The 1,044,846-nt window shown below is 37.5% G+C and overlaps 31 protein-coding genes and 7 long non-coding RNA genes across 64 annotated transcripts in view; 19 read left to right on the forward strand and 19 right to left on the reverse strand.

Moving 5' to 3' along the window:
• The window catches only part of LOC106087551 (irregular chiasm C-roughest protein), a 133,122-nt gene extending 63,846 nt beyond the window's left edge, over nt 1-69,276 (forward strand). For both annotated transcript variants that reach the window (XM_059367876.1, XM_059367875.1), the window contains 6 exons: nt 64,297-64,985; nt 65,051-65,531; nt 65,598-66,152; nt 66,230-66,560; nt 67,967-68,265; nt 68,333-69,276. In XM_059367876.1, coding sequence (XP_059223859.1) covers nt 64,347-64,985; nt 65,051-65,531; nt 65,598-66,152; nt 66,230-66,560; nt 67,967-68,265; nt 68,333-68,805 — 2,778 coding nt within the window. In that variant the 5' untranslated portion in view covers nt 64,297-64,346 and the 3' untranslated portion in view covers nt 68,806-69,276. The remainder of the gene's footprint in view (nt 1-64,296; nt 64,986-65,050; nt 65,532-65,597; nt 66,153-66,229; nt 66,561-67,966; nt 68,266-68,332) is intronic.
• Nucleotides 69,277-82,614: 13,338 nt separating this feature from the next.
• Nucleotides 82,615-84,330, forward strand: LOC106087544 (cyclin-dependent kinase 7). The gene is made up of 2 exons (XM_013252605.2): nt 82,615-82,746; nt 83,163-84,330. The coding sequence occupies exons 1-2, from the start codon at nt 82,693-82,695 to the stop codon at nt 84,123-84,125; spliced, it is 1,017 nt and encodes a 338-aa protein (XP_013108059.1). The 5' UTR covers nt 82,615-82,692; the 3' UTR covers nt 84,126-84,330.
• Nucleotides 84,331-89,798: 5,468 nt separating this feature from the next.
• Nucleotides 89,799-293,383, reverse strand: LOC106087547 (phospholipid-transporting ATPase ID). 5 transcript variants are annotated; one of them, XM_013252624.2, is made up of 25 exons: nt 292,539-293,383; nt 264,625-264,771; nt 233,326-234,118; nt 201,932-201,946; nt 142,432-142,490; nt 139,039-139,251; nt 134,527-134,619; nt 133,965-134,408; nt 131,637-131,720; nt 131,438-131,572; nt 131,098-131,346; nt 119,812-120,315; nt 113,576-113,866; nt 113,334-113,507; nt 108,668-108,944; nt 108,448-108,600; nt 108,026-108,197; nt 101,831-101,989; nt 101,620-101,771; nt 100,928-101,151; nt 100,643-100,868; nt 100,403-100,506; nt 100,082-100,330; nt 96,385-96,504; nt 89,799-96,301 (listed from the first exon to the last, which is right to left on the reverse strand). In XM_013252624.2, the coding sequence occupies exons 3-25, from the start codon at nt 233,357-233,359 to the stop codon at nt 96,023-96,025; spliced, it is 4,410 nt and encodes a 1,469-aa protein (XP_013108078.2). In that variant the 5' UTR covers nt 233,360-234,118; nt 264,625-264,771; nt 292,539-293,383; the 3' UTR covers nt 89,799-96,022. The 5 variants fall into 5 exon arrangements, with proteins under 5 accessions (XP_013108078.2, XP_013108077.2, XP_013108074.2 ...); XM_013252623.2 differs by lacking the exon at nt 264,625-264,771; XM_013252620.2 differs by lacking the exons at nt 201,932-201,946; nt 233,326-234,118; nt 264,625-264,771; nt 292,539-293,383 and adding exons at nt 150,437-151,644; nt 196,756-197,116 and having other exon boundaries at nt 108,074-108,197.
• Nucleotides 293,384-301,137: 7,754 nt separating this feature from the next.
• Nucleotides 301,138-315,384, forward strand: LOC106087550 (regulator of nonsense transcripts 1 homolog). The gene is made up of 4 exons (XM_013252627.2): nt 301,138-301,314; nt 301,517-301,734; nt 310,225-313,629; nt 313,700-315,384. The coding sequence occupies exons 2-4, from the start codon at nt 301,549-301,551 to the stop codon at nt 313,766-313,768; spliced, it is 3,660 nt and encodes a 1,219-aa protein (XP_013108081.2). The 5' UTR covers nt 301,138-301,314; nt 301,517-301,548; the 3' UTR covers nt 313,769-315,384.
• Nucleotides 315,385-320,541: 5,157 nt separating this feature from the next.
• Nucleotides 320,542-366,395, reverse strand: LOC106087545 (poly(A) RNA polymerase gld-2 homolog B). Its single transcript, XM_059368198.1, has 13 exons — nt 366,269-366,395; nt 365,859-366,206; nt 363,927-365,784; nt 362,619-363,144; nt 356,771-359,108; nt 356,129-356,702; nt 354,438-354,609; nt 348,452-348,595; nt 348,176-348,366; nt 345,040-345,161; nt 344,852-344,967; nt 344,038-344,668; nt 320,542-321,674 (listed from the first exon to the last, which is right to left on the reverse strand). The coding sequence occupies exons 3-12, from the start codon at nt 365,214-365,216 to the stop codon at nt 344,142-344,144; spliced, it is 6,000 nt and encodes a 1,999-aa protein (XP_059224181.1). The 5' UTR covers nt 365,217-365,784; nt 365,859-366,206; nt 366,269-366,395; the 3' UTR covers nt 320,542-321,674; nt 344,038-344,141.
• On the reverse strand, nt 341,004-342,483 carry LOC131997340 (putative nuclease HARBI1). The gene is made up of 3 exons (XM_059368197.1): nt 342,132-342,483; nt 341,649-342,075; nt 341,004-341,596 (listed from the first exon to the last, which is right to left on the reverse strand). The coding sequence occupies exons 1-3, from the start codon at nt 342,248-342,250 to the stop codon at nt 341,069-341,071; spliced, it is 1,074 nt and encodes a 357-aa protein (XP_059224180.1). The 5' UTR covers nt 342,251-342,483; the 3' UTR covers nt 341,004-341,068.
• Nucleotides 366,396-374,855: 8,460 nt separating the features above from the next.
• LOC106087552 (large ribosomal subunit protein mL65) lies at nt 374,856-376,827 on the forward strand. The gene is made up of 3 exons (XM_013252629.2): nt 374,856-375,415; nt 375,478-375,917; nt 375,978-376,827. Exons 1-3 carry the CDS (start codon nt 374,949-374,951, stop codon nt 376,751-376,753), a joined length of 1,683 nt encoding a protein of 560 aa, XP_013108083.2. The 5' UTR covers nt 374,856-374,948; the 3' UTR covers nt 376,754-376,827.
• Nucleotides 376,766-377,662, reverse strand: LOC106087553 (uncharacterized). Its single transcript, XM_013252631.2, has 2 exons — nt 377,097-377,662; nt 376,766-377,023 (listed from the first exon to the last, which is right to left on the reverse strand). The coding sequence occupies exons 1-2, from the start codon at nt 377,460-377,462 to the stop codon at nt 376,844-376,846; spliced, it is 546 nt and encodes a 181-aa protein (XP_013108085.2). The 5' UTR covers nt 377,463-377,662; the 3' UTR covers nt 376,766-376,843.
• Nucleotides 377,663-380,386: 2,724 nt separating this feature from the next.
• LOC106087542 (synembryn) lies at nt 380,387-382,615 on the forward strand. The gene is made up of 3 exons (XM_013252600.1): nt 380,387-380,475; nt 380,561-380,731; nt 380,793-382,615. Exons 2-3 carry the CDS (start codon nt 380,651-380,653, stop codon nt 382,341-382,343), a joined length of 1,632 nt encoding a protein of 543 aa, XP_013108054.1. The 5' UTR covers nt 380,387-380,475; nt 380,561-380,650; the 3' UTR covers nt 382,344-382,615.
• Nucleotides 382,616-383,818: 1,203 nt separating this feature from the next.
• Nucleotides 383,819-392,442, reverse strand: LOC106087543 (mitogen-activated protein kinase 15). Its single transcript, XM_059368189.1, has 9 exons — nt 391,694-392,442; nt 391,366-391,556; nt 391,086-391,292; nt 390,851-391,021; nt 390,692-390,788; nt 390,514-390,620; nt 390,312-390,443; nt 385,191-385,370; nt 383,819-385,128 (listed from the first exon to the last, which is right to left on the reverse strand). The coding sequence occupies exons 1-9, from the start codon at nt 391,772-391,774 to the stop codon at nt 383,955-383,957; spliced, it is 2,340 nt and encodes a 779-aa protein (XP_059224172.1). The 5' UTR covers nt 391,775-392,442; the 3' UTR covers nt 383,819-383,954.
• Nucleotides 392,443-397,069: 4,627 nt separating this feature from the next.
• On the forward strand, nt 397,070-472,752 carry LOC106087549 (blood vessel epicardial substance). 6 transcript variants are annotated; one of them, XR_009397914.1, is made up of 9 exons: nt 397,071-397,848; nt 407,153-407,982; nt 458,991-459,148; nt 459,232-459,334; nt 459,408-459,557; nt 461,081-461,216; nt 461,591-462,100; nt 471,682-471,714; nt 472,046-472,077. XR_009397914.1 is itself a non-coding variant. In XM_059366255.1 (8 exons), the coding sequence occupies exons 2-8, from the start codon at nt 407,395-407,397 to the stop codon at nt 472,108-472,110; spliced, it is 1,233 nt and encodes a 410-aa protein (XP_059222238.1). In that variant the 5' UTR covers nt 397,070-397,848; nt 407,153-407,394; the 3' UTR covers nt 472,111-472,752. The 6 variants fall into 6 exon arrangements, 5 of the variants coding, with proteins under 5 accessions (XP_059222238.1, XP_059222240.1, XP_059222239.1 ...); XM_059366255.1 differs by lacking the exon at nt 461,591-462,100 and having other exon boundaries at nt 397,070-397,848; nt 472,046-472,752; XM_059366257.1 differs by lacking the exons at nt 461,591-462,100; nt 472,046-472,077 and adding an exon at nt 471,965-471,993 and having other exon boundaries at nt 397,070-397,848.
• LOC106087548 (uncharacterized) lies at nt 414,479-420,982 on the reverse strand. The gene is made up of 3 exons (XM_013252625.2): nt 419,703-420,982; nt 418,115-418,371; nt 414,479-415,713 (listed from the first exon to the last, which is right to left on the reverse strand). Exons 1-3 carry the CDS (start codon nt 420,251-420,253, stop codon nt 415,262-415,264), a joined length of 1,260 nt encoding a protein of 419 aa, XP_013108079.2. The 5' UTR covers nt 420,254-420,982; the 3' UTR covers nt 414,479-415,261.
• Nucleotides 463,588-464,388, reverse strand: LOC131996646 (uncharacterized). Its single transcript, XR_009397915.1, has 2 exons — nt 463,949-464,388; nt 463,588-463,865 (listed from the first exon to the last, which is right to left on the reverse strand). It is a non-coding gene; the product is annotated as an uncharacterized LOC131996646 (long non-coding RNA).
• A 5,944-nt stretch (nt 472,753-478,696) lies between the features above and the next one.
• On the reverse strand, nt 478,697-480,275 carry LOC106093783 (uncharacterized). 2 transcript variants are annotated; one of them, XR_009398061.1, is made up of 3 exons: nt 480,133-480,274; nt 479,715-480,079; nt 478,697-478,840 (listed from the first exon to the last, which is right to left on the reverse strand). XR_009398061.1 is itself a non-coding variant. In XM_013260928.2 (2 exons), the coding sequence occupies exons 1-2, from the start codon at nt 480,229-480,231 to the stop codon at nt 479,726-479,728; spliced, it is 453 nt and encodes a 150-aa protein (XP_013116382.2). In that variant the 5' UTR covers nt 480,232-480,275; the 3' UTR covers nt 478,847-479,725. The 2 variants fall into 2 exon arrangements, 1 of the variants encoding a protein (XP_013116382.2); XM_013260928.2 differs by lacking the exon at nt 478,697-478,840 and having other exon boundaries at nt 478,847-480,079; nt 480,133-480,275.
• Nucleotides 480,276-481,341: 1,066 nt separating this feature from the next.
• On the forward strand, nt 481,342-483,197 carry LOC106093782 (protein Notchless). Its single transcript, XM_013260927.2, has 5 exons — nt 481,342-482,131; nt 482,192-482,422; nt 482,477-482,827; nt 482,886-483,012; nt 483,077-483,197. The coding sequence occupies exons 1-5, from the start codon at nt 481,381-481,383 to the stop codon at nt 483,087-483,089; spliced, it is 1,473 nt and encodes a 490-aa protein (XP_013116381.1). The 5' UTR covers nt 481,342-481,380; the 3' UTR covers nt 483,090-483,197.
• LOC106093779 (uncharacterized) lies at nt 483,011-485,377 on the reverse strand. Its single transcript, XM_013260926.2, has one exon. It carries the CDS (start codon nt 485,303-485,305, stop codon nt 483,176-483,178), a length of 2,130 nt encoding a protein of 709 aa, XP_013116380.2. The 5' UTR covers nt 485,306-485,377; the 3' UTR covers nt 483,011-483,175.
• Nucleotides 485,378-486,134: 757 nt separating this feature from the next.
• Nucleotides 486,135-487,471, reverse strand: LOC106093776 (uncharacterized). The gene is made up of 3 exons (XR_001222405.2): nt 486,959-487,471; nt 486,725-486,896; nt 486,135-486,356 (listed from the first exon to the last, which is right to left on the reverse strand). It is a non-coding gene; the product is annotated as an uncharacterized LOC106093776 (long non-coding RNA).
• A 273-nt stretch (nt 487,472-487,744) lies between these two features.
• LOC106093775 (malignant T-cell-amplified sequence 1 homolog) lies at nt 487,745-488,761 on the forward strand. The gene is made up of 5 exons (XM_013260924.2): nt 487,745-487,862; nt 487,922-488,074; nt 488,130-488,266; nt 488,341-488,506; nt 488,580-488,761. Exons 1-5 carry the CDS (start codon nt 487,852-487,854, stop codon nt 488,659-488,661), a joined length of 549 nt encoding a protein of 182 aa, XP_013116378.1. The 5' UTR covers nt 487,745-487,851; the 3' UTR covers nt 488,662-488,761.
• On the reverse strand, nt 488,678-489,879 carry LOC131997127 (uncharacterized). 2 transcript variants are annotated; one of them, XR_009398073.1, is made up of 2 exons: nt 489,720-489,879; nt 488,678-489,643 (listed from the first exon to the last, which is right to left on the reverse strand). It is a non-coding gene; the product is annotated as an uncharacterized LOC131997127 (long non-coding RNA). The 2 variants fall into 2 exon arrangements; XR_009398074.1 differs by having other exon boundaries at nt 488,678-489,646.
• A 74-nt stretch (nt 489,880-489,953) lies between these two features.
• Nucleotides 489,954-495,926, forward strand: LOC106093784 (E3 ubiquitin-protein ligase SHPRH). Its single transcript, XM_013260929.2, has 12 exons — nt 489,954-490,141; nt 490,200-491,402; nt 491,474-491,865; nt 491,973-492,165; nt 492,236-492,338; nt 492,404-492,944; nt 493,009-493,195; nt 494,461-494,846; nt 494,902-495,020; nt 495,084-495,351; nt 495,405-495,565; nt 495,630-495,926. Exons 1-12 carry the CDS (start codon nt 489,973-489,975, stop codon nt 495,805-495,807), a joined length of 3,900 nt encoding a protein of 1,299 aa, XP_013116383.2. The 5' UTR covers nt 489,954-489,972; the 3' UTR covers nt 495,808-495,926.
• A 10,473-nt stretch (nt 495,927-506,399) lies between these two features.
• LOC106093777 (brefeldin A-inhibited guanine nucleotide-exchange protein 3) lies at nt 506,400-520,548 on the forward strand. The gene is made up of 7 exons (XM_013260925.2): nt 506,400-506,953; nt 507,044-507,177; nt 512,071-512,711; nt 512,780-513,100; nt 513,167-514,427; nt 514,492-514,868; nt 514,931-520,548. The coding sequence occupies exons 1-7, from the start codon at nt 506,869-506,871 to the stop codon at nt 518,187-518,189; spliced, it is 6,078 nt and encodes a 2,025-aa protein (XP_013116379.2). The 5' UTR covers nt 506,400-506,868; the 3' UTR covers nt 518,190-520,548.
• LOC106093778 (uncharacterized) lies at nt 507,919-508,318 on the reverse strand. Of its 2 annotated transcripts, none has more exons than XR_009398049.1 (2): nt 508,229-508,318; nt 507,919-508,065 (listed from the first exon to the last, which is right to left on the reverse strand). It is a non-coding gene; the product is annotated as an uncharacterized LOC106093778 (long non-coding RNA). The 2 variants fall into 2 exon arrangements; XR_001222406.2 differs by having other exon boundaries at nt 508,122-508,318.
• Nucleotides 520,549-531,591: 11,043 nt separating the features above from the next.
• Nucleotides 531,592-580,416, forward strand: LOC106083007 (diacylglycerol lipase-alpha). Of its 10 annotated transcripts, XM_013245810.2 has the most exons (17): nt 531,977-532,326; nt 532,385-532,625; nt 532,860-533,367; nt 558,133-558,227; nt 558,302-558,408; nt 562,590-562,694; nt 562,758-562,859; nt 562,930-563,107; nt 565,207-565,426; nt 565,493-565,692; nt 565,752-566,279; nt 566,340-566,481; nt 566,551-566,655; nt 566,724-566,851; nt 567,015-567,038; nt 572,153-572,285; nt 575,985-580,416. In XM_013245810.2, exons 4-17 carry the CDS (start codon nt 558,133-558,135, stop codon nt 577,836-577,838), a joined length of 3,921 nt encoding a protein of 1,306 aa, XP_013101264.2. In that variant the 5' UTR covers nt 531,977-532,326; nt 532,385-532,625; nt 532,860-533,367; the 3' UTR covers nt 577,839-580,416. The 10 variants fall into 10 exon arrangements, with proteins under 10 accessions (XP_013101262.2, XP_013101263.2, XP_013101260.2 ...); XM_013245808.2 differs by lacking the exons at nt 531,977-532,326; nt 532,385-532,625 and adding an exon at nt 531,592-531,970; XM_013245809.2 differs by lacking the exons at nt 531,977-532,326; nt 532,385-532,625 and adding an exon at nt 531,592-531,950.
• On the reverse strand, nt 534,648-568,362 carry LOC106083008 (uncharacterized). Its single transcript, XR_001220585.2, has 3 exons — nt 567,241-568,362; nt 534,781-534,887; nt 534,648-534,718 (listed from the first exon to the last, which is right to left on the reverse strand). It is a non-coding gene; the product is annotated as an uncharacterized LOC106083008 (long non-coding RNA).
• Nucleotides 580,417-590,037: 9,621 nt separating the features above from the next.
• LOC106082992 (diacylglycerol lipase-alpha) lies at nt 590,038-605,699 on the forward strand. Its single transcript, XM_013245781.2, has 13 exons — nt 590,038-590,106; nt 593,324-593,418; nt 593,493-593,599; nt 595,770-595,874; nt 598,541-598,642; nt 598,717-598,894; nt 602,482-602,701; nt 602,988-603,187; nt 603,257-603,784; nt 603,852-603,996; nt 604,108-604,188; nt 604,261-604,355; nt 605,300-605,699. The coding sequence occupies exons 2-13, from the start codon at nt 593,324-593,326 to the stop codon at nt 605,475-605,477; spliced, it is 2,034 nt and encodes a 677-aa protein (XP_013101235.2). The 5' UTR covers nt 590,038-590,106; the 3' UTR covers nt 605,478-605,699.
• Nucleotides 605,700-606,409: 710 nt separating this feature from the next.
• Nucleotides 606,410-610,767, forward strand: LOC106082988 (mitochondrial coenzyme A diphosphatase NUDT8). The gene is made up of 2 exons (XM_013245766.2): nt 606,410-606,746; nt 606,821-610,767. Exons 1-2 carry the CDS (start codon nt 606,463-606,465, stop codon nt 607,329-607,331), a joined length of 795 nt encoding a protein of 264 aa, XP_013101220.2. The 5' UTR covers nt 606,410-606,462; the 3' UTR covers nt 607,332-610,767.
• A 110-nt stretch (nt 610,768-610,877) lies between these two features.
• On the reverse strand, nt 610,878-625,344 carry LOC106083000 (chloride intracellular channel Clic). The gene is made up of 4 exons (XM_013245791.2): nt 625,049-625,344; nt 612,059-612,325; nt 611,746-611,988; nt 610,878-611,679 (listed from the first exon to the last, which is right to left on the reverse strand). Exons 1-4 carry the CDS (start codon nt 625,124-625,126, stop codon nt 611,491-611,493), a joined length of 777 nt encoding a protein of 258 aa, XP_013101245.1. The 5' UTR covers nt 625,127-625,344; the 3' UTR covers nt 610,878-611,490.
• Nucleotides 625,345-633,588: 8,244 nt separating this feature from the next.
• LOC106082999 (hypoxia-inducible factor 1-alpha) lies at nt 633,589-717,491 on the forward strand. Of its 2 annotated transcripts, XM_059368285.1 has the most exons (11): nt 633,589-633,740; nt 633,855-634,887; nt 691,811-692,608; nt 701,104-701,267; nt 701,351-701,496; nt 708,127-708,332; nt 708,406-708,598; nt 708,664-708,892; nt 708,964-709,770; nt 713,834-713,931; nt 714,006-717,491. In XM_059368285.1, exons 3-11 carry the CDS (start codon nt 691,899-691,901, stop codon nt 714,216-714,218), a joined length of 2,766 nt encoding a protein of 921 aa, XP_059224268.1. In that variant the 5' UTR covers nt 633,589-633,740; nt 633,855-634,887; nt 691,811-691,898; the 3' UTR covers nt 714,219-717,491. The 2 variants fall into 2 exon arrangements, with proteins under 2 accessions (XP_059224268.1, XP_013101243.2); XM_013245789.2 differs by having other exon boundaries at nt 633,589-634,230.
• Nucleotides 717,492-732,987: 15,496 nt separating this feature from the next.
• Nucleotides 732,988-734,891, forward strand: LOC106083024 (zinc finger protein 471). The gene is made up of 5 exons (XM_013245840.2): nt 732,988-733,192; nt 733,251-733,979; nt 734,045-734,388; nt 734,448-734,587; nt 734,650-734,891. The coding sequence occupies exons 1-5, from the start codon at nt 733,048-733,050 to the stop codon at nt 734,801-734,803; spliced, it is 1,512 nt and encodes a 503-aa protein (XP_013101294.2). The 5' UTR covers nt 732,988-733,047; the 3' UTR covers nt 734,804-734,891.
• Nucleotides 734,892-734,971: 80 nt separating this feature from the next.
• On the reverse strand, nt 734,972-736,753 carry LOC106083025 (zinc finger protein 236). Its single transcript, XM_013245841.2, has 5 exons — nt 736,550-736,753; nt 735,965-736,477; nt 735,553-735,899; nt 735,346-735,482; nt 734,972-735,289 (listed from the first exon to the last, which is right to left on the reverse strand). Exons 1-5 carry the CDS (start codon nt 736,683-736,685, stop codon nt 735,127-735,129), a joined length of 1,296 nt encoding a protein of 431 aa, XP_013101295.2. The 5' UTR covers nt 736,686-736,753; the 3' UTR covers nt 734,972-735,126.
• A 3,128-nt stretch (nt 736,754-739,881) lies between these two features.
• Nucleotides 739,882-742,650, forward strand: LOC106082998 (ubiquitin-conjugating enzyme E2 S). The gene is made up of 3 exons (XM_013245786.2): nt 739,882-740,226; nt 741,583-742,050; nt 742,120-742,650. The coding sequence occupies exons 1-3, from the start codon at nt 740,218-740,220 to the stop codon at nt 742,249-742,251; spliced, it is 609 nt and encodes a 202-aa protein (XP_013101240.1). The 5' UTR covers nt 739,882-740,217; the 3' UTR covers nt 742,252-742,650.
• Nucleotides 742,651-752,548: 9,898 nt separating this feature from the next.
• LOC106082995 (uncharacterized) lies at nt 752,549-833,149 on the forward strand. Of its 3 annotated transcripts, XM_013245784.2 has the most exons (8): nt 752,549-752,680; nt 766,319-766,422; nt 797,370-797,478; nt 811,871-812,040; nt 815,049-815,309; nt 828,907-829,191; nt 829,259-829,475; nt 829,536-833,149. In XM_013245784.2, exons 2-8 carry the CDS (start codon nt 766,333-766,335, stop codon nt 832,364-832,366), a joined length of 3,963 nt encoding a protein of 1,320 aa, XP_013101238.2. In that variant the 5' UTR covers nt 752,549-752,680; nt 766,319-766,332; the 3' UTR covers nt 832,367-833,149. The 3 variants fall into 3 exon arrangements, with proteins under 3 accessions (XP_013101238.2, XP_013101237.2, XP_013101236.2); XM_013245783.2 differs by lacking the exons at nt 752,549-752,680; nt 766,319-766,422 and adding an exon at nt 770,465-770,554 and having other exon boundaries at nt 796,180-797,478; XM_013245782.2 differs by lacking the exons at nt 752,549-752,680; nt 766,319-766,422 and adding an exon at nt 770,466-770,554 and having other exon boundaries at nt 796,162-797,478.
• A 4,895-nt stretch (nt 833,150-838,044) lies between these two features.
• LOC106082997 (histone acetyltransferase KAT8) lies at nt 838,045-839,799 on the reverse strand. Its single transcript, XM_013245785.2, has one exon. The coding sequence runs from the start codon at nt 839,700-839,702 to the stop codon at nt 838,209-838,211; it is 1,494 nt and encodes a 497-aa protein (XP_013101239.2). The 5' UTR covers nt 839,703-839,799; the 3' UTR covers nt 838,045-838,208.
• Nucleotides 839,800-841,674: 1,875 nt separating this feature from the next.
• Nucleotides 841,675-844,125, forward strand: LOC106083009 (glycosylphosphatidylinositol anchor attachment 1 protein). The gene is made up of 5 exons (XM_013245817.2): nt 841,675-841,940; nt 842,003-842,353; nt 842,416-842,619; nt 842,680-843,767; nt 843,832-844,125. Exons 1-5 carry the CDS (start codon nt 841,763-841,765, stop codon nt 843,964-843,966), a joined length of 1,956 nt encoding a protein of 651 aa, XP_013101271.2. The 5' UTR covers nt 841,675-841,762; the 3' UTR covers nt 843,967-844,125.
• A 322-nt stretch (nt 844,126-844,447) lies between these two features.
• LOC106083010 (myb protein) lies at nt 844,448-852,243 on the reverse strand. The gene is made up of 2 exons (XM_013245818.2): nt 851,070-852,243; nt 844,448-845,187 (listed from the first exon to the last, which is right to left on the reverse strand). The coding sequence occupies exons 1-2, from the start codon at nt 852,241-852,243 to the stop codon at nt 844,508-844,510; spliced, it is 1,854 nt and encodes a 617-aa protein (XP_013101272.2). The 3' UTR covers nt 844,448-844,507.
• Nucleotides 852,244-854,932: 2,689 nt separating this feature from the next.
• Nucleotides 854,933-890,886, reverse strand: LOC131997199 (uncharacterized). The gene is made up of 2 exons (XR_009398114.1): nt 890,696-890,886; nt 854,933-856,242 (listed from the first exon to the last, which is right to left on the reverse strand). It is a non-coding gene; the product is annotated as an uncharacterized LOC131997199 (long non-coding RNA).
• Nucleotides 890,887-908,986: 18,100 nt separating this feature from the next.
• Nucleotides 908,987-960,616, reverse strand: LOC106083016 (homeotic protein ocelliless). Of its 2 annotated transcripts, none has more exons than XM_013245830.2 (4): nt 959,782-960,616; nt 934,061-934,301; nt 929,126-929,280; nt 908,987-911,161 (listed from the first exon to the last, which is right to left on the reverse strand). In XM_013245830.2, exons 2-4 carry the CDS (start codon nt 934,230-934,232, stop codon nt 910,001-910,003), a joined length of 1,488 nt encoding a protein of 495 aa, XP_013101284.1. In that variant the 5' UTR covers nt 934,233-934,301; nt 959,782-960,616; the 3' UTR covers nt 908,987-910,000. The 2 variants fall into 2 exon arrangements, with proteins under 2 accessions (XP_013101284.1, XP_013101283.1); XM_013245829.2 differs by having other exon boundaries at nt 934,052-934,301.
• LOC106083017 (uncharacterized) lies at nt 912,938-914,263 on the forward strand. The gene is made up of 2 exons (XR_001220587.2): nt 912,938-913,884; nt 913,946-914,263. It is a non-coding gene; the product is annotated as an uncharacterized LOC106083017 (long non-coding RNA).
• Nucleotides 960,617-1,044,846: the final 84,230 nt, after the last annotated feature.

The raw sequence follows: 1,044,846 nt of genomic DNA on the forward strand, positions 1-1,044,846 counted from the left end.
GACATTTGAAATATGACCAATTATAACAACAAAGCAATTTGCTTAGAGATCGTCGTTGTCGTCGTCACCGCCGTCGTCGCCGTCGTCTTCGATGTTGTCGCAGTTTTATGAGTATACCTTACGTTTAGGTTGCTGTTTTCCCATGAAGTCACAATCTTTATAAATTACTTCAATTTTGGGCTTCCTCTTCCTTGGTCCTCCCCCTCTTATTTTTGCTAATACCCTCCCATGTCGTCACCATTAAATATGGCAAAAATCTTTATTGAAAAATATATGTATGGAGTATGTGCGTACCAGTCATACGGTACGCTGTGAAGGCGGGAGCCTTTTAAAATAATGTTCTAATCCCCTGTCTGCCATTATTTTGTTTTTGCTGCCAGTCTACCAGCCTCCACTGTGTATGTGTGTCGAAGACGGCAAAAGTAATTGTCGAGCATTTAATTTGGGATTTTAGTCATATTTTGTCATGAGTTATTATTTTCGGTGTAAAGCTGAAAATTTAAACAGAACATCATACTCCTCCCACGATCCTCCTTAACGACCTTGCTGCGGAAAATTCTTACGATATATGTATGACCATAAAGTGACAGATGAAAATCATTTCTCTGGTAGTATCGCCTAATGGCAGCACTGTATTAATTATATGGGAGAAGAAATCTTTCCGAAGCAGCAAGGAGCAGGTGTTTCTCTGGACATCATTTACTATTTGTCGTATAAAATATTAAAATTTTTGTAAATAATTTATCAAGCTTCTCGGTGTTCTATGTGAAAAAGTTTTCCTTTGTACGATGTTTCTATTGAAGTATTGCTGCATGATTTCCAAACATGACGCAACAAATGTCAAAAAGCAGGAAAAGAAACAACACAAAAGGAAATAAGTCTGGAAACACTTTTTGGAATGGACACAGCTTAGTTGATCACCAGATGATGTGCCCAATAGAATAGAATACTGGGGTCACCTTGACCCTACAAAATATTGGTTGGGCGACGTCACACAGTGGGATGGAAAGCAAGTAAGAGCGTGCTAAGTTCGGCCGGGCCGAATCTTATATACCCTCCATCATGGTCGCATCTGTCGAGTTCTTTGCGCATTATCTGTTTTGAGGCAAACAAAGTATAATGCATAAGGACGGAGCAGCAGCTATATCAAGTTATAGTCCGATTCGGGGCTCAAGAAGCGAAATCGGCAGATCGGTTTAAATGGGAGCTGTATCAAGCTATAGATCGATTCTGACCATATTGCACACGTAAGTTGAAGGCCATGAGAGGAGCCGTTGTACAAAATTTGTTCCAAATCGGATGAGAATTGCGTTCTCTAGAGGCTCAAGAAGTCAAAATCCAAGATCGGTTTATATGGGAGCTATATCAGGTTATGGACAGATTTGAACCATACTTAGCACAGTTGTTGGAAGTGATATCAAAACATTATGTGCGAAATTTTAGTCAAATCGGACGAGAATTGCGCCCTCTAGAGGCTCAAGAAGTCAAGACCCAAGATCGGTTCATATGGCAGCTACATCAGGTTATGGACCGATTAGGATCATACTTCGCATAGTAGTTGGAAGTGATATCAAAACATTTTGTGCAAAATTTCAGTCAAATCGGACGAGAATTGCGCCCTCTAGAGGCTCAAGAAGTCAAGACCCAAGATCGGTTTGTATGGCAGCTATATCAAAACATGGGCCGATTTGGACGGACGGAAGTGGCCAGATCTACTCAGAATGTCAAGACGATCTGGAATATATATACTTCTTAGGGCCACAGATCAATATTTCGAGCAATGTATTACAAAAGGAATGACTAGATATGTATAACTGTAAAAAATTCGTCTCATCCATCATCTCCCTAGATAATCAACTCTGAGGGTCTACTAGAATGCTTCAGGCCCTTTCAAAGAGGAATCTTTCTCCGTTTCGAAATGACAGACTTGTTTACATTTTTCTTGTTTCCGATTTTGAGACTTTGAACAAAAGATTATTACCAGTCCCAAATTGACCTAAGAAAGAACAAATCTGCGTATTCCAATCTATAATTAAACCAACGAGGACATTTTTACAATAATGCCAAATGTCATTGCAATAAAAGCTTTTGTGCATTTGTCTTCAATAAGCTCTCAACAAATGAAAGAATTTGGCATAATAGCTTTTTTTCATTTCCCTTAGTTTGAAACTTGAAATAGTGCCAAATGGTATTGGAATAAAACATTCTTGGCGATCTTTGCCATTCTCTACGACTCAAGTAAGGTCTTAACATATACATAATTTGGCCAAAAGATACATTATTATTTCTCTCTCTCTTTCTCTCTCTCTCTCTTTGCTACTACTGCAGACTATTATTTTGATTATAAGAACAAGTATAAATTTAAGGTGCTACTACTGATTACTTTCTTAAGCTACTGAAAGCCGGAGAGGTCCCTCCAATTCAATATGTGATGTGGGTTATGACAAACGGCCGCAAGACAAGAAGCCTTTGTTTGACTTTTGACATTTCGATGCCAGCAAAAAATGCAGTAAAACGGAAACTGATACACACACACACACCCTCATGCCCATACTAAAACACAGATATGAATATAGTTATGCATAGTTGTTGGAAAATACAAGTGAACATTATCATTGTGCATCCCTCACATCCATAGATCGTTCGATATATGGCAAGGTAAACTAAGACTAAGAGACTACCTTGAACCTTACCTGCTGCTGCTGCCCAAGCTGCCATCGCAGCAGTTGAATTGTTCAAGCATTTATTACAAACGAGCACAGCCCGGCAACATTTATAGTGGATATATATATAAGTTTTTCCATTAAGCAAATAATAAAAACGCTCTCCACTCAAAATCTAGATATATTCAATTCAAGTCATCCTTGTGCAATTGCCATCTCTACCATCATCATCATAATTTTCACAGCCATGGTGGTATACCACCGACCAAGCGAACCACCTTTCAACCAACCTATCTATGCCATGCAATGCCACATTTTCATTTCTATATCTGTCCCCCACCCCCGAGTGTCATCATCAGCGATGGCAAGCATCAGCAGCATATCTTTGTTACAGTTCATAAGGTTTTCCTTTGGTTTCCTTAGCTAGCGCACCATACAAACGACCTTTTCTCAATTTGCCTTGACTTGGTTATAGCCTTCGGAGCATGAATCGTTGCATTGCAATGCGAAAAAAAAAACTCAAGAAAAGGCACCCTTCACTTGCCAAAGCTACGTATCTGCAGATAGCAGATATGGCGATGACGTCGTAGACTATTCCTCATAGTTTTCTGTTTAATTTATAAAGGAATTGCTTTTTTCTTTTTTCTTTCTTCATTTCTGTTTGGCGAGTATGGCTTGCTTGCAGTTAGGAATGATCAAAATCGATGGATAAAAAAGGTAGACTATAATTTTCCCGGCATTTCATTTCTAAAGGAAAATAGGACCAAATTTCATAGGTTAGTCTAGGTTTTAGTTAGAATCCAAAAAAAAAATTATCAAAATTCCCATTAAAAAACGTTTCCCTCATTCTTCTCTTTAAGCAAATTGTACACCAAGCACGAAGTGTTTTGCTGTGACTTCCAACATCTGTGCTAAATTAGGTTCAAATCGGTCAATAACCTGATATAGCTGTGATATAAACCGATCTTGGGTCTTGATTTTTGAGCATCTAGAGGGCGCAATTCTTATCCGATTGAAACGAAATTTTGCACGACGTGTTTTGCTGTGACTTCCAACAACTGTGCTAAATTAGGTTCCAATCGGTCTATAACCTGATATAGCTGTGATATAAACCCATCTTGGGTCTTGACTTTTTGAGCATCTAGAGGGCGCAATTGTTATCCCATTGGAATGAAATTTTGCACAAAATACTTTGTTATGATATCCAACAACTGTGCCAAGTATGGTTCAAATGGCTACATAACCTGATATAGCTGTCATATAAACCGATCTTGGGTCTTGACTTCTTGAGCCTCTAGAGGGCGCAATTCTTATCCGATTGAAATGAAATTTTGCACGACATGTTTTGCTGTAACTTCCTCCAACTGTGCTAAATTAGGTTCAAATCGGTCTATAACCTGATATAGCTGCGATATAAACCGATCTTGGTTCTTGACTTCTTGAGCCTCTAGAGGGCGCAATTCTTATCCGGTTGAAATGAAATTTTGCACGACGTGTCTTGCTGCAACTTCCAACAACTGTGCTAAATTAGGTTCAAATCGGTCAATAACCTGATATAGCTGCGATATAAACCGATCTTGGGTCTTGACTTTTTGAGCATCTAGAGGGCGCAATTGTTATCACATTGGAATTAAATTTTGCACGACGTGTTTTGCTGTGACTTCCAACAACTGTGCTAAATTAGGTTCAAATCGGTCAATAACCTGATATAGCTGTGATATAAACCGATCTTGGGTCTTGACTTTTTGAGCATCTAGAGGGCGCAATTATTATCCGATTTGGCTGAAATTTTGTAGAACGGATGCTCTCATAACCATTAACATACTTGTTTATTATGGTCTAAATCGGTCAATCGTCTGATACAGCTCCCAAGTAAATCGATCTCTCAATTTTACTTCTTGAGCCCCCAAAGGGCGCAATTCTTATTCGAATTGGCTGACATTTTACACAGGTCTTCAACATATAATTTAATTGTGGTCCAAACCGGACCATATATTGATATCACTCTAATAGCAGATCAAATCTTTTCTTATATCCCTTTTTGCCTAAGAAGAGATGCCGGGAAAAGAACTCGACAAATGCGATCCATGGTGGAGGGTATATAAGATTCGTCCCGGCCGAACTTGTTTTTTGTTAATATTCACATTTTCACTGCCTGCGCTGGGTTTTCATAATCCAAACTCCATTAAGACATGACTTCTTTGCTAGGTTTTTGACCGTTTTTGCATCTCTTTAAAGTTATGCACACTGCCTGTCATATTTATCTGTTTAATTTTTCAAGTTTGATGTAAATTTTTTTTCTTGTGATTTTATTGTTGGCATAAAATTCATTTTTTCGGGAGCTATTTTTTCGCATGGAGCACCGAAAGAAGAGACTATGCAAAAACGAAATGAAATAACTTTTTTAATATGCACATTTGTCCACTTCAGTTGAGTGGTGGGATGGTGGTCGTGCTTGCTACAAATTCATTCATTGGGTCCTCGATGGCAGGGAATGATGGTTTTTGCTATGGCGATCATCGCCATGCTGCACTGGTGGTGGTGCCAAGGTTCATTTCGTTTTAGTTCAAAAACAGGATACTGATGATATGACCATTGGAGTGGTGTGGCATAAAGTGGAGCAGAGTGGATTGTAATGCATGTGTCTATGAAGCGCGTTTGACTTCATTTCGATTGCGGATAAATGCACCATTTCTCAAATACTTGGAATTTTTTTGTGTCGCATACCATTGCCATTGATTAATGGCTTGGGCAAAATAGCTGTCGCTATGCTGCTGCTCCTGTTGGGCATATGGGAGACATGCTTGCACACATACTGACATTGGAGTACCCTCCAAATGCAATTCAGGCAAAGAGTAAAGAAGAACAGAAAGTCCCAGACGTTCACAGCGACAAACACCAATTACAGAAACAAACAGGGGCACACCAACACACATACAACACACGTAACATACCGGCCAATGTAGAGAGGGGGAAGCTCTCCTTGAACATTTTGCAATGGGACAACTTTAAGCACAAAACAAAATGTTATTTCCGAAAATATTCACTCTTTGATCCGCTATCTCTCTCTTACTCTCCCCCTCGCCCTCGCCCTGCCTCCCCGAGTGAATGGGGTAATAAGGCTTTTTACCTTTTGGGCCCTCGTTTGTTGTGTTGCTGTTACTGTGGGCTATTTTGGGGGGAGGACTTGTGCTTGTGCTTATTTTGGCTACATATTCTTTTGGGGCTGACTTGACTGGCGGCGAGTATGGTAGCTGTCGTGCATGCGACACATTATTCCAGACATTCGTGACAGGAACCTCTGAAAATTGCACTCACTGCATTTACAAATTTTTTGCTGATGGCGTGTGTGTGAGTGTGAGTGTGAATGTAAGTGCGTGAGTCAAGAGTGTCTGTAGATAAGATTCCTTTTTGTGCAATTTACGTTAACAGTGTCACTTTGCTTTTGTTTTCTTTAATACACACTCGCATGTACTCGTGTGCTGCTGTTTGTTGCCCGGCTGCCAAGATTTTCAAATAGTTTGACACTCGCGTTAAATTTGCCTACAAACATTTGCCAAAAATAAAAAATGCTCCGTAGTTGTCCCCCCTTGCCTTGTTTTTTTGTTGCACTCTTTGGCTTTGCCAGTCGAGCTATTCTTGGAGTAGACCAAGACCAAGACCATTTATATTTGATATGCCCAGCGTTCCTTTGGCAGATCCCCATATAGATTTTTATGTTACATTCACAAGATTTCCCCCGAGTCGTTTGGCTTGTTTGCTTGCTTTTCTTCCATTGGTGGCTTTGGTCCCCCATCGTCATCTTGAATTTCGAGTAGTGCAAATGCATTTCACAATCGATAGTTACCAGGCGATTTGGCAAACATAATGCATTTATATTTGTCCATGTGTGTGTATGTGTGTGTGTAAGTCTATAGCAGATAAGGATTTATTTTCAGCTAATGTAGCATACTTTAATGCACCACTTCATAAGGGGCGAAAAATGGAAATGCTGACACAACGCCTTGCACCAAAAACAAACTGAAGTGCTTGGCATTTGTTTCATGAGCAAAAAGCCGGCTATTTTAGGAAAATTTAACAAAAATAAACTTTTTTAAATTCTAAGTAAGGGAAAGATGCTTTCCCCATGCTTGAATAATATGATAGGAGAAAAACTCTGTGTAGATATACCCCATATATATTCGCCAACTAGCATTGCAACATTTGTGTTATTTCTCAAACGATTCTCACGAAAAATGTTATATTAAACTCATTTTTGTCTCTTAACATAACCGTTAAAATTCATGTCGGCAAATTCTAAAAAAGGAAATCAAAGCAGTAAAAAATTTGGCAAAATTACACGCGCAGCCAATTAAAATAGAATTTTAAAACAATTACCTCTATTGCTAAAATGTATAATAAATTCGAACAAAAACTAAGCCGCCGTTGAAGCCAAATCCAATCCAAAAGCCATTTTCATATGTATCAACAAAAATAAGCAGACCCATGTGTCGGTGTCGGTGTCGGTGTGTGTGTGCGTGTGTGTGTGCACATGAAAAACTTACCAAGCCGTGCCAATTATAATTCTTATCTAGGTCAATTAATTCGATGTTTTGCCACTTTTTTTTGAGTTTTTGTTTTATTAATTGAAAAACAACCAACAAATAATGCCAAAATATTTGTCACCACTAAATGGATGAACAAACAACTGAGATTAAAACCAATTACTTGTAAAATGAACAAGAATTTTTTTTTAAATAATTGAATATTTAAAATGTATCTATACGAAATCCTTTAGGAAGCAATGGCAAAGATAACAAAACACAGTAAGAGAAAAATTTCTTATTTACAGTGCTGTCAGGTCCTTTAAGCGAAAAATCATCAAAATTGAGAAAAAAATCGTCAAAATTGATTAAAAACAAGTAAAAAGGCGTTAAGTTCGGCCGAGCCGAAATTTGGTTAGCCGAAATTTTGCGCACGCATTGGAACGTCATTTTAAACGTCTCATATAAAATAGGGCGAAAATTGTGGATTCTACAGCCTTAAAAGGCCATATCGGATGAAAGATATATATGGGAGCTATATCTAAATCTAAACCGATTTTTATGAAATTTTGCACACATATGAAGACGCCAAACAAAGCACCTCATGCAAAATTTTGTAAAGATCGGACCAAAATTTTGGCTTTTACAACCTTAAAAAGCCAAATCGGATGAAAGATATATATATGGGAGCTATATCTAAATCTGAACCGATTTTGATGAAATATTGCACATACATTGAGACTTCACAAAAACGACTTCACGCCAAATTTGGTAAAGATCGGACCAAAATTGTGGCTTCTACAGTTTTAATAGTTCAAATCGGATGAAAGATATATATGGGAGCTATATTCAAATCTGAGCCGATTTCTATGAAAATTTGCACACATATGGAGACGTAAAAAAAAACACCCCATGCCAAGTTTTGTAAAGATCAGTAAAAAATTATGGCTTCTACAGCCATTAAAGTCCACATCGGATGAGCTATATATAAATATGAACCGATTTTCATGAAATTTTCCACACATATTAGGACGTCAAATAAAACACCTCGTGCAAAATATTTTAAAAATCCGACTAAAACTGTGGCTTCTACAGCCATAAAAGTCCATGTCGGATGAAAGATATATTGGTTGCCCAAAAAGTAATTGCGGATTTCTTAAAAGAAAGTAAATTCTTTTTTAATAAAACTTAGAATGAACTTTTATCAAATATACTTTTTTCCACTTTTTTTCTAAAGCAAGCTAAAAGTAACAGCTGATAACTGACAGAAGAAAGAATGCAACTACGGAGTCACAAGCTGTGAAAAAATTTGTCAACGCCGACTATATGAAAAATCCGCAATTACTTTTTGGGCAACCCAATGTATGGGAGCTACATCTAAATCTGAACCGATTTTTATCAAATTTTGCACACATATGTAAACCTCAAATAAAATACCCAATGCCAAATTTTGTGAAGATCGGACGTAAATTGTGGCTTCCACAGCCTTGAAAATCCATATCGGATGAAAGATATATATGGGAGCTATTTCTAAATCTGAACCGATTTTTTCAAAATCAATAGCGTTTGTCCATGGGACAAAAAAGTGACATGTGCAAAATTTCGTCACAATCGGAAAACAAATACGACCTGCACTTTGATTACAAGAATACATGGACTCACAAACGGGCAGAGGGACATGGCTAAATCGAATCAGAAAGTGATTCTGAGTCGATCGGTATACTTATCAATGGGTCTGGCTCTTCTTCTTCTTAGCGTTGCAAACAAATGCACAAATCTATACCACAGTGGTGGTGCAGGGTATAATAAAGCATTTATGGGCATTAGACCCTCTATCGGCAGATCGGTATATATAGCAGCTATATCCAAATATGGACCGATTTGGCCCGTTCAAAAACGTAACCAGCGTGCATCAAAAAGACGTAGCGGTGCCAAATTTCAGCTCAATATCTCCATTTTTGAAGGCTGTAGAGTGATTGCAACAAACGAACGGACAGACGGATAGACGGACAGACACGTGGACATCGTTAAATCGCCTTAGAATTTTTCGACGATCCGAAATATGTCTACTTTGTAGGGTCGGAAATTGATATTTCGATGTGTTGCAAACGGAATGACTAAATGAATATACCCCCTATCCTACGGTGGTGGGTATAACAGGTAGAAACGCATTAAGTTTGCCCCTACCGATCTTTTGATACCCACCACCATGGATATTTTAATTACCAAAATGTATTATAGCACTACTATATTTATATTAATATCCAAATATAGGCCGATCATAAACATATTTGGTTCAGGTGCCAAGAAGCTCTATACCAGAAACATTTCGAAATTTCAGCGAAATCGGGTAATAAGTGCCCCGTTCATGTGATTCAGCCCTAAATCGGATGATCGATCTATAAGATCCGCAGCTTACTGTTTCAAATTTCAGCTAAATTGGAGAATAAATGCGCCTTTTAATATTGCCCGATCTGCACTATGATTCCGGACAGATGTCAGGAGTCTTGATTCAACTCACTATTCACCGAAGTCGGGTATTACCCGATGCGACTGTTACGGGTCTAAAACCCAAAATCGGCAGACGGTCTAAATGGCAGCTATTCCAAATGCAAATTTGCCAATTTTGTCCATGAACATTCCACTAAGGAACAGTCCGATTCAAGTTTAAGCGCAACGATAAGGGGCCTCCTTTTTATAGCCAAGTCCGAACGGCGTGCTGCAGTGCGACACCTCTTTGGAGAGAAGTTTTACATGGCATAGTACCTCACAAATGTTGCCAGCATTAGGAGGGGACAACCATCGCTGAAAAAATTGTTTTCTGATGGTCCCGCCAGGATTCGAACCCAGGCGTTCAGCGTCATAGGCGGGCATGCTAACCTCTGCGCTACGGTGGCCTCCTTAATAAAAGTCACTGTTCCAAATTTCAGCGAAATCCGGTAATAAATGCGCCTGTTATAGGCCTAAGACCCAAAATCGGCAGATCGCTCCATATGGCATCTTTATCCAAATATATTTCGATCTAGACCACTTATGGATATCGATACTACTAATAAAACTCACTGTTGTGAATTTCAGCAAAATCGGGTAACAAAAACGCCTGTTGTCGGCTGAAGACCCTAAATCGCCAGATCGGTCTATATGACGGCTATATCCAAGTATTGTCTGATGTGGCCCATTCAAGAACTTAACCTGCGTATGGAAGAAATACGAGTCTGTGCAAAATTTCAACTCATTATCTCAGTTTTTATACCCTCGACCACAGGATGGGGGTATACTAATTTCGTCTTGCGTGTTGACTTCTTGAGCCTCTAGAGGGCGCAATTCTCGTTCGATTTGACTGAAATTTTGCACGTAATGTTTTGATATCACTTCCAACAACTGCGCCAAATATGGTTCAAATCAGTGCATGTTTTGATATAGCTACCATATAAACCGATCTTGGGCCTTGACTTTTTAAGCCTCTAGAGGGCGTATTTCTCGTCCGATTTGGCTGAAATTTTGCATAAGGTGTTTTGTTATTACTTCCAATAACTGTGCTAAGTATGGTGTAAATCGGTACATAACCTTATATAGCTGTCATATAAACCGATCTGAGATCTTGATTTTTTGCCTCTAGACAGCGCAATTCTTATCCGATTTGGCAGAAATGTTGTACAACGGCTTCTCTCATGACCTTCAACATAAGTGTCTAATATGGTCTGAATCGATCATTAGCTTGATACAGCTCCCATATAAACCTATCTCCCGATTTTGCTTCTTGAGCCCCTACAAGGCGCAATTTTTATCCGAATGAACTGAAATATTACACAATGACTTCTACAGCATTCATTTATGATCCGAATCGGACTATAACTTGAAATAGCTCTAATAGCCTAACAGATCTCATTCAATACTCTTTGTTTGCCTGAAAAGAGATACCCCGCATAGAACTCGACAAATGTGATCCATGGTGGAGGGTATATAAGATTCGGCGCGGCCGAACTTAACACGCTCTTACTTGTTTTTAATTATTACTTACATTTCCCTTTCAGCATTTGAGCTTCATATTAATTCACTTTAATTTGCTCTGTCAAATAAAATGCATTCACTCAAATAATCCTCTTTATACATTTAAATTAAAAACTAAGATTCCTTGAATTTATAAATAAAATTAAAATAAAATTGAATGAACAACCATCCATCCACACATACACATACAGATACATACTCGCACAATCAACAGTAGTCTCATAAACCTTTTGCTAAATTTAGTTATCGAAACGATGTACGGTGTATGGAGCCTTCTTTTTATTGTTGCCAAGATTTCATTAACATTTTTAATGTTGCTGCCAAAAAAGAAAAATAGGAAGGAGATTCTCTTCAGCGGTGTGTGTTTGTGTGTGTGTGTTGTATTTGTTTGTTGGCATCACAGTGACAGTGATGTGACAGTGACATTTCCTTCACATGCATGCACCTTGTTTTGTTGGGGTTCCTTTCATAATTGACTTTTAAAATATTCCATTGAATTTCTCATTTCAATTGCAAATTAATACACAAAACCAATATTCTTTAACTGACTGACTGACTGACTTCGATTCACAATTCGTTTCGTTTCGATTTGGTTTGGTTTGATTTCGGTTTTGACCTGGCTTGTTGGCGCCTCTCTTAACCCCTTTTGTTTGGCATTGTCTTCGTTTGTATGCTACCGAACTGCTCTGTGGGTATGCCAGGCCAGGTGCTTGTTTTGTGAGTCAGTCACTCTGTCAGTCAGTCAGTTAGTCGGTCGGTTGGTTAGGTCCTTTTGCTTAGCTGTTGTAACCCAAATTCGAAATTTATTCTCGTTACCCAAAACCATGATGATGGTTAAATTCGTATTGAATTTATATTTCATAAATACCCCTTGCAACAATCGTAGAATAATTTCGATTTTGATTGTTTGTATGCAAAAGGAACCAACAACAATGGCAACACCAATAACAACAGCCAGCAACAATGGCAAATGAAGTTTTATGTAGTGACTGACTAACTGGCTGCCTAACTGTCTGTCTGTCTGTCTGACTGACATTTTTATTATTCCTTTTGGCTTTTGTTTTGCTGCTGCTGCTACTGCTGCTGCTGTTGTTGTTGTTTTGTTTTTCATTATAATTTTATGCCAAACACACTTTTACATACAGGATAAAAAAAAACCCAAGCAATAAACAAACCAACCCAAAAACACGACCAATAACAAGCCAAATCAATGAACTGTAATACAATTGGAAATTGTAACACACATACGAACACATACACTCAAAGAATTTTGTTAGTCATAACCATTAATTGTTTTTCACCAACTATTGAAATATTGGTCTAAGACCCTGTGAAATAAAATCATTCCACCATGTCCGTGTGTCTGTCTTTTATTATCAATAAAGAGTAATCGAAATGAAACTTCAAAAATGTTGTTTGTCAAAACGCAGTTTTTCCTATGTGGGAGTGTGGCTTGATATCCTTTCCATGTAGATAAACCTCCCGGTTTTACTATTTATCCCCAATTAAATCGAATTTTTCAGTTGATTTAAGTAAAATTTTGCAACGATGGAATGTTAGCACCCTTTCTACACCTATTTCAAGTATGATACTACACAAAGGTCGGATTTGATTTTCTATATGGCCCCCAAATAGACCCTTCATTTCCACGGAAACTAAAAGATAGAAAAAGTAAAAGCATGGTAAGATTGGACCTTATCTTATATATCTTCTACCATTGTGCAAGGGAATATGGATAGAAATTGCGGCCTGTTGGGGCTCAAGAAGCAAAATTGGGAGATCGGTTTATAATGTCGGTAATGGCTTCGTTCGATTTATTTCGAGCTTTCGCAGAGATCGCACTATTCGAGTCGTTATAGATGGGCTCTAATCCAATGAGCATAAATTGACCGCAGGTGTACCCCAGGGCTCTGTTTTTCTCCTTCTCTTTTTATGATTTTCATTAACGATCTGTTGGGTCAGACATCGAATCCGATCTACTCATTTGCAGATGACAGTAATCTCTGTCATTCGTACTCATTCGACCATAAGCCAAGTCTTCGAAAGATTGAAGACAAGAGGCGGGTTATGGACGATACACTCTGCCAGGATTTGCTGGCCATTTCTGAGTGGGGTCGAATGAATCGAGTAGATTTTAATGAACGGAAGACTCAGAGCTGCTTGTTGTCACACAAACGATTCGCTGACCCATTACGATCATCTTTGTCTATAAACGTTGTAGATGTTGAGCAATCCGAAGCTCTTGATGCTCTGGGCATGCAAATACAAAGTGATGTCCTCTGGGCTAAACATGTATTCGAAGTGTCCAAGCAACATTCGAAGCAGCATGTCAAAGAAGCATTCAACTCAACCAACTCTATCGCCTCCTTTCATAATCGTCGCAATGTGGGTTGTTTGGCGCTGTTCTATCGGTACTTTCATGGTGTGTGTTCGTCTGACATTCGTCTTCTTATTCCTGATGTATGTCAGGGATACTAGACATTCCAGGAACTCACACCCGTTAGTAATTGGTTGGCCAGCGGACCGCACAATGCATTATAGAGAGAATTCTTATTTCGCCCGAACCGTTCGTATGTGGAATCGACTTCCGGCTATTGTTTTTCCCACCCACTTTGACATCCAAAGATTTAAGACAAATGTCAATAAGCACTACATCCTTTTCCCCCATTCCAATACCTTATTTCCTCTCGCCAACGCCAAGCACTGCATTCATAGGGGACATCCCCTGCGTGTTGGCTGACAGAAAAAAAAAAGACTCAAGATCGGTTTATATGGCAGCTATATCAAAACATGGACCGATTTCCACCATACTTAGCGCTCAAGAAGTCAAGACCCAAGATCGGTTTATATCAAAACATCGACCGATTTGGCCCATTTACAACCCCAAAATTTCAAGCGCCTAGCTTAACTCCGACGAAAGTTAGCGTGCTTTCTACACACAGACGGACGGACGGACATGGCTAGATCAACATAAAATGACAAGACGATCAAGAATATATATAGTTTATGGGTTCTCAGACGCATATTTCGAGGTGTTACAAACAGAATGACGAAATTAGTATACCCATCATCATCAAAATCGTACAAAGTAATAGAGGGTCATGCGTTAATGGGTGAAGAAGAGTAACGTTTTACGATATAATCCCCACGTATATCGATTTCTCGATGAGAGGTTCCTGGGGTTCGGACAGACCCCGTTGCCCCCTAATTTTTTATCGCATTCCAACTCTTCTCCCAAATTCCTTTCACTTAAGTGCTATTGTACTAATATATATAAGGTTTAAAAATTAGCATGTCCGCCTATGACGCTGAACGCCTGGGTTTAAATCCTGACAGGAACATTAAAAATTTTTTTAGCGGAACATTAGAAAATTATCCTCTCCTAATGCCAGCGACATTTGTGGGGTATGTTGCCATGTAAAAATTTCTCTCCAAAGAGGTGTAGCTCTGCGGCACGCCGTTCGGACTCGGCTATAAAAGGGAGGTCCTTAACCATTGAATTGGACAGCACTCAATGATTTGTGAGAGGTTTGCCCCAGTTCCTTAATGGAATGTTCATGGGCAAATTTGCATTTGCAGATTTAATGATGTTTTTGGGGATGGTTTGGTTGTTCCCCAAGATATTTTAACCCCAAATTAATTTAAGATAGTAATTCCCTTAAATCCGTCCATACATTTCTGATATATCACAAAAAATGTTTACAATCTTCTTTTAAGGTTATAAATAAATATTTGTTTGTTTCTTTGGCTGAACCGATTTTTTTGTAATTTTTACAGAATGAGTGAGCGGACTCTTACACTTACTCTAATTTAAAAAAAAAACAGTTTGTGGCGCGATTCAGCAGAAATTTTATTTGCACTCTTGTAGTAACTTAAAATCAAAAATTTTATGTCCAAATTTGGGACGAACTGTATGGGAGGCCGTACCACCAACAAAACCCACGAAAGGGGTACACAAGCCAATCATGATATCCAATTTCGAGGAGAAGACTTTGGGGAGATGCCATCCCTCAAAACTATACATATTTACTGACCAAGGCAATATGGGGCGGACTCACAGGACCACTGTTAAAACACCCTCCAAAGCAATATCCAAATATCGAACCATATTTGGATATAGCTCCCATATAGTCCAATCCTATCTCCCATACCCCGATTAAAGGTCTTTAGCCCGAAATGGTGTATTTATAACCCGTTTTTTGCAGAAATTTGGTACCATGAGTTATATTTAAAACACAATGGTGCAGAATATATCATATTTGGATAAAGCCGCCGCGGCGGATCTTCCATTTTATGGTCTTGAAGTCATGAGAAACCAAAGCCCGGCCGGGATTCGAACCTGGGCACACGGAGCAAAAGCGAGAGCCTTTATCTAGCGTTTGAAGCCATCAATACAGCTTCTAACAGATGAACAAAATCATGTGTACCACGGAAGTCGTTTAATTGTCGTAGAAAAAAAGTCTGTCATTACCCAAAAACACATGCATTGGGAAAAGTACAGCTAATAGACAGGGTTGCCGAGCGTGGTTAATGTGGTAATTGTATCATAGAGTCGTTTTCGCAATTAATACGATTCAAATACAACATACCAACGCACGGTCCTTGAAGCTATCACACCAAATATGGTTGAAAATGGATCAAATTGGCGTATAACCTTATTTATCTCCCATATAAGTCGATATCCCGCTTTGACATCTTAAGCCTCTAGAAATTATTGTCCGATTTGGCTAAAATTTTACATCCAGTGTTCTGTTAGGATTTCTAGGAACTGGACCAAATTGGCCTATAACCTAACATAGTTCCTATATAAACTAGGCATAGCAGACATTTGGTATGTTTGACATTTTTAGTAGAATCAATGGGGATGCCTTCCAAGATTCGGCTCGGCCGTACTTAGCATATTTTCACTTATTTTTTTTTATTTTTCTAAAGCCACTTTAGTCTCTACTCAGCAATAGTTTTACTCTCCCATAACTTCAACACATCAAAGTGCCGCTTTGCTTACTTTAACCTTCTAATAAGGATGGTCATTAAATGAAAATATCCTTTGCTATTTTCCACAGTGTTAAAAGCTTTAAAAACATTTGAACTTTGTTAAAATTTACATAGTTACACAAACACGCACATATACACTCACTCCCACACACAAACACACACACACACACGCACACATGTTGTTGATATATTACACTTTAAACTCAGCCGCACCAGCACGCATAGACGTACAGCAAAGCAAAACTTACATATGATACGAGCGAAGGACATGCACGCCTTCGCATAGACAGCTGGGGCAAGAAGGAGGGCGAAAAAGACAGGGTAAATGTAGCATAAATGCATTTAATAAATCGGTGCATTAAAACTATTGAAAGCAGAGAACAAAAAACCAGAATAGAAAAAAAAGCTGCAAACTGAACACAGAAAACTGCCACACAAAGCCAACAACAAACAAACGAAAGCAAAACTACAAAAAGCCACACACACACACACACACACTTGCTCACACAAAAGAAACTTTAAAAAATGCTGTTAAAAAACTACGTTGGGGATTTTTGCCTTTGGGCCTTTGGCACCTGAGAGCGAGAGCACACCTGGCTGCCTGCCTGACTTTTTGTTTTTGCCCACACACCAACACAAAAATATGTTTGCTCAGTGAACGACATAATGCACGTCGAACTCATTTCCCTGAGTTTTCGTTTGAGCCAGCTACACAATTCCATGTGTGTCTGCTGCCCATCGTTCCTGCCCTAAACCTGTGAGCTTTGCAACAAACCCAAAAATAGAAAGGGAATCATCAACTACACAACAGCAGAACTAAAACAGAATTAGAGCCTAGCTGCGAGTGCTGAATCCTTTCGTTGTGCTTTCCATTTTGTTCAACATCCATGCCTTCAACATCCAGATCCTCTTGCCCCATTGTCCTGCCATGGATGGGTAACATTAAAAGTGCGCTGCGTCTATTTTTCGTGCAATTAAATTGATATTACGCGAGAACTTGCCTGCCTAATTGCGGATGACACGAAATTGTTTACAACACCACAACAACAGGCAATTTTGTCGAGTACAACAACAACAACAACAACAGGAACTTTCAAAATAGCAAAAGTGCAACAACAACATCAACGGGATGGGATGTACAAACAAACACTGCATGAACACATGCATTAACAAATGAAACCCCAAACAATGCTCGCAATATTGGAATACAATTTTCCCTAAATGCCCTGCCACAACACATGCCAACAATCACAAAGGACAGTGGGATGACAGTGTGTGTACTACAAAGCAGTGGAAAATGTTTTCAGCAAATATCCTTTAAAATGCTTTAGGGATTTTAGTATTTCGTAATTAAATTGAAGTTGACAACAAAGGAAAGTCAAAGAAATATTCCTGAAAGAACAAATCTTTGTTAGAGACGAGGAAAAGGGATCAAATAAAACGAAACAGGTAACAATAGGCAGACAGACCATTGAAACCAATCAGACCATTCAGACAGACCACTGAAACCATTCCCCTTCCTCCTTAAGACCATGTAGGGGCAAAACAGGTATCAACATGCAAATCGTACGAATGATGAACTTCTCCAAATTGGGAAACAATTCGAAACAACTTTGGCATGGATCTTGAAAATTATAACAAAACGCTAAAATTTAAAATCATAGACGTCTTTTGTGACATGGGACCTTTCAGCTGTTTAAGAAGTGGGAGTTATACCAGGTTAATGAAGGATTTGAATCACTCTTTGAAGAACTTGTGCAAAATCTGCAGGGAATACCGCTATTCGTTCGGAATGTAATGTAACATGTTTTCCAACAACCAATGCACAGACGGACGGACATCGCCAGATCGACGCAAAACATTATAGCGACCCCCACAAGTAAAAAAGACAATAAGTTGTTATATTTAAGTATTGACCACTAACTCTACAACCGTAGGCACATCTCCTCTCCTATCGAAATAAAACCCTAACCGTTGTATACTATAACCTGAAAACTCACCGTCTTTTATTTTCCCACTTCTTGTTTGTGTTACCTCTACCTTTGCTGAACTTATTATTGCTCTGGGCATGCGGAATAATAAGTGATAAACCCCACTCACCCCCGCTACGTCTACCTAGGAATCATATATTATTGTGCTACTTTAAACAGGAGACCGGTTCGTATGGGGTCAATACTCATAGAGTAAAATTTCAGTGAAATTGGGTAATAAATGCGGTCTTAATGGGCCTAAGACCTTAAATCCGGGGATCGGTCTACATTAGTGCTATATTAACTTATAATCCGATCTAGACCATAGTCGGCAAGAATGTTGAGGGTATATATGGCAGCTATATCCAATTATAGTCTGATCTACACCATCCTTGGCAATAAAATCGAGAGACCAAATTTCTGTGCTAAAATTTCAGTTAAATCTGGTTAAAATGCGGCTTTTGTGTGTCTAATACCCAAAATCTGGAGATCGGTCTACATGTGAGCTATATTTAGACATTGATCGATTTGGACCATATTCGGCACGGATGTCAAGTATCGTAACTGAACTCATTGTGCTAAATTTCAGCAAAATCGGCTCATAAATCGGTATATATGGGCCCAAGGCCTTAAATCGTGAAATCGGTGTATTGACAGTTTATGCAAATATTATTGGTTCCAGACCATACTTGACAATAAAATCGAGATGACTTATACAACCCGCAGTGCCAAATTTCAGTTAAATCGGGCTATAAATGCGGTTCTTGCGAACCTTAGAAACTAAACCGAGAGATCGGTCTGATAGAGGCCATCTTCGAAATTGGACCATTTCCAACTTAGTACATGGTAGCTTTTTATACCCACCACCAAAGAAAGGAGGTATGTTCATTTTGTCATTCCGTTTGCAACACATCGAAATATCTATTTCCGATCCTATAAAGTATATATATTCTTGATCAGCGTAAAAATCTAAGACGATCTAACCATGTCCGTCCGTCTGTCTGCTGAAATCACGCTACAGTCTTAAAAAATAGTAATATTGAGCTGAAATTTTGCACAGATTCTTCTCTTTGTCCATAAACAGATTAAGTTCGAAGATGGTCTGTATCGAACTATATCTTGATATAACCCCCATATAGACCGATCCGCCGACTTAGGGTCTTAGGCCCATAAAAGCCACATTTATTATCCGATTTTGCTGAAATTTGGGACAGGGAGTTATGTTTGGCCCTTCGACTATTCAATTTAGCCCAGATTGGTCCAGATTTGGATATAGCTGCCATATAGACCGATCATCCGATTTAGGGTCTTGAGCCCATAAAAGGCGCATTTACAGTCCGATTTTGCCAAAATTTTAAACAGTGAGTTGTGTTAAGCCCTTCGATGTCCTACTTAAATTTGACTCAGATCGGTTCAGATTTGGATATTGCTGCCATATAGACCGATCTCTCCATTTAAGGTTTTGGGCCCATAAAAGGCGCATTTATTGTCCGATGTCGCCGAAATTTAGAACAATGAGTTGTGTTAGGCCCTTCCTTCTTCAATTTGGCTCAGATCGGTCCTGATTTAGATATAGCTGCCATATAGACCGATCCGCCGATTTAGGGTCTTGAGCCCATAAAAGGCGCATTTATAGTCCGATTTTGCCAAAATTTGAAACAGTGACATCCTTCGACATCCTTCTTCAATTTGTCTCAGATCGCCAATTTGGGGTCTTGAGCCCATAAAAGGTGCATTTATTGTCCGATTTCGACGAAATTTGTGACAGTGAGTTATATTAAGCTCTTCGACGTCATCCTTCAACTGACTCCAATTGGTTCGGATTTGGATATAGCTGCCATATAGACCGATCTCTCGATTTTAGGTCTTGCGCACATAAAAGTCGCATTTTTGTCCGATTTAGACGAAATTTGGGACAGTGAGTGGTGTTAGGTCACTCGAGATCGTTTTTCAATTTGGCCCAGATCGGTCCAGATTTGGATATAGCTGCCATTTAGACCGATCTCTCGATATAAATGGTTGGCCCTATAAAAGGCGACTTTATAATCCGATTTCACTAAAATGTGACACAATGATTTGGTCTACAAAATTGAACAAAAACTTGTACTTATTAAACCATTCAATGTCGGTGCCGAATTTGGTCCAAATCGGATCATGGTTCGATATAGCTGCTATGGAGGCATAAATATTTACATAAACCCGAGATGGTGGGTATCCAAAGTTGGGCCAGGCCAAACTTAACGCCTTTTTACTTGTTTCTATTTGCCTCAAATATTGTCAGCATTCTATAATAATTCTTAAAAAATAAATAAATAAATCTCCAATATAATTCAATTAAATATTTGTCTTCTTTTCTCTTTTCAGGTATGTTAATAGAACTATTTCTTAAAGTTATCAAAAATATGAAATGGTGAGAAAATAATTGCTACAATAAAAATATTAGAGACAAATTTTTAAATTTAAAAAAAATTCCTGTGAGATAAAAAACAAGTAAAAGCGTGCTAAGTCCGACCGCGCGGAATCTTATATACCCTCCACCATGGATTGCATTTGTCGAGCTCTGCCCACGGTATCTCTTTTTAGGCAAACAAAGAATAAAAGAAAATAATTGCTATGTTATTGGAACAATATCAAGTTATGGTTTATTTCGGACCATAATTGAACTGAATATTGGAGACCATAGTAGAAGTCATTGTGTACAATTTCAGCCAAATCTAGTAAGAATTGCGCACTTTACGGGCTGAAGAAGTAAAATAGGAAGATCGGTTTATAGGGGAGCTGCATTAGGCTATAAACCGATTCATGCCATTTTCGACACGTATGTTAAAGGTCATATCCTGTCCCATAAGATATGTAAACGCTTGATCGTCATAACAGTTTAAGTCGCTCTAACTTTATTCGCCCATTCGTTAGATTAAAGCACACCAATTTTCGAACTAGTAATACTAATCGTTTGAATATTTGTAAAGGTCAGCTGGAATTGGAAATGGGCCAAATTGGTTCACGTTACTATAAAGCTCCCATATATACCTCGCATATAGTCATGATTTTTCGTAAGTAACTCGTGAGTCCTGATTGCTTTGTGAGTATCTCATGAGTAGTGATTATCGTCGTGAGTTGTGAATGTCTCGTGAGTCGTGAATGTCGCGTGTTTCGTGATTTTCTCGTTATTGATGATTTACGCTGTGAGCATGATTTCACTCACGCACGATTGACTTTGGATATCACTCAGAAATCATATGTCTCACTTGCGATTCACCCGTGACACGACTCACATGACTTTCAACATCCATGCTGATATTAAACAGATCGGTCCTTAACAATATACAGCTATTTGTTTGCAAAATATTTTAAATCCAACATCCATCTATATCCAATTGAGTTCATATGCAATAAAGCTTTCTCAAATTCAATCCATTGTGCTACTGTGATAGATATCCAATAATGAATCATACAAAAGGAATAAATAGTTCCGTGTATACTTTAGCAGTGATTTAACCAAAAGCCTTGAAGCTTTGAAGCAAATGGAATTAGAGTAGAAGCTGTTATGGGCTTAAAGATATTTCAGTATTTTAAATGCCAAAACAAAACCTCAGTCAATGTGTGTTGTAACACATGAACATTTGTATAGAGAGCGAGAGAGTAAACAGAAGTGAAAGTCATTGGATAGACGATAATGATAAGTGCAAATGTGTTTCACATGTTGGATTGCAATGTAAGTTAGTGTTTCGAGCTCCTCCAACCTCCCCACTAAGTGTGATACTAATAAACTGGTCGCTGCTTATATTTACCCCATTTTGTTTTTGCTCTTATCCCCATAACAATCTATCTAGGGCTTAGGCATGGAGTTGTTGCCCCTTTCCACTGTATCTCACTCCCTCTCTTGTTCAGGTGTATCCTTTGAAATCCTTTAGCCTATTGCTTTGGCAATTTTCTGATTGTGTGCTGATGACGATGCAAGTGTGTGTGGCCTAATGTTATTGTCTCTGCTGCTTGCCTTGTCTCTGTTGTTCTGTTTTTAATTCGTTATTGTTGCATGCATGCAACCTTTTGTTATTTTGTTCAGAACATTTTGTTCGGTTTTGTTTCAGTTTTTTGTTTTGCTCTTCTAGGCTTTTGTTTGGGTTGTTGGAGGATGTCGATGTCGATGTCGATGTTGTTGTTGTTGTTACGATGTAACAACAGCAAATGTTTAAATGTAATTGATTTATAAGTAAACCAACGACACAAACATGCAAACCAGTGTTGGCCTTTAGCGAGAGCGAGAGAGAGCGATGAGGTGGGTGGGTGTTAAAAGCAAACAAAACGGCCAATTTTCTATTGTAGCCCTTTTTTGGAAATTCTCTTTTGGAATATAAAAATAGTCTCACAAACAATGGCTTTATACCATTTAAAAGGACACGCTATCGATGGCAGGTGAATGAATGGAAATCAATCAAAAAGAATTTAAAAGCTTCTGTTGCTACTTGTCGATGTGGGAGAATAGGGAGAAATGGGGCTAAATGCCGGTCTTTAGTCATATTCAAATTGAGCCAATAAGGGCCCAAAAGTATGAGTTACAACAATGGACAATAGGGTAATGTAACTGACACAATTTTTATTGATATTAAGCAACAGCAACAGAAGCAGGGCAGAAAATTGCCTTCTCATAAAAGTCCCTGAGAGCAAAATGTTGTTAAATTATTTTAACAAAGAAATTAAAGTTCTTCCATTGACAATGTTTGAAGTTTATACCCAGGGGGATGTTTAGTATTAAAAAAAAAAACTGTTTTAGTTAATAATGCAATTAATCTTCACCAACAAGTTCGATGAAATATCGTTCCTACAGAAGCCAGAAAGGGGAAAAGTGTGATTATACACAAAAAATATTTCAACTGAGAATTGAGATGCAGCTGATTGGGGACTTTTCCTCAACACCCCATTTTGATGATCAATCTCCTCTAAAAAGATAAGCTCAAACCCCATCATAAGTTTAACGATTATACTGACACGAATTCTTACCAAGCTCATAGTGGTATATATGGTCAACCTGGAAATGACAGCTCTGTACATGATATTCGTTTTATTGACAACTTATTACTTTGCTTAAAGATCACCAAAACCATTTGCCTCTGAGTTTATACAAAAAGCAAGTTATTCGTGATGGAATTAAAGCGTAATGTGATTGTGTTATATTTGGCTGAATAAAAAACATAACCGGTTATAGTTGGCGAACTCAAACACCTCAAAGTGAACAAAATGTTTATGTAACGCATCCTAAATCGTTATAATGGCGCTAGTATCGTTGACAAACGCCATGGTAATGGAGGTAGCACAAAAAAGCTGCACTAACACCCGAAATATTTCAGCGAGTGAAGGCTCAATAGTTCGGTTTATATGGGAGCTATATCTGAAAATGGAACGACATGGCCATGAAGTATTTGTGCAAAATTTCAAGCGCCTAGCCTTACTCCTTCGCGCACTTTCTACAGACACGCATATGGGGGTCATGGCGATAAAGAATATTTATATTTTAGGGGTCTTAGACCAATGTTACAAACGAAATGACGATATTAGTGTAGTGTAAGGTGAAGGTTATAAAACTATGCCAGTATGAATGCACTGAAGAAAGCAATTGTATGATTTTCTTCAGCTTTCTATTGGTTTTTTGATTGACTCAGTGAAGGCAAAAGATGAACATATCGAGCAAAAGTAAATGGATTCTGAAATTCAGATTACTTACACAGAGTTCTGTCATTTAAATAAATAAAGCAAGTAAATAGGCGTCGGGCCGAACTTTGGATACTCTGGATACCACCACCTCGGTTGTATATGTAAACCACCTTTCATTAAAAACCGGTGAAAATTGCATACCTTATGCCCCATAGCAGCTATATCGATATATGTTCCGATTTGGACCAAATAATAAGTACAAGTACAAGTCATTGTTCAATTGTGCATAACAAGACATTAGTCTTTTCAGTAGCTATATCTAAAAATAAACAGATCTGAACCATATACGACACGGTTGTCGAAAAACCTAACATAAGTCACTGTGCAATCGGATTATAAATGCGCCTTTTATGGGGCCAAGACTTAAAATCGAGATATCGGTCTATATGGCAGCTATATACAAATCCGGACCGATTTGGGGCAAATTGAAGAAGAATGTCAAAGGGCCTAACACAACACACTGTCCCAAATTTCGGCGAAATCGGACAATAAACGCACCTTTTTTAGGCACAAAACCTTAAATCGAGAGATCGGTCTATATGGCAGCTATATTCAAATCTGGACCGATCTGGGCCAAATTGACGAAGGATGTCGAAGGGCCTAGCATAACTCACTGTCCCAAATTTCAGCAAAATCGGATAATAAATGTGGTTTTTATGGGACAAAAACCTTAAATCGAGAGATCGGTCTTTATGGCAGCTATATCCAAATCTGGACCGATCTGAACCAAATTAAAGAAGAATTTTAAAGGGCTTAGCATAACTTACTGTCCCAAATATCAGCAAAATCGGATAATAAATGTGGCTTTTATGGGCCTAAGACCTTAAATCGAGAGATCGGTCTCTATGGCAGGTATATCCAAATCTGGACCAATCTGTGCCATATTTCAGAAGCTTGTCGAAGGGCTTAACTTAACTCACAGTCCCAAATTTCGGCGGCTTCAGACAATAAATGCGCCTTTTATGGGCCCAAAACCTTAAATCGTGAGATCGGTCTATATGCCAGCTATATCCAAATCTGGACCGATCTAAGCCAAATTGATGAAGATTGTTGAAGGGCCTAACACAAATCACTGTCCCAAAATTTTGGCAAAATCAAGCAATAAATCCGCCTTTTATAGGCCCAAAACATTAAATCGAGAGATCGGTCTATATGGCAGCTATATTCAAATCATGACCGATCTGGGCCAAATTAAAGAAGAATGTCGAAGGGCCTAACGCAATCGGATAATAAATGTGGCTTTTATGGGCCTAAGACCCTAATTCGGCGGATCGGCCTATATAGGGGCTATATCAAGATATAGTCCAAAAGATCCCATCTTCGTACTTAACCTGCTTATGGAAAAAAAAGAATCTGTGCAAAATTTCAGCTAAATGTCTCTATTTTTAAAGACTGCAGCATGATTTCAACAGACAGACAGACGGACATGGCTAAATCGTCTTAGATTTTTATGCTGAATATATGCACTTTATAGGGTCGGAAATGGATATTTCGATATGTTGCAAACGGAATGACAAAATGAATATGCCCCCATCCTTCGGGTATAAAAACCAAAAATTTTCACACAAAACCATTTGGTCGTTTGGCTTGGAAACACTACCTGTCAGCTACCCTCTACACTTGAGAAAAGTTGAATTCGAAACTTTATGAGACATTGAATAACAAACTCCTACATATTTCTACAATTCGACTTGTTATTTGACAGAAATCAACCATTTTGAAACGGAAAATTTCACAAAAATCCTACCTGAAATAAAGCTTCTATCTAACTCAAATCCTGCTAGACATATGCATTTTATGAACAATTCTGCTGTAGATACAACTTTGCATAATAAAATGATATAAAAAATTATTTTGATGACCCAACATGCTTTTGAGAACAAATATTGTGATTGAAATCTTCAAGTTCTCCTTTACAGAAGACTTCTTCGACTTTTTCTTTGCAAAACAAATAGTTGAAGGTTTTTGCTTCGACCAAATTTCAAATTTAATAAAATACTCTTCTAATGAATGCATTCAATCAATTCTTATTGAATTGAATTTTCATTTCCATTGAATTGCTCTATTATACGAAATGCATTTCGGATGCGTAAAGATTATACCTTTGCAATGCAATCATTCGTAAAGAACAATGGCAAATAAATATCCAAAATAATAAAAAACAAATCAAACAAACCAAAACAAATTGAATTGGGAAACAAGTTTCCCAGCATATCTGGGTAATGCTAAGAGCAGTATCTTCGTTTGCCAAGTTAAAAGGGATAAAGAAATCATAATTCATAGTATAAATACAACAACAAGATATGAAGAGGGTAGCACACTTGAACATGGCACTACAGCATATACGAAGGCAAGCAATTCCAAGGGGAAAGTTAAACTACAGGTGAAAGATGAGCAGTGGCTTGAATTTATTGATTGACATGAGTATTGTAAATCTTTACATGTGTATACAGCATGTTGTACATATAATTCGTTATATGGCGGATTATTGAGTATTGAATAATGGTTAGGTTAGATAAACATTTTTGAAATTTTAGGTAATTAGCATGTTTAATTTATGCAGCTATATTCTCTTATAAACAAACTTGAGGCCAATTAGTCTATAATGGAGACTTCTAAAAGTTAGAAGTTAGATAAGGATTACAACTATTCGTAAACCTATCTTCGCCATATTCAATGAATGAATGAATGAAGTCGGACATAAGGACGAACATGGCTATATCTACGGCCTAGAATGATGTTAAACGGTCAACATTATACTTATGTGCACACTTCATAGGGATCCGATCGATATTTTTCGGATTTACAGACAACTTCACATCCTTTGATCTCTTTAATTTGCTCATTGCTTTGCATTTAATAAGCCCTCACTTAACAAAACTCAATTACAAATTACACTTGCAGACTTTTCGCGATATCCCATAAGAATTAAAGCAATCATCCTTGTCATAACCAACCAAACCGATCAAAATATTTTCATCTTCTTGTTATGAAAATGTTTTTCTTCTACCAATATTATCCCTACAAAGGAAAGGCAAGAAAGAAAACTTCTCCATTTCACTGGCACGCAGTAGAGTATGCCACACACGTGTGGAGAATTGTATTTTCTTTTTTATACTCCTTCATTGACCATCACTCACACATGTAGGGATAACTGCGTGTGTGTATGCATAAATGATTTACCTTTTCTTTGGTTTCCTTATTCTTTTATCCATGGCAAATATCAGCAGTCAGATATGTACAGGGTGGCTGATGAAAGCCGCTACCAAAAAAAAATGTAATAACTTTTTTTCTATTTAATAATAATAATTTAATAATTAATTTAATTAATTAATTAATTAATTTAATTAATAATAATTTAATAATTAATTTAATAATTTAATTTAACATGAATAAAAGAAAAATGTATTCCATACACCGAAAAAAAAATGTAGCAATATTCATCATTGTAGCAATATTCATCAGCCACCCTGTATGTAGCATTATATATGCATAAATACACACACATGTGTGTGTATTTACAATATATATGATTTTATATATTTCATAACTACATACGATATTATATGTATGCACCCTAGAGTAATCATATGAGTACATCTTCCTCCCACTTTAGTGGTGGCCAGTACTAAAACACACCTCTCCATAGCTACACATTCAGCAGCTAGGGATCGATAAGCAATGAAAAATGTTGAATTTTTTATGCACCTTTGGTTTTGCTTTTGCAACTCCAATTTTAGCCTCTTATGGTTTGGTGTTATACCAGTATATTGTTGCTCCTTACTCTGGCAAATGCGGGTAAGAGAGTCCTTTAAACAGTGGTTTATAACATGGAAGAACTCTCACCCTTGACTACCTAGATTACACTTGGCTACCATTTAAACGCTTGGCTACCATTTGGGAGGCCACCGTAGCGCAGAGTTTAGCATGTTCGCCTATAACGCTGAATGCCTGGGTTCAAATCCTGGCGAGACCATGAAAAAAATGTTCAGCGGTGGTTTTTCCCTCCTAATGCTAGCAACATTTGTGAGGTACTATGCCATGTAAAACTTCTCTCCAAAGAGGTGTCGCACTGCGGCACGCCGTTCGGACTCGGAGAAAAAAAAAGGGGAGACCCCTTATCATTGAGCTTAAAATTGAATCGGATATGTGAGAAGGAATAGGGGCACCTTAGTGGAATGTTCATGGGCAAAATTTGCAATTTTTCCTACTCATATTCGAGTGTTTCATCCGATATAGCCCTTTTAGGCTGTAGAAGCCACAATTTAGTTCCTATCGAAAGAAAATCTTACAAGGTTCTATTCAATATTTCAGTAGGTATACAAGATTAAAGTCTGACTAGATTTCATCATATGTTTCATGTATTAGGGTATTAAACAGTCGGCTCCGCCAGATTTTTTCCTTTCCTTACTGGTTTATTATGCATTAATGACTTGGGTGAATTTTATATACGATATCATACTGTAATAGAATGGTTGCATGAAAGTTATAATAAAACAAAATAAGTAGTGGAGTTTATACCACATTAAACAGAGATTCGACCAATGTTCACTCAAATTTATCAAGTGTTCATTAAGGCACAATAAATAACAGGTCACAGCTGAACATACCATACAATTATGGTTAAGTAAACGCGATCATTTTAGGAGCATAAAAATTCCACAATTGGGAAATTGTCGTCAATTGGGAGTCTCGTGCATGCACAGCAACTCCTTTGCTCCTTCGAGCCAATCTTTTTTTCTTTGGAGTAAGATCGTGTGCCTTCTCTAACATGTAATGCTTTACCATGGGGGATATTCAGCCATTAGATTGCCCCCTCAGTGAAAAATTTCAGGGATTTTTTCCACTGCCATAGCGTTGGCAACGCTATCATTATTAAGATTTATAGTGCTATACACAAACATTTTGTCTACTTTGAGGCGATAGAGTTCGCCTAGAATAGCCGGTTATGGTTTTCCAGCCAAATATAACACAATCGCGCGCACTCATACCAGTGTGAACTTATGAACACTTCGTATCAGCCATTTACTTTCTTTAATTAACTATGACAGAATATTTGTTCCACTAGCCGAACATAGAATAGCGTTCCAAGCGCATCGATCTTCTGCGCTCATTCTATAATCTCTGACACCAAGTTTCGAGGTGTCTCCCACAACTTTATCTTTCCATCGGGCTTTTGGTCTTCCCGGTTTGCGTGTAGCACCATGTTTGCCTTCAAAAGACTTCTTTGCTGGAGCTTCTTCATCCATTCTGACAACATGACCCAGCCAACGCAGCCGTTTAATGCATGTAACTATCCTTTCGTCATCATACAGCTCATACTGCTAGTCGTTCATACGTCGCCTATATTCTCTATTGACGCAAACTGGTCCATATATTTTACGAAGAATCTTTCTCTCAAATACTCCAAGCACTGCCTCATCTGCTTTCACAAGTACCCATGCTTCAGAACCATATAACAGCTCGGGTAGTATCAGTGTCTTGTAAAGTGTAGTCTTCGTCTGTCGAGAGGTGGTCTTGTTTCTAAACTGCCTACTTAGTCCAAAGTAGCATCTGTTTGCCAGTATTATTCTTCGCTTGATCTCAAAACTGGTGTCATTCGTTTCGGTTGCGGCGGTGCCGAGGTAGATGAAGTTACTGATTGTCTCAAAATTTTGGTTCCCAACTTTCTCCATTATCTTTATCTGCTCGGTTGTGCAAGGCATTTTGGAAGTTCAAACCATCCATTTCGTCTTATCTTCATTTACTGCCAGACGCAATTTCATTGACTGTTTTTTGATTCTTTCAAAGGCTGCAGTTACTACTTCCGGTGACCGACCTATGATATCGATGTCGTCGGCATAGGTGAGTAGCATGTGTACTCTTGTGTTTAGTGTGCCATATCTATTCACATCTGCATCTCGTATACTCTTCTCCAGCAGGATTTTAAAGAGATCACACGATAGGCTGTCTGCTTGTCTGAAACCCCGTTTGGTATTAAATTGTTCGGAGAGATTCTTTGCTATTCATACTGTCTGAAACCCCGTTTGGTATTAAATTGTTCGGAGAGATTCTTTCCTATTCATACTGAGGAACGCGTAACAGCAAGTGTCATCCTGCAGAGTCTTATTAATTTTGCAGGGATACCAAACTCAGACATGGCTTGAAATAACTTTGAACATAAAGGATTATCGAAGGCGGCTTTGTAGTCAACAATGAGATGGTAGGTGTTGATTTGTCCTTCTAGGGTCCTTTCCAGGATTTGGCGTAGTGTGAATATCTGGTCCAGGGTGGATTTACCAGGTCTAAAGCCGCATTGATAGCGCCCAATTATCTCATTGACTTTAGGTTTTAATCTTTCACACAGTACGCTCGAGAGTATCTTGTATGCGATGGGGAGGAGACTTACTCCTCTGTAGTTGGCACATTCGTCTTGTTTCCTTTCTATGCTGAGGTTCCAATCATCGGGTATGCGTTCTTCTAGCCAGATTGCGCAGATAAGCTGATGCATACGCCTTATCAGCGTGTCGGTCTCCGGTCTTAAATAGTTCAGCGGGTAACCCGTCGGCTCCTGCTGCCTTGTTGTTCTTTAGTCGGGTCACTGCTACTTGGACCTCATTCTGACTAGGAGGTAAACATTCAATACCATCATCAGGGATTGGTTCTGCGGTATCCTCTTCGCCGCCAACGTCGGACACTAGCAGTCGGGTCGGGTCACTGCTACTTGGACCTCATTCTGACTAGGAGGCAAACATTCAATACCATCATCAGGGATTGGTTCTGCGGTATCCTCTTCGCCGCCAACGTCACTAGGACACTAGCAGTTGGGTTAAATATTCTTTCCATATCCTCAGCATTTTATCTGTGTCAGTTGCCAGATTTCATTCTTCGTCTCTGCAGGAGGATGTGCCTGCACAGCTACCCTATTAAAATTCTCGCTACATATAATTGCATTGCCATATTTCAACAAATTGATCATACATCACAAAGATCAAGTTCATCTATCTGCATTGACTAACAAGCATTTTCCAAATTTCCTACAGTTTACCTCATTGCGACACAGTGTTTGACTCTTATTTCCCCAAATATTCCCCTGTGATTTTGATTTTCCATTTACTCTTGGTATATTCCTTACTCCTTTTTTTTGGTATATTCCTCAATGCTCCCTGCTTGTGCTGTGAGATGGTTGATTTTGGTTATGGCCACTTTTTTCTCATTCTCGGTAATGGAAATGTCCATGCAAGGCAGAGGCAGCTTGAAACAGGTGTTGTACGGGTGAGGGGAAGAGTTCAATAGCCATTACCTTTTGTTCGAGGTGATTTTGTTTTTGTTTTTTTTATTCGGCTTTGTTTTATTTTCCAACCAACAATTTTCCAATGCCTTAGTCTGTGGGAGGGGGAAGGGCTACGAGGATATTGGCCAGAGGCGACGCCAAGTTTGTTTTTGTAAAAACACATTTATTTTAGGTGGCCTCTCGCGTCTTTTGAGGGGGTTTCTGTGTTGTTTCAACATTGAAGTACCTTTTATAATTTTTTTTTTTTGTTTTGGTTTTTGCCCCACCGGCTGTGTGTACTCGGGGCGAGCTTTTTTCAAGAGAACATTGGTGCTTAATGAGTTTAATCGCAATAATTTTAATTCTTATGTCTACTGACCCTTTTTTGTGACCTCATCCCCCCAACTCCCTTGGCCGCCCACACTCCTCTAGCTGGCTGGCTGGCTAGCAGCTGCAGCAAGGGGTTAGCCCGTGAAGAAGCTCTCTAAAAAACAAAAACATCAACAACAAATACTTGTTATTGAAGTTATTTTTCACCTTGCTTTTTTGTTTGCTTGGCGTTGTCGTTGTTGCTGTTATTGTTGTTGTTTATTCGTTAGTTATGGCTCTTTGTTTGAATGCGGGCTTTGTTATTTACGGGCGTTATATGTAAATTTTAATAGCAGAGAAATTTTTCACTTTTTGATCCGCCAGGACTTGTGGCATTTCTTTCGGTGGGGGTGCGGCTGAAATGTTTGTGGCAGGCCCAGCAAGAGAAGCGAAAATTCGGTTTGCCATTGTTGAAATTGAAGATGAATCCTTTTTCGATTTGGTTATTAATACGTTTGATGTTGTGCTAATGAGCGTTAATTAAACGTGTAATTAATTTCTATATATTTTTTGGCTTTAGTGGGAGGCTAGCCCACCGGCTGCCTGACAAGGTTGCACTACGAAGAAGAATACATAAAAGAGGCGGATAAAGGATTTTTCAAGTGTGCAGGTGTATTTGGTGTGGGCTTGGTTGGAGGTTGGTGAATAAGTTTTCTGCTGATTTGCATAACAGCAGGTAAATTAATTATAAAAATTATAACTTTTGTAATGTCAACCTGCTGCTTTGTTGGCTTCCACTGCCACTGTCACTAGCGCTGGCGCTGGCACTGGCCTTAATATCAATTCAATGTTAAAATCAATTGATGAGGTGTTTTCGAACAGTTTGAGGAGGTCGGTGGAGTGGAGAAGAGCGGCATAGGGAGAGGAATAGTGATTTATTTGTGTCCTTATTAACGTCTTCTATGAGTGTGCTACTGTTAAGTAGTTTCTGTAATTATATATAATTTTGTGTTAATGGAATGCCTTGAAGACTTCTAAGGACACACTCTGATGGCTTTCAAGGACTGAATCATAGTGCCATACAAATTAAAATATGAATTTTTAATGAGAGACATTACCTAAGAACAATCAACAACAGCAACATCAAAAAATCAATAAAACTACTTTCACAAATTTGTCACAATATTTTTGTTTAATATTAAGAATAAATTGAAGACAGAAAACCACTTAGCCGATCATCTAGCATACAGGGTAACACATCGTGTTATGAAATTCATTCATTTATTCATCTGTCGAGCTATTAGAAACGACACAACATAATATGGTTTACAAGCCAACATTTGCTTCAGAGTTTGTTTAAAAAGAAAGTTATTCGATGAAATAGAAGAGTGATAGTGTGATTGCGTTATATTTGGCCGGGAAATAACAATTGGCTACTATTGGCGAACCCGAACACCTCAAAGTGAACAAAAAGTTTGTGTATCACTGCACAAATCGTTATAAAGATAATGGTAGCGTTGCCAAACGTCATGGTTGCCAAACTGCAAGAACACCTGAAATGGTTCGGCGAGTGAAATCCATGCCGTATTGCAATCAAGTGGTTAAAGATCTGAAAATATCCAGGGAAAGGAATTCACGTACATTAAAAAAGGGACTCAAGATAAAAACTTGCAAGTTTAAAAACCCACACAATCTTACACCAAAGCAAGAAAAGTTGGACTCGAAAGAGCAAAAAAGTTGTTGCTCATGCACGAGCATTATTACCACCATAATGATGACATATGTGACCACCTTATCGTATTCATGAAGCATGTCGCCAAAGATGCACAGAAACAGGTGTTTTCGTATGCCATGGAAGTGATTGTAGTTGTGTGGACAAAATATCCATAAGTACAACCCAAAACACATGCATTGGAATAGAACAGCTAATGTGACAAGGTTTCGACCTTGGTAAGTATCATACTTTCATTGTAAACGCGTTTCACAATAAAACCTCCTTTGAAGCCTCCATCCCCAAACGTATGTGACCACGACTCGAAAGAGAAATAAAAACGTAAATGTGACTTATCTTAAGGGAAACATTATGGAAGCTGCTTTGGAGCAGTGGACACCAACAAGAATCTCACAAAGTATGTGTAAACAGAGAATGGCTAAAAAATCATGATCCGCACTTCATTTCCTCCATATAGTTGCTGTTCAATTTGCCAGAACCAAGCGAACTTAGAGAATTTGAGCCTACGAACGGTTATCCGAAGAAATTTTCATCGATCCTGGCGTCATGCAAATGCGATTGATTATCGGGGAAACATTTTGGAAACTGATTTGGAGCCATGGGTAGGCAAGCATTTTAATCGTAGACCATGGACGAACCAACAAGACTCGGCACATCTAAACCAAGAATGACTAAAAAATCATTTTCCCACTTCATGGATCGAACTTGTCAAGTTCTTTGCAGGGTAAATCTTTATTGGGAGAAACTAATAAGGAATAATAGGATGTCATATCATGAAATCCACATGGATTCACACGCTTCGAAAGATGTAAATTCGAGAGATCGGTTTATATATGATCAACATTAGGTTAAAGACTGATTTCGGCCATTCCTGGAATATATTAAAGGTCATAGCAGAAGTCATCGTGCGAAATTTCAGTCAAATCGGATAAGAATTGAGCCCTCTAGCGGCTCGAAGAGAAAAATCGGTAGTTAAGCTATATCTGATTCAGACTATACTTAGAATTACTCTACTGGAGATCATATGAAAAATCATCATCTCCAAATCGGAGAAGAATTTTTGCGCTCGAGAGGCTCAACAAGTATATTCTGGAGATTGGTTTATATGGGAACTATATCAGGTTTTGAACCGATTGGGACCAAACTTTGCAAAACTGTTGGAGGTCATCAAACTTGACAAATCTGTTGGATGTCAAGAGGAAAATTTTTGCCAAATCTGATAGAATTACGCTCTCGAAAGGCTCAAGAAGTATAAACGGGAGATCGGTTCATATGGAAGCTAAATCAAAACATTGACCGATATGACCCATTTACAATCCCTAGGTCGAGAATTTATGCAAAATTTCAGGCGCCTAGCTTTTCGATAGACAGACGGACAAGGCTAGGTCGACCTAAAATGTCATATAGATCAAGAATATATACGTTATGGGATCTTTGGGGAATATTTCGAGATCCTACAAACGGAATGACAAAATTAGTATACCTCCATCCTAGGGTGGAGGGTATAAAAATATGAGAATATGGAAACGCCGAAGTAAATTATTGTAGGAAAATGGGTCAAAATACCGGCAGATTACATTCGGCAGATTAAACTCGTTTTTTGACTGACTCAGATCAATAGTTAATACAAAAGGTAATCATATCAAGCAAAACTAAATGGATTCTGAAATTTAGATTACATCCGCACATTTTTGTCATTTGAATCAATAAAAAACATTTTTCTGTTTGTTTCTTCCATTTGCAAGATTTTTCTTTGCAAATGGAAAAGGAAAGCCAGAGATCCCAACACACACCAACCAGTATGGAACGCGTTTCGTAATTTGGTTAAAATTACTTATCCGCGTTTATTTATTTATTTGGGAGCTATATCGAATTAAAGAACGATATACTCCATATCTGGTTCATAACAACTAATTACCCTGAAATTAGTCGTTATTTGGTTATAAAAACACCTTTTATCCACTCAAGACCCTTTATCGGGAAGTTGGTTTTGAAGGCAGCTAAATCCAAATATAGTCCAATCTAGAACTTATTCCACAGGATTATTAAGAGGTTCAAAAAATCCACCATGTAAACTTCTCTCCAAAGGGGTGTCGGCACGCCGTTCGGACTTGGTTATAAAAAAGGAGGCCCCTTATCATTGAGCTTAAACTTGAAACGGACTGCACTCATTGATATGTGAGAAGTTTGCCCCTGTTCCTTAGTGGAATGTTCATGGGCAAAATTTGCAATTTGCAAATTTCAATGATTTCCAATCGATGCTCGTTTGTGAATTGCTCCATGACAAAATGGCAGAGTATACTGAACACTTTTCACTTCCACAGATGACGTATATTGAATTTTACATTTTGTTTTAATTTCACCCATTCCTGGTTCATGTCTAGGCTAAAACAACTTTAATTTCCAAATGCAAATTTGCCCTTGAACATTCAATTAATGAACAAGGGCAAACTTTTCACAAATCAATAAGTGCCGATTAAACTTCTAGCTCAATGATAAAGGACCTCATTTTTATAGACTAGTCCGAACGGCGTGCCGCAGTGCGACACCTCTTGGCATGCCTTCCATGCATGGCATAGTACCACACAAGTGTAGCCAGCATTACCACCACCGCTGAAAATGTTTCTGATGTTCTCGCCTGTACTCGAACCCATATAGTCAGCGTCATAAGCGAACATGCTAACCTCAGCGTTGCGGTGGCATCCAGCAACCTTAACATCACACCCTTAAATGCTTAACTCATAAAAAATCACCTTTTAGCCCTTGGTTGTCACATCAAAAGTCATCGTGCGAAACTTCAGCCGTATCGAATAATAAGTGCGCTCTGTAGGCGGAGGTTTTAGACCGATTTGGACCATACTTGTCATTGATATTGGAAGTCGTAAAAGAGTCAAGTTTAGTCAAGTCGGATAACAATAGCGCCCTCATGACCCAATTTAGACCATTTATAGTCCCAATTGTAGTATTCCCAAAATATTTCGACAAAATTTCGAGCGGCAAGCTTTACTCGATCGAATTTTAACCTATGTTAGGTCAGGCAAAAGCGGAAGTCCTTTACAGACTTCCTTAGACTATTTTTAAGTCTATAAAGCAACAGACCAAGGCTTCTGATGCGAATCAAATCCAAGACCCCCGCTCCGACAATACGCTATCGGGGCGCCTGTTATCCTATGTTAGAGGGCAAAAATCTATAGCTTAGCATTCATAGATTCTTAACAATCTCCATTTTTTTCTTAAACCTCGTATTTCTTTTGCACCTCAGTTCTCCTTTATAATGTTATTGAATCGTAAATCCTACTTTTATCGCCATCTTACCACCATCAAGTAGTAGTTTCTACTCATTTTATTTTGCCAGAGCAATTCTTTGTTATTTATTTCTAAACAAAAATTACTTAAAATTAAGATTCCCCTCCGAGCCACCAAAAAAAAAAACCCGAAAACAGAAACATCTTCATGGCTAAACATTGAAGATGTTGAGGTGTCATTATCCCGCCTTCAATGGTACGCAGCCCTCCTTAATGTTGTCAAATGAAAAAACCATTACAAAAAAATTTACATTCGGATAAATGTGGAAGAAGAGGCAAACGGTGAAACGGGAAGCGATGGTAAACAAAAACCACAGCGACCTTAAACTCAAGCGCATTACTTTCGGTAATGAATGTAAGCGAGTATTGATTTTCTTTGCCACAGCCACAGCCCGCCGCATTACCGTCGCCAAGATGAAAACCAAAAACGGAAATTTAGACGACATCCCATGAAATATTTACAAAATGTGAGCGTTTTGTAGGGGAAAAAATCGACCCGAAGACAAGGACGTTGCGTGTATCCCACATCCATCCATTACTTCACCCAAGGGCACAATCGGCAGATTCCTGCCAGGGCTTTCTGGGTTGGCGCAGTGTTTTCAGTCTTCTCGAAGTGGTTTTGCACAAGCAAATCCCTTTCTAAACTTTGTTAACACCTCCAATTAAAATTTATTTTTGTGTATTTTAGTTCCGTTCCATTATTCTTTTATTGTTTCTCGTGGAGGGGCGATGAGGGACGGTAGAGGGGAACGACAACTAGCAGCAAGGACGAACATTCATATTATTCTCCATAAGTTAGTAGAAGGCTATGCCACAAGATGCTGATGACAGTTCTAAAACAAACATTTGTGGTTTGGCTCAAGCATTGAGGGAATACAAGGACATATGAATTTGTTTAATTTTCACCATAAGTGTGAGTGCGTATAGGTCTGGCTGTGTGCGCGTGTGTGTGTGTGTGTGCTGGAATATGTTCCTTTATTATTCTACCCATAATTGATGTCATCGACCTCGTTATGTTTTTTGTTTTCTCTACTTCTCCAATGTGAGTTTCCTTTTTTGTTGTTTTGGTTGGTTTGTTTGCCATGTTCCAAAACACACAGAGCTATGTACTCTCTAAGGGAATCTGAATATTCAAATATCAGTGTTTACAAAAGGCAACCAACGAAACATTTGCCCAGTCGGCCATCATCAGCCACTGAAGCAGCCAACCTGCCTAACAGACAGCCAACAAAACTACCATATGTTTGAAAAAACAGAGACAGAGAGAGAGAGAGCGAGATAGAGTGCTACACTTGAGCATCAATTTGCTGGGGCCAAGTGTATAAGGATGCAAAACTATCAACAAAAATATTTTAAATTGAAGATAGAAACTCATTTTTCATGCAAGTTATTTTGAGTCAAAATCCAAGAAGACCACATTTTTCAAAGATGGATCGCCCCGGATGCCGGATTGCCAATGTCTGATCTTTTGCTACACTGTTATCACAATGGACTAAAATTGTCGAAGTGACAATAGACAGCCGCTCTAACCTAAACTGTCTGAGATTCTTTTTCGTTTCACCCTAATGTCCACACTTATATGTACTTGCTACACATACATATATCTATAAGCAAGCATGGCAAAAATAAATTCCATTTTTTGTTGATTTTTTGTCATGTCATTTGAATGTCTTTTTGTTCAAATGCTTGCCCTCAATGCCCCAGACGTACTGTGGTTTATACGAAAGCGAATTTACGATCACCATTTGCATGTTTTCAGTATTCCATAGGCAATTTTTAACATGAGTTAAAATGGTAGACAGTCATGGTGAAGAAGTGCATCATAAGGACAACACTGCAAGTGAATAGTGTCTACGCTTAGATGGGACACCCCTACTAGGCCTCGGGCGTTAAGCTATAGCCTAACGAATTTAGTAGGATTCAGCCACAGCGACCATGAGAAGTAAACCAATGGGAGAGAGGAAAGGAGATAGAAGCATTGATACCATTTTAGGATAATTGAGGCGGCTCTTGGAAGCCTACCTGAATTGAAAGAAGTTTCGTATCGAGATCAAGGACAAACAAATGTTTACATCCATCTGGTTGGTCCAAATATACGGATGGATCAAAATTACAGAGAACAAGTAAGAGCATGCGAAGTTCGGCCGGGCCGTATCACTTCCAACAACTGTGCTAAGTGTGGTTCAAATCGGTTCAAGTTTTGGTATAGCCGCCATATAAACCGATCTTGGGTCTTGACTTCTTGAGCCTCTAAAGGACGCAATTTTTGACCAATTTGACTGAAATTTAGCACGTTGTGTTTTGGTATCACTTCCAACAACCAACAAGTATGATTCAAATCGGCCCATGTTTTTATCTAGCTGCCATATAAACCGATCTTGGGTCTTGACTTCTTGAGCCTCTAGAGAGCGCAATTTTTGTCCAACTTGACTGAAATTTAGCACGTAGTGTTTTGGTATCACTTCCAACACCAGCTGCCATATAACCTGATCTTGGGTCTTGATTTCTTGAGCCTCTAGAGGGCGCAATTTTTGTCCAATTTGACTAAAATTTAGCACGTAGTGTTTTGGTATCACTTCCAACAACTGCGCTAAGTAGGGTTCTAATCGGTCCATGTTTTTATCTAGCTGCCATATAAACCGATCTTGGGTCTTGACTTCTTGAGAGTCTAGAGGGCGCAATGTTTATCCGATTTGACTGAAATTTAGCACGTGGTGCTTTGGTATCACTTCCAACTACTGCGCTAGGTATGGTTCAAATCGGTCCATGTTTTTATCTAGCTGCCATATAACCCGATCTTGGGTCTTGACTTCTTGAGCCTCTAGAGGGCGCAATTTTTGTCCAATTTGACTAAAATTTCGCACGTGGTGCTTTGGTATCACTTCCAACAACTGCGCTAAGCATGGTTCTAATCGGTCCATGTTTTTATCTAGCTGCCATATAAACCGATCTTGGGTCTTGACTTCTTGAGCCTCTAGAGGGCGCAATTTTTGTCCAATTTGACTGAAATTTAGCACGTGGTGCTTTGGTATCACTTCGCACGACGTGTTTTGTTATGATATCCAACAACTGTGCCAAGAATGGTTCAAATCGGTCTATAGCCCGATACAGCTCCCATATTAATCGATCTCTCTATTTTACTTCTTTAGCCCCCAAAGGGCGCAATTCTTATTCGAATTTGCTGACATTTTACACAGGTATCCAACATATAATTTAATTGTGGTCCAAACCGGACCCTATCTTGATGTCGCTCCAATAGCAGAGCAAATTTTTTTTTATCCTTTTTTGCCTCAGAAGAGATGCCGGGAAAAGAACTCGACAAATGCGACCCATGGTGGAGGGTATATAAGATTCGGCCCGGCCGAACTTAGCATGCTTTTACTTGTTTTTTTTTTAAGTTCTTACAAAACCTAAGACTTAGTTGTGTGTGGCCATCGTAGCGCAGAGGTTAGCTTGTCTGCTTTTGACGCTGAACGCGTGGGTTCAAATCCTGGGGAGAACATCAGAAACAATTTTACAGCGGTGGTTATCTCCTCCTAATGCTGGCGTCATTTGTAAAGTACTTTGCCATGTAAAACTTCTCCCTAAAGAGGTGAGGCTCTAGGGCACGCCGTTAGGACTCTGCTATAAAAAGGAGGCCCCTAATCATTGTGCTTAAACTTGAATCGGACAGCACTCATCGATATGTGAGAAGTTGGCCCCTGGTCCTTTATGGAATATTCATGGGCAAAATTTTGCAAAACTTAGATGCTAATAAAACCAACGTGCTCTTTGTGTTCTGGTTGCTTTAAAAAAAAATTGCACAGACATATTTTATTTTTGTGATGCGTTCTGAGTTCAGTGCGAACACAAGGACTTCCTTGTTACAAACTATACCGTATATAAACTTTTTTTGTTATTGTTGGTAATGGTATTGTAGTGAAATTGTTATCTTTTCTTGTAAAAACTTATTTTCTTGTAAAAAGACATCAAAGAATAACAAATACAGCCACTCCCACGCAATGTTTTACAAATCCTCGCCATAGTGTTTTGTTATAAAAATAACACACAAGTGCTACTCTGCCGGAATGTGTGGATGCACATTGCCCATTTAAAATGCACTGCTGAATGATTCAAAGTGCGTAGACCCCCTGGCTTCCTGTTGGTGTTTCTTTTCATTTCATTTCGATTTGATGCCACGCGTCACTTTCAGTTACTCATTCATTTTATTGTTGTTGACAATGAAGATTTCCATTTAATTTTCTATTTTTATTAGAATTTTATGGTGTGATGTTTATTTCTGCTTTTCTTTTAGGAGGGATAGAAAATAGTATTCCCAACCATAACAACCTTAACTATCGTTAAACCCTTCAACTCGCTCACACGGGGGCTGAGATGCTGTCAATTTCCCAATTCGCTTGCTTTGAGAAACCTCACACGGTAAACATATGTTGCTGACAGTGTTGATGGTGTTGTTGTTGTTTCGGTTGTTCAATTTAATATCAACAATGAAAGGAACTGTTGATGTTTTTCTCTTGTTTTTTGTTGTTTTGGTATTCGCCTTTTACTCTTTGCTGGGGGTGTCAAGTACCCCCAACGCACAGGCATGGCACCATTTACAGATATTAAATGCTTGGATGCTGCAGCGATTGCCGCTTAGGTGGATGGATGGATGGATGGATGGCGGGCTATATGTTTGGTTTGTTTATTATCCTTCTACAGCGGAAGTTTATAACATCATCATCACCATCGCAATCGACATCGTTAGTAGTCTTTTTTGTTGTTGTCAGCAACGGTGGCTGTGGCATTGGTAGCGCCATACGGCAAGCCATAACATTTCGACACAATGCCTTAAACGACAGGAATACAACCTCAACACATCAATGATGCCACAAACATTTTTGTATTGGTTTTCGGCTGTCGATGTAATATGTTGTGAGTGTGTGTATGTGTGTGTGTATAGAGGTAGGTGTAGCTGTAATCACTAATCGCCATGTTTTGCTCTCATCAGAAACTGAACTACCACAACAACAATGGGCAACATTGAACCTAAACAATTCACATTCAAGTTAACACATTTACTCAAGTGTATGGCAGTTCAATCAACTCTCAAGGTTTCCCATTTAAATGAATTTCTTATTCAAAGGGCTCTTTACATTACCGCCTATCATCATTGCCAACAGCAGCAGCAGATAGCAAACTGTAAGGTAGGCTGGCATACAGACATGTATCAGCATTAACTATTGCGCACGGGATTCAATTGAGCCGACGTACATACCATAGGCTCAAATGTTTCAGCATTTGCAGCATCCTTACAACAGTGATGGTTGCTTCTGCGAGTCTTTTCCATTTTAATCATGAGCCAGGGATAATGTTAAGTTGTACAAAATGATTTGAGTGATGAAGAGTTTCTAAGGTCTTGGGATTTGGGATGCGCGGTAAGGACAACTATAATGGTAGTGAAAACAAATGATTCTACTGTTGCTGCATGGCTCAATTTTTAAACTCAACCCAATTCTCAAGAACAACAAGTATACAGGTGCTAAATTCGACCTGGCCGAATCTCATATCTTTACCCTCCACCATGGTTCGCATTTGACAAGTTGTTTGCCCGGTTTCTCTTTAAACTTAGAAACTAAACCAGGAAATAATTCCCATGGATTTTTTGAATACGAGTATTTATTTTGGATTTGGTTCCTACAGGTACTCAAGAATTCAAATCCAGAGATAGGTTTATATGAGTATTGAATCGATTCCAGCCATACTTGATTTAGATGTTGAAGGTCATAGCAGCAATTTATATGACAGCTATATCAGGTTATGCACCGTTTCAGACCATATTTGGTTCGAAGGTTCAACATCATAGGAGATGTTTCTGCGCAAAATTAAGGGGCTCTAGAGGCTCAAGAAGTACAATATAATCGGGAGATCGGCCTACATAGCAAATGCAGGTTGAGCCAGAAAATCTTACAAATTTGAAAGAAAATCCCGAGCGGTGATTTGAGCGGGCAAGGGGTCGCATCTTGAGCGGAAAGTCCCCAAGTTTCTTCTTCTCTACAGTCAGCTGCCATCATGCTCTGGTCTAGGGAGCAGCGGGCTTTCGCTGTCAAGAGCTTTTTTTCTAACGATCACTTACTTGTTGCTACGCGACGTGCCGAACGCGCAGTTACCCTGAATGCAGCTCGTTACAGGAACATGATCGAGGAATCTTTTCTTGCAAGCCCCGAAAAAATTAACTTTAGAAACCTGTGGTTTCAGCCAGATGGAGCGACAACATTTTCCAGACCGCCTCATCCCTCTTAGAGACGATATCCAATGGCCGGCACGCTCTCTGGATTTGAGTTCGTGCGATTTCTTTTTATGCGGTCATTTGAAATCCCTGATTTAAGTCGATCGACCTCGCACCATAACACACCTAAAAACAACATTCGCGCCGCCATTGCCAACATGTCGATTGATATGCTGCAAAGAGTGGTCACGGATTTCACAAATCGACTTCATCCATGGTATTCGTCATTTTCAAGACTGCTTGAAAAAAAATGAAATAAAACAAGTAAAAAGGCGTTAAGTTCGGTCGGGCCGAACTTTGGATACCCACCACCTGGGGCATATTTGAAAATCACCTTCATCAAAATCCGGTGAAAATTGCATACCTTATGTCCCATAGCAGTTATATCGAAATATATTCCTATTTCGACCAAATATTAATAAGCACAGTAGGTATGTCCAAAAATAAACCGATCTGAACCATATACGACATGGATGTCGAAAAGCCTAACATAAGTAACTGTGTCAAATTTCAGTAAAATCGGATTATAAATGCGCCTTTTATGGGGCCAAGACATTAAATCGAGATATCGATCTACATGGCACCTATATCGAAATATTAACCGATCTGGTCCAAATTAAAGAGGATTGACGAAGGACCTAACACAACTCACTGTCCCAAATTTTGGCGAAATCGGACAATATGCGCCTTTTAAGGGCCCAAAACCTTAAATCGAGAGATCGGTCTATATGACAGCTATATTCAAATCTGGACCGATTTGGGCCAAATTCAAAAAAGACGTCAAAGAACCTCACTTTACTCACTGTCTTAAATTTCGGCGAAATGGGACAATAAATGCGCCTTTTAAGGGCCCAAAACCTTAAATCGAGAGATCAGTCTATATGGCAGCTATATCCAAATCTGAACTGATCTGTGCCAAGTTACAGAAGTATGCCAAGGGGCTTAACTTAATTCAATGTCCCAAATTTCAGCGACATCAGACAATAAATGCACATTTTATGGGCCCAAAACCTAAAAACGAGAGATCGGTCTACATGGCAGCTATATCCACATCTGGACCGATCTGTGCCAAATTGCAGAAGTATGTCGAGGGGCTTAACTTAACTCAATGTCCCGAATTTCGGCGACATCGGACAATAAATGCGCCTTTTATTGGCCCAAAACCCTAAATCGGAGGATCGGTCTATATGGCAACTATAACCAAATCTGAACCGATCTGGGCCAAATTAACGGAGGACGTCAAAGGGCCTAACACAACTCACCGTCCCAAATTTTAATAAAATCGGATAATAGATAAGGCTTTTATGGGCCTAAGACCCTAAATCGGAGAATCGGTCTATATGGCAGCTATAACCAAATCTGAACCGATCGGAGCCAAATTAACGAAGGATGTCGAAGGGCCTAACGCAACTCACGGTCCCAAATTTCAGCAAAATCGGATAATAAATGTGGCTTTAATGAGCCTAAGACCCTAAGTCGACGGATCGGTCTATATGGGGGCTATATCAAGATATAGTCCAATATAGCCCATCTTCGATCTTAACCTGCTTATGGAGGAAAAAAGAATCTGTGCACAATTTCAGCTCAGTATCTCTATTTTTATAGAGTATAGCGTGATTTCAACAGCCAGACGGACGGACATTTCAAGATCGTCTTTATAGGGTCGGAAATGGATATTTCGAGGTGTTGCAAACGGAATGACAAAATGAATATACCCCCATCTTTCGGTGGTGGGTATAAAAATTGAAGGCCCCTTATCATTGAACTTAAGCTTTAATCGGTCTGCACTCATTGATATGAGAGAAATATCCCCTGCTTCTTAGTGGAATGTTTATGGAAAATTTAGTATTTAGTATATCAAGCTATGAACCGATTCGGGCCTTACTTGTCCCATATCTTAGAGGTTATAGAGAAGTCAGTCGATTTATATGCAGCTATATCAAGTTTTAAATTGATTCCGATCTTACGTGGAATCTTAAGATCGGAATCAAAAAGTCTGCCAATTCGGATACGAGTTGCTCCCTTTAGGGCTCAAAAGGTACAATCGGGAGAAGAAGCAACCAAATCATGCTGTGTACTGATTCAGACCATACTTAAGACGGATGTTGCCACTGTGCAAAATTTCAGCCAATCCGGATACGAATTGCGCCCTCTAGGTTTTTAAGGAGTCAAATAAGGAGATCAGTTTATATCGGAGGTGTATCAAAACATCGACCATTTTGGCCCATTTACAATCCCCAATGACCTAATTGATAAGAAATATCTATGCAAAATGTCAAGTGAATTGCCAATTTCGTATGGACACTATCGGAAGTTCCTCGGAGAGACGGACGGGCATGGCTAGATCAACAAAAAAATATCAAGACGATCAAGAATATCTACAATTAATAGGAAAGAATGGCAAAATTTTGAGATGTTACAACCAGAAGGGCTGGATTTTTTGCCTCCATCCTATGGTGAAAGGTATAAAGAGGTAAAGAAAGGTAAAATATGGGCATTAATGACTAAATAACAATGTGTGAAAATTTCAGAAAAATCAGTTCAGTTGATTTAAAAGTTAAATTTTGAAAGTCTACTTTAAGCTGTGATATAGGTCCCTCTCGAATCTATATAACGACCTCATAAAGTATAAATATTTTAGATCGTCGTTCTAGCCATGTCCCTCCATCAGTCGAAATCATGATAGCGGTCAAACGCGTGCTTGAATTTGTGCACAGATACTCCTTATTGATGTAGGGCGTTGGGAAATGCAAATGGATCATATCGGGTTCAAATTTGGATATAGCCCCCCTTATTGATGTAGGGCCTTGGAAATTGCATATGGATCATATCGGGTTCAGATTTAGATATAGCCCCCATAAAAACTGATCCCTCGATTTGATTTCTTGAGCCCCTAGGAGCCTCAATTATAATCCGATTTGGTTTGGTTGTGTTACGACTTCCAACATTCATGCCAACTATGATTCAAATCAGTCTATAAACAGATATAGCGCTCAAAGAAATCGATCCCCAGTTTCGACCTCTTGAGCCCCTAGAAGACTACACTTCCACCTGATATAAGAGCCATATCCGATATCCGGCCCCCTCAGACCTACCCCATCTTTTGGTATATGTTTCGTATTCTACTGCAAAATACCTTTCATTTATTTCCCTTTCATATTGTCCCGATTGGTCCACTTTTCAATTTGGGTTGTGCTTTTTTGGTGAAGAGAGGAGGAAGGTCCCCCTTTATTTCTTTCAGACCTTTGTACACAATCTGTTTAAAGTTTTAAAGAAAATCGGTTCATCCATTTTCGAGTATATACGGAGCAAACAAATAGCTAGACAAACATTAACACCTTGGATTTTTTATGAAAGCTCAACTACTTTAACTATCCTTTTTCTTTGAGTGTACGTAGAAAAAAACCAAATAAACAATTTGTTCTTGAACTCCATACTAGATTTAGTCTGTCGTTGCCGTTCGATACCACACAATGGCATTGGCAAGCTAGAACACAAAAATTGGTACCCCAGCTGTGTGGCAAATAGGACATGGCAAGCAATGGGACGCCAGACTCAACCAACCAACCAACGTTTGTTGTATTGCACTGCCATCTGTCAGAGTTTGAAGCGAGCAAAGCCATAAATTAGAGAATATTCATGTTGTATGCTTGTATGTAACACAAGTCTAGGTTCGTTGGGACGAATTGACAAACGTAAGCTTCTTTATATCCTCATAGCGTCATATATACAACAGTTATTTTCACTTATAAGCACTCACTCGCACTCACACATGCAAGCGCGTGTGACCATACTGCGTATGTGGCAGTTTTCTCAGCGAGGGTGCTGCAGCACACATACATTAAGTAACACAGATAAATTTGTACGCGGTTCTTACTCACTCAAAAAATCACACACACACATTCACCCACTCAAGTGACTGTGTGAAGGTTTTGCTGTTACTTGTGTAGAGCGAAAGTTAAGAGGGGCTAAAGCAAAGAGGATGGCACATCAACGATGACTATGACGACGACGACGACTTTTCTAAGAAGATTTAGCGCAGCAAGTGTGGATTTTCTCAAAATTCTATTTAAGCTCTGCAAACAAAGTGTAAACAATTGTAAATGTAACAAACACACATCATCACCCACACACACATACAAGCTTACCCCTGGCACATCACCCATATCACATCTCAACTTTACACAGCCAGCACCTACCTAGTCATAGGAGAAATGTGAGTCAGTTGCCGCCGACAGCCGAAAAGTGCAAACTTTGTGGCAGCCAAAGTAAAGTCGTTGTGCGGTGGTATTTGTTATAATAAATTATGGGCGTTATCTACACAAAAAAAACACAAAACACAGACCAAATGCCCACAAACATATTCACATGTTTGTCTGCCAAAACCCTCACTTATAATATATTTCCTACTATAACTGTTATGTTTGTCTGAAACTGCGTTTGTTTGTGGTGGTGATGGCTTCAAAAGTGGGATTTTTTTCTATTTCTCTTCGTTGTGTTACTGCATTCTGAGTCTCACACGTTTTTTTATGATACTGTTTGGTTGTAAGTTTTGTCGTTTTTTTTTGGAATTCGTGGCTGTTTGTTTTCTATTTTCGGGCCATAATTTTCGTTGTGTTGTAGATTTCCACATACACTCAAACAAGCATATCGTCCTTTGTAAGGCAACTAAGCACAGTGGGATGATTTAACGACAATATGAAGAGATAATTTTAGGGCAACCAATGGCACGATCATTTTCAACTTGAAATTCTTTATATTACATACCTCGTGTAAATACATTTATCACCTTTCGTCATAATACGATGAAGATTGTATCATTTATATACCCATAGCAGCTATATATAAATATAGTCCGATCTCCGCCTTATTCAGGCAGGCCCTAACACAATTCACTGTACCAAATTCATAGATTAAAAATGCACCATTAAGAGTTTTAGAACGTCATTCGGGAGATCAGAATATGTATGTGTCAGCTATACCCAAACATAGACCAGTGTGAACCATACAGGGCACGGATATTGACGATCTTAACTTGACCCACAGTGCCAAATTTCAGCGAAATCGGACAATAAATGCGCCTTTTATAGATCCAAGACTTTAAATGGGGAGATCGGTCTATGGCAGCTATATCTAGATATTGACCGATCTGGGTCATATCGAACACCTATAATGAGGAGCCTACCGCATCCCATTGTGTCAAATTTCAGCGAAATCGAATAATAAAAATGCTTTCCCAAGAACTTAAAATGGGAGATCGGTATATATGGCAGATATATCCAAATCTGAACCGATCTGGGCCGAATTGAAGAGGTATGTAGAGGAGCCCATCACAACTCATTGTGCTAAATTTAAGCCACATCGGCTAATAAATTCATCTTTTATGGATCAAAAACCTAAAATCGAGAGTTCTGTATATATGGCAACTATACCCAAATCTGGACTGATCTGGGCCGTATTGAACTGCGATGTCGAAAGGCGTATCACAACTCGCTGTCCCAATTGTCAGAGAAATCGGACGATAAATCCGCCTATTCTTGGCCCAAGACCATAAATTGAGAAATCGGTCTATATGTCAGTTATATCAAAATATAGACATATCTTAAACATACTCAGTACGAATGTCGAGGGACCTAACATAAAACTTAAGACGATTTAACGATGTCCGCGTGTCCGACCGTCTGTCCGTCTGTCTGTTGTAATCACTCTACATCCTTCAAAAATTGAGTTATTGAGCTGAAATTGGGCACAGATACGTATTTTTGATGCACGCTAGTTAAGTTCCTGAACAGGCCAAATCGGACCATATTTGGATATAGCTGCTATATAGACCGATTTTCCGATAAAGGGTCTAATGCCCATAAATGCTTTAATTTTTATCCGATTTCGCTGAAATTTGAAACAGTGAGTAGTTTTAGGCCTCCCGACATCTGACCCGAATATGGTTCAGATCGGACTATATTTATATATAGCTGCCATATATACCGATCTGCCGATAAGAGGTCTGATGCCCATAAAAGCTTTATTTATTATCCAATTTCGCTAAAACGGAGGGTTATGTTAAGCCTCCTGACATCTGACCTAAATATGGATCAAATCGGACTATATGTAGGTATAGCTGCCATATAGACCGATCTCCAGATAAAGGGTCTGAAGCCCATAAAAGCTTTATTTATTACCCGATTTCGCTGAAATTAGATACAGTGAGTAGTTTAAGGCTTCCCAACATCCGACCCAAATATGATACATATCAGACTATATTTAGATATAGCTGTCATATAGACCGATTCTCCGATAAAAGGTCTGAAGCCCATTAAAGCTTTATTTATAACCCGATTTTGCTGAAATTTAAAACAGTGGGCCTTTTTAAGCCTCCCAACATCTGACCAAAATATGGTTCAGATCGGACTATATTTAGATATAGCTGCCATATAGACCGATCTTCCGATAAAGGGTCTGAAGGCCATAAAAGCTTTATTTATAACCCAATTTTGCTGAAATTTAAAACAGTGGGTTTTTTTAAGCCTCCCGACATCTGACTTAAATATGGATTAGATCGGTCCATATTTAGATATAGCTGCTATATAGACCGATCTCCCGATAAAGGGTCTGAAGCCCATAAAAGCTTTATAACCCAATTTCGCTGAAATTTAAACAGTGGGCTTTTTTAAGCCTCCCAACATCTGACCCAAATATGGTTCAGATCGGACTATATTTAGATATAGCTGCCATATTGACCGATCTTCCGCTAAAGGGTCTGAAGGCGATAAAAGCTTTATTTTTATCCGATTTCGCAGAAATTTAAAGCAGTGTGTTTTTCTGAGCCTCACGATATCTGACCTTAATATGGTTCAGTTCGGTTTACAATTGGATATGTCTGCCAAAAAGACCAATATTTTGTTCTACAAAATTGAATTGTGACAATGTCCGTGCCGAATTTGGGTGCTTAAGTTATCCAATTTTCATCGGATTGTAACGTAATGGGGTTTACATATCTACCCGAGGTGGTAGGTATCCAAAGTTCGTCCAGGCCGAACTTAATGTCTTTTTACTTGTTTCAATTGGCTTTTTTTCAGAAAATAAATCACTTATAGAATCCGTTTTAAACCCCACTTGCCCAAAAAAAATTTCTTTCAAATTCATCCCACTGTGTCAAACGGCGCCACTTACACTGATAACCGTCTGGGCTGTAGAAGTTACTCCTTGACTGCTTTATGAGTTAAAGGTGCTGAAAGTAAATTGAATACTCCTGAAATACTCTTGTTAACGGACCTTGTTGCGAGTGCCATGTGCACGTGGATGTGGATGTGGACGTGGCCCAAACTTGCATTTCACTAAAATAAGTTAAAGTGTGTGTGTGCCACAGTGTGTTGCTGGGAATATTTTGTGGTTTTACAAACTTTCTCTCATTGCATTTTTATTCAATTCTCTTCGTTAGGTTGTTTCTAAACGCCCAGCAGACAATAAACTAAAAATTTAACTCAAATTCATTCATAATCCCACCAGAAACTATATTCATTTTATTCTTACGGTCATTCCGTTTCCATGAATAGCTCCCATGCAGAGTGAACATTTAACAAGGCTAGGACAGTGTCAAAGTGTGGGTGTTTGTGAAGTGACTGTGTTGGTGAAATGACTTCATACATACCATAATACAATACAATGTTGTGGCCCAGAGCAAAGAGAGAACTTGTAACAGAGAAAGAAAGAGAGACACCACGGTCAATTGCATTAATACGAAGGATAAACTATTGTTATAACATTGAATATTTATGGCACATTAGGGTGTGACGAAATTACATGGTGCCAGACAGATGATTAATGGCCCGCTCCCGAAAGGGTGACCCTGAAATAAAGAATAGACTAGTTATGTGTGAGAGAGAAAGAGAGCTCAGAAGACAAATTAACCTGTACTGCCTTTTGGGGGGAGCTTTCAGTGTGACTTGCATGAATTTAATTAGTACACTGGGAAAACATAGACAAAACTTTAATATTTCTTACAAAAATCAGTAAACAAGGAAGGTGGGAAACTGAAAGTAGTGTACTTCATTAATCAGCCAAAGGGGAGAGATACCATGAGAATGGAGATCACTAGAACGGGAGGTTTTTTGTTTGATTACAGAAAAAAAAATTGCCAGGCGGATCATACACAGAAATAAACACACCATTAGCAGACGTTTAGGCCATATGGTATTTTCTCCAGTCCTACCGTCTGCCGGCTAATAGTTTATAGCTTGCTTATCTGTTATCAATAAAAAATTTTCATTCTAGTGATATTCATTCCCATGGTCAATCGTCCCGTATCTCTGCCCTAACCGGCGAACATAATAAATAGGGAAACAATATTCGTTAATTTTTCCCTTTACAGATATGTAAAATATAAAATTTTTAATGAAAGTTATTTGAGGAGAAAATTTTTTTTGATATGCCAGGTCTGATAAAAAAATAACCGTTATTTTGAAATTTTCTAAAAGTATTTATGTATTCATTAATAACTGTCTTGTCCCTTTCAAAGTAATCCCCTCAGAGATTTTTTTTCAATTTTTTCCATTTTTTCCAATCTTCGAAACACTGAAAGGAAATTTGTAAATAACGGTTATTTTTTTATCAGACCTCGTAGTTCATTGGGGATTGGAAATGAGCAATATCAGTTTTTATTTTTTCATCTACTCGACTGCCACAAGATACAAATACCAATTTATGTCTGACAAAATATTCCCACGGCGCACAGTGGTCGCTGCCATTGGTCAAAATTCAAAAATTGAAAGTCTAATGTTTGGTACCAAATATGTATTGTAGTAACATATAAAAATTATAATATTTAAATACTATTGTATTGATATGTATGCATGCAACAAAATGTCATTTATTGATATCTGCTTAAATCGATAAGCTGGTGATTGTCATTTCAAAATGCTAGTCTGGGTAATTTTAATTTGAATTACATTTTGCGGTATAATCGGATTACTCATAGACCTTAATCATTGCACAATAATCCTTTAATTTATTGTAAGAAAACTACCAAAATATTAGAATTCGATAAAAACAAAATAGCTCATATTGAAAGTAGGAAACAGTTGAATAATTTATGATTCCCATGACAAAAGTGTAATGAAAAGTGCAGTCCATGGTAAAGATTTTGATATAGATCTCATATAAACCGATCTCCCGACTGCACTTCTTGAGCCCCAGAAAGCGTATTTCCCATCTGATTTGGCTGAAATTTTGCACAATTACTTTTCTATAGGCTTTCAATATACGTAACAAATATGGTCTGAATCGGTTCATAACCAGACAAAACTCCCATATGAACCGATTTCCCGATTTTACATCTTGAATCACTATAAAGCGCAATTCTTATCCGATCAGGCTGAAATTTTGCACAGTGACTTTTCCGATCAGCTTCAATATGCGTGCCAAATCGGTTCATACCCTGACATACCTCCCATATAAACCGATCTGACTGACATTTCGATATATTCTTGATCAGCGTAAAAATCTAAGACGATTTAACCATGTCCGTTCGTCTTTCTGTTGAAATCACGCTACAGTCTTTAAAAATGAAGATATTGAGCTGAAATTTTCCACAGGTCCTCTTTTTGTCCATAAGCAGGTTATGTTCGAAGATGGGCTATATCGGACTATATCTTGATATAGGATCTAAGCCACATTTATTATCCGATTTTCTGAAATTTGGGACAGTGAGTTGTGTTAGGCCCTTCGATATCCTTCGTCAAATTGGGCCTGATCGCATCAGATTCTCAATTTAAGGTCTTGCGCCCATAAAAGGCGCATTTATTGCCCTATTTCGCCGAAATTTGAGACAGTGAGTTGTGTTAGCCCCTTTGACATCCTTCGTCAATTTGGCCCAGATCGGTCCAGATTTGGATATAGCTGCCATATAGACTAATCTCTCGATTTAAGGCCTTGGGCCCATAAAAGGCACATTTATTGGCCGATGTTGCGGAAATTTGGGACAGTGAGTTGTGTTAAGCACTTCAACATTTTTCTTCAATTTGGCCCTGATCGGTCCAGATTTGGATATAGCTGCAATATAGACCGTTCTCTCGATTTAAGGTTTTGGTCCCATAATAGGGGCATTTATTGCCAGATTTCGCCGAAGTTTGGGACAGTGAGATGCATTAAGTTCTTCGACAACTTTCTGCAATTTGGCCCAGATCGGCCCAGATTTGAATAAAGCTGCCATATAGACCGATCTCTCGATTTAAGGTTTCGGGCCCAAAAAAGGCGCATTTATTGTCCGATGTCGCCGAAATTTGGGACAGTGAGTTATGTTAGACTTTTCGACATCCGTGTCGTATATGGTTCAGATGGGTCTATATTTGCATATGGATACCAAAAAGACCAATATTTTATTCTACAAAATGACTTGTACTTAAAAGAGCACTCAATATCTGTGTCGAATATGGTCCAAATCGTACCCTATTTTGATAAAGCTGGTATGGGGCCATTTTCACCGGATTATAAAGAAGGGTGGTTTACATATATACCTGAGGTGGTGGGCATTAAAAGTTCGGCCTGGCCGAACTTAAAATCTTTTATTTATATAATATTTTTTACGTCTTTATTTATTTTATCCTATTTTATTTCAATTAATTTTATTTTTTATATCATTTTATTATTATTTAATTTATTTTATTGTATACATAATATTTTTTTATTTAATTTTGTTTTACTTTGACTGTATGTTATTCATACGCCATAGTGTACAAACTGTAAATTCATCATACGCTACGATGACCACTAACCACTTTTGTCACTTAGTACAGTGATGGGCACTCTAAGGGTGCGAACAAAGTGTGCGAAAGCCGAGCTTGTCAATGCGATAACGATTATGTGTGCAAGAAAACTGGTTACATACAAGTCAATACAAGCATGCAAAATATGGAAATAAGCAATAAGCCGATTGAATGCGAGAAAACAGTTTCAAAGCGTTTTTTTCGCTTGTTTGCATTGTTGATGTTTAGTTTTTTGCATGTAGTTGTGTTTTTTACTTCTTTTTAATAAAAAAAAGCTGTGTCGATAGTATAGGTAGTGATTTTTTCATGAAAATAAGCGCCAATTATTTCGCCTAGGCTTCGCTCAGCATCAGCGCTCACTCTGTTCGCACCCTAACACTGCTCAAATACCGAACTGTGGTTGTGTGAGTATCATCAAACATCAACTGGAACATTTGTTCCAGTTGATGTTTGAGCTTTGAAATAGAGGCAGCCAAACGAAGTCACACCAAGTTGTGTAAACTGTTCGTGTGATTTTGTTCGTTTTTTCTATGCTGCCCATCTACCTATGCTGCCTTAGTACAAAAGAGCCTGTCTTAAGTTTTTTCCATATATTTTCATTACATCATTCCTCTTAGGCGCAACCTTATCCCAATCATTTTTCTTTTAAAAATGGTTTCAGTAAATGTTTGTATGTTTATTAATTTCAGATGTTCCCTTGTACTCTCCACTCACATAACATTCCGTCGAAGACATTGTAATCCCAAAGATTGATATACTTTTGAAATTGCAAATATTTACATACATTTTTAAGACTTTTAATTGATTGACTGTTTTTATTTTTCATTTCTTTGTTTGCACTTTTTGTTTTACTTTTCCAAATGAAATTAAGTCTGAGCAAGATTACATGTAACCAGATTACATCATAGAGGTATGGGTTATATCAACTCAAATTACTCATACCACACCCATACCACTGCAACAATTCACATCACTCATATAACCCATGCTCCTTATCTATGGAATTATTGAATTTATCCCTTTTTAAGATATCCTTTTATGTACTCTTGGGTAATCCTTAAAAAACTAAAACAAATAAAAACCCTTTGTCTAGGAAACAGAAATAGCAATTTATTTTCCAAACAAAATGGAATTGATTTTTAAATATATAATAGTAATTATTGTTTTAATATTTAAAAAAAAAATGCTATAGAGATGTGATTTTCCTTGAAAAAAAAGAATAATTGTTGAGTTCTCTATATTTCAGAAAAGTAAAAAAAACAAGTAAAAGCGTGCTAAGTTCGGCCGGGCCGAATCTTATATACCCTCCACCATGGATCGCATATGTCGAGTTCTTTTCCCGGCATCTCTTCTTAGGCAAAAAAAGGATATAAGAAAAGATTTGCTCTGCTATTAGAGCGATATCAAGATATGGTCCGGTTTGGACCACAATTAAATTATATGTTGGAGACCTGTGTAAAATGTCAGCCAATTCGAATAAGAATTGCGCCCTTTGTGGGCTCAAGAAGTTAAATAGAGAGATCGATTTATATGGGAGCTATATCAGGCTATAAACCGATTCAGACCATAATAAACACGTATGTTAATGGTCATGAGAGAATCCGTCGTACAAAATTTCAGGCAAATCGGATAATAATTGCGACCTCTAGAAGCTCAAGAAGTCAAGATCCCAGATCGGTTTATATGGCAGCTATATCAGGTTATGAACCGATTTGAACCATATTTGGCACAGTTGTTGAATATCATAACAAAACACGTCGTGCAAAATTTCATTCCAATCGGATAAGAATTGCGCACTCTAGAGGCTCAAGAAGTCAAGACCCAAGATCGGTTTATATGGCAGCTGTATCAGGTTATGGACCGATTTGAATCATACTTGGCACAATTGTTGGATGTCATAACAAAATACGTCGTGCAAAATTTCATTCCAATCGGATAAGAATTGCGCACTCTAGAGGCTCAAGAAGTCAAGACCCAAGATCGGTTTATATGGCAGCTATATCAGGTTATGGACCGATTTGAACCATACTTATCACAGTTGTTGGATATCATAACAAAACACGTCGTGCAAAATTTCATTCAAATCGGATAAGAATTGCGCACTCTAGAGGCTCAAGAAGTCAAGACCCAAGATCGGTTTATATGGCAGCTATATCAAAAGATGGACCGATATGGCCCATTTACAATACCAACCGACCTACACTAATAAGAAGTATTTGTGCAAAATTTCAAGCGGCTAGCTTTACTCCTTCGGAAGTTAGCGTGCTTTCGACAGACAGACGGACGGACGGACGGACGGACGGACGGACGGACGGACAGACGGACGGACGGACATGGCTAGATCGACATAAAATTTCACGACGATCAAGAATATATATACTTTATGGGGTCTCAGACGAATATTTCGAGTAGTTACAAACAGAATGACGAAATTAGTATACCCCCCATCTTATGGTGGAGGGTATAAAAAAAATTTTGGCCAAATCGGAACATAATTAAAGATTTTGGCCATTTAGATTGGCCAATGGCCCTTATCAACAAAATGTATCAATCCTAAGCTTACATTTTTAAACAATTGTATGCAAGTTTTCCGATTAGTGAATTAATGCTGGGTTCTAACAGAATTTCTGGTGTTGAATGCCCAAAATTCGAACAAAATGGTCCTTTAAATTTTTATACCCACCACCGGAGGATGGGGGTATATTCATTTTGTCATTCCGTTTGCAACACATCGAAATATCCATTTCCGACCCTATAGAGTACATATATTCTTGATCAGTGTAAAAATCTAAACTGTGTTAGTTCCTTCGACATCTTTCTTCCATTTGGCCCTGATCGGATCAGATTTGGTCGGTCATATAGACCGATCTCTCGATTTAAGGTCTTGCGGCCATAGAAGGCGCATTTATTGCCCGATTTCGCTGAAACTTTGGGACAGTAAGTAGCGATAGACTTCTCGCCATTTTTGTGCAACTTGGTCCAGATTGGGATATAGCTGTCATATAGACCAATCTCTCGATTTAATGTTTTGGGTCCATTAAAGGTGCATTTATTGTCCGATTTGGCCCAGATCGGTTTAGATCTGGATATAGCTGCCATATAGACCGATCTCTCGATTTAAGGTCTTGGGCCCATAAAAAGCGCAGTTATTATCCGATTTTGCTGAAATTTGACACAGTAAGTTGTGTTAGGCCAGTCGACATCCTTCTTCAATTTGGCCCAGATCGGTTCAGATTTGGATATAGCTGCCATATAGACCGATCTCTCGATTTAAGGTCTTGGGCCCATAAAAGGCACATTTATTATCCGATTTTGCAGAAATTTGGAACGGTGAGTTGTGTTAAGCCCTTCAATATTCTTCTTCAATTTGGCTCAGATCGGTCCAGATTTGGATATAGCTGCCATATAGACCGATCTCTCGATTTGAGGTTTTGGACCAACAAAAAGCATATTTATATTCCGATTTTGCTGAAAGTTGTCACAGTGACTTATGTTAGGCTTTGCAACATCCCAATCGTGTATGGTTCATATCGGCCTATATTTGGGTATGGCTACCAAAAAACAATATTTTGTTCTACAAAGTTGAACAATGACTGGTACACATCAGACTTCTCAATATCCGTGTCGAATTTGGTCTAAATCGGACCGATATTTCGATAAAGCTGCTATGGATTATGACGAAAGGTGGTTTACCTATATACCCGAGGTGGTGGGTATCCAAAGTTCGGCCCGGCCAAACTTAACGCCTTTTTACTTATTTAAATTTATTAATAGTTTTGTTTTTAAAAATTCACTTTTTGTCTTTTTTCACTTTGTTAGGAAGTTTTTGAAATGCTTTCTCTTACGTGTGTATACTTGTTTGAGATATTGGACAACAGCCAGACCCTCAAACCGGCTTCTTACTTGGCCTTATGCCATACCATGGCCAGTTGTTTGGTTGCAGCATGAGCATGAGCACTAGCACCAAGAGCCACCAAAGCGTTGAAAGGAAACCAATAAATGTACATGTGTGTGGTCAATTCAACTACATGGCTTACTGGCACAAACACACAGACATGAAACAAATGTCCTTGTATGTATGCAGCGCTTGTGCGTGTGTGTTTGCTTTTGTTTGTTTTTAAATTATACGTTGACGACACAGACACAACGGACTGGGGCTTACCATGAAAATGGCGAAAGGAAAAAAGTACACAAGCCAACAACTACGAAATATTGTATATATGTATAAGGAAAACAGCAAACCTCAATTTGGTACGCTCGCGATTTTGCGTGTAAGTGTGGCAAGGATGCAATGACAATCCTAGTTTTATAGTTGGGTTGCCTTTGGAGTTTTTTTTTTTTTGCACGCTTTTCAAAAAGGCTTTTAAAAACCGCGGCAACAATATTGACACCATGTCTGTAGCTTGGTTTGTCGTTAAAACCTTCATCGTTTGGGGCCAGACACAACAAGCAAGTGCGGCGGCGACCACGATGACTTTGGTGCTCTTTGGACCATTCAAGTACGGCTACTGCCGTCTGACTTATGTTTGATGCGGCCATTTACAGTGAGTGCCAGCGCCAAAGAATTTTTGTTTTAAGTAAGCCTGAGAGTCTGAATGTGAGTGAGTGTTGGTTTTTTAATTTTGTTAGTTTGTCGCGGTGACCACCATTGCCTCTATCACCACACTCACTCATTCACATACATATATGAGGACATACTCTACTCATATACTAGACAACGTCCTTACATGTCGTACAGAGTCAAGTATATGCGACAACAACTACAATTATGAGCACATATATGTTTGGGAGTCTCTGTGTGTATATGTGTGGGTAGTTAGTGGTTGACCCCTTCATATTTGATATGCTGCACGCCCTAGTACCCTTGTCCCACAAAACTAACGTACTTTAATACATGCCTTGCCGAGCCATGCCATGCCTTAACCATACCATGAACGTCGCCGTTCAAGCTCCGTTGTTTTGTATTTAAACGTTTGTTGTTTTTACTAATTTTTTTCCTTCGCATTTCGTTTGTTTTTTTCCCTGGTTCGTTCATTCGAGTTGTTGTTTGTATTTTTGTTTTTATTTCACTCTCAGCACACATCCTTTTTATCCTTGGTCATGTGGGTGCGTGTACGTGCGTGTGTGCAAAAAGGCAATTCGTTTTGGCGATTCATTAGAATTACTCGTCGTATGCGTACATTATGAGGCTTTTAACGTTTTCTCTGTGTGTTTTTTTCTTTCCGTTTTCGTTTTTGTTGGATATTTTTTTTTTCGCTTTTTTTGTTGTTTCGGACGGTAAGGGTCCTTATGAGTTGTTGGCAAATTATTTTATTTACTTTTTTACGTACTTAAATGTACTAATGTTTAATTCAATGAAAGTATAAAAGGCCTCATTTTTTCGCTAGCATGTAGTATAATCAGTCGGTTGAAATCTACATTTATTAAGCAAGTCAAAATGTGCCAATTTCGGCCTGGCCGACTCTTGGCAAACCACCACTGTGGGTTCTGCTAAAAATTCACACATAAAAGGGCAGAAAGTACACAAGTGCACTGTGCGTGGGTAAATTTTTTGCAAAACCCACAGTGGTGGTTTGCCAAGAGTCCGTTTCAAATATATACCAAATTTCTGCCAAATCATACAAAAATCAGAACTTCTAGGGGCCGTAGAAGACTATTCGGGAGAGCGGTTTATATGGGACCTATATCAGGTTATTGACCCAATGGACCAGAGGTCTAAGAATGAAGCAAATGGCACCTGCGGTTGTCAGGCCCAACGAAAGCCCATCAAGGATATTGGACATCATGATAAAACTCTACGCGCAAAATTTCATCCAAATTGGGCAACAATTGTGGCTTTCAGGGACAAGATCTCAAATTGGGAAGTCGATTTATATGGGAGTTAAATCAGATTATAGACCGATTTGGACTTTACTAGGCACGGTTTTGGGAAGCCATAATAAAACACCACGTGCAAAATTTCAGTCAAATTGGACAAAAAATGCGGCCCAAGATATCAAATTGGGAGGTCGGTATGTATGGGAGCTATATGGGAGGAGATGGTAGACCGTACTTGGTAGACTCAGAGAAATTTGTTAGTAAAAACAGCAAAAATGTTTGCTTTAACAGCAGAATGTGTGCTGAATATAGGACAGCCGTAATTGTATGCTGTATCAGCAAACATTTTCTGTTGTTTTTAAATGGTAAAAAATTGAAAAAAGTTGAGAAAGGTCTTAAATATTTAAAAAAAATGAGTTCGGCCGGGCCGAATCTTATATACCCTCCACCATGGATCCCATTTGTAGAGTTCTATGCGCAGTATCTCTTTTTAGGCAAACAAAGAATATTGAATACGTACTGTTGTGCTATTGGAGCTATATCAACTATAGTCCGATTCGGACCATATATGAATGCTAAACCTTGTAGAAGTCATTGTGTAATATTTCAGTTCATTCGGATAAGAATTGGGCCTTGTAGGGGCTCTAGAAGCAAAATCGGGAGATCGGTTTATATGGGAGTTGTATCAAGCTATTGATCGATTCAGATCATATTAGACACCTATGTTAAAGGTCATGAGAGAAGCCGTTGTACAAAATTTCTTCCAAATCATTTGAGAATTGCGCCCTCTAGAGGCTCATGAAGTCAAGATCCCAGATCGGTTTATATTACAGCTATATCAGGTTATGTACCGATTTGTGCCATACTTGACACAGTTATCGCAAGTCATAACAAAACACCTCATGCAAAATTTCACCCAAATCGGATGAGAATTGCGCGTTCTATGGGCTCAAAAAGTCAAGATCCAAGATCGGTTTATATGACAGCTCATAAAAGAATACTACATCCAAAACTTCAGGCAAATTGGATAAGCATTGCGGTTTGTTAGGGGTCAGAAGTCAAATATGCAGATTGGTTTATATGGGAGCTATATCAGGTTATAGATGGATTTGGAACGTAAAATTGCGGCATCCACGGGCTCAAGAAGTCAAATCGGGAGAACGGTTTATATGGGAGCTATATCCAAATCTAAACCAATATGACTCATTTGCAATCTCCTACAACCTACATTAATAAGAAGTATCTGTGCAAAATTTCAAGCGGCTAGTTTCACGAGTTCGACCGCTATCTTGATTTCGACAGACGGACATGGCTAGATCCACCCGGAATTTCGAGACGATGGGTTCTAAGATCAATATTTCGAGGTATTACAAACGGCATGACTAGATAAGTATAACCCTATTCACATCTATCCTACGGTGGTGCGAAAAAAATATTGAATCCTCAAAACCTAGAGCTTAATTTTTTTTTAAATTTTCACAAATTTTTTTGTGGAGAATTTGTTGATGGATTTACGAATTAAAGTCCGTTTTGCTGTAGCACGCTTAGTTTTGGAGATGCAGTCAATTTAAAGATTTCTTATTGAGTTTTCGATTTTTGATTTAAAACAGTAATAGGCACCCTAACGCTATTCAAAAACCAAACTGTGCTTGTGTGAGTAACGTCAAACATCCAGAAAAACTTTGAAATAAAGTCAGCCGAACGAAGCCACACGAAGTTGTTTACACTGTTCGTGTGAACTTACAATTGATTCTGTCGCCAACTACACAAACCCAAACTGGGCTCAGAAGCACGATCTCATGAAGTTCTCTTTAAGTTCCAGAGATGACAACAATATTGTAGGCATTAGCAGTTGTCAAGATACACGCACAGATTTATAACATTCGTAGCATAAACAGAACCGGTGGGTCGGATTTAATTAAATTTCGACTCGGACTCTGAATAAATTTTCCGAATCCAGGACTTCGGCATAAAGTTCTTTTTTGGGTACAAACTATCACTCACACATCTCAATAGTCGTAGGCAAATAATGGCAAAACACATTGCGTTTTTTTCTCTGACCATAATTGGAAGGGGATAGGGTACGGAGTAAGGAGTGATATACTGGTTGATAAAGCACGTTGCGAAACTATACACCAACGTTGTAATTATCATGACCAGCTCTGTTGAAAATATTGTCAACGTGGGGAAATGATTTCGTGAAAGCACCTTGCCAATTTTATGTGCCGACCTTTATGAACATCATCCCTTTATGTTTAGTCTGATTATACCTGTGTAATGATTTACTTTTATGAGCCAATTGGTTTAGTTCAGCAATTGTTTTTATGGGCGTACCACTGAAGGAAAGAAAGAGGATATAAATTGGTGTAAGGTCTTCGCAACTTGTGCACAAAGAAGTTTCAACTTCTGTATTAATTGTTGGTGATCGGGAACATGACCACTCCTTCCGCCCACATTTGTGAATTCGTTTCAGATGGTGTAAATCGTTTTTCGGCGTTATCTTTGACATTAAAGTCAGTTATATACTTCGGTCCGTGAAGCTAAAAATAGTTTCCAAAAGCTAGTGGCTAATGTTCTTTTTCATCAATGTATGGCATGCCATCCAAAAAAACTTTAAAAGCTTTCTCTCAAAAAAAAAAGTTTCGATTCTTGTTCCCAAATCTTTCCAAGTCAACATTTTGCGATCACCCAATCAATTGATGTTCATTGGTTACCATATCGCCCTCGTTGAAGTTCAATGGAACGCGTGTCATGAGTTGTTAAGTAATTGTCTGTGTGCGTGTTGAGCTTCTTTCTTCTCTTTTTTTTGTTTTTTGAAACGCTATTACGAGCAATGTAAAGTTTATATAGGGGCCATTAACACATTAGCGAGACAGTAGAATATGGCCCTACTGGCAACAGTCAACGATGCCAATTCGACAACGGCTCACCCAACTGTTGCCCCGGAAAACGCGCCCATTGTAAGTGGCAGCAATAGCAACAACAAGAACCTCTGGCCTTACCTCAACTAGAAAAATGTAAAGGCAGCCAGCCGCCAGCAGCAGCAGCAGCCCTTTTTGCCTGCCTCCCTCCCCTCCTACACGCACATCAAGAGACTTCAAAGTTTTCTTCGTTGTGTTGGCTTTTACAAAATTTATCGCATAAGCCTGTGTGGGGGTGGAAGGGGGAAATAAAAGTAGAAGTCCTTTTTCATGATGATGGTAGTACTACAAACACACACACACACAACCCTACCTAGGCCCCGTAACATTATACCCTCATAGACGGCATTTACATACCTAAATGTATGGCGGAAAAGTACATTCAAAGTACTTCTCTTTGGCCTGTGTTCGTTCCTTTTCGGCTTCTTCTTCTTCTTTAGCCATTTGTTTTATGTATTTTCTTCATACTAATTAGGATTTTCGCAAATATTAAGAACAGACCCAAAGCCGGTATAACTCTAGCCCAGTTTGGTTTGCTTGATCACTGTAAGTGTGTGTGTGCGTGAGTGGGTCCTGAGTGTGCGTACGGAAACAAAGTAAAGACGACCTTTTAAATAAAACGTAAATTTTAACAAGGGGTTCATTCTGTCCGTTCTTGTTTTTTTTTATAATTTATTCATTTGCCAAACGCACACACACATACACACGCTGACACTCTCCCACAGCTGCTGCTGTTGCACATCAAGCGAACATTAACTGGTTTGGCTTTTGGCCTTTCATCCCACCTAAGGATTCTTGGAAATTCATATAAAAATGTTCATGATTTGTTTTTGTTTTCCCTGAATGGGTACACATCTGCTGCAGGGTGTTTGGTGCCGAACCTTCAAAGGAAAGCTATGCTATACTTTTCAACTACTCTACACTCTTTACATGCAAATATCTTGCTGACTTTCATTCTGCTGTTGCTTCTACCTCGACCTACCTTCCTCGCTGACTACCATGCTGACTATGCCCTTACAAGCCTAACGCAATTTACTTAAACTCAGCCGCTTCATACACACATACGAGTACACCCATTTATTGGTATGTCTACCCGTTGGTGGGTGTGAATACAGTTGCCAGTTTCCTTTTTGCTCATCAACAACACAAATATGAATTCAAACAAACTTGACCCCAAATACTGATGAGGGAGAGGAGCAAAAGTTTACAATCAACACCATTGAAGAACATGTATGGCTGAATGGTTGTACTCAAACCCACACCTACAGACATACAATGTACTTGCCTGCTGACGACGACCTTGAAATTTCTAAATGTTTGTTATGCACTCTCACCTTATTCACACTTTACCGATAGCTCTTAACAATAATGCATCCACACCCGCACTCTCACTCACACACTCTTTCGCTGCCTCTCTCTCGCTCTCACTTAACCTTGGTCTTCCTGTCACTCGTGTATGGCCCATACAAGTGTTCTCTTTGTTATGCGACCCCTTTAGAAAAGTGTAAAAAAAAACTTCAAACTAATGCGACTCTTGAAGAAGAACCACAAACACTTTGAATGAATGAACCGTTAAGTTGTCGTTGTTATTGTTGTAAATTTGTTTTGATTGCCTTTAATGCCTGACGCTTATGGGAAAACGTTAACTATTTATTGGTTATCCTGTGTGGTCTTCGATATCGGAGAAAAGAATAAATGGTGATTGTTGTTTCTTTCTTTTGATGTTGTTCTTCTTGTGGGTGAAATATAAGCAGGGAAGCTTTGCACGCTGATGTTGCTGACAGCATATACTGATAGCCAATAATATAAAGCAAAAGTTGTAGAACAAGTACAAGTAGAGCAATTTTAAGTTTGTTTTTCAATGCCACTCTTTCTGGGTAATAGAAATTCAAACTAAAATCATTATAGAATATTAAATACCTGGTTTTATTCAATACCATTTTTTTTATCGAATACTAAACAGATTGGGACTAACATTTAATGTGCAATTTTCATAGCAGTCATCACATACACATTGTAGTTCTAACATACAACTACACCATTGTGTTTTCTTTGCAGGCGCTTTCATCCTGACATAGTTCGCACAGCTATAAGATAAATCACAGAATATGCAATCGAAAAGTCCCTTGCCATATGGCCGAAGCAGCCACCAATACAACCACCACCATCATCAACAGCAACAACAACGCCACATTCCAATCCATTATGGTCTACTCATTATGTTCCTTATTGTCAGCCTTCAAGTATCCACAGTTGCGGCTAAGGGAAAGACGAAAAAGAATTCCAACATACACTACAGCAGTGAGGATAATCTGAAGTCGCCCACGGAGGGTCAACACTTTGCCATGGAGCCTCAGGATCAGACAGCGGTGGTGGGCTCAAGAGTAACACTGCCCTGTCGTGTCATGGAAAAGGTGGGGGCTTTGCAGTGGACCAAAGACGATTTTGGTTTGGGCCAACATCGAAATCTTAGTGGATTTGAACGCTACTCCATGGTGGGTAGTGATGAGGAGGGAGATTTTTCCTTGGACATATTTCCCGTGATGTTGGATGATGATGCGCGTTATCAATGTCAGGTGGGGCCGGGACCCAATGGAGAAGCGGGCATAAGATCCAGATTTGCCAAGATCACCATTTTGGTGCCACCCGAAGCCCCGAAGATACTGCAAGGTGATCATTTGGTTACCACAGAGGATAGGGAAATTGAACTGGAATGTGTTTCGGTGGGAGGAAAACCAGCAGCAGAGGTAATTGAAAATTTGTTTGAGTATAACTTTAAAGATTTTCTCACTAATTTTTGTGTATTTAACAGATCACCTGGATTGATGGCCTGGGCAATGTACTGACCAAAGGCATTGAGGATGTTAAGGAACCTTTGGCTGATAGCCGCCGTGTTACTGCAAAATCCATTTTGAAATTGACTCCGAAAAAGGAACACCACAATACCACATTTACATGTCAAGCCCAAAATACCGCTGATCGCACTTACAGGTCAGCGAAAATTTTACTGGAGGTCAAATATGCTCCAAAAGTCACAGTGTCCGTGGTGGGTGGGGCCTTGGCGGGGGGTCGCATACCCGAAGGCGCTGAGGTCATACTCTCCTGCCAGGCAGATGCCAATCCCCCCGTTCAATCATATCGCTGGTTCGTCAATGACGAACTGGTAACCGGGGACTATACCACACGTATGATTATCCACAATGTATCGCGCCAATACCACGATGCCATTGTCAAGTGTGAGGTAGTGAATGCGGTGGGCAAAAGTGAGGAAAGTGAAACCTTGGATATAAGCTGTGAGTACATTTTCAAACTTAAGCTAAAGTATGGAGAACATAACAGAGATCATTTTTTCATTTCAGATGGTCCCGCCTTTCGTTCCCGACCAGCCTCGGTGGAAGCCGATTTAGGTGCCAGCGTTACTTTGAGGTGCGATGTTGATGGCAATCCCACTCCAGAGATTGAATGGATAAATGAGAATGCTGATCGCGTGGTGGGCACTTCTGCCAATCTTACCTTAAAAGTTTCCACCGAATCAGCGGGACGTTACTACTGCAAAGCCGTGGTGGAGGGTTTTCCAGAAATCGGTTCGGAAGCCACCATATATGTCAAGCGAGCCCCCATCATCACCTCACATAAAGTTCAATTTGGAGCAGTGGGAAATCGAGCCAAAATCGACTGTTTGGCCTTTAGCATACCTAAGGCAGATAAAATTTTATGGTCCTATGAGGGGAAAATCATAAACATGTCCACTGCCGATCCTGACCTGTACATTTTCGAGGAACATCATTTGCCTGAGGGTGTACGGGCCGCCTTGATCATCAAAGAGAGTCGTTCCAATCACTTTGGCAAATACAATTGCACAGTGGTTAACTCGTATGGCAGTGATTCTCTGTTAATCACTCTAATACCGGAACGTAAGTAGTGGACAGTGCCAATGAGTTGGTGGCCTTATACTAATTTTGAAAGATAAACACTTTTATCTCACTTTCAGCCGGTTCTGTACCCGTCCTTTTAGTGGTCATGGGCTCTATGTCCTCAGTGGCCATTATCATAATGGTTGTGATGCTCGTTATTGTTTACATGAAGCGCAGCAAGAAAAAGCCCATGCCAGCTGATGTTATACCCGAAGCTTCCAGGGGAGGCGATAAGTTGAGTGACCTAAAGCATGAAATGCGTGCCAAAGCCTATGAAGCCGCAGAGTATTCAGAATCAACCTCAGATGGTTTGGCCATTAATCTAACGCATTCCCCCATGCCCGATGTTCAAATGAAGGGTGCCACTTTGGGTGTACCGCTGGCGGGACCGGTTAAACTGGATGAAAGGTAAGTAAAATATAATTCGTCTCAAAGAGACACCAACAACAAAGACATTGCATCCAGGGTTTAGAGAAGAACAATGTCATAAAATAAGTAAAACCGTGCTAAGTTCAGCCGTGCCGAATCTTATATACCCTCCACCATGGATCGCATTTGTCAAGTTCTTCGGTCAATATCTCTTTATAGGCAAACAAAGGACAATGGTTAAGAATGGCTATGCTATTTGAGCTATACCAAGTTATGAACCGATTGGGGCCATACTTGGTTTGGCTGTTGGAGGCCAAAGTGGAATTCATTGTGCCAAATTTCAGCCAAATCGGATAAGTATTGCGCCCTATAGTGGTTCAAGAAATTAAATTGGAAGATCTGTTTATATGGGAGCTATATCAGGTTATGCACCGATTCGGACCATATTTAACACGAATGTTAAAGCTTATAGAAGAAGTCGTTTGAGCAAAATTTCAGCCAAATCGGATAGGAATTACTCCCTCTTGAGGCTCAAGAAGTATAATTGGGAGATCGGTTTATATGGGAGCTATATCAGGTTGTGTACCGATTTAGACAATACTTGCCACTGTTATTGGAAGTCGAAACAAATCACTTCATTTCTACCAAATCAGTTAATAATCTCGCCCTCTAACGGCTCAAGAAGTGAAGATCCGACATCGGTTAATATGGGACCTATATCAGATAATGAACCGATTTAGCTCGTACTAAGCACAGTTGTTGATGGTCAAACCAAAACACTTCAGCGAAAATTGCGCCCTCTAGGGGCTCAATATGTCAAGATCCGAAATCGGTTTATATGGGAGCTATATCAGATTATCAACGGACTCAGACCATACTTGGCGCAGTTTTTGAAAGTCAAAATGAAACACCTGATGCAAAGTTTCTGGCAAATCGAATAAAAATTGCGCTATCTAGTGCCTCAAGAAGTCAAGATCCTGGATCGGCTTATATGGATCTATATCAAAACATGGACCGATTAAGCCCATTAAAACTCCAACCGACACACACTAATAGGAAGTATTCGTGCAAAATTGCAAGCGCTTAGCTTTACTCCTACGACAGTTAGCGTGCTTTCCACAGACGGACGTACAGGGCTAAATCGACTTAGAATGCCAAGACGATGAAGAAAATATATACTATAAATTGGGTCTCAGATCAATATTTCGATTTGTTATGAACGGGGGTGTACTTATTACCCCCATCCTATGGTTGGAGGGTATAAAAATGATTGTAGAGTATCTAAAAGCTCTTCCGGGGATGTCGCACTTGCCCAAAAGCGACTCAACAACTACCCGGCATAATCTATCCTACATGTTGGGGTTAATTCCATTAGTAATGCCAGCATTGTTATTTTTATTCGTTTTATTTTTATTACCCTTCTTACGTTTTATCTTCCTTTCTAGATTTTCCGGCGATTTCGGTGATCGTTACAATCGCTCCTGCAACATTAAAAACATCAAAAATCAAGACTACAAAGAATCAGTGAATGGCTATGCCCCATATTTCGAGTACGCCTTGGATTATAGTCCACCCAATGAGAGCAAGGCGAATATGGGTTCAGTATCGAAGAGTAATTCCACAAGTATAAGTTCGGCCACCTTGCCGCATTATTCCAATCCTGCCACCACAACGGGCAATATGAGTTTGCCCAGAAATCGCAGCGATATGCAACAGCAGCAGCAACTGAATAATGGTTTCCTAGGTACGTTAAGGAAAGCATTCCACTCTCTCAAAAAGTTACTAACATTTATTTCCTATTCTTACCACAGGACAACCGTTATTACAGAATGGCATAGATAGTCGATTTAGTGCCATATACGGTAATCCATATCTGCGTACCAATTCCTCCATACTCCCACCTCTGCCGCCTCCAAGCACAGCCAATCCTGCGGCCACACCAGCACCACCGCCTTATCATGCACCCCGAAATCACATGAACGCCAACAGCCTGGCCAATGGTGGCGTTATGGGTAGCCTCAAGAATTTTGGCACACCCACAAGTATAATTGGCGGAGGTCACAATGGACCGGCCAGTGTAAGTGGCAGCAGTTCAAATCTGACTGCGAGCAGCAATACACTTGCGGCCACACCTTTGGCAGCCCAACAATCGGCGGTGGGTACACCATCTGTTGGGGCGGCGGCCACCACAGCGCAAACAACAGCCCAAAGTCCTTCGGGTCAATTTATATTGCCTTCTAATGGCAATGTTACCAAAAAGGGAGCATTGGCAACGCATGTCTAAAAACCCAAGGTGAAGTGAACGTGAATATAAAAACGCCATTGTAACGAAGCATCAGACTGAGGGCGTTTATAACGATCGAACTCTCGATTGAGAGAGAGAGAGAGAGCAAAAGAAAAACATATTGTGATTTTTAGTGTTAATTATTTACCTATGGCAACTCTAAGCGCAAACATAACAAACGAAAAGAAAACAAAAACAAACGAACCACAACCATGATGCTTTTGCATGGCGAAGGAACATGATTAAGCATGATTTTAGGTTATTTACAGATGTTGAACCATTATAAGGTAGAGTTAAAGTGTGAAAATATTGCCTATAATGTAACCATAATTGAATTCAAACCTATCTACCTTTTACTTTACTACATACCATATAGTTTTGGACAATATCCTTTATTAGGGTGGCAGCTTACTTCTGCTGACTGAACAAAAGAGAATAAAGATAAGGCCGGTTCAGATCGATGTACGGTAACACTTACATATGTGGCTCATGACAGCATATGTATGTATGGGGTGTGTTGAAGAAGATCGTACGTTGGAACATTTCTTATGTCAATGCCCGTCTTTCGAGGCTAATACAATACATCACTTGTATGCAAATACGATACTAGGCTTGAACCAACTTAGGGGCATAGAATAAAAAAAAATGAAATAACTGATAGATCTCTTCAGGGTTATTTCTCGCATCTAAAGAGCAGAATAAGCCGATTACAGACTTATGGTTGGTACTATACTCGCTTCTAGCGAAATTTTTTCGTGATTACTTTTTTAGATGAAAGATTTTGAAGCAAAAAAAATACGCAGATTTCATTCAATAGGACATTCCCTCATCATTTATGAAACAATTTTAGTAAAAGTATTAGATTATCATTGAGATTTTTGTAGTGTTGCGAACAAGTAATCACGAATCAACTGTGAAAAACGAACTTGTGCTGATTTGAATTTTTTACTAGAGCAACTATCAAAACGCATTGTAATAAAATGGTGACAAAGAAAATGCTGGGTTCGCAGAAGTGCTACTGAGTTCTTTCATCAAATTACCAGCGAAATGTCTCTGCGCCAATACGAATTTCGGTTCAATTAATTGCAAATATAATTATTTGCTCACGAACTGAGTCACATGCAACATACACTGTTGCATCGAAGTTGCCTTTGTTGTGAGTCTTCGTTGACTTTTGTTTGTGTCATGTCGTTCAATAGAATGCGGCATATTTCTCAACTAAGTAATAGACAATTTTCATGCGAATAAAGTAAGTACTTGGTTTGAAGTGTGTATCCATAATAGTATGGGGCGAATTGGTATCCGCGCCCTCTTTTGTTTAAAAAATGTAACTAACATGTAGTTGTCAAACCTGGCACATGTAGAGTTGTACATGTCGTATGATACAAACGAAACTAATAAATAGCACATGTAATTTTTTTCGATTTGAGCGTGTTCTATTCCTTCTATTTACACATTGAAAGACGCTATGCTCAAGAAGTGCATTGAAAGATCGAATAATATGGGAATTACATTTATTAAATTTTTGACCGATTCAGACTTTAGTTGGCATAGATGTCGGAAGTCATAATACAACTCAGGACGTCGAATCTGGTCCGAATCGGAATGGAATTGCCCCCTCTAGTCAATAAGTTAAATTGGAAGACCGGTTAATATATGAGCTTCACCTAAACATGAATCGATTCCGACCATTTACAATTCCAACTGCCCTGTCAATGGAAAGTTTTGCTGCAATATTTCGAGTGACTAGATTTACATTCATTAGATTTCATTCTAAAGTTAGTGTCCTTTCGGCAGTCAGACTGAGAACATCGCTTGATAGTCTTAACATTTTGCTTTTGATCTTAGATCAAAATTTCGAAGTGTTACAACTGTATGCAGAAATAAGTATACCCCTATACTATTGCGGAGGGTATAACAAATTTGCCAATAAACAAAGTGTAATCTCTGTACTGCATATATAGTCCATAAGCAACTATTGTATGCGAATCAAATCCAAAAAAAATTGACTGTATAAAAATTCGCTTTGAGTCAGATTCGCAATAAAAGCCACTAATTTCTTGCAACGCACATAAGGACTGTAAGCCAATTATACTGTGTTGTCGACAATTAAAAAAAAAAATTGTGTGTTGGCTGATCGCTTGCTAGATTAAATCTGTTCGCGTACTTCTCCAGTAAACATTTCCAGGGGATTAAGAATAGCCTACTCTCTTTTGCTATTTATTTTAATTAAACACCTGATTTTTATAATACAAGCTGCTCGATGCTGCAAATTTCTGCTGAGAAAAAAGCTCCGATAGAAATTTACAAGCTCTCAATTATCAAACTCTCAAAATTTAGCACGCTTTCATGCACTCTCCCGCTCTCTTCTACTGGCAAATAAAGTACGCGAACGACTTCCAGTAACGATTTGTGCAAATTTGAACAAAGTTTTGAGTGCATGAAAGCACTTATTATGTGAAAGTAATCAGCTGACATGGTTTTTCGAAGATGGCAATTTTCCCCTATTTATACCCTCCACCATAGGATAGGGGGTATACTAATTTCGTCAATAACATTTCGAAATATGAGTCTAAGACCCCATAAAGAATTTATATTCTTGATCATCATGGCATTTTAAGTCGATCTAGCCATGTCCGTCCGTCTGTCGAAAGCACGCTAACTTTGGAATGAGTAAAGCAAGGAGCTTGAAATTTTGAACAAATACTTCTAATTGGCGTAGGTCAGTTGGGATTGTAAATGAGCCAAATCGGTCAATGTGTTGATATAGCTGCCATATAAACCGATCTTGGGTCTTGACTTCTTTAGCCACTAGAGGGCGCAATGCTCGTCTGATTTGACTGAAATTTCGCACATGGTACTTTGGTATAAATTCCAACAACTGCGCTGAGTATGGTTCAAATCGGTCCATGTTTTGATATTGCTGCCATATAAACAGATTTTGGGTATTGACTTATTTAGCCTCTAGAGGGCGCAATTCTCTTCCGATGAAATTTTGTACGTGGTGTTTTGATATCACTTCCAACAAATGTGGTCGAAATCGGTTGATGATCTGATATAGCTGCCATATAAACTGAACTTGCTTCTTGACTTCTAAAGCTTCTAGAGTGCGCAATTCTTATCCGATTTGGCTGAAATTTTGCATGAAGTGTTCTGGTATGACTCCCTACAACTGTACTGAGTATAGTGTAAATCAGTCCATAACCGGATATAGCCGCCATATAATCCGATCTCCTGATTATTCTTCTTGAGCCTTTAGAGGGCGCAATTCCTACCTGATTTGACTGAAATTTTGCATGACTTGTTTCGTTATGACTTTTCACAACTGTGCTAAGTATGGTTTAAATCGTTCCATAACCTGATATAGCTGCCTTATAAACCGATCTTGTGTCTTGACTTTTTGAGAAGCTCAATTCAAGAGGGCGCAATTCTTATCCGATTTAGCCGAATTTTTGCGTGAAGTATTTTGTTTTGACTTTCAACAACTGTGCCAAGTATTGTCTAAATAAGTCCATATCCTGATATAGCCGCCATATAAACCGATCTTCCGATTAGACTTCTTGGGCTTCTAGAGGGCTCAGTATTTATCCAACATGGTTTTGCATATATCGTTTTGGTATGACTTCCAACAATTGTTGCAAGTATGGTCTAAATCGGTATATAACTTGATATAGCTGCCATAAACCGAACTCAAAGTTTCACTTTTTGAGCCTCTGGAGGGCGCAATTATTACTCCATTTGCCTGAAATTTTGTAGATAGTGTTTTTCTATGACTGATGTTTTTATACCCACCACCGAAGGATGGGGGTTTGTAACATATCGAAATATCCATTTCCAACACTATAAAGTATATATATTCTTGATCAGCGTAAAAATCTAAGACGATTTAGGCATGTCCGTCCGTCTGTCTTAAATCACGCTACAGTCTTTAAAAATAGAGATATTGAGCTGAAACTTTGCAGAGATTCTTTTTTTGTCCATAAGCTGGTTAAGTTCGAAGATGGGCTATATCAGACTATATATTGATATAGAGTCTTAGGCCCATAAAAGCCACATTTATTATCCGATTTTGCTGAAATTTGCCACAGTGAGTATAGCTGTCATATAGACCGATCTCTCGGTTTTAGGTTTGTGGGCCATAAAAAGCGCATTTATTGTCCGATGTCGCCGCAATTTGGGACAGTGAGTTGTGTTAGGCCCTTCGAAATCCATCTTCAATTTCACTCAGATCGGTCCAGATTTGGATATAGCTGCGATATATATTTATTGTTTTGAGAACATAAAAGGCGCATTTATTGTCCGATGTTGCGGAAATTTGGGACAGAGAGTTAAGTTAAGCCCCTCCACAAATTTCTGCAATTTGGTCTAGATCGATGAAGATTTTCATATAGCTGCCATATAGACCGATATCTCGATTTAAGGTCTTGACATTTATAATCCGATTTAACTGAAATTTGACACATTGATTTATGTTAAGCTTTTCGACATTCATGTTCATATATGGTTTAGATCGGCTTATTTTTAGATATAGCTACTAAAAAGACCAACATTTTGTTGTACACAATTGAACAATGACTTGTACTTATTAATATTTCAAATCGGATCATATTTCGATATAACTGCTATGGGACATAAGGTATGCACTTTCACCGGATACAATCGATTTAATTATCGGTTTAAATTAATCAAAATCCTAAACACTTTAAAGCTTCTCTGTAACTAGTCTTTAATTGAAATTATTACTTTACAATGACGGTGTAGTCAGTTTAAAAACTAGTTCATTTCAGAACTACCAAACGAACGACAAACTAAATACTTCATGTTCCATAAGCCTAAAATTCTAAACTCTTCGCTGCACTTCATGTTCCAAAGTAGTCTGGACAAAGCATCTGTGGTTGTTGGTACATATAGTATATTTGCATTTTTTATTAGAATCATTATTGTTAGTAAAGCTAAGTTAAGATGAAACGAGGAAGCACTACAGACACTTGCTCTAGTGCGTACGTGTGTATGTGTACATATTTGCATACGAAAAGATAGTCCATGTGAAATCCTAAACCCCACTACATTACCATTATTGTGTTTTCGTTATTTTTTGGATTTACTAGTTTAGAGAAAGAAAAATCAAGCAGAAGGAGAGCCAGCAGTCATTGTCGTATGATCCTTAACCCCAAAATGCATTGTTGTTTTTATAGTAACAAAGAGTTTTTTTTAGTCTCATAGCCATCTCACAGCCATCAGCAGCAGCAGCAGCATCATCATCATCATCATCACCATCCTCGTCTTCATTATGTATGCATGTTTAAGCATGTTCATGTAATTGTCGAGTATGCATATATGTATTTATAACATATATATATCTATACAATTATAACTACTAATACTATTACATAAAATAGTACCATCCACACAACCATAGAGACATCCTTAACAAACAAAAAAGAAAGAAAGAAAACAAAAATTCTCTAAGCCTAAGTCGCCCGTAGTTAGTCTTCTTTTTCATGTAAATTAAATTGTATACATAAAAAACACACACATACAAAAACATATCTAGTACATACATAAATCCCAACTACTTACATACCTACTTATACATATATAAATATACATATACATTGTACTACTTACCCAACTACGCAGTAAGTAAAAGCAAAACAAACAAAAAAAAAACAAACCTTAGCAAAAGAAAAACAAATCGGAAGACAAATTAAGTAAACAAAAACCCTAAAATTAAATTTAAACAACTTTGTAAGCCAAAATTTCCAATTGGATTAAAAACAAACAAAAAACTTTAAACGAAATGTGTAAGAGAGGGAAAACAAAAAAAAAACAAAAACCAAGCAACCCACAACTAACTTTAATTTATTACTTGATACTTAAGTAAGATTTTAAATAAGTAAATGAATGAACATTAAAACAAAATACAAAGAAAAAACGAAAATTTTAAAATTAATTTATTTGTAAACGCTTAAAACAACCATTCAAACCCACAACCATATAACATATATTGTAAAAAGTTTAGACTCTAATATACGCTTTTAAAGAAAAGAGACACAAAAACCAACAACAAATCCTAGCCTAGTTATAATACGAACGATATGTAACGACCTAAACGAATCGAAATGACAATTGGACGAAGCTAAAAGAGACACAGGAAAAAAAACGACAAGCAGCGAAAGCAGACGCGTCACAATGTGCAAATGATTATAATCAAATTCTACTTTAATTAGCTGACAGTTTGTTTTTTATTTTAGAATAAACCAAATTGAAGAGGCGCTTTCTGGGCCCCTCACCTCCCTGGGGTGGGGGGCTTAAGGATGAAGCCACGACTACGAGAGGATCGATTTAGCCAAGTTATTATAAAACCAAAAAACAAAAAAAACGAATAAAAGAAAATTGAACCGAAAGAAACACGATAGTAATACGTTAAATATTGCTGCCTTATTCCTTGTAAAAAAAACAACAACAACAAATGAAAAACAAAAGAAGACTCAAAGACACTATAACACTCCATCAACAGACAGACCGACGGACTTGGACACCACTGAACTGAGAGCTGTTCACTGACAAATTTGAAAGGATTTTATTATTTTTATACCCTCCACCATAGGATGGGGGTATACTAATTTCGTCATTCTGTTTGTAACTCCTCCATATATTCGTCTAAGACCCTATAATGTATACATATTCTTGATCGTCATGACATGTTTAGTCGATGTAGCCATGTCCGTCTATCTATCTAAAGCACGCAAACTTTCGAAAGAGTAAAGCTAGGCGCTTGAAATTGTGCACAAATACATTCTATTAGTGTAGATCGGTTGGGATTGTAAATGGGCCAAATGGGAACCGATCTTGGGTCTTGACTTCTCGAGCCTCTAGAGAGCGCTTTTCTCGTCCGATTTGAATGAAATTTTGCATGATGTGTTTTGTTATGACTTCCAATAACCGTGTTAAGTATGGTTTATCTCGGTTCATGTATTGATATAGCTGTCATACAAACCGATCTTGGGTTTTGACTTCTTGAGCCTCTAGAGGGCGCAATTCTCGTCCGATTTGACTGAAATTTTGCACGTGGTGTTTTTGTATCTCTTCCAATAACTGTTTTAAGTATGGTTGACATCGGTCCATGTATTGATATAGCTGCCACTTAAACCGATCTTGGGTGTTGACTTCTTGAGCCTCTAGAGGGCGCAATTCTCGTTCGATTTGACTGAAATTTTGCACGTAATGTTTTGATATCACTTTCAACAACTGCGCCAAATAAGGTTCAAATCGGTCTATGTTTTTATATAGCTTCTATATAAACAGATCTTGGGTCTTGACTTTTTAAGCCACTAGAGGGCGTATTTCTCGTCCGATTTGGCTGAAATTTTGCATAAGGTGTTTTGTTATTACTTTCAATAACTGTGCTAAGTCTGGTGTAAATCGGTACATAACCTTATATAGCTGTCATATAAACCGATCATGGATCTTGACTTCTTGAGCCATTAGAGCGCGCAATTCTCATCCGATTTGGCTGAAATTTTGCATGAAGTGTTTTGTTATGACTTCCAAAAACTGTGCTTAGTATGGCGCAAATCGGTTTATAACCTGATATAGCTGCCATATAATCCGATATTGCATCTTGACTTCTTGACTTCTTGAGCCTCTAGAGGGCGCAATTCTCATCCGATTTGGCAGAAATTTTGTACAACGTCTTCTCTCATGACCAACATACGTATCTAATATGGTCTGAATCGATCAATAGCTTGATACAGCTCGCATATAAACCGATCTCCCGATTTTGCTTCTGGAGCCCCTACAAGGCGCAATTCTTGTCCGAATGAACTGAAATATTACACAATGACTTCTGCAATGTTCAGCATTCATTTATGGTCCGAATTCGACTATAGCTTGATATAACTCCAATACATTAACAGTTTTTATTTAATATTCTTTGTTTGCCTAAAAAGAGATACCGCGCATAGGACTCAATAAAATCGAATCCATGGTGGAGGCCCGGCCGAACTTAGCACGCTTTTACTTCTTTAAATTTAAGATGTCCAATTTTCCAAAATTTTTAAGAAAAATTAACCTTAGTGAAAAATTTTTTACTAACAATAATGAAAGTTTTTAGTTCTTTTTATGAAAAATTTTTCTTTGGTGGAAGATATTTTACTTGAAATCATACTCGTACTTACTTTACAGATTAAATACAAACGACCTTATAAACAAAGCTTATTGTAGATTTAAAATGGAATAATTTGACATATTTCCTTAAAGAACTGTCTTCATAAAGTTTTGTGAATAAGGCCAAAAATCTTCATTCTTCAAAAATCTTTAAATGAAATTCATTCAAAGTTAGAAAATATATTTTGGAGCAAAGACAACATTGTACCTTAGTCAAAGTAACAGCAAATCATTTCAATTGAAGCTTCCTTAAATATTTTCATTTCATAAGTAAAACAGTTTTGTTAAACAAATGTGTGAAAATGTGCCAAGTTCTGCCGGACTCAAACTTGAGAACCCACCACCAGGGATTCTACTGGATTCTACTAAGAAATTTACACAACTTAACTTAGTTGAAGGGCGCATGTGTATTTTACGCACAAAGTTTCTACCAAATCAGCCAAAATTTAAGCTTCTTGGGCCACATGACATAATTTCCAGGTAGTGTACCGTAAACAGCTGAGTACAATTTTTTCTCGCGAAGTGCACTATCTGTCAACGAGTTTTGGTTGTGTGTGTATTATGGTTAAGAACTATAATACATATAAACAACGAAAAATAGCGCGAACTAGTTCCAAACACAAAATCAGATTTGCACTAATCACTAATTTTGACAGATAGTGGACTCAATATTTTGCTTTTGGGCAACTGCCACTACCTGTAAATGAATATATCTTGCTTGCAGCTACAAATGAAAATGTATGTTTTAAAAGCTTCAAGCAACATTAAATAAAGTTATTTGTCAATAGAAATGACATATATGTACTTTATTAGTGAGAAATTATTAGAAATGCGACCAAGATTATAAATCGATGTTTGTACAGGGTGGCTGATGAATATTGCTACATTTTTTTTTCGGTGTATGGAATACATTTTTCTTTTATTCATGTTAAATTAAATTATTAAATTAATTATTAAATTATTATTAATTAAATTAATTAATTAATTAATTAAATTAATTATTAAATTATTATTATTAAATAGAAAAAAAGTTATTACATTTTTTTTTGGTAGCGGCTTTCATCAGCCACCCTGTATGTTACTAGTTCGCGCCATTTTCGTTGTTTGTGTGTGTTATGGTTCTTAACTATTATACACACACAACCAAAAGTCGTTGACAGATAGAGCACTTTGCAAAAAAAAATTGTACTCAGCTGTTTACGGTACACTACCTGGTAATTATGTCATGGCTGCAAGAAAAAAATTCACCAATGCTTATTATGTCAACCTGTTATACAAAGAAAATTTCATTTTCAGTAACGGAACCGGTAACGAAAATTCGTTTTGCATATCAATGCATTTCTTAAGGCCACAACAGAATGAGCGGGTTGAGGAGCGTCGCAAATACTGCAAATAAATGTTAAAAAAGCAACAATATTAGCTTTCACGACCAAAAACACTACTTCACGTGAAGCAACACAGAATGACGCTCGCTTTCAAGCGTCAAAGTTGCAAATGTTTTAACTTTTCAGGGTTTTTTTTTTGTGTGGGATTTATGTACAGAGTTGCATTTTTGCAACGCGACGCTCAAAAACAAAACTCAACAAAACCAATATGGTAACGAACGTTGTTTTTTAGCGTCGCGTTGAAAACACAGCACAACGCGGAAAAGCTTCAAAAATTTCAACTTTAACGATCGAAATCGAGCGTCATTCTTTGTTGCTGTGCGTTAAGTAGTGTTTTATGACGTCAAAGTTAAAAATTGTTTTACTTTTGAGCGTTGCTTTTGCGGGATTTGTTTGCAGAGTTGCAATTTCCAACCCAACACTAAAACACAAAGCACAATGCTCTCTTTCTTTTTTGGCCTTTGGCAGATATCGTAAGGTTATATTTATTTATATATAAAGGTGCCGAGGTAGATAAAGTCCCCGAACATTTGTTTTAGTGATAAACATTCATTCTCTGTAAATTTTAAGCCTCAGTGACACACGCTTCTGGTGCCGAAATGAATGATAGTAAGGCATCTTCAACTAACTGAACAATGCTATGCCATTGTGTAGTAATATCGGGACAAGGAGTTCTTTCTACAGTTGACAAGTTTCACAAAATCTACCCCTTATCTCTTAATGTGAACAGCTCTTCATACGCACACAGAGACAAATTACAAAGAAAAACGCCCCAAGACATTTTATCTTAAATCCTTATATTAATGCATTATTTATTTATTTTATTTGTTTTGGTACAAAATATTAAAAGAAAAACGCAAACAAACAGAAAAACCAAAACAACAATTGAAATGTGAAATTATCTACACTTTTTTCTAGTTCATCTATCTATGTATGTATATTTATATAATTTATTTTCCATTATACTTTTATAATCAAATGCTATTTGACATTTTTATCTATAGATAATTATATATTTTTTTCTTTTTTTGTCTAAATTAAAAGTGTTATAAAAAAACAAATAAATGAAAAAAAAAAAACAACTTATTAAGATAAAACTTGAAATAAACGAAAAGATATTAAAAAAATTATAATTCTTGGATTTTTATTTTTCAGGTCAAAGTAATCTTAAGGAAAGCCAAATGGACATTATGTCAGCTCTTAAAAGATACCAAATAGAATAGTTTCACTGTCTCAAGGACATGCAATTGCTGCTTAATTTAGTACTAGATAGATAGGCCGTGAAGGCCAAGAATAAAACGCAAAAGTTTCCATTGCCAGTCTGTTTGTTTGTCAAGAGGTGGTAACGCCATTTCCCAACCTGTCAAAACAATACGAGCAAAAAAGTGCAATCTGTGCAATGTGTGGGCAATGTGTGAATGAACACATTTCGAACCGAAATTCAATGATTTGCAAGCGTTGCTCGTTAGTAAGTCTATTCATGATGAAATGTCAAAGCATACTGAGCATCTTTCTCTTTGACACCATGTCTGAAATCCCACGTGATCTGTCAAATACTAATGCATGAAAATCCTAACCTCAAAAAAATCACCCTTTACATGAGCCTGCACTGATAATTTATCCAATGCTTCGTTGTCCTGGTGGATAGATGTCATTTTCATACACATTGCATTGCACTGCACTGTATAGTACTAAAATAAAACACAGCTAATATATAGAGATACAGTAGTTCAATTGCGCCATTTGGTTGCCAAATGTTACTGAGGTGGGACACATATACTAATAATTTAAACCATTTAAGGGTTCACTGATGCTAAATTACACTTTTTATATATAAAAAATGTAATTTTGGAACTTTTGGATAACCGTTACGAAAGATTCTAAATTGACTAACGACACCTGTTGATCATTATATGTAACTACAATATAACTTAATATGGAAATATTCAGATCTGGCAATAATGTAAACAGCAAGTTCAACAACCACAATTGCATACGGTTACCAAAGTCAATCATCAAGTGGCTCACACCTATGAATATATTCAACTATAGGACCTACCGAGAAGGACAATTTATCGTTCAATAGTATGACTTTCAAAATTATGGTTATGCTCAGATAAATCAAAATAATTGAGAAATAAATGAGTATTATGCTACGTTTACATTGAAAAATATATCATCTCTATTTAAGTTTAGGGCCCTGTATGCACCTCAAGCGAAATTTTCGGTATCAAACACATGGTGACATGAAACAATGCCACTATTACACGGTAGTCTTATGACATGTCACTTTTTGTATTTACATGAAATTCAAAATGTTTGCCAAAATTGTCAATTCACATAGAATACCGAATTTTTGCCATGACACTTGTATGTGTTATTTTAGTATCACATGACCTTAAAAATGTGAGCAAATCAGTTTTTTTTACGCGTAAAAACTGTTTAAATTGTGTGAAAGAAGAATAACTCATAAATTTGTGAAAACCATTGAATTTGGGGTTGCTTTAAATCAACTAACAACAAAAACAGCAAATTTCTTTACGTTTTTGTCAGAAGGAATAGAGCACGCTCTAAGCCAAAAAATTATTGGGTTGCCCAAAAAGTAATTGCGGATTTTTTAAAAGAAAGTAAATGCATTTTTAATAAAACTTAGAATGAACTCTAATCAAATAAACTTTTTTTACACATTTTTTCTAAAGCAAGCTAAAAGTAACAGCTGATAACTGACAGAAGAAAGAATGCAATTACAGAGTCACAAGCTGTGAAAAATTTGTCAACGCCGACTATATGAAAAATCCGCAATTACTTTTTGGGCAACCCAATATATACTACTAAATTTTCATTCGAAGTTGCAAGAAAAAATTCACCAATGCCTATTGTGTCACCCTGTTACGCAAAGAAAATTTCATTTAAGCTTCGTACATGCAAGAGAAAATTTCGGAAACGGTACCGGTAACGAAAATTTTGTTTAGGATATGTCAGCTTTCCTTATGGTAACGAAAATTTCGCCTGACAAAGAAAAAGAGTACGTCGAATTTCGCAATAATTTAATAGGCATTTTCGCTGTGAATGAAGTCACTACTAGCCTTTATAAATTAAAGGGGGACGAAGAAAATGCGAACACATTCCGCAGAAGTAGTACTGAGTTCTTTAAACAAAATACCAGCGACAAATTTCGCTTCAATTAATTGCAAATTTAATCCAAGCAACTCGGTATCACCAATGTTGCTTCTGTTGTGTGGCTTTAGTTTGTGTTATCCAATTAAAAGTGGCATATTTCGCACAAAAATAATACGCAATTTTCGCATGATTGAAGTTAGTACTAGGCAAGATATATTAAGATAATAACAGGTAGTGGCAGCAACAAAATATTTAGTGTACTATATGTTAAAATCAGTGATAAGTGCAACTCTGATTTTGAGTATGTTACTAGTTCGTTGTTTTGGTGCTTAACTATAATACACAAACACAAATAAAACTCGTTAACAGATAGTGCACTTCGCGAGAAAAATTTGTACTCAGCAGTGGACGGTACACAACCCGGTTATTATATCATGGTACTTGGTTTATATACGTGTTTGTGTTAGTGTTGCTAACACATTTAAAACAACTGTAAACAAAAAACTGGGAGGCCACCGTAGCGCAGAGATTGACATGTCCGCCTATGACGCTGAACGCCTGGGTTCGAATCCTGGCGATACCATCAGGTTTTCCCCTCCTAATGCTGGCTACATTTGTGAAGTACTATACCATGTAAAACTTCTCTCCAAAGAGTTGTTGCACTGCGGCACGCCATTCGGACTCGGCTATAAAATGGAGGCCCCTTATCATTGAGCTTAAACTTGAATCGGACTACACTGATTGATATGTGAGAAGTTTGCCCTTATTCCTTAATGGGCAAAATTTGTATATGCAGACATAATACACAGATGTTTCACAATTACGGATAATCGTTGCAATCACGGTTATTCAATTGAAAAAAATTATTTTCTTCCTGATAATTAATGTTCCCGGTTAATCAAATTATGTTGTACATGTGTACGTAGCTTAAATCACCACAGACGCAGCATAATCGGTTTGGATTTTGTTAAGTCGAGATTATTTAATTTGCAATGTAAACGTGCTATTACTCTGCTGCAATTTCTTAATGGAAAAGTACGTGAACAGACCTTTTATCTGCTCACACAAAAAGCGACATCTGCGGCATGCACTCAACTCTTGTTGTGTCATTTGGCTGGGTTTGGAATTGTTTACATTTTACATTCGTTTACATTTGGCCCATGCGTTTAACTTTGAGTGGGTTTCTAGGTTTAAATCAAAATTTAACCGTATAATGGACAATAAACTGACTCGCTATGAAAAGATTGCCTTCCTTGGAGAAGGACAGGTAAGATTTACAAGATAATTCCAGAGAAATCACTAATCCTCAATCCATTGAAATTAGGTTGTGATTTAAAGGAATTTGTTTTGATCATTGAGGGTAATGTTTTGAAAGCCTTTAAAATCTAAGTAAAATTCATGAAAACCTAACATGCAAATGACTTGGATTAGATGATTTCTTCAAAATTAATCTTATAGACAGAAACTCTAAAATGTCCCTTATTTCGTATGGATAATACGAGTCCACGGCATTAAGTGTATTGACATAATTCAATAGACTGAATGCCAAAAGCTAAGACTTATGGAATTATTAATTTAAATTAAAATAAAGAGTTATAATTTCATTACCTACATGCTATATAAATATTTACTCCATTTTTCATTGCTTTACTTTAAATCGAATTATTTTCCTTCTTTCTCCAGTTTGCCACTGTTTACAAGGCTCGCGACACATTAACGGAACAAATTGTGGCTGTGAAAAAGATTAAAATCGGAAGTCGAGAAGAAGCTCAGGATGGCATCAATCGCACCGCCTTAAGAGAAATCAAATTGTTGCATGAGCTACAGCATGAAAATTGTATTGGCTTACTGGATGTTTTTGGTCACAAATCGAATGTTTCATTGGTGTTCGATTTTATGGACACCGATTTAGAGATCATCATTAAAGATCCCAAAATCATTCTAACACAATCCGATATCAAGGCCTACATAGTTATGACACTCAAGGGATTGGAATACCTGCACATGAATTGGATTTTACATCGTGATTTGAAACCCAACAATTTGCTGGTAAACTCTGAAGGCATTTTAAAGATTGGTGATTTTGGTTTGGCGAAATTCTTTGGATCTCCTTCGCGTATTTATACACATCAGGTGGTAACACGATGGTATCGTGCCCCAGAGTTGCTGTTTGGCGCTCGTCAATATGGCACCGGCATTGATATATGGGCTGTTGGTTGCATTTTAGCCGAACTTCTATTGAGGGTACCCTTTCTGGCTGGCGATTCAGATTTGAATCAACTGACCAAAATTTTCCAAGCCTTAGGCACCCCCAACGATGAAACTTGGCCAAATCTAAATAAACTGCCAGACTTTATGCAGTTTGTACAATTCCCAGGAGCTCCCCTATCTCATTACTTCACTGCCGCCCCCGATGATTTGATAGAATTAGCTGAGAAACTATTAGCCTTAGACCCCTCGAAACGGTGCACTTGTACCGAAGCTTTGGAAATGAAATATTTCACCAATAAGCCAGCACCTACCTTGGGCCATAAGTTGCCTCTGCCAAGTTCGAACAAACAAAATGTGGATGAGAAACCCAATCTGAAACGAAAGATTTTGGATGCCATGGAAGGCGTGGGTAATCCCAAGAAGTTAGTATTTTAGGTATTAGAGTTATAAGATTGGTTCAATTGAGAATAAACATATTTTCGCAGACCTAATGGAGATTTCGTTACAACTCTTTTAAATCATCATCATTCCTTTGTTAAGTAAAATATCCCACATTCGTCGTTTTCTACTGTAAAGTATGTTCTATTTGTTAGTTTACAAACAAAAAGTCTCAAATACAGACAAGTTATTAAATTGCCAATTGTTTTGATTTGATAATTTCGCGCCTTTCGGGCCACTTTTGACAGCATTAGAGATCAGTTACTTAAATAAATGCCAGTTGTTGTTGCGAAGCTCTTATAAGTGAACAAGCTCAAGTTCCGGCCCATAGGATTGATCGCCAACACGTCATTTGGTTATTTAAAGGCGCCAGTAACTCGCCTTGTCATGTCGAGTATCATATGCACTCAGTATTTGCCGCCGCCCGGCTTCTCACTGAGATTTTCCACGTTATGCCGCTGGTTTCCCACGAATGCTGTTGCAATCACTCCGTATACCTATGGAGCATTCCCATATTCGCAACCTTCGGACGCGCTCGATAGCTCTGCAATGAGCTTCTTATTCGGAGCTTAGAATTCCTATCCATGGTGGTGCTCATGTTGTTGTTGTAGTAGCAGTGTGGCAGGTACACTGAGGCGGCAACCCTTGCCGATGAAGGAATTCATCGAGTAAATCCAGTACACACAACCGGCTGCCATGGGATTGACGATTAGTGTCATGGGATCGTAAGTTGCATTAAGGACATATCTCGTCCAACCTCGAGCGTTACGAGTTTAGTTTGCTTCACCGTTCGGATCTCAATTGAATAGCGGGTTGACGATTTCGTAGGCGAGATTTTTTGATAGCGACTCCCAAAATATTCTGCCATGTTTTTTAGTATACCCAGCTCATCGATGTTATTCCTCTTCACCATAATAGAGCAGTCATCTGAGCATTATATATTCTCCACGCCTGAAGGAGTGAAGGAGAGGAAAAGGTTAAACAGGATCGAGGAGAGAGAACCCCTTAAAACCCCACGTAAGGCTGGCGACATCACATGTAGTTTACAAATCATCTCTTTGTTGAGTCTGGGAATTCAGGCTCGATGACATCATCAAAGAGTGGGGTGTGATTGATCGTATCAAATGACTAGAAAGTTCAAGGACCATGATAACTGCCCGTTCACAGGGCCTTTTCTCATTTAGGCGTGGCTGATATGTTTGGTGATGGTGGTTAATAATTTTCTTATGCTGTGTATCTTTCGGAATTCTTGCTGGTGATCTGCTGGAACTGGGGAAAAGTTCAAACTGGGTATTGGTAGCGCCGCAAATGTCTTGGCAGCCGGAGATAGGAGAGAGATCTGTCTATATGTTTCTTCTTAGACGACATGTTTCCCTGGCTTAAGAACAGCTATCACCGACTCATTTTTATACTCAGCACCATAGGATAGGGGGTATATTCATTTTGTCATTCCGTTTGTGATACATCGGAATATCCATTTCCGGCCCTACAAAGTATTTATATTTCTGATCGTCGTAAATTTCTAAGACGATGTAACGATGTCAGTGTGTCAGCTGTAATCACTCTATAGCCATTAAAATTTGAGATATTGAGTTGAAATTTTGCACAGACTCGTATTTCTTCTATACCCAGGTTAAGTTCTTGAATGACCGATCTGGCGATTTAGGGTCTTAAGCTCGTAAAAGCAGCATTTTTTCCGATTTCGCTGAAATTTGAAACTCGAAGTTGTACTAGGGGCCCCGATATTTAAAACGAATATGGTCCGTATCGGAACATATTAACATATAGCTGCCATTTAGACCGATATGTCGGTTTAGGGTCTTAAGCCCGTAGCAGGCGCATTTGTTATCCGATTTTGATGAAATTATGAACAGTGAGGTTTTTTATGCCTCCCGACACCCGACTAAAATATGGTTCAGATCGGTCTATAGAGCGATCTACCGATTGCGGGTCTTGAGTCTATAAAAGCTGCATAAAAGCCGCAATTATTATCCGATTTAGCCGAAATTTTAAATAGTGAGTTGATTAAAAACCCAAATATGGTCAGATCGGTCTTTATTCGGATATAGCTGCCATAAAAACCGATCTACCGTAAGCCCACAAAAGCTGCATTTATTACCCGATTTCGCAGGAACTTGACACAGTCACTTGTATTTAGCCTACTGACACTCGGCTCAAATATGGTCCAGATCAGACTCTATTTAGATATAGCTCCATATAGACGGATCTTCCAATTTAGGGTCTTAGTCGCATAAAAGGCGGATCTGTTGCCCGATTTCGCTGAAACTGTCATTTGTATAAGAGTTATCGGGACCTGAATCAAATATGGTCCAGACCAGCCCCCATTTGCATATTACTATGGATGTGGTAATGGAGTTGTTATTAAAGAGGATGGTGGTAGGTATCCAAAGTTCGGCGTTCGGCGCGTTTTTACATTTCAAGCATAACTGGGATGGAGATGTATAGATTGACTCCTAATTCACACAGATGTTGGTCATAATCATCCAATGGCAGCCAGTTGGACGTACCGGATTGACCTGATGGAGTTTTTCATCGGTAAGGGCTGCCGCCTCAGTGCCTAACACACTGCTACTGTACTACTATAGATTTATGAATAACGGCTATAGTTTCAATCACTAAATTAATTGATCCAATTAATTGTTTAATTGCTGCTTCGAAAATGATAATATGAATCACAGCTTTAGAAAAAAATGCATATTCAATTAAAAGTTGGAGATAATGATAAGGGGCCTCCTTTTTTATGCCGAGTCCGAACGGCGTGCCGCATAGCGACACCTTTTGGTAGGGAAGTTTTAACATGGCAAGATACCTTACATTAGTCAGGGGATAACCACCGCTGAACATTTTGTTGATGTTCAGAGCGGGATTTGAACCCAGGCGTCATAGGCGGATATGCTAACCTATGCGCCACGGTAGCCTCCGTCCTCCGAAATTTGTAAGAGTTTCCTTAATACCTTTACCTTTTATAGTCAATATCAGAACTTACGCCCTTTTTACTAAAAATTGAAGCAATAAAACCCCTTGTAATAGGATTTGGACCCTCGACATCCATAGGTTTATTTCGGAATCTTAACGAATACACAAAAACGACATGAAGTGAATTAATTTTGAGTTATCCCCGGCGATTTTTTCGGTAATTACATTGGTATTCAAATGTTGGAAAAACCTACCAAAAATTGAGGCTAGAGTGCGCTCTATTCGTATTTGAAGAACATAACGAAAGCCTTCTGAATACAGAAAGTGAAAGCACATATGTGACGCACATATCGTGTGTTAGCAACTTAAGATATATGCAGAGTTGGCTGTTCACTGGTGATTTATGCAGTGCCAGTGTGGAATTGCCTATGGGATCCCCATTGCAGTCGGTATCGTCATTTATACAGGATCAAAAAATACAACTTGCCAGTGCGGACTCACCAGCTGAGCGATATACAGTGGAATAAAATATAGACCTATCTGAATGCTACTCTAAAAACTGCCTCAAGCTATCGCTTCGGTTCTCTTGCGAATCATCTCCATTGGAAATCATAATTTGCTCATGACCATTCCATTAAGGAACAGGGGCAATATGCTCACATATCAATGAGTGCTGTCCGATTCAAATTGCTCAGTAATAATGATAAGTGACTTCCTTTTTATAGCCCAGTTCGAACGGAGTGCGGCTGAGCGAAATCTCTTCGTAGAGACGTTATTACATGGCATAGTACCCCACAAATGTTGTTGTAGCAGTGTGGCGGCAGCCCTTGTCGATTAGGCACTTCTTCGGACCAATCCGGTACGTAAAAGCGGGTGCCATGGAATTGATCTCACAAATGTTGTCAGCAATGTTGCCAAGAGCTGTATGACGACGATAGCTTAATTACACGCTTCAAAATACAACGGCTGCGTTGGCTAGGTCATGTTGTCAGAATGGATGAAGAAGCTCCAGCAAAGAAGTCTTTTGAAGGCAAACACCGAAACTTGGTGTCAGAGATTTTAGAATGAGCGCAGAAGATCGAGGCGCTTGAAATGCTATTCTACGTTCGGTTAGTGGAACAAATATTCTGTCGTAGCCAATTAAAGTAAAAGTTGTCAGCATTAGATCTTCTTATATGTTTACGACGACCAAGAATATATGTACAAATGGATATTTCCAAGACAAATTTAACAGGTAGGAGCAGTTGGCCAACAACAAAAAATCGAGTGCACTATCTGTCAAAATCAGTGATTAGTTCAACTCTGATTTTGAGTTTGTTGCCCAAAAAGTAATTGCGGATTTTTCATATAGTCGGCGTTGACAAATTTTTTCACAGCTTGTGACTCTGTAATTGCATTCTTTCTTCTGGCAGTTATCAGCTGCTACTTTTAGCTAGCTTTAGATAAAAAGTGTAAAAAAGCATATTTGATTAAAGTTCATTCTAATTTTTATTAAAATTGCATTTACTTTCTTTTAAAAAATCCGCAATTACTTTTTGGGTAACCCAATAGTTGGCGCCATTTTTCTTTGCTTGTGCATGCTGTGGTACTTAACTATAAAGCACACACACAACCGAACGTTATGAAATCTCGTTGACAGATAGTGTATTCCGCGAAATTGTAATCAGCTGTTTGCTGTACACTACCTGGGTAAATTTGTCTTGGATATTTCGATGTGTTGCAAAGGGAATGACATGATAAGGATACCCCATCTTTCGGTGGCGGCATTCAGATTCTGGACGGACATGCTTACCTCTGCGCTTTTAATTTTCTTGGACTATAACATATTCCCATGATAGCATGGTAGCGTCAATAGCACAACAATAAAAATCTACGCCCAATGAAACTACACATTGTTTTACAACTTATCTTCTTCAAATGTGTTTTATATTCGTATTTTCATCATTATAACACTGTTTTGTTGCCAATGTGTGGAATATCGGATCAAATAGAACATCTTTTTAAGATTTTAGAAAGAAATCACATCTTTGTTTTCAAGCCTTTGACATCAAGATATATTTATTTACTTGCTCAAAAACAAACTATTGAGTGCACTTTCCCTCAAAATTAGTGATTATTGCAACTCTGGTTTTGTGTATGTTATTAGTTCGCGCAATTTTTCGTTGTTTGTGTGTGGTATGGTTCTTAATTATAATATTGGGTTGCCCAAAAAGTAATTACGTAATTAATAATTAGTAAATGCATTTTTAATAAAACTTAGAATGAACTTTAATCAAATATACTTTTTTTACACTTTTTTTCTAAAGCAAGCTAAAAGTAATAGCTAATAACTGACAGAAGAAAGAATGTAATTACAGAGTCACAAGCTGTGAAAAAATTTGTCAACGCCGACTATATGAAAAATCTGCAATTACTTTTTGGGCAACCCAATACACACACACAACCAAAATTCGGTGACAGATAGTGCACTTCGCGAGAAAAAATTGTACTCAGCTGTTTACGGTACACTACCTGGTAATAATGTCATGTTTGACATTTAGATTTGCTGCAAAATCAAAAAAAAAAAAATAAATAACAAAGTTGTACTCAGCTGTGCGCATGACGTCACCTTATAAGTGCATGCTGCCATGGTGGTAAGTAATCCAATTCCAGCCCATCCGCCTGCGCAAAACGCTATTTCACTTATTTTACAATTTTCCTTTCTAATGTTCATATAATAATAACACACAAAAATACTTTAACGTATGTTATTTCATTTTTTTATTTATATAATTATATAATTCAACTTAAAACTTAAATCACATATTTTCACGTATAACGTATAGTTTAAAAAAAATAGCAATAAGTAATAATAAAAAGTACATAGGTATGAAATTAATAAATAAACACCAAATTCAAAAAAAAAAAAAAAGAAATAAACATAGAATCACTCGATAGATTAAAACGCCTAGCGTTGTGTTTTTTAAAACTATCCCCTAAAGTATAACTGAGATTGAATTCGTGAAATCCAAATACAAAATCCTATATTATTAGTTCTAAAAAATAACAATAGCAGTAATATTACATATCAATAATGAAAAAAAGACATACATAAATAAAATTAAAGATGAGAAAACGCAAAGAACTTAATGAGAAATAAAGGGACCCAGAGAGAAAATAACTAAACTTCATCAACTCATAACAAAATTATCAATATATATTTAAAAAAGACAACATATAAGTATAAAAAAACACAGCAAATACCTATGTGCGTTATACTACTTTATAAGGAAAATCATAATAATATAAGAATAATATGTATAATTAGTGTATGTATTAATAATGTATGTTTGTTTGTTGGGATTTGAGAAAATAATTTCCAGAATTGACCTCATTTCGGCTTTGTTGAAACTTTCACCCTTCTCCTTTAGATGCTCTTTAAGTTTCTTTCGACTATGTGAAGCTAATTCTGGAATTCAAAGGATATACATAAAGTATTCTAATATTAATTAATTGTTATGCTCATTATTGTATGTAAAATTGTGGATGGCACACTCCATTGTATTTGAATAAAGGCAAATGTTTTGCGCTACTAAATTAAATGGGAAAGAAAACTCTCTTAAAAACAAAACGGGAACCCCTAGTAACATAAAATAGCCGCCTTCGATGTTTGGTGTTTTTTTTTGTAAAATCGTCTTTCCGAAGTTATATATAATTTTTTCCGCTCTTTCTTTTTTATCTCAGCAATATTTTATCTACAATATAAGTGGTGTTATTATAAATTACACGTATCAACTGCTAATACTACAAACTCCATTTGCTCCATCTACTGGTCACTTTAAACGTTATTTGCTACACACCTTGTAAAATAACACCAAAAGCCGCCGCATAAAGCATATCACCCACCACCCACCATAACAGAGATCTCTTAGCACACTTTACTGCCTCTCACATATCTAACTGTCATTTCTTACATTGGCACTCATTTTGCCTCGATGAAAAAATTGAAGATTAAAAGTATTCAAAAGCTTTTACTAATCGATTAAAGCACAGTTTAATTAGGAAGATAAACAAATGTGATATTTGAAAACCACTTGCAATCATACCAAGGTTTTTTTTATCAAATAAGCGCTTCCAAAAACAGGTTAGGTTTGGTAAGAGTGGCAGTCCTTTACAAACTCACTGAGACAATTTTAAGTCCATTATGATACCACAGTATCGCCAGACCATGGCCTATGGTGGGAATCGAATCCACGACCCCCGCACTAGTTGTTGTTGTAGCAGTGTGTAGTACACTGAGGCGGCAGCCCTTGCCGATAAAGGATTTCATCGAGTCAATCCGGTATACAACCGGCTGCCATGGGATTGCCCCCGCTGGAATTCCAACCACGCTACCAATTCGGCTACCCGGGCGCCCAAAAGCAAGATCCTATTCCATTTTGATTTAACTGCCACAATTTAGAAAAGCAAAAAAGGCATTAAGTCGGCCCGGGCTGAACTTTGGATACCCACCACCTCGGATATATACATATATTAACCACCTTTCGTCATAATACGGTGAAAATGCATCATTTAGGAACCCATAAATGATATGGTCCAATCTTCACCATATTCAGGAAGGCTATGTAAGGGTCTAACACAACTTTTTGTACCATATTCATCGGTGAAAAAAATTCCCATTTTATGGGTCTAATAAATTAAATTGGGAGATAGGTGTATGTATATGACAGCTTTATTCAAATATAGACCTGTCTGAACCATATTAAACGCAACAGTCGAAGAGCCTAACACAGCCCACTGTGTCAAATTTTAAGCGAAATCTAGTTATAAACGTGCTTTTATTGTTTCAAGAAATTAAATCGGATATCGGTCTATATAGCAGCTATATCAAAATGTAGCCTGATCTTGACCATACTCGGTCGAAGAATCTACCAGAACTCATTGTGCTAAATTTCAGCGAAATCGGTTAATAGATTCACTTTTTATGGGTCTACAGCTTTAAATCGTGAGATCGGTATATATTCCAGGTTCATCCAAATGTGGACCAATCTCGGCCGTGTTGCACAGGGATGTTGACGAGCCTTACACATCTCGCTATACCAAATTTCAGCGAAATCGGTAAGTAAATACGCCTTTTCTTGGCCCAAGATCTTAAATTGAGAGATCGGTCGAGGGGCCTAACGCAATAATTTTAGCGAAGTCGGTTAACAAATTCACTTTTAATGAGCTTCTAACCTTAAATCGGGAGATCGGTATATATAGCAGCTATATCCAAATCTGGACCGATCTGGGCCGTATTGAACAGGGATATCGAGGAGCCTAACACAAATCGTAATACCAAATTTCTGTGAAATCGGACAATAACTGAGCCTATTAAAGGCCCAAAACCTTAAATCGAGAGATCGGACTATTTGACAGCTATATCCAAATCTAAACCGAAATCAGCCAATTTAAACAAGGATGTCGAGGGGCTTAACATAACCTACTGTCCCAAATTTCAGTGACATACGACAAAAATGCGCCTTTAATGGGCCCAAGACGTTAAATCGTGAGATCGGTCTATATGGCAGCTATATCTAAATCTGGATTGATGTCGAGAGTCCTAAAATAACTGACTGTCAAAAATCATGTTTTTGTAGATTGAAAAAAGTCCGACATGATCCACCTCAGTTATTTTTCATTTATAACTGCTATCTTCTGAATTAAAATACATATGTACATCAGCATCTCCCTCCTGCGACTTTTTTTTTTTTGTTTAAAATTTTTTATACCGAGTGCGAATGGCGTGCCGCATAGCGACGCTTCTTAGTAGAGAAGTTTTAACATGGCAGGTTATCTCACAAATGTAGCCAGCATTTGCAAGGGGATAACCACCGCCGAAAATTTTTCTTATATTTACGTCGGGAATGGAGCCCAGGCGTTCGGCGTCATAGGTAGACATGCTAACTTCTGTGCCACGGTGGCCTCCGGTGGTATTACACAATATGTATCGTCATATTTTTTTTTTCAAATGCGGTAACTCTTAAAAGTTGTACACATCGGGTAATACGTACGAAAAATGTAATATGGAAAATAGATTTTGGAATATATATGAAATTCTTTCGATTTAGACAGACAGACACATGTCTTTCAAAAATGTACAGTTTGACGTATATAAGGAAAGTGAGGGCACATATGTAAAGCACTGATCGTGTAATAACACCTTAAGGGAACGGGGTCCACCATGGATCGCAACATTTGTTAATTTCATAAGTAGATTAGGCAGTTTATCTTCGAGGTTAATCGGGCTAAAGACCGGTTTATAATAACTGCCTTATCTAAGTACAAAAGAAGTCAAATCGGGAGCTCGGTTTATGTGCGAGCAATATCTAAAGATGGAGAAATTTGGAGCATTTATAATCCCAAGCGACCTTCATCAAAAAGAGAGCATGGCAAAGTACCTCACAAATTTCGCCAGCATTAGGAGGGGATAAGCATCTTTGAAAATATTTTCTGGAGTTGTTAAATAAAAAAAAATTATTATTATTGAAAAATCATTGACATTTTTAAATGATCAGAAAATATTTTTGGAAATACATATGTAATTTATAAACTAAGCATTTAAGAACGCTTTTATTTGTTTATCAACGAAATATTTCTCTAAAACATGGGATAGTTATGTTGACAAAATTTCCTTCCTAGAACCAATATTTTAGGATGTTTATATTGTGAATATATAAATATAAAAATGTCTCAACTAACTAGTTTTTTAACTAAAAGGATAAATACCAATAAAATTTTTAATTAAAAAAAAATCGTGAAATTTTTTCTTTGTAGTACATCTTGATTAGACATATCTTGCAATACGATCCAAATGATACTTGTTAACCAATGTGTGTATATGTAATTTTTGACTACATGAAACCTTTGATTGATGTTTGTTATACGAGGAATATTTAAAATTTCATAGTGTTGTTCAACAACCACAAGTCATATGGTGTAATCCGCCATCTAGTTATCAAGATGTCATTTCAAAAAGTGGCATTGTTCTGAACACAACCAAAGAAACTAGCGCTCGTGTGTTTACGTGTGCAGGTAAAATGACGCTGTAGAAAGTTTGGGGTTAAGTGTCCCCAAGTCAACACTTTTGTCAACTATATATGTGACATTGTCACCAAATTGTCTACATTGGTTTTTATTGACAGGTGCCAAACTATAACTTATTTTATTTTTTCGTTTTCTCAATCGTTTTGTCGCAAATAGTTTTGCTGGTCCCTAAATCATTTCGAAAAAAATTGCAAATTTAATACTAATTAGGGACATAGGCTGACGCATATGTAAGTATATAACTTTTTGTAGTACAAATTCTAGAAACCAATTTAAACTTCTTGTTTGTACTTAATAGACTCGGCAGAAGAAGACAATTCTTGATTGTTGTTGTAGCAGTGTGTGTTGTGTTCTATCTTGCGTCTGTTTGATTATGTAGGGTACGTCCACAGGGACGTACTCCAATACTTGGTGATAATGCCGAGCGTAACTGACATCAGGTATTTGGACACAGCAATTGTTGACGAATCATTTGGCAACTATCCAAAGATTTCCGTTTTAGAAAAATTTTTTCTTTACTGAATATATATTTTAAACAAATAAATAAATATAAGTTTAAACTAATTTGAATGTCTTGAATGAAACTAGCTGATAATTTTGAAATTGAGTGAAAAGTTAAAAAATTACGGACTTAATTGTTACAAATATACATTTTTTATTTATAATGTACCTATTGACAATGCCCTATATATCCCACAACGTCTCTGTATATCCCCTAATGACTTACTATTGACAATATCACTGTTGACTTCTGAATGACCAGCTCATATTAAATGTCTATAGCAAAAAGCATTGGCTTGTCAGTAGTTCTGGTGACAATGTCAATTGTAAATCAGTATAGATTTACTATAGACAATTTCTACAGAATAAACACAGAACTGACATCTTTATACCGTCAAACTGGCCGTCTGTTTTCAGCTGTTGGTGTGAGACCACCTTCATTATCCACCTTGCTCATAGTGGTAAATTCTCTGTTAAGCACTTCATCTGTCATTATTCAAATACAGCGGAGTGTACTTCATTATGGTAACTTATACGCCTGTGGGGGGTTGGGGGGTTTAAACAACCAAAGTTTACTTGTTATGTTGTACGAGTGTTGTGTTGTATTTGTATGCTTGTATGTTTGTGAGTTTGTTTAACTTTGACTTAGATTTGATTTGAAAATTGAATAAATTTTTCTAATAGCCAACAATTGTTTCAGTTTGATTCCATAGGAGATAAATATCATGGGATTTTTTTCTAAATTTTTTATTTTGGTTTTCGTTTTAGTTTCTTTGTTTTTTGGTAATGTTTGTCACAATGTACACATGGAGGCATGTCGGTAAGTAGTATGTATGTATGTATGTTTGTGGTTTTGCACGAATGCTTTTGTAATAAATAAACGTTTCCTCTTCTTCTCTTCTTCTTCACATTTTCGTATTGAATACCCTAAAAAATGTTATTAATAATAATAATTATTTAGTAGATCATCTCTGGTATTTGTTAAAGCTAATGCGTTTTTTTGTTTCGATTTTTTTCTTTTTGTTTTTTTTTTTCAAAATATTCATGGATATTATCCTTGGGTGTGAATGTCTGTGTAGGTATGTGTATGAGGGTGAGTGTGTGTATGTCTGTATGTGTATATCAAAAAAGTTGATATACCATTACAAATTTCAGTTGTTTTTTTTTAGTTTTGTTTTGTTTGTTACAAACTTAAAAGTTTACATTTAAAAAAATTAAATTAAAAAAATTTGTTAAGTCTACATAGTTGTTGTTGTTGTTGTTTTAATTCCTATTCTCAATGAAAATAATTGAAGATTTGGTTTATAATGTTGCTGTTTCTTGTTGTTGTTTGATGTTAAATGTTGCAATTGTGAATTCGTTTCGTTTTGGTTTTTGTTGGTTTTGTTTTTTTAGAGATTTATCGTATCTAAATCTTGGCAAGGAGCACGTGGACTTATCCCATCACTACTGTTGTGTTCTTGATTGGTTAAGGCATCATTTAACGCTGACGTCGTTGTCTCATCCATATCTGCAGCATTTTTATTATCACGCACACTGTTATTGTTATTGGTCTTGTTGGCATCGCCGGAACTTTGCACCTTCTTGCTACCCAGACCCAGGGGGAAAGCAAACTCTTGCGGCAGTTTACGCATGATCTTACCCGAGGTAATAAGTCGACCAAAGCCCTCCTAATGGGTTTAAAAGAAAGGAAAAAAAAAACATTTTATTCATTCGTAAAGTAAAAGAAAAAAACTATTTTTTTGATACATACCTGGTGGGCAAAAGCATAACCCGATCTTAAAGATCTCCTGGATCTTCTCGAAGAAGGTGCTCTCATAACACTACTAGTGTGACGTGCCTTGTGGCTGGCGTGGCGTCTTCTCATGCGTATCTGAAAATTTTAAAAGAGATATGGATACAATTAAGAAAAAATACAAAAAAACCAGTTATAGTCCGATTCGGACCATAAATGAATGCTGAGCATTGTAGACGTCATAAGAATTGCGCTTTGTAGGGGCTCAAAAAGCAAAATCGGGGGATAGGTTTATATGGGAGCTGTATCAGGCTATTGATCGATTCAGACCATATTAGACACGTCTGTTGAAGGTCATGAGAGAAGCCGTTCTGCCAAATCGGATGAGAATTGCGCCCTCTAGAGGCTCAAGAAGTCAAGATCCCAGATCGGTTTATATGGCAGCTATATCAGGTTATGTACAGATTTGCGCCATACTTAGCACAGTTATTGGAAGTCATAACAAAACACCTCATGCAAAATTGCAGCCAATCGGATAGGAATTGCGCCCTCTAATGTGTCAAGAAGACAAGATCGAAGATCGGTTTATATGACAGCTATATCAGGTTATGTACAGATTTGCGCCATACTTAACACAATTATTGGAAGTAACACATAACAAAACACCGCATGCAAAATTTCAGTTAAATCGGACGAGAATTGCGCCCTCTAGAGGCTCAAGAAGTCAAGACTCAAGATCGGTTTATATGGCAGCTTTATCAAAAAATAGACCGATTTGTTTACAGAATGAAGAGCTGACATGTCTAGGTGGAAATTACTTTGTTTTATATCCAACAAGTAAAAGCGTGCTAAGTTTGGCCGAGCCGACTTTTTTATACGCTCCACTATTCTAGTGGAGTTATATAACGCAATGGACCGATTCGAACCATAGTTGGTTTGAATCTTAGAAATCATAGTAGAAGTCATTGTTTCAGCCAAATCGAATTAGAATTGAGCCCTTTAGGGGCTCCAGAAGTAAAATCGGGAGTTCGGTTCATAGGCAGAAACCTTAGGTTATGGACCCATTCCGACCACACTTGGCACGTATTTTGAAGGTCCGGAGAATTCCTTGTACAAATTTTCAGTCAAATCCGTAAAAATTGAGCCCTCTAGAGGCTTAAGATGTAGATTCGGGTAATCGGTTTATACGGGAGCTTTATGAGGTAATGGACCGATTTAGACCATACTTTCCATGGTTGCTGGAAGTTAAAATAAAACACCAATAAGAATTGTGTCCATAATCAGAGATCGGTTTATATGGGAGCTATATCAGGTTATGAGCCGATTTTGACTTTGTTTAATATCCAACAAGTAAAAGCGTGCTAAGTTCGGCCGAGCCGAATTTCCACTATTCTAGTGGAACTATATCACGCTATGGACCGATTCGAATCACAGTTGGTTTGAATGTTGGAAATCATAGTAGAAGTCATTGTTACAGCCAAATCGAATTAGAATTGAGCCCTTTAGGGGCTCCAGAAGTAAAATCGGGAGTTCAGTCGTAGGTAGAAACATTAGATTATGGATCGATTCCGACCACATTTGGCATGCATTTTGAAGGTCCGGAGAATTCCCTGTACAAATTTTCAGCCAAATCCGTAAAAATTGAGCCCTCTAGAGGCTTAAGATGTAGTTTCGGGTTAATGGGTTTATAAAGGAGCTTTATGAGGTTATGGATCGATTTAGACCATACTTTCCATGGTTGCTGGAAGTTAAAATAAAACACGGATAAAAACACTAGAGGCTCAAGAATCAGAGATTGGTTTATATGGGAGCTATATCAGGTTATGAGCCGATTTTGACCAAAGTTGTTGGAAGTCAAAGCAAATCGTTTAGCCAAGTCGGATAAGAGTTGCGCCCTCTAGAGGCAAACAAACAAAACATGGACCGATATAGCCCATTTACAATCGACGTAGGAAGTATTTGTGCAAATTTCAATCGACTAACTTTATTGCTTCGTAAGTAAGCGTGCAGACGGACGGACATGCTAAATCGACTTAGAATATCAGACGATCAAGAATATATATACATTGTTGAATCTCAGATCAATATTTCGATGAGTTACAGAAAGACGAAATTAATCTACACCATCCTATGGTGGAGGGTATAAAAAATAATTTTGCTTCCACCCTTTAGGTTAAGTAGGGTGAACGCTCTAATCTCTCAAAACTGACATGTAAGACTATCCGTACGATTTTTTTATATAAATTTGGGTACTAAGTTCCTGAGAGTCGTCCCACCTTAAAAGTAATTCCTAAAGTGGGAATATGGTGCGATTGGGACTGCATGGGATTTAATGAAAGGTTTTTGAAAGTGGAGAAAGAATCTGATATACAAATTGTTGCCCAAGTATCTGGGGGCCCAGTTCAGAAGAAGGTGCGCATTATAACACCCTATGCCAATATGAACATACACCTAAGCACGCAATCGGCTTGTTGAGTACTCTAAATACCAAAAAGGAACCGCGAAGAAGTCTACTCGTGTGCGAAGAATTCCGCGCTGCTTACAAAATCACTAATCGTTCACCCGGCGCGGGATGACTGGAAGCACCACATGGAAATCTGAGCCCCGATTTGTGTGGGGTTCTTCGTCATCACGAGAAGCTCAGCTAGGATCTACCGGGATCGTCCACAGGTTACGGATAGTGAAATGCTCCGTGTACGCCATTGGGTCATTTTGGAATACAATACAATATACAACGACAAGTCGCTTAGAAATCAATTCGTATACGGATTGATGGACCAAAAGTCCGTTGCTGTAAAAAAGTGACTTGAAATTAGAAGAAGGAGCAAACATTGTAAGTGCACATGAAATGGTGGAAAGAGGTTTAGCAGACATGAATAAAGAACAAGAAGGATTCATTGATAAGGTACAGGAGAGAAAGAAAAGTAAAGATCGAGAGTCCACACGAAAAGCAAACGGCAGTGACAGATGTGACAGCACCGATCATGTGCCGGCGAGTTCTCGACATATCTCAACTATTTGTAATTTTTAAGAATGTGTTTCAAAGCCAGAAAGATGGGGAAAGATTTCAGAGAAAGATGACAGCGCTAGTGAGGAATCAGGCAAAGATTTGCTGCAGGAGGAAGAAGGTTCAAGAAAGTCGATCATTAGAGATAAGATAATATGTAAGCTGCCAGTAAGTGGTAAGAAAATTATGTTTGAAGTAGACATCGGTGTCCCAGTTACTCCGATGAGTGTGGCAACACTTTGAAGAGTATTTCAATATTGTTCTCTAATACAGCAGGAAAAATACATAGTTTTCAGGCACATTTGCATAGACATCGGTGTCCCAGTTACTCCGATGAGTGTGGCAACACTTTGAAGAGTATTTCAACATTGTTCTCTAATACAGCAGGAAAAATACATAGTTTTCAGGCACATTTGCATATCATACCCAATACGACTCGTAAGGCATTAAAGGCCATAAGATTCCCATTTCCTCTTCTACAAGCTGTAGAAGATGAATTGGAAAAACAGGTGGAAAATGGAGTTTTTCTAGAATTTCGTGACATAATAAAATATTCGGGTATCTTATCGATAGAAGCAGATTTCGGAAGATGGAGTCTAAAATAAAGGCCATAGAGGCAGCTAATAAGACCTGCAATTGTCCAATAAAATTAAATAGCAGTTCGTTTATATTTCAGGAACACAAATTTTCTAAGAATTAAGCTCTTACCATATCAGCCAAACTAGGATGTACATCTATTAGATAGAATTTGTACGCTAATACTGGTATCATAATCAGCACCACCGTGATAAACATTGTTGTCCAGAAGGTGAGGTCCTTCATGGCCATGGTAAGTGAACCCACATAGGGTCCACCAATCACATAATTGTAAAAGTAATCGAGTACAAAGTACCAAATAAGACTGCCCCAAATGGTGATGTGGTTGGCAATAGTCCAGTACGATGTATATAAGGCTATCTGTAAAACAGCAGTAAAAGAAAGGGCAATTAAAGAAAGTGACAATTAAATCGAGAAGATATGATAACATACCTGTGCTGTATTATCAATGATTAAAATGGTGGCTACCACAGCTCCCAGAGTCATATGATCACTTAAAATATAACCATTGGGCGAAACGCCTTTGTGATAAGTACCTGAAAATCCAATCACAAGTTTTACAATAAAAATCAAGAAAATCTTAGATCAACTCCTTCCAAGAGAGAAGTATCCCCTGTCCCTTGAAGGAGTGTTCATGGGAAATTTTGTGTTTAGTAACTTCTTCCAACTCACCGTAAGGTATTAAAAATAAGATTAAAGAACTAAAGGCACCATGTAAAACACTATACACAAATTCTTTGGTATTAAACAATTGACTTTTCAAGCCGGGTGTGTACAATTTGGGATATTCCAAACTGTGCTTGTCCGACACATCCTGTTCGAATACTCCCAACGCCAGAACGGGCAATGATGTGTAAAAAAGATTGTAAACCGAAATGAACATGGGATCGAAAACAGTCTGCAAGTAGGTTAATGTAAGATTTAAAGTCCCTTTGTGACTCATTAAACAATACCAACCTGTGCGCTGAATCCACAAAAGAATGAATACCAACAATGGCAAAGGGTAAATGCAAAATTTTTATAGAAAAAATAACGCAGGAATTTGCACATGCGATAGTAGGACCAACGCCCGTGCACTAATAGAAGTCTTTCTAAGTAACGAAATTGGGCAATCGAATAATCGCTTGCCAATACAGCCTGTAAACCCTCCTGACCGGATATGCCAACACCTATGTGAGCAGCTGAAAAGAGAGAGAGAAGGCGAATAAAAAATTCATATGACAACAGCAAAAATTAATGGCAGTTTTTTGAGTAGAAAGGCTACAATGTATTCATACTCATTTTTATATACGCGAACGCACTTATTGTTCAACTAGTAAACCACTACAATTTTGTCATACATCGAAATCAGCTGATTTTATAGAGCGAAAAAAAGCTAATTTCGATTAATTGGCGAAATAAGCTGGGGCAAAATTAAAGTGGTTTTGGCAGTAGGTTGCATTGACGTGAGGATCTTTTTAAGAGATGTTAAGCTTAGAAATTAGGACATACAAAATTTCTGAGCGAGGAGATAAAAGCATTTTAAGTTATTTCGTGACAAATCCTTTGAATTGAGGAGTTAGTAGCATTTTAAGTTTTTTATGGCAAACCCTCCGAGTGAGGAGATATAAGCATTTTAAGTTTTTTAGGTGATTTTTTTCATAACAAACCTTTAATCATAGAGACATCGTTGGCACCATCACCTATTGCTAATGTAACAGCATTTTTGGCACGTTTGATTAGTTCCACAACCAAGGCCTTTTGCAAAGGTGTAACGCGACAGCATATGACCGCCTTGCATTGGGAGGCAATATCAAGAAATCTGAAAAGGAATGACATGCATGGTACCAATCAACAGCAATATTATCGAAATATATATACCTAGCCTCCAATTCTGGCGATAGGCAATGGACCAGCGAATGCCCATTTATGACTATGGCAAAGCCAGTGTTCTCCTCAATGATTTCATCCTCCCTCAGGGCATTTTTTGCCGCACTGCCACCTTTTTCTAAATTGTCATACAATTCATTGGTCTCAGCACTTTTCGGAGATATTGAATGAGATAACAAATACATAAAAATTAATACATTTGTTTAAACAATTTTACAAATTTAAACAAATACATTGGTATAACACAAACTCACACACACACACACATGTACAATATAGGAATATAAAATATATTGTTTAGTAATACTAATGAGATGTTTTTTGTTTAAAATGTGTTACAAAAGCTCTTCAAAAGGTGACAGACAGATAGAGATATGAAGGAAAAACTCGCATTTCTAACTACATCAACATACTTTACGAATTTACTGCACTATAGTACGGTATTAGTTAACATTTTTTTACTGAATTTTGAGAAATTAAAAAAGAAATCTTTTTTTTTATTTTTTAAAAAAGAAAATTTACATGAAAAGCTTACAATGCTTTATGGCAAAATTATATTAAAACGATGTAAAACATACATGGAAATCAACAACAATGGCAAAAACAACACAAACTTATCTATATATATATATACTTAATTATATTAAGTTTATATTTTTTTTATATATGTAAATATTACTTTACGGGCGAAACAAGGTACCAATAGAGGGGGGGAAATCATCCTTTGTACTCAACTGAATCGAAATCAATTTCTGATAATAATGAAGTAATCTTTTTTAAACTTTCATAAACTTGACGTAGGGATAGTTATACAGAAAGTAGAATAGATGGATACATAAGAAAATAGAACTAATCGAAAACGTAACTAAACAAAACAAAATGGAAAATCATATCGAAACAAATATGTAAAGAATATAAAAGTGGGCCAAAAATTCCGACTCTGGGGGGCGTTTATTTGTAAATCCTTTCTAAGAACTTCTCCTACAGGGATTTCAAAGAGATACGCGCAAAAAATAGAACATTTGGAACATCTTTGAGACAAACATATCTTTTTTATTGGGAAAGCAAATTTTCCCCATGAACATTCCACTAAGTGAGTGCAGTCCGATTCAAGTTTAAGCTCAATGATAAGGGGCCTCCTTTTTATAGCCGAGTCCGAACGACATGCCGCAGTGCGACTCCTCTTTGGAGAGAAGTTTTACATGGCATTGTACCTCACAAATGTTGCCAGCATTAGGAAGGGAAAACCACCGCTGAAAATTTGTTCTGATGGTCTCGCCAGGATTCGAACCCAGGCGTTCAGCGTCACGGGCGGACATGCTAACCTCTGTGCTACGATGGCCTCCAAAGTTATAGTTACTGTGCAATATTTCCCTCCACCGTTTAACATATGTAGTGAATTTCCCAAATTTTGATGATAATGTCACATCGGTTATGGTAAAACTTTTATGAAGTTTGTCTTTGTTAAAAGATGGCTCTTTTACGCAAAAACTCAAAACTTCTTTAAAGCCAAAATTCCTTTTTTTACAACAAAAGACGATATGCTACACGAAAAGATGATTCTTTTGATTTGTTTATATCTCATGTCTCTTCCAGTTGACAGAGAGTGTACCGAAGAAAGACTCATTTAGGGTTTTTTTCTCATTGGGTAAAACTCAGTCTGCCAGTAGTCCGTATTGAGAGGTTCGTGATCGTGTGTGGATGCAAAACTCCTAAAGTGATATTTTTTTCAAATTTTACCTTAGGTGAACAAAACGCATTTACGATAGCACAAACAAAACCTCGCACCAAACGGCGCCAGGCTGGAGGCAACAAAACATTAACAGCATATAAATAGTTTGACTAAATTCTGTCCAAATTCTTGTACTTTTATCGTAAACAAAGTCCAAACGTTATCCATAAAAGAAGTTTACTTGGCAAAAAGTTCGTTCGTAGCAAATGAATTATTTTTTTGCGTGTACCCTTCAACAAAATCTCCAAAACACAAAACTCAGTTAAACCACGTTTACACTTGAGTCCAAATCTACTCGATTTGAGCAAATCTCTCAAACCTTACACTACGTTTGAAGTGATTTGAAATTCAAATTTTCGAATTAAAATTGATAGCAACCGCATTTTTATTATGATTTTATTTTGAGGGCATTTTATTCAACTACAAAATTTTATAATTTTAGTTAGAAAATGTTAGATATTTCGAAAAATTGCTGTCGAAAATACCGATAACAACAGGTATTCACTGTAATACCAGTGAATACCATTTGAATTTTTCGTATTATAAAACCACTTTCCAAGAAGATTTGCTGCAATTCTCCTCAAATAAGTAAATTTGCTTACACTGAAAATATATGGGAAACCTCGTTGCAAAACACGAGATTTTCAAAATCTCGCCACAAATCTAGATTTGCGATAAGTGTAAACATGACACTTATTTACTTGAAGAAATACAATACAATGGAGGTTTTGCCAAAAAACATTTTTCAGTTCTTTAGTGTGTGTTAAGGTCGCCCCGATAGTCGACTTGGTTTCGTGCTCGGATTATCAATGCGAGGATCGATTCCCACAAGAGGCCTGATCTGTCACTACTGTGGTATCACAATGGACATGGCGAAACAATTAAAGGTGGTGTCATTTCTACAATAATCACAAATCATATGGCGCAATCCGCCATATTGTCATCAAGCTGATCGACGTTTTGCCAACACACACACACAAAAAAATTGTGTGCGTGTGTATATGCGTGTGCGTACATTAGCAGAGAATATGAGAGAAAGAAGATGACAACAAAGAGAATGCAAACAAAAATCTGACATCTTAATACCGTCTAATCTGGCCGGCTGCTAACAGCTGTTCGCGTGAGACCACCTTTTTACATCCGCCTTGCACAATGGACTAAAATAGTCTACATCAGCCCGTTTAGTAAATAGAATAATAATAGAATAACCTAACAAGTGTGTGCTAGTATTTATTCTTTTGCTTCATTGCAATATCAAATTATTCAATCGAGATGAAGACCAGTGTTGCCGTTTTTGGTATATTCCTACCAAAATTGGTAGGTTTTTATTTTCTTGGCAGGTTGGTAGACTGACCACAATTTTTGGTAGGTTATTCCAGCATGTAAATACCAAGAAAATTACTGAAAACCACGCAGGGAATAACTCAAAATTTATTCACTTCTTGTCGTTTCTGTGTATTCGTTAAGAATACAGAACAAAATCATAGATGTCGAGAGACCAATTACTGTTACAGTTTTTGTTCGCAGCTTAGCTTCTCGTGACAGCAATGAACACCACACAGATCTGGCCAAAATTTTTCAGCCTGTGTGGTACTTACAGCTTTCCCGTGCCGGGGTCTTACTCGGTCTACATGCTTAGTTTAGGGTTGTTTAGGCCTACCAGGTTATCCTACACAATTTGTGAAAATTCCTTGAAAATCATCGCCTTTTTGAACACCAAGGGGAATAATCATTATTCGATTGGCTTGACATTTAGCATGTCATATTCTGTTAAGACTTCAAATCATGGCTTCCTGCTAAAAAACGGAATAAAAACTGATACAAAAACAGAATTTGAATGCCAGCCATTTATTCGGTCGTTGTTTTAATTTACAAAATTAGCTGCAGAGAGTTTATTTACTTCCCATTTCGAACAAATGCGTTATAATCGGAGATCTGCAGCGGTTGTTGTTGTTCTAGCAGTGGGTTTTACACTGAGGCCCTTGCCAACGAAAACCTCCATTGGCGGTGTATCCCATTTGCGGTATATCGCAAATATACTTGTTTTTTTGAATCAACGGAACTAACGCAACCATTCAACTCTAATCAACGCTCGTACAAAAAAAAAAACAAATGATTTTGCGGTTGTGCTGATGTCCACGTGAATGTAGCGCTATGAAGCAAACGAGCGATATCTGAGCTAAAACTACCACCGCAAATACTTATTCCCATGAGGTGTCTCTTGTACATGCGGTGGTTTAATGAGTGTTAGCCAAAAGCAACGCAAACACCGCAATTTTATTTTTAACATAATAAAGTTGAAAAAAAATCCAAAAAGTTATGAAAATTATTATTGAGGAACGAATAAAAATATTCTATTTTTTAATACATTTTTCTTAAAATAAATCTTCATTCTCATCGCTGCAAAAGCAACACCGCAATTATTAATCGAATAAATGTTTTGTGTTGATTCGGTTCTATTTTCGTCTTATAGTTGTAACACCTATATTGACAAAAACTATGTTAAAAGCGGTGGAACAGGAAGCATACATATGAATGTTACGAGTTTCCATACAATCACCACTCATATCAGTGAGTTGTTGTTGTAACAGTGTGTTATACACTGAAATGGCAGCCCTTGCCAACGAAGGACTTCATCGGGTCAATCCGGTACGTACAATCGGCTGCCATGGGATTTATCAGTGATATCTGAGTTAAAACTACCACCGCAAATACTTATTCCCATGAGGTGTCTCTTGTATATGCGGTGTTTTGATGAGTGTTAGCCAAAAGCAACGCAAACATCGCAATTTTATTTTTAACATAAAGATGAAAAAAAAATCTAAAAAGTTATGAAAATTATTATTCAGGAACTAATTACAATATTAGATTTTTTTTTTATATTTTTGATAAATATTTGTTCTTTTTCATCGATGCAAAAACAACACCGCAAACATTATTCGAAGCAATGTCTTGTGTTGATTCGGTTCTATTTTCGTCTTATACTCGTAACACCTATATTCAGCGGTGGTACAGAAAGCATACAAATGATTGTTACGATTATTCATACAATCACCACTCATATCAGTTAGTTATCGTTGTTACAGTGTGTTTTACACTGAAATGGCAACCCTTGCCAACAAAGGACTTTATCGGGTCAATCCGGTGTGTACAACCGACAACCGGTACGGCTGCCATGGGATTGAACAGTGAGTTGTGATCGTATGATGCTACCTACCATAGCATTTTTTTGAGTATGCCGCAAATCAGAAAAATACCACCGCTTGCAGTTCTGTGGTTATAATAAGCTTTATGCCTTTAAATATCAAGATTAAATATAAGCGGCATGGATTCAGAGTTTAAGTTTTTTCAGGTGTCGCATGCAACCGCTCAAAAGAAAGTTTCAGCCTTAACCTGATGACCTAACATAAGGAGGCGTTTATCCCATTATCTTGAGCCAAGCCAAATGTTTTCCGATGACAATTTTTTTCTATGCTTCGATAGAATACTCGAATACGCTAAAACTGGGAATGGCGTTTGATTCCCCGACACCTTTCAGGAATACAAAATCTCAATGTAGTTTGGCTATTTAAAATGCAAATTTTGCCCATGAACATTCCACTAAGGAACAGGGGCAAACTTCTCACATATCAATGATTCAAGTTTAAAGCTCACAAATGTTGCCAGCATTAAGAGGTCTTGCTGGGATTCGAACCCAGGCGTTCAGCGTCAAAGGCGGACATGCTAACATCTGCACTACGGTAGCCTCCTGGCTTTGTATCAAAGAAAAACCTTTTTCCATCCAGTCAGGAATTGGAGTTTACCCTAACAAAATTGGTGGGTATTGGTAACAGTGTTGCCACATCTCAACAAAGGACATTAAAAGTTTGACTTATTGTGTCGCTTTGGTAACAAAAAAAGGAAATGCAAGCGGTCTCAGCAAATGCAAGGAATAAGGATTTGAACCTACGCAATTGATACAACATTTCTCCTTCTCAAGCGGTAATACATACATACACATCGATATTGTTCTCGGTGGCAGTACATAAAAATACAAATGAAAAAAAACCGAAAAATTATAACACCTTAAAACTTAAAAAGGCCATAATGTTTAAATAATCAAAAAACTAAACTCAACATAAAATTTTGTTAGATACCCAAAAAAAAACAAAAAAAAAATGTTTTTTAAACGCAATTTCTAAACTAAAACACAAGAGAAGGTGGTACCAAAAACTCAAAAAATGCAAAATCTAGAAAGTGTTTTCCAACAACAAACAAAAAAGAGCAACTACTGCCAAAGTAAGAAAAAAAAAACCAAAAATCATTAAAAAAAAGAAAAAAGTCTAGATTTATAAAAGTTATTAAAAAAAATATGGAAAAAGTGTAAACGAAGAAATTTTTGGAAATTATTTGATTGGCTTGGAATTGATTTGAGAAAAAAAGAGAGGAAGGAAGATGATATGGTTTCCCTCTACCTGTCCGGTTCGCCCTTATTACGCTTATTAATGTCTTCATCATCCCACCTAAAGGTGACAACCGATATAGCCGGAGGCGGTGGAGGTGAAATCTGGGACATTTTTACAGCTGTCATGTTAGCCTCCTGATTGTGAGCTCCATTTAAATTAAGACTTATAGATGAGTTGAGAGCTGCAAAGAGAAAATGCAATTATAAGAATTGGCTCTTTGAACATTTTATAACTACGTTCGAATTAGCGATATGTGGACGAATTACATCGGTAAAATTTTAGTTAAGCTGTTTGGATTCCAATAATTTTTTTTTTTCAATTTTTTCAAAATTTTCAAATTTTGATTTATATTAAATTTATTAAATTAAATTTTCATTCATTCAATATGAAGCTGTAATTCGTCGTCTGATTTCTCCATTTTGTCAACTTACGTGCTGGCCTAAAACGATTTACTATTCGTATTGACTCTTTGAACTGTCTTAGCTGCTTTTCCACCTCTTCCAGTGTGCTGCCATCAACGATGAAAACATCGGCCAAATCATCCGTGAGTAATTGACATGAATAACCAATATTTATGGCGGTTTCTGTTCCAATTGAAATGGGCCAATGTCAAAAATGATTATTTTCAATAATGATTTTTCTGTTACCTACCCTGCTTGTCACCGGTTAATACCCAAATTTTAATGCCTGCCATTTGTAAATTGGCTATGGTTTGAGGTACTCCATCCTGAAGTTTATCCTCAATGGCTGTAACGCCCACCAGCACCAGTTCGCTTTCCACCTCCTCATAGAGGACTCCCAACTTGTCCTCGCGATTATCCAAAGATATTGAAGCGTCCATGTGACGTTTACTCCAGTCTTCATAGAAATCCTTAGACAATTGTCTTTCAGCCAGTACAAGCGTACGTAAACCTTCGCCAGCGAATTTCTTGAAAGGGAAAAAAGCAGTCAGAATTAAAAAAAGAAATTAATTTAATTATAAAATTTAAATAATTGCCAAATATCTAGGTATATTGTAGGTAGGTAATGTTTTTTATGTGCCCAGGCACTGCTGTGGGCATTATCTGAGAACTTTAAATGGGGAAATACCGACAAACCAGTTGGAAAATATTGTCAAAAACTTAAAAATACCAGATCAAAGCCTTTGGTGAAAATTGAACCCACGACCCCCCATACTGGTACACCGAGTTCGCTACCAGTTTAGCTTGCAGAGTTCTTAGGTAGTATATATAAAGTATCCTAAATATTTTTATACCCACCACCGAAGGACGGGGGTACTTTCATTTAGTCATTCCGTTTGCAATTCATTGAAATTTCCACTTCGGACTCTATATATTTTTGATCGTTGTAAAAATCTAAATCGATCTAGCCATTGCCGTCCAACAGCTGAATTCACGCTACAGGATATTCAGCTGAAACTTTGGACAAATAATTGTTTTGTCCATACACGCAAAGAAATCAAACAGTTGGAACATTTTTACGACAAACAAAATACTTGTATCACGAAATTTTGCTTTTATAGTAATCGTGTAATTTTTGCTTTCAACATACCAAACGTTAGCCATAAACGTAGTAATATTGAACGTAAACAACTTTGTAAAAAGACCTTCCTTTTTTTGCAAAACCGAAAACTCTTTAATTGCAACAGTGCTTCGATAGCCGCAAACAATTATTCGTGTACTGGACCAATAATTATTCTCGTGTGTCTCTACTACTAGAGAGAAAGGGTGAGTATTTGATCGTATAGATCAGTGGTTCGCAATAATACTCACTCTATTGCACATTACTTTGTACGTACATAAGAAAATGATCCCAAGCAGACCCATAGGCTTGCAAATAATTGCAATTGTGTGCTCGTTACTATACTCGGCGACTTTTTATACCCAAAACCATAGGGGGTATATTAATAGTCATTCAGTTTGTTACACCTCGAAATATGGATCTGCGACCCTATAACGTATGGGGGTATACTAATATGCGTCTGAGACCCCATAAAGTATATATATTCTTGATCGTTGTGACATTTTGTGTCGATCTAGCCATGTCCGACCGTCCGTCTGTTTGTCGAAAGCACGCTAACTTCCGAAGGAGTAAAACTAGTCGTTTGAAATTTTGCACAAATACTTCTTATTAGTGTAGATCGGTTGGGATTGTAAATGGGCCATATCGGTCTATGATGTGATATAGCTGCTATATAACCCGATCTTGGATCTTGATTTCTTGAGCCACTAGAGAGCGCAATTCTTATCCGATTTAAATGAATTTTGCACGGCGTGTTTTGTTATGATATCCAACAACTGTGCGAAGTATGGTTCAAATCGGTCCATAACCTGATATAGGTATCATATAAACCGATCTGGGGACTTGACTTCTTGCGCTTCTAGAGGGCGCAATTTCTATCCGATTTGGCTGAAATTTTGCATGACGTATTTTATTACGATTTTCAATGCCAAATAAGGTGAAAATCGGTTCAAAACCTGATATAGCTGCCATATAAACCGATCTGGGATCTTGACTTCTTGAGCCTTTAGAGGTCGCAATTATTATCCGATTTTCCTGAGATTTTGTACGACAGATCCTCTTATGACCATCAACATACGTGTTTATTATGGTCTGAATCGGTCTATAGCCTAAATCGATCTCTCTATTTTACTTCTTGAGCCCCCAAAAGGGCGCAATTCTTATCTGAACCGGACCATATCTTGGTATTGCTCTAACAGCAGAGCAATTTTTTTCTTTTTTCCTTTTTTGCCTAAGATTCGACACGGCCGATCTTAGCACGCTTTTACTTGTTTTTTTTTTATAATTTCCAACAAACGTGGTATGTACGGTCCAAATCAGTCGATAACCTTTTTTAGTTCCTATATAAACCGATGTCCAGATTTGAATTCTTGAACTCCTGAAAGCCGCTCTTCCAAAACTCGTGTCAAGTATGGCCCGAATCATTTTATAACCTGATATAGCTCCCACACAAATCGATCTTCCGATCTGACTTCTTGAGCCCCTAGAAGCCTTAGTTGTTGTCTGATTGAGCTGAAAGATTTTGCACGAGCTGTATTGTAAAGACTTCCAACAACCCTGCCAAGTATGGTTCAAATCAGTATTTAACCTGGCATAGTTCCCACAGAAACCTATCTCCCGATTTGACTCCTCAAGCCCCTAGAGAATAAAAACCCACCAATTATGGTAGAAACCTATCAAAAACGGGAACTCTGATTGCAACCAAATTGTTTGCAACGCTAAGAAGGAGAAGAGCTACACCCATCGATAAGCATACGGATCGGCTTAGAATCATGTCCGTATGTCTGTCTGTCTGTCCATGTATTCTTGTAATCAAGGTACAGGTTGTATTTGTTGTCCGATTTTCACAAAATGTTGCACAAGTCTCTTTTTTGGTCCAACAACGAACGCTATTTTGAAAAAAAATCGGTCCAGATTTAGATATAGCTCCCATATATATCTTTCATCCGAGGTGCCCTTTTAAAGCTGTAGAAGCCACAATTATGGTCCGATCCTTACAAAATTTGGCACCGAGTGTTTTTTTAATGTCCCGATATGTGTGCAAAATTTTATTAAAATTCGTACAGATTTAGATATAACTCCCAAATATCTCTTTCATCCGATATGTCCTTTTAAAGCCAAATATTGGTCCGATCTTTACCAAATTTTGCATGATATGTTTCATGTGACGTCTTAATAAGTGTGCAAAATTTCATATAAATCATCCGATTTGACCTATTAAGGCTGTAGAAGGCACAATTTTGGTCCGCTCTTCATCTAAATCGGTTCAGATTTAGATATATCTCCCATATATAACTCTCATTTGATTTGACCTATTAAGGCTGTAGAAGGCACATTTTTGGTCCGATCTTTATCAAATTTGGTACGAACTGCTTTTGTTATGTCCCAATATGTGTGCAAAACTTCATAAAAGTCGGATCAGATGTATATATAGCTCCCATATATAACTTTCATCCGATATGGTCTTTTAAGGCTGTAGAAGGCACAATTTTGGTCCGATCTTAAGCAAATTTGGCACGAAGTGCGAAGTGATAGTATGTGTGCAAAATTTCATCAGAATCGGATCAGATTTATATATAGCTCTTTTATATATACTTCATCCGATATGCACTTTTTAAGCTGTAGTAGCCACAATTTTGGTCCCATCCTTACAAAATTTTGCAGGAGATGTTTTATTTGACGTCGCACTACATGCAAAAAATTTCATCAAAATCGAATCAGATTAAGATAAAACTCCCATATATATCTTTTATGCGTTTCGACTTTTAGGGCGTAGAATCCACAATTTTCGTACCATCGTAAGAAAATCGTAGAAAATTCGATATGCAAAATTAAAGTCTGACTAAATTTTGATATAAGTGCTGTATATTAAAAGTATTACGTAGACTCGATTTCTTTAGAGACAAAATAAATGTTCTGGATGGTGGGGGGCTCGGTCTCAGTTGCGCCACCTGTCTACGTGCCTGGCTGGCATATAGATCGATCTCCCATTTAAGGCCTTGAGTAGTACTAGACCCCTACATATCCTTCCCGATTATGGGGCAGATCGGACCATTTTTTTTATAACTGTCAAATATAAGGCTCGTTAATTAACCGATTTCCTGAAATTTGGAGAAGTTAGTTATTTTAGAGCCATCGGCGTCCTCGGCGAATTTATTCTTAATGGGACTATATTTTGACATAACCATAAATTTTCCATCGGATTTTAACGAAATATGGGCAGTATATATCCGATACTACCTGTGCTGTTATATGGTTCTGAAGCATGGGTACTTGTGAAAGCAGATGGGGCAGTACTTGGAGTATTTGAGAGAGAGAGATTCTTCGTAAAATATATGGACCAGTTTGCGTTATTGGAGAACCACGAACTGTATGAGCTTTATGACGACGATAGCGTAGTTACACGCATCAAACGGCTGCGTTGGCTACCAGAATGGATGAAGAAGCTCCAACAAAGAAGTCTTTTGAAGGCAAACACGGTGGTACACGCAAACCGGGAAGACCAAAAGCCCGATGGAAAGAGAGACACCTCGAAACTTGGTGTCAGAGATTTTAGAATGAGCGCAGAAGATCGAGGCGCTTGGAACGCTATTATACTTTCGGCTAGTGGAGCAAATATTTTGCCATAGCCAATTAAAGTAAGTAAATATATCCGATGTGGTAGGCATCCACAGTTCAACCCGGCCGTGCGTTTTTACTTGTGTTGCCTAAGAAAGTCAAACCATTTTGGGTCGGTAACTAGTAAACTTTAGTCTAATTTGACATTTCCCACACAGTATTGGGAATATTGACTTACATTTAAATGATCTTGAGTACGCGCTTTCATTTCATGTTGGCTGGAGCTCAGTCTATCATAAATGACGCTGTCAGCACCTTTGCAATAGAGAAAAATGTTATCTCCCTGCCGCAATATGACCGACATACGTTTGCGGACATTGTTAAAGTCCAGAATATGCAGTAATTCATATTCCTGTAAATAAAAAAAAGCACCAAAATTATAACACCAATGTCTTATTTAGATTTTCAAAAGTTTCCTACCTCTTTGCGGCCCATTACCTCAATGGTAATGCCCGTCGGTGTTCTAGAGCGAAAAACAAAACCAAAGTTTCGCGCCGCTGAAACCAAAGCGGATTCATCGGGACTCTGGGCCTGATATTCCAAGCGTCCTTCAACATATTCTGGCATTACAGTGTGACACAAGGCCAGCAGACGAAAGAAATTGTGGGCATGTTCTTCATCGGAACGAACCGCATCTAGCAGTGATCGATCGTACCAACGAAATTCTGGTTCATATTCTGGATTCGCTGAGAAATCTACAGGTGCAATATCCTGTTGTGGTTTTTAAGAAGGGAAAAAAAAAACAAAGTGAAGATCAAATGAAAGGTCTCTACCATATTAATAATGATACATACTAAATATGGAATATATAAGGCAATATTTAGAGTAGCAGTAGAATAGTAGTAGTAGAAGTATTAGTAGTATGGTCCATTTATAGCAGTGTCATTATGTATACAGCAGCGTTTATTTATTATCATATCTATGTCATGTATGAGGTTATACCAAAACTACTTATGATTTATTACAAAACGAAACTTCGTTATAGAAATAGACACGTTTTCATGGGCAACATGCATATGGTCTTTTACAATCATGCATTTTTATAAAAGCTTTAGGTATATCTTAAAATTAAGAGTTTTATATTTAAGATATTTGGAAATATTAATATTTTTATAGCCATTATAAATCCAATGTTTCTCTTCAACAATTTTGCCGAATAAAAAGCCTGCTTAAACCATATTAAAGCAACTGAAAAACGTTGTTTAAATATAAATAAAAACATCTATAACCAAAACCATATATACCACAACACATATTAGCTACGGAGTAATGATCAAAAAGTTAGTCTCAGTTTAAACCAAGTTTACATTTTTAGTTTAACTCTCATTTAGCTTTAACTCAAAACTAATGACTTAACGAAATGACAAAAATCACAAAAAACCCAAGATGAAAAATAAGACTTGTCAATAAAAACTTGTTAAAAAAAATGTATCAACCGAGCTCCACAATATTTTGCACTACGATTATTTCTATAACTCCCACAATATGTCTGGATTTTGGTCCAAGTTCTACATTTCCAATTTAATCAAATTTTTTGGATCAATTATGGATGGCAACCTTAGTTCAATTGCGTTGTATGTCAGTTGACAAATTTTTATTACGGATGGCAACTTTGAACTGAGGTTGCCATTGTCAATTGCTAAAAATGGGATTTTTCGTGTTCAAATTGTTCACTTGTTATACCCTCCACCATAGGATGGGGGTATACTAATTTCGTCATTCTGTTTGTAACACCTCGAAATATTCGTCTTAGACCCCATAAAATATATATATTCTAGATCGTCATGTCTGTCCGTCTGTCTGTCGAAAGCACGCTAACTTTCGAAGGAGTAAAGCTAGCCGCTTGAAATTTTGCACAAATAATTTTTATTGGTGTAGGTCAGATGAGTATGTAAATGGGCCAAATCAGTCCATGTTTTGATATAGCTGCCATAAAAACCGATTTTGGGTTTTGACTTCTTGAGCTCCTAGAGGGCGCAATTCTTATCCGATTTGGCTGAAATTTTGCACGTGGTTTAAGTACGGCTCAAATCGGTTCATGTTTTGATATAGCTGCCATATAAACCGATCTTGGGTCTTGACTTCTTGAGCCTCTAGAGAGCGCAATTCTCGTCCGATTTGACTGAAATTTTGCATGTAATGTTTTGGTATTACTTCAAATCGGTTCATAATCGTGTATAGCTGTCTTGGATAAACCGATCGTGGGTCTTGACTTCTTGAGCCTCTAGAAGGCGCAATTCTCATGCGATTTGACTGAAATTTTGCACGTTGTGTTTTGATATCACTTCCAACTGTTAAGTATGATTCACTTCCAAATGTTAAGTATGATTCCTATGTAAAGTATGATTCAAATCGGTTCATAATCTGATATAGCTGTCATATAAACCGATCTTGGGTCTTGACTTCTTGATATTTTAGAGGGCGCAATTGTTATCCGATTTGGCTGAAATTTCGCATGGCGTGTTTTGTTATGATTTCTTATATCTGTGCTAAAAATGGTTCAAATCAATCCATAACCTGTTATAGCTGCCATTTAAACTGATCTGGGATTATGACTTCTTGAGCCTGTAGAGGCCGTAGCGATTATCAGATTTGGCTGAAATTTTGTACAACGTCTCCCATGACCTTCAACATACGTGTCAAATATGGTCCGAATCGGTTTACACGATCCCTCTATTATACTTCTTGAGTCCCTAAAGGGGGTTATTCTTACTCGAATTGGCTGAAATTTTGCACAATGACTTCTATTACAGTCTCCAACATTCAAGTCAATTATGGTCCGATTCAATTATTTTCTTTTTCTTTTGTTTGTCTAAAAAGAGATATCGGGAAAAGAACTCGACAAATGGAGGGTATATAAGATTCGACCCGGCCGGACTTAGTACGCTCTTACTTGTTTATTATAATATCGAAACTATCGATACTATCGTTAAGTTCCCATTACCTTTAATTCAAACGGAAATGAAAAGTAAAAATCAAAACCAGAGCGATTTGTGTAGAAGCAATATCAATGCACGGAACGAATAAAACCAAATTAAATAAGTCAGTCGAAAGTCTTAGGGAAATCATTGTACAAAATTTCTGTCCAATCATATGAAAATAGCGCCCTCTATAGGCGCAATGCATCTTAAAAGATACAGTCAGTGTCGAATCGCTTATATTTATTCAATTTTGCAAAAAAAAAAAAATAAATTTGCCAATAGCTGTGATAAGAAATATATCAATCGATATTCAGAAAAAAAAATTATTATTGATAGTGCCATCGATATTTTGCCAACTCTATTCCAAAATCGACAGACGGACAAACGGTACAGAATAGATACGTGGAAGGACGGGCATGGCTAAGCCGCATCAGGAAGCATTTCTGAGTTTAACCGTATCACAGCCACGATTTTGGCTAGGGCACTTTTCATATTTTCACCATAAATGTCATTTAACAATAGAAAGACCAAGATTTGTATATATTGGGTTGCCCAAAAAGTAATTGCGGATTTTTTAAAAAAAAGTAAATGCATTTTTAATAAAACTTAGAATGAACTTTAATCAAATATACTTTTTTACACTTTTTTTCTTAAGCAAGATAAAAGTAACAGCTGATAACTGACAGAAGAAAGAATGCAATTACAGAGTCACAAGCTGTGAAAAAATTTGTCAACGCCGACTATATGAAAAATCCGTAATTACTTTTTGGGCAACCCAATACCTAGTTAGACCAAACCGGTCAATATGATCGGCATAATTATCAGCTGGAATATATTAAGAATTATACAATTTTTTTTATTAAATTACGCTCCTTTATCAAAACTAAATATTTTTCGGTTAAAAAAATATCAATGTATATATTCACAGAAAAATATATAGATTTTTTATATATAAAAATTAATTTGTGTGTGTTTGTGGGTTTCTAACTTTGTGCCGTATAGACTCAAAAACAGCTGAACAGATTTTCTTAAAATTTCCACAGATTGTGTAGGTTGGGCCGGAAGGAGAAATAAGCTATATACTTTTTTCATATTGGAAGGCCCCTTACCATCAAAACTCCAGCCATAATCAAAAGTGGACCGATTGGGACAATATGGGACTCAAATGAAAGGCATTTGGGAGTAGTGTTTAAGTTCGTCTCAGTGTGGGAGAACTAAAAAAAACTCTGGTTTTTAGAATTAAATTATTTTTTTACTTTATTTTAACTTTATTTTTACTTTATTTTAAGTTAAATGGACGTAGGTAATAGAGATGAATGATCCATCAAATGACGGGGTTGTTCTAGTCGTATCGTTGCCACCTACTGCTGTTAAGATGTAGTTCGTATCGCATCCTGCAGATGCCGTTGTGGAGGAAGTTTTGTTGTTGGAGAACAGATGTCGCTTCAACAAGTAGCGTACGAAAATGAAGTAAGGAAATAGGCACATTGTATGATCATGTCAATAGGGAACTCAAATGAAAGGTATTCGGGAGTAGATTACAAATATGACATTAAAAATGAAGTCCTAATAATGGGGGGCGTCGCAACCCCCCTCAATTGGGGCAATTAGCCAATCATGGCTATATGGGGTTCCAATGAAAGGCATTTTAGAGTACATTACGAATATGACATTCAAGTTTATGTCCAAATATCTGAGGGCGCAGCCGAGCGGGCCGAATTCAGCTAGTATTAATATAAAAGATGTATTCTTACTAAAGTTTTACATCTATTATAGAAAAGTTAATATATCCCAATAAAAGTTTAGAGTTTTTTATTCGAAGGAATTGTGCTTCCTTTTGATTAAAGGGTTCATATATTCATATATTGCGAATTGGGTATTAGTAGTATTTTGATAAAATTTGGCGAATAGTGGTACAATTTTATACAAGGGGTCAACATGACCGGTAAGTCAATCATAGTTATCTACGTAAAAAAAAATTAAATGAAAGTATGCGTTAAACGCAAAGATTACACCGATTTAATAAAATGTTGAATACATTTTCGAACAAAAAAAAAATTGTCTTTGAAGAAAATTTCGAATGAATTTCAAAATCGGTCAAAATTAATGTTTGGTCTTTCTAGTATAGCAATTCGGTGCTCGTTAACGGATAATCATAAAATTTCGTATCCAGCTTATCAAAAATCTCAAAAATAATGTTTGTCTTTTGGAACACTCAAATATACATATCGTTAATCCCAACCTCAAAATTGGTGTCTTATCGTCCGAGTTATTTGATTTCGATTTACGTCGCGATTTCGTGGAACCAAAAACGACGCAAATCGTGGTATTTCTGTACAAGACCCTGGAACCATATAGCAATAGCACATTGTTATATGGTTCCGAAGCATGGATATTTGCAAAAGTGGACGAGGCAATACTTGGAGTGTTCTAGGGAAGATTTATGGACCAATCTGACACAGCTATCATATTTTACAGAAAAACTTCAAATTTAAAGGATGGAAAGGAAGTCCCTGAGGGGGAGTATTCAAGTTTGATTTGTGCTTATAGAAAATTACAAACCCACGATTCAGGACAAGAAATTTATAGGATTCGAGTTTATGCCTATATACCTTTAATGTTTCATTCCAACAAACGCTAATTTTTCGTTAGATGACTTAACATAAGTTCCGTGAAAAATTACAGTTAAAGAGAGTTTTTTTTTACCAATAAAACTCATTTATAGTTTTAAATAAATTTAAAAATAAAAAGAATAGCTACAAAATGGTAAACAATAAAACACTCAATATAAAACTTTCAAACTACACTAAAAGAAAACCAAGGAGAATGATATAGATTTTGGCACAAGACGAAGCTATCAAGGAATATACGAAAATAAGGACACAAATGAAACAATAAACACATGCATACGTGCTGGTGATGTTGGTGGTTTTGGTGGCTGTGGTGGTGGTGGTGTTCGTGATCTTGGCAATTGGTCCAATTGTGAGCGGTGCTTGTGGCAAAAGTGTTAAAAGTGTGCTGAGCTTTATCGTGCGGTGGCGCGTGCGCATAGGCTTGGTGGTGCATTTCGGGTGGTCTCAAAAACCCATTGTCCCGCCTAGTGTCATTGTCGTCCTCATTGTCTTCGTCATCGTTTTCGCCTTCGTCGCTCTCATAGCCAAAGGAGCAACTGCGACAAAAGGGTGCACAAAATTGTGGACAACATTTTGGGGCGGTTTTGGTAGATGGCATTGTCTGTCGCGATAGTTTTGAGGGTCTTGGACGATCATAGCCGCCGTCGGCTATCAAGGGGGGTGTCCGTTGTTCCCCACACGAGGGAAAGCATAAACAGTTCGTTTTACGAGGCGTCCCCGTCGTCGCATTGGTCTTGTGTAAATGAGTGACTACGGACATAGTGCCCGATTTGTCCGACAACGATAACGGTGAGGTGGGTGAAAGTGTGGTTATGGCCAAGACCGTATTATGGGGTTTGGAGCCATTTTTTAGTATAGATCTACTTTGCATTAACATTGTATTCAAATGTAAGGTGGAGCAGGAGGCGGTGGTTTTGGTGATGGCGGTGGTGGCGTCGCCTGCATGGTCGACGTTATTGAATATGGTGAAGGTGTTACTGTGGTGCAGCTGTTGTCTTTTGTTATTGGGATGAGTAGTTGGAATGGTGGTAGTAGTAGTAGTAGTTGGCTTGGCCTTGAAAAGGACCATTTCATTGGTGGCTACATCACCCAGTATCATTACTTTTTCACTGTACGTGGACAGCGTTGAAGCTTGCCTCCCTATGCGCTGCAAGGGGCAGTCGATACGCACTCTCGCCGTACGCATGCGATTTGTTTGTGCTCTGTAGTCGATTGCTGTGGCCTCATCATCACTCCCAACCTCTGGTGCAATTGGTGAACTAGGAGTGCTTAGTGCAGCAGCTTTGAAATGCAAATTTTCCAACGAAGCGCTTGGCTGTACTATGGCAGCTGTCCTAATGGTAGACCCAGTACTGGTACTAATACTGGTGCCACTGTCGATGCTTACTTGCTTATCGCCACAGCTACTGCTGGTGGTGCTATGCTCCTCCTGCATTTTGGAAGACAGACTGGTGCGGGCGGCTGCATTCGTTGTTGTTGGTGAGCTAACAAAATGCACATCGACTTTGTGCAGGCGTTTTGACGAAGACATTCCATCCCCATTCATTTGGGAATCGTCTTTCTTTAATGTGCTCTTCTTGCTACTTTGGCTAGTATCGATATCACTCTATAATTATTTAAATAATTGCAAAAATAATTTTGAGGTTCTTTCTAAAACACGTTGGGGGAGGAAGGAAATGTTTTCTTTGTTTTTCGAATAAAAATAAAATTAACGTTTGAAACATTTTAAGCTCAAGTCTATGATATAAATCTTTTGATATTTACTAAAATGAAATATTTGTTGATCTTAAATCAAAGTATAAGTTTTCCTTAAATAAATGTAAAATGTCGGCATACAACCTACCACCATATAGGATGCAGGGTATATTAATTTGGTCATTCCATTTGCAACACATCCGAATATCTATTTTCGACACTATATAAAATACACAGGGTAGCTGATACAAAGCGTTACCAAGTTTACACTGGTATATCTGTCAAAGTAGAACGCATGGTATTTGACAGTTGCATAATTATAGTTTTATATTGTTTACAGAAGCCAAGGTATTTACTTTGGAGTTATTCGATGGTGAAGTTCAAGAGTAATAGGATGATTGCATCATAGTTGGCAGGAAAACCACAACTGGCCACTGTTGGTGAATTTAAACATCTTAAAGTGAACAAAATGTTTGTATATCGTACCACAACCCGTTATAATCATATTGATATTGTTTCCTAATGCCTTGGTGGTGGTCCTAAAAAACTGCAACAACACTTGAAATTATGCGGCAGGTGAATGCTCGGATTCAACGAAATCCACGCAGTAGTAACGCAAAAAAGTTAAGACTCAAAAGAGCAAAGGAGTTGCTGTGCTTGCACGAACGTGAATTTCCGAACTACTAATTTTCGAATTGAGCTATTTGTAATCTCCCAAAATGGTCGTGTTCATTTAACCGAAAGAACATACGAGAATTTGGCCTCTACTAAAGGACACGCGAAGTAATTTTCCAAATTTTCCATTTTCCGTCAAAGTAAATGCGACTTTTTACAGGGAAAACATTTTGGAAGCTGCTTTGGGTCCGTGGGCAAAATAATAAAAACATATTTTTACAAAAATGAGGTCTTTTGAATTGGTAACACTTTGTGTCAGCTACCCTGTATGTATACTCATAACGATGCCCATGTGTCTGTCCGTCCATCAGTTGTAATCACGACCATAAAAATTTAAATTTTTAAGTGAAATTTGAAACAGATGAATATTTTTTACGCAAACATTAAGTTCTTGAGTGGGCCGAATCGGTACATAATTGGAAAAACTACCGTACAGACAGATCTTTCAATTAAGAGTTTTGAGCACGTAAAATTAACATATACCATCAGATTTTTCTGAAATTTAAAACAGAGAGTTTAACTAGTCCATCGATATTCGAACCGAATATATCCATATTAGACCATATTTAGATATAACTGTCATACAGAACGTTATATCGATTAGGAGTCTTAAGCAAAAACAAGTAAAAGCGTGCTAAGTTCGGCCGGGCCAAATTTTGGGAACCCACTACCATGGATTCTGATAAAATTAGGGAGCTTTATCTGGTTATATACCTACATGGACCGTACTTAGCACAGTTTTTGAGAGTCACAACAGAACTCTATATGCAAAATTTCAGCCAAATCGGATAAAAATCACGGCTTGTAAGGGCTCAAGGAATCAAATCGATAGATCGGTTTATATGGGAGCTATATCATGTTCTTGAATGATGTGGGCTCAAAATGTCAAATCGGGAGATCGGTTTATGTGGGAGCTATATTAGGTTATAGACCGATTTGGACCGTAATTAACACAACCGTTGGAAGACATAACAGTACACCATGTGTAAAAATTCAGCCAAATCGGACAAAAATTGTGGTTCCCATGGGCTCAAAAAGTCAAATCGGGAGATCGGTTTGTATGGGAGCTATATCCAAATCTGAACCGATATGGCCCATTTGCAATCCCCAACGACCTACACCAGTGTAAAGTATATGCGCAAAATTTCAAGCGGCCAGCTCTACGCGTTCGGCCGCTATCTTGATTTCGACAAACGGATGGAGATGGCTAGTTCGAATCAAAATGTCGAGACAATCAAGAATATATATACTTTATGTGGTCCTAGATCAATATTTCGAGGTGTTACAAACGGAATGACGGAATGATTAGATACCCCCATCCTATGGTGGTGGATATAAAAAAAATCGAATTTATTGTGCGATTTCACTTTCACAGCATAGCGTGCAAAACAGCTTGACTTATAAGTACATTAAAGTGGGTCGCATGTTGTCATTCATCTAAAGACTGCATACACTAAAGGGGTCTACAATTGTAAAAAGGAGGCCTTGGCGCAGAGGTTAACATTTCCACTTATGACAACTAATTTTTGGGTCCAAAATGGATGAATGCTTTTTTATACCCACCACTGAAGGACGGAAGTATATTCTTCTTGCTATTCCGTTTGCAACATATCGAAATATTAATTTTAGACTCTATAAAGTTTGTATGTTCTTGGTCGCTGTAAAAATTTAAGAAGATCTAGCCATCTTCGTCCGTCTGCCTTATTACATAGGCAGAATATGTTCGAAGATGGGTTATATGGGACTACATTTTACATTTAGACCGCTCTTCAGTTTTAAGGTCTTAGAGGTCAAAGCGGCTTTCATGGTCCGATCTCGCTAAAATTTGGCAGAGCGACTTGTTTTAGGCGTCTTTACATCTGATATAAGTTCTTGGACTTATAAAAGACGCAATTATTACACACTATCACTGAAACGGCGACTTCCATTAGACCCTCCGTCATCCTTACCGAGTATGGTCTAAATCGGACAAGATTTGAATAAAGCTGTCATTTATACCGATCTCCTGACTTAAGGTTTTGAGCCCCATCTATTACACGATTCCGTTAGAATTAAGTCCAGTGGGCTGTGTGAGCTCCTTCGACGTCCGTGCCGAGATCCTGTGACCAGAATTTTTTTTGGGGGGGATGTTAGTTTTTTTGCGCCTCATTGTAGCTCCAAATCGATTTTTTTCTAAATGTTGAAAAAATATTCGGTGGTGATCGGGTCCCTTTGCCTCCTTTTTCTACGTCGGTGGACCCGAAGTATTTCCCGATCTCCCGTTTGAAGTTCTTTTACCCATAAATGGCGTATGTTTTAACCAATTTAGCTGATATTTGGTACGGTAAATTGTATTAGACCCTTATAGGCCTTTGCCGAATATGGTGTAGATCGGAACATTATTGGATACAGCTTCCATTTACACCAATTTCCTGATTTTTAGTCTAGATCCCATATAAGGCCAATCATTGGCCGATATCGATGAAATTTGAAACAATGAGTTGTGTGAGACCTCGACATACGAAGCGAGTTTTTCCCAGATGGAACCATATTTCGATATAGTTGTTTCATAAACGGCGATTTTTTATCGAATCTTGACTTTATGCGCTTAATTTATACAAAGATATATTCGAGGTGGTAGGTAATGGGTTTTAACATGTTTATTTTATATTCGAAATAAATTTCAAATCGATGATTTACTTGAATATTTTTTTCAATATAAAGTTAAAATTATAGTTCGAGATTTTTGACTGCAATACCTGACCCACTCTTATGTACAATTACAAAACGTGCCTTATCTTCCTTATGAGAATTTCTAAGTACAACTGACTCACTTCGCCTGTGGAGAATACTCAAAGTATGTGACATTTTTCTCAAAGCATTGATGACAATCTTGACCAATACAGGGTTATGCAAAAGATTTCATAAAATATTGCAAATACCAAACCAAGAACCAACTGGCTCTTACGAGGGTGATCTCAAAAGTAGCCGACCTCACATATAGATGGCGGTAGTGGTATGAAAATAAAGTGGTAAGTGAAAGTGGTAACCTTCTAACACATGTGTTTAGGTTTTAAACACTCCACCATAGGATGGGGTATACTAATTTCGTCATTCGATTTGTAACATCTCAAAATATTCTTCTAAAGCCTAGTACTGACTTCGACTTATAACGCATGGTAAAAAATTTATAAAAATGGTGACGTAGAAAATGCGAACACAAAAATGGTACTGAGTTGTATAAGCAAAATAGTAGCGACATGTCGCAGCGCCAATACATATGTATTTCTATTCAACTAATTTCCAATGTAATTTAATGCTCACGAAATGGGCAACAATCAAATCTGCTCCAATGATGTTGTGTGTTGTTGTTTGACTTTTGTTTGTGGGAATGCAGTGCATCGGATTTCGCAATAATTTAAAAGTCATTTTCGCTGCGAATGAATTCAATACTAGGCTGAAGACCCAATGTATATAAAGGGTGATTTTTTTGAGGTTAGGATTTTCATGCATTAGTATTTGACAGATCACGTGGGATTTCAGACATGGTGTCAAAGAGAAAGATGCTCAGTATGCTTTGACATTTCATCATGAATAGACTTACTAACGAGCAACGCTTGCAAATCATTGAATTTTATTACCAAAATCAGTGTTCGGTTCGAAATGTGTTCAAATTTTGACAAATTTTGTTCAGCGATGAGGCTCATTTCTGGTTGAATGGCTACGTAAATAAGCAAAATTGCCGCATTTGGAGTGAAGAGCAACCAGAAGCCGTTCAAGAACTGCCCATGCATCCCGAAAAATGCACTGTTTGGTGTGTATTTTTCAAAGATGCTGTTGGACGCAACGTTACGGTGAATGAACACATTTCGAACCGAACACAGATTTTGGTAATAAAATTCAATGATTTGCAAGCGTTGCTCGTTAGTAAGTCTATTCATGATGAAATGTCAAAGCATACTGAGCATCTTTCTCTTTGACACCATGTCTGAAATCCCACGTGATCTGTCAAATACTAATGCATGAAAATCCTAACCTCAAAAGAATCCCCCTTTATATACTCAATCGTCATGACATTGAAAGTCTATCTAGCCATGTCCGTTACTCAGGCCGTCTGTCGAAAGCACAATAACTTTCGTTGGAACAGTTCTCAAACACATAGGTCAGTTGGGATTGTGAATGGGCCAAATCGGTCCATGTTCAGATATAGCTCCCATATAAACCGATCTCAAGATTATACCTGTTGAGCCTCTAGAGAGCGCAATTCTTATCCAATATGCTTTTATCCGATTTGGCTGAAATTTTGCATGATGACTTTTCCTATGACCTCGAATTGATGTACAAGCATAGTTCGAATCGGTCCAAAAACCTGATATAGCTCCCATATAAACCGATTTTCCAAATATACTTCGTGACCCTCAAGAGCGCAATTCTTATCCGATTTGGCTGAAATTTGGAAATTGACTTTTTCTATGACCGCCAACAGATGTACTTAGTATATTTTGAATCGGTCTATAAGCTGATGTAGTACCCATATAAATCGATCTCCCGAATAGATTTCTTGATCCTTTAGAGAGCACATTTCTTATCCGATATAGCTGAAATTTTGCACGACCTTTTTCTATGACCAATTATGTTTAGAATTTGTCTATAATGCAAATTTGTCCATGAACATTCCATTAAGGAATAGGGGCAAACTCCTCACATATCAATGAGTGCTAATCAATTCAAGTTTACGCTCAATAAGGGGCCTCCTTTTTATAGCCGAGTCCGAACGGCGTGCCGCAGTGCGACAACTCTTTGTGCAGATGTTTTTACATGGCTGTCATACCATTTTTTTCAAATAGCATAGTTCCTCATAAATGTCGTCAGCATTAGAAGTTAATAACCACCGCTGAAAATTTGTTTCTGATGTTGTCGCCAGGATTCGAATGCAGGCGTTTAGCGTCATAGGCGGACATACTGACCTCTGCACTACTGTGGTCCATGTTAACCAATCTCCCTAATATACTTCTTGAGCCTTAAGCGGGAGCAATACTTTACTTGTTATGATCTCCCATTACCTTTGTTTCTACCTAAAACGAAAACCTGTGCAAATAACTTGACTAATGCGATCTATGGTGGAGTAATATAAGATTCGGCCCAGCTGAACTTAACACGCTTTCACTACTTTTTATTGGAGCACTCAGAACTATACTATCTCCGTGGGTTTGTGAATATGGAAACATGAAGATTGCGATGGCAAAGATTTATGAATTAAAGTTCAAATATCTTCAGCACGCACCCTGTTGATAGATTTAGTTCCTTCGGAATATGTTTTGTTCCCAAACGTAAAACATGGCTCGGCGAATAAAGATTTGCCAGTAATGAAGAGGTGGAAGTTGTGGTTGATGGCTATTTTGGGGAGCAAGATAGTTCTTGTTACAAAGAGGGTATCGCAACCATTGAAAATCACAGGAAAAGCTGTATTGAGCTCCTCTTAGCTCGAATATGTTGAGAAATAAAGAATTTTTTCCCAAATTTGTTGAGTTTTTTTTGTTAGGTGGGCTACTTTGGGGGCAGCCCTCGTATACGAAGGTTGCCTTTTATATTTCAGGATTGTGTTGCAATCTGTCAACTGACAGCTCTATCGGTAAAGCTTGACATTTTTGAGGTTATACTTACTCAGAACATTTTAACATACGAGGGCTATTTGTCTGGTTTACAGTAACTTAAAAGAATCATCTCGCCCAAAAAATGGAATTGAATCGTGAACATTTTTGTGCGATTATTTTTTACAACTCTCGACGTGGAATAACTCAACAACAGTGCATCGATTAACTTAATTCAGTTTTTGGCGTTAAAGCTCCATCAAGGACCAGTGTTTATTGAAGTTATGATGAATTCAACCGGGGTGGTAGTTCACTCCAAGACGAATTTCGTGAAGGTCGTCCAAAATCAGTTGTTGTTTCAAAAACCATTGATGCTGTGCGCCAACTGATATTGCAATATCGTCATGTGACATATCGTGAGATTGAGACAACCTTAGGCATTAGTGGGACCAGCATACAATGCGTGGACATTTGAACGACCAAAAAAATTTTTTCTCGTTCGCTCAAAAAAAGGCTCGTGTTGATTGGTCGCGGTGCTTCGAAACACGTCTATGACATTGTGACAGGTGATGAATCGTGGATTTACGCGTATGAGCCGGTAGTAAACAGCAGTCAACGGTATGAACCAAAAAGTTGCTCGCGCATGATCTCCTGTTTTTTCGGAAAAACTGGACATGGCGCAATCGTACCATTAGAAAAATGCAGAACAGTCAATTCTGAGTGGTACACAACCATTTGATTGCCAGTTGTCTTCCAAAGTCAACCCTCGTACAATTTTAATTATACCCTCCACCATAGGATGGGGTGTGTACTAATTTCATCATTCCGTTTGTAACACATCGAAATATGCGTCTAAGACCCCACAAGGTATATGTATTCTTGATCGTCATGACATTTTAAGTCGAACTAGCCATCTACGTCGGTCCGTTTGTCGAAAGCACACTATCTTTTGAAGGAGTTAAGCTAGGCGCTTGAAATTTTCCACAAATACTTCCTATTAGTGTAAGTCAGTTGGGATTGTAAATAATCCAAATCGGTCTAAGTTTTGATATAGAGGGCGCAATTCTTATCCAATATAGTCGAAATTTGCATATGTCGTTCTGGTATGATTTCCAACATCTATTCCAAGTATGGTCATAATCAGCTGATAACCTGACATAGCTGACAAATAAACCCGTCTTCCAATTTGATTTCTGAGCTGGAGGCGCAATTGTTACTCGATTTGCCTGAAATTTTGGAGGTGTTGTTTTTCTATGTTTTCTAACAGCCATCACAAGTAGGGTCCATATCGGTCAATAACTTGATATGGCTCATATATATATTTGAAGAAATCATTCAAAGAACTTGACAAATGCGAACCCTAGTGGAGGGTATAATAGATTCTATCCGGCCGAATTTAGCAAGCTTTTACTTGTTTTTTAATTATTATCGTTTTGTGTTTTCGTTCTTTTGATGCCACCCAGTGACACTTTACAAAATGCAGGTGTTAATAAAATATCAAGATTTATATCATAGATCTTCTAATTACCGGAATCATTTTTCACATTTCTTACTTTGAACTGGTGAGAAAAATCATTTTATTAATATATATAAAAAAACAAAACTAAATGTGTAAAATTTGACATAAAAGTGATTGTGTGTTCGTTCGCACATACACCTAGTCTATTTTGTCTATATACATATACATATGGATAAAATAAAAGAAAAAAGGAGATAATTTACATATCCAAGAGTCAAGAGTCAGCGTCAACTTGTTTACACACATTTCATAAGGGAAATAAAAAACCGTTGTCGCTAAAGGCAGAGACCAACGGCATGAGAGTTCAATATGAAATGCTTGTACAGTGTTTTTTTTTTCAGGGACACTACAAAAGTGGACCGATAGGGATAGCAAACGAAGCCATATTTTTTGCCGCTCTTTTGTCATTTCTTTTCAGTTAGTTTTGCCATTTCATGATGGAAAGATATACGAGCCAGCAACGAGTCGAAATTATTGAAATTTACTACCGAAATTCGGAGTCAGTGGGCTCATCGTTTACATCGAAAAATCATTTTCAGCTATGAGGCTCATTTCCGGCTGAATGGTTTCGTCAATAAGCAAATTATGCGTTATTGGTCAGACAGCAATCACCACATACTCGCATCCCTAACAAATTTCGGGTTGGTGCGGTTTATGGGCCGGCGGCGTCATTGGGCCGTACTTCTTCCGTGATAATCAATATCGGCACGTTACTATGAATGGTAATCACTAGCGTTCAACGATAACAGAATAGTTTTGGACTTAAGGTTTTGGATATGTGGTTCCAACAGGACGGCTTCACAAGCCACACAGCGAATGTCACAATCAATTTATTGCAAACCAAGTTTGGAGAACGTGTCATCTCATGAAATAGTCCATTGGATTGCCAGCCTCGGGCGTGCGATTTGACGCCGCACAGTGGGAGAAAATCGCAAAAAAAAAACTAGTATTAAATATGAGGTGTGAGAACGGGTGGAGATATCACTGGGAAAGTTGGAATGTACTGAGGTGTTATCGAGATCGTGAGCAAAATTTTAAGGCCCTAGGTGGTCTTGGCAGGCCCGTAAAATTGGTCACCTTGGTCATTTTTGGGGCTACCATATCTGCATTTGTAGTTCGATTTTCAATATTCTTTTTTTGCCGAAATTGGCTTCGTATTTTGCAATTTGCAAAGGCATTTGTGGTTCGAATTTCATTTTTCTGCATGACCTGGATTCGTGCTAAATTAAAATTTTGCATGTAAAAGTGTCTTTAAAATATTGTACGAAAAATAAATTCTGCCTGAATTTTTTTACAAAAATCCCCAAAATACCCCTTTCGGGCAAAGATGGTTTCGAAATCGGATTTTTTTTAGAAAATTTGCTATAGAGGCTATAAATATTGTTAGGATTATTAGGGGGATCTGGGCTTTGAAAGGGTTGAACTTGAGAGGTTTTTCCGATTTTTTAAATAGAAATTGTACATATAGCACCCGTTTAAGTTGACATATCTTGTTCAAATTTCACTAAAGAAGCCACAATCACGAATTCAAATCATGCATAAAAATTACAATCAAATTATTGTACAAATGCAAACTTGGTAAAACGCAAAATACGAAGCTTATTTCTATCAAAATTTCAACAAATAAAATTTAAACCCGTATATCCCTGATACTAGTGAAGATATTGTTTACCTCAAGCAGATTTTTGTGGGGATTTTCGAGCACTATCCAGCGCAAAAAAGAATTTTGAAAATCGGACCAAAAATGAAGATTTGGCAGCCCGCACAATTTTTGGCCTGCCAAGAGGCGCCCGTACCACCTAGGGCCTTGCAATTTTGCACACGATCTGCAAGAGAACCATTTCAAGAGATATCTCTATCCGTTCTCACAAGTCAATTTTTTTTTACTAGTTTCTTTTCGATTTTCTCTCACTTTGCGCCGTTAGACTATTTCCTGTGGTTTATGACATATCGTACGAATATCGAACGCGAAATTGCAGCATTATCGGCCGATTTATGCTTGAAACCCGTCCAAAATAAGGTTCAGCCTCCGAACTCCAAACGTGCCCGTAGTGGCCATGCCAAAGAAATCGAGTTCCATACATAATGGCATCGAACGTACTTTCAAAGAGATAAAGAAATTTCATTGATATCCACAACTGTTTTTGTTTTATTTAAAAAATAAACTTATGTAGCGCTCATAATGAAAAACCCGATAAAACAACTTGACGCTGACGCTTGACTATTTGATTGGGTTTAGACTCTTAAATGAACATAAAGAAGAGACATACGTACACATACATACAAAGGGGAAACTACAAGTCTCTCTAAGAGATGAAAAAAGGGAGTGGGGAAAAAATAAATATAAACACAAAAAGTAAGAAAACCAACATTTTATACATCATCCTTCAGAGTAACCATCTTAAGGCTAATGGGGAAGGAAACGTACGTTGGCTTGACCTAAACTCATCTAGGTTAAGGATCTTCTAACAATGCAGAATAAGAGAGGGGAGCAAGGAGGCTACAACTATTCAACATTGAGTTTTTTTTTTACTTGTACACCATACAATGTAAATCTTGCTCTCTCTCTCTCTCACTCCAAAAAGAAGGCAAAGGTTCGAAAGAAGAGAGTAAATAGATGAGCATTTCATAAAAAAAAAACACTATTAAAAGGCAAAATGCTTAATTTTGGTTGTTGTAAATTTTGGATTTTTTCATATTTTTTTAACGTTTGAGTGCAATGCTAATGGAGTTTTTTTTTTCTTTTGGTTAAAATTGATTAAAAATTTAAAAGACATGGTTATTATTATTTATTAATTCTTGTTTAAAATATTTTTAAATTATTTATATATGTAGTAGTATTTATAACCATTTCCAGAAACAAAAAAGTAGAGGAAATTGTAAGAAAACCTTAACTTGTCTCTCTATGTTTGGGGGGAGAAATACTTACATCAGTGATCTCGATAACTTCACCGGTACGCAAGTCGATGATGTCACCATAGGTGCGGCCATTAATACTGCATTTGTTGAAAGTCATGATGTTCTGGGTGAGGGTGCCCGTCTTGTCGGAGAATATATATTGGATTTGTCCCAATTCTTCATTGAGGGTGGTGGTGCGGGCTTTGGCATGTGTTTTGGTTGGTTCGTAATACATTTTTTCATCCCAATTGATTAAAAATGATTGAACAAAACGTATAACCTTAAATTTAAAAGACAATAAAAAAAACGATTGAAAAATTGTATGACCTTAAAATTAAACAGAGCTAGATTTTAATAGAGACAGAACTTACCTCTACTGAAACGTAGAGTGATATTGGCACTACGGTATTTAATACAATGGCATAAGAGAAAAATACTAATAGTCCTATAACTGCTGATCCTTGGATAATATTTTTTGGTATGATATTTTCCCATGGCAAGTAAGCCTGAAAGATGGTTGTAAGCTTTTTGTTAGTCAATGTTACTTCATTTAATGCAATTAGCAATTACCTGGAAATGCTGGCCGATAACACCTTCCCAGATGGCACAAGCCAGGGTAAAGAATGCACAAATGGATAAAAGAAATAAGACAATCTGAAAAAAAAAAAACAAAAAATTTCAATACCAACTTTAACAAGTAAAAAGGCGTTAAGTTCGGCCAGGCCGAACTTTAGGTACCCATAACAGCTTTATCGAGATATGGTACGATTTGGACAAATTGCGACACGGATATGGAGAGGTCTAATAAATACAAGTCATTGTTCAATTTTGTAGAGCAAAATATTGGTCTTTTTGGTGGCCATATCCAAAGAAGATTGATTTGATCCATATACGACACGGATGTCGAAAAAACTAACATAAATCACTGTGTCAAATTTCAGCGAAATCGGATTATAAATGTGCTTTTTATGGGGCCAATACTTTAAATCGAGAGATCGGTCTATATGGCAGCTATATCCAAATATGAACCGATCTGGGCCAAATTAAATAGGGCTTTCGAAGGGCCAAACACAACTCACTGCCCCAAATTTCGGTGAAATCGGATAATAAATGCGCCTTTTACGGGCCCAAGACCTTAAGTCGAGATATCGGTCTATATGAGAGCTATATCCAAATCTGGACCGATCCGTGCCAAATTGCAAAAATATGTCGAGGGGCTTCACTTAACTCACTGTTCCAAATTTTGGCGATATCGGACAATAAATGCGCCTTCTATGGGCCCAAAACCTTAAATCGAGTGATCAGTCTATATGGCAGCTATATCCAAATCTGGACCGATCTGAACCAAATTGAAGAAGGATGTCGAAGGGCCCAACACAACTCACTGTTCGGTGAAATCGGGTAATAAATGCGCCTTTTACGGGCCCAAGACCTTAAGTCGAGAGATTGGTCTACATAAGTGCTATATCCAAATCTGGACCGATCTGTGCCAAATTGCAAAAATATGTCGAGGGGCTTCACTTAACTCACTGTTCCAAATATTGGCAATATCGAAAAATAAATGCGCCTTTTATGGCCCCAAAACCTTAAATCGAGAGATCGGTCTACATAGCAGATATATCTAAATCTGAACCGATTTGAACCAAATTAAAGAAGGATGTTGACTGGCTTAACACAACTCATTGTCCCAAATTTCAGCAAAATCGGTTAAAAAATTTGGTTTTTATGGGCCTAAGACCCTAAATCGGCGGATCGGTCTATATGGGGCCTATATCAAGATATAGTCCGATATAGCCCATTTTCGAACTTAACCTGCTAATGGACAAAAAAAAGAAGCTGTGCAAAGTTTCAACTCAGTATCTCTATTTCTAAAGACTGTAGCGTGATTTCAACTGACAGACGGACGGACATGACTAGATCGTCTTAGATTTTTACGCTGATCAAGAATATATATACTTTATAGGGTCGGAAATGGATATTTCGATGTGTTGCAAACGGAATGAAGAAATTAATATACACTCATCCTTCTGTGGTAAGTATTGGGTTGCCCAAAAAGTAATTGCGGATTTTTCATATAGTCGGCGTTGACAAATTTTTTCACAGCTTGTGACTCTGTAATTGCATTCTTTCTTCTGTCAGTTATCAGCTGTTACTTTTAGCTTGCTTTAGAATAAAAGTGTAAAAAAAGTATATTTGATTAAAGTTCATTCTAAGTTTTATTAAAAATGCATTTACTTTCTTTTAAAAAATCCGCAATTACTTTTTGGACAACCCAATATAATAATACTTTAAAGGATATTAGTGATAATCTGCTGATATCAGCAAACACTGTCTGCTGACATAAAAAAAATTTAAATTTTTGAATAAATCCATTAAAATTGATTGAACTTCTAAACAACTATTGAGGCATTTGCTGGGCGTTAATTTTTTTGTTTAAAAGCATAAATATAATATTTATAGTTATTTTGTTTGCTGTCATTCAAATTCGTTAAAAAATTTTAGAAATTGCAAAAAAAAATAACGTTGCATGGATGCAAAATTGAAAGATAAGATGGAATTTAAAAATGTTTGATATATTTACGACATTTATGAGCTTTTTTTGACCTTATAAAATTTGGAAGCAGCAAAAAAGTTTGCTGTCCCATTTACAGCAGACTTTCTGCTGTTACAGCAAACATTTTTGCTGTTTTTACTAACAAATTTTTATGAGTGTATGGATAAGTTCAAGCGAAAGCGGTCTGTAAGCACTCCATCAAGTTTCAAACCTTGTACTCCGAATAATTAGGAGAGCCTAGCCAACGAATAATGAATAAAGACACAACACACTCAACATATATGCCACCTGATTGGTGCAACTGGATTGTTCCTAATTATAATTGTCATCATTCATCTACTTACACCGATTATAATAAAATTCAGCAAACGATCCACACCGGTGCTCTTAAATTGGGTTTTGCCTGAATTCTGCATCAGTTTGGTGTCTTTGCCGGCAAAGACCACAACGCCATAACACCATTGGGTGTTGCGCAAAACACAGCCACGCAAAAGGATCTTCTCATTGTCCAGCGGATAGCGCTGGTTGCGCCACATCAATGTGCCCTCGAATTTGTTAAGCAGATTGTTAGGCTTCTCACAGATGATTTCGGCATTGAAATTCCACAGTTGGTCGTGATTACTGCCCAGTTCAATAGTTTCCGTTAGGCATTGTTTACACTTGAGATTCGTTTCGCCGTCCAATTCGGCAGTTTCGATGAAACACAAGCCATTTGGCTCGGATGTGCTCAATAGTAGTATGTCGGCCGCAACAAATTGATTATTTTCCATGCGTATCACATCGCCGACCTGCAAATTAAAAATTAAAAGCAAATAAACAAAATTTGAAACAAACAATTATTTTGAAAAACAATGTGAAAATAATTAAGAGTTTTTGGTTAAGAGACAAGTCAAAAGTAACACCCACCTGCACGCCGGACCATTTTTCATCGACCAATTTGCCGTTTCTTAAAGCTTTTGATTTTCGATTATTCACCTGAGAATCTGAGACATGACGTTGCTGTAAAGAAAAACAAAAAATATTGTAAAAATATTTATTTGAAAATTTGTTGCACTCGAAATCAAAGAAGAGCATGTAAATCTATCTACGTCAATCCGTCTGCCTGTTGAAATGACGCTACAGTCTCTGGAAATTAATATGTTGTGCTGAAACTTTGCACAGATCATTTTTATATCGGACTATAAGGTTTTGAATCCAAAAAGAGACGGTAATTACTTCGTTCGATTTATATCGAGCTTTCTCAGAGATCGCACTATACGAATTGTTGTAGATGGGTTCTACTCCGATGAGTATACATTGACCGCAGGTTTGCAGGTTTGCAGGCTCTGTCCTGACCTGAAATATAGTCCGATCGGAACCATTTTTAGGTCGGATGTCGGGAGGCTTAAGGGGGCTCAAGGCAACTCACTGTTTCAAATTTCGGCGAAATCGGGTAAAAAATAAAGCTTTTATGGGCTTTAGACCCCTTATCGGCAGATCAGTCTATATGGCAGCTATATCAATTTTAGACAGATCTGGGCCAAATTGGAGAAGGATGACGAAGGACCTAACAGAACTCACTGTTCCAAATTTCGGCAAAATCGGACAATGAATGCAAATTTTGTCAAAAATTCATATAATGCATCAAAACAAAAATCGAACGACAAATGCTTTCGCAAATCGCAAAATGGCCAAAATTTCAAAAATTTAACATTACAAGTAACGAATCCCCGAACCCTGTAGAAATATTGACTCAAGCAGACATTTTTGTACGAATTTTTGAGCACTGTCCAGCAAAAGCCAGAAAATTTTTCGATATACCGAGTTTACCAACTTAAGCAACCTGCCAAGAACCGCCTGGAACATTGCACGTTTGCACATGATCTCGATAACACTTCAGCTCTTATCATTTCAAATTTCAAACAGTTATGTACATATATCTGTCCAATCTTAAATGTCATATTTTTTATTAGTTTTTTTTTCGATTCTATCCCACTGGCCAGATTCGCCGCACCTATTCTGCAGAAGTGAGCTTGTAGTCCTATGTGTCCCGCCGTTAAGATATCGAATCTCCTTTATATCCCCTTTCAGAAATAGACTTGTCTCACTATCCGGAGTTTTCCATAGGATTTTGTCTATAAATATTTTTTTTTTATTATTTATACCCCTCAAGCAAATACAATGTACTCTCTAAACAGCTGGCTTTGAACTTTAAAAATGTATTTTGATTGCCAGTTTGCTGTATTAGAAAGAATTTGTTCGCGCATCACAGCGGCGCTTTGTAATTGAAAACATTGAACCTTGAAAATAGAAACGTGTGTTTGCTGCTTGCATCCAAAAGTGCTGACACGCACATACACACACACATCAAGCAAGCACCAGGTCTAATGGCACACATTTCATAAACACATTCTTGGTTAAGTGGCATAAAATTGTACCACAAATGTCAATGTCAACAACCCGTGAATACGCAAACGGGCGTCAATATGTGCGAATAATGCAAACAACAAAATATTATAACCAACAAATTGTAGTATACACCAAAAAGAAAGAGTAAAAGCGTTCTAAGTTCGGCCGGGCCGAATCTTATACACCCTCCACCATGGATCGCATTTGTCGAGTTCTTTGGCCGGTATATCTTTTTAGATAAACAAAGGATAATGGATGAGAAAATACTATGCTATTGGAGCTTAATCAAGCTATGGTTCGGACCATAAATGAATTGAATGTTCAAGACCATAATAGAAGTCATTGTGTAAAATTTCAGGACATATTGGAAACGTATATTGCAGGTCCTGGGAGAAGCCGTTGTACAAAATTTCAGCCAAGTCGGATAAGAATTGCGCCCTCCAGAAGCTTAGGAAGTCAAGATACCAGATCGGTTTATATGGCAGCTATTTCAGTTTATGTACCGATTTGAACCATACTAAGCACAATTTTTGGAAGTCATAACAAAAAAACTTCATGCAAAATTCCAGCCTAATCGGATAAGAATTGCCCCCTCTAGTGACTAAAGAAGTCAAGAACCAAGATCGGTTTATATGGCAGCTATATTAGGTTATGGACCGATTTGATTAGCACAATTGTTGGAAGTCATATCAAAACACTTAATGCAAAATTTCAGCGAAATCGGATAAGATTACGCCTCCTAAAGGCTCAAGAGGTCCAGATCCAACATAGGTTTATATGGTAGCTATATCAAAACATGGACCGATATAACCTATTTACAACTGACCGACACTAATGCGAAGTATTTGTGCAAAATTTCAAGCGCCTAGCTTCACTCCTTCGACAGACGGACGGACGCAGGGACGGACAGACGCAGGGACGGACGGACATGGCCAAATCGACTTAAAATGTCATGACAATCAAGGTGTTACAAACGGAATGACGAAATTAATATACCCCACCCTATGGTGGAGGGTATAAAAATCCACAGAATCTATCAAAAATAAACAAAAATCTTTTGATGAAATACCAAGATCACAGTATCCTAAAAAACAAGTAAAAAGGCATTAAGTTCGGCCGGGCCGAACTTTGGATACCCACCACCTCGGGTATATATGTAAACCCCCTTTCGTCCGGTGAAAATTGGATAACTCATGCACCCGAATTCGGAACGGACATTGAATGCCCTAAAATATAAGTCACTGTTGAATTTTGTTTTTCAAATTTCAGCAAAATCGGGTAATAAAGCTTTTATGAGTTTTAGGCCCTTAACTGGCATACCCTTAACTGGCATATATGACAGCAATATCTAAATGCAGTCTGATCTGAACCATATTTGAGTCGGATGTTGGGAAGCGTAAAACGACTATGTTTCAAATTTCAGCGAAATCGTTTAAAAAATTAAGCTTTTATGGGCTTCAGATCCTTTATCGGGATATCGGTCTATATGACAGCTATATCTAAATATAGTCCGATCTGAACCATATTTGAGTCCTATATTAGGAGGCGTAAAACTACCTACTGTTTCAAATTTCAGCGAAATCGGTTAAAAAATAAAGCTTTTATGGGCTTCAGACCTTTTATCGGCAGATCGGTCCATATGGCAGCTATATCTAAATATAGTCTGATCTAAACCATATTTGGGTCCTATGATAGGAGGCGTAAAACTACCCATATTTGGGTCCTATGATAGGAGGCGTAAAACTACTCAATGTATAAAATTTCAGCAAAATCGGTTAAAAAATAAAGCTTTTATGAGCTTTAGACCCTTTATCTGGAGATCGGTCTACATGGAAGCTATACCTAAATATAGTCCGATTTGATCCATACTTAGGTCAAATATCAGGAGGACTAAGATAACCCTCTGTTTCAAATTTCAGCGAAATCGGGTAATAAATAAAGCTTTTATTCGCTTCAGACCCTTTTTCGGGATATCGGTCTATATGACAGATATATCTAAATATAGTCCGATCTGCACCATATTTGGGTCCTATATTAGGAGGCGTAAAACTACTTACTATTTCAAATTTCAGCGAAATCGGTTAAAAAATAAAGCTTTTATGGGCTTCAGACCCTTTATCGGCAGATCGGTCTATATGGCAGCTATATCTAAATATAGTCCGATCTGCACCATATTTTGGTCCTATGTTAGGAGGCGTAAAACTACTCAATGTCTCAAATTTCAGCAAAATCGGTTAAAAAATAAAGCTTAAATGGGCTTCAGATGAGCTTTATCGGCAGATCGGTATATAGTCCGATATGGACCATATTTATATCAGATGTCGGGAGGCCTAAAACTACTCAATGTTTCAATGTTTTGAAGCATTTATGGGCATTAGACCCTTTATCGGAAAATCAGTCTGTATAGCAGCTATATCGAAATATGGTCCGATTTGGCCCGTACATGAACTTAAACAGCGTGCATCAAAAAGACGTATCTGTGCCAAAGGTCAGCTCAATATCTCAATTTTTGAAGGCTGTAGAGTGATAACTACAGACGGACGGACAGATGGATAGACGGACAGACACACGGACATCGTTAAATCGTCTTACATTTTTACGAAGATCCAAAATATATATACTTTGTACATCGGACATCGTTAAATCGTCTTACAATTTTACGAAGATCCAAAATATATATACTTTGTAGGGTGGGAAATTGATATATCGATGTGTTGCAAACGGAATGACTAACTGAATATACGCCCATCCTACGGTGGTGGGTATAAAAATAATCAAACCTCACTCTAACATATCCATAATATGTTAATTAAGCTATTTTGGTTTTCAATGCTTTCAATGCATTTGAGTGTAATTTCTAAGTTTGTGAAGACATACATATGTATGTTTATGGGCTATATGTAGATGGTAGTACTCGATTTTTAGTTTCTTGACTGTCTTGTTTTAAGTTTTTGTCTAACTTAATAATTCGGGCAATGTGCTCTTTGGCATTTATAATACTCGATTACGAGTGAGTGCGTAGGTACTTACAATATCGTCATAGGCATCTTTGACTGCGGTCAATGTTAAGACGCCAATTAATGGAATGGCTGTAGTAACTGGTGTTAGTGATGATATTGCCGGAATTAGTTGTAGCACCAGCAGACATAGGAAATAAAAATTTGCTAAACGCTGAAATTGTTCCAAGAGGTTGAAGGGTAAAAAGGTCATCATCGAATACTTGGACGTTTTAATGTAGTTATCCTGAAAATGAAAAAAAAATTATATGAATAATAAAATTGAAACAATAACAAGGAAGCAGTAAGAGTTATTAAAACTTTGAAGATTCTAAAGGGCGTTCATTTTCTTATTCGGGCCTTATCATCTAATTCAACGCTTAATTAAGTCGGACTGTGCAGACTGTTAACGGCCCTACGAATGTTTAAATGACTACAAGTTAATGAATTTCGACGGATGATTTCTGAAAGCTAGCTAGAAAAACAATCCGTACCAAATTCCTTCAAAATGTTACCACGGCCTTAAATAGTGGCGATACATATTTATGGGTGCTATAACAAAATCCAAATCAATTTTTATTAAAATCCGTATTAATATTGGTAGTCATAGAACAAATGTTGTATAAAATTTCGAGAAGATTCGTTAATAAATATACTTTCTTTGGCCCTAGAGGGGGAAATCGGGTGATAAATATGTAAAGGGTGATTTTTTAGCTATTATCTTTTGGCAACACTGGTTTAAACAGCTCAGGCACGTTTCGTATATTGTTTCACTGTCAGTCAAACACCCTACGTTTGGTCTACAATTTAATCATGAATCGTCTTAGAAACGAACAAGGTTTGTAAATTATTGAATTTAATTATCAAAATGCCTGCTCTGTAAGGAAAGTTCATCGCGCGTTTCTTCTTCTTCAACGACGAAGCTAATTTTTGGCTCAATGGGTACTTAAATAAGCAGAATTGTCGATTTTGGAGTGAAGATCAGCCAGAAGAATAGCTAGAGCTACCAATGCATCCAGAAAAGTCACAGTTTGATGCGTCTTATGGGCTGGTGGCATAATTGGAACGTACTTCTTCAAATATGATGCGAATCGTAACGTAACTGTGAATGGTGAGCGCTACCGGGAGATGATGTATGTCATTTGGTTTCAACAAGACGGTGCCACCTGCCACACAGCACGCGTAACAATGGACTTATTGAAAGGCGAGTTCGGTGAACATTTTATTTCACGTTGGGGAACGGTCAATTGGCCGTTTAGATTGTGCGATTTAACATCTTAAGACTATTTTTGGTGGAGCTATGTTAAAGCTCATGTCTATACAGACAAGCCCGCTCAATTGACGCATTGGAAGATAACACTGAAGCATTTATACTTGCGATACCGGCCGAAATGTTGTAAAGATCATGCCAAAATTGGACTAAGCGGATAAACCATTTGAAGCGCAGTCACGGTCAGCATTTGCATGAAAGAATCTTCAAACAATAAATTATATGGAACGTACTATGGTTTCAAAAAAAGATTTCATGCATTTTTCTGAAATTTGTCTTTTTTTTTTTTGAAAAACTTTTCTATAGCTCATTAAAAATCACCCTTTGTATTAAAATCACCCTTACGATATGATCAATAGTAAACTGTTCAGTGTGAACATAAGCAACAACAAGCTCTCTCCATCTAGCTCTATCCTTGGCTAAAGCCTTATCCTGATTCCAAGATATATGGTTTGATACCAACTCTGTTTTCGTACAGCGGATCCATGTGTTATTCGGCCGTCCCCTCCTTAGCTGTCTTTGCGGGTTCCAGTCTATGACATTACTCGTCATATCATCGCATGGTCTGCGTAGGATATGACCCAACCAAGTCCATTTTCTCTTTCGGATTTCTACATCGACAGGGAAAACTCGAAGTATTTTTCGCAGGCAGCAATTTATAAAAACTTGGATTTTGCGGGTAGTCGCTTGTGTCAAGCTCCAAGTTGTACAGCCTTATAATAAAATAGATTTCACACTTCTGTTGAAGTTTCTGACTTTTGAATTATGTGAGATGTCACTGTAACTCGAACATTTGTTGAGTTTAAGAAAGGCCCTTCTAGCCTTGATGATACATGCGCATATGTCTGCTTCCAATAGGAGAAGTTGTCAACGTCTTCAATGACATGGTCGTTCATAGTGAGAGGTGTCAACTTTGTTGTTCCGCTCCTCATCAATTTCGCAGCATTTTCATTCAATCGTTCAAATTTTGCCTTTATGTGCTCAAAGCGATGCGCAAAGAGGCATCAGCATCAGCTGCTTCTAATACAGAGTCTAATAAAATTGAAAAAAATTGCATCGGCGATAGGATGCAACCCTGCTTCACTCTTTAATCGATTCCGAAGGGTTGGCTCTTTTACTCATTGACACGGACTGAAACTTCAGCATCCCTATATAGCTCCCTTATTAGTGTCACGATCTTTTCCGGTATGCCCTTATTCAACAACGTGTTCCACATTAAAGTTCTCGAAACTTGTGATAGTATTCAATATTTGTCTATAAAAAAATCTAATTTTATATTTATTACTAGTTTTTTCGATTTTCACCCACTGTGCGGCGTGTCTCTGAGCGGCAATTATCCGTATTGCCAAAGGATAAGTTGAAAATCTACTGAAATTTTATAACTATAATCCATTTGACAAATCTCTTTGATAAAAGTTTCGACGGACCAGAATATCGCTATCCGTGTAGCCAGCCAAATGCTTTAACAACATCACACATTTTCCCAATTTTTTTTTAAAATGCTTGTTATGTTATTCTTTGAATAGAAGCATTTAACTACATGGTATATGCTGGACGAATATCCTGTACGAAAACCTAAAATGAACTTTAAACTTCTGCAATGATTGCAGCTTACACGGTCAATTAAGGCTGAACCCACCCCGCCATCCACTATTCTTGGGGGTATCATTTGCAATGAATGAATGCATTTGTGGCCATGTTTGAATGAATCGCTTACTCACTCGTGCGCGATTTCATTGTTATTGGAGCAGTCAAATTTCACACGATTTCATTAAGTTAATTTGCTGTGTGACACGGTTGATTGGCTGACGCCAATCCCGGCTAGTTTTACAGGCGTCGGTGGCTGCGGGAATGCCTGCTAACCCATTGACCCAATTAACCCCTCAATTGCTTTCGAATGATGGCATCGAGGCGCAGCAAAATAAATTTTCTAATTTATCCCCATAGACATATCGATGGGATTGTGGTTGTGAGGCGGAAAATTCGAAATGCAATAAATGCTATGGTAGTGGTCCCCAGAAAACCCCAGAGAATTATGAATAAGGCTCTTAGATTATTGATTTTAGCACAGGCCAAAAAAAAAATATGACGTGCAAGTGTATTGAATGGAAGCAAATATGTAGGGGAATGTGCTTTTGTTGTTGTTTTCATACTTACAGCATATTTGAATTGGGCGTTAAAATCCCGATCATTAGCACGTATTCTGCGTTCATTGTCTGCAAAAGAAAATAGAAATAAACATTTTCTTGAGATTGTATTTTTATTTTTATTATTAAAATATTTCGTGTAAAGTAGGAGTGCAATAAAACAAGATTATATGGGCTGATTGTGTAAAGTAATAAGACTGCGGAATACGAAAAATAATAATTTTGATAATCTACCTAAGCCACCGTAGCGCAGAGGTTATCATGTCCGCCTATGACGCTGAACGCTTGGGTTAGAATCCTGGCGAGACCATCAGAAAAAATTTTCAGCTGTGGTTTTACCCTCCTAATGTTGGCAACATTTGTGAGGTACTATGACATGTAAAACTTCTCTCCAAAGAGGAGTCGCACTGTGGCATGGCGTTCGGACTCGGCTGTAAAAAGGAGGCCCCTTATCATTGAGTTTAAAACTTAAATAGGACTGCACTCATTGATATGTGAGAAGTTTGCCATTTCATTAAGGAACAGGGGCAAACTATTCACATATCAATGAGTGTTGTCCGATTTAAGTTTTAAGCTCAATGATAAGGAACCTCCCATAATCTAAACAAAATTTCGTATATGGTACACATTTTATTTTTTAAAATAATGTTCTTTTTCTAACTACAATATTATCACAGCTTTCATTATCATCATTGTTTCGCTCAACATCTATCAGAAAGGTTATAATTAAGTAAGTTTTTAATTGCATTGCAATTAGTCTGGCCCCTATTAAGTGAACAAATATTGAATTGATTTTGATGAAAGAGAAATTAGTCATACTCATACAGACAATTGAATGTGGATGACTAATGACAAGCTCCCAGGCGTATGATAAACATTGAATGGGAATTGTAGTCATTACGTATTCGCCAAATAGGCCAAGTGATATATATTAGGTTGCCCAAAAAGTAATTGCGGATTTTTCATATAGTCGGCGTTGAGAAATTTTTTCACAGCTTGTGACTCTGTAATTACATTCTTTCTTCTGTCAGTTATCAGCTGTTACTTTTAGCTTGCTTTAGAAAAAAAGTGTAAAAAATGTATATTTGATTAAAGTTCATTCTAATTTTTATTAAAAATGTATTTACTTTCTTTTAAAAAATTCGCAATTACTTTTTGGGCAACCCAATAAGTTTTTATACACACCACCGAAGGATAGTGGGGATATGTTCATTGTCATTCCGTTTGAAAAACATCGATATCGAAATCGTCGTAAAAATCTAAGACGATCTAGCCATGTCCGTCCGTCCGTTTGTGCGTCTGTCCGTTGAAATCACACTACAGTCTTTTAAAATAGAGATATTGAGATTTTTTTTATACTCACCACCATAGGATGGTGGTATACTAACCTAGTCATTCCGTTTGTAACTCCTCGAAATATTGATCTGCGACCCCATAAAGTACATATATTCTGGATCGTCTCGACATTCTGATTCGATCCAGCCATGACCGTCCGTCTGTCGAAATCACGATAGAGGTCAAAAGTGTAGTGCCAGCCGCTTGAAATTTTGCACAGATACTTAATATTGATGTAGGTTATTGGGGATTGCAAATGGCCCATATCGGTTCAGATGTAGCTATAGCTCCCATATAAACCGATCTCCCGATTACACTTCTTGAGGCACTGGAAGCCCCAAATTTCTTCCGATTTGGCTGAAATTTTGCACATAGTGTTCTGTTATGACTTACAACAACAATGCTGAGTACAGTCCAAATCGGTTTATAACCTGATATAGCTCCCATATAAACCGATCTCCCGAATTAACTGGAAGCCCCAAATTTCGTCCGATTTGACTGAAATTTTGACTTCTTAAGCCCTTAGAACCCGCAATTTTTGTCCAATTTAGCTACAATTTTGGACATTCAGTTTTGTTAAGACTTTCAACAACTGTGCCAAGTACTGTTCAAATCGGTTTATAACCTAATATAGCTCCTATATGAACCAATCTCCCGATTTGATTTCTTGAGCCCTTAGAAGCCGTAATTTTTGTCCGATTTGGCTGAAATTTTGCATGCAGTGTTCTGGTGTCCGAGTATGGTCCAAATCAGTTAATAATGTTATATAGCTCCCATATAAATCGGTCTCTCGCTTATACTTGTTCGGTTCCTAGAAGCTTTAAATTTACTGGTTTGACAGAAGTTTGGTATGTAGAATAAAATTGTGCCCTTCAACTGAATTTAGTTTGCATACATTTTTGGTGGCTTCCAAAGCTTCGGCCTCACCTAACTTAGCACGCATTTACTTGTTTTGTCCATAACCAGGTTAAGTTCGAAAAGGGATTATATCGGACTATATCTTGATATAGTCCCGCTATAGGCCGATCTGTCGATTTAAGGTATTAGCCCCATTAAATCTACATTTATTATCCTATTTCGATGAAATTTGGGACAGTGAGTTGTGATAGGCCTCTTGACATCTATGTTTAATACGGTCCTGATCGGTCCAAATTTGTATAGAACTGCCATATATACCGATCTCCCGGTTTAAGGTTTTAGACCTATAAAAGGTGAATTTATTAACCAATTTTGCTGAAATTAGGCACAATGAGTTGCGTACGGACCCCTGACATTCGTACCGAGAATGGTGAAGATCGCGTTATATTTGGATATAGCAGCGATATGTACCAATCTCCCGATTTAAATTCTTGGGGCAATAAATTTCCCTATTACTCAATTTCCCTAAAATTTGACATAGTAGGCTGTGTTAAGCTCCTCGACATTCGTGTTCTATATGGTTCAAATCGGTCTATATTTGGATATAGCTGTCATATACATACTGATCTCTCGATTTAAGTTCTTAGGCCCACAAAAGGTGCATTTTTTAACCGATAAAAGTGGCACAATGAGTTGTGTGAAACCCTTACATAGGATTTTTAGCTTAATCCGTAAATAAAGTACCATTTTGTACGTTTTAGTACATAAATGTACAAATTTCAAAACAATCTTCCAGTTATCCGTTACATACTGCCAAGATGTTCCTGTATCTCTAATGTCACAGATGTAACTCAGCCTGTAAATAAAGTACCAATTCGAACGTTTTAGTATCAAAATGAACGCATATCTAAAAACTCAAGGTACCAAAAAGTACAAATTTCGGTACTAAACGTACTATTTTTCTGGTACTATTTTAGGAAATTTTCGTCACCAAACCTTATTTTTTTGAGACGATCATTAATTTGAACCGATCTCCCTCTTTCACTTTCTTGAGCCACTAGAGGGCGCTATTCTTGTCTAATTTGGCTGAAATATTCTAAAACCACTTTTCTTGTAACCTTCAACCTACGTGCCAAATATGTTCCTAACCGCTCCATAACCTGATATAGCTCCCATATAAACCGATTTCACTTCTTGGGCCCTTAAAGTGTTAGGTCGAAGTGGCAGTCTGGAACAGGAGAAGGAATATGCCTTCTAGTTCCTACTGCCGAACCAACCAAATCGCTTTAAAAAAACCAACAACTTGCGAATGTTCACATCCGCTAAATCAGACTAGTTCTCAAAGAAATGAGAACCTAAAGTGGAACTAACTCTGACTGCCTTCTCTGAGGATGGCACGTTCCGCATCGTTTTGGTGCCGGGCCACAGCAGAGTAAGGGGGAATGAAAAAGTAGACGATTTGGCAGTGAAGGCCAGAGGACTGCCTTCAACAAACTTAGTTAGCCCGAATCCTTTCGGATCGACGCAGTCCGAGTTAAGAGCGTGGGCGACGAATGCGCATGTAACTCTGTGGAACAGCGAAACAGTCGGTAGAACGACGAAAATCCCATGGAGAGATACAGATCGTGAGAAGGCGAGGCTGGCTTTACTGAAAGGAAGTAAGAAGGAGTTCAGTATAGCTTTCGCTATCAGAACGGGACACATAGGACTACGAGCTCGGTTATGCAAAATCGGTGCGGCAAGTGATAGCATGTGTAGGGCATGCGGGGAAGATGATGAGACCTTAGAGCATTTCCTATATCATTGTCCGGCTTTCGTGGCTAGCAGATGCCGGTGGGGACACAATACCAGCCGTGAACCAACTTAGGGGCGTGGCATGACAAACAATTAAAGATTTTGTAAGTAGCATGGAATTCCTAACTTAGATTTTCTTTTTCGAGATTACTTTTTTTAGTATTCAGAGCGCACAAGCAGCCGATTACTGGCTTAGGTGTATGTCCATAGTGGCATAGGGCGGATTAATATCAACCTAATCTAACTCTGACTTCCAGTGCGGGACACACACACACAGCAGATGTTCTATAGTCTCTTCTTTTTCTACGTCCTCACAGCTACGGGAAAATTCATTACTGGCAACCTTCAGTCTGTCCGCATGTTTTCCGATCAGACCAGTGACATGTCATGACGGACACTATGACTGCGACGTGTGTTCTAGTCAGCAAACGTAAATCGGTTGATATGTTCAAGTCAAGATTAGGCCACATAATTTTAGAATGCTCACAATCACCCAAGGATTTAATGGCTGTCTGCAAATGCAAATTTTCCCCATGAACATTCCACTAAGGAACAGGGGCAAACTTCTCACATATCAATGAGTGCAGTCCGATTCAAGTTTAAGCTCAATGATAAGGGGCCTCCTTTTTATAGCCGAGTCCGAACGGCGTGCCGCAGTGCTACACCTTTTTGGAGAGAAGTTTTACATGGCAAAGTACCTCACAAATGTTGGCAGCATTAGAAGGGGAAAACCACCGCTGAAAATTTTTTTCCGATGGTCTCGCCAGGATTCGAACCCAGGCGTTCAGCGTCATAGGCGGACATGCTAACCTCTGCGCTACGGTGGCCTGGCTGTCTAAGAAGATATTTATGCCAGTCGTCGTTCTACTCCTAGTTCGTCAGACTACACCACAAAGTCCATCTGGTCATCTAGTTTGGAACCATCTGTTTAAAAGTCTATGTTATATGGGATATTGTAATTCCAATGAATTTTGTCAGGAATTGTGGTACAGTACTCTTTATTAGAAAGTGGCTTAGACAGTGTGTATTCAACACTGTCTGGAACAGCGGGCATTGTATCAAGGATAGCACATTGTCCGTAGACACCGCATGGCCAAAGGGATAGCTTCCTTAGCCTCACGGTAGTGGTCGCAGCAATTTGTCTAGCCACAATGTCCACAGGCATTAGGTGTAGCATTAAATTCTGTGCTTTATATGGCGTTGTCTTCAGAGAGGTTGTGATGCACAAACAAACAATCCTTTGGATCCGGTTGAGTATTGAAAAGTAGGTGGACTTTTGAAGCGCCGTCCACCAAACCACAACACCATATAGAATTATAGGTCTGACAACTGCAGTATACACTCAGTGCATGACATGCGGTTTAGACCCCTTTTGCCAATAGCACTCTTGCAGGTATATAAGGCAAGATTTGCCTTTCTTGCCCTTGCCATAATTTTGGATTTGAAGTTCAATTTTCTGTCCAGCACAACATCCAGGTATTTTGCGCTTTTAGTAAATAAAACTTTCTCTGCTCCCAAAGAGAAAAGAACTACTTCTGTCTTGCACGTTAAACCACGTGCGGTAGCCCACTTTGCTGTCGCACATTTAACATTGTTGAGGCACCTTCAATGTAGGGCCTGAATCGGTTCATAACCTGATATAACTCCAATGGCATAGCATTTCTTATCCATTATCGTTTGTATGGATTTCTATACATAGAAACCCGACAAAGAACTTGACAAATACTATCCATGGATGGCCCGGCCGAACTTAATACACTTTTATTAGATTTCTTTTGATTCCGAGTAGACGTCCAAAGGCATCCAGTTGAGTATGTTAGGTCCTAGAAGAAAATACGGTAACAAGGTATCCATTTATATGAGGTTTATGGTTAAAACATGAACTGTGCCCTGCGCCACTCAGAAGTTCTTGCCGATTCGGCTTGGCAGTCGGCTTTCTCCTTTTTAGTGAAAATCGAGCGATATATATTAGGGAGCTATATATAAATCTGAACCGATTTCTTTCAATTTTAAAAGGATTCATGTCTAGGCTAAAAAACCAAATGTGCTAACTTGAAAATTAATTTGATTAAAATTGCTGTCTGTACTTTCTACAAAAAATAACATGGACAGACAGAGGAACATATTGAAATGCCACTAATTTCGTGTATGGAACACACCATTTTATACCACCCTCTCATATTGTTGAAGCATGATAAGCATTGCGTGTAGGATTGTAAAATAACCCCTATTCGACTTAAAATAAATTACCCTTTACTATTAAAGTTAAGTTACAGGTTACCCTTATGAGGTGGATATACACGCATAAATGTAAATAAATACGGGTTTAATTGCCTTTTTATTGGTTTCCAAATGGCAATTTGTTTTAAGTTATTGCCAAGGCTATATCATATTACCATACGTACACTGCACAAGTGCTATTTAAAGACAATGGGGTGTATCTCATGAAACAAACTATTCTGACTAATAAAAAGCGGCGTACGAAAAATGTTTAAGGAAGTAAACAGTTTTCAATTGTAGTATAACACAAAGAGTAGAACAACAAGAGAAGTGCTCAAATACAAACAGCTTGTCTATGTCAAGGGAAAGTCTGTGGACAAGACCATTCATTGATGACTGTTTTTGCTGAACTTGTGAATGCTGTTGTTACACCCTACACCATAGGATGGGGGTATACTAAATTCGTCATTCTGATTGTAACACCTCGAAGTAAGCGTCTGAGACCCCATAAAGTATATATATTCTTGATCGTCATGTCATTTTAAGTCATGTCCGTCCGTCTGTCCATCCGTCCGTCTGTCTGTCGAAAGCACGCCAACTTTCGAAGGGGTTAAGCTAGCCGCTTGAAATTTTGCACCAATACTTTTTATTAGTGTAGGTCGGTTTGGATTGAAAATGGGCCAAATCGGTCCATGTTTTGATATAGCTGCCATATAAACCGATCTTGGGTCTTGACTTCTTGAGCCTCTAGAGGTCGCAATTTCTATCCGATTTGGCTGAAATTTGGCATGACCTGTTTCGTTATGACTTCCAACAAATGCACTAAGTATAGTTCAAATTGGTTCATAACCTGATATAGCTGCCATATAAACCGATCTTGGGTCTTAACTTCTTGAGCCTCTAGAGGGAGCAATTTCTATCCGATTTGGCTGAAATTTGGCAAGTGTTTCGTTTCAAATCGGTTTATAACCTGATATAGCTGTCATATAAACCGATCTGGGATCTTGACTTCTTGAGCCCCTAGAGGAGGCAATTATATCCAATTTGGCTGAAATTTTGTACAACGGCTTCTCCCATGACCTTTAACATAAGTGTCAAATATAGTCTGAATCGGTCTATAGCCTAAAACAGCACAACAGAGATATCGGAAAAAAACTCGACAAATTGTATCCATGGTGGAGGGTATATAAGATTCGGTCCGGACGAACTTAGCACGTTTGTACTTGTTGTATTTCAAGTCTACTATAGTGGCATGGGACGGATTATAATCCGCCTCCTTGTTTTAACCTTATCTAAGCTAACCTAGTATAACATTTTCAAATCTCTTTTGTATTGGGTTGCCCAAAAAGTAATTGCGGATTTTTCATATAGTCGGCGTTGACAAATTTTTTCAACGGCTTGCGACTCTGTAATTGCATTCTTTCTTCTGTCAGTTATCAGCTGTTACTTTTAGCCTGCTTTAGAAAAAAAGTGTAAAAAAAGTATATTTGATTAAAGTTCATTTTAAGTTTTATTAAAAATGCATTTACTTTCTTTTAAAAAATCCGCAATTACTTTTTGGGCAACCCAATATTTGCTAAATTCTTTGAACAACTGTTTCATGGACTTAACTAATACGAGCAATGGTGGAGGTTATTTCCGATTCAAGCCAACCGAACTTAAGGCGATCTTATTTGTTTAAATGATATTCACTCTCATGGACAAATATTGTAGCTTTACTTATGTGTTTTAATTAAAAATGTTTTGCGCTGAAACTTCTAAATATCACATAAAGTAGTAAAAAATTGTAAAGTTTGAATTGCAAGTACCTGAAAAGTAATAGGAACTTCTCCGCCTCTTTATTTGCGATAGTCGCCGTTTGCCAATTTCTTTGGCATTAGCCAATCGTCCTGATTTCTCCTCACTGTGGTCGGCAGCAAACTGTTCAAAATCACAACTCAAATTCACCGACTTGCGTGTTTTGATGCTGCTGCCCACCTCCGTTGCACTGTAACCACTCGGTGTGGTATGCTTCGACTGCAATGAAGATCTTTTTCTAGGAGGTCGACAGTTGGAATTCTTCCAGATGCCAAATCTACCCAAAAAGGACATTAGGCTGGCTCTTAGGCCCGATTTTGCCTCAGGCACCGGATTGTCGGTTATCTCGTCTACACTATCGCCAGGCACTACCACCCGGCAGCTGGTGAGTAGAGTTTTGTCTTTCATTTCGGGCCCATTTTCTCCATACATAAGGGCGGCAGCAGCAGCTACTGCCTCTGTATCGGCCTCTGCTTCGGCTTCTTTGTCCTTAAAACGAATGCAGGAATTACTACGCGAATGCAATTGAATTTCACCCGTTTGTGCCAAGGTGGCCAAGCTGTAGAGGCTTTCCGAGCGTGATTTGCGTGATCTTCTTTTGAAAGAGTCCTGGTGTTGACGCGGCAACACAGCAGCCACATCGGGTAAATTGTCATTGTCGACATTGTGTGGCGACAATGTGAGTATTGTGGCCGTTGAGTTGTCTATGGTGGACGGCTCCGGTTTGGCTAGAGTAGCAGTGGCTGCTTCTACATTGGCAGTGCTGGTGGTTGTGGTCGAGGCTTTGCGTGAGAACATGCCGCCAAAGTGGTACCAACGTCTGGGTCTACCCTCCGCGCTGCGATATGCAGGCGGGTGTGGCGGCTGTGCAGGACGGGTTAGGGGGGCTGATTTGGGAAAAGTGGAAGGCGGTGGTTCATTGTCCACGTGAGCATAGCGGCGCGGTTTATTCGATGCCGGTGGTCGGCCCTGCTCTGTGTCTGCTGGGTATTCTGATGCAGGTGCACGGAGTACCTCTAGTTCCAAGGTATCCGGTCGCCTTTTATTTCCGTTGGGCATTTCATCAATACTTCCATGTAAGTACTCACTCAAGTTCTTTGTTTACTTCTAAGTGCGTGTCTGTCTATTACACTTGGCCCAGTATTTTGGTTTCCAGAGGGGGAATTTTCGTAAATTGGTTTTTGGGGAATGTTCACTTATCTCGGTTGTTCAGCCATTGCTGGTCGTAAAATTTAAACAAATGAGAAATGATTCCAATACCCATTTCAATTCACACGAAATTTTATCCGCACGTTTTGTTAATGGTCGACTAGCACACAATGCCCCATCATTGACTGATTGGAGGAGGATCGAACACCAATGAGCCAAAAAAGAAAGCTAGGCAAACAGACGAAATGGCCAAACTATGGCACAAATACCACTAAATTTTTATTTTCTTCGATTATTAATATTTTTTATTGTTTGTTTGATTGTTGCTGTTTCTGTTGTAGTGACTATTATTGTTATTGTTGTTGCCGCTTTTATTCTTTTTGATCGAATTAATTGATTGATGAGTTGCAAACGATTTTGCATTTTCAAATTTCCCTACGTTGTCTAGCAACCAATTTTCGTTATTGGCTTTGTTCAGCACTGCAGTTCGCTCAGTTCAAATGGACTGAAGAATTTACCCCCAAGGTGGTGCTGGGACCCCCATTTGTTTATAGCAAAGCGTTGTTATCATAATAGGCTTTTATTGAATTCCATCAATTTCCTCCATAATATTGAACAGTGTGTTAAAAATTGCATAAATAAATCAACACATTTTTTTTTTATTAGTGAGCAAGAATTTGTGGATGTGGGCTTGTGTACGAAAGAGAGAGAGGGACAGAGAGGGAAATATTTGTTTTTGTCGATTTAATTCAATTTAAGTTAATATAAACAACAATTGGAACATTGGTCAATATTATTTTATACTAAATCAGTTTTTAGTGATTGCAGGAGGAGCAACATACAAATACATGTTCAAACAGTAGGGAAGGGTAAAAGTCGGACGGTGCCGACTGTGTAATACCTTACACATACCCTATACAATGTGGTAGCTAAATCCAATTCTGAACCAATTTTGATGGACCTCAGCGGATGTTTTCAAATGGGTTATAAAACAATAAAATTTCGAGTTAGTATGCTAATCTGTAATAACCACGGTTGACAAATTACAACATTATTGCATATGACCCGAAATCTGACAAACATATATATAGGAGCTATATCTAAATCTGAACCAATTTCGACCAAACTTCTAGATATTGTGGTAGTTGTTGAGAAAAGCGTTGCGTACAATTTTGGCCAGATTGGTCAATAAATGTGCTTGCATTGGCTCTAGAATAGAAAATCGGGCAATATACATATATGGGAGCTATATCTAAATCTGGACCGATATCTATGAAATTCACCAGTAATATTAAGAGTCATAAAAAACCCATCCTGCTAAATTTCGGGAGAATCGGTTAACAAATATCGGCAAATATTTCTCAAAATCTGACGAACATATATATGACAGCTATATCAAAATTTGAACCGATTTCGACCAAACTTCTAAGGTATTGAAGTAGTCGTCAAGGAAAGCGTTGTGCAAAATTTTGGCAAGATTGGTCAATAAATGTGCTTGTAGTGGCTCTAGGGGTAAAAATCGGGCTATATATATATATATGAGAGCTATATTTAAATCTGAACCAATTTCAATGAAGTTCATCAGTAATGTCGAGAGGCAAAAGAAACATGGACATATGGACAGACAGACGAACAGAGCTAAATCGAATCAGAAAGTCATTCTGAGTCGGTCGGTATACTCATTAATGGTTCTGTTTTTCTTCCTTCTGAGAGTTACAAACTAAGTGGTGCTGTAGGGTACAAAAAGCAAAGCTGGAAATCCCAATTTGTTACAACCGATTTTTTTTAACCCACGGGGTTTCTAAATACTTGCAAACAATTTTTTTGTGCAGAAATCAAGAATTTAGGTCTCTTAGTGAACATTTTACTGAAAATACCGATCTTGCCCACATCTTTCCTTTATGGAGATTTTGGGAATATTTGTCAAGTCAAGTGGGCAAAATTTATATATTTTTTTTTTTTTGAGGATATTGATCTACAAACCGCTGAAAAACCAGAACGAGATCTTAATTGATTTTGGTTTTATGATAATCTCAATTTAACTTTTGCATTTCAAAAAGTGAAAATTTTGGACTTGTTTTGGGTTTTACCCAAACTTCAACTTGGCCATACTGTTTTTTATCAACCACTTCCCGACCTTTTCAAAAATATATACATACGGTAATTAAAAAAAGCTTAAATAAAACCATGTTTACGCTTGGAGATATTTTAGATTTGCGACGAGATTTCGGAAATCTAGTGTTTTGCATCGATGAGAGGAGATTTGCAGCAAACCTCCTTTGAAATTCAAATGCAACATTGCGTTTGTACTGAATACCGGTAGTTTTTCTCAACATCTAACGATTTCTTATTGAAATTATAAAATTTTTTAGTTAAATTTAATAAAATCGCTTCACCAATTTATTTGCTGGCCACATATATGGAGAGAACAATAAAATTGCTGATCACCATTATAACGCTATCAAACACATCCCTGTTGACAGATATATACATGACTAAAATAAAAGGTCGCTCACAAATTGCTTTGAAATGAAATTTTTATGAAAGTTTTTAAATGGTTTTGTGGTTGAGATTTTTTCTATCACCATATATTTAAGATTTTTTCTAATCTTAAATAAAAACTCATCAAAATATGACACAGGATACAAGCTGTCAAGTCATCACCCTAATAAGTACTCAACCAGGATTCCTTGCCTACGCTACTTTACGAATCACCTTACATGTAAGATTTTATCAAATCTTAATAAAATCTCATCAAAATATGATGCAGGGATAAGAGGTTTAAAAAAATGCATCACCCTATCAACGTACAGATTGCAATTTCCATCGAGATATCTTGAAATATTGCACAGACTTCCTTTTTTAGCCTGGAGACGAAGCCTCTAAAATGTAAAAAAAAGTAAGTTTACTTTAATTGCAATCTTTAATAAAAATTATGCTAACCCATATAAACCTTGAATAGGATGCATACAAAGTTCACGCCATAACGCCCATTATGTTTAACATTTTTGTAAAAAAAAATCGAATTTACCAATATGAGTATATAAATATACTTTCCCAACGCTCACAACAGTATTAGACACTGTGTTGTTCACAGCGATTTGATTTTTCACATATTGCTTCTGGCCCATCACTTTCGAAACTGGGAGGCTTGTTCTAGTCCCGCAGTCTTAAGTGTTGCCATAATAAATCAAAACATTTATCTTTTTTAAATAAGAGCTTTCCCCTGCACCACTTTTGAATCGAATGTCCCACAATAGCACCCCCACCATAGCAAATAACCAGCCAACCACAAACACACCCACCCATGGACTTATTGTTGGCCAGCAGACTTTTTTATCTTTAATTTGAAAATAAATGGTCATCAATTGATAAGGTATCTCTGAAGGGACTGTCTTTTTGTTGCTACCTTTCGTGTTAATTGGTCTTAAATGTTTGGTAACAATTTGCTTGCCACAAACGTTTTAAGCCAACGCCGTCAAACGTCTGTCGCTGTCGTTCGTGTCCAGCCCTATTCGTTTGAGTGTTTGTGTGTGCTGCTTGGGCAAAGTTGTGGCCAAGTGGTGAACGTGTTTTTATAAAGAGGTTAACAACCTTTTGAACTTTTTTTTTTCGCCAAAACAAAAGAGCAAACACAGAAAAACTTGCATTTTAATGAAAATTGATATTTTGGCCAAATGCCAATGGCGGCCGTATCATGCGACTCTTGTAAATCCTTGTTGGCATTTCAAAAAAAAAAAAGAAAAATTTGCAGACGCCAAGAGCAACACATGACAAAAGGACAAGGCAGAAAGAAGAAGGCGGCAATGACGACTAGGAAGCCGGTCACAACGTCATCAGTGTTGTCCCCAATAAGCATGACTACTAAGATAGGCAGACATTGCGAGACAAAGTTGTTATCATAGACGTACCTGGCGTCGTATGAACAACATGCGTCTGCATTGCAGCAATCATACACCCCATATCGAACTCCTATTTTGCTTCAACAAATGCGAGTGCGAGTGTTTTATTATTTTTATTTAATTAATAGATGAGTTTACAAATTGCTTATGTTACTTCCTCGATAAATTATATATAAATGATTCGTATTCTACATCTATGTTTGGCTTAGCGATTTGCTGTTTGCCATTTTCTCATATTAAGTTATACAATAAAAAGAATTCATATGTGATTAGATATTGTATTCATTTAGAATTAATTTTCTATATTTACAACTTGCAATAATATATTTGTACAGTGAAAGAAAATTCGTGCCATTTAGTATCTGAATAACTTCACTCTCTTCAAGAACACGCTTGCCAAAAAATATTGTTCTGTATTCTGCTAAAATAGGGCAAGCTCCAATAAAATGTAATGTGTCTTCGGGCTGGTTTAAATTACAAATTGAACAAAATACATTTGAGTTATTTCTTCCAGTGAAATGTTTGGCATTCAAGTCAAGCAGGCCACCTCTAGCTTTTATAATCAAACCTGTTGCATATGCAGATAGATCTGCAGTACAAGAAGGGATTTGACTGTATTGTAAGCAAGAATAAAGATCATGGAATTGCGAGTTATTTGCACTGCTACAAAAATCATTACGTTCGTGAGTACTCAAATTGTCAATAATCTCCTTCCAATAATAACAAACGGGGACGTTATGATTGGGAGGAAAGTATTGTATCTTTTCGCATATATTTGACCATTCTTTCGCCCAATATATTTTCAACTCCAAAACTTTTTCTGCAAGTACTCGTGGCAATCTGTGTGATCCTAAACGCAGAACTCTGCTGACATAACAAAAATGATTCTTTAACGTAGACATATATAAAGTGGGTAGACCAGTTTCTAAGTGTATGATATAGTTTGGCGTATTATTTGGAAGGTACAACATTTTTTTAATGAAAAATCTTAGCAGTTTCTCCACACATTCATATTTCTGGAAACCCCATATTTGTGATGCATAAAACATTATTGATCTAGAGCATGCTGTGAAAATCTTCAATTTATTACTTTTCGATATTCTAGGTTGGGCTAAATATTTCGACCATGTAGAATTTATAGCCATCTTGGAAGACAAAAGTTTAGTCTGTAAGTGAGTATTGAATGATAAATTGTATGCAAGTTCAACTCCAAGATAGGTGTATCGGTTTACAATCTCAATCTCTTGATTATCATAATACCATTTCAGACCTGACTTTATTCGACTACCTCTACGAAAAACAAGTGCGAGTGCGAGTGTGTACGCATGTGTGTGGGTATGGGTGTGCGTGTTTACATTCAGGTCATTTAAAGCTGTGTCCCACATATACAACAACACTGAGCACATGCTTAGCATGCAATTAATTCAATATGTTCCCTGCTATATATATTTCAAATATTCCTCCTCTTTTAGAACAAAAAAAAAGAAATTGATCTGAAAAAAAAAAAAAACAAATTTAAATAAATATACACACAATACAATGTAAATAAATACACATCTCCGCTGTTGGAAAATGCGGCGTTCAGTGACCTAATCATTGGGGAATTTCATACTGATTTTACCATCGATCATGGCATTCGAGTTTCCATGAACTTGTAATTTTCACGTACTTGCAAACTAAAATGTAGGGATTTAGAGAACAAATAGCTGTGCCCCAGTAAATAGTAAAAAAAAAATTTACTTTACCAGGATTGCAGCAGACATCAACCATCTGCAGTCAATGAACTCTCTGCAGTCAATGACCTATAGTGAATCAACTCGTACGTAGACAAAGCATTCATAAATAAGACGAAGGTAATGGAGAACTTTCGAGGCGAGCCAGAGGTGAAAATATAGTCTTCGATTTGCTAATAATTCATGCCAAAATGAATAAAAAATAGGCCCATATTTTGATATCAAACCCCTTTTGTAAAGTATTCCTGGAATATTTTAATTTACTACATAGTGGTTGGAGGCCACCGTAGCGCAGAGGTTAGCATGTGCACCGATGATGCTGAGCGCATGGGTTCGCAACCTGGCGAGAACATCGGAAACAATTTTCAGCGGTGGATATCTCCTTCTAATGCTGGCGACATTTGTGAGGTACTTTGCCATGTATAAACTTCTCCCCAAAGAGGTGTCACTCTGCGGCACGCCGTTTGGAATCGGCTATAAAAAGGAGGTCCCTCATCATTGAGTTTAAAATGAATCGGACACCACTTATTGATTTGTGAGAAGTTTGTCTCTGTTCCTTAATGGAATGTCCATCGACAAATTTGCATTGCATCGGCCGATTCATACTTAACGCACTTAAATTTTTTTTAGATTTTTTTATCCAAATTATTTTACTCAAAATGACAAAAAATTTCCCCTGATTTGTTTTTTTTTTTTTTTTTTTTTTTTGGAAACCGCCCAATAAAAAAAAGTGTGTTCATCTGTACATACACTTGTCTTTTAATGTATTATTGATTTCCCATTAAGGAAAAAGCGTAACGCACACAAACACCCGGCTTGGCATATTAAAATTGCTTTATGGTCGATAAAAAGAAAGCCTTGCCAAATGTTGTAATTGCTAACGATTGATCTTTTGCAGAAATTGTGTTATTTTGCCTTAATAGCACAAAATAATGGGGAGATTTTTATTTTAAACATTTTTATGTCGTGCTTACACAGAACAAAATATCAAGAAATAAAATTTTTAATTAAAAAAAATGTTTTCAATTAGAAAATTAATTGAAACAATCACTTTTTAATTGAATCCGATTTTTTTTAAATTCCGATCCTGATTGATATTAAGGCAATTCTCAATTAAAAAATTAATTGATTCAATCATGTTTTTTAATGAATCTGAACTTTTTTTCAATTACAATCGTGATTGAAATATTTATCACTTTCAATTAAAAAATTAATTCAACCATTTCTTTAATTGAATCTGAACTGGTTTTCAATTACGAACATGATTGACATATTTGAAATTTTCAATTAAAATATTAATTGATTCAATAAATTTTTAATAGAATCTTACAAAATTTTATATATAAAATGGGATTGAAAACGTATCTTTTTTAACAATAACGGCCTTTTTTTGTGACTCGATTCGTTCGCAATTTATTAAAAACAGATGGTGTTATAAAGGGAAAGCAACTGTTTTCATTGAATTGGCGAATGAACCGAGTGACAAACAGAAAAAAATTCAGTGGTCTAGGCAGTGCGCTCTTACAATCATTTTTCACTTCAATCGGAAACTTTTTTAGACCTAATAGCACTGTTGTGACTGCCCGATTTGGAAAAAGTTTAGTCGCTCAAAATTTTAATAAATCCTTTCGATATATAGAAGATAAAACTTCCCCACAAATGGTGGGGAATTTTGTCTCAAATTGGCGGCTAATGACACTATGTTATCCTTGATACAATATCCGATGTTCCAAGCAGTGTGGATTACACCCTACCTGAGCCAGAGATACTGGAATATGTGGGTATGCCTCTAGCGACATGTTTTTAGAACCAGGCCCGAAGGACAACGAATGATAGATGATCACATAGAGGGGGCTGTGAGCATTAAAAAACTATGTGGCCAAATCTAGACTTGAAGAGGTCTACCGCTTTGCTGTCATTGGCTAGAAAATACGTCTAAGTCATTGTGTCTGTCATGACAGGTCACTATCTAATCGGAAAACATGCTAAAAGACTAAAGGTTGCCAGCAACGACTTTTGCAAAAGCTGTGAGTACATCGAAAAAAAAAAGAGACTATAGAATACTTTCTGTGGGTGTGTCCTACACTTACAGTAGTTCAAAAAAATAGCAACAGCACCTAAAATGGTTCGGTGAGTAAAGGCTCGAATTCAACAAAATCCAAGCCGTCGTGATAAACAAATGAATAAAGATCTTGCCAGATCTCGTAAAAGAGCATATTTAAAAAAAAAACATGTTCAAGGTAAAGTCTTACAAGTAGCAAAAAGAGCATGGCCTTAGATAAGGTTAGGTCAGACTCACTAAAACGTTTTCGTCCATTGTGGAACATAAGGAGGAAGATGAATTCCAGTGCCTACAGTTGAACATCCACATCGCTTTAAAAAGCTCAAAAACTTGTGGGACACACAAAGCAGATATTTTATAGCCTCCTCTTCCTCGACGACGACAACAAATTGCTAACACATCGCTTCAGCTACTCTGTACTCGAAAAAATCACCCTTTATATTGCCTACCAATTAGAGGCCGTTTTATATAGCCGAGAAAGGCTGATCTATTGGAATTGCCCTTGATGTTGACAAACTGTTGTTGAGATAAGCATTAGGAATCTTTTTCCTGAGTTATGCATTTTTTCCTCCCTCTTCCGGAACCACGTTGTCGTTTGGAACGTTTGCCGGGAAATTTGTATCCAGTGGAAATTCTAATGTTTCATCATTATACATTGTCCATTCATTATTTAGATCGTTTGGAGTCTAAAATCTATCGTAAGGCCTTGGATGTATCTTACATGGAGCTGCAGAAGTCCCTGTATGATTTCTTCTATGAATTTTTAAACTCATTAACTCAACCTTATAGATGTGCCAGTCCTGTGGTGCTCTTGTGGCTATCACCTTAATATGGAGACTCTTGCAACTCTTGCTTTGACCTGCCAGTTCTACAGACCACCTTATGTCTCTTGGTTTGACAAGTCGACTTTTTCGATTCTTTCAGGGTGTTTGAGCTTCAAAAAGTTCCAACAATTTTCTATTTCCAAGTTATTGACAAAATTCAACAATGTAATGCATAAAACATTCCAATATCTTCATTTGCCACACATTGTGTGTACAGCCTTACCTTCAAACCTGCGTCATTTCATCATTTGGCAGACAAGTTATACATGCCACAAAAGATACAGCCACAATGATATTATGAATAATAATATTTGCACTTAGTCTCTGTAAGCTACTCATATTAGATCATCATCAATATCTACTACAAGCATGGGTGGGAGTCCAACTCCCATGGTGCGATGCCATCAAAAGAGAGACATACACGCATACTCGTACATTGTTGCATAAATAGATGTTTCTATTGCCTAGGGAAGAATTTTGTTCGAAGTTGGTTGGGCAGGGAGGTGGAGGATATAAAGTGGGAGGCAGTCAATGTATTTACCAAACGCCTTCGTGAGTACGAGCCCCAATGTGGCACCCAAGTTAAACGAGATTAATGGCAACTTGTTAGTCAAGACGACTAACACGATGATGATGATGATGATGATGATATAAAAAGACAACAACAGCGATGCTCTTCTGTGTGTGTGCGCCAGTGTTGGCATGCGAGAGGTAACAAACGCAATTACTTTTGCTCTCTTTACCTCGACATCTCTTTTTTTCATCGCTAGCTGTCTTTCATCAAGCAAATTAATTAATACAAATTACGAGAACATCTAAATCTGAGTTAAGATGGCAATGTTGCTAAAACGTAGAACATACAAATCTGCCAAAAGCCTTCAATTAACTAAACACCCTGTGCTCAACAACTGTGACACATCAAATAGTGGTTCACGTTAGAAGACATACCACCACCCTTCAAACATTTGGGAGTTAATTTCTCACTCCCTTTCTGAATTGACACTTTTTAGGTACTCTTCAAATATAGTTTGTAGAGTTTTCATGATTTAAAACAACAAAATACAATACTCTAACATGCATGTTTCACTAAATAGTTTAATATCATCGACAGTTGATTGGTACAAATCTAAAAATAGATATTTTGTTGTTGCTTGTGACGATAACTCAAAAATCCCTATACATAAGTGAATGTATGTTTACTTGTTTACACGCGTCCCAATCGGGAGGTTGGCTGTTCAAATATACCGCCAAATGGCACGTTTGCTCCCGTATTGAGACTCTAATTACACTAAAAAATTATATCGCCTGAGATGAGTTTCCACTCCCTTGAGGGCAGATTTGGTGACTCATACGATAGAAAATGTTTGCAGGGTATTTAGAGTAAACGTTCATTGAAAAAGAAGGCAAAAATTCAAGTTTTATTTCCAATTTAACAAAATCCTGCACAGTACATGGTTAGGTAAGGATTAAGTGGCAGTCTCCCATCAGACTCATTTAGACGTTTTCGTCCATTGTGATACCACAGGAACAGAAGAAGGAAGATGCCTTCTAGTTCCTACCGTTGAACCATCCAGATCGCTTCAAAAAGCCCAATAACTTGCGAATGTCCACATCCGCTAACTCAGACAGCTTCTCAAAGAAATGGGAACCTAAAGTGAAACTCTTTCTAACTGCTAGTGCGGGACACACACACAGAAGGCGTTCAAAAGTCTCTTCTTCTTCGATGTACTCACAGCTTTTGCAAAAGACGTTGCTGGCAAACTTCAGTCTGCCAGCATGTTTTCCGATTAGACAGTGACCTGTCATGACGGACACAATGACTGAGACAGCAAAGCAGTAGACCTTTTCAAGTCTAGATTAGGCCACATAGTTTTGGAATGCTCACAGCCCCCTCTTTGTGACCATCTATCATTCGTGGTCCTTCGGGCCTGGTCCTGAAAATTTAGCTTACATGTCGCTAGAGGCATACCCACAGATTCCAGTATCCCTGGAATGTGTAGTCTCGTCTAGTCTCGCAAGCTCATCTGCTTAACAATTCCCTGAGATATCGCTGTGGCCCGCACCCAGAACAGGTGAATTTTGAACTGTTCCGCCATCTCGTTGAGAGATCTGCGACAGTCGAGGGAGGTTTTTGTGTTCAGAAATACGTTCTCCAGGGATTTAATGGCTGCCTGGTTGTCTGAGAAGATATTTATGCCAATCGCCTTAATGACATTATATTGGGTTGCCCAAAAAGTAATTGCGGATTTTTCATATAGTCGGCGTTGACAAATTTTTTCACAGCTTGTGACTCTGTAATTTCATTCTTTCTTCTGTCAGTTATCAGCTGTTACTTTTAGCTTGCTTTAGTAAAAAAGTGTAAAAAAAGAATATTTGATTAACATTCTAAGTTTTATTAAAAATGCATTTACTTTCTTTTAAAAAATCCGCAATTACTTTTTGGACAACCCAATATCTTAGCCATTCCACCACTTCCTTAATTGCTAGGATCTCTGCTTGATACACTGTGCAGTGGTTGGGTAACCTTTTCGATATGACCAGTTCTAGTTCTTTATACTTATATACTTTACTTTAATTGGCTATGACAGAATATTTGTTCCACTAGCCGAACGTAGAATAGCGTTCCAAGAGCCTCGATCTTCTACGCTCATTCAAAAATCTCTGACACCAAGTTTCGATGTGTCTCCCATCACTCGATCTTCTCAACTGGCTTTTGGTCTTCCCGGTTTGCATGTACCACCGTGTTTGTCTTCAAAAGACTTCTTTGCTGGAGCTTCTTCATCCATTCTGAAAACATGACCTAGCCAACGCAGCCGTTGTATTTTGATGCGTGTAACTATGCTATCGTCGTCATACAGCTCATACAGCTCGTGGTTCATACGTCGCCTATATTCTCTAGTTCTTTATAGTACACCCCAAAGCCCACCTGGTCGTTTAGTTTGGAACCATCCGTATAGAAGTCTATGTAACTTCTTTTACCAGGGATATCATAGTTCCAATCGGTTCTATCAGGAATAGTGGTACAGTAATTCTTATCAAAAAGTGGCTCAGGTTGTAATCCACTCTGTCTAGAACATCGGATATTGTTTCCTTAACCTCACGGCAGTGGTCGCTGCAATTTGGTTACCCACAATGTCCAGAGGCATAAGATGTAGCATTAATTTCAGTGCATCAGATGGTGTCGTCCTCAGTGCGGCTCTGATGCACAAAAAAAGGAATCCATTGGATCCGGTTAAGTATTGAGCAGTAGGTGAACTTTTGAAGCGCCGTCCACCAGACCACAACACCATATAGCATTATAAGTCTGACAACTGCAGTATATACGACACGTGGTCTAAATCCCCAACTTTTGCCAATGGCTTTCTTGCAGGTGTATAGGGCTCTCTAGCAGGTATAGGCAAATGGTCTTCCTTGCTATTTCCAAAATATTGGATTTGAAGTTCAGTTTCCTGTCCAGCAAAACACCCAGGTATTTTCAGCATTCTGTAAATGAAACATTCTCTCCACCCAAGGAGACAGGTTCCACTGTAGGCAACTTGTATGGCCTGCTGAAAAGAACTATTTCTGTCTTACACGAATTTATACCTAGATCACTTCCGGTAGCCCACTTTGCTGTTGCACGTAAAGCTTTCAGAAGTATATCTCTTAGAGTGCTGGGAAACTTTCTCCTAACCATAATTGCCACGTCATCAGCATAGGCAACCACTTTTACGCCTTTTTTTTTCAAAGACAAAAATATATTGTTAATGGCTATACTCAAAAGTAGAGGAGACAGTACACCTCCTTGAGGAGTTCCTCTGCCGACCCATCTTTTTGGATCCACAGATCACAAGTCTGTCGTAATGCATCTTTTAGTAAGTAAGTTACTAAGTAACTTTCTTACGGTAGAGTTAGGTGTATGTCCATAGTGGCATGGGGCGGGTTAATATCTGCACCCTCTTTTCAACCTAACCTAACCTACGGTAGAGTTGATGCCTGCACAGTAAATACATACATATATTAATGATCGCCATTGTCATTCGGTCCCTCATTCTCTCGAAATTTTGTGCAACTACAACAAATTGATATAGGCAGGTTGAGGGTGAATTTATAGTGGCCATGTTTACAAATAGAAACGACTTAGGCACCGAAAGCGGGTTATTGTTACCAAATTTTCCTGAGGTGTTGTATTTGGGGTTCTGATTTCACATCTCCTGTCCATACAATGATAGTCGAAATGGGTCCACAACATGGTATAACTCCCATAAAAAAATTTTTCACATTTCACTTCTCGAACTCTACAGGACTCCTGTATTAAAAAATCTTGCAAGTAGACGTCTGTAATGTCACCGATTGTCCCTTTTTTTATTGCCTTGTTTTAGAAAAATCATTCAGGTAAACTCTATTAATTGCAAATTTTACCTATGAACATTCCACTAAGGAACAATACAAACTTTTCACATATCAATGAGTGCAGTCCTTTCTATAGACGAGTCCGAACGGCGTGCCGCAGTGCGATTACTCTTTGGAGAGAAGTTTTACATGGCATAGTACCTCGCAACAGTTGCCAGCATTAGGAGGGGAAAACCACCGCTGAAAATTTTTGCTGATGGTCTCACCAGGATTCGAACCCAGGCGTTCAGCGTCATAGGCGGACATGCTAACCTCTGCGCTACGGTGGCCTCTATTAATGGTGGAGGTAATATATTATTCGGAACGGCTAAACTTTTCCTTTAGTACTTTTTACCTGTATTGTAACAACCACCGTCAATCTCACCTACGATATTAAATATTCATTGGCTTTTCTCTGCAACCCAGTGTATTTCTTACCCAGTCTACAGAAGAATGTTACGTATGCTACAACATCAAAGACAAACAGCAGCAAACCTTTTTAAGCCACGCTATTTCCCCCCCGATATTTTTAATGGCATAGGGTGTTGATGTTGTTTCCAACGGGAGGATTTTTTTTTGCTGCCAGACAAGAACTTCCGTTTTAAGTCTGCGATATGATAGTTCTTTTGCCAGCAATGGATAGTCCCGCATTGGATATATTTACGTGAATATAGGTTGTTATGGCAGGGCAAGAAATAGAAAAAAAAACCAACAATAAAACGGAGAAACGATGATGGTTTTTGGTTTATGTGTTCTTTTAGTTCTGGCGTGCAAACAGAACCGCTTGTGTTTGAAAGCACCGAAAGAGAGAGAGAGAGAGAGAGAGAAGAAACCTTGCATATAACATGCGGACCTTATGAACCCAAACTTATTCCCATACTCATAACATTGTGCGAGAAAACATGAAAACAGTAGCAGCGATTCTCTTCGTATTGTTGGCAGCCAAATAGGCTAAGCCCCAACACCATCTTTGAGATGTGACACAACAACGTGTACCAATAAAGCTGCTATTACACGACGTGTAGTTGTCTGATGACATGTCACTGTTTGTACTCACATGTAATTTAAAATGTTTGTCAAAATTGTACAATTTACATACGATTCATCATTTTTGCTATCACACCTGTATGTTATTTTCGTAGACATAGCCATAACCTTTTATGCGTAAAAATTGTTAAAGTTGTGAATGATATTAAACACTATCATAAATTTGTGAAAACGATTTAATTTGGGCTTGCTTTCATTCGTCTGACACCAAAAACAGCTGATTTCCTTGCGTTTATGTCAGAAGGAATAGAGCACGCTCGAATCGAAAAAAAGTACCTCTGATATTTTGGAAAGTGATTTTCATATGCTAGTTTCATTTATATCACACGACATGTACAACCCTACATGTGCTTAATTTGCCAGCCATAAGACACCTTCATACCGTGTAATAGAGCCCTAACTAACATGCCAACACAAACCACAACAAATGTAAACAAGAAATATTGTCATATCATTGTCTTGGCGTTTTTATTCTATTTTTGCTGCTGTTGCTGCTATGTTGACATCCCCCTTGGTTTGTGTGAATTTGCAACACAAAACGGAAACGAAATAAAAGCATTTTCTTGACAATTTTGGTGTATCGTGCCAATCGTGCGAGTTTCATTTCAACGCCGGCAAACGGCGTCGTCACTGACAACTGCTTGTGCATATGTTTAGTATTTTCGTGCTGATGTTGTTGTGGGATACTACCACTACTATGCACTAATGGCGTTGACGTCTTATAAATCTACCCTGACCAGGAGGCATAGTTAGGGTGTACTATTTGTACGAAAATGTCTTTTGACTTATCGAGAAGGGGTGTAATATGACAAAATTTTAAAATGCGAATACAAACATCGGAAAACTAAATAAATTTATTTTTTAAAAAACTTTAATTTTCATTCAATTCTTAGAATTAAGAAATTTAAGAAAACGAAATGAAATCGCTTTTATAGACAAGCAGGTGCTGTCGACTCAGAAGAGGAGCATCTTAGAATGCCTGCTCTACACACGCAAAAAAATAAAACGATTGACACATTTTCAAGAAAACAAAATACTTTTGTTATGAGGTTTTTCTTTTATTGTAACTATGTTATTGTTCCCCTCAACATATCAAACGGCAGCCATAAACGTAGCATTATTGAATGTTACTAACTTTTTTATTGTAAACGCTTAAGCAACTTCGCTTACGGTAAAAATAACTTTCTTTTGTTGCAAAATCAAAAACTCTTTAATGGCAAAAGTGTTTCGATAGCCCAAACGATTATTCGTTTGCCGGACCAATACTTAGTCTCTTGTGCCACCGTAGCGCAGAGGTTAGCATGTCCGCCTATGGCGCTGAACACCTGGGTTTGAAACCTGGCGAGAACATCAGAAAAATTTTCAGCGGCGGTTAATCCCTCCTACTACTGGCTACATGTATGTAAAAACATCTCCTCATAGCGGTGTCGAACTGATGAACGCCGTTCAGACTCGGCTATAAAAAGGAGGTCCCTTATCCTTGAGCTTAAACTTGAAGTGGACAGCACTCATTGATATGTGAGAAGTTTGCCTCTGTTCCTTAATGGAATGTTGAGGGGTAAATTTGCAATTTGTCAGGTCATTTTATTGTTAACCAGCCACCAACAGCATATGCTTCTGTGTTTATTAAAAAATAAATTTATTTGTGATGGAATTTTAGCGGTAATAGTGTGATTGCATTATATTCAACTGGAAAATCACAAACAGTTATTGTTGGCGAACTCACACACCTCAAAGTGAACAAAATGTTAGTGCGTCGCACCATAAATCCATATCATGATACTGGTAGAGTTACGAAATGATATGGTGGGGGTTCCAAAAAAAAATTTTATGATACCAAATAAAATGGTGGGGGCTCCAAAAAAAAAAAAAAACAAACATTGCAATAACGCTTGAAATCCAGGCTGTACATGCAATAAAATGGCTAAAGAATAAAAATATACCGTGGAAGAATGCAAGAAACGGGTATAAAGGCGTTAAGTTCGGTTGGGCCGAACTTTGGTTACCCACCACTCTGGGTATATATTTATAGCAGCTTTCGTCCAAACCGGTGAAATATGCATACCATATGCACTATTTAGTCCCGATTGGGACTAAATACTAATAAGTACAAGTCATTGTTCAATTGTGTATAACAAAATATTGGTCTTTTTAGTAGCTAATTCAAAAAATAAACCTATCTAAACCATATACTATAAATGCGCCTTTTATGGGCCCAAAACCTTAAATCTAGTGATCGGTCCATATGCCAGCTTTACCCAAATCTGTGCCTATTGTAGATGTATATCGAGGGGCCTAACTTAACTCACTGTTCAAAATTTTTTTAAAATCGGACAATAAATGCGCTTTTTATGGGCGCAAGACCTTAAATCGAGAGAGTGGTCTATATGGCAGCTATATCCAAATCTGGACCAATCTGAGCCAAATTGAAGAAAGATGTCGAAGGGTCTAACACAACTCACTGTACCAAATTTTAGCAAAATCGGATAATAAGTGTGGCTTTTATGGGCCTAAAACCGATCTGTGACACCGATCTGTGTCATATTGCAAAAGTATGTCGAGGGGCTTACCTTAACTCACTGTTCCAAATTTTTGCCAAAATCGGACAATAAATGTGGCTTTTATGGACCTAAGACCCTAAATCGGCGGATCGGTCTATATGGGGGCTATATCGAGATGTAGTCCAATATAGACCATCTTCGAACTTAATATGCTTACCGATAAAAAAAAAAATAATCTGTGGAAAGTTTCAGCTCAATATCTTTTATTTTTAAGATTGTAGCGCGATTTTAACAGACTTCGTTGGTGGGTATAAAAAGCTCAAGGGAAAGCCATACATGGTCTTACACCAAAGCAAAAAAAATTTTTACTCAAAAGAGCTGCGCTTTCACCAACGCACAGTGGGATAGAATCGAAAAAAAAACTAGTAATGTATATGCCATTTGAGAACGAACAGAGATAACTCTGTGACATTTAAAATGGTTAGAGCTGAGGTGTTGTCAAGATCATGTCACAAAGCCCTATGTGGTCCGGGCGTCTTTTGGCTGGACCCTAAAATTGGTCAACTCGGCATTTCGAAAAATTGTTCGTTCTGCCACATCTTCATTTGTAGTTCGATTTTCCAAATCCTTTTTTTGCTGTATAGAGCTCAAATAGCCCTACAACATAGTCCTCTTGAGGTATACAATATCTCCACTGGTTTCGGCGGTATTCGACATGGACAAATTTGCGTTTGCATTGATTGTGTTGGCAGCTGTGACCACTGAAGGCCGCTCTCCAACCCATTTTTGTCAAGTCTGACATCAACGGAAATGCGACTTATAGTGGCATAACATTTTGAAAGTTGCTTGGGAGCCGTGACCATGCAAACATTTGATCGTAGACCAGGGACGTATCAACAAGACTCGGCATTGTCACATGATGCACATGTTGTAAACCAAAATCATGTACAGCACTTCAATCATGTACAGCACGTCATTTCGTCCACACAGTGACTGTTCAAATTGTCAGATGGCAATCCTTTGCACTTTTCTATTTGAGTTATTTTAGAGCGCAGAGTAAGGGCTGCCCTGAAGAAAATCATGTAGTCGTTTGCTACCCTGCTAGACCTTTTGGCAGATTGGGCTGTGCTAACAGAGGAGGTAAATAGCTACCCAGTGAATGCCGTTCTTGAAGACCATCTGCCTGCCGTAATATCAGTCGAAGTGAATCCCCACGACAAAACAGAGTATTCTTGACTCACCAACTTGCCGCCAATAAATAGCAGCTGCTTTAATTCTTACTGGTATGGAATTGGCACCAGCATGCTGGAGGTGTGTCTCGGCTGTAACCAGAGACTAAACAGCACAAATCCTTTGTTCACCGGTCCAGAGGGATTTCTAACCAACTTAGAACCAAATCAAATCCCAGCCGAGTAACAGAGTTTTTAGATCTAAGCAAATAATGTAACCTAATCTAAAAAATAACGAATGAAGACACCACAAACTTTTACGATGTGTTAATCTCCTTGGTATACAGAAGAGTCTAAAATTCTTCACGTCATAGTAAACGGTTGAGAGCAACCTCACATAACCATTTACTCTCCACATGAAACGGGACTTTCTAAAAGTTTCAATTCAACATCCTAGCAAAATCGTCTTACAAATCGATCCCAAATGAACACGCACAAAGTTAAACTGAAAGTTTGAACGTTTCTCACTGATTTCCCACTACGAAGCAACTTTTCCTTGTAATGATTTACCGTTCCATTCGATATACCACAAGCTCTAAAGGTAGAATATTCAAAATAACAATAGGTCCTTAACCATTTTCAATGTCTTTAGCTTTCGAAAGTATTTCGGTATCCAAAATAGCTGTGGAGTCGTCTTGGTTTCCTAATATGGGCATATGGAGCATAAATTCCATCTATATATGTACATATGCCAATTAAATTAGGTATTAAGAGAAGAAACCAAAGTCCCTTATCTAAATTCACAAACATATTGGCTAATTAGCTCTTAATGGGAAGCTAATGCAAACATATGTGCGTGTACATGTACTCGCAAATATGTTCAACATATGCAAGCACAAACTCCCATTTCTCGCCCCAAATGTAGTGTGCGTTGTTTACCGGCCGCCCCAAACAACACAAAAAATGTTAAGTGTCATTAATTTATATTTGCCATATCTGACTAACTGTCTGACTGACTGACTGACTGACATTGTGGTGCGAACGAACAATCTTTGTACCCACTTTCCGCTCTTCTCCCCTCTGCCAAACAAACAGCCAACACATTTTCAGGGCTCACAATTTTTAATTATATTTATGCTTGGCATGCCCGCGATGACGTTTATTTCGTTGATTTCGCTTTTGTGGGATTCTTCGTAACAGATGATTTCCTTCAACATTGGACTTTGTTGAGGTGTTGTGGCCCTGACAGTGCCAAAAGCGGCAATTACCGAAGGTCTCTCAAAAGCATAGCCTCAACATTATCATCGGTCAGCGCTGTCAGTATGGGATTAATTTTCAAGCAAAAGCCAATGAATGTGCACACAAAACATAAGACCAACAACAAAGCAGAGAATTACACAAACACAGAAAACAACAACAACAACAACAAAATAGTGAAATAAATACAAGTTCATGATCATGGCTAAAAAGTGTAGACCTAGACTAAAATGATTGTCTAGTGGGTATAGGAAATTACATTGCCTGCAAAGCAGGAACCGCACAACACAATGACTGGAATCAATGGTGACTTCATTCACACAACATGGATGTTGCTGAAGTCATAGTTTGGTATTCAAATCTCCAAGAGGATTGAAGCTGTTGAAGCCAATTGTGGCCATTTGAATGTTGTCGCTTGCCTCTGTACAGATGTGCCATATTTTTTGATTCTGTTCTCAATTTTAGCATCGAACGTCATTGGCCGACTATGCCAAGAGAATGTGACATTTTTCTGGCGTCGCACAGTGGGCCAAATGGCAAAAAAATTGGAAATAAGTCTACAACTTTTTATCTGTTGATTTTAGCCATACAAAATGTTCTAGACATTTGTAGAGGAGGACATAGGCTTTCAGAAAAGTGCTGTTGTTGGTCCATATCTTTAATACAGGGTGAGCTACAGGGTGTCAAAGTTGACCACTTTTGACTTCTCCAAGCTTCTGGGGGCCATAACTTTTGATCTACTCAACCGATTTACATGATTTAGGACTCTAGAGAAAGAGCTTGACAAGATCTAAAAAACTTATGCATAAAGTACCATGCCATCGTGTACTGTTAAGGAGTTATGAATTGTTTAATTTTAAAATATGAAAATTTGGCCTTGGTTTTTTTCAGTGTTTTTTTAATAACTCCGTCAATTTTAAAGCTATAAACTTCATACTTCACACAAATTATGCCAGCATATGTGTGCATAAAATACAAAAGGAATCACGTGAATATCTTTAGCGGTTTAAAAATGGCATCGTTTTCAATATGAAAAATATTTTTTTTGTCAAAAAATTGCAAAATTTTTCAAAAAAGATACTCCCATTTCCTTTAAGTTTTCGCAAACTTTGGCCATCAAAGCATTATCATTTCTTTCCATTTTCACAAAGTCGAGGTATTAAGAAAAGTTTTAAGTGCTAATTTGGCTAATTTCGATATCAAACAACACCGTTATCTTAAGACCAAAATGGCCAATTTTTTTACTAAACTTCAAAAGTTTCTCACTGGAAAAAAAGTTCCACGGGGATTTTTTCGCTTTTTTTGAACTTAAATGAAAGCTTAAAATGTTCCCAACATTTTAAGGTATGTCTCGCCATATCCTAGCCATAAATGAGATCGTAGCGATCAAAATACTGAAAAAAGTCAATTTTCAAGTAGTGCTATATTCATTGCTAAAAAACAAGTATTACGTCACATTTTATTGCAAAGATGTTAAATAAACTTTTATTTGGTAACACTTCTTCTACAAAACACAAAAAGAATCATGGAAATATCTCTATTCTATTCCATTTTATGGAACCGGCAATAAAAAAGTCAATTTTTCAAAAAAGTCGAATTTCCCAAATTTTGTTTTTGTTGTCCTAATTGCACATGACACACTATAGCCATATTTACGCAACATACCTTATCGTAAAGGAAATTTTCATACCTTTCCAACGATGTATAAAACATTTCTCAACTCGGATTCTATCTACTCTAAAATTCATTTACACTTCATTAAACTCTATATAAAAATGTCTATTTGTGAAATGGAACCTTATATGGGGCCTACACTAAAACATTGATAGATTTGCCCAGGGTTTACAATACAAATGTGTTAGAATAAAAAAAGGTCTCCTGCCAAAGTTTAAAAAAATTGGAATAAAAATATGTGTTTTAGAGCGAAAACACTTCGCATCGGCGTGCGTTTATATGTATATTAGCTACTCCCAAAATAAAAAAGCATTTTAGTTTTGTATTATTTGATTTTATTCTCTACCAAATAATCTAAGGTATCAAAATTTAAAAGCTCTTTAATTTGAATGGCATCGGGATCGTCCTTATCTATATCGTCACATATTTTTGGTAGCCATTTAGTTCTGATGCTGTATAGTACCGGATCAGACGATAACAATAAATATTGAAGTAAATCATAATTTTGGTTAAATTTGGTGCTCTTTCGGGTATTGAAAAGCCGGAACTGTTTAACATCTCTATTACGGGATTCCTGAGCTTCTTCTGTAAGTTCTCCTAACGGAAGTATGTTGTATTCCACAATTTCCTTGCCATGATGTAAGACTTTATGTACTGTCGGTGTTAAAGCTTTCCACGAATATAAATCAGATAAAATGTTTTTTGTGTCATTACTATAAGCTTCAAATTTGGTTGAATTTATCATCTTTTTGCTATTGATTACAGCCAAAATCACTTTGAATCGTCTTAGCAAGTGTTCATCAAGACCGGTTATTTTAGATGTCGATACGGGGTCCTCAAAAAACCGCCTTGCCGAGTTGCCATCATTTGTGCTTCCGTATCCGTAAAGAGGTTTATCTATTATAAGTCCCTTTTGTTTAAACTCCAACTGGATTCGATTCTTCTCTTCCTGCCTCATTTTGTGAAGATCTTGGTTGTTTCTAGCAGAGACATCGCGGTTTCCAGGGCTAGTCCGATATTTAAGGTCATACGATAAATGCAAACAATACTCCATGAATCGAATTCTACAGTGCAGGGGCGAAATACCGAAATTGAGCGCATTTTCGTTTACTAAATTTTCATCAGACTTGTCCTCGAATTGCCCATTCTTCTTGCCACAAATATTGCATCTCCAATTGGACATAACGCCAGTTAATGCGTTTGCCACCTTTCCATCGATCATAGTGAGTTGTAGTTGAAACGAAACTTTTATATTTCTTCCCAATTGGTTTATAACAATCATGGGTAATGCAGCAATTTCTTCCTTTATTTCGTTCACCAAAGATCGTGTTGTGTTCCGGTCTTCCTTTGTATACTCAAACCGAATTGGGCGACATAAATATTTTGACCCAGGTGTTCTATTTATCCATATATCTTGAAATGCATTTTCTTTCGATGATGAAGATTGGTCCTTGTACAATCTCATTCTCAATGGTACTAATGATGCCATGAAAATTGATGCGAAGTTGGTATCTATTTCTGTTTGTTGCTTATATTCGGAAAATCCAGATGATCCATCACAACCCCATTTGCTGATCAAAACCACTTCGGAATTATTACATGTGTTCAACTGTTCTTCAGTAAAATTAGAAATAATTCTAACAGCTGTATTTTCAACAAGATCAGCAAGTTTCACTCTTGCTTTTAATTCGTCCACGTATATATTTGATGGCACCATTTTCGTCCTGGTGTTGTACAATTTATGTTTTGAGGGTAAACAACCCCATCCTTTTTCACGAAGAGCCTTCCTCATTGTTGAGTATTTGTTTCTTGAGAGGCCTAGGTTCAAAATCAGGGCCAGTGCATCTTCCTCCGTGAATTCTGTAGTCGATTTTGGAGTTGGAATACTTTCTACCATTCTCTTTACCCTTTTCGGAGATGCTAATGGTAAAACATCGACAATTCGTCCAACATTTTTTGGTTGTGTTTTTAACAATGCTGTTTTGAACGTATCTTTTATTAAATTTGGCGGATGTGCCGCCAATAGTTCCTCTTGTTTTTTCTTTTTGGTTTTCTCCGTAACTTCGTCGTATGCTTTGCTAGGCCGGCCGGGAATCAGCGGTTTAATTTCAATAAGTAGATCCGATTTCAGCCACTTCTCATACATTTTGAAAAACTTGATTTTTGCGAATGAACATTCTGGCAACCTTCTCTCAAATGATTTGTAGAATTTTTCAAGTTTGTCTAAAGCGTCTTTATTTAGCCTTATTCCATATATGTGGTCCAAAGTGTAAACAAGTTCCTTAAATGACTCCGTGTATGATTTGGAATCATTTTTGATGTCCCATACAATTTTCGAAAGAGTGGAATACTTCAGTATGACTTCCATAACTTATAAATGTCCTTTACGCCTCTACAAAATATAATGAAGAAAATTTGGATTTTGTTCAAATATTTATGCAATATATTCACAATTAATGACCCATTTCAGGTATCAGACGCAATCGTAAAAAGGGGTCCAAAGTGCCTCTTTTTACTTACTCTTCTATAATTATTTACCTGGACTCGAATTTGGTTAAAAAAAATGACAATGAATTTTTTATGGGTAGGTTTTTTCACATTCATTGATACGGTGGATTTCCTGGGAATTCGACATAGCGAAACAGGTAACATTTGTCTGCATCAAATCTTAACACAAATATATATATATATGCAGGTATATTTCTAGGTTACTTTTTATTCAAAAATCATCAGCTTACATTAAAAATAGATGTAGGTACTATACAAACGCACGCCGATGCGAAGTGTTTTCGCTCTAAAACACATATTTTTATTCCAATTTTTTTAAACTTTGGCAGGAGACCTTTTTTTATTCTAACACATTTGTATTGTAAACCCTGGGCAAATCTATCAATGTTTTAGTGTAGGCCCCATATAAGGTTCCATTTCACAAATAGACATTTTTATATAGAGTTTAATGAAGTGTAAATGAATTTTAGAGTAGATAGAATCCGAGTTGAGAAATGTTTTATACATCGTTGGAAAGGTATGAAAATTTCCTTTACGATAAGGTATGTTGCGTAAATATGGCTATAGTGTGTCATGTGCAATTAGGACAACAAAAACAAAATTTGGGAAATTCGACTTTTTTGAAAAATTGACTTTTTTATTGCCGGTTCCATAAAATGGAATAGAATAGAGATATTTCCATGATTCTTTTTGTGTTTTGTAGAAGAAGTGTTACCAAATAAAAGTTTATTTAACATCTTTGCAATAAAATGTGACGTAATACTTGTTTTTTAGCAATGAATATAGCACTACTTGAAAATTGACTTTTTTCAGTATTTTGATCGCTACGATCTCATTTATGGCTAGGATATGGCGAGACATACCTTAAAATGTTGGGAACATTTTAAGCTTTCATTTAAGTTCAAAAAAAGCGAAAAAATCCCCGTGGAACTTTTTTTCCAGTGAGAAACTTTTGAAGTTTAGTAAAAAAATTGGCCATTTTGGTCTTAAGATAACGGTGTTGTTTGATATCGAAATTAGCCAAATTAGCACTTAAAACTTTTCTTAATACCTCGACTTTGTGAAAATGGAAAGAAATGATAATGCTTTGATGGCCAAAGTTTGCGAAAACTTAAAGGAAATGGGAGTATCTTTTTTGAAAAATTTTGCAATTTTTTGACAAAAAAAATATTTTTCATATTGAAAACGATGCCATTTTTAAACCGCTAAAGATATTCACGTGATTCCTTTTGTATTTTATGCACACATATGCTGGCATAATTTGTGTGAAGTATGAAGTTTATAGCTTTAAAATTGACGGAGTTATTAAAAAAACACTGAAAAAAACCAAGGCCAAATTTTCATATTTTAAAATTAAACAATTCATAACTCCTTAACAGTACACGATGGCATGGTACTTTATGCATAAGTTTTTTAGATCTTGTCAAGCTCTTTCTCTAGAGTCCTAAATCATGTAAATCGGTTGAGTAGATCAAAAGTTATGGCCCCCAGAAGCTTGGAGAAGTCAAAAGTGGTCAACTTTGACACCCTGTAGCTCACCCTGTATTAAAGATATGGACCAACAACAGCACTTTTCTGAAAGCCTATGTCCTCCTCTACAAATGTCTAGAACATTTTGTATGGCTAAAATCAACAGATAAAAAGTTGTAGACTTATTTCCAATTTTTTTGCCATTTGGCCCACTGTGCGTCGCACATTCATCTTTTTCATACGTATTTTGAATATTTTTAGTAGTAGGACTGATGCTGACTCTGATGCTCATGATGCAGATGAAGAGCATGGGAGTGATGATGGTGGGGCCCATCAATGTTGGCTATGATGAGTAAGCTGCAGCCCTACATTCAATTTCTTGACACTCACTGTTGCGGTCGCTGTAGCATCATTGTTTCTTTTCTTCATTTTTTCAAATTCTGAGAATAGGCAATTTATCAAGCGTATTATTAATCAAAATTAATGGCAAGAATTGTGGCTAATCAATTGATTGGGTTACATAAAGCCCATACAATTATGTATGTATGTAGAGATTGTGGCTGCTCTTGTATACCGTAAATTACAATGTAGGCAAATGTGGCAACATTGTCTTGATTTAAGGGGAACTTGATAGAATAACAGGGAATTTAGTTTTTTTTAATAAATTTGAATACCATTGAGAAAGTCTTATTTGTTGTAAATATGCTTAAGGGTAATTTGGAGGCCCTCTTATTTTCAAGGGAAGTTATTATAAAAAATCCAAGTTTAAAATCTTAAACAAACTATTGGTGGATTTTTCTTTCTTTCGAATGAGTAAAGCTAGGCGCTCTAAATTTTGCACAAATACTTTCTATTAGCGCAGAGTGGCTGGGATTCTAAATGGGTAGAGATGGGCGATGGGTAAATACCTAAAAGGTATTTACCTGGTAAATTGGGAAAATAGGGTAAATACCCAGGTATTTACCCATTTATACCTAAAAGCTGGGTATTTATAATTTTGCAGATATCTTGGGTATAACAAAATTTTCCAAACAATTTTTGATGATTTTGTATTCTTTGTATATAAACCTGAACTTCTGATCTTATAAAGTCGGATTTTAGTTTTATATAGCCGCTATATAGAGTTAAAGTCCAGACTTAAAGTCTTAAGGCAATAAATTGGTAATTTTTGATCCGATGAAATTTGGCACAGTGAGTTCTGGTAGAACCCTTTTCATTTCTGTGAAGTGCGGTTCAGATCGGACTATATTTGTATATAGCTGCCCTTAAATCGACCACCTGATCTCCTTATATAGGGTATTGAGGCCATGAAAGATCTACTTATTATCCGAATTCGATGAAATTTTGCATAGTGTGTTCTGGTAGACCCCTACCCATTCCTGTCAAATGTGGTACAGATCGGACCATATTTGCATATAGCTGCCATATATACCGATCTCCAGATATTGTGTAATGTATAGGCATTTTTCATCCTATTAAAATAAAATTTGGCACAGCGGGTTTCGGTACCCCTATAAACCTTTTTGTTGAATATCGTCCAGATCGGACCATATATGGATATCGCTGTACTGAGCCCATAAAACGAACATTTTTCATCCGATTTTAATGAAATTTGAAACAGTTCATTTTGGCGCCCTTCTAAACCTTTTTGTTGAATATCGCCCAGATTGGGCCATATAGGGAATGTAGACCAGATACTCTACACAATACTCTATATTGGGAGATCGGTCTATATGGCAGCTATATCCAAATATGGTCCGATCTAGACGATATTCAACAAATAAGTGTAGAGGTCTATCAAATCGCACTGTTTCAAATGTCATCCAAATCGAATGAAAAATGCTCGTTTTATGAGCTCAATACTCTGTATCGGGAGATCGGTTTATATAGTTGCTATATCCAAATATCTTTCGATCTGGACGATATTCAACAAACAGGTGAAGAGGTCTATCAAAACTCACTGTTGCAAATTTCTTCAAAACCGGATGAAAAATGCTCCTTTTATGGGCTCAATACTCTATATCGGTCCGATATGTACCACATTTGACAGGAATGGGTAGGGGGGTCTACCAGAACACACTGTGCCAAACTTCATCGAATTCGAGTAATAAATGGACCTTTTATGGCCTCAATACCCTATCGGGAGATCGGGTAATCGGTCTAAGGGCAGCTATATCCAAATATAGTTCGACCTCAACTGCACTTCACAGAAATGAATGAAAAAAACATAAAATTCAGAAAAATGCATGAAATCTTTATTTGAAGTGATAGTACGGTCCATATAATTTAATGTTTGAAAATTATTTCATGCAAATCTTGACCGTAACTGTGCCTCAAATGTCATGCAAGTCGAGCTCTTGCATTTTGGGCAAAAAAAAGTTGGATATCATCCTACGGTAGCGCTCACCATTCACAGCTATGTTACGATTCGCATCATCTTTGAAGAAGTACGGTCCAATGATGCCACCAGCCCAACCGTACGAAACTGTGACTTTTTCTGGATGCATTGGTAGCTCTTGCAGTGCTCTTGGCTAATCTTCACTCCAAAATCGACAATTCTGCTTGGAACGTAAACAAATTGAGCCAAAAATAAGCTTCGTTCATAAAATGGAAGAAGCGCGCCATGAACTTTCTTAACAGAGCACTCATTTTAATAATAAAATTCAATAATTTGCAAGCGTTGTTTGTTTGTAAGACAATATAGGGTTAAATTATAGACCAAACTGAAGATGTTTGACAGTGAAACCAAACACGAATCATGGGTGAGCTGTTTAAACCAGTGTTTCCAAAAAGACAATAGCTAAAAAATTACCCTTTACTTCTTGAGCCTTTAGAGAGCGCAGTTCTTATTCGATTTGGCTGAAATTTTGCAAAGTATGTCGGTCCGAATCAGTCCAAAACCTGATATAGCTCCCACGTAAACCGATCTCTCCATTATACAACTTTAACCTCTGGAGGACGCAATTCTTATCGGATTTGGCTAAACTTTTGCAAAATTAATTCTTGTATAGACCCTGAAATTCGTGCCAAGTATGGCTTAAATAAACCGGTCTCCCGATTGCACTCCTTAAACCCCTAGAGGGCGAAGTACTTGTCTGATTTAGCTGAAATTAACAACGACTTCTCCTACGATCGTCAACATACGTGCCAAATATGGTCAGAATCTGTCCATAATCTGATATAACTCCCATATAAACCAATCTCCCGATTTTACTTTTGAGCGCCTATGGTTGGTTTAACTTGAAAAGAGGGTGCAGTTATTAATCCGTCCCATGTCACTAGAAAAATACACCTAAGCCTAAGCCAGGCTTGTTTTGCGCTCTAAAAACTAAAAAGTAATCTCGAAAAAGAAAATTTTAAGTTACGAATTCCGTGATACTAACAAAATCCTTAATTGTTTTCCATGCCACTCGCCTAAGTTGGTTCATATCTGGTATATATCTTCCCCCACATGCCCTACACATGCTATCACTTGCCGCAACGATTTTGCATAAGTGAGCTCATAGTCCTATGGGTCCCGTTATGACACCAAAAGTTTTACTCGCCTCGATCTCTCACGATTCGGATCGCCCCATAGGATTTTTGCCGTCCTACCGACGGTTTCGCTGTTTCACAGTGCGTTTGTCGCCCACGCCCTTACATCGGACTGCGTCAACCCGAAAGACTTCGGCCAAGTTAACCATATATAGCCTATTGGCAGCAATTCTTATGCGATTTTGCACCATGACTTCTAGCATGATCTCCAACCTCCAAACAAAGTATGACTCGAATCGGTCCGTAACCATTTTTAAAATCTTTGCATATTTTTACACGATTTTTTACTTTTTGCATACCCCCTAAAATGGCCCCAGGAATATGAATATGAAATCCGTTTTTGGAGCTCGGGCCTGGGGGTCCCCAAACGGGCCTTCCCCCTCATCAAGCGCAATGACGCCGAATATGGTACTCGAATTAAAGGATTTTTTTTTTTTGCAGAACACAAATATGAAATTTTTTTGAAAACGCGAATTTAGAATGATGTACAAAAAATTTGATGTGGTTTGGACAAAGGTTGCCAAAGTGAAGAATTTCGCTTTCTAGAAAGAAGAATCTCATCAGGAAACCGAACATAACGAGCCGCATTCTGGAGCGTATATAGAAGGTAGATATGGGTTACAAAGCAAAAGATCCATAGGCTCCAAATGGGAACTGAAACCCAGGATGGTCCTTTAGCTTGACGAGAGTATGATGGCGCCATGCCACTTCAAAACATTACAACATGTCCAAAGGATATGTTATCTTGCCATAAGTGTGGGCTTTGAGAACAACGCTAATATGTTTTCGTTATAAAGGAATTTAAACTTCAGGCTCATAGACATACAGTAAAGTATGAGGCAGCACTCGCAACCAAGAGGTTTGAGACTTCGGGGACGGGCCTTCCCCCTCATCAAGCGAAATGCCGCTGAATATGGTATTCAAATTAAAAGATTTTTTTTTGCAGAACACAAATATGAATTTTTTTTGAAAACTCGCCATCGCTCGATTCTCGATTGTTCACCTTGATTTAATTCCCGTGCAATGCTAACGATAGTGGTAGTAAATTTTTTGTTCACATATACCCATTTTTTCATTATTTTTCAAAAGGAATTAAAAATACTCAAGGCCCTGCAACTTCGGCAATGACTTTTATGACTTTTTTCGCCAAATTTGTATTCTACGCAAAATTTCCTTTAATTTGAGTACCATTTTGCTTATATTCGGCGTCATTTCACTTGATGAGGGGGAAAGCCCGTTTTTGGGCCCCATGTTCGACCCCATGCCCGAGGCCCAAAACCCGACTTCATATTCGTGTTTCAGGGGTCAATTTAGAGATGTACAAAAACTTTTATGGTTTTTTGGCATTTATCCCCTAAACTGCACTTTCGACGAGAAATTTTCCATACATGTGCTTATGGCGTTGAAAGATTAAGTAAACCCAAAGAAAATTTTACGTGTCAGCAACAAGCTCTTGATTAAATATTTCCACTGTGTACATATATTTAACAAATAATATTTATTATCTTCTTCTTATCGAAACTCTTTGCAGCAAACCTCACTTTCAAAGTTTTAGGAATTTCCCTTACTTAAGGACAAATTACCAGCCAGTGTTTGTTTGTGCATATGTGACGTAGTTTGACCCACTATAGAAACCTCACACACTCACACAACATTTACGTGGCTTTTTCTTGAAAACCCCCTGATGTTGTCATATCTAAAATGGCCAGACCACGTAGCTTGCTTGGTCTCTGTTACCTGTGTCAATGATAAATCATCAACAGGATAAGTGTCAGTTCATGGGAAAAAGGGACTCGCTCGTTTTTTTTTTTTTCAAATTACCCTGGAAAACGTTTGCCAAGTTATCATAAGCTGCGGACATGTTAAAAGTCAATAAAAAATTATTGCATGACCCTATTCCGGAAGGTATGGATGACCGATATCCTTTCGTGTCTTAGTTAGCCACGAAACAAATTTGTTCGATGGTGCCCATGAAGCGGGGGCGAAGGAGAATGGACGACAACATCTGCTGGCTATCACATCATCATATTGAAAAGGCTTTAGTAAAACCAACCTCACTGCCAGGCAACCCGGTGTGAACGGCAGGGAGTTTAAAAAAGTGAAAGGGCAATGAGAGTACGAGTATAACATAATTAAAAGTTCAACTGAGCAAACAAATGGCAATTAAAGTCACCACAGTGTGTGTGGTGTGTCTGAGAGTGAGAGTGCAAGAGAGTGTGAGAGAAAGAGAAAGTAAGGGGCAGTGATGACAACATATTGCCATCATTTTGTTTAAACATGTTACAGTGTCACATTAAAGGCAACTGGTAAAATTTTAAAACACACACTTTAAACATTCTTTTATTAGCACACTCTAGTACATGGGGAATATATCAACGATAGACATATAATGGGAATTTACAGTAAAAAGTAATATGTGCAACATAGTAATGTCAATTTGAGAGAATACAAATGATATGCAGTGATAAGAAGTGGTTAAAAAAATGATTCGCATTCTTTGAATCTGAAATGGAACTGGGCATTTGATGCATATGATTAACGCGGATTATTAAAGGTTCACCATTCATACATCCATAGGTAGAAGTGAAAAGGAAACCCTTTGTACTTTTGCATCCACCGCCGAAGTATGGGGGTATATTAATTTTTATACCCACCACCGTAGGATAGGGGTAGGGGGTATATTCATTTAGACATTCCGTTTGCAAAACATCGAAATATCAATTTCCGACCCTTAAAGTATACATATTTCGGATCGTCATAAAATTCTAAGACGATTTAACGATGTCCGTGTCCGTCTGTTGTAATCACTCTTTAACACAGATACGTCTTTTTGATGAAGTTCTTGAACGGGCCAAATCGGACCATATTTGAATAGAGCTGCTATATAGACCGATCTGCCGATAAAGGATATAATGCCCATAAATGGTTTATTTTTCATCCGATTTCGCTGAAATTTGAAACAGTGAATAGTTTTGGGCCTTCCGACATCTGACCTAGAAATGGTTGAGATCAGACTATATTTAGATATAGCTGCCATATAGATCGATCTTCAGATAAAGGGTCTAAAGCCTATAAAAGCTTTATTTTGTAACCGATTTCTCTGAAATTCGAAACAGTGAGTAGTTTAAGGCCTTCCGACATCTGACCCAAATATGGTTCAGATCGGACCATATTTGGTTATAGTTGATATATAGAGCGATCTGCCGATAAAGGGTATAATGCCCATAAATGCTTTATTTTTCATCCGATTTCGCTGAAATTTGAAACAGTGAGTAGTTTCAAGCCTTTCAACTTCGAGCCTAAATATGGTTTAAATCGGATCATATTTGGATATAGCTGCTATATAGACCAATCTCCCAAATAAGGGTCTGAAGCCATAAAAGCTTCATTTATTACCCAAGTTCGGTGAAATTTGAAACAGTGGGTTATTTTAAGCCTCTTGACATCTGACCTAAATATGGTTCAGATCGGACTATATTTAGATATATCTGCCATATAGACCGATCTGCCAATAAAGGGTCTGAAGCCCATAAAAGCTCTTTTTATTACCCGATTTCGCTGAATTTTGAAACAGTGGGTAGTTTTAGGTCCATCGATATCCATCCCGAATATGGTTCGGATCGAACTATATTTAGATATAGTTGCCATATAGACCAATCTCCCGATTAAGGGTCTGAAGCCCATAAAAGTTTTATTTTTAAAACGATTTCACTGAAATTTGAAACAGTGAGTAGTTTTACGCCTCCTAATATAGGACCCAAGTATTGTTCAGATTGGACTATAATTAGATATAGCTGCCATATAGACCGATCTGCCGATAAAGGGTCTGAAGCCCATAAAAGCTCTATTTATTACCCGATTTCGCTGACATTTGAAACAGTAAGTAGTTTTAGGTCCATCGACATCCTTCCCAAATATGGTTCGGATCGGACTATATTTAGATATAGCTGCCATATAGACCGATCTCCAAAATAAGGGTCTGAAGCCCATAAAAGCTCTATTTATTACCCGATTTCCCTGAATTTTGAAACAGTGAGTAGTTTTAGGTCTCCCGACATCCTTGCCAAATATGGTTCGGAGCGGACTGTATTTAGGTATAGCTGCCATACAGACGGATCTCCCGATAAAGAGTCTGAAGCGGAAAAAGCTTTTTTTATCCGATTTTGCTGAAATTTGAAACAGTAAGCTGTTTTAGGCATCCCGCCATCCGACCCAAATATTGTTCAGATCGGACTATATTAAGATATAGCTGTCATATAGACCGATCTCCCGATAAAGAGTCTGAAGCTCATTAAAGCTTTATTTATTACCCGATTTTGTTGAAATTTTAAATACAAAACTCAACAGTGACTTATTAGACCCGGCCCGGCCGAACTTAATGACTTTTTACTTATTTTTCATTACGATTTTAACACATTGAAATATCTATTTCTGACCCTACAAAGTAAAGGGTAATTTTTTAGCTATTATCTTTTTGGCAACACTGGTTTAAGCAGCCCACGCATCTTTCGTGTTTGGTTTCACTGTCAAACTTCATCACTTTGGTCTATAATTTAACAAACCAATCATACAAAGCAACAACGCTTGCAAATTATTGCATTTTATTATCAAAATGAATGCTCTGTTAAGTTAAGTTCATCCCGCGCAAAATTTTGACTGGATGAGTACTTAAATAAGCAGAATTGTCGTTTTTGGAGAGAAGATCAGCCAAAAATATTGCAAAAGCTACCAGTGCATCCAGAAAAAGTCACAGTTTGGTGCGGTCTATGGGCTGGTGGCATCATTGGACCGTACTTCTTCAAAGAATGTAACGTAACTGTGAATAGTGAACGCTAACGTGAGATGTTATCCAAGGTTTTTTTTTTGCCCAAAATGCAAAAGCCTGACTTGCATGACATGTGGTTTCAACAAGAAGGTGCCACATGCCATACAGCACGCGTAACAAAGGACTTATTGAGAGGCGAGTTCGGTGAATATTTTATTTCACGTGCGGGATCGGTAAATTGGCCACCTATATCATGCGATTTAACGCCTTTAGACTATTTTTTGTGGGGCTATGTTAAAGCTTAAGCCCGTTTCAATTGACGCATTGAAAGGCAACATTGAATCATTTATGCGTGAGGTACCGGCCGAAATGTTGGAAAGAGTATGTCAAAATTGGGTTATGCAGATGGGCCATTTGAGGAGCAGGCACGGTCAACATTTGCATGAAATAATCTTCAAACATTAAATTATATGGACCGTACTATCGATTCGAATAAAGATATCATGCGTTTTTCTGAATTTTTGAAAAACTTTCCTATAGCTCTTAAAAAATCAACCTTCAACCGTCTGTGTGTCCGTCCGCTGCAATCATAGCTGTCAAGCATGGCCCAAATCGGTCTATAACCTGATATAGCTCGCAATAGTTAATGGTTAATTACCATCTTGTGAGGTATTGAGAGTCTAACGGCCTTCTTAGAGAACAACAGTGTATGGGTTCCACAGAAATCGCTCTACGGGCGAACTCATGGCACTTGTCGGAATCGCTCAATCCACCAGTTTGTTGAGAGTAAAGTTGTGGCTCTGGATATCTCCAAGGCCTGAAGAACTGAAAGGGTCTGGCACGGTGCACTACTATCAAAGCTTGTCACATTTGGGGTCGGTAATGCCTCCGTTCGATTTATTTCGAACTTTCTCAGGGATCGCACTATACGAGTCGTTACAGATGGGTTCTCATACAATGAGCATAAATTGACCCCAGGTGTATCCCAGGGCTCTGTTCTTTTTCCTTCTCTTTCTCTTATTTTCATCAACGATGAGTTGAGTCAGACATCGAATCGGATCTACTCATTTGCAGATGACAGTAATTTCTGTCATTCGTACTCATTCGACCATAGGCCGAGTCTTCGAGAGATTGAGGACAAGAGGCGGGTTATGGATTATACACTCTACCAGGATTTGCTGGCCATATCTGAGTGGTGTCGAATGAATCCAGTAGATTTAGTAGATGCACAGAAGACTCAGTGCTGTTTGTTGTCACACAAACGATTCGCTAACCCATTACGATCTTCTTTGTCTGTTAACGAACAAGAGACGGATTATGGATGATACACTCTGCCAGGATTTGCTGGCCATTTCGGATTGGGGCGAATGAATCGAGTAGATTTTAATGCTGCTTGTTATACCACAAACGATTCGCTGGTCCATTACGACCATCTTTGTCTATTAACGGTATAGATGTTGAACAATCAGAAGCTCTTGATGCTCTGGGCATGAAAATACGAACTATTCAAGTGTTTAGACTTCTTTAAACGGTATAAGAATTACTTCACTCCGTTTGATCTACTTAACATCATCGCCACTTTTATAAGGCCGACAATGGAGTACAACTCACATGTATGGACTGGAGCTTGAAAATCATCCCTGGAGCTACTGGACCGTATACAGAGAAGAGCGATGTCGTTGATTGGGGACAGTAGGGTATCAAACTCAATTGTCCGCCTTGAACATTGTCGCAATGTGGGTTGTTTGGCGCCGTTCTATCGGTACTTTCATGGTGTGTGTTCGTCTGATATTCGTCTTCTTACTCCTGATGTAAGGATGTATGTCAGGGATACTAGACATTCCAGGAACTCACACCTGTTTGTAATTGATTGGCCAGCGGATCGCACAATGCATTATAGAGAGAATTCTTATTTCGCCCGAACCGTTGGTATATGGAATCGACTTCCGGCTAATGTTTTTCCCACCCACTATGTCATCCAGAGATTTAAGACAAATGTCAATGAACACCCCCTCCAATTCCTAACTTCCTTTCACCTACGCAATGCACTGCATTCATAGGGGAATCCCCTGCCTGTTTGTTAATAGAAAAAAAAACAGTTAACCGTTTTTTGCAAAATTTTGCACATGGTGTTTTGTTATGACTTCCGATATCCATGGTAAGTTTTGTCCAAATCGGTCTATAACCTCAAGCTTCCATAAAAACCGATCCTTCTAAGTCTTCAGGAAGCTTTAATTTTTGCCCGATATGGCAGAAATTTCGTATGAAGAAATTTTTAGCAGAATTCATGGTAGTTGGTTCCCAAGATTCGGCCCAGTCGAGCTTATCACATTTTTATTCTTTAGAAAGTCAATAGGGCATTATGAACTTTTTTTTTAACATTTCCTTGAGCAATTCTATGTCATGCCACACATTTCTCACAACTTTCCCGTATGGTGTTATACTACCCAGGCCGACATTGTGTCTCTATGACTATGGAAAAACTGAAGGTGGGTATTTAAGGAGACCTTAAATCGATGATGATAAATTTCCTCAATTTCGAATTAGCCATGGCACTCTCTTCGCCCCCACATATCTGTTATGAATTGCTTGCGTGACTTCTATTTCCATTTGGAAGTTCGTGTTGTTTGCCTTTCTCAATTTCAGTTTTGGCGTTTGCTTTCAATTGTTTTTGTAACGCCTGTGGGTAGTCGATCAATAGGGAGTTGTGGCGAGAGTCGAATTCCCTAAGAGGGGGTAAAGGTGTTATCTTTGTCCTTTTCCAACTTTCCCAGCTGACAATACTCATGCAATAGTTTGTTTCATGTAAATTCCATATGTCTGTCTGTCTGTCCACCTGTTCCCATTTGCTTTTGTTGCTTAACAATGAATCATCCTGTTTTATGCAAATCCTATGCCATTTATAGCTGCCTTTAATTAAAACATTTTAGCTGTTTTATTCCATGTGCATAACCAAAATAGCAGCCGTAGCGATAATCCATGATATTGGCTGGGAGTAAGGCGAGAGCTGTTTTTTTAACACCCACATCAAAGAACACCCACAGGTAATGTAACATGACATTTGCTGGTCTATGCTTCGTTCTTTTCGGTGACCATGGCAACAGCTTACAAGGGATTTTATGCAAATTAATCCAGTTAAAGTTCACACCGAATAGGGAAAATTGGAGCGAAACATTTTTGTTTTCGTTGGAAAAACTTTTAATGATTTTGAATTTTCCATCAGATGGTGATGGTCACCATGATGGAATACCCATATTTTTCCTAAAGTTAACTTTCTTGCATTAAGCGCATGACAAATTTTGGGAATTTACGATAACGTGTCTAACATGAAAACAAAATGGGACTAGAAATTACAAATCCTACGACATTTAAGCTAATTTTGGGAAAGAGAAGTGAAAAAGTGTTCCCAGATTTTGGCCAAATTAACTGATATGTAACAATAGTCAGAGATAAAACTTAAGGCAATCTATATTAACGCATGTGGTTTGAACAAAGGTTGGCAAAGCGAAGGATTTAGACTTTCTAGATAGAAGAATCTCATACATCACCGAAACCAAACTTAACTTGCCACATTCTGGAGCGTATATAGAAGGTTAATAGATATGGGTCACAAAGCAAAAGAGCCATTGGCTCCAAAAGGGAAGTGAAACCCAGGATGGTCCTTTAGCTTGACGAGATTATAATAGCGCTGTACCACTTCGAAACATTACAACAGGTCCAAAGGACATGTTATCTTGCCATAAGTGTGGGCTTTGAGAACAATGCATACTAATTCGCTAGAGGCGAAGTTGAACGTCAGGCCCATAGCCATACAGATAAACTATGAGCCAGCACTTGTAAGCAAGAGCTTTGAGAAATGGATTGAAGATAGGGGCAGATCACAAAATTGACAAATAATCGACGACAATTCATTGGGAACGGGATGGAAGTGCAGAGATTTCAGACCGAATATCTGAGCCGGCATTTGAGATCGAGTGTGAATGACACATACCAAGGGTTTTGGAATAGAGGGAAGAAATTATAGCACAAATGCCAACTGCTATTTGTTGCTAGACAGATGACTCGCAGTTGGTGGAGAAAACGGGTAGGGGTATATACATTGTAGAACAGGAGACTTTTTTATCTCCCGCCTGATCAGAATGCGGTCCTTCAGGAGAAGTCCCAAGCGATCAGGGAATGCGTGCACTGGTATAGTGCACAGCAAAAACTCCTCCGGAGAGATCCAGATCGACACAAGACATAGCAGATACTGAGGAAAAGTACCCAATACTGAACATTATGATAAGACCAATAGTTTTGGGAGCATACTGAATATACGGGGTAGCTGACACAAAGTGTTACCAATTCAAACGATCACATTCTTTTTGTGAAAATATTTTAAGTTGATTCAAATTACAAAAAAATGTGTGAAAGTAATTTAAAGTTCACTATGTAGACGAGCATAGGATCGAAATGGGGCCTGAATCCGAAGATAGTCCACTGGCTCTGCAGAAGCGTGATAAGACTAATACTTACTTAAACCTCAGTAGTTTGGTGAACTGGTATGGAAAAAAAGTGCAACGTTAGAACCGTACAAGTTCAGAGAACATGTTGTCTTGGCATAAGTGGGGCGATGAGGACCACACACACTAGGACACTGGAAACTATTCTAGATATCCGTTGACATACAGATTAAATGTGAGGCAGCCACTGCCGCTGAGACCTAAGGCGTTGGGAGAACGGATTGAGGATGGTAGCAACTCATACCATCACGGTATAATCGAAGCGACGATAGGAAACCTGGAAGGAAGGGAAGAGGTTTCCGATCGAATACCTGAGACGGCACTTGAGGTCGAGTGCGAGAAACTGCTGCCAGCGGCACAGTCTTGGACTGACGGAACCCTAGTATTGACGTTTGGAAGATCATGTTACACAGATGGATTAAAGCTAGGGGACAGAGTGGGCCTGGGTGGCTACATTGAGAACCCAGGGACTGAGATACCAATTTTACTTTTTGAGCCGCCTAAAAGGCCCAATTCTTATTCGATTTCGTTGAAATTTTACACATAGACTTCTACTGTAGTCTCCAACACTAAATTCAATTAGCATAGCAATTCTTTTCTTTTATCCTTTGTTTGTCTAAAAAGAGATACCGGGAAAGAACTCGACAAATGCGATCAATGGTGAAGGGTATACAAGATTTAATCCGGCCGAACTTAGCACGCTTTTACTTGTTTAATATATGTTGCTGCATCCTTTCACGGGATGTTTTTAGATCTTTAGGCATTCGATTGCCACTACGGCGTGGCTTTCGTTGAATTCTAAACTATATCAGCGAGTTTTTTTTTTTCGAACAACCACCATGGCGTTTGGCAAGGCTACCTTGCCAAACGATTGCGATACACAAACACTTTGTTCACTTAGAGGTGTTTGAGTTCGCCAACAATACATATAATTCGTCCAGGCTGAGCTTAAGGGAATGTGGTGTAGGGTATCAAAAAGTCCGCTTTTACTTGTCTCTAACTAGCACAGTTTTCGCTATAAACGTTAAGATTATCCCCCAATATTTGTTATTTGGGTTTTTCTTAGCAAATGCAAATCTCTTGCTATTGTTCTTAAATATATTTTTAACATCAAAAAAAAAACAACAAGTTTATTTTTAACCAGCAAAACAAATGAAAATAACATTTGCCAGAAAAGGCCATGCTAAGACTTTCATTTTTTAGCGTCATCATACTCGAGGCATATCTAAAAAATTTCAAAATTTGAAAATATATGCCATTTGCCATTTGGTTTTTTTGACAACATATTAAAGACAAGTGGAATTTGTGTTGTTAATTCCTAGAACTTAATTACTGCGTTCATCACTTCGAAGCGTATTGCGAATTTTACGCGAATTTAATTGTTATTTAACATACCGTAATCAATGAATGAATCACTTTCAGTACGCGACTATTTTGGCAAAAGACCAAATTATTTGATCTGCCTCAATTTGTATGCAGTGCCATAGATCTATGTCCAATGGTCATAAAAAACCTCATGTCATGGCAGACCATTGGAATGGTATCATCCAAAGGAATTACCCCAGTGTCATATGGGCAAATTTGCCATAAAACATTGTTGAACACAGAAATAAGAAACCAAACGATGACTTGAGGAATTTTTCAATTAATTAGCCATTGTTTTTGCTTTTTCTATGTCTGCTATAATTTCAATTAATAAAAAATCATTTTTAATAAATTAAGTAACTTAGAAGCGTTGCAAAATTGCCTTGCCTTCCCATAGCCATGGGCTCGGTGCAGCTCTTGACTGATGTTCAGAATGCTTGGACTTTTAATTAATTAATTGCCACTACTGATGGCTTCACAATAGCAAAATTTCCATAGAGTTTCTTTTGTTTCAGTGTGGCAAAAATTTGCCATTTTGTTGAAATTTTTCAGAAAAAACCAAATCCAAGCCAAGCAAAAACAATAAAAAAAAAAAAACAAAACACAATCATCCGAGAATTATTCATAAGATTTTCTAAATGTTTTCATGTTTTTTTTTGCTTTATTTTTCAATTGTTATTGTTTTGGGTGCCTTTTTTTTTGACTCAAGATTTTTGTTTTGGTTTTATCCTCCTCCCCTCCTTTCCACCCTTGGTGTATGTATGTATAGATTTGTTATTGTTGTTATGGTATTGGTTCTTTATTCTATGCTCGATTACAATACATGTTCGTGCTCTTGTCCGTCTTTAACCATTAAATGATTACAAAGAAGAGAAGAAGAATAAGAGGAAGATGAATGTATAGGTATATGAATGTAAACACTCATATACTCGTTTACCATTTGATGTGTATCTGTGTATGTATGGGTTTTGTATATGTTGCAACAAACGAGATTAGCCGAGTTGAATATTTGGCATTTTTTTTTCTTCGTTGGCATCATGCTCTCCCCTTTATTCCCCGATGCTCAATAGCAATACCCATATGGCCCATATGCATGACCATGACCAGGCTGGTCTCACACAAGAGGCCAAAAGTATTCGTCATTGTTCAACTTATCGAAGTAAACATCTGCTTGTGTTTTGTGTGCATTGCCTTCTGTTGAGTGTTACACCCAAAACAGGTGGGCTGACATGCTATTTTTGTCTCTTCTACTCTCTATTTTTATCAAGAGCACTGTTACTGTGTAACAGTGATGCCAAATTTAAATGGCAGTCATTGTGTAGCGGTACATTACAAGAATCGATAAAAGAAACAAGGGACAAAGTTGGCATGCCTTTTTACAGCGACAAATATCGGAGTTCAAATCCTTGCAAGAACGTCAAAACCATTGGGGACAGTATTGAACTTATTACTAATGTTGCAAGCATTTGTAAATATTTTAGCCAAGTCATTTTCCATAACAATGCACAGTGGCTAAAAAAACTTAAATCCATCGATTAAAAGTCTAAAAGTTTACTATATTGATATTTTGTGAAGAATTTTGGATCTCTTTGAGATAGAAAATCAGATCAAGAAAAACCCTAGATAAATGGGATTGGAAAAGAGATTGGCAGACTTTTAATGGGTCCAAGACTATAAATCGAGAGACCGGTCTATATGGCAGCTGTATCCAAATCTGGACTGACCTGAGCCATATTGAAAAAAGATGTCGGAGGGCCTAAAACAACTCACTGTCCCAAATGTGAGCGAAATTGGACAATAAATGCGCCTTTTATGGGCCCAACACCTTTAACCAAGAGATCTGTCTATGTGGCAGATATATGTAAATCTGGACCGATCTGGGCCAAACTGTCTCTAATTTCAGCAAAATGGGATAATAAATGTGGCTTTTATGGGCCTACGACCTTAAATCGGTAAATCGGTCTATATGGGGGTTATTTCAAGATGCAGTTTGATATAGCCCTGCCTTCTTATGGACAAAAAAAAGAACCTGTGCAAAGCTTCAGCTCAATACATCTATTTTTAAAGATTGTAGCGTGATTTCAACAGACAGACGGACGGACAGACATGGCTAGATCGTCTTAGACCTTTAAGACGATCAAGGGTCGTAAAGGTCGTACGGTTGTAGATGGATATTTCCAGGGGCTGCAAACGGAATGACAAAATGAATATTCCCCCATCCTTTGGTGGTGGATGCGCTCAAAAAAGCCATTGTACGGGAATGGGCCAAAATACCACCAGATAACATTTGTGCAGCTTATTTCTTTACGAACTCAGAACAATAGTTTAGGCAAAAGGTGTTCATATCCATCAAAAGTAAATGGATTCTAAAATTGTTTTTCATAACTAATATGTCTTTCAGATAACACGACTAAATCTGGGATCCTTGTGATTTGGATAAGAATCAATGGTGTTGTAGTTTTTTTTTACTTATTGTATGGATAAATAAATTTCCAAAACTGAAAATAAAATAAATCCTTAAAATTTAAATGTTTTTCATAATGAAATAACTCCTCAAAAATTCGAAGTAGTCAGAAGTAGTTCCCCAAGCAATGAAACAAGTCTGTAAATAGAAATTGAAATTACCCCCAATAACTTTTGGGAGCTTATTTCTTTTTTAACGATTGGTTTGATTTTGGTAACCGATTGGTCGACAAACAAAAATTTAACAACCCGCAAGGACAAACCTCGGTGATTTTCCCGTACATTCTTGATGTAACATACTCTGGATGAGATAAAATAAGGAAAACACTCATTCTAGTACGATTTTTTGTTTTAAGTATGAATGAATGTATTTTAAAATGGCTGAGGTGTTCAACTTTGAGATCCCATCTATAGACCCTAAACACTTTAAGAAAAACCGGTTGTCATATTAACGAACAGCGTTCGTTCACTTGCATTGATTAATACAACAAAATTAACTTTAATAATACAATGAAAATTTTCGTTAATATAATGAACAAAATCATCGAAGTTGCTTTTCTGAATTTCGTCAATCGTTGTATTAACGAATACCTGTTCATTATTATTACGAAATTTTAATTTTTCACAATTTTAATGAAAAAACTGGAAAATTCCTAATTCAAGTCATAAAACACTCGTACATGTTCCACTCAATAAACATTTAAAATTTTTGGGCAGATTTGACCACGGAAATCGAGGTTGGTTTGAAATACCATACCAAGTACGTTAATAGAATGATTTTTCTATTTAGAAGCAATGATCTTGTTTGTAACAATAACTCATTCCATTGACGACATTCAAATTAATATACCCGTTGGTTACCTTAGGGGTTGATGTTAGGTTTTAGTCGCTTGCTTCTGCATGGACAAAGAGGAGAAAAACAAGTAAAAAGGCATTAAGTTCGGCCGGGCTGAACTTTAGATACCCACCACCTCAGGTATATATGTAAACCCCCTTTTATAACAATCCGGTGAAAATTGGATAACTTAAGCACCTAAATTCGGCACGGACATTGAGTGGTTTAATAAATATAAGTCACTGTTCAATTTTGTATAACAAAATATTGGTCTTTTTGGCAGCTATATCCAAACATAAATCGAACTGAACGATATAGGACACAGATATAGAAAAGCCTAACATTAGTCAGTGCGCCAAATTTCAAAGACATCGGATAATAAATGCGCTTTTTATAGGGCCAAAACTTTAAATGGAGAGATCGTTCTATATGGCACCTTTAACCAAACCTGAACTGATCTGGACCAAATTAAACATGGAAATAATAATCATCCTATTTTATTATAACTCCACTACTATATCCGTAGTAAAATCTTCATAGTGGATGGTCTCGATCATATTTTATTCAGGTTCCGAAAACCCATATATTGGGTTGCCCAAAAAGTAATTGCGGATTTTTTAAAAGAAAGTAAATGCATTTTTAATAAAGCTTAGAATGAACTTTAATCAAATATACTTTTTTACACTTTTTTTCTAAAGCAAGCTAAAAGTAACAGCTGATAACTGACAGAAGAAAGAATGCAATAACAGAGTCACAAGCTGTGAAAAAATTTGTCAACGCCGACTATATAAAATATATAAAAGATCCGCAATTACTTTTTGGGCAACCCAATACAAGCAACATTTTCCGACAATAAATCTACTTTTATGGGATTTAGACCCAAAATTGGAAGATCGATCTATATGACAGCTATATCTATATAATCTGATCTGTCTCATATTTGGTTTGGATGTCGGGAGGCTTAGAATAACTCAATGTTTCAAATTTCAGCGAAATCGGGTTTCAAATCCATTATCGGCAGATCGCTCTATATGTCAGCTACATCTAAATATACTCCGATCTGAACCATATTTGGGTCAGATGTTGGGAAGCCCTTAACTACTTACTGTTTCAAATTTCAGCGAAATCGGATAAAAAATAAAGCATTTATGGGCATTAGACCCTTTATCCTCAGATTGGTCTATATAGCAGCTATATCCAAATATGGTCCGATTTGGCTCGTTTAAGAACTTAACCAGCGTGCACCAGATTTCAGCTCCATATCTCAATTTTTGAAGGCTGTAGAGTGATTACAAGAGACGGACGGACAGACACACGAAACATCGTTAAATCGTCTTAGAATTTTACGACGATCCGAAATTTATATACTTTGTAGGATCGAAAATTGATATTTCGATGTGTTGCAAATGGAATGACTAAATGAATATACCCCCTATCCTTCGGTGGTGCGTATAAAAAGATTATGCTTTTTTTCTGATGTGTTATTTCGCATTGTCTATTTACTCCCCTAACGGATGATTTTGGTTAGTAACAATGATCAGTTGTCATTAATACAACAACTTTGCTTCGTAAATACAACGATTGAATTCATCATATATACAATTAATCCTGGTTGTAAATACAACGATACAGGTTTCATTGTATTAATGAAATTTTAACGTCTGATTTCATTAATGCAACGATTAAAATCGTTCATAGTATGAACATTTTTCTTTTAGTGTAGTCTCGAAAATCTTGAAATATTCGAACCTACATCTCGGCCATATCCGTGATACAACCGTTCTTTTACCTCTATTCCTTAAAAAAAATTACAAACTTTTTCTTTTTCTATCCCCATGTGCGTTGAGTGGCAACCGTCACCAAGGCAAGTTATTGACCATTTACGACAGGTGTGATTAAATTAATTAAAGGTTATTTTATTTAATTATAGAATTGGTAGACATAGCCATGTCCAGCGTTGAAAGATAAAAACCAATACCGTAATTAAAGAACTTTTCTTATGCCAAGCAAAAAGTCTTAACCAGGTTTTGAACCCAGTGGGAAAACTAGTAAGGCCTGATAACAGCGCTTTAAAGCCTGCTAATAGAAAGGCCGTTAGCTTTCTAATATGAAGCTTCCAAGAGGATTAACTTGCAACTTCTAATAATTGAAAAGGGATGCCTCTACGACCTTCTCAAATACTCTATAAAATACATATGAGAAACATGTGAGTGTCTATTGAACTTCTGATGTTTTTAAGCATTAATTCTATCCTTCTTAAGGTCATGCGTTTACCGTGAAAGGCAAGTACCAACTTGGCAATTTCACACAATGTTAAAAAGATATAAACATGGAATTCGGAGACCAGGCCTCAAGGATGCAAAACAATGAATGATATCAGGCCTCGAAGTCTCCCCCTTTTCCCGCTGGGTAGATCGATAACTTTAAATATTTTTGTCTAATTTCAGCTTGATGTAAAGACAAAATTACCTTCCCCACACTGTACCAAATATCCACACAAACACCAATACAAATAACTAAAGTGCCACATATATTTACTTTCTCAACGTTATTGTTACTGTTTTTTTGTTTTTGTTTTGTTTTGTAGAGGAAAAAACTAAAACGAGGATATTGACGACAATGATGATGATGATGACGGACGTCATGTTGCCGAAATCTTTTTTTTCATACCCCCTAACGTTTGAGCATTTTTACACTTAACGCCTTTGAAAAAGTGTTGCGATTTAGTTTTTGTTTCGATGCCAATAAAACAAATGGGGATTGGATTTCTCAATGAGTGTGCGATTACAATGGTGGTTACAAACACCACAACAGCAACAACAACTACCACTTCTACTACAATAAAATTGCAAAAACTATAGCCAAGAAGAATTTGATGCCGTAGACTTCAATGATGATGACGAACTATAGAACAACAAAGGCGCAATGGCCGTTATCAGGATACTGGTCACACGCATTTGCTTGTGTATAAGGCCTTTGCATGTCAGCCATTGACCGATTATTAATTCGTCTGCCACTCATTCATCAAAAGACAATTGGTTGCTTGGTTAATTGGTTGTTAAGGAGGATATCTTTCTTTATTTCTCTCTTTTTTTGCTCATATGGTGTTTCCTTGCCTCCGATTTCGTTGTGGTGACACTTTAAAGTGTTTTTTGTTTTGTTTTCTTCAGGTGGGGAGGTTCCCTTAAAAAACACTTACACATGCACTATAGAACACACACACTTGCGTTTTCTTTCCTTTCTTTCTAAGCTTGGCAATATTTAATTAATCAAGAGACCAAGGAAAAAACTGAAGACCATTTAAATTCACCAAAACACTTGGAAGATTCCACTGCAATGTTGATTTTTTTTTAGATTTTCAATTTAATTTCTGAGCTTCAATTCCATTCGATTTGTTTTCACTTTAAATTCAATTATGCATTTTTATTTTCACTTTTCTACAAGTTTTGGTTTCTATTATTTTCTTTTTTTTTATATTTTGGTCAAGAAGAATGGTTGCCGTTTTTAACGCGTTCACAAAACGTTTTAACCCACTAACGACGTTCGCTCAACTGAGAAGAAATGCGCTAAGCAAAGAAACGGAAGAGACTTTCCTCGTATCGCAAATACAACAAAAGGCATACATTCTCCCAAATACACACACACGCACACACACACACACACCCAACAACCACACGGCCAATACATTTTGGTGGCGGGTACTATTGGCAACGACGCCAACAAACAAACGAAGAAACATACAAAAACAATTAATAAGCCATGTTGCCACACAAACTATAGTCGACTTGGTTTCTCCGCTATGATTCATGGCATAAAATTCTGAAGATGGCCAAATGAATTAAAGCATTTTAGGAAATTCCCAATCAATTAACATCAGTTCATACTCGTATTTAATGGGGGGAGAGCCACAAGAGAAAATCAGCTACCAGTATAGGGGAACATATTGACTGGGGCAATAAAAACATTAAACACAACCCTCTTATTATAGCCTCCATCATAGGATGGGGTGCAGAAACTTCGATTTTAACAGGTCAAGGGACCCTTACCCCAATTTTCAAAAACGCTACAACTTGGAGATGTGTGCACCGATTTAAGCAAAATTTTGTGTGTCTCCTTATGGTAACCCAGCAACATAAAATTGGTATAAAACTTTGGGGTCAAATAATCTGGGGGACGGCCTACCCAAAAACCCATCTAAACGGACCTATTGGCCGATTGGGATAATGCAAAAATGCAAATTTTGCCCATTAACATTCCACTAAGGAACAGGGGCAAACTTCTGACATATCAATGAGTGCGGTCCGATTCAAGTTTTAAGCTCAATGGTAAGGGGCCTCCTTTTTATAGCCAAGTCCGAACGGCGTGCCGCAGTGCGACACCTCTTCGGAGAGAAGTTTTACATGGCATATTACCTCACAAATGTTGCCAGCATTAGGAGAGGAAAACCACCGTTGAAATTTTTTTCTGATGGTCTCGCCACGATTCGAACCCAGGCGTTCAGCGTCATAGGCGGCCATGCTAACCTCTGCGCCACGGTGGCCTCCGCCGACTGGGATAATATGGATATTTTTGTATGAAGTTGTACTCTACTCTTAAATACCTTTCATTTGATACCTGATTGGGATAATATGGGTATCAAATGAAAGGCATTTAAGAGTAGAGTACAACTTGACGCAAAAATTTGACACCAAGTGCCGTGTGGTCTCCCCATCCCCAAAAATTAAATATTTACAAATTCGGGCAAAATGGGTATCAAATGGAAGGTAATTGGAAGTAGAGTACGAATCTGGTATAAAATTTTGGTCCAAGGAGTCTACAGAACCTCCCCAATCCCCTAGAACGGGCATTTATGACCAAAATCATAAAATGGGTATCAAATAAATAACCTGGGGGGACGCCCCACCCAAAACCCCATCCAAACGGACATATTTGCCGATTGGGACAATATGGGTATCAAATGAAAGGCATTTAAGAGTAGAGTACAACTTGACGCAAAAATTTGACACCAAGTGCCGTGGGGTCTCCCCATCCCCAAAAAATGCCAAAAATTACATATTTACTAAATCGGGCAAATGGGTATCAAATGGAAGTAAATTGGAAGTAGAGTACGAGTCTGGTATAAGAATTTGGTCCAATGTGTCTACGGGACCTCCCCAATCCCAAAACCCCCCAAAACGGGCATGTATGTCCAAAATCATAAAATGGGTATCAAATAAAAGGTCTTAGGGAGTAGATAATGAATCTGGTATACACTAAATACCCTTTGAATTTTGTATAAAAATTCACCCCCAAATATGGCAAAAAATGCAATTTTAGGATATAGCGAAGCGCACCGGGCCAGCTAGTATATATATATATAAAAAAATTGTGGTTGTTTGTTTGTGTGTTCCGTATAGACTCAAAAACGGCTGAAACGGGTTTGGCGAACCCTTACCCTAATTTTCAAAAAACCGCATCTCGGAAATGGGAAAATATTCTCAGAACTTGATCTATTGTCCTGCGTTTCCACTTTTTCTCCATCGCAGTCCACAAAACTACTGCGGCGTAATTTAGTATTGGATTAATCATTATTCTTTAAAGCCAGTTGACTATCCTCGGAATCAGGACCCATTTTGGAGCCAACATATTAAATGCCCTAGATCTCAGAGTTTTCTTAGTACGGTCCCGAATTCGACACATCTAGTGAAGTTTTCTGTCCAAGATTACTCTTTGTTCTGTTGAGGAAACGTGGGTCGTCATATTGGCTCAGCTTCGTCGTCCTCGTATTAACATTCAAACGCCTAAACTAGTCGTATGGCATCTCCAAAACACTTTCGGTATTTCTGCAAAGCTGATTCGGATCCCTAGCTCCTAGAAGTATTATAACTTCGCGTAGCAGTCAGGTTCAAATCCCTCCTCAGTCAGGATCCGTAATAGATTATTTATTTATTACAATTTCTCCCTTATCTTTGCGTCATGGGACCCACAGTTTATCCACCTGCCCCTTAGCATATGGTTTATTCAGTATCTTAGGACGCGGTCCAACCGGTATTAGGAAAAATTTTGATCAGTGTGTCGGCCCTCACATGGATAAAAGCCCCCTTGTTGTCAATGCCTACCGCTAATGTGCACATCTTGGCATTTTTCTATTTTGCGCACAACCTCACGCAAGGGGGTCTCCACAGGCACGCTGTGAATATAGCGCCTAGATAGGGCGCTAGGTATTCCGCCGTTCTAAGCAGTAATGCCGATAAAATGCCGTTAGCTCCTGGTGACTTAAATGGTTGAAACTCCTTAACTATAAATTCTGAATTCCGGTGTCCCCGTGTATGCCATCGTATCCAGTGGACAATGCATCTTCATCAAAATCCTCCACTTCTCCTCCGTTGTCTCTGCTCTTATTTCATTGTTGTCTTCTAACATCTCAGTGCTAGGTTACTTTGGTGTAGAGCCTTTCCTTAGAAATTGAATTGCCATGATGGCTTGGGAACAGAATAATCCATGATGGGTAACAGCAAGCTGTCAAATTGTACTTATCTAGACACTTCACAAGGTGGGATGGCTCCTTGTAATCAATCCGTCTTAAGTTATGTGGGGTTATAATATTGGGTTGCCCAAAAAGTAATTGCGGTTTTTTTAAAAGAAAGTAAATGCATTTTTAATAAAACTTAGAATGAACTTTAATCAAATAAACTTTTTTACACTTTTTATCTAAAGTAAGCTAAAAGTAACAGCTGATAACTGACAGAAGAAAGATTGCAATTACAGAGTCACAAGCTGTGAAAAAATTTGTCAACGCCGACTATATGAAAAATCCGCAATTACTTTTTGGGCAACCCAATATTTTACAAGAGAGGGTTTTTAATTACCAATTTTTTTGCGTTGAGTTGAATTAATTCAATTGAAGCATGCTAAGTTCGGCCGGGCCGAATTTTGAGGAAACCACCACCATAGATTCTGCTAAAAATAAATACAAAATAAATTTAGTTGAAGGGCCATCATTTTATTTTACAGAAATTAAAGCTTCTAGGAACCGAACAAGGATTCTAGATCATCCTTGGTATACATGGGAGCATTGACTGATTTGGACCGTATTTGGCACAATTATTGGAAGTCGTAATAGAACACCGCGTGCAAAATTTCAGCCAAATCGGACAAAAATTACGGCTTGTAAAGACTCAAGAAGTCAAATCGTGAGGTCGACCTATATGGGAGCTATATAAGGTTATAGACCGATGTGGACCGTACTTTTCCCAGTTGTTGGTAGTCATAACATGTTAGAAGTCATAAAAACACTAATTGCAAAATTTCAGCCGAATCGGACAAAAATTGCGACATGTAAGGGGCTCAAGAAGTCAAATCGGGAGGTCGGTTTATATGAGAGCTATATCAGGTTATGAACCGATGTGGACCGTATTAGGCACAGTTGTCGAAAGTCATAACAGAACACTATGTGCAAAATTTCAGCCAAATCGGATAAAAATTGCGGCTTCCTGGGGCTCAAGAATTAAAATGGGGAGGAACGTTCTATATGGCAGCTATATCAGGTTACCGACCGATATAGACCGTACTTGTCACTGTTGTTGGAAGTCATAACAGAACACTACATGCTCAATTTCAGCCGAATCGGACAAAAATTGCGACTTGAAAGTGGCTCAAGAAGTCAAATCAGGAGGTCGGTTTATATGGAAGCTATATCAGGTTATAGACCGATATTGACCGTACTTGGCACAGTTGTTGGAAGTCATTACAAAAAAATTAGTGCAAAATTTCAGCTTAATCCGACAAAAATAGCGGCTTCCAAGGGCTCAAGAAGTCAAATCGGGAGATCGGTTTATATAGGAGCAATATCAGGTTATTGACCGACTTGAACCGTACTTGGCACACTTGTTGAAAGTCATAGCAGAACACTATGTGTTGCGGCTTTCAGGGGCTCAAGAAGTCAAATCGGGAGATCGGTTATATGGGAGCTATATCTAAATCTGAATCGATATGGCCCATTTGCAATCCCCAACGACCTACATTAATATTAAGTATCTGTGCAAAATTTTAAGCGGCTAGCTCTACGCGTTCCAACGCTATCGTGACTTCGACTGACGGACGACTAGATCGACTCAGAACGTCGAGACGATCACGAATATATAAACATTATGGGGAAAAACTCCTCTTGCAAAATGTCAGCCAAATAAGAATTGCGCCCTCTAGAGTGAAATCCGTTTATATAGGAATTAGTACGCCACCAGCGGGAGAAAGTATGCGAAAAAGAGGGGTATAAAAATTATCTAATTAAAAAATGTACAGCTATACAAAACGTTTATAAAGGGTTAACGCTCTTTTTACCAAATATGTACATGCTAAATTATTTATATAAAAAAAAATTAAAATTAAAAACTTACATGTATATGTAAATGCTAAAAAAAAAACCAAAAAAAATCATAATTAATTAAAAAGAAAACAAAAATAATAATAAATAAAGAAAACAAGTTGAAAATGTAAATTAGGAAGATTCAAAAAACGCAATATTTGTTTTCACCCAAAAGAAAAATTTTTTTAAATTGCCATCCGATGTTTTGTGGTCCCTCAAACTGAAGATACCCGTCGATCTAAGGTAGGGACCATCGATAAAAATAAGAGAAAATAGAATGGCTAAGCGCATGAGTGTTTCGCTGTCGTGTTAAGTGCCACTGAAACACACAGTCTAATATGAAAAATATGTAAATTTTATTGTTTAGCAGGATGCCAAAAGCCATTGTCAGTTTAATGTTAATGCAAAAGGAAAAGGAAGAACAATAAAAACTACACTAAGAAAGAAAGGAAAAAGGAAGGCGAAAAAAAACGCATTGAGGAACCAACTTCACAACTTCTTGTGTTCTTATCGTATGGCTAAGGCAAATTGTATTGGCCCTGGGTAGCTGGTAAATGTCAAATAAGGAGTATTGAAAACTACGGATTCAAACACCACATAACACCACAATTGTTGATGTCATTTGGGGGAGCGAAAGAGAGAACGAGAGAGTGGCAGTCTCCCTTTAATCGTATGAGTGTGTGTTTGGCTCAAAGAACCGTCCCAACAAACGTAACAACCCTTCCACCTAATAGTGTAGTATGTATGAACTTGTGAATTTTTACTGAATGAAAATAAAATGTACAACAATAACAACAGCAGCAGTAGTAGCAATGCAACAAAATCACAAACAATACACAAGGCCACAACAAAACATTATGAAAGGTTTGCTCGTACTCACAGGCCCCAAATAAACATTCGCCAGCATGCACATGTATTAGGCGCCTTAGACCTCAACGTGAACTACTTACTCCCTGATGTCATATAACAAGAAAGAACGGTATAAAAATAAGATGAATGGCGAGCAGTCGAGGAACCATAACACAAAAATCTGCAATATAACTCCATGTATCACCCTCTTTAGCTTACAACAAACATTTGAACCACATTCTTGTACCATAGCAGATTTGACTGATTAAACCGAACACCCACCAGCATATGCAAGGCAAATCATGAACCACATCCTAATGTACTACTACTACATTCCAGCATGACACATGCATGTGAAACGACGGCAAACGATATCACACGATATGCTTGAATGCTGCATACTCGTATTAGCTGACATCCAACATCAGACTTCGCATATTTACCTCCCATCATTTGTTTTTATTTTCTTTTTGCCGAAAGTGTTTTAGTTTTGATTTTCCTTTCGTTTGCATTTTATTGTTTACTTCGCTTTTGTGTGAATGTTTTTTTTTTTTTTTTTTGTTGACACAATGACTACTATGTTGTGGGGGCCTTGCGCAAGCAGCATCAGTCATAGCGCTGCTAACTGCAACGACAACTCTGTCCGAAACAGCTGTTATTGCTTCTGGGCTTGTGGGGGTAAACAAAACCATAACAAAAGAGAACAAAACAGAGAGCCCACACATGGGGCTCTCTTGCTCCATGAGATAAATGAGTGTTTGCAATTAAGCAGGGTTACCATAAAACAAAAATCGACAATTATTCGGTCAATTTGTTGGGCTAGAGTGCTACCTATTTTTCCTTTTGTTACAGGTACAAAAAGTATTTGGATTTTTACAAAATTCGGGAAAGGTGTTATTAACAAGAAAAATGCAAACGAATCTTAACACGAATATGAAGCCTTTTATCGGGGTTCCGGCCAACTCTTACCCCCTCTGTTCCACCCCATTTAGATAATTTACTTTTGAGAACATCATCTCACAAAACTGTTTGTTTTTTATTTAAATTGATCTCGAGATAAATTACTCAACGAAAAGTTAAAATGGAAAAACGTATCTTTTTGACAAAAAAGTGCAGCAGGCGAAAATTTTTCAATTTCACTTTCTGCTCCAAATTTCTTTCATCAAGGAATAAATAGCGATCTATTTGGTAGCTATTTCCAAATTTGATCCGATTTAGACACTATATTCGCTACGCATTTCGGTGGATTTTTTTAAACTTTCTCATCTATATTTCATCGAAATCATATAAAATATGCAGCTTTCGTAAGCACAAAATGTAAGTTAGGGAGATGGGTCTATGTAGCAGCTCTACCCAGGTATATATGATTTCGGCAGTCTTTGATTCCAATATGTGTATCTTTCTTCCTTTTATTTCTCTTATTTTTGTTGTAAATTCGATTTTTTAATTTTTTTCGGAAGAGCTGCTTGTTTTGAAGAAAAAAACCTTCACACATATAATTTTAGCAATTCATTTAAATGTCGGGACTTTCTATAGGCCTATGGTGGGAATTGAACCCACAACAACTAGTTGAGATCGCTATAAACTTGGCTACCAGAGCGATGTTCTAAATACATAATTTGACAATGAAATTACGCCCAATGTCCAAATTAAGCCAAAAAAATATATAAAATATAGAATTCTCCACTCTATATTTTCGATTTATTTCAAAACAAACACAGATCCAAAACAAAAAAAATTAAAATCCAAAAGAGTTTAACCGCAAAAGTCGTCAAACATCAAAAGGCCAAATTTTGGGCCGAAAATCGTTAAAATTACGTTAAATCATCACATCTGGCAGCCTTGGCTGTATCAATAGTCCAATAATGCGTACACTCATAGAAATTTTTTAGTAAAAAAAGCAAAAACTTTTGCTGAAAATTGGACAGCAGTAATTTGTTGCTAAAAAGTTTAAAAAAAGCTCCAAAATGTGGCAAATATTTAAAAAAATTTTATATTTTATCCTGTTTTTCAATTCTACAAGCATATAACATAATTTTTTTTTAAAATTTTGTACATTTTGTTAATTTTTGGTCGAATTTAAGTAACAGCAGACAAAACTAACTGCTCCCATTATAATTATGCTTTTAAGCCAAAATTGTACGCCTAGGAATGCCAAATTTTTTTTAATATATACTAAATGCCTCAATTGTTGTTTAGAAGTTTAAAAATTTTAAATGGATTTACTTAAAAGTTTAAAATTTTTAAAATAATTCTGGGTGTCATATAGTTCATATATATTTTTACAGACTGTAGCGCAATAACAACAGGCATATGGACGAACATATGTCTTCGAATTTTGAAAAATCAGTAATGCATATATTTTTAATTTTTAAAATTCGGACACGATTTATCTTTGTAAGGTCGAATATGAATATTTTAAAGTGTTGCAAGCGGAAAAATAAAATGAATACACCCCATCCTTAAATGTTGGTTAAAAAAAATAATATACAAATGACAGTCAATGGGCAACCCTGTTTGAGAAAAACAAACAACTTTTTTTTAATTGCAATGAGAACAAATGAGAAACTATATCCATATAAGAGTATCATGAGAGACATTAAAAGCTTAATAGTTGAAGCTTTTCGCAATCGTTTGTTTTGTTTGGTATAAGAGTGGCAATCTCGTTTCGTATGCATTTGCTTGGCTGTAGCGTAACTGATTTGGTAAATCCAACGTAAATTTCCCAATACCGGTTGTTGTTAGGAAACGAATGCATACACACAGGCACACACACACACACACGGAAATAATGTTGGCAATTGTTGTTGTTGTTGTTTTTTCTCGCATGTCTGTTGGAAGCATTTGTTTCAAGCAACACGTGTTCTGCGGTGACATTTTGAAATATTCTGAGGGGAATAACGAATCTAATGCCTAGAATTGCAAATGTTTGAAATATCAAAAAAATTTTATACTTGCAGTCAAAACTTGATGCTCAATAACTATACTCTAAATGTCCCGATCGACCTTCAAGTGCTACAGTAATTTTTAACTCTACTCTCAAAGTCCTTTCATTAGGGGGCTTATCTAATATCTCGGTCGGAATGTCTGTTTAGGGAATTTTTGGCGGAGGAGGATTTTTTTTGGAGACTCGCGGCATCCGATTTCTTGGTAATGAATTTTCACATCATATTCTAAAGGGAAATTAAGAGCTATAGGAAAGGTTTAAAAAAAACATAAAATTCCGAAAAATGCATGAAATCTTTGAATCTGTCTTGAAGGATTAAAAAAAAAACATAAAATTCAGAAAAATGCATGAAATCTTTATTTGAATCGATAGTACGGTTCATAGATTTTATTCATTCATGCCTGAGTAGAAGTGTGCGTTTGACAGCTGATCATTCTTTTTAAAATTCTCTATTATACTGTTCTTCAGTTGAAGTATTTTTTCGCGCTTTACATTAAACAAACTGCAGGCTTTTGGAATTTTATCAAGTTTTCCTGTAAATTGGCCGAATCTACAGAGAATCATATTCTCCCAAGCTGGTGTTGAGTTGCATAACCATCGTTGCCGTTGTTATTGCATTGCTATTGCTGAATTCCTAACTGGATATTTTGATATTTTTGTATTCCTCTTTGCGTGCTGTTGTTGTTGCTGTTGTGTTTGCTGCTTTATTATTTTTGAGCTATGCCGGGAAACAAATCTCTAAAATGTGGTTGCTGCGAGGAGCCAATAAATAAATCTGGGAGTGTGATGTGCAGACTGTGCTCCCGCTGGTTCCATGCCAACTGCGTCAAACTATCGGAGAAAGATTTACTTGCGCTGAGGTCTGTGAAATCAAGCGCCTTTATATGTAACTCGTGTGAAAATAATATTGGCACAAATGGTTTTTTTACTGACATATGCAGTTTAGAAAGAAAGCTGGATGATTTCATCACAAAGAATAATAGTGACCAAATGGCGATTAAAGATGCTTTGGATGATATAAAAACAGAGATGTCTACATGTATGAGTGGCATTAGAGCAGACATTGTTGAATGTAATAAAAAAATAATATCTGTGGAAACTTCAACATCTCTTAGGATTTCCAAGTTGGAAATGGAAAATAACATGTTACATCGACGTCTTAATCGTGGGGACATAATCATTGGTGGCCTACCCGGTGGAATTACTGATTTAGTTGGCACTGTTGTCTCATTAGGTGCTTTCTTCAAGGTTGACATTACTAAGCAAGACATAAACCATGTTTGCTACATAAGTAACCGAAAGTTTATTCTGCTTAAATTAAATAATGTAATGATTCGAGATGCTATTATGAGCGAATACTGGAAAACACGGTCGTTGAGGGTGTGTGACTTTTTTAATGGTGCTGGCAATGATGTTGAACGCCGGGTATATTTAAACGATCACTATTCTCCTGCAGCAAGCCACTTCAACATGATTTGCAAGCAACTACTTCGAAAACAACTGGCTGTTAAATACAGAATCTTGCACGGTGACAATTTGAGGGTCAAGTTATCGTTACATGATGGAAGCGAAGTTATTCGTGGTGTTGATGAGTGCGTTGCGCTTCTTGAGTCGTCTGGTGGCGAAACATCATAATCCGTTCTACACGTACGTTTATTGTAATTCTTAGAGATTTGATTAACAATTTTTTTGGTAAATTTTTCTATTTTCGAAAATTTTTGAATAATTTGAATATTTTTGTATTTTTTTTTTCTCTATTTCTGAACAAATGTGTAAATACTTCGATTGATTATGTATGTATATAACAAATAATTTGTTAGTTTTTTTTATGGATCTCATAATTTATAATGATCAGCTGCTTAGCAGTAATTTGAATTTAATATATTATATGAATTTAAATTTAATATATTATATGGGTTTTAGGATTTTCTTCGTTATGATTACAAATAGACCTAGTTTACTAATATTTCTCAATTTTTGGCTCCCCGCAACAGAAGATTCTTATACCTTTGATGTCTTCTAACTTAAACCTTGGTCCTGTTGTTAGCAACAACAATTTTATAAACTCAATATTGAGAGAATGTAATGGCAAATTAAATGTAGCCCATTTAAATTGCCAGAGCATGAGACCTTCAGCTTACTCATCTAAATTTGATGAACTTAAATCGATTTTATATGAATCTAAGCTTGATGTTGTAGGAATTTCTGAGACCTGGCTTAAATCCCCTGTTTCTTCACGCTCTGTTAATGTTCCAGGATATACTTTACATAGAAATGACCGCAAGAATTCTAGGGGCGGTGGCGTAGGCATATATATTTCATCGAACCTTAAACATAAGTTGGTTTTTAAAAGTTCCATTTTGGGAATGTGTGAGTCTCTCTTTATTGAACTTTATTCTGGTTCGGCTAAGATATTATTTGGGGTTGTATACCTGCCTCCTCCAGGTGATTTTGCCACGTTTGAGGAAACTCATCGTGATCTTTTCATACAGTTTTCCAATATAATAGTTGTTGGTGACTTCAATTGCAACTTGTTCAATATTTCTTCTTCTTCTTTAGTTCGTTCGACCTGCTGTAGATTATGTTTATCCGTTTTGCACAATTCTAGGCCCACACACTTTGATGCAGTGCATGGCACCACAACCTTGTTAGACTTTATGCTCCTGAGTTCTAATTTAAGTGAACATTTATCGGACCAGGTTCAATGCCCTGCGATTTCTCGCCATGCATTGATATTTGCGGCTTTTGATTTTCGCATGAGTAGGACAGATCCCTTTGTGGAATTTTATGACTACAATAACATTGATATGTCTGGAGTTCTTAATTTTTTGGACAGTTTTAATTTCTCTGATATGTACATGTCTTCAGATGTAAATGAAAAGTGTACTATTCTGACAAACCTATTTGAAAGTCTTTTTTCTTTTGTTCCTGTTTTGAGGAAAAGAGTCGTTTTGTTTGGTGATGAGTGGATGAACTCCAACGATATTGTTTTCACTAAGTCTTTGAGGGATATGGCTTACTCTGAGTACCAATTGAACAGAACACCAGAAAACTGGCGAACTTTTTGCAGATATAGAAATAAAACTAAATCTCTAATTCGGAGAGAGAGACGGAAGTATTTTGTAAGACGTTTCGGTGGGCTTAATGCGGATGGTTTATGGAAAGTGCTTCGTGGTTCTGGTTGCATTGGTGATGATGCTTTCGTGTACAATGGCGACATAGATGACGTCAATGAATTCTTTGCGCATGGCGCGCAATCTAATTTGCATGATATTATTGATATCAATACTTTTTCTTTTAGTGAAGATGGATTTTCTTTTGATTGCATTGGTATTGATGATATTGCTGTTGCTATATCTAAGATTAAGTCGAAAGCAATTGGAGTTGATGGAGTTTCTGTGCAGTTCTTAAATATTCTTTTTCCTCATCTATCTGGTGTCATATTGGATTTGGTAAATGCAATTCTGACTTCCTCTGTTTTTCCTACTGCATGGAAAACAGCTCGTGTAGTTCCTATTCCGAAGAGAGCTTCGGTCAATAGCCTGGAAGATCTGAGACCTATTTCCATTCTGCCTGTTTTGTCGAAGGTTTGCGAACATATTATGAAAGATCAGATTCTTTTACAATTTACAAATAGAATTTTTCAAAACCAGCATGGATTTCGTAAAGGCCATAGTACAACCACTTTACTCCTTCAGCTTACGGACTCTATAAGAATGAATAACAATTTGGATAGATTTAGTGTTTTGGTTTCCCTTGATTTGACTAAGGCATTTAATTCCATATCTTACAAGATTTTAGTAGAGAAACTTTGTTCAAAATTCAATTTTTCTAATTCTGCATGCAGACTTATTTTATCCTACTTAGGTGGTAGGTCTCAATTTGTTAGCTTGAATGGCAATGTTTCCTCTATTCTTCCTCTGGCCTCTGGTGTTCCCCAAGGTTCGGTCTTGGGGCCCTTGCTATTTCTTCTATACATAAATGATTTACCTGAATGCTTAGATCTATCTATTTGCACAGTTTTCTTATATGCAGATGATGTTCTACTTCTTTTTAATGGCCAACGTGATTGTCCTGATGCTTTGGAGATTGGAATTAATCGTTGTTTGGGTCAAGTTTGTCGATGGACCAGTACTAATGCCTTCACAATTAACCCGTTAAAGACTAAAGCCTTGTTGTTTGGAAATAATGTGTTTGATTTTCATCTTTTGTTGGGATATGATGAGGTTAGCTTTGTGGATGAGCTTAAGTGTCTTGGGTTGGTACTTGATAAGAATCTAAATTTTGGGGCTCATATTGACCATGTACATAGTAGAGTGTACTATACCCTGCGTAGGATATATTCTACAAACATTTATTTGCCTCTATGGGTTAGAAAACGATTGGCCCATGCATTGTTAATGCCTTCTATTAGATATGGTCTTGAGGTTGTGTCTGGTACTACCATAGGCAACATTCAGAGGTTAAGGCGTATTATTAATATCATTGTTCGATTTGTATTTAGTGTCCGCAGGCGTGAACATGTAACAGAATTCGTCAGAGAGTTTCTTGGTGTTTCCTTCGAGAACTATATCAATTGTACTAACCTGCTGTTGTTTCATAAAATAATTAAAAATGGTGTACCTTTTCCTTTACGCGATTTATTTACCTTCTCCCGTTCGGTTAGAAATACTCAAATTGTTATTGCTAGGATATCATGTTCTTCATACGAAAAGTCTTTCGCTGTACGTATTGCTCGGTGCTGGAATTTTTTACCTATTGATTTGAGAATTTTTTCTCATTCAAACAATGCTTTTCGATTGAAAATTACAGGTTACTTTAACTTTGAGGAATCCTGATTTCTGCTTTTTGCCCCTTTTTTAATTGACTTATTTTTTTCTTTTTCCATATGCTTTTGCTGCCGCTTCTGAACATGTGCCATTTTCTACGCTTGTAGTATTCTTTTTTTTTCCTCTTTCATGAATGTTGTTGCTAACATCATAGGATTAGATGCTTTTCATTATTCCTGTTTTATTTTTAATTGGCTGGGGAGCCTATAATAACCATTTCTTTTTTTTTTGTAATCAAATAAGAATAGCTCATAATTTAGATTTTAGTGAGAGTTAAGTTTTATTTTTGTACTTGGGCATATTGTTACATATGCAATGCGAATTTTTGGCCAAATAGGCTTAGTGTTGCAAAGATGCGAATAAATAAATAAATAAATAAATAAAAAGATTATTTCATGCAAATTATGACCGTGACTGCGCCTCAAATGGTCCATCAGCTTAGTCCAATTTTGCCATACTCTTTCCAACATTTCGGCCGGTATCCCACGAATTAATGCTTCAATGTAGTCTTCCAATGCGTCAATTGCGGAATCGTCTGTATAGACATGAGCTTTAATGAGCGTTAAATCGCACGATCTAGGCGGCCAATTGACCGGTCCCGAACGTGAAATAAAATATTCACCGAACTCGCCTCTCAATGAGTCCATTATTACGCGTGCTGTGTGGCATGTGACACCGTCTTCTTTAAAGCACATGCCATGCAAGTCAACCTCTTGCATTTTGGGCAAAAAAAAAGTTGGATATCATCTCACGGTAGCGAATGGTGATTCGCAGTTACGTTACGATTCGCATCATCTTTGAAGAATTACGGTCCAATGATGCTACCAGCACCATCAAAACCGCATCAAACTGTGACTTTTTCTGGATGCATCAGAAGCTCTTGCAATGCTTCTGGCTGATCTTCACTCCAAAATCGACAATTCTGCTTATTTACGTACCCATCTAGTCAAAAATGAGCTTCGTCCACAAAATGGAAAAAGCGCGCGATCAACTTTCTTACCAGAGCACGCATTTTGATAATAAAATGCAATAATTTGCAAACGTTGTTCGTTTGTAAGACGATTCATGCTTAAATTACAAAACAAACTTGAGATGTTTTGACAGTGAAACAAAACACGAAACGTGCGTGAGCTGTTTAAACCAGTGTTGCCAAAAAGACAATAGCTAAAAATTCACCCTTTATTCGTATGATGCAAATCACGATTAATCGTTTATTCGCTATGAATTTTATGAAAAATCCGTTCAGATTTAGATGTAGCTTCCATATATATAATTCGCCCGATTTACACTTAAAATGGCGTACTTACAAGAATTTTCGACGGATTTGCACAACATTCGTTATGGGAACCTTTACTCCGGTTTTTCCCTTTGAAATAACAACCAAATGTACGTTTTGAAAAATCTATTTGAAAATTTACGTTAAATTGAAAACAAAAAAGAAAAGAATAAGTTTAAGCTTATGATATTAAAATTTCATAAGGTTGCGTTTTATTCAGTCATCGCCTGGTACTTGGATCATTGAGATTAATGGCTTTCGGATTTACATGAAGGCGTAATCTGGCATCATGTTTTGTTGCTGCAATTGATATTTTCTCGGAGACTGTGTTCATGCGGAGATCTCTATGGAAATCACTGTCGCGAACATACCATGGGGCGTTAAACTATGCTCCTTTGTATTTTGTTTTGAAAATTTTGAATCATGTCGATATATTTCTAATGGCTGTAACCCCAGATTTGGATGCCATATAGCCATATTGGTTTTAATTGGTGATTATATAAAAGAAGATTATTTTGCATGGAGAGTTCAAATTTTCTGCCCATAAGGCATTTGAGTTTTGACCTTTTTATATTTAGTTCTTCGATTTTGTTTTCAACATGTCTTTTCTATGACTCCATATACATACACGGGGATGTTTCTGGTAGCTTTATTTGTGAAGCAATTGAATGTGCTTATGCACACGTGCCTGCAATATATGTACATGTATGTGTGTACATTAGAGTGTCTGAAAAAACCTTTTTTTTTTTTTGAATGGGATATCCTCCTATGTTTTGTTTTTAGCTCAATAAGCAAAATACGAAATGTTATGACGATCGGTTAACGATAACCCATGCAGCCACGACGACCAAAGTTGGATGTATTGCTTTCTAAGAAATCCAGTTGAGTATTTTAACGGTAGAACCAAGTTTCATTAAAATTGCGTTTGCCCCTAGGCTAAAAAAGTGATATGTATAAAATTTCGCAACACATTGAAATATCCATTTCCCACCCTATAAAGTATATATATTCTTGATCGTCGTAAAAATCTAAGACGATCGCGACGATAGCCATGTCCGTCCGTCTGTCTGTTGAAATCACGTTACAGTCTTTAAAAATAGGGATATTGAGCTAAAACTTTACACAGATTATTTTTTCGTCCATAAGCAGGTAAAGTTCGAATATGTGCTATAACGGACTATATCTTGATATAGCCCCCATATAGACCTATCCGCCGATTTAGGGTCTTAGGCCCATAAAAGCCATATTTATTATCCGATTTCGCTGAAATTTGGGACAGTGAGTTGTGTTAGGCCCTTTGACATCCTTTTTCAATTTGGTCCAGATCGATCCAGATTTGGATATAGCTGCCATATAGACCGATCTCTCGATTTAAGGTTTTGGGTCCATAAAAGGCGCATATATTGTTCAATGTCGGCGAATTTTGGAATAGTGAGTTGTTTTAGGCTCATCGACATTATTTTTCAATTTGGCCTCTATCGGTCTAGGTTTGGATATGGCTGCTATATAGACCGATCTCTTGATTTAAGGTCTTGGGTCCATAAAAGGCGCATTTATTATCCGATTTTGCCAAAATATGGGACAGTGAGTTATGCTAGGACCATCAACATTTTTCTTTAATTTGGCCCAAATCGGTCCAGATTCGGATATAGACCGATCTCTCGATTTAAGGCTTTGGGCCCATTAAAGGCGCATTTATTGTCCGATGTCGCCGAAATTTGGAACAGTGAGTTGCGTAAGACCCCTCGATATCTTCCCGCAATTTGACCCATGTCGGTCAACATTTGTATAAAGCTGTCATATAGACCGATCTCTCAATTTAAGGCTTTGGGCCCATAAAAGGCGCATTTATTGTCCGATGTTGGCGAAATTTGGAACAGTGAGTTGTGTTAGGGCCTTCGATATCCTTTTTCAGTTTGGTCCAGATCGGTCCAGATTTGGATATAGCTGCCATATAGACCGATCTCTCGATTTAAGGTCTTCGGCCCAATGTCGGCGAAATTTGGAACAGTGAGTTGTGTAAGATCCCTCGATATCTTCCTGTAATTTGACCCATATCGGTCCAGATTTGAATATAGCTGCCATATAGACCGATCTCTCGATTTAAGGTTTTGAACGCCTTTATTGTCCGATTTCACTGAAATTTGGGACAGTGAATTTTGTTAGGCCCTTTGACATCCCTCTTCAATTTAGTCCAGATCCGTTCAGATTTGGATATAGCTGCCATATAGACCGATCTCTCGATTTGAAGTCTTAGCCTCATAAAAAGCGCACTTATAATCGAATTTCGCTGAAATTTGACACAGTGACTTATGTTGGGCTTTTCGACATCCGTGTCATATACGGCTCAGAAGACAAATTTGAACAATGACTTGCACTTGTTAGACCACTCAATGTCCGTGCCGAATTTGGTCCAAATCGAACCATAATTCGATATAATATCTAGGAGGCCCCCGTAGCGCAGAGGTTTCGCCGGACCATGACGAAAGGTGGTTTACATATATATCCAAAGTTCGGTCGGGCGGAACTTAACGCCTTTTTACTTGTTCCAATTTTGAATGACGTTGCAGCACGTGATATCATTAACCGATCGCCATGATATTTCATATTTCGTTTATTAGGACCAAAAGGGAAAAAAATGATGGTATGCCTTTCCCTATTTGCAAAAAAAAAATTTCTCCCTTATAGGATGGGACGGTCTAATGTACATATCTGTTATGCTTATTTATTTCCATATCTAGACGGCAAACACTGATTCTCCATTGTTAATTATCTCCATGACAATCAAACGACTCAGCTTCTACCTTCATATAAAACAAGCAAAATAGTCCAAAGTTCTGCCGAGCCGAATCTTGGGCACCTAACACCATGGATTCTGCAAAAACTTTCCACATAGTTGAAGACATATGTGTATTTTAAGTACAAAATTTCTGCCAAATCACAAATTGAAGCTTCAAGGATCGTAGAAGACCATACTGGAGATCGGTTTATAGGGGGAGCTATAGCAGTTTGTAGACCGATTTCAACCCTACTTGTCACGGTAGATGGAAATCGTAACAAAATACTCCGTACAATCGGACAACAAATGCGGCTTCCAGGGGATTATGATGTCAAATCGGGAGATTGGTTTATATGGGAGATATATCAGGTTATAGACCGATTTTGACTATAGTTGACACAGTTGTTGGAAGTCATAACAAAACACTCCCTGCAAAATTTCAAAATTTCATTGGGGCTTTTAGGGGTTAAGATGTCTACTAAGGCGATTGGTTTGTATGGGAGCTATATCACGTTATAGACCTATTTGGACCGTACTTGGCACGGCAGTTGGAAGTCATAACAAAAAAAACTCTGTACAAAATTTCTGCTTAGTCAGATAACAAATACGGCTTCCAGAGGTTTATGATGTCAAACCGGGACATCGATTTATATGGGAGCTATATCAAGTTATTGATCGATTTCGACCATACTTGGCACAGTTGTTGGGAGTTACAACAAAACACTCAGTGCAAAATTTTCGGCTGAAGAAGCCAAATCAGGAGATCGGTTTATATGGGATTTATATCCAATTCTGAACTGATCTGGCCCATTTGCAATCTTCAACGACCTACATCAACAAAAAGGATATATGTGCAAAATTTAAGCGGATATTTACACTCGTTCGAGCGCTATCGCGATTTCGACAGACGGACGGACATGGCTAGATCGACTCAGAATGTCGAGACGATCAGGAATACAATACTTATACTTTATGGGGTCCCAGATCAATATTTCGAGGTGTAACAAACGGAATGACAAGAATAGTATACCCCCCATCTTATAGTGGTGGGTATAAAAATCTCAGAGAAGCTGCTGCTCTTAACAGCCTGCAGTCAAGGCATTAGCAAGCACCCGAGAACATGAAATAATTGTTATTGTTTTTATTGCAAACAACCACCATTTAAGGCTTGCATATGAATTTAATGAAATCATATTCGTGAGATAGTGAATCGATTGCATCTGTCTCCACGGCAAAACCGATAACAGATGGGATTGAATTCATTAACATACACACATACACATACTAGCATAGCCATATTTGCATTGGCATTCACAAATGGATGATTTGAAGTGTGATTGACTTGCAATTACAAACATTAATTCTATAATTAAGATTTAATTTAATTTAATAAAAAAATAAAAGTGTGCTAAGTTCGGCCGGGCCGAATCTTATATACCCTCCACCATGGATCGCATTTGTCGAGTTCTTTGCGCGGTATCTCTTTTAAGGCAAACAAAGTATAATGATTAAGAACTGTTATGTTAGTGGAGCTATATCAAGTTATTGTCCGATTGGGACCATAAATGAATTGAATGATGAACCTTGCAGAAGTCACTGTGTAATATTCCAGTACATTCATATAAGAATTGCGCCTTGTAGGGGCTCAAGAATCAAAAGCGGGAGATCGGTTTATATGAGAGCTGTATCAAGCTATAGATCGATTCAGACCATATTTGACACGTATATTGAAGATCATTAGAGAAGCCGTTGTACAAAATGTGTGCCAAATCGGATGAGAATTGCGCCCTCTAGAGGCTCAAGAAATCAAGATCCCAGATCGGTTTATATGGCAGCTATACCAGGTTATTTACCGATTTGCACCATACTAAGCGCAGTTATTGGAAATCATAACAAAACACCTCATGCAAAATATCAGCCGAATCGGATGAGAATTGCGCCCTCCAGCGGCTCAAGAAGTCATGATCCAAGATCGGTTTATATGGCAGCTATACCAGATTATGTACCAATTTGAGCCATACTAAGCACAGTTGTTGGAAGTCATAACAAAACAACTCATGAAAAATTATAGCCAAATCGAATAAGAATTGCGCCCTCTAAAAGCTGAAAAAGTCAAGATCCCAGATCGGTTTATATGGCAGCTATATATGGTTATAACCCGATTTGAACCATATTTAGCACAGTTGTTGGAAGTGATACTAAAACTCCATGTGCAAAATTTCATTTAAATCGGCTGTGAATTACGTCCTCTAGAGGCTCAAGAAGTAAAGACCCAAGATCGGTTTATATGGCAGCTGTATCAAAACGTGGATCGATTTGGCCCATTTACAATCCCAACCGACCTACACTAATAAAAAGTATTTGTGCAAAATTTCACCTACCACCCAGCTTTACTCCTTCGGAAGTTAGCGTGCTTTCGACAGACAGACGGACGGACGTACCGACGGACGGACCTGGCTAGATGGACTAAGAATATCATGACGATCAAGAATATATATGCTTTATGGGGTCTTGGAGGCATATTTCGAGATGTTACAAACAGAATGACGTAATTAGTATACCCCCATCCTATGATGGAGGGTATAACAAAAATTACCGACGTGCAAAAAACAACCTTATAAAGGTGATCCGGCAAGCGACTTTTAGTTATATTTCAATTTTCTCCAATGAATTAAGACTACCTACTAAATATAAATGATGACATAAAGTTGAGAGCAAATTATTAGAACTAACTTCCTACTCAAAGTATTTTTTTACTGGTTGATTTGTATTAGATCCCAGGTCAGCCTCGCTCAATTTCAATTTTCTCGAGATCGCACCATATTTGAATACTTCCAAAATAGCCCTAGTTTGAAAAGTTTTATGCAAAAATATTTGAACAAACTAAAATAACTTCGATAGCAAGTGATAGACATTTTAACATTCAATCGATAGAGTGATATTAGACAGGCCATAAATATTGAATTATATTGTACAATAGCCTTATTTCTTTGAGCCACAAAAATAGACCATATTCAAATAAAAGGGTTTCTAAAAGGTTTCCACACAGGGAACAGTCGAAACCGGATAAGTGAAACGCTAAAAGTACATAAATTTAGTTTCACTTATGCGTAATTTTTAGTTAAGCGAAGTTCGGATAAGTGAAATACATTTTCAGTTAAGCGTCATAAGCATAAGTGAAAGCGAATGAAATAAATTGAGTTGAAAAAGAGCATCGCTAAGTAGAACTTAAAAACTCAGAGGCAGTCATTAGCAAAATATTAGTTAAGGTTAGGTGAAAAGAGGGTGCACATATTAATCTGCCCCATGTTACTATATACATACACCTAAGCTAGTAAACGGCTTGTTGTGCGTTCTAACGAAATATTAAAATGTGATTTTGGTGATTTTGTTGATGACGTGAATTTTTCCAATTCCAGATAATTTCCCATTTTTCACTTATGCGATTTTAGTTTCATATAAGAGCCGAGTTAGGGGTGTGAACACCATTTCAGTTAAGCGGTATCTTCAGTTAAGCGAGTTTTGACTTTAGGGAATTCAATTGCATTGAAAAACACCAAAAATAAATGGTTCTTCCCATGAAGTTTCACTTAAGCAGAATTTCTCACTAAAGCGTATTGCAGTTATGCGTTTTCGACTGTATATAACGAAGCGAAGGGGCTCTTCTGTATCCAAGCCTATGTCGAAGTAAATGTAAATGACAAAATATCCAAATGGATGGATTATGATAAACACGGCACAATGGGCATAGCAAATACACCATGCCCAGCAATCACAAATGGCATCACACGTATGTATGTATGACCTTGTATCAGCGCATGTGGAAGTTGAATGAATTATTGAGGGGAAGAATGAATGTGTGATACTTTCAATATAAGCTATTGGCTACGTTGAAAAAGTAGTATCGACCAAAGGCCATGGGAAACTTTGTCATGGCAGCCAACACAACTAAAAGAAAACTCCCTCCTTCCCTTTCTTCAACCGTGTGAAGTTGCAATGTGTTGGCCTACTCTGTTGGTTGGCCAACATCAACATTATTCATGTTGATATCAAATCACTACAACCATAATGATGGAGTGAGTGAATAGCCCACCCACTGAAGTTTGTCCATCATCAATGTCACGTGTGCTTGTCAAGTGTAGAAGGGATACTAAGGTTTGCATGTATTCAAGGCAGCTGGTCGTCACTAACAATGTTATTAAGAAAAATTGACATTAGGGGACACCCAAGGAAGTTACATTCACACGCCTGTATAGAGTCATCATAACAAGAAAGAAGAACATTCGAAGCAATCAGGGAATAAACCTTAAAAAAAAGAGTATGAAGAAAATTTTTATAAGGAAAAATAACCAAAATGTTGAATACAATCGGATATTGTCCGACTGTAATCTGTTATGACTACCAATAGCTTTGCCAAGTAGGCTTTAAATCGGACTATAACCTGATATATTTCCCATATAAACCGATCTACCGATTTGACTTCTTAAGCCCTTACAAGCCGCAATTTTTGTCCGATTTGGCTGATATTTTGCATGTAGTGTTCTGTTATGACTTTCAACTTCACTGCCTAGTACGGTCCAAATCGGTCTATAACCTGATATAGCTCCCACATAAACCGATCTCCCGATTTGACTTCTTGAGCCCTAACAAGCCGCAATTTTTGTCCGATTTGGCTGATATTTTGCATGTAGTGTTCTGTTATGACTTTCAACTTCACTGCCTAGTACGGTCCAAATCGGTCTATAACCTGATATAGCTCCCACATAAACCGATCTAACGATTTGACTTCTTGAGCCCTTACAAGCCTCAAACTTGGTCCGATTTGGCTGAACGTAGTGCTATGTTATGACTTCCAACAACTGTGCCAAGTACGGTCCAAAACAGTCTATATTCTGATATAGCTGCCATATAAAACGGTTTCTCGATTATACTTGTTCGGTTCGCTGAAGCCTTAAGGAATTTGGTATGTAGAATCAATTTATGCCCTTTAACTGAATTTATTTCGTATAAATTTTTAGCAGGATCCATGGTGGTGGGAACCCAACATGCTTAAGTTCGGCCGGGTCGAATCTTATATACCCTCCACCATGGATCACATTTGTCGGGTTCTATGCGCGGTATCTCTTTTTAGGCAAACAAAGAATAATGTATAAGAACTGTTATGCTATTGAAGCTATATCAAGTTATAGTCCGATTCGGATCATTGAATGCAGAACATTGTAAAATTCATTGTTTAATATATCAGTCCATTCGGATAAGAAATGCGCCTTGTAGGGGCTCAAGAAACAAAATCGGAAGATCGGGTTATATGGGAGCTGTATCAAGCTTTAGATCGATCCAGAGCATATTTCACATGTATGATGAAGGTCATGGGATAATAACTGCGCCCTCTAGAGGCTCAAGAGAACAAGATCCCATGTCGGTTTACATCGCAATTATATCAGGTCATGTACCGATTTGCGCCATACTTAGCACAGTTGTTGGAAGCCACAACAAATCACGTCATGCTCAATTTCTCCCAATTCGGATAAGAATAGCGCCCTCTAGCGGTTCAAGAAGTCAAGACCCAAAATCGCTTTATAAGGGAGCTAAGTCAGGTTATGAACCGATTGAACCATACTTAGCACAGTTGTTGGAAGTGATATCAAAACACTACGTGCAAATTTTCAGTCAAATCGGACGAGAATTGCGCCCTCTAGAGGCTCAAGAAGTCAAGACCCAGGATCGGTTTATATGGCAGCTACATCAAAACATGGACCGATTTCGCACATTTACAAACCCAACCGACCTAGACTAATAAAAAGTATTTGTGCAAAATTTCAAGCGGCTAGCTTTACTCCTTCAAAGGTAAGCGTGTTTTCGACAGACAGACGGACGGACGGACATGGCTAGATGGATTTAAAATGTCATCGCAATCAAGAATATATATACTTTATGGGGTCTTAGACGCATATTTCGAGGAGTTACAAACAGAATGACGAAATTAGTATACCCCCATTTTATGGTGGGAGTATAATAAAAACTAAAACAAAGTTTTTTTTTTTTTTTAAAACCTTTTCTAGGGCCCAATAGAGCCTACACTACACATTGCGAAAGCAACTGCAAGAAAGAAGTTAAAGGCGATCAATTACGCACTCCATAAATTACAACCAAACTAATAGTTGTGTGATAGTTGTGACTTTTTCCGGTCCCTAGTTTCCTGCAATTACAACAATTTTTTCCGTAAACTGTCAAAAAGCCAAACATAAGGTGCTGTGATGTTAGGATAGGAAATATTATTTTGGTATGAAATTTCATTAAAAATCGATTTGATATTTATTTTCTCGATATGGCAGAGTACAACCAACAGCCAAGACACAATGTCATGGACAAATAAAGGTAGACATTTTCAGCGATTTCCATTTGGACGTAGACTCGAGCAAAATAGAAATACAAGGGCAAATCTATAAACAAAAACGAGCCCAGAAAATAAATAAACAATTTCAATCAACATATATAAGTCAATATTTTAGATAATTTGTTTTTTCTAAGGTTCCCCTGTCACACAAAGTGGACGAAAGGAAGCAGTTAACTTGAGTTTTTCTTGCCATATAATCTCCTGTTTTAAGGAAAATTTGGCACGTCAAATGTGAGTAATTTTATATATAAAATGGTTTCTGGAATTTATAGGTAGTGAGATTGCTGGAAATCGCTTTAACGCCAAGTAGCGTTTGTTGCTTTATACACTCATACAAAGAAGTCTGCTGATAAAAGCAGACATTGTCTAATAACTGCAAGCAGTTATTTTGCTGCTGTTACAGCGGTTGTCCTGCTGTCATGTTTGCAAATTCAGACCAGCAAGCTGCCTGCTGAATGTCTGTTGCTAAAAATGTCTCCTGCTTCATTTACGAAGGGGTCGTTGAAATGAATTAAAAAATAAATAAATAAAATATAATACAAATTAAAATAAAATAAAATAAAATAAAATAACACAAAATAAAACAAATTGAAACAAACTAAAACCAAATAAAATCAAATTAAAGTAAAATAAAATTAAAAAAATATATATAAATAAATAATAATAAATAAAATAAAATAAACAAGTAAAAGCGTGCTAAGTTCGGCCGTATCTTATATACCTTCCACCATGGATCGCATTTGTCATGTTCTTTGAATAACTTTTTCAAATATATATGAGCTATATTAAGTTATTGACCGATATGGACCGTACTTGTCATGTAGTACAAGTCATATAAAAATATCACCTCCAAAATTTCAGGTAAATCGAGTAATAATTGCGCCTTCAAGATGCTCATAATATCTTCAGAACAAAGCTTTTGTGAGCAAACGACTCGTTTTCCCTTTAAAATGCTCTGAAAACCACTCGTTTTCTGTTACAATTTAAAAGGGCAAAACGACTCGTTTGCCACAAAAACCAGTCATTCAAAGTATGTGAGCCCAAATAATGTCAAAAAATAAAAATCAAAATTTTTCTCCGACGGAGCCAATCACGATGTAAATCGAGGTATTACTGTATTTCCATCTGCTTTCTTTTATGTACAGTCGGAACCAAAAACTTTAATACGCTTTAGTGAAAAATCCCGCTTAAGTGAAACTTGATGCAAATAAGCAATCACTTTTCATGTTATTCCATGCAATTAAATTCGCTTGAGTGAAAATTCGTTTAACTGAAAATATCGCTAAACCGACAATTATTTTACACCGCAAATTCTGTTGTTATGTGAACCTGAAATCGCATAAGAGAAAAATTTATTTCTATGAGAAATTATACAAAGTTGGAAAACTTCCCGTCATCAACAAAATTCGTAAAAAACATATTTGGATTTTTCGCAAACGGTTGACTCTGATTTTTTAAAGAGTTCTAATAAACATTGCTCTTTTTTAACTAAAGTTACTTCATAATAAGTATGTTGACGTAAAAATTCTGTTTTACCTTTGGTTATATCGCTTAACTGAAAGTTAATTTCTTTTATCCGAACTACGCTTAACTGAAAAATACGGATAAGTGAAAGCAAATATATCAATTTATAGCGTTTCACTTATCCGGTTTCGACTGTATTTTTTATACGCACCAGCATAGGATGGGTATTCTAATTTAGTCATTTCGTTTGTAACACCTCAAAGTATAGATCTGAGGTCTTGATCGTCTTGACATTCTAAGTCTATCTAGCCATATGGAAATCACGATAGTGGTCGAAAGTATGACAATATCTGCTCGAAATTTTCCGCAAAGATTTCTTTTCGGTATACTTCGTTGGGGATTGCAATTGGACCATATCAGCTCAGATTTGGAAACAGCTTTAAATATAAGGTGGTCCTTGAATTTGACTTCTTGAACCCCTTGAAAACTAATTGCTTCCGATTTGGCTGAAATTTTGCACATAGTATTTTATTATTACCCCCAACAGCCGTGCCAACTACGATCTAAATGACTCTATAACCTGATGTAGCTTCCGTATGAAACTATCTCCCAATTTGGCAGCACCTGGAAAGTCGCAATTGTAAAACGATTTGGCTTTGCATCTGTTACCACTTTCAACAGCTGTGCTATGTATTATCCAAATCAGTCTATAACCTGATATAGCTGTCATATAAACCAACCACCCAATTAGTCTTCTATAGCCTCCAGAAGCTTCAAGTTTTGCCTGAATGGGCAGAAATTTGTTGCGGAAAGTACACATATGCCCTTCAACTATTGTAGATTCATTTGTGTAAATTTTAAGCAGAATCCATGGGTTCCCAATATTCAGCCTGGCCCAGCCTAGCACGTGTTTACATGTTCTCCTCTACCTTCATGTAGGGCGAAAACAATGGACCAAAGGTCTTCGAGTGGAATGGATAGCTGAGTTTTCTACCCGTATACCCTCCTACCTGAAGAGGGTTGAATATCGTTTGTTTCGAAGAGAGGACACAAGTCACAAGCACCTCTTCTCGTGCCTAGATTTCCTCTCCACGTCATCCAGTCGTTCTGTAGAGGCCTGATTTGGCTAACTAGGATATGCTCTCAGCGATTTTTTGTGAGTGTAAAAAAAATGTTATTGAACCATAAGCACACAACATCAACCAGATATGTCCGCATGAGCTCATGTAAGGCCGTAGTGTTTGGACAACATAAAAAAAAGTAATGAAAATGTGCTAAGTTCGCCCGGGCCGAATCTTGGGTACCCACCACCATGAATTCCGCTAAAAATTTACCTTCATTAACTGAGTTTGTATTTGAATTATTTTGTAGCAATCAAATCGGGAATTGATTGAGGCTTTAATGGTCTCAAGATGTCATATCGGTACTTAGGGGGGCCTATGTCACCATATTGACCGATTCGGATAGAACTTGTCACTGATAAATTGGTTTTTTGGTCAAGTTTCAAACAAATCAGGTGAAAATGTAGGCTTTTAAAGGCCCAAGAAATCAAAACCGGGGATCGGTTTATATGGGGCCTATATCAGTGTATAGACCGTCTAGGATCGGACTTGGCGTAGATTTTGGAGGTCATAGCACAAGTCTTTGTACCAAATTTCACTCAAGTCGGATAAATATTGAGGCTTCTAGGGGATTAAGAAGTCAAATCCGGGGATCGGTTTATATGGGGGCTATATCAGTTTATAGATTGACTAGAATCGGACTTGGCATGGATGTTGAACGTCATAACACAAGTCTTTGTTCCAAATTTCAGCCAAATCAAATGAAAATTGGGGCCCCTTAGGGCTCAAGAAATCAATGCGGGGGATCGGTTTATATGGAGGCTATACCAGTTTATAGACCGACTAGCATCGTGAACCGATATGAACCATTTGCAATTCCCAGTGACGTACATCAATAAGAAGTATTTGTGCAAAATTTCAAGCGACTAGATTGACGCGTTCGACAGCTATCGTGATTTCGATAGACGAACGAACGAACATGGCTAGAATGTCGCGACGACCCAGAATATATATACCTTATGGGGTCGCAGATCGATATTTCGAGGTGTTACAAACGGAATGACTAGGTGAGTATTCCCCCATCCTATGGTGGTGGCTATAAAAATTATCGTGACCTAATAAACAACGAATCGCCAAAAACAAAAAAAACGACAGGAACCAAGCCAATTAATGAATAACTTCAATGGGTCATTTGGCTAATGTGGCCAACACCGCAAACGTCGCCGTCAAGTGAAATTTATGTTAGAATATCAGTCGCATGCCGGCATCTACTACAATAAATACGAAATTCTTCGCTCCAATGAATGAAGTGAAAATGAGTCCGTTTACTATTTACAATGACACTAGAATGCTTTCGAAGAATAGTCAGTCGATAGCCACTCAAACTGAGTTCAGACAACACACAATTTTGAGCGAAACTGGGTCAAGGCTGCTTTTCAAAAGCAAAAACATGGAGTTTCGTCTATAATGGAGTTTGTTTACGCCAGCAGAAGGGGGTCGGTCGAGTTTGAAATAATCTCTCAATTAACGTTTACAAAACAAGCCGGTGTTGCCTGGGTGCTTGTCAACACCACAAAGTCGCAGATAGAGTGGAAAGACAAACGTACAACTCCACACTGGCATATCAGTGTGCAAGGCGACGCAGCGATTTCCCAAGTAAACGTGTTTTTAGGCACACTGTCAGTCAGCCAGTTTGTCACTCAACCACAAAACACTGGCATGAGTCATTGCTCCCAAAGAATTTTAATTGTCTCCTAGTCTGCGACAACAACAGTCATCATACACTCTACCCCACGACCTTAGGGAGTATTCCCCAAAGTGCTCGTATGTGAAGCGACTTTAGCCAACAGGTGATTGCAGTCGCTGCTGGTGTTCATTCGTTCGTTCACATCATGCTGGGCTCCACCTCCTCCATGGTTTGACTAGGCCGGTCACCTGGCCATGGTGCCATGGTGAGGGCGCCAGCAAATTCCCTCAAGTGGTTCCCCATTAAATGCGCATTAATGGCCCACAATGTATGTAGGTAGGTGAGGTGTCAACTGTAGGGTACGGAATAACCAAATAAACCAACCAACCAACAAATGACCGTGTGCGAAATGTAAGTTATTGCAAACTTGTTCCATGCGTAATTGTCGACAAATTAACATACTTTTATTATTCGAAGCCAAAGCATACGGTGGCGAAGGAGAAGGTTAACACTGATCACATTGGGCCTTTCTTGAATGCTTCAAAGGCCGCTAAAACAATATCTAATGATGAATGAAGGAAGATATTTCAAGTTAATGTTGCCTAAATTTTGATTTTTCCACAAATTGTACCTACCATAGGAAATGTTGGTGAAATCAGATTTTCCTCGAAATTTACATTTTTATACCCTCCACCATAGGATGGGGGTATACTAATTTCGTCATTCTGTTTGTAACGACTCGAAATATTCGTCTGAGACCCCTTTTGCACGTAGTATTTTGTTATGATATCCAACAACTGTGCCAAGTATGGTTCAAATCGGTTCATAACCTGATATAGCTGTCATATAAACAGATCTGGGGACTTGACTTCTTGAGCTTCTAGAGGGCGCAATTCCTATCCGATTTGGCTGAAATTTTGCAAGACGTATTTAATTCTTGCTTTCAACAATGGTGTCAAATAAGGTTCAAATCGGTTTATAACCTGATATAGCTGCCATATAAACCGATCTGGGATCTTGACTTCTTGAGCCTCTAGAGGTCGCAATTATTATCCAATTTGCTTCAAATTTGGACGATGAATTTTCTGATGACCATCAACATGCGTGTTTATTATGGTCTGAATCGGTCTATAGCCCGATACAGCTCCCATATAAATCGATCTCTCTATTTTACTTCTTGAGCCCCCAAAGGGCGCCATTCTTATTCGATTTGGCTGACATTTTACACAGGTCTCCAACATATAATTTAATTGTGGTCCAAACCGGACCATATCGTGATATCGCTCTAATAGCAGAGCAAATCTTTTCTTATATCGTTTTTTTACCTAAGAAGAGATGCCGGGAAAAGAACTCGACAAATGCGATCCATGGTGGAGGGTATGTAAGATTCGGCCGCCGAACTTAGCACGCTTTTATTTGTTAATTATTAAGTTATTGTATTTCATCATAAAGAAGATGATGTCGGTAGGCTAGCGGATGCTTGCAAGACTACCAAACATGAGTTCAATACTCTGCGGCACCAAAATTATTAAAATTTATTTTTAAGGGTACTAGTAGAGAGAGTGGCAGAGAAAACCCCGAGAGCAGCAGTAAAACGAAGAAAACAAAACAGCGCGAGCCGAACAAAGAAAATAAAAACACCACCAGCCGAAGCAAATCACATGTGGCGGGCAGGTAAATGGTTTTTATATCCTACACCACTACTGTGGTACAGGAATTATAGCTTAGTGAATTTGTTTGTAACACCCAAAAGGAAGAGAGATAGATCCGTTGATAAGTATACCGATGGACTAAGAATCACTTTCTGATTCGATTTAGCTATGTCCGTCCGTCTGTCTGTCTGTCCATGTTAATTTGTGTACAAAGTACAGATCGCAGTTTTCATCCGATCGTCTTCAAATTTGGTATAGGCATGTTTTTCGGCCTAGAGACTAAGCCTATTGAAATTGGAATAAATCGGTTCAGATCTGGATATAGCTCCCACATATATGTTCGTCCGTTTTTGAGTATTAATGCAATAAAATGGTCATTTGTTTACCGATTCTCTCGAAATTTGGCAGAAGAGATTTTTCACGACTCTCGACATTACTGGTTAATTTCATGGAAATCGGTTCAGATTTAGATATACATCCCATATATATGTTCGTCCGATTTGCAGTAATATTGCAATAAAATAGTCTTTTGTTAACCGATTTTCTCGAAATTTGGCAGGAGGGATTTTCTCCTGACTCTCAATAAAATTTTGCAAAACGCTTTCCTCGATGACTGCCACAGTATCTGAGGAGTTTGAGCGAAATCGGTTCAGATTTAGGTATAGTATTTGAGAAACATTGCAAAAATGTGCTAATTTTTTAACCGATTTTTAACCGAAATTTTGCAGGGAAGATTTTCTTATGACTCTCAATATTACTGGTGAATTTCATAGAAATCGGCCCAGATTGAGATATAGCTGTCATATATGTATATCGCCCGATTTTCAACCCAAGAGCCACTGCAAGCGCATTGTTTGACCAATCTTGTCAAAATTTTGCACAACGCTTTCCTCGACGACCACCACATTATCTGAGAAATTTGCTCGAAATCGGTTCAGAATTAGATATAGCTCCCAAATATATGTTCGTCAGATTTTGGGTAATTTGCCATAATGTTGTCATTTGTCAACCGTAGTTTTTTTTCTCGCCGAGGTCCATCAAAATTGGTGCAGATTTAGATATATATCCCACATTGTACTTATAGGGTGGGTGTAGGGTATTATACAGTCGGCACCGCACGATTTCTACCCTTCCTTACTGGTTTATTTTGCTTATGGATATATTGTTGTTGTTATATGTTGGCTTGCAAAGAGTGCCCTTAAACAGCAAATTTGTACTTTGGGTCGTTAAGATTCTAAATAAATTGTTGCAGGACAATTAACAACTTCCATAATTGTTTTTTCAACCAAGGTTGTTGTTTTTCAAAATTATTTGTATCTGTGTGTCTAAATCGGCTCATAACCTGATATAGCTCCCATACAAATCGATCTCGGATCTTGATTTCTTGAGCCTCTAGAGGGCGTAATTCTTATCCGATTTGGCTGAAATTTTCCACAAAATTGCTATGGTCTGCAACATCCAAAATAAGTAGGGTCCGAATCGCTGTATAATTTGATATAGCTCCAAATAATAGCAATTCTTACCCATTATCCTTTGTTTGCCTGTAAAGAGATATCGGCCAAAGAACTTGAAAAATGCGATCCATGGTGGAGGGTGTATAAGTTTCAGCCCGACCGAACTTACCGGTCGATCGGACTAAAGATCCGCTTGGTGCTAATTTTGGCTTGGATGTTTGTTTTATATACTTGACCACAAATTTCAACGTCATATGCAGACTCTTTCATTTGAATCGCGCCTGATGGATTGTTAGAGAGCTTTATATTGGATTGCCCAAAAAAAATTTTTGACTTAATCCCTTTATCCATCTGAAATGTGACGCAAAAATTTGTTTCGAGATAGACAAATAGGCTATTAAACTAGGTCTTTCAAGCTCCTTGGTAGCTGAATTTAAATTCCAAGTTGAATGGTCGTTAGTTCGTCGCTACAAAGTGATTTCACAATAGACAAAGTGCTCAGAGAGTCCTATTTCATACTGCCATTATAACCCCAACAGGCCTTTTTGTAAAATGGCCTTAACTCTAGACCATTCAATGCCCAAGTGTGTAAAGTATACACCCGTATATCTCAAAGCTTACACAAATAATATGTTTACAATGAATTGGAAAAATCAACAACAACAACAACAACAAACGCGTTAAAATTTCAGCACTCTTCAATGTTGTTGCCGATTTTTGCTGTGATTGTTCTCTTTTTCCAAAGCATTTCCTGTTACTACAAAAACCGTTTTGGAGAAGAAAAAGAGAGAAAAAATCGTTCAAATATTGATTCAATTTGCCATATATACAACGAGTTTCAAGTGTTGACGCAGATTCAATTTCAAAACTCAAAATGACAGTTAATGACTTGGTATTGTTGTTTAATTATTGGCTTGGCGGTGGTTATGTCAGATTTTTTTTTGCGCTCTATTAACTCGCGCGGTTTTTCCATGATGGATGTGACCGTCGTCAGTTAGTATGGTTTACGGTGTTTAGATATAATATGAGATAATGGCATGGAATAATAATTCAAACTAAAATTGATAAGGAAATCAATTTCCTGAAAGCTAATGGGAAAATTCTCTGATCTGAAGTTCTGTGTTAGGCAATGTGTAAAAACCTAATGATTCGAAATACTTACAGCCATTTTATAAAAAATGTTATTATGGACTTAAAAACTCTTTAAATTATTTCGCACTTTTTGCTTAACAAACTGATTTTAAAATTTCGTATTCACAAACACATATTAATAGTCAAATAACTATTGAACGGTTTTAAATTTTTTTGATATTTTATCTGACGACCCTCCCCCGTTACCCCAAAATCAAAAGTGGACCGATACGGACAATATGGATATCAAATAAACGGTATTGAAGAGTAGAATACGAATATGGTATTAAAAATTGGGTCCAAGTACCCAGGAAGTCGCCCTAACTCCAAAACTTCTAAAAGCAGACAAAATTAACTCCTACATCAATATGGGACTCAATTGAAAGGTAGTAGATTACGAATCTGGCTTACAAAATCAGATCGTAGTGTTGAGTCACAGCCCAAAAACGCCCCGAATGGGCGCGACTATATGAGAATCGGTTTGTTTGTTTTTTCCGTAGAATCAAAAAAGACTGAACCGATTTCTTAAAATTTTTATAGATTGTGTAGGTTTTTGTGGAACGAAACATCGGGCCGCCCAACCTCAAAACTCTTCTAAACAGATATATTCGACGTTCCTTTCAATATGGGACTCAAAAGAAAAGTATTCCGCAGTAGATTACAAATATGGCTTAAAAAATTAGGGCTAGGTAAAGGTAGGTCGACCCAACCCCAAATCCGCCCAAACGGGCATATCAGCCGACTATGGCTAAATGGAATTCAAATGAAAGATATTTGGAAGTAGATTACGAATATGACATTAACGTTTTCGTTCAAGTCCAGTTGGCGCTTTTCCTCTTAAAAATACGTCAAGTGTTTGGGGGTCATATTTACCTACCATGGCAATATGGGGCTCAAATTAAGGGGGTTTGGGAGTGGAGCACGGATTTGATATCCAAATTTAATGAAAAATGTCTCCCCTAAAAAGAACTTCCCCTTACCCTTATTTTCAAATACCTGATCTCGGAGATTGGTAATGTGATTCGTTCGAAAATTGTTTGCACTCTCACAGTCACCAAAAACAAAACATGGTTTCTATTGTTGGGGTAGGGTGGATATATGGACCAATCACGAAAATATAGAGCCATGTATTTGGGGATCCGCAAACCCCCAAAATACCTCCCTATTATATAAAAGCTATTTGGGTTGGGAATTGAATGACTTTCCGGAAATTGATATTAATTTTCGGGATAAAGACCCTGTGGTCCACCTCACCATCCAATCTGGCATTAAAGGCGTACCACCTGAAGCATTCCTACAACGGTCAGCAACAGAGGAAATGGAACTCGATCTATGGGTTCACAATAAAGGCGCCTAGACGAGTTTTATTTTCTAGCTTTGAACCGTCCGTGTAGCATGAAATATTAGATTTCAGTCAATAGACGATTGTGACTCTAGTGTCATACATTCGACCTTAATTGTTGACGTTATTGTCGCTACATTTCTTTGTGGTCCCCGTCAAGCTCCATAGGTGAGCAAGCTTATTCCGGTCCATACGAACGCCACGGGTACGTTGGTTCCACATCGCCTCGCCTATGCTAAGACCACTCCTTCTCTGAACATGTGTAATCTTCCTGCTCGAGTGATGTCACATCATATTTTTATTTTTTGCATCACCAGCCAATGTAATGGTCCGGGCTCCAAAAAGAACTCACTCTTTGTATAATCGGAGTGTGAGTCAACAGCTTGAAAATTGGGTGAAATTTGGAAAGCAAAGTACACTAATGCTGTGAACCAGCCATATCAAGCATCGTACAGATGTGGCCCCAAAAACTGGCCCGGATATTAGTAGCCGATTTGGTTGCAATGGCTCCAAAAGTGGTATATAACCAAAGAAATAAATCCGCTGATATCAGCAAACATAGTCTGCTGATATTAAATCTATCCAAAACTTTTGAACTTTGCTATATATTAATAAAATAACAATATATATAATTTGCTGTATATTAATAAAATAAATTTGGCATTTTTGGGGGTTAATTTTTTGTTTAAAATCATAAATATAATTGTAGTAGTTATTTTGTCTGCTGTTTTTGCGATTCATTACCAAATTAGCAAATGACAGAATATTAGGAAACATTTTTTACGCATAAAAATTTTTACATTTTGTGCAGAAAAACAAGTTTTAGGTTAAATTTCATATACAGACCGATTGGCTTATAAAAGAGAACAACATTCAACAATTAATGTCATTTTATTTTTATAAGTGAAAATTAATAATCAATTAGTAATAATTAAAACAGTAAAAATATTATTTTTCTAAATTCTCACATTAGCTCTATTAAAAGACTAAAAATCACTAATTAACGCCTTGAAAAATTTGAAATAATTTTTCTCAGCCACTACCCATACCATAGTAGTTAGTACTAATTTAGCCATTCTGATTGCAGCACATCGAAACAGGCATTTGTGACCCTTAAATGTAGAATACCTTTTTGTTCGTCAAAGACGATAAGCGACGAAGGATGAGCCCAAAACAACATATCGATATTTTTAACTTTAACTTTAACTGAAATTGTCAACTACTTTAAATTCCTTGGAGCGGTCATAAATAATTAATAGGAGAATAAGATGCTCTTTTAGTCTTGGGTAAAAGTTCAAGATCACGCCGAAATCTTAAAATCAATTTGCTTGGTTGTTTAATATGTTCCGTATAGACTCAAAGACGGCTGAACTGAATGTAATGAAATTTTCTCAGATGATATAGAATTGTATAGGAGGCCACCGTAGCGCAGAGGTTAACATGTCCGCCTATGACGCTGAACGCCTGGGTTCGAATCCTGGCGAGACCATCAGAAAAAATTTTCAGCGGTGGTTTTCCCCTCCTAATGCTGGCAACATTTGTGAGGTACTATGCCATGTAAAACTTCTCTCCAAAGTGGTGTCGCACTGCGGCACGCCGTTCGGACTCGGCTATAAAACGGAGGCCCCTTATCATTGAGCTTTAACTTAAATCGGACTGTACTCATTGATATGTGAGAAGTTTGCCCCTGTTCCTTAGCGGAATGTTCATGGGCAAAATTTGCAATTTGCAATATTTGATATAGAATTGTGGTGAAAATGGGTCACTTTATTTTTTCAATACTTGAAGAGGTGGAGGACCTTCCCCCTTACCCTAATATGATATTTTTAAACAGCCAAGGGCTTTATGAAGGCTATTTCGTGGTACATTTTACAGCCAAACAGATGAATGGATTTTAATGATATTAGCATCAATCGGGTGTGATGTGTGTGGCTCTACTTGACATGTAGGTAAGACAATTCTTTAAGGATCAGCTTTGGCGTACAAGACATTTGCATTTTTGTTGTTGTTGTTTAGCGAGGCTGCATAACAATACAAACATTTTTTAACTACAGGTTCTGTGAAAAGTAATTTTGCGAATATTGAGAAAGTCGTTGATGATTCCATCGTCGCGTAGTGTGAGAAAATCGAAAAGAACTATTAAAAATATATCATGTGAGAACGGATAGAGATATCACTTTGAAATTTCGAATAGTAAGAGATGTGGTACTATCGAGATTGTGGTGTTATCGAGATCACCTCTTGGCAGGCACCTAAAGTTGGTCCGACAAAAAAAGAATTTTTAAAATTGGACTAAAAATTAAGATTCTTCGAAATACCGAGATGAACAACTTCAGTTACTGCCGCAATTATTGGTGATGTGCCTATTTTCATAAATTCTAGCAACTGCAAGGAAGTACGGATAGATACATAATGTCAGACAAATTTAATTCTACATCAAACAATAAGATTGAACTATTTCGCATTATGGAGAGAACACAACCCTCATTCGACATTCGTTCTAATTTTTTTCAATGTTAAACAAATAATTAAACAGTTGTTTGGCAATGTCACTCACCTTTGTGCATCTGAGGTTGTGTTTTTGTTCCCATTATGTTGTCTTGTCTTCTTCTTCAACGAAATGTAAATTTGCGCCAGCATAAACGAGTGTAAAAGTTAATCCAAAAATATGTTGGTACGTCCTGCTTCACTTAGCCAAGTTAGTTGCCAGTAAGGTGGATAGGTAGGTTGTTGGTAGATCGATATGAATGTTGTTAACACTTAATTTACTTAAAAAAAAATATTTCTTATAAAAAATATAACAGCCGAGTTGTAGATTCTACTTTCCACCGTAGTGGTAGTGGGTTAGAGGGGCTAGGTATTGAAAGCACCTCGCCTAAAGATGAATTTCACTTAAGGTCACTTTATTGCTTAAATCGGAATGGTTAATTCCAAACTATGTACACACGAAAAACAGAAGAAAAAAATATTTGCACCTATTTTCTTGTTTGGTTTGTTTTGCTTTTAGCGTTGTCTGTTTACTTTGTTTGTGATCTTTTTTAGGAATATAAATTTAGCACTTGTTTATTAATTGTCGATTTAATTAACAACTTTGTTAATGTGGTAAATTAAGTTGTTGGCGCTGCTGCTGCAGCTGCTATCGATATTAGATGTGTTGTAGATGGTGTTTGAATTTGTTGTGAGATGTTGTTACTGAATGCTTGCGTTCGTTGTCACGGTCGGTCTTCCAGGTGGTCTCGGTTTAAGTGGTGGCTCTCTACTGCCTTTCAGACTAATCGTTGGAGTCCCATCATGATGACTTAATTCCAAATGATACTCCATGTGGTGTCTGTTTGAAGTACTTCGATGGTCTGAAATTGAAAAAGCAAACGAATGCATTTGATTAGTTTTCATCCTACAAAATATTAATTTAAAAAAAGCTATGAATGGCTGAGTATGGCCACACCTCATGACATGCGGTGTAAAGGATGTGGGCTGGGTTTTTGGTTAAAATTAAATATGATAACTGTTAAATATTTAAAAAGTGAAACTATCTTCAACAGGGGGAGGTAAAATTCTATTGAAAAAACTCAATTCAAAGGCAATGCTATCGACGACTGTCCTCGGCGTACATATGCATGGCTCATTATCGTGTGGTCATTTTTGTCTTGAACTACCTTGTAAGGTGGATGGCTTTCTTATTTTGGCCTGCCTCCATTCCACAAATAATTCCCCAAGGACTAATTAAACAGCGTAATTATGTAAACTATTGGAACATTTACATGATTAATTCACCCAATACTCCGACTGATACGTAATAATGAACCTAATTAAAACAACACTGAACAAAATTAAAATAATCGAAAAAAATTCCCTAAAAAGGGAAAATATGTATGAGAAAGTTCTCTATTCCTTTCACAATTATTGAAGGTAGCAGATACGGTGTTCGACACAGGATATTGCAATGGCCGCGGAGTAAGGTCATACGACCAGTTCTGATGCATGAATGTCAGGTCTGATGGCCAAAATACAAATAACTTATGCGGGACCTGGCCAAGGTAAATAGGCTAGGGTTTATATGTTTCGAAGAAACCTCGAAGACAACCAAAAAATATCCCAAAACTATCCGTTTTGTTACATAGTTCCGATACGTGATAACTTGCGAAAGCAAGCGAGACAGTACTTGGATTGTTTAAGAAAATATCGACATCGTGTTGTTAAAAGAATAAAAGTACAACTATTGCGTTGGCTAGAATCAATGAAGAAGCAATAACTAAGAAAGAAAAGAGAAAATCATCTCAAAACTTTGGTGTCAAAAATTAGAAAAGCAATGGGACAAACGGTTTTTGAAAGACTGGAGCCTACTGCGATTGGGTGTCTGGGATCTTGTTGGGGCCCAGACGATTGTTCTATACACCAGAGAAACTGTCGGGAAAACGCTGTTTAGACTGCTGAATTTGACTAGCTTCGGAACTTATCGTCCAGATATGCTAGCATACTTCATACGCTATGGCGGATCTGTAGACTACTTGACTACTTTGGTGGCATGAACAGGTAACCTTGTCAGAAGGGATCGATAAAATCTAGGGTTATTTTAAGTTGAATCATAAATGGATAGACCGGATGAAGTTTACCCTTGCCAAAATTCAGCACCGACGTCTCTCTTCGTATTAGTGACGATTACAACACATCCATCTAGGTGGAGGAACATCTAAAAATCTTTCCGATCTATGGGACAGGCTCTCGGCTAAAAACGTAACTCCACAGAGCACAGCTCTACCCAATATTTGGGTCTAAATCACATCCACCACATTGCTTCCGTGGGGCCTAACCGTAGTCAAGTTGAACAGAAGTCCCAGGGGATCATGCCAATCGAGGTACCATATTAAAGTCTTCGGTCAAACGTCCCACAGTGTTGCCCTGATGGTCAAAAATCGAAAATGAAAATTTGTATAAAATTTTTTTCTAATCTTTAAAAAAAACCTTTCAAATAAGATTAAAAAAATATTTATATTTGAGGTTCGCCTTGAACTAATCGTTTTTTAACAAATGCATGCTACTAATTCTTCCCCAAAAAATCAATTTTTTGTTCATGTAAGCAAAATGATTTTTTTTAATTGGGTACTAAAATAGAATAAGTTCTTTAAGAGGACATAACTGAAAGCTCTTTTGTCAATGACCGGTGTTAAAGACATAAACATATGGTTATTGGGTTATAAACCGATTTGGACCATGCTTGGCGGAGTTTTTAAAATGCATAACAGAACTCATTGTGCAAAATTTCAGTCAAATCGGATAATAATTGCACTCTCTGGTGGCTCAAGATGTTAAATCGGGAGATCGGCTTATATAGAAGGTATATGTATAGCAGCTTACAAACCGATTTGGACCATACTTATGGTAGTTGTTGAGACGCTTAACAGATGTGACCATATAAAAATTTCAGACAAATTAGGTAATAGTTGCGACCCTGGAGGCTCAAGAAGTTAAATCTGGAGATCGTCATATAGGAGAGCTATATCAGGTTTTCAACCGATTTGGACCATGCTCCTCTATTTTTTACATTACACTCAAATATATATCTGTGCAAAATTTTAGAGCTCTATGTTATCTCTTGACTATTTTTGTCCGACAATACATTAAGGGGTAACACTGCGTTTCGTTGCCAAGAGACTACTACCAATTGAACTTCAAATCGTCCACGACTGGTCAACTGTGAAAACGTGGAATTGCTCCCAGGCGACATACCGCCAGCATACAGAGCGAAAATCGGATCACAAAATGCCTTCAAAATAAGGGACTTTATAAGGGTTGATTACAACTCTCTTTTTTTCACATAAGGGTTTTGAGCACTTTCCAGCAAATAAAACATTTTTTAAATGTGACAATAAATGCAATTTTGACATATGAATAAAATTTCATAGGGCCGAGGTGACCAAGTATGGAGAGGCCTTCAGAGACATGAAATGTCGCAAATAATCTGGTTAAAAACTCAACTATAACTAGTTCTGGAAGATATCTTTATCCGTTCAAAATTTGCAGACTTATTTCCAGTAATTTTTTTTCTATCCCAATGTGCGACATACAAAACACAAACAGATACGGCAGCTCCCACGAGCTATTCAACACAGATCAGTTCAGCAATAAACGCGGCCACCCTCAAGGATGATACACCCCAACCACAAGGCAACGGAAAAGCAACGCAACATCATGATGGCCAAGCCATATTGTGCGCTGCCCTAAATCACTCGGTCGTACCAACTAACTATAGCAACACCTCGTCATGGTGTCGTCTTCATCATCGTCATCTAAACTCTCACATGGCCACGCCATTCCCCATCGCGTCTAAATCTCCAATGTCATTATAATATGGACACTCAGTGAGTATATGCCTCCAGTCCTCTGTTCTCCCACAGATAAGTTCCTCTGATACAGAAAAGCATTAAAGGAGCGATGTTCCGTCATTATGACGTACTGAAACCAAAGTCAGGGTGATCAAGTACGTGCGTAGCGTCTTGAATAAATTCGTAAGTTACCTGACCATTGCCACTGTTCCTTCATCTAGTTTTTCACCTATTATCAAGACTCCCCAAAAGCAACGCCTTGAGCCGCCTAACATCCTCATTTTCCGGCTCAGGAGCAGTAAGACAATCCTCACACACTAATGGAATTCCCATTCTCACCTGTAATGCATCTGTAGAAACAGTCCTACTAGCTACCCTTTGATAATGGAGGATCTTTCTCCTTCCCAAGTACGTCGTGACTATTCACAGCCACACAGGTTACATTATGTGGAACGAACAGCACGAAGACTCTTAACCATTCAGGCTTCTCCAGTTATTCTCTCTTTCATTCTCTTTGAAACAGTCAGTCCCAGATATTTAACGAGCGCTACGTTTCTGATGCAGGTGCCCACCATGGTGCAGAGGATTGCATCACCCCAAAGAGGTGTCGCACTGCGGCATGCCATTCAAACTCGGCTATGAAAAGAAGATCCCATATGATTGAGCTTTAGTTTGAACCTGACAGCGTTCATTGATATGTAAGAAGTTTGTGCCTTAACGGAATTTTCCTCGATGTGTCAAATATCTCCTTGGCCTCCTCTTAGATGCTTTAATAATGTCCCTATGTCTATAAGTCAAAATTGAGATATTGAAACAGGGTTGTAGATGGTACAGCTTCGTATTTTTCTACATGCAACGTAATTTCTTAAACGGCACAGTTCTTATACATACTCATCCCCCGATTGAATTACTTGATTACACTATTTCGCTGAAGGTGTATTTTTAACCATATTTTTAGACGCTTCGACATCCATGCCGAATATGGTTCAGATCGTATCATATTTGTTTATAACGGCCACTTAGACCGGACTCACGTTTCACAGTTTTGAGCGTATAATATGCGCATATATTATCCGATAGCGTAGAAATTACGAATAATGAACATAACAAAACGCCCGTGCCAAATCAGAGCATATTTGAATTTAATTTATTTGTGAAGTTTTTCCCGTTTAAGGGACTTGAGGCGAAATTATTCATCTGTTTGCGACGCAATTCCGAATATTGACTTACATTGGACTCTTCGATATTCTCGCCCCAATTGCTTTAGATCGGACTTTATTTGGATGTTGACGCATATTAAAAATCCTTTTTTCAAACGACGACATTTGAATAAAATACATATTCCTGTTGGTGTGTATCCAAATTTCGGTCCGGCCAAAGTAAGTGTTTTTTTTTTGTTTTCCAGTTTTATTAAATGGTTAATCTAAAGTCTCAATACCAGGATTCATTAAATAAGGTTACGGAAAGCGATCAGCGGACATAACATTTTTTTAAATGTCAACTAGTTCCTTTTAATACCCTCCACCATAAGCTGGGGGTTTACTAAATTCGTCATTCCGTTTGTAACACATCGAAATATTGATCTGAAATCCAATAAAGTATATATATTCCTGATCGTCTTGACATTATAAGTCGTTTTGGCCATATCCGTCAGTCTGTCGAAACCAAACTAACTTTGGAAGGAATAAAGCTAGGCGCTTGAAATTTTGCACAAATACTTCCTATTAGTGTAGGTTGGTTGGGATCGTAAGTGGGTCATATTGGTCAATGTTTTCATATAGCTGCCATATAAAACCATCTTGGATCTTAACTTCATGAGCCTCTAAAACGGCGCAATTCTTATTCGATTAGGTTGAAATTATGTATGAGTTGTGATAATGTATCAATTGGTAAACATGTCGATTTCTCGAACATATCTTTTCCTGAGCCAAACGTTAATTTCTACGACAGTGAATTTAGTAACGTAAACCATAAGATGTTGTTACTAACATCTTACAAGACCTACGTTTTGATCTTAAGCGTTTTTAACAAAGCGATGTCGTTAGCGCTTTAGAATCGATTAAGTTTAATGCAATTGGTTCTGATGGTATTGACCCGAGATTTTTTTAGGATAAATTCTACCCTTTATTCTTCCGTATATGTGCCATCTTTTTCACAATATTATTTTAAGGAGTTGCAGTCTTGGAAACGGGCAAGGATAGTCCCAACCAGGAATTTAGGCCAATAGCAATACTTTCATACATCTTTTAGATATTTGAGACTCTAGTCAACCGGAAAATATCAGGATATATTGCGAATAATTCGCTGCTAACAGATTTGCAATCTGGTTTCCGACCAAAGCACAGTTGCATTACTGCACTTTTGAAAGTAGTTGAAGTTGTAAGGAGTGATATTGACAGCGATAAAGTTACCTTTCTTGTTCTTTTAGATTATTCGAAGGCATATGATTCCGTTCATCCCAATATACTTTGCCTTACACTGAAACAATTATTTAAATTTTCTGAAAGAACAACGGATCTTATATTTCCCTATCTTTCGAATAGAAACCAATCGGTATGTGTTGATAGCCGGTGTTCTAGTTATCTTCCAGTCTCAAGAGGTGTTCCACAGGGTTCTGTATTGGACCCAATCCTTTTTTCCTTATATAGCAATGACCTTCCTGGACTGTTGCGCAACTGTGGTCTTCATATGTATGCCGACGACATACTGCTATATATGAGCACCTCGCCGGAGAGGCTGATCGATGGCTTACTTCGCCTTAACAGTGACTTGGATAGGATAAACGCAGGGATAAACGCCAACGGACTACTTTTAAATCCAACAAACTCAAAGTGCTTTGTAATTGGTAGGAATCGGGTGACAATGCCGCCCAATCTTGATGTGGCAATTACTGGAGCCTCAATCGAGATTGCTTCATCTGTAAGAAACCTTGGGTTGATGTTTGATGATAGACTTTCATGGAAGAATCATGTCAGTACAACAGTGGGCTGGACCTACGGCGTTTTACGAAACTTATATAGGAGTTGACAGTATACCCCTTTGCCAATAAAAATGCTTTTGGCAAGGACATTTAATCTGCCGAAAATCGGTCCATAACATGATATAGCCGATCAAGAAGTAAGCCAATCACCCGATTTTACTTCTTAATTAACTATAGAACGCAATTGTTATCCGATTTGGCTGGAATTTTCCACATTGACTTCGACTTTTGCCTACAACATCCTAAATAAGTAAGGTCCGAATAAGTACATGACCTGATATAGCTCCAATAGCATAGCAATTGCTGTCCATTTTCCTTTGACTATAAAGAGATACCGGGCAAAGAACTTGCCAAATGCAATCCATAGTGAAGACTATATAAGATTTGGCCCCGATGAACTGAGCACGATTTTATTTGTTTACGTTTTCTTTTATTTGTACCATTTCCAAACGCTACATTTTGACATCCTCAATGTTCATGGGGCCTTTCCGCTTCCTGTTTTCCGAAAGTGATGTAACCTTCTTTTAGTGAACCCCGTCTCATTGCCTTTAATTCCTTTGTATTTGAAGTTCTGTTTTTATTCTTTCCTTTTTATTTTTGAACTATTCACCAGGTTATCACAATGTGTCCCATAATGCGCCGCTGAACTACGAAGTTAGTTAGCTCATTTAATATCTGTCAACCTTTTGTACCCAAAAAACACAGCCACATCCGCTAAAAGCAAACAATCCAGTATCTGAAGCTCACCTACAAAGTGACAGTATGCAAATCAGTTTTTCTTGTTTTTTTTTGCAATCACCATTTAGTTCATCTAGTTGCAGAGTGTTATACTCATATCTGAATGGATGTTTATTTATGAGGCTGATAACCGAAGAACAAAGGAAGTCGTCAGAAAAACATCGAGAGTGGCCAAGTTATTTTTATTGCTTTTCTTAGAAAGAAAACGCCCCTTTCCAATGTCTAATCATTTCAATGCTCCGCTGCGATGTAATCGTAATTTAGCTAAGACATTGGACCTCAACGCAATATATCTGGCCATGCTGGAGATTGTCTATTTCCCTATTGAATCTCATATTTAATGGATTATTTATTTACAATGATATGGAACACTGTTAGCATCGCAATACTCAGGAATTATGATAATTGCATTTCTAATTTCAATATTTAATCGCAAATGAATTTGTAATAATTTAGAATATCCATCAAGGTGAATAGAATGGAAATGTGCGTGCTTACGCTTGATAATATGCAAAGACTATGCCTTGGAATTTCTACCGTTATTTGTGTTACGGGGCATGGGGAACACCACCGCTACGTATGTACATTCAAATGAGCGTAATAGCAATGACGCTTGTAAATAATATCGAAAATACTGATATTTACAAAAAAAAAGTAGGACTCTAATAAGCTAATAAATGCATGTGATTACAACAAATTCAAAAATAACAACAAATTCAAACAGGTTATATGTGTAAAGATTAAACATACAAACCGGCGGGTATGCATTATCATGTGTATATATACATCTTGATTAATGTGTAGTAATGAAAGCTGGGTCATTTTGCACAGTAGCCATGGGGTTTTCCATGGCAGTTGACTTTGATTGAATCTACAGCTGGTAAATTTAACAACAACAAAAACATTTCAATTCATTACCAAGTGACATTAAAACTACAAAGAAATCGTCAGTTCTCCAAACTATTTTCGGTCTATTGTTCATTTGGGCTATCGAAGAAAGTTATCGATTGTCTTTTGTTGCCAAACATAGATGGAGCTCATTGATTTCGTTTGCGCATTCTCTCATGAAGATGAAACTTCTTTTTGAGATATGTATGTACAGTGAAAAGCGAAATCGAGTGGCTGGTCACTAACCAACTTATCTTTAACAAATTATGGTTCATTAAAAAAGTTTTAAAAAAGAAAAATTTTTTCTATAATTATTCTAAAAGTGTAAAACTGACTGCATGTGCCAAATTTGTTCACTATTTTTGGTGAAGACTTTCCTTTATTTATTTAAATATTCAGTAACTAAAATACCATTAAGAGACAGGAGCAAACTTCTCACATATCAATGAATGCTATCCAATTCAAATTCCAGCTCAATGATAAGGGGTTGGCTAAAAAATAGCCGAGTCCAAAAAGCGTGCCCCAATGCGAGAAGTTTTAATATGGCATAGTACCTCAGAAATGTCGCCAGCATTAGGATGGGGAAAACCACCACTGAATTTTTTTTTTAGATGTGTTCGCCAGCATTATTAGGGGAAAACCGCCACTGAAAAATTTTTTTGATGTGTTCCCCAGGATTCGAATTCAGGCGTTTGGCGTTAAAGGCGAACACTCTAACCTTTGCGCTACGGTGGCATAGTACCTCAGAAATGTCGCCAGCATTAGGATGGGGAAAACCACCACTGAAAAAATTTTTTTGCTGTGTTCGCCAGCATTAGGAGGGGATAACCACCGCTGAAAAATTTTTTTGTTTTCGCCAGGATCCGAATCCAGGCGTTCAGCGTTAAAGGCGGACACGCTTACCTCTGCGCTACGGTGGCATTCGACTAAAGATAGAAACTAATTTTGTTCTATTATTTGATTTTTATTATTAGAATTTAATGCCAAAAGTGAAACATCCACTAGGTTTTGTTTCCCACTGTATAACAGGTCAGTTCAGATCGCCTATGCCGCTAAACACCAAAATTCGAATCCGGACAAAGATATCAGAAAAATTTGTTAGCTGTGGTTATGCTCTTCAAATGCTGTTAGTTTTTGTGAGGTATTAGGCCACATAAAAACCGTTTTGACTCGGCTAAAAAAAGCAAAAGCAATTAGCTTAAACTTGAATCGGATGGCACGGGAAAACTTTGACTCCTGTTCCATAACTCCGAACAAAAAACCGATACCGACGTGTTGGTAGTGATTCAATACCAAAATAATATGTATAATGTGAAACAAACATTTTCTATCGTGCGAGTTACTAAAGCTGCACTCAAGGAAGTTGAAAACAATCTGAGGTGATATAATTTGTTTACCCTCGACCGTAGGATGGGGGTATACCAATTTCGTCATTCTGTTTATAACACCTAGAAATATGCGTCTGAGACCCCATAAACCATATACATATATTCTTTATCGTCATGTCATTTAAGTCGATCAAGTCATGTCCGTCCGTCAGTCCGTTCGTCCGTCTGTCGGAAGCACTCTAACTTTCGAAGGAATAAAGCTAGCCGCTTGAAATTTTGCACAAAAACTTTTTATTAGTGTAGATCGGTTAGGATTGTAAATGGGCCAAATCGGTCCATGTTTTGAAATAGCTGCGATATAAACCGATCGTAGGTCTTGACTTCTTGAGCCTCTAAAGGGCGCAATTCTCATACTATTTGAATGAAATTTTGCACGTGATGTTTTGGTATGACTTTCAACAACTGCGCTAGGTATGGTTCAAATCGGTTCATAATCTGGTATAGCTGTCATATAAACCGATCTTGGATCTTGACTTCTTGAGCCAATAGAGCGCGCAATTCTGATCCGATTTTGCTGAAATTTTGCATGAGGTATTTTGTTATGACTTCCAACAACTGTGCTCAATATGGCGCAAATTGGTTCATAACCTGATATAGCTGCCATATAAACCGATTTGGGATCTTGACTTCTTGAGCCTCTAGAGGGCTCAATTCTCATTTGATTTGGCAGACATTTTGTACAACGGGTTCTCTTATGACCTTTTACATACGAGTCTAATATGGTCTGACTCGATAAATACCTTGATGCAGTTCCCATATAAACCTATCTCCCAATTTTGCTTCTTGAGCCCTTACAAGGATACCGCGCATAGAACTCGACAAATGCGATCCGTGGTGGAGGGTATAGAAGATTCGGCCCGGTCGAACTTTGCACGCTCTTACTTGTTTACTCTAATTAGTATATCGGTACGGGAGAAAACGTGCCACTTGGCGATATATATGAGTGACTAAACATGCACTAAAAAAGTTTAAAATTCCATTACCAACGTCATTAATAAAAAAACATTATTTTTTTGCCTAATGTTTTTTTTCTACCTGTAAGAGTGAGGCTTATTTTTATTTCTCTTTCTAATTTATTTCTTTTTCAAATCGATATTAATAGTCGAAGATTTTATTTGCAACGATTTTCCCTGACTAGGATTTGAACAGCCGACATTACGATTGTGAGGCGTCTGCTATCCCTCTGTGCTGCGCGCCTTTCTTCATTACAGAAGGCTAAGTTAAGATATTGTACATTCTTTTGTGTGGGGGTTTTTTGAGTTAGCGTCCAAAACAACAACAAAAAATCTATTTTCAAATTTGTAACAATAACGGTTGATTATGAGAAACTAATAAGCGAAACATGAATGATAGAATTCCGATAGTAATGTATTTTGTTGTTTTAAATCTTGAAATCATCAATCTATCATACAAAAGGATCTCAAAAGTGACAATTCTGGGAGGGAGTGAGAAAGCCACTTCCAAATGTTTGGAGGTGTATGGTATGTATGATGGGAAGCGTTATAGATACCATACCGTATTGTTTTGGTATTAATTCACGTTGTTTCTACCATTGATACCATACGATATCAGATTTTCTTTCGGTGAATAGATCGGATCAATTCACTGAACTAATACATCCTCTTGTTTATCCGTTAAATTTTTCCACATTGATTATGAATATCTCATCCATTGTCTACATCCTTCGTAGATGAAAAATTTTAAGATAGTTAACATGGAGCTTGGAAAAAGTTCAAAATTAACATCGGTCTAAGTTTATGCGAGCCAAATCTTAGGGTTAGCTGTGGAGTTGTCTGTATGGGCTAAACTTTTTACGTGATTCTTGATAGAAAAGTGGGCTGGCATTAGAAAAGGCTCTCCAGGGTTAAGAAAACCTTTACGAATCTTTACACTTGTCAGAAGCTAATGTGCAGTAGGTGAGGTCTAAGACCTAGGTTGATGCCTTGGCTATAGTCGGCGGTGGTAAGGCCAGTTCTGACGTATGATTGTCACACTAGGTGGCCGGCGACGGATAGAGTGATACATGTTCGTGATTTAGACAGGGTTAATAGTGTAGCCTTGAGAATCCATACGAGTCGGTAAAGAGGACACAGTTTAGACCATTGTAGCTCCACCTGCTTAGGAGAACTCTTATTAGACATACCCGGATATTAGATAGCGCTCTGAACGACCCGAATACGGACTTACAAGTAGAACAGAAAAAGTGGACCGCGGACTATTTATACCGATCTGACGGGATGGCTGAAGTTCGGAAGAGGCTTACAGATATTAATATATTTACAGATAAATCTGAGATGGAGAATGGGTGAACTTGAAATGAAAGCCTCTTTGCGAATGGGTGATGACTGCAGCATTTTATACAAAGGAATAGATCAATCTAAGATCTGTATTTACGGCAATAGTCAAGCAAAATTTAAGGCTTTAAATGACATTAATGTACGTTGTAAAGTGTTGGGTCGTTGTCGAGAGGTGTTATGTTATATTCAGGGCTATCTTAATCCTGACTTATGCTGCGAACGCTCGAAATCGAACAAAGAAAGGTTGTTGTTAATGCAGAAGGGGCTGAATGTCAACCCTGAGAAAACAGACATCTGCCTATTCACTACGAAGATAGGTCAAAACGAGAACCCAAGCTTCCTAGATAGAATGATCTCAATATCGGATACAGAAAACTACCTGAAGATAATCTCTTGGACAAGAAGCTGCACTGAACTGAGCTAAAGTACCACATTCAGGAGCATGCGGAGAAGGCTGGGGGACTGAATCACAATAGAGAATATATCATGCTCATGAAGTGTCTCGGCAGTTGTAATGCCGAATAGGGCCCACCCACTGGAACCAAAGTTCTACCATAGCAATAGCATCAACAGGTCTATTGCCCTCTTCCATACGTCTTCACCATCTCGTCCTCAATCTAATGCCCTCTACAGGAATGACATCTTAATTATTTCTCATTTCACTAGCATTTCCTTTCCCTAGAGCTTACACTTCTTCTTATTCCTTATGGATTGGCAATGTTGATAAAACATATGTTATGCATTAACACTTGTCGACCTACTGCCTACTTTAAATATAGATGGCAGTATGACCCCTTTTACGGCACATGACAAATATAATGTAATTGCCGAGTCTTCCGAGCAAATACGTGAGTCTAAAAGTGAGGACGTGAATTGTATAGTTTCGCGTGAGTTACGTGATTGTGAGTGTGCATGATTCAAATTTTGTCTCGCAGGCGTGGGTTAGTGAAAAATCGCTCACGTGCACATCTCTACCAGAGACGACATTTGAAGTAGACAGAGAAACACGAATACCAAGGATAAAGAAATGGACTGCAATAACTCTGACATAACCAGGGTTGCCAGACGACGACATTTGAAGTAGACAGAGAAACACGTATACCAAGGATTAAGAAATGGACTGCAATAACTCTGACACAACCAGGGTTGCCAGACGTGACAATTTTACGTCATTTTGAAGATTTTTCGGCCCAAATTTGGCCTTTTGATGCTTGAAGAATTTTATTGGGTTGCCCAAAAAGTAATTGCGGATTTTTCATATAGTCGGCGTTGACAAATTATTTTACAGCTTGTGACTCTGTAATTGCATTCTTTCTTCTGTCAGTAATCAGGGACATTAAGTCCCTTTACGTTTTGGCGATTTTTTTTTAAGGTAACATAATTATTCAGGTTATCAGGTCGATATTGGAAAACGGAATTAGTTTTTTCCCTAATATGATTTTTGTGCCAAAGAAGACCCGTCTGTACAAAAAAGTCGAATTTAAGTGTGACGATTTCATGACGTTTTTCCAGAAAAAAAGTTGACGATTTTGACGATTTTTTTCTCAATTTTGACGATTCTTTACGAAAAAGACCTGGCAACAAAACACCTGGAGAGAAGAAGTTAGGTTACGTACATTGCAGATCAAGAATTCAAACTCAATCCAAAATACGTGAACTGGTATAAGGCTAATACGTGGCATACAATTGTGAACGTGCTTACCAACTGCTATTGCGGCAAAAAGGCAATAAACGCTTACGCGCCGTATCGCAAAGCCCGTATAATCTGGGTGCATTTCTATAGTGCGATATAGTGAAAAGGAAGAAAGATGACAACCTGGAAATAAGGGACAGAAACGCAAAACCCTAAGTGGCAACACTATGCTAGTAAGGAACATGAGCGAGGAACGCGCATCTAACACGTTGTAACAAAAAGGCTGTAGGAATGACAGAAAAATACATTGGCTAGGCTGTGTATGGGGCATGTGGAAAGGACGACAAGAGTTTTAAGTACCTCCTATGCCAATGCCCAGCTTTTGGAAGGGAAAGGTGCCACCGTTTGTGGATAAATGTTTCTATCGAACTGTAGAAAATAGAAGAGGATATGACAATAGCAAAAAATTCCTGGCAAAGGGTTTTCGGGGTTAATTTTCAGACCTGCTAGAGTGCACAACTAAAGGCCTCTTCTAATGCTTGAGAAATTTGTGAATTACAATCCCCAAAGAGGTGTCGCACTGCGGCACGCCGTTAGGAGGAAGAGGTCCCTTATCATTAAGATTACACTTTAATCGATTAAAGGCATAGTTTTTCCACCCAACCTATACTAACGTCCCTAGCCAATTCGGAAAGCGATCGATCCCAATGGAAATTTCCCATGCACAATCCATAAGACGTAGTTTTGCCAACAAAACGACTATGATGACGTGCTGTGCTTTACATATTTAAGTAAAACTTAAAACTTGTTTTAATAATTTTAAATGGAATTGGTTAAAAACTTATTGAAGTATTTATTCCCTTTGCTATATTTATCACATCATAAAATATTGAGCCCATGTTAACATTGAACACTTGATTACAGCTTAGTTTCCACTAAACAACAACCTTAATCTATTTTTAATGCCGAGAAATTCTTGAAAGTTCCTATACACAATTTTAACCCAAAAATCAGTAAGGAAAGGTAAAAGTCAGGCGGTGCCGACTTTATGATACCCTACACTTACACTATAGGTAAAAAGTGGGAACTATATTTAATTCTGAACCATTTTTTATAGACCTCGGCGGATGTCTTCAGATGGGTTATTAAACAATCCGTATCAAATTTCGAGCAAAAATGCATCGAGGAAAGTGTTGTGCACAATTTTGGCAATATTGGTCAATAAAAAAAAGAAAATCTATCGTACCAAATTTCAAGAAAATCGGTTAACAAATGACCATTTTATTGCATTATTTTTGCAAATCGAACGAACATATATATGGGAGCAATATCCAAGTCTGAACCGATTTTCTCCTATTTCAATAGGCTTCGTCTCTAGGCCGAAAAACTTGCCTGTACCAGATTTAAAGCCGATCGTATGAAAATTACGACCTAGAGTTTGTACACAAATTAACATGGACAGACACACATACGGACATAGCTAAATCGAATCAGAAAGTGATTCTAAGTCCATCATTATACTTATCAATTGATCTGTCTCTCTTCCTTCTGGGTGTTACAAACAAATTCACAAAGTTATAATACCCTGTACCACAGTAGTGGTGTAGGGTATAATTATACAACAGCCAGCGTTCTTAAGAAATTTTTATTTTTAGAAAGTTTCACCAAATAGCCTTGCTCTCTATTTTCCAATGTGTACAGGGATTGGCCAATGGTGGCGGTTGTTAATGGTCGAATTGTTAAAATGTCATACGTTTTATTATGATGTTAGTTCTCGATAAGCCAAAGTCAAAATCGAAATGAAGGAAATTCACGAACCATTCAATTTCATCAGCCCTGAATTTCACGACAGGCTAATTATTGTTCATTGTTTTCTCTGTCAATTGCTGTTGTGTTGCCTTTGTTCTTGGTTCGCCTCCTAATGGAATTCTAATTGGTTGTGGCCAATAACCAAGAAAAACTAATGGACATCTTCTATGAAGAAAAATCACCAACAGTAGAAAACCAAATAAAACAAAGGTAAGACATCGACCCGTACACTTACTGTCCAACACCCCACCGGCAATTGTTTTCCATGGAATCTAAATTTTCACAAAGTACTCTATGGAATGTGAAAACATTTGTTTGATGAGTTTGTTTATTTGCTTTTGATGAAAACAGAACAAAAAAACAACGAAACAGTCGTATGGGTAATGTGGCCATAACAATCAAACATCAAAACAATCAAACAACTAAACATGATCCAAATGATGTACACTGGGTAAAAGAAGTATGTGTACACCTATATCTTTATAACCAACCGTTTCACTGAATAAAGTTAAGCCAAGCGATCAGCAATTTTTTTTTTAATTTTTGGCAGCATTTGGCATTGAGAATGTCAACTTGTTCTCTTTTTACTTTCATCCTTTGTTTACGTTTTCTCCTATATGATGACATTTCTAATCGGCAGATTTGACATCCTTAATGATGTTCATGGGCCCTATCCACTGAATGTTTTCGCTTGTGACCTAACCTTATATTAGTGAATTCTGCATTAAGGCTGGAGTTACATACCATGCGAAGCACTTAGGCGTACTAGATCAATCAGATGCTCCCTCATGCGTTCTTTGGGTTGAGTTACATACAATGCGTCTTTTGCTGCGCATGAATTTCCAAAACTCGGTTTATTTATGTCATTTCTAAAGATAATTTCAATGGAAATTGGCAATAATATGTTTAATATAATTTTACTAAAAGAATTTCTCCAATTTACGGACTGCAAAACAATTTTGAAGCGCCCTGAAACGCGTTAAAAGTTGATAGTTGGTGCGTTTATTGTGTAACTCACACAATACAAACACAACTATTTTAATTTTTTCTGCCATGCACGCGTAACCATGAATAATTGCTGCGCGAGGTATGTAACTCCACCTTAAGAAATATTCATCTACGACCTAGGTTCATTAATAGAAGTTACAACACTTACAGAAAACAAAAAGTGGACAGGCCCCATAAAGTTTGAGAATGTCAATGAGAGTCGAATCAAAATACCACTAAAGGGCAAAACAGAATGAGCACGTTGAGCTTTGAGCGTTTTGAGCGTCGCGTAGCAAAAATGCAACTCTGCACATAAATTTCACAAAAGCACGTGGAAAAGTTAAAAAATTTCAACTTTAGCACTTGAAAGGGAGTGTAATTGTGTGCTGCCACACGTGAAGCATTGTTTTTGACGCCTAAGGGTTGGTACTATATTCGGTTCTTCACGTGAACAACTGCCAAACTCCATATAAAAAAATTATAATAGAAAAAATTGTTTTTTAGGCTCATGACTTAAAAATAGCAATTCGACACGACTAATCCTAGTGTAATACGATGGCAAGATTGTGCAAGTGCAGAAAAGTTGACGAAAATACGTTAAGGTAAATTAACATATTGTGTTGAAGTTTTTCACAATTAAAAACAGAGTACCCCACTTAAAAACACAACTTCGCGTATGGCAACAGATTATGACGCTCGATTTCAGTCGCCAATGCTGACTTTTGCGCATTGCTTTTGTGAGATTTGTTTAAAGAGCTGCAATTTGCCACTAAACGCACTCATTCTGTTAAATGCCTTAACCAAGCTAAGTACGCATAAGGAGATAATTAGGCCATACCCATGCGGTTTTAAGCCTGGCAAATCCACCATACATCAGTTATTCCCACTGCACCAAATCCTGGAAAAGACCCGGAAGGACAGTTTAACACTTACCTCTCTTGGTTGAATAAAATGCCGTTTTTAATAGACCTATAAGTTCAAACGTATTTCAAGCCATATCTGAGTTTGGTATCCTTGCAAAACTAATAAGACTCTGCAGGATGACACTTGCTGATACACGTGTCACACTAAGAATAGGAAAGAATCTCTCTGAACCGTTCAATACAAAACAAGGTTTCAGATAGGGAGACAGCTTATGGTGCGATATCTTTTATATCCTGCTGATGAATAGAAAACACATGCTACTCCCCTAGGGCGATGACATTGATATCACGGGTCGTTACCAAAACTAGTAGCTGCAGCCTTTGAAAATCTCGAAAGAGAATTAGTGTGAGTGGGTCTGGCAATAAATAGGGATAATATCATATGGATGGTATAAACTCCCACAAGCTCATGTACACCCGTGCAGGTAAAGAAAATTAAGAAAACTGGGAACCCCAACCTTTAGATACTCAGCAACTTTATCTACTCAGCAACTTTATCTAACTTGGCAAATATTGGCCAACTGATGCTACTTTATATGAAGCCAGCAGCTTAGAAAGAAAGCCACCCCTCGACAGACGAAAATTTGTTGCTATATGGTTCCAAAACATGGGGACAACGCATGAAATCAGACGAGGCAGTACTTGTAGTGTTTGGGAGAAAGTTGTATGTCTCTTTGCACTCTTTTATTTTGATCTTTAAAAACCTTTCGTGATTTTTCGTATGTACGCATTTTACGTATGAGTATGGTGTAGAGTACGCTTTTGTTCTGAAACAGGGCCCAATAAGTGCACTAGCTCTCCCAAGCGCAGTAAGAGTAAAAAAAAAATATTTTCCACTATACTGACACAAACTAACCATCAATGCTAAAAACAGCAAAACACTGTCAAAGTGTTTTTGTTGTTGTTTTCATTTTAAAATTTAGGGACCAGTTAGCGTTGATGGATGATATGAACTCCATTGCGACGTTAGCATAGTTGAACGTTAGCAAAGTTAAAATACAACGGTTGCGTTGGCTAGGTCATGTTGTCGGAAGGAATGAAGAACAAAACTTCAATAGAAAGATCAAGTGGTGAAAAACATTTCGAAACTAGGTATCAGAGATTGGAGCGCAAAAGACTGAGGCACTGAGAAATCTATTCTGAGTTCGGCTAATGGAACAAATGTTCAGTCATAGCCAATTAAAGTATATGTGTGTAAAGTAAGAAACGATCAAAACTCATTGATATGAGTAAAGTATCATCGTTGTTCTCTAATGGAGCAATCAGAGCAAATTTTTATATTTAAAGATGCGCATTTAGAATTCATTATTGTACTTTTGTGAAACGCACAGACCCACCTCATTTTTATGTTGTAGAATAAAAAAACTAAAAATGTCACACCATTCAACATTCTAAAACTTTTTATTTCCAATTTTTTGTTTTAAATTTAAGTCCCATCCAAGGCGAATTTATCAGGTGGCCGCATCAACCCAGCTGAGAGAATATGATATGTCAACACATTTTTAAATTCATCGTACAAGAATATAAACTTCAAAATAAATAATTTATAAATTGTGTTTGCTGATGGTTTTAAAACTTAGGGTACATAAGGGCACGCTTCTAGCAACCTCATTCAACAACTTTATTTGTATGTGAAAAGAGTTGATGATCAACAATTTTGGTAATTGAATTGATAATTTCAGTTGTTGAAATGCGTCTGTTGATACTTAACAGAGAAAATCATTGACATTTTAAAAATTTTCAACAAATTACTTTTTTGAGATAGTTTTTGGTAGTCAGGGAAGATTTGTTCAACAAAAACATACCAATTTGGTGTTGAAAAAAAAAATTGTGTTAAATGGTAAATCTACGACCCACCAACAAATATTTTGTAATTTTGTAATGAGCTCAACAAACTATATACAAACTTTGTTGATTAGAATACAAAATTATTTGTTGGCTTCCTAAGCAAATGATCGCTAACAATTTGTACTTTGGGTTGCTTATATTTTTTATAGATGATTTTTCAACAAAAGTTGTTGCTTTTCAAAATTATTTTTATCTGTGCATGATGACAACGTCAACCTCGTAGCCAACAAACTTTAACTGTCCTTTTCAAATAACCTGAAAATCCGACAGATATCCAAGAGTCAAAAAGGGGTACACAACCCCTCCTTGTGGCGATTGAGCTCTAATCACAATCTTCCTATTTGGTCCATTTGTTAGCATTCACTTGGTAGCTTTCAACGGCTACAATGACCTTATGAAAACTATTTAAACCTGCCATCTTGGTGATTTTGTGGCTTGTTGTTGTTGTAGCCACATTTTCATGCTCGTCAGGCTCCTGTGGGTGAGTAAGCTCGTTCCGGTCCAAAATACCGATCGTCGCGGGAACGGGGTGGATATTGGTTATTTCAGGGCGCCAATAACCCGACTTGTCATGCCGAGCATCATAGGCACTCAGTATTTGTGGAAGAGTCGGTGCCGCCCTGCCTCTCAAAGAGACTCCCCGCTCGATACCGCTGATTGTCCGCAGCTACTCCGTTTGAAGCATTCCACTATCCGCAACCTGTGGACGTGCCCGGTAGCTCCCAGTCTAAGCTTCTCGTGACAGCAATGAACACCTCACAGATCGGACCTCAATGTTCCTGCCACCTTTGTAGGTAAGCCTCTGGAGCTTATCGGTGCTTTGATCATTTTTATACCCTCCACCATAGGATGGGGGTATACTAATTTCGTTATTCTGTTTGTAACACCTCGAAATATGAGTCTGAGACTCTATTTTAAGTCGATCTAGCCATGTCCGTCTGTCCGTCCGTCTGTCTGTCGAAAGCACGCTAACATTCGAAGGAGTTAAGCTAGCCGCTTGAAATTTTGCACAAATACTTTTTATTAGTGTAGGTCGGTTGGGATTGTAAATTGGCCAAATCGGTCTATGTTTTGATATAGCCGCCATATAAACCGATCTTGGGTCGTGACTTTTTGAGCCTCTAGAGGGCGCAATTCTCACCCGATTTGACTGAATTTTTGCACGTAGTGTTTTGGCATAACTTTCAACAACTATGTTGAGTATGATTCAAATCGGTTAATAATCTGGTGTTGCTGTCATATAAACCGATCTTGGATCTTAACTTCTTGAGCCAAAAGAGCGCGCAATTCTCATCCGATTTTGCTGAAATTTTGCATGAGGTGTTTTGTTATGACTTCCAACAACTTTGCTAAGTAAGGCGGAAGTCGGTACATAACCTGATATATCTGCCATATAAACCGATTTGAGATCTTGACTTCTTGAGCCTCTAGAGGGCGCTATTCTCATTAGTTTTGGAGGAAAGCCTGTACAACAGCTTCTTTCATGATCTTCTACATACGTGTCTAATATGGTCTGAATCGATCAATAGATTGATGCAGCTCCCATACAAACCTATATCCCGATTTTGCTTCTTAAGCTCCTACAAGGCGCAATTCTTATCCGAATGAACTGAAATATTACACAATGACTTCCACAATGTTCAGCATTCATTTATGGTCCGAATCGGACTATAACTTGATATAGCTCCAATAGCATAACAGTTCTTATTCAATATTTTTTGGTTGCCTAAAAAGAGATACCACGCATAGAACTCGACAAATGCGATCCATGGTGGAGGGTATATAAGATTCGGTCCGGCCGAACTTAGCACGTTCTTACTTGTTAAATATGTGTTTTCTTGACACTCAAAAATTAATAAACTTATTTCGTCTTGCTCTGATTGGTCGAAACAAATTTGACGAAAATTTTAAATGTCAGGGTGAATCGAATTTTCTTCGCCCTGTTTACAAATTTTGACATATCAAATTCCCATTAAACATGCTTTGTTGTAGCAATTCGTCGATGCGGCCACCTTATTAAATACGCCTTGGTCTGAACATAGTATAACATTCCTAACGCGTGTTCTCATGTTCAATTAGTTGCAAACAATGTTGTTTTAATTTTTAAACGAACATGACGATTAGATCTAGGATTTTCTAACATTGTGATAATTTGATGTGGCTTCATTTTATTTGTTTGACTTTTGGTAAAATAACCCCTCATCGCCTTTATGCAAAGTCACACAACGAAAAAGAGTAGTGGAATATCGAATCATATATATTTCAAAACTATCCTACCAAATGACCAAGAAGCCAAGACCCATCACCCACCCGTTGACTTGCCAATGAGTCTAGTCGCCAGTCTATGAATTTGTTGTATTTCATTTTGTGAATAGAGCTAAAAGTAAAAGTGATTTCCTGCACGCTCAAATTATGCCAACAAAATTCCTGCCAATGGTTTTTACATTCACATTGAAGACATATTAAAACACAGACTCAGACATATAGATACACAACCATGGTCGTTGGGCACTTTAACAAATTGCACGGCTCATAGGAAATGTCAGGCGAGTAGAAGTGGAACAACATTTGTTCTGCATATCCTCCAATTGCTAATACAATGGCTTACAATGTTAATGGCTTTCTCTTTGGGTGTTTTAAATGTACTACAAGCCCCCCCGACGAGAGACATGTGACACAGACAGACAGACTAAACTATATATAGAGGGCTTAGATGAAGAGTGACCCAAGGATAGGAGTTATTTGATAGATAACTGAATTCCACGAATCACAAAAATGACTGCACAACGTGAAGTTGGCATTTTGGAAATTTCTAACGAAACTCAAGATTTTATGATTTTATGTTCCAAATTCAAAATGCAAATTTGTCCATGAACATTCCATTAGGAAACAGGGACAAACTTCCCATTCAAATTTAGGCTCAATGATAATGGCCCTCCTTTTTTTCAAGTGGCATACAAATGTAGCCACCATTAGGTGGAAAGTTTTTTCTGATGTGCTGGCCAGGATTCGAACCCAGGCATTCAACTTTATGGGCTGACCTGCTAACCTCTGTGCTTAGAGCCGTCTAAATTCATATCGAAGTATTAAGTCCCTCATCACAATATTTTCTTCTCTAACAGCTTTTTTTTGGACTGGGTCAATTTAAGTGGTCATCAAATATTTTCCTGAATGAATTGTTTCTTAAATTTTAGTATTTGTTGCACGGAACCCTAGTATTGCCATCTTGAAGATCATGTTTTACGGATGGATCAAAGCTAGAGGACAGAGAGGGCCTGGGGGTTTACATTGAGAACCCAGGGACTGAGATCTTTTTTAGACTGACTAACCATAATACGGTCCTGCAGGCGGAGATCCGGGCGATCACGGAATGCGTGAAGTGGTGTGGTGCTAACGCGAGGACGTCGAGTGTGATCATCTTTACCAACAGTAAAATTGCCATAAGTTCAATAACAACCAGGACGGTAAGGTAAGGTCACGAACAGTCTTGCAGTGTAGGGGGAAGGAGATTAACGCCTTCTTTGAGGATGGCAAAATACGCATCGTTTGAGTGCCGGGCCACATCGGAGTAAGGGGAATGAAAGGGCAGACGATTTCGCGGTGAAGGCCAGAAGACTGTCGTCAATAAACTTGGTTAACTCCAAGCCTTTCGGGTCGCCGAAGTCCGAGTTAAGGGAGTGGGCGACGAATGCGCATGCAACATTGTGAAACAGCGAAACGATCAGTAGGACGGCGAAAATCCTATAGGGGGATCCAGTTCGTGCGAAGACGAGGCTATTACTGAAAGGAATTAAGAAGGAGGTCAGTATAGCCACTGGTATCATAACAGGACACATAGGACTTCGAGCTCACTTATGTAAAATCGGCGCGTTAAGTGATAGCATGTGTAGGGCATGCGGGGAAGATGATGAGACGTTGGAGCATTTCCTTTGCCATTGCCCGGCTTTCGCGTCTAACAGATACTGGCACTTAGGTGGGGACACAATACCAGACATGAACCAACTTAGGGGAGGGGTATTGAAAACATTTAAGGATTTTGTAAGTAGCACGGAATTCCTAACTTAAAATTTTCTTTTTAGAGGTTACTTTATAGTTTTTCGAGTGCACAGCAAGCCGAGGAGTTTGTACGCTGCCGGTACATACTCCTCTTTCTCCTTCGTCGTGCACCGTATCGCTTTCTCGGCCTGCTTGTGAGCTTAGCAAAGCCATCGCTCACTTCTGTTGTCATCCCAATGCCCTCATCTCTCGATTCGGCTGCGATGACTGTTTCATTGGCACATTCGCTGTCTGAATCCGAGTCAGAAATTCCACCTTTACTTAAAGGCTGAGGACGAACTGTGCATCCATCTGGTTTATCCGTCTCTTCCTCATTTATTAGTCTGACGACTAGTTGTGCGCTTGAAGCATTACTCTCGACTACAGGTGCCAAGGCACCCACACCTATAGAAGGGGAGGTCCGCAGATGTTGAGTCTTTGGAGTCCATTTCTAACCTACTCCAAAAGGCTTTAACATTTTTTCGTAATAGGAGTACCTATTCCGAGATACGAATATATATTTATTTTTTCTTTCAGAAGCGAAATAAAAACACGTCCGCTTCACTCAACGGCTACAATACAAACGGCTACAATTACTGCCTTAGGTGTATGTCCATATTGGCATGGGGAGGATTAATATCTGCACCCTCTTTTCAACCTAACCTAGTATTTGTTGTGGTTTTCATTAAAAACTCAAACGAAAGTTTACCCCTGAACATTTCATTGAGAAATGACTTTAAAATTTTTTGAGGAGGTATCCCCTTTTCTGATATCAATCAGTTCCGCCCGATACTAAGCTCAATGCTAAGGGTCACCTTTTGAATACCAAGTCCGTGTGTGCTTAACTGTATCACTCTGTGGTACGCCGATCGAATTCGGCAAATACCTTACAAACGTCGCCAGCATTAGTAATGAGATAATCAATGTTGAAGTTTAAGCCAGTACTCAGACGTTCAATATCCTAGGCGGATATGATAACCTCTGCGCCACTGTGGCCTCCTTCTTATACTAAATGCTTTATTGAATTTTTTTTTATCACTCTTTCTGAAAATATATGCAAATGGAAATTTCGCCCATGAACATTCCACTAAGGAATAGGGGCAAACTTCTCACTTTTCACATATCAATGAGTGCAGTCCAATTCAAGTTTAAGCTCAATGATAAGGGACCTCCTTTTTAAAGCCGAGTCCGAACAGCGTGCCGCAGTACGACACTTCTTAGGAGAGAAGTTTTACATGGCATAGTACCTCACAAATGTTGCCAGCATTAGGAGGGGACAACCACAGCTGAAAATTTTTTCTGATAGTCTCGCCAGGATTCGAACGCAGGCGTTCAGCGTCGAATAAAAAACCCCAGTCATAGAAAATCACCGCCTCTAAAATTGCAGGCAAATCCAGTAACAATTGCGTCCTTCAGAGGCTCAAAACGTCAAACTGGGAGATTGGTTTATATGGCAGCTATATCAGGTTTTATTCCGATTTAGCCCATACTTAGAACAGTTATTGGAAATAATACCAGAACGACATATGCAAAATTTCAACCTTATTGCATAAGAATTCCGACCTCTAGCCGCCAAAGAAGTCTAATCGGAAGATCGGTTTATATGGCGGCTATATCAGGGTATGGACTGCTTTAGACTATAATTAACACATTTGTTGGAAGCCAAAATAAAACACTTCATAAATTTCGGCCAAATCGGATAAGAATTGCGCCCTCAAGAGGTTCAAGAAGTCTATTCGCGAGATCGGTTTATAAGGCGGCTTTATCAGGTTATGGACTTATATAGACTATACTTTGCATAGTTATTGGAAGTCATACCAGAACATGCATGCAAAATTTCAGCCAAATCGGATAAGAATTGAGCCCTCTATAAACTCTAGAGTCAAGACCCAAGATCGGTTTATATGGGAACTATATCAGATTATGAACCGATTTAGACCATACCTGGCATAGTTGTCGAATGTGATATCAAAACACCACAAAACAGCGCAAAATTTCAGCCAAATCGCCGTCTAGAAGCTCAAGAAGTCAGGACACAAGTTCGGTTTATATGGCAGCTATATCAAAAAATAGACCGCTTTGGCCCATTTACCAAGTGCCTAGCTTTACTGCTTGGAAAGTATCGTGCTTTCGACAGACGGACGGACAGACAGACAGACGGACGGACATGGCTAGATCGACTTAACATGTCATGACGATCAAGAATATATATACTTTATGGGTACTTAGAAGCATATTTCGAGGTGTTATAAACGGAATAACGAAATAAGTATACATACCTATGGTGGATGGTATAAAAACCAAAAATAATTTTGCTACAGTTGTCAAAAACACACATATGCCGAATTTTTTTGTGAGGAATAGAAGATAACTGAGTTCCTTACTCCCTTACTTAAGAGCCAATTTTATGGCAGTTAGGCAAATCGCATAACTGCCACTTTTGGCCCATTAAACATATATTAAACATAAGTGCGAATTTCGCTTTGCTGTTATAAAATGAGCGCAAACATGTTTGAGCTGCTAAGTCTAAACTACTGTATAATTTATTTGTTAAACCATTAGACTTACGATTGAACGATTCGACTATACGATTATATATACAGTCCATTTTGCCCTGGCATTCCCCATATTCTTCCATATGCATTTGTGCTTAAAGTGCAAAAACAAAAACCTTCATTTCTCACATTGAACAATGAGCAAGGACGAGTAATGACCAATAAAAACGCGTTGATTTAACAGAGTTACCAAAGTTTGGTTGTGAGAGGCAATATGTCTGCTATTCAACGCATGAGAGCCGTATGAATATATATTAGTGAGTTTCACAAGTATCCTTAATTTTAGGGTCAAAGGGTTCATTTTCTTTAGGTTCGGTTAGGTTGAAAAGAGGGTGCGGATATTAATCCGCCCCATGCCACTATGGACCCACACCTAAGCCAGTAATCGGCTTGTTGTGCGTTCTAAAAACTATAAAGTAACCTCTAAAAAGAAAATTTTATGTTAGGAATACCGTGCTACTTACAAAATCCTTAATTGTTTTTAATACCACTCCCCTAAGTTGGTTCATGTCTGGTATTGTGTGCCGGTATCTGTTAGATTTTCCTTAAGTCTATTAAAATATTATGCTCCACGTTGTGGGACTCCAATTTGGAAAGTACTTTTAAACTAAATTAAAATACTTGGTTTTGTGTTCTTCCAAATGTATTACGGTTTTTCTGTTATTGTTGTTGTCATCAGTCGCTCTGCAAGTCAAAAAAGCCTTAATGAGTGTGAAACTCACCACTCGATATTCACACTGCTCTCATGTTTTGAATAGTAGAGCAAGGGCAGAATGATATTACTTAAGGCGCTATTACACGGCATGTAGATGTCTTATGACATGTCACTTTTTGTATTCACATGTAATTGAAAATGTTTGTCAAAATTGTCAATTTACATACGACTCATCATTTTTGCTTTCACACCTGTATGTTATTTTCGTATGACATAACCTAAAAATTTGAGCAAAAGCTGATTTTTTATACATAATAATTGTTAAAGGTGTGAGAATGCTTGTTAAACCTTAAATTTGGAAAATAATTTAATTTGGGGTTACTTTCATTCAACTGACAACAAAAACAGCTGATTTCTTTATGTTTTTGTCAGAAGAAACAGAGCACGCTCTATCGAAAAAATTACATGTGCTATTTTGACAAGTGATATGATCATATGTAAGTTTCATTTGTATCACGCGACATGTACAACTCTACATGTGCTAAATTTGACATGTCATAAGACATCTACATGCCGTGTAATAGATCCTTTATTTGGGAGAGCAATTAATTTATACTCCCTGCTATCCATTCACCCAGAAATGAATTTCTACGATCTTTGGCAACACTGTTGACATTGCGACATCAATGATTTTTTGTTTTGTCGAATGACCGCGAACTTCAGACATGACAGCAAATAAAAGTGCAACGATTGGCATTTGATAGCTGATAACAAAAAAAAAATAAAGAGTAGAAAAGTAAAACCAAAGTGCATTAGAAATTTAATCACGGACATTTCAGTTACAAAAAAAAATTGCATTGACTTTGGACGCTTTAATGGATACCAACGTCAACGGATGTGGCAACGAATAGAAGAAGAATTGCCTGGTTGCTCGACTGACTGACATATCCTAGCATATCACACATTAGAACGTCATCATTCGCCCAACAATAGACCATCACACCTACACCACCTGCTTTAAATATTCAAACTTAACTGATGGTCAGTCGGGACATGTTGGGTGTTCAGATAATTTATGGAAATTTAAAGTCATGGCATTTTGTTTGCTACGGTAAAGTTCGTGTTTGCTTACATCAACAGCAATCTGCAACACAGCGGCAACGACATGTGACCGATACGAAACTAATGCCACAATTTATTTAATCGCCTAAATTATTTTTGAATTGTGTCTTATTAGGGATGGCATAACTTGGGTAAACTCATCTTCAACCAGTTTCAGTTATGTATCCCGTAGCTGGGGATCACACTCATAGAAAAAAGTTTGCTGAACATAGAAAACACTGTCTGCTGAATGTTAGTAGTTAATTCTGCTGCTACTGTAGCAGTAGTTCTGCTATTACGGCAGTAGTACTGCAATTTCAGAACAGCAGGCTTACTGCTGAAAATGACTGTTACTTCTTTATGATGGGGATGTTAGAAGAAAAAATATGGTTGCCCAAAAAGTAATTGCGGATTTTTCATATAGTCGGCGTTGACAAATTTTTTCACAGCTTGTGACTCTGTAATTGCATTCTTTCTTCTGTCAGTTATCAGCTGTTACTTTTAGCTTGTTTAGAAAAAAGTGTAAAAAAAGTATATTTGATTAAAGTTCATTCTAAGTTTTATTAAAAATGCATTTACTTTCTTTTAAAAAATCCGCATTTACTTTTTGGGCAACCCAATAGAACACATTTGTAAATGTGTGTTTCAGTAGATGTTCATTATCACTATTGAATGTAAACTTTTAATAACCTTTGTTCTTTAAATTTAGATTCAAAAGGCCATGCCAACAGCAGCAGACTTGAGTATTTAAAACAGCAGATTTTGTTAGTTGAAATAGCAGTATGAAATGTTTGCAAATACAGCAGCCCTATGTTTGCAGAAACAGCAGCAATGTTTGCTATCCCATTTTCAGCAGACAAAATCTGCTGTTTTAGCAAACATTTTTGCTGTTATTTTTGGTTGAGTGTGCAAATAGCTGAACTTTGTCGATAGAAAAAATCTCAACCGATATTAAGCCAATATATAAAATATCGATAGTACTATCGATATTTTGCCAGCTCTATTATCATTTATATCTATGACGCTGTAGGCTTGGGTTCAAATCCAGAGGAGGACCCCAAAAAACTGGCTTCGATGTCCATCACGTTTGTGTTTATGAACCAGTCTGGTTGAGGTTAGAAAATAACTGCTGAACTGAAAATAACTTGAAGGTCACTAGATTGGGGAAACATTGACACATGAAGGAATGTTGTACAGTGGCTGCAATTGTTGGCTCGTGGTGGCAACATTAACTTCCATAGAATTTTCTTTATGAATTATAACGAGTATGAGTACACAACAAAGGAGAAATCAACAAACTTTAGGCCGGTAGATGGTGATGAAAGTCTGTCTCAGCCAGAAACGATTTCTTTTCTGTAATCAATAAAACAAAAACCTTCAATTCTCATGTTCATACATCTCAACCCTATCCCCTTTGATAGACAAAGAATTGTTATATACCCATATGTTCGTACAGGTTATAAGGCCAGGACCAAGTCCTACAATGCTAACATGAATCCTTTGGCGGTATGCATTGACATCGAACTAGTACTTGGACTTATACCGGGCGGGTGGGGTCCTGAAGGACTGGATATTTAGAAGTATAAAAGACAAAGCATCACAGGGCGGCATTTTATCAACACTTCTATGGGTGATCACCATATGGGTGATTACTGAGGAGGATATTGAACCCATCTAAATCTTAGATGGTGTTATAATACTTTTAAAGGGTAACACTTCGAATCAGCTATGCAAAAGGGGCCGAAAGCGTCTGGTGATGGCGTACGGCTGAACGTTAACCCAAAGAAGATTGAAATCAACCGTTTTACGAGAAAGGCGAAGGTATTGAAAAGGTTCGCAGATGTTGAGCAATGTATAGACGATCCGTTTGGCTGGAAACAAACGAATTTTTTCTAGTAAGAAATTATATACCCATATGCTCGTACAGGTTACAATGCCCATCTAAAATCGGACCATTTCCTACAACGCCAAGATGTATACTTTGGCGGTATGCATTGACTTTGGCGGAATGCATTGAATGGGACTTTTAATAATGTGTGGACCGATAAACAGAACCAGTACTTAGACTTGTGCCGGGCCCGGGCGGTTTAGGTCCTGAAGGACTGGATATTTATTAGTATAAGAGACAAAGCATCACAGGGCGGCATTTTATCAACACTCCTATGAGTGATCACCATATGGGTGATCATTGAAGAGGGTATTGCACTCGTCTTAATCTCAGATAGTGTTATAATACGTTTAAGGAGTAAGACTCCGAATCAGCTATACAAAAGGGGCCGAAAGCGTCTGGTGGGCCAATTCAAGGCGCCACGAGACGTAACAAAACAATTCCGAAACCTGACAAGTTTAAATACCTGAGAGTGATCTTGGATAGGAAACTGAACTGAAAGTGTCAGATCCAAAAGCGTATTGAAAAGACTCGCAGATGTTGAGCAATGTATAGACGAGCCGTTTGGCTCGAAACAGGACCTGAATTCAGGGATAGTCCACTGGATCTAGAGAAGCGTTTAACCCAATACTAACTTACGCCACAGTATAAGTAGTGGACGGCGATGGAGAAGGTGTGCAACATAAGGACATTACAACAAATTCTGAGAACATGTTGTCTTGCCATATTTAGCACGATGGGAACGATGTTGATGACTGTTAATAGTTAATTACAGCTCTGCTGATTTAGCTAAATGTTCGCAATTTCAGAAGAGCAGGCTGACTGCTGAAATTTGTTGAAAAAGGCTGCTGCTCAATTTATGATGAGGTTGTTAGAAGCAAAGAAAAATAAAAGAGCCACAAAAACCTCCTCAAGTAATCCAATAACATGACCGGCCGTAACTGGCAAACGCAAACCACAGATCAAGCGTGATCTTCGCCACAACAACATCCATCTGCAGTGGATAGAAAGCAACGAACAAAACGTTGTTGTTGCAGTCAACGCATTGCACACTAGTGATGTGATGTTGCTGTTGTTGTACTTACTATCAGCTGTGGAGGGTAAACAATGCCAGTATCTCACGAATAAATGCTTCAATGGTGCGTCAATTGAAGCGGGTTTGTCTAAAGATGTTAATTGGCACGATCTAAGCGGCCAATTGACCGGTCTCGAACGTGAAATTAAATGTTCACCGAACTCGCCTCTCAATAAGCCCATTGTTACGAGTGCTGTGTGGCATGTGGCACCGTCTTGTTGAAACCACATGTCATGCAAGTCAAGCTCTTGCATTTTGGGCAAAAAAAAAATTTGATATCATCTCACGGTGGCGCTCATCATTCACAGCTACGTTACGATTCGCATCATCATTGAAGAAGTACTGTCCAATGATACCACCAGCCCTTAAACTGTACCGAACTGTGATTTCTTCTGGATGCATTGGCAGCACAAGCAATGCTTCTAGCTGATCTTCACTCCAAAGTCGTCTATTCTGCTTACGCACCCATTGAGCCAAAAATGAGCTTTGTCGCTGAACACAATGAAGCGCGCGCTGAACTTTCTTAACAGAACACGCATTTTGATAATAAAATTCAATAATTTGCAAGCGTTATTCGTTTGTAAGATGATTCATTGTTAAATTATAGACCAAACTGAAGATGTTTGACAATGAAACAAAAAACGAAACGTGCGTGAGCTGTTTAACCCAAATCACACCAAAATAAATTACTAATATTAAGAAAATAATTAATTTTGTAAACAAAAATCCTTACCAAACTCCTTAAACTTATGGAATATTCAGATATTTCAGCTATTTCATTACACATTCAGACAAAACCATTATTCATCTCTTATCAGCTTTATTTAAAGTAGCCCATGACAATTGCAATTCCATGGAAAACATACGAACATAAAAATACCTGCAAAATACAATAATAATAATAATAATAATAAACTAAAATTAATGCATTTTGTGTAATATGAATTGCAAATGCAAAAAGCAGAGAACAGAAATAATTAAAAATGTCCATAGAAAATAATGACAACTGGAATTGAGTTTCCCAAATGCCAACCACTACCATTGACAATGGTTATTGGGCTAAACCATGACAATTAAAAACCAGTAAGGAAAGGCAAAAGTCGGGCGGGGCCGACTATATAATACCCTTCACCACCGAGTCTACGTAATACTTTTAATACATAGAACCTATGTTGAAATCTGATCACACTTTAATTTTGCATACCTACACAGGAAAAAAATAAAAAACGGTTTCAATAACGAAATTAATTGATCCAATTAATTTTTTAATTGAAACTGCCTCAATCTCGAAAATGATAATATCAATCACCGTTCATGGAAAAGTAGTTTTCAAAAAAAAAAAAATTTATATTCAATTAAGAAAATTATTGAAATTTTTGAAATGCTCAATTAATTTTTTAATTGATGATATTTAACAAATAATTAAGTTTTTGAATCCCATCAAGTTCTCTTTAGGGTTAATCGAGCACGTAGAACCGGCCACCATGGTATTGCTATAGATTTGTCGGAATGTGGAACTTTTGGGTCTTTCGAATCTTCTTCTCTTTATATTGTAGGGGACGAAATAGTCTTTAATTGACCATATTTTACCTAAGGACCATATTTGAACAACTTTTAGGATTTTAATTACACTATTACAAAATTTTCAATCACGATTGTGATTGTGATTAATTGAATCAATAAATTTTTGGGTTGAAAATGGCAAAAATTTCAATCGCAACTATAATTGAAAAAAATAATATTCATTAAAAAAATTATTTTTTTAATTGAAAACGATTTTATTTTCAATTAAATTTTTAATATCTTGCGATTTTTATACCCTCTACCATAGGATGGGGGAGCACTATTTTCGTCATTACGTTTGTAACACCACGCTTACTTTCGATGAAGTAAATGGCCAATGTTTTGTTATAGCTTGGGTCTTGACCTTTTGAGCCACTAGAGGTCGCAAATCTTATTCGATTTGGGTGAAATTTTGCACTAGTGCTTAGTTATGACTTCCAACAACTGTGCTAAGTATGGTTCAAATCGGTCTATAACCTGATATAGCTGCCATATAAACCAATCTTGAATCTTGACTTCTTGAGTCACTAGAGGGCGCAATTCCTATCCGAATTGGCTGAAATTCTGCAGGAAGTGCTTTTTTATGACTTCCAAAACCTGTGCTAAATATGGTTTAAATTGGTCTATAACCTGACATAGCTGCCATATAAACCGATATTGGATCTTGATTTTTTGAACCTCTAGAGGGCGCAATTCTCATCCGATTTGGCTGAAATTTTGTACAGCGCCTTCTTTCATGACCTTCAACATACGTGCCAAATATGGTCAGAATCAATCTATAGCCTGATTCAGCTCCTATATAAACCGATCTCCCGATAATGTGGTCTTAAGCCCCTACAAGGCTCAATTCTTATCCAAATGGACTGAAATATTACCCAATGACTTCTACTATGGTCTTCAACATTCAATTCATTTATGGTCCGAATCGGACTATAACATGATATAGCTCCAATAGCATAGCAATTCTTAACCATTATTCTTTGTTTGCTTAAAACGAGATACCGCGCAAAGAACTCGACAAACACTGTCCATTCGGCCCGGCCGAACTTAGCACGCTCTTACTTGTTTTTTTTTTCTGTTTATTGAAATATTGAAGAGAACATTGGAAGATATTCTTAGGATAGGTCCCTTATTGTGGCTACTATAACCTTATAGGGCCATATCGGATGAAAGATATACATATATGGGAGCTATATCTAAATCTGATCTGACTTTCCAAACTCAATAGCGTTCGTCCTTGGAACAAAAAAGAGATTTGTGAAAAATTTCATGAAATTCGGCTGTACCTTGATAACAAGAATATATGGACGGACAGACAGACAGACGGACATAGCTAAATCGAATCAGGAAGTGATTCTAAGCCGAACGGTATACCTATCCATGGGTCTTTGATACTACTCGTGCTGTTATACAGGGTGGCTGATGAATATTGCTACAATGATGAATATTGCTACATTTTTTTTTTCGGTGTATGGAATACATTTTTCTTTTATTCATGTTAAATTAAATTATTAAATTAATTATTAAATTATTATTAATTAAATTAATTAATTAATTAATTAAATTAATTATTAAATTATTATTATTAAATAGAAAAAAAGTTATTACATTTTTTTTTGGTAGCGGCTTTCATCAGCCACCCTGTATGGATGGTTCTGAAGCATGGGTACTTGTGAAAGCAGATGAGGCAGTGTTTGGAGTATTTGAGAGAAATAATCTTCGTAAAATATATGGACCAGTTTGCGTTAATGGAATATATAGGCGACGTATGAACCACGAGCTGTATGACGACGATAGCCTAGTTACACGCATCAAAATACAACGGCTGCGTTGGCTAGGTCATGTTGTCAGAATGGATGAAGAAGCTCCAGCAAAGAAGTCTTTTGAAGGTAAACACGATGATACACGCATACCGGGAAGACCAAAAGACCAATGGCAAGATCAAGTTGTGGGAGACACCTCGAAACTTGGTGTCAGAGATTTTAGAATGAGCGCAGAAGATCGAGGTGCTTGGAACGCTATTCTACATTCGGGTAGTGGAACAAATATTCTGTCATAGTCAATTAAAGTAAAGTAAGGGTCTACCTCGTCTCCTTAGCGTTGCAAACAAATGCACAAAGTTATAATACGCTGTACCACAGTGGAGGTGTAGGGAATAAAAACCAAATTAGCATGGATGGTTTCATAGCTATATGAGACATCAATAGCAACTGTTTCTGGTGGTCATATGAATCACTTAAGCAAACCCTTAATCCAATTAATTCCTTGATGGACTAAAATCGGAAATTGTGGTCTTTTATGCGGAAACGCTTTCAAATGAAACGAAAATTAATTGTCTTATGACATCTAAAATTTTGCATTTGTTAAAGTTGCACACATTGTGCGATATGAATGAAACAAACATATAACAATCACATTTCAAAATAACTGGAGTAGTATTTAGCCTTGCAAATTTTCTCTGCAAAAATATGTCTCTCTGCGGCACACCTTTCGCATTCGCCTATAACTGGAGGGTCCCATTATCATTGAGGCAAAACTTGACTCTGTGTATCAAACCACAACGCCATACAACCCTCACAGTTTGCCACGTATATGATGTGGTGATCATTTTACTGACTAGCAAAACAAATTTTTATTTTTCGTTATCAAAAAACAGGATTACTCTCTCTCTCTCTCTTTGGTTCCTTAAGTTCCTCAATGCTCTTGAACTCCCTAAAAGGCAGGTCAAACAACTCTTCATTGATAACATTTCTCACCAGGAGGTATGGGTGCAATTATGAGCTCAGTGTGAATTTTGAAATCAATGTCAACTCAAATTGGAAAAGTTCAATGTGGTGGTCTTGAAAGGATATGACCCTGGTAATGCTGTCATCATGGCCAACGAGTCTCAGTTCATTTTTCCCCCATTTTAAAATATTCAAAAGATAACATGGAAAAATCAATGACACATTACACTTGTAGATAATTCCCAGTATCGAACCAAATAATGGCCTTGAGACTTTTAGCTATGATGAGTTACTTGTTTTTTGTTTCTTTCAAACTTATCAAACACTGCGTTGACACGGGCCAACTCAATGGGCTCGGTCCCATGTACAACGAATAAAGTGAGCAACATTCTAAACCTTCATTGAGCGACGACTCCCATATGAAAAATTGATTTAATGACTAATTAGACATATTGTCATAATTCCCAGGTGTTCGTTTCGTTTAGGCATAGCTAAGTTGTCCAAGTCCAAGAAAGCAAAGTTGAGGAGCAAAAACTGGGAGACTCATGCAACAAGGGGCGTCCATCAATCGTTGCCTGGGAATTGTCCTTCGAAGAACATTTGCTTCTAATGTGGTCTATTCAAAGGACAAAGGATGATAGCCATTTCCTTCTTGGCCATAGAGTTTGACATGAACGACAGATGGATTTAAAAGCAACAACAACTATGAAAAAAAAATGAAAAATTGAAATGCGTAATTCTTTTATGGCATGGGCCTCAGGTGATTATAAAAAATTTATACTTTTAAGAGTTCAAGGGTAATATGCATATGGTTTTCCATTTCTATTTCTTTCGGCACCTCCACCATCCTAACAGGGCATGGGCGAAGGAGCCTATGTCACAGCAGATTGACCATGAAACCTTAACAGGTTGTGCCATTGAAATGAATCCTGATTCTTGAATCCCATTGACGTAGGAACAATTTTAAATTTTTATTCCACAATGATAAAAAAAAAACAATACATAGTCTGAGGTGTACAGGATTCGGACTAGCAGAATTTAAAATATGTTTATTACTTCCGAATCATTTCGTAAACAAAGTACCAGATACCAGTTTTTCCCACTCATGGTACGATTTTTTAACTCCCTTCCCTATTTTATAAAGACTACTAATTATGAAGATACCTCGGAGCCACGTTAGCGCAGAGGTTAGCATGTCCGCCTATGACGCTGAACACCTGGGTTCGAATCCTGGCGAGAACATCATAAAAAAAATGATCAGCAGTGGTTTTCCGCTCCTTATTCTGGCGATATTTGTGAGGTACTGTACCATTTGATATGGCAGCCATGTAAAAACTTCTTCCAAAAGAGGTGTCGCACTGCGGCACACCGTTCGGACTCGGCTATAAAAAGGAGGTCCCTTACCATTGAGCTTAAAAAACTAGAAGCGGACAGTACTCACTGATATGTGAGAAGTTTGCCCCTGTTCCTTAGTGGAAATTTCATAGACAAATTTACATTTGCTCTATCGGTTTTGCTTAATTGCATAGCTTTAACTGTCTCGGCTCTATTCTGTATACGACGATGAACTATTGCGCACTTTTTTGTACCAAAATGTACTTACATATTTTGAAAAATATTCAGTCGCCTATTATTAAAATTTATCAGATTCCGCAGCCCTCGGTTCAGATTTGGATAGAGTCCCCATATAAACCGATCCCCCGATTTGACTTCTAGTAGACTCAATTTTCATACTATTTGGCTGAACTTTGGAACAAAGACTTGTGTTATTATTTCCAGCACCCATGCCAAGTATGATCCGAATCGGTCTATAAACAGATATAGCCTCATTATGAACCAATCCCCGGTTTTGGATTCGTGAGCTCCTAGAGGCGTCAATTTTCATCCGATTTGGCTGAAATTTCAAACAAAGGCTGGTTTTTATGACTTCCAAAAAAAAAAGAAAAAGGGCCTCTATTTTATCTCGAGTCTGAACGGCGTGCTGCATAGCGACACTACTGGGTAGAGACGTTTTAACATGGCAGGATACCTCACAAATGTAGCCAGCAATAGTAAGAAGATGGGTTAGGTTAGGTTAGGTTTAAGTGGCAGTCTGCCATCAGACTCACTTGGACGTTTTCGTTTATTGTGATACCACAGGAACAAAAGAAGGAAGATGCCTTTTTCCTCGATGTCCCTACAGCTTCTGCAAAAGTCGTTGCTGGCAACCTTCAATCTGTCAGCATGTTTTCCGATTAGACAGTGACCTATCATGACGGACACAATGATTGAGACGTCTGTTCTAGCCAATGACAGCAATGCAGTAGACCTCTTCAAGTCTAAATGAGGCCACATAGTTTTGGAATGCTCACAGTCCCCTCTTTGTGCCCATCTATCATTCGTTGTCCTTCGGGCCTGGTCCTAAAAACTTAGCTTACATGTCGCTAGAGGCATACCCACAGATTCCAGTATCCCTGGAGTGTGTAGGGTAGTTTCTAGTCTCGCAAGCTCATCTGTTTTACAATTCCCTGGGATATCTCTGTGGCCCGGCACCTAGAACAGGTGAATTTTGAACTGTTCAGCCATCTCGTTGACGGATTTGCGACAATCGAGGGCGGTTTTTGTGTTCAGAAATACGTTCTCCAGGGATTTAATGGCTGCCTGGCTGTCTGAGAATATATTTAAGTCAAACGTCGTAATGACATTATATCTTAGCCATTCCACCACTTCCCTAATTGCAAGGATCTCTGCTTGATACACACTGCAGTGGTCGGGTAACCTCTTCGATATGACCAGTTCTTAATCTTAAGAGTACATCCCAAAGCCTACCCGGTCGTTTAGTTTGCAACCATCCGTATAGAAGTATATGTAACTTCTGTTACCAGGGATAAAGTAGTTCCAATCGATTCTATCAGGAATAGTGGTACAGTAATTCTTATCAAAAAGCGGCTCAGGTAGGGTGCCTGGAACATCGGATATTGTTTCAAGTATAACACTTTATCCTTGGCCGCCACATGACCAATGAGAAAGCTCCCTTAACCTCACAGCAGTGGTCGCTGCAATTTGGGTAGCTACAATGTCCAGAGGCATAAGATGTAGCATTAAATTCAGTGCATCAGATGATGTCTTCCTCAGTGCGGCTGTGATGCACAAACAAGCCATCCTTTGGATCCGGTTAAGTATTGAGCAGTAGGTGGATTTTTGAAGCGCCGTCCTCCAGACCACTACACCATATAGCATAATAGGTCTGACAACTGCAGTATATACTCAATGCATGACACCCGGTCTAAATCCCCAAATTTTGCCAATGGCTCTCTTGCAGGTGTATAGAGCAAGAGTGGCCTTTCTTGCCCTTTCCAAAATGTTGGATTTGAAGTTCAGTTTCCTGCCCAGGTATTTTGCGCATTCTGTAAAGGGAACATTCTCTCCAGTATCTCCTACTGAAAAGAACTATTTCTGTCTTGCACGGATTTCTACCCAGACTACTTTCGGTAGCCCACTTTGCTGTAGCACGTACAGCTTCCTGAAGTATATCTTTAAGAATGCTGGAAAACTTTTCCCTAACCGCAATTGCCACGTCATCAGCATACGCGACCACTTTTACGCCTTTTTCTTCCAGAGGCAATAATATATTGTTAATGGCTATATTCCAAAGTAGAGGAGACAGTACACCTCCTTGAGGTGTTCCTCTGCCGGTCCATCTTTTTATATCCACAGATCCCAAGCCTGCCGTAATGAGTTGTAAGGGGATAACCACCGCCAATAATTTTCCCGATGTTCACGTCGAGATTTGAACACAGGCGTTCGGCGTCATAGGCGGACATAGTTACATCTGCACCACGATGGCCTGGGATTACTAGTATTTATTAGATATGGAATTAAAGCCATGTGTGGCCGATTAATAATTAAAATATTGAGCAATTATTTCCTCGATGTTTCAGGTTGCATTCGCATTCCTAAAATAATACATTACTTATTTAAAATATTATATTTAAAATAATTGTTGCTGTTATACAGACAAAAGTGCTGAAGATTAATTGTTTTCTAATGTCTTCAATATACAATGATGACTCCATTTCAATCCCACTCAAAAGTGTAATTCCAGCGCTATGCGGTTTTCTCTTTTTTTGCTACGCTGGCTAATTTCAAAGTGGACTTCTAAGAACAACTCGAGATTCTTGGTTCACATCTCGATTGCTAAGTAAACGTACGGACTACTACGGAATGGTTGTTATTGCTAAGTAAACGTAACGACTTCTATGGTGTGGATGTTTTATTTGTTTACAGTATGAGTTTTGCATTCATCATCGTTTTTTGGCATAAATAAAAACGATGTGAATAATTTTGTGAAGTCTTTTTGTTTCAACTTTTCATGTATTGTCATATGATGCGCATACAAAATATTTCTGTAAATGTTTTCTATATAGTTTCACAAAATGCCACAGCCATGTAGAGTGGGCCTTAAGTTTCGTAGCAGTTTCTTCAAATCTATTTACTACGCCACAGCCATTAACCATGGCAAATATTTTACAATCTCATCTTAGACTTAACAAAGTGTCAAAATCTCTCACGCAAAGTTATTTTCTTTAAAAAGTTTTATTGTATTGCCTTTTCTTATCGCCTAGAACAGCAAGCATCATTGTGCTGTTGAAGCTTCTCTACCCTACTGCTATAACCCCGCAGAGCAAGCAACAGCCATCATTGTCAACTGGAAGTATTTATGAAATTACAACAGTCTCGCCTTGAAAATTGGGATGCCATACCAATACACTGTACACCTACTCTAGACAATGATGGTGCTGCACAATCAAAAATACACCTGATGGTCCAATGGCAGAGAGTAACAACACCAGGCAATCTTATCTGAAAAATATTTACTTTCGGTTTTTTGTTCTGCGGTTTTGTTGGAACATCTCACCCAGATATCATTGCTCTGTTTTTGTCTGATATGAAACGAAAGAATTCATAAGGCAATGAATGATATCAACGCCACACTCACTCACTCCATTCAAAAGAAGTTGAAAGGGGAACATTTTTGTTGTTTGATATGGCAAAAAGTATTGTCATTGTTCAAATAGTTTATCAAAAAACAAATATGATGTCTTCACATCTTTTTTTGATTGGACCAATTGTTCAGTGTAGTCTATTTGACTACAAATTAGAATACGGTTGGCAAATTATGAGCAATCACAATTCGATACAAACGATAATTGTATATAGCTGACACGAAGTGTTACCAAATTCACACTGGTAAAGCTGTCAAGCACGGCTTCATGATATTTGTTTTATTAACAGCTCATTAAAATGTTTAAAAAGAAGAAGAAGAGGTGTGATTGCGTTATAATTGGCTGGCACATCTATTGCAGGCGAACTCAAACACCTCAAAGTGGACAAAATGTTTGTGCATCGCTCCATAATTCGTTATTATGATGCTGGTAGCGTTGTAACAACAACTGAAATGGTTCGGCAAATAAAGGCTCAAATTTAACGGACCCAAACCATAGTGGCAATCAAATGATCTGAAAATATTCCCGTGAAAGAATGCAACTTATATTGAGAAACGAGCTCAAAATGGTTTGATATACCGGCCACATAAACCGATCTCCCGATTTGATTATTGAGCTTCTAGAAGACGCAATTCTTATCAGATTTGGCAAATTTTGCACGTGGTTTTTTGGTATGACTTCCAACAGTTGTTCCAAGTATGGTTCAAATCAGTCCATAACCTGATATAGCTGCCATATAAACCAATCTCCCGATTTGACTTATTGAGTCTATAGAGGGCACAATTCTTATTCTTTTTGGCTGAAATTGTGGAGATGGTATTTTTATACCCACCACCGAAGGATGCAAATTGCAAATTTTTCCCATGGACATTCCACTAAGGAACAGGGGCAAACTTCTCACATATCAATGAGTGCAGTCCGATTCAAGTTTAAGCTCAATGATAAGGGGCCTCCTTTTTATAGCCGAGTGCAAACGTCGTACCACAGTGCGACACCTCTTTAGAGAGAAGTTTTACATGGCATGGTACCTCACAAATGTTGCCAGCATTAGGGGGGAAAAATCACCGCTGACAAATTTTATCTGATGGTCTCGCCAGGATTCGAACCCAGGCGTTCAGCGTCATAGGAGGAGATGCTAACCTCTGCGCTACGGTGGCCTCCGAAGGATGGGGGTATCTTAATTTTGTCATTCCGTTTGCAACACATCGAAATATCCATTTCCTACCCTATAAAGTATAAATATTCTTGATCGTCGTAAAAATCGAAGTCGGTCTAGCCATGTCCGACCGTCTGTCTGTTGAAATCACGCTACAGTCTCTAAAAATAGAGATATTGAGCTGAAACATGCACAGATTCTTTTTTTTATCCATAGGTTAGGTTTAAGTGGCAGTCTGCCATCAGACTCACTAAGACGTTTTTGTCCATTGTGATACCAAAGGAACAGAAGAAGGATCGATTTAAAAAGCCCAATAACTTGCGAACGTTCACATCCGCTATATATGACAGGTTCTTAAAGAAATGAGAACCTAAAGTGGAACTCTTTCTAACTGCTAGTGCGGGACACACACAGAAGGTGTTCTATAGTCTCTTCTTCTTCTTCGATTTCCTTACAGCTTCTGCAAAAGTCGTTGCTGGCAACCTTCAGTCTGTCAGCATGTTTTCGATTAGACGACCACCTGTCATGACGGACACAATGACGGAGACGTCTGTTCTAGCCAATGACAGCAAAGCAGTAGACCTCTTCAAGTCTAGATTAGGCCACATAGTTTTGGAATTCCCACAGCCGCCTCTTTGTGACCATCTTTCATTCGTTGTCCTTCGGGTCTGGTCCTGAAAACTTAACTTACATGTCGATAGAGGCATACCCACAGATTCCAGTATCCCTGGAATTTGAAGGGGAAGTTCCTAGTCTCGCAAGCTCATCCGCTTTACAATTCCCTGGAATATCTCTGTGGCCCGACATCCAGAACAGGTGAATTTTTAGCTGTTCAGCCATCTCGTTGAGAGATCTGCGACAGTCGAGGGCGGTTTTTGTGTTCAGAAATACGTCCTCCAGGTATGTTTATGGATATTTATGCCAATCGTCGTAATGACATTATATCTTAGCCACTTCCCTAATTGCAAGAATCTCTGCTTGATACACACTGCAGTGGTCAGGTAACCTCTTTGATATGACCTGTTCTAGATCGTAAGAGTACACCCCAAAGCCCACCTGGTCGTTTAGTTTGGAATCATCCGTATAGAGGTATATGTAACTTCTGTTATCAGGGATATCGTAGTTCCATTCAGTTCTATCAGGAATAGTGGTACAGTAATTTTTATCCATAAGCAGGTTAAGTTCGAAGATGGGCTATATCGTACTATATCTTTAAATAGGCCCCATATAGACCAATCCTCCGTTTCAACGTCTTAGGCCCATAAAAGCCACATTTATTATCCGATTTTGCTGAAATTTGGGAGAGAGTGAGTTGAGTTAGGCCCATCCACATTCGTCTTCAATTTGACCCCTATTGGTCCAGATTTGGATATAGCTGCCATTTAGACCGATCTCTCGATTTACAAACTTGGTCCCATAATAGGTGCATTTATAATCCGATTTCGCTGAAATTTTACACAGTGACTAATGTTAGGTTTTTTGACATCCGTGTCGTGTAGGGTTCAGATCGGTCTATGTTTGGATATAGCTACCAAAAAGACCAATATTTTATTCTACAAAATTGAACAATGACTTGTACTTACTAGTCCACGAATTTGGTCTAAATCGGACCATAGTACGATATAGCTGCTATGGTGGTTATATGGGCATAAATTATGCATTTTCACCGGATTATGAGGAATAGAGATTTACATATATAGCACGGCCGAACTTAACGCCGTTTTACTTGTTCTATGTCTTCTAACTGCCATGACAAGTATGGTCCATACCGGCCAATAACTTGATAAAGCTCACATATGAACCCATTTTGCATTTGGAAAAGTCATTCAAAGAACTTGGCAAATGCGATCCAAGTTGAAGGGCACATAAAATTAGGCCCGGACGAACTTACTTGTAATTTGAATAAAGAAGAAATATCTTCGAAAACAAATTTGTTCGCTTGAATTAGTAACGCTTCGTGTCAGCTACACTGTAGACATAAGACACTCTTCTGATTTAATAAACAAAGATAAATCCCCCAATAAAACTGCTAAAAATGTCTTTAAACATTTCATCTAAAATTCATAAACAAAGCCAAATATATCTCGACTATTGTTTAACTTGAAATGAACCACAAATATGACTAGCCCCCCATTTGAATATTTGGTCGTCTGTATCATTACAAATTCCGCATTGAGTCTTTAACATCATCAACATTCGCATGCACAAAAAATGCCAAAAACATTCGAGTCTTTTTTCAAAGCTCTCCATTTTCAATTTTCCTCCCACTTGACGGAGATGAATGCAAATAAAAAAAATAAATGTGGAGCTTAAGAGAAATATTCATAAAGACGGGCATTAAATTTGTTTTATTTTGCTTTTGGTTTTATATTTCGTGAAAGTATTTAAAAATATAGTTTTAAATAGTTATGCGAACCGATTGTGATGCGTAAGCATTTCTGGCTTTGCGTGCATTTTTAAGTAATGCAAAGTGTGTGTCACACATTGCACAGTGGTTGAAGGAGAAATGAATACACTCATAGAACAAAAGTTTGCTGAAAATAGCAAACACAGTCTGCTGAATATTAGCAGTTAATTTTCAGACCAGCAGGCTTACTGCTGAAAAGTCTGTTGTTTGTTGAAAATGACTGCTGCTTAATTATGAAGGAGATGTTAGAAGAAAAAATAAAATACAAATGTAAACAAGAAAAAAAGGTCTTTCCACTCATGTTCACATTTTGAAATGTGTACTAATGGATGGATAAGGTAGCTTCTTTACAGTAATATTCCACAAATTAAATTCATCTCTTCCAACAAATTTTCTAAAAACAAGTAAAAAGGCGTTAAGTTCGGCCGAATGAATACACTCATAGAACAAAAGTTTGCTGAAAATAGCAAACGCTGTCTGCTGAATATTAGTAGTTAATTTTGCTGCTATTATAGCAGTAAGGCTGCTATTACAGCAGTAGTTCTGCAATTTTAGAGCAGCAGGCTGACTGCTGAAAATATGTTGTTTGCTGAAAATGACTGCTGTTTAAGTATGAAGGGTATGTAGAAGAAAAAAAAAATACAAATGTAAACAAGAAAAAAAGGATCGGGTAGCTTCTTTACAGTAATATTCCACAAATTATTATCAAATTAGAATTTCTAAACACAAGTAAAAAGGCGTTATGTTCGGCCAGGCCGAACTTTGTATACCCACCACCTCGGTCTATATGACAGCTATATCCAAATCTGGGCCGATCTGTACCATGTTGCAGAATTATGTCGAAGGACTTCACTTAACTCATTCTCACTGATTTCGGCGACATCGGACTATAAATGCGCCTTTTATGGGCCCAAAACCTTAAATGGAGACATCGGTCCATATGGCAGCTATATCCAAACCGATCTAGACCAAATTGAAGAAAGACGTCGAAGGTCCTAATTCAACTCACTATCCCAAATTTCAACAAAATCGAATAATAAATGTGGCTGTTATGGGCCTGAGACCCTAAATCGGCGGATCGGTCTATATAGCAGCTATATTTAAATCTGGACCGATGGGGGCCAAATTGAAGAAGATTGTCGAAGGGCCTAACACAACCCACTGTCCCAAATTTCAGCAAAATCGCATAATAAATATGGCTTTTATGGGCCTAAGACCCTAAATCGGCGGATCGGTCTATATAGCAGCTATATCTAAATCTGGACCGATCGGGACCAAATTAAAGAAGATTGTCGAAGGGCCTAACACAACTCACTGTCCCAAATTTCAGCAAAATCGCATAATAAATATGGCTTTTATGGGCCTAAGACTCTAAATCGGCGGATCGGTCTATATGGGCGCTATATCAAGATATAGTCCGTATAGCCCATCTTCGAACTTAACCTGCTTATGGACAAAATAGAATCTGTGCAAAGTTTCAGCTCAATATCTCTACTTTTTAAGATTGTAGCGTGATTTCAACAGACAGACGGACGGACATGGCTAGATCGCTGATCAAGAATATTTATACTTTATAGGGTGGCAAATGGATATTTCGATGTGTTGCAAACGGAATGACAAAAAGGAATATGCCATCCTTCGGTGGTGGGTATAAAAATGCCTAAAGTAATCAAAACATGTAACAGGCAAACATAAAAAATAGCATACACATTTTTGTTCAACAGAATTTTGTACTTAAAACAGCAGATTTTGTTTGCTGATTTAGCTGACCGATATGTTTGCTAAACAACATCAGCCCTATGTTTGTTGAAACAGCAGTAATGTCTGCTTTCTCATATTCAGCAGATAAAAACTGCTGTTTTAGCAAACACTTTTGGTGTTTTGAATAACAAATTTGGGTTCGATATTGAATTGTACAAGGCACGCGAATTTCAAAATTTCTTTGCACTCCTCTACAAGCATGCATCTCATTCTTCATCGTACCACTGTGCTTCATTTGGTTTATTGAAAACAACAAATTCCGAAATTTGAGTGAGTCTGGCTGCTGATGTTAAATGGTGTTTGTTGGTTATGAACTCTGACTGCCATGGTTGTCTCCTCATAGTTCATAGAGAAGAAATTCGATTTTTGCATAGCAATTTTTTACAATTTGCCTTCTTTGTTTTGTTTGCTGTGTTCGCACGAAATGTATATGAATATCAAATGTACAAATAATGATTACACCGATGGACGACGGACAAACGGATGAAACTATGGACAGACATATTTTGAATTTCTTTTATTTTTTACTGCAAAACTTGCCGAAAACAAACGCCAACAACGTAATGGCATGATGTCATTTGGGGCCTTATGAGCGACCACACAACTACTAAGTATCGGCAGGCAATGTAAACTTCCCGTAAATCCCGCTTGGGCACTTGGATACCTTCGAACACTCGCCCTCCCCGTGTTTGAGGTGTCTCGATGACCAAAATACCAATACTAGTGCGCTATGCATGTGTAACTATTTTTACTTGCTTGCCATTCCTTTACAGGCCATTAGTTGTGGTCTCTTATCGCCATTCTTTGTTGGTTTTGCTTCCATTAAGCATTGTTAACCTATGCTCTGGAATTGTACCCCCAACACATGAAGGCGACCACGAAGACCTGGCCTAGTATCCAACCATATTGCTCCTCTCTCTTTCTCTCTGAGTTGGTGCGAAACAAATTGCTTTAAATCGTCATCAACATCATTAAACTGCCAACTTCAGAAGGCAGCAAACAATGAATGAATGCTGTGAGTGACTGTGTCTGAGGTGATGACGAATTAATGGTCCGATAGAGAATATCAATAAAACGTCTACGTATTATTAAAACCGGCGGGAATAGCTCGCCAAGCTTCAAGCCAACATGTTTATATATAGCTAACATTGAAGCCGTTCTTCTGAGCCTTCTTGAGCCCCCAAACAACCGATATTTCTATTATCCTACAACAACAAAACTGTGTCATAACCAGTAAGGAAAGGGTGATGCCGACTTTATAGTACCCTACAGCTACCCTATAGGTACAAAGTGGGAGCTATATCTAATTCTGAACCAATTTTGATTGACCTCGGCGAATGTCTTCAGATGGGTTATTAAACAATCCGTATCAAATTTAAATACAGTTGACAAATGACAACATTGTTGTAAATTTCCCAAAATCTAACGAACATGCATATGGGAGCTACATATACATCTGAACCGAATTTAATCAAACTACTTAGATATTGTGGTAGGCATCGAGGAAAGCGTTGTGAACAATTTTAGTAAGATTGGTCAATAAATGCGCTTGCAGTGGCTCCAGGAGGGAAAATCGGGCGATATTAATACAAAATGGCAGCTATATCTAAATCTGGACCGATTTCTTTCAAATTCACCAATAATGTCGAGAGTCCTAAGAAAATTCTTCCTGCCAAATATAGGGGGAATCAGTTAACAAATGAGCACTTTATTGCAATTTTTCTCAAAATCGGACGAACATATATTGGTTGCCCAAAAAGTAATTGCGGATTTTTCATATAGTCGGCGTTGACAAATTTTTTCACAGCTTGTGACTCTGTAATTGCATTCTTTCTTCTGTCAGTTATCAGCTGTTACTTTTAGCTTGCTTTAGAAAAAAAGTGTAAAAAAAGTATATTTGATTAAAGTTCATTCTAAGTTTTATTAAAAATGCATTTACTTTCTTTTAAAAAATCCGCAATTACTTTTTGGGCAACCCAATACATGGGAGCTATATCCAAATTCGAACCGATTTCAACTAAAATTTATAGATAATGTAGACGTCGTCGAGGAAAGCTTTGTACAAAATTTTGGGGAGATTGGTCAATAAATGCGCTTGCAGTGGCTCTAGGAGTAAAAATCGTGCTATATATCTATGGGAGGTATATATAAAACTGGGCCGATTTCTTTGAAATTCACCAGTAATGTCGAGAATCAAGAGAAAATTCTTCCTACCATTACCTACCTTCCTTCCTTTCCTACCGAAAAACATGCCTGTACCAAATATGAAGACAACCGGATGAAAATTGCGTCCTGTAGTTTGTACACAAATTAACAAAAACAGACAGACGGACATAGCTGATTCGAAGCAGAAGGTGATTCTGAGTCAATCGGTATACTTTTCAATGGGTCTATCTTTCTTCCTTTTGGGTTTTACAAACAAATGCACTAAGTTACACTGCCCTTTACCACTGTAGTGGTGTAGTGTATAAAAAACCGTAGGGTAACCATTACAATGACATACGTTGATGTCACACTCGCAAAACATCTGTTGCATTCATATGTCAATAGTTTTCATTTATTGTAGAAATCATATAAAGACAACATTTCAGTGAAATTTTCTCAAACACACGAAATTTCACTTAAATTTTAACCAAAGAAAAAATTTCATTTAAATTTTCTCCAGCGACAATACATCAATAACATTTTCTCCAGAACAAAATTTTTAACAAAATTTTAGTGAAATTTTCTCTAAAGACCAAATTTCAGTAAATTTTTCTCCAAAAACGGAATTTATTACAATAGAACTTCAGTGAAATCTTCTCTAATGACAGCATTTCAGTGACATTTTAACGAAATTTCAGTCAAATATTATCTAAAGACAACATTTCATTGAAATTTTCTCTAAAGACAAAATTTTATTGAAATTTTCTCTAAAGACAAGATTTCAGTGAAATTTTCTCTGCGACAAAATTTCAGTAAAGTTTTTGCACAATGGGCCTCTCTGTTAATTCTTACTTTAACTTTAAATGCCAATTATCCCAAATACTGTGGCTTTTCTCGATATTTTGCTTTTTGATTTAGAAACTAGGCATCAAGAGCTTCCTTCACTATAAGTGGGTACCCAGCACCACTCTAAGTTTTTCCACTTTTCGCTTTGGACTTTTTGGTGTTGTAGATTTGTCCCTTATGCATTTTTAACTTTGTAAGATAATTTTTTACAAGATTCTCAATATTTGTGCTCCTTTTAGTGCTCTTGTTTTCATTTTTTCTGAATGTTTTCATTATTATTCTTGATGTTATTTTTACATCTTCTGTTAAATTGTTAGCATAGCTCTGCTAATCTGGTAACAGGATGCTGCTAATTGAATGGGTTTGTGTCTCTGCTAGTAAAAGTTAACTTTATCTTCACGAACGTACAAAATTTTAGTGACGTTTTCTGTTAGGTCAAAATTTCAGCAAAATTTCTGTAAAATTTTCTCTAAAGACAAAATTTTAGTAATAGTATTTGGTGAAGTTTTCACTACAAGCAAGATTTCATTAAAATTTTCTCTAAAGACAAAATTTCAGTAAAATTTTCTGTACGACAAAATTTTAGTGAAGTTTTCACTACAAACAAAATTTCAGCGAAATGTTTCCTTGAGACAACATTTCATTGAAATTTTCTCTAAGACGAAATTTCTGCAAAATTTTCTCTAGAGACAAAATTTAAATAAAATTTTCTCTAGAGACAAATACTCAGTAAATTTTTCTCTAAAGACAAAATTTCAATGAAATTTTCTCTTAAGACTAAATTTCAGTGAAATTTTCTCTAATACAAGGTTTAAGTGAAATTTTCTCTAAGGATAAAATTTTATTGAAATTTTCTCAAAAGACAAAATTTTTCTCAAAAGACGAAATTTCAGTGAAAATTTTCTCTAAAGACAAAATTTAAGTGAAAATCTCTCTACGACAAAATTTCACTGAAATTTTATAGAATATATCTGTACGACAAAACTTCACTGGAATTTTGTCTTTACAGAAAATTTCAAGAGAAAATTTCATTAAAATTTGCTGTAAAGATAAAATTTCGGTGAAATTTTCTCAAACAACAAAGTTTTATGGAAATTTTCTCTAAAGACAAAATATGAGTATAATTTTCTCTACGACAAAAGTTCAATAAAGTTTTCACTTTAGACAAAATTTCTAACGACAATATTTTATTGAAATTTTCTCTAAAGGCAAAATTTCATTGAAATTTTCTTTCTTTCTCTAGGGTAAAATTTTCTCAAAAGACAAAATTTCATTGACATTTTCTCTAAAGACAAATTTTATAACCGAAAACCCGTATTTCGGAACTGAGGGGAAACACATGGTTTTCTTTGTCACCTTAAATGAGTGCTAGGACGTTTGTACTTCAACGAGCAGCAAGGTAGGGCGGTAGGAGATGTTAAGTTTGAACACAGAAAACGGGATTAAGCTTGATTTTTTAAAAAATTGTATACTGATCTGCTTACCAAGCACAACCTACTTTCAAAAAATATTATTTTCCTAAATAAAAATTACAAAATTTTATATGAAGCTTGCTGGACTTATACACCTGTGATGGTGTTTTCTTTATTTTTTTTTTAGCAGGGTGCAATAATTTTATTCCCATCTTTGTTTTTAATCCGCGAGTCAACGAATTCACCAAGCAAGGGCAAGACGATCGCACCCATTAGCCTAAGTAACGCCATGCCATTGGGTTTAATTGATACCCGCCACACTTTGTTCATTCGCATTTGAATTCAATGGAAATTTTTCTAAAATTAAATTCAAATTTGTATAAATCACATGGGAAAAGCGAACATTGCAAGATGTTGAACTTATTAAACAGTGATTTTTGCATAAATTAGCAGGGCGCAGCTACGATAGTGATTTAATGTGCTTGGCCTCTACTAGAGTTACTAGAGTTGTATCCCCAAAAAAAACAAGCCTTTTTGTCGACAATTCGAATAGCAACAGAAGGCAAGCTGAAATGAAACCGGAGCACATTTCCAAACAAAAAGCAATGGAAATGGAAGCGTATGAGAGTAGGCGAAGGTGCATCATCAGTTCAATTGAATAAAAATGCAGCTTTGCAATGAGCCATTCGAATAATTGTCATCGATAACAAAGAAAAAAACGCTGTTCGTCTGAAATAGCCAAGGAAATACTTTTCAAGTTCTTGTAATTCATTCATCATTGCCAATTTTAAGAAAATAGAGAAGCTATTTCAATGTTTTTGTGATGTTCAATGCTTCCATTGTTATGCAGTCAAACCTCATAGGTATACTTCTAACATATGTTTAGATCATCGCGTAAAGCTACACGCAAAAAAAAAATAATAATAATTCATTAGCCATTAACGAAATTTCGGCAATCAAAATTTAAATAAACGTTGCCACTTTGTTTTTTTTTGACAAAATTGCAAGATCATTAATGTTTAATTCACGCAAGAAATTGTGACGAAAAGAACCTATTTTTGGTCAAGACTACAAATATCGGAAAAAACAGTAATAACAGTAAGTCCCAAATTTCGTACGGATCGTTTAAAAAATTGCCTCATAGCTGCAATATTATTCAAATACGAACGAACATATATATAGAAGCTATATCCAAATCTGAACCGATTTCTTACAGTTTGTACACAAATTGTACACGACCCAGTCAAAATTTTGCGCAAATACTTTTTAATCCATACTTTTGATGTACGTCGGTTAAGATCGTAAATGGGCCAAATCAGAATCATAGCTCCCAGATAAATCTATCTTCATTAGCCTCTAGAGGGCGCAAATAAAATTTAGCATGATGATTTCTTCTGAGACCTTGACACAGATGTGGTCAAGTAGGGTTCGAATATGTCCATAACCTATTTAAGCTTTATTTTATCCACCACCATAGAAAGGGGGTATAATAGTTTAGTCATTCCGTTTGGAACACATCGGAATATTCATTTCCGACCCTACAAAGTATACATATTTGGGATCGTCGTAAAATTCTAGAACGATTTAAACATGTCCGTGTGTGTCTCCGTCCGTCCGTCCGTGTGTCCGCTAGTTGTAATCACGCTACAGTCTGTATGTTTTTGTTCTTGAATGGATCCAATAGGATCAGATTCGGATATATCTGCCACATACCGGTTTGGCGATTAAGAGTCTTAAGCCCATAAAAGTAGCATTTCTTTTCCGATTTCGAATTTGAAATATTGAGTTGTACTAAGGGCTACGAGATCCGATCCGAATATGGTGTACATCGGACCATATTAACATAAAGCTGCCATATAGACCGATATGCCGATTTAGGATCTTAAGACTGTAACAGGCACATTGATTACCCGATTTCGCTGGGATTCGGAACAGTAAGCTTTATTAAGCCCATCGACATCCGATCCGAACATGGTTTTTATCGAGCCATATTTACATATAGCTGCTACATAAACAGATCTACCGATTTAGTGTCTTAAGCAAATATGGTTCAGATCGGAATATATATTTATTTCCCGATTTCGCTGCAATATGCAACAGTGAATTGCATCAAGACTCCCGACACATGTGCCGAATATGATCCAGATCGGGCTACATTTAGATAAAGCTGCCATATAGACCGATCTTCAGCCTTAGGGCCTAAAACCATAAAAGGCGCATTTAAGGCCGATTTCGCTGAAACTGAAAACATGAACCTGCTTAAAGACGCCCGACATCCAAACCAAGTATGTTCCAAATCGGACCATATTTAGATATAGCTGCCACATAGATCGATCAATTGATTTAAAGCGTAAGCACATAGACGCCGCATTTTATATTCGTTTTGGGTGAAATTTGAAACAATAAGACTACCCACATCCGGCTCGTATATAGTCCATATCGGATCACATTTAGATACAGCTGCCATATAGACCGTTCTGCCAATTAAGGGTCTTAAACCCATAAACGCCTCATTTAGTACCCGATTTCTTTGAAATTTTTAACTGTTTCTTTCATAAAGTTTCTCGACACCTGAACGAAATATGATTAAGATCGGCCTTTGTTTGGATATTAATATGGGTATAGTAGAGTTGTAATAAAATAGGATAATAAATATGTCCATGGTGATGGGTATTAAAAGTTCGGCAAGGCCGAACTTTATGTGTCATTTAATTAAAAAAAAAAAGAATATTTAACTTCACTATCACCCCTTGTAGTCCATATATTGAAGATGTTCAATAGAAATAAAACGGAGAGAAAACACCAGAAAGATTTCATGTTCATGTCCAAATGCACTGCCCCCAAAAAACACATCACTTTGGTATGGAGAGGCACATATTTGAACGCATGTTTGTTGTATGTCGGACCGACCATCCGTGTATTGTGGAATGACATCATTTTGTACGAGATCTAAATTGTTATTGCTTATGTCCAGAAGAGACTTGCTGCCGGCTTTGTCATCACCAACATGAATGGAAAGGTATTGTTGTTGAGCATTTTTTTTTTCAGCATAGTTTCACTTAAATTTTGTAGAAAAAAAAACAAAGTGCTACTGATTCATGTTTTGGAACTTGTCAACACCATGGCACATAAGGTTTTTTCTTTGTATGGATAAAATCTAAGATTCTCCAATTTTTATAAAACAACAACCACAATTTCCTTTTCTTAATTGATAACATCTCGCTTTTTTGGATTCCTTAACATTTAACAGTCCTGGTTTACGGTAAACAATTAAAATCAGATGTATGCCACCAAAATCTCCCTCTGATATCAGAAACGCGTATAGTGCCATAGGTCCGTACCTGCGTTTGTTCTCGTACACCACAGGAATGCTGTCGCAATAGCATATTCTCATTAGCACAGTTAAACTAATATCGCACATCGGCCAAAATTGGAAATTGTTATACCCATCATGGAAGGATGGGGGTATATTCATTTTGTCATTCCGTTTGCAACACATCGAGATATCCATTTCCGACCCTATAAAGTTTATATATTCTTGATCGTCATAAAAATCAAAGACTATCTGGCCCTGTCCGTCCATCTGTCTGTTGAAATCAGGCTACAAACTTTAAAAATAGAGATATTGAGCTGAAACTTTGCACAGATTCTTTTTTCGTCCATAAGCAGGTAAAGTTCGAAGATAGGCTATATCGGACTATATCTTGATATAGCCCCCATTTAGAACGATCCGCCGATTTAGGGTCTTAGGCCCATAAAACCCACATTTATTATCCGATTTTGCTGAAATTTCGGACAGTGAGTTGTGTTAGACCCTTCGACATTCCTTTTTCATTTGGCCCAGATCGGTCCAGATTTGGATATAGCTGCCATACAGACCGATCTCTCGATTTAAGGTTTTGGGCCAATAAAAGGTGCATTTACTGTCCGATTTTATCAATATTTGGGACAGTGAGTTGTGTTAGACCCTTCGTCATTCGTCTTCAATTTGGCCTTAGTCGGTGCACATTTGGATATAGCTGCCATATAGACCGATCTCTGAATTTAAGGTTTTGGGCCCATAAAAGGCGCATTTATTGTCCGATGTCGCCAATATTTGGGATAGTGATTTGTGTTAGGCCCATCGACATTCGTCTCTAATTTGGTCCAAATCCGTCCGGATTTGGATATAGCTACCATACAGACCGATCTCTCGATTTAAGGTTTTAGGCCCATAAAAGGCTCTTTCATTGTCGGATGTCGCCGAAATTTGGGATAGTGATGTTGTTAGAGGTGCAAAATACTTTTATGTAGCAAATTTCGTAAAAATCGCTTCATAAACTTACGTGTTATGTATCCATAAGTGAAATTTGGGTAGTCCATATATATGACAGCTATATCCAAAACTGAACCAATTTCTACCAAATTCAGAACGCATGGTGGTAGATGCTAAAGAAAACAATCTTCAAAGTTTCGGGAATATTTGTTGATAAATCTGGTTGCTATGGCTTTTAAAGTCAAAATCGGGCGTGCATACAAATGTATTGCGGTTATATTTAAATCTGGACCGATTTCAATAAAATCCTTCGGCTATATTAAGAGTCTTAAGAAAATAATTTGTGTCAAATTCCTCGAAGATTGGTTGACAAATGTGCATAACAAAGCACTTTTAGTTCAAATCGGGTGATATATAAATGGAAGCTAATATTTTTCTATAATAATGCACAAAAAGGCATATTTTATTCCCACCACCATAGGATGGGGGTATACTAATCTAGTCATTCCGTTTGTAACACCTCGAAATATTGATCTAGGACCCTATAAAATATATATATTCTGGATCGTCTCGACATTCCGAGTCGAACTAGCCATGTCCGTCCGTCTGTCTGTCGCAATCACGATAGCGGTCGAACGTTTAAAACTAGCCGCATCAAATTTTGCACGATTACTACTAATGCGCCATATCGCTTCAGATTTGGATATAGCTCCCATATAAACCGATCGCTCAATTTGACTTCATGAGCCCCTGGAAGCCGTAATTTTTCTCCGATTTTGCACATAGTGTTCTATTATGACTTTCAACAAATTTGCCAAGTACCCCCATATAAACCGATCTCCCGATTTGACTTCTTGAGCCGCTGGAAGCCTCAATTTTCAACCGATTTGGTTGAAAGTGTTCTGATATGGCTCTGTTCTGATATCCAGTTATAGACCGAATCGGTCTATAACTGGATATAGCTTCCATATAAACCAATCTCCCGATTTGACTTCTTGAGCCCCTGAAAGCCTCAATTTTCAACCGATTTGGCTGAAATTTTGCACAAAGTGTTCTGATATGGCTTCCAACAATTGTGCGAAGTACAGACCGAATTGGTCTATAACTGGATATAGCTTCCATATAAATCGATCTCCCGATTTGACTTCTTGAGCTCCGCAATTTTTGTCCGATTTGGCTGAAATTTTGCTTGTGGTTTTCCGTTATGACTTCTAACAACTGTGATAAGTACGCTCCAAATCGGTTTATAACCTGATATTGCTCCCATATAAACCGATCGCCAGTTTTGACTTCTTGAGCCCTTAGAAGCCACAATTTTTGTCCGATTTGTCTGAAATTAGGCTTATAGTGTTTTGGTATGACTTCCAACATCTGTGCCAATTAAGGTCCTAATCAGTCTTTAACCCCATATAGCTCCCATAACAAACCGATCGCCCGGTTTGACTTCTTGAGCCCCTGAAAGCATATTTGGCACTTTTTCCAACATTTTGGCCGGTATCTCTTGCACGGTAGCATTTATCATTCACAGTTACGTTACGATTCGCATCGCATCGCATTCGAAGAAGTACGCCCCCATAATGCCACCAGCTCATAAACCGCAATGCTTGTGGCTGATCTTTAATCCAAAATCGACAATTCTGCCTATTTGCGTACGCATAGAGCCAAAAATGAGCTTCGACGCTGAACACAATTTTTCGATAAAAAAGTGAATCTTCGCACAACTTTTCAAGAGCCGAATCACCTAAAATTCTGCATTGCGAAAGGTCATTCGGCTTCAATTCTTGCACTCGCTGTATTTTAAAAGGCTCCACACCGTAATCCTTCCCCAAAATTTTCCACGTTGTTGAGTAACAGAGGCCCAATTGCTGCGAACGGCGACGAATCGATAATCATAAACACTGGCCGATACAGCTGCGATATTTTCTTCAGTTCGCACTCTACGTAAAGGTGTTGGTGGTTTAATGTCCAACAATGCAAAATTTCATGAGAAATTTAGTCACAATAGCCCGAATAACCGCTTCAGTGTGTCGATTAAACTAACCATAAAATGGAAGAAGCGCGCGATGAACTTTCTTCACAGGGGACGCATTTTGATAATAAAAATTCAATAATTTGCAAGCGTTGTTCGTTTGTAAGCCGATTAATGGTAAAATTACAGACCAAACTGAAGATGCCCTGCGGGAAATGGGACAGATTCCAAGCCTGTCACGGGATAGGTCCTCTGGTGATAAGGACCGGTCCCAGTTCTCGTCCCCTTACATGGAAGATACCTATCATTGTTTTTTTAAAAGGGTTTGTCGCTCGAGGTGACTAATTGCCGCCATTCTAACATCGTAGGATAGGTCCTGGGACAGTTCGAAAAAGATGAGTATACTTTGCAAGTACTTTTAAGGGAGATAACATTAATAAAGCGACTTTTTAACATAAAATTACGAATCATAGGTTATGACAATTGAAGCCCATTGCCTGTATGATATGCCCTGTGACTGGAAACTAATTCTACAGTTTAGGAGCTCTTTAAACCAGTGTTGGCAAAAAGATAATAGCTAAAAAATCGCCTTTTACACCCTATATTGCACCCTGTACCACTATAGGGTGTCATTATGTCAAAATACAATATGTCTTCTGCAATTGTTTCAAATTTCATCCAAATCGAAGCACTTTTGTAGGTTTTATCGAATTTTTGGCCACATTTTCCCTTTTCCACCCATAGTGCGACAGTCTAATGTCTAGTTTCTATGCCCAGAACTCAGCTACACCAGGTTGCGAACCAATTTTGATCACATTTGGCACGATCGGTTTGTGTTGAAGCCAGATTTGGTCCATTTGTAAATAGTTTCAACAGACCTTAATAAGAAGTATTTTTGCAAATTTGCTGATAGAGAGAGGTCTATTTTCTATACTAAAAGTGCCATTGGACTACATGTTCTTGTCTGTCTACATGTTTTTTATTATAGCAGTAAAAAGTTGCTTAAAAGAGAGGGCAACTTTCAAATAATTGGTTTATGGAGTTACAAATTGCAATGTTGTTAATTAATGGCACAAATTCCTTTATAGGACCGATTTCAGCAAATTTTTTAATTGAATATATAAATTTCTTAATTGAACCTAGTTTTTAGTTTTTTCTGTGTATGAAATGTTGACAGATGCTATACGCGCCTATAACAAGGCAACTCCACAAAAACAGCCCTTCCCTAATAAACGCTCCATAATGGTAGCGTTTTTTAACTTTGAAACTGGTGTCCATCAAGAAGGAGCTGGAATTTCTAGACATCGTATCGTAAAAAAGTTTATTAATAGCTAAGAAACGCAGACTTGAGATCTGTAGATCTACACAGATGGATCAGTGGAGAGATACCTGATGGAGGTTATTATTCTTTCTGAAAAAAATGGTATAAAACATACTTCAGACACCCAATGACTTCTTTTTATTCCCACACATTAAGATAAGTTAAAGCGTTCAATAACCATGTTTTGAAGGTGTCTCAATAGGATTGGAAAAAGTGCTAAGAGAATTGATTTGATGGCATAGCATTTTAGTATATAAATCATGCTGGAGGATACTTTGAAACACAATAAAACCATTTTGAATGATAAAAATTTGCATTTTCATTATTAGCTCAGAAATTTTTGTAGCCTCCCTCGTATGGCATAGTTCAAGAAGCTCTATATCCGACGGACGAAAGTGATGTAGGCGATCTTCCTTTCAAAAATTATACAATGTACCTACAGCTACCCTGTCTCCCCAGGAGACATGTTTACTCATGTTTTACTAGGCAGAAAATTGAACTTCAAATTCTACATTTTAGAAAGTATACTCCTGGAAGAGACCCATTGACAAATTTTGGGGGGCTTAAACCGTAGGTCAATTAATTGCGGCTACGGTTAGTGTGTTTTCCTAATATAGTAACCTTCATTGTCTGAGGAGCTTTTTGAGAAAAAGTATCGTACCACTATACTGAATGAAGCTACAATATCCCTGGTAAATGAAGGTAAAGTAGACTTCAATACTAATGGTTCTAGACTGGAGGACCACGTGTGTTTTAGGGTCTGGGTATATCGACAAGGTTCCCCGATCGGGACTGTTCCCAAGGTTATGTGGCTCAATCTAAACATAAAAAAGTCTACTGAAAGGTCACATTATACTGATAGACTAAAGGTTGTAAAAGGGACTGTTCCCAGGGTTATGTGACCCAATCTAAACATGAAAAAGTCTACTGAAAGGTCACAATCTACTTGGAAAATTTGCTGATAGACTAAAGGTTGTAACATTTTGATTTCCGCAGAAGTTGTGAGGATGTCGAGGAAGAGAACCTTGTATCATCTGTTCATGTGGTACCAAAACAATGGATCTGATTGAAGACTATCACTTATACCTAAGGGAATGCCTTATTGATATGGGGGAATTCAGTTGTTGTTGTTGTAGCAGCGCGATGAAGGACTCCTTCGGGTGAATCCGGTACGTACAACCGGCTACTATGGGATTGATGGGAAAATTCTCTCCGGTGTTCCTTAATAAAATATTCGTGGATAAATTTGCATTTGGTTTTTTACTTATACGTTTTACCTTTTTCCTAAATTTGTTAAGTTTACTATGTAATTTCAGAATCATTTTCTCTGGTGGTTTTCCCCTCCTAATGCTGGCAACTTTTGTGAGGTACTATGCCATGTAAAACATCTCTCCAAAGAGGTGTCGCACTGCGGCTGCCGTTCGGACTCGGCTATAAAAAGGAGGCCCCTTATCATTGAGCCTAAACTTGAATCGGACTGCACTCATTGATATGTGAGAATTTTGCCCCTGTTCCTCAGTGGAATGTTCATGGGCAAAATTTGCAATTTGCAATACTATTTAGTTTCATCCCATTGTGCATTGGGAAAATGTCGCTTAGTATAGAATGTGGCTAAAGTGCGGATTACTGGAATAATCGTAAAAAATTAAATTTTTCCCCCCAAACGGACCAAATAAATCATGAAAAAGCCTTTTTGCATACTAAAATAAGTTCCCCAGCGACGCATTTAAAAAACAAATTAGAAAAAAATGTTTTCAAATTTCAAACAATTTTTTTTTGAAAAAAATTGTCTTTTCTATAGTAGCGTAAAGGCTTTTCGCGATTTCAGATTCGCCCTATATTTTTGAATAAAAAAATCAAAATTTTTTTCTAACTACACTTTTGTATAGAATGTTCTCATTGCTGTGAACTACTGACTAATAACCTTAATTTTGTGCTTCACTGTATGAACGTGCAAATGTCATGTAATGAATGATCGGGTACATAATAATAATGGTTGTTGTTGTTGTTATTGGCTTGGATTGTTTCAGCTGTCAGTTCATAATAATGGTCGGTTGTTTGGCTGGTTTGTTGGTTGGTTGGTAAGTCGATTCATATTTACCTTGTAATAGATTCGTTGAATGTAAACATGAATGAGGCATAAGTAACGGGCGCCGACGCAGTAACCGAAGACATCAGCGGCGGCGGCGGCAACGTCAGCACACAAACAATATTGACGAAACGACAATTTTTTTTTGTGAAGCTTACAACATTAAATAAAAACTTGGTTTAGTAATTTAAACTCAACTCTTGCGATTCTTAAAAACGAACATAAAAACATAAACATTTATTGGCCAGCTCTAATGGAGGTTAGCCTTTTTTTTGGCAGCTACTTATATTTCAGTTAAAGCTCAATTTGTTTTGTCAAACCGCACACATTTTTTGGCATAAGCGTTAGACGATTATCGATCGGGTGATTTGTACGCCACATTCCCTTAACTGAAAACGTATTTTTAGAAAAATCACATCGCGATTTCGTTTCAATAGCTAATTACACATTTGCTAAAATTTTCAAATTTAACCGGTCAACCAGTTTAGATGTTTAATACTTTTTTTTTGTAAAAAACACACTTGCGGGACTATTTACTCCGGCACTCTGTTCACACACAGCCACCTTTTAACAACACTTGTTGTTGGTGTTTCTTGCCACCATATTGTGTCCAGTATTTGCTCTCACACTCAAAGCGGTGGCCCAAATGTGTAGAAAAATCACTTTCGTTTTTTTTACTTTATTTTAATTAAACTGCGTTTATCGGGTGATTATTGTTTGCCAATATTTAAGTTCCGTAAAGTGTAGGACGCGTTTTGTTTTTAATGTTTTGCTTTTGTCCGTCCCCGAACGAAACGAAATAAAAAAAAAATAGCGCGACCTCTCTAAAACGAAACAAACACTTTGAAACTCCGACGACAACTGAATCCGTAAATTCACTCAATTAAAAACGCGCGACTCTCCCATCAGTTCAGTTTCGTTAGTCAGTCGCAAATAACGTTAACTACGCAACACCAACGACCACTGCCCGCCTCAACGCAATGTGAAACCAACAACAACGAAGACGACAGCGACGGCGACGTCAACGAAATCGACGTACTTGCTTGCCTGCTTGCTAAATATTGAACATTAACTATGAATTCTAACCAAGGAGCCAAGACAGAAAGAGAGCGCCAAGTCATTTGTTTATTTCTTGTAATTTTCTCACAATTCCCCAAAACAAATACAATCGTTGATTATATGTAGTGGTTGATTTTGTCAGGCCACATATCTTATTATGGGCCTTTGAAAGCAAAAGCAAATCAAAACAACAATCCACAACTTCGGCTCTAGCGGTAATAGTACAATTCTGTAAAAACTTATTGTGGATCATGACCAGTGTTGCCACTAAAGAAAATTATTTCCTACCAAAATTTAAGATAATTCCTACCAAACCTATCAAAATGTACCCATCACCGAAGAGTTGGCCACTTTTATCATTATCAAATTATGTATTTTCGACCTACAATGTATATATACTAAGTCACATACGATTTAGACATGTCTGTCCGTCTGTTTGTTGAAATCAGTTTACAGCCTAAAGTTCAAAAATGGCCTATATCTTGATATAGCACCCTTTATACCGATATCCCCGTAAGAAAAATCGTATTTTCGCCCTGATTTCAAGGAACAACTGTGCCGATTTTGGATAAGGCGAACTGCCGATTTAAAAGTTTGAAAGACAAAAAAAGCGCGTTTTTTACGAATTTTCTCCGCGATCTGGCCATATTTGTTGGCAGCTGCAGATGCTCCGTTTTCTGATTGAAGGCATTACTAAATTTGGAAGAGATTCTTCAACACTCGTACCAGTTATAGTCAATATCAGAACTTACAGCCTTTTTGTGGCATTTTAAGCAGTAAGATCCCTTGTAACAGTATTTGGCTCCTTGACATCTTAACGAATACACAAAAAACGACAAGAAGTGAAATAATTTTTAGTTATCCCCAGCGATTTTTCAGCAGGTAGCTTGGTATTTATATGTTGAAAAACCAACCAAAAATTGAGGTCCACCTACCAAGCGAATGAAAACCTACCAATTTTGGTAGGAACCTACCAAAAACGGCAACACTGATCATGACCATAATAACGTAATCTACTTCTTCTACCCATATTGGCATCGTTATCACGGGAAGTTTAGCTGAAAGTTATCCAGCGAGTCCACAGGTTAGAGGCGGCTGGAGGAGAGCATCGAATATTGGAGCAAGCGGCTCGCGACAACAAGTGATACATGTACATAGCTGCCATACATACCACGAGGCATAGCTGTGATTTGTGGTTAGTCGGAGACTGAAACAACGAGTTTTGGTTATGTGTGTATATTATAGTTAAGAATCATTACACACACAAACAAGGAAAAATGGCAGTTGCCCAACAACAAAATATTGAGTCCACTATCTGTCAAAATCAGTGATTAGTGCAACTCTGATTTTGAGTATGTTACTAGTTCGCGTCATTTTTTGTTGTTTTTGTGTGTAATAGTTCTTAATTATAATACACACACAACTAAAACTCGTTGATAGTTAGTGCACTTCGCGAGAAAAAACTTGTAATCAGCTGTTTACGGTACACCACCTGATAGTTTTGTCATGGGTCCAAGGAACTCTGTTTCACCATGGTTGCTTTTGTTGTGCGGCTTAGGGATCCCAAAGTCGACTAATTGATTAGTCGACTTTTTATGTAAAAAAGTCGAAGTCGACTTTCAATGACTAAAAGGTCGAGTAATCGATTTTGCAGTGTAACACCTCGAAATATTCATCTAAGACCCCATAAAGCATGGTAGTACACCATGAACACGCAAACCGGGAAGACCAAAAGCCAGATGGAAAGATCAAGTGCTAGGAGACACCTTGAAACTTAGTGTCAGAGATTTTAGAATGAGCGCAGAAGATCGAGGCGCTTGGAACGCTATTCTACGTTCGGCTAGTGGAACAAATGTTCTGTCATAGCCAATTAAAGTAAGTAAGTAGTATATACCATGGTATATTCAATAGATTTTTGCACCGAATTTAGCGAAATCCAGATGGATTTTAGAAAATGTAGATTCCGATTTGGGGTGAGCGGTCTTTTTTCTTGTTTAATGGTGACGACAACAACAAAATTTGGAAAATATGGCATATTCGAAAAACGGCCTTTGATAATGCCGGATACATTATATTGGATAGAATAGTGTACTTATATACCCACCACCGAAGGATGGGAGTATATTCATTTTGTCATTCCGTTTGCAACACATCGAAATATCCATTTCCGACTCTATAAAGTATATATATTCTTGATCAGCGTACAAATCTAAGACGATCTAGCCATCTGTCCGTCTGTCTATTGAAATAACGCTTACAGCCTTTAAAAAAAGAGATATTGAGCTGAAACTTTGCACAGATTCTTCTTTGTCCATACGCAGGTTATGTTCGAAAATGGGCTATATCGGACTATATTTTGATATAGCCCCCATATAGACCGATCCGCCGATTTAGGGTCTTAGGCCCATAAAAACCACATTTTTTATCCGATTTTGCTGAAATTTGGGACAGTGAGTTGTGTTAGGCTCTTCGATATCCTTCTTTAAACTGGCCCAGATCGGCACAATTTAAAGCGCAATTATTGTCCGATTTCGTGAAATTTGAGACAATGAGTTGCATTTCTGCAATTTGACCCAGATCGGTTTAGATTTGGATATAGGTAACATATAGACCGATCTATCGATTTAGAGTCTTGGCCCCATAAAAAGCACGTTTATAATCCGATTGATTATTGACATATGTTAGGCTTTTCGACATCCGTGCCGTATATGGTTCAGATTGGTTTATATTTGGATATGGCTACAAAATTGAACAGTGAATTTTACTTATTAGACCTCTGAATATCCTTGTCGAATTTGGTCCAAATCGGACCATATTTCTATAAAGCTGCTGTGGGGGCATAAATTATTCATTTTTCACCGGATTATGACGAAAGGTGGTATACATATATACCCGAGGTGGTAGGTATCCAAAGTTCGGCCCGGCCTATTTGAAGTCGGACTATTCGAAGTCGAAAAGTCGACTTTTTGCAAAAAAATCGAAAAATCGACTTTTTGCAAAAAAACATCGAAAAATCGACTTTTTGCAATAAGAAGTCGAAGAGTCGACTTTTTGCAAAAATAAGTCGAAAAGTCTTAAAGTCAACTTTTGCCATTTTGATAAAAGTCTAAAAGTCGAATTTTCGACCCAACTTGGGATCCCTAGTGCGGTTTTGTTTGTGTTATGTTGTCCAATACAAAGCGGATATTTCGCCAATAATTAATAGACAACTTTCTCGAGAATGAAGTTAGTGCTAGTGTTAACAGGGTACTTTCATCTGAGACACCTGTTGTGCCAAACATTTCTTTCACAGACCTCATTAAGAGCTTTTGCAATATAAGGCCCCATAAAATTTTCAATATTATACGCCCTTATTCTTGTTTGCCCCTGTAGATCAAAGCATACCACACAATGTACTGCATATATTGTAATTACAACAGTGGCAATAACAACAACACAAATGTATTAACAATTATTTAATGTTAATAATTGTTTTAAATATTTGTACGCCTTTACAGTATTTTGTTGTTGGTTAACAGCACTAGTGAGAACAAAGCCGTCGCTTAAAAATGTTGCATTAGCACCTTCGGTGAACATCTACGCCACGGTGCCCTCTATCTATTCTGGAAACAATTTCTTTGAGTGTAATGAAGAAGAATCAAAAGTGGTATACAAAAGTTTTATCTCTTTCCTGAAATTCGGCCACTTAAGTATATGCGAGTCCTTTCAAAAATAATCGATTATATTCAATTTTGGATCATTCTTCGGTTCATGACTCTTAGTGCTACATATGTATGAATTTTTAACAAAAAGGCTCATTTATGAATGACGATTGTCAAACACCTGGTATTTCACATTCACACTTTTTAATTAATAACCGTCATTTCATAAACGTCCATTTCAACCTCATTAAAAACAAAAGCCTATCGATTTAACATGGAAATATTCACATGTGTTCGTGTTTATCCTTCCATGGGCAACCAACTTACAAAACACATTAAATATAAAATCAAAAATCAATAAGAAAAAAAGAAGCTAAACAAAAATTTTGATCTGCAGGCCTATAAACATCATATATGTATTCTGCATCAACGATAGAGACATGTCCGTCCGAATGGCAATTACACGATAGAGCTCGGTTTGGCATGTGGCACAAATACACTGCGGTTCACCAGGATATAAACACACAGAAAAACTGGGTTTAATTCCAAGACGGATTTATAAAGGTGGTCTCACGCGAACAGCTGTTAACCGCCGCCCAGGTTTGACGGTATTAAAATGACAGATTTTGGTTTGCATTCTCTTTGTTGCTATCTTTTTTCTCGCATATTCTCTGCTCATGTACGCACACGTATATACACACGCACACAAATTTCTTTGAGTGTGTTGGCAAAACGTCTATCAACTTGATGACAAGAAGGCAGATTGTACCATATGATATGTGGTTGTTGTACAAATGAGACCACCTTTAATTGTTTCGCCATGGTTTAAATCAGAAATTTGTACATTCAATTAAAAATTTTTGAAATCGGTCCTATAAAGGAATTTTATATCATTGAATAATAATGTTGCAATTTGGATTTATTATAAGCTCAAAAATCCTATTAAAATGATTACACTGATAGAAAAATTACGGTACTTTGCCAATACCGCCTGGTGTTATTTTGTACGCATCATAGGTAAAAATGTTTAATACCATTTGGTATCGATTAAATACCTGACAAAGGAGGCTATCAAGAATTAAGAGGATAATAGGTGAAATAGTAGTACACTGTTTATAGTGAGGAAAATGGCAAAAAAAAAAAATTTAGTGGCAACGCTTGACATTATTGTCGGTATCATTTTTGTTTTATTGGTTTCAATGGTTCGTTTTATCTTTTTGTTAGTTTATTTACTTGCGAAAGAAAAAAATAATAAACCATAAGTGCGGATTAAAGACCGTCTTTTGGTCCAAAAATCAAAACAACACATAACTGTCAAATTCCGCTCGCGGAACAATTAAAGATTTCCGCGACTATTCCGAAAGCAGAATAGAATACCAACTCATACAAACGGAACTAACATATGACTTTTCAAAATAGCACATGTAATTTTTTTCGATTAGAGCTTGCTCTATTCCTTCTGACAAGAACATAAAGAAATTAACTGATTTTGTTGTCAGTCGAATGAAAGCAACCCCAAATTAAATTGTTTTCACAAATTTATGATTTAACCAAAGCTTTCTCACAACTTTAACCATTATTACTTTACTTTAATTGGCTATTACAGAATATTTGTTCCACTAGCCGAACGTAGAATAGCGGTCCAATCGCCTCGATCTTCTGCGCTCATTCTAAAATCGCTGACACTAAGTTTCGAGGTGTCTCCAACCACTTGATCTTTCCATTATTATTACGCATAAAAAATCAGATTTTGCTTAATTTTTTGGGTTATGTCATACGAAAATAGCATACAGGTGGTAGCAAAAGTGATAAATCGTATATAAATTGACAATTTTGACAAACATTTTCAATTACATGTGAATACAAAAAGTGGCATATCATAAGACATTTAATAGCGCGTTTAGGCTGCAAACCGGGTAGACATTGGGTTTTTATGTCTAAATTTCGGTGTTTGAACGGACAATATAGCCTGGGAAAGGGAATGAGCTCATTCTAGGGCACTAGGACTTCGTTTTGAGTTAATTTATGTTGGCCCTGTAGGTTGCCTAGTAAAGGCTGTTACTACGTTTTTTTTGGGAAAAATTTCTCAAAATCGTCCTTTCAGTGGTTGAAAAGGTTACCACATTTGATTTTGTTGTTCAAAATGTTACCATTTACATATAAAAATTAATATGGCACCAATCAATTTATCAGCTGCTTTTTTATATGGGGTTTCAACGCGAAATGTGGAATAAAAAAAAGGAAAGAGAAAAAGAAAGAAGTTTTTAATAAAGGTTAAAAAACACTAAATATGCACTACATACATACACTCACCAAGAACATTAGGAAAACGGGGAATCCAGGGCACCTCCGTCGCTAAATTGTTGTGCTATCCAGGAAAGCCATAATCAAAACAACTGTGGTCCAGAAATCTGAAAGGCACACTGCGCCAAATCCTGGAAAAGACCCGAGAAGGACAAATCAAAACCTACCATCTCTTTGTTGACTACAAAGCCAACACTCACGTTCAAAGGTATGTCTGAGTTTGATATCACTGCAAAATAAATAAGACTCTGCAGGACGAAACTTGCTGATACGCGTTCCTCAGTAAGAATAGGAAAGAATCTCTGGGAACCATCGTGTGGTCTCTTTAATATCCTGTTGGAAAAGATTATATGGGATGCGGATGTAAATAGATGTACCACACTACTCGCCTATGCTGATGACATCGATATCATAGGTCGGTCACCGGGAGTAGTAACTGCAGACGGAAGTAGTAACTGCATCGAAAGGGATTCAGTGAAAATGGGTCTTGCAGTAAATGGAGATAAGACGAAATGGATGGTTTCAACTCCCAAAAAGCCTTGCACAACCGAGCAGATAAAGAAAATGGAGAACATTTTGAACCACAACTTTGAGACAGTCAGTAACTTCATCTACCTCGGCACCGCCGTAACTAAAACGAATGACATCAGTTTTGAGATTAAGCGAAGAATAGTACTGACAAACAGATGCTATTTTGGACTATGTAAGCACTTTAGAAACAAGGCCACCTCTCGAAAGACAAAGATTACACTATACAAGACACTGATACTACCCGTGTTGTTATATGGTTCTGAAGCATGGGTACTTGTGAAAGCAGATGGGGCTGTGCTTGGAGTATTTGAGAGAAAGATTCTACGAAAAATATATGGACCAGTTTGCGTTAATGGAGAATATAAGCGACGTATGAACCACTAGCTGTATGGCAATGATAGCATAGTTACACGCATCAAAATAAAACGGCTGCGTTGGCTAGGTCATGTTGTCAGAATGGGTAAAGAAGCTCCAGCAAAGAAGTCTTTTGAAGGCAAACACGGTTATACACTTAAGCCGGGAAGATGGAAAGATCAAGTGGTGGGACCACCTCGAAACTTGGTGTCAGAGATTTTAGAATGAGCGCAGAAGATCGAGGCGCTTGGAAAGCTATTCTACGTTCGGCTAGTGGAACAAATATTCTGTCATGGCCAATTAAAGTAAAGTAAAACGCAAACTGCTAAGATTAGTATTTATTACAGAATTTATATTATTATTTATGACAGAATTTTGTTGGTTAAAAAAATTTGGCGTAAATATGTTTAATTAAGTTAATTTGTTGAAGTTATTCACAACTAAAAACAGAGTACTCTGCTTAATTTAATGGGCATTTTCGCAGCGAACGAGGCCAGTACTCAGTACAAGGCTTAACCTATAACCAATTTATTGAACAACAAATCTTAGCGAGCAGTTATGGTCATCAATTCACTGGGATGATGATGTGAGATTTCGAGAATGGTATCTATTCGCAGTGAATGAATTAAGTGAATCGATTACTAATTGGTATAGGTTTTGACGTTTGATTTCTCTTCGCTGTACCGAATAATATCATCAACCGGTTGTCTACCAGCTATCAGTTATTTTTATAAAAACGCTCCGTCGTATGTCATTGAGTTGAACGAAATAATGCAAAAATAACGCAAATTTCCAAATTTCACAATTTGTAAATGTTTTACCTCTGGATTGTGCATTGTAAAACTATCGAAAGGAAAGAGAGAATTGTACACAAAAACTCAAGCAGACGCAAGAAAAAGGTGAGAAGATATTCTGTTGGAAGAAGAAAAGAATTTACTGAAAGGCCCGAACAAAAAGGAAGTCCAAAGCGTGTGTGTTGACGACACGAATCTACAACAAGAAAAACAACAATATCATTACCACATTTTATTGAACATAGCGCTTAAATACGCAGATATCAAGTCTATTGTATTATTTAAGTTAAAACTTTGCAAATTGCAGGAAGGATATTCAAGGCCTTCGACGAAGCCAAGATGTCGGTGGATGCGTATGGACCGAGTTCACAAAATCTAACATTTTTGGACACAGAGGAGAATGACTTGATTGGTGGCGGCACCCAGGCATCCGATTTTGATTATCGTGACCTTACATTGGCCTCCCAAACACAATCTCAACTTGAAGGTGGCTTATTATCGAGCAGTGGCGGTATTTCCTCACAGGTACGATAATTATTAAATGCGTCAATGCAACAATGAGGGCCATTAATTATAGCTAGAGTCCAAGCTAAAGTGGAGTATTTTTATTATTACATTCATGTAATTTGTTTGTAAATTGTCAACTTGACAACTTGGTAATTTGCAAATTTCAATTTGAAGCGGCAACCATTGCCTATATATCGGAAAGTCTCTGATTTCACCAACAACAGATAGGATGTAAAAACCGCCAAACAGCACATTAGTAAAAGTGATAAACTTTTTGTTTTTGCTACTATGAGCTAAGCATAAACCCCGCATGCAAATATTGATTTTTTCTGTCCAGGAAGTAAACCCTTTTTCTGTCCAGGAAGTAAACCTTTTTTCTGTCCAGGAAGTAAACCTTTCATTGGATTTTGCCCTTTACATAACATCTTGTTGTTTTATATTAATAACTCGCAGTGCTATTTTCCTGCGGTTTGAACATCTTTCATCTCTGTTTTCTCTGCAAATTGTATTGACTTCGACAAGATAATAATGGTAAAATTTCCTCAAACATTCCGTTTGGGAAAACTGCTGAAATAATCGTAAACCGTACCAGCATTTAGTGAGGGGATGGATGGCCACTGGCCGGGGACAAGTTCAGTCTCCCATTGGACACCACTACCAATTCATGTATTCTAACAATAAACTAAATTCAGATCGAAAGCGACTTTTTGTCTGATAACATTACAATGGGCGAAAATATAATGCCACCCAGCAGTCCTATATTGGAGTATTTTGGGCTTTTTTTTTGTCCCAAGGGGAATGATAATTATGTTACGAGGGAAGCTTTGAGTACTGTATACCAAAATTTACTGAAAAGAAATTGCCCGATCAACAGATCCTTGGACATAGACTACTTTTTTTTACTAATAGAGGGTGCGCCAGAGAAACTTATTTATTTGAAACTCACGAGCGGAGAGGGAACTCTTTAAGATTGTTTCTCTCAACAGTCGCATTGGGAATTTTTGACTCCACTGTTCGATGAATTCTCCATGAAAACCTTAAATTTCATCCCTTTAAAGCAGCTGTTGTGTAAGAATTTACTGAACGCGATATTGTTGGTGGTGTAAATCCGCGTGAACTTCACCAGAAGCCACTTAATTGCGAAGGAGCTTCTGTCTGAAGTGCGATGTCGTTAATGGGAATAATTTCAAAAACCGGCTTAATCAGTGTATGCGCAATGGGGGTTCGCCATTTACTCGATGTAATTTTTAAGACTGCAAGTGAAGTACTTTCGTTATTATTGACCTTTCAAATAAATAAGTTCCTCTTGTGCACCCTATACGTTTTTAAACAAAAAACATGGTGATTTCATTCAGTGGGACATTCCCTCATTCTTTATGACGCAATCTTATCTTTAAGCTTTTTATAGAACGTTGCTTCCGTTGAAATTTTATTCAGGCAACGGAAATTTGTTTCATAGACTGATATTCGATGTTAGGACACATCGATTAGTTTTTGTTCAATTGTTTTTAAGCAGAAATTTAGAAACCGTGCGTTTTTCTTTGTATCGATATTCGTACGTGTCATATTTTCACTGACTTAAAATAATGACATTGTACTGACGAGTGCACTCTTGTTTTGATTTTCGTTCGAAAATTTAGACCTTTCGACGCCAGTCTTGCATTTCGTACCCATTACTATCATATTTTTAGATTATGTTTCGTTTGTAGCGTCTGAGCTATGCGACGTTATTTTCCCCAAAAGTAGCTTGTAAGTGGATTATGCTATACGCACGATTTATTTCACTTCATTCTTGTAAGCACATCTCTTTATTGAGACTTGCTTTGCTCACTCCCCCCTCTATCTACTTTTTTTTACAACATACACGTTTTTCTTTCCCGGGTTTTCTATTTAACCACCGCCCTTTTTCGGTTGATATTATTGAAGCCATATTTCTATATGTGGAGGTAGCGAACCTCATCAAGCTTATTCCGGTCTAAAGGACCGATGGTTGCAGGGACGTTATGGCATTGGTTATTTTAAGACGCCAATAACTTGAGTGTCATAGTCACTCAGTATTTAAGCAAAAGCAAGAGAAAGTCCGGATCGTGCGAAGATGGATTGCGTTATCCTGAAGGGGAAATAAGAAGGAGGAAGAGGATAAATATTTAATGCACACAACAAACCGATTGCTGGTTTAGGTGCATGCTCATAGTGGCATAGTTGCCAACTTTTTTTTCCACCTTAACCTAACCAAAGTACATGACACCTGAATGGAGATGGGGATTGGCCTTTGTGATACACCATTCCGTGCAGTACAGACCTTAACATAGAGTGTATGGCGATAGCTGTCATGTCCGGTCCTTAGGAGATTGTGCTATATAACGTGTACATACCTCCGGTTGGTAGTTGTGACCCAGTTAATGGCCAAGCTTACAAGTCCGACATAAGTGATGTACAGCTTGGCCATAATCGTCTGGTTCTAAGAGACTTTAATGCGCATCAGGTTTTATGGCTTACTCACCTAGGTTACGAGCAGTGGGGAATAGCTTCGGCAGTATGAAGGCTTCACGTTTTGCACGGTAAATGAGGATGCCCCATCTAGGGATACGAGGAGGTGCAGCAGCTGGCTAGACATTTTTATTGCATCCCCTGATCTCCTGCGCGACGTATCCAGGCATGCCATCGTTTCTTTGGGATAAGACACCGCCCGACTTCATAACCTCTGAGCGCCGGACGTTTATCAATGAGAAGAAGACCGATTGGGTCGGCTTCAGAGAGTACACCAATCGCCGCTTCAGTGAACTGACACCCCCTCAAATATTCTAGTTGCCGAGAAGAAATTCTGAGACATCATCAACGCAGCAGCCGCTCGCTTTATACCAGCCGGTCAAATACCCCAAGTGCGGCCGATTTCCCGACGTAGACGAGCGAGATGAGAATCGTACGGATCCCAATAAATCCAGAATCAGCGAGCTGAATCTGAAATCAACAGGGTAGTCAACGAACATAAGCCGAATTTGTGGCTGGAACACTTGGAGCAAGTTAACTTAGGTTGTGGTCACTGTTAAGTCACTCCCGAACCCCGGTACGCGGGATGACAGACCTCAGTCACTTTAAGCGACGTTACCGTGGACGAAGTTACGAATGTCATCCGTGGCGCCAAGTCATCCAGGGCGTTGGACCTCGACGGAGTCTCCTCACTGATGCTGAAGAATCTGGATCTACCTGGAGACGAGAACTAAACAACTGTTCTGAACCTGTCTTTGAACACTCTTATAATACCCGATGTCTAGAAGATGGGCAGTGTGATCCTACTACTGAAGCCTGGAACCGAGAAAGGGGGTGTCGTCCAAGCCGATTTCTCTTCTCTTACCAGAAGCCAAGACGCTTGAGGGACTACTCCTCCCGAGCCTCGTTGGAGTATCAGCATAGAATTCGAAGTCTGCATAGCACAACAACTGCTTTGCATGAACACAATTGAACCAGAATCACTCTGGTTTGCCGGTGGAGGTCAATTCCTTCAGGTGCAATGGGAAGATATAGGTCAATATTATAACCAAAATGTTTATGTTATTTTCAACTATAAATTTTAAGTATTTCGGCTGGTATGGCATCGGGACCCACTGCTTTACCAACCTGAATGAATGAATTTATGCCATACGTCTTCGTCTTTACTAAGATCATTTCCTATCTTTACTTTGTACTTTCTACAAGTAAAGTAGTTTTGAAACCAGCTTGGACTGTGTCCTCTTATACCATTTCTTTCCATTTCCATTCCATTCTTTCTTTCCGTTGTCGAAGGATGGATAATAGAAAAATATTGTGGTAAATAAAAGATGTAATTTAGAATGCAATTAACTTATGCATCGATCGTTTTCGTCAAATTTGACAGTCGAATTAGACTTAGTTGATACAAAAAATATAAACGAATTTTCATCTTCGACAACCGTAAAAATTTCGATATTCGACTACGCTATCGCCAACCGGAATGGGGGGTACTACGTTTTTATTTTACGTTTTACCTCCGGGGATTCTTAGCCCCCTCATTTAGCCGGAGACTAAGGGCCATATGTTCCGTGCCTTTCTGTTTCTATTGTTCGATTTTCTAGGGATCTTACTTCAGTGGTTTCCCGTTGCCTTCCGAAGGGTTTACAGTTTTCCTTCTAGTTTCAGCCGTTCTGTAGGAGTACAGACGCTATTAGCAGCCGCCCTATTTAATTCTTCCGACACCAATTTCAATAGACCATTAGGGTGCTCATTTCATAAATTGCCCAATTGGAACCAGAGAACTGCATGAGACCCAAAACTTAGCACTCAATAGTCACTTTGGCCAAAGCAATTGTCTGTTATGCATGACACCTAAAAACAAATTTAGCTAGAAACACACACACACATATATATACTATAGAGTGATAGATGCCTGAACGTTTTAGTAATGTGTTGTTGTGGTAGTATCAGTGTGTTATTCGCTGAGGCAGCAGCCCTTGCCAATGAAGAACTCCATCGGGTCAATTGGTCGTTGAACATCGTATGTTGTTTGTCAGATGAGAGCCATATGAAGTCAAAGCTTCAGAGGAATCAAGTATTGTTAAGCGGCATAGATATACTCCGTTGTTTATTTGCACTTGCTTTTTTATTTTTGGATGAGAATTTCTTTTATGAGTGCGTACGTGCTGTCTGTCTCCGTCTATTCAAAAGTGATAGACCTACATAATTCCATATTTTTCTTTGCCCACTCCATTATAAAGCACGCAAATTCATTTCAGCTTTCAAAACTTTGAACGGTTGCTGTGTGTGTGTGTGTCTTCAATTCAGTTGTTGTCAATGTGAGCCCTCGAGAGTATTGCTCAAAATGTAAAATACGACCAGCAGTCATTTAATGCTGATCAGTAAAAACACTTACAATAGCTCAACGAGTTTAAACGGGTATTTTATGTTTCGATCGTTGAGAGTCGTAAGCGTCAACAACGATTGCTGGTATAAGGTGTGAGCTTGCCATTCCTTGCGTCTCTATGGTGTGCACTTATTTTGAAGGTGGCGGCTGCCGTTCTCTGATTGGAACACTCTTTCCCGTTGGCCCCGACATACAATTCCATAGGTGTTGATAACCGTATCTTCATTTAGGTTGCTCAGTTTTACAGAATGCACCACGAGGGATGTGAGAAAGGAATTGAATGGAGCCGACCTATTGCTATTTATATTCGGACTTTTATCTTCATGCACACACATATTGTTTCGAGGTTACTTTTTGGTATTAAGAACGCATAACATGTCGATTACGGGCTTAGGTTGTTATTGTAGCCACATTTGCATTTGGAGGTGGCAATCCTCGTCAAGCTGTTATGGGCGAGCAAACTCATCCCGCGGGAACATTATAGCCACTGGTTATTTAAAGGCGCCAATAACTCGGCTTGTCGTATAGAGCATCAAAAGCACTCAGTATTTAAGCAAGAGCCGGTGCGACCCGGCCTCTTTGCGGAGCGCCTTTTTTAATAGTTGACGCCTTGCATTTGTAGACATAATAGTGGAGTTGAAAAAAAAACGTCTAAAAAAGTAAGTGCGGTAGGTAAATAAAACCAAGAAAAACGATCTTAAAATTAATGCTTGGTTAAAATCAGGGATCCGAAGCGGGTACCTTTTTTCCGCAAACATTTTCCGCTCCGCTCCGACATTTTCTTTACTCCACTCCCTCTCCTTTGCTTTTAAAGTGACTATTTATTTTTAAAATTTCTTCCCATACACAGCGTGCTCTATGAAATGATATATCAATTTTATCATTACGTTTACAATATCAAGCAATATTCAATTCCGATTATATGTATTCTTGATCGCCGTCTATATCGGGCTATTTCTTGAGCCTCTAAAAGGAGCAATTCTTATCGTATTTGGCTGAATTTTTGCAAACTGATTTCTTTTGTGACCTCCAGCATTTTTGTAATTTAAAATCTCAATCGGTCCATAACCGTTTATAGCCCATATAAGGGGGCTATAAACTGATCTCCTGATTGTACTTCTTGAGCCCTCAACGGGCGCAATAAGTGAAATTTTGCATAATTTCTCCTAGCACCTCCAACTTCCGTATACTCCGAACTCCCAATTTTACTCCCTAAGCGATTAGGGAGAATCAATAACTATTTGATTTCACCCATATTTGGGACACTGATTACTGCTAAAACCTTCAAGATTCATGCCAAGTCTGAATCCGTCTCTATTGCTCCCATGTAAACATATCATCCGACTTAAAACTATACCGGTAGCAATTGCCAACCAAAATTTAAAAAACAAGTAAAAACGCATTTTGTACAGCTGTTCCGAACATTGCAACGTTTTAATAAGTGTCCCTTTATTTTTTCCAAGTGAATTTACTAAAAAACTCACCATAACGAGTATCCGTTAACTTTATGAGATTTAATATCGAATTTAAGTTCACTGTTCAAAACACAACATGTCTACGAATATTCAGGTTCAGCCTTATACAGAAGTATGTTTTCTAACTCTTTTTGTGCAATATATTAATTCTTAGTAACTGTTGTTCCTATTATTATTTCCACCACTGTATATTTAATTATGGCCAGATATGGATCATTTTCGGTTCGGATATCGGAGGCCCTAGTACAACTCGCGGTTTATAATTTCAATGAAATCGGCTAATAAATGTGGCTTTTATGGGCTTAAGACACTAAACCGGGAGATCGGTATATATGGCAACTATATCTAAATATGATCCGATTTCAAGCGTCATATCAAGCAGGTCTAGACAATATTCATGCCGACACGGTAGCAGATGCGGTAAATGGCTACCTGGTGAATGTAGTCCTTGGAGAACGACCATCTCCCATTGCACCTGAAGAAATTGACCCTCTGCAAACCAGATTAGTTCTGGCTGAATTACGTCCCGGTAGATGCGGCTCAACTCCTACAGAGCAAGGATTGATGCCGACGTGCAAGATGTATGTCCCGATTGTAACCAGGGACCGCACGATACACGTCACCTGTTTAACTACCCGGACCCAGATCCCTGTGGACGCACCCCATCTTAGTCGCAGAGTTCTTGGGTCTTGACACTCAACAGAATCAAGCAGACGGAAGATAGAACACAATAAACTGCTACAACAACAACATGATCCGATTTTGCTCGTTTAAAAACTTAATCTGCGTATGGAAAAAATGCGAATCTGTGCCAAACTTTAGCTCAATATCTCCATTTTTGAAGGCCTGATAAAAACAGACATCATTAAATCACCTAAGAATTTTATGACGATCCAGAATATAGAATATATATAGTTTGTAGGGTCGGAAATGGGTATTTCGATGTGTTGCAAACGGAATGACTCAATGAATATACCTCCTTTCCCATGGTGGTGGATATAATAATCCATGGTGTTTATTGCTTGATCAATGAAGGAGGGTATACAATAATGTATGTGAAAATCGCCCCGCTCCGGGTTCCAGAAATTTGCTCCCCGTCGCTACACTCCCCACTCCGCTCCGCTCCGAATCCCCGGTTTAAAATTAAAATTTGCCCATGAACATTCTATTAAGGATCTGGGGCAAACTTCTCACATATCAATGAGTGTTGTCAAGGTTGAACTCAATGATAAGGGGCCTCCTTTTTATAGCAGAGTCCGAACGGCGTGCCGGCGACACCTCTTTGGGGAGAAGTTTTTACATGTCATAGTACCTCAGAAATGACGCCAACATTTGGAGGGGATAACCATCAAACGTCATATGCTCACCTCTACGCTATGGGGGCCTCCGTTAACGAGACCAATATTTGTATTTTCTGGCACATGGAAACAAATCCTAACAATATTCTGGACAAATTATGATAAACATGAAGCAGATTGACGGTAAACTAGATGTACTACCTGTATATCGTCCTTCATAAAGGACTAACTCCAAAAATTAAGTTTCCGTTTTTATACAATCGAATATTGTCCGGGTACCGACCATAGGGTCATTTGTTTCTATTACAAATCGAAAACAAAAACCCTTGCTTTTTAAAGTTAGGCAGAAAATTCCTAGATCACGATTTCGTTGGGTTCCACCCAAACACGTGAGCAGGATTTGTCAAAAAGGTATGTCTCCTACGTGTAGCGCAACAAGAAAGAAAATTACTTCACTTCATATATATCTAAACTTTGTATTAACTTTGCATAAATGGGTTGGTATTTGCATTTTCCAACTTTAACTATGGGTTGCCCAAAAAGTAATTGCGGATTTTTCATATAGTCGGCGTTGACAAATTTTTTCACAGCTTGTGACTCTGTAATTGCATTCTTTCTTCTGTCAGTTATCAGCTGTTACTTTTAGCTTGCTTTAGAAAAAAAGTGTAAAAAAAAATATATTTGATTAAAGTTCATTCTAAGATTTATTAAAAATGAATTTACTTTCTTTTAAAAAAATCCGCAATTACTTTTTGGGCAACCCAATATATTTGCAAAATGACCCCCGATTTTTATTGAGAACAGAAAAGTTTATTACAATTTAACTTTGATTTTTGTATGTTTTTTTTGTTTTTAATAGACATTTGGTCGTAAATTGGATTTACAAACGAAATTGGGCACCGCTAATGGCTCTACAGATTTGCAATTTGAAGAGGAGGATGAAGACAATGCCCTTTGCACCGTTGATGTACTACCCAACCATGCATGTAAATATTGTGGCATTCATGACCCGGGAACCGTCGTAATGTGTAACAATTGCAAAAAATGGTTTTGCAATGGACGTGGAAGTACATCTGGCTCGCATATAGTCAACCATCTGGTAAGGGCCAAACATCGTGAGGTAACGCTGCATTCGGAAGGACCATTGGGTGAAACCGTCTTGGAATGTTACTCTTGCGGTGTGCGCAATGTATTCGTATTGGGATTTATTCCAGCTAAAGCTGACTCCGTAGTGGTGCTGTTGTGCCGTCAGCCATGTGCAGCCCAAAACTCATTGAAGGATATGAACTGGGACCAGGATCAGTGGAAACCACTTATATCGGATCGCTCGTTTTTGCCATGGTTAGTCAAGGTCCCCACCGAACAGGAACAACTGCGAGCAAGACAAATATCGGCGGCACAAATAAATAAATTAGAGGAGCTTTGGAAGGACAATATAGAGGCCACGTTTCAGGACTTGGAAAAACCGGGCATTGACACAGAACCATCTCAGGTGCTGTTGCGTTATGAAGATGGCTATCAGTATGAGAAAATTTTCGCCCCATTGGTAATGCTTGAGGCGGAGTATGATAAAAAGTTGAAGGAATCCCAGACGCAAGAGGGCATTGAGGTTCGCTGGGATGTGGGCCTTAACAAGAAGACAATTGCCTACTTTACGCTGGCCAAAACGGATTCCGATATGAAACTAATGCATGGTGATGAATTGCGCTTGCGCTATGTGGGCGAGTTGCACAAAGCATGGGACGCAATAGGGCATGTCATCAAAGTGCCTGACAATTTTGGCGAAGATGTCGGCCTTGAGTTGAAGTCGTCGGCCAAAGCTCCCATACAATGTACTTCAAATTTTGCCGTGGACTTTATATGGAAATGTACTTCATTCGATCGCATGCGCAGAGCCTTAAAGGTTTTTGCAATCGATCGCAACTCTGTTTCAAATTACATTTACTCGCGCTTGCTGGGTCATGGTCGCCACGATGGTTCGGATGAAGTCGTATTTCGTGGGCCTCCCCCTAAATTGTACAGCGCACCTAACTTACCCGATCTAAATCGATCCCAAGTGTATGCAGTCAAACATGCACTTCAAAGACCTTTGAGCCTCATCCAGGGCCCTCCTGGCACCGGCAAAACAGTCACTTCGGCCACCATTGTATATCAGCTGGTCAAGCAGCACGGCGGCACTGTTCTCGTTTGTGCTCCCAGCAACACTGCCGTGGACCAGCTGACCGAGAAGATACACCGGACAAATTTGAAAGTTGTTCGGGTTTGTGCCAAGTCACGCGAAGCCATCGATAGTCCAGTCAACTTTCTAGCTCTTCACAATCAAATCAGGAACATGGAGACAAACATCGAACTGAAAAAACTGCAACAATTGAAAGACGAGACAGGCGAGTTGTCTTCGGCAGACGAAAAGCGTTATCGCTCACTGAAGCGAACTTCAGAAAATCAATTGCTGGAAGCGGCCGATGTTATATGCTGCACTTGTGTGGGTGCGGGCGATGCCCGTTTACAGCGCATAAAATTTACATCTATACTCATAGACGAATCCATGCAGTCTACGGAGCCAGAGTGCATGGTACCCGTGGTATTGGGTGCCAAGCAGCTGATCTTAGTTGGAGATCATTGCCAGCTCGGTCCAGTGGTTATGTGCAAGAAAGCCGCACGTGCTGGCCTCTCGCAGAGCTTGTTCGAGCGTCTAGTGGTGCTTGGTATACGACCATTCCGCTTGGAGGTTCAGTACCGCATGCACCCAGAACTATCGCAATTTCCCTCCAACTTTTTCTACGAAGGTTCTTTACAGAACGGCGTTTGCGCCGAGGATCGAAAGTTAAAAATTGACTTTCCCTGGCCCCAACCGGACCGTCCAATGTTCTTTTTGGTAACCCAGGGGCAGGAGGAGATTGCCGGTTCAGGTACGTCATACCTTAACCGTACTGAAGCAGCTAATGTCGAGAAAATTACAACGCGTTTCCTGAAGGCCGGTGTCAAGCCGGAACAAATAGGAATTATAACCCCCTATGAGGGGCAAAGGGCCTACCTTGTACAGTACATGCAGTACCAAGGTAGCTTGCACTCGAAACTTTACCAAGAAATCGAAATTGCCAGTGTGGACGCGTTCCAGGGAAGAGAAAAGGATATAATCATAATGTCCTGCGTCAGGTCAAACGAAAAACAAGGCATCGGTTTTCTGAGCGATCCCAGGCGCTTGAATGTCGCCCTAACTCGCTCCAAATATGGCACCATTATTGTGGGCAATCCCAAGATCCTTTCGAAGCAGCCTTTGTGGAATCACTTGCTGAATTTCTACAAGGATCGCAAAGTGCTAGTTGAAGGTTCCCTCAACAACCTGAGAGAATCGCTGATTCAGTTCCAAAAACCCAAGAAACTGGTAAACACCCTTAACATGGGCGCCCACTTCATGAGCACCATGATGGCCGATGCAAGAGAAGCCATTATACCGGGCTCTTTCTACGATCGTTCAGGGCAATTCGGTTATACCGGTGGCACAACCTCCAACAACTATGGCTACAACTTTGGCAACAACTTAATTGGCGGCAACAATTCCGGTTTCAGCTTTGCCAACAACACCCACATGCAAGGCATGGGCGGCATGAACAACTCCTCCCATCTAAACAGCTTCATGAGTTCCCAGGCAGGTGGCGGAGCTAGCAGCGGAGGTGGCTTCGGGGCACCGGGAGCACAACGCCATAATGTAAATCAAATGGCAAACAATCAGTTGGGTGGTGGATCAAATAATCAGCAGTGGCATAACTTCCAGCATGACTCCATATCCTACATATCGACGGAAAGAGCTCAAGCCGCTATGAACAACATGCCTGTGCCGGTTGGTATGTTTATGAATATGAGTAACATACCTCCACGTTTCTACAATCAACATCAGCAAGCAATACAGGCGGCGGCCAAACAAGGCAGGCGTGCTGCAGCTCCGCCCTCCATCAACATGGCGCCCGGCCATAACGCCGCAAAGAATGCAGCCAATAAAGCTCCAGGAAAGGGACGTAATGCCGCAGGTACTACTCCGTCGACCACAAATGCCCTCACCTCCAATGCTGTGGCAGCAGCGGCAGCGGCGGCATCAGCTACATCCTCTCAGAATTCTTCTGCAATTCTGACACAGAAAAACATGTCTCAACAAATGAGTCAGAATGTGTTTCCAGGCCTGTCCCAACAGCCAGAACTTTCCCAAGATTTTGGTCAAATATCGCAAATGGATGGCATTCTATCCCAAGATGTTGGATTTGGAACAGTAAGTTCACTCATAACCTACCAGACACACAACTCTTATATTGTTTCGCATTTGTTTTCTTTGTTTTCAGGATGCTCTCAACAATGATCGCTTAAATTTAGGACTTAATTCTCAGAGCCAATTCTCACAGCCCTATTGATAGATAGCAAGACAGGTTGGTGATCTACAGCAACGTGCAACGTTCAGTAGAAGCAACGACAGCAGAAACAACTACCAAAAGCAACAGATGATGACGAAACCTACACTAAGCAAAACAACCAAGAAACTATCAAAACTGCAACTGCAACTGCAACCATATTCGAAACGAAAATAAAAGACTTTGGTGAAGATCAACGAATCAACAGCAGCAACAACAACAACAAAATCAGCAGCAGCAGCAGCATCAAATGACATCCAGGTTATACAAAATTATAACAAATGCAACTGCAACTGCAACAACAAAACATCCCAATAAAAGGCACACCGCAACTCTGCTGTTGCAGCACCTATAACCTTGAGAAGCGGCAACAGCAAATATGACGACGCTAGCGGAAACCGCACGAAGTTAATCATATTAGAAACCCAACAACAAACAAACGGTTCGATTCTTTGCGAAAGAAAAGGAAATTTCCATGATATGTGCATGGCATGTGCATGTGGTGTTGAGTTGAGTTGTATTGCGTTGAGTTAAGTTGAGTTGGTCTCGGTACATAGAAAACTCTCGCTCGAAAAAGAGGACTAAAGAAAAACTAGTGTGTCGGTGTTGTTTTTTAACTCAAGACTAAATGGATAGGAAGAAACCAAAGGAAACAAACAACAACAACAACAGCATAATTTAAGTTTAAGTTGAAGAAGCAGACGAGAGGAGAGGAAGGGAAGAAAATGTAATGAAATGAAGAAAACAAGGGTACACACAATGACATTAAGCGGTGAAGAATTCCAATTTGTACACATGCCGCCCTTCCCCTTCTCCACCACATGCCGTCGATGACGACTGGAAGGGGAGAAAGTGGAAAAAGTGTCGAGGATTTCTTTAAAATGGCGGCAACAAGAGCTCATTTGAAAGAGCACTGACCAATTGTTGCCTCAAAAAACTATAAATCGCCTATGAACAACAGCAATTGTCTACCTTTGGAAATGAAACATTGCCTCCTTCACAAAGCATCACAGCAGCGGCCAGAACGGTCGCACCTCTTATGTACAATTTGGGGACGTTAAGCTGAGACATGTTTATGATTGGCCCCTCATTGGAGGAGTTTTTCATTGTCATACATGTTGTTTGTACCATTCCACAAGAAACACGGTTTACAAGAACAAGCTGAACATTGGACACATACATACATACATACATATACTTTTGTTTTGTTTTATATTTACGTTGCAAAAACAATCAATCTGGCTTTGCGGGAGAAGGACGAGAAGGAGAAAAAGAAGAAGGGTCGAGATCTGTGTAAATTCCCTCTTTTGCGAGTACTTCTACAATTGATTGTCGAAGAAAACTCCAAAAATCCTAAGAGAGAAGCAGCAACAACACAGCACGGATACTACGACCATTGTTCCTTCGGCTCGTCAACGGTCACTCTTTCTTTTTTTTACATTTACGCTATGTTCTCACGTTGCCCTTTTTGATGTGGCCATGTTACGACAAGTGGGAATAAACAATTTGTTCAATTTCATCTGATAATAAAATTATAAAAATATATTTCGTTTGTAATCAAAAACATTTAATGTATTTCAAAAATGTTAACAATAAACCATCTTTAGAAAGAAAATGAACCATCCACGACTCAACTATCAAACATTCTCTGCCTGTTGTTGTATGTTTGTTGTTTTTTCATGGGAACGTATTCGCCGTTATTCCGGTTATCGAAAGCGAAAATCGACAGCGGTCGTAGGGGAAGGCGAATTTCACATTTCGTGGTATTCATTAATTTGCTATTAATCAAACCCGAGCTTTACATTGATAGATTTAACAAGTAAGAGCGTGCCAAGTTCGGCCGGGCCGAATCTGGATCGCATTTGTCGAGTTCTATGCGCGGTAACTCTTTTTAGGCAAACAAAGAATATTGTATAAGAACTGTTATGCTATTGGAGCCATATCAAGTTATAGTCCGATTCGGACCACAAATGAATGCTGAACATTGTAGAAGTCACTGTGTCATATTTCAGTTTATTCGGATAAGAATTGCACCTTGTAGGGGCTCAAGAAGCAAAATCGGAAGATAGGTTTATATAGGAGCTATATAAGCTATTGATCGATTCAGAACATATCAGACAGGTATATTGAAGGTCATGAGAGAAGCCGTTGTACAAAATTTCTGCCAAATCGGACGAGAATTGCGCCCTTTAGAGGCTCAAGAAGTCAAGATCCCAGATCGGTTTATAGGGCAGCTATATCAGTTTATATACCGATTTGCGCGATACTCAGCACAATTATTGAAAGTCATAACAAAACACCTCATGCAAAATCGGATGAGAATTGAGCGCTCTATTGGCTCATGAAGTAAGGATCCAAGATCGGTTTATATGACAGCTATACCAGATTATGAACCGATTTGAATAATACTAAAACACAATTGTTGGAAGTGATAACAAATCACTATGTGCAAAATTTCAGTCAAATTGGACGAGAATTGCGCCCTCTAGGGGCTCAAGAAGTCAAGACCCAAGATCGGTTTATATGGCAGCTATATCAAAACATGGATCGATTTGGCCAATTAACTATCCCAACCGACCTACACTAATAAAAAGTATTTGTGTAAAATTTCAAGCGGCTAGCTTTACTTCTTCGAAAGTAAGCGTGCTTTCGACAGACGGACGGACATGGCTAGATCGACTTAAAATGACATGACGATCAAGAATATATATATGGGGTTTCGGACGCATATTTCGAGATGTTACAAATAGAATGACGAAATTAGTATGCCCCCATTCTATGGTGGAGGGTATAAAAAAGGTAAACATAAAAGAAGGTTCCATACTCTTGCAACAAACAGGCGCGAGGTAGTTTAGAATGGAATTAACTTATATATCGATCGTTTTCGTCAAATTTGATAGTCGAATTCGACTATGAGATACCCAAAAATGTAAACGAATTTTCGTCTTCGTCAACCATAATACCATTTTATAAAAATGTCGAGCCAGATGCACCTTCCCTCAAAATGTTAGGTGGATTCAATTGCTTATAATGAAGTAGTTAGTTTTTTTTGTTTATTCTGGGGCCGAATTATGGCATATGGAGTACGCTTTTGTATCGAATGTGATTTCGTCACCCATCGAATGGATGTATTACCACACTCGAAAGATGTCTTATAGATGGAGTATTGATCTCTACCGATATGGAGTATTAATCTAATAAAAGGAGCATTTTTCATCCGATTTGGATGAAATTTGAAACAGTGAGCTTTGATATTCAACTAAAAGTTTTATAAAGGTACCAAAACGCACTGTTTAAAATTTCATCAAAATCGGAATAAAAATGTCCTTTTATGAGCTCAATACTCCATATCGGGAGATCGGTCTATATGGCAGCTATATCCAAATATGGTCCGATCTGGACGATATTCAACAAAAAGGTTTAGAGGGGTACCAAAACGCACTGTTTCAAATTTCATCCAATCGGATGAAAAATGTTCCTTTTATAGGCTCAATACTCTATATGGGGAGATCGGTCTATATGCCAGCTATATCCAAATATGGTCTGAACTTGACGATATTCAACAAAAAGGTTAAGAGGGCCATCGGAACTCGCTGTGCCAAATTTCATACAAATCGGATGAGAAATGCTCCTCTTATAGGCTCATTACACTATATCGCGAGATTGTTCTATTTATATGGCAGCTATATACAAATATGGTCTGATATTGACCACATTTAACAGGGATGGGTAGGGGTCTACCAGAACACACTGTCGAATTCGGGTAATAAATGGATCTTTTATGGCCTCATTACCATATATCGGACGGTCGGTCTAAGGGCAGTTATATTCAAATATAGTGCGATCTGAACCACACTTCACAGAAATGGTTCTACCAGAATTCACTACCAAATTCCATCGAAATCGGATGAAAAATGACAAATTTATTGCCTCAAGACTTTTAAGTCTAGAGATCGGTCTATATATAACTACAATCCGATTTTATGAAATCAGAAGATTAGGTTTATACACAGAGAATCATCAAAAATTATTTGGAAAATATTTTGATGTCCAAGATATCGACAAAACTATATATACCCAAAAAAGGTATTTATTGAGTATTTACGCAATAAATACCCAAGCGTTGGGTATTTACCCGGTAGAAACCCATCTCTACCGATGGAGTCTTTCATCGACAAGGGCTGCCGCCTCAGTGTACACCACACTGCTACAACATCAGTTGTGTTCAAGTCAATTCTCAAAATTTTATAAAAATAAATTATTTAATTAAAGCTACAATATTTTGAATTATTTCATTGGATAAATTTTTTCCAAAATTCACTGTTCAAAATAAAAGGAGTATTGATACATAGCTCCATACGTTTAAAGCAAATAGCCCAAAAGTTGAAAATTAGTTAATAAAAACTTAAATTATTCCTGACCCTAGAGAAAAAATCTGTTTTTTTGATGCCATGAAGCGGAAATAACATCTGTTTTTAGAAACTTATCAAAGATTTTAGAAATTTCTCAAGATATACAAACTGCTTGTCCTTCTTTTCTATTAAACCCACAATTTAGGTTCAAACACGTGCCAACAACTGACATTTTTTACTTGCGGTATGATGATAAGGAAAATTTTTATAAGTATATTTTACAAACTTTTTCAACACAATTGAGCGCAATTTCCAAATAGTTTTCTATTTATGAAGGAGCACAAAGTGGGTTTGATAAAAATGCTGCATTCGACATGCCAACTTGCATGAATCGAAACTGGGCGACTTTTACGATATTAGGAAGACCAAGCAGTTTGTATGTCTTGTAAAATTCCTAAAATCTTTGAATTGTATCGAAAGTGGACATCGCCTCGAATAACAGAACATAGGTAAAAAAAAGTAAGAGCGTGCTATGTTCGGCCGGGCCGAATCTTATATACCCTCCACCATGAATCGCATTTGTCGAGTTCTTTGCGCGGTATCCCTTTTTAGGGAAACACAAAGAATAATGAATAAGAACTGTTATGGTATTGGAAGTCATTGTGTAATATTTAAGTCCATTCGAAAAGGAATTGCGCCTTGCAGGGGCTCAAGAAGCAAAATCGGGAGATCGAATTATATGGCAGTTATATCAGGTTATGTAACGATTTGCACCATACTTAGCACAGTTGTTGGAAGTCATAACAAATTACCTCAATCTAAATTTCAGCCAAATTGTATGAGACTTGCGCTCTCTAGCGGCTCAAGAAGTCAAGACCCAAGCTATAACAAAACATTGCCCATTTACTTCATCGAAAGTTAGCGTTCTTTCGACAGACGGACGGACATAGCTAGATCGACTTAAAATGTCTTGAGGATCAAGAATATATATATATTATAGGGTCTTAAAGGCATATTTCGAGGTCTTACAAACAGAATGACGAAATTAGTATACCCCCATCCTATGGTGGAGGGTATACAAAAATGTGCAGATTTCAAAAACGATGTGGAAATGAAAATTATCAGAGGTAAGAACATGGGCGAATAGGATGAATTGTTTTTAATTTATCTTTTTAACTCCTTAATGTACACATTTTCAATAGAATTGAACAGTTGTTTATGTGAAAATACGAACAAAGCACCAAACCTTTGGCTCTCATTCATAATCGACACAATAATATTTATATTAGTGACAATGCCAGCTGAACCAAACCAAACGAGGTTTTAGACAAGGAGACAGCCTATCGTGTGATCTCTTTAATATCCTGCTGGAGAAGATTATACGAGATGCAGATGTGAATAGATATGGCACACTAATCACAAGAGAACATATGATACTCACCTATGACGACGACATCGATATCATAGGTCGGTCACCGGAAGTAGTAACTGCAGCCTTTGAAAGAATCGAGAGACAATGAAAATGGGTCTGGCAGTAAATGGAGATAAGACGAAATGGATGGTTTGAACTCCCAAAAAAACTTGCACAACCGAGCAGATAAAAAAAATGGAGAAAGTTGGGAACCACAACTTTGAGACAATCAGTAACTTTATTGACCTCGGCATCGCCGTAACTGAAACGAATGACACCAGTTTTGAGATTAAGCGAAGAATAATACTGGCAAACAGATGCTACTTTGGACTAAGTAAGCAGTTTAGAAACAAGGCCACCTCTCGACAGACGAAGATTACACTATACAATACACTTATACTACCCGTGCTGTTTTATGGTTCTGAAGCATGGGTACTTGTGAAAGCAGATGAGTCAGTGCTTGGAGTATTTGAGAGAAAGATTCTTCGTAAAATATATGGACCAGTTTGTGTTAACGGAAAATATAGGCGGCGTATAAACCACGAGCTGTATGACGACGATAGCATAGTTACACGCATCAAAATACAATACAACGGCTGCGTTGGCTTGGTCATGTTGTCAGAATGGATGAAGAAGCTCCAGCAAAGAAGTCTTTTGAAGTTAAACACGATGGTACACGCAAACCGGGAAGACCAAAAGCCCGATGGCAAGATCAAGTTGTGGGAGACACCTCGAAACTTGGTGTCAGAGATTTTAGAATGAGCGCAGAAGAGCGAGGCGTTTGGAACGCTATTCTACGTTCAGCTAGTGGAACAAATAATCTGTTATAGCCTTTGGAGGTAAAAGTAAGACATTGCCAGCTGGCAACTCAACTGTTGTTTCGTTGCATTACACTAGTCTCACCTTGTTCCTGCTTTCTAATTTTATACGGCTCTTTTTTTTAATGAAATACATACCTACCAGTAGTTATTTACATTGCTCCAACATTTTTGTGGAAATGAAATCAAAACTCATTTTCCCCTTGCAAGGCATCGTTTTATTATTTGGTGCTCACTTTAAGTGGCCTTATTGTGACAATAGTTGTTTGTGGTGTTGGGGGGAGTTGGCTCTCATAATAAACAAAAAAAAACTTAAATTTTTAACAAACTCCTTGTGAACCTTATGAGGTAGTAGTAAATATACAGTTATAGATGTTTGAATAGGGGAATGAAGAGCCAACCAAATGTTAGATGCTATCTATAAAAATTATGATGGGCAAAGATTTTATACGGATAACAATGATATTTGCGAAATAATCAATGCAAATAAAAATATGGATATATGGATTCTTAACAAACATCAGTGATTTGCAACTAGCTCTGGAACAATAATGAAAAGATGTGCAGCAACAAAAAAAAATATATGTATATAAACATTTTTTTTTACTTTACTATGAAATTACAAAACTCAATTACAAAATATAAAATTGCTAAGGGATATAAGTATTCATTGACATAATTCATTGAGAGGCGAAAAGATATTTGCTGCACGTCTTTTTTCCATAGTTTATTTAATTTAGAACCTTCACAGAAGGCACACATACAAAAAAAAAGAAGAAAAGATTATACTGTTGATTTGTGTAAGTACTGCTCTATGTTTACCAAACGGACATCGAATAACTTCTTCATATTCGATATGTGCGGACAACAAAGCAGTACTTACATTTTACAATGATATTTGTTTTTTTTTTTATCTCAATAATAAGTTTGACTTACAAAACAGATAGTTTTTTTTTCAATATAATTGGATATGTATACATTTTTTTTATTCATCTTCAATATGGTAACTTGAAATTGTTGGTATTTGGTAGAAATCATGCCCATTTCTTTTATTGAAGATGAATTTACAATAATCGCTTCAAGTCAATTCCTTAAAAATATATTTTAATTCTGTTTATATTCTATATAGAAATAGTTTTTTTTTACATTTTTGTACGCAGATATATTATATATTACTTTTTTTTAGTTTATGGCAGGATTTTATAATTTTTTTGTTCATTTTCGTTACTTATATACCAATAGGAAATTATAATAATAATGGCGTTTCGGTAATATGTAATTTTTGTTTTAATTATTCAGCTTAGTTTTTTTACTCATCTTATTTGATTCTGTAAAGAATATGTATATGTATATCATGAAATTGTAATTGAATAATTGAAATATAATTTCATAAATTACTTCAAAAGGTGTGCGCATGTATAAACAATAAGAAATATGTCTTGGAGCAAAGTCAAAGTTGGGTAAAGAAAAAGCAACTATTCTTACTAATTGTAGAAAGTGGGACATTGATCGGAAACTTAATCTGTCTAAAATTCATTCAAGAAAACTATAACCAGAGTGTGTGCCATGTTTATGGATACCATGAGAAATGGCAAGTTTCTAACTTCTTCTAGTTTAAACGCATTAATAATTAATACATGTTGGATTTTTATTTCTTCAGGTCATTAAGCCTCATTCTAAAGCGATAATTGTCCTAAATAAGTTTCTTAAGCATTAACGATAGTATAAAATAGTAATGGAAATGTTCACAAAGACATTTTAAAAATAATGCGAATGAATGTTCTAAAATTTTGTACATATCATTGCCAGTGTTGCCACTCAAGAAAATTATTTTCTACCAAAAGTTAAGAAAAATCCTACCAAATCTGTTAAAAACCTACCAAATGTTCTACAAGTCAAAAATGCTTTATATGATTTTATACCCATCACCGAAAAGTTTGCATTCTGCCTTTCTATTTGCAACCCATCAAAGTACACATTTTCAAAGCTACAAAGTACAAGATTGTCCTCATATAGACGATCTAGGCATGTCCGTCCGTTGTTGTTGTAGCAATTTGTTGTGTTCTTTCTTTCGCCTGCTTGGTTCTTTTGAGTGTCAAAATCCAGAAACTCTGCGACTAAGATGGGGTGCGTCCAGAGGATTTTGGTTCTGGCTGGGCAGTTAAACAGGTGACGTCACAATCGGGACATACATCTTGCACTTCGGCATAAATCCTTGCTTTGTAGGAATTGAGGCGGCTGCATCTAATTGCAGATTTTGCCCTTCAACATTCCACTAAGGAACAGGGGCAAACTGTTCACATATCAATGAGTGTAGTCCGATTTAAGTTTTAAGCTCAATGATAAGGGTCCTCCTTTTTATAGCCGAGTCGGAACGGCGCACAGTGTTGCCCCGGTGGACAAAAATGCAAAAATCGGAAATGAAAATTTTTATGAAATCTTTTACTAATCTTTTAGAAAACACTTCAAATATGAAGAATTTAAAAAAAAATAATTATATTTGAAGTTCCTCGTCATCTAATGGGCGTTTTCGTACGAAGGTTTTTTAACAAATGGATGATGCATATTTTTTCCCAAAAATTAAAATTTCTGTTTATGTAAACAAAATTGATTTTTTATTTATTGGGGTACCAAAATAGAATAAGATCTTAAAGAGGACATAATTGACAGCACATTTGTCAACGTAAGGTGTCACTGACATGAACATATGGTTAGTACCGTTACTTTTAAATAAGAGGCAAAAATAAAGCAATTACTGTCAAAAGTGAAATTTTCAGCAGAGTGGATCTAAAAAAGTCCAACTGGAACCACGCTAACTCTTTTTCAGCGTTCTTCAGTGAAGTGTCCTGAATCAAAAAGGCTAAATTTCAGCTGCACCAACTTGCACCATTTGCGTATATAGTGTTATATTATATTAAAGCTAAAATGAAAGTGCGTGAGTTGTATAATATTTGGTTGTCTGTTAAAGCAGTAAACCCAACGCATGTAAACAAAGTAATAATAAACAAAATCGAAAGCAATGGCAACAAGTTACTGAATGAACAAGACAAAGAAAAAATAAAATCAACTTTAAAGAAGTTCAACAAAAAATGGGTTAAATGTTCCCGTATGAAACTAAGGTTTGAATCATCCAATAATATTTGGCTGGATACCGACATGCGTCTGGGCGTAAATGATTTCTTTGAGGTAATTAAAACATTTTTTTTAAAGCTTATCACCACTATGACCAAAAATATTTAAAATTAGGAACCAAGTACTAGTGGCAGTAGAGGAAGACCACGAAAGTCCTTTGAAGAATCGTGCAATAGAACAAAGAGAAGGCGAGTGGATGAGTTAGTTACATCGAATTCATCAGAATTAATTAAAAAAGCTGCGGAAAAGCTAACTATCCTGAGTAATCAAAGCACCATATCAGTTAAAGAGACTTTGGGCTTGTACGTTGATATGGATTTGTCCTATAGAACATACAATATGATGAGAAATTTAGTAAATTCATTTCATAAGGATTGTTTCCCATCGTATAAGGCTTTATTCAAATCTAAACAAGAACTTATACCACATGATATCGAGGTAACAGAGAGCTCTGCAGAAATTCCATTGCAGTCTCTATTAAATCAAACCGCAAAAAGCTTGATGGACTCCCATAACTTGTGCCCCAAAAAAGATATTACATTAGAATGTAAATGGGGGTTCGATGGAAGTTCGAACCACAGCGTATATAAACAAAAATTTTCGAACCCAAGAATTAATGATGAGTTTATATTTGTGGCATCTCTGGTACCATTGCGATTTTTTGATCCTAAAACCTCCACAACATTATGGGAAAACGATCGCCATTCCTCACCCAGATATTGTCGACCAATAAAATTCATGTTTATGAAAGAAAACCCTGATTTGGTGAGAGATGTGGAACGGAATATTTCACTTCAAATCGAAAGCTTGAACAGCTTTCACCATGAAGAAAAAAACGTAAATGTTAGTTTTTCTATGAAGCTAACTATGATAGATGGCGCTGTCTTAAATGTTCTTACGAATAATAAAAGCAGTTCAAATTGTTGTATTTGTGGGGCGAAGCCTACCGAAATGAACTCAACTGCAGTGTCTGAACGCGATGTAAATGAAGAGCATTATAAATATGGACTCTCGACGCTGCATGCTAGAATTAAGTTTTTTGAATGTATACTCCATATTGCGTATAAGTTAAAAGTGAGAAAATGGAGGGTTTCAAAAGAACAGGAGAAACAAGTAGTTTCTGAAACTAAGTCACAGATTCAAAAAAAAATTAAAGAACAATTAGGATTAATAGTAGATAAAGTTAAAAATGGTTATGGCACAACAAACGATGGAAATAGCGCCAGAACATTTTTCTCAAATATTGAAATTGCATCGAAAATAACTGGAGTTGATAACAATTTAATACGAAACTTTTCAATAATACTGCGAACTATTTCAAGTGGATCAAAAATAAATATAGAAAATTTCGATACGCTCTTGAAGGAAACAAGGGATTTGTATTTAAGCAAGTATGCTTGGTATTTCATGCCAGCTACGGTGCACAAAGTACTTGTCCATGGAATAGGATTCATAAAATATTTCTCAATTCCTATTGGAATTTTGTCAGAGGAGGCAATGGAGTCATGCCATAAAATAATCAGAAAGGCAAGACTAGAGCATACACGAAAGTGCGACAGAGAAAAAACTAATAAAGATTTGTTTGTATATATGATTTTACACTCAGAGCCATCCATTAGTGTTTTAAGTCAAAAGAATAGAAATATCTCCGAAAACTTAAATGATATTCAATATTATATTGAGCAAGATTGAAAACCATACAAAGAAATGTTGATACCTTTTTTGAAGTGTTATTATGTTTTATGTTGTTTTATAAGAAATATGAAATAAAAAATTAAATAAAATAAATTTGAAAAAAATTTCGCTTTACATTGGTTCAAGAAGTCAAATCGGGAGATCGGATTATATGGGAGCTATATCAGGACATAGTCCGATTTGAACCATACTTACCATGGATGTTGAAAGTCATAACAGTAGCCTTTGTGCAAAATTTCAGCGAAATCGGATAACAACTGCGACCTCCAGGAGCTCAAGAAGTCAAATCGGGAGATCGGTTTATATGGGAGCTATATCAGGATATAGCCCGATTTGGTCCATACTTAATGTTTTTCTTAATTTAAGTCAAATATACATGTATTTAAAATTTTAGAGCTCTATCTTAACTCTAACTATTTTTGTCCAACGAATGTATGAAGAGGCAACACTGTGCGGCGTACCGCAGTGCGACGCCTCTGTGGAGAGAAGTTTTACATGGCATAGTACCTCACAACTGTTACCAACATTAGGAGGGGAAAACCACCGCTGAAAAATTTTTTCTGATGGTCTCGCCAGGATTCGAACCCAGGCATTTAGCGTCATAGGCGGACAAGCTAACCTCTGCGCTACGGTGGCGGCTGCATCGGACGGAATGTAATTGAGCCAGAACAAATCCGGTTTGCCGGGGTTAGGTCAATTTCTTCAGTTGCAATGGGAGGCGGTCGTTCTCCAAGGACTACATTCAGCCGGTAGCTATTTAGTCTAGACCCGTTTGATATGCTGCTTGATATAGAGATTCTCTCTTGTAGAGCTGAACCTCACGCTCTAGATCATGCGGATCTACCTTAAGGCTTCTGGGCGGTGGATTTAGATCCACAAGACGATGATTTAAACGGTGTCTGCGATAACAGCCCCCAAAGGGATTGCTTGGACAGCATCTCCCGTTTTAAGTGTTGAGCCAAAAAATGCGAGAAATTTTCGCCGTTACAGTGAGTTGCTTGGACCCCCTATTGCAGTGTGTCACCATCACGTTATGTTGCCATACATTTTGCTTGATTTAAGAACTCAATTTTAGGTTAAGATTTTGTATATAAATAGTTGTTTAGAAAATAAAAGGGACAAAACTCTACATCGCTCTACATTTTCTTTACAAGGTGATCCTGCCCAACTGGCTTTCCGGCAGCAAGACTTGCCTTTAAAATTAGCAAAAGCGGGCTTGAAATTGTCCTCAGAAGATATCAGCTGTCCTCAGAAGATAACAGCCGAACAGTCCAACCCACGCCGAGGGTTGTGGATAATGAAGGGACACCACGAGACCCAAACCATTGACAATCGAACAATATCGGAAAAAGCAGCAGCGGAAAGTGGCTGAACCGGACGTAAAGTTGTCAAGCATGAAGAAAACACGCAGAAGAGGTGGTTACTGCTGGAGGCTAAAGAGAGAGCGTTCGATCCTCCTCAGAATGGTAAATTCAGATCCCCCACCGTCTTGGGATAGAGCATCGAAGCTCTGGGAGAGGATCAGTGAATTAGAATTTTTACTGAATTCAGTTCTGGAGTGTAAAACGAATAAAACGTTGCACACACAACAGACCATCGCTTTTACAAAGGCTTGCAAGGTTTCATCCTTTACTACAAAAGCGGAATAACTTAAGCAAACACAAATTTGGTGTTAAGCCATTATCTGAAGTCAGAATTTCTACAAAAATCACTGCGTATTTAGAATTTTTGATGCAGCATTAAGCATAAACGTAGCTAACTTCTACATCCTGAAAAAGGGATGTGAACATTTTTCTACCTTATGAAGAGAAAAAATTCCCATTAAGGAGATACAAGCATTTTAAGTTAACTGAGAAATTAATGAAAAAGTGGAACAACTTTTTAAAAGAAGCAAAAGTGTGTACGTTTAGGATGCAACCTCAATCCTAATTTGTATACATAAACCACAGGACCAGATTATAAGTGGACTTATGCTTCATAATAAGAAGCAAACTTTTACACTCTACAAAGAATGTAAACAGACTCTCCTATGCAACATAAGAGAAAATTCCTATTAAGGAGATACAAGCATTTTAAGTTATTTAAAAAACAGATTGATGAAATGGAATAACTTTTTAAAGCAAACACAAATTGGGCTTCAAAACCCATTATTTATCATACGAATTTCCATACCAATCACTGCAAATGTGGTCATTGGCACATAAGTGACGCACTCCACCACTAGCACAATGCATAAATCCACACTCCCACGCACACAATGGTAGATACGTAAGGCATCGATGAAAACAGTGCATATTAAGATTCAAATTCAGAGTAATTTGTTAAAATTTTTAATAAACATATTTTCCAATTTTAATATTTGCAGAAGTGACGCTGAATAAATAAACATTAACGTCTTTCAATTGCTCGTAGAGGGCCTATGTTAGACTTATTTTGTCAGTTGTCAGAAGACTGAGGATGTGATGATCTGTCCTCAAGTTCATCCCATATACAACACGCGAAATACGCAAAGTTGCAAAGTGCAATTGTTTTTGAAGACAAGACGAATGCCACCTAGTTGCAAGGTTGAGATCAAGGCTTGGGCAAACTATTGGAAAAAAAGCTCGAGCTCCAAATGCTTGGATATTTTCAATTTCAACACAAATGGGGGCTGAATCTGTTTGCGACAATAAAAGGCGTGCTGTTACTATAGAAGGTCAAGGACTGATAAAATTACGACCGAATTGTCATCTCGAAACTGAAGAAACAACTTTATGGGCGGACGACAGGTATAGCAGCGATGGCGATTTTATGATCCCAAGCATCAATTTGACGTCATTTTTATCTCCATTGTCACATTTGAAGTTGGATAATGAGATTGAAATTTATAGGCCCTCAGACATCCCTAAGGCAACTTCAATTCTTGGTTGGCCCACACATTGAAATATTCATTATCTGGAACATTATGGCTTATGGCAAAGCACATGCATCATTGTAATCATTATCGCCGTGATATGGATTTTGAAGAAGGTGCGCAAGATGTCATTAAGATTGTATAGTTTGTAGGACTCTAAGTATATATTAGGTGTTAAGATAGTTTTTGTAAGAAATAAAGGAGAGTTCGGTTCTAGACACCATTCAATACAGTCGTTCATTTTATTTCTCGGGCTAACAAAAATAATCTTTTTATATCCACACCACATAAAAACAAAAATTCCCATTAAGGAGATACAAGCATTTTAAGTTATCTAAATATTGATTGATAAAGTGGAACAACTATTTAAAGCAAATACAAAACCATTATCTAAATTCGGAGTTTCTATTTATCTACAATTTCTGGTAAAGCATGGTAGTTAACATTTGCAAAAAGGGATTTTGAAAATATTGTAGTGTGTTTGATTTATCTTTCTTTTGCTTACAGTAATGCATACAAACCCATGCACTTATGGCATATTTGTGGAATGGTGGCATTTAAAGAAATAAAATTGAAACACTTTGGTAATATGAAACCAAGGGCATGTGCTTAAAATGTAAACAAAAGAAAGATGAGAACACATTGCAGTTTTCGACTGACCAAAACACTTGCAATATGAAAAATTTGACTAATATGTTTTTGGATAACACAGTAATGTTTGATATGCCCAGCTGTAGTTAGTTCTAAAATATTCTTGTCTTAATAGTTACCACGTAGCGCTTGGTGATGTTTGGCCGAATGGTGTGTTTACATTAGAAGACAAAACTATCTTTAAGTACATTTTAAGTTCATCAGGCATTTAGTATTAGAGTTCAGATGCATTTATTAATAAAATCAGTTCTCTATTATATTTCGTAAGATAAACACCTCGTTTTATTTTCGCCCCGGTATAATCACATTCTTTTTTTTATCAAAGGGGTTGAATACCTATTCAAAAGTTTTGACGTTAAAATCAGGTAAATTATGGAAATTTTGTACATGATGCGTAACCATTGTAACGCAAAACAAGCTTCTACATCCCTACAAAAAGGTGCGAACATATCATCTACTCCTTATAGAGAAATTTCCCATTAAGGATCTACAAGCATTTAAGTTATTTGAAGAAAAAATCAATATAGTGGTGTAGTGTACCCACTTTTACTCTTTACTGTTTATACCTTCAACATTCTTCATTCTTGCTGTTCAACTCAAGTCAGCATAATATGTTTTTTTTACTTGTTTTGTAGTTCAACAAACTGACTTGAGTCAACGTACATTGACTTCAGCGTAACTTTGACATGGAGACTGCCATAAACCAATTGAAATGCAAGTCTGACCACCTAACGTAACAGCAGTTTTGCAGCCCATGAATCAAAATCCCATAAATTATTATGCAAAATTGTCGCACAAGAAAATGTTCCAATTGAAAATATTTTGGAGGCACATTCGATTCGTGTTGCTATTTTGCTTCTCAAATCAGCATAGGATGAATCGCCCCACAAACTGTTCTTATAAAAGCATGGAATAAAATAAAAAAGTGAGATGATGTTCAGTGCGATAGTGAAGATAACACTGTCAGCAGAATGGGTTAAATGAAGTATTGCTTACGACGATGCACATCGAGAAGTTCAATTGTTGATGCCGAAGCTGGATGATAATGTCAACACTAGCATTGAAGACATTGAAAATTGAAACGAGGATCAAATTATGGAAGAAAACGATGATTTCGAAGTGTCTGATTATGATAGCTGTAGTGTGTATATGTGTGAAACAATTGTCTGGCCTTGGTCATGACCATTGCCTGGCTTAGGAAATCTGATTCGTGCATATGGACACCCATCCGCGTTGCCGTGTGTACGTTGCACATGCTGGCTAGGCTTAAGCTAGCTTAGAAACATTTTGTTAAAATAAAGTTTAATTTAAGAACAACAATCAAATGAAGTAGACTTGAATTTTTTCACATAGCGATGACCTAATTGTAGAGCAAGGCATACAACAAGCAAAAGTGGGCTCCACGAAACCAATTGAAAGCATCAACAATTTGATGAAATGGTTTTAAGACAAAAACGATGCACATCACGTGGCAGATCTTGCCAATATCCGCACGAATATGGTCAAAAGAAAAAATAAACAATCAAGCCTCGACTGCTTCTTTAAACCACTCCGCCAAATTAGTACCCTGTGAACTTTAAAACAGCCGGTACAAAATAAACCTAATTTTTTTTTGTAATATTAATAAATCCTAAATTTAATAAATTAATAAATTTAGTGTGTTTTTTTCGAAAAATCTATGTTTCGTATTAAATTTTTGTTTATTTAGTGTAGTAGAATGGGAGGTTGACGACACTGGTGATGACAGGGATGTTGGTTATTTTGTAGATAAGATCATATTTGTAAGAGTATTGGAGTGTATATATGAGATGGTAATTTAGATAAGTTCACATGTATGTATGTAAGTATGGGTGGTGAGCGTACGGGATGAGAGAGAGGACAGTTTGCGTGTGGCGTACGTGACTAAAGTAAGGTAACGGGTTGATGTTGATGGATTGTGCGTATGTGTATGTATATAAGATGATCTGTAAATATGTATTAGTAGCTTTAGTTCTGTAATTTTGGTAAGCTGATGCAATAAAGGAGACAACGCAGGCATTCCTGTGCAAACCGTAAAAAAGTCTACATTAGAAAAGTTAATGTTTCGAAAAAGTTAATTACCCTTGGGACTTTTTCGAGGTTCTACTGTACATTTTTCAAAAACAAAAAAAAGGGTATTAAGGAGATACAGCCATTTTAAGTTAATTTAAGATTAAACATATGTAGTGGAATAAATCTTTTCAAAGTAATATGTAATCCTTTTAAGACCCATTTGTTCTATAACACAACAATTTAAGTTATAGTTACATAATTCACCAGGCAACGTATTATGAAATCCAATTACATGGTTAAATAAGTTTTTGGTTGTAAAAGTAAAAAGAAATAAAAAGAAAAAATCTGTCATCAAATCTCAGTAGTGGAATAATCATTTTTAAACTTAATTTATTTGTAAGGCAACAAATTTAGTATAAAGGCTGCAAGATTTGAAATAAATACCAGACTGATTTCGTCAACCAACATAAACAGTTCCATTCTTTCTTCTCATTGAGCACACAAAGCCGTGCTTGAGAGAACTAAAACCGTATTATGTCGGTAAACCCATACAAGTTTTAGGGACAGACCAATTTACCCTACTATAACGCAGCTTACTTCTACCCGCCGTACAAAAGGAGTGACTTTATGAAGAGAAAAAAAATCCCATTAAGTAGATACAAGCATTTTAAGTTAACCGACAAATTAATAAAACGAGCGGAACAACTTTACTTTTACACTTTACAAAGAATGTGAGCAGTATGCTATATATGCTACAAGTTAACACCCACCGCGATACCATTTCTCCCACACTGTATTTGGTCTGCCCATGATCTGCGTATCAAAGTATGAGCGGAGTGCAAATACCGTTTGGTGAGTTTCAGTTTCACACTGGCTTATTAGAATTGCAGAGTGACTGCTGGGCGATGGTTGAACTGACCATCCAAATAAAGGGTGAGGGGAGTTCAGTTTCGGCAACCGACCAAGAAACATTCTCATAGAGAACGATCGGAGGACGAAACTGGTCTCAGTTTTGTTTGTTTTTTGTTGTTGTTTTTAAAGATTAGGAAATAAGATACATAAAAACAAAATTCCCATTAAGGAGATACAAGCATTTTAAGTTAACTGACAAATTAATAAAAGGAGTGGAACAACTTTTTAAAATAAATACAAGTGTGAAGGATGGATGTTGCTTTAATTGTGGTTTGTATATATAAATCATACGGCCAGATTAAATGTAAGTTTGTGCTTCATAATAGGAAGCAAACTTTTACACTCCGCGCAGAATGTAAAGACTCTTCTATGCTACATAAAAACAAAATTCCCATTAAGGAGTTACAAGCATTTTAAGTTAACTGACAAATTATTAAAAGGAGCGGAATAACTTTTTGAAATAAACAAAAGTGTGAAAGTTTAGGATGTAACTTCAATTATAGTTCGTATATATAAATCATATGGCCAGATAAAAAGTGGACTTATACCTCATAATAGGAAGCAAATTTTTACACTCCGCGCAGAATGTAAAAAGACTCTTCTATGCTACATAAAAACAAAATTCCCATTAAGGAGATACAAGCATTTTAAGTTAACTGACAAATTAATAAAAGAAGCGGAATAACTTTTTGAAATAAACAAAAGAGTGAAGAGTGAAAAGAGTGAATAGGAAGAAAACTTTTACACTCCACAAAGAATGTAAATAGAAAACAAAATTCCCATTAAGGAGATACAAGCATTTTAAGTTAACTGACAAATTAGGCAAAGGAGCGGAATAACTTTTTGAAATAAACAAAAGTGTGAAGGTTTAGGATGTAACTTCAATTATAGTTCGTATATATAAATCATACGGCCACATTAAAAGTGGACTTATGCTTCATAATAGGAAGAAAACTTTTACACTCCACAAAGAATGTAAATAGACTCTTCTATGCTACATAAAAACAAAATTCCCATTAAGGAGATACAAGCATTTTAAGTTAACTGACAAATTAATAAAAGAAGCGGAATAACTTTTTGAAATAAACAAAAGAGTGAAGGTTTAGGATGTAACTTCAATTATAGTTTGTAGTGTATAAAAATCATATGGCCAGATATAAAGTGGAAACTTTTACACTCCACAAAGAATGTAAATAGACTTTTCTATGCTACATAACAACAAAATTCCCATTAAGGAGATACAAGCATTTTAAGTTAACTAACAAATTAGGCAAAGGAGCGGAATAACTTTTTAAAATAAACCAGAGTATGAAGTTTTAGGATGTAACTTCAACTATAGTTCGTATATATAAATCATACGGCCACATTAAAAGTGGACTTATACCTCATAATAGGAAGGAAACTTTTACACTCCACATAGAATGTAAATAGACTCTTCTATGCTAAATAAAAACAAAATTCCCATTAAGGAGATACAAGCATTTTAAGTTAACTGACAAACTATTAAAAGGAGCGGAATAACTTTTTGAAATAAACAAAAGAGTGAAGAGTGAATAGGAAGAAAACTTTTACACTCCACAAAGAATGTAAATAGAAAACAAAATTCCCATTAAGGAGATACAAGCATTTTAAGTTAACTGACAAATTAGGCAAAGGAGCGGAATAACTTTTTGAAATAAACAAAAGTGTGAAGGTTTAGGATGTAACTTCAATTATAGTTCGTATATATAAATCATACGGCCACATTAAAAGTGGACTTATACCTCATAATAGGAAGGAAACTTTTACACACCACAAAGAATGTAAATAGACTCTTCTATGCTACATAAAAACAAAATTCCCATTAAGGAGATACAAGCATTTTAAGTTAACTGACAAATTAATAAAAGAAGCGGAATAACTTTTTGAAATAAACAAAAGAGTGAAGGTTTAGGATGTAACTTCAATTATAGTTTGTTGTGTATAAAAATCATACGGCCAGATATAAAGTGGACTTATACCTCATAATAGGAAGGAAACTTTTACACTCCACAAAGAATGTAGACTCTTCTATGCTACATAAAAACAAATTTCCCATTAAGGAGATACAAGCATTTTAAGTTAACTGAAAAATTATTACAAAGAGCGGAATAACTTTTTAAAATAAACAAAAGTGTGAAGGTTTAGGATGTAACTTCAATTGTAGTTTGTATATATAAACCATATGGCCAGATAAAAAGTGGGTTTGTGCGTCATAATAGGAAGAAAACTTTTATACTCCACAAAGAATGTAGTCTCTTCTATGCTACATAAAAACAAAATTCCCATCATGGAGATACAAGCTGTACAGTTCTGTATGTTTGATTGAGGATAGGCCAACAAATAACAGAAATGTGTGCATAGTATGTCTACCAAAAGATAGGCATCCATTATACTACCTCCGTCTATTTGTTCTCCTTAGATATTTAAGATTATACGGTTTGTATGAGTCTAAGTATATATTAGGTGTTAAGATATTTTGTAAGAAATAAAGAGGAGTTCGGTTCTAGACACCATTCAATACGGTCGTTCATTTTATTTCTCGAGCTAACCCAAGCAACTTAAGTTAACTGAAAAATTAATAAAACGAGCGGAACAACTTTTTAAAATAAATAAAATTATGAAAGTTTAGGATGTTACTTAATTGTGGTTTGTATATATAAATCATATGGCCAGATTAAAAGTGGACTTTTACTTCATAATAGAAAGCAAACTTTTACACTCTACTATGAATGTAAACAGACTTTTCTATGCTACATAAAAACAAATTTCCCATTAAGGAGATACAAGCATTTTAAGTTAACTGACAATTTAATAAAACGTGCGGAATAACTTTTTAAAGTAAACAAAAGTGTGAAGGTTTAGGATGTTACTTTAATTGTGGTGTGTATATATAAGTCATATGGCCACATTAAAAGTGGACTTATGCTTCATAATAGGAAGCAAACTTTTACACACTATAAAGAATGTAAACAGACTCTTCTATGCTACATGAAAACAAATTTCCCATTAAGGAGATACAAGCATTTTAAGTTAACTGACAATTTAATAAAACGAGCGGAACAACTTTTTAAAGTAAACAAAAGTGTGAAGGTTTAGGATGTTACTTCAGTTATTTATAGTTTATATATATAAATCATATGGCCACATTAAAAGTGGACTTATGCTGCATAATAGGAAGCAAACTTTTACACTCTACTATGAATGTAAACAGACTTTTCTATGCTACATAAAAACCAAATTCCCATTAAGGAGATACAAGCATTTTAAGTTAACTAACAAATTAATAAAAGGAGCGGAATAACTTTTTAAAGTAAACAAAAGTGTGAAGGTTTAGGATGTTACTTTAATTGTGGTGTGTATATATAAGTCATATGGCCACATTAAAAGTGGACTTATGCTTCATAATAGGAAGCAAACTTTTACACTCTACTATGAATGTAAACAGACTTTTCTATGCTACATGAAAACAAATTTCCCATTAAGGAGATACAAGCATTTTAAGTTAACTGACAATTTAATAAAACGAGCGGAACAACTTTTTAAAGTAAACAAAAGTGTGAAGGTTTAGGATGTTACTTCAATTATTTATAGTTTATACATATAAATCATATGGCCACATTAAAAGTGGACTTATGCTTCATAATAGGAAGCAAACTTTACACTCTAAAAAAGATTGTAAACAGACTCTTCTATGCTACATAAGAACAAAATTCCCATTAAGGAGATACAAGCATTTTAAGTTAACTGATAAATTAATAAAAGGAGCGGAATAACTTTTTAAAATAGATAAAAGTGTGAAAGTTAAGGATGTTACTTTAATTGTGGTGTGTATATATATATATGTCATATGGCCACATTAAAAGTGGACTTATGCTTCATAATAGGAAGCAAACTTTTACACTCTATAAAGAATGTAAACAGACTCTTCTATGCTACATAAAAACAAATTTCCCATTAAGGAGATACAAGCATTTTAAGTTAACTGACAATTTAATAAAACGAGCGGAACAACTTTTTAAAGTAAACAAAAGTGTGAAGGTTTAGGATGTTACTTCAATTATTTATAGTTTATATATACAAAGAATGTAAACAGACTCTTCTATGCTACATAAAAACAAAATTCCCATTAAGGATATACAAGCATTTTAAGTTAACTGACAAATTATTAAAAGAAGTGGAATAACTTTTTAAAATGAACAAAAGTATGAAGGTTTAGGATCTAACTTCAATTATATGGCCACATTAAAAGTAGACTTATGCTTCATAATAGGAAGTAAACTTTTACACTCCGCGCAGAATGTAAAAAGACTCTTTTATGCTACATAAAAACAAAATTCCTATTAAGGAGATACAAGCATTTTAAGTTAACTGACAAATTAATAAAACGAGCGGAACAATTTTTTTAAATAAATAAAAGTATGAAGGTTTAGGATGTAACTTCAATTATAGTTTGTAGTGTATAAAAATCATATGGACAGATTGAAAGTGGACCTATGCTTCATAATAGGAAGCAAACTTTTACACTCTGCAAAGAATGTAAACAGAACCCAATAGGTCCCTTTAAAGGGATGGTAACATTTTACTCTCCTGCTCTCTAATTCTGATGCAATTGTTGTTGACATAGCAACAAACCAGTTTGTGAATAATTTCCCTGCAGTAAAGTTCAAATTGTACAATTTTTTCGGAATACGGAAAAAATTTTTTTGAAAAATATATCAGAACACGTGTAAGTAAGTAAATGTGAAAAAAAAAGCAAAATATAAACGAAATTTCGTAACGTTTTTGAATGCATGTAGTTTAGATTTGTTATAATAAATAAATCTAAGTTCATGTGAGCAATCAAAATGTTATAATTTATCATCAATAGCGTTTTATATATAACATCACTTATAAAGGATGCTGTGCATTCAGGGCAGTTGACAATATTATTTGTTTATAATAGACTCACAGTTGCTGGTATACTGGACGAACTTGAAGCGCATGATAATAATCGAATAGACGTTTTTGCAATCCCTCCATTGGAGAAAAATTACATTAATCAAGATTCAGATGCAAGTGACAAAGGAGGAATAATAGCGCACTCTAAATTTATGAGATGCATCTGGGCTGCTGCTGCGTAGTATGACGCGGGAATACAAAACAACAAAACAACAACAACAACAACAACATAAACTGCATCTACACTTGCATTTATTTTAATACTATTACCTCTATTATTTTACGCTATACTAATATCGATATTAGTTTTTAGTTGTAGGATTCAATAGTAGGGAAACTAGAAAATGAATTGAATGAATGAGGAAGGAAAAGGTGAGATCAGGTGCACGACTACCGGATAAACGTCGAAATTTGTTCACGGAACACGCTTTTATGTTAGGATGCTAGCTGTAAGATATATTTAGGATTAAGTTTAACGCTAATTTAAAATTGGTCCTAAATGTGTGTTATAGGGTAGTATTTTAAGAAATAAAAGATGATTATTCCAAATCCAAAGAAATGTTGGAAATTTTTAAATGAACATCTAGGTAGAGCAAAGAGTTCAGAAATACGGTTGAAAAATGATAATGGTGATTATGTTACAAATAATGAGATGTGCGAAATGTTTAATGACTTTTTTGTGAATATACCAAAGGTACTAAAAAGTAAAATTCGATATTTTCCTGGAGATAACTTTAATATGTTTGACACGTTAACCCCTGTTCGATACTCATTTCATTTCTGTGCAACGTACGAAGAAGAGGTTTTGGAATTTGTTTCGAAATTGCAAATAAATAAGAGTCCTGGTCATGATGATGTAAATACGAAGATGTTGAAAGTGTGTGAAGATGTTGTTTTACCGAAATTAATTGCTGTTTTTAATACAATTATTAATACGTCTGTGTATCCAGATATTCTAAAGATTTCAAAAATTGTACCAATTCCGAAAGGCAAGGGCTTATGTAGCATTGACAGCTTTCGACCAATTGCCTTGCTATCGTTATTTGATAAATTATTGGAAAAGGTTTTACATAGGCAACTGACAGCATACTTCGAGGATAATAATTTGTTATATAGATTTCAGTTTGGATTTAAAAAAGGCAGTGGTACGCAGGAGGCAATAGTCAATGTGGTCAATACAATATGTGAAGGTTTAGATAATGGTTACGGTGGAGTAGCTGGAGTTTTCTATGATCTGTCAAAGGCATTTGACTTGGTAGATCATGAAATATTACTTCGAAAACTACGGTTTTATGGAATTGTTGGAAATGCTCATAAACTGATTGAGAGTTATCTTCGAAACAGGAAACAGTTTGTTCAGATAGATGGATGCAGTAGTAGAATGGAAGATATTCAGTATGGGGTACCTCAGGGCAGCGTGCTAGGTCCCTTGCTGTTTACAGTTTATTTAAATGACATAGCAAATATGAAATTGCATGGAAAATTGATAATGTATGCTGATGATATGAGCCTTTTTTATCCTTATTGTCATGAAGTTATTTTGAAAGCTCAAATTGAACATGATGCCAACGCAATTCATGACTTTGCAAGAATAAATGGATTGGTTTTGAACTCTGAGAAAACTAGGATTGTGCGTTTTCGGCCCCATGCTAGTGGAAGTAATGATTTCAACGTTTCTATTTGTGGGAGAAATGTAATTGAGAACACTTGTTTGAAATATTTAGGGATACACTTTCAGAGCAACCTCTCTTGGAATTCACACATGCAATATTTGAAGTCAAAAGTAACTCCAGCGATTGGCCTGCTTTATAAATTTAAGAATAAATTCGACAAGGATACCAAGCTATTACTATACAATGCCCTTATACATAGCCATTATAACTATTTGCCTATGATATACGCTGGCAAAAAAAACGCAGATTTTAAATCCTTGCAACGGTCCCAAAACAAAGCTCTCCGGATTGTTTACAATCTTCCACAAAGGTATTGTACCGAATTATTATTCAAAAACATATCTAAGACTACTTTGCCAATATGTGGGCTTTACAAAATGCAACTCTTAACATACATGTATAAATCACTAAATAACATTGGCTACCACGTGATAACATTTAATCAAAATCAGACTAGGTTCAACACTAGAAATAGTGACAATCTTCACGTAAAAAGGTGTAGACTTGAAACCACTAGGCAACGAATTGAGCATTCCGGTTGTTCTGAATATAACCATCTTCCTCAAAGTATAAAAAATATTCCCAGAATCTCCAGTTTTAAGTCTAATCTAAAATTGTATCTAATGGATAATATGGAAATGCTTCTAATGTGATATATATTATTTTTTATTTTCTTGCTTCGTAAACTTTTTTTTGTTCATTTTTTTTATTTATATTTACAATGTATTAAAAACTAAAAATTGAAAAAGTTTTTATTGCCAACTCGCCCCAAAAATGTCCATGTGGCGCTGGGGCATTATATTTTATGTATTGGAGTACTATGTAATAAATGAATTTAATAAAAAAAAAAAAAAAAAAAAACATGAGGGGAATCTAAATCATCTTGGTAGAGAATTATTGAATGCTGAAGCAGAGCACTTGCCATGTATCAAGAAACGAGTAGTTCGAGTGTGCCTGGTAGAAGAGCCTTGGGTTGGGGAAAAAGTCGCCAAATCCCCAACTGATTTTTCCCACCTCTTTTTTTAAAGACATCCTTAGTTTTTGTGTTGAGCATTTATTGGAATTTAAGTAATTATGAATGACTACTTCACATTGGATCAAGTTGAAAATCTTAAAACCTTTTCAGGTTCTAACTAATCGAAATAAGAAATTAACCTTTTTTGAAGTACCAAAATCATGGAAACATTTCGTGACGCACGATTTGTACAATAAATCCGGGGAACAACGGTTAGTCCCCATGGGACTTTTAAATTGGGCAATATGGATATATTTGCATTTAAAGTTAATTGTAATAATAAATCTCAGTAGTGGAATAAATATTTTAAAGGGTTTAGTGCAAATATTTAGTAATTTTCTGCTACGGGATCAGACATTTGGAATGAAATTGAATAAAAATTCAAGTTCAAATTAAAGCTACTCGTTGATTCTTTGGTGTCAAATGTGTTGGCTCTACTGTAAAGTAAACGGCTATTCTATACCATTATAAAAATCACGGACTTTTAAATTGGGCAATATGGATATATTTGCATTTAAAGTTAATTATAATAACAAATCTCAGTAGTGGAATAAATGTTTTTAAGGAATTAGTGCAAATATTTAGTTTTCTGCTATGGGATCTTAGACATTTGGAAAGAAATTGAATAAAAATTCAGATTAAAAGTTCAATTAAATTAGCTAATCGTTGATTCTTTGGTGTCAAATGTGTTGGCTCTACTGTAAAGTAAGCGACTATTCTATACCATTATAATAATCACGGATACGCGTACAAAGGCTTAGCAAAAGTTAGCCAAAATGTTGAAATAAAGTCGCACAACTGTAACGCTGATGCGAAGGCAAGCATCATTGAGTTTAAACAATTAACTCAATAAATTTGCATAGCGCCGTCTTCAAAATCGGATTGTTTCATTAACCTACTTTTGTAAATAATGAATAAACATTGATTATACTTAAGAATGGATTAATTAAATGTAAACAATCGGCCCTGTTCTACAATTCGATTTTGGTCGAATGTGATTCGATTTCTATTTTGTGTTGTTCTGCAAAACGATTCCACAAAAAAAAATGAGGTTTCATTCCGACTGCATACACCCTGGCGGATTGATATCTATTCCGCTTTTCTTTCCATTAAAAAGAACTTTTCTCCTTAGGAAAGCTTTATAAAATAAAAACTGCATATGTTTTTTTCCAATTTATGCTTCCAAAAGTAAAAAAAATTTTCTTTATTAACTGCAAATTATTAAATAAAAAATGTTGTTTTGTTTGCCATTGGTATGTTTGATTCAGCTCTAAATTTGTTCCCGACATTAATTCCATCGTCGAAGAAGAAAACCAACATCTAGATAGAATCGGAAATGTGTTAAGTGAATTGGTGAAACTCAAGGAAACGGTGTCAAATGATTTAAAAAAAGTTTGTGAAACTTTGACTTCAATAGAATCTATTAAAAGAGAAGAGCTCCACGAAATGAAACGCCACAACATTCAATTAGAGCGAAGTCTAGTCACCAAAAATGAGATCAAAATAAAATTTCTGGAGCTAGAAAAGCTAAAGCTTGGTCTTGGTGAAGACTAAAATCTTGGCAGTTAAATCTTGCTTTGGACCGAGTGCGTACCTGAACTAAATGCGATCTCAAAGTTACATTTTTTTTCTGTTGTTTTTATTATTTTTAAGTATTTTGTAAGCTTAGGCCAGAGTGGAAGAAATGGACAAGCAATTGAAAGTTCCTTATTTTTTGTTTAATAAAAGTTTTAAAAATATTGGCATTTATTTTAGTGAAAGTTATGAGAGTGATAATGCAATGTTATCTCTAATTGTTCGGCTTTCGGCGCTATTTGGCAAGTCATCGTTCTCCTCAGAATATATATCATCTTCTTGGTCTGGGGGTTCGTTATCAACAAGAATATCTTCATATCGTAAATTGTAGTGCTTGCAAATGTTGTGCAATGCGCAACAAACGTTGACAAGTTTAACTACCTTCTGCGGAACATATTGAATCGCACTGTTTTGTAAGCATCTAAATCTGCTCTTGAGATTGCCGATAGTTCTTTCAACTATATTCCTAGCTGAGGTATGCGCAATATTAAAACGGTGCTGGTGAGTTCCAGGTTGAGGATCTTTGAATGGAGTCATGAGAAATGATTCAAGTGGGTAACCACTATCCCCTAGAAGCCAACTGTTTCGCATTCCATTCCTTCTTTGGGATGTGAAGAAAATTTTGGCTTCACTTAAATTCCAAATAAATGAATCATGAGAAGATCCTGGCCTACCAGCCTCTATAGCACGAATTCTCATTTGGTAGTCACAAATCTTAAATGAAAAATAGGTTTTTTGATATCAACTCAAATTGTGTAGTACTCACAATCATTGCATTAATGCTAAAATATCCCTTCCTGTTGTAGTAGAGAGATGCATCCAAGGGTGGTTTAATTATCCTAATGTGTGTGCCATCAACGCAACCTATCACCCCAGGCAATCCGAACTTTTCGTAAAAGTGCATCTTTGACGATTGCATTTCATTTTCGGACATTTCGAGATTTATCCATTTTGGACATAATTTGTCTTCAAGCACTTTTATAACTTGCCACAATAGTTTGCACATTGTTGTACGTGCAATACCGATGTTCAAGTCGTTTGCAATGACTCCCTGAAAACTGCCCACTGCAAGATGTCTTAGGGTAGCCGCCAATTGAAGCTTAACTGGAATGCTTCCTTTTTTTATATATGGACCAACTTCTCTCAAAACATCTGAAAATGCTTCCCTGTTTAGTCTATACAGAGCAATGAAGCTATGGGATGATATGTATTATTTAGATGACACATGTTAAAGTGGACAAGAACTCACCAACTATCTGGGATATCGGTAGGATCAAAAGCATCCCTTAACTTACGACGTTTAACACGTTCCAAATAAAATGCTTCTTTTCTAGAAGCTAACAAAGCCAAAAACATGCCTGCAGGCATATTTTACAAAAATTATTTGATAAACTAACAAATTTGTATGCCGGCTTAAAACAAATAAACGTATGTTTGCTTCTTGTTTTGTTTACAAATTTCACTAAACACAGCAAAATCAGCTGTTTTTTGATTTTGCATCGAAAGTGGACTTCCCCTCGAATCACAGAACATGGGAAAACAAAATGTGCGGATTTCAAAAACGATGCGGAAATGAAAATGGTCGAAAGTAAGAACATGGGCGAATAAATTGGTTTTTGCTGACACACGGTTAGGTCGCTAGAAGGCCGGAGAACAGTGAATTGTTTCCATGGGCCCAAGGTGGGCAATGTGGATATATTTGCATTTAAAGTTATGTGTAATAATAAATATCAGTAGTGGAATAAATACTTTGAATATGTTTGTGGTCGATTTAAACAAAGAGTAAAGAAAGGTACAAGGCGTAGCTTCATTTGCTTTGAAGCCCTCACTAGGCCGTATAACGAACCGCAATAGTGGACTATCTAAATTTTGTGTAAAAGTAAAAAGAAATAAAAAGAAAAAAACTGTCATCAAACCTCAGTAGTGGAATAATCCATTTAAAGTAAAGATTCTTTAAAAACAAAATGTCCTAATCCATAGAAACAGCTAAAATTATCCTAGTAAGATTTGCAAAATATTAAAGATTAAAAAAATATTATTTTTTAAGCACAAATGTGCAACAAATCCTTGTAGTGTACCAACGAACCAATGATTGCATTGGCATGTAAATGACACACTATACATCATATTTAAGGCACCGATCAATGGATTTATATATGAACCATGCCACATTTAAGCGATGATTATGGAAAAGATGGAAGTAACGGACACCTAATTGCCGCGATTTACAACAGTCGCGCTAATCGTTTACATTCTCTTGCCATCAATAATTCAGAAGTGGGATAATTGTATTAAAATGCAATACGGCTTTTCATCAAGTCCCCAACAAAACAATAAAAGAAGGATCATATAAAAACTCAAAAGCCGTTTTCTACTTCTAACAAACTGCAAATTGGAAATATTGTGAATGTTTTAGCAAAAATAATAATAAGGTTTACCAAAGTTGTAGATGGTCGCCTTCGTTTCTATTGTAAAATAAAAGAGTAAAGGGGGCACATATATATCAGAGTTATTTGGTTACCCATTCAAAACAGTTATCGTTTCACACTTTAACTAACCACCATGACAACCCATGGAAGTCGGTTGTACATAACGGATTGAGGCGATGGATTCCTTTATCGGCAAGGGATGCCGTCTCAGTGTGCAACACACAATAATAATAAGGTTTGCCAAACCTTTGTTTCTATTGTAAAATAAAAGAGTAAAGGGGGCACATATATATCAGAGTTATCTGGTTACCCATTCAAAACAGTTATCGTTTCACACTTTAACTAACCACCATGACAACCCATGGAAGTCGGTTGTACGTAACGGATTGAGCCGATGGATTCCTTTATCGGCAAGGGATGCCGCCTCAGTGTACAACACACTGCTACAACAACAACAAGAACAACCTAATTATTCTTTTTTTATTTAATTATACATACGCACACCTTTTTTCCTTCTTTTCTTAAAGGAAATCATTCCAAATTCACGCACAAAATAAATAAATAAATATGTATATATATAATATCAGTCTTCTTCGTAATTTTCTTACAAATTAAGCGTTTTGTTTGGTGTGTAGACTAGACCAACCATTAAGAAATCTTAAATGATTCCACGAATAAAGGAGTTCTATATAGTATATAAAAAATATTTTGTTTAAATTAACTCACATCATAACAGACACATCTCCAAAACATGAAATGCGAAATTGCGACCACCACACAATGCAACTGTTGTGATGCATCTATGTAATCCAGCTAATAAATGTATTCTTTCACGACATTGCAGCATTAGTTTTGTGGCTTCTATTCAGAAATTTTCCATTAAATGATTTCGTTAATGAATGTGACAAAGTAGTCGGAGTGGAGGAGACGGTGTTTAATATTAGTGGCGAAGGTTTACAAACACTTTCATTGACATTTGCGTTCAATTCAAGAAGCATGTCTTCGTTGGTTTTAACATGGGCGGCACGTTTTAATCCTCCATATTTTGTCGTTTGTTTGGATGTTGAACTTATTCTATCATCGGAGGATGATTCTAGAGTACCGCAATCTTCCGTCCAGGACAATGTTATGCTGTCAGTGGAAAGATGAATGGTGTCATCTATTCCATTTGGCTCGCTTTCAGCATTGAAATTAGACAACACTTGTTGCACTGTCTGTTCAATATCTGGTAGAAAAATTGAATTCAGGTCCAAGGTATCCTTTAAAACGCGCCATGAAGACACAAAGACACCCTTAACTCGCTCAAATGTTTCAAAATCGTACACTGATCGCGCTGTATTTGTCAAATCAAATGGTTCTGAAAACAAAAATATGAGGTTTGCTTTTATTAGAAAAAAGACCACTGAAACAACGTGCACTACAAATCATGGAATTGATGATGATAATTCTATGTACAACAATAATTTTTAACTATTTTCCGCTAAGTAGCCCCCAAATAGAAAATCTACTTTAACTTGCTGTCATAAACACCTGCACATACCTTCAATGCATAGCTCCTTCCATTGATGAATATCATTTTTCAAAGACTTTGCCGTACGACACGCATTAATAGGCAAAATGCCACCTGTGCGGACAGATATCGCGTGTTGCGAATAGCTAAAAAAATACAGAAAAGTCAAAAATTAAACAAAGTTTACAAAATTCATAAGTTGTATATGCCAAACTTACTCAAAATTACTATAGTACTCCAGAAAGTTAAGAAACAGCTCTCCGATAGTCTGACTATTTTTACTTTCGTAAGGGCCTATAGTCTCGTTCATATCCACAAAACCAAAATCATTAGAACGCAACTGAAAAAAAAAAGAAATAAAAAGCATATGTGAACACATGTATTGGGTTAGATTGGCTTTAGTGAGCTAATACTCGTAGAAAAGCGAAAAGTTCGGTTCAGTTGAATTTCATATATCATCCCCCATGCATTGCGTTATAACATACTTTAAACCCCGTTTACACTGCTCTTTAAATCCGGATTTAATGTCTCCATCATCTGTTTTCCTTTTATAAAATCAGCTGACGAGAGCCTTAAATCCGGATTTAATTAGCAGTGTAAACGAGGTTTTACATGGTTATTGAAAGTTGCAACATAAGTTTCGGCCAAATCCGATAGGAATTGTGCCTTCATCAAGGTCTTAGAAGTTTAAGGCGAGCGAGAAGCGTTGCTATGATATGGCGCTAGACGGCGCTATAAACCTCTGGGTGTGTTTTGTTATGCTATAGCGCAAATCCTGTCGGAGTAAATGCTTTGCTACAAGCGAGACGGCGCTATTGTGAGCGATAAAGTGTGTTGTGAAATGGTTTATAGCAAGAACTCGCCTTGTCTCCGTAAGATTTTTTGTTTATTTTTGTTAATTTTACCATTATTGAACTGCATTGGCTTTATTCTTGTGCATTTTTTTTTTTTTGCATTTAAATGGCTTTGATCTGTTTGTCTCTAATATTTGTGAATTCAAGTGCAGCAAAGTTAGACAGAAAAATGTGTTTTGTCTTTAACTTACTTTTATGGCAATCGACGATTACTTAGAGTTGCAGTTGTGCAAGTGTGAATGTTTTCATTTGGTCGAAACATATAAAGTGGATTAGTTTTCTTTCTTACTGCGCTACAAATGGAAATGCTCTTAAGAGCTTAGTTTCAGTGGTTACGAACCAAATCGCGATCTAGGAAACTAGTTAAATGTTATATCAAAGCAAAAGACACAAAAGTGTAATATTTTACAAAATGGTGTTATGCATTACAATGGAAATAATTGATATCATCATCTTATTGGCTTGTTATTAAAGAAGTATCTAGATAGGTTTTAAGCCCACAAAACGCGAATTTATCGCCTGAGTTCTATGAAATGTGACTCCCTTGCCATTCGTGCTGAGATTCAGATAGGATATATCTGCCATAAGGCGACCTAATTTGAATTCTTGGGTCCGTAACAGGCGTATTTATTATGCCATTTTGTAGCAAATTTAATCAGTGAGTTGTATAAGACCCCTCGATAGCCGTGTTAAATATGGTCCAGATTAGACCATAATTAGATATTGCTACCATATAGAGCGGTCTACCGATTAAGTATTCTTCGCCCATTAAAGGCTTACTTGTTACCTGCTACTGCCGAGGGCTTTATTAGGCTCATGGACATCCTTGCCACATATAATCTGTATCGTATGACATATTTGGATATAGCTGTCATATAGACATATCTCCCGATTTAATATCATGGGTGTTAGACATACATATATCGAAGTATCCAAAGTTCGGCCCGACCGAGTTAAATTAGTTTTTTTTTCTGTTATATATTTTGAAAGAAAAATCTAATTTGTTTTATAATAAAATCTAATTGAAATGAAAATATTTAAATTTTTTTTTATTTAATTAATATTCTACAATGGAGGTGGAACACATCTCCAATGAAGAAATTTAATGCTATATTGGTAAAAATTTGTTCCAGTCAATTCAAAATTCCAAATAATGTAAAAAAAAATTGTATATGGAACAAAACTGAAAATAGGATACTATTTTTGGAAAATGGGCTAAAAAAAGGTTCATTTCTGGATGAAAAAAACTCAAAATTTAAGGGAACATTGCTTAGAAATGCATGAACAAAGTAACGCAAAAAACCATCCCTTTCGGCCTAGTTTTGAGTAATTGATGGTCCCAATTAAAAGTGCGTTTTTCTCGATTGCACAAAATGGCGTATGGAACAAGAGAGCATTAGGCCGACAATAGGCGGACCAAAGGCAACCATTTTAAGACACAACGGACCATTGAAAATTATTGTGAATCAGAAAAGAACCACAACTTCTTCAATGAAAAAATCAAGTTAAGAGTTGGATCTACGCATTTGAAAAGAAGCAAACAACAACAAACACATTTCCCACGTCTTTAAAATCGCTTAAAAGCATGTGATAGGACTTTAAAACCATCAGTCAACCAACCCCCTTTTTTATTGGCAAAGCTTGACAAACATTGGTATACATTGCAAACATGGTCGAATTAAGAAGGTTGGCTCACTTGCCCAGTTGATGGAATTGTCTTTAAAAATATTTTCACATTTTAATTATTTTAATTTACAATTTACAAGTTTATAATCAAAAATCTTTTGATCTTGTGGCTGCTGCACATGATTATGCAAATAAAAACCAGAATGTCAATTTGGAAGTGTGGGAATTTGCGCCACCACCGCTACAGGGTTGTATCGTTGATTTCGTTGTTGTTGGGCAAGTGAGCCAACCTTCTTAATTCAACCATGATTGCAAACATTTTTTAAAATAAAGAAACCAATTGTTAATGTAAAACAGGGGCCGCTTTACCGCATACATGACCGGGTGCGCTTTCGAATCAAATGAAATTTCATTTCATATTTAATGGATGTTATACCACTTTTATAAACATTTTAATGTTAAATTTTTTATAAATTATTATCGATTTATACATTTGCGTTCTTAAATTTCAAAAAGTTGTTTTCAATAAAGAAATACATAATTCACAATAGAGATTTCTAACGATTTTACTTGTTAATGTAGGCGGTAATTCGGCCCCACGATTTCTACACGTCATATAGCAGATGTGGCTTGGTACTTTAATTGAAAACAAAGAAAGCATAGATCCAACGTTGTTACAGATATCAAAAAAACTCAAACAACTGGCGCAGTTTAAGGAGATACTCTTTTATACGCCAAAGACATAAAGAATGCAAGAGAAAAGTTATATTCCACATTGTACGTACTCAGCAAATACCTATCCGGACATAATTATTATGCCCGAACTTCGAAAACAGGCAAAAATATTCATAGTCTAATGATGACTCTAACTTACCAGAGGAAATTTGTGGGGAAACATCTGATGTAAGCATGGCAAAACTGGCGGCTGGACAGCATACTGTAGAAAGTGTATTACCATTAATACAAGAGAATAACTAGATATTGTCATATTCTTTGCATTGTTTATGTTGTGATGCTGTGCCCATAATTTTGTAACAAGAACCAGGGGTCGCAAACGCCAGTCCACTTTTTGGAAAAACATTAAGTGGGTAATAAATAAATGTTGGGATGAATATTTTTAAATTACGTTTGACTGAATTGCATTACTTACATTGTGAATAACAATAGAGCAAATGGGTGTTCTTAATACCAACACAGTTATTGAAATTAAGATCGACTTCCAGCTGATGGACACGATCACGAAACCGCAGTATTGGAACCTTAGCCTCAATCAAATTGAAATATTCGAACTCGCCTTAAAAGTGAAAAACAAACAAAAATTCATCTTTATTAATTTGGAAAATTGTAAAAAAATTGCATTTATCGAGTGTCTGTCTCCAATACAATAGTTACACACATTATTTGTCACAAGGAGCTAGGCTTTGCTTGACACAGTCAGAAAGGAAAGGCAAACTACTTTCTGCACATAATGCAAAAAAAAATACACCAACTTATCTAAGCACAATAATTAAATTACATTTGTAGACTTCTCGAGACAGCAGCCGAACTAGTACTGACAATCCACACCATGTCGCTTATGAACTTTGCGTGGATGAAAAGGTAAAACAGCTGTCCAAAAAAAAATGTGATACTACCACAACCAAAAAGGGGATGGTGGATGATGATGACTCAACTCATGCAAAAATGTACATATAGCCAGACATACATATATATATATATATATATGTATGATATGATATGCACAAAGAAAGAAATTCCACCCTTAATCCAGCGTACGGTCAATTCGAGTTTTTTTCACAAACTCAGGTAAACAAACCCCAGAAACCAGGTAAACAAAAGTGTGTGATCTATGCCTTAAAGCAAAGAACTTGCACATTGCATGGCGGTAGAAAACTAACTACATATCACAAACAATAAATATGTATAGATAACCTATGACTATCAACGAAAAATGGCATAAAACGAATTTGAAATGTGACGTTTTCTTGCATTTCACTCTTAAGAGTCACCTAAAAGAAGAGGAATTGGGGGAACATATAAATTGTTTAAAAATACAAAAAGAGGCAAACAAGAAAGTTAGAAAGTGTTATTTTTATAATTTAAATGTCCACATTCGATTGGAAAGTAGCTAAATGCTATTACTTGCGCTCTTTAAATTGTTTTTCGTCCTAATTTTCTCACAGGCGTCATTAAAGAGTCGCTTGGCATATCTATTATTTATTCATTTATTGTCTGTGCTGCATATTTACTTATATATGTATCTTTGACAGCTTATTGTTGCATTTACAAACGACGTTCTCCATTAGGTACAAAGATTAGTATGCACACATACATACATATATGGGAGTGTTTGTTCTAGTTTTACTTATTCAGAAAACGATATACCCTGTAGGAAGTCTGGGGTTAAGTGTCCCCCAGTCACCACTTTTGTCTACTATGTATGTGACATTGTCACCAAATTGTCTACATCGTTTTTTGTATTGACAGGCAACTATAATTAATTTTATTTTTTTATCGTTTTCTCAATTGTTTTGTTGAAATTGATATTGCTGGTTCAAAAATCTTTACGAAGCAAGTGATGCTAATTAGTGACATAAACTGAATTTCGAAATGCCTGCGTATTTCTTTTTGGCTGTTCAGGCTGTAAGACAAAAAATGTTTTTCGAGCAACGCATCAGGAGATGCAATTTGCGTGGTTCCACAAATTCCAAGGATCTTCCGAGCTCATGGTAAATGAGAATTGTAATGAAGTGTGTTTGATAAGTTCTGGAATGTTTCTTTTTAGTGTTGTGTCTTCCTTCAGATTAAATAAGGAAGGCTTTGCCCTGATTCTTCACACAATCTCCCCACACACCAAGGTCACACCTTATTTAGCTAGTTTTGAAATTGGGTGAAAAGTTCTAAATTATTAAACATGTCTGTATAATGTCCCTACTGACATTTTATTGACAATGCCCCATATATCCCGCAATGTCTCTATATATTCCCTAATGACTTACTATTGACAATGTCACTACTGACTTCTGAATGACAAGCTCGTATAAAATGTCTATAGCAAAAAGCATGATCTAAGGTACAATGTGTCTGTAGTTCTGGTGACAATGTCGATAGTAAGTCAGTATATATTTACTATTGACATTTCCTACAGGCTAGCTATTTACTTTTTGCAGCAAAGACATAAGTCTGTTGTAGTTGTTGTACACTGAGACGGCAACCCTTGCCGAGGAAGGACTTCATCGGGTCAATCCGGTACGTACAACCGGCTGACATGTGATTGACATATTTTAGTTGTTGTTGTAGCCACATTTTCATGTGGATGTGGTGGCGATCCTCGTCAAGCTCCAGTAGGTGAGCAAGCTCGTTCCGGTCCAAAGGACCGATCGCAGCGGGAACATTGGTTATTTAAAGGCGTTAATAACTCCTCTTGTCATAACGAGCTACTCAGGCACTCAGTATTTGTGCAAGAGACGGCGCCGCACTGCGTCCTCACTGAGACTCTCAAGTCGATGTCGCCGATTGTCCGCGAATGCTATTGCAGCCACTCCGTATGGAGCATTCCACTATCCGCAACCTGTGGACGCACCCAGTAGCTCGCAGCATATTATAGCCTTAGGCTTTTTAATACGACATTCAGCAAACACAAATGATTTTGTTACCAAAAACAAAAGCAACGCTTTATACTTTAAGTATAGGTGAAGCTTAATTTAAGGCTTTTAATGGAATTTTTATAGACAATTTTAAATTAAATTAAAGCAGACATAAAGCATTATGGCCGTATATTAAATTATGAGACACAAAATGTCATTGCAATATAAAAATAGGCTGAAAACGTGTTGGGGTTAGGTGATAATAGAACTATACTCTACAGAAAACCTACGGTCAAAAAATTACGAAAGTTACATGCCAGACAACAAACATAAAGGGTGATTTTTTGCTATTATCTTTTTCGCAACACTGGTTTAAACAGCTCACGCACGTTAAATGTTTTGTTTCACTGTCAAACATATTCATTTTGGTCTATAATTTTACCATTAATCGTCTTACAAACGATCAACGCTTGCAAGTTCATCGCGTTTGCTCATTTTTCCGCTTAAAAATTTTCGGCATTTTCGGCTCAATGGGAATTGTGAGCCAGAAGCATTGCAAGAACTACCAACGCATTCAGAAAGTCACAGTTTGGTGCGGTTTATGGGCTGGTGGCATCAATGGACCGTACTTCTTCAAAGATGATGGCAATCGTAACGTAACTGTGAATGGTGAGCGCTATCGTGAAATGATATCCCAAAATGCAAAGCTTGACTTGCATGACAAGATGGTGCCACACAGCACGCGTAGCAATGGACTTATTGAGAGACGAGTATGGTGAACATTTTATTTCACATTCGGGACCAGTCAATTGGCCGCCTAGATCGTGCCATTTAACGCCTTTAGACTATTTTTGTGGGGCTATGTTAAAGCTCATGTCTATACAGACAAACGCAACATTAAATCATGCAACATTGCATGAAATAATCGGCAAACATTAATTATATAGACCGTACCATCGATTCGAAAATAGTTGCAGATGCTAACTTTGTCCGGTGTTAAACTTCGACATTTTTACTTAAAAATTACTACAAACATGTTTTTAAATTCAATTAAGAGAGCTAGTACAAGGCAAGCGATTACAAGTTTTCCACTAGTCAAGTCTATCGCCGGATACAAAACTCCCATTTCTAACTTATTTTTGCTTTTCAATGAAAACAATTAAGGATCTGATGTTCTCAGCCATAAATACTACAGTGAAGCACTAAAACCAAAAGTAAACGTTTTATCAGCGTCAGAAATTACCCGCTAAATATCATCTATGCCTTTTAGATGAATAACAATGGTCAAGAATGGTGCAACTGATATTAACCATCATCTAGTTGCTGTTGTTTTGCACACGGGAAAATGTACCATTATTGAACAAAAATTAATTTTTATAAAAATATTGGTGTTAAACCCTCATTTCATATATGGCTTTTAAAGTTTAATATGATTGAGTCAAGTAAAATGGTTATTGAACTTTGTATGCACTATGGTTATTGAACTTTGTATGCACATTAATCGAATTTTAAGATTATTTTCATCAATATGAAAAAGCGTTGCTTTTGCCTTGCACGACACAATATCTGATATTTTGGGATATTTTTTAAAATCCGCAAACCACATCCACACCTAAAAACAACAACTGATTGGGACGAAATTTGTTCGTCTCAGATGTAGTGAATTTCAAGGAAATCGGTTCAGATTTATATAAAGTTTGGATATATAAAGTTTTTGGGATATTTCTTCAATGTGATTCAACATCAAATTTACCAACCGTTTGGGCCGCAATTTACAACAAAAAAAGAAAACGTTGTCAACGCGTATGAGAAAATGTGTAGAACCATGTTTACACTTGGAGCAAATCTAAATTTGCGACGAGATTTCGGAAATCTCGTGGTTTGCCACGAGATTTCCCGTAGATTTTCAGTGTGAGCAAATCTATATATTTGAGAAGATTTGAAGCAAATCTCCTTCGAAATTCAAATGCAACACTGCGTTTGTATTGAATACCGGTTATTATCGGTAGTTTTGGGCAGCATTTTTTCTGAACATCTGAAAATTTCTTATTGAAATTATAAATTTTTTTGTCAAATTTAATATTTTACGCCACAGTGCGACGTAACGTAAAATATTATCCAATGGCCTGAAATTTTTATCCGTCGAATGAAAATCATATGAACCGTTTTGGGCAGTATTTCCCTTAAGAGTACTTCCACATTATATCTACAATTTCAAACAAATGTGATATAGAAACAAATGTACAATGTATAAATTATATATAGGTTCCTTTCCTTTGAAATGAACTGTCTATCTGTCGAAAGCACGCTAACTTTCGAAGGAGTAAAGCTAGGCTCTTGAAATTTTGCACATTAGTGTAGGTCGGTTGGGATTGATATATATTAATGGTTTTGATATAGCTGCCATATGAACCGTTCTTTGATCTTGACTTCTTGAGCCACTAGAGGGCGCACTTCTTATCTGATTTGGCGGAAAATTTGCCTGAGGTGTTGATTTTTTTACTTCCAACAGCTGTGCTAAGTAAACCAATCTTTAGATATGATTCTTGAGCCTCTAGAGGGCGCAATTATTAGCTCCCAACAAACCGACCTCCCTTCTTAAGCCTCTAGAGGACGCATTTCTTAGGTGATTTAGCTGAAATTTCTTGTGATTTGGCTGAAATTTTGTACAATGGCTTCTCCCATGACCTTCAACAAAAGTGCCAAATATGGTCTGAATTGGTTTATAGCCTGTTATAGTTCTCATATAAAGCGATCTCCTGATTTTAATTCTTGATCCCCTAAAGAGAGTAATTCTTATACGAATTGGCTGAAATTTTACACAATGACTTCTACTGTGGTCTGCAACATTCGATTTAATTATGTTTCGAATCGGACCATAACTTGACATAGTTCCAATAGCTTAAGGCTCTATTACACGGCATGTAGTTGACATATGACATGTCAAATTTAGCACATGTTGAATCGTACATGTCGTGTAGTACAAACGAAACTAACATATAAAAATTACTTTACTTTTCAAAATAGCAGATGTAATTTTTTTTCGATTAGAGCGTGCTCTATTCCTTCTGACAAAAACGTATAGAAATTGGCTATTTTTGTTGTCAGTCAAATGAAAGTAACCCCAAATTAAATTGTTTTCACAAATTCATGATTTAACCAGCTTTCTCACAACTTTAACAATTTTTACGCATAAAAAAAATCAGGTTTCGCTAAAATTTTTAGGTTTTGTCATACGAAAATAACATACAGGTGTGATAGCAAAAATGATAAAACGTATGTCAATTGACAATTTTGACAAAAATTTCCAATTGCACGTGCATGCAAAAAGTGACATGTCATAAGACATCTACATGCCGTGCTAAAGCGCCTTTAGCAATTCTTATCCATTATCCTTGGTTTGCCTAAAAAAAAGAGATACCGGGCAAAGAACTTGACAAATTCCATCCATGGTGGAGGGTTTATAATATCCGTCCTGGCCGAACTTTATGCTCTAGTTTTGTTTTTTATATATGTAGTTAAATTTACAATGAAAAAAGGTCTACTAACCCGATTTACTAAGGCAATCTTTTAAGACCGTCAGGTTAAATAATGCTTCCATGCGTGGATCAATATTGGAAGCACTGCGGGAAACCAAACACATATCGACATCGGAGGTATCGGAGCCAAAGCCTGATATCGTCGAACCGACTAAATAAAGACCATAACGAGGATATGCATTCTGAAATGAAAAAAAAAACCAATATGCATTCAATAATCTTTGAATTTATGGAAATTGAAATTAATGGGTCGATTATGGACAGCAACAAATGTTCAGTTGAGTGGTTGTCTGACAAGGCAACCAAAATAAAAATGTGTATTATGTATGGCAACCTTTGACAATTGATGCCGGAATAGTGTTTTGGCAGACGCGCAGCAAGAAAATGTGTAAACAAATAATTAAACCACCACAAAAAAATGCTAGAAGTTTTAAAATACCATGAATAAAAATTTTATTTTGATTTAAAAGCACTGTTGAACTATTTATTTAATTATTAACGTGGTTCATACGTCGCCTATATTCTCCGTTAACGCAAACTGGTTCATATATTTTACGAAGAATCTTTCTCTCAAATACTCCAAGCACTGCTTCATCTGCTTTCACAAGTACCCATGCTTCAGAACCATATAACAGCACGGGTAGTATCAGTGTCTTGTATAGTGTAATCTTCGTCTGTCGGAGGTGGCCTTGTTTCTAAACTACTTACTTAGTCCAAAGTAGCATCTGGTTGCCAATATTATTCTTCGCTTTATCTCAAAACTGGAGTCATTCGTTTCTCTTACGGAGTTGCCGAGGTTGATAAAGTTACCGACTATCTCGATGTTGTGGTTTCCCAACTTTCTCAATTTTCTTTATCTGCTCGGTTGTGCAAGGCTTTTTGGGGGTTGAAACCATCCATTTCGTCTTATCTCCATTTACTGCCAGACCCATTTTCACTGACTCTTTTTCGATTCTTTAAAAGGCTGCAGTTACTACTTCCGGTGACCGACCTATGATATCGATGTCGTCGGCATAGGCGTTGTGGCATACATTGCGGTGAACTAAGGAATGATGACATCTGTCGGTGGTGTCATGAGATCGACGACTTGGAGGACAAATTTCACTTTTTTTGTCAATGGCAAAGTAGAAATAGGATACTGGGTTTTAACGGACGGTTAGATTTGTCAAGAGAATTCATCCCAACGGGCCTTAATCTGGCTAAAGTGGATGTCTAGACGACTAATGTCTTGGCATCATCCTTCGCCAAACTAAACTTAGAGCCTATTTAATCAAAAAGCTTCTTACAATCGAGTACATATTTGATCGAGATCAAACCTAGAACACCTACATAAATCATCTCAACATAAATTGTAGGAGAACAACAAGACGTTTCCTTAATGCACAAACTGTATGGCATTACATTGTAGATTGTGGTGGGATCTTTAATTTTTTTTTAGATTAAGGTTGCAAAAATATCAAAAAGAATCCTATTAAGACATACATTAATGTCGAGTTTATATTTCCTGGGTATTATGTACCAAATCGAGTTGATTATCTTATTACATCGTCTTGATATTACTAACGAAATACGAGTCGACATACCTAAGAATGCTCATTAATAACTTTTGAACTTTTGGATATCCGCGAGTTTTGTACAAAGTAGATGCAGCAGGTCAGAAGGAATGCCATAAATTCATATTTAAATAAAAAACAAAATTACCTTGATAAATAGGTATAGGTAGCGCCACAATTTCATCTTTTGTTTAAAGGTTTCTTCTGTCTGTTGGGAGCTAATAAATTTGGTCCATATATCGCGTGACAAGTTGTCCCATTTGGAATTATTCAGAAGTGAAGCCGGTGCTTCCTTGGCCTCAATTAGATGGGCCCGAGCCAAAAACCTATCAGGTGGCGTATGTGTGAAAAAATCGTGAACAGAAGAATTTCCCAAAGGACGCAAGGGATTAGTTGTCTGAGGATTATTATACAGTAAATTGTGTGGTGGTGGTGGAGGTGGCATCGATTGCAGTTGATGATGAGAAAAAATCTGTGGAATCATCGCCGTCGTCTGTTGGTTATTATTGGTCATCGCGCCACAGTTGGCCGTCACCGATGAAATTAACGTTGGATTGTTCTGCGTATATTGGTGGTTTCGACCACCACTTCCACAGTTGCGTGCTCGCTGAGCAGCCGTCGAAAAAGATGTGTTATTTGACAGAGGTAAAGTTGGTGAGGGCGGATGTTGCGTTTGCTGAACTATCAAACGCTGTTGTTGCTGTCCCAATAACTGCGAAGAGCTGAAGAAAAACACATTTTTTCGTAAAAATTCAGTTCTTCATTTTAATTGATGCAAGTATACACTTACTTCCTTTCGCAAGTCCTAACTATGGCGCCTGCTCTTCCACTAAGAGTCGAACTGCTATTGGTGGACGATAAGAGTGCTTCTGAAATTCCCAATTGTTCATTTGAACAAGAAGAGGATGCAGTAGGCGACGTATTGCCACTGGACGGGGGCAGTTTGTTTTGTGTGTGTTGTATTGATTGTTTGGAGTCATCACGATCTGGCAAACTCGGTGATATGGAAGACGATGATGAGCCACACGAAGCGGCATTAGGAACAATGAGGTTAGTAGTCATGAGGCCAGTTAATGGCAATTGATTGTAAAAACTGCACTGCTGTGATGGACTCCAGTAACCACTGCTGCTGTTGGAACGACTTGTACCAGCAGAAAAGGATGGCATGTTCAAGTGTTCAGCAGATGATTGAGTTGATGTCAAAGGTAATAAAAAGTGCGTCTGTTGCCTGTGACAGTCATCATCTGAGTAATTGTTCGGTGTTGCGGCCTCGCCGATATTTGTGGTCTGCCCGGGCAAATTAAGCATCGAAGTTACACCGCCATTATGGTAGATTAGAGGTAGTTGTGCTGAATTAGATGATGCTTTTGGGTCGTTTTGAGACTGATTATAATGCGGTTGCTGGGTAGTACCTGTCGTAGATGACACTTGCAATTTGGGAAATACATGGACAAGGGAGGCCGCATAAGTATTATAGCCAATGGGACTACCAAGAGGTGTGGTAGATGCACTAGCATCGATTGGGGTGCCGGGTTGGCTCTTGCACTCCAACTGATGAGGCTTGCTACCACCACACAGCGATGCTACCGATGAAGCAGAAGACAGTGCCGACCTACAACTACTGTACTTTCTATTTTGTGCTGATGAATGAGTCGATGAGGCATCCGAGTCATAATCATTGCCAGCAATGATTCCATTGTTTGCTGCCGCTGCCGCAGCCGCTGTAGAAGCTTCATCCAGCTGCGCACAACAGATAATATTTTGCGGTACAAGGGCTGGTATATGCGATTGAAGCGATGCTCCTCCCAGATGAGTGGGTGTAGGGGATGGTGATGGAGATGGTACATTAAGTGACAGCGGTGCTAGTAGCTTTTTATTAAACAAATGATTCTGTTGATAATGATGATATTGTTGAGATGTTGAGTTTTGTGAATACTGCGTATAATTCAAAGGTGCCGTGTTTAACTGAAGATTAGCAGCTAATGCGGCAGGACTAGGGCCAGGAACAGAACAATTATCTAGTGATCTAGGACTGGGATTCGAGGATGCTGGGGTAGGGGGTAGAACAGGTGCAGGACTGCAACTTCTGGAACTTGTTCCGTTATTGCCATCGGTACACACGTAGGTCAAGTTGTAATAATTTTGATGCTGCGGAGTTGTTGGAGTGCTATGTGCCACCACATGTTGGTGATGGTGATGATGACTGTAATAATGATGACCACCATGACCATGGTGTTGCCCATGTTGATTATGACCCCTATGTAATCCCTGGCGTTGACTAGATCCTTGCTGACTATTTAATTTTGAAGGCAATGTTTCTATAGCCAAATGTTGAGTTAACGATTTTTGTTGATTGTGTACAGAAGCGTTTTGTTGTTGTTGTAGTTTTCTATTGGAGCCACATGAAGAAGTGGACGATGTTGAAGATAATGACGAACAAGAAGATCTCGAGGAGCCAACTGATCCCTTTTTATTTGTTGTTGTTGAATCACCAACCGCTACCCCATGGCTCTCAATGCTATGCGAAAAGTGTGTTCTGGAGGATTCTTGAGTCGGAGGCGTCTGGTTGGTATATTGCAACGAGCCATTTGTATTTGGGCTGTTGTTGTTTTGATAATTTAAATAGCCTCCATAAAAAGAACGCTGGTTGCCCCCATTCGATGTGAAACGCGCTACATCACCATTATAACCGCAAGCACTGATATGTGGCATCGTATGTTGTGATGTGTGATGTTGGTGGTAATATGTTGGATAGTAATTATTATAATAACGTCCACCATATTGATGTGAGCGAACATAATGTTGTTCATTATATGTGCTGTTATTGAGATTGGAACTATTGGAAGCTCTTGTACTATTACATGCTGTGCTGCTGCCGCTGTTGCTGCTCGTTTGAATACTTTCACCTAAAATATCCTTTTTTAGAAATGATGCTATCGTAAGTTGTGTCGGTTGAGGATGATGGTAAGTGTTGTGGTTGTTTCCTCCTCCCGCACTGATTCCCCCTTCATTCACATATCGCTGCTGCTGCTGGTGATGTTGGCGTTGATTGCTAGTAGCACTCGAACATGGGTAACCACTACATGCTGCCGAACTTTCTCGTCCTTGTGTACCATTTGCCGACTTGGCTAGAATAAAAAAAAATTGCTTGAATGTATTTGTGTGCCTAACCTTTCTTAGTCGCCAGCAAGAATTACTGTTTAGAATCTAACGGTCACTTTAAGTTGCAAGAAAATTTTCCTACACAAACCAATTTCGACCAATCGCAGATTTGTTTTGTAAACTGAGCTAATAATGTGTAAATTTTTAGCACATTCATTCCATGGTCATGGCAGACTTATGAATTAAGATTATACTTCATATTTTGTATTGCCTCATGACTTTCACTATCTTAGCACAACCGTTTATACCCAACTTCATAGGATGGGGAGTATACTTATCTAATCATTCCGTTGGTAGCAACTCGATATATGGATCTGCGAACCCACGGCACGGAATAACTGTGAGCACCACACAAGCTGGATCATTGAGATCCGATCTGTGTGGTGTTCATTGCTGTCACGAAAAGCTTACCTGCGAGCTACCGAGCGCGTCCATAGTTTACGGATTTTTGTGCAGATCGGTTTAAAATTGCAATTACTACGGCCATTTAGGTGCAAATCGGGCGATACCTGGGTCAAAAAAGTGGCATGTGCAAAATTTCGTGATGATTGGACAACAAATACGACCTTCACTTTGATTACAAGAATACATGGACTCACAGACGGACATGGCTAAATCGAATCAGAAAGTGATTCTGAGTCTATCGGTATACTTATTAATGGGTCTAACTCTTCTTCTTCTTAGCGTTGCCAACAAATGCACAAACTTATAACACCCTGTACCACAGTGGTGGTGTAGAGTATAAAACATGTTAAAGCGTGCTAAGTTCGGCCGGTCTGAATTTTATATACCCTCCACCATGGATCGCATTTGTCGAGTTCTTTTCCGGGCATCTCTTCTTAGGCAAAAAAAAAAAAGGAAAAAGGCCGGTTCGGAGCACAATTAAATTATATGTTGGAGACCTGTGTAAAATAATTCGAATAAGAATTGCGCCCTTTGGGGGCTAATGAAGTAAAATAGAGAGATCGATTTATATGGGAGCTGTATCAGGCTATATACCGATTCAGACAATAATAAACACGTATATTGATGGTCATGAGAGGATCTGTCGTACAAAATTTCAGGCAAATCGAATAATAATTGCGACACCTAGAGACTCAAGAAGTCATGATCCCAGATCGGTTTATATGACAGCTATATCAGGTTATGCACCGATTTGAACCATACTTGGTACAGTTGTTGAATATTATAACAAAATACATTCAAATCGGATAAGAATTGCGCCCTCTATAGGCTCAAGAAGTCAAGACCCAAGATCGGTTTCTATGGCAGCTATATCATTTAATGGACCGATTTAAACCATACTTGGTACAGTTGTTGGATATCATAACAAAACACATCGTGCAAAATTTCATTCCATTCGGATAAGAATTGCGCCCTTTAGAGGCTGAAGAAGTCAAGACCCAAGATCGGTTTATATGGCAGCTATATGAAAACATGGACCGATATGGCCCATTTACAATCCCCCAATAAGAAGTATTTGTGTAAAATTTCAAGCGGCTAGATTTACTCATTCGAAAGATAGCGTGCTTTCGACAGACAGACAGGCGGACATGGTTAGATCGACACAAAATGTCACGACGATCAAGAATATATATACTTAACGGGGTTTCAGACAAATATTTTGAGTAGTTAGAAACAGAATGACGAAATTAGTATATCCCCATCCTATGGTGGAGGGTATAAAAAAGACAGTTCACCATGGTGGGGCAAAAGTATTAGTTCGTTGTAGCTTGTAGAACGTTGTACAACGGTATAGGTTCAATAATATAAGACATCATGGATATGTCAAAACTTTGCAGCAAGTAATGTTGCATAATGCAAACTGGAATATGCTTCTGAAATTGGAACTCCAACAAGATAATAACCGGAAACATACCATAAAATTGGCAAGGGGTGATTTCAGCTCAATGGGGTACAGGTTAAGCTATGGCCTGCTCAGCCTCCTGTCGTCATTCCCATTGAACATTTATGGGCAGATATTGAAGTTCTGTTGCAGAGAACCAAAAGCCAAATGCGGACACAAAATTATTTTAAAGCTTTTCCACGATCACCTTGTAAAGAGATGCCAGGATCTTATTGAGTCTCCATGCACCATAGATGTGCCGAAGACATAAAAAAAGACGTTATTAGTCTAGGCAAAGAAATAGTTTAAGTTTTTATAAATTAATTTTCAACTTTTGTGTCATTTGCTTTAATAGAATAAGGTAATGTATCTATACTCCTATTATTTTGAACATCCAGTTTTGGGAAAACAAATTATTCAATGAATTTTTTTGAATTATTGTAGCTTTATTTAAATAAATCAAGGTCACCGTCCAAAATGCAACAGGTCCACAAGTAATCAGTTCAGAAGTAGAGAAGTTACCATGATTTCTCTCTACTCCTTTAGTACAATATTATTCTTATTAACTGTTGTACCGCATGGAGCCATTTAGACTCCACTATAAAAAGGAAACCCCTTAGCATTGGACTTAAACTTGAATCGGACTGCATTCATTGTAATTTAAGAAGTTCACTCCATCTAGCTTTATAGTTGGCCAAACCTTGGCTTGATTCCACGATATGATAAGCTTTCAAATTATTATGTGAAGAGAATCATTCGTTTTGCGAATCCATTAACCCGACCAAGGGGAAGATAATTTGCAAGGAGCGAGATTTTTCGGTATTGAAAAATATTTCCCATTTTCCGGGAAATGAAATAGACCGGTATAACAAAATCCATAGACAATGTGACCTGTGACCATTATTTGCATATGTTTGTTATTTAAAACAATAGACTCTCCTATTAATAGACAAACACGCAAAAGCGTGCTAAGTTCGGCCGGGCCGAATCTTGGGAACCCACAACCATGGATTCTGCTAAAATATGAGAGCTATGTCTGGTTATTGACCGATAAGGACCGTACTTGGCACAGTGTTGAGAGTTATACGAGAACACTTTATGCAAAATTTAAGCCAAATCGGTTAAAAATCGCGTCTTCTAAGGGCTCAAGAAGTCAATTCAGGAGATCGTTTTATATGGTTGCTACATCATGTTACCGATTTGGATCTCACTTGGCACAGTTGTTGGAAGTCATAAGAAAACACTATGTGCAAAATCTCATCAAAATTGGACAAAAATTGCGACTTCCAGGGGCTTAAAATATCAAATCGAGAGATCGGTTTATATGGGAGCTATATCATGTTCTTGACCGATTTGGACCATACTTAGCAAAGGTGTTAGAAGTCATAACGCGCAAAATTTCGGGCAAATCGGATGAAACGGAATGACTAGATTAGTATACCCCATCCTATGGTGGTGGGTAAAAAATAATTATACAGTACCAAGAGATGTGAAATTCGCCTTCGACAAACAGGATAAGGCTGAAAATCCTGAGTGCGAAAAATATTTTCACCACGTCAAGCTCTTTCAGTTTTATTCTCTTAACCAATATTCATTAAATACCCAACAAAAGAGGAAATTAAATGCATACCTGACGATAAAGGCCTGAGATTATCTTCGGTGCTGCTGTTTGATGCACTAGATTTGGTTGCCCCCGACATTTGAACGCCGACCGAGTGTAAGAAATCCAAGCTATATGAACTGGGAGAGGAAACATTATTACAGGAATAATTCCTTGTTTTTGCGTTTGTATCAACACTTCGGCTATTATTCGACTCGAGAATATTTATGTCATTGTCAGCTGCTGAAATGCCTTTTGATGTCTCATTTTTGTTAGGCTTGGTCACATCAATTGATTTTTGATTTGCTTTGGATAACTTATGGATTGAAGTTGGTGATGATGACAAAAATGATGATTTTTCTGTAACTGAATTTGAAGCATTTGCTTCAACACTTGGTACCGCTGCCTTCTGTAGATTGAACCCTGTACTCATTCCTGCGGACTGAAGAGGATCCTTTTGCTTCCTCTGAGAATTGTTACAGACATCACCAGAAGAATTGCAGCTAGAAGAGAGATTGTTGCATATTTTTCCTTCGTAATTTTCCGTCAGAGTTACCTGTATCATAAAGAGAAAAAAAAGAATTCCTCCAGGTGAATGGAATTGATATGGATACCATTAAAAATATAGTTTCATGATATGGAATATGGCTCAAAGTCATCATAAGGCTAAGAAAAATTAAGAGGTACTTTTTAAAGAGGAAGTTTTGTTGTTGTAAAAATTTAATTTCAGTCAGTTTCAATTCAGGTTTCAGTTTGTACTTTTTGACTCTGTTGGATTATTTTAAGGGGAGAGCTGTTAAGTATTAATGATTTGAATTGAATAGAACTAAATGGGAGGTGATCGTAGAGAAGTTAGCATGTCCACCTATGACGCTGAACGCCTGGGTTTGAGACCTGGCGAGAACATCAGGCAAAACGTTTTTTTGCTGCAGTTATCATCTCCTAACGCTGGCCACATATGTGAGGTTCTATGCCCTGTAAAAACTTCTCCGCATTTTGATTCGGAGGCCCCCTTATAATTCCTGTTCCTTAATGGAATGTTCACCAGCAAATTTGCATTTGCAGAACTTATAGGATACTGATGCGGTAGGAAAAACACTCTTTTTTATATAGTCACGTTACTCATCTTATTATTATAAGAGTTTGCAATTGTTGAGATATATTGGCTTAGCATTATATAAAAATTTACGTAATGTGTGCTCTGACGCTTTTTCGCAAAAATAATAAGTGACTCTTCTAGACAGCCTAGCTTTGAAACCCTCTTAGCCAAGATAACGTAAAAAATGTACCCCAGAAAGAAAATCATCCAGAGTGAAAATGTCTCACGTATTTACTTACTTGAACATTGGACGGTTTTAATGAAACGGAGCATATGTCACATACTCCCCCATCAATTACATCTCTGCTGCCACAACAATTGTTGTTGTTGGGAATTTTCCAATTTTTCTTTTTATTGTTTGTTGCAGTCGCTGGTTGATATGACACTGTTGTTGTATGTAAGCTATGGCCAGCTGCTGCAAAAGAACTGAGCCCACATTGGCATTGACTCAGAGATTCAGATTCTAAAAAATATTGCTGCTTCGGTGCAGTGTCAATTTTGTTCTTTTTATTAAGTTTAATGTTGACAAGCGTTGATGCCGTCGACTGTGTTATCTTTGCGAATTTAGGAAAACACTTACAATTGGCTAAAGCTTCAGTCTTCGGTATGCTTGTAATGTTGGTGGGATGAGTTGCAAATGATGGTGACGAAGAGGTTGATGCTGCGATTGCTATTTGAGTTGTATCATTTGAAATCGCGCAAAGCAGGTCTTGGGGATATTTTTGCAGCGTTTTTTCTACGAATGATGATGATTTATCACAATTATGGCTTTGGTTGGAACATTTACAGGATGATTCACTTGAAGTAATGGAGGAGATGCTAATATCACTTTGAGTTGTTGTGCAATTTGAGGAGTTTGCGCTTGGAGTAGTGGAGGAACTGTTATTGTCCACGCATAAATTAGTTTTAGGAGATAAAACAATATTGGAGTAATTCTGATTCTTGACCAGATGACAATTATTATTGTTGGAAGAGGTGCTACTATTACTACTGCTCGTTGTTGCTGTTGTTTGTGTTGCTGTAGCATTCATGGTAGTTTGGAATTTATGCTGATTCGAATGCATTGCTGACATGTATTGATTTTGCTGATGCTGACTTGTATTCTGGCTGTGGTGATTGTGGTAGTTAATCTGCTGTAATGTATTCTGCTGATGTTGGTGAAACTTTTTTCGATTTAAGGAGGATGTTGTGTTACTATTACTAGCGTAGTGTTGTTTCTTGCCTTTATTACTGCCACTATTCGAATTATGGTGGAATTTGTGTTGCTGATGTTGTGAAAGCTGCATCGGTCTGCCACCATTATTACCATGTGTAAACTTTGCTTTATTTGGGCCACCAGTATGTTTCTGGTGTTGGTCCCTTCTATTCGCTTTCTGTGCCAGGCTTCCGTGATTACTAGTAAAATCTTTGGATGCAGAAGAGCCATTGCCACCACCTGCGGATTGTAAAAATTCTTGTTGATTAACAGCAGTGATCGGCGGTGGTGACGGCACACTTTCTTGTGAATTTGATGGTACTAAAATTTTCATATTCCTAAACATACTAACATCTATATTTTAGTTTTTAAAACTTTTTCTTTGTTATAACTCTCTGAGTACTAAAAGTAATGTTGCTTAAGCTGCTTTGCTTCTTCGTAACGTTTCTTCTTGTTTGGCTAATCTTCAAGGGTATGTTTATAAAATTGCCCGAGACAGCCTTCTTATAAGTATCCTATTCATGTTTCTTTCATTTATTTGGCTTTTTTGAAGGTATTTTCTATTAGCTTTAGTATTTTTCTAAAATAATTAATTAACATATTACAGATATCTATGTGTATATGGATGGCTGGATTTGGGTTAGCTTTGAGCGTTTTGTTGTTTCTTGTTTTTGATTGTTGTGGCAGTAGTGTGGTGTGGTTTACTTTCATTGCGTTTCAATTTTCCGTGTGTGTGCTATCAGTCGTTTCCTTTATTCCTTCATTGTATTTCCACAGCAAGTAAAATATGAGGTTCGCATTTTAAACCACCTCTTTATTCCGTGTTTTTACAGCAGACACTTATTGCTTGAATTATGATACATAATCTCTTACTTTCTACAACATAATTGCTGAATATTTAACTGCAAAAAAGAAAATAATTAAATTAAATAAAAGTTATGTTTATTTATTTATTAATCACAGTAGTACAAAATACTTTGCGTGGACCAAACTATAAAAGCAGATTTTAACATGGTTTCAGGAGAAAAAACACTGAAAGATCTTGCTTATTACGGAACTATGTGGGAGGGCGACTTGAACATCTAAGGGGGCGCTTCGCGCTTCTGATTAGTTTGGTTGTGCCAAATAAAAGGCCACTAGACCATACGTCTATGGTGAAAATCGAGCTTGTTTGACTTCCAGTTTTTCCTCTTTATTTTTGGAAAATTTCAAATTTTTTTTGGGGTTTTCGTAAACTATTTGAAATTTTGACTTATTTTCAAATAGCTACAATATTTTCTACAATTTCTCTGAACAGGCTTCTTGCATGCTAATGTATTCATATCTGTTTAATCGGGAACAATCTATTAAATCAGAGGAAAGAGGATCTTCCACAAGAACACACACCTCATATGGTTGAAAACTCTTCGCACAAAAGACGAAACGCTTGGTTGGTATGTGTAGCAATCTCTGGATTTCCTTTTCCATTAGCAAAGAAAATCTCCGTTCGTTGAGCTCGTCTCGAAAGAGAAACAAACAAAAATATACGAATTTGTAAGTGAAAACACTGAAAGAACAAAATTCAGTTATTCATATAAAGCATATCTCTTTGGATATAAATATATATAGCAGATATAATTATATCTGGTCTCATATCCAATTATACGAGGGTTGCCTTTTATATTTCGGGATTGGACAAACCTTGCGTTGCAATCTGTCATCTGACAGCTCTATCGTAAAGCTTGACATTTTTGAGGTATTGCGTACTCAGAACGTCTTGACATACGAGCGCAATTTCTCTTGTTTACAGTTACTTAAAAGATTCATCTCGCCCAACAACTTACAACTTTCGTCGTGGATTCATTCAACAACAATGCATCGATGAACTTAATTCAATTTCAAGGGCCAGTGTTTATCGAGAGTATGGTGCATTCAACCGATGTCGTAGTTCTAAGATGGGCGGATGCCATTATAGATATATACATTTTTCTTCAAAAACAACCGTGGAAGAAATTTTACCGTCAAAGGAGATCTATATCAAGCTATTTTGCACAAATTGATTGAATTGGAATTGTTTAATATGTGATTTCAACAAAACAGTGCCACATGGATCGTGAAACAATGGGCATATTGAAGGATGGATTTGGCGAGCAGTTCATCTCTCGAAATGACCCTGTGTGTTGCCCCCCAAGATCATGTGATTGGACGCTTCTTGAGTATTTCTTGTTAAGGTTAATTCGTTGGAATATGTGTTCTCTCGAAAAAGTGGTTTAAAATACGACCTTTCGAATAGAATAGACCATTTGAATCGAAGTCGCAGGCAACATTTACATGTAGTTATTTTTAAAAAATAAAATGCGAGGACCGCAATCGGTTGCAATAAAAATTTGAATATTACTATAGGGCCTAAGGTAGGGTAGAATATGAATATGATTTCTATATAAAATATCACAAAAATCCACTTTTTTATAGATTTCTAAAATTGAATTTCTTCTTTAACATTGTGTACCAAAAAATTCATTTGAATTTATTTGAAAATTTGGTAAACTGTTTCTGGGATCTGCCCATATGTATATGGTAGCTACAGTGGTGGAAAAAATTGTAGGACATGGTCACTTACAATAATACTCACCAAAAATAGCAAGAAAATATTTATACTTCAATTAAAGGCTGCATCAGATTATTCCTAGAATTGTTGGTTTCAGAATGTTGAACTAAAATTGTATATAAAATCATGTACACATGAAATCTCCGGTGAATTCACTTGAAAAAAATAATAAGGACAATTGTCAAAATACTGTAATTACTAAAGGGTACGTTTTTTTGGAACTCAAATTTTGAAAGGAGAAAAACAAAGTATAAAACTTTTATATTATTGTTAATAATATAATGTACAAGTTTTTTTGAAGCAAAGAAAAAATAAATAAAATATTTGAAAAAAACGGCATATCCCTAAAATTTTGTCCACCACTGTATGGCATACACACATGCCACTATGGGCATACACTTAAGCCAGTAATTACTAAAGGGTACGTTTTTTTGGAACTCAAATTTTGAAAGGAGAAAAACAAAGTATAAAACTTTTATATTATTGTTAATAATATAATGTACAAGTTTTTTTGAATAAAATAAATAAAATATTTGAAAAAAACGGCATATCCCTATAATTTTGTCCACCACTGTATGGCATACACACATGCCACTATGGGCATACACTTAAGCCAGTATTCGGCTTGTTATGCGCTCCAAATGCTACAAAGTAACCTCGAAAAAGAAAATCGAAGTTAGGAACTATGGGCTACTTACAAAGTCCTTAATTGTTCTCCTTAACATGTACCTAAGTTTTTTCATATCTGGTATTGTGTCCCCACCTAAGTACCGTTGTCTGTTAACCGTGAAAGCCTGGCATTGGCATAGGAAATACTCCAACGTCTCATATCACTTGCCGCACCGATTTTGCATAAGTGAGCTTGTAGTCTTATGTGCCTCGTTATGATACCGAAAGCTATACTGACCTCCTAACTTTCTTACAGCAATAGCCTCGTCTTCTCACGATCGGGATCTCCCCATAGGATTTTCGCCATTCTACCGACCGTTTCTCTGTAACATAGTGTTACATGCGCGTTCATCGACCCGAAACGCTTCGGGTTAACCAATTTATTGATGACAGTCCTCTGGCCTTCACTGCCAACAGTGTCTCGCACTCGACCTGACATGTTTATGTGGTTTTTGTTGATGTAGCATTTTGTTGTGTTCTATCTTTTGTCTGCTCGATTCTATTAAGTCTTCAGATCCAGGAACTCTGCCACTAAGATTGGGTGAATGCACAGGGATCTGGGTATGTGTCCAGTGGGTCGGGCTGAGCAGTTTAACAGGTGACGTGTGGTCCCTGATCACAATCGGGACATACATCTTGCATGTCGGCATCAATCCTTGCTCTGTAGAAATTGAGGCGGCTGCATCTGCCGGATCGTAATTGAGCCAGGACTACTCTGGTTTGCCGGGGGGAGGTCATTTTCTTCAGGTGCAATGAGAGGCGGTCGTTCTCCAAGGACTACATTGACCCGGTAGCTATTTACCGCATTTGCTACCGTGTCAGCATGTATGTTGTCTGAACCCGCTTGATATGTCGATTGATCTAGAAGTTCTCTTGTAGCGCTGAACCTCACGCTCTAGATCATGTAAATCTACCTTAATGATCTGAACGGTGGATACCTATCCACAAAATGATGATTTAAATGGTCTCTGCGATGAAAGCCCAAAAAGTATTGCTTAGGCAGCATGTAATTATGTTTTCGCACTGGTAGGATCTTTGTCTCCTGATGGAGGTGATCCACATGAGAACTGAGGAGACAGCCCGACGCAGTTCGAAGGACGGCATTCAAACAGATATGAATATTATGCCACTGTGTGTTAAAGAGTGAGAACACACGTGGTCAACAAGGTTTCTTTGTTATTAACCACGTACAAAGCAATTGGCCGGTCTGTGGTAAGTTATGCAGCGCCAGTGTGGTCTCGTCAACTTTGTGACACGCAGTGGATTAATATTCAGATCTGTCAGAATGCCGGAAAACGACCGCCACCCATTGCACCCGAAGAAATTGCCAACCAGAGTCGTTCTGGCTCAAACCAGAGTGGTTCTGGCTCAATTACGTTGCGGCAGATGCAGCCGCCTCAATTCCCACAGAGCTAGGATTGATGCCGACGTGCAAGATGTATGTCCCGATTGTAACTAGGGACCGCACGATACACGTCACTTGTTTAACTACCCGGCCAGACCCACTCGTCTCACACCCAGATCCCTGTAGACGCACCCGATCTTAGTCGCAGAGTTCCTGGGTCTTGACACTCAACAGAATCAAGCAGGCAAAAGATAGAACACAATAAACTGATACAACAACAACAGCGGTTTCTTTGTCAGCGACCCAAGTGCTGGCGGCAAGTGACTTGAGGACCTTGTTTCTATTGGGTTGCCCAAAAAGTAATTGCGAATTTTTTAAAAGAAAAAAGTAAATGCATTTTTAATAAAACTTAGAATGAACTTTAATAAAATATACTTTTTTACACTTTTTTTCTAAAGCAAGCTAAAAGTAACAGCTGATAACTGACATAAGAAAGAATGCAATTACCGAGTAACAAGCTGTGAAAAAATTTGTCAACGCCGACTATATGAAAAATCCGCAATTACTTTTTAGGCAACCCAATACTTTTGATTATCGCAAATTGATGTGGCATGTGGGCAGAATGTGTAAGAGCTGTCAAATGTGACGCCAAGTATTTTGGGAAACTTGATGGTCAAAATCGTTCCTTCATCGACCAACCTTTCGGCTCAGCATTCACCTCACACCTATTTGTAGTGAACAATGTGGCTGAAGATTTGGTGGCAGAGTTCGTGCAGTGACTTAACAGCAGACCACAGCTTGCCTAAACCGGTACCTAAGTTACATTGCTCCAGGTGTTCCAGTCATATGGCTAAGTAGTAGCAGGAAGTGGTTCCGAATCTATTGGTATACCTAAAAATGCGTCTCCCGGCACGGGATAGCTGTAAGCACCACACAGGCTGGAACATTCAGGTCCGATCTGTGTGGTGTTCATTGCCGTCACGAGAAGCTTAGCTGCGAGTTACCGGGCGCGTCTACGGAGAAAATCTTAAATCCGGCCGAAAGCCGGCAAATTTGTCCAACTTTGGATTGGAAAGAGTTTTAATTAAAATACTTTTAACTTTTTACCACTGTTGGACATATCGCATGGACTATGCCCTCCCCCATGAAAATTTTGTACAATTTGGACGGTCTTCAAACCATTTATTTCTCACGTAGAAGGGAATTTTGTAAAGCTTAAAATAATCAATTATTGTGATTTCGTTGACACTTTTTTAAATTTTATTTACCTAGTCAAGAACAAATGAACAAAACTGGAACAATTAACTCTTACAAAGCCCAAACATTTTTTTGCTTTTATAATTTTGGCAGTATATAGCTTTAAAACATAATAAAGCTAGATTTTGTAGAAGTCGATTATTTTCAGTTTTAGTCTTTGGTTGGGCTATAGCACCCCCCAGGGAATACGTCTAGCTACGACAATGGTTAAAATAGATATATCAATCAAAGCTATCATTTTCAAACATAGTTTGATAATTCTATATTAAAAACCATCAACCCTCTACTTTCTTGAATTCATTTTGATACTCTGTAAAAGGAACAACAATAGGATTTTCAACATGAACTAAGGCACTGACTGCAAACTAAAATCCACATTTAGATGCGTCAGTGATTACCTGATCGTCAAATACACACACACACATACACATTTAGAACGGAATAATTATTAAGAGCAGACTGTACATAAATTAAAAAAGAAAATCAGCGTAGGAAATATGAGACTTTCATGTCAAGGATATCAAAATTGTATTTTTTTAATCATCCCCAAACCCAATATACAAAAACTGTCTAAACTCGCAAACAAATGATTAAATAAGTAGAGACAGAAAGAAGTCTAAGAAATATCCACTCCGAAATGTAACGGCACAAATTGCGGTGGAAAAGCGCGAAAGCACGCTGCCTTGAACGCCATGTTCGTTTGCTGCTGCATGTGTCTGTATAAAAAAAAAGTTAATACGAACCTCGTGGTCTTCCATTTGCCGGAGGACTCTTGATAGGATCACGTTTTTCGCGCCTGTTTAGTTGACTTGCGTTCTTTTTTTCCAACACAAACTGAACGATCGTTTTTATCTTTATCACAAATTCATTCGTTTCGCAATATTATTTCAGTTACAAGCGACTCCTCACGAATTTCTAAATAGCTCCATTCTAGAAGTTTGATAACAAGCACTTTTTCCACTACTCAATGACGAAATAAATGGCGTAGGGATCTAATTTGGCTAATCGATTGCTCGACTTTTCATATTGAAATAGCAAAAGTCGCAATTTATCGAAAATTCTATGGGGACTTTACATGGCACATCATGATGCGTTGTCGTTGTAATATTAGCTGTATTTCATTTTAGTACTTATAGTGCAGTGCAATGAAATTTTTATGAAAATTACATCTATTAAGGACAACAAAGTTCTGGACCAATTACCAGTGCAGGCTTATGTAGAACATCTGTCGTCAGGATTGTAATGATATGTTTTTCAGAATTTAGTGTGACCACTCGCAGAAACACACTATTGTGAATGGCAAAATAAAATTAAATTCCATTTATTTATAAATTGCGTGCACAAATTTTAATACATTTTTGTTGTTACTCGTTAATTTTGTACTGTTGTTACTTGTTCATTTTATATAACTTTTAGAAACATAAAACTTTTGGATTTATATCACTACTGAAAAAAATATTTTATCTATCTAAAAAATTCCTTTGAACAATAAAGAATCAATTTTTATCTTTTAACTAAAATCAGTCCGCTGAGCGTAAATATCAATAATTTTGTTTGACTTTTGTGCCCACACATGTTTTACAAACTTTAATTAAGATTTTACATTTATTTTACCATTTTATCCTCATATTGTTTTGACAGGTTGGCAAATGGCGTTACCACCTCAAGGCAAACAAACAGACTTGCACTGAGAACTGTTTTTCATTTTATTTTTGCCCTTCACGGATTGTCTATCCAGTACTAAAATAAAACACAGCAAGTATTGGCGAAAATGAGGGTGTATGCGCACATCGTCATGTCTAAAAAACCAAAATCATTTAGTTTTTGCGATGATAGGCGTCTATCGATTACTGTTTACACAGAAATGCGTAATCATTACTAGAACGATTGAGAATAGGGATCCCAAGTTGAGATAAAAAGTTGACTTTAAGACTTGTCGAAATCTATCAAAATGGCAAAAGTCTATTTTTAGAATTTTCTTTGCAAAAAGTATACTTTTCGACTATTAAAAAGTCAAATTTTGCAAAAAGTAGACGTTAGGACTTTTTGTCAAAATTTTGCAAAATTTTTTTAATAAGAAACTTCTATTTCGTGCAGGTTTTGTAAACTTTTGCCATCAATATATGATCATTTCTTTGTATTTTCACAGGATTCACTAAGGTTAAGTCAAGCAATCAGCCGACATACAATTTTTTGGCAGTACTTGGCAGTACTTTGTTTACGTTTTCTCCTATTTGATGACATTTTCAAACGGCAGATTTGACATCCTTAATGATGTTCATGGAGGCCACCATAGCGCAGAGGTTAGCACGTCCACCTATGACGCAGAACGCCTGGGTTCGAGTCCAGGCGAGACCATCAGAAAAAATTTTCAGCGGTGGTTTTCCCCTCCTAATGCTGGCAACATGCGTGAGGTACTATGCCATGTAAAGCTTCTCCCCAAAGAGGTGTCACACTGCGGCACGCCGTTCGGACTCGGCTATAAAAAGGAGGTCCATTATCATTAAGCTTAAACTTGAATCGGATTGCACTTATTGATATGTGAGAAGTTTGCCCCCGTTCCTTTGTGGAATGTTCATGGGCAATATTTGCATTTGCATTTCCATGATGTTCATGGGGCCTATTCACTTTATGTTTTCGCAAGTGACCTAACCTTCTATTAGTGATTCATGCTGGGTGTCAGAAATTGGAGAAGAAGCGCAGAAGATCAATGCATTTGGGCATCTATTTTGAGTTCGGCTAGAGGAATAAATTTTCTCTAATGGCCAATCAAAGTAAAGTATAGTAATATACTCATCCCAGTCCATATTTTAATGTAGCCACCATATAGATCGATCTACAGATTAAACATTTTAAGCCTATAAAAGCGAATATATCAAATATGGTCCATATCGGTCCAGCTTTCGGTGCAGGTCCACAATAACGTACCGCCAATTTTCGGTATTTTTGCTCTGGAATCCACAATTTTGGTCCAATTTGTCTAAAATTTTGTAAGCCACTTTTTCTCGGTCTAATGAAAGTAGAAGTAGACGGATCGACCAATATTTTATAGTAACTCCTATATGTGTTGTTGCTTTGTTAACTTAATATTACTTTGTCATATTATACTTTGGGTCTATATAAAACATACACACATAATATAAACATAACAACCATAGACTTAAAGTAACTTTGGTAATTCAATTGTAATACATTTTTTATTCAGTTGCTATAATAAACTACGGATTGCAAAATATGATTTTTGGTTGTTGTACAAATAACATGGCCATGAAAGTCTTAAATAGTCAAAAGCAAAAATAAACATTTTTTAATTGGTTCCTCCCTTTTTTTTTGTACGGTGTGGATCAGCTGATTGCAAATCTATTGTAATACATTGAATTAAATTATTTAATTAGTTAAAGGCATTAAATAAATCAATAGAAGTTGTTCTAAAGTTACGTTGTTTAAAATTTATTGCGATTTGAGATGGCTATTTGTGCAAACTTTGTGATTTTGTAATAAAATTTCCGGGTTTACTTTTAGTGATGCAAACTAAATAAAACAAACCCAATATCCGACACTGCACCGGTTTATCTAAAATAATATTTGTTAGTTTTAAACTGGATGCTTATTATATCCCTGTTGCTTTTGACAAGAACAAATGCATATGTTCTTAGTGATTTGCTGCTTTTTTAAATAATTGTTAAACAAATAAGTTTGATACTATCTGGAACCGATTGTCACAAAACCGAAGCAATAACAATTTTCTTCCGCACTAACACGTAAATGGCATAGGGTTGACAAAGAATAACCCGTTCAATAACTATTGTGCCATTTAACGCTTCATTAGTAAATGTTTGTGGATGCGGCTGTCAAACTTTAGTTATGACTTTACCATGCATACATTTTCCTAGCCCCTGTGCTAGTAAGATTTTATTCGCTACACGCAAACGTCAAATTGTAATTACCCCTTCAACTTTGTTATCAATTGGCACACGCCCAAAGTACCAAAGAAAAATACAGCAAGTTTTTCCGACGTGTAATCTATTGGTGAGTATACATTGCACATCATGGCGCGTGGTTATTTGCAGATCCAATATTTTTAACCGGTCATTGAGAAAATTGGCCTAGGACATGTTTTGTTATATTCACAGCTGTTGTGGATCTTTCATAACCAAATCTTGCTAGTTTCGGAAGAGTTTAGTAATAGTTAAAATCTTAACAGGAAAATGATTTTTTCACATCGCGCTGGATTATGGAAGACACGATGTATGCCTCTATATCGGACGTATATTGCAACACCAACCAAAAATGCCCATGCGGCTGTCCAAAGAGATACTTCTGGGGTAGAAAATGAGGAATATTGGGTGGAACCGCAATACCCCCAGATTAAAGATAAATCGTTCAAAGGGCAAAAAGAAACCAAAGCCCTAGAATGGCAGCAAGAAATTCAAAATGTTCCAACTGTGGAAGAAAAACTAATCAAAATAAATATGCCAAGATATTACGGTTACAAAGTCGTTCAGATGAATGAAGAACGATTGCCCTACAATTGCCTTCCAGCCATTCAATATTATACACGTACTCTTTTCGAGACAGTGGATAAGGAAAAAGAGGATGAAAAGTTATCGTCATATGCGAAATCCGCTACAGCAGCCGTATTGGATGCTTTAGAGTTTACCAACGACTATTTCAGGTGGTCTAAACTTAGTACATTCGACTTTTCTAAGTTTAAATTTATTCGTATATTCTTTGCAGGCAAAAGTACAGAAACGCTTCCAAACATGATCCTGCTGAAAGGGAGCGATTATTCAGTCAAATAATAGTGGAACAAATTAACAGAGCTTTGATCAATAATCTGTCAACTGAATTTTCGCATTTGCATGAAATGGAAATTGACTACAGTGCTAGGCATGAGGCATTTTGGGCAGTAGGAGGCATCGAACCTCCAAAAAATGTAGTTAAATCGAAAGAGGGACAAGAATGGCAAAAGGATTTGGCTAAAGAACCTATTGATCGTTTCATGCAATACAAGGGTAGTCCTATGTTGGTACTGAGACATCGCCTGCAACTGCAACCATGGAAAAACGAGAGCGAATATATTAACCTTGAATTGGCGAAGAAGGTTCCACGTTTTGAATTCGACCCCAGAACACTAGGCTTCTCAACTGAACACCAGCACGGAACAAATATTCCGGGTTAGTTAAATTTTTTATCTCACAGTCTATTATAAATAATGTATCTATCATATATTTTAGGCTACTGGCCAAGCAATACAAATAGTTACGGATTCATTTCCTACCAAAGCAGGGCTACTTTGCAAAGGCGTCCATCGAATTATGGGCAGGAAGACCAAGAAAATGCTTTACACGCACACGCAATACAGTCAAGTTTTGCTTGGCTTTTAGCACAAGCAAATTATTTTGGATTTAATACCTACTCGGAACTGACATACCCATTTAACTGTCAAACCATTATAACTTCTGGTAAGGAATGGTCCTTTTATGAATACCAGTTGAACACAGTCTGCATGCATGGCAACCAAGTTAATGAAAATCCTAGAACAAATAGTTGTAGAGGAACCAAAGAAATGGAGCTCTACAAGGAATTCGATGATAGTGGCAAAGTGGTGGGATTTAACGAAGAAGTTCTAAAACATTTAATTCAATGCTATGTCAAAAACCCGAACGTTCAAGTGCCTGTGGAAGCACAAACACCATATTTGGATAAAAATATAAAGCGAATTGCTGACTATACGAATGAGGAAAAACGAACATTCCTGGAGGAAGTATACAAATATATGTCTTCGAATCGGCCGCGACATCTATCTTTGCCAGAAACGTATATGTGGGAAAAAATATACAAAATCGACAATAAAACACGACCACTAGAAGCCAGACGCCGTTTCTTTGAAGTTTTCGTTAACCCTTGGAAGCGCACCATGGATCAATTCGACAAAGAATATATACCGAAAGCTGTGCGCCCAGAAGGCCCAAAGAGTAAAAAGAAGTTTAAACCCACATACTTCCCATAAAAAAATTTGCACTTACATTGTTAATTAAGAAATCAGCGATTTATTAATAAATTCAATATAAAATACCCACCCAACATTTAAGATGTATTACTATTTTCTCATTTGGCCAAATGCAAGCGTTTTATCCACAAGATCATTTAATGCATTCATGTTCAAATTTTTAAAGCTTTCCTTCAGTGCATTTTGTATATTCAGCTCTTCATCCAAAAAGGGAATGAATTTTTTGTGTTGGCTATTCTCCATCTTCAACAAAGTTATCATTATTGAATTCTATGGAAATAAAAAAGGCATTCTCCATAAAATAAAATGTGATTGCTGACGAAGGTACAGATAAAACACTAACCTCAAGGAATCTCTTCTTATGGGAAGCAATTTCATCGTCAATATTCTTTTCATCAGCTTGTGAGTATGTTTTGACATGGTCAAAATAGGCAGGTAAAAGTACATGATCGGGAACTGAGAAATACTTTTTATCCATTTCCTCGGCCGCCTTCATGTGACCCTCAATAGAAAGCCAAATTTTTTTTAACACCTCGTCTTTTATCTTTAGAAGATATTGGTTTGTCTCCTCAGAGCACTCTGCTTTTTTAATAACACCGTCCAACGCTGTGTTGATATTTTTCTTAACATAGTAATTTCTTTCAAGCGATGCGAGCTCACTAGAGAATCCAAAATGCTCAATTTCGCGCTCTTGATGCTCCATATCCATATTTGATTCTATTTTTAGCTTGATTTTATTTCTTCTAGTAAGAATTGGCAGTATTTTCCCATCCGTAAAAATCCTCAAATCAAAAGTTAATTTTCCCAACCCAAAAAAATCCCCTAACAACTTTGAATGGCTTTTTATAAAAGTATAGCTAAATAAGTTTTATTTGTGTATTAGAATGATGAATGTTGTGATTTGTATCGAACAAGAACGACTTGGGATCCTAAAATCGATTTTCGACTAATCGATTAGTCGACTTTTTGTGTAAAAAAGTCGAAGTCGACTTTCAATGATTAAAAAGTAGAATAATCGATTCTGAATTCGAAAAGAAAGCTGCACAGAGATGAAAGTTTCGCTATGCTTGTGCTGCTGCTAGTTAGTGATGCGTTGAAAAAAAAAATCGAGTTCATTATTCTCAAGGGCTACGATTTTGCTCTTTGGTTAACTATTGTTGCATTAATTTTTTTAATTGATTAGTTATTAAAGCGGAATGGACTTTAATAACTCGTGCCAAAGTTTGTAAATATCCAAGCTAATGCTTGTTTTAGGGACTTACTTATAAGTGTAAGATTCATCTTAATAGGTTTTTGTTTATGGAAACTGAATTTTGGCACAAACGTTTTTTTTTACCCATAAAGCGTTTATGTTCGAGGATGAAAAGGACTATATATAGGACTGGACTCCAGATTTAAAATCTTTAGCTCTCAAAAGGCGCATTTAATGTCCGATTTTGTAGAAATTTTGCATATTATACTCATCCCAGTCCATATAGATCGATCTACAGTTTAAACATTTTAAGCCTATATCGAATATAGTCTATCCTTCATTTTGGCGAATTTTGGCTTGGCGGAAGTATATTCCAATCCATAGACGAATCGATCAATATTTTATAGAGTACATCAATATTATATAAGAGTACATCTCACAAAAAGATTTTTGCACCGAATTAAGCGAAGTCTAGACGGAATTAAAAACTTATAGACTTCGATTTAGAATTTGAAATTTTATAAAAAAAAATCCCATATTGGCTTTAGATAGGGGTTTGATATAAAATTGCGCCAACTTTCCATTTAAAACTTTTTGTTAATACCTCCACTTTATGAAAATTCAAAGAAATGTATACTCCTTGATCGCAAACTTTTACGAAAAATTGTAGGAAATAAAAGTATCTTATTAAGAAAATTGTGCAAATTTTTGAAAAAAGTCAATGCGTATACCTTTGCAAAGTCTTAAAGTCGACTTTTCGTCCCAACTTGGAATTCCTAAGAACGATCACGCGTTTCATTTATCGCACATAACGTTGTCTTCGGGAGGGATCGCTGCAAATCCAAACAAAGCATTTGTCGTTCTAGTGGGATTTGCGCATCGATTTTGTGGGATTTGTTTGCTGAGTTGCATTTTTAATGGGATTTTAGTGCCCGTGCATGGTATGTAACTCCACCCTAAGATGTCGTAGTAATGCTGTTTCCGCTAATATATAAATTCAATGTGATTTTGTATTGAACAATAACGACCGCGCGTTTCATTTATCGCGAATAACGAAGTCAACGGAGGGATCACTACATACAATTGTTTAATTTATAAAACAATTACTTTAATGTCCTATTTTTTTGCTAATTTCTTGAAAATAGTCGAAAATTACTTATTTACGATAGGTAAAGTGATGCGGCCAAATACTCGCACATTTCTATTCGAAGTTTCAAATAGAATTTATCGATAACGGATGCCATAATCCAAAAAATGCGAAACTCTATCGTAAAAAGTCGATTGTGGATGCGAAAATTAGGCCCATGAACAAAATACTCAGCTATAATTGCCAATTACTGCGAAATCTTGGTACAATAAGCCCAGCTGATTTGAGTTTTCCAATTTCAACAGAAGGTTTGTGCCAACGCAAGGGAGATTCAAAAAGATGGTCTCACGCGAACAGCTGAAAACAGCCGGCCAGCTTGATGGCAGTAAGATGACAATTCTGTGTTTACATACACAGCAAATCACCCTATTTTTTCTTGCGTTCTCCTTGTTTTTGTTTCTCTTCTCTCATTTTACCTGCACACGTACAAACATGACCGAAAGTTTCTTTGGTTGTAAATAACATCTTGATGAGGAGATGGCGGATTGATTTGATTTTGGAACAACTAAAACGTTACATTTTGCTTGTTTTTCTAAAATCTGAAAACTATGTTTAATTTGATCCGATATTCCACACTTAATACTGTGTTCAGACTAAAGCTGTTTTGAGCAAATGTCTCGATTTCCTATTATAATGCTCTGAAAAGAACTCGTTTTTCTTTACATTCAAGTCATTCAAAACATGTGAGCTCAATAAATAAGTGCCTAAATTGTGTCAAATAAACACAGCGTTGAATAATGTTAAAAAATAAAAACTAAATTTCTTTCTAAAAAAATTAAACAAGCAACATTTTGTAGTAGAAGCAAGAGACAAACAATTTTACAACAACAACATAACATTTTTGTTGTAGTGATGAAAAATGCAATTTCCAAAACATATCAACAAGTGTGAACGGCTGAGAAGTTTTTCAAAACGAGTCACTATATACATGGCATAAGAAATAAAACAGTGTTATAATCAAGATATATTCATTTACAGGTAATGGCAGTTGCCCAACAGCAAAATATTGAGTGCACCCTTTGACATTTAAAGTTGCGAATCATTGTAGTTTCGTGGGGGTAAATTTTTGTTGTTGTGCTTATAAATTGATGTTCTTGTTAGTTAGCACGAAATTAATTTTTTGTACGAGAAACACTACTTTACAATTATAATGACCATTATCATGATGTACCGAGTAAACTTCTCATAATGAGCATAATCGACAAAAATCGATGACTTCATATTATTAGATTTTTAGCCACTAATCGACACTGATTTTTTGATACAAAACTCAAACAATCGATTAGTTGAAAATCGAAAATCGACTAATTAATAAAAGCACACAACTTATCTGATAGGAAATATTTTTTTAATCCAATTAAATTCAGCTCTTGATTGAGATCTGTAAGTTTATCTTCTTAAATAAATCTAATTGCAGTTGTATTTTTTTGGACACTATGCGAGACTTATTTTTCTTTTTTGTACAAAGAATTAGGTCGAATTGTTTGAAAGTCAAAAATAATATTCCTGGGGGAGAAGGAATCTTCAAGGCAGAGTCACACTGCTTAACTGGTGGAATATGGATGCGGAACACATCAAATATTTAAATGATAAAAGGACTGACAAATTTCCACAAGTCCTACAAAAATTCAACGAAGAGGTGAGATTTAGTGGTCGTTTTATGGTCTGCGAAAATCTAAAATATTCAACACTCTTTTCAGAATGCAAACTTATTTCAGTTCGAGAAATTTCACAAAAATGATGTATGGGTTAATTTGTGGAAAGCCGTTTTCTCCATTTTAAATGATAATAACATGGAACAGTATCATATTGAATGTCTGAACACCATCCGGATTTTATCTCGTGATGAGTCGAGTCTATGTAACAATAATATTGTGCCAGACGTGGGATGCTTGCTTAAACTAGCCCACTTGGCTTTGGGCACCTCTACAATATCGACTGCCACCACCCCAGACACTGATCTTTCTTTTAATGTGGACATTGTTGTCGAGGCTCTGAAATGTTTGTGCAATCTTGTTTTTCAAAACCCCGAAGTCAGGCGAGAGTGTGCACGCCAAAATGTTGTTGATCTTATATTCCAACGGCTGTCTTCGTCTTCACAAACAGAATCTTCCATAGAGTTTTTCGATATGAAACTCTTATTTTTGATAACTGCGTTGGACATCACGGTAAGAAGTCGGGTTTTAATTGAATTGAATGGATTGACATATTTGACAGAGGTTTTGGATGAGAAGCTAAGGAGCATTGCTGATTTTAGTGATAAACAATTTGATATTCTGGTCGAATTGCTTAAGGTAATGTTTAATATAACCTCCAGCACAGACAAAAGTCCCAGTGAGAATGAAATTCAAAGTTTACACTTGACCAGTGTAGTTCGTGAACTTCTTTTACGTTTTGGCGAGATGAAAACCAATCGGGAACGTTCAGTTGTTTCCCATTCCATTGATCTATTGACAAATATCTCCAGTAGCTGCCTTAGTGAACTTATGATAAAATGTGAGGGTACAGCAGTTACGGAAGGCAATCGTCGAATATATGAAAATCGAAATGTTACAGCTTTAGACAGCATTTTGCGCTATCTTCATTACGTATTGGAGGACAACGAGAAGAATTCTTCCACACACAAGGAGCTAGTGCAGCCAGTATTAGCGATATTGGTGAAATGTGTTTCGAGCAATCCAATAATGAGGCACTATGTGCGTAGTGTTATACTACCACCTCTCAAGGACGTCTACACCAGACCCGAAGAGGGCAATGAGTTGAGAAACTACTTGTGTCGCCTTCAAGCCACTCCGAATTTGGTGGTGAGAAATCTAACGTACGAACTGCTACTGTTGTGTTGCAAGAAGAGCCAAGGTCGTCTCATAAAATATTTTGGTTATGGCAATATGGCTGGGCTATTCGCAAACGCTGGTCTAATGAACGGTAGAAAAGCTGAAAATCTAGAATTTTCCTCAGATAGTGAGAACAGCGATACCGAAGAATATAACAAAATGGAGCACGCCATCAATCCTGTGGTGGGATGTTATACGCCTCCCGCTCCCAACCCCCTAAAGGATATGTCGGAGGAACAGAAGGAACACGAAGCCGAAAAATTGGTTAATTTAATTGATCAACTGGACCGTTATGGCATCATAAAACCGTGCCGTATAAATTCCGAAGGTAAACCAGAGCCGGTTGAACATGTTTTGCAGCTTCAAGAGGAATTGCCACAACAACAACAACAAGTACACCAGAAAGGTAATAAATAGAAATGATTAGTCAATGACTGAATTTGAGCTGTACATTGTTTCCTACTAAATACAATAATTACTCATTGTTGTGGCGATGATGATATATACATTTTCCAAATATGTATACACGAGTGCATGTGATCGTTTTAAATAAGATTGGCTTTTGGTGTTCTCTCTGCCGACGAAGACTCTCACTCCAGCCTGATATAGAAAATTATCTAAACAAAAAAGAAAAATACTGATGATAATAAACGAATACTAAACTAAAATATTAAATATATATAACGTAACTATTTGTGTTATTTTTGGATATTCTTGTGATTTTTGGTGGGGCTACCCCCAACTCTTAGAAATTAGGAAAACTTGAGACAATACAGATTTAAGTCGAATTAAAAAAAAAACTAACGGACATGTTTGAAGCTGTGCTGCTAGTATTTTTTCGTCCCTTGTCCCTAAATTTCCCCAATTTTTTTGTCCCCAAAAATCCCCAAACAATTTTGAATGGCCTTTTAAATTTCTTGGACAAAAATATGCGTCATATTTTTTTTACTGACGGCCAAACCCACCAAGAATATGTGTCACGTAAATGCATGGATATACAATTTTTGAAGTTGTTAAAAATGCATATCGACTCCGAATCCGCAGCCCTGGTTCTTTCCATATCCTCAGCACACTATCTGTATCAGTTACCAGTTGTCTGTATCAAAGTCATCGGTTTGATGTTTAATTCTTTGGTAGAATTTTCGGACATCATTCTGGCTGTCGATTCGCTCACATTACGGGAGATCGGTATATATGGCAGCTATATCCAAACATGGTCCGATCTGTATCACATTTGGCAAGAACAATCCTACATCGGGAGATCGGTCTATATGGCAGCTATATCCAAATATGGTCCGATCTGAACCACATTTGACAGGAATGGGTAGGGGTTTACCAGATCACACTGTGCCAAATTTCACCGAATTCGGGTAAAAAATGGATATTTTTTGGATTCAATACCATATATAGGGAGATCGGGCGGTCGGTCTAAGGGCAGCTATAGAAATGAAGAGGGATCTACCAGAACTCACTGTGAAATCGGATGAAAAATGATCAATGTATTGACTCAAGACTATAAGTCTGGAGATCGGTCTATATAGTGGCTATATATAAATAAAAACCGATTTTATGAGATCAGAAGAGATCAGGTTTATATACAAAGAATACGAAATCATCAAAATTTTTTTGGAAAATATTTTTATACCCAATGTATCGGCAAAATTTAAAATACCCAAATAATTATCCTAAAAAAGTTTCTATTGGGTAAATACCCAAGCGTTTCGGTTCATAGTTAATGATGTTAAAGAAGTGCGACACTGCTTAGACGTAGGCTATCAAGAGATCGAATTTGCTCTGTTTTTATCCTTCTTTTGTTATTGTAACTTTTAAAGCCTACCTAGTAAAGCTGTTTTTCAAGGGTCAAATTTATCAAAACATGTGGTACACCACGCTGGCTGTATACAAAGACATTATAAAATATATATTTTGTATTTCAGTAAAATTGTAGAAAAAAAAAACAGGCAGTTGGGCAGGAAGTCATTGCGGGGTAACGACTCGCTGAAACATGGAATATAGTATATGAGGACATCAAATAAATTTTGAAATAGGACGGGATGAATGTTTTTGTAGTGGCACATTTTGTTCTTTGTGCGGCTTCTGTTCGTGCTGGTACAATCGTTGGTTGTTGTTGTAGTTGTTGTTGCTTATATATTTCTTTTCCTCCTTGCTACGTCTCGAAAAAGATTTTGAAGTTTCCATCATTTGAATGAGGTTGTAGTCGGTTTTGTCCCAATTGCCGGAAATGCTGGACATTTCGAGTTTGTTTGTATCGTCATGTTGCTGTTGTTGCGACCGGTTGGTCTTACTTAGCAACTCGATGTAGTTATTTTTCATTTGTGCATTTGGATATTTCATGGTAGAGGGAGGCATAAATTTAAAAGGATGTTGCTTTTCGATTTCTCGATCGTACTTATTATTGTTGTCTGAAAGCTCTTCGCTTGTTTTCGATTTATCTTTGTGTTTGGCGTAATTCACGGTACCGCAGCAAACATTCTTTGTCTCCATCTTGTAGTGCTCCATTTTGTCTTTTAGTCTTTTTATGCGCAGCTCATAGCAGAAGCGTTCTTCCTGGGCTTGGGATTTCTCACTGCAGGGAGATTTGTTGCAATAGTACGTTTCCGATTTTGTCTGGCGTAGCGAAGGAGAAGTAGCTGCCGATATTGCATTATATGATTTGTGATCCGGCGTTTTGCTGTACACTTCGTTGTCAAGTTTGTTTAATGCTGTCGAACTTTTATAAAGCCTGTGAGAGTTGGTAAGACTCCTAAGGGAAGTGCCTGAATTGTGCCCAATGGTGTTACTGTTGCTTGTGGAGTGGCGTTTGCCATTTGACAAAGTATAATCTTCGGTATCATTTGAGCCATTGGCCTTTAGTTGATATTGCTGGCTTTGAGACTTGGTTCGTGGTATGTGGCGATCTTCCAGCACTTTGGAAGATTCGTATTTTGTATCCACAACTGCAATTGTACTACTCAAGATTTTGTTCTGTTTTCGTTTTGCCAAGGGCGTGGTACTGGTAGCTGATTTTGTTACAGTCTTTAATGCCTCGTTTTGTGACTGCGGTCCCCTATCCGCGTTGCCCAGCAGCTGGTGTGTCTTATATTTGTCTTCAGAGTTTCCCTTTTTGCTGCTTTGCTTAAGCTTGGTAAGTTTTTTTCCATCAGCTTTATCTGAGCCATTTATTTGCGATTTGCTTTCGCTGCTAGAACATAAAAAACAAATTGCTTGAATAGAGGAAGTGCCTCCGTAGGAATTCGTACTTACCGCTGCGGTTTACTTTCACCAATTTTAGTTATGAGATCAGACTGCTTTTTCTCTGAAGAAGAAATTTGAACGATTTCGTACAGTTTCGATCTATACTCAGGTACGCTCAGGCGTACATCATCTCGGAATGGCGGCAATATATCCACATTTAGCTCTAGTTCTGGTATGGAATTACGAAACCTTTAAAATAGATATTTCCATTGATTAGTATTTATTGAAAAAACTTGAGTAAATACGTAAATTTTTTTTGTTTTGTAAAGAGGTCATTGTAGATGCGTTTTCGAACATTGCTCTCTCGAACTTTCATATTCCCTTCGTACATTTTTCAACAGTTCATTAAAGCATGGATATCTGCCGGAATTGTGGAAGCAATCTTATATAAGACCGTTATTTAAAGCCGGAAATCGCAATGAGGTTTCTAATTATAGGGGCATTACAATTTTGAATGCTACACCGAAGCTACTAGAGAAAATTTTGACTGACACTATTTCACATCAAGTCTCTTCTGTATTGTCTCCCTATCAACATGGGTTCCGGAAATCGAAATCAGCGATAACAAATATTTTGGAATTTACTTGTTTGTTGAACGGTGGCTTTAGGAAACGCTACCAATTTTATACCGATTTTAGTAAAGCATTTGATAAAGTCAACCACAACCTTCTGTTAAGAAAAATAGATCTTATTGGTTTCAGTCCCTCTTTACTAAAGTGGATCAGATCATATCTGACTGGACGTACTCAAAGAGTTAAATTTGGTACTGCAGTCTCCGAATCAATTGTTGTCTCTTCAGGTATTCCACAGGGTAGTCATCTTGGCCCTGTGCTGTTTTGTTTGTTCATAAACGATCTCTCTTTTACTTTAAAGCACTCGAATATTTTGATGTATGCAGATGATGTAAAGATCTTCAGATCGACGAGAGAATCTGATAAACAGTGTTATCTTTAGTATGACCTTGATATTCTTTACGACAACACATCTCAATGGTTGTAAAAAAAGCACATGGTGCTCTTGGCTTCATGAAACTTAATGATTTCTCTGTGATGAAAAATTTATATATACGTCGCTAGTCAGAAGTAATCTCGAATACGATTCAGTGGTATGGGATCCGTACTACAATATTCATTCTGATTTGATAGAATCGGTTCAAAAAGAATTTCTATTATTTTGTCTCCGTCGAAATGGGTGGGACAGAAGTTCATTACCTTCGTATGAGTACTGATTAAATCTTATAAAGCTTCCTACATTAAAAAGTCGTAGAACCATGTTAAACATTGCGTTTTTGACTAAATTAATTCATGGTAAATAAATTCTTCCTTTCTTTGGAGTAGAATTTTCTTTAACGTTCCTATCAGACCTACCAGATATTTTGAAAATTTCTTATAATAGAACCAACTATGCCAATAATGAACCTTTTCGGCAACTATGTTATCAATTTAATCAACTGAAGGATATAATAGATCTATCTGAGAATCGGGGAAAAGGGTTATATCTATTCGTTCTCAAATTACAGTTTTTATTAGTTTTTTTCGATTCTGTTGAATGAAATTTTAACCACAACATCCATTCTATCAAAAAAAGAATATAGATCGATTTTCATGAAGTTCGAAGAAGCCGAATGTTGATGTTTTTTTCGTAAAAATTTATCAAATTTTTTTTTCTTGAAATTTTAAAAAATTTATCTTTGTTGTTTTCAGTTTGTTATGGTAGAAATTTTTGGAAATAAAAAAAATTTAAATTATTTGCCTAAATCTGGAGAATATCAAACCAAAAGTCAAAATTTTTTGGAATATATGGTTGCCCAAAAAGTAATTGCGGATTTTTCATATAGTCGGCGTTGACAAATCTTTTCACAGCTTGTGACTCTGTAATTGCATTGTTTCTTCTGTCAGTTATCAGCTGTTACTTTTAGCTTGCTTTATAAAAAAAAGTGTAAAAAAAGTATATTTGATTAAAGTTCATTCTAAGTTTTATTAAAAATGCATTTACTTTCATTTAAAAAATCCGCAATTACTTTTTGGGCAACCCAATACCTATAACAAAAATAGAAAACCGTAATTAAAATACTACGATCCGGTTTCTCGTTCTCTGGTAATAATTTTTCTTATCGGTATTTTTGTTGTTAACGGAATTTGGTTTTCTAAACATATGCTAATTGCTTAACCTATTGATGGGTGGCGGTGACTTATCGACCCGATAAATTCGAACAGATGGAAATATACAATCAGCTGTTTTTTTGTTTGCCGATAGCTGCCTAATAAGTGTGTTCGCGTACTCAAAAATTTGGACAAATTTGCCCAAATTGATATTGAAATTCTACTAGAGGTTTTTTCCCAGCAGAAATTTGGGGACAGCTGTTTTATGAAAACCAGTCGTTTAATTAAAGTAAATAGCAAAAGAGAGTAAAGACTATTATTGCCCTATTGTAAATGTTTGCTGGAAAAGTACGCGAACAGACCTTATATTAAATATTCGTGTACCTTTTCAATCACAATTTACCGGTAAAGGCTGGTACTATATTTGTTTTTCACGGTTCTTTTTTGAAACACTACAAATATCTCGATATGTGTGTTCGTCTACTCAAAAATTTGTGCATATTTGCACAAATTGTTACTGGAAGTCGTTCTGAAGTTTTTTTTTCAGCAGAAATTTGCAGCTCTTTTATGAAAATTACCTATTTAATTCAAATAAATAACAAAAGATAACAAAGACTGTTCTTACTCTCCTGCAAATTTTTACTGCAAACGTACGCTAACAGACCTGATAACCGCTGTGTTTGGGAACTTAAAAATGTGTGGAAATTTGAAGAAATTTTTACTGGATGTCGTTCGCGTACTTTATTTGCCAGCAGAAGAGAACGCGAGAGATAGCAAATTTAGACAGTTAGAAAATAGAGAACCTGCAAATTTCTACTGGAACTTTTTTTGCCAGCAGAAATTTGCAACTTTGAACAGATGTTTTGTAAAGGTCAGATGTTTTATGAAAAGCAGCCGTTACATGAAAATACAAAAGCTAACGCCAAAATGGATCAAAAAGGTAGAGGTAGGTAAACAATAAAAATATTGCTAATTTTTAATTATTAAATTTGTTTCACTTTTAATGTAGAATCAAGGCAGCAGCTAGTGTTCAGTTACACAAAATCCCCAAATGAAGTTGCCCTCAAGTCAGTTGTTCTACATTAGAAGGTCAGTGGAAAATTTCCGGACTTATTTGGAAAATCTTGAAAAATTAAAACATTGTATCCTTCTAGACAACAAGAAAAAAAAACAATGATCGGTTTGTTAAGTGTTTTGATGGAATCATCCTCATCAGAGAGCTACGATGTAAACAACACCATTACTTAGAATTTGTTAAGGATGGAAGATGCTGGCATGGTACTTAATGGGTCTGGCTGGGCAGTTAAAAGTTACACACATTGGGATTGAAAAAAATTAGTGAAAATTAGTCAGCCAATTTTGAACGGATACAGATATCTTCAATGAAAACACAGTGTCCATAGCCGCCACATAACCAAATAGAAAGCTTCCTTAGCCTCACATCAGAGGTCGCAGTAATTTGTCTAGCCACAATATCCAGAAGCATTAGGTGCTTAGTCCAAGGTTCCTTTGTCAGCACACCAAGTGCTGCCGACAAGGGACTTGAGAACGTTGTTTCTACTTTTGTGTACGATGATGGCATTGTAGTCCTATGCAGGCTTCAAAATGCATGTTGATGCTCGGCGAATGGAAATTGTTCAACGGGAGGTTCGGAGGGAGTAGTCCCTCATGCGTCGTGGCTACTAATGAAAGAAGGCAGATCGGTCTGTACGACTTCCCCTTGCTCGTGTTCTTTCCAGGTTACAGTAGCGGGATCACACTGCCCATCTTCCAAACATTGGGTACTATAATAGTGTTCGGATAGGCTGAGGACAGCTGTAAGGTACACGACTCCAGGCAGATCTAGATTCTTCAGCATCAGTGTAGAGCTTCCGTCCAGGACCAGCGCATTGCGCGGCCTGGCGCCGCGGATGATATTCGTAGCTTCGTGCACTGTAAATTGTAATGGCTGTCCAGCGGCACGGAGATCACGGATACTACGAATGGCTTCCCTTCTAGCCTTGTCACTGTCGAATCGATAAATTGACGTTTATCTAAGGAAAATACCTCACAAGTATCGCCAGCATTTGTTATTTAAAAACAATTGTTTAAAAAGGTGGTCTCGCGCGAAAAGCTGCTAACAGCCGGCCAGGTTTGACGGTATTAAGATGACAGATTTTTGTTTGCATTCTCTTTGTTGTTATCTTCTCTCTCGCATATTCTGTGCTCATGTACGAACACGTATAAACACACGCACACAAATTTCTTTGTGTGTGATGGTAAATTGATTGATGGCAAGATGGCAATTTGCACCATACGATTTATGGTTGTTGTACAAATGAGACCACCTTTAATTGTTTCACCATGCATGGCACGATACCTTACAAATGTAACCAGCATTAGTAAGGGTAAAACCACCGCTGAATATTTTTTCTGATGTTCACGCCGGATTTGAACCCAGGTGGACATGCTAACTTCTGGCCCATGTAGACCTATATTTTTCAACCTATCTTCTCAAAATTTTGAACAATCATTTCTTCGATGTCTCTCACAATATGTTCGAGTTTTGGTCGAAATTCTACTTTTCAAATTTTGGCAAATTTTAGTTTCGCCGACTCAGCCTGCATACCAAATGTGGGGTAGGGTATGAAGAGGTTGGCTTCGGCCGGCTTTAGTCCGTCTTTACTTGTTTTGCCACTTTGAATCCCAGCTAAAATTTTACGGCCTTATTCACAAAACTTCATTTTGAAATAGTTTTATTTGACACATTTCCTTTAAGAACTGTCAAATAAACCTGTTTAAGGCTTTATTAAGTTTTGTGACTAAGGCCGTTACTTTCAATAGCACATTAAATATCATAATTTTAACATTCCACTACTTTTTTCTTCAGTCATTTCAAGGCAATTTATTTTATTAAACATTTTTTTTTGAAAAAAATGGAATATTTTCACTAAAAAAGGCCGAAGAAAAAAATTAATTTTTTCCTGTTGCAGCCTTTGAAATGACTTTTTATGTAGAATTGAAAGGATGATTTAAGAGTTTTACTTACTTTTGAACATATGGATGGTTTAGTGCCTGTTTGGCAGTCAACCTGCCCAAGGGATCCAAAACCAGCAATGCTTTTACCAAATCCAAGGCATCTTTGGAGGCTTCATTTAGTAAATCGCTGAACGCAATCTTCCTATAAATAACGCAATCATCATTTTTTTATTTGGTCATAAGTAGTAAGAAATGGACAACGAAAATAATACTTCTCTTTGGCTATTTGTTTCTTTAATAGAACTGAGCCGAAGCCAGCACCTACAGATTTGATATCATCTTCTGTTATATCGGGCAAGGTGGAAACTATCTTCTCAATCTTTGGGACGAAGGGTTAGGAGGAGTACATAAAAATTTGAATTCCATTTTAAATCATATGAAGAAAGTTACCTGATTAACTGTACTACTGCCTTGAAACAAGGGTTTGCCACGAATCATTTCACCCAAAATACAGCCCAAACTCCACATATCTATACCTTTGGTGTACCTTTAAGCGCAGAAAAACGAATTATGTTTATGTTTTATGGGAGTATGAATAATGTTGATTACCTTTTGCTAGCTACTAAAATTTCTGGAGCCCGGTACCAACGAGTTGCCACATAATCCGTTAATAGGGGCTCCAGAGGAGCATCACCGCCTCCATTGCTCATATCATGGGAATCGCAGCGTGTGGGCCAATTGGAAACGGAACGAGCCAAGCCAAAATCAGCCAATTTACATCTGCAATTTGAGCAATCATATTTAGAGAAAGGATTATGGGCTAAAATTTTGCTTGCAAACGAACCTGCATTTGCTGTCGATAAGAACGTTGCTAGGTTTAAGATCTCTGTGGATGACATTGCCTGAATGGATATACTTTATGGCATTTATCAACTGGTACATCACATATCTCTTATGTATATCTTTCAGAATTGCACCTTTTTTGATTATATTGTGCAAATCACTTTCCATGTATTCAAATGTTAGATAAATGTCCAGATTATTAGAGGCTCTGCAAAGACGATTCAAACGAAAGACATTATTTGGCAGTGGTCTTTTAGTTGACCAAAAGAGATACTACTTACTTGTAAACATTGTGTAGCCTAACAATGTTGGGATGGTGGCGGAATGCCTTGAGGAAAACAATTTCACGGAAGGTACGTTGAGCATCGGTTTCATCTCGGAAAGCGTCGAAAATTTTCTTAACAGCCACCGTTTCGTTATTGCGTTTGTCCAAAGCTTTCCAAACGATGCCATAAGCTCCCTTACCAAGGCGCTACAATATTGAAGAAGATTTCAAAATATAACGTCTGACAAAAATTACAAAAAAAAAAATATATATTTATATTAAATGCTTAATAAGCCAACCACATTACTCTACATTAAATCCAATGGGAAAGATTTTTTCTATACCTTTTTGATATCAAACAATTTGGATATATTTTCATCAATTTCCGACATTTTATTCTTATCTTGCTTTGATTTCGTTGTCATGGCGGTTTCGGTGGTGATGGCGGTGCTTCGTGAAAGACTGCAAGGATGTTTTTTGTTTTTATATCTCTAAAGTTGTTGTATTTTCCTCCGTTAGGATTTAACACCAAATGAATGAGTGCAAATCTTTTCTATGCATGCAATGGCAGCATGTTGTAGATGCAAAACATGGGGGCAATGCAAATTTTGCTCTGCTTGTTTAATCGATGAAATGGAATGGATTCTAGTGTCTGTCCTAATAGTTTTGGCAACCTACTTATATGGCCTATGCCTGTTACAGATATCGAGTGCACTTATTTCACTGAAAGTGAAACGTTGACAGTGAGATGAAATGCAATAATTGTACCATGTAGTGCTTGTGTACCAGTTTATGGTGGTCGTCTGTCTACACACCTTCAAAAGATCACCAAAATAGCACTTGAAAACCTATACTCTAGAGTGTGATGCAGTGACAGAACCACAGAAGAAGAACTCCAACATTCACCGGCATTTTTTTTTGAAACACGAACTAACTTTTTTGGTCACCGCTTTTTCGCTTTCGCCCCAAAGACAACTATTGAATGCTTCTTTTTTTAAGAATTTTAATATCCGGCAACAGCCACAGTGCAAGAACAAAAATATATATTAAAAAATAAATGTTTGATATGTTTACTGCTGACTTATGTGATTGCTACGGCAATGATAACTAATTGATTTTCTAACATTTTGGACTTTTGGCACAATGGCTTTGTTTTTTCTTATTATTGGTTGGCTGGTTTCCTTAAGGATAAGGATTTGTGTGTACATTGGTGGTATTGTGATGGATACCAAGAGTCCTGTTGTTGTTACTGTGGGTGTTCTAGTGGTGTAGAAGCGTATACAGCTATACATACACCTGTTTACATAGCAACAGTGCATAAAGTGATTGGAACCGCAATGCGTGTCTGCGCCTAGCCATTCACTCTGGTGGGGGAGCACATATCAATGCTTTCGTTGGCAAGCTAACACGTGTCGGCAATGTTTTCTTTTTGAATTTTTCCTCCTGAAAGAGCGGCTTGAGATTTCTCATTGAAAGTAGTTCATCCGTAGGTTGCTATTGTGCCCCAATAGTTGGAATATAATAGACCCTTTATTCTTTATTATGTTGTCGCGATTTCATTGGCTAAAGGTATTGTGTTAAAAAATGTAATAACGGAGTTATTGTTATACCTTCCACCATAGGATAAGGGTATAATAATTTCGTCATTCCGAAATATTGATCTGAGACCCAACCAAGAAGGCTCTATGAAAAAAGTCCCCATAAAATAACCTCCCAAAACCGATCGGGGTGATTTTCATTCCTATAAATTTTTGTTATTTTATAATGAAATTGAGATTTAATGCGACTTTTGGATCCCCAATGCAAGTACGCATGCACTTCAATCATACTCGCATAATGAAATCAAAAGATTGTACTAAATCTCAGTTTAACAAAACATTTATAAGTATGCATTGTTTATAAGTGCCTACTTACCAACAACCAACTAGTTTGAGGATAAATGGTATCACCGTCTTTCTCATATCCTGCTCGAAATCCCTAATAAACACCTTTGGCTTCCTGTCAAAAATATTTTCTTTGATATATAATAGTCAGTGCACTTCAAGCGTACTCGCATTATGGATTCAGTTCATAAATTATTTGTTTATACCCACCACCGAAGGATGAGGGTAAATTCATTTTGTCATTCCGTTTGCAACACATTGAAATATCCATTTCCAACTCTATAAAGTATATATATTCTTGATCTGCGTAAAAATCTAAGACGATCTAGCCATGTCCGTCCGCCTGTCTGCCTGGAAATCACACTAGAGTCTTTAAAAATAGAGATATTGAGCTGAAACTTCGCACAGATTTTTTTTCCTTATGCAGGTTAAGTTCGAAGATGGGCTATAGCGGACTATATCTTGATATAGCCCCCATATACACCGATCCGCCAATTTAGGGTCTTAGGCCCATAAAAGCCGCATTTATTATCTGATTTTGCTGAAATTTGGGACAGTAAGTTGTGTTAAGGCCTTTGATACCCACCTTCAATTTGGCCCAGATTGGTTCAGATTTGGATATAGCTGCCATATGGACCGATCTGCAGATTTAGGGTCTTTGGCCCATAAAAACCACATGTATTATCCGATTTTGCTGAAATTTGGGGCAGTGAGTTGTGTTAAGACCCTCGACATATATCTGCAATTTGGCCCAGATCGACTAAAATTTGCATATAGATGCCATAAATGCCGATTTCTCGATTTAAGGTTTCGGGCCCATAAAAGGCGCATGTATTGTCCGATGTCGCCGAAATTTGTGACATTGAGTTGTGTAAGGGCCTTTGACATTCTTCTTCAATCTGGCTCAGATCGATCCAGATTTGGATATAACTGCCATATAGACCGATCTCTCGATTTAAGTTTTAGGGCCATAAAAGGCGCAGTTATTGTCTGATGTCGCCGAAATTTGAGACAGTGAGTTGTGTTAGACCCCTAGACATATTTCTGCAATTTGGTCTAGATCGACTAACATTTGCATATAGCTGCCATATATGCCCATCTCTCGATTTAAGGTTTTGGGCCCATAAAAGGCTCATTTATTGTCCGATGTCGCCGAAATTTGTGAATTTGTGACAGTGAGTTGTGTAAGGCTCTTTGACATTCTTCTTCAATTTGGCTCAGATCGGTCCAGATTTGGATATAACTGCCATATAGACCGATTTCTCAATTTAAGTTTTAGGGCCATAAAAGGCACATTTAATGTCCGATTTCGCCGAAATTTGTGACAGTGAGTTGTGTTAAGCTCTTTAACATTTTGCTGAAACTAGGCCCAAATTGATCCAGATTTGGATATAGCTGCCATATAGACCGATATCTCGATTTAAGATCTTGGCCCCATAAAAGACGCATTTATAATCCGATTTCACTGAAATTTGACACGATGGCTTATGTGAGGCTTCTCGTGATATAACTACTAAAATGATCAATATTTTGTCATGCAATGTGGGCCTGTATCTCATCTGACATGTTGCAAAGCTGCCAATCGCAAAAGAATTAAATGAGAAGATTTAATCAATAGGAAAACTGTGAATGGACAAAGAAGAATTATTATTACGAAACATGTTTGTGTTTTTCAACTTTTTTGTGTCTTTCATTTCTCTAAAGAAATAATTTCTATTCATTGCAACTCAAAGCCATTTCTTGACGAGTATGACGAGTTATATGTCTATTGCGATCGTAATTGAGCCAGAACCACTGTGGTTTGCCAGTCGTTCTGGAAGAATTCGACACTTGATGGCCAGAATCGTTGATCCTTCGAATTTCACAATCAGCTCATTATTCACCTCATTCGTGTATGTTATGGCAGAAGATTTTGTGGCAGATATCTCCAAATCCCTTGCAGCATAATATGGTCTTACAATCGTTCGCATATGGTACGATCTCAATGCCGTCTGTAGGGGGTGGAATGGATGATAGGTAGGAGCTACAGAGTACCGGTGGACTCCCTGAGTATACGTGGTTTCAACTTCGTCTCTGCTCATGTCGGGCGCAGTTTAGGTTGTTCGTTTGTGAGATTTATCGTTTTTGGATTGATGTTATTTTTCCGCAAAATTTTAAGCCCAATCAGATCGATTTCTTGTGAAAAGCTTTACAATTGGTCGTTTAAGGCGTAACCAAATGATTTTTCCATCTGCAATTGGTTATATGAAAAAATCATTTTATATGAGGATAGGCAGGATATACAATCTTCTTTTTAATACATTAAAATATTTCTCGTTGTCGAAGTACCCGTATTGTAAAAAACTTCAACATTTTTAGTCAATCTCGCAGCAACAATGCTAAGATTTTTGAGTAGTTTCATTGTATTTTTAAAACCTTTTAAAGGTATGTTGTGTGTGGCCTAATGTGCAACCCCAGCGCCATCTGTTGGCGGATAGTGATAGGATCGGTTAGAATTCGCCTCTGCCAACGAAAGAGAAATCCAGCAGACACCAACTGACAACTAAAGCTACCACCATAGGTTTTGCTGGTGCACACTGGAAGTCTAAATTGATGATGGAGGTGAATCTAAGCCAAGCCGGCTGGTGATCCAAGGAAGCGTCTATTTTTTGGATTGGGACTTGACAGCGTACGGAGGTGGAACCATCGTCAAAATAAAAAGTGCAAGTCAAGAATTTCTAAAAATTGTATGTTTATTGAAAATTAATACGACAAAAGAATGTGAACAATATTAAGAAAAAGGCTGAAATTGAAAACAAGTAACAACATAAATCTATTTAAGGACAGTTTTTAAAAGAGTTTAACAGGTAGTGGCAGTTGCCCAACAATAAAATATTGAGTGCACTGTGTGTTATGGTTCTTAACTATAATACACACACACAACCAAAACTCGTTGACAGATACACTTCCACTGACGGTACACTACCTGATAATTATATTATGGCTTTTCACGCAAACAACTGTCAAACTCCAAATTGTGAATGAAAAATGTGTGAAAAATTAAAATATTTTTTTAGGCTTATGACTTATAAGTTGCAATTCTATTGTAGTATGATGACAGGATTGTGTTGGTGCAAAATTTCACACCTTATTCTAGGAAAATTTATATAAAGTAAAGTCACTTGTCCAGCTGATGGAAATTTCCAATTTCAGAGTTGTATTCAATTCTCACTAGAACGTCAAGTGCTTGTTTGAATTTTGAAGGTTTTCTACATTTTGTTTCTATTTTCACTTTTTTTTGTTTTAATTTATAGTTTGAACTTTTATAATGATAAGTCTTTTAATCTTGTTACTGCTACACATGATATGCAATTTGACAGTGTTAAGAAATTTGACAGCCCAGTGGGAATTTGCGCCACCTTCTCTACAGGGTTGTATAGTTGATTTCGTTGTTGACGGGCTAGTGATTTTACTTTTATAATTCTACCAAGACCTCATTCAATTCGGCTTGTGTAGCACTTTAAAGTGCAATTCAGATGTCCTGGATAGAATTTCAGTGCAAAGTTTTATTGGATTATTATCGCCATCGTGCGATAACAAATAATAATAACCGATTAATCGTGATTCGCAATATACAGAACTAAAATTTACTATATATAGCACTAATATAAAGCACAGCTCATATACTCGAAGAACTCTTAATAATAACGTTTTGTCTAATTCTAGCTAACCCCCATTTGCGTTTGAAAGAGCAAAACAAAAACCAGCCTAGAGTTGGCGGGCGGCAAATGTCGATAACGCAGCTTCAAAATCGATTATTCGATTTTTTTACCGTTGACTTTTTGTTTCGGTTAATCGAAAGTCGAGTTTTATTCTCTAGTCGTGTTATTCAAAGGAAAATTCAAGGAAAAATCTCCTCGAAATTTGTTTACTTTTTCAGCAATTATAATTATTGCATCAATGAACTGGGTACGAAATTAATTGTCTTGTTGTGTGTGGCGAGCGATGCTCTCTTTTGTTTGTTTATGCCAATAAACATATGTGCGTTTTGGTTAACCAACTACACAATCAAAATGAAATAAAAAGAGTAAACTTAATGATTTACGTACGAACTTGGCCACCATGTACACAGCTACATACATACAAATGCATACATGGTGGTATGGCACCTACGAATTAATGTATTTTTCTTCTGGAAGAAGAATGCGTGGAGGTGAACATTGAAGAATTGGAATTTCGGAATTTCCGAGTTTGTTTCCTTTTACACGTCGTCTTTTAGTCTACCTTACGGCAATTTCAAACGATCGTAGTAAATAAATATTAAAAAGTGTATCTGAAGGACAGCGGGCGAGCGATTTGAGTGTTTTACGCAAAAAGAGAAACCCCTTTAATAAAGTCAGTCATTGCAGAAAAAAAGCAACTGAAAAAGATCCATCATAAGTGAAATGTTAAAATATAATGAATAAATGATTGTTTGTGTAGTGTTATTTCATCTCCATGACAATGAGATGGTAAAAAAATCGAATTTAAATGCGTGGAATTGTGTTTACTACGACAAATGACTGCTTCCTTCTTCTCCACCAACACCACCACCAGCACAACTGTCATCACCTTCTACTCCTCCTGCTTCGGGTATAGTAAGTTGGACTCTATAATTTAAGCTCACATCTCCCGATTGGCCACTCATCCGTCATTTACATATAAAATACATAAATACATTTTTTTTTTAAATTTTGATACAATTGATACATGAAAAAATCAGCGTAGTTTGTGGTTTAAAAAAACATCCATAACTCCGGCGAGAAGAAGTACCCATCGCTGCTGCAGCAACCATATGTACACGCATACAACACTTCGGCTGTTCTGTCTAAAAATTTGGAATACAATAACGATAGAGGCCATAACAGCGATTTGTGTCGTAACCGAAGTATTGATGCAGGTCTTATGTTCCTGGGAATAAATATGTCTTGACATTCCGAATAGTTCCCGACAACGTACTACAACAAACCACATATGTACATGCATACATACGTCCATATATGCTGGCTGTGGTGTATTTTATTGTTATGCAGTTTGTACGTTTCCTAAAACAAAGTGCTATGTTAGTGGTTGTTGTAAGCGACGATGACTTCACCCTCTAACCAAAAATGTTTTCTTGTCGACATTGATGATGGTGATCCGAAAACCACCTACGTACATATGTAGAGGCGTTACAGCATTGTTTGTAGAAATAGCAAAATAAATATTTTTTAAAGCATTTGACAAATTTTTAAAAATTTTTCGCCCATGAATGGAAAGAGTTTTGTTGCTGTAGCCACATTTGCATTAGGAGATGACACACCCCTCCTCAAACTCCTATGAAAGAGTAAGTTCGTTCCGGTCCAAAGGGCCGATAGCCGCGGGAACTGGGTGGCCATTGTTTATTTAAAGGCGCCAATACCCCGCCTTGTCATATCGACCATGATGGTGGTCACTGAGTATTTTATGCTAGAGCCGGTGCCGCCCGGCCTCTCACTGAGACTCTCCGCTCGATATTGAGTGTCCGCGACAGCCGTTGCAGCTACTCCGTATGGAGCATTCCACTATTCGCAACCTGTGGAAGCGCCCGGTAGCTCGCAGTTAAGCTTCCCGTAACATGTATGAACACCACACAGATCGGACCTCAATGTTCCAGGCTGTTTGGTGCTCATGGCAATCGGTCCCTTGGACCGGAACGAGCTTGCTCACTTATTGGAGTTTGACGAGCATCGCTAACTCCTTGTTATGGTACTGGAACTCCTCTTGCAGCCACTGCTTTTCCGCGATTGCCTTTGAAGCTATTCCGTATATCTACGAAGCTTTCTACTATCCGTAACATGTGGACCCGATAGCTTTCAGTTGAGCTATCCGTGATAACGACAAAAACCACACAAATCGGAGCTCAAAACTCCGGACGGTGTGGTGCTCACAGTTATCTCGTGTATGCCGGGAAGGATATTGATCAATGTATATGTGACTATATAAAGAAGTCGATGTTATTTATGTAACATTTTCGTAAAACTCTTTAGTGGATCTCGTTTAAGAAAGAGATAAGCCCATTTTGGCGAACAGGAAAATATGTATTGGGTTGCCCAAAAAGTAATTGCGGATTTTTTTAAAGAAAGTAAATGCATTTTTAATAAGACTTAGAATGAACTTTAATCAAATATACTTTTTTTACACTTTTTTTCTAAAGCAAGCTAAAAGTAACAGCTGATAACTGACAGAAGAAAGAATGCAATTACAGAGTCACAAGCTGTGAAAAAATTTGTCAACGCCGACTATATGAAAAATCCGCAATTACTTTTTGGGCAACCCAATAGTTCATTGACAGCTTCACCTCTAATGTTATAAGCGCCTCAATTCAGTGAACCACTCTAATGTAATGAGCATCTCTAATTAGCCCGTTATAGCCAAATCAATACCTTCCAGTTGGCAATGGCGAATCCATTTTTTTCAAAGGAGAGACTTGTTACAGAAGATGGTTAATTTTTACCAAAATAAGTTCAAGTCCCTCCTGTCGGCATTGAAATCGTGTTATATGCGGTGGATTATACCATCATGGCATCACGTTGATTACATCTGTGATAGGGTTGGTCTTGCTTTTCAATCTTGCTTTTTACTTCGTTGCAATAAACTTGAAGATATCAAATCTTCTCATCCACATCATTTGTAAAGAGGAAAAGGGAATTACGACTACCTTTGATTTTAATTCCTCAGTGTACAACACACTGCTGCACTGGACAGTTTTTACAAGTCTTCTGTCCATTTCATTACACATTGTGACAATGTCAGGTGTAGGAACACATTGAATAAGTCTCGTGTCTGGAGGTTGAACAATACATTTCTGAAGCATAATTGCAAATGCAAATTTGCCCATGGACATTCCATTAAGGGACAGGGGTAAACTTCTTACATATCAATGAGTGCTGTCCGATTTAAGTTTAAGCTCAATAATAGAGGGCCTCCTTTTTATAGTCGAGTCCGAACGTCATGCCACAGAGCTACACATCTTTGGGGAGAAGTTTTTACATGGCAAAGTACCTCATAAATGTCGCCAGCATTAGGAGGGGATAACCACTGGCGAAGCGACATAGGCGGACGTGCTAACCTCTGCGCTACGGTGGCCTCTAAGCATAATTGGAGATCATAATATATCTACTAAATATCACATAAAAGAGTCAAATGACACATTTTCCAATCCCATGCAGCCGGGTGTTTGTACCGCATTGACTCGACGGAGTCCCTCATCGTCAAGACTGACGTCTCAGTGCACAACACAATACTACAACACCAATAACAAATTTTATACAAAATATTTTGTGCCCCAACATACAATAGAAAACTTTGTAGTGGAAAAACCCTGTAGGAAATGTCAATAGTAAATCTATATTGACTTACTATTGACTTTGTCACAGTACTCAAGCCCATGTTTTTTGCTATAGACATTTTATATGGGCTTGTCATTCAGAAGTCAGAGTGACATTGTCAATGGCAGGTCTTTAGGGAATATGTAGAGACATTGCGGGATAAATGGGGTATTGTCAATAGTATGTCGGTAAGGACATTATATAAAAATTTGTAATAACTTAGTTGGTAATTTTCGAACTTTTCACTCAATTTCAAAATATGAATATGGCTTTGAAATTAGTCTAACTAATATTTATTTATTTGTTTAAAATATATATTAAATAAAGAAAAAACTGTTATAAAAGGGAAATCTTTGGACAGCTGCCAAATAATCCATCAAAAATTGCTGTGTCCAAATACCTGATGACGCTTTCGCTCAGCATTTTTACCAAGAATTGTCATCGTCTGCCGCGTCTATTAAGTACAAACAAGAAGTTCAAATTGGTTTCTAGAATTTGAATCAGCTTAGTTATTTATTCATTTAAAGTTTTTTGCCTTTTAGGGCAAAGATCATTAAATTTCACAATTTTTGTTTGTTTCTCTTTCGAGATGAGCTCAATGATCGGAGATTTTCTTTGCAAATGGAAAAGGAAAGCCAGACCACACAACATACACCAACCACTATGGGACACGTTTCGTCTTTGGTTAGAAGACTTTTCAACCATATTTGGTGTGATGGCTTCAAGAGTCGTGCGTTGATATGTTGCATTTGTGTCGTTTTTATTGCAAAAACGCCCTTATGATACAAATACCCCATTACCCACACTCGGCAACACTGTCTATAAGCTGTAATTTTTCCAATGACTTCCATGGTTGGATATGATTTCGTGCATCTATTGGAAGTTGTATTGATGGCTTGAAAGCTAGACAACGGCAGCAGCTCTCGCTGTTGCTCCGCGTACCCAGGTTCGAATCCCGACCGGGCTCTGCCGAATTGTATCATTTCAAGTTTTTTGCCTGTTAGGACAAAGATCATCAAATTTCACAATTTTAATTTGTTTCTTTTTCGAGATGTGCTTAATCATCGGAAATTTTCTTTGCTATATGGAATTCAAATGAAAGGTATTCGGTTGCATGTCAGGACTAGTATTTTCAATGGGCAGTTTGCTTTTCGTGAGGGCCATAGTACGACTGCACTTTTGTTACATCTTACAGACAACATACGGTGTAAGGTTAATGCTAGTAGGTGCTGTACCTTTGTTTCCTCAGACTTAACGAAGGCTTTAAATTCTGTTTCTTACGCCATTTTTATGAGGAAACTTAGAGAACAGTTTGATTTCTCTCATTGTTTTATATTTGTGTTTAATTTAAAAGATACATACATTTCCTATTATTTAAACAATGCAACACTATGTTTATTGACAATTTGTGCATTATATATTTTATTTCATACGCGCTTTGTCACTTCTAATGCTGACCATTTCCTCATTAAATATTTTTTCAGTCTAGGTGAGATGATCGTTAATTATGCATTCAATGATGAGTGCTAATAGTAATAACAGGAGTTCCAGAGATAATTTGCATGCCATGATTAGAGTTTTGGCTAAAATGAAAAATGGTATGAATATAATACATTTGAATGCCCAGAGCCTACTAAAGAAGATTGATGAATTTCGCTTTATTTTTGTCGGATCCAATGTTGATTTTATATGCGTGACCGAGACATGGTTCAGAAGCGACATGCCTGACGAATTGGCTAAGCTTGATGGTTACTATTTATACCGGGTTGATAGACAAGGACATGCAGGGGGTGTGGCCATATATGTTAGGAATGGTATTGCTTCTAGGATACGACTTGTTTCAGACCCGCAGGATAATATGGAATATATATTTATTTCAGTCGGAAGAGACAATAAAACGCTTTTGATCGGTAATGTCTATAGGCCGAATAAATTGGTTCGCACGGATGAACTGATGGAGAAAATACATGAGGTTTCTATGTCGTTCAATGAAATTATCATCACAGGTGATTTCAACTCGAATTTGCTTTTAGATAATAACTTGATTAGTGACTTTAATACATATGGCTTACATTCTGTTAATTCGGATACTCCAACTCATTATACAAATACATCTGAGACTCTATTGGATCTTTTTCTTGTTGGGTCAGTGGATAAGGTGCTGCTTTATGACCAACTTTCTGCTAGTTGTTTCTCCAGGCATGACATTATTTTCTTAAATTATAATTTTACTATGGAATACGAGGATAAAACTATTTGGTATAGAGACTTTAGACATGTAGACAACGAGAACTTACTGACGGATCTGCTCTCAGTGGAATGGAGTGCGATATACCACTACGTGGATGTGAACGAGAAAGTAAGATTTCTTGAAGAGAATGTGATCCGCCTCTACGAGAGATACGTGCCTTTGAAACGTAGGGTTGTCAAATCAAGGCAGCAGCCCTGGATAACCGGACGAGTGACTGAATTGATTTCTAAAAGAAATCGGGCTTACAGTAGGTGGAAGAGGTTCAGGACTGAAAGACTCCATGACGAATATAGAACACTCAGGAATCAGGTTGTAAAGGAGATCCGGGAGAACAAGATGTCGTTCTATGGTGAAAGGTACAACTCTGCTGTCACTTGCAGGCAAAAATGGGGCGTGATCAGAGACATTGGTATCGGAATTGGAAAGAAGACTGGCGAAGATGCGAATCTTTCCAAACCCGAACTTGATGATATGAACCGGCAATTTTTGGCCATTAATGTACCGTTTGCGCAAGGTAATGTTTACTTGGGCGGATTGCAGACTGACGTGAATGGCATTGACGAGCAATTCAGATTTCGACTTGTTGATCAATGTGACGTTCTGGAGTCAATTTTGAGGATAAAATCCAATGCCACAGGTGTCGATGGTATTGACCCTAACTTTCTGAAACCAATATTACCGAATCTTTTACCATTTATTACACATATATTTAACTATATACTTCTGTCATCGATCTTTCCCAGTGGCTGGAAGAGGGCAAAGGTTATTCCGGTACCTAAGTCCAATAATGATTTTAGACCAATTGCGATCTTGCCATTCTTGTCTAAGGCATTTGAGAATATTGTGTATGATCAGATAAATACATTTTTAAACAGGAATTTCCTTTTATCAGATAGGCAATCTGGGTTTCGTAAACGCCGTAGTTGTACGACTGCACTTATTGATGTAGTCGAAAATATTAGACGCAATATTAATGATAACCACGTAAGCTTTCTTGTCCTATTAGACCACTCTAAGGCATTCGATTCCGTGGATCACACGATATTGGCATCTAAACTTACAACCTTGTTTAATTTTGACGACACAGCAGTTCGGTTTATTGCATCATATCTGGACAGGCGCACACAGGCTGTTTACTCTAACGGTATGATGTCTGATTTCTTGGAGCTTACTCGTGGTATTCCTCAGGGTTCTGTGCTGGGACCACTATTATTTTCATTATATGTCAATGATATTGCAAGCATACCTGATGGATATGACATGCACATATACGCTGATGATGTGCAATTGTGTTTCTCTTGCAGGACGAGTGATACAAGGTCATATGTGGCGTGGATTAATTTGCAGTTAATTGCCATCAGTGATTGGGCAACCAAGAATGGCTTGAAGTTGAATCCTGACAAGACGAAGTGCATTGTTATCTCGAGAAAGTCTATAGATACATTGTCTTTGCCTAGGCTTGCCTTAGGTGACAAGACCATAGAGTATGTGCAGACTGCAAGGAATTTAGGGGTATTATTTGACAATACTCTGTCCTGGAATAGGCATATTGAGTTGGCTATAGGACAGATTTATGGTATGTTACGGACTCTTTGGTCTATTCACCAATATATTCCATTCAGTGTGCGTCACGCAATTGCTCATGCCTATTTACTACCTAAACTTTTGTATTGTTGTGAGATATACGCAGAATGTGACTACGTCCATAAGCGTAAATTAAAAGTAGTTTCGAATGACATTACACGATTTGTTTATAGTATCAGACGTGCGGATAGTATATCATCGGCTTCTAGACAGTTTTATGGGATGGAATTTGAAAATTTTTTGAAATTTCGTGCACTGACTTTCATGCATCGCTTAATTTATACACATGAACCCAAATATCTTTACGACCGGTTGGAAATCTCACGATCTTCTCGAACCAATTGCATGGTTCCACTGCAAAGTAACTACTTGGTATGTGACAGACAATTTTTTGTTTACACCATTCGTCTCTGGAACGCCCTCCCAATCAATTTAAGAAATAGTCCTAATGAAAAGAACTTTAAACTTAAGCTAAAACATCATCTCACTTAGGAAGTAATTTAATTTTGACCCTTTAAATATTAGCTCACATTTATTAATATATACATCAAATTACACTAATAATTATTTATCTTCTGTATAATTCTTTAATCATTAATTTCTTTGTTTATACTTAAATACCTATGTAATAGTATTATTTTTGTGAAACTATTAGTTATTGACATATATCGGATAGTACTGTAATTTATAAGTAATGCTTGTTGTACTATCATTACATTTTTATCAAATAAATAAATAAATAAAATAAATTCCGCATGTAGGCTAGTGATGCCGTATTTGTGTGGTAGATTTCAGTTCGTGAGTATGAATGACAGAGTTTCCAGTCTTCTTTCCTTGATCTTGGGTATTCAGCAGGGATAATTGTTGGGACTACTTCTTTTTATAGTTTATGTTAACGATCTTTTCAGAGGCCTATATAATGCTCCTTGTAGATTATTTTTATTTGCTGAAGATATTTTACTTGCCTTTAGTGGCGATCATACAGCCCTCGATACCTTGGAGACTAGTATTAATACGTCCTCTAATCGTGTTCTACAATGGACTTCAAGTAATTTGCTGACGATATTTTACTTGCCTTTAATGGCGATCATACAGCCCTTGATACCTTGGAGACTAGTATTAATACTTCCTCTAATCGTGTTCTACAATGGACTTCAAATAATTCGCTATTTATAAATCCACGAAAATCTAAGGCAATAGTGTTTGGTAGCCAGAATAGTATAAGTGTCTCGGAGTCATTGTTGACAATAAGCTAAGTTTCGAGCCCCTTGTGAATATCGTGACAAAGACAGTGTATAGTACATTGTGTCGGATCTATTCTACGATTATATATTTACCTACATGGGTGAAGGCAAGATTGGCACATGCACTTCTGATGCCACGAATTTTATATGGACTTGAAGTGGTGGCCGGAACGTTTGGTCGAGAGTTGTTAAAGATAAATATTATCCTTCGTTTTATTTCGATACGGCTGTCGTACGTTTCGGTTTAAGCACTGCCGAGGTAGATAAAGATGCAGAATATCTCAAAGTTGTACAATAGTTCCCAACTTTGTTCATTTTCTATATCAGTTCGGGTTTACATGGTTTTGTGGGAGTTGATATCATCCACTTTGTCTTAGGGATATTTAAGAGATCACACGATAGAATGTCTCCTTGTCTGAAACTTCGTTTGGTATTGAACGGTTCGGAGAGTTTCTTTACTATTTTATCTGAGGAGCGTGTATCAGCAAGCGTCATCCTCAGACATGCCCTCAAATACCTTTGAATGTATAGGGCTGTCGAAGGCGGCTTTATAGTCAACGAAAATATGGTGTTGATTTGTCGTTCTCGGGTCTTTTCCAGTATCTGGAGCTGTGTAAATATCTGGTCTATGGTGGATTTAGCAGGCCTAAAGCCACATTGATAGGGTCCAATTATTTCGTTGACTTTAGAATTTAATCTTTCACACAGTACGTTCGATAGCATCTTGTATGCGATGGGGAGGAGAGATTTTTTCTCTATAGTTGGCACATACTATCTTGTCTTGTCTTATTGTTTTTCAGTTGGTTTATTGCTCCTTGGACCTCGTTTTGACTAGGTGGTACACATTCTATACCATCATCAGAGATTGATTCTGCGCTATACTCATAGCCACCATCATCGGATACCAGGAACTGGGAAAAGTGGTTGCGAATCAATCCCATAGCAGCCGATTGTGCGTACGGTACAAGGGTGCGTGTGTGTATACAACACACTGCTACAACAACAGGTTGCACATGTAGCCTGCAATTGGAGTCGGGGAAAATCAGCAATATTGAGTGGAGATTCCCAGTTAGAGGCCGGGTGGCACCGGCTCTTACTTAAATACTGAGTGCTTATGATACCCGATATGACAAGGCGAGTTATTGGCGCCTTTAAATAACCAATGACCATAACGCTCCGGTCTATAGGACGATCAGTCCTATGAGGCTTGACGAGGATCGCACCTCCACATACCAATGTGGCTACAACAACAACAACAACATTAGTTTATATCAACAACAAACTCACAAATTCCTTATCGCCTGCATTTACATATATACAGTTTTTTTTTTAAGAGTTTCAGTAAAAATATAACAAACCACATTGCAACATAGTGTAATTATAGCAATAATCTTTTTTAAAAAGAAAATATATGACTAATGCACAACTCTTGTAACAATCTGAAAAAAAAAAAATATTTTTCCTCTCTTTGCAGCCACATGAATGACAAGAGCAGTAAGCAATTATGCTTGAAAAGCAAGAATTTTTCGTCTTTAGCAGTAATATTGAAAACGCAGAGGAGAAATTCGAGAGATTCGCAGTTCATATTGCGATCTTCGTAGTGCAACATTTGAATTTGCACGAGTCATAGTAACAATTGACCATCGAAACGGATATTGTCACAACAGTCGCGAGCCTTAAACAAACACGATTGAGTATCGTTTTCTCGTAATTGCAATGCTGCTGATTGGCGCCCTGGCATTGGGATTAGTTGAGTCGACAAATTCCAGTTTGGGAATAAATAGTTTACCTTCGAGTACGGCGGCTAGTAATAGCATTGGGGCCGGTGATGGAAATGCTGTGATGGACGGCGTACCTTCGGCCGTTTCTATTTTTTTGCATCCCACAATGAATGCTGCAACAGGAACCAATGGAGGCGGCAGTGCCGGTGGAAATGGCGGCCTCATGGTAGCAAACGGCGGTGCTATATCCTGGGACAGTAATGCCACAATACGATCAGCTAATCCAGGAGACTGGTCAATTGAACAGTGCCTAATATGGCAGAGACCCCACCATATGTACTTTCAGCTGGGAAATGCCTTTTTGCTTTTGGCTTTTTTAGCTCCTCATCGGCCTTTTGGAATTCTGTGGCTGCGATCGATGCTAGTCGTAGCAGCTGTCTTGCTAGCCATGTATGGCTATTTGATTGATTGCGCTCAAGACATTGTACTGTGGTCATCTCTGTTCTTTGGAATTAACACAATATACCTGATAATAGCGTTATGTAGACTTCGGCCTGTACGTTTTGAACGAGAAATAGATGCGGTAAGTGTGTGATGTTTTTAGTGTTAATTTTTTGAAAAAGCAATATTTATTGTATCCATGTTGGGCCTTATCCCAAGTGCCGCAATAGCAGAGGTGGCAGTACCAAAATGTCCCAATGCAAATTCCTTATCGCCTGCATTTACATATATGCAGTTTTTTAAGAGTTTCAGTAAAGATATAACAAACCACATTGCATCATAGTGTTATTATAGCAATAATCTTTTTTAAAAAGAACTTATATGACTATCCCAAGTGCCGCAATAGCAGAGGTGGCAGTACCAAAATGTCTAAATACATATAAGGCCAGAGAGCTATCTTAGCTAGGTATCTTTGTTTGGAAGCAGATCACTCATGAATGTGTTACACAAGATCAAGTTTCCTCTCTTTGCTCGGCATCTTTGTTTGGCAGCAGATCACTCATGAATGTGTCATAAATTGTATACAAGAGTTTCCTGTGTTTACATACTGGCCACTGTGCAAAAGCTCGAAAACAAAATGAATGAATTCGTGCAAACGATATCACTAAATAAATTAATAGCACTTTATCAGCAATCCATCTTTCTTTTTTGGGTGTATCAATTTCGCAAACAAGCTATTTAAATGGACATGGTTACTCTATTTATCTAAATGAACCAGTATTCAACAGTTGTTGCTTTTTGTTCATTGCCTTAGTTAACTCATTTCAATGTCAGCTTTTATAGTCCAGACTGATCGACACTTTTTCATAGATAAAGTCTATTTGTTCTTGAAAATATCGACGGACCTTAAACAGACATGCAAATACCGCGCTTTATTATAAAATCGCTACCCAATTTGAAAATTAATATATTTTTTTTGTGGTTTTAATGATTGATTTTTTTGTGATGGAAAAAAATACTTAAAAGTTCTATGAACTACTGAAGGACCTAGTTCTGTGAACCGAATTGCGCTATTACCCCTATTAATGACATTGTCCAACACTATTATCAATTCTATGATTTTGTTGACGAAATTCAACGCTCCGGGAATGAAGTATCTGATCACAGCCCTCAATGTGACTTTATTGTATTGTAGTCATACTCGAAATGAGATCAGTGCTAGGTATGGTCTAGGTATTAAAAAGAGAGAGAGAGCGCAATACTACCATCTTAACACCTCTTCCCACGGCCTCTCACTGAGACTCTTCGCTGGATGTCCACGACTGCCGTTGCAGCTACCCCGAATGGAGCATTCCACCATCCGCAACCTGTGGACGCGCCCGGTAGCTCGTAGCTAAATTTCTCGTAACAGCAATGAATTCCACACAGATCGGACCCCAATGTTCCAGCCTGTGTTGTGCTCACAGCAAGCATATTGGGACACTTGGTGGTCGGAACCATTTCTCCATCGATCATCATATTCTGCTCATTATTCATCTCACGCGAATTTGTAGTGAACAAAATGTGGCTGAAAGAGGCAAGTTCGTTGAGGTAGACGTTCAACCTGTCACAGATGTCATCAATGGGTGGAGGGCTTAATGCCATGATCCATTCGTCCGCATATGATACGATCTCTATGCCGTTTGGAGGCGGTGGAATGTAGGATAGGTAGAGGTTAAACAGTTCCGGAGATATCGCCCCGTCTTGGGCAACTCTCTGTTTCATTCTACGATGCTTCGACTTCTTATCCCTTAATTCTGCAGTCTTTGAAATCCATGTTGATGCTCGGCGAATGGAAATTCTACTACGAGGCTCGGGAGGAGTGATGCCTCAAGCATCTTTGCTACTAATGAGAGAAGGTAGATCGGTCTGTACGACACCCCCTTAATCGGGTCCTTTCCAGGCTTCAGTAGCGGCAAATCTTCCAGACATAAGACTGTTCAAAGACAGGTTGAGGACAGTTGTAAGGTACTTGACTCTAGGTAGATCCAGAATCTTAAGCATCAGTATAGAGATTCCGTCGGGCCCCAATGGGATGACTTGGGGTCGGGATAAATAAATAAATTGTGATGGATGTCCTTCGGGTCGGAGACCACGGATGCGACGAATGGCTCTCCTCCTAGTCCTGCCACTCTCGGAATCCGCAATTAATTGGCGGTTGAACAACCGTCGCTACTCTTCGGAAGTGACTGACATTCTGTCGTCCCGTCTACCGGGGTTTGAGCGTGGCATAAAGTAGACCACAGCTTTCCTAAACCGCTACCTAAGTAACATTGCTCCAAGTGTTCCAGCCCCAAATTCCGCTTATGTTCGTTGACTACCCTCTTTATTTCCAGATTCAGCTCGCTTATTCTGGGATTAGTGGGGTCCATACAACGAATCCCATTAGGCTCGTTTGCGATTACTACTACCTGTGCCGGGAAATTGGGCCTCACTTGGGGTATTCGACCGATTGGTAAAAAGCGAGCGGCTGCTGCGTTAATGAGGTCCCGGAATTTTCTTCTCGTCGATTTTGCCCCTCCGACCATTGAAATTCAATTGCAAGAAAGATACACTTCCCGGCACTGGCCATGGAATATTGGGGCTGGGATGCTGCTGTTGGCAACGAGAGAGGTCGGAGGGTCACATAGTCCGACGATGAGGACGCAGAAGGCAAAGACGATGACGCTTATGACCCACTATGTTCGCACTGCACCTAGCAACATATTCAGTGCGACTATTCTCCCGTAGTGACTTAAGACCAGAGCAAGATCGGAAATGCACCCACTCCATGCACTGTTTAGACCTCACCGACACCAACCGATGTTGGAGACGGTACTGGCAAACAGAACAGAACCAGGGTCCGGGGTTCAATCTCGGCACGGACCAGAAGCGTGCGGAGAAGGCACTCCATCCGCGAGTCAATCCGGTGTCATGGGATTGTTACTGTTACCATATAAACCGATCTTTCGATTTAAGGCCTTTTATACATATATATCTAAATTGGCAAGGACATCGAGGGCTTAGTACAACCCACCGTTAGGAAAATCGCACCTTTTATGAGCTCAAGACCCTAAATCGAAATATCGGTTTATAAGGCAGCTTTATTCGAATATGGTCCGATTTTGCGCTTGAATCTGCGTTTTAAAAAACAGCGGTCTGTGCCAAAAAAAAAAAAAAATTCTTTGGAGTGCAGCAAATTTTTGTCGACTCCGACTCCAACGAAATTCCCCGACTCCGCAGTCCCGGTATTGAGGATATCGGACAGTGGAGTTGGCCATTGGTTGTAGCCAACTTTGTTCAATTCCTTGAATCTGTTTCCATCAGATTTCTCTCTTCTTTTAAATCGAGCAAAAGTCCATAACATCGATTTTAGTAGAAGTTTTTTAGGTAAGGTTCTGCCAAAGTGGAGATAGAGTTGACCTAATTTGATTATGAAAATTAATCTCACCACAATGCAGGATTCTCTATGGATCAGTGAAAAGAAATTGTTAGAAAACAGATGGATGGGTCATAGACAACATACTCGGTTAATTATTAGCCTGTTACCATAGTTCTATTCTCTAAACTCCTGTCTGTCGGGCCTACAGTTCAAATACTCTTAATTTGAAGCCTTAAAACTGAATTTTGGCGTTATATTTATTTTGTCATTCCGTTTGCAACACATCGAAATATCCATTTCCGACCCTATAAAGTATATATATTCTTGATCAGCGTAAAAATCTAAGACGATCTAGCCATTTCCGTCCGTCTGTATGTTGAAATCACGCTACACTGTTTAAAAATAGAGATATTCAGCTGAAATTTTGCACAGATTCTTTTTTATTCATAAGCAGGTTAAGTTCGAAGATGGACTATATCGGACTATATCTTTATTTAACCCCCATATAGACCGATCCGCCAATTTAGTGTCTTTGGCCCTTATAAGTAACATTTATTATCCGATTTTGCTGAATGTTTTGGTCCCATAAAAAGCGCATTTATTGTCCGATGTCGCCGTAATTTGCGACAGTGAGTTGTGATAGGCTCTTCGACCAGAGCAGTCCAGATTTGAATATAGCTGCCATATAGAGCGATATCTCGATTTCTAGTTTTGGGCCCATAAAAGGCGTATTTGTTGTCCGATGTCGCCGAAGTTTGGGACAGTGAGTTGTGTTAGGGCCTTCGACATCCTTCTCTTATTTGGCCCAGATCGATCCAGATTTGAATATAGCTGCCATATAGACCGATCTCTCGATTTAAGGTTTCGGGCCCATAAAAGGCGCATTTATTGTCCGATGTCGCCGAAGCCACATTTTCATGTGGAGGTGGCGATCCTCGTCAAGCTCCTGTAGGTGAGCAACCTGTGGACGCGCCCAGTAACTCGGAGCTATGCTTCTCGTAACGGCAATGAACACCACATACATCGGACCTCAATGTTCCAGCCGTGTGGTGCTCACAGCTATCCCGTGCCAGGATAAATCAACCAGCCAATTGCCGACAGGGCAATTTTCAGATCTGATGGAGTACAGATGGCAAACTATTTATAATCGCTCCACTCGATAGTTTCGATATTTTTGTTCTTAACTATCGATATTGTATTATGATTTATGAAATTATTGGTTAATCCAATAATTTTTTTTAAAAAAGGGTAAATTTTAATACAAAATTATTTTTTCTCGATAGGGTTAAAAACTATCGATATTGGCACAAAAATTACTCTATCAGTGGTACCATCGCTGATTTGCCTGCTCTACTAGAGAACAAATTCGAACGATTGCTTTAAGTTAACAACATTTCTTATATAAAATTTCAACTTTTTATACCCTCCCTTTTATACCCTTCGTCATTCCGTTTGTATCACCTCCAAATGTTGTTCTAACGTTATAGGGAATCTCTCACATCAAAATTCAATGTGGGAAATTCCCTACACTGATGTAGGACGTGATTGTATATGGGCCCATATATATTGGATGTTATATAAGATTCGTCCCAGTCGAACTAATCGCTTTTTACTTATATCTTAATTAATTCTGTCTCAAATTTCTTGCCTTAAGAAGTAAAATACTGTTGTAATAGCCCTTTTTAAAATGTTTGGACTTTTAATGATTATTTTTTCTTTTGAAAAAAAAGATCATAAGACGAAAAATCTCTGCATGGCACGGAATAACTATGAGCATAACACAGGCTGGAACTTTGAGATCCAATCAGTGTGGAGTTTCTCGTTGTCACGAGAAGCTTAGCTGGGAGTTACCGGGCGCGTCTACGGGGTGCACATAGTGGAATACTTCATACGGAGTAGCTGTCAACGCAGTCGCGCATAAACAACGGTATCGAGTGGAGAACCAATGCGAGGCCGGGTGGCATTGGCTCTTGCTTAAATACTGAGCGCCTATGATGTTGGATATGACAAGGCGAGTTATTGGTACCTTTGAATAACCAATGGCGATACTGTTCCCGCGGTTCACCTATAAGAGCTTGACGAGGATCGCCATCTCCACATGCAAATGTGGTTACAATAACAACAACAACAATATTCTGCACGCAACAACCGGGCGTGACTACGGGGTGCACATAGTGGAATACTTCATACGGAGTAGCTGTCAACGCAGTCGCGCATAAACAACGGTATCGAGTGGAGAGTCAATGCGAGGCCAGATGACACTGGCTCTTGCTTAAATACTGAGCGCCTATGATGTTGGATATGACAAGGCGAGTTATTAGCTCCTTTGAATAACCAATGGTGATCATTTTCCCGCGGCTCACCTATAAGAGCTTGACGAGGATCGCCACCTCCACATGCAAATGTGGTTACAATAACAAGAACAACAAAATTCTGCACGCATATATGTTACACTAAATTTAGTATTAAAAAACATATTTTCTAGATAAGCCCTTGAATTATTGCATTATCCATTTTGAATTCTCGAATCTTTTGAATGGACGGTTAGGTAAAAAATAAACAACTACCATGGGGTGTTGGAAGTTCTCTCAGCAATATGTGCAGGAAGATGAAGTTTGTTGAGGCTGCATTTGGTGAATTCTTCTTTTAATGCATATCAACCAATTTTCTTTTGAAGGGTAATGTAGTTGGACGAGGCAGTAAAATAACGGATTATCGGATTCAAGATGGCGTTGTCCACAATAGCACTGCCCTCTGCAATTGCTCCCAGAAGTCTCTCATTCTATGCATTGGCTACACAGAAAAAGAACGGCGAGTCCGTAAATTAAACAGTATCAGAGCCGACTCTCTCGATCCCGTCAAAGATCAGAGATTTACGCTTAAGTCATTTCCGAATATGTTTCTGTCAACACAGATATATGGAAAAACATATAACACGTTTCGTGGAAGCAAATGGTGTCCGATGAAATTTCAGATCAGACCAATTCGGTGCAAAGACCCTATGGCACTTTGGTGCGTACTTCCATTATAGTCGCCATATAGTATAGAAACATGGAAAATAAAACGACCTTTGTAAGTTCTTATGTATAAACATATATATATAAATATATTTTATAAGCGGTTTTACCATTATTACAATTTGTTAATTGCCATAAAAAAATTCTGCATTTAATGGATTAACAGACTTGATATTAAATTGCTGCCTTAATTAAAAACTGAAATTGATACAATCGTATAATTTGGCGAAAATCGAATAAAGTTATTACTTTTACTATTTCTATATGCATTCTTGTATATAGGCGTACAAATACATTGAACATCAAGATTGTAATTGCTATTCGATAATCGTTACAAAGCAAAAGATTGTAGTCATCGCTAATAAATTCTGTTTGACTCGAGTGAGAGAGATTTTTTATCACAGATCTTCAAGTGCGTAATCGTACTTAATGAATAATACGTGAATGTTTATGTAAGTTATGAGTTATTGTGTTGGTGATTATTTAGGAATATTTAGATTCAGTATTGTCGTAATTTCGTACCGCTTTTAATAATACTATATATCTATCACGATGATAGGAACACAAATTATGGCGCTGCTATGTTGGATGAATTGCTTATTGATGCTATCTTTATAAATAGATTAGGCATGATGACGATGACGGCGATGATGGTGATGGGTTCTTGAATTGACATAAAATTTGACTAATTACAACTATTAAAGACGCTATCCTCATGAGAGAGAGATGGTTACGTTACACAGTATTTAACTACCTACTTCAGCTGCTAATTATTTGCGAAACTATGGAACCTTAGAAATAATTTAAATATTATAGACCTTATTTAGAAATGCTTATTACATTTTTTGGTATATGATTATTGATGGTTGTGAGAGTTTTTGCCATTTATGGCGGATATCATTTTGTTTTCAAAATTCTTTTTTTTTTAATGTATTTGATGGGACCCTCTTTACACTTCTATCTGACTTAAATATAGCTGGGGGTTTGTTTAGCTTTAGTTATTATTACAGGGATATCTGTATTTTGCTAGCTATGTAATACAGTTGCAGACAGCTTGCTACCATTGTGATTAGGTTGCCAATTGCCACCGTCATGTGAACGCGGCGAAAGGCTTTATGTATGCGTTGATAGTGGGGACATTGTACTAAATCCCCTTGCACCAGACTGCCAACTTCTTTGCCGCTGCCAATGGTATCCTCGATTTTGTACTTTTCATGCATTAGATAAAGTAGAGGCGGCGCCAGATAAAGCCTAACCAAAACTTCTATGGTTCCCGTCAGCGATAAGGCACCCAATTGAATGCATTGTGGCGTATTCCAAGAGTGAAAGAAATATTTCACAAAGATTATGAGCATTGTTATACTCAGCACACTATTCAATGCAAAATATTTTGGAAATAATATTTGCTGACAGCGACCAAACATATGTCGTGGTAAGGAAAAATACAGCGAAAGACCTGCAAGAGGAAAGAAAAATAAAAATGGTTAAGAATATGTCAACTAAACATAAATATCTTAATCCAATTACTTTACAATATACTAATAACATTGTTGGAAAGTATGCTCAAAACGATTGCAAGATCAAAATAGGCAAGGAAAGTCTTAACAGCAAACACCAAAAAACAATGGTAAAACAATATTTTATATTTTTTTGTTTCTCGCGTTTTCTCCGCTTTTTTAACAAACTACATTTCTGTTTCTGGAAACATTCAAATGTATTTAAAGAATGACATTAGGATCACATAACTTCTCCAAAATTAAAGTTAATTCTTAACAAATATGACTGTTAAACTTCCATGAGGAATTCAAGCCTATAGGATTTCGTTGGCCCTTGGATTGAAAGAGGACGACACAAGACATTAAATGTCTAGGTATCACCCGATGTTAGACCTTTAGATAATATGTATGTATGTAAATTCTCCACATTTGTAAGAATATTGTTAGAATGAACCCAAATGTGGCTGCAACAATCCACAAAACTACCAAAATGCCAGGTTTAAATAGTTTTCATAAGCTTATTGTAGCCGTAGATAGCTACCAAGTGAATGAAGTGGACCAAATAGGAAGATTGTAATTAGAGCTCAATCGCCACAAGGAGGGGTTGTGTACCCCTTTTTTACTCTTGGATATCTGTCGAATTTTCAGGTCATTTGAAAAGGACAGTTGGAGTTTGTTTGTTGTTGTTGCAATGTTCGGACTTTGACCCCACGCTGGTCACATGGCGGACTTAGGCTTGATTTGTGGGGATGAGAAGGAGGATTCATAGACGGTTGAGCACCTATTACGAGACTGCCCTGAAATTGCGAGAGTAGGTGCAGGATTATGGCTACATAAAATCTATTTTCATGTTTAAATTTTCTTGATGCAAAAGTCCTTTCGCCATACTTGACTACTATAATTTTAAATTGCATATTGGAGGGAGCTTCTACAGACCTCCTGGCCGTTTTGTAATGCATGTTGGCTCCTAAACTTCTTCATTTTAATGTCTGGCATTGTACTTCTGCGCTTTTTGAATCTTTCGGGGGCGACACAATAGACCTAAGTTCCCATAGTGAAACTAATAGTGAATGAGGTTGCTAGACGCGTGCCATTATATACCCTAATTTTAAAAACCATAACAGCAGCAAACACAATTTATAAGTTATTTATTTTGAAGTTTATATTTTTGTTCGGCGAATTCGAAAATGAGTTGACATATCAAATTCTCTCAGCTGGGTTGATGCGGCCAACTGATAAATACGCCTTGGTTTGTGCATTATTATTTCAAAGGTCATTTTGGGGGTTAACAATTTTGAGCTTTTATTTATAAACGAGAAATTTGGTTGCCTTGGAAACAAATTTTTAATTTTTTGTTCAAATAATCTCAACGTAGTTTATTTATGGGTCTATTAAAGCTTTCGTTACAAAACCCAGATTGGTACACCAGATGTGGCATAGCTTAAACTTCGTCGAAATTGATTGAGTTTATAAAATGGACAAATTTATTATTTCGTTAATAAATTGTTGGTGCCCAAAACCAAAATGATCTACACTTGAGTCAGAATTCTATTCACTACTAGCACATACGGAGGCCACCGTAGCGCAGAGGTTAGCATGTTCGCCTATGACGCTGAACGCCTCGAATCGAATCCTGGCGAGACCACCAGAAAAAATTGTCAGCGGTGGTTTTCCCCTCATAATGCTGGCAGCAACATTTGTGAAGTACTATGCCTTGTTAAATTTCTCTCCAAAGAGGTGTAGTACTGCGGCACGCCGTTCGGACTCGGCTATAAAAAGGAAGCCCCTTATCATTGAGCTTTAAACTTGAATCGGACTGCACTCATTGATATGTGAGAAGTTTGCTCCTGTTCCTTAGTGGAATGTTCATGGGCAAAATTTGCATTTGCATTTGTATTTTACTAGCATATGTCGGACATACAAAAAGTCAGCGTCCTTTTGCAGATTGTTCCATATTTAAAAGTGTTGTTTTCTTTTACCTCAACACCTTGTTAGATAACAAAGTTTAAACTATTAAATGTTGCCGTATAGTACCGTTCTTTGCCTTGCAATTTGTACTATCACTGAATAATTATTATAGCTGGTGAAAAAGACGATTAAAGCTCATGATTTATAATGCAATCACCATGTTTATTATATGAAATTTTTTCAGATTATTGTCAGCGCGATAAAAAAACAAGATCTCTGTGAAATGGCAGGGCTATTTTTCCAAAATTGGTAACAAAAAACTGATACAAAGTCATATGATGTACCTTCTTTTATTGTTCAATGTTATTATCTGATTGTAAGCGCGCGCGCACATAATAAAAGTATATCTAAAAGTTAAGGTGTACATGATGAAATCAGAAATAATGTTATTACCTGACACAAAAGTCATCCATATCTGGGAACCAAAATGTGTTGCAAAGGCCCCCAAGTAAGCAATTAATGCCAAAGTGTAATTCATTTTGGGTGTTGAAGATGATTGGAGGTGATGGTCATCTGTCGTCGCCGTGGAGACATGTGCCGTTTGTTTAGAAGAGCTGCCATATATTAATTCGGGCCAAATAGTTAATAATACGAATGATGGAATACATATGGCTAGAACGTGAGCAGGTTGGGTAGTTTTCGTGAGCAATCTGTATGGAAGAAAGAAAAAAATGAACTTAAATTGTTTGTGGTTGTAATTTTTTTGTTTGTTTTTTCTTATTGCAAAAAGATGTAAGTGTCTTTCGCGCGAAACCATAACAGTATCAATTGAATGAGAATTTTGCATACATTCCACATCCGGCCGCAATACCAGCTCGCCTGAAAATCAAACGACAACTGAGTGGCGTACGTGCGAGATCGCATGCAATTTTTATTGAATGAAGCAAAGCGACCAAGTTTAAACATCGTACAGCAGCACCACCTTCGACTGCCGCCCCCCTAAATATTGGCACGAAGCTAAACTAGCATCTTCTAACTAGTTGCTGTATCCAATTGCACTATGTTGCGCTGTCCAACTAGTAGACAGACCTATGTTGGCTGTCGACAAACACTAAGCCACTAAGGCAAAGATGAAGCATAATTGGTTTTTTTGTTAGCGGTTATAAAAAATGCATTCCATCCTGGCTTGATGACTATGAAAAATTGTCTGAACGGCGGTTTTTTAATCAGACATCAAATCAGAGCGAGAGAGAGAGATAGCATAACAAATTTTTTTATTATATGATATCCGAATCTAAATCAAAAATAAATTGCCGATCAAATTTGGGAATTACAGCTTTCGACCACACATGGTACGTGCAAGTCAAAGTCTATTATTGCAGATAAGACTGCGGAGAGAGTAAGTGATGTGTGTTGAAAATTTGTGGCGCTAGTGAGTTATCAGTTTGAGACGTCATATTAAACTTCCCAATATACGTCATTTTATTGTGTTTGGCTGTGGTGGGCCTTAAATAAATCCCAAACTCACTTCTGAATAAAACAACACACACATACATTTTTAAATAAAGGTGTTTGTTTTGTTGTTGAGGGGTTTTTTGATATTATTATTATTTTTTTTTTTTGTTAAAAACGCTTTTATGATGCACTATAAGGCCATTTGAGAGAGAGAGAGAGAAAGAGAGGATTTTATACGGTTTACTATTTGCAGAAGATGCACATCTTTACTGGTGGGTTTTCTCCAGCATGCAAAATTCATGGATTGCAAAATTCACACAAATTGTTTGAATGACAACAACATTTTTTGTTGTTTTCAAAATTATTCCACATTGACCTAAAAAATTAGGTGACTGGTGTCATTGGCTTTAGTCAGACAACACAATTTTGTAAACAATTCCCAGTTATTGTTTGCTTCTGAAATTTCTTAAGGCTACGACGTTCGCGTACTTTTCCAGTATTCTGTTGCTAAGAGATTACAATGACACTTGCACTTCTTCACATTTTAAAGAAAAGTATCCGAACGATATTTATGGTATTTACTCACGTGTATAGTTTGCTTCTTTGCACTCTTCCAAAGGTTTGCTGCAGTTTAAATGTGAGCTTTTTGGTAAACTGGGTGCTTTTCGCTAATATATCCTCGTTGTATATTTCTTCAGGTGAGGAGGAGGGGGAAATTTGTTCTAATTGGGAGCCAACATTGGTAATAGATGTACTCTCGTTCTTCAGTTGTGTAATGGGTCGCCCGCATGACGAACGGCGGGCTAATTCATTGAATTCGCCTGGTATTGAAGAAGCGGAAGTTTCTATGGATTTGGCTGGGATAATCAATCCATGGGCAAAGGGACATTTCATTTGAAATCCCTGTGTAGTTTTTGCCAGCGCACTATTTGCAGTATTTGTACTCGAATGACCTCCTCGGGTTGCAAGGTCTGTGATATTTGCATGTTTATTTTCGGCTGCGACAGCGGCCACAACGGCTGCCTCTGCCACCCGTCGCCTCATGGTGTATTTCACTGCTTTTATAATTTTTTCTGGCATACCATTCTCAATGCACTTATCGATTTGTTCGCTTTCCCGCACGGAATTATGGCACATTTTTTCAAGTTCACTATAATATTTCACTTATTACACGAAGACACTGATTAAATGAATACTGGTTAAGAGTTTTGTTTGTTTCTTTGTTTGCTGTGTTACTGTGTGGGAGCAGTGCCCTTTTTTATTTGTTTTGTAGTTATCAGAAAACCAATTTAAACCAAATTTTTAATTTAACGATATTTCGAACATTGTTGTAAGATTATGTTATTTTTTGGTTAGTAGTAAGTTACAGGTATATATGTTGTTGGCCTTAAAAATTCTCTGTTGTATCGTGTGTGCACAGAGAACTGCCAGCCAACGACTTTCACACTTTGAGCTGATAAGTAATAGTGAATCGTCAAGCGGCCGTGCTTGTGCTTATATTTTCCCACACAATTGTTGTATAGTCAGCGTCTCGCGAAAATAAAGCAATAAAAAAGAATCACTCACACTCAGTCAGTCGGCTGCAGGCAGGCGGGCAGAGAATTAATCGTTTGACAATGTGACTTTCTCATGTATGTAAGTTCAGAGCGTAGATACCGTGCATGGAAGAGAAGGAAGCAATTTTACAGAATAAAATGGACCTCAGACAAGCTCTTCAGTCTTCAAAAGTCTGCGAGTAGTCATACATAACAATGGGCCAGGAGGGAACGTAGGGAACGACGTCGACAGCAATGTTACACACCAATGTTTTTGTTTTTGCCGATGACTCTGTCGGGTTTTTATGCTTGTTGATCGTCACATGCATACTGAGTATATATGTATGTATAATGGCACTGCTGTTGCTGGTGGCTAGCTAACAAAAGACGTGCCTCCTTCTATGCCTACGTCAGCAGCTTTTTAGACCATAAGATATTGGTTTTTTGGAAAAAAAACAAGTATGTGTCACATGCCGCCCCACAGATGCTAATTTCATCATGCCTGAAAATATTTACCTAATTTTTAGATATGAAGACTAATGGACTTTTGTCGATCACCTACAATTGAGGGGATACTTTCTTTCACACTCTCTCATTCTCTGCCTGCGTTGAATGTTCTCTTTAATTGTGGTTGGTTGCTCTCTTTTGTTGGGGAGTATTTGTATATGTTATTGCTATACGAGATTGATTTATTAGAATCACGCGTTTGAGTTGTTTACTGTTGTTTGGAAGAGAAGGTGATGTAAAACAACAAAGTGTACTCGACGACGCAACAGGTACTAAGTGCTCTTGCTTGTTTTGCTAGCTTTGGCAATTATCATTCCCTTAAGGGGAGGTTGAAGTATCATCATTGCCATAATCTCAAATTAAACAACAAATCCACATTCTCATCCATCCGGTGGTAAATTATACGCATATGAGAATATTTAAATTCTGGGGAATAGCCACTTTAAACTGAATAAGGCAATGGGATTTTAGCCAACACAGCAAGTCATCCAGTCTTGAAAGGAATTTTTTTTCTGACTGACTAGATTGCCAATAGGCATTGTTGTTGTCAACAACTTGCACCTTCTTCGTCTTTCGTCAAAATATCTGTGTGTTTGTTTGTTTCCAGTTCTTTCCTAATCAAATTTTCTCTGTAGACAATGAAGATATAAAACAAATTGCTTTATCACATAGAAACAGCGGCGAAATTTTCATTTTCTACGGAATTAGGGTATCGACATTAGGGTTAATCGATTTTTTTTGAAACGTGATAAACACGACAATCAGTTGGTAAAATCTTGAAACATTAATTGGCAACCCTAGGTATATTATCCATCGCTGTCGCTTTGCCCTTATATATGTATGTATGTAAACATATACGTACATACAATTTTGTAGTTATTTTATATTAATGTAGGTCGTTGGGGATTGCAAATAGTCTATTATGCATTTAACTCTTATACAAGTTACCTGGCACGAGGTGCTACCAATTCAAACGATCACATTTTTTTACCACCCATGGCGAAACAATTAAAGGTGTTCTCACTTGTACAACAACCACAAATCATATGGTGCAAACCGCCATTTTGTTATCAAGCTGCTCGCCGTTTTGCCAATCCACATAAACAAATTTGTTTGCGTGTGTGCATACGTGTGCGTACATGAGCAGAGAACATGGGAGAAAGAAGAAAACTATTAAGAGAATGCAAACAAAAATCTGACTTTTTAATACCGGTTTGACGACCGGATGTTAACAGCTGTTCGCTTGAGACCACCTTGTTAAATCCGCCTTGCCCACCACCATAGGATAAAGGGGTATATATTAATTTTTTATTCTGTTAGCAATACATGGAAATCTACATTTGAGACCCTACAAAGTATATATATTTCGGATCGTCGTAAAATTCTAAGACGATTTAACGATGTAGCGCTGTGTCACGCTACAGCTTTCAAAAATTAAGATATTGAACTGAACATTTTTATTAAATTAAACATTTTTATTTAATAATTTTTTTAAAGTTATTAAAGAGTTTATAGACCGATCTCCCGTTTAAGGGTCTTAAAAGCGGCATTTGTTGCACGATTTCAGTATCGGGTATGGTGTCACTCAAACCATTTGATTTGAGATCTTTGACACATAAAGGATGCATTGGAACAGCTAGATGGACAAGACCACCCATTCTCCGAACCAACTATGGTCCAGTTTGGAATATATTTCGATATAGCTATAAACCAATTTGCCGATATGGGATATAAAGTTCATAAGAGCCACATTTATTACCCAATTTCGCTGAAATTTGGAACATTTAGTTGCACTAAACCTTCCGATGTCTGAGCTGAGTAAGGTCCACGTCAGATTATTTTTTGGTGCGACAGCGGCCGCAACGGCATCCTCTGCCACACGTCGCCTCATGGTGTTGTTACTGTTTTTTTTAAATTTTTTTTTGGCATACCGTTCTCAATGTTCCTATCTTATTATTTCTACGCTTTTCCGCACGGATATTCAAAGTTCGTTCAAATGACAAAAATGTGCGAAAAACATCAACATTTCGGAATCCATTAATTTTTGCTCTGAGGCGTTAAAAAACGAGCTGCTCGAATGTAATTTGCTGATATTTTAGCCCATTCCCGTACAATGGTTTTCTTCAGGACATCCATGGTTAGGTTAGGTTGAAAAGGGAGTGCAGCTATTAACCCGCCCCATGCCACTATGGACATACACCCAGTAATCGGCTTGTTGTGCGCTCCAAAAACTATAAAGTAACCTCTAAAAAGAAAATTTTGATTTAGGAATTCCGTTCTACTTACAAAATCCTTAGTTGTTTTCATTACCACTCCCCTAAGTTGGTTCATGCATCCATACTCGTAATATTTTTTTCCGTCCTTACCTTTCTCTATAAAGTTGACCAAATAGAAAAGTCAATCAAATTGGCATTTGGCTGGACAGCCACTGGGCGAATGAAATGAAATGCGGAAAATGATTTTTAATTAGTCATTCTTGATTTACCCGTGCTATATGTGACGGTGGTACGTCCAAGGTCTACGTCCAAAATAGCCCTATAAAAAGGAATTTTGACTCGATTTTATAATGTAAGTACACAACAAACGACAGGTAACAAGTGTCACTACGAGGAATAAATTAAAGAATTTGTCCATGCCCACAAAAAAAAATGTTATGAAAAATTTTTTAATTGAAAATTAAACAGTTTCAATTAAAAATTATTTAATTCAATAATTTTTTTAATTGAAAACTATTTTTGTATCATGATCGTGATTGAAATTTAAGACAATTTTCAATTCAAAAATTAAGAATAAATTTTTTTAATTGTGCGTTTTCAATTACGGTCGTGGTTGAAATTTTTGTAATTTTCAATTAAAAAATTAATTGATTCAATAATTTTGTTAAATGCATCGAAATTTTTTTTTAGACCCAACAACACTGTTTTGACCTACCATTTTTGAAAAAGTGTAGTCGCTCGAAATTTTAATAAGTACTTGCTATATATAAGATAATACTGCCGCACAAACACTCTTCGAATACCTTATTAAGGGTCAAGACCATTAACAGTTTGTCACTCGATTCGTTCACCAACTTTAAGAAATCAGCTGATTTTACAGAGGAAAGCAGATGATTTTGATGAATTCGCGCGAATGACAAAATGTTAGTGGTCCAGGCTATTAATTTCTTATTTCTTAGTTGGGATTACTTTCCCAATACATGTAATTCATAGATCTAAACCCAACTCGCTACTTTTTCTTTTTTTACTCGACAAACAAAATTTTTCTGTTAAATTTGTCTTTATTTTAGCATCATATAACGTAGGAATGGTGTTTTAAGGACCCATAAGTCTTATATTTCGGATTTAAAAATACAATTAATCTACCAAAAACCCTTAAAATTTAAAGTAAATCCTATCAAATTTGGTAGAGAAAACTCTAAATGGCAACACTGTCTATAAACCCAGTAACTCACAATCAGTTTTCACTGTACAAATGGAGCTGTACAAGCAATTTCGGCTAGTTAATTTGAAGTGTTTGCGGGATTTGTCCAACAATCGCAAGTCAAACTTTTGCTCTAGAAAATTTGGCAGTAAGCGCACCACTATTCTGGAACGCGTGTAAGAAATACTTGTATAAAAAAGAATTTAAATCATCCAAACAAAGTGCACTTTACTATATTTGATCTGTTTGTGTTTTATTTAATACCCTGTTCACATAGGATATTGTCCAGCTTCAGAACATCCAATTTAAATACAATATTAATATTCAAAGAACAGCATAGCAACGAACTCTTAAAAAGTTTGGAGGAGTTTAGAATTTTCTAAAAATATGTGTATTTTAATACAATAAATACAATGTTGCCGTTTTCCTTAAGTCAATTTTCTAACATTCAACGATATTTTGTCGCTCATGAAAATATGTTCGCCTTTAGACGCAAAGTAAAGGATCTATAAATCTTTTAGCAAGAAAATTATTTCTTAAAAAATTGAAAAATTTTAATATCAATATTCAAAGAATAGCATAGCAACGAACTCTTCAAACATTTTGGAAGGCATATAGAATATTGTAAAAATATGTGTATAGCAATTCCTTAAAGTCAATATCAAATTTTATTTCTGTGTAGGTTTGTAGACTATCAATACATTGGCACAGTAATGTGTCAATAACCCAATAACATTTCACATGAAATTTAACAAGTGTCGTATTGTTCTTGGCGGCTTAATACCTTAGCAACGGATAAAAATTTTTTTTTTATATTTTATTCCGTGCTAACTTGGCTTATAGTGCTGATTCACATATTTCAGTAATAGTCACCAAATCCAATGGCTCTAATAAAGGGTGATTTTTTTGAGGTTAGGATTTTCATGCATTAGTATTTGACAGATCACGTGGGATTTCAGACATGGTGTCAAAGAGAAAGATGCTCAGTATGCTTTGACATTTCATCATGAATAGACTTACTAACGAGCAACGCTTGCAAATCATTGAATTTTATTACCAAAATCAGTGTTCGGTTCGAAATGTGTTCAAATTTTGACAAATTTTGTTCAGCGATGAGGCTCATTTCTGGTTGAATGGCTACGTAAATAAGCAAAATTGCCGCATTTGGAGTGAAGAGCAACCAGAAGCCGTTCAAGAACTGCCCATGCATCCCGAAAAATGCACTGTTTGGTGTGGTTTGTACGCTGGTGGAATCATTGGACCGTATTTTTTCGGTGAATGAACACATTTCGAACCGAACACTGATTTTGGTAATAAAATTCAATGATTTGCAAGCGTTGCTCGTTAGTAAGTCTATTCATGATGAAATGTCAAAGCATACTGAGCATCTTTCTCTTTGACACCATGTCTGAAATCCCACGTGATCTGTCAAATACTAATGCATGAAAATCCTAACCTCAAAAAAATCACCCTTTATTAATGGTTATCATGTCAAATACCTTTTATATTAATCAAAACATGTAAATGTAAATTTGCCTATTCTGCTTCTCTCATATCAATGAGTGCTCTCCGATATACGTTTTAGCGCAATGCCGACGCTTGCCGCGTCGCTACTTTAGCAGAAAAGGTTACACGGCTAAGTTAAGTCCCCCACAAGTGTCGCCAGCACAAAGAGGGAATAACCACACTAACCTCAGAGCTATAGTTATCATAAAATAAAATAGACGGAAGAGATATTTGAACCAACAACCAGTGAATAACCTAAATATTTAGAAAATTTGAGGTTCCCTTCCAAGCGATGATATTAAAGAGAAAATATAATTATGGTTAGTTATAACAGAGGTTAGCATGTCCGCCTATGATGCGGAACGCCTGGGTTCGAATCCTAGTGAGACCATCAGAACAAATTTTCAGCGGTGGTCTTCCCCTTCTAATGCTGGCAACATTTGTGAGGTACTATGCCATGTAAAACTTCTCTTCAAAGAGGTGTCGCACTGCGGCACGATTTTCGTATTCGGCTATAAAAGGAGACACCTTATCATTGAGCTTAAAACTTGAATCCGACTGCACTCATTTATATGCGAGAAGTTTGCCTTTTTTCCTTAGTGGAATGTTAGAATAGTCTCCAGTACCCTAGTTGACGTGGTCCTCATCTCTCCGCCTATGCCAAGACAACATGTTCCCTGAACTTGTTGGATGCTCCCAACGTTGTATTTTTTCTTCATAGCAGTCCACCAAACTACTGAGTCGTAAGTAAGTATTAGTCTAATTACGCTTCTGTAGAGCCAGTGGACTATCCTCGGATTCAGGCCCTATTTCGAGCCAACGGCCCGTCGACGCAGTCGGATTCAACCGCGTGGGCGACAAACACTCTGGAACAGGGTTTGATCCGGATTGTCAGAGGACAAGGAAGTAAGAAGGAGGTCAGTATAGCTTTTTGGGTCATACTACGAGCTCACTTATGCAAAATATATGCGGAAGTGTTAGCATGTGGGGAAGATGATGAGACGTTGGAGCATTTCCGGTGTACTTAGGTGGGGACATGATACCAGACATAAACCAATTTAGGGGAGTGGTACGAAAAACAATTAAGGATTTTCTAAGTAGCACGGAATTCCTAACTTAAAACTTTCTTTTTCGAGGTTACTTTTTAGTTTTAGAGCGCACGACAAGCCGATTATTGGCTAGTTATATGTCTATAACGGCATGTGGCAGATTAATATCTGCCCCCTCTCTTTAACTTAAACTAACCTAACCTAACCTAGTGACATGCAATGAATCATTCATCATTATATCTGTGGTCAGTTCTCTGCACCTGTGTTTCATTGATATTTGCCATTTGCCTATCGTATTTGAATATTTTTTTGGCTACAAACATTAAAGAAATTTCTTTATTGATTTTATTCATTATCTATGTGATAATATATTTAATTATGTTTTGGATTGCATGTGTGAAAGATGTTATTTCTTGCCAAATAATTATTTTTTTCCATCAAATAAAAATTGATTCATTCAATCGAAATTATGAATAAGAAAATAACAACGGTATTTTCCGTACAAAAATCACAAATCACAAGTAAACAACTAAAAATTAAAAAAAAATGACTGGTGATCCCCTTATTTTGTGAAATTCGCCTTAGATGTTTTCGGGGAATATTTGGTACTTTTCGACAATACTTTATGATATCTTTATTTGTCTCTTCTGTGGAGTATACAATTTCTGTATTAAACCACAAATCCAATGATGCGATAACTGCTAAGGTTAGAGAGAAAAAGATGATGAAAGTGATCAAAAATGAACTGGAATTAAATTTAATTGAAATTAAATTAAACAAAGGCATGTGAAGTACATGGGATCCGATTTGGGATATGTGCAATAAATATTCGTAAATTGGAAAATGCAAATTTACATTTGAACATTCCATTAAGGAACAGGGACAAATATCAATGAGTGTTGTGCGTTTCAAGTTTACGATCAATGATGAGGGATCTCCTTTTTATAGCCGAGGCCAAACAGCGGCCCGCAGTGCGACACATCGTTGGGGAGTTTTAAACAAGTTCTGTTTTTATAGTCTCCACCATAGGATGGGGGTATACTAATTTTGTCATTCCGTTTGTAGCACCTTTAAATTTTTGTCTTACACTGATAAAAAAAACTGTACTTCTGTCAATACCGTCTGGTATTATTTTGTTCGCGTAATTGGCAAAGATTTTTAATACCATTTGGTATCAATTCAATACCAGACAAAGGAGGGTACTCAAAATTGACAGCGTAACATTAATATTCTTGTCATCGCGCCAGAAGTGTTGTTGAGCTTTGTACTTGAAATATTGTCGCCATTTATTATATTGTGTACTGTTGACCTTTTTATACCCTACACCACCCTATTACAATTTAGTGCATTTTTTTATAACACCAAAAAGCAAGAGAGTTAGAACCATTGATAAGTATACCGATCGACTCAGAATCACTTCCTGATTCGATTTAACTATGTTCGTCTGCCGGTCTGTCTGTCCGTCTGTATGTATGTCTGTCCGTCTGTCCATGTTAATTTGTGTACAAACTACAGGTCGGAGTTTTATCCGATCGTCTTCAAACTTGGTACAGGCATGTTTTTCGGCTTAGAGACGAAGCTTATTGAAATTGAAAAAAATCGTTTCAAATTAAAATATAGCTTCCATATATATTCGTCCGATTTGCAGTTATAATGCAATAAAATTGTCATTTGTTAACGGGATTTTCTTATGACTCTCGATATTACTGGTGAATTGCATAGAAATCTGTTCAGATTTAGATATAGCTCTCATATATATCACCCGGTTTTCACTCCTAGAGCCACTGCAAGCGCATTTATTGACCAATCTTCCCAAAATTTTGTACAGCGCTATCCCCGACGACAACCACAATATCTAAAAAGTTTGCTAGAAATCGGTTCAGATTTAGATATAGCGCTCATATATATATATATATATATATATATATATATATATATATATATATATATATATATATATATATATATATATATATATATATATATATATATATATATATATATATATATATATATATATATATATATATATATATATATATATATATATATATATATATATATATATATATATATATATATATATATATATATATATATATATATATATGTTCGTACGATTTTGAGAAGCATTGCAATAAAGTGCCCATTTATTAACCGATCCTCCAGAAATTCGGCTGGAAAGGTTTGCTTATGATTCTCGACATTACCTAGTGAATTTCATAGAAATCGGGTCAGATTTAGATACAGCTGCCATATATACATATAGCCCAATTTTCAGTTCTATGGTCACTGCAAGCGCATTTATTGACTTGCCAAAATTTTGTACAGCGCTTTCCCCGACGACAACCACAACATCAAAGAAGTTTGCTAGAAATCGGATCAGATTTAGATATAGCTTCCATATATATGATTCCCTCACAATTTGGCGAGAAGGATTTTCTTATCTCTTTTAATATTACTGGTACATTTCATAGAAATCGGTTCAGATTTATATATAGCTGTCATATATGTATATGATTTTCACTTCTAGAGCCACTGCAAGCGCATTTTTTGACTAATCTTGCCAAAATTTTACAAAACGCTTTTCTCGACGACTACCACATTATCTAAGAAGTGTGTTCGAAATCGGTTCAGAATTAGATATAGCTCCCATATATATGTTCGTAATTTTCAATAATGTTGTCGGTTGTCAACCATAGTTTTTACAGTTTGAACATATTTGCTCGAAATGTGACACGGATTGTTTAATAACCCATCTGAAAACATCCGGCCAGGTCCATCAAAATTGGTTCGGAATTAGATATAGCTCCCACTTTGTACCTTTAGAGTAGGTGTAGGGTATTATACAGTCGGCACCGCCCGTCTTTTGCCTTTTCTTACTGGTTTGATTATAATTTCGTGGATAGTTCGGCTTGAGGCCATGTACAATTATTTAAAACAGATGTCGGTGTTTTATTTATTAATTGTTTAATTTAAAAATTTTCCAATATTTCGATTACCTCCGGTAATCTTCATCAAGGAATGGAATATTAAAAAAGATTATAGGAACATAAAGTAATCAAAACAAGTAACAGGCAACCATAAAAAGTAGCGTACAAATTTGTTTTTTAGCTGACTTTTGTACTCAAAACAGCAGATTTTGCTAGATGAATTAGCAGTAAGAAATGTTTGCTAATACAGCAGCCCTATGTTTGCTGAAACAGCAGCCCTATGTTTGCTGAAACAGCAATAATGTCTGCTTTCCCAATTTCAGCAGACAAAAACTGCTGTTTTAGCAAACATTTTTGCTATTTTGAATAACAATTTTGATTGGGTGTGGTTAAAAACCTATTCAAATACTTGAACAGTATTTGAACAGGAAAACGATGCCATTTCTGGGAATCGATGGATATGGAATCAATTTCTGAATACAAAGAATTGAGGTTAGTCACGGTGCAACATTACTTTTTGCAATTATTAACATAATTAATCGCAATAAAATTAGACTATTAAAATTATTTTCAATGGTTTCTTTTTTGGTTCATTAGGAGGTGAAAAAATCGATAACGGTTTGGTAGTAAAACCAATAACAAATTGGTATTAAAGCTAATACCAGTTCGTTAATAAGCCTAGTACCAAACGGTACTAATCATTTTATGGTTCATCCATACCATCCGGTATTGTTTTTGTACCATACGTAGTTGCTTTACTACCAATACCGTGTGATACTGAAATAAGCACATTTGGTATCATCTTTTCTCTGGTTGTACTTTAGTTTAGTTGGCCATTACAGAATATTTGTTCCGCAAGCCGAACGTAGAATAGATTTCCAAGCGCCTCGATCTTCCGCGCTCCTTCTCCAATATCTGACACCCTGTTTTGAGATGTCTTACTCCACTTGGTCACTCCATCGGAGTTTTGGTCCTCCCCTTTTGCGTTCGCCTTCAAAAGACTTCTTTGTTGGAGCTTCTTCGTCTCAGAAGAAGTATATATATTCTGGACTGTCATGACATTCTAAGTCGATCCAGTCTGTCGAAAGCATGCTAACTTTCAAAGGAGTAAAGCTAGGCACCTGAAATTTTGTAAATGTGCCAAATCAGTACATGTTTAGTTATAGCTCCCATAAAAACTGATTTCCCGATTACACTTCTTGAGCCCCTAGGAGCGAAATTCCTACTCTATTTTGCTGAAATCTTTCGCGATAACTTTTCCTATTACAACCAACAGATTGTTATGATATAATCGGTCGTAAGGCTGATATACAATAGCTCCCATGTAAACCGATCTCCCGCATTTACTTTTTGAGCCTCTAAAGGCTCAATTCTTACCCGATTTGGCTGAAATTTTGCAAGATATCTTCTTATGTGACTTCCAGCAGCTATCCCTAACATGCAAAAGAGATTTTGATTGTAAAATAAAATTTAATTATATTAGTACTATAGAAAGCTACACATTGGTCTTTTATAAGGTATAATTACAAAAAAAAACGTTAAATTTTATTCACTATTTTCCCAAAGATAAAAAAATAAAACCATGACAATCGAAGTTCCCAAAAATTCAATGCAACAACAGGAATTAGAGAAGAATAAACCATTTTTTGATGTGCAATATACGTCTATGCAATAGACGTATTTACCACTACTCTTCTAAACTTCTAGAGTACTCACAAAGTTTACCACGATACAAATTATTGCTAAGAGAAAATTGTTTTAATGCCTATGAACATTCCACTAAGGAACAGGGGCAAACTTCTCACATATCAATGAGGGCAGTCCGATACAAGTTTAAGCTCAAAGATAAGGGACTTTCTTTATATAGACGAGTCCGAACGGCGTGCCGCAGTGCAATACCTCTTTGGAGGGAAGTTTTACATGTCATAATACATTACAAATGTTGCCAGCATTAGGAGGGGAAAATCACCACATTTTTTCTGATGGTATCGCCAGTAGTCGAACCCAGTCGTGCGGACATGCTAACCTCTGCGCTACGGTGGCCTCCAGGCGGGAACAGATAGAGCGGATGAAAAATCTGGCTACTGTAACCGGTAATGAATTATTCATAAAAGCCCTAGTACTGGGCAATATCAGTTGGTTATCCCTGCGTGATGGAGATTGTTGAATCAAAACCTTTCGAAATAATATTAATGAGCGAGTATAACTTTACTTACTTTAATTGGCTATGACAGAGCATTTGTTCCACTAGCCGAACTTAGAATAGCGTTCCAAGCGCCTCGATCTTCTGCGCTCATTCTAAAATCTCTGACACCAAGTTTCGAGGTGTCTCGCACCATTTGATCTTTCCATCATGGTTTGCGTGTACCACCGTGTTTGCCTTCAAAAGGCTTCTTTGCTGGAGCTTCTTCATCCATTCTGATAACATGCCAACGCAGCCGTTGTAGTTTGATGCGTGTTACTATGCTATTGTCGTCATACAGCTCATACAGCTCGTGGTTCATACGTCGTCTATATTCTCCATTAACGCAAACTGGCCCCTATATTTTACGAAGAATCTTTCTCTCAAAGACTCCAAGCACTGCCCCATCTGCTTTCACAAGTACCATGCTTCAGAACCATATAACAACACGGGTAGTATCAATGTGTAGTATAGTGTAATCTTCGTCTGTCGAGAGGTGGCCTTGTTTCTAAACTGCATACTTAGTCCAAAATAGCATCTTTTTGCCAGTATTATTCTTCGAAAGTATTTTTAAATCCCTTCATTCACTATAAATAGATTAAAGAACTTGACAAATGCTATCCACAGTGGAGAATTTATAAAATTCGTCCCAGCCGAACTTAGCACGCATTTACTTATTATAGCTGACTTTGTAGAGTGTATGCCAGCAACACCTCTTAATAGTTTTATATGGCTAAAGAACTCACCATAAGGGTAAACTTTTATTTCTAATTTTCGATTATTCGAATAATCCATATTTGAAAACTTAAGTTTTAACGATTAATCGAACGTGACCGAAAGCGGTTGTAATTATTCGATTTATATGCCTTGTAATTGTTAGATTTTTTTTAATTTATTGCAAAAACATTGACTGCTTATGGAAAAATAAGAAACCTGACTTAGAATTCATCACTTCAGTCTCTGAGGTTTGAGAAAGATTTGACAGTATTATCGTTACCTATTTCACATTGCCTCAAATGTGTAATGATTACTCTAACAACAACCAGAAAGGGCCAACACTTCTCACACATCTAAGTCGATTTGTATTGTAAATGGGGCCAATGGATCTGGTTTATTTGATCTTCTTAGTGAAAAAGATACAAAGCTATTTCCAATTATGATGGTCTTTTATTGTTGCTACCTATACTGATACACCTTTTGTGACCTCAATAAGATTTTTCGTAAAACAAAGTCAACCTACGTACTCATTACCTACTTACCCGCAATTTTTCAATAATTTCTCAATAAAATGATTGTAAGATTTCTGAGTTTTGAAGTGATTTGTACTTTCTTAAAACCAGAATATCAAAAATGTTTAACGTTGATGTTCACGTTTTTAGCTATCAAAACATTTTTTTGATCAACAAATTACAGTTAAACCTTACATAACATGTTTCAGCGTAAAAGCCTGTCATCTCAATGACAAAAAAACGAAACCGAAAATGTAAAACGCTAAAAAGACGTCAATTTGTTCCATTAATGAAAGTTGGGCATAGTTTGGATAAGCAAAAGACATTTTCACTTAAGTGAAACTCACATTTCACTTCACAACTCACTTTTCACTTCGCCAAACCAATTCTGTGCGAAATAATTTGAACTAAAAAGTATTAGGGAATATGAACTTCCAGCTTTTAAATTTGGGCTTTAAAAATGCAAAATTGAAAATTTTGCCCATGAACATTCCACTAAGGAACAGGGGTAAACTTCTCACATATCAATGAGTGCAGTCCGATTCAAGTTTTAAGCTCAATAATAAGGGGCCTCCTTTTTATAGCCGAGTCCAGGCCGTAGACAGGGGGCCCTCGGGCCCGATTTGTAAAAAAAAATTATTAAATTTTTTCTAAAGACTACATTTTAATCAATTTTTTTAAGGACTAACTTTCAACGAAGTTTAAACATTTAGGAACAAAAAAGTACCAAAAAAGGAAAAAAATAGGTGAACTTTGCATAGGGCGAACGGGTAGAGCTAGAACTTTGTCTTAATCATTTAAGCGAAATAAATGTTGTTGCAAAATAAAGGGGGTAGATAGAAAAAATATGAAAAGTAGTAATGGAAACGGAAGAAACGTACGTTTAGTACCATATTTGGCACCATTTCATACTCTCTTTAGGGATTGAACTAGAGCTCAGAAATTAAACATGTAGATTCTACTAAGAAATATATGTTGGCTGACTAAGTGATTTGTTAACAAATCTTACATTTGGTACCAAAAAGTACGTAATAGCTTATTTATTTTTAAGTGAACGGAGAAGGGTGAAACTAAAAAATTATATTAAAATGATCGATGTCTTGGCAAATATACGATAAGTTGTACCAAATAATAAAAATAAAATAAGTGCTGTAATTGGTACTATTTAGTACTTTCTTTACAGATTGAACTACAGATCTGAAATTTTGTATACTGTTACATCTAGGCACTATGTACCGAGGGGCTAGACGATTTTTTTTTTTGATATTCGTTCATTTTGGTACTAAAACGTACAAATTGGTACTTTATTTACAGACTGAGCTACACTTGTGAAATTAGGGATACAGATACATCTTGGCAGTATATTAAGGATGACTAGAAAATTTTTTGAAATTTGTACATTTAGGTACTAATACGTATAAAATGGTACTTTATTTACGAATAGAGCTAAAGATCTCAAAATTGCGATACAGTGACACCTTGACAGTATTTATCGGCCGACTAAAGGTTTCTTTTTAAATTCGGTACATTTAGGCACTAAAACTTTCAAAATGTTATTTCTTTACGGATAAGGCTAAAGCTATTAAAACTGCCATACAGTTACACTTTGATATTGGGTGTTCCATCGTGGGCAGCGAAGCGATGGGGCATATGCTAGTATATTCAGGATATAGAAAATTTATATTGACGCATACATTTTTTCAAATATTTATATTTTGAATTTTAAAATTAAAAAAAATATATATTTTTATTACCTAAGCCACTACAAAAAAATTATTTTCTTAACATTTTATATTTAGCGAAGAAAGCTGGATTTAATGATTTTGGCATAAAATAGAACCCACTGTCTAAAGAAGTATTTATTGCCATAAATTTATTTTTTTATAGAAACCATCAAATGCAACATGACATTAAAACAGAATCCAGAAATCTCACTCCTAAGAATTTAAAGAAATTGTTTGTTTGATTTTTGGGATATAAAAAATTGCCGACTTTCGACAAGCCAATTTTCCCCCAAAACACTGGTGTACTGGTCGTCTACTTTACGCCAGTTCAAATTTCATCACGATTCCTCTTATCCAACTGGAGCTAGAATTTTTCTAAGGCAGCTCTATTCTTTGGTATTTTTCGTCTTTAATACGAACCTGGGCACACGGAGCAGCAGCAAGAGCCGTTGCCGCTATCTAGCGTTCGAAGCCATCAATACAACTTCCAAAAGACATTTTCACTGTGTTGGCAATCAGTGCAAAATTCAGCTTTGACTAATGACCAAATGTCACCGCCGATGTGTCAGTTCCTGCACCAAATAACGACCACAATTTTCAAAAAACAAAAATTGGGGTATCTTTACAAATTTCACTTACTTTAGTTGGGTATGCCAGAACATTTGTTCCACAAGCCAAACGTAGAATAGCGTCCCAAGCGTCTCGATCTTCTGCGCTCATTCTAAAATCTCTCACAGCAACAAGAACTTTGGGAATTTTTGATTTCGAAAAAAAAAAAAAAAATCCTCGCTACGTCGCTGGCCGAGTCCGAACGGCGTGCCGCAGTGCGACACCTCTTTAGAGAGACGTTTTACATAGTACCTCACAAATGTTGCCAGCATTAGGAGGGGAAAGCCACAGCTGAAACTTTTTTCTGATGGTCTCGCCAGGATTCAAACCCAGACGTTCAGCGTCAAAGGCGGACATGCTAACCTCTGCGCTACGGTGGGCTCCTTAAATGCTTAATGAAACATATTCCCTGTTTCTGTATATTTACTCCGGTATTCACAAAACTTAATGTATTTGACAGATCACGTGGGATTTCAGACATGGTGTCAAAGAGAAAGATGCTCAGTATGCTTTGACATTTCATCATGAATAGACTTACTAACGAGCAACGCTTGCAAATCATTGAATTTTATTACCAAAATCAGTGTTCGGTTCGAAATGTGTTCATTCACCGTAACGTTGCGTCCAACAGCATCTTTGAAAAAATACGGTCCAATGATTCCACCAGCGTACAAACCACACCAAACAGTGCATTTTTCGGGATGCATGGGCAGTTCTTGAACGGCTTCTGGTTGCTCTTCACTCCAAATGCGGCAATTTTGCTTATTTACGTAGCCATTCAACCAGAAATGAGCCTCATCGCTGAACAAAATTTGTCAAAATTTGAACACATTTCGAACCGAACACTGATTTTGGTAATAAAATTCAATGATTTGCAAGCGTTGCTCGTTAGTAAGTCTATTCAGCTTTAGCTTTTAAATAGGTTTGTTTGACAGATTTGCTTTATACAACTGTCAACTAAACCTCTTTTAAGGCTTCTATAAGATTTGTGAATACGTCCGTTATTGTTTTGAATGGGGTAGTTAATTGATCACAAAGAATAATTCAAATAAATACTGAATAAAACCATCTCTTAGCACCCAAAACGCTTTAGGTTTTTAAATACATATATATTCATATTGGCGTCATTATGTATACATTTATATAGAAGTATTTTGCTGATTCAAAAAATTCACACTGAAAATGTGATTATATATGTATGTAGTATAATGAATTTATTTATTAAACATCACCTGAACACATCAAAAAATAAAAAAGGAGCAATATTTTGTTTCTGTATACATGTTAATGCGCGAAGTTGAATGCAAACAGATTTTAAACGACATTGTGAAAAAAACATAAACCTAAACATTGGTTTAATTATCATTTGCCGTATTTCGGGCAATAGATTGATTCCTTACTTTACTTTAATTGGCTATGGCAGAACATTTGTTGCACTAGCCAAACGTAGAATAGCGTTCCAAGCGCCTCGATTTAATGTGCTCATTCTAAAATCTCTGACACCAAGTTTCGAGATGTCTCCCACCACTTGATCCATCGGGTTTGGTCTTCCCGGTTTGCGTGTACCTTCTTCTTCATCCATTCTGACAACATGACCTTGCCAACGCAGCCGTTGTATTTTTCGGGTATTTCTTCTAGCCAGATTGCGGAGATAAGCTGATGAATACGCCATATCAGCGTGTCGCCTCCGGTCTTCAATAGTTCAGCGGGTAACCCGTCCTGCTGCCTTGTTGTTCTTTAGTCGGGTCATTGCTACCTGGACCTCATTCCAACTAGGAGATAAACATTCTATACCATCATCATTGATTGGTTCTGCGGTATCCTCTTCGCCGCCAACGTCGGACACTAGCAGTTGGGTAAAATGTTTTTTCCATATTCTCAGCATGTTATCTGTATGAGTTACAAGATTTCCTTCTTCCTTCCTTTCCATCGGTTTGATGATTAATTCTTTGGTAAAATTTCCGGACTTCATTCTGACTCCTGTACATCTCAATTCACACTCACGCCCTTCCATTTCCTTTTTCTTTCTGCGGTATAGACGTTTCTCCTCTCTCCTTTTCTCCCGATACCTCTCCTTCATCTGGCTACTGATTGCAGGCTTGCTCTATATGCCGCATTCTTGGCTTCAGTAGCATCTCGACACTCTTGGTCGTACCAAGGGTTTCTTGGAGGCTTCCGGTACCCAAGTACGGATTTCGCGGCATTTTCCATGAAGTGGGCAATAGTTTGCCAATAGATTGATTCCACGCTCTTTGATTCTTGCTGATAAAAAACTGATCCAAGTTGGTCTTAACATACTGATCCGAGGTGAAGAGTTTCTTCTCCTATCCAAAAAATTTTCCACAGACCACAACATGTAATAGTTTGAAGATGCAATTTTTTTACAAGAAAAACGAAGTTGGTTGCAAAAAACTTCAATAATATCAGCCCCTGTCATCATATGAAGATACATACGTAATGAACGACTCAATAATATAGTATTTTGGTCAATTTAAACGCTTTTTGTAATAAGGCATATACAAAGTAGTTGACAGAAATATACGTTTGGTTATGCAAACGACATTACATATATACCTAGGGCCTATAAATCTTTTGAATTTTAGGTTTTGTTTTTGGATTTGTGCACTAGACAAATTAAACATCAACAATAAGTCTGTCGTGGAAATCGAAGGCTGCCTGTAAATGTGCATATGTCTTTTTAAAACTAAGAAGACAAACTGTGCTTTATCTTAAATACAAATTAGTGCTGACAATAAAAATTTTATTGCATTCTATATAACTGCAATAGCGCTGTAGCGGCGTATGTATGTATGTCAGAAAAACACCTTTTTATGCACCTATGTTTATGTGCAAGACTCCTTTTTTATAAGTATCTCAACACCATAAGAGTAACAAACATTGTAAATTTTTAATAACAAGAGATAACTTTAACCATACGAGAAAAACAATTTGAACAATAACTGCATGCCTTGAGCTTAATTTACTCTCTCTGAGTAAATCAAAGTTTTTCTCTTACAACTTTTGTGCTCTCTTTAGTTTTTGGTTATGTTTATAGTGTGCAATTCCAACTGTTATCAATGGACTTAAATTTAACTGAGATTTTAGGATGGTAGAGAGAGAACAACTTTGGTTTTTTTTTGGATTAGCAAAAGGCAAAAAAAAAAAACAAAATTGCAGAAGAGAACAAATTTGAATTTTTGGCGTACGTGACTCGGTCGTTTTTAGTGATGTCTGTTGCTCGATCTGATATCAACGGTTGTTGGTTACCGGCCGTCCGAACTTCTCTAATTTCTGAGTTTTTGTTTTTTTTTTTTCGTCCGATCGCTTTGTCTTGCAATGTGTACACGACGCTTCAAAAAATCAGATATTGCGAATTATCCCTTGCATATACAAACAAGCGTACTATGTACGTTCTTTTGTCGAATTTTCCATAAAGGGAATTATATGTGTGGGTAAACAATAGGGTGGACCCATTTCAATAAATTTTTTCGTAGTCTCGTGTTCAAAAATGTTTAATTGTATAAAATTTTACAAATGGGTATCTATTTTTTATAATATAAACTGTTGTAGGAGTATAAGTTACCGAGTTGCAATATAAGTGATATTAATTTGAAGTAGTCACTAAAAAATTAAATGTGCTTTTGACAAAAAAATTCATGTAAATATACCTGCATATTTCAATGTATTACGTATCACCTGAGAAATCACAATGGGCCTTATCTGGCCAACGTGGATGTCTAGACGACTGATGTCTTGGCACCATCCTCCGCCAAACTAACGCAAGCTACATATCCCCTAAAGAGGTCAACTTAAATTGACGAAAAGTTGCAACAAATGAGATAGAAAAGCTTAGGTCTACAGAGCATAAAATATATCTCAAAATCTTTTGTATTTAGTATTCAAGTCAAGCAATTGTGACCATCCCTGCTTTTACCTCCATATTGCATTCCAATAATGCAAACCATTAAGATTTTATATTGTAAAATCACATCGATTGCTGCAGAAATAGTTACTTGCAATCTTTAGATTATCAGAAGGATTTCTATTGATTGTACACTGTCAGGAGTCTTGACAAACCCGATGAGTAATACTAGCCAATAACAGTAAAACCATGGACGTATTCAAGTTAAGTTTGGAAATCTTGAAACGTTAACGACCCCCAATCAATGGCCATATGTCATTCATATGGCAGCTGAATTTAAAACTGTTTAGACATTTCGTTTATAGATGTGTAACAGTGAAGTGCAGGTTTTGAAACCTGCCATCCTGAAGATGACTACATCTGATGCATTGAATGTTTTACTATGCTTAATAAAAATCCTGGTTAGACAAATTGCTGCGACAGCCGATGTGAGCTTTAGGAATATTTTTCTTTGCTCAATCAACGAACAGAACAGCGTTATCCTTCGAACAATGCGTAGACTGAGTATTAATAATAGGTTTTTTTTCATCCCCTTATTAAGACTGCCTCGCCTTTCCCTAATGGGTTATTTGTTAAAAAATTTTAATGATTAAAGGTCATGACACAACATTATCTGTTACCGTTTATCTAAAATAAATGATAGGAATATGATGACATGCATGCAACACCTTGTTAAACAATCTAGACCATTGCGTGTATGAGATTAGTATGTGTTCCAACGATGACCAAGTGACAATAGTATTTTATTATTTGTTCAACGATTTTATATCAAAGTCAATTTAATTGGATGGGTATTAATTTTTTTCTGGAGAAAACTTTCTATAGTCTTATTTTAGACATGTACAAAGCTTTTAAACCCCATTTTTTAATTTGTCAAAGAAAACTTTGATAGCTACATTTATACTAAATATAGGTAAGTGTACACACGCATTTTTGCCAAGGTGCGTAGATAGGTTTGTGGCATATCTAGAAATGTTGTCTGCTTGAATAAGGGCAATGATAAGGAATTATTTATAGTCTGGTACCAACGCTGCGCCATCATGCATTACCTCATATGGTAGAACAGACTTAAGAACTCCCGTGCATAACGGTGCGATCAATTTCCAAACGATTTGAGCTTTCAGCTGATTGTCAAAAGCACGCTATTATCTTTGGAAGGAATAAAGGCATTACATGTTCCCAAATTTTATACAATTATGTACATCTTAATGGTTGGTATTGCAAATGGACCAATTTAGACCTTGAGGCTTCTGCTAGCTAATGCCCATCAGCTCATATTTAAATAATAGCAGACTAGTGAACGGAGTATGTAGTATACCTGGTGATTAAAAAAAAATCTAAAAATCATAGGGATTTTAAAGATGCAAATTTTTCATAGGCGATCACATTATTATATTCATAATCATAGTATGTGATTTTTTTAGCTTTTCCACCTTCGGAACATTTGAAAATGTTTATATTAGCAACAATAAAATGTGTTATCACCTGATTATCATTGAGCACCATGTAATCCGCCATAATTGTTCTATGCATGAACTGTTATGTAACATAAAAATTGCTTCCGATAGCGGTGCTCAACGATTTCCAATCATTTAATGTCTGTTATAAAATCTTTTTCTCTAACTATTTTATTCTCAACAACAATTGCCACTAATTAATCATATGAGCTGTCACAGGTATAAAACCGTTATTTTACACGCATTGGGGGTGTTGCGTATGTGCGCCAACGTATGGATAGGTATGACAAAAATAAAAACAACAATCAGTGGGTTTATTGGGCCGACATACATGAATATGCCATCACCCTCAGAAAATTCTATAATGATAATAAAATGAAAAAAATGAAAAAAAAAGAAATCAAAACAATGTGTTTAATATCAATTGAATGGCTTTATTGCATGGAAAATTTTGTTCCCTTTATTTTTTAATATGGTCAGCGCCATGTGATTATCATGAGCTGGCGAATGGCATGGTACAATCTATTACTTAAATTATCCCACACGGCCGTGTATTTCGCCTATAAGTTGTAAAATGTTGTTTTGTAGATGTTTACTTGTCTTTTGTTTAATAATTTAATGTTGGAATTTTCTACTGCAAATCAAACACGTGAAAACGCATTAAGTTCGGAAACCTTGGTTTCTAATCGATACAGTGTTGTGCAAAACATAACCAACGCTTCTACATACGATTTGAACTTATTTTTGTGTAAGGTGTATTTGATAGATCAATGAGAGTTTGTGCCTCTACAAAATTATTTCTGAGGTCGAACTACCGCTTACGTTAACGAGTAAAACGTTTTAAGCTTTTGGTTTTTTATATTTAAGAAGTCACATGGAAAAATCGACCTATATTCATATTTCGCGATATTTTGCGATAATAGATTTTCAAGCAAATAGATAATAGATTTTCTAGCAAACAAACTTGCTGATTTCATTCAGTAGGACAGTCCCCCATACCTTATGAAACAATTTTAATATAAATGTACATACGTACTAATATTACAATACAACTACTAATAAAAATATTAATCTTCAGTGTTGGAATCTGATTTTAATTCCATCATGCGATAGTCATCATAACTGCAGACCGATTTTTTAACTCTTTGTGATAAAGTTGGCTTATTGGCAATATTAAAAGATTTTTGGCCACGATCAATCGGCGAGAAATTCCAAACTTTGTTTTTAAGGAAATAATTTGTTCTCTTTTTTCATCCATTGAGATCCACGCACTTTATTAATTTTTGAGCTCATTTTTTAATACGTGCAAAATTGGGATTCCCCGATATCCACAAAGCAAATAGAAACTAAAACAAACAAGGCATCGGCCAAATTAGTATTCCTCTGTATGCCCAAATCAAAACAAATAAACAGAAACGAAAAACTCCTGAACTGCACAGATAAAAATAATTTTGAAAAATAACAACTTTGTTCGATAATGCGACTACGAAATTTGTTAATTTTGTTGCAACAACTTATTTTTAATCTCAACGACCCAAAGTACAAATTTGTTGATGTTTTTATTTTCGGGTGGTGATGTTTTTATTTTCTTTGTTCGGCTAGCGCTGCTTTGTCTCATTCGTTTTACTGCAGCTCCCGGGTTTTTCTCTGTCACTCTTTCTACTATTACTCTTAAAAAAGTTAATAGCTTTGGTGCCGCAAAGTATTGAACTCATGATCTGATGTTTGGTAGTCTTGAACGCATCCTCTAGCCTATCGACATCATCTTATTTATGATGAAATAAATCAATAAGTACTGCTGAACAGTAATAAGTGTCCCAATAAATTAAATTAAAAAGAAAAGGTAAAAACTTCTCAAAATTTTTTTCTGAATATGAAATGCATATTTTTTTATGCTCAAATTTCTAAAAAAAGTTAAATGAAAAAAAAAATTTTTTTTTTGACCGCCAGGGGTTCTTGAACCATGGTTTGCAAGTCATGAACGCCATCGGAGTTTTGTGCTCTATATGGTAATACGCCTATATTAACAACTACCTTAACAAGAGAATTTGTTTAAAGTCAACAAAATTTCAATAATTTCGTTTGTCAAGTCTCTTGTAGAGACTTACTTACGTACTTCAACAAATAATAGCATCGATTTAATGCTTAAATTCGTTGATTTAGAGTTTCACATACAAATTTGGAAGTTGGTGTTTTCTAAGAGTTATTTCGTTCTGTGTGGTTTTTGTATTGAAATTACTGAGACGACGTAAATGGAAGTTAGTGGGAACAATTTTTTTGATTACGTGAATCGAAACGCCGTAAATCGAGGGATTGCTGTACTACATTACGTGACTTACGCGTGACACCACAACTCACGACTGACGTGCACACCTCTAGTTGGTCCATTTGGAAGAAGACATTGCTTAGAAGAGGCCACAAACGAAGGAGGGTGCTCTTTAGTCACGAACTACGCTTCGAATTGCTTCCGCATCCAAAATAGGGGTAGAAATATTAGAGAAACGAGGAATAATTGTATGGTCCCGTCCTCGAAACTAAGTTGCTGAATTAGGTAAAATTTTGATCAATAAATTATTGTTTTAGTTATCATACGAGCTTTTTAACCCATGTTTTACATGTGTAAATTCTCTCTTTCTTTTAATACCAAATTGAGAAGATTTAACTCAATGTGCAACCTTCACTGTAATAAAAAAAAAAAACATATGGAACGCCCCAAGCACTGACATTAAACAGCTTAAGTATTTATCAACTGGTGTCTGTACAGAATATTAAAAATATTTTTAACCGGCAAACTCTCAAACAACAGAGGAACTAGCCATATCGTAAAATTTTTTTATATTCCAACAATTTTAATGGCGTTCTTAAAATCAATGATGCACTATAAAGTGCATGCGTGTGGAAATGACTATTATCCAGCACGACGAAGTTCGCCCGAACAACAGTCATAAGGCATTGAAAAACGGTGAAGAACAGAAAACAGAATAAAACAGGGCTAATGTTAAACATAAAGCATATGGATTTTATGGGCCTAAGACCCTAAATCGGCGGATCGGTCTATATGGGTGCTATATCAAGATATAGTCCGGTATAGCCCATCTTCGAACTTAACCTGCTTATGGACAAAAAAAAGAATCTGTAAAGTTTCAGCTCAATATCTCTATTTTTAAAGACTATAGCGTGATGTCAACCGACAGCCGGTCAGACGGACGGACATGGCTAGATCGTTTTAGATTTTTACGCTGATCAAGAAGATATATACTTTATAGGGTCGGAAATGGATATTTCGATGTGTTGCAAACGGAATGACAAAATGAATACACCCCATCCTTCGGTGGTGGATGAGGGTATATTGTAAATACATTGTGGCTTAGGATTTTTTTTATTTTTGATTACGTCAATATAAATGAATATATGATGGTTAAGCGCAATGGGTTAAAATTTTGTTTTTAGGAATATTTTTTGAAAATTGTCTATAGAAATATTTTAGGAAAATATCTTTGATCAACAGTTTGTCTTTAGACGATATTACATTAAAATGTTGCCTCTACAAAAGTATTCCTTCAAATTTTATCCTTACATAGAAAAAATTTCATTTTGTGATTTTTATACACTCCACCATAGGATGGGGGTGTACTAATTTCGTCATTCTGTTTGTAGCACCTCGAAATATGCGTCTGAGACCCCATAAAGTATAAATATTCTTGATCGTCATGTCATTTTAAGTCGATCTAGCCATGTTGGGATTTTAAATGGGCCAAATCGGTTCATGTTTGGATATAGCTGCCATATAAACCGATCTGGGGTCTTGACTTCTTGAGCCTCTAGAGGGCGCAATTCTCATCCGATTTGGCAGAAATTTTGTTCAACGGCTTCTCTCATGACCTTCAACATACGTGTCCGATATGGTCTGAATCGATCAATAGCTTGATATAGCTTCCATATCTTCCTATCTTCCGATTTTGCTTCTTGAGCCCCTACAAGGCGCAATTCTAATCCGAGGAACTGAAATATTACACAATGACTTCTACACTGTTCAGCATTCATTTGTGGTCCGAATCGGACTATAACTTGACATAGCTCCAATAGCATAACAGTTCCTATTTATTATTCTTTGTTTGCCTAAAAAGATATACCTCGCAAAGAACTCGACAAATGCTATCCATGGTGGAGGGTATATAAGATTCGGCCCGGCCGAACTTAGCGCACTTTTACTTGCTCATTTTATTTTTGTTTCTTGGGGCAGAAAAGCATAAAAGAACTTTAAAAACGTTTAAGTAAAGTGCAGTGTCGCAAAATGCATTGAGCAGACACAAACAATTTTATTGACATTTTGGCTTTATAAAATAATATCGAGGTAGGCTGGTCATAAGTTTGTCTTTAGAAAATGTTTCACTAAAATATAGTTTTTAGAAAACAAAATCATTAAAGTGTAGACTTTAGAAAATGTTTATTTAAATTTTGTCTTTAGGAAAAATTGTAATGAAAATTGGTCTTCAAAAAAATTATTATTTATTTGGCCTTAAAAATATTACGCTGACGTCTTTAGACAAAATTTCATTAAAATTTGTTTAGAAAACATTTCATTAAAATTTGTGTTTAAGAAAAATAATTTTAAGGTGGTCCAGGTCTGATCAAAATGTTGTCTCTGTAGAATATTAAAAATATGACATTTTATCATTTTAAAAAGTTGTACTAAAATTTTGTGTTTAGAATAAATTAAATTTAATTTTTTTTCATACGTCCCTGTACATCTTCTTAGATATAAAAATCAATTTGTATTTCTTTGTCGGTTTGTTTGTGTGTTCTTTATGGACTCAAAAACGGCAGAACCAATTTCCATGAAATTTTCACAGATGCATAATGTGCATAATGATCCCGTAGTTAAAATTGGGTACTACATTTTTTGATATCTGAAAGGGGGCGGACCTTCCCCCTTACCCTAATTTTCAGAAACGCCAGATCTCGATGATGGGTGGTGCGATTTAAGAGAAATTTTCTCTTATAGTACCCTAAAAATAAAATTTTGGCATCCAAGTTTCGGATTTGGTACCTAAGGGGGCCCGTCCCACCCTAAAAACTACCAAATATATATTTAGACCAAACACGACAATATGATACTCAAATGAAAGGTATTTAGGATAATAAAACGTATCAGGTATCCAATTGTCGGACCACGTGTTAGGGGGACCACCCCAACCCCTAAAACACTCCTAAATCGGACATATTTACCGACCATAGCAATATGGGACTCAAATGAAAGGTATTTGTGAGTAGAATGCGAATCTGATATCCATATGTGAGACCAAGTTTCTGGGGACCCACCCCTTCCCCCAAAAAAAGGTATTTGAGTGTAGAATACGAAACTGATATCCAAATGTGAGTTCAAGTGTTTGGGGAGCCGCCCCTCTTAAAAACACACAAAAAAAGGACAAATTTACGACCATAGCAATATGGGGTAAATTTGGTTTTTGGGAGTAAAGCAGGAATCTGATATCAATATTCGGGCAAAAGTGACTATGGGGCCACCCCACCCCCATAACACCACCCATATAGGAAGTATTTGGTGACCATTGCAATATGGGGCTCAAACAAGTGGTACTTTAAAGTAGAGCACGAATCAGATATATATTTTTAAGGCCAAGTCACTGAGTATCTGCCCCATCCCCCAAACCGGTCAGGTTTGCGACTATGGATATATGGGGCTCAAATGAAAGGTATTTGGGAGTAGACCAGGAATCTGATATCAAAATTCGGGACCAACTGCCTTGGGGACGTCCCACCCCTATAACAACCCCCAAATGGGACGGATTTGCTTACAATAACAATTTTGGTATTAAAGGAAGTGGACCTCGATACTGATAGTTTTTAGAGTCCATGACCCAAACCAGATAAATTTACTGAGTTTTGCAATAAGGGGATAAATGAAAGATATTCGAGATTAGAAAACGAATTTGATATCCAATTATGGGGTTTAAATAAATGATAGAGTAGAGAACGATACTGATATATTTCAGAACTAAGTGTTTGGGGGATCACCCCAATCCCCAAAACACCTCAAAATCGAGCATATTTACCGACCACGTCAATGTGGGGCTCAAATAAAGGTATTTGAGAGTAGAAAATGAATCTGATATCCAAATATGGGACCATGTATTTGGGGCACCGCCCCTTTTCCAAAACACCCCCCAAAAGAGTATACATTTTGGGGCCAAGGGTTTGAGGTTGCCTCATCTCATAAACTCCCCTTAAACCAATGGCAATATGGGGTTGAAATAAATGGTATTTGAGCACGATGCTGATATTTTTTTCAGGTCCAAGTGTCTAGGGGACCACCTCACCCCCGAAAACACCCCCAAATCGGATATCATGACAATTTCGGGCTGAAACAAAGGCTTTTAAGAATAGAGTCTATCAAACACCTAAACGTTAATGACCCTAAACCCTCCGAGCGAATTCATAGACCAATAAAGGTAATATGGGATTCAGATTAAGGCATTCATATTGTTATACTGTTAGTCAAGCGATATACATATACATACTATTTTCGTAGCTTGGTATTTCACTAAAGGCTCTTTAATTGTTGAAAATACATATTCAAAGGATAATTTTGTTCCATACAAAGTCAAAGAAGACTCAACGTAGCGGGCCCGGTTCAGCTAGTATATATATATATATATATATTCAGTTGTTTTTCTATTGGCTCTATTTATGGCTGTCTAGAAAATTTCAGTAGGCGCGAACTTCTTAAGGTCTCTGCTTTCTCATAAGTCAATTGTATTTTCTACAATACTACATTTATGAGAGTGCATATTCAGTTATGTGTTTGTATGTGTATGGCAGGGATTCAAACCAGATGTTTACCCGATTTGGGGGCATGTTTAGCACGGTGACTTAATCGAAAAGATAAAAACATATGTATATGAAGACCAATGAATTAATCACTTGCACAAAATTTAAACTAAGTAGCTTTACTTGAGTTATTACTCATAATTAGTAGACAGATATAACTCCAATTAAGGCAAATACACCAAAATATACCCGTATGTCGAAATAAAGAAAGCATGTGATTTGATTTTGTCAAATTTATATTTTATCATTTTGATTACCTTAAATGGCTATTTTCTTATAATTGAATCGAACACCGGCCATGAGTAATATTTATGTGTTTATACCCTCGACCATACGATGGGGGGTATGCTTATTTCGTCATTCCATTTAAAACACATCGAAATATTGATGTGAGATCCAACAAAGTATATAAATTCTTGATCGTCTTGACATTCCAAGTCGATTTAGCCCTGTCCGCCCGTCTTTTGAAAGCACGCTAACTTTCGAAGGAATAAAGCTAGGCGCTTGAAATTTTGCATGAATACTTTCTATTATCCATCTTTTGATATAGCTGCCGTATAAACCGATCCTGGATCATGATTTTTTGAGCCTCTAGAGGGTGCAATTCTTATTCAATTTTGCTGAAATTTTGCACGAGTTGTTTTGCTATGACTTCCAACAACTGTGATTGGTATGGACAAACTCGGTTTATAACCTAATATAGTTCCCATATAAACCGATCTCGTAGTTTGAGTTTTTGAGCCTCTAGAGGGCGTAATTTTATTTATCCGATTTGGCTGAAGTCTTGCGCGAAGTGATTTGTTTTGACTTCCAATAAATGTGCCAAGTATGGTATCGGTTCATAACCTGATATAAATTACATATAAACCGTTATCTTTATTATATTTTTTGAGCCTCTAGAGGGCGCAATTCATATCTGATTCGATTGAAATTTTACACAACGACTTTTTCTATGACCTTAAACATACGAGTTAAATACGGTCTGAATCGGTTATCATAACCTGATATAGCTTCCATATAAACACATCTCCCTTTTTTACATCTTGAGTCACTATAGGGTGCAATTCTTATCTGATTTGGCTGAAAATTTTTCACAATTACATCTACTTTGGTCTCCAACAGCCAAACCAAGAATGGCCCCAATCGGTTCATAACTTGGTATAACTTCAATATCATAGCAATTGTTAGCCATTACCTTTTGTTCGCCTCCAAAGAGGTAGTGGGCAAAGATTTTGACAAATGCGACCATGGTGGAGGGTATCTAAGATTCGAACTATGCACGCTTGTACTTGTTTTTTGTGTATATTTTGGCATGCATTTTTTCCCTTTCAGTTTTGAGTTGGGTGATCTTAGTCACGTTCCGTTTTTTTTTTGTTTTTCCTAGACCTAGACCTAGACCATCAAATTTCAATACATAGAATATTAATCAAAATTTTTAGTTAGAAAATGTCAGCGAACTTTGTACGTCTATAAGTATCAATTTGTACCAAAATATTAACTTGATTATAACTTTGCCTATTATTCTCGGTGCACAGTGCAACAAATGGCACAGCGGCCAAAATGAAAAAAAAAAATAAAATTTTATAAAAATGAAACGTAAAACATAATAATGCCTAATGAAACGATTGCCTGTTAATAAAAAGATATCAAATAATCTAGAGCCGCCATGAATATTGGCATGCTTGTCGTTTTAGCTAACCAGAAATGAGTGCAAATTCTACAATGACATTTGAAAATTCCTATAAAAAGGAGGACCCTTATCACTGAGCTAAAATAGCATGACAAAGCCATTTACGATACGCAATAATACGCACCACGTATGTTGACCAAAGTGTATTTTTAACATTAGTGAACCAATAACTTAATTTAACTATTGGACTGAATATCACTTGGATGGCTGATAAAGTTAAAAAAAAAAAACTGCATGCTTAATTTAAAAAAAACTGGAATTTATTAGTTTCAATAATAGGCGAACACTGGAACCGTTTAGAAACTTGAAGCAAGTTATAGTCCGATTCGGACCATAAATGAATGCTGAACAATGTAGAAGTCATTGTGTAATATTTCAGTTCATTCGGATAAGAATTGCGCCTTGTAGGGGCTCAAGAAGCAAAATCGGAAGATAGGTTTATATGGGAGCTGTATCAAGCTATTGATCGATTCAAACCGTATAAGGCACATATGTTGAAGGTCATGAGAGAAGCCGTTGTAGAAAATTTCTGCCAAATCGGATGACAATTGCGCCCCCTAGAGGCTCAAGAAGTCAAGATCCCAGGTCGGATTATATGGCAGCTTTATTAGGTTATGTACCGATTTGCGCCATACTTAGCACAATTATTGGAAGTCATAACAAAACACCTCATGCGAAATTTCAGTCAAATCGGATGAGAATTGCGCCCTCTAGAGGCTCAAAAAGTCAAGACCCAAGATCGCTGTATATGGCAGCTATATCAAAACATGGACCGATTTGAATCATACTTGGCGCAGTTGTTGGAAGTGATACCAAAACACCTCATGCAAAATTTCAGTCAAAACGGATAAGAATTGCGCCCTCTAGATGCTCAAGAAGTCAAGAACTAAGATCGGTTTATATGGCAGCTATATCAAAACATGGACCGATTTGGCCCATTTACAATCCCAGCCACCCTACACTAATAAAAAGCAAAATTTCAAGCGACTAGCTTTACTCCTTCGAAAGTTAGCGTGCTTTCGACAGACAGACGAACGAACGGACGGACATGGTTAGATCGGTTTAAAATGTCATGACGATCAAGAATATATATACTTTATGGGGTCCAAGACGAATATTTCGAGGAGGTACAAACAGAAGGCCACTGTAGCGCAGAGGTTAGCATGACGCTGAACGCCTGGGTTCGAAACCTGGCGAGACCATCAGAAAAAATTTTCAGCGGTGGTTTTCCCCTCCTAATGCTGGCAACATTTGTGAGATACTATGCCATGTAAAACTTCTCTCCAAAGAGGAGTCGCACTGCGGCACGCCGTTCGGACTCGGCTATAAAAGGGAGGCCCCTTTTCATTGAGCTTAAACTTGAATCGGACTGCACTCATTGATATGTGAGAAGTTTGCCCCAGTTCCTTAGTGGAATGTTCATGGGCAAAATTTGCAATTTTTACAAACAGAATGACGAAATTAGTATACCCCCATCCTATGACGGAGGGTATACAAATGTGATTTTGTTTGCAGAATGTAAATTGTAGGGTGTTAATTAAAAGAACTGATTAGCACTTCATACTTGAAGATCTAACTTAAAATAGGACTATTTATTACTTTTACTTTTGTTTTAATTTGTTATTTGTACCCCATAACAACTGTGTGTGAAAATATCTAGGTGTACTGTTAACATTTGCATTAAATATTGATTAATTTTGTCACTGTGCAGTTGAACAAAATTTGTTTCCCGATAAAAAAAAAATAGACAATAGCTATCTTCTTTGGAATTCTATTGTTTTTCGATTAAAGTTTATCACATTCATTTGTGTCTATTTTTAACATTGCATGTGAATTAAAGCAATTATTGAAATAACAATTTTCACTAGGGCGCCACATGATAGGCCTGCTGATAAATATTTTCTATCTAAATGAAGCCATCAAGAACACCAAACAGCAAAACACTAAATCCCAATCATCCAAGTGAAGATGTAAAAAAAATCTCTAAAAACATGTAAAAAAATATGACTGTCTTTGTTATTTAAGATTCCTGAAAGATATGAAGGTGAGCTTTTCATATATACTCATACTAATTTATTTCATAAGATGAGACTTGCCTTTAAACGAATTGATTCGGCAAGGCAGCCCTTCAGAGTACATATGCAGATCTATAACATAAGTTTTCCAGGGCTAAACGAAGTAAATTTCTTCAAGCGCTTCGATCTCCCGCAATTTTCTTCATGTGGCAGTGGCAAGTGACAGCGTATATAGAGCATGTGGAAAAGATGATTGGACGTTTGAAGAGTCTCTACGCCAATACCCGTCTTTCGCGGATAAAAAACTCCGGCACTTAGGTCCGGATACAATATTAGGCTTAAACCACCCTAAGGGCATAGAGTGAACAACGATTGGGGATTTTGTGAGTAGCGCGGAATTGCCGCCAAAGATTTCTTTGGGGTTACTCTTCGGATTTAGAGCGCACAATACGGCGATTACAGGCTTAGGTGTATGTCCACAATGACTTGAGGCGGATAAGAATCTGCACACTATTTTCAACTTAACCTCAACTTACAATGACAAGTAAGCTGGTTATCGTTAAACACAACGATCCCATGGCAACCGGTTGTACGCACCGGATTGACCCGATGGAACTCTTCATCGGCAAGGGCTGCCGCCTAAGTGTACATGTTCAACTTTTTTCGTCATGGGAGAGGCACATCCCGGAGTGCCTTCTCCGCAGGCTTCTGGTCCATGCCGGGATTGCCGAACAGAACCCCTGCAATTTCTCGGCACAGGCAGGGGTACTCGCAGACGAGCGTGATGGGATTGGTTGTATGGACCCTAATAACCCCAGAATCAGCGAGCTAAATCTGAAAATAAACATGGTAGTCAACGAACATAAGCGGAATTTGTGGCTGGAACACTTGGAGTAATGTAACTTTACACCGGACAAGTTATGGTCTACTGTTAAGCTACTCTCGAACCCCGGTAGACGGGATGACAGGACCGCCAGGTTGTTCAACCGTCTATTTATTGTGCATCCCGAGAATTACAGGGCAAGAAGGAGAGTCATTCGCCGTATCTGTGGTCTCCGAACCGATGGACAGCCATCAAAATTTACCGTGGACGAGGATACGAATGTCATTCATGGCGCCAAATCATCCAAGGCGTTGAGCTCGATGGAATCTCTACATTGATGTTGAAGAATCTGGATTAACCTGGAGTTGAGTGCCTTACTACTATCCTCAACCTGTCTTTGAACACTCTTATAGTTCCCGATGTCTGAAAATTGGGCAGAGTGATTCCGCTACTGAAACCTGGTAAGGACCCGAGTTTGGGGGAGTCGTACAGACCGATCACACTTCTCTCACCAGTAGCAAAGACGCTTGAGGCATTACTCCTCCCGATGCTCTAAGGAGAATTTTCATTCGCCGAGCATCAACATGGACTTCAAAGACTGCATAGCACAACAACTGCTTTGCATGCCATAACCGCACACATTTGCCGTGGCTTCAATCAGCCCAGGCCATGTGATAGGACGGTTCTCGTGGCACTGGACCTATCGAAGGCATTCGATCAGCGATCAGCCATGTCAAACTATTTGAGGATATCGCCAACAAGCCCCCACAGCCAGGCCTGAAACGCTGGGTCGCGAATTATCTGTGTGGTCGCCAGTAATTTGTGGAATTTAGGGATAAGAAGCACCGTAGAGTGAAACAGGGAGTTCCCCAAGGTGAGGTGATATCTCCGGCACTGTTTAACCTCTACCTATCCTCCATTCCACAACCTGCAGACGGCATAGAGATCGTATCATATAAGGACTATTGTACGACGATGGCATCAGACCCCCAACCCATTGTTGACATCTCCGATGGGTTGAACGTCTACTTCAACGAACTTGCCTCATATTTCGCTGCAAAAAATCTGAAGATATCTGTCACCAAATCTTCAGTCACATTCTTCACTACAAATACGCGTGAGCGTGAATACTGAGCTGACTGTGATGGTTGATGGAGAAATAATTCCGACCATCAAGTTTCCCAAAATACTTGGCGTCACATTTGACAGCTCTTACACATTTTTCCCACATGCCACAGCAATTTGCGATGAAGTCGAAAGTAGAAACAAGGTCCTCAAGTTACTTGCTGGATGCACTTGGGCGCAGACAAAGAAACCTTGTTGACCACGTACAAAGCAATTGGCCGGTCTGTGGTAAGTTATGGAGACAAAGATTCTACGAGTGCGAAAACATGACTACATGCTGTCTAAGCAATATCTTTTGATACTCTATTATCGCAGAGTCCATCCAAATGATCATATTGTGGATAGATATCCATATTCCAGAAGTCTTAAGGCAGAACTATTTACATGATCTAGAGCGTGAGGTTCAGCGCTACAAGAGAGGACTCCAAGATCAAGCGGCATATCAAGCAGGTCTAGACAACATTTATGCAGATGCGGTAAATGGCTTACCGGGTCCTTGGAGAACGACCGCCTCCCATTGCACCTGAAGAAGTTTACCTCCCCCTGCAAACCAGAGTAGTTCTGGCTCAATTACGTTCCGGCAGGTGCAGTCGCCTCAACTCCTTCAGAGCAAGGATTGATACCGACGTGCACGATGTAGGTCCCGATTGTAACCAGGGACCGCATAATACACGTCACCTGTTTAACTGCCCAGCCAAACCCACTCGACTCAGACCCAGATCCCTGTGGACGCACTTCATCTTAGTCTCAGAGTTCCTGGGTCTTGACACTCAACTGAATCAAGCAGACGAAAGATTGAACACAACAAACTGCTACAATAACAACAACGACCTGATGTAGGTTGTTGATGATCGCCACATCGGTTCATATTTGGATAAAGTGGCCCTTCGTTTCAACTTTTTGGAGCCTTTATAAGTCTCAATTTATGACCGATTTGGCTATTCCAACATCCGGGGTAAGTATGGTCTGCTCTATACCCCAATATAGCTCCTATGTAAACCAAACTCCCAATTTGACAACTTGAGTGCACGGAGTGTTTTGTTGTGATTTCCAACATCCATGGTAAATATTGTCCAAATCATTTCATAACATGTTATAGCTCCCAGGTAAAACGATCTCCCAAATAATCTTCTGCATTCCCTAAAACTTCTTAAATGTTGTGCGTCAAGTACACATACATATGTCCATCAACTAAGTTTATTTGGTGAAATTTTTAGTAGAATCCATGGTGATGGGTTAGCAAGATTCGGCCCGGCCGAACTTAGCAAAGTTTTTACTTGTTTGTACTTCCTTTGTGAATTTTAGAAATAATTGAAAATGATTTTTTTATTTTTAAATACTTTGTGTTTGTAAAAATCTCTTCAAGACGGCGTAGAAATAGAAAGAATTTTGGGCGATTTAGTTTTCTTGTCTAATTTATGTCAGTTGGACTTTGTAAAGGAAACGCTTGCCATTTTAATTATTTATTTGGAAAGGAAAACGCTTTTGTTGTTGTCTTCTCAGTTTAAACAACATTTTGGAATCGAGTAAAAAAGGCAACACAAATCGATGGTGTTGAATTTGAATTACCTGCTTCGATTTTGTTTGCCATATTTTATTAAATAAAAGACGACAGCAAAACGTTCTTGAATTCAAATTAGTTTCATTGAATTGAGTATGCAATTAAACAAATTTTGCCATTAAATTTTCTTAAAATTATTAATGCGTTTATTTCAAATTAGTTTTCAATATTTGGTGTCATATCTGCATTTAAATGGAATGTTTTAATCTAAACCCCCTCATAAGGCTTTAATAGCAATTTTTTTTTTTGGAAATGAAAGCAACAAGTCGTACTTCACGCTACACCACGGAGATTCCAAATATTCTTTACTTTTTAAGTTCCATATACCTTTCGGGTTGTAATGGGTTGAACTATATACATTAGAGTGTCCCATTTTTAGTTAATTTTGTTATCACCAAAAGCTCATGTTGAAGCCCCTGTGTCTAGTTTAATAATTTTAGCTGGACTTATATTAAAATTCGATTCCCTTTCGACCCCAATAAGCAAATTAAAGAATGTTATGCCGATCAGTTAAGGATAATCCATGACGATGCGACGTCCAAAGTTAGATGTGGTACTTTTCAAAGGATTCAATTGCGAATTTAGGCCCTAGCATTAAATTCGTAAACAAAATACACATTAACACACATATGGTATTTATGGTCAAAACATGAACTCCACCCTGGGCCACTGTTGTAGCTGTGGAGCAGTGTACGGTTCGACTCACAATTTTTTCCTGATTCGGTTAACCCATGTCCGTCTGTGCCAATGACAAAGGAAATGCTCCAACGTGTCATCAACTATCCCCACATGCCCTACACATGCTATGACTTGCCGCACTTATTTTATATAAGTGAGCTCGTAGACCTATGTGTCCCTTTATGATAATAATAGTTATACTGACCTCCTTCCTACTTCCTTTCATTAATAGTCTCGTCTTCTCACAATTGGGATCCCCCCATAGGATTTTCGCCATCCTACCGACCGTTTCGCTGTTCCAAAATGTTGCATGCGCATTCGTCACCCACTCCCTTAACTCAGACTCCGTTGACCCGAAAGGCTTCGAATTAACCAAGTTTATTGACCACAGTCCTCTGGCCTTCACCACCAAATCGTCTGTTTTTTCATTTGCCCTTACTCCGTTATGGCCCGGCACCCCAACGATGCAGATTTTACCATCCTCAGAGAAGGCGTTAATCTTCTTCCTCCTACACTGCAAGACTGTTCGTGACCTTACCGTCCTGGTTGTTATTGCCCTTATGGCAATTTTACTGTCGGTAAAGATGTTCACACTCGACGTCCTCGCGTTAGCACCATACCACCTCACGCATTCCGTGATCGACCGAATCTCCGCCTGCAGGACCGTATTATGGACAGGCAGATAAAACAGATCTCAGTCCCTGGATTCTCAATGTAGACCTCCAGGTCCACTTTGTCCTCTAGCTTTGATCCATTCGTGTAACATGATCTTCCAGATGGCAATACTAGGGTTCCGTCAATCCAAGACTGTGCCGATGGCATCAGTGCCTCGCACTCAACTTCAAGGTTCATCTCAGGTATCCGATCGGAAACTTCTTCCCTTCCTTCCAGGTTTTCTATTATCGCCTCGATTATACCGCGATGGTATGAGCAGCTCCCATTCTCAATCCATTCTCCCATCGCCTTAAGTCTCATAGCTGCAGTGGCTGCCTCACACATAATCTGTATGTCAATTGGTTGGATATCTAGAATAGTCTCCAGTGCCCTAGTGCGCGTTTGTCCCCATCGCTCCGCCTATGCCAAGACAACATGTTCTCTGGTTGTATGGTCTTTATGTTGCACTTTTTCTCCATAGCAGTCTACCAAACTACTAAAGCGTAAGTAAGTATTGGTCTAATCACGCTCCTGACTATCCTCGGATTCAGGCCCCATTTCGAGCCTACGGCCCGTCTACATAGTGTCCAACATCAACATCCTGAATGTGACACTTCCAATTCAGTTTCCTGTCCAAGGTCACAACTAAGTATTTGGCCTTGACAGACATCGAAATCGTCTTATTGAGGAAACGTGGTGCGTTAAATTGGCCCACCTTCGTCAAATTTTTCCACATATCACTTTTTTATCCCATTGACAAACGCTATGAATTTGGCAAGATTAAGACGTAGTACCCATATATGTTAATCTATTGTCCGATTTTCACTTACAAGGTCGTATTAACTGAAATTCTCAACTGATTTGTAGGAAATTTGGTATGGAACCTTTAATTAGCCCCCAAGAAATTTAATAATACCCAAACAATTTTTTGGAGTTTATTTCATTTCCTTTTTTGCGAATTATTTCATAACGAAATAATATCCAAAAAATATAGCCGAAATAAACCTCAAGATGAAATATTCCCCATATTACTCATGGGGTTTATTTAATTTTTTTTGCGTTGGAGTTTATATCATTAGGGGTCGGGGCTCTTAATTTTTCCTTCACATTATTTATATGGGTGGGGAGGCTTTTTTTCATCTTTTTTTCATCTTTTCTAATTTTATAAGCAGGGTATGGGCGGTCATAACGGCCAAGATTAATTTTGGGTCCTATGATCGTTGGACGTTATGACAGCTCGCCGAAAGTTCGTGATCTAGCTGAGGTCAAAAGCACTGCAAAAAGTTCTGCACATCGAAAAATTTGATGATAAGAAAGCTGTGCACAAGATGAGTGCCGTTTTGCTCAATCCACCCAGTCCCATGGCAGCCGGTTGTACGTACCGGATTGACCCGAGGGAGTCCTTCATCGGCAAGGGCTGCCACCTCATGGTACAACACACTGCTTATACAATAGCAATCAATCAACCATTCCGAATGAAATTTTGACAAAATTTCCTCTTCCTCTAAAAATTAAATTTTAATAAAATTTCTATAGAAATGAAATTTTAACAAAATTTCTATAGAAATGAAATTTTAGCGAAATTTCTATAGAAATGAAATTTTGACAAATTTTCCATAGAAATGAAATTTTGATAAAATTTCTATAGAAATGAAATTTTGACAGAATTACCCATGGAAATGAAATTTTGACAAAATTTCCTATAGAAATGAAAATTTGCCAAATTTTCTATAGAAATAAAATTTTGACAAAATTTTTATAGAAATGAAATTTTGACAAAATTTCCATAGAAATGAAATTTTGATAAAATTTTTATAGAAATGAAATTTTGATAAAACTTTTATAGAAATGAAATTTTGACAAATTTTCCATAGAAATGAAATTTTGACAAAATTTTCTATAGAAATGAAATTTTGGCAAAATTTCCTATAGGAATGAAATTTTCACTAAATTTCCTACAGAAATGAAATTTTCACTAAATTTCCTACAGAAATGAAATTTTGACAAAATTTCCTATAGAAATTAAATTTTGACAAAATTTCCTACAGAAATGAAATTTTGACAAAATTTCCTATAGAAATGAAATAGTGACAAAATTTCCTATAGAAATGAAATACTGACAAAATTTCCTATAGAAATGAAATTTTGACAGAATTACCCATGGAAATGAAATTTTTACAAAATTTCCTATAGAAATGAAATTTTGACAAAATTTCCTATTGAATTAAAATTAAACGTTTAAAGGAATTTCAGAGCAGATTACGAATGGAGTAAACAAACGAAATGAAGTACATAGGTGAGGGAAAGACCCATGTCCCCAAAGTGCATTAAAATCATTAAATTCATTACACTCTATGTTGAATATTTCTCGCTATCTCACAGAACTTCTTCGTTTGTTCTTTACAGGTCTACGAAGCGCTTTTTAAGCCGTTGCATGTTTCCAGACATCAGTTCAAGAAAGTTTTAAATTGTATGAAGGTTATACGAGCTTTAAAGTACCAGGAGGTGTATGCACAGGAAAAGGTGACAAAAGTCGATAGTTTGTCACTTGTTCTGTCGGGGAAGTAAGTAAAAAAAAAAAAAAAAAATGCAAATATTATTGAGTATAAGTAAATCTCTTCCCTACTACTCTCGTTTTCATTTTTAGGTTAGTGGTGTCACAAAACCAAAGAGCACTCCATATAGTATTTCCACATCAGTTCCTAGATTCGCCAGAATGGTTTGGTGTGTCGACAGATGACTATTTTCAGGTGACTATAAACAGCTTACTATACATATTTATGTTTTTAATTTGTTTTAAACTTTTTTGTTTTTATCAAAAAGGTCTCTATTATGGCTATGGAGGAATCACGTGTTTTAATATGGCATCGGGACAAATTAAAACTGTCTATTATGTCCGAACCATTTTTACAAACTGTTTTTGATCACATACTAGGAAGGGATGTGGTGAAAAAACTCATGCAAGTAACACAGGCAAGTAACAAAGTTATGATGAAAAAATAATGAATAAGAAAAGTCTGGTTAACTCTCATATTCGGCATTGAAAGAAACGAAAAAGTATAAATCCCATATATACAATATATATATTGAGTTGCCCAAAAAGTAATTGCGGATTTTTTAAAAGAAAGTAAATGTATTTTTAATAAAACTTAGAATGAACTTTCAAATCAAATCAAATATATTTTTTTTTACACTTTTTTCTAAAGCAAGCTAAAAGTAATAGCTGATAACTGACAGAAGAAAGAATGCAATTACAGAGTCACAAGCTGTGAAAAAATTTGTCAACGCCGACTATATGAAAAATCCGCAATTACTTTTTGGGCAACCCAATATATAAAGGGAGATTTTTGTTTTTCAAAAACAAAACACATACAATTCAGAAAAATGTATGAAATCTTTATTTAAAACGATGGTACGGTCCATATAATTTAACTTAATGTTTGAAGATTTCATGCAAATGTTGACCACCGTGACTGCGCCTCAAATGGTCCATCTGCTTAGTCCAATTTTGACATACTCATTCCAACATCTCACGAATAAATGCTTCAATGTTGTCTTCCGATGCGTCAATTGGAGCGGGCTTGTCTGTATAGACATGAACTTTAAAATAGTACCACAAAAAATAGTCTAAAGGCGCAAAATTGCACGATCTAGACGGCAAATTGACCGGTGAAATAAAATGTTCACCGATCTCGGTTCTCAATAAGTCCATTGTTGAAACTATCATGCAAATCAAGCTCTTGTATTTTAGGCAAAAAAAAGACGTATGGGTATCATCTCACGATAGCGCCTACCATTCACAGGTACATTACGATTCGCATCATCTTTGAAGAAGTACGGTCCAATGATGCCACCAACCCATAAATCGCACTTAACTGTTTTTCTCGATGCATTGGTAGCTCTTGCTTCTGCTTCTGGCTGTTCTTTACGCCAAAATCCGCAATTCTGCTTATTTACGTACCCTTTGAGCCAAAAATGAGCTTCGGGGCTCAATAGAAGTAGCGCGCGATGATTTTTCTTAACAGAGCACGCATTTTAATAACAAAATTCAATAATTTTCAAGCGTTGTTCGTTTGTAAGACGATTCATGGTAAAATTATAGACCAAACTTTAGATGTTTGACAGTGAAACAAACACGAATCGTACCAATCCCATGGCAGCCGGTTGAACGTACCGGATTGACCCGATGGAGTAATTCATCGGCAAGGGCTGCCGCATCTGTGTACTGCTACGACAACAACGAAATGTTGCCAAAAAGATAACAACTAAAAAATCACCCTTTATATTCGAGTATATTAAATATATTACAATAAAATATGACCAATGGTAAACTGTTCGATATAAACATAGGGCATCAAAAAGCTCTCTGCATCGAGCTCTATCGTTGGCCAAAGCCTACAAAAAAACAAATATTCACAAAATTTTCTAATCTCGATATAAGTGACCTAAAGTATAAAAATTTGTGCAAGTTCATAACTATACATTTTTTTTACCAGGTTAGCGAGTCAATTGCCAGCAATGGATTTCTGCCTTCAGGTAGCTATGATGATGCAGAAGACAAACCAATGCTGATACTAAAGAAGAGCGCTGAAGGTCACAGTTTAACAGCTTTAATAAATCGACAATTACAAGGTAAATACAATTCGAAAACGTCGTATGTGGCAATGACTGACAACAGAGTAGCATATACTTGTATAGAGCATTTCATACATTCATATAACTCTTTTTGTTTTTTGTTATTTCAATAAAATTCATTGGCTTTTAGTGCTTGGTATCAAAGTTCATTAATTTAGTTTTTTTCTAAATATTTATAAAACGACAACATAACTTTCGATTATTTTAGTATTATTATTCTTTATTTGTGTATGTTTGTTGCATGCATAAGTTTAGTTATAATTTAGACAATACCAAATTTTGTGTTGTTCAGTTTGTAACCAAAAACCAAAAAAAAAGAAAAAAAACATTTATTTTGATTGTACTATTTTTGTGTTTGAATTCTATTTTAGAGGAGCATGTGCCTCTTTTGGGCCGTACATACACTACCAAACCCCCCTTTCAGTTGTTAAAGCCTATTACAGACCTAATGAGCGACAACGACGACAAATCCTGCTCAGCTGAATATCCCTCCACTTCAGACATACCAAATATGATTATTATGAAGTAATTGCAATATGTACTCGCAAATGTTTGTATGTATGTACATCTCAAACCAATCAACCAACCAACCAACCACAACCAGCCAGTCTTTTATCGAAAACACTTTAACAATCTTTTATAGAAACTGTGTATAGTTAATATATGTACGTTAGCCTTAGTGTAATGTAACTGCAGACAAACCAAATAACCAAATAAGAATGTATGACATTATAAAAACTACTACTACTAATTAATAACAACATGTTATTGCCGCCTGCCCTGGGGCTATATGAATGCCAAAGCGCATCTTTTACACGTGCGCCCAGAGGTCGATGATGCCATTGAAAATCGGGGCCCTACCTTTTGCCAAATGTGAAATTGTAAGGCTCTTATTCTCTTCTTCTTCTACCTAAACTAGACATTGTGTATTTGTATATATCTACACATTTGAAATGAAGCTATAATTTTCATTGTTTTTGTAAATATTCACATTCAACAATCACAAACCACCATAGTTGCTCCACCGGTAAAAATGGATGAAGCCAGTTTTATGCTTTAAATAGTCCCATCAGGGCTATCCTTTAGTTAGTTAATCGATACCTAATATGTTTAGTTTAAATTAAAACATAAAATCGAAAATTTTGTAAAAAAAAACTGCTGCTAGAAGCCTAAAATAACAAAAAAATAACACTACCAGAAGCTGTTTGCAATGGATAAAAAAAATCTAAAGTGTTTACGATTTCTCTTGCTCAAATGATAGCTTACACTAACTAGTTTAATACCCTAATACGCTTTTGAGTTTTTGTATATATTTAATACTACATACATACATATTCCTTACAAAATCGAGTAGGAAGCATTACAATTGTAAAATGTTTCTCTCGCCGCTTAACATTTTTAATAAACGTTCATATTTAGTTAATGAACAAAAGAATTGCAACGTGTATCTAATTGGATTCGTTCATAAGGAAAATAGTTTATGCTGAAAATCTGCTTATGAAAGCTTATGGTGATTTCTATACTGAAACAAATTTTACACCAATGTTTACACTTACCCCTGTTATGCGGGACAACATTTTCGCCCCAACCCTCTCATAGCGTTACACCTTTTGCATTTTCAATCGAACATGTTCATATGTCCCTATGTAGTCATTTCAACCAAATAATACGGTAAACACCGCATCCTAGTCTGCGGATGAAGAGCTTTCTAGCAATGCATCTAATATGTCGTTGGCTAAATAAAACGCGTTCACTTTTTCCCTTTTATATATTTGACTTCAATATTTTGCGGCTTTTTTACTAGCATTCAACAAATTTTGCTTCTTCTTCTTCTGTTGAAACAAAATTTGTTTGAATGATAGCCGCGGTTTTAAGTGCAACATTTTCCACCGTAGAGTTTGGCACGGTGTAAGAAATGCAAATTTTTTCCACTCTCTGTAGGCAACTATGGCCTACAGAGAGTAACCAAATAATATGGTAAACATTGCATCCTCGTCTGCGGATGAAGAGCTTTCTAGCAATGCATCTAATATGCCGTTAGCTAAATAAAACGCATTCACTTTTTCCATTTTATATATTTGATTTTAATATTTTGCCGCTTTTTTTCTAGAATTCAAAAAATTTTGCTACTTCTTCTTCCTTTCAAACAAAATTTGTTTGAATGATAGCCGCGGTTTAAGTGCGACATTTTCCACTGTAGAGTTTGGAACGGTGTAAGAAATGCACCATTTTTCCACTTGCACTTTTTCCACAGGCCATAGTTGCCTACAGAGAATGACCAAATAATACGGTAAACATCGCATCCTCGTCTGCGGATGAAGAGCTTTCTAGCAATGCATCTAATATGCCGTTAGCTAAATAAAACGCATTCACTTTTTCCATTTTATTCTTCTTCTTCTGTTCAAATAAAATATGTTTGAATGATAGCCGCGATTTTAAGTGCGACATTTTCCACCTTGGCACGGTGTAACAAATGCAAAATTTTTTCCACTCTCTGTAGCCAACCATGGCGAAACAATTAAAGGTGTTCTCATTTGTACAACAACCATAAATCATATGGACCAATCCGCCATCTTGTCATCAAGCTGATCGACGTTTTGCCAACACACATACGAAGAATTTTGTGTGCGTCTGTGTTGGCATGTGCTGATATGAGCAGAGAATAGCGAGAAAGAAGATAATAACAAAGAGAATGCAAACAAAAATCTGACATCTTAACATCGTCATACCTGGCCGGCTGTTAACAGTGGTTCGCGTGAGACCACCTTATTAAATGCGCCTAGGCGGGCAACACCATTACAAACGAACGTAGTACCCGGTATTAGGGTTACATTTTTCTGGACAAACGAACACAAAAATTTCGATTTCAATTCAACATGTCGAAAAAATGTACTTTTTTGCACAATCCCATTCCCATTTCTTACTTCAAGTGGTTCAAACCGTTAATAGAATAGCATATCATATCATTTAAAGTATTTGACGGACTAACAGGATCTCAATTTCTTCTCTGCCACGAGGGTTTCCACGAAATTAGTCAAACCTGTGTAGCAGGGACGTAGCCGTAAGAAAAAAATTAAAATAAATTAATTCCAAACACAAAATTTTAGTAAAACTTTTTAAAATGACAAAATTTTATATACAATATATAATATTCTACAGAGAAAAAATTTTAATCAGACCAGGGCCATTATTTTTTTTTATTACAAAATTTTAATGAAATTTTCTAAAGACAAAATTTCAGCGTAATATTTTTAAATACAAAACTTCATAATAATTTATCCTGCAATGGAATCTCAATAAGATTTTAAGCCCAAAAAAAATAAGCGCAAACAGACAAACCAAACGAAAGGCACATCGCATGTGATGTAGGTCACAGCCTATACACAAAACAGCGAAGAACAAAAGAGTTGTGCAAAAGGTGCTATTGGCATCTTTGGATAAGTTGGACTTTAATAAGGGAAGTAAGATTTGATTTGTTATACCCTCCACCATAGGATGGGTGTATACTAATTTCGTCATTCTGTTTGTAACTCTTCGAAATATTCCTCTGAGACCCCACAAAGTATATATATTCTTGATCGTCATGGCGTTTAAAGTCGATCTATCAATATCCGTCCGTCTGTCTGTTGAAAGCACGCTAACTTTCGAAGGAGTAAAGATTGCTGCTTGAAATTTTAAACGAATACTTCTTATTAGTGTAGGTCGGTTGGCATTTTAAATGGGCCATATCGGTCCATGTTTTGATAAAGCTGCCCTATAAACCGATCTTGGACCTTGACTTCTTCAGTCGGTAGAGGGCGCAATTCTTATCCGATTTGGCTGAAATTTTGCATGAGGTGTTTTGTTGTAATTTCCAACAACTGTGTTAACTGTGGTCTAAATCGGTTCATAACCTAATATAGATGTCATATAAACAGATCTGGGGTCTTGACTTCTTCAGCCTCTATACGACGCAATTCTAATCCGATTTGGAATTTTGCATGAGGTGTTTTGTTATGACTTCCAACAACAATGCTAAGTACGGTTCAAATCGGTCCATAACCTGATATAGCTGCCATATAAACCGATCTTGAATCTTGACTTCTTGCGCCACTAAAGAGGGCAATTCTTATCCGATTTGGCTTAAATTTTATACAACGACTTCCCTCATGAACTTCAACATACGTGTCCATTATGATCTGCAATTTTTATTCGAAATGGCTGAAATTTTACACAACGACTTCCAATATTGTCTCAAACATTCAGTTCGATTATGGTTCAAATCGGACGATATCTTGATATTTAAGCTCGAATATCATAGCAATTCGTTCCTTTTTATCATAGGTTTGCCTAAAAAAGAGATACCGCGAAAAGAACTCGACCAATTCGATCCAAGGTGGAGGGTATATAAGATTCGGCTCGGCCGAACTTAGCACGCTTTTACTTGTTTTGTATTGGGCTTGTGAAACAAGTCGTCTAAAAGAACCCTGTTCAAATTCAGATGTATACTTTACAATCTACTCCATTTGGGATGGGTGTGAAGCACCATGATCCAAATCTTTTTAAACGAAAACATTTTCCTAAAAATTTTTTTTTGACAATTTTCAATAAATATTTTTTCAGACAAAATTTTGATCTCGATTCCCTTGTTTAAATTTGGATGAAATTTCATATATTCATAATTTAGACCATTTATATTGACGTAGTAATTTATTTCTAAATTTAGATCTAATTAGAATGGCATAAAACACAATTTTCAAAAAAAAAAAAATAAATAAGTAACAGCCGCTCTTCTGCGCGCCAGACCAACTCCTTAATAAAAAGAAGATCCCTTATTTTTGGGTTTAATGTTGAATTGGACAGCACCCAATGATATGTTGGTTCATGGGCTAATTTGCAATGTGCAACATGCACTTGTAAGCAAATGTGAAAAGGGAAAACTGAGTTTGAGTGCCAGGTCTTACTGCTCCAATTAAAAATGGGGAAAGCATTTTGCATGTAAAGCAAATTTTGCCAATGAACATTCCACTAAGAAACAGGGGGAAACTTCTCACATATCAATGAGTGCAGTCCGATTCTTGTTTGGTCTCAATGATTAGGGGCCTCCATTTTATAGCCGAGACCGAAGGGCGTGCCACAGTGCGACGCCCCTTTGGAGAGAAGTTTTACATGGCATAGTACCTCACAAATGTTGCCAGCATTAGGAGGGGAAATACACCGCTGAAAATTTTTTCTGATGGTCTCGCCAGGATTCGAACCCAGGCGTTCTGCGTCATAGGCGGACATGCTTCATATATTCATAATTTAGACCATTTATATTGACGTAGTAATTTTTTTCTAAATTTTGATTTAGTTAGAATGGCATAAAACACAATTTTCAAAAAAAAATTAAGTAACTTTACCAATTCCACAGTAACAGAATAATTTTAGCAATTTTCGATTTTGATAAAATGTGGGGTGGACCAAGTGCCTTAAAAAATTAAGAAGAAGTTATTGTTGTAGCAGTGTGTTGTGTTATTCTTTCTTTCGACAATATGGTTCTGCTTAATATCCAGATCCAGGAACTCTACGACTAAGGTGGCGGTCGTTGTCCAAGGATCAATTCTACCCGATAACTATTTACCGCATTTAATACCGTGTCTGCATGATCTAGAGATTCTCTTTTGTAGCGCTGAACCTCTCGCTGTAGATCAAGAATATGATTCGATAACAGCCCCGAAGGTATTGATTAAGGCGCTATTACACGGCATGTAGATGTCTTATGACATTTCACTAATCGAAAAAAAATAACATGTGCTATTTTGAAAAGTGATTTTCATATGTTAGTTTCGTTTGTATCACACGACATGTAGACCTCAACATGTGCTAAATTTGACATGTCATAACACAAATACATGCCATGTAATAGAGCCTTTAGACAACATGTAGTTATACCTTCACACGGGTAGAACCTTTGTCTCCTGATTGAGGTGCTACACTGAGAAGAGCCCGTCGAAGTTCGAAAAGCGGCTCTCTGACATATATGAATATTATTCCATTGCATGTCACCAAGGTAGAGATATCACACTGGCGCTATATAACTTAACACAAGACGGTCAATTGCTTTGTACAGGGTTCACAAGGTTTCTTTGTCCGCACTCCATGTGCTGCCGGCAAGTGACTTGAGAACCTTGATTCTATTTTGCTTACTGAACTTCGGGATCAAAAGCTAGATTTCTATTTGTTTTATTAGACTAAAAATCCGGAGTGGCTGAATATTTGGAATATCTTGCAGCGAAATAATCGGCAAGATCGCTGAGCTAGATGTATAACCTATCGCAGATGCCATGATCGTACAATCGTCCGCATATGATACATCAGGTACTTTAAGAGTGGTCAAAGACTGGTTGAGGACATCTGTAGGATATTCCACTTCACGTAAATCCAGATGCTTCGGCATCAGTTTTAAGATTTCGGCGGGGCCCGGCGCCTAGGTTGACTTGGCGCCACGAATGACATTCGTAACTTAGTCCACAGTAAATTGTGATGGCTGTCCGTTGGCTCGAAGACCACGGGTAAGACGGATGGCTCTCCTCTTAACCTTGCCACTCTATTATGTGAAAAAATTCTATAGTTTGATTTTTATGTACGTATGTTATGTAAATGTTGTTAAAAAAAATTAGGTTTGTTTTTATTTTGCAAATCGTATTAATTAAGACAAACAAAACATGTAAATATATGAAGCGAATCACGTGAATATGCAATATTAGGAATACATTCAGTCCAAAAAAAGCAACCCTTGTACATTTTCCCACTGTAATGGCTGCTAATTTGCCTTTATGAAAAAAGTCATTTAATAGCAATGGAAGACTTTTTCAAAGTAAACATTTGAAATGCTTAAATATACAGAAGAGAGGTTTGCAGGTAGCAAACCTGAGAAAGAATTCATTAGCGCGCCACTATTGTCGATACCAAATTGTGTTAATGTTTTTGCAAAACTTGTCTTGTTTTCGTAAGCAAAAACGACGAACTTAAGAACAAGAAGTGTACAAATTGAATGGGCAGGGGTAGGCCTAGAACTTCTCTATTAACTGCAGCCGCTCTTCTGCGCGCCACACCAACACCTCAATAAAAAGAAGGTCCCTTATATTTGGGTTTAAAGTTGAATCGGACAGCACCCAATGATATGTTGGTTCATGGGCGAATTTGCAACATGCACTTGCAAGCAAATGTGAAAAGGGAAAATTGGGTGTGAGTCTTACTGCTCCAATTAAAAAGGGAAAGCATTTTCCATGTAATGCAAATGTTTGCAAATTTTGCCCATGAACATTCCACTAAGGAACAGGGGCAAACTTCTCACATATCAATGAGTGCAATACGATTCTTGTTTAAGCTCAATGATAAGGGGCCTCCATTTTATAGCCAAGGCCCAACGGCGTACCGCAGTGCGACACCTCTTTGGAGAGAAGTTTTACATGGCATAGTATCTCACAAATGTTGCCAGCATTAGGAGGGGAAAACCACCGCTGAAAATTTTTTTGATGGTCTCGCCAGGATTCGAACCCAGGCGTTCAGCGTCATAGGCGGACATGCTAACCTCTGCGCTACGGTGGCATTTTCCATGTAGTTTTATGAAACTTTATTATTGTCAATTGTTAAATTTGCAATGTAAATCCTAAAAAGGTCTTAAATAGATGCAAGTATCTATCTAGGTTAGGTTAGGTGCGGATATTAATCTGTATGGAAATACACCTAAGCCAGTAATCGGCTTGTTGTGCTCTCTACATACTAAAAAAGTAACCTCGAAAAAGAAAATCTTAGTTAGGAATTCCGTGCTACTTACAAAATTCTTAATTGTTTTCCATATGCCACGCCCCTAAGTTGGTACATGTCTGGTATTGTGTCCCCACCTAAGCGCCAGTACCTGTTGGCCGCACTTAGCTGACGGCACAATACCAAACAGAATCCTATCTAAAATTATTAAATTACAATATAGTCCATACTTAGCCTCATTCCACACTACTTTACTTCATAAACTCATAGAATTCCATTTTTTCAACGGTTTCTTTTTAATTTGTCACGGTGGATTTCATTAGACCATTCCATATACACCATATTGTATTTGAATATAACCTCCAAATGGATCGTTCTCCATATTCAACTTCCTGCTTATTCAAGCGATATTTTTCAGCAATTTTGATAAAATCTTAAATTACAACTAGAGGAAATCCGGTTTAACACCATGTCCTATGGATTCCAAGTTGATTCATATCTGGATATGACTGAAACAAAGACCAATCTTCCGACTTCTTTTCTCGAACTCGTAAAAGCATAAAAAAGTAAAATGATCAGGAATAACATAGGCGATATGAAACATACACAAAACAAAGTACAGATTGTACCCTTTGTCTACATACATATGTATAAAATGGGAGAACTAACATCAATATAAAAGGGTAACTATGTAACTATGCTATCGTCGTCATACAGCTCATGCAGCTCGTGGTTCATACGTCGCCTATATTCTCCATTAACGCAAACTGGTTCATATATTTTACGAAGAATCTTTCTCTCAAATACTCCAAGCACTGCCTCATCTGCTTTCACAAGTACCCATGCTTCAGAACCATATAACAACACGGGTAGTATCTTGTATGGTGTAATCTTCGTCGAGAGGTGGCCTTGTTTCTAAACTGCTTACTTAGTCCAAAGTAGCATCTGGTTGCCAGTATTATTCTTCGCTTTATCTCAAAACTGGAGTCATTCGTTTCTCTTACGGAGTTGCCGTGGTAGATGAAGTTACCGACTATCTCAAAGTTGTGGTTCCCAACTTTCTCCATTTTCTTTATATGCTCGGTTGTACAGGGTGTTTTGGAAGTTGAAACCATCCATTTCGTCTTATCTCCATTTACTGCCAGACCCATTTTCACTGACTCTCTTTCGATTCTTTCAAAGGCTGCAGTTACTTCTTACGGTGACCGACCTATGATGTCGATGTCGTCGTCATAGGAGAGTAGCATTTGTTCTCTTGCGATTAGTGTGCTATATCTATTCACATCTGCATCTCGTATAATCTTCTCCAGCAGGATATTAAAGAGATCACACGATAGGCTATCGCCTTGTCTGAAACATCGTTTAGTATTAAATGGTTCGGAGAGACTCTTTCCCATTTTTACTGAAGAACGCATATCAGCAAGTGTCATTCTGCAGTCTTATTAATTTTGCAGGGATACCAAACTCAGACATTACTTGAAATACCTTTGAACTTAAAGGAGTATCGAAAGCCGCTTTGTAGTCAACAAAGAGATGGTAGGTGTTAATTTGTTCTTCTCGGGTCTTTTCCAGGATTTGGCGCAGTGTGAATATCTGGTCCAGGGTGGATTTACCAGGTCTAAAGCCGCATTGAGGCCACCGCCTGGGTTTGAATCCTGGCGAGACCATCAGAAACAATTTTCAGCGATGGTTTTCCCCTCCTAATGCTGGCAACATTTTTGAGGTACTATGCCATGTAAAACTTCTCTCCTAAGTGGTTTCAAACTGCGCACGCCGTTCGGACCCGGCTATAAAAAGGAGGGCCCTTTTCAATGAGCTTAAACTTAAATCGGACTGCACTCATTGATATGTGAGAAGTTTGCCCCTGTTCCTTAGTGGAATGTTCATGGGCAAAATTTGTAATTTGTAAAGCCGTAGGGCCCAATTATCTCATTGACTATAGGTTTTAATCTTTCACACGATCGAGAGTATCTTGTATGCGATGGGGAGGAGACTTATTCCTCTGTAGTTGGCACATTCAGTTTTGTCTTCTTTCCTGTGTACGAGACATTATTATAACCCACTATTTTAAATTTCGTCAAAATCGGGTAAAAAAATCAATCTTTGCGCCCTCAAGAAGCCTTACGCTGGTGAGTATAGAAACTCTTTTTAGACAAATGTCTCACGCACTAGCTCCCTTGTGTTGTAGGGTTGTGTACGACACCGAGCATTGTGATAAAAGCTTGTCTAGGCAGCAAGCAACTCAAAATAGAATCGAATTACCCTATTACTTTTGGAAGTTGGCCTATGAGTGGTATAGTCAATTTGCCAAGACTTTTGTGTTTTCTTACTTCATTTACCCAAATAAGTTGTGGAAATTGTAATGGCTCAATAATAAGTTAGTTGGTTCAAGTTATCGACATCAACAATTTCATTGTTTTATGTGATTGCCTCTGGCAATTGTTGAAATAGAATTTCATTATTATCATCACTATAGCAACAGGCGACATCCCCCAAAGCTTAATGCGGGAGTGCTTTTTTTCGAAAAAAAAATTAAAAAATTAAAATTGAAGAAAACCATTTTTAAATACATTCATGCGAGAAAACACTTTTATATTCCTGAAATTCAGCATTTAGCACCATTGCTCTACTACACACAAAGAACTAAAAATCCTCGTTTCTTATGATTTCGTGAAATTTTTGGAAAATTGTAATTTTCGTTTCTTTTCCGTTTTAATCAATTATGAAATAGCCCTCCCACGGATCTCAAAGTACTATGAAAGTGGTAAGTAGTTTTGTGGTTTTAACCTTAGATAGATAGTTATTCTTGTTTCAGATGACTATTCCTCTAACTCATACATACAAGGTATATGTGCCACCACAAACCACCACCCACATGTGTATGTGTGTGTGTGTGTTTGTATTTGTGTAATGTGTAAATAAATTAGATTTATTTTTGTTGTCCTTTTAGTTTTGTTTTTCTTTTGTCTTTCTTAGTTTCTCCTTTTGTTGTTCTTTGTGCATGTTGTTTCCAGAATTGTTAACCTAGAGATGCCAATAGAGCAAGTGCTGCCACTGTTTCAATACTAATTGCAAACTTTCCAAACTTCTTGCAGTAGGAGATCCAAACTCGTGGCGTTTGGGACGCATAGACGAGACTGATACAGAGACGGCCGTATGAGTACGCAAGAAAACACTACTGATATTACACGAGAGTGCTCGTCGACCCCCGTAAGTTTAGACTTTGAGATTATTTTCGAGTATTATTAGTAATTAAGGATGATGATTACCTTTTATTCAACGAATAATGCTGTACTACTTTAAAAAGCACACGCACCACCCGACCCCTCCCCTCCCCCAAAAACAAAGAAACAACAAAAAAACAGATACATTATCGTCATGTGTACTATTAACAATTATCGTATAGTCGTCATCGATCATCGCATTCTTAGTATCTGACTAGTCATGAAATCAAAAATCTTTATCTAAATCTAAATCTGCCGGTTAATCAGTATTAACGAAGAACAAACAACAACAACAGCATGCTGGTTAAAGTAGTACATTGGTATTTAGTGAAATTTGTTATATATACATAAATATTTTTTCATATTTACAAATCTAAGCGAATATAGTATGTATGTGAATGTGACAAAACCAAAAACAAAACAAAAACCCAAAACCAAATAATAACTTATAGTAAAAAAAAAACAACAACAACAAAATCATAGATAAATCGAATATTGTTGAAATTGAACAATTATATTGAATCTAAGTAAGAAACAAAATAAAAATGAATAAAATTTGTTTAGTGATGCAAAATACATATAGTAATTCTTATTATTATTATTTAATCGAAAGACTCAAAGGGTTTATGTAAAGTTGCCGCCATTTCGTTTCATAAATATTATTATCATTATTATAAAATTACTAATGCAAAGGTCTCATGCAACCAACAGTGAATGCGACCAAAGGTGTGTACCTATCTTTTTTTTTTGTTATATTTTTTTTATGTATTTATGTACGTACCTATCTATGTAATAAGAAGAGACGCTAAATAATACAACTCTAATTTAACATTTATGCAAAATAAATATAAATTCTTTAATGAGTATAATAATATTGAACTTTATTGTGTTTTAATTTAATTACACCTGCATAAGTTGTGCAAATTATAACCACTTTTTTTTATTTAGGTTGAGGATAGCATATCAACTTAACAATTAATATCTACGATGAAATTAAAAGTGGGGGCCAACATTAGGAGTGTTCCCAAATCGCGAAATAAGGAAAATACATCGATATCCATGGAATTATTGAGAACATAGCAAAACGTATAACTTAAATTTAATTAGCCTACTTACGACAGGGTAACTGACATTATTTAACAATTCAAACGACCACATTTTTTTTTGCATGAAAATTATTTTATTGACTAAAATGATGAAAAATATCTCGATGTAATCTAAATTATCCTTAGAATATTTATTTTCGACAATTAAAGAGCTTTTAGTGAAATACTATTCTACGAAAATAGTATATGTATATCGCTTGACTAACAGTATAGCAAAATAAGCGCCTTCATCTGAATCCCTTATAACCTATATTGGACTACGAATTCGCTCGGAGGGTTTTATGTCATTGAAGTTTGGATGTTAGATGTACTCCATTCTTAAAAGGCTTTATTTCAGCCCGATATTCTCATTCTCTTATTGCAAAAGACAGCAAATATGTTCCTATTGGGGGTTGTTATGGTGGGGGGCCGTCCCATAGACAGTTGGTCCCAAATGTTGATATCAGATTCGTGGTTTTCTCCCAAATACCTTTCATTTGAGCCCCATAGTTCCATAGTAGGCAAGCATGACCGGTTTGGGAGGTCTTTTTGGGGGATGAGGCGGACACTCAATGACTTGGTGTTCTACTCTAAAGTACCTTTCATTTGAGCCCCATATTATAATGCTTAGCAAATACTTCCTTTATGGGTGGTTTTATATTGGTGGGCTGGCCCCATAGACACATTTTCCTTTCATTTGAGACCCATATTGCTATAGTCGTAAATTTGTCTTTTTTGGGGGATGTTTTTGGAAAGGGTTGGCCCCCCAAACACTTGGTTCCACATTTGGATATCAGAATCGTATTCTACACTCAAAAAGCTTTAATTTATGCCCTATATTGCCATGATCTATAAACAAGTCCTTTTTGGGGTAGGGGTGGACCCCCAGAAACTTGGTCTAACATTTGGATATCAGATTCATATTCTATTCGCAAATACCTTTTATTTGAGTCCTATATTACCATGGTCGGTAAATACGTCCGATTTAGGGGTGTTTTAGGGGGTTGGGGTGGTCCCCCAAACTCTTGCTCCGACAATTAGATATCAGATACGTTTTCTAATCTTAAGTATCTTTCTTAAGTTGATCTTTCTGTCCCATTTTGTCGTGATTGGTCTATATATATATTTGGTAAGTTTTTGGGGGTGGGTCGGCCCCCCGTTTTTAGGTTACTATAAGAGAACACACAAAAATTTGCTTTAATCGCAGCACCCATCTCCGAGATATGGCGATTCTGAAAATTAGGATAAGGGGGATGTGTTTGAGGTGCCTCCCCACCCCCCAAAAACCATCAACAGGATATGTTTACCGATTGGGACAATATGGGTATCAAACGAAATATATTTGAAAGCTGAGTACACATCTTGTATAAGAATTTGGTCCAAAGTGTCTAGGGGGCCTCCCCAATTCAAAAAAACCCCAAAACGGACATAAATGTCGAACTCTACAGAATAGGTATCGAATGAAAGGTCCTTTGGATCTGGCTTCGAATCTCGCATGCACAATTAAGACAGAGTATGGGAGGGGCCCATCCACTAAATACCCTTCAATAGGACGTGTAGTTCGATCGGGATAGTATGTCAATTAATAGAAATGTCTATGACAGTATATTTCGAATCTAATGTTGGTATAAGGATTCAAGTATCTGGGTCACGTCCTACTTGCACTTTTGGGGCAAAGAATTTGGCCACTCCAATCCACCACCAAAGAAAAAGAAAGAAAGAAGAAGAAGAATCCAACACCAAATCCAAGAGAATGAAGTAGATCTAACATCCTAACTTCAATGGATGGACCCTCCCCTTACCATATTTCCAAAAACGCCAAATCTCGGAGATGGGTGGGATATCTAGGGGCCCAATGGAATATAAACCAATAATGACAATATGGGACTCAAATGAAAGGTATTTGAGACCAGAGCACGAATCTGATATATGGAGATCCGCCTCGCTCTCAAAAACACCTCCATGCCGGACATATTTCACGACCATACCAATACACGGCTTGGGAGAAAAGCGCTAATATAATATCCACATTGGCGCGAAATATCTGAAAGACCGTACCAGCACCCCAAACAGGACTTATTTCCTGACGTGACCGTATAGGGCTCAGAAAAAATAAGAGTGAAAGAAGGCGCAGCGGTGCAGGCCCTGTCCAGCTAGTTCAATATAAAATTTGACAAGGTGGTATTATAAATCTTTTGCAATCCTGTGGCAACCGGTACCGGATTGACCTGATGAAGTCCTTCATCGGCAAGAGCTGCCGCCTTAGTGTACAACACACTGCTACAACAACAACATCATTATTTTTTGATTAATATATGAAGCCAATGATGCTTATCATAATAAATTACAAACAATATACAAAATAATAATGACAGTAAATTAATTTTACAATTCTTTTAATTTACTTTTAATAAATCATCTATTTTCGCAATAAAATCGTATTTGAATAATGCCAGTTGTGCTGGTATCAAAAACGTGTTTTTGGGAGAACCTGCAGGTTTCGCACACTCAAGTCAAAATTGAAATATTTGGCAAAAGCAATAAGTCTTTGGGATTCTCCGTTCTCATTAATTCATTGTACTTTTTAATGTAACTAAGTAGTTATCTGTAATGCTATGTTAGACTTTATATATTAAACCATACAATTTGTCAAATGTTCCCCAAAGGTAGTCCAACTCAAAGACCATGATCATTTTGTTAGAAGGGAAGGCAAACTGGTGTTTTCTAAATTGCAAATTTCCCTTGCAAGAACTTGTTATTATCTTGCGAATGATGAGTCAAAATCTTATAAAGAAGTTTTTCACAACAAGGAAATAACTTTTTTGTGATGAGACGCATTTTTGTGATAAGACGTGGCACTGGACCTATCGAAGGCATTCGACACGGTCAGCCATGCCAAATTATTTGAAGACATCGCCAACACGTCCCTCCAACCAGGCCTGAAACGATGGGTCGCGAATTATCTGAGTGGTCGCCAGTCATTTGTGGAATTTAGGGATAAGAAGTCGAAGGACCGTAGAGTGAAACAGGGAGTTCCCCAAGGTGGTGTGATATCTACGGCACTGTTTAACCATTACCTATCCTCCAGACGGCATGGAGATCGTATCATATGCGGACGATTGTACGATAATGGCATCAGGCCCCCCACCCATTGATGACATCTGCGATGGGTTGAACGTCTGCCTCAACAAGCTTGCCTCATATTTCGCTGCAAGAAATCTGAACATATCCGCCACCAAATCTTCAGCCACATTGAGGTGAATACTGAGCTGACTGTAATGGTCGATGGAGAAATTATTCCGACCATCAAGTGTTCCAAAATACTTGGCGTCACATTTGGCAGCTCTTACACATTCTCCCCGCATGCCACAGCAATCTCCGATAAAGTCAAAAGTAGAAACAAGGTCCTCAAGTCACTTGCTGGCAGCACTTGGGGTGTAGACAAAGAAACCTTGTTGACCACGTACAAAGCAATTGGCCGGTCTGTGGTAAGTTATGCAGCGCCAGTGTGGTCTCGTCAACTTTGTGACACGCAGTGAACTGCGACGGGCTGTCTCCTCAGTTCTTATGTGGAGCACCTCCATTAGGATACAAAGATCCTACCAGTGCGAAGACATAACTACATGCTGTCTAAGCAATACCTTTTGGGCTGTTATCGCAGATACCATCCAAATCATCATCGCCCAGAAGCCTTAAGGTAGATCTACATGATCTAGAGCGTGAGGTTCAGCGCTACAAGAGAGTACCTCTAGATCAAGCAGGTCTAAAAAACATTCATGCAGACACGGCAGGAGATGCGGTAAACTGCTACTTGGTAGCAAAATAATTTTCTCGGGGAGTATGGAGTTCCGGGAGTTGGATAAGGAATTTTCGGCCATTAAGTCCAATGCACCTGGAGTAGAGTAGGTTTATCATTAAAATTTCTCAAGAAAGTCTATCTTGTCTTGTGTCTTGCCATTTGTAACATGTTGTTATTTCTATTTTGTTAAAGTCTCCTTTTCCGTCCGATTGAAATTAGCCAAAATAGGCCCGTTGGGGAAAAAACAGTCTTGTAACGCTCTGAAGAAGTTCCGTCAATTTTACCTATTTGTTCAAAGATTTGCGAGCATGCTATTAAATGACAAGTGTCTAACTATTTAGAAAGGAATCGTTTAATTTGTGATGCCCAGTGTGGATTTTGGGCGAGGAAGGAGTACAGTCTCATTGTTATTGGCTATCACAGATTATATCCGGTCAAACATTGGTGGAAAAGGCATTTCCACGCAAAATCGTGACCCAGAGTAGGTAAGGGCCTTCATACTAAATTAAAGTCCGTTCATAAGTTTTCGACCAGCGCATGTTCATTGTTATGCTCGTATCTCGCATACAGGAGCCAGTTTATTTGTGTTGATGGTAAATGTAGTATTGTTCTTTCTGTAAGAAGCAGTGTTCCTCAGGGTTCAGTATTAGGCCCAGTTATTGTTGTGTTATTTGTCAATGATGTTTTTTCTCGTCTCAATTGTTGGTGCACTCCATTTGCCTATGCTGATGACATCCAACTGGTTTTTAAGGGTAATAGCCGATTTTTGGATGTTCTTCCGACGAAAATTTATTTTGCGATGGAGTCGTTACGTGTGGGAATGGCGAAAGCTGTTTTTTGTCTTCGGGCTGTCGAAATATAATAATGATGATATATTTAGATACTAGTTCCGTAGTATCTAAGCTTAACTTTTTTTTAAGAAGCTTGTATACCAGGAGTTTATATTTACCGACATTTGTGAGGAAGCGTTTGGCGCATGATTGACTTTTGGCGGCCATTTTATATTGTCTGGAGGTGCACTCCAGGGCGTCCCAGAGGAGTTTGCATCATGTTCAGATCGCTTTTAATAATATGATTCGTTGTGTGTACGGTGCAAGTCGTCGTGTTCACATAACGCCCTAGGTGTGTCGTTTTCTCGGTTGTTATTTTTCCGTCACATGTTAATTATCGCTTACTGTTGCAACCCTTTTTTGTTGTTGTTGTAGCAACATGTCTATATGTGGAGGTTGCATCCCTCGTATACCTATTAAAGGTGAGCAAGCTCGTTCCGGTCCAAAGGACCGATCGCCACGGGAACACTATGGCGATTGGCATCGAGCATCATAGGCACTCTGTATTTATGCAAGCACCGGTGCCACCCGACCTCATACTGAGACTCTCCGCTCGATACCGCTGTTTGCCCGTGATAACAATGAACAACACACAGATCGGAGCTCAAAGGTCCAGCCTGTGTGGTGCTCATGGTTATCCCGTGCCGGGCCTTTTTTTGTCAAGAGTATTACAAAAAGAAAATAATACAATTATACTCTTGAATATAACGCTTATGCCTTTTTCGTCAAGAATATTTTTGTAAATTTCTTTCTATTTTGGTTTTAGTTTTACATATTTTTTTATTAACGTAATTTTTTGTAATTTGTTTTTTATATTTTATTTAGCTTTATATAGTTAAATAGATAAAAAGTTTTTGCATTTCTTAAGTTTTTTTATTTTTACAATAATTGAGTAGTTTTTTAGCTTATATTAGAAAAGAACGTCTTAAGCATAGTGAAATTGTTTATAGGCCTTATCGTTTCGCATTGCATGAAATGAAAGAAAGAAAGGAAAATAAATTTCATTAATATCTCACCCACTTTAGTTATAGTTACACAACCATATATTTATGGTACAAAATAATAGATACTGGGCCTTTTTTTAGTAGAAAGAAAAAATATTTAAAAACATTAACTGCGTTAATTTGATTTAAAACCTTTCGATTCTGCTTTAGGCATCGAAAATTTGCAAGAGCGGTAAAATTCATAGAAATTAGAAAAGCACATACGCTCAGTAAAGTTTTTGCATAATGAAGTTTAAAATTGTCAAACCTTAAGAGTCGCAAGAATCAGAATCAATACAGACCTGTTCCGGTTTTCACAAACACAAAACGAAAGATTTTCTTTGCCATGGAAGTTGCAATGCATTCTCTACTCAAACTCTTGTACCGTAAGAGGAAACCTCAAGTGATTTAAGAACTTATAAGTATACGGCTTAGAAGATATAAGAGCAGCAATTTTTGCGGGTTGTGAATTTGAAACCCGGAACATGGCGTAATTTAGCAAAGTATCAAATTTACTGGACCTTGTTGACTTTGTAGTACAAAATGGAAATGAATAAATAAATAAAAAATAAACATGGGTGATACATAAACACATTGAACGTTATTCTAAGCATGTAAAAAAGTTTATAGGCAAACTAACTCATAAATACATCATACAATTATATTTTAATTTCAACCCAAATGTTCCGTTATTTGGTTCTTGGCAAATCTTAGAATGCCAACTTTATCCCTTATGCATTTCTCGCAAAGATGTGGAAAAATTAATATAAAAATACTTGCTTAAAACATATTTAACTTATAAAAAGGTGGTTACTATACAATTTCGGACGGGAAAATACTCACTAAATTTGAAATCAAGACATGCAGATCTTAATTCGCTTTGTAGCCCTACTCAGGTATTGATAATCTTCTATAAAATTCTCAAAACTCGGTCGCCGCTTTTCGGCTATGGTACTGGTTAGGTGTAAATGTTCAATCAGGTCATCATTTGCTGGTTGAAGATCAATGTCCATAGCATTTAATCCATAGTTTTTTGTTTCGTCTACTGACACCGGTGCTTCTCCTACATATCTCTGTCGCTGTTGGGAGTGCGCATATCTGTGTCTTTGGGCAGTGTGCCTTTGGGATAGGGGCAAACAAAATGTTTTGTAAACTCGCACAAGTTCTGAGTGACTTAAATTATTCATATCCTCCAGTGGCAAGTGGCGCTGTGGAGCACAACAAAATAAATAATTTTTCCTTTATGCTACATAATTCCTACCTGTTCAAATACATGTAAAATCTCTTCGCGACTCAAATTGCCAGATATAAATTCCTCCATAACTACGTTTTTTTTATTTAATATACGTTCCCACTGCATTGTTTTTATTAAAACCAAACAAATCTAAATTCTATTGCCGTGCGACGGCGCGTGTCAGAGACGGCAAGTCGTAATTTTCTATTCACATTTCCAACGTTAAGGTGGGTATTAAGTTTAATTTTTCGCAAAAGAATAGTGACAAATCTGAAAAACATTTGCATTTGAGGCACTAAGTTTTTCACAGAGTGCAAATTTGGCATTCACTAAATGCGTGGACAAAACGTTTTCGCAACTTGGGGAAGCATGATAAAAAACCAAATTTTCGTTGCATTTTCGTAAATATAGCTTTTTTGTAAATATAGCCATGTAAAACTTCTCTCCAAAGAGGTGTCGCACTGCGGCACGCCGTTCGGACTCGGCTATAAAAAGGAGGTCCCTTATCATTGAGCTTAAAACTTGCATCGGACTGCACTCATTGATATGTGAGAAGTTTGCCCCTCTTCTTTAGTGGAATGTTCATGGGCAAAATTTGTATTTGTATTTGCTTTTTTGTGATGACAATACACAGAAAAAATAAAAATCAGTTTCAATCACGATATTAATTGATCCAATTAATTGTTTGATTGAAACTGCTGCAATCTCGGAAATGATAATATCAGTCAGTCTTTGAAAAAGGCGATTGAAAAAATTTTCAATTAAAAAACTGCATGTTCAATTAAAAAAAATTATTGAAAATTTTTGGAATATCCAATAAATTTTTAATTGATTTAATTAAAAAAATAATCGAAAATTTCAATCATTGATTGAAATGATTGAAATTTTCAATTATTTTTTTGTGGGTTATGTGTTAGAAAAATTGCTGTCAATACCAAATTTATCTGTAACAAAACTTTTGCGGAGATTTTTACATATTAAGAAACACACGCTACCACTCTTATTAATTGATTGTACACACACATATATGAAATGTTCTAAGAAGACAAGATATAAAATCAACTCCACTTAAATATTTATCTCTATTTACTTCGTAAGGTAAACTGATTTTAACGATGTCTATTATCGTTTAAAGTGGCTACTGAATACCAAATTCGAATTTCATGTTAGCTTCTTTAGTGAACCCTGGTCCAAACATTGGCACTTTGCCGGCGTCAAAAATATAAGCTTCAACTTGGTTTTCTGCTATGCACGTGCTGTCATGTTATTTCGAAAATGTCATCAAAACGAGTAAAATTGACCGAGGAAACTGAGCAAACAGAAAACGATAATGTTACTGAAACAGTGCAGGCACGTTTCGTTTCGGATACAGGAGAAGAAGCTGGTCCGCCCATCGATTTGCCCGCTGGAGTAACTGTGGAGCAATTGGGCTTAATTTGTAATGCTTTGCTTAAGAATGAGGAAACAACGCCGTATATATTTTTCGTTGGTGATGATGAGATCAAAAAGACATTGGACACAACACTAGATCTTAGCAAAGTGGACACTGAAAATGTTATTAGCATAGTGTATCAACCACAGTCAGTCTTTAAGGTTCGCCCGGTGACAAGATGTACAAGTTCAATGCCCGGTCATGCTGAAGCTGTCATCTCAATTAACTTCAGTCCTGATGGTACCCATTTGGCCAGTGGATCTGGGGATACGACAGTACGACTTTGGGACTTGAATACTGAGACACCACATTTCACATGTACGGGGCACAAGCAGTGGGTAATGTATTTAGCGTGGTCACCGGACGGAAATAAATTGGCAAGTGCTTGTAAAGCAGGAAACATTATTCTGTGGGACCCAGAAACTGGCAAACAGTTGGGACGCACCATGGTAGGTCATAAGAAATGGGTAAACTGCCTAAGTTGGGAGCCCTACCATAAAAATCCCGACTGTCGAAAAATTGCAAGCGCCAGTAGCGACGGAGATTGTAGAATATGGGATACAGTTTTGGGTCAATGCAGCATGGTGATATCTGGTTAGTAAATTAACTTTTACTTTTTGTACGTGTTATTATTTTTGTTTAATATACTTCCAGGACATACTGCGGCAGTAACGGCTGTGCGTTGGGGAGGAGCTGGTCTGATTTATACTTCATCGAAAGACAGAACCGTAAAAATTTGGCGTGCAAGCGATGGAGTACTGTGCCGCACTTTCACAGGTCATGCACATTGGGTTAACAACATAGCGCTTAATACAGATTATGTTCTTCGAACTGGGCCTTTTCATCCTGTAGCCGATCGTAGCAAAAAATATTGCGATTTAAAAAGTTGGTTTGTGTTTGTAGTTACAGCTTTTGTCATAGTCTAATGTATACTTTCAGAGGAGGCATTACAGGATATGGCTTTGCAACGTTACAAGAAAGTGTGTCCCGATGATATTGAGTCTTTGGTGTCCTGTTCTGACGATTTTACTTTGTATTTATGGGTTGGCAATCAAAATAAATGTATACAACGAATGACTGGACATCAAAATGTGGTGAATGATGTCAAGTATTCGCCAGATGTGAAACTGATAGCGTCGGCCTCATTTGACAAGTCAGTGCGCTTATGGCGAGCAAAAGATGGCCACTTTCTTTGTACTTTACGAGGACATGTTCAAGCAGTCTACACGCTAGCATGGTCCGCGGACTCTAGACTACTTCTCAGTGGGAGTAAGGATTCTACATTGAAAGGCAAGTAGCAAGTTCGTAAATAGGTGGGTGAACATTTCTATAAAAAATTTGGTTTCAGTGTGGAGTGTGCAAACAAAAAAATTAGCACAAGAACTTCCTGGACATGCGGATGAAGTTTTCGCCGTAGATTGGGCCCCAGATGGATCAAAAGTGGCCTCTGGGGGTAAAGATAAAGTTGTAAAATTGTAAGTAGCCAGTGGCAATAGCTGACACGATTATTTCTAATTCATTTAAAATTTTAATTCACAGGTGGGCTTATTAATTACTTTAATTTTATGTAAATGCAACAGTTACCATTATTTTTAAAAATAGCGGAAATAACACATTTTATATAGACCACAATGTACATTAAATATCTATAGATCTTAAATCACGCAGTTGTTTCTCTTGCATTTTCTTTTCTTCTTCTTCGTTGCTAAAGTATTGTACTGGAACAGCAGATTCAGATTGCAGTGCCGATGTAGCTGCCACAAACCCAAAGGATATACTTTCGTCGACACTAAAACCTCGTAAAAGTCCTGTAATAAATCCGCCGGAAAAACCATCACCAGCTCCAGAAACATTACTGATGTTTGACACGGTAGGAGCCTTATAAAATCGCCTTCTAAATTCGATTTTTGAAGGCGGAGCAGTGTAGGAGTGCGACTTGGTATTGAAAAATCTATGCGTAAAACTACTACCGCGCATATTGACCAGGACTCCGTGGGCACCCAACGTAACAACAATGCAATCAAAATTTTTTTCTATAAGCTTTAACAAATCCTTGCAGTCGTTTATTAAACGGGTTTGTCCGCCACCCATAGAATTGTTTGGATCCCACGATATCGTTTGATCGGTTAGTTTTTCGACAATAGCTTTAAGTTCATAGACATTAGGAGATATAAAACGTATTTGCTGCGAAATTTCTGGGCTCAGCTGAAACGGTTTTCCAGCTATTAACATATCGGTGGGTTCAAAAAAGACGGGTTTTTTATATTTCCTTGAAAGCTCCAGTACAGATTGCATAGCATCTAAAGACAAATTACCATCTATAACTACAAGAGGTGTTGTTATAAATTCTTGCTCATGCTTCTTTATCAACTGTGGTGATATAGACTTGTGAATTTCCATGTTAGCCAAACATAGTTTACAATTACCCGTTCTGTCGAAGAGAATGGAGCATATTGAGGTAGTATTTTCATTATCGATATGTATATTGGGTCTTAGGGACTTGGGCATTAATTCTAACAGACTTTTACCGGTGTGGTCACAGCCAACCACGGAAATAAAACTAGTTCTTCCATGCAATTTGTGTATGCTCTCTGCCAAGTTCCGTCCCACGCCTCCAGCTGATACTTTGGCATTTGTTTGATATGTTGCACCATCTAATGCAAGAGGGCTATCATCTAACATAGTCAAACAATGATCAATTATGGAAGCGCCAATTACCATCGGTTTATTTCTATCGTTGTTATTCGAAGTGGCAACGATTTTATCCCTCCTTTGGAAATTACTCAGCTCGCATGCTATCTTAGCCGCAACTTTGGCATTATTTTTTATAAGAGCTATATTGGCTTTAAGGCTACTTCCTTTTGTTATATCCGCTACAGCAGCTAACATAAAAGGTGTAACATTCTTTCCTTCTATGCCTTTTGCTAAAGCCTCTGCATAGGCTGTGTCGATTGCTTTTCTTATAACCTCTTTGTCCAGAGCGTACTCCTCAGGTATAGGTACTCCAATAAGCATGCCGGATTTTAAATTTAAATCCCCCACAGCTTTGATTAAAAATGCCGCTTCTTCGGGACTTTCCAAATTATATGGTGCCTTACAACCACTATCACGGGTATAGAAATCTGGGAAACGACCGCCATTGCCAAAGGAAGCGACACTTACGCCATGCGTTTCCAGAAATTCCAGGGTGCGTGGAATGTCAAGTATCGATTTAACGCCACTACTAACAACAACTACAGGTGTCCGTCCCAGTTCTACTAAGTCAGCTGATATGTCAAGTGAAATATGGCCATCACGATGAACTCCTCCTACACCACCTGTTGCAAAAATTCGAATACCAGCCATATGTGCAATAATCATGGTAGCAGCAACCGTGGTGCCGGCACACTTCCTATTGGCTACGACATATGGCAGGTCTCGCCTTGAACATTTCAGCACATCTAATTTATGAACTTCCGATAGTTTTTTTATATCTTCCTTTGATAGGCCTACCATAAGTCGTCCATCAATACAGGCAATAGTTGCAGGCGTAGCTCCAGCCGACCTTACCACATCTTCCACTTCGAGTGCTGTGTCCATGTTATGTGGATATGGCATGCCATGTGTGATTATTGTAGATTCCAACGCTACAACAGGTTTTCGCTCAGATAGCGCATTTTTAATGTTGGGGTGAACGTCTAATAAACTGTGTATCGCTCTGCAAAACTTTGGGATTTTGTACCTTCCGCGTAATTTAAGGGGAACACTAGAAATACTACGCCAGAACATTTTTAATGACTATTCAATTAGGGCTAAGATACAAATTCGAGATCGTGTTCTTGAATGAACGAAACTATAAAGGACCATTTTCTCAATATCCAATTAGCTATTTTCATTCTATTGTATTGGGTTGCCCAAAAAGTAATTGCGGATTTTTCATATAGTCGGCGTTGACAAATTTTTTCACAGCTTGTGACTCTGTAATTGCATTCTTTCTTCTGTCAGTTATCAGCTGCTACTTTTAGCTTGCTTTAGAAAAAAAGTATATTTGATTAAAGTTCATTCTAAGTTTTATTAAAAATGCATTTACTTTCTTTTAAAAAATCAGCAATTACTTTTTGGGCAACCCAATAATACAACATTTACGTAGAAAAACGTGTTAGCTATTTTGTTTTGCTCTATTTATAGAGCACGATTACCGAAAGTCTGTCAACCGTAAGCGGTATATAGAATTCAGTAAAAACAAAATTTTACGTTCTGGTTCCGTGTTAAGGCTAGTACTATATTCGCTTTTATGGAAATTCTTTTATGATCACTTTTTTTATGTTACGAATATTGAAGCAAAAGATCTTGCTGATTTCATTCAGTAGGACATTCCAAGGCGGATTTAATAGGGTGGTCTCACGCGAACAACTGTTAACAGCCAGCCAGGTTTGGCGGTATTAAAATGTCAGTTTTTTGTTTGCATTCTCTTTGTTGTTAACATATTTCTCGCATATTCTCCGCTCATTTTAGCATACGTATACACACACGCACACAAAATTATTCGGTGAGGTGGCAAAATGTCGATCACCTTGATGACAAGATGGCGGATTACTCCATATGATTTGTGGTTGTTATACAAATGAGACTATCTTTCATTGTTCCGGAATGAGGACATTCCCTCATTTCTAATGAAAAAATTTGTATAAAAGTATTATGTTATCATTGAGATTTTGGTAGTGTTTAAAATTAAAAGTTTGAACAAATTATAAAACTAAAAATGTGTGGAATATGTAGCCCATTATGAAAGCGGGAGTTCACTCCGGTACTCGGGTTTCCAGTCTGGCCAATTGATACCCTAGTGAAGTGTGGATGAAAAAATAAAAGTGAGATATATGTGAGAATATAAAGAGAAATTACAAGAAGTGAGTCGGGAGCAAGAGCCTTTCTCTCAATCAGAACTTCTTTTGCGGGGTCATCCCTAACTCATTTCTCTTAGACCATAATAATTCATATCTCGTAATTAAGAGGGCCAACTCTGTATTTCCTGGGGTCATCCCTAACTCATTTCTCTTAGTCCATATTTCTCTTTCTCATATGCAGTAATACGACGTCGTCCGTCGATGTGATCATTCTCACCAACAAAATTTGGTTTATTACTAGGCTCCAGAGAATTGGCGAGAACACCCCTCCCTGAGGCGCTCCTCTTTTTATCCGCTTTCTTACCACACTATCTCCGAAGTCCACGTTGATAATCCTGTCATGTAGCAGAGAAAATTTGTTTGACCCGGCGGGCCAAATAAATATCAATCATATTTCTACGTTGTAAAATGCTCCCTCAATATCGGAGAAGAGTGTCATCGCGTATTTCTCCAACTTGCCTTTGAAGCAGGATGCACTAATAGATAATTAAGTAATTAATATAAATTGAATAAGTAAGAAATATTAAGTGAATCCAACCTTGAGGTATAATTGTTGTGCCCTATTAAAGATCTGCGGCCACCTTTATTGTTAATTATATAATAATATTGATAATTGTATGCTTTGTATATTTATAATGTCAAATGATACGTTTGGTAATGAGCATATATGCTTCTTTACATTTATTCTACATTTAACAGTCGGCTACGTTTGATGGTATTAGGATGTCAGATTTTTGTTTGCATTCTCTTTGTTTTGAACTTCTTTCTCGCATATTCTCTACTCATTTACGCATACGCATACACCCACCTTTCTTTATGTACGTTGGCAAAACGTCGATCAGCTTGATAACAAGATGGCGGATTGCACCATAGGATTTGTGGTTGTTGAACAAATGAGACCACCTTCAATTGTTTCGCCATGCTTGCTTGCAATGTGCGTTTGTTCATATTCAAATTGAATTAATAAAATATACAAAATTGAAACATTTCAAGCCGTATTTTAAAAAGATGTGAAATAAATAGAAAAAATAATGCGTGGATGTGCAATATGTTAAATTTTGTAAGAAAGAAGGAATTTTACTGACATTTGTTAACATTCACAATAGGCAGATTTTGACAATCTTAATGATGTTCATGGGGCCTACCAACTTTATGTTTTTGTAAGTGACAACCTTCTATTAGTGAATTCTGACAACAAGAAAAATTGAGTTCAAACAAATTGATATCCGTTTTTAAATGTGAATATCCCTTTAATGTTTTTTGGACTTTTGTGGCAACACTAGTACTAGTACCGCCGAAGTATAGCTTCGGCTGCACGTTTAACGCCGAGAACAGTGACATATCGACTCGGAGTGTATTGTTTTTGTTATTTTAATATCAGACACATTTTATTTATTAAAAATAGTTTGCCAAGTGCAAGACGATTTAAAAATGTTCAAAAAGTAAGTTGAATTGCATCACTGAAATTAAATACAGTATTAATTTCTGCAATAATATTCAGGTTTGAAGAAAAGGAGAGTTTGTCATCGGTGCAGCAACTAAAGTCGTCAGTTCAAAAAGGTATACGTGCAAAGCTGCTGGAGTCATATCCACATTTAGAGACTCACATTGATTTAGTACTACCCAAGAAAGACAGCTATCGTATTGCAAAATGGTAAGAAGACCTATTTGTTACAATGGATGTCAAATAAGCCTATATATTTTCTTAGCCATGATCACATTGAAATACTTTTGAACGGAGCTGGTGAGCAAATCTTCTTCAGGCAGCGGGAAGGACAGTGGATGCCTACACTAAAGTTATTGCATAAGTTTCCCTATTTTGTTAACATGCAGCAGGTGGATAAAGGTAACTTTTAGTTATTGCGATTGAAAAACTATTATTGAGGCATGGCTATTTTCTTTTATTCTCTCTTTGTATAGGTGCAATTCGTTTCGTTCTAAGTGGTGCGAATATTATGTGTCCTGGCTTGACATCACCAGGTGCAATGATGACACCCGCTGAGAAAAATTCTGTTGTCGCTATAATGGCCGAAGGCAAAGAACATGCCCTGGCCATTGGAATAACGACTTTGTCCACCGATGACATGTATGGTTATTTTTTTTATAAGCAACTTTTTCCTTCCAAAAATTGATATGCACCTTTTCAATTAACTTTTCAGAGCTAAGGTTAACAAAGGGATTGGTGTGGAAAACTGTCACTATCTCAATGATGGCCTGTGGAAAATGAAACCAATAAAGTAAACTGAGACTAGTCAAGTACTTTTAGATCTAATATTGCTGGCATTTTATACTTTTCATAAAGGAAAACATTAAATAAACATATAAAATGTGGTCAATTGCATTTGGAGAAGTTTATGTATAAACACCAAGTATTTTTTTGCAAGTAGCAATATTGTTGGTTGCTGTTATCAGGAGAGCTTTGATTTTCGTCTTATTTTGGCTTTGTTATCATTATGATGGATACTTTTGCCGAAATGGTGTCACGCAAACCCGAATAAACTCTCCCAAAGCTAAGCCTGCGCAACTCTGGTTTTTTAAATTTGGTTGTTGTAGCAGTTTATTGTGTTCTATCTTTCGTCTGCTTGATTCTGTTGAGTGTCAAGACCCAGGAACTCTGCGACTAAGATTGGGTGTATCGTGGTTACAATCGGTACATACATCTTGCACGTCGGCATCAATCCTAGCTCTGTGGGAATTGAGGCAACTGCATCTGCCGGAACCTAATTGAGCCAGAACCACTCTGGTTTGCCGGGGGAGGTCGATTTCTTCGGGTGCAATGGGTGGCGGCTTGCTTTGTAGGTTCAGACTGCATCTGCCGTCTGCTGATCGTAACTGGGCCAGAATTACTCTGGTTTGCCGGTGGAGTCAATTTTTTCAGGTGCAATGGGAGGCGGTTTTTCTCCAAGGACTATATTCACCCGGTAGCTATTTATCGCATCTGAAAAAATTGACTTCCCCGGCAAACCAGAGTAGTTTTGGCTCAATTACTATCCGGCCGATGCAGTCTGAACCTACAAAGCAAGGATTGATGCCGACGTGCAACATGTATATCCCGATTGTAACCAGACATCGCACGATACACGTCACCTGTTTAACTGCCCAGCCAGACCCAGATCCCTGTGGACGCACCCCATCTTAGTCGCAGAGTTCCTGGATCTTGACACTCAACAGATTGATCCGATGGAGTCCTTCATCAAGGGCTGCCGCCTGAGTGTGCAACACACTGCTACAACAACAACAAAAATGTTACTATTTTTTAATGGGATAATAACCTTGGAAATCCTTATAATTGCACATACGAGTATTACAATATCTGGCAAAAGATTGCTGTTTAATGTATTGTAGTACAATAGATCAAGGCGACTTGCAATAGATACTCTAGCTGAAACTCTTTGATTTATGATACAAATTGTGATAGACCAAAAATGGCTTTCCAACCCTTACCAATTGCCTGCTGTTTTTGTTTATAAACAAATTGTTTGCTCTGCCGCCGTCGTTGCCAGCAAAGGCGACGACTTTGTACTGCTCTTACTATAGACGAGAATAAGCACAATGAGTGGGGCCGGAATTGTTTTATCTAAAATTGCTAAATTATGTCTTGAAAAAGATGAAGACAGCGAGAAAAGCGACAGCAATTGTTTTCTCCACCGTCAAAAACAATGGCAAATTTTAACGTGCTACGAAAAGGATGCGGAAAAATTAATTGAAATCGTAAAAATATGTGAGTACACAAATATCCAATGACTGTCATTAATTTAAATAAGCCCACAATTTTGTAGCTGAAAACTCCAGATCAAAAATCGTTGAATTTGCTGAGTCGGAGGACGGTAATCACCTGCTGGCGTTGTACAACAATTTTGTTTATTATGTTCATCGGAGACAAAAAGAGACTATTGATATTCTTTTCCGGATTTTCTTTCGAAGACTCGAACACGAATCCGAAGGCAATGGAAATGAAGATGAGGAATGCGTTCAGGATGAGGGTGGCGAACATATTTTGAAAACGTATGTGACTACAAAACTTTTTGAAGCTCTCCAGAAACGGCACAATCACTTGAGCAAAGCCTTCGAAGACATCCAGATTGCACTGCCATTACGATTCTTGCCCAAACTTTGTAACTATCAGCTAAGAAGTGTTAAATGGATGTGTACGAAAGAGAGGTCACCATCCAAATTTGGTCGATTTTTTGACAAAGTTCAGGCTAAGGACAATGAGACAACGGTGTACAAGCATCGCTATATACCGCATTTGGAACCAGAACAGCCAGTAGAAATTACTCTACCACCAGGTGGAATTTTGGCCGACGAAATGGGCCTTGGTAAAACAGTGGAGATATTGGCCCTTATTTTGCTTAATCCTCGGCAATATGTGGAGATAGGGGCCAATTTAAAATTAGAATTTGAAAATTATAAGACCAAACGACAACGCATCGACGATGAAATTTTTTGCATATGCACATCCAAATCAAACAAGAAAATTCTCAAATGTAGTAAATGTCATCTAGGGCAACATTCCAAATGTGTTGCAAGATACGACGACGACCATGACGATGAAGTCAATGACCCCTACATTTGTCCTGAGTGTTGGCAGAATGTAATTGCAGAATGGGGTCTGATTAAATCAAAGGCAACATTTATCGTCTCTCCCACTTCCATAAAATCCCAATGGCTCTCTGAGATCAAACGTCATATACAGCCATCCCTGCGTGTCTTACTTTATGATGGAGCGTTTGCTGGAAAATGGATAAGTCCTAGGCAATTGGCAGACTACGATGTAATCCTTACAGACTACAACATACTACGAAGAGAAATCTTCTACACCCAAGAAAATGTAAGTGAACGCACAATGAGAAATAAACCCCGTTGCATACGAGTGCAGACGCCAATCTTAATGGTGGAGTGGTATAGGGTGTGTTTGGACGAAGCTCAAATGGTTGAATCGAACACATCTGGTGTAGCTGCATTGGTACGAATGCTGCCAGGTATTGTCAATCAGCCAATCACGAACTCAATGTTAAATTATACACTTTTTAACTATCGTCTCTGTTTTTAGCTATTCATCGTTGGGCCGTTACTGGAACTCCTATACAGCGATCACTTAATGATCTCCAACCTCTACTTCAGTTTGTAGGATTTGAAGAGGTCGCTGAAAAGTCCACATGGAATTCATTGGTTAAAAATTTTTTGCTACATCATCGCGAAACCATAGAAAAGGAGGACACTGAGCTGATAAACGCTCTGCAGAAATGCATGTGGAGAACATGCAAATCTCAAATAGTCGATGAATTACGTATTCCCCCCCAAACACAGATTGTTCATCGCATTCAGTTTGATAACTTAGAGAAACTCTTCTATAACGAACAACACGCCGACTGTAGAATGACATTCATGGGAAATGTTCGCAAATATAAAATGACTTCCATATCGCCACAAGTTATGAAATTGGTAAGCGAGAACAAAGTGATTTCTTTTCAACAAAACCATGATGAAAGCAGCTTTTGTCAAACTAAATTTGAAATATCTTTTTATTTAATTCATAACTTCCTTTTAAGATTTTGCAACCTTTTTTAAAAATACGGCAATCATGTACCATGCCTGTTGTTGTCATGAATTCCAAAGCAAATAGTACTTTGGCTTTGCCACAAAAACAGTTTTTGCATCCCCAGGAGTTGCATAGATACCTAAAATCATCAAATGAGTTAAGCTGTAAATCGGAGCTGAGAGCCATGGCATCAACTCATAACGGTAATTGTGAAGTATTCCATTAGATTACCTAAATGCCTACATACAAGTGAAATTTCTCAATTTTTTGCAGGACTGGCAGCCATATATTATATACAACAAAAATACGATGATGCCACCAAAAATTACAATGCGGTTCTAAAATTGGCGCGTGATTATACCCATATGAATATTACGTAAGTATAATTTGATGCGTCGCCAGGTGGAACATAGAAATTATTAGTTTTATCATTCACTTTAGTGTGGATAGCCTCTTGCAAATACATGCTCTTTATAATTTGATGGAAATCAAAATCATGCAGAAGGAATCACCCGCCAACTTAGAAACGTACCAAACTCAATACAATGCCTTGGAATGGAAATATTTGAGTACATATGCAAATACCTTATCGACTGTTATGCAAAGCTACGAGTCTGCAATTAATAATACAAACATAGATATTGGAGAGACGCTAATTGCTAGCATGTCCGAAGGTTTAATGACCGTCAAGAATTCGGAGATAATGTTCCTATTGCAAAAAATTTATGAAGATTGTATGCCCCGGTTTGGTGTATCTCATGCCAAGTTATCCGAAGTTCAAAGTATTCATTCATTATTGTACATCGTTGATGTATGGCAAAAGAAATTAACAAAAATGTTAAAAAAGTTGGAGACTGAAATTCAAAATTTGAGGTATTTTACCGAAAATGTTAAGTCACGCAGTCAAGTGAGTCCGGGAATATGGGAAAAAATCATGGAACTGGTGCACAGTGTCTATAATTGTCATCTTAGTGAGATACGAGTAAATATTATAAGGCATATACAGATTTTTGTGTGTTGATATTATTTATTCTTGTTTTGAACAGGAAAAGGAAAAGGACAAGCAGAAAACTGAAAATCGATCGTCCACAAAAAAACCATTATGTAAATTGTGTTCAATACGTGATATCATCAATAGTTTCGAATGCTTACTATTCGACAAGGTAATTGACAAGGATTCCAAACTAACTGAAGGCTTGGAAAATAATTCGTTCGAGATGTTTGTTTGTAAAAGTAAGTTAAAGCCTTTCATTAACCATACTCATGTTTGCAAATGACACATTACCAAAATATGGTAAAATTGCAAAAAGAATATCAAATGCGTAATTTCACCAAAATTAGGTAGATATTCTGGCTTCTAAGGCAAATTAAGATTGTTTAACCAAAGTCATGTTAAAATGTAGTGGGCGACCGAAACGTAGAGATAAGCATGTTCGCCTGGGTGCGAACCCTATATCCAAATATGGTTTGATACGCGATTCGGATATAGGTTTTGCTAGTGGAATATGACAGCTATATCTAATATTACTCTGCGTATAGACGAAATACGAATCTGTGTCAAACTTTAGCTCTATATATCTCAATTTTTGAAGAAAATAGGGTTTTTGCAACAGACTGGCAGACACACAGACATGGTTAAAACATTTTAGAAATGTACGACTATACAAAATATATATACTTTGTAGGGTCGGAATCGGGTATTTCGACGCGTTGCAAACGGCATGACTAAATGAATATGCCTATGGTGGTGGATATAAAATCCATTGAATTTGTTGCGTAATCCTTTTTAGTTTCTGCCTATAACGTGAACTTGACAAGTGCGATCAATGTTGGATGGTATACAAGAATCAGCCCTGCCGCACTTAGCTCGTTTTCAATTGTTATGACTTTAGGACGAAACTTTTTAAAATTGGTACAAATCTGTTCTCTAATATGTTTTCGATAACGATTTAAGCTAACTCTAAAGATATCTCATCTAAATTTAATCATTTAAAATTCTTGTTTCAATTCGCCAAAAATAACAACGCTTAACGTTAAAAAAATGGGAATTTTGCCCATTAACATTCCACTGAGTCCGAACGGCGTGTCGCAGTGCGACCTCTTTTTTGGAGAGGAGTTTTACATGGCATAGTACCCCACAAATGTTGCCAGCATTAGGAGGGGAAAACCACCGATGAAAATTTTTTTCTGATGGTCTCGCCAGGATTCGAAGCCAGGCTTTCAGCGTCATAGGCGGACATGCTAACCTCTGCGCTACGGTTGCCTCCGTTATGGCCATAGGTTAATTAAAATTGCCAATAATTCGCTCTGTCATATCAAGTATCACAGGCACTCAGTATTTAAGCAAGAGTCGATGCTTCCAGTTCCACACTGAGACTCTCCACTCACTCCACTCCCTAACTATTGAATCAGAAAGCTCATATTAGTATTTCGATCTCAAAACTATTCCCTATATCTAATTATGTCCTAAATTTTTTGGTTTCTACTTCAAATTGCAGTAACGTTTTCCTATCTAAAAAATAAACTCTCGGATATTCATTTGTCCAAGACGATGGAACAAAATTGGTTGCATTTGGAGCACTTGCAGACCGTATGCAAACGTCTTATAAAACTATGGATTGAAATTGAATATACCATAAAGGCCTACGATGAGCTGAATATGTGTAAACTTCGTATTGAACTCACGACAGATCCAGACGAAAAGTCCATTTACAAAATATTTGAACACGAAATCGACCAGAGGACATTGGATCAGCAAAATGAACTTCTGATTGCTCAAAGGCAGTTTACAATGAAATTGGCTAGACTTAAATATATTAAGCACTTAGAGAGTGATCAAGAGATTGGCCCATGTCCCATATGCCATTCGGTGGAGGAGGATAGAGTACGTAGATAAGTGTAATATATAAAATGAGACATCATGACATCTATTTTTTCAGTATGCCGTCTTAGAGTGTGGTCATCACATTTGCTTCCAGTGTTTGCGATCTATTCAACAGTATGATAGAAGTGGTACCTTAAAGTGTTCCGTATGTCGTTACCTGCAGCATCATCAACAGTAAGTTTTTGTTACGTGCTACTTCGTAGATCGTAGTATAACAACCGTTTCGATATTTTGCAGTTTGTATTATGTCAGTAAATTCAAACGCAAGGAGCAGGAAGTACAAAAAGTAAAGGGAAACTATTCATCAAAAATTACTTACATTGTTGGTTTGATTTTAAAGCTTCAAACGCAACACAATCTCGATACCTCGGCTGGCAAACCGAATCTGCAAATATTGATATTTTCGCAATGGTTGCCAATTTTAATTGCCATTTCGGCAGCTCTTAAAGAAAATGATATCAGTTACCGAATACATCGCAATCCTCAATCTGTTGAGGAGTTTAAGGTAAGATGGTGTCTTTCCCCCCACATTTACAATTAATGCACATCTTTTTTTAGAATCCCAATCGCAACATAACCTGTTTGTTGATGCCTTTCGTGAAGGGTTCCAAAGGTCTAAACCTTGTAGAAGCCACCCATGTTTTCTTGGTGGAACCAATTCTCAATCCTGGCGAAGAATTACAAGCCATAGGCAGAGTGCATCGTTTTGGTCAAACAAGGTGCACATAAATCCTCCAAATGTAGTTAAATTTTTATTAATGATTTTTATAATTTTAATTTCAGGGCGACTACTGTTCACCGTTTCATTATGGACGATTCTATTGAAGAGAATATCCACAATTTTATTTCATCATCACCTCTCAAAGAAAACGTTACCAGCGGTGTGGAACACAAGTGGGAGATGGAAAATGTATCGTTAGATGACTTTGAAAATCTCTTTGTGTTGAAGGAAAAAAATTAGTTTACGATTATTTTTACATCCTCGACAGCATTCCTTACAGTATTTACATATTTTAAATTATTCGTGACAACGTACAAAAGAAATTCTTTTTTCTATTTATTTGACAATTTTTCCCCAAACTGTTGTTGTTGTTGTAGCAGTTTATTGTGTACTATCTTTCGTCTGCTTGATTCTGTTGAGTGTCAAGACCCAGGAACTCCGCGACTAAGATGGGGTGCGTCCACAGGGATCTGGGTCTGAGTCGAGTGGGTCTGGCCGGGCAGTTAAACAGGTGACGTGTATCGTGCGGTCCCTGGTTACAGTCGGGACATACATTTTGCACGTCGGCATCAATCCTAGCTCTGTGGGAATTGAGGCGGCTGCATCTGCCGGAACGTAATTGAGCCAGAATCACTCTGGTTTGCCGGGGGAGGTCGATTTCTTCGGGTGCAATGGGTGGCGGTCGTTCTCCAAGGACTACATTCACTCGGTAGCCAGTTAACGCGTCTGCTACCGTGTCTGCATGAATGTTGTTCAGACCCGCTTGATATGCCGCTTGATCTAGAGGTTCTCTCTTGTAGCGCTGGACCTCACGCTCTAGATCATGTAGATCTACCTTAAGGCTTCTGGGCGGTGGGTATCTATCCACAAGATGATGATTTGGATGATTTCTGCGATAACAGCCCAAAAGGTATTGCTTAGACAGCATGTAGTTATGTCTTTGCACTGGTAGGATCTTTGTCTCCTGGTGGAGGTGGTCCACATGAGAACTAAGGAGGCAGCCCGTCGCAGTTCGGAGGGCGGCATTCTGACAGATCTGAATATTATTCCACTGCGTGTCACAAAGCTGACGTGACCACACTGGCGCTGCATAACTTACCACAGACCGGCCAATTGCTTTGTACGTGGTCAACAAGGTTTCTTTGTCTGCACCCCAAGTGCTGCCAGCGAGTGACTTGAGGACCTTGTTTCTACTTTTGACTTTATTGCAGATTGCTGTGGCATGTGGGGAGAAAGTGTAGGAGCTGTCAAATGTGACGCCAAGTATTTTGGGACACTTGATGGTCGGAATCAATTCTCCATCGACCATCACAGTCAGCTCGGAATTCACCTCACGCGTATTTGTAGTGAACAGTGTGGCTGAAGATTTGGTGGCGGATATCTTCAGATTTCTTGCAGCGAAATATGAGGCAAGCTCGTTGAGGTAGACGTTCAACCTATCGCAGATGTCATCAATGGGTGGGGGGCCTGATGCCAGGATCGTACAGTCGTCCGCATATGATACGATCTCTATGCCGTCTGGAGGAGGTGGGATGGAGGATAGGTAGAGGTTAAACAGAGCCGGAGATATCACCCCGCCTTGGGGAACTCCCTGTTTCACTCTACGGTGTTTTGACTTCTTATCCCTAAATTCCACAAATGACTGGCGGCCACACAGATAATTCGCGACCCAACGTTTAAGGCCTGGCTGGAGGGACGTGTTGGCGATGTCCTCAAATAATTTGGCATGGCTGACCGTGTCGAATGCCTTCGATAGGTCCAATGCCACGAGGACCGTCCTATCACATGGCCTGGGTTGATTGAAGCCACGGCAAATGTGTGTGGTGATGGCATGCAAAGCTGTTGTTGTGCTGTGCAGTCTCCGAAATCCGTGTTGATGCTCGGCGAATGGAAATTCTCCTACGAGGCTCGGGAGGAGTAATGCCTCAAGCGTCTTAGCCACTGGTGAGAGAAGGGAGATCGGTCTGTACGACTCCCCCAAACTCGGGTCTTTACCAGGCTTCAGTAGCGGGATCACTCTGCCCATTTTCCAGACATCGGGAACTATAAGAGTGTTCAATGACAGGTTAAGGACAGTGGTAAGGTACTCAACTCCAGGTAAATCCAGATTCTTCAGCATCAATGTAGAGATTCCGTCGGGGCCCAACGCCTTGGAAGATTTGGCGCCACGGATGACATTCGTAACTTCGCCCACGGTAAATTGTGATGGCTGTTCATCGGCTCGGAGACCACGAATACGGCGAATGGCTCTCCTCCTTGCCCTGTCTCTCTCGGGATGCACGATAAATTGACGGTTGAACAACCTGGCGCATCTCTTCGGATCAGTCACGGTTAACTCGCCAAAAGTGACTGAGGTCCTGTCGTCCCGTCTACCGGGGTTCGAGAGAGACTTAACAGTGGCCCACAATTTGCCTGCACCGGTGCCTAAATTACATTGCTCCAAGTGTTCCAGCCACAAATTCCGCTTATGTTCGTTGACTACCCTGTTTATTTCCAGATTCAGCTCGCTGATTCTGGGGTTAGCGGGGTCCATAGCACGAATCCCATCACGCTCGTCTGCGAGTACCACTGCTTGCGCCGGGAAATTGGGTCGCACTTGCGGTATTCGACCGGCTGGTATAAAGCGAGCTGCTGCTGCGTTGATGATGTCTCGGAATTTCCTCTCGGCCACAAGCACATCAGAGGGGGGTGGCAGTTCATTGAAGCGGCGATTGGTATACTCTCTGAAGCCAGTCCAATTGGCCTTCTTGTAGTTGATGAACGTTCGGCGCTCAGAGGTTATGAAGTCGGGTGGTCGGTCGATGGTGAGGATTATGGGGAGGTGGTCTGACCCCAAAGAGATGACGGCTTGCCAGGAAACGTCACTCAGGAGATCAGGGGATGCGATTGAGATGTCTGGCGAGCTGCTGCACCTCCTCGTAATCCTAGTGGGGGCATCCTCATTCACCGTGCAAAACGTGGAGCTATCTATCTGCTCTGCCAAAGCTATGCCACGCTGGTCGTTGCCTAGGGGAGAATGCCATGACGAGTGATGTGCATTGAAATCCCCCAGAACCAGACGACCATGGCCAGATAGCAACCCACTTATGTCGGGGCTGTAGGCCTGGCCATTAATCGGGGCACAGCTGCCAACCGGCGGTATATACACGTTGTATATCTCTATCTCGGCAGTACCAGACCTGACTGCTACCCCCATACATTCCATGTATGGGTCACTAGCGTCAAGCGCAGGCGAGATAGGTCTATACTGCACGGAATGGTGTATAACGAAGGCCAATCCCCCACCTCCATTCCTTGAGCGATCCTTACGTAGCACATTGTAGCCGTGACAACTGTGCAAGCTGCAGGTGTTAGTCAGCTTTGTCTCCTGGATCGCTGCGACCGATATGCTCTTCCGACTCATAAAATCTACAATCTCATCAATCTTGCCTCGCAGTCCATTGCAGTTTAACTGCAGGAACGATACATTTCCCGACACTGGCCTGGCAATAGTAGGGCTGGGGTGCTGTCTTTGCATAAATTGCCGTACGGGAGAGGTCGGGGGGGTCACATAGTCCGACGACGAGGACGCCGAAGGCGACGACGGCGACGCTTGTGACCCACAGCTGGCTATGTTCGCACAGCACCTAGCGACATAGCCAGTATGACTATACTCCCGTAGCGAAGTTAGGCCAGAGCAAGAACGGAAATGTACCCACTCCAAGCACCTGTTACACCTCACCGACACTGACCGATGATGAAGGCGGTTCTGGCAAACGGAACAGAACCAGGGTCCGGGGTTCTTTTCAATCCCGGCACGGACCAAAAGCATACGGAGAAGGCACTCCGGGATGTGCCTCTCCCATGACGAAAAAAGACGAACACGTACACTGAGGCGGCAGCCCTTGCCGATGAAGATTCCATCGGGTCAATCCGGTACGTACAACCGGCTGCCATGGGATTGAACTGTTGCACTGTTCTTTTAATTTTAATATAATACAATTCGACTACATTTATGTCTGAGTTAAAAAAATTTATTTTCAAAAAATAAAAATTTTGATTAAAACAAAATTTTTTCATTAATAATGACCACGAGAATGTTACTTTGAAACCAACTCTCCTTTCTAAGTAACATCTTCGTGGCCATTAAGCTCGATCAGTCCTCTTGGGGGTGATGTTGTTGTTGTCGTAGCCATATTTGTACGATCTTCGTCAATCTCTATTGGTGAGCAAGCTCGTTCCGGTCCATAGGACCGATACAAATACAATATCACAGGTATTCAGTATTGAAGCAGAGCCGATGCCGCCCTGTCTCTCACTGAGACTCTCCACTCGATATCGCTGTTTGTCCGCCATTGCAATTATAACTACTCCGTAAACGAAGCATTACACCATCCGCAACCAGTGGATGCGCCCGAAAGCTCTTAGCTGAGCTTTTCGTGATGGCGATGAACACTACACAAATCGGAGCTCAGAGTTCCAAGCCGTATGGTGCTCATAGTTATCTCGCGCCGTCTGGGACAAATCACACAAAGAATGAATATGTACAGATAACTGGCTATAACAGCCAAACAATAAAACATGTGACATATGTTCAGTTGTTTTCAAAATAATAGTTCTCCTCTAAAAAACAAAATTTTATTTTTTTATAAAAATAATTTTTTATTTGAATTTTTTACGTAAGATGAACTATTAATCAATTCTTAAATTGGACAACAATAAATTCTTTTATAAAAGCTACAAAAAAAGCTACAAAGTTTGCCAACACACACCAAGAAATTTGTGTGCGAGTGTGTAAACGTGTGCGTACATGAGCAGAGAATATGCGAGAAAGAAGATAACAAAAAAGAGAATGCAAACAAAAATCTGTCATCTTAGTACCGTCAAACCTGGCGGGCTGTTAAAAGCTGTTTGCGTGAGACCAGAAACCTTTTTAAATCCGCCTTGGTATACACCCATGGCGAAACAATTAAAGGTGGTCTCATTTGTATAAAAACCATAAATCATATGGTGCAATCTGCCATCTTGTCATCAACCTGATTGTACTTTTGCCAACACACACAAAGAAATTTGTGTGCGTGTGTGTATACGCGTGCGTACATGAGCAGAGAATGTAACAGAAAGAAGATAACAACAAAGAGAGTGCAAACAAACCTGGCCAGCTGTTAACGGCTGTTCGCGTGAGACCACCTTTTTAAATCCGCCTTAACATAAAGCCTTGCTCGGTGAATACCATGTTAAACAAACTATTGACTCCGTTATAGAAAAATCACTAAAAGGCGGCGCTATCATTACAATAAACTAAAAACACAAAACTGTATTTTTGTCCTTTATTGTTAAATAAAAAGCTTTTAGAATCCAGTTGCCAATGATAATAAACAATAATTCTACTTATTTTATGCCAAATAAATCGTTTAAATTTTGTGACGTCTATACACAATGTAGGCGGCTAAGTTATGCCGCACGCAAGTCGATTACCAAAACGCAAATGAATTTGCATTTACCGACATGGGACTTTGCTCAATGAAACGTCAAAATTTGCTGTGCTGTCAAAAATCTTACTAGCCCCTGGTCTACTTAAAAAATATTTACCACACTTAACATCATATTTTTACTATCCCTACAACTTTGCTGCCCTTCGACACACAGCCTTTATGGAACAAAAACAACAAATTTGCCATTTTTAAGGTATTAGAAATTTTGTTTTGGCAGATCTTGGCAGCTAGTTTTATAAAAAAATAAAAAGAAAACATGCTGGGCTAAAAGCCACATATAAAATCTATTTGTTTTTTTGGTAATCTTTTAGTTTCATTCCACATTCATTCGCATTTTCTAAAAAAAATTGTTTATTAAAAAAAAGCTCATTTCTCTTAAATGGCATCAAGGTAGGAACTATATGTATATGTTTCTGAAAGCTCTTTTAAGTACCTTTCATTTCGGGTATCAATTTATTATAAAACTAGTTTTAAAGTATGTTATTTATCAATGTAAAATAGAGCAAATAATTCGGCATGTAAAAGGCAGAAAATTTGTAAAAAACTATTCAAATTCAATATATCCCTCACTGATAATTTGTTAGCATTTTTAATAAAAACTGTTGTTTCTCTCCTTTCAGAAGTGTTTTCTATTGGAATAAACCAAAAAATATGTCAAAACTCCATTTTAAATTTTGGCCAAAAAAAATGGGTCATTGGAACCATAGTACACCGTAGCGCCAAGGTTAGCATGTCCGCCTATGACGCTGCACGCCTGGGTTCGAACCCTGGCTAGAACATCAGAAATTTTTTTACGGCGGTTATCCCCTGCTTATGCTGGCAACATGTTTTAGGTGCAAAGCCATGTAAAAACTTCTCCCCAAAGAGGTGCAGCACGCCGTTCGGACTCGACCATAAAAAGGAGGTCACTTATCATCGAGTTTAAACTTGAATCGGACAGCACTTATTGATATGTGAGAAGTTTTCCACTGTTCCTTCAAGAAATGTTCAATGGCTAATTTACATTCCGACCAATCATACAATTTTAACATTTAAGAAACAATTTTACAAAATTTAGTTCTTGTCGAAATTTTTAAAGAAATTAGAGTTCCATCGAAAATTTGTAAAAAAAATTGTTTTCCCCAAGCAATTGGAAATGTTCAATGCAGGGACGTAACCAGGATTTTATTTTGGGGCCCACCCCCCATTTTTTTTTAAATCGAAAATAGCAAAAATTTTTCTGTTACTGTGGTATAGGTAAAGATACTTCAATTTTTTTTAAATTGTCGACGCTACTGGCTGCAGAAATTGGCCCATCGGCGGTGACATGTGGTTAAAGTCAATCTTTCAAAGCCTTCAAAATGTGCTTGTCTTTGCGATTATCTTAGTTTTATAGTGAAAGTTTTTGCGAACCAGCTTCAGTATTTTTATGACATTTTTTCTTTTGCGCTCATTTTAATTTGAACTAGTTTTATGACTTCAACAGGTTATTGTTTGCGTCGGTCAATTGATTTTAAATGACTTTTATTACCATAAAATTTTACGTAAATAACTTAAAAAAAAATAAATTTTGACCAATTTTACTTTCTGCTTAAATGAAATGAGCGGCATCATGCTAATTTCTCCTCCCATGGCTAAACAATTAAAGGTGGTCTCATTTGTTTAACAACCACAAATTATATGGTGCAATCCGCCATCTCGCCATTAAGATGCCATTTCAAAATTGGTATTGTTAAGTTAAATTAGGGAAAGAGAAACTCTAACGAAGGGAACGTGCAAAAAAATGGGATAGTTTACTGAGAATGTAAACACAGAACTGACATTTTAATACCGTCAAACTGGTCGGCTGTTTTTGGCTGTGAGAGACCACCATCATTAACCCACCTTGTTCTCCTCCGAACTTTATGAAAATCGATCGAAAATCCGATTTTTAAAAAAAAGGAAAAGAAAAAGATGTTCCGTAAAAATTGCATCCAACTATCGCCGAATATGGCTATAATTTGCATCATGTGTTTATAAGTCCAAAAGTTGTCTTAATTTATTGGAGATAAAATAAGAAAAGATGGTTGAACTAGAAATCAGAAATACGAAGAGATTTAAACGTTGTTGCAGTTGTAAACTTTTTTCTTTCTTTGCCCACTAATTTTTAATCTGTAGACGAAATACATAAATAATTGATGTCAGATGACCTAGCGACAACCGTAAGTGAAATATAAAACTTGTTCTAATATAGATAAAAGTCTGCCGACTAATATTATTTAAACTCATTTCCTTACTTAAGGTGGGTATTAAATTCCTTTCATTGTAGTCTTTTTCAATGTAAAAAGATTTTCTTTTGAAGCAAATCAATAATTCAAAATGTAAATTTTAAAATATATTTTACTGTGTCCAACTTTACGGTCAAATTTCTATTGGAATCAATGCTGCTTGCTGTTGACTGATAGATTTCGGTCCTAACTCACTATGAGCTCCGTATCATTTGCTTTAAATACTATATTGTGGAATTCCAAGGGAAAAAGGAAAGATTTGATTTGAAATAATTATTATAAAATGTAAATCTGGGTGACTCGGTCTTTAAAGAAAATGTTATTAAACCAATAAATACAAAGAGTAGAAAAATACCCAAGAATTGAGCTGTCTTAGAATAATTCCAGCTCGAGCCAAGATAGGGGAATCCTAATGAAATTGAGGTTGGCGTAAATTAAAAAAATGTATCTTATAAGGTCATGTTTTGAGGGAAATTGGCTTGTCGAAATTCGACAATTTTTTACTTTCAAACATATCCAAAAAAATGTTTCTCAAAATTCTTAGGAGTGAGATTTCTGGAATCCATTTTAGTGTCTTGTTGCATTTGATGGTTTCTATATTAAAAATAGAAATTAATGGCGATAAATCAGCAAGCGCTATTTTATGTCAGTGTTATTAAATCCACCTTACTTCGTTAAATAGTTATAAAATATCAAAAGCATAGTGGCTTATTATTTTTATTTTTTCAAAAATGTTTACCAATTTTCTTAAAAAAATTATGGTTTAAGAAATTAAAAAAATAACTACATCAACAAACGCTCTAAATTATGACTATATGAAATTTCATCCAATTTCGACAGGGAAGTCGAGGGTCAAGCGTAATGAGTTAAAATTTGAAAATTGGGAAAAAAATTGTTTTCCCCAAAAAATTGGAAATGTTCTATACACTATACCCAAATTCAGAATCCAAAATATTAAAATGATAAATAAATAAATTAGATAAATAAAGTAATATTTGTGTATTTTCTGAATGTGGTTTTGGTATTTACATATATATTAAAATTTTTCGATTTCTGATGTTCAAAACAAAATCTAAATTCTATAACTTGTGGCAAGACATTGGACATAAATATCCATTTAAAAAAAAACATTACAGGTCTAATTAGCATTTAGAGTGCACTCGGAAGATTTCAAGTACATTTGGGGCTTTCTATTCATTCTCAATGGATAAATCAACAAGAGCGAGAGAGGGCAGCGATTAAACGATGCAATCGTGTTCTACACCCTTCGGCTGTGTGTTTGCCAGTGTGCATGATGAAACGGACATGTATTTAAGAACATCCGTTTCCTTATACTTGACTTGACGTATCGAGTAGCAGATAAACCACCTGTTTGTTAACAACTGGGTTCATCGTCGTCATTAGTGCTACTACACCTCTCAGACACTCATTCACCCATCGTTGCACGAATAAGATACCAACAGGCTGCAGATAACAACGATGAATGTAATCTACATAAATACTCGTACACAGTCATGGGCATAAGAAATGTACAGTAGGACGTAACGCCTTTCGTAGTTAGAAAAAATACCAACATGTTGTTTAATTAGCCCCTTTGTCAAGAAATGGTGACCGGTGAATCAAATTTTAACTAACTGGCTGGTGTCCATCCACACAATGTTTCTTTTAAATTCTTGTGCGGATTTAAATCAAGCAGTAGCCGTTATAGGCGGCCTTGCTGGCTTACCGTTTAACCACGTGCTTGCTTACCGTCTAACCACAAAGTCACAATAAAGTTAAGATAGAACAAATTTGAAGACGTTTAGATAAAACGTAAAATTTTGGAATATCAATGAAAATTTTTCAAAATACATATGTATATAAAACAAGTAAGAGCGTGCTAAGTTCGGCCGGGCCGAATCCACCGATCGAATGCGATCCATCATGGATCGCATTTTCCGATTTCTTTGCGCGGTATCTCTTTTTAGGCAAACAAAGAATAATGAATAAGAACTGGTCCGATTCGGACCATAAATGAATTGAATGCTGAACATTGTAGAAGTCATTGTGTAATATTTCAGTCTATTCGGATAAGAATTGCGCCTTGTAGGGGCAAAATCGGGAGATCGGTTAATATAGGAGCCGTATCAAGCTTTAGATCGATTCAGACCATATTAGACACATGTGTTGAAGGTCATGGGAGAAGCCGTTGTACAAAATTTCAGCCAAATCGGACGAGAATTGCGCCCTCTAGAGACTCAATAAGTCAATATCCAAGATCGGTTTATATGGCAGCTATATCAGGTTATATACCGATTTGCGCCATACTTAGCAAAGTTATTGGCAGTCAAATCGGACGAGAATTGCGCCCTCTAGAGGCTCAAGAAGTCAAGACCCAAGAACGATTCATATGCCAGCTATATCAAAACATGGACCGATTTGGGCCATATACAATCGCAACGACCTTCACTAATAAAAAGTATTTGTAGACTGACGGACAGACATGGCTAGATCGTCATAAAATGTCGCGACGATCAAGAATATATATACTTTATGGAGTCTCAGACGAATATTTCGAGGTGTTACAAACAGAAGGTCGGAATTAGTACACCCCCATCCTATGGTGGAGGGTATAATTAAAAGTCTGCTGCATAAACTTAAAATGCTTGTACCTATCTTGTAAGCAACCCATTTTATAGAAATTAGAAAATGTGTGTTGAAAAATATGTTTGCCTTGCAAGTTAACTATCCTCTTCCGTTGGTTATCTCATTGTGCATATTTTATGCATTGAAAATAAATGTTTAACCTTTCGCCTATTTATCCTAATGTCCTTGCTACACATTTCCCGTGTGAGTGCACGACGCCACGGATAAACATGTGCAGGCTGGCCGCTGTACAGGCTCGGTATGGGGGAAAATTATTATAATAACAAAGACCAACACGTCAACGTACGCTACGCGAGAGAGGAAAAGAGAGTGAGTGAGAGAATTGTCAAAATATATTGATTTATTTTGTTACAGCTCTCCGATGGGAAGATTAACGGACATGCGCAAAGTCCATCTACTCAAAAGCCAGCCGTCATATCGAAGGTACGTACGTATGGTCGCAGTTAGTAGTTGTAGCAACCTAAATAGTATTTGAGAGGAGCAGACAGCAGCAGACAATATTTGACGAAAGAAAAAAAAATTTATTTCACAAAAAAAAAATAAACTCTTGAAGTTGGAAAAAAACATTTGCTTTAGCGAATACATTGATGAAATTTATATCAATCGAGCTTTTAATCGTTGCATATTGCGTATGTTCCCAATGCTTTAGAGAAGAAAGAAGTTGAACCTTGAATTTTCAAAAAGTGGGTACATTTTTTTCCTACAAGTTGAGTCATACTTACTGCAAAGCAAACATATGTGACATTCATCACAGCAAGGAAACGAAAGGACAAATACAAATACATACCAACGACGAGGAGGAAATGTAGAAAAAAAAATCACAATTTATTTAGTCTTCGACATGCTGTACTGGAAGTGAAATTGAAAATCCTTGGAATATTGGTGGAAAATAAAATTTTATTTGATTCGACGAAATACAATACACACAGACCAATATGGAGGACCTGTTCCTTTTGGTCATAAAGGAGTCGACAGGAACGAAACACAATGCCCTGAGGCAAACTGCACAAATAGCATACGGTAGGTGATGGTGGATGGCGAGCTGGCCATCTCTTTTTCAATGTCCCATGTTTAATGGACTAATGACTTCCCCTCTAAACACGATTCCAGACAAGTTATATCGCCAACATGGTATACATAGGGATCCATCACATGAATTGCGTTCGGTGTGTTTTACGGCCTTGCAGATGGCGTTGGATACCAAACGACCGAAATTCGTAACCATGGGCTTGAATGGATTGCATGTAAGTAAGAGATCTCCCCAAGATATGCCATCATATCATAAAAGCATCAACTAGGCTCATAGATTCACCATGAAAGACATCTGTCTATGTTCGTCCGTCCATCCGCACATACCTACATGGATATATAATAACCAATAACCCCACGGATGGGTGGATATCTGTAGTGTGGTTGGTCTTTGAACATATATGCATGCGTATATGTATGTATGTTTGTATGCATGTATGTGTAGTTTGGAACAAGGAGTCATATCGATTCAAGATGTTGTCAGTACGTGACATCCTTACTAAAAAGTTTGCCTGCCATGGACCAACCGACCAGCAATGTATGCAAAACATTAGGGTGTAGTATTGTATTTGTTGTTATTGATCAAACAGGAAGTTTCTTTATGTCTTTGCTTATGCTACAACAGAAGGTGGGGAATATGAACTGCGAACTGCCATGCGATTTCTTTTACATTGGAAGAAGGATATTTTTTGTGTAACAAAATATAAACTTTTGATTGATGGTTTTTCTACACTGGTTTTGTTCTTGATTTTAAACATTAAATGAGCCCTACAACTGTATGCCATTACAAGGACGAACAATCTAATAAAAACATACATATGTACATACATACATATACATTTGGTATTGCATCTATCTAAAGCTCTCGAAGTGAAATAATTGGCATAGGAAAATTTTGGAGCACAATACAAATCAGATTGAAGACTATATACACCATTTGAATGAATCATCTCAAATGATCCCAAAAAGTTAATTTATTTAACTGACTTAGAAACAAAAGATTTTGTAAATTAGGAAAACCAGTATTGAGGTGAAGTGCAGATTTCCTCAATTATGATGTAATGACAGCAACGAGTCCAAGCCATATGGTGTACAACATTTGGCTGCGGATATTAAGGGCAATATGAAACATTTTTTACAAAAGAATGGATATACATACATATTTAAGACCAATCACCATGTTCAGGATTTAGGGAAAGTTTAAAAAAATCCAGATAATGGAGAATTTTATTTGATATCAGTTAACATTATTTTAGCATCTCCTACCTTCAAGTACTAATCACTAGACAATGGATGTGTTATATTTATTATGCAAAATAATAATTTGCCATGAAATTCCTATTCATCTAAACATCTTAGTTTCCTATTGAAAGCTAGTCGCAAAAAGAGTATGCAAATTATAATATAAATGTATGTATGGATAGTTGTAATTAAAATAAATAGAAGAAACAAATTTGAAATTTTAAGTCAATATATGAATACCAAATAAAATTCTAAAATTTGTTTTGCATACATATCCGACATCTAATAATCAGTATCAAGGCGTATTTAATAAGGTGGCCGCATCAGCACAGCTGATGGAACTTTATATGTCAATTCATTTTTGAATACGCCTTATAAAAACATAGACTTCAAAATATATATTCTCTAAATTGATTTTTGTGTTCGCTGCTGTTATGGTTCCTAAAATTAGGTTATATAATGGTACGCGTCTAACAACCTTAATTGCTAACAGTTTCACTCAAGGATGTAGGTTCATTGTGCCGCCCCGAAAAAGATTCCAAAAGCGAGATCCCAGACAAAATCTACGGCTGTTCAATGCCAGACATTAGAATGAAGAAAATAAGGAGCCAACATGCATGACAATAATCGAATCCAGGCGGGATGGAGAAGTTTCCACCTAGCTACCATTTCAAGCCCTATTACAGTCAAAAATGGCGAGAAACAACTAAGACAGGAAAAAAGCGATAAATTTTGCCATAGTCCTGCGTCTAGCCCCGCAATTTCAGGGCAGTGCAACAATAGGCGACCAACCGTCTATAATTCCTCCTCATCCCCAAAAATTATGCGTAAGTCCGTCTTGTGTTCAGTACGACGTCAAAGTCCTGACATTGCAAGAGCCTCAAAAGATTGAGCCCTAATCACCATATTCCTATTTGAGCCCTTTGCTAGTGGTACGCTAATTATCCTGCCCATCAAAACAGTATGAACTCAATTCAGGAGGATTTCTCATGTCCACCAGAAGGTCATGCATTTGACACATGTGATGTGTGGTCCCAAGTTGCAATCGAAACTCACGCCTACGAAGTTGGAAACAATTCGCGAAAATTAGGTAGGCGACTAAAACCTAACTTTACAGGAGAGATTTTTACAGATGTCTTCATAATTGGCCGTTCAAACATGGTAAAGTAAGTCTACTAAACCATATCTACGAAAACAAAAATAATTTTTTTAATGTTTGCTGTTGCAAGCCTAGCACTGACTTCGACTTTTCGCCCGAACAACTGTCAAAGCGCATTATAAAAAATGGTAACGAAGAAAATTCGAACACATTCTGAAGGAGTAGTCTGATTTCTTTGAGCAGAAAATCAGCGACATGTCGATGCGCCAATACAAATTGAGTGGTCAACAACTGGGTCTAAGCAACTTTGTTTCATAGTTGTTGCTTGTGATGTGTGGCTTTGTTTTGACTCTTGTTTGTGTTATGTCGTTCCATTAAATGCGGCATATTTCGCCACCAATTAATAGACAATTTTCGTGTGAATGAAGTTAGTACTAGGCTTAACGGGGTTCTATGCCGCTCACATCATTTTTCGCGGTCATGCTGTAAGGCTAGTTCTCAACTCATTATCACATGAAATAAAAGTAAACATCGCATTTTTGATCCGATTTTCTTGAAATGGGGCATAGATGACTTTTAAGGCCCAGTGACAAAGGGTGATGACACACACTAATGTTTGTGAAAAACCAGGATACGAGGTGTAAACGAGAAACTAGGATATAAGTCATTCAAAATGTAACATATTTTATAGCTATTTTTATTTTGTGGTAGTTTGCGAGTGAGTTGATGATCAACATTTAATGAGATTTGATTTTGTTTTCTGTGAGAGATTATAGAGAAATTAGTTTGGGTAAGAATTTCTACTTGCGCTCTAAAAAAAGTATTCGTTGTAGACTGTTTAAAGTAGGTGAAAATGGCTAAAACATTCTGTGTTTTCAATTTTTATTCGCTATTGAGAACAATTCTTTTTGGGAAAGTTCGTTATAGAGAAGTTCGACAGTATATCCAATCTAGACGAGGGGTTTTTTTACAAAGTACAATTCTAAATGGCATCCAAATCTTAAGGGCGCAACAAGATCGATATATACCTTTATTTTAAAAGACTGTTGCGTGATTACAACTAGCAGATAGACAGATATATATACAATGTACATGTACGCCCAAATGTCTTAGGGTCTTGAAATTTTCACAGATTGTGTAGGTTGGTCTGGAAGGAAACATAGGACCCTCCCCCTTACCCCAAAAGTTCCACCCAAAAATAAACGTGTACAGTTCAGGACAATATGGGATGAAAAATATTCAGGAGTAGAATACGAATTTCATATTCAAAATTGGTTCCAAATAACTGGGGGCCGCTCCTCCTCCAAAACCCCCTCAAAATAGGTTCATTGGACAAACATGACAATATGGAAATCAAATGAAAGGTATTCGGGAGTAGATTACGAATATGGCCAGGAAGAAAAAATATGCTTTATAATTTGTTAATATCGGAAAGGGGCGGACCCTCATATAAACCAAAATCACAAGTGGACCGATAATAATAATATTGATTTCAAATGAAAGGTATTGAAGAGTAGAATAAGAATATGATATTAAAAATTGGATCCAAGTACCCAGGAAGTCGCCCTAACCCCAAAATGTCTAAAATCGGACAAATTGGTCGTCTATATCAATATGGGGCTTACATGAAACGACTGCGGTGAATTTGGAGTGTTGTTAAATAAATCATAATTCTATGTAAAAAATCCATAAAAATAACTAACTGTCAAAATCAGTGATTAGTGCAACCCTGATTTTGTGTATATTGCTAGTTCGCTCCATTTTTCGTTGTTTGTGTGTGTTATAGTTCCTAACTATAACACTCACACACAACCAAAACTTGTTGACAGATAGTGCACTCGAAAAAATGACTTTAATATAAAAAGGGCCTACCCCAGCAAAAAATTGAAAAGTTAGGACAAATTTGAGATCCAATTTTTACAATTGTTTTTTATATTTATCTTATAAGATATTATTTGATCCAAACATATCTGATGGCAGATATAATTGAAGCTGGCCATATCAATTTTTTTTAACTCGGGTAACTCAATTTTTCCGTAAAGGTCGTTTTTTTTTGTTTATTCTGGAAGACAAATCTCAGATACACTCTGCCTCAATGTTGAAATAACAGAGTTATAACAATTTCCGAAAAAAGGCCTTTGTCAAGTTTTTACCTTCTTCTATAAAAGTATCAAATACTCGAGTTAGAACTTTGGACAACTACATCGAAGTGTTACAAACGGAATGGCGATTCTAGTAAACTTCCATCCTACGGTGGCCAGTAAGTAAGTACATTAATTAAGGCTTCTAGGGACTTAAGTAGTCAAAGCTGCAAGTCCGCTTATTTATGGATCTATTTAGGAGGCCACCGTAGCGCAGAGGTTAGCATGTCCGCCTATGACGCTGAACGCCTGGGTTCGAATCCTGGCGTTGGTTTCCCCTCCTAATGCTGGCAACATTTGAGAGGTACTATGCCATGTAAAACCTCTCTCCAAAGAGGTGTCGCACTGCGGCACGCCTGAGCTTAAACTTGAATAGGACTGCACTCATTGATATGTGAGAAGTTGCCCCTGTTCCTTAGTGGAATGTTCATGGGCAAAATTTGCAATTTTTATTTAGTCAAATTTTGTATACGAATTTACTGCCAAATCTGAATAAAGTTAATGATTATGGAGGTCCAAGAAGTTCGAATCGAATATATTTATATGTGTAAGAGTATATGGTAGATTAATTTCTTCTAAATGTTGGAGAAGCAATTGCCATTAACCAATTTACCTTTTTTTAACAGAGAATCATCAAAGATGAACGTTTTTATATTGGACTGGAACCCGAGGATGATTCGGTGTGGTTACCCTCACAATTGTTGAGAGCTACATCGGGCATCTTGCCCACAAACAATAATGAGGACACTGTGGTGAATGTGCTTCGCCTATTTCTGGCAATGGCTTGCTCTCCCGCATGCACCCTAAATGGTAGATTGCTAATTGAAATTCTTTCACGATGCGGAGAATGTTGGGAGTTGGGTTCGAGAGCCATAAAGGCAGCCTCCTTGGCTGCTGCGTCACAGTGTTTGAGGACATTTTGCACGTTTCTGATTGAGGAAGCAGAGGATGTGAAGAAGACCGCTCCCGCTGGCCTAATGACGCAAACTCAAGCCACCGCTGTTTACAATGAGGTAATACCTGTAATGCAATGGCTCTGTAGTCGCCTGGTAGAGCCGAGTGTCACCAGCTCACCCAACAAGAAGGTGGAAAATAACTGCACGCTCTATCTAACAGAATGCATATTGACATTGACATCATCTTTGCCACGCAATGTTTATGCAAATCCTCACTTCACATCATTCCTCTGGCAAAAGTTTTGTCCCACATTGGCCGCAGCATTGGGTTCTCCCGGCAGAGTTAATCTAGACAAGAAGTTTACCTACAAGTAAGTGCTTTAGCCATCACCTAGCGCCTTGTTTATCGATATTTCTGATTCGATTCGAATACTTGCAGAGACGCTTTGCATATTATAGAGAATGAGGCCAGAGGCTTCTTCACAGGACCTGGACTGGATGGTGCTCAAGCCCGCTGCGTGTATCTCACTGGCATTCAATTGTTGAGAATTGCGGGATCACATGGCTCCCTAAGGCCTATGCTAGAGGCATTGTTCCATCGCATGCTACTCTTGCCGACACCCCAAAATCGCACGGAACCCTTGAAATGTGTGAGGGAAATTTTTAAGAGTCCAGAGCGTTTAATCGATTTGGCGGTTATTCTTTACGCGGACAAGGCAACTGCTACGGGATGCAGCGATGAGATGGCCCTCTTCAGACTGTAAGTCAATATCGCGCAGGTGTTTTGTGTTGAATGATTTCTATTCCCTGTTTGATAATTGTTTAGGATGATTGATGCCATGGAGGAGTGTGCTTATGGCGTTGGCAGCGGAAATGGCAGTGGTTTTGTTGTCGAGGCCAGCCTACAGGCTAGTGTAGAGTGCATGGTGGCATTGCTTCAAAGTCTGCAGGTCCTTTGTACCGGAGAGATAAATGAGACCATTATCAGCGATCAGATCGTTACTGTAGTGAATAGTCGATATGGCCAATTGAAGGATGCAGACTATACGGGACCTCTGACGTATCAGTCCATGGCTCGTCTACCGCCTTCCTATCGGGATGCAGTGGTGGAGTTTCGTCAGAGTGTTTACGAAGCATCGTCGGGATCGGAAAGCGATGGAGATCAGCAGGCCGAAAATGATGTGGTCTCCAATGGTTCAGGTGATACCGAGGGACCCGAAGATGAGGAACATTCTACATCCAGTGATGAGGCTTCACGTGGTGAGCTAAATCTTTGGCCATATACAAATCTCGAAGTTCCTGTGTTCCCCATTCGCTCTGATGTGGATGCAGATCGCCAGCATGCCCGAGATTTTGCAAAATCCCTATGTGAAGATCTTGTGCCAAAACTGGCACGCCTGCGATCGTGCATTGAAGTCGACGAAGCCATGCAGGAATTTGCCTCGGCCGTTTGTCAGGAGAACAGCTTGAATATATCCGACTTCGACTATAACTTTACAATAATCAACGCAGATGGAATCTATCTGGCCATCTATTCGGCCCTGCTGCTGAGTTGGCAATTGAAGAAGGCCGGCTATTATGCCGACATGCAAAAGGAAATTATGATTCCCATGTCGGAACAGCAGTTTGTAACGTCCGTCCAGAATACGGGAGTTTTGGTTTATCTCTCTTCAGCGTGGCTCTGCGAGTTGTATCAGAGTGTGCTGGTAACGAATATCTTGGAGTCTCTGGATAAAAACGATCAAGATTCACGCTGTGCCTTGATTGACATGCTGTGCGACGCTGGTGGCTTGGCAGCCACCCAAATGATGTGTGAGTGGCAGCGCTTGCAGAGTGCCAATGTCAAGTACACCGATGACGAGCTATACAATGCTCGGCGTGAGGCAGCCAAGAAGTTAAGCAGGCGTTTGCTTACCTGTTGCTGGGATTCCATGGTCATGGTGTTGAGTTCGGGCCTTGGCGATTTACCCACATCCAGCTCAAGTAAGTTTGTGGCCCTCTCCAAGAGAACACTGCGTGTAAAAACCAAGAGCACCAAGTCCAATGGCGAAGCCCTTTACGCCATGTGTCTCGATGGACTGCATTCGGTAAGTGGTTATAAAAATGCGAGGTTGAACTGTAACCGTCCTCATTTTGCGAGTTTTTGTGCAGGCCGCTACTCTTAGTAACAATCTTAATCTACAACATTTGGCGGGAAAGATTCTGAATTTGTTGGCCTCTAATGTTTGTCAGACGACGGGCCCTCGCATCTCCGCCAGCCAAGCGATGTCCATGGACGTGGTGTTGGGTGGTGGTCTTAATTTGGGTTCCTACAGTCCCGACTGCTGGCAATCGATATTTGCTGTGTGTCGCCATGTCAGCCAACTGGAACATGAAATGTTCAGCATGCGAAGTGCTTCGGTTCCTTCGTCATCACCAAATGCTAATCGCGATATAGAGACGGGAGAGAAACTGCAATGCAATGGTGGTGGTGGACATAACGACAAAATCAATCTAGCCTCGATTCCAATCGATGACGATGAAACGTGGTAAGTGCAACCGAACTCAGCGTGCAAGAGTTCCTCTCTAACAAGCAAATTTCTTTTTCTAGTGTCGATGTCTACAGCTTCCTGCAGGCACCGCTGCAAAGCCCCAACACTAATATAACCTCGATTCTTAAGGTGTACTCGGGGACCAATGAAACGGTGCTCCTCAGTCCCAATGACACCACCAAAGTACTTTGCGGGCTGTCACACCAAGCCGAGAATTTGTTTAGCGATGCTGCCGAACGCTTGAGCCTACCCTCATTGTGTCAGTTTCTGAAAAACTTGTGTAGAGCTTCCAGGGAGCAGTTGTATAAGAACACCACTACACGCAAAGGCAGTCGAGTTTGGTGGCCCAGTAAGGGTTGGCGCAAACACGACTCGCTGCCCATGTCCTTGCTGTTGCACCGAATTGGAGATGTCACCTTGAAGGTATTTCGCAGTCCTCGCCCCTTGCTACACATTTTGAAGGTTTGGGCCATAACGGGTCCTCATCTCATGGATACGGCGTGTCATCGTGATCGGGTAATCTCGAAGCGAGCCATCGAGTATATACACGATATAGTCACGGCTCTATTGGTCGAACAGTCGGAGCTGCCCTACTTTCACTTTAATGAAGCTCTTCTAAAGCCTTTTGAGAACCTGCTCAGTATGGATAACTGCGACTCCGATGTACAGGATCAAATCGTGGCATGTTTGTATGAAATTGTGGAGGCCCATCGCACCGAGATCAGATCAGGCTGGCGGCCCCTCTTTGGTACTTTGCGAAATGCCCGCAGCCGCATGCTAAGCACTAGCAATATAATCGATATATTCAGAGTGTTTCTGGACTCGGATAATACGCTGGTCTTTGCTAACGCCGGCTTGGACTGCATCTTATGTCTGCTGTCATTTTTAGAGGTGCCTGGCAGCGGCAGTTCTACGAGCACCACTGGTGTGGCGAATGGCAACTCATCTGCCTCCACCAATGCTGAGGAGGACAATAACTTTAGGCCCACAGAATTCCTGCACGAAACGCTGCGTTTCCTTGAACGATGCTCTTCCATTTTGGGTTTTATGTACAACATGCCAAAGTGTCCGAATTTCCACTCCACCTACAAGATCAAGGGCATCTCCTACACGCATATAATCGACGCCAACATACCCAACTCCATGGAGAACTTTACCTACTTCGGCAATGACTATCTTCAGACCAAGAACGAACAGCACATGATCTCCTACAGGTCACTGCACATAGACAAGGAGAACATTGTGAAAATCGATGAGATGGACAAACCATCGGGTGTTCTAAAAGTATGGTTTCTTCTATTGGACGGCCTGACCAACTCCCTTATAGTCTGTCCCTATTCACATCAAGCACCCATACTACAGACCATTTTCAAACACTTTAAGAATCTCCTCAGCAATCCTGGCATTGAGTTTGGCTTCTATTGCATCAATCACTTACTCATACCCATGATTCAGGATTGGCTGCGTTACATCAACAAGACGGGGACTTCCTGGCAGATGGTAGAGAAGAACTTCAAGCACTGTTGCTGCATGACCACCGATTTGGTGGTGGATTTCATTAAGATGTCTGTGCCCGAAGTGCAGCGACAAGCCTGCAATACCAGGACCAGGGTAACACAAATAGTCCAGCCCAGCGACAATTCCTATTCAAAGTTGAAATTTGTTACCGAACCCGTGGAGGAGGGAACCAATGGTCAAGCAGCAGACAATAATTCCTCGAGTGGCGAGGATAACACTCAAGATCCTAAAGAGTCACTGACAAAGGTTTCCAATTCCGCCACTTTGGCTCTTAAACAATTGCTTCTGGTGCTGATCGAATGTGCCGCCCAAGTCCAGGAAACTGTGGCCAGGGTGGGAGTTTCTTGCCTCAAACACGTGATTCTATCAACGGGCACCCTCTTCAATGAATATCAGTGGATGATTGCCTGCTCGGCTATACACAGGGCTTGCACGGTGACCATAGCCCCATTGCGCCAGTTGTCGTTTGCATTTCATGAAAAGTCCAACAGCTTTTATGGCGACTGTGCCAATGTTAAGGTAGCAGCACGACGAGACAGCACTGTGGAGGAGTTGACGCGCATCTATTCGCTGGCCCAACAGGTGTTCCTTTCGGATAATCAACGAGAGCCCGGCTCAAAGCCCAACACCCATTTGGATAAGCACTTGAGCGACGATCGCAGCTATTCCTTCCTTTTGTATCCGCAAAATAATGGCTTCAACTCCAATTTGGATAACTTTGTCATAAGAATTCCCTTTAAGACATTGGTAGTGGGTCTGTTGGCAAATCAAATGCTATTGCAGTTGGTGGCTAAACTCCTGCTGTCCCGCTTGAAATGTGTTCCTCAGGCCGTGTCGACGTGCATTTTCGACAACTACACCACGGCCAGTCAACAAACGTACGACTACGACTTGGACTTTCGCTCAAAGGAGATCCTACTGCGTTGTTGCCTGCAGTTCCTAACCAGTTCGCTAGAGTTTGACTCGAGGCCAGGCTTGAAATTCCTCATGCAAAAAGTGGCCAACATCGAGTATGCAGCAAATCTTTACAAGCAAATGACGTCATCGTGGATGATCTATTACATTGCTCTGGTCGACTCATATCTTAACGACATAGTGATTTACAATCTAGGTCCCGAGGACCTTAACTTTATACTGGAATCCTGCTCAAGGCTCAATACCACCAAGGTCAAGAAGAAGGAAAACTTTGTGCGCTATCTCTTCTGTTTGCAAGATGCTTGGAATTTGGTGTGCGAGCTGTATTTGAGTAACTCAACGCTTCATGACATTGAAAATGGACGTCTGCGAAATTGTGAAACGGAACCAAAATATCCGAACTCTGCAGCTGGGGGTGCGGCGGCGGCGGCGGCGGCTTCTAACAAGCCCCACATCAAGTCCATGTGTATTACAATAAATGGCAATTTCGAAAATGGTAATGCTTCCAGCTTTTCGGAGACCACAGACTATTCGCCCAACAAATATAGCCAAATCGCCGAGGAGGAGAGCATAACCATGACCACACTAATTAGCGAGTTTCAGCCGAAAAGTCGCAACAACCCCTTCGATACGAATCGACCGCAAAAGGCTGAAGCCGAGTCAATATCACCGGAAATTGAGCAACAACGTGCTACCAGCATTCTCAAGGATTCCAATTACAAGCGAGCTGCCCTGGCCCAGCTGGTGGTGGCCTCAATGGAATTGCTGCGTTCACTGCCAGCCGAAGCCGAAAGCAATTTGCGTTTGTTGATGACACCGACAATAAGGGAGGCCTTCCGTTTGGTCCAGCTGCAGGGCAACGAGCTGAAAGTTAATCAATTTTAGGTTTTGCTTGTTGAGTTTTATTTTGACTTGTAAGAGCAGGAGTGTGACCAGCGCGCGCGGTTGCACACTGTGTTGCAAAGTGCATACTAAATGATGACGATAACGATGAGGATGATGATGGTGATGGTAACAGCTGCAAAGAGATAACCAACCTATCCTGATGTAATCCAATCGACCCTAACTCCCACTTTTTTCCGTCCATCACAAAGATCTATAGCCAATCTGCGATCTATCTATCTATCAACCCCTCTGCTTCTACTATTATTCATACCTCAATCAATGAGAAGCTCGCCTCTTAAAATCCTATGCACTTTCTCATACGCACTCAAGCACCCCCACATTACATTACACTTGCCAACCAATGCTAACTTCAACTCCCTCCATACCCCACCACCATATACATAGATACAATATACCCTTACATATTCGCATATACATACATATATACCTATATGGAAATGGCATATGAGACATTCCAACTAAAATGCTAATGACTACTCTAACTATTACATTTATATTTATATATAAATATATATACACACATACTACATACTATATACTAGTATGCGAAAACACATGCTGTATACATAATCATAGCCGCCCATTACCGCCTAAAATTAGACTATTTTTTTAAAAACTATTTATTATTATAATTATCGGCTTTCAAAAAGCATTTCGATGTGTTTATTCGTTATTTGTACGTGCATTGCATACATAGTACATACATACATATATAAATGCATGCGTGCATATAACATGTATAACAACTATTCGTACTTGTACCTACCAAAACATTATTAACATACATACATACATATAAAGAAAACAAACATGCATTATAACATACCACATTCGTAGATAAAGCTCCCCCACTCTCTCTCTCTCTCATCCCCCCTCCGCCTTCTACTAAACAGCCAATAAATATGACTAAAATGCAAGTCTGAAATGAAAACTTTAAGAGAGGCTTACTGTTAAAAAGCCAAAAAGTCCAATATCTGCTGTTTTCATACTTATTGGCTGTTAAAGGGGCTAAACACTGTGCTCGACATAACCAAAACAACAAAAAAAACATTTTGTTTCCTGAGCTCCGATTTTAAGATATTCGTGGTGCACAGCATTTATCAAACAATGTTTGAGAGTCTTCTCAGAACGAAAGAGTGATGTTAATCTATTGAAAATGTTAGATTATGATTATATTCAATGGGGATCGCCTTATTTGACTGCCTACTAAATTCTGTAACATCAGTGTCTCTACGACCACGTTTACTTTTTTTTTTGTTTTAATGAAACGGCGACTCCATAAAACTTTCACCAATTTTTTGCCTGTTTGGCCCCAAATAAGACTTAATGCAAAATGAAACACAAATTGTTGCGATATTTTAACGCTCTCTAGTTTGAAGATGCATTTAAATACAATGTTTGATAGGCTTATAAAAATGCTACATCATACTTAAATAATATTTTAAAGCCTTATATTTTTTATAAAAAACTGTTTATCTACGAGTAGGTATGTGTCGAAACAGTGTACTTATTGCTTCTATTAATTGCGCGCTCTATACTGTATATTCTACTTACTATCTCTCATCAATCTTTGAGTTGACCCCTTAATCAAGTTTTTGTGTTCTTATCTTTACTTCTCTGAATGTGTTTTGGATGATTGGAAAAGTCACTCAAAGTAAAAACTCAACAGATATCAACAATAACAGCAACAGCAAAAACTACTACAGACTATTTTACTAAGCAAAATTTAGCTGCAACCTTAGCCTAGTTCACGATTCGTTGCATATGATCCAGATGATTGTCGTAGCAACATTTGCATTTCATACCTCCACATGCTCATACATGCCGACAAACATTATCCTCTTCTTAGGTCATTTCACAGTATTATGTCCTCTTGGCTACTGCTGCTACACAGACCGACCAGATGATATTCAGTGAATCCTGAACTTAGTTAAAAACGCAACGTATATATGGATGTGTATATTCCCCCCTATGATTTGATATGTTAGATAATTTAATGCATAACCTTTAAAGGGTGTCAGTTGTTCAATAGATGTAACAATCCATAATATATCTATTAATATGCATGGGAAACATTATTGAAATCAACTTTTCTATTTTAAAGACCTACATCAACCAATTAGTTCGATCGATTTTAGCCCAAAATTAGAAATAACATTTATGTTTTGCTACCAAAGGTTAAAAGGTCTAAATGGTACCCAACGACACTTACCCTGTCATAACAATTGTCTATTTCAGCCTTCCTTTTGAGAAATAGAAAAAGGAAATATTTTAAAACATCTAACTACATCAAACAGTACATAAAATATAGTTCAATAAAAACTCTACTCAACATTTAGATGGATTTAGAGGCCTTTTTTGCAAAGAATATTTCCAATGTATTGGAATGGGATCTATTTAATTCAAATTTTATTTGAAAAATGGCTAGACTAGCGACTGAAATTTTGTTTTTAAGGAACTTAAAACACTTGTATCACCTTAAGTAGATTACTTAATTGGACAACGATCTCAGAGATAAGGACATTGTGAGGCCACCGTAGCGCAGAGATTAGCATATCCGCCTATGACGCTGATCGCCTGGGTTCGAAGCCCGGCGAGACCATCAGAAAAAATTTTCAGCGGTGGTTTTCCCTTCTAATACTGGCAACATTTTATGAGGTACTATGTCATGTAAAACTTCTCTCCAAAAAAAGTGGCGCACTGCAGCACGCATTTCGGACTCGGCTATATAAAGAAAACCCCTTATCATTGAGCTTAAACTTGAATAGGACTGCTCTCATTGATATGTGAGAAGTTTGCCCCTGTTCCTTCCTTGTACATTTCATTGTTCATTGATGAATTGAGACCTTAAAGCATCTGCATACTTGGCTTTAGGCATTGTCATTGTAATTAGGGCAGATAATAATATTTTTCACAACTTCGTTAGTAAGTCTGTAAGGGACTTCCACTCTTACCAAACCAAAGCCAAACCATCTAATTACTAGCTCAACAAATATATCGCTATGGCAGAGTATGTGGCTGTTGGCTTTTCTCTGCGTCCGTTAAATTTTATCAGCTATTTCATAAACTGAAAACATGGGATATTCAATTATTGCGCATTATTGGCAACTGTTACTACTCGTCATTCGAACTTATGAAAGAGTGAGTAATGCTGCCTTGGCTATTCAATATTGGTTAAAAGTTTCTGGTTAAAGGACATGCAGGTTTTATACACTTTATAATTTATGTGCAAATCTTGAAATAATCTGACACGTTTATATTTATGTATTAAATGAATTCGAATTGCATATCTCCGAGAATTAGGCCCAAGGGCGAATATACATATTCATATACACAAAGAAACATACACACACATAGATTAATACAAAAAGTTTATTGAACAAATACACACATTCCGATTTTATAATGATGTCAGGTATTCCTGGTATTATGACAATCGCATTATGTGGTTAAAATTAATTGAAATCCTGTCCTTCTTCTTGGAATTATGTACAAAAATACCAATTTCTGGGAATAGTCATCTCATGGATGGCGCTCCAGAAGTACTTCCCCCATAAATGAAGCAAGAAGTTATTACCCATATATCTGGAAGATCTACATACACATACATAATATACATATATATAAGGAACATCTTTAGATTTCAATGAACGACCGATCGACCGACCGACGATGGTGCCAGCCAGTCGTATCCAACTTAAATGTAATTGTGTATTCTTAGTTAAGTGGTAGGATAACATTAGCAGGAGCTGTAAGCCAGACATAGAAACTAACCCTCAATCCATTATCGTTGGATAATGTTTTGGACTTTATTTCTAAAATTATTATTGTGTACTATTATTATTATAAAATTAGTTTCTTTTTTTATTTTGCAATTTGGAAATTGAATTGAGTGTATGTATAATGAATGAATAGCATAAAGTATCTCTACTATTACAACTTATCTTTACTATAAAAACAAAACAAAGGAAAACGATAAACATATTTATTTATATGTATATGTATACAAGAAATAACGATAAATAAAACTTCAGTCCAAATATAACATTTTTTAAAATGCATCGATGTAATTATTGATGTTCTCTTCAGATGTTTGGGGATGATCATGTTGGATTTTTATGTAAAGATTCCATTTTTAAAATGTCTAGATTTTACAATTCAATGGGGGTGCCAATAGTTAAAAGCCAAATATGGTATTTCGGTATATTTAATCAAAAACCTATATTCGACAATTGCATTGTATAGCTGTAAGAAGACTGGTTGGAGATATTTGGATTTAATTGCTCCCATGAAAGCCGTTTCTGTGCTTTGACATCTTAAACACTCAGCAGTCTTAGCTTTTGTGTACTTATTTTTACTTTAAACCCGTTTTGAATACTTAAAATATCATTAGGCTCTATTATAGACGCAATCTTAGTGCCGTCAAACAGATATATAAATCTCTTAATTTGTTCATTATTTGGCTGTAATTTTGATATATAAAATGCACACAAGTGCATTTTATATATCATTGCTTTACACCACAACTGTCATACATACTTGGTAAAATATTTTAAACCCTAAAGTGAAGTATAGTTTATCTAAATGGTAGTATAGGATCCATAACTTTTGCCTCTTATTATTAAAGACAAAAAATGTTTGAATGAAGTTTCGTTTGACATTGGGAAATGACGTTTTGAGGGGATATATGTGTGTTTTGTTGTATTGGTGATAACATTTGGCATAATGTCTGTGTGATTGGATTTTGTTAGAAATGTTACTGTCCTAAGATTGGCTGCCTATCTTTGGTGTTTCGAATATAGTTTGGTGATATAATATGTGTGATCATTATACCAATGTTTGGTAGTTTTGTAGATTGTCATTATGGGTGTTAAATTACGGCGTGCCTTCCGTTTTAGTTATGTTTGGGGGGATATAGTTGACCTTTTTATATTTATGAAGCTTGGTGTATAGTATCCGCTAAAGGTCATGCGAAAAATTTATTTCCAATATTTCGGTCGACTTCGTCAAACCATTTTCGAGGATAGATTATTACACAAAATTTAAAACATTTTAGTAACATAATTCACAATATTGTTTTTCAAATACATTACATTTTAAAATATTCTGCTGCCAACTATTGTTGCATTTCTATGCTTTCTAACGATGTGCTGATAGATTTTTGCACAGCTCTCTATCTCGTTCGGAGTTTATTCTCTTGTCCGGTGGGATGTCGATGATGTGCAGCATCTCGATAGTGAATCTGCGTCTGTAGTGATTGTCTTGAGCCAAAATCTCAACGTCATTAATGTTGGGTCTGTGTCCAGTCGATGCACAGTGTGTATCAAGGGCTGTTTTTTGTTCCGGTGGTTTGTTCACAGCTTTTTGGGCTGATTTATGGGATGATAGTCGGGTTTTTACTTTATCATTGTCTTGCCAAAATATACCATCGGACATATGCTGTCCTTATCACCGCTACATTAGATACTTTAAACAATGTTCGATTTATCCTCTTTTTGGACTTTGGATTTTTCCTCCTGAAAAGTTCATTCACCGTTCTTTTTGTTCTCAATGCTAGCTGAAACTTTTCGTTATTATATATATTTGACTTACATAGTCTTTCCGAAAACCCTTCTATGTACGTCATGGTTTTGTATAATTTTCCTTCCCTACTCTCCGTTTTGTTTTCGGTGGTTTGTTTGGTATTCTTTAGCAAACTATTTATTGTGTATGTTAGGAAATCATTGGTCCTTAAATGTTCCCGATCTTCGTCTCATTCTGGCTGTGAAATTCTTCGTCACTAATGGTTAAAACTCTCCTGATAACATTTTTGGCGGTGTTTATTATTATCTTTTTGTGATGTTTCGAATAAAAGTTAATTAATCATCCTGTGGCTGCTGATTTCTGGTACCAATCGATTTTCAACGAGTTTCTATGTCTATGAACGACACAATCCAAATACGATAATTTTCCATCGGTTTCCTCTTCTTTTGTGAATTGTATCTGGGGATTTTATGCGTTCAGAGCTTCTAATGTTTTGTCCACATCTGATTTTCTGACAATCGCAAAGATATCATCCACATACTTAGTTATAATCCTCGGTCTGCTTACACTATCAAATGCATTGTCAAGTAGATCCTCCATGATTATATCTGCAAAGATGGGCGATGCTGGAGAACCCATCAACATACCCTTAAGTTGCTCACAAATCCTTTCCTCATATTTAAAGTCTCTGGTGTCCTTGATTAGTATCTTTTTACTAATTCCTTAAAAATATCACAAGGTATGCGAGTATATTTTTCTATATCTTCACATTTTTTTCAATCATCTGGATTGCTAGTTTGACCGGAATGCTCGGGAATAATGACACTACGTTAAAGGAAATTAATATTTCATTGTCCGTTATTTCCAAATTCCTGAGTTTTGATTTAAAGTCTACCACATCCTTCACATTGTATTCGGAGTCCATGATCGTCTGTTTTAAAATGTCTACTATGTACTTACATAAGTTGTAGGATGGCAATTTGTAGAAATGACAACATTGGACCTCAGTTAAAGAAACACGAAATATAAAAAAATAGGATTTAATTTTTTATGTAAAATGGTATTCAATCAGCGGCTTGAATTAGAAGATAAAATCTTTTAAAAGTCTTGCTTCTTCTAAATTCTTGCCCAAATGCTACGGTCGAGACAAACATGTGTTAATTAAAACACACATTTCAGTAAAATTGCACAAAAAATATATCTTTTCTGAGTCAAAACAGTTGACTCGGGAAAATTGGTCTACATGGCGGCTCATGCGGACTACATGGGTTTCTAAGTGAAATGGGAAGATCAAACTATATGGGTGATAGTATGAGGTCTGTACAAAAAGTATCGCCAAGAAAGAAAGAAAAAGTTTATTTATTCAGGAATTTTCATTTTGTACCACCTTTGGTTTGATCTACGGTCAAATGCAAATTTTGCCCATGAACATTCACTAAGGAACAGGGGCAAACTTCTCACCTATCAATGAGTGCAGTCCGATTCAAGTTTAAGATCAATGATAAGGGGCCTCCGTTTTATAGCCGAGTCCGAACGGCGTGCCGCAGTGCGACACCTTTTTGGAGAGAAGTTTTTTTAGAAGAAGCGTCTATTGCCAACATTGCGAAATGTCTTCACGCACTCAATTTTGTTTTTCACACAATATATTCTGGATCCATTTTTTTGGAATATTGGAAAATTTTCAATTCGCGATACTTTTTGTACGTCCCTCTATATCAAAATTTTGTATGAAATTAGCCTGCCTATAGACAAAATACTGATGTGTTTACGCACAGTAAGTTGGGGGGTCCCCGGATAGACGGCAAAGCCAGCGTTAAAAGAAAATTTGGACCCACAATCAAAAATTTTTAAACCTAAACACTAGTTAAAATGAATTAAATTTGGGAAATATTGAACTTCCTATAGCGCTAACGAATAATATGCTCGTTGCGATTCAACAATTTCTTTATAGCTACGAAATTGTTTATACATAATTTTAGTCCACTTTCAACTTCCCACAGGTAAAATATGAACTAAAAAGCATTTAGAATTAAAGATAAAATGATTGAAAAACCCTCCTTTTCCGAACACTCCGGAGCATCCACATCTTAGATACCCAATCCATTTATTTCCGCCTGTCTCCCATCCCCACGCTATCAATTGTTCAGTTGTTTTAAAGAAGACAAATATAATATGAAACATTGCAATTATAAATTATATAAAACCTTACCTTTTGTCCCAGCCTAGTATTGAACCAAGAACCTATTGTTTACAAAGCAGAGGCTCTATGCATTCATCCACATCAGTATTGTTAGAGTCTTGGACTATTTTCCCATTTCAATATTTACTAACAACACAAAAGCAAAACGTATTCTGACTTCTTTTCATCAAATAAGGCCACGCTTATTTTGTTCAGCTTTGTTATGTTCTATTTATAGACACAATGTCTCACCATTGGAAGTGTGTTTATTAAATTGTTCTTAATTTCGATCCAAGGCGGATTGAATAAGGTGGTCTCACGGAAACAGCTGTTAACAGCCGGCCAGATTTGACGGCATTAAAATGTAAGATTTTTATTTGCACTCTCTTTGTTGTTATCTTCTCTCTCGCATATTCTCTGCTCATTTACGCACACGTATACACATACGCACACAAATTTCTTTGTGTGTGTTGTCAAAACTTCGATCAGCTTGATGGATTGCACCATATGATTTGTGGTTGTTGTACAAATGAAACCACCTTTAATTGTTTCGCCATGTTTTCGAGCATGTATTAGTGAACACAAAAAATGAATTTGGAATGAACGTTTCAGTTGTATTGAACTAAAAATCTTTATTTCTTTAATTAGTTCACTTAGTAATAAATTTCAGAAAAGGTATTGTCATCGATGATATACTTTTGCCAATGTTTAGTAAAATTCTTGGTTATTTCTAAAATAATCGTTTAAGGAAAATTATTAACTACCCATTAATTGTAAGCTATTTTATCTATACTCACGAGTAGTTACTTTTATTCGTACAATGTTTATTTTCTCACTCTTTTAACTAATTTTTAACTAATCATGGATAAATATCATGGACTTACGAGTATTATGTAATTAACTCCTATTTACGATAAGCAATTTTCTGAGTGCAATGAAGGCCAAGATCTGCTGTTGGCGTGATTGGGAAGGCCTCGGTCATTTGAGACTCTTGAGAGTCCTGATTATTTGACGTATCAATTACGTCAAATGGATGAGGCTCTACAAAAGAAAACACCAAACTAAGAAATAAAGAATCGATTCTGAAATTTAGATTACTTCTACACATTTTTGTCCAAATTTGCACTTAATTACGTTTGTGTTTTCACAATTAAGAGTCGTCTGTGTCATAGACGAATATCAACTAGGTGTCTCACCCTTCTTCAGCGATTAGAAATTTGATATTTTATTTTGCTTCTAAGAAAGAAGCAAAATTGCAAATGCGAACGTTGCAGTATGGAGATATTTTAGGTATTTCTTTGGAAAAGAGGAAAACACAGCGAGTAAGAAAGTAATGCTATTTTAAACGCACATGACATAATTACCAGGTAGTGTACCGTAAACAGCTGAGTAAAATTTTTTCTCGCGATGTACACTATCTTTCTACGAGTTTTAGTTGTATGTGTGTATTATAGTTAAGAATCATAACACACACAAATAACGAAAAACGGCGCGAACTAGTAACATACACAAAATCAGAGTTGCACTAATCATTGATTTTGACAGATAGTGTACTCAATATTTTGTTGTTGGGCAACTGCCACTACCTGTAAATGAATATATCCTGTCACTATCACCTCGAGCGACCATTTTCATAATGGTTTGTTGCTCAGTATTATCGGTGACGAATTGCCACCATTCTAACACCGTAGGAACTGTCCCAAGACTTAGGACAGTTCGAAAAGGATGAGTATACTTTGCAAGTATTTTTAAGGGAGATAACATTAGCTAGCAAATATAATTAACGGATATGCAATTTTTAACAATAATTAAGCAACTTTTAAACAAGTAATTGAGAATCATTAGTTATGACAATTGAAACTTGTCATTCCCAGTAGGATATGCTCTGTGGCAGGTAACCAATTCTCCAGTTTAGGACCGGTATATTTGGGGCAATTAACTACACATTTCCCGTAGGTTAGTAATATAGATTATTCTTTAACCAGGTCATGTTCTCGTAAATATGCAGTTAATGTAGAACAACGTGTCAGCTGTCTTGTTTTGCCTTATGAAAACACATGCAAACGATTACCGAACTTCTGTCGACCGTAACCGGAAAGTAGAATTTAGTAAAAACCAAATTTTATGTTCCGTTTTTGTGTCAGCTGATAAAGTATTTGAAGTTTGAACTAAATTCAAAACCAAAAATGTGTATGTAAATAGAAAAATGATAATTTAACTCTATGATTTCTATGTGTAATTTTTAACAATTTTTTCTTGATATAAGAAGAAATTACAAGATTATCGTATACGGGAATCAGAAATTTCAAATATCCGCCACTAGCTTCAATCTTACCGTCCTCGAACCCAATGCCTTGAGGGCCGCCATACTGTCCACAGAAATCCTGAGTTTAGAAAACGATAAATCCCTTCGATGATGTCGACAGAAATTTGTGCCGTATCAGTAGTACGACGTCGTCCGCATATGCGATAATTTTCACGTCATCCCTGTTGAGATCTAGCAGGATTTCGATCATTACTATTTTCTTGAGAATCGACGAGAAAACACCTCCCTGAGGCGTTCCCATTATCACCCGCCTTCTGGCCACACTATTTTAGAGGTCCGCGTTTATAGAGCATACGGTCCGTTCGCAGGAAGAAACTTGGGTGGTCAAATGCTACGTTTTGTAATAAGCATAATTGCCTCTTTACATTTACGATACATTTGATCTACATGTAAATTGTTTTGGTAATGAATTTGATGCTAAGTTCTTGGCATTTTTGTTACTTTTCCTAATTTATATATTTTAGGTTTGTTTTAATTTTAGGTTAAATATTTTATGTTCAAAATTTAGTTTTCTAATTATGAACATTTCAATTTTGCATAGGAATTTTTAAAACCATCAAAGAACAGAAGCCTAGACGATAATTATAATATTTAACAAGCGTTGGCAACAACGGTAAGAGAATAAGTCATTGAAACGACGGCCTAAGCTGCGAAAATGCTGAGTTAAAAATTTTTTGTTTTTGTATCTGAGCTCAATAGTAGTGCCAATATTGCAGCAATAAAATGTGGGTAACATAATATATTTTATTAAAAAAATATTTTATACACCCCATCACATAGAGGGGGAGGTACATACGTCCGTCGCTTTAAAGATCGCTTCTTTCCGATCGTATAAGGTTAGGTTAGGTTAAAAATAGGGTGCAGATATTAATCGGCCCCATGCCGCTATGGACATACACCTAAGCTAGTAATCGGCTTGTTGTGTGCTCTAAATACAAAAAAAGTAACTTAGCAAAAGAAAATCTAAGTAAGGCATTCCGTGCTACTTACAAAATCCTGAATTGTTTTCCATGTCACTCCCCTAAGTTGGTTCATGTCTGGTATAGTGTCCCCACCTCCGATTGTATAAAGCTATTATTTCCAAAAATAGATGAAGGTAAGTAAGGATAGTAAATGGGCGAGTACATACAGTACTCGCCACAATTTTTATGTGATATGAGTAAAATTCAAAATTGCTGCTCTACTCCCAAAACAATTTATAGTTAGTGTGCTAATACGAATAATCTTTCAATTCAGTTCCATATTGTCATAATTGCCTTGCTTGTTCATTTGAGGTTGCTACGGTCCCCCCATTAATTTTACCCCAGATGTTATCTGATATGCTATCGGTCTCAATTTTTTCCCAATGTTATCGGTCATTACGTCTGTAGGCAACTCCCAAGATACTTGCACCGTAATTCGAATGTGAGGCTCATATTATATTGATCGGTGTATACACTGAAAAAAATTGTATCGTAGTAAAATATATACCCAAAATTGGTATACAAATTTTATCCCGCTTTAGAAAATTTTCTCTTCTTTTATGAAATTTTGCTTAACTACGGGAACATATCCTATTTTCAAAGAAATTGCAATTAGTACATATACTTAAAGTACATATGGAAATTACTTAAACATTTTCTTTATAACCTGTTTATAAAGCTTAAATTCTCGTTCAAAAATACTTTCGGAAGGCAAAATTACACACTTAATTGTAGTCTGTGACTTACCAAAAAAATTTTTGTATGGAAAAAAAAATTGTAGCAAATTTTTACTGAAGCTTATTACCGTGTTTTGAAGGACATGTTTTAATGAAGTTCACCACGTTATTAGAGCAAGTTTAATATACAATTTTTTAGTAGTTAATGAAAAATTAAAATATGTAAATGCACCTTTAAGACATTTTCAATAGCATCTTGTAATAGATGTACTTCTTTACAAAACAGTAATAGTTATACTCCCTCCTCCAAAAGTGTGTTGTTGCTAAAAAAATATAAATTGAAAATTAGCCATGGCTTGCTTAAAAACAATTGTTTAGTATACTTCCAAAAAGAATATATAAATACTTGGGCATTGTTCACAGATAAAAGACTCTTTGGATTAATAATTTTATTGTAACAAGATTTTCTTAACACGTAAAAGCCGAATGATTGCTGATGACGACGCCTTCCCACAAATATTTCACACAGAGGTTGCAAATGTCTCAAATAAAAACATATTGTTTTTTCAATTTCTTTCAACGGTGTAACATTTATTATCAATTTTCAAATGGTAATCTGAAAATTTAATGTTTTTAACAAAATAATCAATAAATCATAAACAAATAAATATGTGCGGGAAGTAAACGCCGCTCACAAATAGAATTAGACCTGCGCATCTATTCACAACGAGCAACATGGAACTCTGCTTTACAAACGTCAAAATTTGAATTGATTTGCTTCTGCCAAATATATTATCAGCCCTTGGCTACTCAAAAATTATACACCATTTTCTAATAATTATGTTCAAAATATAGAAAATATCCAAATTTAAGTTAATTTAAGTTTCAAACACTTATCCAGAATATCGAATGTGTTGTAGGATATCAAAAGGTCGGCTTCGCCCCGCTTTTGCCCAGTCTTACTTGTTTTTTGGTTGATCTTCTAACCCGACGCCTCAAACAACTACATATGTATTAGGACTCCAAATCTCTCTATGCAGGGTCCCATTGCACATTAGTTTCTAAGTAAGTCTGCATTTCAGGCACACATGCTGGATACTTACAGTAATGTGAGTTTTGAGCTAATTAAGAATTTCAACAAATTCATTGATGCTAGCCATTCCCAGTAAATGACGCTGATAAAACTCTCTGTACCCAAGTATATACATATAAACAAGTAAAGTAAGTATGCTATGTTTGGCCGATTCGAATCTTATATAGTCTCCACCATGGGTCGCATGTGTGAAGTTCTTTGCGCGATTTCCCCAAGGCAGGCATGTTGGTGGTCGTCGCCTCAAGTCAATTAATTAGTTTTTGGGTAGCAATTTAATTTCAAATATCTTGGAGATTGGCGTTTAAATTTGCGGTATGGGGCAAAGCACAATTGGATAGAATAAAACAACTTCTATTAAATAATTTTGCAATTCAAATAGACTTTTTGGTGGCAGTTTTTTTCTGCGAACAAAACATCCCTGTTTTACCTTGTGCAGTAAAGTCATACAACATTTTGAACGGATTGACATCACTGTTACGCTCCTCTCAGATACAATAACAAAACAGATACATTCTCTCGATGTTCTCGCTGCGGACGCCAACGTATGTTTTTCTCTCAATCAAAAAGCTGAAAATCCAATTCAGTCAGTGTTCGGTTGGATTTTTCATTGTAGTATTCGAGACGTATGTTGGCCTAAGTGAAAGTCGTCGCCGTGATACCGCGAGTTGAAATTGTTAAGAAATCAAATAAAAAATTATGTAAAAAACAATGTGTGAATGAGCAAAAAAAAAAAAAAAACAAAATCGAATCTCAGAGTAGTGTTAAATGGTTTAAGTTTTGTTTATGGCTGAAAAAACCAAGTACATACATACCTACCCATCCATTTTGTGAAATTTCATCAGTCCCAATGACGATGAAGATGATGTTGAAGAAGAAAACCTTTTTGCAACCCTCGTCCTTCTCTCTCCCCCATCGTTTCGTTAAAAATGCCCTTAAAGTTTAGTATGCCCACTTCGGTATGTATGAAATGAATGTGTGAGGTATGCGGAATGTTTTACGTGTATGTATGTGTGATTGATGTTTTCCAAAAACAAAAAAAGAATGAAGTTATTTCTTTAGTTCTATGCGAATCAAGTGTCTGTATCTCTATGCACGAGTGAGTGTGTGCGGATGTGTGTCTCAGAATGTGCCATTAAAAATAAATGAAACAAAAAAATCCGCAAAGAAAAATGTGGCCATCAAAGTGGTGGTGAATTTAAATAAAATCCGCTTAATTGGAGTATGAGCCATATTTTTAATTAATTTGTTTGGCAACAAAAAAAGCACAGCTGCTCCGTACTAAAATATATAAATGATGTGCCAATCTAAAATGAAAAAATAAATCAACCACCATATGTAATGTTCCTTCCTTTTAAGGTAAAATAAAGGCAACAAATAGTCAATAAATGAATAAGCGAAACGTGTCCAATTATAGAGCGAAGCCCAAGAAGTAAGCATTAAATTGGAATAGTGGGCCATTAGCAAAGCGCAAAGGTATGCTACCACATCCCAGAATTCTGGAGTGCACTACTGCTACATATTTGCGAAGGAGAGAAAAACGGAGGGACTGTGAATAAAAGAAGAAGCAGACCTCATTATAGACAGCTGTGCAGTTCTGTGTTGTATCGATCCGTGGTCCGTTTTCTTTGGCATTCTTGTGGTCGTTTTGTCGGTCGGTAGGTCGCTATTTCGTCCAAATTTCCCTATACGGTACGATGATGAAAATACAACACAGAACCTCTTTTTTAAACGTTGACGAGACACATACACATATATACGTAAACAAAGAAAAACGCAAAACAAACAAACAGTTGCCCATTTCGAAAGAAACATCACAACGCGTCAGTCAGTGATGGTTGTGTGCGAAAAGATAGAAATGTTGAAATGTTAACATTTTCTTCTCTCTACAGAATACGCCAATAACAACAACTATTCAACTATAAACAAATTCAAGTCAACCACCTAATCAACCAACCTTCCTTCCAATTTTCTTCAATGGGAATTACGAGAACACACCGACAAATGCAGCAGCAGCATTAGAGCAGCCGATGTGTATACCATACCCTTAGCAAAGAAAAGTAAGGCCGATGAACATAAAGCTGGCGTCGCTATCTACGTCGACAGCGACCAGATATCCAAACAAACGTCGCCGTCGCTGCTGAGAGCCTACGACAGCTGCTGCTTATTAGAATTGTAATTGTGGCTCAATCGAGAGTTACCCATAAGATATGCCGGTTGCTTCGGCGCTTTTGATACGGAAATTCCTATAAACTAATCAACCTCGCCAATTAAAACGACCTATCAGCACGAGTTAGTACAACAAAACCACCCACAACTGCAATAACATATTTGAAATACTATAACAACAACAAGAACAACCACATCTGTACTCAAGCCAATGTGCAACATTTAATTAAGGTAAGCCAGTGAGTGATTTTGTACAATAATTTTTGAATGTAGCTATTCGTTGTTGTTCTTGGGCACGCACAAATGAACTCGATTGGGTACAGTAATTATATTTTCGGATAAGTCAGTTCGTTGCGGAAAATGGCATTGACAGCAAATGTGGCTGATGATTCTTTTAATTTTCTTTCAATTTTATTGGCAAAAATGTATACAAGATTTATTTTAACTGCCCCCGGCCTTCCTCCTTCTCACTGTCCACATGGTTTACCCAACATTTGTGGGAGTTAAACCATGTCCATACCCATAGTCAAGAAAAAACGTACACAAATTTCCAGGCAAACCTTAAAAATTCATTTGAGAAGCATATGCTGCTGCTGCTATCGCTGCCGCTGTCACTCTTCATGAAAGTAGAAACAGCAAACAGAACATGAAAATGTCACTGGGCCACCATAAACCGTCTGTCCGACCTCAGTGCATGGAAGGTTAGATAGAAAAAGAAACCCAATGTGAGGGAAATCTCTTTAAGTTTGATAGGCCGGTCAAACATGTGTGGCAAATGAAAATGATTCCCATCTATTCAAACAACGCTAAGATTAGTATAAAATTCTATTAATGCATCGCAGGGACTCTAACATAGTATTAGTGGTTATGAGCTGTGCTCCATTTATTACTAAACACAAGTCAAAAGCTACATCACATACGGGATTGGAAGCGATGGTGAATACAAAACTTATGGAGGTACACATTTGGAAGTCTTACACCAATGTTCCGTTGAAGGTGAAGTAGAAAGGATATGGCCCTTTTCAGCACAAGTCAAATTAAAAGAAGGGTTTCTCGCTAACTATACCAGTTTATAGAAAAGTGGAACAATACTTTACATATGTAGGTGTAAGAAGACTTACAATCAAACGCACAAACATTCCGCTAAATGGAATAGGAACTTTGCCCTCGCTTTAATGGGAGCTATACTGAACATGGATTGATTTGGTCTACACAAAAAAATATGAAAAACATGGATCAATTAAGAAATTTGTACCTTCAATTAAAAAATTCGCTTAAATCGGATCTATAAACGAATTTGCATTATTGATTAAAATTTTGTTATTTGGATTTGTGACAAGCGGTTTTTAACTCAATAAAACCATTTAATTGAAAGTTGTCCCTTCTTTCATCATTTTTAACAACTTAATAAAAGAAAATAATTGATTTTTTTTTGCATTAACAAAATAATTTTTACTTTATTATTAAAACATGTAATATATTGTTCTTAATAAAGTGAACATTTATTTTTTAATTAATATTTTCTAAAAGAAAGAAGAAAAAATTGCCTTAATAAGCTTCTCTTCATCGTCGTGGATACCGTCTGTAAAAAGTATAATGGACAAAATAATTTGTATACATATTAAAGTGAATCACAATAAGTACCAATCTTAGCATTTTGCGGACAACACCACGAAATCTACATCCACATGAAGGAATTCTGCATTTGTTATCTTCCGTCATCAGCCTCGTTTTCCAAGCCAATGAAGTCTCTATGGGGATAATAACATATTAAAATAAAATAATATTTGTAAATCCACGTCTAACCTTATCCATGTCCTTAAATTTGTTTAGTTTGGAATGTATCTATTTCATTTGTTCACACCCTAATTTTTTCTGCTTTACACTTTTTCAGCATAACACATTTTAAAATATATTATTTTTACTTAACAATTATTATTTAATAAATTATTTTGCTCTATTGATAGATAAATAAAAACCACACTTTCTATTTTTCTTGATATTTTTTGTCTTACCATGCCAGTGTGTGTCAGTATATGATAGAAACTAGACATACATATATTTGGCTTATTCGCACTTCTTCGCATTACATATGTGTGAAAGAGAATGCAACAGAACGCAGAAATAGATACTCGCAATTTGTATTAGTAAATAAAAATGTAATTCGTACAATTAAAAATATGTTCAACGTATGCCTTTTAACCAATCTCTTGCCATGATACAAAAAAAATGGTATTTCAATGTCAAAAATAATTAAAGCAGTTAACGCCTTGTTTGAAATGTTTTTTATATGTCAATACCATATTTAATCGGTCAAAATAAGGTCTATATTTTTTCTGGGTATTTTCAATCCTAACTGATTTAAAGCTAAAAGCCTCCAAATTTTAGGTGGATACAAATGCAAATACCAGATTTATAATGATGTAAATGTAAATAAAATGTACGCAATTATTTAGGAAAAGTGTTATCAATACATTCGTCTAAAACTTTTGCGAACATTTTTTTCATAAAAGGAAAATCATGTTTACGGGTTGCCTTTTATATTTCGGGATTAGACAATTCTTGTGTTGCAATCTGCCAACTGACAGCTCTATCGTAAAGCTTGACATTTTTGAGGTTATAAGTACTCAGAACGTTTTGACATACGATCGCTATTTGTGTTATTAACAGTAACTTAAAAGGTGAATCTCGCCCAAAAAATGGAATTAAATCGTGAACATTTTCGTTCGATTATTTTTTACAACTTTCGACGTAGATTACCTCAACAACAGTGCATCGAAGACCTGAATTAAATTTTTGTCGATCGGGATCGATCAAGAACCATTGTTTATCGATGATGTGGTGAATTCAAGCGTGGTCGTAGTTCACTCCAAGACGAATTTCGTGAAGGTCGTCCAAAAACCATTGATGTTGTTCAAGATCGTCATGTGACCTATTATCAGTTTCAGAATGCATGTTTTGGAGATACCTCAATCAGATAGCAAAAGTACTTCGACAATTGGCTCAAACGCATGCAAAATTGTATTGTTAGGGAATATTTTGAAAAACAATAAAGCGATTTTCGATGATTTATATTTGATTTTGTATCACACGTATTCGAATTGTTAAAAAAAATTAAAAATACCCGATAGTAATCTCAATTTCTTTCGTTGAAGTAAACACCAAATAATTTTTCGTTGACGTTTAGTTGACGATTTTCTGTTCGTTATACGTCGTTGATGCAGAATACCAAAAACGTTACCTTTTCTGTTATCGTTTTATAACCAAATAATTAATTTTATTTATTTTCTGAATTTTGTTATTTTAAACCCCTATAAGAGCCCATTCAATAAGTACTACTCTCAAACATGAAACTTCTTAAATCAATTATATGAAATACTAGTATCCCGGTGTTCCGCTTCGCTACCCCCTTTAGCGTAGCTCTTCCAAGAACCTAGGTAGTCACTTAGTTTGTAAAATTATGAACTTTTATAATAATTGCGTACAAAATTTGAGAAATCTCTCTTCTTCTTTGAATAAAGTACCAAGAATAGCAATACATCAATACAAAAATCATTAAGTCGCCCTCTATATATTGTCAAAGAATAAATAAATGAAATTTGATCGCTTAAGTTCAATTCGTAAAGAAAGAACATTTAGTACGTTTCAGTACCGAAATAAATGATTTAGAATAATCTTCTGGTGAACCAACATTTATAGTCAAGGTGTACTTGTATCCCAATTTTGAGAGCTTTAACTCACTCCGTTAAGAAAGTACCATTTTGTTAGTTTGGTACCAATTACAATGTACCAATTACACCAAAATTGGCACGTTTTCTTCTACTGGCCGTATTGTTGTCAATATTGCAATAACGTTTGTTAAAATGCTTAATTCTAGCAGTTCCCGTTCGCTGTAGGCGAAGATAAGCTATTTTGTACTATTTTGCACTTTTTGGTACCAAATTGTAGACCTCTGGCCCCAACAGAAGAGAAAGTACTAAAAGGTAACAATTTTTATATATTTTTTCATTTTTTAGTTGTACCTGCATGCCAAATTTCAGACCTCTAGCTCCATCTGTAAAGAAAATACCAAATGGTATCAATTTTGGTACTAAATATACGTTTCCTACCATTGCCAGTACTATTTTTTCGTTTTTTTCACCCTCATCCTTTTGCACCAGATGTCTTTTAAGTCAATTTTCAAAATTCTACATTATCCATCCGCCCCGTACAAGTTCACACATTTCGTACCTTTTTGATACTTTTTTTAGTACCTAAATATACAAATTTCCAAAAACTCTTGTATTCACCCAATTATGGTTGCCAAAGTTTACCTAAGTTCCAAAAATCCAAGGTCTAGTTCAATAAACAAAGACAGTTTCAAATACTACCAATTCCGGTACGATTTTTCATTTTTTTTTGTACCATTGCTTATTTTTTTAGAGACGCTCTTTAATTTTAGCCAAAGAACATAATTCTAGCCCTTTCTGTTCGCGCTGGGCAAATATGTACCATTTCGTACCTTAACGTGATCCCAGACCAGCATTCGTGCAAAATTTCATGGTTCTAACTTCAGCCGTTTGGGCTTGGCGATGATCAGTCAGTCATTCACGCAACTCTTTAATATATATAGATAAAATTTGTAAGTGAAACAAGTAAAAAGGATTTGAGTTCAGCCGGCCCGAACTTTGGATACCCACCACCTCGGGTATATATGTAAATCCCATTTCGTCACAATCCGATGAGAATTGGATAACTTATGCAACCAAATTCGGCACGGACATTGAGTGGTCTTATAAATTTAAATCACTGTTGAATTTTGTATTTAAAATTTCAACAAAATCGGGTAATAAATAAAGCTTTTATGACGTTCAGACCCTTAACCGGCATATCGGTCTATATGACAACTATATCTAAATACAGTCTTATTTTTACCATTTTTGGGTCGGTCGACGGGTGGCCTAAAACTACTCACTGTTGCAAATTTCAGTGAAATTGGATAAAAAATAAAGCTTTTATGGGCTTCAGACCCTTTATCGGGAGATCGGTCTATATGGCAGCTATATCTAAATATAGTCCGATCTGAACCATACTTAGAGCAGATGTCGGGAGGCTTAAAACTACCCACTGTTTTGAATTTCAGCGAAGTCGGATAAAAAGTGCTTGCATTAAAAAGACGTATCTGTGCCAAATTTCAGCTCAATATCTCAATATTTGAAGCCTGTAGAGTGATTACAACAGACGGACGGACAGACACACGGATATCATTAAATTGTCTTTGAATTTTTCCACGATCCGAAATATATACACTTAGTAGGGTCGGAAATTGATATTTAAATGTATTGCTAACGGAATGACTAAATGAATATACCCCCTATCCTACGGTAGTGGGTATAAAATGAGAAATCTGCTATTGCATCATCAAAGTGTCGAAGGATTTTTTGTATCATTGGCATAATTGAATTTGATAAAAAATGAGCTAGCTTCCGGCAGAGAGATATGGGACACATTTGGCTAAATGGACATAGAATGATAAGTAATTTAGGTTCATTATATGCTTTTCGTAAATATATATCAAGTTTTATATTCCTCCTTCTATGGAGGGGGTTAAAAAGCTGTAGAAATATTTTTGAAAAGCATACTGGGAAAGCATTTCATTCTAATATGCTACTGATCACTAAGACCCCGATTTCGGCTTTCGTACTTGACTTTTTATGTTATTTCGAAAACATTAACTCTAATTGGATAAACTGGCTCCAATATAGATCATTTTTAATTTTTACTCTAATTATTTTGAATCAGAATTAAAATACCAATTATCATTAGTTCAAGAACAAGAACCTTTAAGCCTAAATTGCTTTCACTTGCAGACCAGTGTGACATTTTCGCCGGTAAGCTATAGACCAGATATGGACTGAAACGTTTTTGTCACGGTTTTTAAATGTCGTTATTTGGTTATGAGTGAAGTGTTGTATTACCAATAAAAAATTAAAAAAGTTTAAACAAATTTAAATACTGGAGGGTTCATATCGAATTCCTAATGCGCCACTCAAATACATCTATAATTAGTCAAATATGTTTTGTTTTGGATTTTGAGTGGGGTTTTTTTGTTACTTATCATGTTTGTTTTGATTATTCGCCTTTTTGGCGAAATTTGAATAAAACAAGAAACAGAAAACTAAAACAACGTGAGCGTCCGCATTGTTTTTATTTTTTTGATTAGGAAGCTTCATTGTGGATTTAAAGCAAATACATGCATGCTTATGCTGCTCATTAGAAACGAAAGGTTGTCTCACAAACTTCTCAGAGTTCCTGACCAGAATACATTTGCAGTGTTCGAAGAATATGGGTAGATTCAACAAATTTTTCTATCAGCACATGCATTTGGATGTGAGGTGTGAAATTAGTATTTCACCGGTAGTCGAATACTAAGAACGTAAATTTAATTTGAACGAAATAAGTTTAATAAAATTGTGAAAATATCTTAACAAATAATCAAGGTTCGCAAAAAACAAAAAGTTGCTGTAATCGACTAAAAGGTGTGATTAAATAAAAATGTATTTAAAGAATATTCAAACAATGAATTGGCCAAATATGGAATCTCAAAAGTGTCTGTTATTTGCCAGTTATTGTTAAAACTATATTCAAAGTGAGGAATTGAGTACTTTTCTTATGAAATATTTCATTACCGCACTTTAGTTCCAATGTTTGATCTGATTAGTTCATCCGTCCAAATTGTGTTTTTTTATTATTGTTTTATACTGGCGGTAAAATTTATATGTGCAAACTATTTAAAATCAGACGCTGCTTTCGATAATTTCATCGTAAAATTTTGAAAAAATGCAATGAATCAGAAACTATAAATAAATATTGATATGGATGATTTGTGGTCTTAGAGACGCCCATGACTAAGTGCATCCATAATGGGACGGTCAATCCTAAAAACTTTGAACTGATTTACAAAACTGAATAACCAAAAATTGTTCAGATATCTCCAAAAGCTGTAAGGTTTACATTGCACGAGAATTTATTCATGTTCAAGTTGTTGATGTTTGGTAGTGGTAGTGCGCATAGAACTGAAATAAAAAAAACCGATTAAGTTCGGACGAGCCACCATGGATATACTATACAATATGTTTATTCTGGAGATCTGTCAGTACACAGTTATATCAAATTATGGTCAGATCAACCCATTAACGCCTGATGCTCGACTTTGTTCTGCGATTTTTTAGAAATTTCATAATTTTATTATTTTGAGCATTTATATTGACGTAACAAATTAAAAAAAAAATAATTTTTCGAAGAAATTTTTAAAAAGAAATTTAAAACATTTTGGGAAGAAAAGTAAAAAAAAAATACTTATGATTTCCAGAGCCACTATTTGTACCCTACACCACTACTGTGGTACAGGGTATTATAACTTACTGTTTTTTTTTTTTTGGCAAATAACTTTTTTCTAATTATTTTATTACCATAAAGCTTTTGACATAAACCCGGAGCTGTTATCCAATTGTTTAAAAATAGAAACCAACATATGCAATCAGAAACTACCAAGAAATTTCCGCAATTTTTTTATTTGAATTTTTGAGCTATACTGGTTAGTTGACACGAAGTCTTACCAATTCAAACGACCAGGTTTTTTTATGAAAATATTTTTGTTTGATTCGAATGACAAAAATGTGCGAAAGTGACATAAATTTTAGATTGTTCAATTTTGCAGAACAAAATATTTGTTTCTTTGGTAGCCATATCCAAATATAGACCGATATGGACCATATACGATACGGATGTCGAAAAGCCTAACATAAGTCACTGTGTCAAATTTGAGCGAAATCGGATTATAAATATGCCTTTTATGGAGCCAAGACTATAAGTTGAGAGAGTGGTCTATATGGCAGCTATATCCAAATCTGGACCGATCTGTGCCATATTGCAGAAAGATGTCGAGGGGCATATCTTAACGCACTGTCCTAAATTTCGGCAACATCGGACAGTAAATGCGCCTTTTATGAGCCCAAAACCTTAAATCGAGAGATCTGTCTATATGGCAGCATATCCAAATCTGAACCGATCTGGGCCAAAGAGAAGAAGGATGTCGAAGGCCGCAACACAACTCACTGTCCCAAATTTAGGGGAAATCGGACAATAAATGAGCCTTTTATGGGGCCAAAACCCAAATTTGGACCGATCTGTGCCATATTGCAGAAAGACGTCGAGGTGCATATCTTAACTCACTGTCCCAAATTTCGGAGACATAGGACATTAAATGCGTCTTTTATGGGCCCAAAATCTTAAATTGAGAAATCAAATTGCAGAAAATTGTCGAAAAGCCTAACGCAACTCACTATCCCAAATTTCGGCGAAATCGGACAATGAATTTATGGGTCCAAGACCTTAAATCGAGAGATCGGTCTATATGACAGCTATGTCCAAATCTGGGCCAATTTGAAGAAGGATGTCGATTGGTCTAACCCAACTCACTGTCCCAAATTTCAGCAAAATCGGATAATAAATGTGGCTTTTATAGGCCTAAGACCATAAATCGGCCGATCAGTCCACATGGGGGCTATATCAAGATATAGTCCTATATAGGCCATCTTCGAACTTTACCTGCTTATGGACAAAAAAGAATATGTGCAAAGTTTCAACTCAATATCTCTATTTTGATTTTTACGCTGATCCAGAATATATATACTTTATAGGGTCGGAAATGGATATTTCAATGTGTTGCAAACGGAATGACAAAATGACAAAAATATATCCCCATCCTTCGGTGGTGTGTATAACAATATGCCTATATAGATGAGCCGATGAAAGCCATTAGACGGGAATGTCTGTATTGCCATATTTTTTAGTCCATCTGATTGCAATCTGGCGAACTGACAGCCACTGCCCTTTTGGTACATCCATGGTCTACGACCGAAATGTTTGAATGTCCCCACGATGACCACGTAGGTTTCAATTTTTTTTCTCCTCAGAGTATGCATCACGTTCCTGCAAGCCCAGTAACTTCTTTGCTCTCTCGAGCCTATTTTTTTGCATTGGTATAAGATCGTGCTCCTTTTAGGACTTGTAAGGTTATACCTTGAAATCATTTTTTTTTTTTTTTTGAAATTCTGATCTGAGACGCAACATAGTGTATATATTCTTGAACCTCTTAACATTCAAGCTAACATTCGGCAGGGTGAAGCTGGCTACTCGAAATATTCTTATTGATGTAGGTTAGTTGATATGGTAATTGGTTCAAATCCATCCAAGATTTCATATAGTTCCCATACAAACCGATCTCCCGTTTAAACTTTAAGAGAGCGCAATTCTTATCCAATCTAGCTGAAATTTTGAGCAACGAATTTTCCAATGAAAATTTTCCAATGAAAATTGTTCTAGGTCAAGAATAATCCGAATCTCGCGAGGGCTAAATCTTATCCACTTTGGCTGAAACTTTGCACGATAATTCATTTTGTGAGCTCCAATGGTTTTCCCAAAATTGTTCCATTGTGATTTCTCCTATAACCTCCTCAGCTTTTCGCATGGCCTCACCTTATAAGTACATAATAAACCGATCTCTCCATTTGACATCCTGAGCACCTACAAGAGCAATTTTCATCATAGTATAAAGAAATCGATGTGGATTTATTGTTATGACCTCGTATTATACTCATTTAGTATCAGCCTAAAAAGAAAACCTGTGCAAGGTTCTTGACAAATGTGATCGATGGTGGAAAGTATATAAGATTCGACCCAGGCGAACTTAATACACTTTTACTTGTTAATAATTTCACTTCACTCACAATCGGTCTACATGCCCACTAAGTTTTTTGAGCCTGGTACGGTCTACAGACCAATTTTTGATATAGGTTTCTTACTCTACTCCCTGGTGAGTAATTATAGCCTACACCGCTACTGCGGTACATGGTATTATAACTAAGTGCATTTGTTTATAACACCCAGAAGAAAGAGAGCAAGACCCACCAATAAGTATACGGAGCGATTTAGAATCACTTCCTGCTTCGATTTGGCTAGGTCAGTCTGTCTATTCATTTTAATTTGTGTACGAAACACAGGTTGCAATTTTCATCCTATCGTCTTAAAATTTGGCATTGAGGTATCTTTTTTGGCCTAGAGAAGAAGACTATTGAAATTGGAAGAAATCGGTTCGGAGTTGGATGTAGCTTCCATATCTATGTTCGTCCGATTTGGACTAATATTGCAATAATAACATCATTTGTCAAGCGATTCTCACGAAAGTTTGCCCGAGAACTTTTTGGTTTCACTTGTGAATTTGATAAAAATCAATTTGGATTTAGGTATAGTTTCGATTTTCACATCTAAAGCTTTTGCGAGCGCATTTATCAACCGAACCTTCTTAACATTTCGCACAACGCTTTCTTTTACAACCATCAAAAACGTGCGGATTTTGATCGAAATCGGTTCAGATTTTTATTTATCTCCCATTTACATATATGTTCCTTCCCTTTCGACTAATATTGCAATTATTTGGTCGTTTGTTAACCCATTCGCACGAAAGGCTTCTTTTATGACTCTAGCTGACATTGCTGCTGAGTTCACGTATCACCCGATTTTTGCTTTTAGAGCCGTTGTCAGCGTACTTCTGAATAGGTTTTCTCAAAATTTTGTACAATGTTTGGTCTAAATCGTTTCAGATTTCAATATAGCTCTCTTATATATGTTCGTCCGATTTTGACAAATTCATTAATAATATGGACATTCGTTAACCAATCCTCAAAATTTTTCTATATATATGTATCTCCAGATTTTCACTTTAAGGGCCTGTCCATACGCATTTATCAACCGATCATGTCAAAATTTTTCACAATATGTATGGATTTTGGTCGAGATTCTACATTTCAAGTTTTAATTTCGACGACTTAGCCTGCACACCCAATTTGGTGTAGGATATCAAAAAGTTGGCTTAGCCTGACGTTAGCCCTTCCTTACTTGTTTTCGGCTAAAGCAATTGTACCTATTATCTTGAGAAGTATCCAAATATAAACGTCAATTACATTCGGAAAATATTAATTTTTTCGTACCATTTTAAGGGGGACAATGATTTGCAATTTTTAAAACTTGTTTTACTAACTGTACCTACATTTAGTCTTCTTTTTGTTAATTAGGCAACTTTATTTTGGCGATACACAAAAAGATAATGTTTAAGTATGATAGTGAGGTGCAAAATTTATATGTCACAATGAACTTTTAGGCATATCATTTAGTCATTAATCAAAATATGATAAATTTAGTTTAACATCGACTCAATAAAATAAAATATGGGAAAACCTTGGTGACCGTTAAAAAAAATTATAGGACTTTGTACTTTTGTATATGAATGTTGATACAATGTTTTAGTATTAATTAACAGTTCAGTTCAAGTTTAGTCATATCTCTAAATAAACCAAAATATTTGGTCAGTAGCCATTTGTTATAACAAAGTGATTAATAAAATTTTTTTATTCCAAATAAAAACCCACAAGCAAAGATATTTTAAGGTATAAAAGTGATTCTACCTACAATTTATTTTTTTTTGTTTTGCATTTTTCAATTACACATTGACATTTTGAAGGCAATGTACACGTCAATTGGCAGTCAGCATATACCAAAAAGAACAACTAGCAAATAAAAAAGGAACAACGATGTAACACCCTACACTTCCGAGTATATCAATGACTTTTAAGCAAATGTGGAAACATAGCAAACGGACCATGTGTATGGAGGCTATATCTAAATTTGATCAGATTTCGATGACTATCTGACTAACTGGTCGATGAAAAATAATTCATGGAAAATTTTGTAAAGATTGTACTAAACTTTAGGCTACTCAACTAGCATCGGTTGAAATATTGGGTTGCCCAAAAAGTAATTGCGGATTTTTTAAAAGAAAATAAATGCATTTTTAATAAAACTTAGAATGAACTTTAATCAAATATACTTTTTTTACACAGCTAAAAGTCACAGCTGATAACTGACAGAAGAAAGAATGCAATTACAGAGTCACAAGCTGTGAAAAAATTTGTCAACGCCGACTATATGAAAAATCCGCAATTACTTTTTGGGCAACCCAATATATATAAATGGCAGCTATACTAAATCTAAACCAATTTTGATAACACTTTTCACACATATCATATAAGAGCTTTATCTAAATCTGCAAATTTTGCCCATGAACATTCCACTAAGGAACAGGGGCAAACTTTTCACATATCAATGAGTGCAATCCGATTCAAGTTTAAGCTCAATGATAAGGGGCCTCCTTTTTATAGCCGAGTCCGAACGGCATGCCACAGTGCGACACCTCTTTAGAGATAAATTTTACATGGCATAGTACCTCACAAATGTTGCCAGCATTAGGAGGCGAAAACCACCGCTGAAAATTTTTTCTGATGGTCTCGCCAGGATTGGAACCCAGGCGTTCAGCATCATATGCGGACATGCTAACCTCTGCGGTGGCCTCCAAATTAAAATCTATCTATCTAAATCTAAAACTATTGTTTGTTCGTCTTTGGGTCAAAAAAGTGTATAATGCAAAATTCTATAACTATCGGACAACAAATGCGATATGTACCTTTATCACAAGAATACATGGACAGACAGACTATTTCGAATCTGGAAGGTTTTTAAGAGTGTTAGTAATTTTAGCAATGGGTAGTATATGTTTCTCTTCTTTTAACGTTGGAAAAAAATGCAATGGTGTTGGGTTCGGTGTTGCCGTTTTTGGTAGGTTCGTACCAAAATTGGTAAGTTTTTATCCTCTTGATAGGTTGGTAGGCTAATCTCAATTTTTGGCAGGTTTTCTCAACATTAATATCATACCACCAATACGTAAATACTAAGTTAATTACAGAAAAAATAGCCGGGAATAACTCAAAACTAATTAACTTAATGCCGTTTCTGTGTATTTGTTAGGAGTGCAGAATAAAACCATGGATGTTATTGTTACAAGGGGTCTCACTGCTTCAAAATTCAGAAAAAGGGCGTTTTGAGTTTTGATATTGACTATAATTGGTATGAGTGTTAAGGGATCTCTTCCAAATTTCGTTAATCTGGGTAGCAAATGCGAGTTTTGTCAATGCCTTCAGTTGGAAATCAGGCATATTTGGCAGCTGCGTACCAATATGACCAAATCTGGTCCATACTAATGGTTCATTCATCTCAGTGTAACGACGAAAATGGGTAGTAAAGGCGCCTTTTTGGGCTCAAACACTTAAATTGGGAGATTGCTATATCAAAACTTTGAACGGTTGTTCATTGTAATTGGGTCAGAAATAAGACTTTATAAACTGAAGATTTCTCATCGGGAGATCAGTATAAAGGGTTTTATATAAAGATATAGGTAATTTTTATACCCACCACCATAGAATGGGGGTATATTAATCTAGTCATTCCGTTTGTAACACCTCGAAATATTCGTCTCAGACTCCATAAAGTATATATATATTCTTGATCGTCTCGATGTTCTCAGACGATCTAGCCATGTCCGTCCGTCTGTCGAAATTTTGATAGCGGTCGAACGCGTATAGCTAGGCGCTTGAAAATTTGCACAGATATTTAATATTAATCTAGGTCGTTGGGGATTTCAAATGGATCATATCGGTTAAGATTTGGATATAGCTCCCATATAAACGGATCTCCCGATTTGTTTTCTTGAGCCCCTGGAAGCCGCAATTTTGTCCGATTTGGCTGAAATTTTGCATGTCGTGTTCTGATATAAATTCCAACAACTGTGCCAAGTACGGCCCAAATCGGTTAATAACCTGATACAGCTCCGATATAAATCGATCTCCCGATTAGATTTCTTGAGCCCCTGGTAGCCGCAATTTTTGTCCGAGTGTAGTGATTTTGTTATGACTTCCAATAACTGTGCCAAGTACGCTCCAAATCGGCCAATAACCTGATGTAGCTCCTATATAAACCCATCTCCCGATTAAACTTCTTGAGCCACTGGAAGCCGCAATTTTTGACCGATTTGGCTGAAACTTTGCATATAGTGTTAGAAGAATCCATAGTAGTGGGTTCCCAAGATTTGGCCCGGCCGAACTTAGCACGCTTTTACTTGTTAAACTTATGACAGTAGGGTGATTTCAACAAACAGACGGACGTGTTTGTCTAGATCCTCTATGAATAACGACAATCTAGTACTTTTTAGAGTTGAAAATGTATATAATGTAATTTGATGTGTTCAAAATGGAATTTTAGAATGACCAACTGTTCCGCAGTGGCTAAAAATACGCGCTTTACCACATTTTTGGCTTGAATAACATTTGGTAGGTTTTGGTCTGGTTTGGTAGGATATTTCTTGAATTTTGGTAGGAAATAATTTTCTTGAGTCGCAACACTGGTTGGGTTTAAAAATGTCTGTACATTCATAGATAGTAGCAAACACTGTGTGCTGCCTGCTAGTAGTTAATTTTGCTGCTATTGCAATAGTAGTTCTGCTGTTATAGCAAAATGTTTACAATTTCAGAACAACAGACTGACTGTTCAAAAGCCAGCTCCAAGGATGATTTTGATCCCCCAGACCATACATGTGAGTTTTCGGCTTTATGAAAGTGATATAGATGTTAGGATCAAAAGAAGTGAAGTAATTCCTGCACCGCTTGGGGAAGCCTAAATACTTCAATGCTTTTTTCGACACTTCAAATACATGTTTATCAACGGACATCACACTGTATCTTAATGCCCAGAACATCATGAACTTATGATTGCTCAAAATTTATACCGTTGATAGATGGAGATGATCATCGTTATGCGTCAGCGAATCGTTTGTGTGACAACAAACAGCTCTGAGTGTTCTGTGCTTTAAAATCTACACTATTCCTTCGACACCACTCAGAAATAGCCAGTAAATCCTGGAAGAGTATGTCTTCCATAATCCGCTTCTTGTCCTTAATCTCTCCAAGTCTCGGCCTATGGTCGAATAAGAAAGAGTGACAGAGATTACTGTCATCCTAAAATGATAAGAAGGTCTTTATGTACAAATCAACAGATCATTGATAAAAATAGGATTTAGGGGAGGAGCCGTATAGTGCGATCTCTGAGAAAGCTCGATATAAATCGAACGAAGCCATAATCGACAAGTTATGATAGGAGTTCACCGTGCCAGACACTATCAAATGCCTTGGAGATATTTATGGTAATTAACCATGCTCTCGATAATCTTGGAGAGAGAGTGGAGCATATTACAATTGGCCGGCAAATCGCAGAGGCGTTCGTCTCGCCCTTATTGGGGATCGGCTGAGCATTCGCAACCTTCCAACGCTTCCGAAAAACTCCCGCACAGTAAGCGGGGTTGAAAAGATTTTGGTTATGAACAAGTCGAAGAACACTTGCGCAAGACAAGTGTTTTATTTACATCGAGATTCACAGGAACCCTTTTAACTCCACATGTTTGAAAAAATATATGAGGCAAAATGTTAGATACATTCTCGATTGAGGGAAGTGATTGATTGCTCACCAGCAAGGAAGAATTTCAGCCGGGTCAGTGAACGTCAGGTCATCTCTCTTTTCACAAGAGCAGGGATGGATAAAGAGCTACCCTTTGCCTTTTTTTCAAAAGACCAAAAGTTCTTACTTCCTCTTGTAGACGCAAGAACCCGGTACTGAGTACTGAAATGCCAAGGTGACCAACTATAGGGGCCGGCCAAGAGAAGCCCGGACCTCCTATGGCATATGATCTCGTTAAAACATCGGCTTTTACCATTTAAAAGATATATCTCTACCTGCTCCCAAACAGCAAATTTTTTACTAGTTTTTTTCTTATTCTATTCCACAGTGCACCGTCATGCTGAAATGTTTAAGTTTTAATTTCTTAAGATTTCAAACTGGTTTTTAAATCAACAATAAATGAAATATATTCAAAAACTATTCGACGATTAATTTCATATTCAACCCTTCTCTAACAATTTGATGAATAATTAAATTTTCAGGTTTGTGTACATTACAAAAAATAAATAAAATCTATTACAACGCTAATGCCAATTAGCTCAACCAAGTATACAGCAATCCTTATCTCAAGATTGGCAGTGATAAATTGGGAAAGATTAAATAATTGGAAGCCACCGTAGCGCAGAGGTTGGCGTATTGGTTTGTTACGTCAAACGCCCGGTTTCGAATTCAGCGAAATCAATCTTCCAATTTTACTATTTTAATCCTTAGAGGGCACAATTCTTATACGATTTGGCTGAAATTTCCCACGATGACTTCTGATACGACCTTCAATTTATATACCAGGTATGGTATATGTATATATATATATATACCAAATCGGTCTATAACCTAATGTAGGTTTTACATAACCGATCTTTGCTTTGAGATCTTTAGCACCTACATAAAGCAGTCTTATCCAAGAATATACCAAATTCCATGGAGATTTCTCTCCCAATATCCTTTTTTAGTTCCTGCCTATCGAGAGATGGATGCATAAGGTTCGGCCCTGGCGAACTAAGCTCACTTTTAGTTGTTTTTATCAATATACTTATTACATTTTGTTAATTTTATTTAAAATTTCAATTTTGCGTTTTCTTTGTTTAAACTTTTTTTTTGAGTTTTGACTGTAGATTTTTAATAACATATTGAATTACTAGAATGATTTGTTATAATTTGATTGACTAATATTTTATTATATAAATATTTGCGTTTTGTTTTTAAATCTATCTAATCGAAGAATGCTTGTGCCGTGTTGAATGTACATTTTATGCACATTTTTATAGGGAACGATATCACTGTGATTGTAAATGCCTAACTAAGAATGACTAGAAATCTTTTACATTTAGCGTTTGAAGTTATATTTATAAAAACCAGAACAGAGAATTAAGTCATCCATATTCATGAGTCACTTAGTATAAACATACGTTTACAAAGCTTGATTATTATACTCGAGATACATTAGATGGGGATCACGATTTTTAGAAATAAACAAAAGTTGCACTAAAAAAAACCAAATACAATATATTGATTGCTCATCTAAAAGTTTTTCTAGTTGACTGTAGTAATATAGTATTCTAGTTTTATACCCTCCATTATAGGATGGGGGTATACTAATTTCTTCGTTCCGTTTGTAAAACATTGAAATATTGATCTGAGATCCAACAAAATATATAAATTCTTGATCGTCTTGACTTTCTTAGCCGATTTAGCCATGTCCGTTCGTCCGTCGGTCGAAGCACTCTAACTTTTGAAGGAGTAAAGATAGGTGCTTGCAAATTTGCATAAACATTTCTTATTAGTGCAGGTCGGTTGGGACTGTAAATAGATCAAATCGGTCCATGGTTTGGTTCTAGAAGGAGCAATTCTCATCAGATTTAGATGAAATTTTGCACCAAGTGTTTTAGTTTTTCAAGAACTGTACCAAGTATGATCCAAATCGGTTCATAACGTTATATAACTCCCATATAAACCGGTTTCGGATCTTGACCCCTTAAGCCGAAAGAGGGCGCAATTATTTTACGATTTGGCTGAAATTTGCATGAAGTGTTTTGGTTTGACCATCAACAACAGTGCAAAGTATGGCTCAAATCGGTTCATAACCTGATATAGCTCCCATATAAACCGATTTCTGATCTTGACTTTGTGAGCCTCTAGAGGGGGCATTTATTTTTTGATTTGGCTGAAGTTTTGCGCAACAACTATGTCAAGTTTGGTCTAAATCGGTTCATAACCTGATTATACTTCTTAGGCCTGTAAGGGCGTAATTCTTATCCAATTTGGCTGAAATTTTGCACAACGACTTCTTGTATAACCTTTAACATGGCTTGAATCGGTCCGTAAACTGATGTAGCTCCCATATAAACAGATCTCCCAATTTTATTTCATGAGCCACTATAGGGCGCAATTCTTATCCGATTTGACTGAAATTTTGCACAATGAATTCCACTCTGGTCTCCAAAAGCCAAATCAAGGATGGCCCCAATCTGTTCATAACTTGGTATAGCAAATAGCGTAAAAATTCTTATCCAATATCCTTTGTTTGTCTATCGGCCAAAGAACTGGACAAATGCGATCCATGGTGGAGGCCCGGCCTAACTTAGCATGATTTTAATTGTTTTATATTATAAGGGGTTTTCCAACAGAGGTGTTATTTTGAATCATCCGGTATTTCGGTAGCTGTCACTTTTTTGACATTTGACAAGTAGAAACTACACCATTATTAACAAGTAAGTACGCGCTAAAGTCGGGCGAAGCCAACCATTTCATACCCTACACCACATTGGGTATGCAGGCTAAGTCGTGAACTAATCGCACGATCTAGCCGGCCAATTGACCGGTCCCGAACGTGAAATAAAATGTTCACTGAACTCGCCTCTCAATAAGTCCATTGTTACGCCTGTTGTGTGGCATGTCTTGTTGAAACCACATGTCATGCAAGTCAAGCTTTTGCATTTTGGTAAAGGTCGCCATTCACAGTTACGTTACGATTCCCATCATCTTTGAAGAAGTACGTTCCAATTTTGCCACCAGCTCATAAACCGCATTAAACTGTGACTTTTTCTGGATGCATTGGTAGCTCTTGCAATGCTTCAGGCTAATCTTCACTCCAAAATCGACAGTTTTGCTTATTTATGTGTCCATTGAACCAAAAATGAGCTTCGTCGTAAAATGGAAGAAGTGCGCGATGAACTTTCTAAACAGAGCACGCATTTTGATAATGAAATTCAATAATTTGCAAGGATTATTCGTTTGGAAGACGAATCATTGTTAAATTATAGAACAAACTCAAAGTGTTTGACAGTGAAACGAAACACGAAACGTACGTGAGTTGTTTAAACCAGTGTTGCCAAAAAGATAATAGATAAAAAATCACCCTTTATATAAAAGAGTTGCGTGGTTGACTGATTAACGCCCAGCCAAACGGCTAAAGGTAGATCCATAAAAATTGGCACGTGGATCTTGGGTCGTTGGGGAGTGATAATTGTGAAATTCGTATGTTTAGGCACTAAAAAGTACCAAATAGTGCGAAATGGTAACTTTTAGCCCAGTGCGAACGGATTGGGCTAGAATTTGGATTTTGGTCTTAAGTTAAAAAGCGTCTCGAAATTATAAGATTTTGTGACAAAAAATTCTCTGATCGTACCAGGAGTGGGAGAAATAGTACGTTTAGTAAAGCATTGGTACTTATTTGTACCTTTTTGTTTATTGAACTAGAGCTTTGAATTTTGGGAGGACAAATGAGATTTTGGACTTTTGGACATTAAGGAACTTGAAAGTTCCAAAAAATTTACGAAATAGTTAATTTGCATAGAGCGAACGGGTAGAGCTAGAACTTCGAAACAAAAATAGTACGAAAAACGAGAAAAACGTACGTTTAGTACCGTATTTGAAATTTAACATGTAGGTTCAACTAGAAAAAATATGTTGCTATTTTTCACGAATCGTACATTTTGGTACCAAAAAGTACTAAATAGTACGAAATAACTTTACTTTCACAGTGAGCGGAGACAGTTTAAAATTAAATAATTTGGTAAAAATGATCGTAGTCTTGACAAAAATACGATAACTTGTGCCAAATACGAAATGCTGAAATCGTACCAGGTGTGAAAGAAAACGTACTGAAGTGCTGGTACTTTCTTTATAGATTGAGCTACAGCTCTGAAATTTGGGACACAGGTACATGTTGGCAGCATGTACCGGGCTACTAGAAGATTTTGTTGATATTCGTACTTTTTGATACTAAAACGTACAAAATTGTACTTTCTTTACAGACTGACCTACAGCTCTGGAATTTGAGATACAGGTACACCTTGGCAGTATGTACCGGGCGACTAAAATAGTTTTGGATATTCGTACATTTTGGTATTAAACCGTACAAAACGGCTCTTTCTTTTCAGACTGAGCTACAGTTCTGAAATTTTAAGCATCTTGGTACTAAAACGTTCAACAGGCTACATTCTTTACGGACTGAGCTAAAGCTCTGAAATTGGGGATACAGATATATCTTGGCAGTATGTTCAGGATAACGAGCATTTTTGTTTGAAATTTGTACATTCAGGTATTCAAACTTACAAAATGGTAATTTGTTTACAGATTGAGCTAAAGATCTCTAAATTTCGATACAGTATATATCGGCCGATAGGAGGTTTTTTTCAAATGCACTAAAACTTTCAAAAAGTTACTTTCTTTACGGATTAGGCTGAAGTTCATAAAAATGCGATAGAGTTACACCTGGATATTGGGTTACCATCGGGGGCATCCTAGCAACCGGGCATATGCTTGTCTATATATAATTGATCTACATACTATGGTGTTGCCTTATGACTTTTTTGAGGATTTCTACAATAAATCCTAGTACTGACTTCGACTTTTGGGTCGACCAACTGTCAAAACGCATTATAAAAAATGGTGACGAAGAAAATGCGAACACATTCTGTAAATGTGGTACTGAGTTCTATGAGCCAAATTTCGCTTAAATTAATTGCAAATGTAATTAAATGCTCACGAAATGTGCGCCAATCGACTCTGCTGCCTCAATGCTATTGTCTTTGTTGTTTTTTGACTATTTGTATTTGTGTTTTGACAAAGAAAAGAGTCCGTCTGATTTCGCAATAATTTTAAAAGCATTTTCGGTGCGAATGAAGTCACTGTGAAAACTTTTCACAGTGAACAAACGTAATACCTTTCTTTAGTGAGAAACAGGATTCAGTTAATAAGGTAACGTAGAGCGATCAGCTCACAAACAATTTTTGTTTTTAATTTTCGTCTTAATTAATTAAGCTTATCAAACTTGTTATTGTTACCGTTTTTCTAAATTGTTCACAATGCGCAATGTACAATTTGCTCACATTGAAATTCAAATTGAATCAATAAAACATACAAAATTCAAATATTTTAAGCCGTATTTCAACAAGATGTAAAATAAAAACAACAAATAAGACATGGATGTGTAATATTTTGCATTGACATTTATTGCCAATCTCAATCGGTAGATTATAACAAACTAAATGATGTTCATAGGGCCTATCCAGTTTTTGTTTCTGCAAGTGACGAAACCTTATATTTTCAAATGTTGAGTGAGTAAAGGGACACAACATATGATTGCCAACAGTTTCACAGTCGGACTGCTGCGACTCCTTAAAGGAGCAACTATGTTCACAGCTGTTTGGTGAAACAAAAGAGTGTCGAACGTGGGATGGGATAAATGATATCTTGGTAGAATAAATAGAGGGCAAAGTCACTAACTCAGCTGATGGCATACTATAATATCGGTATTGTTATCTACACCAACTAAAACGTCAAATTCTTTGTTTACATTAATATATTTTTGTTAACTTGTGCTTGTTTGTGACAATGTAAATAAAAGGTTGAATGTCAATATAATACTGTAGATATAGACAGAAGTTTGACAGACTAGTGGGAATTTCCACCATCATTCCGACAGAACTAGTTCAGCACATTCATATCAGTGACTTGTCCAAGTGAACCAGTTCTGGTACATAGCTCATTTATTTTGGACGATGAGTGAGTTGAGAATAAACAAAAACAAGTAAAAGCGTGCTAAGTTCGGCCGGGCCGAATCTTATATACCCTCCACCATGGATCGCATTTGTCGAGTTCCTTTCCCGGTATCTCTTTTTAGGCAAAAACATTTGTCAAAGGAAAGAATTGCTATAACATTGGAGCTATAATATCAAGTTATCGTCCGATTCGGACCATAATTGAATTGAATGTTGGAGACCATAGTAGAAGTCGTTGTGTAAAATTTCAGCCAATTCGAATAAAAGTTGCGCCCTTAAGGGTTTATATGGGAGCTGTATCAGGCTATAAACGGATTCAGACCATAATTGACATGTATGTCGAAGTTCATGAGAGAAGTCGTTGTACAAAATTTCAGCCAAATCGGATAATAATTGCGACCTCTAGATGCTCAAGATGTCAAGAACCCAGATCGGCTTATATGGCAGCTATATCAGGTTATGGACCAATTAAAATCATGTTTGGCACAGTTGTTGGAAGTCATAACAAAATACTTTTTGCAAAATTTCATCCAAATCAGATAAGAATAGCTTCCTCTAGTGCCTCAAGAAGTCAAGATTCAAGATCGGTTTATATGGCAGCTATATCAGGTTATAGACCTATTTGAACCTTACTTAGCATATTTGTTGGAAGTCTTAACAAAACACCTCATGCAAAATTTCACCCAATTCGGATAAGAATTGCGCCCTTTAGTTACTCAAGAAATCAAAATCCAAGATCGGTTTATAGGGCAGCTATATTAAAACATGGACCGATGTGGCCCATTTACACTCCCTACTGACCTACCCTAATAAGAAGTATTCGTGCAAAATTTTAAGCGGCTAGCTTTATTCCTTCGAAAGTTAGCGTGCTTCCGACAGACAATCGGACGGACGGCCCCTGTAGAGGCTGAAGAAGTCAAGACCCCAGATCGGTTTATATGACAGCTATATTAGGTTATGGACCGATTTGAAACACACGTAACACAGTTGTTGGAAATCGTAAAAAAACACCTCAAGCTAAATTTCAGCAAAATCGGATAAGAATTGCGCCGTCTAGTGGGTCAGGAAGTCAAGATCCAAGATCGGTTTATGGGGCAGCTAAAGCAAAACATTGACCGATATGGTCCATTTAAAATCCCAAACTACCTACATTAATAAGAAGTATTCATGCAAAATTTCAAGAGGCTACCTTTACTCCTTCGAAAGTTATCGTGCTTTCGGCAGACAGACGGACGGACGTACATGGCTAGGTCGACTTAAAATGGCATGACGATTAAGAAAATATATACTTTATGGGGTCTCAGAGGAATATTTCGAGGAGTTATAAACAGAATAACGAAATTAGTATTCCCCCATCAAATGGTGGAGGGTATAAAACATAAAAATGTGATGCAAATCACTCCCACCGAAAGTGGCAATATGATACTTGGTAAATCTGATCTTTAATTATAAATCGATAATATTTAGTAGTAACAAAAAATATAGGAAGAATATTTCCGAAATTTGTTTTAACTCTGATTTCAAACCGGTCAATATGTTAAAAGAAAATTACTTCCGATTTTTTCCACTTCGATTGAGGAATTATCCCCTGCAGCCCTCCAAAAATTTTGCAAATTATCTTAATTGCTGCTTTTCGTAACTCTATTCTTATTTTTAAGACTTCAAAAGGGTAAAGTCCAAACATTTTGCCCAGTCTTTTTTCTTCAACTTCTTAAAGCAAATGTTAATTGGTAAGCTTATAGATTTGGTTATATTTACCAACTAAGGAAGTATCATCATCCAAATATAAACAAAACTATTTTTTTCATAAATTTTAACGTCAATTATGTATTCATTAGAAAAGAAGATAAAGACGGAACAGGTTCATTCATCATCACATGGGCTGTGGCTAACACAAAAGCGATGCATTAGACAAATGGTGGTCTCAAACATATTAGTCATGTTTTATATGTCATTTGGTTTTTTGAAGCATTGCTCCAAACTTTGATAATTCAACTTCAAAATGATTGGCTCTAACCTAATCGTCGGGATATCCCAATACGTTTTGTGTGTTAGCCAGCTTTGACGAAATTGTTTTTCAAAACGTTTGGATAGGGAGAGAGCGAGAGATAGAAAGTAAATAGAAACAAGTAAAAGCGTGCTTAGTTCGGCTGGGCCAAATCTTATACACCCTCCGCCGTAGATCGCATTTGTCAAGTTCTTTGGCCGGTATCTCTTTATAGGCAAACAAAGGATAATGAATAAAAAATTGACATGCTATTGGAGCTACATATATCAGCTTATGGACTGATTAGGATCATACTTGGTTTGGATATTGGAGACGATTATTGAAGTCATTGCTTAAAATTTCAAACAAGTCGGATAATCCTATAGTGGAGGGTATAAAAATCTGGAAAAATTTTGATTTAGGAAGGGCCTGTGGGACTTGTATCGGATATAGCATGGATTTGAACAACACATACGACAAACAGATAAAGTAATGCAGATCTGTAAAAGACCCATGAAACTAGGCACCGGCATATTTACATACACATTCAATGTAGCAAAACACTCTACGGCGTACGAAGCACACTGGGACAGCTAGTTCCCTATATGGACAACTTCATGTTTCATTGTTTTTTAAAGTCTTGATTCATTTACACATGTAATAAAAATGTTGTTTAGCTACTAAAAAAACCGCAAACCTTTTTATGCCCTTCCATGGCATGGGGATATACTAATTAACTCATTCCGTTTGTAACACCTCGAAATATTGATATGCGACCCTATAATGTAAGTATCTTATTGATCGTACTTACATTCTGAGCCTAAATAGCGATGTGCTTCCGTCTGCGAAAAAATTTAAAGCTAGCTACTTTAAATTTTGCACACATACTTCTTATTAATGTAGGCAATTCTTAATCTCCAACTTTCGTGATAAGTATAGTCCGAATCTGCCAATAACCTGATACAGCTCCCATATAAAACGATCTCTCGAATGTACTTCTTTAGCCCCTAGAGTGCGCAATTCTAACTCGATTTGTCTGAAATTTTGCACAATGTCTTAAACTATGACCTCCAATATACGTGCCAAGTATAGTTGGAATCGGTTTATAACCTGACATAACTCCTATATAAAGTTTTTTCTGGATTTCACTTAATGAGCAACTATGAAAAATTTTATGGTCTATCTACCTTTTAAAATAAAACTTGCAAAAAACTTAACAAATGCGACTGATGGTGGAGGGCACATAAGATGCGATCCGGCTGAACTTACACGCTCTTACATGTTTAATTTGAACTCTATTAAAATATCAATTCAATCATAATGACACATCAATTCAATTCAATCATACATTACAAGTAGAACAAGTAGAGGCTTTTCGTTTTCTTGAGTGTAATTTTGGATTTCTTCATGGCTACGAGGCAAGATATTCATTTAGTATCTAGGCTGTATTAAAAACTAAGGGATAAAAACCTGTTTTAGTTGAGATATTGTACTCTTATAAAAATATATAGAGATTTTAAGTTGATAGCAAAAGTAAATTAATAGAAAAAATCTTCCAATTTATTTCAGATGCCTGGACTTGTTGTTTTTCGTAGGCGGTGGTCGGTGGGTTCAGATGATCTTGTTGTGCCTGGAGCATTCCTCTTAACAATTCATCTTATATGGTAAGCCCTTTAATAACATTCTCCTCTCTTTATCAACTTTAATTTCTTTCATTCTATTCTTCGATTCCCTTTAGTGCTATAACAGTCATTGTGTCCCTTAGCACATTCAAATATGACACCACCATTTTCGATGTCAAACTACTTTTTTACCATCAAATAGGTTATTTAGTTATACTATGTGGTAAGTAGCATTCCTGGAATTTGTAAATACTCTTTTTTTAAACCACTTATCAACGGCATGTGGAAAATTTTCAGATTTTAAAAGAAAGCTCACGCAAACGTTTACGTGTAAGACATAACATGGCATTTTCGCCAGAGAAATCGCATGTTTATTATGAAATTAGCATTGAATAGTGATAAACATTTACATTGTAATTATGTACTCAGGTACTCGAGTTTCTTAACATCTGAATTAGCTAATAGCCCGCAAATTGCTCCATTGATAAAACCATGAGGGTAATCAGCTACAGTAAACAGTTACTAGTCGTTCATTGATTCATTATTTATTTGTGTTTCTTTGAAATTTTGTAAGCTACTTACAATATTATGGCTTATTGAGGAAAACAATAGAGTGGGTGCATAAACAGCTTTCATATGTAAGGTGTCTTATATCTTGTAAGATAACATTAAGTATCAACTTCCACTGCAAATCCATAAAATCACCATAACGTTCACCCAACTGAACTATCTTATTAACCCATTAACGCCGAATGGGCAGAAAAATACCCAAGAAAAGAGCTGCCTTAGAAAAATTCTAGCTCGAGTTAGAAATAAGATATTTTAATGAAATTTTGATTGGTGTAAAGTGAACGAACAAAAACAATTTAAAAATCTTCACCGTCATATGAGGTCATATTTTGGGGGAAAATTGGCTTGTCGAAAGTTGGCAATTTTTTAAAGCTCTAAAAATCAAACAAAAAATTTTCTCAAAACTCTTAGGATTGAGATTTCCGGAAACCTTCATAATGTATTATTGCATTTGATGGTTGCTATATTAAAAAAAATAAATTTATAGCGATAAACTTACTACTTTTGACAGCATGTGCGATTTTATGTCAAAGTCATTAAAATTCACTTTTCATCGCTAATTGGTTATGAAATATAAAGAAAATTATTTTTGTTGTTGTTGTAAAAAGATAGTGGCTTAGGAAATAATTTTTTACAAAAACTTTAAAAAATGACTACGTAAATAAACATTTTCGAAATAATGAAAATACAAACTTTAACCAAAATCGTAAAAGGGAATCGAGGGTCAGGCGTTAATGGGTTAATATTCTAGCTGATCTTAAAACCTTGGGCAATTCCGTTTTTTTGTTATCGAAATTTAAAACATCTTCCAAACAAATAACATATTTTCCTGATCGTACTCTACTCCAATAATTATTTATTTGATTCCCATACAGTGCCGCACAAAAGTATTGCCATGGTGCTATATTGTAAAACCACAAAAACATATAAAAGAAAACAAAAAATCAATTCAATTAAAAATAAACTAATTGCTACGATCTCATGAAGGTGACATAAAACTATTAACTTAAACAAAAATTTATGTATTAAAAAAATGCAAAAAAATATTTTAATTTTTTTTTTGGTAGATGTTACAAATGTTTAGTAGCAAATACCCGTTTATTTTAGTTACTTCATTTAACTCAGTTTTTTATTCACTAACACGAGGGTTATTTGCGCAATATATGCTGTCCATTGTGTTATTTAATAAGAAAAAATTATTTTTCTTTGAAAATATATTTTGTTTTCAAATGTTCGGTTTGGGGGTTTTTATACCCACCACCGACGAATGAGATTATATTCAAGCTCGTCATTAAATGGTATGCTAAAATTATCTAGTCATTTCCCTCCGTCCGTTTGTCTGTGGTAATCACGATACAGTCTTTAAACATGAAGATATTGAGTTGAAACTCTGCCAAAATATTTTTTTTTTACCATTGGCAGGTTAAGTTTGAAAATGGTCGATGTCGAACTATATCTTGGTATAGTCTCCATATAGACCGTTTCCCCGACTTGTAGTACTGGGTTCATAAAAAAAATTTATTTTTGATCCGATTTTGATGTAATTTGGAGCGGTGATCTCTATTATATCCTTCGAATATGGTCTGCATGCCGATATTCCGAGTTGGGGTCTTGGGCAGATAAAACGCGATTTAGCTGAAATTTGACAAAGTTATGTAAGGCCATTCGACATCTGCATCGAATATGCTCCAGATCGGATTATATTTGGATACAGCTGCTATATATACCGTTTTCCCTATTTAAGATCTTTCGCACACAAAAGGCGCATTTATTACACGATTTTGCTAAAATTAAAAATACAGAGATTTGCATTTAGATCACTCGACTTCCACGAAGAATATAATTAGCATCGATAAAATATAATCAGTGCCACATATAAGTATTGGCACAACCATCAATTTTTACATGACCGCTGTCTTACAGCCCCGTCTCCCTGTTTACTCAAATATTTTTCCGAAAGAACCCCTGTTGTTACTTAACTAATGCAGAAATTTTTATTCCAAAAAAAAATTTTTTTAACTTTTTTATATTTTATTTAACAAAACAATAACGCGATTTCATCGCACAAAGGTATTGGCACACTTATATTTATATCTAAAATATCCAAAAATTTTGGTCTAATTAATACTTTGTTGCCAAGCCCTTTTGCTTGATCACTGCGTCCAAACGGTTTGGCATGGAATACACTAATTTTTTCGTAGTTTCCTCCCCTATTTTTAACCATTCTTCTATAAGTGCGTGCTTAAGTTCGGACTTATTGGGCCGCCTTTTTACACGTCTATCTAGTTCCTCCCACAAATGCTCAATGGGGTTGAGGTCTGAAGATTGCGGAGAATATGGCAGGACATGTGCGATATTCATTATTAGCCACATATGCATATCATGAGCAGAATGTTTGGGGTCATTGTCCTGTTGAAATGTTAATGTCCTCGGTAGATTCAGTTTGTCCGCGCTTTTTTTACATTTTCCTTTAAAGTATTTAAATATACTGTTTTGTCCATAATGCCATCTATGAAGACGAGCTCACCGACCCCCGCAGACGACATGCAACCCCATACCATAACTCCCCCTCCATCGTGTTTGACTGTATGTGCAAGATTTTTTCATATGCCGTATTGGGCTTCCTACATACAGTAGAGCGGCTATCAGAACGGAAAATGTTGCACTTACTCTCATCCGAGAATAGCACTTGCTCCCAGAAGCTGTTCGGTCGGCTCACATATTCTCTTGCGTAGGCTAGGCGCTTCTTCTGGTTCTTTAAAGACAAAAGCGGCTTACGTCTAGCAACTCGGGCACTGTAATCGGCCTCATGGAGCACTCTTCTGACCGTCATGGGATGAATTTACTTTCCAGTCTCCTCTTGAACTTCAGCTGTTAATTGTGTTGATGTTTTTTTGACACTCCCGTTAACTTAAAACTTGGGGACGCCTAGAGCGTTTTGGATTTTGTAAATTTGATTCTCCTTCAAACCTGTTGACGATGCTTCGAATTGTGAAACGGCTTCTGTCCATCATTTGGCTGATCTCAGCTAACGATTTTCCTTGGCTGTAAAGGTGCATTAAAATTTTTTGTATTTTCTGCATTTAATTTTATTATTGTAACAAAAAACATAAATTAACGGTAAAACAACACGGTAGATAATTTTAGGAACCAATTGTAACGATCAAAGTAACACGGTAGACAATTTTAGGAACCAATATTTTTGCAAAAAGAGTTGCCAACTGGCAAAAATTAGGAAAAAAAAATAGCAAAACATGTGAGTTTTTTTTTTGAGTAGACTGGGAGACGGGGCTGAAAAATAGCGGTCAAGTTAAAAATTGATGGTTGTGCCAATACTTATGTGTGGCACTGTATTATTAACCGGCCAATTGTTTTGTAAAGGTTTTTTTCTGGAACATATTTCGGCCACACGACTGATTAAACGTTCTGGAATGGCAAAGTTGCTTAGGATTTTAATAAAATCACATTTTTGAAATCCGAGAAACATTTATTTAAAATTAAAACGACTTATTTTGTTTGTTTCGTTGATATTTGATTATTTCGGATGTGTATCAGTGCTGCCAACGCTAAAGTACAAAGCAGTAAGCGAGAAGAGCGTTTTATTATCCACAAGCTAGCGAATCCGCTAGACTGGTAAATAAAACAACCCAATCAATACAAAGCCAATATAAGACTCAAATCTGGCTGAACCCAATCAATACAAAGCCAATATAAGACTCAAATCTGGCTGAGGCTTATATAACCAGCCGAACTTTAGGCCTATTTATTTATTTTTTATTTTAAATCGCCATTTTTGATTTTCCAATGACATTTTTTTCTTTCTACAATTACTAGCCTCGCTAAGCATCGAAATTGGGATATGTGTTATTTCGATGAGAGGGAGTATACTGGACTCAGATGTTCGTGCCCCAATAAATTTTTGGATTTATTTCAAGACTGGTAAGTGGAAGCTTAAAAATTTTTATTGATTATTTTTTCTGAATATTCATTAACTCTTTACAGCTGTAATGCTCTTCGATATTTCCTGGTTGATTTTGGGATCAATATGGCTATCGAAATATTATCTGGAATCTCCAATCAGCACACCAAAACAAATCTTTTTCGGTAAGATGTCCTGGCATCCGAAAGGTTTATACTTTATTAATCCATTCCTTTTCTTTTTTTCAATCTTTAGCAATTGTGATTGCTGGTTGGGCTTTAGTATTCGTTACATGCATCACTGTTTGGTGTACTTTTGATGCAGCCGGCAGATCATGGGTGAAAATGAAGAAATATCAACGATCAATGCGTGAGACTGAATCGCGTTTTAATTATAAGCGAAGTAACAGTATGAACCGCAACTGGCGCCAAAGGTATGCTCAGGATGCAAACAAAACGGTATTTTAAACATATTACAATAAATAATTAAGGGAAGACAAAAGTAAGGTGGTGCCGACTATTTAATACCATTTATTATTAAATGGATACTATACGCATATCTTAACCATACTGGTGTACATTCATCCAAAATGGCATTACTTTTAGAGCGCTTGCAAGATTGCGCTCTAAAATTGAGGCAAGCGATAGGGTCTTCCCCTCCGATTAAAGCGAACATTTGTTTGCACTCTTATACGAATAGTAATCCACAAATTTAATGTCAACATTTGGGGTCAAGTGAATAAGGAAACCACCCAACAAACCAAAACTACATCGATCAAAGGGACTTCAAATGGGACATATTTACCACCCATGGAATATGGGTCTAAAATTAAAGGTGTTTTAGGACAGAACACTAATTTTATAGCTATTTTCGAGACCATATATCTTGGGGCCGCCAACCTCCGGACACCCCAAATTTTGTCGTATTTCAGCCATGGGACATATTGACCGACCATGGCAATATGGCACTCAAATGAAGGGTATTTCAGAGAAGAACACGAATTAAATATGGTTCAGAAACAAATGACTTGGTGGCCGCTCTACCTCCAAAACAGATATATAAACCTAACATGACAATTAGGGGTTCAAATGTATATCTAAGATGAATATGAAAACACCACCATTAAGGTCATGTAGACTCAGTTGTTGTTGTTCATATAGCAGTGTGTTGTACACTGAGGCGGCAGCTCTTGCCGATGAAGGACTACATGTGGTCAATACGGTACAAACAACAGGTTGCCATAGGATTGATGTAAACCAGTCATAATATAATAATAATATACTATAAAAGAAGGCTGACATTGGTGGCAGCCAGGCCCAGCTGACTTTCTCTAAAAATCAAATTTTAAAGAATTTCCAATAAAAATCAAATTACAACGATTTTTTAAGTTTAAATTGAGTTTTTTAAACTCAAATTTTGCCGAAACCATTAAAAAAAAATATTATTTACGACAAAATTTTATATGAATGACAAATTTTGACAAATATTCTAAAAATATCAAATTTCGACGGAATTTTTTAAGTTGTAAAATTTTGATGGGTTTTTGGAATTTAAATTTAGACAACATTTTCTGAAAGAGTTTAATTTTAAAAACTTTTTTCTAAAATGATTTCGAATTTTGATGGAGTTAATCTGTGTAAGTTAAATTTTGACTCATCACAAGTTTGTTGTTCTCAAAGCCGCACATAATAATGTTGAAGTAGCGATCCTTAGCAAACTTCTTTGGTGGGTAAGGTCCTTTCGATGCATAAATCCGATCGATGGGGTAACGGTCCCTGCACTGTGCAGCCTGCCCACATATGCAAAATAACTCTATATATGACAATATTGCAATTTTTCGCACTAACATAACATAAAAAAAAATTGTCCAGTCCAATTCAAGTTGTAGCTCAACATCCTTTCTATGGCCGAGTCCGAACAGTGTGCCACAGAGCGAGTTTTAAATTCCTCACAAATATTGCCACCATTAGTGAGGGGATAACCGCCGCCGAATTTTTTTTGTCGCATTGATTTCCATTCAAGACAATAATAACATTGATAAGGGATCTCTACTTTATAGCCAAGTCCGCCTGACATGTGGACTGAACATGACAATGGTATAAAGTTGAAAGTATGAACTTGATATCTAGTCATGGAGCTAAGTGTCCTTCTACGGATATGAAGACCCATTGAAATTGTTATATAAATTTATGGTAAAGGGTTTCGGGAAAAAAAGTTCGACTTTAAAACCCCCTTTTGGATATTTAGAGACAGACATTCGTATATTATGGAATTCAAACAAAAAAATTTTACGTTGTTAACCCAAAGAAGGGTTGATGGAACTGATAGGTCAAGTGACGTCAATTAAATCTTAAAATTAACTGGCTTCAAATGCTTTAAAACTCTTTAGAGAGTAGTGAAGCACATTGGAATTAAAATTTTTTTTATATAAAAATAACTTTTATCGATTTTGTTTGGCAAAAAGTTTACAACATTTTTATAAGATTTATGGCTAAATTTCATTAATTTACGTTGTACTTTTTTCGTCCCCAGAAAAGTGATTCGAGCATATCAAGATAGTTGGGACCATCGGTGTCGTTTGCTTTTCTGTTGTATGGGCTCCTCGGAACAGACCCGCAACTCTTTCACCGACATAGCAAGACTGCTGAGTGACTTCTTTCGAGAGCTGGATGTTGTTCCATCGGATGTTGTGGCCGGCTTAGTATTATTGAGAAAATTTCAACGCCTAGAAAGGGAGGCTATAGTGAGACAGGTTGGCTATCCGACGTCATCATTAACTTCAAGAATAAAATAAAACTTGACTGTTTTATATTTGTAGAGAAAAAATGGAACTTACGAATTCCTGAGTGGAGTGCCTATAACCGAACGTACCCAGTTCCTGGCACTGAATGATGCCAAAAATTATGATTTCTATCAAACGGTGATTCATTACATGTACTTTGCCCAAGGGGCATACGGCTGGCCCATGTACTTTATAATCAATCGCTCTAAAATATGCAATCTGGTGCCCGAATTAAAGTGAGTTTTAACAACACATGGTAACATTGGTCTTATATTACACATTTTCTTCTCTTCAGATGCTTTGGTTGTTGCACTGCTGCGGCCACCTCTGAGGCGGAGGTGATAAAGGACAATTGTTGTTACTGTAACTATGCTGCCCTTAAAAAGACTCTACAAGTGGGTGATATAGAAATCGTCTATGCCACATATCACGTCGATGTTGGAGAAACTCCATTTTTTGTAGCCATTGATTATACACAGAAAAAAATTGTGATCAGTATACGTGGCACTTTGAGTATGAAAGATATTCTTACAGATCTGAATGCAGAGGCTGAAGTTTTACCCTTAAGTCCACCACGTGATGATTGGCTAGGGCACAAGGGCATGGTCCAGGCAGCTGTGTATATCAAAAACAAATTGGAGGAGGAGAACATCATACAGAGGGCACTCAACACCAACAACGAAAGAAATACCCACACATTTGGTTTGGTAATTGTGGGACATTCATTGGGTGCTGGAGCGGCGGCTATTCTGGCCATACTTCTGAAACCTGTTTATCCAACAGTGCAGTGCTTTAGCTATGCCCCACCTGGTGGTCTATTAAGGTGAATATTCAAACAAAACCTTTTGAGTTTAGTGACTTATCCTTGTGAACCCGTTAATAGCATGCCGGCTGTTGAATATTCAAAAATGTTTGTTACCTCCATTGTATTGGGCAAGGATGTGGTACCTCGTATTGGTCTGTATCAAATGGAAGCGCTAAGGGCTGATCTCATAAATGCCATTCAGCGCAGTATAGACCCAAAGGTAAGAACGAAATTTATCTCACTCTTGCCAGTTAAAAATTGTGGCGTCTATCTTTATTCATGTTTTTAGTGGAAGACTATCTCTTGCTCAATGCTATGTTGTGGATGTGGGCCAGAGCCCAAATCAGTTGTAGAAATGTCTGGCAAAGATACTCACATTAACAAGTACCAAGAGGTATAATTTATTTAATAACAGTAAATAAATTCTCAAAATTGTATTTTTTATTCTACCATATCTTTTAGGAACGTGGTACAGCTCGTTCAACCAGCACACATCCAGCTGATAGTTCAATAGCTTTAACCCTTCATCAGCCCCTATACCCGCCTGGACGCATTATACACATTGTTCGTCATCATCCAAAGGCCGACGAGTGAGTATAACCCTTCAATCTACTATCATAAGCATTACGAAGCACACAAGCAATTACAAATTTTCAATTTCAAATATTCACATATGTATGCTTCTTATTGCTCTGTGTTTTGCCTATTTTTTTATGCCAATTTCAAATAAATATGCCAATGATTTAATTACAGGAAGAAATATGACAGTGGTTGGAGGTAGGAATCTTGGTTTCTCAAAATGTTTTACCCATGAACTTCGTTCTGTGAAAATCAGAGTAGTATATTTTGCATGTTTACCCTAAGTACCCTCATATAAAACATGCATGTCTGTGTCAGTTTTTTTTTATTGTTGTTAGTGGATTAATCAATTAATGAAGCCGGGCAAGAATTGGGTTAAAAACGCACGAATGTTTCTTACGTGATTTTTGCGGTTTGTTAGGATCAATATGTTTCAAAAAGCAAATGAACCAAGTTTATTGCATTCTTTTCTCGACCTTTCGCCAGATTTGTACCGACTTTTCTAGAGTTTCTTTAGTAAAATCTATTAACAAGAGACACATTTATAATATTTTGTTCTGTTTTTTACTGTAGACGTTTTACTTTCAATTGAAACACAGTCCGTTTACAATTACTTTACTTTACAATGATTTATTGATCGCCGTCTTTGCTTTACAACTTCTGTTTGCTGATACATTTACAATACGCGTTCACAGGTAAGACTGACTTGTATTGCGTTACGCCACTCCGTTATATACCTCTTGGTGGCCACATCGATGTTTCGAGAATACACAATCTGGTAACTTCGCGATAGGTACTCTCATGATCTCTGCTAAAGCAGACCAGCATTAACAAAGGCAAACACACATACATAACATGATACTTGACGCCGGCACGGGATAGCTGTGTGCACTACACAAGCTGGAACTTTGAGGTCCGATCTGTGTGGTGTTCTTTGCTGTCACGAGAAGCTTAGCTGCGAGCTCCCGGCCGCGTCCATAGGTTGCAGATAGTGCAATGCTCCATACGAAGTAGCTGCAACGGCAGTCGCGGACAATCAGCGGTATTGAACGGAGAGTCTCAGTGAGAGGTCGGGAGGCACCAGCAAATACTGAGCACCTATGATGATCGATATGACATGGCGAGTTATTGACGCTTTTAAATAACCAATGGCCACTCTGGTCTCGGGGTGATCGGTCCTTTGGACCGGAACGAGCTTGCTCTCCTACAGGAGCTTGACGAGGATCGCCACCTCCACATGAAACGCCACCTCCAACATGATACTTGACAGACAAACACATACACTTACATCTATTGAACATTTAAGTTGGCGGTGCAGCAAAACGAAAAAAACACAACAGACATTATTACGAGTAAGAGAATAGCAACAAGAAACAATAAAGAAATTCTAGGGAATACTAGAAAAAACGTGTGATGACGTAATAAGACAACTGTTACAATTTGAAACTTAAAATAACGGAAATTAAACTAAAAGGACCTTAAACTAATAAACCACAAGTGTAACATTGCGTTTATACTCTTTACTAACATATTTCATTATTCTCGTCATTTATTAAAAAACTACACATCACGACACTTTTATAAAAGATCTGTTGGCTTGTTCGCCTAAGAACAGCCTTTAGTTAATTTTTGCTTTTTATCATGGTGAAACAATTAAAGGTGGTCTCATTTGTGCAACAACCACAAATCATATCGTCTATCATGGATCGACGTTTTGCCGACACACACATAGAAACGTGTGTCCGTGTATGATACTTGTGCGTACATGAGCAGAGAATATGAGGGAAAGAAGATAGCAACAAAGAAAATGCAAACAAAAATCTGACATCTTAATACCGTCATGTTAACAGCTGTCCGCGTGAGACCACCTCTTTAAATCCGCTTTGGTTATTTATTTGATTTAAACAGCTGATTTTCTTAAAACAGATGTTCGATGCTGCAAATTTCTGCTAGAAAAAAATCTCCAGTGGAAATTTGCAATCTCTTAATTACCAAACTTTCAAAATTTAGCTTGCTCTCACGCACTGTCCCGCTGTCTTCTAGGCTGAAACACTGTATTCTAGGCTGAAACTATTCTCTTAAAGGTATATTCCCTTTGTAGCGCAGCAAGAGAGAAAACAAACGCCACTTCATAAATTTCTGTCAAAAGAAGACATCCAAGTATTACAACAAAACGCACTTGTCCAACCGCTACTCTAACAATTGTCTATAGCTGGAAAAGTAAATTTTCAATGTAAGCATATTGCGACCGGCCGTTCCGTTCATTCACACGTTTTACGGTACATTTATTCAGTAACTCTTTACTAACTTCGCCTTCTTTAGTGTTTATCGATGTCTCTATACTCTGTTGCATACCCAACCTTAAATGTTCACTCCTCTCCTTACCAAGCCTTAAGTCCATGTTATTTTCTCATCTCTTTTATGTGTTGTTGTCGTAGACACATTTTCATGTAGAGTTGGCGATCCTCGTAAAGATCCTGTAGATGAGCAAGCTCGTTCTGGTCGGAAGGACCAATCGCGAACAGGGTGGCCATTGGTTATTTGAAGGAGCCAAATAACTCGTCTTGTCATATCGATCATCTTCGGCACTCAGTATTTGTGCAAGAGCTGGTGCCGCCCGGCCTCTCACTGAGACTCTCCGCTGATTGTCCGCGACTGCCGTTGCAGCTACTCCGTATGGAGCATTCCACTATCCGCAACCTGTGGACGGGCCCGGTAGCTCGCGGCTAAGCTTCTAGTGACAACCATGATAAATGTCTCTAATTTCCTTGATATATGTTTTGTGTTCTGCCATTCATATTTTCAGATTTCGTCGAGTGGTGCCAACATAACACATATTGCGTTGTTCGCCTCTTTGCCATTGCACGTCAATTCGTAAACAACATTGTCCAGTTCGAGTGTGTCTGCGTCTCCTTGGTACTGGAAGACTTCTATGCCCATGACCGCTTACTATTCTCTCCTAGATAATGACCGGTTAGCAGTATATGTTCGGGCCACCCCACAATTCTCTTTATTGACCGAACACTCGACTTCATAACATTTAACGCCGGAAGTTCATTAATCGGAATAAAGCCGATTAGACGATTTAAAAAAACACCAATCGCTGCATCAATTAAATGTCCTCTTCTTTAAATAGCATGTTCCCGAAAGAAAATTTCGAAGCATCATGTCAGCTGTTCGAATACCACAGGTAAGGCATAACTTCCTGTCGTAGCGGATGCGTCGTGTATCTGACCAAGATCCTCAAAATGTCTCCAGCAGTGTTTGCAAACTGCATATAGTGACGACTGCTTCTCTTCAATCCCATGGCAGCTGGTTGTACGTACAGGATTTTTACCCAATGGAGACCTTCATCGGCAAGGGCTGCCTCTTCAACCAACTGCTTTGCTTGCCATAAGCTTAAATCTCAACCAGGTCAAACCTATTCGTAGGGCGTTTCACGTGACTAATGACCTATTGAAAGAGAAAGGGAATGGCGTTACGATTTCGACAATCAACTATTTTAAAATACTGGGTGCCACCTTCAACAGCCCTTGCCCTTGCTACAAACATGGTTCTCAAGTCACTTGCCGGATAAAGAAACCTCTTTGACTATATACATATGTATATGACAATTGGCCTAGTCCCCGTTGAGCCAGACGCAGTGAAATAATATCTACCAGCCCCGAGAGACTGTCTCATCAGTTAGAACACTTGCCTCAGAAGACAAAACTCATTCCCGTGCGAATATCATTCTTGGTGGTATTTTCTAGGCTGTTATTTCAGCAGAAATCCAAGTCAGGTTTTTTTAAAAGATGGAAGCTGCTCTAGATCGTCAATGCAAAACCGTCTTTAAGCAGACAAAAAAGTTCGCACAGTCTTTTTGCTATTTTGATTAACAAAAATTTCGATGTGGAGAGCTAATATTTCATTTCACCAATTTGGTTGCATGTGAGCTTCTGTTAAATTTTTTTAATAATTTTAGCCTAGTATTGAATTCGGCTTTTCGCCCTTACAACTCTCAAAATACATTGTAAAAATAATGGTGACAAAGAAAATGCTAACCCATTCCGTAGTGTGGGGCTGAGTTCTAAGAGCAAAATAGCAGCGATTTATCGCTGCGTCAGAATAACTTTCGATTCAATTTGTTGCCAATGTATTTAAAAATGGAGGCCACCGTAGCGCAGAGGTTAGCATGCCCGCTTATGACGCTGAACGCTTGGGTTCGAATTCAACAAATTTCAGCTGGTTATCCCTCTCCCTAATCTTTGCACTTGGCAGCTTTGCAAAGAGTTCTCGGCACGTCTACATGAAGAACATCTGTGTCTGTCATTTCCCTACAAATTTCACTACACTGAAAAAAATTGGATAAATTTATATATATGGAATATTATAATAGTTAAAATTTCCAAATTTTCTTTATGTTTTGTTTTAGTTTTGCATGTGTTATTTCATTATTAGTTTGTTTAAGGGTTAAGGCTGGTACTATATTCGCTTTTCGTTCTTTTTTCGCCGGTTACTTATTTAAGATAATAGATTTTATATCCCTCATTATTTATGTTAACATTTTAACAAAATGGTTTTTTTATCTTTGTTATTTGTGCAGTGTTTCAAAAAAGTAATCACGAAAAACATGGGTTTTCAACGGAGAAAAACGAACATAGTACCAGCCATTATGCATGAAAAATTAAAATATATTTTTGTATATAAAATTTCCTGCATAATTGATATTAAATGTTCAAAATCTAAGATGAAATTTGATGAAAAATTATGTAATTACATGTTATATTATTTTTGAAGAATTTCATTTCTAATGCATGTATTGTACAGCCGTATATTTAAGATATTGTATAATCATAGTCATTTGGAAATAAAGTTTTATGAATGAGATATTGACCTGCAGGTGAACGGTAATGTTGCTCTATGTGATCTTTCATCTTCACATATGCCAATGGCATAGGATATTGTATACGTATCACAAAAATGAGCTGCAAAGCCGGGAGCCTTAGCAGTCATGTGGATATGAGCAAAGCGATGGAAGTGGACAAGAAAGTCTAGCTATGTCCATATCCAAGTATCTGTTGATCAGGCAAATTCTTTTCAGTAACTTTTTAATAATCAATTAACATAATTCTCACTGAAGTAATCATATATATGGCCGGCCTGTAACTTACATAAACAATCATAATTGTTACAATTTGAGTAATAAACTTACATGCAACATATAGGCGCATGTTCGTTCTCTAATGTTCAATGTTATTCGACTTAACGATATAATTTAGTTTGTATAGTAAACAATTTCGTTTTTTGATTGCCTCTTTTTTTCATTTCAGAAATGTATTGAAAAGTCGTGAACCTGTCTATCAGGCCATCTGGGCTGAATCAACCGACTTTGATGAAGTTCTCATATCCCCTGTTATGCTGCAGGACCATATGCCCGATAAAATATTGGCTGCACTTAAGAAGGTAATAACCGATGCGGTGGATGACTCGTCATCATTGGATAGTAGTCTTAATTTGAATTCCCGTCCACATTTGCTTGCCCAAGTCTGATTATATTTGATGATTTAGTATGTATGCCAGTATGTATAACTACACAAGCATAAAATCTTTATTTGCAATTATTTATTTCTATGTTAATTAGTTTAGTTTTTTTACATGGCTTTTTTACATTAGAATTCATATTTTAAGTTATTAAACTTTTCTTTCAATTGTATATTTTATGAATGTTGTCAATGTTATTACGAACAATGAGACACTATGTGTCTCTTCCAAAAAAAAAAGTCTGAAAATAAAATTTAATTTATTATAATTTTTGAGTTTCTGTTTTATTTTTACTTAGTGCTTTTTTGCTGTTGGTTCTTTTCATACCCACCTCCAGAGGATGGGGGTATACTTGGCTACTCATTCCGTTTGTAACACTTTGAAATATTGATCTGCGACGAAGTCGATCTAGCCATATCCATCCGTCCTTCCGTCTGTGGAAATCACGATAGCGGTCGAACGAATAAAGATTTCAATCGAAATTTTTCACAGAAACTTCTTATCTATGTAGGTTGTTGTAGACATATTTGCATGTGGAGGTGGCGATCGTCGTCAAGCTCTTATAGGCGAGCAAGCTCGAGTCTATACAACCGATCTACGCGGGAACATCATGCCATTGGTTATATAAAGGCCCAATAACTAGCCTTGTCGTATCGAGCATCATAGGCACTCAGAGTTTAAGCAAGAGCCGGTGCTACCCGGCCTCTCACTGAGACTCTCCACTCGATACCGCTGATTGTTCGCGACAGCAGTTGCAGCTATTCCGTATATAGCATTCCACTATCCGCAACCTGTGGACGCTCCCGGAAGCTTCTCGTGATATTGAAGAACACCACACAGATTGGAGCTCTAAGTTCTAGCCTGTGTGATGTTCATAGTTATCCCATGCCGGACACGATGTACATAGGTCGTTGGGGATTGCAAATGGGTCATATCGTTTCAAACAGTTCCCCAGCCTTAAATTCTTGAGACCCCAGAGGCCTAAATTTTCATTCGATTCGGCTGAAAGTTGGCCCAAGAATTTCTGTTCTAATTGCCAATACTCATGCCGAGTATGATCCGCATCGGTCTAAAAACTGATAAAGCCCCCATATGAACCGTTCCCCTGTTTTAATTTTTTGACTGGAGGCCTCTATATTCTTGGGATTTGGCTAAAATTTGGCCCAAAAACTTCTGTTCTGACATCCAGATCCCCTGGTAAAGGTCTACTTAAATACCGATACCCAGATATAAATTTTTGAGACCAGAGAGGTTGCAATCAATTCCCGATTTGACAACAAAAAATGGTGCGAACTAGTAACGTACTCAAAATCAGAGTTGCCCTAGTAATTGATTTTAACAGATAGTGCCCTCAATAGTTTGTTGTTGAGCAACTGCCACTACCTGTAAATGTATATATTTTGCTAGAGTCTAAATCGACTATTAAGCTTTTAGAGAAATAAAGAAAATTTTGTTCTAGGAAGAGAACACGATCCACATCAAATGTTTCGCTCTACAAAATAATATACCTTTACCTCGTTCCCATGAATTTAGACATTTTTTCAATCTTGGTCGGAGGGTACCAAATGCAAAAAAAAACCGAACGCGCAAATTTAAAAAACTTGAGCTTTGACGACTAAAACCACTACCACACAGAATGACGCTCGCTTTCAAGCATCAAAATCGAAAATTTTTAAACTTGTCCGCGTTCCTTTTGTGGGATTTATGTGCAGAGTTGGATATTTGCAACGTGACGCTCAAAAATTGCCTAGCATAGGGATTTGCCTTCGATTCTGTCTGTGGCGAGGCCAAAACCCCGTTTACACTACTTCTTAAATCCGAATTTAATGGCTCTATCACTTATTTTCCCTGTAAAAAACCATCTGACGAGAGCCTTAAATCCGGATTTAATGAGCAGTGTAAATGGGGTTCAAGACATATTTACCCAGGTAGTGTACAGCAAACAGCCGAGTAACATTTTTTCTCGCGAAGTGCACTATCTGTCAACGAGTTTTGATTGTGTGTGTGCATTATTGTTAAAAACCATAGCACACACAAATAACGAAAAACATGCTCAAAATCAGAGTTGCACTAATCCCTGAATTTGACAGATAGTGCACTCAATATTTTGTTGTCGGGCAACAGCTCCTACATGTAAATGAATATATCTTACCCTCGAAGACAACGATCAGCAATTAGAAACAGCATTATGGGCAACTGAGAACAGCACCATGAAGAAACGCTGAGGGAGACAAAGAGAAGAAAGGTTTTCTGTTTTTAGTTACGAAAAACTTCAACAAAACATCTTAATTTACTTAAACATATTTACAGCAAATTTTCTGTATTAACACAATCCTGTCATCATATTGCACTAGTAAAAATTGCTACTTTTAAGTCATTAGCCTAAAAAAAGCATTTAAAATTTTTACACATTTTTCATTTGCAATTTTTTTTTATATGAAGTTTGACAGTTGTTCTCGTGAAAAGACGAATAGAGTACCAACTTTTTAGCAGAGAATTGTGTTCAGCTTTCGGTATAATTGTGAAAAACTTTTAACAAAATATCATAATTTTTTTTAAGCGTAATAACATGTTTTACCACTCAATCGTACATTCATATTACACTGCGATTAATTGTTTTTAAGAGCTCCTTTTAAGCCATTAGCGTAAAAGAAGTCATTTATTTTTTCACATATTTTTCAGCTTGTACGGTTTTTTATATGAAGTTTGACAGTTGTTCACGTGAAAAACTGAATAGAGTACCAACCCTTACACGGAGAGGAAAAGAAATTGAGTTCGATATAGAAAGCGAACGAGGAATTAGGTTCTGCACTCACACAGTCTCAAATCACCCAAATCTCATTGATTTCGCTACACTTCCCATCAGGCCGCGTAGTCAAGACGTCCCAAAAGAAGGGACGGGTGAAGACTTATAGCCGACAGCCCATACAAATCGTTGATGACGTTTTCATATAGTTGTCGCGAAAATCATGCATGTCATTTTAACGACATTGCGAACAAACATCATGCCTCATGAAAATTAATGTGACGGGTCTGTTGCGATGTCCATTAGACATTGTCCGTTTTTTGAAGAAAACATATCGGTGACAAAAATTCAAATTGTCTTAAGAAGTCTTTGAAGACATTGTCATAATCCAAAGATAACGTTTGGACTACTGGGTTGACTTAAAATACCATCATGTGGAAAAGAAGGCCTACCTTGCAACACAGTGGGATAGAACCGAAAAAATATTTAGTAATAAATATGTCGTCTGAGAACGGGTAGAGATATATTTTTTCGAACTTTATAAAGATAAGAACTGAGGTTATAGCAAGATCGTGTGAGGTTATAGCAAGTTCGTGTGTTGTTTGTTCTCTAGGGTGCTAAGAAGATCCACCCCCGCCCATAACGAGCAAATAACCATGAAATCTACAATGTTTTGGAGCCATTATGGTATAAGCACTGATTCTAGTCCCTTCTTCTACCTTAATCACATTATGAAACCCAGGCTTAGATCACGCCTATGTCTGGGAAAGAAAGTACGAAGATGGGTGACTTGAGTGACCCCACCATTGAAAAGGGATTCTCAAACGATTCCTGATCTATTGTGTGTAAATATTAAAGCATTTCGTTATTTCCAGGTCGTGACAACCAGTGGCCCTCGGAAACCACATCGGCAAGCATCTAATGCCTTCTCCATGGCATCCAATGATCTGCAGAGAAGTAATCAGGATGTGTATAGTTGTTATAACATTTCCAGTGCCGATATTCACCAACATCATCCCGATGTTATGTCTCAAACATCTCACCACACTGCGGAAACACGTTCGAATACAACGATGAACCATACCGAGGCTCAAATGCATGCCTCAATGTCCGGCCAGCATCAGCAGCAGAGCAGAGTATGTTTGGAAACATCCTTTACAAACTTACATAGCCCCCAGATGACCCATAAACATGCGCATTTTAGTGAAAGCATCAGTTCCAGCAAAGCTTCATCTTTAGCCGGCAGTGTTCTCAGCCGAAGTCAGTTAAGCAGCATTCAATGTGATATCTCATCGGTGGTGGAGAATAGCGTAGCGACTACAGTGGCGGTGCGCAAAAGCCCTACTGGCAATGGCAGCACTGGGTTGGAGCAAATGACTGTCCATTCTACTGCCAAAAGTAAACAAGTCCTCTTCGAAGAACAAACTCCACCTAGACAACACAATTTGCATCGCCACTGTTCGGAGAAGGGGAGTGCCAGTAAACCAAAGTCCCTGGCAATACCCCCTTTGCGTCGCGCTTCAATTGACACTACTGAAAACAATAAGGCCGACAATTGGGGTGTGGCCCCCCTAGCAAGTCCCGAAACTCTGTCGGAGATATCCAGTGTTTCCTCCCGCAACAGTTTGGGTGCCAGTATTGATCGTCAACTACACAACATGACGAATACTGCGGAAACAATGAACAAAAATGGTGCAATTTCGACGGAGGCTGAAGAAATTTTCGAATCCCAGCTGCATACTCCTAAAATAATGCGACGAGCCCCAAAATTCACTGAAAACCTCTCCACATGTGCCGAGGATAAACGCAAGGTGGACCAATACAAGCGTATGGGCAGGGTATTTGTGAATCATCCACTATTCAACGTCCACGAACCCAGCCAAAATTCGAGTGAAGATGAGGATGATAGCTTCGAATCGGCCAATAGTTATAAGAAGCCAACTAAAGAGTTAAATAGCGAACCTACAACTGAATCTTTAACGCAGAAGAGGACAGAAGAAGCCAACAGCGAAAACTGCCAGAACCATGAACACAGGGAAAATTCCACTATCACCAATCACTTGGATGCTGAACATTCGCCCATGACGCAACCTAAGACAAGCGAGGCCAAAATGCAACAACTGAGTTACAGCGATAGCAATATTTTGTATGACAACGATATTGCCGAAGATCTAAACAAAAGGGCCGCAAACAGTATTAGGTCCTCGGAAGATACCCTGGACTACTACAGCGCCAATTCGTCTATAGAAAGGGTATCCAATGCCACAAATCACAACGACGAGGAACCCCATGAGCATCAGCACCTATGTTATTCTAATAGCCCAGCAAACATAAGCATACCTCCAGGAGTTCTGGAATCTCATTTCCCCTTACATTTCGATGCATTCACATCGACAGCACCAGCCACAACCACTACCAGCAGGGACAACAACGATGATGATGAACAACCACAACAACAACAACAACACCCACAACAGACTGCACCAGTACAAAATTTAAAAACGATATCGATATTATCTAGTCCCTCATTATTGGGACGCAAACGAAACAAATATTGTATATATCCCTCCGGAATTACCGCGCCATCATGTGTTTCTGGTGGCCTCCAAATGCAGGCCACCACCATCACAAGCAGCACAACCACCTCTTCTACAACAGCAAATCTACCTGAAATACTCGTTACCAATGGTTCGAGACCCACAAAATTGATGAACGAAAGTACAGTGTAGTGAAAAGAGAAAACTACACGCGCCCCCTCCCATTAAAACCAAATGGCTCGTTGACATTTAAAGAAAATTCTGATAGATATTCTCATAAAATTCTGTTATACAGAACCATGTTAAGTGGTCGCCTAAATAACAACTAATCTCTCAGATGTATCTTTCGATGTGAACGGCCTATAAATTTGGAAACGCTGAACAGGTGTGACTAATTTTAGACGAAGCGAAAAAGAGTTTAGATAACTTATTGATGTTCAAAATTTCCCATTCTTTTATTTTCGTCGTGCTAGGCTAGATCCATGCATATAAGAACGTTATATATCCAGAAGAAGTTTCCTTATAGATTTGCGAGTAAAACCCCGTTTACACTGCGAATTTAATGACTCGATCATCTGCATTCCCTTTTTAAACTCAGCTGACGAGTGCCTTAAATCTGGATTTAATGAGCAATTTACACGAGGTTTAAGTTTACCTAACCTAGCTTAAGACTTGTTATAAGTTCATTGTGAATCCGATGCAGGCAGCATCATTGAAACAGAGTCGGCTGAGGCTCAGGGACATGTCGTTGTTATTGTCCTCCGTACTATTTTTGCGGAATATTTCCACATTCTCTTCGCCGTTTTGAAGTTGTTCGGGCGACAACTTAAACTTAGCACCAGGCTTAAAGGAGCAAAGGATCTTTAATAGTTACTTACTCTGTCTATTATTCATCCTATTCGCGCCTATTTCGACTAAACCGCCGTCCTAACAGATCACATATCTTTTTATACCCTCCACCATAGGATGGGGGTATACAAATTTCGTCATTCTGTTTGTAACACCTCGAAATATGCATTTCAGACCCCATAAAGTATATATATTCTTGATCGTCATGTAATTTTAAGTCGATCTAGCTATGTCTGTCCGTCTGTCGAAAGCACACTAACTTTCGGAGGAGTAAAGCTATAAGTGTATGTTAATGGCTATGACAGCCATTAAAAGTAAGGTCGGTTAGTATTGTAAATGAGCCAAATCGGTATATGTTTTGATATGGCTGCCATATAAACCGATCTTGGGTCTTGATTTCTTGAGCCTCTAGAGGGCGCAATCTCATCCGATTTAACAGAAATTTTGCACGTAGTGTTTGGGTATCACTTCCAGCAACTGTGCTAAGTATGATTCAAATCGGTTCATAATCTAATATAGCTGTCATGTAAACCGATCTTGGATTTTGATTTCTTGAGCCAATAGAGCGCGCAATTCTCATCCGATTTGGCTGAAATTTTCCTGAGGTGTTTTGTTATGACTTCCAATAACTGTGCTAAGTATGGCGTAAATCGGTATAGAACCTGATATAGCTGTCATATAAACCGATCTGGGATCTTGATTTCTTGAGCCTCTAGAGGGCGCAAATCTCATCCGATTGGAATGAAATTTTGTACAACGGCTTCTCTCATGACCTTCAACTTACGTATGTAATATGGTCTGGATCGATAAATAGCTTGATACAGCTCCCATATAAACCGATCTCCCGATTTTGCTTCTTGAGGCCCTACAGGGTACAATTCTTATCCGAATGAACTGAAATATTACACAATGACTTCTATAATGTTCAGCATTCATTTATGGTCCGAATCGGACTATAACTTTATATAGCTCCAATAGCATAACAGTTCTTATTCAATATTCTTTGTTTGCCTAAAAAGAGATACCGCGCATAGAACTCGTCAAATGCGAGCCATGGTGGAGGGTATATAAGATTCGGCCCGGCCGAACTTAGCACGCTCTTACTTGTTATAATTCTAATTTCGGCGGGATAAAGGTATTTGGCTCGTTTGCACCTTCCAAACCATATAACTAGACTGAAAATGGAACAACTCATATTGTTTGAACACATTGGTCCACAATTTGGAGTTTGAAAATCGATGAGAACTGTCTTTATTGGCTGTTTTCAAGCTGTTGAAGCGCGAAACTTCTCCATTCTTTATACTTTAAGGCTGGTACTATGTTCGTTTTCCATGTTTTTCGTGTTACTTCAAACTCTCTTATCTAAGAAAAGTAATCACGAATAGCTTACGCGAAAAGCGAACATAGTACCAACCATTAGTCAGGAAGCCAACTTTTGTTGTTTTTTATATTATATGACAAGGATTTAAACTCTTCAAAAGAAATACTGATGTTGGCCTAAGGGCAGCTCAACTACATAGCTTATAGGTACATGTCGCTTCGCCTAAAGTCTGCATATCTTGAGTCCTTTCAAACAACAACAATAGCTAATATCATAGTATTAACACTCTTTGTATTTCTATCTCTCTTACTTGTTCTCTCCCTATCTGTCTCTCTATCACTCTCGCTCCTACTATCCTATTGTAATATCTATGTAGTCATAATATGGTAGTCTAACTTAATTCATCAACTAGTTAAAACGTTTAGAACATTGTTTGTTTGTTATATACATACATAAATATAAAGAGAATAATAGTTGAAGATATTTGAAACTATGTATATCAATACCCTAGACGTATTGTTTAAAGTTATAGTTATACATACATATATACTAGTCGGTGCACACAAGCACTTACCACCCTAACAAAACAAAACAAAACAAGAAACTAATAATAACTAGATAATAAAATAAGTAGAAAATATACAAAAACAAAAAGAAACCAAAAAAAAAAACAAAAACAAAAACAATACCTAGGAAATGTAGAAGTAACGAATTTGTTGAACAAGTGATAATGCCATCCGTTTTTTAACACAATTGAGCATAATTCTCTCCCGTCCCAGATCCCACCCAAAGAGTTCCCTTCATAACCTACTATTTCTCTATCCCACTACATATATGTACATCACCACCACCACCACCACACACACACATACAAACAGACATAGACAAATACTAAAGGATACAAACATACATACGTGGGTCAACAGTAGTAAATTTTATTGTTGTTGCAGAATTACTACGATCAACTAATAAAAACATAAATCGATGACTGTGATGTGAATGGATCTCCTCATATAGATTTTAAATGCCAATGTATATACATACATACAACACTTATACATACATTATATACATTTAGAAGTGTACATACGTATGTAGGGAACATGGTCACATAGAGTTCTGGAGAAGAGTTTGTGCCTAGATCACTTGATTCGTTCGCCCACGGATTGAAATCAGCTGATTTTATAATGGAAAGACAGCTGAAGCTTCGGCAAACGAAACCAGTGACAAAATGCTAGTGTTCTAGGCAACAAATCTGTATTTTTATTCTTTTAAAAAGGTTTTAGGTTTTTTTAAAGAATTGTTCTCGTACCTGTACCTGTACTAATAATATAGTGATATAATTTCGGGCATGTTCCTTTTCTTGCTTTGATGAAAATATTTATTTGTTGCAGGAAAAAGTTCCTAGGAACATCTGTTACATAATCATATCTGACTCAAAATATACACTTGGGAAAAATGTCTTTCCTGTTCGACAGGCCCACAGGGTGATCTAGGTACTATACATTAAACAATTAAAGTTTAAATAAATTATATATATTTGAAGTTTCTGGAAAGTAAATATTTCTCAAATTATCATACAGCCACCGAGATGTTTTATAGTTTAAGGTGGGCGTTAACTTCAATTTCACAGTGAAACTCCATATAAAAAATAGTGAAAAATATCATTGAAAACAATTTCATTTCATTTATTGGGTGGAACTTAAAAGCGCGGACGCAGGATGCGCTAATAAGGTGAAGTCATGTGAAAAGCTGAGCACAATTTTTTTATTTTTGTTTTTATTTTGCAGTTAATCTAAATGTCAAAGGCTTGATATCACAGCTGTGATATTTTTTTTAAAATCTTAAAAAGATGTTCTATTTGATCCGATATTCCACACATAAGCAACAAAATAGTGTTATAATGATGAATATACTTACATAAAACACATTTGAAGAAGATAAGTTGTAAAACAAAGTTTATGCCTAAAACCACTTTAAAATTTCAATTTGCAGGATTTGCCACTCAAGGTAGTTTCGTTGGGGGTAGATTTTTGTTGTTGTGCTGGCGGTAAAACATATAATGAGAGTGTTGCATATATGTCTTTCTATTCGAAAAACGCTATTATGAGGTATTCTATAATAAGGAAACAATGTTTTGTGTAAACTTTTCACAATACCTACCTTTAATGTTTGTAGGACTATATTAAGTTTACCTCATGAAATTTAATTAAGAGTTGCTTACCAATAGCTGTTGGTTTCAAACCTAATACTGCCGTTCATTTGGGGAAGAATATAGGGCCCTTGATGCTGGATAATTGTTTTTGTTAAAAGCATTATGGGACAATAGGTTTAATAGACCATACAACAATACTTGTTTCAGTTTTTTATACACAGTTTACCTTGGACTTTAGAACTCGTTGAATGTTCCAATAAAAATATTATCCTGTCGACACTGTGGGTTCAGTGACAAATTTTCTGAAGTATAATGATGCAGCGTAACTTCAAACTTTTTCCCAATCATTCCGTCCACATGCTTTAAATGGTAACCTTTTGTGAATCAAAGTTTGTACTAGTCTCCTATTTACTCATGGCGAAACAATTGAAGGTGGTCTCATTTGTACAACAACCACAAATCATATGATGGAATCCGCCATGTTGTCATCAAGATGATCGACGTTTTGCCAACAAACACAAAGAAATTTGAGTGCGAATGTAAACAAAAATTTGTCATCTTAATGCCATCAAACCTGGCAGACTGTTAGCAGCTGTTCGCGTGAGACCACCTTTTTAAATCTGCCTTGCTATTTACTTAACCACTAACATTAGGTCTGTTCGCGTACTATTTCAAAAAAATTTTCAGGAGAGTAAGAACAGCCTTTATTGTCTCTTGCTATTTATTTGAATTAAACATCTGGAGTTACAAAAACAGCTGTTCAGTGCTGCAAATTTCTGCTGGGAAAAAGACCACAAGTAGAAACTTGCAAGCTCTCAATTACCAAACTCACAAAATTTTGTAGACATTTGTGTAAATTTGCACAAACTTTAGAGTACGCGACCACTCTTATTTTGTCACTTCATTCGTCAATTTATTCAAATCAGATGTTTTCCCCTTCATAAAATCAGCTGGTTTCGATGAATTTTCGAATGATTCGAGTAACAGAACGTTAGTGTTCTTGGAAGTTAATCTTATAAACGGAAATTGAAATAACTCGCTTCATTGATATTTTAACAATTTTGTAAAGTATTTTGCAGTCGGCTTTTGATTTTGTGCCACTGTGATTACGACATGAAATGAGAGTAGATATTTTATGCTATGTTATGTTCTCTACATATGTACCAACAAAATACAATAAAAGATCAATTTTAATTTTTTCGTTAGTATTTAGTTTTTACATGCATGTATACACCACATAAGAATGCATACATAGTATATGATGTATAGATGATGCGCAATGCAATTAAAAAAGATACCTTTAAGAGATTTACATAAACATTTTGTAATAATTTTCGAATAAATAAAATTTAAAAGCATAAAACGAAATCAAACCATGTGTTCTGATTAATTCTTATGATTTTGAATATTCAGACGGCACGTTGTTCCTTGCCCAAATCCCCATCGGCGCAACAATTTCAGTTCTTTCTAGAACAATTGACGGTAGGTAACATCTACAACAGCGGGTTCGAAAAAACGTCACGTGGGACATATATGGCAGCGCCAGTTTCCCTGAAGAAGAGTCAACACCTCCACCGGCAATCTTATCGAAAGGCATCCGACCATCTGCCTGGATGCCATGACATAACTACCAGGTAGTGTACCGTAAGCAGTTGTATAACATTTTTTTTCGCGAAGTGCACTATCTGTCAACGAATTTTGGTTGTGTGTGTGTAAAGAACTTTAACACACAAAACAACAAAAATGGCGAGAACTAGTAACATGCTCAAAATCAGAGTTGCACTGATCACTAATTGTGACAGATAGTGAACTCAACATTTTGTTGTTGGGCAACTGCCACTACCTGTAAATGAATATATCTTGGCTGGATACCATGTACCGATTTTTATACGATTATTAAATTTTATATCGTTCATTATATCGATCGATTTATACACCATTTATAGGTTTTTCGATCATGTCTATTTAAAAGTCAAACATTCGTTGAGATTTCATTAAAAGTTTAATTTTGGAAAAATAGATTTTTTTTTGCATATTTTCAATTAAATTTGTAATTGATCCAATAAAAAAAATTAATTGCTTCGATTATCCGTAATTACCTCCATTATCCGGGAGTTTTAGCACACTACCATTCTATTTGAATAACCAAGCAAAATGAAAATAACTCGAAGATGGGAATTCACTTGTTTTAATTTTTTGTGTGCCTTTAGGCGTTTTAATTTTTTAAACGCTGAAGAAGCAAAGGTGGATTGAGAAATTTCAAAATGGTCGTCGACAACGATTTAAGGGAAATTCAGTAACAGGCTCATTGAAGATAAGTTCGAAATGTCAATATTCTAAGAGCTGGTTGCAAGTTTAAAAAAGAAATAAAATTAAAGATTTTAAGAATTGCTGCTTGATCCCATTTCCTAATAAACCCACAATTTAGATTCAAACATGTGTGAAACTGCCATTTTTACTTGCGGTATGATGTCTACATTTTGCAATTTTCTCATTAAATAAAAAATAGGCTTTAAACTTCCTATAAATGGTATTTTTTTAAATATTATTATTTTATATATTTATTACCAAATTTTTCAACATAATTGAGGGTAATTTCGTAATAATTTGCTAAATAATTTTCTATTTACGAAGGAATTGACAAAAAATTTACGAATTTCTGTTTACAAAGTGAAATGCTGCTTTCGATATGCCAACTTGCATGAATCTAAACTGTAAAAACGACTTTTACGATATTAGGAAGACCAAGTAGTTCGTATATCTTGTAAAATTACTAAAATCTTTGATCACGCGTGAGCAGCAGTATTTACGTGATTCTATGAACGAAATTTTTTTGTTGCATATTTTTAGGCATGTTTGTACTGTATGTAGCAAACGGCGGATACTTTGAGATACAGTCCAAACAATAAATGCATTGAAAAAATTGTTCTTCTAATTTGTATACCCACCACCATTGGATGGAGGTATACTAATTTAGTCTTTCCGTTTGTAACACCTGGAAATATTCGTCTAAGACCCTATAGAGTACATATATTCTTGATCATCTCGACGTTTTGAGTCGATTTATCCATGTCCGTCCGTCCGTCTGTCGAAAAAACGATAGCGGTCGAAAGCGTTAAGCTAGCCGCTTGAAATTTTGCACAGATACTTAGTATTGATACAGATCAATGGAGGATTGCAAATGGGCCATATCGGTTCAGATTTAGATATAGCTCCCATATAACCCGATCTCCCGATTTGACTTCTTAAGCCCTTACAAGCCGCAATTTTTGTCCTATTTCCTTCCAACAACTGTACCAAATACGGTCCAAATCAGTCTCTAACCTGAAGCCATGTAAACCGGTCTCTCGATCATCCTTGTTCGGTTGCTAGAAACTTTAATTTTTGCTGGTTTCACAGAAGTTTGGTATGTAGAACAAAATTATACCCTCAACTAAATTTATTTTGTATACATTTTTAGCAGAATCCATGGTGGTGAGTTCCCAAGCTTCGCCCGGCCGAACTTAGCACGCCCTTACTTGTTAAGATTTGAACTAAATTTAAATAACCAAAAAAAGATGATTGCCATTGTAGCTAATGCTAAATTAATTTATACTATTAGGCTTTGTTTACTGAATAAATTTAAAAATTCTCAATTTTCCAATTTTTTGCAGAAGCATATTTTTAAGAATTTTTTTCTTAAATGGTAGTAAAGTAAGTACTGGAAAATTGGAGGTCTATGTCGCCGAACGCCTGGGTTCATATCCCGGCGTGAACATCAACAAAATTTTAAGCGGTTATCCTCCTACTTCTGCTGGCTACATTCGTAAGGTATCCTGCCATGTTAAAACTTCTCTACCAAGTGGTGTCACTAAGCGGCACGCCGTTCGGACTCGGAATAAAAAAGGAGGCCCTTTCCATTGAGCTTAAACTTTATTGGGAATGCACTCATTGATTTGATAGAAGTATCCCCTGTTCCTTAATGGAATGTTAATGGGAAAAATTAAGTAAGTAAATACTTAACATTGTGTTTAAATAATAAAAAAAAAGTTGTTAATGAAGGGTAAAATATTGCAGTTGAATTGACATAAGGAAAAGTCCAACATGTACTTTAGTTACAGAAACAGAAATGCCTTCAAAATAAAAGCGTACTTAAATGCTTTTATTTTAAACGTACGCTGATATAAACAAGGTATACCATTAGTTAAGCAACTCCGTATGGTATTAAAACAATAGTATCTGGTAGCGATAATATATAAAACGATAAGAACCGTTTGGTACATAATTTGTTACCAAACAGGTATTGCTTTTAATACCAATCTGTTGTTGGTTTTAGTTCCCTACCAAGATTGTTTTAATACCATTCTCGTTATCAATTGAACATTCTACCCCCTTATGAATTTACACAAATACTATTGAAAATAATTTTAATTCCATTCCTTTCGTTTGTGTGTGTTGAACCTCGATTCGTTTCATTCAGCAATTGATACTTTGATTCCCAGAAGTAATAATTGTATGAACACACCAACATACGCTAATGATCTTTCACCACACAAAATACTGTATCAAGTTGTATGATAAAGATATATTCCCTAGAGTTTGGTTTAATATTCATTTTCGTTTCGTTTGCCATGCATTATAGTGTCAGGTTTCGCTAAGCGCTGGGGTAAGCTCGCCGGGCCGAGGATTCTTTAGAAATTTATTGATTGATGAGGCCGAAAAAGAAAGGCAAGAGAGGGCTGGTTTTAAACTTAATCTTTATTGGTATGGGATGACTTGAGGCTACTTATTTTTAGAAGAAAAATAAAGCACAAATCTATTAGGCGTTGACCCAGGCTTCCGAAACAAGTGGGTAGGCGTTCTCCCTGGGATGTCCTGAGATTGGTGATAGAGACATTGGTAAGTACTCTATTTCGTAGGGCCTCTCCCAGAGGGTTCACTGTGGTACTCTTGGGGATGTCGGGAATAGAGGTCTTGGTAAGTACTCTGGTAAGGACTCGGAGAGAGAGCGAGGTTCCATGGTTCTGCGATTGGCAATTCAAGGAGCGGAAACCAAGGGAACGTGCGGTCGATCCGATGGATTTAGGGTTGAATGCTACAACGTGAGATCTTAAGGACAAGGAGGAAAACTACGGCAACGGACCTCAGTAAGTACTGAAGCCAGGACAAGGACGAAAACTACGGCAAGAGACCTTAGTAAGTACTGAAGCCAGGACAAAGAGGAAAACTACGGCAAGAGACCTTAGTAAGTATTCAAGCCAGTATAATGAGCAAAACTGCGGCAGAGACCTTAGTAAGTACTCAAGCCAAGACAATGAGGAAAACTACGGCAAGAGAACTTAGTATGTACTCAAGCAAGGACAAGGAGGAAAACTACGGCAAAAGACCTTAGTAAGTACTCCAGCAAGGACAATGAGGAAAACAACGGCAAGAGACATTAGCAATTGCTGAAGCATGGACAATGAGAGAAACAACGGTAAGGATTCTACAGGATAGCCAGGAAACCGTGGAGAGTATTCCAACAAGCATATGCTAGAATTCTATAGGATAACCAGGAGACCATGGTAAGTACTCCAGCCAGGATATGCTAGGATTCTACAGGATAGCCAGGAGACGGTTGTAAGTACTCCAGCAAGGATATGCTAGGATTCTATAGGGTAGCCAGGAGACCGTGGTAAGTACTCCAGCGAGGATATGCTAGGATTCTACAGTATAGCCAGGAGACCGTGGAAAGTACTCCAGTGAGGATATGATAGGATTCTACAGGGTAGCCAGGAGACCGTGGAAAGTACTCCAGCGAGGACATGCTAGGATTCTACAGGATAGCCAGGGGACCGTGGTAAGTACTCCAGCAAGGTTATGCTAGAATTTTACAGGATAGCCAAGAGACCATGGAAAGTACTCCAGCGAGGATATGCTAGGATTCTACAAGGTAGCCAGCAGCAAAATGAGTATGACAATTTTCGTTGTTGTTGTTGTTGTTGTAGCAGTGTGTTGTACACTGAGATGGCAGCCCTTGCCGATGAAGGACTTCATTGGGTCAATCCGGTAAGTACAACCGGCTGCCTTGGGATTGTCACAGCATGTTTACTTAATTTCTACAGGTTTTGGTGCCTTATCAATTATTTGTTCCCATTTATTTTCCTATTAAGCAAATCTCCATCGTCTAAATGTCATTTGATTTATTTTTTCTGTGAACAATCAGCAATATTCAAAAGAATTTTGTCATTATTTATGTGATGGCTTTTTTAAGGTATAACATCTTCTCAATAATCTTTGACAAGTTTGTACTACTTCTTAATATTTTTCCGTTTAGAATCGATTTGATGTAAATTAGAAGATGTAAATTTAGAAGCATTTAATATCGGAATGCTTCTAACGTAATTGAAAATTAATTAAAGTAAATTTAAAATAATATAATAAAAGTTATTTTTGTTTTTGAAATTAAATCTATTATGTATACCTGAGTTACCACTATTTCACGTCTTTTTCGATATAACTAATAATTACACCCAATAAAGCTTCTAGAGCGCTGGACAAAGGTTAACACCAGTATTCATAAAACTTAATCTATATTTAAAATAGAACCCCGTTTACACTGCTCATTATAAGGCCCACATCAGCTGATTTTGAAAAGGGGAAACAGATGATCGAGCCATTAAATCCGGGTTAAAAGAGCAGTGTAAACGGAGTTTAGGCTTATTTTACAGATTTACTTTATAGAACTGTCAAATAAACCTATTTTAAGGCTTCATTAAGTATTTTGTTTTAGCTTAAGAATGTCTTTGCATGGCAAGTTCACAGATTAATTTGTTCCCTAAAAACTTATTTGAATAATGCTTATGACAAAATTTATATAAGTTATATTATCAACATATATTAGCTAGACAATGACTAACTTGAGGCTTATAATGCTTATGGTCACACCATTCATAAGATAAGTATAATTTGAAATGCGCCAAATTACCTTTGGTGAGGATTTCACATGCTAAACTATTTAATTCTAATTCGTTTTGGATGACGTTGATATACAGAATTTTAGGTCAACCCATTCTGTTGCTCATTTTGATTGCATATATTTTAAACCGGCTCTAAGTTTGGACCAACATTAAAAATACAGGAAGCTAACCTTTTATTGTATATCTTAACCCATGTTGGCAGAATGGATGAAGAAGCTGCAGCAAAGAAGTCTTTTGAAGGCAAACACGGTGGCACACGCAAACCGGGAAGACCAAAAGCCCGATGGAAAGATCAAGTTGTGGGAGACACCTCGAAACTTGGTGTCAGAGATTTTAGAGTGAGCGCAGAAGATCGAGGCGCTTGGAACGCTATTCTACATTCGGCTAGTGGAACAAATATTCTGTCATAGCCAATTAAATAAAATAAAATAATAACCCGGTTGAATATTTCTAATTATGTGCTTTATAAGAAAAGAGGATCGTTTGAAAATGGGTATCACCATGAACAACAATGCATTAGTTTTTGAGTTGGTTAGAATGCCTAAACAAAAGCGTGGGTTCAAATCCCGACGAAGGGCGACAATGCAGCGTATCAAAAAGCTATATTTCGTGTAGAGAATCAGCAAAGATACGAAAAAATCTCGACAATTTTTAAACGAATAAAGATATCTTTATGACGTACGAAATGGAAACGGTCATTGGTGTGAAAATGTGGAAAAATTATTGTGTGGATTATAAAGGCGTCTTAAAACATCTATATTCATGCCGAAAAAAATCCAGATCGGATTATATATGAATACACATACATAGAACGATCTCTCGATTCAAACACTTGGTTTATCTTTTCAGATTTCACTGAAATTGAGAAGTTTGTCAGTTGCTATTTGAAATAGTTCCTTTAACAGATTTGTTGTAGTTATACCAAACATGTTTGCTATTTCTACTTACACATTTCTCCGAGTGTATGGGCAGTAATTGTCAAGGGTTCGCTTCAAGAAAGACTTTATTATTAAAAACCAGATAATAAGATTTCAAGTTTCAACTCATTTCGAATAGAGCAGTTCTAATAAAAACTTGAATTATCTGCCATCAATGCAGCGAAACAGCAAAGATAACCAAAAGAAGCAGTAGTATACTATTTGCAGCCGTAGACTAGAAACGTAGCTTGAACTTGTGCGAAATTAATTCAAAAACAATGTGAGAATATACAAGCATTCTTTGTTGAAGTTAAGAACAAAGTAAAAACAAACATTTTTTTTTTAATTAATGAGAATACATATTTCAAATACAACGAAAGCCTTTGGACAAAGATTGGCTCATTTTTAAAAGGCTTTGATCTTAACAAGCTCTAAATTTACATTTCAGTAGAGCAAATAAAGTACGTTGTACCCAGCGATTCCATTGGAAGGTTAGAAAAGTGACACAAAAAAATGGCATTAGGGGCACTTTATAGTTATAGAGTCCTTAATCGTGCATTGCTTTCCACATGATCTCCGGAATATTTGCTCCCTCTTTAAGACCATGTATGGCCTTTAAAACCACATCGAAGAAGAATTATACATTCTCCATACGGACCATTCTTTGCAATGCTTTTGGAAGAAATAACTGAACATCATATGCATAATTTGAGCTAAATTGAATAAGAATTTTGTTCTACAGCAGCTCAAGATTCGAATCGGTAGTTTGATTTTTAAGTCAGCTTTGTATGAACGTAGCTCGATTTAGCTTACTGCGTTACTCAAAAGATCAATCAAAAGAATAAATTTAAAACAGTTGAAAAATGTATTGCAGTTCAGAAAAAAGCGCTCGTTAGAAAGAGATTGCCTGCACGACTTAGAATGGCATAAAGATTAAGAATGTACATATATACCTTAAAAGATCATAATAGAGGTGGGTATATTAGCTCCTTTTAGGATCGCTCCTTTTAGTTCCCTTCACAAAAGGAACTAGTTCCTTTTATTAGTTCCTTAGGTCCGTTTTCATTTGTGATCCCCTTTTTTTTGATTCCTTCATACAAAGCAAACAAAGTGATTTGAATTTTGTTTTGAACCTTAAAATGAGTATGTTAATTGTAAAAAACATTCCGACTATATATGAAATTGATTTTAAAATTAATTTTTTGTACTTTGTTTTAAACAAGAATTAAGTCTCGATGCTGAATAAAAAACACGAATCGAAGCGCATCAAAACAATTTAGATTTGCTTACAAAAAAAAAACAAAATATGTGGATGCCACCACGTTTCTATATTTGTGCCACCACATTGATTTAATGTGTAATGTGTGTTGTTGTATGAAGCTGAAACATATGGCATGTCATTCAGCTGGTCTACAAATTAACAAAAGGGAGCAAAAGAAAAGTGTACATGCAAAAAAAGGAACTGTGGAACTATAAGGAAAGAGATGGAACTAGTAAGTTCCAATGATCTAGTTCCATGCCGTATGAAGCTGAAAAATATGGCTTGGCAATCAGCTGGTCTACAAATTAACAAAAGGGAACAAAAGAAAAGTGTACATGCAAAAAAAGGAACTATGGAACTATACGAAGGAAAGAGATGGAACTATTGGGTTGTCCAAAAAGTAATTGCGGATTTTTTAAAAGAAAGTAAATGCATTTTTAATAAAACTTAGAATGAACTTTAATCAAATATACTTTTTTTACACTTTTTTTCTAAAGCAAGCTAAAATTAACAGCTGATAACTGATAGAAGAAAGAATGCAATTACAGAGTCACAAGCTGTGAAAAAATTTGTCAACGCCGACTATATGAAAAATCCGCAATTACTTACAATTACTAGCTGCCACATTAACCGATCTCCATATTTGACTTTCTGAACCTCTGGAGGGCGCAATTATTACTCGATTTGCTGATATTGTGGAGGTGGTATTTTTTCTATGGCTTGTAACAGTCATGAGAAGTACGGCCCATATCAAAGAACTGGACAAATGCGATCCATGGTGGAGGGTATATAAGATTCGACCCGGCCGAACTTAGCACGATTTTACTTGTTTTATTCCAAAAAAATTTTAATTTAATTTTTTTTTACTACTTTGTTCGGAGTCGGAATAGAGATAATTTTCTCTACTCCGACTCCGGGCAAAATTGCTCGACTCTTACTCCGCAGCCCTGGTAAAAAGGCTCATGGAAGGCCCCACAATAAAGCTAAACTCCTCTCTTGGAAAGTAATGCTGCCAGATTCCTTAGTTTAAGCTAATTTATTTTTCCACTCCTATCTACTACGTTTCATTCATTTAATTTCAGATTTTCTTTGGACATTGCCAAACAAGTCCAACACAGAGTATTATAACTTGTTTCGATTAAATGCTAATGCAGTTGAAATAGTTTAAACTTATGGGATTTTTGTCATTCCATTTGCATTTTTGATTGTTGCCCATTTAAATTTAAATCGAATTATCGTGTAAATAATTCTGGAAATTTTGAACATATGGATTCCAAAATTGCCTCCAGAGGGTATGGAAAATAGAGAGTAATGCTTGCAAAAACTACAGTTACAAGCAAGGGCTGCCCTTCATCTGCAAGCGTTGCTGTCCGATATCCTTTTGTCGGAGGATTAAGTGTATGATTAAAGTTCAGGTCGGTCAAAGGACAATTTCATTGAAATTGTTAAAAACCCGGTTCAGACATTCATTTACTTCTTACACAGAAAAAATCACTGCAAGAAGAATCCAACAACTTTATTTGTATGTGAATAGAGTTGATGATCAACAATTTTGGTAATTGAATTGATGATTTCATTTGTTGAAATGAGTCTGTTGATACTTGACAGGGAAAATCATTGAAATTTAAAGGATTTTCAACAAATTAGTTTTTTGAGATAGTTTTTGGCAGTCAAGGAAGATTTGTTCAACAAAAACATCTCGGCTCTCACGTGGACCAGCTTCATCAGGAGACAAAGATTTTAACCGAGCCAAGACATTACTACATGCTGTCTAAGCAATAGCTTCTGGGCTTTTTTAGCAGGCAACATCCAAATCATCATCGTGAGGATAGACATCCACCACCCAGAGGTTGATCTACGTGATCCAGAGCAGAGATGGGCAACAACACACAACCGCGCATAAATTGTGAACAATGTCTGCGTGCACTGGAACCTCCCGCACCCCACTCCCTGTAAGGCGGAATGTCGGTCTTCTACTATTCTAGAATAACTAAATAGTTGTCCCAAAATCGTTTGCCGGGTATCCAAGATTTCTTTATTCAGTTTTTAAAGTATTTCTTTTCTTCCATTCATTTACTACTTCAGTTTTTCAAAGTATTTTGTCCTGTTCCACAACGTTTAGAAACTGACACCTGACCTCAACCATGTTGTTGTAGTTTTTATGTGGAACTCGCATATTTTCCTATTCGTTCATTTCCTTAAGGTTTTTCATATAAAATTTCATTTGATTTTGCAGATGCCTGGCCTTGTTGCTTTTCGCAGGCGCTGGCTAATCGCTTCAGATGATCTTGTTGTCCCCGGAGCATTTCTAGTTACCATTCATCTTATATGGTAAGTCCATAAAATAGGTTTAACTATCCTTGATCTGCTTTATGCAAATTGTAAATATGTTCTCTTCTCTACAGTTTAGTTACTCTCACAGTTTCTATAGCCAAATTTGAATATGACAGAAATATTTTGGATACTAAATTACTTTTGTACCATCAAAGAGTTTCTTTAGCTATACTACTTGGTAAGTAAATCTTTTCATATCTTACTATCGTTTACTTTCGCCAAGTAAAAAGAACAGTAATTCAGTTCAGATCAGTTACTTTGATATTTTCTTAAACAGAGGGATATGCATGTGAAGGTTGGTCCAACTTTGATGCATTATATGTAACACTGTGTGCAAAATTTCAGTCAAATCGGACAAAAATTAGGTAAAGAAGTCAAATCGGGAGATAGGTTTATATGGGAGCTATATCAGGTTAAAGACGGATTTGGACCGTACTTGGCACAGTTGTTGGAAGTCAAAACATAACACTATCTGCAAAGTTTTAGCCAAATCGGACAAAAATTAGGGCTTTCAGGGGTTCAAGAAGTCAAATCGGGAGATCGGTCTATATGGGAGCTATATCAGGTAAGACCGTTCTTGGCACACTTGTTGAAAGTCATAACAGAACACTAGGTGCAAAATTTCTGCCGAATCGGATGAAAATTGAGGGTTCCAGGAGCTCAAGAAGTCAAATCGTGAGATCGGTTTATATAGGAGCTGTATCAGGCTATAGATCGATTAAGACCATATTGGACACGTATGTTGAAGGTCATGGGAGAAGCCGTTATACAAAATTTCAGCATCGGATAAGAATTGCGCCCTCTAGAGGCTTTAGGAGTCAAGATCCCAGATCGGCTTACATGGCAACTATATCAGGTTATTTATCGATTTGAATTATATTTATTGCAGTTGTTGGAATTCATCACAAACAACTTCGTGCAAAATTTCAGCCAAATCGGATGAGAATTGCGCCCTCTATTGGCTCAAGAAGTCAAGATCCCAGATCGGTTTTAATGGCAGCTATATCAGGTTATTGATCAATTTGAACCATATTTGACACAGTTGTTGGATATCATAACAAAATACTTCGAGCAAAAATTCATTCAAATCGGATAAGAATTGCGCCATCTAGTGGCTCGAGAAGTCAAGATTCAAGATCGGTTTATATGGCAGCTATATCAGGTTATGGACCGATTAAAAACATACTTAGCACAGTTTTTGGAAGTCATAACAAAGCAACTCATGCAAAAGTTCAGCCGAATCGGTCAAGAATTGTGCCCTCTAGAGGCTCAAGAAGTCAAGACCCCAGATAGGTTTATATGACAGCTATATCAGTTTATGGACCGATTTCAACCATACTCAGCACATTTTTTGGAAGTCATAATAAAGCACCTCATGCAAAATTTCAGTCGAATCGGTCAAGAATTGTGCCCTCTAGTGGTTCAAGAAGTCAAGATCCAAGATCGATTTATATGGCAGCTATATCAAAACATGGACCGCTATAGCCCATTAACAATCCCAACCAACCTACACTTATAAGAAATATTTGTGCTAAATTTCAAGCGTCTAGCTTAACTCCTTCGAAAGTTAGCGTGCTTTCAACAGACAGACGGATCGACTTTAAATATCATGACGATCATGAATATATATACTTTATGGGGTCTTTTAGACGAATATTTCGAGGAGTTACAAACAGAATGACGAAATTAGTATACCCCCATCCTATGGTGGAGGGTATAAAAACCTCGTTTGAAAAAGTCTTTTATAAGTCAACGCCATATTTAATCAGTCAAATTTAGATCCATATTTAATGCTGCAATGGGTTCTATTGGCAGAGCTAGAACTCCAAATTTTGGCATACAGATAAACCACGACAATATAAATTTAATGACAAATAATGACTGCACTGTGTCCAATTAAATAATAGTGTGGGAAATTATCACATACTCTATTTTTCAGTTGACCACAGTGGGTCCATCTTTCTCATGTCTCATATCACCCTCTTTTTAACACTTTAAGGGTCGGCAAGGGCAAAATCTCTGTTTCTAGGAAATATCTTTGTTTCTTCCATACATTGGCGGCCGACAATGGTATTTTTGAAAGGAGCATCTATTGATGAAGCTTGAGATATAAAATTATACACCCACCAATTTTTTACAAATTTAAACACTCCCATTATTTTGGCAAAAGTTTGAATACTGACAGTATGGCAACACTGCATTAAATGGACCTAAACTCATGCTCTTTCTTCTTGTTTTTAACTAATTTTAGAAGGCACAATTTACTTCAAATCTTTATACTTTTTTCTTAAGAACTTAATCATGTAACTTCACATATTTATATTTTTCATTCATTCATATTTTTTAAGTTTCATTATGCATCGAAATGGCAATCTGTGTTATATCAATGAGGGGTACTATAATGGAAACAAATGCTCGTGCTTCCATCAATTTTTGGATATATTCAAAGACTGGTAAGTAACAAAAATTACTTTTTTTAGTTGTTATAAAATAATGGGCGATACAATGGTGCATAAACAGAAAAAAAAATAAATTTCAATCACGAAATTAATTTATCCAATTAATTTTTTAATCATGAAAATAATAACATCAATCACAGTTTTTGAGATAATTGATAATTAAAAAATTTTCAATTAAAAAATTTAATATTCATTTAAAAAATGATTGTACATTTTTGAAATTTCAATCAATTTTTTAATCGATTGACTTATAAAGGACTTTTTAAACAAGGTTTTTATACCCTCCACCATAGGATGGGGGTATACTTATTTTGTCATTCTGTTTGTAACTCCTCGAAATATTCATCTGAGACCCCATAAAGTATATATATTCCATTTTCGAAATAACCAATTAATTTTGTAATAAGATCAATTTAAAATTTAATTGAAAACCTCGCAACCTCGATTTCGATGCAACATGATTCACATATATAAACCTCCTGGAACACATGTTGGAGGTTTATGTTTGGGTCCATGATGACTCCTTAGAAATAAATGACTCCAGAAATGAAACGGAAAATATTGTTTCCCGAATTATAAAAGTAGGCAGTAACTTATGAATTGCATGCAATCCGGAAGTAAATCCTACAGAAAAACATTTAACTTGAGTATGTTTTTATTAGATCGATGCTAAAGAAGTTGTTATGCCCTAAATATGCATATTTTGGTCATTAATAAGATAAGAAATGCGTCTAGAAATTTAAAAGTATAGTGGAAAAACTGTTTGTGGGGGAGTTTTATGTTCTAAATACTGAAAGTATTAATCGAAATTGTCAGCGGCTAGATTTTTTCAAAAACGGACAGTCATAACAGTTCTGGTGGTTTCTACTTCCATTAAAAATTGATTGGAAAAACTTCCTTCCTCTTGCCTTCGCGGCCTCATACAATTGTTGGTCTGTAAAGTGTATAATGAAAAAAAAAAAAACAAATAAAAAGGCGTTAAGTTCGGGTCGAACTTTGGATACCCATCACCTCGGGTATATATGTAAAACATCTTTCGTCATAATCCGGTGAAAAATGTATATTTGAGGCCCCATAGCAGCTATACCGAAATATGGTTCGATTTGGGCCAAATTCGACACGGACATTGGGTGGTCGAATAAGTACAAGTCATTGTTCAATTTTGTAAAACAAAATATTGGTCTTTTTGGTAGCCATATACAAATACAGACCGATCTGAGCCATATACGACACGGATGTGTCAAATTTCACCGAAATCGGATTATAAATGTGCCCTTTATGTCGCCAAATGTGCCCTTAAAATCGAGAGATCGGTCTATATGGCAGTTTTACCCCAATCTGGACCGATCGGGGCCAAATTGCAGAAAGTTGTTGAAGAGCTTAACACAACTCACTGTCCCAAATTTCGAGCGCCATCGGACAATAAATGTGCCTTTTATGGGCCCAAGACCTTAAATCGTGAGATCGGTCTATATGACAGCTTTATCTGAATCTAGACCGATCGGGGCCAAATTAAAGAAGGATGTCCAGCGGCCTAACACAACTCACTGACCCAAATTTCGTCGACATCGGACAATAAATGCGCCTTTATGGGCCCAAAACCTTACATCGAAAGATCGGTTTATATGGCAGCTATATTCAAATCTGTACCGATCTGAACCAAATTGAAGAAGTATGTCGAAGGGCTTAGCTTAACAGTAAATGCGCCTTTTATGGGCCCAAGACCTTAAATCGAAAGATCGGTCTAAATGGCAACTTTATACAAATCTGGACCGATCTGAACCAACTTGAAGAAGTATGTCGAAGGGCTTAACACAACTCACTGTCCCAAATTTTGGCTAAATTGGACAATATGCGCCTTTAATAGGCCCAAGACCTTAAATCGAGAGATCGGTCTATATGGCAGCTATATCCAAAATGGGACCGATCTGGCCCAAATTGAAGAAGGATGTCGAAGGGTCTAACACAACTCACCGTCCCAAATTATGGCTAAATTTGACAATAAATGCGCCTTTTATGGGCCTAAGATCTTAAATCGAGAAATCGGTCTATATAGCAGCTATATCCAAATCTGGTCCGATCTGAGCCAAATTGAAAAAAAAGTCTACTGGCCTAACACAACTCATTGTCTTAAATGTCAGCAAAATCGGATAATAAATGTGGCTCTTAGAGGCCTAAGACCCTAAATCGGCGGATCGGATCTATATGGGGGCTATATCAAGATATAGTTCGAAAGAGCCCATACTCGAACTGCAGGTTATGGACAAAAACTCTCTTTTTAAAGACTGTAGCGTGATTTCAACAGACAGATGGACAGACATGGCTAGATCTTCTTAGATTTTTACGCTGATCAAGAATATATATGGTTTATAGGGTCGGAAATGAATATTTCGATGTGTTGCAAATGGAATGGCAAAATGAATATACCTCCATCCTTCGGTGGTGGGTATAAAAATATTTATATATTGAAATAAATTATAATATAATAATATCTCGAAGTATTGATCCAAAGGAAGAGATGTATAGCTTGACAGTTATGCTTCTGTCAGTCAATATTAAAACACTTAAATTATAGATGGATAATTAAATATTCCAATACCGCTATACCTTAAAGAATTGTTTCTAGGATTGGCTTTGCTATTAATTTTGATTCTTTTCAGCGTTAATGGTTTTCGATATTTCTTGGCTGGTGTTGGGTACTATATGGCTGTTTAAGTTTTATACGGAATCTTCGATAGGCAAACCAAAACAGTTGTTTCTATGTAAGTCGTGGTAATCATTCGGACATTCTTCTAAATTACCTTAGGTAAACTTTTTATTATTCTATGATTTTTAGCCACCATAATCGCTGGTTGGTCTTTAGTATTTCTACTCTTTATCATAGTTTCCAGAAGCCTTGATACCGTGGGAAAAACTTGGGCAAAATTGGAAAAAGAGAAGAAATCTATGGATGTGATTGAATCACATTGTGGAGGTAATGGCTTTACCATAGTGAATGATAATTGGCGCCAAAGGTGAGAAAATGATTACAAAATTCAAAAGTTCCAAACATTAAAATTAAACAAGTAAGAGCGTGCTAAGTTCGGCCGGGTCGAATCTTATATACCCTCCACCATGGATCGATCGCATTTGTCGAGTTCTTTGCGCGGTATATTTCTTAAGGCAAACAAAGAATAATGAATATGAACTGTTATGCTATTAGAGCTATATCAAGTTAAAGTCCGGTTCGGACCATAAATTGGTTGAATGCTGAACATTGTAGAAGTCATTGTGTAATATTTCAGTCCATTCGGATAGGAATTGGGCCTTGTAGGGGCAAAAGAAGCAAAATCGGGGGATCGGTTTATATGGGAGCTGTATTAAGCTATTGATCGATTCAGACTATATTGGACACGTATGTTGAAAGTCATGAGAGAAGCCGTTGTACAAAATTTCTGCCAAATCGGATGAGAATTGCGCCCTCTAGAGGCTCAAGAAGTCAAGATCCCAGATAGGTTTATGGGGCAGATATATCAGGTTACGTTCGGGTTTGCGTCATATTTAGCACAGTTATTATAATACTAAATTATAATAATAAATTTCAACCAAATCGGATGAGAATTGCGCCCTCCAGCGGCCCAAGAAGTCAAGATCCAAGATCGCTTTATATGGCAGCCATACCAGATTATGAACCGATTTGAATCATACTTAGCATAGTTGTTAGAAGTCATAACAAAACACCTCATGGAAAATTTCAGTCAAATCGGACGAGAACTGCGCCCACTAGAGGCTTAAGAAGTCAAGACCCAAGTTCGGCAACTATATCAGGTTATGGCAGTTATATCAGGTTATGAATCGATTTGAACCATATTTAGCACAGTTGTTGGAAGTGATACCAAAACACCACGTTCAAAATTTTCATGGACCGATTTGGCTCATTTATAATCCCAACCGACCTACACTAATAAAAAGTATTTGTGCAAAATTTCAAGCGCATAGCTTTACACCTTCGAAAGTTAGCATGCTTTATACAGACGGACAGACGGACGGACGGACATGGCTAGATCGACTTAAAATGACATGACGATCAAGAATATATATACTTTTCTTTATATATTTCGAGGTGTTACATACAGAATGACGAAATTAGTATACCCCCATCCTATGGTGAAGGGTATAAAAATAACTTAAGAAAATATAAATTTAAAAGTTACATGCGAAGCATTAATTGAAAAGAGAAAATTTTAAATTACACCGCTAAAATAATAGTTGTGGAAACTTTCAAGATTTGTTAAAATTTTAAAGAAAAATTTCCTTTGTCGAAGGATTTTTTTAATTGACATCAAGTAAATTTATTTTAAATTTTAGTATAATAATGCCTAACTTGGCGTTTTAATAACGAAAGATAAAATTCGTTCAATGTTGAAATAAATATCATTAAATATTAGAAAATTGACTTTGGGAAAAGGATTACAAAGATCATCTTGGAACTTCTCTGCCTGTTTGGAACTTGTAATTTTTTTAAAAAAACCGGCGAATGGGTTTCAGATTGTTGCAGCAAAGTTTTGCATCCGTCAAATCGTCTAGTGAAAGTGAAAAACGTACGATCTGATACTGCCCGGGGGCTAGAATTCCAAAAACTGCAAAACCAACAAATGGTCCCATGTTGGAAGAAATCACTCCTTTCTCCAGATTATAAAAATGGCAAACTATTGCCTGTGACATGCAAACTGCCGCAAGCACCGGACGCCCCCTCCAAGGAATCTATGGTACAACATTTACTTTAAATGGCCATTACAGAACATTTGTTCCATTAGCTGAACGAAGTAATGATTTCCATGCGCCACGATTTTTGGCGCTCCCTGCAATCTCCAACAAGTTTCGAGATGTCTTTCAACATAGGAGTTTTGGTCTTCTCCATTTGCGTATGCCTTTATGAATGCCTTAAAAAAACTTCTTAGCTCGATCTTCATCACTTATTTGGACAACAAAACCAAGCCAAGTAAGATTTGTACTCGACGAAATTCCAGTAAAAATTTGCCGGAGATTTAGAGCCATTTTACTCTCTTTAAAAAATTCGCAAGCAAAGCCATTCGTAGTATCCGTGATCCCCGTGTCGCTGGATAGCGATCACAATTTACTGTGCACTAAGCTACAAATGTCATGCGTGGCGCCAAGTCGCGCAAGGTTCTGGTCCCAGACGGAATCTCAACACTGATGCTGAAGAATCTCGATCAACATGGATTCGAGTACCTTACAACTGTCCTCAGCCTGTCTAAACACTATTATAGTACCTGGAACTTAACACTACTGAAACCTGAAAAGGACACAAGCAAGGGGAAGTTGTACAGGCCGATCTGTCTTCTTTCATCAGTAGCTAAGACGTATGAGGGACTACTCGTCCACATCCTTCCGTTGGACAATTTCCATTCGCCGAGTAAAAAAAAATAGTGTAAATAAGTCTACCAATTGTGAACGGATACAAATATCTTCTTCTTAAAGTAGTTGCATTCCTATGCAGTAGTTGTAGTCCTATGCATGCACATCGAAGGCTGCATAGGACTACAACTACTTTACACGCCATCACCGTACACAAAAGTAGAAATAACGTTCTCAAGTCCCTTGTCGGCAGCACTTGGTGTGCTCTAGACACTGTGTTTTCATTGAAGATATCTGTATCCGTTCACAATTGGTAGACTTATTTACACTATTTTTTTTCAATCCCACTGTGCGTTACTTTTAACTGCCCAGCCCAGACCTACTAAATACCAGACAGCATCTTCTCTTCTTAACAAATTCAAAGGAACGGTGTTGGTTTCATCGTAGCTCTCTGATGAGAATGACTCCATCAAAACACTTAAGAAACCAAACGTTTCTTGGTGTCTGGAAGGATACAATGTTTTAATTTTTCAAGATTTTCCAAATAATTCCGCAAATTTTGCACCTTCCTTCTAATGTAGAACAACTGACATGAGATAAAATTACAACTTCATTTGACGAGTTTTCTTTACCTAAACACTAGCTGCTGCCTTGAATTTTCATTAAAAGTAAATAAAAATTAAACAAATTTAATAATAACCAATAAACAATATTTTTTTACTTACCTCTTTCTTTTTGATCCATTTTGGTATTAGCTTTTGTATTTTCATGTAATGGCTGCTTTTGGTAAAACAGCTGACCTTTGCAAAACATCTGTTTAAAGTTGCAAATTTCTGCTGGTAAAAAAGTCCAGGTAAAAATTTGCAGGTTCTCTATTTTCGAACTGTCAAAATTTGCTCTCTCTCTCGCGATCTCTTCTGTTGGCAAATAAAGTATGCGCACGACTTCCAGTAAAAATTTGTGCAAATTTGCACAAATTTTTGAGTTCTGAACACAACTATTAGTGTGTAAACATGTACGTAAACAACTGATAAATTGGTTGGTGCCATAGTAATTTTTATATGTAAATGGCAACATTTTGGCCAAAGAAACACAAAAAAATCAAACCACAAAAAAAACGATTTTGGGAAATGTTTCCCCCAAAAAACGTAGTACCAGCCTATAGTTACAATCAGAAGATATTTATTTCAATTATAAGAATAAATTCCGCATATAAATTATTTTTATTTTTTTCCATTCACAGAAAGGTGATGCGAGCATATGAGGATCGTTGGGTCCAATTTACGCGTTCACTGTTTCGGTTAGTTGGCTCCTCGGAACAGAAAAACAACTATATCAACGATGTGGCAAGAATGACAAGTGACTTGTATTGTGGGAATGATATTGTTCCGTCGGATGTAATTGCCGGCTTTTTAGTATTGAGGAAATTTCAACAGTTACAAAGGGAAGCTGCAGTGCGACAGGTTATTGAATGATGTTTCGAAAAGGGACACTCAAAGAATAATTTTGTTAGTTAAAAATCTCTAGACGATTTTTTGTCTGCCTCAAAAGGGAAATGCTATCCTGCTATCCATGAAATACCAAAAATATGCAGCACAGCCATAGCAAACATAAGTAAATCAAAAGATCAGCTTTCCCCTTACAGTTAAATCAACAAACCCTTTTTTGTATTTTAACTAATTAAATTATCTGAGTGTACAGTACACTCAAGTGAAATTTTTTAATTAACTTTTCTTTTTCCATTAACAGAGAAAAAACGGAACATTGGAATTCTTAAGTGGTATTCCCATAACAGAACACACCCAGTTTATGGAAATCAATGACGCAAACAATAGTGACTTCTTTCAAGCAATTTACCGTTATATGCAGTTTGCAGCTGCTGTATATGGCTGTCGAATGTACTGCCAAGACAATCCATCCAAGATATGCTCTCTGGTTCCGGATTTGAAGTATGATACCATTGACACTTATGAGACCCTTTCACTACTTTACTAATTTCATTGTCATCCTGGTTTCAGATGTTGTGGACGTTGCTCGGCGTCTGCCGTCCCAGAGGCAGAAGTTTTTGAAGACAATTGCTGTTATGGCAACTATGCTGCCGTGAAGAAAACCTTGCCAATCGATGGCATCGAAATCGTTTATGCATCCTTTCATGTGGATGTGGGAGAAATTCCATTTTTTATAGCCATTGATTATACACGGAAAAAGATTGTGATTAGCATACGGGGAACTTGGGATTTGAGAGATTTTCTCATCAGCTTCAATTTCTGGCCTGAGGTTATACCACTAAATCCGCCTCGCGATGATTGGCTGGGGGCGAAGGGTTTTGTTAAGGCTGCAGTTTATATCAAGAACCAATTGGAAGAGAAGAGCCTGTTACAAATGGCATTTAACAAAAACACTGAAAGGAATACCCATACATTTGAATTGTTAGTTGTGGGACATTCAATGGGAGCCGGAGTGGCGACTATATTGGCGATTCTTCTTAAACCCAGTTATCCCTCACTACAGAGTATTAACTACAGTTCACCTGGATCTTTACTAAGGTGAACAATTACTTGTCTAACGCACTAAAATGTTTAAGTACTTATCTACTTTTCTTATGCCAACTAGCATGGCGGCCATGGAATATTCGAAGACATTCATTACCACAATTTGTATGGGCAAGGATTTCTACATTCATCTGGGTGGACAATATCAAATCAGCCTGCTATGTGCTGATGTGGAGAACGCGCTTCAACATAGTATCGATCCAAAGGTTGGCATTTGTCTAAAGACGACAATAAAGTGTTCACATCTGTATTTTTTTATGAAAAGTTGGGCCCAGCAAAACTAATGTCGTTTTCACATGTTTTTATATATGTTTCAGTGGAAGACCATTCTTTGTCCAAATGCAAAATCCTTCGCGGAAGTGTATGGCAATGATATAGAACTTAACAAATACCAACAGGTTGTACTTAGTTTACTTGTAAAATATTCAAATAAATACCAACTTGTTCTTGGTATCGTCCGTTTTTTATAGGCACGCATGAAGGCGCGTTCACGCATCACATATCAACCAATGTATCCACCTGGACGTATCCTACACATTGTTCGTCAACATTCAAAGGATACTAAGTAAGTAAAGCCTATATTCAAATACATTTTACCCATAAATTAATAAAAGCGTGGTAAGTTATTGACTTGAGCGCTTAAGATGTAAGATAAGATATGTGGACCTAAAATTCGTGGGATTCCACCCAAAATGCTAAAATTGGTATTTATTGCGATTCATTTTAAATATGTACATTAGGCCGGGTTGATTTGCATGGATGAAAAATGAAAATCGTATAGCAAAAACGTAAACTACATTCAATTCTAAGAAGTTTCTCCGAAGAAACCATGCATCTAAAACAAAACAATTATCCCCGCCTCTAAATTTAAAAAAATAAAATTTTTCAAATTTAAAAAAAAAAAAAATTCCGAATCCTGCCGAGAAGACATTTTAATATTCTTCTCGGCAGGATTCGGACCCAAAGGCGGACATGTGCTACGGTTGCCTCCAATTTTTAGCTCATGTTGTTGTTGTATGTTGTTGTTGTAGCAGTGTGTTATACACTGAGGCGGCAGCCCTTGCCGATGAAGAACTCCATCGGGTCAATCCGGTACGTACAACCGGCTGCCATGGGATTGATTTTTAGCTCATAACCTCTTTGTGTGGTTTTCATTTGTATTAAAGTTATAGCGATTGGAAAATTATTTTGTTGAAAAGTATGAACCCTACATTAAACGGAACTAAAATCATGGTCTCTCTTTTAGTTTTTACACGTACTATAACATATAGAAATTATGTGAGCATTTGTTTTTTAAGTGGTTTTTTCCAGAGAATGCCTCATATGTCAAGTGCGTACTGTTGCCTTTTCTCAATGTGTAAATGAAGCACGCAGCTTTCTCATGATCAAAATTTCTTCCAAATATTTTTTCAAAATATGTCAATAACTTCAGTCAGCTTTTTTAGATTTTTTTTTGTGGATAGATGGATGTAAATTAATAGCAAATTGATTTCTCTGCCATTATTTTAGAAAAAGTCGTAAACCCGTCTTTCGTGCTATATGGACCAATAATACTGATTATGCTGAAACGCCGGTATCACCTGTATTAGTGCCGGATCACATGCCGAAAAATTTGATGTCAGCACTTAAGAAAATTGCATGCAATGCAGAAAAATGCAGGGTGGAGCCCAAGTCGGATTCATCTTGATGATTTCGTTCTTGGGCTGTGATAGTAAGATTATTTCATAATGTTTTATTATTCACTACAAAAAAGTTTGTAGTATTGGCAATAAGACTTTTTGGTCAAAAGGTAAGATAATACATTTGAACATTTGATGCCTTTCAAAAACCAAGTCTTAATTGCAATAATTACAATAAAAAATACCACAACCTTTTGCACCATTCTGCTAAAAAAAACTATAATAAAAAAACGCGAATATTGTCATCACTGGTCAACACTTGTTGTTGTTAATGTCCAACTAGTCATCAGCTGTTGCCAAATGTAATAGGTGTGGTCGCTTACTTTTCTATTAAAAAATTGCCAGTAAAAATTTGCGAGAGAGTAAGAACAGCCCTTATTCTCTTTTGCAATTTATTTGAATTTAACAGATGGTTTCAATGAAACAGCTGTTTGATGCTGCAAATTTCTGCTGGGAAGTGCTTGCAAGCTCTCAAGTATGAAAGCGCGCAACGTTTTAAGAGTTTGGTAATTGAGAGCTTGTACATTTCTACTAGAGCTTCTTTTCCCAGTAGAAATACGCAGCATCGAACAGCTGTTTTTTTTTAATTTGCTCATTTATTAGTCAAGTCGTTAGACCATATATGACTAAAACACTTCAAAATTAACAATTCACAAAAGTTTTCTTAAAAATAAATCAGGAATTAAATACTACTCAAAAATAGTTAATCTCATAAATTTAACTAATATTACCAAAAATAATTTATAGTACATTTAATAAAAGTTAACATTAAAATTTCTCTTAAAAAATAAGTCAGGAATTAAATACTACTCAACTACTACTACTGTTTTATGAAAACCAGTTGTTTAATTCCAATAAATAACAAAAGAAACTAAAAGCTCTTTTTACTCTCCTGCAAATTTCTACTCGAAAAGTTTGCGAACAGACCTAATAATTATTACGTCAACACATTCACCTGGTTTTTTGTTTTACGGGAGGCAGAGGAGCCAAGATATGTTGTTTTTCCTAAAAGGAAAACAACAGCCTGTTGTAAGCCTTCTGAATAAACTTTTGCAAAGAAGTGGACCTCGATTATCCCATTTAAACGCTGGCGGAAATGGACATTCAACAAATGCTGATTATGACAAAGATCCACAAATTTTATTGTCCGACGAAAATCGTCAGCGATGCTTAGAGAAAATGAAGAAAGCTGCTCCAGCTGGAGCTCAACTCAAGGGCAAGGAGAGGGAAAAGTCTTTTGCCTCAGTACTAATTGCGATATGCACAGACGACAAAGGGTATGTAGTTCTTAATGCATGTATACATTAAGTTGCAGAATACAAAGGTCATAATGCTTTTATAAATACTCCAGAGGCAAACCTTCAATACTGTATACAAGACGATCACGATTGTTAAGACGACACATGCGGCAAATTTCATTTCCTGGAGGTATTAAAGATGACAACGAAGACTTCGTGGCGTGTGCCTTAAGAGAAACTGAGGAAGAAATCGGTCTTTCACCGGGTCGTGTAGATGTTTGGGGTTGTGGGAATTTGATGAAACCACCACATACAGCCGCCATTATGCCTGTGATAGGGGTAGTGCATAATTTTAATGAGGCTGAATTGAAATTGAACACGGACGAAGTGGAGGAGGCTTTCGCCATTCCCATAAGCCTGCTAGCTAAACCAGAAACATTGCACTACACACAATTTAAAAGCGGATATTCGGCACCAGTCTTTATTGTGGGCGATAAAAAGATATGGGGCATTACTGGATTCCTAACCAATACGTTTCTCAACAGTTTTCTTCCAACTGAATATAATCATATAAAAAATCGTGTCAAGTATATCAGGCCAATCAAAGCTCCTAGTATGACGTGATATAAATGCAATATTTATTACAATTTGTTCATAGCTTTTTTGTTATTATTGAATACAGAAGATGTATTGTAAAAATCTTCTAAAGAAATGTTTTCTATTATTTTTATATACGTTAAGTTAAATGTAGGTACAAGAAGATATTATAGAGTTTATGACGATAAATGCCTGGTTTCGTATCCTGGCGGGAATTTCAAAAAAAAAAAAAAAAAATGTTTTAATCTATAAAATGAAGGTCCGTTATCAATAAGTGGAGTCGAAGTGGAGGCTAAACTTTCCGACTGTTGGACCAAATATGTCTTCCTTCCCTATGTTCCTATTAAAATCTCCCAGAACGATTTAAATATCATGGGCGGGGCAGCGGTCATAGTCTCTCTCTAGGCGCTCGTAGAAAATATCCTTGGTCTGCTCGTCCTTGTCTTCCGTCGAGCTATGGGCAGAAATAAAACTGATGTTGAAGAATTTGAATTTTATGCGGATTGTGGCTAGCCTCTCATCCACCGGAGTAAAGTCTGCAGACAAGGTGTTTCAGTCTCCGACTACAAATCCACAAATCCACAGCCAAATTCATGCCTTGTGTTATGGCAGCTATAGTCAAGTTCGTCACCGTTTGGTGTTGTAGTGACGCCATTCCCAGTCAATCGCACTTCCTGTAAGGCGGTAATAACTGATTAACAACAAATTAACTGATTAATTAACAAATTATGGTCCGTTTTTCGTTTCGTGGGTTGTTAACGTTGGGGGTGCGTTTTTACTATTCCTTTGTTTTTCATAATAGTTCTCACATTTTTCCGGGGAGCGCAACTACTCCGCATAAAAACAGAGTTTTCCACCATCCGCGACCTGTACAATATGGGACTCAAATTAAAGGTACTCGGGAGTAGATGACGAATATGGTGAGAAACTAGGAATAGGCTTTATAATTTGTTGATAACGGAAGGGGCGGAGGGTCCACCGTTACCCCAAAAACACCACCCAAAATCAAAAGTGGACCGATAAGGACAATATGGGTATCAAATGAAACGTATGCGGGAGTAGATAATGAGTCTGGCATTTAAATTCATGTCGAAGTATAGGGGGTCACCCCACCCCCACAAAAACGCCCAAAATGGGCACATTAGCCAATCAAGGATATATGAAAAACGGCAGATCCGATTTTGTCGAAATTTTCGCATATTGTGTAGGTTGGTTTGGAAGGAAACATTGGCTATATAATTTTCGATATCGGACGGGGGAGGGTCCCCCTTATGCCAAAACACAACCCAAAATCAAAAGTGGACCCATCGGGACAATATAGGTATCAAATGAAAGGTATTGGAGAGTAGAATACGAATATGGTATTAACATTTGAGTCTAAGTACCCATCGGGTCGCCCCAACCCCAAAACTCCCCCCAAGCAGACATATTGGACGTTCAAATTAAAGGTATTCGGAAGCAGATTTCAAATATGGCATATAAAATCAGATCGAAGTATAAGGGGTCAAGCCACCCCTCAAAAACGCCATTAGACCAATTATGACTATATGATACTTGGCTGAACCGATTTTCATAGATTATATAGGCTATATAATTTTTAGAAATCGGGTGGAGGCGGACCCTCCTTCTTACCCCAAAAACGCCTCCCATTCCCGAAAGTGGTCCAATAGGCACGACATGTATGTTTTTAAAATTTGGGCCCAAGTACCCAGCGGGCCTCCCCAACCAAATGAAAAGTATTAGGCAGTAGATTACAAATATGGCATAAAACATTAGGTCCAAGTAATGGAAGGTCGCCCACCCCCAAATACCTCCAAATGGGCATATTAGCCGACCATGGCTATATGGGTCCAAATGAAAGGTATTTGGGAGTAGATTACGAATATGGCAATAATATTTGCGTTCAAGGCTCTTAAAGATACGACAAATGGGTTATTTGACCCATTATGACAATATGGGACTCATATGAAAGGTATTTGAGAGTAGAAAACAAATTTGATACCCCATTTTGGAGCCAGTTTTTTGGGGTACGCCCTAAAGCAACCCCTAAACTGAACTTCATTTCCGTTGGGAATAAAGAATGAATTTGATATCTATTTTCAATGCAAATTGACCAAAATAACCTCCAAACGGTTCATGTTTACCGGCCATGGCAATATGGAGCTCAAATTAAAGGGATTTGGAAGTGCAGTACGAATTTGATATCCATATTTGAGTCGAAATGGCTGAGGTGCCATCCCTCCCCTAAAGATGACTCTCATTACCCTTAATTTTTAAAAACACCAGGAACCGAGCAGGAAAAACTTCTCACACATCAATGAGTGCTTTCCGATTCAAGTTTAAACTCAATGATAAGGGACCTTTTTTTATAGCCGAGTCCGAACGGCGTCCCGCAGTGCGACACCTCTTTTGGCAACATTTTTTGAATTACCATGCATGGCATTGTGCCTAGCAAATGTCGCCAACATTAAGAGGAGAGAACCACCGCTTTGACCGATGTTCACGCCAGGATTCAAACGCGTTCAGCGCCATAGGCTACAATGGCACGAATTCGATATCCGCATTCAGGACGCAGTGTCCCCACCCTAAAAAGATATTTGAGAGTTAAAGAAGGCGCAGCGGAGGGGGCTAGGTTCCCAATAAAACACATGAGTTTCTAAACTTAACGTTTGGCGCCAATATCAAATAATAGGAACTTTTTTGAATTTTGTAGGGCAAGTCAGAACCAATTTACTCCAGTTATTTATTTTAAGAAGACAGTTTGTTAAAAACATATTTTCGTATCTAAAAAACAACAATTACATATTTTCATGCTTGCAATATAGAAGCCAACAGAGAGATATAGATGGCAATTCAAATATTGAATTTTCAATTCAAATATTTAAAAGCATTGAAAGCACAACCGTGCAAAATTTGAGTTCAGTAGAAAGTTTTAATAGCCGATAGGGTGGGTTTTGGTTTCATTAAAAGCCAATTGTTATTATCATTGCGTAAACAAAAAGCAATGGAGGCCGCCGTAGCGTAAAGGTTAGCATGTCCGCCTATGACGCTAAACGCCAGGAATCTACAAACAATTTTCAGCGATGGTTATCCGTCTTAAAGCTTGATACATCTGTGAGGTACTATGACATGTTTAAACTTGTCCCCAAAGAGATGTCGCACCGTTACACGCCGTTCGGACTCGGGTATAAAAAGGAGCTTAAACTTGAATAGGATGGCACTCATTGATATGTGAGCAAATTTACATTTGCTAAAACAAGCCATAATAAATTCCTTGTGGTGAAAATCGTATTTGGATTTATTGAAAAAAAATTTTGAGAACACATCAGTATGTGTCAAATGGATGACGGCCATATTACTTCCGCTCAGAAAATTTTCGGAATGCATGATCATTCCAAATGGAATAGAACGAAGCTTTTGTCGAAATAATCACAAAGACGTGGCCAATATGAAAATTAACTTTTTATTTCTAGTCGGTCTTACTATGTAAACTATGAACAAACAACAGATTAATCTCTGACATTTGAATACTCTTTTGTAACTTCCAACAAGTCTACAATTAAAAACACTGCATTTAGTATCAAATATAAGAAATACTTTATTTTGTTGTTTTTTATAATTGTATGTGTATATACAAAAAAAGTTATATGCAATTATATTCTTTTGTTTTTAATAAATTGGTATGAAGTAAAAATAATGTTAAAAAATACACTTTTTGTTAGTACAAATGCGGTAGAAAATGAATGGTCATTAAGATATCGTTAAGAGTCATGTGTGAATTGTCGAGGAGGAAATTTCCCCATTGAAGCCCATTCATCAAAAGATCAGCTTCTCCAGCTGGAAGATTCAGTGAGCTGAGGAACATTAGATGTAATAAAAAACTTAATACATATTAACAATCAATCATATGGATAAAAAAAACAAATCAAGGTCTCTATCAGCAAAAAAAAAAATACAAAAAAACTCTGTGTAATTCTCATACTTTACACATTATATGGTATCCGCGCGGAGAAAATTATTACATAGACATATATAAATAATCTTGTCAGTTTGCACTACTCAAAAAGTGGGTGGGGTAAAATAAGAACTACTAAATAAAGCGCAAAAAAAAGAAAACAAATAAGTGTATGTGAATACTCGTAGTTCATTGGATTGAATTGGAGGGAAACTACTACTACGAATAATCTTATTCCGAAATATCAATTGGAATGGATGTGGTGAAAGTAGGTGTTTCCAACTCTTCGTGTTTCTTCATTTTTAGCATTTGTTGCAGTTTGTAATGATTGATAATGTCCTGATCGGCCGGACAGGATTGGGTGAAGGCATCCAATTGATACATGTGGTACATGTATCTCCACAGGGCTGTGTAGTGAGTCTGAAAGTAGGAACTCCTTTAGCATACATAGACTCTACCATGGGTTTTTGTCCAATCGCTACTTACTGGTATTTCAAAATCCACGAAATATTTGCCTGCCACTCGAATGTGTTGCAAACGTGGCATCAACTCACAGTCAAAGCAGCACATGGTGTCTCCTGTAAGGAATCGTGTATTACGGTTGGCAAGATGATCATTGATTTTCTTCAAGTGTGACAATAAGGCATTGTTTTTAGCGTCGTCCTTTTTGACCAACATCAGCTTAAGTTTCACATAAAGATTCTCAATTAGTGTGGCAACTTCCTTGTCCTGTAAATGAGAAAAAATAAATTTGTCTAAATTTCAGTTACTTTTCCCACCACACCTGCAAGATGTTTACCTGCACAAAGAGATTATATCCACCAGGGATATTCTTCATAATGTGTCTTTCGATTTTATCGTTCTCCAATATGGCCAAACCGTTGTCAATCAAAATTGGCGGATGAGTTGCTTCAAAGTTGGTGCGAAAATCTGGAGGTGGTTTCTGCATATCAACTGTTGTCACTTTTAAGCTGATGGTCTTCAATTCGGCCAGCAGATACAAATCCATAAAGTATTCCTGGCAGAAAAGACACGCTCCCTTACGGCGTCCATCGATAGTCGATGCCTAAACAGATAAAGAAAAAATATTTAAATGGAGTTTTAGTGACAGACAGACAATTCGTTTCATTCTTATACAACAAAAGCAATAGAAGAAATGAGTTTCCAAACAAATAGTTTAAAAAAATCGAATGATTGTTCACATCCACTAATTCATTCAGGCCTATCCAAACAAACAGTGATCTTTCACGCGGACACGATGGGCTTTTTGTTTTAGCCAACGAAAAGCAAATGTTAGACATCACCCGGTTAGGGAAACACCAAAGATAATTTTGTGATCATCAGCGAATTTAGAAAAAGTGCTACAGATATGAATGGGCGTCGTGGATGCCTGTCAAGATATTTCGCGATCACCATTGTGGATACAAATGACACGATCTCGCCTTAATATCTAACACAATATCTGTTCATTGTCGAGCGGACAGTCTCACTGAGAGGCCGGTCGGCACCGGCTCTTGCACAAATACTGAGTGCCTATGATGCTCGATAAGACAAGGCGATTGCCACCTTTAAATAACCAATGGCCAATCTGTTTTCTCGGCGATCGGTCTTTTGGACCGGAACGAGCTTGCCACGTACAGCAGCTTGAGGAGGATCGCCCCCTTCACATGAAAAAGTGGCTACAGCAACAACAACAACATTGCCCTAGAACTTAAAAGTATATACAAAGCCCATATGGTCATTCTACCATATTATCAGAAATTTGGAAAATTTCACTTCCTCAGCATGGTCAAGGATAATACAATGAGCTTCTACTTGGGCAAAGAAAAAATCATCGTTAGCTCGCAGCACAATTTCTATCCACAATCCCATGGCAGCCGGGTGCACGTACCGGATTGATCCGATGGATTCCTTCATCGGTAAGTGCTGCCGCCTCAGTGAAAAACATACTGCTACAACAACAACAACTTCTATCTTCATCTTGGATAGAAGTTGTTGTTGTTGTATAAGCATTTTTGTAGAATTGCGTTCAGGCATGGCATTCAGACAATTCATCCAAGTCTTTCCTCCGAAGTAGACTGGCGAAAACGTGCGAAAAGTGAGTGCCATCCGAATTAATTTCAGCTCAGTGATAAGGGTTTAATTTTTTTGGCGAACAGTGTGCCGCTGGGATAGACCTCTTTGCGGAAAATATTTGAATAACTCAAAGATATATTCAGAATTTGTGAGGGGATAACTCCGTTTATCAATTTCGCAAAACGAAAAAAAAAATTATTTACCACTTATTTTATTGAGGTTCGTCTTGCTGAAAAGATCTTTCATTAAAGTATGTATTCAAAGTTTTATGTGCCAAGGTTTGCAAAATTTGAACCAGGGAAGATCTTTCGTTTTGCGTTTTCGGAAACCGGAGCAGGCCTGATAGCTCCCATATAAAGTGGTTCTTCGACTTGATTTCATAAGTCCCCAGCAGCCGCAATTGTTATCCGATTTTATTATCTATGACCTGATATAGTTCCCATATAAACCGAACTCCCGATAAGCCTTTACGGTTCTTAATTTGTTTGATTTTGAACAAAATTTGGTACGTAACATAAAGTACACATATGCCCTTTAACTAAGGTTGGGCCCGGCCGAAATAGACACGTATTACATACATAAGACACGTATTACATACATACATAAGATGGGGGTATACTAAATTCGTTATTCTGTTTGTGACTCCTCGAAATATTCGTCTAAGACCCCATAAAGAGTATATATATTCTTGATTGTAATGACATTTTCAGCCCTATTCTGAATAACAATTTACTGGGAGTTTATTCCCCAATCCCTTTTCCCTTATTCTAAACAAACTTCGAAAAAGAGAAATATCTCCCAGGGAATAGAGTAGCTATTCTGAATCGATGTTAAACTTGGGAAAATTCCCCCAAACAAATGAAAGGGAGCTAAGATAAAAAATTAGGAATTTTATTGTTTTTATAAAAAAAATGGTACCACTTCTTATTATTTACGAACAATTTAAAATGTATAGAAATTATTTTTCACTTTTTCATCAAAATCAAGTACAAATTTGTTAGGTTCTCCCGGTTTAAATATGTCATGTACCCACCATAGAAGATTTGCTTAAGTTTTTTAATTTTATTGGCACTCCGTTCCGAGTCGGATACTTAAAGGAGGTCCCTTATCATTGAGCTTAAAGTAGAATCGGGCAGCATTCAATAAAGTTCAAGAAGTCTTCTGCCTGTTCCTTAATGGAATGTTCGTGGGCAATTATTCAAAGATACTTGGCGTCTCATTTGGCAGCATTTACACCACAGCTGTAAGAATAAATCCATAAGTCGATTTTCGGCAGCAATATGTCCAGTAGCCGTCCCAACCACCAAGAAAAGCGGCCGCCGCCCAGAAATGTCGATTAGATTTTCAAGTTTTAGCTCCATAAAAGTATGTCTTCAGATAAAACGGCGTATCAGGCAGACCACAGCATTTATGACGACGAAGGAGAATTTTATTCGAGGGAGAAATTAATTCCCTGGGAGTTTATTCCCAGGGAGTTTTCAGAATTGGGCTGTTTAAGTCCTAGTCCTATAAACGGATCTTGGATCTTAACCCATGATCGGTTTATAGGGCTTGAGCCACTAGAGGGTATATAGCTCCAATAGCATAGCAATTATTTTTTTCATCCTTTGTTGGCCTGGAAAACAACTCGAAAAATTCGATCCACGGTGGAGGGTATATAAGATTCGGCCCGACCGAACTTAGCACGCTTTTACTTGTGTCAAATTGCAGATCAAATTTGTTTCACAGTGTATTATTGACGAGTAAAACAACAACAGTTTTTATAATTCACAAAAACAAAAAAAAAAAACATTGCAGATAATATTTCAATTAATTTATATTTATTCTTCATACATATCGACATAAACGAGAGTATGTACGTGTGTGTGTGTACGATAAACATATCTTTCAATTTTAAGAAATTAGAAATTGTACAAATGCCGCTAGTAGACAACCAAAGAAGACTTGTTTCATGGGAAACCAACCCTTTGGTTGCCTGTCATATGACATCATTGAAAGCTAACCAAAAAAAACCCAAGTGAGTGTAGTATAGTGCTGCGATTTGAGCGATGAGTGTTGCGGTATGTAAACGAGCGGACGATCGGTCTGCTCATTCCACTCATTGATACATGGTACCATGGTAGAGCCATAAGTTGTGTGGGCTTTTCATAACACCAGCTAATATGGGAAAACTTGAAACAACTGCGACGAAAACGCTTAAATCACGTGACATACAAACATGCACATGTACATATGGAGGGAAAAAAATAAATAATAATTGACCAAGATTCTTGGGAGAAATCAATCTTGGCACGAACGAAACGAGAAATAAAATAATCTTAAAAATGCTAACATGGCCAAATATAAAACAAATTGAAAGGAAAAGTTTCATATCACACTCAAACTCTAATATGTCGTTGCGTTGCTTCGCTTTGGTTTGGTTTTTTGCTTCTTTCTCCATAACGTTAAGCGGGCAAACTTGCAGCTACATTTGTGATTATGTTCATTTATGGATGTAGGCAGGTATAGTTGCTGGGCTTGTGTGTTCCTCAAACGTCTACAATTCTTGCTGCTAGTTCGATTTTCAGCACTCAAGTCTAAACAGTTATGATTATCAACGGTTGCCGCAATAATGATGAAGATGGTGATGTCATCAAGAACTTTTTCGAGATATTCATTTAAACGATCATTGTTTTTATTTATTTATTTTTACAACAACAAACGAGATAATAAATAACTAGAAACAAACAAATGGCTCTAGCTACACCAATAACCCATGAACTAATAATACACTGCTAGCACTTGTGCTATAAAAGTACGCTGCTTCGCGTATATAACACGTATACCACCCTGGCGGCCAAACAAACAACCAAGCGAACGGCTCATGATGTTGGTCATCCATCATCATATTTATAAATAAATGAAATGTGTGTATTTATTATTGAAGATTATGCAACGCTAGTCGTTGCACTTAGTGAACGCCTGTCAATTGCACCAAAGTACCAATGACATAGCTGGCCCTACGGAGTGCTATTTATTAATAATTAACGTAGCTTTTTATTACAATGCTAATCTGTTTTAGGAAATATCAGTTTTTCTTGTTGTTATTGTAGCGACATTTTCAAGTGGAGGTGGCGATCCTCTTCAAGCTCGTGTAAGTGAGCAAGCTCGTTCCGGTCCAAAAGACTGATCGCCGCGGGAACAGGGTGGTCATTGGTTATTTAAATGTGCCAATAACTCGGCTTGTCATATCGACCATCATTGGCAGTCAGTATTTGTGCAAGAGCCGGGGCCGCCCGGCCTCTCACTGAAACTCTGCGCTCGATACTGCTGATTGTCCGCGAATTCTGTTGCAGCTACCCCGTATGAAGCATTCCACCATTCGGAACCTGCTTCGTATGGAGCATTCCACCTCGCCGTGACAATGATTAACATCACACAGATCAGACCTCAAAATTCCAGTATTAGCAATGCTCACAGCTATCCCGTGCCGGGGAAAATATCAGTATAATGGCTACGCTCACGTTTGGAAGTGTTCTTGCTGGCTAAGAGATGAAAGTTATCTAAAGACTCTACTAAACGGCATGCAGTTGTCTTATGACATGTCAAATTTAGCACATATGGAGTTGTACATGTCGTGTTATACTGATGAAAATCAAAATAGCACATGTATTTTTTTTTAATTAGAGCGTGCTCTATTCTTTCTGACAAAAACATTAAGAAATCAGCTGTTTTTGTTGTCAGCCGAATAAAAGTAAACCCAAATTAAATGGTTTTCCAAAAAAATTTATAATTTAACCAGCTTTATCACAACTTAAAAAATTTTTACGCATAAAAAAAAAAATCAGCTTTGCTCAAATTTTTAGGTTATGTCATGCGAAAATAACATACAGGTGTAATAGCAAAAATGATGAGTCGTATTTAAATTGACAATTTTTTCAAAGATTTTCAATTACATGTGATAAGAAAAAGTAACATGTCATAAGACAACTACATGCCGTGTAATAGCGCCTTAAGCAATGGAATTTTTGTAACAGAACAACTTGTAGGATTTTGACCATTTTCGACAGTGCTATGGATGGGTCTAACTTACAAACTACTGTTCCGTATTTCTGCTTAGAGCATAGAGAAATCAATCTCTATGGGAGTTATATGCACATTTTTAATTTAGGTGGAATTTCATCGGTAGGTTTTCAAGGCGAGCCCCCTTCCACTCTTTTGACAGCATACAATATAAAAAAATAACTATTAGTTTCTTATCTAATATTATGTCAAAGTTATAAATGTGTATAAGTATTTCAGCAAGTTCATCAATAACTGGTCTGCCCATTTTTGTATTGATTTAAATTTTGTTTTTGTTAGTACACAACATTTTCTGAAGGTTTTCGTTGCATTCTTCCCATCCATTTCCTCATATGCTAAAGCGTTCTTAGCATAATAACATAGTGCCGCATTCTTCTAAAATATGTTTATTATTATTCATACATACACGCATACATATGAAATATATGATCAACGATTTCGGAATACCAGATATGCTAAATATTATTTTAAATGCTAACACCACCGCACGACTTTAAAATGTTTGTGTCATTCTAGGCGGTAGCACCGCTTAACTTAATTTGTCTCTATTGTTTTCGATATAAATTTTTATATTGATTAGATAGACTTTTTTTTTTCTGGAAGTTTGTATGTCTTCCAAAGTGAGAAAATAAAAAAAAACATTTAACTTTAAATGAAAAATGTATTATTACATGAATGGAAAAATTTTAAATGCATTTATAACTGGTAGCCATTTCTATTATTTTATTTACTTTTCATGATTTTTAGAACATCTTCCATCTCGAGATCATATTCAATGCTTTCTATTCAAAGAACAGCATAGCAAAAAACCTATACCTATTGACTGGTAAGTGGATCGCGATTTCTGTAACGCTATCTAACTTCATCAGCACCTTTGTCAAATTGATTAAGGTGCATAGGATGTAGAGTAGCGTCGGGCAAGTGGTGCTCCGTGCCATTTCGCCCAGCAGTTTTCGTTCTTTTGGTGAGGGCGAGCTCTCTTTACACATGCAGAAATGAAAACAAAACACAAACGTTATTTAATAATGGTTTTTCATTGGAGCTTAGACAGCAGTCCAACAAGGCACGATGAATGAGTGAGAAGCCAATTTCTTTTTATAGAAAACTATTTTGGTAGTTTTGAATGTTCAATATATCAAAAAACCGTTTGCCTGCTATTAGTTTTATTTTAAAAGGGCATTATTTGACACAGCACATTCAATACGAAAAGATTAATGGCAGGGAAAGGGAATCCCAAATTTCACATTTAAAAAAACCTTTTTTTGAAAAATATATTTTAGATTCTGCAGAAGAATCAAAAAATAATTTAAATTAAATTTCAAAAACAAAAAAATGTATGCACTCACATATAGCCAAACTCTCTGCCCATCGCTGGTGTAGAGCACGTTTTTGTTTTGAAACAGGGCTCAATAAGTACTCTACCTCTCCTTAGCGTAGCATGAGAAAAGAAAGCCTTACTTTCCGCTGTTCCGATACAAATTTATCATCAATTGTAGGAATAACAAACACATCAACATTGCCAAACTCTTTTTGTTGTGCACTTAAACATTCTTTGAATGTCACTGCAATTGCTTTTTTGTGCTCTCTTGCTGTTGGTAACATTTTTGATAATTAAAGCGACACAAGGGTGTTAAAGAGAAATCAATTACAGCGCCATCTACAGTATTCAACGAAAGTAAATTAAATTTCGACGTTGTGATTTAGACATCTGATTGTCAACATGGACTCAAGGTCCGTCAGCCTCTCAAAAAAACAAAAATTAATAAATAAAAGGTTAATGGTTTTTTGATAAGTTCTCCTACACTGAGATAATCTTAAACAAAGGCTAATGGAACGAAATAGTTAACCAATAAATTAACCATTTCAGCGAGCTAAAGTTAGCAGCTATTAAAATGAACGATAAAGACTCCTCCGGCACGTGGTAACTATGGGCATCACCCAGATTGGAACTTTGAGCTCCGACCTGTGTGTAGTATTCAAGCTAACTGAGAGCTACTCTGCTGGTCCACGTGTTAAGCATAGAATGTTCCATGGAAATATGAAGTAACGCAATTGCAGTTGCACACAATCGGTGGTATCGAGAGGAGTCTTAGTGGGAAACCGGGTGGTGCCGGTTCTTCAGCTCGTCCGTACATTTCTCTCTCTTAATTGGCCCGAAGAGAAAAATCCATCGAATTGGAATCTGGCGAACTAGCCATCCACTGTGTGGACGTAATGAAATGCGGAACATGACTATTCTTTATTTGCACGCTCTTTATATGCTATGTCTATGTTCTACGATCGACATTTTTGCGAAAGCAGCTTCCAAAATGTTTTCACTATAAGTAGTCGCTTTAACTTTGATACCAGGCTCAATGAAAGCGACTGGAGTCAACAAAAAACATTTTCACACAAAAAAATGGGGTCGTTTGAATTGGTAACACTTCGTGCAGATGCACATTGCAAGGTTTCGCTATGTCTATCTTTGGTTTTTGCCTTCCTTCTCTATGGATTTAAATGTATGACTCAGGTAAGGACTTTTAGGTATGTAAGTAAATGTTTGTAAAAACAACATCCATAACATATAAACACAAAACCAAATGAATTTTTTACGAATTAAATTTTGGCCTTTATTTCTATTATGAATATGTAATTGAAACTAGTCGCTTACGAAGTTGATTAAACAAGGTACAACAACAATAACCAAACATGGTATTTAATTGATAAATCAATGAACCAGATATGTTCATAGTTTGTTTCTGCACAAACAATGTCTTTCAGTGGGGAGTACGTAAAATTACATATAGAATAGCATTAAAATATATTTTTCATTTAGATATATTTGAAGTTGTTTTAAAATTTATTCAGTACATAGTTAAAAAAATTATTCAGTGCATAGTTAAAAAAAATCTTAAGTTTGGTGGAAACTAGGACCAGAGGACAGAGGATTACACACCAACCTCTTTACATCTAATATAGTGTTCTCAGACGGCAGCCCTTGTCGATGAAAGACTCCATCGGCCCAATCCGGTACGTACAGCCGGCTGCCATGGGATTGATTACCCATGTTTTTGGTGATTACTTTTTTGAAACACTATACAAATGGTTTATTTGCTTTAAAATCTATTATCTAAAAAAAGTAATCGGCGAAAAGTATCGCGAAAAGGGAATATAGTACCAGTTTTTGAGCGGGATTCTCATTATCCGGTTACAATTTGTCTAGTTTTTTTCTGAATATATGTTTATTGCTTATCCTATCGATAAACCTTTGCCAGCGCCGATGGGTGCCGGATATTGATTTATCGACCCGATAAAATGAAATATATGATAAAATATAATCAACGGTTTTTTGTTTACCGGTTGCTGCCTTATACTAGGTGTACTTTTCCAGTAACAATTTGCCAATAACCAGTAAAATTTGCAGGCGAGTAGATAATTTCTGCTTGCAACTTCTCATTTATTGTCATATTTTCCAAATTAATTTAAAATTGTTCAAGAAACCCAAATTTGTTAGCATGCCCGCCTATGAAGCTGAACGCCTGTATACATCCTGGTGAGAACATTAGAAATACATTTTAGCGGTGTTAACCCCTCACTATGACATGTATAAACTTCTGTCCAAAGAGGTATCGCACTGCGACACGCCGTTCGGTCTCGGCTATAAGAAGGAGGCTCCTTATCATTGAGCTTAAACTTGAATCGGACCGTACTCAATAATATGTGAGAAGTTTGCCACTGTTTAAAAAAATTTGCTAGGGCCCGAACTGAATAAATAGTATGAGAAAAAACGATAAGAAAAAACCTAGCATTTAGACTTACTTAAGGTAAGGTAAAGAATGAAACTAATAATTTAGTAAAAAATTAGTTAAGTATTAAAAGCTGCTTCAACTGTGGAAGTAGATTACTCCATAACATATTTTTTTATTTGTTCTAATTTCAAAGTAGGTTAACCATTTGATAGTTTTCTTTAAATAAAACTAATTTCTAGTTCTAGCTAATTAAAACGCTACTAAAAATGTCTAAACCAAACAGAAACGTGATCTTTGTGGTTAATTAACAAAAACTTGGAAAAAAAAGATTTTCGAGCTCTGAGAATCTTGGCCTTAATGGGGCCCCTATATGTTTTTTATTATCCAAAATCTTTTAATATATTTCGCATACAAAAATACAATTTTGTTTGGTATTCAATCATAAATTGGCTTAAAATTCCATTAAATCTAATAGCACTTTGATATTTTTCGTTCCATAAAGGTACATGCATACATATAACAAGAAATGACATATTTCTCAACTACCAGAACATAAAAAAAACTATGTTATCTCAACAATTATAACATTCCCTCCCATCATTGCAACCCCATTCCAATCAAATTAATTAGAGCTTCAAGTTTTTGTATCGTTTCGCGTTTGCACAACCTTTGTAGAGGAGACATTTCCCTTATTTTTAGGATTCTAGAGCATACGTAGCTCAATGGTTCAAAGCAGACCAAGAATGAGGTAAGAATTGTATTTATTACTTCCACAAGATTGTATTTGCCTTAGTCAATAGGAGTCAAAGATAAGATACGAAATTCTTCTAAAGAAACACCTATGAGTGGCCTGCATATGGCAATATTGCTTCGTTTTCATACCAATGCCGTTAGAAAATAAAGTCAACGACTTTGTGCCGCTACTTTTATAATAAAATTAAATTTTATTGATAGGAAAGTTATGGCCTGTGAACCATAGATGTAGCAGATTATCATATCATACAAACTACCATATACATACATAATATACGTGGTGTGGTGTTTATGATGCCGAAAACAGGTTTAGATCTCCGCAAAACATAAACAAATATGTTAAAGAAAAAACAAATTTAAACCTATTCTGATATTTAAGGGCATTAATGCCATGTCTATTTTGACTCATTTTGCTTATGCCTTTTTGAAGAACATCTCAACCATTCAAATTCGTTTAGATGTTTTGGAAATTGCACTTTTTTAGACTCAAACATAAATGTTATGGGACACTATAGTTAACATTAATTTTTTCTTGTTTTATCAGTAAAATTTAGTTGATTTCATAAATTTATTTAGGAAAAATTGGAAAAATCAAGCTCACATGCTTTGAATGACTCGTTTTTGCGGCAAACGAGTTGTTTTGCCCTTATAAATTGTAAAGGAAAAACGAGTCGTTTTCATAGCATTTTAATGGCAAGACGAGTCGTTTGCTCAAAACAGCTTTGGTCTGAACATTTTATAAGATCAAGATGGAAGTGAACAGTTTTGTTACTAGAATTGACATTTTCTCTTACTCCTACCGAGCCTTGTTGAAGCATACATTGTAGCACCACGACATAGAACGCTTATCGCTGCTCTTGCCTTATCCAAGGGGTTTAGATGCAGTCAGCCATACTACGCTTTTCGAGAAGGATTTCCAAAGGTGGCGTAATATCTTTAGTACTGTTTAACCCCAATCAATCCACTGCCCAGACGGCACATATTTGGTAGCAAGAAATTTTAAAGTGTCTGCCACAATATCTTTACACACATTGTTCACTTTATGGACGTGAGTGTCGATGGCGAAACGATTTCGACCACCAACTATCCCAATATACTTGAGGCCAGATTTGACAACAGTCAATAACAACAAGAATAATGACCGCAGTCAGATTTGACAACAAGTCAAGTTAGTTGCCAACAGCACTGCGGGTGATGAAAAAGAATACGGGACCCGAGTAGACTTGGAGCTGAGCGACAAGGAGTGGAATAAAATCCAGCCTGCCATAATGCTGCCTTATGCACTGTGAAGGGCTATATCCTACATTTGACACCATCTTTGTCACCACAAACATCAGGTTATATCGTCAATAACTAGATCGGAAATGGGTTGTGGTTGTTGTAGCAATGTGTTGTACAGCCCTTGCCGATTAGGACTTTATCGGGTCAACCGGCTGCCTTGGGATTGAGCGGAGATTGGAACTTATTAAATGAAATAATCAAAAAATACATCATGGAAAAAGAAATAAAACTGCAACAATGATTTATAAAAATAAATCGGCCAACAATTTAAGAAAAGAGAAAGAGTTGAACTCACAGAGTACCCAACTGCTATTAAACCAATTGCTGCTTCCCAAATTAAAGGATGCCGCAAACTTTACTTTTTTTTTTAATTTTCTCTCTTCGCTAATGATGCCTTACCACATCTATCACTTAAGATGTGGGTGATTGGCGTTGTCTATTCAGAATTGTATTATGTACCAACATCACAACACAAAAACAACAGGCCCAAGACCCACAACTACGGATTTCAGTTAGGTTAATTGTGCTTACCACACATAACAAGTTATACTGTGAACTTTCACTTTCTCCTCTCGCTTCCAACTACACACAATAATCTGAAATACACTATAACGATGAAATGGAAACGAAGATGGAATGCATCGGCGAAAATCATTGGCGCTAGTAGCGCAATAGCAACACCATATGCCTGCGACAATTGTCACAAGGAAGACAAGACTTGTCTAAAAGAAGAAGTCTGAGGTAGGGGGAGGGTAGACAATAACAGCACAAAATTCAAAGCGCAGCAAGCAAGCAAGAAGTATGGCCAACAAGCGAATACTTGTTTCGGACGTGCGACAACGTTAGATAGGTAGCTTCTAATGCAGCCGTAGCTTGCATGCCGAGTTGTTTGCTACAGTGTGGTGCATTCATGCTCGTCGTCGTCATCGTCATCACATTTGAAACTAGGCAGCCAGGTTGTATGTACGGCATTTTTACAATTTGCATATGAAAGTGGAATCAATTTGCCACATAAGCTGAGAGACTAGAGGATATTAAAATGGTATGGGACACATGCGGGAATTATGACAAAAGCGGATGTTTGTTTGTTAGCCTTTTAACGTTGCGTTACTATATTTTTGTAAATAAACGACGAAGAAGACGCGATGACGCATCCACCAAGCCAAATTCTAACTGTTAGAAATTGCAAATGTGGCGGTAAAGCAAAATATACAAACAAATATAGAAATAATAAATAAAACAAACACTACACACCGATCCCCTACCTCAGTTCGGCATTACACAAAGGGGCACCATTGGTCGCTGATAAAAACAATTATCTTAGTAGGTATCTTGAAATACTCATAACTATATGTTAGCCATCACTTAAAGAGAAAAGAAAGACGTGACAGTCAGGTGGCCGGAGGGTGTGCCAAGCCAGCTAAGAAGGCAATGGTTGTCGCAACATACAACGAGCATAAGTCAGGCCTTTTAGCTCACTTTACGGTATGACCGATCAAGAGGGGGACGTGAAGAGGGTAAAAGCACAAGAAGCAATGGAATTTTGGGTGATATGTGTAGGAAACCTGTTTTTTTGTCTATTTAAATAAGTTGTTAGATCGGCGGACGGGGACACATTGTATGTTGCACAAAAAAACAACACCACAGACATCATCTCGTCATCATCCCAAAAAACAAACAAAAAAAATTATAATTGCATAGAAGTTCCATTTTCTTCGTCCAGTGGCCGATAAACCACATCCACACAACTTTCAGCTTCACACACCAACGCATCATCGCTCCACACCGATAAGATTATGTATAACAATTCAAAAATTCTTCTCTCAAAAATATTATGAACTTTGCAAAGTCATATTTCGATTTGAGCAAAACCACCATACTCTATGTACCTTAATAATCAATTCAATTTCTGGAACGTCGCCATTAGAAGTTCCTCCGTTGGTTTCTTGTAGTTCTGCTTCAGACATGTTTTCCTTTTTTCTTTAGAGTTTTTGTTAAAATTTCAAAGAATCTTCCAGTTATCGAAATAAGATTGACCACGTATTAATTCTCTATTGATTATTCCACTAATTTATAAATAATTTGTTGTTAACTTGCTTAATATTTGTTTCCTATTTTCCTACGAGGCGAACACTTAAAAAACAACGTCGGTGGTTCGATTCGGTTAACACTGGTCGGTGGTTCGTGGTTTTGGTTAGGGATAAAAAAGTCAAACACACACTCATTTTATCGATTTTTTAAAATAATCGATTTTTATGTAATAGTCGAAATCGTTGATTTGATTAATCGGTGGCGTCAAACTTGCGGCCGCCGACGAATAAAGCTTCGTTTCGATTACTGGTTAAGGCTGGCACTATGTTCGCTTCTCGAGTTGACAATCAATATTTTTTTGCGCTTATTTTTTGAAACATCATAAATTTGTCAATGATAAGAGATCAAAAAGTCACACACACTAATTTTTACAATTGTTTTTATAATAAGCGATTTTTTATGTAATAATCGAAAACGTTTAGTTGATTAATCGGCGGTGGCAAACTTGCGGCCGCCGACGAAAAAGGCTTCGCTTCGATTACTGGTTAAGGCTGGTACTATGTCGCTTTACGCGTTGACAATCAATATGTTTTTGTGATTAGTATTTGAAACATATAAATGTCAATACCAACACACTACTCTAATTAAAATTTTTACAAACGTAATAAGGGAATGTTTCCCCCGGGAGTTACAATTTTCTCGCGATGCAGGGGTTAAAGAGGAGAATCTAGGCTCAAAAAATAATAGTGCCGTAGGGCGCCTTGGATTTCAAGGTTAATGCAATGACTTTGGGTCCCAAGATCATCGGTCTAGTACCGGGAATCCATTCGAACCAGCCGGTTCGGCAGAGAAGCAATATCTGCTGGTCCAAATCTCACGTTACACACAACAAACACTAACTTGATCTCTATGAACAATACACTGGAAAGACAAGATAATATTTACTTGTCTCCCTGCGAGTATACTTTTGATGGACTCTCGGGAGTTGGAGCGCTCTAGTATTACGAACCAGATCTAGAGCCCTGACGACCCGTGACAAGCGTTTGAAGCGCAATCACATGCAAAGAGGATTGAGATAACGAGAAATTTTTGTGCTCTCAAAATTTTACAGCAAATGTTAATTATTTTATTTTTCTTGAAAGCAGGCCTCTGCCGAAAAAATTAAAAAATCAAATTTACACCAAAAAAGAAATTATATATGTGCATTATGCCATAGTTTGCTTCACGGGAAAGGAAATAATGCATATTTAGAAGATTCAAATTACGTAAAATGCATGCCATTTAGCGCAAAATTCTACTTGCGGCATGTCCTTAAATAATTCTCACTTATTTATATTCACAAATGCCACCAACCAGTCTATGTGCGAAGTGAAAATTTTTTATCTATATAAGATTTATCTACGACAGGAAGTACGGGTCTATGATGAACACTACTTTCGTGGAGCATATGCTACCCTCTGCTGCCAAAGGGTACCCACCAACGCTAACATTACAGCACGAACTTGCACAAACGCAGACCTGGCATGAAGATAAAGCTAGTCCCGATTGATCGAATACCCAGATTGACGACGTTGGGGGTGTGGATTGAAGGATGAAGCCAGAAGCTTAAAGGGAAGAACAAACTTTTTCTAGCAGAGGACTGGACAATAGTAAGGGGACGAGCGAGCGGTAAAGGTAATGGCAAGGATCTATGGATCATGGTTGGTTCAGAATCCGTATGACTCCTGATGTTCTCGTTGGTAGATCAAGAAAGGTCCTGTCCTCAGAGGATGACAAGACCACCCATGGAGATAGAGGGCATGGGAAGCCGGAAGTTTGTACATATTAACCTGAATCACTCAGAGGCAGCCACGGATGAGCTGCTGAGAACTATGGAGCGAAGTGGCATTGATGTGGCCCTCGTTCAGCAAGCGTTGTTACTAGGTAACAGGGTTCGTGCATTCCAGATTTTCTCCAAGTGTAAACATGGATTTAAAGCTTCAGGTTTTGCCTGTTTTGACAGAAATTTGGTACGTTAAGTACACATATGACCTTCAACTAAGTTAATTTGCGTAATTATTTTGCAAAATCCAAGATTCAGAATTTATCACTTTCTACTGGCTTTACTTGTCGTCCGTACACCACAAAACTTATTTTGAATTCGTACTTTTTCTGCTTTGGTAACACTTTTCCAATCTTTCGTCCGGCCACTACGATTTACAAAAAGGATAGAAATAAATAACCTATCGCCGCCTCGATTATACCGCGATGATATGAGCGGCACCCATCCTCAATCCATTCTCCCATCGCCTAAAGTCTCATAGCCGCAGTAGCTGCCTCACACTTAATCTGTATGCCAATGGGTCGGATATCTAGAATAGTCTTCAGTGCCCTAGTGGGCGCCTTTGCCAAGACAACATGTTCTCTGAATCTGTTGTATGGTCCTTATGTTGCATTTGTTCTCCATAGCAGTCCACGTAACTAATGAGGCGTAAGTAAGTATTGGCCTAATCACGCTCCAGTAGAGCCAGTGGACCATCCTCGAAATCAAGCCCCATTTCGAGCCTACGGCTCGTCTGCATAATGCCCAACATCTGTGAGCCTTCTCAGTATGCTCCTGAATGTGACACTTCCAATTCAGTTTCCTGTTCAAGATCACACCTAAGTATTTGACCTTGTCAGATATCGAAATCGTCTTATTGAGGAAACGTGGTGCGTTAAATAGGCCCACCTTTTGGCATCGAAGGATTTCTCTATTTTATGCACAACTTCGTGCAGGGCAGTCTTCACCGACCTTCCCTTGACATAGGCATGCTGTTTGTATTTGAGCTGGATGTCCTACTCTTTATCATGGTGTCCACAATACGTTCCATCGTTTTGAGTGGTGTCGCATAACTTGCCTTGCCGTGCTTGGGTATAAAGAGCACCACTGTCTCCTGTCAGGCTTTGGGAGTATATGCATGTCATAGGCACACTGTGAAAATATTGGCCAGATGAGGCGCCAGATAGTCTGTATTTTTCTGTAGTAACGCCGGAAATATTCCATCAGGTCCGGGTGACTTAAATGGATTGAAGCTCCTCAAGGATTTCTTCACCATAAATTCCGTAATTATAAACCTTCGATCAATGTCATTATTCCAAGATTCCGTTGTCTCCGTGAGTCCCGTCGTATCCTGTGGAAAATTGATTTTCATCAAAAGCCTCAACACGTCCTCCGTTTCAGTTTGGACATGGGTTTCTGAAAGAAACTTTTTTATCTTGGCGGCATCCTTAACACTGTCGACCTGTTCGCAGAAAAGCTTAAAGGAGGCACGTTTTGCCGCTCTGGTAATCCTATTGTATTCTTTGAGCTTTTTAACAGAGCTTTTCCAATATTGCCAATCTCCCCGGTCGTCTAGGGGTTTTCTTGTGCTGATTCTCTGAAGTCTCGACATTATTGGTGAATTTCATAGAAATTAGCTCAGGTTTAGATAAAGCACCCATATATATACATGTTCGTCCGATTTGGACTAGTATTAGAATAATTTGGTCATTTACCGATTCATACGAAAATTGGCACAAAGGATTTTCTTATGACTTCCGGTTGCTATTGAATATATATTTTCGTCCGATTTTGAATAATACTCAATAACTTTAGTAATTTGTTAACTGATCTTTATCTTGTTTAGTTTAAGATATAGCTCCCATATAAATGCATTTCCCGATTTTCACTTTTAAGGTCTTTGCTAACGCATTCATAATTCAATCTTCTCAAAAATTTTTACAACGATTTAGTCTTTGGCTCCTTCAATATGTACGGATTTCGATCGAAATTCAACAAAGCAGCTCATACCATCGAGGTATAATCGAGGCGACGATACGAAACCTGGAAAGAAGGGAAGAGGTTTCCGATCGGATACCTGATGTGAACCTTGAAGTCGAGTTCGAGGCACTGCTGCCATCGGCACAGTCTTGGATTGACGGAACCCTAGTATTGCCATCTGGAAGATCATGTTACACGGATGGATCAAAGCTAGAGGACAGAGTGGGACTGGGGGTTTAGATTGAGAACCCAGGGACTGAGATCTGTTTTAAACTGTCTGACAATAATACGGTCCTGTAGGCGGAGATCCGGGCGATCACGGGATGCGTGAAGTGGTATGGTGTTAACGCGAGGATTGCCACAAGAGCAACAACCAGGACGGTAAGGTCATGAACAGTCTTGCAGTGTAAGAAGGAGATTAACGCCTTCTCTGAGGATGGCAAAATCCGCATCATTTGGGTGCCGTGCCATAACGGAGTAAGAGGAAATGAAAGGGCAGACGATTTGGCGGTGAAGGCTAGAGGACTGCCGTCAATAAACTTGGTTAACCCGAAGCCTTTCGGGTCGACGCAGTCCGAGTTAAGGGAGTGGGCGGCGCAAGCGCATGCAACATTATGGAACAGCAAAACGGTCGGTAGGACGGCGAAAATCCTATGGGGGTATCCAAATCGTGAGAAGACGAGGCTATTACTGAAAGGAAACAAGAAGGAGGTCAGTATAGCTATTGGTATCATAACGGGACACATAGGACTACAAGCTCACTTATGTAAAATCGGTGCGGCAAGTGATAGCATGTATATGGCATGCAGGGAAGATGATGAGACGTTGGTGTAAGTGGCATGGGCCGGATTAATATCTGCACCCTCTTACCAAAAGGTCGGCTTCGCCCGACTTTAGCCCCTCCTTACTTGTTCTGGATGCATTGGTAGCTTTTGTAATGCTTCTGGCTGATCTTCATTCCAAAGTCGACAATTATGTTTATTTACGTACCCATTGAGCCAAAAATGAGCTTCGTCCATAAAATGGAAGAAGCGCGCGATGAACTTTCTTAACAAAGCACGTATTTTGATAATAAAATTCACTAATTTGCAAGCGTTGTTCGTTTGTAAGACGATTCATGATTTAATTATAGACCAAACTGAAGATGTTTGACAGTGAAACAAAACACGAAACGTGCGTGAGCTGTTCTAACCAGTGTTGCCAAAAAGATGATAGCTAAAAAAATCAACCTTTAGAATTTGTCTATGTAGGAGTCATTGAAAATGTAACGTTGAATCAACCTTTAGAATTTATCTATGTAGTAATCTTTGAAAATGTAACGATTTTTACTGCATTTTTATTTTTTGTCTGTCTGCAAGTGCCTTAATGATCAATATTAGTGAACTTCAATGATTCGTTCAAAAATTCCTTATAGAGAAGTTCGACCGTATTTACCATTTTAACTTGGTCAAGTATGTATTTTTGCGTTTTCAATATTCTTGCAAATTTTTAAGAAGTAGGTCGTTGGGGATTGCTAATGAGCTATTCTCTTCAGATCTGAATTTAGCTCCCATATAAAGTGGTCTTTTGACTTTATTTCTTGAGTTCCTAGACGCCGCAATTGATGCGGCATTGATCTGAAATTTTGCAAGTAGTGTTCTGCTATGACTTTCAATCGATCGATAAATAACCTGATATAGCTCCCATATAAACCGATCTCCGAATTCATATCTTGACCACCTAGCAGCCGCAAATGTCGTCCAATTAGTCTTCTACGGCCCCAACAAGCTCCATTTTTTTTGGCTGATTTGGCACATAAAGTACATTTATGCACTTTAACGTAGTTCATTTGTGTAATTTTTTCCCAGAATCTATTAGGGTGGGTTTTTGCTTGTTTGTTTGCCTGATAACAACTTATTCGAAAATGGGTACTACTGCCTTTATCTTGATATTTCAACTGCATTTCACTTAGAAGCAGGCGACACAGTGTTGTCCCGTTGAACAAAAATGGAAAAATCGAAAATGAAAATTTTTATGAAACTTTTTTACTAATCTTTTAAAAACCCCTTCAAATAAGAAGACTAAAAAAAATTTATATCTGAGTCCTCCCTTCAACTAATCGATGTTTTCGTACGAAGGTTTTTCAACAAATGAATGCTACATACATATTTTGTTTCCCAATAATTAAACTTTTTGTTTATGTAAGCAAAATTGATTTTGTTTTTTAATTGGTATACCAAAATACAATAGAATAAGATCTTAAAGATGACTTAACTGAAAGCTTATTTGTCAACGACAGCTGTTACAGACATGAACATATGCTTAGTACCGTTATTTTTAAACAAGAGGCAAAAATAAAGCAATAAATGTCAAAAAAAAAGAAAAAAAAAATGTCAAAATTAAAATTTTCAGCGTAGATCTAAAAAGGCCGACCTGGGGCACCCCAACTCTTTTTCAGTTTGCTGATTCAAAAAAGCTAATTTTCAGCTGCACAAACTTGCACCAATTTTATTTTTTGTATTATTACGAAAAATTTATTTTTTGTCCCCTTTTTGAAAATAGGGTTAAACACTCCTTTAAATATAATAAGAACAAAGGCGTTAAGTTCAGCGCGGGCCGAACTTTGGATACTCACCACCTCGGGTATATATGTAAACCACCTTTCGTCATAATCTGGTGAAAAATGGATATTGACTGGTCTAATAAGTACAAGTCACATTGTTTAATTTTGTGGAGCAAAATATTGGTCTTTTTAGTAGCCATATCCAAATATAGACTGATCTGAACCATATACGACACGGATGTCTAAAAGCTTAACATAAGTCACTGTGTAAAATTTGAGCAAAATCGGTTTATAAATGTGGTTTATGGGGCCAAGATTTTAAATTGAGAGATCGGTCTATATGGCAGCTATACCCACATCTGAATCGATGTGGGCCTAATTGAAGAGGGCTGTCGAAGGGCCTAACACAACTAAATGTCCAAAATTTCGGCGACATCGGATATTAAATGCGCTTTTTATGGGCCCAAAACTTTAAACCGAGAGAACGATCTATATGGCAAAAAGTTGTCGAAGAGCCTAACGCAACTCACTGTCCCAAATTTCAAAATCGGCAAAATCGGGCAATAAATGCGCCTTTTATGGGCCCAAAACCTTATATCGAGAGACCGGTCTATATAGCAGCTATATCCAAATGGAAGAAGAATGTCGAAGAGTCTAACACAACTTATTGCCCCAAATTTCAGTAAAATCGGATAATAAATGTGGCTTTAATGGGCCCAAGGCCCTAAACTGGCGGATCGGTCTATATGGGGGCTATATCAAGATATAGCCCATCTTCGAAGTTATGGACAGAAAAAAGTTTCAGCTCAATATCTCTATTTTAAAAGACTGTAGAGTGATTTAAATAGAACGACTGACGGATATGGCTAGATCGTCTTACATTTTTAGGCTGATCAAGAATATATATACTTTATAGGGTCGGAAATGGATATTTCGATGTGTTGCAAACAGAATGACAAAATGAATATACCCCCATCCTTCGGTGGTGGGTATAAAAATGTTCGGCGGAAAATTCTATTGTACATCAGTCTAAATTCTACTACAGTCGCTTGAATACACCAAAACACAAAAATTAACATAAACCCTGGAAATCAGTAAAAAGGAAAACACAATTCGTTAAAGTTAAATAAAAAAAAAAGTTTAAGTAAACGCCCTCTATAGGCTTAAAACTTAAATCAAGAGATTGGTTTATATGGGAGCTACATCAGGTTACATAATAATTTGGACCATACTTGTTGGAGTTTTTGAGAGTCATAGCAGAAATCCGTCTATGACGCTGAACGCCTATGTTCGAATCCTGGCGACACCATCAGAAAAAATTTTCAGCGGTGATTTTCCCCTCCTAATGTTGGCAACATTTATGAGGGACTATGCCATGTAAAACTTCTCTCCAAAGAGGTGTCGCACTGTTGCACGCCGTTCAGACTCCGCTATAAAAAGGAGGCCCCTTATCATTTAGCTTTAACTTGAATCGGACTGCACTCACTGATATGTGAGAAGTTTGCCCCTGGTCTTTAGTGGAATGTTCATGGAAAAAATTTGCCATTTGCATTTTGGCAACTTGTTGATAGATATCTTTCAAATTTAAATTTAGTTGAAAGTAATTTCAAACTGCTTTCACTGAATTGTACTTTTTGCAGCAAATTCTGGAATTATCGATTGCTTCATTATCCTATTTATAGCATATTTTAAATTAGTTTTAAATTTTAAGTTTGTTAAGTAGATCACAGGGTTATTTACTATTTAATCGCACTAATTAAAATACAATTTGCATATGTGAAATATCGATTAAAAACGAAAGCCCTCGAGTAGACCCATAAAACAATTGTATCCGTTAGAACCTTAAATATTTCAATGCACCAATATACATAGCAAAATATGTATATAAATTAACAATGAAATAAATACGGTACAACGTCTTATGCTACAATAATAACAAGGTTTACTCTGAGTCGTTAGCCAATATAAGTTGCCGACGTTGACAGCGCTGCCTTCTGCAATTCGCCGCAAAGACACACATCTACAAAGTCAGAGAAAACCCCAAAAAACACACAACCACCGAGACCCCATCAGTCTGCTACATTAGTTCGACTTGTTCGGTACGGCACGGTTGGTTTTGGTTTTCGCAAACGATTTGTTATACTCGCTTAGTCAGTTATTTCTCTCGACCCATAGCAGCAGCAGCAGCAGCTTGATTTGTGCGGTCGTCAGTTGGTCCGTTTTAATGGTTAGCTAACACAGTAGCCGATGAACGGGAACGGTCAATTTTTCCGTTTTTTTTTTTGTTTTGTTTGGTTACATCAAACAACTACGACTGTTTTTATTATATTTTGCAAATTAGGAGAGCGGGGGAGAGAAAACGAGAAAATAATTAAAACTATTCATTGTTAATCAATTGCGAGGTGCCCGTTCTTTTTCGCCGTCCGCCCTTCATTGTTTGTTTGTACGTTTGCTTGTGCGTGTTTGTAAGGTGGTTGTGATAATTATAAAACAAGTATTGTAATAAAAATATTTATAACAGAAAATGCATAGTTCTATGAATTAAACGACAACATCGATACTAAGTTCACTTGTGCTACAGTCAGTTAGTCAATACAAATATGCACCATTATTAGCATATCAATTTGAAGTGTGTGCTAAAAGCAGTGTTCTAATGCAAGGAGAAGAAAACCCAGTCAATCAAACACACACCCACACATACACGCATGAAAGGAAATGTAAGTGATTGTTGAATAAGGAATACAAGAAAAAAAACAAGAGAAGTGAGTGTAGTGTGTGCAAAGTGGCGTATGATGGATATGCCACAATAGATATAATAACACTCGTCGGTGGGCCCAACATCATTCATCCATCCATCCGTCGTAACCATCATCAACATCAACATCATCATTGGCGTTATCGTTATCGTTACAAGTCGTGGTCTCGTTTTTTGGCGGTTGTTGGTGGGGTGGTGATTCCTACAAACTTACAAAAGTTATTTTTGTAATTTCGTCTTCGGTCAGTCATTCGACGAAAGCGTAGTGGTATGCGTTCGTGAGTGTGTGAAGAATATGCAAATATGTACCCACAAATTGTGTTATTGTTGTTGTTGGCGACTCTCATTGAATCAAAATAACAATAAAAATATAAAAAAAGAATTGCTCAAATCGCGCTACCACCAAAAGACGTTCGTACGTCTTGTCAATTTTGGCCTTCATATGACAATATCAATGGATTTCGATCATATTTCATAAGTGTGCTTGGTGGGAAAAAACGGCAAAATCAAAGCAAGGCTATTTTTACGCTATAAAGTGAAGTGAAAATTTCCAATAAACAAAAATGCTAACGGTTCTAATGAGATAAACGTAACCAGAAGTACCAGTACCTACACACAGGTACGTAGATTTATTGAAATCCATTAATTTTCATATGTATGTATTTATATCATAAGCGAGTGCGAGTGTTTGCAAATGTGTTTGTGTAATAGACCCATTAGCACCGTCGAGCACCGACTAAAATTTTAGCTTAGTTTTACCAAGGTTTTGTTTGTTTGTCGGTTTTATGTCGGTTTCTCGACAATTTTTCATTAGCGCGACAACTCTCTCTCTCTCTTTTTCTCAATTTTTCGTTCTCCAACTGGCTTTTCAGTGCTATGTATGTTCTTATTCTCTACACTCTCATCAGTTGAAAGCAGGGTTGCCAAACTAATTGATTTAAACAAAAGGAACATTTTGGGTACGGGAAATGATTTTCATAAAAGCAAGATTTTAAAATGGGACTCACACCTTTAAGTGAAAACAAAAAAATGTATATTTAATAAACTTTCACTTTGAACTTCGCTCGCTGGCTGAATCCCATTTTACTTCATAAATGACATCCAATTTCTTTTTCAAAGGCCAATTTTTTAAACGCACCACCATAGTATGGTTTATACTAAGCTAGTCATTTCATTTGTTACATTTATCAGCGACACTAAAAATTATATATTTTCCTTCTTCTTCTTGAAATTCTAAGTCCATTTGGACATGTTCGTCCGTTTGTCGAAATCACGATAACAAACCACTTAAATTTCGCACAGATACTACTTATTGATGCATGACATTGGGAATTGCGATTGGATCATATCGGTTCAAATTGGAATATAGCTCTCATATGTATAACGATACTCCGATTTAACTTCTTGAGCTCTTAGGTTCTTCAATTTTAATACATATGTGATGCCGATTGTTGCAATCAATGCAATTGCACTCATAGGACATTGCAATCATTGAAGCCCTTTATTGATTGTTCCTTTTAAATAACGCAAAATTCTTTTAGCCGCTTGCCAGTGTTCGGCATTATAATTTGAATTAATTTGACCTTGCATCGAATCATGCTTGAACTCAATTCCATCATAGTTTCTAACCCTTCCAAGATCTTTAATTTCAAACGTTTCTGCCAGCGACCTCTTTATTTGGTTCAAAAGCCTTTTATCATTCGTTGCTATAAGCAAATAAAATGTTACCAAAATGCTTTTATTTTTCCTTAGTTTCTGATACCATTTTGACTGGCGCAACCCATAAAGTACCTTTTCAAATTTACATGCTGAGTTTCGACATTTTGGTAAACTTTTCAGCCATTTTTCGCTATTTCTTTAGCCAATTTGCTTTTACGTTGACACGTGCCAACGGTCTCACCATTTTTTATTAAATTTTGAATAACGTCTTATAGATAACCAGGAATTTCCTTATTAACGTCTTTATTACGATTTCCATTCAAATAAGCAGATAAATTTCAAGATCTAAAGCTGATACCATATGAATAGTGCTTGATCTTACTACAGGAGAATACGAGTCGGATAAATCCTCCCCGGCCCGTTGGGAGCACTCTTGTTGCCACTGAGCTTGCCTTCCGTTTGTTATTTGCTTTGTTTCGAATCACAAATCTATGGCCAATAACATTTTTTACTTGAGGTCTTTCCGTTATTTTTCATGTTCCATTAAAGATTTGCGCTACATACTCGTCCCCAGTAGCCCTTTGCCGATTCGTGACTGGGTCGTCAGTAAAAGCAGCATTGATGTGTTCGCAATCTATGAATAAATCGGTTTCTTCGTTATCGTCGACAGACCCCTCCTCTTCACTATTACGAGCAATTTCCGTACTCATTTTTGATAACTTTCTTGGTCAGCCTCGCACGTCAGTTCTAAGAATCCGTTTTCTTCCTCTATGGCTCTTTAGTTGTTGTGGTAAAGCAATTTCATCGTCTTCCGTCCGATGATCTATTTCCTGTTGCACATCTTCTACTTTCTCGTCTTTTGGCGTATCGCTTTTAGCTTGCGGATCCAAATCGATCTCAATATATTTTTCCAAACTTTTTCCATAAAATTCATTTATTAATTTGACATCCCGGCTGTCTATTATATTTTACTTACGCGATGACCAAAACTGATATGCCTTTAACACTTTGGAATAGCTCATTATTATACATTCTTGAGAACGAGAGTCGAATTTTTCATTGTACTTGGATGTTTGATCAATACATACGCTCGAATTCTAAAAGATCTTAAATGCCTTATCGATGGCATTTTTTTAGTCCAAATTGGTACTCGTCCGTCCTGTTGGACATCTATTTCGCAAATAACATCACGTATTTGTCATTGGGTTTCACAGCTGCTGAATTTGCCATATCTGCTGTTTTCTTCAAGAAGTACAGATTATCTCTTCGTTCAGCTTTGCACATTAGTTTATGTTCTTTCAGAATAAGTGCCTGGGCTTTGTTAAATTTTACCTTGTAGCCCTTGTCTGTCAGCTTTGAAATATACAACAAATTTCCATAACCTGTTGTTAGTTTAGAGAGATTTTATGAAAGATTAAAATGTAGAAATGAGAAATGTATGTATCAGAGAACTGCAGCGAGTAGCAAATTTTCAAAGTACACTTGTTCAGCAGCTCGAGTTATGTTGATGCTTTTGTTTGGGTGGATGAACGGAGAGTGATAGCTTTCGCATTTGCATGTACCGAGGCCACCGTAGCGCAGAGGTTAGCATGTCCGTCCGCCTATGTCGCTGAACTTGTGGGTTAAAAACCTGGCGAGACCATCAGAAAAAAAATTTCAGCGGTGGCTTTCCCCTCCTAAAGCTGGCATCAATTGTGGGGTACTATACCATGTAAAACTTCTCTCCAAAGAAGTGTCGCACTGCGGCACGCCGTTCGGACTCGGCCATAAAAATGAGGCCCCTTATCATTGAGCTTAAACTTGAATCGGACTACACTCATTGATATGTGAGAAGTTTGCCCCTGTTCTTTGGTGGAATGTTCATGGGCAACATTTGCAAAATTCGCACCTACGTACCGAACATTCAGTTCGAATCAAATCATCGGTAATCAAATATGAATGTTCATATTCACTCGTTTCTTACAGTAACATGGGGTAATCGAACAAACTATCTTGAATGAATGGTTGGATGAACGGAGATTGATTGCTTTCGTATTTGCACGTACCGAACATTCAGTTCGAATCACTTCATTGGTAATCAAATATGAATGTTCGTACTCACTCGTTTCATTCAGTAACAAGTGATGATCGAACAAGCTATCTTGAATTGAATGAACTTTTTGTTTCACATATCTGACGGTCCAGGTAGTACATTAGACACCATCAACATGTGGACGGACAATTATGTTAAGCGAACTTTTTTAGGCGTATCATTCCATCATTGAAAAGACCATAAGATAATTGATTTGGTGTTAGGCATGAAATCAAAGGATTTCGAGTGGTCCACCAGCGTAAACATTCTAAAGAAGCTTATATGCATTGTTAATTTGGTGTCCCAAATGTTACTAATAGAAGGTTAGGCCACTTGCGTAAACATAAAGTGAATAGGCCCCATGAACATCATTGAGGATGTCAAACTGCCGATTGAAAGTGTCATCAAATGGGAGAACGGAGATGAATGTAAAAAGAGAACAAGTTGACATCCTCAATGCCAAGTAATGCCAAAAACTAAAAAAATTTATGTCGGCTAATTGCTTTGATTAACCTTATTCAGTGAATCAAAATCAAATACAACAAACAGAAAAATCATATCAAGCACGAGCGTTAAAATTGAGTGTCCCGTTCAGCAGACATTCACAGGCCTCAACCTAAAACAAGCATTTGAGTTGTTTGATTGAAACCTTGTGCTTCAATCATTTCTTTTTTGGATCACAACATTTTCGTAGCGTTTTGAGCGAGTTGAAGAGACTGGATTGACTTGTGCACATGATTGACTTTACTCGCTTTTCAAAACAGATGATCGAGCCTACACAATCATACTCGTTGCAGCTACATACGTACGTATTCAGACAGGAAAATATTTTAAGTACATAAATTACAATCAGACCATACTAAGTTATAAATATTTCTAATAATAAATACAGTACAAATGTTGAAGAGTACTTCGTATATTTCAACATCTAAAAATAAGGAAAAATTTTAATAAAATGGCATATTTCATATTAATTAATTGAAGATTTCATATAATGTTGAATAATTTAAAACAAAGCCGGGCTTCACGATAATCATGTCGAGGCGAATGTAGTGAACAAGACAGTTTAGCCACCTTCCGAATTGTATACAATTTTTTGCAGTAATTTTTCGATCAATTTTCTTTTTAACATTTAGCTATACTCACTCCATTTTGGATGAAAAAAAAAGACTAAAGTAATCAAACATATGACCCGACCCAAAGCTAACAAAAATAGGTTTACAATCTACATGACAGTGTCCAATTCTCTCATCCATATATTTAATGATTTTTCCCCCAAAGACTATGTGGCAGCTCTGGATTTATATTCTCATTCAATTTGGCCCAAGTTTCTGAGCATTCGGCTGCGAGTTGTTTGGCATTTGTATAAAATAAAGCACAATTTGCGTGTTGCCATCAGATGTTGTTGTTATTGTCATTATTCTCGTTTTAATTTTATGGCATTTGTTTTTTATATAAATATAATTGACTAAAACTTGTAGTGTAGCTCATTACATATAAACAAACAGCCATGCATACATACACAAAAAGACGGAGACACTGTAAGAAGGCGAAAGCGATACATTTTAAAGAGAAGATAAAATGCCAAATTAAGACACATTATCATTCCATCAAATCATCCATCATCATTTGCAGCGATAAAGTGAAATGAAACTATTTGAAATGTTTATAAAGGGACTTTTGCACATTCAAAAGAAATAGGACAACGCGAATAATAAACGTAAATAATAGTTCAAATAATGCTTTCGAATATTTGCTGACGTAGTTTGATGAAGAGTAGCAATAAAGGCGACTGCCAGTCAGCCATACTGTTGTGGTATAGGTTCATTTCATTCGTATGACAACACAAAAAGGGGGACGGACAGATGATAGTCGTCAACAAATAATACGACAATGACAAGAAACAGAAGTAGAATCAGCAGTAGACGACGAAGAAGAATTTATTCAATAATAAACCGCACAATACAATCGCATAAACGAACTGTGAAGTTTTGCTTTATTCATTACCATTTTCCTCAATTCTCTAAAAGCAATGATATATCGATATACAAGTACACACCCACCGACATACTACGTATCCACCACAAACAAATTTATAGATGTATACGAAAAACAAAAAAAGAAAATATATAAAAACAAAATGTTTTTCGTTGAGTTCTTTGTACTCTAATGGAAGAAAAATGTTTAAAGATATTTTGTATTTTCGCATTAATGTTGTTGTTATTGTCTCTGCCTCAGTGTGTGCGCGAATTCGAATGAATCAAGTGAACTCTGTCTTATCTGCCGTATGAGTGTTGTATAATTTGTTCATGGCCGAGAGTCAAGGAAAGCGGGTGGGCGGAGCAAGAGCACCACCGCCGCCAACGAGAGAAAAAGGAGCAGAGTGAGAGAGTTTCTCAAGAGCACAGAAGTATTGTATTTCTTCTGCTGTCGATAATGTGTAAACTTCTAACGGCATTAGTTACACTTGTGCAACAATGTATTCGAGTGCAGCTCAAAATCAACAAGGCGAAAACAAGCACCACCGTGTGGCGCTATATACATATTTTGTTTTTGTTTACAAACAGTTATTATCAATCTTTGACAGTTATTACACTTGATTGTCTGTCTGTATACATGTCGTTATTTATGTACTAGGTGAAAATTAGGGCTCTGTTGTTTACACCCACCAGAAATATATTGCGCATCAGCTGATTAGAGTTTCATTCGGAATTTATTTACACTAGTGTTGTTAAAAGAATGCAGATTATAAAGTTTTTCTTAGAAAAAAGGGAAAATTATGAAAGTTTTTATTAAAAAAATTAAAGTTATTATTAGAAAATAATAAAAAAAAACACAAAGAATGCAATTAGTATGAGAAATCTTTGTTGGTTGGTGTCCAGCGGAATCCCTTGTGTATTGTTATAATTTCAACGTTCTGGATAAGATCAGGTGTACATATGTCGAGGCATAGCCATAGAAACGGCAAAAGAAGTGGAAATAAGTCCACAACTTTTGTGAACTGTTTAAAATATTCTAGACATCTTTAGAGGAGGCTTTCAGCTGCATGCTGCATTTGCATAAGCTGCATTTTTGCACGGATTATTTTGTCCATAGGCAGGTTAAGTTCGAAGATGGGCTACATAGACTATATCTTGATATATCCCCCACATAGACCGATTTTCCGATTTAAGGTCTTATGCCTATAAACGGCGAATTTAAACTTTAAAACACCGTGTGTTGAATAAGGACCCTCGAGATTGGTTCTGCTTCGATTTAGTTTCAATATGATACAGTGAGTTGTATTATTATCCTTTGACGTCAGTATCGAGTTTCATCCAGGTAGAATCATATTTCGATGTGGTTAACCCTTACACTACCGTTACCCTCTACAGAGCACATGACTTTAGGTGTTGTTTTTAATTTGACATATCAATGGTAGAAAGCCGAACACTTGTTTAGCCAGTTTAATTTTGATTTCGGTGGCGCTGTCGGCTGAAAATCACATTTTAGTTTTTTTCTTAAATTAGATTTGAGTAATTGTGGTTGTGTATTGCTTATGTATGAGTAGCGATTTATTTATGAAAAAAAAAAATGGAGCTGCTTAATAAAATAGAGAAAAACTGTAGATATCAAGCCTAAGATTATTATACCGTTATAAACCGATTTCGACCACACTTAACATGTATGTTCAAAGTCATGACAAAAGTCGTCATTCGAAATTGCAGCAAAATCGGATGATAATTGCGCCCTTTAGAGACTTAAGAAGTCAAATCGGTTGATCGGTATATATGAGTGCTATATATATCCAAATATGAACCGATATGATCCAACGGCCTACATCAAAAAGAAGTATCTGTGCAAATTTTGCACAAGCTTATTGCTTTATTCTCTAAAAATTCATTAATTGATCATTTTTCGTTGGATTGACTCCATTGAATACCAATGTCCTCTTAGGAGGACATTTTGCTACAGACAAACCAACTAACATATATTGTCGAAAAAAAACATTGTTGTGCTTCCTATTACTCAAATTAACTTGTTGATAGTGAAAGGGTTCGGTTCGTCCAAACTGAATGCGGTTATTACTTGTTTTGTAGATTAGTTCTTACTTTTGTCTTTTACTGACTACTTTTAAACTTCTTTGTACTTAGATCGACTTTGCCCGAATTTAGATCGTAGTTTTATTGGGTTGCCCAAAAAGTAATTGCGGATTTTTTAAAAGAAAGTAAATGCATTTTTAATAGAACTTAGAATGAACTTTAATCAAATATACTTTTTTTACACTTTTTTTCTAAAGCAAGCTAAAAGTAACAGCTAATAACTGACATAAGAAAGAATGCAATTACAAAGTCACAAGCTGTGAAAAAATTTGTCAACGCCGACTATATGAAAAATCCGCATATACTTTTTGGGCAACCATATTTTCTTAATGCACATCTCACATTTTTATAAACTTAACGCGCCAAGGAGTGGGAAGCAAATATAGATTCATTGCTAGGTATACCGATCGAATGATTGAACTTGATTGTTACAAGAGTTTTCGTAAGAAAACCCTAGAAAGACCAACCGGTCATTTTGACCGATTTTTAAAATTCATTTGAAATTTTCTTCGAAGGCAAAATATTCTTGTTCGAAAACTTGCGTAACATTCCGTTTATGTTTAACAGATTATTTTATTTAAAATTTTTTGTTTACGAAGATAACTATACCTAGATTGACCTACCGGTCATTTTGACCCCTTGTATAAAATTGTACCTCTGTTCGCCAAATTTTATCAAAATACTACTAAATCCCAATTTGCAGAAGAATATATGAACCCTTTGATCAAATGGAAGCACATTTTAACGGTATTTCTTCGAATAAAAAAAACTCTTAACTTTTCTTGGGACATATTTAATTTTTATATAATAAATGTGAAGCTTTTGTAAGAATATCTTTTTCATATGAGTACTAACTGAATTCGGCCCGCTCCGTTGCGCCCTCAGATATTTGAACATAAATTTTAACGTCATATTCGCAGACATGGCTTGAAATACCTGTCAAAGGAGGCTTTGTAACCAGGTCTAAAGCAACCCTGAAAGGGCCCAATAATTTCGTTGACTTTAGACTTCAATCTTTAACACAGTACGCTCGATAGTATCTTTCATGCGATGAAGAAGGAGACTTATTCCTCTGTAGGTGGTACATACCGTCTGGTCCTCTTTCTTGTGTACGGGACATAGTATGTAGACGAGCTGATGCATACGTCTAATCAGCGTGTCGCCTGCAGTCTTAAACACTTCAGATGGCAATCCATCGGCTCCTGGTGAATTATTGTTATTCGGCCCGGTGTCTGCTACGTAGACCTTGTTTTGAATAGGTGGTACACATTCTATACCATCATCAGGGATTGGTTCTGCGGTATACTCATGGTCACCAAAATCGGATACCAGCAGATGGGAAAGCATTATTTCCATATTCTCAGCACACTTTATGTATTAGCTACCAGATTTCCTTCTTTGTGCCTGTACCAAAGCCATTGGTTTGATGTTTAATTCTTTGGTCAAATTTTCGCTTTTCATTCTGGCTCCTGAACATCTCGAATCGCTCACACTCAAGTCATTCCATTTCCTTCTTCTTCCTGCGGAAGAGACGTTCCTACACTCTCATATTCTCCCGATGCCTCTCCTTCGCCTGACGCGTTGCTACTGACTGTAATGTTGTCCTCTTTGCCGCATTCTTGTCTTCAGTAACTTTTTGGCACTCCTGGTCGTACCATGGGTTCCTTGGGGGAGGCTGTTGGTGCCAAGTACGGATGTTGTGGTTCTTTCCATGGAGGGGGCAATGGTTTGCCATTGCGCTGCTATGCTTTATATCGGGACAGGGAGTGTTTTCTTCAAGCAATTGAGTCAGCCGACATACTCCTTTGTCATATGTTTTGGTTGCAGCTATCCGATATCCAGCTTCCGTGCGAAACTTTGCTGCACCAAGTTAATGATTCAAATCAATATTCGCCCCTCGAATGGACTGTACATCTAACACGCTGGTTGAATGCCTTCCATCTATCGCAACATGATCCATTTGGTTTTTCGATCGGGTGACAACCATGTGCCCGTGTGAATCCTTCGATGTTGGAATGTAATGGAAGTTTCTTCGTGTAGACAAAATTTTTCTACTTTTGGGCCAAAGATGTTTTCCTTCCCTATTTTCGCATTAAAATCTCCCAGAACGGGACAGCGGTCATATTCTCTCTCTAGGAGCTCGTTTTGGTCTGTTTGTCCTTATCTTCCGTCGGGGCATGAGCTCAAATAAGCCTGATTTTGAAGAATTTGTCTTTTATGCGGATTGTGGCTAGCCTCCCATCCACCGAAATAAATCTGAAGACAATGTGTTTCAATCTCCTATTAACCACAATTCCACATCCAATATCATGCCTCGTTTCATGGCAGCTATAATATAGGACGCCACCTCGCGGTGTTGTTGTGGATCCCATCCCGAGCCATTGCACTTCCTGTATGACAGTAATGACTGCCCTGTATTTCTCCAATACATCCGCCAAAGCGTACACTGCACCGTCTCTATAAAGATTACGGACATTCCAGGTGCAGATACGCAAATCATGTTCCTTAAAACATTAGCGGGGGTCGTCAACACAGAGGGATCTGTAATTAATCTTCTTCGTTTCTTCATAGTAATTTTTTCAAATTTCCGGGTGATGAGCTATGAGGTATCTACTCAGGTGACACTTCGGGGAGGTTAGTGTTCACATTTGAGATGAAGAAAGACCAATAAGTCAAACCCAATCAAAACCGTTGCTTGATTTCCAACATCCCCAAGTCACCCACCACAGGCTTTCCGTCATACCATTAAGAAGAATTTGTTTTTTAAAGATATAGGCAGCTTGCAAAGATAAACCATGAGAATAATAATTAATAACATTAACGGGAAATTCAATTCTAACATCATCGTCATCTAATTATCTTATCTGATTCAAATTCTTAGCAAGTTACGCAATTTTTATTGTCCATTATTTACTCATGACAAATTATTTATTGAAAAAGAAAATAAATACTTGTCGGCTCATCTTGGGGGCATTATTCATTGCAATCTTAATTTGACATTTAATGGATGTACGTGAGTGTGTTTCGTTGTTCTTAAGTGTTTTGTTTGTACGCCGCCCGATCTTCATTGGTATAAGGCCATTATCTTTGGAAAACTTCCATTCTAGCTATCAAACATTTTACTGAGAATAGTTATTTTCTGGATTTAAAGCAGAGATAAGAAGTTTTGCCACAGAGTTATTTTCTTTTCTCTATGGTCTTATGGACGCATTTTCTTACAATAATATTTCCCCTAGTCACATATATTTATTACGATTTTCCGCAACGTAATTGCAGAATTTGCCAAAGAAAATATTTATATGCACTCGTGGCATCATCAACGGCAAGTGTCTTAATAGATACATTGATGTACAGTTGGTATGATGTTGAAAAAAACATTTCGATTTGCAAGCCCTTTCGTATGGTGGGTATTAAAGATATGAAAACTAACACATCAACTTAACATAAGGCGAAATTGTGTGTGAGAGCAAGAGAGATATTTTCCAAAGCAGAGAGTTTCACACAGAGAAACCATCACACAAGCTGTAGAAGCATTGCGAGCAATAGCAATGCACATCTACACAACTTAAGTATCAACGATGCATTCCGGCACACACATACACTCATACAAACATACTATTTCATTTTAAGAAAAATTCCCACTCAGTCGATATAACATCAACAGTTTAAATATTCGGGTAGGTTGGCGTCATTTGCAAAAGAAAAAAAAAAAAAACTCTGTATGAATGTGAATAAAATTTGGCGATTTATTTTGGGGCCATTCAACATCATCATTATCATCATACGTTTTTGTGGGCATGTATGTAAATTTTTTTGCCATTTATACGTCGAGTTTACCGCGAATTAAAAATTACGAAAAAAGATGCATGAAACAATCTCCCTAACCTAATGATGAGACCAAAACAAAAAATAATTACGTATACGCATTATTTGAAGGGTGAGGGCGTTACGTATACGCACGCAAGAGATTTAAAGATTAAATTGTTGGTATGGCCGGCCAGTGGAGAACCCTAAAACGTCGTGTCATCTCTTAAGCTGAAATGAAGGCCAAATCTTGAAACAAGGCCAAATCCTTATTTCTTGGCATTGTAATTTTTGATGTATCCATTTTAGAGTTTAGGGAGATTATTAAATTTGGGAAATTCATATAAATGTCCTTTTCAAAACTCAATTAAAATTTCAACCTGAATTATTTGCCAACATTTTTGTTTTTGGTATTGTTTAAACAACTTCTGGTTTGAAAACGCCGAGCACTGTCTCTATTCATTTGCTGTAAATGGAATTATAATGTTTGAAGCAATTACAACGCTAATGTTATCAATCACACTCACGAAGGTTGCGATGTTTATCAACTCACGGCCGACTACCAACGCTATGAAATCTCTGGCTAAAATATATTTGAGTATTAATGTGTTTATAAAAAGGGTAGTTTTTATTTCCACTGTCAATGTCCTGTCTTTTCCAAAAGTAGTCAAACAGTCCGTAAGTAAATTCGGCAGCAGATAATAGTATACAATCTGAAGAGGATTTCCAATGCGTTGTAGGAAAAGATACCCTAGCCTCGATTTTCATCGCTAATGGTTGCTAAAAATATTGTTTCATTATGAAAGTGCTCGGAGTAATTTTCTATGCTCGGCCCTAGAATCAAGTTCCTTGTAGGGATCATTTATTGTTATAATGTGAGCCAATGATGGAAACATTTTTTTTCTCATCCATTGATATCACAATAAACTAAATGGTTCAACTTTGTCTGATTACTATCTGATAGATAGTAAAGAATTTTGTATATTAGTAAAAAAATAAATATATACATCAATATATATAAAAGAGTAGTGTTACTGACTGATATTCGCTCAGAAGATCTGGCTGCACCTATAAACTTGAAATTTTGCATAAAGGTCACTCTTGGTACAAAGGTGCGAGATAAGGATCTCTTTAAGTTCGAACTAGAACATGCTAATATAAGTAAAGTTCTTAACATAGCATTGTTGTTGACTTTCACTTAACATTAATTTGTTTGGGGTAATGCCAAGCCATTTTACAACAACAGTTGTTAGGTGCAAATATAAGAGAAACCCGTTAGGTACAAGACTCTGAGCATACTAATAGAAGTCATAAGTACTAGGGCGCCCCCACAAATAGAATGGCATACTACTTAGTGAGAGTATGAGAGATCAAAGTTGGATTTGTGGTGGGGTGATGTGTGTGGTTTGTTTCATACAGAGGACAGCCAGCTGCATATGCTTGTTCTTTAGACGACATATGTATTTTTGTTTGATTTGCATTTATTGATTGGAGTTGGTGGTTGGGTTTTATTTTATTAAGTTGACAACCGCTACAGCTGCGCACTTAATACGCATATAGATTGAAGTGGAAATTAATAAAAGAAAGTTATGAACGATCCTGCTCAGTCACTCAGTGCAGTAATTTTGTTAAGTTTTCTTTTTTTTCTTTTGTTTCGTTTTGTTGGTTTGTATAGATTCAAAAACTATTTATCTTATTCTTTTTATACCCTTCACCATAGGATGGGGATATACTAATTTCGTCATTTTGATTGTAACATCTCGAAATATGCGTCTAAGTCCCCATAAAGTATATATATTCTTGATCGTCATGACATTCTAAGTCGAACTAGCCATTTCCGTCCGTCCATTAGTCTGTCGAAAGCACGATAACTTTTGAAAGAGTTAAGCTAGCCGGTTGAAATTTTGCATAAATACTTCTTATTAGTGTAGGTCAGTTGGGATTGTAAATGGGCCAAATCGGTCCATGTTTTGATATAGCTGCCATACAAACCGATCTGGGGTCTTATCAAATTGGGCGCAAATCTTATCCAATTTGACTGAAATTTTGCATGTAGGGTTTCCATATCACTTCCAATAACTGTGCTAAGTATAGTTTAAATCGGTTCATAACCTGATATAGCTGCTATATAAGCCGATCTGGGATCTTGACTTCTTGAGCCTCTAGAGGGCGCAATTATTATCCGATTTGGCAGAAATTTTGTACAACGGCTTTTCTCATGACCTTCAACATACGTGTCTAATATGGTCTGAATCGACCAATAGCTTGATATAGCTTCCATTTAAACCTATCTCTCGATTTTGCTTCTTGAGCCCCTTCAAGGCGCTATACTTATCCGAATGGACTGAAATATTACACAATGACTTCTACAATATTCACCATTCAATTCATTTATGGTCCGAATTGGACTGTAACTTGATATAGCTCCAATATCATTACAGTCCTTATCATTATTCTTTGTTCGCCTAAAAGGAGATACTGCGCAAAGAACTCGACAAATGCGATCCATGATGGAGGGTATATAAGATTCGGCCCGGCCGAACTTAGCACGCTCTTACTTGTTTTATCTCATTATGTAAGCGAAACTTCAAGGTGCAAAAAGTGTATCTCATTTTCCGATATCCATAGGGAGCGGACACTCCCCCTTTCCCTAATTTACAAAAAATCTTTATCTCGGAAATGGGTGATCAGATTTTAGCGATATTTTGCGTGAATGTATATCGAAACATTTTAAAATGGTCTCAAATAAAAGTGCTCAGGAGGAAACTACGCATTACGTATAAATATTGTGGTTGGCGCCCACCCCAAAAAATATCTCAAAGCTGGACATGTTGGCCTGCCGGACCAGGATGGAAATCAACTAATATTAGGGAAACAGTATCTGGGTGGCCGACGACGCCCAAAACACTATTCAACATAGACCAATCGCGATGATATGGGATGGCAGTAGAGTAAAAATTATATAAGTCATTTATGTTCGTTTGCTTGAAACCGGCCGGGACAATATGGGAATCAAATCAAAGGTATTTGGGAGTACAGCACGTCTCATGAGGGCCACTTCTGTCCCAATAGAAAGCAGAAAGCAGAATGAAATATATTTGGAAATAAATCAAAACAACATGTGGGCTGATCGAGACAATATGGGTCTCATTTGAAAGGTCATTGGAAGTGGAGTACAAATCTGATATAAATTTTAGACATCAAGTATCTGGGGAACCGTCCGACTCAGAAAAAACCCACAACTGAAGTTTAGGACGACCGGTACAATATGGGACTTAAATGAAAGGTCTTTAAACGTGAAGGTCAAGGTCAAATATCCCCCAAACGCTCATGGGGAACGACGGGAATAAAAGTAGGACTTTGGAAGTAATATACGAATCTGATATGCGTATTTGGGAACACAAACCCCTTCTGAAGGACATGAGGACCGATCGAGACAATATGGTACTCAAATTAATGTACTTTTATAGAAAAGTACGTATCATACATTCAAATTTAGAATAATGTTGATACAGTAACACCCTGTAGAATTTTTTAACAAATAAAGCAATTTAGATCCGGGAATGACCCATGCCTCCGGGCACCAGCTTCATATCATTTGAAAAAACATTACATTTCAAATAGCCACTTTATGGTGTAGCGGCGCACACCGAGCCAGCTAGTATTGGGTTGCCCAAAAAGTAATTGCGGATTTTTCATATAGTCGGCGTTGACAAATTTTTTCACAGTTTGTCACTCTGTAATTGCATTCTTTCTTCTGTCAGTTATCAGCTGTTACTTTTAGCTTGCTTTAGAAAAAAAGTGTAAAAAAAGTATATTTGATTAAAGTTCATTCTAAGCTTCATAAAAAATGCATTTACTTTCTTTTTAAAAATCCGCAATTACTTTTTGGGCAACCCAATATATAAAGCTTTTATTTTATTGCTATGAGTCACTTTAATCCAGATTAAGATGGCAATAAATGATCAATTACTAAGAAAAAGTTTGATTTGACATATTGTAAATAGTTTATATAATTTTCAGACATTTCATGTTTTGTTTTTAAGGTTTCATATCACTTAGCCTTTTAAACAATATATGTTTTATTTGTATTTTGTTCATTTCTTTTTCAAGTCATATAGATTTTCCTACACCTTGAGGAATACTTATAAAATCTTGCTGCTGAAGCACTTGCTAAAATAGCACATTTTTTAAATCTTTTTTTTTCAGTCGTCATTATTCTGTCAGATACAATTTGTATGCGTTGTGTCTAACAAAAATTGAATTAGGTTGGCCCTTGCACGCCAATACAGCTTAAGTACACTTTCACGTGATTCCAAAGACATTGCGCTATGTGTTTTTGTACGGCGAGGTGTTGAATCATCACCTCAGAACCAAACAGATGAAAGTATTGATGATAAGAATCTGTCGGTTTTTTCCATTTCGCTTTTGAACATATACTATATGTGTAAACTAAATATACATGTCCCACTATATATTTAGCAAATACTCGTATTTATCAAAACTATTTTTCAACTAGTTCAGTTTGTTGATAATTTAAACATTTTTTTTTTTTGTTTTTTCGTTTGTTTGGAACGGTACTAATCCATGCCAAACAAAACACATTTCTATAAAATGGCATAACAATAGATATTTTTGATGAAATTTGTAGTGTTTTTTTTATTTTGGGTAGTTGTTTTGAAAAAATCAAAAATATGCCAAAACAATTTTGTTCGAAATCTGAGTCATTTTATTTTTGTATGTTTATGAGACTTTACCGAAACAAAAATCCAAACACCCAATGGAGGAGTACAGGAGAGTCAGAAACGCACGTCAAGTTCATTATGAGTTATTGCCAAATAATTATTATGCTCTGCGTGGGAGTACAATTTAAGACTTATACACCTGCTTACTTGCCACTTTTTTATTTATTGAAGACGCCCATGAAAGGGAGGCGATTTGTGTTGATAGAGGAGACAAAAACTGAAATGCTGAAGGGAATGAAAAAAAACAACCACAAATGTATTTAAAAGAGAATAGGGTTCGTTTGTCCATCCGTACGTGCGGCCATAGTAAGCCCACAGACTTTTGAATGAATAAAAATATGCGTTACAAATAACACACAAATTAATTTTGTTGATGCAGGTCGGTTGGGATTGCAAATATAGAAAACTATCTCCTAAGTTGCTTACTTAGCGCCTGAAGTGTAGAATTGTTAAACTATTAGCTTATTCTCTGATTTTATTGTTGACCTTTGGAATTGTAGAACTCTTTCTGCCCCGATTTTTGCACCTGAGGATTTAGTTGATCTTGGGAATTGAATTTAAATGAATGAGAGAAATAGTCGGAGGCCATCGTAGAGCAGAGGTTAGCATGCCCACCTATGACGCTGAACGCCTAGGTTCGAATCCTGGCGAGACCATCAGAAAAAATTTTCAGCGGTGATTTTCCCCTCGTAATACTGGCAACATTTGTGAGGTGCAATGCCATGTAAAACTTCTCTCCAAAGAGTTGTTGCACTGCGGCACGCCGTTCGGACTCGGCTATAAAAAGGAGGCCCGTAATACTGGCAACATTTGTGAGGTGCAATGCCATGTAAAACTTCTCTCCAAAGAGGTGTTGCACTGCGGCACGCCGTTCGGACTCGGCTATAAAAAGGAGGCCCCTTATTATTGAGCTTAAACTTGAATCGGACTGCACTCATTGATATGTGAGAAGTTTGCCCCTGTTCCTTAGTGGAATGAGCATGGGCAAAATTTGCAAATTTGCAATTGAGAGATATAGTCGATGGGAATCGATGGCTTAAGGCCTAGTTATGCTCTAGTAAATGAAGTGTAAATCTAGAACAAATGTAACGTAATTGTAAAGAGGCAATTATGCCTATTACCAAACGTAGCATTTGAAATTCCAAACAAAACAATTTTTTTCTCTTCGCTGGGATCTTACTACTGCGAATGCTGGGTATAAGAAATGTTGCAATGTATCATTGTCCTCATTGCATGCCCTGCACAAGGCATCGCTAGTCGCACCTATCATGTGTAGGTACCCAGAAAAACTATAGACCTAAATTTGACCGATTAAACATGGTATTGACTTATAAAAATCTTTTCAAACAAGGTGTTAATTATTTTTAATATGCAAATCAAATTTTGCCCATGAACATTCCACCGGCAAACTTCTCACATATGAATGAGTGAAGTCCGATTCAAATTTAAGCTGAATGATAAGGGGCCACCTTTTTATAGCAGAGTCCGAACGGCGTGCCACAGTGCGACACCTTTTTGGAAAGAAGTTTTACATGGCATAGTACCTCACAAATGTTGCCATCATTAGGAGGGGAAAACCACCGCTGAAAATTTTTTCTGATGGTCTCGCCAGGTTTCGATCCCAGGCGTTCAGCGTCATAGGCGTTCAGCATTCCCATCATTGTGTTGCAGTGGCAACTACGGGATGAAGCTTACAACTTCATCTTAGTGCGTCTCCAGTGGTGTCTCTTGGCAATATATCTAAGAGTGTTGCCTGTACACAAACCTAGATGCCTATGTTCATACTGATATCATTTCTACTTTTCCTTAGTATTCACCACATTTTTTCGGTTTGGATTCCCAAATTGGATCCTTGCCGGTTTGTTCAAGTGTCACTTTGCTCCTAGTCCATGTCTGTACTCAAGTTGTAATCTGGCACGCGTTAGAAGAGTTCGTTTTCTTCATCTTCACCGTAAACATCCATACGCGTTCCCTTTCCAGCTTCGATTGGTATAGCTGTGATGTTAACTAGATTATATGCAAAATTTCAGGGCCCTAGAAGATGCGGGTGCCCATTGGTCGTATTACAAAGATGATCATCCCGGTCCTACATAATTTTGTTCGGGCTATCAAAACCACATTTATCGTTAGATTTCGAGACATTTTTTGGCCGGAAAGTGCATGCTTTCGTGTGTGGGATATGATGATTGCGAAAATTGTATTTTACTAAAATGCCCGTAGAGACTTTAATCCAATTTTTCCACATATTTAGAGCCCGTCTAGGGCAATGAAAATGTGGTATCAAATTGGGGGTTTTAGCTTTGGGTATTGAGAACTCGAAGGGGTTTTCTTGTTTTTTTTTTTTCTTGTAGAAAAATGTCAGTATTGTGGTCAACATATACCCTAGTAGAGTCAACACAATTGTATTTCAAATGTATCTACATTACGCCTTTTTTACAATACAAAAATCCAAATTTAAAAATTTTTCTTTGTTGGCCCAAAACAATAAAATTATCTTTTTCTGACAAAAAATTCCAAAATTCTGCTAAACTTTTGACTAAAGAATCGAACCGTGGTGTATATTGGCAAAAATATAGTGAATCGTATCAGCTATCCATATCTTTTAAACAAATCGAATACAAAAAATGGTAATGGTAATGAAAGTGAATAAATGTCCTGGCGTTGACATTATTCCGGTTTTATTTTTTGGGAAATGTGGTAATGAAATATCTTATAAGATATTGAACATTTTCATCAAGTGAAAAAAAACTTTCAGTGTATTTTAAAGGCCATAAATCCTGATGGATGCAGCATAATGGGCATGGGGTTCATTTTATAATATGCTGTGAATCCTAAAAGTAAGAATACTCAAATAATGGATCGCCATTTCCACAAACATGTAACGGAAAATGCAATTAAAGAAGCTCAAGCTGTCGTCCCAGTTGGCAACAACGGTCTTCTATCAGCTTTCCTATGAAGGCATTCCACATCAGAAAAGAATCCACAAGTCTATCTAAAAGAAAAATACTCTGGAAAAAGGATTACTTGGTAAGCACGGAGAAGAAACTCCTTGAGAGCAGAAGGGTAGGATTTGAAGAGCAATTATGACCAAGCCTTCAGAAATGATTAAACTGAGATTAAGGCAACAGGGGGCTGGAGAGATGATATGAAGTTTCACTTCCATCTCACTCGTGTCTTCCGTCACATCACTGAGAGGAGTGGGTTCCCTTTTGTAAAGTTTAAGCAGATCCCAAATACCTGCAATTCACGCCGGAACTCTCGTACAATTCTAACTTTTCCTGCTCTTAATCTGATGTCTGAAACCCGGAACAGGTTGCCTAAAATCTGTTCATTAATTTCTCACTCAGAGGCTGATCATTGGTTGAGTTGTCAATTGTTCCGCACTAAGGATATTGAAGAACTATCTGTAGCTCTGAATGATTACTCAAAATCTCTCAAATGCTGGAAGATCCACTGGAAAGAAGAATCAACATCAAGTTATGCAAGACCTATACAACTTCTACCCCAACAAGGACAACTTCCCACTAATATGCATCCTCTCCAATGAAGACGTGTATATTTAACACTAGCAAGTGTGTTGGATGATCCTATGTAATTTTATGTGGCTCTTAAGGTTGTGCTCAATTACATAACTGCATATAGTGACTTCAAAACATTTTTTTTATTGAATCACCCTATATAAACGATTTTGTTTTACCTTAAATAAAAGCTCATCCAAATATAATACAGGGATATGAGGTTGTAAAAAGTCATCATCCTAATGTACATAAATCGTTAGTGAAAAACGGATGTAAAAGAAACTTTTAAAAAGTTAAACTTGAAGAGAATTAAAATTTAAGCGGAGCAGATTTCTCGTTAGGTAAGAAATAATCAATAACATGTCCTACATACTACGTATACATACAATCGTTAGCATTGTACAAAATCCCATTAATTCAATTTATATGTGAACAAACCATAAGAAATGATTGTCAATACACCTTTCTACATGAATTTGCAAATTTTTTGTTTCGTTTTTATTTATTTATTTGTTTTTTTTTTTTTTTTGCAAAAATGCTCTTAGCATTTTATGTCAATCAACAAAAAATATAGCCATGGAAATGCCCACTTTAGTTACCAAGCATTAGCACTTAAGATGTTTCATTTCTAAAGTATCTTTGAGATGTAGAGAACGATTTTCGACAATACTAAAAGAGGGACAATGTTAAGCATGAGAGAAATGTATATATGCATACATGAAGCAATTCGATACGAAATGAAACAATTTTATTTTGGTTCGTTAGGTACATTTTGTAATCTTGTTTGTTCTGTCCTATTGCATCACAAATTCTTTATAGACAATGTCGTGCAAAATTAATTGGGTTCGTTTTCACATATTAAAAGTTACGAGTGTATCATACATGTGTATTGATTTCAAGTGTTGCAGAACTTTAAAAGACTTATCATTTCAAGATTCTAAACGATATTTATCAAACGAATGACAGTAACATGCCTTAACCCTTTCGCGTACTTGTTTTAAGGTATCTTTTGTTGGTATTTTAGCTTTATTTTTAGTAAGCAGGGAAACTTCAACATAGTCAGAGCCATATGTTCTTCCCACCACCACGTTATGTTAATGACTATTTAACATTTCTCCAAAGCACTTCAATACCTTAAGCGGGGATTTTGGGATGGGTGTTCATATTCAATCATCTCTTACACCCTTTAAAAGCATTTATATGAAGTTCGAGTGCCACCTATAATCTTCAAAATATAAACTGACCTATTGTTTCTTGCCAACAGCTTCTCATCCCTACCCACCGAAAAAGCATATCACTCACATTCCTTTTAACGTTGGGTGATCCTCTCTATATTTGCCATAACAGTTGCTACTATTGAATTCACTAACATTCCAACTCTAACAACTTCCTTGCATGTATTGTATGTACACACCACCATATACAGGCATTGACACAAAGGCATTTTAGTCACTTTCCCTACAATCATTTTCTCTTGTAGAAGTCACTAAATCTGCATGCAAGGAGGTGTAAACCCATTTCCGTCGATATCATTTTTTTAGTTTAATTAATGTCTCGGTACTGGAGAAAACGTGCTACTTGGCGATATATGCCTACGAAAGACTAAAAGGGACTACAAAAAGTTTAAAACTCGATTAATTACGCCATTAAAAAAAAGAATAAATTCTCTTTTTTCCAAGATTTTTCTGCTGTTAGGGCGAAGATCATTTTTATTTTTATTTCTATTTCTTTATTTCTTTTTTCTTGTCTAATCTAATCGAAAATTTTTTGCAATGGATTCAACCCGACTGGGATTTGAATAGCCAACCTTCCGATTTCTGGGCGTATTCACTCCCTTCTGGCAACTAAATAAACATACATTCACACTTATGTGTAGGTATTTTTGAGTTAACGTTACAAACAACAACAAAAAGATCTATTTTTAGATTTATACCCATTACAGTCGATGATGTGAAACTATTAAGCGAAACATGAATTATAGTATGCTGATAGTAATGTATATTGTTGTAAATGATTTAAACCATAAAATCTCTACAAACTATCTTTAAAAACTACCTACAAATTGTCAACTCAGAGAGGAAATGAGAAATTAACGATCAAATGTTTGGTGCTTTGTAATGAAATCTGCTAAAAATAAATACAAATACTGTCGAATATATTCTTCAGAGAGATAATTTTCACCAACTGTCATTTCATATGCCACACGACCATCTCTCTCTCGCAGAACTAACGTCATGTTTAGCCATTAACTTACATCCCAATAAAATACAACAATGAAAGTCTAAACACTTCACTTATCTACATGTAAGGTATCAAAAACCTTTCACCCACCAAGCTTAAGATCATTTAACTTCTCTCATTCTCTCATGAAATAACTCACATACATATATATGTTACATAAATACATATATGCTGATGATTTGTTGAGTTTCTTACTCTCGTGGTTTTTCTATCTCTGGCTTTATCTCAGTGTTATTACCAGTCGGAGGCATAACGGATTTCTCTCACAGCAATATGCCAACACAAAATGTATGAATTGTTGTTGGTTCATATCTCCATGTACGGCACTGGGGCAAAAATGGTTTACTGTAGTAGTAAAGTTTTATTTTGTGTTAAAAATAAATAGTGAAAATAACTTGCTGGATAATTTTAGTATTTTATCATCAAATCTTCTTTGAAAAACAAAAAAATCATTAGTCAAAACCTGATTATAGTTAAAATTCATTCATTCATTTTTTAGTTTAATCGTTTTGTCAACCTTGTCGGAATAAATACTATTTGAATTTTTTTACATATTTGAGTTTCCATAGATTTTATATTGCCAACATTTTGTTAATAACTGAAATATTTAATAAACAAGCAAATAAAGTGCATATCTACAGAAAAACTCCTTTCGATTGATATAACTTTTGACTCGGTTGAGTGCCTAGGCCGGCATTAATGTATGTATATGATATAAATTGTGTACTGCTTACACAAATTTCCTATGTCATTGCACGGCATTCGCGGCTAAAAGACACCTGTTTAGGTGGGGAGTGGTATAGAAAACACTTAGGGATTTTGTAAGTAGCACGGGGCGGATTAATATGGCGCCCTCTATTCAACCTAACCTAACCTACACAATATGGACATGGTTTGTAATATTGGGTTTTATGTAATTTAATGTAATGTTCTTGTACTCGTTTTCAACCACTTTCCACTTTTTTGCTTCCAATCCATTTGACAACTTCGATGTCACAGCCAATTCCTTCCATTATTACTAAATTTTTTTTTCTAAAACTCTCTGCTTTCCACTTTAGTGCAAACTTTTCTCTTGATATTGCTGACAGAAAAAATTTTGGCCCTTGAAGAGTTAACCGTTTGTTTGCCTACTTAAATGAGTGACCGTACACAAAAAAATTAAACCTATTGTTCAAGTGTGTACATAGAGTGTGACATACATATGAAGAGCTCTGAAGAAGAAACTATTGATCAGCAAAACGGAAAGAAGGTTTGTACGTTTGCAACAAAGTTGTCAAGTGTCTTGTCCAACTAAAATAACCTTGGGAATTCCTTCCATACATATCTCCAATATCAAAAGTATATACAACAATAAAATAGAAGAGGAATTATACAAGAACAACAAAATAGTAAACAAAAAATTCTGCAAAATAATGACGAATAGGAGGAGAAGACAAGAAGGCAAATTCAAATTTACAATGAGAAAGAGTAGGTTGGAATTTGGTTTTAATTTTATCTTCTATTGACCTCACTTGTGTACACTGGAAAAAACTAAATTGACAAATTTTCCGAACAGCTTCATTTAAGATTAAAACGAAAGTGGATTTTTCACATTGATAAAAGGATTTATTTCAATTATTACCGGCAACAGTAATGGATGCCAGAAGTCGAAATGAAAAATTTAAAATTTTATGAAAATCGTCTCAAATTTGGATATACAAGGTAGCAGCAACGAAATGTTATCAAGTTCACATTGGTATATCTGTCAAACTAGAAATAACAGCTGCATGATATTTGTTTTATTCACACCTCATTGTATTATTTACAAGCCACCAAAAACATTTGCTTCTGAAAAAAGAAGTTTTTTTGTGATGGGGTTCAAGCGTAAAAGAGTGATTGCATTATATTTAAATGGAAACACACAATCGGCTATTGTTGGTGAGCTGAAACAACTCAAAGTGAACAAAACTTTTTATGTATTGCTCCATAAATCGTTCTAATAATTGAAAAAAAAAAACTGCAACAACACCTAAAATAGTTCGGCGAGTTAAGGCTCGAATTCAATGAAATCCACGCCGTAGATGCAAACAATTGGCTAAAGATCTGAAAACGTTCCGTGAAAGGATGCAATATGCATGTATTGAAAAACGAGCTCAAAGTTAAGTCTTAAATGCGGTCTTACACCAAAACAAAAAAGTTAAAATCGATTGAACAAAGTAGTTGGTGCGCTCGTAGTGAATTTCCAAACCTTGCGTTCTATGACGAGAAAATGTCTCAATTGAGCAATTTGTTAACTCCCAAAATGATCGTGTTTGCTTGACCGAGTCCCCGTACGAAAATTTGATCTTATAAACGGCCGCTTGAAGTAATTTCCCGTCTCTAGTGATGGTATATACAGCAGTGACCGCCGATGGCTGCCTTACAATCATTTTCATCAAGCCTCGCGTCAAAGTTAATGCGGCTTATAATAGAAGAAACAAAACATTTTGGAAGGTGCTATGGAACCGTGGGCACCCAAACACTTTGGTCGTAAACCATAGATATACCGACAATACTGCACAGGCACTGTCGTCTGAAGTATGTCCAAACGAAGAATGGATAAAAAGTCATGTTCCGCACATCTCTTCGTCCACACAGTGGCTTTCCAATTCGTCAGATGCTTTTCCGTTTGAATCAATAAAAAATGTTCTGTTTGTTTCTCTTTCGAGACGAGCTTTGTGATCGGAATTTTTCTTTCCGCAAATGGAAAGCCAGATATCGCAACAAACACCAACCACTATAGGACGCTTTTCGTAATTTACAATAGTTTAGAATTACTCATCAGCCATATTAGGTGTGAAGGCTTCAAGGGCCGTTCGTTGGTATGTTGTACTTATACCGAATTTATTGCGAAAACGCCCCTATGATATAAATACCACATTAACCACGCTCGACAACCCTGTCTATTAGCTGTTTTATTCCCAATGCCTGTGTTTTTGTGTAATGCAGATTTATTGTCTACACAATTTACACTACTCCCATAGTACACACATGATTCTATGCATCTGTTGGAAGTTGTATTGATGGCTTCGAACGCTAGAAATATTTCCATTCTTTTTATACCCACCACCATAGAATGGGGGTATAATAATCTAGTCATTATGTTTGCAACATCTCGAAATATTGATCTGCCACCCCATATATACGGGTATATCCTTTATTTATTTATAGTCAGAGAAAACATAAGGCAGAAACCTTTGGGCAAATATTTGTCTTGATTATACGATATATGGATTGATTCCAACTCGCTTTTGAGTACAGCGAATCCATGTGTTCTTCGGGCGTCCCCTTATTCTCTGTCCTTGCTGTTTCCAGCCTAAAACATTTTTCGCTATTATCTCTTCTGGACTTCTACATCGACTGGGGTAGTGTTCGTTCGCAGTTGCAATTCTTCATTTTAAATGGAAGCCAGCCATTTATAAACACTTGGATTTTGCGGATAGTAACTTGAGTCGAGCTCCAAGTTGTACAGCCACATAATAAAAGGAGATTACACACTACAGTTGAAGATTCGGACTTTTGTCAATGAGACGTGTTTGCATCTGTGTTGATGCGTTCGCGGATGTCTGATTCCGATCTTCCGTCCTTTGTAATTTTGCTGGCAACAAAAGTTGTCGACGTTTTCAATGGTATGGCGAATTGTAGTGAATGGAGTCAAATTTGTTGTGCCCAACCTCATCAATTTGGTCTTAGCCAATTAATTTTCAGACCGACTTTGGCATCATTGGTAGACAAGCGTTCCATCGTTGCAATCGGATTTTTGAGATGGATGGCAGGGTGGGCCTTCTCATTGTTGCTTAGTGCTGGGGCAGCGGTCCTCAAGGCAATGCTTTTTGATGGTTAAACTTCTGAACATCTGCAAGTGCCACCGTTGATCATTCCTTTGGCTCATCCGCTGCCGACTCTATTGTACAGTCTCATCGTACTAGAATCCGCGCAAGCGGGCCAACCACTGCACGGTAAAGCGTCCGATGGGAGAAGTAACATGCAAACCCCGCACAGAGGGCAATCCCATAAAGTGTATATTCTTAATCGTCTTGACATTCTAACAAGATATTGCCATGTTCGTCTGTCCCTTTGTCGGTTCTTCGAAATCACGTTAGCGGTTGAAGAAATTAAGCTATTCACTTGAAATTCCATACTTTTTGTGGATGTAGGTCGTTAAGAATTGGAAATGGCACATACCATATGCCCCACAGATAGGTCCACAAATAGATATGAGACATGAGCCGTTGAATTGATTCTTCACATACCCTAGAACCTCTTCGAGTAGTTAGAATTTATGTCGAATTTTTTAAGAGCCTATTTATAAGGTTTTAATTTGCCTTATAAATAGGGAAATTCCCATTTGATTCATATATTATCGACCCCCTTAACCATGAAAATCGAGGCTCTGTGGCTCTATTAACCAAAAAATCACTCAGCCTACTTTGAAAATAATTTTTATTCAAACAAGTAAAAAGGCGTTAAGTTCGGCCGGGTCGAACTTTGGATACCCACCACCTCGGGTATATATGTAAACCACCTTTCGTTAAAATCCGGTGAAAAATGCATACCTTATGCCCCATAGCAGCTATATCGAAGTATGTTCCGATTTGGACCAAATACTAATAAACACAAGACATCGTTCAATTATGTATAATGGGGCCAAGACTTCAATCGAAATATCGGTCTATATGGCAGCTATATATTGAAGAAGAATGACGAAGAGCCCAAAACAACTCACTGTTCCAAATTTCGGCGACATCGGGCAATAAATGCGCCTTTTATTGGACCAAAACCTTAAATCGAGAGATCGGTCTATATGACAGCTATATTCAAATCTGGACCGATCTGAGCGAAATTGAAAATAAATGTCGAAGGACCCAACACAACCCTATGTCCCAAATTTCGGCGAGATCGGGCAATAAATGCGCTTTTTATTGGCCCAAACCCTAAATCGAGAGATCGGTCTATATGACAGCTATATTCAAATCTGGACCGATCTGAGCGAAATTGAAAATAAATGTCGAAGGACCCAACACAACCCTATGTCCCAAATTTCGGCGACATCGGGCAATAAATGCGCTTTTTATTGGCCCAAACCCTAAATCGAGAGATCGGTCTGTATGACAGCTATATTCAAATCTGGACTGATCTGTGCAATATTGCAGAAGTATATCGAGGGGCTTAACTTAACTCACTGTCCCAAATTTCGGCGAAATCGGACAATAAATGCGCCTTTTATGGGCTCAAAACCTTAAATCGAGAGATCGTCCTATATGGCATCTATATCCAAATCTGGACTGATCTGTGCCATATTGCAGAAGTATGTTGAGGGGCATAACTTAACACACTGTCCCAAATTTCGGCGACATCGGACAATAAATGCGCCTTTTATAGGCCCAAAGCCTTAAATCGAGAGATCGGGCTATATGCCAGCTATATCCAAATCTGAACCGATCTGGGCAAAATTGTAGAAAGTTATTGTGTGGCCTAACACAACTCACTGCATCAAATTTCAGCAAAATCGGATAGAAAATGTGTCTTTTTATGGGCCTAAGACTCTAAATCGACGGTTCGGTCTATATGGCAGCTATATCCAAATCTGGATCCATAAGGGCCAAATTGAAGAAGGATACCGAAGGACCTAACACAACTCTCTGCCCCAAATTTCAGCAAAATCGGATAATAAATGTGGCTTTTATGGGCCTTAGACCTTAAATAGGCGGATCGGTCTATATGGGGGCAATATCAAGATATAGATATAGTCCGATATACCCCATCTTCGAATTTAACCTGCTTATGGAATCTGTGCAAAGTTTAGGCTCAATATCTTTATTTTTAAAGACTGTAGCGTGATTTCAACAGACAGACGGACGGAATGACAAAATGAATATACCTCCATTCTTCGGTGGTGGGTATAGAAATGAATTAGAGATCGATAGTTCAGGTTGTCCAAAATGGTCAATGTTTTCTTATGATCCTAAATGCATGGTTTCGAAACATGGGGAGAACATCAGAAAATATTTTCTGTGGTGGTTATTCTCTTACTAGTGCTGCCGACTTTTGTGGCATATTCAGCCATGTAAAACTTCTCTACTAAAGTGAAGTCGAACTGCGGCATGCCGTTCGGACTCGGTAATAAAAAGTATACGTAACACCTGTTACTGAGTGAACAAACTTTTTTTATATAATGCAATTTGTTTTATAACAAAAAAAAAAAATAGTAATAATAATGAAAATAATCAAATGAAATTCGTGCATTGCAGAAAAACAAAAGAAAAATAAAAAACACGGAAATGCAAAACTGACCAAGACAATTTTATTGTTCTGTTCTGGGGGTATTCGGTGGCACACACATGCACGCATACACAGCCATGGTTAAACTTAGGTTGATCAAACACCAAGTGAACTTTGGGATTGGGGTCGATGGTCTGGTCTTGTTTCACCAAAGTGATTTGCTGGAGAGTACATCGACATCAGCCATTCGCTGAACAATGTATCTATCACAAGTAACACATCTCTCAATGTGAATATAGATCTGGAATAGCTACAAAAAACATTTATTGTTCGAGGTTTACTGTTGCGTGTGTGTGTGTGTATGCCTATGTAGACACAAGAAAGTACCTGTATCTGTACCTGTGCCAGTTTAATAATCATCGCGACTAAAGACCGCCTGCCTTATAATTTTAATACGTATTTCTCTGTTGATTCAACCGGTTTTAGGGTGATTGTTGAGCCTCATTCTGAAAGATAATAAACGAAAAACCCGCAAAAACAACAACATCAGCACATTATAAATAAAATAAAACAATGCAATTTAAATTAACAACACAACGATATTAAGAAAAAGTTGTCTGCCATTAAGCCCAGCTACATCGACATCGAAATTAAATGAGTACCTTAGGGTGCCTCAGGCCACAAGATATCAACGGACACATCAGCGCAACCGAAATCAAATGAATAATGACGGGCGAATTGTGTGCGGCCGGCAAAAAACCACAAATTTTTATCATAGAGAGAAAGAAACCTGCTGGTCGGCGGCAAAGAAAAGCAAGAAACCCCAAAAAAAAAAAAAACACAAACGATTAAAAATACCGCAAAGCACTATTGATGCTTTAAGTACTTTTGCGGTTGAGTGTTTATTTAAATCGAAGCAAAAATTAAAAGTATGAGTGATTCCATTGCATTTCGAAAACTAAGCAGCAAAAATACCTTCTAATATTTTGATTGCACTTTGCTACAGACGAAACCGCATTACTGTAATACGCTTTATGGCTGGAACTATGTTCGTTTTTCGCCGTTTAAAATCCATGTTTTTGGCGATTAATTTTTTGAAACACAACAACAATAACAATGATAAAATAACAATTTTGTTAAAATGTTACCATAAGTAATGAGGGAAAGTCCTCAGCAAGTTATTTTGCTTTAAAGTCCATTATCTACAAAAAAAAAAACTAATCGCCGAAAAATATCGCGAAAAACGAAAAGTTGATGGAAAACACCATCCGTGTTAAGGCGCTATTACACGGAATGTAGATGTCATATGACATGTCACTTTTTATATTCACATGTAATTGCAAATGTTTGTCAAATTGTCAATTTACATACGATTCAATATTTTTGCTATCACACCTGTGTGCTATTTTCGTATGACCTACAAATTTGAGTAAAAGTCGACTTTTTTATGCGTAAAAATTTTTTAAGTTGTGAGAGAGCTGGTTAAATCATAAATTTGAGAATTATTTTTTTTGGGGTTGCTTTCACTCGACTGACAACAAAAACTGCTGATTTCTTTATGCTTTTGACAGAAGGTATAGAGCACGTTCTATTCGTAAAAAGGCGTTAAGTTCGGTCGGGTCGAACTTTGGATACCCACCACCTTTCGTCAAAATCCGGTGAAAAATGCATACCTTATGTCCCATAGCAGCTATATCAAAATATGTTCCGATTTGGACCAAATACTTATAAGTACAAGTCTTTGTTCGATTGTGTATAACAAAATATTGGTCTTTAAGGTAGCTATATCTAAAAATAAACCGAACTGAACCATATACGACACGGATGTCGGCAAGCCTAACATAAGTCACCGTGTCAAATTTCAGTGAAATCGGATTTTAAATGCGCCTTTTATGGGGCCAAGACTTTAAATCGAGATATCGGTCTATATGGCAGCTATATCCAAATCTGAACCGATTTGGGCCAAGTTGCAGAGAAATGTCGAAGAGTCTTACACAAAGCACTGTCCCAAATTTCGGCAAAATCGGACAATAACGGCGCCTTTTATGGCCCCAAAACCTAAAACCGAGAGATCGGTCTATATGGCAGCTATATCCAAATCTGGACCGATCTGTTCCATATTGCAGAAGTATGTTGAGGGGCTTAACTTGACCCACTGTCCTAAATTTCGGCGAAATCGGACAATAAATGCCCCTTTTATGGCCCCAGAAACTTAAATCGAGAGATCGGTCTATATGGCAGCTTTCTGAACCGATCAAGGCCAAACTAAAGAATGATGTCAAAGAGCCTAACACAACTCACTGTCCCAAATTTCAGCAAAATCGGTTGATAAATGTGGCTTTTTTTTAGGCCTAAAACCCTAAATCGGACAATAAATGCCCCTTTTATGGCCCCAAAAAATTAAATCAAGAGATCGGTCTATATGGCAGCTATATCCAAATCTGGACCAATCTGGGCCAAATTGAAAAAGGCTGTCGAAGGGCCTAACACAGCTCATTGTCCCAAGTTTCAGCAAAATCGGATAATAAATGTGGATTTTATGGGCCTAAGACCCTAAATCGATGGATCGGTCTATATGGCAGCTATATCCAAATCTGGTCCGATCTGGGCCAAAGTAAAGAAAGATGTCAAATTGGCTCACACAACTCACTGTCCCTATTTTCAGCAAGATTGGATAATAAAAGTGGCTTTTATGGCGGATCGGTCTATATATGTATAGTCCGATATAGCCCATCTACAAACTTAACCTGCTATGGACAAAAAAATGAATCTGTGCAAAATTTCAGCTCATATCTCGATTTTTAAAGACTGTAGCGTAATTTCAACAGACAGACTGACGGACATGGCTAGATCGTCTTAGATTTGTACGCTGATCAAGAATATATATCCTTTATAGGGTCGGAAATCGATATTTCGATGTATTGCAAATGGAATGACAAAATGAATATACCCCCATCCTTTGGTGGTGGCTATAAAAATCACATGTGCTATTTTGAACATAGATTTTCATAGGTTACTTTCGTTTGTATCACTCGACATGTACAGCTCTACATGTGCTAAATTTGGCATGTCATAGTTGTCTAACTACATGCCGTGTAATATAGCCTATAGGTGTTATTCAATGCAATTAACTTAAAACCAGGGCCTAATTCTCGCATCCGCAATCGACTTATTACGATCGAGTTTAGTTTTTTTTGGATTTTAGCATCCGTTATCGATTAATTCCATTCGAAACTTCGAATGTGCGAGTTTATGCCCGCAGCAATTTACCTATCGTAAATAACAAATGTTCGTCTATTTTCAATAAACTATGCAAAAAGTAGGACATCGAAGTAGTTATTTCATAAAATAAAACGATGACTATAATATATTCGCATTTGTGGTCCTTTAAATTGGACAAGAATTAACTTTTTGCTTAAGCAAATTCGGCAAAGCATATTATCTACTAACATGACCAAACCAAAAGTTGAATCATTTAACCACTAAATTTAAGGCAGTAGGATATTTTTTTGCAAGGAAAAGGTTCCGATTTTATCCAATTGTAATTTGGCTGTTGTTCTCTTTGTACCTGCCTGAAGAAACCAACATCAAGGCTGTGCTGTGCGTAATCCACATATTTGTTGTCCTCTTTCACATCAAACAACTATTTGTAATGTAAAAACAGTAACATATCGTTACAAAACAATTGCATACTGTTTAAAACGTTATTTATTTACTAGCTGGACAGGGCCCGCTCCGCTGCGCCTTCTTTTACTTTATATGGAACAGAATTATCCCTTGGATACTTATTTTCGACAATTAAAGAGCTTTTAGTGAATATCATGCTACGAAAATAGTAAATGTATATCGGTTGACTAACAGCATAACGATGTTTTGGGGTAGGGGTAGACCAATAGCAAATGCTCTACTCTACTCCCCAATACCTTTCATTTGAGTCCCACATTGACATGGTTGGTAAAAATGCCCGATTTAAGAGAGTTTTGGGGAGTGGGGTGGTTCCCCAAACACTTGACCCTGAAAATATATCGGCATCGTTTACTACTTTCAAATATCATTTATTTGAAGCCCATATTGCCATTGGCTGAAGTCAGCAAACATGTCTGGTTTGGGGTATGGGCCCTAAAAACTACCAATATCGAGTTCCACTATCTTGAAGACCCAAATTGTCTTGGTGTACAAATTCGACCTATTTGGAGGTTGTTATGGTGATGGGACGTCCCCTAGATAGTTGGTCCCGATTGTTGATATCAGATTCGTGGTCTACTCCCAAATACCTTTCTTTCGAGCCCCATATTTCCATAGTCGGAAAACATGACCAGTTTGAGGGATGGGGCGGCAATTCAGTGACTTGGCCCTGTTTTCCTCTAATACCTCCTAACCATTCCAAAATGGGGCTGTAACCATTTTGGAATGGTTAGGAAGTACGTTCTATACGGGTGGTGTTATGGGGGTGGGGTGTCCCCATAGACTCTTTTTCCCGAATATTGATTTCAAATTCTTGCTTTACTCCCAATGACCTTTTATTTGAGCCCCATATTGCTATGGTCGTAAATTTGTCCTCTTTTGAGGGTTTTTTGGGAGTAGACCCCCAAACACTTACCCCACATTTGGATATCAGATTCGTATTCTACACTCAAGTACCTTTTATTTAAGCCCCATATTGCCATGATCAGTATATAAGTTCTGTTTGAGGGTGTTTTGGAGAAGAAGTGGACCCCCAGAAACTTGGTCCCACATTTGGATATCAGATTCGTATTCTACTCGCAAATACCTTTCATTTAAGTTCCATATCGCCATGGTCGGTAAATATGCCCGATTTAGGGGTGTTTTGGGGGGGTTGGGGTAGTCACCCAAAAACTTCGTCTGACAATTGGATATCGTTTTCTAATCTTAAATACCTTTCATTTGAGTCCCATATTGTCGTGATGGGTCTAAATATATATAGGGTAGGTTTTAGGGTAGGGTACCCCATCCGAAATTTGAATACCAAATTTTTATTTTTAGGTTACTATAAGAGAGTACGCAAAATTTCGCTTAAATCGCACCACCTATCACCGAGATCTGGCGATACTGAAAATGAGTAAGGGGAACGTAGGCCCCCCCCCCCCCTTGAAATATCAAAAAATCCAGTACCCTATTTTCACCATGCGATCATTATGCACAATCAGTGAAAATTTCATGAAATTCGGTTCAACCGTTTTTTGAGTCTATAGAGAACACACACATACAAACCGACAAACAAACACAATTTGATTTTTATATATAAGATTTTTTTAGTTGTAATACCTTTTTTAACAATCACCATTTGCTTTGTTTATCTTCGAGATGACAAAATATGCTCCGCGTATCGATTTCTTCTTGCCCGAAATCGACGATTGTCAGCTATGATCCAAATTGTATTTACGGAATGGAATTAATTTTCGAACAAAAACTCGCTCGATATGGGATGCGAGAATTAGATCCCAAGGCTACGGAGTCGAGTTTTTGAGGTCGGAGTCGAAGTCAGACTATTGGGCCGGAGTCGGAGATTGGTTTGGAGTTGAGCACACTTGCCTCGTCTCTGAACCGTTCTCCGACTCCGGGCTAGATTCCGCAGTCCTGCTTTAAACAATGCTAATGTTTCTACCCACTCTTATATGAAACTAATATTGCATAAGACAAAAACCATTTTCTTTGGGAAAATATTTGCAATTCCAAAAGCAGAATCTCTGACTTTTTAAGAGCGCTACTGTGCATATTTTTTTTTTTTAAGTTTTTTTAAGTTACTAGTAATTGCGCATGTAATTCTCTTTCAATTATATGAAAATGAATTTCACTTATCCGAAAATTACGAATAAGTGAATCAAAATAGACAGATGTCTTACGCTTCATTAATCCAGTTGCCACTGAATACAATAAATAAAATGATTATGGAAAAATGACGTTAAAATTTACCATAAAAATATTACATTAGAAGCTAATGTTAATGTACAAAATATAAATAAAATTGTATGGAAAGTTTTAGTTGCGACAAATTAAAGTTCAATAGACCGTAACATTACCAAAAGGTTAACCCAAATATAAAATGATTTATACAATTGTATTTATTTAAATGTTTTGAAATTATTGACTACAATTGATTATAGAATAAAACTAAAAAAAATTTAAATTTGAAAATTTCCCATGAACAGCAGCAGCAGCGTTTTCTATATACATATACATGCAGGTTTAAGTTTTTCTATTTAAATAGGAATGTATTCTTAGTAATGTGTTTTTGGCCGCGAAGGCTTTTGTATTACTATCATAAGTAGAGAGCGGATATATATGCACTTTTTGTGCATGGACCGATTTTGACCAAAATTTGTATTTAGGCATTATTTGGAGTAAGAAAACGAATTTTGACGTCATATCTGATATATGCAAGAAATATGCAAAGTGTACAAGCCAAAATAGATGCGTTTAGAACCTTAAATGATTTAACGGTTTGGGTTCTAAGTACTTTTGTTGGTATATATGTCCTAAATATATATATCACTAAAATATTTTCAATGTGATCTGCAGTCAAATTTCTACGTTTGTGAAAGTACGCCGCACAGTGGGCCAAATGGCAAAAAAATTGGAAATAAGTCTACAACTTTTTATCTGTTGATTTTAGCCATACAAAATGTTCTAGACATTTGTAGAGGAGGACATAGGCTTTCAGAAAAGTGCTGTTGTTGGTCCATATCTTTAATACAGGGTGAGCTACAGGGTGTGAAAGTTGACCACTTTTGACTTCTCCAAGCTTCTGGGGGCCATAACTTTTGATCTACTCAACCGATTTACATGATTTAGGACTCTAGAGAAAGAGCTTGACAAGATCTAAAAAACTTATGCATAAAGTACCATGCCATCGTGTACTGTTAAGGAGTTATGAATTGTTTAATTTTAAAATATGAAAATTTGGCCTTGGTTTTTTTCAGTGTTTTTTAAATAACTCCGTCAATTTTAAAGCTATAAACTTCATACTTCACACAAATTATGCCAGCATATGTGTGCATAAAATACAAAAGGAATCACGTGAATATCTTTGGCGGTTTAAAAATGGCATCGTTTTCAATATGAAAAATATTTTTTTTGTCAAAAAATTGCAAAATTTTTCAAAAAAGATACTCCCATTTCCTTTAAGTTTTCGCAAACTTTGGCCGTCAAAGCATTATCATTTCTTTCCATTTTCACAAAGTCGAGGTATTAAGAAAAGTTTTAAGTGCTAATTTGGCTAATTTCGATATCAAACAACACCGTTATCTTAAGACCAAAATGGCCAATTTTTTTACTAAACTTCAAAAGTTTCTCACTGGAAAAAAAGTTCCACGGGGATTTTTTCGCTTTTTTTGAACTTAAATGAAAGCTTAAAATGTTCCCAACATTTTAAGGTATGTCTCGCCATATCCTAGCCATAAATGAGATCGTAGCGATCAAAATACTGAAAAAAGTCAATTTTCAAGTAGTGCTATATTCATTGCTAAAAAACAAGTATTACGTCACATTTTATTGCAAAGATGTTAAATAAACTTTTATTTGGTAACACTTCTTCTACAAAACACAAAAAGAATCATGGAAATATCTCTATTCTATTCCATTTTATGGAACCGGCAATAAAAAAGTCAATTTTTCAAAAAAGTCGAATTTCCCAAATTTTGTTTTTGTTGTCCTAATTGCACATGACACACTATAGCCATATTTACGCAACATACCTTATCGTAAAGGATTTTCATACCTTTCCAACGATGTATAAAACATTTCTCAACTCGGATTCTATCTACTCTAAAATTCATTTACACTTCATTAAACTCTATATAAAAATGTCTATTTGTGAAATGGAACCTTATATGGGGCCTACACTAAAACATTGATAGATTTGCCCAGGGTTTACAATACAAATGTGTTAGAATAAAAAAAGGTCTCCTGCCAAAGTTTAAAAAAATTGGAATAAAAATATGTGTTTTAGAGCGAAAACACTTCGCATCGGCGTGCGTTTGTATAGTACCTACATCTATTTTTAATGTAAGCTGATGATTTTTGAATAAAAAGTAACCTAGAAATATACCTGCATATATATATATATTTGTGTTAAGATTTGATGCAGACAAATGTTACCTGTTTCGCTATGTCGAATTCCCAGGAAATCCACCGTATCAATGAATGTGAAAAAACCTACCCATAAAAAATTCATTGTCATTTTTTTTAACCAAATTCGAGTCCAGGTAAATAATTATAGAAGAGTAAGTAAAAAGAGGCACTTTGGACCCCTTTTTACGATTGCGTCTGATACCTGAAATGGGTCATTAATTGTGAATATATTGCATAAATATTTGAACAAAATCCAAATTTTCTTCATTATATTTTGTAGAGGCGTAAAGGACATTTATAAGTTATGGAAGTCATACTGAAGTATTCCACTCTTTCGAAAATTGTATGGGACATCAAAAATGATTCCAAATCATACACGGAGTCATTTAAGGAACTTGTTTACACTTTGGACCACATATATGGAATAAGGCTAAATAAAGACGCTTTAGACAAACTTGAAAAATTCTACAAATCATTTGAGAGAAGGTTGCCAGAATGTTCATTCGCAAAAATCAAGTTTTTCAAAATGTATGAGAAGTGGCTGAAATCGGATCTACTTATTGAAATTAAACCGCTGATTCCCGGCCGGCCTAGCAAAGCATACGACGAAGTTACGGAGAAAACCAAAAAGAAAAAACAAGAGGAACTATTGGCGGCACATCCGCCAAATTTAATAAAAGATACGTTCAAAACAGCATTGTTAAAAACACAACCAAAAAATGTTGGACGAATTGTCGATGTTTTACCATTAGCATCTCCGAAAAGGGTAAAGAGAATGGTAGAAAGTATTCCAACTCCAAAATCGACTACAGAATTCACGGAGGAAGATGCACTGGCCCTGATTTTGAACCTAGGCCTCTCAAGAAACAAATACTCAACAATGAGGAAGGCTCTTCGTGAAAAAGGATGGGGTTGTTTACCCTCAAAACATAAATTGTACAACACCAGGACGAAAATGGTGCCATCAAATATATACGTGGACGAATTAAAAGCAAGAGTGAAACTTGCTGATCTTGTTGAAAATACAGCTGTTAGAATTATTTCTAATTTTACTGAAGAACAGTTGAACACATGTAATAATTCCGAAGTGGTTTTGATCAGCAAATGGGGTTGTGATGGATCATCTGGATTTTCCGAATATAAGCAACAAACAGAAATAGATACCAACTTCGCATCAATTTTCATGGCATCATTAGTACCATTGAGAATGAGATTGTACAAGGACCAATCTTCATCATCGAAAGAAAATGCATTTCAAGATATATGGATAAATAGAACACCTGGGTCAAAATATTTATGTCGCCCAATTCGGTTTGAGTATACAAAGGAAGACCGGAACACAACACGATCTTTGGTGAACGAAATAAAGGAAGAAATTGCTGCATTACCCATGATTGTTATAAACCAATTGGGAAGAAATATAAAAGTTTCGTTTCAACTACAACTCACTATGATCGATGGAAAGGTGGCAAACGCATTAACTGGCGTTATGTCCAATTGGAGATGCAATATTTGTGGCAAGAAGAATGGGCAATTCGAGGACAAGTCTGATGAAAATTTAGTAAACGAAAATGCGCTCAATTTCGGTATTTCGCCCCTGCACTGTAGAATTCGATTCATGGAGTATTGTTTGCATTTATCGTATGACCTTAAATATCGGACTAGCCCTGGAAACCGCGATGTCTCTGCTAGAAACAACCAAGATCTTCACAAAATGAGGCAGGAAGAGAAGAATCGAATCCAGTTGGAGTTTAAACAAAAGGGACTTATAATAGATAAACCTCTTTACGGATACGGAAGCACAAATGATGGCAACTCGGCAAGGCGGTTTTTTGAGGACCCCGTATCGACATCTAAAATAACCGGTCTTGATGAACACTTGCTAAGACGATTCAAAGTGATTTTGGCTGTAATCAATAGCAAAAAGGTGATAAATTCAACCAAATTTGAAGCTTATAGTAATGACACAAAAAACATTTTGTCTGATTTATATTCGTGGAAAGCTTTAACACCGACAGTACATAAAGTCTTACATCATGGCAAGGAAATTGTGGAATACAACATACTTCCGTTAGGAGAACTTACAGAAGAAGCTCAGGAATCCCGTAATAGAGATGTTAAACAGTTCCGGCTTTTCAATACCCGAAAGAGCACCAAATTTAACCAAAATTATGATTTACTTCAATATTTATTGTTATCGTCTGATCCGGTACTATACAGCATCAGAACTAAATGGCTACCAAAAATATGTGACGATATAGATAAGGACGATCCCGATGCCATTCAAATTAAAGAGCTTTTAAATTTTGATACCTTAGATTATTTGGTAGAGAATAAAATCAAATAATACAAAACTAAAATGCTTTTTTATTTTGGGAGTAGCTAATATACATATAAACGCACGCCGATGCGAAGTGTTTTCGCTCTAAAACACATATTTTTATTCCAATTTTTTTAAACTTTGGCAGGAGACCTTTTTTTATTCTAACACATTTGTATTGTAAACCCTGGGCAAATCTATCAATGTTTTAGTGTAGGCCCCATATAAGGTTCCATTTCACAAATAGACATTTTTATATAGAGTTTAATGAAGTGTAAATGAATTTTAGAGTAGATAGAATCCGAGTTGAGAAATGTTTTATACATCGTTGGAAAGGTATGAAAATTTCCTTTACGATAAGGTATGTTGCGTAAATATGGCTATAGTGTGTCATGTGCAATTAGGACAACAAAAACAAAATTTGGGAAATTCGACTTTTTTGAAAAATTGACTTTTTTATTGCCGGTTCCATAAAATGGAATAGAATAGAGATATTTCCATGATTCTTTTTGTGTTTTGTAGAAGAAGTGTTACCAAATAAAAGTTTATTTAACATCTTTGCAATAAAATGTGACGTAATACTTGTTTTTTAGCAATGAATATAGCACTACTTGAAAATTGACTTTTTTCAGTATTTTGATCGCTACGATCTCATTTATGGCTAGGATATGGCGAGACATACCTTAAAATGTTGGGAACATTTTAAGCTTTCATTTAAGTTCAAAAAAAGCGAAAAAATCCCCGTGGAACTTTTTTTCCAGTGAGAAACTTTTGAAGTTTAGTAAAAAAATTGGCCATTTTGGTCTTAAGATAACGGTGTTGTTTGATATCGAAATTAGCCAAATTAGCACTTAAAACTTTTCTTAATACCTCGACTTTGTGAAAATGGAAAGAAATGATAATGCTTTGACGGCCAAAGTTTGCGAAAACTTAAAGGAAATGGGAGTATCTTTTTTGAAAAATTTTGCAATTTTTTGACAAAAAAAATATTTTTCATATTGAAAACGATGCCATTTTTAAACCGCCAAAGATATTCACGTGATTCCTTTTGTATTTTATGCACACATATGCTGGCATAATTTGTGTGAAGTATGAAGTTTATAGCTTTAAAATTGACGGAGTTATTTAAAAAACACTGAAAAAAACCAAGGCCAAATTTTCATATTTTAAAATTAAACAATTCATAACTCCTTAACAGTACACGATGGCATGGTACTTTATGCATAAGTTTTTTAGATCTTGTCAAGCTCTTTCTCTAGAGTCCTAAATCATGTAAATCGGTTGAGTAGATCAAAAGTTATGGCCCCCAGAAGCTTGGAGAAGTCAAAAGTGGTCAACTTTCACACCCTGTAGCTCACCCTGTATTAAAGATATGGACCAACAACAGCACTTTTCTGAAAGCCTATGTCCTCCTCTACAAATGTCTAGAACATTTTGTATGGCTAAAATCAACAGATAAAAAGTTGTAGACTTATTTCCAATTTTTTTGCCATTTGGCCCACTGTGCGCCGTTTTATATGCCGTAAAAGATCGTTCGTCCAGATGACGTGTGTCCAAATACCTTGGATTGGAATCAGATATTGTCCCAATCTACCAAAGTCCTTTTGGATTGTGCCATTTACCCAATAGCTTGAAACCAAACTTAACACCAGATTCGTATTTTTGAGTTATTATATGGGTACATACAAAAATAAGCTTAAATCGTTTCAACAATTTCCGATAACAGGCGTTTTCTAGTCAACAAATAAGCACAAAAGATGCAAAAAATGTGGTAAATATGCAAAAGATATACAAAATATGCAAAAATATCCAAACATATGCAATATATGCAGTTAGCATAAAATATGCAAACATTTCTTAGCGTTTTCTAAACATACATTCGATGAAACTTCTGTGTCTTTAATTTTTTTCCGATGCCCCAAGAAATATATGCATTTGCGTACGTATCCGCTCTCTAATCATAAGTAACTAAATAAAAAAAAGGTGAAAAATTGCTCCCATCTGGATATTTTTAGCTTTAGAAATGGTTTGATTTTTTCAGCTATTATACAAAACTTAAAATAAAATATTTCAGAAATTCTGACGACCAATTCTGTTTTGTTCATGTCCATGGGAAACACAAATACCTTTGGTTTTTATAAGTACTTTATAAAGTAACTTTATAGCGGTAAATGAAGGGAAAATCGAGTTTTTATATAGATTTTCAATTTTACATGCGCACAACTTCTTCAATATTCTTAGCTATGAAGGATCGAATATTATATGTGAAAAATGAGACGTTTGAGCGTATGTTGGTATGGTGTTACAAACGGAATGACTAAAAATGGTAAAACAGTTTTGTTTGTCGGAAAGATATTACAAACGGTATATTTTTTTGCGTGTACTGAACTTGAATTAATTACACAAACCAATATTTCAAGTTAAAATAGAATGAACTAAACTTAGTTAACCTTCATTTTGTGGTATACTAATGGTATATTGGGGTATTCGTCTAACTGCTGGTTGTTTACAAGCATTGCCACCCTTGATTCATCTTGTAAGACACTCAAAAAGTTTGAAAGCCTTAGTAAGTATATTAACAAGAACATTTCATAAGAAATATCATTAATATCCTCCTAAAAGTTGAACTGCTTCTACATCCCTCTTGGCCGCCTAGAAATAAATAAACAACTTCAGAAATGTTTTCTTAAAATTGAGTTTTTCTGCTACGGCCTCCATTGTAATTAATTAAAGCAAATTTTGTTTAATATATATGTTGTATATATATATATTTTTTTTTTTGTTTTCTTTAAATATGAATATTTTATGGAAGATATTTCTGCAAATTTGGTCTCTATAAGTTGGTTGCGCAGTACATACATATGTATGTAGTTGGATACATACGTTTGTATGCTATCTGAACTTTATGTATTGTACGAATGAAGTAAAAGAGCATCATTAAGCAATTCGCAGAATAGGGGCGATATCAAGTTTGAGGAGATTGTCATGACAACAATTCTAAAAGCGAAAAACGAAAAAAACGCACACAAAACATGTACGCAATAAAGGAAATTTCCTTAAAAATAAAACGAAATTTTGTCAATATCTTGAGAGACAATCTAAATCTTGCTTTGTCAATTTGCATGCAAACAAAAAATGAACATAAAAAATATGAAAACAAGTAGAAAGGCATTAAGTTTGGCAGGGCCGAACTTTGGATACCCACCACCTCGGGTATATATGTAAACCCAATTGCGCCACAATCCGGTGAAAATTGGATAGCTTAAGGACCCGAATTCGGCACGGACATTGAGTGGTCTAATATATTTGTCACTATTAAATTTTGTAGAACAAAATAAATTATAAACCGATCTGAACCATATTAAAGTCGGATATCGTGCGGCTCAGAAAAACTCACTGTTAAAAATTTCAGCAAAATCGGGTAATAAATAAAGCTTTTATGGGCTTCAGTCCCCTTATCGACATATCGGTCTATATGGCAGCTATATCTAAATATAGACCGATCAGAACCATATTTAGGTCGGAAGTTGGGAGGTCTTAACCTACTCACTGTTTCAAATTTTAGCGAAATCGGTTAAACAATAAAGCTTTTATGGGCTTTATTTCCCTTACCAGCATATCGGCAGCTTTTTATAAACGATCTAAACGAACGATATTAGGCTCGGATGTTAGGAGGCTTAAAACTGTGCACTATTCTAAATTTCAGCGAAATCGGATAAAAAATAAAGTTTTTATGGCCTTCAGACCCTTTATCGGCAGATCGGTCTGTATGGCAGCTATATCTAAATATAGTCCGATCTGAACCATATTTAGGTCAGATATCGAGAAGCTTAAAACTGCGCACTTTTCCCTTTATCGGCAGGTCGGTCTATATGGCAGCTATATCTAAATATAGTCCGACCTGAACCATATTTAGGTCAAATATCGGTAGGCATAAAATAAGCCACAGTTCAGCGAAATCGGGTAATAAATAAAACTTTTATGGTCTTCAAATCCTTCATCGGGAGATCGGTCTATATATCCGATCTGAACCCTATTTGGGCCAGTTGTCGGGAAGCCTTAAATTACTCACATTTTCAAATTGCAGCAAAATCGGATGAAAAATAAAGCTTTTATGGGCATTAGACCCTTTATCGGGAAATCGGTCTATATAGCAGCTATATCCAAATATGGTCCGATTTGGCCCGTTCAAGAACTTAACCAGTGTGCATCAAAAAGACGTATCTATGCCAAATTTCAGCTCAATATCTCAATTTTTGAAGGCTCTAGGGTGATTACAACAGACGGACGGTTAGATGTACAGACACACGGACATCGTAAAAATCGTCTTGGAATTTTGTGACGATTCAAAATATATATACTTTGTAGGGTCGGAAATTGATATTTCGATGTGTTGCAAACGGAATGACTAAATGAATATAACCCCTATCGTACGGTGGTGGGTACAAAAAAACCTACATCTCAGAAAATAAAATGCAAACACAGAAAATGTTAATTCCACATCACAACAAGTTCAGATGAACATATATTTGCAAGCGGTGGCTAATTGCGCTGCACAAGGATTAATAAACAACATTGCTCATTTCTTGTTATCACGTTTTATTCGCATTTATACAAATTGAAAGCATTTACCCCAAAAATGTTTACAATCCATTTAAAGATACTAAACGGAGTCAGACTAATTAGACTTTTACTCCAACAATAACATGTTTGGCTGCTTCATTAAAATTAAGTCGCTCAGGGCTTTAAGACGTTTGACGTATTCATAAACGCCAAATTGTTACTTTGCTCCCCTGCCTAACATCAACACACAGGGCGAAGAAGAAGAAGAAGCAGAACTAAACTAAAAATAGCCAAAGAAGACAAATGATTTTGCGCCACCATCATTGATGGGCGGTCGGGCGTTCGGTCGGCTAGGTGATAATGCCCTTGTGCTCGGCTCGTCCACAGATTTCCCATCAAGATACTGCTGGTAGTCGTGTTTTCTTTCTCGACGTTGACGATTGAGAATTTGTTTTTTTGCCTTTCTCTCTCTCTCTCAGCGAATTGTGATGGTAATCTTTAACTGCTTATAATTTATAACAGAAATCACCCGGGGCGAATCAGCGGACAGATGGTTAATCAAACATCATGGCTAGATTGGAAACTTGTTTCTATGACGAAAACAAAAACACATGTTTCAATAAGTTTTTAAACACCCATTTTGCCCAAATAAAAACAAATGTTAAGATAATAAGCTAGCTGAGATGAGGAGACGATTATGAAAACAAAACAAAGAAATTAAATAAACAATTGGCATACGTAGCACTAGACAAGCAAACTGGCTTATTGACTCCCCCTTTGAACTGTGTTTGTTGTCTCATTAAGCCACATAAGAATCTCGATGTTTTCTGATCAAAAGAGTCACATAGTCATAGCTACGAAATGGATATTCTTTGGAAAGTTTATAATTAATTACTAGGAAACAATTCCATGGCTCAGTTGGTGAGCTAAAATACATGCGAAATCTGGCCAAATGACAATAAGTTTTGTTAGAGTTCGCCGTACTCATTGTAAACACAATCGATTTCTGGTTTCCCGACATTAATCAGTAGTTGTTATTTATCGATCATCATTTATCATTTCTCAATTACTAGCCACTCATCTTCATAGTTGTGTGTATGTGTGTGTTTGTGTGTGCTATTGTAAGCATTAGCAGGTCACTAAGTGTTTGTTTATGAAAAACTAAAAACAGTTTTAAACCCCCTTTTCCTACAGCAGTGAAACTGGAAAAATCTGACAAGTCGCAATAATGTAAAAGGAACAAAACGATACATAGGCAAACAAAACCGCAACAATGAAGGCGCACATTTTAAATAACCAACCGGTTTTATTTAATACTTTCACTATGTTGTTTGCAATGCAAGCGTCTTCCACATTAAACAGTTTAGAGCTTGCTAAGTCTGTCGGAACGAGTCTTGAGAACCCACCACCATAGATTCTGTAAAAATGTCCACATATAAACTTAGTGGAAGGAAGTTGTACCAAACTCATTCCAAATAAAAAATGGTACTATATTCGGTCTTGGCGGTGAAACTTCATACAATAAAATATAAATGACCAATATTGATGAAAAGTGTTCGTTTCGCTATAATTTATTTTTTCATTTTACATTTCTAGACGCCCGAAGAGACCACAACCACAGTCGCTGCGCAACAAGTCGTTTTCTTACGTAAAATAGAGATGAGTTTCTACCGGGTAAATACCCAATAAATACCTTTAGCGGGTTCCGGTACCCCTCTGAATCTTTTTGTTGAATATCGTAAAGATCAGACCATATTTGGATATAGCTGCCATATAGACCAATCTCCCGCTGTGCCAAATTTCATCGGAATAGGATGAAAAATTGTCCTTTTATAGGCTCATTACACAATATCGGGACATCGGAATATGTGGCAGCTATATCCAAATATGGTCCGATCTGTACCACATTTGACAGGAATGGATAGCGGTCTACCAGAACACACTGTACCAAATTTCATCGAATACGGGTAATAAATGGATATTTTATGACCTCAACACCCTATATCGGGAGATCGGATGGTCGGTCTAAGCGCAGCTATGTCCAAATATAGTCCGACCTGAACCGCTCTTCACAGAAATAAATAGGGGTCTACCAGAACTCAATGTGCCAAATTTGATCGAAATCGGATGAAAAATTACTAATTTATTGCCTCAAGACTTTAAGTATGGAGATCGGTCTATATAGCGGCTATATATAACTAATTCCTATTTTATGAGATCGGAAAGTCAGGTTTGCATACAAAGAATTTTTTGAAATATGTTTTTGTACCCAAGATATTATAAATACCCAGCTTTTGGGCAAATTCCCGAATATTTACCCAATTTACCTGATAAATACTTTTTGGGTATTTACCCACCGCACATCTCTAGCAATGGCCAAACTTCTAATGGTAACTCAGTGTTGTTAGTGTTAGTGATATTGCTCACATGCTTACTCGAGGTGGAAAAGAATTTAGTATTTGGGGATGCATAAATAAGAAAGTATTTGTATATAAATATACTTCTAAAATAAAAATCAACAATATAGCTACTGCAATAAATCTGTACGAAGTAATAACGATTGTGATTGCTGTGCTTTTGGTCTTCCAATTACAACGACATTATTTTGATACAAGTGGAAGATGCTGGAATTTGAGTACGGTCCACACACTCGCGTTTGCACGGAAGCAGCTGATAAATTGATTGGTGCCATATTAATTTTTATATGTAAATAGCAACATTTTGGCCAAAGAAGCCCAAAAATATTAAATGTGGTAGCCTTGTCGAACCACCGAAAGAATGATTTTCGGAAAATTTTCCCAAAAAAAAAAAACGTAGTACTAGCCTTAAGGTGAAAACTGAAGCTTCTAAGGATCGCAGAAGACCAAAAGGGAAATCTGGTAGCTCTATCAGGTTATAGACCGATGTTGGAAGTCACAATAAACCACTATGTCCCGTACACAAGAAAGGAGACAAGACCGAATGTGCCAACTACAGAGGAATAAGTCTCCCCCCCATCGCATATAAGATACTCTTGAGTGTACTGTGTGAAAGATTAAAACCTAAAGCCAATGAGTTAATCGGCCTTATACTTGCTAAATCCACCCTGGACCAGATATTGACATTGCGCGAAATCCTAGAAAAGACCCGAAAAGGACAAATCAACACCTACCATCTCTTTGTTGACTACAAAACCGCTTTCGATACCCCTTTACGTTCAAAGGTATTTCAAGCCATGTCTGAGTTTGGTAACCCTGCAAAATTAATAAGACTCTGCTGATACGCGTTCCGCGGTAAGAACAGGAAAGAATCTCTACAACTCATTCAATACCAAACGAGGTTTCAGACAAGGAGACAGCCTATCGTGTGATCTCTTTAATATTCTGCTGTACGAGATGCAGATGTGAATAGATATGGCACTCTAATCACAAGAGAACACATGCTACTATGCCTATGGCGACGACATCGACATCATCGGTCGGTCAACGGAAATAGTAACTGCAGCTTTTGAAAGTATCGAAAGAGAGTCAGTGAACATGGGTGAAAATTGGTATTAAAATGGATGGTTTCACCTCCCAAAACGCTTTGTACAACCGAGCAGATAAAGAAATTGGAGAAAGTTCGGATCCACAACTTTGAGATAGTCAGCAACTTTATCTACCTCGGCATCGCCGAACCGAAACGAATGACACCAGTTTTCAGATAAAGTGAAGAATAATACTGGCAAATAGATGCTACCTTGAATGAAGTAAGCAGCTTAGAAACAAGACCACCTCTCGACAGACGAAGATTACCCTATACAGGACTTGAATACTACCCGTGTTGTTATATGGTTCTGAGGCATGGGTACTTGTGAAAGCAGATGAGGTAATACTTTGAGTATTTGAGAGAAAGGTTCTCGAACCAGCTTGCGTTAATGAAGAATATAGGCGTCGTTTGACCACGAGCTGTATGACGACGATAATATAGTTACACGCATCAAAATACAACAGTTGCGTTGACTAGGTCATGTTGTCAGAATGGATGAAGAAGCTCCAGCAAAGAAGTCTTTGAAGGCAAACACGGTGGTACACGCAAACCGGGAAGACCAAAGGCCCGTTGGAAAGATCAAGTGGTGAGGGAACCTCAAATTTGGTGTCAGAGATTTTGGAATGAGCGCATAAGATCAAGGCGCTTGGAACGCTATTCTACGTTCGGCGTGTGGTAGAAATGTTCTGTCATAGCCAATTAAAGAATCGAGTAACCAATATGGTTGCTTTATGTAAAGCTGAACCGATATCACCAATTTGAAATCACCAACGCATTTCATCAATAAGATGTATTTGTGCCAAGAATCAATTTTTTGAGGAGTTACAAACAGAATGGCTAGATTAAGGCGTTATTACACTGTATAAAGTTGTCTTATGACATGTCACTTTTTGCATTCACATATTTGTCAAAATTATAATTTTACATTTGTGAAAACAATTTAGTTTGCGGTTGCTTTCATTCGACTGATAGCAAAAACAGCTAATTTCTTTATGTTTTTGACAGAAAGAATAGATCATGCTCTAATGGAAAAAGAGTGTGTTCTATTCTGAAAATTGAGTTTTCATATGTTGCAAATTGCAAATTTGCAAATGTTGCCCATGAACATTCCCCTAAGGAACAGGGGCAAACTTCTCACCTATCAATGAGTGCAGTCCGATTCAAGTTTAAGCTCAATGGTAAGGGTCCTCCTTTTTATAGCCACCTCTTTGGAAAGAAGTTTTACATGGCATATTACCTCAAAAACGTTGCCAGCATTAAGAGGGGAAAACCACCGCTGAAAAATTTTTCTGATGGTCTCGCCAGGATTCGAACCCAGGTGTTCAGCGCCATAGGTATGTTTTATATGTTAGTTTCATTTTTATCACACGACATGTACAACTCCAAATTTGCTAAATTTTACAAAGACAAAAGACAATTACATACCGTGTAATAGCGACTTTAGTATACCCCATCCTATGACGGTGGGAAAAAAACTTGCATTATATTATATTCCATAAAAATCCGAACTCTACAAAAAGCTTAAGTATCACATCAATTTGTAATAAATGGCGGTTAATTAAGCAAACGACGTAAAGTAATAACCCTTGACTTCAAAAATTACTGTTCTATAACTCAATGGAAACTTTTAATTCAAGATACATAAAAATGGCTCACGGATGTTTTTTTTTCTAATTCTTCGTGCTAAGCTGTACATTAGTTTGAAAGTCTAGCAAATGAAAGATTTCTACACAAAACGTGTACCGGTCATAGCAATTAAATTCCTGCACACTATGTTTGAACCTTTGGGCACACGTCTTTAGGCTTGGATGAATGTGACATTTCAGTTGGCCCAATAAATTATGCTTTTACCTGAATACGTGCAACTTGAAAAAGACACCAATACAGCAATTTCTTAAGTCAATATTGGGTTGAATGTGCAAAACCAATTGGTAGGTAGATAGGTATTATGGCGAACGAGAAGTATTATTAAATAACACAAAAACCAACAACAACAACATGAGCATTGCAAACAATTCGAAGCAAATATTGTGAATTGAAAAGCCACAGCCAGTGCTATGTACGGCAAAAAAGAAAAAAACAACGAATACGATGACGGCGACGATTGAGTAGAGCCACAAAGAAATGAGAAAAACAAATTGTTTCGTTCATGTAAACAATGAAATAAAAATATATATTTAAATAAAAATTATTTGTTAACAATTGTAGTCTTGGGGTGTGGGGATGCCAATGGCGCACAGCCAACTGAAATGGCCAGTACACTACAGTGGCAACGTCACACTACTTTGACAAATTAAACACAAGGCAAGAGGAAGCGGAAGAAGAAGAAGAAGTACAAAAATCAACAATGGCAGTGGCAGTGGCAATGGCAGCGGCAGCTATAATGGTAGCAAATGCAAAGACAACAATCATATGCCGAAGAGAATATTTCATTTCACAGTTAGAGAGAAGGCATGAGAGAGAAAGAGCGCAATGGAGAGTGAAATGTAACCACGAGTAGTAAATAATCACGCAAACATACACTGCCACTCACTTGAATAGCACATACTCAATAAATAAACTGATCCTAATCATTTGTATACCCACCACCGTAGGATAGGGGGTATATTTAATTAGTAACTCAATTTGCAACACATCGAAATATCAATTTCCGACCCAACAAGGTATATATATTTCGGATCGTCGTAAAATTCCAAGACGATTTAACGATGTCCGTGTGTCTGTCCGTCTATCCGTGTTATAATCACTCCACAGCCTACAAAATTAAGATATTGAGCTGAAATTTGGCACAGAAACGTCGTTTTGAGGCACGATGGTAAAGTTCTTGAACGGGCTATACCAGCTATACCATATTTGGGTATAGCTGCTTTATAGACCGATCTGCCGATAAAGGGTCTGAAGCCCATAAATGCTTTATTTTTTATCAGATTTTGCTGAAATTTGGGAGAGTGAGTTGTGTTAGGCCCTTCGACATATTTCTGCATTTTGGCTCAGATCGGTCTAGATTTGGATATAGCTCCCATATAGACTGATCCTCCGATTTAGGGTCTTTGGCCCATAAAAGTGAGTTGTGTTAGGCCCTTCGACATACTTCTACAATATGGCACAGGTCTGTCCAGATTTGAATATAGCTGCCATATAGACCGATCTTTCGATTTAGGGTTTTGGGGCGTATTTATTGTCCGATTTAGCCGAAATTTGGGACAGTAAGTTGTGCTAAGCTCTTAGACATTCGACATTTCGGCCAAATCGGTCCGGATTTGGATATAGCTGCCATATAGAGCAATATCTCGATTTAAAGTCTTGGCCCCATAAAAGTCGCACTTATAATCCGATTTCTCTGAAATTTGACACAATGACTTATGTTAGGCTTTTCGAAATCCATGTTGTATATAGTTCAGATCGGTTTATTTTTAGATATAGCTACTGTACTTATTAGTATTTGGTCCAAATCCAAACATATTTCGATATAACTGTTATGGGACATAAGGTATGCAATTTTCACCGCATTTTTGAGAAAGGTTGTTTGATTTTTTTTCTGACATCGAAGTCAAATGCCGTGTTCTTGATTTACCACCAAAATGTTAAGGTTCCGAAGTGACCACCATATTTTCTGGGTCTAAAGAAGGAGTTCAGGGATTGTTGGCATCAACATTTTTCGAAGCGGAAAAACAGTGTTCTTTAAAAAATAAGTCTTTAAGGGAAAAACGCATCCTGGTTTAGCATAAAGCGTTAATTTATATACAAGTGTTAATTTCAAACAGTATAACGCAATGGACCCTTAAACAGGATAAAGGTATTACTTATGGAATGTGGTGAAAATACTTCCTTCACAATTTAGAATTCTATTATAATAATATTAGACTTTCACTTTTATGTCCAAACTCATTTCAATTAGAATTTGCTATTCAAATGACGCAAATATTTTACCTGAATTTATGACTTTGTTTTTGTTGTATTTTCCTTAATTATATAAAGGAAAACAGATTTTTAATATATATTTTATTTTGAAATAAGATTACCATTTTCTACTACAATAAAAAAAATAATTACGTTTATTGAGAATGTGCTATTCGAGTGAGCGGGAGTGTATAGTAAGTACGTTGTATATTTGAATTCGGTTGTATGTATTTGCGATACGTAGAAGGTGTGCAGCGATTATTTAATTGTTTACAAACGGAAAAATTGTTGTACTGCTTTACTTTTTGCGAGTCCATATCTATACACACACACACATGCAGATATGACACCTACATACAGACTTGATAGCAGAGTGTTTATTTTTTCTATACAAATCCGAAATTGCAAACAATTTCGCATTCAGTGACTGACCGGACAAGATTTCCCCCTCCCCCACCAACAAGAGAAAACAAACAAACACCTGCAAAACGTCTTTTCGCCGCCAACTTAACACTGTGTTCAAGCATCTTTACAAAGTACATACAGTCGTTGTGATTTGCCATGGCGGTCGTAAATAAATAATAAAAACAATTAAAGCATGAAACAATAAAATTTCATAAAAAGCGACCAAACAAAATATAAAAAAAAAAATTAAAAAATAATAAAAAACAATCTTACTAATAAAAGAACCGGCTTGCTTGCATAGGCGTCCTCCAACGTGGGTGACTGTGAATGGTGGGCAATTCATTATCGTTTTACTATTAATAAAGCATTCGAAAACATTTCAAGGATTTTTATAATCTGTCGGGATTGCTTTTTATTTTTGTTTTTGTTTTTTTGTGCAAATTTAACCAATGTTAACACTTAAGTAAATTGATTTTTAATTGATTTTGTCTTTTAAAAAAGTTGTTTCTCACATCATTTTTCATGCCGGCCAATCAGAATGGAGGAGGGTGGCAGGCTATTATGACATTGGCTCTATATGTTCACTTCTTTTTTTTAATGTATGAGTATATATAAAAGTTTTGTAAATTAGACACTGTTATAATTTGACATTAAACAATTAATAACAAACAGAATTAAGGCAAATCTCAACGTGAGTTTTTTTATTTCCTTCAGTTACATTACTAAATAAATAATGGTTTGCGTTTTTGGCAGATACCATTTACGAGGTTGGACAGTGTTGTTTGCTGTTTGTAGAGCTTTAGTTTAGCTAGCGAAAGGACTTGTAGCCTCCTTAGCAAATGTCCATATGTCCTCAACATAAAATAGGAAGGAACCATGGTCAAACAAACCATATTAAGGTCGAATATCGGGAGGCTCAGAAAAACTCACTGTTTCAAATTTCAGTAAAAGAGGGTAATAAATAAAGCTTTTATGGCCTTCAGACCCTTTATCGGCAGATCGGTCTAGAGTGATTACAACAGAAGGACGGACAAACACACGGACATGGTTAAATCGTCCTGGAATTTTACGACGATCCGCAATATATATTTGCATTTGCATAAACCTCTTGTTACCAAAATGTGGTTTTCTCGTACACTTTGGAACGTTACGCAGCAATTAGTAATTGGAGTGTTCGCGTACTCTAAAATTTGCAAAAACTTTTATTGGCAAATTGTTACTGGATAAGTACGCGAAATCACCAATGTATTATGCACCAATCGGTAAACAAAACAATGATGCATTTATCGAGATGACAAGTCACTAACCGGCACCCATCTACCGGTTAAACTTAATCGTTAGGATAAACAATAAGCATACATTCAGAAAACCAAATTTGGGAGAGAGAAGAGAACCACGACCTAACTCGACCTAGTCATGTCCGTCCGTCCCTCCGTCTGTCGAAATAGCAATAGCGGTTGAACGAAAAAGTATATCCGCATAAAGTTTCGTACATATAGGTAGGTCGTTGGAGATTGCAAATGGGACATAACGGTGCCGATTTGGATATATGTAGCTTCTATATAAAGTGGTCCTTTGATTTAGCTTCTTGATTGGGGTGATTGGACTGATTGGTGTGTTTTGGCATGATTTGCAACAACCGTACCAAGTACGGCCCAAATCGGTATATTACCTTATACGTATAGCTCCCATATAAAACGATTTCCTGATTAGTTTTCCACGGCCCTTAGAAGCTTCAAAATCTGCCCGATTTGGTACGTAAAGTACACACATACCTATAACCTAAGTTCTTTAGTGGATTTTTTTTAGCAGAATCCGCCATGGTTGGCTCCCAAGATTTTGGGCGGCCGAATTTGGCACCTTACTGGTATAGTTTTTAATCATTTTCATTTACTAGTCATTGTTGAAAAACTGCTATTTTAATTCAACCATTCAAGTTATTTTTATTGCGACATCTTTTAAATGTAATTTGTTGTTAGCGTTAAACGAAATTATCATGCATTACATTTTTAGACGCAATAGCGCAGTGCTTGAAAATGATTTATGATGTTGTTTGTATTGATAACAACAAACTGCAATGGAAACTGTATGGCCGTGTAAACTAGGGCAATCTCTATTGCTCTATTGCCAAGCTTATCGAAATTGGCGTCAAAAATTACAACCTTTGCTCTAATCTCAACAAAAAATTGGTTGATAAGTGGCCTACCATTAGTCATACACACACACACACACGTATGGTAAACTATATAAACTCAGTTGGTGTTGAACCTCTACTTGTAAAATGGTTTACATTTTTGCAACATTTTCATCATTCTTAACCACTTATTTGATAGACATAACATACGGCATATACGCTACTACATATTTTCAATACATATATAATAAACATACATACATAGGTATATGTATGTACGAGTATATGACAATCATACCTATGGTAATGTATTAAGGAGGGTCAGTTCACATGACCAAAGCTAATAATAGTTTTGTTAAATCTCATTGTTAGGAACACAAAATTCTTCTGATATATTCAATATGAATTTGATTTTCTATCATTAAAAACAAATAAAATGGCGTTAAGTTCGGCCGGGCGAACTTTGGATACCCACCACCTTGGGTATATACGTAAAACACCTTTCGTCATAATCCGGTGAAAAATGCATAACTTATGCCCCCATAGCAGCTATATCGAAATAGGATCCGATTTGGACCAAATTCCACACAGACATTGGTCTAATAAGTACAAGTCATTGTTGAATTTTGTAGAACCAAATATTGGTCTTTTTGGTAGCTATATCCAAATAAAAACCGATCTGAACTATATACTACACGGATGTCGAAAGGCTTAGTCACTGTGTAAGATTTTAGCGAAATCGGATTGAAAATGCGGCTTTTATGGGGCCAAGACTTTAAATCGAGAGATCGGTATTTATGGAAGCTATATCCAAATCTGGACCGATCTGAGCCAAATTGAAAATGGATATCGAAGATCCTAAAACAACTCACTGTCCCAAATTTCGGTGAAATCGGACAATAAATGCGCCATTTATGGGCTCAAAACCTTAAATCGAGAGATCGGTCTATAGGGCAGCTACATCCAAATCTGGAACAATCAGGATGTCGAGTAGCCTAACATAACTCACCATCCCAAATTTCAGCAAAATCGGACAATAAATCCGCCTTTTATGGGCTCAAAACCTTAAATCGATCGATCGAGATCGATCTATATGGCAGCTATATCCAAATCTGGAATGATCAGGATGTCGATTAGCATAACACAACTTACTGTCCCAAATTTCAGCAAAATCGGATAATAAATGTGGTTTTAGGGTCGTAAGGCCTTAAATCGGCAGATCGGTCTATTCGGCGGCTATATCAAGATATAGTCCGATCTATCTTCGAACTTGGGCTATAACCTGCCAATGAACAAAAAAAAAAAAAGAATTTGTGCAAAGCTTCGGATCAATATCTCTATTTTTAAAAGACTGTAGCGTGATTTCAACAGACAGACGGACGGACGCAGCAAGATCAAGAATCTGTGTTGAAAATTTTAAATTGCTCTGATATATGGACAAAATCATCCTGACAAAATTCAAAGGAGTGCAATGGCATTAATTGGTAAAACACCCAGAGAAATACTGCCGGTAAAGCAACACTGTGTAAGGGTAACAACTTTGTTTCTCTTCAGTATCGTCGGGTTGTTCGAAGTTTCTATATATCAATTGAATGGGTCAAGCAATACCAAGAGAATTAGTATTTCTTCCTTGCAGTTCGTATGGGAAATCGACTTTGGTTCATATCTTGGCATGCTGAAATTTTGAATGAATGCAAGTTTTATACAATTCTCTTTTTCAGAAATTTGTTCAACTTTCGTCTAAAAGATGTAAGACACCAGATATACCGTGACTCAGTCCCGAGACCTCACTCAACAGAAACTTTGTTATGAGTTTTTAACTTTTGCGCAATAACTAAATGTTCCTCATTTATAAGTTCCATTCCAATATTGTTTTTGATTATACAGAAAAATATTGATATAGATCTGGTAAACATTAAAATACCAAATAATGTAAGCATTCTAAATGCAATATGCGCAATTTGTATAGCCCAAGTGGAATGCAATTAAACAATAGCAAGTGGCGATTAAAACGTACAAAAAAATTTTTTCGTGCTATTGATAATGTTTATTACAATGTATGTAAACTGTTGATCGACATTCGCTCATGTGCAAAGTGGAGAATAATGTATTGTGCTGTCCAGCCATTTCGATATTTGCATTATATTGTTGAAAAAAATAATGAAGAGAGTAAATTGAATGGGGCAGAGCTCTACTCAGTGTTGTCAGATTAGGGGAAATTTCCCTAAACAGGGAATTTTTTTTCGAGATTTGAGATTTTTTTTTGAAATTCTTTATCTATGATATACTCGTATTGGAAAAGAGTTGCCGAATTGTAAACCTATGTATGAATGTATGCTTTGTACTGTACGTACGAAAGATGGGGGTATTTTCATTCTGTCATTCCGTTTGCAACACATCGAAATATTCATTTACGAGTAACTGCTTTGATCAACAGGCATTGCACTTGGGCTATGCATCGCATACTATATTTATGCCCATACGACGTGAGCATCTAGTTGATCAATGTCCATCAGACCAGCGAATCGTTGAAAAGACAAATGTTAACTTCACACTGATCGGAAGTGATCAAAAAGTTCTGACAGAGGTGTTTCTGCTATAACTCACATTTTGTCTTTAACTTAATTTCAAACTGGATATGAGGAGATTGGATTTAACGTTTGGCTTCATACAACCTTTAATCTTATTTTACTTACTTTACTTTAATTGGCTATGACAGAATATTTGTTCCATTTGTTCTTTAGGTTTTAATCTTTCCCGCTTCAGTACGCTCAAGAGTATCTTGAATGCGATGGGGAGGAGACTTATTCCTCTGTAGTTGGCACATTCGGTCTTGTCTCCTTTCTTGTGTACGGGACATAGTATCCTGAGGTTCCAATCATCGGGTAAGCGTTATTCTAGCCGGATTGCGCAGATAAGCTGATGCAAACGCCTTATCAGCGTGTCGCCTCCTGCTGCCTTGTTGTTCTTTAGTCGGGTCAATGCTACTTGGACCTCATTCTGACTAGGAGGTAAACATTCTATACCAGACACTAAGTGCGGATTTCGCGGCATTATATCATCGGAACAAGGAGTGCTTTCATCAAGCAGTTGGGTCAGTTGAGTGGAGTATGCCGCTGCCATTTGTTGTGTTTGCGGCTTTTCAATATCCAGCTTCCGTGCAGTGTCAGATCGTACTTTCCTCGCCATGTTCAAACGGGTGCGAACCTTTGCTGCAACAAGGTAATGATCCGAATCTATATTTGCTCCACGGATCAATCGTACATCTAACACGCTGGATGAATGCCTTCCATCTATCACAACGTTGAAGAATTTGGCTTTTATGCGGATTGTGGCTAGCCTCTCATCCACCAGAGTAAAGCTGGAGACAAGGTGTTTCAGTCTCCGACTAATCACAAATCCACAGCCAAACTCATGCCTCGTATTATGACAGCTATAGTATAGTTCGTCACTGTTTGATGTTGTAGTGACGCCATTCCCAGTCCATCGCACTTCCTGTAAGGAGGTTATATCTGCCTTGTACTTCTCTAATACATCCGCCAGCGCGTATACTGCACCCTCTCTATAAAGAGTGCGGACATTCCAGGTGCAGATCCGCAAATCATGGTCCTTTTTTCGTTTGCATGGGTCATCAATGTTGGTGGGGTCCGTTTTTGCTATTCCTTTGTTTCTGAGTAAGGGCCAAGAATAATATTTACCCATTCCAAAAAAGTCCACATATATGTGGTCCATAAAAATATATATCGCTGATATTAACCAAGCGCTCCAGAGCTTCAATTTTAATCCGATTGAGCTGATATTTAATATATTCCCATCAAATAGCTATCTAAAGGGGTATAGCCCTTATATAACCTAAACACTAATTTGATTGTTTGAGTTCACTAAAGGGTCATTCATTCCACGGTTTGATGTTTTTTTTTTTTAGAAAAATCCAGTTATACACTCTGTCAGTTTATCTGTGGATTATTCACATATTATCTAGCAGAGACCATTGTGGTAGCTATCCAAGGTTCAGCCCTGCTGAACAATGAGTATTTTAGATTGTTAATTGTCTAAATATTTAAATTTTCATTATTCCTATTTTTAACCCCAATGGCTTGTATATGAACTCTTAATTTAAATTTAAATTGTTGTGAGTATGCTATTAAACGTGTATTTAAATTTTTTTTATTTACATTACCGACCACATACTTAATTGTTGTCAATTTTTCTTATAACATTTCTTAACAACTCTTTTTTTGTTTTCGTTTTTTTTTTTTCAGTACCACAAATTGAATTATTGATCTCTGTCAAGATTCAACAAAATAAAAGAAATAACGGCAAAACAGACATGCAACATTTAAATGTGAAATGGGACCAGAAAACATTCCACAATTGAGCGAAGCTAATTTGTTGTCAATGGATATAGGGGGAGATGCTCACAAAACGTCTGCTATGGACATCACAAACACACGAAACGATGTAGACACTCACCGAACCCAATCAATCTCGTCTTGGAGTCCCGACAATGACACTGGCACCGATGTGGGTGACGACAATATGTCTCAAGTTGGCTCCGATTATTCGGAAGTGCAAAACAATGATTTGTACAACCATGCCATGCCAACCGACGATGGCTTTGCCGACGATGTAAAGTACCATCCTTCAGAAATGATGTTAAGGCCCACATCGTCATCGACAATTCAGTTCAATTATAACTTTCCTCCCTTGTCGACGTTAGCGATGCGACCATCGCAACGCCCACACCACCACCTGCCTCCACATGTTCCAGAGGACCAACATTATGCCCATACTCACCCGCTACAGCATCAGCAGCAAGAACAGCACCAGCAGCACCAAGGGCATCTCTTCAGAGATCCCAGGGATATGTGTGCGTCGCCCACTGTCGAATGTATGCCGCATGCTCACCCTAGTCAACAGAGTTACTTCCATTCGAATATGTGGTATCCAAATGCACCAATCGGCTCCTATCGATCCTATGGATCTCACTCCTGCGGCCGTCAATTTGTCCCCCAATATTCCCATGACCACATGTTGGACATGTTTCAATTATCCAATAGGTAAGTAAGTACGGCCAAACACCCTCCCTTCATTCCTCACAACCAAAGCTCATTCCATTCACAAACAACATCGCAATGAATAACAACAGGTTCTCTGTATTTTACGAAGAACGTAAAATTTGATTTGCAGCCAAAAATAGAAATTCCACACATCCCCCACCAGCTTGCTGTAAACTGTCTTTTTTCGTTCGGCAGCAAAACAGTGACAGTAGAATTGGCAATGGCAGAGCCAGCGCCAACTAAGTACGCGTGGCCATTTCTCCCTGTCTTTGAGAAGTCGCAACCACGCAATAACTCAAACGAGCATCTTTCAAGGAGCATTTCTTCTTAATTCATTCATACAATACATACACGCACACACACACACACATGCCTAGAAGAATTCTTGGAAGACGAAAATCTTGGGCATGCACAACAAATAACAAAAGAACTTCAAAATATAATATCCCGCAGGACGAAGTGCTCAAAAGAGGATGTACAGGCCAATTGTGGGGTTGTGTTGGGGACTGTTTGCCAAAGAAAATGTGATGATGTTTTCCAGACATTAAAGAAATTAACAACTATACAGAAGAAAAAACTTGTGTATATATGCATGTGTAGGTTTAATTCGTGTCCTGCACACACACACACACACACACTCGCACAACAATACATCATCTTATTGAAATGTACTACAAAGAGGAATTGTCCAAGACCACTATCGGGTACTTGTAAGCGTGTAGTGCGAAGTAATTTTTATTTTACTTCAAATTCCACTTAGGAATGAGCAAATGTATCATTGAACAATTTATTCTGACAGGATATAGTCATTTCCGTTTCAGATTTTTGAAGCAGAACATTGCCGTTACGTGCTGAAAGAATATTTTCAAGAACAGATTTTATGAAAATATAATTTTAGGTTTTAATTTTCTTCGAAATATAGATATTGTTATTTAAGGTTCATCATTTGGTACGAAACAAAGCTAAATGCGCCAGACAAACAATTATTTCAATAATATAATGCGGCCATATCTTCAAAGAAAACAAATGCAACTGTGTCAACAAGCATTTGACATTTAAATTCTGTCACTCGATTCGTTCACCAACTTATCACAGTCAGCTGATTTTATAGAATTGACAAACGAAGCGAGTGACCAAATGCTTTCGAAGGAGTAAACCTGGACTGAAATACTTCCTATTCGTGGGATTGTAAATGGGCCAAATCAGTCCATGTTTTAATGTGGCAAATCTCCCGATTTGGCTCCTTCAGCCTCTGAAGAATGGAAATATTAAGCGATTTGGCTGAAATTTTGAACGCAGTGTTTCAACAACCATACTAATTATAATCCAAATTGGTCCATAACCTGATATTGAGCTTATATGAATCGATTTCCTGATTTGACTTCTTGAGCCTCTTGAGGGCACAATTGCTACCAGTTTTGGCTGAAATGGTTTACGTCGTGTTTGGTAACGAGTTTCAAAAAGAGAGCAAAGTATGTCTATTAGGGTGATGACTTTTTGACTTAAAAATCATTTCCCGTTTCACGAATGTATGAAGTCTTTATCCTAATGTCTATAACCTGAAATAGATCCGGATTTGACTTTTTGAGCTTTTAGAGGCCGCAATTATCGCAATTATTATCCGAATTAACTGAAATTTAGCTCGTCATATTTTTTACTCTATATTATAGCTGGCGTGGCTGTGGATTTGTGATTAGTCAACACCTTATCTCCGTGTTTAAATCAGTCGATGAGAGGTTAACCACAATTCGCATAAATGCCAAATGCTTCCACAACAGCCTTATTTGTGCCAATGCCCCAACGAAAGAGACAAGGACGAACAGATCAAAGATATTTTCTACGAGCACCTAGAGAGAGAGTACGGCCTCAGCCCCGGCCGGGATATTAAAATCGTTTCGGGAGATTTTAATGAGAAGATAGGGAAGAAAAATATCTTTGATCCAGCAGTCGGAAATTGTTGTCTCAAAAAACATGTTAGCAGCACGAAATTACTTGAAGAAAATTCACAAAGTCAAATGGTTGACCCCGAATCAAGAAGTAAGGAACCAAATTGATCTCGCTGTGATAGATGTACGATCGATCAGTGAAGCGATTTACCCAACTGCTTGATGAAACCACTCCTAGTCAAGATGATATAACGGGACGGTGGCAAACTACTGCTCACTGCATGGAAAATGCCAGGAAATTCGTACTTGGGTATCAGAAGCCTGCCCAAGAAACCCCTGGTACGAATAAGAGTGACGAAATGTTGGTGAAGCCAACAATCCGGCATACAGGACGAACCTGCAATCAGTAGCTACGCATCTGATGAAGGAGAGCTATCGGGAGAAAAGCAGAGAGGAGAAACGTCTATTCCGCACAAAAAAAAAAGAAAATGGAAAGACATGAATGTGAGCGAACGGTGGTCATAATAAAGTGCAAGGAATCAAACATCAAACTGATAGCTTTGATGCAGGCACATCCTACTGCAGAGAAAGGAAAAAGAAAATCTGGTAACTGATACAGATGGTGTGCTTGGGAAATGGAAAGAACATTTTTCACAGCTGTTATTGTTCAGCAATGGCGACGAGCGGATACCACAGAAACAATCACTGATGATGGTATAGAATGAGGTTTTAGTAGCAGTGACCTGATTGAAGAACAACAAGGCAGCTGAAGCCGATGGGTTGCCAGCTGAACTATTTAAGGTCGGAGGAGACATGCTATTTAAAGTCGGAGAGATATAAGGCGTATGCAGCAGCTTGTCTGAGTGATCTAGCCCTATTATTAAACCCGTACACAAGAAAGGGGCTAGATAGAATGTGCCAACTATGTGCCTCCCCACCACAAACAAGATACCCTCTAACGTTCTGTGTAAAAGATTAAAGTCTACGAAATAATTGGGCCTAGCATTGCGGCTTTAGACCTGTAAAATACACCATAAACCAGATATTCACACTGAGCCAAATGCTGGAAAAGGCCCGAGAACGACAGGTCAACATTTACCATCTCTTTGTTGACTATAAAGTCAAAGCTATCGACAGCCCTATACGCTCAAAGTATTTCAAGTCATATCTGAGTTTAGGTATACCTGCAAATAAGACTCTGCTGATTAACGTTTCTCAGAAAGAATAGAAAAAAAGATCTCCGAACCTCTTAATGCCAAACGAGGTTTCAGTCAGGGAGACAGCTTATGGTGCGATCTCCTTAATACCATGATGGGGAAGATTATACGAGATGAAGATGTGAATAAGCATGGCACACTACTCACAAGGGAACACATGATACTCGCCCTATACCAATGTCCTTGATTTCATGGGTCGGTCACCAGACAACCGGAATGGAAGCTTCATGCTGATAAGCTGCTGAAGCATCAACTTGATGTATGAAAATACCTTGAATTTGAGCCTCATATAGTCATAGTAAGGCTACGTGTCCGTTGGGGCTTTTTGGGCTAAAACTCTCTAAAAATTGAATCCATATTTCAAAGTAAGGTTCGTACTCTACTTGTAAAACCCTCATTGGCATGAAAGGTGGTTTAAGGAAAAGGGATGACCCCAAACATTTGACGTCATATTTTTATGTCAGATTCGTTCTACCTTCCATTCGGATATTACCCGATCGCACTGCATGGCACTTTGGGTTGTTCAGTGAGAGGACAATCCCTCACACAATCCCCTTCTGATATTGAAATATAAAGTGCACTATTTTCTTCACATGATCATTTTAAATTATCTGAATATTGCAAGTAAATTTAAGTGTATATGAACATAGAAACATACAACAATTTATTGCTTTTTTACCTTAAAACATATGGGACCCATCACATATGTAAGCAGAAATACTGCACTCTCTTTTACTTGCTTTAATTCTCCGCCAATTATTTTATTCATAAAGTACATAGTGTGGCCCCACAATTTGTTACTTTGACTCCTTTTGATGTTAACTTCAATGTTTAAATAAGAGCGTTGCCAAAGTTGTATTTAACCGTTGGCAACATTTTAAACCGCAAACGTCATTGTGCATGGCCTCAGCTTAAGCTACTGACTGATCTTCATGCCAAAGAACACCAAGTGGGGCCACACGCATCACACCACCACACACCCGTACGCCAATAGTGATCTCTTTTAGCATACTCTTTCTCTCGCACATACCAATCACCTTTCGCACTCACCCCACTAATGCTCCCAGCTATGGCCATGGTTGAGTTAAGAAGGTTGGCTCACTTGTCCAGCTGATGTAATTGTTCAACTCCAGAGTTGTATCCAAATCCCACTAGCATTTCAAATGCTTGATTTGGATTTTAAAATGTTTTCACATTTTGTTCCTTTCTTATACCCTCCACCATAGGATAGGAGTATATTCATTTAGTCATTTTGTTTGCAACGCTCTATGTATTTCGGATCGTTGTAAAATTCTAAGACGATTTAATGATGTCCATGTGTCTATCCGTATATCCGTCTGTTGCAATCGCTCTACAGCCTTCAAAAATTGAGATATTGAGATGAAATTGAATTCAGATATAGGTGTCATATAGACAGATATGCCAATTAAGGGTCTGAAGCTCATGAAAGCTTTATTTATTACCCGATTTCGTTGAAATTTGAAATAGTGAGTTGTTTTAAGCCTTCCGACATTCGACCCACATATGAGTCAGATCAGACTATATAGATGTAGCTGTAATGTAGACCTATCTTTCAATTTAGGGTCTTAATTCCATAAAAAGTAGATTTATTGCCTGAAAATATTACTCGTATATGAGTTCTCGGTACCTGAATAAAATATGAACGAGACCAGCCCCTATTAAGATATAACTACGGATATAGTAGTGGATGATTATTATATGCTTGTTTAATTTGGTTCAGATAGGTCCAGATTTGGTTATAGGTGTCATATAGAAAGATCTCTCGATTTAAAATCTGGGCCCTATAAAAATCCCATTTATTATCCGAATTCGTTGAAATTTGACGCAGTGACTCATGTTAGGCTTTTCGACATCAGTGTCGTATATGGTTCAGATCGGTTTATTTTTGGATAATGCTACCAAAAAGACCAATATTTTGGTCTACAAATTGAACAGTGACTTATATTTATTAGACCACTCAATGTCCGTGCCGAGTTTGCGTGCATAAGTTATCCAATTTTCACCGGATTGTGACGAAAGGGGGTTTACATATATACCCAAGTTGGTGGGTATCCAAAGTTCGGTCGGCACGTTTATAATCATAAATCAAAAAAAAAAACTAGAATAAAAATTAGGATGTCTCCAGAAATTTGACAGCCTAGTGGGAATTTGCGCCACCATCGCCACAGGATTGTATCGTTGATTTAAACCATGGCTATGGCTTTGCATTCGCATAGATAACGGAGGCTTACGATGGACCAAGTAATCAGTATAAAGAAAGCAAAAAAAACGGACGCTTAAGTAAAAATCAACAACAATTTGGTGTGTTTCTGCTTTTTTTTTCATTGAAAATTAATTCCTCATTTTTATGGATTTTCTTTTCGGTAGATTAATTTTCATATATATTTTACACATCTCTGGAAAAATATCTTTCGATTCATGTCAATTTCATTCAAATTCATTTATCGGTTTGGCCGTAATATGACCCTACAGCATATGACCTAAAGTTATAAAGTTGTTTGTCTTGTTCTGCAGGCTTGCAAAACATATACAAACAACATAAATGCAAATGCCTCGCAAGCCAGAGTTGAGCCTTAAGGAATTGGCTGAACTACATACCAAGTAGGGTCACGCACATCACACTCTCACAACCACCTCACACAAATACTATTTCTCTCGCACGTCTTTCTCTTACTCTCACCACTAATATTCCCACCTATGGCTTTGCATTCACAGCCATAACGAATGGTTTAGAAAAATACCAACAACAATTTGTTGTGTTTATGCTTCTTCTTCTTCTTTTATTGAAGATCAATTCCTCATTTTCATGGCTTTCTTCAAGGAACACTAATTAATAACATAATTTCGTCGCTTATCTGGAAAAATTTCTTTCGATTGATGCCAATTTCATTCAAATCCATTCAGCCATTTGGCTGTAATATGTACCATAAAATCGCCTTTTAAACTCTTGGCCGTTTAATAGTATGTATAAACAATCCTAAATAAAGTAGATGTGTTTCAATCCTATTCCTAAACCAAAGGAAATTGTGCGCCTAGTTGCTGTTGTCTATGGAACGCTATATTACTGAGTACATATACCGCAAAGACTTTGTTTCCATGACAATTAAATTTTCTATGAAAATCAACCAATCCATTCTTTTAACAATCATTAACATTTATAACAGCATTAAAAACAACACAGTTTTCGAAATTATATAAAAAAACAAAGCCTCAATGGGGCTCCTTATGAGAGTCTTGTGGAAGGAAAAAATGTATAATTTTTCTTTGGACAGTTGTGAATACTTTTACCATTTCCCATACCTTCCCACTCGCTCTATACCTATTTTTAATACATAAATAAACCCTACATATGTACATACACACAGATATGAAAGCATATACATGAATATAAAATCAAATAAAAGGGAATTACGGTCGTGTGTTTCAAGCAAAAAGGTCAATTCCTTTTTAAGAATTGGACGGGACAAAAAAAAAACTAAAAGAAAAGAGTTTTTTGAAATCCCTTATGCAGTAATTTTTGTATGCTTTATTCATTCGCTAGATTTAATGTATTATTCTATTTTAAATATTTATACGTTTTCGTTGGTTATAACAATTGTTCAGTGTCTATTTACCACATGGGCAACAGGTAGTAGATACCCCCTTTCTTCGATGTCTACGGCTAAGGGTGAAAATTCTAACAGCTGCACACAAGGCTACAGCATATATGGTCACATAAGCTCAGTATATTGACATGACATGGCAGTTAAATCTGATTATTAAACATAACAAATCGACAACTTGAGGATCTGTGATTGATGTATTGTGAATGATTGTTTGTCGAAATTTACTCCATAACGGAAATATTACGTACGAATTTATTTCATTGCAAATTTCGTCAAATGTACTTAAAAAACATGACGTGCTAAAGTCACGCAATGCTTACCTTTTGATGCCCTACACAACTTTGATTATGCCGACTAAGTCGTTCACAGAAAACCGCTGTGCTAAATTTTGAAAACATCGGTTGATAAATGGAGTCGTTGAGAAAACTGCTGCGCAAAATTTTACGAACACCGGTTGATAAATGCGTAAATGCCCAAGAAGTAAAAAGCAAGGCATATATGGAGTCAAACAATTAAATTTACGTACACATGTGTCTAGCAAATGTGGGCCCCCCTTTAAATGCGGCAATTGATGCCAATTGTCGATTCACGTCTTTAACCTGAATTTGGGTGTCCATTTCCTCTATATAAGCTCACTCTTCTCATAAAGTAGATTTTAGGACTTCTCTAGATGAAATATTCTCTTTTTGGATGCTTATTTTCGAGTAATTCTTAGATTTGGTCTGTCGGATTCATGCCAGATGCTTTTACGGGTGTAAAAAGCTCCTAACAATCACTTCATTGTCATTCTCGAACTCTATTATCCATATTTTTCAAGACAACGGTTAGTTGATCTGAAAAGTATGGGTAATTCTATGCCTATGCCAGGCGGAGCGATGAGGACCACGCACACTAGATCCCTGGAGACTATTCTAGATATCCAACCCATTGACATACAGATTAACTGTGAGGCAGCCACTGCGGCCATGAGACTTAAGGCGACAGGAGAATGGATTGAGGATGGGAGCAGCTCATACCATCGCGGTATAATCGAGGCGACGATAGGAAACCTGGAAGGAAGGGAAGAGATTTCCGATACCTTAGACGAACCTTAAAGTCGAGTGCGAGGCATTGCTGCCATCGGCACAGTCTTGGATTGACGGAACCCTTGTATTGCCATCTGGAAGATCATGTTACACGGATGGATCAAAGCTAGAGGACAGAGTGGGCCAGGGGGTCTACATTGAGAACCCAGGGACTGATATCTGTTTTAGACTGCCTGACCAAAATACGATCCTGCAGGCGGAGATCCGGGTGATCTCCGCCCACTAGGGCATGGTTTTCGTTAAATTCGAGCCTTCACTTTAGGTGTTGTTACAGCTTTATTTTGTACCACTACCATGGCGTTTGGTAACGCTAGCAGTATCATTACCCATACCATACCCATTTATGGCGCAATACACAAATATTTGGTTCACTTTCGGGTGTATGAGCTCGCCAACAATGTGTGTTTCCAGCGAAATGTAACGGAAACTCAAAAGCAAATGTTTTGAAGGCTTGTGCACATTATAAGCTGCCAAAAAAATAAAGCCTTTCATCTGAAATTCTCCCCTTTTTGGTTTCATTAAATGAGTGCAGTAAATTTAATTTTCTTAAGATAAACTTAAAAATTCACAAAAAAAAGTTTAATTGTTGCTGTCTAACGAATTCCCATAATAATTAGAACTAAATTTAAGGTATTTTCCCAAAACGAAGCCAACAACCTTTCTTCATTTGTCTCATTTCAGTGGTCGAGAAGCGCGTAATCGTGCAGAAAAAAATAGACGAGATAAACTCAATGGCTCAATACAAGAACTCTCAACAATGGTAGCACATGTTGCAGAATCTCCTAGACGAGTTGACAAGACAGCTGTTCTCAGATTTGCTGCCCATGGACTACGTCTTAAGTACGGTAGGTAACGAAAAGCAGCGTACATGATATGTCTTCTTCCTCCCTCCTTCTTATTAAGCTGTCCGTATGTATCTCTTTTACAGTGTTTGGCAAAAGTTTAAACAACCAATCGTTTCAAACCACAGATACTCTGATGAAATTGTTAGACAGCTTCTTCCTGACTTTAACGTGCAATGGTCAGATTGTTTTAGTCTCTTCCAGTATAGAACAACATTTGGGTCACTGTCAGGTATGTATAAATTAAAGTACCATTAAATTCCATTTTCTTATTTATTTACTTTGTACGTGACATAGTTGTACAAGTCCAGTATTTGTGCAGATGTCACTGAGGTTGTGTGTATCACTGAACAACACCAACAACAAAGGGAAGATCGTGTTTTTATGGTAATTAAATGACCACGCGAAACAATTTTTGGTGAATTAATCCAAGTGGTAATGTAAGGGGCAACTATTTCTTTTCTTTATGCTCAGAAATGTTCGAAACGCCGCATGGAGATTGCCGCGTCATGAGTTTGGCGCCCTTACACACAGGTGTTATACTCAAATAGTGTTTTGCCGTATGTTAGCTAGGGTACACTTAATAAACGACAAGTTTAAAAGTGGAAGATATGAAACAATTAACGTTTCATTGTATCTAATAACAACAGTTTTCTGGCAAAACAAACTGAAAGTTACATACATGCATAAAATTAAATAAAAGAAAGGGGATTTTAAATGTCAGCGCGACCGCATATGGAGTTAATTATGGGCATTACCAACCCTGGATCTCTCAATTTTAATGTTTAAGGTGTTATTAGACGTCATGACCTGTCACTTCCACATCATTTTCCTTACTTATGTTAAATACGAATTGAGCGGGCTCGAAACGGCATGTATTGTACTTTTATTATGCGCGTGTGTGTACATGAATGCATGCTTCAATAGAAAAATGTCCATACGTGTTCATTCAAAAATCCGTTTTTCATATTTATATTGTTTCATATGTATCAGATGATGAGTACAACTTTCAAAGTTGCTGTATTTGAGAATACATATCGTCTGGTAGCAACGGGATTTGTTTTACATTGCTTATCTTAAAGGTAGTAAGTAGCCCATCTTAGCCCATAGGTTAGCGTGACTATCAGACCTGTTCCGATTTGCATGGATAAATCGTACGATACATTGGTTGATTTTCCGGTTATGTGTAATTTTCATTTTATGTTTGTTCTCAAAATTTTTTGCAAATTTGAACAAATTGTTACTGGAAGTCGTTCGTATACTTTATTTGCCAGCTGAAGAGAGCGGGAGAATGTGTGAAAGCAAAAAAAAATTAATTTGGTAATTGAGAGCTTGCAAATTTCTACTGAAGGTTCTTTTTTCCAAGCAAAAATTTGCAGCATCGATCAGATGTTCCAGATGTACCCACCTAAGTGCCGGTATCTGTTATACGCGAAAACCGAGCAATGACAAAGGAAATGCTCCAAAGTCTCATCATCTTCCTCGCATGCCCTACACATGCTATCACTTGCCGCACCGATTTTACATAAGTGAGCTCGTAGTCCTATGTGTCCCGTTATGATACCAATAGCTATACTGATCTCCTTCTTACTTCATTTCAATAATAGCCTCATCTTCTCACGATCGGGATCCCCCCATAGGGTTTTCGGCGATCTACCCACCGTTTCGCTGTTCCACAATGTTGCATGCGCATTCGTCGCCCACTCCCATAACTCGGACTACGTCGACCTGATAGGCTTCGGGTTACCAAGTTTATTGACGGCAGTCCTCTGGCCTTCACCGCCAAATCGTCTGCCCTTTCATAAGCCACTTAGTAAACATCTTTCTCAATACAGCCAGGAAATCCGCTTAGAGGGTGAATAAAACAATCCTAACGTCATTAATAATCGGCGATAATATACAGGGAAAAGAAAAGCCGTTTAGTAAGCATTTTTCATCATACAAAATAAGCGAGAAATCCCGATTAGAGAGTTAATAAAACAATCCTATTTTAGAATTTTAAAATCGGACTACATATGAACTTTAGGCAGTCCGAATAATATTTCGAATGACCGAGGTGGCCAACTTTAGGGACCTGCCAAAAGGCGCTCGGACCATCAAAGATTTAGCTCTACCCGTTCTCAAACTGCAGATTTTTTTTAGTTTTTTTTCGATCCCATCCTATATAAGGAATATAAATTAGTGATCGTCGTGATATTCTTAGTCGCTGTAATCAAGCTTCAGTTTTTAAAACCTGAAAATGGGCACAGATAATTTTTTTGCCATAAGAAGGTTAAATTGGAAGTTGGGCTGCATCTTAATCTAACCCCCAACTTAAGCGAATATTTATTTGACTTCTTCAGCTTATAAAAGTAGGTCCTAAAACGGATCCATGTGCTACTAAGACTAAACTACCAATGAAACTTCTTTAGCTTATTTCAGACCTGTTTTTGACCCCATTTATTTGAAATTTGGAACTACAATCCAAATCGGAAGTAATTTGGTTGGTAGTTGCCATTTATTGTACATTGATCTCCTCATAGAATTTTTTGTGCACAGGGCAGCCAAATATGGAGCATTGCACTATCCGCAATACCTGGACGCGCCCGTTAGCTCTCATCTGAGCTTCTAATAACCATAACGATTAACACCATACAGATTCAAAGCTCCAACCTGTGTGGTGTTCTATATGGATCAGTATATGATCAGTCTATATGGATGCTATATATATATATATATATATATATGTAGTATATGAAAAATTTAGCTCATATTTTGATGTGTTGCTTGTTCCTTCGCTGGTGTTGTTAAGCTATAAAACAACACCTGAAATCCATCAGTTAACAGGACGAAAATACCACAAAACGTTTGTTATGTGCATTTATTTTATATTAGCCAAACGGAATGAGGTCTAACCTTGTCGTTATGACCTCTTCTAGATCTTTAGAGTACACCCCAAAGTCCACCTGGTCGTTTAGTTTGGAAACATCCGTATAGAAGTCTTCTGTTACCAGGGTACAGTAATTTTTATGGTACAGTAATTTTTATCAGAAAGCGGCTCAGGTAGGGTGTAATCCACACTGCCTGGAACATCGGATATTGTATCAAGGATAACACAGTGTCCGTAGCCGCCACATGACCAATGAGAACGCTCCCTTAACCTCACGGCGGTGGTCACTGCAATTTGGGTAGCCACAATGTCCAGAGGCATAAGATGTAGCATTAAATACAGTGCATCAGACGGTGACGTCCTCAGTGCGGCTGTGATGCACAAACAAGCTATCCTTTGGATCCGCAGTAGGTGGATTTTTGAAGCGCCGTCCACCAGACCACAACACCATATAGCATTATAGGTCTGACAACTGCAGTATATACCCAATGCATGACACGCGGTCTAAATCCCCAACTTTTGCCAATGGCTCTCTTGCAGGTGTATAGGCCAAGAGTGGCCTTTCTTGCCCTTTCCAAAATGTTGGATTTGAAGTTTAATTTCCTGTCCAGCAAAACACCCAAGTATTTTGCGCTTTCTGTAAATGGAACATTCTCTCCAACCAAGGAGGCAGGTTTCATTGTAGGCAAATTGCATCTCTTGCTGAAAAGAATTACTTCTGTCTTGCATGGATTTATACCCAGACCACTTTTGGTATCCCGCTTTGCTTTTGCACGAAGTATATCTCTTAAAGTGCTGGGAAACTTTCCCTTCACCACAATTGCCACGTTATCACGCCTTTTTCTTCTAGAGACAATAATATATTGTTAATGGCTATATTCCAAAGTAGAGGAGACAGTACACCTCCTTGAGGAGTTCCTCTGCTAACCCATCTTTTTAGATCCACATATTCCCAGCCTGCCGTAATGCATCTTTTAGTAAGTAAATTATTAATAAACTTTCTTACGGTAGAGTTGATGCCTAAAAACTCCAACTCCTTCATGATTGACGTCGGTTTCACATAATTGAAAGCACCTTCATTGTATATTCCTTGACAGCGATAGAACCCTCTATGTAGCCGACTAGGTCGTGAAGAGCTGTTTCAGTGGATTTGCCTTTACTATATGCATGCTGCTGCCGCGACAGGTAATCTCTAGGGATCTTTGTCCTAAGATATGTTTCTATCAACCTCTCAAGATTCTCCAGCATAAAGGATGACAGACTAATAGAACGAAAATCTTTCGCCTTCGTGTGGTAGGGTTTTCCTGGTTTCGGAATGAAGATGATCTTCGTGTCCCTCCATCCCACAGGTATATATGACATTCTGATACAAGCCGAGTATATCTCCCTAAGACAGGGAACCAGTCTATTAGACGCAGCTTGTAATTCAACCGGTGATACATTATCAGGGTCTGGCGACTTAAAGGAGTCTAGAACTTCTTATCGCCCAAAGAATTTTCGGCCCAGACACAATTTCTCTAATGGCCTCCGACGAATGCATATCAGTGACAACGTCTTCCGGCGCCACGTTTTCCGTTGGATAATTTCCCGGGAAGTGTGTATCAACGACTAGTTATAGTGTTTCCTCACAAGAGTTTCCTCACATTGAGCATACATTCTCTGACTTCTGAATATACCCCACGGTAATAGGTCTCGAGGACAGAATCTTCCTTAGCCTAAAGGCCTCAGATGTATCCTTCACGAAGCTGCAGAATTCTACCCAGGATTTGTTCTGAGCCTTTCTAAGCTCACCCTTATATTTTCTTAGCTCAGCCTTATGTCCCCCAATCGTGTGGTGCTCTTGTGGCTTTTGCTCTGTTGAAGAGTTTTCTGCAGTCCTTCCTTAGACCAATTAGCTCTGTGGTCCACCATGGCGGTCGCTGTTTGCCTCTTGGCTTGGCAGTAGGGCATGCTGACACAAGCGAGTCTATATCCTCCGTAGAGCCGAAATGTATCCCAATCAGCCTTTCTTCTGTTTAGCCGTGGGACTACTACTTCAGTATTTTCTCGTATGCCACATATGGGGAAGCCAGCCAGTAAAAGCCTTAATTTCCATCTGATTTGAATTTGATATGGGATGAACAACTATATGTTTAAAATTTTGCCCAATTGGGCTGAAATACTTAAAGTAAACTTATGACATTTTTAACCCGATTTGATTACTTTAAAATAATCCATCTACAAACTGAATGCAAATTTTTGGTACTTTTAACACTTGTTATAGTTGGATTTTTCATAATTTTTTTAAAATTGTTTGTGCATCTGTTTTTAATTTCTAAAATAGCACATAAATAAGTTATTTGCTTTAAAGTTATAAAAATAGAGTAAAACCAATAAAGCTATATGGGTTATGTTGATTTAAAAATTATTAAACTCAAAACATCAGAAACAAACGAAATCTTATAAAAGCATGTTAAGATCAGCCATGCCGAGTTTAATGTGTAGCCTCCAATATTTGTGAAGTCCTTTGGATGTTATATTTGTATAGCAAGGAAACGAAAAGAGAATAATTGAACATCATATCATGACATGCACATACTAAAAGTATTTGTATACCTACGCCACTTTCTTCTTTCTGTAGATGTATTCTTATGATTAGGGAGCAGGTCACATTTGAGGTCCGATTGTCACGAAATTTTGCACATAGTTAGGTTAGGTTGAATTGGCAGTCTACCATCAGACTAACTTAAACGTTTTCGTCTATTGTGATACCACAGGAAACGAAGAAGAAAGATTCCTTCTAGTTCCTACTGTTGAAACATCCAGATCGCTTTAAAAAGCCCAATAATTTGTGAATGTTCACATCCGCTAAATCAGACACGTTCTCAAAAAAATGAGAACCTAAAGTAGAATCCTTCTGACTACTGGTGCTGGATACACACACAGAAGGTGCAATAGTCGTTGCTGGCAACCTTCAGTCTGCCAGCATGTTTTCCGATTAGACAGTGACCTGTCATGACGGACACAATGATTGAGACGTCTGTTCTAGCCAATGACAGCAAAGCAATAGACCTCTTCAAGTCTCGATTAGGTCACTAGTTTTGGAATGCTCACAGCTCCCTCTTTGTGACTCCCTATCATTCGTTGTCCTTCGGGCCACGAATGATAGATGTCGCTCGAGGCATACCCACATACATGTCGCTAGAGCCATACCCACAGATTTCAGTATTTTGCACGTAGGACGAACGCTATTGATTTTGGAAAAAATCATTTCATGTTTACCATTTAAAATAACCTTGAAGGATAGATAGGAAACTCGGAAACTCTGATGTATATGGCATACATATCACCGACGTATATATTGGGTTGCCCAAAAAGTAATTGCGGATTTTTCATATAATCGGCGTTGACAAATTTTTTCACAGCTTGTGACTCTGTAATTGCATTCTTTTTTCTGTCAGTTATCAGCTGCTACTTTTAGCTTGATTTAGAAAAAAAGTGTAAAAAAAGTATATTTGATTAAATATATTTGATTTCTTTTAAAAAATCCGCAATTACTTTTTGGGCAACCCAATACATGCGACAAAATCATCACAAACCTAGCCAAAAAATAGTTTTTGGCAAAGTTAACAATTATAAGAAAATTTACAACTATTTTAAACTTTTTTGAATTTATGATTATGTTCACCTTTGTGGATATGTTGGAGGGTGCGTCAGTGACAGATAATGTCAGACTTCGAATCCTGGCGAGAACATCAAAAACAATTCCGGATGATGATGATAAATATAATAACATTAAAGAATCTTGAACCACCAATATTTACAGCTCCCAAAAGCAAGGAAAAGAGGTCATAATGCCTTTAATGGTTTTCTTTGGATCGGTGTTATTAATGCAAATTTTGCCATGAACATTTCACCAAGAAATGTTGATCCATCATGGGTTAAAGTTGATGAATTTGTTGTCAATTTGAAATTTATATTTTCGTTTTCCCCTTTCCTTATTTTTTCTTAAAGGCTGACCTGTACGGACAAAATATTTTGCACATTACCCATCCAGAGGACCATCAAATGCTCAAGCAGAAATTAATACCCACAGATGTCGACAGTCTATTCGATATCCAGCCTGAAGATGAAAATGGCGAACCAAGGCAACGAACTCAAGCTGAGGAAGAAGAAATCGATCGAAGACTAAGGGAAGATCGACGTAGTTTTACAGTGCGGTAAGTGTCAACTTTACAAGCATCCTACCACAGTCACTTAACCAACGCGCCACTTCTTATGATTTGAAAACAGATTGGCAAGATCGGGACCTCGGTCGGAAACAACCAGCTATGAATTGGTTAAAATCGATGGCAGTTTTCGCCGTAGTGATATGGCCCCAAGAGGTCTGAAGACAGGCACATTACCCTCCACCCTGCAGCTAATGCGTAGAAGTCGAGGTCGGGAGGACATATTGCCATTGCATACAATAAGTGGAAATGATATTGTAGGTTTTTTGTTTTTTAAATAATTATTGCAATGAACTTTCTTATAATTTGAAACTATTTGCAGGTTCTTATTGCCATTGCTCGCATTGTGCGACCGCCTGTCATAAATACAGTCCTTGAGGCCAATCGATTAGAGTACAAGACGCGTCACTTGATCGATGGTCGCATTATCGATTGCGATCAACGCATTAGCTTGGTGGCTGGCTATATGACCGATGAGGTGCGAAATTTAAGTCCATTCACCTTTATGCACCAGGATGATGTGCGATGGGTTATTGTAGCTCTGAGGCAAAGTATGTTCGATATGTCTGTCCTACTCTATAGCAAATGAAATTCCAAAGTGGTGTGTGTTTTCTTCTTTCAGTGTATGACTGCAACAGTTCGTATGGTGAATCCACATATCGACTATTCACCCGCAATGGAAAGATCATATATTTGCACACCAAAGGGTTTCTTGAGATCGACAAGACCACCAATAAAGTGCACTCGTTCATCTGTGTCAACACCTTGCTCAGCGAGGAGGAAGGTCGCCGGCGAGTTCAACACATGAAGACCAAATTCTCTGTGATCATCGATACCAAGATACCACAGTCACTGGCGGATGTACCTGCCTCGGAAAATCCGCTGCAATTGGAGAAGGCCGTACTGTGTTTAATACAAAATCTGCATCAATCTGCCTCCGAGGATGAGACTGACTCCAATATGTCAACCTCTATGACATCTGCAGCATCTTCGTCAAAGTCACAAAAGCACCACCACATGTACCATCATCAAAGTCCACATTCACCCTATGCCACCACAGCTCAAGGAAGTCGTCTGGCAAAAACTCCACCATTGGCGTTGGTCCCACCGGCAGCCGAATCTATTAAGAATTCAATTAGCAAAAGCGTTTGCGTTGTAAAGACGACAGCTGGGAAATTTTTACAAGTCCATAATAGCGAAATGTCCTATCGGCCAGCTAATGGTAACGATTCTGGCGGTGAATCATCGACCAATGGAGAAAGAAGTCGTTATTCCAGTAATGTGGATAGTGATACAGAACTGCAAGGATTCTTGCCATATGATACAACACGGATAGCGCCAACCAGCGGAATGAAAAGAAAAATAAATTATTCCACTTCGGAAACGGAGGAAGATGATGAATACAAAGTACCTGCACAACGAAGAAGAGGTAAATAAAAGCTTTGTGCAGTTAAGTTTCTATTTTGAATTTTACAAAATGTTAAGAACCACCTGCTATACACCAATATAAGATAGCTCCACTTATCGAAGGCAAAGAGTGAGACGGCCACTTGAACATTAAGATTGTCAGTACAAAATGTCACAAATCCTGAGAACCACTGAAATTCACATGAACTATCCATCCTCTTTATTATAACAACTCTACTACCATATCTATAGTCTGGATCATATTTGTTTCAGATCCCGAGAACTCGTATAAAAGTTACAGTTTCTGCCAAATCAGCCAACAAATCCGCTTTTTATGGGATTAAGACCTTAAAATGGAAGAGGGATCTTTATGGCAATTATATCTAAATATTGTCTGATGTGGGCAATATGCTGGTCGGATGATGGGAGTCTTAATACAAGTCACTGTGTCTAAATCCGTGGTCCAATCTGAATCATATTTCAGTCGGATGTGGGGAGGCTTTAAACAACTCACTATTCCTAATTTCATCGAAATTGGGTAATTAATGCACCTATTAGGGACTTAAGACACTTAACCGGCATATTGGTCTAAATGCCATATATATGTAAATATCGATATGGGCTATATCCTGTTTGAATATCGAGGACCCTAGTACAACTTTCAGATTCAAGTCGGGCAAAAAAATGCGATGCGTTTAAGACCCTAAATCGCCAGATCGGTCTATATTGCAGCTATATCCAAATATAGTAAGAATTGGTCCATTCAAGAACTTAACCTGCGTATAGAAGTAATTCGATTCTGTGCCAAATTTCAACTTTGAGTTAAAATTTTGAAAGACTGTAGCGTGACTACAACTAACGGACGGACAGACACGCGGACATCGTTAACTTGTAGGGTCGAAAATGAATATTTCAATGTGTTGCAAACGGAATGACTAAATGAATATTTTTTTCTTATATATAAAAATCAATTTGTGTTTGTTTGTTTGTTCCACATAGACTCAAAAACGGCTGAACCGATTTTCTTGAAATGTTCACAAATGGTACATAATGATCCCGTGGTGAAAATAGGGTACTACATTTTTTGATATCCGAAGGGGCGGACCCTCCCCCTTACCCTTATTTTCAGAAACTTCAGATCTCGGAGATGGGTGGTGCGATTTAAGCGAAATTTTGTGTGCTCTCTTATAGTAACCTAAAAACAACAAAATTGGCATTAAAATTTCGGATGGGGTGCTTAGGGGGGACGCCCCACCCCAAAACCTACCAAATATACATATAGACCAATCACGACATTATGGGACTCAAATGAAAAGTATTTAAAAAGAGAATACGAATCTGATATCAAAATGTGCGACCAAGTGTTGAGAGGGGCCGCCCCTTCCTAAAAACACACCCAAACAGAACTTATTTACTGACCATCGCAATATGGGGCTTAAAGGTATTTGAGTGTACTTTGGGCTACATTGCACTATAGCACACGATCTTCCGATTTAAGTACTTGAGACCAATTTATTTTCCAGTTTCACTGAAATTTGGCACAAGGAGTTGTTTTAAACCCCTTGACGTTCGTATTGAATATGGTCTAAATCGAGCTATATTTTGAAATAGCTGTCATATGTACCGATGTCTGATTTAAGTCCTTGGGTCCAAAAAAAGACGTATTTGGTATCCAATATTGCGTATTGAGCGGTATTAGGCTCTTAAACATCCCTGTTCAATATGGCCTAGATCGGTCTATATTGGGATAAAGTTGTGATGTATACCGATCTCCCGATTTAAGTTCTTAGGCCCATAAAGGTCTCATTTATTAACAGCTGTCGCGAAAATTTGTCCCGGTTAGCTGTATAAGGGTCTTCGACATTCGTGCCCTATATGGTAAAGATTGGTCTATTCTGAATATAGCTGTCATATAGACCGACCTCCTGATTTAAGGTCTAGGAGCCGTAAAAGGCGCATTTGTAACTTGGGTTCGCTGAATATTTTTATACAATTAGTTGTATAAGACCCTACTCATCCTGATAATGGTGTAGATCGGGCTTTATAAAGATAAAGCTATCCAATAGACCGATTTCTGGTGTTGGATAGTGAATTATGTAAGACCCCTGGATGTCCATAACGAGTTTCGTCCAGAGTGGACCCTATATCGATATAGTTGTTAAGGTTTCATAAGTGGTGTATTTTTCACCCAACTTGACTTGAGGTAAATATGTATATATATATCCGAGTTGGTGAGTATCAAAAGTTCCGACCCGCCGAACTGTATGCGTTTTTACTTGTTTAACATTTGTTTTTTTATGTCATATGACATAGATCTAACCAATGGATATGGGGTTAAAATAAATGGTATTTGAGAGAAGAGTTCCATGCGGATATTTTTTCAGGGCCAAGTGTCTGGTGACCAACTCACCCCGAAAGAACCCATAAATCGGACATACGTATTTACGGATCAAGGCAATATGGCACTCAAATGAAAGGTATTTGAGAATAAATTACGAAATTTATACCCACTTTTGGGACCACATTTCTGGGACTCCACACCACCCCCTAAACCCACCAAACCCGTTGAGCGAATTCATAAATCAGTAAAGATCAGTGGGATTCAGATGAAGGCATGTAAATTGTTTAACTGTTAGCCAAGCGATATACATACAAATACTATTTACGTACCATGGTATTTCACTAAGCTCTTTAATTGTCGAACATAAATATTTAAAGGATAATTTTGTTCCGCGCAGCGGAACGTGCCCGGTTTAGCTGGTAGGGTATAAAAATAGTTTAATAAAAATGTGTGCAAACATTTTCATTTGCGGTACTAAGTTCTTCAACGAGAACAAAGTGGGCGAACGTTTTTAAACTTGGGCCAACACGATAAAAAAGAGGAATTTTAATTGCCTTTTCGTTCATTGGCTTTTAAATAATTAAATTGTTAGCAAATATAGCTTCGCAAACAGCACAATTTAGCAATATAATGCTGGTGGTAAAACTATGATGGGAAATGTCGAAGGAGTAAAGCTAGCCTCTTGAAATTTTGCACAAATACTTTTTATTAGTGTAGGTCGGTTGGGATTGTAAATGGGCCAAATCGGTCCATGTTTTGCCATATAAACTGATCTTGGGTCATGACTTTTTGAGCCTCATGAGGGCGCAATTCTCATCCGATTTGACTGAAATTTTGCACGTAGTGTTTTGGTATCACTTCCAACAACTGCGCTATGTATGGTTCAAATCGGTCCATGCTTTGATATAGCTAACATATAAACCGATCTTGGGTCTTGACTTCATGAGCCTCTAGAGGGCGCAATTCTCGTCCGATTTGACTGAAAATTTGCACGTAGTGTTTTGGTATCACTTCCAACAACTGTGTTAGGTATGATTCAAATCGGTTCATAATCTGCTATAGCTGTCATATAAACCAATCTTGGATCTTGAATTCTTGAGCAAATAGAATGCTCAATTCTCATCCGATTTGGCTGAAATTTTGCATGAGGTGTTTTGTTATGACTTCTAATAATTGTGCTAAGTATGGCGCAAACCGGTACATAACTTGATATAGCTGTCATATAAACCGATCTGGGATCTTGACTTCTTGAGCCTCTAGAGGGCGCAATTGTCACCTGATTCGGCAGACATATTGTACAACGGCTTCTCTCATGACCTTCAACATACGTTTCTAATATGGTTTGAATCGATCAATAGCTTGAAACAGCTCCCATATAAACCGATCTTCCGATTTTGCTTCTTAAGCCACTACAAGGCCCAATTCTTATCCGAATGAACTAAAATATTACACAATGACTTTTACAATGTTCATCATTCATTATGGTCCGAATCGGACTATAACTTGATATAGCATAGCATAACCGTTCTTATTAAATATTCTTTGTTTGCCTAAAAAGAGTTACAGCGCATAGAACTCGACAAATGCGATCCATGGTGAAGGGTATATAAGATTCGGCCCGGCCGAACTTAGCACTCGTTGGAATATAAGTTATAGCTTTATTTTTGTGCCAATTAAGTAGTATTTAAATAAATAATAATAATTTCATTTATTTAACTTTAGTAATCCTTTCATATTTTCGCAGCCACAGAGAAGGTGTCTGAGAGTTCCATAGAACAGCTGGATAGTAGACAACTTAATGGACCATTCGAGTTATTAGAAGAGAATCTAGATAATGTAATTGTATGTACATATATATTTATATTTCGTAATTTGGTGGACATTTTTCATTGATAACTAAACTATACCCCTTGCAGGAGGAGTCAAATAAAAATCAACACAACTACAGTGATATAGTCAACGATTTTGAATATCCACCAAGTGATTTTGAAAGTGGAAACGACAATGCCAAAGGAAATGTCAACGAAATGTCACCACCCTCCTATCAGACGGGCAGTTTAGAGTCCCTTGCACAACAAAGAACACCTGAATGCAATGAGGAACTAGACTCATTGCAATCGCCTAATTAAGCGAAAGACTAGAGTACCTTAACCTCAATGCCTCTGAAATGATCAAGAAGTAACTAATACCTACAGCTACAAAGCCAATAACGTATCCTTTGAAGATATTCAAACAGGTTTCATAGGAGAAAACTATTTTACTATATATTGTAGATTTTTAAATTCGTTAAAACCTCGGGCAATGCCAGTAGCGGAACTTAAGAAAAATATACAAAAATCCCATACACTCAAATGAAAACACGCCCCTGTCCAACGTAAGCATAAACATATTTGTATTTGAGTAGGTATGTATTGTAGTTATTATATGAAATCAAATCATCGTTACAAGAGAAAATCGAAGACATTTTTAAGGATTCCAATGCCATTTTTTAACTTGTCAAAGGGCTTTAGAGATTAGACACACAAACAACCAATACCACTACTTATACTACTACTACCTACACACAGACACATTTATGTATGACTGGATCAGACATTAAAGTCCTTCAAAGACTAATTCAATTATGTTGTTGCAATAATTATTAAAATTTTTGTATATAAAGAAGAAAAATAAAACCAAACAATATTTTAAGCATACATTATATGTATACACACAATATGAAAATACATAAATATCTACTTACTACATATACAAAACTATATTTATATATAAAAAAAAATAATTATAATGAACTTCGGAGTTACTAATGGTGCAATTTACACTTAATTTCTACAAAACAAAAAAAATTATATTAAAGAAAAAATCATCGAGTTAATTATAAGATACCCCCTCTTTGAATTAAGTTAAATATGAAAATAAGCATAGGTTCAATGTTCTGGCTAAACTAACCAATGGTGTCCATTTCAAACAAAAAAAAATACGCTATCTTTACGAAAATTAAGGTTTTATATTTTTTTAGCAACTTTAGCAATGAACATGAATTGAATTCTGGTAGTTTAAAAACAACCTAAAGGGACAAAGACCGTTTAGTCAGATCAAAGACAATATTCTAAAGGGCCTTATCAGTGGTACAATTGTAACGTTTGTGACAGCAACACAAAAGGAGATCGCTCTTACCGTCATCAAATTGATTCAAACTTGAAATTTTCAAACCAACCGTTGTTATTTTAAATTTACAGCTTAGCTGACACGAAGTGTTGCCAATTCAAACCACCACCAACTGTTTTGTGTGAAAATATTTCTTATTGATATTGAAAAAATGTGGGGATGTAACCCAATTGTCCGAATCAATTCACTTTTGCTTGATATGACCACCTTTTGCTTTGAGTCGGCAAAAAAATGATATTGAAACTGCACGAATGCAACCTGCGGGTATTTTGGCCCATTTCCGTACAATGGCTTTCTTCAGCTCAACCATACTGGCATATTTGTTGCTACTACACGATAATACTTGTCACATGAGCTGCCACATTCTGCATTATGTAGTCTTATGTATGTTAAATACCAATAGAGGGCGCTCTAATCGACATGTATTCTCATATGTGTTATACTTTTTTTTCATAGACATGTGTCTACATGTATGTTCTATGAAATAAAAGCTCGATTTAATCGAAAGAAAATTCATATTTATTGCAAAAACCATTTGTCATATTAAATTTTCTTACGTATCAAACGATTTATACAACTTTCAGATTTGCTATTTAAATAACATATGACTAGTCAGATCGTGTAATAGCAGCTTTACTCCATGGCCCAATTAGAAAAGTCCATCGGATTGGTATCTGACGACAAGGACAGCCACTGGTTGGCTGAACTCAACACTGTAGCTATTTATACCCTACACCAACACTGTGGTACAGGGTATTATAAGTTTGTGAATTTGTTTCCAACACTAAGAAGGAGAAGAGCTAGACCCATTGATAATAATACCGATGGACTCAAAATCACTTTGTGATTCGATTTTGCCATGTCCGTGTCCATGTATTCTTGTAATCAAAGTGCAGGTCGTATTTGTTGCCCAATCATCACGAAATTTTGCACATATCACTTTTTGGCCAAAGGACGGACGCTATTGATTTCATTAAAATCCGTTCAGATTTAGATATAGTTCGCATATATATATGTATAGTCCGATTTGCACTTAACTGGCCGTACTAGCTACAATTTTCAACCAATCTACACAAATTTTGGCACGAACTGTTTTGTTACTGATTTTAATATATTTGCAAAATTTCATCAAAATCGGTTCAGATTAAGATATAGCTCCCATATATATGTATCGCCCGATTTGCACTTAAATGACCGTAGAAGCTACAAATTTCCACCGATCTACACAAATTTTGGCTCGAACTGTTTTGTTACAGATTTTAATATATTTGCAAAATTTCATCAAAATTGGTTCCGATTAAGATATCGCTCATATATATATGTATCGCCCGATTTTTACTTAAATGGTCGTAGAAGCTAAAATTTTCCTTCGATCTGCCCAAAATTTGGCGTGGAATGTTCTGTTACTGATCATAAGATATCTGCAAGATTTCATCAAAATCAATTCAGATTTGGATATAGCTCCGATATATGTGTATCGCCTGATGTGCACTTAAATGGCCATAGAAGCTACCACCGATCTGCACCAAATTTGACACGGCTGGTTTTTCTACTGATCTTAACATATCTGCAAGATTTCACTAAAATCGGTTCAGATTTGGATGTAGCTCCCATGGATATGTATCGCCCGATTTACACTTATAAAACTGTAATAAACACAATTTGTAAACGATCTACACAAAATTTGGCACGGGTTGTTTTGTTACTGATCATAATATATCTGCGAAATTTCATAAAAATCAGCTCAAATTTGGATGTAGCACCCATACATATTTATCGTCGGATTTTCACTTAGTAAAGCCGTAAATAATTTTCAAACGATCTATTTGAAAGTCGCTTCAGATTTAGATATAGCCCTCATATACATGTATATTTATATATTGCCCGAATTTATAATTTTAGGGTAGGTGTAGGGTATTATATAGTCGGCTCCGCCCGACTTTTGCCTTTCCTTACTGGTTTTCATTGTCGAGTCCTGTTGACAAGTCCATGGTCTACGACGGATTATGTGTTTCCGATAATAAGTCGCATTTACTTTGACGCCAGGCTTGTTGAATACGATTGGAGAACGGCCATTGGCGGTCACAGCTGCCCATATGGTATGGTGTAAGATCGTGTGCCTTTTGGGATTTGCTTTGGTATTAGATCATTGGGCCCGTTGGACTTTAACTTGAGCTCGTTTTTATACCCTCCACCATAAGATGGGGGGTATACTAATTTCGTCATTCTGTTTGTAACTACTCGAAATATTCGTCTGAGACCCCATAAAGTATATATATTCTTGATCGTCGTGAAATTTTATGTCGATCTAGCCATGTCCGTCCGTCTGTCCGTCCGTCCGTCCGTCCGTCCGTCTGTCTGTCGAAAGCACGCTAACTTCCGAAGGAGTAAAGCTAGCCGCTTGAAATTTTGCACAAATACTTCTTATTAGTGTAGGTCGGTTGGTATTGTAAATGGGCCATATCGGTCCATGTTTTGATATAGCTGCCATACAAACCGATCTTGGGTCTTGACTTCTTGAGCCTCTAGAGTGCGCAATTCTTATCCGAATGGAATGAATTTTTGCACGACGTATTTTGTTATGATATCCAACAACTGCGCCAAGTATAGTTCAAATCGGTCCATAACCTGATATAGCTGCCATATAAACCGATCTTGGGTCTTGACTTCTTGAGCCTCTAGCGTGCGCAATTCTTACCCGATCAGAATGAAATTTTGCACGTCGTGTTTTGTTATTATATCCAACAACTGTGCCAAGTATGGTTCAAGTCGGCCCATAACCTGATATAGCTGCCATATAAACCGATCTTGGGTCTTGACTTCTTGAGCCTCTAGAGGGCCCAATTCTTATCCGAATGGAATGGAATTTCGCACGACGTGTTTTGTTATGATATCCATCAACTGTGCCAAGTATGGTTTAAATCGGTCCATAACCTGATATAGCTGCCATATAAACCGATCTTGGGTCTTGACTTCTTGAGCCTCTAGAGGGCACAATTCTTATCCGATTTGAATGAATTTTTGCACGAAGTATTTCGTTATAATATCCAACAACTGTGCCAAGTATGGTTGAAATCGGTCCATAACCTGATATAGCTGTCATATAAACTGATCTGGGGATTTGACTTCTTGAGCTTTTAGATGGCGCAATTCCTATCCGATTTGGCTGAAATTTTGCATGACGTATTTTATTTTTACTTTCAACAACTGTGTCAAATAAGGTTCAAATCGGTTCATAACCTGATATAGCTGCCATATAAACCGATCTGGGATCTTGACTTCTTGACCCCTAGAGGTCGCAATTATTATCCGATATGCCAGAAATTTTGTACGACGGATCCTCTCATGACCATCAACAAACGTGTTTATAATGGTCTGAATCGTTCTATAGCCCGATACAGATCCCATATAAATCGTTCTCTCTATTTTACTTCGTGAGCCCCAATGGACGCAATTCTTATACGAATTGGCTGAAATTTTACACAGGTCTCCAACATATAATTTAATTGTGGTCCGAACCGGACCATATCTTGATATCGTTTTAATAGCAGAGCAACTCTTTTCTTATATCTTTTTTGCCTAAGAAGAGATGCCAGGAAAGAACTCGACAAATGCGATCCATGGTGGAGGGTATATAAGATTCGGCCCGGCCGAACTTAGCACGTTTTTACTTGTTCAATATATTTTTTTATTCTTTCACGGTGCATTTTCCGATTGTAGCCATTTGACTGACCACTACATCGTGGATTTAGTTAAATTCGACCCTTCACTCTCTTCTTCTTCTTTTTGCCGTTTTTTTTACCACCACCATATTATTGCGATGTCTGCTGCGATACACAAACTTTTTGTTCACTTTGATGTGTTTGAGATTGTCAACAATATTCGGTTCTTTCAACTCCATCACAAACACCTTTCTAAAATCGGAAGCAAATGCTTTTTGTGGCTTGTAAACAATATAATCAACTGTCAATATAACCAATATCGTGTAGTTGAGATTTCTACTTTGACAGATACTAAGCAACATTTCGTGTCAGCTACCCTGTATACACTGATAGAAAGGCGGTATGTCAACAATACCTGTCTGTATTGAACCATTCAAAGTCAAACGGTTGACATTTCTACTTTGACAGAAACTAAGCATCATTTCGTGTCAGCTACCCTTTATACACTGATAGAAAGACGTTATGTCAACAATACCTGTCTTTATTGAACCATTCAAAGTCAAAAAATATTGAACGCTTTGTATTATTCGTACCAAATGGTATTGTTGTTATTAAAAAAAAATTAAATTCATAGAATGGGACTTTAGAGAATTTGTCATAAATTGCTGCTTTTGCTGACTTTGGAAGCGTACAAAATGTAAACACCCCAATAAACATTCTACTAAAGTATAAGTTAATATATTGCAACGGCATGCTGGGGCTAATCTGTTTAAAGAACTCAGCTAAACTTCTGTGGTATGTTTTGGCATGTTTCACATATTTCTTCAGTGCGTTTTGGCAGGTGCTTGTGCGAATAATCGATCTCAGAAGTAGGCTTCGAATATGAGTCTCTGTTATTGTTTACCTTTGAAATGAAGAACAAAGCTTAAATAAACACGCTTGAAGAGACTTCGCATTTAAATTCGATGAACATTTAATTAAAACAGTTGGGGTTTTTCAATAATAACTATTTAGAAAAACAAAAGCAGGGGCTGAATTCTCTTTCTATGAAAACATGAAACGAAAAAAATATTTTCATTTTTGTTTTCATACGAAAACATGTTGACAAAATGTCCTTTTGTTTTTGTGTTTATACTCCCAAACAGGAATCAGATATGCTATGAAAACGAAAATAAATCGGTTTGTGTTTTCATAGAAAGAGAATTCGGCCCCAGGTGATATGCCAAAATAAACGATTGCTAAACCACTGATTATGCCTATATAGGTCGTTAACATGAAAGATACGCTGTGAGAAATTTTTAAAATGTAACGACCTCCAATAATCTCCCATAATAACCAAAGAGCATTAAGATCGAGAGACTTTTGTTGTGTTTTATTTTGGTATTTCACAGTGGAAATCACCAATTGTCGGTTATAGAAATCCAGAAAAAACTTTGCGCTGGAATTTTATCCAGAACTTTTAAATTTAACTACTTTTCGTGAAATGAAAGAGTAAATGACAAAGCATGAAAGAACGACGAAGCAAGAACAGATATCAGGATTTTCTAATAGAACGTTGTATCACTCACAGAAGACAAAAAATCGAAAGGCTTCTACGAACTTTGAGTATGTCAATATGTGCCGACATAGAATATCCTTTTTATACCCTCCACCAAAGGATGGGGGTGTACTAATTTCGTCATTCTGTTTACAACACATCGAAATATCAATTTCCGACCCTACAAAGTATATATATTGTATTTCGATTTAACGATGTCCGTGTGTCTGTCCGTCCGTCTGTTGTAATCACTCTAAAGCCTTCAAAAATTGAGATATTGAGCTGAAATTTGGCACAGATACCTCTTTTTGATGCACGCTGGTAAAGTTCTTGAACGGGCAAATCGGACCATATTTGGGTATAGCTGCTATATAGACCGATTTGTCGATAAAGGGCCTAATGCCCATAAAAATTTTATTTTTCATTCGATTTTGCTAAAATTTGAAACAGCGAGTAGTTTAAGGCTTCCCGACAACTGACCCAACTATGGTTTAGATCGGACTATTTTAAGATATAGACCGATCTCCTGATACAGGGTCTGAAGACCATTTATAACCCGATTTCGCTGAAATTTGCAACAGTGGGTTGTTTTAAGCCTCCCGTCACATCTGACATTAATATGGTTTAGATCGGTCCATATTTACATATAGCTGCCCTATAGACCCATCTCCCGATAAAGGGTCTGAAGACCATAAAATTTATTACCCGATTTCGCTGAAATTTGCAGCAGTGGGATATTTTAAGCCTCCTGACATCTGACATAGATATGGTTTAGATCGGTCCATATTTAGATATAGATGCCCTATAGACCCATCTCCCGATAAAGGGTCTGAAGACCATAAAATTTATTACCCGATTTCGCTGAAATTTGCAACAGTGGGATATTATAAGCCTCCTGACATCTGACATAGATATGGTTTAGATCGGTCCATATTTAGATATAGCTGCCCTATAGACCCATCTCCCGATAAAGGGTCTGAAGACCATAAAATTTATTACCCGATTGCTGAAATTTAAAAATGTGCGTTATTTTAAGCCTCCCAACATCTGACATAAATATGGTTCAGTTCGGACCATATTTAGATATAGCTGCCTTATAGACCGATCTCCCGATAAAGGGTCTGAAGCCCATAAAATTTATTACCCGATTGCTGAAATTTAAAAATGTGCGTTATTTTAAGCCTCCCGACATCTGACATAAATATGGTTCAGATCGGACCATATTTAGATATAGCCTGAAGGCCATAAAAGCTTTATTTTTTATCCGATTTCGCTTAAATTTGAAACAGTGAGTTATTTCTAGCCTCCTGACACCCGACCTAAATATGGTTCAGATCAGACCTTAATTTGGTTCTGATCGGTTTATATTTGGATATATCTGCCAATAAGACCAATATTTTGTTCTACAAAATTGAATAGTGACATATATATTAGACCACTCAATGTTCGTGCCGACTTTGGGTGCTTAAGTTATCCAATTTTCACTGGATTGTGTTTGCGTGTGTTGGTAAAAGTACGATGAGCTTGAAGACAAGATAGCAGATTGCACCATATGATTTGCGGTTGTTGTACTAATGAGACCACCTTTACTTGTTTCGCGACTGCTTTCCTTAACTTTCTATTGGTGAATCCTGAACAGAGGAAATAACTGTCACAAGCTTGGACAACACTTTATTTTTAAAGAAGTTTTGTTCTATTGTTTAATAGGCAAACACTTTTCCAGTTGTCAAAATTTCTCAAACATTGTACACATAAAGGATGCTCTTTGATTTTATTATAGGGAGAGAGATTCATATACAAATGTAAATAATCAAAAAAAAAAACGGTCTCAACTGCTCATCAGTTTGATGATGACAGAAATAATTGAAAATGTTCAAAAGCTATTAAAGAAACAAAATTTTTATAAAACTTTAGATACATCTTTGTATACATACATACATACTAAATTCGTCAGCACTTTGCCAAAATATATACATTTATAAAAATATTTGACATTTTGTTATCGGATATAAAAATCGAAACTGGCATTGAAATATGAAAGATAATTTCTTGATGTCTTGCGAAACATGAAATCTCCATCATCAAAAGATAAAACTATGTGAAGGCAAATGCTGGCGTTGTCTTTTCTTTTACATAACATACAAGAATATAAGACCAACCTAGATAAACACAAATAATAGATACAAATATATACTAGCGAACAGCAAGTCAAAATGCCCAAACTTGCATAAATAGATACATACACACATACATATGAACTAAACATAGTTTAAGTTAGAGCAATTCAACAAATTCAACGATTGTTACAGCGATTAGATTACGGGACTTATGACGGACCACAATGGTAACGTAACGATTACATACAACAGCATACTACTACATACATAACTATTTGTTGCATAAGTTAGAGTTTAGTTGTTGGTTGTTACACTTTCTCAGACTTTCGATCTAAGGAGTTCATTATTAGCTAAAATTTAAGTGAATTTATTGCAAACAAATTATTATGTTTATTAATTAGGCCAGTTTTTTAAGGAACACCAAATAAGTTTCTCCTATTGTACACCCTGTTAATGTTTGTTCCACAAGAATAAGAAAAAAGAAAAAACAATACCACAAAAATGACCAGTGCTAGTTACGAGTACACAAATATTCTAATATAGAAAAATTATACAAAAAAAAAAAAACTAAATTAAAATTGAAAAATTTGCTAGGTAAAATTTTTAAATACAAACGATAGAATTTATAATTCGAATAACTGATTCGGGTTTTCCTAAACAAAATTTTGCTGAAATATCGTTTTTTAACCCAAAATGAACATTTAAATTTAAAATAGAAATTAAGAAGTAAATTTTGTTAATGCAGTGTACAGCAGAAAATGTAACAACAATGAATTTAAGATTTAAGGCATTGAAGATAGCGATTTCTGGCACCAAGTTTCAAGATGTCTGCCTCTACTTGGTCTTCCAAAAAGGAGTTTTGGTTTTCCCCTTCTACGTATTTTGTATATACTATTCTATTCTTCCCTGCTGAGAGTTGGTTGTAGGTTACCAAAGCGGATTTAAAAAGATGGTCTCACGCGAACAGCTGTTAACAGCCGGCCAGATTTGACGGTATTAAGATGTCAGATTTTTGTTTGTATTCTCTTTGTTATCATCTTCTTTCTTGCATATTCTCTGCTCATGTACGCACACGTATACCCACAAATTTCTTTGTGTGTGTGTGTTGGCAAAACCTCTATCAGTTTGATGGCAAGATGGCGAATTGCACCATATGATTTGTGGTTGTTGTACAAATTAGACCACCTTGAATTGTTACGCCATGCTGTAGACCTAAGTTCACATTGCATTAAATGATCGATTATCGGCCCGCGAATTTCCATTCTCTTACACGGAAAAAATTAAAAATCTGTTTCAATCACGAAATACATTGACCCAATTGACCTAATTTTTTAATTGACCCAAAAATAAATTAGTTTTGGCTTCAAGAAGATGTGATGGCTCGTCATCCTAAATAATATTTACCTATATAATTGGCCACAAAAAGTATGGTCTTTTTTCAATCCTCAACTGTAGTTCAGTCAAACGTTGTTTTGATGCATCATTCATTGTTAATTTCTATTTAGTTTTTGTTTTAAAGTGCTATAAAACAATTGAGTTAATATTGCTAGCTTAGCCAATTAGTATGTACAAAAATTTATAGTAGGGAAAATAAGCATTCGCTTTAAATTTTAAATATTGTCTACAACGATGGGTGTGTGTAATCTGTTGCTGTAATCCAATGCAATACAGTACACATTTGTTGAAGGTCGTGGGGGACACCAGGTGTGCTATGCCTTTTTTTAAACTGGGAAATATGACATTTCAGTGGCTTGTCATAATTTCTCGATAGGTGAGAAATTATGAACCATTAGACAAAGTAGGAAATAATAGACAAAAGAAATAAGAGAATCAATAAAGAAAAATAGTTCGGTTGAAAAGAGTTTTATTGTGTTGGTTGAGTTTACCGCTTCAAAGCTATGAAAAAAAAGGACTACCGATTTTATTTTAACAACCTGATCGAGAAACTTAAACGGTAGCTAAAGTATCTCTTATTATAATTCTCAGTTGAAATCCAATTGTATCTCTTATTATAATTCTCAGTTGAAATCCAATTGCTTAGTAATTTCGATATGTTTTTTTTTTTTGGCTGAGAGCGGCTCAGTCTCATCACAAACTAGATGTTCTTACCTTTTTACCTGTATTTTTAGTCTAGGACAGCTGATTTGAATTGAATTCGAAGCTATTAGGAAATTTGGGCGATCTCCCAACTTACTTCCTTCAGATCCATAAAAGGCTATTACTAATTATGATTTCTACAATTTCGACTAATGGATCATATGGAGGCCACAATGGCGCAGAATCTGAATTCCTGTATTCGAATTAGCAATGTTAATACACTCATAAATTATTGCAACATTTGCAGGGTATTCAGCCATGTAAAACTCGCTCGTACTCGCGGTGCCTTATCGTTGAGCTAACAACTTAACCACCTTAATATGAGTAAAATGCGCGGTTGCTTAAGCTGCCATCAAATGATATGTATTGTCATATGTATTTTCAAAGATAGCAAGGCTGAATACATCGTGTGATATCTAACAAGTTATGATCCGATTCCGACGATAATAGAATGAATGTTGGAGACCGCAGTAAAAGTCATTGTGTAAAATTTCGAAGGATTTCGCCCTTAAGGGCTCAAAAACTAAAATACGGAGATCTTTTTATATGGGAACTGTATTAGGTTATAGACCGATTCAGGCCATATTTGTCACGTATGTTGAAGGTCATGGAAGAAGCTGTTGTACAAAATTTCACCCAAATATGATAATAATCGCGCCCTATAGAGGCTTAAGTCAAGATCCCAGATCGGTTTATATGGCAGCTATATCAGGTTATGGACCGATTTGAACCATACTTTGCACAGTTATTGAAAGTCATAACGAAACATGTCGTGCAAAGTTTTAGCGACATCGGATAGGATTTGCGCCCTCTAAAGGCTCACAAAGTCAAGACCCAGATCAGTTTATATGACAGCTATATTAGGTTATGCATCGATTTCAACTGTACTTGGCACAGTTGTTGGAAATCATAACAAAACACCTCATACAGCCAAATTAGATAAGAATTGCGTCTTCTAGTGGATCAAGAAACCGATCTTGAATCTCTGTAAAGATTCAAGATCGGTTTATATGGCAGCTATATCAGGTTATGGACCGATTTGAACCATACTTGGCACAGTAGTTGGAAGTCATGGCGAAACACTTCGTGCAAAATTTCAGCCAAATCGGATAAGAGACTCAAGAAGTCAACACCCCAGATCGGTTTACATGACAGCTATATCAGGTTATGGATCGATTTCTACCATACTTAGCACAGTTGAAAATCATAAAAAAACCTCATGCAAAATTTCACCCAAATCGGATAAAAATTGCTCCCTGTAGTGGCTTATGAAATCAAGATCCAAGATCGATTTATATGGCAGCTATATCAAAACATGGACCGATATGGTCTATTTACAATCCCAACCGACCTACACCTATAAGGCGTATTTGTGCAAAACTTCAAGCGGCTAGATTTACTTCTTCGAAAGTTAGCGTGCTTTCGACAGACAGACGGACGGACGGTCAAGGCTAGTTAGACATAAAATGTCATAACGACCAAGAATATATATACTTTATGGGGTCTGAGACGAATATTTCGAGGAGTTACAAAAAGAATGACGAAATTAGTATACCCCCATCCTACGGAGGAGGGTATAAAAAATTCAATACATATGAGAATACATGCCGATTAGAGCACACTCTATTTGTATTTGACGTGCATAAGGAAAGTTTTACGTATACAGAAAGCCACAGCACATACAAATAAAACGCACACATCGTGTAAACGTAGCTTTAGTCGAATATGTATATCCTCGTGGCTGAATTTTCAATATATAGTACATGTTATGAAGATTATTCTTTTAAAACTCTAAAATAATAAAATAAACTTTCCCAAACTTTGGACAATAACACCGAAATTTGAGTACCCAATTTTGGGTTTCTAATTAAGTTCTTTTTAATTGGATATGATATAGGTTAGGTTTGGTAAAAGTGGCAGTCCTGTCGCCTAAGTGAGTCTATACACTTAGGCGACAGACCAAGGCCTCTGGTGGAAATCAAACCCATCACATAATTACCAGGTAGTGTACCGTAAACAGCTGAGTACAATTTTTTCTCGCGAAGTACACTATCTGTCAACGAGTTTTGGTTGTGTGTGTGTGTATTATAGTTAAGAACTATAACACACACACACAAACAATGAAAAATGGTGCGAACCAGTAACACACTCACATAATCAGAGTTGCACTAATCACTGATTTTGACAGATAGTGCACTCAATATTTTGTTGTTGGGCAACTGCCACTACCTGTAAAGGAATATATCTTGATCAAACCCACGACTACCGCAGTGGCAACCCGAGCACGCTTCCAACTTGGCTACCGGGGCGCCCTTCACAAGGATGTAAGTAATAGCAAAGTATATAAAGAGATTTTGAAAAATTTAAATGTACATTTTGAGTTTTCAATAGAATTTCAGCAAATCAAAGTCGATTCTTCGATTTACACTCTCAATAGAAAAAACGATATCATTGATTTGAAAGGAAAAAGAAAAGGGTGGATCTTTGTTAGAAAAGTGAATTGTGTTGGGGTTTCCCTAAAATATTATTTTATATTCCCGCTTCTTAGACTATTTATAATAATGTCAAAAACCTATAAAAGAATTTACCACAGTCCAAGACACTTGCAAAAAACGCAGCAAACACGTGAAAGGAAAGCTGTACTTAGATGAAATGATTAAAACAATTACTGATAAAATTATATATATTTTTTTTAAATTTAATTTGTATATACATATGTATAAGCAAGCATATATATATATGTATTAAATACATTTGTGTGAAATTCAAAAAATATTTATTGTCTATCGATTATTTCAATTTGAGTTTTATTGAAAAAAAACGAAAATCACACACACACACACAACAATTAATTAGGATGAAAAAATGCCATAAAAGACTGTTATAATAAAATACTAAAACTACTGTTAACTATGTAAGTTGAAAACAAACAAATCTAGATAATAACACTTATTGTATGTACACTAACAACAATTTCTATGTACCTATTTAAGTTAATAATGATGGAATAAATTTACAAAAAAAACATGCATACATACATACATATAGTTAAATATATATATATACATATATTTTCAAAAGAAAATTTTAAATATCTACTTCTATATACAAACACATGCGTGTACTATACTTATTAACATAGTGGTTAATTTGGAAATTTAATTTTCCAGGACAGATTGAACCCGGTTAAGAGTTACAACTTTCAATCCCCAACCCGTATCCCTACCAAAATATTTGTTATGATTGTATGATTCTGGTACCTTAATGTAAGGTGACCTTCTCCTTATTCTTCTAACTTCCCTCCACCGAAAATACTCTTGCCCGAAATCCCAAACTCAACTCCCCCACCCTGTGAAAACACAAACTGAGAAGTTGCACTCGTTCGTTCGTTCGCTGTGCGTTATGTAGTGTCAATGTAATTGTATGTTAAATGTTATGCATTTGTTTTAATATATGAGAAAATTTTAATAAAAACACAAAAAAACAACAAATTATTACATGAATATATAAAACAGTATCGGTGTTTCTCTTTAATAGCCTTATAATTGTCCAAAAAAGTAAAACATGAAAAATTGGTTGTGTTCTTAACAAACCTTGGGAACCCACCACCATGGATTCTACTAAAAATTGTCTCAAAAGAGCTTAGCTGAAGAGCACAAGTGAACAAATGAATTTAGTTGAAGGTAAGATATATTGGGTTGCCCAAAAAGTAATTGCGGATTTTTCATATAGTCGGCGTTGACAAATTTTTTCACAGCTTGTAACTCTTACTTTTAGCTTGCTTTAGAAAAAAGTGTAAAAAAAGTATATTTGATTAAAGTTCATTCTAAGTTTTATTAAAAATGCATTTACTTTCTTTGTAAATAAATATTGGGCAACCCAATATTTATTTACAAGTAGTGGCAGTTGCCCAACAACAAAATATTGAGTGCACTATCTGGCAAAATCAGTGATAAGTGCAACTCTGATTTTGAATATGTTACCAGTTCGCGCCATTTTTCGTTGTTTGTGTGTTATGGTTCTCAACTTTAATACACACACACACAACCAAAACTCATTGACAGATAGCGCACCTCGCGAGAAAAATTTGTACTCAGCTGTTTACGGTACATTACCTGGTAATTATGTTATGGTTTAAGGGCCCTTTGAGTATAAAATTGTTGCCAAATAAACTAAAAATTTAAGCTCCTTAGGGCTTAGAAGACTAATCGGGAGATTTGTTTATATGGGAGCTTAATCAGTTTATAGACCGATTTCGACCGTACTTATCACTGATGTCGTAACAGAGCACTACGTACAAAATCAGACAACAATAGCGGCTCCGAGGGTCTCAATATGTTAAGTCGGGAGATAGTTTTATATGGAAGCTAAATCAGGTTATAGACCGATTTGGACCAAAATAAAATACTAAGTGCAATTTTTCAGCCAAATCGGATAACACTTGTGGCTTTTGAGGGCTCAAGATGTCAAATCGAAAGATCACTTTATATAGAAGCTATATCAAAATCTGAACCGCCCTTTTGCAATCCTCAAAGTTCTACAAACCGAATGACTAGATGAGTATACCCCCATCCTATGGTAAAATGCAAATTTTTGCCCATGAACATTCCACTGAGGAGCAGGGGCAAACTTCTCACATATCAATTAATGCAGTCCGATTCTAGTTTAAGCTCAATGATAAGGTAAGCTCGCTCCTTTTTATAGCCAAGTCCGAACGGCGTGGCACAGTGCGACACCTCTTTGGAGAGAAGTTTTACATGGCAGAGTACCTCACAATAGTACTTTCCAGCATTAGGAGGGGAAAACCACCGCTGAAAATTTTTTTTCTGATAGTCTCGCCAGGATTCGAGCCCAGGCGTTCAGCGTCATAGGCGGGCATGCTAACTTCTGCGCTACGGTGGCCCCATCCTATGATGGTGGGTATAAAAAGTGTTCATACATAACCCAGCACCTTTTCCACGCAATGTCCAAGCTGCGTCACAGAAGGCGCTCAGTCGCATATAACTTCTCTACATCCCCAAAAATACTGCGGAAGTTCGCCTTCATGTGTCCAACGCGACGCCAATGTCTTGACTTTGATCTGTGATTATCACAAACCCGACACGGGAGCACCACATGGATTGGAAATCGGAGCTCCGATTTGTGTGGATTTCAACCCCATCACGAGAAGCTCAATTAGGAGCTACCGGTCGCGTACAACTGCAGTCGCGGACAATCACCGGCATAGAGTGGAGAGTCCCAGTGAGAGGCCAGACAGCACCGGCTCTTGCTTAAACTGAGTGAGTATTGGCGTCTTTAAATAAACAATGCCCATAACGTTCCCGAGGCGATCGGTCCCATGGACCGGAAAGAGCGTGCTCATCTATGGAGCATTGCAATTAGGGATACCGTTGAGTTTTAAAAACAAGTAAAAAGGCGTTAAGTTCGGCCGGGCCAAACTTTGGATACCCACCATCTCGGGTATATACGGGGCTTAGCTTAACTCATTTGTCCAAAATTTCGGAGACATCGGACAATAAATGCGCTTTATGTGGGCCCAAAACCTTTAATCGAGAGATCGGTCTATATGGCAGCTATATCCAAATCTGGACTGATCAGTGCCATATTGCAGAAGTATGTCGAGGGGCATAACTTAACTCACTGTCTCCAATGTCAGTGAAATCGGAAAATAAGTGCGCCTTTTATGGGCCCAAAGTCTTAATTAGAGAGATCGGTCTATATGGCAGCTATATCCAAACCTGGGCCGATCTGGGCCAAATTGAAGAAGGATGTCGAAGGACCTAACTGACACTGTCCCAAATTTCATCAAAATCGGATAATAAATGTGGCTTTTATGGGTCTAAGACCCTAAATCGGCGGATCGGTCTATATGGGGGCTATATCAAGATGTAGCCCGATATAGCCCATCTTCGAACTTAACTTGCTTATGCACAAAAAAAAGAATCTGTACAAAGTTAAAAGATATTTCGGGTAATGGATGTGTTGCAAACGGAATGACAAAATGAAGATACCCCAATCCTTCGGCGGCGGGTATAAAAAGAGTATTTTTTTGAAAAAAGTTTACAAAAAGGTTATTTTTCCAAAAAAGGTCAAAGGCTTCTTGTTTCACCTATCTATGGATGAAGTTGGATGATATGAAGTTGAAGGCCACCGTCGCTCAGTGGTTAGCATGTCCGCTTTTGACGATGGACGCCTATGTTCAAAACATCAGTTTTGGTTATCCCTATCTCCTATCTCCTTGCGACACTTGTGAGGTACATATTTACCTGATAAATATGTATACATATATTTAAACAAAGTGGTCTCACGCGAGCAGCTGAAAACAACCGGCCAGTTTGACGGTATAAAGAAACCATCCAAACCATCATCTTGTGGATAGGTACCCACCGCCCAGAAGGAGTGATCTAGAGCTTGAGGTTCAGCGCTACAAGAGAGAACCTCTGGATCAAGCGACATATCAAGCGAGCCTATACAACATTCATGCTGGCTTGATAACAGATGCCGGGTAAATGTAGTCCTTGGAACACTACCGCCTCCCATTGCACCTGGAGAAATTGACCTCCCCCAGCAAGCTAGAGAAGTTCTGGATGAATAACAGCCGACTCAACTCCTACAGAGCAAGGATTGTTGCCGACCACAAAACACACGTCACCTGTTTAACCGCCCAGCCAGACCCACACGACTCCGACCCAGATGCCTCTGAACGCACCCCATCTTAGTCGCAGAGTTCCTGGATCTGCATACTCAACAGAACCAAGCTGACGAAAGATAGAAAACAACAAACTGCTACAACAACAACAACGGTATTAACATGACATAATCACCAGGCAGTGTACCTTAAACAGCTGAGTACAATTTTTTCTCGCGAAGTTCACTATCTGTCAACGAGTTTTGGTTTTGTGTGTGTGTGTATTATAGCTAAGAACCATAACACACAAACAACAAAAAATGGCGCGAACTAGTAACATACACAAAATAAAAGTTGCACTAATCACTGATTTTGACAGATAGTGCACTCAGTATTTTGTTGTTGGGCAGCTGCCACTACCTTTAAATGTATATATCTTGGGTGTTAAGATATCAGTTCTTTGTTTGAATCTAAACTCAAGCAAAGAGTTGTGAATCCAATTGAAATACATGGAAAAGGTTGTGTCAAAAGACAAAGCAGAAACCCCCTCTTCTTCTTTCTTACGCTCTTTGATACACCACGCTCTAATCGAAAAAGTAAGATGTGTTATTTTGGAATGTGATTGTTATATACAAGGTGCGCCAGAGAAATTAATTTACTTGTTTTAAAGGTCAATTTATAAAAATTCTTCAGTTAATGAATTATTTCTTTTCTCATGTAGTGTTGAAAATGACACCAGTAAGTGGCGCCCCCATTGCGCGTACACTAATTATGTCGATTTTTGAAATACGTGTCCACTCTTAGCAGCATGTAAAAGTGAGCCTTGTCACTGCAAAAAACTACCGCGTCTTCAGGCAGGTTGCCAATCAGCATTTTGACAGGCAACAAGATCGCGTTCAGTTAATTCTTGCACAACAACCAATATATAGGGATGAAATGTAAGGTCTTGATGGAGAGTTCGTCTAACAGTGGTGTCAGAAATACCCATAGCAGCTACTGACTACCTCACTTTTTCGGAGTTTTGGTGGTCCGTTGAAGTCCATATCTGGGCTTAGCGACATTTCCACACTCCCGAAATGAGTTAACCGACGACAGATTGAAATCACGGCCGGGAACGAGTCTGTGAGGAGGAATTTAAAAGTGTCGCGGAATGCACGTTGCTTAGCAACAAGTGAGCTACCGTTAGAAAAGTAGTTTTTGACTGCGAAGGCTCGCTGCTCTCTAGACCAGAGCATAATGGCAATCACTGGAGATAGAAACAAACTTAGGGACTTTTGCTTCAGATGCGCCCCGTCTCTACCGCCTCCCCGACCAACTCAGCACTCGGTACTTTTTTCAACTAAGCAAGTTTCTCTGGCGCACCCTGTATTTCTTTCATTCGTATCACACCAAAACATAAAGTCTGATAGGCAAAGATTTCAGGGATTGTACCATATGGTCAAATTGCTAGGTCTTCTTTTCTAATAAACCCACAATGAAACTGTTTGTTTTTTTGCTGTTCTTGCTTAGTAAGAAGATCAAGCAGACCGTATGTCTTGGTCGTATAGGTCTTTGGTGATAGGTCTTTAACAGTTTCCACGTACAAAACGGATCAGACAATTCTACCAATGTGAACATTACTTAGGCCTTAAGAGCAATTTTGTTCGGTATCGGCATCCCTATCGCAAGTTTGCGTTAACAGCTGTTTAACTTTGTTTTTCTATTTTGTATTTTGTTACACCGCCAGTGAGTTAAAAAATCTCTGGAAACATGGATTTGGAGGATCAATTTAAACCATTATGCCGCATATGCATGCATCCGTTTCCAATAATAAACTGGGATGAAGAGTTGTACGATCTTAGCGGAACTTCGTATAAGAACTGCTTCTACAAATACACAAATCTAGAGAAAATAGGTAGGAAACAAACATTTCGGAACCATTCATCCCGGTTTCTAATTGTATTTCATTGTAGATATGGACCCTTTCCCACAACTTTTATGTGGAGTGTGTGCTGCAGATCTGCAAAGTTTTCATTTTATGATTGAGAAGGCCATTGAGAGTCACAAAATGTTTGAAAAGCAGTGGGAATTTTATGTTGACAACAATTTGGAACACAACTACCAAACTGAAGTGTATCTAGAAAATGACCCAAATTCAACGTTGATAGAACATCCTGATGACCAGGTGGTGGAAAATGTGGAAATTAGCGAAAACATTAAGGCAACACCTCCACCACAAACTCAAACAATTTTTGTTGTTAAAAAAGAGCCTCAGAAAAGTGTAGTAAAAATTCAATCGCAACCCGAAAAATATAGCATTAATGGCTTATTAGAAATGGAGATAGATATAGACGATAAAGAGTTTGAACATTTGGCAGAAACTGTACTGAACCGCGAACAATTACTGTCACTCGAAGAAGCTCTTATTAAAGAAACTAAATTCATCGAAATGGAATTTCAATTCGATGGTAGAAGGAAGAAAAATCAAAATAATTTTGAAAATAGTAAAACTCTTGAACTGGAAGAACTTGAAAATGATGCTGATGATACCGCGTCACTACATTCACATAGATTTGGAACAAAATCCGATGATGAAAATACTCATCACCTCGAATCAGTTGGTGATGCCACAAATGACAAACAGGAGAAAAGACCAAGGAAGAAAAGAAAATATCCTCCACCAGCCATGTGTTCTTATTGTTGTAAGGCACTGAAATATGCTTGAACTAGACTAATGCTAAATTAATTTTTTTCTTTTAAATTAAAGCAAAATTAATTTATAAACCGTCTCATATAAAACATCATGAAGCTATACACCATGCAGACCGAGCCAGAGACAAAGTTTGCAATGTTTGTGGCTTTAAAACGTTCACGTTACACAGCCTAAAGAACCACATGAGGACACACGACCGCAATCGAGAAAAGACATTCAAATGCGAATTTTGTGATAAGGCGTTTTTCAATCGTGGCGCCTGCAATGTTCATAGAAGACTTCATCTGGGCTTAATGATAAAATGTACTCTATGTCCAAAGGAATATTCCCGGCAAATAGATTTGGATAAGCATATGGTATCCCATTCACACACAGCTCTGCATTCAGGCGAATCTAAGGTATAACACAGTCATATTGTATTCCAGGCACGTTTCAATAAATTTCCTTTAATTTTCAGTTTAAGAAGAAAAAAGTGCAGTGTAAAATATGCAATAAAATAATGAATAGTAACTGCTTTGCCGCACACCGAGCTGCCCATTTGAATGAGCCCATGATGAAATGTATTCTATGCCAAAAGGACTACTTTAATCGAACTAGGTAAATGAGAACATTTTGCAGGCTTTCTGTTTTCAAATAAATTGTCTCATCATTTATTTTAGCTGCATGAAACACATGCGAACTATTCACAAAAGGACCGATAAATGTGAAGACATAATATACTATTATGTAAAGTATAAACCACGTCTGACAAGTCTGTTGCGGGAGCAACAGGAATTGGCAACTCCTGTAGCTGTGTCAGAAAGTAATTACTAATAATTACTGCCAAATAGCGGATTTCTCTCTGGGATTTTCTTTAGGTACATATTAAGGAACACATTTCATTAAATTTACATCCGAATCATTTGTTGTCTTTTAAATATGAAAAAAAGATAGGAAAAAAAATTACCACTTTATTATCAACAATATGAATGGGTTAAGATCTTTAAGGATTGTAAAAAAATTAAAGATATAAAGGCGGGCTTAATTTATTTTCTTACATTGACGATTGTAATATTTACTTCGAATAAAATTACATAAACTTTGTTTTTGCTGACGCCCATGCAAAATAAACCAAATTACCAACGAGAATTATTCCGTCAAACTGAAAGATCTTCTTTTTGTTCATTTTTGGTTGCAACTTCTTCCTGCTGTTCCATTAAAACATGGGACAAGCGCGGTCGGTACTTCTCGTAGTATTTAATAATATCGTCATAATTGTCTTTTCCCCTCTTGTGTACTCGGCGCATATGGCGGGTGCAGCTAAAGCAAAAAAGCTTTCGATTGAATTGCGGCTGTATTAAATGAACTTTACTTACGACATTCTACTGAAGAAATCTTTTTCACATACTGTGCACTGCATACAAGGTTCATTCATATGAGCTGCCCGGTGAGCACTAAATTTAGCACTGTTAATTTCCTTATTACATTCTTTACAATGTACCACATACTTTGTCTAAAAAGCAAAACCATTTAGGGAATATTCTTTGACAAAGCTTTACTTGCTTTCAATTTGTTATATGTACCTGAGGCTTGACGGCTGTATGCAGTGGTGTTTGGGAGTGAGTTTGCATATGTCTGTCCAAATCGACTTGCCTATAAAATTCTTTGGGGCATACAGGGCATTTGACCATTTGCCCCAAATGTATCCTCCTATGGACGTTACAGGCTCCACGCTGAAAAAATGATTTATCGCAAAATTCACATTTGAATTTCTTTTCTCGATTTTTGTCATGAATTTTCATGTGAATGTACAAGGCTTTTTTGTTAAACGTTTTCAGGCCACATTGCGAGCATGTTACATCCCTCTCGCGATCTTCCAGATGCGTCTGTTCGTGTCTTTTTAGATAATAAGCATTATGTATTAGTTTTGCTGAAATACAACAGAACAAACATCAATGATGTGTTTTTGTAACTTCATGGGCGCGGTAATCTTACAGCAGTAGGAACACATAACAGCAGTATTCGCTTTCGTTCTGCCTTTGGTGTTTTTGGGCTTGTCTGCAATAAAGCTTTCTTCCAATGCCAAGTCTCGAGATTGTTCTCCAATTTCGGTAGTTTGCATATCTTGGGATTGTTTCATACTCAAAGAAGAAATTTCCTTTGGGTAATTATTCTCCCTGGATTTAATCAAGTCATCCTTTATTTTGCCCCTTTTCTTTTTTATTCTGCTATGGCCTTCCTCTTTTATTACTTCGATTTGCGGTTTAACTTCTGATTCATTCATATTGGCAAAATGATAATCTGAGGAAATCTCAGGCATGTTAATACATTCAGTTGCATGTTCTAAGTCAATTTTTGATTCCTCTGACCGTTCAAGATTGTGGCGTACCTCGTTATACCTCTGCTCCAGAAATGTCTGTGTCATATGTGCTTTTTGTAGAAACAAATGAATGTTTTTTAAATCTCTGGAGCAACACCCGCATAGAAATTGTGGAAACGGATCCGAATCTAAAGGGAGTATGCATTAAAACATCCATTACACCTGACCAGAGTCAATAATGCCTTCACGTAATTAGTTACCTATTTCTGGCAGTTGGGAATATTTAAAGTAACAGCTTCTATACGACATTCCACTTGAGTAAATGAGTTCCTCATTCCAGTTTAAAATTACTTCTGTTTGTAAGCATACGCGACAACAATTTTTATAATTTTCCATAATTTAATTCGAATTTGTTTATATTTGCGGTGGCTTATGATTTGATATTGAAACAGCTGACTTACAATAGATGCGTTCACCAACACAATTAAACTATTGTCGTTACACACGAATAAAGCAGTCCTAATCGGCATGTATTCTCATAAGTATTGTATTTTTTTTTTATAGATATGTATATATATATGCACGATGAGGCAAGAGCTCGCTTTATTCGAAACAGTTCCATATTTAATCGACATCCTTTTTGGATTTTAAAATTTTCGTTGTTGTTGTTGTAACCACAATTTCATGTGGCGGTAGCGATCCTCATCAAGCTCCTGTATGTGAGCAAGCTCGTTCCGGTCCAAAGGACCGATCGCCGAGGGAACAAGGTGGCCATTGATTATTTAAAGGCGCCAATAACTCGCCTTGTCATATCGAGTATCGTAGGCACTCAGTATACGTGCAAGAGCCGGTGCCACCCGACCTCTCACTGAGACTCTCCGATCGTTGTCGCTGATTATCCACGACTGCAGTTACAGCTACTCCGGATGGAGCATTCCACTATCGACAACCTGTGAACATTTGCAATGAACACCACACAGATCGGACCTCAATGTTCCCGCTTATGTGGTGCTCACAGCTATCCCGTGCCAGGGAAATTGGAATTTTTCGTATAATGTCATAGCGAAACAATTAAAGGTGGTCTCATTTGTACAACAACCATAAATCATATGGTGCAATCCGCCATCTTGCAATCAAACTGTTCGACGTTTTGCCAACACACATAAATAAATTTGTGTGCGTGTTTGTATACGTGTGCGTACATGAGCAGAGAATATGCGAGAAAGATGACAACAAAGAGAATGCAAACAAAAACATGACCGACCGTTAATAACGTCAAACCTGGCGGGCTGCTAACAGCTGCTCGCGTGAGACCACCTTTTTTTAATCCGCCTTGTTATAATGTAATATATCAGAAATGCTATCTTTGAAAAATACATATGACAATACACATCGTGTGATAGCAGCTTAAGAAATTCTTAAAATGCGGGTCATTGGTTAGCATATACCTCCAAGGAAGCCAACGTTGGAATCCTGGCTTGAACATTTTTCTGACAAGTCTATTCGCCGGAGCACACCCAAAATTATTCCAATCTAATACCTACCCTCCTCCTCCAGGTTCAACGACAACAGCATTAACAGGAGGCAGCTTATAATGGAAGTAAAAATATATAATCCACTCACTCTTGTTCAAGGAAAAATTGGTTTATTGCAAATAATATATTCGGCTAGCGGTTTAAATGACATTAAATCAAAACAAGTGGAGAAAGCAATGTCATTGCCGGCTATATAATACTCTACTCCACGTAATTGCCTCATTGGCTTGAAAAGCGTATTGATAAATAAGCAATATTTGCACCTGTACATGTATTGAAATAATAAAAAAATGCCCATGGATTACAATTTTCAAATTTCATGGTAAACGTTTGTAAAAACGGCCACTACAGCCTTATAAGCTTTGATTGAATTGTACACATGAGAACTATACCTATAACTGATTTGATATTTTTGGCGTTGCATAATTTTAATAGTTTTATAGACGGAGTAAATTAAGATTCACTTACACCGTATTCCCCATAAAGGCTGGTACAATATTTTCATTTTCACAGGTAAAAACACGTTTTTCACTGTCACCTTTCTGAAACAGTAGAATTAATATATTTTCGCCCTTCAGGGTTGGTATTCTATTCTGCTTTCGGAATATCCGCTGAAATTTGTAGTTGTTTCGCGAGCGAAATTTGACAGATCAAATGCTTTTGTTTCCATATTAAAACACGTTTCTTTATCTGCACTTATTGTTTTCTCTTTATTATATATTTTTCTGAAATAAATAAAGAAATACGAATCGTTGAAATCAATGAAACAAACTAAAATGATGCCGGCAATAGTTTCAAGTGTTGCCACTATAGTAGTTTTTTTTTGCCATTGTCCTCACAGAGTACCAAAGTTTCGCCAATTTTTTTTTTATATGAAGTTTGACAACATTCCGTTCAAAAAACTGAACAGAATACTCAGCTTAAAAGATTTTGAAGCAAAAATGAGCTGATTTCATACATTAATGCCTTCCCTTAAATGGTACAATTAAGAGGTAGTGTCGTTAGCACAACAACAAAAATCTACCCCCAAACGAAACTTCATTGTGTTGCAAATGCCGAATATTTAAATGCCAAAGTGGTTTTAGAAATAAACTTTGTTTTATAACTTATCTTCTTCAAATTTTTTATATTTATATTTTCATCAATAGAACACTGTTTTGTTGATTATGTGTGGAATATCGGATCAAATAGAACATATTTTAAAGATTTTGGATAAAATCGGAGCTGTGTTTTCAAGCCTTTGACATTTAAATTTACTGCTAAATCAAAACAAAAATAAAAAATTTGTGCTCTGCTGTTTTCATGACCTCACCTTATAAGTGCATCCTGATTCCTTATTATTTATGATACAATTTTGAAAGTATTATGATATGGGTTAGTTTCGAAATAGCATCACGCGAACAGCTTTTAGCCGCCGGCCAGATTTGACGGTGTTAAGATGTCAGATTTTTGTTTACATTTTTTGTTGTTATCTCCTCTCTCGCATATTTTCTGCTCACGTACGCAAGCTTTCAGCATACGTACACATCACGCATATACTTTTCTTTGTCTGAATTGGTAAAATGTCGATCACCTCGATGACATGATGGAGATTTCACTATATGGTTTTTATGTTGTTATACAAATGAGGCAACCTTTAAAATAATTCAGTCAGGGTAGGTATTAAAATCAATCACTATGGAAAGTTTTCACAAAACATTGGTTCCCTTTTTGTAGAAATCCTCAAAGCATTTTTTTCAATAAAAGACATATAGGCAATTCTCAGTTTACATGGCACATCGTGATGAGTGGTATTTCTAATAGTTTGGTGGATATAAGGATGTATGCGTTACATGTATACATAACAAAGAAAAGAAAAAAAAAACTATGTACCGTTTTTGGCAACAGCCGTAGTCAAACATACAAAACATACAGACGAGTACAATATTGATGTGCCGTATAAATAGCCTATATGCGATATTTTCAGTTTGCCTTGTTTGAATAACTAAATTATCAGTCGATGCCTTACTTTTATCGATTATTCCATTTGTTTAATCGCATAATCGATTAGTCAAAAATCGATTTTTCCCTAATACAAACAAAGTTTTCAGTGTTCAACGAAAGGAAATTTGGAAGCGAAATTCTTTTATTTTGTTAAATGACTCTTTGTTTCAATTTCAATGCCACAATTTCTAACATACCAAACGACGCAACTATCGCTGCATATTTAAGAACGTACCAAACACACCAAAGAAGTTAATGCAAAACAGAAGGGAAATCTTAATCGTATAACAAACCACCACTTCTATACATACATATATACATACAACATACTGACTGACTGCCCAAGGACCCTCAGTGGCCAAGATACGACAAGTTTTTGGAAAGAAAGGATTATTCAAGGAAAATTCAATATGAGTTCGGTAAGTCTAAACGTTTTTAAAATTGGAAAAGGAATGGTGATTAAAGGATGTAAGACACGTAGGTAGCTTAACAAAATATTCCTATAGTCTCTGCAATGTACATGGTGTGTTCCGTTTTTGTTTAAAGATTTGTGTTAGCGAGGCCACCGTTGCGCAGAGGTTAGCACGTTTTCCTGTGACGCTGAACGGCAAGGCTAGAATCCTGGCGAGATATTCAAAAAAATGTAAGCGGTGTGAGGTACACGACACGTTCGGACTGGGCTATAAAAAGAAGGTCCGTTATCATTGAGCTTAATCTTCAATCGGACTGTACTCATTGATATGTGAGAAGTTTGGCCCTGTTCCCTAATGGAAAGTTCATGGGCAAATCAACAATTATAGCAAGAGTAACAGCTTTTTTTATGAAATATATATATACTTCCTTTATGTGCTGCAAGCCATTTTCTGCAAATAGAGACAAATTTCTATGCCAATGTGATTTGTGCCGTATTCCAAATATTACCAATAACATTTGTTATAAACTGTTCTTTCTTTTAGTAACATGTAGACCCCAAATGAAAGTTATTGGCTTCTACCGAAGGCTGTGTATTTTTTCTAGTGCAACGATGCAGTACATGGAGCTCAAAGAAATAGGGTCTGCTAGTGAATGTTTGCGCCAAAGTTGTTTTTTTTTTCGATTTATTTAAATCTGCCTCCAATTTTTGCTTTAAATAATTTAAAAATAAATATCTATTATACATCAAATCAAACTAAGACTTAAGCGAGCTATTTTATCAGATGATTCTATAAAATGAAGGTCTATATAAATTTATAACATAATATCAAATTCAGAATCGAAAGGTGACAGAAGTGACATCCATATTGCTTTAAAAAGTTCGTCAACTTGTAAATGTTTGCATCTACTAACAAAGACAAGAAATGAGATCCTAAAGAGGAACTTCTGCGTGCCAGTGTGATGTTCTATAGTCTCACCTTCCTTGGCGACTTCACATTTCCGCAGAAGTTGTTCCTTGCAACCTTCCGTCTATCAGCATAATTTCCGATCAGACAGTGACCTGTCATGACGGACACGACAAAGATTTCTCGCCAACGACAACAAAGCGGTAGACCTCTTCAAGTCTAGGTTGGACAACATAATTTTAGAGCATACACAAACAACTTTGTGACTATTTGTCATTTGTTGCTCTTTGGGTCTTATCCTGAAGAGTTAGCTTACATGTCGCTAGAGACATATGCAGAGATTCCAGTTTCCCTCGAATATGTAATGGTCACCCAATAAAATCTTGGATGTCATCCCCTTAAAGAGCTATTTCTAGCATAGCCTTTACATATCTAACCTGTCATTATATTTTTCAGATTTCAAATGTGGAGAACCTATCACCGCAAACCATCAGACAGGTTATGAAGGAAATGCAAAGTATGGTGGAAAATCCCCTGGAGGGTATTAAGATACAAATTAATGACACCGACGTTACTGATATTCAAGCTCTAATAGAAGGACCTGCCGGAACACCCTACGCCGGTGGAATGTTTCGTGTGAAACTAACATTGGGCAAAGATTTTCCTCAATCTCCACCAAAAGCCTTTTTCATCACAAAGATCTTCCATCCGAATGTTGCCGCTAATGGAGAGATATGCGTTAATACCCTGAAAAAGGATTGGAAACCTGATTTGGGCATCAAACACATCCTACTCACAATAAAATGCCTTTTAATTGTTCCAAATGCTGAATCGGCCCTCAATGAAGAAGCTGGCAAATTACTTCTCGAACGTTACGATGACTATTCACAACGGGCAAAAATGATGACTGAAATCCACGCTCAGGTAATGATGTCCGTTAATGATCTAAGGAACCAAATTAAAACATACATTTTTTCTTCTTGTCTTCTACAGATAGCCAAAACAACCGATTCGAAAGATGACGATGGTCCTAGCTCTAAGAAACACGCGGTGGACAAGAAATTGCAGGACAAAAAGAAGGAAAAACTCATCAAAGAGAAGAAGCGCATGCTTAAACGATTATGAGTTTCTTTCATTCCCACAATGTCAAATTCAATACGAAAGTAACTAAAGCAGTGCGCGCTGTCATTGAAACCTTTGGTGTGCGTTGTGTTTTCTTTTCTCTAATACTTTAAACAATTTTGTTTGACATATTGCACATCTTCGCACTACACCGAACTGGAAGGGAGTTCATATTTTTATCAGTGTATGCGATTCATTAATTTTCCAGTCCGTTCTTTTGTTCACCCATTCACATGTAGTAGTGACATCTAAAATTTTATAATGCTTTTAGTTTTTCTCTCTCTCTCTCTCTCTCTCTCTCTTTTCTATTATTTTGAATCAACAACACATCATTTAATTTTAGAGTTTTCATGTTAGTTTTACGTCTACACTCAAATAAAGATAATTTTAAATTTATTCTAATTTATGGCGTTACATTTCGAAATATAGTACCAAACAAGTCAAAAGTCCTTGAGAAATTCTTCAATAAACTTGGCTGACTTCGAAAAAGTAAGTTTCATTTTATTTGAACATTTAAGAGAAAACAACTTGCAATTGCTATAGTTAAGTTTCAACAATGTTTTAATTTACCCTCCGCCATAAAATGGAAGGTATACTTAGCTGGTTATTCTCTTTGTTGTTGTAGTCACATTTGCATGTGTAGGTAGCGATACTAGCTAAGCTTCCATAGGTGAGCAAGCTCTTCCGGTCTATAAAACCGATCGCCACGGGAACAAGATGACAATTAGTTATTTAAATGCGCCAAATCATATTAAGCATCATAAGCGATAGCCGATGCCTCGCGGCCTCTCACTGAGACTCCGCTCGATGCAGCTGATTGTCCCAGTGCAAAAAATCCATGGCAATTTCCTGTTATGACAGCCCATTATCCTTTTTAGTTTCTGCCTAGCAGTAATGTGACTGAAGAAAAACAGTGCAGCAGGAGCCGATGTTTTACCTGCCGAACAATTTATGGCGGCAGATGACTCCTATGCAGCCATGAACAAAAAGAACGATTTAATCTAATTTTTGGCTTGAATTGAATATATCTGAATATAAACGGATTCCCTTAACTACAAATTTTAGAACGCCAATCGACACGTGTAGAACCTTAAACGGGAACGGGTAATCTTTTACCACCTCTAGCAGGAGAGTTTGTATATATGTAAGCCCTGAATATAAAAAAATGGTCCTAACACCGTGATCGCCCTTAAAAGTCTTCTTTGCTGGGGCTTCTTAATCCATTCTGACAACATAACCTAGCCAACGTAACCGTTGTATTTTGATGCGTTTAACTATGCTATTGTCGTCATACAGTTCATATAGCTTGTGATTCATACGCCGAAAGCAGATGAGACAGTACTTGGAGTGTTTGAGAGAAAAATCTTTCGTAAAAAATTTGGACCAGCTTGCGTTAATGGAGACTATACCATTAACGCAAGCTGGTCCAAATTTTGTACGAAGGATTTTTCACTCAAACACTGCAAGTACTATCTCATCTGCTTTCGGTGTATGAATCACAAGCTATATGAAATGTATGGAGAATATACCATTAACGCAAGCTGGTCCAAATTTTGTACGAAAGATTTTTCACTCAGACACTCCAAATACTGTCTCATCTGCTTTCGCAAGTACTCATGCTTCGGATCCATACAACAGCACGGGTAGTATCAGTGTCTGGTATAGTGCAATTTTCATCTGTCGAGAAGTGACTTTGCCCCTCAGCTGCTAGCTCAGATGTTAGCCAATATAATTCTTCGTTTTATGTCAAAACTGGTGTTATTTGTTTCAGTTATGGCGGTGACGAGATAAATAAAGTTGCTGACTATCACAAAATTGTAGTTCCCAATCATTTTTTTAAATGATCGGGTTTACAGTTTTTTTTGGGAGTTGATATCATCCTTTGTCTTATTTCCATTTACTGCCAAACCCATGGGCTCACAAAAGGCTGATGTTGAAGAATTTGTCTATTATGCGGATTGTGGCTAGCCTCTCATCCTCCGGAATAAACCTGGAGGCAAGGTGTTTCAGTCTCCGACTAACCACAAATCCACAGCCAAATTCATGTCTCGTTTCATGGCAGCTGCAATATAGGGCGTCACCTCTTGGTGTTGTTGTGAAGCCCTTTCCAAGCCATCGCACTTCCTGTATAGTAATGTGAAGTTTCTGTTTGGGAGCTCCTTGGTAGAGTATACGCTATTTACGGTGACGGCTCCCTTAGGGCTTAGGCTAATGCTGTGGTTGCAGGTTGGCCAAGGTCCCGCGGGCAAGTTTTCGGCAGTACAGGGTGGCATTTACCATGCATAAGCTCGAGCTGCGAGTAGGAGTCCTGACTTGCCATTGCAGTCAGCTCCTTGCGCTACTGTGTGAAGCGGTCTTCTGTAGTGTTTGTAGGGATGATGAGATAGGTTAGCACCCTTTGTGGTGTCCGTTTGAAAAGGATTATGGGTGTTCACCGTGCTTAGACTCTCTCTAAAGGCATACAATAATATCTGCTCTGTTTCTCTTCAAAAACTCCGCCAGTGCGTTTACTGCATCCTCTCTATAAGGAGTACAGACACGCCAATCATGGCCCTTTAAACGTTTGCGAGGGTCTTCAACACAGGGGGATCCGTTTTCAATATTCTCCGTTTTTTCATAGTAATTTCTTCAAATTTACCGGGTGAGGGCTACTATCCCGACGCCACAAACCATCTTTTTATACCCACCACCGAAGGATGGGGGTATGTATATTCACTTTGTCATTCCGTTTGCAACACATCGAAATATCCATTTCCGACCCTATTCTTGATCAGCGTAAAAATCTAAGACGATCTAGCAATGTCCGTCCGTCTGTCTGTTGAAATCACGCTACGCTACAGTCTTAAAAAATAGAGATATTGAGCTGAAAATTTGCACAGATTCTTTTTTTGTCCATAACAGATTAAGTTCGAAGATGGGCTATATCGGACTATATATTGATATAGCCCCCATATAGACCGATCCGCCGATTTAGGGTGTTAGGCCCATAAAAGCCACATTGATTATCCGATTTCGCTGAAATTTGGGACAGTGAGTTGCGTTAGGCCCTTCGACATCCTTATTCAATTTGGCCCAGATCGGTCCAGATTTGGATATAGTTGCCTTATAGGCTGATCTCTCGATTTAAGGTCTTGCGCTCATAAAAAGCGCATTTGTTGTCCGATTTTGCCAAAATTTGGGACAGTGAGTTGTGTTGGGCCCTTTGATATTCCTTTTCAATTTGGCCCAGATCGGTCCAGATTTAAATATATCTGGCATATAGACCGATCTCTCGATTTAAGATTTTGGACCCACAAAGGCGCATTTATTGTCCGATGTCGCCGAAATTGGGACAGTGAATTGCGTTAGGCTCTTCAATAACTTTCTGCAATATGGCACAGATCGGTCTAGTTTTGGATATAGCCGTCATATAGACCGATCTCTCGATTTAAGGTTTTGGGCCCATAAAAATCGCATTTATTGTCCGTTGTCGCCGAAATTTGGGACAGTGTGTTGTCTTAGGCCTTTATATATTAATTTTCATTTTGGCTCAGATCGGTGCAGATTGGGATATAGCTGCCATATAGACCGATCACTCTATTTATGATTTTGGGCCCCTAAACGGCGCATTTATTGTCCGATGGGATAGTGAGTTAGGTTAAGCCCTTCGACATACTTCTGCAATATGGCCCAGATTGGTTCAGATTTGGATATAGCTGCCATATAGACTGATCTCTCGATTTAAGGTTTTGGGTCCATAAAAGGCGTATTTATTGTCCGATGTCGCCGAAATTTGGAACAGTGAGTTGTGTTAGGCCCTTCGACATTCTTCTTCAATTTGACCTAGATCGGTCCAGATTTGGATATAGCTGTCATATAGACCAATCTCTCGATTTCAGGTTTTGGGGCAATAAGAGGCGCATTTGATGCCCGATTTTGCCGAAATTTGGGACAGTGAGTTATGTTAGGCTCTGCGACATTTTTCTAAAACTTGGCCCAAATCAATCCTGATTTGAATATAGATGCCTATATATACCGATATCTCGAATTAAAGTCTTGGCCCCATAAAAGGCGCATTTATAATCCAATTTCACTGAAATTTTACACAGTGACTTGTGTTAGGCTTCTCGACATCCGTGTTGTATATGATTCAGATCGATTTATTTTTAGACATAGCTGCTAAAAGGACCAATTTTTTGTTATACACAATGGAACAATGACTTATTAGTATTTCGTCCAAAACGGAACATGTTTCGATGTAGCTGCTATGGGACATAAAGTATGAATTTTTCACCGGATTTTGACGAAAGGTGGTTTACATATATACCTGAGGTGGTTAGTATCCAAAGTTCAGCCCGGCTTGTTATCATTCTACAGGTGAACTCGAGGCACGTTTTAGTCCACTACCTTAAATGGATGTTAGTGGTAGCTACCCGGGTGATACCGCGGGGAGGCTAGTGTCCACATTTTGATAAGCCTGGATTTTTCCCAAGACAAAACCAATCAAAACCGTTGCCAACAGTCCTAAGCCAGCCTAACCCCTAACTAATGCTGCCTTCATTTGTGAGGCATCTTGTTATCTTAAAATGGCGGTTGGACTCGGCATAAAAATGGATACCCCTTTTTCATTAATCGAACTAAACTCATTGATGTGATAGAAGTGTCGCCTGTTCCTTAATGGAATGTTGTGGTTAGGGGCATAATTTCTTTTATTTTCTCGCACTTGTAATATTTCTACCAATTCCTTAGAGGTATTTTTTATGTATTGAGGTCGATTGCTTTGGGAATGCTGTTAAGTGCGAGTTTATACACTTGTTAATGGATCCAAGTGAATTTATGTTTCACAGTTTGACTGCGCCAATTTATTGGCACCTATGTACTGATTAGATTTCAAGTTTTGCAGAAGTATGTATGTATGTGTGCTTTTCCATGCTGGTACTACGCACCATGTTTCATTCATCATTTGAAATATGTAACAAAATTTGAAATTTATTGAATATCTCTGTGCGCGTGTATTTGTGCATGTCCATCATGTCAAACAAGTGGCGACAAAAAAAATCATTTCTTTATTCTCTTCAAGCAAAAATATAAAATTTTACGTTGGCGGTAGTTAAGTGCGGTTGACTGAAGTGGTTCTGTCGTATGCGACTTTGTTTTGTGAAGGAGAAAATAAATTTCAAATTTTAGAGGCGACAAGACAGTGGAATGATAAAATGAACTACTTTTCATTCAAAAATTAGAAAAAGCCTGAACACCAAGGCGTTATAAACCTACGCCCTAAGATCCTACTAATTGCCGAAGTTTAAAGTGCTATCAGACGACATGTATTTGTCATAGGACATGTCTTGTTCTGCACCTGTGTACAACTTTCAGGTCTGTACTCGTATGGTAAACAATATGTTGACAAATACATGTTGTCTGATAGCAACTTAACCAAGGAGTATTTAATAAGGTTGCAGCATGGGCGAATTGCTACAGCAAAGCATCTTTTTTGGGGAACTTGATATGTCACAATTTGTAAACAGGGTGAAGAAAATTCGATTCGCCCTGACATTTAAAATTTTCGGCAAATTGGTTTCGACCAATCAGAGCAATAAGAAAGAAGTTGGTTGATTTTTAAGTGTCAAAAAACACATATTTAATAAGTAAGAGCTATGTTAAGTTCGGCCGGGCCGAATTATATACCCTCCACCATGGATCGAATTTGTCGAGTTCTATGCGCGGTATCTCTTTTTAGGGAAATATTGAATAAGAACTGTTATGCTATTGGAGCTATATCAAGTTATAGTCCGATTCGGACCATAAATGAATGCTGAACATTGTAGAAGTCATTGTATAATATTTAAGTTCATTCGGATAAGAATTGCGCCTTGTAGGGGCTCAAGGAGTAAAAACGGGAGATAGGTTTATATGGATGCTGTATCAAACTGTTGATCGATTCAGACCATATCAGACACGTAAGCCGTTGTAAAAAATTTCGGCCAAATCGAATAAGAATTACGCCCTCTAGAGGCCCAAAAAGTCAAGATCCCAGATCTGTTTATATGGCAGCTATATCAAGTTATGTACCGATTTGCACCATACTTAGCACAGTTATTGGGAGCCACAACAAAACACCTCATGCAAAATTTCAGCCAAATCGGATGAGAATTTCTTGCTCTTTCGGCTCAAAAAGTCAAGACCCAAGATCGGTTTATATCGCAGCTATATCAAAACATGGACCGATTTGAACCATACTTAGCGCAGTTGTTGGAAGTGATACCAAAACAACACGTGCAAAATTTCAGTCAAATCGGATGAGAATTGCGCCCTCTAGAGGCTCAAGAAATCAAGACCCAAGATCGCTTTATATGACAGCTATATCAAAACATGGACCGATTTGGCTCATTTACAATCCAAACCTACCTACACTAATAAAAAGTATTTGTGCAAAATTTCAAGCGGCTAGCTTTACTCCTTCGAAAGTTAGCGTGCTTTCGACAGACTGAGGGACGGACGGACATGGCTAAATCGACTTAAAATGACATCACGATCAAGAATATATATACGTGGTCTCAGGCGCATATTTCGAGGTGTTACAAACAGAATGACGAAATTAGTTTACCCCCATCTTATGGTGGGCGATCGGTCCTTTCGCGGCGATCGGTCCTTTGTACTACAATGAGCTTGCTCACCAAAAGGAGCCTGACGAGGATCGCCATCTCCACATGAAAATGTGACTACAACAACAACCCACAAAACCGCCATGATGGCAGGTTTAAATAGTTTTCATCAGATTTTTAATAAAATGCACTGTACCACTATACCTGATAGAACCGATTGGAACTAAGATATCACTGGTAACAGAAGTTACATAAACTCTGTACGGATAGTTCCAAATTAAACGACCAGGTGGGTCTAGGCAGGCATTAAATCCCTGGAGAACGTATTTCTGAACACAAAAACTGCCCTCGACTGTCGCAGATCTCTCAACGAGATGGCTGAACAGTTAAAAATTCACCTGTTCTGGGTGTCGGGCCACAGAGATATCCCAGGGAAGTGTAAAGCGGAACTACCCTACACATTCCAGTGGGTATGCCTCTAGCGACATGTAAGCTAAGTTTTCAGGACCAGGCTTGAAGGACAACGTCTATCATATGGTCACAAAAAGGGGGGCTGTGAGCATTCCAAATCTATGAGGCCTAATCTAGACTTGAAGAGGTCTACTGCTTTGCTGTCATTGGCTAGAACAGACGTCTCACTCATTGTGTCCGTCATGACAGGTCACTATCTAATCGGAAAACATGCTGACAGACTGAAGGTTGCCAGTATGACGTTGTCATTATGGTGTGTGGCCATTCAGAGTGCATATAGTATGCTTCCAAAATACTAGGTAACTTGGTATGTTGCGGGGACCTCCCCTGTGATGGATTAAATGTCCTGAAAAGCCATTGCACTGGAAACATGGCGGACTAAAGCTTGATTTGTGGGGGTGAGGAGGAGTCATGGATGGTTGAGTACCTATTGTGGGACTGCCCTGAAATTGAGAGTAGGTGTAGAATGCCTTTAACCTTCCACGGTAGACCAGGGTAGTTCTGGCTCAATTCCAATTGGGCTGGGATTGATTTCAACTTCATAGACGTGTGTCACATGTGTCAAATGCATGACTCTCTGGTGGACATGAGGATTCCTTCTGAATTGTGTTCATACGATGTTGATGGACAGGATAATAGCCGTTCCACGAGCAAAGGGTTCAAATAGGATTATTGTGACTTGAGCTCAATCACCACAAGGACGGTTTTTGTACCCATTTTAAAGATTCTTGGATATTTGTGGAATTTTCAGGTCACTTGAAAAGGAAGGGGTTAAAGTTTGTTGGCTACAAGGATGGCGTTTTCATTATGATGTGTAGCTGTCAGAGTTTATATAGCATGCTGCCAAGATTGAGAATGGGCTTGCTATTCACCAATATGAGGTAACTTGGTATGTTCAGGGGACCTTTCCTAGATAAGGTGTAGCTACTGCTCTTACTGCTGAAAAGGTCCTGGCATGCCATTATAATCCCAGGTCTTTAACGTCGCGCTGGACACATGGAGGACTTATTGACGGTTCACCACCTATTGTGGCACTGCCTAAAGTTGAGGGGGTAGGTGCAAGATTATGGCTAAACGAACATCTTTTTTATATCCTCCACCATATACCACCGTATACTAATTTCGTCATTCTGTTTGTAACACCTCGAAATAAGCGTCTGAGACCCTATAAAGTATATATATTCTTGATCGTCATGTCATTTTAAGCCGATCTAGCCATGTCCGTCCGTCCGACAGTCTGTCTGTCGAAAGGACGCTAACTTACGAAAGAGTAAAGCTAGCCGCTTGAAATTTTTCACAAATACTTTTTATTAGTATAGGTCTGTTGGTATTGTAAATGGGCCAAATCGCTCCATGTTTTGATATAGCTGCTATATAAAACGATCTTGGGTCTTGACTTCTTGAGCCTCTAGAGGGCGCAATTCCTATCCGGTTTGACTGAAATTTTGCACGTAGTGTTTTGGTATCACTTCCAACAACTGCGTTGAGTATGGTTCAAATCGATCAATGTTTTGATATAGCTGCCATATAAACCGATTTTGGGTCTTGACTTCCTGAGTCCTTGAGGGCGGAATTCACGTCCGATTTAACTGAAATTTTGCACGTGTAGTTTTGGTATTACTTCCAACAACTGTGCTAAGTATGGTGCAAATCGGTACATAACCTGATATAGCTGCCATATAAACCGATCTTGGATCTTGACTTCTTGAGCCTCTAGAGGGCGCAATTCTCGTCTGATTTGGCTGAAATTTTGCATGAGGTGTTTTGCTATGACTTCCAATTACTGTACTAAGTATGGCGCAAATCGGTATAGAACCTGATATAGCTACCATATAAACCGATCTGGGATCTTGACTTATTGAGCCTCTAGAGGGCGGAATTCTCATTCGATTTGGCTGAAATTTTGTACAATGGCTTCTATCATTAATACGTGTCTAATGTGGTCATAATGTTCAACATACGTATCTAATATGGTCAGAATCATCAATAGCTTGATACAGCTCCCATATAAACCGATCTCCCGATTTTGTTTATTGAGCCCCTGCAAGTCGCAATTCTTATCCGAATGAACTGAAATATTACACAATGACTTCTACAATGTTCAGCATTCGTTTATGGTCCGAATCGGACAAAAGATACCGCGCATAGAACTCGACAAATGCGATCCATGGTGGAGGGTATATAAGATTCGGCCCGGCCGAACTTAGCACGCTCTTACTTGTTTCTGTCTAAATTATTTTCAGACACATAGTCCTTTCGTCATTCTTGACTACAATAGGGGCTTGAATTGGCAGATTGGAGAGAACTTATCCAGGCCCCTTGGCCTCCATTATTGTCATGCATGTTGGTTCCTTAACTTCTTCATTTAAATGACTGTAATGTATGTCATCGTACTGTATGTCATCGTTTAAATCTTTTTTGGAGGTGACACAATGAACCTAAGTTCCCTGAGTGAAGCTGATATCGATGGAGGTTGTTAGACGCGTACCATTATTTAAGCTAAGTTTAAGAACCATAACAGCAGAGAACACCAAAATTTTTTATAAAATATTTATTGTGATGTTTATAATTTGACATATCAAGTTCTATCAGCTGTGCTGATGCGACCACCGTATTAAATACGCCTTGTGAATATGATATTCTGCATGAAAATTAAAACCTGACTAATATTCTATTGAAGGAAAAGTCTTTAAAAGTCCCCTTTTTCCTAGTCAATACAATTGTAAATTCTATAATCAAAGCATTTTTACTTCCCCAAAAAAAAAAAAAAAAAAAAAAAAAGCCGCAAGCCCAACCAGCCGGAAAGCATTTAACACTCACACAGCTATGTAGTTAGATTTATTTATTTACTTTTTGCAAAAACTCATTTCCCTCAAGTGGGTAGGTCCTATTCATGTATTGAAGAGAATATGCCTAAGCACAAATGATTGACTGTCGGACGACTGTTTTCTAAACCAACTCACATCACGTCCGTATTGTATCGTGTTTCATTATTCATTCGGGAATCGCCGCTACTCGTAACCCACTGTACAGAAACCACAACAACAACAACAACAGCAGCGGCAGCAATAACAACAACAAAAACAAATAGCCTAGAGCCGTGTCTGGAGCCCAGAGGAACGATGAGGCAGGTGGGCAAGGTGTGGTGACGTGTGGTTGCGATTGAATGGACCGATCGACCGACCGCGTATTGACATTACAATATTATGAGGAGTTAAATCAGTTGTGACGCGATACTTGTGCGATTAACACACACCGTTCTGCCCGTTTTTTTGTTTTTATTTTTGCTTAGGTTCGGTTTGGTTTGGCTCTACAACAACATCAATAACCACAAACTCTGCGAAATCCAACCGTGTTTCGAACGATTTTTACATTTCGGGGTTAGTAAAACTCGAATTTATTTTTTATTCATAATTCGGAAGAAAGCAACAACGACGACAACAAGAAAAAAAATCAATGAAGAAGCTAAGGAATATTAATAAAAAGTGAATTTTTAAACAGAAATCAACAGCCAGCAGCAACATAAATAAAATGTTTAAAACAAACCTGTGAGAAACCGAATTAATCAAGACCATCAGCAGCCAGTTAGTCAATGGACAAGCAGAAGACGCTGCATACCGGTGATGATGGCGATGATCATCGCAGTGATCTTGATTATACCTGGTGACGCATGCTCAAAGCTATTTTGTTGTTATACTGTCACTTTTAACTGGAATACAATAACAACGACAACAACAACCAAAACAGACCAGCTGCGATGATCAATAATTCTATCGAAAGTGATGTAAAGAATTGCTTAATCGTTTTGGATTACATTTTTTTGAGTGGCTCCCTTCCCCCCCCCCCCCCCCTAGTGATAAGTGTCCAACAAATTGTCCTTCCTATATTCATTCATGCATAAAATTGTGCATTTTTCAAGCATCTGCATAAAACTTCGAATGTAGTTCGAAAAGTCGAAAAAACAAAAAGAATCAACCCAAACAAAACCTTGTTGATGGACATCGCTGTCGTCATCAATTGTCAATAACTCAAAATTCAACAACAACAACAACAGAAAACGAAAAACAAGCATTTTGTTGTTTTTATTTAACACATCAAAGAAGCAAACAAAATAATAAAATAAGAAAAAATACCTACCATGAATGAGGGAAACAAGTTTCCATAAACAGATTTTTTTTTGACACAGAGCTCTTCACAAACAGCCCAACTATTTGAATGTCTGTTCAATCACATCGCGCATATGGACCTCGTCGCCGTTCAAGAACAGAACAAACCGAAAATCAAACAAAGATCGATTTTTGTTCGCTATGAAATTTCAGACAATTTGTTAAGAAATTGTTGTGTGTGAGCTTTACAGGCTTAGCCTTACTACGCCTGCGCATATAATATTTTATTTTATATTTATTTTTTTACATACTAAATGTTTGTACAATGAGTGTGGCCAAAAATCGTACAGTTGAAATTGAGAAATTGTTTGTTAAATATCAGCATGGAAGAAATGGAAAAAAGAAATGTTTAAGGCATATTGTGTAGCTTCTCAGAGTTTTAATGGAGAGATAACATGAAAAATTCGTCCGGGCCGAATTCTATATACCCTCCATTATGGATCGCATTTGTCAAGTTGTTTGGACGGATTCTCTTTATAGGCAGAAATTAAAAATGGAGTATGGGAAGTCATAACAAGAAATCCCCGTGGGTTTTTTATATGCTAGGATAAGAAACGCGTCCTCTCGCGGTTTATATGGAATCGATTGGAGCCAAACTTTATATATATGTTGGATAACAAAAGAAAAGTTAACGCGCAAAATTTCAGCCAAATCGGATAAGAGTTGCGGCCTCTAACGGCTTAAGAAGTATATTCGGGAGATCGGTTTATATGGAAGCTATATCAGTTTTTGAACCGATTGAAACCATACTTGATGCATTGATTAGAGGTCATAGAAAAAGCTATCATGCAAAATTTCAGCCAAATCGGATAAGAATTGCGCCCTGTAGCGGCTCAAGAAGTATACTCAGGAGATCGGTTTATATGAGAGCTATATCTAAACGTGGACCGATTTGGCCTATTTACAGTCCGAACGGACCTACATTAATGAGAAGCACTTATGCAAAATTTCAGCCGCCTCACTTTACTCCTACGAATATTCCGACCGACGGACTGGGCAAGATTGACTTAAAATGTAATGACGATCAGGAATATAAATACTTTATGGGGTCTTAGACAGATATTTCGAGGTGTTACAAATGGAATGAGGAAATTAGTATACCCATATCCTATGGTGAAAGATATGAAAAGCAGGAATATTTAATGTCAGTTTTATAAACCATTACCAAATTTTTTAAACATAAAAAACAAGTAAAAGCGTTCTATGTTCGGTCGGGCCGAATCTTGGGAACCCACGACCATGGATTCTGCTAAAAATTTATACAAAATAAATTCAGTTTTACGGCATAATTTTATTCTAAATACCAAACATCTGTCAAACCAGATAAAATTAAAGCTTCTAGGAACCGAACAAGGATGATCGTGAGACTAGTTTACATGGGAGCTATATCAAGTTGTAGACTGATTTTTACCACAGTTGTTGGAAGTCATAACAAAATACTACATCAAAATTTCATTTAAATCGGACAAAAATTGCGGCTTGTAAAGGTTCAAGAAGTCAAATCGAGAAATCGGTTTATACGGGAGCTATATAAGGTTGTAGACCGTTTTGGATCGCACTTGGCACAATTGTTGGAAGTCATAGGAGAACACTATGTGCCAAATTTCTGCCAAATCGGACAAAAATTGCGGCTACCAGGGGCTCAAGAAGTCAAATCGGGGAGATCGGTTTATATGGGAGCGATATCAGGTTATAGACCGTACTTAGCACAGTTTTTGGAAGCCGTAATAGAACCGTACGTGCAAAATTTCAGCCAAATCGAACAAAAATTGCGGCTTCCAGGGGCTCATATCTAAATCTAAAACGATATTTCCCATTTGCAATCTCCAACGACCTACATTGATATTAACTATCTGTGAAAATTTTTAAGCGGCTAGTTTTACGCGTTCGACCTCTATCGTGATTTCGACAGACGGGCGGGCGAACATGGTTTGATCGATTCAGAATGACGAGACGATCAAGAATATATATATTGGGTTGCCCAAAAAGTAATTGCGGATTTTTTAAAAGAAAGTAAATGTATTTTTAATAAAACTTAGAGTGAACTTTAATCAAATATACTTTTTTTTCTAAAGCAAGCTAAAAGTAACAGCTGATAACTGACAGAAGAAAGAATGCAATTACAGAGTCACAAGTTGTGAAAAAATTTGTCAACGCCGACTATATGAAAAATCTTCAATTACTTTTTGGGCAATCCAATACTTTATGGGTTCTTAGATGAATGTTTCGGGGGGTTACAAAAGGAATGACTAGATTAGTATACCCCCATCCTATGGTGGTGGGTATAATTAAAAATTCAGTCGAGCCAAACATCGGATACCACCACCATAAATATTTTGCAGTGTTTCTTTCTGTTAAGGGACATTTTTATGGGACATTTTGAGAATAAAAAGAATAAAATAAGGAGATTATCCAATCAAAGTTACAAAAAATTACGGGCAAATATAAATATAACAAGACTCAATGCTTCATTCAAAGGGCATGTTACCACCATTGCACTGCTCACTAATTAGTGAGAAGGTAATCTTTTGGTGGCATTGCAGTCTGATGAGGCCTCTGGCAAAGGCCGAAATCGCGATCATTGCAGCCCGTCCCTAATACATTTAACATACAGCAAGTGCTGAGACTCTTTAAAGTGTATTTGTTGTTTTGTTTTGAATTAGAAGCAAGAAATAAGAAGACATTGGCATAAGCTGGTAAATCCAACAACAAAAAGAAATCTTATTTTTATTTTAAAACCAGTAAAGAAAGGCAAAACTCGGGTAATATATAAATATATATGTATACGAGAGTTATATCTAAAGCTGAACCGACTATTAAAAATATCGTTTGAAAATTTATGAAAATTTTTGTTACTACGGCCATATAAGTGCAAATCCGGCGATAAATATTTATGGGTGCTACATCCAAATCTGAACCGGTTGTGATGGAATCTCGCAGATATGTTAAGATCAGTACCCAAAACAATTCGTGCCAAATTTTGTGCAGATCGATTACAAATTATGTTTATTACAGCCTTATAAGTGTAAATCGGGCGATATATATATATTGGAGCTATATCCAAATCTAAACCGATTTTGATGATATCTAGCAGATATGTTAAGATCAGTAGCAAAACAATCCGTGCCAAATTTTGTGCAGATCGGTTGAAAATTGTAGCTACTGCGGCCATTTAAGTGTTAATCGGGCGATACATATATATGGGAGCTATATCCAAATTTGAACCGATTTTGATGAAAATTTGCAGATTTGTTAAGATCATCAACAAAACCAAACATGCCAAATTTTGTGCAGATCGGTGAAAAAATGTCCTAACTACGGCTATTTGTATGCAAATCGGGCGATACATATATATGGGAGCTATATCTAAATCTGAACCGATTTTTATCAAAATCAATAGCGTTCGTCCTTGGGCCAAAAAAGTGATATGTGCAAAATTTCGTAATGAGTGGGCAACAAATACGACTTGCACTTTGATTACAAGAATACATGGACTCACAGACGGACATGGGTAAATCGAATCAGAGAGTGATTCTGGGTCGATCGGTATACTTATCAATGGGTCTAGCTCTTCTCCTTCTTAGCGTTGCAAACAAATGCACAAACTTATAATACCCTGTACCACAGTGGTGGTGTAGGGTATAGGTAATTCTTAAAAAATTTCATCTTCCCAGAAAAGTGTTTATTCAATAAATATTTTAATACATGCTGCATGCCCAATATTTTTTATAACACTCACTGTATACAATTTCTATACAACCATACACGCATAAGTGCTCTATGTATGTGTATCACATATTGATGCACCTGTGTTTACAAAAAAAAATCAAACTTTACCTAAGTGTTTTTGCTCTCCAATAACAACGCTCTTCGTAACCATCATCATCCACACACAAAGCGCAATGAATGTTTGTTTCGATCGGTTCGACCGGCCTCAATGAGTGAGAACACACTCCCCCTCATTCGCCTTAAATATTTGTTGTGGTCAGTGTATGTAACCTGTTTTTGGACTTGATACGAAGCTGTTATATGAAGTGAACATCATTATCATCATTCATTATGTGTACAATCTGTCAAATCAGAGAGCTGCTCCTATTTTCTGATATTGTCGTTGTCGTCGTCGGAGTAAAGCAATAGCAAATCATATAACGCGGCATAGTGCAGTTCGGTGTGTATGAGAGGAGAGGGGGAGGTCAGTTGTCTATGAAACAGCGAGCAGGGATGTCAACTGGTATAACATAATTCAAGATTCAACTATAAAATAAAGGGCCCTCTCTTAACAGGCGACACGGCTTATCTATGTATTTTCTTCATTTCTTCATAGAGAAGTTTTGCATGATTAAATTGCAAATTGCAAATTTTGCCCATGAACATTCCACTAAGGAACAGGGGCAAACTTCTCACATATCAATGAGTGCAGTCCGATTCAAGTTTAAGCTCAATGATAAGGGGCCTGCTTTTATAGCCGAGTCCGAACGGCGTGCCGCAATGCAACACCTCTTTGGAGAGAAGCTTTACATGGCATAGTAGCGCACAAATGTTGCCAACATTAGGAGGGGAAAACCACCGCTGAAATTTTTTTTCTGATGGTCTCGCCAGGATTCGAACCCAGGCGTTTAGCGTCATAGGCGGACATGCTTACCTCTGCGCTAGGGCGGCCTCTGATTTGCATGGTTAAAACTCACAAATGTTGCCAGCATTACATAACATTAGCAATTTTTATGACCATTTTATTGCATTATTACTGCAAATCGAAAGAACATATATATTGGAGCTATATCCAAATCTGAACCGATTTCTATAAAATTCACCTGTAACGTTAGGAGTCATAAGAAAATCCTTCCTGCTTAATTTCGAGAAAATTTTAGCGGGAACCACAGTAGGGTTTTATAAAAATATAAAACAAGTAAGAGCGTGCTAAGTTCGGCTGGGCCGAATCTTCCATACCCTCCACCATGGATAGCATTTGTCGAGTTCTATATGTTTTTTTAGGCAAACAAAGAATATTTAATAAGAACTGTTATGCTATTGGAGCTATATCAAGTTATAGTCCGATTAGAACCATAAATTAATGCAGAACATTGTACAATTAATTGTGTTCATTTGGATAGCAGCTATATCAGGTTCTATATCGATTTGCGAAACTTAGTCATTGGAAGTCATAACAAAATACCTCATGCAAAAATTCAGCCAAATCGGATGAAAATTGCGCCCTCTTGAGGGTCAAGAAGTCAAGATCCATGATCGCTTTATATGACAGCTATTCCAGATTATGAACCGATTTGAATCATACTAAGTACAGTTGGAAACAGTGATACCAAAACACTACGTGCAAAATTTCAGTCAAACCGGACGAGAATTGCGCCCTCTAGAGGCTTAAGAAGTCAAGACCTAAGATCGGTTTATTTGGCAGCAATATCAAAACATGGACCGATTTGGCCCATCTACAATCCCAACCGACCTAGACTAAACAAAGTACATGTACAGCTTTACTCCTTCGAAAGTTAGCGTGCTTTCGACAGACAGACGGACGGAAGGATGGGCGAATGAACAGACGGACGGACGGATTGATCGACTTAAAATGACATGACGATCAAAAATATATTTACTTTATGAGAAGCATATTTCTGGGTGTTACAAACAGAATGACGAAATTAGTATACCCCCATCCTATGGTGGAGGGTATAAAAATGTAAAGTGTAAAAATGTAATGTAGTTAGAAAAACTTCGACTAATGAGTTTTTTTTTTTAAATGACATTAGCTTTATGCATATGCATTTTGCTAGTGGCAACACTGGTCTCTCTTATTAGCAGGAGATGAAATGCGCTCATATTTACAATGTGTGTGTGTGTTAATGTTGACTTTTGGCTATGACGGCAAATCGATCAAGAGTAAGAAGTGATGTTGCGACCTTGAAACTTGTAATGCAAAATATGTGTTGTTAGTACATATATATAAGGGAGCGTATGGGTGTTTTTGTTTTCTTTTCCCTATGTTTATTTTTCTTTCATTAGTAATTCACAGGCGGGCACTTGAATTCATGAACAAACGTCTCGTACCTACAGGTATTCGTACAAACGAATGTTTGTGTTACAGATTATTAACATATTTACCGTTGTCTTACAATGTTTAACCCTCCCATAAAAGGGACTGTGAGAGATAGTGGCAAAACCACAAAATCATGTACTTCTACCTGTGTGGTGTATTACTGTGGTGGGTATTGACGTTATGACGGATGGCGATTACTTGCCAACAGTCTCACTGACTCAACACAACACATATGGATGGACTCCAATACAAGTGTAGTTAAAACTAAACCATTGGCTTTCGCACAAATATGGGCATACAATTGGATACCTGTTTACAAAAATGACAATTCTCAAATGTTGTTTGTGTTTTTTCTGAGCAATTGCGTGAGTGTTTCCCTATAAGTTTGTGTGTGTGTGTGTATAAGGCCTTGCGAGTACACTCGCAACGGGAAAGATGCATTTGACTGAAATGCAAATTCCAATCTTCATTGATTTCCGTAGTTCATGATTAGATCTTAGAAATACCGCAAGTAAATAAATTAAATAACAAACAAAAAATATATCAAATAACTAAACTTGTAATCATCTACAGTAATGGGCAAAAATAAGCAAAACATATCATTTCTGTTAAGTTTACCCTAAAAAACTATAATTGCATTTGCTAAGAAAATTCCAAAAGTTTTTATTTGACAGACATTTTAAAATATAATAGAGATAATAATTTACTTTTTGGAAATTATATGGTATCCCATTAAACTAACAAATATTGATTGAACAAGTAAAAGCGTGCAATGTTAGGCCGGCCCGAATCTTATATAAACCCCTCCACCCATTTGTCAAGTTCTTTGCCCGGTATCTCTTTAAGATGAGAATTAGACTGCTATTGGAGCTACATCAGGTTATGAACCGATTCGGGGCGTATTTAGCTTGAATGTTGGGGACCATAGAAGATGACATAGTGAAAAATTTCAAAGGCCATATCGGATAAGAAATGCGCCCTCTAGAGGCTCAAGTTAGTAGAGTCTGGAGATCGGTTTATATGGGAGCTGTGTTCAATATTTCCATGAGTTAAAAACGGAAAGGCGTTTTAAGTATATCCCCATCCTATGGTGGAGGGTATTTAAACGTTTGAAAAATAACTTCAAAGCTACGCATGCCATATTTGCTAACGTTAATTGAAAATTTTTTAGCAATATAATTTCACAGTGTAGCGTATGATTGACGTAATACGTATACGTCTTGGCGGTGCACATGAAATGCCCATACGCTAGATACTGTAAAATCTAACTTAAACTTACGTATTTGTTTCCTGCAACAGGTTATGCGAATATATCGTGTCATAGCCCACATAAACACAGTCATCAGATCTAAAAATAATATCGCTGAAAAAGATTTTTGATGTTTTTGTACTGATAATTTAAGAGTTTTTAAATTTTTTGTTGCCTTTCCTTACAAGGCCATTCTGTATTTCGACCAAGGTTTTCTTAGTGCCAAAGTCAATTTTCTGCACAGTGTTGCCAAATCAAAAAATCTTGGAGATAATTCTGGAACTTTTGAACGGTAGACATATGTACACGAATTTGATTAACAGTTGATTTATACCCCGCATAACTTTTGACTAAAGAATCGGATTTTAATACATGATATAGCAATAAATCTTTTCATAAGTTAACAAGTAAAAGCGTGCTAAGTTCGGCCGGGCCGAATCTTATATACCCTCCACCATCGATCGCATTTGTCGAGTTCTTTTCGCGGCATCTCTTCTTAGGCAAAAAAGGATATAAGAAAAGATTTGATCTGCTATTAGAGCGATATCAGATATGGTCCGGTTTGGACCACAATTATGTTATATATTGGAGACCTGTGTAAAATGTCAGCCAATTCGAGTAAGAATTGCGCCCTTTGGGGGCTCAAGAAGTAAAATAGAGAGATAGATTTATATGGGAGCTATATCGGGCTATAGACCGATTCAGACCATAGCAAACACGTATGTTGATGGTCATGAGAGAATCCGTCGTACAAAATTTCAGGCAAATCAGATAATAATTGCGGCCTCTAGAGGCTCAAGAAGTAAAAATCACAGATCGGTTTATATGGCAGCTATACCAGGTTATGAACCGATTTGAACCATACTTGGCACAGTTATTGGGTATTATAACAAAATACTACGTGCAAAAATGCATTCAAATCGGATAAGAATTGCGTCCGCTAGAGGCTCAAGAAGTCAAGACCCAAGATCGGTTTATATGGCAGCTGTATCAGGTTATGGACCGATTTGAACCATACTTGTCACAGTTGTTGGATATCACAGCAAAACACGTCGTGCAAAATTTCATTCCAGTCGAATAAGAATTGCGCACTCTAGAGGCTCAAGAAGTCAAGACCCAAGATCGGTTTATATGACAGCTATATCATGTTATGGACCGATTTGAACCATACTTGACACAGTTATTGGATATCATAACAAAACACCTCGTGCAAAATTTCATTCCAACCGGATAAGAATTGCGCCCTCTAGAGGCTCAAGAAGTCAAGACCCAAGATCGGTTTATATGGCAGCTATATCAAAACATGAACCGATTTGAACCATACTTGATGCAGTTGTTGGATATCATAACAAAACACCTCGTGCAAAATTTCATTCCAATCGGATAAGAATTGCGCACTCTAGAGGCTCAAGAAGTCAAGACCCAAGATCGGTTTATATGGCAGCTATATCAAAACATAGACCGATACGACCCATTACAATACCAACCGACCTACACTAATAAGAAGTATTTGTGCAAAATTTACTCCTTCGGAAGTTAGCGTGCTTTCGACAGACAGACGGACGGACGGACGGACGGACAGACGGACAGACGGACGGACAGACAGACGGACGGACATGGCTAGATCAACATGAAATGTCACCACGATCAAGAATATATATACTTTATGGGGTCTCAGACGAATATTTCGAGTAGTTACAAACTGAATGACGAAATTAGTATACCCCCCATCTTATGGTGGAGGGTATAAAAATCGGTTTACAAATATCTCCGCAAATCACAAAATACGAGGTCAGCCTACAAGATTTTTGGACACCTCAGGAGCCATTTTTCATGTAAGGTTAGCAATTTGCAAATGAAATTAAGGGAACAATGTTAATCTTTTGTACATGTATTATACATACATGGAAAGGTATTTCAGGGGACAATTGCAATAAAAAATGTGAGCGGCAAAATTCCGAGCAAGAAATATATATTTGGGAAAAACGGGAAAGAAATTAAAAAAACTTTTTTTTAATGACATGTAACTATGTGGGGGCTATAAAATCGGAAGGAATAAATATAAAAAGCGTTCCAAATGGCCAAAAGAAGGTATTAACCTTGCTAAAATGAGCCTTTGCACTAAAGCAGCTGTTTTTTATACGTTTAAGGCTAGGATGTAGAAACATTTTGCAGTTATTTAGTAGACGTGTGGGTCTGCTTGAAAGTGTAATGAAGGAATTGGTGCTTTGCGATTTGAGTACCCTTCGAGTTTTATCCAACTTTGCTGAATTAAGTATGCAAACTACTCATAGGCCCTCTAATATTAACAAAAAGGTAGCCCATATTGGTTTTAGTGGCAATCTGAAATCAGATTAATTTAGACATTTAAGTTCATTGTAATATCCTAGGAACATAAAAGTGAGGTATTTATATAGCCTACATATACACCGATTATAAGATTTGACTTTATAAGCCTCAAGGTATGTGATCTCTGGAATGTGATGTTAAATTTTGCGCTTCTTCAGCAACAATGCCAAACAAAGTTTAGTTAGATAAAAAAAGACGTAGCCGGCATATTAGCAGACCCCCGGTCTGATGTTTGGGTATCAAAAAGTCGTAACTTTAAATACATTTGTCTGAAGTTTGGTATGCGAAATACACTTACACGAGAACCTTTGACACAGCACCAACTATTTAAAATAATTTCTTTATGAACTATATTGGCCATGGATGCGTATTATTACTTTTTGGCAAGTATGTTCACATATGACATACGTCATACGCCACCTTGGTAACTCAGACATAAATATAATTTGCCTTTTCCTTATGATGCAATTCTTCGCTTAGGTAGTGCTAGTACACAATTTTGACAAAGTCCGTTATTTTTTTTTATATATTTTATATTTTATGTACAAGTGCCACTAATTTAAGTGACCAAATTTTTTTAAGAGATTATTTACTTTATTTATATAAAAATCCGCATTTTTTTACTAAATTTGCTGTAGAGTCTGCAAATATTGTTAGGTGCAAAAAATTTTTTCCATGAGTTTAGGGGACATATGGATTAAAAAACATGTACCCAATTGGGGGATCTGGGCCTTAGAATTTTTGGACTCGAGAGACTTTTGCATTTTTTTAATAAAAAATTGCCTATTTTGAAGTAACACCCATCTAAGCTGACATATATTTTTCAAATTTAACTTAAAGTGCATCTAAGATATGTCCTCTTCACAAGAAAGAAAGGAAAAAACCAGTAAGGAAAGGCAAAAGTCGGGCGGAGCCGACTATATAATACCCTACGCCTCCGAGTATACGTAATACTTTTAATGGATAGCCTTATATCGAAATTGAGTCAGACTTTAATTTTGATTACCTATTGAGATATCGAATAGAACCATATACGATTTTCTTATGATGGTACGAAAATTGTGGCTTCTACAGCCTTAAAAGTCGAAACGCAATAAAGATATATATGGGAGTTTTATCTAAATCGATTTTGATGAAATTTTGCACACGTATTGGTATGTCAATTAAACCATCTCATGGAAAATTTTGTTGAGATCGGACCAAAACTGTGGTTCTACAGCCTTAAAAGGCCATACTGGATGAAAAATATATATGGGATCTATATCTAAATTTAGACCGATTTTTACGAAACGTTGCACACAAATGAGGACGTTAAATAAATCGGCCCATGCCAACTTTTTTGAAGATCGGACCAAAATTGTACCTGCACACATATTGGGACGTCACAAATAGCACTTCGTTTCAAATTTGGTAGAGATCGCTCCAAAATTGTGGCTCCCACAGCTTTAAAAGGGCATATCGGATGAAAGATATATATGGGAGCTATATCTAAATCTGGACCGATTTCAATGAAATTTCAATGAATATCGGATGAAAGATATATATGGGAGTTATATCTAAATCTGAGCCGATTTTTTTCAAAACCAAAAGCGTTTGTCTTTATACCAAAAAAAAAACACCTATGCAAAATTTTGTGAACATCGAACAACAAATGCGACCTGTACCTTGATTACAAGAATACATGGACAGACAGACAGACGGACATATGTTAATCGAATCAGGAAGTGATTCTAAGCCGTTCCGTATACTTATCAATGGGTCTAGCTCTTCTCTTTCTTAGCGTTGCAAACAAATGTGCAACTCTATAATACCTTGTACCACAGTGGTGGTGTAGGGTATTATAAGGTATTTAAGGAAGTTTTTTCAATAAACACTTATCAAACAAAATACTTTTTTGAGCCAAAAATGTACACATTTTTTGACTTCCAATCTGTATAGCTTTTAACTGAATAATCAGATGTGGACAATTGTTGCAATCGAAATTCGAAGCACAAATGCCTTTTCAAATTACAAAAAACGAAGCTAATCTCTGCCAAAATAACAACAAATAAAAATAAAAAATCGTATATCCTCGAAATCAGTATAGATATTGTATAACTCATGCAAACGTTTTTGGAGGAATTTTCGAGCACTATCCAGCAAAAAAAAATTTTAAAATCGGATCACAAATTAGGATTTAGCACCTCGAACAAATTTTCGAAATGTCGAGGTGACCAAATTTTGGGGTCTGCCAAGAGGCGCCCGGACCACCTAGGGCCTTGAAGTTTTGCACACTATCTCGTTAGAACCTCAGCTCTAACCATTCCAAATTTCAAAGAGTTTTCTCTGCCCGTTCTCTCTGGAAATTTTTTCGGCTTATTTTGTTTAGTTTTTTTTCGATTCTCTCCCACTGTGCGGCGTGCCGCAGAGCAACACCTCTTTGGGAGAATTTTTAACATGGCAGGATACCTCACAAATGTAGCCAGCATTAGTAAGGGGTAAACTACCGCTGAAAATTTTTTCTGATGTTTACGTCGGGATTTGAACTCAGGCGACATAGGCGTACATGCTAACCTCTGGGCCACGGTGGCCTCCATGAAAATGAAACAAAACATATATCATGAAAGGAGCTAAACGAAAATAGCACTTTTAATTTCTGTGTGAGTGTCGTATGATCGATCGTTAGTGTTGTAAAAACACTCATACGCAACCAGTACAAAATATTAATTGCAAATGGTGCTACAGTAGCAAAAAATCTTTGAAACTCTTAAGTTTTAACAGACCATTTTGTACATTTCTATTTTATATATAACTAAACATTGCCTTATTCACATAACTTAATGGAGCTTTAAAATAGGTTTATTTGACAGTTGTCTGCCAAATAAACCTATTTCAAAACTATATTAAGTTTTGAGAATATGTTTGTTTATATTGAGGTAGAAATATAATAAAAAAATGTACAAAAATATATTTTAAAGAAAAAAATTATTAAAAAAAAATATATATATATATATAATTTTTAAAGAAACTAATTTTAGTATTTTTCTCAATTTTAGCTTTTTTCTACTTCGGCCTAAAGTTCTTAATGTATTTATAGTTTTGGGAATTTTTTCTAATCATTCGTCATTTTATAAAACAATTTTCTCAATATGTTTGATATGAGTTTTGGTTACACTCATCAGTATTGCTCCTTATGTAAATGATGCTATATTTTTTACTATTACAGTTTGAATCCTAAGTATGAGCACATTAGAAAAAATAAAACGACCGCCGATTTCAAATAACAAACAACTGGAAAAACACAAGCCGGAAACTAGTAACAAAGACGTGGTAAGTAATGGATTTCATTTTTCTAACCAAAAATCACATAGTACCTTAATTTCAAGTGGAAGAGATCATTAAGCTCATCTTGAAAGAGAATAAAGCAGATAACTATAAATATGATCCTCGGCCTAACAGGCAAACAATTAAGAAATGAAAAAAATTCGGCCTGGCCTTGATTTGAAGCCAGAACGTTCGGGCAACAATGAACGGTAGCAGTCGTTTTAGAGCTCAAAGCCATCAACACAATATCCAAATGATGCGCAAAACTATGTGTATACCCTGGAAGTATGGACAAGAAATCCATAGCTACAAAAAACACATGCATTGAAAAAGAGACAGCTTTTAGCACAAAGTGTCGAACTTAGTGTTCGACACTTTGGTGTGGGGTATGTCCTACGGCTCTCATTATTCCCTTGCATTACAATTTTTCATATTGAAAAAGAAATTAACTCATCATAATAAAAATGATCCTCGCCCTAAACAGGCAAACAAATTAGAAATGATATCTTAGTTTATTATTTGCTATTATTTTTTATACCCACCACCGAGGGGTATATGGGAGTATATTCATTGTGTCATTCTCTTTGCAAGACATCGAAATATCCATTTCCGACCCTATAAAGTATATAAATTCTTGATCAGCGAAAAAATCTAAGACGATCTAGCCATGTCCATAGGTCTGTCTGTTGAATTCACGCTACAGTCTTTCAAAATAAAGATACTGAGCTGAAACTTTGGATAGATTCTTTTTTTTTGTCCATAAGCAGGTTATGTTCGAAAATGGGCTATATCGGACTATATCTTGATATAGCCCCCATATAGACCGATCGGCCGATTTAGGGTCTTAGGCCCATAAAAGCCACATTTCCAAAATTGCAAATTTTGCCCATGAACAATCCACTAAGGAACAGGGGCAAACTTCTCACATATCAATGAGTGCAGTCCGATTCAAGTTTAAGCTCGCATCGGCGTGCCGCAGTGCGACACCTCTTCGGAGAGAAGTTTGACATGGCATAGTATCTCACAAATGTTGCCAGCATTGGGAGGGGAAAACCACCGCTGAAAATTTTTTTTCTGATGGTTCATAGGGGGACATGCTAACCTCTGCGCTACGGTGGCCTCCTAAAAGCCACATTTATTATCCCATTTTGCTGAAATTTGGGACAGTGAGTTGTGTTAGGCCAGTCGATATTCTTCTTCAATTTGGTCCAGAATTGGATATAGCTGCCATAATGTCTGATCTCTCGATTTAGGGTCTTAGTCCCATAAAAGCCACATTTATTATCTGATCTTGCTGAAATTTGGGACAGTTAGTTGCGTTAGGCTCTTCAACAACTTTCTGCAATTTGGCCCAGATCGGTCCAGATTTGGATATAGCTGCCATATTGACCGACCTTTCGATATAAGGTTTTTGGCCCATAAAAGGCGCATTTATTGTTCGATTTCACCGAAATTTGGAACGATGAATTGTGTTAGGTTCTTCAACAAATTCTGGTTATTCGCTCAGATCGGTCCAGATTTGGATATAGCTTCCAAAAGACCGATCTCTCGATTTAAGGTTTTGGACTCATAAAATGAGCATTTATTGTCCGATTTCGCAGCCAGCGCCTTCGATATCCTACTTCAAATTGGCCCAGATCGGTCCAGATTTGGTATAGCTGCTATATAGACCGATCTCTCGATTTAAGGTTTTGGGCCCATAAAAAGCGCATTTATTGTCCGATTTCCCCGAAATTTGGGACAGTGAGTTGAGTTAGGCTCTTCAACAACTTTCCGCAATTTGGTCTAGATCGGTTCAGATTTGGATATAGCTGTCATATATATCGATCCAACGATTTACGGGTTTGGGCCTATAAAAAGCGCATTTATTGTCCGATTTCGCCGAAATTTGGGACAGTGAGTTGTGTTAGGTCCTTCGACATCCTTCTCCAATTTGGCCCAGATCGGTTTAGATTTGGACATAGCTGCCATATAGACCGATCTCTCGATTTAAAGTCTTGGCCCCATAAAAGGCACATTTATAATCCGATGGGATATTTGACACAGTGACTTATGTAAGGCTTCCCGTGTTGTACATGGTACAGATCGGTCTATTTATGGATATGGCTACCAAAAAGAATAATATTTCGTTCTACAAAATTGAACAATGACTTGTACTTATTAGACCTTTCGATATCCGTGTCGAATTTGGTCCAAATCGGACCATATTTCGATAAAGCTGCTATGGGGGCATAAATTATGCATTTTTCACCGGATTATGTCGAAAAGTGGTTTACATATATACCCTAGGTGGTGGGTATCCCGGCCGAACTTAACGCCTTTTTACTTGTTTTTTTTTTCTTGTAAAATAGCACACTATGGAATTAAGGTACTAAGACCCTATTTCATTATAAAACATTTTATTTAACGTAAAGGGTGATTTTTTTGAGGTTAGGATTTTCATGCATTAGTATTTGACAGATCACGTGGGATTTCAGACATGGTGTCAAAGAGAAAGATGCTCAGTATGCTTTGACATTTCATCATGAATAGACTTACTAACGAGCAACGCTTGCAAATCATTGAATTTTATTACCAAAATCAGTGTTCGGTTCGAAATGTGTTCATTCACCGTTCAGCGATGAGGCTCATTTCTGGTTGAATGGCTACGTAAATAAGCAAAATTGCCGCATTTGGAGTGAAGAGCAACCAGAAGCCGTTCAAGAACTGCCCATGCATCCCGAAAAATGCACTGTTTGGTGTGGTTTGTACGCTGGTGGAATCATTGGACCGTATTTTTTCAAAGATGCTGTTGGACGCAACGTTACGGTGAATGAACGCATTTCGAACCGAACACTGATTTTGGTAATAAAATTCAATGATTTGCAAGCGTTGCTCGTTAGTAAGTCTATTCATGATGAAATGTCAAAGCATACTGAGCATCTTTCTCTTTGACACCATGTCTGAAATCCCACGTGATCTGTCAAATACTAATGCATGAAAATCCTAACCTCAAAAAAATCACCCTTTATTATCTTACTAATTTTAAGAATAAATATTGCAAGTGAAATGGTGTGAAAGATAACAACAAAGCCAAGTTATAAATTAAAAAATATTTGAAAAAAAAAACAACAACAAATGGCTCGCTTATGTGTTTAGAAGAAAATTAATTATTTTTAAGAGTTCTGCAACAAAGTTATCTAACTGGGCAACTGGCAAAATATTTCTTCGACTTGGTCCCCTACCAAAGAGCAAATGCTCTTACATTGCTTTTGTATATATTCTCTTAAGGCAAAACAATCCCTCTCACTCTTTCTCTCGATTACACATTGAATATGTGAGAGGGCTTTTGATGAGCTTTGACAAAAGCTTTTCTTGAGGCCACCCGTTGCTCGATGTGTGATGTGCTCAGGCATCAATGAAACGAGCTTAAATTATAACGCTTTTCGGCGAGAGCAAGTGAATGATATGCAACATGTTGGCAGGGAAAAATCAAAGCTTAAGAAAATGTTCAAGCATTTTCCCCATGTGAGCAGTAAAAGAGGCAAACACCCAAACACCAAAGCGGACCAGCAAGCCAACAACCACCCATTCAGCCAAGCGTTAAGTGATGATGAGGAGCAGAAATGCCAGCCATTTGCCGTTTGAAACGTTAGTCGAGCGTTAGTTAAGGTTCAGTGGCTTGCGGTGCACAACGTCGACGACATGTGCTACGGATAATAAGACGTGAACGCAACGTGTGAACAAGTGATGATCGATGATCTTTCAACGATCTGTTGGTTAACCGAAAATTTTCCCACAACATTCCGCCAAATTGAGAATCATACAGCAAAGTGCGGCTTAAAAAATCAACAAAACAAAAAAAAAGAAAATAAAAAACAAAGAAATCATTTATATTTTGTTTAAAGGAAAATCTTAGAGCAAACAAAAAAAAAAAAATTACAACAAAAAGAAAAGGAAGGAGAAAAAGAAACAAGCAAACAAAGTAGTGATTATGAAATCAAACGTCAATTGATTGGTCCAACAAACATCTGAACATCGGACATGACAAATATTTAAGCTGAGAAAACAAAAAAAAAAAAAAAAACTCACAACAAATGTGACGCCAAGGCAACGTGAAAACAATGTGATTGATTCAAATTACACAGAAAAGATACAAGTATTTATTCAAACCCTGTCATAGTGCAGTCAGTCAGTCAGTCAGTTAGTCGGTCGGTTAGTTGGTCACTCAGTCGCTTAGTCTGGCCATTGTAACAAATGTTGCATAAGTGTTGGCTTTTCTTAACTTTTGATTTTGTTTGGTTTGTTGTAAACGGCTCTGCGGCGACAACAATGTCGATGTCGTTGTCGTTGTTGCCATCCATGCTGGTGAGAAGACTGCAACAAGTTGTAAGCCGTGCTTGTAAGCCAGTGGGCCAGCAATAGCCCACTGGTCTAGGTGAATGAATGAATGAGGGAGCAAAAAAAAAGCGCGCAAGAATTCATGCATGTGTCCATAGGTCTATCTGTCTGCGTGCACCTCCGTCCATACATCTTTCTGCTGCACTGTGTATTGTGGCTAGCAGCATGCAACAAGGGTTTACTAAGGCGATGACTAGCTAGCAATTGCTGCTTAGTCAGCGTGTTAGCAGACCAAAACAACTACGCCGCCGCCACCACCACCACCACCACCAGAGCGTGTAATCAGGTCGCATTACGTAACCATTTCGATCCTGTGAATTAGAAACGACAACAAACAGTGCAACACAATCAGTTGGTTGCTGCAAAACAAGTGCAACAACACCAACACTTGGACACTTTGCACATTCTCGACCACACATGCATGTGCATACAATATTCTACAAAATTTCTTATCTCTGATCTGTGGGCCAATGCAGAGGTTTCTTAGCTGTTAGTTCGATTCACAAAGTCGTCAATATCGCAATTGATTGTAAATGGCCTTAATACATTTTTAGAATGAAAAGAATGAACTGTGTGTGCAATTAGAAAATATTTACAAAAAAATGTTATCACATCACAATTTAATTGAAAAGAAACATCGCTATGGTAAATTTTGACCATTGGTCATTCCAATCTGTACATGCGCTTTGATTATATAAAATAGATTTAAATCAGAGCTGGCAAACTATCGATGGCAGTGGGGTTGTCCCCCAAACATTTAGACCTGAAAATATACCAGCATCGTTCTCTACTTTCAAATATCATTTTTTGAACCCCATATTGTCATTGGCCTCAAAATTCAATATTAAATTCGTTTTCTAATCTCAAACACCTTTCATTAAAACTCCTTAAAGCAAAAGTCAGCAAATATGTCCGGTTTGGGGTATGGACCCTAAAAACTACCAATATCGAGCTCCATTATCTTCAAGACCCAAATTGTCTTGGTGTGCAAATACGACCTATTTGGGGTTGTTATGGGGGTGGGACATCCCCTAGGCAGTTCGTTTCGAATATTGATATCAGATTCGTGGTCTACTCCCAAATACCTTTCATTCGAGTCCCATATTTCCATAGTCGGAAAACATGACCAGTTTGGGGGTATTTTGGGGGATGGAGCGGCAGTTCAGTGACTTGGCCCTGTTCTACTCTTAAATACCTCTTATTACAGCCCCATTTTGGAATGGTTAGGAAATACGTCCTATATTGGTGGTGTTTTTTGGGGTTGGGGTGGCCCCATAGACACTTTTCCCGAGTATTGATTTCAAATTCTTGCTTTACTCCCAATGACCTTTTATTTTAGCCCCATATTGCTATGGTCGTAAATTTGTGCTCTTTGGAGAGTTTTTTGGGTGTAGACCCCCGAACACTTAGCCCCACATTTGGATATCAGATTCGTATTCTACACTCAAATACCTTTTATTTAAGCCCCATATTGCCATTGTCAGTATATAAGTCCTGTTTGGGGAAGAAGTGGACCCCCAGAAACTTGGTTCCACATTTGGATATCATATTCGTATTCTACTCGCAAATACCTTTCATTTGAGTCCCATATTGCCATGGTCGGTTAATATATACGATTTAGGGGTGTTCGTCTGACAATTGGATATCAGATTCGTTTTCTAATCTTAAATACCTTTCATATGAGTCCCATATTGCCGTGATTGGTCTAAATATATAAAGGGAAGGTTTTAGGTTGGGCGTCCCCCCTAGGTACCCCATCCGAAATGGATATGAAATTTTTATTTTTAGGTTACTATAAGAGAACACGCAAAATTTCGCTTAGATCGCAGCACCCATCACCGAGATCAGGCGATTCTGAATATTAGATAAGGAGGAAGGTCCGCCCCCCCTTCAGATATCAAAAAAATCCAGTACCCTATTTTCACCAAAATATCAGGAAATTCGGTTAAACCGTTTTTGAGGATTTTTAACGTGTAATTTTTTATATCTGGCCACACTTTTTTTGAGGACTTCGATTTGGCAGAATAAAAATATTCCTGAGATATAGCTCCAAATGCAGAAAGTGAACAAAAATGAACCTGTCGACTGAAGCTTTTCAGAAGCACAAGATGTTGAGGAACTATTCAATATTGTAAACAGATTTACGAACAAGTTGGCAGAGGTCATAGAAATTTCATGTGCAAAAATTCAGGCAAATTTAATTATAAATAGACTCTCTAGGTCCTCAAGATGTCTAAACTCTCTAGATGTGGCCTTCATTAAGTTATGAAGTTATCCAGGCACGGCACGCAGACTTGAACATAGAAGTCCGATCTGTATGGTGTTCATTGCTGTCACGAGGAACTTAGCTGCAAGCTACCGGGCGCTTCCACAAGTTATGGATAGTGGAATGCTTCATACGGAGTAGCTGCAACGGCAGTTGCGGACAATCAGCGATATCGAGCGGAAAGTCTCAGGGAGAGGTCAGGCCGGATCTTGCACAAATACTGAGTGACTGTGATGCTCGATATGACAAGGGGGGTAATTGGCGCCTTTAAATAACTAATGTCCATCCTGTTCCCGCAGCGATCAGTCCTTTGGACCGGAACGAGCTTGCTCACCTACAGGAGCCTGACGAGGATCGCTACCTTCATATGCTATGTGGCTATAACAACAACATCGGAAACCATAAATGACTGATTAGGTGATATATTTGAGCCAAATTGATGCGCAGTTAAAGAACACTTTAGCCATGTAGTGGAGGGTTTTATATTGCGTCCATAACTTCAACAACGTTTCCGTGAAATTAGAAAAATTTTCCTTCCTCTAAGTTCTCAAGAAGTCAAACCTGAAGATCGGTTTGTTTGGGTATAAGAGCCATAAGTTATCTTTTGAAACCCTCCAATTTAACGGCTCCCCGGTAACCGAGTTGGTAGCATGCTTGGATTACCAGTGCAGCCGTCGTAATTAGCCACTGTGATATCACAATGGACTTAAAATTGTCTAAGTGAGTCTGTAAAGGACTGATACTCTTACCTAACCTTTCTATAAGCAAATAACGAAATATTGTCGTAAGGACAATGAATGAAATAAAAAGTACACAGTCATATGTTTTTTTATGGTTAAAACTTGAACTATATCCTGCGCCACGACTGTGAGTGCAATGCAGTAACCAGTTCGACTTAGAAATACTTCCAGATTTGGCTTAGCCATGTCTGTCTGTCTGGGTTACCTTTCTGTACTGATTGTCCGTCTAACGTTTTACGCAGTCATCGTGGAGGACGTATTTTTTCACAATCATCAGGATTCACTAATAGAAGGTTAGGTCACTTGCAAAAACATGTAGTGGAAAGGCCCCTTAAACATCATTAAGGATGTCAAATCTGCCGATTGAAAATGTCATCAAATAGCAGAAAACGTAAACAAAGAATGAGTGTAAATGGTGACAAGGGGACACCCTCAATGCCAAGTACTGCCAAAAATTAAAAAAAGTGTAAGTCGCCTGATCGCTTGGCTTAACTTTATTCAGTGAATCCTGACTTAGTTTCATATAAATTCAGAACTGGATACAGCCAATTTGTAAAATTTATCCTCATCTGAAATTAAAAAAAAAAATCCAAAAATGTTGGCAGTTAAGATGACGCAAAATGGTCATTGTTCTAAATATACTATGTAAGGCCGGCTGTGTGCCACGTCAAAATTCTGTACTTTCAAAACCATACTGGGTATCCTTTTATTCAGATTGGGATTATATATAAAATGTCCATTGTGCCATATTCACAATACACAATAATCTCTTCCTTGCATTCTAAGACATCGATCTTGTCGGCATACCATACCACCTTACTTATTCCGTAATAGGGGGGTAATGGTTTCAGGTTGCTAAAGCTCCTTTGATGCTTGTATCTGAGCAATTCGTAGGATGTCTTACCCTTTATTTTGGAACCCCTTTGCGCTCCATGGTTTTGAGCAGAAAGGATCCAAGTCTATAAGATTTTAGGGCATAATTTATTTGGCGGGCTTTGGGTGCAAATATTATGTTTCCCTCCTGCCGGATCTTTGAGGTATATGCGATTCCTTCTCCCAATGCTCCTTTATTGAATGTTTGTGGGAAAATTTTCTTTAGCGCCAAATTTCAAGAATTTAAATTAAGCATGCTTTTGACAGGCAGACGGAAGGAAAAAAGGACGAATAAAAAGGACGATTTAAAATGCCATGGAGATGGAGAATATATATGTTTATTTCATGGTCGGGAGGCCACCGTAGCGCAGAGCTTAGCATATCCGCCTATGGCGATGAACGCCGAATTCTGGCGTGACCATCAAAACAAATTGTTAGTGGTGGTTTTCTTCTCCTAATGCTAGCAACATTTGTGTGGTACTATGCCATGTAAAACTTCTCTCCAAAGAGGTGTCGCACTGCGGCACGCCGTTCGGACTCAGCTATGAAAAGGAGCCCCCTTATCATTGAGCTTAAAACTTGAATTGGACTGCACTCATTGACATGTGAGAAGTTTGCCTCTGTTCCTTAGTGGAATGTTCATGGGTAAAATTTGCATGTGCATTCCATGGTCGAGGTTACTATGGAATGGGGATTGGCGACACGGTGTGGGATTTCAGTAGGGCTCTTGAAGATGAGGCCACCTTCGCGCAGAAGTTGGCATGTCCTGACAACCTGACGATAACATCATTCTAATGCTAGCGACAATTGTGAGGTACTATGTCATTTAAAAACTTCTCCCCAAAGAGTTTTCGTGACATGCCGTTCGGACTCGTTAATACAAATTAGGTCCCTCAATATAGAATTTAATTTGAAGTTTAGAGTAGTTGCAATCGAGATGATTATAACAGGGACTACACACCACGTGTCTCATGTATATATATACATGGATCTCGGGTGGACAAAATTTCAAGATTCCTCCACAACCATTAGAACCAAACTTGGAGTGTTCAGGGGACCTGTTTTGAATGGGGTGGAACTGCCGCTCTAACCAAAGATAGGGGTCTTGACTGGCCATTGCAATGTCAGGAATTTTGCATCGCATTGACCTCATAAAGGGGCAGACTTTTTGAGCACTCATTGTGCTTAATTGACATATTTTGGTATTCTAAATGTTTATTGCGGCCTTTCTAGTTTTTGTGTCAACAACCTTCTCTCTGTTAGCCGGCACACATTTTCGTGTATTTTCGACATTACCAGCTGTTGAGGATGTAAAATTTTCCTTTTTCTATATTAATCTTCGGTTAAGTTTTCTCCTTTTTGACATCCTCAATGCTCATGGGGCCTTTCGACTTATTGTTTTCTGCTGGGGAGGATACTTTCTATTATTCAGCCATGACTATTAATGAATCCCGGACCTTTTGTAAGAAAAATAAATGTCTGAATTTTCAATTTTCAAGAATCAAACCAAACTTGGTGTATACAGGGGACCTGTTTTGAATGGGGTGAAACTGCCGCTCTTACCAAAGATAAGGGTCTTGACTGGCCATTGCAATGTCAGGAGTTTCGCATCGCATTGGCCATATAAAGTGGCGAATTTTTTTAAGCACTCATTGTGGCAGTTTTAATTGGCACGTTTTGGTATTCCTAATGTTTATTGGGGACTTTCCACTTTTTGTGTCAACAACCTTCTTTCAATTAGTCAGGATTCACTAATTAAGGTTGCGGAAAGCGAACAGCCGGCACACATTTTTATGTATTTTCAACATCACTTGCCATTGAGTATGTAAAATTTTCCTTTTTCAACATAAATCTTTGTTTAAGATTTCTCCTTTTGACATCCTCAATGTTCATGGGGCCTTTCCAGTTATTGTTTTTTGTTAGTGATGTTACCTTCTATTATTCAGCCATGACTATTAATGAACCGAGGGCATTTTATAACAAAAATAAATATCTGAATTTTCAATTTTAAACCATGCCATTATGCAGCCTCGATTTACTTGTCGATTTAAATGACAAGAAACGAATTATTCAAGTATGGTAACACACAAATCGAAGGTTCACGGTGGGTGGTTGGGTGTGTTAACTACGTGTGTGTGTGTCTGCGTGTAAGAGAGTTCTTTTTTTTCTACCAATGAGTCTGGCATAGAAATTCAATTTTCAATTTAATAATGAAAACAAAAGCAACAAAAAGAACCGTGAGAAAATAAAGTTTGTAACAATACAAAGCCAATCTATGACACCTCAAATGAACAGAATTGGTTTTTGCTGCATCTACAGCTTAAGCTGTATCTTTCGAACTCGAACAACTCAAACGGTTGGCAACGAATCGCACGGACATTGTATTTACGAGTTGGTACACTAGTCGACTGCGTTGTCGAACAAAACAAGAGGCCACAAAGTGTGTGATGCTGTGTTGTTGCTGCCATTGCGGGTTGAATGCTGCTGCCGCCGTCGACTGCTCATGCTGATGGATAATGCACTCGCAGGCATTCACCACACTTCAGCCAGTAAGCAGCAAGACACGAGTTCAAACTCTAACTACAATAACAAATGCCAAGAAAATATTAATAATAACAGCAAAAACACAAACGAAACAAAAAAAAAAAAAAACAACACCAACATAAATCTACTAAAAACGTGTGAATTTTTCATTTGAAAATTGTTCACATCATTGCAAGTATTTGAGATATGAATGTTGCGAACATGTACCTAGCTATGTACGAGTCCATGTACTAGCATGCATATTGAGGCATGTTCACCTCGTTGTGAATGAGGGAAAAGTATAAAATGTATACAAACTTCCTTAGATTTTCCTCAATTACAGAGATATGTCTGCCATTCAAATGAAAGTGTGCATCTAAATGCGGATGTCGCTAGCAGCAAATAACACTAAACATCGAGCTTAATTATGAAATTAGCTACCTTAATTAATTGTTGTAATTGAAAGTGCTGGAATTACATAAAATTGCTATTTATTCAACACTTAATGATTTTAATTGCCAACGAAAATTATAATTGATTAAATGTTATTTAAGGTATGCCGTAATGTATTACAAAGATTATTCTGCATTTAACAAATTTATGGATAAATTGGTAATGTTTTAAATATTTCAAATGCAAAGTAATTAAGAAAAGTAAAGTCTAAGCTAGCTAAACTTTTGTCCTATCATAAACAAGCATACCCCCGCTCTGCTTCGCTAACCCCTTTTTATTAGGTACAACTTTTCAAAAATATTTGTTGCCTAAAGTTGACAGTTTTGGATCAACCGAAAAAGAAATTACCATATTGGGCTTTTAAGTACCTAACTCAGGATTCACTAAAAGAAAGTTATGTTGGTCATTTGCGACAACATAAAGTGGATAGGCTCCATGAACGTCATTGAGGATGTCAAATCTGCCCATTGAAAATATCATTAAATAGCATAAAACGTAAACAAAGAATGAATGTAAAAAGAGAACAAGTTGACATCCTCAATGCCAAGTTCTTCCAAAAATTACCGCTTCGTTTAACCCTATTCAGTGAATCCCGTACAAATTAACAAAAAAGTCATTTCCCAATTTTGGGTAATGTAGCTCAATCTGTAAAGAAAGTACCATTTTGTGCATTTAAGTACCTAAATGTCCGAATTTAAAAAAATCTAGTTGTCCAACGTCTAGGTTAGGTTAGGTAAGGTAAGAGTGTCAGTCCTTTACAGACTCACTTAGACAATTTTAAGTCCATTGTGACCCCTAATTCTGGCAACATTTGTGAGGTACTTTGCCATGTAAAAGCTTCTCCCCAAAGAGGTGTCGGTCTGCGGCATACCATTCTGATTCCGCTATAAAAAGGAGGTCCCTTATCATTGAGCTTAAAATTGAATCGAACAGCGCTCATTGATTTGTGAGAAGTTTGCCCCAGTTTCTTAATTGGATGCTCATGGCCAAATTTGCATTTGTGACACCACAGTAGCGATACACCACGGCCTCTAGTGGGAATCGAACCCACGACCCCTGCTATGGCAATCCGAGCACTCTACCAACTCCTGTAGCCGAGTTGGTGCCTCTCCCAACGTGTAAGAAGAGCTTTCGCTCAATCTATAAAGAAAGTAAAGAAAATTTTGCACGACGTGTTTCGCTATGACTTCTAACAACTGTGCTAAGTTAGGTTCAAATCGATCCATAACCTAATATAGCTGTCATGTAAACCGATCTGGAGACTTGACTTCTGAGCTTCTAGAGGGCGCAATTCCTTTCCGAGTTGGCTGAAATTTTGCATGACATATTTTAATATGACTTTTAATAACTGTGCCAAATAAGGTTCAAATCGGTTTGTAACCTGATATAGCTGCCATATAAACCGATCTGGGATCTTGACTTCTTTAGCCTCTAGAGCTCGCAATTATTATCCGATTTGCCTGAAATTTTGTACGACGGATCCTCGCATGACCATTACCATAAGTGTTTGTTATGGTCAGAATCGGTCTATAGCCTGATACAGCTCCCATATACATCCACCTCTCTATTTTAATTCATGAGCCCCCAAAGGGCGCAATTCTTATTCGAATTGGCTGACATTTTACACAGGTCTCCAACAAATAATTTCACCATACCTTGATATCGCTTTAATAGCAGAGCAAATCTTTGCTTTTATCCTTTTTTTGCCTAAGAAGAGAGGCCGGGAAAAGAACTCGACAAATGCGATCCATGGTGGAGGGGGGTATATAAGTTTCGGCCCAGCCGGACTTAGCACGCTTTTACTTGTTTTCATATATTTTCTATCTACCCCATTGATTTCGCAAGAACAATAAGATAAGCCAAATTTCGGAGTTCTAGTTCTAAACGACCAGGTAAGTGGCCTCCACTTATTCTTACATTAGAGCTCAGAAAATTAAATGCTACAAGCTGTTATTAATTTTTTTAATTTTTATCTTTTGAAATATGATTACCTAAGTTTCTTTATTAACACAATTTTAAATTGAATATTTAGTTGTATGGTTTTCTTTTTGCCTCTGTACGCACGCATTCAGTTACTTTGTGCAAATTGCTTTTCAAGTATAGGTCTCTTTTGTTGTTGCTTTTGTTTTTGTATTTGCAAAAATGGAATATTTAGACATTTCCAATTGCCCAAATACAAATTGAGCACCTACGAAGCCATTACTCCGCTCCAATCACAAAAAACCCCAAGAACCGTAGGTATTTAGATACAATTTTTTCTTGCTTTCAATGTTCGCAAATGGTTATGGCCGGGCTGATTTCTTTCCATCAATAGATGGAGTGGGGATTGTTGACGGTGGCGGTAACCAGTGGCAATTAAATATTCAGAAATCGTACACATTTGGTTCTAAGCACGACAAAGTGGTACGTAGACGCCCCCTTCTGACTCTTTTTACTCTTGGCGGTTGCCCGCACCCTCGCCTCCTTATAAGTGTCTGTACATATATGGTTTAAAAATTTAACAATTTTCCAAAAGTCCAATAAATAGCAGCTCGTGACCGGGCCAGGCGGACAAGTCAAGTCTTAAAAACAGCTCACATAGTTTCTTTTAAGCCGGGCATTCAAGCCACCAACCGACCATCCAACATGCACAGAACCTCACTTGTGTTTGCTTATTGGCATATGTTGTGACTGTGTGTTTGTGTGTGTGTGTGTGTGTGTGCAATGTATGTTGTTGAACACATGTTGGTTGGTATGTTTGTCTCATTACCAAATGACAAGGTGATATTTACCTTTTGACTGGTAGTGGAATTATGCTAATAAAATATGAAAATCAACATTTCACATGTCTGTTTATGTGTGTGCAATTACCTTAATTTATTGGATTGGGTTAACAACAACAAAGGCTAAGATAAGCAAAGCAAATAACACAAAGGCATGCGAAAATCATACATCATAAAGGAGAAAAAACATGATGCCGCTTCATAAAAGTTGATCTTTTTTATTATGTCGTGGGTGGGAAAACTTCAGGCTTTCTCCAAGCCTACAGATGCAACACAGTTTTGCACTTATTTTCAAGCTCACATTTCAAGAAAGGTGGTTTACTCCCAAAATGTAAGCGAAACAAACATTTCTACAATACACCCAGTTCTATGGGATTAGACCAATACTTACTTACGCCTCTGTAGTTTGGTGGACTGCTATGGAGAAAAAGTGCAACATAAGGACCATACAACAGGTTCAGAGAACATGTTGTTTTGGCATAGGCGGAGAGATGAGGACCACGCCCACTAGGGCTCTGGAGACTATTCTAGATATCCGAACCATTGACATACAGATTAAGTGTGAGGCAGCCAATGCGGCTATGAGACTTAAGGTGATGGGCGAATGGATTTAGGATGGGAGCAGTTCATACCAACGCGGTATAATTGAGGCGACGATAGGAAACGTGGAAGGAAGGGAAGAGATTTAGGATCGGATACATGAGATGAACCTTGAAGTCGAGTGCGAGGCACTACAGCCATCGGCACAGTCTTGGATTGACGGAACCGTAGTATTGCCATCTGTACTATCATGTTATACGGATGGATCAAAGCTAGAGGATAGAGTTGGCCTGGGGGTCTACATTGAGAACCCAGGGACTGAGATCTGTTTTAGACTGCCTGACCATAATACGGTCCTACAGGCGGAGATCCGGGCAATCACGGAATGCGTGAAGTGGTGTGCTGCTAACGCGAAGACGTCGATTTTGAATATCTTTACCGACAGTAAAATTGCCATAAGGGCAATAACAACTAGGACGGTAAGATCACGAACAGTCATGCAGTGTAAGAAGAAGATTAACGCCTTCTCTGAGGATGGCAAAATCCGCATAGTTTGGGTGCAGAACCATAACGGAGTAAGGGGAAATGAAAGGGCAGACGATTTGGCATTGAAGGCCAGGCGACTGCCGTCAATAAACTTGGTTAACCCAAAGACGAAGAGGCCACCGTAGCTCAGAGGTTAGCATGTCCGCTTATGAAGCTGAACGCCTGGGTTCGAATCCAGGCGAGACCATCAGAAAAAATTTTCAGCGGTGGTTTTCCCCTCCTAATGCTGGCAACATTTGTGAGGTACTATGCCATGTAAAACTTTTCTCCAAAGAGGTGTCGCACTGCGGCATGCCGTTCGAACTCGGCTATAAAAAGGAGGCCCCTTGTCTTAGAAGCTTAAAACTTGAATCGGTGACCAGTTTGTTCCTGTTCCTTAGTGGAATGTTCATGGGCAAAATTTATATTGTAACCCGAAGACTTTCAGGCGAATGCGCATGCAACATTGTGAAACAGCGAAACGATCAATAGGACGGCGAAAATCCTATGGGGGGATCCAGATCGTGAGAAGTCGAGGCTATTACTGAAAGGGAGTAAGAAGCAGATCAATATAGTTATTGGGGCATGCGGGGAAGATGATGAGACGTTGGACCATTTCCATTGGCATTGCCCGGCTTTAGCGTCTAACAGATACCGGCACTTAGGTGGAGATACAATACCGGATATGAACCAACTTGGGGGAGTGTTATTGAAAACAATTAAGGATTTTGTAAGTAACACGGAGTTCCTAACTTAAACATTTTCTTTTTAGAGGTTACTTTATAGCTTTTAGAGCGCACAACAAGCCGATTACGGGCTCGATTTTAATAATCTGTTCAATGCTATGGCTTCTATAGTCATGAAGGTGCAAATTGTATGAAAGATACATGTATATAAGAGCTATGCTCTAATTTGAGCTTGTTTGGGAGTTGTGTGGCATGAACACATGAAGTTAATGGCGTTCGTCCTTGGTCAAAAATGTGATATGCTGAAAATAAACCCACAATCGGGTAAGATATTCCACCTGCATCTTGATTGCAAGACTAGTCGGACAGACATACAGCCGGAGAGACAGGCAGACGGACCAGGCCAATTCGAATCAGAAAGGGATTCTAGGTGAATTGGTATATTTAACATACGGTCAAGCTTTTCTCCTCTCTGACGTAGCAAACGAATGCTGATGTTAGGTCTGTTCGCATACTTTTCAGTAAAAAATTACAAGAGACAACACAGCCTTTATACTCTTATGCTATTTATTTGAATTAACCAGCTGGTTTTCATAAAACCGCTGTTCGACGCTGCAAATTTCTGTTGGAAAAAAAGCATCCAGAAGAAAATTGCAAGTTCTCAATTACCAAACTCTCAAAATTGTGTTTGCTCTCTCTCCTGCTCCTTCTTCTGGCTAATAAAGTACGCGAGCAACTTCCAGTAACAATTTGTGCACAAATTTTTGAGTACGGATATTCTCATTAGAGCCCCGTGTTGCATGAGTAACTCTAAACACTATTAAGTATACGACAACATGTCCTTTGTGGGTTTGATGGCGCTGGTCAACACGACTTTCATTTCCTCTGATTTATTCGTTGTTTCTATTTCAAATTAAAAAATGATTTTGCAACAGTTTTTCTCCGGCAGCTTTGGTTTTTGTGATATATCTTAGGGACAATGTTTAAAGTTTTTACCTAGATTTCGATTTTATTCGATACTTAAAAAAATCAAAAAAAAAGATGTTTGGTGCTTAATCCAATAAGTCTTCGCTATAATTGTGGTGAATATATATTTGAATACTAAAAAAATTGGGCTCAATCAAAATTACAGATGTAAAAACTTTGAAATACAATGATGTTATCAAGACAAGTCATGGTTTCCCCATACTTTAAGCCGGGAATGGTTGAATAAAGATGCGCCTAAGACCCAATTAAGTATATATACTCTTGATCGTCATGACATTTTAAGTCGATCTAACCATATCCGTCCGTCTGCCTGTTGAAATCACTCTAACTTTCGAAGGAGTTAAGCTTGCCGCTTGAAATTTTGCAAAAATACTTTTTAAAAGTGTAGGTCGGTTGTGATTGTAAATGAGCCAAATCAGTCCATGTTTTGATATAGCTGCCATACAAACCGATCGTGGGTCTTGACTTCTTGAGCCTCTAGAGGGCGCAACTCTCGTCCGATTTAGCTGATATTTTCCTCATGGTGTTTTGGTATCACTTCCAACAACTGTGCTAAGTATGGTTCAAATCGGTTGATAACCTAATATAGCTGCCATATAAACCGATCTTGGCTTTTGACTTCTTGAGCCTCTAGAGGGCGCAATTCTTATCCAATTTTGCACCTGGTGGTGTCATTTCCAACCACTGTGCTAAGTATGGTTTAAATCGGTTAATAACCTGTCATATAAACCGATCTGGTAGCTTGACTTCTTGAGCCGATAGAGGGAGCAATTCTCATCCGATTTGGCTGAAATTTGGCACGTGGTATTTGGTATCACTTCCAACCACTGTGCTAAGTATGGTTTAAATCGGTTAATAATCAGATATAGCTGCCATATAAAACCATCTGGGATCTTGACTTCTTGAACCTCTAGAGGGCGCAGTTATTATCCAACGGCTTCTTCCTTGACATTCAACATACATGTGAAATATGGTCTGAATTGATCTATAGCTTGATGCAGCTCCCATATAAACCGACATTCGAGTTTGCTTCTTCATCCCCTACAAGGTGCAATTCTTACCCGATCCGACTGAAATCTTACACAATTACTTCTACAATGTTTAGCATTCAATTCCTTTACGGTCCGAATCGGCCTACAACTTGATTATGCTCCAATAGCGCAACAGTTCTCATTCATTATTCTTTGTTTGCCTAAAAAGAAATGCCGCGCAATGAACTTGACAAATGCTATCCATGGTGGAGGGTATATAAGATTTGGCCCGGCCGAACTTAGCACTCTCTTACTTGTATTTATTTTAACTCCGCTATATCCATAGCTAAATCCAAATATGGGACGATTTGGATCATATTTGGCTTAGATGCCAAGTTTCAAATTCAAGCGAAAGGTAAACAAATGTATTTTTTATGGACTTAAGACCACATATTGGCAGATCGGTCTATATGGCAGCTATATCCAAATATGGTGCGATCAGGACAATATTCTACAAAACAGTTTAAATGGATACCGAAAATCGCTGTGTCAAATTTCATCGAAATAGGATACAAAATGCTCCTTTAATTGGTTCATTACACAATATTGGCAGATCGGTCTATATGGCAGCTATATCCAAATATGGTTCGAACTTTACCACATTTGACTGAAATGTGTAGGGGTCTACCAGAACATACTGTGCCGAATTCGGGTAATAAATGGATATTTTATGGCCTCAATACCCTATATCGGGAGATCGGGTGGTCGGTCAATAGGGCAGCTATATCCAAATATATTCCGATTTGAACCGCGCCACACAGAAATAGATGGGGGTCTACCAAAACTCTCTGTGCCAAATTTCATCGAAATCGGATGAAAAATGGGCAATTTGTTGTCTCAAGACTTAAAGTCTGGAGATCGGTCTATATAGCGGCTATATATTACTTAAATCCGATTTTAGAGATCAGAAGGTCAGGTTTATATACAAAGAATACGTAATCGTCAAAAATGTTTATATACCCAAGATATCTGAAAAATTATAAATACCTAACTTTTGGGTATAAATGGGTAAATACCCGTGTATTTACCCAATTTACCGGGTAAATACCTTTTGAGTATTTATTCATCGCCCATCTCTACAAATACCGTATTCCAAATTTCAGCAAAACAAAAGGCTTCAAGGGTCTCAAGAAGTCAAATCGGCGCATGGGTTTATATAGGGGTTGTATCTATTTATGGACTTATGTGGGTAGAATTTGGTATGGGAGATGGAGGGTATTTGTACTTTTCTTGTACAAACAAAGGATTCTAGAGGCGAAGAACCACTCCATATGGGAGCTTGACCTTATCAACAGATTCAATTGATTTTAACGGACGGACGGACAAACATGGCTAGATTGACTTCAAATGCCTTAACGATCAAGAATATGTATGCTTTATAGTGTCACAGATCAATATTTCGAGGTATTAGAAACGGAACCACTCCATATGGAAGCTCGATCTTATCAACAGATTCAACCGATTTTAACGGAAGGACGGACGAACATGGCTAGATTGACCTCAAATGTCATAACGAACAAGAATATGTATGCTCTATAGGGTAACAGGTCAATATTTTGAGATGTTACAAACGGACTAACTTGATTAGTACACCCCTATTCTATGGTGGTGATATACTAAAGTGCAAATGGTTCAATTCTACAGAAAAAGTGCTTGAGAAGTGGGAACACAGTATCTTATTTTCATGTTTATGTAATTGCTGATGACGAATATAAGAAATTAAACTTAAAATGGTAAAAGCGAAAAGAAATCGAAAAAAGGTTTTCCTTAGACAAAACATATACAAAAATTAGCTAAGTTGCAAAATACATTACAAGAAATTTTGGAAAAGAAAAAGATGGAAGAAACATTATGAAAACCCTACGTGATTGGATAGCTGTACGTGACACTTACGAAATCCTTCAAGGTTTTAATTTTAATTGCATCACAGCAGCATAATACGAAAACAATAGGTCCGTTTAAAACTGCGATGAATGGAAAATGGTAACACCTCCACAGACCAAAGGGGCATATTGCTTTTCTCCTCCCGTTTGTTATACTTGGAAATATAGAATTCTGAAGTCTAATGTTCTTCGTCTTTCTCAAAATTGTAAGAAAATCAAATCATACAGATAATATTTTTTCATAATGCTGCTAACCACCTCCCGATGTATCCTCAGGAGGACATGTGTACTCGTTAGCAATTAAAGGATTAAATTCATTAATGAATGCCGTATTTTTACTAATTTTTTTAAACTGTTGAAACTTTTTAAACTTCAAGTAAACCATCCTAGATTAGTGTCAAAAAATGTCATACCAAATATTAAACAAAAAACAAATGATGCAATGACCATTATACCACCACTCCCTCTAGAAGTTGATTTTTTTGTCTCTATCAAATGATCTATGGTTCCCTCTACATTGAAAGGCGTTGATATAATTACACACATTCACATCCGCTTTGTAAATTTCACTCAGCAATTGTTTTCTTATTTTTTAGATTTTTAATTTGTCATATTGTTAGAGGTAAACATTGACCCATGCCAATAAGCGTACATGCTAAGTGTGTTTATTAAAATAGTACGTTGATTATAATTGGAAGCACCTTTAGCCATGTGCTATAGAATATGGTACCTATGGTCATAATTTTGTGTGCGTGTGTGTGTGTGTGTTTTAATTTGTACTTCATACGTGCTAAAAAGCGCTGTTTGTGTGTATGTGTGCATGGATTTGAAATTTGTGCCACACAGCTTGGTCGATTGTTTGCTAAAAGTCCATATCGAGCATAGGGTAAGAATAATTAAAAGCACACTTTGTGAATGGCTGCAATGATCCCTTGCAGTGGTGTAGTATTTGTGTCATTTGCACATGGCATTCGTTACAAACGTTTTGTAATTGATTGCAATTTAGATATATGAACATGCGATCCATATGAGTAGCATTGAGGTATGTGTTGTTTTACTTGCTGTAAAGTTAAATACATTTTACTGGATAATTTTAAAAACAATACCACTATATTATCAGCTTGAATTATTGGCCGATAGAGATTAAATTTAGCAGGATCTGTTGATGACCTTTGCAAATCTGCTTGAGAGCTTATGAAAATGTGATGGGTGGTGTTTATACCCAAGCCCGGCAAGGCAAGTTATGAGACACCAAAAGCCTATAGCCTTACGCACTTTCTACTCAAAACCATAGAACGTTTTGTTGGTATGATGATAAAAAATAGGATATCCAGCGAATTGCTCCAATACAGCATACCTGTGTGAAGGGTCCGTGGAGACTGTCATCCATGAAGTTATGCATCATACAACAGAAGATACAATTGATGCCAAGTAAAAACAATGGCGGTATCCATTGACATAGATGGAGCTTCTAAAAATGTAAGGATCGATACGGCCCTTAGAGCAGTGCTATGTGGACTGGCTTCTTTGAGATTGCGGTTGAGATATACCGTATGGTAAGAAACAGATGGATACATTTTAGGTCTCATGACATGAGCTTAAGGGAGAAAGTGGCTTCGGGCACGCCACTGGGAGGTACTTTATCGTCACTCCTATGGGTGACCTGCATAAATAATCTATTGGGTTGCCCAAAAAGTTATTGCGGATTTTTCATATAGTCGGCGTTGACAAATTTTTTCACAGCTTGTGACTCTGTAATTTCATTCTTTCTTCTGTCAGATATCAGCTGTTACTTTTAGCTTGCTTTAGAAAAAAAGTGTAAAAAAATATATTTGATTAAAGTTCATTCTAAGTTTTATTAAAAATACATTTACTTTCTTTTAAAAAATCCGCAATTACTTTTTGGGCAACCCAATATTAGCGATCCCGACTTAGTACTGACTTCATTCGCGGCGAAAACTGCCCATTGAATTATTTCGGAATCCGACGGAGTCTATTCTTCGCCAGAAATCAAACAAGAGTCGAACAACAACACACAACAAAGACAACAACATTGAAGCAGAGTTAATTGTTGCTCATTTCGTGGGCATTTAATTACATCTGGAATTAATTAAAGCAACATTTTTACGAACGCAGCGCCATGTCGCTAATTTTTGCAAATAGAACTCTGTACCACTTCTACGGAATGTGTTCGCAATTCTCTTCGTCTTTATAATGCATTTTGACGGTTGTTACGGTAAAAAATACTAGGGTTAAGGAGGGATTTGAGTCCATCGGCTATGCAGACGATATTATAATACTTATAAGCGGTAGGGATCCGAATCAGCTATGCAAAAAAACCCAAAAGATCTCGGAGATAGCATACGACTGGGCTTAACCTAAATGTCTGAATGTTTACCCAGGGAAAATTTAAATCTGCCTGTTTACGAGGAAGTTGAAACTCCATTTTTCCTCAACAGAACGATTTTGATATCCAACAAGGTTAAATGCTTAGGACTGATCTTGAACAGGAAACTGAACTGGAAGTGTTACACTAAGGAGCTCACAGTACGCTCCTGAGTGTAACACTTCCAGTTCAGGCTTACAGAAAGCAACAACTGTCTTGGAGTGTATGGTAGAGATAGCCACCTTCTTTCAGGATGGCACGATCCGCATCATTTGTTTGCCGGACCATAGCGGAGTAAGGGCGAACGATACTCAAATACAAACAGCATGCCTATGTCAAGGGAAGGTCGGTGGAGACTGCCCTTCACGAGGTAGTGCATAAAATAGAAGAATCCTTCGATGCCAAAACGTAGACACTGGCGGAATGCCTTGATATCGAGGGGACTTTTAACAATGTGCGGACCGACACACTGATCCAATTCATAGACCAGTACCGGGTGGACCCGGTCCTTAGAGACTGGATAAACCATATGCTAAGGAACAGGTAGATAAATTGTGTGCCCCATGACAAAAATATAAGTGAAAAAGTGGGACAGGGCACGCCACAGGGGGGGCATTTTATCGCCACACCTATGGGTGACCACCGTAAATGACCTATTAAGGATGATGATTGAGGAGAGATTTGAACCCATCTGCCACGCAGACGATTTTATAATACTTCTAAGGGATAAGGATCCGAACAAGCTATGCAGAATGGTCTAAATGGTCTTGCATATGTCATATGACTGGGCTGGACCCAGAGATCCCAATGTTAACCCAGAGAAGACTGAAATATGCCTGTTCATGAGGAAGACGAAGGTGGGCCAATTTAAAGCACCACGTTTCCTCAATAAGACGATTTCGATATCGGACAAGGTCAAATACTTATCTTGGACAGGAAACTGAATTGGAAGTAGCACATTCAGGAGCGTACTGAGAAGGCTTACTGATGTTGGGCACTATGAAGACGGGCCGTAGGCTTAAAATGGGGCCTGAATCCCAGGATAGTCCACTGGCTCTACAGAAGCGTGATTAGACCAATACTTACTTACGCCTCTGTAGTTTGGTGGACTGCTATGGAGAAAAAGTACAACATAAGGACCATACAACAGGTTCAGAGAACATGTTGTATTGGCATAGGCGGAGCGATGAGGACCACGCTCACTAGGGCACTGGAGACTATTCTAGATATCCGACCCATTGACATACAGATTAAGTGTGAAGCAGCCACTGCGGCTATGAGACTTAAGGCTATGGGAGAATGGATTGAGGTTGGAAGCAGCTCATACCATCGCGTTATAATTGAGGCGGAAGGAAGGGGATACCTTAGATGAACCTTGAAGTCGAGTGAGAGGCATTGCTTGGATTGACGGAACCCTAGTATTGCTATATGGAATGGATGGGTAAATAAAAGCTAGAGGTCAGGGTGGGCCAGGGACTGAGATCTGTTTTAGATTGCCTGGCCATAACATGGTCCTGCAGGCGGAGACCCGGCGATTACGGAATGCGTGAAGTGGTGTGGTGATAACGCGAGGAGGTCGAGTCTGAACATCTTTACCGACAGTAAAATTGCCATAAGGGCAATAAAAACCAGGACGGTAAGGTCACAAACAGTCTTGCAGTATAAGAAGGAGATTAACGCCTTCTCTAAGGATGGCAAAATACGCATCGTTTGGTTACCGGGCACACGATTTGGCGGTGAAGGGCAGAGGACTGCCGTTAATAAACTTGGTTAACCTGAAGCCTTTCGGGTCGACGCAGTCCGAGTTAAGGGAGTGGGCGACGCAAGCGCATGCAACATTATGGAACAGCGAAACGATCAATAGGACGGCGAAAATCCTATAGGGGGATCCAGATCGTGAAGAAAATCACTATTTTAACTGGATTAATAAAAAAAATTAATTCTAAATGACTGTTTGCACCCTTTTATTTTGATCTTTAAAATCCTTTTGTGATTTTTCGAACATATTTCAGCTTGGGATCGTTTACATTCAATGAATAGCATAGCAAAGAACTTATAATAACTTGAGTAAGAGCATGCTGTTGTGAAAACATTTTGACTGATATGGTGGATCGCGATTCCTGATACCACAGAAAAAATATAGACATAAATTTGACCGATTAGATATGGTATTGACTTATAAAAATCTTATCAAACAAGTTGTCAATTGCTTTAAAAAATTTTGATATACAAATTCGATTTTACCGAAAAATTCTATAACACAAAGAACCAAAAAACTAAATACAATCCAATTCCATTGCATTGAGATTATTTCACTTTTCTTTCCCTTTTTCGAAATGACATAATGAACTTTTTGTGTCAGTCAAAAGATAGGGAAAATATGACACCCAGACTTGATTTATCACAACTTGTGGTGGCTGCTAAACTTGGTCTTTAGCCTAAGCACCACATAATGGACATTGGCGTTTGTATTTCTATTAAATGGAACATAAATGAGGCATTCCTATGTTGAAACACAAACCTAGCAAATGCAAAACGAATGCACTGACGACATTTGAACAAAAACAAAACCAAAAAAAAGACATGTTTTTTGCCTTTGATTTCCGAAAACCCTCCATTAAGTACCACAACACTATTGTAATGCCGACCGCACGCAGACGGGGTTAGAGTTGGCCATAAACGCTGGCTGGCTGACTGGCTGGGTCGGCCGGTGAGGCATGGCTCTAGTCATTGTTGTCTTTGCCGCTGTTGCTGCTGCTCACTGGTTCGCCGCCCCCTTTGACAAAGACGCAAATCCATTTGCAATTGTTAACAACATCCAAAAGTCTTTTGTGTACATCCACAAATCCAAATCCGATTCCATCCATCCATCCATACACAGCACAGTCATCCTGCTCGCAGAGTACACCGAGGTGCGGGACCACGTTTAGCGAGCATATCAGAGTATCTCTATCTCGATAGGCGCTGCTGCAAACTGCGAGTACAAAGTAGTTGTTAGTGGCGCTCGTATTTGAGTAGTTGGGGGCCTAAGTTTTTGGATTTTTCCTTTGCTTAGTCGTACCGCATTCGCAGTATGTCTGTCTGTCTGTCTGTCGGTTAGGGTATTTACTTGAATGTCGTGAGTCAAAAAATCTGGGGCGAACTATTGGGTAACAGACACAACCTCAAGTACCGATGCAGCACTAGCTTCAAAAAAGCCCAACTCAACTGAAGGCAAAAAGCTAAACACACGAAAAAATACAACCTCAACTAGCTAAACAAAACTCGATGCCACTAACTTTAGAGCTCGTAGAGAACTTCCAAAGAAGCCAAATAAAAACAAAACCAAAATGAAATGAAAATACTTTCATGCGAGTGCATAATCAAAATTGCAGTATATCCCAACCCAGTCAAATCCTCCTCCTCCTCCTCTGACTGGGCTCAAACAAAAGCGAAATCGCAGCCAGAATAAAATTACCAAAAAACAGCCAAAAATTATTAAAGCTCTGGCGAAAATTACCCCCACCCACTCCCTATTTAGCAACTGAAAATGGGAAATAGCAACACCCAACTATGATAACTACAGCAGCGCCAAGGCGAAAACAGCTACTACAGCAATAACAACGGCACCAGCAACAATAACTGTTTCGTGTGAATAATAACCGACTAATCGCAATAATGATACTCGTGCTAACAACGATCAACGGGCAAAATTCAAAAATCACAATTCAATACAACACAATTCAGTTGTAAATATTCACAGTGGTTTGTTTGTTGGTTAGTAAGCCAACAAACACACACACACACATGCTCGCACTTACATACAAGTGTGGGCAAATAAGTAGCACCTTTGCAATATTAAAGTGAAAAAAAAAAACATTGGAGAAAAAAGTTTGAGCAGTGCTAAGAACTAAATACTACCCTCTTTATTCAAGAGAACGACAACGCAAATAATGCTTTGCTTCCGGACTTGTTAAAAACAAAATGTGGAAAGGCCCCATGAACATTGAGGATGCCAAAAAGTACCGTTTGAAAATTACACAAAAAAGAGAAAACGTAAACAGAGAATTTATGTAAACAAGTGAAAACGTGCTAAGTTCGACCGGACCGAATCTTGGGAACCCTACATCATGAGTTCTGCTAAAAGTTTACACAAAATTAACTCAGTTGAAGGGCATAGTTGTACTTTAAGTACCAAATTTCTGCCAAACCAGGCAAAAATTTAATCCCTAGGGACCGTAGAAGGTTAATTGGAAAATCGGCTTGGTTTTCGACCGATTTGTACAATCTTTATCATGGATGTTGGAAGTCAGCTGTTATCAGCTGTTACTTTTAGCTTGCTTTAGAAAAAATTGTAAAAAAAAGTATATTTGATTAAAGTTCATTCTAAGTTTTATTAAAAATGCATTTACTTTCTTTTAAAAAATACGCAATTACTTTTTGGGCAACCCAATATATTAGGCTATACACGAATTTGGTCCATAATTGGCACAAAGCATACAAACTTGGTATCAAAACATTATGTGCAAAATTTCAGCCTAATCGCTTAGTAATTGGAGCTTCTAGGGCCATAAGAATTCAAGTCGAAGGACCACCATATATTAGAGCTATATATAAATCTGAACAGATATGGCCCATTTGCAATCTTCTACAACCTACATTAACAAGAAGCATCTGTGCAAATTTTCAAGCGGCTAGCTGTTCAATTGCTATCGCGATTTCCACAGGCAGATGGACGGACATTCACGTCTGGATGGACTTCGAACGTTTATCAAGAATATATATACTTTTTTGACGTTGTAAATCAATATTTCGAGGTGTTACAAACGAAATGGCTAGATTAGTAGAACCCCAACCGATGGTGGTGGGTTTAAAAATTGGTTTTCAGAGACCTTATTTAGTGAATCCTGGCTTCGATCCATCCATTAAGCTCGATGGCAATACCAGAGTTGCCGCTAGGAACAGTGTCTTATACTCCATCTCGAGTATCGTCTCCATTATTCCGCGATGGTATGACCTGCTCTTATCTTATCCACTCTACTAGGGACTAAAGTCTCAAAGCAGCAGTGGCTACCTCATACCTAAACCTATACCTGCCTACGGGTCGGATGAATAGAATTTTCTTCAGTGCCCTAGTGGGCGTTGTTCGCCGTCTGCCAGTTATTCTTCTGTAGAGCCAGTGAAATATGCAATCTCAGATTGAGGCCCTATCCCATAGTGCGTGACCAACATCTGCAAGCCTTCTTAGTACGGATTTTTGTCTTGTCTGGGTTAACGTTCTAACGTCTAGCTCAGTTTTATGTCACCTTCAATACCCTTTTGGCATTCCTAATTCCGACTTCCAGAATTTAGAAATATTATAAAATCTGCTGCGTATGACACAGGCTAAAATCACTTCAGTCTGCGTAGCAGAGAGGTTCAAATCACATCGCCATAGGATTGGCCATAAAATGACCCCCTGTGCCATTTATCGCTTTTCCGTATGTTATTGCTAATTTGCCCATAAACATTCCACCAAAGAACATTGACAAACTTCTCACATATCAATAAGTGCTGTCCGATTCAAGTTTTAAAGAGCCTATTTTTTATATCCGAGTCCGAATGGCGTGCCGCAGTGCGACACCTCTTTGGGGAGAAGTTTTTACATGGCATAGTACCTCCCAAATGTCGCCAGCATTAGGAGGGGATAATGTTCATTCGTTCAGCGTCATGGGCGGCTGTGCTAACCTCTGCGCTACGGTGGCCTCCATATGTTGTGGGACCCACAATTTATCCACCTGTTGTTTACAATAAATCCTTCCAGTCCCTGGGAACCTGATCCACCTGGTACTGGTTTAAGAATTGAATGCGTGTATCTGTCCTCACATTGTTAAAAGCCTATACGATGTTATTGTAGCTCTAATGTGTACATCTGGGCTTTGAAAGTTTCTCTTATTGTATACACAACCTCGTACGGGGCGGGTTCCAGCGATTTCCCTTTGCAATATGCATGCTGTTTGTATGTGAGCAAATCGATAGGTATTGTGTTCTTATCATGGTGTCCATATCGGGCGTGAGAGCCCGTCAGATTATATAGGCTTAGATGCGCTGTGAATATAGCGGCTAGGTCGGGCGCTAGGTAGTTCATCGCTTGATGTATTGCAAGTTGCAAATTTTGCCCATGAACATTCCACTAAGGAACAGAGGCAAACTTCTCACCTATCAACGAATGTAGTCCAATTCAATTTTAAGCTCAATGATATGGGGCCTCCTTTTTATAGCCGAGTCCGAACGGCGTGCCGCAGTGCGACACTTCTTTGAAAAGAGGTTTTTCATGGCATAGTAACTCACAAATGTTGCCAGCATTAGGAGGGGAAAACCACCGTAGAAAATTTTTTCTGATGGTCTCGCCAGGATTCGAACCCAGGCGTCCAGCATCATAGGCGGACATGCTAACCTCTGCGCTACGGTGGCCTCACGTTTTTGAAGACTACTACGCAGCATCTGCTCAGAAGCATATACAATTAATCTCAATGTTAAAATAGGTCACAAAAGTCTCAGCGTTCGATATTCTTTCAGAACCATGCCTATAAGAAAAAAAGACTCATTATGCCTTTACGCCACGGTGCTGGCTAAATGCATTTTTGAGGTATTCAACTATGAAAAGGAGACAACTTTTTATTGTGCTTGAATCGGCAAAACTTTTGATACAAAAGGTGTTCCTTAATTTTCCTTTATGAAATATGGACAGAATTATGAGTAGAAGGTTCGAACTGATAGTCTGCTAGCTAATATCATTAACTGTCAAGCCAAGACTTTGGATATATCTGGCTATTGTGTTAGATCGGTTGGGATTGCGAATGTCCGCGTTAATATATATTGCCTCTATATAAAAATGTCCAATTTGTATTATGCTATCCACCATAAAGTATACATATGTAGCCTACACACCCCATACGCAGTATAATTGACTCCATAGTCCATTCGTATTAGAGTTGAAACGCAATTAGCCCAGTTCTACATCGTTTCCATGTTTTCTGTCAACTCATTTCCCACCAATGTTTTTTGCATGGATCAATGTCATCATTGCATACAAATGTCGATTTAATGTCATTACCAGTGCGAACACACACAAATTCACATTTCAACAATTGTCATTTTGTCTCTAAGCTAATGGTGATGCGATGCGGTGCGATGGTTGTTGTGGGTTCTAACTTTGAACTCAACAAAAATCGTAACATTATAAGCAATTGTTGTTGCCTCATTGCAAAGTTTTCCATATGAAAGAGACGCCGATAGAGAACAAACCAAAAAAAAAAAAAAAACAAGAGTACAAGTACCTTTGCGAATGTAATTGTACACACACACAAACACACGTCATGCTTAAACTTGCATAGTACCTATGTACATCTGTTTTTCTTTTTTTGTTTTGTTTTGAGATCATGTGAATGAAGTTTAAACGTTAAACTCATACATCAACAGCAAACTGCAGATGATCATGCAAAAAAAAAGTAAAGAGCACAACTCAACAACTGCAGCAATAAAATATAATAAAAAAAAAACTATAGAGCTACCAAGCAACCAACCGACCGACCGACCGGCGACGTAAGTACTCATACAAATATGAAGTTTTTTGTTTTCGGTTTTATGGAAAAATAGCTTTTATTTGCTAGCCTAGCTTAGTACGACAGACTATGAAGTCATCTTCCGCAAAAATTTGCATTTATTTTTGTTTTTCAAAATCCACAACAGCAGCAACAACAACAACAGCTATAATTTAAAGTGAACGACAAAAAAGAACAGCAATGATTTATAAAACCAAAGTCAAAAATAAAAATGTACCGAATTTGATGAAAACTTAGGCACGAGTGAGCAACAAAAAGCGGCAAAATGTGAAAAGAAAAAAAAAATGACAATCGAAAAACAATGGCGTGAGAGGAAAAGGAAACGAAGTGCCTCCTTCACAAGAAAACCGCAATACAGACAGTGACTATTTTTTCTCCCTTTGCGATTGTTATGACAATCGCCATTCCCCAACCTCCTCTCCCGCAAAAAGAAAACGAAAAGTGCGAATTATATGATTTAATGAGTTCTTCAATTACGCTCGTACATATGTGTGTGTGTCTGTGTCCGAATGCCCAAATAAAACAGAAAAGAATTCAATACGTATCGCAAATGATCGAATGGTGGTGATTTTACTATTGCCGCCATATTCAACGAATGGCTGTGATGGAAGAAGTTCAAACGATAGCAGTAGCCCCGCCTCATCGACCACCTCAACTGGCGATACTGCCATACCAACTGCCACCTATGCCGGCCGTCGTTTGTCCAAGACGGCGGCGGTGGAAGACCACAACAACAACAATAGAACAACATATGGATTATATTACGCAACTAGCCCACCATTGCAAGCACCAGCACCAGCACCATCCACATCATCATCACCAACGCCTCCCGCAGATACTCCCGCATATGAGTACAACACAAATGCAGACGAAGCGAATAACACTAGTCATTATCACTGTTTTCAATCGCCAGCTTCTATATCGCCACCTCCGCCACCACTGCCCCAAAGTAATCCACCGTATTATGCTCCTTACTGTTTCGGTGGGGATAGAGGTGGCGGGGAATGGTATCAATACCTCCACCCGCAGCAGTTGCAGCAACCGCCCGAGCCCAAAATGTGTAATGCTGTACCCAAACCTCCACGTTTTCGATCACAACAAACACTGGAAACCATACCGGAGCATGTCTCCGACACTGCTGCACCCACCACGGTGCCGGCAACAGCTTCACCTGCAACCAAATTGTTCTCAGCCTCGATCAGCAGAAGCTGCTGTGACCCACCCAAGAACTTTCCACCCCCTATCACTTGCAATAATTCTAATTTTTATACTAACACTACTAACTATGTGCGACACGTAACCCGTGTTAATTTCTACGATGTCGATACTTCCCAGGTCGAGTACGAATCTAGAGACTACGATGGCGATGGTGATGCCCAAAATAAGGACAACTGTGATCTGGACGACAACAATGATTGTAATATAGAAGCTGTAACCAAAGAAGGTGAGTGCGTTTGTGTTTATGAAAATTATTAATAGGGGAAAAAATGCACTTTACAGGACGCATCCCCGATTTTTTTCATTTTTTGCACCACTTCTAATATGGACTCCAGGAACACGAATATGAAGTCCGGTTTTGGGGCAAAGGGGCCAAAGTCACCCACTTGGTGGGAAGTGGTCCAACCTACATCTACACATCTATTTTCAGCGAAATCGGAGGTGCGCCCTGCAAAGTGCATTTTTGCCATTAATAGTATTAAGCTTAGGATTCGAACTCATTCTAATATGCTGAACATAGTAGCAGGAGAGTAAAGGCTATCTTTAACAGAGAGTCGATTTCATTTTAAAATTGCTCATGTAGCTTGATGTAGAGGAAAAATGGTCGGACGGAAAACGGACCAGACAGACGTGGCTAAATCATATCAAAAAGTGATTTTAAGCCAATCGTTATATTGGGTTGCCCAAAAAGTAATTGCGGATTTTTTAAAAGAAAGGGCAACCCAATACAAGTGATATATTCATCCGGCCCGAAAATTAGGAACCAAGCGCCTGCGCAAGACCATTGATTTCTGCTTTCAAGACACAGTATTTCAAGAACTGAACTCTTTGTTTAAAAATACAACATTGTATGAGACGATTAGGTTAGGTTGGGTTAAAAAGAGAGTGCACTATATACTATAAAGTAAACTCTTAAACTCTCCGTGCTACTTACAAAATCCTTAATTGTTTTCAATACCACTCCCCCAAGTTGGTTCATGTCTGGTATTGTGTATCCACCTAAGTGCCGGTATCCATTAGACAAAGGAAATGCTCCAACGTCTTATCATCTTCCTCGCATGCCCTACACATGCTATCACTTGCCACACCGATTTTACAAAAGTGAGCTCGTACTACCATGTGTCCCGTTATGATACCAATAGCTCTACTGACCTCCTTATTACTTCCTTTTGGTAATAGCCTCGTCTTCGCACGATCTGGATCCCCCATAGGATTTTCGCCCTCCTACCGACCGTTTCGCTGTTCCACAATGTTGCTTGCCCATTCGTCGCCCACTCCCTTAACTCGGACTGCGTCGACCCGAAAGGCTTCGGGCTAGCCAAGTTTATTGTCGGCAGTCCTCTGGCCTTCACCACCTAATCGTCTGCCCTTTCATTTCCCCTTACTCCGTTATGACCCGGCACCCAAACGATGCGGATTTTCCCATCCTCAGAGAAGGCGTTAATCTCCTTCTTACACTGCAAGACTGTTCGTGACCTTAGGTTGTTATTGCCCTTATGGCAATTTTACTGTAGGTAAAGATGTTCACACTCGACCTCCTCGCATTAGCACCACACCACTTTATGCATTCCGTGATCGCCCGAACTCCGACTGCAGGACCGTATTATGGTCAGGCAATCTAAAGCAGATCTCAGTCCTTGGGTTCTCAATGTAAACCCCCAGGCCCACTCTCTTCTCTAGCTTTGACCCATCCGTGCCGATGGCAGCAGTGGCTCGCACTCGAAACCTCTTCCCTCCCTTCCAGGTTTCCTATCGTCGCCTCGATTATACCCCGATGGTATGAGCTGCTCCCATCCTTAATCCATTCTCCCATCGCCTTAAGTGTCATAGCCGCAGTGGCTGCCTCACATTTAATCTGTATGTCAATGGGTCGGATATCTAAATAGAATAGTCTTCAGTGCCCTATTGTTCGTGGTCCTCATCGCTACGCCTATGCCAAGACAACATGTTCTCTGAACCTGTTGTATGGTCCTTAGGTTGCACTTTTTCTCTATAGCAGTCCTCCAAACTACTGAGGCGTAAGTAAGTATTGGTCTAATCACGCTCCTGTAGAGCCTATGGACTATCCTCGGATTCAGTCCCCATTTTGAAACGGTTAACAACTTAGTAAACGAGATAACAAGACAACGAGATGAGTGAATGCATAAAAGGAGATTGATTCAGATTTCAGTGAGTACACGTTGTACATTTTTTGCTTCTGACTAAATATTTTTCTGCACACACACAAACACACGTAAATTTTTTATACCCTCCACCATAGGATGGGGGGTATACTAATTTCGTCATTCTGTTTGTAACTACTCGAAATATTCGTCTGAGACCCCATAAAGTATATATATTCTTGATCGTCGCGACATTTTATGTCGATTTAGCCATGTCCGTCCGTCTGTCCGTCCGTCCGTCCGTCTGTCTGTCGAAAGCATGCTAACTTCCGAAGGAGTAAGGCTAGCCGCTTGAAATTTTGCACAAATACTTTTTATTAGTGTAGGTCGGTTGGTATTGCAAATGGGCCATATCGGTCCATGTTTTGTTATAGCTGCCATATAAACCGATCTTGGGTCTTGACTTCTTGAGTCTCTAGAGGGCGCAATTCTCATCCGATTTGACTGAAATTTTGCACATAGTGCTTTAGTATCACTTCTAACAATTATGTTAAGTATGGTTCAAATCGGTTAATAACCTGGTATAGCTGTCATATAAACCGATCGTGGGTCTTGACTTCTTGAGCCTCTAGAGGGCGCAATTCTCATCCGATTTGACTGAAATTTTGCACATAGTGTTCTAGTATCACTTTTAAAAACTGTGCTAAGTATGGTGCAAATCGGGTTATAACCTGGTATAGCTGCCATATAAACCGATCTTGGGTCTTGACTTCTTGAGCCTCTAGAGAGCGCGATTCTTATCCGATTGGAATTTGCACGACGTGTTTCGTTATGATATCCAACAACTGTGCTAAGTATGATTTAATTCGGTTCATAACCTGATATAGCTGTCATATAAACCGATCTTGGGTCTTGACTTCTTGAGCCTCTAGAGGGCGCAATTCTCATCCCATTTGACTGAAATTTTGTACATAGTGTTTTAGTATCACTTCTAACAACTGTGCTAAGTATGGTTCTAATCGGTTCATAACTTGATATAGCTGCCATATAAACCGATCTTGGGTCTTGACTTCTTGAGCCTCTAGAGAGCGTCATTCTTACCCGATTGGAATGAAATTTTGCACGACGCGTTTTGTTATGATATCCAACAACTGCGCTAAGTATGGTTCAAATCGGTTAATAACCTGGTATAGCTGTCATATAAACCGATCGTGGGTCTTGACTTCTTGAGCCTCTAGAGGGCGCAATTCTCATCCGATTTGACTGAAATTTTGCACATAGTGTTCTAGTATCACTTTTAAAAACTGTGCTAAGTATGGTTTAAATCGGCTTATAACCTGGTATAGCTGTCATATAAACCGATCTTGGGTCTTGACTTCTTGAGCCTCTAGAGAGCGCGATTCTTATCCGATTGGAATGAAATTTTGCACGACGTGTTTTGTTATGATATCCAACAACTGTGCTAAGTATGATTTAATTCGGTTCATAACCTGATATAGCTGTCATATAAACCGAATTATTATCCGATGTGACTGAAATTTTGCACATAGTGTTTTAGTTTCACTTCTAATAACTGTGCTAAGTATGGTTCAAATCGGTCCATAACCTGGTATAGCTCCCATATAAACCGATCTTGGGTCTTGACTTCTTGAGCCTCTAGAGAGCTCCATTCTTACCCGATTGGAATGAAATTTTGCACGACGTGTTTTGTTATGATATCCAACAACTGCGCTAAGTATGATTCAATTCGGTTCATAACCTGATATAGCTGTCATATAAACCGATCTTGGGTCTTGACTTCTTGAGCCTCTAGAGGGCGCAATTCTCATCCCATTTGAGTGAAATTTTGCACATAGTGTTTTAGTATCACTTCTAACAACTGTGCTAAGTATGGTTCAAATCGGTTCATATCTTGATATAGCTGCCACATAAACCGATCTTGGGTCTTGACTTCTTGAGCCTCTAGAGAGCGCAATTCTTATCCGATTGGAATGAAATTTTGCACGACATGTTTTGTTATGATATCCAACAACTGTACTAAGTATGATTCAATTCGGTTCATAACCTGATATAGCTGCCATATAAACCGATCTGGGATCTTGACTTCTTGAGCCTCTAGAGGTCGCAATTATTATCTGATTTGCCTGAAATTTTGTACAACGGATCCTCTCATGACCATCAACATACGTGTTTATTATGGTCTGAATCGGTCTATAGCCCGATACAGCTTCCATATAAATCGATCTCTCTATTTTACTTCTTGAGCCCCCAAAGGGCGCAATTCTTATTCGAATTGGCTGACATTTTACACAGGTCTCCAACATATAATTTAATTGTGGTCTAAATCGGATCATATCTTAGTATCGCTCTAATAGCAGAGAAAATCTTTTCTTATATCATTTTTTGCCTAAGAAGAAATGTCGGGAAAAGAACTCGACAAATGCGCTCCATGGTGGAGGGTATATAAGATTCGGCCCGGCCGAACTTAGCACGCTTTTACATGTTTTATGTTATTATACCCACCACCGAAGCATGGGGGTATATTAATTTTGTCATTCCGTTTGCAACACATTTATTTCCGATCCGATTCTTGATCAGCGTAAAAATCTAAGACAATCTATTCATGTCCGTCCGACTGTCTATTAAAATCACGCTCCAGACTTTAAAAATAGAGATATTGAGCTGAAACTTTGCACAGATTCTTTTTTTGTCCATAAGCAGGTTAAGTTCGAAGATGGGCTATTTGGGACTATATCTTCATATATCCCCCATTTAAACCGATCAGCCGATTTCGGGTCTTAGGCCCATAAAAGCCACATTTATTATCCAATTTTGCTGACAGTGAGTTGTGTTAGGACCTTCGACATCCTTCTTCAAATTGGCCCAAATCGGTCCAGATTTGAATATAGCTGCCATATAGACCGATATCTCGATTAAAAGTCTTGGCCCCATATAAGGCGCATTTATAATCCGATTTCACTGAAGATTCGAACGCAGGCATTTAGCGGCATAGGCTGAACATAGGTTTTGGGCCAATAAAAGGCGCATTTATTGTCCGACGTCGCCAAAATTTGGGACAGTGAGTTATGTTGGGTCCTTCGGCATCCTTCTTCAATTTGGACTTAATCGGTCCAGATTTGGATATAGCTGCCATATAGACCGACTTCTCGATTTAAGGTTTTGGGGCCATAAAAGGCGCATTTACTGTCCGATGTCGCGAAATTTGTGACAGTTACATATTTTGAAACTTGGCCCAAATCGGTCCAGATTTGGATATAGCTGCCCTATAGACCGATATCTCGATTAAAAGTCTTGGCCCCATATAAGGCGCATTTATAATCCGATTTCACTGAAGATTCGAACGCAGGCATTTAGCGGCATAGGCTGAACATAGGTTACAGTGACACGAATTACATATCCTCATTCAGGGCGAATTGTCTCCACCCCAAAAAGATATTAGAGTGTTAAAGAAGGCGCAGCGGAGCGGTCCCGGGTTGGCTAGTTATAAGAATATGGTCCAAGGAGTTGACGGGGCATCCCCAACGAAGGAGGCCTCCCCAAAAACCTCCAGAACGGGCATGAATGTCCAACGTTACAAAATGGGTATCGAATGAAAATGGGTATCAAATGAAAGGTTTTTAGGAGTTGGCTACAAATCAGATATACATATTTGGGACAGAGTCTGGGACCGGACCACCCACTAAATACGTTTCAATAGGACGTGTAGTTCTATCGGGATAATATGAAATTTCGACGACAGTGACTTATGATAGGCTTTTCGACAACCGTATCGTATATGGGTCAGATCGGTTTATTTTTAGATAAAGCTACTAAAAAGATCAATATTTGTTATACACAATTGAACAATGACTTGAACTTATTAGTATTAGGTCCAAATCGGGACATATTTCGATAAAGCTGCTATGGAGGCCACCGTAGCGCAGATGTTAGCATGTCCGCTTATGACGGTGAACGCCTGGGTTCTAATCCTGGCGAGACCATCAGAAAAAATTTTCAGCGGTGGTTTTCCTCTCCTAATGCGGGCAACATTTGTGAGGTACTATGCCATGTAAAACTTCGCTCCAAAGAGGTGTCGCCCTGCGGCACGCCGTTCGGACTCGGCTATAAAAAGGAGGCCCCTTATCCCTGAGCTTAAAACTTAAATGCGACTGCACTCATTGATATGTGAGAAGTTTGCCCCTGTTCCTTAGTGGAATGTGTTCATGGGCAAAATTTGCATTTGCTATGGGGCATAAAAAACTTAATGCTGTTTTACTTGTTTCATGAATTTTCGTTTTCCGGAAATATTAAATTTTTCGCTTATTTTTAGAATAAATGTCAAGCATAAATGCGTAACTGAATTATTTGTAAAAAAAAAACAAAAATAAGGGAACAACTGCAGTTTTCTGCTACAGCCCGAAACAATTTTCAAAATGCCGAGATGGTAAAATTTAAGGCCCTGCCAAGTGGCACCCGGAATACCTAGGTGCCTACCTTTTGCGTTTGACTTCGATAATACCTCAGCTCTAACCATTTCAAATTTCTGAGACTTAAATCTATCCGTTCTCAATTTTTCTATCCCACTGTGCGTCGTTGAGAGTGATCTAAACAATGGCGTATATTTAAATGGCGTGCCCTCTCGCCTTCTCATGCCATCACCCCCCAGTGAACCCTAACAGGGTCGTGTGTTAGGGTGTGCCTCCTAGCCTTAAACAGTGTATCATACCGTATATTAGGATGTGACTTCTTTTGCTTACCGTGCCCGAATATCTTGCTTCGCAACAGTGAGATCTTGCGCATCCTTGTGCCGTGAACATCCTTTAACCCTAACTGTGACGTGTATTAGGTTGTGCCTCCTAGCCACCAATGAGTTTATCGAGCCATGCATTGGGGTGTGCCTCTTTGCCATTCATCTGCCCCCTGCAGCCGAATCTCATTGAGTACACATTGTCTCCTCATGTCGTGTCCACAAGTGAAACCGAACGGTGTCAAGTATCAGGTGTTCCTTATAGCCATCTATCTGCGTGACCTACTGAGTATTAGGGTGTGCCCAGTGTCACCTACCGCGGCTGCTAATCGCATCCAGTGGAGATGCCCCTCTTACCCCCACCGAGGCCCGAAGTCCAGTGCCCAACCGTGTATTAGGGTGTGCCCACTCGCAATCCGAACCCCATATTCTAAAGCGTTTTTCTGTCTCAGTCCCAGATCATCTTTTCCTCGGTGAGCTGTACCCCAGCCCCCAGAGGTAAGCTGTCATTACAACGTTTGTTGGAAGTTGTAACAAAACAGCTCGTACAACAATTGCGGCTTCCAGAGTCTCAAGAAGTCAAATCGATGCACGATTTTATATGGGAGCTATATTCAAATATAAATTTACTTGGCCCATTTCTAATCCCCAACGACCTACATCATTACGAAGAATTTGTGCAAAATTTCGTAATTTACACAGACGGATCGACTAGTTGGTATGTCCCCCGCCTATGGTGACTATAAAAACACTTTTTAAATACAATTGTTCTTGTGTGAAGCGCTCAAGCCCCTTCTGAAAAATAGGAGCCAAATAGTACCTAATTTAGTACTATTTGAGTGAAATGCAGCTATGCTATATTGGTAAGACTTTTTAGTAGCACAAAAATTCCTTTGTACAAAAAGGCGTTTAGTTACACTTTTCGGATTGCTATAGTCAATATCTACGTAAAATTTCAAAGCTCTAGGCCACTAAGTAAACAATACAGCGTTAAATATACGATTTGTACTTTTTGGAGGTGTACTGTCTCCTCTACTTTGGAATATAACCATTAACAATATATTATTGTCTTTGGAAGAAAAAGGCGTAAAAGTGGCCGATGACGTGGCAATTGTGGTTAGGGGAAAGTCTTCCAACACTCTAAGAGATATACCTCAGGAAGCTCTACAAAGAGGGCTACCGAAAGTGGTCTGGGTATAAATCCGTGCAAGACAGAAGTAGTTCTTTTCAGCAGGAGATACAAGTTGCCTACAGTGGAACCTGTCTCCTTGGTTGGGAAGAATGTTTCATTTGCAGAAAGCGCAAAATACCTGGGTGTTTTGCTGGACAGGAAATTGAACTTCAAATCCAACATTTTGGAAAGGGCAAGAAAGGCCACTCTTGCCCTATGCACCTGCAAGAGAGCCATTGGCAAAAGTTGGGGATTTAGACCGCGAGTCATGCATTGGGTATATACTGCAGTTGTCGAACCTATAATGCTATATGGTGTTGTGGTCTGATGGACGACGCTTCAAAAATCCACCTACTGCTCAATACTTAACCGGATCCAAAGGATGGCTTGTTTGTGCATCACAGCCGCACTGAGGACAACACCATCTGATGCACTGAATTTAATGCTACATCTTATGCCTCTGGACATTGTGGCTACCCAAATTGCAGCGACCACTGCCGTGAGGTTAAGGGAGCTTTCTCATTGGTCATGTGGCGGTTACGGACGCTGTGTTATCCTTAATACAATATCCGATATTCCAGGCAGTGTGGATTACACACTACCTGAGCAGCTTTTTGATAAAAATTACTGTACCAGTATTCCTGATAGAACCGATTGGAACTACGATATCCCTGGTAACAGAAGTTACATAGACTTCTATAGTAAACGACCAGGTGGGCTTTGGGGTGTACTCTAAAGATCTAGAATTGGTCATATCGAAGAGGTAACCCGACCACTGCAATGTGTATCAAGCAGAGATCCTTGCAATTAAGGAAGTGATAAATGGCTAAGATATAATGTCATTACGACGATTGGCATAAATATCTTTTCAGACAGCCATGCAGCCATTAAATCCCGGAGAACGTATGTATTTCTGAACACAAAAACCGCCCTCGGCTGTCGACAACGAGATGGCTGAACAGTTCAAAATTCACCTGTTCTGGGTGCCGGGCCACAGAGATATCCCAGGGAATTCTAAATCAGACGAGCTTGCGAGACTAGGAACTACATGCTGACAGACTGAAGGTTGCCAGCAACGACTTTTGCAGAAGCTGTAAGGACATCGAAGAAGAAGAGAACACCCTCTGTGGGTGTTCCGCAGTAGCAGTTAGAAGGAGTTCCACTTTAGGTTCTCATTTCTTTGAGAACCTGTCCGATTTAGCGGATGTGAACATTCGCCATTGTAGAGCAGAGGTTAGCATGTTCGCCTATGACGCTGAACGCCTGGGTTCGAATCCTGGCGAAACCATTAGAAAAATTTTTCAGCGGTTCTATTGCTGGAAACATTTGTGAGGTACTATGCCATGTTAAACTTCTCTCCAAAGAGGTCTCGCACTGCGGCACCTCTGGATGCTTCATATTCCGTCTTCTGTTCCTGTGGTATCACAATGGGCAAAGACGTCTAAGCGAGTCTGATGACAGACTGCCACTTAAACCTAACCTAACCTAACCTAAGTAAATTCGTAAAGAAATTACCAAATAGTACAAATTTTAGCACTAAGTGCACAATTTCTCTCACATCTAGTAACTTTTTTTTACTGCCTGCTATTATTTTCAAGAAAAAAACCATTTATGCTAAATTTCATTATTAGAACACAGTCCCAAATAAGTATTATGGCTTTTTACCTTTTAATACCTAAACCTTTGAATTTCGAAGATATCATTTAGTCAATCTATTTTGATCGTCGTATTGTCACTCTGAGTGCTTAAATGGTATTCCGATTTTCACAGAAAGCCAGACATTTTTATTGGCATGCATGTAAACGTATATGTCACACGTATGTACATATGTACATCTTATCCGTTCAAGTTGCGCAATAGTTTTTGAAATCACTACTGGCATTCGAATGTCGCAATTTAGTTTCAAATTAAAAATATTTGTCAGACTTATGGGTAAAGCTTTTTTAGATACGCTTCAATAACTTATAAACTGGTAAAGTTAATCAAATTGATTAATATGAAGAATTGCTGTAGGTTCATGCCTTTATTCGCATTTTTAGAAAATCTAGATGAAGTCTCGCTTCGTTAACCAAAAACTATGTCCCTTAATGTTATGCTGCTGTGACCATTGATATGTGATGCTCCAATGGTGCCGATAAGCATCCAATTCCTTTGAATAGATAATATTACAACCTGTCAATTTAGCAAAATATAATTGAAAAAAAAACTTTCTTAGCATTGAAGGGTGCTTTTTTATAATATGTAATGAATGTTCAATATCCTCTGATCTTCCTTAATAATTCCCAACTACTATAAAAACAAGATACCAAAAATGCAAATTTCTCTTTTTGAATATTATTAAGAGGTCTTGTTTGGAACCAATGCGTATGCGTTGACGAGTAACAAACAGAGTCGTCATTACTGGTACCTATGCTTACATGTTTGTTGAGAAACAACAATGATTGTTGTCGTAATAACCAAACGACCTTTAATGGTCCAGTGCCACTGCAACTGCAATTGCATTACAATACAATGCAAATTACGGTAAATTTCATGAAACACTAGACAATCGAAATACAATGAACAGCTCGTAATGAAACAGACAGACAAAGGCTGCAGATACAGGAAAATGTGGGTATTTTAATTTGGAAGATAGCTCATACTATTCTAATGTTCTAAATGTATATGAGGTATTCCATGCCGAGACGGAAGGTAGTGATTTCGTGGCAATTAAAAGTTTACTAGGCAGAAACTTCTTAGACTAGCACAAAAAGCGCGGTATAAACAGAAAAAAGAAAAAGAAGAAACTTCCATCTCTGCTAAGAACACATGTTAAATTTTGTTTCGATCTGGCAACTCCTTAATATAGAAACAGATGTTCACAAAAGACGCATTCGCAATTTTTTTACAATGGAAAAAGTGGAAATGCGTAGTGTCATTAAATATTAATGATATTAAATATTAAATATGTCATTAATCGGAACAAGATATTCATAATGATATGTTGAATGTGTTAGGTGAAAGTGCTCCTTCATATGCAACAGTAAAAAATGGGGGTTGCTGAATTGAAAGGAATCATTGAAGATGAATCACGTCGTGGACGTCCAAAAACAGCAACAAAAACACAAATTGTAGCCAAATGGCTACAATTTGTGTTTTTGTTGCGTGGTTCTGTTTCATCAAAATCGGATAAAAAATGCTCCTTTTATGAGATAAATACTCCACATCGGGAGATCGGCCTATATGGTAGCTATATCCAAATATAGTCCGATCTGGACGATATTCAACAAAAAAGTTTAGAGGGGTACCAGAACTCGCTGTGAAAAATCGAATGACAAATGCTCTCTTTATAGGCTCATTACACTATATCGGGAGATCGGTCTATTTGTCAGGAATGGGTAGGGGTCTCTCAGAACACACTGTGCCAAATTTCATTGCAATCGGGTAAAAAATTGATCTTTTATGGCCTCAATAGCATATATCGGGAGATCGGGTGGTTGGTCTAAGGGCATCTATATCCAAATATAGTCCGATCTAAACCACAGAAATAGGCAGGGATCTACCAGAACTCACTGTGCCAAATTTCATCGAAATCGGATGAAAAATTACCAATGTATCTCCTCAAGACTTTAAGTCTGGAGATCAGTCTATATAGCGGCTATTGCAAATTTTTGCCTACAAACTTTTCATATATTAGTGAGTGCAGTCCAATTCAAGTTTTAAGCTCAATGATAAGGGACCACCTTCTTATAGCCGAGTCCGAATGGCGTGCCGCAGTGCGACACCTCCAAAGAGGCTATGGCATAGTACCTCACAAATGTTGCCAGCATTACGAGGGGAAAACCACTGCTGAAAATTTTTCTGATGGCCTCGCCAGGATTCAAACCCAGGCGTTCAGCGTCATAGGCAAACATGCTAACCTCTGCGCTACGGTGGCCTATATATTACTAAAATCCGGTTTTATGAGATCAGAAGATCAGGTTTATACACAAAGAATACGAAATCATCAAAAATTGTTTGGAAAATATTTTTATACCCAAGATATCTGCAAAATTATAAATACCCAGCTTTTGGGTGTAAATGGGTAAATACCCAGGTACCTACCCAATTTACCGGGTAAATACCTTTTAGGTATTTACTCATCGCCCATCTCTATTGATCGACGAATAAAAGTGCGTCAAATAGCTAATACCATGGGCATCTCAAATGATCGAGTCCATTTGAGATGCCTAAGCGTCGTTTTATAACTGTTGATGAGACATAGATCCACCACTACACTCCAGAGACAAAAGAACAATCCAAACAATGGACTAAAGCTCGAGAAAGTGTCCCAAAAAAGACAAGAACAATTCAATCGGCTGGTAAGGTTATGGCATCGGTTTTTTGGGAAAGGTATTTTATTGATTGACTATCTGCAAAAGGGTAAAACAATAAATTCAGAGTACTACCACCACCCACCACCTCGGGTATATATGTAAACCACCTGTCGTCATAATCCGGTGAACAGTTATATCGAAATATGGTCCGATTTGGCTGCTATATCCAAATCTGGACCGATCTTGGCCAAATTAAAGAAGAATTTCGACTGGTCTAACGCAACTCACTGTACCAAATTTCAGCAAAATCGGATTATAAATGTGGCTTTTATGAGCATAAGACACTAAAACGGCGGATCGGTTTATATGGCAGCTATATCCAAATGTGAACGGATCTGTGTCAAATTAAAGAAAGATGTCGACTGGCCTAACACAACTCACTGTCCCAAATTTCAGCAAAATGGGATAATAAATGTGGCTTTTATGGACCTAAGACCCTACATCGGCGGATCGGTGTATATGGGGTAAAACCAAGATATAGTCCGATATAGCCCATCTTCGAACTTAACCTGCTTATGGACAAAAAAAAGAATCTGTGTTTCAGCTCAATGTCTCTATTTTTAAAGTCTGTAGCGTGATTTCAACAGACAGACGGACGGACATGGCTAGATCGTCTTAGATTTTTACGCTGATCCAGAATACTTTATAGAGTCAGAAATGGATATTTCGATGTGTTGCAAACGGAATGACAAAATGCAATTACAGTTGCAAACCACTATTTTGAAGACCTTAAGGAAAACTATTATAATCAAGGGAAATAATTGTTAGATAAGCGTTGCACTAAGTGTATTGAAGTTTCAGGAGATTATATTGAAAAATAAAAATATTTTTTAAAAACTAACTATTCTCTTTCAATGAATGGCTAAGAATTTTCCGAACCCCCCTCGTATGTTATACCGAGACCGTAGAATGGGGGTATGATAATTTATCTATCCTGTTAATAAAACAACGACCATTTAAGTCAAGTGTATTCTTGATCCTTTTCTGTTATAAAGGAGTTCTTAAAAAGTTTTAGACCCTTTAAAACAATCCCCAAATAAGTCTGTTATATTGGGTTGCCCAGAAGTAATTGCGGATTTTTCATATAGTCGGCGTTGACAAATTTTTTCATAGCTTGTGACTCTGTAATTGCATTCTTTCTTCTGTCAGTTATCAGCTGTTACTTTAGCTTGCTTTAGAAAAAAGTGTAAAAAAAGTATATTTGATTAAAGTCCATTCTAAGTTTTATTAAAAATGCATTTACTTTCTTTTAAAAAATCCGCAACTACTTTTTGGGAAACCCAATATATGTGTTAATGTCAAAAAATAACCAAAATATACTGAGAGTTCAAGTTAATTTATTATTTATAAAATTATTATTATCACATTTTGCACGCAAATAACATAACATGGCGTGGAACGTCTCATAACTGCCATATGATACATTTGTTGTTACACTGGTGTCGTCATCTCTGTGTATGCCACTCATACTTAGGACTGATAACAAAACCGTTAGGACCGGAAAAACAAGACATTTCGCTAAAATGCTCAGCAAAAACTAAAAAAAGAAGGCCGGCCAGTTAGAAACAAACGGCCAATATTGATTCACCACCACCATCACCACTAATTAGCATATATCAAAGGTATTTCATCCATCCATCCATCCACGCCAGTCACGTTGTCTTAAGTGCAGTTCTGCCAAGTCCAAATTCTCAGCCCACAGAGAGAAGAGTGTTACTGTTATGAAACACCAGCAGCAGATAGAAGCACTGATGCAAAACACAATGCAATCAATTCGTTCAAGCAAACCAGTATCGAATTTAGCGGGGGGAAAATATGAAACGATTTATCAAAATCAAAAAACAAAGTGCCAATAATGTAAACACGGGCGCGCAAAACCTATGCCCACAAACACAGGCAGGCAGGGGAATAACTATTTAACCTCTCTGTTGAACTATAATGCATTTTTCAAATTAACAGTTGTTGTTATTTTTTTGGTCTTTGAAATGCCATTTGTAAAGCCCTTAGCCGTATGAAGCCGTTTTGAACTTTTGTAGCCTCATTGTCTTTAGTATACTTTTAGGCCTTCATAAAATTGTAAATAGTTTTAACTTTGTTTCTTGTCAACACCAATACTAACTCATTCTCTTGTTTTCATTGTTGTCTCTTTTCATATTTCAACTCTCTGGATTCTCCAAAATTGTTGGCTCTCGATCGCTCTCTATTCACATTTCGCATGCCTCTTGTATTGTACACTATTGCAGAAGAATGGGTAACGAAACGTAAAACCGAACTTACAACAACACGTCAAATTGAAACCCATGTCAAGCGGTCGATACGTTTCGAAGATGGAAAAGTTATTGAAGATTCTGGTCCCATAGTATCAACAAATACCACAGAGGATACGGATAAGCAGGAAACTGAAACAACAGAGGTAACATTTAAATAAATATCCATGTATGTGGATTTTTTATACCTTACAGTATTCGGACAGCATATTGCGACAAGAACAAAACTTTGAATTTTTCTCTGTTACAAACATTTTTTTGAGGACTTAATTGCTCAGCGCCTTTTTCAAAATGCTATAATAATTGTATTAATTTTTTTAAAAAAAATAACATTTTTTGGTAGTTTTCTTAAAATCTTTTCCATAATGTTCAGTAAATATTTGTTGAAAAAATTTCCTTTTATTTTTTTTTTTACAAAATTGTCTTATTTTATTGCGCTAAATGAACGGGCACGCCGCAAACAGTGTAGGCTGCAAATAAGCTTTACATTGAAATCTTACTCTTATGGTAATCGACGATTACTTAAGGTAGCAGTTGGGCAATTGGGTTTTGTTGTTGTAGTTGGATGTCTTCATTTGGTAGAAGTATATGAATTGGAGTAATTTTCTTTCTTGGTGCGCTACAATGGGAAATACTCTTAAGGGCAAAGTTTCAACCTTGAAGACATACCATACTCCTACTAACGAGTTTGGGTGGTACCAAACGAAATTGCCATTTAGGAAACCAGTCAAATGCTATTACATAGCAAAAAAACACATTTTCTGCCTAAAGCCTAGTACTGACTTCGACTTTTCGCCCGAACAGCTGTCAAAACCCATTATAAAAAAAGGTGACGAAGAAGTGGTACTTGAGTTTTATAAGCAAAATAGTTGTTGTTGTAGCAGTGTGTTGTACACTGAGGCGGCAGCCCTTGCCGATGGAGGACTTCATCGGGTTAATCCGGTACCGGCTGCCATGGAATTAGTTGTTGTAGCAAAATAGTAGCGAAATGTCGCTGCGCAACTGCCAATTTCGCTTTAATAAATTGCCAATGTAATTAAATGCTCACAAAATGGGCACAACTCTGTTTCAATGATGTTGCATTTGTTGTGTGCTGTTGTTTGCCTTTTGTCGTGTTCTGGCTACGGGGTATAACAAATATTAGTATGCAAATACTCGCAGCTGACACCAAGTGTAAACAAGTTCCTACTGGTATATCTGTCCAACTAGAAATGACGGCTCATTATATTGTTTACAAGCCACCAAAACAAATTGATTCTGAGTTTATTTAAGAATAAAGTAATTTGTGATGGAGTTCAAGCATATGGATGGCGAACTTTAACACTCAAAGTGAACAAAATGTTTGTTGATCGCACCATAAATCGTTATATTGATACTGGGACGCATATGCATTTGCCCATGCAAACCTTTCACATATCAATGACTTCTGTCCGATTCAAGTTTAAGCTCAATGTTAAGGGGCCTTCCTTTTTATAGCCGAGTTCGAACGACGTGCCGAAGAGCGACACCTCTAGACCTAATGGTACAGTATCTCACAAATGACCCTAGCATTAGGAGGGAATAACCACCGCTGAAATTTTTTCTCATGTTCTCGCCAGGATTCGAACCAATGCGTTCAGTATCACGGACAAGCTAAACTCTGCGCTACGGTGGTTTTCTGGTACCGGTAGCATAGACAAACGCCATGGTGGTGGTCGAATAAAAACTGCAGCAACACCTGAAATGGTTCGACGAGTAAAGGTTCAAATCCAGCTAAATCCATGCCGTAGTGGCAATCAAATGTCTGAAGGTTTGAAAATATCCCGTCTGAAAACGAGATCAAGGTAAAGCCTTTCAAGTTTTAAAAAGCTCACATTCTTACACCAAAGCAAAAAATATTTGAGTCGAAAGAACAAAAGAATTGCTGCTGTTGCACGAGCATGGTGAAATCCGAACATAGTGTTCTCTGGCGAGAAACATTGAGCAATTCGTAATCGAATCATTTTCATCGAGTCTGACGTGAAAGTAAATGCAACTTATTATGGGTATGCAAACATTTAGGTCGTAGACCGTGGACGTAAAAAAAAATTGAACACCGTCACATAAAGCACGGGTAAACCAAGAATGGAAAAAAATCAAGTTCTGTACCTTAGTTTGTCCAGGGGCTGTGCAATTCGCCAAATGCCAATGTAGTGGACTTTTGTATTTGGGCCATTTTAGACAGCATGCCAATATGGATGCGATGAAGAAAGCTTTTGTACAGAAATGGGCTAAAATATCAACAGATTACATTCGTGCAGCTTGCATCGCGTTGTTTTACCAACTTAGGGCAATATTCAAGGCACAATTTGGTTATATCGATCAAAAGTGAAAGGAGACAAAAGTTAAGATTACTTCCACACTTGTCACTGGAATCAATAAAAAGTATTTTGATACACTGGTAACACTGTGCCAACTACCCTGTGCAAATAAAATTCAAATGTTGGCCAATACTTTAACAAAAAAAAAAAAAACATTTTAAATATTTGTGAGTTTTTTAGCTATAAAATTTTCATGATATCTTAAAAATAATAATTGACAAAATTTTCAGTGTTGTTAATATTTGAAAAATGTTTCTCTAAGAAATATGTTTTGAACAAATATGAGAGGACCAAATATTCTTAAAAGCTCAAATTTGAAAACACAATTTTTTGTTTTAAATGTAAAATTTAAGAAAATGTCTTTAAAAAAGGAATCTAAGACAAAACTAGGCTCGTGTTAATTTCTATGATATGATGTTATGAAATTTTAAATCTGCTTAGAAATAAAATAATATTTGACAATAAAACATAATATTTGATAAAATTTTCAGTTAAAAAACTTTTGCAGAAAATTTCTCCACACATATAAAATATTGACTTAAACTTCTTTGGCACTTGAACAAAAGACTTAAGAAACAAACCTAAATATGAATGGCTGAAGAAAGCGAGCCATCAATGTCTGCTTAAATACCAAGAAAGACATTTACTTTTCAAAATTATTTTCAACTTGATTGACTGTTCTGAAATATTATAACCGCATACTGTAGATTACAAGTACCAGTACTATTTAGAGTAGAAATGTTTATTTTTTTTTGTTCCTTTTTACATAATAATAAAACAAGAACAACAAAGAGATTAATCGATAAATATTGCAGAAACACGATTTGGGTACGCCTGTATCCAATCTCAATGCAGTGGATGGCAAAACCAAAGGTGCTTTGCCACCAGGACCGGGTGGAAATGGAGAACTGGCTGAATTATCTAGTGCAGGGGGGACCCTGGTGAAAAGTATGGTACCCAAACCGGCTGATGGTCTGGTGAGAGAGATCAATGACAAACGTGTGGTATCCCATGAAGAAACAAAAAATTACACCGAAGTCGAAGACGTCAAACACCGCGGCGACTTTTCCGATGAGGTAAGAATCTAAATTGTTTGTATCTAAGATTTTTGGCCTTATAAAACAAAAAGCAAGTAAAACAGAAACAAAACAACAACGACAACAAAAAAACCACACAGACAACTTGTGTATAGTAAATATAAACAAAGATACGCATCACCATCTCTGCGGTTCTCTTGGTCTTGTTGTTATCTCATAAAGACCTTAAAGACTCTGGCAAGTTGGTTACTAAGTACGTACTCACTACTCCCAGCTGCTGTTGATGCATAGACTAAGATTTCGATGGTGCTGTGGTGAGCCAAAACAAGAAACCACAGCAACTTGTAGTAACTCAGCTGCTGTTGCTGCTGCTGCTGCTGTTGTTGCCATTACTGCAGGCCGCACCAGGCGCAGCAGCTCCAGATACAGAATTCAGGCAAGGCGGCAACATATTTTCGTTGGTCCCCTGCTCAGTCTGTGAGCGGAGCACAAGCCATTAAGACGTCGTTGTAGAGCTTTGTTGAAAACGGTTTCGGTACGCGTTTATTTTCCGTTTGGCTTTCTTTACAGTGTTTATCAAATCAGTGTTTGTTTTAATTAAAAGAAACAAAACCGAGAGAAAAAAACAACAACAACAGCAGCAGAAATACCAAGTCACAATAACAAAAGAAAAAAAAAAACAACAAGCAACACAATAGAAAATCATATAGCATCTGAGTGAACCAGCGATCGAGTGAGCTCGCTTAAGGAATACTTGAATAATCGTGCGTAATCTAATTTCCAAAAGCAGCAACGAGCAAACGGCCCAAAGTGTAAGATGTGAGGAAGAGCTCTAATAAATTAGACTCAAGTTGTTTTTTTTGTGTGTTTTTTCTAACAAAACGAAGAAGATGAAGAAAAGCTGAAACTGTTAGCCTGGCCCTCTGCACACACATAGCTTTGACCTTTCCAAAGATGTTGGTGATTTCTTAAAGGCAATATGTACCACCAATGGATGATGATGATGATGTTGTTGAGTTATATACATATTTACATGACTACATATATGTTTGTTTGTGAGTTTGTGTGCATAAGGTGTAAATGTGTGTGTCTGCTTGCGGCTTTGATGGTTTATTTAAGAGGAATCAAACAATGAGCAAAACAGCACCAGCAGCACAAGAACAACAAAGTCACTAAGCCAGGAAAGAATGTTGTGCTAAATGTTAAAACAAAAGACTTAAGAAACAAACCTTAGACATTTAATCGTTGTCTAAGACAACGGCATTCACCACCTACCTACTTAAGTGCCTCTCTCACTCTCTCCCTTGCTGCTTGGCTCTCTGTACCAATTTTCAACTTCAACTAAACAGCAAAAGAAAAAAAAAAAACAAATGGATTAAAAAGCTGGCTAATATCACTTAAAAAAGGGAATCAGTCATTAATGTTGGACAACTCTAAGGCCTTAAAGCAACCTTTTTTTGCATAGGAAATTAAAAATGAATACATTACTATGTAAATAGTCTTTTGGGAGACATGGTAGCAAAAAACTGAAGAAACAATTTTTGCCATTCATGATGGACAATTAATTGCAATATGCAGTGTTAGCTTCCATTTTACAATTTTATTGTGTTCTGTTTTTCTCATAACAAATTACCTCATCCAAAATGAAGTCCCAAGTAAAACATAATGACAAAATTTATGTACACCCATTAAAATTTATTAAAAATGGTAACAATAAAATGTTTCATTATCTCACTTTGAAGTTTTCACTTTGAGTCATGCGAAATGATCAGAAACGAGTGTGACATATAAATTTGAATCTCATTGAATTTTAACCTTCAAGCCTGCCAACAAAAGGCTTGATAATTGACTTAATGAGAGGCAAAAATTTTAGAAACATACAAAATCATCTGTGCTATAATAATGCTGTTGCAGAATATTAACACTAGTATTCACAAAACTGGAGGCCACCGTGGCACAGAGGTTAGCAAGGCCGCCTATGACGATGAACGCTTGAGTTCGAATCCTGGCGAGACCATCAGAAAAAACATTCAGCGGTGGTTTTCCCCTCCTAATGCTGGCAACATTTGTGAGGTACTATGCCATGTACAACTTCTTTCCAAAGAGGTGTCGCACTGCGGCACGCCGTTCGGACTCGGCTTTAAAAAGGAGGTCCCTTATCATTGAGCTGAAACTTGAATCGGACTGTACTCATTGATATGTGAGAAGTTTGCCCCTATTCCTTAGTTTGCTCCTATTCATGGGCAAAATTTCCAAAATTTGCGATTCACAAAACTAAATGTAATGTAGATTTCAAATAAGTTTATTTGACAGATTTCCTTTTCAGAAATATCAAATATCAGTATATTTTAAGCCTTCACTAAGTTCTGTGAGTAAGGGCGTAAATCCCGAACAAAAAATTCAAAATCAATCAGTATTTGATCAGTTATTGGCGTACGATTTTGGGCTGCCCGCTTAAACTTATATGGGGCAATATTTCCAATATGTCAATAGGCAGCATTTGGCTAAACTTTTCCCAGGCTCAATATAAGCTTTCAAAACTCGCCATCAGGCATTTACAGCGTCAACTTAACGATCATTTAAAATATTTCGTTCCATGAGTTCTGTTAACCCATTTTTAGGCAAGTGTTGCGTTTTCGCATCAGTGACTTGGCGAACAATTACTTGTGCATATGTATTGGCTATACATTACGAAATCATATTAAATTGCAATTTTTTTGCGGATTATTGTTACTCTGCAAATAATATAGAAATAATAAATTTGCCCAAAAGTAGCCTGTTATATTTTTAATATAATTTTTCGTAAAATAAGCCAAGGAAAATTTTAAATTTAGAAAAAGTGCACTCAAAAAATGTGACCCCCAATTTTAGGAAAAATTAACTAAATCATGGAGAAAATTGGACATGATTTGGTGCCAAATATTTTTTTTCTTGTTAAGTTTAGTCAAATCTTTATTTTAGGTGTACACAAATGAATTTAAATCAAAAGGTTGAAACATCTATACTTTAGGGAAATTAAAAGTACACCGAAATTCAGTATGTTTTTTTAACCAAAATATTGAGTCGAACTTGTGCGCTGTAAAGAAAAAGTCTATTGTTTTGTTACAAAGTTTAAACCCCTGATGAAGATCACCGACGCTGGTCGAAATATGGGTAAAATTTCAAAAAAAAAAAAACGATTAAATAAAACACCAACACCTATTTTTGTAAATTGTTCGATGACCTCGAGCCAAACCAAGAAGACAATGTTACAAAATGACCAAAATTAAAGAAAGTATTTCATTTCCTTTATAACAATTTCTTTAAATGGAGTCTTATAACCCTTCAATGAGTTCATAATATATTAGAACATACTGGAATATTAGAGCGCACAACAAGCCGATTACTGGCTTAGGTGTATGTCCATAGTGGCATGGGGCGGATTAATATCTGTACCCTCTTTTCAACCTAACCTAACCCACTGGAATATTTCTCCAATGTAATTTGTTTATTCTTTGATGTGTAAAGCATTTCCAACGTTTGTAGAAAGGATAAAATAATTTAACTTATATTTTACGTAAAAGTTTTTAAAATCCATAAAAAATTCAGGTTTAAAGTTTTGAAAATAACGAATTTTATTATTATTATTTTTTTTTTTAAGTAATTTTTTGCTTCAATATAATATTAGCTTAATAGAAACACAAAACGTTGAGATGAGTGCTAGATCTTTATAAAAAGTATTGCGAATTTTTTACTTACTTTGTACTAAACATTGCTTTTGTCCAAGGTAGCTTCAACATATGCTACAGTCAACATCAGAATGCATCCACGAAGCTATGTTTTTATACCCTACATCACTACTGTGGTACAGGGTATTATAACTAACCTTAACTAAGAGAATTTGTTTGTAACACTCAAAAGGAAGAAAGATATGCCCATTGATAGGTATACCGATCGACTCAGAATCACCTTCTGATTCGATTTAGCTATGTCCGTCTGTCTGCCCGTCTCTCTGACTGTGTGTCTGTCCGTCTGTCTGTCCGTCCAATCTTCTCAGAATCAACTTCTAATTCGATTTAGCTATGTCCGTCTGTCTGTCATTCCGCCTGTCTGGCAGTCTGTCTGTCTGTCCGTCTTTCTGTCTTTATGTCCGTCTGTCTGTTCCTCTGTCTGACTGTCCGTCTGTCTGTCCGTCTGTCTGTCCGTCTGTCTGTCCGTCTGTCTGTCCGTCTGTCTGTCCGTCTGTCTGTCCGTCTGTCTGTCCGTCTGTCTGTCCGTCTGTCTGTCCGTCTGTCTGTCCGTCTGTCTGTCCGTCTGTCTGTCCGTCTGTCTGTCCGTCTGTCTGTCCGTCTGTCTGTCCGTCTGTCTGTCCGTCTGTCTATCCGTCTGTCTGTCAGCCGTCTGTCTGTCCGTCTGACTGTTCTTCTGTCTGTCTGTCTGTCCGTCTGACTGTCTGTCCGTCTGTCTGTCTGTCTGTCTGTCCGTCTGTCCGTCTGTCCGTCCGTCTGTCCGTCTGTCTGTCCGTCTGTCTATCTGTCTGTCCATGTTAATTTGTGTACAGGTCGCAGTTTCCATCCGATCGTCTTCAAATTTGGTACAGGCATATTTTTCGGACTAGAGGCGAACCCTATTGAAATTGGCAAAAATCTGTTCAGATTTGGATATAACCCCCATATATATGTTCGTCCAAATTTTCAGTAATAATGCATTTGTGAACCGATTCTCTCAAAATTTGGCAGGAAGGATTTTCTTATGACTATCGATATTACTGGTAAATTTCATAAAAATCGGTTCAGTTTTATAAATAGCTGTCATATATATATATCGCCCAATTTTTACTCCTAGAGCCACTGCAAACGCATTAATTGACCGATCTTTCCAAATTTTTGTACAACGCTTTTCTCAACGACTACCATAATATATGCAAAGTTTTCTCGAAATCGTCCAAATATATGTTCGTCCGATTTGCAGTAATATTGCAATCAAATGGTCTTTTGTTAATTTGGCAGGAAGAATTTTGTTATGACTCTCAACATTACTGGTGAATTTCATGGCAATCGGTTCAGATTTAGATATAGCTCTCATATATATATATATATATCGCCCGATTTAAACTTCTAGAGTCACAGCAAGCGCATATATTGACCAAACGCTTTTCTCGACAACTGCCACAGTATCTGAGAAGTTTGCTCGAAATCGGTTCAGATTTAGGTATAGCTTAGGTATATACAAATATTACAAGAAAGTGCTCATTGCAGGAAGGATTTTCTTATGACTCTCGATATAACTGGTGAATATAATAGAAATCGGACCAGATTTAGATATCGCCAGATTTTCACCCCAAGAGCCACTGCAAGCGCAAGCGCGACAAATCTTGCTAAAATTTTGCACAACGCTTACCTCGCCGACTACCACATTATCTGAGAAGTTTGCTCGAAATCGGTTCAGATTTAGATATAGCTCCAATATATATGTTCGTCAGATTTTGGGTAATTGACAATAATGTTATCATTTGTCAAACGTAGTTGTTACAGTTTGAACATATTTGATCGCCGAGGTCCATCAAAATTGGTTCAGAATTGAATATAGCTCCCACATTGTACTTATAGGGTAGGTGTAAGGTATTATACATTCGGCACCGCCCGACTTTTACCCTTCCTTACTGGTTTTAGTATTAATTATACCAAACGCAGATTTTTTTTCACTAAATATCTAAAATTAAAACTAAACCAGTAAGGAAAGGCAAAAAGTCGGGAAGAGCCGACTATATAATACCTTACACCACCGACCCTATGTACTACTTTTCATGCATAGAACCTGCGTCGAAATCTAGTCAAACTTTAATTTTGCATACCTATTGAAATATCGAATTGAACCTTGTAAGATTTTCTTATGATAGGATCCATGTTTTAAGGTTTTCAACCTAACCTAGGATCTAATTTGTGGCTACTACAGCCTTAAAGGCCATATCGGATGAAAGATATTTATGGGAGCTATATCTAAATCTGGACCAATTTTGACAAAATTTTTCACACATACTTGGAAGTCAAATAAAACACATCAGCACGCTTAATTTTGTATGGATCGGACACAAATTGTGGTTTCTACAGCTCCAAAGGGCTATAGCGGATGAATGATGTATACGGGAGCGATATGTAAGCCTAGACCGATTTTGATAAAATTTTACATACATACTTGGACGTCAAATAAAATACCTTATGCAGAATTTTGTGAAGATCGGACAAAAATTGTGGCTAATAAAGCCTTAGAAGGCAAATCGGATGAAATATATATATGGGAGCTAGGGCGCTCCGGTAGCCGAGTTGGTAGCGCCAGAAGCCTTGGTCTGACGCTACTAAGGTATCACAATGGACTTAAAATTGTCTAAGTGAGTCTGTAAAGGACTGCCACTCTAACCTATCCTATCCTATATATGGTAGATATATCCAAAACTTAAACCGAATTTATTCAAATTCTATAACGTTCGTCCTTGGATCAAAAAGGTGCCTTGTACAAAATTTTATGACAATCGGACAACAAATGCGACCTGTACCTATGGGTCTAGCTCTTCTCCTTCTTAGTGTTGCAAACAAATGCGCAGTACCATGTTGGCTATATGTCACATCAATAATTTTAACAACTTTGATCATGAAGTAACTTTGCCTATATTCACAGTACAGCCAGCACTCATGATGGAGATTTGGCCCATGCCAATGATTATTTCTTTACAAAATTAAAAATTTTCACTGCACAGACTTGGAAGACAAATTGTCTTTATTAGGCAATTTTTAAGAGAACATTATCTGATGTTCGGAGCTGAAATTATCAACTTCTGGACAAAAGAAATCATTTCTAATTGTGCCTAAGCCAATATTTTTAAGCTCTTGGTTTCACTTTGTTCAAAAGTTCGTATGATACTTTACTTGCACCAACAACATTTTCATTATGCGATTAATTTTCAGTAATAGTAGTAGCAAAGAAGTAAATGCTCCAATACTTCTTTAAGAAAATTTAATTTTTTACTCTTCCATTTCATGGCTTATTCTTTATATGTATATAGGTACATATCTCGTCCTTCATAATTCTTGTACTGGCATATGGGTATAAATGAAAAAAAAAGTTCAGCCAAATAAAATCTGAAGGTCAAACACCAAAGTCCTGCCCAAAGGCATGTCTGATTAAGATGTTGAGTAAATATTTCATGCAGGTCGCAGCTGAAAGCCGCACCAAGACTTCATGACGTGCCTCCCTTGCAGGGCAAATTGTTGGAAGTAAATGAAAATATCTTCACCATATGACGCAGTGTGGTGGCTAGTTAAAGTGGTCTTTGATTGCTGCACTAAGACCGGACCGAGGAGAAGCGAGAGCTGCTGTTTAATAAGCAGAAACCTGTTTCAAATCAAGAAGAAGAAGAAGACAAAGAAAATCCAACAGCAGCAACAAATTAAATTGAAGAAATTGAAAAGGCTGTTGCTGCCGTTGGCCTTATCCACATTGCAGAAGGCAGAAATCCTGCTATTAGCTGCTGCCTCAACAACAATTGCCAGTTTTCATATTCGAAGACTTGTACAGGGTAGTGTGTGTGTGTGTGTGTGTGTGTGTGTAAGTGTGAGTGTGTGCTTCTCCCATAGCTAATGTAATATTAGCCAGTTCTGTTGCTCCCTGCATTTACCAGTTTGGGGAGCGGAGGGAGCGAAACAGAAAAAAAAAACAGTCCAGCGAAACAAAATTCTTAACTGATCACATGTTATGAAACTCCCAGTAGATATTCGAGTATTTGGTTAGCCATGGATAAAGCCCCAAAGTGGCCAAGTGTGCTTTGCATGCAAAATATCGCGTACTTACACATTCATTGACAAGATTTATGAAACTACGAGTACGGCCTAAAATACTTGAAAGAAATAACCGAATGAACCTACCTACCCACCCAACCATGTACCAAACACCGGGCGGCAGCAGCAGCAGAATGTTGCTATGCTGGTTGACCAGCTATGTGAGCACAGACCTATGTCTCACCGGCCAACGGAGGGACCGAGACATGGTTGAACGTGTTCCAAGGCAAACAAGTCTTGGGAAAATATGAAAACGCGTTCATTAACCCGAAATTCAAATTTTAGCAATTGTATGGATTTGAATTCACACAAAAGAAAAAATTGATTTTTCCCATTTCCATTTTATGCTCTTCCTCATCTACTGTTCATTGGACCTACACTCCGTATAATGGCGAACCACTTTATATATTTTTTTGTATTTCGTAATGAATAAAATTTGAACAAATCTTTCTGCGGCGTTGAAGCTCTGGCCGCCCTACCATCATAGAGTGTAACACCAACAAACAAAAACGGCATTAATTTCTTTTTAATAGTAGCTCATTTGTAGGATTACCTACCGCGGTAGCGTTGCTCGACTTGGCTTCTGGGACTACAGCTATGGACATCACACGCTCGCTTACCCGTTTTGAAAATTTGATATTTATCTGAAGTTTAAAAAAATAAATACATGCGGCCATTCGTTGAAGGTGGGGCGTTGGAGCTGAAGACAAATGTTGGTGCTGTTGCTGCTGTTGTTAACGGCAATAATTAGAGGCCAACAAGTGGCAGTAGTAGTGCCCGTAATCTTCGGCATGATTGAGTGTATTTTTTACGACACTTTTTACTTTCTTCGACACCAATTGAAACGCCAACCTGCCCAGCCTCCTCCTCCTCATTCTCCTCATCAACCACCTAATAAGCCTCCAACACCATGAAACACCAAAAACAGCACTTGCACATTTTCATGTTATGTGTCTGTCTGTCATTCCGTCTGTCCACCAAGTCTCTTGTTAGGCCAAAAAGCCGAATATAACAACAACAGAAACAATATTTGATTGTTTATAACGAAATTCCTAACTAGCGAAGGTTAAATATACCAATCAATGATGTTGAGGTGTTTTCTGTTTATTTTGAAAATGACACAAAATAAGTAATTTAATGGTAAACAACAACAAAAACAACAACAACACTACTCTGCAGGCCTTAATGCTGGTAAAAAAACAAAAACATGAAAGTGAGTCACACCATTGCATTACAAAGGCATAGAGGGGTGTAAATATAAACAATTAATGAGATATTAAACCAATCGAATCGGCCTTTGGTCTTACCTAGACCTTAGATATGAGATTCGACACCATGTGCGTTAAGCTTGGCCAGACCGAATCTTGGAAACTTTACTCCTTGTGTTCTGCTTAAAATGTACACACTGTATAAGGTTCTTGGGATTTAAATATCAAATCGGTGAATATACATAAAAATTAATTTGTGTTAGTATGTTTGTTTGTTTATGTGTTTGTTTGTATGTTTGTTTGTTTGTGGGTTTGTAAATTTGTTCGTTCCGTATAGGCTCAAAAACGGCTAAACAGATTTCTTTGAAATTTTCACAGATTGTGGGGAGTGGTCCGGAAGGAGCAATAAGCTATATATTTTTTTGATATCGCATTGGGGGCGGACCCTTCCCCTTACCCCAAAAGTACTACCCAAAAATAAAAGTAGACCGTTCAGAACAATATGTGAATCAAATGAAAGGTATTCAAGAGTAGAGTACGAATTTCATAATAAAAGTTAGGTCCAAGTACCTGGGGTGCCGCCCCAGCCCCAAAACCCCTTAAAATAGGTTTATTTGACGATCATGACAATGTAGAACTCAAATGAATATGATCAGGAAGAAGAAATATGCTTTATAATTTGTTGATATCGGAAGGGGGCGGACCCTCCCCGTTAGCCCAAAAATACCCCCCAAAATCACAAGTGGACCGATAAAGACAATATGGATATCAAATTAAAGGTATTGAAGAGTAGAATACGAATATGGTATTACAAAATTGGGTCCAAGTACCCAGGAAGTCACCCTAACCCCAAAATGTTTAAAAACAGAGAAATTGGTCGTCCACGGGGCTTAAATGAAAGGTATTGGGGAGTAGATTACGAATCTGGCATACAAAATCAGATCGAAGTGTAGGGGGTCACCCCATCCCCAAAAAACTCCCCAAATGGGCATATGACCCATCATGACTATATGAGACTCGGTTTGTTTGTTTGTGCCGTAGAATCAAAAAAAAAGGAAACATGGGTTATATAATTTTTAGATATCGGATGGTGACTGACCCTCCCCCTTACAACAAAAAACGCCACCCAAAACCAAAAGAGAACTGATGGGCACAATATGGGTATCAAATGAAAGGTATTGAAGACTAGAAAATGAATATGATATTAAACTTTGAGTTCAAGTACCCAGCGGGCCGCCCCAACCCAAAAACTCCTCTTAACAGAAATATTCGATGTTGCTATCAATATGGGACTCAAATGGAAAGTTTCCGGTAGTAGATAACAAATATGGCATTAAAAATAAGGTCCAAGTAATGGGAGGTCGCCTTCCCCCAAATGGGCATATCAGCCGACCATGGCTATATAGGGTTCAAATCAAACATATTTTGGGAGTAGATTAAAAATATGACATTAAAACTTGCGTTCAAATCATGGTGGCTCTTTTCCTCCTAAAAATATGTCGAATAGATTAATTGACCCATTATGGCAATATGAAACGAATTTGATATCCAAATTTGGGGGTACGCCCTAAATCACCCCTTAAACTGAGCTTCATTTCCGACTATAGCAATATGGAGCTCAAATCAACGGTATTTGGGTGTAAAGAACGAATTTGATATCTATTTTCAGGTGCCGGTGGCCTCCCCACCCCCAAAACACCCTCCAAACGGTTCATACTTATCCACCGAGACAAAATGGGGTTCAAAGTAAAGGGATTTGAGAGTGGACATGAATTTGATATCAATATTTGAGTCGAAATTTCTCCCCTAAAATGCAGTTCTCATTACCCTAATTTCACAAATACCAGATCTCGGAGATTGGTAATGCGATTAGTTTGAAATTTTTTGCACTCTATCAATCACCAAAAAAAACATGGTTTCTATTTTTGGGGGCGGGTGCGGCGGGGACAGCCCAAAACCCGTCAAATGAATATATAGACCACCCTAAATACCTCCCTATTATAAAAAAAACTATTTGGGGTGGAAATTTATTGATTTCCGGAAATTTATATTCATTTTCGGGACAAAGACCCTGGGGTCCACCCCACCTTCAAGCACAACTTATTTATCGATCATGCCATTATGGGACTCATACGAATTGTTTCTGAAAGTAAAGCACAAATCCTATATTTACTTTAATGGCCAAGTGACCACCCCCGAAATACCCCCTAAACCAGAAATATTTACCAATGCAGTAATATGGGGCCCAAAAGAAAGGCATTTGGGAGTAGAGTAAAAATTTACCCAGGAACTGAGCAGGGGCAAACTTTTCATACATCAATGTAAAGGGTGATTTTTTTGAGGTTAGGATTTTCATGCATTAGTATTTGACAGATCACGTGGGATTTCAGACATGGTGTCAAAGAGAAAGATGCTCAGTATGCTTTGACATTTCATCATGAATAGACTTACTAACGAGCAACGCTTGCAAATCATTGAATTTTATTACCAAAATCAGTGTTCGGTTCGAAATGTGTTCAAATTTTGACAAATTTTGTTCAGTGATGAGGGTCATTTCTGGTTGAATGGCTACGTAAATAAGCAAAATTGCCGCATTTGGAGTGAAGAGCAACCAGAAGCCGTTCAAGAACTGCCCATGCATCCCGAAAAATGCACTGTTTGGTGTGGTTTGTACGCTGGTGGAATCATTGGACCGTATTTTTTCAAAGATGCTGTTGGACGCAACGTTACGGTGAATGAACACATTTCGAACCGAACACTGATTTTGGTAATAAAATTCAATGATTTGCAAGCGTTGCTCGTTAGTAAGTCTATTCATGATGAAACGTCAAAGCATACTGAGCATCTTTCTCTTTGACACCATGTCTGAAATCCCACGTGATCTGTCAAATACTAATGCATGAAAATCCTAACCTCAAAAAAATCACCCTTTAGTAGAAGTCATTGTGTAAATTTTCAGTGTAGCGCTATAGAGGCTCGAGATGTATAATCGGGAGTCAGGTTTATATGGGACCTATAGCAGACTATAAACCAATTCAGACCATTTTTGGAGCGTATTTTGAAGAAGGAGAAGTCGTTGCGCAAAATTTCAGCCAAATCAAATAACAACTGCTAGGTGCTCAAGAAGTGCATTCGACAGATCGGAGAATAATTGCGCCTTATAGATAAGTCAAGATCCGAGAACGGTTTATATGACAGCTATACCAAACCGTGAACCGATTTTCCTCATTTACATTCCCAACCGACCTGCACTAATGAGAAGTATTTCTGAAAAATTTCAAGCACCTAGCTTTACTTCTTCGAAAGTTAGCGTGCTTTCGACAAACAGCCGGACGGACATGGCTTAATCGACTTAGAACCTCAAGATGATCAAGAATATATATGTATGTATATATATACATTTATACTTTCTTGGGTCCCAGATCAATATGTCGATGAGTATACCTCCATCCAAAGGTGGAGGGTATAAAAAGTACCTTCCACACCAAAATTCCAGTGCATGATGTTTCGTTGAGGAGAAAGTTACTATTATATTAGTGGTCCCGAAAGAAAGTTTTGAACCTTTGCGATTTTGTATTATGGCACTGCAACAATAGATTTTGCCAAGTGTATTTCAATATTCCAATGCAAATTTTGATCATAGGACCAGTGATGGGAAAATAAGACTTTATTGGCATATTTTTCGTTCAGTTTGGTTGGGTCCCTTAGAACAAACTCTCATATAGCAATTATTTCTCATGCAACCCCCTGTTTAGCTTAACGCTGTGTCTGAAGGCCCCTTTTTTAATAATTATTGTTGGTTTATAATGGGAAACCAAAGTTCGCAGCATTAGCCAAGTATTGGACCTGCACATTCTGTTAACAATAACAACGAGTGCCCTTATTTTTGAATTCATAAAATGTTGCTGTTACCTTGTCATAACGGTCATAGCCTTAACGAAAATTTGAAGTAGATTTTCGAGTACACTTTACCTCATCGATGGAACCTTTGCCGAAAAAAAACTCTCTAAAAATATTCAAATAATCGTAAAGAAATACCTTCAAACAACGGTGGCTGTTGTATTGTCTTGAAGTACTTTAATATGCGAAAAGGCAATACTAGTACGTTTGTATGTACATATGTATGTCTGTTTGTATGTATGTGAAGAGTACGATGATGTATGGATGGATTTTTGAATTTTGCAAAAATGTAACGCATTGTGGTTTCTGTTGTTGCTGTGCTCTAGATAACGCCCTTGCTTCCAAAGTGATTGGTTAGTGACGCCGGCGACGTGGACGGCGACGACAACTTTAACGTCGAAGACAACGAGGGATGGCGGGAATGTTGACAATGGCCAAGGAGAAGGTGGTGGTGTTCACCGACAGGCAGGTGGTGGTGAATTGTTAAAATTCAAACTCCAACTTGATTTTGTTTCATTTTATGTAATGATCGTGTGCACATGGTTGTTGTTTTTGCTTTCGGTTTTGTCCGAATCAACACCTTTCAATTGCTGTTAGATTAAATTTTGCACAACAGAAGCAACGGCAAGAGTAGTAGGAGCTGAAGTAGAAGAAGAAGAAGAAGAAGAGAAAGAGAATGCCTACCGTTATGAATTCATACATTTTCAAATTTTGCAGGCCTTTGTAAAAGCCGTTACCAGTGGTGTGGAGAACGTCGAGGAGGTACTTCTGTCAGCCGAATACCAAAAGCAATTGGTTCCGACTGGACCCCGGCTAATAGCGGACAAAACAAAGTCTTTCAAAACCATCGATTCAGAGGACGTAGTCAAGCGTTCGCTAGCCCAAGAGGATGGCAAGATCATAACGGAACAGAAGAAAACCACAGAACATGAGATAATTGTGGACGACGAATTGTCCGGCGACGACAAATCACTTGGGAGTCAAGAACGCATCAAAACTATTGTGAGTCTTTGGCATAACCTTTAGATGGTCAATTAGTGGCCTATATGTTGTTGATCATTTCTTGCAGGAAGCCAACCAGAGATTTTTCAAGCAACGTGATGAGCAACATGTCGATCTGGTCAAAGATGGTAAAGTAGTAGGCACTGAAATGAAATACGCCGCCGAAACCATGCAAATGGAAAACGATGATATGTTGGAACGTCCTGACGATTGGGATAGTTTATCAGATCGTATACGAAAAATGCGTAAGCCCTACAACAAGTCTTTAATGCAACACCCCAAAGGTGAGTACCGCAATTCCCTAACCACATATGACAATTCAATGTCTCTCTCTTTTCCACTAGCCGGCGGCATTTTGATGGACCGCAAAGATGCCCTCACCAAAAGACCTTTGGACTTTGACAGAGAAGAAGAGACCCGCAAGGGGGAGACTATTAAATGGCTGGAATCACATTTCGGCAGTGAGTCAACGGCCTCCAATGATTCTCGCGAAGAAGAGGCGGACATCATTGAGCCCACCAAGAAAACCTACTTCAACGTTACCATCAAATCCAACCAGAATCAGCAGACCCCAACGACCAACCCTCCATTTGAGTCTGCGGACAAAAAGCCCTATGTCAAACGCAGTGTTGACGGAATGAATGGTAATGCTGGCGGCGGAGGTGTCAGTAGCATGGCCAGCAATGGCGCTAAGTATTATCAAGGCATCTCTAATTGGAATAATCGCAAAGACTCACAACCCACAGCCACCGCCACTACACCTGCCAATCACTTTGCCTCAAAGGCATTTCGTGACGATCTCCATGCCTCGATTGAACGCAATCAGCTGAGGAAAACCAGTGCCGTGTACGCCTCAAAGGATAATTTGAATCCCGATAAACCGCCATATGTCAAATCCAACCCCAACGATAGCTATGTCAGCCGTGAAGATATTTTGCAACAGAAGAGACAAAGTCTCTCCTCCCAGTTCTTGGCTAGGTCTAGGCAGAATTCCCGTGATCATCTAGATATTGACGGAGAGAAAAATGGCCCACCTGTCTATGATGATGATCGCTACATAAGCGGCTCTCGTACAGACCTCCATTATGGTTTAAACCTCAAGGAGAAAGATAAACGTAGCTATACACGGGCGGAGGTAATGGATGAGCCCGATTCGCCACTGCCTCCGCACAAAAATTCCTATGTCGAAGAACGTGCCAAAAGTTACGAACGATCGTTTGTGGAGAATAATCGCTTTAACTCCTTAAGATCGGACAAAACTCCTCCACAGCGCGAAGTGTCAACCCTTGAAAGACCAGCCGTGCCCCAGCGGCGCCGCAATGGAGAAAAGAAATTGCGCCACAACGAGGTGGTGGGAGGTTCCAGCGAGCTTAAGACCACCATAGAGATAGCTGTACCACCTCCAGACTATTCGCCACCACCTCGTAGCCGATCTTCCTCGCCCCGTGAAGATTATCACAATGTTCGGGCCAAGTCTTACCCCCATCAACTGTACTCGAACTCCAATATGGGCGAGCACGGTATAGTGCGAGAGTCTAGCACTTTAATGCGGAAACAAAATCAAAGGACCCGTTTTGCTCGCAACACTCCCTCGCCTCCTCCATCGGCCGGTATGCAGCATCATCCCCACCCAGGCCACCACAATCAAACCCTTAGGCCGAGCATGTTGACACAAACAACACAGACAACGCCATCCACAATATCCACGTCGACTGTGGCCTCCAACCGCTCCAGCAAGGTTGGACAGGCCATAGGCAATTCTTTGCGCAAACTGGTGGGGAAACTCCGATCAGCCAGCGTGGAACGTAAAATGCGCATGAAATCAAAATCCAAGTCAAGGGATCATTCTCCCGCTCCGCCGGCCGCAACAACTGCAGCCACTAATCAAAGAAATCTTGCTACCTACCAGCAATACAATGTAATTGATGGACACATTGGTGGTAACCACATAAACAACAACAACGCCACCACCACATCCCATGACGAATCGGAGGAGGAACTCTCCACCCATCAAAGAATACAATACCAGGCTAGCAAAACGGGCGAAAGTGTGTACAGTAACGCTAGTGTCGATAGACGTGCCCTACTCCATTCCGCAGCCTCCCACCCGGTGGGGGCCAATAATCGTGATGGCTATCGCGTGATTAGTCCCAAACAACGTTACTATTTGGGTGAGGATCCCTACTCAAGCACCCTGTATGGGAAGGAAAATATTCAGGACAGTGCCAAATTGCAACGCAATGGGGGTACTCCAACAATAACGACCCACTACAACAATCGTGACAATGTGACATCGGCTCATACTCTTGGTCGCTATCAAAAAGGAAATCACCGTATTAGTGGGTCAACACCCAATTTGAATCAAGGCTATCGCACAACCCAGACGTTACCGAGAAAACTCAATGAGCAGCCTCCGGCAGTTCACCAGTATGAGACACAAACCATGAACATAAGCCGTTCCAATGCCACAGGCAAAGTACAGAGTAAGGTTCGTCAGCAGCAACAGCACCAGCAGCAGCAGCAGTTGGAGCAACGTATTGCCTATCAGCCCATTACCCAAAACACAGGACCCCTAAAGCCTGCCCGAACCTATGCCAAGTCGCTGAATCGTAGCAAAAGCTTCAGTGTGCATGCCATGAATGGCAGCAATGACCCTAGTCCCATTTATATGGAAAAACTCAATAGCAATCATTACAACTACAACATAAACAACAACAGCAGCAATCTTCAGTCTAGCCATGCATTCAAGTCAAATCCCCATCTCTACTCGAGCTCCAAAGAGAATTCGTTGCAGCAGACTCCCCTCAAGAGTCCATCCATTGTCAATCTGATAAGTCGAAGTCAAAGGGACTTGTCGAAACTTGGCACTAACGAAGATGAATCGGACCATTATGGCGAACGACAAGGCTACACGAACAACCGAAAATACTATGAGGAGCGCAAGGCTACGCCACCTTATCGAGCAGGATCGCACATAGACGATGACTACAAATATCGTTCACCCGGCCACTATCACCTGCAGGCTAAATCCTCGCTGGACTCCCGCGGAGGTTCGGTGGAGATCAACAAGGACACGGCTAGCATCATTAGGCACGAGGAGTACCTGCGAACAAAGAGAACACCTGCTGCTGGTTCGACCATTATCAAAGTGCGCAACATGGACTACCGCAAATGATGAAAGGAACTAGATTAGTCGAAACTTCCATACCATGCATCCATCCATCCATCCAGCCAGCCAACCAGCCAGCCAGCCATGCATCCATTCATCCATCGGCTTTAGTTTCATTTGACATGTTAGCAAATAAAAATCCAAAGCCATACGAATCATCAACATCGGAATCTGAACTTAACGTTATCTGTAGTATACACCTATGATTACTTACTAATGCACGAGCACACATTTTTAGTTATTTTTAATTGCACCTAAACATGTGTCGCAACCACATCCATCCGCCCACATACACATTCGCATCTGCATCCGCATCCGCATCCGCATCCTGCTGACACGCACACTTCCATGATTTTCCTTTAATGTTAAATTAAATACAAAAGTGTACTTAACATACAATTATTAAATTAATATAATATGCTTACATACCACATACAATACATTTGAAAATACTTAACTATTAATGTTGTTTATAGTGAATTAAAAAGAAAAAACAAAAACAAAACAAAACTATTATTAATATTGTATTACTTCTCTGTAGGTAGTTTGAAACTGCAAAATTGCAACAATAAATAATTTAATTAATTAATTAACAACAAATAACTACAAAAACAAAAACAAGTAATTCGTGACTACATACTAATCTATATATATGTATACACGCACACACCCTTTTATTTGTTAATTAACATTACTTGTATTTACAATTATAAATTAATAACATTACCAACATTCGTAGTGGTTATCGAATGCAATAAAGTGCCAAAACTTAATAACTGTCAAAATAAATTTCAAAGCGATGTTTGTTTTAATTGACAATTGGCGGTATATTTTTAAGGGTATGTTCATTACAACGACAACAACACAAAACCCCTGTGTTATTAGGTCTGTTCTCGTTCTTTTCCAGTAAAAATTTGCAAGAGAGTAAGAGTTATTTTAATCTCTTCAAAAAATTTGCAAGCTAAAGTACGCGAACGACTTCCAGTGGAAATTTGCAGAAAAACAGCTGATTTTTGTTTTGGATAGTTTTTTTTATTGCTTGCTTAGGAAAACAATTATTTTTAAATAAAAAATGCTGGCGATACACGTGAGGTATTTTCCTTAGATAAACGTCAATTCATCGACCCGAGTGCGACAAGGCTAGAAGGGGAGCCATTCGTAATATCCGTGATCTCCGTGCCGCTGGACAACCATTACAACTTACAGTGCACGAAGCTACGAATGTCATCCGTGACGCCAAGTCGCGCAAGGCGCTGGTCCCAGACGGGAGCTCTATACTGATGCTGAAGACTCTGGATCTGTCTGGAGTCCAGTACCTTACAACTGTCCTCAGCCTGTCTAAACACTATTATAGTACTCGATATTTGGAAGATGGGCAGTGTGATCGCACTACTGAAACCAGGAAAGTACTCGAACCACAAGAAGTCGTACAGACCGATCTGTCTTCTTTCATTAGTAGCCATGAGGGACTACTCCTCCCGATTCTCCCGTTGGACAATTTCCATTCGCCGAGAATCAGCATGTATTTCGAAGGCTACATGGCACTACTACTGCTTTACATGCCATCACCGTATACAAAAGTAGAAACATCGTTCTCAAGCCCTTGTCGGCAGCACTTGGTGTGCTGACAAAAGAACCTTGGACAAACCACCTACCGCTTCTGGATATTGTGGCTAGACAAATTGGTGCCACCACTGATGTGAGGCTAAGGGAACTTTCTATTTGGTCACATGGCGGCTACGACACTGTGTTATCATTGAAGATATCTGTATGCGTTCACAATTGGCAGACTAATTTGCACTAATTTTTTCCAATCCCACTATGCGTAACTTTTAACTACCTCAATCCCCTAGTAGCATCTTCCCTCCTTAACAAATTCAAAGGAACTGCGTTGGTTTCATCATAACTCTTCCATTAGAATGATTCCATCAAAACACTTAGAAACCGAAAATTACTCTTTTCTTGGTGTCTGGAAGGATACAATGTTTTAATTTTGCAAGATTTTCCAAATAATTTCACAAGTTTCACTCTTACCTTCTAATGTAGAGCACCCGATTTGAGATAAAATTACATCTTCATTTGGCTAGTTTTCTCTACCTGAACACTGGCTGCTGCTTTGAATCTTCATTCAAAATGAAACGGCTGCTTTTCATAAAACAGCTGACCTTTAGAAAACAACTGTTTAAAGTTGAAAATTTCTGCTGGCAAAAAAAATTCCTGTAGAAATTTGCCGGTTCTCTCTTTTCTAACTGTCAAAATTTGCTCTCTCGCGCTCTCTTCTGTTGACAAAAAAATACGCAAATGACTTGCAGTAAAAATTTGTGCAAATTTGTACCGAAGTTCCCGAACACAGCTATTATGACAGGTTTCATTAATTAACCATATTAGACACGTATATTGAAGGTCATGAGAGAAGCCGTTGTACAAAATTTCTTCTAAATCGGATGAGAATTGCGCCCTCTAGAGGCTCAAGAAGTCAAGACCCAAAATCGGTTTATATGGCAGCAATATCAGGTTATGTACCGATTTGCGCCATACTTAGCACTGTTATTGGAAGTCATAACAAAACACCTCATGCAATATTTCAGCCAAATCGGATGAGAATTGCGCGCTCTATTAGCTCATGAAGTCAAGATCCATGATCAATTTATATGACAGTTATATATATTGGAAGTAATACCAAAACACTACGTGCAAAATTTCAAATCGGACGAGAATTGCGCCCTCTATAGACTCAAGAAGTCATGACCCAAAATCGGTTTATATGGCAGCTATATCAAAACATGGAACGATTTGAACCATACTTAGCGCAGTTGTTGGAAGTGATACCAAAAAAACTACGTGCAAAATTTAAGTCAAATCGGACGAGAATTGCGCCCTCGAGAGGCTCAAGAAGTCAAGACCCAAGATTGGTTTATATGGCAACTATATCAAAACATGGACCGATTTCGCCCATTTACAATCCCATTAATAAAAAGTATTTGTGAAAAATTTCATGCGGCTAGCTTTATTCCTTCGAAAGTTAGCGTGCTTTCGACGGACGGACATGGCTAGATCGACTAAAAAGGAAATAACAAGACTAGAATATATTTATGGGGTCTCAGTCGCATATTTCGAGGTGTTACAAACAGAATGACAAAATTAGTATGCCGCACTCCTATGGTGAAGGGTATAAAAATACAACATGGCAGCCGGTTGCACGTACCGGATTGGCCCGATGGAGTCTTTCATCGGCAAGAGCTGCCGCCTCAGTGTAATTTCAGGGAAATTTCTCTTAGAGGAAATTTTGTCGACATAAGAAAAAATTAAAAACCCACAGTCAACATCTCTTCAAAAAAACATTTAATATCAATAACACACAAAGCAAAAACTTGTTATCCAGACGATTTTGTCCGAAAAATGACATTAAAATTTTGCCTTAAAATAAATCTCATTTAAATTTTGTCTTCAGAGGAAATTGTACTGAAATTTTGTCTTTAGAGAAAATTGCCTTGAAATTGTGTCTTTAGAAAAAATTAAGAAAAAAATCAAAAATTTTTTTTAAATATTATCTTAAAAAATGTCATTGAAACTTTGTCTTTAGAAAATATTTTATTACAAATTTGTTTTTAAAACGGATTTCATTGAAAAAATTGCATTAAAATTTTATTTAACAAAAAGTTCATTGAAATTTTGCGGCTGAAACAAATACATATTATTAAAATTTATGTTTGGAAAATAATTACATTAAAAATAATTACATACATTAAAATTTTAAGCTTCAAAAAAATGTCTTTAAAATTTTGTTTAAAATAAAATGCATTGAAATTTTGTTTTTGGAAAATTTTTATTGAAATCTTGTCTCTTTTAAAATTTCGACCAAAATGCGTACCTATTTTAGAAGTCATAGAGGAAATAGTTGAGAAGATCGGTTGATAAATGCGCTTTCAAAGGCTCTAAAAGTGAAAATCGGGCGACACATAAACATGGGAGCTACATTTAAATCTGAACCGTATTCTATGAAATTCACAAGTGATCAGAAAAGTGATAAGAGAAACCTTCATGCCTAATTTCGCGAGGATTGGTTGATTTGTCACTATGACTATATAATTGCAGTATTTGTCCAAATCGGAGCTATATCCAAACCAAACCAACTCGATCCGAACCGATTTTGTTTCCAATTTCAATAGGCCTCGTCTCTAGGCCAAAAAGATCCCTTTAATAAATTTGTACACACATTAACATGGACAGAAAGACAAACAGAAGAACGGACACAGCTAAATCAACTCAGAAAGTAATTCTGAGTCGGTCGGTATGCTTGTTAAGGGGTCTATCTCTCTTCCTTGTACGATAGTAGTGGTTTAGGATATAAAAATATTAAAAACTTGCAACCGTTTCTTGAATAAGCTCAGTTTTCGAACAGTACGAAACAATTTTAAGTGTTCTAAAATGTTTTAGTACTATTAACTGAAATCAACCTGGACCAAATGACCCATTTGCAATACCAACGACCTACATCAATAATAAGTATCTGTGAACAATTATATATTATATGCGGATAGCCTCGTTCGTTCGAATGCTATCGGCTATCTGTTGAACATATGGACGAATATGGATAGACTGACGTTACCCTTTAACAACGAATGAGTAGAAAAATAACCAGGAAGAGAACAGTCTTAGAAAATTTCTAGCTAGAGTTAGGAAAAAAGTAATCTAATGAAATTTGGATCAGCTTAAAATGGACGAAAGAAACTAGTTAAAGAAAATTCTCGTTATATAAGGTTATGTTTTGGGGGAAAATTGGCTTGTCGGCAATATTTTATACCTCGAAAAATCAAACAAAAAGTTTTGTCAAAATTCTTAGGAGTGAGTTTTCTGGCACACTTTTTAGAGTCTTGTTGCATATGATGGTTTTTATGTTAAAAAAATAAATTAGCGACAATAAGACTACTTCTTTTGAAAGCAGTTGCTAAGTGGTCATACAATTTAAAGAAGTAAATTTTTTGTTATAAAAGCATATTGGCTTAAGAAATAACTATTTTTATTTTTTTTTTCTTAAATGTCTTTTTTAGAAAAATTTTTTAAAATATTTAAAAAAATTAAGTGCTTGTAGTCGAGTAAAAATTGTCCCACTCCGCAGACCTGATACAAACATAATTTAGCCTTTTAATGGTGTATGGGAGGCCACCGTGGCGCAGAGGTTAGCATGTCCGCCTATGACGCTGAACGCCTGAGCTCGACTCATCAGAAAAAAACCCCTGCTAATGCTTGCTACATTTACGAGGCACTTTTCCATGTAAAATCTTCTCCCCAAAGAGGTATCGCTCTATATTAAGGAGGCCCCCAATCATTGAGCTTAAACTTGAATCGGACAGCACTCAGTGACATGTTAAAAATTCTGCCCCTATTCCTTAATGGAATATTTATGGCCAAATTTGCATTTTTTTACGGTAGAATTATTTTACATTTACATTTGGAATTATTTTGACCACCTCCACAAATTTACCCACCCTACAGGGGACAAAAAGCTAAACTCATGGCTCCTGATTTAATTTATCTATGTGCGCCGGTCTGTCCGGTGCCGACCGTATTTGTTGTCAAATAGCCATCAAATTTGATGTGACACTTTTCAAAATTTTTTCAAAATCTAAAAAAAATAGAGTAGAAGGTAACCTTGGAAGGATTAAAATCATACAATAGGTGCATTACATAAATAATCCCCTTTATTTAATAGGAAAAGGATTAAACTTATTTTCTACAGAATTTAGAGAATGTGCGGTCGTGCTTACTTAACTAAATTAAATATAACATAGCAATTACAAACTAGATTTTGAGACAAATTTTGTAAAAATGCTAAAGAAAAATAAATTTACATTTTCTTGCTGAACTTCCCGCTAGGGTATCTCTTTGGTGGCACCCAGCGCAAATAGGAAGGATCGACAGTAAGTTTCGGTTTCTTAAATTGTGGTAATTGCAGATGCTCAGTTATGGTTTTTGGTGTTACACAGATCACATGCTGCCCCTTCCAATACTTGACCATTTTCATGGACTGCAGTGTGTAGATAATGTCATCATGTGTAATGCCACTGAGTTCGCTGAGTTCTTTAATACTTTGTGTTGTTGTCCGACAATCTTTCATTAGCTCTAGCAATGTGTAGGCCCAATAACTGCGGTAGCTCAAACGACCGAGATCAGACAAAGGTTTCTCGGGGCTGCCGACAACACATTCGCGCCTCGATAACTCGTAACTAAATGCAATCAATAATTTGCCATAGCCTTTCCGCTGGTATGGTGGCAGGATAAGAATACAGGCTACATTGTTGTTTTCCGGTGATTCTTTCTCCTTGGAAAAGTAGCCCACTATGTGTGCACCTTTTTTGTCGATCTCACAGAGCACATAAAAGTAGAATGGTTCCACATCGTAGTACAATGTTTTATGGTCTAAAAATAATTTTGCCATAAGGCATAACAGTTGGCAATACAATTTGTGATCTTTTCCATCGATTTCAAATATAGATATTGTGCCCTTTCTATAAATTTCATTGCCAGGCGGCTGCCGCTGCGTACATTCGGAGGCATGATAACGGTAAGTCTTCTGGTATTTCATGTATTTCAAGCAGTACTCGCAAACATACAATGTACCAACCTTGCCATAATCATCTGGATATGGGCTAAAATACCAGGTGTCTATTTCGAACCGTCCTATTCGTAGTTTATCAATGTATTTCACTTTGGTTATGGCTTCATGCTCTTTTTCTAGAGCCGCCGTAGTCGGATCCATCTCGGCGTATGTCTTTTGCACATGATTTATTTCATCGTGACGTCTCTTCTGGTTTCTCGTCAACTTTCTATCGCCATTTTCAGCTGCCGAGGGATTTTCTAACGAGGCTATTTGTTCCTTACTCAATTGTTTGATGGTTTTTGCACCACCCACGGAGTCGACATCGACTCCATTGCCTGTGGTATTGCCATCTGCTTCAGTGGCATCTGTAATGCGATCTCTGGAGACCCATTCGTCGAGACGCCTGTTTAGGCCAACGTAGTGCACATAATATTCAACCTTTGCATTTGAACCGGGCTCTGTTTCGCGTGACTGTATAATTTGTGCAGGATACCTATTGCCATCAGCTCTTTTGATCATACAAAAGTCTCCGGTGTTTATTTGAATTTCCTCACAATTCTGAATGTTTGTTTCAGCAGAACCTTGTGCTGTTTCATTGTTGTTGTTGGGCAAATTTTCCGGTATGCTTCTTTCCTCATGCATTTCTATGTTGACTGCTTCCTGTGTGTCCATTTTATCTTCCTCGTTAGCCTGTTGTGCCACTGCATTCTGGGACTTGGAATCCGCACTTTCAATAGCCATGATTTGGGAATATTTAATGATTTGCTGATTTTTTCTTATTTAACAATTTCACCACAATTTACAAACAATGAATGAATGCTTTTATTGAGACTTCTTCTTACTTTGGCAAAACACATTAGACATGCATATCGAATGGTTACCATACAAAAACCTTATGGCCAGTTTACATGGCACATCAAGATGCGAGGTTATTGAAGTATTATTGGTAAAAATAGGTCATATGAACACATAACCATCAGTCATGGCTGAAAAATTAAAATCTTTGATTTTTTCTTTGATTTGCACAATAATGTGTAATCAGTACTTGACAGATATTGAAAACACGTTCTGTTCTAAATAAAGTTTTAAGAAGAAGAGAAAATTATGGAAAATTAAAGAAAAGAAAAACTATTTTCAAATAAATTTTTAATTGATACAATTAACTATAACTATATAGGGCTATATAATAACTATAAAGGGCTTCTATAAGGCTAGTTACTGAAATGTTGATATAAATTAAATTAAATTAGAAATTAAAATTTTAATTGATCCAATAAAAAAATTGGATATTTTGGAAATTTCAATCATGTTTTCAATTGGATCAATCAAAAAATTAATTGAAAATTTCACAAATTCAATCACGTTTTTAATTGGATATTTCAAATATGTTTAATAATTTTTTTAACTGAATAGGCAAACTAAAGCTGAGTGTTGTATTCAGCTTTTCAAGCGGAATGCTGCCAAAATCCACATAAAAAAAAACGTTGGTTAAAAATAGGCTGAAAAGTAGAACTCTGTTTATAGTGAGGAAAATGGCAAAAAAACAAAGTGGCAACACTTAAACCATTGCTGGCACCATTTGTGTGTGTTTTATTGGTCTCAATGGTTCGTTTTTCCTTATTTATTTGCGAAAAACAAAAACAAAGAAAACAAAAAGTGCAGATAAAAAACATGTTTTGGTATGGAATCAAAAACATTAACTGCTGCCAAATTCCGCTTGCGGAACAATTACAAATTTCCGCGTCTTTTCCGAAAGCAGAATAGAATACCAACCCTAAGCGAGAAAATCCGCTTAAAATGTAAACGTGGTTTAACGCATGATATGGTTACCAGGTAGTGTACCGTATACAGCGGAGTAAAATTTTTTCTCGCGAAGTGCACTATCTGTCAACGAATTTTGATGTGTTTGTGTATTAAAGTTAAGAACCATAACTCACACAAACACCGAAAACTAGTTACGTAATCAAAATAAGAGTTGCGCTAATGACTGATTTTGACAGATAGTGCACTAAAAATTTTGTTGTTGGGCAACTGACACTACCTGTAAATGAATATATCTTGGTTTAAACTACCCCTATTAAAAAAATATGGTAATACGACCGGCTTTTTATGGACAGCTAATAATTCATTGCGGATTTAAAAAGGTGGTCTCACGCGAACAACTGTTAACAGCCGGCCAGGTTTGACGGTATTAAGATGTCAGTTTTTTGTTTGCATTCTATTTGATGTCATCTTCTTTCTCGCATATTCTCTGCTCATCTATGCTCACGTGTACACACACGCACACAAAATTCTTTGTGTGAGTTGGCAAAACGTCGATTAGCTTGATGGCAAAATGGCGGATTGCACCATATGATATTTGGTTGTTGTACAAATGAGACCACCTTTAATTATTTCGCCGTGATTGCCACAAAAGAAATAAAATTAGACATATATGTACATGTGTGAGTGGGAACACAATATAATCTTGCACAATTTATACTAACAATTTAATTCGTACAATTTGCTGCAAATCTCCTCATATAAGTAGATTTGCTCACACTGAAAATGTATAGAAACCTCGTTGCAAAACACGAAATTTCCGAAATCTCCCCGCAAATCCAGATTGGTTCCAAGTGTAAACAAGATATTAGACAATCGCCTACCTTTACGTGTAACCTACCCATTAAACTGTACACATATTAAAAGAATATGGCAATACTACCGGCTATTTATTAACATCTGATTTTCATTGCAACCAAAGAAGTAGAATTGAACTTAATAGGCACTTTTGATTGTATTCCAAAATAGAAGGCGAGAAAATGGGCCTTTTGTCAGATCCTTCACTAACGCCTCGTAATAAATTTGCAAAAATTTTAAATAAACATCATTCCAAGGTCTGCTGGTTGCTATACATCGCCAGTATAGTGTGGTTTGGTTGCTTGGGCCACAAAGATTTTAACCATGGGACATATCTCTCGGAGAATGCTCTTTCGCCTGGTAAGGTTTTTGAATATTATAGAAGGTTCCTAATAATAAAACTGGCCAATTGTTATTTGAAGGTCTGGTTTACCCAGAAATCAAACAGGATTCCAGCCGTTGGGCCCAACAACTAATAGAAGAATTGGGCAGAGAAAGGGATAATCATCGAGCGACAACACCCCATGCCTGGATTTTGGCTAAAATGAGACAAATAGGCCTGGAGACGTATGTTCATAACTATACTTTGCGATATCCATTTGCCGGTGGAAAAGAGTTCCAAGGGAAAAACGTATATGGTATCCTAAGAGCGCCTCGCACTAGTTCGACAGAAGGCTTGGTTTTTTCAGCACCGTACAGATCCCAGGCATCGCCGCATACCGATATAATTGCCAGTGTTCCGGTATTGCTAGCTTTCGCTGATTTTGCAAGAAGTATGAACCTTTTAATAAGCAAAGATTTTCCTCACCATAAATAACTGCAACCACTTTTTTAGAGAAAAACTATTGGGCCAAGGATATAATTTTTTTGGTCACTGAACAAGAACAATTGGGAATGCATGCCTTTATTGAAGCTTACTTCAATACAGAAATGGATAAGACCAGTAGCCAGCAAGCTTATCTAGACTATGGTTACCTGCCTGCTCGAGCCGGTTCTCTTCAGGCCGCTTTAAACATAGAAGTGCAAGACTTGGATATAGGTTAGCACAAGTGTTGAAATAATGTTTGCGCTAATATTGAATTATTTTTTGTATTTTCAGACTACGTGGATGTCAAAATCGAAGGTCTTAACGGCCAGCTGCCCAATTTGGACATGTTTAATTTGGTTCAAAGAATTACATCGAGAGAAGGAATTATATCTGGCTACAAGCAAACACCTCAGAAAAAACGCCGCCAGCATAACTTTTCTCTAGAGAGCAATATTAAAAATCTGCTAGCCATGATATTCAGTCAATCTACTGGTGTTCCCAATGGAAATCATGGATTTTTTCACCGCCATCGCATTGAAGCTTTAACATTGGAGGCATTTAAACGTCAAACTTCTGGCAATAATCGCTATAATGGTGGACTCCCTTTGTTGAAGACTATCGAAGGCATATCGCGTAGTCTTAATAATCTGTTGGAAAGATTTCATCAAAGCTACTTTTTCTACATATTGGTACAAAACGACAGATTCGTATCCATTGGTGATTACATGCCATGTTTGGCCCTTTTGGTGGTGCCTCTATTTATAAAATCATTTCTGCTCTGGCTAATAGCTAGTGGTGATCTCAAAGAGGATGATTCGGAACAGCCAGAGAAGAAGGAAACTGATACTGAGGATTTGAAAATTGCGCCAGCTGTACTTTACATTCTGTATGCATGTCTAGTTGGATATTTATGCCAGCATATGTTAGCTCTGGAATTTATAGTGAACTTCCTAGCCCAGTATGGTTTTAGTACGGCACAGAGCATTTTCGTTTCTATGCTGCTATGGAATTTGATAGCCTTTGCCCTGCCAGTTGTTTTTAGGCCACCAGCAAAGGCGCTGAATTGGCTATACTTGGGATCTTTGGTAGGGCTGGGCACAACACTGGTTGTTGTGGGCCTTTTAAATTTTTCGCTGGCATTTTTAATAGCAATTGTCACCGTGCCCTTGGCCCTGGGAGCCAAACCAAGCATGAATTTGGGATTTCGAAAAACCCTTCTGACACTTTACTGCATTCTGCTAAACCCGCTTGTCTTTATTTATGGTTTAGTATGCACTCTCACCATATTCCAGTTCCCCGAATTAACCATCAAAGAAATTGCATTCCGAGCCCTGACAGCTGTTATGGAATCTATAACCTTTTCATTGACAGATAATTTGGTATGCATCATTAGTTTGTAGAAATTTCAAAAGATTTTATCATTTTATGATTCCCTTTTTGCAGATCTACAACAACTGGCTGTGCACCATAGTGACGGCAGGTCTACTTCCCTTGTGGTGCTGCCTTTGGACCGTGGTCATCACCAAAGGCATGAAAAGAACAAAATTTAATCTAGATGCTGCCAAGAAAGACCAATAGATAAATATTTTTGCTCTAGCCACCAATCACCCATAGAAATTAACCAGATATAGTAAAGTATTGTTTTTTTTTTTTTTTTTTTTTTTTAATAATATATTTGTAGCATATATTTTAGTTTTATAATACATTTTTAAAGAGTAAAAAAATTAATGTACAACATAGGATTTTGTTTCATTTATATATTCGTGAAGACTTCCAAATTCTTCCGGGATAAAAGGTTTGTTTTGCTTAACATTAGGTTTTTGGGTAGGTAGGAGCGATAACAAGGAGTAATAAGAACATACAAAATATAAACTTGATGATGGGGCAGGGGGTGGGTGCCTAAAAGAAATATGGAATAACTTGCCTAGGTCTAATACGAATAAAATATTACCATAATGCAAAATTGATTGGTGATTGTATGCAATTACCTCTTTGGGCCTAAAAACTACAAATACATACCAAAATTATTGATAAGGATAAAATATTACAATTTATACGCTAAAAAAATCATTCAATTTGTAACGGTTTTGTTTGGTTAATTGATAGTGCCCCACTTTGGCTACTTTTGTTTTTCGAAATTCAGTGAACGCGGCATTAGCGCGAGATTCTTGAGGCATGCATGCGCCTGTTGCACCATATACTGTTGATCTTTCGTCTGGCCGCAAACCAATTTCTCCCACTTAGGATCCAGGTATTGATGGCTGCGGTGGCGGGCCACAATGTCCGGCTGTGGCTTATTCTCCTTCTTAGCCTCGGCATCACGTGGATCCTCCAACAATAAGTCTGACTCACTGCAGAGTGTATCCTTCATAATGCTCGAAGGCGAGAACGCTATTGAGTCACTAGATATGAGAAATTTACTGGGCGTTTCCGTTTCATATGGCAGTGGCTTTTTATCAATTTTAACATCGTTGTGATGGTAATTAGTTGGCATTACATTTTCACCCCAACTGGTGATTAAAGATTTGCGTGCTTTCTTTGTAGGGGGTGGTAGTTGTGACTTGGCAGCACCACCGCTGCTGCCAGGCGCTGCAGACAACGGAATGTTCTCCTTTTTAATTCCAGTTGTGGCTTTGTTCGACTGATTGGTGTCATTCAATTGCTCGTCGTGTATGATCTCAGCCAAATCCTCAACCAGACTAGAGGGACTTGGCGGAATGTAGCGTTCGCCACGACGTTTTTTACCCAAAGCAGCCAGTGCATTTTTGAAGGGCGTAGGAGTACGAGGCCCCATAAAGCCTGTGGAAAAGCAAAACAAACAAAAAAAAAAAAGGGCATTAGTAAAAGCGATTTATACGAATAATACGATGCAAATTAATGGAGAAGAGAAGTTAGCATCTTAGATACCCTTTAGGTGGCTTCAGAAACAACCCGTAAACTATTGAAAGCTTATTCTGCATTAAACAGATTAAATTCTTAATACCATGGATGTGGTAACAGAAACCATTATTCAAGTTTGAAGTTTCTAGTAAAACTGGATAAGAAGTGAAATTGGGAAAAAACAGGTTCAAACTATTCTTAGCATGGATGTTGAAAGTCATAACAAAACTCATCTTGCAAAATATTAGCCAAATCAGGTAAGTTGTAGCAGTGTGTTGTGTCGCATGCATTCATTTGTTGTTTCTGTTAAGTTGTTGTTGTTGTAGCCAGATTTTCATGTGAAGGTGATAACCCTCGTCCAGCTCTTGTAGGTGAGCAAGCTTGATCCGGTTCAAAGTAACGATCGCAGCGAGAACATGGTGGCCATTGGTTATTCAAAGGCGCCAATAATCCGCCTTGTCATATCGAGCATCATAGTCACTCAGTATTTGAGCAAGAGCTGATGCCGCCCGGCCTCTCACTGAGACTCTCCGCTCGATACCACTGATTGTCCGCGACTGCCGTTGCATCTACTCCGTATGGAGCATTCCACTATCCGCAACCTGTGGACGCTCGCAGCTAAGCTTCTCGTGACAGCAATGAACACCACATAGATCGCACTTTAATGTTACAGGCTATGTGCTGCTCACAGCTATCCCGTGCCGGGGGTTTCTGCTTAGTTCTAAGTTGAGTAGGATTGGCTGACAAGCAAACAGGTGACGTGTGTCGTGTGATTCCTAATCTAGATGCACTCTCTTGTAGCTCTGATCCTCACGCTTTAGATCATGAAAATCTTTCCTGATATATCTGACCGGTGGATTCCTAACGATAAGATGGTGATTAGGATGGTCTCTACGATAGCAGCCCAGTAGGTGCTGCTTAGACAGCGTGTAGTTGTGTTGGATCACAACACGTTTTGGATTTTGTCTTCTGGTGGAGCGGTTCCACATAAGAATTGAGGAGACAGGCCGTTGCAGCACGCAGGGCAGCATTTTGTTATTTTACTGCGTATCGCTCAGTTGGCGAGCGGTGCATACTTTATAACTGATCGGTCAGTTGCTTTGTATGTAGACAACAAAATTTCTTTGTGAGCGCTCCAAGTGCTGCCAGCGACATGAGGAATTTGTTTCTATTCCTGTACTTTTCACAAATTGCAGTGGCATTGCAGTGGCAGGAGGGACGCGTCGGAGGCCACCGTAAAGGATAGTTTAGCATGTCCGCATATGACGCTGAACGTCTGGGTTCGAAAAATGGCGAGAACATCAAAACAAAAAATTTTTCAACGGTGGTTATCACCTCCCAATGCTGACGATATTATTACTATCCCATGTAAAAACTTCTCCCCAAAAAGGGGAAAAGTAAAGGCACTACGTGTGGCTCCGCTCGTTTGAAGCACTGTTGTTATTTTATATAGTTACTTCACTTATTTGATCGTTCGGGTTTTACTGCTCCTCATACAATCACAATATAGTATTTTCAAATGCGATAGTGTGCCAATCACTGTTCTATATCCATCGATATGGACCAACGTGTTATCCAGCGAGACATATAATGTGGGACCTCGAATTACTTATGTGGTCGCTAGTCAAATTAAAATTTTTGCAAATTTGTACATGAACTTTCAGTTAACGAGCATCAATCTTTCATATCAATCGTGTGTGCTTTGGATTGCCTTTCGCCTTTGCTTTACAAAAAAGTTGTTTTAATCTCGTAAACGAAAGCTGAAATTAGTTCTATTTGGGGAAAAACTTCTTTGGTTTCATTTAAGAAAACTTATGATTTATGAACATTTATGAAATTTTGACACTTCCTACACGTGACCAGTTGTTCCAAATTATCACCACGTGAAAGTGAAACTTAGATGAATTAAAATTTCTTTTTGATTAAATTTTATAAAATATCGCACAAACATTCCATTTAGAAATGTCGAGAAATGTTATATGGCAGAACAAATGTCGCCAACAATAGGGGAGGTATAACCACCGCTGACATTTTTTTTTTATGTTCTCACTAGGATCCGAACCCAGGCGTTAACAGTCATAGGCTAACATCGGCACCAAGGTGGTCGCCAATAGTGTGTAAAATTTTGAGAAAAGAAGTCGAAGCCTCCCGTTGTTATCCTTCATTTTCTAGGAGGCCACTGTGGCGCAAAGATGAGCACGTGCGCCTATGACACTGAACACCTGGGTTCATATTTTGGCCAGTACATCAGCAAAAATATTCAGCGGTGGTTATCCACTGTTAATGCTGGCGTGAAGTGTGAAGTAAAGGGTGATTTTTTTGAGGTTAGGATTTTCATGCATTAGTATTTGACAGATCACGTGGGATTTCAGACATGGTGTCAAAGAGAAAGATGCTCAGTATGCTTTGACATTTCATCATGAATAGACTTACTAACGAGCAACGCTTGCAAATCATTGAATTTTATTACCAAAATCAGTGTTCGGTTCGAAATGTGTTCAAATTTTGACAAATTTTGTTCAGCGATGAGGCTCATTTCTGGTTGAATGGCTACGTAAATAAGCAAAATTGCCGCATTTGGAGTGAAGAGCAACCAGAAGCCGTTTAAGAACTACCCATGCATCCCGAAAAATGCACTGTTTGGTGTGGTTTGTACGCTGGTGGAATCATTGGACCGTATTTTTTCAAAGATGCTGTTGGACGCAACGTTACGGTGAATGAACACATTTCGAACCGAACACTGATTTTGGTAATAAAATTCAATGATTTGCAAGCGTTGCTCGTTAGTAAGTCTATTCATGATGAAATGTCAAAGCATACTGAGCATCTTTCTCTTTGACACCATGTCTGAAATCCCACGTGATCTGTCAAATACTAATGCATGAAAATCCTAACCTCAAAAAAATCACCCTTTACTATGGGGAGTTGTACAGACCGAATTCCCTTATCTCACCAATAGCCAAGACGCTTGAGACATTACTCCTCCCGTAGGAGAATTTCCATTCGCCGAGCATCAGCATTGATTTCGAAGACTGCATAGCACAACATCCCCGCACACATTTTCCGTGGCTTCAATCAGCCCAGGCCACGTGATAGGACGGTCCTCGTGGCACTGTGCACAATGAAGAGATCTGAAGATGTAAGTCACCTATCTTCAGCCACATTGTTCACAACGAATACGCGTGAGGTGAATACCGAGCTGATTGTGATGCCACATGCCACAGCAATTTGCGATAAAGTCAGAAGTATCATGGTCCTCAAGTCACTTGCCGGCAGCACTTGGGGCGCTGACAAAGAAACCTTGTTGATCACGTACAAAGCAAATGGCCGGTCTGTGGTAAGTTATGCAGCGCCAGTGTGGCCTCGTCAGCTCTGTGACACGCAGTGGAATAATACTCACATCTCTCAGATGGCCGCTCTCCGATATCCTAACAGTGCGAAAACATAACTAAACTGTCTGCGCAACACCTTATGGGCTGTTATAGTAGAGAAGTCTAAAGGTAGATCTACATGATCTAAAGCGTGGGGTTCAGCGCTACAAGAGACAACCTCTAGATCAAGCGGGTCTAGACAATATTTATGCAGACACGGTAGCAGATGCGGTAAACAGCTACCGGGTAAATGAAGTTCTTTGAAAACGACCGCTTCACGTTGCACCTGCAGAAATTGACCTCCCGCGGCAAACCAGAGTAGTTGTGGCTCACGTCACCTGTTTAACTGCCCAGCCAGACCCAATGGTTTCACAATCCAATGGCAGCCGGTTGAACGTACAGGATTGACTCGATGGAGTCCTTCAACGGCAAGAGTTGCCGCCTCAGTGTACAACACACTGCCTACTCGACTCAGACTCAGATCCCTCTGGACGCACACCATTTTAGTCGCAGAGTTCCTGGATCTAGACATTCAACAAAATCAAGCATACGAAAGAAAGAACACAACAAAATTCTATAACAACAACAAATATGCCATCTAAAGATTTCTTCCTAACGAGATGTCGCCCTGCTGCACCCCTTTGAACTGCGGTTATAATTGAGCTTGAACTTGAAACGGACAGCATAGGAATAGTATTATATATGAACGATCGTGGCAGCCATGGGATTACGCTTCTACAGGTTGCAATCCCATGGCTACCGGTTGTACTCTTTGCGGAATGCCTGCGAAGCTCGATATGAAAATGGGAATTATTGGCACCTTTAAAAAAGCAGTGGTAATCTTGTTTCGGTGGCGATCGGTCCTACGGAAATACCGGACCGGAAATAACGCGCCCGCCATAGAAGTTTGACCAAGGATCGCTACCTCCACATGCAAATATGTGGCTACAACAACACGCGGTGCAATACATACTGCTCTATAAACTACGACGGGTTGTCTCCTCAGACAAAGTGAAAATTGAAAGCAACTGTGTTTAATAAAGTCAAATCGGGTGATTGTTTTATACGGGGAATAGTCTTTGGACCATATCAACTAGTAAACATATACCAAGTGAATTTTGTTTCCAACTTCCTGGACAAACCATAGTAGTTCGGGTTAGATAAAGATACTGCAGATGTAGCCTCCCCAATTTCTATAAGGCAGGGATTGATGACAACATGTGTCTCCCGCTTGTTAACAGCGAGCATACGAAAAACGTCCCAGTTTATCTGTCAACACTATTGGACTCACAACCAGATTAGTCTGGATGAAGATACAACAATCTGCTACAAAAGTAACAACCATACATAGCTGTAATATGTCACAGTGTTTTGATGAATATGGTATGCCTAGGTTATCATTTCCTTACACATCCCGAACACTTTTTTACTTTACTTACTAATGAATTAAAATTGGGCAATGGCAAGTTATGTACTATCGTAAATACATTGTACTAGGCGTATGTAATACAACTTGATTTTTGTTTGTGTTAAAATGCTTCCTTCTAAGCCAAAGATCTGAGAATAACGCATACCTTGAATGGGTTACAACATACTTGTAGTATGAGTCTCGTACACATGCAGTTATATCTGTACGAGAGTTTCAATGCCGCGGTTTGCGGATAAGTCGAATGAGTCAAAACTTTCATATAAGGAACGCAATGAAATTTTTCAGTCATACATGTTAACTGGCATCTAAAAATACCATGTTTATGAAGAATGTGTTCGACATTGGTCCAATTAATGCCCCTGTGCCTTATCAGCGATATAATGAAATGCAATTCGGTCGACTTTTGAGTCCCTTTATATTAAGTTTACCTTTCTTTATGGAAACGGCAAAATCAGAGAAGATTAAAATGTGATGTAACATATTTTGTGGTGCACTAGTCAAGACGTTCGGAGTAGGCATTGTGTCAACCATTCTGATTTTCTGATTGGTGTTTTACGCATTATTTCCTTTAATTTTACTTCCATATTTTAAAAACCCAGATGTCAATCCCAAGGCAGCCGGTTGCATGTACCGGATTGACCCGAAGACGTCCTTCATCGGCAAGGGCTGCTGCCTCGGTGTACAACACACTTCTACAACAACAACACAACAAACTCAGATGTGCACCTAAAGAAGGGATTTTACGTTCTTGCGGTAATTTTAGGATCGGTATAGTTTGCCAAATATGCTTATAGTTATGAAAAACATTTCTTTTTTCAAGATCATATATAGAAGATGACTACGAAGAGGGTTTATCAACAGAGTATTTCTTGCAACAACAAAGATTAATTAAAATATTAATACTATTACATTTGTATTTCCATCAAACAGCCTCGAGACATACTAAATCCAAAAAACAAAACACAAATATTTCACAACTATAGAAAACAATAAATTCTTACTCTTGTGTGGCGTTTCTATGGACGAACTTTCCAATTCCTTTTTGATATCTGTACCCATGCGATTGTTGCCTTTATGGACTGGTGTACTGGCACGCAAATTCATATCTTCGAATGTGGTCAGACAAGGAGAATTAAGAAATTGACTCGGTGAAAATGGCAAAGGTTTGATTGGCGTCATTATAGGAGAATCGGGCAACTTAATATCAGGATTATCTCCATGTACATCAGCATTACTTTGAGAATGTCGTTGTACCTGCTGATTTTTACCTCTTTTTAGTATATTCGGAGTTGGTCGAATTGGCTGGCTGGATAGAGCGGCTTGTGCTTGTACAGCATTATCTTTTTGAATGCCTGCATTTGATTCTTGCTGTTGTTGGGCTCTTTGCAGTATCTGTGCTGACAATGCTAAACTAGGAGTTATTGCCATTGTTGCACCCGATTTTATAAGGGTCCGCAGATGGGAACGTGAACTCTTTAAATCGGTGCATTGACGATTGGATTTGCGTTCATTGTCATAATACTTTCGTCGCATTGTTGAGTTCCAGTGATTTTTGATGGCATTATCAGTACGCCCCGGAAGTAGTTTAGCTATTTTGGCCCATTGATTACCCCACTGCATGTGTGCTTGATAGATAATTCTATCCTCCTCATCAGTCCATGCAGTTTTTTTAATGTTGGGATTCAAATGGTTATGCCACCGCTCGCGGCACTGTTTGCCAATGCGCCCATTTAAATAACGGGCAATAAGTGTCCATTTTTTAGGACCAAAGCGTCTGACCAGTTCCACGACTTTCTCATCCTCTTCCTTAGTCCAGGGACCCTTGATTAGCTCAGGATTCAAAACTTTGGCCCAACGTTGTTGCACCTGCGGCTCGGTGCGATCTTTAAAATGTGGAGCAATAAGATCCCACCGGTCGCCATGCTGTTCAACAAGATGTTTCAGCAAATTGTCCTCCGATTTGGACCACCTTTTACCAAATCCACCTGCAACAGCATTCCCATTAGCGTTGCGGGAACTAATGCTACTGGCATCATCCTCAAATCCACCCCCATTGTCCGAGTATTCGGATTCAGCCGACTCTGCACTTATGCTGTCGCGTTGATCGGCAATAGACACCACATCGGCATCAGTATCAATGCTGCCACTTCGCACTTGAATGTATTCGTATTCCATGTCAGCGGATATTAATGGTCTTCACCCCGTTTCCAGCGCAAACAATTGTGATAGTATTTTATTCTTTGGTCTTCGTTGTGATAGTACCTATAGACCTTTCCTTGACAGTAAAGGCAGTTGGAATAATTTCGTATGTGCACCCGCTCGGTGTAGTGTTCAAAGACTTGTTGTAGCAAAGATGTGCTCTGGAAAACCTCACCACAGCTTAGACAAGTTATATATCCTGTTGTCGCGGTAGCTCCTTCTCGCAAACGAAAATGAGTAGCATCACCTTGATCCAAAGCTGTCGTAGTTGGTGCTATGGAGGTTGTTTCAAATTGGTTGTTGCTGCTATATTCGCCTCGTAGCGGTATGTTATTGATGTGTCTAAAATTGGTATTGTTGTTCAAGTTTCCATTCTCGGCCATTAATCATAGCAAACCCCCTTAGAACAGAGGTTTAGGCTTCATCAGTTCGGCTTCTATCACAAACAAAGAAGATATCCCGACGAACGATTCAAAGCACCAACTTTTATATGACGTCTAGCTATCTCAGAATCGGCACAAGAACAAATCGCATAGCAGCTTTCTGTTGCTCATTACGAAGTTTCGTCAAACATTGTGTTCAGTTGGGATATCTAAGCTTAAGCGAGTGCGGATAGAATTCCAATTACGTATGTTGTTTGTGCTTTTTCCCACTCTATTTGTTTTTATGTTTATATTATATATGCTGTGTATTTTCTTCTTCACCAAGCGCGTCGACGATTGTCTCATAAGGGTGTAGTGGTGGGACACTGTGTCTGTGTACGCTTGTGTGTGTTTGAATAGCCTATACGGCCACACGGCAGCAGCTGGCCAAAGCAGCACGCTCGAATTTGTTGTAATCAAGGCAATTTTTGAAATCAATTTTCATTAACAAAACGATCAAAATTCAATAAAACTTCTTAAACCATTAGTAGAAAATAATCTCTTTGTCGCTTTTTATAAGATTTGATAAAAAATATTAACTTTTTCCGAGAAACTTGCAAAGAAAAAAACACACAGTCGTTAAAAGTCGATATGTATTTAGACGACAAAGGCGAACACAATCTTGCTGACGGCGTTACTGCACCTTACCGGTGACGCCTTTATTTTCAAGTGGACATCTTGGAAGTAATTTGATACTAATTACTCAGCGATCGCAAATAAACTGAATTCCAGCGCACCGATTTGCCGTAGAACATATTGTAAATTGTAGTACATTGAATTATTAAAGCGCGGGTCAGCACGGATATGTTTTGGGAGAACGACTCATTTCATTTAATTTTTCAAATTTCAACACAATTTTTTTTAATACGGTATTTTTGTGATTTATTTTCACTTTTAAATATCAATTTTATTCTTATCCATTTTTTAAGCAAGATACTTGATCTTTATTGTTTGATCTATAATGCTACCAAAGTTGTTTGAACAAACGACTCGTTTTATAATACATTGAAAACGACTAGTGTTACCTTTACAATATATAAGGGCAAAACGACTCGTTTGCCACAAAAACAATTCAATCAAAGCATGTGAGCCCAAAAAAAATGCCTAATTTGTGCTAAATAAACACAGCTCTAAATAATGTCAAAATGTAAAAATCTAAATTTTTCCAAAAAAAAAATTATAAAATAAACTAAATATTAAAGATCAAACAAGAAAAAATAAATCTTAACAATTGTGCGTCATAACATTTATGTTGAAGTAGGAAAAAATGCAATTTCTAAAACAACTCAATAAGTGTGAACGGTTGAGATGTTTTTCAAAACGAGTCAATGTAGACATGGCATAATTTAGGACTGTGTTTATTAAGCACATGTTTGTGCATTTATTTGGGTTCACATGGGTTGGATGACACACAGAAAAAATTATAGACCAATATTTGACTGATTAATGCCATGTCTTGACTCGTTTTGCTTATATCTTTATACATATACATATATGTAATGATGCACTATTGTTATGATTTATTTTGTCTTGCTTTATCTATAAAATTTGATTTTTGTTTTTGAAAAAATTCGGTTGTAATTTTTTGACATTATTCAGGGCTGTGTTTATTTAGCACATTTTAGAAATTTTTTTGGGCTCACAAGCTTTGAATGCCTCTTTATTGTGGCAAACGAGTAGTTTTACCCTTATACATTAGAAAGGAAAAACGAGTTGTTTTCAGAGCATTATAAAGGGAAAACCAGTCGTTTGCTCAAAAAAGCCTTTATCTGAAAAAATTTGTTGATTTTATGTCAAATAATTTTTTGACATTATTCGGGGCTGTGTTTATTTACCACAATTTAGGCATTTATTTGGGCTCACATGCCTTGATTAACTCGTTTTAAGGCAAACGAGTCGTATTGCCCTTATAAATTGTGAAGGAAAAAAGTCGTTTTCAGAGCGTTATAAAGGGAAAACGAGTCGTTTGCTAAACACAGCTATGATCTGAACATAGTATAAAAATTTTATTGACTTAAAAAAAACTTTTCAAACAAGGTGTTAATTGCTTCAAACATTTTTGACATAGAAATTCGATTTTCTTTTGTATCAATGCAAGTGATTGTTAAACATATTTTTAATTGAACGAATTAAATTGCTATTTTAAAGTACAAATTGTGCATTAATAACGATTATATCGAGGGCTTCCCGCGAAAATGGTGTATGCGATAAAATCAAAATTTTACAGGAGGCTGTTTAAAGAATAACATTTGATAGATGGACACAAGATTTATTATTGGACGTCTACTAAACCATATTTATGCAAACGAAAAATAATATTTTTAATATTTACTGTATAAAGTCTAGTACTGACCAATGCTGCCGTTTTTGGTAGGTTCCTATCTACCAAAATTGCTAGGTTTTTATTCCCTTGGTAGTTTAACCTCAAGTTTTGGTAGGTTTTTCCAACATAAAAAAGTACTTACTGAAAAAATCTTGTATTCGTTAAGAGTGCAGAAAAAAACCACGGATGTCGAGGGGCCAAATACTATTACAAGTGGTCTCACTACTTTAAGCTTCAGTAAGATATTAACTGTAACTTGTACGAGTGTTAAGGGATCTCTTCAAAATTTCGCAAATTCTGGGTAGAAAATGCGGCTTTTTTGCCATAATCGGAAAACAGGCCTATATGACAGCTGCATACCAATATGGTCAGATCTGGCCCATGCTCAGATGTTGAGAGGTCCATGCAATTCACTGCAACGGCAAAATGGGTAGTAAGAGCGCACTTCAATCGGGACATTTAAATAGGGAGTTCGCTTTATCCAAACTGACACGATTGTACATTGAAATCGGGTCACAAATATGACTTTATGGACACAAGATTTATTATCGGGACTTCTCAACAGACTGACGGACATGTCTCCATCCTTTATGAATAACGACGCTTCTGTACTTTGTAGCGTTGAAAAAGTACAATATGATGTGTTACAAATGGAAGGGCAAGTGGCTTACTTTTCGATGGTGGGTATAAAATCATATATCGCAGTTTTGTCTTGTAGGACATTTGGTAGGAAATAATTTTCTTGAGTGGCAACACTAGTATTAACTTCGATCTGTCAAAACGCATTATAAAAAAAATTGTGACGAAGAAACTGCGAACACAATAGTAGCGACATGTCGCTGCGCCAATATAAATTTCGCCAATGTAATTAAATGCTCACGAAAGGGGCGTCACACAACTCTGCTTCAATGCTGTTGTCTTAGTTGTTGTTCGACTTTTGTTTGTGTTTTGGAAAAGCCAAGGGTCCGTCGTATTTCGCAATATTTTATTAGGCATTTCGGTTCGAATGAAGTCAGTACTGGGCTTAACGGGATTTTATGTCGCTTTTATAATTGTTTGCGGTGACGCTGGAAGCCTAGTTTGTCAGCAAAATGGCGGTTATATCATCATGTTACATTTAAGTACATATAGTATTTTCGATCCACTTTTCTTGAAATTTGACACAGGTTTTTATTTACTTGGTAGAAATTTGCCAAAATCATTAAATCCAGCTTTTTTCGCTAAATGGTCCTAAAATATGAAGAAAAAATTTTTTGTTGTTGTAGTGGCTTGGAAAATACAAAAAAAATATATATATTCAAAATATTTAAAAAAATTCTTACGACAAATTATCCATATATAAAATTTCATCAAAATCGGACAACGAAATCGAGGGTCAGGCGTAATGGGTTTAAATGTTATCCTTAAAAATATTTATTGAAATTTGATATGCCCATCATTAAACTTATACGTCTTTAAGACTGGTACTATATTCGCTGTTCGCGATATTTTTAATCGATTACTTTTTTAGATAATAGATTTTAAAGCAAAACAAAAAATGCTGATTTCATTAAGTAGGACATTCCCTCATTACTTATGGTAAAAATTTAATAAAATTGTTATTTTATCATTGTTATTTAGGTAGTGTTTCAGTTATCGCGTTATGGGGTTTCAACGGTGAAACGAACATATTTCAAATCTACATTAAGTTTTTTGAATAAAGCTGATAGTGTAGGTGTAAGGTATTATTTACCTTACTATCTCATTCTTTCACATCACGGAAAAAATTAAAGACTAAGTTCAATTAGGAAATTTGCTGAATTTGGTCCTATGAAGGAGCTTGTATTATTGATTAAGAATTTTGCAATTTAGATTTATGAAAAGCTCAAAAATCCAATTAAAGTGGTTATTCACGTCATAAACCAATTATTTGAGAGTTACCCATTCTTTTAAGCAACTTTTTTTTACTGTTTTAATAGAAATAAATAATTTATATTTTTCATATGAATAAAAAACTGTTTATTGCATTGGATTAAATTGCGTATAAAACATGAAATATATTGTATAAAATATATATAAACTTATTTAATATTCGAAAAAAGAAGAAAAATTGTCGTTTCCATTATGGGAGGTTCATAGTTGCATTGATAATTTTTTACACTGAAATTCTATATTGCCTTAAATCATGGTATGTGAAAGGTAAAAATACGTATGTTTAACATGTTTTTAATAGAACGAATTAAAATTGTTATTTAATAGCATTAACGGTATGTATCCGTTTCTACAAAAAGCAAGATGATATGGTGTTCTCTTTCACACAGATGTAATCCGAACAGAAGTGCAAATTAGTCAAATATATGTACGCATACACCAGTAAATGGAAAAATAACCCATAGAACCATATTTTCATTTTGTATCCCTGTTGTAACTCGTTTAACAAAGCCAGACCGAATCTTATATACCCTCCACCGTGGATCGCATTTGTCGAGTTCTTTTCCCGGTATCCCTTTTTAGGCAAATAAAGGATAAAAGAAAAGAATGGCTATGCTACTGGAGATATATCAAGTTATGCTCCGATTCGGACCATAATTGAATGGAATATGGGAGATCATTGTAGAAGTCATTGTGTAAAATTTCAGGCAAATCGAATAAGTATTGCGCACTTTAGGGCCTCAAGATATAAAATCAGGATATCGCTTTATATGGCAACTATATCAGGTTATACATTGATTTGAACCATACTTAGCACAGTTCTTCGAAGTCATAACAAAAGACGTCATGCAAAATCTCAGCCAAATCAATAAGAATTGCGCCCTTTAGAGGTTCGAGAAGTCTAGACCCCAGATCGGTTTATATGACAGCTATAACAGGTTATCGACCGATTTAAAACACACTTACTACAGTTGTTAGAAATCACTACCAAACACCTCATGCAAAATTACAGCCAAATCGGATGCGAATTACGCTCTCTATTGGCTCAAGAAGTCAAGGCCCTAGATCGGTTTATATGGTAGCTATATCAAAACATGGAACGGTATGACCCATTTACAATCCCAACTGACCCACACTAATAAGAAGTAATTATGGAAAATTTCCAGCGGCTAGCTTTACCCCCTCGAAAGATAGCGTGCTTTCGACAGACAGACGGACGGTCGGTCACGGCTAGATCGACAAAAAATGTCGTGACGATCAAGAATATATATACGTGGGCTCTGAGACAAATATTTCGAGGAGTTACAAACAGAATGACGAAATCAGTATACCCCCATCCTATGGTGGAGGGTATAAAAAACAATGTTACACAGTGACCAACCTTGATTCTTTATATATTAAGCAATTGATTCCCACAAACACAGTATCGTTTACCAAGCAAGAGATTTTATTATGTTTTGATGTAGATAACGTCTTTAGAGTTTGTACAATTTCCATTTTCACCGCTGTCGCGTATTTCAACACAGTTTTACGCAGACAAATATATTAAAATATTTTACAAAATTGAAAAGAATATTTTAAAATGGCGTCTATATTTTAAATAAAACGCTAAACCCCACTTTTTTGCGTTGACAAGGATAACAATGTGACGCCGTCAATTCTTAATAGCCTCCTTTGTGTGGCATTAAATTGATACTCAAAGGTATTAAAAGTACTTGCCTTTAACACAACTAAAGTAATACCAGCCAGTTTTGGCAGATACTGTCTTGTAATCCTGTCCTAAATTTTAATATTCAAGCCAGAGATGACAAAATTAATTCAAAGATGCCCAATTTCTTAAGGAAGCCTTTCCTTTGTTGCAAGTTTTTTCTTAATATTACAGAATTTTTATTCTCACCACCGAAGGATGGGGGTATATTCATTTTGTCATTTCGTTTGTAACACATCTAAGTATCAATTTCCGACCATATAAAGTATATATATTCTTGATCAGCGTAAAAATCTGAGATGATCTAGCCATGTCCGTCCGTCTGTCTGTTGAAATCACGATACTGTCTTTAAAAATAGAAATATTGAGCTGAAACTTTGCACACATTCTTTTTTTTGTCCATAAGTAGGTTAAGTTCGAAGATGGACTATATCGGACTATATATTGATATAGCTCCCATATAGACCGATCGGCCGATTTAGGGCCTGAGACCCACAAAAGCCACATTTATTATCCGATTTAGCTGAAATTTGGGACAGTGAGTTGTGTTAGGCCCTTCGACATCCTTCGTCAATTTGACCCAGATCGGTCCAGATTGAATATAGCTGTCATATAGACGGATCCGCCGATTTAGAGTCTTAGGCCCATAAAAGCCACATTTATTATCCGATTTTGCTGAAATTTGGAACAGTGAGATGTTTAGGCCACACGACATCTTCCTTCAATTTGGCTCAGATGGGCTCATATTTGGATATAGCTGCCATATAGACCGATCTCTCGATTAAAGGTTTTGGGCCCATAAAAGGCGCATTTATTGTCCTATGTCTCCAAAATTTGGGACAGTGAGTTTTGTAAGGCCCTTCGACATTCTTCTTCAATTTGGCTCAAATCGGTCCAGATTTGGTTTTAGGCCTATAAAAGGCGCATTTATTGTCCAATTTCCCCGAAATTTGGGATAGTGAGTTGTGTTAGGCTCTTCGGCATTTTTCTGCAATTTGGTCAAGATCGGTCCCGATTTGAATATAGCTGCCAAGATCGGTCCCGATTTGAATATAGCTGCCATATAGACCTATATCTCGATTTTAGGTTTTGGGCCCATAAAAGGCGCATTTATTGTCCGATGTCGACGAAATTTGGGACAGTGAGTTGTGTTAGGCTCTTCGACATTTTTCTGCAATTTGGCCAAGATCGGTCCAGATTTGGACATAGTTGCCATATAGACCGATCTCTTGATTTAAGGTTTTGGGGCCATAAAAGGCGCATTTATTGTCCGATTTCTCCGAAATTTGGGACAGTGAGCTGTGTTATACTCTTCGACATTTTTCTGCAATTTGGCCAAGATCGGTCCAGATTTGGACATAGTTGCCATGTAGACCGATCTCTTGATTTAAGGTTTTGGGGCCATAAAAGGCGCATTTATTGTCCGATTTCTCCGAAATTTGGGACAGTGGGTTGTGTTATACTCTTCGACATTTTTCTTCAACTTGGCCCAAATCGGTCCAGATTTGGATATAGCTGCCATATAGACCGATATCTCGATTTAATCTCGATTATAAATGCGCCATTTATGGCCGATTTTATTGAAATTTGACACAGTGAATGTTAGGCCTTTCGACATCTGTATCGTATATTGTTCAGATCGGTTTATTTTTAGATATAGCTGTTAAAAAGACCAATATTTTGTTATACACAATTGAACAATGACTTGTACTTATTAGTATTTGGTCTTAATCGAAACATATTTCGATATAACTGCTGTGGGGCATAAGGTATGCGTTTAAACCGGACTTTGACGAAAGGTGGTTTACATATATACCCGAGGTGGTTTACATATATACCCGAGGTTCGGCCCGGCCGAACTTAACGCCTTTTTACTCGTTTCAATTACGATCGATGATGAAATTTTTGCATTTTCAATTAAAAAAATAATTGATTCAATAATTTTTTTTAATTGTTTATTCGATATTTCGTCTACCGAATAAAGAATCAAATATATATACAAAAAAATACCTCGAGCTCGAATATTCAATAAGAAACTAATGCAACCTTAAAATGGGGCTCGGTTTGCTATTAAAATTCAAATCCGAAATTAGGCCACAAATTTAGTGTACTCGTATAGCGAGTTAAGATGATGGAAATCATCTTTACTTTGCAGATTCGCAATCATTAGCACAATCGTGCGATGAAGGACAGAACTTTGTTAACTATTTCTTGAAGGGGTCTTAAGAGGAGTGTTTTGAATGTAATTGCACAAGCAAATGTCCCTAATTGTGGTGGTTAAATTTCTTAATGCGAAGATGTTTCCATGTAACCAAGCATTAGTGGCTCGAAGTCGAACAGCGTTAAATGTATTTCGAATATTGATTGCAAATTTTGTATTGTATTGCATTAAATCATAAACAAGGAGGGAAGTATTTAATTCGATTCATCTGTGGTTACCCTAAAGTACTCAAATATCGGTTTAACTTTGTATACTTCCTCCCACTTGTTATTGTGGTCGTTTGTTTCGTTGTGTTTGTTTATTTAGTTTAATGTGGCATTTCATAATCTCTTCCCACTCTTCTGAATCAAAGGAAGCGGAACACTTGATCGAGTTGCTCGAAAGGGGGCGTCAAAGGACACACCGCATTGAAGGGCAAGACATTATCAGCCTGACAAGGATTTAGTATTTATTAAACTTATCCAAAAGTTTTTTTTTCTTTGTATCAATCTGGAGAAACGGTAGTTGTTTCTTGTTAACCGGGCTTTTCATTGTCATGACAGCTCAACAATGGAGTTTACAACAATTATCGGAGGCTATTCACTCTGGTCTCTAAGGACACGGAGGGGAGAGAGAGATTTTGAGGTCACCCATGGTGGTGGCAGTGAATGAAGATGTTCGAAGCTGGTCAATTAATGGAAAAGCCATCTGTCGTTTATTACGATTCTTGTCAAAATGTTATTGTGGCAAATTTGTTTGAGAGTCCTCCTGTGAGGCCCAACAACCCACTGGAACAGAATGTGCAATTTCTGTGGTTTTACAAATCACTGGCGACCACACATCCAAGAGGAATTTCCTTGACGTATTATTGCTTGGCTCCCGCATTGAGCAAATGAATGGAATTGAAAATCTCTTTGAATTCGTTTAACCTTTCTCTTTGGGGTTTGTTCGATGCCCCGAAAAACATCCTCATTGATAGACAATAGCGTGAAACGGAACAGAATGCTAGCAAGGAAACGAGACCATCACCACCACCAACATCACCGTCGCAATATTTGGCGGTGTTGGAACAGCGTGTAGTCTTTTATAATTTACAGCATGTGGCATGTGTCGAGTGCTTCTTGTTTGGCGGATTTGGTTTTGCTGCTGCTGTTCTGCAAAGTGAAATGAATTCCACCGAGACCCGGAATGCGACCAAGCATGAGAGTTAAAAGGTAATACAAAATCTATTAGTGTTTCAGTTTCCTTTTCGCCAGTAAACAATAAACCCTCCCACTGGCCCAACAGGCACACAGACAGACAGACAGAGAGGAGGACAAGACACATCTATGCAAACACCATACTTGTTCATACAAGCATCGAAGAGCAGTGTAAACATGTAATTGGAAACCTGTTGGTTGCTTCATGCTTCCCATTCGAATAATGCGGCCTGTGCGAAACCAAACGCTACGCAATTCACAAATCCGAGAACGTGGCTTTTTTTTTAAAAAGACGTTGAACAGTGGTTAGAGTGGAATTTAATGCAAACAAGTGAAAGCGTACAAAGTTCGGCCGGGCCGAATCTTGGGAACCCAACACCATTGATTATGCTAAAAATTTGTGCAAAATAAATTAAGTTGAAGGTCATAATTTTATTCTACATACCATACTTCGGTCAAACCAGCAAAAAATTAAACTTCTAGGAACCGAACAAGGATGATGGAGAGACCGCTTAACATGAGAGCTTATTCAGTTTATAGACCAATTTAGACCGTACTTGGCACAGTTGTTGGAAGTCGTTACAAAACACTTTGTGAAAAATTTTAGCTAAATCGCGCAAAAATTGCGGCTTCTAGGGGCTCAAGAAGTCAAATCGGTAGATCGGTTATATCTAAATCTTAACCGATATGGCCCATTTGCAATCCCCAACGACCTACATCAATAGTAAGTATATGTGCAAAATTTCAAGTTGCTAGCATTACGCGTTCCACCGCTATCGTGATTTTGACAAACGAACGGACGGATATGGCTAGATCGACTCAGAACGTCGAGACGATGAAGAATATATATATACGTTATTGGGTATATCCGTCTAAGACCTTGGTAAAGGCAAATTATAATTGCCTGTGCATGAGTTTCCAGCCCCTGAGAAGTGTTAATTATTATATTACTCAGTTAATAACATGAAATGATTAATGGTAATTTGTTACTGCCCGGTTTAATATCCTAGGTTCTAGGCGGTCGCCTTGTGGTAGAAATATCCCCAAACTATATATCTGCCACTAAGCATAATCTTCCCCCTGACATGTAGCCAGTCTACAGGCGTTGACAGGCTATCGATATACTCGACTCTGGTAACAAAATTTATTGTTAGAACAAATTTCATTGTCATTCGGTCTTAATAGAAAACTAGCTCTACCGGGCCCGCTCCGCTGCGCCTCTTTTACTTTATATGGAACAAAATTATCCTTTGAATATTTATTTTCGACAATTAAAGAGCTTTTAGCGAAATACCATGCTACGAAAATAGTATATGCATATCGCTTGACTAACAGTACAACAATAAAAGTGCTTTTATCTGAATTCCATATGATATTTTTTGGACCACGAATTCACTGCGAGGGGTTTAATGCCAATCCAAAAAGACTTTATTTCCGCCCGATATTCTTATGATGTCCGATTTAGGATTGTTTACGGGGGTGAGGTGGTCCCCTAGGTACTTGGCCCCCTATCAGCATGGTGCTCTCTCAAGTACCATTTATTTAAACCCGATATTGCCATTGGTTAAAGTAGAGTTTATAGGATGAGGCATCTCCCAAACCTTGACCCCAAAGTTGGTTATCAAATTAGATTTCTAATCTCAAATACCTTTCATTTGAGCCACATATTGGCATGGTTGGCAAATGTTTACCCTTTGGGGGTTTTTGGGGAAAGAGCGGTGCCCCAAATACATGGTCCCACATTTAGATAGTCGTATTCTACTCCCAAATACCATTATTTGAGCCCCATATTGCGATGGTCAGTAAATAATTGCGGTTTGTGGTCTATTTTGGGAAAGGGATAGACCCCGAAAAAATTGGTCCCGAAAGTGAATCAATTTCAAGCTCTACTCTCCATTACCTTTCATATGAGGCCCACATTGATATGTTCGGTATATATGCCCGATTTAGGAGCATTTAGGACATGCGGTGGTCCCCCAAACACTAAGCCCTGAAAATATAACAGCAACGTGCTCTATTCTCATGTATCTATATATCATTTATTTGAACCCCATATTGGTATTGGCCTCGAAATTAGATATGAAATTCGTTTTCTAATCTCAAATACTTTACATTTAAACCCCTTATTGCAAAAGTCACCAAATATGTCTGGTTTGGGGTATGGGCCCCAAAAACTATCAATATCGAGCTCCAATGACCCAATTTATCTTGGTGAGCAAATACGTCCTATTTGGGGGTTGTTATCGTGGTAGGATGTCCCCTAGACAGTTGGTCCCGAATGTTGATATAAGCTTCGTGGTCTACTTTCAAACACCTTATAATTTGAGCCCCTTATTTTCATAGTCGACAAACATGACCGGTTTTGGGGTGTTTTGGGGGTGGGGTGGCCCCATAGACACTTTCCCGGATATTTGTATCAAATTCGTGCTATACTCAAATTGCTATGGTCGTAAATTTGTCCTATTTGGGGATGTTTTGTGGGGAGGGACGGCCTTCCAAATACTTAGTCCCAGATTTGGATATCAGATTCGTATTCTACACTCAAATACCTTTTATTTAAGTCCCATATTGCCGTGGTCAGTAAATAAGTCCAGGTTGGGGGGGGGGGGGGGGGAGAGTGTATTGGGGAAGGGTGGGCGCCCAGAAACGTAGCCCAAATTTGGATATCAGATTCGCATTTTACTCGCAAATACCTTTCATTTGAGTCCCATATTGCCATGGTCGGTAAATATGACCGATTTAGGGGTGTTTTGGGGGTTGGGGTGGCCCCCCAAACACTTGGTCCGATAATTGGATATCAGATACGTTTTCTAATCTTAAACACCTTTCATTCGAATTAGATATTGTCGTGATTGGTCTATATATATATTTGGTAAGGTTTGGGGTGGGGCGGCCCCCCTAGGTACCCCATCTGAAATTGGATACCAAATTTTTGTTTTTAGGTTACTGAGTCTATGAGGAACACACAAACAAACAAACAAACACAAATTGACTTTTTTATATATAGGGTCCGCTCCGTTGTACCTTCTTTAACTCTCTTTTTAAGGTGGGGACACTTCATCCTGAATGTGGATATTGGATTCGTGCCAATGTGGCCTATGACGCTGAACGCGTTCGAATCCTGGCGAGAACATCGGACAAAGCGGTGTTTATTGCAAAATACAATGCCATGCATGATCATTAAAAAAATTTTTCCTAAAGAGGTGCAGCACTGTGGGACGCCGTTCGAACACGGCTAAAAAAAAAGGTCCCTTATTATTGAGTTTAAACTTGAATCGGAAAGCACTCATTGATGTATGAAAATTTGCCCCTTCTCGGTTCCTGATGGTAATGTTCTTCCTTAGGGTAATGTTCTCATTAGGAGAAGGATGGCACCTCAGACATTTCGACTCAATATTCGTTCTTTATTCCCAAAGGAAATGGAGTTCAGTTTAGGGGGTGCTTTTAAGCGTACTGTATTTGTTGCCCTTATTGAGCCCATCGGACCACTTTCGGATATGTGTGGCGTTTTTGGGGTAAGGGGGAGGGTCTGCCTCCACCCACCTATGTTTCCTTCCAGACAAACGTACACATTTTATGAAAATTTTAAGAAAATCGGTTCAGACAAGTATCATGTAGTCATAATGGGTCTAATGGCGTTTTTTAGGGCTGTCGTGACCCCCTATACTTCGATCTGATTTTGTATGCCAGATTCGAAATCTATTCCCGAATACCTTTCATTTGAGTCCCATATTGAAATAAAAGTCCTACATGTCTGTTTGGGGGTGTTTTGGGGTAGGGCGGCCCGATGGGTACTTAAACGGAAATTTTAATATCATATTCGTATTCTACTTTCCAATATCTTTCATTTGATACCTATATTGTCCCGATCGATCCACTTTTGATTTTGGGTTGTTTTTTTGGCATAGGGGGGAGGGTTCGCCCCCCTTCCGATACCGAAAAATTATATAACCTATGTTTCCTTCCAGACCATAGGGAACAAACAAATCGAGGCCCATTTATCAGTGATTGGCTAATGTGCCCATTTTGGGCGTTTTTGTGGGGGTGGGGTGATCCCCTTTATTTCGATATGAATTTGTATGTCAGATTCGTTATCTGCTCCCGCATGCTTTTCATTTGATACCCATATTGTCCTTATCGGTCCACTTTTAATTTTGGATGGTGTTTTTGGGGTAACGGTGGAGGGTCCGTCCCCTTCCGTTATCAATAAATTATAAAGCCTATTCCTACTTCCCGACCATATTCATAATCTACTCCCGAATACCTTTCATTTGAGTCCCATATTGTCATGATCGTCAAATAAACCTATTTTAAGGGGATTTGGGGCTGGGCGCCCCATGTACTTGGACCCAACCTTTATTATGAAATTCTCTTCTCTTGAATACCATTTATTTGAATTCCATATTGTCCCGATCGGTCCACTTTTATTTTTGGGTAATACTTTTGTGATAAGGTGGATGGTCCGCTCCCCTCACGATATCAAAAAATTATACAGCCTACGTTTTCTTCCAGACCAACCTACACAATCTGTGAAAATTTCAAGGTAATCGGTTCGGCCGTTTTTGAGTCTATATGGAACAAACAAACAGACAAACAAACAAACACAAATTAAATTTTATATATAAGATTTCTTGAAAATTTTGTTTTTTAGAAAATTGTTAATGAATTTTTGTCTTAAGAAACAATTTTTATTGTTTTTAAAAATACAGTGATTTTTTCCAATGAAAAATTTAAGTGAAATTTTGAATTGAATTTTTGTATTTATTTGGTATAAATAAAAATATAGTTTTTTGTAGAAAATAATATATAAATATTTTGTCTTTTGAAAAAGTTTACTAAAAGTTTGTCTATTGGAAAAATTTATTCAAGCTTTGCCTTTTGAAAAATAATTTAATGAAATTGATTCTTTAGAAACAATTTCATTGACATTTAGGAGGCCTGAACCTTGGCAAAATTTTGTCCTTAGACAATATCTCATTAAAATTTTGTTTCTATATACAAAAAAAAAAAATAGAAATGAAAGCATGAGTGAAGAATTGAATTGATTATTTTTTGGGCCAAGGAGTTAAAAATAACATAAATAAATCAGACAAAATTGATCCTGGTGTAATATGGTGACAGTTGGTGTAGAATATTTGTTATAAATAAGTTTTATAAAATTATGACATTTTGTTGAAGTCAAAATAATTCGGAAAGTTGGACAGAGTGTCCTGCTTAGGAGAATATTTCATTAAGATTGTGTCTTTAGAGAAAATTTCATAAAATGCTGTCTTCAGAAAAAATGTCATTGAAATTTTGTACTTAGAAAAATAATTTCGGGAGGGTCAGGCGCGGAGGCTATCGTGACGCGAAGTTCAATGTGGTTAGTCTACTTCGTCAGACTTGTATCGGCCATCGTGAAGAGGCCTTAGGCGAGATTCCTACTACTGTTGAGCATTGTTTAACCACTGTGTTACTTACGACCAGAACGTATTATTCCATTATCATTGGAGGATGAAATGTGTTTCGAATATTATGTGAAAGCCTGCTCGCTTTGTATGGCCAACATTATGGTTGGCAGAAAATTGTTGACGTTGTGAATAGAGGCCTCCTCACGATGACTGACACAAGTCTGACGAAGTAGACGAACCACAAGTTACTTGGCCATAGAGCACAGTGTAGAGCTGAAAGTACAACTAAATAGCGACTGGGTATTAAATTTCAAGAGGGCTCGAGGGGTGGTGGGCCATGCAGCGCCGGCACTTGACGATTATTTTGCTAAACATTGAGGTAAACATTTGCGGCTTCATTCTCGGTGTGCTTTGCTTTGGTGCGATTCCTCCTTTTAAAGTTAATGTGCTCCTTTGGGCGAGAGTTATTACATTTTCTGCCGTGTCTATTGGGGTATATAAGCGCATGTGTTTGTTCATGTGTGTGTGTGTGTGTGTTTGCCGATTTGTATGGCATGCTGCTGACACGAGTCCCCAAGGAATAGAGGAAAATTCATTAAACTCCATTCATTCATTTAATCATTTTCTTTGCTTCCTTTCAAGTCATTCATCCGTCCGTTTCATTCTGTTTTATTTCATTTGCATTATAAATTCCCTCATTTCCTAGTTGCCTTCTTTCGCTGTACGTCTGACAGTTTGCTTGTCAGTCAGTGGAAAAGTATACAATTTCCTATTAGCGTTTTTGGCATGGGCTTAGGAGATCTTTGCACCCTCCCCAATAGGGGGTAATATTGAAAGTAATTGTATTTAAACCTGAATTATGAATGAAAGTGACTTCAAGCAGTTATTTTCTTTTTGAGAAAATATTCAGAGGTTAGCATGTCCGCCTATGATGCTGAAGGCCCTGGTTCGAATCCTGGCGAGACCATCAGAAAACATTTTGAGCGGTGGTTTTCCCTCCTAATGCTGACTACATTTGTGAGAAAATATTCGAATCCTGGCGAGACCATCAGAAAAAAAACGTTGAGCGGTGGTTTCCCTCCTACATTTCTGAGGTACTATGCAAGGTAAAACTTCTCTCCAAAGAGGTGTCGCTCTGCGGCACGTCGTTCGGACTCGGCTGTAAAAAGAGGCCCCTTATCATTGAGCTTAAACTTGAATCGGACTGTAATCATTAATATGTGAGAAGTTTGCCCCTGTTCCTTAGTGCAATGTTCATGGGCACAATTTCCAATTTGCAATATAGAAAATGTGGTAAATACTTTTACTATGAAAAAGTACTAAAACTTTAACAGCCTGTGAAACAGACACTTGAACAATTTTTTATTCACTGTAATTTTTTTTTAGTGACAGACCAAAGGCTTTGGTGAGAAAGAATTCTCGCTCTAGTAATGCGAAAAAGATAGCCATTCGATACTGGGATGGAGGAATGCAGAGTTATTATTCAAAACGTCAGGATCACCGGAAAAGGGAATACAATTTTTTTTTATTTTTAAAATTTTTTACTTTGGTTTTTCGAAGGAACGTCCAGAGGAAATGCGAAGAATTCGGCACTCATAACAACTCTGTAATAAAAATGCAAATCGCGGATGAACATTCCATTGAGGAGCAGCAGGGATACTTCTCTCATATCAATGAGTGCTATCCAATACAAGTTTAAGCTCAATCCTTTCCTTCCTTATAATCTGTTTTTTATTGCCAAGTCCGAAGGGCCGCTCAAAAAAAATTTCTAATGTGCTAAGGAAAGGTATCGGGAGAAAAGGAGGGAGGAAAAAAGTCCATTCCACAGAAAGAAGAACGAAATGGAAAGACTTCGCCTGAGTAAGAAACAAGCATCTGGAGCCGGTGGGTTACCAGCAGAACTATTTAAGAGCAGGAGTACATGTTGATGAGGCGTTTGCACTACCTCGTCTGCGCAATACAGATAGTAGAACTGATATTTGAAGATTGAAACCACGCATTCTTTGAATCGTGGCCACGGAAGGTGAGGAAGCTGTTAGTCTCAACTACAAATTAAATGGCAATCATAGTATAATTTTAAGACGCATTCAATATGATTGCTATACAAGGAACCAATCCAATCTTCTAAGAGATCCAGATGTCGTACTGAGAGAGAATTTGCTTGCATCTTTATGGCAACACAAAAACAAGAGGATGTCAAAAATTGAGTCCAAGTTACCCGGGGGAACGTTCAACCCATCACAAGAGCGGACATGTGATTGGGACAATTAAGGTCTTAAATGAATGTTATTCAAGAGTTCCGGCACATCCTAAAGAAACCCACAACGGACATGTAGGGCGATCAGAACAATATGGGATGTAAACGGAAGATCATTTAAAATAGGTTGCGCAACATACATAAACAATTAGCCCACGGAGGGCCCTTATCATTGAGCTTAAACTTGAATCGGACTGCACTCATTGATATGTGAGAAGTTTGCCCCTGTTCCTTAGTGGAATGTTCATGGGCGAAATTTGCATTTGCAGGTGCTTGGGGGTCCGCTCCACTCTAAAAAACACCATGTGAGCCGGGTTCCATCGAAAAGTCTTAGAGAGTAGAATACAAATTTGACATCCAAAATTTGAGGCTCGAATTTTGTAGGCCGCTAGAACAAATTGGGGTTCAAATGAAATGTCTTTTTGAGAAGAGTTCGAATTTGGAATTCAAAATTATGGGGCAAATATCTGGGGCAGCCCTATTCCCAAAAAACCCGCTTATAGACATGTTGTGCGATCTTGACAATATATGGTTTAAACGAATGGCTTTTAAAAGTCGATTACGAATTTGGCATTACAAATTTTGAGGCCAAATATCTAGACGGAAACCTCATGCCCATAATATCTCCTAGGCCGATAACGATAATAATATGGTTCTCAACTGAAAGGTACGAAACATATATTAATATTTGGGACCAAGTGTCTGCAGCCAAATGAATTGTCTTTCAAAGTAGAGTACGAGTTTGATATTTTAAATTCGGGGCCAAACGTCTGGGGCAGGTTCACTACCAAAAAAACCCCTGAACAGATATATGGAACGAACGGGACAATATGGAGTTGAATGAAAGGTCTTTGGAAATATTGCTGTGCCTGTATTTTTTCAAGCCTTTTCCCAAAATTTCGAATCTTTTGTCTATAAAAATCCCCAATTTAAGTTGAATCTCATAAAAAAAGTCCCAATCTTTTCTGAACTATGATATCTTGACCTTGGAGTAGTTTTCTTCCAATGAGAGAAATATCTTCGCTGTTCCTAATAGGGCGTTCGTGTTCAAATTGAATCAGTTGCACTGAAGATATTATCCAATATAAAGATGCACTGTATATTTATCGATATAGTATACACGTATTGCCATGTACAGGTTTTACATAGAGTAAGTACTACGAGCAATGATTACAAATTTTAAAATAAAATAAAAAAAATTTAAACAAAAATTCTCCCCAATTTTAGATTTGGACTGGATTTTGACCACCATTTCCACCATCGAAATTGTGCATCCAACAAAATTCATCAGGCGAATATGTAGGCCGATCGGTACAACATTGAACTAAAATAAGAGTATTGTACGAAGTTGATAATTACGTTTGGAGTCGTGTGCCTGGAAGCCACTAAACCCCTAAACAGATATGCATATAGGTCGATCGTGACAATATTGGACTCAAATTAAAGTAGTTGGGGAGATTAGTACAAATATTTAGAGATAGGATTCTACCGAGTGAATTCCCATTGCGTGTGTATTTATTGGGTATTTACCCAATTTTTATAATTTCTTATTCTTTATACATAAACCTGACCTTTTGTTCTCATAAAATCAGACAACTTCCACCGATCTAACAACTTTAAAACGTCTTGAGGCAATAATTGCTAATTTTTCATCCGATTTCGATGAAATTTGACACAGTGTCAAATTTCTAACCATTCTTGTCATATGTGCTCCAGATCGGGCCAAATTTGGATATAGCAGCCATATAGACCGACCGCCCGATTTCCCGATATAGAGTATTAAGGTCGTAAAACATCCATTTATTACCCGATTTCGATAAAGTTTGGCACAGTGAGTTCTGGACCGCATTTGACAGGATTGGGTAAGGGTCTACCATAACTTACTGTGCCGAATTTTCTCGAAATCCGATAAAAGGAGATCGGTCTATATAGCAGCTATACATAACTCTCCGATTTTATTAGATTAGAAGGTCAGGTTTATAGACAAAGAATGCGAAATCATAAAAATTTTCGGGCAGGCCGAACTTTGGACACCCACCACCTCAGGTAAATATGTAAACCACCTTTTGCCATAATCCGGTGAAAAAATCATAATTTATGCCCCCATAGCAGCTTATTGAAATATGGTCCGATTTGCATCAAATTCGGCACGGATATTGAAAGGCCTTATAAGTAAAAGTCACTTTGTTCAATTATGTAGAACAAAATATTGGTCCTTTTGGTAGCTATATCCAAATATAGACCTATCTGAACCATATACCACACGGATGTCGAAAAGCCTAACATAAGTCACTGTGTCAAATTTCAACGAAATCGGATTAAAAATTTACCTTTTATGGGGCCAAGACTTTAAATCGAGAGATCGGTCTATGTGGCAACTAAATCCAAATCTGATCCGATCTGGGCCAGATTAAGCAGGGATGTTGAAGTGTACAGTACTCACTGTCCCAAATTTCGGCAAAATCGGACAATAAATGCGCTTTTTATGGGTCCAAAACCTTAAATTTAGAGATCGGTCGATATGGCAGCTCTATCCAAATTTGGACCGATCCGAGCCAAATTGCAACTCACTGTCCCAAATTTCGGCGAAAGCGGACAATAAATGCGCCTTTTATGGGTCCAAAACCTTAAATCGCGAGATCGTTTTATATGGCAGATATATCTAAATCTGGACCGATCTGAGCTAAATTAAAGAAGAATGTTGAAGGGCCTAACCCAACTCACTGTCCCAAATTCCGGCGAAGTCGGACAACGGGGCGCAAGACCTTAAATCGAGAGATTGGTCTATATGGCAGCTATATCCAAATCTGGACCGATCTGTGCGATATTCCAGGAAGATGTCGAGGGGCTTAACTTCACTCACTGTACCCAATTTCGGCGACATCGGACAATAAATGCTCCTTTTATGGGTCCAAACCCTTAAATTGAGAGATCGGTCATATGGCAGCTTTATCCAAATCTGAAACGATCTGGGCCAAATTAAAGAGGGATGTCGACTGGCCTATCACAACTCACTGTCCCAAATTTCAGCAAAATCGGATAATAAATGTGGCTTTTATGGGTCTAAGACCCTAAATCGGCGGATCGGTCTATATGGGGGTTATATCAGGATATAGTCCATCTTCGAACTTAACCTGCCTATGGACAAAAAAAAAGAGTCTGTGCAAAATTTCAGCTTAATATCTCTATTTTTAAAAACTGTAGTGTGATTTCAGACAGACAGACGGACGGACATGGCTAGATCTTCTTGGATTTTTACGCTGATCAAAAATATATACACTTTATGGGGTCGGAAATGGATATGTCGATGTGTTGCAAATGGAATGACAAAATGAATATACCCCCACCCTTTGGTGGTGGGTATAAAAATACCCATCTTTGGGTTATATATGGGTAAATACCCGGGTATTTATCTAATTTTCCGGGTAAATACCTTTTGGGGTAATTACCCATTACCCACCTCTACAAATATCCCATCTGAATGAGATATAGTTTAATAGGGAAGGGCCTTTGAGTTTTTACAAATGTTTTATCCGTATTCATTGCATGTGGTACTTGTATGACATGCGTTTTAAAGTAAAACACTAAAAAAAGTTTATGATGAGGATCCATGGCCCTGAAAGCTTCAAAATATTGTATTTGAAGAAATCTCTTTTAGGGTGTAGGGAAGCAAATCGGGCAGCCTGTTTCAAACAAATTAATGTGACTCAGTGACGATCGGTTGTTTTATAGAAATTATAGTTTTCTAGCACGGAGTATTTTGAAAATTATTTTATTTCAATGTATAGACGATCGTTTTAATGTGTTGGAGAATTTGATTAGCTCGTAAACCAATACAACGTTTGTGTACATCATTGGATGCTGCTGTGTTACTTTTGTTTGAAGGCCTCAAATACAAACGTATATTGGGAGGAAGCAACCCCTTTTGTTATGAGTTTTATTAAACTGCGAGTAAAGGATTCATAGTTCGTTCATCGTACATTCCAACGAATTTTTTAGAACAAGTTCATTATTTCAGTGAAGGAAGGTTTCTCTCGCTCCCAAAATCTATGAATGAATTTGCTTAGGCACACATGTTAGGCCACAGGTATAAAATGGATACAGTTGATTTGGTCCTCTGAGTTTTGATCGAGCGGAACAAAAGATTTAAAAATGACACGTTGAAAATGAGTTCCTTCGTTAGTGACAACGAGAAACTAATTTGAGAGCCGTTTGGAGTTGAAATGCTTTGTGGAGGATTTTTGATTCATTTTTGTTTGTCGCTTGGTATTCTCCTTAGGCAGAAGACAATAGATAGACTGGCGGCCCAACTACGTACAGACAGACAGACAGAGGCTGCCTGATCTCTTGTGTGATCATTAGATTTGGTTGGAACTTGTTCCTCGTCTTAGAAACCAAAATTCCCACACTCCCAGTTGAGTCGGAGACTGTTAGATGACGTAAAACCTACGCGTTTTAGCCATCGTGCAGAGGAAGTGCAGTGCAACAGAAAATTAGCCCAATTTTATGTGAGCCTCCGAAATGTCAGTTGCTTTGTTCTTCAGTGGCGTAGACGAGGGATAGATGGGCTGTTGGACGGACAAACTACCTGCAGCCAGAAAGTCTGGCAGTTGTAGACAACCCACCCATACGATGGACAGACAGAAAATCTTTGGTGTTTCCCAGCACAGAGGTTGTGTGTTCTTCTGTCCCCTGGCTGTCTGTCTATCTGTCTGAATGTCAGTCTATCCCTCTTTGCTTCGGCTACGTTGATTGCAGTTGATGTGGCTATTGTTTTATTCACTGGTCTCTAGGCTTAGGAAACGTAGAGTTGAATATGGGACGACCTGAATGCTGACTGGTAAATAAGCCTAATTTGTTCTATACCATTGGCATCAAAGCAATCAAAGATTCTGTTTTGATGCTCGCATAAAATGCATGAAATTGTCGGTCTTTGAGTAGTACATCAGAGGCAACCAAAGACTGGCTTAGGCCGCAGCTACTGAAATATTTACTTACGCCTCGATTGCAATTGTGCGAGTACTTCATCAATTGCATTTGGAGCGTGAAATTTGTTTCGATCTGCATTTCAGACTTTGTTTTGATTTCAATTCGCCATTGTTTGGCCATAGTCATTATCAGGAGCAAAGATCAATAGCAGCCACCACCAGCACCGCCACCATCACTTTCAAGGCACACTAGAGCGCAGTCTAAAAAAAGGCTGCATATCCTGCTGGAGGAAGTGTGAATGGCATAAAAAGGAAGTGATCGATGCTCAAATGAACTTCGATCTTGGCAACCTATCAAGGTTGAGTGAGTGTATGCTTAAGGATCAGGGGTTGCCGTTGTGTTGCGCAGGAAGCAATCATTATTTAATGCCACAATGAATTTATTGTCTGTCAACGTCTGGCATTGTTGTTGCTGTTTGCATTTGCTCTTTAACAATGGAATGAATTCCTTTATTCGCTTTTTTTCTCTTAATTTTTTCTAAAGTAATTGTTTATTATTATTGATTTTGTTCGAGGCATTTCCAATTCCCATCAGGTGTAGCGGAGCAGTTATTCAGTCATTCAGTCACTCAGTCATCGACAGCTACATTTCTAATGATCCACGTCCGTGTGTGTCTTGCTGTGTTGTGCATTTGATTGCGATGATTGCTCGAAATGATCGCTGACAATGGATATCTCTCGAATCAATCATTGATTTGTTGTGATGATTCAGCTTTTAATTAGCTAAGTACGAGTAATTGTCGTGGAAATGTTGTCATGGCCCAAAGAAAAGAACAAATTAAATGTCATGTAATTTTGTCGCTTTGCTCTGGCCATGACTGGACAACAAGGAATTACGTTTTTCATTGTATCCATCAAGAAACTTTCAAACGAACGAATAAAGAAAAATTAGCTTTAATTCAAGTCAAATAACTAGACACAAGGCCAAGGGCGTAGCCGGTTTGCCGCCCTTCTAGTGAGGAGGGGTACACATTTTTTGATGCTAACCTAATGATTGACGAAGGAATTAGCTTTGTCCGGAGATGTTCTTGCACAGTTTTTAGATCTAATAGCAACCCAAACCTTATGTAAGTAAAGTAAAATTGTCTTAACTTCTGTTGAGTCGAATCTTTTATAGGACCATACTTTTTTTTTTAAATTTTTGGATAAGGTTTTACCAAAACTTTCCGGATATCGGGGGATGTGTTCATATAGGTTCGTCGAAGTGTGCTATAAAGGCTACATTGCAGAAATACAACAGCAATTGTTGCTTCCGAGAAAAGTAGCAATGGGAATTACTCTAATGTTGTCATGATATCGGGGAAGTAAACCCAATAGAAAAACTTGCATCTAGAATATAATGCTAATTATGTAGATCGATGCTGAAGAATCCGTTAAGCCGTTAACATACGTTTTGAGATGGAGCTAGCCGAAAGAATGTTTGTATGGGTTTTTTACCTTGTAAATATAGAAAGTATTTGGCAAAATTTGGAGGGACTAGAACTTTTCGAATAATGTACGGGCAGTGCTAAATAGATATAGCGTGGAATAATATATAATTTGTGATTCAATACAAATAATGATTGAAACAATTAATTATTTAATTAAAAAACATAAAAGTTCAGTCAAAGAATTTATTAAAAAAAATCTCAAATTCATATAAATCAAATATATAACCTCCACCATTTATGGCATTTGTCAAGTTATCTGCCCGATATCTCTTTATGGACACAATGGATATTGTATAAAAATTCCTGTGCTATTGGAGCTATACCAAGTTATGAACCGATTGGCTTAGCTGTTGGAGACCAAGTAGTCATTGTGCAAAATTTCAGTCCAATTAAATAAGAATTGCTACCTTTAGTGGCTCAAGAAGTATTTAAAATCGGGAGATCGGTTTATATGGGAGCTATATTAGCTTATGGACCGATACAGAAAATATATAATACGTGTGTTTAGAAAATTTAAGCCAAATCGGATAAAAACTGCGCCCTCTAGAGGCTAAAAAAGTATAATTGGGAGATCGGTTTACACACTCGGAGAAATTTGTTAGTAAAAACAGCACATATGTTTGCTGTTACAGCAGAAAGTCTGCTGAAAATGGGACAGCAGTAATTTGTTCCTAAAACAGCAAACATTTTCTGGTGTTTTTAAATTTTGAAATGTTAAAAAAAAACTCAAAAATTTCATAAATAATTTAAAAAAAATATTTCATCTTATCTTTTAATTTTACAAGCGTATAACATAAATTTTTTTCAATCTTTTACAATTTCCTAATTGTTAATCAAATTTAAATAAATGCAGACAATACCGCCCTGGACTAGATATTCACACTGCGCCAAATCCTGGAAAAGACCCGAGAAGGACAAATCAACATCCACCATCTCTTTGTTGACTACAAAGCCACTTTCGATACCTCATTACGTTCAAAGGTATATCAAGCCATGTCTGAGTTTGGTATCCCTGCAAAATTAATAAGACTCTGCACGATGACACTTGCCGATACGCGTTCCTCAGTAAGAATAGGAAAGAATCGCTCCGAACCATTAAATACCAAACGAGGTCTCTATAATATCCTGCTGGAGAAGATTATACGAGATGCAGATGTGCTACTTGCCTATGCCGACGACATCGACATAAAAGATCGGTCACCGGAAGTAGTAACTGCAGCCTTTGAAAGAATCGAAAGAGAGTCAGTGCAAATGGGTCTGGCAGTAAATGGAGATAAGACGAAATTAATGGTTTCAACTTCCAAAAAGCCTTGCACAACCGAGCAGATAAAGAAAATGGAGAAAGTTGGGAACTACAACTTTGAGATAGTCAATAACATTATTTACCTCGGCACCTTAACCGAAACGAATGACACCAGTTTTGAGATAAAGCAAAGAATAATACTGGCAAACACATGCTGCTTTAGACTAAGTGAGCAGTTTAGAAACAAGGCAAGCTCTCGACAGACAAAGATTACACTATATAAGACAATGATTCTACTCGTGTTGTTATATGGTTCTGCGTCATGGGTGCTTGTGAAAGCAGATGAGGCAGTGCTTGGAGTATTTGAGAGAAAGATTTTTCGTAAAATATATGGACAAGTTTGCGTTAATGGAGAATATATATACGGCGAAAGCATAGTTACACGCATCAAAATACAACGGCTGCGTTGCCTAGGTCATGTTGTCAGATGAAGAAGCTCCAGCAAAGAAGTCTTTTAAAGGCAAACACGGTGGTACACGCAAACCGGGAAGACCAAAAGCCCGATGGAAAGATCAAGTGGTGGGAGACACTTCGAAACTTAGTGTCAGAAATTTAGAATGAGCGCAGAAGATCGAGGCGTTTGGAACGCTATTCTACGTTTGGCTAGCGACAAATGTTGTGACATGTGACAAATTTTCTGTCATAGCCAATTAAAGTAAGTATACAAACATTTTGTCCACTATGAGGTGTTTGAGTTCGCCAACAAAAGCCGTCTGTGATTTACCAGTTATATACAAGTAAATAACGCTACATACGATTGAACTCTATCACAAATAACTTTCTTTTTAAATAAACTCGGAAGCAAAGGCTTTCGATGGCTTTTTTACAATGTAAAGAGCTGTAAATAAAATAAATATCATGAAGCTGTCATTTTGTAGTTTGACAGAATTTCAACTCAATATTTAAATTTTCAAAGACTGTAGCGTGATTACAATTGACGAACACACGAACGGACCGACAGACACAAGGACATCGTTAAATCGTCTTAGAATTTTAAGACGATAAGAAGCATATACCATTGGGGTGTATACTTTGTATACTGAAAAAAATAAGTTTGATGATATCAGCAAATACTGCCTGCTGATTTTAAATTAAAAATTCTTTTCCTTTGAAAAATATAACTACAATATAAACTTTTTAAAATCTTAACGATAGGTAAGATATATCCTATACATTAATGTGTTTTTTTGAAAAATTTTGTCCGTTTAATAGCGCAAATATTTATAAATATTTTGTCTGCTTTTGTTTTAAATCTCTAAAATTTTATCAAAATGGAGAAAATTAGAAAAAATATGCACTACACATGCAAATGCAAATTTGCAAATTTTGCCCATGAACATTCCGCTAAGGAACAGGGGCTAACTTCTCACATATCAATGAGTGCAGTCTCGTTTAAGTTTAAGCTCAATGATAAGGGGCCTAATTTTAATTTGTAGCAGAGTCAGAACGGCGTGTCGCAATGGGACACCTCCTTGGAGAGAAGTTTTACATGGCATAGTACCTCACAAATGTTGCCAGCATTACGAGGGGAAAACCAACGCTGAAAATGTTTTCTGGTTGTCTCGCCAGGATTCAAACCCAAACGTTCATCGTCATAGGCAGACATACTAACCTCTGCGCTATGGTGGCCTCCTTTTGTTATACCCTCCACCATTGGATGGGGGTATACTAATTTCTTCATTCTGTTTGTAACTACTCGAAATATTCGTCTGAGACCCCATAAAGTATATATATTCTTGATCGTCGTGACATTCTATGTCGATCTAGCCATGTCCGTCCGTCCGTCCATCCGTCTGTCTGTCGAAAGCACGCTAATTTTCGAAGGGGTAAAGCTAGCCGCTTGAAATTTTGCACAAATACTTCTATTAGTGTCGGTCGGTTGGGATTGTAAATGGGCCATATCGGTCCATGTTTAGATATAGCTGCCATATAAACCGATCTTGGGTCTTGTCTTCTTGAGCCTCTAGAGGGCACAATTCTTATCCGATTGGATTGAAATTTTGCACGACGTGTTTGTTACGATATCAAACAACTGTGTCATATATGGTTTAAATCGGTTCATAACCTGATGCAGCTGTCATATAAAACGATCTTGTGTCTTGACCTCTTGAGCCACTAGAGGGTTCAATTCTTATCCGATTTGATTGAAATTTTGCACGAAGTGTTTTGTTATGATATCCAACAACTGTGCCAAATAAGGTTCAAATCGGTTCATAACCTGATATAGCTCCAATATAAACCAATCTGGGATATTGACTTCTTGAGCCTCTAGAGGGCATAATTATTATCCGATTTGGCTGAAATTTTGGATGACGTATTTTATTATGACTTTCAACAACTGTGCCAAATAAGGTTCAAATCGGTTCATTACCTGATATAGCTGCCATATAAACCGATCTGGGATCTTAACTTCTTAAGCCTCTAGGAGGCGTAATTATTATCCAATTTAGAGGGCGTAATTCCCATCCGATTTAGCTGAAATTTGGCATGACGTTTTTTGTCATGACATCCAACAACTGTATTAAGTATGGTTCAAATCGGTCCATAACCTGATATAGCTGTCATATAAACGGATCTGGGATCTTGACTTCTTGAGCCTCTAGAGGGCGCAATTATTATCCGATTTGGCTGAAATTACAACGGTTTCTCCTATGACCTTCAACATCCGTGTCAAATATGGTCTGGATCGGTCTGTAGCCTGAAACAGCATCGGTCTATAGTCTCAAACAGTACAACAGAGATACCGCGCAAAGAACTTATTTTTGTTTTAAATCATTAAAATTTTATCAAAATGAAGAAAATTGGAAAAAGATTAAATGTTATGCGCAAGCTTTTAAAGAATTTATGGCATTTTCGGTGATACCATAGATACAGTAGTGACAAACCAACTCCTCTAATTGGAAACGAACCCACGACCTGCGCAGTGAGATTTCAAGTCAAAGTTACTTGAACTTGGTATAAGCGATGCATGATCGATGGTCTACAATGGCAAGTGAACGATCCTCAATAATGTCAATATTACTATTTCATTCTATTCATTTCGGTTAATATCATCGAAGAAATATGTAAACATATCAATGTTACTTTAAATAAAAACACATCTCATGAACTCATTCCTAATGCTGATCCTTTGTTGCTCTTCAATTGGTGGCCCATTGATTGAAATCAAATGGCGTTTTATGAATACAAAAACACCCATTGTAATTGTGGAAGAGCATTTGTGAGTATTCAATTGTTGCTTGCATACAATAAAGGTTCCATCCAGGTTTCTTATGAGCCTATTATTAACCATCACACCCACAGCTAGGTCTTTCGGACTTGGCAAAGGCGGAAATCAACTTGAAAGTCAACATAACAATGCGTCAGGATGTGGGCAGGCAGTCGCAGTTCACAAGGGCTCTTGTAAATGGCTGAAGAGAATTGCATTGTGGTGAGTGCGCTCACAAAAGTATTTCCCCCAATGCAAAAAAGAGCAACCATAATCAAACACTCGTTCGTGGGTCTTCTTGCATTCAATAGCAACATCTTGTGTAATGTCAAGATTTGTTATTAACTTTTGCGTCACAGGATATCTGGCTTTGTATAGCCTCCATAGCGCAGAGTATGGGCAAATCAGAAAAACACCCCTTTCTTTTGTTAATTTCTGGTTTGGCAAGGCGGAATGGCAAAAGCAAATAACAACGCTCACAGTCGGTTGAGAGCTCTTGACAAAATGTTTGCGCACCTTGTTAAGTGTATAGCGCTGCTTTAGGCAACATCATCAGGAGGTCCTTTGGCTGAAAACTGGTCTTTTATAAGATTGTGTTGAGGTTGTTCGTTAAGTATGTGCGCGTGTGTGTGTGTGTGTTTATGTGGTTTTGGGCAAACATTCGTTTTTTAATCTTAAACTAATCAAACATTTCGCTTTAATGATTTTGATAATATTGGCAAAATGAGAAGGGAGTCCATACTGGCTGACAGGTTTTATTGATACTCGAACGCAGTCGGTGGCATTTAATAAATTTGCCCAGCAGCAGCAATCGAGACACTCCATTGAACGATTGTTGTTGACTGCTTTCCAATTTGGAAGTGACTCAGTCAGGCTCACCAGTCAAGCAGTCAGGCAGGCTCTTTGGCGAGCATTTGTTTTATCTCTCCATTATTGTGGTCTTCCATATGTCAAGTGTCAAATTTTGGTATCTCTGAAATGTCATTGTATTGACAAAATTGACTTCCTGTCTGATTTCGCCTCTCATGGTATTTTGTGGCTTTCATTTGGCTCGACTGTCCGACCGTGGACGGAGGCTGAAGCTGAAGCTGTTTTGTTGGTGGGTTTGCTGATGGGTTGTCTTTTTATTTTTTTTTTTATTCATTTTGTTGATATTCTTGGGACTAATTGACAAGCGCTATGGCGTTCATCATCTAATGAAGTGAAACAGACTACGTGGTGCGCGTTTCACAATGCCACCCGAATCGTGGGATTTCAGCTTATTTACACTTGACTCCACCACACTCAGCCCAGCCAGGCCGCTAGCCGAAACATTATGGAAAATGCATTAAGCCCACCTTTTTGGCCCCCCTTTCTCTCACTCACTGTGGAACAGATTTTTAATCATGCCATGTGGATGTAGCCATTGCCATCCACCCATCATCCCAACATCCATTGACAGACGCATGAACACACAATCCGCCAGCCAGTCCATCCAATCCCAAGTACTTGGCCTGTTAGTCAATGTGGAGGAATCAAATTCACACAAGTGTGTAGAGATTAAAATCGAAATGGAAAATGTATCTCTGTCCATTAGGTCACATACTCGTACTCGCATTGAAAATCTCCTATGGAAAAAGGCAAGAACTCTCGTAGAGGGGGTAAAAAATAAAATAAAAAACGACAATTAATCCGTCTTCAATTTTTGACTGACATATTTTGTTTGCTTTGTCTTTAATTTTGTTGTCGTTGAGTTTTTCCCTTCTTCTTCTTCGTCTTCTTAAATTTCATTTGAATTGGACACTTTACGATTTTATGATGATAATGAAAATATAACGAAATTGCTATTGAAAAGTTTTAAATTACACTAAAAGTGATGCAAATGGTATGCCATTGTCTAACTGACCATGTCCTTGATTGTGGCCCCCTTAAATAATTAAATAATATCAACTCTATTCTTTAAAAGGCCAATTAGATATAGAGTCGCCGCTATTGTGTTAGAAATGGAGTTGACTTAAGGAGAAAGTGAAAATTGTTTGCTTGATATGATACCAAACATAGAAGGGGCAGAAAACCAACTTTGTTTAGAAGAAAAATTGTCATCAGAATTATGTCTGAAAAATGTTTAATCTTTAAAGAAACATTTTTCGAAATTTTATTGAAATATTGTCTTCAGAAAAAGTTTTATTCGCATTTTTAAGTTTTTGCTTTACTAACACATACACAAACACACACTTTTTTTTCGAAAATATTTCCATAAAATGTATATATCTTCGCAACAGCAAATCATTATCGTCGCAGAAGCTGAAATGGAAACAAGCAGGTCGACGTTTGACTTCATCGTAAAGTTTTTAACGCAAATTTTTAAAAGGTTCACTTTTATAAGAAACAAACTAGGAACTAGACTTTTTCAAATTGAATGTTCTCTAAATGTTCTCCGATCTCCTGTTCTTAATTTGTTTATGGTATGGGTTGTCCAAATACATGCTGTATCCTATACAATAGTTTTAAAGTCCCATAGGTCCTTCATGGATCAACCTTATTTTAAATTTGAATGTATGATTCGTTCTCCACTGTCAAGTTCCCGTAATTTCAGTCCCATAATATCTTAAACGGCCTGCATATCCGTTAGAGGGGTTTAAGGCGGATCCTAGCGAATTATCCCCAACTTCAGATTCGTACATTACTCCCATAGTTTTTTTCAAATAAGTCCTACGTTGTTCCGGTCGTTCTGCATGAGAGTTTGGAGGATATTTAGAGGATCTCAAACACATGGTAAAAAATATTCGTACTCTGTTTCCAATGACCTCTTATTTAAGTCCATATTGTCCCGTTCGACCTACATTTCAGTTTACTTTTGGTGTCTAAAATTGATAGAAGATTCATACTCAAATTTCAATGACCTTCCATTTGAACCCCATATGGTCTTAATCGGAAGACATCTTCTTTAGGAATAAGTTGTCGGCCTCCCACGCTTACTCCCGAATCTGCAAGTCAAAGTTTTTCTCTACACTGAAATAGCTTTTAATTAAGTCCCATACTACACTTATCAGACTACTTTTCCTTTTGGGAGGTCTTGGTATCACATTTACATCCTATTCTCAAATACCTTCCTGTTGAGTTATATATCGTTCCTATTGGTCAACGAAACGCTTCTGGGGATAGGGGTGGCCCTCCTAAGACATTGGAGCAAATTTGTATATCACACGCAAAAAAATAATTCGTTCCACACAAAATAAATTTTCGATATGTAAAATTCTTCGGCGAATAACCGATTTTTGACATGTTTTTGCGATAAATCATAACAATAATTTGTTACAAATATTAAGTTGGTTTGTGCATATTGAAAAGGATGCAAAGTTCAATTTAATCTCGCAACAAAATTCAAAATCAATATTTTACCATTATAAGCAGATCTCTGTTGGTAATTCAAACACTTTCAGAGTTTATTTGGATTTATTTCGATGAAAGTCCTTTAACATCTCATATTATCGCGATAAGTCTAAGTGATCCGTTGAAGGGGTTTTTGGTTGTGGGCAGCCACCCAGATTCTTGGTCCCTAACATTAATATCTGATTTGTAATATAACCTTTTGGTTGATTTCCATATTGTCCCAAAAGGTCAATATGTTCTTTTGCGGAGTTTTTTTTGTTTTTTGGGTGAGGGGGCCGACCAGAGAAAAATCGTTGCTCTTAGTCTTTGCAAATAATAATTTACGACAAATATAATAAACAAATAATACAAATATCACACACGTCTAAACTGTCCTCTAAAGTAAACAACAACTATCCACCTTAGTGATCCTATTTAGCATAATCTATCTCTCGCACATCGAACAGTTGCCTTTTATACTCTCACCTAGTGCTCTCCTATTATGCCATGACATTTCTACACACACACTATTATAGTTATGACTTTAGCATGCTCAATCTCTCTAACTGCATATCTCACACATCCACCTAACTACTGCTTTTGTAATATGGCTTTTCATTAGCACAAACAAATTAGTCTTGAGTGTCAACAATTTCTGTGATAAGTAATTTACAAATTTTAGTATGTTCTAGTGCGAATTTTCAAAAATCCAGCCTTACATCACATCTTCGTACCAAGAGTGACCTTTGTGTTAAATTTGAAGTTTGTTGGTTCAGCCGTTTCGTCCAGGCGAATGTAAGTCAGTAATACTATACTTTTGTATATTTAGATAAATGGTTAAATGGTTTTTTTTTAATTTCAAGAAATCAAACTGGTTTTTTTATAAAATGGGCACATTTTGAATAGTTTGAAATGCGGATTAACGAAAAGTGGTTTATTAATCGACGTCTTGTAAGTTTTCTCTTTAACGGCAAAAGTGTTATTCAAAATTTTAACTTGACGAAAAATTTCATAAAAAACTTGCGTTGAAAATTTTGTTCTTAAAACGAAATTTAATCGGAATTTTGCCTTTCGATAAAATTTCTTAAAAAATCGAAAAAAGAACATATATATATTTTTTTTAAGCGACATTTTTTTCAAGAACGATATATTGTGATTTCTGGGTTTCCTTTCCCAATGCAAAAAAAAAAATCGAAATTGTGTCCTTATAAGAAATGACCGACCGGTTTCTACGGTTCAAAAAAAAACTTTTTCGGGAAAAACCGCTTTTTATCAACCTAGTAAATTCGAATCGATTTAGCTTAGCTGCTATTGGAGTAAACTACAAATCGAATGTTATAGGTTTTAAAATTAAAATTACTTACTATGAAACTGCGTATGTCATAACTACGAGTTTTTCTGGGTCAAACGATACCAGTTATACCCCTTGTCCACTTGGCGTTGCAAATCTTATATATAAAATTCAAATTGTGTTTGTTTGTTTGTTCCGTATAGACTCAAAAACGGCTGAACCGATTACCTTCAAATTTTCTCAGATTGTGTAGGTTGGTCTGGAAGGAAACATAGGCTATATAATTTTTTGATATCGGAAGGGGGGCGGACCCTCCCCCTTTCCCAAAAGTACTACCCAAAAATAAAAGTGAACGATCGGGACAATATGGGATTCAAATGAAAGGTATTCAAGAGTAGAGTACGAATTTGGTCCAAGTACCTGGGGGGCCGACCCAGCTTCAAAACCCCTTTAAATAGGTTTATTTGATGATCATGACAATATGGGACTCAACTGAAAGGTATTCGGGAGTAGATTACGAATATGGTCAGGAAGTAGGAATAGACTTTATAATTTATTGATAGCGGAAGGGGGTGGACCCTCCACCGTTACCCCAAAAACACCAACCAAAATCAAAAGTGGACCGATAAGGACAATATGGGTACCAAATGAAAAGTATGCGGGAGTAGATAACAAATCTGGCATACAAATTCATGTCGAAGTATAGGGGGTCACCCATCCCCACAAAAACGCCCATCCCCACAAAAACGCCCAATCACAGATATATGGGACCCGGTTTGTTTGTTTCGTATAGACTGAAAAACGGCAGAACCGGGTTTCTCGAAATGTTCGCATGTTGTGTACGTTGGTCTTGGTTGAAAGGAAACATAGGCAATATAATTTTTTGGTATCGGAAGGGGGACGGACCCTCCCCCTTATGCCAAAAACACAACCCAAACGAAAAGTGGAACGATTGGGACAATATAGGTATCAAATGAAAAGTATTGGAGGGCAGAAAACGAATATGGCATTAAAATTTGGGTCCAATCACACAGCGCCCCCCCCCCCCCAAAAAAAAAAAAAACAAAACAAAAACTCATCTAAACAGATATATTCGAAGTTCATGTCAATATGGGACTCAAATGAAAAGTATCAGGCAGTAGATTACAAATATGGCATAAAACTTTAGGTCCAAGTAGTGGGAGGTCGCCCACCCCCAAATACCCCTAAATGGGCATATTTGCCGACCATGACTATATGGGGCTCAAATGAAAGGTATTAGGAAGTAGATTACGAATAAGACATTAAAATTTGCGTTCAAGTCTAGGTGACGCTTTTCCTCCTAAAGATACGTCAAATGGGTTATTATTATTATAATGGGTCATTATGACAATATGAAAGGTTTTTGAGAGTAGAAAACGAATTTGATATCCAATTTTGGAGCCACGTGTTTTGGGGTACCCCCTAAATCATCCCCTAAACTGAACTTCATTTCTGTTGGGAATAAAGAACGAATTTGATATATATTTTCAGTGCAAAGTGCCCAGCCCCAAAACACCCTCCAAACGGTTCATATTTACCGGATAATGCCATATGGGACTCAAATTAAAGCGATTTGGAGTGCAGCACGTATTTGATATGCATATTTGAGTCGAAATGTCTGAGATGCCATTCCTCCCCTAATGAGAAAATTACCATAAGGAAGAACATTACCACCAGGAACCAAGAATTGGCAAATTCTCACACATCAACGAGTGCTTTCCGATTCAAGTTTGAACTCAATGATAAGGGACCTTTTTTTATAGTCGAGTCCGAACGGCGTCCCGCAGTGCGACACCTCTTTGGAGAAAATTTTTAAAATTGTCATGCATGGCATTGTACCTGGCAAATGTCCCCAACTTAAGAGGGGATAAACACCGCTTTGCCCGATGTTCTCCCCAGGATTCGAACACATTTAGCGTCGAATGGCACGAATTCGATACCCGCATTCAGGGCGCAGTGTCCCCACCCTAAAAAGATATTAGACAGTTAAAGAAGGCGCAGCGAAGCGGGCCCGGTTCGGCTAGCAAAGTTATAATATCATATATCTGAGAGAGAGTTACAGAAACAATATTCTTTGTTTAGATCCAGCGTCATGTCTCAAAACCTTAACAAAATGACTCACACCAATACCGATAAGATCACACTTCATATGTAGCCATTTCGTTTGTCTAAGGTGCAAACCGAGAAAAGCCAATCCCAAAAAGGATATTAGCACCTTTATGTAACCATTTACAAATATTTGGTAAATGCAATGTGACATAAACTGAGCAAATACCCGACAAAGGTTAAAACCTTAAAATTCCATCGACTATTATGATGTCATATGATGCTCACCATATTGCCGTTCTTGATTCTTAAAAAGTAATGAGTGTTCGCCTCTAATCTCTCATTTGGCATCTTTTCTCCTACGATTTCTTTTCATCACTCTCTTGTGCTGGAAAGGACTTTAGGGAGGTTGACATCTTGAATTTGATAACAACTCTACCAACTTGGTGAATTGCAAGAGATGTTATCGCCATGTCTAAAATGAAAACTCTAGACAATGGAGAAAAGAGAGAACTGGTAAAAGTTCCTTAATTGATAGGCTTTGTAAAAGAAGGTGAGGCGAAGGTGGTGGCCATCAGAGTCGAAATCATGGCATGTGTATGTTAGTATTTTTACATCATTAGCCTCGAAAGTAGTGAAGGTGAGCAGAAACAAGAGATGTTGGTGCCGGATAAGGACCGTTGTTGTTATGGCGACCTCCTTTTTCTGTTTTTTGTGGCAACTGCCTGACAAGGAGCAAAAACCAACAACGAAGTGAAATGAAAAGGTTGGCCGCAACAACACAAACACTGGAGCTAATTTTTAAATATCCTGAAGAGTAGCAAACGGCAAGTAGGCAAAGCGATGATAATGATGCATGACAATGCCATAGCTAGCCAGCGTTACTAAAGATTTAAATCTTCTCATCTCCATAGTCATCATCGTTGTTGTTGTCTCGTCGTCGTCATCGTCGTCAGTCATAATGGCTTGTTATTCTAGCTCTAATGCCACAATTATTTCAATGGAAATTATTACCAAGTCTATTCTTGGTGGTTGGAGGTCTAACACTGCACCACTTGTTGAGGTAACACAGGCAGGTACTGGTACTGGTACTTAGTCGTTGTTCTTGCCAGCTTTGGCCAAACCAGCTGAAGATGTAGTTTTACCTTTGGCATAGCTTTTCCATTGTTATGCTGCCACCAGTTTCACATTTTTACCCATTGTTCTGATGATTAATTTTTCTGGGGAAATGGAGAGGGGTGAGCATGAGGGTTGACTGGTGTTGGTGGCTTCCAGCTCAGGTCTTTAAATTTAATCGAGCAGATGTCGTCAATTAGTGAAATAAAACGAGGTGCTTATGTGCGTTTAACGAAAACTGCACTACAAACGGTTGTGGCTTTGACTGCGAATAAGGATGTGATTCTTTTTTAAACTACCCTTGCGGCTGTGATAATGATTTAGCGGGAACAGTAACTTGATTGCCTTTGTACACACGCACACATGCAGATATATCTCCAAGGATACAGAGAAGCATGCCACTTTGATGATGATGATGATGCATTTAGTGCGCTGGTACATTGTTAATTGGTATCTGAAAACTTTGATCAGTGATGCCAATTGCTGATTAAGTGCCAACGATCTAAGTTTATATCTCAAGATTTGATTAAAATACTGGGGTGTATTCTGGGTAATATTAATCTGCAGGATTATCGTCAAATATGATTAAAGGCTATAAACAAGTAAAAGCGGACCAAGTTTGGCCGGGCCGGATCTTGGACACACTAAAAAAAAGTTGACTAAAATTTAAAGATTTTGTCCTTGATCTTACAATGTTGGTAAAGACTGCGAGCCAAAGAAGCGAGACTGCAAAATTAAGATGGCTTTCTTTAAATTTAAGTCGCTATATACTAACGGACATAGCCGTCCGATTCGAATTTCTATTGCTGACATTTCTAATGCTACGTCACAGATCATTCTCAATTTCTTTTTTTGAAAAAATTTAAATATTGAACTTCGCAACTTATGTACACTGATAGAAAAATGACGGTACTTTGCCAATACTGTCTGGTATTATTTTGTTCGCGTCACTGGCAAAGATTTTTAATACTATTTGGTATTAATTCAATACCAGACAAAGGAGGGTATCAAGAATTGACGGCGTCACTTTTATATTCTTGTCATCGCGCCATAAGTGTGGTTGAGCTTTGTACTTTGTATATTATCGTCATCATAAAATATTTATAAATTTGAGTGCGTAAAAACCTGTTGAAATCCTCGATAGCGGTGAAAATTAAACCATATCAAAAACATGATAGCCCATTGTGTAGAAAACGATGCTGTGTTGGTGTATTCATATTAAAATCACTTCTGGGAATCGATGGGTATGGAATCAATTGCTGAATACAAAGAATTGAGGTTGGTCACGGTGTAACATTACTTTTTGTAATTATTAACACAAATAATCGAAATAAAATTAGATTAAAATTATTTTCAAAGACTTTTTTGGTTCATTAGGGGGTGGAATAATCAATAACGGTTAACAGTGCTAAAACCATTAACAGTTTGGTACAAAAACCAATGCCAGTTCGGTAATATGGCTAGTGCCAAACGGTACTAACTATTTTATGGTCATCCATACCATCTGGTATTGTTTTTGTGCCATACTATGTTGCTTTACTATCAATACCGTATGGCCTCAGTGTACACCACACTGCTACAACAACAACAACCATATGGTACTGAAATGAGCACGTTTGGTATCAACTTTTCTCTGGGTGTATGACATTTCTTTGTATTTAACTAAGTTTCACCGTTGTCTTTGTCCTAAGTCAGTTTCCTAACTTTCAACGATGTGTTGACCTATATCAAAAGATTTTTGCCTTTAATAAAAAGATGAAATCTGCCACACTTTTTGTGGCAATGAATGTCACCCAAAGCTTTGAATGCCACCCTGTAACGCAAAGCAAACCAAAAATTTTGCTTGGGATATGTCAATGCATTTCTGAAGGCATCAAAAATTTCGTTTGAGGTACATAGAGCCCCTAAAAAGAAGTTCCGTAATATCAAAAATTTAAAAAATTGGAAAATTTGGCATCTTATTATTAAGTTTGTCATCTTCGGCTCAAATTTTTCAAGTAAGGACATTCGGTATGAGTGTTGGTGGGTATAAGGGCTCAATAAGTCAAATTCTGGGATCGGTTTTAGAAAACTATATCAGCGTATAACCCGATTCGTTTTATACTTCACGTGGATTTTACGTCGAGAAAGAGCCCTTTCCAGCTTACTTGCAGGCTTTTTCTCGGCCTGAGACTTTGTTTTGCTTAAGGAACTAAGGTAACGTTGTCTGGTATCTGGAGTTTGTTCAGGTATTCATTACATTCCATCACGGACTTTGAACTCACCGTTCTTGAATCAAGACTTTGAGCGCTGACATACTGTCCACACAACATCATAACTCCTTAGTTTCTTGAGTGAAAGATTTGTTCTCAGGATTATGGTTGCGATTATCGTTATGGTAGGTCCCAAATTCGATTCACAAAGCTATCCTTAAAGATTACTAAGGATTTTAATAAAATCACATTTACGAACTCCGAGAAACATTTATTTAAAATTAAAATAATTTATTTTGTATGTTTTGTTGATGTTTGACTATTTTGGATGCGTGCCAGTGCTGCCAACGTTTAAAGTACAAATCATTTAGCGGGAGCGTTTCATTTGACCATAAGCTAGCGAATCCGTTAGACTGGTACATAAAATGACTCAAGTATAAACCACTCTTCCAATCTTCTTTGTTGTGTATAAACATCCTGAAGATGTTATATACGTATCTTCTGATTGATGTGTGCATCTCGGAAATCATCCAAGGGAGAAGCTTCCACAGAATGAAAGATGCACAGTTCCTAACGGCTTATGAAGAATAGCTTCGAAAGACTAGGCATAAGCAATTTACTTCCATTGCCATTTGCAATGGTACTCTACGAATAGAAGCTTAAATGGGAGTAAAAAGGGTCATCCCATTTTTTCAGTGACCTTCCCATCGAAACTCGTACTCATTACCCATCTTTTATTTGAAATGGTAACTTTCAAAAAAGTTGGCATCATTGTATTAATTACCGTGTAAATAGTAATGCTATTCGTACTCTTTCTCATTTACACCCGCACGCATCCTCGCTTTCTCTCATTCGTGTGATATTTATAAATAAATTTGTATGTGGTTGTTGTTACTTTTGTTCTAGCCTGTGTGCCTGCATTTTTGTGGCTCATTTTAAATGTGTGTGTGTGTGTATTGTATTGTCCTGAAGCAAATACGAACTCGCATTTCTTCTCAATGCTGTTTTGTGAGGCCTGCCACTCCCTTCTCTCCTATGCGTTCAGCACCCACTGGGTGTGTGTGTTTAATTAATTTAAAAGCGTGCGGATAATACCAACAGTTATGATGAAAAGTCAAAGCATAAAGAAAATGCAATATAAATACCGATTAAAAAAAGTACATCACAATTACAATAATGTTCATGCTCATGCTTATGCTTGTGTGTGCCCGACCAATGCCTTGCTCTCGCCTCATGTTAATGTGGCTACGGCTGCCATAGTTATAGCTGTATATCTTCTACACAATTGGTGGGCGGCGGGTGAATAACAAGCATGAACTTAGCGTGCTGCTTTGCAGGAATCAGTTAAAATGAATTCGCATCAAGCATGTCTAGAGGCAACGATCGAGAACACGTTATTGGATAGAGAGGAGACCTTTTAGTTTAATTGAAATCTTTATCATTGGTTTTTATTGCAAGTGATTGAATTGTGGATTATGGTGAGGTGGTAAAGGTAGGCGCCGTCATATTTCAAAAATAGGAATGTCATTTTAACCTTAAACTGTGGTAATCATAGTGCTGGTTTTTTTTTCTATAACACAAAGTACCGATTTACCTTTTTATGACCATTCTAATGGGCTTTTTCGGGAAGATACTTCAAGAATACATCAGACTGCAAATGTGCCCATGAACATTCTATTAAGGAACAGGGCAAAACTTCTCACATATCAATGAGTGCTGTCCGATTCAAGTTTAAGCTCAATGAATACATAAAACTTCTACGTTAAAATTTAAACGGTGAACAAGTATTTGGTTGAGTTGAATAGGGTTGAAAGTTATAAACGGATTATTCAGCCATGTCCGTTGTAATCCCTATTGATGTCTATTTGAATAAAACAGCTGGTTTTCAAAAAAAAATCTGCTTGATGCTGTGAATCGCTGCTAGAAAAACCCTCTAGTAAAAATTTGCAAGCTCTCAAAACTTTGCTCGCTTTCACGCACTCTCTCGCTCTCTTCTGTTGGCAAATAATGATGCTTATAAATGTTTAGAAGGAGTTAATAGACAAGGAGTAATGGAAAAGTTAAGGTTTCTTATAGACTCAAAAAAGGCTGAACAAATTTTGATGAAATTTATGTATGTAGAGTTTGGTCCCCCGGTAAAAACAACGCAATTCGCTTTTTGATATCCGAAGCGCAGCGAACCCCCCACTTGAAATAATTTTCTAAAATTATATGTCTCGGAGATCGGTTGAAGCGTTATTTTGTTTGCATCCTCAATGAAGCTCAAAAACACTAAACTGGTATATATGTAACTTTGTGTTGAATAACCTGGGGGAGCGCCTCACCCACAATATCTCCAAATTGTCATGTAACATGATGAGAATAATATGAGTGTTAAATGAAAAGTACAATATTTTAATTTTGGTTGCGAATTTATATACAAATTTGGCCTCAAGAATACACCCCAAGGGGACATACCATTTGGGGAAATATGGGTATAAAATGGAAGGCATTTGAAGGTAGAATACTAAAATAAAACAAAAAATTTGGTTCAAATTGTCTGTGCTGCCCATACAAACGTACAGTCATGTCCAACGACAAAAAATTGGTATAAAATGAAAGGAGAGTGGACTACGAATCTATATGCTGTCCTAGCCCCAAAAAAACACACCTTAGTAGGAAGTGTAGGCCGATCCGAATAATTTCGGCCTTAAATGAAAGGTATTTGACAGTAACCGGGCCATATCGTACCCATCAACAGAAAATTTAGAGCACGACCAAAAGGAGGCAATTAAAATGGCATCTAATTATTTAGGTCCAAGTGTCTTAGGGACCGATGTTCCCTGGGATTCGATGTTCCCCTCCTAGTTTTCAAAAAGACAAAACGAAAAATCAATTTATATTAATGCTACTCCTCGCATTAGACTGATTTGGATGAAGTCTGGCATGGAATTTTCCTGTCATGATCTAAAAATTAGTTTTAAATACCTGCAACCTTAATTATTTAAATGAAAATAACAGCAAACATTATCAGTAGTTTTAAGCTAATTTGTGTTTTTCATTGCAGTTTTCATACCCACCACCATACACTGAAAAAATGTTGGCTGAAAATTTTAGAAATTAAAATGAGCCAAAGAGCGTGTGTCGAATGATAGCAATCTCCTATGGTGAGATGTAAAAATGACGTAGGGGGTTGTTTTTTACACTGGTGAGAAAAAAATTAATTTTGCTGTGCCAATCGGCCATTTTTTCCAACACTGACAAATTTTGACGTTTGTCAAAAATCAAAAGTAAACAAGAAGTGCGCGCCTCATAATAATACAGGAAAAATCCAGAAAATAATAAATTCCCACTGCTAGGAGTTATATAGCAAATGCGAACGTTGCAATAAGAATATATGGATATGGAGATGTTTACATGGAAATGATCAAGATATATTCATTTACAGGTAGTGGCAGTTGCCCAACAACAAAGTATTGAGTGCACTATCTGTCAAAATCAGTGATTATTGCAACTCTAATTTTGTGTATGTTACTAGTTTGCCCAATTTTTGTTGTTTGTGTGTGTGTTATTTGTTTCTTAACCATAATACACACACCCAACCAAAACTCATTGACAGATTTGCACTTCACGAAAAAAATTGTACTCAGCTGTTTACGTTACACTACCTATAATATAATTATGTCATGAAAATTATGAACGAAACTCGTCAAAGAATCAAAACTTTTAAATAAAGATGTCATCTTTAAATTGGGTTTGCTATTTACCAGCAGACATAACCATCCGTTTCAAATATTGATCGCTGATTGATTCTTATTTTACTTCTTAGATGACTGTCCAATTATAATTTTTTGAAATTTTTTTTTGTTTTAAACTTAGCATCTTAACCTAAAAAAAAAAAAAAACTAAACATTTAACGGCGTTCCTACTTGTAGTATAATTTGTAGATAATTTGAGCTTCATTGCTGATTTCGTCTTTAATAACCAGACGCAAAGTTAAGGATTTATTAACCTACTAAAATTAAAATAAAAAATTATTAATATGGAGGAAAATATTTTTCACCATAGGGAATGTTTCCTTAAAAAGTTGGAAAATTAATCATCTTTAAATTATGCCTGTTAATCATTGGCACGAATCTTTAAAATTGGGACAAACATTTTTTCAGTGTAGAATACCCTCCATTCTACACTAATCTAGTCATATCGTTTGTAACACCTTGAAATATTGATCTGCGGCCCTATAAAGTGTATATATTGTTGATCGTTTTGACATTCTAAGTCGATCGTGATTTTCCTTGACGGACGGACACGATCGACTCAGAATCCAGAAAACCACGATTGCGGTCGAAAGCGCAATTCTAGCCGCTTGAAATTTCGTAAATTTACTTCTTATTGTTGTAGGTTACTGGGGATTGCATATCGGTTCAGATTTTGTTATAGCTCCCATATAAACCGATCTCCTGATATGACATCTTGAGACGCTGGAAGCCGCAATTTTTATCCGATTTGGTTGAAATTTTGCACGGAATGTTTCTTTATAATTTTCAATTGTGTCAAGTATAGTCCGAATTGTTCTACAACCTGATATAGCTCTCACACAAACCGATCCGCCAATTTGACATCTTGAGATCCTAGAAGACACAACTGATGTCCGATTGCGATGAAATTTTGCACGTAGTTGTCTGTTCTATAACCTGATATAGGACCCATATGAAAAGATCTCCCCATTAACCTGCTACCGCCCCCAGAAGCTTAAATTTTAACCTGAACCTTAACCTCAGTAAATTTCAAATAAGTTAATTTAAGTAAATTTTTAGCAGAATCCATGGTGGTGGGTACCCAAGATTCGGCCCGGCCGAATTTAGCACGCTTTTACTTGTCTTAATTGTTTAAAATTTTTTGTTAATTTTGTAACTTGTCGATAATATAATGGAGGCTTTTTTTGTTAATTTTGTAACTTGTCGATAATATAATGGAGGCTTCCCACATACCAATTTTTGAAAGCCTTACTTCTATATTTGAATTATTTTGCATTTCTCTCGAGAAAATTGACAAGTTTTAAATAAACTCATTCATGAGTAACAATCCTTTTAGAATATTGTGTTTAATTTAAAGATATTCAAAGGTCTTTAAAAAAAATTGTGCCTTGATCGGCGAAGGGCGGAGAAAACAGGCAGCAAGGAGAAACAAGCCGAGTTGTGTAAACATACAAGTATGTCAGTAATTTTTTGCATTAAATTGAAATCATCAGAATCTAATTTTGTGTTTGTTTTTTTTTCCTTTTGCCTCTTCATTTCGCCATAGCTGTGATTTCTTTTGTATGTGTGTGTGTGCTCTGGGTCTGGATGAAGAGCCTGGGATCTAACAACGAACGAGTAAAACTGTAAATAACTTGAACATTTGGAAAATTTAATTCGTTTTCTTTTTGACAACGAATAAACGAAGATGGAAAAGTTAAAGGCAAAAAGGCTAAGAGAGGGTGAGGCTTTGAGGGATACAAAGCCAATTTCTTCGCAGTGAAACGCCCCAAATATGTATGGGATCTAAAACGACAAGGGGGAATCAAAGGCAAGCAAGAAGAGGGACTCTGAAGGAGTCACTGGAAATTTATCAACAGCAACATCTTCAACATTCACAACAACCACATCCTTTGGCATCCTCAACAACAACAGCCAGCCCAGCAATGGGGACCACAATAAAGTTGATGGCAAAGGGTAGGCAAAGGGCAACCAGGACGAAGACTACGATGACGACGACACAATCTCTTCTACTCATCTTTCGCTGCTTCTTCTACTTATACGATAACAATGACGATGTTGATGATGAGGACGATGGTGGCTTATGTACTCGACTGAAGAATGCTTGTTAAAGTACAAATACCAACAAACAATGGCCAGGACCAGTTAATAAGTGTGCTCGCGTTCATTGTTACATTCATACAAGCAAAGCAGCACACATAACAGTTTGTGTAATTGTATGCTTTGGCATGCGAGGTGGAGAGCGAAACAGACAAACTACGACGAGCCTTGCCCTAACAAACGAAACAAGGATGCTCAATCCCATTGGCAAGCCTCAACAACTTTCAATATTTTCCCATTCGCCTTTGCCCGCTTATTGCCATTCACCACCGCCACTTGAAAAGCAAGCGGCGCTGTGTGTGGCATTGCATACCACACAAGCACAATACAAACATCCACCCACTCTCACGCCAACAAACTGCTGGGTTATTCGTTATTCATTGAAGGCCTCTTCTCTTTTGCTTCTTCGTTGAGAGCCAAGTATTTTTTTTTATTTCGTTTCTCCAAAGAATATAGATGAACGTTGCTGTTGTTGCCTCTATTTTGTGCTGGTCCTCCATGGGGAAAAGTGATTGCCCAAGAAACAACGACAAAGGCAACGTAAATGTGGAAGCATTGTGTTTAGTGAGGCTCACACAGCAATGGTTGCTGATGGGGTTGATAATGCTAGCCATCGTGTCGTCTCATTCTCGCATGGGCCCTCTTTGCACTGAGTTAAATACAATGGCGTTTGGGTGAAGCAAACATAACGCCTCTTCCTGTTTGCCGACGAAATAGAGTAGCAACGTTGCCCAATGTAGTCTATAGCTTTCTCGTTCTAACATTTGCATAGGTAAATGCAGCGCTAAGCTTGGGAACACTTTGTGTTTTTCTTCTGAGAACAGTTAGTTCTTCGTCAAGTTTTTTTTGTTTCCTCCTCCATTGTCATTCTTTTACGATTTTGGCTACACACTGCCGAGAGAGACGAAAATAGAGTCAAAGAATGAGTATGGGTGGTGTTGTTGTTTTGAACCCAATGTTGTGTACTCTTCTAAAATAGAGTGGTGATGTGGGCTGTGCGTGTTGCGTGCCAGCATGTTTCAATGGTAGAACGGGCAAGAACGTAAAGATGCTGCTGCTGGCATTATTGTTGCTGTTATTGTCGCTTGCTGGTCGTCGTTGTGTTTAATTAAATTTAAAATGTTGTCCTTAGTTAACTATTCAATTTATTAGGAATTTCATATTTCTCCAGCAGCAAATAACAAATAGAATATGTTACTCAGGCTCAGGGGCCCTCCCTGAGGAGTCCACGAGCCCCCCTTCTGAAACGACTTACGCACAAACATGCACATTCATTTGAAGTCAACACTGAATGGGTTTTTCGTTTTATACTTTTAATTGAGAAAAATTTTAAATCAATGGATAATTACAAGTAACTGTATTTAAACAAATACCTCAACAGGAACAGAACAGAACAGCAATGTTTGTAGTATGTGTGTGCTGTTGTTTTTCATTTCCGGTATAATAGGAGGGAAACCTATGATATTGAAAGCTGTACTCTCAATGATGCGCAACATTCTTCATTGTTCGATTGGTGAATCGATTTTTATTTTTGTTGGTCACCCCGAAAGCATTGAATTGTTGCACTTTAAATTAAAATGATCGCTAGGATTATCTCTTTTTGTTGGGTAATTTTAAATTCTTTTAGACATTGAAGTCTTATTGTAAGGTTAATTAAATGTTCATGGAAAGTGTGAAAGAGGCACTTTAACAATACAAATTTCTTAATCATTTTTAAAAAGGGAGTTTTATTTCCTACTAAATGTGTTAGCCCAGGCAAATGATGACCATTTGATGTGAAAATAGACATTCATATGGAGATTTTAACCTAAATACTAACCAAACTTTCGATAGAGCCAATTTGTGAATTGAGGTATTTTGTTATTATGTAGCATTTCAGAGGCTTTAAATGTTCTGTAAAATGCTTCATTATTCCCCAACCAGAAGAAGAACCTTTTGATTTACTTTTCTGTATAACTCAACGAAATTATTTTCCTTTCTAATCATAAAAATTACCAGAAGGGCCTTTGTATAGAATAAAAAACAACAAATATTAGCAGAGATTTAGACATTTTTTAAATATTATTTAAATTTAGTTTGGCCCATTATTCTTGGATCAGAGCAGGATAACAAATGATTGAGATATTTACGAAATCATAGGAAATATCTTTCGAACAATAGGAAAACTTAGCAACTGCGAGAATTTTCTCTTCAAAGTGAATAATACTAGCGGATCTTAGGCTGGAAAATTGACAAATTTAAAAAATTTTCAAACGAAACAAGTAGAAGTATGCTAAGTTTAGCTGAGCCGAATCTTATATACCCTCCACCACGGATCGCATTTGTCTAATTGTTTTGCCCGGTATCTCCTTATAGGCAAACAAAGGATAATTGATAAATATTGGCATGTAACGGGAGCTATATCAGGTTATGAATCGATTCAAGCTATACATGGGTTGGGTGTTTGAGACCTTAGTAGAAGTCATTCTGCAAAATTTCAGGCAACTCGGATAAGAATTGCGGCCTATAGTGACTCAGGAATTAAAATCGAGAGATCGGGTTATATGGGAGCTATATAATGTTATGGACTGATTCCGAGCATGTTTGGCACGTATGTTGAAGGTTATAGTAGAGGTAGTTGTACAAAACTTCTGCCAAATCGGATAAGAATTGCGTCCTCTAGAGGCTTATATGAGAGCTATATTAGATAGGTTCAAATGAGACCTATAACAGATTATGAACCGATTTCAACCATACTTAGCACAGTTGTTGGAAATTATAACCAAACACCTCAAGCCAAATTTCAGCCAAATCGGTTAAGAATTGTCTAGTGGCTTAAGAAGTCAACATCCAAGATCGATTTATATAGAAGATGTATTAGGTTTTGAACCGATTCGAACCATTCTTAACACATCTGTTGAATGTCATAGAAAACTTCATAGAGGCTCAAGAAGTATAATCGATAGATCGATATTTATGGAAGCTATATCAAAATACAATATGTACCTATATGGCCTATTTACAATTCCAACTGACTTAGTGTTTGCCGAAAATGAGATACCGTGCAAAGAACTTGACAAAAGTGATTTATGGCGGAGAGTTTATAAGATTCGGCCCGGGCGAACATAGCACGGTTTTATTTGTTCAGTCCTTATCTGGTTCTTTATAATGACCCAAATTAAAAAGTCGAACGGAAAGGCATCTGACGAAATGGACGGCCACTTTGTGGACAAAATAAAGTTTTGAACCACCACAATGACGCTTTGCAACACTACCAGTGTCATTATAACGATACACAAACATTTTGTTCACTTTGAGGAGATTGAGTTAACCAACAATAGCCGATTGTGATATTCCAGCGAAATATAAGGCAAACACATTATTACGACAAAAAACATTAAACAAACTCAGAAGGAAGTGCTTTTAGTGACTTGTTAACAATATAATGAGCAGTTAAAAAATATATCATGTCGCAAAATCCTTAATTGTTTTCAATACCACTCCCCTAAGTTGGTTCATGTCTGGTATTGTGTCTCCACCTAAGTGCCAGTATCTGTTAGACTCGAAAGCATTTCCTTCGTCATTGCCCCAACGTCCCATCATCTTCTCCGCATGACCTACACATGCTATCACTTGCCGCACCGACTAAAGTGAATTCGTAGTCCTATGTGTCCCCTATGATACCAATAGCTATACTGACCGTATTCTTACTTCCTTTTAGTAATAGCCTCGTCTTTTCACGATCTGGTTCCCCCCCAATAGGATTTTCGACGTCCTACCGACCGTTTCGCAATTCCAAAATGTTGCAGGCGCATTCGTCGCCCGCTCCCTTAACTCGGACTGCGTCGAACCGAAAGGCTTCGGGTTAACCAAGTTTATTGAGGGCAGTCTTCTGGCCTTCATTGCCTTCAATCGTCTGGCCGTTCATTTCCCCTTACTTTGTTATGGCCCTCTTGACAGACGAAGATTACACAATACAAGACACTGATACTACCCGTGCTGTTGTATGGTTCTGAAGCATGGATACTTGTGAAAGCAGATGAGGCAGTGCTTGGAGTATTTGAGAGAAAGATTTTTCGTAAAATATATGGACAAGTTTGCGTTAATGGAGAATATAGACGACGAAAGCATAGTTACACGCATCAAAATACAACGGCTGCGTTGCCTAGGTCATATTGTCAGATGAAGAAGCTCCAGCAAAGAAGTCTTTTGAAGGCAAACACGGTGGTACACGCAAACCGGGAAGACCAAAAACCCGTTGGAAAGATCAAGTTGTGGGAGACACCTCGAAACTTGGTGTCAGAGATTGTAGAATGAGCGCAGAAGATCGAGGCGCTTGGAACGCTATTCTACGTTCGGCTAGTGGAACAAATATTCTGTCATAGCCAATTAAAGTAAGTAAGTAAGATGTCGAGATAAGTTCTACATATGAAAAGTACTACGTACACTAGGTGGTGTAGGGCTCCTTACTGGTTTTTAATTGAATGTACAAATTTCAATTAACGTCCACAGCAAATACCGGCTATATGGGCTTATAAATATGTGTGTATACCTCCATATAAACTAATCGCCTAGTTTGACTTCTGGAGGCCCTAGAAGCATACATTTTCGAGAAATTTAGCTGAAGCTTGGTACGTGAAGTTCACTTATGCCCTTCAGCACTCACTTCAAATGCCAACCAGATAGGTCAATAATTAGATATAGTCCCCATAGCAGAGGAGCTATAACTATTAGCCGATTTGTGCTATATGAGTCATGGTGTTGGTTTCCCAAGCTTCGGCCCTGGCGTAATTTATCCGTTTTTTACTTGTTAAATCTTAATGTAGTCCTTACCATTAATAGGCATTGTCGGTGGTTATCATATATGGAAATAAATGATCGGTTATCGCTTTATCCATGCTTGATTGGTGTTCTTAGCCCACTTGCTATATGTTACAAAGTTAATCGAACATCATAGGGTACCTTATTTGGGCAGAGGAAAATTATTAAAGTTGCAAATGTTGTGTAGCAAAGACATAAAAATAATTTTTGGTCAAAAATCATTAAATTAAAATGCTTTTTGGTGTGTGAGTGTGTGTGCATTATTATTAAAATTCTTTTAATTGCAATTATATGAAAATTATTTGAATGGTCCATTGTCAAGAGTTGGCAAATCGTCTTTTGGTTAATGATGCGAAAATAGCATTCAATTAAAAGACATTTAAACATTCGATTTGAATCGAAGATCACGTGACATGTATTTATCTGCTCTTCTCCTTCTTTGAAATTTCACACACAAAAAAAGGACTGCGAAAACTCCATTAATTAAGGAACGCAATTAATGCAGGATCGGCATTCACGTTCTTCTTTCCCATTCACCTCTGGCCTGATTGATAGATAAACATTTCGATGAATGGCGGCCGCAAACAAACAAACAAAGGATATCAGCAAGTAATTCCTCAAGGACTCTCATAATTAATACCTGACATATCTTCAGAGACTTTCATTTATGACCATTTAATTGGCTGGTGGTAGAGAGGGGGGGGTACTCTGCTTTTACCGAGAAGACTCAACCGCAAAGAAAGGCGGATAAATAGAGTTGTTCAGGGGCTTCATAAATGGCGGCTGGCACACACACACACTCACTTTTAAATCTTCACTAAATGACTGACTCCTCTGCGTCAACTACTTGGGTTTCAACGCGGCTGTCCATTATCATCGAAAGGGCCACGTGTCACGGCCGTTCGCCAAATAGCATCAACGGCCTGAAGTGAGTGCAAAGTAGCACTTGCTGGCATTTGGTGTGGCGTTGTGGGTATCTGCTATTGCTTGCTAGGATGAATGCCTTTTTGGTCATAGATTAGAAACAATTTGCTTTCACATGCGTCTGGTGGGCAGGGAGAGTTGGAGAGAGAATGGAATTTAGGAATTTGTTATCATCTCGAGTGACTTGTGGGTCTTAGAGCCAAACAAAACACATGAACACACACACAGACTCACACGCACATGCCAGGACGATGCTCATCAAGGCATGGGGGGGTGGCAGCAAAAGTCGAAGCCTCATAAATATGAAATTAGTTGGTAATTCTATAAGCGCCACGCGCTTTCCTTTTTCAATTTGCCCAAATAACTTTTTTGTTGTAAGGCAGCATAGGAGAGCGTGGGAAGGAAGTGTGTCAAACGGATGTTGTCCTAAAAAAAAAATATTTGGATAAATAATTAAAGCAAACACGAAAGAAAGTTTTCAGTAAATTGATCTAAAATTGAAACCATCTCCATTAGAAATCTTTAGAGAATAAGTGTTAAAATGTGTGTTTTTTTTCAAAATTTTACAATGTCTGAATTTTGATATACTAAGACATTGGACAATTGGTTTAAACTTAATTTTTTTGAAGCCTCCAAACCTGCAAATATTAACCTTATACTCCATAAAGTATAAGCGTTTTTGATTGTCACGACAAAAAAATATTCGAAAATGTCTAACGGGAGCTAAGATATTATCTATTGATGGTTCCATTGAAAAAATTTAATTTAGATTTTTGTTTTAATTCCAAAACTCTTTGCCAATTCTGGCCTACATGGGTTGGTAAAGAACTTGTCATGGTTGAGTCTAAGTAAGATTTGGCTCGAGTGAACTTTTTGTTCTTTCGAAGTTTTGCGTATGCATACGATAAATCACACAATAGATCATTAATATATTTCACATCAAAACTACTTTGTAAAGGAAAAGCCGAGCAATGGAACTTTATTCATTACTAGCATACGCCCGGGCGCTTCGCTGCCCCCGATGGTACAGCCAATATCACGATGAAAGAGATTTATCCTAATCCCTAAATAAAGTAATATTTTGCAAGATTTATTGCCTATATGTACGAGTTGAAAAAAAAACTCTAGTCGGCCGATATATACTGTAAAGGTGTAACTATCTCAAAAATTTGTGAGCTCTAATTCAATCCGCAAAGAAGTACCTTTTTTTGTACGTTTTGGTATCTGAAAAAATCTCAGGCTCTAGCTCAATCCGTAATAGTACCTAAAATAGTACTTAATGTACGTTTTTCTTTTTGAAATTTTCAGAGCTTTAACTCAAGCCGTCAAAAACATGCAGTTTTGTACGTTTTAGTACTTAAAGGTACGAATTTCAAAAAAAAAATCTTCTGGCCTTCCGTTTCATACTGTCAATGTGTACTTGTATTCTAATTTTGAGAGCTTTAGTTCAATATATATAGAAAGTACCATTTTGTACGTTTTAGTACCAAAAGGTAAGTAATAAAAAAATCTTGAACTTTGGTTACCCAACACCTCCGGTATATATGTAAACCACATTTCTTCAAAATCCGGTAAAAATGCATACATTATGTCCCATATACCGGAATATGTTCCGATTTGGACCAAATACTAATAAGTAAAAGTCATTTTTCAATTGTGTATAAGAAAATATTGGTCTTTTTAGTAGCTATATCTAAAAATAAACCGATCTGAACCATTTACGACACGGATGTCGAAAAGCCTAATATAAGTCACAGTGTAGAATTTCAGTGAAATCGGATTATAAATGCGCCTTTTATGGGGCCAAGACTTTAAATCGAGATATTGGTCTATATGGCAGCTATATCTAAATCTGGACCGATTTGGGACAAGTTGCCAAAAAAATATCGAAGAGCCTATCACAACTCATTGTACCAAATTTCGGCGAAATCGGACAATAAATGCGCCTTTTATGGCCCAAAACCTTGATTTGAGAGATCGGTCTATATGGCAGCTATATCCAAATCTGGACCGATCTGGGCCAAATTGAAGAAGAATATCGAAGGGCCTAACTTAACTCAATGTCCCAAATTTCGTCGACATCAAACAATAAATATGCCTTTTATGGGTCCAAAACTTTAAATCGAAAGTTTGGTCTATATGACAGCTATATTAAAATCTGGACCGATCTGAGCCAAATTGAGGTAGGATGTCGAAGGGCCTAACTCAACTCACTGTCCAAAATTTCGGCGACATCAAACAATAAATACGCCTTTTATGGGTCCAAAACCTTATATCGAGAGTTTGGTCTATATGACAGCTATATCCAAATCTGGAAAATCGGCGGATCGGTCTACTTGAGGGCTATATTCAAATCTGAACCGATCTGGTCCAAATTGAAGGACAATTTCGAAGGGCCTAACACAACTCACTGTGCCAAATTTCAGCAAAATCGGACAATAAATGCGCCTGTCATGGGCGCAAGATCTTGAATCGAGAGATCGGTCTATATGGCAGCTATATCCAAATCTGAACCGATCTGATCTAAATTGAAAAATGATGTCGAAAGGCCTTACGCAACTCACTGTCCCAAATTTTAGCAAAATCGGATAATAAATGTGGTTTTTATGGTTTTTTTTGTAAGACCCTAAATCGGCGGATCGGTCTATATGGGGGTTATATAAAGATATAGTCCGATTAGCCCATCTTCGAACTTAACCTACTTATGGACAAAAAGGAATCTGTGCAAAGTTTCAGCTCAATATCTTTATTTTTAAAGACTGTAGCATGATTTCAACAGACAGACGGACGGACAGATTTTTACGCTGATCAGGAATATATATACTTTATAGGGTCGGAAATGGATATTTCGATGTGTTGCAAACGGAATGACAAAACGAATATACTCCCATCCTTCGGTGGTGGGTATAAAAATCTTCTAATTGCCCAATGTACTGCCGAGTTGTAATTGTATCGCAATTTTGAGATCTTTAGCTTAATCCGTAGAGAAGGTACCATTTGGTACGTTTTAGTACCTAAATGTACGAAGTTAAAAAAAAAAACTTTTTGTCACCTGGTATATACTGCCACGATGTACCAGTATCCAAGATTTCTGAGCTGAATCTCAGTCTGTAAAGAATGTGTGTATCGGCAGATCGGTCTATATGGCAGCTATACATAAATATTGTCCGATCAGAACCATATGTAGGTCGGATGTTGGGAGGTCTTAACCTACACACTGTTTCAAATTTCTGCGAAATCGGTTAATAAATAAAACTATTATGGTCTTCAGACCCCTTATCGGCAGATCGGTCTATATGACAGCTATATCTAAATATAGTCCGATCAGAACCATATTTGGCTCCTGTGTTGGGAGGCCTAAAACTACTCACTGTTTCAAATTTCAGCGAAATCGGATAAAAAATAACGCATTTGTGGGTTCCAGACATTTCATCGGAAGATCGGTCTATATGGCAGCTATATCTGGATATAGTCCAATCTGAACCATATTCAGGTCGGACATCAGGAGGCTAAAAATAACTCACTGTTTCAAATTTCAACGATATCGGTTAAAAAATGTAGCTGTTATGGGCTTCAGACCCTTTATCGGCAGATCAGTTTATATATTAATATAGTCCGATCTGTACCATATTTGGGTCGGATGTTGGAAGGCTTAAACTAACCTACCGTTTTAAATTCCAGCGAAACCGGGTAATAAATAAAGCTTTTATGGTCTTCAGACCCTTTATCGGGAGATTGGTCTATATGGTAGCTATATCTAAATATGGTCAGATCTGAACCATATTTGGTTCAGTTGTCGGGAAGCCTTAAACTTCTCACTGTTTCAAATTTCATAAAAATCGCATGAAAAATTTGTTATGGGCATTAGACCATTTATCGGAAAATAGGTCTATATAGCAGGTATATCCAAATATGGTCCGATTTGGCCCGTTGAAGAACTTAACCAGTGTACATCAAATAGATGTATATGTGCCAAAAAATCAGCTCAATATCTCAATTTTTTAAGGCTCTAGAGTGCTTACAACAGACGGACAGACACACGGACATCGTTAAATCGTCTTAGAATTTTACGACGATCTGAAATATATATACTTTGTAGGGTTGGAAATTATATCGATGTGTTGCAAACGGAATGGCTAAATGAATATACCCCCTATCAGCCAAATCGGATAAGAATTGCTCCCTCTAGAGGCTCAAGAAGTCAAGATCCCACATCGGTTTATATGGCAGCTGTATCAGGTTCAATACCGATTTACGCCATACTTAGCACAGTCATAACAAAATACCTCATGCAAAATTTTAGCCAAATCGGATGCGAATTACACTCTCTATTGGCTCAAGAAGTCAAGATCCCAGATCGGCTTATATGGCAGCTATATCACAACATGGACCGATTTGGCCCATTTACAATCCCAATTGACCCACACTAATAAAAAGTAGTTGTGCAAAATTTCAAGCGGCTAGCTTTAATCCTCCAAAAGTTAGCGTGCTTTCGACAGACAAACAGAAGGACGGACATGTCTAGATAGACTTAAAATGACATGACGATCAGGAATATATATACATTTTGGGGTCTCAGACGCATATTTCGAGGTGTTACAAACAGAATGACGAAATTAGTATACCCCCATCCTATGGTGGAGGGTATAAAAATTGGACTGAAGCGACAAGAAAAGAGTTATATGATCGGATGAAAGAAAAATTAATCGTTTCAATTGAATAGTAAAGAGAATTACCGGAAGCGCCCTCATGAAAGGTTGCAGCGCCCCCCAGGTCAAGCAAACGATAGAGCATGCAGGCCTTAGTTTAATGGTGGGTATAGTTTACTTAGTGGCATTTCGGGAAAAGATCGTCGGAATTGGTGTCTAAGAAAAGAAAACTATCTTCGTATTTCAAAGAGTTATGTTATCGAGTTTGTAAACAGAAACATTTGCCATGAAGAAGTATTACAACAAGACGAGAGACCCTAAGTTCAAGTTTTGGAATGACAAGTCCAAATTCCAGACCTTATCGAAAATGTATACATTTGTCCAATAAATACGTAATGGAAGACTGCTAATAACAACAGTGCCAAGTGTGGTTCAATTCGGTTAATAATCTGATACAGCTGTCATATAAATCAATCTCGTGTCTTGACTTCTTGAGACTTTACAGTGTGCAATTCTCAGCCGATTTGCTCGAGGTGTTTTGGTATGACTTCTTCTAAAGCGGTTGATAACCTGATATAGCTGCCACATAAGCCGATCTGGGATTTTGACTTTTTGAGCCTCTAAAGTGGGCAATTGTTATCCGATTTATCTGATTGCACGTAGCGTTTTGTTATGAATTCCAATAACTGTGATAAGTACGGTTCACATTGTTTCATGATCTGTAATAGCTTGCATATAAACCCATATACCGATTCTTATCCGATTTGGCTCAATGACTTCCACTATGGTCTCCAACATCCAAACTAAGTATGGCCTGAATCGGTCCATAACTTGAAATAGCTTTAATAGCAGGGACAATTTTATCCGTTATCCTTTGTTTGCTGCCTATAGTGAGATATCGGGCAAAGAACTTGACAAATGCGAACCATGGTGGAAGTTCGACCCTGCCGAACTTTGCACGCTTTTACTTGTTTGATCGTATGATTTTGCCCAATTATATGCTATTTAGTTCCCCCCACGAATAATAAGACTGTTTTGATTTTTTTTTATTATTATTTTTGTATTTTTTTTTCTCTTTTTATGTATGTATATATATATATATATGTGTGTGTGTGTGTTTGTTTATATATATATATTTAGTTGATTTTTTTCTCTTTACATTCATTTATTTATTTTTATTTTGTTTTGTTTTGCATTTAATAATAATAAAAATAAATTTGACTTAACTTCTCGACATTATGATTAGCTTTTTTTGTTTTTGTTTTTGTTTTTGCTTGTTTGTTTACATAAAGTATTGGAGAACTCTCAACTTACACATTAAGCCACTCGCCCATATGGGGAGAGAGACACAGGGGTGTGAAAGAACGAACAAAGTACTAAAAAATTATTTCCTAGTGAAAGAAAAACTGTATAAAAACAAGAAACACTATGAAGTTAATTGTTTAAAACAAATAATATTGGATTGTTTTTGTTGTTGGTTGTCTATATGAATAGCTTAAAACTAAAAAAAAATGAGAAAATTATTTGACAAAATGAAAATAGTAGGAATGCAACTGAAGGTCAATGGTAGAAGGGTAGAAGTATAAAACAAATTCAACAAATCACAACACACACAGATAGAGCAGTGTGCAAGAGTGTAGGTGTGTAAGTGTGACTGTGTGTTGTGGCAGAGAGCAATTAAATATTTAATTAATGAAATTTTTATATCATATATGTGGTGTGTTGGGAGTGGGGGGGAGGTGTTTTGTACACAGAGTATTTTTGTTGTTATTTCTTATAATTCGTTATTAACTAGGTTTAGTTTTTTTTTGTTTGTTTTATTATTTAATTATTCTCAAGAAGGATTAGGAAGGGTAAGTATTAAGTTTTTATGTGTTTTTTGCTTGTTTAGCCTAGATTAAGGAGGGCGAGGAGGGGCTTTCATTGTTTGATTTTTTTGTTTGTTTATACAACGTCTAAATAAAATTAACTATTCTCTAAAGTTGTTTTTTGTTTTTGATACGAGTATTAATGATCCATCATTTGTTTTTGTCTTTGTCTTTTTTCGGGGGGGGCCTTTCGGTTTGCCTTGTTTTACAGACATTTATAAAGATTTTCTTAGTTTTGAATTTCACTTCAAACTTCTTTGCCCTTCGCTTTAAAGATTTGAACTGTTTTGTTTTTTTTTCTTTTATTTGCTAAATCATTTACATTTAAAGTGGGTTGTTGTTGTTGTTTTTCTTAACTATTTTACAATACCTACAGCTAAAGTGATTTTCCTTTTGTTTAATTTCCTTTGCCAGGATTTAATAATAATGATATGAAGTACAATTCAAAGGACTTTGTTTTGTGTATTTTTCTGTTTTGTTTAACGGGGGTCGGGAGCTGTAGAGAGAGAGAGAGAGCGGAAGGGGCAGATAAATTCTCATTTACATACCAGAAGGGTGCTTTACTTAAAACCAGTAGTAGTGAGTGAAAGCGTGAACATATTAAACCAATTAATTAAAAAAAATTACATATATTTTGTTGAAGTATAACTTTGTTTTTGTTCTTATTTAGGAGAGCTTTAAATCCCTTGGAATGTTAGGAGAATACTGAATGTGTTTTTTTTTGTGTTCTGGGAATGTTTGAAACATAGGACGAGAAGTGGATTTTGAAAACAAAAAAAATTCGAGGGGAATTTTCTAAATTTTAAATTCTTATATAATACGTACATATGTATATGTTTGTTTGTTTGTTTGTTTTATGACTTGTGGTTGCTGCTGGTTATAGTGTTTTATTTTGTTTGCTGGTTTATCACTCGATTTTTCGTTGACATTGGCTGTTGTTTAACTTGTAAAAAACGGAAAGAAACTATTCATCCAATTTTAATTTTATTTACAGAAATTTGTTGCAATGCCTCTCCATCCTGGTCGTATTCATTGAATTATTCTAAACAGTTGTAGCGATCTCTTCAGGGATGGAAAGTTGCTGCCGCAGAGTTGCCATACGGCCACAAATGATCAGGCGATATGTTTTGGATTTTTGTTTTTATGATGTGTGGCTTCACTTCGATGTTCGATCAGACAGACACTTTTTTGGGAAAACTAGGCATAGTCGCCAAGGTTCTTGTGATCACTCAACAGGGAGCCGGCATCGGCATTGGCATCTTCCTCAGATTTGCCACCGCAATACTGCATCAGCAGATTCTACACCATGTTAACGTACTTGTCCTGAGGTGTCATGTAGTCTAGACTGTTCTGGGAGAAGGCCTGGGCCGAGACGGTGCCCGTAAACGATGGACTGGGGGAGAGGCCGAAATTCGAGGCTGCTGAATAGCCCGAGTGGCCCATGTTGTAGTTCACCTGGTTCTGATTGCTGAAGTACTCCATTTGCGAGTAGTAGCTGGGCGCCTGGGCATAGTTGTTGGGGTATTGCTGATATTGGTTGTGCCAGAAGTTATAGGAGTCATGGTTGGACATGTAGGCCGCTGAATGGGCAGCTGAATGGTGGGCGGATTGGGCTGACTGCGCGGCATGGGCTGCTGCGGCCGATTGGGGTGACATCGGCGTTATGGGTGGTGAGGGCGTAGTTATGCTCGAATTAGAGTCCATGGGGGTAATGTTGCCACCCGGTTGCAGCAGGCGTGGATTTGCGGAGGCTGCCGTTCCATAGATGCTGTGATGGTGAGAGCTGGTGCTAATGTCACCACCCGACTCCTTCAGGGTGTCATAGGAGGCTGCCCTAAGAGCATCGGGATTTGCCACTGGATAACCGCTGGAGCCAATGTGTTCCTTTTTGCATACAATACTCACAGGACTCACTGAGGTGGCAGGTGTGGGTAGCAGGGGTGACGAATTGTGATGGGCTGCCCCACCCGATGTATTAAGACCCACCGCACTGGAGGAGCCCGTTCCGTGCGCATTGCCACTCATGTGATGCATATGGCCACCGGCTGATGAGCTGGTTGGGGTAACGGCGGAGGTGGAACTTGACGAGTTGAGGAAGGAACTGTGATGCGATTTGATCGATTGTGCTACAGCAGCTGCTGCAGCAGCGGCCGCCGATGAGCTACCCCCCGCGCCCGCAGAATTGTGATTGGACGAACTACTGCCACCGGATTTGTTGGCATTATTGCTGTGACTGGCGGATGACGATGAGGAGGAGTGATGGCTGTTTGCCGATTTGGAGGAGGAGGAATTCGTTGAATTGGAATTGCTGCCGGCACTATTCGATGTATTGCGAGACGACGAAGATGATGAACACGAGGCGGAACCGGAATTTACCGATTTCGAGTTGCTTAGGCTGTTGGATTGTTGCTGTTGTTGCAATTGCTGGCGGCATTTGGCACGGCGATTTTTGAACCAAACCTGCAAGAGAGAAACAAGGAGAAAAACAGGAAATTAGTAATGGCAGAAAAAAATTATATTTTAGAGAAACACAATAAAGTTGCTGCTTTCAAAATCTCTTAACCCTAGTGTTAAGGGTTTATCTGAGTTTTCGCCGAAAATGTAGCTCTTAAATAACTCACAGTAGAGCGCGCAACAAGCGGATTACTGGCTTAGGTGCATGTGCAAGGGGGCATGGGCGGATTGATATCCGCACCCACTTTTCAACCTAACCTAACCTAAATAATTGATAACTTGAAGACAGAGATAAAAGGAGAGAGAGTAGAGCCCTAAAATTATCTTGAGTATACGATTTGCAGGTTATTTTACTGATAGCCTATCAGGATGGCGAAAGTCACGCTCTCTTTGTAAAGACTTTCTCTCCGTTTGCATAGACGCACTTTCCCCTATAGACCCAATGATCAGTTTCGGAGGCAAAAATTTAATGTTGGAACCAAAAGTAAAAATTGCGTTTAATGTCTATGTGTTTGAAAAGCCCAAAAACAAAATATTGACCTGGCTGGCAACTCTATAATTAGAAATCATCTGTTGGAGTTTCATTAGTTGTGGTGTATAATTATTTGGTTTTTTTTGGAATAAACATGAAAATTTGTGTGTCAAAAAAAGTTTAAAGTGTATTATAATGAAATAAATAATTTAAGGAAAAATTACGCAAGTTTTCTCAACTGTTGATATATACTAAAATTTGGTGTGTAAAAGTGTTTCGTCTTTGGTATACAGTTCACGTAATTTTCCTCGTATTTCTCACAAGTTTGTTCGTCCGACCAAATATATACATATACTGTTTGAAAGAAGGCATTTTAGTAAGCTGGTATCTGGTTTCAACTGCAGCAATTATCCGTAAATAAAAAAAAATTGGAAAAAATTTTGATATAGCTCTCGTATAATCGATCTCTTCAGCACCTACATGGCGCAATTATTATCTGAATTGGTAAAATTTTTAAATACTGACTTTTCCTATGACCGCAACATTCATCGTAGCGCAGGAGTTTGCATGTCCGCCTATGATGTTGAACTCCTGTGTTCCAATCCTGGCGAGAACATCAGAAAAAATTTACAGCGGTGGTTATCCCTTCCTAATGCTGGCGACATTTGTGAGGAACTATGTCATTGAAAAATAGAATGGTAAAAACTTCTCGTCTATAAAAAGAGGCCCCTTATCTTGGATGTCTTACAAACGCAGTGACGAAGTTTCAACCTATGCACTATGGGCCCAATGGCTGCTTTTTGAGGCAACAAATCTCAGGAAGCATTTAGCAAATGCAAATTTGCCCATGAACATTCCATTAAGGAACATGAGAATGAGCAAACTTCTGGCATATCAATGCGTGCTGTCAAATTCAAGCTTTAGCTCAATGATAGAGGCCTCCTTTTTATAGCCGAATCCGAACGCCGTGCAGCAGTGTGGCGCCAAATTACCTCGCATATGTCGCTTGCCTCTTCGCTACGATGGCAGTACTCTCATATGTGCCACTAGATGGCACAAATTAATTGACTAGACTAATAATTTGCATATGATGTTCTAACTTTGGTGTCAATTATTATTAAAGTCGATGTAAAGCCTCGTCCTGCGACATACTGTTTGCACCTGGTTATTCGTAAATGATTGCTTTTGAGTAAATATCGCCATGGGAGAAATGTTCTTTAGTTGCTAACCAAATTAAGCTATCCTAACCGTAATAAACTGTCCTTATTTTTTTCCACCTTAAATAATTTCATCAACATCAAAAGAACCTTTCCCCCTACTCACCGTTAATTTAATAATTTCTTTGAATTGTGAAATTGATAATGAAATTTGTCAGTGAACGCAGCCCAGTTGTTGTTATAGCACACTTTGATGTACTTCTTAGTGCCTATACTTTTGGGCCAAATTAAAAGCTCAGCAGTTAACAATTGTTATGGCTCATTAAAGGACATCAAACACCAAAAAGCGAAACAACACACACAGCACAATGCCAAGAAATGTAAAGTGTAATGTCTTCATTTGCCTTGGCTCCAGAAGTGCTTAGTTAGCAGGCCATGAAGTGATTGGCGTGTGTTTTTGCTCTCACACTCATCAGCAAATCAAAAGAAAATTGAATTGACAATGATTTCCAACTCCCCACTCAAAAAAAATTTAAATTCCCATTTAACACAAATTTTGTGCAAAACATAGGGAGGAGTAGAGGAATAAAAGGAAACGGGACTCCCAGTGAAGTTGTTATCACTAACAACCATACCCCACTCACTTAACAATCACTGCCTGCTGTGACGATAAAAGGACACGAATTGAAATTGAAATCAAACAAATTGGGAAATCTTTACCGTAATGAAATCTGATACGCCTTATTTAATGCTCTTTTCTGTTAGGGCATAAAATATGTAATGACACAAATAGAACGCCCTGCTTCAATATTGGTGGCTTTCTAGGAGTTTGGCTTGCCTTCCATTTGATAACTCAATGGCATCATTGACAAAGAGTCCTTGTTTTTGCAACACTCACAAAGACCAAAGCAAACAGCCAAACTCCCCTCCGCTTTGGTGGCCTTAACTCCGTTGCCGCAGTCAAAGGAATCGAAGGCGTTGTACTCGAGCTTGGCATGTGCCAGGCCGACATGGAGAAGAAGAAACAAAAAAAGCAAAAACACACAAAACTAAATGTGAATCAATTTCATTTGACAGAGAGGGTGGCAACATGAAATCGAGTACGTCTAACCTTTTTTGGCGAGCTCCTTGTTTTATTTTTCGTTTTTTTCCTTTTTGCAGTTTGGGACTCACGAGCCACAAAAGAGCTTTTGGAAATCACTGAAAAAACAGTTCGAAGACCAACGATGATGATGACGATGTTGTTGTTGTTGTTGTGAACATAAATGCGTTCGTAAGCACTTTGCGGAATGTTAGCTGTCCCCCTAAGCATAACAAACAAGGATAATGTGAACATGAAAGAATGAATGAATGCATGAATGATGCCACAAGAAAAAGTATCAAGCGTTGAAATATGAAGGCGGGGGTTAACCCAACAAACTAGCGTACTCTCCTTGCTTCGTCCAAACATAGGAATGAATAAATAAAATTCTTAATGTATCCTTGTGCACTTGTTTCCACTGATAAGGCATTCCACGTAAGAGACAGAGGGCTGTTAGCCATCAGCATAGTTAGGCTGTTTGGCCGGCCCAAAGTGAGTGGTGTTTTGTGGGGGGTGGTGGTGGTATGAGGTTTGTTTTTCTATTTGACAATATAATCGAGTCAATTTGCAGCTGTACGCCTTGGATAAACATGGATGCACATACAAACACACTCATCTATAGCCCTGCGGCAGATTGTATAACTTTATTAGCCAGAGTGTCAAAACGGAATAAAAGGAAGGCAGGAAGGCAGGAAGGAAGCAAAGCTTTAACCACAGCATCCACCAACAACGCCCAATGGGTTTGGGCGCGTGACTTTTAACACTTGTTCCTTGTTTAACAAACAACTATAATTTATTCATTGATATGAGTACGAGCACACTCGCACGCCCGCCCGCTCGCCCGCTCTTACTGGCATTTTCCGCTTGAAAGGCAAGCCAATGAAACCCAAAGCGACCATCTTCTGTTGTTTGTGTTAGACAAATATATAAACAAACTTCGGTCGGAGAGCAAGCTATCGAGATCGCACCACTACAAATTCCATATTCCTTTTGGGGGTAATTGTTGTGGGAAATTTTCCAAAGTTGTCAAGTGTAAAAGCAAAAGGCAATCATCTTAAGCAGACAGAGGTGAGGACAGCAGGGAAGAGAAAATTTCCAATACAGTTGACTATTTAGAAAGCAAAGGGATTTATAATAATAAATAATTAAATTTTTAATAGAATTACCGTTAAAATTAAAGTAAAAGCTTTCAAATTATAGAAGAAATTTTGTTTTAATACTTCAATGTTTGGAGGCGCAAAGCATGGCATATCGGTGCCATGTCACTTTTTTTGAGTTATTCCAAAATAAAGGAATTTGATTATTTTTGAAGTTGATTTCCGTTTTTATTATTTTTTTATATATATAAAAGTAGAATGTATATGCTTTTGGAAAAAAATACATTTTATGTCATGTGATGTATACATAACATTAATAGTTAAGAGATATTATTAACCATACCTAGGCCTATCTGAATGTCTTTTCATGTTAGGGAAATGAGAATTTGGAAAGGACCAATTAACAAAGGACCGACTAAAATTAGGCCACCGTAACGTAGAGGTTAGCATGTCCGCCTATGACGCTGAACGCCTGGGTTCGAATCCTGACGAGACCATCAGAAGAAGTAATCAGTGGTGGTTTTCCCCTCTTAACCCTGGCAACATTTGTGAGGTACTATGCCATGTTAAAACTTCTCTTCAAAGAGGTGTCGTACTGCGGCACGCAGTTCGGACTCGGCTATAAAAATGAGGCCCCTTATCATTGAGCTTAAACTTGAATCGGATTGCACTCATTGTTATGTGAAAAGTTTGCCCCCGTTCCTTAGTTGAATGTTCATGGACAAAATTTGCAATTTGACTAAAATTATTGTATAGGCAAGGTATAATCAAACTTTGATTTTCTATAAAAGCAATCATAGTTTTATTTGCCCGTCATTAAACTACAAGTTCCGGCACGATGCCTTAAACGATCATAATTAAGCCTCATCTTATCATTAGAGATGTGCTCTCTTCAGGAATTAATTTTGCTACTATCGCTACAGGATGATATCAATAACCTGCGAATAGATAGTCTGCTTTATATATATATTCAATGTTAATAAACATTCTGCACAATCTGCATAGTGGCATTGACTTGTAAATAGATTCAAAACGTTTTTTTGCAAAATTTTAAGAATGTGAATGAAATTATTTCACTGTGACACATTTGCAAGCTGTTCACAATATGTTTTTATAATGAAAAACACATTTAAAGCAACAAAAACATTTTGTATTTTCTTTGCTTGTCTGCTTTTTTGGTAGGCGATGTATAAATAGACGTTTGACAGCAAACAAAAACTTTAAATCACATCAATACTCTGTAAACTTTGACAGTCTCGCATTTAATCTGCAGTGGGAAACTCCTAACAATACAACAGCTGTAGCAAAATGTTCTCAAAAGCAACAACAACAACAGAATATAACAACAACAACAAAAAGAATTTACGCATTGTTGAAAAATGCATAGGCAGAGACGTACAAACAATGCATACAACTAGACTTTGAAATGAAAGAGTAAAAGGTAGAAATAAAGAGAGTGAGAGAGTGAGGTGGTGTGCAACTCTACCCACCACCCCTTTTAGACAATGTACAATTGTCACCAGTCACACTGCACATTAGTTATGATTTCATATGCCAAAGGTTGTTGCTGTTCTCACCACATTCAAAGAGCCCAAAGAGTTTAACAAAGGGTGGTGGGCAAACCAAATAAACCGAGAGTTGGCAATGCTTAAACGATCTTGTTGAAAACGAAGATGATTATGAAGTCTGGGATCTCAAACGTAGGTTACCTACCAAATATCACATAAATATGAATATGTATGGACAGTTTTAATGTAGGGTAAGCAGAAACACCCAATTTCCTTTGCCTTACTATAATTGGCCTATGCTCTGACATATTTTTGCCTTTCACTTGGGGTTGGGGTAGAGGGCAATAATGACAAATTACGATTATGCTTCATCTTCATGGCCACACTTTTTTCAAATGATTTGCCCAAATAAACTCATTTATTTTCATTACATCAACAAAGACAGTCTGACACCCGCATATGGGTAATGTTCCTTTGTCTCCCTCTCTCTGTGCTCATGTGCCGGAGTAACTGATATGCTTGCGAGTGTGCTGCATAAACGGAAGCGCTTAGCAAGGTTATCAACATGAATAATAAAGATTTGATTTATGATTTATTTCGTTACGCTCGTATGCTCTTCTTGCCGCAGAAAACCTAGTTACCAACAACAGCAACGAGCATAACAATGGCAATGGAAAAGAAATATCAGGCAAAGAAGAGTCGTCCCCTTTTCTACTTTTGTTCTTCATGAGGATAGTATTTTTGCCTTACGATGCTGCATATTTCAAGCTTCATATGTTACTCCCTCCATACATTTGATGGAAGTATTAATGTGTTTGTTTGTGTGTGTGTATGTGTGGATTCATTTTGCTTAGGCACAGTCAAAAACGAAAAAAAAAAACACTTCGTCACCACTGCCAATAGCCAGAAACCAGAATTAAGAGTGGAAACACCAACAGAAACTAAAACTTCAGATGGGGCCATAGAATTGCCACAAGCATTATGTATTCAGCCAAAAACCGAGGTGGCATTGTGATGCTGCTGCTGTTGCTGCCAAATGGTCATATGATGATGGTGGTTGCTGCTGATGGTGATGGCGGTGTTGGTCTTATAGTATTTGGTATTGGTGTAAACAGTAGCATTAGGGCGTCAATGTTTGTTCTGTTCTGGTGCAGATAAGCTCTGGAAAATGATTACACATTTCATGAAACACGCACACTCCCAGCCTTATTCGCTTTTGCCTTCGTCTCGGCAATCAACCAACCATTTGCTTGTATTTATGATCAACACTCACACTCGGACATTGAAACTTGGTGTTGGCTACACTCGAAAAATTATGTTGGTATGTGGGTGTTAGTTTTTGGTACATGCCTTGCCAACCCCTCCTATTACTCTCCTTTGACTTGTGTGAACTTTATCTTCTATTTATGGTTATGATTTTTTGTAGCTTTGTGTGTGTGTGTGTGTGTTGAAAATATGGAGTTATGAATATTTTTAGATTTTTACTTATTTAAGGTCATGCCATAGTCTCAAATAAAAACAAATTGTTTATTTCTTTGAGGCAATAAGAGTGAGAGGAGAATTGTCAAACCCTGTGAGAGAAGGCATTTATTGCTGCTTATTAAAACTACCTTTATGGAAGGTAAAGAGTCAAACAAAATGTCTTATTTTAATAATAAAGTTTTGGATGGAAATAAAAATTAACTAAAGAAATTTAATATTTCATTACTTTTCTTAAAGTTTTGTTTTTGCCAAAAGAAAAAAGAGCAAGCAAATTTGACACTTCGTACAAATATTACAACAGCGGTGGATTTTTATTGCTTACAAAAAAATAAATTGTCAGACACAGAGAAATCGGTTACGTACAACTCATGATTAGTAGATATTTCAAAGCTCGAGAACCTCTGCCCCTCAGTACTATTGCGCTATATTTAAAAGTTTAACTGCTAAAACCACTAATATTTTGGGACTTGATTCGTTCGCCAGTTTATAGAAATCAACTATTTTTCTCTACAAAGCCAGCTGATTTTGAGATGGCGAACTAATTGAATGAGAAAACTTTATACTATGTTCAGACCAAAGCTGTTTTGAGTAGACGGCTCGTTTCCCCTTTATAATGCTCTGAAAACGACTTGTTTTGCCAATTTATAAGAACAAAACGACTTGTTTGCCACAGAAACGAGTCATTCGAAGCATGTGAGCCCAATTAAATGCCAAAATTGTGCTAAATAACCACAGCCCTGAATAAAAAAATAAAATCGATTTTTTTTCCAAAAAAAAAAATATTATAAAATAAACACAATTTTACAGATAAAGCAAGAAAAAATAAATCTTAGCAATAGTACACCATAAAATTTATGTTGGAATATGAAAAAATGCAATTTCCAAAAAATCTCAAACAGTGCGAACGGTTGGGATGTTTTTCAAAATGACATAAGCAAAACGAGTCATAGGTCTGTTCGCGTACTATTCCAGAAAAAAATTTGCCAGTAAAAATTTGAAGGAGAATAAGAACAGCATTTACTCTCTTTTGCTTTTTATTTGAACAGCTGAATTTCATAAAACAGCTGTTTGATGCTGCAAATTTCTGCTGGGGAAAACCCTCCAGTAGAAATTTGCAAGCTCTCAATCCAAACACTCAAAACTGTGCTGGCTCTCATGTACTCTCCCGCTCTCCTCTGCTGGCAAATAAAGTACGCGAACGACTTCCAGTAACAATGTGTACAAATTTGCAAAAATTTTTGAGTACGCACATAATGTAGACATAGCATTATGCTAGCATTATGCTATGTCTACACCAACTCGTTTTTCTTATAATGTTTTCAAAAACGACTGAACAGTTCACACCATTTTGTTCGTTTTATGTTTGAAATTTGTTTTTTAATTATTTCAAAATATTTATTTGTTCGAAGAATTCTAAATAATATGATGTCAAGTTTTAAGGAAGTTTTGTTTCCTATTTTTTAGTTTTTCTGACCGCACGTTTTCAAAATTTGCAATTTTTTTAATTTTGTCGGATGGGTATGTTCAGTTCATGATTTTTAGGCATTTCACATACATTGGTTCCCTTATAAACGAGAGCCAAACAAGTCATTTTGCCCTTATAATTTGTAAAGGCAAAACAAGCAGTTTCAATGAATTTTAAAGGGAAAACGAGTCGTTTTCTCAATTCTGCTTTGGTCTGAACATAGTATTAATGGAGTTGGCAGTAAATATATCGAAAATTAAAATTATATAAAATTTAAAAAAGAAAGGATTTTGAATGATTCTGTGGAATTTTTTGTATAAAAAAGTTAAAGTTTGAATAATCCAACATATTTCGGTTTTAAAGAAATCCCAAAAACAAATTTAAAAAAAAATTAAGAAATTCAATGTTATACAATTTTTTGGAATAGATACTTAAAAAACTTTTTTACTTCCAAATCAAGAAAACGGCTTTTCTCCTAGTTCCCATTGAAATACCAAAAGTCAATTACCCAAAGGCAGGGTTTTTTTGCCAGTGGCACATGTCTATGTTTTCTTTTGGACTTTCCTTATATGCACATGGGCCAACAGACAGGCAGACCCACTTCGTAGATATTCATTACAATGTTTAGATGGAAATCGAATACTTCTTCCCTGGGTCTATGCACAAATAGGACATCGGAATTGCAGAAATGGCAAAACGTTCAAGAGAAGACGAGGAAAACTGCCCACGTTCCGAAATCGTAGTAGACTCAGGGATACCATAGGAAAGCCAAAAGAAAACCTGAGCCAGACAGACGCAGCAATGTGAACAGACGGACGGACAGACACAAATCTACAAAACAATAAAAACAAAAGACAAGAGACAAAAGAAGATACGATACCAATGCGACTATGACACCTACACTACACTGCTGCTCTGAGGCAATTAGAGACGAGCAAACAATTCCAACTATGAATGTTGGCATATTGAATATTTCCTTACCGGCCGGTATTGACGGACAGACATGCAAAGCCAACGGGCACAATGAAACCAACGTGTCAATTTTCACGAGTGGTCAATTTGCAATGCAGGGGCTTCCCTAAAACATTACAACAAAAAACGAGCACAAGCAGAAAAAGAGGCAATATGTAAAGGAGCACGTTACCAAGTCGCCGGGCAGCAGTTGCTTGTTTATGCTTTGTTTCTTCTTCTACTTCTTCTTGAATTTGACTAGTCAGCAACATGTATTGCCGTGCCACACAAAGCCAGCCAGAATGCATTTTCTGCCATTTGACTTGCAGTTTTCTTGCTAAGATATTCAGTGTCACGTACTTAAATTACACATAATCGATTTTGTTATTGCTTGCCGTAAGGGAAATGTCCTTTCCCTTGAAGTTTGTGATTGTGGCAGTCCTAGCCGTAATGACGGCTGTGTTTGTTTTCCCTCGTGTGTTTGAACAACTGATCAGCGAGGCATACAAATCTCTAGCTCTAATCATCATCACCAAAATCATTGACATCTCAATTTCCCGAAAATTTGTGACAAATGCCAAAAATTCTCAAATGGTCCTGGGATTACGAAACAGGACTCAATTGTGTTTGTTTTGTCTTTGTAGTAATTTGGAAAACTCTTGCTGCCCCAAGGCAAATGTTGGCCATTTTTGCGTTGCCTTGCTACAGATAATTATGTCATTTTGCCCAACAACAATGGCGAGGTATGCCAAAGAGGACAAGGACATTAACGCAAAGTCCTAAATAAACAACAAACAAGAAAATCGGTGGCTGTGTTTATTTAGCCACATTAAAACATACGCGCCCAGAATGTTCAGTCCAATTGTCACTTGGCCGGGTCGTATGAAATTAAACGATTTATTACCGTAAGGACAAATAGCAACAAACAAAAAATAGTCCTGTTTGTTGTGTTGCAATAATGATTTGTCATTTTTCCTAGGAGAGAGTGAGAGAGAGAGAGGAAGCTGCCATCCAAAGAAAACAAATACACACATTTGGAAGCAATTGAAGATTCGTACATAACATATGTGTGTAACTTCCTTAGTTGTTATGCTTCTTTACCGCTGGAGGGTTAAATGTTTGCTCAAAGTATTTGTCAACCGAACAACCTATTCACGGCATATCATCTACACATGTCACAGTAGCTCACATGGACAAAGATGTTGGCCATGTCTGCTTTCCGAATTTTTTGTTTTTCGAAATATTTTTGATGTACGAGGCATTGTTGTTGGTTAATGGTTAGCGTTTTATGGCTTCCTTAATGTGTTTCTATCTTGGATCACTATGAAATACTTTGGTGTTGGTGTCTGCTGCCGGTTTAGCTCGTTAAATTCTTTCATTTTAGCTTTAGCTGGGCTACACAACTTGAAATGGTAGTTAAATTTTTGGTTATTTATTTTTCGGATTGTCTAAGATTTCCTATAATGGGCCTTTATGTTTCTATTTCCATGTGATGAGATGAGGGAAAGGCAGGGGGCTATTAGCAACCATGCCAAGTTGCTTGGTACATTCATTTGTCACATGTGTTCCCAAAGAACAATTATCATATTAACATTGTTAACGATGGTTTAAAAGGTATTTTTCACGGCTTAAATAACTTTACTTCTTGTCTTTTCTTGTTCACTTTGGTTTGTGTAAACTCTGAATAATTTACAACAATAGAGGGCAGCTATAAAATTCAGGACGTTTTAGAAATAATGGAATAATGGTTTATTTGAGGACTATAAAATATCAATTGATTGATCTCCCAGCTATAAAACAAAGTTAAGCTTTAATCTGGAAGATTTTAGAAGGAAATAGAAATCGGGCCTCCGCACTGCAAAGTATGTGGAGATCTGGAAATTGGTCGCAAGGACATATTCTTAGGAGACTATATATTAGATTTACCTATATCCGTTCAACGTTGATCAAAAAATTGTCCTAATTAGAGTAGGTCAGTTGAGATTGTAAATGGTCTAAATCGATCATTTGTGTTAATACACTGTCATATTAACAGATTTCCAGATTTAATTCTTGAACATCTGATGTTCTGGCATGACTAACAACATACTTGAGAAGTATATTTTCAAGTGGTCCATAACTTAATATAACTTCTATTTGAAGCGATGGTACAATTTGAAATTTCAAGCATCAAATGGCATGAAATCTTAAAGAAAAATTAAATAAAATATTCCTTTCGACCTTCTCCAATAATACTGTAATAGTTTCTAACTACAAATAGACGGACGCAATTCTTTATGGAGGATTTTTTTTACTCCGAATTTTCATTGTTTTAATAATATCTACAAAAGTTGACTTCACTTCAAGGATTCACTAATAGAAAATTGTGCCACATACAGAAAACCAATCATGGAAAAGCCCCATGAACATTCGGAATATCAAAATTTGCCAATAAGAAATACCACAAATATCCGTAGGAAAAAACAGAATTCATTAATAGAAGGTTAGGTCCAAGATATATCCATTTACAGGTAGTGGCAGTTGCCCAACAACAAAATATTGAGTGCACTATATGTCAAAATCAGTGATTAATGCAACTCTGATTTTGTGTATGTTACTAGTTAGCGCCATTTTTCGTTGTTTGTGTGTGATATGGTTCTTAACTATAATATACACACACAACCAAAACTCGTCGACAGTGTACTTGTACAGAAATTGTACTCAGCTTTTTACGGTACACTACCTGGTAATTATGTCATGATAGGTCACTTGCGAAAACAGAAAGTGTATAGGCCCCATGAACATCATTAACGATGTACCGATTGAAAATGTTCCTTTATTTGCTGTTTGTTAAACATTTAGCGCCGTCTGCTGGAAAAGGCGAACGTATATCATTCAGAGACTATGTTTTTGCACGCCAATTGTGAATGTGGTTCCCAGAGAAAAAATTTACGAGGAGAATCTCAATGTTCAGTAAAGTAATTCTTTCATAGGAGAAAAGGTTGATAATGACTACGTTGAACAATTGCTGGAAGATAATGCCAGACTCCTTAATGACAACATACAATCAACAGAGTGAAGAATCAAAGCGTTAAGTCAAATACAAAGTTAAATAAATAACATAAAATGCAAACAAACAATGAATGGGAGAATGTAAACAAAGAGCAAGTTGGTATCCTCAGTGTCGAGTACTGTCAAAAATTAATAGTATGTCGGCTGATCGCCGACATACTGACTCAGTTAATCCTGAGGAGAAAATGTAAATTTTACATACTCAAAGACGAGAGCTGTCAAAAATTTGATGTCAACTGATTGCTAAAAGCAACATTATTAAGTGAGTCCTGGCTTCATCCATGGTAATAGAGACACGAATGATGTATATTCCACTTTTCATCTAAATAAAGATAGCCTTTCGGCCCAAACGAACGCTGTTGTTTGCTTATAAATATGAAATTTCTTTGTATCGTATAGGAGACACGGATGTTGCCCAAAGAACAGTTCATCAAATTCAATTTGTTGTATAGCAAAGGAGTTTTTTCACTACCAAGGAAGGTAATAGAAGAAAAGTAAGTGATTCTGCAAGAATAATATGAAATAAGGCTAGAACGATTGAATTGTTCTGGAAGAGGATAATAATATGTATTTGATGTGGTCTGTCGGAAACTCTGACGTATATACAATGATATGATGTCAAAACTAAAGAAATTGCACAGTTTTTTTTTCGAGGTTTATGAAGTTTACTACTTATTATACGTTTTACACAAGTATTTGACGTTTAAAACTTTTTGACTGTCGAAAATCTAAAGAACCTTAGTATAACTATTCCATCGAAAAGTCTCCCTGCTGAAAAACAATTTTTATTTTTATATATTTCGACGCATTTTCTTTCAACTATTAAGGTATAATTAAATCACTAATTTAAACATTCGCCGTTAAAACATACATCTGAAATATCTGATTTATATTAAAGATTTGATGTTTTTACTTATAAATCATTTATGTCAATTTAAATAAATTTAAACATTTGTTACTAATTATACACCGCGGTATATAATTAACATGGAACATCTGGTTTCCAAAGGGGCGTGATTTATTTATTCAGTGTGTTGAAAACCACAGCGACTATTTTTATTCGTGATCTTTTTGAATTTGAAAACGACAGTAATGCTATGAAACATGATATAATTAAAATTAGTAAAAGTTCAATAAAAAAAATTGCAAAATATTTTTTTGAAATATCCCAAATTGTAAAAAAAGGATTGGATTACTAATAAACTAATAGAAAATTCTTTTTAATAAAATTAATATATTTTGCTTTAATTAACTCAGTTTTTATCCATATTTACATTTCATTATGAAAAAAGTAAAATACTTAACTTTTTTGCCAGAAGGAGAATAACGCAGCTGTGGCAACGCTGATTTCCTATCGATATCATTACTGTCATCTTCCACTCCTATATGATAGTGATTACAGATCATTAGAATAATTGTGTTCGATTTTGATAAATGGAAATAAAGTTCAAGTGTGTCTGAGAATTAACTTTACTATAAAAACCAATTTTGGCGGGATATTCCAGTATTATTCTCTTTCAGCCGACAAATAAGATACGTGAACAAATTTTATTGTATTTGGATAATTGGGTCGTGAGATATGGAATTTTGGTAAATATAGTTGTAGTTGTGGCACCTAAAGCAAGTCCGTGTGCTTATTAAACAGTTTTTGATTATGCGAAATATTCCTGAAATCAAAAATGCCCTAATGAGTGTTATTGAGATTCTAGAAATATCATAATTAGTAATAAGCTAAAGGTGAGAAATGCACAAAAATCTATCAATTCTTTTGGATTATGGTTAACGAGGTTGATAATTTAAATTGATATTTTAGAACTTGTTACATTAACATGAATTTCTCAACCCTAATGCCTAGTACTGACTTTGAATTTTCACATGAACAACTGTCAAAACGCACTATAAAAAAATGGTGATGATGATCAATGAGCAAAATAGTAGCGAAATATCGCTGCATCAGTATAAATTTCGCACAATTTTAATTGCAAATGTATTTAAATGCTTAAGAAATGGGCCGACTCAACTCTGCTTCAGGACTGTTGGAGTATTTGTCCCGTAATAACAGAACAGCTCTGCTTTTTGCAAAAACTATGATATTCCGATTGGTAGTTTTCTCAGTACTTTGCATTAGAAATCTGTCCGATACATGGATAGACAACGTAAACAAAACAAAGTTCACTGGGTCGTACTAAATCCCTCATCGCACGCATAGTCTTCGCCCCTCACATAGTTTTCAACTAAATTTGCTTCATTTATGACTTGTCATTCGGTAAAGTTCTTCCAAACATAATGGGCTAGTTACACTAATCATTGATAACCTACTTGTAGTGTAAGCAGTATACGATCATACGGTTTATTCTCCAGTATAAGCTTATATAACAAGTGATTGCGAACTATGCCGCATTCAAACAAAAATCATACTACGACACACAAACAAAGCAACTAAATTGAAGCAGAGTTGTTTGTAACCAATTTCGAGGGGATTCAATTACATTTGCAATTAATTGAAGCGAAATTTATACTGGCGCAGCGACATGCCGCATATAATCTGCTCATAGAACGCAGTACCACTTTTACGGAATGTGGTTCTTCGTTACCATATTTTTATAATGTGTTGTGACAGTGGTTCGAGGGAAAAGCCGAAAACAGTACTAGGTTTAATATGGGAACTTTATTAAGAGTAAATTGTAAATGTTGCCCATGAACATTCCACTAAGGAACAGGGGCAAACTTCTCACATATCAATGAGTGCAGTCCGATTTAAGTTTAAAAGCTCAATGAAAAAGGGCCTCCTTTTTATAGCCGAGTACGAACGGCGTGCCGCAGTGCGACACCTCTTTGGAGAGAAGTTTTACATGGCATAGTGATCATAGCGATCAAGAATATATTAAGCTCACAGGATTTAGACCAATCCTTCAATGTGTTATTGAAGTTTTATTTACCCACTAAGAGGATTTTCTTAGTCTGTGTGGAGAAAAATTTTTACTAAGCGTCCTGGTTTATCCCCGCTTATTATAGCCATTTATTAAAACATATGGTGTCATATTTCAATTGGAAAGACTAAAAGAGGAAAAACGCAACATATTTTTTCAATGACTAATCGTTCTGGAATGCATTGATTAGGATTTTAATAAAATCACATTTATAAATTCCGAAAAACATTAATTTAAAATTTAAAAGACTTATTTGACAAACGGGCGAACACAAAGACAGACATATATAAGTCGAATCAGGAAATGATTCTGAGTCGTTCGATATACCTATCAATGGGTCTGGTTCTCTTCCTTCTGGGCGTTACCACAGTAGTGGTATAGGGTATTAAAATAAAAATGAAAGGGCTTTGTTTCGTAACAATTTTTATTATTTATTGAAAAAACAGTAAACGAAAATGCGACTAAACTAAATTTTTCATGTTGGCTCATGTTGAAAAACTTTCCGAACACGTTTTTGATAATGTTAAACTTCCACTCAAAGAAGAACTTAGTACCGCAAAGGAAAATGTTTTCGCAGATATTTTCACTATTTTTTATATGGAATTTCACTGTAGAAACTGAACCTTAACCGTATGAAATGAAGCTTCATGTAACTTTCATGTACCTGTTGAAAAGTAAGTTCGACATAAATTCCCTCTAAAAAACTACAAATTACTCTTTCATCAAAATTGATGCCGATATTTTCCTGATATTTATGACATGTTTATAGATTTCTTTGGTTCATGGACTGATAGTTAAATTTTGGGAAGAATAGTTTTTTCTTTGACAAAATTTTTCATAGACGTAGTATTTAAGGAAAATTTTACTGGGTTTGGGTTTGGACAGGATTCTCTAATAGAAGGTTAGTTCACTTGCTAAAACATAAAGTGGATAGGCTTCATGAACATCTTTAAGGATGTCAAATCTGGCGATTGGAAATTTCATCATATAGGAGAAAACGTAAACAAAGAATGAATGTTAAAAGAGAACAAGTTGACATCCTTAATGGCAAGTACAGCCAAAACTTAAAAAAATTGTATGTTGGCTGATTGCTTGGCTTAATCTTATTCAGTGAATCCTGGGGTTTAGTTGTATTCAGTCATCCACAATATAATTTTATGGCGAACACATTTGTAAAATATTTAACCTGTTACAATCCTGTAAAAAAGGATTTATTATTCCCTATTTTTCGCAGTGCAATCAGTAATATTGCCGTAGAGATTTTATACCTTCAATAAAAGGATAGCAAGTATTGGCAACTCGAATATTTTCAAAAAATTCCATAAGAAGGATAATTTTCCTCTCTTGTTAGGTTATTTCTCGATTAAAATGTTTCAAAACGCCAATTCACATATCTTTCCTTTTTGTTCGTTCTTTCAAAATCCATTCAGTTTTTCCCATGGCTCAATAATTGGTCACTTTACTTGCCGAAAATAAGTGGTAAGGGCTTAAGAACATTGAGAATGTTAAAAGAGCCGGTTAAAAATGTCATAAATAGTAGACACATAATCAAAGAATGAATGTAAAAAGAGAACAAGTTGACATCCTCAATGACAAGTTCTGCAAAAATCTACAAAAATTTTATGTCGACTGATAGCATTACACAACCTCATTAAGTAAATTCTGAGTTTTTCCTTCAGTTTTGGTAAAGTTGAATTTTGATCACTTTCTGTATACCAGAGTGAAATTAAAATTTTTCAATCAAATGTTTAAGCTTACACAGCTAAACTATCGCGAAATTTTTTCCAATTATAAATCTAATTGAAAATAAATATGCTTTCTAATTAAAAATTTATTGAATCAATCAATCATTGTTTGAATCAATCATTGTTTGAATCAGTCATTTTTTAATTGAATCGAAAACCTTTGAAAACATCTATCCGCTCAAAATTTTGATAAATACTTTCTTTATATAGAAGATAAACCTCCCCTATAAACAGTTTTTCGATACTTCTTCAAATTTCCAGACGCAATGTTAATCTTATTAATGATCAAAATATGCATATTAATCGCATAACGGCTTCTTTAGCATTGATTTAATTATAACATATTTTAGATAAATGTTTTTCTGTAGTGTTTACTTCCCCAATGCATGTTATTCATAAACTTACTGCCTCGCTACTCTGTCCTTCATAATTCGGAAAACAATATTTTTAGTTTCATTTTTGGAAAAATTCCCGGAGTTTTGTTTCAACGATGTGATCATGGACTCCCAACATAAACCTCAAATTCGTGTTCCAGGAGTTTTACATGTGAACCATGTTGCATCGAAATCGAGGGTGCGCCATATACAACGCGTTTTTCACAAAAATGTTAATAAACATTGGATTATTTTCAATTAAATTTTTAATCGATCCAAAATTTAAAAAATATTCAATAATTTTTTAATTGGATAAGCAATATTTTTAATTGAAAACATTTTTTTAATCACCTTTTTGGAAAGCTGTGATTAATATTATTATTTTTATGATTGAGGCAGTTTCTGTTAAAAAATTTATTCCATCAATTAATTTTGTGATTGAAACAGAATTTTGTTCTGTGTATATGTGCTCATTTGAAATTTTAAAGAATTTTTTGTTTTAATCACAATCGAAATGTTTCTATTGGCTTCTGTTCTATCATCTATTCACCCATGTCCTTGCCTTAATTCATTTTAACACTTCACACTTAGGCAATAATCTATTCAAGGCAAAATTTTTAAAAAAAATCGTATAAATATTTTTATCATAATAATTACCTGTACTCTGGATTCGGGTAAATTGATTTTCAGTGCAACTTCCTCGCGCATAAAGATATCAGGATAACGTGTTTTGCCAAACAATGATTCCAATACATCCAACTGGGCTCGTGTGAATGTGGTTCGTTCACGTCTCTGTTTACGGGTGTTAACACCTGCAGGGAAGAAAAAACCAAGAAAAAAAAACACCAAAGTGGAATGGTTAGCAAAAGTCAATCCTGAGAATGTAAAGAACGTCCTAACAAGGTGGTGAAATTGATAGTTTGTAGCTCTCATATGGCTCTTGAAGAGAAGAGCAAACGAAGGAAAAGTCACAAAAAATACATAATCGAGAGCACATTATTTCTGAAAGCCTTCATTGACATGACTTTGGGGGATAAGCTAAGCATATAAAAAAAAAGTATAGTTTCCATGTCCAAAAAAAAAAAAAAAACAAAAATAAAAACAAATGCCCCATGAAAAGCAAGAAACAAAAAACTAATTAATTAGGAGATTAATAAAGCGTATCCTGCTGTTTATTAGCGAAACAGAAAAAAGACTTGGTTTTGTATGAAATGTCTGTCCGTACATCCATTCATACGTTTCTCCTTTAAAAATGGCGTTTAGGGAAAAAATGTCCCGTGAAAAGGTGCGTTGCTTGAATTGCTTTCCCTTTTGTTTGTTATTCCATGCAGGATATAAATATAGGGAAAGGGAAGAAAAGCCTTTTGCATTTGCTGTTGTAGTTGTTGTAGTTTTTATTATGTTTGTTGTTATTTTAATACCAACAAAGAATTGCGTGCTTTGCAGCAGCAACCCCCTTATGTGGCTGTGTGGCTATGGCTGTGGCTGCTGCCGCTGTTTTCCATTGTCTGCCTCAAATTTTCCACCCTTGGAATGTACATCTCCAGCTCTCTGCCTAAAAGGAATCGGGTTGGTGGAAATTTCTATTTTACATAAACCTATATACTTGTGTATGTATGTAATTGTAACTCCTATGCTGCATTGAGGGCTGTCTTCTGCGTTCTCTTTTTTAATCCATCGACTACACCATTGTTTGCCACCCTACCCTTTTATGTTTGCTACCCATCTCTCTAATCTAGTTCTCTATCCCGCTGTCCTCAGTGGTCTTTTGTCTTCTTTTTTTTCGTTTTTGGAAAATAGTTTTTTAATGTGTCCTTTTTCAGGTTTTCTCCATGCCAAAAAGGTTCCTTTTCTCTAACACCAACCCATTGACATGTACGTGCCTACCGGAGGAAAATAAGTAAATTAATGCCTCGGATTGCATTTACAGCTGCCACAAATCAAGAGTGAACGAAATCAGAAATGCGTTTGGCTGGAATTAATTTGAAGTTTATTACGGCATTGAGAAAAATGAAAAAGGCCAGATGTTAGCTGTTCCAAAGTTAGTTTAGCCCAAAGTCAATATGAGATCTGTAGCTTTGTCGCATGGCGCATGGTGTATGTGGGTAAATGTTGTCATTTGCTGCTACGTCACCGTTAGCGGACCTATTGCGCATGCGCAACCGTTACTGTGCTATCCCAAAGGCTCTGGAGCGGTGTGTCGATGCGCGAATGGCTTGTCAGTCAGTGCACGCAAGCGCTCATTATTCATTTTGACAATATTATTGATAATGATGCAATCTGTATTCATTTATTGTCCCCTGGCAGCGAGAGCATCCCCATGCCATCCCAACCCAACCCAACTATCTATACATCCATTCACATACAGTGTCGGTGTTGTGAGCATATGAGACATTACCGAGTGGTTGGTGAAGAACAAGGCTGAGATCGGCATGAGGAAAATTTTTGAACAAGTCACAACGAAACTGGAATATTGAAAATGCTTTTCATGCCAGACTAAGTTTTGTTTTGTTTCGTTTCCTTTTTGTTTTCTTGCCTGCTCTGCACTGAGATGCACTTGATCGCTGTTACCATCAATGTCGCCTTTGCGACAGTTTGCTTTAGTGCTGCCTGCAGTTTTTGGTCGTTTTGTCAGTCAGTCAGCCAGGATGTTGTTTTGATTTTTCATTTGGCCAGGCTTTTATGTTTTACATTGAATAACCAATCGTCCGCCCTCACGCCTACTCCTCTTTTCTGTTTACTCTCATTCCCAGAGACCTTGTGTTGCTGCCCGGGCCAGGCGGTTGTTGTCAGTTTTGGTTCCAGGTGAAATCACCTCGTCATCTTTGCTTAAAATTGAGTTATCAGCTGGTGTATTTATCACTGGTTCATTCTGTTTTGTCACGACAAATCATTTGTCATTTGCTTTTCGTTTATTTTTTTTTCTTGTGTTTCCTCTTCTTCTTCTCTCTCCCAGCGATTGTTTGTTGGTAACAAAATGCATTTCAGATATTGTTTGTGTTTTCAGTTTCATTGAAAGCCAAGCCAGTTGAGAAGATTTATCAAAAAATATTGACATGGGAAGGAAATTATGAAGAAATTGTTAAGAGCATTTATACATACATATGTTGCTGGGGACTCAGTTAAGCGATGTAGGCTAATGAAACATTTTGTATGAAGTTTGTCAGTTGGCATTAAGTCTACTGCAAAGTTTCAATAAGAAAGGCCGGTACTATGCTCGTTTCTCACAGTTGAAAACACATATTTTTCGCTCTTATGGCTGGTACTATGTTGGTTTTTTACCTTTGAAAACTCTTGTTTTTCGTGATTACTTTGAAACACTACAAAAATCTCAATGAAAAAATTCCTATTTGATTAAAATTTTACCATAAACTATAAGGGAATGTCCTACTGAAAAAAATCAGCAAGTTTTTATCTATAAAAAGTAATCGCCGAAAAATATCGCGAAAAGCTAATATAGTACCAGCCTTTGCTACAAAAATCTCCATTGAACATTCCATTAACGAACAAGGGATACTACAGGGGGCCCTGATTTTTATACCGAGTCCAAACTGTGTGCCGCATAGCGACACCACTTGCTAGAGAAGTTTCAACATGGCGGATACCTTACAAATGTAGCCAGCATTTGTGAGGGGATAAACACCGCTGAAATGATTTCTGATGTTCACGGCGGGATTTGAACACAGGCCTTAAGCGGCATAAACGGACATGGTAACTTCTGCGCCACCGTGGCCTCCATGATAACATAATAGTTTTATTAAGTTTTTTACGAGTAATAACGGAAGTTCCAACTGAAATCAGCAAGTGTTTTTGTTTCAAAATCTTTTATCTAAAAATGTAAGTGAGACGCGAATATTGTACCAGCCTTAACTGTTGTAGAATATTTCTTACGTTACGTTAAATGAAGTTTAATGTAACTTTCATACGTCAACCTGAATTGATACATCATTACCGACAAAAAATTTAAATAATTTTTTTTCGAAAAACTGATCCCTTCATAATCCTAATACATATTGTGACATTGGATGAAGAACATTTTTATCTTTGACACCAATCACCTAAAATGAAATGTTTTGGAAGAATTTACCTTTTCCCATAAAGTCATAACCATAGAGTCTGCTTTCATGGGTTACATCACTTGCCGAAAACAAAAAGTGGAAAGACCCCATGAACATTGAGAATCACAATATGTGCTGATCAAAAAAGTCACAAATAGGAAAAAACGTAAATAAAGAATGAAAGCAAAAATGAGAACAGCCCCAAGGCCAAAAACGGTTAAAAATTAAAAAAAATTATGTATATGTATATATATATGAATCCCGTATATTATTGATTGGTATTAAGTAAAATTTTGGGGTTTGGTATAGTCGAAGCCCTGTAGTAATATTTGATGGCAAACATTTGTGTAGAGTATTCCAATCCATTAAAAGGTTGTTTAAAGGATTTCTAGCCCTCTAAAAAAAGTGACCAGGAAAGACCCATTCAATGAGTCATTTGAGGTTAAAAATGTTCCACAAAAAATATTTGGCAGTAGTAACAGGTAATTGGTAATAAAACTATATACCTAAAATGTAAGGATAGGAAGCAATTCTAAGCCTAATATTGTATATACTAAAACCTCAAAAAGGCGGAAATTTGCCCCTTTTCCTTAAAAGATACCTTGCGATGTTAACTTTCAAATCCTCGATATAGATGCCTATGACATTGCCTTGGGATTAAAAATCAATCAATGCTAGAATACATTCGCGAGGGGAACCTGTATGCGTGTACCTTATGTGCCAGCCAAATTATTCGCGAGAGAGCGTAATTTGTGACAATAGAGAAGTTAATGGAGGCTTTTTTCCTAGCAGAAATAAGCAGATGTTTCATGTTTCAGTTGTGTTGTTTAAACAAATAAAGGAAAATAATAAAGTTGTTCTTACTCCCCGAATATTGTTACTGGAAAAATTGGCGAACACACCTATAGAACAAAATACAACCGTTCAAATGCCATAATGAGTATAACTCTTTATCTCTATTGAAGTAGAATCACTTTATGCATCCTACTTATTCTGTTTCCCATAAAAAGAACGCTTTCCACTTGCTGATTTCATAACGGGAATACGAATGTTTGAGTGAGTGTATTCCCTTTTTTTAATTATTCAACTAGGACAATAAAGCAAAAAACAGAAAAAAGAGCGTTGCGTTGAAAAATCCACTCTGCTAATAAATGTCAAAAAAGCAAAGCGCTAAAGTTAAACAATTTCCAACTTTGACGCCTAAAAACACTGCTTCACGTATGACGAGTCAGAATGGCGCTCGATTTTGAAATTTGTTTAACTTTTGCGCGTTGCTTTCATGGGATTTGTTTGCAGAGTTGCATTTTTCAACTCAACGCTTAAAAATAAAGCTCAACGCATTTATACTGTTTCGGCCTTACGTCTCTTGATTCATCCAAATCAGCTGTTTTCTCTTTATGATGTTAATACACCAACCGATCTTTTGAAAAATTGAAAATTTCTAATCACATATTTCACCACTTGTTAAAACGCTGTTATTTGTTGTTGTTGTTTTTTTTTTAACCAAAATTGGCGCGATATTTACCCCACATACCTTGGGAGAACCCCACAGCCTCTAGGCCATGGGGTAAACCAAAGGGTCCCAATGATGGCATAGGCATGCCCGGCGGTAACGGTCCATGGGGCACAGAATGATGCGGATGTGGCCCACCGTAGCTGTGCGGATGGGGGCCCAAATCGCCAGATTTTAAAAAGCCGGCAGCCATTAAGGCTTCTGTTGAGTGTAGAGCCACTTTGAGGCCGTATACAAGGCAAGGCTAAATGAAGAAATGAACCTGCAAAGAGAAAGAAACAGAGAGGGAGAGAGAAAAAAATAGAATTAATTAATTAAGCCCATAAATAATGGTAATAATAGTTACAATAATTTTTAATGGCGTTTTCATACACAACGAGGGTTGGTTGGTTGGTTGTTTATTTCGTTGTCGGCTTGGCTGCTAATTTGCAGTAAATTTTCGAACAGATGCGTTATAAATTTATTTTCGCTTTTGCTTGGTTAATGTTGTGTGCTTGCTGGCACGCATGCGCCCAAGCAAGCGTGTAATTTGGGGTCGTTCAATGTTTGGCCCAAAATTCCCAACTCATTTGTGGTGGCTGTTGTTTGGGACTGAGTCTCAGAAAAATATGACAAAACAATCCATAAATGTGTATGGGATGCGGCTCAACGAGTATTGCATTCTCAATGCGGTAGCGCCCTTTTGTAGCCTGGCCGGCAAGCAAGAATGTTAATTATCCTGGGTGGTGTTTTGTGTGAAATTTTTTCGGGTTTTAAGTAGTTTTGATGCCCTACACGATATGTGATGTGGTGTGGTATGTGGTAGACCAATGATGAACAGCGAATGAGGCAATGATCATGGAATGCAAGCGTTAAGTGACAAATACCCCTAGGGTACCTACCACTCTAGAGGTGTGGACATATTAAGAGCCTGCGTTTCTTGAGTGGTGAAGAGATGGTAAGGTTCTCTTCAAACACACACGCACACACACACATAGAAAACAATATGAAGCTGTTTGCTAGGGATAATGCCCCGGCTATTGATGAGAGTTTATAATCCCTAACCCAAGGATTTTGCCAAACGTCCATATTTGCCATTTTGCACAAGCCACACATCAGGCTATAGCCATATTCCCTTTTCCTTACTATTGTGTATGTGTTGTTGCATATAGAAAAGATAAACAATTTCCTTTGGCCACTATCATCAGGGATATGTGAACTTTTTTCCTCTTCTATTGTTTAAAAGAAAGCCGAAATTAGTCTAATTTGTATGTCTCTCTATCCGTCTGTGATTGCTTGCCAATCTTGGTGTGTGTTCCTTAGCGATAATCCTGGTTTTTGGTCAGACAAGGATTAAACCTATTTTTCCCTTGAAGGTAAAAGGGAGTGTGTTTGAGCCTGAGCATAAGCCTAAGCCTGGTAATGCAGCCTAGGTAGTGTATGAATTTAATGTAAATCTCTAGTCAAAGACCACCAAATAATGTAACAAACTTTGTTGGTTCACATACTCATGTTAGGTGACATAAAATTAACAAACTATGAAATTGTTCAAACAAACACACACACACACACATCTAAAAATTGCAATTGAAAAATGTTTGTCCATCTTCGTATATAACTAACAACAAATAGAAACGTGATTTTGTGAGGAATTAAAATTGCCATCCCATGGCGAAGAGTCCACAAAGTGTGGGAGTCCTACTTTCGGCCATTGTCCAAGTCATTGTCTCAAATTGAAGGCAAGGAACATGATTGTCATCTCTAAATCTTCCCATTCGCCGTATGACACGTTTTCGAATGTTTAGCATGATTTTTTTCCTTCTCTCTATAGACACTTTCAGTTTCCGGTTGTTTTGTTGATTTCAAGCTGGGCAAAAATCATGTCTTCTGGTCTTCCTCATACGACACAACACAACGAACAAGAAAAAAAGTAGTCGCCATAGACCATGTCATTAACAAGGTCAGCAGACAAATAGAAATCGATCATCGCCTAGATCACACCCGCACTTACCTGGGCTAAGAAGCGAAACCAAACCAGCAAAAACCACCAAATAATAAAACAAAATAAACATTTCCAATGAACTTTCATTAGGATTTAATGAATGGCCCTCCAAATTGATTTGGAGGTTTGTTATTCCAATACGCACTTTGTAATTACGGTCAAAATAATATTTGTCTTTGACGCCCAGTAGCCCTCGAACCAAAAACGGAACGATAGCAGAAAATGATGCCCCCAAGCCAAAGCCAACATGATTTGAATAGTCAGTCAGTCACTCAGCCAGATCGAAAACCAAAGCGGGAGAAAAATGAAGAAACAAACCAAACCAATACCAAAAACAAAAAAAGAACGGCCAGCCAAGATGCCAGTGACAGCATGAGTTGAAAGTTTGACGTTTGGTGGGAAATACTGGTTATGGCAAGCCAGCATCAGCAGCCAGCGGTGCATATTGCCAACAGTAGTAAAGCTACTCTCTCTCGAGAAACCCCTGAAAACAAATATTTTACACTAGGTAACAAAGTGAAAAATGTACTGTTATGAGAACCCAATCTAGAAAATAAGCTTCAAAGTCAGTCGCGCAACGTCAGTGTCTCTACGACCAAATTTATAGTGAAAATAATTAAAATCGTGGTAAAGTCCTAGCGCAGAAGGCTTTAGCTATGGAGACCACTGTAGCGCAGAGTTTACATGACCACCTATGATGCTAAATGCCTGGGCTGGAATCCTGGTGAGAACATCAGAAAAGTTTTTTTTCGGCGGAGTTTATCCCCTCTTAATGCTAGAGAGGCACTATGCCATGTAAAAACTTCTCCCCAAAGAGGAATCGCACTGCGGCACGCCATACAGCCACGGCTATAAAAAAGGAGTTGTCTTATCATTGGCTTAGATTTTCCTTAATGGAAAGACTGTTCATGGGAAAATTTGAAAAAATATTTAGCAATTATTTCAGATTTTTAAAAAATAAAGGTAAGGTTAGGTTGAAGAGGATGATACCAAAATATTGTCTTGACATCCGCTTTGGCCCAATGTGGCCCATTGTGATTTCTTAAACTTCTCTCTCTCTCTCTTTCAGCTGCAGAGTTTACAATGAATTCCATCAGCTCTGCTTAAGAGGGTCCTTAAAAGCACATTCTCTTATCATTTGGACGTCAGCATTAGGCTCATTAGTCTCTTAGCTCCTGCCGGAGCCGGAAAGAAGGCAGATACAATCAACCTTTTACTACTACGACATAAAGCTGGACATTTGCAGAGGAAATAAATAAAAGGAACATTCTTTGAAATGAGGGTACGGTATCTTCAGTGTCTCTATAACTAGATTGGATTTCAATAAATTTTTTATTCAAAATAAGGTCTACGAATCTAGCCACAACAACTTTTGAAATATTTCTGAAATGTTTTTTTTAAATCATGTTTCCTAGTGTGTTGGAGTATATGATGACGATGATGATGTTGGTGATCTTTGTCATTATCATCCATACTGATTAACATAGTCAGCAGGCTAAGTAGTTGCTTGAGTCTCGGTAGTAAATGGAAGTTGTAACTGTTGCTCTGCTACCAAAAGATCGCCAGCACCAGTATCAACCATCAGCTCCACTCCAACCACTTGATGTTATCATGAGAGACGGTTGCCTTCTTTACGATTAAGTAGTTTTCTGTCCATTTGAGTGACCATTTCGGTTAGGAGGTTACCACTTGCTGTGCGGCTAATAAACACCATAGCCATCGGCTGTAGTCTTCATCATACAAATCCCCCTCCAACCAACCAATCATTGGCGGGGAATCGAAGGGGGCCAGCTTTGAGGAAAACTTCTTCTTTCCATCTGTTTCATGATGGAATAATTAAAAAACTGTCCATATTTTTTGAATTTGGTGACTACGCTTGCGCCCCGTGTTTGATGTGATGTGATGTGTAATAACAGTTGTTTCGTCGTCGTTTTATATGCATATTTTAATAGATAATCTTATTAATAAATTAATTGTGTATGTCTGTCTCTCCGTCTGTCTGTATGCCTTTTGGTCAGTCGGCATGTTTAAGGTGTAAATAATTGTCATGCGATACCATTTGATTAAAAACGAAACCACACACTACATGTGTAACCATTGATACTCGCAGGCATTTGTTTCAATGATAAGGAAATTGAGGCAATTAGTTAGTGATTTTATTACCCTTCAATTAAGTTAATGTGAACCAAAATTAAGATATACACACATCTTCATTGGACGATTTGTTAGAAAAAGAAACATGTTTGAAATTATATCGATGGGTAATATAAAATATTTCAAAATATTTACATGACATCTAGGAAAGAGTGATTTAAGTTCTTTTTTCTCGACTATGTTCAATGTTAATGAAACACTTTTCCAATGTTGATGGTGAAAAAGTTATTGTATTAAAATTTCATTATGAATAATGAGGAAATGGCGCACTGTATGAAATCAATATTTTCTTCCAACGAAATGTATACTTCAATAGCACATACTTGATTAATACATTAATCATAATAACTTTATTAAAACTGTAATAGAAAGTGGTATCCAAAGTTTGAATCATTTGAACAGAACATCATAATTACAATTAGGTAGACATGAAAGTTAAAGACAATTATTATCATTATAGCATTCTAAATTGAGTACAAAGTTGTTTTAAGATATTCCATAAGTGATATATTTATCCCATTTAAGGATCCATTGCGTTATCCTCTTTGATATAACATCTTGTAAATTCCTTAGAAAATCGGCTGTTATGTTGTGCCAGGATTGCTTTTTTCTCTCAAAGAGTTTTTTTTAAAGAAGACTGTTCTTCCAGCTTTAAGTGATTTAAGTGCCAAAAAATCCCTATGCCCTTTCTATAATATTTAAAAACGGAAAACTTGGTAGTCACTTGAAGATCTTAATATTTTAATGCTAGATCCAAGATTTGGCGTCTAATGCCATATGCAAAGAATCGTTTTCGTGCTGAGATTTGTACTCAAAATCACCAAAAGTGTTATTGATTCAGAAATAGTCTTAATTTTTGTCAGAAATAGAAATCAACAGCTTTGAAATAAGTAATGACTCGCCACAACATAACTATACAATGTTTTCAGATTTTCTTGGTCCAATTTGATTTTATTAAATTTTATCTTAAGCTCTTTTAGACCTAAGTTCCGCAAATAAAAATTCCTTTGTATTTCATTTGTCCCAATGTTTCGTCAATTTTTGTTGACATCTTCAGGGCATACGTAATAAATTAGGATATACTCACACAATTTTTTTCGTCAAAAGCACTTTCATTAACAACACGACATTAATTATATAGGAGACAACTTAAATTTTGATATTACAGATAATTGCAACACGGTAATTTATACTGTATAAGTTGCGGTAATTTATTACGTATCCCCTGAAGATGTTAACAAAAATAAGAATAGTGCTGTTGGCAACATTTGCAAACGCACTCTTATTTTAATAGATAGATTTTCGAGCGTTTTGTGAACGTTCATCAATAACTTTGAACCGAAAACTAATAAAATCGTAGGATGATCTATTCAAATGAATCAAATATTTTACTTGAAGGAGACCCCTTACCATTGAGCTTAAAACTTGAAGCGGACTGTACTCATTGATATGTGAGAAGTTTGCCCCTGTTCCTTAGTGGAATGTTCATGGACAAAAATTTGCAATTTGCTATACGAGTTTGTTTTGTTTTTATTCTATTATCCTTATTTATATATAAAAGGGAACAGGCTCTAAATTTCGTATTTTGAAATTAGACAAGTTTTAAGGAATAACGATACACTTTACTACCACATTCTACTACAATTTTGAGAACATTATTAAGATTAGTGTATCAATTAAGTATTAACTATTCAAGTGAGTGGCAGTGTATTTTTTCAAGAATTAAAGGTGAAAAACTATTGATTTGCACTGTTAGATATTAAGCTTAGGAGAGAGTATTGTTAGAACATAATTTCTTAATCGAAGCGATTTGGTATTCCTTTTTCAAATATACGAATGATATATATAAAATATGGAAGAATATTTTATCTATATTGCTGTATTATTGTATTGTATTCTGTTTTCAAGGTGACCAAAATCAATTCTTCACAACAGTATTGAAAATGTACTCAAAAATGAAACAAATGCGTTTACAGAGAAGAAGGCACTTCAAGTTTTATGAAATTTAAATGTGAATATAATATCAAATAATACTTGAAACCATATGTCAGATATAGCTAGCTGTAACAGAAATTCTTGGCAATATCCAAGAACAGTATCTATATGGCACTAAAAGGCTATTAAACGAAGGAGACGATGGGGAATACAATGATTTTGAAAGCTAAATCTTAATTACTTTTAAAGTGAGTAAACTGTAGTAACTTCGTAGTCTGTTAAATAAAGTGTGGAATTTTAGAAGAACAAATACATAGTCGAAGCTGTAAACTACAAATTCTAAAGAATATAAGCAGCACTTTCTGTGATGTTACTGGAAGTTAAATCATTAGTACTTGCGAAAACACAAGTACTTGTTGTGTTTGAGAGCATTTGCCTCATTGACAGTACAATCTAAAATTTTCCATAAAAATAAAAACAATTAATAATTAATTCATTTTTGGAGATTTTTTGTTGATATTTTTATTCATTAGTTATAATTGCAAAAATCGTTTTTACTAAAAAAAAGTTTAATAAGTAAATCAATCATTTCAAATGTTTATTCAAATGCTACCATATTGATTGAAAAATGTCAGAATGTTCTTCTTGGTGAAGTAAAATATTTAGCAATATTTATTTTTATTTCCGAAACAATGCCTATTGTATTTGGAGTTCAATGAAATTCAAACGAAATGAAGCTTTGTTCTTTTACATATGTATATATTTTTTAATGAAGCGCTTTATTTAACCGCAGCAATTTATGACCGTCTAAAATAAAGTACAATTGGGTTTGTTTTATTTTTAGTACTATTCTGTGACTAATCCAATAACAGATGCATGAAAATATTGTTGAAGTTGTATCAAAAGTTGTATATATAAAACATGTGAGGAAGATTTTTTCTCATAATATTTCTTTGAATGACATGAATGAATTTCTTAAAACATATGGAAAGAACATTCTTTATATAATGAAAAAATGCTATAATTTTTTTTCATCGATTTTTGATTTGAAAAGATTTTATTCAAATCAGGCAAAAATTCTTTAATTTTTTACATGGCTCTTTGATTGGAAAACGGTTCAGGCAAGTAATTCAAATCAGGCAACTACTAAATACTTGCTATGCTGACACTTGTTTTTAATAAACAAAATGTTAACATTGGTAATTTCAAACCAAATCGTAGAGACATTTCATGATGCAGAACTCGGAGCATTAACATTAACCCATTAACGACGAATAGGTAATATTCAATTGTTCTTTATTCTCGTGTAACGTTATAAAAGGTATAGATTTATAAAATTTACAAATGTTATTTTATAAGTAAGTAGTAAAGAATCATACAGCATGGTTTTTATTCAAACCGTTTGCCGGAAAATTGAGTTGTTATTTTACTTTTTAATGATATAGTTAAACTCTTCTATTAGATCTTTCCCACATTTTAGTGCTTCTTACAGGAATTTGTACAAGTTTAGTCAGCTAAAAACTTCCCCACCATTTAGGATATTAATAATTTCATTTCGGGACAAAACATATTTGGTTAAAGTATCTAATGCGCATACTTTTAAGTATTAGGCAACAACCCATGTGTTCCAATGTTTCTGCTACCCCAAGGTTACACAAAGAACATCTTTGCTCATCTGCAGTCCTGTATTTATTAGAATTCAACCAAAAATAATCTCCTCTAGCTTTCATTAGTAAGGTTTTTGGTTCTTGGCCGTTATTATCATTGAAATAAAGGAATTTAAAGATGGGTTTTTCACTTGGCTCAGCATGTTGTATATATTCAATATAGGTAGTATATATGGTATATATCCGAATGGGTAGAGAAATACCCAAGAATGCGCTCTCTTAGAAAAATTCTAGCTCGAGTTAGGAAAAAAGGTATCGTAATACAATTTTAATTGGCGAAAAGAGGAGGAATGAAGTTAGTTAATAAAATATCCCTTCATATAAAGTCAAGTGTTGGGGAAAATTGGTTTGTCTAAAGTCGACAATTTTTTATATCCAAAAAAAATCACAAAAAATTTTTTCAAAATTCTTAGCCGTGAGATTTGTGGAAGCCGTTTTACTGTGTTGTTGCAAGTGGTGGTTTCTTTATAAAAAAAATATACATCTATGGCGATAAGATAACTTTCAACAGCAGGAGCGATTTTATGTCAATGTCAATAAAATCTACTTTTCTGCATTAAATGGTCATAAAATATTAAGAAATTGAATTGGGGTTTGTATAAAAACGTAGTGGCTTACAAAAAAAAAAAGAAGTCTGTGATCAAAATAAAAATTTTTTTTGTTAAAAATATTTTAAAAAACTTCTACGTCATTAGAAATGCCCTAAATAATGCATATATGAAATTTCATCAAAATCGGACATCGGAATCGAGGGTCAGGCGTTAATGGGCTAAAAATCCGAGACGTTCATTGTAAGTGAAAAATTCAATGCAAAGTTACTTGTTGACTTAATATCGCCTACTTATTTCTTATTGATGAAATAGTGTGAGAAGTTATTACCTCGTTTGATTGCTATTACAATATACCAAAAAATAGCTTCACATTAGTATCAACTTTCAGTTGTAACTTTTCTGCGCTCCATAATTAACTTTAAAAATTTGAACTTATAATTTTCTCATGAACACCCGTGAAACAGCATGCGTCTATTTTAAATGCATAGCTACCTTGGATACTTCCTGCTAAAGCAAACAAGACTAAAACAAAAAAAATCATTAGTGGTGTTAAATTTCACCCACTGTGTTTCAATGATATATAATAGTTACAACGATATACACTTTTCGCATACGCATCTATCCAAAACTTAAATTTTAACATATCGTACATAGAGTAGCTTATAAAAGAAGATACCTATCTAGACAAAAATATGGTAAGAAAAAACCCTTAGGAAGTAGCCGTTGCAACATTGATATTCATTTTTGTAATGTGAGGCAAATTGTTGGAGTTGTTGGACACTTTAGTTAGCGGTTGTGGGATTTGGCCTTTGCTTTTATTTTTATTCGCATACTATTATAAATTGCATAGCTAATAGTAAATGTCAGTTATATGTTGTATGAATTGAATGAAAAAAGAAAGATAAAACAAAGAGTTGTTTGGTTTGCTGACGTGTCAAATGATATTAGGGGTATTCACTGAAGAATACATTTTCATTTATAGATTTTAGGACATAATTAAATACAAAAATGCTTATCAGATGGATTGTGCCCTATAAAAAATTGTTATTTCTTTAATGTACTGCCTTTGATTGACGAAATGGATCCACTAATGAAGCTAATTCTTCAAAATAGATAAATAGATTTGAATGATTTACACCATTTTCACGTGTAATTCAGAAAATACCAATGGAAATTCAGAACTTCCATTTGTAATTCAGAAATTCCACTTGAAATGGAGATTATGTCAATTGCAATTCAGGTATTCCGTTTGAAATTCATAATTGAATATTGCGTTTGAAAGTCGAAATATTTCAATTCAAATTTAGATTATTTCAATAGAAATTCAAAATATTTTTTGTTAGATTCAGAACAATTTTCCTTGTATAATGTAATAATTAGAAGATGTTTTGTGCGTGTGATCTAAATATATTTAATTTCTATGATTACAGAGATGCTAAAAAATTATTCCACGTGTTTCGTGGATTACAAAATGTTGCGTTTTGATTACAAAATGGAGAACAATTGACAATAGTATATTAAGATATAGGTAAGAAGAATAACGTTTTGCAATAAGAAATGAGTAAAAAGAAAAAACATAATGTCCAAATGGTATATCTGGCTGGGAAAGGGAATCTTCTGAAATTTTTTAGAATGTTGGATGTCGCTTTGTCTTTGACTGACTTTAATTTTGTAGTTGCTGATGTGCTGTATTTAGAGGTACCAATATTGAAGTGGCCAAATTAAATTCTTCATACAAATGTTTTAATTTCATTCAATATTATTTAGAAAGGGCAAATTTTGGTAGAATATGGAGCCTTTGGGTCTTGAGCTCATGAGCCACTTGAGGGCGCAATTCTCATCCAATTTGGCTGAAATTTTGCATGAAGTTGTTTGTTATGACTTCCAACAACTGTGCCAAATATGGCTCAAATCGATACATAACCTGATATAGCTGTCATATAAATCGACCTTGGATCTTGACTTCTTGAGCCACTAGAGGGCGCAATTCTTATCCGATTTGGCTAAAATTTCGCATGCCGTATTTCGTTATGACTTCCAACACCTGTGTTAATTATGGATCAAATCGGTCTATAACCTGATATAGCTATCGTATAAACCGATCTTGGATCTTGACTTCTTGAGCCACTAGAGGGCGCAATTCTTATCCGATTTGGCTGAAATTTTGTACGAAGTGTTTTGTTGTGACTTCCAACAACTGTGCCAAATATGGCTCAAATCGATACATAACCTGATGTAGCTGCCATATAAACCGATCTTGGATCTTGAACTCTTGAGCCTCTAGAGGGCGCAATTCTTATCCGATTTGGCTGAAATTTTGTACAACGGCTTCTCCCATGACCTTCAACATACGTGTCCAATATGATCTTAATCGATCTATGGCCTGATACAGCTCCCATATAAACCGATCTCTTGAGTATGCTGTTTGAGCCCCTCAAAGACGTAATTCTTATCCGAATGGACTGATAAGATTCGGCCCGGCCGAACTTGGCACGCTCTTACTTGTTTTTTATTAATAACTATCTTGCCCCCTTCAAAGCAATGCCCCTCAGATGTTTTTTTTTCGATTTTTCCAATCCTCGACACACTTCCGGAACGCGTTTTTGGTTATAAAAAACTTAATGCAGTTTCTTTGATCTATTTTTTCGAATAGTAAAAAATCGAAGAGCAAACCAAAACACGACTAGTCTTTTATCTGTCAGAAATAAACTGACAATCCAAAATGACTGATATTGCCAACATATATAACAGACATGTGTACCAATATAACAGAAAAAAAATGTTAAAATCGAACATACATAACTTACGAAATTTGAAAATAACGGTTATTTTTTTAGTTATCAGACTCGCATGTCTCATATGCCTCTCTTTGTGTTTCTTTGTAGTAGGTTCCTTTGGAGCATAAATAATCACTTAAAGTTTGCCCCTGTTCCCTAGTGGAATGTTCATGGGCAACATTTGCAATCGGCAATCACTTAAAGTGAGTAACCCTAATGCACTTTAGTCTACATCTAAATTAATAACTTTATCATATGTGTTTAGTATTTTGCTTCTCTATATTTGTTTCGCATTATTAATGCTTGGCTAGGTTTTTAGCTTAGACAAACTAACGCGTGGAGTTGTGTGGAAAAATTTTTAAATGGAATTGTTTTTGATATACTCGCCAAGAGTTGAGTAGCTAGTCGAGTAAGCCAAGCAGCCAGCCAGTTAGTCATTCAGTATTTTCCATTGCATTTCATATTTTCCAACAACCAACCTCAAGTCAACTTGATTGTCCGTCTGTCGCAGTGGCTGATGTTAAATGCAATGTGACAAGTGGAAGTAGAGGTTTTTACATTTGCAAAGGGGAAACTTTGTTAGCATTTGAATTTGTTTTAGCATTAGTCGATTTTTCATTTCACATGTACAAGAAAAATATGATGGGTTGCTCATCATAGTCAGCAGCCTTATTATCATCAGCATTGCTGCCGCAGAAGTCATATAATAAAGTTGTGCTCAATGGCTGGTTGGCAAGCTGGCTGTGGCAACATGTCACGCATGCGTGCTGTCATCATCAAATGACGTTTGTTTATTTGCATTTTCGCTGCCGACTTGTTTTGGGCCCGGGAATAGTTTTGGTTATTAGCCACTACTGCTGCTGCTGCTGCAGTAAGTGCATCCGTTGTTATGTGCATAGCCATGATGGGAACTTGTTTTCTTGATGAATCTGTTTAAAACTGATTTTGATGTTTAATTAAGTTTTGTGCCAAAATTTTCAAAAAGTGTGAAAATTTGACAAGTTTAATACTTTTATTCTTCTACAGCTTATGACATGGCCTAGAATTAAATTGTTGCTACTGCCAACTAACACAGCAAATCATCATCTAACATGCTAACTAACAAACTAACAAACTAACTACCTAACTAATGCAGCTAGCTAGCTAGCTAAGTAACTGGCACTTGGCCAGCACTCAGTGAGTGAGTGTGTTGGCCATTGAGATTTCATTTTTAATTTGTATTAGCATTACACTAATAATAATGTGGCCAATGTGCTTGAGGAGCTCCCAGGCCAGGTTTTGCCCCGTGTCGTTATACACCAGCTTGGGTTGTGTTTTTTAATTGATTTTTTTTTTTTATTTGTTCATTTTAATTAGATTTCTCATAAATCAAAATGCAATTAACTCTTATCAAAGTCCAAAGAGTCTAGGCATGGCAAGGCAAGGCAAGGCACAGGCAACTTTAAACCATCAGCCATCAGCCTCATCTTTGTTGACGACATCATTGCAATGTTCGTCGTTCATCTGTAGCCCATTTTGTCATTTATTGAATTGAGGCTTTCCGCATGTTTTTCCAGCTTAAAACTAAAATCAAAAAAGATCAAATATTTTGCCGTCATCAAGCAATTGGCTAAGCATCATAGACATGGCCAAGCTATTTTTAGAGATTTTCAGTCTCAAAGCTAAACCTAAACAAATTCTCGATAATTCTACGCAATTGTCCATGAGACAATAGTGGGTAAGCCATCCGCATGTTGTTTATGGATTGAAGTCAATTGACAATTACCTCATAAGCAGCAGTATTCCGTTTTTTGTTTAGTTTTGGTGGAGAGTATATCTATGAGTCAATACCCTAAGGAACCGACTGCAACCCAAAAAAAAGGCTTTGATTTAAATCGAAAAATGTTGTTACTTCTAGGAGTTGAATGGCGTTGTTGTTGTTTCAATTCAATCTTGATAGGAATACCCTCACACCTGAATCCAGGCATGTATCATTTCTATTTAAATGGTTTTGTCAACAGCGTACAGCGTAGACGTAGAAGAAAAATAGGTGTGCTGTGCTGCCCTGGTCTTATTTTTTTTTTTTTGAAATCTCAAGTAATGAATATGTCTTGGCGGTGGCGGGACCTGATATCATACAAATCAAAATCGAACAACTCCTTCAACTCAATAATGTTTCAGTTGTTGTTGTTTTTTTTTTTTTCTTTCTTCAAGACAACAATGACTGGGGACGGGTTGTTGTCACAAGATTGACTTTTGATTTCGAAATATTGGGGGGATTTTTTTTCTTCATCCTAAAAAATACAAACTGGAATCTCCTCTGCACATGTCTGTTTGTTTGTGTTTTTTTTTCTTCTCATTTTGACTCTCCTAAGGTGGGTATGTCATTTGCACAGTTCCATGCATGTCAGGGATTCTGGTTTGTTACAAAAATGAAATAAAAAAAAAAAATTAAAAATAAATATGGAAAAAATTAACAAAGGAGAGAATATCTGTGACTGTCTTTCAACTGTCCGTCTGTCGGTCTGTCTGTCTGTCTGTCTGTCCAAGCATACAAATATATATCCATTCATGTTTTGGCCCGTTCATCCGTCTGTCTTTCCTCCAGCTTCATAGACCGAGGCTTTCAATCTTTTTGTATGTCTCCAAAATAAAAAAAAAAATAAAACAAAAATCGTTGTCTATAGATAATGCATCTCAATGGTGTGGTTGTTGTGTCTTGGAAACGGATGTGAGCTAAATGAAATTTCAAATTTGTACTTTCAGAGCCTAGGTGAGCGCTTGTCAAAGCCAAAGTCTAGCCCATATTGTCACAACCATGTCATAGACTTCTCACAGCTCATGTGTGTACCAAAAAAAAAAAAAAATTAAATAAAATAAATGAATGAATTTTTTTTTGTATGGAGTTTGTTTTTTTTTTGTACCCTCCTTAGTTTTCTTCAATGGTTAAAATTTTTGCTTTATTTGTTTTCAATTGAATAATAATCAATTTGGTGTGTGTAGTGTTTGGTATTTTTTTTTCTTCTTTGCCTCTTTTTTTTTTGTTTGGGGGGCATTTAATGTGTAGGTGTTTACATCCATGACATTATCGCACAAAAATCGCTTTGACAATGCTAGGTGTAGAGTAAACAAAACCAGTACTCCGCAACAATGGAATGGATCGTACACAGGTCTACATTGACAATGACTGAAGTCAAAAGAAAGAAGTTATTATATAACATTTGATGTTTCTTTCCTTTTCGGAAAGCAAGAGCTTATGATTCGGAACCGAGTTTCGTAACTATAGGAAGATATTTTGATCGATGATCAAAAAAAGGTTTGTGTTTTGAGTTGAAAATCATATTTAACTAAGAAAAATCATCACAAGTGTTTATTTATAGTTAGAAAATGAAATTATGATAGTTGTTGACAACTAGTCTTTTTTTGATATCTTAACATACTTCCACTATATTTTGGAAAATTTAACTCCATTCGTTCCCCTGATATCGAAATAGTTATCAAGGTGGAACTTAATGCAGATCTTATTTCTTATCAGCGGATTAAGTTCCAATATAATAGATGCCGATCCTCAGTTTCGTCTTTTAATGTTTTTATACCCTCCACCATAAGATGGGGGTATACTAAATTCGTCATACTGTTTGTAACATCTCGAAATAGGCGTCTAAGACCCTATAAAGTATATATATTCTTGATCGTCTTGACATTTTAAGTCGATCTAGCCATGCCCGTCTGTTTGTCGAAAGCACGCAAACTTTCGAAGGAGTAAAGCTAGACTCTTAAAATTTTGTCCAAATACTTCTTATTAGTAGGTCGATTGGGATAATAAATTGGCCAAATTGGTCCATGTTTTGATATAGCTGCTATATAAACCGATCTTGGGTATTGACTTCTTGAGCCTCTAGAGGGACCAAATCTTGTCCGATTTGACTGAAATTTAGCACCAGATGTTTTTCTATCACTTCCAACAACTGTGCTAAGTATAGCTTAAATCGGTCCATAACCTGATATAGGTGCCATATAAACCGATCTTGAGTCTTGACTTCTTCAGCTGTTAGAGGGCGCAATTTTTATCCGATTTTCACCTGTTTTTTTTTGGTATCACTTCCAACAACTGATCTAAGTATGGTTTAAATCGGTCCATAGAATGATATAGCTGCCACATAACCTGATATAGGTGCCATATAAACCGATCTTGAGTCTTGACTTCTTCAGCTGTTAGATGGCGCAATTTTTATCCGATTATGCACCTGATTTTTTTTGGTATCACTTCCAACAACTGATCTAAGTATGGTTGAAATCGGTCCGTAAACTGATATAGCTGCCATATAAACCGATCTTGGGTCTTGATTTCTTCAGCTTCAACTTCGGTTCAGAACCTAATTTAGCTACCATATACACCGATCTTGGATCTTGACTTCTTGAGCTTCAACTTCGGTTAATAACCTAATTTAGCTGCCATATACACCGATCTTGGATATTGATTTCTTGAGCCACTGAGGGGCGCAATTCTCATCCGATTTGGCTGAAATTTTGCATGAGATGGTTTGTTATGACTTCCAATAACTGTGCTAAGTATGGCTGAAATCGGTATATAATCTGGTATAGCTGCTATATAATCCGATCTTGGATCTTGACTTCTTGAGCCACTGTGGGGCGCAATTCTCATCCGATTTGGTTGAAATTTTGCATGAGGTGTTTTGTTATGACCTCCAACAACTGTGTTTAGTATGGATCAAATCGGTTCATAACCTAATATAGAGGGCGCAATTCTAATCCGATTTGGCAGAAATTTTTTACAATGGCTTCTCCCATGACCTTCAACATGAGTGTTCCATATGGTCTGAATCAATCTATAGCTTGATACAGCTCCCATATAAACCGATCTCCCGATTATGCTTCTTGAGCCCCTACAAGGTGAAATTCCTATCCGAATGCACTGAAATATTACACAATAACTTCTACAATGTACAGCATTGAATTCATTTATGGTCCGAATCGGACTATAACTTGATATAGCACCAATAGCATAACCGTTCTTATTCAATATTCTTTGTTTGCCTAAAAAGAGATGCCGCGCAAAGAACTCGACAAATGCGATCCATGGTGGAGGGTATGTAAGATTTGGCCCGGCCGAACTTAGCACAGTCTTACTTGCTTTATCTGATTTCGATGAGGACTTGTCTGAGTGATAAACATCTTTTTTCTGAACGGGCTACTGGATTTCATATATCGGAGTATAGTCTGTTGTTTGTCTAAATCCATGCTGAATACGATACAAATTGGTCAATATATCGATATAGCGGTCAAGCATTCTTGAGCAGGAGGTAACTTAAATTTGAAAGTTGTCCATGTAGGCTATATTTCACTTGAAGTCATAGAAAACTCATTTTCAAACCGATTTCACTGAAGATTAAATGGTGAGTTGTTATAAACTTTTAAAAATTCGCGCTCAATGTTTTCAAGCAACATGCAAGCGATTTTCAATAGAGTAGAGTAAACATTGCATTGCGTTGGCGCGAGTAAACTAATGGCGCTATAACACGGCATGTAGATGTCTTAAGGCATGTCAGCGGTTGTATTCACATGTAATTGAAAATGTTTGTCAAAATTGTCAATTTCTTATGACATAACCTAAAAATGTGAGCAAAAGCTGATTATGCGTAAAAATTGTTAAAGTTGTAAGAAAGCTGGTTCAATCATAAATTTGTGAAAACATTTTAATTTGGGGTTATTTTCATTCGACTGACAACAAAACCAGCTGATTTCTTTATGTTTTTGTCAGAAAGAATAGAAAACGCTCTAATCGAAAAAATTTCCATGTGCTATTTTGAAAAGTGATTTTCATATGTTAGTTTCGTTTATATCACACGATATGTACAACACAACATGTGCTAAATTTGACATGTCATAAGACAACTACATGACGTGTAATAGAGCCTTTAAGTAAGTTAGAAGTTAAGTGGGTTGAAGTAGCACTCACTCATTGGTACTCATATACCAGGACTGAAAGGTAGATTCTTCTCGTTATCCTTTATAAAGCTGTTGTAGCTGATATCGGCTTAACGACAAGTTGACTTCATAATTTTGAAGAGTAATCGAAAGTAGATCGAGACACAAGATATCGTTTTTTCTTTCAATTTTTTGGAAACTTTTTGCTTGGATTTTTATAAATGTATTGTTAAATTTTGAATTCTGCTTCCTATAATGAAGCCACAAAGTTCCTCGTGTCTCGATCTACGATATGTCGTGTCTCGATCTTCTTTCGATTACTCTTCAAAATGTTTGAAAAATGGGGTATGTTGTAAAATCTTTGAAGAATTTTTAATCATTTCTTATGTAGTCAAATCTTTTACATTTAAAGATGAGGTGATCTTTCGAAGCAGTTATACATTTCGAAGGATTTTTTGGGTAAGAGTAGTAGTACTAATTTACATTTATTTCAAATATCTGAATGTTTAAGCCAATGGAAAACTATTGGTCAGGCATTTAACAGAGTCCAAAGCGTAGGCATACGTCGTTTTGGATTCAGACCAAGTACAATATCTTTGTATCCTGAAGCCGAAGCATATGGCCATGAACGTGCAGTTGCTGGTTCAGTTGTACAACGCAGTAACGAATTCGGATGGATTCGGGATAATCAGCAGAAAAGATCTGACCACGTGGAATAGCCCAAGGTTCATTAGTTTACAATACTATTAGAAACAGCATAGTTCTTAAACTAAGGGAAATTAGAGATGAAACTGACCAACAACTTTCAAAGAATCTGTTTCAGCAGCTTCTAAAACACCACCTACACAAAATTCTATAGAAATTTTACCTTCGAAAATCTAAGATGCTTTCGGAAACGTTCTTATACGCTGAGCACTGAATATCCCGAAGACTGTAGGAGATTTAAGAAAACTGACCGAAACCTCTGAAAGAATATGGTACAGAGGATACCTCAAACTCAATAGTAGTAAATTCTATGATTTAACGTTCTCAAGAAGTCAACTGTAATAAAACTTCAGAACTATACTTTTGTAGTAGTTGTTCATACAATGTTCCAAAAACTCAGTAAAATAGAATGCATACCATTTATTGGTTTATTAACGAGTTCAAGTATGGTAAACTTCAGGTGGATTAGTTTGCTACATCAAAGATGCATATCTCCCGTCGACGTTTTTCTATAGGAAAGTGAATAGTAGACTTTATTTAAAATGAAATATCTGTGTACTGTGCAGGCCTTTAAGCCTTTAGACCATCGAACTAATGGACTTGTAGGGAATGGATTTTATGGAAAATATTTTTAATTGAAGGCTTGATGGCTTATACATTACATATTTGCAGAAGAACATGCCATTATTGAATATTCTTCAGCTAAACATTATTTAAAATAAATTTATTTTTTTTTTCATAACTTTGCAGACCTGTGTTATCGATGATTTGGTTTTTTTTTATTTCTTTGTTTATTTGCTTTTCGCATCTGAATGAAGGAAACCTCGAAAATATTATAAATGTATTTTGATTAAAATTATGAAATAATAAGGTAATTAAGAATTCCTACAACGCCCTGCCCTCCACCATCCCTCTGCAAAGTCTGAAAAAGGTATTATTCCACCAAGCCAAGCGAAGACAAGCCGAGACTGAAATCAGCTAACGTTAGATGAAGCAGCTCCTCTAGATGCTTCCAGCATTTGCTCGTTCGTCGTTCATTTGAAGCTGGAACCAAACATTTAATCAATAAATGTTTTATTGTTTGTTCTCTATAACCACTCATTTTTCATAAAAGTATTCATATGGAAAAACTAAAACCCGTTTCTGGCAAAGATCTAGCCGTTTGAGAGCGTTGGGTTGGGTTGAATGTTGTGTAGTTACCCAAGTTGTTGTTACCATGGTTGGCTGTTTGATTTTAGTATGTTTAGGAAACCCCCTTTTCTTGAATTAATAATAACAATATTTGGTGATTTTGTTTTCTTTTTGATTTTTTGGTTTCGAGTTGTTTTTCTTTTGTGTGTTGAAATAATTTATTCAATTTCGATATGTAAATGTGCTTCTGATTAATAAGTAATAATAACTTGGGCAACAGCAGTAACAGCAGCAGCCGCAGCATCATAGTAATTTATAGCCCTCCTATTAGACCACAGAGCAATGTTTTATATGCTAGGGACTCACAAGTTCCCCAAACTGAAATTTATGAAAAAGAATCACCCTTCATGGAGAGTAAGGTTCCGAATGCTATTCATCGTGTTGTTAGAAGTTTAACTGAAAATGTGTGAATAATGTGTCGGTTGCCTTTTGATATAGAGCGGAGTGTAGCTAACTAACCAAAGCTTGGATCCCAGCTAAATGTAAATGATAAACCAGCCCCCTTCTTTTTTAATGGGCCCCCAAAAAACACCCATTGGGGATGTGAACTTAATTTTCATTCTTTTGGTAAAGAGTAATGAGGAACGGTCGAAAAAAAATCGAAGCGAAACCAAAATTTCACTAATTCAAGGTTGTTGAATTAGTTTGTCTCTGATCTTGTTCAAATTAAATCGGCCCGACCCGCTTGAAACTCGTCGTCGAGTTGTGTGTTAGAATTTCCTGTTGAAAACGAGTAGTTTTATTTGTGTTTTCACACGCTTTCTGGTGTTTGTTTTCTTTCGATCACCAGTGTGTGACAGTGACATCAGGGGCCTCATGCTGGGCTAAATGGGTTTTCAAAACGAAAGAAAGAAAAAGGAGAGATATCTCTTCTTCTATGGTTCTTTAAAAAGGTATGACAAACTCATAAAGACTTTCCGGTATGCATCGTGTTTGACAACATGCTTGTCCGTTGGCTGTTGATGTTCTTTGATGGAATCTATCATTGAGCACTATTAGTTTTGTGTTAAACCATTAAGGGTTTAGTGAACCAAAAATGTGAGAAAGAATGAAGCCAAACACAAAGAGGCAAAACATCACAAGAATCATACATATGACAAATTTTGTTGATGTTTTGTGATTTTTCATAATAATAATGATTGTCAATCAGTAATTTTTGTTGTTGTTATTGAATTTGGTAATAAGCACTTGTTGTTAAAAACCTCAAGTTGTTGTTATTAAATCTCCTCAAAAAAATAAAAAAAAAAACACCTAACCATATGGCGCCGTTGTATTGCACAATTAATGGCTATTTGTGCGCCACAAAGATTATTGGTCACACACATTAAACCACCTTCGCACACAATTGTCTCTTTGTTTACATTTCCTGAGTTGGGTTCCTTTTGCAAAAAGCAAAAAACGAACACCACATCATGTGGTCATAACTCTAATTAAGACACCATCGTTACTTATTGTGGACATATTTGCATTTAAAGTTAATTTAAACAATGATTGGAAGAATTGGTATAAATTATTTTATTATTATTATTGTTATAATGCAGTCATTTAGAGAATTACACTTGCTAAGAAGAATTTTTTATTAGAAAAGGCAGAAAGAAAGACATTCAGAGATCTTAAAATGGCTCATTTATGATTGAAAATAAATACGGCCTAAATGCTTTGAAAAATTTGACAATGACTTAAAAGTTATATTTTTAGGATTCAAGATTATTATTAAACAAGTTATAGTCCGATACGGACCATAAATGAATGCTGAACATTGTAGAAGTCATTGTGTAATATTTCAGTCCAATCGGATAAGAATTGCGCCTTGTAGGGGCTCAAGAAGCAAAATCGGGAGATAGGTTTATATGGGAGCTGTATCAAACTATTGATCGATTCAGACCATATTAGACACGTATGTTGTCATGAGAGAAGCCATTGTACAAAATTTCTTCCAAATCGGATGAAAATTGCGCCTTCTAGAGGCTCAAGAAGTCAAGATCCCAGATGGCTTTATATGGCAGCTATTTCAGGTTATGAACCGATTTAAATCATACTTAACACAGTTATTGGAAGTGATACCAAAACACGACATGCAAAATTTCTGTCAAATCGGATAAAAATTGCGCCCTCTAGAAGCTCAAGAAGTCAAGACCCAAGATCGGTTTATATGGCAGGTATGTCAAAACATGGACCGATTTGAATCAAACCTAGCGCAGTTGTTGGAAGTGATACCAAAACACGACATGCAACATTACAGTCAAATCGGATAAGAAAAAGCCCCTAGAAGCTCAAGAAGTCAAGACCTAAGATCGGTTTATATGGCAGCTATACCAAAACATGGACCGATTTGGCCCATTTACAATCCGAACGGACCTACACCAATAAAAAATATTTGTGCAAAATTTCAAGCGGCTAGCTTTACTTCTTCGAAAGTCAGCGTGCTTTCGACAGACAGACGGATGGATGGACATGGCTAGATCGACTTAAAATGTCATGACGATCTAGAATATATACACGTTATGGGGTTTTAGAGCATATTTCGAGGTGTTACAAACAGTATGACGAAATTAGTATACCCCCATCCTATGGAGGAGGGTATAATAAGATGTATATAAAAATGTTAGGTCTTTATAAGAGTTTTAAATAATTGAATAATGAAGACGTCTCGTGATATACATTCACTTTTGATAATTGAAAATTATAAACAAAAATCAAGAGCGGCAAGTCCATTTTGATGCATACCGGTGGTTGAGTTGGCAGCGGGATCGGTTTACTTGGATTTGTCCCCACAAACATATAACTGTCGATACGCGGTCAGCTTAAAGTCGTCTAAGTGAGTCAGATGCACTTCTCTAAACCAAGCCCGCTTTGTTGGTAGCGTTTTTGGGTAATCAGTGTTTTTCGATTCCAACCAGATTCTTTGTTCTGGCGCTACTGTTGTATCACAGCCGGGTAGCTGACTTGCTAGAGTGCTTGGATTACGAGTGCCGGGGTCGTGGGTTCGATTCCCGCCAGAAGCCTTAATCTGTCGCTACTGTGGTATCACAATGGATCTTAAATTGTCTAAGTGAATCTGTAAAAGAACTGCCACTCTTCCCTAACCCCCTAACCCTGGTATCACAATGGATAACAATTGTCTAAGCAAGTGTGTTTAAAGACTGCCGTTCTATCCTAAGCCTAATAACACAATTAAGACGTTTTTATGTTGTTTTTTACATCCAAACGATAAATCGATTAACCGCCCTAAATTATTTGATTATCTGTTCATTTGAAAATGTGTCAATTGTTTGATTATTTGAAATATCACAAATAATCGAATAACGATTAATTGAGTGTACACCCTAGTTGGTAGCCATGATCTTCATAGTCCCTACTTGAACCCAGAGAAATTAGTTTGCTGATATCAGCAAACACTGTCTGCTGTTTTTAAAAAAATTTTTTTTTGATTGTTTTAGGAAATTATACTAAGATTTTGAACTTTTAAACGACAATAGAAGCATTTGCTAAGTACTTGTTTTTTGTGTAAAAGCATAAACATGAATTAAGTAGTTATTTTGCCTGCTGTTATTTAAATTCCCTAAAAAAAGATAAGATTGAATATAGACATCTTTAAAATATTTATACAATTTTTGGGGTACCTTTAACTCTTTTTCATCCGAAAACAGCAGAAAATGTTCGCAGATTTTCTGTTACATACATTTTTACAGTTTTTACTAACTCTCTGAGTGTGCTTAAGAGTAACAGCTGTAACCAATACTTATCCGTTTTGGATAAGTTTGTCGATGATGTTCTGTCATGGCTTTCATCTTCCATATAAACTCAACGTCGAATTTGAAGTCTTCAACGCTTGAGGACGCAATTTATACCTAAGGCAAATATTGTTTAAATCGGCTATAATACACATATTAGTCCATGAGCTAATTTGGCATTTTCTTACTCCAGGGTCAAAAGAACATTAAATCGTTGGTGTATGGGATTCCAAAGATGTCGCAAAGACACGGATGATGCAATGTTGCGATATTGGTTCAAAATAAGAGAAACATATTTGAATAAAATCCCAACATATGTTGAATAAAGTATATAAATTAAAAGTAACTAATAGAAATGCAAATTCCACGACAAATCTCGATTTATTTGACTAATACAATGGCAGAGATGGTTTTCTAATGTATTTTCTTTAATTGAGATATAAAGAAATATTCCAATAAGGAAGAAATTTTGTTTCGATAAAGATCTTCTTAGTGAATCTGAATCTCTATTCCGAAATATTAAGAAATCAATACCGCACTGACATAAAAAAGACGCTTCTTTGTAAATACCAGCTGGTATTATTCATGCACATTATTTTTATTACCATTTGGTATTAATGCAATACCAGCCTAAGAAAACTATTTGGTGTGTACGTAACATAACTGTTTTCGTAACACATCGTCGCCATTCAAAGTTGTGTCCTTCAATTTAATAACATGTTATTTAATATTTTGTGCGTGAATGGTGTTTTTAAAGGGTGATTTTTTATGAGCTATAGGAAGATTTTCAAAAAAAAAAACACATACAATATAGAAAAATCCATAAAATCTTTGTTTGAATCTATAGTACTGTCAATATAATTTAATGTTTTAAGATTATTTCATGCAAATGTTGACCGAGACTGCGCCTTAAATGGTCCAATTAGTCCAATCTTGACATACTCTTTCTAACTTTTTTTTAAATGCTTCAATGTTGTCTTCCAATACGTCAATTGAAGCGGGCTTGTCTGCATAGACATGAGCTTTAACATAGCCCTACAAAAAATAGTCTAAAGAAGGCAAATCACACGATCTAGGCGGCCAATTGACGGGTCCCGAACATTAAATAAAATGTTCACCTAGCTCGTCTCTCAATAAGTGCATTGTTACGCGTGTGTTGTGGCATGTGGCACCGTCTTGTTGAAAACACATGTCATGCATGTCAAGCTATTGCTTTTTGGGCAAAAAAAGTTGGGTAACATCTCACGATAGCGCTAACCATTCACTGTTACATTACGATTCGCATCATATTTGAAGAAGTACGGTTCAATGATGCCACCAGCCCATAAACCGCACCTAATTGTGACTTTTTCTGGATGCATTGGTAGTTCTTGCAATGCTGCTGGTTGATCTTTACTCCAAAATCGACAATTCTGCTTATTTACGTACCCATTGAGCCAAAAATGAGCTCCGACGTAAAATGGAAAAAGCGCGCGATGAACTTTCTAACAGAGCACACATTGCAAATGCAAATTTTGACCATGAACATTCCACTAAGGAACAGAGACTAACTTCTCACATATCAATGAGTGCAGTCCGATTTAAGTTTAAGCTCAATGGTAAGGGGCCTCCTTTTTATAGCCGCAGTGCGTTCCTCTTGGGAGAGAAGTTTTGCAAGGCATAGTACCTTACAAATGTTGCCAGCATTAGGAGGGGAAAACCACCGCTGAAATTTTTTTCTGATGGTCTCGCCAGAATTCGAACCCAGGCGTTCAGCGTCATTAGAGGACATACCTCTGCGCTACGATGCCGCCCGACAGAGCACGCATTTTAATCATAAAATTCAATAATTTGCAAGCGTTATTCGTTTGTAAGACAATTCATGGTTAAATTATAGACCAAACTAAAGATGTATGACAGTGAAACAAAACAGGAAACGTGAGCTGTTTAAACCAGTGTTGCCAAAAAACATCCTTTAGTTTGAAATTAATACTATAGGAAACTCCAAACAAGATAACTATATCATATAATTTGATAAAATATATTCGAAGATCGTTAGCGTTTGTTGGTGTATTCCATATACTTCCATATATAAAGTATATGGAATCTATTGCTCATTAAACGAATCGAAGTTGGTCAAGATTTAACATTATTTTTTTAAATTATTTTTTAATGATGTTTGTTTCAACCCTTCACGGGACAAAATGACCAAGTGATGACAAAAATGGTGTTTGAACTATATGGGTTTGGAACTAAGCCAATTACAGTTGAGCATTAAAATCAAAACCATGTGGTAATAAATTTTATACTAAATAGTACTCATCGCTTTTTTTTTCTCTTGGTGGGATATGCAAAGCGAACGAATGGATGCAGCGATGGTAGGGTTCTTCTTTTGTCAAAAAGTGCGAATTTGCCAATAAAATATGCGGAACATTATTAATAAAGACATTTCATTAATAGATTATTGATAAGCGAAATAGTATTAACTGAACAATTGTAATGTTAATTTAACATGAAAATAAAGTAAACAACTATCAGTTTTAAATAATCCATTTCATTTACGGCAAATTTCAGTTAACAATTGAAAAAAGTCATAATTGAACATATGTTTAAATAAAGAATTAGAAACACAAACCACCAACCACAGTTTAATAGAAGAGATCAAGAGGGTTATCGTTTATAGGATGTCGTAGAGCCATCTTTACTTTTCCTCATATTTTAAAGTAAACTAGCAGATTTGGCGGGCTTCTTTCCATTAACCACATTAAATCGATTTTCGTTCAAGTATTGTCCAGAAAAACTTCCCCATTTATATGTTCCAATTAAAAGAATATGGAATACGGTAGGCTTATGTGTTACCACCGTCCATATTAAATCGATTGTCGTTTAAATATTGTCCAGAAAATCTTCCCAATTATATTTTGTTATTGCAAGAACATCGAAAATTGCACTTTTTTAGAAAATGATCTCAAATACCAAAATATTGCAAACCATCTTTCATAGTTATGGATAAAACATATCGAAAATTCGCTACAATAGTTTGCGACGGCTTTTTGAGTTTGAGCTTTGGCCTGTAGGGAAATGTTTTTGAAACAAGATCACTGCTTATTTCATGGAGCGATTTTAAACTCTTCACTTACCAATAGAGCTTAAAGCACAACAATAGTGCTTCTCCGAGTAGTTGCGTGTTTAGTGAATATATTCCAAAATCGATAGCAGGATGGTTCCAAATGGTCTTCGATACACAAAACACTGCACTTTAGCACTCAATATATATTTTTTTGCAATTTTTAAATTCGTTTTTCTTTTCAATCAATATTGTTTTGATTAAAGACTTTTAAGGGATACTCTATCCCACACAAACACACTTTTCTATGTGAATTGTACCAGAGGAAAATTGTAGAATTTTTTTCCAATGCTGTGTGTTGCTGATGTTATAGGGTTTCAATAGTGTATTCCGTTTTCCATTAAATATTTGTTAATTATTATTTTCTTAAAGAAAATTTTCACGCGGGATTTTTGTTTAGTTTTAAGCGAACAGTTAACACGAGCTTGGCTTAGCTTACGCTTAAGACCAACTAAACTAAGCGCTGTGAGCGCGTTAGGCTAACTTGTAATATTTCTTCACTGTTTTATTTTGCGGGGGGATGTGTTTCCCTCCTCGACTGCTTGTTTGTTTATTGTGATTAGAGCTTTAGCCAAATTTGAAATGTAATTAAAAATCAAAGTAAACCATAGAACTTTTTCTTCTTGGGCTGATTTTTTGTTTGTTTTTATTTTTAATTTCAACGTTTTTTTTCTCTAGGTGGGATATGCAAAGCGAACGAATGCATGCAGCGACGGCGGCGGAAAACGTGAGCGGCGGCGGTATGAACACTGACTGTTGACAAGACTAGCAATAAACAACGGCCAGCGGCTGACGACGACAAACACCACAGACACAGATTTCACAACAGAGACACACTACGGATTCGAACGAACGTTACTTTGAAACTGAACGTGGTTCTATGGCCAAAACACCTTTTGCCACAGACACGAAACGTATCACAACGGCAGAAGGCACACACACGCAGTGGTAGTAGTGAGTGCTGGTGGTGAATGGTGGCAGCCAACACTCATACACAAGACTTCGTTGTTGCGCGTGGTAGTAGTAGTAGCAGTAGTGTAACTGTTGTTGCTTATTTGGTTTGGTTTGGTTAGTCAGTCGTCGTATTTTTAACGAGCAACGGCAACGAGTATACCCGAGAGAGGTGTAGAAAGGTAGGGTGGTGGTAGGTTAACCAAATGTAAACACAAGCAACCAAATTAACCATCACACGGCATCGGTATTCCCCATGGCAGGCAAACCTAGCCAACGAGAGAGTGAAGAGAGCCGCCTTATGTGAGCAAGGTGAGACAAATGCCCTCTCTATGACGGGCCTTGTTTAACGCATTGCCTTTAGCCAAACGGCTAGAGTGAGACAAAAAGCTCTCTCTAACATTTAACGACCAGCATGGAACTGAGAACGGCAACAAAAAGACAAACTGTGGGTAGAGTATGGTTAGAGTGAGCTGCTGGTTGTTGTATTTGTATCCATTGGGAGATGATGGGAAAACAACAAAAACCATACAATCAAATTCGTAGTGCTTTTGTGTATGGTTGCGAATACGTATTTTTTCAGTTTTTGTTTTCATCATTTGATGAGGATGCGAATACCAACCTAAACCACTCCCCCATAGTTAAAAAGCACAAACATGCGTACGTACGCCTGGTACAAAACAAATACACACTCATGCATACACGCTGGTACACTGGAAGAGGGAACCCAAGTGAATGAGTGAGCGAGCGGTTCAACAACTTCCCAACTAAACATCGAGAGTAAAGCAAAAATAAAACGAAGAAAAAAAGTATGAAAACCCGAAAAAGTCTGGCCATCACTACTTTGATTTGTGATAAGTATGGGGCGGGGGGAGGGAGATTATTATGCTTTTGGGTGTGTTGGCGCGGGGCGCTCTATGCTCTGTTGTTGTTGTTGCTGATGTTGATGTTGTTATATTGGAGGAGTCGTGTGTGGTGCCTTGTTCTTTCGACCCGTCCATCAGTCAAACCGTCTGTCAGCCAGCAACGGCAGCTCGTCGACCCAACAGCCAGTCAGCCATTGTGCAAAAAGCATATCTTTACCCGAATCTACAACAGTCTACGACAAATTGTTCAGCACTCTGATTCTCCTCTGAAGTAGTTTCCAAATTGCCTTTACCCTTAATCACCCACCCGCTCCACATGTATGTATATAAAAGCATTGGTAGGTGAATGGATGTGTGTGTGTGTGTGTGTCAGTACATACATAAATATGTGTGTACATGAATTTTGAGTTGCATGCAAAGCGAGTGTGACACGCAAGACATACACTGAGGCGTTAATTTTAATATTCGTGTTTACATTGCCCCAGGGCTTAAATTTTCCTTTGAAATGTTTCGTCCTTATTAATTTTCCACGAGATTGAAACATGGATGGCTTTCAATAGAAATGTAATTAAAATTGTTATGCTTTTTTTTTATTTTGTATATTAAAATTAGGTTATGGTCGAATGAAATAATTTTTTTTTACTTAACTAATAAATAAAATGACAGAAAATTTTGTGCAGTTAGAATACTAACTTCTTGCTAATATTATGAAATGTTAATATTTCTTAATAAGTTTATTTCTATTTAACACGAGAGATACCAGCCGGGCATTTCAATCGGTATTTGAAATGCATCTGAGATTTTTTTTGTTTTAATTTCGTTTGCTTGTTAGAAAACTTGAGAGATCGATTTATGTATATAGGGGGGGGGGCTACTAATAGCTGCTTTGCATGAATGTTGGAAGTCTAAGCAAAAGTCTTTGTGCCAAATTCCAGCCAAATCGGAGGAGAAATATGCCCTCTAGGGTATCAAGAAGTCTAATCGGATGATCTATTTATGTGGGAGGTATATCTAAGCGTGGACCGATTTGACCAATTTTCAATCCCAACGGAGCAACATTTATAAAAAGTTTATGTGCAAAATTTTTTGCACCTAGCTTTACTCTTTCGAATGTTAGCGTACTTTAGGGCGGACATGGCCAGAGTGCACTCCTCACTTTGCGATTACATACCATACCACGAGGCGTGAAAATCTATGCCAAAGAGGTACATTTTGGTACTAAAAATGTGAAATGGTTTGTAGCCAAAAAGAATAATTTTTATTGCAGAATAGTAATTCAGTTGGAGGCGTGCTTGGATTGCCAGAGATGGGGACATGAGTTCGATTCTCACCAGAGGCTTTGGTCTGTTGCAACTGTGGTATCACAATGGACTTAAAATTGTCTAAATGATTTTGCAAAGGACTGCCACTCTTACCTAACTTAACCTACATATAAATCTGCACCGATATTGATGAGATTTTGAACACATATGGCGACGTCAAGTAAAACACTTCATGTCACACATACTGGGACGTCAAACAAAACACCTCGTGCAAAATTTGGTAAAAATCGGACCACCTTCAATTTTGGTAAAGAAAGGACCAAAATTGTAGCTTCTTCAGCTTTAAAATGGCGTATCGGGTGAAAGATATATATGACATCTACATCTAAATCTTAACCGATTCCGATGAAATTTTATACACGTATTAAGAGGTTAGACGAAACATTTCATGCTGAATTTTGTTTTGATCGGACCAAAGTGTGGATACTAAAGACTATATGGGAGCTATATCGAAATCTGAACCGATTTTGTACACTATGGGGACGTCAAGTAAAACACTTCATGACAAATTTGGTAAAGATCAGATCAAGATTGTGGCTTTTACAGCTTTAAAAGGGTGTATCGGATGAAAGATATATATAGGACCTATAACTTAATCTGAAATGATTTTTTCAAAATTAATAGCGATCGTTATTGGACCAAAAAAGTGACTTGTGCAAAATTTAATGAAAATCGGACAATAAATGCGACCTTGATTACAAAAATACATGGACAGACGGACATGGCTTCATCGAATCAGCAAGTAATTCTAAGCCGATCGATATACTTATCGATGGGTTTAGGACATCTCCTTAAAAAATAAAAACCTGTACCACAGTGATGGTGTAGAGTATAAAAAGTGTCGAAAAAATACTAAAAAATCTGTGCGTCCAAGGATTTCAAACAGAAGTTCCGTTAGCTTGGGACCTTTATTAAACTATGACCAAATTTCATAAATTAGAGTAATTTTTATTACCCTCCGCTATAGGATGTGGGTATACAGTTTTCTTCATTCCGTTTGTAACACATCGAAATATTGAACTGATCGTCTTAACAGTCTAAATCAAACGGGCATGGCTTAGCCCGTCCTTCTGTCCGGCGGAATAAAGCTAGCATGGTGCGCCTGAATCAACCTTATATAAAAAGGTCTTACACCTAGAAAATTATTTGAGATTCTGAATTTTAAATTTTCATAGATGAGAAAAAACCAAAACTAAAATAAACTGTAGAGAGATTTTTAAAAAAAAATCCACTTTGAAAATTCCTACACACGAAGTACGATTAAGTTTTGTTTTATGAAAGCGAAAACTTGAATAAAGATATCTTTATGAATTTTTCTGCGTTCTGCATATATAAGTATCCTTAAAAAAAAAACAAAAAATATATTCTCGAATTTTTTCGGAAAAATACCCATTTGAGGCGAAGATGCTTTCCAAATCGCCATTTTTTTTGTACATTGGTTATGGAAGCTACAAATGTTGCTTGAGGCAAAAAAAATATGTTGCATGTGTTTTTAGGGGACATACAGGGTGGCTGATGAAAGCCGCTACCAAAAAAAAATGTAATAACTTTTTTTCTATTTAATAATAATAATTTAATAATTAATTTAATTAATTAATTAATTAATTTAATTAATAATAATTTAATAATTAATTTAATAATTTAATTTAACATGAATAAAAGAAAAATGTATTCCATACACCGAAAAAAAAATGTAGCAATATTCATCATTGTAGCAATATTCATCAGCCACCCTGTATGAAGTAAAAAAAGCATAAATCCGAATGGGGGATCTTGGCTTGGTATTTGGAGAATTCGAAAGATTTCCAAATTTAAAAACATACAAGATTGCCTACCTTGAAGTACATCTAACACCCTGTAAAGTTGACACCTATTACTAAAATTTGCACTTAAATCGCATGTACAATATGTGGGTCTTTATGGCAACTATTCCTAACCATGGTACTATTTTCAATGTATTTGGCATGAGTTTAAATACTGATTCAACACTCTGTACCAAATATAAGCTGAACTATTTTCAACCCAATTTAGCTTACATTTGGTACAGAGGAGCTTAAAAAGTTAAATTGGAAGATCAATTAATTCGCCATTAATATCAAGGTAGTGGATTATATTTGATTCATGTGTTGAGAACTCTTATGCATGTCACATTTTCAGCGAAATCAGGCAATAAATCCGACTTTTATGGCATTAAGACCCTAAATTGGTCTAAATGGCTGCTATATCGCAATATGCTCCGATCTGCACCATATTCAGAACGTATAACTTAATTACTTACTTTAATTGGCTAGCGTTCCAAGCGCCTCGATCTTTTGCGCTCATTCTAAAATCTCTGACATCAAGTTTCGAAGTGTCTCCCACCATTTGATCTTTCCATCGGGCTTTTTTCCTTCCTGGTTTGAGTGTACCACCATGTTTGCCTTCAAAAAACTTCTTTGCTGGAGCTTCTTCATCCATTCTAACAACATGACCTAGCCAACGCAACCGTTGTATTTTGATGTGTGTAGCTATGCCATCGTCATCATACAGCATACATTAACGCAAACTGGTGCATATATTTTACGAAAGAATCTTTCTCTGAAATGCTCCAAGAACTGCATCATCTGTTTTCACAAGTACCCACGCCTCATAACCATATAGCAACACGGGTAGTATCAGTGTCTTGTATTGGGTTGCCCAAAAAGTAATTGCGGATTTTTCATATAGTCGGCGTTGACAAATTTTTTCACAGCTTGTGACTCTGTAATTTCATTCTTTCTTCTGTCAGTTGTCAGCTGTTAGCTTGCTTTAGAAAAAAAGTGTAAAAAAGTATATTTGATCAATGTTCATTCTAAGTTTTATTAAAAATGCATTTACTTTCTTTTAAAAAATCCGCAATTACTTTTTGGGCAACTCAATATAATGTACTCTTCGTCTGTCGAGTGGTGGTCTTGTTTCTGAACTGAACAGGATGTATAACAGGAGGCTTTTAACAACTCATTGTTTCTCATTTCAGTGAAATCGTGTAATTAATGCGGTTTTTAAGGTCATTGGACTCTAAATCGGCTGATCGATCGACCTATATGGCATCTATATCTAAATACGATGACGGTAGGCTTGAAGCAAACTCACGGTTTCAAATTTCAGCGAAATCTTTAAATAAATGCGCTTGTTCTGGACTTAATACCCCGAGTCGGCAGATCGCGCTGTATGACAGCTATATGTAAATATGGTCCGACATGGACCACATTCATGGCGCACATCGGGGTCCCTAGCAAAACACACTGACAAAAAATGACGGTTTTATGAAAGTAAGACCCAAAATCTGCAGATCTGCCTATATGGCAGCCATATCCAAATATAGTCCGATAAGGCCCATTCAAAAACTTACCCTGCGTAAAGAAAAAATTCGGGTGTGTGCCAAATTTCAGCTAGATATCTAAATTTTTGAAGGCTGTAGCGTGATTACAACAAACGGATATACAGAAACACGGACAACGTTAAATCGTCTAGAATTTTAAGACGATCTAGAATATATTTTGTAGGGTCGAAAATGGATATTTCGATGTGTTGCAAACGGTATGACTTAATGAAATGGTGGTGTGTATAAAATTTTACAAAATGCAAAGAAATCGGCAAATCTGGCAGCACTGGCTTTAACTACCATTCTAATTACTTTTGATCTATTGTGTTTGCTACGAATAGCTAAGAGAGCTTAAGACAAAAAAAAAACTACATATCAGACCTGCTTAAAGGATGGAGGTTCAATGAGCTTCTTCTGAGTCGACAAGCCGATTACTGGCTTAGGTGTATATCCATTGTGGCATGGGGCGGATTAATATCTACACCCTCTTTTCAACCTAACCTAACCTAACCTATATTCTCTAAGCTCTGGAGTAGCCGATGATTTATATAAATAAGGCTAAATTAAGGCACTAAGATAGATGTTGTTTTTTCCATCTTCCAAATGATTAAGGAACATTTTTTTCATTGAAATTTATTTATTTAGCATATCGCGTGATGTCCTTTGGAAGTCTAATTTAACAATTAATCTAAATTTTTCCAGTGTATTATTACCTCCCTCTTACTACCGAAGTACATTTCCCCCATCACTTAACAGCATAAGGAGGACAATGGAACTAATTGAGGCAGCATTTTTTCTTTTTTTCCTGTTTTTTTGCCATCGCATGTCGTACTTCACGGCAGGCCATTAGTTGGCGTTCCTACACCTACCTATCAACCTCTCCATAAGATCCAACCAACATTTGTTAGCCATTTTATATGTCCCGAGCAGGGGTTATGTAGGCACACGTAGCCAAAAGCACACACATTCAGCCATACCGCAATGATATAAGTGTGTCCGTGTGTATGTACTTATGTAGGGACAACAACATCCATCGCCATACAAACATATTTCAAGGGATGTATGTACGCGTGAGTGTTCATGCATATTCATACAGGGCCAAGTAAGTATTCGAGTAGAATTAATAGAGAGTGGTAGCATGTCATAAATTGGGCTTTTGGCCTCTACTGAAGTGCAAAGGAATTGAAAAATGAAATCGTAAAAAACCTCAACTGGGGAAGAATGGAGTGGAGTGGCAGCAAACAGCAAAAACTGGGCATATTTCAGTTTGTGATATTTCAGTATTCGCTTCATCTCGCAGTGGCTACTGCCAGTAATGAGGGAACATGAGTGGTGGTGGGGGAGGTGATCCTGGCTAGATAATTGAAAAGAAAAAAAAAATCAAAACATTGTTGTGGGAGGAAATTAGATACCAAAAACTGCTGCTGCATGTAAAAGTAAGAGTGTAAACAGCAATTTCAAATTAAAGAGATTCATTGTGTCTGTCTGGCAAAAGCAAAATAACAGTCACAACTACACACACACAACACGTGTGAGTTCAGATAAACAAAAACTTTTTACTTGAATTGCTTGGGAAGACATGAGGAGAGGGGCAAATAGGGGCGAATAGACCACTCACCAATCGAATACGTGCGAAGAGCTTCTGTATTTGTAACGCCAGCAAATAAACTTTTCATGATCCATTAACATTTGCACTATGCTTGAGAGGTTCCTCCTTCCTCTCACTACACCCACAATTTTAGAGGGAGCATTAAAAATAATGTGACAGTATTCATAAATGAATGTGCGCTCTTGTACACTAGAGTGTCAAAAGAGAAAGAATGTCTTACGCTATGAAGGATGGCTTTTTACAACAACAATTTTATTGTGAAAAATCTTGATTCGTAAAAGAATTAAACAAATCATGAAAAATACTCATCTCCCAACGGGCAAAAAGTTTAAAATAAAATTTTGGGGAATTGTACCCTGACGTTCGACCAACAGTGGAAAAATTGACGTTGTCTCAGCGCTGAATTTCTCTGAGAGTGCTTTCCGATTCAAGTTTTAGCCTAATGTTAAGGGGAGCTCCGTTTAACAGCCGAGTGCAAACGGTGTTCCACTGAGCGTCACCTCTCCGTATAGAACTTTAAAATGCCTCCTAGGGTACGGGCTCGCAATTAGTCTATTTCTGTTGTTTTCGCCAGAGGCCAGGAGCCAGGGTCATAGGTGGGCTTGCTAACACGGTAGCATCCAAATAATTTTCTAAAATTTTCAAAAAATGTTCTACACTTACCAGAGGATAAGGGATATACTAACATCGCGTCATTACGTTTGTAGCACTCGGTGGAGACTGATCTGCACGAGGTTGTGCATAAAATAGAAGAATCCTTCGATACCAAAACGTTCACACTGGCGGTATGCATTGACATCGAGGGGGCTTTTAACAATGTGCGGACCGAAACACTGATCCAATCATTAGACCAGAACCTGGTGCACCCGGTCCTTAGAGACTGGATAAACCATATGCCAAGGAACAGGCATATATGTCCCATGGCATAAATATATGGGAGAAAGTGGCACAGGACACGCCACAGGGCGGCATTTTATCGCCACTCCTATGGATGACCACCATATATGACCTATTACGGATGCTGACTGAGGAGGGATTTGAACCAGTCTGCTACGCAGACGATGTTATAATACTTCTAAGGGGTAAGGATCCGAACGAGCTATGCAGAAGGGCCGAAAGGGTCTTGCATATGGCATATGACTGGGGTAGACCCAGAGGTCTCAATGTAAACCCAGAGAAGACTGAAATATGCCTGTTCACGAGGAAGGCGTAGATGGGCCAATTTAACGCACCACGTTTCCTAAGGAAGACGATTTCGATATCTGACAAGGTCAAAAATTTAGGTGTGATCTTGGACAGGAAACTGAATTGGAAGTGTCACATTCAGGAGCGTACTGAGAAGGCTCACAGATGTTGGGCACTATGTAGACGGGCCATAGGCTTGAAATGGGGCCTGAATCCGAGCATAGTCCATTGGCTCTACAAAAGCGTGATTAGACCAATACTTACTTACGCCTCAGCAGTTTAGTAGACTGCTATGGAGAAAAAATGCAGCATAAGGACCATACAACAGATTCAGAGAACATGTTGTCTTGGCATAGGCGGAGCGATGAGGACCTAGCCAACTAGAGCACTGGAGACTATTTTAGATAGACAGATTAAGTGTGAGGCAGCCACTGCGGCTATGAGACTTAAGGCGATGGGAGAATGGATTGAGGATGGGAGCAGCTCATACCATCGCGGTAAAATCGAGGCGACGATAGGAAACCTGGAAGGGAAGGGAAGAGGTTTCCGAACGGATACCTGAGATGAACCTTAAAGTCGAGTGCGAGGTACTGCTGCCATCGGCACAGTCTTGGATTGACGGAACCCTAGTATTGCCAGCTGGAAAATCATGTTACACGGATGGATCAAAGCCAGAGGACAAAGTGGTTCTGAGGTCTACATTAAGAAACCCTAGGACTGAGATCTGTTTTAGATTGCCTGACCATAATACGGTTCTGCAGGCGGAGATCCGGGCGATCACGGAATGTGTGAAGTGGTGTGGTGCTAACGCGAGGACGTCGAGTGTGAACATCTTTACCGACAGTAAAATTGCCATAAGGGCAATAACAACCAGGACGGTAAGGTCACGAACAGTCATGCAGTGTAAGAAGAAGATTTAAGCCTTCTCTGAGGACGGGAAAATCCGCATCGTTTGAGTGCCGGGCCATAACGGAGTAAAGGGAAATGAAAGGGCAGACGGTTTGGCGGTAATGGGCAGAGGACTGCCGTCAATAAACTTGGTTAACCCGAAGCCTTTCGGGTCGACGCAGTACGAGTAAAAGTAGTGGGCGACGAATGCGCATGCAACATTGTGGAACAGCGAAACGATCGAAATCGACTTTTGCTATTTTGATAAAAGTCAAAAAGTAGACTTTTCGTCCAAACTTGGGATCCCTAGTACATTGCATGTCGACAACATTCGATCTATTGATCTGAGCAGAATAATTCGAGTATGTTCATGACATTTGTGGAGAAGGCCATAGGCTTTCAGCAATATGTTGTTGGTCAATAGACCATGTATTTAATAATATGAGGTGATATACAGTGTGTCTAAGGTTACCCCTTTTGACCTTCATAACCTTCTGGAGGCTACCACTTTTAATCTTCTGAGGCATTTACATCATAATTTTTTAAATCAGGCGCGGAATGAGATATATTCCGCAAACCAAGCAGTCTGCAAAAGTTTAAGGAGGATGACAAGTTATGGAATTATTTGCCATTTTTGTCGTATGGATCATTGCGAGTCGTTTGACTTACCTTACCGAAGCCGTAAAAAGATAATATTATTTTTTTGGATGGAGGTTCTACCCCCAGATACCTTGAAATAACAGATGGTAGTATATATAAACAAATTTATCAAACGGGTTTTCTACTCACTGGAAAACCTAATAACCAAATTACAGCCAAGGTTTTTAAAAGAAGGGGTTAAGACCTTCATTATACCTAAAATCTGAAAGTGAACTTATGGTGTACGATATTGCAAAATTTTGCAAAGAACTCAAAATGCGAAATTTCTCCAAGTCTGTTAAAAATGTTGTCTTAAAAACTACACAATACCTAAACCGAACGTCTGGGTTCGAATCCTGCCGAGACCATCAGACAAATTTTCAGCGGTGGTTTTCCTCTCCTAATGCTGGCAACATTTGTGTGGTACTATGCCATGTAAAACTTCTCCCCAAAGAGGTGTCGCACTGCGGCACGCCGTTCGGACTCGGCTATGAAAAGGAGGCCCCTTATCATTGAACTTAAAACTCGAATCGGACTGCACTCATTGATATGTGAGATGTTTGCCACTGTTCCTCAGTGGAATGTTCATGGGCAAAAATTTGCAATTTGCATTCCGTTTGCAACACATCAAAATTTCCATTTCCGACCCTATAAAGTATATATATTCTTGACCAGCATCAAAATCTAAGACGATCTAGCGATGTTCGTACGTCTGTCCGTCCGTCTGTCTGTAAAAATCACTCTATAGTCTTTAAAAATGGGAGATATTGAACTGAAACTTTGCACAGATTCTGTTTTTTGTTCATTAGCAGGTTAAGTTCGAAGATGGGCTATATCGGACTATATCTTGATAGCCCCCATATAGACCGATCCGCCGATTTAGGGTCTTAGGCTAATTAAAGATACATTTATTATCCGATTTTGCTGAAATTTGGGACAGTGAGTTGCGTTAGGCCAGTCGACAACCTTCTTCAGTTTGGCCCAGATCGGTCCAGATTTGGATATATCTGCCATACAGACCGATCTCTCGATTTAAGGTTTTGGGTCCACAAAAAGTGCATTTATTGTCCGATGTTGCTGAAATTTGGGACAGTGAGTTGCATTAGGCCCCTCAACATCTTCCAGCAATATAGCCTAGACCGGTCCAGATTTGGATATAGCTGCCATATAGACCGATCTCTCGCTATAAGGTTTTGGGCCTATAAAAGTCGCATTTATTGTCCGATGTCGCCGAATTTCGGAACAGTGAGTTGCGTAAGGTTCTTCGACAACATTATGTGATTTGGTCTAGATCGGTCCAGATTTGGATATAGTTGCCATATAGATCGATCTTTCGATTTAAGATTCTGGGCTTATAAAAGTATATTTATTGTCAGATTTCGCCGAAATTTGGGACAGTGAGTTGTGTTAGGCCCTTCGTCAGCCCTCTTATGACGCCGAAAGCCTGGGTTTCAATTCTGGCGTGAACATCAGAAAAATGTTCAGCCATTATTATCCCCTTACTATTGCTGGCTAAATTTGGGAGGTATCCTGCCATGTTAAACCTTTTCTACCAAGTGGTGTCGCTATGCTGCACGCCGTTCGGACTCGACATAAAAAAGGAGGCCCCCTATCATTGAGCTTAAACATTAATCGGACTTCAGTCATTGATAAGAAAGAAATATCCCCTGTTCTCTAATGGAATGTTCATGGGAAATTTAGTATTGTTATTTTGTAGTTTTTTTCTTTTAAACTTTAACATTTAAACATTTTTTAATTGGTATCTAGAGGTTTTTTTTTACACAAATACGAAATATTCATTATCGATAAAATTTATTCGAATCTAATATTTAACGTAAATGACCATGCATGTATGTGTGTTTTTTCAACGGTGGTATATATTTTTTGTCGCTAGAATGTATATGATAACAAAGCGAAATATCGATTTCTTTACATTTCAAGTGTTGGATGAGTGTTGTCTTCCATTCTTTGTTGCCTGTTTTTGTTTTGTGTACTCGATAATAGTCTAACCCAATGTTTATATACTTGTCAAGCGGTATATACAAGAAAATGCTATACTGCCAGCAAGAATGTTTTATTTCAAAATTTTATTATATAAAAACAAAAGTAAAACAATCGACTGTACTACCTTCGAACTTCGACAAGCTAAATTTAATTGCAAAATATCACCGTATTTACTAAATAATAGTAAACAAACTTTCGATTTTGCATTAAAATCAAGACTTTTGAATATCAGTTGCATCAAGACGTTCTCAAGTCGCATAAAAATTGCATGCCTATACATATCTCGTTTATTTATAATTGCAATATTTAATATATATATCGCAAAATGATATGACCTGTAATAAAAATTTCTGCGTGAACATAGGGCATCAACAAGGTCTCGCCATATATAAGACTTGTCTTGATTCAACGATATATGGATTGATTGAAGTTCTCTTTTAATACAGCGGATCCATGTGTTTTTCGGAAGTCCTCTACTTCTCTACCCTTGAGTGTTCTAGTCTACGGTCGCAATTTGTTATTCGATACAGCAAAAATGTTTGTTTAAAAAACAGTTTTTGTCTGACGAAAATGGGAAAGCAGACACTACTGCTGTTTAAGCAAACATAGGGCTGTTGTATTAGCAAACATTTCTTACTGCTATTTCAGCTAACAAAATCTGCTGTTATGAGTACACATGTCTGCGGAAAAAAAGTTTGTATGCTTCTTTTTAAGGTTGCCTGTCTTCTTGTTTTGATAACTTTAGGCATTTTATAGAGTTTTTTAGAAATTTGTGGAATATTACTGTAAAGAAGCTCCATTGGTATACATTTCGAAATGTGGCTGAGCTAGCTCGCATTTTTTACACCCACCACCATAGGATAAGGGATATATTCATTTAGTCATTTCGTTTGTAACACCTCGAAATATGCGTCTGAGACCACATAAAGTATATATATTCTTGATCGTAATGTCATTTTATGTCGATGTCCGCCAGCTTTGGAAGGAGTAAAGGTAGCCGCTTGAAATTTTGCCCAAATACTTTTTATTAATGCAGGTCGGTTGGAATTGGTTATGGGCCAAATCGGTTCATGTTTTGATATAGCTGCCATACAAACCGATCTTGGGTCTTGACTTCTTGAGCCTCTAAAGGGCGCAATTCTCATCCGATTGGACTGAAATTTTGCACGTGGTGTTCTGATATTACTTTCAACAATTGCGCTAAGTATGGTTTAAATCGGCCTATGCTTTGATAAAGCTGCCATACAAACCGATCTTGGGTAATGACTTCTTAAGTCTCTATAGGACGCAATTCTGGTCCGATTTGATTGAAATTTTGCAGGTAGTGTTTTGGTATCACTTTCAACAACTGTGTTAAGTATGATTCAAATCGGCTCATAATCTACCGATCTTGGATCTTGACTTCATGAGCCTAAACATATCTCCCGATTTTACTTCTTGAGCCCCTAGAAGGCGTAATTCTTATCCGAATGAACTGAAAAATTACACAATGACTTCTACAATGTTCCGCATTAATTTATGGTCCGAATCTGACTATAACTTGATATAGCTATAATAGCATAACAGTTCTTATTCAATATGCTTTGTTTGCCTAAAAAGAAAATACTGCGCATAGAACTCGACAAATGCGATTTATGGTGCTGTTGAATACTAAATTTAATTTTTGCTGGCTTATTGAATCGTAGTTTGAAAAAATTGCACACCCATAGATCAGACTAGGAATTAGATATGTCTTTGCTAACAGAATTCGTATTTCGATTGGTGTATAAGAGTGTACACACAGTGCATACAGCCTTGCATATGGCAATAGCGTTTATATGATTTGACCAAGTTAAAGAACTTTTAAAAATCACACCTAAATTCTTAGCACTTGACACAATTTCAATTTTCCATTGATTTATAGTGATATTCAGGTCTCGCAAACTAAATCTTTTATTTTTGTGAATAACAATCACTTTCCATTTCCAGGGGCTTAGAAATAAACCATTTGCTGTAGCCCACTTATAGACATGGGACAGGTCCTAGTTGAGTTTTGCAACGCATTCACTAATATTATTAACAGAGCCGCTAAGGAATAACTGAATGTCATCAGCATACATAAGGATTTGGCTATGGACCAGCTGGGTAGGAAGATCGTTTGCGTAGAGCGAAAAAAGGAGCGGATCAATTATTGAGCCTTGTGGAACTCCCTTAGGCACTAGAATTGGCTTTGATATTGAATCACCTACGTACACTCATTGTTGCAGAATACTAAGATATGATTGAACCATTTTGATAGAAGTAACGCTAAAATTGAAAAATCTTCTGAGTTTCATATATAAGTTATGATGATCAACCGAGTCGAAAGGCTTTGAATGATCTAGTAGGACCAAAAAAGTAACATTGCCATCATCAATATCGCTTCTAATTGATTTCGGAACCTCAACTAATGCACTAACGCAACTATGATGGGCATGTAACCTGGATTGTCTATCGGACAACAAAGATTCATGATTCGGGCATTTGTTTATGCAAAATCTTCTCGAAAACTTTCGAGAGGTAACATAATATAGAGATCGGACGGAAAGCATTATTCGATTTAGGGATTGGGATTATCTTTGATCTTTTCCAAATAGTCAGATATGCACTGGTGATTAGAATTGAATTAAAGAGATGAGTAAAATAAGGCAAAAGGTAAGGAACTAATATTCTAATGAATCCTGGATCAATATTATCAAACCAATAGCATTTGACTTGGATGATCAAAGGCAATGTAAAACTTCGTCGTGCGATACACATCTAAACTCAAAACTGCAATCAACATTTGTGCTTTCCGAAAGCCTATTAGTGTCTTGGTAAAAAGTCGAGTCTATATCTAAGGTCGGAATATTAACAAAAGTTTCATTCAATCCATATATATCACCATGGTAATTCGAAATTACCTTGGATTTTCCAATCCCGATATCAATTATTTAGGAAAAGTATTATTAATGTCAATTTATTATTATAAAATTTTGCGGACATTTTTTTTTTCATATTACGAAACGCACGCTACCACGCTTATTAACACAACGGCAAAGTTCAGGAGCAAAGGCTGCTGCCAAAAGGCCTTAGTTTGGAGACACAAGACATGCCAGAGACCTTCCCTACACCTTGCTATTTAAAAAGGCGTGTCAAAAAATTAAGGCCTTCCTTTCCCATATCCAAAAGTTGGGCTTACAGAAGGCCGTATGCCGATGGGAGATTTGAACGTGAAGGAAAACAACAAAAAAACAATAACGCTTTCTCCATTTTATTTGAAAGAGACAACTTAATTTTAAATATCTCTCCTTAGAAGCTTCAGAAATCTATTTTTAAAATGAAAATTTTATTTTTAATATATTTTTACATTTTCGAAAGCTTAATTTGCTTTCGCAAGAATTTGATCCTCTGATCGTCTCTTTGCTAACCCTATGTGCTATCACTGACTACGTCAAGAGCTTAAAATATGTTTGATATCGAAATGGTTTTGTTCGTTTTTCTTTTGTTTACTTGTGCAAAGACATGAGGAACTCTTTTCTTCTTTCGAACGAAGTGAATTTGCAAAGTGAAACATATTCCATCAGGGGTCTTATATAATTCAAAATATAGAAGGGCCTCAAGAGGTTGTTTTGCTTTGTTTGAGGTTGAATTATGGGCTTAGTGGAATGTTTCTAAATGTGAGTCCTTCTCAAGATTCCCACTGGGAATTAATTGTACACACACGTATGCGAAATGTTTTAAGAAAAGGAAGAGAAAAATACTCTAAAGTAGTTATAAAAAGTTTTCTTTATTATACCCACAACCATAGGATAGGGGTATACTAACCTAGTCATTCCGTTTGTAACACCTCGAAATATTGATCTGCGACCCGACATTCTGATTCGATCTAGCCATGTCCGTCCGTCCGTCTGTCGAAATCATGAAAGCGGTCGAACGCAAAAGCTACCCGCTTGAAATTTTGCACAGATACCTTATATTGATGTAGGTCGTTGGGAATTGCAAATGGGTCAAATCGGTTCAGATTTAGATATAGCTCCCATATAAACCGATCTCCGAATTTGACTTCTTGAGCTCCTGGAAGCCACATATTTCGTCCGATTTGGCTAAAATTTCCATGTAGTGTTCTTTTATGAATTCTAACAACTATGTCAAATAAGGTCCAAATCGGTCTTTAACCTGATATAGCTCCCATATAAACCCATCACCCGGTTTTACTTCTTAAGACCTTACTAGTCGCAATTTTTGTTCTGTGACGACTTCCAACAACTGTGCCAAGTTCGGTCCAAATCAGTCTATAACTCGATATAGCACCCATATAAACCGGTCTCTCGATTATCCTTGTTCGGTTCCTAGCTTTAATTTTTGCAGGTTTGACAGAAGTTTGGTATGTAGAATAAAATTATGCCCTTCAACTAAATTTATTTTGCATTAGTTTTTAGCAGAATCCTTGGAAGTGGGTTCCCAAGATTCGACCCTGCCGAGCTTAATGCGCTTTTACTTGTTTCTCTCCTTAAAGTAAACACCAAATAATTTGCCATCGTTTAGTTGATGAATTTCTATTCGTTAGCGCAAACAGCTGATTTTAATCATGTCGATAATCGGTTAAAGTGGCCACTGAGTACTAAATTCGTTAACGTTTCTCTTATAACTTTTTTAACTAAATGATTTTCGTTAAAACAGTTTGCAGAATTCCACCACAGGGTATATTTTAGTGGCATATTTTTTATATAAATTTACATTTTAAGCCCAAATTTGTCCACATTGCGAGTTGTTACACTTTTGCAGGAAGTGGGCGATATGTATGTAAGTTTTGCATTGACTGTTTGGATGTATTTATATACAACAGAGAATACTCTTGTTACGGCGTGGGTGGACTGCGGTTGATTTGGAGGGTTAAGGCTTTAGCATGAGGTTGATGGGAGGAGGGGGATGATTTTCTTGAGTTTCGTTTTTCGTTTATTCGTCCGTTATTTACTTTTCGTCTTGGGTTACATGTTTTATTACACGAGATTTTTCTTCATTCGTGCTTTTCGAAATGTAAATAAACACATTCATGTAGACATACTCACACTCAGACACATGCTCGTACACAAGTGTACTTATACCTACACTTGGATGGTAGAAAACAATGATTATGCATACATGTGCACATACATACGTACTCATGCTGGAATCGTTATATTCATGTTTTATTTAAGTATATGTATTGTTCATATACACGCACTCACAGACATAGATGCTATATTTTTGTCTAAATATTTTATTAAATATTTTTGTGTATGACCAACAACAAATGAAAACACACTCACATACCTTGCTACACTCACCCCCCCCGCCCCCCTTCCTGTATGACGGTGTACATTGGAGTGAGCGCCCATGAAATATTCATGCGCACAAAAAACATCGAAAATTTTATTCGCAAACCAGAAACAAAAAAACAGAAGAAAAAAAACTGTAGAAAACGAATCCAGAATTATTTCAATTGTAGTATCTGTTATAGGAGAGTGAACAGATGAAAACAAACATTTTGTAGTATACAAAGAAATACATAAACATGTCTACATACATCCATACGAATGGGAATATTAATTTTTATGATCACATACACAAGTAAATACATAAATAAGTGTTATTGTATGTATGTAGGTATTTTGAGAGGACACTAATCAACAATACAAGAACATTTAATTTTGGAAATTTTATGAATAGGTTCTAATTAAAATTGAATGCTTTTATGTAATTACCACCCCGCAATTATGAAATTTTTGAAGCATTTCAATGAGAACAACTGCAGGTGAGGCATTCAACACCGTTTTAAATACCCTCCACCATAGGATGGGGGTATACCAATTTCGTCTTTTCGTTTGTAATACATCCAAATATTGATCTGAGACCAAGTCGTCTTGATATTCTAAGTCGATTTAGCAATGTCCGTCTGTCTGTCGAAAGCAAGCACTAGAGGCTTGAAATTTTGCACAAATACTTCCTACTAGTGTAAGTCGGTTGGGATTATTAATGGGCCATATCAGTTGATATTTTGATATGGCTGCCATATAAACCGATCTTGGATGTTGCCTTCTTGAGCCTCTAGAGGCAACATCCAATTCTTATCCGATTTGGTTAAAATTTCGCATAAAGTGTTTTGGTACAGCTTCTAATAACTGACTTCTTGAGCCTCTAGATGGCGCAATTCTAATCTGACTTGTTTGAAATTTCGCATAAAATGTTTTGGTACAGCTTCCAACAACTGTGCTAAGTATGGTTTAATTCGGTTCATTACCTGGTATAGTTGCCATATAAAGCTATCTTGGAACTTAACTTCTAGAGCCTCTAGAGGGCGCAATTATTATCTGATTTGGCTGAAATTTTGTATTAGGTGTTTCGTTGTGACTTCCAATAACTGTGCTTAGTATGGCCCAAATCGGTATATAACCTGATATAGCTGCTATATAAACCGATCTGGGATATTGACTAATTGAGCTTCTAGAGGGCGCAATTTTCATTCGATTTGGCAGAAATTTTGTACAATGGCTTTTCTCATGACTTTCACCATACGTGTCTAATATTGTCTGAGTGGATCAATAGCTTAATACAGCTCCCATATAAACCGATACCCCAATTTTGCTTCTTGAGCCCCTACAAGGCGCAATTCTTATCCGAATTAACTTAAATATTACACAATGACTTCTAAAATTTTCAGCATTCAATTCATTAATGCTCCGAATCGGACTATAACTTTATATAGCTCCAATAGCATAGCAATTCTTATCCATTATCCTCTGATTGCCAAACGAGAGAGACAGGACAAAGAACTCGATAAATGCAATCCATGGTGGAGGGTATATAAGATTCGGCCCCGCTTTTACATGTTATTGATAGTATATCTAAGTATACCTATATTATTGTTACAGCATATTTATTGTAAACACATACGAGTAAATGCATACAAAGTCATTTTATTGGGTTGCCCAAAAAGTAGTTGCGGATTTTTCATATAGTCGGCGTTGACAAATTTTTTCACAGCTAGTGACTCTGTAATTGGATTCTTTCTTCTGTCAGTTATCAGCTGTTACTTTTAGCTTGCTTTAGAAAAAAAGTGTAAAAAAGTATATTTGATTAAAGTTCATTCTAAGTTTTATTAAAAATGCATTTACTTTCTTTTAAAAAATCCGCAATTACTTTTTGGCCAACCCAATAGTATTGAAAACTAAACGAGTGTGAAGTTTACAACCAAAGCCAGAAACATTGATTCTTTTAATTTTATAATTTTAAATTCCGTTTGAAATAAAAACACTTAAGGAAAGTCTGGCGATATAGCACTCAGTCTAACTATAACTTCTTTTGCTCAAATAGGTGAGAATATGAGATGAAAGGTAAATTTGATTCTTGTTTCTGGTAACTCTTCAGTGGTCCCATTTTAAAAATTAACTATTCCTATTCCAAACTATTTCTCATATTTAAACTAAAATACTTTTATGCTCCCTTGAATTGTCTTTTATACATCATTTTGGTATGGATAAATTAACACTCTTCCCCTGGGAAGAATGCACTATTAATGGATTCACATTTCACGCATTAGTCAGACAATGAAACTCCATAAGTAATTAGACTGGTCTCTTTGGAATGGATGTTTGTAAAAAAAAGTATCGATTACAAATACCAACCAATTCCATTTTTCTTAAGTGACCCATTGCTGCTTTCAATTAGGCAGGTCATACCAAGTACCTTTCATGACTTTACAAAGACAAGATGTGTTCGCCGTGATAACATAGGCCACAAAATGTCTAAAGGATCGATTAAATCTTCATTTTAAAAATCCTGGCTAAGTCTTAAAAGGGTTTTTTTTTTGTCTTTTTCATGGTTTTAGTGGAAAAAATCTTTGTTGAAGTGGATTACGAGATATGGAGAATCATTGTATGTTGTAAGGAACAACGTTGAACCTGTAGCTCAATGACCAATATAAAATTGGTGATAAGAGGAGGTTTTAATAAAATATTGTTGCTTGATTCATCTCACCGTTCTAAGCTGTTTGTGGGCAAGTGTAGTAGACATATATAAAAAAAATCTTTTAGGGTGGCTTTGACTTTGAAAAGTCCCTCCCTCATCTCAAATGTTAACAACGAGCTCCCTTTGGTGTTACCTGGGTTAACTGCCTTTAACACCCGCGAAATTTCACTTAATTTTTTAGTTTAGGGGCTAGAACTTTAGACCATGATTTGCGAATCTGATCCTAGAATGTCTGAACACTATATAGAGAATGTGCACTATATGTACTGGCGGATGTTCTAGAAAAGTACAAGACTGGCATTTCTGTCTTACAAGAACTTTCTTAGATTGGGAGAGGCCTTATAAAAATACCATAAGGTGACGAGTTGTTCTTTAGGGAAATGGGTTACGCTGTGGATTTTTGGTTAGTAGAAGACTAAAATACTTTTTCGTCTGAATTACTAAGGTAAATGAGAAGCATGTGACAAATAAAGGACAAGTAAACCAAGGCTAATAGAATTCGTCGCAGCAAAAACATGTTTGACACCCCATTAAACGACTTAAAACCAGATTGAACGCCTTGTAATAAGAGAATGACATATATCCAGCGTGTTAGGTTAAGTTGAAAAGAGGGTGCGGATATTAATCCGCCCCTTGTCAGTATGGATATACACCTGAACCAGTGATCGACTTGCTGTGCCCTCTAAATACTAAAAGAGTACCTCGAAAAAAATCCAAGTAATGAATTTCGTGCTACTCACAAAATCTTCGATCTTTCTTCATTTCATGTGCCAGAGTCTGTTAGGTTCGAAAGTCAGGCAATATAGGAAATTCACCAACATCTCATCATCTTGAAATTTTCACAGATTGTGTAGGTTGGTCTGGAAGGAAACATAGGCTATATTATTTTTTGGTATCGGGAGGGGGGCGGACCCTCCCCCTTACCCCAAAAGTACTACCTAAAAATAAAAGTGGTTCGATCGGGACAATATGGGATTCAAATGAAAGGTATTCAAGAGTAGAGTACGAATTTCATAATAAAAGTTGGGTCCAAGAACCTGAGGGACCGCCCCAGCCCCAAACCCCTTAAAATAGGTTTATTCAATCATGATCACGACAATATGGGACTCAAATGAAAGGCATTCACGAGTAGATAGATAACGAATATTGTCAGGAATTAGGAATAGGCTTTATAATTTATTGATAACGGAAGGGGGCGGATCCTCCACCGTTACCCCAAAAACCCCACTCAAAATCTAAAGTGGACCGATAAGAACAATATGGGTATCAAATGGAAAGTATGCGGAAGTAGATAACGAATCTGGCATACAAATTCATGTCAAAGTATAGGGGGTCACCCCACCCCCACAAAAACGCCCAAAATGACCACATTAGCCAATCACGGATATATGGGACTCGGTTTGTTTGTTCCGTATAGACTGAAAAACGGCAGAACCGATTTTCTCGAAATTTTCGCTTATTGTGAAGGTTGGTCTGGAAAGAAACATAAGCCATAAAATTTTTCGGTATCGAAAGGGGAACGGACCCCCCCCCCCAGACCAAAAAACGAATATGGCATTACAATTTGGGTCCAAGTACCCAGCGGGCCCCCAACCCCAAAACTAATCTTAGCAGATAGATTCGAAGTTCATGTCAATATAGGACTCAAATTTAAAGTATTAGGCAGTCGATTAAAAATATTGCATAAAACTTTAGGTTCAAGTAATGGGAGGTCGCCCACCACCAAATGGGCATATTAGCCGATCAAGGCTATATGGGACTCAAATGAAAGGTATTACAAAGTAGATTACGAATATGACATTAGAATTTGCGTCCAAGTCTAGGTGGCGATTTTCCTCCTAAAGATATGTCAAATGGTTTATTTGACCGATTATGACAATATGGGACTCAAATGAAAGGTACTTGAGAGTAGAAAATGATTTTGATATCCAATTTTGGAGCCAGGCTCTAAAGCACTCCATAAACATAACCCCATTTCCGTTGCGAATAAAGAACGAATTTAATATCCATATTTAAGTCGAAATGTCTGAGGTGCCATCCCTCTCCTAATGAGAACATTACCCTAAGGAAGAACATCAATACCAGGAACCGAGAAGGGTCAAATTGTCACACACATGCCTGGTCATTTTTAATTGACCAGGCATGGCATTGTACATCGCAAATATCGCCAACATTAAGAGGGGACAAACACCGCTTTTTCCGATGTTCTCGCCAGGATTCGAACGGGTTCAGCGTCATAGGCTACAATGGCACGAATTCGATATCCCCAATCAGGACGAAGTATCCCCACCCTAAAAAGATATTAGAGAGTTAAAGAAGGCGCAGCGGAGCGGGCCCGGTTCGGCTAGTTCCGAATAAAACACATGCTACTCGACATCGATATTAAGTGTTGGTTATCGGAAGCAGAAACTGCCATTTTTGAAAATGCCCAAAAAATGGATATGGCAGGACTCGAAATGCCCTTTAAATTTGGGTACACAGAGAAAGTTGGCAACGCGCAAAATATCGAAACGTTTAGAGTTTTTTTAATTGGTATAGCTGCCATATAAACTTATCTTGGGTCTTGACTTCCTGAGCCTCTAGAGGGAGCAAATCTCGTCCGACTTGACTGAAATTTTGCACGTTTTGACTTTTTCAGCTGTTAGAGGGCGCAATTTTTATCCGATTTGGCTGTATTTTTGCATGTGGTGTTTTTGTATCACTTTTAACAACTGTGCTAAGTATGGTTCAAATCGGTTCATAACCTGATATAGCTGCCATATAAACTCATCTTGGATCTTGAGTTCTTGAGGCGCTAGAGGGCGCAGTTCTCATCCGATTTTGCTGAAATTTTGCATGAAGTCACCTAGTATAGCTGCCATGTAAACCGATCTGGGATCTAGAGTTCTTGAGCCGTTAGAGGGCGCAGTTCTCATGCGATTTGGCTCAAAATTTTGCCTGAGGTGTTTTGGTAACACTTCCAACAACTGTATTAAGTATGGATCATATCGGTTCTTAACCTGGTATAGCTGCTATATAAGCCGATCTTGGATCTTGAGTTCTTCAGCCGCTATAGGGCGCAGTAACCTAATATAGCTGCCATATAAACCGATCTGGGATATTGACTTCTTGAGCCTCTAGAGGGCGAAATTCTAATTCGATTTGGCAGAAATTTTGTACAATGGCTTCCCCCCCTTGCGTGTTCAATATGGTCGAATCGATCTTTAGCTTGATACAGCTCTCATATAAACCGATCTCCCGATTTTGCTTCTTGAGCCCCTACAAGGCGCAATTCTTATCCGAATGCACCGAAATATTACACAATGACTTCTACAATGTTCAGCATTCAATTCATTTATGGTCCGAATCGGACTATAATTTGATATAGCTCGAATAGCATAACAGTTCCTATTCATTATTCTTTGTTTGCCTAGAAAGAGATACCGCTCTTAAACAAATTTATAATTGACTTTTTTTTAGACAAATATTGCTTAATTCCATATCAATGGGCGTAATTTTTGTTGTCGTCACTTTCCGCGTGTTTCCTATTACAAATGTAACGCATCTGTTTTGGGGAAGGGCGTGTAGCCCACAATGCTATTGAATCCGCATTGAGGATTCGGATGGTTGAGTTTAATGCCTAGTTAATTTTTTTCACGCAGCCAGAAACTCCCTTCCAAGCCATTATAATACAATCTCGGCTACATAAGACGTAAGAAAAAAATTAAAAAAAAAAAAAACAACAAACAATAGATTTATTGAAAGTGTTGAGAGTTGATGAAATTGTAGTCAATTCTATTTCAAGGCTGGCTGACTGACTAGCTGGCAGACAGGCTGGATGGATGCTTGGATTGATGATGGAATAACAACAGAAAAAGATTAAAAACCTTTTTAAATAAATAATTTTGATACGGCCACATGACTGTATGCAAGATTCCATGTGTATTGGTGGTGTGTTTGTATATTCTATACAGTTATTATGACGTCCATGTATGTGTGTATGTATGTACGCAGTAAGTACTGCTGTGACTGTTGTTGCCGCTTTACATGAGGTTGTCGGCCAAAAAATGTCACCCCATGTTAGGGCACAGACGAAATGGGTACAACAGCGACAATCCGGTATTACATGCGAATTGATATTTAAGCGTATATGGCTCTCCTTCGTATAAAATCGAAAGTTTCCCTTTGATTTGTTAACGGCCGTTGTCGTTGGCATCGCGGTGAATTGAAACCCCCTTTTGACAACTTCCCTTAACTGAGAAACGTGATTCCAGAGCAAATCTCAAATGGTGGCGATGACGAAGAACGGAGAGTAGATATCACATCAAATGAAATCAAAATGAATCGAATGATACGAAACGAAATCACATCAAATCAAGTACCCAGGGCGTAGACCTAAAACAAATGAAGCACGCTAACACATTTTGACTTGCTGGCTAATTTGTTTAACGACAGCATTTTGATAATTTCATCAAAGTCTGCCCAAATGAAGAGGGTGGGGATATGGCTGGATAAAGGAGTAGCATGCACACGCACATCTTACCTCAATATTGCCTTGCCCCCTCCTTCTCTTTTTGTCTGATTGTATTTATCAGTCCATTTGGATTATTCTTGGATATCTTAGAATGTTGATTGCTACAGTCTGCCTTTGCTCTGCTCGCCTCGGCAATGTGTTAATTGCATTTTGGATCAGCAAACATCATCTTGGTTTTTTTGGATTTTGGCCTCAGATTAAGATATGCGTAGAGCAGCGATAAAACCACAAACATAACAGGTTCTTAAGGCGTTGTGTAAATATCATCACGTCAATGATGATAGTTTTAGCATTGTGGAAAGAAAAAAACGGAGACCAACGATTAGAAATAAGCCTCTACACTGCATGGCATTTACATAGGAAGCATATTGAAGAACATTTTTTATGGCTATATTTTATGATGATGTACAAAGTCTCATGTACATACAGGGTAGTTGACTCAAAGTGTTACCAGTATACAGCCATATGGTATTTGTTTCATTGACAGCTCTTTATATTTTTGACAAGCCACCAAAAGCTTTTGCTTTTAAGCGTAATAGTAAATTTGATTTATATTTAAGTTGTATATGTATAAACGGATTGTGTTGGCGAACTCAAACACCTTGTTTGTGTAGCGCACCAAATCAATAAAATGACGTAGCCATATGGTATTTGTTTCATTGACAGCTCTTTATATTTTTGACAAGCCACCAAAAGCTTTTGCTTTTAAGCGTAATAGTAAATTTGATTTATATTTAGGTTGTATATGTATAAACGGATTGTGTTGGCGAACTCAAACACCTTGTTTGTGTAGCGCACCAAATCAATAAAATGACGTAGCATTGCCACAAGTCATGGTAGCGGAATAAGAAAAAACTACATGTTGGTTGCTCAAATCGAAAAAAAAAAATTAAAAAAAAAATCTGCCTTTTGAGAACTGAACTCCTTCAAATTGAAAATGAATAGTTAGAGCTGAGGTTTTAATGAGATCATGAGCAAATTACAACGACCAAGGCGGGCCCAAAGTTTGCAACGACATTTCAAAATTTTCATTCGTGGCCCGATTTTCAAAAAATTATTTGCTGGATAGTGCTCAAAATTCCTACAAAAAAGAAGGCTTCAGGTCTATAATATTTTCGAATTTTTTTATTGTTAGGAATTCTGATAGGGCGAGGATCATTTCATTTCCCAATTTTTCGTTTATTTCTCTTTCAAGACGAGCTTAATGATCGAGACCAGAGATCACAACACACCAATCACTATGGGACCGCACTCCCATGGCAGCCGGTTGTACGTACCGAATTGATCCGATGAAGTCCTTCATCGGCAAGGGCTGCCGCCTCGGTGTACAACACACTGCTACAAAAACAACAACTATGGGACCCGTTTCCTCTTTGGTTAGAAGACTTTTCAACCATATTAGGGGTCTAGGCTTCAAGGGTCATACATTGGTATGTCGTACTTACATCGAATATATGCCAAAAACCCATCTACGATGTAAACACAACACTAACAAAAGTTTGACACCTTTCGCACTAAATATTCTCTTCAACCGCTCGTGTTTTTCTTTAGTCATAGACTTATATTCTACATGACTACATTGCCTCCATGGTATACACATGTTATTTGTGCATCTTTTGAAAGTCGCTTTGATGGCTTCGAACACCAGACAACGTCTCTCGCTGTTGCTCCGTGTATTCAGATTCTAATACCGGGCGTTCTCTGCAGAATCTTTATTTTAATTTTTTCTTTGCTGTCAGGCCGAAGATCGTTTCAGTATTTTTTCGTTTGCTTCTCTTTCTATACGGAAAAATTTTTGAATATTAAGCTCGTCTCGAAAGAGATACAAACCAAAAATTGTCGCCCTAACATGGAAAAAAACTTGAAAATAAAGGTTCGGCAGAGCTCAGCCGGGACTCGAACCTGGACACACCAAGCAACATTGAGAGCAGTTGCTTTTGTACAAAGGTCTTCTTACTCGTATTTCGACATCCATATTCTTATCAATTTTAACCCGTGTCGCCGTTTTTGGTAGGTTCCTAGCAAAATTGGTAGATTTTTATTTTCTTGGTGGGTTGGAAGGCTGACCTCAATTTTTGGTAGATTTTTCTAAGTACCTATTATTAAATAAGTTAATTACTTATTTATCGAGTTTAAGATAGCTACTGAACTACCAAAATAACCAAACTGTGGTTCAAGCAATTGAAATTGTTTTGACATTATTATCTTTTGGTTCTTATAATCGAATTCCAACCAATGATTTCTCTGGGTGTATTTTATAATTCGCACATCTCTCAACCTTATATAAATTTCCCGCAGTATTAATCTACAACAGGCATGCATCGTTGATTGATTGATAAGCTCGACATTTGGAAAAGTGATGAAGAGCTCCTTGGCCTGTTGAATGAGGCATTGAACGATCAGTCTGTCCATCCCAGGGGTTTACCCGAAAGAAAATGATGGAATGACTTGGGAAAAATCATAGCTTTCATTCTTGTAGCCACAACTAGTTATAGACCAGCAGTCAACATCACTACGCTATTCATGGACACGCGCATGTAATGACTGTAACGACTGAGTGACCGAACTACCTGTCGACAGGCGGTCATAAATGAGTAGCATTTAGCTTAGGCATGTCATTAAGGAACAGCTGTTAGAATGAGGCATTCCCTGCTCGTGCTGCGATGGTTAAGCAACCTCACATAAAACTATGATGATTTTATGATGGCTTCCTTGTGGCATTTCGGCATGGTTGCGGTTAGGCGAGTAACCGCAAAACTGTTTCACACAGAGGTTGCCTACATTATCCAATCCGTGCGGCGTTTGTTGGCCAGCAACTAAGGAACAAAGCGGGCCTTTCTTGGTTTTATGACTGACCTGCCCAAAAGGATTTAGTTAGTGTTAAACACGAGAGTGGCAGAAAAGACCCAATTGTTATTGCCTACACGATTGAGCACCTTAAGCGTTGCTATCTGTCAGAGTTGGCTTGGCTTAATGGCAGGTACTTAAAGCAGACCTTAGAAAGGATGTATGGCAATCGTGTTACCTTGGTATGTTTCCTCTTTGTTGTGTGCAACAATTTACATATCCCTCAAATACTCATGGGCACACACATACACTCTCACATGCTGCTACGATTACATAGCAAAAGGATTTAATGGCGGATTACGAAACAAACTGGTCGCTCGTTTGTTAGCCGAGGAGATCTCTGCGGTTTACCAAAGGACCGCCTTAATCGCGTTTGAGTGTATAGGCGAGAGAGCAGCACAGTGCTAAGCTCGCTAAATCCTTTTCGAGCGCTTGGCTTGCGGGCGACAATCGATTAGTGACTGTTATCCTGCATCTTTTCTCGGGCCATTGGGTATCAACTGCTCACAATCACTCACTCAGCATGCACGATGCACAGGCAGAGACACAGATTTATGTAAGTGCATCCGAGTGTGCTGCCGCCAATGCACTGGCATTGTTGTTGCCACTTTGTAATTCAAGGGTATAAGCCAAATTTCTGTCTCACAGGAGCTGTAAGCTTTAGCCAACCATAAAGCCAGAACAGATAAAATGTTTACATAGCCGGTGATTATGATTTTATTATCCGTGGAATTCTTTAAGTAAACACGGCGGTCCACACATATGCGTGTGGGCCCAGGCAGACAGACAACCAGCCAACCAAATGGGCAGGCATCCTGCTTTTTAGTCGCTTGGATTTCATTTGGAATAAATTAACTGTAAACTGATGATTTAAAAGCAAACACCAACACCGCATGGCTGTATGTGTGATATGAGGATAGCTAGTCGCTAGTCCACTTGCCGGAAAGGCACTCTGACGTTGTACTTGGAACACCACCAACTTCGATGGATGGATGGGTATCGCTCGTTCGGCGAATGTGCCGCCGCTAAGCATGGTTAAGCGCTAAGCGGGTTATTTTACAGCTTTGCACCGCCTCTTCAATTTTCGCTCTGCCAAGCGGGCTGCATTGCTCTGTTAATCACTTAATCGCCATTACAATTTGAGGTTGTAACCCGGCGTGTATCACTTACATTGTTAATGGCTTTAATGCCGAGTTAAAGAGAGAGTGCTGCCAAAAATATCGGCTTTCCACTTTATCGCTCTTCATCGTCATTGCCTTGAAAACCAAGACGATGTTTGTGATACTAATGATTATGCTGATGATCATTACCGTCATTTAATTACTTGGAGTTTTTGATTTTTTATCTGGGTGATGAACTTGGCAATTGCCACTTATCCCCTAAATAAGGTAAACACGATTTTCAGATTAGCAGATTGGTATTTTGTAAACAAACTATTTATTATTGGTTGTTATTACTCGAAAACCTTACCTTACATTTATTTACCGCTTGTCTCTAATTGGCTTATTAATATGAAATGAAAATACACAAAATAATACAAAAAGTTGAACAATTTAATAACTATAATAAAAAAAGGTTAACAATTTAATAATTATGAATTTAAGAAAACAAACATTTTCTCTTAAATACCAATCAACAAAAAACAACAAAAATATATTTTACTTCATACCGTATGTATCTCCCAGAACAATTTGTTTATCTACTCCCAAATACTGTACCCTTTATATGTACCTCATATAGCCATGATTGGCAAATATTCCCATTTGGGTCCCATTTTGCCATGATCACTGAAATGCCCATTTGACTGGGTTTTCGTGTTGGTGCGACTCCCTTAGGTACTTGTACCAAATTTTTAATATCAAATTCGTACTCTACTCTCCAATACCTTCAATTTAAATTCCATATTGTCTCCATTGTTACACTTCTATTTTTGGGCAATGCTTTTGGGGTAAGGGGGAGAGTCTGCCCCTTCCTATATCAACACATCTTATAGCCTATTGCTCCTTCCAGACCATATTCGTAATCTACTCCGTAATACCATTTGAGCCCTATATTGTCATTATCATCCAATATGCCTATTTGAGAGGGTTTTGGGCGGTTCCTAGTTACCTGGACCCAATTTTTAATATCAAGTTAATATTCCACTCTCGAATACCTTTCATATAACTCCCATACTGTCCCGGGTGGTGCTTTTGGGGTAAGGGGAAGGCTGCGCCCCCTTACGATATCAACAAATTCTATAGCCTATTACTCCAATCAGACCATATTCGTTATCTACTCCCTGATACCTTTCATTTGAGTCCTATATTGTCCCGATTGATTCACTTTTAATTTTGGGTGGTGCTTTGGACCCTCCCCCCTAAGGGGGAGGGTCCGCTCCCTTACAATATGAAAAAATTCTGTAGCCTATTGCTCCTTCCAGACCATATTCATAATATACTCCCTCATAACTTTCATTTGAGTCCCATATTTTGATTATCGTCCAATATGCCTATTTGAAGAGGTTTGGGGTCGGGGAGGCCTCCTCGGTACCTAGACGCAATTTTTAATATCAAGTTAGTACTCTACCTTTCTTTTAAGTCCCATATTGTACTGATCGGTCCATTTTTACTTTTGGGTAGTGTTTTTGGGGTGAGGGCGAGGGTCCGCCCGCCTTCCGATATCAAACACCTATATAGCTCATTATTCCTTCCAGAGCAACCTAGAAAATCCGTAAAAATTTCAAGAAATTCGGTTCAGCCATTTTCGAGTCTATTCAGAACAAACGAACAGACAAACAAACACACTTTGTGTTTTATATATTAGATTAATATTATCTTATTTGAATAGTTTATTATCCATATAGCGATTATATTGACTTGGAAAACGGTGCTAGATTTCGTGGTATCGGGAGCAAAATGCTATTACCGGTATGTATGTTTAACTATTCATTTTAAATACAATACTCTTTACAGGCCATGTCCCTGACAATGAAGAGAGGCTCATAATGGAAACGAAAAAAAAAATGGAAAAATGTTTTCCCCATAACAAGTCGCATTTACTTTAACGGCAGGGTCGATGAAACGAATGGAGAGTGGCCATCAGCGGCTACATCTGCCCATGCAACCGCTTAAGATGGCCCGGTACGGTCCAACTGTGAGCACCACACGGTTAGGAACTCTGAGCTCCGGTTTGTGTGGTATCCATAGTCTTTACGAGAAGCTTAGCTGAGAGTTACCGGGCTCCTCTACAGGTTGCGTATACTGCAGTCGCAGACAATCAGCGGCATAGACTGGAGAATATCAGTGAGAGGACTGATGACACCGACTCTTACTTAAATACTACGTGCCATGGCAAGACGATTTACTGTTGAGAATTTCCGTTGAGAATTTTAAAAATCACAATAGCGGTCGAACACGTGGAGCTAGCCACTTGAAATTTTGCACAGATATTTAGTATTGATGTAGGTCATTGGCGATTGCAAATGGGCCATATCGGTTCAGATTTGGATATAGCTCCCATATATACCGATCTCCCGATTTGAGTTCTTAAGCCCCAGGGAGCCACAATTTTTGTCCGATTTGGGTGAAATTTTGAACGTTGTGTTCTGTTAAGGCTTCCAACGATTGTTTTAAGTACGGTCCAAATCGGTCTATAACCTGATGTAGCTCCCATATAAACCGATCATCCGATTTAACTTTTTGAGCCCTAGGAAGCTTCAATTTTCATCCGATTTGGCTGAAATTTTGCACATACTGTTCTGTTATAACTTCAAACAAGTGTGCCAAGTACGATCGGTCTATAACCTGATATAGCTCCCAAATAAACCGATCTCCCGATTTGACTTCTTGAGCCCCTGGAAGCTGCAATTTTTGTCCGATTTTGCTGAAACATAGTGTACTGTTACGACTTCCAACAAATCTGTCTACTACGGTTCAAATCGGTCAAGAACCTGATTTAGCTCCCAAATAAACCGATCTCCCGATTTGGCTTCTTGTACCCCTGGAAGCCGCAATTTTTGTCCGATTTGGCTGAGATTTGGAACATAGTGTTCTGTTACGACTTCCAACAAATGTGTCTAGTACGGTCCAAATCGGTCAAGAACCTGATATAGCTCCAGTGTAAACCGGTCTCTCGATCCTCCTTGTTCAGTTCAGTTTGGTATGTAGAATAAAATTATGCCCTTCAACTAAATTTTTTTTTTACAAATTTTCAGCGGAATTCATTGTGGTGGGTTCCCAAGATTCGGCCCGGCCGAACTTAGCACACTTTTACTTGTTCAATATATACTGCATCCGTTCACAGCATATTTAGATTCAAGTTTAAGCTCAGTGATAAGGGGCCTTCTTTCCGCAGTGCGACACCTCTTTGGAGAGAAGTTTTACATGGCATAGTACCTCACAAATGTTGCCAGCATTAGAAGGAGAAAGCCACCGCTGAAAATTTTTTTCTGATGGTCTCGCCAGGATTAGAACCAAGGCGTTCAGCGTCATAGCGGACATGCTAACCTCTGCGCTACGGTGGCCTCCAGCCAAATATTGGGTTGCCCAAAAAGTAATTGCGGATTGACAAATTTTTTCACAGCTTGTGACTCTGTAATTTCATTCTTTCTTCTGTCAGTTACCAGCTGTTAGCTTGCTTTAGAAAAAAAGTGTAAAAAAGTATATTTGATTAAAGTTCATTCTAAGTTTTATTAAAAATGCATTTACTTTCTTTTAAAAAAATCCGCAATTACTTTTTGGGCAACCCAATATAATGCAATCGCACTATTACGCTTGAACTCAATTACTAATAACTTTCTTTTTAAATAAACTCAGAAGCAAATGCTTTTGGCGACTTGTAAACAATATAATGAGCTGTCAATACGAGAACTAGCATGAAGCTGTCATTTACAGTTTAACAGATATACCAATTGGGAATACAGTAATACACTGTAATCCCCTTGTGAACTTCTTTTTAAAAAGCATCACTTTTTGGTGTCAAGGAAGTGAAAACATGTATAGTTGTAAGGAAATAGTTTTTTTTTCTTCTTAAAATTTACAGAAAAAAGGATTTTTCATTAAGATTTCTTAGCCGAAATTTGTCTTCTTTGTTTCCACACTGCCGCACAATCCGAATGTATTTAAAATAGTTTTGCGTTTTTTTTTTTTTGGTGGAAAATTCAAATTTTTATTTAACAAACTGAGATTATTTACACAAAAGTGATTTATACATGAATAGGATTATTGTTGTCAATAAATAATGTTTACAATCAGTTCATTTGCCAAGCGAAGATGCGCGGCGCTAAAGTCCAGTGGCTGAATCATCGCCATCAACAGATTCGCCCATCTTTGCTGGTATAGTTGTTTTTGTTTTGTTTCGTGGCTGGCATTCGCCTCCGTTCGCCACCATCAGCCATCACAGGTCATTGGAACATTTCAATGTTGATTTGTTACTGTGATGTGACTTAATGTTTGGGGGGCTCTTTTTGTTCCGCGTATTCTTCGCTGTGATAATACAAAATTGCCACCGTTAATAGGAGACGCCGCAACATGGCCAAAAATAAAACCACCAAGACAACGATGCGGACCCAAGACGCTGAAGCCAAAGAAAATAAAACCAAAATCCTAAAGACGCAGTGTCCAGATGAGGAAAAGTGTTAAATCATCGAGCACAATTTGTTATTTTTGGTAGACAGCAACATTTTTATGAGTTTGTCCTAAGACAAATAAAACAGAGGACTGAAACGAAAACAAAAACCAAAACAACAAAACAACAAAAAATTAAAGATTTTCATTAATAAAAATGACTTAAATTTACAACAAAGGAAAATAAATCAAAGAAGTGTACTGACTGGACGGGCCTGATGTGAAGTGTAGTTCACTGTAGCCAGCGGAGCATGGAGGAGAGGTGAAATGAGATGAGCAAAATATAGAAACGCTACATTCCCCTTTTCTGCTACCCAGTGATCAAGCAAATGGACTACATGTGAAATCTGAGCCAAGCTTGTCATTGCACAATGGGACAAAATATGCCAAAGTACTTTTGTCTTTAATTAAAAAGTTTTTGTTAAAACTTTGGCTTTGGAAAAAAATCCTCTAAAATTTTTCACTCACAATTTTTATTGAAATTTTGTTTGTAGAGAAAATCTCATTAGAATTTTTTTTTTTTTTTGAGGAAAAAACTCAAAGAATTTTTTTGAAACACAACATCTTTCCGAAAATTCAAAACCTACGAGCTCAACATTATAATTTTAAGGCCATTGTGCATTAATGTGAATTATCATCATTGTGTGTCAAATCACAAAGACTTGCCTTACTTAATTCCAGACATAACAACTGCCTTCTTTAAATACGATATTGTTACTGGCAAAGTCTTCCATCCTTCTATTCTCCTTTGCCTAAATCCACTCGGCCAACCACCGCACATCCAGACTATCACTCCGGACATCGTCAGGAAAATGGACCCAAGCAGAAAAAATTTGACTACAATGAAGGTTTGGCGAAAATTTCAGTAGATATTTTCATTTTGGTCAGGGACATCCGTAGCGCAGAGGTTAGCATGTCCGCCTATGACGCTGAACGCCCGGGTTCGAATCCTGGCGAGACCATCAGAAAAAACCCTTTTTCAGCGGTGGTTCTCCTCTCCTAATGCTGGCAACATTTGAGAGGTACTATGCCATGTAAAAACTTCTCTCCAAAGAGGTGTCGCACTGCGGCACGGCGTTCGGACTCGGCTATAAAAAGGAAACCACTTACCATTGAACTTAACTTTGAATCGGATTGTACTCATTGACATGTGAGAAGTTAGCCCCTGTTCCTTAGTGGAATGTTCTTGGGCAAAATTAGCAATTAGCAGGAACATTTTTATACCCTACACCATCACTGTGGTACAGGGTATTGTAAGTTTGTGCATTAATTTGCAACGCAAAGAAGGAGAAGAGTTTGACCCATCGATAAGTATACCGATCGACTCAAAATTACTTTCTGCTTCGATTTAGCCATGCCCGTCTGTCCGACTGGGAGTCCATGTATTCTTGTAATCCAAGTGTAGGTCGTATTTGTTGTCCAATCATCACGAAATTTTGCACATATCACTTTTTTGGCCCAATGACAAACGCTATTGGTTTTGGTAAAAATCGGTTCAGATTTAGATATAGCTCCCAAAAATATGTATTGCCCGATTTTCACTTAAATGGCCGTAGTAGCTTCAAATTTTAACCGATCTGCACAAAATTTGGCATACATTTTTTATACTCACCACCGAAGGATGGGGTATATTTATTTTGTCATTCGCAACACATCAAAATATCCATTTCCGACCCTATAGAGTATATTCTATTCTTGATCAGCGTAAAAATTTAAGACCATGTAGCCATGTCCGTCCATCTGTCCGTCCGTCTGTTGAAATCACGCTACAGTCTTTAAAAATGGAGATATTGAGCTGAAACTTTGCACCGCTTCTTTTTTTTCGTCCATAAGCAGGTTAATTTCAAAGATAGGCTATATCGGGCTATATCTAGATACAGCCCCCATATAGACGGATCCGCCGATTCAGGGTCTTAGACCCATAAAAGCCACATTTATTATCCGATTTGGCTGAAATTCGGGACAGTTAGTTATGCTTGGCCAGTCAACAACCTTATTCAATTTGGCCCAGATCGGTTCAGATTTGGATATAGCTGCCATATAGACCGATCTCTCGATTTATGATTTTGGGCCCATAAAAGGCGGAGTTATTGTCCGATGTCGCCGAAATTTGGGACCGTAAGTTGTGGTAGGCTCCCCGACATTTTCCTTCAATTTGGCCCAGATCGGTCCAAATTTGGATATAGCTGCTATATTGACCGATCTCTCGATTTATGGTTTTGGGCCCATAAAAGGCGCATGTTTTGCCCGATGTCACCGAAATTCGGGACGGTGAGTTGTGTTAGGCCCCCCGATATCTTTCTGTAATATGGCCTAGATCGGTCCTTATTTGGATATAGCTGCTATATAGACCGATCTCTCGATTTATGGTTTTAGGCCCATTTTTTGTCCGATGTTGCCGAAATTCGGGACGGTGAGTTGTGCTAGGTCCCCCGACATATTTCTGTAATATGGCATAGTTCGGTCCAGACTTGGATATAGCTGCCATATAGACTGATCTCTCTATTTAAGGTCTTGGGTCCATAAAATGCGTATTTATTGTCCGATTTCGCCGATATTTGGGACAATGAGTTTTGTCTGGCCCTTAACCAACATTCTGCAATTTGGACCAGATCGGTCTAGATTTGGATAATGCTGCCACATAGACCGATCTCTCGATTTAAGGTTTTGGGCCCATAAAAGGCACATTTATTGTCCGATATCGCCGACATTTGGGATAGTGAGTTGTGTTTGGCCCTACTATATACCTCTTCAATTTGGCCCATATCGGTTCAGATTTTGATATAGCTGCCATATAAACCGATCACTCGATTTAAAGTCTTGGCCCCATAAGCGGCACATTTATAATCCAATTTCGCAGAAATTTGACATAGTGACTTATGTTAGGCTTTTCGACATCCGTGTCGTATATGGTTCAGATAGGTCTATATTTGGATATGGCTACCAAAAGGACCAATATTTGGTCCTACAAAATTGAACAATGACTTATACTTAATAGACCACTCAATATCCATGTAGAATTCGGTCCAAATCGGACCATATTTCGATAAAGCTGCTATGGGGGCATACATTATGCATTTTCCGCCGAATTAAGAGGAATGGTGGTTTACATATATGCCCGAGGTGGTGGGTATCCAAAGTTCGGCTCGGCCGAATTTGACGCCTTCTTACTTCTTCGTTACTGATCCTAACACTTCTGAAAAATGTCATCACAATCGGTTCAGATTTAGATATAGCTCCCATACAAATGTATTGCCCGATTTTCACTTAAATGGCCATAGTAACTGCAATTTGATCTTTGCTACTGATCTTAACATATCTACGAGATTTCATCAAAATCGGTTCAAATTTGAATGTAGCACCCACACATATTTATCACCGGACAATTTCAGACGATTCATTTTTCAAACGATCTGCTTGAAAGTCGGTTCGGATTTAGATATAAATCTCATATACTTATATATTTATATTTTGCCTGAATTTATAATTGTAGAGTAAGTGCCTTTCCTTACTGGTTTCCAATTCTTTTCTTCAACGAAAATTTTCAATGGAAGAGTGACACAATCCCATTGAACGAGTACAGAACAGTCCCACAGTGCACAGAAGGGTAATACATAGCTCATAGCTACCAAGCTGGTCATAAGTAACTACCAGCATAAAAATTATTATATAAGAAAGTGAGCAAGCGCACACGCTGAGCATTTGCGGCCATCTTAAATGTGACAGCCAAAAGTCCGACTGACTGACTGACTGACTAAGTGACAGACAGACTTGTTACAGAAACGTAACAGTGGCTTTGTGGCTGATAATTCTGCCAGACTCGCCCCACTAGTGTTCCGTAATTTTGGCTCCAACTCGGTCTCGGCTTGTGGCGTGTTGTTTTGCGCAGGTTACCTCACCGAAAAACAAGAGTGGACAGTGTGGAGTGGCTTAGCTGCCGTCCTACGATGCATGACAGAGGCCCGCCTAAAAGTGAGTGACATAGCGTGGCCGTCCATCATAAAGCCTTCAGTCCATTTAACACATTTTGGACATTAATCCGCGCTTGATGAAACACATTTTTTGTCCGCCCTGACTTCGGAGCCATGATTTATTTCGTCATTCCCAGCGTGTGATATGATCAATTGGGGGGAAAAAGTTATTTGCTCTCGCTCAAGAGCAGCATGGGCTGAGCTGCAAGAGTTAAAAGAAAGTGGAGATGAGGAAGGAGTTCAAATGGAGAGAGCAGGGTACATGATGATGTTGCCTTTGCTTTTGGCATCCTTTTTTTGATATCTTCGTCCGATATGTCTGCCACTGGCACTGCCACTTGCCTCACTTTGTTTTTGCTCGGCGATAAGCGAGTTGGCCATCTCAACTGTAACAGAATTTTCTGTATCATCCTTAAGATCTTGTCTTGGGTTTTGGAACGTGTACCATCGTATAGCCTCAAAGGCTGACTTGCACATTACACCACAGCACATATGAGGAACATTGAGAGAAGGCGAAGATGACGACGATGAGAAAGATGATGTGGAGTAGGCATACGTATGAACGGATCGATCATTTACTAGATTCCCAAACATTCATTCATTCATTCATACGTATCGCCAAGCAACTATTCCAGGCCATCATACCCCTCGCACACTGTATGGCGGCAAATAAGTGTCAATCATTTAAACCTGCGACATTGCCATGTCATGCTCGATTTCCTGACTTGTCAATTTGGTCTCTGTTCACCCGGCCACATCTTTACCACGAACACTGTATGAAGGCTGTTGTAGGAATTTTCTTGTTGGCTTTTTTGTGGCTGGCTTTCCCATGTTCCCCTTCTCAACAATGAACGTAACCGGGAACGGGAAATAAAATACCCAAAATATGTTTATTTTGTGGCATGTCAGTAGAAACACAAGAAAGAAAGAAAAAGAGAACGAATCGAAGAAACGGAAATAAATCATGTAAGCTTTATTGATGTGCTTGTTCGATTGTTTTTTTTTTTTCTGTTCCATTACTGGGTTGGCGTTTAATTAGAACCAAACCAAATAAAATCACATCAAATTGGTTCAAAGCGTAAATCAAACAAATTAATGAGACACCAAAGACAAGCTGGGAGTGTGTCTGGGGTCGCAGAGCAAAGAGTAAAAAGTGATTTCATATTCAAGCCCCGGTTCAGCTTACTATACAGAATAATCCCAAGAAAACTTGCCCACTTAGACAATACCAAGGCAGTCCCTTGCATCCACGTCAATTTGAACTCAGTTGGCAATGGGAAGTCCTTGGATGCCTGGTATTCGGGAGTAGATTACGAATCGTAAGAATTCGTTAAATGGGCATGTGACCCATTATGACTATGCGAGACTCGTTTTTGTTTGTCCGATTTTTGTGAACCGATTGTGTAAGTTTGTCTGGAAGGAAACATAGGCTATATAGTTTTTAGATATCGGATGGGGGTGGAACCTCCCCCTTACCCCAAAAAGTCACCCAAAACCAAAAGTGGACCGATGGGCACAATATGGTTATTAAATCAAATGAATTGGAGACTAGAAAACGAATATCGTTTTAAAATTTTGGTCCAAGTACCCAGCGGACCGCCCCAACCCCAAAACTCCTCTAAACAGATATTTTCGATGTTCCTATCAATATGGGACTCAAATGAAAAGTATTCGGCATTAGATTACAAATATGGCACAAAAAATTAGGTCGCCCCATCCCCAAATACCCCCAAATGGGCATATTAGCCGATCTTGGCTATATGAGACTCAAATGAAAGCTATTTGGGAATAGATTACGAATATGATATTAAAGTTTGCGTTCATGTCCAGGTGGCGCTTTTTCTCCTAAAAATACGTCAAATAGGTTTATTGACCCATTGTGACAATATGGGACTCAAATGAAAGGTATTTGAGACTAGAAAACGATTTTGGTATCCAATTTTGGAACCAAGTGTTTGGGGGGGGGTATGATGTTCAGTTTAGGGGATGCTTTAGGGCGTCACCCCCTAAACGGATCTTCATATCCGACTATGGCAATTTAGAGCTCAAATCAACGGTATTTGGGGTAAAGAAGGAACTTCATATCTATTTTCAGGGCAAAGTACCGGTGGCCGCGACAGCCCCAAAACACCCTCCAAACGGTTAATTTTTACCGACCATGGCAATATGGGGCTCAAGGTAAAGGGATTTGGGAGTATTGCACGAATTTAATATCCATATTTGAGTCGAATTGTCTGAGCTGCCATTGCTCCTCTAAAATACACTTCTCATAACCCTAATTTTTAAAAACACCAGATCTCGCAGATTGGTGATGCGATTCGTTCCAAATTTTTTTGCATTTTTACAGTCTCCAGGGAGTGTAAGAAGGAGATTAAGGCCTTCTCTGAGGATGGCACAATCCGCATCGTTTGGGTCCCGGCCCTAACGAAGTATGGGTGAATGAAAGGGCAGACGATTTGGCAGTGAAGGCCAGAAGCCTTTCGGGTCCACGCAGTCCGATTTAAGCGCGTGGGCAATAAACGCGAACAGCGAAACAGTCGGCAGAATGGCGAACATTTTATGGGGTGATCCGGGTCGTGAGAGGACGAGGCTTTTACTGAAAGGAAGTAAGAAGGAGGTCAGTATAGCTTTTGGTTCCATAACGGGACACATAAAACTACGAGCTCACTTATGCATAATCGGTGCGGAAAGTGATAGCATGTATAGGGCATGTGGGGAAGATGATGACACGTTGGAGCATTTCCTAAAAATTAAAATTTTTTCTTCGAGGTAAGCCCAAGCTTGCCGCTTAATTGAATCTCAATAATCCTCTCCAACGTCTTCACAAAGAAGGGATAGATACTAATCAGCCTCAAGTTCTTGGCCGCATTTATTTTCCGATGTCTCTCGACATACTTCTGCAATATGGCACAGATCGGTCGTACGGGAATAAAAAGAAGTCGTTCGGTGCCAAGTCAGGACTATACGGCGAATGACTCATCAAATCGATGTTTTGAGTGCTCAAAATTTGAGCCGATGTGTGAGAGCTCGCATTGTCGTGGTGAAGAATGATCCGTCTTCGGCGGTTGGTTTTCCTGATTTCTTGGAAGACAACTGGCAAATGGTTATACACCACTCAGAATTGACTGTTCTGCGTTGTTCTAGTGGTACGATTGCGACATGTCCAGTTTTTCCGAAAAAACAGGTGATCATTTGCTTGGTAGTGATTCGAGCGCGAGAAACTTTTGTTGGATTTGGCTCATCTTGAAAAACCCATACTGTCGACAGCTGTTTACTTTCGGGCCCTTACGCGTAAATCCCCGATTTATCACCTATCACGATTTCATAGACGTGTTTCGAAGAACCGCGATCGTATTTTTGGAGCATTTCCTTTGACCAATCGACTCGAGCCTTTTTTTGGAGCGATTGACAAATTGTGTGGGATCTAACGGGAACAAATTTTTCGACGGTCAAATGTTCATGCAATATTGATTGTATGCTGGCCCCATTAATGCCTAAGGCTGTCTCAATCTCACGATAGGTCACATGACAATCTTGCAATATCAGTTGGCTCACAGCATCAATCGTTTTTGGAACAACATCTGATATTGGACGAATTTCATCTACAAGGAATGAGCTTCAACTCCTAAATTGAATTAAGTTCAAACGATTGGCTTGTTACTTTCTCTACCCCCCTTCTTTGAGCTTGTTTACATAGCTGTACGTAGAGGGAGGAGCTCTTATAGTTTTCCTATAACCTGCCATAGAGCTTGTTCGCTAGCTCGGATCGTAGGGGGATTCTTCCCATTCGCGGATGCATTAGTATTGAGTTAATCCACGTTAAAAGTTGTAAAAAATAATCGCACGAAAATGTTCACGATTTAATTCCATTTTTTTGGGCGAGATGAATCTTTAAAGTTACTGTAAACAACACAAATAGCGCTCGTATGTCAAATCGTTCTGAGTACATATAACCTCAAAAATGTCAAGCTTTATCATAGAGCCTGTCAGTTGGCAGATTGCAACACAAGGGTTGTACAATCCCGAAATATATAAAGCCAACCCTCGTAGCCACATAGTTAAAGCTATCCTGTAATATCTTTTGGTCGAGTTAGGAGACCTATAAGGCTTAAAGATGTTTAACGCCCAATGAACGCTCTCTTGAGACACCAAATTCTCCGTCAAGGCGTCCAGACTATAAACCCATGCATTCTTGACCCGCAAGACCACAGCTGGAAAAGTGTGTCTCCAACAAATGAACCAACGTATCGCCTGGCGCCTCAGTTCAACCTCATCTGGTCTCTGCAATTAACCCGTATGTGGACACTAGGAAACACCTCTATAAACTTTATAAAGTCTTCCCTTTTGAACTGATTTAATTCATTCTTATAGGCCCTACGATTGTCCCCATAGATCTCACCCAACTCCCTGCTGCCGCTTACACTGGCCCCTATGAATGCTTTTCTGTTTTCTAGCATCCAATGGGAGTATCCTGTGATGAGTTTTTTAGGGTCGAGTTTTCCCTCAGTTCATAAAATCAAAAATAGTCCGATGATCTAGCAAAATTGGAACTTTCCATTTTTCAGCAACACAGTGTCAAGTCATCACGAAATGGTTAGGTAAGGTTAGGTTTAAGTGGCTGTCTGCACTAAGACTTATTTCGACGCTTTCGACAGGAGCTCCTACCGGATCTCTTTAAAAAGCCCAACAACTTGCCAATGTTCATATTCGCCAAATCAGAAAAGTTCTCAATGAAATGAGAACCTAGATTGGAAGTCCTTCTGACTGCCAGTGCGGATCACACGCACAGCATATGTTCTATAGCCTGCTCTTCCTTGACGTCCTCACAGCTTCTGCTGAAGTCGTTACATGCAACCTTCCATCTGTCAGCATGTTTGCCGTTTGATGAGTGACCTGTTATAACGGACACAATGACTGAGGCTTTTCTGTTCTAGCCAGCAGTAGACTTCTTCAAGTCTAGATTAGGCCACATAATTTTGTAACCATCTGTTCATTCCAGATCCAGAAGACCAAGCTTACATGTCTTTAGAGCCATACCCACTTGTTCCAAGTTCCGTAAGCCCGTATTCTCTACATTTCTGCGGCCCGGCACCCACAACACGTTAATTTTTAACTGTTCAGCCATCTCGATCGAGAGATCCGCGAAGTCGAGGGCAGTTTTTGAATTCAGAACTACATTCTACCGGGATTTTATGTCTGCCTGGCTGTCTGAGAAGATATTTATGCCAGTCGTCCTAGTGAAATTATATCTTACCAGGATCTCTGTGTATGAAACACACTGGTAACCTTCTCGATATAACCAGAGTATACCCCAAAGCCCACCTGGTCGCCTCGTTTGGAACCTTCCGTAAACGAGTAAAAGTCTATGTAACTTCTATTATCAGGGATATCGTAGCTCCAATCTGTTCTATCAGGAATAGTGGTACAGTACTTTGTATTACAAAGCAGGTTAGGCAGGGTGTAATCCACACTGCCTGGAACATCGGGCATTGTATTAACTGCCACATGCCAAAAAGGAAAGTTCCCTTAGCCTCACAGCAGTGGTTGCAGCAATTTTTTTAACCACAATGGCCAGAGGCATTAGGAGTAGCATTTAATTCATAGCATACGATGGCGGCTATGATGCACAAAAAAGCCATCTGGTATTATTAAACAGTAGCTGGAATTTTGAAGCACCGTCCACCAGACCTCAACACCATATAGCATTATAGGTCTGACAACTGTAGTATGTAGCCAGTGCATAACACGAGGTTTGAGGCCCCAACTTTTGCCAATGACTCTCTTTCGGGTGTATAGGGCAAATGTATAACAAAAAGTCCTCTTTCAGAATGAAATATATATTCAGAAACTCACTTTCAAATTTCCTCATTACAAATGTGTTCTACCGGAGGTCACCGTAGCGCAGGGGTTAGCACCTCCGCCTATGACGCTAAACCCCTGGGTTCGAATCCTGGCTAGACCATCAGAAAAAATTTTCAGCGGTGGTTTTCCCCTCCTTATGCTGGCAACATTTCTGAAGTACTATGCCATGTAAAACTTCTCTCCAAAGAGGTGTCGCACTGCGGCACGCCGTTCGGACTCGGCTATAAAAAGGAGGCCCCTCATCATAGAGTTTAAACTTGAATCGGACTGCACTCATTGATATGTGAGAAGTTTGCCCCTGTTCCTTAGTGGAATGTTCATGGGCAAATTTGCAATTTGCAAATGTGTTCTAAGAAGATCGGTAGTAAGGACCGGAAGCAGCTTGCTCACCTAGAAGAGCTTGACAAGGATCGCCTTCTCCACATGCAAATGTGGTTACAACAACAACAACCAGCAGAGAACACATAGGCGTTTAATTGTTGTTAAAAACAAAGTTTAGAGAATTTCCAAATCTTGTACAGAAAAAAGGCACCTTAATATTTCCCCTAATGTGAAATTAAGAAAATCATTTTCAAAAATCCATAAAACATCAATAAAAATTAAACAATGCTGGAATAGTTTTAATCTTTATGAAAATATGAAAGAAAAGAAATGAAGACGAATTCCCTGAGAACCTGGGGAACATAAAATGTCAGTCTTTGTTCAAAATGAGTAGCAGTTCCATCAATTGTTCTGAGGAAAATCATTGGAAAATGAGTTTTGTTTCATGTAATTTTTATGTTTAAACAAACATAAATGTAGCAACACATTCCCACTCACACGAGGACATATGGCCATTTAGTCTGTCCAGTAATCTGCCACTGTTTAAGTTGGCCAGTTACTTTGGATTGGTTGTTTGGTTGGCTAGTGAAATGGTTGTTTGCTTGCATTAGCCTTTGGTCGGTCAGTCGTTTGGTTGGACGGTGGCTCGTACAGCGAGTGCATTGAAAAGAAGAATTTGTTTATTTTAGGCTTTAATCTCATGTGGGTTTTCGGTATTCTGGTCGATCGATTGTGTTCCTTGTTTGTTTTTGTTGGGTTTGATGTTTTGTCCAAGTCCATGTTTTTTCGTTGTAGTTGTTGTTGTTTCTGTTTGTGGTACATTTCATTCCATTCCATTTTCGTTGGGTTTTAATCATTTTGGGGTTTTTTCCGGTTGCTTGTCCGTCCGTCCGTCCGCCTGTTCGTCTGCAGTGACGAACGGACTGGGCAACCTCCGAACTGTGAGCACTGTGAGCGGTGTGCGCGCGTTGTTATTACGATCATAATTAATTTTACTATGGTAGCGGGCTAAAAGTCATAAAGTTCCAAGATGCGTACAACAACGAGCAAACGGCAACAACAAAATATGAAAAATTTAAATAATGAGACGACATTTCGAACGCATAAAATCGTCATAATAATTTTTGATATATGAAGCTGCACAGCAGTGGAAGCGCTGAAATCAAACGAATTCTTGCCGAGATAAACAGATGAACAAAACCCCAATGGACGAACTGACCAACGATCGATCGAACGAACGAACGGACAACACACGCTACACGCTTTTCAAAAGAAGCTGCCAGCAGTCATACAACCAACGACAAGAACCACACCACATATGGACAATACACACCAAATGAACATTCGAACATAAGATGCTGGTGGCATCACATTCTATCATGCTACACGACTCTTGAGCATACCCTACAGTAGGCAGCGTTGGCTGATTTATTCGTTCGCTTTCGAATGGGCATATGTGAAAATAGAGTTGATGATGACCTCTTCCGAAGCTAGTTTTTTTCACAAACTGCAAATATGTGCAATGTGAGTTAAAACGTTGCATACTTTTTGGGGGTACGTTAAAAAAACTAACTGCTGATTAAATGTATCACTGTTGTAGGACGAGTACATCTCTTTGACTTGAATAAATAGGATTTAAAGGTACCTAGGGTATTCAGAACATAGTTTTATAAGTTTTCGAGGTTTTGGTTACCATTATAACATATGATGAAAAGATCTCAGACCAATATTTTTTCACATCACTTCACTACCTCTTACAAAATAAGTTTGAGGATGGTTTACTGTAACTAAAACCAAATGCTTGTTTTTTGCCTCATATTCCCACTATCGGTAGATATGTCCGGTGTGGCGCTCCCGACACTTGGCCCTGAAAGCTCGGCTGGGAAGTCGACCCAAGTCGTCCGACTCGGAGTATTATGACGGAGTCTGAGACCTGTTTGGAGTTACGTATGCCTGACACATCTCCGAACCCGGGGTCGAAGTCGCGTATCAGACTCCACAGTTTTGCCTGAAAAACTATAGATTCTTTCAATTCTCTCAAATACCTTCATTTGAGTTCCAAATTTTCATGATTGGCGGGTTTAGCATTGGGGGGATCCTCCTGATGCCCCACCCCAAATTTGGGTATAAAATTTTTGTTTTAAGGCTACAGTGCAAACAAAATTTCACATGAATCGTCCCACCCATCTCCGAGATTTTGAGTGTCTCGGAAGTGGGTGGGACGCTATTTTCGCCACAGTACAATTTTGCACCATGTGTGAATATATCAATTTGTCCCCCACTTATCACGCTGCTCGTACTACTATTTTCACTATCATTCATTTTGCAAAATTTATAAATTCAATTTCATTTTAAGTTTCTCTTATCGTTTCAATTCTTGGTCTTTGAGAGTGTAGCGAATAGGGCATAGAGTGCATGTAGGGTGCAGGGCTATAAAAATATGAATATGAAAAGGTGTAGAGTCTAAAGTCAGATGTAAAACTTAAATGAACAATTTGAATATTTAGTGGATTCGAAAGAAATACAGTCAAATAATCAAAATAAACTTAAAGCACACACATGTGTAAAAAAGCCATGTATGTGTGAATGGACATTCACGCACACTTCGACAGCCTCCAATGCTCATACACAATGGCCAAAGCCATAAACATACACCTTCAAGGCAAGCCCAAAAGAATGTTGACTGGGGCCGAACAATGGCCAAATGGATGGCCGAAAGTTATGAGCTGTGAGCAGTAGCAGCAAAACGCTTAACACCACACCGCATTCCCAGCAGATGAGTCCATCCTCACCGCACACTGCTGTTGCTGCTGCTGGTGGTTGTGAAGGCATTCAAAGTCACCTTTTCCTTCATCGTCGCCATCGTTGGGTATTGCTTGGCATCCAAAGTGACCGGCAAGTTTGTTTGTTCCATCATTCGATTGTTTGCAGAGCGAGTGCGTGCGCGAGTGCGAGCTTCTTCCACCAAAACTAAAATGACAAAAAAATCACTTGGAGGAAAAAATGCAGAGAGCCTAAGAAAAAAAGAGCCTCGCACACAAAAGACGAAGAAGACAAAATCAAAATATGGAAGAATAAAAAGAAAAATAATCGTAACAATGTTATTAGTCGTACAACAGCGGATTAGGCTACCGGCGATTTCATCGTCCACGCATACATAAGTACCCCAACATGCACAGACCCCCACACGCATGTGCAGCATATAGATTTAAAGATGGATATACCATTGGCATCAAAGATGGGTCACAAGGATGATGAGATTTCTTAGAGTATTATGAAAGTACAATTTCAACACTGTGGTTATTTAAAAATATAAGCTTTAAAGGAGAATTAAGCTTTTTAATTTGGGCAGCCAGCAGCTGAATCAATGTAGATCGTATTCAGAACGGGATAAACAAAATACCATAGGACCGTTATCGGTTGGAAATTCGTTTCGTATATTCGTATTAAAGGTTAGTTCTATGTAGCAAAAATAGCACCCCAAAAAGATTGGTGTGTTTTGGTTAGGAGCAGTACTGGATTTAGTCAAGATCAAGATAGGTCGTGGATCCCAAAGATTCCGAAATTATTCTTAAGAGACTAAGGGACTCCCATTTAAAAGGTTCAACCACCGACTGGAAGATTGTTAGATTGGATGAAGCTAATAAAGAGTTAAGCAAGATTATCGTATCTGGCCACATGTCATACAATAGTTACCAATCCAACCCGAAAAAACCAGAGGCTGGTTTGGAGGACACCATAGCGCAGAGTTTAGCATGAACGCCTGGGTTCCAAACTTGGCGAGGAAAGCAGAAAAAACATCTCAGCGGTGGTTATCACTTCCTTATACTGGCAACATTTGTGAGGTCCTATGTCGTTCAAACAAGTAATTTAAAAACGTCTCCCTAAAGAGGTGTCACACTGCGGCACTCCGTTAGGACTCGCCTATAAAAAAGAGGCCACTTATCATTGTCCATGAACTTGACTTGGGCTGCACAAAATTGAACCCACATGTTGTTGTATTTCAAGTCTACTGAACAGCGAGACACTAAAGACAGAGTAAAACGCAAAAGTTGCCGTTGAGTAGATAATTTTAAAAAGCATCCCCCATTTAGTGCTTGGTAGTATTTTTATCTAGAATTCATCGCCACTAAAGTAGGATATGAGAAATAACTCGCTGCACACTGAGTCATATGAAAGCGTCTCACTGTCATTTTCAAAAGATGAACAAATCACTCAAATCGTTGTTGTGTATATCTCATATAAAAAACCTACGCGTGTGTGTGTTTACACATACTTTTATCAGATCAACCTCGTTGCCTTTGTACGAATTTCGTACTACGAAAGCAGACGACAAAAAAAATACTTTGTCTGAAGCGAAATGTACCCGTATACCATCACTGTACAACGTGCAAGGACTCTGTTAAAAATTTATACAAAATAAATTTAATCAAGGGCATAATTATATTCTACATACCAAACTTCTGTCAAACCAGCAAAAATTTAAGCATCTTGGAACCAAACAATGATGATCGAGAGATCGGTTTACATGGGAGCTATACAGCCGCAGGTGCTGCGACAGTCTTAGGACGAAAGAAGATCCTCTCTTGTCAGAGGGTGGCAATGCTGGCCTGTGTGTAGGGCTGTTTCGATAGATGCACTACAGGTATTACAAGGCCGTTCTGTATAGTGTGAAAAGGCGAATTCCATTAGTGCGTGAGGATTGGCTCACCGCTTCTGAGCTTGCAGATGGGGATGTAATGCGGCTCAAGTCACTCCTTTTGGAGCGCCTTGATGATAGGTGGAGAACTAGATGGATGAATAGTGACAATGATCGGGTGACTTACGAATTTATTCGTGACGCTTCTGGGCTTCATACTGACGGAACATGGTTCCTTTAATGCATTTTTGCATCAGAGGAATTTGCCCGCGACTGATCTGTGCGACTGTGGGGGACCTGAGGACTGGAGACATGTACTGACAGAATGCACGTACTATGCAGACATTAGAGATTTAGGCGCGATGGGGATTAGCGAGGCGGTATGGGATTTCAGTAGGGTCCGTGAAGACGAAACGACTGTTGCAAGGCTGGCCACCTTTTCTCGGGAAGTATTTTTTAGGAGACGGACAAGGCTTAGTGGAGGGATGAATACACGCTAGTTATCCATAACGAGGTGTTGCTGTACTGGCGCTACCGAGTGATTTGGTGCTGCGCATGACATGGCCTGGCATCCGCCTTGCCCATGTTGATGCAGCGGCGTTTGCCCATCGTTAGTTACCGTAGCTGTTGTGGTTGTGTTCGGTCATCCGTGAGGGTGGCCGCGTTGATTGTGAGTCCCATGTTGATGCAGATATATGTGGCGTGGCCCGTGAGGGCTGCCGTGTCCTGTTTGTGTTTGTATATATCGTCCTGTTGTATGTTTGGAGCATACTTTTGTATGCTGGCATGGGGTCGGCTTGGGGCGATTCATTTGTTTCTAGGTGAGCAGTCCGGAACTGTTTGGAGTTCAACTGGTAGTAGTTTTTTAAGGCTACGAAGACTGACCGGAGACTTTAATCTGGTACCATGAGTGTCAGGAGCCCCTGGAACTGCGGTGAGGTCCCAGTAGGCAGCAAAGTGGTGGCTGTGGTTGCCGTGTGCCGTGACCCATAGATCGGAAGGAGTTTTAGGTAGTGCTGCGCTCCTAACCAAGGAGGTGAACACGTCCAAATACTTGGGATCAAATTGGTACTCATGTGTGGGTTACCGCATGTGGGGGCATTGGTAGACGCATTGTATTCCCCCTTGGGCCTCGCAGATTTGGGCCGTGATGGCAGGCATCTGCGTTAAACACGACATTCGTGTACATCCACAGGTCTCTAAATCATATTCAGCATGACTGTACTACTAGAATCGAAGAAAGGCCAAATCGCTTTGAACACAGCATCAACGCCCATTCGTCGATACAGAACCTGTATTCAGAACTTTCCGCGATTTCTGCAGGAGCCTCAAGCACACGGAGCAAACACTTCGAATTGCCTTTTCAATATGCCCACAGCATCTGAGAAGGAGGTTAAACTCCTTTGAACCCAGAAAGCTATTGGCTAATTGTGTATTCCGTCCATAATCAGGGACCTCAAGACAAACATCACCTGTTAATCAATCCAACCTATAACCTTTTTTTCAAGACGTATTTCAACCTATTTGCAGAGTTTCTAGGTTTGGATACATAACAGAATCGTGGCTACTGATTAGCCTTATAATTTAAGACTAAGTCATTTACCCGAAATGTGTCTGCAGACCAGCCCATAACCTAAGTTATTTGTACAGTTCGCAATCTCGCTAACATCTATTTTGCATTCAAAGTCAGATCTACATAAATGAAGCATATTTCATATGGATTTAATAGTCATCCAGGCTCATTTTGGGAGACATATATCTCATTAGTGTAAGTCAAAATTTTCCTTCATATTAGTTAATTGGCACTTTTTTTAAAATATTCATTTCTGCAAAAATTTTCTACGAAACTTAAGCTTCACATATCAAATAAAATTCCTAAATTTCAATAACTCATCTTATGATACACACTTTTTTTCGACTCTCACTGTAGCTACTCAATAGGATGAAGAAATACAACGAGGCCCTTTTGTCCCCATTAAGGTTCCCAATATGTGACTTTGAAACATTTATGATCAGCCATTATGTGGCAGTGTTTAATCAAGAAGTCGTATTATTGCATCTCCGTTCTACCTCATCTCCTTCTTCTTCCACTGCTTTCAATGTCATTACTAAAAAGCATTGATACGGAAAGCGTTGGGATTAATTAAATTTACAGTTTTTTTTTTTGGGGGAATTCGTTTACATTTGGAGTAAACAGTAGCCAAGTTTTTGGTCACATGTTGACTTAAAAGCGGCTATCATTAATGCCTTCTCAATCGTCGTCGTCCAGCGTTAACTAATGACCGATCGAATGATCGATGTCATTGTGATGGCCAGCCATATTGAGCGGGCCCCAGCTGAATAGATCTGTTGTTGATGTACGAGTATGTAAATGCTTTTACATGCTCTGGGATAACACACAGGAAGGGAGTGTTCTTTGGAAATAAGGCTTTTCTCCATTAACATACAATTGAGTTGGCTAATGAACTAAAAGAGAATGCATTGATCGGTTGCTGCTTCACCAAAAACAACTCTTGGCCATTATGACCAAAAACGGCTGCTGTTGATTGTTGGTCGTTTGTTTGTAGCATTTTTGCCCTTTGTTTTGATGTTCTGAGGAGGGCTTCAAATTGTTTTGCTTACCAGTTGGAAAAACAACAACAGAAAAAACACAATTACATTCAAATTCATTTTCTTTTGACCTTTCTCAAGTTGAAGGCTCTTCGGCTGAAATCCCTGCTCACATTTGTCTAAAACATATCATTGCTGACGACGGCAGCAGAGTCGATGAGGTCCCGCAGGATGAGAGGCCTTTCATCGACCCTTTGTTTTGCCATCAAAACGTTTATTGTGTGTTTTGATGAGTTGAGAGTACGCATGCAGGACCTCCCGGTCCCTCGAACTCATATGATGAGTTCGAACCCCATTTCTATTGATTGTTGCATTGTATTTTTCCATTGACGTATTTATGTTAAGTCGCCTCCATAGCTTTCTAAATAGATGACTGACTGACTGTGTTGTCGGCGACATCAATTTTTCGTAGTCGTCCTGGGAGTGCGAGTATGGGTGTGTGTGTGTGTGTGTGCTGCTGGCTTTTGTGCAGCAAAACTTCAATGAATAGGAGGATTATCCGGGCAATAATCACAGACGAACGATCCAGGGAATAGAAGAGAACAGTGAAGAAAGAACACTGTGGTAGACTATAAAACATAGGCCATAGACCTACTCACACATGGCCGCCCTCATGTGTGTGAATGTATGGTGCAGGGATTTTTAAGAGTGTATTTGTTAAATACTTTTCTTTATTATTTACCTTAACGTTTGAAAATCCCTACACGGCCAAACATACCCTCTGTCGATGTGCTTCACCCATGCATGTAGGTAACCTGGTTCGCGATGACTCCTCACAAACAGATATTTTCACCAGAAGTTGATTGAAGCGCAAAAGTCTTTATTAGTATTGTTTTCTTTACATCTTTGGCTGTGTGAGTGCGTGTGTGCATGTGTGTGTGTGTTTATGCTCTTATTTGGTTAGCATAGATGTTAACCGATTTTAAATCCGCCAACAACAATTGCCACCATGTGATTTGAAATTATGGAAAACAAGATGAGGAAAAGTGCCATCACAAAAGGCAGCGGCGGGGAGCACAAAAGCCAGCCATACAGAAGCCAGGATTACCTGTGTCAATCAAAGATCCTTCAGAGCACAATGCAACTACGTCTTATTCCCTGTCATGGCCTTTCGAAGAAAACTAATTATTACGACAATTGTCGGAGGGAATCGTTTTGAAATGATTGGAAAATTGTTTCAATTGAAATCTTGGGTAAAGGACTTAACGCAAGGTGTTGATTTAGGAGGGATTTTTGGGAATTATTCGCAATATATTGAGATTGAGAGAAAGATTTGCTCTCCATTCCAAATTATACTCGTATTGCAATGATTCTGTAATCACAATTAAGAAGGTGGCGTAAGCAACGCTGGCAATACAAAATAAGAAAAGGAAGGCCTACAAAGCATCAACAAAGATGTTCGGACATTGGACAAAACTCGATTGATATGTGAGAAGTTTGCCACTGTTCCTTAATGGAATGTTTATGGGCCAAGGCACAATGTCATACTTTCTGGAGCTGCAATTGAAAGAGGTCGAGAGGTCATGAAATTTCCTACGTGAAATCATTTGAACTTCAGATTTAAAAGTTATAAAACTACCAGCCATCAATTTATAAAATAAATAAGATTCGTTAGCAAACGTCAGTATCAGTTCAAATCACACTGAGAAATGCATTGCAATGCTGCTTCGGAGCTGCCGCCACATATATTAGGAGTTCTGTGGCCCTGAATAGTTGGTAGCAAAGCGAATGGATTCAGGTGATGACCCCCTGTAGGCTGTTTTTATCATTTGGTACAAATATTGGCAGCATGCATGCATCTGCCACTCACAATCAACCAGCCAACAATGTATGCTACATGGATTTCCATGCTAAGTGTTGCTGAAGATCACAAAACTTCTCTTCCAAACAACTCGCTGGTGATGGCGATCAAGTATACTTGATGTCAACAAATTCTATTCATGCATCTCCAACAGGAGCTCCGTCTGTGCCAACCTAACAAACGTAAATAGGCTTCAAGTTAAAGTGTACGTGGAGTGCGGACTGGTGCCTACCTTTGCAGCCTTCATGTCATACATTTTATTAATGAGTCAAAATTTGTGTATCATTTGCAGGTCAGTATCGAAGACCAAAGCTTGAATCACACATTGAACACAAATCAAAATCACCATGTGGAACTGGGTTATTTGTCAGAAGGGAAAACAGATGATACGATGAAAAATGCAGCTATAAGTAAATTTAGTCCGATCTCCACCTTATTCAGGAAGGCTATAAAAGGGTCTAACACAACTCATTGTACCAAATTCATTGGTTAAAAAATTCACATTTTATGAGCCAAAGAACTCAAATCTGCAGATCGGTATAAGCATGTGGCACCTATATCCGAATATAGGCCGATCAGAACCATATAGGGCACGGATATATGGCATGGATATCGAAGAGGTTAACAGGGCTCATTGTGCCAAATTTCAGCGAAATTGGGCAATACGTCTTATCATCGTGTCGCCTCCGGTCTTAAATAGTTCAGCGGGTAACCCCTCGGCTCCTGCTGCCTTGTTGTTCTTTAGTCGAGTCACTGCTACTTGAACTTCATTCTGACAAGGAGGTAAACATTCTATACCATCATCAGGAATTGGTTCTGCAGTATCCTCTTCGCCGCCAACGTCGGACACTAGCAGTTGGGTAAAATGTTCTTTCCATATCCTCAGCATGTTATCTGTGTCAGTTGCCAGATTTCCTTCTTTGTCTCTGCAGGAGGCTGTGGTGCAGGCCTCCTGCACCTCCTGCAAGCCATCGGTTTGATGTTTAATTACCCGAAAGCTAGGTATTTATAATTTTGCAGATATCTTGAACATAAAAATATTTTCCAAACAATTTTTGATGATTTCGTATTCTTTGTATACAAACCTGATCTTCTGATCTCATAAAATAGGATTTTAGTTATATATAGCCGCAATAAAGACCGATCTCCAGACTTAAAGTCTTCAGGCAATAAATTGATAATTTTTCATCCGAATTCGATGAAATTTGGCACAGTGTGTTCTGGTAGACCCTAACCCATTCTTGTCAAATGTAGTCCAGATCCATATTGACTGATCTCCCGATATCGTGTAACGAGCCTATAAAGGAGCATTTTTCATCCGATTTGGATGAAATTTGGAACAGTGTGTTTTGGTATCCCTCTAAACATTTATTGAATATCGTCCAGATCGGACCATATTTGAATATGGCTGCCATATAGACCGATCTCCCGATATGGAGTATTGAGCTCATAAAAGGAGCATTTTTCATCCGATTTTGATGGGTGTATACGATTTGGACAGATTCTTATATGCCCTCCACTATGGATCGCATTTGTCGAGATCTTTCCACGGTATCTCTTTTTAGGCAAACAAAGGATAAAAGAATATTGAATATTGGAGACCATAGAAGAAGTAATTGTGTAAAATTTCAGCCAAATCTAGTAAGAATTGCGCTCTTAAGGGGCTGAAGAAGTAAAATAGGGAGATCGGTTTATAGGCGAGCTCTATTAGTCTATAAACCGATTCATGTCATATTCGACACGTATGTTAAAGGTTATAGAAGAAGCCGTTGTACAAAATTTTGGCCAAATCGGATAATTCTTGCGCCCTTTAGAGGCTCAAGAAGTCAAGATCCCATATCGGTTTATATGGCAGCTACATCAGGTTATAGACAGATTTGAACTATTCTTAGCACAGATGTTGAATGTCATAATGAAACACCTCATGCAAAATTACAGCTAAATCGGATAATAATTGCCCCCTCTAGTGGCTCAAGAACTCAAGACCCCAGATCGGTTTATATGGCAGCTATATCAGGTTACAAACCGATTTGAACTTTTCTTAACACAGTTGTTTGAAGTCATAACAAAACACGTCGTGCAAAATTTCAGACAAGTCGGATAGGAATTGCGCACTCTAGACGCTCAGGCAGTCAAGACCCCAGATCGGTTTATGTAGCAGCTATATCAGGTTATGGACCGATTTGAACTATTCTTAGCACAGTTGTTGGAAGTCATAGTAAAACACCTCATACAAAATTTCAGCTAAATCGGATAAGAATTGTGCCCTCTAGCGGCTCAAGAATTCAAGATCCCAGATCGGTTTATATGGCAGCTATATCAAAACGTGGACCGATATATCCCATTTACAATCCCAACCGACCTACACTAATTAGAAGTATTCGTGCAAAATTTCAAGCGGCTAGCTTTACTCCTTCGAAAGTTAGCGAGCTTTCGACAGACAGACGGACGTACGGACGGACATGGCTAGTTCGACTTAAAATGTCATGACGATCAAGAATATAAATACTTTATGGGGTCTAAGACGAATATTTCGAAGAGTTACAAACAGAATGACGAAATTAGTATACCCCCATCCTATGGTGGAAGGTATAAACATGTGCGTTAGCGTTGTTTATCATTGGTTGGTTCAACCCAAACGAATGACATCAGTTTTGAGATTAAGCGAAGAATAATACTGGCAAACAGATGCTACTTTGGATTAAGTAAGCAGTTTAGAAACTAGGGCACCTCTCGACAGACGAAGATAGCACTATACAAGACACTGATACTACCCGTGCTGTTATATGGTTCTGAGGCATGGGTACTTGTAAAAGCAGATGAGGCAGTGCTTGGAGTATTTGAGAGAAAGATTCTTCGTGAAATATGTGGGCCAGTTTGCGTTAATGGAGAATATAGGCGACTTATGAACCACGAGCTGTATGAGCTGTATGACGACGATAGCATAGTTACACGCATCAAAATACAACGGCTGTGTTGTCAGAATGGATGAAGAAGCCCCAGCAAAAAAGTCTTTTGAAGGTAAACACGGTGGTACACGCAAACGGGGAAGACCAAAAGCTCGATGGAAAGATCAAGTGGTGGGAGACACCTCGAAACTTGGTGTCAGAGATTTTAGAATGAGCGCAGAAGATTGAGGCGCTTGGAACGCCATTCTACGTTCGGCTAGTGGAACAAATATTCTGTCATAGCCAATTAAAGAGTAGTGAGCGTTGGTTATACCCTCCTATTGGGTTGCCCAAAAAAGTAATTGCGGATTTTTCATATAGTCGGCGTTGACAAATTTTTTCACAGCTTGTGACTCTGTAATTGCATTCTTTCTTCTGTCAGTTATCAGCTGTTACTTTTAGCTTGCTTTAGAAAAAAAGTGTTAAAAAGTATATTTGATTAATTTTCATTCTAAGTTTTATTAAAAATGCATTTACTTTCTTTTAAAAAATCCGCAATTACTTTTTGGGCAACCCAATAATATTGGCAATATTTATGGCCATGTACTATGTACTATGCCATGCAATAACTTCTACCTAAAAAGGTGTCGCACTGTGGCACGCCGTTCGGACTCGGCTATTAAAAGGAAGTACCTCATCATTGAGCTTAAACTTAAATCGGACAGCACTCAGTGATATGTGAGAAGTTTGCTCCTGTTCCTTAATGGCATGGTCATTGCTCTGCAGGTGCAATGTTTGGTTTTCCACCAACATTCTTTTTACTTAAATTGTTCACCCTCGTACAAGCAATGCTATCAAAATAGCATTATGAAAATAAAATTCGACTTTCGACTAATCGAAAATTCAATTTTTTAACCATTGAAAATAAATTTCACATGTAAAGAAAACTGTGATAGTGGACCTCGACTTTTGTATAAAAAAGTCAATTAGTAGAAAGTCGACTTTTAGATGCCTACTTTCTACGATGACTGCAGGAATCACGGGTGGTATGCCGCTGTCTGTTTTGGAGTGTCAAAGGCCTTCTTCCCGAGTATTTCGATAAACAGGATGTCACTTATCCTGGGGATTTGGAAGCATGATCTCGAATTGTTGATAGGGCAAGTCATTCTTTTAATATCTAAAATAGTCAACAGCATGAATTCTTTATCAAGAAACCGTTTGAAGTTGATAGCCATATTCTACCAGGCTTCGATGTAGTCATTATAAAAACTTAAATCTGAGCATTTAAGTCTCACCATTCAAAAGTTCGATTATCCAAAATTTACAGAAAATAGGATTTCATATTTGGAAGATGATAAACTTAGACTTTGGATTTTCACACTAAAAGTATGTTTTGATTATAAATGTTCCGGTGGTTGAGTTGGTCAGGTGTTAGATTTCCTCTAAGACTTAAGTCTTCCTCATATGCTCCAACATCCGTTTAAAGAATTGTACACATATTAGAAGTTCACTTTTCGATAATCTAGGATCTATTCATTCAATTCCAATGTAAATCGTATGGGTCTATTTTATAAACGCCCAATCAGCATGTATGCGGTTTAAAACTTCATACTCGGTCTTCAAGGACCGAATCCTTTTCCTGGACAACCCATTCAACTTGTGTGAACAACCTAGTGATACTTAACAGAAGACTCCCTTTTTCCTCTTACTCGTAGACTAATCAGTTGTCATTCTGTATAAGTTACTGGAGATGCATGAGAGAAAAGAGGTTGAGGTGATTCAACAAGAACGTCCAAGATCAAAATTATATTGACTTACCAAAGCCTAACGGAGATTAGGTATCCAATTTTATTTATTTTTTTCGGTAATTTCCTATGTTCCGGTTATTTCATAAATGGAGATAATATCATTTCCAGTGAAAATAAATCCAAATTTTATGAAGTCGATTGAAACAATGGCACACATTAAGAGATACATTCCTCACTTCTCCATGAATACGAGTATGGATAAGAGTTTAAATCTTTACTCCAGTTTGTGTCAGATCAAAGAATGCCAGCGATTGGAATCACACAAATCACTGAAGAGCGAACCGTAAACACGGGGAGGTTACGATACCATCAACCGAATTACGTGAACGCCTTATAATGGCCTTTAATGGTGCTGCACAGAAGCGCATTAATCCCCCCACCCCCAGTTGGGGAGAAGGCATGTCGATAATTTATTCTGCGGGAAATCTCTTCTCGTGACTTATTTACTTGTCGTTGTTATTCCGTTTTTAATAACATTTTCCACGGTGTGTCAGGCAGACCCTCAGGGTATGGACACCATTACTTTGGGGGCTAGCGTGGGGGGGGGGGTTCACCATAGGACAGACACCTAAACCAAAACAATGCCCAAAACGAGCGAGTGGGGCAATCAAGGGAACCTACTGCACCGCAGCACAAGAACAGAACAGATGTTAAATGCTACTGCACCAGGAGGCCGTATGTTGAGATGTTGTACAAATTTAGTATTGTGGTCTGCCCCCCACCGTTTCGTCTCGTTCGATGAGTCAGTTGCCAGTTAGTCCAGTGGAATGAGAATGGGTATGGGAATGTTTAATAGGTTGGAGGTTGACTGCCTGCCCTGTGTTGCGTTGCGTTGCGGTGCTATTTGCCTAAAATAAGCTTTAATCCCGACATGACATATTCGTCAGAGTGCATCGGTGTTGGTGCCGGTGGTGCAAGTAGCCCACATACCAGTCGCAGTCTATTGCCGGTTACCACACCTTCAGACTGACTGTCACTGCATTATGGCCAAAAAAGGAAGGCATTAAATGGCCGCGCTCTCTGTTGGCCATCGAAACCTCCGAAAAAGAAACCGAAAAGTGTTTAAAGTCGGCATTTGTGCTTTGAGAGGAGTCTTTTACTGCCACTCACTCAGTCACCATGTTGCCTCATAGCCATGGACGTCATACTCCAATGGACGTTATGATCGTGGATTCTGATAATTTTTATCAGGCCATATTGGCAGGGATAATTTTAGTGTGGCCTTAGGAGGGAAGCAGGGCAACGATATATAGCTGCTTGATTCTTGCATATGACTGGAGTATTAGAGGCAAGCTTTTTTTTCCTTTATTTTGAGGCGAAGAAAAGGTAGGCTCTTCATTTGCTTTCGAAATTTATGGACATTCCTGGCATGGTCATTGCTTGAGTTTGCCACCAACACCGCTGCCGACCAGGGTATGACAACAAAACGGCCATGATAAGACGAGACTGCACGGCGTTGCTAAAGTAGCAGTCATTTAAGTTGTTATTGTCTCTTGAAGAAGTTGGTGATGATGATGCTGATGCTGATCATCGGCATCTCCATGGTGGTGTTTAGTGTTTCCTTTGTCGCATTTATCTTCCACCAGCAAGGAGTCTTTTATTGCCTTCACATCATGAGTGTGTCTGCTTGTTTGGATGTTGGTAAACGATCCTTTTCGCCTCTCATCGTCGTATTCCTCGTCTTCGTCATCGCTGTCGTTTGCCGGAATTGAGGGGATTCTGCGTGCCTCATTGTGTCCATTGCCAAAGACACCGCTCTCCACTGGAGCTCTTAACAAATTTGTTAAGCAACACGCCTATAAGTGGAAATAACTCTAATTATGTACGCGTGCGTGCATCTAAAGAGGCGAGCGCACACATTTACGAGGGCGGTTACGGGGCGGCAGTCACTACAGTATTTTGGGTAATTGCAACTCAAGAATTTTGGGCCGTTCTGTGGTTAACACCTGCTGTGTTTTATTTTAGTACTATATATAGTGCAAATTACGATTAATATCTGTTATTGCATGTTATCGATAACTATCTACGACAACTTTGCACTGAAATCCTATCCAGAACATCTGACTTGTGTTGGATAGGACTATAATAAAGCACAACAACAATTGGATCCTATTGTATTAGGGATAATGGCCCTGCACACGGCATTGCCAGATTATCTATGATTTGTTCTTACCCCAATGTGGCCCAACAGCCTAATGGTGGGAGTCCTACCATATATAGCATTAGCGTTAATTTCTGTTAGTGACTTCACCAACCACCTAATTTTATTGCCAATATTTGACATCCAAAATTGGTTACATCGATATTCATGGTCTAACTGTTTTTATATATTCGTGGGGATGAAACGATCAAAGTCTCAGAATGATCTCCAGTACCAAGAATGCAGAAATGGATGTAGGGAAACGGCTGAACCGATATTCGTGAAATTTTCACAGATACAGTAGGTTGGTCTGAAAAATAATAATAGACTTTATAATTTTTCCGTATTTGGGGGAGAAGCGGATCCATCCCCCTTCCACAATTTTTATACCCACCACCGAAGGATGGGGGTATATTAATTTTGTCAATCACTTTGCAACACATCGAAATATACATTTCCGACCCTATAAAGTATATATATTTTTGATGAGCGTAAAAATCTAAGAAGATCTTACCATGTCCGTCCGTCTGTCTGTTGAAATCACGCTGCAGTCTTTAAAAATAGAGATATTGAGCTGACGCTTTGCTTTGCTTTGCTTTCTTAGGCCCATAAAAGCCCCATTTATAATACGATTTTGCTTAAAATTGGGACAGTGAGTTGTGTAAGGCCTTTTGACATCATTTTTTTATTTGACTCAGATCGGTTCTGATTTGGATATAGCTGCCATATAGACCGATCTCTCGATTTTAGATCTTACGCCCATAACAGGCGCATTTATTGTCCGATTTTGCTGAAATTTGGTACAAAGAGTTGTGTTAGGCCCTTCGACATCCTTCTTCAATTTAGCCCAAATTGGTCAGATTTAAATAGAGCTGCCATATAGACCGATCTCTCGATTTAAGGTTTTGCGCCCATAAAAGGCGCATTTGTTGTCCGATGTCGCCGATATTTGAGACAGTGAGTTTTGTTAGGCCCTTCGATATCCTTCTTCAATTTGGCCCAGATCGGTTCGGATTTTAATATAGCTGCCATATAGACCGATCTCTCGATTTAAGGTTTTGGGCCATAAAAGGCGCATTTATTGTCCGATTTCGCCGAATTTGAAAACTTTCAACATGTATATGTACAATATATATGTATAGTGTTATCAATTACCATCTGCTGAACCTAGGTCGATCTATGACGAATAACGAGCATGACTCTGATCCAATGACATTAAAAATATCATTGAAATTCATTGTGAACAACAGAGACCCAATACACAAATTTCGTCCTTCCTTTATTATAGAGAAAATGACCTCATGGCACTTCTGCCGGAACGTTGGAGTCGCTCAATCCACCAGTTTGGTGAGAGAAAGGTTGTGGCTCTCGATATCTTCAAGGCATTTTATAGGGCCTGGCACGGTGCACTACTATCAAAGCTTGTAGCATTTGGTGTCGGTAATGGCTTCGTTCGATTTATTTAGAGCTTTTTCAGAGATGGCACTATTCGAGTCGTTATAGATGGGTTCTCATGCAATGAGCATAAACTGACCGCAGGTGTACCCCAGGGCTCTGTTCTTTTTCCTTCTCTTTTTCTTATTTTCATCAACGATCTGTTGGGTCAGACATCGAATCCGATCTTCTCATTTGCGGTTGACAGTAATCTCTGTCATTCGACCATAGTCCAAGTCTTCGAGAGATTGAGGGAAAGGGGCGGGTTATGGATGATATACTCTACCAGGATTTGCTGGCTATTTCTGAGTGGGGTCGAACGAATCGAGTAGATTTTAATGCATGGGAGACTTAGTGCTGCTTGTTGTCACACAAACGATTCGCTGACCCATTACGATAATTTTTATCTATCAACGGTATAGGTGTTGAGCAATCAGAAGCTCTTGATGTTCTGGGCATGAAAATACAAAGTGAAGTCCGTTGGGCTAAACACATGTATTTGAAATGTCGAAAGAAGCATTCAAGTGTTTAGGATTCCTTAAACGGTGTAAGAATTACTTCACTCTATCTGATCTTCTTAATATCTACACCACTTTCATAAGGCCGAAAATGGAGTACAACTCACATGTATGGGATGGAGCTTCAAAATCATCCCTGGAGCTACTGGACAGTGTATACAGAAGAGCGATGGCGTTGATTGGGGACAATGGGGTATCCAACTCTATTGCCTCCCTTGATCATCGTCGCAATGTGAGTTGTTTGGCGCTGTTCAATGTGTGTTCGTCTGATATTCGTCTTCTTATTCCTGATGAAGGGATGTATGTCAGGGATACTAGACATTCCAGGAACTCACACCCGTTTGTAATTGATTGGCAAGCGGACCGCACAATGCATTATAGAGAGAATTCTTATTTCACCCGTACCGTTCGTATGTGGAATCGACTTCCGGCCAATGTTTTTCCCACCCACTTTGACATCCAAAGATTTAAGACAAATGTCAAAAGCACTACATCCTTTCTAAATTAAGATGCTCTTCTTCCTCGACTAAAGAATCGCTCATTCCTTTGCAAGAAATAATTTTTCACTTCCTCCATATTCAGTGTCATATTATTATTTTAGTTCCATTCCCTTACGAGTTCACACATGCCTTTTGAATCTTTATTCGCGAATAATAAGAATTTCGCCCTCTAAAAGCTCTAATCGGGAGATCTGGATCATGGACTGATTTAGGCTATACTTATCATAGTTATTGGGAGTCATACCAGAACACTTCATGCAAAATTTCAGCCAAATCGGATAAATATTGCACCCTCTAGTAGTTAAAAAAGTGAAGGCCCAAGGTCTGTTTATATACAAGTTATATAAAGTTATCAACCGATTTAGACCATACCTGGCACCGTTGTCGTAAGTAATACCAAAACACCACGTGCAAAATTTCAGCCAAATCGGATAAGAATAGCGCCATCTAGAAGCTCAAGAAGTCAAGACCCAAAATCGGTTTATATGGCAGCTATATCAAAACATGGACGGATTTGGTCCATTTACAATCCCAATCGACCTACACTAATAAGAAGCATTTGTGCAAAAATTTAGCGTGCTTTTGACAGACGGACAGACGGACGGACGGATATGGCTAGATAGATGACATGACGATCAAGAATATATATACTTATATGGCAGCTATATCCAAATCTGGAACGATCTGTGCCATATTGCAGAAGTATGTCAATGGGCTTAATCTAACTCACTGCCCCAAATTTTAGCAAAATCGGATAATAAATGTGGCTTTTATGGGCCTAAGACCCAAAATCGGCGGATCGGTCTATATGGGGGCTATATCAAGATATAGTCCGATATAGCGAACTTAACCTGCTTATGAACAAAAAAAGAATCTGTGCAAAGTTTCAGCTCAATACCTCTATTTTTGAAGACTGTAGCGTGATTTCAACAGACAGTCGGACGGATATGGCTAGATCGTCTTAGATTTTTACGCTGATCAAGAATATATAAACTTTATAGGGTCGGAAATGGATATTTCGATGTGTTGCAAACGGAATGACAAAATCAATATGCCCCCATCCTTCGGTGGTGGGTATAAAAACACCCCAAAATGAACAGGGGCTCAAGATGTCAAATTGGGTAATGGGTTTGTATGGCAACTATACCAGGTAATACAGCGATCGGATATCAATTGCGGCTTCTAAGGAGTCAAGATGTCAAAGTAAGTAAGGGAGCTATAACCAAATCTGAACCAATATGACCCGTTTTCAATCCACAACGACAAACATCAATAAGAATTATATGTGCAAAATTTCAAGCTGCAAAGTTTAAGCGTTCGACCACTATGGCGATTTCCACAAACGGACGGGCATGGCTAGATGAACTTAGAATGTCGAGGCTTTATATACTTTATTGGATCACAGTTCAATATCTCGAGATGATACAAATGGAATGAATAGATTAGTAAACCTCCCATCCTACAGTGGTGGGTATTAAATTGCTATTGTCGAAAGTCTTTATAGGACCAGTACATTGCAACACATTTGTAACAAATGTTGGCCTGAGAACTTCTAACCCTTATAGGGTTCTGCTCTACTGTCGCTATACCATCCGGTTGTTGTACTAGGTAATTCCTGACCAGACCTTTTACAACCAACCTCGTATTATTTTGCATATGTCATTTTTGTATTTTGCTACACCCTACCATCAAAAATTTGTATTTCAACCTTTTTAAACACTCCAAATACAAAACTTGACCATATTGCCCTCTCTGGCATTGTAGGACATTGCATGGTCGTTTATTAACCATCATCGACGCTTATTTAACTTGTCTTTCATATTTTTGCATAATTTCGATGGTATCTTTGAATTCTATCTGTTTCGTTACGCTTCTGGTTTTTTTTCTTCTTGTTGATTCTTGGACTACGGACATAAGGAATGAAATGACAATACCCTGGGCAATCGCTGATAGGGAGGGTGGGGGAATGAGTCTTAAATAAACTTCAGGCGGTTCATCAATGCATTGCAGAGTAGAAGTCCAAAAAAAACAGAAATCTCACCGTTTTCAAATAAATTTCATACTTGAGTTCCTTTCTATCAGGTTTCCATCTTCTTTTCGTACGATTTTATGAAGGGTGATCACACAATCTTGGAATGTTTTCGGCGGTGATATCTAACGCGGCTAATAACTTTGAAAGAAAGCCGATTCAGGATTTTCGGATCGATTACTTTATGCAGAATTGCAGTTGCTGTGGAATTTCAGTGGAGTGGAAAAACTCCTGAGGAGTAAAAATCAATAAAGGACTTTTTGGAAAATTTCACTTAAATGTTGTTTTTAGAAAAAGTTTATCTTTAGCGAAAAATTTCGTGGAAAGGAAATTGCCATTGAACGTTTTGTCTTCGGTAAATATTTCGTTGCATATAGATTTAGTTAACAAGAGCATAGGTCGATAGTGAAAAAACAGAACTCCTTAATAATCTATGACTAGGATCTGAATAAATCAAAATTTTGCCATATCTTATTTGGCAAATGCAAAGTTAAATTTGTAATAATATTTAGCTTTGCGAAGTTAGTATGCCATTATACACAGATAAAAAAAAATTTAAATAACAACAACTTTTGTTGAAAAAATCAACTACAAAATTTGTTAATTTTCCTGCAACAAATCAAATTAAAATTTTAGCAAACCAAAGTACAAATTGGGTGTCAGCAATCACTCGCTTAGCAAGTCAAACAAATAAAGTGTATTCTTAATAACTAAAATTCTACATAAATTGTTGAGCGCAAAACATTAACAAATATTTGTTGGTGATTCATAGATTTTCTATTTAAACCAAAAAGGAAAAGCAAAAGTCGCGCGGATCCAACTATATAATACCCTACACCAATATATATATTCTTGATCGTCATTTTAAGTCAATCTAGCCATGTCCGTCCGTCTGTCCGTCTGTCCGTCCATCCGTCCATCCGTCCGAAGGAGTAAAGCTAGCAACTTGAAATTTTGCACAAATACTTTTTATTAGTGTATGTCAGTCGGCATTGTAAATGGGCCAAATCGGTCCATATTTTGATATTTGCTGCCATATAAACCCATCTTGGTTTTTGACTTCTTAAGCCTCTAGAGGGCGCAATTCCTATTCGATTTGACTGCTTTTTTTTTGCACATGGTGTTTTGGTATCACTTCCAACAACTAAGTATAAGTATGGTTGAAATCAGCCCATGTTTTGATATAGCTGTCATATAAACCGATCTTGGGTCTTGACTTCTTGAGCGTCTAGAGGGCGCAATTCTCATCCGATTTCACTGAAATTTTGCACGTAGTGTTTTGGTATCACTTTCAACAACAGTGTTAAGTATGATTCAAATCGGTTCATAATCTGGTATAGCTGTCATATAAACTGATCTTTGATCTTTACTTCTTGAGCCAATAGAGCGCGCAATTCTCTTCCGATTTGGCTGAAATTTTTCATGAAGTGTTTTGTTATGACTTCCAATAGGTGTGCTAAGTATGGCGCAAATCGATATATAACCTGATATAGCTGCCATATAAATCGATCTGGGATTAGCCTCTCAAGGGCGCAATTCTCATCCGATTTGGCAGAAATTTAGAACAACGGCTTTTCTCATGACCTTCAACATACGTGTCTAATATGATCTGAATCGATCAATAGCTTGATTCAGCTCCCATATAAACCTATCTCCCGATGTTGCTTCTTGTTTTTTTTAACAACGAAATTGTTGTTGTTTGTTGAAAAAATCTCCATTGACTACCAACAACTAATTCACAAAACAAATTTGTTGAAAGTCCTACACATTACAATAATTTGCTCTGTCAAGAATCAACAGACACACTACGACAATTAAAATCAGTAATTCAATCACCAAAATTGTTGATCATCAACTCATTTTACATACGAATAAAGTTGTTGGATTTTCCTTGTAGTGATTTTTTTCAGTGTATGTTTACATAATAAAATTTTATTGCAAACGATTACCGCATTTTCCAAATAATAGTAAGCAAAATTTCGTTTTTGCATTAAATTCCGGACTTTAGTTATGACAAAGATCATTACGCTCAACGTGTCTCTCTTCAAATAATGACGTACATATTTCTGATTTTTGGTAAAGGATGTCAATTCTGCAGAATCAAGACCCTTCTGAAGAGTTGTAAATTTGCCCATGACTTTCATAAAAGAACAGGCGAAAACTTCTCACATATTAATGAGTGCTGTCCGATTCAAGTTTAAGCTCACTAATAAGGGATCTCCTTTTATAGCCAAGAGAGAGCGGCATGCCGCCGTGCGACACCTCTTTAGGGAGAAGTCTCACAGTATTGGGAGTGGAAAATCACCGTAGGCATTCAGCATCATATGCGAATATGCTAAACTTTGCCCTACGGTGGCCCTTATCATTTAGCTTTGATTATATATTGGTCGACCTTATTTGATAGCAAGTGAAATTTTCCGTTGTCTTTCCGTCTGCATGATATTCATTTAGGCAATATATATGCAAAAGAAACATCCTAAATTTTTTGACGACTATCGATTTAAAAATGTGCAAATTGTAATATTTGCCCATTCCGAAATCTTTCACTCTTCCAGCTTGCAATCATTCCCAGGCTTATTAGGGTCACTCAAGGCCATATTTTTGTTGTGTTTCGAACCATATTTTAAAAGCAATCATCATGGATTCTGCATAAATTTCTGCCGTTAAACTAAACTAAAATCGTGAGAAGTGGTAAAATTTCTTCAACATTTCAACCTCATTTGTCATTCTTTGGTGGCCAGTTTGATTCTTGTGACTCGATCATTGCGACTTTCATTTTAACTGAACCATCATTCATTTGCAAAAAAAAAAGCAAAAACCGAAACATAAACATAAAAAATTTAATAAATTATCCAAAGTAAGACAAAAGAAATTTTTCAAATATTAATCAAAGGCGCCAATTCGCAGTGAACATCGAGCCATCATCCATCGAAAGGCAACGAATGTTTCGAAAAGTTGATGGTGGTGGTGCCTCTTTGGCGAAACTTCTTATCTTTTGCTCATTTAAGTCTTTTTGTTTGTTTACGAATATTTGGTCGTAGTTGTTGTTGGTGATGGTGTTGTTAATTTTAATAACTGCGATAATCATAAATGGATTTGAACAAAAACCTGTCAAACTCATCACCGCATAAATAAAGCTTTTAATGTTCAAAAAAAACCAGCGTTTGAAATTAGATCGCCAAATTATGTATCTCTACAACTATGCCAACGTGCATACATATATACCTCAGGTATGTATGTGAAAGTGTATCTACATACATATATTGAAAATGTATTGATAATTATGTTAATTCAGTTTTGCCAAAGCATGCCATATCGTTTTGCATTCAAATGCAAATAAGATGTCTGGCTTTTCAACCAAGTTCGTTGTTTTTACGATTTTTGGGAATTGACCATAGAATCTTGCCACACACGCACACACACACACACTCAATCGAAAAATGTAGTCAAGTATGTATGCTAAATTACATTTACACATCCACCATTACTAAAACAACAACACAAACAGCATGTAACAGAACTTTGCAGATGCATTATTCCTAGAGATGGGTTTCTACAGGGTATATACCCAATAAATACCTTTTTGGGGTATTTATAATATTGCAGATATCTTGGGTATAAGATATGGCAGCTGTATCCAAAATATGGTCCGATCTGTACCACATTTGACAGGATTAGGTAGGGGTCTACCAGAACACTTTCATCGAATGCGGGTAATAAATGGATCTTTTATGGCTTCAATACCCTATATCGGGAGATAGGGTGGTCGGTCTAAGGGCAACTTTATCCAAATATAGTCCGATCAGAACCGCACTTCACCGAAATAAACAAGGATCTTTCGGAACTCACTGTGCCAAATTTCGTCGAAATCGGATGAAAAATTAACAATTTATTGCCTCAAGACTTTAAGTCTGGAGATCGGTCTAGATAGAGGCTATATATGTAACTAAAATCCGATTTTATGAGATCAGAAGATCAGGTTTATGTACAAAGAGTACGAAATCATCAAAAATTTTAAGCTTCCGATCTAAGATCAATTGGGGGACACTTATAAAATACCAACTGAAATCCCTAGAATGTTAGCTTATGAAAGAAGACTCCATTCTAGAGGGATTGGCAGCGTTGTTTTAGTAGCTCACCATGAAAAAGAACAGTGATTAAGGAAAAACTAACAAAGAGGCATGATCAAGGAATATCCATCGCATTACACTGCAAGGAATGTCAAGACCCTCCACAGAGAAGGTGGAGTTTACGCATTAGCGCATTTACCAGATAAGTATTTTAAAGCAAGTGCGATGTTTTGGCAAAGATTTCCCGACAAAATTGAAAGGCGTTTGTCGGATGCTATAAAACAAGAGATGAGTGTAGCTGCAGATTTTTAAACAGAAATTATGCTTTATGTACCCTTCGCCACTAATGTAGCTATGATACAGTGTATGGTTCGCCTCAGAAGTAATTCTGGATGCGGCTTAAACAATGTCCGCACATCTTTTCTGTACCATCTATCCGTCTGTCGCTTTTTTCGTAATAAACATGGAGACCGCATTTGGTATACAATCATCACGCATTTGTTACCCACTCAAACATATCTCTGTCCATCTGACGAAAGCACAATAGCGTTCAAACGTATAATACCAGAGCGTTGGGGGGTCGCAAATTAATTAATTAAATCTATTTTCCGATTTGTCTTCTTGAGCGCCTAAACGACTCAATTTTTCCTATTTGGCTAATATTTGGCCCACGTAGGTCAATAAATGGATTACAGATTTGAATTTCTTTTGTCTTTTGGCTATACTATACCCAGGAAGTAGAAATAGGCTTTATAATTTATTGATAACGGAGGAAGGCAGACCCTCTACCGTTACCCCAAAAACACCACCCAAAATCAAAAGTGGACCGATAAGGATAATATGGGTATCAAATGAAATGTATGTAGGAGTAGATAACAAATCTGGTATACAACTTCATCTCGAAGTATAGGGTTCACCCCACCCCCACAAAAACGCCCAAAATGGGCACATTAGCCAATCACGGATATATGGGACTCGGTTTGTTTGTTCCGTATAGACTGAAAAACGGCAGAACCGATATTGTGTAGGTTGGTCTGTAAGGAAACATAGGCTATATAATTTTTCAGTATCGGAAGGGGAACGGAATCTCCCTCCCCCTTATGCCAAAAAACACAATCCAAAATCAAAAGTGGACCGATCGGGACAATATAGGTTAAATGAAAGGTATTCGGGAGTAGATTTCGAATCTGGCACACAAAATCAGATCGAAGTATTGGGGGTCACTCCACCCCTCAAAAACGTCATTAGACCAATTATGACTATATGATACTTGACTGAACCGATTTTCTTAAAATTTTCATAGATTCTGTACGTTTATCTGGAAGGAAACAGGCTATATAATTTTTAGATTTAGGCGGACCCTCCCTCTTCCCCTTACCCCGAAAACGCCACCCATATCCGAAAGTGGTCCGATGGGCACAATAAGGGTATCAAATGAAAGGTACTGGAGACCAGAAAACGAATATGATATTAAAATGTGGGTCCAAGTACCCGACTCAAATGAAAAGTATTTGAGAGTAGATTACGAGTATGACATTAAAATTTCCGTTCAAGTCTAGGTGGCGCTTTTCCCCCTTAAGATACGTCAAGTGCGTTATTTGCCCCATTATGACAATATGGGACTCAAATGAAAGGTATTTGAGAGTAGAAAACGAATTTGATATCCAATTTTTTGGGTACGCCCTAAGCACCCCTAAACTGAATTTTATTTCCGTTGGGAATAAAGAAGGAATTTGATATATTTTTTCAGTGCAAAGTGCCGGTGGCCGCCCCAGCCCCAAAACACCCTCCAAACGGTTCATATTTACCAGCCATGACAATATGGGGCTCAAATTAAAGGGATATTCATGTTTGAGTCGAAATGTCTGAGGTGCTATCCCTCCCCTAATGAGAACATTACCACCAGCAACCGAGAATGGGCAAATTCTCACACATCAATGAGTGCTTTCCGATTCAAGTTTAAACTCGATGATGAGGGATCTATTTTTATAGCCGTACCTCGCAAATGTCGCCAACATTAAGAAGAGATAAACACCGCTTTGTTCGATGTTCTCGCCAGGATTTGAACGCGTTCGGTGTCATAGGCTACAATGGCACGAATTCGATATCCGTATTTAGGTCGAAGTGTCCCCACCCTAAAAATATATTGGAGAGTTAAAGAAGGCGCAGCGGAGCGGGCCTGGTTCGGGTAGTATATATATATATATATATATATATATATATATATATATATATATATATATATTACATATATATTTACTCGATCAAAGCTATATAAGATCCACATGAAAAAAATTTTGACGTTCACCGTGATAGGAGGAGTTGGAATCCTTAACCTTAAGATTGCAACCATTTTTAGCTCATCGATAGACAAGACCAAACGACGTGTTGCTGGGCAACACCTTTTTGTTCAAAAGTTTTACATGGTTTTTTAGTAAGAACCATCGCCACCGCACCATATATATAGACTAGCAAATTAGTTCTTTATCCCAGAAAATCGTTTAATATGGCAATTTGATTTGATTTAAAATAAGACTTAATGATGACTATTTAATAAGTAGTCATATAGTCATTTGTAGACAACTACGACATGATGATCAATGCTATTGGCTTTAAGCCACCCCAAGCAAGTAGTAGCACTAACATTTAAGTTAGCGCCATCTACTGGCTGTTTTCAAATGGATTTAGTTGATCCAGTTTAAAACATCCAGTAAAAGGCACTAATTTTGAGAAGCCAACATGAACATACAGAGGGCAGAGTGGTCAAAATTGAGCATACAACATTTATCTTCGCTATGACTTAGTTGCGGTTGTTTGCGGTATTATTTTTTAACTTTCCCGCTCTAAGACGGGCTTTAACAATAATTTTCAAAAACACCCGATCTCAGAGATGGGTAGGGCGATTTAAGCGAAATTTTGTTGGCACACTTACATTAACCTAAAATCAAAATTTTGGTATCAGAATCTAAGGTGGGGTGTCTAGGAGGGCAGTTTAATCTCATGAATTTAGTTAATCTCACAAACTTAACTTATATTACCAATAATAATTTATATTGGGTTGCCCAAAAAGTAATTGCGGATCTTTTAAAAGAAACATGCATTTACATTTTTAATCAAACTTAGAATGAACTTTGATCATATATACTTTTTTTACACTCTTTTTCTAAATCAAGCTAAAAGTAACAGCTGATTACAGAGTCACAAGCTGTGAAAAAATTTGTCAACGTCGACTATATGAAAAATCCGCAATTACTTTTTGGGCAACCAATAGTACATATAAAAGTTACATAAAAGTTAGTTCATGCTACAGTCTTTAGTGCTGAAATTTTGCACAGATTCTATTTTAAATAGTTAATCTCATGCTGAAAGGTGATTTACATATATACCCGAAGTGATGGGTATTCAAAGTTAGGCCCGACCGAATTTAATGCCCTTTTACTTGTTTTTTTTTTTAATAATTGTACATATTGTTAAATTTAAGAAACTCATCAATTTTTAATTGAAATATCTGATAATTTTGATTTATTACAAATTAGGATTTTTTAAATTTCACACCCACAGTTGCATCTTAAATACTTAAACTGAAACACTTAAGTGAATTGAAAATAATAATAATTTTTCAATAAGGTTTAGCATAAGTCATAAGATTAAAGCAACAAATTCGGGCAAAAGTAAGTTAATACAAAGTCGATTAATGGACAAATCTTTGCCAGGTGGTCCTGCAATCTAAGTTAATTCATGTTTTGTCTGAGAGCGCCCACAGACTATTTGGTCCATTCACATACATTGATGTAGTATTAAAAATTTCTTTGAAAGGAAATTACCACGCAATCCAAAAAAAAAAAATATTTGTTCGGATTCAGAAATTAATCCTAAATAAATGATGATTAGTTTAAATTGTTTCAACACTTTGCATTTTGAAAAAGAAGATTAGCCGTTAATTTGAAATCATAACTCAAAATGAAACAAACAACAATCCCACACATGGAAATCAATCCCAGCTCTGGCATTTTATGGAAGCCAGATTTAAAAGAAATTCATTAAATGCTATGACTCTTAAGCTCTAGTTTAGTTTAGCGACGAAGAGACTAAGGAATTTCGTTCTCAAATCGCATATTTAATGGCATTCCTTGAAAGGTGAAAGGTGGCGGCTACTCGACCATTAACACAACAATAGAAAACGATTTTTTAGATAAAACTCTTAAGTGCCAACAACCATTGAAAGGGAAACACCAACACGAGCCCAGAGATGCAAACCCAGAAAGATGAAATAATATGTTAGGCTTCTTCTTTGCCATATTTTGTCTTCGTTATATTTCACCTAATGATATTTATGGTAACTTTCGTGTTTGACTCTCCGATCAGGATAATCTTATTAAGGCAAATTCTAATACCGCATTAGAGAAGGATATGTAAAGAAGTTTTGCGCAAATTAATTGCACAGAAATGTCACCAGCGTAAGTAAGGGACGAATGTTTTTATACCCACCACCGAAGGATAGGAGTGTATTCATTTTGTCATTCCCTTTGCAACACATCGAAATAAACGTTTCCGACCCTCTAAAGTATATGCATTCTTGATCAGCGTAAAAATCTAAGACGATCTAGCCATGTCCGTCCGTCTCTCTGTTGAAATCACGCTACAGTCTTTAAAAATAGAGATATTGAGCTGAAACTTTGCACAGGTTCTTTGTTTGCCCATAAGCTGATTAAGTTCGAAGATGGGCTATATCGGACTATATCTTGATATAGACTCCATATAGACCGATCCGTCGATTTAAGGTCTTAGGCCCATAAAAGCCACATTTATTATCTGATTTTGCTGAAATTTGGGACAGTAAGTTGTGTTAGACCCTCCGACATCTTTCTTCAATTTGGCCCAGAACGGTTGAAATTTGGATATAGCTGCCATATAGACAGATCCGCCGATTTAGGGTCTTAGGCCCATAAAAGCCACATTTATTATCCAATTTTGCTGAAATTAGGGACATGTCGCCGAAATTGGGGACAGTGAGTTGCGTGAGGCCCTTCGATATTTCTCTTCAATTTGGCCCAGATCGGTCCAGATTTAAATATAGCTGCCATATAGACGGATCTCTCGATGTAAGGCTTTGGATTCATAAAAGACGCATTTATTGTCCGATGTCGCCGAAATTTAGAACAGTGAGCTGTGTTAGGCCCTTCAACATATTTTTGCAATTTGGCCTATATCGACCAAGATTTGCATATAGACCGATGCCATATAGACCGATCTCTCGATTTAAGGTTTTGGAGCATTAAAAGACGAATTTATTGTCTGATTTCGCCGTAATTTGGGACAGTGAGTTGTGTTAGGCTCTTCGACATCTTTCTGCAATTTGACACAGATCGGTTCGGATTTGGATATAGCTGCCATATAGACAGATCCGCCGATTTAGGGTCTTAGGCCCATAAAAGCCACATTTATTATCAAATTTTGCTGAAATTTTGGACAGTGAGTTGTGTTAAGCCCTTCGTCATCTTTCTTCAATTTGGCCCAGATCGGTCCAGATTTGGATATAGCTGCCATATAACCGATCTCTCGATTTAAGGTTTTGGGCTTATAAAAGGCGAATTTATTGTCCAATGTCGCCGAAATTTGGGACAGTGAGTTGTGTTGGGCCCTTCGACATTTCTCTTCAATTTGACTCGCATCGGTCCAGATTTGGATATAGCCATGGCGATATTTCGATTTAAAGTCTTGGCCCCATAAAAGCGCATTTATAATCCGATTTCACTGAAATTTAACATAGTGACTTATGTAAGGCTTTTCGACATCCGTGTCGTATATGGTTCAGACCGGATTATTTTTAGATATAGCTACTTCAAAGACTAATATTTTGTTATACACAATTGAACAATGACTTGTACTTATTAGTATTTGGTCCAAATCGGAACATATTTCGATATAGCTGCTATGGGGCATAAGGTATGCATTTTTCACCGGATATTGACGACAGGTGGTTTACATATATACCCGAGGTGGCGGGAATCCAAAGTTCGGCTCGGCCGAACTTAACGCATTTTTGCTTGTTAATCTTAAAGATAACTAAATAAAATCCAGGTCATGCTACCACTTTCTTTAAAAGAGAACTTTTTATACCCTACACCACAACTATGGTACAAGGTATAGTAACTTGGTGCATTTGTTGGTATCATCCAGAGAGAAGAGAGAAAGACCTATTGATAAGTATACTGATGGACTTAGAATCACTTTCTGCATCGAACTGGGTATGTCCGTCTGTCTGTAATCAAAGTACAAAACGCTATTTTCACCCGATAATCTCAAAAATTAGCAAGGACTTCTTTTTTTGACTGGAGACGCAGCCCATTTAAATTGGAAAAAATCGGCTCTAATCGGATTTAGATATAGCCCCCGTATATATGTTCGTCCAATTTGGATTAAAATTGCAATACTGCGATCATTTGATTCCCGATCCTCACGAAATTTCGCAAGAAGTATTTCCTTATGACTCTTCGGACTGCCGGTGAGTTTCTTCTTTTTCTTTTTTTGACTTGCGACGCAGCCTATTGGAATTGGAAGCAAACGGCTTAGATTTAGATATAGCTCCCGTATACATGTTCGTCCGACTTAGATTAACATTGCAATATTGTGGTCATTTGATTCCCTATCCTCACGAAATTTCGCAGAAAGGATAACCTTATGACTCTTCGGACTGCCGATGAGTTTCACGGAAATCAGTTCAGATTTAGATATAGCTCCCGCATATATGTATTGCCCCATTTTCACTTTTGGAGCCGTTGCAAGCGCATTTATGTAACGATCTACCGACAGTTTTGTACAATGCTTTCCACTATAATACAAAAATATGTTCCGAGTTTTGTAGAAATCGGTTCAGATTAGACTAGGTTAGGTTAGCTTAGGTTGAAAAGAGGGTGAAGATACTAATCCGCCCCGTGCCACTATGGACATACACCTAAGCCAGTAATCGGCTTGTTGTGCGCTCATGTCTGATATTGTGTCTCCACCTAAGTACCGGTATTTGTTGAACGCGAAAGCCAGGCAATGACAAAGGAAATGCTCCAACGTCTCATCATCTTCCCCGCATGCCCTACACATGCTATCACATGCCGCACCGATTTAACATCAGATCAGATTAGACTAACATTGCAATAATTTGTTAATTTGCTATCTGATCGTTTTGAAATTCGGCATGAAGGATTCTCTTGTGACTGTGCTGATTACTGGTGAGTTGTACAGATATCGGTTCAGATTGAGATGTAGCTCCCATATGTATGTATTACCCGATTTCCACAGCCTTTGCAGGTGCATTTATCAACCCATCGTCTCAATATTTTGCATGAATGTCTTATTCTATGGCTTAGACATTGTATTTGAAATTTAATCGAAATCGGTTCAGATTTACACATAGCTCTCATAAATATGTTTGTCCGATTTTGAGTAACATTACAATAAATTGGACTCTTTTTGACCGATCTTTACGATCGGTGCCGAAGTTTTCATAACTTTGCATGAATTTTACCGAAACTTAGTTGAGATTGTTCTATTACCTATCTAAACACTGTTCTATTACCTATCTAAACACTAAATCGCCTAATTTACACTTATAGGGTAGGTATAAGGTATTATATAGTCGGCACCGATACAATGTTTTTAAAGTCCTTTAAAAATTAGGGGGTGCACCCTGTAAAGTGCATTTTCCCGCTACTATTGCCCTAATCACCTGCAAAAGAGCAATTGGGAAAAGATTGGGGTTTAAACTGCGTGTCATGCACAGGGTATATGCTGAAGTTATCAGACCTATTTGATGCTATATGGTGTTGTGGAATGGTGGACGGCTCTTTAAAAGCTGTCTTCTGTTCAATACTCTGCCGGATCCAAAGGATGGGTTGTATGTGCATTACAGCTGCAATGAGGATGCCACCATAGGATGCACTGAATTTATTGCTTCTACCACTGCTGTAGGGCTACGGGAGTTTCCTCTTTGGTCATGCGGCGGTTAAGAACACTGAGTGCCGTATCGTCCCGATCAATAAAATTCGGAAATCAGATTTGAACATATCTCCCAAAACCCATTCATTTAAGACCTACTTTATCACGGTCGCTCAGCATGATTGAACATGATGGAACATTGAGGTACGATCTGTATTGTGTTTATTGCTGTCACGAGGAGCTTAGCTGCAAGCTACCGGGTAGGTTGCGGATAGTGAAATGCTCGATACGGAGTAGCTGCAACGGCAGCCGCAGACAATCATCGGTATCGAGCGGAGAGTCTCAGTGAGAGGCCGGGTGGCATCTGGGTGCCAATGATGCTCGATATGACAAGGCGAGTTATTGATGCCTTTAAATAACCAATGGTCACCTTGTTCCCGCGGCGATCGGTCCTTTGGACCGGAACGAGCTTACTCTCACAGGAACTTGACGAGGATCGCCACCTTTACATAAAAATGCGGCGACAATAACAAAACGATAACATCAGTGTGGGTGTGTGACACAAACTTATTTTTTCTAATTTTCTTTCCAAAAATGTTTTCTTTTATTTCATTTCTTTTAACAAACTCATCATAAATAAAGCAGCAGTAATTTTCAATAAACAACAGACTTTTCAGCAGTAGGCCTACTGTCCTGTATTGCAGAACTACTGCTGTAATAGCAGCAAATTTGACTTCTAACAGTCAGCACACAGTGTTTGCTGTCTTCAGCTGACTTTTTTCTATGAGTGTATACACAATATCTGCTCTGCCAAAATTTGTTCTCACCAGTTGCCAACATGATGTAATACCCAGCATAAAACAATCTTGAAATAATAAATACAAATACCGCAAAATCTATATAGACAAAGCTTGAGTTATTGGTCGAACTCTAAAAGAAACAACACCAACAACCACCTTATCTCATTAAGCATATTCCATCTCTTGCACGGCAAACATCCCATACTCTCGCCCTAATTTTATTTCATTTCAACACCCTCACAATTATAGTTATAATTTTATCATACTTACTCTCTTAATTCCGCTAACACGGCTTTACATTTTCACAAACAAATGAGTCTCAAGTGAAGGACAACAACAATTTCTGTGTAAGTATTTACTAAATTTAGTACGTTCTAGTGCGAGTTTTAAAAAATCCAGTCTTACGTCGAAAGTTTGAACTAAGAATAACCCCCATGCTAAATTCCAAATTTGTGGGTTCAGCCGTTTCGTCAGGGCTAATGTCAGTCAGAAACACTACTCTTTTGTAAATAAAGATTGAACTCGAGATAATTCATTATGAAAAATCTCTAAATTTATATAAATAGATCGTACATTTTCCAACAACCATCTTCACGAAAATTAATCTTTAAAAGGTTTTGCCCAAAAGAGTGAAGCGTAAGCCCGCTTTAGTAACAGTAACATTTTAAGTCAAACTTATTACATCTATTGTTTTAGTTATTGAAATACTTATCTTTGTTTGGCCAGATGAAAATTTTCAAATAAATTTCTGAACAAGGCCATTTAGTCCCAAAGAAGTTCATTCAGATGTCATTGAAAAAATCTTAAAATAATAGAAATGTTCTCTTTCTTTACCAGCACATTCAAGAATCACCACCCAGCTTCCAGTGTCACCACAATCAACAAAGACCACCTATGAATTTGGAAGCCAAACATGTCAGCAGTTCACACGATCCAGATTCGTCATTTTCATATTAAGAACACAGTAGCCAAAAGACAATGAATTCACATCCGAAATTGGCTAAGAATTCGCATATGAATTTTCAAACTTGGGATTGGAAAGTAAGGCAACCTCTCTGATAATTACGAGTTGGTGTTTTTAAACAAAAACAACAGAAGTGACACTTCCTTCCTGTTGGGCACTAACAAGTGTGATGAAGGTACAGGTATTACTCGTTATGATAGTGGTGGTGGCAAGGCAAGGTGGATGGCAACTTGAACGAAAATAGATAACTGTCTGTCATAAAATAGTTAAGGGAATCTTTTTGGATTGTTCGGTCAATGATCACACCACCACCATTCTTACTCCTCCATTCATTCATACTTTTCCAAGCCCCTGCTAGTGCTAATGATGCTACCGCCGTAATATTACCTCACTCATTGAATAATTGAAACAAAGGTAGCATTGAAAAGATTTTTTCACAATGGAAAAGGGAAAAAGTGTGAAATACTTCGGACCATGTCTTGGCCCGACCGATCGATTTCTTAGACTTAATCAATTGCACTTGCACCTGATTCTCAATGAAATATGGTTTCCTACTTGTCAAGTTGGTGAACCGTACATTCAGACTGCACAGTGTCTAAATTAAAAAAAAAATAATAATAAATAGCAAAGACTTGAGACAAAAGAAATTTATTTATTTACAATGAAACAAGCAACGTCTGTAAAGAGAAAAGCAAAAGTCGGGTTGGAATAAAATGATCGCCTACAAGACAAGAAATCTAGCAAATATTGAAAAATCAAATAATATATCACATCTAATGATAAAGTTTGTATAAATCGGACTTAGATTTAGATTAGATTCAATTATATTTTGTTTTCTTTAAACATTACAATTCAAATTTCTACTTACTGTTTGATTTTGATAATAAAATTAAATTTGTTAATTAATGAAAATAACTTTAAATAGCTGTCTGTCAATGCCATATTTGTTTAAATTTGTAGTACTAAATAGCTAAATTTACCATGTTTTTAGTTATAAAATTTTAGAAATAAAAATTTTATAAGTTTTATTTTTAAAGTAAAATTTTATAAATTACCAGCCGAACCGGGCCTGCTCCGCTGCGCTTTCATTAACTCTCTAATATCTTTTTAGGATGGGGACACTTTGCTCTGAATACGGATATCGAATTCGTGCCATTGCAGCCTATGACGCTGAACGTGTTCGAATCCTGGCGAGAACACGGGACAAAGCGGTGTTTATCCCCTCTTAATGTCGCACTGCGGGACGTCGTTCGGACTCGGCTATAAACTTGAATCGGAAAGCACTCATTGATGTTTGGGAATTTGCTCCTTCTAGGTTCCTGGTGGTAATGTTCTTCCTTAGGGTAAAGTTTTTATTAGGGAAGAGATGGCACCTCAGACATTTCGACTCAAATATGGATATCAAATTCGTTCTTTATTCCCAACGGAAATGAACTTCAGTTTAGGGGGTGCTTTAGGGCGTACCCAAAACACTTGGCTCCAAAATTGGATATCAAATTCGTTTTCAACTCTCAAGTATCGTTCATTTGAGTCCCATATTATCATAATGGGTCAAATTACCCATTTGACATATCTTTAGGAGGAGAAGCGCCACCTAAACTTGAACGCAAATTTTAATGCCATATTCGACATCTAAATACTTCCAATACCTTTCATTTGAGTCCTATATAGCCATGGTCGGCCTATATGCAAAAATGCAAATTTTACCCATGAACATTCCACTAAGGAACAGAGGCAAACTTCTCACATACCAATGACATGGAGAAGTTTCACAAATGTTGTCAGCTTTAGGAGGGAAAAACCACCGCTGAACATTTTTTTCTGATGCTCTCGCCAGGATTCGAACCCAGATGTTCAGCATCATAGGCGGACATGCTAACCTCTGCGCTCCATTTGGCTAATATGTCTATTTGGCGGTATTTGGGGGTGGGCGACCTCCCATTACTTGGACCTAATGTTTTATGCCATATTTGTAACCTACTGCCTAATACTTTTCATTTGAGTCCCATATTGACATGAACTTGGAATATATCTGTTTAGATGAGTTTTTGGGTTGGGGCGGCCCGCTGGGAACTTGGACCCAAAAAATTTAATACGATATTCTTTTTCTAGTCTCTAACACATTTCATTTGACACCCATATTGTGCCTATGGACGAACTTTTGATTTGGGGTGGTGTTTTTGGGTATGGAAAGGGGGGGGGGGGGTCCGCCTCCACCCGATATCTAAAAATTATATAGCCTATGTTTCCTTCCAGACAAACGTACACAATCTATGAAAATTTTAAGAATATCGGTTCAGCCAAGTATCATATAGTTCATAATGGGTCTAATGGCGTTTTTGATACTTCGATCTGATTTTTCATGCCAGATTCGAAATCTACTCCCGAATACCTTTCGTTTGAGCCCCATATTGAAATGAACGTCCAATATGTCTGTTTGGGGGATTTTTGGGGTTGGGACGGCCCGATGGGTACTTAGACTCAAATTTTAATACCACATTCGTATTCTACTTTCCAATACCTTTCATTTGATATTTATATTGGCCCAAACGGTCCACTTTTGATTTTGGGTTGTGTTTTTGGCATAAGGGGGAGAGTCCGTCCCCCTTTCGACAGCGAAAAATTATATAGCTTGCGTTTCCTTCCAGACCAACCTACACAATGAGCGAAAATTTCGAAAAAATCGGTTCTGCCGTTTTTCAGTCTATACGGAACAAACAAACCGAGTCCCATATATCCGTGATTGGCTAATGTGCCCGTTTTGGGCGTTTTTGTGGGGGTGGGCGACATGAATTTTTATGCCAGATTCGTTATCTACTCCCGCAAACTTTTCATTTGATATCCATATTGTCCTTAAGGGTCCACTTTAGATTTTGGGTGGTGTTTTTGGGGTAATGGTGCAGGGTCTGCCTACTTCCGTTATCAATAAATTATAAAGCCTTTTCCTACTTCCTGACCATATTCGTAATCTACTCCCGAATAGCTTTCATTTAAGTCGTCCATTTGTCATGATGGTCAAATAAACCTATTTTAAGGGATTTTGGGGCTGGGGCGGCTGCCCAGGTACTTGGACCCAACTTTTATTATGAAATTCGGGGTAAGGGGTAGAGTCCGATATCAAAATATTATATAGACTATTGCTCCTTCCGGACCACTCCCCACAATCTGTGAAAATTTCAAAGAAACCGGTTTAGCCGTTTTTGAGTCTATACGGAAGAAACAAATTTACAAACCCACAAGCAAACAAATATACAAACAAACAAACACAAATTGAATTTTATATATAAGAAATTGCTAAACAAAGTTAAAGTTTAAAAATTACATTGTTTTCAAATCAAATATTTACGTTTGATTTTGCTCTGATGAGTTCAGTTAAGCATTAAAGCACCGTTGAGAGAGCAGGGACACCCATTGCTGAATTTCAGTGTAGCTGAGCCTTGCTGATGCATTTAAACATCATGTTACATGGTAACACTGTGCGCTTGCCTTTTGCCGACTTATGTTAGACTGCCTCATTTGCCATTCATTGATCGAGAGAGAGAGAGAGTGACCCCAAAAGTGACCCAAGCATATGAGTAAACACCAGTTGCACTGTAATTGTTTTATTTGACAGCATCAATAAATTATTTTCGAAACGACTGGTGGCCGCTGTTATTGTTCTTCGATGCTCGTTTATCTATGCTGCCGTCCGTTCGTTCGTCCGTCCATCCGTTCGTCTGTCTGCCCGTTCCTCAGTTGGGGTCGTAGTGAAGAAGAGTTACCGTTTTTCCTATTTCAGATGCAGCTTTCTTTCTTCGTTCCTCATAAAAATATAAACGGTGGTCTTACATAATTGTAACCATTTATTGTCTGCCCCCAGACAATGGGTATTTTCATCTTTTTTTTTTATTTGATTTTCAGTCGTTTTTCGGTGTTTTTTGTAGGGGGGGGGGGGGACATGAATCGAAAATAGAAATTTTAGTATGTAATTTTTTTCTAGTTATAAGCTTCAATTCATTCATTCTTCATTTCCAGCATTGTTTTCCATTTCCAAGCAACAATGCCAATTCCAATTCAGTCAGTCAGTGAGCCCTGTGCGGACCTTTTCTTTTGTCCGCCTGTATGGTCGTTTGTTTCACTATTTGGTCGTCTTCTGCTTCTTCCTCAGTTTTCGGCTGCTTTAGAGACTTTGGGTTTTGTTAGGAATTTTTGGTTTTTTTTTTTTTTTTTTGAATTGTAGTTGAGGAGATGGCTGCTGGACTGAGTGAGTGAGTGAGTTAGTGACTGACTGACGGTCGGGGTCTGGTTTTGTTACTTTTTTTATTACTCTTAATTTTTTCCTAATGTTTACGTTTTTATGGGTTTGGTGAAGTCGTGGCATCGAATTAATTCCATCTTTTTTTATTGTCTTTTATTATTGGGTAGTTCAGTCAGCCAGCCAGTCTCCCTCCTTTTGCCCCGTTGTTGTTTCTATTCTCTTTTATATTTTATTTTTTTTTTTGTAGTCAAATTGCACGGGATTATTTCATTCATTTTTCATATGCATTTCATAAAATATTCCAGTAGCTGGGCAGGCGGACAGCCCGCCATCAAGCCAGTGAATGTCGAAGAGCTGGTCACAGTTATAGAAATTTTTTTGAAAAGATTCTCCTCCGGCCTTATTAGAGTTCGGACAAAGGGAACCAGGAGAGCGATATCAAAAATGTTGTTGCTATTGTGACTGAGAATAATTCATTGAGAGGCTCACGTAATATAACTGCCGTAGCGTTTCAAATGGCACGTTTGTTACAGGCTCCGTTCGGACCATTTAATGGTGTGTCTGTCTGTCCGTCCATTCATTCATATGGAATGATTTGAAGTGCAGATGTGTGTCAAAAGGTCAATTTATAGTTTGTCTTTTGTGTCATGAATGCCATTTACTTTTTTTTAATACGACGTTTTTTTATCAATTGTTCCTCCCCAACCACCACCATCTCCTACATGTCTAAAAAAGGAAACGGATGCCAACTATCACACACACACACACACACTAATGCCTACATAAAGGAATACTCACAGGGAGAGATGCGTTACACTTCATTCGTGTAACACGATTTCCTGTGAATCAAACGTGTTAGATGCATACTTTGATTTGTTTTAAATTTTTCCTTTCGTTGTTATTATTTTTTTAACACATTTCCCATTTGGCCGTTATTAACACGGAAGTCCACATTTTGGTCATTAAATAGCATCGTATCGTTTCGTTGCGTTATTGTAGTTTTGTTTTTTTTTTTTTTTCTTCTTATGGTTAAAGGCATTTTGATTTCTATTTGAATTTTATGGCCATCTGTGGTAGGCTGTAGGTAAATCTTTTTCCAAGTCGCTATAATTTGCTACAACAATGGACTTTTTTTATTATGGATTTGAGAAATGATTTCCTGAACTGATTGAGCCAAATGACTTTTTGCTATATGCCATTGTGTCTACTCTATTAGCGAATTTTCAATATCAATATTTTTTTTTTTTGCCTTTTAAGCCTTAGAGAGTTTGTAAAGGTTGTCAATATTTTCGGGGTTGCAATTTTAAAAAAGCGAAAAAACTGTTATATTTTCCCAATAGTTTTTTTATACCCTCCACCATAGGATGGGAAATATACTAATTTTTGTTACCCTCCACCACAGGATGGGGGTATACTAATTTCGTCATTCTGTTTGTAACTACTCGAAACATTCATCTGAGACCCCAAAAAGTATATATATTCTTGATCGTCGCAACATTTTATGTCGATCTAGCCATGTCCGTCCATCCGTCTGTCTTTCGAAAGCACGCTAGCTTCCGAAGGAGTAAAGCTAGCTGCTTGAAATTTTGCACAAATACTTCTTATTAGTGTAGGTCGGTTGGGATTGTAAATGGGCCATATCGGTCGAGGGTTTGATATAGCTGTCATATAAACCGATCTGGGGCCTTGACTTCTTCAGCCACTAGAGAGCGCAATTCCTATCCAATTTGGCTGTAATTTGCATGAGGTATGTTGTTATGACTTCCAACAACTATTCTAAGTATGGTTGACATCGATCCATAACCTGATACAGCTGCAATATAAACCGATTTTGAATCTTGACTTCTTGAGCCTCTAGAGGTCGCAGTTATTATCCGATTTGGCTGAAATTTTGTACTACGACTTCTCTCATGACCTTCAACACATGTGTCAATTATGGTCTGAATCGGTCTGTAGCCTGATTCAGCTCCCATATAAACCAATCTCAATTGCGCCCTAAAAGAGGCAATTTTTATTCTAATTGGCTGAAATTTTGTACAAGGACTTCTCTCTTGACCTTCAACACACGTGTCAATTATGGTCTGAATCGGTCTGTAGCCTGATTCAGCTCCCATTTAAACCAATCTCAATTGCGCTCTAAAAGGCGCAATTTTTATTCGAATTGGCTGAACAACGCATCTACTATGGTCTCCAACATTCAGTTCAATTATGGTCCGAATCGGACGATAACTTGTTATTATATCTCCAATATCATAGCAATTCTTTCCTTTTATCATGTGTTTGCCTAAAAAGAGATACCGGGAAAAGAATGAGACAAATGCGATTCATGGTGGTGGGTATATAAGATTCTATATTATATTTAAAACTTTCCATGTTGCTCTAATGATATTTGTCAATGGACGTACCTATGGCGAAATTTTAAAAATTGCCCTTTTCCGAGTTTTATCCGTCCATCGCTTTTAATCCATCACTGGTCTATATGCTTAAATGCTCACCCTTTCTCTCTCTCTCTGTCTCTCTAGTAGGAGAGACTCAAGAGAATTATTATTGGTCAGGTAAACGAATAATCATTTGGGGCTACCGAAACTCTTTTGCTATTAAAGAGTTTTTGTTTTTACAGCAAAAGAAAAGTACTTTTACCGTAGGTAGGTTTTACTATCAACAAAGTTAGTTACATTCGATAATATTATGTTTATGGCTAACGCTTGATATGTTAAAGCAAAACTTTACATTGTTGCAATAAAGAAAAAACTTCGTAAAAAAGTATATAGTTT

The sequence above is a fragment of the Stomoxys calcitrans genome, chromosome 4, assembly GCF_963082655.1.
Source record: "Stomoxys calcitrans chromosome 4, idStoCalc2.1, whole genome shotgun sequence".
Lineage (NCBI taxonomy): Eukaryota > Metazoa > Arthropoda > Insecta > Diptera > Muscidae > Stomoxys > Stomoxys calcitrans.

Coding starts and splice junctions, on each gene's coding strand:
- LOC106083009 (XM_013245817.2), top strand. CDS start 841,763: ATGGGCCTTTTGTCAGATCCTTCACTAACGCCTCGTAATAAATTTGCA. Junction 842,354..842,415: donor TTTCGCTGATTTTGCAAGAA/GTATGAACCTTT, acceptor CCACTTTTTTAG/AGAAAAACTATTGGGCCAAG. Junction 842,620..842,679: donor AGTGCAAGACTTGGATATAG/GTTAGCACAAGT, acceptor TTGTATTTTCAG/ACTACGTGGATGTCAAAATC.
- LOC106082992 (XM_013245781.2), top strand. CDS start 593,324: ATGCCTGGCCTTGTTGCTTTTCGCAGGCGCTGGCTAATCGCTTCAGAT. Junction 598,643..598,716: donor ACCAAAACAGTTGTTTCTAT/GTAAGTCGTGGT, acceptor TATGATTTTTAG/CCACCATAATCGCTGGTTGG. Junction 604,356..605,299: donor CAACATTCAAAGGATACTAA/GTAAGTAAAGCC, acceptor CCATTATTTTAG/AAAAAGTCGTAAACCCGTCT.
- LOC106093783 (XM_013260928.2), bottom strand. CDS start 480,231: ATGCAGTGGGAACGTATATTAAATAAAAAAAACGTAGTTATGGAGGAA. Junction 480,080..480,132: donor TTTTACATGTATTTGAACAG/GTAGGAATTATG, acceptor TGTGCTCCACAG/CGCCACTTGCCACTGGAGGA.
- LOC106093784 (XM_013260929.2), top strand. CDS start 489,973: ATGAGTGGGGCCGGAATTGTTTTATCTAAAATTGCTAAATTATGTCTT. Junction 491,403..491,473: donor ATTGGTACGAATGCTGCCAG/GTATTGTCAATC, acceptor CTCTGTTTTTAG/CTATTCATCGTTGGGCCGTT. Junction 495,352..495,404: donor AATCTGTTGAGGAGTTTAAG/GTAAGATGGTGT, acceptor ATCTTTTTTTAG/AATCCCAATCGCAACATAAC.
- LOC106087553 (XM_013252631.2), bottom strand. CDS start 377,462: ATGGATATGGAGCATCAAGAGCGCGAAATTGAGCATTTTGGATTCTCT. Junction 377,024..377,096: donor ATAAGAAGAGATTCCTTGAG/GTTAGTGTTTTA, acceptor TTATTTCCATAG/AATTCAATAATGATAACTTT.
- LOC106083025 (XM_013245841.2), bottom strand. CDS start 736,685: ATGGAAAATTATAAAAATTGTTGTCGCGTATGCTTACAAACAGAAGTA. Junction 735,483..735,552: donor ATACAGCCGTCAAGCCTCAG/GTACATATAACA, acceptor TTTGCTTTTTAG/ACAAAGTATGTGGTACATTG. Junction 735,290..735,345: donor GATTTCTTCAGTAGAATGTC/GTAAGTAAAGTT, acceptor TTTTTGCTTTAG/CTGCACCCGCCATATGCGCC.
- LOC106087543 (XM_059368189.1), bottom strand. CDS start 391,774: ATGACAACGAAATCAAAGCAAGATAAGAATAAAATGTCGGAAATTGAT. Junction 390,621..390,691: donor GCAGTAGTACAGTTAATCAG/GTAACTTTCTTC, acceptor TTCGTCCCAAAG/ATTGAGAAGATAGTTTCCAC. Junction 385,371..390,311: donor AACCATCCATATGTTCAAAA/GTAAGTAAAACT, acceptor TCTATTTTAAAG/GTTTCGTAATTCCATACCAG.
- LOC106083007 (XM_013245808.2), top strand. CDS start 558,133: ATGCCTGGACTTGTTGTTTTTCGTAGGCGGTGGTCGGTGGGTTCAGAT. Junction 565,427..565,492: donor GGGAGGCTATAGTGAGACAG/GTTGGCTATCCG, acceptor TTATATTTGTAG/AGAAAAAATGGAACTTACGA. Junction 572,286..575,984: donor TATTGGCTGCACTTAAGAAG/GTAATAACCGAT, acceptor CGTTATTTCCAG/GTCGTGACAACCAGTGGCCC.
- LOC106087548 (XM_013252625.2), bottom strand. CDS start 420,253: ATGTGCCATAATTCCGTGCGGGAAAGCGAACAAATCGATAAGTGCATT. Junction 418,372..419,702: donor CAAAGAAGCAAACTATACAC/GTGAGTAAATAC, acceptor TCTTCCATACAG/ATTGCTCACGAAAACTACCC. Junction 415,714..418,114: donor ATGGATGACTTTTGTGTCAG/GTAATAACATTA, acceptor TTCCTCTTGCAG/GTCTTTCGCTGTATTTTTCC.
- LOC106087549 (XM_059366253.1), top strand. CDS start 407,395: ATGCTGCTGATTGGCGCCCTGGCATTGGGATTAGTTGAGTCGACAAAT. Junction 459,149..459,231: donor TCACTTGTTCTGTCGGGGAA/GTAAGTAAAAAA, acceptor TTTCATTTTTAG/GTTAGTGGTGTCACAAAACC. Junction 459,558..461,080: donor AACTCATGCAAGTAACACAG/GCAAGTAACAAA, acceptor TTTTTTTACCAG/GTTAGCGAGTCAATTGCCAG.
- LOC106082995 (XM_013245783.2), top strand. CDS start 796,593: ATGGTGGTGATTTTACTATTGCCGCCATATTCAACGAATGGCTGTGAT. Junction 797,479..811,870: donor AGAAGCTGTAACCAAAGAAG/GTGAGTGCGTTT, acceptor ACACTATTGCAG/AAGAATGGGTAACGAAACGT. Junction 815,310..828,906: donor GCGGCGACTTTTCCGATGAG/GTAAGAATCTAA, acceptor CAAATTTTGCAG/GCCTTTGTAAAAGCCGTTAC.
- LOC106082998 (XM_013245786.2), top strand. Junction 742,051..742,119: donor TGACTGAAATCCACGCTCAG/GTAATGATGTCC, acceptor TGTCTTCTACAG/ATAGCCAAAACAACCGATTC.
- LOC106093775 (XM_013260924.2), top strand. Junction 488,075..488,129: donor AGCTATCGTATTGCAAAATG/GTAAGAAGACCT, acceptor ATATTTTCTTAG/CCATGATCACATTGAAATAC. Junction 488,267..488,340: donor CATGCAGCAGGTGGATAAAG/GTAACTTTTAGT, acceptor CTCTTTGTATAG/GTGCAATTCGTTTCGTTCTA.
- LOC106093782 (XM_013260927.2), top strand. CDS start 481,381: ATGTCATCAAAACGAGTAAAATTGACCGAGGAAACTGAGCAAACAGAA. Junction 482,132..482,191: donor ATGCAGCATGGTGATATCTG/GTTAGTAAATTA, acceptor ATATACTTCCAG/GACATACTGCGGCAGTAACG. Junction 482,423..482,476: donor AAAATATTGCGATTTAAAAA/GTTGGTTTGTGT, acceptor GTATACTTTCAG/AGGAGGCATTACAGGATATG.
- LOC106083024 (XM_013245840.2), top strand. CDS start 733,048: ATGGATTTGGAGGATCAATTTAAACCATTATGCCGCATATGCATGCAT. Junction 733,980..734,044: donor AGCCATGTGTTCTTATTGTT/GTAAGGCACTGA, acceptor TTTAAATTAAAG/CAAAATTAATTTATAAACCG. Junction 734,588..734,649: donor GACTACTTTAATCGAACTAG/GTAAATGAGAAC, acceptor CATTTATTTTAG/CTGCATGAAACACATGCGAA.
- LOC106082999 (XM_013245789.2), top strand. CDS start 691,899: ATGGGACCAGAAAACATTCCACAATTGAGCGAAGCTAATTTGTTGTCA. Junction 708,893..708,963: donor TATTGTAGCTCTGAGGCAAA/GTATGTTCGATA, acceptor TTCTTCTTTCAG/TGTATGACTGCAACAGTTCG. Junction 709,771..713,833: donor ACCTGCACAACGAAGAAGAG/GTAAATAAAAGC, acceptor ATATTTTCGCAG/CCACAGAGAAGGTGTCTGAG.
- LOC106082997 (XM_013245785.2), bottom strand. CDS start 839,702: ATGGCTATTGAAAGTGCGGATTCCAAGTCCCAGAATGCAGTGGCACAA.
- LOC106087547 (XM_013252619.2), bottom strand. CDS start 151,484: ATGCCCAACGGAAATAAAAGGCGACCGGATACCTTGGAACTAGAGGTA. Junction 108,601..108,667: donor ATTAACCGGTGACAAGCAGG/GTAGGTAACAGA, acceptor CAATTGGAACAG/AAACCGCCATAAATATTGGT. Junction 100,507..100,642: donor CTTATTTTTAATACCTTACG/GTGAGTTGGAAG, acceptor TTGGATTTTCAG/GTACTTATCACAAAGGCGTT.
- LOC106087550 (XM_013252627.2), top strand. CDS start 301,549: ATGTCGGTGGATGCGTATGGACCGAGTTCACAAAATCTAACATTTTTG. Junction 301,735..310,224: donor GTGGCGGTATTTCCTCACAG/GTACGATAATTA, acceptor TGTTTTTAATAG/ACATTTGGTCGTAAATTGGA. Junction 313,630..313,699: donor AAGATGTTGGATTTGGAACA/GTAAGTTCACTC, acceptor CTTTGTTTTCAG/GATGCTCTCAACAATGATCG.
- LOC106087545 (XM_059368198.1), bottom strand. CDS start 365,216: ATGAAAATTTTAGTACCATCAAATTCACAAGAAAGTGTGCCGTCACCA. Junction 363,145..363,926: donor TAAAACCGTCCAATGTTCAA/GTAAGTAAATAC, acceptor TTTATGATACAG/GTAACTCTGACGGAAAATTA. Junction 344,968..345,039: donor GAGTACTATAGTAATTTTGA/GTAAGTTTGGCA, acceptor GTATTTTTTTAG/CTATTCGCAACACGCGATAT.
- LOC106083000 (XM_013245791.2), bottom strand. CDS start 625,126: ATGTCTGAAGCAGAACTACAAGAAACCAACGGAGGAACTTCTAATGGC. Junction 612,326..625,048: donor AAATTGAATTGATTATTAAG/GTACATAGAGTA, acceptor TTATCTGTTTAG/GCATCGACTATCGATGGACG. Junction 611,989..612,058: donor GATATAATCTCTTTGTGCAG/GTAAACATCTTG, acceptor TCTCATTTACAG/GACAAGGAAGTTGCCACACT.
- LOC106093777 (XM_013260925.2), top strand. CDS start 506,869: ATGGAGGACCTGTTCCTTTTGGTCATAAAGGAGTCGACAGGAACGAAA. Junction 514,428..514,491: donor GTCTCGATGGACTGCATTCG/GTAAGTGGTTAT, acceptor GTTTTTGTGCAG/GCCGCTACTCTTAGTAACAA. Junction 514,869..514,930: donor ATCGATGACGATGAAACGTG/GTAAGTGCAACC, acceptor TTCTTTTTCTAG/TGTCGATGTCTACAGCTTCC.
- LOC106083016 (XM_013245829.2), bottom strand. CDS start 934,232: ATGGCTGCCGGCTTTTTAAAATCTGGCGATTTGGGCCCCCATCCGCAC. Junction 929,281..934,051: donor GTTCTCCCAAGGTATGTGGG/GTAAATATCGCG, acceptor TCTTCCCTGCAG/GTGTTAACACCCGTAAACAG. Junction 911,162..929,125: donor TACCCGAATCCAGAGTACAG/GTAATTATTATG, acceptor TCTCTCTTGCAG/GTTTGGTTCAAAAATCGCCG.
- LOC106083010 (XM_013245818.2), bottom strand. CDS start 852,243: ATGGAATACGAATACATTCAAGTGCGAAGTGGCAGCATTGATACTGAT. Junction 845,188..851,069: donor CATAGAAACGCCACACAAGA/GTAAGAATTTAT, acceptor GCTTTTCCACAG/GCTTTATGGGGCCTCGTACT.
- LOC106082988 (XM_013245766.2), top strand. CDS start 606,463: ATGTTGTTTTTCCTAAAAGGAAAACAACAGCCTGTTGTAAGCCTTCTG. Junction 606,747..606,820: donor ATATGCACAGACGACAAAGG/GTATGTAGTTCT, acceptor TAAATACTCCAG/AGGCAAACCTTCAATACTGT.
- LOC106087544 (XM_013252605.2), top strand. CDS start 82,693: ATGGACAATAAACTGACTCGCTATGAAAAGATTGCCTTCCTTGGAGAA. Junction 82,747..83,162: donor CCTTCCTTGGAGAAGGACAG/GTAAGATTTACA, acceptor TTCTTTCTCCAG/TTTGCCACTGTTTACAAGGC.
- LOC106093779 (XM_013260926.2), bottom strand. CDS start 485,305: ATGTTCTGGCGTAGTATTTCTAGTGTTCCCCTTAAATTACGCGGAAGG.
- LOC106087552 (XM_013252629.2), top strand. CDS start 374,949: ATGATTTTTTCACATCGCGCTGGATTATGGAAGACACGATGTATGCCT. Junction 375,416..375,477: donor TTTACCAACGACTATTTCAG/GTGGTCTAAACT, acceptor TATTCTTTGCAG/GCAAAAGTACAGAAACGCTT. Junction 375,918..375,977: donor GCACGGAACAAATATTCCGG/GTTAGTTAAATT, acceptor CATATATTTTAG/GCTACTGGCCAAGCAATACA.
- LOC131997340 (XM_059368197.1), bottom strand. CDS start 342,250: ATGCCTGCAGGCATGTTTTTGGCTTTGTTAGCTTCTAGAAAAGAAGCA. Junction 342,076..342,131: donor ACCGATATCCCAGATAGTTG/GTGAGTTCTTGT, acceptor ATCATCCCATAG/CTTCATTGCTCTGTATAGAC. Junction 341,597..341,648: donor TTAGCATTAATGCAATGATT/GTGAGTACTACA, acceptor TTTTCATTTAAG/ATTTGTGACTACCAAATGAG.
- LOC106087542 (XM_013252600.1), top strand. CDS start 380,651: ATGGATGCGGAACACATCAAATATTTAAATGATAAAAGGACTGACAAA. Junction 380,732..380,792: donor TACAAAAATTCAACGAAGAG/GTGAGATTTAGT, acceptor CACTCTTTTCAG/AATGCAAACTTATTTCAGTT.